At 36.7% G+C, this 1153433-nt stretch overlaps 1 protein-coding gene and 1 long non-coding RNA gene across 12 annotated transcripts; both read left to right on the top strand.

Moving 5' to 3' along the window:
• The first annotated feature begins 109430 nt into the window (after positions 1-109430).
• On the top strand, positions 109431-110832 carry LOC109146405. Its single transcript, XR_002048394.1, has 3 exons — positions 109431-109571; positions 109948-110095; positions 110547-110832. It is a non-coding gene; the product is annotated as an uncharacterized LOC109146405 (long non-coding RNA).
• A 224156-nt stretch (positions 110833-334988) lies between these two features.
• Positions 334989-840795, top strand: LRRC4C (leucine rich repeat containing 4C). Of its 11 annotated transcripts, XM_020583648.2 has the most exons (9): positions 334989-335622; positions 542738-542827; positions 617978-618115; positions 725993-726078; positions 727238-727375; positions 774160-774292; positions 812251-812298; positions 822701-822764; positions 823827-840795. In XM_020583648.2, the coding sequence occupies exon 9, from the start codon at positions 823869-823871 to the stop codon at positions 825783-825785; it is 1917 nt and encodes a 638-aa protein (XP_020439237.1). In that variant the 5' UTR covers positions 334989-335622; positions 542738-542827; positions 617978-618115; positions 725993-726078; positions 727238-727375; positions 774160-774292; positions 812251-812298; positions 822701-822764; positions 823827-823868; the 3' UTR covers positions 825786-840795. The 11 variants fall into 11 exon arrangements, with proteins under 11 accessions (XP_020439237.1, XP_020439238.1, XP_010406480.1 ...); XM_020583649.2 differs by lacking the exon at positions 822701-822764; XM_010408178.4 differs by lacking the exon at positions 812251-812298.
• Positions 840796-1153433: the final 312638 nt, after the last annotated feature.

The following is a 1153433-nucleotide window of genomic DNA, read 5'->3' on the forward strand; positions in this document are numbered from 1 at the left end:
CTGTATTCATTTGGGACAGACCTATTAATCTCCTACTTTGTCATTTTCCATTTCCTCCAGAAAACCACATTTTTAAGAGCACTTCAGTTGACTGAAGCAATAACAAAACCAGTACATTTGAACGAGGAGCCCAATGCCCCACTTTTTAAGTTCTCCCTGAGGAATGAATTCTGCCTGCACTTTTCATTTTGTGGAACTATCCCTTGAAATGGAGGGAGAAGAAATGCTCTTCCTATGCATCTTAATATTCTCATTAAGGATTAAAGCTTTTGGAAGGCAGAGCCTAGGATGCTGTTTGTTGTCACATATTTATAAGGTAACTTGTGAGGTTAAAGTAGATCTTAGATTGAATGTCTGCACTGATATCTGCTTTTTCCAAAACAGTAGTCAATTTTGGATAGAGAAAATTTTAGTGAGCTCATAAGAAAAATACTAAGTAAAAAGCCATTTCTATATTAGCACATGGCTGGATGCATAAGCAAACACAGATTCAGGATTTATCAGTGTCTATTGAAAATTTGTCATTGCTTCCTACAAAGTAAGGGTCATAGTTTCAATGATTTCTTAGAGAAATAATAGATGAACAGATTATTTTCTGTCCAGAACCTACCTTGGGGAGAAAGGAAAGAAAAAAACAAAACCCAAAGACAAAGTCAACCATGAAACCCAGCAGAACTTTCAACCAAATCACAGTCAAAACCTGATTCCCAATCCATGTGAGTCTACAAACTTGCAAAAATTTTTTCTTGCAACAGTTCTTCTGCCTTGGCAGAAACTCTTACAGGACAAAGAACGAAGTTTGTTCTGTCTGTTCTGCTTAATATCTTACGTATGTGGAAGAAAATAGACAACAGAAGTTCAGGATTAATAACCCATGAAGAACTCATTACTACGTTGTGGGACACATCCTGGATTCCACCATGCTGCATTTGTTTCACCTCACTAACTCAAGAGAGAAGATACTGCTTCCATCTTGCCAGTGCAGCAAAAATGGCTTTCTGCACTTTTTCACCTGCCTGGTTTGAGGGACACCTTGATGGCAGAGCAAAGTCTCAAACAGAAGTAGCCCTGATGCTGTCCTGTGTTGACATGTAAGCAACAATGAGTCAGCAAGTAGAGGTCCAGTAGATGGTGCTCAAGACTGCAGTAAAATCCTAGGTTTTGTAAGGGTGCACTTCAAATGGTTTTCACTGTACAGCTTTTTTAATCCACCTCTTGTCCAGTCACCTCCCATTCCCACAAGGCTTTGAATAGGGCTTTTGAGAGTTCCCAGACTTCAGAGGCACCACAAAAGTGTTCCTAACTTTGACAAAGTCAGCATAATTTTGACTAAAATTAAAAAACCAAACTGGTTTTCAGATGCTGTATTCCCAGTAAAGACTGAGTATAATAGAGGATCTTAGTATTTTTAACTTCTAATAGCTCAAGATTTCAGAGAAGGACCTAGGGTTTACACCAATAATAGTTAACATCCATTTTTGTCTCTGTTTTTCTACTTTTCTGGATTCCTCCCTGCTCATTGTGAACATATTTTTAGAAGCAGTAAGACAATCTTTGTTCCTTACTCACCATGGCAACTGGTGGCTACACCAGCTTTACAGTTCTCTTTTCAAAACATGGTAAGGCTTACTCGAGGTGTAGTAGAAGTCTCTGTATTTCAGAGCACAATGATCTTTGTGTTGCATAGTTATGGCTTTAGACTTAGCAAAGTATGTAATTTGTCTCATAGTATAGAGAAGAGTTTGGTTTTGTTTTTTGAGTGATCAAGAAATCTGGGTTCATCTGGTATGGCCACAGTCTTACTGTGACCATTCCAGATGTGACCTTGACCAAGCTGTTCAATCTACCACTCCTTCATTCCTGTATGTAATGGGAGACACTCCCCTACCTTTCAGGTTGCTGGAGAGCTGGACTTGTTAACGCATATGAAGATTTCTACAACTACAATGATAAAAGCACTTAGATAGGTATATAAAATTACTGTGACATTTTAACTGACATCAGGTAAAGACATCCTTTGATAGCAAGGACATAGGAAAGTTTAAGCATTTCAACATACCTGTAACATCACAAACAGTTATTAATTTCCACATATTTCACCTCCAGAATATTCTCCCCTCAATGAACAATATAGCCTGTGAATTCTGCAGCAATTACTTGTTCTTCTGCAAAGCATTCTTGGGAGTTTTATTTTTAGATATGGGAATTAAATGACTCAATTTTCCCTCTTGTTGTCTCCTATCTCAGCAAGCAATAAAATGTCAGCACTGTGGTAGGTAATGGGAAGGAAAAACACTTCTATTGAATGAATAGAGTTATAGCTGAATATTTTCATGAACGTTCTACTGGTGCCTTAAGCATAAGAAACACTGCAGGTAAAAGATATCAAAGATAACAAAAAATGAACTGAATACAAATAAAATCATTCATCATATGGCAAAATACCACAATTCATAAGGGAGAGCTTTTTAGACTTCAGCCAGTTACTGCACTTTATTTTTTCAAACTACTTTTGACAGGTTCAGATAGAGGATAAATACAATATCCAGCAAAAAATAAGGTATGCTGCAGTAATCTACCTCTGTCACTGAATTTAAATCATGAAGCGAAATGCCTGAAAGATTGTTGTACAATAAGTTTCCAAATATAGGTAAGGAATATAATTAGAATTAAAGAGGTGAATTGCAGCTCATGTTCTGAGTGTTCAGCTTGGAATACTGGAAGGATCATCAGAATGTTTATCACTGCTTTAAATAAAGCTGGAGTTTCCATAACCCAGGGCTGTGGTTTAAACCCAGCTGGCAACTCAGCCCCATGCAGCCATTCACTCCCTCCTGATGGGATGCAGGAGAGAGTGGGAAGAGTAAAAGAAGGAAAACTCATGATTTGAGATAAAGACAGTTCAATAGGTAAATCAAAAGCCATGTACACAAGTGAAACGAAACAAGGTATTAATTCACTGCTTCCCATGGGCAGACAGATGTTCCACAATCCCCAGGACAGCAGGGCTCCACCGCTCCTAATGGCTACTGGGGAAAACAAATGCTGTCTCCCTGAAAGCCCCTTCCTTTTTGCTCTTCCCTCAGCTTTATATGCTGAGCATGACACCATATGGTCTGTAATATCCTTTTGGTCACTTGGGCTCACCTGTTCTGGCTGTGTCCCCTCCCAGCTCCTTGTGCAACCCAAGCCTGCTCACTGATAGGATGAGGTGAGAGGAAGAAAAGACCTTGACTGTGTGGAAGTGCTGCTCAGCAGTAACAAAAACATGCCTGTGTTATCGCCTCTGTTTCCAGCACAAATCCAAAACATAATCTCTCATACCAGCTACTATGAAGAAAATTAACTCTGCCCTAGCCGAACCAGAACACCAAGTCACACTAACTGAGCTTCCAAGTTGTGTGGCCACGCTGAAAAGGTAGGTTCACCCGTGGCTTCTGATCTTTTATGCATCAAGAATGTTGGACTTTCATTATACAAAATTATCCTGATGCCCTGCTTTTGTTGAGTTTGACCTCTCCTTGACGCCTTCTCATCTACTCTTTCTGATGCTCTTTTCCTGCTGGCTGTGAAGTCAGCAGCAAAGAAAGCAGCAAAACTCCCTCGAGCCTTTTCCCCAACAGTTATATAGGACATGTGCTTTCTCTGCCTAGTTTTCAGCTCTCAAATGGCTTCAAAGAATTCAGAGCATCTTGCAGGAACTCCCAGCTAGTCACCTACATCTTTCATCATATCTGCAAGCCCTCTGGCTTGACCATACAGGTCACAGGTCTGGCCTCCCTTTAAAGGTTATGTAGATGGAAAGCAGACCCTGTCCTTAGAGTCTGAGCGTTGATGAGGTATGTCAACAGCTTTGAAATTTCTTGTCTAAAAGCCTGACGAACCTCTTCAATTTCTTTCATGTGGCAGCTGAGAGCTACAATTTAGAGATCAGAATAGAACTTTCCATATAGCTGATGGATTATATATTATATGTATACTTAATATATTACATAAGTTACTTGTATTAGATATTACAATCTCTATATCTATATATCTATATCTATATATCTATATCTATATATTAATCAGGTCCTCTTATGAAGTTGAGAAACCATTTATCCAGACAATATAAAAATGCACAAAATTCACATGGGGCACATATAATTGCACTAGTAACTCTTTTCCCCAAATGCTACATGCAGTCAGGCTGCTGGATGGCTTCACTGAACTCAGCCAGGCTCTATGTTCAGGATCAAAAGAGTAAGAAAAAACAGCTAGGAGGAATCACCAAAGATTGCCTGGTGAGTTAATAAGGATCCTGATCACACAGCAGGGATGATGGGGGGTAGAGGGGCTGTGCAAGACTCCACAGTTTCTGCCTTCCAACTGAGTTGTACTCATGGAGTGTGTAATTAATTGTTACTGTTCATTTATTTGTACAAATCAATGAATTTGCAAGTGAGTGCCACCCAGTGACAATCTAACAATTGACACGAGACAGCAATGGCAAAGTTTCCTTCTGAATAGCAAAAGGAACTCCATCTCATTTTTTATTCTTTCAGCTCTGCCCAGACTTGCTTGCTCCAGTCTTCTTAGACTGCATCACCTTTCACTATATGCCTGTCTGCTCAGAGACATTATTCAGTGAACTATATTCACGCTTTCTTTGGTTTTGTATTTGGGTTTTGTTCATTGGTTGTGGCTGGTTTTTTTGTTTGTGTGGTTTAGTTTGTTTTTTGAGTTTTTAAATTGTTTTTTTAAAGAAACCAAAAGACTTCCTTAGTTTATCGAGGAGAGAGGAAGAGATGTTGGACACACACACATCTGTTGTTAATTTTTTATCAAAAATGAAGCACGTTACCATTGGCTTCTTGCTGAGGCCCTGCTTCTCCACTCAGGAAAGGAAAGTAAAGACATGCTTAACTTCTTTTTAGATCTTTGAAGTTCAAAGCCAATCTCATGCTTAAAGAAACACTCCTCTGAGCCAAAGTACTCTTCCATATACAAATTCTCTGACATACTGAAGTGTGTACTGCCATTTCCGTTAACAAGCACATTTGCTACAAAAGTTGTCCTTAGTATTTTGGTGTTTGTTTTTGTTTTTTTTTAAACTCTGATAAATGGGAAACATGGAATGAACAGGTTGATTTTTCCCTGTAGGTAACAGGAACTCCCTGTGTTAATCCAATTTCAATAACAGTGCCACAGAAAAGTTTTCAAGGGAATCAGAAAATAGAAGGAAATATTAAGAAAAAATAAAATTTTAAATTGAAAAAAGTCAACATAGCTAAACCAATAGCTGAGTATAGTTGAAAGCCTTGCTACTACAAACCATTTTTATTGAAAATGGTATATATGTCCATTTAAAAACCATAACTATTATTAAGTTTAATTACTTTTTCCTACAGCTAAGGGTTCTGCATTTTCTGCACCTGATCCACCAATGTATTAATCCTGCTTCATACCAGCATAACTGCATTAAAATTTATGCTATTATAGCAGCAATGAAGCAACACAGTGTTGTCTGATCATCTGCCAATTCAAAAACTGCACCAGCAATGATTCCTCATGCTCTAATTCCTGGTAAATTAGGTAGAAGCATGAACCTCCTCAAACATAGTCTGAGTCTCCGAAATAGCCACAGAAAGCTACAATACCTTGAAATCTGAGAAGGAAAACTGCTGTTCATCTTATATAGATAAAATGGCTTACACCCAAAAATAACTAAATGTATTAAGCAACTTTCTGTGCTATCTAAAAGGAATAATTTTACCTGTCACTGAAGAAGAGTGTACAAAAATACTACTCTCACAGCTTTGGACAAGAAGGTGAAATTCAGCCTTGTGTTTGCAACTGGCATGAAGCCTACACACTCACGTGACACTGCCAGAGCAGGGTCCCAGACCTCCTTCTTGCCTTCCACAAAGGGCTGCATTTCTTCTTAAGTAACACAGAATATACATGAACTGAATGTAGGCAGCATTTAGGCAAACTAAATAAATACCTGAAATTAAGTTTGCCCAGGCTGCCTGGCTGAATGGATGGAGTTTGACATCCTAAGGGCAGCAAGGAGGGCTCACAGCAAGCTCACTATTCCAGACTGCAGGAGACCAGTGACATGTGGCGTTTCTCAGCGTTTAATATTGAGACTGACACTGTTTAACGTCTTTGTTGGTGACATGGATTGCAGGACTGAGTGCACCCTCAGCAAGTTTACCAAGGACACCAAGCTGTGTGGTGAACCATCAATGTACATTTGTAGCTCAGAAGACCAACCCCATCCTGAGCTGCATCAAAAAAGTGAGGTCAGCAGCTAGAGCGATGTGATTCTGCCCCTTTACTCTGCTCTCATGAGATCCACCTGGAATGTTGCATCCCGCTCTGCATCTGGAGAGGAACATTTTACAAGGGGATGTAATGATACGACAAGGGTTAATGGTTTCAAACTGAAAGAGAGAAGGTTTAGATTAGATGTTAGGAAGAAATCCTTCACTGTGGGCGTGATAAGGCACTGGAACAGGTTGCACAGAGGAGTTGTTTATGTCCCATTCCTGGAAATGTTCAAGGCCAGGTTGGATGGGACTTTGAGCAGTCTGACCCAGTGGAAGATGTCCCTGTCCATGGTGGGAGGGTTGGAACCAGATGGTCTTTAAGGTCCCTTCCAAGCCAAATCACTCTGTGTTTCTATGATTTCATATGGCTCAGCCTCAGCCTCAGGTCCCGGCCCCAATCCTGTTCCCAACTGCATCCCCCTACCCTGTGCTGCTGTCCTGTCTCTGAGCCCTGCCTATCCCATTACCCAGCAGTGCCCAAGGCTGCTGCAGTGCCCCAGTGCTGTTTTTCATTGAAAATTTCAGCCTCTGTTACTGAAGAGAGCCACTTCCCCAAGCTGATACAGATTTTAGCAGCTACAGAAAAAACCAGCAATTATATTTGGAGTATCTGGGCATAATATGAATAAGAAGGAAATACTGAGCATAACTATGTGTTAGCAAAATAATGGTTTTTTTGACATATAAACACCTCTGCTGATATGGTGCAAGTATTTTTACTCTTTACTACACCCACAAATGCTCTCCTGGGAATATAATATTTCCTTTTTTCTGGAAACAGAAAACAGTCTGCTCTGACCTTCTTCACATTCACATGCATGGTGGCATGAAACTATTGACTCTTGCATTTCCTATTTTCTGGATCATCTTCCTGCCTTTCCCTACTTCATAACCCTGTTTCTTATTGGATTCACCTTGTCAATAGCTTTACTTGGTCTTGTACAATTGATAGCAAATGGTAATCTAAACCCACACAACATGGAAAATTTGCAGAAGGAAAAATTAAGACATTATATTTTAAATAGAAAGGATGCCCTTCTAACTGAGATTAGAAAATGATTAAATATTAGAGGTAACAAAGAGACGAGCAAGGCTTCTGTGCATTACTTCACCTGCAAAGAGTCTGTCTTACCAACTTTTGAAGTGGCAACTGGACACTGGTCCTGTGACAATTTCAGTTACAGTGCACTGGCATAGAGACAGTTGCTTCCTCTCCTCTTTTTCCACCACTAAGCAGGTCTGAAGATGATTTGTGAAAGGCCACAGTCCTGCAATCAGGTCAACATTTGTGATCAACATGATCTTGTCTGAGAATGAATGTCTTAGCCCATACACTGGAAAATGATTTTGCTGTGTCCGGGGAGGTAACTTCCTTATAAGAGCAATTTGACAAGACAGAAGTTTTTTGGGGAAAACTTTTCTTCCTGTGTCCAGTGGAACCAGTGAGTGGGATTTTTTGTCCTGTTTTGATAACTAAGTGTGTGGGACTAGTGAACATTTAAGGTCTGTGATTTCAAACCCATGTGCAAGGAGGGATCTACTGCAGCTAACAGAGGGTTGGAGAAAGGAAAAAGCACTTAGCTGTAGGTACCTAATCTAAATCCAAGGACAAAGGTGTGTGTTTCTCAGACGTGACATCAATGAAAAGTCCTGTGTAAATAGAAACACATATTGTTGATAAATCCTCTTTTCTGATTTGGACCTCAGGCCCTTTATCCTTGACAAACATTTCCTTTTCCTTACATTACTATCCAATCTTAATGAAGCATAGCCTTGAATTTGCCTAGACAGAGACTTTTGGTAGATTCTGTTTCTACTTCTATGGGATATTTTTTTCAAATGACCTTGAATAAACTTCAAGATTAAATGAGCCAGAATTCTCTTCCCCCTCCCTGACATTTTAGTTATTAATCATCCTATTTACAGTTGTTTTAAACATAGATCATGGTCCAACTTGGAGTTCATAGTATGAGTGAGAAGGAATGTTGTGTGTGTCTGTGTGTATGCATGCATGCATGCAGATATTTAGGAAGCTCCACGGCCTTCAGTGCAACTTTCTCATGCTGAAGCAGCAGCTTTCTGCAAAAGACTTGCCTAGTTTAAAACAAAATCTCATTTCAGTCTTCCTTTACTTAGGTTTAGAATATTCATTCGTCCCTCTGAATTACTTGCTGATGAGGTCTGAGGTATTTAATTTATCTGAGCCTCTGCATCCTATCTGTAAAAGACAGGAACAAAGAGCCTTGCCTTTCTGTGTCAGGTGCGTGAGCATTTGTATACTGAATCAATCATCCAGCAGTCGGGAGTGGTTACTGAGATGCAATGGGCAACTGAGTAAGAGGGAGGATTAGTTCACGAGGCTGCTGGAAATGAAGGTCAGGATTTCTTTCCAAAGATGCACAACTAAACCCAGCAATTTCCATGAAGAGAGAAACGGTTAAGGGAAGCACCTTTGACATACGCACAGAGAATGCTGCTTCCTAGAATATTGTATGACTCATGAGTCAATGCTGCAAGAAGCTTTTCCCCCCTGCAGAGCAATGAGTTTGTTATCAGCTTGCACATCTCCTAAAATATATTATACAGTGCAAAATTAATACATGCTGCCTTTTTTATTACAACTCCCTATTGATTCTGGGTTATTTATAGCATATGAAAGTAAAATGCTGTGGACTGTGTCCTATATGTAATTACTTCCAAAGGCTTATATCAGTGCAGAGAACCTAGCTGTTAGAGAAGCTGTGGGTACATTTCCTTCAGGGAAAATGTAATCACTTTTTATTCCATTTAAACCTAATTCTTACACTATATCCTCACTGTAAATTGAGATGACAGACATGAGCTGAAAGATTGTCAGAGCAGCTGCCATAATTTGCTAACTTCCAGCAATAAATGTTCACCTGAAACACAGTCCACAGACTTAAACTCAGAGAGTCACATGAAGAAAAAAAAGGAGGAGTTCGGCAGTGATGGTAGAGAGGGGCAATAAATCTCACATGACACAGAAGCAGGAAAATAATGACTTTTTCCATAGCATTCACTCTTTGCTTTTTGTATTGATTATTAGGTCACAACCTCTTATGTAAGTTCCTATAGCTTTAATATCCTTAATCTGCTACCAATGCATTCACTAAATTGCTTTTCTGATTCACTTTCACCTCCCACCACCTGTAACTAAGCAATGGCTAAACATCGCCAAACTAACCCTGCTGTCATGCTACTGGATTGCCACTAATCTGCATTTCTTTCCTATATCACATTGGGTCCTGATTAAGGTCCATACTCCAAGAAAATCATATGGAGATTACACCCACTGGACACCAGGTTCTCCATGGACAGTGTTTGGATTTAATGGGACTACTGTTCTGAAGTGGGGGGGAGATACAATTTGGAGAAATCAAAGCTTTTTTCCTTCCCTTTACTGGGAAGAGAGAGATCAACATTTGTGTTTCTAATTAAAAGATTTAGAGCAAATTTTGCACTATCAGTGTGCTGTTAATTTGAACATCTGCTGAAGTTTACTGGGCAGTCCTGATAAAGAAATCAGCCCTGATCCAGGAGTCAAGAATTACTAAAAGTTAATTGTGTTTTGATGTCAGCATTGTTTATCAGCAGAAGAACAGTGCAATCCTTTTGCTGTGACTTTCCCACCAAAATGAGGACTACCATCCTAAACATGGTGGAAATATGTATTTTAGTGGCTTCTCAGAGCAGATCATAGTTTTGACATGGTATCTATTTAAGATTAAAACTACAGATTAAAACTGAGAATTAACAGAAGCGAATGATCTACCCTGAATGAAGCAGCATTTTCCAATGAGTAAGTTCCATAGTGTTATGAATTAAGTTTTCCAGACAAACTGGAAAAATGATGTGACATCAGTTTACGCTTTTTGTGCTGTCTAGAGAAAAACAAAGAAATTGTTTGAATGCCCTTTAACAAGTGAAGATTGAGAAAGATGCTCCAGTAAATGCAGTCACCACTGCTTTCAAACTTAGATACTACATAAGAAAAGCAAGCCAAAATACTTTTCTGTCCCCCATGGCCACTCTAATAACTAAACTAGTTTTCTTTCCTTATCTACAGCAAAAAAACCTAATGCTCTATAATTCCAGATCAGATTCTTCTAAAGACTGAAGCATCTTTACTACTTTCATTTGTCCCCTAATCTTTGGCTTCGCTGACTTAATCATTGAAAGTGGTATCTCCTTTTTTTTGTATGTTTGTTTGCTTGCATTTTTCTTGTTTTGTTTTATTAAAATGAATTAAAGAAAATCACACAGTGAAGAACTTTTGCCTTCTTCCCCTCACTACAATTCTACTGATTTTGTATGTCTAATTCCACTCACATTTGCTATTGGTTGCAACTTTTAGACAATTGATTAATGACATGCAAGCCAGAAGTTTAGTGAATTGAGGTATATCCTCTTCTGTGCTATCAAAGACCTATAGAAATCTGTTAAATAAATAGACATGATCTGTATGTTATTTTACAGACAAGAAACCAGTAGAGATGGAGGTACAGGTCAAAGTCTACTAACTTTTCTCAAGAAGGCAGTCCCACTAAACTCATGCTTTGAACTATACTAAGACTCCCCAAATAATTTCATTTGTCAGCTAAGAGTAATCTGTTTCTTCAAAGATAAAGCCTAGATTTTTTTTTTATTATTTTTTTTTGCTACTTTGGTACTAAGCAGCTTATAAAGCACTTTGAATATCTCAAACTATTGCAAGAAGTTTGTATTTTATATTGCTGACTTTTCCAGAATTTCTTTTAAAAAGTCTGTGTGGGCAAAATTTTGCTATGTTTCTTGCTCTAACTTTCTCTGACTTTTTCTTACTAGTACTGTTAGGATATGGATTCTTATTTATTATGAACTTACACCAAAAGGAAAAAGATCCTAGTTAATGCCACAAAATAGATCAGCATGTGATGTTACTGTTCCCTTCCTTTTCTATAAGGCTCTTTGACAATGCAAATAAATCAATTTAAATTCTACCTTTAACAATTGTCAAGCTGTTCCTTCAATGGCTAAAGAATCTCTAGAGTACGGTCATTGTTCCATTCTTACAGAGAAAGAACAGCCCCAAATCTAAATCTTTGAGGAGGAATAAGAGTGGAGTGAAGAAAAAGAACCATTTGTTTTCATCATGCAGGAAAAGTGCATCAGATAGGTGCAGCTTTCTTTAAAAAGAAAACCCAGAGGAAAAGAAGTTTTGCATTTAACAAAGTTTATGCATCTTTCACCAGCATGAATATAAATCTTTTCTATTGCATATCTCAATGTGGTTCTAGGTGATTTTAACGAATCAGAGTAACTGCCTTACTAGTATTACTGAATATGAGGGTTGCTTCCCAGTTTCCTTATGTAACACCTTTGGGATACCATTATCCTACTCCTCTTCAAAAGGACAGTAAATCAGACCTGATAAGCAGCAACTCTTTGAGAAAAAAGGGATGGTGCATTCAGATAAAGAAGAGCTAACTAAGATTAAAACAAGAGCCCAAACTCATTTCATACATTGCATACATATGTATATATATTTTAAAAAACCCTGAAAAAAAACCCCAACTCATAAATATCTCCTCCCCTTACCTCTTTCCGGTAAAGGGACATCTACATTTAGAAAGGGGTTATGTCTCAAAAGATCTACACTCTCACAACACTCACCCTTCCCTTCCATATTTGATCTCCTGTTTGCTGGCATAGTTATGAAATTAGGGTATTGAAATCAATGTAGTATTTTATGCATTTCAGTCTGTGTGTGTAAATCAACTCCTTTTCAACACTTATTCACAATTTACCATCATCATAATTTACAGTCAAAATATGCCCATATAGGGTTTCATTAGTACTCAACAGCTATAACCAAGAGTGAAGTCAGATCCCAGTGTAAACCATCCTTTTTTTTCTCAGAATATAAATGGTGTTAAGTAGGTGTCTCCCCCATAGGCATGTTTTAAATCTAAATTCCATTACATATAGAGAAAAATCTGAAATATTTATATTGCAATCTGGATTAAAAAAAAAAAAAAAAGAACATTGATCAACTAAGAAGGACTCTAAAGTAATATGGGAAAAAGTTTGTGATAGATGCCTACAAATGACCTTGACAGATATTTAAAATCTCTGTTTGGGGAGACAGAGAAAGAGGAATGCAGTTGCTGATAACAGATCATAAAATAGCAGAAGAAATTATGACTTAAAGATGTCTTCAAAAGATATAAGGAACAAAGAAGAATGTGTATTCTTAAGATCTGATTAATGTTACCACTTCCTTTAGGAAGAGGATATTTGACAGAATAATTGGCAAGCTGCAATATTAATGCAAAGATAATGACTGATTAATAAGGGGTAGATACAGAAAATGAAGGAATTTGTACATCCTTGTACATCCAGGATGCTTACTTAAGACATGACAAAAGTCTTTAGGAGATTTAAAAAAAGGGTCTTGCAACAGTGGGATCCTACAGATCAATAAACCAAGATAGTATTATAGATGAGGCCTTTTGTGGTTACCTAACAGGTTATCTATAGCAAAAGACTATATGATAACAAGAAATTTCAAACACACAGATATAGCCTGAAAAAAAAAATGGCAGGACAGAGGATAGGGGTAGACTATTTACCTAAATTTAATTAAAGAATTTCCCTGGGGCGATTCAGAACACCTCATTTTGGGATATCATTGCTTTGTCCAGCAATTCACGTAAAAGCAATTCAACAAGGTTTTAAACTGTTCTAATAATTTTTTGACCATAAAGAAAGGGATGTGTGAAGGTAGGATTAAGCCCAAGTGAAAAAGATTGTATTTTCTAGCCACAAGGAAAGGATGGAAAACAAAATGCAAACTTTAAGAAACTCTGCATGGGTCTGCATCACTTCAGGGTGAAAGCTAAATGAAAGGTAAAATATAGGCAATAGAATTTTATGTTTGGTGTTTTTCTATTTTCTCTTCAGAAGTTGACTCATGCTGTTGAATTTTACAATAAATAACCTGAGGCTGAAACAGCCTCAAATTTTTAACTGTTATCCGATAACTCATGCAAGGCAGATAAGGCATCAGAAGCCTAGAAAGGACACATCTTTAAGCAAGAAAAAGGGAAGGTCGGTGATACAGCCAGCAGCTTACTCTCAAGTTCATTAAGTACTTGAATGAATAATCAAAAAATAGTATTCATGAACATTGGAATTTTAGTCAGGTGGTGAATGACAGCAAGTAAGCATGCAATTAATACATTAAATCACACTTATGCACAATGTCATAAGACATTAGGATTTAAGAGTAAGTGAAAACTACCAGAATTTGCACAACTAGACTTCAGTGTTAGGAAGATGTGTGATTGTATTCTGTCTTGTCTGGTATATTGTACCTGAACGAGTGACTAAAGAAAATCCTTATTTCAGTTTGTACATAGTACTGCATCATGACAATGATCAGATGAGGGTCCAAAACTTTCCTGACATACTGGGGGAATGGCCTGAAATAACAGAATGCAGTTTACCAAAGCCAAGTGCAAACTGTTACATTAACACACCCAATCTAAACCAACAATCCTAAGCTCTAGGTGAGGTCAGTGGGGAAATCATCACCGTAGGACAATGCATAAGACAGCATGACATGCGGCTACTTGGTGTAACGAAGAGATGTCACCCTGAGGTGCATCTTCCAGGAAGGTTAGCTCCTTCAAATTAGTTCATGTAATGGCTATTTAATACACCTATGTGTCCACAGAACCCTAAACTCAGATTCCTCTTGTGGCTTTTAGAGAAATGTTTAAAAAAATCGGATAATTTGCCATCAGGTAGTAAATAGATAAGCCTGCATTTGTAGTCTAGTGGCTGGTGACTTGCAAGTAACAGAAATACAGAGTGTGCTTAATTCTAGTCTGCCATAATTCCAGCTTTTTTCTGTTGACTGAAATATTCCTCTAAACAAAACCACAGAGACCAACACTGCTCTCTCTTTCCCTCTACCTCCCCATCAGTACTGTGCTTAAAAGAAGTGCAAACATTTAAATTCCATTTCATTGGTCTTTTACCTGCCACTGTTCTGTATTTTTCATAGTGCAGAATTTTCCACAGTGCTTCCATATCCCAGGCACAGGCATATATAGGTGGTATTTTTCTATGCCAGTATTCTGGCTGTGTGAAATAGCAGGGGCCTGTAGTAGGCATTTTTTATACATGGGACAGCCTTGCATGAATTGCATGCTCAATATTAGCAGGAGTAGACATAATTTGCTGGGTTAGTTACATGGAAGATGCACATTTTTATTTTTGACACTGCTCCTGTTTTTAGAATATGCCAAGACATAATGATAGAAAGACAACACAGGACTAGTTACAATAAGCTATTGGTGGAAGAAGGATTCTTATATCCTGTAATGAACAGCTAGTACCCTATATGCTCTCAGATGAATTTATGTTATCCAAGCTGGTCTAACTATTTTTAGTATGCAGGAAATTTTCTCTGTTTTTCTTAAAAAAAAAAACTCCATACCCCGAAAACAAACCCTGTCTGATCTTAAAATACCTCTACAGTCACAAACCAGTAACCAGCATTTTGGATTCTTTTGCAGAGGCAAATCTGAAAACTCCTAAGGTTCAGTTTCAGACACCCCTATACACAGGATATTAATCATAACTATGTCATTTCATTTGCAATGTTTTGCTCTGAGGACATATAAAAATACATTTAAAAAAAGCTCAGAGAACGAGTTCTAGGGATTCTTATGGTAAAAACAAACCTTCAGTGGCATGAAAAGTGATATAACTTGCATTGCAACAATTTAATTCATGCCCAGACTACTTTTCAGAAAAAAGCATGAAACAGATTATGAGATGAGTAAAGTTCTGGTAAAAAATACCTACACTATTTAAAACTAAATTACATTTATTTCTATTTTTGCTATTGTACTGGGCAATAAACAGTGTTCTTTCTAGATCCATGCCTTCAGTGTCAGTGAGCATGGTTGGGGAACACAGCAAGGCTAAATGTCACACCATCTGGAACTTGCAAGTGATTTTGGCTACAAAACCAGATTTTTGTGACTTGTGTTCAAAATCAAAATCTGAGCAATGAACACTTTAGAATCTTTTTGCCTTTCTGTTATTTTGATTTTATAAATTCCCCAAGGACAATCCAATTTAGGCACTAAAAAATGCAAGGTGAGTGAAAATTGAGATGTCCACTTTGCATAAATATATAACATACAGATAATATCTATTATAAGTAGCATTTGATTTGATAATATGGGGGGTAACCACTGATTTTTTTCCTGCTGGTGTAAATGAATTGACTGTCATCATTGTCATTGACAATCAATGCTGATTTATAGCAATTTATTGACCTGAGCATTTTATGCTAACACTGACAGGCTTCCAATACAAATCAAAGAAAGCCAGTCATGCATTCCATTATGAACTTATTCATTACTTCACACTACTCTGAAGTCTACTAATAGATTCAAATACTGGGGAAAGATGCTAATGAAAAAATTTTCTAGAAATGGAAGACTGTTGTTTTATGCTCAAGGCCTTAGGGTTCTTAGGTTTGTAATTTACCCAACAAGAATAAAGTCCTCAAATGAAAGGCTACACCTTACCCATAGGTTTTTCTTTTTTTATTTTTTCCAGGAAAAAATAACTCTACTGAAATGCTATGCTATGAGTGGTGTGCATTTCACTGCCTTACGGAAAAAAAAACCCAAAACAACAAAACCCATGAAAAATGAGATAATTAGCTCATTTTATTCCTTTCCAAGATGGCTTGGTGCTATATACAAAGTATGTTATGGGAAATAAAGGAGTGTATTCAGTAACTCTCAAAAACACCGCTGTAAAGCCAGCACAAGTAAAACTTGCACATCTCCAGCTCTCCTTACAACTTTACTTATCTGAATGAGACCTAAGAGAAGTTTCTGTTTCAAACCAAACAGGAAGATTTATACAATTGCTCATAAAATTTTCCTCACCTCTTGTTCACCTCCAACACCTTCACTTTCCTGCAGCTATTCCCATGGTCTCTCAGTGACTTCAGGAGGGGTCTCTATCCAGAATTAGCCAGGGCTAATGTAGCTGGAAACCTCCAAAAGCAATTTCCCGCCTACCATCAACTCCCTTAACGCTTGTGGGGGAATCCCTTGGGGTATGCCTGCAGCATACAGTCAAGTACAGCATGGAGATTGGAAACTGAAGCATTCACATGGCATTGCTTAGTAAAGAGGAGAATCATGAGATCTGAAAGCAGTCTGGCCACATTTGACATTGCTATGCCAGGCCTTGTAAGTTCAGTCTTTCATCACTGCAGTGTATTTGTTCAGAGGCTGTGCTGAAACTGTGCTGCTTCTGGTTTGGAAGCAGCCACGAGCATTGCTGTCTCAAGGAGGTATGCTTCACACTCCACTGCATTGTGCAGGCATGGCAGCAGTCTGCCTGAACATTGAAATCCTACCTGTAAAACAGGGACAATGGTTTGACCTATAAAACATACAGATACAGTAAATAATGCATTTTGACAGTATTGTAAAGTTTCCCTAGAGCTCAGTGTAGTGATGAGGGACAGATGAATAATGCAGATGTTTGAGCAGTCATGCAAAACTGCACAATCCTTACATTTGTTTCCTCAGAGTTAGTGGATATTTTTGAAAGTATCACTGATTTTTCTTTTGTTCTAAGGTGAGGTAAGGTCAGCACAGGTGTCACATCCCTGAGGGCACTCACAAGTCTTAACATCCATGAACACTGTCAGCTGGGACCTCTATCCACCCTCCTCCTCTGCTGCTGTCAGGACCAGGGGCTCTCTTTCAGGCCAGGACTTCCCTTCCTTGGGTTGTGCTGTGGAGGTGCCTGTTTCCAGTTCTGCCTTGATCCCTCACCCTCACAGCACAGCTGTCTCCTGCAGATTTGCCAGCATTGCCCAGAGGAAGCAAAGTCTGGCCGTGCCTGGGTCAGCCCCTGCAGGACAGTATCAGCTGGTGAGCACACAATCTGTGCAGGGCTCACCTTGGCTCCTGCCCTGCCCCCCTGATCACAGACAGCTAGCCCTTGCTGCTCCCTGGCAAGTACTAAACTGGAGAAACCCTGTCCCTCCTACTGTCTTTTGAGACCAGGACAGGACATACCCTCATCTGTGCCAAGCACAACTCTGCTGCATTGCTCACAATTGGCTGCTTCTGCCCAATTTTGACCAGCAGCCTTGTGCTGCCATTTGGGAACTCTGAATGGCTAAGAAAGGGGTTAACATGAATGACACTGGGAGGTTGAATCTGATTGATTCTAACTCCCAGATCTTGATGTCACTGAATTAGAAGTTAATGCCCTTATTCATACTGTCAGTTTTCTGAAAAGCCAGAATTATTCCTTTATGTAGTCAGAAATGCAGGGCATTTGAGAGACTGACTAATGTGGTGAGGAAGACAGCAACAGCCTCCTGACTTAGGAGACAAGTAGAGATTTCACCAAAGTAGTAGATGTTGAATTATGAGGCTACTGGTGGACAGGGGCATTAGCCTGCTTAGAGTGTATGGAGATAAGGTACTTGCCATCTCCATTTCAGCAGCAGACGTTCCATGATACTGAATGCTTAACTGGGCTGATTTTGCTGTGTTCTAAATACTTAGCACTTGTACTGAGTTTTACATCTTCAAGGTGCTTTTTAGACACAAATTAACTGATATAATTTTGATAGCAAGAAAGATGAAGAGAGAATGATTAGAAAGATCAGAATTATATCAGCAGCAGTGTATGACTGTGCTGCATGTTTTTCTGATTCAGCCTCAAAGACCAGGTAAAACATAACACTGATAAGAAAAGTCTGTCAGTTTTTCAGGTTAGTTCTTGCTGATAGGATCTGAAGAAATAAGGGTGAGAAGGAAATATAATAAAATTTCTACCATGCTCTTATAGAGTACTCTTGAAAAAGAAGGCAAAGGAATTTCAACATTTATAAAAGTGATTTTATTCTTGGTGACTGAAGACCCCAAATTGCCCACAGAAGAATATAGCATAAAATCAAATTAGTTTTCTAATAAAATAACAATTAGTTTTCTTTTGTGTTTTTTTCTTAGAAGTCATATATATTGCTTATTCACTTTCTTATGAAACTACCTATGACAGTGGCTTGGGATTAGACTGAGACTGTTTAATGCTCTGCATAGTTCATCAAGATAACATCTGCTTCATCTGGTCTAAATTCCAAATCAATTATCAGGAGGTAAAATTTTGTGTACATCTATTTCTACTGTTCTATATTGTTACAGGTGGGAGGAGTTAAGTATTAGTAGGGAAGGTTTACTTGCTAGCTGTTTACCCATGTATATGCCTTCTCTTAGTGACTATTCCTTCTGTTTTAAGACAATTATCTGTATTTTCATGCACCCATAAACTTTTCAATAAGATGAATTTTATGTCAAAGGCAGAGATTTACAGCTCTGTATGAAGAAGCTCTTTCTTAACAGGCTCTAGTACCAGTAGGTCAATTGAATCAATACTAATTGCACCAGTGATTTTAAGTGGAGCACATGCTTACGGTGCAAATACTGTCACAATCCGACGTAGAGCCATTCCAGAAACTCCTAGGATTCCTACTCTCATATCTTTTTCTGCCATGAATCTCATCTGCTTTATCACTAAAATCATACGATTATTGCATACAGCCACTGCAAAGTTAATCCTTCCCACTGTTAGACAGTGGTTCAGTTTCTCCATCTCATATTTTATGTCAATTAACATGCTAGAACATGAGTGAAAGGTACAGAAATAATAGTTACATCCTATTTTCCCTCTCTCTGGAAGGGCTCAATTAGTTTGTAATGAAAGTGCATACACTTTAAAAGTGCTTTGATCATGTTAGATAGGTGATCCCTTCAGTATGTCTACAAGGTACCGACTTAACTTAGTTTACTCATTCTGTACATCAAGAGGCTAAAAAAATTGGATGCCTTTTCCAAGGCTTCACACAAGATGAGGGTATGTATTAGGGGTCATGCTAAAGTTAATAGTTAAGTTTCCTGAGCCAGTGGCATTACAATGTAAGGCTGACTCAAAAATAAGTACTTTTTCCCCTTTCAATAAAGTTTTGCACTGTTTCTTTATCAAGTTTCTTACTGGGTGTGTAGTTTCTCTGTTCCTAGTCTTTGGCTCTTCCAGCATTTCTTCTGTTAAAACTCCTGGATTGCTTTGAAATGGAAAGATTCGAAGTGTGGTAAATTCAGCAATATTCTCTCTCTTGTCTTCTCTGTTGTAGCACTCACTTTGTTTAAACTAAATTTCATTTAAAGACAGCAATCTCATCCACTAAATTAGGAGGACACTTATCTGAAGGTCTGTAGGATATATGCACCTTCTCTGAATGAAGGTAAAAACCAGGTAGTTGAAAGATAATCCAGGAGGACTGGATGTGTACTCACTGTTTCAGAGGAGAACCTCAAACTTTGTTTCTCTCCTTTCTTTAAACAATCCACTCTAGGATTCCAACTCCAGACACCAAGAGTTTCCCCTCCTTCCTTTAAGAAGCTGTGCATGGGGAACTGAAATATGGCCAGTGATTCACCATAAGAAAGAGCTCCTTTTAACCTTCTCTGTAATGATCCAGTCCTTGTCATTGTCTGGCTTCTCTGTTAGAGAGATTTAGTGCAACAAACTTACAGTTCTTTGACAAAAGACTAGGCATAAACCTTCAAGTTTGTTGCATGAAAGAATTACTCTATTGTAAATGAGCTATGAATAGATGTGCTAGAGGAAAGCATCACTTTTTGTGGGTTCATACAGTATACAATAAAAACCATAGTTCCCCAGTTATAAAATCTATTGAAGTTTTTCAACAGTCCCATATTTTTAACATGCCTTCATGACTGTGAGCAGCTGCCTCTACATATGTTCCTTGATTTTTATGCCCACATTACAATGGCATCGGAGCACTCCTGGCTGTGCAGGCGCATTTTTTATCCACCTCCAGCCTTCTGTTGCTGGGAAGGTAAATGCATTTGATGGAAGAGGAAAGGGGCATGGGGATAATATAGAACATGCGACACAAAGTCTCTGATGGAGGCGAGGAGGATTAAATCCTCGATGTTTCCTACCTGAACTATGGCATGGTATCCTGTATGAAGCATTCAGTCAAATATATTCAATTTTTCAGGCCTGCTTTACAAGAAGGCTCCTTTATCTTTCATGGTAAAGCCACAATTTTATATAGAGGCTTTGATCTGGAATTCTCAAAATAACAAAATAGATTTTCTATAAATGAATGCTGCTCCTGTCATAGCTGGAGCATAGCCAAGAAAGAAATCTTCAAAGGCTTTGTGGTGGAGTATGTAGGGACACAGGGGTATGCTCAACAGTGAGGAATCTGGGGGCACTTCAGTGGTGTACTTCAAAGGGTATACCTCACTGTAAGTGCCATTAGAGTGAAAATATTACTTTTCAGGTCTCATTTGCACATACTTTTAGTAAATTGACTTGGCATTGACTAGAGTGGTTTCTTCAGATCGTTGTGTAAAGAACAAAAGTTGCAGCAGTTTAGGACTGGAAGTGAAGGCATACTGTCAGCTGCAGGAGCAAATGGGAAAAATGCAATTAGTTAATGAAATTTAATTTGCACAGTTTTGTAACAGTCTTCTCTTTCTTTTTAAAGGAGAAGTATCAAGTAGCCTGCATAGTTTCATAGGCAATGTTGACATAATATGAAAATGCAACTCTAAATTATTCTCTTTCATTCTTCCTAATGTTTTCAAGTTTTCTATTAACTGGTCCTACTGAATTTGTAAACTTTGATCTTTTAAGAGAATGGAGTTGGCATGCCATGCTGTGTCTGAGAGTAATACCCAAAAAAAGGCTTCACTTAAGAAAATAAGCAGTGTAATTATTTATTGTGTTGTACAAAACCTGGTTACAATTCCAATCCAGTTTCAGTTCTTCATGTTCCTCTAGGCTCTGCAAAAAAAATTGCTGATTAATACTTCTGAACCACTATAAACACTCAACAAACTTGGTCTCTCATGACTTAACAATATGAATGCCAGTAGGAGCTAAAGAACTTTTCCTGCTGTTGTCTTCCATGATGGCAAATTCAGGGCTTTGTCTAGTCCATTTTTAAACAACTGTTAAAAGAAAAGAGATTGCACACATTTCTTCTTTAAGACAATCTGAACCTAATAGATATCTCTGATAGGAAGTATCTCTTAGTCCAGCACAAAACTGCATAGCTACCATCTGTTCAAACAGAGAAAAAGAGAAGTGGAGTGCTTTTACCTGTCTCTCCGAACATCAGATAAATAGTGCTTTCTTGCACTCCTAAAGTTATCACAATGCCTTGCAATGTGTCAGGAGAAAGCAGCATTTACTCTACAACAGAAAAGGCTCCCAGCAGTTCTTACGGTGGGCGTACAACCATTCTCTTTCAGTCAGACAACTTTTGGTAAGCTTATTCAGAGGCAGGAAAAAATTAATTTGGGCAGATCATGTCTGGATTCCATATGATACAGGGAGTAAGAACTGTTGGTGACTTTATATTCCCAAATCAGAAGAGCACATTTTCTGACGCTTTTTATTGCTCCATTGAATGGTGTTCCCATGTGAATTCTGCATTAACAAAAGGCTGAGTAAGAGTGAGGAACATCAGCATTTCTCTCCCATGCTACTTTCCTTTGCTTAACCTTGTCTATGTGTGAAACTTCAAAAGCTCATCTGAATTTCAGGTTGATGACATCTACTAGACTGAAATTACATTTTGTCATTGAGTATGGATGGATAGAGACACAGGGGGTGGTACAAAGCATATACAGTGGTAGGAGCTGCTGTAAGCCAAAGAAATTTTCTGCTGGAGTTCTGTGGCTGAGTGCCTGCCTCTTTATGCTTGTGAAATGATAGAAAGTAGCCCAGGTCCATTATGGCAGCCTCTTGTGGGAGTAGGTTTTTTTGTGTAGTAACAGAGTTAATTCCTTCTTAGAGGAGCCCTATGCAAGGTTTTAATCATGAAAACACATCCAGATGTCTTTGCCAATCTTTGCTGTGTGTTTATCTTAAAATGAGTTAAGAATAAAATGAATTAAGGGAAGAAAAAAGATTGATATCACAAGAATCCCATTTAAGTTACTGCAATTGAATCTCATCTAAGCTAAATAGTGAAGTAATTAAAGCAGTATTTACAATGCAATAAAGACAAAGCTAATTGCTGGGAAATATGAGCTGGATGATGCTTTTTCTTAGGGAAACTAGTGAAGAATCAGGCCAGAGCAATAAATCCTTCAACAACCTCATTTGTTAATTATGTTCATAATCCTCTTGCTTGTAATGATCATCTAATTTATTACCACCAAACAGGAAAGGCATGTGAGATGAAACAACTGAGGCAGTCAACTGAGTCAGAGTTCGTAGGCCTAACTGCAGGCTGTATGCAGGAACCAGGGCTGTGGAACAGTGATTTTCTATATTGACTTGTGCCAAGACAGTTTAGACTGAGGCAGAATCTGTCAGAAGGCAGAGGCTGCATCTTAGATAGAGCTGTGAGTTGCTGTTACAGAGCAGATATTAATGGGGTTCTTCTCAGAAGACCTCCTAGTTTAAAATCATGGTTTCCTAGCTATTCCGAATTTAAGGCTTTCAGGGAAGACAAATAAACCAGGTTATTCTATCAAACAAACTGGTAGAAACTATTTTAAGTACATAACTAGCCCCTAATTAAATATGGTACATTGCTTTGCAAAACCACACCAAATGAACTCAGAGCTTACATACCGATTTGCATTCTCTGAAGGAGTCACTGGCTGTGGATGTGAAAAAATAATTTGGGAAACTGATTTTTCTGGTATACCTGTTTTATCAAAGTAAGTGAATAAGTTCCTTTTGTCATGGGTTCTTAAATTAACAAGGTATAGGTAGAAGCAAAGGTCACCACTGAGTTAATTAACTAGTTCAAATATAAAAAAAGTGGGAAGGAATGGTCAGTTTTGATAGTAGAATGAGGTCACCAATTGAGTCTTTTCTATGTCTTGTACTCTTTGGCAATTAAAACACAGGAGAAAAGGCAGATTTTCCCTCAGAGAGCTGGTAAGCCTGATGTTGAGCCTTTATTGTCCAAGACAGAGCTTCCTGAACTGACTCTTAAGTGGATTGAACTGCATGTGGAGACTATTACAATCCCATACAGATGTTATCTGAAATCCCAAAAACAACTTTGCTGCCTCAGTGTGGCTTTGCTTGTAGACCAACCTGTCCTGCTCATTTGCCAAAATTTATTCGTGAAGGTGCAATGCTATGGTAGCATGGTTATATAGCATTAGATGGTGATCTGTGGCAGCCACAGGGCCCCTGTATCAGTTCCCACTACACTTAAACCAGACAAATCTTGAGAGAACAGAAGGCAGAGATGCCTATTTCTGGGAACCAGTGTGACCGCCTAAGAACCACTAGTATGTATTTAGATCTCAGTAAAAATCTAAAATGTAAAAGGAAACACAGGGTAAACTAGGAGGAAAACTATGAAGCAAACAAAAAAATATCCCCAGAAAGATAGTATAGAGTCATGCTTTTGAAACTCCTGAACAAAACATGGAGTTGGTTTGTTATTGGTCACTGTCCCTCAGCCCCAAATTCCCCAGGCACATGTGATAGCTGTCAGTCACGTTCCTGAGGAATGCTTGCAGCCAGTGAGAGTTGCCTGCAAATGTGAGGCTGAGTCAGACCTGCTGGTCACAGATAGCATCTGGCACAGTGCTTGGAGAAGAGGTAAGAGTGGGAACAAATAGAAACAGAATTAAAATAATTTTTACGGGTCTGAGAGCTGGATGACCGATCCTTTCCCTGAGCTGCGCAGACATACCAGGGCAATAAAATATATTTTCTAGACATGACATGCCAGCAGTGAATCACTGATGGTGACGACTGTTTTATTCTTTCTACTTTCTAAGCCCCACAACATTATTACCCTTTTGCACTGTCAGATATTAAAATCATATTAACGATCAGGAACTGTATTAAACTGTCTGAAAATGAAATAATATGGTAGTACATTTGAAGGTTAGAGAGAGCCCTTGGGTGTAATTCACTAAACTGTAATCTACCTGCCTGATACTCCGCAGATGAAGCAGGAAGCATTGTTTCTGGGAAACTAATTACCGCCAAGATATACACTCCCCTACGCTCAGATATGCGCACAAACACTGTTCTGTGCCTCTCCAACTGCTGTGGAAGCTAGACAGCTGGGAAAGGATAGTCATCCATGCATGAACCACCTTAACAGACAACTTCTTCATTGCACCATCACAGTTTTCCATAGCACAGCCATGAGGAGAAATGTGTTTTTCCAACTACATGCAAAGGTATGTGTGGGGGGGAGGGTGTGTGAAGGAAACCCACTGTCTAATGATCAGAGAAAGAATTAGAGATACAGCCCATTGCCACAGCAAAATAGACAGTTAGCAGGAGTATTTTAAGAGCTCTTTGAGAAGTGAATGAAATCCGCTAGAAGGAAATATTTTAGTGAAGGTAACAAGACTCTCAGCCAATTCTGACTACTGGTGTTTGTAAAAAGAGTTGTCTGTGCCCCTGCCCTTACATTAATGAAACCAATTTAATTACTGTTTAAACTTACTCTTCTCTATAACACAGGTGAGCTATTAATCCGGATTCCAAAGAAAATGTAACTCAATCAGTCCCTTATGGGAGGGTTGTGCTGTGATAGCTGTGCCATAAATCATGTAGAAAGGTGATGCCCAAACCCTGTCTGAATTTTATAATCTAATTTTATCCTCTCCAAAATGAAGAATGTCTTATCTGGCAGACAATAAAATGGAGACAACTTTATTAATTATGTTTATAACCAACTGAAATGAAAACATTTCTCCAGAATTTAAGTTTGTGTTAAAAGGGCCAAATAATTTTTTATTTGATTTTGAGGGCGCAGTAGAGGGAGAAGGCAGGGAAGAAAATCATTGGAGTATTTCCCCCCATACCTTGAGGGTTTTTTTTAAGCTCCTGCTTCTTCATGGTTCTGTAACACTGAGTGACAAAATCTGTAAAAATGAGAGATTTTGCAAATAAGGGTGTTTTACAAAAAGCTTGGTGCTGTCCACAGACTCTTATCAGGTTTCATTGTTGAACAAGATCACAAGTCCCACAGATGCTATGTGCCAATGAGCTTGCTACTGCCTTACTGATCTGGAAACAATTACATGATACTTTCTAAGTGACAGTTAAAATGAAAAGAATATTCATTACCATCTTATTTTTCTTCTGTGGAGCTATAAAGGTTTGAAATAGTTTTCACTGCAATGAAATCAACTGCAGAGAAAGGACAGGACATCTCAGATTTACTGTAGAATTCACAGGCAAAAGAGGCAAACTCGTTAAGGGAGTAGTGAGAGGGACCCTCCCTATATTGCATATATATAAAATTTGATAGGAATGACTTCTATGCATTATTTGATGCGAATAATATAGACAAAGAACATTGTCAACTATCAGGATTATTCCAGTTGCAGAGTCAATGGAAGTAGTGTATGAGCATTTGAGATCAAAACTCGGAATACTTCAGTAAAAAACTATTTGCTAGTTAATTGTGACAATTCTTTGTGTGTCAAAACAGCATTTTAATTTCACTTTTCTCTGTCCATCAGAGTGCCAGCCAGACATGTTCTTCTTCAACTAAGGCACTCAGGTACTTGTGGATAAATGCCACAATAGACAATGCAAAGGCCTCTGCACTTGCATTAGTCCGTTTGGCGTTATTGGTATCTGTTTGGTACTACTTACTGAGACAATATATATTTTTCTGAGTTAAAGGTATCAGCTCTTTCAGGCTGAGCTGCTACCATCTTGTGTTGCTTCACATGTCTGTCAAATCCATCAAATGCTCAATGCTCTTATCTTGTCTGTTTCTCCACTACAATTGGCTCACAATGACAAGCAAAAAATGCAGAAAATTCTAGCAGCACTCTCCATTAATCACTGAAATTCTTGATTATTGTGTAGCTGCTATGCTGGATGCCACAACCCACTCATCTAGTTTACTTTCTTTCCTAGAAAAAAAAGCATTTATCTACTATTTCCAGCTCTTGAACCATGGCAGCTTCCGCAAATCTGGAGTTATTAAATGACAGTTACATTTTCCCTGCTAATAGAAGATTGTGGTATTATGGTCATGCTAAACAGAGGTTGAGTGAAATGTCTTAAAAAATTGAAGTGTATCACTTTTTAATGAGGAAGCATACATGTCATTATATACTGCAAGTGAGAATCAGATGCAGGTAATAAAGTGGAAGGTTTATGTGCATCGAGACAAGGATAGACATTGTTCTGTTCTCTACTGAAAATCTTATTTTGTGAAATCTCTCTGCGATGGCATACATTGCTTAGTGGATGTCATATACCTTTGCTTTCGGTACTCTCAAAATACATTCAAATGCTTCTAAAAAAATAGTTGTCCTGATAGGTAAATTTTGTATTTCCTAGTTGAAAAGGATAATTTTACGTCCAGCTTCATGTAAACACAATGAGAAAAAAATTACAATGCTTTTCTGTTTCACACAGATCATTGAACTAAATACTGAACTACTGCTTCAGATATTGTTTGGGTGTTAATTAGGCTAAACTTTGACTGAGGTCTCTGGGAGATTAAAACCCCACTTCTCAAAATACAATCTAATTGCAAGTATACAGCAAATGGATAGTCTCAAAAGTATTTGTAAGATAGGTGCCAGAGAATCAGCTTATGTGTTTGATTTCTGGTTCATTTCTTGCTGTTCAGTGTCATGCTCCAGTTAACTATGGAAGGATTATTAATATATGAAAACTTCATAGTTAGAGGGATATTGATAAGTGATTTCAATTCATGAAGGATGATTTGTGATACAACAACATTTGCACATTAGGTTCAGGGATTTAAAATGCCTCACATGCTCTCCAGGACTGAGAAAGGATTCCTGCAAATAAACTCACATTTTGATAAAAACCTGACATTAAGTATATGCTTTCCAGTCAGGTTAAGGGTCCTGGGAGAGACTTGCTCACACCATGTGAGAGATCATCTCTGGCCAGCGGGGTCTTAGGCAGCAGTGAACAGGTATCCAGGAAATTTAGTTTCCCACTTTGCCACCAACAAATTCAACAGTCAGGAGGCTGGTGGAATAGCACAGTGATGCATGCAGAGAAAAAACCTGTAATTTATTAGATCAAAGACCCATTCTAACTAATAGCAGCCTGGCATTCTTTTCAATGAGACGTACCTCTTCTGCCTTTGAAATCATAGTGTAATGCTGTTTTCTGCAATCACCAGAGTAATCACACTATTTCACATAAACTCTCCCAATATGTCTGCTGCATTCAGGATTCTGTTTTTTCCTCTTTTCAGAATTGTTGATTGGCAGACATGGCTCAATAGCTGCTGCACTGCACCCTGAAGTAGCTGCTTTTCAACAGTGTCTGTTCAGTAGTTACTTGAGACTTATATACATCATTTACTTTCTTGTGAGCAATTGGTATCTCTTGGGATGATGGTGACATGATAAATCTGAGCTTTCACTACAGGGATATTTGAGTGAGAGATGTCCTGCCTTTTGAACACATTTTTTGCTGCTTCTCCTATAATTATCAACCAATACTTTACTAATTACATTAAAAAAAGACTATAAAATAGATTGAAATTATCCCCGCCAAATGACTGTTTTTCCTACATGCTAAACCTTTTCATAATTGCTTCCTCTGTGGGAACATGGATGAGTTTTATGTTGCTTTGAAATTCTAGATCTTTCTGATTTGAAATTAAAAAAGGGAGAGCTCCTCTTCCTGTTTAGTTCAATTTCGAGACAGGCTCGAGGCCCTTTTGAGCTATTCAGCATTCAGCCTCAGCATTCAGAAGGTTGGGGCTTTGGTGTAAAAGCTCCTCCAAACATAAACGTCACTCCATCTCCCTCAAATCATACTTGCAATCTATTAGTTATGTCAAATGCCTAATGCTATGTCTCTCTTGTGAGTCAGTTTTAATAGAGCATGGTTCCAAAAAACCTGAAATTCTCTTTCCTTCAGATGCTTAGCACAAAAAGCAAAGCTGCATAGAGAGAGGTCTAAGTAGAGTCCTGTTTGTCTGCTGTTCTGAATCTGTTGTATTTACCAGCTGCCAAAGAAATGATAATGAAAAATAGTTACTGACTCTTCCTCCCAGTCAGTGAGTTTTGAGTTCATCCCAGCAGGAGACTGAGATTCACGGGTTTTTCAGGTAATATCTGCAAATGAAACCAGACACTCTGCAAACTCCCCTCCACCCCTGTGTTTGAAAGAGCTTGTGGAAGCATTCACAACCTAGTTGGCCATTCTGCACCAGCACTGTCATGCTGGTGCCATGTGACCTGTAACATCTGTTCCTTCTCCAATTAGACCACTTCTAAAGGATAAATTAAAAACAATTCTAATTAAACACTATAATGGAACTATCAATCTGTGTTACTGAGGCAGAACAAGGATGTAATTAGTTATTGATACAAAAAGATTTGTTTAAACTAGTTTAGTTTGCTGTCAGCCACCATAGGCTTTAAGTGAGCTTATACAGAACTTGAAAATAACCACCACTGTATCTTTCTTTTAATCGAAAGATACACATGGGAGCAGATTCTTGTAAACTACTCAGTCAGTCGTTCCATGTTCCTCACTATTTTAGGAAGAAATTTGCACATCTACTTGAATATTATTTTTTTTGACTGGCAATGCATCGCTTCTACTATTCCGATGATCTATTTAACATATACTGGATTCACAGTATAAGCAACCTTTTCTTTAAATATCCTAAAACCTGGAGAAGAATTCTTTACATTTCAACATTTACCAACCATTGCTACCTCTGTTAACAGAGGAAATGGTGTTTTAAACTCAGACAAAATCCTACACAGTCAGATTTAAAAGGAAAGTGTGGAGAAAACATGATGACAGCATATGAAATGCAAAACGATGTGGGAAGTTTTATCTGAATGGGAAATGAATGTGAATGTCTCTTCTTTGTAACACAGAAATCTGGCGTGGTTTTTTTTTTGTGGGAGGTGTACTGTAATGAATGCACAAATTGCAAGCTTACTACAAGATTGCATTGATCAGAATCAGAGGTTTTACCAAAAAAGAAATATGGAAATAGTTGGAAATGAGCTGGCTTTAGTCAACCAATGTTGCATTTTATTCCATTTCCTTTTAATGGTTTTAAATAATTTTCCTTCACTATTTCCACTGTAGCTGTCCATGATCTTATGGTAAGAGTTACCTATAGTTACCCACATTATATTGTTTGGGATCTGTCTTAAACAAAATGAATTGTGCCTATTCCTCAGATATTGCACCAGTTCTGATATCACAGAATTTATTTATTAAGCTGCCACGCATGCACCATTTTTAAATGGGTGCCTTCTGCATACATCTATAGTTCTCACAAAGGCTGGACTGTTCATCAAGGAAAGAAACAGAGAAATTCTTCCAAGAGTCTACTGGAAATAGTTTGTAATTCCTGCTGTAATTTGCATCTTCTCATCCACTTCTGCTTCCCAGGCAACAGAAGTGAGTTCTAATGGAAGAAAGATGTAAATATTGCCATAGACTAGCAACTTCATCTAAGTTCTAAAGCAGGAACAGTGCATTTTCCCCAAATTAATTTTATTAGAGGGTTAAATAAAAGGAGAGTGTAACCTGATAGTAGTTTGTTTCTCAGTTAATAAAAAAATCTATTAAAATTATTAAAAAAAAATATAATATCTTTGTGTTTTGGTGTAGATTTTATTCAAACTTCAATTTGCCGGGTTGTCCGTAAGAACTCTAATAAAAATTTGGACATTTAGAAAATAAAAATATAAAATTCTTTTTGAATAGATGGGGTAAGTGGTTTGTAAAATGGAGGCAGATGGAGTTATTTTGTTCCAATATAAGTACACCTCTACCGAGATGAACACTATACTCCTCAGTCATGTCCTTAATGGAAAGCAAAGCCAGCACCAGACCACTGCTGCATGGAATTTTCCATCTGCTACCAGACAACCATTAACTCCTCTTTGTACAATGTGGAGGCTTATTATAAAACACCCTTCTATCAACCTGGATTTATTCCATTAAATCAAGATCAAACTCTTTTCCTCATATTTCCCTCTGTCACTTTGAAGGAGAATTGCAACTATTTCATTTCCAATCATAATTTAGGCACAGGGTCTAGTTGTAATCCACATATAGGAAGCCAGTGAATGACAGATGCATCATACTAAATTTGTGGCATGGTCGTATCACCAGCCTGTTTGCTGGTGTTCATCTATAAAGCTGTCAGATTGTGACCACTCCGGCTACACACAGCATAGGCCTGATTTTAAAAAAATCCATCTACCAAGCAAAAGGCTCTTGTTACCTTTCTAAAGTCAATTCCACTGCTCAATATCTTGGTTAACCCACAAGTGTTCCAGTCTCTGGGAAAAATAGCAATTGCTAACACATTAAAAGAGCAGCATGTCTCTGTTGCAAGGCTAACAAAGGCCCTACTCTGCTGTATCTTTCATTTTGTTTTGCATTCCCCTTCCTTCATTGAGGCTTAACTCAACCTATGTAGAAAAAAATGACATTAAAAAACATCTATATATGGTTTAGATTGAAGCAAAGATTTATGACCTTATCATCACTTTTTATAATCTAAGTCTCTGAAGTTCATTCTTGCTTCTTTTCGGTCTCCTTTTTTAAAGAGTAAAAGGAAAATCTGGTAATTTTATTCTGTCAGAGTTTAGGCTATGATGAGAAGGGTTAAAGTATAGCCAACCAGCTAATGTATCTGAGATATCATTTGTTTTATTCATACTAATACATTTGTGCAATAAAAACTGTGCTTTCCCCTGCCTATTAGAGAAGAGTTGGTAGAACATAATGGTCTCTCAAATTAACTGTGAAAACAGAATCTTAATTCCTTTCTTTTTATTCAGTTTCTGGGTATAGTCTGCTATACGTTTACTTTCAAATTTATAATTGCACTTGGAGACAAGAAAATAAGGAATCATGTTACAAATTACTACAGAGGGAGGTGCTTGATGGGAGCAACACTTGTAGCTTCTTTGTGCCATTCACATTGCATTTTAAGGCCTGGAATCTCCAACCACCAGTTCTGGTGAGTAGCAAGCACTGCTTTACGTAAGTGTAGACCATTTTTTAGGCTTTGGGAGAATAGCACACCACATTTGTCACAACATACAAGAAAAGCAGCCCAAAACAGATCAGCAGGAGCAAGTTAGGCATAGCTGTATAGCTGGTTAGCGGTGTCTTCATGGTGCCTCAACAGGTAAGAAGAATCATTGTCCAAGATAAATGTGAGTTAACTCAGCTGCTCTCTTTTCGGTTAGATTATATCTTAAACATGTCATCATTCAAATTGCATTTCACTAGCAAAAGTTTTCATGCATCCCGAAAGCATTATGATTTTATAAGTGATTTCTCCCGGGTCTTGTGCCATTGCATGTCATTCATCATGAGTTTCACCAAAACCTACAACAAGTGAATATTCCAAAGGTAAATGTTTTTGAGAAGATGTGCAATTCACATGGATGAGTGTTTTGGTCAATGTGTAGATATAGTGAAAGCAGAAATCTTTATTAAATTTTAAATAGAAATTCCCTCACCACTAAGAAAACAAAATGTTTTGATTCAATATCTAATTTGGCACAAAATAAAATTAGATCAATTCAATTATTAGACAGGAAACACCATCCACAGTGAGGTTTCTAACTTCAAATATAAGCATCTTAGGGAAGGGTTCATTTTCTATAAGGTACATATCCCTTTGGGTTGATGAATGCTATGGTGGCCTTTGAAAGAAAAAAAATTATCCTGTCTAATCTGGGTACTTGACCCAAGTACAGGGTTTTTATGTTTAGAAGCATTGAGGATATACAACCCTAGGAAGACAACCCTACTTGTTAGAAGAGGAAATAGGTTTCGAGTTCTGTTCGTCTGCTAACTTGTACAACTGTAGATTGTAGCAGATGAAGTACACCATGACACCCACTGCGGACTTTGCTAGTGTTTACAGTCAACTTCCATTATCACATTCCCTTCTAGTTTTGCCATTACTGCAGTGTAAATTAAGAAAGACTAATATTCTAGAAAGATGCTATTGCTGAATGTCCCGGGTCTTCTGTAAATGAGAACAGTTCTCCTTGGATGGATGAATAAAGGTTTATTATCTCTCTTTTTTTTTTTTTTTATGGTGGAATATCTTCATTAACTTCTATGTGACTGACAGATAATTTCAGAGTATGATCTACGAAACACCCTGGTGACACAGGGAATTATGTGATGACCCACACAAGCCATAGAAAATGGCACCATAGGGGCCTGGTAAAGAATGTACCGTGAATCAGGGCATATAGCGGTCCCATGAGGTGTGCTCCTGCAACCATTATTTACTGCAAATCAATAACACAGTTGGAACATTACAGAACATAGATGAAGTGATAGCACTTGGTACAACGAGGTTAGAGTTGAAAAGACAACTGATTATGTTGCAGAATCCCAGTGTAGAGGTAACCAGAAGAGAAACAGTGCAGATTGGTACCATTCATTTCCTTGAGATACTGTCACATTAGTAATTAGCTGGCTAGATTAGCTAAATAGGTAGAATTTAATTATTTGGCTGTTAAGGGAACTGTACAAAGTAGTATTTTAAATAGGAGTCCAAATTCTGTATTGAAGATACATTTTTTAATAATTACTGAACAATTAATAAATTATTAATAGATACCAAAACTACGTCATAGAGAGGATTATCAGAGCTGTAGATTTCCAGTTGGAAACAAACCAGATTATCATAAACCATAGTTCCAAGCAGTCAGTTTACTGCCTGGCTTTGGATCAACTGAAAAAACATCCTGTTTGCTAAAGCACTGGAGTTTTGCTTTGCTAACTTTCTGTATACTTTGTAATGACTTACAAGGGAAACAATATATTTCGGTTCATAAACCCGAGTAAGAATATGGTAAAGAGGTGATCTGGACTGTTCAGGGACTTTTTTTATTAAGGGTCATTTACCAAGAACTGCAAGTGTAGGCTCTGTACTATTGTCTCCTCTGGAAAGAACACCCAGAGATACCAGAGCAAAGCTTGGCTGCAAGGCTACCAAGAGTAATGCGTGCTGAGTTATGATTCCCTTATTATATTCCTCTGTCATGCTTTCCTGTAGAATATATAGGAATTTATGTGATAAATCCATGGCAATTTGGCATTTGATGTTCATTCGTGGTTTGGAAGTCTATTCTGAGAAGGTAATTTGCTGTCATAAGGCAAAGTGTGCCGTTGAGTTATGTACAACCTACTCCCACCTACTTAAGGCACTATGTAAGCCTCAGTGAAGTGATTGGATATATTTTTACTATATTAAAAAAAATAAATTGGATGAGGTCCTCCTGTTTTCTGTAAAGTTCAGTATATGGCCAGACTGATAGGACTCTGATTTAATCTCTCCTTAATTAGTGAAGTCCTTTTGTTAACACATCCTTCTTTCCCTTGACAGAGCAATGAAGAAGGCATGCATTCTGTACTTGAGTTCTCTGTGAAGAAGGATCAGGCCTTTTAGTGCTTAGATTGGAAATGACCTGGAAGATCATGTTTCCAAGTACTTTGTTGTTTCATTAACATTTTGGCTTATAGTCAGGAGTTCTTTCAAGAACATCAGCCTGCTTCTATTATTTGGTGCCTTTGTTACATAATGATATGTGATTAAAATGGAACTCCTGTAAAATATAGAATATAATTTCATGAAGAGAAAGTTATTATACATTTTTTTTCTTTTCTTACAATTCTGAAAGAGGATGCGTCCTGGTTCTGGCTGGAGCTGCAGTTTTCGGCCTGTAAACTTGGGACAGCTGGCCAGGAGGTACCAACCACTGTTTGGGGTTGGGCTGGGCATTGGTCAATGGTTGGTGAGCATTTGTCTTGTGCTTCACTTATCTTGCTTGGGTTTGTTTCCTCTCTCTCTTTTTCCTTTTCATTATTACTATTATTATTAAATTTTGATTTATTTCAGTTCTTAGACTGTTCTTATCTCAGCCCATGTGTTTCACCTTTTTCTGGTTCTCCTTGCCATCCCACCAGGCATGGGGAAGTGAGAGAATAGCTGTGTGGTACCTAATTGCCAGTTGAGGTTAAACCATGACAGAATGTTATAACTTTATTGCTATTTATTGTGACTCTCAGAGTGTCTTAGATGCTTCACCTCAGATCTAGACCCCATTGCTTTATGCAGTGTAAAAGGACTGAGTATTATTTTGCACTCCTTGTCTTGACATGTAGTACTCTGTTCACCCTTTAATGTCCTCCATATACCATAACTGAAATGCCTGTTTCCTAATACTTTTTAAAAGTATACTTTTAAAAGCATCCTAATACTTTTAAATGTATAATTTGAAAGTGCTTTGGAAATCTGTATGAATTCATTGTATAGATGGCACTGTATAAATGGCAAATGATAAAGACAATGTAATTTATTGATTTTTGAGATGCCTTCCAGATAATTTATAAAATAAAGGTGCAAAGTGGTTTTAATTGCAATGTTGGGTTCTAGCTGGTGTACCTACCCATTCACAGCATGGAAGTAAGTTAATTTTGATCCAGTACACAGCTTTTAAAAAAAACCAAAATACACATCACATTAAAGCACCTACCAATTCTTCCAAGAGAGAAAAACAAATTTCTGCTTCTTTCAGTCTGATTCTGACTGCTTCTGTGGTAAATACAGATCAGATCAGCTAGTTGTGGAGGATAGGGCATGAAATTTCCTTTAATTCTTATTTTAAAAGGAAACCTTCTGCTGAAATATTCCTTGCCCTCAAATGCATGGAAAGTAGAAGCCTGAATTTCTTTTTGAAAAATGCTTCTCTTTCTTTCCCCTCACATTTCTGATATGTAAAATATATCCCCGCAGGGCACAGAACAGAAGAGCCTGCAAAGTACTCTGTAGAAGACTCTGTGCTGAGGGTTCGGGGGGTTTTGTGCAGACTGTGGTAAAACCTGTCTGGGGCATATAAATCTAAGTGGGAGCTATGGGACATAACTGAGTTAGCAAACATTTAGGTGCGACAAAGAAAAACAGGTTACTTAATTATATGGGAGAGAGGGGTTATCACAAAGGGTTAGCATAAAGGTTCTCACAAACAAAATGGCTTTGGTCAAAGATTTATTGTTTGAATTATTTAACTGGTTTCAATTAAAATGTGATAGCAGATTGGAAATGAACTTGGTATCTCCTCAAATTTCTGAAGGCCCTAATTCTCACCTCAGCTAGATGAGGAACTGTTATTGTTACTTGGACATTCTCAAAAGAAAGGCCATGTTATCCTTTATTTATTAAAGCTCTTTAACTCAGAAGAACAGAAGAAACATATTCAATAGAAATAGTTCTGTGTAAATGTCTCTGTACTATGTGGAAATGAAAGGAAAAGCTAATTATTTTTAATGTGAAACTTCCAAGCAAAGCACTCTATCTCATTTCTTTTTAATTATATTAATACCTAAATCCCCCACAAAACAAGAATATAAATCTACACAATAATATGGTATAGTAAAATCGATATTGATTATTAGGAGTAAAAGTCCTTTATGAGAAATGATAACAACCTTTTAGGATCCCTAAGGAAAAAAATATTGTAATAAAACTAGAATAAATTACTACAGTCTAATCACTTTTTAAATAACTAAAATTCTTTAATGGAATTTATGTTGTCAGAAGACCTGTTGCTTTTAAGCACAGAACAAACAGCAGCTGCTGCTGCTGCTGCTGCATGCAGTTAGAGCATTATTTTTTTGTCTCATCCATTTTTTCCACACTTTTGCTTTATCTTGTGCCATCTACCTCTTTCTGTCCAATCCAAGATTACCCCAAAGGGCCTGAGAAGAGTGGGGAAATTCATGTGGATCAGCTGCCCTAGAAGTGGCCTTTGACCTCACTTGTGCTAATAAATTAGGAAGATTAGGCAATACATTGCCCTTTGCAATATATATCTTGTAGTCTTGCCCTTCTTCTGTAGAAGGAAGCCCAGAATGCCTTATTTTAAATAGTGTATTACTTTTCTTCAATATCTGTTAGAGAAGTTAAATACATTAGAAAAGACAAAGAATTAAACCTTGCATTTTGGCTGAGACAAATGAGATTTGTGATGGCCATTAGCTCCTGGGAGAGTTCAATGACAGCTTTACACTGATTTCTAAGGTGGTTTCATCATTTCTTATCACTGAAAAGGGTTCAAGGTCCAAGCTGTCACTCCTGCTCAAATTTCAGATATGCCAGGTCCAGACAATTGAATGTTTCTAGGTGAAGCTGTGACTTTGAACTCAATTCAGTATTTTATAGTAAGAAATTTTAGTGAGCAGAGGACAAATATGATGTGCTTTCAGTAGCCTGTGTTGCTAGGGAGACGTGTTATAATACATTTTTAGGAATCCAAGTGAACAAAGGCATTGTGCCTTGGCCATCCTGTCATGCAATGAAGACATGAGAAAGGTATGAACATGGAAATTGCATTTCTCACCCATTCTAATGTGACTATTTGAAATCTGTTCAGTAGATATGAGCCCTTTTGTTCCAGAGACCAACTATTAGTTGCTAATTAATAGTTGCTCCAAAAATGAATTTTTCAAAATCAAATACGAATTATTTTGTTCCCTCTGGTACTTCTAACAGCTAACAGATAAGAGCTGGCTACCATACAATGTTATGCCAGAGGAAGAGGCTGTCCCTGAATAAGTTCATCTGAAATGAAAGCTGGCAGTAAAGCACTTGAGTTAGTTAATGCCACCTCACCCATCTTCACTCTAAACACTGAAGCCTAAAGAAAAAACTGCAGAGAGTGTCAATGTGACGTATGAAATACTGATATTACAGGGCATTTTGCCTTACATACTTCTGACAGCATTGCTGAAGTGATGAAATTCTGAACGAGTAATCTGTATTATTTATAGCAAAAGGGATCTCTGTTATTTTTACTGACATGTTATGGGACAAATTGAATATTCAATAGAACTGCTGTTTACCTTCAGTTACAGTCTCTGCTGACAAGACTGGATACTTATATGTGGCTGCAAAAATGATGTATTTCTAGTATTTTCCTGGCTATACTGTTTGTGCATATGCATGCTTAGATATACCAGTGAAAGGTGGGAGGGCTGAAGAGGTGTGCATGTTGCACATTAATATCAGGGGCCTACTGACTGGCTCTGGAACCCTCATATAACCATAGCCTAGTGAGGTGCCACCGTAAGGTAATATGTCCACAGTATTCAACCAATGCTGGCACATCATCTGGTCAGTAGGCTAAAGACTCATCAGTTAGAACTGGAACTTGACTCATCCTTGTGTTGCATACCTACAGTTTGGCTTATGACAGTCATGGCTCAACAAGATGAATGAACATCTCAAGCAATAGTAGAACATTTCCAGGTTTTGAAGGGTCTTGCTTTTTCAGAACTATAATTGAGTCCAATTACATAAGAACAAATTAAAAACCTGTGTTGGTTTAACACAGCCTGGATTTTAGTGGGGGTGGGAGAAAAGCTGCTCTAAATGTCTATGTCTGGCACAGAGCCAATTGCTGAAGGCTCTGATGATGGGCAGGTAACTAGCCCAATTAGACAAATTGGCAACGCCTCTGTGATGACATATGTAGGAAAGGAAAAACCACAGGAAGGTCTCTTTCTTCTCCCACACCAGAATAAGGAGAATTCGTCAGGAAAAATTTCAGTGTAGGTAATATTTATGTTCTACATATACTTCCCTCAGATTTGTTTTGTCCCTCAAAAAACTGAATCTCAACAGGCTGCATCACAGAGTCCCAACCTGTAATTCCCAGGTAATAACCCAGCCTTGAAAAGAACAGGAAATATTCTTCACCACTGGCTTCAATTTATCCATTTAGTTGAGCATAGGGTGACAGACAGTAAGTACCTCTCAGATGCCATAATGCAGATTCAGTGATGCAGTTTGGACATAGGTCCACAAATAGATCCCTGGTATCACTGTATGCAGATTGTTAATGTTTCAAGCTGCAGTCAAAATGACACTGCTGAATGGCATTACCAAAGCTGGATGCATGACCAACAGATACTTTGAGCAAATTAGTGACATCTTGAATTGGTTCAGAGGTCTTTTTTTGCATTAAATACATGTGATTTAATGCTTACATATTTTGGATGTTATTGTTTTAATGAACAACAATTTCAGTGGCAGGTAATAATCCACACTGGATCTGAAAGAGGCATGTGTGGGTGCATGTATTATTTAGACGAATAATTAAGTACGTCATATTAATTATACCAGTCTACTCCATTTGAAAATGTGGAGATTAGGCTCATCTCTGTACCTGATATAACAAGCTTCTCCTCATGGACTTTTTTCCACCTTCCCTGAGAGTAATGGATACTTGGTCATTGTGACTGAAAGTCTGCAAGCATGTATTCATTCATTCATTCATTCATTCATCATAATGCTGTGCATTTCTGAACTACATGTTTATTTTGATGTGTATGATACACTCAGACCCTTCTATGTTTTATGGAAAGCAGGCACTAAAAAGAATTTCTAAAAAAACCCCACAAGATGGGTCAATGCATTGTAATTTTTAAAATTCCAAATGATATTTCCTATTTTCTAGAGAAAACAGACATTTGAAGAACCTGCAATGGATCATTTTACCCATTACAACAGTGTCAGAACTGACTGGTTGCATAGAACAAGACTCAAATCAAGGTATTTGACTTGGATGAAAGTGTAGGTGGGCATAAATGAGATTACAGGAACATCATGTTTCATAGTTCTATAAAAATTATATTTCTGGGCAATCAATTTTCTCTTGGAAGCTCCCAGGTCTCATTCTGCTTTCTTTTCTTCTTCTTGTAAGAAAGATAATGAAAATTAGTACCTTGAAGATACAATGACCTTCACACTAAAGATTATTTCTAATAGAATTTAAATCGTTGATGACTTTCATAATTGTCTTTTTGATTTTATATAGTTTTCAATTTCTTTACTATAAAACATTATTCCCTTTCTCACTTTAGATGCTTCATTATGCATAATATCACACATTGACTCTCAAATACTACATTATTTCTGTGTCATTTTGGTGCTCAGTTTTGGTTCACTGAGTTTGTAATTGGGAATCTCCTGTATTTTTCCAAGAGCTGAAGACAGAATATCATATTCTGGAAGACTACTGAGACTATTATTTTTCATTTGATTTCTCTATAATTATGAAGTATTTAACTTAGGTCAACACTCTTACCAGAAGAATTACCCCCTTACTACTTTTTTTTTTGTATCTCTATCTCTGCTAAGTGAAAGATAATTTCCATCTGAAAATTGTTCCATGTCATGTATAAGAAGAATTGAAAATTCACAGTTTGTGAAGTGTGCACTAGTTTATTAAAACAATTTTTACAGCATCTTTTTATGATTTCAACACAACAAATCCGTCTCCAAATACTTGGAAAAGTAGGGTGAGAATTTATAACATGTTCTGCTTTTTGTAAAAGAAAATCCCACTGACCAGTCTTTGCTATGTCTTCTCTGTTACGGCCTTATCTTCAGTGTTCATCAGAGGACAGTTTGATGCTATTCACCTCTCAGAATTGATGCTTTATTTTGTAGCCTGGGTTTTCAAGTTCAATTACATCAATCCCTTCCTTGACTTCTGTGTTAAAAATGATCTTGAGTGGTTTTAGCATGGTGACCCAGGAAGGTTTAAATTTAAAATGAATGACCAAGGGTTCAGCTTTAGTCCCCGTCATATTAGAAATTATACTGAAAAATCTCCAACAGCCTCCCTGTGTGCTGGAAAAATCTTTCGGATGACACCTTGTCAAAATCCTCACTTTATTCTTGCTAGTTTTATGTTAAGTTGCTGTCTGCTGGAAACAAGTTTAATCCCAGCTGGAGTTCAAGACAAGGTATATTTCAGAACACTCAAGCAACTGTTCAGAGCTGTCACAATTACAGAAATGGGCGTTCCTCTGCCTCTCCCCACATGGGCAGAGGACAAACTCCAGGTCTTGCTGATGACAGGGGCTGGTAAGAAAAGCTTTGATCTACAATACAGCCTGCATCAGTCTGCATGGGCTGTTGCAGTCAAAGCCACTTCAGTCACAGACTGGCTTAGTGACAGTAGCATGTGACTGACAGCCACTTCAGCCAGCCTGCAGAGATCATGTCTTGCCTGGGTGAGTTCAGAATGCCCTTCTGGAGTGCACACACCAACACGCTGAGCCAGGAGCAGTGGTGTGGTCAGGGAGACCCCAGCCTGTAATTTAACCTGACCACTCAGAAGACATTGGGGATGCAGTATCTGTAAGGGCTGAAGAGGGGATGCCTCTTAATCAAGTCTTCTTTTAATGTGGATAGTCAGGGGTTTACTTCTGTGGTGAAGTCTAACCACGTTCTCTCTTCTCAATCAAAACTTAACAGATCAGGTTGCTCAGAGCCCCATGCAACCTGACCTTAAGTGTTCTCAGGGATGGGCCACCTACCACCTCTCTGGGCAACCTATTCTCAGTGTTCCACCACCCTCATTGTAAAAAAATTCTTCCTTATATCAAGGAAGATCCTTCCTTATATCTAGTCTGTCCTCATCATCCCCGTTTGCCCTTTCTCTGAAAGCATCCAGAAGTAAAGAGCTAGAAAAGTGCAAAAGAACAAGGAATAAAACACAGTAATTCTGTCTGCAAGCTTGCAGTAGCCTTTTGTTCACTGAACTGGATTTTTGTATCTAATGTGTACGTAGTTGGCTAGTTGCTTCCACATTAAATCCAAACTGTTTTTTTGTCTATTTTTGTTCTTCCTGAATTGTCTACTTCCAAAAACCTGGAGATTTTTAGTCATGAGTTTCTAAGATTACAAACCTATCAGTTTTATGAATGATAAGCCAGGTCTCACCATTTCTACTCTGAATGTACCTAATGGAATCTGAACTTCTCTCATTTTTTTCCACTTATTTTATTCCCAGTCCGTTGTCCAAAACTTAATTGAAAACTTTCTTTATTATATATGCTTCTAAAGGTTTCCCAATAGCAACTTCTCAGGGAAGCAAGAAAAATTATCTAGAATAAGTACCAAGTTTTGTAGTTGACACAAAAAAATTGATGCCTGCTTTGTTTCAGGAGGCATTTTTTTCATGTGAGATCAGTGTAGCTTTTCTGCTGTATTTTTGACATTTTTAATATGCCAAGCCAGTATCTGTAGTAGTATTATTCTTCATTATAAGTTTTTACCATTTTGTTTTAGATTTTTAGTCCCTTAATGACTTACAAGATCCTTTTTCATTAGTTTGCTTCAGTTAAGTAGTGTAGCATGATCAAAGATATCATATAGGGCTGGAACTTTGATTTCAGAAATTACCAACCAATCTGTGCCAATAGCTTACATTATCTCCTGAGGGTTTTCAGCCTGACCTGTTGTTTTCAAGTCACAGTGCAAACTGGCATCTTTCCACGTGGCTATTTTCAGGTAAGTATGAATTTCTCACCTCTGTTTCTTTTTCTTGTTTGTAAGGACGGTATTGATGATGACCCAAAATTATTAGGATTTGTCTGTACATCTTTCTGCATTAACTCCAGGGTATACTTTTTCCTGGACTTTCTTCTGCTTTGGAGTTGTTTGGGTTTTTCTTAATCTTTAACCCAACCCCTCTTCCTCTCCCTCAAGTCTTGCCAGGATTCTCTAGATGCTGGCTTTCTCCCAGATAGAAATATCACTAAATCTTATTAATCTCAATAGCATAAAAAATATTTTATATTCTACAGAAAAAGCTCACATCCCAAAGCAAATCAAAATAACAGTCTTCAGTAAGCTCCTAAAGGAGTATTAACTATTCTGAACATGTACACTGATGGTATAAGGGCAGAGGCTGATAGGTCTATTTTAGATAGATGTTTGGCATCAGCCATATGGCCTAAATCTTATTCCTTGGTTGGTTATTGAAACATGTTTTCCTTTTTACATCTTTATTAAGTACTTTTGGGTCTCTGTACAATCAGAGCATTCTGTTAGTTTCTTCCTGTGCATTAATCATTTCTTTGCTGGTTCCTCCACTTCCAAGTCAAGAAACCTCTTTAGTTTCTCTTAACCTTCAACTTCCAGTCAAAGAAAACTCAGGACAGAAATGGTATACTGGGTGTGTTTTTCTGGCTTTGCTCCTTTATTCTGTTAAGAGCATCCCTATTCTCTGGAAGCTGACCTCCAGCTTGTCTGCAATTGTACACAACTAAACTCTACACTGTGCTTATTGCTTAACAGGGGTAAGCTGGCCCCTGTATGACATAAGTTTTTACTTTTATTTTCCTACTGCTGGGTTCTTTCAGCACCATCTTGTTTCTGGCCACATAGTGTGCATGTCTTTAGGATCAAAACCTCCTAAAGACTTAATTTTTGTGACATTTCTCCCTGGTATCCAGTGGTGGGTATGCGTGAATGGTTCAAAGTTGCACCATGGAAGGTTTAGGCATTAGCAAGCATTATTTTTTATTGAGAGGGTGGTCAAACCCTACAACAGGCTTCCCAGAGAGGTGAGCACTGCCGCAAACCTGTTGGTGTTTGGAAAATGTCCTTAACAATATTCTTTAACATTTGGCCAGGCAGTTGGACTAAATAATCTTTGTATGTTCCTTCCACCTGAAGGGGTTCTATTCTATTCTATTCTATTCTATTCTATTCTATTCTATTCTATTCTATTCTATTCTATTCTATCCTATCCTATCCTATCCTACTTCATTCTAAATAAAGAAGTAAATAAATCTTGCTTTTATACTGAAATAAATACTCCTTAAATACTCATCATGAGAAGAGCTTCTTCTCTGGAGCAACAAGAAAAAGTTTCACACACACTAAGTGAACTTGTTAGTGACAGAAATCATACAATCTACTAAAGGTCTTCTACAAACCCATTGCTTGTTGATACAGGTGCAAGGCTCTTGTCACTGTATTCCAGACAAATTCAGGTCTAAAAACTCCAATAGCTCTGTGTTTCTACTCAGTATAATTCTCTTAACAATTTATTTGCTTCAAACACAATATAGTGTTTAGTACAAAATAGCCTGAAAGATACAAGCTTTAAATGTTTTTGCATAGCAGTACTTGGGTTCCGACAGCCATTCTCCAAATACTAGTATTTGGGGCTAAACAATTTATGCATATTATTCACAATATTATACAAATTATACTGTTGTGCTAGGAGGGAGAAGTGCACACAAGGTGTTCTTCTAAACAAAAATAAAGTATTAGAGACTTTTATTATGCAGAGTCCTCATGCTCCTCCAAGCTCTCAAAGCTCTCAAAATTAAATTAGAATTTAGAAGAAAAATATGAGAAGCTATTTCCCAGTGTTCACATATTTCATGATGTTCTTTTCCTTACACCTTTTGTATTCTTCATCTTCTCTTACGGTTGCTAAATGACTTCCTGATCTCTAATTTTGACCCTACTCTGAAGTGCATGCTCCTAATTCTGTACTATTATACCTGGATGATTAACTGGCTTGTCAAATAAATCACTGTGAGCACTCAGCTACCATTATTAATCTATTAATCACTTTAGCAAAGAAGATGTTAATTCTATTCTGTCACCTTCAGACAATTCTATAACTGAACCAGATTGTGGACTTGAGCTTGCATTCCAGTGTGTCTGAACATGCACACCACCAGCAATACAAAACACAGATTATTGATAATTCAGCATTTTTGTAGAGACATGGACTGGAATCAGGCCAGCAACAGTACATGACATTAAGATCTATTTTTAAGAAAAGGCACTATTGCATGCTTGTCTGACCGGAGTTGACCAATGACATCATCATCAGAACTCATGGTGAGAAATGGGGGTCATGGTGGCACTTAATGCCACCAGGATGAGCAAAGTCTATGAGCAATGGCCATTGTCACTCCCACAGTATCATTGCATCAGCGTCATGGCTCTGAAAGGGGCCTGTTTCACCTTTCTTGGACGCATCGTCTTGTCCTATCTTTCAGCTCTGGGTGCTGCAGGATGCCTTCTCAAGGCTTCTTTCTGTTCTTGGTTTTCCTGAAGTTTCTTCCTTGCTCTAGTCTCTACTTAAGCCCTGCTTTTGCCTTGATGCCTTATTTAAGATCTGCACCAACTCTTAGCTTTTCTACTCTTCATACTCTTAATCCATCCCCATGAAGGCTTATTCACAATAAGAATGTTACAAATATTTAGTGAAAGTGACCCAATTCTTCTATTTTACCTTAAAACTAAACAAAATGCTCAGAAATTGATTCACCTCCTCTCCCCCAAAAGAATTTAGGTTTTATTCTTATGTTAAATGTATTCAGAGATAAGGAAGGGAAATTACATTACACTATATTCACAGGAAATCCATTGGCTTAATGGCACCAATAGGGATTTACATTGTAGAGATGGAGAATTTTAAACTACGGACTTTGTTTTCATTCAATATCTTCTCTCAATTCCACCATCAGAGGCTGAGAGCTTTGAATGACAAAATGGCTACTCAGATTTAGAATAGGCTTAACTGGCAGCAGGTTTTGGATCTTTGTTTATTTTGTGTATCTAACAAATTACACTTTTACAAGGAAGATACCTACTGCACTTTTGGTCTATTTGCTGTAGGAACAAAAAGCATATTGCTTTGATTCACTTTTATAACCCTTCCTAAGAACAATACATATTTCTTTATTTATACTTAGGCTGAATTTTTACAAATCTCAAGAGAGTGTGAGAAGTTTCAGAAGAGTGATGTTGAGAAAGACATTTCTGAAAGGCTGCATCTTTTGCCATTGAAAAGCATTAACTTTGTTATTGCAAAAGAAAAAGTAGTTCTATTGATTCTCAGTAACTTTTTCACCCTCTGGGAATAAAAATATAACTAACTAAAACAAAAACCATGTTTTATGAGTAGTAATAAATGGGTCCCTGGACTTGGCTCCACTCTGGTGAATGGAGCACCAGGAACTGACAAATTGAAATTGAATTAATAGTACGACCGCATTATATTTGGATTCTTCAGTCCCTGGTTTGGGTCTCCTGAGGTAGGAGGAGGACAAGTGCCAGAGATTGAGTACAGCATTCCTTTTATTTAAAAGCTGAGACACTCAACATCTCTAATAAGTAAGGCTGGGACAAAGTATGTTGCATTTGCAGTTTAAGGCTTTGCCTTTCTTGTGTATTTTTTTCTACCATAAACTTGTGCCCTACCCAAAGCACCAGCAGCACAGCACTGCATTAGAAATGCATAGGATTTGCTGAGGCAATTTTATTGGCAGGCATAGAAAGAACAGAATTGCTGGGAGTCAGCAGAGGGCCTCAGAAGATCCTCTCTAGGAGTTCTTCTAACCACTTCTTGGGTCATGGCAGATGGTTTCCTCTGCCTACAGAGCACACAGTATATTAGGAATCCCTCAGCTTTTGAGATGCAGAAACATAATTTGGTTTACTGCACTCCCTTATGTATGGTAGATAAGTGCAAATAACTTTCTGCCAATTCAGAAACAATAAAAGTAACCACAAAAATAAAAAGTCTCCTTCAGACCAAATAAACCATAAATAAGCTCCAAGGACAAAGGTCTATTTTGAAGACTGATAGCAGAATCCTACTGGCATCCTATTGGGAGGGCATTTTAAGAGTTGTGCGTATTTTTCGTTTCTAGAGAAGTCTTCAGAGTAATTTATTTAGGCTAATACCATGAAGCAAAGCAATGCTTGATGGCAAACTAGTACTTGATTTGCTTGGGGAAATGTAACTTCAACATTCCTTTGTGTTATAAATATGTATTATATCGGCAGCTTTGATATACATTTTTTTCTGTATAGGACCTTTGCCTCATTCAATATCCAGAATGAGTGCAGAACATTACAGATTCAGCATTACACATGCTTCTGAGGTTTTCTTCCATAAAAATTCTTGATTTATCTACTGGAACAAAATGCTCCTCATGTAATTTTTCTGCATTTCATATTAGGTATATGAGATACCTGTCCAGTTGCTGGGGTGTCTACTGGAGTATCTCCTGCACTCCAAGGCTTTCAGCTGTGTGCTCTGACCTCAGGCTGTGGGGCAGGAAACAATATCTTGAATCCTCTAGGCCCTTCTCTCTTACAGAGCCGGAAAATTTCTGAGGATTTGTTATACCAAAGGCACATATTATACATGCTGTGCACTGCATTCATTCTGTGCTAACAGCTGAGAGTCCACACAGAGCAAATTACCTCAAAAGTCATCGCCAAAGTATTTATTGACCTGGGTTTTTTCAGTTCCTAATAAGGTAAACTTACTTTCATATGAGAAAGCTGCCACCTTAAGTGTCAGCTGGGCCACTGTCCAACAGAACTTGTAATGGCCACAATTGAATGAATTTTTTTAAAAATGAACATCCTAGATATAAAGTCATACTAGTATAATAACAAAGTAAGAAAATTAGATGAGAATAGAAAAAATGAAAAGAAAAACAAACTTGTCCATTGGGACTGATAAAATATCCTGAGTAGAAATCCCTTAGAATATACAGAAGGGACTTTGTGGGAAAACTCCAGCATATTTCAAATGATCCATTCCTTTTTTCCTACTGAAGTTGATTTTTTTAAAAGATTTTTTTAACAATATTGGTAAGAAATGCATTACAAGCAGTGATTGTTGGTGGTTTAGATGAAGCAATTTTGCACTTATCATTGTTAACCCAACATGTTAAAAATGGTAAATTAGGCTACATAAATCATTACTATGAAAAATGGGGCAAGAGATGAACTTATTATATGACCTCATTACTATTACACTTAAAGCAGAATCAACGAGAGCTTAAACATTCCTGGGTAGCAACCTGTCCAGTTTGCTCTTAAAAACCTTCACTGCTGGAAAATCACAAGCTTTCTAGACAAACTGTCCTACTACTTAGCTATCCTTACAGCAGAAAGGTTTCTTAATGTTTAACCTCAATCTCCCCTGCTGCAATTTTAATCCCATAAAACTGGTTTAAAAATCATGAGATTTTAAAAGTAATATCCCTTGGGATCTTTATATTATTTGCCTTCTAGTGTTTGATCCTCTCAGATTAACCTTTCCAAATGTCTCCTAGCAGCCATGAAAACTTGAAGCTTATTTTCTGAAAAGAAAACTGAAAGCTGGATGTCTTGTAAAATAATATAACTCTGTAAACTGTGATTTCAAGGGGAAAAAATCCAACCAAAATTGCAGGAGTTGTAAAAAATATACAAGAGCAAAGAATTGTCTGTGAGAAATACATGAGTTGTGTGCCATATTCTGTTAGTCTACATCATAATTAGGTATGCATTTATAGAAATTCATACCAATTTAAGGCCTGTTTCTCAACTCCCTTAGACTGGTGAAAATAAGGAGACGCATTGTTAAAGTCAGTGAAATGTAAACTGATGTAAAGTAAGAATGGATCATGCAGAGTTGTGAGGATTCTTTTGTAAAAGAATCACTTTTAAAAATTATTTCTATGAACTGTTGTCCCACTTTGAGACAAATTAAGGGAAACACTCTGGGAGGAACGTCCCCTCCAAAGAAGGCAGGTTTCGGCCGTCCCTCCCCCACCAGGTTCGGAAAGAATATTCCTCGGAGGAAAGTGAAAAAAGGAAAAAAAGTTATTTATTTAACAAACACAATGCATGCAGGCACGGGAAAAGAATAATGCTAAATAATGAACCTCTTGCTGTGGAGATAACCTAGGTAGATTTCAGAGTCCTTTGTGGGTGTGGCTTTCTCCTCTCTGGAGCTGGGCTTCGGCGTGGGCCCCTCCAGGTGGAGGTGTAAGCTCTCCCAGCCGATGTTCTGCTGTTGTTGATCAGTCCAGAAGAGAAGAAGAAGAAGAAGCCAAAGTCCCAGGGCTCTGTACTTTAGCTAACGAACAAGAAATCAGCTAACAAGCAAAAGGAATGTAACTCTCTTCCCCGCTGAAGAAGCGGAGCAGCTGGGCAGAAGCAGCCAGCAAGATTCTCTCTGTTTTTGAACACAGTGCCCGAAGGAATTCCACCAGCTCTCCCCCTCCCCTCTCTTAAAGGTCTGCCTTAAAGCTACAGAAAAGGCACAGGATTCATGTCTGGGCATAGAGCAGGTGATAGGGGATACACATCATAAAGTCACCCCAAGACAACTGTTTCCACGAAAAGAAATGCTGGACAGAAATAAGCATGCTGTGCATATTTAAGTATTATAAACCATATCAGCTGGAACAAGCAAATTTGGAGCTAGATTAATTTTTGAAAGCATTTATAATGTTAACTAATGTGTGTTCCTGAAACCTACTTATTAGACAGCATTAATGCAAAGAGGAAATATAGCTTGGCTACATCTCAGGGAAGTTAGACGTTTAAGTTTGTTCTTGGTGCAACTAATTACAACTTTAATTTTTATGAGTAAGGGAGAAAATATCAAAAATCAAGCTTAGCATTTGTAATATGCATTTTTTAACCTAATTAAAGGGCAGCATCTCTCAATCCTGCATTCACTGTATTGTTGGGGAAAAATGTTCAATGTAGTAATGCATTTCTTTGCTTTTAGCAATCCTTCAGATGATCAGTGTAGTGCTCTATATTTTCTTTATCTGACATAGGACAGAAGATGAAGGGCTGTAAGACTTTTAGCCATGGCTATACCTTCCTATGCCAAAATTGCTTGTGTATTTGCAGATGTGCGTACACTGCTGCTACCACCCATGCCTGACTTACTTGGGAATTGGATTACTGCAATACGCTGTACATGGAAATAAAGCATAAATGATATTAGAAGGAGAGCTGATACAGGAGGCACTGAGCTGAAACATGGTTGTTGTTTTTCATGTGCAATACAAATGATTGGTGTTTACCTATAAAGACTCTTGGACTTCAAATCTGAAGACTGGCAGGACTTCGCAATAATGTCACAGGTGTAATCAGTGACCATGTTAAAGTACCCTGGTTTTAAAGGATCTTCCATCAATGAGTCCTCAGGGATTCATCCTGACGATCAGTTACCAACCCACTGATCTTCAGGATAAACTGCAAGCCATCTTTTTTGCCATACAATAGATGTCACTGGGGTATAGCAAATGGAGAAGCTAAAAAGCAGTAATAGACTAGGAAGTGGAAGTATTTGTCTAGTTCTGCTACTTACATAAAGGGAGAAGCCACTTTCCTTCCTTGTGTCTCTATTTCCCTTCTATCATTTATCTGTGCAGATAAAAAAAGCCATGTGAACATCTACAACTGTTATTTTTACTTTTTAGATTGGCTACAACAAGAACAGATAGAGGGGAACATATACAGACAATCCTTAGAGTTGTCATTCATTGACTGAACCTTGATGCTCTCTTGCCCCAATATCTTTTCCTTGAATTACATCCTCCTCCAACTATAAAGCTGATACAGCAAGAGGGGAACTGGGTTACACATTGACTTTATAAACTTTGATATCCTTATTGGACTATTCCAAGGAACAACTAGTCTGATGCACTTTCTATGGTACATCCTCCCAGCTTTTGATAGTCAATAATCCAAATAATCATACAGTGGTTTGGGTTGGAAGAGACTTTAAAGATTGTGCAGTTCCAAGCCCTCTGCCATGGGCAGGGATGCCACCCACTAGACCAGGTTTCTCAAAGCCCCATTGAACCCTATCTTTAACACTTCCACGGATGGAGCTCCAACAAGTTTTCTGGACAACCTGTTCCAGTGCCTCACCACCCTCACAGTGAAGAATTTCTTTCTCGATATTTAATTTAAACCTTTCCTCTTTCAGTTTAAAGCCATTCGCCTTTGTCCTATCCCATAAAATGTCCCTTTTTGGCTTTTGTGTAGGATCTGTTTAGATCCTACATGAAAGCCAAAGGCTGCTCTATGGTCTCCCCAGACACTTTTCTTCTCCACGCTGAACCCCAACTCTTTCAGCCTGCCTTGACAGGGGAGGTGTTCCAGCCCTCTGATCATTGTTGTGGCCCTCTTCTGGTCTCATTCTAACAGGTCTACATCCTTCTTGTGCTGGGGACCCAAAGGGTGGAACCCTACTTCAGGTGAGGTGGAGTGGAGGGGAGAATCCAACTGCCAGAGTCTGTACTGAGATGGTTCTGTGTTTTTTGCTATTTGACTTACACCCAATGCAGTTCTGTGATCCCTTTTTGAAAGCATTCCTGCTTTCAGCTTCCACTATTCTCTTAGAAAGAAAAGCACAATAGATGTTAGTATCTCTTTGTGCTGCTTTTGGCTGGGGTAGAATTAATTGTCTTCACAGTGCCTGGTAAAGGGTAGTGTTTTGGACCTCTGCAGGTCTCATTTTGTGTTATAATAAACATTAATTTTTCATGAAGACATACACCTCAGCCAAACGTCCAACACAGACAGTATGTAAAGTGAACATCTGTGTTCCTCAATAGATGCCTAGCTCAGGAATATTCTACAAAGCAGATTTGCTTGCTACTATGGTGCTCTGTCTCTCATATCTACCCAGTAGCTTACTTGAGAGTAATGGCTTAAAGGAAAAAAGACAGTGCCTGTCTCTCTGTGTGTCTGACCCTTCCTTAGCTGTGAATCAAAGAACCACCAGGAAAACATAACCCAAACAAAAGCAGATGCTCAAAGAGAGAGATTTTGATTGATTTTAATGAAAAGTTCTAAATGTTTCTCTTCTGCTGGATCATGCCTGTGACCTATACTGCATAATAAGCAAAGCAAAAACTCAGGCATCACAGGCCACTAAAACAGTAGTCTCGTTATGCTGAATTTATTCATCCACCAAGGTACATTAATTCTCTTTTTGTTAGGATATCCATTTTAAATCAGACGTTAATATATTGCAGAACTGTATCATATTATTATTATATCATATCATATTATATTATATTATGTTATATTATTTATTATAATAGTAATAAAGAACTGTCAGGCTGGAATGTCTCCCAGGAATTGTGTTCCGTTTTTGTGTTAAAATAAAATAAACCCAGATATTCTTGCAAGAATATTTCTTGTTCACTTTGTGAAGCAATGCAAAAATGACCAGGACTCATATTTTGCCACTCATAAAAATATGACAGAGACCAACTTCTGTGACACTAAACAAACAGAAAAACATTAGTCTGGAAAGAACCCAATGGAGAAGTGAAACCCATTCTCTGCTTGAGAAAATAGTGAGGCAAAACCTGATTTAGACCAACCTCCTTCTGTACAGGCACACTCCATTTGTCATGAGAAATAGCCCAATTATGCTCCATTTCAGCATGCAGAAAAATGATCCAACCAGGTAACCATAGATAATAAATCCAACATGGATGAATGGTCCCAGTGCCATTTGTTGCTAGACCGCGGGAATTTAGCCCAAAAGAAAACGAATAGTTCTAGTACTCACTGAGGAGAGATCCAAGACATTGGTGTAGCATGACTATGTCCCAGTTCAAACCCTATTACTGAGACGAACAAAAGAAAAATAATTTAATTTCTTGTTTAATATGTAGCACAAGCAGAAAAATTCCTTTGTAGCGTAGGTAGACAGGAGAGAACCCCCTAATCTGTTTTTTGACATAACCTTCAGAGCTCAAAATTACAGCTGGCCAATGGGGTCAAGGTAAAGCCCCCTGAAAGGGCTTCCAGTTCTCCTCACTTTTCCCAAGTACCTGTATCCTTTAACTAGCAGACAGATAGCTGGTAATCTGAGGTTATAAAGCAGTTCACATTCTAATGTTGCATTTCTCTAAGTAGAAGCTACACTTTCAATTCTTGATCTCAACAATCATCCAGCTCCCTTCCACCAGCTAGGAGCTGAAGTGTGAGCTGGCTTCTCTTCAAGGATAAAAACTTCCTAAAATGAATGGCAAAATGAAGGATGCCAGAGTTTTTATGGTATGGTGGAAGAAAGGCTATACAGTATATTTTTAGCTTTCTTATACAGTTTGTCAGTCACTGATGTGAGGTATTCTCTTACTATTTTGAAGATGCTTTCCTACCTAAAGATTCTTTTCTGAAAAGGAACATAAGAAGAAGTTTGAATCTGAAAATGCTTCATAGTCGTATACCTTGTGATTTAAGATTGCCTCTACTTAATGGAGAAGAAAAGAAAAGCCTGAAGAAGTAATAAATGCTGTACTGCACAGCAGTATTGAATAAGACCCTGTAATTCCCAGTTCTGCTGCAAACCATGCTCAGCAGAGGAACATTAGAGACAGCATAACAAACGCTGAAGAGATTAGAGTTTTGTTAAAGGAGCAGAGACATAATTACTTTTCAAACCCCAGAATTTACATAAGGAAGTGTGACCCAGTAATAGATTCTGGAAAGCACAGGAGAAGTAAGAAAACTCTTAAAGCTTCTCCTGTCTGACACAGCTCTTGCTGCTGAGTGACAGGAGATGACCTAATGTATTGATGGCTGTGGACCTTTTGCCATATATCTGACAAAGAAATAGAATGAGACAGAAAAAAAGCCGATCTGCTGCATAATGATCAGGTAGACAGAGGAGATCTGATGCTTCTCTTTAAGTCTAGTGCTTCTGAAGGGACACATTTCAGATCTGCCATGATCCCCTGGAGGCACACTGGCATTTCTGGTTACACATTCATTGTTACGCTTTTTAGTTTCTGGCTTAGCATAGCAATTATAGTAGTACACCAAATGTTACCAAGAACTTTATCAGAGTGTTTGAAAAGGTACAAACTTTACCATGTATGCCAGTAGTACCAGTGGTGCACAAGTATGGGGAACTGGAATGTCACAGAACCAGGTGTGCTAGGGTTTGGACATAATTTTGCCCCTGAGTATTCAGTAAGAAATTCTAATTGTCTTTTGCTGTAAAATGAAAACAAACTGCAATCCAGGCTATTGTACAGACCTTTGAAATGTGCTGTATATAGTAGACAAGCTACATTGCTGATGACCTCTCTCTGTAATATTTCCACTGAAGGCAGGTTAAAGTGCAGTTCCCTTTTCTTTCAACTTTAACACTGACACTAGAGATTTGATTTTTGTAAACTGCATTGAAAATGCCTCTTGATTATCCCATCATGATGCTGTTCTCATGGATGCAGTAGAAAACAATAACTTCTAAATTACTAAGTGTCATAGCTCATAAAATTTCAATGTATAAACATACTGTATTCCATGTTACTCCTGTTGAGAACTATATAGATTATTCTGATAAACTAGGTGGATGTCCTTCTATATACTATCATAACATATTGCATCACTGTCACACAGTGGCTACTGTTCTTCTCTACCTACTTGAACTTTCAGGTTCCTAAAGGGAATCCCAGCTTGGTTTCTTTTCCTTCAGGAGTGGAAAAGCTCATTAGCCAAAGGAAGGACAGAAACAGTTAAGACAGTGCCGGCTGCATTTCAAGTGGACATCCCAACAAGGAGTATTTGTCTGGTAATAAAAAAGGATGTTCTTCAAGCAGATTGGTATCCTTACAGAATCCCAGATAAAAAACTTTCGTTCATCTTTGACATTTCACGTTCAGGGATCCACTCCTTTGTCAGTTTTCTTTGTTATACTGCTGGCTTTGGCCCTTATCACGTTAGTCATATCACACATTTGACAACATATGTGGAGCTACTCAATGAGAAAACCAAACATATCACAGAATGTGATGAATTCCCTAAGATTATCTATATAATGTTTTGTTGGTTTGCTGTTCTACATACTAAAAAATTTTGGTAATGAGAAATATTCTTAAGGTTTCCAGAGATATATTATCATTTCAAGCAGATCTTTAAAATTATATAATAAAAGGAGACATTATTCTGCAGATATTTATCCTCTGGGTTCAGATCTTTTCTCACTACTTGCTTTGGATGAACTTTGAAGTTCTTATCTTTGCAAAATGCGCTTTTTTATTTCACAGAAAATGTATTTTTATTGGAATAGAACTATGTTCCACATGTATTTTTAAAATACCCAGACCACCAAATCTTCTTTTCCATTTGAATCTACCACAAAAACCTACAGTCTTTCTATTGACTGACAGCTAGAGTATTTAGAAGAATCAAAAGAGGCTGAATACCTTTAAAATTAATTTATTGTGTTTTCTAGTCATATGTTGTGATTTTTAGGAGACTTTCAAATACCACCCTGATGCCACCGTATATGTCTCTCTCAGTGGCACAGTTTGACTCAATTATCCTTACTCTAAAAGCTTTTGATGTGAGCTGTGATAATTGGAGTTGTTTATGCTGTATTAATCTAGGAGGCTACAGATCAAAACTGCCAGAGTGTGAGATCGAGCTGACTTGGAAGAAATGAATTGTACAAGACCAGCTGCCAAAATTGCCATAGAAACATTGGGAATTGAGGCTATGAATATGCCCCATCTGATTTTTTTTTCTCACGAGACAGAAACTGTCACAGAGTTAGTCATATTCATTCGTGTCTAACCACTTTAGTGTTCTTTTTTCTCACTGTGTTTTGTTTACAAACTGACTGAGGGGCTTATGGTACAGACTAGGAGTACAGGCTCTGAAAGGCACCGCTGTGGGGTTTGACAGAACCTGGATATTGGTGAGGTAAAAAGCCTTAGACATCCTCCCTAGAGTCCAGGTAACACTTGGAGCCAATGGATATTATTGTCACCTGGGCTGCAAAGCTCAGCTTTCCCTCTCTCTGAAACCAATAGTGTCTGGCATTACCTCAATGCCAGAGGGAAAGAGTATCCATCTTCATCCCAGTGCTTACTGCACCTAATGTTACGAGATTGACCAAGATGTGGGTGGCTTTTGGACAATATCTGCTCCTGCAAAGGTTACAGCTGCAGTTAACCAGATTCCAAAGTTCCTACAGAAACACATGAAGTGTTGCAAACAGCTGAATCTCTGTAAATAAATTACTCCCTTTGGTTGTTAAAAGTTAGGAAGTTATACCTTTGGTCAACATGCTGAGCATATTTACCTGAATTTCATGGAAAACTGAAATATTTGAGTATATTTGGGTTTGAGCTTCCAAATCATTAGGGGGGAAAAAAAAAAAAAGCTCTTTAGGAGTAGAAATAAATTTGAATAAAAAAAATCAACTTAAAATTGACAATTTAACACAATACTGAAAACCTGAATATCAATGCTCTAATTATTTTTTCCTGTACCTACATGACAAAAATAAACCTGAATTTGATTTTTTTCAGAGATGAACAAGCCAAGATTAGGTCTTAAGTCAGGTGGTGCTCACAAGTTTTTCCAGTCAAAGGTGATACTATGAATTACGCCCATCTAATCTTGCAAAGAAAACAACTGAACAACTCTGTGGAGGAAAAATTCCCTAGGGCTTATAAAAATAAAGTCTCTTGCTTTGGCTAAAGTCATATTCAAGGCAACTGTGAGGGCCCCTGAGGGCCTTAATTGGAGAGGCCAGCCTTACCCAGGGTCTCCCCCTCCTACCCACAGACGCAGGGCTGTACATAAGCTCAGCCTGGGGCTCTTAGACCTTGCACAAGCTGTGGTCGAAGGTTGTTGGTCTCTACTACAGTAGAGTTCTGTCAGGCAAAGCATCCTGATGTTTCTGACCTGTGGCCTGACTTCTTGACTGGTATGGTGATCACCAGCCTGGGTCAGGTCCTGGCCTCTCCTACCCCTGCCATGGTCAGGAACAGCCTATTGCACCAGCTGCACTGTTAGTTTAGCTTTCAATATTCCTATAATGTAACCAAACAAGTGAAGGAGCAGGTATGTGACAGGTTATGTTCTCTTTCAGTTAATGCTAAAGTCAAAACTGACTGCCCTTCAAAGATGATTCAGGCTGAAGGAAAATCAGTCTGTCTCACACACAGACACCTGGAACAACAGGCAAAAATTGTTATGGTTTGTGGAAGATCCATGACTTGGTGATAATCAAGGCTTCTTTTTTGTGGACAGTGGAAGAAAGGAGGAAGGGAATTATCCTCTTAGATGACAGAAAGCAGCATTTGGATAAGTGTCCCCTTCACAAAATCAACAGCTACGGAAAGCATCTAGAACCTCCCCTTTTTCCCCCATATGGATTAACCATGTAAGCATTCTAACCTTAAAAATTGCTACAAGGGGTCTTTCTTTGTGCTTTGCACTGCCTAAACTTTTTGGTCCCTTTTCTTTTTCCTTCCTTCACTTTCAGGTAGTGTGAAGCTGCTGGATTGAATACCTGGAAACAGTAAGACACACAGGCAAAAGTGAAAAGGCTTTTCTGACAAGGCAAGTCAATGAGTAAATTTATGGTTGAAATGTTTACCAATAAACCTCTATATTTGGGAAAATACTGGTTGGCTTAGACTGTCAAATCTTACTTTACTTGAATGTACTCTTATCCTTCCCAGCAGTGCTAGAGATGACATAGTTCATGGAGGATGGTTAGTGGAAGCTCTGTTAGAATTTTTCCTTTGGGGAAGTCATGTGGGAGAGCAGTGATGTCTTAAAAATGCAACTCATTTGTAGCCAGCTGGGTCCTACACCCCAAACATCAGCTGGGCCTTTAAGAGTTCTGGATGAATACTTAAGATCAAATCTTAATAAATCCAAGCAAGGGCATGATAGTGTCATTGATTAAGTAAATCACCGTGTAAAACAGAATACAGAAGTTTCATTCATGAACACACATAAAAGCAGATAAATCCTCACTGTGCTAGTATAGTAATGGAGCCCATAGAGAGTAATTTTGTTAATATCCTGGGCTGAAGAAATTTGAACTCACACTAAGTTTTATTGGCCTAGGATACAAAAGAGTTTATCAGGCATAAGAATTGCAGCTGTTTTAATATTTCATCTATATCCTAAATTTTAAAAAATTATTTAGTACCACTACCAAGTGCCTCTTCCTATTCTTCTCACTTTTTCATTGCTATTTTTCCCTTTCATTGGTCCTCTACACTCCTCCTCAATTTTTAAAAATAATAAAATCAAAACACAAAAAATTGTAGGTAAGCAGCATAAACTGGGAAAGGCCCTCATAGCAGAATGAAAATCAAGGAAACAAAATAATTTTTTGTGAGGAAGATGGATCATAAAAGAATTCTCTTATAGAAAATATAGAGGAAAAATTCAACTATGAAACAGAATGACCAAGAGACAGGTGAGCTGAGGGAGCCTACAGGAGATGTGGAGCTGGCTACCTCCATAAAAATATTTGGGTGACATTTTTTGCAAATTATCCTATTGACAATTCTCTAGTGTATCTCCAGAATTCCCAGAGAGATGAAATATGATTTCATGTGGCCTAGAGTATCCTTCCTATCCGTTCTCTCTAACTCTAGGGCCTTTGACCCAGAGTTAATGTGTTTTCTCATAGAACTGAGATAATGTGGGTAGCTAGTGCAGGTGAGAAGAGAGATTTAAACAAGCCCATTTTAAAAAGCAAAACCTTATAAAGTAGTTAAATCTAATGTAAGACTTTTAATAACATTGAGAGGACAGCACTGCCTGAAGTTTGTGAAAGGAAAAAAATGAGTACATTTCAACTGAAGTTTTCACACTTTCTGGAACTGGCCTTCCTGTGGATAAAAGATTTAATATTGTTAATGCTACACATTTTTGTGTTGTGGTCTACTCCTTGCCAATACAAAAGTCTAATTCTCTTTGTTCTCTCCTCATATGTGCCTAACTAAATCTGTTTCCTCAGGAGACTGAAGTACACAATTTATTCTTTTTTTTCAAAAGTGAAACTTGAAGGATTCATCAAATTGCATCTAGGTCTGTGTTTCTTGACCAGCCCCAGAATCTTTTCTCTGTCTGGAAGCAACACTGTTTTATTTCTGCATATCTATGTTTATCAGCTGTATAATGGCATGCAAGAATGAATTTAGAAATGTGCATTCCAGCCTGAACAGAAAGCAGCAAATGAACTTTGCAAATGGGCTTTTTGAAAAGAGGCTAAAGCACTTGCCTGTATTTACCTCAGCTAGAGTATTGCTTTAGTGAGATTTAATATTCTACTAATCAGACAGTAATTTGTACAAGAAGTCCTCTTCATCCTTTGATCTTTGAATTATTTGGTATTGCTTTGACAAGACAGCCAGTTGAAGTGAGCTCTTCTGGGTTCTCCATTGTACATCTTCTGGATAAATCTCCAGTTCAGTGTGGTAATCAAAAGGTTAATGCAGGATGGTTCAGAAGGGTTTAGTCGTAACAGAACAGTTAGAGCACCTCTCCTTTTTTGTATTGCCTTATCTGCAAACGTCCAGCCTGCTCAGCTTCTCTTCCATTACACAGCCTTGACAGGACAGTAAGGTTGGGCTGGAAAGTCAAAGGATGTGTCTAGGTTATAACTTCTGTAGTGTTTGGCTAGTGAGGTCCCGCACACGTTTTCAGATGTGGAACCATCTCACAAGACAGACCACTTTGTAATATCCAGCCTGCTTCAAATCTGGAATTTAAGGCAATAGATGGCAGTGTTGTACTAAAAACTTGGGCTGGCAAGGAAGGTGACTTCAGGGTCCTGCTGATGGCACCCTATATCTCTGCTGCAAGAAGAGTGAACCTCTTCTCTGTTGAGTGCACACCCCCGCTGTGGTCCCCCTCTGCCAGGGCTGCAAGGAGGCTTCTCCGCACCCCTCCCACGGTTCCTCAGAGCTGCATCAATAGAGAAATAGGCTCATCACTTCTCCTCTCTCCTTTTGATCTTTTGTTTGTAGTCTAGTGATTAATAGCTCCAGGTGAGTAATAACAAAAGAGAAAAGTTACTTGTGTGTGCTGCTGTTATTGAATAGCAGACAGATTAAATGCTGCATGATGCTGAGTTTTCTAAATGAGAGTATTTACTTGAGTTTGCTTCCCTCTCTTGTGTGTGTATTTTTTTTATGCTGGTAGAGAGACTTCATTAATCAATAGGTTTTACAAGGGACTATGTATTTTAGCAGCAAATTGTCAGTTACAATTCTTTGCTGCTTAGTTTGTCCTCCACCACTGTTTACTTCATTGTTCCCTATTAATCAAAGCAGCAGAGGTGAGGACAGCTAGGAAAACTTGTGCCGGATGTTTCTGTTCATTCATTTATTCTGTGATTTGTTATTCTGCCCATCTCTCAGAATCTTTCTGTGCTTACTCAAGTGGATCTATGTCATCATCCCCAGGGTTACAAGAAGAAAGCGCTGATTTTTAATTTCTGCTGAGCTGAAGTCTCAATTTTTTTTAGCTACAACAATGAAAGCCTCTATTTTGCAGTTTTGAGTGGTTCTGTACCAAGATGTTAAAAATTGAAGCTCACAGCCCCCTCTAAGGCAGGTCAGCCTTACTTAATTTGGCAGTTGAAGCAGTAAGCCATGGATTTTAAATGTCTTGTCCAAGGTCACACCGCTGCTCAGTAGCAGAACAGGGACTAGGACACAGAATCATCACCTCTCAATTTTGTTTCTTCTCCTCTACCCAGATTTAGTCACCAGACTGCACTAGAAAAACTAATTTTCAAGTACAGTTAAATCTTAAAATCTGCAGGCAGAATGCTCTTTCAAGTCCCAGTGATAAAAACACTCATTGAGCAATGCTGATCTACTACATTTCCCAGATGGAAAGACTGCATTTCCCTCATCAAAATTTCTCCCTGTATAAGAAAGTCTATGGGTAGACCTCAATGATTTCTTTGCATTCTTACTGTCTTTCCTGATACTTTATTTCACTTTCAAATATTACTTTCACTTCCAAATAACAATGCTGTAGATGAAGAAGCTTCGTTAATGTAATATGGAGGCAGTTCAGATTCTTGAAACAGAACAGTCATACCAAAACTTCCAAGGCTTTAGGCTCTCAGTATTTTGGAAAGCTGACAAAGTGAAAGAATTTTAATCAAAAAGTTTTCAGTTTATCAAGAATGCAATAATTGTACAGTGGTAATTTTGCTGGCATTGTTATTTCTTTCTTGACTTTATGCACTGGTCTCACTCCTGGAGAACAGAGGAAATATAACAGCACACTGTAACAGTCCGTTTGTAAATTGCCTTGATATGTAGCCTGTGAAAAATGTTGTCTGTGTCCTGCAATGTTATTGCTCTCCAAATCAACTAGAAATAGGCTGAACAAAGAGGACGGGTAAAAAAAGTCAAATGCATGACTGTGGAGAGAGACTTATGATATTACAAGAAAGCATTGTGATGAAAGGTACCATAGGCTAAAGTTCTGATTAAGATGAGTGTGGAAGGATTAGAGTGACTGAGAGAAATATACATATATACCTGTGAATTTATTGAGATTTGCAAATTAGTATTTTCACTCATACTTTAGCCCACTTTTTCTGCATCTGAGACCTCCATTTTTGCCACATAAAATCATGTGAAACAATCAGTGCTACATGACTTTTTTCAATTTGCCACAAAGTAGGCAGCATAAACATATGTGATCAAGCAGAGATTAGCAAAATTTAAATTATATCAAAAGTGTTCTAACAAATTCATACCAAGATCTTCTTGCAGGTAATCCCCAAGAAGGGAAAAATAAAGCCTTTGTTTGAGTGTATGAGTTATTGAAAATTACTTGCTCACCTCTTAATCCTGGGATGAAGATATACCAATGTGGCTTGATAAAAGAATGACTAGAAATGTTTGGGAAAGGGAAGAAAAGAGGGAAAGGATAGCATTATGGAGCCAGTCAGCTTGTTGGGAAAAGCACATCAAAAGATAATGACCAAAGCACTGTGTCTCTGTGTAGAAGTTAGTGACTTTTGGTGAGCGTCTTAGGAAGGAAAAGAAGAAGATGAATGAAAACAAAAAATATTCAGAAAAAGGATTAAATTAGTAAGGCGTATCTAATGTCTGATCTACTGAGTTGCCTTTAGAAATTATATTTAATGATGCACCAAAGAAAATGAAAGAAGAAATTGGAATATGAAATCAAATGTCTGAGAGTTCTTTAGGAAAACTAGGAAATATTTCTTTTTTCCATTGCCCTAAAAAGCCTGCCCATTTAAGTCCTGCAGGGCAGTGGGTCTTGCTGAAAAACTTTTGCCATTCTTCATGGCCAGAGTGGTCATTTAGCTTTGGACAGTAAATCTACTCAAAATATCCTTTACCACTGAAGTCAGCAGGAGCATAGGAGCTGCAGTACTTGTTTCAGTGTTACATTCCAGTTTTTCTGTCTCCTTTTCAGCAATGATCAATAACAGATGCATCAGAGACAGGATCATAGAATGGTTTGGATTGGAAAGGACCTTAAAAACATCTTGTTCCAATCCCACTGCCATGGGGAGGGGCACCAGGTTGCTCAAAGCCCCATCCAACCTGGCCTTGAACACTTCCAGGGATGGGACATCCACAACTTCTCTGGGCAACCTATTCTAGTTCCTCAACACCCTCGTAGCAAATGGTACTCGTTCAAGCACTGCATATTATAGTACATGTATATAGTGCAAAATTCTAATCTAATCTGGGTCTAGCTAAAAATATGTTTATGCCCCAAAGCCTGCAGCTTGAAATTTATTAAATTAATAGCAGCACTAAGATATTAATCCATTTTTACTCCAATAATTTTTTGAAATGTAATGTTGAATATGCCCTGATTCTCTATACTTGCAGTGGGGATATTCATTAAAAAATAATCAAATGTGTATGATTGTAGGCTCGGCCTGAGGTCTTCGAGAGTTCAGAGCTTTGGAAAGCTTTCTGCCATAACTGAGTTAGAGGCTAATAATAATAAAATGGATATAAAGTTGCAGAGTGGCATAGCAACCAAGAAGAAAAATGAGATTTTGCACAGTCTAGGTTCTGGCAGGACCAGGCAGCCTGAGCATGACTGTAACAGGATATTAAATTTCATAGCAACTTCTGGAATATTGCCTTCTGTGTTGTCTTGTATCAGGAACTATCTCAGTTTCCCCAACAGTGAAATGTTGTTCAATTAGTGAATCGCTTTTTTGTGAAGAGTTCTGGTAAATGGGAAGTGCTTCATATTGGCAGTCAAGGCTACAGAATAATCATCTAGGAGATTTTTCTGAAGGTCACATTGATTTAGTCATTTGCAGCCAAATTGGACAAAGCAGAGGAGATTGTTTTGTCAGCAACAGTCCTGCACTAGGATGAAATTCAGCCATACACAGAGGATCAGAACAAAACTTAAGCAATCAAATCTTGTTTGGAGATGCTAAAGGGAATCTCAGTGAGGCACAGTGATTGTGTGGTGCTTCTATGAAATTCACAAATATTGTAGGGGAACATAGCCAACACCTAAACTGGAACTACTAAACATTTTCTTTCTTTCTTTCTTTGTATTAATGATGGTAATATTAGAGGGTACAGTTATTGGATAACAGTTACTGTAGGAAGATAAAAGAAGCCTGAAATTTGTTTGAACAGGAAAGAAACCTTTGCACTCAATCTTACAATGCAATCAGTTGATATCGCCACTAAAAAATGCCTGTTTCTATTGTGTGTTCTATACTGTATTCTATTGTGTCTAGTCTTACATTCCACTTTCTGTCTCTTTATGGACAAGTGTTGTGAGGTGAAAGGTGAGAGCAGATGTACTAATGGAACTATGATTCAGGTTTGCAAGTGCAATTTCTGGCTTGATCCCAAACTTTGTGGGTAAATTATATGAGTTTTTCTTTTACCTTACACCCACTGAATGAGATGTGCTTTTCCCAAAGTTTATTTCCTTCTAATCAGTGCTTAGATATACTAGAGCAGACTTAGTTTGTCACTAGTCTGTACATGTTCTAGTAGCTTGAAGTCCCAGTGTGAGTGCTGAGTGATTCAATACATAAAGCAGCTATAAAAGCCCTGTAACATTGTTTAGGGGTAATTTTTGGCCTGACAATAGTAATCGTAAGAGCACATCAGAAAGCTGTATTTTCCCAGTAAAGAGAATGAGGAGACAGCCTCTTTAAAAGCAATTCTAATTCTGTGGCAGATCTAGCATTTTCTCCAAGAATAAAGAAAGAAGTTGAAATTACTAGAAATCTCAGTAAAGAAGAAATCAACGTCTATGAAATCAGCAGTTTTTAAAGTAGTGATACTTTTTTCCTCTTTTGAAAAGTATCACTCTGAAAACATTAATGGTCAATGACTCTTTTTGATTAAGTATGATTATCTCTGATTTTACAAACGAAGAAACAAAAATCTTGACTTTCACTGAAGTCACAGGACAATGCTATTTTTTATGCAGAGAGAAGTTCATCACTCTGCTACTTGACTCTGAAAAAAGTCTCAGTAGCACAGAGATTCCTGTGTGAGAAAAGAAAACTGTGGAATTTATATTTCATCATTAAATTAGCCTAACTATAACTTCTAACTTCTGGGTCAATCAGCTTCTGGCAATTTCACATTTCCACCACATCTTTGGTTGTAGAGCTCACCTTTGACAGCATTTTTGCCAACTGAAATTCCAAGAGAGACAAACTGGGCCTGAAGCACCCCAGAAGCATCTGCTTTCTCAGTGAATTTAGAGGATTCTGTGTCATAAGCTGAGCCAGTGAGGTTTTGAAGATTGAGTAATCCTTCTTAGCCTTGTATCCTGCAGGGAAAGGGGCTTGGAACAACATCTAACAGCTCACACAAATGAAAAGATTCACTCAAAGGCAAAGCTGTTCACTCCAGTAGTTTTCTCTTCTGAAGTTCTACATTGGCCCTTAGAACTTTACTATTAGAAGAACAGAAGTGGTTATATTAGGACATCTAAATCACATTCCCCATGTTGTTCCTCATTAAATTGTATAGAAATTCTTGAAAGAGGAAAGAATCTTAATGAAATATATAGTATTATAAAGCACTATAATCAAAGAAAATAAAAAATATATTGCAAACGTGAGTGGAGAGGAACACAAAATGAAAATTTGAGCTAGTGTTATTGTATTTTACAGCTCAGATTCAAAATCTGTAGATTTCTGCAGATGAAGTAAACAGTCCCCATGTGCTCTTGAGAAGTTATGCACTGGGGTTGTATGTGCTTATGTTTCTCTTTCTCTCCATGATTTCTTGTCTTAATTACATACAATGTTTTCCTTTTTGGCATATGTAAGGATAGAAAAAGTTCTGTCTCAGGAGCTCCTAGTGTTTATTAGTGTTGCACTTCAGATTCGGGGATGGTTCTGAGAAGAGGTAAGTACAGCCACAAAATTCCTGATTGAAGGCAGTTTAAGAGTTTCAGGGGTGAGACAAATTTAGGTTCTTTCTGTTTCCACACAATTTCCTTTAAATGCATGGGGAATTCTTCTTCAGGAGGTTTATTACTGATTATTAGTGCTCTGGTATGACAAAAGGACACAATGAGGGAAATCTGCCTTCAGGGCTTGCCTTTTTTTGAAAGAATATATTCATGTTTTGCTCTCAAAAATACAGTTTATCAACAGAGTGCCCATTAAAGTTACACATGGTTAAAGACTTGCTGGTAAAACTTTTACTTTAAAAATTGTATTTTTGAATGATACCTGCCTCATATGTTCGTTTTAAAAAAAGGTTAAAAAACCGAAACCAAAACATCCAACTCCAGAACCTGGTGATTTAATGTCTAAAATGTTTTATTTTACAGCAATTTTCAACTGAAAATTAGTCTGACTATGGTATTTTGCTGTGAAAAAGTTAGCAAAAAAACTTTCGGAATACATAAGAGGAAATAGTTTCAGATTATCTCCTCTTAAACAAGAGGAAATTCCACTATATCAACTCCCCTTATAAAGGGTTGTTTAGCCATTTAAACTATTTAACATTATTATTAATATTAGTAGTCATAAGCCAGACTTTTCTTAATTCTAAAATGAGGAAAATTTTAAATTTTTGAGAATTGTTGAAAGCAGCAAAACAATCAACATAACTTTTAGCCTAGCAAAACAAATGTGACTATGGTAAATATAGAGGTGTCTGAAAATATACCAATATGCCAGAATTGCAAGAGGAAACACCAATAAAGAGAAAGCAGTTGAAGCCTAAGAGTTTGGAAAATATTCATTGTATATTTCTTAATATTAAAAGATTTAAGAGCAATCCTTTTTTTTCTTTGTGTTATATTTGTGTATTTAGGATTTTTCATCACGTTACAAATTTCCCTACTTTGCATCACAAAAATGCTTAACTGTCTCTTCTGTATAAAACACAGTGCAGCATTCTGATGAGTTTTCGTGATTGTGCGAAGAAAATTTTGAGAACAGAATCCGAGGGCAGCTGAAACTGAAATCCAGATCCTGTGGGCTTTGTCTCAGATATGTTAAAAAGTACCTCTGGGTGAAACAGTACTGTGTTTGTCCTTGAAACATCTTTGGCTATGTTCTTACAGGCTCTCTAAACACAGGAGGAGAATACTGTGGTGGCCAGAAAATAATGGCACTTGGTGCAAGAGACAAATAGAAAAACTCAGAAAAATACTCACTTCATGCTGAATCAAAAAAACCCCAACATAGAGTAGAAATATTTGCAGAAAATATATCTACCAAATAAAGCAGACCGTTTTCTTCAGGTCACCTTTCTGACATTTTTCTTATTCAATGGGAAGTAGCTTGTAATTTTGAAAATTACTTTTGCAAGAAAAGAATTGTTGAAAAGTTTTATTGTCGAATGACCATCAAAGCATTTCAGCAATCTAGAGAGAAATTAATACTTCCATATTTTTAATATAATTTCCCCTTCTATTTCAGCTGAAAATATTCACAGAACTTTACCTGAATTCTGTGGTTTCTGGGAGCTCGGGACTTCATTTAACTGCTTGTGAAAAAAGTCATCAAACCATGGTCGTAAGCTTGCATTTTAAAAGTGGTTGCAGTGTGTCCTCTGCCAGCAAAGCCTGGCATAGAGTCTCATATCAAAGCAAAGGAAAGCAAAAATTACTGAATTTGGTACTTGAAACTTCCTAGGATTAAAGAAAGGCTATTTACTGAAAACAAGAACAAAACTTATTCAGGAATAAATAAATGAGCAGTGTTTTGCTTCATTTGTAAGATGCAACTAAAAGGGACTGCATTGTGTCTAGAACTACTCCAGTGTGTGTTTCTGAGGTAAATGTCATTGCTTCCGTTAGAGTTTTCTTAGCACTTTCTTCCCAGTTTGATGTCTGTAAGTACAATGTATGTCTAATTACCTGTAGAGGCTTACAATCACCGACAATCAACCAGTGCAATACCATTGGCTGATTTTTTTTCCACATTGAAAATGCATCAATATTTCAATTAAATCTACTGGGAAAAGAACTATCAGGTAAATTTTTGCAAATATGTTCTTGTTTTTGTACATTCAGTTCTAGTAAATAAATGGTATGAAATCCTGCCTGCTAATCCTCAACCCTTCTCCTTATAATCACAAATCTTACTAAACTTCAGGCCTTTCTGAAGCCTCATAAAAGTGTCCATCTCGAACTTGCAGCCTGTGCTTGCAAGTGTAAGACCAAACTTCCACCAAATTTTGTAGAAAATGTTGGTAAAAATACTGCTCCTTTAATAGCAAAATTGGCAATTACTAGCAGCCAAGTTTCTTTGCCAAAAAATTAACTGCAATAAAGCTTAAAAACATGGCATATATTCACGCCAATATATTTTAATTGGAAATACATGCTGAGGAAGGAATATCTAGATTATGTTGAAAATCTCCACATTTCTGCACAGCCTTTGTAATTGCAGTGCTCCTATTATCCTGAATGTATCTGACTGATTCATTTCCATTAAATCAGGCATTAAAAAAATCTCATTTAATAGCAGAAACATGTCTTGAAATTTAAATATAAGTATCTCGATGCTCATTTGCAAGTAAACTTTGTTAGATAATTTGTTAGCAACTACACATAAGGTCTGTAGATAAGAATAACCTAACTATATTTGCTTGCACATTCTACAAGGAGCTGGATATTCACATTTAAATTTTAAAATTAATTAGAAGTCAGATGTAGTATATCACAGCTTTTTCAAATGTAGAAGTTTTCAACATTCCATAAGGGCAATAAGTATTTATATACACATTTTATAGAATAAGCAAACAAGGTCAAAAGAATCCAGCTATAAACATAACTTCTGATGAACTCTTGAGCTCTCACATCAATTTCTTCTCTTTTTGTGCTTGACCCCAGTGATTATATTTTGATTGGCAAGATGATTTTTTTGAATGAAATCTCTTATCTCTCAAGTTACAGCAAGTATGTGTGACAGTAGTGGCTGAAGTTCAGTTCTCCTAATGGTTCATTCCAAGTAAAAAGTTAGGATCCTGTCATTTGGCATAGTAAGCTTAAAATATCTGTGTTTTCCTGTAATAAATACTGCACAGTTTTAACTAAGCAGGAGAGAGTAATTTATGAATATCTGATGAAGAAAATGCATTCTGACCCTTATTAGTATCCCCAGAAGCACACTACTGTGCCCAAGGGAACTACAAAAAATGTATACCTCACTTAATAAAGCTTCTGATTAAGTACTGTGAATAAAATTAAGTATGCATACAATTTCTCTTTTACTGCTTTTGAAAATCCATGAGATTTCCTACCAGTGGCCAGAGGCTGTGTATGTTTTGGATAAAGAAGCTCTGATTTAAGATGTATATACAGCATTGTTTGTGTCTTTGTGTTTGTGTTTTAAAACAGAGTGTATTTGGGAAGAAGGCTGAATCATGGCACAAAAATGATTAATTACTGTTGGTTTTATGCTGCCTCTTACAAGTGACATCACCCTTTTCCACTGAGCCTGCAGAGAGCATAATTCTCCTTCTACTGTGAAAATTAAAGTGGTGTCTCAGATGCCAGAGAAACCTCTTCTAAATATATCTTTTCAGAACAGTGAGTATTAGTTTTAGATGTGGGTGCATGTGTGTCTTTTCCTCTTAACATTCTTTGTAGTTTTTCTACAAGATGTAGAAACTCCCACTAAGTATTTACAGTGCCTTTTTTATGACAATACTTTTTTAACTGGCATCTTTCTACAATGAATTAATGATTAAGAAAAGAAACATTCCACAGGCCAACAGGTAAGAACTAGTAAAGAAGATATCTCTGTTTCAATGTTCTCTAGAAGAAAAGCTTAATGATTTTACCAAGTTAACCTAAGAGCTTTCTGGCAGCAAACTTTTATTTTTCCATGTCAAGTTTGGCTTCTTGAAGCACGAGAGTACTCCATCTGTAAGTAGCACAAGTGCAAATTTTATCCAGAAATTAAAAACTTAGAATGATTGTTCTTCCTAATAAACACTTTCCTGGGGGGTGGTGAAGGTGGTGGTGAGAGGGAGGAAGAAGAGAGACGGGAAGTAAGAAAGGAAATCAAATTGTTAATTAGATTAACATTCTTTAGTGTATTTGTTAAAGGTTGCAGGAATCTCCTGGGCACAGCTCTTCTCTCTTTTTTTTTTTTTTTTTTTTTTTAAGATGAGCTCAGTTTAGGGAATTAGCTAATATGACAGGACTTGTTCTGTTCGTCTTTTTCATAAACTGAGTACCATTGCATTCTGTGAGCCATGTCAGTGATGCATGATGCTTGAATTAAATGTCACTTTGGCTGAGGCCATATGTCTCAGACTAGAAATTTAGAGATGTAAGTCTCCCATTTGCTTGTACAATAAAAGAAGAAGATGTTAAAACGTGAATGCTGATTATCCTGGTCGTTATTGTCAAATTTGTAACTTGTATGGTGAGAAGAAAGATGTTGGGCTCAATTCCAAATTTATACCACTAAAGTCTGTTTGTGGAATTTCAGCTGTCTGAATTTAGTGAGAGAACTGTCTCTGTGTACACATTAGTTATTTAGTATTTACTTCTACCAAGATTGTATTCTCAAACACATCATTGTTATCATGTGGATTTCCAACCAGATTAAAGGTTTTCTCTTCACTTGAGTGCTTGAAGGAGGGAAGAGTTTAATTTATTCCTTCCTGAGAGTGTTCTGCATGATTTAAGAGAAAGATGCCTAGGAGATCCTGCCCCTTGAATTCAGAGGCATATCTTTCTTTCTTTTGACAGGAGAAAGCTCAAACAAGCTCATTTAGCTCTGCAGTATTTTCTTACCCAGAGTTGTTTTCCCAATAGTCTAAGAGTCTGTGGGGAAAGAAGAGGTGGAACTCTCTGAAGCCTGAGGAGAAGATGCTCAAACTTCCCACTCTTCAGGAATGCCAGCTATAACAGACCTGGCTCTGCAGTCGAGGCTTGCATGACCTTTCAGTTATGACTTCTGTGGCTGGGGAGCTGAAAGCACCTTTAAATCATCCTGGAATCCAGGTTATGCTCACAGAGATGAACAGACCCCAAAGGAGGCCTTTGAAAACTCTCTGCTCCATCTTTTTTATCCCCTTTAATTGGGTGAAATGAGAAAATATGAATTTATCCTTGATTTGTAGCCCTTGGATATGCCTCTGGCAAATAAAACAATTTTAAAGTTGTACTGATGACTACACCCACAAAGGCTAGATACTGCACCAGCGTAAGAACAAAAGCCTTTCACACCTTTTCACTGGAAGTGAAAGCAGACTTGAATGAAAGACCAGGGGTAATTTGCCCTAGTTTGTCTCAGTCTACCACTTAATTTATATAGTACACATTCCTTGAAAATCCTTGTATTCACTGGACTGTTCACTTTTACCTTTTTTATTTACTGCACATTTCAGAGAGAGAGAGAGAGAGAGAGAATTATTTCCACATGATACACTGGCACAGCCCCTCTGTGTAAATACAGAGCCTTAACCTGAGCCTGCATAAATGTGTTCACCTGCAGTTGCTGTCACTCTGCAACTCTGTGGGAAAGTGTGTACAAGCACTTACTGACCAGTGAGCCCTGATTTGTGGAGATGTCTACAGTCAGAGGGTAGTATCTTAATCTGATGGCATATAATTGACCACTGAGAAAAGGTGGAGACATTTCTGCCTAAGCACAAGGGCTGATGTACTATCCATAAATCCTATTGTGTTTTGTTCCTGATAACACCTGCCCACCACCATCAGTATTAACCTAGTCCTCATTTTATATTATCTTTAATATATCTCAGGTATTACAGGGGTGCTCAGGTACAGCTGTAAAGCTTGAGACATATAATGAAATGCTATTTTTAAATTTTTGAGTAATTTAAGACAAAGAGAACAGCATAGTTTTGATGGCTTTGTTTTAACAACCATAGGAGGGTATAGAAAGGAAGAGTGAGCCCTGACTATAAAAGCTTTGGAAAGCTTTTAATAATCTTCCTCTGAGGGATCTAATCATTATTGTAAAAAGGGACTGCAGAGTTACTATTTGTATAACAATGTTATGTCAGTATGAGTCACAAAGAGTAGTAAGAGTCAAGAGGAAGAAGGCTCTGAGTGTCCAAAAATTGCAGCCTTGCCTTGAATGGTGTAGTAAGGCATATATAAATACATACATACAAATAAATCACGACACTATAACACTCACACCTTTTCATTCCAAAATTAAATAATCCAAAATATATGGGAGGTTTTCATGACAAATGCTTCTCTTTCTTCTAGTTTTCCTATTTCTTATCTTCCTTAGCTATTCAGGGATGAACACAGCAGGAAATGAAAATAGGGAAGAACAGTACACCCTATTTATGTATTGTAGAAAACTTTCATATATAAAAATAAGCACAAAAATTAATATATCCATAAAGGCTTTGTAAAAACCACAAATCAGGAAAAAACAATATGCTCTGGCATTACTCTTTTAAACCTGAGTGAAGTTCTCTCTGGAACCATGAGAATTTTCAATTTCTCGTCACAATGATACTTAAATGCCTGGGACTTGAAATAAGGACTTTGCTTCCAGTGCTGGCTGTCGATAACATACAGCCTGTGCCCAAAATCACAAGTGGACACAATTGACCAGTGTAAAACCTTGGTACTATTCTTCTTTGAAAGAAAATAATTCATTTTTCTATCATCAGTCATCAAACCCTGTAGCAAGAACTGAAGGCAGGTCTTAACGTTGTGATTCATTTTTCTAGTCGGATAAAGAAAGAAAGAAACTTGCAACTAAAAGTGTGCAAATACTGAATTGTTCCTTGGAGTATTCAGACTTCTTCTGAGGGAACTGCTAGAAGAAAAAATTTCAGTGTAACATCAAGGTCTGTCTGAATAAACAGAATTGCTTTCCATTTAAAATCAGGATCTTTTTCTGGGTGATTAATTATATGCATGGAAAGGAAAATAATGGGAAAGTGTTTAAGAACTTTTCAAACTCCACTTTTTTCCCTTTATTTCCTCAGGACAGAGTTTAGTGCTCAAAGTTTCTTAGCCATTTAGAAGTTGATTCTTTAATGTTTTATTCTTTTCTCATTTGTATATGTTAGCAGTACCACCACTGTCAGTTAGTACTGGGTATGTGGAGCAAGACACATTTCCAGTGCTGTTCAGCATGGTACAAAGGTTATTGTTAAAAAGCCAACATTGATCCACTGTAATTGAATCTCAGATAATATAGCCACTGGATCAATGGTTGACATTTTAGTGACAGCCATAAAACTCTAGCACAGAGAAATATGTTGCAAAGGTCCTGTTCTCTAAGTGTATCTCATACACTACAGTACTTACCTTTAGATAACAAAGATTTTTTTCATTCAGTTATGTACAGACCTTTAGAAGTATTAATGGTACATGCAAGAGTGACACAGTTTTACCACTGGTCAGAACACCTATGGTCCACCTAACTCTGTTACTAAGAAAGATTTTTGGAAAGAAAGCAATTTCATGGTTTTAAGTGTGTTTATGAATGTTGGTTGACAGCCGGCTGAACATGAGCCAGCAGTGTGCCCAAGGTGGCCAAGAAGGCCAATGGCAACCTGGCTTTTGTCAGGAATATTGTGGCCAGCAGGACCAGGGCAGTGATTGTCCCCCTGTACTTGGTACTGGTGAGACCATGCCTTGAGTGCTGTGCCCTCACAACAAGAAAGACATCGAGGTGCTAGAGTGCGTCCAGAGAAGGGCAATAGAGATGGTGATGGGGCCAGAGCACAAAGTGTTAAGCGGAACAGCTGAAGGAGCTCAGGCTGGAGAAAAGGAGGCTCAGGGGAGACCTTACCTCTCTCTACAACTACTTGCTTCAAATCCTTTAATTCTTCTACTCTGGTTATATTTTAAAGGGTACTTACTGATTTTACAGACATTAATAATTCTGTCATTTATAACCAGAACACCTAAAAGAAGGTGATAAAATCTCATGTGTCAGTGTATATTTACAGGTGAAGAGCGGTCAGTCAAAGAAAAATGACCTCTCATTAGAACATAAGACAGAAACTATTGCCAGTGGCAATGAAAGAAACCTAAGATTTGACAGTTCAGTGATAATGATGCTGTACAAGAACTTATATATTCCAAGTGTTTATTAAAGAACTTATTTCTAATATAATGACAGTCTTAGTCAATGTTATGTTCTAGTGACTGGGAAAATGAAGAAGCAAATCAAAAGCCTTTTCTATCCATTCAGTTGTACCTGCATAACATTTCTACCATCCCTTTATCGCAACAAGTAAAGAAACAAATGAGCAAAAAAAGCCAATAAGAGTAATAAGAGTCACCCTGTAAGTATGTAATGTTTCTGATTGTGCCACTCCTTCCAATTTAACCACCTGTCTTAAAATACTGAAGCACTCCAGAGTAGAGGAATTCTGGTGCAAAAGAGTGCAAGTGACCATTTTTCCTGTTTCCTATGGATGAATTTTCAGTTGTGGTAATTGAAATAATGGTACTGCTGTTATGTTCCCCCAGTCCCCACAAGTCATGGGAACTTATATTGTCATCTGTCTTATTTTGTCAGAATGGATTGCAAAATATTATTCAAGACTCAACTATTATGTAGGCTAGAAAGCAGAATGCAAAACATTTGTGTCTTTTTGGATATCAACACTTGCACCCACTGAGGGACAGAACTAAAATAAAAACTAAAGTAAAGACTTAAAATGTAACATCTGTCTCCCTCTACTTCTGAAACTACACTATCTGATATGACACTAATGTCTCCTAATATTGACTGAGGAGCAATTTCCAGTAACAGTAATAGATTCATCTTGACAACATGTTATTCAATGTCAAAAACATGCCCTTGGCTCTGTCTAGAGGGATCTTTCTGCTGTTTTGGGAAATCAGCACCAGAGAGAGAGTCAGGGTTAAAGTGGGTGTAAATGTGTTTAGCAGGCCCATCTGGATGTTCTGCCTTGTTAATTCTCCTCTTGCTTCAACAGACTGGAACAGTTAGTCTCATGTGATGTGGAAAATCCCTGTGCACATGATATCCATTAAATATAGGGAAAATTTGGACATAGTAATGCAAGTGTGGTCCCACATGTGCTGAATAGAAGGGAATAACTCCTTCCCTACAGTCTTGCTAAACCTACTTGGTATGTTGCTGGCCTTCTTAGTCTAAGTCACTCTTAACTCACGCTCAGCTTGCTCTTCATGAGCAGCCCTCTGCCCATTTCTGCACAGCTGCTTTATAGCAACTTGTTATATAGCCTGTTGCTTACACCTCATGTACAGGATTCTGCATTTGCTTTTTATGGACTTTATGTGGCTCCTGTCAGCCCATGATCCAGTCTGTTGAGGTCTCCAAATAGCTGCTGTACGCTCCAGTGCATTAACAACTGCCCACAATTCATAGACATGCTGACGGTACATCCATCTCATCACGAAGATGAGTAAAAAAGATGAAAAATACTCTCAATTCCAATACTGACCCCTGAGGAATGCCAATAGTAATGAGCTACCAGCTGGTAGGGGAAGTAGCTGGCATAACAAGCTGAGAATCAATCCATAATTCCTTGTAAAACAGGGATTGTGCCAATAGAAATCTCTTGAAGTTCAAGAAGGAAAAGTGGAAAATTATGTGTTCAGGGTAACCCTCTGCATCACTGTGGGCTGAGAACCAGCCGGCTGAGTATCAGCCCTGCTGTAAAAGAACATGGGGCTGATGGTGGACATAGGGTTAAATATCAGTCAACACAGCAGTCTTGTTTGAGTAAAAGAAACCACACACAAGGGGACCTTATGTGATTAGGGGACTTTAGGGGACTGTTTGGAACTACTATGGACTATATGCCTATAACATATAGGGACAGCATGGCAGGCAGACCAGGGGAAAGTGTTAGCTTATGGCTACTTTTGGCTTGTGGCTACTTTTGGCTCTCCACTTCAGGAAGGATGTGGAGATACAGAGGGGTTAGTTCCAAAGACAGTGAAGCCCAACTCTTCTCACTAAAGCCAGTATAAGGAGGTGCAAAAGCCACAAATCATTTACGCATGATTAGAGTGGATGCTGGGGGAAAAGAAGCCATCAGGAAGCTGGATTGCATGGGGAGAAACTACCCAGAGAGGATGCATAATTTCCATCCTTGAGATTTTCAAGATCCTGCTGAACAAAGTCATTGCTAACCTGATCTAGGGCTTTACATGAGTAGTTGGACTTTATAACCTCTCAGAAGTCACTTTGAAGCGGAATTTCTGCAAGCATTTAGTTTTCATAATTCCTTAATTATGAAAGTATACTTTTGTTCTTAGGGTTCATCACCATAAAATCAGCAAATCGTAGGGTTCTAATGGGACTTTCTTGATCTCATACAGTTTTAGAATTTTGCAGGGCATCATTGTTTAACCTCAGATGGCAGCTAAGTACCATATAGCCACTCACTCTCTGGTAGACACACACACCCACCACCCTGGGAGGATGATCAGAAAGAAGGTAAAACCTGTGGGTTTTGATAAGAACCATTTAATAGTGGTTATTATATTAATTATTATTAATATATTATATTACTATTATATTATTATATTAAACGTTATTAATAATTATTAATATATTATATCTAATTATTATTAATAATGGTTATAATTCCATAATAATGGAAATAGAATATATAAATAATGGGCCCACCTGGATGATAGCTGAAATCTTTTTACAGCTCACTCGGGAATAGAGATCAAGTGGCTACCTCTTGTTCTGCCTCATCCTCCTTTTCCCCTGATAGTCCTGCTTCATCCACATCTACTAAACAAGCTGAGTTTTACCGCCATTTTTTCTTGTGTATCAGGGCAATGGTACTGGCACGGGTTGGTTGTCTGGTTTAGCACAGTGCCTGTCAGCAGGGCTGGAGCAGCCACAGTGTCTGTCACAGGAGATGGAGTCACTGCAGTGTCTGTCACCATGTTTTCAGATCCAGAGATCTTCTTTTCCCCTTGAGGGTACTGAATAGTGCTGAGCAGGGCTTGGTGGGCATGGGTCAGGTCCCAGCACCTTGCAGTGATTTGTGTCTCTCTGGAATTGCCAGGGTGACAGCATTTTTTTCCAAATATTTTACTATTTTTTTTCAGATCCTGCACTTTTTCAGGGGTAGAGTTCCAAAAAATTGAAGGCATCCAGTCCTAGGCACTTGCCTGTTCTATCCCTTGCACACTACCACTCATAGTTACCCAACCTAGGGCAGATCTCTAGGTGATATTCTTAAATAGTTGTTAAACCTTAGAAAAGCTCTGGAACTCATTCAGCAGAACATCTTGGTTCCTAGCAATAGATTCATTCTGGTTTCAATATCTCAATATTCAACAATTTCCAAGTTCTCAGATGGTGCTTCCCCTTTCCACTAAACTGGTGGGAAAGGGGGAGGGTGTAGTAAGATGTCTCCTCCATAGGCTGGGCCTCTGAGGAGAAAAGGTTAAACATTGTAAATATTAATGGTTTCAGATTGATGACTCCCAAAGTACAGAGACCACAGCAATGCTGAGTACAAATACCAGGCTGTTTCGTTACCAGCAATTCTATCATATCATAAGCCAGTGTTACAAAGTACAACAATGTGATAACCTTAACCCTGTTCCTACTGGTGGTAAATTCCAACAGGGAGCATACACTGCAAATAAGAAATAAGAAAATTAATAAGAAAATTTACTCTATCCTAGCCGAAACTAGGACAAGACTGCACCAACCTTCAGGGAATCCTCAAAATTGTCAATGCAATATCTGCTTCTTAGGAACATAAGAAAAAGGCAGACTTCTTTGCTCATTTCATCTAATCCTTGTTATCATGGGCAACCACGTAATGACTATATTAGACAGTTTTGCTGCCTTTATGATCTGAAGATACTGTCTACACTGAAATTCTCACAGGTGCAATATTGAGGTCTTTAGGATCACTGAGATCCTAAAGTTCACAGAAAGTAATACTCTGTTCTTAAGAATCTGCCTGCCTCCTAAATGTGATGGATTTGCTTTTTGCTCCTACCCAGATAGAAAGCATTCAAATTAAAGACTTTTGAGATAGTTGCATTTGGTTAATTCATTGTGAGTTTGGTTTCAAACAAAGGTTTCCCCAGGAAAACAGATTCCTTTTGCAATTATACAGTGGTTACTTGCTCTTTCTTTACTTCCTAAAGAGATGTTTCAGTATCTTGCAAATCCATTAGTACTTCCAGCATCTTCAGGCATTTCTGAAAGCAAAGTCTCATAAGTGAACATCTTCTGCTAGAGCTGAATATGAGCAATATACCGAGATTTAAAGAAATCAGAATAGAATAGAATACAGATCTTAGTCCTGATTTGACCTTCACAAATATTCAGGTATTCAACAGTATTCAACAGCAACAGTCCCTGTGCTGAATAGCATTTACTTGGAGACTATTTAAGTTCTATATTTTTATGTGAGGTGCAGTGTTTTGGTATCTTATTTTACACGAAAATCTAGTGACAGTTAAATGACTTAATGCTACAAAGTAGGTCAATGTAAAAAGTTCATCTGTATACAAATGTAACAGGGTTTTTACTGCATGAAACAAAGAGTATGTATTTACCACACAGCAATCCAACAATTCCAGTTCCTCATTTATATGAAAACAGAAATACGACATAAAATCTGAGTTTTGTATGACACTTAGGTTTTCCAGCTACAGATACAATAGGGAAAACAGAAAGACAAAAAAGATTATTCTGCCAACAATTACACAGACAGTCTTGTCATAGGAATACCAGGTTTACATACTTGGTTTAAGCGCAAAACAAAACAGGAAGAGGGAGAAGCATTTTTGAAAAATAAAGTAGAAATAATATGCAGTTTTCTCTCCAATCTCTTGATGTTCACTCACCCCCCCAAACTGTGAAAATACCTGAGAAAAAATATCTATCAAAATACAGGTAAAGAATCTCAAGAGAGTGACTAGTCATCTCTGCTGTGCCCTTCAGATACTCGTTACAGCTAGGTGATTAGTAAGTAAAATACAAGGCTAATAAAACCTCTGTTATTTATTCTGCAGTGTGGTTCTTTCTGGGGCATGTTTTCTTAGAAGATTGATTAGTCTATTTATTGTGCAAACTTGAAAAATGCAAAATGATTAGACACAGCAATTTTTTTAAATCCCACTCTTTACATCAACAATGCTGTAGTCCTTCTGGTATTGCCTATGCTTGTGTGAAAGTTGAAGTTCAGCCACCAGCATGGAAAAATATCTGGAAGGGCAATTTGACTGCATTATAATGAGGGCTGGGAAAAAAATAAAGCTTTCTACCTTTACGGTGACTCACTAAGTTTACAAGGAAAGTTTTACATGAAGGGAAAAAAGGCTGCTTAATGCACAGAATGTTGCTATGTAGATCAACTACAATGCCCTTTGCTCCCCAGCCTGCTCAGACCGAAGAGAGTGACAAAACTCTCTGTATCTGTAAATGTATCTGAGACTGGAATTTCTCTGCAGTAATTACTTAAAATAGTGGGGACTGCCTTAAATTTTGCCCATTTTGAGTTTCACAGGTGCAGTACTTATGTTCATGTAATCTGGAGTTCTGTTTTCCCTTCACACCTAAGGATCAGCTGTCTCTACTGGGTTTTGATTCTGAAGAGCATTTTTGTAAAAGTAGGACTCCTGTATGACTGTGTTTGTGACAGCAGCTAGCAAATTTCTGGATACTGCTATTCTGTATCCAGAATAATAAATCAAACAAATGCACTCCTATCTGGAAATTAAAATATCTGGATATTAAAATTCTCATCAATTGCTTTGGAAGTCCTACCAACACTGGTGATTTAGGATCAGCAGTTGGTAAACAGAGAGATGACCAAAGTGCTTTTCATCCCATTTGTTTCTTCTTTGGGCTAACTGGGAAATTAATTCTTAAAAATGCCATGAGAACAATCTGCTTTCCAGACCTGTCACTCCTCTCAAGACAGAAATTTCAGTATTAACAATACATATGATGCAGAGTCTAGAAGCAAACCATAGGGAAAATGTACTACTTGTACTTTCAGTGGTATGTTTTCTACCTAAAACATAAGTATGGAGGAAATAAGAAATGAATCCTTTGCTCATTACTGGGAGACAGAGTTACAGAAGTTGCGACCTGAACTGTGTCTTAACAATGATGACAATTGCTTACCTCTAAGCATCCATTCCAAGCAGCAGAAATATCATGACTGCCGTACGGAAAAAAAAAAGACTTAAAGAAAGAGGAATACTGGGCCCTGTACAACATCCAGCTCTTCGAAGGACTTGTGTGTGTCTATGCCAGGAGTGAAAGGGCACAGTCCAGAGGACTCCTTTCATAGATTTCTCAATAAAAGGCTGATGAAAGGTGTACCATCATGTCTCAGGACAGAGAGGTGAATCTTTCACACACATTTCCAGTAATCAGTGTAGCAAAGTTGACTAGATCTTCGAGTATTAATTTTCATCTAAAGGCAAGAAGATGTCTTACAGTAAGCAATAGCATAGTCTGGCACTCTCCAGCACCTCTTTCCAGCTCCATTCAGTTTAATGGGCACTGTTGATCAAATTATTCCCATAATGATACAGAGAGAGAAAGATGAGGAAATGCCATGACATGACTGAATCTGATCCCACCAGAAGAGAGACCAATGCCATAAGCACACAAGTGGAGCTTTAATAATATCTGATGGCTCAAGGCTGGGAGTTGACCTCACTTAACAATAGTGAAGATAACAGGACCAAAGTCCTGTGTCCTGTCCCCATTCACTTATACTGCATCAGAATAGGAATCCATTGGCATTGTAGTGCAACACCTGTTCAGGGGATGCAAACATTTGACATCCAATTCTGTGAGACTTACAGAGGGCAGGAGCACCAACTACTACTTAGTGCACAAGTAGGATAATGAGCTGGTGGTTTCAGCTGTGCCACTCCCTTTTTACCTTATCTGACCTTAGACAAATAATTTTAACTTTCTCCATTGATGTTCAGCTTTTTGCAGGTGCAGTGAGAACCTTGTAAGAACACAGCTACAGTTTTTTTTTTTTTACAGTACAGCATTTCACTCATGAAAAAAAGATTAAAATCCTCCTTTCAGAGATGGATAATAAAATCAATTTCTGACGGTAAACCAAGCAAAATCCCTTGAAAATACAGTTTGATAGGAATTTACATCTTGCTTGATGATTCATTTGAGAGATGAAAGCTTTTTTATTACAGGAAAGAAATGAACTTAAAAGACAAAACTACTGAAAAATAAACTCTAAAAGCCTCAGTTCATGCTTTCCTCTTCTTGAGCTCTAGAAAATAAATATTCTGAACACTCATTTTATCAGGGCCTCTTAAATGGAATAATTTAAGGGAAAAACAAACAGCAATTGTATGATTGTAAAGAGAAATTAGCATTTTGCTCAAAAGGAATAGCAATTAGCAATGATGACATTGTGATTTGTACTAATTGAGATTAAGTCAGACAAAATGGCAACATTAGTAATCATTTGAAGTACTGTATTACTCATTATACTGTGCTTTGTAAACATCTCTCTTGAAATTAAAAAGTAATTAGTAGCATTTTAGTAATTTAATTCACTGTAATTAGGATTTTAGGGAAACTACAGCACTGCTGCTGGAAGTCTTTAAGGTTTTCAATTGAAAGAATAGTGGGGGTTTTTAAAATCAGCTTTTTGTGGTGGCTCATTTCTATGGTCCACAGAGGGAAATGATATAATTGGAAGTAATATGAAGGTATTAATCATAGATGGCTTAGAATGGACATATTTATCAATCTTAATGCAATGATGTTAACTCACTGGCTTAGAGAGATATTAGTAGGGTTATAGGGCCACATCTAGATCTTGATTCAAAGTCAGTCTTGAAAATGAATAAGTAAAATTGTTACTTTCAAGGGTACCTAACTATGTCCAGTGCAAACCAAGTTGCCATCTAAGCAGAACACGTGGCATGAAATGGTCCTTTTTATATAGGATCCAGTAAAAGGAAACACTTGAGCCATATATCCACCAAGTGCATTAAACAAGCAAGCATTCGTCTCTGAAAACAAGGTGTAGTAAGGTGTGTCTGCAGAATTACCCTTCCCAATGATAAAAGGATATACTGGTAGAATATGCAGCATATTTGACACCCTCTAGTGTGAGCACTCAGCTGACTCAGGGAACGTGCGAAACCCATACCCTACCTAGTGTATCCCACAAACCTTCATAGGACTTCCTGCTGGATGTGCCTAATGATAGTATATTATGGGACTGAGAAAACAAATTGTGTAATTCTAATACAAAAAACCAACCTCATCTGTATACAAAAGAAAGTGGGATAACACAGAAAGACTAGTTACCAACAATGGCTGCAGCACTACAGGAATGCTGTTTAAGAAATCCAAAGAAGGAGCTTGAAACTCAAGCACTGCACGTCCAGCTCAGACCATATATTTAAGGAGACAAACGTTTTATTTTTCTCAGTATCTCCTGATGGGGCTATTTCAGCAGTGCTAAATAATTTAGCACTTACTGGGGTACAAAACTGACTCACTACTCTGAGTCATACATGCATGAGAGGGAATGCAAGCTCAGGATTTACAAACTGAGATTTTAAAAGGTCTCATAATTTGACTGAATGCCTGAACAACAAATATGTTGTTTAACAGGGTTGGCCTTCTTTCTGTCCCTCTAAATTTTATGTAAGAAGCTTTAAACCAGTTTCTCTTAAAATAGGGAAATATTTGATCTGAGTCAAAACTGCAATCAACTGTACTAAAAGCATACTGTCATCTCAATGTATATTAAATTGTGTTAAGAAAATTAAAACTGATTGTAGGATTGTGGAAAGACAAAACAGCTGAAAATCTGGTTCTGACTGTCCTCACAGGAGTGTTAAAAATGGCTCAAAAATGAAGATTCAACTCCACTGTATTCAGCACAAAATAATCACATTAAGGAAACTGCAGTGGTCACTGTTTTCTGGTTTTAAATTAAAAAATGAAAATAGGGTTTGAGACACCAGAGTAAAGTGTATTTGCTGTATTTATCTTATCTTGGTCTTGATCTTTATCTTTATCTCTTTATCTTATCTTTATGTTTACTCAGCGAAACACTGTAATTTCTTAATAAATATACCCAAAAAAACCACAGTATGGTAAGTGTCTCTGACACAAGTAAAAGACAAATTACCACAAAAAAAGGGCTTTTTTTTTCTCACAGATGGGTTGCAGTAAAGGAATGGCAGAACAGGACACAACAGGGTGAGGAAAGAATGGGAGTGCCTGTCAAGTTGAAGTGTGTTTATTTTAACATGACTTCTAAATGTAAATAATGGATGTTTTCAGAAGATTTTTACAATATTTGAAGCTGTACAACCAAAGTAATGGCAAGCACAGAAAATAATTTATTCTAAGAATTGATATTAATTTTTTCTTTGCCAGCTAGATTGTTTTCATTTTCAAAAATTAATCTGCAAATGTTACTGCTAGTGATCTACTTTTCACTACGCTTTTATAGGCTTTCGTTCATTTGCTTTGGTCAAATCTCTATGGATTTTTTCCAACCCTCAGATTCCATGCCTCCTTTATGCAACCCTTGACCCATTTTCCTTCTTCTTAGACATTTCTTCAGTGTATCTTTAGGTAGGGAACAGAGCGGAAGGAAAAGGGTCTGATCTGCAGGGCTCCCTAACACTGCCATCACAGCCTTGTGCTGTTCTCATTTTAGATGTGAGCCCTTTTTACACAAATTATCTCTTTATTGTTTATTTACAATATTTTATTTTTTAAATCTCCCTAATCCTGTAGTTTGGTTCCACAGTCTGAAATCTGCTCTTCGATGTCTTGCCATCAATTTAAAATGTCATTTAGGCTACCTTAAGTAATAGCTGATCAGAAATTTCAGTTATACCAAAAGGAAAGTGAAGAAAGAAAAGTACTCTGACATCTATTTTTATGCCTGAATTGGGTCTGATCCCTGTAGAAGCCATATGACCTGGCATATGTTAAAAACAATAGGTTTCCCTGCCTTCTTCTGGGTTTATTTTGGTTATTTTGGCTTTAAGGCATGAAAGAATGTCCCTCTATCAAGGGACGTTCTTCCATTTATGGCAGATGCCTACCTGGTTTTCCTGCAGTCATTGGAAGAGAGGTGAGAAGTTGACCTAGAGTGTTTCATACATACCTGCAGGATTGTGTGGGAAGCAGAAAGACTGCACAGCAGTCCAGGGTACTGTAAATGAGCATATTTAAATAGGTTTCTGAACTAATTTAGTGTTAGAGGGTCCTTCTATCACTGCATTGTCCCGGTGAAAGAACTATTAGAACTTTTTAATCCCCACAGAAAAGGTAGAGCCTGAATGGGCTGATTATATATTAAACTTACATAAACAGTTTTGTCCTGACTTTGATATTGTTGTATTACACCTAAAAATAGAGACTGATTTATGCATACCATCCACTCTATTTATTATTTAAATTTCTTTTTAAAATTATCTCCTAGATCAAATTAATTTTTTAATTTTATTTCCTTAGATGCTTAGTTTTTACCTTGTAATTTTCTCCACTGTGTTCAGTTCCCATCCATCACCTAATTCTACTAGATGGAACACAAACCTGGCAGTTTGAAATCAAGCTACCCCAGCCACCATGTTCAAGTTCTTTCAGAATTAGATAAAATTAACCAATCTGTTTTCTGAGTGTGAAAGAACTATTGATATTCTTCCTGATTCTCCTGAAAAATTGTTGTTCCCAAAAAGAGCTACAAAATCTGTAGATGTTGCTCTTATGAATAGTAAATAAACAATCACACACCACACAGTTACAACCAGCTTTGGAAAGGCAATTCACTCAGTGACAGCTGAAATCTCTCTCTCTGTTAATGTGTGCCTTGCCCATCTGTGAATATGTGTGGATCTGTAGATGGAGGGTTTTTTATAGAAACATAATGCCAGGAAGACAAAAGCTTTATGATCCATCAGGGTCATTCCACAGGATAAAGAATTTGGTAGTTAGCATATTGATAGTGCATTGGAATTAATGAAGGCTGACATGCCACTTGAATTGACATCATTTGTTCCTGTAATCACTAGTGATTCTACTGTCCAGATTGTTCTACTACTTCCGCAAGCTCCATTAACAAACGTCCTTTCTTCTGCACAGGTGGTTTCTTTTCTCTTTTTCCTTCCTCTGCTAAAGACAATAATCATTGCCAACTTACTATCTAAATAATGAATATAAAGGAGGATGGGTCCCAGCTCGATCAGGGCTTTAATTGTCTTTAAATCAAACTATCTCTTTCCTCCACAAGAACAGCACTTTTATAATTGTCACCATGCCAATTAACCGAGGGTTCAACTTTCCTCTGGTGCTTGTGGGTAAAAGTGCCAAATGCATTTAGCAGCTGCCAAATATGCACAAACACACAGAGAACAAATAAATACTCTGGTCAATGATACTGGAATACTGGGAATTCACTTAAGAAGATGCAGATCGATGGCATAATATGAGGGTCTGGGAGTTTGGGAATCTCTGTTCAACAAATTGATATTTCTGTTATTTTTAAAAAGAAATTAATAGCTGATACATATTGATAGTTTTGTGAGGGATACTAATGTCCCCGTTACATTCCACTACTTTTTCCACTATTATATGTGTTTCCTCTTCCTTAGGGAAAGTTCTTTATACTAAATCTGCCTCCCTTTACATAAGAAGAGCTGGATACATCTCCTAAGTCAGGAACATTTCTAGGTCAGCTTGGTTTTACTTCTGTCAAGGAAAAAACTGTGCCATCTGTATTTCATTCCGTACGCTTGTCTCGTTTTGTCTGAAGCAAACAAGGCTCCCCCGGCAACAGCTGCTAGAGAGAGACTGGGTGGGATTCTTTCCCTGTTACTTTACGAGAGACACTCCAAAAAGTCAACCCTATCTTGGAAAAGGAGCTCTAAATATGGCTTGAGAAGGAGATATACGTGACAGGATTGAGTCTTTAAGCAAAAATAAGGGAGTGGGCTGGATTTGAGAAATAGTCCATCCCAAGTCCTAAACTACTATTCTAAGATTGCAGTTATTTCTTTAGAACAGCCAACTTTATGAGACTTCCATTATACTAAACTTTTATTTTTGTTACCTTTATAATTTATTGTTAGTCTACTGAATACAGTGTAATTACTCTGCAATTACAGTGATGTTAAAAATTGTAAACCAGGCAATTAACCTTCTGACTACAGAAGTGTGTATTCAGTACAAGTAGCAAAACATGTTAGTTCAGAATAATGACACTGAGTGTGAAACTCATGAGATGATGATGAATTCACTTCTATAGTTAACCTCCCTGTTACATGAATTAGCTGCAATTACCAATATAAAACAAATCATCCATTATATAATTGCACTGCAGTTTAAGAAAAATAATATAGCAGGGACACACTCCTGCAACCTGATTTATCTAGTAAAGCCAAATAATCTCATTCTACAGGCAAGAGAAAAAGAATTCCCTTTCTGAGAACATTTTTAAGACCTTGCCACAGTTTTGAAGATTACAGGTCTACATTTTTTTCCTAAAATTTCAGTGCAGACAAATAAGTGGACAATGTATACTATTTACACTGTAAGACCTTTATCCCAGATCTCAGTGTGGTGACTGTTGGTTCAGTGCAAGCAGCGTAGACCTGTACTCTGATTTCTGAAGGACAGGTAGCTTTGTCAAAGCTCTGCCTTGGTTTAGCTGCCTGACATGGAAACATCTCAGAGAAATGATGAATTTTCTCTTCCTCCTTTCACAAAAATTCAAAGCAGAAAGAATGTATGTGTGTGGAAATTCCAGATGGATAGTAGTACAAAAAGAGTTAGCTACTAAACTCTGGCTAAATTATATACTTCAGGAGATAACAATTGTATTATTTCTGTATTAATTTGCTCTCTTATTTCATGCCAAAAAGCAACACAGAAAGCTTAAAGAATTTCTTCTGTTGCAGAGAAGTTAGATCTTGAAGCTTACATTTGGATATGAGCCCCCTGGTCATGTGCAAGGTTTGAGAAGTAACAGCACAAAAGTGTCAAAAGCTTCTGCAAGAAATCTGGCCTACCCATTGCAGAATAATGTTCTGTTATTATCTGTAAACTCTATGTGATTCTTTGCTTAAAAAATCCCTCTCCACTGCTTGAATAGAACTACCAATACTAATACACCACAACTGCAGCTGTTGTCATTTCTCCTCCTGTTCCCAAATCAAAATCTCATAGATTAGGGAGCTGGGTTCGATTTGTTACTCATAATTAGAAAGATAAACTGCAAACATGTAATTCTATTTTTTCTCTCTAAATTCCCTGAATAGTTTTAGTTTCTCAATTCCTAGATTGAAGCATTCATGAAGTTACTATGTGTTGTTGCACAGTTTCATCATTCACTGTATTAGCAGCTCCATTCTAGTTATGAGTAAAACTTTGTTTTTTATGATATAAGTAATATATCCTTTTAAAATAACACACAACACCAAGTACTCTTAAACAGTATAACTCAAACTATCTTCTAAAAGAAATGTCCTGTTTTTCTCTTGAGGAAACAGAGGCACAGACTTGTGAAATCAATTTCCAAGATTTTCAGGAATGGTAATATCAAAGAAGTGAAAACCTCTCTCTTAAGCTCAAGATTAGTGCTAATTTTACTAGTGTTCATTATAAAGGTACAATATAAAATACTCTATTCAAAAGCAGGAATATTCATATTCCTTATGCAATAGGAAACTTAGGAAAGATAAAATATTTAAGAAAAATAGAACCTTGCCAAGTCCTGAATTCTCCCTCTCTTGCCCATAGTCAATGATTGTATCAACATGCAAAGACTCATTTTACATCAATTACTCTGTGCTTTTGACAGTGAACTTTATTTGAAAGAGGTTTAATCCCTTAATAATCTAGGAACCTGAAGGAAATGAATGATTAATGTAGTTTCTTTTCTTCACAGTTAAGATCAGAGCAGGAAGAATCTCCTGTTTCTCACAGACAAGAGCAACTCAATCTTATAATTAAACTTTTTCTACTAATCTGTGCAATCACAAAACAGGTCTCTGGAAACAATCTTTAACCAAGGTATTTAGTCTTTTCATGTTATGGACTTCCACCAGGTCTTTCAAAATATGTAAATAAAAACCACATCAGTCCATTTTACAATAAATAACTGGTAATGGCAGGAAGCCCATGAGGATTAAGCACAGATAGAATCAGAGTCGTGAATTTGAAAATATAAGTGTTGTCATGAGGTATACATATTTCCCTGGAGATTAAAGTTAATAGGCAAAAAAAAACCCCAAACAACCCAGTAGGAATTTTAGCTCCAGAATTATGAGACAGAAGGTAAAAGGGAAAGGTACATCACAAACTTTTAAGCTGCATAGGTGATTAAAATAATACTGTGGGAATTATGTCAGAGGGAGCACAGCCCCAGAAACAAATTGCTAAGAAGTAGTAAGAAACTACTGCATTGAAAGCCAAAGATTTAAAAGAATAAATGCAAAGAGGAAACCTCGCCAGGAGGGATTCTGTGGAACAATTTCTGTTGAATGCAAAGTCAGAAAATGTATAGCACTTATTTACCTCTTCTTCTGTTTTCCCAGGAATTAAAAAGGCAACTTCAGACAGTTCTCTGATGTTCTTAGAAGTCCAGTAGGAGGAAAAGGTTAGACTAAGATAAGAAATAATTTTCATGTCTTTATTAATGTTCTGTGATAAAAAGATGTAGATATTGGATAGAAGCTCTTCAAAGACCGAATGGAAAGAATATCAAACAGAGGTAAGTAAATCAGAGGAAAAAAATTCAAACTATTGATAAAGAAACTCTTTACTTGAGAAAACATGACAACTGGAAAGCACCAAATCTTCTTGTAATTTTCTCCTTAACACCAAATAACTTTCTTAAGTCTGATATTTAGTTGTTTGGGAGCTATTTTTTTTCCAGCCAGCTGGAAGGGACTACCTTAGCCCTCTCCCTAGAGTCCCACTGTTCACTTTTACTTTGTCACCTTTGATTTATCACCTCCTAAAATGGAGGAAGAATGGAATGCAACTCTTGAGGCCAGAATCAATACATGTTTCATGCTGAGAGGCAATAGAGTAAAACTTTGGGGAACAAATGTCACCTAAATTGTTTGTGTTGGAACTGCTTTCTTATTGTGAAGTATATTTGCATTGTGACAAAGGGGTTTTTTTAATGCTAAATGCATAAAAAAACTGTAGTAAAAGTTTGTAAAATGTAGCAAAACAATCGTTAAAATCAGGGAGATTTTAAGAAAACTATAATAGGAGGAAGGTATTGTGTGGGTATTTTTAGAAAACATTTTCAAGTATTTTATTTGTATCTGTAGTTAAACTATGAGAACCATAGATGTATTTTTTGATGAAAGCTTTATAGGACTTACTGTGGTAAAAGTACAGCAAAAGTACAACAAAAGTACAAAATCTCTCTTTACTGATTTTCCTCCCATCACTTGCAATGCCTTGCATTCTCCAGGCCAACACCTCCATGGACTCTCCATTAGTAACAGTATCAAGATTTAGTGTCCCTACATCTACTATGCGTTCTGCTCATATCTTTACACTTCCAAAAAAGAAGATACTACATCATTTAATGTTTTTTCTTCGATGACAGTTCTTCCATGTAATTCCATCTACACAATTCCCGTATTTCCCTAGGCTTTCCCTCATCTTTTACACTTTGAAAACACTTTGTAAAAACTCTTCACCTTTGATCACACCTGAGTCAGACTGGGGAATTATTTCAGTTTGTCTGTCAGCTACATGGGCTCTTTATTAGGTAACTTGCTTTCCCATCCAATTCTTTACATATTAAATTAAATAAAGCCATTCCAGTTTTGTTCTCTTTCTTCTCCTCTTTTTCTGTAGGTTACCTCCACTGTCTATTTTCAGAGCACAAGAGTTTCAGAAGAGTGGTCTCTATATTTTTGCAAGTAGTTCTGGGCATACTAGAAGTGCTTATACATTAATAAAAAGGAAATAGAATTCCAACCTTCTCACAAAACTGAGAATATATATATGTTTTAATCCATTCTCCAGAGAGATAGGAAGAAACTGGGATTGAACTAAGTGTCATTAAAGTCTCAGGGGCTTATTTGCCAGAATGTATCCATGCTTGGGTGCATATATATACATGTTTATGACTCCCATATTTTTCTACACAGATGCAATTTTTAAAGTGGCATAGAAATCCATATGGTAGTCACTAAATCACAAGAGACTTCACAGACAAACTGCTATCTAAAGTCCTGACGGAGGTGAACATGCACAGAAGAACTCAAGAGGAGCTACAGTAACAGTTTGTATTAGCTTTTCTGTGTGTCATTTTACTGGAACAGAGAGAGATCAAGACATTCCAAGGTTAGAGGACAAACTGAAGCAGGGAACAAAATCAAGTTGCAAAGCATCTTTTTATCCTGAAACTTTATTTCTTCTAGTTTTGAATAGAAGAGCTGCTTAGTGGGCTGAATATTATCTCTGTCAGAAAATCTGTGATACCTGCACTCTTATACACTGTATGGATGAAAAATATGAAAGAAGAAAAAGGAAGTCTTTACATACAAGCAGCATAAAGCATGAGTATTTTAAATTCTAAAATAGAACCTACAAAGAATCTTAACAAATCAAGCCAAAACAGGTACTATCTCTATAATTCAAAAGCTCTATAGTAAGAAACTTCCTTAACATTAAAGACTTTTAAAAAGCAAGATCTTTGTTTTGAAGTGCTCAGACTAACCATCCTAAAGCTCAATGCGTTGCAAGAGATATTCTCATCTGCTGATATACTCATATTTCAAAGGCCATGCCACAATATTAGTTCTCAATCAACTGGATGTACTATGTCTATTGTAGACCAAAGGACAATTTTAAAGTCTACAATAAACTAACAGTTGCTAGGAATCTAATCTTAAATCATAACCTGCTTTGTGTGGTTAATGGTGAACTGAGCCTTTAAGATTCTTGAAATTAAAATCAGGTTCTTCAGTAGTATTTGCTTCTCAATCCAAACCCCAAGAATGGGCTCAAATTTCAGTTCTGTATTTTCAGATATGAAAAAAACTTCACTCACTTCAAGAAATTATGTTAAAAATATATTTTACCTAATGAATTTACATCTTACTTTGAAATTCAACATGACAAATGTATGAAAAGACTCGAAATCATAGAATCATAGAGTCATAGAATCACAGAATCATAGAATGGCTTGGGTTAGAAGGGACCTTAAAGATAATCCAGTAATAACCCTCCAGCCATGGTCAGGGACACCTTTCACTGGACCAGGTTGGTCAGAGCTACATCCAGCCTGGCCTTGAACACTCACAAGGATGGGGTTCCACAACTTCTCTGGACAACCTGTTCCAGTACCTCACACCCCTCACAGTAAAGGATTTCTCCCTAATATCTAAACCTGCCCTCTTTTAGTTTGAAGCCATTCTCCCTTGTCCTGTCACTCCACGCCCTTGTAGAACGTCCCTCTCCATCTTTCTTGTAGGCTTCCTTCAGGTACTGGAAGGCCACGGTTTTGATAATTTCAACTAGTTCTCATCTTCCATATATACATAGTAGACAAGTTTTTATGCATTACTTTTATTCTATGATTTAATTAATTAAAATCTACCACGGTCACCAAAACTCTTTGTAGTGAAATTCTGTGGTTCTGAGCTTGATTCATTGTGTTCAAAATACCTAGTCTTCCCAGTCCTTAAGTCAAAATACCTTAAATTCATGTGATTTATTCTTGCTTCATTCATGTTTCTGGTTGAATGAAGTATGTTTTCCAGCTAAGGTGAGATATTGCTGATAACATTTAGTAATATGTGACCAGGTTGATTTATATATCCCCCTATTTTTCAAGATATAAGAAAAAAGCTAATAGCTTTGACACTGCTAATAATATACAAATACTTGAGTGTTGTTTCTAACCGGAACAAAAAATCTACATATTGAATAATTATCTGATGCACACTCACAAAGCTAAATTTCTCTTGTAATTCAAAGACCTCAAACAACACTTGAATAGAATTATTCTTCACTCTCAGATAAAGGTATACAGATTATTTATCCAGAACGACAAAACTAGTCTGCTGAGCCAATTCTGGGTGACCTTTGCCTCATTTGTATCTCTTAATTCTGATGCTTTACTTCAGTGATTGGATTTTGAAAAGTAATTGTTTTTAGAGATTTCACTGTATGTGACACACAGGATTTGAAGTTTAAATTAGGCTAAATATCTTTAAAAATATAAGGTTTCCAATAGCACTTTCCAATTGGAATTTCCAATATCTAGCCAAATGACCTCTGTCCTCTTCCTCAAAATGGAAAAAAAATATATCTTTTTAATTTTCATTATAATATCTATATTTTTAATATTCTACAAAACTTGGAAATCTGAAAGAAATAACATATTTAGAATTTTCTGGGAAAAACAATAGTGTTTTGACTCACACTGTTGAAAATTAAAAATCTTTTTTTCCCATGCAGCCTTTTGATTTTTTTAATGTTTTCATAGTAAATTTTTTAAAAAACCTTTCTTTTTTTTTTTTTTTTACAAAAGCAGGTAATTTTCAACCAGTTGAAAGAACAGATTCTACTATTGAAACAAGTCTTTAGCAGAAATTTGTCAGCCAAAATAAGAACAGGATATTCTCCAGGTCTCTTACCCTACACTTGACAGGTGCACTGAGTTTATGTCTTCTGTTACAATGTAAAATGTAACCAAAAGTACGTATTCTATCACCATCTGTTAAAACCAGGTGGGGCAATGTTCTTTATCTCTTCCATGACACATCCCTTATAACTCCCCCCTGGAGAGGATATCTTCTGCTAATGGGCCATCCACCCTCACTGCATGACTCATAGAATTCCATCATCCCACTGTGAGATGCTCTGCCCAGGGGAAGGAACCAAGCATTCCTACCTGGATATAATCTGAGGTTTGGAACACCACAGGCAGACCTTACCTACTGGATTCCCAGAGGACAAGAGCTACATAACCACCACTGGACCTTCAGAGGAAGATCAGACCCTTTTACAGGATCACTGCTTCAAGAGAACCGTATCTATCACCTCAAGAGGACTGCAGCCACCATTTAATAACTACTACGACCCTGACCGACAGGGTATCAGGTTGTATCCTGACTCTGTCAGTGGTTTTGTACTATTGCATTTATTTTTAATTTTCCTATTAAATTGTAGGTCTGATTTCAAGTCTCTCACTGGGTTGCTTTCAAACTAGTACAGTTTATTAAAATTATTTCAAGGAAAATAGAACAACAGCATTGATATTCAACATCTTTCTTCTTTAACTACAGCTATGCACCCAGGAGCTGCTGCATTGATCTCTAAAGCTCCGGCAATTAAATGGAAAGTTTTCAGTAAGAAGCCTCTTCAGTGCAAGTCTGTCTCTCTTGAGGAGATTTTCACAGGACCAAAAAGGCCTGAACATGTCTAAATGAACATAAATAATTCCAAAAGATATTAAAAAAAAAAAAAAGAAAAAAAATAATTCAGGGCTCCTTTCATTGAACTTGAGCTGATCACTTACGACCGCTCTAATGATACATTCTTAAGAGAATAATCTCAAGATATTATCATTGGTCAGGGCAAACCTCCAATTCTACCTTTCCCTTCACTTCTTGGCACTGATTCTCTCTTTAGTGCCTTTACTAAATATTGACATGAGTATTAAATATGTAATTGGTCTCAATGAATAAAATCATTTTTTATACAGGTCATGCTTTTTGCTTCTCCATGGTATATTCAGGGACATGAAATATAACCCTCAAATAAAATTATTTTTGAAAATGATAGTATATAGCCCAAAATTAATTTTAATTTCAATCTGGATTAGATATATCACTGAAATTCAATGTGAGATTATTAAAAGATTTGATCATCATTTTGACAACTGTTGATATACTGGGAAAGAAGACATTTGAGACAGGCTGATGTTTTTAACATTGACTCTAATTTATTTTTACCCAAACTGAAAAAAGGGATGAAAAATATTTAGATAGAATCTGGAGTTTGAATCAAAATATGCTCTTCCAAAACATCTCAAGACATTTTTAGAAGACTGTCTAAAGATATTTTAGAAGACATAACACAACTGAAGGATCAATCAATCTCAGTCAGCTAGGCCATAGCTAGATGAATCGGTTTTGCATCCTTTAGTCTACATGTATTACTGTTCTTGTGATCTGCTTCAGGGAATAATTGCTGAGTTATTGGTCCAATTAATCTGGAGCAGTGTACATCCTCCCCACTCATGACTAGCCCTTTCTAAAATGCATTTGCTATATCTACTCTGCATAGCACTTGGAGCATCACAGGCTGCAAACATATTCCATAATCTGCTGTGCCTACTTAATGCAAGCACCCTTCAGCATGGCACACTGACCATCTGCCTGCCCTCATGTGCCACATGCCTGCACCAGCAAGTTTTAAAAACAGCCAAAAGAAGCCAAACTCTTTTCCGAGCTCCTGGAGAGAACAGGCTGCACCTGCAGCTGCCACTGCTGCATTCCCAGTGTGATGTGTTACCATCCTGTCAGGTCTGCCACTGCAGACCTTTGTCTGCCCATAACCAAGGTCAGTCTTGGGATAGGATATCAATGATCAAAAAATGAGGAAGAAATGATGAATGGAGTTGCTGGTTACATGTTGAGACTCGCAATGTTGCACTGTGGCCCAAGGAGCCCAAAACAGGACACAGGCCTGGTCTTCTCAATTGCGGAGTAGAAGGATCACTTCCCTGGACTTGCTGCCAGGGTGAACTGCTGGCTCAAATACAGTTTGCTGCCTCCTGAGACACTTGTGTCCTTTTCTCCAGAGCTGTTTCGAACAGACAGTTCCCAAAGGCACAGTTGGGCAGGGTTATTTTTTGCTGACTGCTGCACCGCCTGCCTCCCTCGTACCATGTTTTGCACCCAGACGCATCTCCCATATGTGGGAAACACAAAAGGTGGAAAGGCTCTTACGTGTGAGAAAAAAGCAGGTTTCAGAAATAAAGCAAAAAAAGCCTTTAAGAATGCTCTGTAACAGGGAAATCTTTAGCTGCCTGTGATGATGTGAGCCTTGTACCAGCTCTTGTGTCTCAACTCTGTATATGAGACTGATGCCGAAATAAAATAATAAAAGGCTCCTGGAACGTCTGCCCGGGCTTCCCGTCCCGTTTGCTCTCCAAAAACGCCGACACCACATAACCTGCCAGCAGCAGCCAGCAGCAGCTCTCCTGCTGGGTCCACCCCCTCCCCACTTGGACAGTTCCTGAGGGGCTGCAGCCTGTGGGCAGCATGGAGGAGCCTCATGAGGGAACCTACAGCAGTACTGAGGGGTGTTGACTCCAGTAATGGATATGAGAATGTAGATACAAAAATGCTGCTAGCGAGGATTTTCTTGCTATTTTCTAAGTCCGTGAGAGACTTTTCTCTCACGCAGAAGAGGTAGCAGGGAATGTAAACAACCAAGCCACCTGCAACCTTGAAAAGTCTTGTTTATGGTATAGTAGAAAAATATTTTGACAATGGATGTTTTAGGATTTTAGCCAATCACTCCAAGGGGTGGCTGATCCTTGGTCCAATTAGACTATGAAGACAAAAGTATATAAAAGAGTTTGTAAAATAATTAAATAAATCAATCTTTCTGCACAATTCCAGCCTGCTGGATCTTCTCTCCTCCTCCTCCCTATGGCTGCGGGACACGGCGATATACCCTAGGGTACAGGCCTGCGGTAATATGAGAATACCTTGGGAGCCAGCCTCATACCACGTGGAGAAAGAGGTGAGAGAGGGCTGGGAAAGGCATGCTGCTATGGGGCTTGTGAGGGACAGCTGGTCCCAGTTCCTGCCCCTCATGGGCCTGCTGGATATGAGCAGGCTGCGGGCCAGCCATCTGAGATCGCCTCCAGCTACCCTGTGAGCCTGTCACACTGCTGCTGTGACAGGCAGGAGCTCCTGACCTCCTGAGGAAAAAATGTGCAAGAGCAGCAGCACCATTTTTGCTGGTGCGTATGCTTGAGGATTCTGAGAGGGAGTAGGGGTAAATGAAGGTTTTTCTCACTCCTTGCATTGAAATTTTGACAAGTCATTTATTTACTTCACTTGTAGGTGCCATTAAATATGATGATTATTCTGTTGTTGGATCTGACCAGTTTGAATTTTGTGCATCCAGTCCAGCAAAGAATTTAATTTTTCAGTAGAAATGTCTATGCACTCACTGGCCTTACTTGTGTATGTTTATTGTTCAGTGTCTTACAGAGATAGGGACAGCAGCTATTTTAATTTGGTTGGGTTTTTGTAGGTTGGTGTGGGTGTTTTTGGTCATTGCATAATTTCATTTTTCTGCCAGAATTCCAGCCTTTTGGTCCCAGTTATGTTCTTACCTCTGGTAGTGCCTGCTTGAATCTTCAATCATCACCATCTCAAGAACAAAGTGAAAGGACTATTGAAGTCACCTGACAGCCTGAGGATTTGTCAGCAGCTGAAAGGGACACCTGTTCTCTCAGGCCTTGGTCACTAACAGTGTCAAAGGCTAAAAATCTTTATGAAACAACTATTCGGTTTTCATATACAGTATATTCCTTTTTGGATACAGCTTTGTCATTTAACCTTTCAAATTATGTTGAGCATTTCATTCTCTCACAGAGTTTTCAAGGTAGTTTCTGTGACACTAATGATCAAATGCTACGAGAGACAGTCTGTTACAAGCTTTAATAAATTCAGGGTATGTGGCATATATTGTCACTTACTTTAACATCATTCCCTTTCTTTGAACAACCTCACGTGGCCCTCACTTCAGAAGCAGATTTCTTCTATACTAGTAAATACAATTGGTTAGTTTACAAAAGCTTGCCAGCGAGTAGGCTGGGGGTGCACAAGAATCTGCGAGGAGATACAGGCAGGATAGCTAACCCCAGCTGACCAAAGGATTATTCCTTATCATATGATTTCATGCCCAGCAATAAAAGCCAGGGAAAAGAAAGAGGAAATAAGAGACTTTTGGAGTTAGCATTTTTGTCTTAATCAGTAACCATTACCCATGGCTGAAGCCCTGCTTTCTTTGGAAATGGCTAAACATCTGCTTGCTGATGAGATGTAGTGAATGAATCCCTTATTTTGCTTTGCTTTTTTGTGTAGCTTTTGCTTTGCCTATTACACAAGTTTTTTTTACTTTTACCCTTATGCTTCTCTTCATCTTCCCACTGTAGGGAGGGAGGGAGGGAGCGGCTGTGTGGGGCTAAGCTGCCTCCTGGGCTTAACTCACAACAGAAGTTGTTTTAAAAGGAGCACAGGAGTTTAACATCTCAGTAAGCAGTGGAATCAATACAGGATTGGACCTGAGCATGCTAAAGGATGCTAATTTCTTCCTAAAAATGATCAGCAGTGAAATACCCAATATTAACATATAAATGGTCATTTTTATATTTCAAAGTTAACAAGCAACATAAGGAATGAAGCAGTTTAGCTGTCTTGCAGAAAATGCAGTAGATTAGCAACAGAATTCAAATTTAAGAAGAAAATCTATGTATTAAAGTATGTAATACATCTACTATGCATTATGCCATTCTTGAAAACAGAAAAGCTATCAACATACTTGTTATGTTCTGAACGATTATTCTTACTGTGAATCATGAATACTGTGATTAGATGTCTTGCCAATAATTCAAAAAATATGCAGGTTGTTTACATCTTAAAAATTCAACTATTTATTAATGTCAGTGCCTCTCTTCATCAGTTTAGTTAAACAGTAAGATTGGACTTCATGGATACACAATTTACCAGTGTTTAAAATATTAACTAAGAATTTTGTTCCCTTTTTTACAATGTCTCTGGCTAAAGACCCAGGTTATCTGTATTGGTATTCCTGCCAGGATTTCTTCATAAAATACTCTATAACAAGAAAATTCAAAAATGAAGTGTTCTTTGGGGACCTCATAGTCTCCAAGCCCTCATTAAATTGCCATTTATACAATATGCTTCCTAACCACCAGGGTCACTTTGCTGTGAAGGTACATCACAAAGGGAGAGCAGTAAATCTCAGTGAATATTTCACAACCCTCTCTGGCAATTAAAGTTTTAAATGGCATGTTCTCTGCATAGCCAATAAAATGAGAATCAGAAGGCAACTGCAGGACAGCCCAGATAAAATGAGCCCACTGCTGTCTCATAATATTTCACATTGAGAGAAAGAACGCTTACTAAACTGAAAGACAATATACATTGTTATGGCACCTCACTGTGCAGCAACAAAAACTTCTGCGGAGTTCTACTGACTCCTAGCACAAAATACTTTCAGGAGCTAATTTCAAGTACACTGAATATCTTTATCATCTAAACATTTAGAGAATGAAAATCCATTTTCTTTCTCTCTGTTTGAGAAGTGCAGTCTGTTGCCGCTCTCTAACTGTGAAAGACCTTCATTGAATTCAGTCTGGACAATCTCTTCAGTGCTTCCCTTTTCCATTAAACTGCGAACAAGGTTATATGGTATTTCCAGCTAATTTTAGAAGTTTACAATCCACTGATCATGCTAACACTTTTTGCAGTAACATCATAAATGAGTGAGGCTAGAGTTGCAGAATTTGGAGGGTTGGATGTTTCTTGGAAAAGTACTTTTGCTCCTTGTATTTTGGATACTTTAAAATGCTACAGAGTGCAGAAAAAAGAAAGTCCATCATTGTACCCAAGAATTTTATGCCTAGATACTGCTCAAATACTAGATAATTCTCCTATTGTCTGTGAACCCTAGAGACATTTTAAATTACGTTTTAAAAAATGGGGAAACTAGGGAGGGAATTCTGGAAATGGTTCAGTGACGGCAGAAAAGAAGGCCCTGTCACATATATGTGGATGAATATATGAAAGATGCACAAATATGAATTTTATTACACAAAAATGGTAAAGGAACATATGAACTCTTTAAGCTGTTAGCGATGACCCTTCGTTTGTTACTTAGATATTGTATTTATAATTTCTTATGTAGGGACACTTATTAACTCCTGTCACTGAATATTATCTTGCTATAACAGTAGTCCATATGAATTAGTAAAAACAGTTATTTACCAGGTGAGAACTTGAGCAAGTCAAGAACGTCAAAATTTGCTTTTTATAATATAAATTTAGAAAAATAAGTAAAAAAGTAAGGCTGTCTCAAAATTACCTGCATGTGTCTTGATAGTCTTAATGGAACTTAAAAACAAAGATCACTGATATATAAATATAAAAGGTTTATATTATTAAATATTCTGAAGGGATATTTTCTTAGATGGCCCACTTACAAATTGTGTATCTCTCATAATAAACTTGTCTACTTAAACAAACCCATTAAATCATCAGGGCATGTTAATTTTAAAATGCTAGTTTAAAATTTGGGTTTCAACAATTATTTTTTATAGCAATCTTATTTTCCAGATTTTCCCAGCCTTCTTTAAAATTTCATTTAATTGTGTAATAAGGGATCACTTTTTGGCACAGAAGAAATACCCTCAAACTATCAAGGTTATGAAATAGTCAATAAAGCTGCATAATTTTTAAGTACAGATAATATTAATGAATCTTGAGTTTTCCCATCTGTTACTATTGTAGGAAGCTCCATCATGGATGTGAAGAAGAGGAATAAGATGCTGTATTGTGTCGCTGAGCAGACAGAAGTTACTCAAGCTTGAATGTTGGAAGAGTAAGTCCTACAGAAACTTGGAGTTGGCAGAAAGCTGGTTGTGACGTAAAAATGAAACACAATGACTTTTTCATATGACTCTGCAATGCATTGCATTCTAGTATTTCATACTACATGCATGATTTATTGCACATAGATGTTGTGGATGCCTCATCCCTAGAAGTGTTTAAGGTCAGCCTGGATGAAGCTCTGAGGAAACTGGTCTAGGGAAAGGTGTCCATGGAAGGGGGTTGGAACTAGATGGTCTTTAAAGTCCCTTTCAACCCAGGCCATTCTATGATTCTGTGTTTCTATGAGATGTGCTCCTAGAACTGACGATTTTGCCATCTTTTTGAAAAAGCAATCAAGCACTTACATTAAAAATCAAGAAACAATATGATGAAGTTATGTTTTTCATTCAATTATTATGATCGCAAGCCCCTCTGACACTTAAATTTTAGATTCAGCATACTCTAGGCAGAAGAAGAGGATGCACAAATTCATATAAAAGATATTCTAGTTTTTACAGTTTTGTCTCAAAGGATTAATGACACCTATTTATAAGTGTAATACATACCTAGATATCTTTGAAAACCAGAGATAACATAACAGACCCACTTGAACTTACTGTGTGTTTTGAACTGCAGTGCAAAGACAGGCTGCAGGGAATAGATGTGTGCTGTGTGGACAGGAGTGATAGAGGTGATAGAGGTGATAGAGTGATAGAGGTTTAAGTGTTATGAAAAATGATATTTCTCTGCAGTCTTTTTCTTCATACAGTAAATCTTGCAGAGAGTGTTGAAAAACACTGGTCCAAAAATCTGGAAACTAAGAAAAAATAAAAATGTTCAAACTGGCAGGATATTTCACAGTAGAAATAATGAAGGTTTTCTTTTAAAATTATGCTTCATACAGTGAAGTTTCGCTCATCTGCATACCAAGTCCTGCAGACTCTAAACTATCAACACTTTCTGAACTAACAGACACGAGGGATACAAGAGGTGAATTTCAATGCAGCAGTCAAACCACAGTAGTTCAGCACTTTTTACTCGCAAAATTATTTCAACTGTTTTGACCCTTTATTATTGAACAATTTATTATGCTTCTAGTTGCAAAAAAAAAAAAAAGAAGAAACTTGGTAAAAATCAGGAAATTTAATTTTTCTTCATTTTAACCCCAGAAGCATAGGGTTCAAAGGAATCTGAAAGCCAAGTGGCAGGCTGACCCACATGCAGGGGCTATTCCTCAGTTGTGTTCCTTTGTGCTTTTCCTGTATGCCATCTCACTGACTACATGGATGCTCCACAGCAAAGTAGAAGTTAATTAAAGGCTAATCAAATGTTTCTAGGGCAGCCCTTTCTCTTCCTGTTTCCAGCAGCCTGCTGGTGTGATGTATTAGAGGACAATAAATCTTCTAGGGAACAGCATTTCTTGGAAAGAATGAAGCTGAATTTGTTCTGGTGATGTTGCATTGACCAGTTCTTGACATTTAGAGATTAATTTTCGTATAAACAACCCAGTTTTATTCTTGTGCACTGGACTTTTACAATAACCTCTTCATGTGCTCAATTCAGCATTCTGAGTTCTTAGAGCTTAGAGAAAGATGTCAGAAAAGACATCTAGGGAATACTTAGTTCTTCTTTAGTTGTCTTTAGAATATGGCAAAAACTCTCTGGAAAAATGACTTCCTCTTTGAAGGTGAAAACCCACAAACATTTATTCTGACACCATAGGTCTTGCACTTTTGCAATATCCCAAGATTTACTAGTGTATTTTAACAGTTAGACCAGGAAATATTTTTCAACTTTTTTTTTTTTCTTTTTTCTTTTTCCTTTTTTTTCTTTCACCTCTTCACCTTTGAAAAGCAAGACTCTAGGAATTGCCCTATCTCTTCATTACCCAGTGGTAGTTCTGACAATAAACTCACTTATCTAAATATCATTACCATAGTGGTTATGACTGTGTTAAACACAGTGTCCAGTCTCACAGCCTGACACTTGGGGATCATAAATGTACCATCTCCAAGGAGAAAGCAAAGGCTATCATTGTCATTTAGCGTGACATTAAGTTAGCTGAAGTTGCTCCTGTGTGAAAATGTTATCTTTTGGGAATAGCCAGGAACAGTTGGAGAGAGAGAGAGGGAAGAATTTATTTGCAAAATGGTTAATCATTACTGCTTGTGCTTGCCTTTGAGCATTTGAACACATAATTTGGTAATTAGTGGATTTAATTGCTTTCTGACACTGAGGATTAAGCAGCCTGCCCTGCTCTCCACTTCCAGAGCCATTAGTGTGCCTGTTGCCAAGGTCAATTGAGTTCATTTCAGAACTATTTCTCATCTATTTCCCTCTTAAGAAGTGAGTACTCCAGGACGCCGAAGAGCGAGCACATATCAAGGCCCCATTTTCTCTCTACTCTCTACAGGAGACAATTTCAAGATAATCATACCCAATTCTTTTACTTTGGAAGCTTTTATATTAAGATATCACCCAACAAAGTTACAAAATTTTCAGTGTTCAATACTTTTTTCTGACACAGTGGCAATAAATAATAATTACAGAAAGCATGAGAGAATCACTTGATCATAGAGTCAGAAAGTAGAATTCAGCTGCAGTGTTAAACACTGTGAAGTCATGTGGGTTGTTTAACTTTTCTTTAGTTTCTCAAGTCATGTGCAATTATTTTACTTTCTGCTTACCCTATTTGTTGCGCTGCAGGGGGCCGTGGCTACTGCAGCAGAGCATTCAGAGGACTGGTGGACAGACCTCCAGAAAACAGAGGCCTGATTCTCACCCCGTGGTTACAGCAACTTCCCATGTTCCCAGTGGTTCTTAGTTTTCATGTTTTAAGTTTATTAGTTCAGGAGTTCTCCACCCAGTTTTATGTATAAGTTCACGTTTATGCATTTCCCCTAGTTGCTTATGTATTAGCTACGGAAAGTTCTCTGTTCTTTGACACCCCATTGGTCCACTCATGTAATTCCCTCCCCTAATTTATCCCCATTGGTTATTACCCTGTTTATCTCCTCCTCAGTCTATCCCCATTGGTTGTTTCCCTTTGTTCCACCCCTGTATAAAATGTTGTGCTTTCCCCTTTTTCCTGGTCTTTGCCCCTGGATCTTCCACTGGGTGTAAACCAGCTGGAAGCTACACAGAGACCCCTCTCTCATCCTTTGCCTCTGCCGATGCTTTTACACCGATGCTTTGTTTGGGGCTTGCTCCTTTCGAAGGAGCCAGCTTTCCTTGCTTGCTGCAGCCAACCCCTGCCTGTTGCAGCTGACAGCTTTCCCTGCTAGCTGCAGCTGACTCCTGCCTGCAGCTGCAGAAGCCAAGGACATCTGCAGCTGGATGCTGTTCTGCCTTGGGCAGCCCCAACAGTGTCACCCTATTACTTACAGCCATTTGCATGTTTTCATTAGTCCTGAATATGCTAGGAACTCAAAGAAAAATGCTGGGGTTTAGTCTGCTTTTCTGTGAATTTCTGGAGCTAGCTTATTGAAATCAAATTTGTTATACTCACATGTATGCCCACATGCCATGCTCTTTTATATTACCTAACATATATATTGGAGTTTAATGCTTACTAAGTTTCTTACAATAACTGAATGTCAATATGATGTCAAATTATACTATTATGAAGACCATTATCCTTACCCTGAAACATATAGAGATCCTATCAAAACAAAAAGCATTGAAATAAATGCTTTCCACTGGAACAAGATAGCACAGATTTTTTAATTTAGCTGTCCAAAAACCAGTTTGATTTTGCACTAGGGAAAACTGCAAAGGGTTTGTTATATCAGTGAATAATTTGAAGTGGCACGGACAAAAGAAAAACCAAGGCGAATATTTTTTGATCACAGACAGAAAGATAAAGTTTGAGCAATTAAAAAATTTTTGAAATTTTTTTTTTTCAAATATGGAGAAGTGATTGCACTCTGGACTTTTTGAGGAAGTCTGTCAATGGTGAAAATTTAGATGGATTTGGAAAGCAAACAAATTAATGGCAGAAAAATTCATCTTGAAGTTCTAATTACAAAATCTTCGCTTCAGATTGCAAAAGTCCTCAAATGGCAAACTGCTGGGTTCTGGAAGAATATTCAAAGCATTTGTTCTCTTTGTTGCTTTAACTTTTATGCTCTCTCTAAAATACTGTAGGTTATTTTGTTCAAAAATGCTGATTTAAATGGGCTTGACTCTATTTTCTGGCAAATTACCTGGAAAGGAGTATGAATTTTAAGGTGATTGAATTTTCTCGTGACACTTTCACAACAATATAGATGAGGACCATTGTCACGGAATGATATACTTTATAAATCTCAGTGGGATATAAAGTAAAAAATTATGTTTAGGGTAGATAGATATCAAATACCATAAAACAAAAGTAAGACTTATTGTCATATGTAAAATGATGGTTTCAGAGTTGGCTATTACTACTCAGGAGTGAGATCATGGGGTTATGACTCACAGCTCTTTAAAAGCATCAGTTTAATATCTAGCAACTGTGAAGAAGCAATCCAATGTTAGAAATCATTAGTAAAGAAAAAGATAACAAAACATAGTTTAACAACTTCTTGGATACTGAGTGTACAACACAGGAAATGAAACTCGGATTGACTTGTTCTTAGACCATCATGGAGGACAGGACATATCATTAGACGATGCTTTCATTTTTCCCAGTACTTCCCCATATTTATAATGTTATCTTTGGGTATTTAGATTAATTCACTTGCAGAATTATTTAAATTAACTTCAAAGAGCAATCAAGAAAAGCATAAGCACAAGTCACCATTGTAGTCATTAATGTAATCAAGAAATACTGAACCTCATTTTAAGATAGTCAATAGAAATTTGGCCATGTGCATGCTGTGTAATTAATGTTACTTTGACCTTAAGTTCATCAGTCTTACGCCAAACTAGGCCCTCTGAAAATATAATGCAACTGCTCTCTGAGACTTTTTGAACAGATGAGTTCAGGTGTTTTAACTACCTGACTGATTCTTGTGATTGTCCACTGTTGGGGTTTTAGTTTAGTCCGAGTTTTTTTCCTGTTAAAGGAATTTTTTCCCATATGCATGTTGCTAGGGGACAAATGGCCATACTTAAGAGAAGACAAAAGACCTGGCTACTCTTTTGTTTTCACCTGGGTGTGGGTTCAGTTCGCTCTCAGCGTTCTCGGGGAGCGGAGCCTGGTTCTTTTCGGCCGTTTTTCTTTCTGCGGAGAAAAATCCCAGGACCCCCGGCCCACCTTCCCTGTCCAGCTGGAGGCCGGGCTGTGGCTGCCCTGCCCCGCCACTGATTGGAGCCTTTGCTGCGTTGTAGCCGTGCTCGCCCTGCCTGCCTGGACCTCCGGGGTGTTCCCCGCTTGGATACATCGCGTCTGCCACCCGGGATCTGTGCTCATCCCTGCCGCTTCAGCTTGCCGCTCCAGCCTGCTGTTTCCCGAGGCTCCAGCCGGACACTGGGGCCAGCTGTCTGGGGTTTGTGAAGTCTTTGTTCCATCCCTTCCCGGGATCCCAGGGCACCGGTGCTGCGTGCTCCCTGAGCTCGCTCCGGAGCGCCCCTGCAGCCGCGGGGGAACCATCGCACCTGCCCTGCTCACCGGGAGCCGCCAGCGCCCCTGCCGGCTGCGAGCGGAACTGCACCCGAGGGGAAAGGGCCCGACAGCCGAGAAGGCTGGGACTGGGTTTGTGATTGCTGTTACTGCCAGAGTTACTGTCGTTTGTTTGACTGGTTATGTATATATATATATATAGTAGTAAAGAACTGTTATTCTTATTTTCCCACATCTTTGCCTAAAAGCCCTTGGTTTCAAAATTATAATAACTCGGAGGGAAAGGGGTTACGTCTGCCATTCCAAGGGAGGCTTCTGCCTTCCTTAGCAGACACCCGTCTTTCAAACCAAGACATCCACATTGACACAACTGTTGAAAAATGTTAGTGTTAGAACATCCACCTCTGCAAAATGTTGCCCTCATGACAGGAACAGCAGCACATGACCAGCACTGCACTGGTGAAGATGGAGGTTGCTAGCTGGACTTTGCCTTGTAGGTTCCACGAGCTTGAATTTTGACAGCTCTTTACCAGTGTCCAGGCTCTTCTAACTTAAAGCCAGTTTTCAAGCTAATATTGCAGTGGGAATAATCAGATACATAAAGACTTTTGTGCAAGACTGACTGTGAGTTATCATGATAGCAAAGCCACATTCTTTATCACCAGTAACAATATTGCTTTTACTTTGACGAACTCATGGTTTAAACCATAGATACAAACCTAGAGTTATATCCCAAAGCACTTGTTTATTAATAATAGAAGCTTTTACCTTACATTTTAGACACTGTCAGACGTATGGTCTGATTCAGGTTATTCTTCTCTGTGAAATATCTAGGCACACTCCTTCTCTACCACAATCACCCACATACAATAGTATCTAAGAGGAAAAAATAAGAACACTGGAAGAAAAATATCATACAGGGCATTAGAAGATTCAGCTGATGCCAGTAAACAATAATTTGTTTGGTTCCAACACTTCATACACTAACATGTTTAAGGATGTTGATTTTGTCAAAAACGGATGATTTGATATAATGCCTTTGATGTTAACAACCATTTTATTTTGATCTCCAAGTTTATAATGGCCCAAGAACCCAAACAAAACATTTCAATTTCTTACATGCAATCTGGCTTTTAATTCCTCCATTATTTTTCTGATTATTGCTCTCATCCTGCTAGCTTCTTCACCTTGAGCTAATATGCCATTGCAGTGCTATGGGAAATCAATGTTGCAAAAATTTCTCATGCTACCACAACAATATTGATTTAAGTACAAAGACTAAGTATCCGATAATAGAATGGATAAAGAGATTAAAAGAAAGAAAATGCATGTGTTTTTGGATGTCTAATAAGTTGTTTGTAAAAATGGGTGTGGTCTGTGGAGTAGAAAAAGGCTTGTTTATTGGATGCGTGTAAATTGAATAAAGCTTTCTACCAACATAATTAGCAGTAGCCTTGAATTTGAACCTGGCTGCATACTTCAGTCTTGACCAAAATGACTAAAGGGCTATTCCAAACCAAATGACATCATGCTCAGTATATAGAGAAGAAGGAAGAAGAGGGGATGTTTTGAGTATGGTGATTGTCTTCCCAAACCTACCTGTCCTTTAGGACTATCGTTCATGCCGTCATTTATAGTTAGGGTTTTGAGGGACGCAGAGTGCATAAAGGCAGAAGTACATGGTGGTTTAGTAGTATCTTTGAAGAGGTGACCTAAACTCTGTAAGGTCAGCTGGTTAGTTGTACATCTAACTGGATCATGTCTTTCATTCTTTTACCCTGTGTTTCCTGTCTTCCTTTGTGCTTGTGGCTTTTCTGGAAACAGTTTACAGCTTCATCTATGTGTTTGTCTGAGTATTTGAGAGAGAGAGACAATCTGAGTAAATATGGAAAAACCTAGAGAATGTGTCTGAAATTCGATTGATTTGCATGTAACTGCTTCCCAAATGAAAAAAATTAATACTAATTTTCTCTTACCAGCAGGTAAGAATGAAATTTTCTCAATTTTCCCATGCAAAATTCTTTTTCAAGGTCAGAAATAAGATTTGTCCAAACTTGACTTGAAATTTCCATAGTTCCTTTTTCAATTTTGTTGACTGTAAGTTTATATGGATATTATTTATTAAATATTATGTTGTAGATGGCCACAGTAAACTGGAAGGGAAAGTTCTCTTTCCTATTGCTCTTCAGCATGTAGACAACATTTATTAAGGTTCAATTGTTTTTTTTCCAGTAATGCAAGAAATTTTCTTAATAGTATTTTATATATATATATAGTGTGTATATATAGAGAGAGTATTATTTTTTATATATATATATATATATATTTCTATAGTATAGTTGGGTAAGATAGAATTCTATGCTAACACAGACTATATTGAATGTATAATAAACCTCCAGTACTTTAAATTTGAATAGTTAGTTTAACTAGCAATTAATTTCTATAGGACTGCAGGTAGTACAAGTAGCAGAAGTTTATATTGTTTGGACTGATAATTGTGATATAAACATATGAAAGGTAACATGTTCCCTTTCTATGAACAAAGCAAAAGGAGTGTTTCCTTTCCTGAAGTACACCTTTCTGACAAATTCATTTTTAGAGTATTATTTAGAAAAGACATCAGTCTTTTAAAATGTTGCTGCCATGTTTGTTATTATTCATTGGTTTGGTGACTTGCCGTTCCTTCCTACTCCCTTCCCTTTTTTAGAAGGCTATTTATTTGTTTTTCCTGTTGGAATGTAGAGAGAATGAATTTATGTAATTCATCTTCAAGTGCAATAGCAGTCTTCCTCGTGACTAGAAAAGAGCTTTTGTCAGAAGGTTTTGACTTTTAAAATTAATTTTAGATAGAGTTTGACAGCAGTAAAAGTGCTTGGACAGTTCTGATTTTATAAAAGTAGAAAAAGGTGCATCCAATATTTAGGATGTTTTGGATTTCTCTTTATTGCAGTTAATGACGCCCTTAGTCTCATGTGACAAGTGTTTATCATAGCAGGCAGAAAAAAGAAGGAAAATAATGAAGGGAAGCAGTGGGGGAAAACAAATTAAAACCCTCATAAATATTAAGTTTCTTTGGCCAAAATAGGCAGAGAAATTTAAGGATGCCATTTGTTCTGCTTTCTTCAAATGAGACAGAGATAAGAAGAATTACAGTAAGACAAGGATCTCTACCAGCTTAGCTTTAGAAAAAATACTTATTCTTGTCTTGTTGATTGGTTTTTACTGTCTGCAAATTAAGGTTGGCTATGTAGTGCAAAAGAGTTTTTTCAAAGTTAGCCAGTGTACTTCTTTGGATAGATAACCTGATTCATTTCTATCTCTTGTTCTGAAAAAAAGAAAAAGACATAGGAGATAGGTAAGGAATAAAATCTGGTTGATGAGTTGCCATCTTAATTTTCCAGTACCACTATGGTGCTATAACATTACACTTTTTTTTTGCTTCCTTTAATAACATCTCTTTTTATTATGCAGGTAATTTCCTAATCTGTATAACACTCTTCTCTAACTATTATAATCCAATTGAAAACACACCAGAAACAAGTGTCTCCCACGATGCACTTCATCCCACTTCAGATAAACTACTTGGTTGTCAGTCTTTCTCTCAGGTTTCCGAGCTTGATTTTCAGCATTTAGTATAAATAAATAAATAACCTTAGCATGTTCTCAGGAGTTAAGCAACCAAAAATGTTTTCCTTTCATCATCTTAGCAGCATATACTGATTTTAGGCCTCCAGAAAATCACGAGACAAACAAGGGCATTAGAGATTTCCTTACTACAGAAGAATTCAAGCCCCCCAGAGTGAGGCCTGCTTAGAGCCAAGACTGAGATTGGGTTCAGAAATGACGGAGATTGGGAGGGAACATTTTCACAGTATGTGCTCTATCAAAATATTACCTTCCAGACAGCCTCTGAATGACCATACATCTACCAAAAAATTATAACAAACCTTTGGTTTGTTCTAATGTACAGAAGTGGCTCCTGCAGGTCTAGACCTCCAAGAATTTGAGCTACACAAATATAATCCGATGTATTGAATATGTTCCTAGTCATCGTTTTGTTATTGTGAATGTGACAAAAATGAATGTTCTTTACCGACATTAAGTATTCTCTTTTTGCCAAAAATATTTGGAGAGGACAAATTCCTTCTTTGGCATTCTTGTATTTTAATGCTCGGGCTTGCCACATCTTAAATAACTGCTCATGTGTTTTGAGAACAGTGTGCATTCCTTCTCACAAATCACAGGGAGCATTAAAACTTTAAGCTGTCACCTTAGAAAGTCTCAAATGGGTTTTTAATCAGGGTAATTGCCAGCACACAGAACCCGTCAGAAGAACTACGGCACCAAAGTACTTTAAAAGAGAGAGAGTAGGAAACTGTCAGTCTTGGAACTTGGCTGTAAAGATTTCTTAACCAATGCATTTGTTCAAATATGCAGGTCTTGATCCACCAAAAACAAAGTTGCACCAAATGTAAGCATTTCCTGGCTACAAAAAACCAAAACAAGAGTATGTGATAGCCAATCTAAGTAGTGTTGCATCTGAGCTACTTGCATCTTTAGTCCCATTAAAAGGTTAAAAGATTAGTTGCAATATTTCCCCTGTTACACGATAAATTGGGAAATGGAAAAATCAAGAGATTACTGATGTTTTTTCTCATGTTAATCCACTTGTCTGACCTTCCTAGCACAGAAATAGCAGTTTTCTCCCCCAGCAGCCCAGATTCAAAAGTGGATTAGAGACAAAGCAGCAGAGTTAAGAACTCAAAGCTTCAAAACAGAGCATTTATCAACTAAACGTCCCTGTGACCTTGCCCCTCACAGAATGCAAGTCTGTTTGTTACATGTCTCAGGTATGAGCACAGAATGTATACTTTACTCAAAATTAACAGTGTGACCTGTGAAAAACAATTTCTGTTATCAGGGAGCAAAATATTTTCTAGTGAAATATTAAGCTAAAAGTCACATGTCAGAATTAACATAGGGGTGTGGTCCTGTGTCTCAGAGCCACCAAATCTCTAGGAAAGTTTTCCCTGTTCATCAAGAAATGACAAAGCTGGAACAGCAGAGCATCTGCAGATATGTTTCTATCAGATATTTGATACACAACTAGGATAAAGGGATAATAATAATATCATCAACAATTAAATTTTCTCATTGAATTCCTACACTGCTGATGGGAGTATGAAAAAGATTGCTTTTCTGCAGGACAAGAAATCAAACCTTTCCTTTTATTTAAAGTGTACACTAATTCCTGCTGCTTATTTGACTGTTTCTTCCCTGGCAGGTAACTACATGCTTTTAGGACTGCTGTACAGAAGAACTGCTTTTATTGCCTCTGACAGTGGTGATCTCTTAGCTTTCCACCAAGTGCCAAATCCAAAGGCAATGGAATGTAAGAGCTATCTGTTTTCAATGAAAGGTACTTTGTAAAGAGCAGAGAACTTTTAACATCTAGGTTAGGAGCCTTGCCAAATAATTTTACTGCATGCCTGAATGGAATTACTTCTCTCTCTCACTGAATCTTTGTTTACTGAGAGTAGGAGAATCAAGGAGAGAAATTGATGCAGGTAAGTAAAGTAAGAGTCTCCCTACTTGGGCTTCCACTGAGCAGGAGATGACAATTTTGTAATGATATCTAGTATCATATATAAGTTGTAAGCTGTCTGTGTAGAGGGCATAATTTTTTAGTGTTTGTGCAGCATTAATGAAAATTAATCAATGAAAGTAACAAGTATTGAAGAGCTAAGAGTGTCAAAATGAGTAGATGTGTCTGAACTAAAACCTGATGTAGATCCCTTATTTTTAGAAAGTTTCCTTAATAAGATTTTATTTCAGAAAATGTCACTGTGTGTACTTGTCCTTATTTGTTTCATGTTGTATGATCTTGTATCTCAGCACAGAATCCCCTGGCATGATCAACATTTCCTTATATTCCAAACCGCTTGAGGACACACACAAAGACCTCTCACAACTGCCTGATGTAAATGCTGCTGCTACTGTCCTGGTACTTGCATAGCTGGAGGCAAAGTTTGACAGTAATAGGGTGGGTGATAAACATCAATGTTTTCACTCTGAACTAAGCTGCTGAAGGTGTTGAGATCTTCTGGGATCTGTATTATATTTTAAGAGTCTATAATGTCCATGTCAGAGGCATACACTTTGTCTGGTGTCCTAAGATGATTCTGGCTTTAGCGACTTGACAGTAATACCAATATGAACAGGAATCCAAAACAGATGAGTGGAGGTTAGCAGAGTAAAACCACTGGCCTTCATATTATGCCCGAGGGAGCTGTTCAAGTGATTTGTTTAGACCCTTGGGTATGTCCAGAAGAATTTGAGAAATCCTTTCCATGTCTCCATTATACGCAAAAGTTATGCAGTCATTTTTAGGTAACATTTTTCTCTGCAATAATTTACAGGATGACATCAATGAATAAGATGGGTCAAAAGCATTTGCCACACCAGTAAAACAGCAAAAGCCTCCTTTTTCACCTGCGTTTGAGCACCGTGTAGCAATATCGAATTTGCCCAATTTCCAATGCTTGAGCTAAACAGCACAATTTAAAGGTAAGATTGCTGCAGTGGAATCTGGGATTTTTTGAACTAGAAATTGCCATAACCCAAGGGTAATGAAATACATTCTCAGACCTATCCAAGCTAAAATAGCACCCCTGTCACAGATATTCTCCAAAAAAGTGAGCAAACTGACAGAGGCAAATACTGCTTTCCAGCTCTTCTCTGTAGTTAGAACAGGTTCATGGTTTAGGTAAGAGGGAAAATATCTGTGAAAGTACAAAGTAACACTTTCAGCATGATTAGCCCTGCTTGATAAGCCGGGCAAAAAGCAAACTTCTTTTTCACTAGATGCCTCCCATCAAATGCCTTTTAGCATTCTAGCTGCAGAAGAATTGCTTTTTTGGCAGGCTTGCTCCATCTTCTTGTCTGTGCCAGCTGGCTCTAGTACCCATGTGGTTTGGACATTATGAACAGCCAGTATTTCCACACCTTCCTTTTCTAGGAGATCCTCTGTCCCTGGGGTGTCACCAGGGTGATTTTATTCTGCTACAAGTCCAACATATCCTGCAGAAGAATGAGGGCGTAAAGCAGCCATATGATGAGGGAGCTGCGTAACTCAAGCTTTGAATGCCTGTTCAAGAAATCTGTGACTCTTGGTCTAATTCCCACAGTCTACAGAATGATGACTTAACACCTGGTGACGAGTAAGACTCTGTAAGTGGCAGCTCTTCAGCTACCTCTATAGGAGGTTAATGGCAGAACAATAATCCTGCTTCTAGCACAAAGGGGACAGTACTTTTTATGATTATTCCAGACATAAAGAGGTTTCTGTCCCATTTCATGGATCAGTCTGATTAGTGTAGTTTTTTATTAGCTGCTTTTAGTAGAAGGTTGATAGGGAAATTCAAAATTGCTTTCCTCTGATTATATATATTCTGTCTTAAGCTATGAACATTCAGTATACTGTTTCCCTATCCAGGAATGCATTTGCTCTTCCCTTTCTCCTCTCTTTGCATTACAAATCTCTCCATATAAAACACCAGACTATTCTGGGTAGACCATTGCGGGAATTTACAAGCCTCCTGGCAATTTAGCAAGTAAATTATTGATTTAAAGACACTTAAAGCTTGTTAAAGAAAACCTCAAAATTTGTCGATTTATTGTCTTTGTGGGGTTGAAGTTTTAAGTCCACATAATCAAAGTCTCACAACAATCTCAGCACATGGCAGGACTGACAGTGCATCCTGTGAAAGTCAATATACTCTGTAATTTGCCTAGAGCATCTCAAAAAAACCCACACAGTTGTTGCAGCTGGTAATAGCTGGGCTCTAAAATTCGAAACTTCCTCTTGCCCAGGTGGAAAATCATGGATATCTCAGCATGTGCCCAACTAAGCTTCATCCATTGTGCTTGTTAGAAGGCTGACACTGTATATTTACAGCTGAATTAAGAATTATATGTATACACATGTGCATAAGAAACAACTTTATTTGGGGAGCAGAAACCTCTGTTTCAGTTATGCGTGACTGGTAGTTCTGACCAAAGTCGTTACAGTAACAGACCCCTTGACTATGTTTCATTGAATGTGACAACCATATATCTGTTTTCCTCTTTCCAAGATTGTCCTGTGGTGTGGAATGCAAGAGGGTAGACAAGAACCTCTTCAATAAAAATGACAATGTCCTTAATATACAGGCTTGGAAAATACCATGTATCACTTCTATACATCCAAGTGGCTCTGTAAATGTAGGATATTTCAGATAGACTAGCCAAATTGTAACATTTAGTATTCCATTGCTAACCTTCCTGATATTAAGGTAAATCTCTTTGTCATTATTGCTCTGGATAATGTTTAGTTCCTGAAGTTTTTGCCCCATTAGGAATAGATTGGAAACACAGAACAAGAACCATAGCCAAGTAGAGAAACTGAAGAATAATTTCATTTTCTACAGTGTGCTCAAACAGGAAGATCCTTATTGTGGTCTCTTGAAACCATCACCTTTTCTCTTTCTTTTTGCTACTTCACCTTTCCCTTCTCCCCTCTCACATTTCTATCCCTCATGGGAGGAAAAAACCACTGTTGATTCTCCAAAGTGATTGCAATCTCTGTATCATCTCAGATAAGTTACTAGTAGCAGGTGAAAAGAGAAGTGTTGTAAAATGAGTTGCCTGTGTTTTGTAAAATAAAATTTGTCAGTGAAGTGTGTACTTAGAGTCTACTCTGGGGAATTTTGTTCAGAAACCTGTTCTGTTTCCACTCTCAGTCTCTCACACTTGTAGAAAACAAGTACTTACCAAAGGTGCTTTCAGGACTCCTACTCTTGTCTTTCAAAATGTTAGAAGGAAGACAGACTATTCTTTGGCAAGAACTCTGGCCTTGCTGTGTGTTGTCTCCCTCTGTGTCCCTGACAGCTGGAGATAAAAATAGATCAAAACAAAAAGGCTGACTAAATGCTCTATCATGGCTCAATCCTATGAGGAATTTTCTCAGCATCTCCAGTAATAGCAAAATCAACTCTTTGGCAGACCATTTTGGAGACTATAGCTTCTTCCTCATTGCTTTATGAATTTTGGTTTCCTGAGCAAATGAAAGTAAACACTTCCAGGATAGCTAGGGTACATCTATCCTATGCTCCAACAATTAAAAAACCTGTTGACTAAATCTTCCAGTCTTATTTCATTCAGAACTTCTAAGTGAAGCAGAAAAAATTAGTTGAGTAGTCCAAACATTCCCTTCTCCCATTAAAAATAAATGTTTACAAGCATCAAAGATTACTATCCTTATTTTAGCAACACACAGACATGATAAAATAATTTGACTGAGCAATGGTTAAAACAAAGTAAGGATTAGCTGTCATGAAGCTCAGTGCTTCCTCTAGTTCAGATTTTTAAGAAAGAAACAGGAAAAAGAAATATGAACTTTGTAAGAAGCTTTTTTAGAAACATCAGCTTAGAGAAGATATTTATTGGGTATGTGGGAAGTTGGTATTTTGTACATCTGCTTTGGTTTTAATAATCTATTATTTTAAGTATCTAATTTTCTTCTTACTTCTCAACCATCATAACTAGTGTAGACAGTTTTACCAAATTGGAATTTCTTGTTCCTTTCTTTTTTCACAAAAACAGTAGTAAACCTGGTGAGACAGGAAGAAATATAAATTGAGAGAATGGCATCCTTCAGTAGTTGATATGAATTATTGAGATTTATATTCTGTAAACAAGTGTGTTTGTATTTTTCTGTACTGCATCTTACATCCCCTAGACTTCTGATTTTTGTAGTTGTACATTTAAGCACTTTGTGTGCTTGGAAGCATGGCAGATCTTTCCCAGTGTGCACAATAACATTCCAGAGGTATTCAAAGCACCTGCTTGACAGAAAGAAGAAACAGAAAAAGAAGAGAAAAATTACTATTTGTCTTGTTGGAGTGGTTGGCAACATGCTTTTCTTCAAAACATCCCAGAAGATTATGTTTTACTGGAAGATATCTTAAACACAGTTGTATTTTCTTAACATCTTAAAATATTATATAATCACACAATCTGCATTAGGTCTCCTGTACCATTACCTGTGTTCTCATTTCCAAATGGTGTTCAGACTGTTGGAATAAAATCATGAGTGACAGTGAGGATAGCTGCTGTCTGATTGCAGGGAGAGAGGCTGACATGAAGGCTATCCAAGATGGAGATTTGGATATGAACTTCCATACAAATAGTACTGAAAGTTCTGAAATCTTTTTTTCTTGCTATCACCTTGGAGACCATTTGTGCCTAATGAAAATATATTGTAGGCCTTAATGTAGTAATCACTGTGAGAGTGTTGCACATTTTTAATCCTTTAAAGATGTTGTTTGAATATTATCTATCCTCTATGAATACTTGATGCTCATTAAATATTCCATGGAAAAGTAAAAATTACACATTTATTAAAATATTTTGGCAGCAGTAATATAGCTAGAATCCTTTTCACTTCTAGAATTAGTAATACATCCACTTTCTGCAGGTCAATCTCACTCTTAAGTATTAGAAAGATAAATTCACAAAGATGGAGGAAAAACAGTCTGGAAAAGGTCAGAAGGAGCAGAATCAGAAGTAAAGCTACAAGGGAGGAATCATGGGATGTATTTCTCTCTGATTTCTTCTATAAGAGAAATATGTTGTGAGACATCAATTTAAGAAAATGTATTCTGTATTCCAAAGAGCTGAAGTGCCTAGATAAATCAACCCCTTTCTCCAGACTGCAGAGTATTTGAAAGATGAGATAAAAGAACGTAAATGAGTGGTCAAAATCAAGGATATACCATTAATTCCATTCTCTTCCCTTTCCCTCATCCCACTATACATGTGTGTAGGTCTGCGCATGCATGCACATGCACACATAGACACTTAGCCTGACTAGTTTAGTTTAGATATGTAAAGTGAAGCTTTCCTAACAAAATCCTGTATTTAACTGATGCCATGATGATTTTTTTGCCTTTTTTATATATACTTTTTATATACCCTTTTATATAGCTTTTATGTATCCCCAGTGCTTTTAGTGTGCATACTTATAATTCCTTAAGTCTGATAACTTAGCTTAGACCCAATATTCTGCTAAACCAGGAGACCAAACATCCTGGAGGCCTCGCAGTTGGAAGCCAGAAACCCCTATGCTATCCTGAGAAACCAAGGTCTTCCCTAGAACATCCTGTAAAGTAAGATAGGCCCATCCAGGGGGGATTCCTCGGGATGGGGTGGTTAATTTGAGCTTCTCATTGGGGAATCTTTGATAGATATGCTAATTTGCAAGGCGTATAAATTGTATACATGATCTATCGTGTGTGTGCATTTCGGGTGCATTTTGGTGTGCATTGTGGCACATTCCACCCGGACAAAGTGATGCGTCTTTAAAGATTCTTAAATAAATACTGAGGTAAAAACCCCTTTCCCCTTAAACCATGTTTGGTTCTTAATTTTAAGACCAAGGAAAGGCAACATAACAATTGTGGTGTAAATCTGATTCGTGCGTATTTTTAGGCCTGTAAACCTTTTGTCTCAGCAATTTTTGTAGCCGGAAACTTCACAGGCTAACTGTGAAGTTATCTAAAAAATATTTTTATTTTGTCATTATAAAATATATTGTCTTTGTATTCTGATACTATGTCAAAAGGGTTCCCATTTTAATTTATCTAAAACTGTTTATTATTTTGTGTAAGGCTGATGTGACCTCTGTTCATTCCTCTATAACGATAACAAAAAAGCAGTAGTTTTTCTATTGTCTATTCAATGACTGACATCTTTTTTACTGAATTATTCATCTGTCCCCTGCTTTTAAAATTGCTTTCTCATGATAGATTTTCATTCCAAGGAGAGTAGCAGTGTTAAGAATTTCTTAGATGTTCTATCAGTTAAGGATGTTCCCTGTTTACAGTCTTGAAGAAGATGTAACAAGCTTTAATACTCACAGTCATTACTGTGCATCCTGAGTATGCAAATGCAGCAAAGCTGTTATTCCTCTCTTAACATTTCCTTCAGGGTCTGTACTGTGAGTTAACACTTGGTTATATTAGTGAAGCCAGGGAAATGATATGTTTACCACTGCAGCTCAGGAAAAGTATGGTTAAGTGTCAGTTATTAACTTAGTCATAAACCCCCTTCGCAACATCAAAAAGTGGCATTTATCACCTTAGGAGAGGCTAATTAAGCTAGAGGACTTTGTTTAAATTCCCAAATAGCTTGCAGTGCATGAAGGTCCCTTGTGCATAATCCATTCTGATTCAAAATGCTACAGGAAAACAAGAGCAAGACAGAGACAGAACTGGAGGAGCAATGGGGCCATGGATTAAAGGCGCATACATTATTCAAACCTTTGTGTGGCTTCAGTGGAGAATTGAATTAAACGTTTTTCAGCTTTCATTGTTGGGATAAGAAACTAAGTTCTTCCTTCCTGGAGAGGCAAGAGTGTCTTGTCAGAATGGTAGCCAGCCATTATGAGTGAGGTATATAAGTACTGGAATTAAGTGAATACCAACATGAACTTGATCTCCTTATAATTGGATACATAAACAAGGTGGGACCATAGAAAGCCTTTTTTTTTTTTTTTTTTTTTTTTATTTTGAAGGAACCTTTTATCATTCAGGTTTCTGAAAATCATGTCTCTGTTCTGTAAGTATGTATATATGAGTAGTTATGGCTCATAACTTTCACCAGTGTGTGTAGCCGTTCTGATGTGGTGCTGGAATTGCAGCTGCAATGAGTTGTAGAAAGGCTTCTGTGTGGATCTGGAAAAGAGTGGCAGTTTCAGAGTGAACACAGGAGCCCCATAGAAGTAAGAGGAATCAGAACCCATGCTGGGCCTGGTACCCAGAAAGGACAAGTGGTACCACAGATTTTACAGCAAGTAATTGCAGATAGAGAAATAATCAGACATTAAAAATCTTGTTGATATCTCTATATATTATAATAGCTTTACTAAAATAGGCAAGCTAACTCTTTCACATGAAGTAGAGCGCCAGATTTTCAAAGGAGCTATAGAAATGACTGCGCTTCTGACAAGATGTGGGAAAAAATTGAGCTACCACCAATTTGAAGGGTTTTGAAACAATACTCTATATACAATCAAGAGTTGAGAAAATGCAAATTTATTTATAATAGCAAGAAGCAAATAATCCATGGGATCCTATTCTGAAAGCAAAATAATTACTTCAGTTGGGAAGGATCTATATGCATACAGATGTGTGCATATACATGCATGTGTATGATACATATTATATAATATATTTGCCTGCTTCAGATTTCTCCAGCTTGTAAGCTACTTCATTCATAATAGCTTATGCACTAAAGCTAGTGTGTTGTCCCTGTCTTGTAGCTGAATAGGTCAGCTTTCTGTATAACTGCTTTGTATGTGGATTTTGACCTTTTATCAGTTTACCTGTTGAGGAGAATCCCAGCTTTGTCTCTGCTCATGTCTTTGCCCTTTATCCATGGAGCAACATGCACTTTCATCTTTCTTTACACAAAATTTAATTAGTTTATTCTCACACAGTAATCTCTATTGATTTGTTTCTTTATGTTTTGATTGTGCTGAGAAAAATATCTTCTCTGATTCACTGCTACTTGCATGTAAACTTAACTACCAATTACTTTTCATATATTCCCTTCCTTTGTTCTTAACAGTGATTGAGAACAAAACCTGTCTTCTTTAAAAATGTATACCGATTTAGTTGGGTTTAGCTAGGAGTCATGTTGATGAAAGTGCACTAATTCTTTGTTTAAAAAATAATTCTGTTGGCTTTAAAGGAATTTCAATATATGCTTGCTTATGTTAGGGTCTTATTATTGTAAATGAGCCCACTGGCACTAGCCTCAGATTATTTGCAGTGCTTACAAGAAAAGAAATTAATGCATATTCAGAAATATGCAGTCTCTTGTGTTGCGGTGACCCAGCCCACTGCGGGGCTGGGGCAGTGTGATGCCAATCAATCCCAGCCCCTCCCCTGGATCGAGTTCCCCAAGAGGCAGACTCAGAGGGTGGGTCGAGGGGCAGCTCAGAAGCCTAAGCCGCACCCCCTGGGTGGTGCCCGGGTCCAAGCCGCCTCCCCCGGTTTGGGAAAACTCCCGGTTACTCAGTTGTTCATTGGTTCTGTTATAACCCCTGCCGCTCAGTTTCCCCCAGTGGTTCTTGTTAAATTGTATCCTCCCCCTGGCTTGTAACTCATTGGTTGTTTTCCCCTTTCACCGCGGTTTTCAAACTCTATATAAAGTGGAGGACAAGCCTGGGGGGGGGGAATCCCATCGCATTCCATCCCTTCCGAGCTTGTTCGGGTTGCAAAATTTCTAACAATAAACCTGTTAAGAGCCAGACCAGAACAGCCTCTCTCTTCCTTTGTCTCCAAGCTAACGTGAGCCGATCCCATCGGCTCCTGCCGTGTTCCCTCTGCACAGAAGCCAGCTAGCTAGCCCAGCAAGCAGCTCTTTTCCTGATGCCAAAGTCGCTTCACCAACGCACAGAAGTAATGCAGTTGGACTGTCTCTGACCGGGGGCTCGCCAGAGCTCGTGCCTTGAGCATGAGAACTACGTTACTCTTGGACTAGGATAGGAACAAAAACTGTTGGATCATTGATGCTTCAAGGCAATGTGTAAATATTTCTGTTAATCGTAATGAGCATTCTGTAAGATCACACTTAGGGTAAGGGGGAAAAGGAGAAACAGGCAGAAATATCCTGCTCTTTGAGAAAACAAGACAGTCTGGAGATAAGAGAAATTAGAGGGAAAAAAGGTAAAGTAAAAGGATAGAAATTAATTCTAAAGTTCAGTAAGGCAGTGGAGTTTACCATATGTTGAAAAAACTTTCAAATGCTTTCAAATACAAGTCTAGGTTGGGAATCCTTTCATTACTGTTCCCTTTGCCCTCCTAGTAGAGTTACCCTTCTTCCTTGTGAGAAAGATAAAGTTCATTAGAAACAGCTGGAACTGTGGCTGAAAAGGAGTGCTTTGCTGATATCTTTTGAGATGACAGCAGCACTTCACTATACTTTATTATGAGTGGTAAAAAAGTAACTCCTGGTGGTGAGATCTATAGTAACTAGCAATTTAGTGCAGTAGAAGTAAGTCAGTAGACAAAAAAAGGTGTTGAGGCCCCCACACCAACATTACAGGCAGCTTGGGATTCTTACTTGGGACTAGATTTACTTTTTCTGCTGGATCAGTCATCCTCACTATGCAAAAGAGTGCAACTATCCAAACACCCAAGTCTTTGGTTGCAACTCTTCTGTCCCTGGGAAGGGCTGGAAAATGTAGTGTGTACTCAAACCAGAGAATCTTGTTTAGCTCCCTCCCAAAAGAATCTACTTAGCATGTATAAGAATTTCTCTGCAAAGAGACCAACACAAGTTAAACTGGATGAAGTGAGAGTTTTATTTCAAAAGCACACTATCACTGCACTAAGACAATTTTCTGCTCTGTCTCTGAATATCAAAATTATGACTTTTTGTTGAAGGAATGACTGAAAGAAGGGGCTGACAATGGCAAACAAATCTTACACAAATGTTTTCTCATTTGACAATGTTTTTGCACCTTTTGTGCAGTTGCTGAGATAGGAGAAAATTAATTGCAAACTGGTTGAAGAAATCCTCTTCATAACCTTCTGTGAAAAACATGTTAAAGAAATCCACTCCAAGTTTTAGTCTTCTGGAGAAAACTCAGGACATTACTAGGATTTGGATGCCCATACCACATAGGCAGGATCAATAATGGGGATAATTATTTTAATACTGAGCCATAAAATATTAACTCAAAGAGCAATTCTGTTGGGATAGATTTCCAAATCCTTTCACTGCCGTCTCTTCCAAAGAATTATATTCTATTTCAGTTCACCTGCAATTTAACACATAACTACTATAAGTAAATGAGCTGTCACATGCCTTCTTTCCCATTATGTGTGTCCAGAGATATTATTGTTATCAAAAAGTTTCTCTCTACTGGGTATTACCCTTACCATAAGGGAAAAAATTCTGTTTGGTCACAGTAGCTTCTTCTGAGAAAACTGGTTTTTGTTGTTTGGATTTTTTTGTCATTTGGATTGGAAATAAAGCATGTGTCTTCAGTTATTCGTAATAGTTCATAGTATAGCATATCTAGACAGCACCAGAGACACAGTAATGCTCTTCCAAAATGAAAAAGTCTTTATCTCAAATTACTTCTCAATGCTTTTGGGAGAAAATATGTAGCCAGTCAGAGCTACATATTAAAACATTTCTGTTTGTCCTTCAACTACTTCATGTTGGTAATACTTAAGATTCTTTGACTGAATAAAAAAATTGCATTAGCAAATTGAGCTATAGGCTTGTTATGAGCTCATGTTCTATCATGGTTCTAGTATAGAAGAGGGAATCAGATGAGTATGAAGTTTATTAATCAGAATGCTACCAATTTCCTACATACCTCTGAAAGATACTTTTTTAAAGTCCATTTCACTTCTTGCAAAGCTTAAAATTTCTCTACTGAAAATAATGAGTGCACTTCAAAGTGCTTCATAAGGAAGAGGATGAATACAAAGTGAGATGCTGCAAATGGTGCAGGATGGCACCACTGCACTCCCTGGTGATATCACACTGCTGGTATTCACTTCTCTCACCACAGGGGAGGGGAAGGCACAACTGTATTATCTTAGCTGTTGTGATGTATTAAGCCTGACATGCTGCCAAACCCCATGTGTATTAATAAATTTCTCCCACTGATCCCCAATGGCACTCAGACGGGTTCATTGGTAGATTGTGGAAGACATTTAAATGTTTGAGTTGGGCAATTTGAGATGAACTGTCATGATTCATTATCCCTATTGAGGGAACAGTGCCAGGAAGTATCTGGCTGATGACTTGAGAGACACCTAGTAAGCAGAATAAAACCCCAACTCACTCATCAAATCTCGCAGCATTGCTGAGGGGTGTAAACCCAATGACCATTACAAGACACTGCCACTTGTAATAAGCCAGGAATTAAAAGCTGTTGTTATTAGGGACTTAAAGGTTGGCAAACAATATGCTCCCAAATCCCAGTCTGTCACCAACTGACAACTACTGCCTGCCCCTTGCCCGCAGGGTGTATCCGCGTGTATGTAAATGCAAATTGGAAGACAATGAATTACTGGTTACAGGAATAAGCGGTTCCTGATTTCTTTTAAAATGTGGGTTTTTTTAAATGTCCCTGCCTCCTTTTAAGGAGCTGATTGTTGACAGCAATGCAGAGCTGAGCCATTTTGCAGTACTAAGTAAAAACTTTTGACTGAAAGGGTCAAGGTGGCAATGGGAAGACTGACTGATTGCTTTTTGCTTTTGAATCCAGCCTATATTCTGTCTTATGAATTCTAAGCAGAATTCAATTGTTGTATCTTCTGTTCTTTCTCAGGTAATACACAGAATCTTCAGTGTAGTGATAATAAATCCTTATACAAATTTCTAGAGTTTTTACTGTCCAGAAAGCTATTATAGAATGTTGCGCCTCTCTATTAAAAAGAACCAAAACAAAACCCCAAAAGTTCTTTGATAGAGCAAGAAGAATTCTAAAATTCTGGGAGACAGGAATCATATTTGATTTATAACCTAATATAAGGAGAAACAGATACATCTACGCTCCTTTTTCTTTATGAAGAAATGCCTTATTTTTGTTCCATCATTGTTGGATAATCAAATGTCTCAGGTTTCTTCACCTGTAATTGCAAATATGTTTTCTATTTTCTGAAGAAATGAATGAACCATTTTTACTCAAGTTCTTCCAAAGGTCTGTAATTAACTGTTTTGGCACCGGGACTGAAGCTACTAGCTAAAGGTTAAGCTTTATAGGTTTACAGATCCAGTCATATTTGCAGGACCACTTTGGTCTCTTTACACTGCTGTTTAGGCTTGCCAGGCATTGTGGATTGCTGTCAGTTGCTTTTCAAAGACTCTAAAATAAATTGTGTTTCTTCAAAAAGTATTTTCCTAAATCTCTTATTTGCCATTTGTCCCCTCATCTGTATGCATTTATTAAAGATGTGTCAGCATGAATGGTTTAGAGATGTGATTATTTAGCCTTTTAGGTGGAAGAAAAAACCAGCTAAAAATACCTGAGGAGCAAATCAAATGCAGTATTCTTTCATATTTGTATGAATACTTACGTCGTTAGAGAAAATGAATTTTGTGACCTTTCCTACTACTATCCTTTGTTGTGCAGCATTCAGTATGAATGGTGGTTTTTGCTTTGAAGGCACATTCAGTAAGTCAGCATTAGGGTACCCTGCTGCCTGGGTGCCAGGCAGAAAACCAGAGGACAATGACTGTCAGGAATGAAATGCCTTTGCAAAGCTACTATGGACAAAGGTATAATTATGTTGTATTATTATTCTTTCATGCATCTCCTAGTCTATAAGTGCAAATACACACATTTGTCTCGTCTGGACAATGCTTTGGTTTGAAAAAGCTCTAAAGGAATCCTCTCATCTCTCATTTCTTGTTGTGGCACAGTGATTTAATGTGTTTATAGACAGTACGAATTGGCTAAATTGAAATCTATAGCCAAAACAAAGCTCATTGGGACCTGAATTTGTATTTAATACCTTTCAGTGTAACAAAAATAAGAAGGAGGGTTTAATTAAGGCTCTATGATGATGTGTGTGTTAAAAAACAAGTAGTATAGAACAATTTCAAATTTTTATGTTGTAAAAAATATACTACATGACAATGCAAACTGGATAAATAAATATCTGGATAAATAATTGAAGTTTTAAATGTGTTTTTTTTTAAATAAGTTGATAGATTCAAATTTTATCTTGTCAATTTATCATCATATTCTTTGTTTGCTTGTGGTTTTTCTTGCAAGAAATGAGACATGCATTAGGAACCATTTTTAGGGACTTCTTTTTTAATACTGATTCTTTGAATATCAGCATAGGCTAGAGAACAGATAATTACTTTTTACCTGAGAAAAAACCCAAAGGACCAAAGGTAGTATGTGTCAAAGTAAAACTCCTCAAAGTATAAAAAGCTTGACTCAGACGTGCTGCTTTGTGATATAATTAACACAACAGCATATGAGGTCAGTTCAAGATGTAGCATTACAATTTGTGTTTGATAAAACTGGTTATCTGCTTTTTAGTATCTCCTCTGTGGGTGCCAAACCTTGCATATGTTATCAATTAGTGATATAAGCAGTAGGAAAATAGAGAAGACAGATAGATAGACTATCTTTTAACTTATTCTATAGAATCATGGGAAAGTTTAGGTTGGATTTGCATGCATTTAGGTTCTGTTATACCTGTGATTAGATGCAGCATTAATTTATCATGTGTGTGAAAATTTGACATACCCCAGAAATAAAAAAATCAATAAAATAAATGAATCCTGTTCCTTTATATCTTCAGTCAGTACTGTGAAGCAGATTTCAGCTCGATCATCAATTTAAATCAGCTCAGATCAGAAAGAATCAGAAAGATGCCCCTGGATGGTTGCTTTAGGGCAGGATTTGATAGTTTTGAAACCAGTTTCTAAGGAAAATGTACACTAGGGTAACTAAAACTGATTGTTACCCACTTTAGCATTGTCAGAGAAAATACTGGGAAGGGAAATAGCTTATAAAATCAAGTGATCCTATACAAAACCTGCAAAGATCCTATTTTTAGACCATGGTACTTGCTAAGTAGCTACTTAGGAAAAAAACTTGTAGTGATTCTGGATTTTGTAGGGAGAATCCATCATTTAGGACTGTGAGTTCAGAAGCACAAGAAACCATGTTAAGAATTTACAAGTTGAGCTGTAGGCAGAAGCTGAAATGCTCCCTTTTGGGACAACTACATTATTAAAAAAGAATTTAAACCAAAAAATTTGGAATCTGTTCCTCATCTGTGAGGTGGGTTAGTGTGTGGGAATGTGATAGGGTTCATTTAGACTCCGGTTTTAGATGCACTGGGACTAGGTCAAGTTTCACCATGTGTATTGTGCAGAAAATAAAGAGCACTGTTCAGGATCAGACTGGATAAGAGTGTTCAAGAAAAACAAATGAATGGGTTTTATTGTTCCCTAAATAAATGGAGTAGAAATTGGAGGATAGTTCTGACAAGACAAAGGAGTTCCTGTTTTATTCTCATTCACCTACATGTATGAAATATGAATTCATGCATAGCCACAAAGAGACTAGCTTTGGGGTTTTTTTTCAAATGAACTTAGAGTATCCATCCATCCATCCATCCATCCATCCATCCATCCTTTCAGCCATCCAAAATCCTCCTCTATTCTTCTGTAATCAGTTTTGTCTTTTCATGTCTGTTTCATACACACAGTCATCGAACTGGGCACCACTCCTCCAATCTGAGGCTCTTGTTAAGCTATATAGAAGTGGCTGGTACAGAAAATATGTCACAGGTTATAAAAGAAGGCAGGAATTTATATCAACAAATACAACAAAGTGTTTGTTACTTTCCGAGCAAGTAAAATGTGTCTTGCATCTTTTTCTCATTATTTTTTCTTTCTCACTTCCTTATAATCATTTTTGTGAGTAGAGAAGAAAGTTATATCTGAACAGCCAACTAATTCAGTTTTGATTTGTATGTAAACTTTTCTTATTTAATTTAAATCAATAGTTGCTTACCAGAGGGCTGATTAAGCATTATAAAATTGATTTGCAAAACACAATTATGTTTGACATAATTTGAAGGTTTCTGACTGTCAGTTATATTGTGGGGTGTCCTACCTAGCCACAAAAATGTTTAATCAAGATTCTTTGCCATGGTTGAATCCCTCTGTCAAAGGATTTAAATCACATGTCCTGCTGATGCAATAGTATAGCTTTGGGCTGAAAGATGTAAATGTGTTTAATAAAATCAATTCAAATCCTTTTTGTAGGCCTCAGGATTACTAAAAGCAAGACAAATCCTCCTCTTAAATGACATCTTAAGGTCTCAAGTTCTGTTACAATATTATGATTAGTATATAAAATTCTATTTCATTCAATAATGAGTCTAGATAATGTAGATACTAGCCATGATTAGATGCAGACAGAACTACTCAGATCCATCATTATTTTCTTGCTCCTTTACTTGTAACATTAGTAGCATTGTTTCTTTATATGCAGTCATGATGATTTGTGATTTTAGAGCACAAGTATCTGGTTTTTGTTCCTGTTAATGAAACTCCAGGTGACCAGGAAGTGCTGCAGAGTGACAGCAGTAAAATCCTTGATGGCCACAGGTTTGTTAAAATGCAAAATTGTCAGAAATGGGGCACTTAGTGAAAATGGTCCTTTTTCTCTTAAAAGATACTAGATCTAGACACAACTCTTTCATCTACAGTATCAAAAAAATGCAAATATGGGATTTTAAAAATAGACTACTATCGTTTTGAAGATCCACTGACAGTTATTTCAGTTTTGTTTAAAAATAAATCTTTTTATTTTAAATCACAAGTGTTAAACAGAAGTAAAAACAATTACCTTGGATGTCCTATGTGTGAAAAGTGCTCAAGTTTTACACTGGTGTGAAATAAATATATCAAGATGTTTACCCTTTGGCAACATTTAGTTATCAATGTAATGGCTAAGGTTGTAAGTCAATAGGTATTGTGTAAATGTGTATTTAGCCCATATAGCAAATTTATATATTAATAAAAAAATGTTGGAATATACTCCTGATTTTTCTCACTCAACAGAGTGAGATAAAGTCCCCTCTAATTTTCCCTGTCATATTGCACAGATTTAAAAATAATCTCTGTAATTACTCTTTTCCAGTAGATGAAATAGAAAGAGATGCCAAAACACTTTCTAGGTTTTAATAGATACAACCACAAAGTCTTTGGTAAAGTCTGAAGAAGGTGTTGTCAAAGTCAGAAGATATCTACTCCAGTTACCAGAGTGTGCCTCTTGCTATTTTGTTAACATTATGCTCAATCTCCTGTGACAAAAAATTGAGTGGCCAGCTGGATTGTTTAAATGCCACATAATGGTGTTTCTATGCTTACAGTACAAACCGTGATAACATTATTCATGCCTAATAGTATCTATGTCAAGAGCTGCACTGTAAAACTGAAGAAGCAGTATAAAATCCTGTCTTGTACCACCTTGCCACTTCCAGGGCATCCTAAACTCTCATTCAATCTTCCCTTCTTACCCCAGTGAAGAATACAAGATAACTTCATGCTCAGAAATTAATCTGCTTCCCTCTCAGGGGCTACTGAGAGAAGCTCTGTAGTTCTTGAGGTTTAACAATTTCCATGAATTTCAGGTCAGGGAGGAACAAGGTGTAGCATGGTAATATTTTTATTCTTATATTTGTGTTTGTATTTGCAATTGCACTGAGTGAAATTCTCTCTTTCTCTCTCAGACAACATCTATATACTCTAAGTTATGTTTAAATACCAAAGTGTTATTTAATATATCCAGAGTGTGGGAAAAAAACCCCAAAAACATTATTGCCCTGAGTTCAGGGATATTCTTTGAGCTATGCCACAAGACTCACACAGACACGACTTGTTTTTATAATCCCCTTAGGCAATACTGAAGCTATACACATGATGGGAATGAAATCTCACTATGTGTATCTAATGGCACCAAAGAGAGTAGCTAGAATTGGTGCTGACACAGCATTTGGCTTGTGTTAAAGATTTAGCATTCTACACAAATCCCTGTGGCTTTTAGATCATTAGAAGAGGCTGTGGTGAGAGACTGTCCCAAAATGCATGCTAGTGAGGTGTCTACTGGTGCCATAATAAAGCTTGCAAACTGAGGTGCTTTGCTCTGTTTGGACAGGGCAAATAACCCTAGGAAAATACAGGTGTATGCATATACCTAACTCTTGTTTAGGCAGTAAAGGCAGAGGATGGAACAGTGAAATGTACATTAAACCAATATTTAAAAGTATATTAAATTAATATATTAATAGTTAACAATATTACTAATTAGTTTAAATTAACTAATCAATTTATTACTAATTTAATATTAAAGTATTAAAATAATATACAAAGATATATCAATGCATGACGATGTGAGGTAGTGATTGTTACATACGTGCATGTGTATATATATGTATATATATATCTATCTATATCTATATATGTACATACACATATGCATGTATCTGTGTGAATATTACCTAAATTTTATGAGACCTGTTTACATTGACACACAGTGTGAGTCCCATACAGAACTATACTTTCCTCCCTGTTAGCTGATGCAAAAATGGAAAAACGTCACTGAAATGAAAAGTTACTGAGGGATTCAACTAAATTGAGAGTATGAAAATCAGACCCTGAAAAATAGATGTAGTCGTACATCAGAACTTCTCCCTCTTATTCTTTAGATTAAAAAATTCTAGTATAAGAAATACTTTGTTACAAGTGAAAATTATTCTAAGAATAGAATAGTTTTCAGAAAATATAGATTAAAAAATATTAAACTTATTATAAGAATTATTTCAGACAGATCATTTCTCCTTGAAAATATTTCCACTGAACAATTTTGACTGGATTTTCTTTCTAGTTTTGATGTACGCTACATGAGGAATTGCTTTTTTTCTTCAGGGAAATTTGTCTACCTGCTAGGAAATCTAATTCATTTGAGAAATGCTCAGCAAAATTTGTCACTCAAACATTGTAATTATAAAGAAAGCAATTTATATACTAACAGACATAGACTTCAAAAAGTTTGCCATTAACTTCTGTAGATATTTGTTCAGATTTAGTACTGTAATTTCTTACTTTTCTGCTTTCCTATATGAAGATTTCTTTATTTCAGCCTTTCCTGTGAAAAATGTCTCCTATTTTTGACATTCCTCATTGCTTTCAGTTTCTTTGTTTACTTGCTATTTTATCTTTGGTATGAATTTTTGTTACTTGGGTTGCTTGAGCATTCAAGTAATAAGCCTCCTACTGTTTTTTTTTCTTAATGACTTCTATAATTCATGGATTTAGGCAATATCAACCATGTCTCAGTTAACTATAAAAGTGAGTTCTTACTCATCCCTGCTCCCTTTGTTTAATAATAAAAGTCTAAATTCAATGCAGCCCTAAATCATGAGTTCAGGTTTTGTCCCTAAAGTTAATCAGTTACCTTGCCAGCCATACCAGAAAATTCCTGTTAGACTGACTTATCAGTTAATTGAAGGTCAGCTGGGGTTATTACCTTATATTTACCTTATCATGTGTGCTGCTTAGTGATACTTAGTCTTCAGCAGTTCCCCAGGCTTCAGTCCATCCCACTTGACTCAATTTGTATGTTTCTTGATAGCCATGAAATATTCTTAAGGATTAGTAATTAAAGTTCATTTCTGTATTACTGATAATATTCTATAGAAACGAAAGATATGATAATTCAGAGAATGAGTGTACAATTGTGTACCTAATTTAAATGCCCTAAGATGTAGCAAAGAGGAATTCAATAGAAGTGTTTATGAAAATTACCCAACACGTATATAATTCTCTATTGTACATGCACAATTACCTCATTCACTTGTACAGGTGTAGCTATTTTTCAAAAAAGGTAAGCAGCATTATTGATATTTGTAACCCTACAATAAATGCCTGAAATCAGTGCTTCTGGTGAACTGCAGTACTTTCCCTCTTCCCCATGAAGTTTCCCCTGCTGAGATCCTATATGACACCAGTGTCTCTGGGGGTAAAAAGTGTCGATAGATGGCTGACTGTGAATTTCCTGGAAATGAAGGAGTCCGCAGGAAGTGTAAAGAGTCTGCTGCTCCCAGTACAGTACATACCAGCTCATGTTGTTGTTGTCATGAACCAGAATGTAAAGGCTACAATTAGGGTACAGGCAAGGCTGACAATTTCAGAGAAGGACTTCTTGTGTCACAATATTGAAAGTATCTAAAGTGTCCTAAATTTCAGTTCAGACAGGCCATCTTTCAGAATCAGCCTCCTCTCTAATGGGTGTAGCATATTCATTATGCATCTTGTCCATTCTGAGGATTGGATAGGGCCTGTTTAAAGTCTTATTTCTGTGTAATTGCTGTCAATATTTATTACACCTCATTGCAAAAACAGAGCAGGGCAGGGGAATCAGCCTCACTGGTGACAGCCTGAATTAAATAGAAAGAGGTAGTAGCCAGCTTTATGCTGTATTTCTCACTTAGGACTAGGTTTTAATTTAAATGCTGCTGAACAGTTTTGATGACCTCTAAAACAGTGGCAACATAGCTGCTGAAAATTGAAATATGGTCCAGAATTTCGTATATTTTATTATATTTCTCTAATTTGAACCTCATAGTTCAGCTTCTACCTCTTCCCTCTGAGAATCAACCATACTGATAAAAGAAAAAATGGCCATTTAAGAGAAGAATGAGATTTTCTTCTGGAAAACATTTCTGCAGTCATTGTCTACTGCAGCCACAGGCTTATGCTCTTGGGAAGCAGTGCTCTGCCTCCGGAGCTCCTATCTTAGGAGAACCACAAGAACCAGAACTGATTTATAGGACTTTTTTCTTTTTACCTCTGCACTGAGGGTTCCTATCTTCCTTCTTTCTAAGACTATTCCCTTGAGCAAGTTTTATCTATCAGTGGCTAAATCTTAGGTGATGCTTCTGTAAAAATGCTATGATGTACCATTAATGAAACAGCTCTTATTTCCTTAAGTTCTCTCAGTTCAAACTGCTTCATCCCACCTCAATTGATTCACTATTGCATATGGAGAGGGCCAGCTGTGGTATTTAAAAATTCCTTCTTTCGAATCCAGTACTGCCTACAGTTTCAGCTGTTTCAACTGTCACTTTTTTTAACTGCCTGTTTTCAGCAGTTGTTCAAAATTTCATTGTGTTTCTATAGCTTCAAATTTCCAATGGTACTCAAATATTTTCTCTTGATATTTTTTCATAATTTTGTTAATTTTGCTCTAAAATTCTGTATGTATCATAGTAGCTCCTCTTTTGGAAAACTCTTGAGTTCCTTAAACTTTTCAATTGTCATTAATTGATAAACTTTGGCTAGAAATCTGGTAACAACAAATCCTCTGTGACAGCAAATATACTGCTGAAAAAGTTTTGTTCTTTCTCTCAACAGTATACTATACTATGTCCATTAAATTGTAAATGTCAGTTTTATTTTCTGTGGAATCTGAGAATCTAAGAAAGCTTAAGAGACCTTTTCAAGGCCACGAAATGAGTCTGTCCTAATTTTAGGACTAGAAATAAACATGCATGTCTTAATTCTCTGAATTAAAGCTTAGTTACAGTCTATCTGTTCTGAGAAAAGGGCCTTAGAAAGCTGTATCAGTGAGAACTTTTGAACTCAAACAGTAAATAAATGATCATCAAGTCTCAGCTAAGATCCTCATCCAGAGGTTTTATTGCAAATTTTGGTGTGTAGGAAAAAAGGAAAATGCCTGCATTTTTGATCATAAGGGAAATTTATAAATCTGGAAGCTAGAGAAGAACAGATTCGATTTTCACATATTTTGGATGCACATTGCAATCACAGGGAGAGAACTAAAGTAGAGTTGGATTAGGTGATTATGGAAAACTATTTATTTATTAAAGATAAATGATTCAAAGACAGGGTTGGAATGGACTTCAGGATGTCATTCAGTTCACCTATCTTGAACAATGCACAATAGATAAAACTGCACTACATAATAAACTGTCAAGTTTATTCTTAAAGGTAGTTAGCAAAGGAAATTAACATCCTTTCTAGTCCTTCTGGCAAAGTTTTCATTCTACTTCTTCACTGGAATCAAAAATAAGGAAGTAAAGGGCTTTTGAAAATGGAGGAGAGGGATTCTTTCCATATCTCTATGTCAGTTAGATTTCATGCATAATCACTAAGGAAAGCTATCCTTCTGGTGCCTTAATTAAATAATCCTTAAGGAAGAAGTACCATGAGGGACAAGGTCGTGGTGCGAACTGTAATTATTTCCTAGAGCTATTGATTTTATGCTTCTGATTTTAAAAGATGCATAAAACTTGTATCTAATAATCTTACCTAGAATGGGAGGTGCTATTTTGGGCTTTCTGTGTCACTTGGGAGAAGGCTTGTTTGGACATACTTCATGCTGTGTGTCTACATTGGTTAGTGCAAAGGTTGGTGTGTGGGAGAGGCAGCTCAATATCAGGTCAAAGAAAAAGTTTTTGCTTTTTGTTAGGGGAACTAAAGTTGGAGAGAATGGAGAGAAGAAAAACTGAAAGAAGTGAAGAGAAGGAGATAATCTGTAAAACAAGCCAGAACAGACTATGTCTGTCTATCCACTGAGTATGAAAGGTTTTTGAAATCAAGATTCTGGTGGATGAAACAGTTTCTCCTAGAAAATTCCCAAGACAACGTTCATCCCTGAGGTATCATATATCAAGATTCTTTTCTTGTTTGTGTATCTTCTAAAGGCCTAGCCATGGAAAAATATATTTATCTAAATCTTACAGTATATTTTATCTTCTTGGTATTTATCTTCATGACTTGAAAACTATCAGCTGTGCACATATTCTTCAAAAATTGTGTATTTCACGGTTTTTAAGGTTCATGAAGAAGGCAAGAAATCTGTGTGTTGTGAATATGTTGGCTTTGTGTCCCTCAGTCTTTCCAGTTATCCATAACTTAGGTGAGCACCATGCTGATACAAATTATTTTACACTTTTTTTATTGGGAAAAACTATAAATCTGGGTATTCTGCTTTAGGGAAGCAACATTTTTTCCCAGAAGAGGTCCAAGAGATTCTCCGGAAGTGTTCATGTTATTATAGTTTGTGTACATCACAGATCACATATAGATTTTCATATAATCTAGATTTTCATACTAAACTGCTATTGTTATATCATCTTTTAATGTACTCAGGTAATAGCCACTCATGTGGAATCTTCTATAAGGAAAAAAACCCCACACAATAAAAGAAACCTGTAAAACAAAGGGATCTTAATTTCACATTTACCTACCTGCACCAAAACATTACAGGATGAGCAGTTTACCAATATTCAATCATGTGTCCACAGTCCTGGCTAACTGATGAGAGATCCCAACTGTCTGCAAATCTGACACTCATCTGCAGGCAGGGCTGAAAGGAGGATCCAGGGAACTCCAGGCCTGTCAGCCTCACCTTGGTGGCCAGGAAGATTTGGGAACAGATTATCTTAAGTGCCATCTCTTGGCACAGGCAGAACAACCAGGGGATCAGGCCCAGCCAGCACGGGTTTATAAAAGGCAGGTCCTGCTTGACCAGCCTGATCTTCTTCTATGACAAGGATCCAGAAAACACAGGTTATTACCATATTTACAGTAGACACTCTGCCTTCCTTAGCAGTGGGTGAAAGAATGAGCTAGACCAATCAAGTGGAACTTTCTCACTCTCTCAGAGATTTGACTTGGCCTGCAACAGAGATGGAACAGGCTGGCAGGCAGTAGCAAGGACAAAGTTTGTTCAGTTACTGTTCCTTTTGTGCCTGTTGGAAAGACTAATATAGACTTTGGTCACTGTATCTGTCAATCTCACACTTCCCACTGGTTCACAAGTCAAAAGAAAGGATGTAAGTAAAAGAAGCAGGTAAAAAGAAAGAATTTTGGAAAATAATGAGGATAAGATAAGAAAGCACTTGAAATAGTGAGAGTAATTCCAATACACTTATTCTTACCTGACAGGGTTTTAATCACAAGGTGGTCTTCACATACAGATGTTACAGCTTAAAATATTTTTAGTATCATTTGGGCTCTACTTGTTTTTTTCTTTCGTGCACTGCCCACATTTCAGTGTCTGTGTGTCTCTCTTTAATCACTTAGCACTTAGTGTCTCTGCCATTCTCACTAATCATCACCTCTGATTATTAATGGCACCAGGTCTCCCTGTGATTTGCCCTTTGTGGCCAGCTACTTTTAATTTGGTCTGAAGTAACTGCAAAATTATTAGAGGCCAATTATAGAGCAGAATGATGCTTGGCGATAGGCCTAGAGGTGTATTTTTTTGGTGATTTTAAAAATAATTTTACTTTTATTGTTTTTAAAACTATGGGAGACATTAAGATTTCCAATTTGGGAAACAATTTAGAGGTATTATCACTCCACTCTGATTTAATCTGCTATTAAAATGAAAAAAATACCAAAACCCAAAAGATTTTATATGAAGTTTTTAAAAATGATGCTTGGAAATCCAACAGGCTGAATTGCAATTCTAGACACATATTAGACACTTTTTACAACAATTTCTTTGCACGAGTAATAGTGCTGCTGTGTTCATGTGAATAAGTGTTAATCAAGGAGTAAAAAATGTTTTGAAAGAAACTGTTCGTAAACAATCATGAGGCTTTCATTACTAGATTAGATTGCTACTAATCTTTGTTGTATAGTGTCTGCTAAAACCCAAGAAGATAATCTTAGGAAACCACATGGTGTGAATAACATATTAGTTCTCATGAAAGTTTAGCCATTTGTAGTATATAACTGTTATTTAGTAGCTTAAGTAGAACGGCAGTGTTGCATTGTAATTTCAGACAAGGATAGAAATTGCAGAGAAATTTACTTTAGTTTTTTTGAATGTCCTACATTAGTAAATATACACGTAATAAAATTCATGTAGTGAAGAAAAGGGCAGATCACCTTTACTAAGCATGAGTGGATAGATAGGTCTGTGATTCTTTATTTCACTGTAAACTTGCATCCCAGGTAGAACATCATCAACTGCATAGGGATTAATTTAGCTTTGAAAGAAGGAGATAAAGATTAATTTAATACTGAAAGAATATCACTCTAAATGATAGATCTTTCTTCACTCATGCCTCCAACATCTTTGCTTGCAAGCAAACAACACTACTCTTCTTTTGCTTTAAAAGCGTTGGATTTCCTTTTTGCTTCACAAGTGCAATTCCTTGCAGTCTACTCCGTTGTATACACGCACACACAGTCTTTCTTCTGCTGAAAGAAGGTGCTGGATGAAGATGCTGAAATAATTTCTGTTCATTGTTTCATAGGTATTTCTGTGGTATGGTATTTTCTAAGGCTGAGCCTGAAGGTCTTATAACCACCACCACTACAACTAGTGAGTGAAATGCTGCCAGTCCTTTCCCTTCTTTCACTGAAAATTATCTTTAAGCCATCCTTTCAAATGCCTGTTATCTGTTACCAATACTAATCAAGCGAATGACTGCCCCTCTCTGAGAAACAGCAGTGATATGTCAAGGCACAATGACAACTGATTCTAAAGAGCAATAGTCAGCTGTGAAGGGAATGCAGAACCAGAAACAATAGATAAGGTTGCAAGATGAAGCCAAGATGCAGTAAGATGACTTTTATACCATGTTTTCTGTGAGGTGGTTCTAATAGAGCCCATAATAATTCACTGCCAGTGTTCTCAAGAAAAAAATGTGTCGTCTTTGCCTACACAATGTGTGCCTGAAGCTGTAATTCTGAGTAAAATTCTAACTAAATTTTAGATTCTGAGTTATTCTAAGTAAAATAAACAATCTCTTAGAAGGCCAGTCAATAACATCATGTGTCACTTGTGTTAAATTTTTATCAGTCTTTGCAAAAACCACTGTCAATGAGATCAAATAACGATCTGATAATCTGATTTCCCCTTACCAGGGAAAAAAAGTCTCTGCCAGACAGGAGACAAGAGTAAATCTACAGCTATTACAGTCTAAAGTAAGATGATGTTTTCAGCAAGAGGATATTAACATTCATCAGTTGATGTTACCAGATCATGTACGTATATGTGTGTTCTTGGGCATTCAATAAACCTCAAACACACTGAGAGGTTACGAAATAACCTTGTGTACACTAGGTGATATTGATCTCTTTGTCTGAAATAATACAAGCAAAAATTTTAATACAGGTTATATAAAGGTCTTAAAAGTCTGAAGAGTACTGAGAACATTTGTCATACCTACAGGACATTACAACTGTGCCTTCTTATGTATATAGGATGATGTTTTTCAATTCTGTCCTAATGGTGCCAAACTGATGACCTTGAAAACTCTGAGCTCTAAGCACTGCTTTGCTGAACACCACAGAACAGACAGAATTACTGAAGGTTTCATTTGAACTGCAGCACCATTTGTCTGAACTTTCAGCCTCCAGGGATCTGCTCTAAGTAGCAGTGGTGCACATTCAGAAGGATGTCACTTTTGGTAGCAATTTTTATGAGAATGCCTGAGGAACTAGTTCATTTCATGTAAACTACTAAAAAGATCTCTGACAGATCTTTTCAAAGGATCTCTGACTACTTTTATGGATTTGAATATATTAGCAGAGCCAGAGTCATGTTACTTAGAAGGACATCACATAGCACAGAATACAGATTACTCCTCTCTAAAAATTACCAATACATTCTTGTAATATATAACCCATTGACTAATTTTTGGGTATTCAAGGCAGGAGATGATTTAGCTGAAGAATTCTTAGCGCACTAAAGTCCATGAATCTTTAAAAGAATTCTGTCAAGGTATGTAACCACCAAAATTTTGACTCGTTAAAAAATAAATGAAGATGTGGGCCATTGCTCACAAAATCTATTATAAATTGAAATGCTTCCCACTTTGCTTGAACCATGAATAAAAGTAGGGAGATTTTTAACTTCCTGCTTCACTTTGAATCAAATTTTAGTAATCTTACAAACTTGTCTGAAAGTGAAACTGAATATACATAGTGTATTTGGCTAGCTCCATCTCACTGAACATCTACTTTACTCATTCTGGCATGATATAAATAATAAAATATGAGTAACCATTTTTAAACTATTTTTCTTTCAAGAAATATTTTTATCAGTGCTTTTTTAAACACATCAGATCTTCTATTGATAAAATTAGTATAATTTAAATCAAAAAAATTGAAATAGAAGCTTCTGCTCTACCTACAATTATTGTTTTGCATATTTGTCACAGGTTTTTCAGGCAGATTGATACAAAACTTAAGTGATCCAGCTGAGATTCAAAGACCAATTGAGTGTAACACAGAAGAGATAATCTAAGCTTTTCCTGTAACTAAAATTTCAAGAAGGTATAATGCGGATTTTTTTTTAAAAGTAAAAGTTCAATGGACGTATCTGAGATACTCCAACATTAACTTTCTACACTATTGATGGCACTGGCAAGGGGTCGATGATATAATTTAGAAATGCCATAACTTAAAAACACAGAGTATGGTTTGATCAAACTGAAGAGATTTAGTGTATTTAGGGAGTAATCTGATGTAGAACACTTCTTTATTCCATTCGGTTAAGTATGATTTCCCCTTCATATACCCATGCTGACTGCATAAAAATTAAATTGACTAAATTTAATTTTTGATCCAGCTGGTCTACTGACCATATTTCCAGTGGGAATTGCCAGGAGAAACAGTCAATATTTTGATGACTCACAAATGAATTCACAGCTGGAGAACTTTTAAGAAGGTATTTATTTTTTAATTTCTTCATTTTTTCCCGATTAGAAAGTCTCTAGCAGATACCCACTTCAACTGCATTGACATTGTTCTGCCTGTTAATCTTGATCTGTAAAGTCTCTGCAAAGTAATAAAATCTTGAGCTATCCAGCTTCATAGAAAATCCAGGTTTTATTTATTTCCTTATTTGAATTTCTTTCTTCATTATTCCAGCAGTTTTGTTTATTAATGTGGTAGCTGACAGAACATAAGTATCTCACACTAGCAGATAGATTTGTCGATAATGAAAGGATCAATGGACTGAGGATGCAAACTGGTTGAGGTGTCAAAGCTTTTAGTACTGCTGATATACTTCTGAAAACCCAAACTATAATGTCAAAAGTACAGAGAGATACATCAAAGAGTTTTAATTGCAGTCAGATTGGTAATAGAATTGTCCTCTCCTGGATATTCTTAGAAGCTGAATACATGTTTTTTCAAAGTCAGCAGCTGCACTTCAGTTGCTTCACCAAATCAATTAGGAGGTTCAGCAGAGTGTGGCTTAACATCCATCAGAAGAGTATGAATATACCAACACTTGTCTGGCATAAAAAGCCACTTTGGCTAAAGAAATGGTAACATATTTAAGCACTGAATCATCAAAACGTACAAATGAAAAATGGAACATTAGTGGAGATGTGTAGAGACTAAAGAAGTCTAATTCTCCATTAAAAGTGGCTTGTTAACATACCACTTATTGATTTTACAAGAGGCAGAACTTGAAGCAGAACGAGATCAGCTCTTCTTAAAGGCTCTGTTTACATGTCTAAGAAAGAGAAATACCTAGTGTGCATTGGGTACAAAATAGGCACTGCTGCAATGGCCCAGTATAGTCTTTAGAATTCAGAAGAAAGTAATGTAGTAAATAAGTTAATAATGGAATGCATTTATAAACAAAGAACTCATTCTGTGAAAATTAGAGAAAACATAGGAAAGAGGTTGTAAGCACCTTGGAGAACATTGTCTCTCCTCACTGTCAGAAGGCAGGGCCTAAATCACTCATGAGACATGTTCTTCTTGTTCTTTGAAGCCTCTCATGGTCTGCAAGCAGACTAAACTATGCTTACTCTCCTTATCTTTGGAACATCTATCACCAGCATAGTCTCCCTTGTTAACTCTTTATGTACAGTCACCTCACACTCAGGGATGGGCTCATATTCCATTTCTCTCGTCACAGTTTCAGCTACTGTACTTAGGATTATTTTCAATGGCCTTTGTCTTCTCCCCATATCTACTTTCTTCTTAAAATCTATTATGCAGAATTAGACAGGCTCTTGGAAAGGACAGCTTTATAAAGATAGGGTTCAAATCATTACTTCATACATGTAACATATTATGTCTCTTTAAACTTCCTAGTAGTATTATTAGGCTTTGCAGTATCATGATACTGTTGGCCCATGGTCCACATCTGAACCACCATAATCAATAGATTGTTTTTTATGGAATTGCTGCCCACCCTGCAATAGCATTAGTTGAAACACCCTATACTTTGCATCATACACTTCTGTTTTCAGAGTGCATTGCCAGGCTGCAAAAAGAACATTACCTTCTTGCCCTTTGGTGACTATCTTGGTAAAGTTTATGGGAGGAAGAAACATCAAATTGGTCTCCTTATGAAAACTATTCATGATTTTATGCCGAAATCCTTGTTGCTGATCCATTTCAAAGGAATAATTCGGCTTTCAAAAAATATTTAGCTTTGGGAATCAACTAGTTTCTTCAAATTTTACTCTGACCATGATTTCTTTACAGAAATGGTGGGGATATAAAGAAAGTCTTCTGCACTCTCTGTACAGAAGCACTGTAAAACTGGGAGAAACGCAGAACTAATAAGGCTGTACTTTAAAAAAAGTTTGAAATAGAGGCATTGAGTTTTCAAGTTGCTAGATCAAGAACTGAGAGGTATCTCCTATAAACACAAATAACAGGAGGGACTCAGACCCTCCTTTGATGAGCTATTCTGACCACTTCCTACTTATATTTAGTGTTCTTCCTGCAAGAGAAAGATATAATTAGAGAACAGACTTTTTTTCAGTGTTGCATACTCTGTGTGAGAGGTCAGCTTTCTTACATGCTGTGTCCCAGTCAGGAGTTTGGGACTCTTTCCCTGTGCTGACTTGATTCTGTGATTGTCAATCACTTACAGACAATAACATGTGATAACATAGTCAATGGACATGATTGTGGTTGCAGTTAGCTGCCAAAGAGATAGTAAATACATGTGACAGGAAGGAATGTAAGTACTCAGAACAGATTAACTGAAACATAAATTAAGGCGGCAGTACAAATGAAAATACTATATTGAGGAAAAAACTAGCAGCTCATTTAACAGTAGCTGATTTTAAGGAAGTTTTGCATAGAACACAGAAATAAAGAAATAAGAAAGAGGAAGGTTATCCAGTGACCAGATGGTGTATGAAGCATATCGGAGGGAAAAACACTATCAAGTTAAATTTTTGCCAAGAATGCAGCATTCCACTTGTGTTAGATAACAGATAACACTGTTGCTGGGCTTTTCTCCTTAAGAGGTTTGAACTAGGTGTCATTGACTGTATCCAGCTTATGACTTGCTCTTTTCTTATAAACAATGAGCTTCAAGTTATATGTTGATTGGAATTTCCTTCAATGTCTTGTCAAATCAAATAGCTAATTTTTTCACTGATTCCTTATCCCAGATCTAGTGCTTTCAATTTGAAAATACATTATTTTGAAAAGTAAAATCACATTTTTCCTTTTCTTTTTTGAGCGAGATCATTACTCTGGATCATAAAAAGAAAACTAGGGTACTTCTTTGATCACTTTATTGCAAAGTCTGTCTTAAAGACTTCTGATAGAAATGAGAGATTTGTCAACACTTGTGCTGGTCATCGCAGCAACTTATTATTGCTGCTGCTCATCTTGGTATTTTTAATGTTATCATGTTCCAAACATTCCTGAGCTTAAAAGTAAAGGTGATTTTCGAAATACAGAGGTTTAGTAATTCCTCCCTTGATTTTCTGCAGCAGCCTACTGAGAATGACAAGTCATTGACAGAGAAGATTCTTGCAAGCAGAAACTTTTCTTCCTGCTTTATCTTTCTCATGGCTGAGTCTAGACACAATATTTTAGATCTTTCTCGTGAGCAGTGTAGATAAAATGGGGATTGAGTCAAAGGGAACAGCAGTGCAAAGGCCGTGCACTTTTGCAATGACAAGTATTTATTTGGCTGTCAATGTAAAGTGTTGCTTTAATAGTTGTTCTCTGTCTTCCCTGAGGCTATGGCAGAAGAGTTATGGGATGGATGGAATCAATTCATAGTCTGGGCATACTCTGTTTAGACTAAATAAATGTAAACAGTGGGAGGCAGATAGGGATGTATTAGCCTAAATAAAAATTATAGCAGGACCAGTTTTTATAGCACCAAACTCTACTTTAGGAAAAAAAAGTTAATTTTTCTTTTCTTTCTAGTGGGTTAACCTTGGTTGGGTGCCAGACACCCCCTCAAGCCACTCTCTCACTCCCCCTCAATGGGGGGGGAGGGGGGAGGAGGAAAATAAGGAAAAGCTCATTGTTCATTATAGGGACAGTGAGATCAGTTACCACTAACCCAGGTTAAAAAGACTTGACTTGACTTGGGAAAAATCAGTTCAATTTAGTGACCAAACTAAACCCACTTTTTAATCTTCTTCTCCCTAGGCTCAACTTCACTCCCTTATTCCCAACTCTTCTATTTGCTCAAGCCCCAAGTGACTCAGTGGCATGGGGAATAGGGGCTAGAGTCAGTTCATAACATTCTTTGCCATTCTTTCTTCCACATGCCCTTCCCTGCTTCAGCGTGGATTCTCTCCCACAGGATGCAGTCCTTCACAAAGTGCTCCAGTGTGGATCTTTCTTCAAGAACTGTACCAGCATGAGTCCTTTCCACAAAGCACTGTTTATGAGCAAAGCCCTGTTCCAGCATGGATGCTCTCTGGGCCAGAGAGCTATGTGGGCTCCTCTCCATGGGCTGCAGCTGATTCCAGAAGCCTGTTTTGATGTGGGCTTCAGCTTCAATCAGTCATGCCCACCTGCTGCAGTGTGGATCCTCCATGTCCTGCAGCATGCTTGTCTGCTCCCCTGTGGACCTCTGTGGGCTGCAGGGGCACAGCTGCCTCACCATGGTCTTCTCCACAGGCTGCAAGGGGAATCTCTGCTCTGGCACCTGAAGCACCTCCTCCTTCTTCTCCTTCACTGACTTGGTGTCTGCAGGGCTGTTTCTCTCATACTTTTTCTTCACATCTTTCTCCCACAGCTGCTGGGCAGCATTTTTTACCCTTTCTTAAATGAGTTATCACAGAGGCGCCACCAGCATCACCGATAGGTTCAGCTTTGGAGACCTAAATGGGGGAACTGATCCTGACTGACACAGAAAGCACTGAAGCCACCCTGGCAGCCCCACTGCACCCCTCCTACCAAAGTCTTGCCACATAAATCAAATATAATCTTGAAAAAGTTCTTATACTTCAGTTCTTACTGAATTGATATTAAATCTACATCTGTGCTTTTTAAGATATTTATGGAACTAGGAAGTAGATGTCCATATACTAACCAAGAAGAAACAAGTTACTTTTACAACACAGGGTCTAAAAGGGAACATGACTTATTTTCCTCGTGACTGCAGATAAATTGTTATGGCACTTAAACCTTTTTATTTAAAACACCTCTCAAATTGTATTGGTATCTATACTCTGTTTATAAGAACCCTTTCAAGTAAAACATTGCAAAAATTGGTTGCTACAGGCAAAATTTCTACTCATTTAATATTTTTCCACTTGAGATATGGACAACACAAGCAATAAAAGCAGGCCTTTCAATGAATATTATTGCTTAGGGTTTTTTGCTTTTCAAAAAGTATATAATTGAACACTTTTTGATCCCTTTTTCCTTTCATTTGCTTCAAAAGGATAAAAAAAATACAAACTAAATGCTACTGGGTTCTTAATTTCTTCTGCCTGAATGACATAAACACTGTGTGCCACCCCGAGTTTAAGGAAGCAGATACAACGGTTTCCATACATGCTTGTACAGCTCTGAACCATGAGGCAACAAACAGTGTTGGCAGGGCGGGTCAAGTCTAAGAAACATGTAAAACTTACCCTTGAGCACTGTAAACAAATATAGAAAGAACTTACTTATGTGATAGTTATTTTTCATGATTCCTGTAATGTGAGTCTTGTTGACTTTGAAAGAAGATAAAAAACACAGACAGACAGATGCATGCACCAAAAAATTTTTTCCTCTGCTGGACTTCTAAAACTGACACCACGTTTTGCAAAGCATCAATGGAACCACTGTTTGTGTGAATAATATTGATACAGAAAAAAGTCTGCTGAGGTTGTTAAAAAAGGGTATGTTGAAGTTAGGAGATAAATCGTTCCAGTTCTCTAAGACAAATGATTCTAAAGAAATTCACCATGTTCCACATTGCATGCACTCTACGAGTTTATGCAAGATTGCTGTCAAGGGAAACTGCAAATATGCAGGTCTATAACATAATTTGTTTCTTATGCAAATTGAAGACAACACATCCCAGCAGTACATGCCGAAGTAAGGACTCAGACAGAGATGGAGTTTTCAAAACTTTCCCCAGGCTCCATCGAGCTTTTGGTCTCCTGCAACACAGGAGCATCCTGTAGGATATGATTTTGCATTCTTGTTATTTGCCATGCTAAGCACATGTTTTCATTTGCTTAATATCTAAAGTTGTTTCTGCATTAATGTTATGTGGTTGACTAACCATACTGGGAAAGGTCAGGCTTCTGAAAATTCTAGGCATTTTTTTTTCAAATAGGTTCACGGGCCTCTCCCAGCCACTCACTGCATTTGTGTACATCTGTTTCTTTCCTAAGTGAATTACTGAAAACCTCTATTACCGCAGGCCTGGTTCCTACGGTATATCACCGTGTCCCGCAGCCATAAGGAGGAGGAGGAGAGAAGATCCAGCAGGCTGGAATTGTGCAGCAAGATTGATTTATTTAATTATTTTACAAACTCTTTTATAGACTTTTGTCTTCATAGTCTAATTGGACCAAGGATCAGCCACCCCTTGGGGTGATTGGCTAAAATCCTAAAACATCCATTGTCAAAATATTTTTCTACTATACCATAAACAAGACTTTTCAAGGTTGTAGGTGTTTGGTTGTTTACATTCCCTGCTACCTCTTCTGCGTGAGAGAAAAGTCTCTCACGGACTTAGAAAACAGCAAGAAAATCCTCGCTAGCAGCATTTTTGTACCTACAAACCTCCAAGTGAGAGAATTAAATATTCTTAAAATGTCAGTATAAACACAATGAAGGAAATGCTTGAGAAGAATTGTAAGCTGTAATTTTTTTTTAGGTTCCTCCTAAGCATTTTACAGAATAAACGGAGACATGGCTCTTGCCCCAAGGAACCCTGTAAGTTTTAGAGTCTTAACAAGAAGTGAGGGAAGGATAGAATCAGCACATTTTAATCATATTTTGCCTTCAACCCTGCTGTTCAGTTAGTTAATTAAGTCATTTTTATTTGAAGGAAATAAAAGCATGATACCAGTTATTTTTCTATCCTTAGCTAAGCTGCAAACTTGTATTTTAGGAACATCTGTATGACAATAGCCTCCAGATATGAAGCTTTATAAAGATAACAGGCTGACATGGAACACTTCTGTTTCTACACCATACAAGTGGAAGCACTGCAGTGGGCCTGCAAGAATATGGATACATTTGGGAAAAATATGTTACAGAAGATGTAAGTATGATGAAAAAAAAGGCACCAAATTGACAGTTAAACCGAGATATTCTCTGAATTAATTAAGGATTTTATTATGTTGAAGACAGAAACCCTATATGATGCTATCCTACTTGAAGTATCACAACAAAAAGAATGTGTTAAAAAAAGCCAGCATGCACACTAAATTTTCAAGATGATCATGCTGGGTTAATCTTAAATACAGACATATTGTAAAAAGGTATTTTTAAATGCTCTTCTGATCAGAGAATTAAGTATGTGAAAATGCCTTTCTCCACCAAAGATATAGGTGGAGTCATTAAGGTTCTATTTATATGACTATTAAAAGGAAAAATAATGTATGAACTTACTGTTTGAAAAACGATAAGAGATGATAAAGTTGCCTTATTTCCAGATAGTCTGTGGAGAAAATCTGAACTACTAAAAAGCAACCAGCTTTACATGACAAAATGAGCAATCCTCTCACTTCATGTGCCATGGAACCAGAGAAATGCCATACTGATTAGGCTGACTCTTATTCAAATACTTTGATCAGGACCTACAAAGAAAGATCATTACCCTTGTATATCTGGACAGTTTCCAATTTCACAGACAGCCCTCTAGTTCCTGTGCTGCTGTCTTTATTTTCTGCTTTCCTTTTATGATTTGTAGACATCTAGGACACAGCCCATTCCAGCTGTTTCTTTTCCAAATTGAAAAGCTCTATTTAGTCATTCCTTGTACGGTATCTCTTTCCTATCAAAGTTATTCTTATTATCCTCACCTCTGTCATCTTTGATTTTATGATAGTTTTTAAGATGACATACCAGAACTGAATGAATACTCAGCATATGGAAAAATCATGTAAAAACATATCTAGTCCAATGTTCTGCTTTGTTAGAGATTTCTTCTTAAAAATACTATGACTTGAAAAATCAGAGCACTGCCTTTTTTCAGAATAAAAGCTACATATAAACTGATGTTACGTTTGGTCACTTATTTTAAAACTAGCCACTTTGCTAGCCACATGGGAATTTAAAAAGCAAAGACTTATCCTTGCGAAAATTTATCCTTTCTTTTATTTCATTGACCTCCTGAGTTTGTGCAAATAGCTTATGGACTTTGAGACTGTGAATGGCTGCTGCGATTTAATTGAGATCTTAAGTCTGAAGCCTAATGACAACATAAGTAAAATTTTTATACTACTCACAGTATGTCATTTTAGCAGAAATACTGACATCCTTTGCTAATATGAAAGAAAATAGTACATGTGGGGAAACACAGAGGTAGAAGAGCTTTAGGTGTGAGAAAAAAGCAGGATTCAGGAATAAAGCAGAAGAGTTTAGAGATCAGCTTTCGTTGTGAAAACTAGAAGATGATACAATAATACAGAAGAAGATTCAGTTATACAGTAAGCAAGGACATTAAAACAATGGTTAGAGTTTCTAGGTTTGGCTGAGATAGGTTTAGAAGTTGCAAAAAATATGCTTAGCAAGATAGATAAGTTTAAGCTTAATAATGGAATACTGTGTATTATAATGTAAGGTATAACAAGTGAGTATTGTGTACAACAGATGTACATGTGCTGTTTAAGATGGGTTAAAACAGTTGTATGGAACTTTTAGAAGCATGCTATTGGCTGAGAAGCTTTTAGAAGTGATTTGTAACCAGGAAATCTTTGGACTTCTAGGACAACCTGAGCTTTGTACCTTCTCTGTCTCAACTTGTTATGTGAGACTGATAACAGAATAAAATAATAAAAGGCTCCTGGAATGCTTGTCCAAGCTCCCCGTCCCATTTGTCGATGAAAATGCTGACAAGTACACAAATCCATTGTAAGCATAAGATTTTAAAAGGCTCTACTCCAGTGTTTTATATTCCATTTAAAATATCTGTTTAAGAAATTGTGTGATTTATTTTTGATAGGTTACACAGGCATCCTGCTTCAGTTAATCTTTTGACATTTGCTAGCATTTTGTTTGCTGTTTCTCTGAGTGTATGTTTTAATATCTGTCTAGAAACCTCTGCTTTTCGTAAGTATTGTAAATGAAAATGTTCATTACTAAGGTCTTTCTGATAAAACAAAATATAAAAACAACATCAGTGGCATTACTTCACACATGCCATGGACATTAGTGATACAACAGTGATATGTAAGAAGTGTGTTGAGATTTGATCTATTTTATAATAAGGTCTTGGGTAACAATATCTTCTGTTACCTAGTAGCTAAGTTATTAATGTGTACTATTAAAGTATATGCATATTGTTCTGATTTTTCTCTTGTTCATTTTGTAATCCCTACATATAATTTCAAGCATCTGTGACATAGCAGTTGTTTGTGTCAGAGAGGAATAGAAGGGAAAGCAGCTATCAGCATCACAACACTGAGCAGCGAGAATGTGGTCTCTGATGAAAACATACTGAAAGGCCATTTCACAGAGACAGTGGCAATGCCAATGGATTTTTTTATGCCACCATGGCTGCCAAAGTGCACTGAAACCCATCAACTTATTTCGTATTGCATTGTCTGTACACCCAGTGTGGTCTGCCAGATATGACTCAGCTGACTGTGTTCACGTAATGTTAAATATATGTGTTTCAGCAGAATAAAGTAAAATGCCAAGCTGATACTCTAAACAAACTTTTATCTTTTCAGTGGAAACCATTTTACCAATTAATTTTAGGCAGTAGGCTGCTGCAAAAAATTTTTTCAGCTGCAATTTACTTAGAACTATTGATCATGAACATTAAGTATTTGACGTGTGTTGTAGCAAGTAAATTGAACAGCTTCTGAGACAATTTAGCAGGACAGCTGTGTATCTCTATTGAAATGTAATCAACTGGCTCACAGAAAAACAACAGTCCTTGATTGTATATGTTACCTTTGATATAAAAAGATTCTATAACTTGGAGTTTCCCTCTATTTGTTAAGATCAAAAGTGCACTGTATAGCTGTGTTAAATTTCATCCAGTAATGCCCCTGTCAGTGGTGTCTCACTTCAGTAAATGAAGATGGGCACTGGCGGAAGACTCAAGCTTGGACAGAAAAGATTCCTTAAGCTGCATTAGATCATCTTCATTCATCATTCCAAACTTATGCCATCCTTGTCTCTACTGTCAGTCTAGGCCAACATGTTTGTCTGACCTCAGCAGATTGCCTGCTGTCTCACTACCAAAGTATTCCTAACATTGAACCTTTCCTCCTCTGTTATTTCTCATATGCTTCTAGTGTCTAGGAGTAATCCTTCACCTCTGGTGTTTTGCCTCTATTCTCATCCTACTCTGCATAACGGAATTGCTGTGCATTTTTAATGTGTGCTTATAATGAAATCCAGTGAAATTGATTTATGAAGTGGTCTTTAGGTAATCTTAGACTGAGATAGTTGTCATGGGATATTCTTGACCTTTCCATTCTAGAGAAAAATTCACAGCTGGGCACTTGGATTCAAGTGCTATTTATCAGAAGAGGAATGAAAAAGTTCACTGGGCTTACAGCACCAAAATGTCAGTTGGCGTTTTGTCCCAAAATCCATTTCCAGGGCTGGGGGTTTTTATTATATTTTTGGTTGGTTTGGTTGGTTGGTTGGTTGGTGTTTTGGGGGGAAATGTTGTTACCATTGCTTTTGTTTGTTTGCTTTGTTTTAGTTTGTGTTTTATGTTGTTGTTCTTATTGTTTGCTTGGTTTTGTTTGGTTGGTTTTTGCTTTGGTTTGGGTTTTTTTGTGGGTTTTTTTGGTGGGTTGGTTGGGTCTTGGGTTTTCTATCTCCCCTACAAAGTCATATACATAGTTCAGGCTGGATTGAAATATTCTTTGTTTCTATGTGCTCCTTTTCTCTTCTCATCCAGAGATAATGTCTCAGTCACATTCACCTTTTACCAAGTGTTCAAGTCAAGTAGTTCTGTCTATATTTTTTGTATCCTTGATTATATTTGAATAAGGATAGAAACAGAGTGTTTCCATTTCAAAAGGTAAGAAATATCTAAATTTAAAACTCTCTGCAGTATTTGAGCCCCTTCATTACCTAATGGGTAAGTAGAATCCTGAACAAAACAACTGAAGTAAGGCACCAGGCTAATTCTGAAGAATGTCTCAAAGCCACAGGAACTGCATTAGCTTATGCTTAAGTCACCCACTAGTTGTCTGCTAAGAGAACGTCGAGACCTCAATCGTATAGAATTCTTTGCAGAACTGCAGTGTGTGTTGCACATCTCACAGTTAAGAAAGTGATGAGGTAGATAAAATAAACGAATTATCTGTTGTGAACACCCATCATTTTATAGAAACAGATTCAAAAGATTATTTATTTTGATAAAATTTGGAGTTCAAATACTCCAGTCATGCAGTTTCATGTTGCAAGAACCATGAAATTGCAGTTCACAAAGTTTCTCTTTCTCAGCTTCTGTGGGTAAGATTCCTTTTATTTCGAGCTTTTCATATTCAGAAACAAGCTGTGGCGTACATAACTGTTTACACAGAGCTTTCAGGGAGGTGAGAAGTGATAACTTTGTTTTCTTGCAACAGTATCCACCCCAAATCAGAAGAAAATCTTTTTTCATAGTTATGTATTCAGGGGTAACTTTAAAAAAGTAATTACTAAATGCATGCAGAGGTAGAAGATCTAAGTGCCTCATCTTAAACCATTTTCTGTATGAACCAATATTTGTACATAGTCCTGTACAATAGTAGGGTTTGCTACCAATGCAGTTGTATGTATGGGATAAAAATATTCTGAAAATTAGAGATTCCAATCTGCAGATTGGTGGAATATGAGTGACAAATAAATTGGCAGGAATTTCTCTTCAACTTAGTTGAAGGGGGATGATAAACTGTGACTTCCTTTTCATTATCTCAGAGAAACGTCCAAGACATCTCTAACTGTAGTAAGTAATTATATCTAGATATTTACTGTTTTCTTCATGCTGTGACAATTAAATCATGTCTAAATTTGACAAATTTTACATACTAACATAATTTTACAAATTATTTTAGGTCACAGCAGTCAAAAATAATCTCTCTATGAAAAGAGTCCAAAAATATTTTCCTTTTCTGTTTGTTGCAGATGCTTGAAGTACATAGCTGTAAAATTGCTTGTGAAAAATTCCTATACAAAATAAGTACTATAATATTAGGAGATACTGGAGTTAAATCATTAATTAAATAGCTCAGCTAAAAGATTAAATGTTGTTTTCTATCCTTAATATTATATATATAAAATATAATTGGGCACAGTGTTATTTGAAATCAGAAACTCTTTGTTAGGAAAGACAGGAAATTATTTTGAATGTAATAATTTATCTCTAAACCATGTCTACTAGGGTCCTATCAAAAATTAATATCAAATTAATTTCCAAATCAAAATGGAATCTGAAGACCTCATCATATAGTTATAATTAAATAACATCTATTTAACAAATATGGGGGTTTGACCAAGTTGATTTTTAGAAAAGATTTAAAGGAAGGTGAAGGCAGTTGTCCAACTCTATTAAGGAACAAGTTCTAGGTTTGTTACCACACAATTCTATTTTCCTGCGTACATTTTGTGTTGGTCAATCTTTTTTCTACTCTTTTGTTCAGTTCCATTATTTCCCAATCTTCATTTTTCCAGAACAGCTACCATTTAGTAGTATTTTTAGTCCAATTAGAGACTCTAAATATTGGTTTTGTCTGAAAGAAAATAATACCACATGTAAAGTGCAAGTCCTGAAATGGTCTAGAAGGAAAAAAGAGAGTGGAGATATTGTGGTCAGGCAATGTTCTAGGAGAAAAGAACCATCTGCCCTTAAACTGTAGGCAGCATTTCAAGGTAGAAGAATGTTTTTTTTTCTAACTCTGTGGGAAGCAATACCTGCAATAAACAGTCTGGAGAGATCATGGAGTCTTCCTTGAGAGATATTATTAGGAACAGATTAGAAAAGCACTGAGCAAGAATAATATGAGCACACTGATTGAGCACACAGTGAAAGAGTTAGAGGACACTTGAACATTGCTCTCTACTTTTAATTTTATTATCAGATGTTAGGAGGAGCAATAGCCCTCACTTTTTCTGATTCTTGTGCAATCTTCTGTGTTTTGCTTGGTAAAAACTGTAGTGTCCTGCAGACAGTGCTGGGAAAATGGAGACAGAGTTCAAACAGTTTTGATCAGAGAATTTGGACAGGTTTGAGGGATAAATATCAACCTTTGCAAATGAATACCTAACTGTAGAATGATGTCAACAGTGTTAATACTGTGCTATGAATCATATCCTCTCCTAGCAGTGCCATTTATCAGTGCTCACACTCCAGAATGATGCATTGCCATGCATTGGCTTTGATAGCCAGTCTTTGTGGCCTAGCTAGTGCCCAAAATCTCTACAGTTTTTTCCTCTTAAATTTGATGTATTTACAAAATAATTTTAAAACTAAATAGAAAAAGGTTTCTGACTGCTTGGCAATTTATTCCTCTGAAGAAAAGAGTGCATGTTTAATGTTTCTTTTTTGCAGTGATATAGCACCAAGATATAGGAAACAGAAACAATGTCAGCTTAATAATGACTGTTACAAAGAGAAATGTACATGGAAAACTCCTTTCTGCTACTCTCATCCTTACAGGCAAATGCCCATGAAATAGCTTTCAGGCATTTTCAGGCATCAAATATGATCAATATCAGTCATAATGTTGATTACAATTTGTTTTTAAAAATAATAAAAAAAGAAAGGTTTAACCTATTGAACCATTCATGCTGAGACAGGTAAGACTTAAAGCACTTTAGAGTTATTAATAGTGGACCTCCAACCTTTATTTCCTACAGTCAAATATTGTTTAATTCTAAACAGATCTCTTTTGAATTTGGACAGGGTTTTTATTTATACCTAAAAATAAATAATGTAGAAGTGAGTATTATTATAGGAATTCAGCAGACACAAAGAAAAGAGCAAGAGGATGGCACAATAAAGATCCTGGTAGAGTTTCATCTCTCAAAATGAATCATAGCTACATTTGGAAATTCTTGCATTTCAAGTTGTACAGGCTGCTTCATTATAGGTGAGTATAAGAGAGTATAGCTTTTGATCAATCATCAAGCAGTCTGCTTAGCATTTTACATGGGACTATATGAATGTATTCTAATTAGAAAAAGTAGTACAGACCTGAAGAATATAGTGTAGTCAACAGCTGATAGAAAAATCCAGAGGATTTACCTTATTCTGGTAAATACAGTGATCTGCTTTCTCAGTGAGCATTAACTAGATAAATAATGTGCAGTCAGTAACAAAACCATCTGATGAACAGCCAGAGGCTCAACCCATGTGATCATAAAAGTACTTTGGCTGTATTTTCATGAATAGGGCAGACCAGTAAGTCTTTGGAAAACAAAAAGTTAATTCTAAGTAGTATTGCTTTTCTTTAATTTCATTTGAAACTACTTCTGTCATCATATTTGACTCTAAATTTCAATATGTATTGTGAGGCAATAAACAGCTGCAGCACAGATGCACTACAGTTTACAGATGGAGAAATTGATTTTCTTATGGGATAGAAAGGAAAAGTTTTACATTCATTAAGCAACCTCATGTTACATCAGCCTCAAGGGAAACTGCATCAAAGCACCCAGTAGGATGTTGCTATAAGTTATCATCTGTAAATCTTGGGTAATAATAAAGGATTCCTTTTCCAAGAGATTATTTTATTCCTGTTTGTCTGTAACTAATATTCACTGAAGACCTTTACAAATATGGATTTAATATTATATAGGAAACATTATCTGAGTTATTTATGAAGTTCTGGGTACTGTGCTTAGTAAGTAAAATTTCTATAAGGCTGATTTTAGAGTTTTGTGTTTCCTTTTTGTTATTCTGACTTTTAATATATAGAATGCAATTCAAATTATTTAGAATGATAGACACTTGTACATGCACATATAATGTCTCACATATTTCCTGCTTCTACCAAGTAATAACATTAATGTACTTATTATATTTCCTAGAGACTTACTACAGTTTGGCTTGAGTGTAATTTATTTTTATATCATTGGCTTATATTCAATCTAAAGTTACTCTCAGCTACTCTTTCCTAGCCACAAATGTTTCCTAATTAGAATAACATTACAAAGCAGAGATTTGAATCAAGAAATAGATCCCAAAGCAGTTAGTCACAAATTACTATCTTACATAAAATGGTAAAGAAGCAGCATAATGAAAGATGGAAAAATGCCTAGAGAAGAAAGAATGTATTTTTCTTCCCAGGCTCTGAACTTTTAATAATATATGTAACTTCAGAAGTAGGTTAAATATGTAAGAGATTTTAAGGAAAGACTCCATTTCAGTACCTTTGGCCATCTAAGACTTAATATCGTCTATTAAAAACCCAATGAAAACTTTAAAATCACGGGGAAATGACTGCTGAATAAAAATACTTTCATGCCTTTTCAAGCATCTCTCATGGAAGGCATCTCATGTCATATTTTTATTCTGAGTTAAGAAATATCCTTTATTCCTTGTAACTTTTCCTTTTTCCTGCACACACACTTAAAAAAAGTAAATTCCTTATTCTCCATCTCTTCCTATCAATGTTCATTATTCCTAGAAGAGGACAGGACTAACTTGCACACCAAAGGGTAGATTCATTGATACTTGCAAAACCTACATCTGTCTGATTGATTTGCAACCACTCATAATGAAGAATTTAATTAATGAAAAAATTGTAACTACAGAAAAGCAGTGAGTTATCTTCTAGTTGATAGCACTGGAAACAAAATTGTCAGAAGACAAATCTCCAAATGCTACAATTACTTCTTTTCCCTCAGTCTCTTTCCAACTGTTGAACTTCAGAATTTTATGAGACTTGTCTCAATTGATGCCACACTCTTCTGCATGGATGTTCACCTTCTAAGAATGGCCTTCTGTATGTGTCACTATTGTCACAGATCTCTTGGAGTGTGCCTATGCCTGTGTGCCACTCAGCGGGGGGTGGAGGAAGGATGAATGTTTTAATTGATACTTCTTATAGGTGAAGCTTCAAAACTTATTTAAGCTAGTTCTTTTCTAATTTAGGATCTTTCATTGCATCGTGGCTGTGATAATGTTCTCACTGCCTGCAAGAAAGAGCATTTCTTATCACAAAACGTCTTTCCAGTGATGTGGATATGATTAATGATTTTGACCAGTACTCAGGTTTACCTTTTTTGTTTGGCTGCTTTTTGTTTTTCTTAAGTTGTTAGCGATTTGCAAATTTGAAGTTCCATGTAGCATTTCATATATATAATACATGCCTTGCTGTGTGACAGTTTCAATTGCACTTTGGCTTGATGACTTTGTAGAGTGATCACATGTTGGTCTTGAAGCAGGTGCAATCACACTCACACAGACATGCTGATTTAGAGATCAGGGACTCTTCCCATTGAGTTTAATCCATGAGTACTGCAGTGCAAATTTAGAATTACCGTAGTGTGGGTAGTACTTGGTTTAGACTATTCCTTTGTTTTGAGATTTTTAGTACAATTATCTGTGGTCCATAGTATCATTTGTGGATTCAACACAATTTTTTTCCTTAGTCTTCCTACTGTCTTATCAGGTTTTTTGATAGATATCTCTGGCACAGAGGGAGAGATAACAGTCAGTAATTGCCAGATGGAAATCTATGTGGTTCACAGTTCTGTGTAAATCAATGCTTGTCAAATATGAGTTTCAGGTACCTCAGAGGCTGCCATTTATTATGCTATATTTTCCTAGGGGCATGTTGCACCTGATCCTGTATAATCCTGGTTAATCTTAGTTTTCTAGGACGGCAGTGTATGATTCTTCTGTTAGTCAGACTCTGTAAATGTGCTTTTCACCTGTTATACAGCTATAACATATTGGGTGCACTGTATGCTGCATCCAACATATGCTGAATGAGTGATGGAATGATCTCATAAAAGATTGGGCAGAATTGATATAGGCTGTATCTTTTATTCTCCCATATAACGTAGATATAACAGATGTTAACAGATAAACATCAGCAACATACTTTAACCTTTTCCTCACCAGTGATGAGTGGTCAATGTCATGAGAATGGAACAGAGTGTTGTGTATGCTCTCAGGAAAATACTATTCCATCACTCAGGAATCTTAGATTCAAGGTCAGTATATATTTATATTTAGACCATAAAGAGACCATAAAAGCCAGAGCTAAAACAGATTTTTTATTTTCTTTAATATTTAAATTTGTTTCACTCTCTATGAAGCTAAACAGTCATCACACATCCCAAATATTTAGAGAACTAGTAAGATGAGCACACACCTGCTCCCATTTACTACTGCTGAGAACTTCCAAATAAAGCCAAATACCAAATCTGAGCAGGAAACAGAAAAACTGCTGCCTCACATAGGCAAATCATTGCCTTGGGCTGCATTTTGACACTGTTTGAAAGTTCATCAAGCAAGGGTTTAAAACAAAGTATAATGCAGTTTTAGGCCTAATCGCTTACAGCTGGAAGGGTGTTATGGTACAATACATAACAGTAATTTTTTTTTACTGTCTTGTCAGAATGTGCTTTGAAAATACATTGATTTTAGTGGTAACAACAGAGGCAATGTTACTGACATCAACCACATGATTTGTGAAAAAGAATTCGTATTTTAAAAAATTATTTCCTAATGGGTTCTTAAACAGCAAAATTCTGTTTATGAGAGAATATGAGTTGTCTTAACTTTCAGTTACTCATAATGTTTTTCCTATGATGTTTATGATGCTCCCTATTAGTAAACACACTTCTTGTGTGAAAAAATATAATCTACCTATTAGCCATTCCTATTAGCAATTTAGCTGATGTAGGGAAGGGGACATATGGATTTAGGAATGGTGGTGAAAATTAGGCACTCTTATTGTTTGTACTGAGAAGATATTAACCCATCAGCTGTGACTTTGCACAAGATTGGTTTGGACACTTTAAGTTTTTTTTTAGCCTATGCTTGAGTCTGTATTTCAGGACTTCAGATTTCAGCTTTTTTGTAGATTAATTGTATCCTGGCTTTGTCTTTAATGAAGTAATTTTTCATTTAGTAAAACAGGAATATAATAGTGAATGAGGTGGTCCAAAACTAATGATAAGTTTAAATAAAATCTCTATCTCTAGTCTAACATTTTAGTAAAAAACCAACCAAACAACCTTTTAAGACATAAGCCCTAAAAATGCTTTTTGTTCAGTTAATATAAACTTCTTACTAGAGAACCAATATGTGAAATACTTGTTATCTTTCAATCAGTGCTTGTATAGGTTTATTTAATATGTAGGTCAGAATGGGTGAACCTTTGCTTCAGAACTACCTGGGTATTGCAATAACAAAGCTATTCAAGCCTTAGATATATTAATATATCTTAAACAATGACAGTTCTTGCTGTCCTTCTAAGTCAAAAAACAGTGTAGAGAAACTGCTTTTGATGAAATATTGTATTTTAATAAAAATCAGTGTGGGAACCCAGAATGCCTGTTTTGAAAGGTTTTACCCCCCTGGACAGTACTGTTTTTGGCCTTTGTCCATGGGAAAATTTGCCTAGCCTCTGGGAAGAATTTGAATCTACAATGGTGTGAATTAGATTATATACTATGTGAGATTATCACAGGGTGAAAAATTTAGACTTTTTAGGCCTATTTGCATAGTAAATAGATAAAAGCAAAAAACATCAAAATGGAGGATTGCTGTTGTTCTCTAAACCTTCTTCTTTTTCTTCTTCTACTACTCCATATTCTGCAGTAGAAGTAGTTTGGGATGATTGGATACAGAATTCCGCAGTTCCTGTCTACGTGATTTAGGAACTTGTTGGACATTGGTAAAAAAGTGAAAAGATCTTGCGTTTTAAGCTTTCATTGGGTAATTTACCTTTAAAAAGGCTGTGAGATCTTGATAAGTTGTCTTCTTGCTGCATTCTCTGCTCTGTGCTATGTCTAGGCCATGCCAGTGGCTTGTACTCCTTAGATAAGAATTAATAAACACCTATCTGGAGACTGAGAAGCATGAAGTCCCATTTGCCTCCTTTTTTCTCCTGACAAAAAAATCTACACATCTCCCCCATCAGGGAAGACAACAATTAATGACATGGACAGCATTAAATCAGTTTGGTGAAAGAGCTAGGAAAGTAGAATGGAACCTAGAATGGATAGCAGGATTCATCCATCTTCTTTCTCTAATGTCTTAAAAGTGTTGTATTTCCATAATTGTTTGAAAAAGAAATGGCAATAAAAAACATACATAAATTTCGTCTAATTAAAAGTTAAACTGTATGCCGTTTTGTAGGGCACACAAAATTTATTCACCACATTCTCTTTGGTTTACAGCCAACTTTTCTAGTAGAAAATAGCTTTTGTGAGGGCATATGCCTCCTTATGAACTAATAATAAAATGTGAAATAATAATTGAGAACTCATAATATTAAATCTAAGAGAAAATTCTAAAATTCTTAACGTCTAAGAGAAAATGAGTTTTAACTTCAGTTTAATGTGAGCATTTACATCACAAGTCTGCTGGGCTTGTTTACACAGCTGATGGGTGCTTAGAATCTGGCCTTTTGTGAATTGATGTGGATATAACAAGTGGTAAAGACATAGAGTCTATACAATAAATTCTACTTCTGCAATATAATATACTAAGAAAATTTGCACTTAACGTGTTGTTCTGATTGGCCCTTTACACATAACAGCTGCAACTGCTGCTGTACCTAAATGAAACTCTTGTGGTTCTTTCCCAAAACCACACATATATACAATTTGGTCGTCATGGGAAGCCCAGCACTGGCAGTGACATGAGGTAGTACAGAGTAACCTCCATGTCCTGACCATGCCTTCTCCTGGCTACTGCAAAAATTAAGCCTGTCCTGGCTGGACCCAGGACAAGGAGGTAGTAGCACACATGGTTAATATGAAAATATCAAGAGCCATTTTTAATTGCAAGTGATGCTTTTGGATGCATGAGGATGCTATGAATGTAACTGCTGTCTGACTGCATGATATGTCTAAAAGAAACCAAATTAAGATCATGGGAACTCTGGTGGTTGCTAGAACTGGGAAAAGGAATCATCAGCCTGTCTACTTGCCACAGACCTAAGCTTTCTGATTCCTTTTATATGTACATTAACTTACATCTGAAATGATAAATTGGAGAGTTTGATGACAGCTTTCTGCCTAGACAGTAGATACTTTTACATACTGACTACCCTGAAATATCAGTTTCTCGCTTGTTGCCCTCACTTTGAGTCTTCCCTGGAACACTTGTAACTTTACAGCTTGAACAGTTTGGTCTGCCCCTGGAATCCCAATTCTTGATGATGGAACATGACAACAGTTTGTTCCCTAAATAATCTTATCATACTAAAGGAAAGTTCTTGGCAGTGGCTAATGTCTATCTAATCCCATCACAGGGAAATTCTTGGCAATCAGTCCTTGAAAAAAACCCAGGGAAAGTGAGTTTAAAATATTAAACCAAATAAATACCATGATCACTTTAAAAAATAAAACAAGACAGGATTGAGTCAAGAGAGGGGGAAAACCAGATCTGATTGGATTTTTTCCATTGCAAATTAAAGTACAGCTGCTTGGGGCAGAGACATGATGCTGGGTTCTTCTTGCAGTAATTAGAAAGCCAGTGCTGCCAAAAAATGTTTTCCCATCTGCCACTCAGTTTGCAGGATGTTCCTAAAGCCCCTCTCAGAAGGCTGGTGTTCACTAATCCCAATCAGCCATGAAACTGAACCTGTAGCACACACCAACAAAACAACCCCAGAAAAAGAAACTGGGAGAGAACTTCTCTCTGTAGTCATGTCACAAAAATATTTGAAAATGTCAGACAAAGTAAAGCCTTGATCCTGAAAAGAACAAAAACTTTGTTGATGTTAATGATTCCTATGCAGACTAAGGAATGGTGGGCCTTTATAACAATGTTTAAAGTGTTATCTTTTTATCTCTTTTGAGTTGCTTTAGAAAAAGGCTTAGAATGTTTTGAAATCAGACAGATTTTGTTTTCAGAATATTGTATCTTGCTTTTATTTTCAAAAGATAGAGATTCACGACTATGAAAAAAGGTACTTAGTAATTTTCAGGTTTTGTGATGAGGAAACAATAGGGAATTAACTGAGTTTGGTTGAAGAGGAGTAATAAGGGAGGAAATCTCTTCTACTGGAACATATAATCTTAGACCTCTTTTCCCCAAGTGCAGTTTCTTATTCTATAATACAGCTCTTTTTAGCTATTCTGATTTTTTACTTGTTTGCAGATGAGGTTTCCATTGGATAACCCAGTTGTCAGACTGAATTCTGTATTTCCCATAGGCATTAGAACTACTTAATTAATATTCAGTAGAGAGAAATTAAACTGATCACTTTTAACCTTAATGTGCTATAAAAAGACAAGGGAATATACAATCAATGTTATTCCTAAAAATTGCTTCCGTATGTTTTTTTGTTGTATGTGAGCTGAAGGTTTCTTAAATGTAGGGTGTTGATTTTTTGAGAGACTAATATAGAGGGTTATTACCTTTTGAATCTCTGAGAAGCAGAGATATTTCAGGTATTGCACAGTCATTAAGAAAAATGCCATCCATTTCCTTAGTAAAATTAATACTGAACTTGTAAACATATATACCAAATAGCAAAAGGCCTTATAATAATTTGAAATATAGATTTTTATTGATAGATTTTATTCCAGATGTAGTAGGTATGTTTAATGGCATTACTTAAACACGTTTTCACTTTGTCATCATTACAGTTTTTCATATACAAAATTGAAACAAAATGTTTAATTTTATTCCATAGCATCGACAAGTGAGCCTGTGCTATATTCATGCCAAGGTGGTCTCTCAGCTTGCATGAATATTCTGGATTTGCAGTGTGTGACAGTCAGACTCTTCAGAGCATTAAAGGAGAGAAATATTCTCACAGTCACCTCCAAATGTCTCAGTACTCTGCAAGTAAATAGCTACCAGCATGAAATCCTTCAACTGAATAGCTGATGGGACTCTTTAGCTCTGGCAAGACAGAAATCAGTTGCCGATACCTAAAATGGCAGAGAATTGCAGACCAACCCCCAACAGGAGACAACCATTGGTGCTGAACCACCCACTGGGTGAGCTGGCAGAGCCTCCCATGACAGACAGAGCTCCTAGCAGAGAGGTAGAAGTCATTGCACAGCATGCTCATACTCATGACTTGCTAGCTACTTTTGGAAACATTTCCAGCATCTCTGCTACCCAATGGCATTTTTTTACCTGTTCCTGAGCCTTTTTGGATTAGCTGACAGTCTAGAAATTCAAGAGTGGAAGCAATCCTGTGACCTTTGCTGCATCATGCAAACACCACCACATGCACAGCTAGTGCTCTGCAGCATTAATACAGAGAGAGAATAAACTTCTTTCAAGCAGTGGCTTAAATCATCTACAAAGAATGGCACAAATAAATGTATTCTTTTGGCCTTTCTTACTTCCTTTTTGCTCATACCAGTGCTACGGTACAAATCACATGGCTACACGGAAGTCAACTATTGCTGTACTTTCTGGAAAATCATAGCCTACAAAGGTAAATACTAAGAACTTTTGGTCACCGAGCAAGTGGTTAAAATAACTGCACAAAAGAAATACTTGTAAAATTTAAAACATTTAATCATAATGAATAATTAGAGTGTATTAGTATAACATGCTTAAATGCCTCATATACAGACAAGTTTTGTTGGATGAATCTTAATAGCTGGAGTAACATTGTAACAGATTAAGCAGCTAAGATCAGAAGATGCTTAACACAGAAGTGTGTACCTGAGGGGATTTCTCAGTTTAGCAGATTTACTACTAGCTCACTGCAGGATTCTTGGCACATTACCCAGTATCATAGAATCATAGGATGTAAAAGGCTGGAATGGTTCATAAAGTTCATACAGTCCCAATCACCCCCACGATGGGAAGGAACACCTCCCACTAGACCAGGTCATTCAAGGCCTTATCCAATCTGACTTTGAACACTGCCAGGGTTGGGGCATCCCCAACCTCCCTGGGCAACCTGTTCCAGTGTCTCACCACTCTCAAAGTAAAGAATGCCTTCTGACTATCTAACTTAAATTTTCCCTCTTTCAGTTCATACACATTACTCCTTGTAATTTCCTGACAGAGTCCCTCTTTGGTTTCCCTGTAGGCTCCCTTCAGATACTGGAAAGCTGCTATGAGGTCTCCCTGCAATCTTTTCTTCTCTAGGCTGAACAGCCCAAACTTTCTCAGCCTGTCTTTGTAGGGGAGGTGCTCCAGTCCTCTTACCAACTTCGTGGCCTCCTCTGGAATTGCTCCAACAGTTCCATGTCCTTCTTACACTGGGGACACCAGCACTAGATGCAGACTCCAAGTGGAGTCTCACAAGAGCAGAATAGAGGAGGACAATCACCTCCTTTGTCCTGTTGGCCATGCTGCTTCAGATGGTTTGGCTTTCTGGGCTGTGAGTGCCCAGTGCTGGCTCATGGTGAGTTTTTCACCAACCACCACAAAGTCCAAGTACTACTCTGCTGGGCTGCTCTCAATCACTTTGAGTTTCGGTTTACTCCCATGCTAATGGAGTGTGGATGGAAATCAGGCATATTTAACTGTTCTCAGAATTACACAGAGCTCCGATTTAAACTGCAGTTGCAATATTAAATGCAAAAGGAAGTACGTTTGGCTGTCCATGTGGGTGTTAGACTGGCTGCTACAGAACTTACCAGATACTTTTAAGTGTTAGAGAGTTCCAGAGAACAGTGTACGTAATAAAATTGCATTAAAAATTAGGTAAACTTCATAGCAAAGTTTTTTAACATTTTTCATAAGGGATATGTCATGAAAGAAAATGTTTACAGTACCTTGCAAAAAATATAATTTTTCCAGGCCAGCAGAAAAATCAACCCAAAATGAATCTCCACACATGATACAGAAGCAAGGACATACGAATATATTTTGCAAAAAAGTAAAGATGCATGTGCAACTTGATTTATGACATAAATAGATGTAAGGCATATTAGTAAAATTAGTGTATAGGGGTGTTAGCACAAATCAAAATATGCAGTACCAAATTCAATTGCTTGCTGCGCAACAGAAGTACAGCAGTCTAATGGAGAAGATATAGTATGTCATAAAAAAAAGCAGAGTGGTTTCCAAGTATTGAATATATTATTGTCATTAATAACAGGGTAGTGCAGGATCTTGTGCCTGTTCTTATTAAACATCCTCATTAATAACTGGAACCAAAGGGTAACATTATTAATGAAATTCTCTGCTATTGATGACTTTGTGAAGTTGCAAGCCATCTCAAAGTATATTAAGACACCTGGAAAGCCTAGGAATAGGAATGAAAATTTAATTTAGAATCAGTCTGTGAAATGCATGTGCTACAATTTTGCTATCTTCACTGCATAATGAACTGAAGTTTAAAAATTCCTGAGACATACATAAATATAGCATGCATATGAAAGACATCCAAAAACGTGGCTTCAGTTGGAGAGAAAAGCCTGACAATCATAACCCTTAAACAGTAGAGTGTGATAGAAGAGCCTGTTGAAAATTACTTTATAATGCAATACGGGTAGATTTCTGATGTATTTTGGCTACATGTATATATGTATCCTACAACTCAGTATATATGAGTACTACATGTATCTATGTATCCAACCACAGAAACATTTCTATCTACAAGTCTATGGTGTCATAAGACCCCTACCTTCAATATGTGCACACCATCAGAGTCATGGTGGAGTAAATGATTTGGAAAAATGGATATGATACTTGCATGTTAAGTCATAGCCTGAATACAAAACTAAAAGTTAAGCAAATTGTTTTAGGGAATCTGCAGAAGTGCAAAATCAAGCAACCATACAAAAAATCACAGAGCCAGGATTGTCTTATCCATGTCTGAAATATAAAAAGTAAATGAGTAAATGGGTAAATTTACATTAGTCCTTTTGAATGAGAAATGGCCAGTCTCCGTGTCAGTCACAGAAGTATTGGAAGTGATGGTTAACTTGGGTGTTCTGTATGAATATATGGTCTAAGGCCTTGACAAAAAAGTTTCTTGACATGGGAAAATACCTTTTATGAGAAAATAGGACAGTTATATTATCTGGCATAGCGAAAGCTAAATTTGACAAATAATGGTGGGAAAGCAACTGTCCTTCAAGATGTAAAGATAGCTCTGTGGTTTAACATGGAATTACAGAAAGAACTTCCCCAGCTTCCATAAATATTATCAATATTTATAACCATCAATATCAAGTTCCTACCAGTATCTGGTATGTTAAACATATTAATGATAAAGTATGGGTTTTTCAAACTTCTCTGAAACAAGCCACACACACACTTGTATTTTCAATTTTCATAAAATTGAAAAGAGTTGTATCTTAAAATACTGTGTGGCAAGTATCAGAGCAGTTTAAATGATTTGTCAGAAATTCAATAGGAAATAGTCACATATTTCATAGGAAAGCTTCACCTGAGATATTCCTTTGTCTTGGATCTGTGCTGTCATTACGGTGCAGTGCATACTAAGCCTAACACTGATCCATATGCTGCTCAGGAATGTTAATATGGAAGTGTTCAAAGCCAGGTTGGATGGGAGTCTGAGCACCCTGGTCTACAGAAAGATGTCCCTGTCCATGGTAGGGAGTTTGGAACTAAATGATCTTTAAGGTTCCTCCTAACCCAGGCCATTCTATGATTCAATGAAAACCAGATGTTTCTTACAGATCATAAGTACCTGGTGCTGGGCTGCTGCCAAAATAGTTCAACTGCTGCTAGTGATAGCTCCAAGAGATGGGAAGGTGCCCACAGGATTTTATTCTTACAAGTTATCAAAAACAGTTGACTGTAAGAGCCTGTTACTGTTTTTCACAGTAAATAATGTATTTACTGAATGTGTTGAATGTTCTCTACAAACATGAGAAAACCTTAAGCTGCCAGTTACACTAATTTTACTGCCGTTCTGTTACTGGTTGTCTATGTCATACTGAGTTTTTTTCAGTGATTTAGTGAAGGAAATTTTCCTTCAGCATGGTGAGCATTTCTGGTATTAAAATAAATTGTGTATTGTAAAGTGCAGGTAAAGAAACACAGTAATGCTAAGTTTAATATACAAGTAAAAAAGTCATAAACACCACTGTTTTGAAAAAAAAAAGACATGAAAGACCAAACTGAGTTTATGAAATGACATTAAATATTTTCAAGCCTCTCATTTATGTTTCACTAATAATGACTGCTACATGAATCAACACACCTTGCTCAGCAGATCAGAAACATAGTTGTGGATGATTAGCAGCTTGAACCTGGAAGCTCAAAGGAAAGTAAAAGGTTAAAATTGTATGATATCATATTCAGTGTCCCATGGCACATAAAGAGCAATATACTGTCATTCATGCTAACATTAACTACTGTAATATTTCAGGTAAAAGAGTATATCTCTAAGGGATAATACATTCAATTAATTAGGGATCAGAGTCAGGAATAGGTTCTCAAATAATTTCTGCTTTTCCCACAAGATAATTTCAGAACTGTCAGTAATATAAATGAAAAACAGTAGCAACGCTATCTGGCACTAATTTTAGCAGTTACCCCTACTGTGACGGTAAAGATTGCCTCCTGCAATGGTAATAGCTAACATTTGAATGGTGCCTTTCATCTCCAAAAATCCCCAAATACTCTACAAATTAGAAATTTGGTCTTTCTGGATATATGCAAATCCTTGATGAAGGAGGTCTGAGACAGAAAGAGTATTGCTTTTTTAACATCTATGCATCTGATGACCCTGCAGACTTTATCCAGAAGCATACATTGATCTTTGGAAGTTAAATTACTCAAATGGAAAAAATCATTTAGACATCAGGAAGAAAACCAAGTGTGCAAACCATATGTCCAAACCCTCAAACACTGCTTTATTAGAACAAAAATGTTCAAAGAATTATACTTTGTAGTGACAGTTCTTTTCCTTCCTTCCTCTTTGCATTTCTTTCATAAATATGATTTTCCTTTACCCAGTTACTCACATGCAAATATACAAAACTCCTTGTAGCAGATGCATGGCTCAGTATATATATTTGTTATATGCTTTTACCAGTATTAATTCTACCATTACCATGCAGGGATAACTCCCATCACTTTATCTGAAACATTCAGAAATGGGGATTTATTAAACACACTTTCTTCATGTTATGAAATACGGTAACCCTGAGCCAGCACAGAGGTTAAGAAACTATATAAACAAGCTATTTTTCTAGATTGAAATGACTGAAGAAATGGGCTGTTTTATCAGTGGCTACTGACAGTGACATCTGGGCAAGGTATGTGACTGAGACACAGGCTCCTACAGACAGGTTGAGGGGCCTTTACAGATCCCAAGAAGTGGGGAATCTGTTTTCAGGCTCAGTTGTGACTCAGTGGTAAGAACACTGCATTTCTAGACAACTGTTCTTCCTCACAAGCATGGTTATTCACCTTGCTAGAGGAATGAAAGCTCATTTTGACCTAGCATTTTTTAATACGGAAGAGATAAGGTTTTACTTCTGATTTATCTTTTTTAATGTTAAACTATGTTTTCTTCATCAGCCAGTGTGATTTCATATCTTGTTCATTGCAGATGCATAACACCTAAGCTGGGGCTCTGAAATTCTCAAAGAACTTTAGAGAAATCCAGAAATGTGTTTGCAAATTTAATCTTTAATCGAGGTGCTAGCCCAGCTTTAGCAGAGCACTGAAGTACATTTTTGAGACTAGTTTACTTTGATGGAATGTAAGCACCTGCTTAAATTGGAACACATATTTAAATAAGCACCTGCTTAAGTGATTTGCTGAAACTGAGTTTCCACTACTTTCTCTGGGAGAACCTTTATGCCCTTCTCAGCAGCAAGCATCAATAAAGAGGCCTGATTACATTATAAAATGTCTAACAAATAATGTTTAATGCTGACTTTTTAGGCCATCACTGCTGGGAATAGCAAATAGTTTTTACCTTGCCAGGTGAGATTAATTTCTAAATAAATGAGGCTACAAAATACCCTACACAGCACCTGTGGGCTGTTCTGCTCCTGTAACTGGAGAAAAAAACCCCAAGATAATGATGCCTTTTAAAAGCTTACAGTTTGAAATATGTAGCATTATCTTTTGTTTATTTTCTCTCATTAAAAATAAAAAAAAGAAAAAAAAATCCCAGATAGAAATATTATAGGTAAAATAATAGGCAATGATTTTCTCTTGTAGCTCTGCTTTAAAACAAAATGCTGGGGTTTTTTCTCTCTGTTGTGTTAAAATGTGCCAACATGGATGTAAATAGAATGTGCAAATAGGGGAAGACTGACCAGCTCTCTTGAGAGCAAGCTGATAGTATCCAATAAATACCCTCACTGTTTGGAGCTTTCTAAACTGAAAAAGAAAACCAGAGTAAAACTTCTGAGATATATTTCAAATTGGGAGAAAACAAGTAGTCTTTATTAGCAAAACCTAACTGCTGTCAGTACAAGTAAACCTCACTTATGCTATTCAAATTTAATGCTGTCCACTATGAATCTGCTCTTTTAATCAGTTAATGTTATTCAATTATCATTAAACAACAAACCCTATATTTTTCTCTGACAATTTTTATGCATTGATTCATCACTGGTATCACCTACCAATACTAATTTTTTAGAAGATTTTGCTTTTAAAGAGGCATTATAAATGAGGCTGACAGTGGTCTGTCATAGAGGGCCTGTGGAGATAGGCCCATTGTGAGATCGTGCTGAAGTTCCCTTCCCACTAAGAGGAAGTTACTGTACTTCCTTGGGTTACTGGATTCTTAAAGATCCATAAAGATGCTGTTCCAAAAACACGGGAAAAGAAGCCTAAGAGAGAGGATAGAGAGGACTGACTGTATTTCCATGTCTGAATACACACTAAAACAGAAGGGATCTGCTTAGGACAGATTGGTCTCTTTCCGTTTCTAATCCATCCCTAGAAGAATCTGTTCTACTGCTGAAAGCAACAGCAGTGTGACATAGGTAACTCTTGTCAGCCCATTCAGACAGCCTTGCATTAGTGTTACAGTTAGGATTTGATCAGGGTTTCTGTGCTAAAGTGCATTTATCTCTGCCATACCAAATATTAGCTCATTGAAAAGGAATATGGTTAGCATTTGTCTAAAAACTTCAGTGATGTACACAAATATTAAAAATTGTAATCTTTGTAGTTTGACATTTCAAGTGTGATCCAAATGCATCCAAATGGGGTAGGAAGAAGAGGATAGTGAAAAATACTTGCAAATATAGATTCCCAAAGCTCAATTTGAAATTATAACACATCTAGGGGTAACTCACCTGAAAATTTTGTTTGGAGATGGAACAAATTTTCCACTTAATTCATTGCTAATTCTTTTATCAAAATATCCATTCTAAAATTAATCATAATGAAAGTCAACTTTCAATTGTATGATTAGAACGCCAAATCACAGGTTTTCTGGATAGATAAAGAGATTATTATTTTCACCTTCTTGATTCTTGCTATATTTTAGCATAATTTCAAAATGTGTAAGTCAAAAAAAGGAAAAATAAAGAGAAACTCATCTGTTTCTTTGAATCCTTTATTATGATGTATAAATCTATACATATTTATATATATATGAATATAAAGAAAAATGGCCTTCTGAACATCTGGGAGTATCCTCATTGGTATTAGCACTTTCTAATTACACTCCAGAAGAACCACATTAATGGCTTTTCAAGCACAACAGTGCATGACTTTGCCTTCTGTAGAATGTGGTAAGAAAATTATCACTTTGAATAGGAGAAATATGAGGACTTCTGCAGTCAAAGATTTCAGCAGCCATGTTCCTGTGTGGCATAGATTTGTCCTGCTCAAAGCATTAATTAACATGATGCTATGAATAACTGAAGATCTGGACAGAAGTTTCCAGCATTTTCAAAGGTTTTGCTGAAGCGTTCTATGGTATACAGTTCAGATTTTATAGGCAGTGTGGTTATTGTAAAGATGTTTCAATAAAAATGTATTATTTTGTGACCTAAATCACATGATCTGGCAACTCGTATTATTGTAATACAGGTGCTGTCACCTCTCATAAAGTTGTTAATTTCTAGCAAAATATCGGCTACAGTAAATATTTATGTTGAGTACACTTTGGTTTCTCTACTGGCTTACAATCTGTGAAAAATAAAAGCACCTTCCTCTTTTTCCATGTTTTGTTGTTTTTTTTTTAGTCTGTCTGTGTTCATCAAAATAGGCTGGTGAAAGGCAGTCTGGGGAACTGGTTGTTTTTGGAGGCTGTCCTGTGGTGCAGAATCGAGTAGTCAGAGTTGCTTGTGGTTGTTTGATTACAACAGTGAAATCTCAAGGCCGCATACTGCAAAAGAAAACCTTTATTTTGTAAGCCAGTTATAACCTGCTGCAGCAATGTCTTTCTGTTCAAGTGCCCAGAGAAATATGCCTCAGCAGGGTGTTAACTTTAAGCCTAAAAAATAATTGTTAAATTGTCCATTCCCAACACTGGTACTTTCTGGCCAAAAGGGGAACCTATTTTTTCTTTCTGTATGTTACTCTACTCAGCAGTGACAGGCAATTACCTCCATGTTAAAACTTTGAAAAATGTGGATTAAAAGTAAGAGGATGAGGTTAAAATGCTGAAGGATCTTATTTTCAGATAAAGGAAAAATTTAATCCAGTTATAACAGAAAACATCAGACTAGACTTATTTCCTTTTATATTTTCTAAATAGCTGTTATAGGAAAAATGGACTCTATAAGGACATTTGCTAACGTATTTCTGTAGTTCACCTCCTCTCATTTTCATTTAAGAAAATACAAGCCTAGCACCTCACTTACCCTCAAAATTAACTTCTAACTCAGAATCAGATTGCTCTAGCTCTAGCAGCTATTTTTCTCTGTTGAGAACCTCCCACCTTCCTCAACTACACAGTATTCATGCAGATGTATTTATAACTTCATAGGTTGCATTATGCATATGATAGAATTCAATTTTTTAGCCTGAATATGTTGTAAATCATTGTGCCAAAGACTACAGCTCTCAGTTTTTCAGGGAATTCAATGATCTATTTAATTCAGAGCACTGATAGCTCATTCAAGTAAGCACCCCAAATGTTGGATCACTTTCCATTGCCGTTACTATATATAGGGTCGGGTGTCCTCCTGCCTGCCTTTCCTCTTTCTCTCTTTCTGTCTCTCTTCCTTTCACTTTTGTTATGGCAACAGGTAAGCAGCTTAAAGTATTCATGGCATGTAAGAGAAACCCAATGGTAATTCAGATACAAGAGCACTACACATTTGGAGATCTTGTCTCACAGTTCTGTCTCAGGATAAAATCCAAATTCTGCTTCATGTCTTTTGCTCATTAAATGTATATATTTTTCATATAAGAATAAAATTCTTAACAGATTTACTTCCTTATGGAAGCAAGCATGAAAACTCAGCAGTTCCTGAAAGAAATAACAGGAGATTGAGATTACAGACTGCTTCCTCAGTCACAAAAGCTCAATTCATAGTCATGAGTCTGCAAGGCAGATAAATTGTTCTGCTACATTATAAAATTTGTCTCTAATCTTTTCTTTATGTACTCATACAACAAACATTTACTGTGGCCTAGGCAAAATTATTCATTTCTACTTGTACCAGTTGTTTCAAGCTATTTCTGAACATAGCATTTACCAAAGGAAATGCAACAGGTTATTTTTTTTTTAAATATGTCATGGAATGATTTTTACACTGCTAACTTTCTCTTTGATTACTTCAATTTTTGTAACTTGAATGAAAGAGATATTTTGAGAAGCACAGAAGTCCTTGACTATCTTTTTAAGCCCTTTTTAAGGCAGAAGTGCTGCTTGCCTTTTTCCAGCTGTTTCTTATTTCTTTCCTGTTTCTTTCTACAGCTTTTTGACTGGGGCTTCCGTGCTTTTGCTGAACCTCCAGCCCTCTTGGGACTCAAGCTGACATGAAGTTGTTATTGCAATGCTTTCAGGTATGAGCATGAATCAGTGCCTGAAACCCTCACATTCTACTTTGAGGAATCCAATATGAATACTGTGATTCACATTGTAGCACATGCCAAATAAAAAGGAGATGCCCATCACAATGCTTCATTAACACTTTGTGACTTTGCACTGCTCTGAAAAAACCAAATCAGCTGTGTCTCTGTCCAGTGCTCACAAGAACATGTATTCCAATGAGCTTATCACCACAGCACTCCAAAAAGGGGCTATCAACATTCGGGGCTTTCAAAAATAATTTCATCTTCCTAGAGAAAGACAATTTTGTGAAAAGGGAAGATAGGTCTTCTTTTTCCCTTCACATAACCAATTCAGCAGTTCACCCCTAAACTGATGCACAATTTCATCTGTCTCCTATCAGGCTTCCCTTTCCCTGTTTTTAAAACAGTAACTTGCAATTTTTTAAAATACAATTCCATGCCATGTTTTAGCAGATTGTGTTTCCTTTTATTTGTTACTAAAGGTCAAGGCCAGTGGGCCTCTGGGTTGCATGCCAAAGCCTCAGAAAGCTCAGCTGACCATGCCTGAGTCGGCCCAATCTGACCTGTGCAGTGGCACGTACTTGCTCCCTTCATCTCCAAGAATTGGTAACTCTGATGTCCTGCAGGTGTCCTTTTGAGCGTTGTCATTGTTTATTTTGATTATTTTATCAGGTCTACTTCTCTTTTGTACTTGACTTTACAAACAAGGCATAAAATATCAGAAGAAAAGTCCTTTCAGGGGGAGTATTTTGACATGTGGGAGATACTATTGACACAGTATCATGTAAAGCTGGAAAACTAATGGAAGACTGAAATACAGTTAAAAAAAAGCTTTCTGTGATGATAAATATTTTAAAAGTATTTTCAAACTGGAGGAGTTTTAGGTGGATCATTGGTTTTTGCAAATCATCTTCCCTACACAAGAACATTTGCTCAGAAAGTCTTGTTTCTTGGGAGAGTATGTCAGTTCATTCACTCTCAACTCATCAGAAAGGAATCAAAATCAGTCACTGCACCCTTGGGCAGGTGATCTCCTACAGTCTTCAAAGAAATTTTAATTAAAAAAGCAAGATGGATTTTCTGTTTGCTCAATTATTACTATAAAATGATTTATGGACAATGCGATTGAAAACATATACCTGTTACTAAAAACCTATCTTTCAAACTAAACAGTCCTTTCTAATGTATGATCCACCTGGAAAGACCAAATAATGGCTTGAAATTAATGATTTCGATTATGGTGGTGAACTTACCATACATTTAATAACATCTAAGGAAGATATTATGCTAAAAAAAGTGAAAAGGAGTATCTCGTCACTTCCTGGTGTTAAGATTGTTGCCAGGAAAGCAACTGCTGTAATATGAGAGAAGTATTGCCAAGTCCCGAGCTCCAGGGTCATCTAGAATCAGATGTCACTTTTCTACATTGGCTGATACCTTGCTTGAAAAGGTTTTCAGTCCTGGATTTACGGACTTATCTGATAGCAAGGTGACATATGCAAGACATACACACTTTGCCAATACTGTCTTTGTAATGCAATTAATTTGACTTTTAATTCCTTGTAAAAAATTACAAGGCAAAACTGGAAACTCATAAATAGCTTTTGTTTAGGCTTCAGTTAATGGAAATAGATTTATTTGTTGAAAAATACTGTACAGCTCCATTGATGAAGCCTTAACATTCCAATCTTCTACTACTCATTTTAGCTGCAAAAGTCTCATTATGCAATATGTGCAGTAAAGTTTTTGAGTAAAGTCAAATCAATTCCACCACTCAACTATGTCCCCAAGTGCCACACCTACTTGGTTTTTGAACACTTCCAGAGATGGTGACTCAACCACTGCCCTGGGCAGCCTGTTCCAATGCCTAACTGCCCTTTCAGAGAAGAATTTTTTCCCCATGTCTAATTTAAACATCCCCTGGCACAACTTGAGTCCATTTCCTGTCACTTGTTATCTGGGAGAAGAGACCAATCCTCACTTTGTTACAACCTCCTTTCAGGTTAGGCTTAAGAACCTCCTATACCTAAACGCTGGAACACAAATAGCCATAACTGTCCCAGGAAAAAGGAAACTAGTGTTTTCCTCCAACAGGGATGGTTTGCACTTCCAGCTATTCCCTGGCCCACAGGCAATTTGAAAGTCTGGCAGAAGGATTCATGGATTCCTGGTTCTGACAGTGATAATCGGCCTGTTCTTCACCACCATTTTTCCTAGAGACTTATCAAAAAACTTTAGTGTGTAGCACATGAGCAACGCAGCTCAGAATGATGAAAAAGGCAACCAGGAGCAGCCTGTCACCACCAGAATAATTTATCTTGCCTAAAGACTTTTGCCAGAAGGCCATCTCAAGAAAAATGGTGTTCAAGAGCAGGTGGAGGGCCAGGTAAGTAGACGTAGTTGACCTTCTGTAACATCATATAATTCATATAACCTATGAGATGTAGGCTGATCATGCCCAGTGTTAGAGTAGGTTTTCATTTTGTGGCCAGCACAGGACTTAAATCTAAATCACGTCTTCAAATGTTCCCTTCGTGTTTAAGTCAGCTAAGGACAGGTAAGAAACAAAATTTTAAATTCTCTCTCTCCCATGGGAAATTTTGATTTTTCACATTCGTTTTCATCAAAAATCTAGCTGATATACCAGAGTTTCTTGTGAAACATAGAATTACATGGAATTATAGAATTTATATTTTGAATTGATAATATTAATATATCCCTTTTCCCATAACATTAAGCTGAGTGGCCGTGTTAGTCTTACTGGAAATCCTTCTTCAGAGAGGTATGGAAATGGGATCAGAAATAGAGAGATTTCCCAGGGGTGCTGTGACTACTTAGATCAATAAACAGTCTCAAGGTAGACCATCCCCGAAACAAATATTATGGTTTGCTTTTCCTGATCAAGAAGTGATCAGTTCCCAAATTTTTACAGTAAATGTTATCATCTTGTGGAGGCCTACATTTTCCATGAAATCATTGTTGTTAGGGAAAACTGGCCATTCCTTATATTTATAGTAAGTATCTGTTCTGATCTGAGGAAGTAATCATTCTATATGATCCCCTTACAAGCTTGTTTCTATGTTTACATTTGTATATCCATGCAAGGTACTACATGTTGATTTAGGAGCAACCAAACAGGCTGCAGACATGTTTGAAAATGAGGTGCAAAGTCAGATGTCAATGAGAGATGATACACAAGACAAATTAACTAACACCTGCAAGTACAAATTATCAAAAAGCCTCAGTGTATATCATAAGAAGTAAGACAGTCCCTTTATTCATTCAACTCATTACTACAAGTGATAGTTGGACTTTTTCTTTTACAGACAATTTTCCAGGTGTTCTCACATAATTCTTATGGCCTCATATGAGGGAAAACCATGGTAGCCATCACTACCTCGCCACTATCTAATACTAATGTAAAAGTAGGTTGGTTCTTGATCATTCCCACTGAATACCTACTGCTTGGTGTTAAGCAGCTGTGTAAGTGCTTTCCAACTTAGGCCTCATAAATGGATTTTTACTAGTAGTTCAGCAGTAAAAAGAATCTTAAAGTCATTATTATGACAATTCATCGTACAGTCTCTGCAATGCTTTGTAATTGTCATTTACGCCATTGACTTAAATAACAATTTTATGTATATGTAAGCACCTACACACACAACTAATGGGTTAAACTTCCAGGTTGGCAAAGCATTTCAACTTCCTGGCTGCAAAATGACATTTTTTAGTAGGGTATGTAGAAACTGTCTTTAAACAAATGAGCCCATTGCTGGGTATCAGAATCCAAATGGGAAATGCTATTTAGTGGTTAGAAAAAAAATTGTCTGCATGGGGAGGAATAGATTAGGCTGCCTCACAGTGACTGAGCAGATATAATAGAAGATGATATGAATGTGGAAATAGTAATTTGCAATGGGCCTTGTAACACTTGTGGCACGTATCTGTACAGTCAGAACATGGTAGAATGGTTCTACCTTTCTTTGTTAAATAAAAGATGTGCTGCAGACATTTGCCTGACTGAGCCTTGTGAAACCATAAGTTTGCTGACTCTTCTGCTCTATTTAGGACGGGCTATTTAAACAGTTGCATTAAACAGTGACAGTTTTCTTTTGAATAGAGAACATGCACCCGGTAGCTGCATTTCTGAAAATAGCATTTTTAGCTTCTCAGTTTTGTGGCATCCTCTGCACTGTTTTATTTAACTTTCAGAAATAAAATTATTTGAAATATTTAACTTTAAAAAGAATACTCATCACAAAATCATATGATATCCTGAGTTGGAAGGGATCCACAAGGAGTCATTGAAGTCCAACTCCTGACCCTGTCAAAGACTGAGCCCAAGAATCACCATGTGCCTGAGAGCATTGTCCAAACGCTTCTTGAATTCCGTCAGGCTTGTTGCTGTGCTGTGACCCCTTCCCTGGGGAGCCTGTTATATTGCCCAAACATCCTTTGGGTGAAAAATCTTTTTCTAACATCCAGCCCAAACCTCCCCTGACACAGCCTCATGCCATTCCCTCAGGCCCTGTCACTGGTCACCAGAGAAAAGTGATCAGTGCCTATCCCCTTGCTTCCCCCTGTGAGGAACTGTAGACTGTGATGAGGTCTCCCCTCAGTCTCCTTTTCTCCAGGCTGGACAGACCAAGTGACCTCAGCTGCTCCTTGTATGGCTTTCCCTCAAGGCCCTTCACCATCTTCATTGCCCTTCTTCAGACACTCTCCAATAGTTTTATGTCCCCTTTTATGTCGTAGTGCCCAAAACTGCCCCCAGGACGTGAGGTAAGGTCACACCAGCAGAAAGTAGAGAACGACAATCCCCTCCCTCCCTTGCCCGGCTGGAAATTCTGTGCCTGATGCCCCCAGGACATAATTGGCCTTCCTGGCTGCCAGGGCACTGCTGACTTATACTTAATTTGCCATTGACCAGGAACCCTATGTCCCTTTCTACAGGGCTACTCTCCAGCCTCTAGTTCCATAGTCTGTCCATACATACAGGGTTGCCCTGTCCCAGGTGCAGAATCTGGCACTTGTCCTTGTTAAATTTTACATGGTTTTTGATTGCCCAGGTCTCTAATTCGTCAAGGTCTCTCTGCCTTCAAGGGAGTCAACATCTCATTCCAATTTATTTTTGTTGGTACATTTACTTAGTATACCTTCAAGTCCTGCAGCCAAGTCATTTATCATCCATGCTCTGCAAGAACCTCCTGGGCGGTGTGTGCCTGGCTGTCTTTCCAGTAGAAAACAGTGAAGCTCCCCATGAACACCAGGGCCTGTGAGAGAGGCTCCTTCCAGCTGACTGTAAAAATCTGACTTCCTCTTCCTGACAAGGTGGCCTGTAGCAAACACCCACAGCAGTGTCACACATTGCCTGTCCCTGAATTCTTACCCATCAGCTCTTGACTCCTTCTTCATCTACCCTTAGGGAGAGCTCGATACATCCCAGTTGTTCTCACATAAAGAGCAGTTCCACCACCTCACATTTCTAGTGTGTCTTTCCTAAAAAGAATAAAATCATCCATGGCAGCATTCCAGTCACGTGAGCTATCCCACCATGCCTCTGTAACTGCAATGAGATCGTGGCCCTGTGACCTCACACAGATCTCTAATTATTCCTGTTTATTCCCCATGCTGTGTGTGTTGGTGTACAGGCATTTCAGAGAGGTAATCAAGTGTGCAGATTTCCCAGCAAGGGTGCAATAGGCTCCACAGCCATACACACCCTCGAAGTGGTTTGCCTTCTGGATCTCATCTTGGGAGGCAGATAAGGAGTGTTTGTCACTGCTCTGGTTGGCCTGGCTTATTCCCCAGTTAGATGTGATGCAGTAAACATTGTCTCTTTGGACACCCTACCCAGAGTCCTTCAGTTTAAAGCCTGCTTCACCAAGTTAGCCAGCCTGCTGCCAGAGATCCCCTTTCCTCTTCTATACAGGTGGATGTATATTTGAAGTATAGTTGAAGGCTTGATTCATAGTGTTGGAAGATGGTACTCTAAATTAGTTGCCAAAAATAGAAAAGAATGAAAGAGGTTTATGTGTCTTTGTCAATGATGCAATATTAATAAACTCAACAGCTTCCCTGGGGTACCTTGAGAGTCTGTCTGGTACTGAGAAGTTGTGCAAAGCTGTAAATTTTTCCCAGTACTGCCAAGCACACAGCAGAGAAAGTCGCCCTGACAGCCAAGGTTTTGTCTCCAGATATTTTTTTTCTAACAAATGATGGCCTGAGCAGCCAAGTGGACTTAAAGCCAGAATCACACTTTCAAAATTCAAGAATCTGAAGATAAATTATGGCATGTTATCAAAACAGTTTTATTGATGAGAAGATGCTCCAGATACTTCAGAGATAGATTCCACCTTGTCTTGGTCCAAAGAAAAAAAAATCATAGAAAATTTGAACACATTGCAAAATAGCGCTTAGCGTTAGGTGTTACGGGTAGGCTAACAGTTAGGGTTAGGGTAAGGGTTATGGTTGGAGTTAGGGTTAGGGTTAGAACTAGTGTAAGGGTAAGGTTTAGGGTTACAGTTAGCGTTAGGGTTAGGGTTTATTATTAAGGTTAGGGGTTAGGGTTAGTGTTGAAGAATGGTTAGAGGATCAGGGGCATGGGTCATTGATAGAATTATGGGATCAATAAAAGAACTGTACAAGCAAAAGGCCTGCAAGCAAAAGCTAGTGTGAGAAACTGCCTGCATGAGAAATCACCTGTGTGAGAAACAAGCCTGGGAACAAGAAGGGAGTTTTTAGGATGTGCAGCTGTGCAGATAAGATGTACTGACCAGGAGAAGGGTGGGTGAACTCTGAATTCTTTAATCATAACCTAACTAGTAGAAGCTTGGCAATGTAGTCTAATTATGTAGAAGTAGAAATGCACTTTGATAGGTTTGAGTCAATTAAGAGTTAACAAGCTGGTATACTATGTACGTGCCTCTGGATTGCTAATAAACAGAGCTTGCTTTTATAAATCGTATTGGTTGTTCTGCAATGTCTCCCCCCATCGAAGTTGCTGGACTTTTTCAACATTTGGCGCCCGAACAGGGACTGGCACTTCGTTTCTTTTCACTCGGCAGGAGGCCAACTGAGGCACCGGAGCAGCGCTGGCGGGCGTAAGGATCAGCAGCTGCGGGCCGGCACCTGATCCCAGCCTGGACCGACCGAAACCGGGGTCTGCCGTTTGGCTGACAAGGGCTAAACCTGAAAGGCTGCACGACCCTGACAGCAGGGACAGTGGTAAGACGCAGAATTGCAGTTAGACGCAGATTGCGGTTAGACGCAGATATTGCATTGAGACGCAGATACAGCGGTGAGACGCGGAATTGCGGTTAGACGCAGATTGCGGTGGGACGCAGATATTGCGGTGAGACGCAGATACAGCGGTAAGACGTGAATATTGCGGTGAGACACAGAGTTGCGGTAGGACGCAGATATGGAAACAGAGGTGGCCCTTGGTTTATTTTTACGCTTTTTAGAAAAGCGGGGAGTTAAAGAAGTACACCTTTATAAGGAACTAGCTGATCCAAGATCGTTTAAAAAGAAAGCTAAAGGAACAAAAGCTCTCAAATTACCCTGGAGAGCAGTAACTGGCACTCTCGCAGAGATGAAAACAGAAAAGACAGTGGCCGCAGCCGCCATAGAGACTTTAGAGAGTGGCAGCGCTGGCTGTAGCAGCTCCGAGAAAAGAACAGGTGGGGGTCTTACGGAGCGGCGGGCAGAGACCAGAGCGGAGCCCAGGGTAGCACAGTCCTTCGGTCTGGCCACGAGAAAACCGATTAAAAGCACAGCAGCACCCGTCCGCTTACTGCAAGAGCTGCTAAACTTGGCAGAGCAGGATGTTACCCCTCCGACACGTGAGAGAGGAACGGATGCGAACGCGAAAGCAGAGCTGCTGGACCCAGGAGGCGGGGCACAGGCAGGCCAAGGAGACACAGGCAGTCCTGCTGTCCGGCCGAAAGCGGCAGAGCAACAGAAAGGTCCTAAAGCCCCCCTGCCGAACAGCAGAACGTCCGGCAGTGGAGCGGCTTCTGCGGTTTTGTCGCCTGCAAAGCCAAAGCCAGCCAGGGCTGCCAGAGTTCAGTCCCAAAAGAGGGAGAAACACCAAGAAATGATACAAGAAGTAATCAAAAGGCTTGTTGACTTATCTACACAAAGCATTTTGCAGTCTATCTTTACAGCAGATGTCCTGTGTCCAAATGATTGCATCAGCATCGCACAGTTGTTATTAACCCCTTCAAAGTTCCTGCTCTGGGAACGAACATGGACTGCAATGCTGCAGAATGTCCTGCAACAACAGGGACAAGTCATCGCTGCATCACTAACCAGAGAGGTGCCCAGCAAGAGGTGCCATGCTACAGGACCCCAAAGCGAGAAGGTACAGTCAGCATCAGCTCCTGCGGAAAGTGACACCACTACTCCAACAGCTGGAACTCTGAGACCTCTGTCCCGAGAAGCCTTGGGAGAGGCTGCAGACGTGGCTGAGTGAAGGAGCTGAGGACTTGCCAGATCCACCACTCTCCGTAGCAGGAGAAGTAGCGAGACTTTGGGGCGAATGTAACAGCTGCCCTAGGTGGTTGCTAGTGACTTGTGGTGGGTGTCGGGGAACTCTTTCCAAAGACAAAACTAAAAAGGAGAGTTGCATAAATTTTTGGGTATAACACCAAACACAGAAGTAGAGTGAAAAATTGTTTTTTGACTGTCTTAAGAGCATTAGTGGACATTTTCAATCAGCTGTCCACCCATTTAGATCGAGTGAAGGCAGTCAATCTGGCTAGCATCTATGTTTTACCTGGTACTTTAGTAGCCAGGGCTTATGCTATTTTGCATAAACTTGCTTGCTGGGAGAGGGATAAGTTAAACATAACTTTGCAAACGCTTAATGAGTTAAGTGTAAACGTTACTAGTGTTAGACATACAATATTACAAAATTAAGTAGCCATTGATTTTTTACTATTAGCTCACAGCCACAGCTGTGAAAAGTTCCAAAGTATGTGCTGTATGAATCTTTCTAACCACTCTGTCCTAATTCACAAGCAGATAAATGAGTTACATCAATTAACCACCCAATTACAGAAAGAAGATGGTCTCAACTTAGAAAGATGGTTAAAGTTACTAGGTTTAAAATCATGGCTAGTTTCATTTGTGTAGCATTTGATTACTGTAAGACTAGTAATATTATTAATACTAGTGTGCTTACCTTGCCTATGCCAATGCTTGCAGAAGATGATATACAAAGTCACCACATCTGTGACCAATCAAGTATTGCTTGTACAAAAAGAAAAAGGGGGAATTGTTGAAGAATGGTTAGAGGATCAGGGGCATGGGTCATTGATAGAATTATGGGATCAATAAAGGAACTGTACAAGCAAAAGGCCTGCAAGCAAAAGCTAGTGTGAGAAACTGCCTGCATGAGAAATCACCTGTGTGAGAAACAAGCCTGGGAACAAGAAGGGAGTTTTTAGGATGTGCAGCTGTGCAGATAAGATGTACTGACCAGGAGAAGGGTGGGTGAACTCTGAATTCTTTAATCATAACCTAACTAGTAGAAGCTTGGCAATGTAGTCTAATTATGTAGAAGCAGAAATGCACTTTGATAGGTTTGAGTCAATTAAGAGTTAACAAGCTGGTATACTATATAAGTGCCTCTGGATTGCTAATAAACAGAGCTTGCTTTTATAAATCATATTGGTTGTTCTGCAATGTCTCCCCCCGTCAAAGTCGCTGGACTTTTTCAACAGGTTAGGGTTAGGGTTATGATTAGGGTTAAGATTGCGATTAGGCTTGTGTTAGATTTAGCATTAGATCTAGGTTTTGGGTTAATATAAATTTTGGGGTTAGGTTAGGATTGGGGTTAGTGTAAGGATTTGATTAAAATTGGTGTAATGTTTAGGATTAAGGTTTTGGTTATGGTGAGGATTTGATTTAAGGTCAGGTTAAGTGCTGGGTTTGTGTTACGGTTCGGGAAAGGGCTAGGGCCATGCTTAGGATTTTGTTTAAAATTACCATGAGGGTTTTGTTAAGGTTTCGGATGCGTTTAGGGTTGGGGAAGTGACACTGAACTGTGCTCTAGATCAAATCTCTCCTGATGGGTGAACTTTTTAAAATTCTTGTGAGGAGTTAGTGCAAGAGACAAATGGAGGCTTTTCCTGGAGTTTCACTGCTGCCAGATAGTTGTTTATTAAGTCTTATCCGAGAAACAGAGTCACTAGCATGGCCCCAGCATAACACAGAGCAGAGAATGCAGGAGAAAAGTCTAATTATCAAGATTTACACTGCCTTTTAAAGATAATTTATCCAATGGTTACTAAAAATGTGTATTATTTTCACTTTCCTACCAATTATTCAGTAGCATGGCTAGGAACTGTGGAATTTTGTAGTAGTAGTAGTAGTAGTAGTAGTAGTAGAAGAAGAAGAAGAAGAAGAAGAAGAAAGAAGAAGAAGAAGAAGAAGAAGAAGAAGAAGAAAGAAGAAGAAGAAAGAAGAAGAAAGAAGAAGAAGAAAGAAGAAGAAAGAAGAAGAAAGAAGAAGAAGAAAGAAGAAGAAGAAGCAGCAGCAGCAGCTTGGAACTCGCCTCAGCCCAATGCTTGATTTTCGGAACAGCCTAGGGTTAGGGTTAGGGTTAGGGTTAGGGTTAGGGTTACGCCTAGGGTTAGGGTTGAGAAAACCACAAAGCCAGGAGCTCCAGGGACACTCACCATGTGAAAGGCAGGCCAAGTTGAGCACGGTACAGCCAAAACCTTGCTCCCTCTTCTTCTTTCTGCTTGGAACTCGCCACAGCCCAATGCCCGATTTCTGGCTCAAACTAGGGTTAGGGTTAGGGTTACGCCTAGGGTTAGGGTTGAGAAAACCACAAAGCCAGGAGCTCCAGGGACACTCACCATGCGAAAGGCAGGCCAAGGTGAGCGCAGTACAGCCAAAACCTTGCTGCCTCTTCTTCTTTCTGATTGGAACTCACCACAGCCCAATGCTCGATTTCTGGCTCAAACTAGGGTTAGGGTTAGGGTTACGCCTAGGGTTAGGGTTGAGAAAACCACAAAGCCAGGAGCTCCAGGGACACTCACCATGCGAAAGGCAGGCCAAGTTGAGTACGGTACAGCCAAAACCTTGCTGCCTCCTCTTCTTCTTTCTGCTCGGAGCTTGCCTCAGCCCACCAGGGACACTCACCATGCGAAAGGCAGGCCAAGTTGAGTACGGTACAGCCAAAACCTTGCTGCCTCCTCTTCTTTCTGCTTGGAACTCGCCACAGCCCAATGCGTGATTTCTGACTCAAACTAGGGTTAGGGTTAGGGTTACGCCTAGAGTTAGGCTTGAGAAAACCACAAAGCCAGGAGCTCCAGGGACACTCACCATGCGAAAGGCAGGCCAAGTTGAGCACGGCATAGCCAAAACCTTGCTGCCTCTTCTTCTTTCTGCTTAGAACTCGCCACAGCCCAATGCTCGATTTCTGGCTCAAACTAGGGTTAGGGTTAGGGTTACGCCTAGGGTTAGGGTTGAGAAAACCACAAAGCCAGGAGCTCCAGGGACACTGACCATGCCAAAGGCAGGCCAAATTGGGCATGTCTTTCCCTTCTTCCCCCTTTTTCCCTTCACTCGTTGGTTGCTCTCTCTTTCTCGTTCCCTTCTTCCTCCTTTTTCCCTTCCCTCGTTCGTCTCCCTCTCTTTCTCATTCCCTTCTTCCCCCTTTTTCCATTAACTCGTTCATCTCCCTCTCTTTCTCGTTCCCTTCTTTCCATTTTTTCCTTTCACTCATTCGTTGCACTGTCTTTCTCGTTCCCTTCTTCCCCCTTTTTCCCTTCACACGTTCATTGCTCTCTCTTTCTCGTTCCCGTCTTCCACCTTTTTCCCTTCACTCGTTCGTTGCTTCTTCTTTCTCGTTCCCTTTGATGCCATGAAGATTTTTGCCTTTTCTTTTATACACCTTTTATACCTTTTTACATCTTCTGTATTCCTAGTGCTTTTCCCCTACATTCTTGGACTTGTTTGTCAAGCTAAGAGACTAAACATTTTAGAAGCTTCATAGTTAGGGATCAGTGTGCCCCAGACCCCAAGGTCCTTTCCAGAGCACATTCTGTAAACCAAGATAGAGCCATCCAGGAGAAGTCTCCTTGGGGAGGGGGGCTCACTTGAGCCTCTCATTGGGGAATCTTTGATAGATATGCTAATTAGTAAAACCTATAATGTTATACCCGATGCTGGGGGGGACACTCGGCGGGGTGCATCTCAATGCATATGACCTGGACGTGTGCACCTAAGGATCCTTAAAATAAATACCAAGGTAAAATCCCTTTTCCCCTTCTAACCGTGTATGACTCTTGATTTTAAGACCATGAAAAGGCATCAGTATTCATCGCCTCACAGGTTATTATGTTATAGACATAATAAACCAATAAAACAATTCTCATACCATTCCCTGGTTTTAACAGGAGCAATACAACAGGCAGGTAGTTCCCCATGTGAGGAAAAGTATAGAGAGCAAGATACAGTACCCATATAGACAAGCTGAGCACCATGGTGAATAGGTTTCTGTTGATACAAAATTGTAATTCTGACTTTTTCTCAGAGCAAGCCCCACTTTGGGCACCAAAATATGTACTAGTTTGAAAACAAACTAGTGGGAGACAAGAAGTCAGAATAACAATTTAATAGGAAAATAAAATAAGAAAAAAACCAACAAAACAAAAATAAAGGCAGAAAACACTGGGTTAAACTGACAGAGTCAGGATGCAACCTGCCTCCCTGTTAATCAGGGTGGTGGTAGCAGTCTGATAGAATGGTGGCTGCAGTCCTCTTGAAGCAGTGATCCTGTAGAAAAAGGGGCTGCTCTTCCTCAGAATGTCCAGTGGTGGCGGTGTAGCTCCTGTCCTCTGGAAATCCAGTGGAAAGGGTTGTCTCTGGTGTTCAGAATCTCAGATTATATCAGGATGGAATGCTTGGTTCCTCCCTCTGGGTGGAGCATCTCACAATTGGCTAATGAGTCATGAGGCCAAGAGTTGATTAGGCTCATTAACAGAAGATAGTCCGGAGGGAATTATCTCTGAGTCATGCAGCAGGACAATGATGGGCCATTAACAGAAAGATAGTCTGGGGGGAGGAGGCAAGGAAACACTGCCCCACCTGATTTCAACAGCTCATGAGGATGGTAGTAAAATACACTGCAACCAAGGACAACTTTCCACTTGGAACTCGCCTCAGCCCAATGCTTGATTTCTGGCTCCACCTGGGGTTAGGGTTATGCCTAGGGTTAGGGTTCAGAAAACCACAAAGCCCAGAGCTCCAGAGACACTGACCAGGTCAAAGGCATGCCAAGGGGAGCACGGCAGTGCCCCAACCTTGCTCCCACCTCTTCTCTTTCTTTTGACCCTTGCCTTAACCCAGTGACGGATTTCCGGGTCTTCCTAGGGTTATGGTTAGGGTTAAGGTTAGGGCTAGGGTTAGGGTTAGGTCTCGGTTTATGGTCATGTTTACGTATAGGTTTAGTTTATAGGTATAGGTTTGGTTATCATCATTATAAGGGTTAGGATTAGGGTTATCATTACGGTTAGTGTTAAGTTTTGGTTAGGGCTTGAATCACACTTAGGGTTAGAGTTTAATTTAGGTTTATGGTTGGGAGTTGGATTACAATTAACTTTATCTTCAGTTTTAGGGTAGTTTTAGTTTTATGGTTAGGTTTAATGTTAGGTTATGGATTATGTTTCGGGTTGCTGTTGGTTTAGGGTTCGAGTTAGGGTTAAAATTTGGGTAAACTTTAGTGTTAGGTTTAGGTTTTGGACTACGGTTAGGATTAGGGTTAGGGCTAGGTTTAGGTTTACATTTAGTTTGAGGTTTTGGATTAGTTGTATTACTGTTGTGGTCGGGTTAGGATTCGCGTTTGGGATTACTGTTACGGCTAGGGTTAGTGTTAGGGTTTATTATTGTGTTTAGGTTTGTCCTTAGGATTTTTATTAGGTTTAGCCTTTCCTGTTTGGTTTACGGTCTATTTAATGCTTTTGTTTTTTGAGTTAGGGTAAGTAGTAGGGTTTTTTCTGGGATAGTGTTTAATTTTTGTGTTAGAGTTAGGGTCAGGGTTAGGTTTAATTTCAGATTACATTTATATTTATGTTTAGGCTTAGGGTTTGGGTTAGATTAATTTTATGGTTAGAGTTATGTTTAGGGCATGTTTTTTTCTACGTATTATTTTATAGTTAGGTTTTTTTATGTTTAGGATTACGATTAGGTCAAGTGTTAGTGTTAAGTTTAGGGTTATAGGTAGGTTTTGGTTTTTTGTTAGGGTCACATTTAGGTTTTAATTTTGATTGATTGTTCGGATTAGGGTTTGATTTCAGTTTAGGATTTAGGGTTATGGTTTAGTTTAGTGCTACTTTTAGTTTTGGTGTTATGTCTAGGTTTAGGTTTATTGGGTTTTTTTTGGTTAGTGTTGTTTAGGGTTTTTTTTTAGGTTTTTTTTTTTTTTATGTTAGATTTTGGAATTATTATAATGATTCCACAAGGTCCAAGTTGGTTCCAGATGTGCTTTCACCAAAATAATTAAGGAAAATATAGTAATACAACAGAGACATATGGCATCCTGCATATTCCTCCTGTTTTCTGACTTGCCTTTGAAGATGGAGATTTTGTGTTTCTTAATAGTCAGTGGTTCTTTCATGTATCTTGGGCTTTTTATTTTAAAAAATGCTGCTTACAAGCTCTTCTGCTACAGCTTGAGTTTGTAAACAAGAGGAAATGAAGGTACTACCTACCTTTTCTTTTATGGATTCCTACTTTTTTTTAGGTATTAGGCACTAGAAAGTTATCCAGCTCAATTTTATGGCTCTTAGAAATGGTGTTTCTACTCACCATATCTCTCAGAATGTTGTCTTTAATAACCTGGTCTCAATATTTTCTAATCCTTTGCTACTTTACACCAATGGAAATGGTGAACATAATTCCGCCGGATCAAATGCGTGTTCCTCATATACATTTACACTCACTTTGTAGGAGGGTAAATGATAACGTGTTGAGGATTGTGGTGCAAATTTCTTTCTAATGTTCTTACACTTCCTTTTTAACAAGCTGTATTTAAAGCTGCATTAAAACTTAATTTTTGTGTGGCCTTTCTATCATTATTTTCCACCTGGTTTTAGTTAATGTTTGCAGAGTCCCTTGGTCTTTTTTATTTTTTTCTTCTAAGTGAGTGGAAAAAACCTGACGGCTCTATACATAAAGATGAATGAATGGCTTATAAATAATTTGAGCAGTGACTGCTGCTCCTTTATCATTCAGTTATATCCTTTCCATTGACTAATGTGGAATTGCAGGGAGCCCTGTATATAAAAAGAGCCATGTACTTTCATCTTTAAGCAGCAGAACACCTAACTGCTAAGTATATGTGCATTCAGATACAGAGGATTACGTAAAGATGTAGAATATGCCCTAGGTGACTTGTTTAGCCCTAAGGGCTTGTAATTTCTTTCAAAGAGGATGGGATAGTGTGATGGCACAAGAAACCCACTATCATTCAGATAGAGAGCTCACCAATCCCACTGACTGCAGGACACTTGGAAACGTATTATGGTTGTTCTACAGGTGAGCAAACTGAGAAATGAGGGTGACATTAATAGAGTAAAACTTATAGTATCTCTGCGTGTTGAACAGTTCATTTGACTGGAGGATTTTTACGATGGACAAGCAAGAATGAGAGGTTGCTTTTGAATATTGGATTAGCACTTGCCCTAGGATTTTCTGTACTATCATCTCTTCCTCTTTCCTTAACTAGGCAGACTGTGTGTGATATGCATTTTGCGGGGGGGAACCTTAAAAAATACACATATACTAAGCGTCACCAATCTTTCTCCCATAGGCTTAATACTAGTAACTGAACATGAATGATGTCTAAGGACTTTTCATTGTGATTAATGATGGGATAGTGAATAATAAAAGAAGCATTAATACTTTGCCTCTTATTATCAGAGATAGCTGCTTTCTTTGTGTAGAATGGCCATATCTCAGGAAGTGACTTGGGCAGCACAAACAGTGAAGCTTTAGAGCATGTGTTCATATGATAAGCAAGCTGCAAGTGTGATGGGCTTTTCTAGGGGATCGGATTGTAGCACTTGCTGGGAAACATGCAGAGGAAGAAGGCTTCTCATGAGTGTCTGACGAAACAATATGTCACATGCTGGATCAAAAGCAGATGGCAAGTCAGTCACACATATTCATCATCATTTCTGATTCTGAAAGACTGAACCAGCAGATATCAGACAAGAGTGGAAGTTCATGGGCTGCCATGTTTCTACAGCTATCTCTTTTTTCCTGAGGACAGGCTCTGCAAGATATTTCAGCTGTAGCTTGCCAACTGCCTACCCAGAAAGAGGAAGGCACATTTTATACTTCAACTTTGAAGATTAAAAATGTCTTTTATACTTTTCTGATGTCCACATCCTGATAAAGTCTATACTGCCTATTATTTTTTTCCCAATAAATTCTGTTACAGTCTTTAATTTCATTTTGCATGAGAAAGAGATCATTTCAAGTTCCATGAATGAAATCAAGTCACTTCTCTCTTCTAAGTGTCATTTTTCAGTGTTAGCAGACTGTCATCCTAATACATTTCCCTGGAGTACCCAAAAAACTGCAAAATGCAGCTGAACTGGATGGCACAGGCTGTTCTAAGAACCGTACAGTACTGACCTGTAGAGACAGCATTGCTCAGCCTTATCCAGGAAATTTCATGGACCTGTCACAAGAGAGACTATGAACCACGAAGGTCATAAATTACTTTTCAACAGCAGCTTATAGTGGAAAATACAGGTGAGGGAGGTTGCAGTTCCCTTAGTTCCCTACACTGTCAGCAAGTCAATTGTACTTCAGAAAGAGAGTGAAGGATGAGAGGCTCTCATTCCTTACCTTACTCCAATTTATTTTATCAGATATAACATATTCACCTATTCAGGCCTCCCCATTTCCAGTGGCCAGCACTTAGAGAAGACACAACCAAGACACAACAGGAAATGGAAGTTCCTACCTGTACCAAAACTGTAAAAATGAATACAACAAGATCAGATTCCTCTTGTTGGTACAGCTGCACAGAGACATGGGAAACTCTTGTCTCAGCTAGTGGGTATTAAATATTTGGCCAATAATCCATTTTCTGCACTGATATAGTGATATATTGCCAATACTTTTTTTTTCCCCAGGAGGTATTGATTCCTCATAGGAGTTTATAGAGTTCAGGCTTTACTTCATTATAATAAGTTTTGATTGCATTTGTTGCAGAAACTAGCTTTCTGGTGCTTTTTGGATTTTAAAGCAAAACTTTTTAGCAATAAACATGCTTCCTGCATTCTATATTGCCGCCTTTTTTTTCACAAGTAGAATCTCTGTGGCAGACACAGCACTCAGTTCTTCTACGGGGAGTTTTGCAGAATATATAAGAACATTTCTAAGGAAGCTCTTGACAGCTATGTCATGCATAGAAGTTCATAGGACATTGGGTTCTGCAGTCTCATTTAATAATGTCATATCCCTTAGAAATTTGCAACAGCCTGCTTTGATACTTACTACGAGCCTTTAGGTGCCAGATGGGTCTCTCCTAGGAGGGATGTACTTGCCAATTTTTTACAGAAAAGGCTCTTTTTTATAGAGAAGACCACTCTCCCTGTCCCAGAGACATCATTAATTGGCCAGGCTTTGGCATGACAGCATGTGCATGGAGAAGAGAGCAGAAGCTGCTGAGAGGCAAGCACACCTTGTACAAATAACTCCAACTTCAGTTTCTCACAGGAAATAAACGTCGTGTTTTGTACTCACAAATTTTACAGTTTTGGTGTAGTTTAGTAAGATGGTTATAGTCATTCCACCATAATATTTTTTTGCCTTCTGTAAGTTAAAACCCATAAAGACTATTTGTCCTCTCTGCTCAAGTGTCTTCTGTCAGAAAGCAGTTGAACAGAGCCATGTTATGGGAGATCATTCTGGAGGATAGTATGATAGCATACCAAGGCACACATAATGCTCAGTTTTCCATGCCTGTGGCTTGGAAACCATTTTTACCATCAGATTGAGAAAAAAGCACATCCACTGAGCCTTTCATGCATTAGAGTGTCTTAGAAACCCCACTAAGGGAAAAGGGTTACATAATTATGACCTGGTTTGCTTACCTGGTCATGATTTAATCCTTGTGAAGGTTTTATGGGAGTGATTTTGTTTATTTCTTTAGTCAGCCTCTAAGTTATGCTTACAGTACACTGATTGCATATGTCTGAGTATTCTGCTTCTAAAGATCACTGAAATAATTTTCCAGGAATCAAGCAGTACAATTTTTATTCCTGTGAGATAAATCACAATAGTGTGAATACAAAGCACATCCTTGCAGATGAAAGAGATCTGACAGTACAGATATTGCAACATTTATCAGAGCAAAATTATATTAATGATGTGTTCCATCACTTATTCCAAATCTAACCACTGTATGTCTTTTACTTCTGTGGGTCTGTGAAACTGCAACAGACTTAATAAAAATTCCTTTTCTCACCTTAGGACAGTGTCATTGTCTCAGCCAACACCTAAGTGCAACACAGACACTTAGTTGTCGGCCGAGACAATGACACTGTCCCCTGGCACGGAGAAGAAATGGAAGAATGGAAGTCTTGTGCATTGAGATAAGAATAGTTTAGTAATTGAAACAAAGTTAAACATTACAATTACAATAATAATAGTAATTTTTAATGGAAATGAGACAAAGAGAGAAATAACACCCGAGAGAAACAAGTGGTGCACAACACAGTTGCTCATCACCTGCTGAGTGTCCCTGAGCAGCAACCACACCTTCCAGAAAAATTCCCCAGCTTACATACTGGGCATGACGTTCTATGGTATGGAAAATCCCTTTGGCCAGTTCAACTCAGATGTCCTGGCTATGCTCCCTCCTAGCTTCTTGTGCAACTTCTTCTTGTCAGAGCCTGAGAAATGGAAAAGTTCTTGACTTAGAATAAGCACTACTTACAACCAAAACCTCAATGTGTTGTCAATATTATTGTCATACTAAATCCAAAATATTGTACTAAAATATAATATAATATAATATAATATAATATAATATAATATAATATATATAATATAAAATACCAGCTACTAAAAAGAAAATTAACTCTCTCCCAACCAAAACCAGGACAGAAAATCAAACCACATGTTCTAAAATTTCAGATTCTTGCATGCAAATCCTTCTCAACCTCTCTGATTTTTTAAAACCATGACATGAAAAATCTTCTGTGATATTAAATTTTGTGACTTTAATTCTAAAATACTCCTTTCTGACTCTGTTTACAGCCTCCTGTTTGTAGGAACAGACAAGACTAAAAAGAAAGTATATTAGAAGTTAAATTAAATTTTTAAATATGTATAAGAATATCTGATGAGCTGAAGACAGCCTCAGGAAGACATCAGAGCCCATATTTATCAAAGTAGTTAGTGACTTTGACAGCTTAGTTGCAAGAGGGGTGACCTTTTGCCTCATTTTCACAGATCCAATTAATCATTTGGAATTGATGCGAAAGGAAGATGATCAGAGTTATGTTAAATCTATACATACATTGCTTAGACTCAAATGGAGGCAAAGTCTGTGCCCTAATTTTTGTTTATTAATAATTACTTTTTTCCCACTAACTGGGGTTAAGAATTTGGCATCTGGATCCTTTATTCTCTATGGTGAAATCTGTGAGATTCTCCACCTTGTTTATAAAAGAGAGATGACAAGCTGTATCAAAACTGAGTCTTAGAGATTAGCAAAGCATAAAGTGCCATGCTCTGGTAAATAACAGTGATAAAATAACTTTACTTTTTATTGATATTCCACTGTTCTGGAAGAAAAAAGCCATTAAACAGGAAAGTGAGAAAGGTCGTTTTTCCCTCCCATAACTTACTCCACTAGGCAGACATCACACAAGACCAACAGGGAAGCTTGGTTCATAAACTGAAGTTTATGATGCTTTATTCACTGGTAAAAATTGCACGGTGCCTTGAGACCTCTTGATAATGTATGTGCAGAAATCATCACTCTGCTTCTTAGAGCCAAGATCATGCACAACATGGTACTGTGAGGAGTAGGTGAGGTCCAGAAGAACAGTGCCTGTAGACTTGTGGCACAGAAGAGAGGGAAGAAGAAGAGTTAACAAATAGAGAACAAAAAGAGAATTAGTTTCCCATCTCCCATATTAAGTTATTTAATCTTATAGTAGTGGCCTGATAGAAACATATTTAGTTCACAGTCCCCAATACTCTTTTTCTTTGCTTATCTGTCAGATGGGTACCAAATGAAGACACAGACAATAGATAAAGATCCATCCAAATTTGAAGGAGTTAATTGAAGATGCAGAGTGGAAAAATCCAGGCAAAGTCCTAATAAACACCACACAGATTCAGCCTAATGATGTCTTAATACAGCTCAGGTTACTTTTCTCAGCTTGTGGATAACAGCTCCTGTGGGAACTGTGAAGTGGAAACAGGGCTGGAGAAAGTGAGTTGCTGAAAATTTTGCTAGAACCCAGTATTTGTTGTTCTTCTCTGCTCTTCAAGATTCAATTTTCGCTAATAATCCATTTTAAAGCATAAACACATGAATTGTGCATTCTTGTCAATGACATTTCCTTCTTATTTAACTATTCAAGAGGGTTACCAGCCTGAGAATGATGGAAAAAGCTGTCTTAAGTCACTAGTACCTCTACAGACGGATGACAAGAGACGAAGTAAGCAGCAGGTAAAAGACTGGGTGCCTCATTTGTTACACAGTTAGCCTTGAAAGTTTTCTCTAGACTAGCCAAAAGGCTGTCATTCTGTAACTTGTAATTCTTGAGAAAACAAGAAAAACCCCAACATTTTTCTTTTTTTGAAAGACTCTGCACAACATGTTTGGCCTGTCAGCTAACACTCTTTGGAACTGAAAATATGGCCTTAAAGACAAGGAAGACGCATCTTGCCTTGGTTATATTCTGTCTCTGTCATAACAAAACAAGATTTTTACTGTTTAGTTACAAAACAAAGTAGGGTTTGGGGAACTGTCTTAGTATATTTTGACAAATCTCTTCTTTCTTGTGCCAGCCAAGGCATCACAATATAAATTAGTTGCTCCAAACAGCTTACTACCGTAATTAACTCTGCTATGCTCTAGGGTCAGAAATAGCTGTTTTATAACTGTTGCAAATCAAACTGCTCTGCCATCAAAGTAGTCACTTGCCAAGGGATCATGACACCTCATCCTTTAGATGGATATTGCTTGAAAACACCCCCTTTTATTTGTCCCTGTGAGGCTGAATGGGCATCCACTATAAAATTGTGCTGAGGGAAATGGGAGTTGAATCAGCGATGCATTTAACAATGCATAACCTTTATTATTCTGCTCCCAGGAGCATTGAATTTGCGTGGCTTAGCAAGTTGCAAGCTGTAATGACAGCACTTAGGATGGACATCAGTAGCAGCAATAGACATCCAGTGGGAAGGGTAGACACAGCCCAGCTTCAGAACTTGTAGAGATATTACAGAGCTGTTCACTCACTGGGTAATAGCCTCTAATTCCTTGGATATTCTTTGTAAGACATCATTATCCTTGCTAAAGCTGTTTGCTTTTAATATGGATATAACATGTAACACCATCAAGAAATCCAAGGGATCCAGCCATTATGTTTTCAATACTTTCTATTTTTGCTACTATGCTTTATCTAGTTGAGAGGTAAGAGAAAACCATGCTGTGTGATAATGTAACTACATCTGGAACAAAAATATCACTACCTCTGGCACAGTGGTACAGCATGTCAGTCAGTAGGTATATTTTTATACAAGCAGATGCATATAGAAAGATAAAGTCTAGCTACAGTTAAATATATTTAAATCAAGCTAAAATATATAAGTGTTTTTCTCTAGCTGAAATACTTAAGTATTACTAATATTCTTAAAGCAAATTTATTTCATATTGGTGTTCATTAGATGGTGAAATAGTATTTAACATATTAGAAATGTACAGCATATGAAATAAAACTTAAATATATTTTTTCCTGGTGCCATTTAAGAAATTTTTAAATTTTTTACAGCAATATATTCCATGAAAATGTTTTGTACTTACTTATTAGCTGAACCCTTTTTGATTTCTTGGGGTGATTAAGGCAGGCAGATATGTCTATATGCAGGGTATTATTTTCACTTGATCACTGGGTATGATTGGTGGCACTAATTTATTGGGGACTAATTTCCCCCCAATGTTCTTGTCTGTCACTGAAAATTCATAGGAGTTGATAGGAAAAATCCTTGTGCTTTTCTGGAGAATAATAAAATATGAGATGTGTAACAGGTGATGGTACATTCAAATACCACATTCTTTCAGAAAAAGATTATCATTACCAGTGGTACATCAGTTTCTCATGTCTAAACCTTACCAGAATATGGCAACCAGGCAAAAGATCACTAATTGTATCCGATGACAGTAAGCAGTTGCTGATTATAAAGGAGAGAGGAGGACAGGAAGAGGAAATAGGAGAAAGAAAAACTGACTGAGGAGTAGATAGCTGTCATTGGCAGAAAAGCAGTGGGGCGAGCACATGCTGCCAAACAAAACTGCATTCCAAAATTCAAATACAAACACAAGTTATGAGACAAGGGAAGTAGATTATGTTTAGTATTCTTACAGCTGCCTGGGGTTTGTACTCTTTCAAATGAAGAACAGCGTGTGTTTTAAATCTAGGACTGACCTTTGAATTTTAATCAAAGTTATTTTAATGGAGTATTGAGAGCAAAGGCAGACTGGTGAATTTACCAGAAAATATTATAAATTTTCTAAGTAACAAGAAAGCATAAGGAAATATGTTTGTCTTGTAACAGGCAATTTACCTGCTTTTACTCTGTTAAAACTTCAAGCAATGGTTTCAGATTCTTCTACCTGGTGTTATGGAGAAAAAGGGTCAAGGAATTATGAGTTAGATGATATACAGTGTCCAGTAAAAATCAGCCAGTACTTAAGTTAATACAATGAAATGCTGTTTTGATAATATAAATTGCATTCACTAGCAGAAGAAAGTAAATAATTTCAGTGTACCAGCCTCCGGAATATGCCCAAATGTTGTTCTTTAGCTAACGCATTTGTCAGAAGGAAAGAGTAATTCAAAACAAGGTCCCTAAACATGTGCAGGTTGGGTTTTCATTGAATTATTATATTTAGAGTAGGTATGCAATGAGAAACTACATATAGATTAAGAATTCAGTTTGGATTATGGGCAAATACTATAATAATTAAAAGTTATTAATAAAAAGCATTTTTTAATAAATTATGGTGTGTTGAAATGTAATTGTGGCACTTTGTGGAGATTGGGCTGAATTTAAAGTTATGTGTACTGGAAATTTAATGACTCCTGACTTTGAACAGGGCTGCACTAATTAATCAATTGGTAATTACAGCTGTGATTAACAGCTGTGATCATGACTGGTAACAAGTATTGATTAATTCCCCAATAATTCTGGCACAGTTTAGAATAAGAAGCACTTTGCAGGATGCAGGAAGCATGATTAACAAAAGCAATAATAAAAACATTTCACTCTCATTACAGAGATGTCTTGGGGAAGCAAGATTTGTGAAAGTGGGAAACCTAGGTAGATTCACAATGGTAAAGCAGCCAAAGATTGCTTTAATGAAAGAGAATTATTGGGAAAAGTGGGTGCATTTTTTCATAATGATAAATTTGCTCTGGACTTACAGTCATTATGTCCCCACTACTGAAGTCTTTTTTCATAACAATAGTGTGTTCATTTTAAACTGGACTCAGAAACTCTTTTTATTCCCATAAAAGATAACATTTACACATTTCCAAAGTGCCATGTGAATAGAGGCTCATTTCCTACTCCTACAAAGAGCTACTAATGATGGGAACAAGGAGATGAAACATACATCTGTTAACCAAAGCTGACAATTTCATTTTGTGACAATGTCTTCAATTTTATTTCCTTTGTTCCATAGCAGAACTGTGAAGAAAGATTTTGAAAATGTTTGCAAAAAGCAGGATTATGCTAAAATATCTATTCAGAACCAAAGCTTTGGTGTTATATTGTCAAAAATAGGTAGATATTTATGTTATCCACTAGCTAGGACATTGGCATATACAGCAGGAAGCCAAGGCTCCTATTCCTTTATTAGTTGGTACAAAGATTTTTGCCTAAGGCCTCTGTGGGCCAAGTGCAGAATGAACTTGAAACTGGATATAGGCAATAAAAATAGAAAGCCTCCTGCTTAGCTAAACAAACAAACAAAAAACAAAGAAAAAGCTCCCACAAAAAACCAAAGCATTAAGAAAGGGGATTACTGTTAATATTGAAAAGTGTGTAGATGAAGAGAAATTTTTTCTTAATTTTTCATTTATTGTACATCAACTTTAGGCACCATTCCTATATACTGTGAAAGAAAAGTAAGTATGAACTGTTATATTTCTCCTCTGGAAAGCTATCAGTGACAGGATGTTTTTTCAGTGGACTTCTATCAGTTGAGAAAATAAAAAAATAATTAAAATCAAGAACTTCTCTCCCAATTCCATAATCTTCCAATCAATTAAGAACAGATACTTCTGAGTCAAAATAATTTATATACTCTCAACTCTTGCTATTTTATTATGATCTTTGTTGTTTATTATATTAATATTTTGCCTCTAGGAAGTCCAGTCAACTGAATACATGAGTAATTAACCATTTAAAAAGAAGACTTATTACTTGTTAAAGCAAAAAGAGCTTACTCATTCCCTTGATTTTAAAGATTAGTTTGAGAGGCACAGGTGGATAGGATGTCATAGTTGACTTCAAAACACTTGAAATTAAGTGACAAGGTATCAAAATAAGTTTTAGTTCTAACTTTTAAGCTTATCCCATGATTTCTGAACATGACTCACCATTTTAATGGTGTATTAAAACTCTGTTTAAAGCAGCCTTCACAAAGAAAGTTTCTGCTCCTGGAGGTCTCTTGTGTCTTTGTAGGTCCCTTTGTCTTTATACAGTTCTCCTTCAGTAAAATCAGATACTGCTTGTAGAACCCTATAAGATGGACAAAGCCCTGCCAATGTTGTCCTCTACCCCCAACTGTTTTTCTGTCATACTTAGTATGATCCCAAAGTAGTGTTACACGAAGGAAGGAAATGGGGTAGGTGAGGAGAGAGAGAGAGACTTTTTCATATGTAGTGAGGATTTTGCCACCAAGGCAGTTTAAATGGTACTACGCAAGTACAAGTTAGTAAATTTAGACCCTCCTCAGCGAAGCCTATATCAAAAACCACCAAACACTGTTAGTCTTCACATTTAAGACCATGTAAATGGTGCTTCAATATCTAAAGAACTACAAATCAAGCATAAATATAGCTAGTTCCTTTATGACCAACTACATCTTAATTAGAAATTTTTATTTGAAAAAATAAAAAGGTCAGTTGAAAAAACACTGCTTGGTTCCTGCATATTTACATGATTGCCTGGTTGCTGCTGCATTTGGGATTCTGTAGCCTGTGGCTCACATGTCCATCTGCAAAACTTAAGCTGTAGGTATGGGCTAGGGGTCCAGAGTCCTTGACAAAGCATCTAGAAGTGGTCAGAGATCTGCCTAAGGTGAGGCTCTGCAGGTTATGTAGTTTTTCCAGGCTTTCTGCCTTTGTGACCTGAGCTGTATCTTGGCATGGGCAGCTAGCATGTGTCTCACTCTGGAGCTGGTAACTCAAGATTTTAAAATATTTTAGCTCATTTGTAACTCAACTACCATCTCAAGACTTGTTGCAGGGCTTTTGTTCCTTTTGTCTACCATCAGGTATGAGGAGTAGCTTGGAAATTAGAAGAACTGGGAGTTTTAGTTGAGATTGGAGGCCTTAGGCTTTGGATTCCTTCATTCCTTTGTTTAAGCAAAGTGCAACATTTCTATAATTTTGTTTTGAATTTTATTTCTCCATATTTAGAAACTCTTACATGTTTTTCTATTTTTTTCAAAACTAAGACAGCTTTTTTTTCCTAGAAGATAGACTTTTCTTTGAAGGCAGACAACCATTCAACCACCTCTGCTCAGGAAACATGAATTCTACTTTTACCACCTGGTTAGATGATCACACCTCTGTTTCAGTTTCTTTATTTCTAAAACTATGTCTATGATAATCCTTCTTCTATTTAACTTTTGTATGTAATATCTTAGAGATAATGCTGCTTGTACTACATCATGAGTGAGCCCATTGCATTACATGCATGAATATTTGAGGACGACATGAGGTTCGGATTTAGTCTGAGAACAGGGGGATTTAATTTCCTCCCTACAGATAATTTTCAGGGTTTTGGTCCTCTCAGAAGAGAAACAAACAAAAACCCTGTTCTTGATTATGTTAAGCACAATGCATCAGAAAGGTTCAGACCAAAAAATAGAGGATTCAGAGGTATCATACAGATTATATCAAGGGTATGAAAATATCTCTATATTCTAGTGAGCACAACTGATGATGGTTTACTGAATGACAAGGTTTCTTATTACAAAAACTAAGTCTCATTGAATCACTTCTAGCACTGTTGTAAGGAGCAAGGAGCAGAGTGAATCCTTGTAGGTACAAGTTTAATTTTTCAGTGGTCCCCTGGAATCTCTTTACTTTCATGTGAGGGATTAGCACTCTTTTTCTATATAATTTCCATCCATCTTGCATTTAAACATGGGAAGGAAGGGGAGGATGAGGGTGATCACCTCTGTGTCAGGTATATACAGCAGAGCAGCTAAATTTGGCCAAATCCATAAATTTCCTTAATCAAGCAATTTCATTTCCATGCAACAGGTAGTATCAATCAGAGTGTGCTTTCATATGCTAATATCTAGAGACTTGCTCTTTCAGAACAGGCATAGTAACAAGACATTTACAGACAGCAGAGGGGAGAGGACAACAGATTAGTAGGAATTATTAGATCTGAAAACATTAAAATTTAATGAATAGTTGTATAGTTACCCTTTGCCCACCAATAAACATTCCAGGCTATGATTTACCAGGTTTGAGAGACCTTGCTACCTAGTTAGTGTTACACCTGGAAAATTTGAATCAACTTCTTTTCTAGTGGTTCTATTTCTCTTGCCATTAGTCTATTTTATTTTTATTACTCAAATGGTATTTCTTTATCTACATGGTGTATTATGCACCACACAGAAGGCATATCAGGTCCAAATACCTTCTACTTTTGCTCCAAGAGAGATTCAGAGGACAAATCTAGCTCTTCCCTAGAAGGTGATCATAGGAAAACAGACAGTACACGTGCATATAGGGATGCACTTTCTCTATAGAACCAAGCTGATTAAAACTCTGCCAGAAACAGAACAGATAATTTCATATAGCATTTTCTTATGTTGTCTTTTTCTAGTATCACAAGTCAGTGCATTTGCATTTGCTATCTTAATTGTGGGTAAATAAACCCACAAAATATACTTTGCTCTTTAGCAAGTGTGTAATTTTATTTATGAGTTGCTTATGGATACAGTTTATTTGGCCCACAGGTGCCAGGAGGCTGTAGTAGTTGTCTGCATTGTAATGACATGTAGGCAAGACATTGAAGGAAAACCTTTCTTTCGCATGCTGGTTTGAACCAAAATGAGCACCAAATGTTCTGTATTTCACCCTGATCTTGTGGTCTTTTGCAATGTAAGAAGAATCAATTTGAAGAAAGATAGAGAACAGACCAAAGCCTTCAAAGGCAGCAAACATAGGCAGCTGTGGAAACAGAGAACACAAAAGGCAAGAGACCTGCACATAAAATGACAGGATCTACCTGTAAGGACCTGCAGGTTGTGTGGTGGATTGATACCATGTACATTTCCTTGGGAGAAAGAAAATTTTGCCTTGCTGACAGGATGACAGGAAGAAACACCAAAAGAGAAATTATGTGAATATTTTCTTCCCAGAAGACAGTCATCTCAAAGGACTTTTATTTACCATTCTTACAAACAACTTCTCTTTTGTGTCTCAGCAAATAAAATTGGAAGTTGCTCATATTCGAGGAATATTTCTAAATACTGATATATATAGATGTGTATGTTTCATGCATTAAATTTTCTATTTAAAGAAGTGTCAGAAAAAAATGATATAACTCTGAATGTGGGAGCAGTGGTTTTTAATGCTTTTAAACTCTATAGGGATGATGGTCATTAAACTCAGTTCCTCATTCTCCCTACAGTATGCCTACATCCTGTTTGTGACTTATTTTACAGTAAAAATCCCCAAAACCCTTAGAATAATTAAACTTCAGAACTGAGTAGTAAGAGAGACTCTACGAGTTTCCATACCACCATGAAAGGTATGATACAACAAAGCATTACTATTTTCTAAAGCTGGTGGTTTATTCATAGGAGTGTGATGACCACAACAATACCCGCTACAAAGCAATAGAAGTTTGCAGGTATCTTTTAACAGAAGAAACAGCACTGTGATTCATTTTCAATTAGAAGCCTACAGGGAGATTCATGAAAAGATCCAATCAAGCTTTTAGTAGATAGCACTAGAGGTAACAGTTTAATAAAAGCTAATTTAATTTTTATGTTGTTGTTCAACAAAACCTTCTAATTACTTCACAACTGTGCAGTTAAAATACATCAGAAATAATAAAACCTCTCAGAGTAATACATAATTAAAATAGTCAGTCAAGTTTAGAAGGAATGTCTTCAGGTTTCTTGAAAAAGCAGATGAATCTGTGAACCTTCTACATAGTTATTTAGTGGCTGTGATAATGATGTACATTCCACTTATATGATTTCTTTTTGACTCTATGGACATTGAAGATGTTTACTTACTTTCCATGAAGATGACACCAAGCTGAGTGGTGCTGTTGGCACACCTGAGGGATACAATGCCTTCCAGAGGAACCTGAACAAGAAGTGGGACCATCATGAGATTTAACAACACCAGGTGCAAAGTGCTGCACCTGGTCCAGGGCAACCCCACATATCAATACGGGCTGGGGGATGAACAGATCAAGAGCAGCCCTGCTGTGAAGGATTTGGGGGTGTTGGTGGATGAGAGGCTGGACATGACCTGGTCACGTGCACTTGCAGGCCAGAAAGCCAGACACGTCAAAAGCAGCATGGCCAGCAGATCGAGGGAGGTGATTCTGCTTCTCTATTCTGCTCTGGTGAGACCCCACCTGAAGTGCTGCATCCAGCTCTGGTATCCCGAATATAAGAACCTGGACCTCCTGGAGCAGTCCAGAGGATGCCCATGAAGATAGTCAGAAAGCTGGAGCACCCCTCTTACAAAGATAGACTGAGAGAGTTGGGATTGTTCAGCCTGGAGAAAAGAAGGCTCTGAGGATAATTTATTGCAGTTATTCAGTACTTAAAGGTACCCTATAAGAAAAATGGAGAAAAACCTTTTAGCAGGACCTGCTGCAATAGGACAAGGAGAAATGGTTTTAAATTAAAAGAGAAAAGATTTAGTTTAGATATTAGTTTTTTACAACAAGAGTGGTGAAACATTGGCACAGGTTGCTCAGAGAGGTGGTGGATGTCCCATCTCTGGGAACATTCAGTGTCAGGTTGGACAGGGCTCTGAACAACCTGTTCTAGTTGAAGATGTCCCTGTTCTTTGCAGAGGGGATGGACCAGAGGAATTTTAAAGGTACCTTCCAATGCCAAATATTCTGTGATCCTGCGATGCTATGATAAGTTATTTTAGGCCCCGACTAGAATTTGCAAAAACATAAAAGCACCATCTGTTTAGCTGGAAACAATATGGGTTATAGCATGGAACAGGAATGGAAGAAAATATCTCCCTATTTTGAAATCATTGGCTAAAAATTTGGAATTGAAGCACCTGACTTTGGACAACATTATTAAGAGCAGTGAACCTTAAGTGTTCAATGAACCTTAACTGTTAGGGAAATGCATGTTTTTCAAAACAGGTGCCTAGGTCCTGTTGCTGCCTGTTCTGAGCTTCCCTTCCCCCTCCCCAAGACACTTGCCTCTGCCATGTGCTCTGAGCTCCTTTGTTCTAAGTACGGGCAAAACCAAATGTAACTCAAACTCTTTAGCAGTGTCTGATTGGCCGGTCACCCCGGGTCCGTCCCCAGTCCTCCCCTTTCCCCTTCTCCTAATAAAAGAGACGATCGAGGGAGATCTCGCCCTCTCTTGGCTCAGCTGCCTTCCTGTGAACATCTCTTGTTGTCTGCTTCTTTTGAAAGCTTCTAACTGCAGGGAATTGAGCGAGCAGAGAGCTGTATTTCTCCCTCTTTGCTTCTGCTGATGGTATTTGCTTTGCAGCTGATACAGGTGCCGATTTTAGAGCTACTAAAGTGCTAGATCGCCCTTGTTACCTCTCTAGGCTGCTCGAAGCTTTCTAAGGCATTAAACCACTAGCCTAGCTGGTAAAAAGCTGAAAAGATACCTTCCACATGGTCCTAGATTTTTTTTGCCTTCTATGTTTTCAGTACAAAACTACCAAGTGAGCAGCAAGGGGGCTGCCCCTTGAGGGAAGGTGAGCTGACGGCAAGGCAGTACAGGGATCTCTCTGACAAGGGCTCCATCCCACAGGGGTCCAGAGTCAAGCCAGGGAGTCAAGAAAGAAAGGTCAGGACTGGCAAGGTGCAAGGCAGGCATGGCACACCCATAGCGCAGCTCAGTCAAGGACCAGGTGCCAGGACATGAGCTCAGGTGTGGCTCTGGAGCCAAAGAGGGTGGGGTGCACACATGGAGGCTCAGGGTGGGACATCTCTCAGCTTTTTCTCACAGTTTAGCTGTTTTCACAGAAGCCTGGCTCAAGGTGCACTGTAGCAGGGCAGACCCCAAGGACTGTGATGGAAGAAGGGAGAGGTTGCACAAGAGGACTGAAAAGGAAGGTGCATAGAGGTTGGTCAGGGCAATTAGACCCTGTTGGTGGACCCAGTGCTTTGATATCTCAAATGTATGTCCAAATGTAGTTTGAGTGCTTAAAAAGATGGGCAGTAAACCCAAATCAGCAACTTCCTATGCTTCATGCATATTTACCCCTAGAAACAAGGGAAAATAAAATGACCTACTGTGACTTTTATTTCTGTCATAAATTTAAGTATTGCTTAAGATTCACCTAAGTTCTGACTTTAATTCTTTGGTGGCTATAGTCTTCTTTCATGCATGAGCAGTTAGATAGAGATATATGTCAGTGTTTAATTCTCCCTGTGACTAAATGATTATAATATAACTCATTCTCCATGATACAGTGGTATGTCCTACTGAATCTGGCAAGCGAAATGCATGTCCACAGAGAAGGATTAAAGTTGCAGAATCAAAGAATTGTTTAGTTTAAAAGGAACCTCTGAGATCATCTGTTCACGTCCATTCAAATATCCTAAATTTGCTTTTGGACAGAATAATTCTTATCAATTATGTTTTTCTCTAGGAATACCAGTTTCTTGGTTATATTTTTGCCTTTGCAAGGTTCTTAGTTTTCTCTACTTTTTCTTCTGTTCTTAGTTTTAATATGTTCCCTGACCAATTAAAAGAATTCCAAAGTTTTTTTCACCTATGCTAGGCACTCAAATAATGAACCATCCATCCACTGGGATAGTACACTTCCTCACAGAGTTATGATGATTTTCTCAATAATAATGCATAAAAATTTCCCACAAATTTTCATTCATATTTTCAGATGGATTCATATATTCATGTGCTTTCTCCTCTTGAACTCACTTCTGCATACATTTGTGTAATTAAACGGAAGAAATGTTAATTTCCAAGTTGTGCATACAACAATGTATAGAAGCAGAGGATTGCGTTGACTGTGGAGGTACTTCCTTGTACAAATGCTTGTATTATCTCTGAGCAGAATGAGCTACCATATTGCAAAGAGCAATGAACGTATCTTCATTTTACATATATACACCACTGATTATTTTTTCTCTGTGTTCTGTAGCTTTCATATCATGCTTGTAGAAAAATGAATTTGTATGATGCCATGGTGATTTTTTTGCCTTTTCTTTTATACACCTTTTATACCTTTTTACAACTTCTGTATTCTTAGTGCTTTTTCCCTACATTCTTGGACTTGTTTGTCAAGCTGAGAGACTAAACATTTTAGAAGCTTCGTAGTTAGGGATCAGTGTGCCCCAGACCCCAAGGTCCTTTCCAGAACACATTCTGTAAACTAAGATAGAACCATCCAGGGGAAGGTTCCTTGGGGAGGGGGTTCATTCAAGCCTCTCATTGGGGAATCTTTGATAGATATGCTAATTATTAAGAGCTATAATGTTATACCAGATCTTTTAGGGGTGTGCATTGCAGTGTGCATTTCAGTGCATTCGACCTGGACATAGTGCACCTAAGGGTCCTTAAAATAAATACCAAGGTAAAATCCCTTTTTCCCTTCTAACCGTGTTTTGCTCTTGATTTTAAGACCAGGGAAAGTCATCAGTATGACTAAACTTAATAAGAAGTCCTTGCTCTATGGTGCTGTCTTTGGACAAATGTAAAAAGGCAAATGAGAAAAAAAAACAATAGAAAAAGATGGATACTGGCAGCAACTGAGATTTTCTCAGGGGGTTAGAATGTGGTGCTGAAAATGCCACAGGGTCGGGTTTGATCCCTGTGCCGGGACATTCAGTTAAGAATGGGTACTAATGATCCTTGTGGGCCTCTTCCACTCGGAATACTCTGTGGTTCTGTAACTGAATCCAGAGTTTGTATTTAGGAGATGTTAAACTGACGTAATTGAACTCCATCCAACCCCATTGTGAGGCAGCTTTGAAATGTCTCTTCTCCATTCTCCATGTGAAGTCCTAAAACCCATTACCCTCTTCAAATCCACCAGCTGTTTCCTGGGCAGGGAGAGAAGCACTGCTAGAGTAGAGGTATTAGGCAGATCATAGCTCAGTGCAGAAACACATGTAAGGGACAGGGGTGAAGTCACAATTCAGACCAGTGAAAAGGAACAGAATTAGCAAAATCATAAAACACTCATGAGATGATAGCACAGGACTTCTATTACAGACACAAGGCTTGAATGTGTGATGCAGTGACTGGTGTGATGATATCAGCAGCTATTTAATATGGCCTAATTTCACATTGTATAGACCCAGAACTGTGACCCCACTGTAGTATCAGTGGGTCACTCACAGCTGGTTTTGCCCTCTGTACAGGCACTTCATGTCAGTTCAGCTAAGGATTTTCTCAAACTAAGGCAAGTCAAACTGGAAAAAAAAAAGACATACTAGAAGAAGCAAGAGTTTTATCAAGTTAACTCAAGGCCTTTATTGCCCCCATACTTTATGTTTTTGTAACCTTTTGCATAAGCAATACAACTCTCAAAATGTCCAAAAGTTTTCCAGTGAGTATGTTTATTTGCACACAGAACAACATTGTATTCTTCATCATTAACATCATACGAGGATCCCAGTAAACACACCAAGTATCCTCATGCATTTTTACATGAACAATTTAGTGAATGATATCACACAGCAATGTTAACTAATTATATTTTTGATTATTCTCTGACATTAAAGTTAGTTATATTTAGGACTTTTTAAATTAAAAATATTTCATGTGTCTAATGTAGATATTTTCAGAACTTCCCACTCTTTGCTTCACCACAGACATAATTAACAGGAAAGTTTTCAGTGCATTTTCAAGAAGAACACCAAAATATATTTTCCCTTTCTAATGATAACAGCAGCCTCAGGTCCCTGCACTCTTAAAGTGGGTAGGTAAGGAATGTTTATTATTCAGCACAATATGCCACAGTGACATTTCTTATCATTACAGCACTATAGGACCAGAGGATTCATAAATAGTATTTGCCTCCTGGCAACTTTATTCTATGATAATATCCTTTTGATGCTGGGGCTGTGCACAGCTGAAAGAACCCCCAGGCTACCACTGTACTTCACAAAGTTCGTATACTGCTTCCTGGAGAAAACTAACTAACTAACTAACTAAGAATTAATAAACAAAACATGCACCAAAACCAAGAGTAACCTGAATTACTGCATTCATTTGGCTGTAACAAAAGTATAAAAGATAGCTTAAATGTTACAAGAGATTAACAAATGGAGAATATTGGCCCACAGATTCTCTTTTAGCTGTGTATAATTACACTAAAGCCCTGAAGATAACCATGAAACACTTAAAAATCCAGGACTTATTATTCAAATAATATAAAGTCTGCTTTCCTGAAATTCTGAATCCACATGGCTCTTTCTGAAGACAGGTTTTGATTTGCTTGACATCTTTGAAAATCAAAAGTATTTTGTATAAAATCCCTTTTAGTGTTGCAAAGACAGAGACCTTTTCAAATCTGCCATTTGTCTTGACTTCAAAACTGATACTATTTATCACCATTTCCAGAAACGTTCAAACAGCTGCTAAAAGAAAAAGGGCAGGATTCATGTCCAAAGGTGTTGTTTTTCTGTGTCTCAGGCTTGGGGATGGGAAACACTAGTGGCAGGAATGGCCGCCATCTTGTCTTTGTCCTGGTCACCACATGGAACTAAGTTGAAGTGATGACCAACTTTTTGTGGGGAAAGCACCTTTTCTTACTGTAAGCTTTTGTTCTTAATACTGTTGCAGTTACTGTGCATTCATCATTCCATTGGTGTTTGTTTTCAGGAAATTGTTATCCCAACCCAGAGTCTCTGCCTTTGTCCCTCTCTTGCTGGCAGGGGCGATGGGAAGGGGAGTGGTTTATTTGGAGTTTAATTTTGTACTGGTTTAAACCACCACAGGCCCCTTCTAACAAAGATTTGGGAAGTGGTTGAGACATGATCCCAGACTGCCTTGCCATGAAGCACTCACAGAAACTCTAGGCTGGAAAGACTGCAGTGTCCTTGGAGGGACTCAAAGTGTGAAATCCCAGCCCCCAAAGGCCACAGTGCTACAACACAGCACTGGCCTAAATGGGGCCAGTGTTTTATTCTGGCTGCAGAAGGCACCTGCTAAAGTGAAACATTGTGTGGTTAAAACCAGATTAGCAGTTGCTCCCCTCCATGAGAGAAGTGTGTGTGCCTCCCTAACTAGCTATATAATTCTTGGATATAGAAGAATGTCTGTGTAACAATAAAGGCTTTACAATGTGGGACTTAAGTATGTGAAAGTCACTTTGCTGTAGGTTCTTGGAAGGCCTTGTAAACTGTGAGGTGCGATGACCACCCCAAATGCACACAAGTTATACCAGCATTAACTCTATACAAGAAAACACTTCTGTTGTACTGCTGCTGATTTCAGAATCAAGCATTTACAGCATTTTAAAAAAAAAATTACACATAACATACCTTTCTTCTATTTTTTTCCTCATATGAAAGCTAGCAAGCAGCTGCTATTCATGCAAATGCACTTGTTCATGGGCAGGACAGGCTGTTTCAGCTGATGACTTAAAATAAACCCCTGCATTTCCTGAAAATATTCTTTCTTGCTCCATTAAGTATAGAATTGGCAGGATTTTCTTTCCTTTTTCTTTTCTTTTTTTGTCAGTGCTTTGTCCCTAGTGAATATTAAGGTGCCTTCTCTCATGAAACAGAGGAGAAAATCAATGCAATGTCTTCATTTGTTGTCTGCATTTGTGGCTATAGCAAACCTAAGAGTGTCTTGGGGCAGGCTCAAAGCTTGTTTTCTACTCAAAGAAAAATTGCACAAGACAAAAAAATGCCTCTGAGGTTTAATTATCCTTCTTGGTTACCTGTCACCAAAAAAAAAAATGTACTGTAGCTCTGAGTTCTTCTGTGACCAAGATACCTGTACTTGTTGCTTTTTTCTTGCCAGTGGTAAATAGCTCTTTAGAAATGAATTGTTCCTCTTTCCTTTTTTTTCTCCATACTCTCAAGAGCTTCTCTCTTCTGCACAGATGTGCAAATTTGGTGATGAAGCCTAGGAAAAAATTTATCTTACACTCCCCATGTCTGTTTTTCAGTTGATGTATTTGATGCCTGATTTTTCACTTACAGGGATGGAAGTCTCAGTTATGGAATGGTTTTCTGACCCCCAGTATTCTCCCCCAACTGTTTCTTTCATTGGGCATCAAATTCTTCTCTCCTTCTTGGCTGCCTTATTTCTTCTTAACATTCTGCTAAAATAATACAAAAAACCCACACTACACTTTTCTTGAAATTTAAAGTGGCACTCTTTCATCTGCCAAAACCATGTTAGTAAAAAGCTTCCATCATCTCATTTCTTGTGGAGTTGCCTCAATCATCTTGGGAATAAAACCACTGGTGGGGCAGTTTAGAACAAGATATGTCCTATTCTGCAATACTTTTGAGTGACTGGTACCTTCTGGTTCTTCTCCATCTGGTGCTTCTAAAATTTTTACTGAATGTACCTTATTTAACTACACATTTCCCTCAGGATAGTGCTTTCTTTACCTGCATAAATGAAAAATGAAATATGAAAATTGACCTTGTCATGTTGTGAGGGTCTGATGCAGCATCTTTCAGTCCCATGAAATTTGTTATTCCAGCTGACTGGAATCTTTCCAATGGTTCTGCACAATTTGAGGCTTTTGAAATTGCTATTTTTCCAGCAATATTATGCAAGGCCAGGACAGAGGCCTCATTAATGACCTGGAAAGGAAGTGTAGATTTTTGACCAGCTTTCCAGCTGCTAACATAGGTCGTGCTGTGGAGATGCAGGCTGTGTCACAGGGCATGCATTATGAAATTGTGAAAGGAATGACCTCACAACCAGGAATCACCAAACATAATTACCCCACATTTCTACAAAATAAATTCTGTGCAGTTTTATGAGGCAGAAATAATGGATATATTTTATCCCACAGATGTACTGAGGGAGTAGTTGACTATGTCCTATGTGGTCATTAGAAGACTCAGGCAACAGAAATCATACGAAATAACTTTCTGCCATATTTTTCATTCACACAGAGAATTTTAATGGTAGAAGAGATGTTAATTAACTTTGTTCAGTAATATTTTTACTCATACACTTACTTTGATTATTTTCACCTATAATGTTAAATGTAGAGATAAGAAGAGATTCAAGGTTCTCAGCCCACCAGAATGATGATGAAAGACTAAAGTAAGTATCAGCTCTGGCAGATTATAGCAGGAAAATTAGGATCTGGATTTTGAAACCTTTTCTTAGCCTTTTTTTTTTTTTTTCTTTTTGTCCTAGAGCTAGTGGGGTCCTTTCCAACTACTTTTTACCTAATTGGTTTTTCACTACTTGTGGAATCATTCTGCTCTTTGCACCAGAAGTGGCTGAATTATATATGCGTGGAGAGAGAAATGAAATTTAAATGTCTGGTACTGTAATAAAAAGACAGTATCATGAAGAAAGGACTTTTACCCAGGAGTTTATTAACATACAACAGAGTACGGACAATTTTTGGTTTGCTAATTAATGATAGCAACTTGCCCAAGGTTCCGAGGCCAGCTGAGGCCCAGCATTAACTGGGGTAGGAACAAAGAGTGGAAGGTTTCAGGGCCTTGGACACTGTCACTACCAGTCCTGTGACTGCACCAGAGCTGTGCCCAGTTACCTCACTGGGTCACAGGCTGTGCTGCTCCCAGCAGGGACCAGGGTGGGTGAGGGTGAGGGCCCAGTGGGGAGTGGGGCCAGACCTGGGTCGCTGCCTTGCTGGGGCTGCATGGGGTCCAGGGCAGTGCAGAGACCAAGGGGAGCAGGGAAGAACCCTGGCTTTGGGCAGCTGTGTTCGTTGCCAGCTCCTCTGGATTCCTTAACCAAACACTTGGGCGATGTAGGTTTTACAGTGCTCCTCTCCTAGAGACAAATGTATTCCAACTTGGTGCTTTATTGTTTCAGAAACAATTTTTTTTTCCTGGAGGGAAGGGATAAACTGTAATGATTTCCAAGGTTTCATATGACATTCTGCTACTTAGTGATTGCTTTCTTTATCTATACAGTGCCTGGATACGCAAACTCCATTTGCAGTTCAGGTACATATACCTAGCTGTATTGTTTTGATCTTGCCTCAGGAGAATAGTGTTTGACAGTGAGTGTCAATTTGCAAAAGTGTGTTGTCTGCACTTCTTGAATAACAAAGTAAGATACTGATTTTTTTATTTTTTTTAAGCTAAGCATAAAGGTCTAATTTTTTTTGAACATTAATTTCAGTGAAGTATCAGAACTCAATGGATTTAATTATGAGGCAAAGTGGAAGCATCCCATAGAGGACTTGTTTTTTTGATGACCTTTCCCACACGTTCTTCAGTAAAGAACAATCATTTTGGAGCTCTCAGCTGGAAAATGGATTAGAGTGTCAGAAAAGTGTAGTTGTTTTATATTTGCTGAGGAAAATCATGCACCTGAACCTCATGCCAGTTGCATCAATAGAAATACTTTTCAACTGTGGCCTGTTCTGTTGGTGTTGAACAGAAAATGTGGAATGGTAGCATGAGATTGAGGAAGAAAGATAAAAGGACACTATAACAAATGGACTGTTTAAAAGATAAGCTATGTACAAATACTTTGTACACCGAAGTAGATGAAGAATTATCTATTGTGGTTTAATGAGGTTTTGCTAGCAGTAATAGATACTTAGGATAAAGATCTAGCTGTTGTATCAAGTAACCTTCCTAATCATAGAAATTTTTTGGCTGTTGAAAACTTTAAGGTCTTTGTCTCTGTGCACTTTTAAAATCAGTTAACAATAGACACTAATTTTTGGAACAACTTCTTTGTATGCTTAGGAAAAATGATACATTCTTTAACAACATGTTTTGTGTTTCATTTTAGGTTATTTCCAAGTGTGTGGTAATTTTCAAGGGCACTGTTCATGAGTGTCCTGGGCTAGGGACTGGAGTGTTGGTAACCCAATGTGCTAGAGGGCTGTTCATGAGTTTACTGGACTGCTGCCATGAGTCTGCAGCCATTTCACTCAGCTGCACTCTATTCTAAGATTTCATGTGTTCTGATACACAGTTTTACTGGGGTTGCAATAGCTGGGGAGAAAGGAAGGGTTTGTGCTTACACAGCACAGGTTAAGACATAAAAGGTACGGTGGAAGTCTTGTAGATGCCAGGGATCGTGTGGACAGTCAGGATTGCTTGTCAAATTCTATCAAGTACCAGGTGCATGGATCTGGTATTTACTGTGATGGTGGAGAATCTGATCAAGAATAGTGCCTTGTATGATAACTTCTCTCAAAAGCACTTGTAACTTTTGTTACACTTAGACATAGGGAGGAGATTTTTCTTTTGATTTCTGGTACAGACTCGTTTTTTCCCTTTTTTTAGACCAAAACTGGATAGCATCCCAGAAAGATTCCTTATCACACACCCAAAAGCTACATGAATGAAGTAGCAAACACTTTCTAAAACTCTGTTTCCTGTGTTATGCAGTCATATTAAAGCAATATAATGATTCTTTTGATTTGGTCATATGAAATTCTATGCAGATTTACATTGACAAATACACTTACATTATTTTCTTCTGCTCAAACACCAAAGTGAATAGGTGTAACCTGACTCTCATGAAGGAGTTTTATGTAGTAAAGTGTCTGAGCAAATATCTTATTTACAATCTTTAAGGACCCTATTAGAACGCAGCAGAGGAAATGCATACTCTGGCCACAGTGTTCTGATAATATGGCTGTATGTGGCTTCTGGACCAGTGTTGATTCACATTAGCCAACTGGAAATGCAAATAGAAAGAATTCACATGTGCACACACCTTACAAGCCCTTTGCAGCAAAGTTAGTTATAGTATCTGTGTATGTATGCATGTCTATCCAAATCTTCTGACTTCTAAATTCAACTAAATTGTACACAGGCACTTTGGCAAAACAAAGCTTCATGATGTTATTTTTATGGACTGGGTTTTATAACGGGGCTTTGAACTTAAAAGTGCAAATAGTGCATAATGTTTGCAGGATGATGAAAAAGCATTAACTTTTGCAAAAACTTCCTTACCCATGTTAAAACTAATTTAAATAACTTTAGCTTTAGTGTCATCATTTAAAACTAATATAATTAAGTATTTTTCAAAGGAAAATACATGCTGATGTCTCTGCATACTGCTAAATATTTAAGTGAACATCATTCCTGCAAATTTTGTGATGGAAAACAACTTTACCAAAGCAGATCAAATGAGCACATCATGTCTCCTGTGTACTAAATGTACCTTTCTCTTTGAATTATTCACCACTACATATCTATATATGTACATAAAATATACATGCAGTAACTGTACAAAGCAGAGCTTGGATGAGTCTGTTGAAAGGATGCCTCCAATATGCTCTGTCATATTTCAAATCTCAGATCAAGCTCAAAACATACTTAGCTCTGTGTAATCCGTGGCAAGGACTTTCCTGAAAACTACCAAGTACTCCAAGCTGTGGTGAGAATTAGAACGACATAATGTATGTGACTGTCTCTTGGGGAAAGATTAATTTATGAGTATGAATGGAGCAGAGGAATATTGTGCACTGTTCACCTTGACTTCATTATCATGCCAAAACTTAGTTAAGTAAATACAGAGCTGCTCTTACTTTGATACTCTATGTTCTAGATGAGAACACTGCAGTGCACACAGATATATATGAGCCAGCTTTGTCTTCAGCAGCTTTATACAGCCACAGCTTAAACAGAGAGTGCTGTCAGGAAACAACTCTTATGCTGACTTGCTGAAACAAGTGACAGTCTTTCCCTATCCCTAGGATATGTTTATTTTTGCATTTGCCTACCAAAGCTAATCTCTGAAAGAAAGATGGATAAACTCTCCTTGTTTGCGTAATCTCTTGTAAATATGCTTTAAACTGAGCAGATGTCAAATTGTCATGCTTGTAATGCCATACATGTATGAAAGTTTATGACATGCATGGCAGCATGCTCCAGCAGCAGAACTAATGCCATTAGTAACACAGCAGTCAGACATCATGAAGTGGAAATAACAAAATTGGTAAGAGGAATGTGCAAGAGGCCAATCGTTTTAAATCAATGCCATCTCACATGACAGAACAGGGCTACACAGTTTTTGCCCTCTTAATTTCCTGTTTATCTAAGTCTTACCAATGAAAGCACGCATCATCATAAGAAGAATGACATGTTTTGATGTCTTTTCTTTAGCAAGGAAGAAAAAGCCTTATTCCCCTCAGATCTACAAGATAACAGGAGGATGCTGACATTGGTAGCTGTGAAAAGGAGTTTGAGTAATACCACAGTTACTTGGTCTGAGTGATTCTAAGCTAACACACTATAAGTCAGGACACCAGAGACCACAAATAGAGCTATGATGATCTGTCAGATGTGGATACAGAGGCAAAATTATCTTCTGTGCCATCAGAGTGGCCTGTGACAGATAATGGTCAGAACTTACTGATGGTGAAGTGTGCTTTTTGTATTTAATTCTTGTTGGTTTTTTCAATTTGCTTAAGTTTTTCAGTCAGCTGGGATTGATGGCATCAGACTGCAGGAGTACCAAAGGAAATCAGAAAATATGAAAACCATCCAGATGCAGACTATTAATTGTGACTAAGTGGGCTAAAAACCAGCAGTGTTTTTCTTCCTGCTAACTTGCCCAGTCTAGCCACAAGTCTTATCATACTGGTAGCTGGATGCTTCCCTGATGTCCCCATTGTGACTAAACTACCCTAAGTTACACCTTCTCACTCATTGACAGCAAGACAGCTGGTAGGAGGCAGTGCTGTGACTTGGCAGCTGTTAGGTCTGCAACTGCACAGCAAATTAAATATTGTAAGGTTTTGTCAGCAACCTTTACAGATTGCTTTATCAAAGAGAAGAACAATAAGGTAAGTATTTTGATGTTTTTTTCAGTACAAATATTTTGTTTTTTATATGAAACTGCAAAGAATTTTAAATCTTTCTCTGAAGACTTCCTACAGCCATGTGGATAATGAGAAGTGAAACTTGTCTCTAAGAAGATATATTGGCAATTTCATTCCCTTCAGTCCATGCTTGGATTCTGGCTGTTTGCTGTGAAATGTGTCAGACAGCTGAGCATCAGAAACATCTCATGCTGGCCATACTCATGACAGGCAGGTACCACATGTCACCTTCACTTTCCCTAATGCAAGGAGACAACGTCATGAGGAGCTACAGTGAAGATTTACAGCCCATTGAGATCCCTTCTTCTCTTCCAGGAGCTAATGTAAGCAATAAAGTACACAAGCTCATGGAGCTACATAACTCTTTTTGTCACCTGTGTCATTTGGATTCAATATATCCCATACTAGGTGACAGGAGTGTCTGCTATTGTGTGGTGAATGTTCTGAAAAAACAAGCATAGCACTCACCTCTTCCCTTACCACAACCCAACAAACAGAATCAAATTTTCGGACGGTAGCAACACAAGCCTTGCAGATGCAATAAGCCATTTGTAAGTGCTTTCCTAGCTACATCTGCATTTTTGCTTTCATGCATACATTCTCTTCTTTCCGCCTTTCCCTTTTCCACTCTCCAGATACAAAAGAGGCAAAGTGCTGTCATGTCATCCTCTGCAATTCTTGACAGCATAATGTCCCTAGGTCAAAAGTAAAGGAGCGTAACTGTGAGGAAAGGAGTATTATTTTTTTTTTCATAATGGCAAAGTGAAAGTTCCAAAGAGATTTGTCGCTTTCAGGAAATAAAAACTTGTGATGAGTGTTTATATTTTTGATTTAACTTATGTCAGTGTTTTTTCAATATTTTTCAGCACTATTGCTAGAATAAACAGCAAGTTGGGACAAACTGGCAAGTTTGTGTATTCTGCTTTTTTTGCTGAACTGAAATGTGGTGCTGCCTATCATAAATCTCTTTCACTGAAAATTAGTACAGTCTCTTCACTTTTGGAGCACAGTGAAGGAGGAGGATTGTGCTGGTCAAAAAATAGCTATGATGTGACAGGTGTTAGCATTGACATGGGTAAACTGGTTTGGGAAAGGTTAATTTCTGTTGCAGTTGTTACTGCAGAGATTTGAATTGCTACTTAGGTGACCAGAGCTTTGTCACAGTATTGTGCAGGCTGACAAATGACTGTGCAAGAAAGGTGTTCCGCTTCCTGGGTGATATTTCAGGTGACATTTATTAGTTAGTAATAATACAATGCATTTAAATATATATATATACATCATTTGTAGGAAATTATTCATAGAGCTGCACAGGAGAATCAGTGATCCATTCCAACAGAACCCATGCTTACTATATTGTCCAAGATATAAACATCCTTGTTTATATCTAAAGGGGAAGAGGAAGAGGAGAATAGTATTTTCTTGGGCATAGACAAGGGGTGGGTGAAGAAGGAAGTATACTATAGCATCTGGACAGATGTTAATTCAAGAGACTGATGTTACTGGTCATACCAGTCATCTGGATAAAGTACCTATATTTGATCTTTGCTAGCAATCTGGGCTTAAGAAATTCAGTAAGAATAGGATGCTTCAAGGTTCTTTTCTCTACATCTGGAAGATTCATTCAAGCCAAGTCTATTGTCTCCTTTTAAACTGTGGCAAAATAACAAACACTTGTAAAATGTTTTAATCCTGCAATATCTCCTCTCCAATGTCTCTGTATGTATACAGCCCTTTGCCTCTCATTACTTTTTTTGCCTTGAAGAATGATTGACATTTTCTGCAAGGGGTGAAATGTGAGATTTTTGAGATAATGAAATCTGTATCCAGAAAAAAAACAACACAAGGAACTAGAAAAGGCCTAAATGAGAAAAATTAATGTGCTGTATGCTTAGCTAATTATGCCGGGATGTTTGTATGGCTTCTTTTTAATCAGGCACCAGTTAGAGAGCTATGAGCTACTGCCTTATTTTCACTTCTCTATTTAGCACTTGAAGGAAAAGAAATTACATTCTTATTTTGCTTTCATTTTATTTTTTGTGTTCTTGTACTCATAATTAATATGTTTTGTACTGCAGGAGGGTGAAATGATATACTCATTATAGAATTAATTCAAGCCAGATTAAGACAATTGACTCCTCACCACCATCCCTGCTGTGATAAGGCTTTGGGGGGACTTTTGCCACTAAGGCATTATTACAGTCTCTTATTTCCTCTGGAATGAGGGAGGAACTTCTCCCTCATCCTAAAAGAAGGAGTGCAATTGTATCCATTTGTTTTCAGTTTCATTAGACCTACTCAGTACTTCAGTTTTGCTTAAAATTTGGAAAATTGCATGAGTCAGTCTGGAGTCAACTTTTTTTTTTTTTTTTTTTTTGGATGTGGTTGGTTTGGGGATTTTTCAGGTTTTCCTGACCAGTTCTTCCCAAGTGCTGCCTCAGAGAGGTCTCTGATCCTACTGACAGGGACCTACGTGTATATAAGTAAATCATGTAACTCAGTAAAGAGTATCCCCAGTCCCCAGTGACTGCTCCCCTCAACTTCTCTGCTCATCTCTCCCCTTTGTAACTCCTGGATGAAGTTCGAGGGCTTACATCAAATGGATGACTACAGACGCCTCATTGAAATTTGAACATTTGGACTACACTCTCTAGGGAGATAACAGCCCTGATTTTGTTGTTTTATCCAAGCACAAACAGAATCTACTGTGGGTAACGAGAGAGTAATTTGTATTGTAGTACATGTTTATGGTTTAAAAGATAACCAATCAAGAAAAAAAGGTAAAAGGATGTTAACATTCCCTACAGAAATATGAACTGAAGTGCTGGCATTCTTACTTGACTCCAAGACTGAGAAAAGCAAAGACTAAAACCAGAATGTGTAAGTGAGAAGTTCAAAAGCAAGTGAGTTAGCACTTCTCTTGATGCGGTGCTGGAAAAAGTAAGGCCAAAGTCTTAAAATTGGTGTGTCTTGCACTGGCAGGTGCAAGTTCCATACTAAAAGGAAGTCAGTGAGCTGTGGCTACACTGGAATTGGTGCTGTTCAGTACATAGGTAGAGCAGTAATTCCCCCAGCAGTATGATTCTTCCCATATGACAAAATCATAAGGAAAGATACTGAGAAAAAAGAAAAATTAATAATTTTCAGATAATTAAATTAGATGTCCAGTAAAATTACTTCAAGTTCCTAGCAAGAAAAACAGTTTTTCTTTTAATAGATTTCTTTGCCGTTTAAAATATTTAAAACTATTTTAAAAATTTTAATGGAAATTATGTCATCTGCTGCAACATTAACAAGCACTTCCGAGGTGTGATTGTGATGATTATGTGGAGAAAGTGTTTGTATTCTCAAATTATTACATTTGTACAGTATTAATCTTGTAGTTTACTTGAATATTTTGTTGAGGGTGCATTTCTTATCCTTTCTGTCTTTGTCTTTTTTCTGCTGAATTTTATATCCTTTTAATAGGAAAGTTATTTTGCTCTGCATTTCCCAAGGGAGTCATGCAGGTTCATTCTGTTTTGTTGAAGTGTCTTTTTTGTTAGAGCAGCAGATAGCCGCTTACTAATTAAAGTAAATGGCACACATAAATGTCTCTGTGGTGCTTTCTTCATTTCAGATTGATGTTTCTTGTCACCTGTTTCTCCCTTTTGATAAGGAAGATATCTGTGCCCTTTATTTGCTTGTGTAGCTTTGTAATGTTTAGTCTTTTTAATGAAATATTACTAGACTGTAGTAAGATCAGTGATCTTTGAACTATTTTCTCATTTCTGACACTGGTTTGGTAAGTGATCTGTGCAAGTTTATGACAAGTAACTGCTACTTGAATTGGTAGCTTTGGATATTCAACATTGCTAAAAAAGCCTACTGAGACTGAGCTTTGAGATGTTTACATTATTACTACAAATCATACTAAACCCAATGGAATAGTTGAGCATCCTACTTCAAGCTTGCTCAGCTACCTTACAGAATAAATGCTCTTGGAATCAATGCCTGTTCAAAGTGATTTCCTCAGTCTTTCAGGTAATTTGTGATGAACAAGGACCTCAACATAGGTTGCATAATACTTCTTTATCTCAGTGTCTCACTTCAGTAAGTGCAGGTGTCCTCAAAAAATTGCCTCTAGCATTTAGTGTATTCCAATTTATTAATCTACCTTTAATTGGGTGTGATGCAAAAGTGGTTAATTTTTTTAATCTTACAGGATGAACTGTAGCTTGGAAATGCTGGTGCTAATCTTGTCTTCCTAACCATGTTTTTCAGAAAGGGAGGAAAATCTGGAGACTCACAACATTAATAAATAACAGACTTTCTGAACTGATCTCTGTCAGGTCCTGTATGCAACTGTTTCTTTTCAGTGTACCTGCATTTTTTACCCCTTTCTACACACTGTTATATGAATCCTCTTTTCTAACGCTAGGCCAGGAGACACAGGACTGAAAAAAACCTGGCTCGTTTCCATGACTGAAAGAAATAACTGCATGTCAGTAACTCATTGCTGTGTAGAATAAAATGAAAATGAAACACTTGTCAAGGCATGAAAGTCTAATAAGTCTTCTAAACTTACTTATTGAGATTTATATTCTCTTTTGAAGTGGATACAAATGTGTCTGACATGCTGTTCCTTGTTCAGGTGATCTTGATGAATGTAGCTAATTGTTCTACTGCTGTTATCTGTTGTAGGTTGCCTAATAAGTCTTCATAAAATGCCTGAGTCGCTACCCTTTCAGTCGTTGAAAGGATGCTATAAATAGGAACTATTAGAGTCACCCTTTGAGGTGCCACGCTAAAGACTGATACCACTAAAGCCTGATAACTAACACTACAGTATTAGGTGAAAAAAGCTTTAGAGCCACTACCAGGAGTGACAGCAAGAATTGGGGAGGTTTTATTATTCATTATTTTAAAATGATCAAACTCTAGTAGAAAGTGTCCCTGCCCATGGCAGAGGAATTGAAACTAGATGATCCTTAAGGTCCATTCCAACCCAAATAATTACATTATAAGTATATATATATATATATAAAGAGGGATGTAACAAAGCTTTTCTCCTTTCTTCCTTTTCTTCTAGCAGTATTCCTAGCTGTCTTCGCAAGGCCTGGAAGGTTTAAAGGGGAGGGAAAGGAAAATATCCTAAATGGACTGAGGACTAAAGGTAGGATTTGGGTTTGTTTGTACTTTGATAATGGTAAGACACATCTGAAAGCCTTTAGTTTTGATTTAGCCTTTTGGACACAGTCAGAAAGTTCTCTGAATTAAGGTGTACTAAGGAGATTACTATAGATCAATCCTGGAAGAGTTAAAAATAGTTCTCTAAATGGGTGCTGATACAGAAAATAAAGAAGTGAATCTTGGAAGAATTTAACTCTGCTCTTTAGAAAATTGATGATGTCTTATCTTCATTAAAAAAAGACTTCTTTTCAGGGGTTACAAGGCAGCTGTGGATCAAGTCAAGAGAAAACTGCAGAGGCAAATTAATGCTACTGTACTGGTCAATAGACCAGGAAACTAAAATATGCACAACAGTTAAATGGATTCTCCAAGGCCTTTGGTCTATGAGGAATTCAGGAAGCTTGATGCAGGTAATCAATTACCTGGAAAGGAAACTATTGACTGCACAGATTCTATCAGTCTATTTCAATAACAAGCCAAGTGAATAAACTGACTTTTTTGCAGAACAGTCGAATGTCCTCAATGAGCTATTTCAGTCTGAGATTTGAGTGTATGCCTAATTTTCCTGTTGCACAACTTAAGAGTTTCTACCTGAGGTTTTTTTTTTTTCCTAATAGAAAGTAGGAATACACATATCTACACAGCTAGATGGAATGTACATATTTGCCACAAGAGTAACTGGTCAGCAGATGGTATGACTCAGGTCTGAGTGCAAACTCCTAGTCAGCAAAGCATTCTTGGGCTTATCTTTGACCCCAGCATTAAACACTAACTAACGTGGTTTGACAAACGAGAGCTCATAATTAGAAGATTTTAAATAAGAACTTTTCTCTTGCACTCCAAAGTAAATAGTATCCTACTGAAGAACTGGGAAAGTGGCAAGATTAATTTTCTTTTTCTGCAGGGCTTCCAAGTGAGCCCTTTCATGGAAAAAGCACATGTAAGTAAAGAGCCTCAATTTACAGGTATGTTAAGACTACTCAAATCTATCAATATTTCCTCAGAAAATTTAATGATAAGAACAGTAATAAGCTCAAAGTCTTTATTCCTCAAGTTGTGTCCTACTACAACTAAGTTGATCTCAAGCCATTTAAATGATGGTTTTAAAAACTAATAGTTGTGTTGGTCTTTCTGGATATTCTGTAACTCAAATTTGATTTTTAAATAGATCTTTTGTATTCACCCACGATTTATGGGCATTAGCCTCTGGATGTACATAGCTGAACAGTTAGTCAACATCTCTAAATAATACAAACATTGACTCTTCAAGGTTATGATGAAGGTACTTTCAATGGCATTTTACTCCAGTGTAAAATTTTCTCAAATAGGAGGCTTAGAGCTTATCTTTTCTGTTAATATAGATTTGTTTTTTCTTCTATCCATAGACCTTGGTGATTTTACTTCCTGGGAAAACTAAAGTGTATTGTCTTTAGTGTGTTTTTACCTCACATATGTCAGTTCCAGAGGTTAAAAAAAAAAACAAACCTGTGTTTTTTTAAGTGACAAAGCCTTGCATTTGTGAAAGAAAAAATCTTCAAGAATAGTTCATTCATTTCTGAAAGGTCTCACTGGCTTTGTAGAAGTCATATGTGGACAGATTTTTGCTTCAGATACAAAAATCTCAGAAACTCTCAGATAAAGAAACATAAGAGTCCACAGATACCTATAACTGGCAGGGTAGCTTTATCTAGGTTGCAGAATCCCACATAATATTTTATATTTCCATAGCACATTCTTGATTTATAAAACCTGAGAACACCTCAGGAAGGTGGGAAAATGTTAATCTCCCCATTTTTGTACACTTAGAAAGTAGGTCATATTATTCATTCATTTCATGAAAAGATTTTCCTTCTCTTTTGCTCCACAACGATATACTTTTTTTTTTTGACTGTCAGTCAAAACAAAGTGTAAAGACCACACTGCAGGACAAATGGCGTATAAATGGATTTTGTAAATTCTGTCATACCTATGCAAACATGACAAAAAGAAGGCTTCCAAATGTGGATGGTTTAAGCACAGCACAGTTCACGAACTAATAGATCAGCTTCTCAGTTGCAGCCCTTTTCAGTATATTGCTTTTGAAAGTTAAAAAACATGAGAATTTTTCTTACACTAAAAGTTAACCCCATTTCACTACAGAAGGGGCCAGAATTTGGGAGTATGGTAAACTAAGATGTGTAAATCGGTGCTTTTAGCACCTTTTCACAGCTCCAATTCCAGTGCTCCTCTGTGCCAGAGAGTATAACTATTATTGAAACCCGGGGACTGCCTTGGTCACAGGAATGAATATGCATCAGCTGGGTGTGAAATACCTGGCAAGTTCTTATTTAGTTCTATAAACATAAAGTTAGCCCCTCTGAAGGGGTTAACATGTGCAGTTATTCTAGGCATTTACACGTTTATTTCAATTATAACCTATATTTTATTTACATCAATTAAAGGCTTATGTGGATTTGCACCCATTTCTACTGGCTTTACAAGAAGCCAACAAAAGTGTAGCAGAGTTGCTTTGGATATTCTAGTTTATGTTAGGTTGCCCTTAACAAATGCCGTTCTACTTTGACAAAAAATAGCATCTTTTTTCCATTAGGAGGACTGCCTTGACAATACAGATACTGTCACTGTTTGTCAGACTTAATTGCTGATTTAACATCAATATAGTCAACTGACCATGGTAATAGGATTCATGCATAGCTTGAAGAAATTGTCTTCTATGCTCTCACTAAAGGGTATCTGAGCACAGGTGCCAAGACAACAGCTTGTGTCCTCCCTGCTGCACAGACTCTGATCCAGAATACCGGCATCTTGAAAGAATCCTAATATGCACAGTAAAATTGAATGTTACAGCAATTCAGACAAACAACTGGCCTCTTTCTTCTGCCCTCTTCCACAGAGCATAAGTGAATAGATCTGGAGCACAGGAGCATCTATCTATAAAGGAAGTCCTTTACCAGAAATGTCAAGGACAGAAACAGCCAGGATTTTTTTACTATTTAGCTTTGAAAAATCCTATCATTTCAGAGTAAAAGATTAGCAAGGATAGAAGCCAATTGAGTTGATAAGATGCCTAGTGGATACCAGCGATAAACAGCTTTATTGTGTAGTTATCTTGTAGAGCCTAAATTTTGTCCTTACTGTCTTCTCTTCCTACATTTATCTTGGAGTTTCTTTACAGATGAAAAGTTTATTGAAAGCTCTGTAAGGAGGCACAGTTCCATATCCTGCTGGGAACTTTTTTGGCATATCACTAAAATATGTGGATGTACAAAGATTAGAGGCAGAAACTGAACAAAATCAATGACATTCAGTCCAACAGGAGCCAGAGAATGGTGCAGTTTCTAATATCTGAAAGAGAAATGACTCTGAGTGCCACAAGCCTTTCTCACTAGTGCTCCAGGAAAGGTATTTGAGCCCTGAAGCAGTGCTGCTTATGAAATAATGGACTGTAATCTAAACCATCTTGCTACAGAGAGAAATAAAGTCATAAAGGGACAAAAAAGCTTGAGTTTTTGCACCCATCCCCAAGGTTTTGAGACAGCTCAAAACAACATGACTAGAGTTTACATTCTGTCATATGACACAATCATTAAAACTTGAGACAAGTTAATTGGAATGCTAAGCCAGCATCTGGGGAAATATAAGGCAACAATTAATGTGTCCTAACGCTGCTGGACATCAAAGAGAGAAAACTCTCTGGTAGTTGTTAGCCTGCTTTTTCACTCTCCTTTTGTTACAGCAGGGACAGCTAGCTTAGGTATCCCAATGTATGACTGCCTGTTCTAACATGTCTTTTATCACCATCATTCAGAGCCCCATGAGGACAGGGAACCATTTCTTGTGATGTACAGTGGAGTTGTGAAATCCACCTTTGGGTGGCTCTGAGGGCTGAAGCAGAGGTGATGAGACAAGGCGGGCCCATTTTCACCAGAGTTCAGGGAGTGAAAGATTAATTGGTTGAAACAGTCTCCCCTTGGGAGTGACTTTAATGAAATAAAGTATCTCAAATCTAACCTTTAGTCTCAGTGGCCCTATGTGTCAAGCAAATAAATATTATTTTCCTCATTAATCAAATAGGTAAAACCAAAGTATACAGATTATGCAGGGTTAGATTATGTGTTTTGAAGGGATCAGCGTTCAGGCTTACTGTTGTGACTCATAACAACCTATATATCTTGTGTTCTTTCTGCTGTAGTAAAATGACAGCACCATGGTGACATTGATGCCATGCTGACAACGCTATTCAAATAGGACACATCGTGCCTGTTTTCCCAGTAGATGCAAAATTTTTCCAGCTCCTGTCTCATGAAGACTTGGTCAGCAGCTACACTTCAGATCCAAGTTTAGTAGTGAAATTCTTGCAGCCTATGCAGAAAAAGAGCCAGTGTTGTGCTATTAATATTTATACTTTGGGTTTTCTATCTCTCACAATTTTTTCCCCATCTGTTGAAGACCTGTCTTTTTGCTATGCGAAGTGCAGCTCAGCTTGCCAGTTTGCGGTGCCTTCACACACCCTGGGGCCAGCTCAGACAGTACTAGCTGACGGTGAGCTGAACACAGTAACCACTTAAGGAGCTGTGATGCAGAGGCATCCTTTGTTCAATTAAGTATTTCCTCCTGTTGGAGCTGTGTTGAACTCCTGAGCACTTACTTGCTTTCTCATTATTTGCTTAATTCAATTGCATGGCCTGAAATTTTCTTTTCTGGGAAGAGAAGGCTCTTCCTTACATGCCCCTGTGAGCTTTGGGGACTCTACCAATTTGTTTGCTGCTGGTAGATAGAAGCAGACAGCTTCACTCCTGTTCTTCCCAATTAAAATATGCTATGCTTTTTCATTCCTTTCACTGCTCTGTAGCTATCTCTTCTAGTTCTATTGCTTCACATTTTTATTATTAAATTTGCATTGCTCTCAAGTTTTTCTTAAAAACCAAAAAAAAATTCCAGCAAATCATGGAATTGTTTAGGTTGGAAAAGACCTCTAAGATTATCATAAGTCAACTGTTAACCTAGCACTGCCAAGTCCACTACTAAACCGTGTCCCCAAAGTGCCACACCTACATGTTTTTAAATACCTTCAGGAATGAGGACTCAGCCACTTCCCTGGGCAGCCTATTCCAACACTTGATAACCTTTCCAGTGATGCATTTTTTCTTAATATGCAATCTAAACCTTCCCTGGTGCAACTTGAGGACATTTCCTCTCTCCTGTCACTTGTTACTTGGGAGAAAGACCAACTCCCACCTGGATACAACTTCCTTTCAGGTTTCCACTGAGATTCCTTTTCTTTAGGTGAAACAGTTCCAGCTCCCTCAAGCACTCCTCATAAGACTTGTGCTCTAGATCCTTCATCAGCTTGTTGCTCCAACACCTCAATGTCCATCTTGTCGGGTCTAAAACTGGACACATCAGTTGAGGTGTGGCCTTACCAGTGCCAGGATGATCACTGCCCTGGTCCTGCTGGCCACACTATTGCTGTAACAAGCCAGGATGTATACTTTTGAGGTCCTGTGAATTCCATTTACTGGATGGCTGATGGGTTTTCTGGAACGGAACAGATTTTGGCAATATTTTTTTATTGGATACTTCTTTTAGAAGAGCATTCTCAGCTCTTGCAGTTACCCTGGCAACATAGGCCGAATCAGTAACCAGATTGAAAGGTCCCTTAAATCTCTCAAATGCTCTGACAACGGCTGCTAGCTCAGCAACTTCTGGTGATCCATGAACCACCTCGACATCAGACTCCCGCTTCTGTGTCTGGGGATCCCTCCAAGTCACAACTGACTTGTAGGATCTCCCTGAACCATCTGTAAAATAGTCATAGTATTGAGAGGTTTGCGGCTTTGGATTTCTTTTGGAAATAAATTGAATGTCGAATTGAACAATTTGTGTTTAGGGTAATGGACCGAAATTTGTCCAGGGTAACTGTCCAATGCGAATTGCAAATTTGTATTATTTCGTATGAAGTATTCCAATGATTCATTTGTGATTGGTAAGTAAATGCATGTAAGATTACACCCTGCCAGGGTGTGGAGCCGAGCTTCATAATAAGCTGCACCATTAGTTCTTGTGGTGTGGTGATCCTCTTGGACAGTTGGTGTGGAAGGAACACCCACTCAATGATTATGAGGGAGTCCTTCTGCCCTTTGTCCCACTGGAACATGAGGCCATGTAGGTGTGGCACCTTTCCCAGGATGGCGAGCTGGAAAGGAAGACTTGGTGAACCTGTTCTGGTGAGCCTGTTCTGAAGATAAAGCATCCTGTGCTTTTCTGATTGATACTTTGGCCTCATCTGTGAGGATCCTCGGGGAGGTCAGTTCGTCACTCCCCCTCAAAAGATTAAAAAGAGGGGCGAGGTCTTCTGTTGTGATGCCCAGCCATGGCCTTAGCCAGTTAAGAGACCCACACAGTTGGTGTAGCTCCTGTAGGGTCTTGGGGTTATTACTGATGGCCAATGGCTGGGGTGTGATGGAGTGCTCTGTAATCTTAAGGCCAAGGTATCTCCACGGCTCACTCTTTGTACCTTTTCTGGTTGCAATTCAAAGCCTTGATTTTCTAGGGCCTTGATAGGCTGTGTAACGTCCAGTCCAGATATTCCTTGTTTGGGGCACAGATCAACACATCATCCATATAAATGATGGATGATGGCTTTGCTGGCCTGTTTGTGGATGGGGGACAGAATACTGGCGACGTACCACTGGCAGATGGTTGAGCTGTTCTTCATGCCTTGTGGCAATGCCTGCCAATGGTGACGCCGCATGGGAGCTTCCCGGTTGATGGAGGGAACTGAGAACGCAAAGCGCGGGGCGTTGTCCAGTTGTAGGGGAATTTGGAATTTGTATCAATGACAGCCAGATTCCAATTTGGGGGAGCATTGATGGGGAAGGCATCCCTGATTGAAGAGGTCCCATGTCCTCTATCACATCATTTATTTTCTGCAGGTCATGGAGGAGGCACCACCTGTCTGTCCCCAGGGAATTCCAAGGGCTGTTGGTTGGCACAATGTTCGCTTTTGCCAATTGCTCCTCCACATGTGCATTGAGCGCCTTTAATTTCTCCCTATATAGCGGCCACGAATCCACCCAAACTTGTGAATCAGTTTTCCAATTTAGTGCCTGAGTGGGGCTCTCCACAGTAGCTGCAGTTAAAAACCTGGGGCTTTCGGGGAATTTCAACCCTAGCTCCCCATTGGGACATGAGATCCCTTCCCCATCGGGTGAAGCCAATGTCTAAACACAAACGGGCATACTGAGGCCAATTGCCCATCTGGTCCCTCAATCTGAATGACTCTCTTACTTTGTTTAGCCAATATGGGCCCTTCTATACCGGTGACAACGCCCTTAACAGGCTGCAGCTCCCATTGTGACGGCCATTCGGTGCTGGGAATGATGGTCATGTCTGCCCCTGTGTCCACCATCCCTGTGATACAGACGTTATCTTTGCCCTGATGGAGTTTGCACTCCATCAGGGGTTTTCCTCTTCCTACCACCTTTGTCCAGTATATGGCAAGTGTTTTCCTGTCTCTGGGCAGGGCACAAGGCATTGGAATGGCCTGGGTGATGGCACTGCCCTGTTAGTAGGAAGAATGGGGGTGGACACATCGTGCCAGCAAACTGAAGCCTCCCTCTGGATCAGTCTTAGTAATCTCGGAAGAGACTTCAATTTCTGGAGGTGTTCTTTTAGTGTCCCCTAAAACAAGAATGTAAGTGTCCATATCTGGGTTGGTATTTTTGTGTTGGAGGGTTACCACAACTACTTGCCAGCTGGTTGTTTCAAAGTGCTGTGCGTGGTTGCTGGTCACCTCCAAGCTTTGTCCAGGAGTCCAAATGTCCGGTGTAGGAACAACCTCATTTGTGTTCATGCGTGGGGCTGTTCTGCACTGCCTCTGCAGTTTCCCTGCTGGGATGGTCCTGGGGAAACAATCTCCATTCGTTCATTATTAACTGGGGCTGGTGCCCTACAGTCCCTGGCCCAATGGCCTTTCCTCCCACAGTGGTGACAAATGAGTTCTCTTTTAGGTCTTGTGTCCCCTGCCACCACCACAGTCTCAGCCGCCCCTGTAACTCCCTGTTTGTTTTTACCTCGGGCTCCAAAATTGCAAGCTTTGTACAGGCCTCAACCATCAAGTCCAATGTGGGAGGCGGATTGAAGGGAAGCCCAAGAATAATCTTCTTGTAGATGTCGTTTGCATTAGTTTGGGCTACCTCTGTTAATTGTCCTTTCTGTGTTTCCTGGTTGGTCACTTGCTTCCCAATAGCTTGCCGGAGCCTCTCCACAAAATCTATAAAAGGTTTTTGGGGAGATTGCTTAATAGTTGTGTAATTAATTTTTGGGGCTTTGGAAGGCATTAACATAAGTGCTCTCTCTGCAGCTCCTTTAATCTGGGTAATGACAGGCCCTGGTAATAGTTGGGCCTGGTCCTGGGGTTTAGCCACTTCTCCTTTGCTGCATAAATTATTTATAGTTAAATTTGAATTCTCTCAAACAATCGAATTGTCTTCACTTTGCAGGAGCACAGAAAGGAGCCTCTTCCATGCTCTCTCCCACACTTTCCTGTTTTTCTGAGCTTAACATTTTACTTTGCAGTGTTAAAGGGTGGTAACCACAACTGAAAAGTGTAGGTGTCCTCTGCTGTTACTACACTCACAACAAACAGGAGAACTGCTTGCATCCTGCCTCTTATGTAGCATTATCCAAACAGTCCTGAAAGCACTGAGGCTTTTAGTACTTGATAGGGACTGATAAATTTATGTGCTGAGAAGCAAGTGCAAGAAGCAATGTGGTAGATCCCTTGGGCTCATGCCATGAAAATTCTGTGGTTGTGAGCTCTCAATAAGATGTTCTGTAGTAATTAACCGTTTCTAACTTTATCCACCAATCACAGACTCTGTGATCTGTGGAATTAAGAATCTCAGCCCATTAGCTGATATCCCTGAGCAAGACAAGATGCCAAAAGACTATTATGTGTAATCCTTGATTTCCGATCATCTTTATCCCAAGATTATTGAATCAGCAGGCAGATGAACTTTACTTTGTGATCCTTTGGCATGGTACTGGGTACTGTAATATCTGAGATGATTTGCAAGGCATTTGTACATTTTCAATAGGAAGGAAAATCCTCCAAAGCACTCCAAATTAGCCGAAGAACAGGAGCAAGAAAATCCATGAATTATTTACAAGAGAACATATGCTCCCTCCTATTCTTTTTTGCACATGATTTGTCAAACATCTTTTTTCATACACCTGGAAGCTCTAAGTATAATAGTGTTCATGCAAATGTATGTACATCTAGATGTATACAGGTAGTCAGGTGTTGTAAAGCAAACCTCCGATAAGCTGTGTCACAGACAGAATGCGCACATTATGATTACATGCTTAGTACTGATGTTTTTCAGAGGCTACTGAGTCACGTGACTGAACTTGTAAGTGTGTACTAAGGGAGCTATATATAAGTATAAAGGTTTGCATGTAAGGGTTTGGTCAGGAAAGTGCTAATTATCATTATTTCTGAACATTAAAGGCTTTTTCATTAACCATTTAACTTTGTAAGGGAGTAAAACTATGGGGTTTCTTTTCTCATCTGGGTAGGAATTTTTGATGAGTGTTAAATAATTTAAAGTTTCTTAAGGTCTTAGGCTTAAAATTTGGTGCATTTCAAATAACAAACATTTAAAGGGATACTGTAAAAACACTGTAGTGGGTTTAGTTTAGAAACTGGGCAGAAACACTAATTAAGTGTAGTGGTTTGGTTCAAAATATCTATTACTTACTTATTTTCCTTCTGTGAGATAAAAATTAGGAGAAAGCAAAGCAGGCAAAAAACTTAAACAGTTGCAGTACAAAGAAAGAGTTGTATTACTAATAGAATTAAAAGTAAAGAGAAATAACAAGAAATTAAAGCAAACCCCCTCCCCCTTTCCAGCACTTTCCTCCTTTTACCCAACTCACACAAAGGGTAACAGAACATGGGATTTTAGTTAGTGTTGCAGTTCTTGATAAGTCTCTTTCATATGCTTAAGGAAAAAAGGGTTTTCTTCAGCTGCACATGGTTCTCAAACTGCCACCAACAGCAGACCCACCCGGAAAGAAACAATCTGCTGTGGTTTAAAACATCTCTTCCATGAAAATCTCACAGTTCCTTCACACTGCCAAACATAGGCTATCACATGGGGTTATTAATCTTTTTAAGGATGAGTTATTTTGGCCTGAATACAAAGGCTTTCTTCGCCACAAGTCTCTAAAAAGCCTTTCAGTGCTTCTATATAGCCTGGCATAGGCACTCTTCACAATTTCCACAGGCCACACGTGAATTTTTCATCCCCCCATGTACTTCAAATGGATTAAAGAGACAAACAGTTTGTGGTATTACAGTTTCTTACCACGGCATGCAAGAAGGTTTTTAAGCTATGCGCGAGAATCGCGGCACCGCCCTCTTTTCTCCCGTCACCATGCTCAGCTCCGTCTCACGTGACTCACTTTCTCTTTCTCTCTGACTCTGAGACCGCCATGTTGAAGGGTGTTCTTGTTCAGGCTTTATGGTGGAGAAAGCATCGCTCCCTTTGTGCTGCTGTCTTCTTCAGTTCAGCGCAAAGTGTGCTGGCTGCAGACAGGAGGCTATGCCGGCTCCTGTTGGCTCCGCCAGCTCTGTATGGAGAGGAGAGGATAAGGACCCGCCGGTCCCAGGAAACCGCGCCAGATGGGTTTAGCTGTGTAGCAGTCCATGGCTGGTTTTAGCTGACTGTGGCTCTGGAATAGTTCGCCCCCCCCAGCAGCCCAGGGTCTATGCTGTGGCGTTGGAAAAGGGGAGGGGGGTAGGGGCCCTGGCCCGCCCCGGGCCGGCAGAGCCCGGAGGCTCCAAGGCCCCCTCCACCTTCCAGCAGGTGAGCTAGGACAAAAGGCAATTCTTGCCTTTCCGTGCTGTTCGAATATGTAAATTGTGAGAAGTGTCATTAGTCTAAAAGACTGTCCATCAACTCAGGTTCAACCCACTACAAACATCAAAGGCCAAATTTTCATAGAGAACTGAAAGCCTCACTTCCTCTTGCACAGGGGGTTCCTGTTTATTTGTTTCTATTGTTGATGTACTTAGTGTCAAAAGATATATCTAAAAATATGTCCACATAGCACAGTGCAGTACTATGGTCTGTATGCACCTGAGTTATCTGTGGTATAGTCAACATGAAGCAAACCACAATATGAGACCATACAGAGAAACCCCTACAGCCTTGAAGCACTGTAACTCCATGTTAATTAGCTCTGTGTCTTAGAGAGGAGTTTTTGAGGCCTCTGTTACTAGTTAGTATACTCAGACCAGTTCATTTGGCACCAATTTAGAGCCTCTGCTTGATGCCCAGTTCATGTTGTAGGACATTCCTGCTAGGATCTTTGAGAACTTTATTTTTAACACCTTGTGCTGCAAGTTGCATGTCTGTAAAACAGAAAAGGTGAAAACACAACAGTACATCTTATGCTTTTGTTAACTGTTTTTTTCATCTATTAATGAAGAATTTATGTAAATAAAAAGCAATGTTAGAAAACACATGATGCCTTTTTCTGGTCTTAAAATCAAGAATCAAACACAGTTAGAAGGGAAAAAGGGATTTTACCTTGGTATTTATTTTAAGGATCCTTAGGTGCACTATGTCCAGGTGGAATGCACCGAAATGCACACAACAATGCACACCCCTAAAAGATCTGGTATAACATTATAGGTTTTACTAATTAGCATATCTATCAAAAATTCCCCAATGAGAGGCTTGAATGAACCCACTCCCCAAGGAACCTTCCCCTGGATGGTTCTATCTTAGTTTACAGAATGTGTTCTGGAGAGGACCTTGGTGTCTGGGGCTTTCTCATCCCTAAGTACAAAGCTTCTAAAATGTTTAGTCTTATTTGACAAATAAGTCTAAGATTGTAGGCTAAAAAGCACTAAGAATACAGAAGTTATCAAAAGGTATAAAAGGGGTGGAATGTCTTGGGGTGACCTTATGATGTGTATCCCATATCGCTGCCTATGCCCAGAAATTAATTATTGGCCTTTCTATGCCTCTGAACTGAGCCTGAGAGGGGGAAGAAAAAACTGAGCAAAACTTTCTCAAAGCAGTTTGAAACTTGTTCAAGGTCACATAAAGATAGCAGGTTTTTTTTCCAGCTGGGGCAGGGGGGAGCGAGGAAGCACCCGGCTGGCAGCTTTTCCAGTCAGCTTTTGGCCAGTTTTTTTCCAGTTCCTTGTTCTCTGGAGAGAGGCTGAGAGCTGAACTTTTCCTTCTCTGGAATTTCAGATTTTCTCCCTTTTCTACTGGACTGCCTGATTGCTGTAACATCAGAGCACATCGGAGGACTTTCCACCGGGCACAGATGGCCTGGCCCTGGGCCAAGCCCCAGCTCCGAGGAGACCAAAGGAGGACTCGAACACTTTCCCAGGTTTTTCCTCTACAGCGAAAGATTTTAACCATTTAACATTATTTTCCTTTCCCGTGTGCTTGTTAAATAAATAGTTTTATCTTCTTCACTTTCCTTCGAGGAAAATTTATTTTTTTTTCCCGAACCTGGTGGGGGGAGGGGTGGTTGTGCCTTCTCTCAGAGTATATATATATTTCCAAATTTGGCCAAACCGGAACAGGGGTATAAAAGAAAAGGCAATAAGTCACCATGGCATCACACACACACACAAAAAAGGTGTTGCAACCATGTTCATCTGTAGCAAATTTCTCCACAGATGTGAAAGACCTACCATCATCTTTCAGACAAGCACTTAGATTTTTGTGCTTCTTTTCTGAAGACTTTATTTTGTGTGCCAGTAATTGCAATTACTCTTGTAATGACACTCTGTAAGTGACATCCTGGAGTTCTCAAAGCCTGACAGCTATCATAGAACATGTTAGCTTTCCCAAGGGGAACGTCAGTCAAATTCCCTTCTTGCACTTCACTGTTCCACCTCAGATATGTGAATGCACGTGTGCACACAGCTTCTGGGGACTGAAAAACCAGAGCCTTTCTGTTAGGTGCCCCAGAAGAATTTCACAGCAGAATTCCAGCTGAAATATCAAAACAAGTCCCATATTTCCCTCTCTCTGGTGGCCACCTACTCCACCTGTTTATTGTTGCTTGCATCTGGCTTGGGCGAATGCAGGGACCTGGTAATCAGTCAGAACCACACATGCAGCAGCTGCCAGCTGGTTTGCTAAAACCTGGAGAGCTATTTCCAATACATTGGTAAGCATTTGTTATGATGAAAGTGCTGACATAATTGCAACATGAAGCAAGTTAAAAGTGTCAATTTACATTAAGAACATGAGTCAAATGCTTTTGAAAAAAAAAAAGAACAAAAAATTATTTGTGATGCTTTGTTCTTCCCATCCCGTATTAAACAGAAACAGTAAGTGGTCCTTGGGAAAAGCAGATTTCAGATTCTGTTGGAGAGCAAAAATGTCCTGTAATCTTTGCAATTTTATAGAGTTTTCAAAGTAAATATCAAAATTAAGTCATTAATTTTCATGTTTCTGTGGATCACTATAGATAAAAAGTAATTACTACCCTTGTTCTGCAGAAGAGTTGACAGAAATAATAATGTATTTTTTTGCAAGATTGTTTGTATGAAGAATTGTTACGTAGCAACATGATTCTGCTTGAAAATAATTACCATCTTATTAAAGTGTGAATAATTTCTATATTAAGTTAATAACCCAATGCCAGGAAAATTTTCCAGAACTGTTCCATTTTTGTGTACAAAATTAGGATGTTCTATTAGTTTATCTGCATCTTAGCTGAATGTTAATGTTTATGATCATACCTTTCACTAGCCACTGAAGAAAACAGATATGTATTGCTGCATTTTTATAGAACACCTCCCACATAAAGGCTTTATGGATGTTTATTCATTTATTGATTGACAAATCCAGAAAACAATGGTTAAAGAAAACCTATGTGGAGGTTATGTGGCTGTTCATTTTGGAGGCAGGGGAACATTGGCAACTGGAAGAAAACTCAGGCAAGTTCCAAAAAAATTCTCTTAAAGATATCTCAGGTTAAAAACAAGAAAAGGTAGAGACTTCCAAATTCTAGAAATGGTAAAGGTGGCTTCTAAAAAAGTGGCTTTCTAAAAAAAAATACACAAGACAATTTATTTAAACTGCAAATAGTTTCTAAGTCTTCTGATTGAGTTTTGTATATCTTGAATGAAACCAGTTAGAATTTTACTTCCCCTGTCTTCCTGAATGACTTAATGAAGTAGGAGAAACAAAAAGCGTGTTAACTGAGAAAAGAAGGAAGACCAAGATTTACCAAGGAAGGCCACCTGCTGTCATGATGCAGTGTGAATTTAATGGGTGTTTCAATGTTCAGTGCTCCAATGAATGACAGACACTGCTCCTAGCTCCCTTTTATTATGTGTTATCCTAATCTACCTTGGTATATTGCCATGATTTCCACCTGTGTTTTCAAACAGATCATATTTATTTCAGTTTAAGCACTACAAGTGTGACAATAGTGAAAGTATAACCTCTGTGAGAAAATGCAACACTCCTGTGTTGCTCCTGGAGGAGTGTGAAGCATTCCTGAGTTTAAAATAACCTTCAGCTTTGGAACAGAGCAGGAAGTTTCGTAAGATCAAAACTGTACTAGGTTACATAGGCTATATATGCTTAAGAGAATCACTCTAAGAATAGAATTAAGCGAGGTATTGGACCTACATCATAGAATCTATGAAGGAATTTCCTCCATCTGACCATTCAGGAGCACTCTGGCAGTCACACTCCCACACCAGACACATTCACTGCTGGGACTAAAGACCCTTCGCAGCAAGTGACTCCAATGACCTGACAGGAGCCCCACTTGCTTCCCTCCCTGCACACCACATGCTCATGCAGTCAGACAAGATTTCCTTACCAGCTCGGCCTTTGGTTTCCCATAACAGAGTCTCAGACATCCCATTCCTTAAAGCATTTTATTCACAGTGCAGTAACACAGAAACAGCTTGAGCCGACACCTCTGAGGAGGGGCCTCGAAAAAAGGAATCCCTGGGATTGTATACCCTCTTGTAATGTATCCAGTCTAAGCACACTGAGGTCTACCTGCATTAAATGTATTCCTGAACAAATCTTATCATTTAGGTTGGAAAATACCTGTAAAATAATCAAGTGCAACCATTAGCCCAACACTGACAAGTCCACCACTAAATCATGTCTCTAAGTGCCACATCTGCAAGTCTTTTGAATACTTCCAGGAATGGTGACTCAACCACTTCCCTGGGCAGCCTGTACCAATACTTGACAACCCTTTCCTTGAAGATTTTTTTCCTACTGTCCAATCTAAATCTTCCCTGGTGCAACTTGAGACCATTTCCTCTTGTCCTATAATTTTTTACCTGGGAAAAGAGACCAACCCCACCTCACCACAACATCCTTTCAGGCAGTTACAGAGTGATAAGGTCTCCCCTCAGCCTCCTTTTTCCTGGTTTAAACACCCCTCGCTTCAGCTGCTTCTCCCGAGACTTGTGCTCCAGACCCTTCCCCAGCTCCACTGCGCTTCTCTGGACATGCTTCACCACTTCAATGTCCTTCCTGTCATAAGGGGCCCAAAACTGGACACAAGACTTTAGGTGCAGCCTCACCAGTGCTGAGTACAGGGGGACAATCCCTGCCCTGGTCCTGCTGGCCACACTACTTCTGGCCAGGATGCCATTGGCCTTCTTGGCCACCTGGCCACATGCTGGCTCATGTTCAGCTGACTGTGGACCAGTACCCCCAGGTCCTTTTCCAGCCACTCTTCCCCAGCCTGTAGTGCTGCACGGCATTGTTGTGACCCAAGTGCAGGACCTGGAACTTGACCTTGTTGAACCTCACACCCTTGGCCTCAGCCCAACAATATAGCCTGTCCAGATCCCTCTGCAGAGCCTTCCTGCCCTCCAGCAGATCCACACTCCTGCCCCACTTGGTGTTTTCTGTGAACTGACTGATGGTGCACACAATTCTCTTGTCCAGATAATTGATAAAGATGTTAAACAGGATTGGCCCCAGTACTGAGCCCCAGGGAACACCATTGTGGCCATCTGCCAGCTGGATTTAATACACATCACTAATGCTGCCTACGGGCTCCTTTTAGCTCTGTGAGAGCACATGGTTGCTACCATTCTTGGTTCTGCCCAGGTCTCATCAGCCACTGTTGCATGAGCTGCCAGCTCCTGGCAGCTCCCTCAGGAGAGCTTTAACAACACTGAAATAGCTTGCAAATTCATCTTGAGTTTTGTCAAGCTTGTCATGTAAATTTTACAGAAACCTACATAAAAGGATTTTATCCATTTTAATTAAGGAATAACTTAGTGAAGGATCAAATCTATAATTAAACAGTACAAAATAGTTTTTCACATTCCTGGTTTGACAGAATTCCCTGGGAAAGGGAGGTTTTATGCCATATGAAGAAAAATAATCTGAATTGACAGAAGATTTTATACATCTGATTTTGTAGTCCTAGGTTAAAGTCTAAGTTGTAATTCATGCAGTTTTGTCATGAGTTGCAAGATGCTTGTAAGATTTGGTCACAACTGCAACACTGATCAGAAATAATAATTAAGTTTGTTAAATGTTTCAGAAGCCAGCTTTATGTCAGTCAGCACATCCAGGTGGAAATGGATTTGTCTTTCTAAACAAGGAGCTTAAAGTGGTAATCAGCCAGCCACTTTTGGATTATATATGTCTTTCTAGTGTTTATTTATTCAGCAATGATAGGTAGGCAGCTGGTATGAGCAAAACTGTTCTGAACTTAGTTAAAAACTGACCAGTCAGATGGAACAACACATGCTAAAATAACATCCCTAAGGTTCATCAGTCAGGGGATAAAAGCTGTGAGGGGGTGGAATTCCATTCCACAGAAGAAGTCATACTTGTGTGAAAGTTAAATAATTTCAAAATTTTCTGTAATAAAATAAAAAAAAATTTACAATTCTTTGCTCCTGACAAAAATAGTTTCAGACTCTTTGCACCATCATATGACATAATACATTATCAAAGTATTTGAAGTAAGTGATTTCAAAATACAGCACAAACTGTTGTGTTTTGATGTCTAATTGAATGTTACATGAGCTATAAAAGTTTTTGAGTTGTAGGAAAGATGGAGGAGACAAACACTTCTCATTTAACAATGTTAACACTGAATGTTAATTGTGGCTTCCCTCAGATAATCCCACATCCTGCTTGTTTGACTGTTATTTTGAAAATACTAAACATGTACCATGAAGTAATGCTTTATCTTCTATAATCATTTATTAAATTAGTTCCTAGCATCTCTATTCATCTTTGATGTTTTAATTGCAGTCAGCTGAAGCTACCAGTTCAGTAAGTTTATCCAGAAATAAATTTTTACTGGAATGAACTGGGAATGAGATGGTATGGAAAAGACACATGTACTGATGGGTTTTTTGTTTGTTTGTTTGTTTGTGTTTTTTTGGTGGAAACAAGTAACCTTAATATTCTACTTTAATTTGAAATCTTTTCTAATCTAAGGGCTATAACAGAAAGCTTTTCAATCTTATGATTATACCTGTACTGTTACCTGTAAGCTACAGGAGTCTTCCACTCTGCATGTCAGCCTCATTGAAGTCTGTTCTGTGCATACAAAGTTGCCTTAAAAAAGCCTTTGTGGGGATTATGAAACTAACCGTTGTCAAAAGTAAGGAAGAAACATTTATATGAGCATATTTTTATAGAACAACCATATACAAACCATTTACATTACAAAGCATTTACATTATATCATATGCCTAAAAAATTGAATTTCCTTTCAAACCCTTACATTCTTGGGTGAATTTACCCATCCAAACAATCACCTTGTGAATTTTTAGGTGGGTCAAGGTTTCTTTGTAAATATTTTTTCTCCTCTTGAACAAAACTACAAATATCAACTTGTATGCAAAATCTTAGCTTTGTTTCAGAAGTCATTAGTGCCTGAAAATGAACATGCAGACTCATACACAACAGTAAATGTAGATTTCTAGGGAGAGAAAGTGGAAGCGGGTTGCAGTTGTAATCCCACTGCCATTAGCAGTGGCTCTCTAAGAGGGTCTGGACAGTTTCTCAGCCTGATATCAGGTCTTGATGACAGGCAGAGATTTGCTTTTTTTTGAAGCATTAGAGTAGCCTGACTTACAAAATATTGACCAAATAGTTGATGCTAAGGAATCCTGTTTCTTTTGCATGAAAAGCTGCTCAAATACTTGTGCATTCTTCTTTTGCTGGCAAAATCTAATCCAAAACCAATCTGAAGGGTTTTAGCTCATATTGAAGAAACTAAATAAAGTAGTATTAAGTGTACCTGTTCTCTGCTTTATCTTTCTCCAGTAAAAGAAAAGTGTGGGTTTTTTTTTTTTTTTGTCACTTTTGACAAAAATGCAAGAATTTTGATATTTTTATCTTTTTGGAAATGCATTGTATACTCGGCTCTTTCCCAGCTGATTTCACATCTACTCACTTGAAATGTTCTGTATGGTAATACAGCCTGCTGCTTGTGTATTTACCATGACACCTTTCAGTGCAGTGTATGTCAACCGGCTTTTTCGCTCCAGTCTGCAAAATGTAGTCTTTCGAGATAGTGTTTGAAATTAACCTCTGTGTGGGTTTTTTTCATTTGTTTTTTTATTGGTTGATTGACCACTTGTATGTTTATTTGATTAGGATTATTATGTAAGGGGTTTAACAGCTTCCTAATAATTGGATATTGTGCTTTCACATTTAATGTATTATTATTCTTTGATATCACTTACTATTTGTCAGGTAATTAACTTTTAATTACACTGTTTAAAGCAAAAGGTCTTGTTTTTTTTCACTATTTTGTCAGCTCTATTAATTCAATATAAAACTTTAAAATACCTTTGTCTAATACTTAATACATTGTTTTCTGCTTGAAGACATGAAAAGCTAGAAGGCAGAACATTACCATGTAATTTAAAAGAAAGTAAAGCCTGGAGTAAGTTAAAACAAGCCTTGCGCCATACTCCTTGTGTAAGTGGAAATTTCCAGGCAGATGAGCAGGGATTTCACTAAAGAGCTAAACAGATAAAATAATTTCAGAAAAGTGAACAATCCAAAATGGATCAGTTACAAGGTAGGCAATTGTTACTTATGTTTGGCAAGAAACTGATAGCTGAAAGATATACAATAATTTCTAAGTCCAGTGTTGACAAATGCTTACAGGTCAAAACAAGTAAAACTTCTATTTTTTCTGAAACCTGATGACAACAGCAAAAAATCCCATTACAGTCCTGTCAGTCATAATAAGACGCATTATGCTGAAGTGATGTAAAAACACAAATAAAAACATTGAATAATAGCTAAAGCAAATGAAAGTGTCTTCTGCCCACACAGAAGCCTTTTCTGTTTCACCCATGTCTTTGCTAATGAAAACACATTCAAGAGGTGGGATATTTATTATGGAAGAAAGTTAAAAAAAAGGACTTGTCAGCTTGATGGAAGATGTTATTTGTGAAACAAAACATGATATAAATTGCAAGACTAACTCAGGAAGGGCCAGCCCTGCATGGGTAATATGTATATTGGATATGCATAAGAGGTGTATTTCTTTTAGTTGATGTAAAACAATTGTTATCATTCTGGACTAAAAGATAGCAGAAGATTGAACCAGAGGAAATGGCTGTATGGAATATGTCTTGTACTGTATTTACCAAATACAACTTGCTGTGAATGAGAAATTAAACTGTTCAATAAGGCTTAATGATATAATCTTGGAAGAAAAATATTTTTTACTGTGTGAGAAGTACTGTGGAGTTTATCCCAGCTTTACCACAGAAGGGCAAGTTATTCAATCATTTGTTGGCATGTTTGAACCTTAATTATCTATTGCCTCTTTGATGTATGAAAGTAGGGTCAGGCTGGTCCAAAGCCTTGACTTTTCTGGTCACTAGTAGTACTTAGATGGATTTCCAGACTTCTTCCAAAAAAATACATGACTCTACAAGACAAGTGAGAAGCAATTGTTTTAGAACCAATTTCCAGTTTGTATGCAAGTCTGATGTGCTGATTTTTCACTTGTTTACAAGTTTATAGAGAACCTGTATCCTGATTAAAAATCTGAAGCCCTGCTGAGTAAATCCACAGATTTTATCACAGGGCTACCCTCTGTGTAGGCTCTAGATTTAATGGTTTATCAAAATCAATCATATAGTCTTTGCCATTATGAAAGAACTATTTACAGAGAACAAAAGAAAGAAGAGGAACTATTCGTTAATAGAAGTCATTTTAGAATGGATTTCAACCTACCTGGGGAGAGTATTCATGTATTAATTTAAAAACTTAAAACAGAGCATGCAGATGTCTAAGTAATATAAACATGCATCTCTGAACTATTTTTCCTGTAAATCAATCAGGAGAAATATAAGTAAAATTCAAATTTTTACTACAGTCATAGAAGTTTAATATATAATTTTCCAGGTATTTTCAATCACATATCCCCCCCCCCCCCCAACAATCTAGACTTGTTTTCTTCAAATGTAAACAGTAAAAGGCAGCTAAACTAACACAAAACTTAGTGTAAATAACTAGAAATAAACTTCAGTCAGACATATTTGCAACTTGCTACCGATGCCATGACGATTTTTTGCCTTTTCTTTTATACCCCTTTTATATACCTTTTTATAGCTTTTGTATTCTTAGCGTTTTTTAGCCTACATTCTTAGACTTATTTGTCAAGCTAGGAGACTAAACATCTTAGAAGCCTCATAGTTAGGGATCAGAAAGCCCCAGACCCCAAGGTCCTCTCCAGAACACATTCTGTAAACTGAGATAGGACCATCCAGGGGAAGGTTCCTTGGGGAGGGGGTTCATTCAAGCCTCTCATTGGGGAATCCTTGATAGATATGCTAATTAGTAAAACCTATAACGTTATACCAGATCTTTCATGGGGGTGCATTGTGGTGTGCATTTCAGTGCATTCGACCTGGACGTAGTGCACCTAAGGATCCTTAAAATAAATACCAAGGTAAAATCCCTTTTTCCCTTCTAACTGTGTTTGATTCTTGATTTTAAGACCAGAAAAAGGCATGACTACTGAAGGTTTAGTTTTTGTGGTGGTGCATTTCCCCCCCCCCAGGCCTCACCATGATCTCAGAAATGCTCGTTAGGCCTCAGCCTTGATGAGCAGCACCTGGGCTCAGCTCCTCTGGAGCTCCTCAGAAACACCGTCTGCTCCCAGAAACTGCTGCTGCCTAACGAGCTCCTGCTTTTTTTTTATGAATAGCCTTGGAAACTACTTTTCTTGCCTGAATGGCATAACATCCTTGTTCTCACACTTTCAAAGAAAGTTGCCCAAACTGTGGCCAGGATGAAACATTGTTGTGACTAAAGCCCACTCGCTTGTGGCCAATAAACTGTGATCCAAAATGAGATCCCTGGAGCTCTCCTGGACTGCAGTGAGTGTGACCAGCACCCTCCCTCTGAGGGGGGCACCTCCCAGAGCCAGCGAGCTCTCGAGTTGGCTCCACTCGGAGGTCACCGAACGACGATGGATCCTGGGCCAGCACCCCCATTGCTCGAGGCTCAACCTTCACCGCTTGAGGAGACACAAAGGCATCCAAGGTGAGCATTTCACTGCCTTCCAGGGGAGCTTTTCACAGGTACCTTGCACTGATTCTTTATGTCTGTGTGCATAAAAGTGTGCAAATGCTATGGCAAATATGGGAGAAATGCTGCTCTCTTAGACGTTTAAGTACTTCAGATATCTAAGTTAGGCCTGTAAGTAAATTTAATTTAAGTTATAAGCTAAGCGAAATGCTGGTAAGTCTTGTTCCTTTGCTAAATTGTTACATTTAAGATATAAGTTTAAGTACTGTTACATTCGAGGGCTTTTAAGCCTTTAGGCTGTATTCCTTTCTATCCTTGCCATTTCTATCCTGTTGCACACACACACATAGATAGTTCTTGGTATATTTCAGTTTGGATTGATTGACTGGATTTTGTTTGTAGTTTGTTTTTTTGCCTTGGTGTGCCTTAACCACCTAGTAAGCAGTAGAGTGAGCCTTGTCAATGAAATTTGTCATGCTGTTGCTTTATATTACATCTGGTTTTTACTGATGCCCTCACTGGTGATTTTTTTAAGCAATCCCAAATACTCATTCATAACAGTTTTATATCTCATATCATTACCATGTTTCAAAAGCCAATAAAATCTTTACTGTAAAGAAAAACAAAATCTGTTTTTAAAATATACACATTCTGTGTATGTATAATTATTTTAATTACACCCACTCTTTCAGTAATTGTGCTAAAAAAACACCATTAAATACAGTTAGACTAGATAAAGGATGGTGAGACCACATCCCCACTCCTTCTCAAAGTCAGTAGAAACTTCAAGGCAGTTGGCATAAATATTTGAATATAAAAGGAATGCCACTAGATGACAGCAAGTTTTGTTCTGATAAATTCTGTTGTTTAATTTGGGAAAAAACTCTATAGTACTACTTTCCAAAGTCATTATTTATCACATCAAAACTAACTAATTAATTTGATATTTTCACCGGGAATCTGGAGAACTCATGGATATTACCCAGTCTTTAAAAATCAGTATAGTCAGACATCATTAACTTTCAGCTTTAAAATAAGGAAATAAGTCTTCTGTTCACTTTACACAGTCACATAATGTTAACTGAAAATTTTAGGACCTGCTTCTGTTTTCTACTTGTATATTTAGTATCGATTAACTCTGGCATAGAGCCTTAGCAGGTGTCATTAAAATTCCTTTCTTTACAGAAAATAAAGAGAAGGTCAGTGCAAATCTTATTCCACTGGCAGTTTACAGATTTTTTTTCTATCTTTAAAAAAAACCCACCTGTTTGTTGCATTTATGATTGGCCCAACAATTTCAGCAACAAGTAATATGAGCAGATGGCTATTAGAAAATTAAAGACACCAAGACTAAAATCTAATCTGAATATAGAAAAAAAAGTTTTGGTTTTTTTTTTCAATGCTTACCAGGAGCCAGCTTCAGGGTCTGTGAGCTGAGTGTCAGTTACAGCCAAGGAAACACAAACAGTGTGCTTAAGTATGGAGATACAGATCTTGATGGTCAGAAGGAATGACAAAAAGACTTTACTAAGATATCTACAATATTTTTCTGCTGAGTTAAGTTCTGAGCATGGTCTTGCAAAATTAATTGTATTCCTAATTTCTACTTATTTTTAAATGAACAGAGGCATGACAAACATGTTTGACCTAAGCCTTCTCCTAGTGTTAGGGATTCATACCATTACACATCTTCCCTCTGAACAAGTGTGTGCTGAAGAGCAAACCTACTTTGAATTTAGTCTGTTATTAGCTCTCTGAGGCAACCCTACCTGGAATTAAAGCAGGGACAGTACAAGTATGCCTCTGACCAATCTGACATGAGCTGAAGTGAGAGGAGGGGACGCCTCTGCATGACATAACCAGTACAAGGTAGTCAGCAGACCCTCCCTCCAGCTAGTCTCTGCTTTGGTACTTCCCCTATGCAAAACTCCCTGTGGTCAGGGAGATATGAAGGGGTGAGAGATTAGATATCTAGTAACCAAATAAACACCTAGATAAACCAGAGAATTTTTTTAAAGAAGAAGTATAAAAATTTTGTAGAATAGGGCTAGGAAGTTTGCTGAAGGAAGAATAGTGGGTAGATGAATTGTGGGTAAATCATACAGAAGAAGGAATGGATGTTCTGATAAACATTTCATATAATGAATTCCTAGCAGGAAAGGGTTGCTACGTGTATAGATCCACATTTCTTTATTTTAAAATATCCCATTGAGTAGGCTTGTGTTCTGAGTTAAACATACTTGGAAATATTTGCTGCTGGATATTAAAGATTAATAAATAACTCGAGACAAGTTATAACCTTTTTCTCCTCTGCACTTCATTTTTTTCTAGGTTGATATTTTTTATTAGATGATTGCTTACCACAAAAATTAAATACCACCAACAATAAAAAAAAATGCCTGTGATATTTGTGAGTTTTAATTCAATAAACCGTAGAAATCTAGCAGCTAAATTCAAATACAGTAGAACTACAGGGGAAAGCTATGTTCATTCCCCATGAAACAAGTAAGTTTGACCTCCCAAGAATCCTTTGTAACTGAGGTCCACTTTGGATGCAGATTTTGTGTAGTAAAGGCAAATACTATGTGAAGTGTTGGTGGATCTGGTTTGAGTTTTGTGAAATGTATAATTTCCTTAGAATGAAATGAATGTCAGTGAGGTATAAATGCACAAGGTACATTGGGTCGATGAATATGCCAACTTTAAATCAAAATGGAAAGTTGAAGTCTGGGTTGTGTTGTCACCTTAATGTTTTTCACAAGATGAGATAAGAGCAAAAACCCCATGTCTCAGGTTAAGACTCTTGGGGAACCTGCATCCTACTTTTGTAGGTAGCATATGCTAGTTCTAGTAGCTATTCCATTTGCTAAAGTTCAAAATGCTCAGCTCACCTTTTCATTTTAAATATATGAACTTGCCCATTTTAAAAAATAATCTGTAAAGAAAATGGTATCCTGGCAATGAAAAGTATTTCTATCTTTCAAGCACCAAAAGTTCTCATTTTTATTCTGTCTGACAATTTGACATGAATAGGATGGAGATGCTACATAAGGTGATAAAAAAACTGATGAATTGTCTCTTGCCTCTGGGTAGAAATTAATCATCATCGCTAAATATTATAGATCATTTCAGGCACACATACTGCATGTTATGAATGGGTTCTCCTTTGAAAGGATTTGATGGTCTGTGTTTATATTGCAAGAGAGGATGTTTTACACTGTCTGAATTCCATCAATGATGGCTTGGTGGATCAGAATTATTGCTCGCATTGATAAATCAACATCAGGTCAGCACTAATTTAAAATAAGGACCACCTTATATAGGATTGACTTCTTCCAGAAAAGTACCAGAGGGGCAGGGCCCTGAGCCATCCACCTGCTCCTGGGGGCCTGGCAACAGGGCCCAGGCCAACACAGCCCAGAGCTGCTCCCTTGCTGCTTGAGGTTTTGGGGTGAGGCTCCAGAGCAGCACTGTAATGAGGCCTGGCACAGAGCTGACCCCCATCCCATGGTAGCTCTCCTAGGATGAGGGTCTAGTGCTAAAGCCCACTGAAGATCCCATTCCCACTACCTCATGGCTGGGCCACTGCCTGGTCCTGGACTCCTGGTCTGGACCCCAAATATATCAGAGATGTTCATAATCTTTAAAGATTAGGACCAACAGAACTGCTCCCAAAATATATGAGGGTTCGTACTTGGCAGATGAAAGAAATTAAGAATAAGCCCTTGTTCTCTGTCTCAAATATGTATTTTGATGATAGGCTTAAATGTCTCTAGCCTTTTCAAAACACCTATGTTTATCGAAACATACAAATGCATTACAAAAAGGGGTTTTAAAGCATACACTTCAGACTCCTGATGTCTGTCTGTATATATGGCGTGCACCAGGCTTCTTCATTTTGTCAAGTCAGTTTTAAACCTAGTACAGCAATGAAAGCAGTGCAGGGCAATACTTTAGGATCTCGGAATAGTTCTGAAAAGAAACCCAACAAAAACTAGGTTTTTCTGTACTGGAACTGGTCGAGTCTAGGCTGACCCACCAACTGTATGGCTAGGAATCTCCTGAATGTGTCTGGAAATCAGCTGCTAAGAGAGGACCTGATCTCTGGCCATGAGCTGGGGCTGAAAATTCCCAAGATCAGAAATGCAAAGAGGCTTTTAGTTCAGGAGCTGTGCCTTGAATTTGATCCCAAGCAATGGGAATGGAGTAGCAGCTATCAGTAACCATTCTACAATTAAGCATTGTGCAACACTGTGAGCCATTATAGAAGTACAAGTATTAATTTCAGGTGTATCCCAGAAACCTCAAAATTAGGTTTGTCATGATTCGTAAAAGGGAAAGTGAGAACGGGGATCTAAACTAGATGGAGTTTAACAAGCATATATGTCCCAGGAGGTCTTTCCCATATGAATGCTGCGTTGATTTCTGTTTCCAAAAATGCCCTGTGTTTTCTTACTGACAAAGTCTGTCTGTGCTGGCTTAGCTATTGCTGTCATATATGCACAGAAGCAAAGCACTGCAATATTACAAATTCAGAGATGGTTTAACAACACTGCCATCTACAGAATGTTACACAGATCAAATTATGAGAGATACTATATTAACAGATTCCCCCTTTTTTCTTTCTCTTTTTTAAATTTTTTTTTTTGTAAGTGCATATAGCTCTCTTGCGTATTTACTTTTTACATGGATTTACAATGGTAAACTACTGTACCATGAACACCTTTTCAAGTGTTACTGTCTAGCAGTCCTACAGGTCATATAATCTTATTAATGTCTGTTTTGTGGCTGGTATGCATTTTACTGCAACTTTCTCAGTCTTCTTGTGTGACATCCTGTCATAGTGTGCTACCTTAACAAATAGTCTGTTAGGTCTATTGCCCAGTACTGTAGTTCAGTGCACAATCCCAGGGCTCACAGGAGCTCACTCGCTGCTGCCTATCCAGTTAGTTATTCCATGAAGATCCCAAGGAAGCTCACTTTAGCTTAATCATGGTAATACAGTACTGGCATATGTGACCAATGTGAGCAGATGAGAAACTCCAGTGTCCAGCTAAGTGCCTTTCAGTGTTTGCCCAGTAGTCACAGCTCTGCTGCTGCTCCATTCATGACCCAGGCAACATTTAGAGTAGAAGAAAGGGTTTCAAGCTGTTTCATTCAAAGTACTACTAGGGAAGGAATAGCAAAGCATGCAATCTCATCAGCAAGGCTTGGCAGTTATATGGGAGATAAAGAAGGTTGAGAAGTATTGTATGTGTTCAAGAACTCTCTAAGTATAGTGTAAAATACACCACTTGTCATTCTTAATGATTCTCTGCTGCCACTTACAGTGATCGGAGCTCCATTTGCAGTTTTTTCATTTGAAAGCATTTCAGTCTTGGAACAAATTGAGTAGATCACAGAGAGTTCACATTTCAAAAAGCTGAACAGAAACTTCCCTGGTTTGGATAGTGTTTGTAATTTGCTTCTGCCAAGATTTTTTCCCAGGCCCATAATACACTGTATTGCTGGTATACAAAACTTTGACTTCTGTAAATAAATGAGCCGCAGGAGGAACTGCTATATTCTCCTGTTTGAATGATTCATGCACATCCAGCAGTAGGAAATAACATACTGTATAGAATCTTACAGAAGTAGCCTGCGTTGCTGGCACAATGATGGGATGGGATGCCTAGCATTGAAAGATAATGAGATTTCCTGTGAGCTGAATATGTATAGTAAGCCCTTGGGATTCAGTCTAAGCATGAAAAATAGACAGTAGATTATGAGAAGAAAGAAAGATGAAGATAAACTTTTAAGATCATTCTTCAAAAAAGTGCTTAATTTTTAAGCATTTACAATATACCCTCCAGAGAACAGTTCAAACATTGTTTTTCATATTCAGGAAGTATTACCTCAGTCCTGTTCCGTCACTCTGCCCAGATCTTTTCAAAGGCTGAAGGATTTCTTTCTGTCACTCAAGAATAAATAAAAGGAATGAAAACAAAATCTTCCCTGACTTTATTCCTGGTTTTAGATGCCTTACCAGCAGTCAACTCTGGAAGCATATATTATCAGTCTCTCATTTGAGAAATGAGGGAGGTTGTCCCATTATGACATTCATATTTTGTCTTGCAAAGAATGGCAACCTTCAAAGATTCAAACAAACCAGCTTCTTTCAGGTATACATGAGAAAATCCAGCTCAGTCAACAGAGAGCCTGACACTGACTTCAGAGGGGCCTCATGTGGACAGGGGCCAGAAGCTGATTTGCTGTGAATAGGTGAGAGTGGTTGGGAAACAGGAACTTGTCTGAACAGTCAATCAAAAGTTAAATCACGTTGTTTTTAATTAAATGTGAAATAACTAAACATTTTTCTGTTCCCTGTTTCTCTTCTCTCTCTAAAAGAAGTAGTGCAGAACACTTTGAGAATTCTTCTCATGCTTTGTGCAGCTGAAGTGCTTGTATCTCCCTCCTGCTGTTTGCATCACAGGCATACTTGTACCTACATCCAACAGGACTGAGGAGAGATCTGTGGGCTAAACTGTTTACAGACAAGAGCAGCATCCTCTGCAAGTTTAATCTGACCTTACTCTAATTAGATAATTTTTTGCCAGCTGAAGATCAGGGAAAGGAAATGAATAGTGTATTTATCTAAATACTAATTCATCATAAAGAGATTTTTCAAGTGGAAAACTGGTAAGAAAAATCTATATTATTTCTATAACTTTTAAAAAAAAATTAATCAGCAACTTTTTAGAAACTTATGTTTTGGCCAATCCACAGAATCACAGAATATTATGAGTTGGAAGGGACCCAACAAGGATCCTTGTGTCCAACAGTCCAACTCTTAAGTTTGGTAGTTTCAAAACAGAATGTGGAATGTGAAAAATTTTATCAACTATACTGGATCAAAATTCAACTTGGGCCTTTCCAGGAGGAATTTCTGATAATATTTTATTTATATTTATTTTATATATATATATATATTTAGGGGAAAAAAACCCAAAAATATGCATATTTTTTCAAGCAGAAGAGGAATCATAATATTAGAGTGCTCCTAGAAACTTATAGGACAAAGTTCAGATGCACTGTAAATGCAGTGAAGCCCTGAAATCAGATGAACAATAAAAATAGGAACAGATTCTCCCCTCCCCTTCCTTTTAATTTTTATATATGTTTTTAATCCCTCAGGTTTTGAAGTTTCTTTAAAAACCTCTTGTAAATGTTGTTTTCCTGTTTTGCTTGACTTTGAGAATGATAATGGCAATATTGCTGGAAAGTTTTAGTGGTTTTTTGTTAATGATTACTAGTAGCAATGTCTCCAAATGGTAATCCTCTTATAAGCAATAGCAATTAGTCATACAGTGACAAAAGAAGGAGAAGGCAAGTGACTGAAGTGATTTGCCTTTGGATCTACGTATAGTTGAATTACAGACTCATTCATTCTCTAATTTCTGTGTTACATTATGTTGGATCACCATGTGTGCAGGACAGTGGTTTTTCCATGCTGTGTGCCATGGAATGTTTCTGGTTTGGGCAATAAATGTTTCCTATGTTGTTCTCCTAAGAAATGCACATTCAGTAACCAATTCAGCTGTTTATGCTGAAGAATATTAGCTATTTACTTGAATAAGCAGTTCTTCCTGGAAGGTATTTATAATTTCCTAGAGTCCAACTGCTCACTTTGTTTCTGAGAAACTTAAAAAAAAGGAACAGAAATCTCTTATGGAAAATGATGAAACACCCTTTCTTTCTGAATTCTGCTGCTTCACCTATCACTTGTGTCTTACTTGGTTATGAGAGGTGTTTTCAGGGCATGAGGAAAGATCTTGATTACTGGAAATAATTTTTTGTTGAATTTTTTTTTTACAATACCAGAGTAATTAATGAGTTTTGAGGTAACTTAGTAATAAAAGCATATTTTTAAGTAAAGGATGCTGATTAACAGAGTAATTTTCATTTTCTGGAAAACTCCTCTTTCTCAAGGAAAAAAGATTCTGAAGAATCTAGTACATGGATTTGCCAGGCTTATTATTCCAGCTTTCTAAATAAAAAATTTACACCACAGGCAGTATTGGAGAAAAGCATAAGAGATGTGCAAAGGCAGAATTAGACCCCTGGTGCTCAGTCATTTTGCTGATTGTAGCTCACCATTGCCTCTGATCTGCATTGTGCACTCCAATCCCTCAGCAGCTACAGAGACTCTTGGTCAACTCCATTTCCCAGGCATTGCTGCCAAGAGCCCTGTGTCAGGTACTCTCCATAAGTAACAAGCAGAAAACACCTACTGTTACAGATGGAAGAGCAGAACCATTTCCAGGAATTGGGAGTGGAAAGCAGGAATTTCCTGTTAGTGCTTAATTTCTTCATTCTGAACAAATAAAAGGAGCTATGATATATCAGACTACTGGAGCCAATTTTCATCACTGCTATTGCTTTGCTTAGTTCCTTGAAAACAAGCAGGTTTCTGGGGGAAGCTTTATTAAAAACAATGTGAAATTTTCTTCTGACTATTCTGACTTAAAAATGCTACTGAGATAGAGAAAACTTTAAAAAGTTGGTTTATTCCCAGTTTTCCCACCACACGTATCCCCTGATGATTCGGATCTATTCTCTGTCTTCAGAACTTGCATTCTTTTGAAGGAAAAGGATTCATATCTGGAGCATACCATCAGCATTTTGATGAGGGCATACAGGACAGACATACAGGCTCATCCCTGAGACTTATTTGCAGCTTCTTTCTTTTCCTCCTCTGTACAGCAAAGGCATTTCACAGATTTTACTCTAAAAAGAGCTAAGTGATTTGGGGGGTTGTTTTATCTTGTTTTTTTTCTCTTTTTTTGGAAATAGTAAACTTTCTGGACTCAGCATCCCCAGACTATTTGCAATGTCAAAATGAGTTCCCCTGTGTCATTTGATCTGATTACTAAGTAATGCTAATGGAGGATATAGTAATGAAATTGGAAGTGTTTGGATTTTGGTTGTTTTGCCAACAGTAAAGATAAAATATTTTTATTCTAAATTGACTAGAATTCCTAACAGCAGAGAGGGCAGGAGCTGTCTAAGTGAAAATAAGATAAACACGCCACATTTGGTTCAGATCAAAAGTTGTGGAGTTTTTTAAGTTTAGCTACTGAATTAAAAAATCAATTATTTTCACAGCTCCTCCTAAAAAATAGTACTTTTCTTTCTGAAATTTTCCCACCATGGAAAATCCTTAATAAATCCTAAAAAAAGTGGTGGTTCAGAATAACTTCAAGACCATCCCTGGAGGTTTTTTGACAAGGCTGTGAAACACAATTCCCTGTGTCCTCTCTCAAAGCCCAAAGACAAACTGTGGACATCACAATTTTTCAGCTGCAAGTGAAAGGGTTTCCTGGCAGAGCTGTAAGACAGTCACATGCCCAAGAGTGGGTCAGTGGTGGTGCAGGGAGTGAAAGGCGAGAGCAGCCCTGTGCTCAGGATGCACAGGCAGCCCTCTGACGTGTAAGGGGAAGCTGCTCACTGTCTCCTGGACTCTCATCATCTAGGTCACAGGTTAGGGCTAAGGAACAAACTGTCTTTTCCAACCTGTGCTTTGGCTATGGCTATTGGCTGTTTCATCTACATGAGGAACTACAAGACATGTGTAAGCCAGTGCTGCTTATAGATCTGTATTTTAGGAATGGGGGTGACAAGACAAGAATGCCTGGTCTCAGAAGAGCTAGTTATAATTGTAGGGAGACTGGCAAGGAGAGGAAAAAGAGAAGTGATTCAATTTGTGCAGTGAGCTTTATTTGGTCTCTTTGGTCAGTGACCAGCAGTTAGCAATAATCAGCTGGTTGTATCAAGTGTGCTTCACCAGGCACTTCACTTACACCTAAAAAGATGGTGACTGAACGTTAAGTAAATAGTGAAAAACTATGAAGAATTTACAATAATTTTTGCTAAGTTGGAAATTGTCACCAAATTAATTTAGAAACTTCTCATAGTCTTACTGTTTTCCAGTGTGCAGTGCATGGTTGGGAGCTTTTTTCCTCTTGCTCCTTCAGTGCAGGATGCATGAAGACTGTAGCAATCAACAAAACCACTACAGCACTTATTGCAGAACGCATGATCCAGATTTACATTGATGCTGTCAGCTGGCTATGTGTGGTGCAGATCTGTTGAGGACCTCAGCAGGATCAGTCAGAGCAGTATCAGTGCCCCATCTGGCAAAAGAACATGCCCACATTAAGACTGTTTTGAGTTACAGGAACATCTTCCCAGAGAAATACTTCCACGGCTTTAGAAGGAACAAGTTCAAAGACAGTTGAATTTTTGTGGGAATACTGTATCAAATACTGAAGACACATCAACAATCCTAATCATCCTCCATCCATGCCAGAGGTTATACCTGGACTGATTCATCAGCTGCTAAACACTGACTGACTCATTGCCAATCTTCACATACATGGATGTTGTTCACCTTCCTGTCTTACTTAAAGAAGTCTCGCAGTCAATGTACCTTCAGTTTGTGAATCTGCCTATTTAACACTAAGGTTATATTAAAACTACAAGGTATATTTGGAACTGGTCCTTGTTTTTGTGTTAGGAGCTAGTTCTAGGTGGATTATCCATGTAGCAATTATGGCTGTTGCACGGTGTGCCCTAAGCAGGATCAGCATGTTGATCTCGCACAGTAGTCCAGGCACGTGGGTGTTTCCAGGCAACAGCCCTCTCTGAAGTGGTCTCCAGCAGCACAGCACACAGTCTTCCTTGCCCAACAACTGGGTGCTGGCTGACTGGCCAAAGCTGCCTTCTCCGTGTGCACCTGGAGTGCGGCTGAATCCAACTGCAGTCACTGCTGCCCTGGATAACAACAGCATACAGCCTGTGTAGTGATACAGTATCTCAGAAGGCATCTATTAAACAGAGCTGTTATCTTCTTGTTTTAACCATTAGGAAGCTGGAACACAGAAATTATTTGCCTTAGGTAATCCAGAAATTTTGTAGAGGAAACAGAAATAAATTCCAAGTGACTGGACTCAGAGTACTGTGCTTTACCTACAAGAACACACACACATTTTTCAATCTCTTATAAAAAGAGAAGACCTTTAAAGAATATAGATTTGTTTTATATATGGATCTCAAAGGACCCCAAAGTTTGGATGTCAGATTTGAACTCTGGGTTGCCTAGGGTTATTGAAATCTTTTAGAAATAGCCTACTGCACATAGCTGCACACAGCATGGAGCAGTGCTGTGGCTGTTAATCACAGCACTGTGTAAACATATTTTCCATTTAGAATTCAGCATACGTTTAATCCTTCAGTTCAGAGAAATGCTGACAACAAAGAATATTCATCTGGCAGATTAATTTCTCTTTTATTGCCTCTTCAGAAAATCCTACACTGGTATCTCATCTTCTCTCTAAATCATCCAGGGAGTACAGGCAATTGGATATACCTGCGGTCAACAGTTGCTGAAATCTAGTTTATAGCTAATAGACAACCATCCCAAAAAAATAACTGAAGATGTTTGTATAAGACCATGAGGAAAAAGACATTGGAAAGAATAGAGTCGCAGGAAAGTCTTTTTAGGTCTGTATTCCCCTTGATGATATCAGATGAGATGTTAAAAGACAGTCCTAATTTCTCATAGGCATTAAGGAAATGTGGTTTTTATGGCAGGTCATGACGGCAGGCCAGCAAGAACATGAAGTTAAATTTTACCAGAAATAATGAAATTCTTCTTCTGAGTGGTTTGTGCTTCTATCCCTGGGGAATGACCTACCTCTAAACTTAGGAAAATGCAACTTTTACAAGTATGCTTTCCATGGATGCTGTGTAGTTTCATTAGTAGAAATAATCAATTGTATTTGTAGTGCACTCATCATTACAGTAGTACAGGCAATTAAAACCGTCAATAGATTATACAGATCTAGAAATAGCAACAACATAGCATGAAAAATAGCATAGGCAGGCCTCTTGTTTCTCACACAAATGCAAAAGATCTGGGATTTGCCAGCACATAGACTGCATTATGTCTTTCAATTTCTCTTGCAGTGTGCTGTGGTGCCGTGAACTGTTAACTGTTGCCTTATGCTTCAAGGAAAAACTACTTAGGTAGCAGATGATGTAATACTTTTGCATGGCTTTGTCAGCAGCCTAGGAACCATCAGGAAAAAAATATGCCACTTATGAGACAAAGTACTTTTCAGAGCTTCTAATTCTCTGGCTTCTACTACCACTTAGTGACAAATTCGGCCAGATATCCACGACCATGGCGTTAGGCTGCACCAAAGCTTTTCACGTGCAGTGCTGGAGGCATCAGTTCACACTGAAAGTTTCTAATGGACCTGTAGTGCACTAATTCAGTGTCAAGAAGTGCTGAAACAAAGTGAAAGCAATGCCTAGGCAGCACTACTGATTCCCTGTGGCATGGTATGCACTCATACACCAGGATAGTGTTGTAGAGGGGAGAGACAGAGAGAGAGGATAACAACTTTATTAAAAATGACTGCTCCTGCTAGAAGAGAAAAAAAGGCAGATATTAGTGGACCTGCTGACTGTGCACAGAGAGAACAGATGTTGGAGGTTAATGGAGCATTAGTAAAAGAAAGAAAATCAAAGTCTTCTAATACCTGGAATGGTTATTTTAGTCAGAGGATTCTTTACCAAAACGCACAAGGTTTAATCATAGTTGAAATATAAAGTAAGACACTACATGGCCTTGTTTAGCATAAAGGGTTTCAGCAGAGCTGTATGTGGCTCCAGGATAGCCCTCTCTGAATTTCTCACTTCAGAAGTATTACCTCCAGCTATTGCTATCAACTTTATTTAACTATAATCATCATCTCTCCAAATACACATAAAAATTGGAACCTTCCTTCTGAGGAATTATTTTGTGTAATGAGGAACAACAGATTAAAGAAAGAAAAAGGATACTTAACACCAAGGAAAAAAATATTTAGTATATAAATATACTCTGTATTTATGTTGTACAGTTACAAATTAACAGCTTTTTTGCTGTTTTACCAGCAGTAAACTGCGGAGATAAGTGATTTCCAACTGGTTCGTAATAATTACTGTTTCTAGTAATAATAAAGATTCCATCTGACACTGTAAAAATACAATTTATAACTTCAGGATTCTCTTTTTCTTTAACAGAGAGACACGTAGGCCTGTGAGATCCCCAACTTGTTATGAGAATAGTTTAAAGATCACTATGTGCATTTCATTGCTAACTAAAAGAACTATATGCTGACAGACTTAAAAACTGAAATCAATTTTTTATTGAAAGAAGCCTCAAGGTAGTGAAAAAAGATAGCAAAGTATTCTCAGACTGCTCAGCTGAAGTTTCTCAGAGTTCAGTCTAGCTAAGTGGCCATATATCCTGGCTTTTCAGGTGACACTCATTTCTTCCAGGAACTGCTTGGGGCACTCTGGAGGTGTTCAGGATTTGAGTTCATTAGAAAAAGGTTTTTTGTTTTGTAACCACAAACGGTTTCCTTTTTGCTGCACTGATCATTAATGATTCTTCTTCAGTGTCTCATGACAAATTCAATCAGACACCAGGTTAGCAGGAAAGTTCTTTATCCTGAGAAACACAAACATATCACTGTTGACTTTCAATCTGGCCATAGCGATGCTAAATAGTTTCTTTTAAAGATGCTTCTGCATGACTATTGTATTTATTTGAAAATATAATCCAAAGTGAAGTGAGTAGTTTGCTTCTTTGTTTTAATAAAAAGCTTTTCTGAGTGGTAGAAAAATGGAAACCAGATCAGGCTTATTTAACACATTGTCTGCTTGTGAACCATGAGACTACAGCTTATAAACAGAATAAATGAAGCTACAAGCTGGGTATAGGCAACGGGCTGTTGGCCTTTAGTTTGCTTTAGAATTAATGTTTAGCTCAGATGGTACAGTGATGAGTCCAGTGTTAAGCAGAAAATGTGTTTGTGCTGTCAGTGTATTTCTCCTCCCTTCTCAGTCCAGAGCCTTGTTGCCCATATTGTCTCTTCTGCACATACACCAGTCTGCTTCCAGGTTCCTTCTGGAGGGAGCCAGCTGCAAGTATTTCAATAGTATAAAGAACAACAAAGAAAATGAGTTATAAATGTCTGGGTGTCTAAGTGCAGATAATAGATTGAGAAAAGAAAAATCTAAGCTGAATAATTGCAGAATTTTCCTGAAAGGGAAACATTCTTGAGTGTGAGGGGAAGAAGCAGAAGCCTCATCCCTTGGGACTTTAATTGCACACCAGAGCAGAAAAAATATTCTGAAATATATTTTTTGTGAAAAGCAGATGTTTCATAAGGTTATTTCAATGAGGAAACACTTTGGAGATAAACACTATATTGGTAGAATAACAAATAGAATTATTTAGTAGTGTTTTCCATATGTAATTTCAGGATGTTTTTTATTAACAAACAGTGTTGTAAACACATTATAGAGTCTTCCATACAAAAGCAGTTTATTTTGTTTTGCTCTCACACCTTCCATGATAATAACAAAAGTATTGTCAAACAAACTAACGGTTCCTGCTATTTCATTCTCTGCACCTCCTAATGCCAAATCCTTCAGAAGAGCATAGGTTGCCATACTGGGCCTATACCAGGGTCTTATCTCAGAGAAAGACCAGCAGAACATTTATTTCAGAGTATTTAGGGAGTAACACACAGCACAGCTGTATGAGCCATCCATCAAAACAGAGTTCCCAGCCCCATTTCCTGAGCTAGAAGCTGCCTCTAGACCAGAAGAAGAAAGTAAAAATGATCCTTTAATGTCCCTGATCTGACATCAAGTCTCACAGTTGATAAGTATGAAAATTTTCATTCTATTAATTCTAACTGCATCTGTGAATTCTTTTAATGTTGAAAAGGAGTGATCTGTGATCAAAACCTTAAGGAAATTTAGCTGTAATTGTGTATTTTGTGCCTTATTCCGATTTGCAATGCTCAATGTCATTCTAAATCTTAATTACCAGCTATAGCACAAAATTATCTTGAGTTTATGGGTTTCTTAGTGTCAACAATATCTTTCAAAAGATGGCATTATATATACAACAATTTATACAGTGTATGTGTGTGAACACATGATCAATAAATGAAGCAGACCTTGCAAAGAACCAGGTAGATAGGATGACATTTTGGTAAATTTAAGACTCTAAGGAGTTTAAAAACTACTACATATGTCAGATGTTAAGTTTTTGGGTTTGGGTTGGTTTTTTTTTTCAGTTAATAGTGTCATTAGCAAAGATGCAAGATAAGAAACTAAGTGGGAAATTTATATAAATGATGGTGACAGTTTAATTTTTGCAACTGTCATTTCAATTGAGAGTTTAGACTCACATATTTGTCTAGCTACTGGTGCTCCTGGCTCTGTATCAAAAATGGCCTTGAATTATCAAACAGACAATCCCAGTAGTACAAAATTCCCCAAGACAAGACTCAAACTCTCTTATGCCATTCCTCTTACAGAAGAGTAGAACAGTTCAAAAGAAACTGCGCCAGCTGAAATTATGCTAACCATTACAAATGCTAGTAGTTACCAGTAGCATATATGACCTATTAAATACTGGCCTTGTAAATTAAGCTGTGTGCTAGTTACCTTATTATGCATATCATGGCTGAAACAGCAATACGTCAAGCTGGTAACATCTGCGTAATGCAGACAACTTTTCAGTAAATTCCTCCAATTGCCTCAGCTATCACTATTTCCCATTTTTAGCAATGATCAATTCTTCACTGAAAGCAGAGCCTCAAGCATCAGCATATAATCTATCATTTGTATTTTATAGACTTGGTGATGAAAAGCAGCATCCACACTCATCCTATACAAAAACTTTAAAGACAATAAGTGATTTTGTACACAAGTAGCAGTGTCAAACCCTCATCCAGGCAAACCACTGGGCAGTTGCATTCTTTTTACATAAACCTTCATTTGGCCAGATACATGAGACTTAGTCACTTCCCATTCTAATCAGCTGCTCAGAGTAGTTGCAAGAAATTAAACAGCAGCTGTTTTCTGCCTGCCATATTAAAAGGCTGCATTGCATTAGTGAATGCAGTCATATGTTCCACCTACTCACTCTCTCCAGATCCCTTTTTCATTGTCTGCTACACGGAAGTTTTCTCTGAGAACAAGAGGGAGAGTGTAACTTTAATATTCTGAAGTGCCAGGCTCCCACAAGTCCAAAATGAAGTCCCTATATTTTTTTCAGTGTACTTTGGCCTCCTAACAAGATAGAAGATTGTGTGTAAATGCGAGAGGTTAATTTAGTATCACATTTCTTACAGCAATAAAGAAAATATTTCTTAGATGGTCTCGGACATAGTCCTGGCAGCTGAAAGGAGGCAGTGTAAGATACAGGGGAGTTTTTAATTTCTCTTAGTTTAAAAATACTTCTTAGAAAGAAAACTGCAGATTCAATAAAAAAGTTTAAACTGACTGTTTGTTTTCTTGTATGAGCTCGTACATCAATTGTGATGAAATGGTGCTGGCTTGGTGGAGTGTATCATTGAAAGAGTCACATATACCTCACTTCAAAATGCTCAGCTGATTTGCCACCTGGCACTGGAAAACCACCATGAAGGGAGTGATTACCGAGAAAGAGTGGGAGAAAAAGAAGACATAATGCTGTGCTACTCTTAAATTTGCAAAGAACACCTGTTTTTTGACAGTGGTAGGAAATAACAATAGAAGGTAGTTAGGTAGAATGAAAAATTAAGAAATGTGAAGTGTCTGTAAGGAACAGTTTAGATTAGAAAATAGCTGAAAGCTATTATGTGCATTGTCATTCTATCCATTTCACACAAAAGAGCTTCACAGAAGCTATGGCATACAGACACATTTGTTCTCCATGTGATTGCCTCTAATGAAGATTATAGCTCGAAGCATATTCCATCACCATTCCTCCAAAATCAAGAGACTGAGGTGAACTTCCTTACAGGGAACAGCAGCCAAATGGCTTCTACTGTCTACACACACCCTCTTGATATAAGTGTAGATAAAAGTAAAGAACAAACACAAATGTGGCTCATGCCAAGACAGGTGAACTTGGCCAATCACAATCATCAGTTTTGTGTTGTCTGGTCTATGGTCATCCCCAGGACAGCTTTCCTCTGTATGAAAATGAATTTTCCTCCATGAAGATCATTCTGTTAAATTATGCTACACATGACACAGGCTGGTACAGCTACTGTGGTTCTTTGTGGGAAAAGCAAAGCCATGCTTTTGAAATCTTGCTGGAAGTATATATTACATCATGTGACTACACATCACTGCCTGTAAGATGGATGGCATAATAAAGAAGTGAAAGAGGGCACTTCTCAATTCAAATTGACACAGCGAATCCCAGAAAGCCTATTTTAACAAGATTCAATGACTCCAGGACAGAACTGTTACGACTACATTTCTAACTTTCTCTCTTTTTCCACCCAGGCATCAATACTTTCAGGACTTATATGCCTTTGCTGTGGGTAGGAGCTGATAACTTGGGAACTCAGATAAGTTAGGACTGTTGAAAGGCTATGTGTGTGACCTGAAAGCAGTATTTAAATAAAGTGGCCTGTTTGGGCACACACTGTCTACAGTGAGCTCTGCTTTCTATATCAGAAATTAAAGGCTCTGTTGAAGCTTACATGTGTTTTAGACTCAAGAGTTTCCAGAGGCTGAGGAAGCACTGCTAAGTGAGAAGCTAGAGAAGAGCAAAAAGCTGAGAGCAGTAGAAGGAAGTTAGGGGCAGAGATATGGGAGGAGACAAAGTGACCATCAGAACAATTAAAATCAAAATTTTAAAAGAAAACTCATAAAATTGCAGAAATGAGGAGTTTGCTCTCCCTCTTGGATTTTCTGCCCCTCCTTTTACTCTGCCCTCTATAAATCCCTTCTTGCAGACTCCAGTGAACAGGAACAGAAACTCCAGCAACAGACTCATTTTTGCTCAAGCCACTTAGCAAGAAGGCTAGCAATATGAATTGCCAGTCACATCAGGCTATTGTTGTAATCCTTTGTAAGAAGAAATTGGACCTGTTTTATAGGTCACATCACTTTTTTAAAAATGTAACCCAATCAACACTCTGATTTAGGCTAGCATGGAAACACAAATCTAAAGCCATTAAACCAAAATGACAGTTTGGGGGATGGAACAGAGTCAGACAGGGTCTGGAAACAAAAGATTATTTCTCCCATGCTGTCTTTAATTATGAAGCATAAGTAGAAAATCCTTTGTCGCAAGTTCAATAAGAAAATCTAGTGGGATTAGCAATTAGCATCATCAGGGTACTTTTAAACACTGCATCATCCACACAGTGCCTTTGGGGATCAGAGAGGGAAATCTAAGTGCTTGCTCATTGCTGGAGTCCCATGGGGGGGAATTAGAAAGCAACACATACTCATAGACAGTACCAGCACTTCTCAACGAGCCAGCCTAATAGCCCACTCACTGAGGTGACATACCAGCAAGAGTCTGCTCCTGAAATCACGTTGCTGTGGCTGCTGCTGTGGCTGCTATCTGGTTAAAATAACATATAAGGACAAGTAAGATCAAATAATCCAACATGCACAGCAATGAAGTGGGGCATGAGTTTATACCTTTAACAAAAGTTTTCTGCAACTTCACTGGTAAAAGCTTTACCATGATAGAAAAATAGATCTCCTGTGAAATATCTTATAATTAGAAAACAGAAGCTTCAGCTTGGCCAAGCCATACTGGTGGGAATTTTGATAATCAGATAACAGAGATGTCATTTAGGACTGGTGACAATCTAATATTTTTCTACATATCTAAGTGTGAGTTATCAAAAGCTGAATTTTATTTAGTCTCTTTTTTTGGATTGAAGAAGCATTAGAAGTATTTCACAACTGTCACTTTCTTGACTGTAAAACTAATAAATAGCTTTAAGAGCCCAGGTTTGCTGCAGTTTCAAGGCTGAATACAGGAAGAATCAAGTGGATATTCTATTGTAGAGACATGGGAAAGAAAGAGATAATCTTGCTTCCCTCCAATTCTAGGGCAGCCAAGGACCAGTTTGATGATGTGATGGCAGCATCTAAATTGGCAGGAGATGTTCACAGTGCTGAATTCTAGAACTCCCTGCATGAAGACTCCTTGCCCTAATTTGCTCCTTTTAGTCCCTTTCTAAGCCACCTACCAAAGCAATTTCTGGACCTTCTGTTTGGTCTTGGTAGGGAGGGGAGACATCATGTATTTCACATCATCTCAGCCACGAAGCATAGGAAGTTATAGTATTCTCTATACAGCTGTCATCTGTAAATACACTTAACAATCTTAGACATCAGTTTCTAGATATAGATTATCCTAAACTTTAAATCAAACACATTAGAGATGGTAGAAATTGTTCCAGTGCAAGTGTTAGTTCTTTGAAATGTCATTTACAGCCATGACATTTAAGTTTGCTTTTGCTTTTAGATCATGACACATGCTATGAAAACTTTTTCTGAAGAAAGAGATATAGGAAGAGAGTGGGAAAATAACAGTTCTGAGTCTATCTGTCTCCTAGGAATTTATATTAGAAGTATTTGTTCTTTTATTTTTCATAGACAATGTTGTGTTTTTCATAATTACCTGATTTTGTTTCCCAACCAAACGGCTGTGGCTGTAGCTACAAGGCAGTGGGATATGAGGAATTAATTAGTGAGGAAAGTGGATGGTAGAGAACAAATGTAGTGACACTGAAATTAAACTAATGCAGGAAAGAGAAAATAAAATGTGAGTAAAAAGAACAGTAAATCTTGCATAGGAGGGGAGCAGGGCAATTGTGAATGGGTCCAAATACTCCCTTACAACTTCTGTGATGACTGTAGATGCTGACAAGGTGACATTTTATGGTTACTCTCCTGACCTAGACATAAACCAAGGATTAAGGGGCTATTTGCAGAAATTGTCTTTCTCTTGAGGCTCTCAGCTGTCTCTGTGAATGCTTTGTCCCTTTTTCCTTCCTTCACTTTCTGTTCCTATAGGCAAAGATGAAGAGTTTATACCCTTCGATGTTCCTCTGTAGAATGTCAGCCTCAAAAATTCAGCTTGAAAATTTCTCTCCTCCCCCATCTATCTTCTCTCTTCTGTCTCTGGGTGACATCTGGTGTATTGGTTGAGGTCTCCAGGCAGCTTCATACAGCTCCAGACTCGCCTAGGGCAGCTGGCTGGAGTGATCAAAGGGGACAACTGAGTTGTTTTGTTTTTGCTGAATGTCGGTTTCTTTAAGTCACCTTTGGGTTCTGGGGATTTTCAGAGCAGCTTTTTATTTGTGACTGACTTGCACACAGTCTTAATGTTGGAGGACTGGAAGCAGATTTGAAAGAAACCCAAAGTTTTCTTTAGTTCTTGAAATGTGCTCTCCTTCCCCATCTCCAGTATGCTAACTAAATGGAAGAAATTTTCACCTTGGAAACAATGGTGCCTCTTTTCAATGACATGTTCTGTTGTGTACTGTGGAGTCAATAAATTTTCTCTGCATTTGTTTAAGGAGAAGTGTGAAACTGCCTTTGTTGACAGCAAAAAGCATTCTCCTCAGAAGTGAAACAAATTTAGGATTCTTATGTGGAAGACCTCAGAAAGAAGAATGTGTATAGATTAATTTTTTTTTTGTGATGATGAAGTTCCACTGTCTTGCCAGATCACCTTCATCTTTTATCCCAGCTTACTTTCAACTTCTCACCTGTTTCCTTGACATAAATACTAGTGATAATCTTTCTAATACACGGTTTCTAGGTTAATTTTTTTAGTCTCTTTGTATTCTTCCCTTAACTCTTTCCCCTTTGCATCAAACTCTTCTCCTTTCTTTTTTTTTTTTCTTTCCCCTGCTTATGAGTGAGTCGGTTTTGTTTTGCCTTCACTCATGAGATCTTTTCCTGTTCTATTCTGTCTCTTTGGGCTACCACAGCTGCTTTATCCATGATGTTCAAAAAGCTGCTTCTCATGTCTACGGCTTAATCCTACACCTCATGCCCCTTGCCTATTCCATCTGAATTGACCTCTAAAGCTAATGCTCCTTGAGCCTTTGCTCTAACTGGACAGGAGGCAGAATGGTGATAGTTGTGAGCTAATCCTAGTGCCAAATACCTTGAGGGACAGGCACCCAGCATTTGTGTTCTGCTAAATTCCAGAGGAAAAAAGACCTTTTCATGCAGAAAATCAAAGTAGAGAAGCATTCTGCTCATCATCTCATCTAATCTGAGAGGGAAACTGGCATAAGAGACAGATTTGTCACCTCTGCCAGTTTTCCTGAAGCAAAGCATTTCAGTGCTCAGAGAAATGGTTTGGAAGGATAAGCATCTCAGACTGTTTCAAGGTGTCTTTGTCTTCAAAAGGATGTACTGTTTTGAGGCAGACCTCAGATCACAATGTTTTTACACACTCAGAGAAGGAACTCAGGATTTTACCATGGGCTTTAAATAGACTTGCAGAGTACAGTGTGCCTCTGCTGAGATACCCTCAGATTCTGTAAGAATTCGGCCTTTAAGCAGAGCTACAAGAACTGCAGTTACTTTATTGAACCTCAAAACTTACATGATAAACCTTTTCAGTATTTATGGAATGCAGTCTTACAACCTACCTTAGGGTTTGTACTATTTTGTGGACTGGTTCACAGCAGAAAATCTACCAGCCATGGTGGTCAGTTCTATCTAAGATAAAACTGTTCTTTAAAGAAATCCTGATCTAATGGATTGAATGTAAATGTTCAGGTTTCTAACTATTACCTGTGACTTGAAGAGATATTCATTCCCAACAGTAACAGCTTCTTTGTGTAATAACTGGAGTCCCTTGCCTTCATCTCAGGAGTCCATGCTGAACTGCACCCTGAACATGTCATCCAGCTACCTCACCTTCCAATCTGGCAGCCTCCAGGCTTGCTCAGGACATTTTGGACATCCAATATACACCAGAAAATAATCAGTTATGAATACATTAGCCTCAAGGTCTTCTGAATATCACAGCTTGAAATGCAGGATATGCCTGCTAGTTGAATTTTTGTTTAAGAGCTCAGTGCAGTGTTACCATGTGTTCAGTATGAGCAATCATTACATGAGACATGACAAATTTCTCAGTCATTCAGCCAAAGGTATTAAGAGAGCTGAAGATAGTGTACTTCAAAGGGAGCTAAAATCCTAGAGTGGCTAAGGCTGTCTCTCTTTTAACAAAAAAAACCCTCAAAAGGAGAGACTGGAGCCTTTGCAGGGTCCGAAGGTAAAGGAAAAGAACAGTGGTAAAGGCAGTAAAAATATTAACTGGGAATAGAAGGGGAGATTTAAATTGAATAAAAAGAAGATCCAGCAGTCAAGTTTACTGGTAACTTCCCTGGTAGTTGAGTTCATCAGCAGAAAATGAGATCCTACTTTCCTAATTCAGTCTGGTGAAAAGCCAGGCCTCTTGCTTCTACAGAAAGAAAATAATATTGCTGTTTAAGGAGTCTAGCTTTATTCACTCTTACATGCTCTTATTTCTTTAGAGCCAACTGTATACTTTCAGTCAACAAAACAGCACCCAAAACACATTTGAAAGTACAGCTGGAAGGATGTGGTTTTGTCCTAAAGGGTGAATCCAACTGAATCCCAAGGAACTGGTTGTGCTTCCAGGGACAGGCTGAAGCCTGTTTTCACACATCATACAACAAAAATAACAGAAGTCAATAGAGCAGCCAATTGGAGGAGGAAGAGCAATGTTTACAAGCGTGAGATAATGTGATTTATCCAAGAAGACGTGAAAAACAGAGTCATCTTAAAAAATTAAAAAAACCCCAAAACATAATAACTGAATGTCTGTCACACTGTCTTTATAAACAACATTCCCCAGAAAAAAAAAGGTGTTTTTTGTTTTTCCCCCACACGCATTAGTCAATTATCTCTTGAGAGGCAAGATACAAATTTCCTTTCATTTCAGGTACTTCCCACATGTACATTAACATAGAAATTATGATTATTGGTTTTTCCCCTGACAAAGGCTGATTTATGAGTATTTCTAAAGGAACTAAACTTTTTCTTGCCTTTGCAAAAATGTTGCTTTTCCCACTTCCTATTTTTATCTGCAAATGATTCACAAATAGAAGGTTTTTTTCCTGTTCTGGTTACAAGTAGTTGAACTGAAAAAAAGTCTTTCTGGAACTATTTTAAGTTCTTTTTCAGATTTTAGCAAGTCTAGAAACATTTTGTCTAAATGCATTGAGTAAATGTTTTCTGTGGGCACTTCCATCATATTTCAGGTAGATAATTCTTACGGTTAGGAAATGGTCTTTAACAGATCCACTTTCTACCTGCCTAGACAGCATGGAAATAGGAGTGGTTTGGAGAGCATTTTTGAATTAGCTGAGTAAATATTGCTCCATGTATTACTTTCACTAAAACTAAGGGACTCCTACAGCTGTTTGGTAAGATAACCAATCTGAGTTTTGAGCTCTGAGAATCTTATACATTCAGAGCAATTACCTGGGCAGGAAAGTTCCTAGCTGAAATGTTTGCATTCAAACCCATAATGTAATATTTCCTGGCCAGAAAGTGTGGGTTTTTATTGGGTTCAGGTTTTTTGGTTTGGTTTGGTTTTTTCATTTGTGTGAATTTTTTTGTTTTTGTTTGTTTGCTTGCTTGCTTGTTTTTGGGTGGTTTGGGTGGTTGTGATTTTTTTTCCCAATGCGAAAAACCCCACCCTTACAGTTTTGCATGAATCGCTCATATCGTGATTCTGTTTGGATTCTGATTTCACACGTACTTTTTTCTGGAAATCAGTTGCTCAGCTGCACATAGTACTGACAAAATAAATTGTATTACTTAATGGAAATAATTTGTTCTGTGACATTCATGTAGTCTTTTCTTTTTCATAAAGCGTGATTTCTCACACATGTGATGTATTTTAACCAACAGTTCATTAAATACATACGAGACAGGAAACAGTATTGGTTTTTGTGCTCCAGGGTTTTCACCAAATGGGGGAAAGTAGGTTTTCATCAGCTCTCAATACTGGTAAAATTTTGCATCATCTTTGCAAGAGTCAGACTGCTCTAAGAAAGAATCACAAATATCTAAACTGAGCTTTATCCATGCTTAAGATGGCAGTATTGGATACCAACATCATCCAGCTCACTACAAACTAGCTCTAGGAATCTTACGGGAGCTAAAGGTTTTTGATGGAAAGAGCAGTGACGCATATTAGAGAAAAATGTCCAGACTGTCTTTAAAATGCTGCTAAACTGAAGATCTGACATGGGCTACATTCTCTCTGTGCTGAACTGTAACTGCTTCAGGAGTATTAATAAGGTCAAAGCAAACAGCATGAGAAACTAAAGCATGAGCTTTTCCAAAGTGCTTTGCCCTGTGCAGGTAGAAACTATTTCACAAGATGTGAAAGGAATCGAATGTGATTTTAATTCTAAATTATATTAATTAATTATGTTAGAGAAAACAAGTAATGCTAGTTAAGACAAAGGTGTCCCTAGCATGAGTATTTGGATCCAGCACACTTTTGTTTAGATTTGTGCGATGAAAATTGAGTGATAAGAGTGTCCACAAGGGTCAGTGCCTACTAAGGACTTCCTTGTGACAAAAACATGCTCTGTATAGGGGATCCAGTTCAAATTTGTGAGATTAAATACAGTTTTGCTTCTGACTAAACTTCTGATAAGGCATCAGAAAAGAACTCTATGGTAAAGGTGGAAATCAAGCCACCTCTGAAGGAATTTGTCAGAAAAATAAAATCAATTTCTCTGGTGGCACCTTCTATTGCAGTGCACCAAGTGTGCATCTCTAACTAAGTCTTGTATACGTGTAAATAGGAAACTTGGTTATTTGACACCTAAATTGTCAGTCTGGATTCCCAAGGTTCTTTATACCAGACAGTGAGCTCAGACATAAATTAATCCCTCTGTTGTTATATGTCAAAGCACTGGAGTTTTATGAGACATTTCATTAGGGCCAGGATAATGCCAGCCACTGATATTCAAAAAACAGAAAGAACACTTTCATCTTGGTAGAAATGGCAATTTGGGAAAGTTATTTTCTTTGCAAGAGAGAAGCCATCAGGTAAACCAATTGATTCTAGTGTCTCAAACCTCAAGAAAAAATAAACCATCTTTGTGAATAGGAACGGTTGTTAGAATGAACTAATTTGAGGTGTATTTGAAAATATGATCAAATAAGTGTTAAAAAATACATGTGACAGCAACAGAAATTAGGGATATTCACCGGACTTGTAGAAGATATACCTCCATAAATTCAAGTTTTAGTATGCCTTGGGAAGAACTGCAAAACATCTGTTCAAAAATCTACATTTAAAATTATAAAATTAATCTACACCCAGATTAGCCTACAACAAATGTGGAGCCATAACATTTTGCAGAATTTCCAGCCAAAGGATGTGCTGCCTTTGTCCTGGTTCTGGCCAGGGCATAGTTAATTTTTGCAATAGCCAGGAGGGGGCACAGCCAGGACAGAGGTTATTCTGTACTGCCTGACATCACTGCTAAGGGCAGCGGGAAGGGAGTCTCCTCTGAAGGGAAGGGGTCTCTTCAGCATGGTGCGGAGGAGGAAGCACTCAGGAGTTGTCTATTGTCAGGGGTGTTACGTGTGATTCACCCACCTCTCTCTTGTACCCTGTCATTATGGTTGTGGTTCATTTTCTTATCTCACTGCTATTTCCAATAAACTGTTCTTATCTCAACTCATGATCTCTACCTTTTGTGCCTCCAATTCTCCTCTTAGGCCACTCACAGGGGGAGGGAGGGGAGGGAGTGTAGCTTAGGGCATCTCAGTGGAAGCACTAAATTGAGGAGTACCATTCCTAAACCACAACAGTCATATATAACAACATTAACTATTTTACTAGGATGTAGTTTTCAATACAGTTACAAAAGAGATGTAAAAGCAAGCTACATCTAAACCACAGGAAATCAAGACATGGTTTTGGAAAGAATTGACAAACTTGATCACTGAAGATTGGAATTTGTCTCAGAGCCTTGAAGATACGTACGTTACTAAAGTCAAAGGAGAAGCCTGTTTTCTCTACATTTCCACAAAACTTTGCCTTTTCTTCAGGAGCTCTACCAAGTCCTTCATGAGGCCTTGCTGTAAAGTTTAACTTTCCTGTTTGTGAATGAATACCTTTGTATTTGGGAAATACAGGGTCTTTTCCCCTTCAACTGTGCCTCAACATCAGGTACAGTAGTAGTGATTCTTCATCAACAGGAAATATATGTATTAAGCAGGTTTATCAGTCAGTCAGTTTTAGATTAAAGATGTAATAATCACACATCTCCAGCTTCAAAAATGTCCTGCATTAATCAACAGCAAGTAGAGCAGAAAGTAATGAGCCAGAAGCACTTACAGAAAATGAAGACATTTAGAATTCAGTACAGTGGAGATCTCATATAAAAAAAACTCTCAAAAAATCAAGATCACCACTGTCTAACCAGATAATTTTGACAGATAAGAATTGCTATACTCAATACTGTCTTATCTGTTTCAGGAGCAACAGATGCTTTAAAAGTTATTACCTGCTAAGTGGAAAATTACAGACCAGATGGAGCTAATTAATTTGCAATTTAAAAATTGCCACAAACCAAATTATATAATTAATTTTATGCAAGATATGGTTACGCAAAAGATTGGTCTGCCACTTTTAAGACATCCAAAACATTCATAACAGTTATATAAGTTGATGGATGCTATGGAGTTGGATAAGCATCTACAAATTCCTATGTGTAGCAAGCTTTGGTGGAAAATTGCAAACTTGGATAATAAACTTTCAGAGTGCTCTGAAACTGGGTGTTAATCTGGCAGCTCTTTGATCTCAGCTGAAACCTCTGCTTGGAAAAAATAGAGAAAAAAAGTAAGTTTGCCTTTGCACAGCTGCAAACCAAGTTACAGAATTATTTTTCCAAACTGGAATGTGCATTTCTACAACTTAGTTGAAGCTCTGACCCATGGAGGTGTCTGGACTTCCCTGTAAGACTCCTGTAGCTCTTGCTTTACCTCTTTAATATATTAAAAATCTTTCTTACTGTAGAGTTGCACAGCAATTAGTTAAGTGATTAGAGGACACAACCTCCTAAAATTCATTATAAACCTAGGGCTATTTTGAGCTTTTTTCATGTGTGTACAAGTGTGCATATATATATATATATATGCATGAATACATAAACAAATTTTCAGGATCTAGCTTTGCTGTATAGTTTTAAAAAAAGATATTTGTATCCCCTTGGTTTTGCTCAGTTTGGATATTTTTCATACAGAAAAAAATTCAATCATGTTTGTGAAGCCGTATAAAAACCTTCTAGTTAAACCCTGTGGGATAGAGGGACAAAAGACTTGAGCTATTTCTCCTAAGAACAACATGCTCAGGACTCTCATCTTACCCTTTATTCAACAGCATTGTCGCTTCCTTGACATGCAACAGACAAGGAAACATTTCCAGTCAAATAATGAATTTGCAGAGACCTCTTCTCAAAAGGAAGCAGGACAGAGTTTTCACCACTTCCCTCACCACTGCTGCTCACAGCTGTGGCACTCACTTCACCACAGTGCACTGTACTGCTTCCTGGGCACTGTCACATCAGGGCTTTCAGAACCTCTCCAGGGACTGATCACAAGGCACCATACACAGTAAGTTGTCTACCAGAGTAGAGGAAAAGGTATTAAAGGCTAACTTGGGAACTCTTCATTTCTTGCACAAATTTAAATAGCTTAATAGATAACTCAATTGCTTTCCACTTTTGTGCTCTGTGTAGTAATATGAAGAGAGACTTGTAAGTCCATAAATGCCTAGGCAAGAAACCCTTTAAACTGCAGCATGTTCCTATACTTGCAATTTATTTTGTTCTTTCTTTTCATGGCATATGGCACTGCATATTGTAGCTAAGAATTCTGTATTGGGCTGCTTCAGAGATATTATAAACTGTTTCTAATGAAGGGAAAGGTGTATAGGTGACTCCACTTCCCTGCAGCCTTTGTAATATTGGTTTTTTTAAAAAATAGCATAGTTAACTTTCACCTTGATCTTCATTTTCTTTAGCATCTTTGAGAATAAGTGGTTGAGATTCTATCTCACTAAATCATGACCACAGGCTGTGATCTAAGGACAATCTAAATCTTCTTGGAAAATACCAAAGGGCATTTTGCAAGGGTGGAAAGAGACCCGACCCAGAGATTCATACATAAAATCATTATTTGGTATAAGTCTTCCACCAGAAGAGGCACTTGAGAGATTTTTCCAGCACTTCAGTTCACATAACCTTGCTTACAGGAAAATGCCAAGAAATAGCTAAGAGAAGATTTAAAGTATTAGGGAAATTAGAATAATGGTAAAACTGGGCATAAGATGTCTGAAACGAAATATCTAAAATTTGAAATGTTGAAACTCTTGCTATGTCTGAAGTTCTCTCCCTCTGCCTGATCCTTTAATGAAATAATAGAATGATCAGCTCCCTTGCAGTAGCACACTTGTACACTCAAATGCAGAGTTAGTTGCAGGGCAACAAAGAAAACCTCTGCAAATTTGTTAGGTTTTCTTTATGGCTGTTCAAAACACTTCTTTCTTCTACCTCATGTTTTCAAGAGCATTTAAAATGTATTAATAATTATTGTAGTCTCATCAATCAGGTACTCTAACTGTTAATTTTCTTATTTAAGCAAAAAGACAACACCATGAAGCTTTTTTCCAGGTGTTATCTGGTGAACAAAAAGAACAATCTCAGAAAGAAACTGAAGATTAAGTATCAAAAGAAATAGAAAAATTGCTATTAATTTTAGTAATGCATGCTCCTTCTCCAACTTTAACTTTTTGTGGGTTTTTTTCCATTTAACTTCCTCAGTATATTCTGAATTAGTATATTAATAACAGAATGGGAGATAATACATTAAATGACTAAACACGAGTAGGAAGATTCATCTTGCTCTGCTTTCTTCTGTTCCTCTATCTCAATAAAATACAACAGAAACTTAGAAAGGGTCTACATACATAGAATGGACTACAGGGATTACTTTTCCCCATGTGCCATTTAAAGGACAAATGCAATGATCTATACAGGAAGCACCTGTAATGATTCTGAGGACAAACATGAACTATGCTCATGACAGCTAAACTTCATGAATGGGCCTATCATATTTTAAACTCAGAATCATTAAGTCCAAAACATGAAGGATACACTTAAATGAACAAATAAATTCTTTTGTGTGAGAACTAAAGGTGTTCTAAATGTAAATTGTCCAGATAAGACAAGAGCAAAAAACCAGCGGCTTATGACAAAATCAGACCTATTCTAACACCTATCTTTGAGGCTGTAGAACTCTATTATGCAAGAAAAGGGAATATTCCGATCCCACTCATTTTCATAGAAACATAGAATACAAAACTCTCATGATGGCATAAGCCACAAAGCCAGAAGTTGATTTACATTATACATCAGTTTCTGGCTGCACCCTTTCCTCTGACTGGTAAAACGGAAGAAAAAATAACTTGGACACCAGCATCTTTCACTTGAACCCCCAGGGCTTTGTAACCTTCCTTGATTCTGCCCAGATTCTGGCTTGCAGTGAGTGTCATTCCTGCCCACAGCAAGGAGTAGCAGTGAAGAGCAGTCTGTGATCTTGGCAATGTGTGACACCCTCTCAGCAACATCACAGCCTCAGCTCCCCAAGGATAGCACCTTTCCCAATGCTATCAGGGTGGTACATGGGCACCTCAGTGTCCCTTAACAGTCACCCACTGCCAGCATTCCTTGTTTCTTCCTGCTGTATCCACTGAGAGCTGCCGGTACAGTTTGTCCTTGCAGTCCTTGTTTGTGGGTGTCTGTGGCTGTTAAAGCTTCAGATACGGTTTTGGTTGTGATGCTGGAGGGTGAAGACTAAAGAACAGTCCTGATTTTGTGGGTCACCAGGGTCTAAAGTACCTCATTCTCTGTGGTGTCTGCCACAGGAGCAAAGTTCTGTAACCACTGATCCATATCCTTAGCTGCTCTAATGCTGGGCAGCATTTAAACAGATCCTGAAACAGATCATCAACCTGTGCACATCTTTCCCAAGTAGATATTTTCTCCAGGAAAAGGGACCAAAGATTCATTGCAACCTGCCATCTGTACTGAATTATCCTTCCTCACCAGTTCAGTGTGGGTGGACACATCAGACATCTCAGGGGCTTTCTCTGTAGAAACACTGTTTTTTCCTCTAACACAAGTGCCCACCATCCTGGCAGAGAATAGAGCACTTCCCTGGGCTGTGGATCTACAAGATGCATAGCCCTTCTTACGCAGCCCTCTGAGCAAACGCTGGTCCCTCCCTGTGAGCCCTCTCAACCCCTATTTTCATGCCCTGCAGCAGATTAGATGATGATTTATTCTCTAACATACCTTCAGCTAACTGATCCATCAAGGATGGCCTCTGATTCAGCCCACCATCAGTGAGCTCAGTGCAAGAGCAAACTAAACAGGTGTGTACCCACCCTGCTCTTTCTGGACTCCAGAATAAACACTTAACCCCAACTTTCTAAAAGCTTTTAGAAAATATTTGGACTATATGTATTCTTTTAAAAATATTTACAGTAGTTTTGCTACAACTATGTCTCACTAGGTATTTCAAGTTATCCACTGATGCAATTCTGCATCTCAGCTGAAGTTCCCTTATTTTCTCTTTTCATCTTCTAAGTGGCCACTTGCCAGCACTCTTTCTGCTGGCGGTCAGTCATGTGGCAATGATTAACTGACACTGATGATCTGTTTCTCTTAGTTCTTTTGCCCAGGACTTCTCATCCAAAACAACTTTAAACAGAAGGTGAATTATTTCAAGAAGTGTGAAAAAAAATACGTTCCTAAGTTTCTTGTTTATGGAATAATTGTAGTAATTTAGTCCTTTTAAATAGGACTTACTGTAAGCAATGCCTGCTTACTTGCAATTTTGATAAGAAAATATATCCTGGAAAGTCAATTACAGAATTGCATCACAGGATCGGGGAAATACTTGTTAAAAGGGGCTTCTAGAGGTCAATTAGTCCACCAACAACCCAGTCAGGAACACTCTCAACGTAAGATCATCTCTCCTAGGACCTCAGGATTTGAATTCCCACATTAACAACACATTAAAAATGGAAGAAATGAAGGGGCTAAATAGATGGGAAATCCTTCATCCCATCTTCTTTCCCATTTTGTGTTCACATATCTGCTCCTTACAGACCTAACTAAAACTTGTAGACAGAAAGGTGTAATTTGCTAGTATTCCTGACAGAGGTGGAAGAAAAACTGCGATGTGCGATTTTGTGGCTGCCCACCCTTAAAACCAAAAGTTACAAATCATAGATATCTACAATGAAATTATCAGTCTGCATTGTTTTGTGTACTACCATGAGAGTGCATTGCATTTCTCAATACACATTTGGGTTTCAGTGTGTGATGGGAAATAAATCTTACCTCTTACCCTGATTTTAATTTTTTTTAAATCACGCTTTGCTTTCATTTGTTCAAGACTGACCACTTAATTTATAAAATGCATGTGTTCTCTGGCAGACTGCACCTGGTCTATGACTAGAATATTATTACTGAGAAAGGTGTATAATCAATCATAAGAAAAGTAAGACTTGCTGTACTATTCTACTTGATGATCAGTCCCCCCCTAGGTTTGACACTGAGTTCTAGGTGCTCAGGCACGTTCAGTTTTTGATATTGTTAGTCTGGAATTGTCTGAAGAAAAAAAATATTTAGCTTAAAGGTTAAAGTACTAGTTTCTTTCTCTAACTGGAAAAACAGTTAAATTGGATTTGCATTTCAGAAATTGGCAAGAAGCAACAGAGGAATAGAACTGCAGCTAAGTAATAATGCATTTTTTCCTGACTGGCACTGATTTCCCTTATGACTCTCCTCACTGTGTCGTAATGATGAAATTAATGTGCACGTTCATTCTGTAAAAGGTCAGTGCGTCCAGAAAAAAAAGCCCTAAAGTGAAGCTGTCCTAGATTTATTATCAGGCTTCCTGAGGAACTCACCCATAGAATCCAAGAATGGTCATGAAGCCAAAGGCAGATATGAGATGACTATTTTCTCCTGCCCATCATGGACTGTCACAGACTTGCACCTCTCTGTGTTTAGTTCTAGTCACAAACTGTTCAACATCTCCCTGAGTTACCCTGGTTCAACTATAAGTTTATAGAGCTCCTAGACCTGAGCTCCTGAATTTGGTGATCCCTCCAAGCTCTCCAAAGAAAACAGAAGCATTCACAGACATTTGGATATCATCTGGGCATTATATATTCTTATGCAAAGTGGCATTTATTGGTCATCTGGACAGAGAAGCAACAGTGCTGAGCAAAAATGCCATTTTGCCAGACTCCCGGCAGCCGCACAGCACATTTACTGCAGAACTTTCCTAAATCTCTTTTCTCTAGTGCTGGTGTCTGCCTTCCTCTCCCTCTCTGACTCTCCTGCAGTTTCTATCAAAAGCTGTGTTTCATATGATTAATCTGATCTGCAGCACAAGGCAGGTAGGTGTTCAGTTATTTCTGGAAAGGTGTTTACCTCAGGTTATTTCCTCACTCAGTTTCTGAGTGGTCATTTGGCTCTAGGTGAAAGCTCTAAATGAAGAATGCGAAGCAATATTTTAATCCATTCTTCCTCTCAGAAGTCATCCTCTAGGGCAATTAGCTGCTGAAATTATTTGTGGGAACTGCTCTACACTTCATTCAAATATCAGGAAGGATTTTGAAAGTCAACATTGACATTCTCAGTGTCAACAATTACTAAACAGTGCTTTTATTTTAACGTATATAAACCCAAGAAATTTTCAAATATTATGATTTCCAGAGAAGTTCAGGTTATTTTTTTTAGTGAATATACATATGGGGAAAAAAATTGAAAAAATGGTAAATAAAACAATTAATATATCACCCAGTGATTAAGAAGAGGAACCCATTTGACTCTGGGACAGCATCAGTTGTCCTCGCTTTCAGTAGTTCAAATGGAGATAATGTTTTAAGAGAGCTGCACATAGCAGAGATTTTCTTCAGCTGTAAAAATTATTGTAATTAGGATACTTCTTGTGGGAGAGGTCAGAGGGGACTTAGATGGCAATGCCAAGCTTACTTGACTGGTTTTGCCCATAGGGGCTTGCAGATTTGGGAGAAGGAAGAGGAAGAAGCATTAATGTTTCATGAAGTATTCCTACAATTTTTTGTTGTATTTTATTATTTATCACCTGCTATGTACATAAAGGCTTTTTCCTACTCCACCTGCTTTTGCCCTGCAATAGTCATCAGCCTCCCAGCCTACTACTGCTCATGCAATATTAACACTTATGATCTTGCCAAAATGTTTAGAACAAGGAGCCAGAACATGCTTGCATGCATGCACACACAAGGGATGGCATACTTTCAGATCACAGAGGCAATATCCCAAGCATATGAATGCACTATGCAAGCAGAACTGGAGGGATTAGAAAAACTGGAGAACTTGGCTGCAATTGACTGTATGATTAAAAGCTTAAGTAAACCCTTTCCAGTAATTTTCCCCAGCATAATTACTCAGTGCACTGCCTTTCACAGGGTGGAATGCTTTAAGCAAGACTGATTCTGAACTGGACCTGTAGTTGTAGTTCAAGGTGATTTTTCTTTTAATAGAAGCCCAGTATATTTACAGAAGCCACAGAAATGCGATATAAATTTGTGTTAAAAATCTTCTGTTTGGAGACAGAAGTATGAGCTGGGTATTTTAGAGTAGGGAGAGGCACATCTATGTTTGCCCGAGAGAAAGCTATGTGAATATTGTCATAATTGTAACAAACATTATTTTTCTCAAGGTTTGCTAGATAAAATGGAATCATTGGATGAACAACCTCAGTTCAAGCAGTCTCTGCTAACTGGTTAGAAATGTCAGCATATATAACCTTACAGAAATGTAAACCACGGGAAAAAAGAGGTATCCCCATTAAAGTCCATTGAGGTTGGATCTAATCCTGCAAGTACCTGGTGAAGCTGCATCCATAACACTGAACATTTCAAATTCATAGTCAAAAGGCTTAGCATGAGGAAAGGTGTTTTATTTTCACTTCAAAAATCATTGGAAGTTCTAATTATTATTATATAACTTTTATAAAGTTATAAATCATATGATCTCAAAAGGCACTGCAATCCCTGATGAACTTAATCTCATAATGCCCAGGAAATAGAAAGCTTCTTTAAATAATATTTTCTAGGGCTTATGGGAAACTGTTAGCTCAGCCAAGCATAAAACCAGATCTCCTTACCCCTTTATCTATGCTTCAGTCATCAAAAAAACTGTCTAACTAATGGCTCTCACCTTCTCATTTTATATTCTTAATTTTCTTTTCAGTGAGGTAACTCTGGTCTTCTTGACAGGCATCAAAAAACTTTGACCAAACAAAGTCACCAACTAATTTGCTGGAAAACCAGAGCAGTTGTTGGCTAGATCTCACTTTTTCAAGTATCTTTATAAAAGGTTTACAGTTTAATTAAACTAATTACAGGGAAATGTTGTTTAAGAAGCCAAACATAATGAATATCATCTTTATTTAATGAAAATTTGCATGCAACTATATGTAGGGTGACTTCACTGAATTTGATTACTAGAGATCTTACATAAATTGTTAACAGATTTGCTTCTCTTTTTTTCCATTCTCACCCCTCTCTCATCAGTCTCTTAAGGAAACTTCTTTCTTACTCTTCCTTTCTGTATCACAGAAAGATACAGCAGAGATTACTTTATTTTTAAATTGTAGGAATAGATCTTTAATGCTTCTGAAATTTCTCCTGTGTATCTCAAATCAGCAGAATTTGGGAGTTATAATGAGAAGGTGAAGTTTAAAGAGAAGGGCTTTAGACATAGAAACATGTCCCACTGTCAAATGCTGTCTATTCCCTGAAAAGCAGAATGGAAGATGAACCCCTAGGTTCTGAGTCATAGTATAGATCCTTTGTGAAAAATGAGAGAGAAATAAAGAAAACACATGGACAGATTAGCATGATTTTAAGGGTTTTTAAGGGAAGAGAGAACCTGACTGTGCCTAAATACAATGTTGAGAAATAAAATCAGAAGAAAGCAAGTCTCTGAAGGAGGTGAAAACAATATTTTTTATTTTGCGTAAATTAGTAAAATAATATGAATTAGTTAAGCAGTCTTTTACCATTTACAGGTGAGATATGAACATGTATTAATAATAGAAATCCAGTCAACCTGCTATCTAAATTACCTGAATTACTGCTATTGACAGGCTGTGGTGCAGGTAGCAGATATGACTGTACTACACCTTTCTTTCTTAAGGGGCCATAAAATTTGAAAACACATGTAACATTTAACCAACACCTTTTTAATATCTCTTTGAACCTCAATTATTTGGGACTAACGATTGCAATTTAGATTAGATGGCTGAGTTTTGTAACTTCTGCAAAAATTCTAGGAAGGACAAAGAGGTTTGAAAGTCCTAACGTCAAGAAAGTTTGATTTTGTTCCAGTGTGTTTACCTCTTGACTTTCCGTAAGCCACCCATATCACATGAAATAGGATTTAAATGCTGTGGTTGCAAAATCTATGTTTTATCTGAAAACTGAATGTAAAATTAAAAGCTGACGTTATGTTGTTAAGCTAGAACAGGTAGCATTTAGTCGGCTGAAAAGAATGTGCACACTCAAGGAGAGAAAACCTTTTTGCTGTGAAGTTGGAACCATTACTATTGGTCTGTGTTACAAAGGTGTTTGTTTCTGACAGATCCTTGCTGATAGATTGTAGCTTTTAGTGTCCATATCTTCATAAAAACAGAAACAGCTAGCTGCCTGAAAAATTTTCAATGCAAAAGAACAAAAATGAATCTATAAATTGGATAAAGGTAAAGACAAACCCTGACTATCAATAGAGATCAACACAGGAATATTAGCTTGAACTACTGGGTTGAAAATAAAGGGAATAAAAAATAGGATGTGTTTAATCGAAAAATTACACTCTTAGTTTTCTTAGTCTGTAAGAAAGTCTATAGTCCGGGGGGGGCACTTGTGGAACTGGGCTGGACATTCACAAGTAGCCAGGACAAATTAGCAGCTATAAAGTTATAGGAAACAATTCTCAATGTATCAGATTATGTGATATTAGCGTTGATTTCTCATTTCTACAAGTGTTTTCAAGGTGTCTTGGTGCTTGAGTTTACAAAAAATTTTGTCCTATCCACTCTGCACTGCACATGTAGCATACTGGTTGACTTCAGTATTTCATATTAATCCTGACCCTAGCAGCTCATTTGCTTCCTATTTTTTCTGAATTGTTGTTGTGTTGTTTTCAACTGCTGCCCTTTTGCTACTGCAATTGCCCTCCAACCTTGGTGACCTTGGCAATGAGTGAACAATTTTGAGGAGCTAATCAGATTTCCCCTGAAGAGGTAGTGGAGTAGCACCTTGTCAGACAATGCTAAGTGGATAAGCCTCCCTACTTTATGATGCTTTTTCTCTACTTGTTTTGACACACACAGATCTTTGTCTACACAGCTGATACAAATACATACAAGCAAAAGTGATTTATGTTTAATTAAAATGCCTTCCACAGCTTGACTGAGCATAAAAGTCTTTCAAAAATACATCCCCCAAATAAGGACTCTAGGGAAACATTCACAAAATGAGATAAAAACAAAAAAAGCACAACACAATTACTTAGCAAGCCAAATTCCAATTTAATAATTCATGCCATTCCTCCATGCCATTAGTTGAGATGAGGAAGTGGGGACAGTGACAAAGGGTTCCAAAAGGACTTGTAAATGTACACTTCGAGCTTTCTGAATATTTAGCTTTCTGTATGGGTCAACAGAACCAGTTCCTTGAGGAGAAGTGCATCCTCATCCTAGAGATTATAATTTGATTTATTAACCATTCAAGCTAACTCCTAATTGTAACTGCTGTAATTCATTGGAACTTAATTTTTTCCATGATTTGCCCCAGTACCTACTTGCAAATTTTATTCTTTCCTCCTTAATTCACACTGTTGAAAATTACCTTTTTAGTTTCCTTAAGCCTTTATTTATTTTTGTATGCTCATATAAACAAAGAGAGAGTGTGAAACCACTTGTCATCTGAGTCTAATCATCAGCAATATGCAAAATATACACACTACTTCATCCATGTTCTCCCATAATAAAACCTGAAAGATCTCTCTCTCTATTTCATAGGTGCAGAAGAAATATTTCAGGTGACAAATCTTGCTAAACCCAGTCCCAATCTCCCTAGTTTGACTACTGAACAACACTACTTGTCTTTTAGAATTAAATACTCATTGTCATGCTGTAACTGGCATTACAGATGTGTCATAATTTGTTTTGAACAAGGGAAGCATGGTAGCTGGTTAAAGGTCTGAGATTACTACTCTACCATGTATAGTATCCTGGTGCTGTAAATAGAGCTCATTGATGTGTCCTGGCTGACCCTTTGTTCCTCATTATATAGTGGTTTAATTATGTGATGTTAAGCATGGTGCAGGAGAAGAAGGGTAGATAGATTCATTTTTGCTACTCATGGCATATTCTGACACTTGAAGGAGAAAACCTAATCCAAACCCATATTTTTATGGCATTTGAAATAACTGTGAATTCAGTAGGGATTTCCAGGGCAGGAAAACAGTGAATTCTTGTCATATTTATTGTGGAATAAGGTTTCTTACAGAGGAGCAATGTGAGGGTTATACAACTACTCATTGGGGTCCAATGACAGGCCAACTCCTTCTTCCCATTAAGGAACACTGAAAAGAAATGTGAATCATTATATGCGGCATTCAGTATAAAACTACAGAGGGTTTGTGTTAAAGGGATTATACACTGAAACTGTACAAATGCATTTATTTTTAAAAAGATAGCTTTTATACACCATTCCACTGTAGTTAATTATACCCATGACTCTTTCCTAGGAGTGGTAAAAGCTCAATCAACTCACATTTTGAGATTTGTGAGAGTTTGCACTCTTGATATTGCAAGAGGTTGCACCAAGCCTCGTAGCTCTGCCACAATTCTCCTAGGCCTCTGATTCACCTAAGGAAAACAGTTGTTCTCCATGAAGATTAGGATGAACTGATGTCCATTAAGAACTTTCCATCAGCCTTAACACGTCTGTGTGTGTTATTGCTGCTCTTTGTCACTCCTTTCTGTCAGCGTCCTGGCAGCCTGTTCTAAGGACAACTGTAACAGAAGCATTAAATAAGTATGAAGAATGGGTGACTGTGGAAGGTGCTGAAGGAAACACTGGCAGGGAGAAGCTAACAGGAGTAGCAAGTGTTGATGGTCCTAACATTAGCAGTTATCAGGATGCCAGCACAGGAAGGGGTAGGAGAGGGTTGAGGAAAGGCAGGTGGAGAATGATGATGACTCATAGCAGCAGTGAGATTAATGGCCCCTTAATGAGGGAGAAACTAACCTAAAAAAGAGCAGAAGAGATTGTTTTATTAGTAGACATCCACTGTCACCTGTTCTACCGCAAGTAATTCTGTAAAGATCACTTGGATAAAATCTTGGTTTCATGATTGCTGGTAAAGCTACTTGGATACACGTGTAGTGCTGGAAGTATGTAAGTATAAATATGTCTATGGTAGTTAGTGAAATCAGTTTTGATACAAAAATGAAATTATCCTCTCCTGCTATGATGTTGCTTATTGAACTTTGCTACCTTGTTGCTACAACCCTCCATCAGTTTCCCACAAATCAATAGCTGTCAAAATACAGTTATACAGGCAGGCAGTGCTCATCATTAAAATGGAGAGCTGGGAAAAGAAATCTATGCCAAAGAATATACAGGTAGCAAAGGTTCAAGAAAGTTCATCACTTATGCTGCAACAACATCACAAAAACTGTTTTCTTTCTTCCCATGCTGAGCTTTCTTCTATCTTCCATTTTCTGGAAGAGGTGTCACACACAAGTTATAGTTTGCGGCTGAATGCCAAACATGCTTTTTCTCCTACAAATAGTGTGGAATAAGTTAAGAGCCTTAATCATCATTATATTAATATAAAAGCTTTTTGTTACCATTAAGACTTGCTCCTCATTTTTCAAATGTCGTTTACAACAATTGATTTGTATCTTGCTAATTCGAAATAGTTCATCTGAGATTGAAAATAATAATTAAAAATAGTTGCATAAATGACACATTCTTTAACAGGATTACTATTACAAGACATTTGTCTAAATGGGCTTCAATGTATTATTGACTTTCTATCATTGCATTTTCTAAAAATAGAATGATGATTTATTTCATTTTTCTCAGCATCTTATCTTGTGTTATGGCTGGCTGAAATTGAAAGTGAATTGTACTGTGGATCTCTGTATTTTCTTATACTGCTGTGGTAGCATACAGCTTTCCTCTGCAGCTCAGACTTCTAACTTGGGGTCTTCTGCTAAGCTGCATAGAAATGTTACACAGGTTGGCAGAGCAAAATAGCAGATCCAAGACACCTAGATGAAGGCTGACAGAAACAAAGATAGAACAAGGAAAAATAGACAGCAGGAAAAGACAAATAAGGGCTGAAGAAACATAACATCACCATGTAGCTGTGGTAGCTGGGGATTCAGTCCTGAAATTTCTTATTCTACCATCGATTTGCTGTGTAAATGTCCTAAACTCTAACTGGTGGTGGTGAAAAAGGATCCTAGATTTTAATTTTATATATCTCCCTTACAATTCAGACTGGAGGAGAGGTGACCAAAATCCATGTCCCACATGAAAGCTATATTAGCCAGATGTAGATAGTTTTGTCTATCTTAACTTAGTATGAAGAAACATACAAGCCAAATTTGAAGAAGGTTGTAAACATAAATTCTTGAAATGCTAAATATATTGGTTGGTCCTACCCTATTAATTAAACAAGATGGGTCACTGGATCATCTGTACTTAATATACAGTTTTTATCATGAAAACTGTAGAAAACATTTACACCTAATGACACTTACTAAAGTTTTCATAAGCCAAGCTGCACATAATTATTTCTTATTTTTTTCACTGCATGCATGTGAGCTGTCTCTGATCCATCATCATCTTCTTGGCTTTTTAGATTTATCTCAAAATGAGATCTTCTTGTCATGCAAACACAGTCAATAAGCTGGGGAAAAACTTCAACTGAGATTTATAATTGTCACAATCACCCTTCTAAATTAATAACTGATAGGAAAAAGGTTGGCTGGAAAAAAACTGGAAAGTGAGGCATGAAAAATCTCCTGTTCAGACAGTGGAAGAACACATTAATCAGTCCCTTTGTGTACTCTTTCTTAGGTCTAGTGCATACCACCATCTAGTGGCTCTAAATATAGTATGGAGAATGACACTTAACTTTATCGTAACCCGTTTTAATGTTTGAAATTAAAAATCCTCAAATAAACTTTTACAGGAACCATTATTGGTAATGTAATATTTCCTGCAGCATTACAATCCATCAGAATTACATGTGAGATTGGAAACTGTCTTGGCCTTGACTGGGACTGAAGCACCATGCCAGAACACAAGGCAACAGAGACAGGAGATAAATATCCCCTAATCCCATTCTTCTCTCTTCTTGGCACTGAGAGCCTCTGAAACAGAAGATATAATACCAATCTATAGAAGGGGTGAACTCCTGCCTTTAATAAGGAGGATTGCAAACACATTAACTGTAATACTGTGTTAGTGAGCAGTCAATTATAAAAATGATTTTGCATCTACCTCAGAATTCTTTTTTCAAAATTGCTACGGTGATATTTAATGGTAGACCTTCCTGCTGTAGTGTATATAAGGCACCAGATAAAAGCAGTGCTATAATGTGGGATTTGTAATTATGGACTTTGAGGCCTGATGTAAATGGCAACTCTATGGCATCATGTTAACCAAAACTGAATACCTGAGCACAATTTAGTGCATGAGCTGTGCAGATCCTGAAACTCTTTCACAATCAGTTAGGCTTTGTATAACATTAATAGGTGTTTCCCTATGTAGAGTGTGGAGATGTTCTCCGCTTGCTCAGTCGTTCAGCTCACTGGTTTGTGCCTTAGAAACCCCCGAGCTGCCTCGAGAGACAGCATGGGCAATCCAGCGACTCGGTGGCTCCGAAATGCTGCAAGTGATAGCTGTAAAGCCAGTGTCAATAGCAGAAGCAAAGAGGTAGAAATATAGCTCAAACTCTGTGCCTCAGTCCTGTTTGTTTATTCCTCCTGTCCTGAGAGAGAGAGACAGGAGCAGCTCTTCACAGAAGAGGGGCCAGGGCAAGAGGAGGCGGAGCCCGCTTTGGTCACCTTTTACTCGGGGGAAGGGAAAGGAGAGAGCTAGGGGTGGACCCGGGATAACCAGCCAGTCAGACTCTGTTTCAGGGGAGTCAGTGTTACCTGAAGTTTTACCCGCGCTTAGAACAAAGGGGATTCAAAGCACATGGTTAAAACAAGTCTGGACTTGTCTGGCCAGTCCCAGGGTGGTGCTGCACGTCGGGGGCTGGCAGCAACAGTAGAGAACAGTCATCTTAATCTGATCTTGAATTCAACAAGGCAAAAGTAAACCCATTAGACAAGGTGCTGAACTGTACCTATGGAAGTAATGGGATAGAAGATGGAGACAAGGAAAGACTCACAGACTAGATGCTACATTTTAGTTCTATCAGTCAATAAATTATAATTTCCTCATGTCAGTTCAGGCTACTTTGGAACTAGGAATGACTCATTCATGAGAGCTGGCTAGAAGAGCGACTGGAGGCATTTCTCCATGTAGTTCAGAGACAGGAGTGGGCTTGGCCGGTGAATTTCCCATACATAGTGACAAAAACCCCCACATCATGAAAGCGGGGAGAATGCTGAACAATAAGTAGGGAGCAGAAAATAAAGAAAAAGCAAGAGAAGAGGAAAGCATACTAAAATATATTGCTGGTAAGGTAAACAAAATTGCCCAATCAAAATTTATAAAGAAATAACATTTATTATGGGACCGAAATATCAGTTTCAAAAGCCATGATAGAGAAAAGCAGCACCAAGCCCGGGGTCGGAGCTGGATGAACACGCATAGATCTGATCTCTATTGCACCAGACCTCCCAAGTTCACGAACACTGCTTCGGCTGGTCCCTTCTTATACAGTTTTTGGGTAGAGTCCAAATTAATTCTATTCTTCTCGTAATTTTAGCATATTCATGAAGTTTTCTTGTCCTGGAGTTGGGCTGCACAAAGCCTTTCCTGGGTCTGATGAATTGTCCATCCTGGGTGATGAGTGGGCCATTTCTGGTGATGGAAGGGCCATCTCTGCTGATGGATGGGCCATCTCTGGTTCCTGGAACAGTTATTTTTAGTTCCCCGAACGTCGGATTCCTTGTCAGATGTGATGTAGATATCAGAGTGTGATGATCAAGTCGTCATGGTGTCAATGTCCCGGTGATAAGATCCAACCCCACCTAGGTGGAATCCTCACTTATTGTGAATCAGGGGGATGGGAAGCAGGAGAATTAGTTTGTTAAGAACAATGCATCTAGCTTGGTCAGCATACCAGGGCAGGAAAAAAAGGTAAGAGACCTCTGATAAAACCAGGGGGAGTCTCAGACAGATATCCTGTGAACTAGCTCAAACCAGTCTCAAAGGCCAGGGGTACAAAAGAGCATGCGCAGGGAAGAGAGGTAAAAAGTTGAGGACGAAGAAGACTCTTGACTTCATCAAAAAGACCCTCGGAAGACCCCTACCATAACCACCAAACAACACTGCGCAAGCGCAACGCGGATGTAAATGACTTTTGGGTTCATTATAATATGAAGCGAGGCTGGGCGGGGCTAGGTGATGAATATGTATAAGCGTGTTGAGAAACTTAATGAATATGGAACCTGTAACCCGATAAATACCGAGCTGAATGCAGCTGTCGGCGCGCATGATTTTGGAGGAGCGATCCCCCGTGCGTCCCAGCGCTGGAATAAAACATACCTACTTTACTACTTATTTAGTAGTGGAGTTCTTTCCGCTCCTCAATTGTGAGAGAACTTCTTTTAGTGTTGTGAAATTTTTCTCTCAGCCAGGCTGGTGAAGGGATTTTGAAACTCTGTTTCTACATGGTCTGATTACATTCCAATTTTATACATAACAGCACGAATTACATACTTTATTTATAACACTGGTCAGATGACATATTTGTGAGTTACAGAGAACTGGGTTGTTCAGAACACTTCAGCAAGCTCAGGCCCTCTTCCATAATACAGTGAAGTCCCACAGGTTTATTTTGAGACATATTTCTTAATAACTTTGCTCAAACAAATGAACAAAACATTAAAATAAAACCACAGCCTACTCTTCTAGCAGTCTGTATGTATTTTATTTTAGGGATGCTAACAATTCTTCCATACAACAATTTTCCCATGGGAATTACAGCCCGTGACTGGACATACATATTTTCTTTCCATTAGTAGCCAATACTCCCTGTGGTGAAAATGAAATCAAAGAAAACAAATCAGCTTTATCAGTCAGCTTTTCAGAAAACAATTTTGTAGAGAACATTCCTATCAGGGTCACATGTAAATTTGTGAAACAAGAATAATTTCCAGCAAAAATACTGTTATGCAATAAATTTATCTTTTTTTTTTTTTTCCTCAATTTCTGCAGTAGAAATCATCAAAGACACTTTGAGCAGTGCCAGATATCCTGCTGGTTACTCATAAAAAGCACAGTTTAGTGCTATTATGGTATTTTAGCCAATACTCTCTCTCTAATTATTTTTGGTCCTTTTCTGCACGCTCAAAAGAGTTTAATATGTGATGGAGGTTGTGACAATATGTGACAATATCTAAAACTGTTCTTACAAATAGTGACCAAAATCAGCAATTTAAATTTGTTTTGGCTTTTAGAATGTTTCTTACGGTAAGGTTATTGCACAAAAGGGAAAACAAAAATTTTGGATATGTAAGAAAGAGTAATTAATTGGGGAAAATTAATTCTTTTGCTACTTATAAGTGCTTATAGCTCATGAAAGTAATATTAAATATATATTTTAAAACAAAAGGTAGTTATGAAGAGTGAAGGAAATACAGAAGTTGAAGAATGAAAGGAATAGAGATAGTTAATGTGTTCATTTGTATATCTTATTAGGGAAAAAATAAGAGAAAAAAATTATATAGCACCTTCACTAACAGAAAAATATTAGATATTGAAGAAGATCTACAGTATAGTAGTGCAGACATATATAGCAAGAAATTATGTCTATAATTTTAAGAATTAAAATTGGAGATATAGCCTGCATCTTCAGCTCTGAGGGTAATTAACCATTGCAAAATATTACTTAGGAAAATTGCCCATCCTTCACCTCTTCGATGAAGGCACAAATTATGATCCTGTGATCAAGACTGACTGGATGGAATTCTATGGTCTGTTAGACAGGAGGTAGAATTCAGATGATAAAACTGTATTTTACTGACTTTAAAAATCAATAAAAGGGTTGCAATTTTAAGCCCTAAGTATCACAAAGAAAACTAATCATGCAGATCTGATTTTTCTGTGTTATAATGAATCTTCATAGCAAGAAGGAGTGTCAGAATAACGTAGTGCAAAAGGAACATTCTCTTCTGCTGCTTCTTCTGCCTGTCTCCATATGGTCACAACTTTGGGACTTGTCATCATATCCATTTCATCATTACACATAACAGTTCTGGATTGCTCCTGGAAATAGTTATTTGCAGCCAAACCTAGTGTACTGGAATTAAGTGCAGTGTTTTCAGTCACTAGATCCACAGTTTGTGGGCAGTCCTTATTAGTTCACAGCTTTACTCTGGCAACATTAGGGGGGAGGGAGTTGTGGGAAGGGTAAAGTGCTGAGCACTTCATGTGTGAAACCGCAATATTTGCTTCTAATAACATTCCTCCAGGCTGCATCTTCCCACAAAACACATGGAATTGTGGTGCATTTTCATGCCAACGGATCTGTTAGAGAACTCTATTTGCAATACAAAAGAACTCTCTGTTTTAAATGAATGTACTCTTGTCTCCTCACCCTTCTTTTTGCATGGCTACTTTAGAAACAGTTTAAGAAGTTACACATGGTAACACAAATCTGGGGTGGGAGGCCATGCATATGGGTGCAAAAGATTGCTTCTACTTAAGCCCCACAGAAATCTATCTGTGATGCTCATAAATGGTTATAGGAGAAAAAAGGCATTCCTAATTTCATTCCTCGGAAGAGGGGGAGAGAGATGACTTATAAAGATAATCAAATAGAGAAAGACCAGCCAATATTAACATCCTGAATAATAATACAGAGATTGACCAAAGAGATTTAAACACTGCAACACACCCTGGAAAAGAAAATCCATTTTTCTGATAGCAGTTATTGAAGATGAGCTATGGCAAAGCATAGTTCACAGAATGGATGAGCAACTACAGAACAGGAATAAAAAATACCTTAGTGTACAATCTGGAAAGGCCAGATGTCCTTTTGGGGCAGATCTTGTTACCCATAAGTTCAGCGGGTATCTGTAATACCAGTCTTCATCATGAGAGTCAAGTTTGGTTTCCAGCCTATGTGCCCTGATAGCCAATGACTTATTCTTCTGTGATTTCATTTGTAAATTGTTTTGCTGTTCTAGGCATGAAATACTTTTGTTAGGATCACATTTTTCACATTCTGTTGTGCGTGTTCTTCATACCAATCCAAATCTAGGGTCTTTGATTCACATAAAGTAAATTCTTGTTTAGATTTGAATTTACCACACCAAAGTTAATTGGATTAGGTAATTTCAGTGATCTTTTTATATATTTCTTTTTTTTATTTGTTTTTTGTCTCTGATAATTGCACTAAATTAGTAGCATAGACAAATGTTTCAAGTATATACCATCCTTAAATAAAAATAAACCAGAGAAATTTTAGGCATGAAATAACTTGAATATCCTATTGACAGTTTCATCCATCTCTGAAACATTCATCCCCTCTAAAAGCAAGGCAAATGCCTGGTTTTGAATTTGCGCAGTACCTTCTTTGCTCTTGTCCTCATCTACATGCCACAAAGTGAGTCAACCAACAAATTTAAATAAAGAGAATTTTGCACTCTCTGCAAAACATTATTCAAGCAAGTTGTGGCAGTAAAAATGCTTTATCTTTAGTCAGGGCAATGGGGCCACTGAGCAGCGACAAAAGACTAAATGTACTTTGAATCTAACAGCTGATTTACAGTTGCCAAACTTGTAAGAATCTTGCCAATTTATATTTGATTTTTACTCATTATGAATATCACAAAGTATCCCTAAAATTCCTAACTTTTAATAAGCCAAAACTCACCTCATCAGTAGCTTATTTGATATAATGCACTAGAATAATATGAATCATCCAGTTACAAAACTGCGTTTTTAATTGTACAACTTCCCCTGGCTAATCACATATGATTGGTTTGTTGGAATTAAATATTTTTCCTACATTTATCAGTGGGTTTAGTCAATCCCCACAAACAAATGCCAGTACAAAGATCCTCATTTAGGGGATGCTTTTGGGTAAGTGATTGATGTTTTCTTTGGGGAGAGAAGTAATCTCATGTTTCTTTGGTTTGTATACCAAGGGCAATGTTCATAAAGGGCTTAGGACTGAAGAGTGGTGTGGGGGTCGGTCCATCACCACACTGTTCCTTTGTCTTGAGCCAGACACAGTGAGGCAGGGCAAGTTTTATGGTGTTTTTCTGCTGCCTACATCTCTTTTCTCCAACTCATTATCTTTGGTCTTGGCTCTAATTTTACAGTGTCATTTTCAGCTAGTGGCAGTTAAAATTTTTTTTCAGCCTTCTAGAGTTTTATTGCCAAATTAATATAGCCTTACGATATCTTAGTACATTTTGGAATTTTACCACTGGTATTTAAAGAGAGTTCAGGTTAGTTTTCTATAAAATGTAATGATTCATACAAACTATAAATCTCTGTATATAAAGCTATGTGTATAAAAATAGCTGAATAACTGATTAACAGGACTTTTGGGACAGCGTTATTTCATTAGTTTCCGTGTGATCTTCTGTTGTTCTGCTGATTGTCTGTCTGGTTACACAGCACAGGTACAGGGATAGCTCTGCCTTGTCAGGAGCTATCCCTGGTAGGGGATAGCTCTGCCTTGTCAGGAGTTAAATTATTTTCTCATCCATACTTGGGTTTGAAGCTTTGAACCTTACTGAGGCAAAGTATGTGGGCAGCACAGCTGTCACCCTTGTTGCTATTGCTTCGAATATGGTAGTCCTGATTCCCATTGTACTGCAATTAATCTTCTGTTTTGCACTAATGGATGAACAAGCATATTTACTGCAGCATAAAATCCTAATTATTTCCTGAACAGATGTATAAAGGGAATTTAAATTAATGGCAAGTGACAAATGTGATAAATGCAGATAACATCTTTAAATACTAATATTCTGCATTGCAGACATTTTTTCAATACTCAGTTCCCAAACCTCCACAGGACATCTTCCCCTTTGTAATGAAGTACTCTCCCAGCCAGATGTTTCAGGCACCAGCTAACTCCCTCTGGACACACCCCTGCCCAGCAGCCATGGCTGAGCTGTATTGGATTCACCATGGTTGGAGTCCTTAATTCTCCAGTAAGGTGTTCACAGTCCTCCTTTCATCCCAATTCCTTTGCTTTATAAACATGCAGTATTTCTGGTCACAGGTCTATCAGTGAGGTCTTCATCCTCCTCTCATTGAACTCTCTTTAATATGTTGCATAGAGATGAAGCAGATTTGAGTTTATTTAGAAAAATCTCTACAAAATAAGTTTGCTTGATGACCACATGTAGTTGTCATGCTAGCAATGAGAACTTTAACAATGTAGCTCCTAATATTTGCCATGTCTCCAGAGAACACTAATGTAAATTTTCATCTGCAAGGCTTCCAGGAACCATCACTACATGACATACAATTCTGTCTCACAGAGCACAGACATATTCTAGGATCTGCTTCTCCAGATCCATCGAGGTCTTGGCAAAGGACCTCTTTTTTTTATATCATGTAGGTTCTCAGTTTTTGTCTGGGCAAACAAATGTATTGATTTGCTGCTTTATTTTAGCAATACCAACAGCCCAAAGCCTGTCAGTGAATGCATCTTGCAGACTATATCTTTTGACTAAACAAGGATAGTATCTGGTCTGTGCAGCTTTAGTAATGCTTTCATACAAATATTTTTGGGGGGGGAACTAACAGCTTTAAAATTTTTCATCTTTTCACTGTTCAGGTTTTTGTCTGCAGTTATTCCCATCTTCTTTCATTTAGTCTGATAGCTTTTGAGACATCCATGACTCCAAAACTTCACATAGGTTTCCTTTTTTACCAGTATCCATTCAATTTTGTCCCCACTCTTTTAGCTCCCCTTGTCCAAAAATAGCATTTCTGTGCCATTTTCGTCGCTTTCCAGTTCTGTCTTTTGTCTGGCCATGTCATGGTTCCACCTTGCCCACTGCTGTTATCAGCTCCTTACACCTCCTTTCTCAAGCGTGCATTAGATTTAGATATCACTATAATGGTACAGCTGGGACTCCAAAAGTGCCACAAATTAGATTTGAAAGCGTCTATTATAATGAGTTCTCTCTTTCCCTGCATACCAAGAGGGATATTAGGAGAAAGTAGGATAACTGAAGGTTTACCACTCCCTGGAAATCAATGGCACAAGCAGCAGAATAAAAGTGCAGACAAATACAAAGGAAAGTCAGTGTAGTATACCAGTAGAATTAGCAAGATAAAAACCTAGGTTTTAATCAGAATATATTTGTCATAAAACATTGTAAGAAGCATTCAGGCTGCTACCTTTTAGCAGTTAACTTCTGCCCTGAGGTATGAAGGTTTATATTCTAGTATATTTTTATCATGTCTAAGTTCTCATTATCCATGTAAATGTATAATTCTTTATTAATTCCATTTAAGCTCTTAACCTCAATTATATCCTGTGGCAGCAAGTTCCAAAGGTTAATGACGTATCATGTTTAAAAAATTTCTCCTTTCATCAACTTTATATTTATCTTTTAGCAATCCTTTCTTTATGACCCTATTACAATTTATGTAATTTCCTAGAATTTGTCTTTTTTGTACTCCAGCTCTGGTTTTGGGTTTTTTTTTTCTTTTCTCAAATGCTGAAAAGTTTGACAGTTTACCTTTTATTATTATCTTAAAATAATATAAAATTTTAAAATAATTAAAATACGTGAGACTGGTGTCAAAATTTTTTCTTTGACCTCAGGATCATCTGACAGAACACCTTCTAATATTTTATTTGATAAATAGAACTAATCCAGAAAGTTATCATGAAAAAAATGTAATTTCTGCAGCAGACACTTTGTGTAGAAAAAATTGCTCTTCGCTCAAACTATTGTGTTTGTTAGAAAACTTGATATTCTGTTAATTAATTTTTTCAAGCTGAAATTGCAAGTCATGAATAAAATAACTAAGTCACCTTGTTTCTGTAAAGCCTAACCAAACCAAAGACCATGGATATTATTAGGAAAGAACTGGACTGCTACAAACATTTAGTTCAGCCATGGAAATGTATTTCTCAGGTTATATTTTTCAAATATAGAAACACAGTATGAGCAAAGATAAAATCTGTGGAGATAAACTTTATGGAAGTAGTGTCCTTTCTAGCTTTTTAAGTGTTACATATAGTTGTATATATAACCTGTTGTCTTTTGCAGTCATTGACTGATATACTCAGTTGATTGGAAACGTATATATGAGAAATCAATGCTGGCAAAATATTACTACATTTCTAGACCTCTGTTTCCTAATTTTAATTTTCAGAAAGCTTATCAAAGGCAACATTATGACGTATTTAATGATTGAACTTAATTTTTCCTGATTAATGCATTCAATTTTTTTTCCTCTCAGTATTCCCATATTAATTCCAGTGTGTTACTGTTGCAGAAAGATTATGATAGATCATCAGGAGATTGGCTACCAAAACATTGGCTACAACAGAATCATTCCTTGTACTTTTTGAGGCCATATGTAGTTCCAGTAGATACACCAAGGAAGTTTTAAATACGTATCAGACACGCAGATCCAATGTGGCTGCACAAAAAATATTAAGCTCCTCTTTGCTTTATTTGCCCTGAGCAGATAAAGGAAGCTCCATTTTGTTTGACTGAGTTCCTTATTAGAACAGAACTCTGTAAAAGGGCTTCTAGAATTTCACTTTACCAAGGAAAACAACCACATTTGCTGAATGATTTGAAGTGTGTTGTCAGGCTGACACTTCCCCCCATCAAGTCCACCCTGATGTCTTTAGGGTACTCTGTAAATTTGGAGAGTTAAAGAGAGACAAGCAAGGAGAGGTAGCTCTTGTGGCCTTCATCTTCTACATACGTAAAGGAATAGCTCTTGACTTTTGAACTGGTCCCATTGATCTGAAACTGTGGGAAGAATCAGCTTGGAAGCTCACTGGCCCACATTTTCTGTGATTGACACTTCAAAGAAGAGTTTAAGTTCAGTTCTTCACCCTTGTTGGTTCTACATTTACACAAGTATAGAAAAATAAATCCTTAAAAATGAGGATTTAAAATGAGACTCTAGTTTCATGAATCCATTTTTCTGGCACAAGTTCAATGGAGTGAGTTTTATGAAAACTCCTAGAAGAATGAAAATGAGGTGAAGATTCATTTTTAATGCCTCTTTCTGTGTAGCTTTTCCCAGTCTGTAGTGTTGACATAAAAATCCCAAACAATTCTTAGGGTTTCTGAGATGTGATGACCTTCTTCCTTTTACCTCTATTCTGTATAACTACAAGTGAATTCCAGAATGTCATCAGCCCCATAACTCATAATTATTTCAGCACAAATCCTCAAAGATACTATGTATCATGCCTCTTGGTACAGTGCTTAATTGTGGATACTTAACTAAATCACACTTGGTAAGTAATATGAATTTTAATGCATCTCATTTGATAAAATTCACAGCAGACTTATTAGAAGTCTGTCATATGTATAAAGTAAAAATATTTCTTAGAAGTAGAGTAATATCAGTAATTCTGTGTTGGATTTGTGGAAATGTAGGAAGTCATCTGTCCTCCCTATGGTCAGGCTCAGAGACAATGATGGGCCTGGGAACAGAACCAAATTTTCCCATGTGTGATCCCTGTGACAATATCACCTTCCCTTGCATGCTCTGTAGTGTTCTCAGGCTTTTGGTGTTCAAGCAACAGTGGGTGAGACCTTTCAGATTGTAATTATAAGTAGAATAGAGTGCTAGAAGTATGTGATACACTTTTTTTCTCTTTTGGTAATCTGTCTTCCATTACTAATTGTAAGAAACAGAAAAAAAAATCATTTTGAAAGACATTTTTCATTATGAAGTTTGTTTTCTTTTTACTTTTCTTAACATTAAACTTTAAAATGAAAGGTCACTTCAATATTAAAAAAAAAAAAAGAGAAAACTCTTGTTCCAAAAAGATTAGAATGAAACAATTTCCCTTATGAAGAATGTTTTTTCACTTTGCTTTAAGAAAGTGCCAATCAAATTGGCATATTCGTGTTAAAGGTTGGGGTTTTTTAACAAAGAAAGTGTTTTCTAGAAGAAAAAAAAAATGGTTTCACGAGTTCTAATGAAGATTTTGTGTTTGAGACATGGGTAGAAAATTCAATAATTCATGAGGTAAAATAAGACCCAGTTAATTGAAGCTTAGTGGCAGTGCCCTTCAAATCTAACAGAAGGAAACTTTTTCAGCTACAAAGTCAGATCATTCAAACGTACCCTAGAAAGTATGTACATAGATAAGGAATAGCTGCTTTTTAAGGCTTGTTTTTGACCATAAATATACTTTCAAACTACTCTCCAGGACAGCTACCTGTTACAGCACTCTTATCAGTTCTAGCTGAGCACAAAAGGTTGCTGTAGACTGGGGGTGTCAGAACAATCTCATTTCAGATGGTGATTTTTGTACAATTCTCAGATTGTGCTACATGACACTCTGCACCATGATCTAAAGGAACAAATGTAAAGTATTCATTACTTGCTATAACTGAGTGAAAGTGACAGCAAGTTATGAGCAGGCACATACAAACTCTTTTTGCAGTGAGCAGAGATTTTCCATGGCCCATTAGGGACCCATGTGCATCGAGGGGCAGCTGTGTATTATGGAACAGGTCATAGGGCTGAGCCTTTGCTCATCCACAGCTGAAGGTGTCGGTCCGGGCTAGGGCATGCAGAGGTTTTTTTTCTTGCCTAAATACAAAACCCTTTTCTTTGGGCAGACACTAATGCCAGTGTGGATTTTGGACTTAGTGGTGCCGCAGCATAGCTTTGGGAGAACAGGAAGATAGGCTATTGCAAAAGGTCCATTGGTTTAAATATAGACAAAGACCACAGTGCTCTACTCAAGTAGCTCATGAGTGACTTTATAGGCCTCAGGGTAGCCAGTAGAGGAGAAAAAAACCTTATTCAGGGACATTTTTGGTGATAGTCATTTTTCAGGCAATTTCAGAACTTCTCATGAAATCTTACTGTGAAAAACTCTCTAGGGAACCATAAGAACTTCAGCCAGTGAAAAAGCTGCCGAAGAAACCAAGCAGATGAAAATTTCTGTCAGGCTGGCCAGCTGACCATCAGTTTTCATGGCTCCCAGTGACTGTCTTTTGCTAACAAATATGAATAGGTAGTAGAGCAGGATTTCAGAACCAAAGACTCCACTGTGAAAAAAAGAGTTTGTAAGACCCCCAGTATCTTGTGAAACAACTCTTTCTCAGAGGGAGATGGTGTCCAATAAGAGCTCCTGTATTCATCTGCCCTATGATGACAGCTAAGAGAAGTCATTCAAGTAAAAAGATGATAGCACTTGACAAGCAAAATCTGTAGTTTATTAATAATTAAAAATTATTCCCATGTTCTCTTACTGATTGAATATTTAATCATTTGTTCAGTCAATACCAACGTCTCGTTTATTATTCATTAAAAATAAATAGTGTGTAGTGCTTCAGATTGAAATGTGTTACACCAAGATTATTAAGAGCACCCAGAGTTGATTTATTATTTAGAAATCGATTAAACTTTTGTACAGAATTTAATGATTTAAATAACCTTTCAAATTTTTAAAGTTAATAGTAAGTTTTATTTAAAGATTGGTTATGTGAACACAAGCAGTGATGGTGAAAAAAGAAACTCTCAGACCTGAGTTTAACAATTAAACGGAGATTGTTTTGGAGAGAAACACATCACTAATATCTGACCTTCCTCACACATCCAGAATGACTTCCTTCTATTTTTAATGTAAAAGTACAACAGTACATTCTGTGCCATAATCTTGCCACCACTGAGTTCAGTCTTCTGAGGAAACATTAGAACTCCACTCAATCCCCTCACTTTTACCCCCTTCATATTTTGTTCCTTGACCTTTATGAAGGGACTTATGTATGATTTATGAAGTTTTGCTGTAGCTCTTCTTCTTCATCTGTATCCTGAATAAAGCCAAAGATCAGGAAAGTAGACTTTGATCTCTACACATCCTCTCAGTGGTAACTTACCACCTGAGGAGTATAAGGAGATGAGACACTTCTTTCTTCTCTGCAAGTGGACAGTCAGCCTAGCAGCAAAAGTCTGCCATCTCTCTCTAAAAGGGTTTCTGACTTGACTCATAGTGACTAACTGCTTAGTGAAACCAGTCTCCAAAATGAAAAGTCTTTGATTTTTATAACTCCTTAATTGCTGGGGCAAACCTGGAGTCCGCAGCCCAGGTCAAGAAACTGAATTTACTTGAAGAGACAAAGAAGAGAATAAGTCATACCTGAGTGGATCAAATAACACCTATCTATTGTTTATACTTTCAGATTAGAGATCTCTGGCTACATATATTGAGCAAAATTGTGGAACAAAGGAAATAGATCCGTTTATTAGTTTGTCATAAAAAAACAGAAAACCCCTTGAGGTAGTAATATAAAAACTGAAGGTTTTTCTGTACTATTTGCTTTTCAAGCTTATTATTCAAGGTTTGGAGCTCTTTTTCCTTCTTTCAAATAATGCAGGCCTTCCCAGCCTCACTAAAAGCAATTTTTCTGGTCATTCTCTTCTCAGAGAGAAGCAGCTTGAAACAGCTTGAAAGAGTTCAGCTACCCAAAAACATGTATTGTATAGACTTACAGACTGTAAGAGCCATTGAAGTGGCTGCCATATGGTTTCTTTCTGCCTACAGAAAACCATATGTACCATGAAGTCCCTTTGTTTCCTCATGTTTCTCAATTAGGCACATGCAGACATTGGTGTTGGATGCCAAAGCTGGCAGCAGAGGAGAGAACCTTGATAAATCATAGCTATCCCCTTCAACCCCCTCAGAGAAGGTATAGCAGTACAGTGTTTACTAAAATTTAGAGGTATTCTCTCCCATTCTGGCTTATCTGGACTCAAGAAGAATAGGGAGCACCTATGCATCTTCTAGGTAGATTTCCTTCTCTCTAAAGCAGGTCTTCCTTTTTCCTGAGTGTACACATTGCTGAGATTACAGGCATGCACATTTTCCATGCATGTACTTTTCAGAGAGGGAGGATATTTCTCTGCACATTTTCTGCACAGGTTCACTCCTATTTCATGAAGAGTGAATGTAAATGTCAGACAGAACAGGCAGAAAGGTTTTAAAGTACTAGTTGAAAAAGCACCAAAGTTGTTTGTGCAGCAAAGCAAGGGTCCCCTGTGTTCAGTCCAGAGGCGGTTGTAGCTGGCAGGAGTGAGGGAGGCTGCTTCATTATGGAAAGAATTGGTGGAGAAGAGAGGCTTGAGGAAAAGTAAGTTTTGTATGTAGCCTTTGGCTGCATCGTAACAAGCTAGACAATTAACAGTGAGTGTCCTGCCATGGGAAGGAGCAACATCTTCTCATCTGTCATACAAGAGACAAGTTAAAATAACTCCTGCTCTGTATGTGTCCACAAAGGCTTGTCACAGGCTTTACCCTGAGAGCATTTCCTCATTAAAAGTGAAGGGTAGAGACGGAATGTAAATATCACCACTTTTCTGTAGTTCTACCTGATGTTGGTTTTATTGAGTCAAAGCCCTCCTTTTCTTTAGATTCAGATGGCTGGAAAGAGAGTGTGTCCGGACTGAGAAAGGCTGCTTGGTATTGCTGTGAGACACTGTGGGACTGAATAGAGCAGGGTAAAATTCAGGAAGAAATGTAATTCAATGGTGAGCAGAGGATGAAAATGTTGGTCTGGGGAGGTCTTCAATAAAGACAAATTTGCTAATTGCTATAAGTGCAAAATATCTGTCAGCATATTTCTAAACACATTGTAATTAAGATTAGATTATATGTGTCAAACTCTAGAATTAATTTATTCATATTGTAATTATAGAAACCAGAAGAAAATTGAGTGATTACAATATAATTAACATAAACAATCATTAGAAAAGACATAAGAAAGGCACTTTTGAGTACTTAAGGAAAAATTTTGGGGTTAGGTAAAGAATTTTGACTCTTTTTTATTTTCTAGTAAAGACTTAAACAGTGTTAACTCCTCAATGACAAAATGATTTCTGTGTTCCAAAACAATTTGAGGTGTTCCCCGTGTGCTGCTTAATACAGTATGTTAGAAAGAAAAAGTCACTAAAAAGACAGGACTTTGACACTTTTAAGTATGACTTTAAAGTAGCTTTTAGTGAAGAGAATATAACCAGCTAGGAAGAAAGGAAAAAGAATTTAAAATAAATAAATCTTTGGAAATGTGGAGTGGATTGTGTGCTGTAGAAGATTCTGGTAACTTGAAAGCTTTGCACTTACAGAGACCCATCTTAAAAATTAATCACATCAAGAGAAACACTTTCATCTGAAAATGACTTTGCTGGGCCCATTTATGACGGACTTCATGGATCAAATTCATTGAAAAATATAGTTAATGAGATTTTCAGTGGGACTCGGAGCCAGTATAGGACCTGAAACTCATTTGAAGTCTTTTGCATGTTATAGCAGGAATTTTTTTAATGTTGTTTTAGAGACATGTGTTTCTATGAGTTTTTAAATAATCAGATCATTGGCATGAAGACTTTAGGGCTCTGTGTTCTTTGGTATTTATTTTGCCTTTACGTATATTGAAAGGAGTGTAATTCCATTAACAGCAAAAAAAAAAAAAAAGACTAAAAATGCATTTTTAAAATTCTTGGAAACAAGAAAGTAAAACAATGAATACATCTTTCTCTTAATATGATGAACTGTTCAAATGCTCTGGTTTCAGTTTGTGGGTACAGCAGAACTGAACATATTATGATTTATATGTATATCTCAAAGATGCTCGGAATATATTATGGGACTAATTTAGTTTTGGTGTCAAACATCTATTTTGACTTCACCCAGATCTGTAAACTGTTGGTTTTGGGCACAGTACTTACATTCTCACTGGTCCTACTGAGTCTAGGGAATATTTTTGCTGGGTTAGAATCTTTAATTTGTTTATGAGTCTGCAATGTTAAAAGTTTGTTATTTTTTAATAATTAGCATTAGTCTTTGAACCTTACACTTTGTTGTAAAATGCTGAAAAATATCGGAATTGTTTATATATATTTAAATATTTCAGTATAATACAAATAAATTAAAAGGCAGCATTAAAATACTGCAGTCTTTCCCTGCCCCCCTCCCTGCATTTCTGTATGACATCTTACTCATAGCCATGGTATGGGAATGTGTGCAATACGAATGGATTTCCTCCCTGCCTTTGTTTTGGTTGCAAAAAGCATCTTCCATTAACTACGTGGGATTTCAAGTTTGGAGACTGAACATTTTTTGTCCCTATAACCGTATCGATCCCTGTGTACTTCAAAGCCTTAGGAATTATAGTTATAAATTCCATGACAAAAACACTAGAGTCTTCCAGCACTTCCTTCCTATAAAATCAAGATAAATGATCAGGAGGAATGCGAGGTTTGAGGTCTTGATATTTGGTGGGTTTCTTTTATTTGACTCTATCCTGGCAAGGAAACTCCTATAGACACAGCAGTACAATGAAGCAAAGACTAAAGAAAATGGAGATTATTGTTTGACTAAAGAATTATTGTTCGCTACTAGAAGGTATTTTTCAACTCTGAGGCAGGAATTTTACTCTCCTAAAGGAGACAAGGTTTTAGATGCCCAGTCTATTCAAATGTAGTGAATAGTTTATAACTCCCATCATGACCTGTGAAAAATAGTTTGCAGGGTGTCTTCTTTATGACTGATAATGGACAAAATGGACCACCTTCCAGCTTTATTTGTTGGGAATCTGTAAGAAGCCAAAAGACAATAGAGCATGCAGAGTTTCACAATTCTGCCTAATGCAAGCTGCTTATTAATTAAAGTGTTATAATCCATCAGAAATACTTGACCACAGTATGAAAGGGTCAGACTGTAATCTTTTGAAAGCTGGGGAATTAAGACCTTTTAAAAATTCATTTAAAAAAATAGTAATTTGTTTGTTTTCTTTTTCTAAATTTGATCACACACTCTTACACTGTAACCAAATTACTGGGAGACTGTACTTCAGTGGGGAATAACGAGCTGGCTGTTTTCTGTCCCTGTCTTGGTTTGAAAGACAGGTGTCTGTCAACGAAGGCAGGAGCCTCCCTTGAAATGGAAAATGCAACCCCCTTCCCTCCAAATTATTATAATTTTGAAATTAAGGGGCTTTCAGGCAAAGATAGGAATAGGAATATCAGTTCTTTACTTATATATATATGTATCTGTATTACAAGGCAAACAAGCAACAATAACTGCAGCCGTAACAGAGCCACAAACCCCTTCTCGGCTGTCAGGCCCTTTCCCTTTTGGTGCAGTTACTGTCGCAGCCAGCAGGGGCGCTGGCGGCTCCCAGTGAGCAGGGCAGGCGTGATGGTTCTGTTGAAGCAGTGATCCTGTAGAAAGGAGCTGCTCTTCCCCGGGAGGTCCAGTGGTGGCTATGTAGCTCCTGTCCTCTGGGAATCCAGTGGGAAGGGTGTCTGTGGTGTTCGGAATCTCAGATTATATCCAGGATGGAATGCTTGGTTCCTCCTTCTGGGCGGAGCGTCTCACAATGGGATGATTAGTCATGAGGCAAGGTGTTAATGGGCTCATTAACAGAAGACAGTCTGCAGGGAGTTATCTCTGAGTCATGCGGCATGGCATTGATGGCCCATCAATCAGAAAGATAGTCCAGGAGGGATGAAGCAAGCAAACACTGCCCCACCTGGTTTCAACAGCTCATGAAGATGGTAATAGAATACACTGCAACCCAGGACAGTCCCTCAGACCACAGAAGGGCTTAACTAGGAAAGACATGATCCTATATTTTATATACATATATATATATGCATATATATATATATACACACACACATATACACACACACACACACACACATATATATATATATATAAAATTTCTGGCACTGAATTTGTATTTTAACCTCTAAAGGCTTCATTATTTGCATTTGTGTCACTTGATTCTCCCCCAACGCATAGCATTAAAGTAATTTTGCTCAGCTATGGTCCCAGTAGAAAACATGCCTAATGAACAGTTCAAATGAACACTTTTCCAGCAGCTTGCTGCTGGAGCATTCAGGCATGTGGGGCAATGACTTGGGGTCAAATGCCAAAACTCTTAGTTTTGTGATAAGACTTTCCAGAAAATACTGTGCCTCATCCAGTTATAGGCAGTACTGGCAAAGAGAAAATTGACTTTCAATATTACAGTTGTGCCCATCTTCATACATGGAATCTGAGGGATGAAGTCTCCCTTAAAGAGATAGTTCTCTGTTTTCCAAAGTTTGTGGACAAAAACTGTGGGAAGACTGATAATTAAATTTCACATTTCAGAATTGCAACTGTTGGATGGACAAACAGGAAATATTACAACAGAAGATATTCTTAACAGAATATCTTAACAGAAGCTGTATTTCAGCAACAAACCTTACATACCAAGGCTACCTCTGTGTACGACCACCTCAGTTATTATACACCAGTGTTTAGGTGATCTTGGGGTAAATTATGTTTCTCTTCTCTGCCTGAGTGCTTTCCAGAGGAGATTTTGTGGTAAGATGTTGCCAGTGTCTGGCCTTTCCAAATCCCAACAAGAGCTTCATACTGTGCTAACCTCTGTGGGGCTATGGAAAGCCCATCTGTTCATTCAGCCTTTTGATGGTTGCACATTAGCTGCGAGGAGGTTTTGTTTATAGCCTTCCTAATATAATATGTTGGATGTTATCCTTGTGTTTATGTTGTTATACCATGGGCTTGCAGTTATAAATTTACATTCCTTTCCTTTGCAGGCAGTTGCTAGCAGTATGATATTGACTGGAATCTAATTGCAAAATAAACTCACCTTTAGGGACTTTTTTTAAAATAAATCAAAATATACATTTAGAAATAAATCTTCATAAAGTGGAATTAGTTCACAGAAAATCTGCTGTTAAACATCACTGAGAAAAACTTCTTTAACAGAAGTACGTTGAAAACTATATCTGATTCGACTCTAGATCAGCAACGGACATTCTGATGTTGCCAAACACCTATTCTTTTTTATTGTGTATTAAATTTTCTTTATAGACATCCAATCTGTTCTACTGCAAGTTTGACATCAGTAGAATTCATGGAGACTCAAGAAGGTTACTTGTCATTTCCCACTGTATGAAATAAGAATGGTATCTTTACTTCTGAAAATATGTACAAGAGCCCTATCAAAATTATCTCTGAAGGGCTGCTGTGAATACTACAGCAGACAAATACACATGCCTTAGCAGAAAACCTGCAGTTAGGAGAATCCCATGCCAATTTAATGAAGCTGCTGAGACATTCAGAAAAAGTTTAATATACTTATCTAAATCAAGCTGTTGTGGATTGTCTTGTGACTCTCTGTTCATTGTTGATTCACCCTTAAATTTAAATGGCGTTTTTTAAAGAGGGATTTGAATCACTGTAATTTTACTGTTCCCATATTTTTCTAATAAAATAGTAGGTAAATATTGCAGTTGAAATGTCTCTTTTGGTATCAGGGGTTTTTTTTGCTTCCTTTCCTTTTTTGTCTTATCACCACTGACAACATTTCAGTTGACAACTCCTCTTTACAATTTTGCTAATGCTGCCAAAGCCAAGTGAATGCATTGGCTAAGTACCAGCAGCCGTATTTCTTTCACAAGGTGCTACCTCTATCAGTGAAATCCCTAACTGGTGCTCCACACAACCCCTCTGCTTCAAGCATGTTAGCTGGATGAAGTGATGTAAAGGAGTATGGTCCAAATCTGAGGGAGTTTGAGGGCTTTTACCTTTCTTTTTTTGTATTTTGGTTTTTAGGAAGTGAAGCTCTGGTCTATTGATGTGAAGAATACTAATTTCTCTCTCACAAGCACTTTGATTCAAGTAATAAATGACCTCTGCCTGGCATTTCTGGGTCTCACCCAGCTCCTGTTTAAAATATGTCTAAAAGGTGCTTGTCACATCATGGCCTACTTTATGCTGAGGTGATTTCACTACCAACGTGGGAGCTACTTTATAATTACTGCCCATCTGTACCCAGTCTTGTACGAAAGATCTTATTGAAAGCTTACATTTTGTGTATTGCATATTGCTGAATGAAATTGGAATGCAACAGGCATGTTCTGCATTTGTTTTTAAAAGGCTACGGTCAGTTCCTCTGATCTTGTGGGTGATATTCATTTTTCTTCCTATACTGAAAAAAATGACATGTTCCAAAATTAAAGAGGCAGAGGTTTGGAATAAAATGTTGTTGACATGCTTATAGTTTTTTTAATGCTTTGGAATGTAAGTCAACATGAATGAGCACAAATTTCATATCTGCTTCTTCCAAGGTGTCTTGAACGTTACTCTGAAACATGGCACTGCTTCACCTTGGGGTCAGAGCTTTTTCCTACATGGAAAACTTATTCAATCTCTTTTTCCTACATGGAAAACTTATTCAATCTGCTCACTCATGTTTTCTTTGTTTCAGGCAAATTAATGGAAATGTTGCTGCAATGAAAAAATTGCAGAATAACTGCACTGAAAACACAGGCAAGCCAGACACTAGGATATCACAACAGTTCCATTCTTTGAAACAGTTCAGCTGTGCAAGTTTTCACCACAGAAGTACATCTTGGGGGAGTACTGGAGGAAACAGTGAGTTACACAAATTCTGCTAGGATTCTTACTTGGATCACGTAGAGTTTAATTCTCTATTACTTTACACCTTTATTTGCAATGAGCAAGTGAGAAGTAGATATGAAATACAGTTGTTCTGCCTCTAGAAAAATCATATATAGTCTGTATAGAGGGAGATTACAAATGGCAAAACAGCAGATAATTTAGCCTGCACATTTCACAAAACTGTGTTTCAAGCTGAATATGAGATAGATGGTGTTTGCAAAATCTAGATAAAGTCTCCTAAAAAAATGCATCAGATTTACAGGCAGGTTTTAGAGAAATGAAGGTGAAGCCTGTCAAATATAAAAATATGTCTAACAAGCCTTGACAGGATATTAATTAATAAAATTTTTTTTTATGTATCAGCAATGCAAAGAAACCACAAAGAAGGCCTCAAAAAAAAGCTTCCACATTAGAACCACTGAGTAACTATACAGTTTCTAGCATCAGCATGAGTGCAGCCTATTAGGCTTGTGCAGTTAAAATATAAATCAATCTGAAGCAGAACAGTTTACAGTAGTTCTGAAATGACTGCTTGCTATGATGAGAAATTGGTCTTTTTAGTCATTTGCTATAAGTGATTTCAAATCCTGATCACTGTGCTGCTGTTAATTACACATTTTCCCGAGATAGTCTAATGGAAAACTTTAAAAATAGAAATACAAATTAGGTTTACCCATGTCATTAATTCCTTACCCTTTCAGGGCTGTCATTGAAACTGTCCCTGTCTTCCTCAAACTGTCAGTCTGAGTTTTTTTTCAGAGGCCAAGGAACAGCATCATTAACAGTCTAGTGGTAAAGAAATATCCAAATGGAAAACATCTCTTCTGAACTTTTTATATCTGGCCTGTAGACTACTAGCAAGGCTGTGCAAATGGCTACAAATGTGGAAAATTTGTAAATCTGTGGAAGAATTGTAAATTTGTCGAAGATATGTATTAGTGACTGAATGAAAAAGATGGTTAAAAAGATACTTATATTCTGTCACTAATCAAAAAGTACTTCTATCTATATATGATAGTACATTATCATTGAGTCATCTCCTCACCTTTGTTTGATAAGATAAAGAGATTGAATTTTTTAACATAGTCAAGGTAAAACATTTCTGTTATCCTTGTGTAATTTCTGAGGGTATTTTCTCCACCCTTTAAACTTTTTTAAGATCCTCTAAATGTGTGAGAATCTGAATACATGCAATTTTCTGGTTTTCATTTTATCAGTCACATGCAAACATACTTTTTCTGTATGTATCTTCACTACAACCTGTTCATTTTTCCAAGGATCTTAATATCCAATCTGACAAAACTGCATGCTGGAAGCTTGTCTTGAGTTGCTAGACTGCTCTGACTCTTTCTATGTTTATCTGATTCTTAAGATGAGGTCCTCCTATGTATTTTGGCTGGCTTTGTTGGCTTGGTTGAGATAACACCTAACTTCAATTTTAACTGCATTATAACAATCCTCCATATCAGTTATTGGTCCATATGAAACGTGGAAAAAATCATTTTTCACGGCTTCTAGGTGGTTAGCCTGTACAATGAATGCTCTGTGTTTAAGCAACATATCTAGCTGGGTTTAGATTTTTTCTTCCCTCTGAAATATCCAATAACAACACTGGGTAACCACTGAGAGAACTTGGAAAAAGAAGAGTAAACTTCTCTAAATAAAGTCTCAGTGTACTCCATTTTGTAAGCACTTTAAGCTCTTGCTAATTCAATAGATTGCTATTAATTTTTCAAAAAGCTTCTCAGAACTTTCTATTACAACTTCTACATGGATTATTTACTCATGATGAGTAAAACCCAAAAATGTGCTAGTGAAATATATGAGTTTGAAATGAAGTACAACTTTTAAATCTCCTCTTTTATTTGGGATAAAATCTCGATAGAGCTTATTTTTTTTAATAAATAAAATAGTCAAGACGTCTCTCTACAGACTACAATTCTTTTAAAGTGTTTGTATATATTAGTGAAAATATGTCCAACTTTGTGTGATGTTTCCACAGCAGCCTTTTCTGAGAAAAGCTGGCCTGGCAGCACCATCCTTCTGTGTCTCACATAGAAGAGCATTCCTGCTTTCTCTTTGCAGGCTTCTGCCAGTCTATTAAAAAACATTCATGATTAGACAGGCAGCATTGCTGAAACAAGAAAGGACACATAACTGAACACATGGGCTGGAGAAAAAGAGCATAATATTTGTGTTTGATTTAGAATGAGCTTGGACTATTGTGGTACCTAAAAGTTAGGAGAAAGGGAAGAAATTTAGGAAAAAGAAGTAAGAAAGTGGAAAAAAAAATAAACTGTATGTGCCATTAATTTTTTCTGTAACTGTGTTATTTTTACAAACAAGGAATAAATTTTGCTATTAAATGCTGCAAGCCAAATTATTCATTCCTGTTCTAAGAAATGCCTTCTAAGTATCACAAAAGGCCTGAACTTTACCAAATAATGCATCTTTTTACTAAGTATGAGCTTTGAACATGAATGGAGCCAGGAGTCATTGTTACCTTGTCTCTTAAATGTAACCAGGAGGTGAAAGCATCAGGGAAAGTACAGGATTCACAGAAACACCTATAGATTGTGAGAAACTGCCTTGAAGATGTTAGACACTTTTTCTGTTTTGTGCAATGCTGCCAGAACTTAAGAAACAAGTCCTTCGTAGTCCCATTTTTTTTTTTGTATCTTGTACATAACATGGGATCAAAAATTGCATACAAGAAAATAGGGAAAAATCATTAGACTAAGACTATAGAATGCCAACATCCATAGGGTATGTGAGCAAACCAATAAAATAAGGGATGTTATTTCAGGAATAAAGTTCTGTTAGGGAATATTTTCTAATAGAAAAAGCAGCAAATTAATTATTTCACTGAATTTATTACTTTCTTCTGACTGTTCCTGGCATTGCCAATAAGACACAGTGCAAACACTTTCAAGGAAAAGAGACTTGACAGCTGATATGCAGTAACCTGGTGGCAGAAATAGGAATGGAATACATTAAAAAAATTATTAGAGAAGTTCCAGGAAAAAAAACTATTAGATAAATTCCAGGAAAAAAAAAAAATAAGGAGGAAAAAATATGTTTAAAGAGTTTGGTGAGGTAAAACTAGAAATGCTGGCGGGGGGTGGGGATGGAACTTAGTGATACAAAATTTTTTTCAAGGAAGTTCTAACCATTTGGATCTGTAGAAAAGATGATGTCTAGAAACTTCCTTTGCCCACCCTTGGATGGCTTCTGCTCATTTGAGACATTTACTGTCAGCTAAAGTGATTACCGATCAGTTCCAGGTCATGAGAGCATAGAAGAACGAGCAGAAAACCCCCCAACATTAACATCTTAAACTGCTGTGAACACTAGACTTCATAGCTAGCTTTGGCAGGAAACCAGAAATTCTACTTGTCTGAAAGTTCTCACATTTTGAAAATAATTTTCATCTTCAACCAAGTGGAACAGCTGAGATTTCAAAACATTTAATAGACAGGTTTTTGGGTTTTTTCAAAGAAAGAAAAAAAAAACAACCCAAAAATTGAAGTACTTTGTTTCAATTGTGTAGACAAGACACAGCAATTTATATAAACAGATGAGAAGTCAGCATAGGATGAAACGATACTGAATTCAATCCTGCATCATAACTTTGAATTTTTTAAGAAAATGTTTTGAAACTTTTCCAGCATGTTCACATTATTGCAAAATAGTTCTTCATATGAAGCAGCATTGTCCAAAGAGAATACTATTTTTTTTGTAGCCTCTTTATATAATTTCCCTAAAACCAGCTGTACAATCAAAATAATGTAATAGCTAAATAAATGTAATGCTATCTTTTAATGGGTTGTTTTAAGAGAGAGCAAAATGCTTAATTATGTTTATCTGAATAAGTTTTTACACATTTTTCATGCTGGAAAATAATTTGCTCATTGATGTTCTCATAATTGTGAATAATATTCACCAGATGATTTTTCAAATATAGGTAAACAATAATAATTGAAAATATCAATGAAAATTTTAAACTGAATTAGAAACGAATGATGGCATATCTCTTGTTGGGTATCCCATTCAAAAATTCATACAAGACGTTATTTCTCTGTTGAATGAGTCAGACTGATTTAATGTATGTGAACTGTTGCTTTTAAAATGAGTTTATGAAAATCTCATTTACATTTTCTTTTAAACACAATATAGTTATTCAGACTTCAAATGTCTTTTCATAACATTTGTGATAGCAGAGCATGAGGACCTGAAACACAGAGAATATTTGAAGGCATTTCAAATGCAGTCAAACTGAAATTTATACTAAGACAACAGCAAACATAATTGCAGAAAAATTCCTAGTTTCAGCTTGAAAAATTTGAAGGTCAGTTTCTAATTTGATGACAATTTGCTGATATACATTCTAGGGAAAATCTGATGGTATTTTATTTTAGAATAGGTGACCATCAAAAATCATATAATTGTTTAGTAGTTTCAGACTGAATTCCTGTATTCAGTTTTCCAGAAAAAACACAAACCTGTGCCCATGGTGGACTCTAATAGGAGAAGTTAGAAAAAGGTCAATACTCCTCTCTTTTTCCAGCATCATCCTTATTAAGAAATTGCACTCTGATGTTCCATATACAATGTGAAGACTAGAAATGTTGTAAAGATGAGTCTTACAATGTTATATAACATCTGTGTCTGACAATTGTTTCTGTAGCCTTCATAATATGGTAATTTTGCAAATCCCTAAATTGAATCTCAGCATAGGACAAATATTTCTGAATTGAGGGATCTAAAGTTCTGGTGGCTAAACAGAGTTTCTTGGTTTCCCCATAGCTCGAAAGTCAGTGCTATGGATGAGAACCTATTTCCTTTTCAACTTGGTAGCTTAGTTCTAACAATCTTTTGATGCACCATGATGTTTAGTATTTGAATAGGAACAGCTTGCACTTCTATGGTGATTGCTTATCAAAGTCACAGATACACTGAAGTCTTAACTCTGATATTACTCATAGGAATTCATGCCATTGATTTCAAGAGAGCTGGTCTTGACACTACTTTCTTCATCCACTGAAAAGAAAAATTTCAATTCTGAGTTCAAATCAGCTTCTGTTATATATGTTTCTGTAGTATTTAAAAGACAAAGTTAAGTGAATCCCTCTTTTTTTCCCTATATTCAAAATCATGAGCCTCAAGTTTTCAGAATCAGGCACTCCTTTGAGTTGGAAGGGACCTCCTGAGGTCTCAAGTCAAGCCTTCTGTTCAGAGCAGTCTAACACTGGGCATAAACCATGTTCCTTAAGGTTTTGTTCATTTAGCTCTGGGAGACCTCCAGGATGGAGATTGTATTATATCCTCACAATGGTTTATTTTCCTGAAACAGCTATACAGGACAATATGTATTCTACTTGGCTGGCTGATCTGCTGAAGCATTCCCTTTTTACATACCCACAGTATGATGCAGTGGTAAGCCAAAATATTCCAGCATAAATTTGGTTTCATGAGGAGCAGGATTTAGATCAGAAATACCACACACTGGAGCTGGACTAGAATAACTGGTCAAATTTTGATAGTTTCATTGAGGTTTGAAGTTTACATTTCCACTAATTGACAGAGAAAATGAAATGAGGAAAACCGATAAGTCCTTAGGCTTTGAGATTTTATAAAATTTCTTGCAAGACTTAGGGTTTCTAAAACTCTACCTGCTGGAGTTTGGATAGTATTTGTTACGCAAGAATAGTTGCTTTTTATTTTCAGTCACTACATGAAAATATTTGTAATTTTCATGTCTTGTCTGATCAAAAAATTGACGCAATTTATGTGTCAAAACAAACACTGAGTGTTTGGATCACTTGCTTCTGGACCACTTGTTTTCCATCCATTGTCAATGAATGGAGCTGAAGTTGTTATCTGTCTAGCTCAGTATCTTAGCTGTCTTCAGGTAAGACTGCATGGAGGGTTGATTGGTTGTAGCAAGAGAACCTAAGACTTCTCATCTCTTGGAGTATAGAGTAAATATCTCAGAATTTCTCCTGCTCTGTGTCAGATGTAGTATGAGTTGTAAGTTATATTTCTGAAATAACATATAGGAATGCCAGTGTAGGAGGTTCTTTGACATCTTTATCTGGTACCAAAATAATATTGCCCAGAAGTGTTGCAATTTATGATAGAGAAAATCAACATATAAAATGCTGGTTAAAATGGAACATTTTTTGTTAGAAGATGTCAGGTTGTACCATATTGATTTTTTGTGTGTGTGCCATTTAAGAAAATTTTTGGTCTGTTTTCTGTTGTATGGATTTAAATTAGAACACATATGAATGAATATTCAGTGAAAGTTATTTCTCTGTATTTCATCTTTATAAATACTGATGCTTCATCATTTAAACGGGTCAGAAGAACAATGAAATAATCTTTTTATCATGGCTAAATTGCATGAAATTTCTTTTCACTTTCCTATTCACCCTATATCCTAACAGGCTGACTAGGTCCCATGTGGATACTTCAACTGTTACGTTAAAGCTGCTAAAATTAGGAATATTTCAATCAGTGGATTTAGTATTTGAGGGGTTTGAGTGGTTGAAGCATGGAGTTAGAAAGAAACCCTTTCCAAACATAATTTTGGTTGTCACAGCCCTTCTATTTTTCTTGTGATATATTTATACATCACTCAGTCTGAAATTCTTCAGACTCAGATCTTAACTATGAGCTTGGGATGTGTTAATGTAGGGAGCTTTGGGGTGGGTCAGACGGTCGGGACGGACGGAGACAAGAGATCTCTGAAGTCAGATCTTGGAACATGCGGTTTATTGCAAAGGGCGTGGGTATAGGGGCACTGCTTAGAGCTGCCAGCTGCAGCTCTGAGCAGGCCCAAGAGAGCAAGAGAGTAAGCGGGAAGTAAAGAGAGGGAGCGAGAGGAATGAGAGTGAAGAAGAAGTGAGAGAGAGTGTAGTAAGAGTAAGAGTGGAGAGTGTAGTAAGAGTGTGAGTAAGAGTAAGAGTAAGAGAGTGTAAGAGTGTGCGAAGAATGCCTGAAGTCCTGGTTACAATACAATAAATCATCTTCTGTACTGAATATTCTAATTGTCACTAACCAATCTAATACAAGATACAAATCCTATAGCATTTACATACAGCCTATAAGAGTTCTTATATTACCATAGAGTGTTACATCTTAACTTCTAAAAACTACTCTTTGGACCCCTTCTGCTGAGCTAGTAGGGTCTGCTCTGACCCTTGGACCCGCTTGCAAGCAGAGGGTATTGTTCAATCAAGAGGGGATTATCTTCAGTTGGCCATACCATTGTTTTCCAGTTGTTCAGTAACTAAGATTTGGTATTTCAAAAGTGGCTTTCATTTCGATGTCGCCTGTAGTTTTCATATTCCCAAAATCTTTTGTCAGGCAATCATATTTATAAAGCTTTCCTGTTTCATCTTCCCCAACAGTTAATATATGCACCTGTCACTGTCTCAGCGTGAATGGCCTTTATAGAAGCACTGGTGATCTAATGGTGGCTCTCAGCTGTGTCTGTGTGAAAATCCAGGCATCCTTACAGTGTGTTTAAATCGCAGTTTGAATCTCCTCAGATTTTTATCCGAGGACAAGTTCCAGTCTCATTTCTTGTAACCCAGGTGAAAACATGTCTGGGGCTGAATGCAGAAATCAACATCTTTAATGCAGTCCATGCAAAACAAGGGTCGAATTTGTTTACAGAATGAAGGTTTAGTTAAATAAAGGAGAAGGATTTCAATTTCATCCTTATTTGATATGGGCTTTTTTTCTTTCTTTTTCTTAAAAGACAATCAATCTTCAAGTAAAAAATAAAAGGAAAAACTCTGTCTATGCTTGCTTGTATATTCATAAGAAGACTTATATAATTTAGAAAGAGCTTAATCCTTTTCATTTTTACATACTTTACATTAATCCATTTATATGAGATCATTATTTCTGGCTCTTCTGTGAGGCAGACACTCATTACCTTACATAGTCTTTTCAGTGGGGAAAAAAAAAAAAAAGAAGAAGAGAAAAAGGTGTCAAACTTCCATGAATAACAACAAGTACAAGGTTTGTTCCCATTACAGTTTGCATGCTGGTAGCTTTTACCACACCTCACAGATGGTTAATACTTGTCCACAGTCTGAAGCCAAGTTCAATTTTAGTTTTCACAGATAACATTGCCAGCTCAGGTTCTGCTTCCCATACTTTGCCCTCTGTTCAGCCCCAGGCATCCCTTGCTCTTGGTGGTTCTTCCCTTCACCTAGACTGTCCTTTAAGGTAGAACCTAAATCCAGTGCAGGAGCATATTTATGCTCCACAGCTCTCATTTCAGAAAGTTTGCAGACATCTAGCCCCAGATAACATACAAGACACCATTTCTAATCATTAAGGGCCCATTACAGTAAATTTATCCTAAATCCTCTCCAATGGCCAGGCTAACTGCGCAGTCTTTCAGGAGCTAAGTCTGCCCTTTGCAGATCAGATGTTCTGTGTTCCCACAATGTGTAATTAAGCTGAAGCATTGCTCACAACAGGGCACTGTGGATGCTTAAACATTTACATAGTGTCAAAAAACAATTAGACAAATTAGAATGGAAAATAGATCCATGAGGGTGTTATTAAATACAGGGACAATATTTTTGGTTCAGGAAATCATTAAGCCACATACCCCTGCAGCTGGGAATGGATATCAGAGAGTCACCACTGTGTGACCTCTAGGCAGGCACTCACATACGGCCATCTCTCACAGCAGGGTGCTGGGGTAGATGAACTTTTGTGCTGATCTGCTGCAGCCACTTATCCAAAGCGTACAGACTGCAACATCTTGAATGTATCCCACAGGCAAAAGCCAATAAAACTTTCCCTAATGGAAGGTTAGATCTGTTTCCATGTAGTCAGTGACAGCTTTGCTGTAGTCAACGAGCCACTGGGTCCATTCCTTCTAAGCTGATTCCAGATCTGACAGTGTTGAAGATACTAGTTGTATGAGTGTGGCTAATCTGTGAGGAAATGGGTGAATGTAGAGTGGTGGTCATTTCTATAGTATTGCATGTATAAATTGAAAAACACACACTGAAATGTAATTAAATCGTATTAATAACAAAAGGGCCATAGTTGGCTGATGCTCATACACATGAATAAAACAGCTGGAAGGCTGCAGACTGTTCAAAAGAGCTTTACAAAACAATTGATTCTCTCTTTGTCACTCACATGGAGAAAAGAAAGTTTGCCAACTGATAAAGTTTCTGGGATTTATCTTGTCTCTTATAACAATAGCAATATGTGAAAGGAGGCTGAGTAGGATGTAGGAAAATACTCACTTCTTCAAATACCTGTATCATGATAAATGAATTAATTTGTACTTAGTTTCACTGCATTAGCTCAATTTCTATAGCTCCTTTCATCCAAATGTGTATTCCCTAAGTACCATCCAGATTTACTCAATGGATATATAAACGAGGGACAGAAAGCACTGACATTTCTTTAGCACTACAAAGCAACTCAACCTAAATCTGCACAGCAGGAAGAGACTTGTTAATATTCATTGTTCACACATAGATAACATCTCCACTGGATCAAGGACTGTCTGCATACATGTTTTTTGCAGTGAAATTTGGAGTTACATCAGCAGCTAGTTCTGCCCACAGTCCCAAAAGCAGCACAGAAGTGTGAGCTGATGGAAGAGTACAGGTGTAACTGATGCAAAATTTAAGGAATGATTAGAAGATTCCCAAATGACTGGGAAAACAATTACCAAGACCATCAGCCTGCATGCTTAAGGGCATTTAAATTGCCACCAAATAGCTCAGAAAAGATTTACATGTGTTATGTTACAAGGCTACTCCAGTTGCATTTTCTTCTGCTTTCCACTGAAGCATTGGATAAAGGACAATCTGTCTGCCAAAACAGTTGAATAATTTATTTCAGAGACATTTGCTTACGGAATTCATTCATTATATTTGCATAGGGTATTCTCATGGACTTGGAGTGTCTAAGTTAATTGGTCTTTCTATATGTATACAAACTTGATAAACAATTCTAAAAATGCACAGAAATACAATTTGAAATTCTCCCCAGTAGCTAGTTATGCTGCATATTTTATTAAATCTCTTTGCAGGTTTTTGCCAGCAGTGGTGTACCTACAAGTGTCATAAAAGGACACTGTAGGGCTGGTTATCCAGGAAACAAATGTCATGGAAGTATCTGTAAAAGGTTTTACCCACTTAAGAGTGCAGCAGGGAAATTGAAGGACAAAAGGTAGGGTCATGAATTGAAATTATGTAACTTATTTCATCATTTTCATTGCTGTTAACATGATCCCAGTTGGTGGTCCTAAAATTAAGATTTTTTTGTGCATTTAATTTTAAAGGATGAAAACATTCTCCTTAATTCCACCAAAGAAAACACATTTCAAAATTTAATGTTCTAGTATTAAGTACTTTCATTTAAAAACCTATTTCTTTAAAGATTATTGTGAAGGGTAATGTGTTTTATTACAATTCTAAGCTAATACTATTTGGAACTGTTGTATAAACACTGGCATAATAACATTTGTTTTGCTTGCAGGGTTTAGCTAGAGAAAAATTGTACATTTGCTAGATGCTTTATACCAAGAAATAGGTATTACCAATATTTGCATCCTGTATTCCACTAATTGCTCTTGGTTGGTAGCTGGTCCCATTTACAGTAGCGATTATGTGCTGAAAGACAGGGACCACTGATCCATTGCAAAGATTGCTTACATTCCAGACTGTTCCAGTCTGTTTCATTATGTTTCAGTTAAACGGTTTTTCATATTTTTTGGAAGACTGAGATGAAAATCTCTAAAGATGTTAGAGATTATGTGCTTTTGTTGAACATCAGTTGTCCTCCATACTGGTGGACTTTGGATCCCTAGAGAGCCATGTTGGGTTATTAAGATCATCTTTGACCTCAATACAGCAGGGAGTTGCATTGTCTCAAAAGGTGAGAGCCATCCTTGACCTTGCAGTGATCCAATGGGGAAAGCACCTTTATTTCTGCAATTCAGTATAGTATTGCGTGCCTTTAATTTTTTGGAATTTACTCAACTGTAATAAAAAACCAGCTTTCAGAATCTTAACTTTCTTGAAATTAAAAACTGCAAAATAGCCTCTTTCTTTAAAGATTATGTGAAAAATAATAAATTCTAGTGCAATTCTATATGTGTGGTTTATGTTAGAAGTTCTCAGAGGGAAGAAATTAGGTTTCATCCATATTAGCTCATCACCTCTTCCCAAAAAGAACCAGACAGGCCAGATGTCAATGAAAATGAAAGCTGTTTCAATTTTTAAACCCTCATAGACCAAGTCTGGTTATTATCTTCCTGAGATCTGTTCAATGCATGCACTGGGTCAGATTCTGCCTGTCTTTCTCCAGTTCTAGTTGTATCAAAGTATTACAAAAGTATGATAACATTGAGCATGTTCAGGCATGGGAGTTTGAAGCTAAGCAGCTAAATTTGGGCAATACAGCTGCCTGTCTGAAAATTCTTTCCAAATTCAATTTACAGAGTGTCATGTATAAGATGTGGCCACACCATAGATTTTATTTTGCCTTTAGCATGTCTGCACTGCACCTGAGGACAAACAAATTTTAACAAATGGTATGACTTGCCTTTGGGCCCCATTGCAAGGAGTTTTTTGGCACGAACACAGTGCCCTTCCTCACCAGTCTTACAAGACGTTCATCATTACATGAAGAAATAACTACGTGAGCATCCACATTGGTGTTCATACGATGCTGTTTGGTGATGTTCCCACTACCAGGCTGCACAATCTCAGCAACACAATCAGGGAGGCACTTCACGGCTTTCTGTGGTGAAACCACAGATACTAGGATGTGGAAATGTACAGCCTTAAGGAGGGTAAGGAGGGGAGGTGTTATACCTCCCAACTATAATATTTATTCTAAGAGCCACTGGAAGGTGAACAGAGCTGCTAGTGTGTTGTTTTTCTAGAACAGAGACAAAAGTTGCTGATGGGATCATATTAACTCTGCGTACGTAGTATTCCTCATAATGGATACAGCCTTTAGGAAGCAAATACAAATTTAGGAAGGAAATATAAATTTAGGAAGGAAATATATAATTCATATAGATAATGAATTCAGACCTGCTCCATAGCCCTTGCAAGTAAGGACTTAGATTACTCTTTTCTCAAGTAACCCAGCCTGATGACAGAGAAGTTATCCAGGAAAAAGTTGGGATGATTTCATATGCCAAATGTTCAGTGAGAAGATTGGCATAAGGTATCTTAGTGCTTAAGGATATGAGAAAGCATAGAGGGATGCAAACGTAGAGAGATTTCCAGTGTGATTCTGTGGGATGCTAGACTTACCCCACTATATCCATACCATGAAAATGAATGGTAAAATGAGTTCCTTAGAAAGGACAGTGACAGGATAACTTACCATTTGCAAGAAGATTAGAAAACCCAGAAGCTTTTCTGTTTGCTTGCTTATTTTAGATACTACTAAAAAATATTAATATTTGTTCCTTATGATCTCTGCTCTACTGAGTAATTCAAACTACCTGAAGTTAAAGGAGCCACCTGGTGCACACCAAAGGTTCTGCCTCGAGGCAATGGAATATACACATATACTTGTCAGAGATATATGTAATAACATTAAGAATACTGAGAGGCAGCACTTTTTATGAGCATTTTTGGCTTTGTGTAACTGCATCAGAGAAGGAATTTACTGTATATTGTATATTCTGTGACTGTTTATTGACCTGTCATTTTGAGAAGCTGTGAGAAGTCAAAACGGCCACAATCGTACCTTCCAACTTTCAGTGAAAATGCCATTGCTGGTTTGCTTTCCAAGCCTGAGAACAGCTCTCTGTTGAATGCTAAAGAGCCACAAGCTCTATGAAATGAGGTGAGATATTAGATACTGTCTGAAAAACATGCTGACCAAGACAAATTTTGCAGAGAAAATCTAAAGAATTTCAGACTCCTGTATCCAAAGGATGGTACTCTTCATTGTCTAGACAGTATATTGTAGAGGTTTTTATTTTTTATCCCCAGAAATGCTTTTGTTCTAAGCAAAAAATATTTTACCTACAGTGGGGACAATTTAGCCATTGCTTACTATTGCATGGTCCTGAAGGGAACAGGTTTTCAGAGGACAAATAAACTCAGACCTGCTGAGCTTGACACAAACAGGTATCACAGGACTGTAACCCAAAGACTCAGCTAAGAAGGAAAGAATCTTGTGATTAAACCCCCAGATACAGGTACTAACTAGAAACTGAAGAAAAAGACTCCATCAAAAAATTGAAGAGGTTTTGTTAGAGAGACTAGGAGGGAGACAAAGCTGTTACCTGCTTAAATGATCAGTATTTTTAAGAACAAACTGTTGCTGTCCCATATATTTTAATTTTTCTTTAGCTTAGAAGAGGGTATATGTTTTTCTCTCATTCTGTTTTAGACACTTACTTCACCTTGTAAAAGGTGAGTATACTCATATGGATGTTGGAGAGATAATAGGTGTTACCATATGTGACAATTGCCTTTTGTCAGTATGAGGCCTTGAACTTGCTTGAAGAATAGCAGGAGTTCTGGAAGGGAATGGGGAGCCAATTTACCTTTCAGGGTCCCTGGAGTGAACCCTGCTGAAAACATTAAAAGTGGCTGACTTTTCAGGCTGTGTGGTGTCATGTGCATGTATGCATTTAAGGTTTGCTGGGAGACCAGGTACAGAAACTTGAATTTATTTATGTGCTCAGATGGGTATCACCTGGTTATCAAAAATGAAATATTTCCCTTAGTTTAGAGAATACAAAATGTCTCTATACCTAAGAAACATTAAAAATCATGGCACATTTTCTCTTTAGTCATCTGACTCTAAGTCTTCAAATTGAACTTGAATATGATATTTTTAATCTTGTTAAAGGTCAGGAATTCAATGCATTGACCTTGTCACAGGTCAGGATTTCAATGCATTAACCCAGGTGTGTTTAGGAGAGCTTATGTGAACACACATGGTTCATGGCTCTCTAAAGACAGTCTTATCAGACTCTGGTTGCCAAAACACAAATGTTGCATCATGTATTTTGTTTGGAATAACCTTTTGTGCTTGCTCAGGGAGTGGGAATGGAACAGTGGAAATTTTGCTACAGTATTTCATATTTAGAATTAAATCATGGCACAGAGAAAACACAGAACATAATTGTGATTGAGCAAAAAGAAAAGATGATAATATAAGACCAATTTATTTGTCTTGAACATTAAAGTTATTACAGACCTGGAATCAGAGACATACTTTTCTTCTTCTATTCAAAAATTATATATAGCTCAGGGAACCTCCTTGAATTATTCTTCTGGAAGCTTTTGCACAGGTCCCACTATGTGCTGAGAATAGACTTTGGGAATTTAAAACCTAAATAACAATGCTTGATAAAAGGATTTGAAGAATTAGAGTCAGTCAGTGAGGCAAGTGGTGACAAGGGCGACAGGAACAACTACAGCAGTGACTATAGTAAGTTCTGAGCACTAGAATTAGTTGGCAGGGAGTTCCTTGAGGCAGGGAAGATGAGCACCATCTAAGAGACCTGAACCACCAGACTCTGAGCCACACAGGATCATCTGGAAGAAGTAGCAAGCAGCAATAGCAGCAGGTGACTTCCCACTGCAGCGGACAGGGGTACCCATCTGCCCACCTAACCAGCTGTCCTGATAAGTTTGTTGCCTGCCAGGGACTCGAATCAGAGAAGTCACAGAAAGGCTGCCAAGGCTTCTCAACGCATCTGGCTATTACCCCCGTAGGTCCTTCATGTAGTCATTGATGGTAACAAGTGTAAATTTGAAACCATCATGCATGGTTTCAGAGCTCGGGGAACAGTGGTCAAAGGTCTGTGGTAGTTTTCTCCTTGTTACTGCCAGTTAGGGTGAATGTTGAGAGGAAAACTGATTTCCCAAATAAATGACTGGCTACATTTCAGGTGTTGGCAACAGAGGGTTGGTTTCTTTAACCATGGGACCCTGTTTACTGACGGTTGGTAGGGAGAGAGGAGATCCTCACCACTCTTGTCATTACTCAAGCATAAGCAGGAAATACACAGGAGATGAAAGTAGGGTCAGCCCACTTGGAATGAATATTGCTAAAAACACAAAGCCAGGATAAGTGGCCAATACCCCAGAGGGCTGTGAAGCCCTTCAGAATGACCCCAACAGTCTGGAGAGGTGGGCAGAGAGGGACCTTCTGAAACTCAACAAAGGCAAGCGCAGAGTCCTGCATCTGAGGAGGAATAACTCCAGGCACCCGCACAGGCTGGGGGGAACCTGCTGAATGCAGCTCTGTGGAGAAGGATCTGGGCATCCTGGTGACAACAAGCTGTCCATGACCAGCAGTGCCCCTGCGGCCAAGGCCAATGGGATCCTGGGGTGCATTGGGAAGAACATTGCTAGCAGTACAAGGGAGGTGATCCTGTCCCTCTACTCAGCCCTGGTGAGGCCTCAGCTGGAGTGCTATGTCCAGTTCTGGGCTCCTCAGGACAAGACAGACATGGAGATCCTGGAGTGGGTCCAGTGGAGGGCTATGAAGATGATGAGGGGACTAGAGCATCTCACTTAGGGGGACAGCCTGAGGGAGCTGTGCTTGTTCAGCCTCCAGAAGAGACGACTGAGAGGGGACCTCATCAATGTCTGTATGAAGGGAGGATGTCAGAGGATGGAGCCAGGCTCTTCTCAGTGGTGCCAAGCAATAGGACAAGAGGCAATGGACAGTAACTGATACACAGGAAATTCCACCTGAATATGAAGAAAAACTTATTTACTGTGTGGATGACCATGCACACGGTGATGGCTGCCCAGAGAGGGTGTGGAGTCTTCCTCACTGGAAAAATTCAGAAACCATCTGGACACAGTCCTGTGCAATGAGGCCTAGCGTGACCTTGTTTGAGAAGAGAGGTTGGATCAGATGACCCACTGTGGTCACTTCCAACCTGACACATTTTTTGATTAATACCTTGAGGTATCCTGGGCCTGGGAGGAAGTAAAGGAGGGCTGTTGAAGGGCTAATGGATTTGAAAGGGAGAAAATATGAAAGCAATGGATGTTATGATTTGATTGGATTACAGAAAGACTTTAGCCTAAGACTAAAGACTTCTTACGTGTGATGCAAGAGAATTTATATTTGAAAAGGGGAAAAGAAAAAATTTGGAACCGTATTGTCAGAAAAAAATACATACATGGATAAAATACTTGTGCATAGCTCAGTAGAACTTCGTGCCTGCTCAGTATTCACAAGCAATTAATTTCTGCTAGTAGCTTTAAAATGCTTATTTCATGTTCCTAGGTGTATATGCCAGCTCTTCAGTTCTGTGCACACTTGACCAAAGTTATAATATTTTCCTTTCAGCTAAGACAAATTATATATGGAAAAATGCAAATACAGGAATTTCATGCCCCCCAGGCCTGAATTTTTATTCTAACCAACTCTCTCTTCCCCCTTCACAGCACATCACACAAGCTTTTACATGCAAATATACTGAAACTGTGCAGCTTCGGTCCCCCCTCTGGTGGGAATGAGCAGAACTGCAGATGCTACAATGTAGATGTTTTGTAGATAATGGTCAGATCAACAGCCCTGGAAACAAACCCTTTTGTTCCTTTTCTGAGCCCTTGCCTCATGCATTTTTTTTTTTTTGCTAGCTGTGCTTTTTGTTATTCCCCGTGTTATAAAGTTGCTCTGAAAAACAGGGACACCAAAAAAATAAGAGCCTATGGTATGTAACAGTGACAGAGCAGTTGTATTTGACGTTGTTATTCCAATGACCCATGGAAAGCAGTAAAGAACTCTTTCTCCTCTAATTGACCACTGAACTAGACATCTTATGGTTTCATGAGTCATAGTAATGGGCAAGAATGAACACTCTTAGGTTGTTTTAATAGGAGTTTCCATTATCATCTCCATGTATAAGATAATATCCCTTGCCTTTACCTTAAAAAGACTGGTAGAAATTTATGTATTTGGCTGTAGTAAGTGCACATATGGATCCATTTTAAAAACACAGCAAACTCTTTTTCCTTTTATAAGTTTTCACGAAGAGGTGCAATAAGAGAAATGTGATAAGATCCAACTAAAATTTGCAAATTATTAAAGATGTTCCAGAAAAGAGCAGAGAAAATTCTGTTCTTACTTTGTGTCAATCAAGATTTTAAAGAATTAGGATATAGACTGAACATCAGAAACATTTGTTCGGCTCATATGTATGGTTTGTATCATGGAGATCATACAAAACAATACTGCAATAATATCTCTTGGTTTTGCACGTCTTCCTTTACAGGCCCCGTATTCCTTAATAGAAAATATGTAATACAAGAGAAACATTTACATGCAAAGGGAATTTTCAATTTCTTTATTATGTAGAGGTTTTACTGAAATTAATGTTTACCTCATTCTTGAATTTTCAAAGTACTGTATCTTCCCTGTGTCTAGAAGTAAACATTCTAATCTCATGTGAAACTAAGGTTGAAATTTCATCTTCTTTTTTTCTGAAAATTGGAGCAGAGCTCTAATCCAGAGTCTTGACAGTGAATAATGCTCCATGAATGCCCTAATCATATTGTAGACTTGTGAAACTCAGTGACAGAGACAAATTTATGGAAAAACAAACCCATCCTCCCAAATTCAAGCTTAATACCTTTTCTACTTCTAAAATGACTTTTTAATGTTCTAAACTTACAACATCACTTTGAGAAAAATATCAGACTAGTGTTAAATCCCAAAAATGTTTCTGTCTGCCTTTGCCTATCTCTGTAGCACTGCACCTATAATCTTAAAAATTGACATAGTAGTTAAAAAAAACCAAAAACAAAACAACAAAAAACTTCCAATTTGTTCCATGGCTAGAGAAACATTGAAAAATTATATTAACACCCCATTTTCAGGAAACTGGCAGCAGAACATAATTTTGTCAGGAGGGTAAATAAAAGACATATTTCAGAGAAAATGAAACGAAAGGTGCTAGGTATAAAAACAGTAAGTGAAATTAAAAGAAGGTTAAAAAACCCCAGCCATTATATGGTTAAGGCTTGAATAATATATCAGGGAACATTTTGTAAAAATGTTCTAATGTCACAAGACACTGAATAACTGGAAAAGCTACCTCAGGGAAATAAATCATAGTGAGTAAAAATTCTAGTAGATAGAATTAAGTAACACTGGAAACTTAATTTTTCCTTTAGCATCTAGGTCTTTGGAATAGGCCCAGGTTTGTAACCCCATCAAGAGCCTACACAAGAGGTAGAATATTTTAAGAGCTAGAAAAGCACCTGCCTTTTATGTAGATTTAATGAACAATAAGTTGAGTTGAACACAAGTTTAGTGAAAACTCTTGAAAACTGAAAACCCAAGGGTTTTGTGGCATTTAAACATAGACAAAGTACTAAAAGTTTATATGAGAATATAGAGAATATCTGTTCTTCTTTTCTGTATAATAAACTGCACATAAAAGGAGACTTTTGATGCCCTTTGGTGATGCTGTAACAGTCATAGGGTGAAGCAAACAGAAAACGCAGCAAAGAGCCATAGACAGAGTAATAGAAGGATTGTATTCTGGCCCAGAAAAGGTCAAGTGATAAAGTAAAAGAACTTCTGAAAGCTCTTGCTTTGAAAAAGGGAGGAAATATATTGTCTGTTGTTTGATTCTATCTATGATCAGTTCATGGCATCTGCAAATAAAAAGGACGACACCAATGAAATATTCAATGCTAAATAAGTGTTTTCTCCAAAGGTAAAAGACCACAAAATCTGATTTTTTACAGTTTTGTCTATCAAGCAATACCGATATTTTTCTCATTGAGCAATAGAATTCAAGTAGCTACTTTTTTTTTTAGTGCATCTGTCATGTCAAAAGCTTCTGCTTTTAGAAGAAATATTCACCACAGAGAATATATGGGACTCTGGTGTTTATAAAACCTAAAGTAGCAGTTTCTCCAGAAATAAAAAGATTATTTCCCAACTGCAGAAATTTCACAGTCAGAGAGAAAAGTCTGAAGGCATTTTGAAAGCTGTATGACAGGAAGAAATCACAGAATTATAGAGCCATAGAATGGTTTAGGTTGGAAGGAGCCTTAAAGATCACCCGTTCCAACCCAGTTGCCATGGGCAGGGAACTTTCCACCAGACCAGGTTTCATCCAGCCTGGCCTTCAACAATTCCAGGAATGGGGTATCAGCCACATCTCTGGGCAACCTGTTCCAGTGTCTCACTATCCTCACAGTAAAGGATTTCTTCCTAATATCTAATTTAACTCTACCCTCCTCCATCTTAAAGCCATTCCCCCTTGTCCTATCACTACATGCCCTTGTGAAAAGTCCCTCTCCAGCTCTCTTTTAGGTCCCCTTTAGGTACTGGAAGACTCTGTATGGCCTCCCTGGAGCTTTCTTGTATCCAGGTTGAACAACCCCAACAACATCTCTCAGCCTGTCCTGTCTTCACAGCAGAGGTGCTCCAGCCCTTTGATCACCTTTATGGCTTCCTTTGGGCTCACTCCAGCAGACCCCCATCCTTCTTATGTTGGGGACCCCAGAGCTGGATGCATCACTCCAGATGGTGTCTCAGGAGAGCAGTGAACAGGGGGACAACCCCTCTCCTTGCCCGGCTGGCTGTGCTGCTTTGATGCAGCCAAGGACATGGTTGTTTCTGGGCTGATATTACTGGGTGAGCTTCACATGAACCATTGACCCCCCAGTCAGTCTTTCTTCTCAGGGTTTCTTTCATGTATCCATGTTTAGGATTGCCCTGACTCAGGTGCAGGACCTTGCACTTGGTCTAGTTGAACTTCTTGAGGTTTGCACAGGCCCAACTCTCAAGTCTTCCAAGACCTGTCTGGATGGCGTCCAGAAGGGGGTGCTGTCCTAATCCAAATACAGATGGGCGTGGCTATGAAGCTGTGCAGCTATTTCTATTTCAAGAAATACCCAAATGCATGCGCAGTGGAATTTTAGAGGCAGAAACCAGGGATGAGAGGACTCCTCAGGAATATTCTGAATAGCTGTGGCTCACAGCTATGGGGCCTACGAAGATGTTTGGCACTCATCCGTGACAGGTCATGAATTTCGTTTTTAGGCTAGTCAAGGAGAAGGTGGCAATGAAATGACCAAGAAGCCCCAAAACATTACAGACTGAGGGATAATCTGAGCCAACAAAATAAACTGTAAGAACTACCTCCTAGTCCTGCATTAAGAAAGAATCACAAATGGTTGTGTACTCCTGTAAATGCCATCCAGCAATAACAACCCTGTGTTAGAATTGAGGACACTTGCTTTGGTACTGATGGCCACTTTAGCTGTGCAAGCAGAGAAATCAGCGCTTTAAAATTATCCAAGCTGGCTTAATGTTTGGGTGCTTAGCCCAAGCTAAGATGCATGTTGCTAGGCCTGCTCTGCTGCAGAAGCCAGTTTACATTAATTTTTCCACATTTTGTGAACTTACTTCTTCTGTTTGAGTTTTGTCAGAAGCTTCTTGCTCATCCATGCAAGTATCTTCCTTGTACAGTTGCACTGATCTCAGGCCTGGAGGAAGTGATGCTTGAGGGCCCCAGTGCTCTTGAGGGCCCCTACCATCTAGAGCCCTAACGTCTGGGATTCCTCTATGTATGTCCTTGAAGAGGCCAGAGTTATCTCAGCTGAAGTCCAGGCTTGTGATCCTACTTATTGCCCAGCTTCCTCCATGCAGGATCTCGAACTCCATCATCTCACTGTCACTGCAGCCAAGGCTGACCCCAACCTTTACACCTCCAACCAGTCCTTCCTTGTTTGTCAGTACAAGGTCCAGCAGCACACCTCTACACTCTGGCTGCTCCACCAACTATGCAAAAAAGTTATTATCAGCTTCTTCCAGCTGACTGTAGAAGTCCACTTTCCTCTTCTGGACAGGGTGGCCTGTAGCAAACACCCACAGCAGTGTCACACATGTTGCCTGTCCCTGAATGCTTACCCATCAGCTCTTGACTCCTTCTTCATCTACCCTTAGGCAGAGCTCGATACATCCCAGTTGTTCTCACATAAAGAGTAGTTCCACCACCTCACATTTCTAGTGTGTCTTTCCTAAAAAGTATAAAACCATCCATGGCAGCATTCCAGTCACGTGAGCTATCCCACCATGCCTCTGTAACTGCAATGAGATCGTGGCCCTGTGACCTCACACAGATCTCTAATTATTCCTGTTTATTCCCATACTGTGTGTGTAAAGCTGCAGGTGGGGATTGAACTCAGTTCCCTTTGAATGAGCCTCTTGCGACCTGGCCTCTTGCCCCTAACCCTAACTCTGACACTTGGCTGTGTTTGATGATACTATTTTAAAAACTCATGCATTTGAATTAGTCCTAGTTACATTTATCCATGTGTCAGTTTCCCCGTTGCAAATGCTGCATTATGAAAGTCCCAAGAAGGATGACTGTTTTGGGAGTTATTGATGTCAGACTACTTCTTAGCATACAATACAGAATTCTTTTGCCTAAATATTTTCTCAGTGTTTTCTGATTCTGATATAATAAAAATTATTCTGAGTTAGCTAAATATTTACTTAATATTTAAGTAAATATTGGAATGGTCCATGGACAATGCAAAGCTAACTGTCAAGCTATCAAGATGTTTGGTGTGTAAAAAACCAGGATCTGTCCTTTGCTAATATAATTGCTGTATTTCCTCTGTGATTTAATGCTGACATGTATAGAGAAAGCAATAGATTCTAGTCTTGTCCTTGCTTTTTTTTTAAAAAAAAAAATTCCTTTGTTATGTGAGTTCATTCTTTGATATATAGCATGAAACATCAATAACAAAGTAAGGGAAAACAAATAAATGAAAACATTTTTTGTTTAAATATCATTTGTCAACTAAAGGATGTCAAAACACTTTTAAGAAAGCATTGTATCCACTGAATACACACTGAAGTTGAATGAAGTCTTTCCACAGAATTCCCCGGGCTTTGGATAAAGGCTTAAAGAATTAACTCTATTATCAATCCACTGAAGTAAAATATGACTGGGAAAAGTCAAAAGTAGAAGAGATACTTAAGTTATACACTCTGATTTAATAATACTGTGAATAGAACTGAAAAATATTTTCAGTCTTATGTCATGTACCTCAGACACGTTGCCAAGTCATAAATCACATCCATTTTAAGACCTTGAGGCACTATACAGAAATCAGTAAACACTTCTAGTATTAGAAGAGTACTGAGAGAACTAAATGCAGCAGGATAGAACAAAGTTGGAGTTCTGTTTGCAGAAGAGTATAAGAGAAATAGCAAAGACTTTCACTAAATGTAACTCACCATTTTTTATTGACCATCTTGAAGAATAAAAATCACTGTTTATCTTGGGGAAACTACATTTGGTTATTTAAAACAATTTACTTAGAAATAGCTGTGAAACATTAAGGACAGCCTGAAAATGAAAGCTTCCTACTCAACATCCTGGCAGAATTATCTGATTCAGTGGTCAAATGAGTTTAAAATAATGGCCTTCAGAAACATTTTATTTGATTTACAGTAATTTTCTTCTCTTTTCAACTCCTTAAAAAACAACAGCATATTGATATAGTTTAATATCCCGTGGTTCAAAACAGTTCCAGGCATTCTATGGAACAGTCCTAATCTATAAAATATGGTCTTCTTTCCACAAATCATTACATCCATGAGTAACTTTATGTACAAGAGTTATTCCAGGGATTTGCAGGGACTCTTTACACCTCCTGCCTCCATCATTCACAGCGTGTGTACACTAAAGGCATACAGGTAAATGCTTGTCTGAATAATACATCAAATTAATAGGCTAGGGGTAGGAGGGTGTTTCAAATTCACCTGTAGCTTTTATATAGGTACTGTGACTTTTTATAATCATTCTGATTACAAGATGCAACAGAATTTGTGCAGCAAGTAGAAAGTAACACTGAAGAAAAGAATGGAGAAACATGTCTTGAAATTATCAAGATTTGTTAAACTGTGTGAATGATATTTCATACCAACAGTATGAGGAGTGTAGAAATCAATTCTGCAGTACCAGGACTATGACATCAGCAGAGGACAGCTGGAAGTGACAAGCAGGAGCTGCTTAGAAAGAGAAGAAAGAGGGTTATTTGTGATACACTTGGCTGTGAGAGGCAGTTCCCCATGTCAGTGCTGTAAAACTGTTTGGAGTGCAGATAGCTGATGCAGTGATGCTAAACTGTGACAGTGACTATGGAGTGATGCTACGGCTTGATAGATGTGGGAACTCTTGGCACCACTTACAGATAATTAGGGAAACTGGGAGGGCTGGGGGAAGAAAGCTGAAATCTATTGTGAACATAAAGAAGATGAAAACCTGTTGTTGGGAGGAATATAAGGGCTTTTATCTCCCATAAGTAAGGAGGGAACTGAAAGCTCTCTGATGAAGGTAAGAACTTAGTGTCAAAAAGTGGAGGATAACCTAAATGATGACAATTTGCCAAGCTTGAGCCTGCTGCCTTGTAGAGAGTTTGCCATTTGTAAATGAGAAGCTTTCGACAGGGGAGAAATATAGAGGCCAAAATACAATTTGGTGTCTGCAAAGGCAGGTGTTACAGAGATTCATGAAAAACATTGGCAAAAAATGCAGTGTAAGGCTGAATGCTGGGATCCTTTATAAGATGACTTGGAACTTAATCAAAGTTAACCACAACAGTTCAGTGTTAGCTGTAATAATAATAATAAATACGGCAGTGTACCTTAGAGTCTTTCAGTCAACTTCTTCTGGAAATCTCATGCCCTAAATGCCTGTCACTGCTGAAATCTGCATTAAGCAAACTCTCCTTTGGACCTTAGGTATAGCCTCTGAAGTGGATAGGAATGTCCATATAGACTGGAGTGTCAAATACCAAAACAAAACACAGAACCCAAGAATAGGTGTGCTTGTTCAGGCCAAAGGATCCTCCTAATACAGTACTGTGTCCCTAATGAATGAAGATAGGGGCAAGGTGGCTGGCAGACATAGGAGAGCCTAGACACTGTTTGCTATTACAGTGTTAAATCAGGTTGCTTTCAATCATACGTTAAAGAGGAAAGTTTTTATAGCTGTGGCTACACTTTACTGCAACATATGTGCATTTCCTTCACTCACATAAAGTGTACTTAAAGGAATTAATTTACTCCGTGTTTCTTACCTGGGCATTCATCATTTGACTGTTCTTTGTACTCAGATTCTTTAGGGAGTGGGCTGTAGGTAAAGTACCTTATATTCTTTAGCTGTTTATATCCTATTAATTTCATTGAGAGTTAGACAACTAATTAGAAGGTATATGCCTGAAAACCTTTGATAAGGCAGGCCCTTGTTTCTGTGAACAGATGCTATGCTGCTGATAGTACTGCAGCAGAGTGAAGTTACGATGTGGATGGTTTTGTGCATATGCAAAGAATCGGACCTTAGATAGTCCAAGACTTTTTAAATGCCCTACAAAGTACTCTCTGCAACTTAGTGAAGTTACTCAAGCTCAGCAGATCTAAGTTCTTCTCTAGCCACTTTCAGTTACCAACACCTCTCTCTTTTCAAGACAAAATAAGGGCAACATTTTCAAGATGTTTGTGGAAGTAGAGGACCAGGTAACTACAAATTAAAAGAAAGGTGAAAAATAGGTGCAGACAACAATGTGTTTTATAGATCTCCATTTAATTTCTATACCGTGCACACATACATTCTTCTTGATTAGGAAGGGAAGCAAAACAGTTTCTTGGGATAAGGTACAGTAAAGATTGCTTTCATGACTATCCAAATGTCTTTGTCTCAGTAATACAAATATCCTCTATACTGTATTCCACAAGTCCAGACTGAAAATGAATCTTTGAAATTTTCTTTTTGTCTCCTATTTCTGGCTCCAGATAGTGAGAAGTGTATTCGAATGGAGATTTCGGGTTTTTTGGGGGTGTTTAGATGTACAAGGCTGCCAAAACACACTTGGTCTAAACAGTAATTCCCCAAGAAGTCTGTAAGATTTTGAATTTTATTACAGAAGTGAGTTATACAGCTAAAATGGTTTCCTTGCCTCTTTTGTGCTATTTTCTCATGGTTACACTGGGGAGCAGAACCTGATTGTATAATAAAATTTACTTAGTATGCAAAATTGCAGATATGGAATCAATGAAGGTGCTCAAATAGAATTTAATGGTGATGATGAGTGACAGATGAGAAATCAGCTCCCTCTTCTAAACCTGGACTAGCTCAATGAAGCCATTGAACTGTAGGTGTTCGCTAATTTCAGAAATGCCAGTGATTGCTTAATTTTAGTAAATCCAGTAAAAATCCAGTAAATGCAGGTTTAAAAAATGCAAATCATGAGCTTTCTCAGAAAGAACTGCCTCCGTGTTTCTTTTTCCAAGAATATATTGTCTATACAATTCATGTAGTTGATGCACTATGTGAGCTGTGATCCCAGTGGCCAACTACCAGCAAGGTGCAGATGGGTTAGTTTAGCTAATAGTGAGGTATATACAGTGTTATAGATTCTCTCATGAGCAAAACAGAATCAACTTGAAGAATTTTTGCTGCATCTTGTTGCCAACTAAACAAATTTTCTTGCTGTTGATTTGAGTATTCAGAGAGAAGGAAAATGTGCACAACAAACCAAACTCTGAGGAAAAAACTTGGCCCTTGCTTTCCCCATGTTCAGCTTAAGTCAAACACCTCTCCACCCCACTTCCTACACTCAACTTCCCTCAGTTTTGATCACCTGTAGCACCCAGTCCTCCCCCATTCCTTTGGAGAGCAGATGGGAGGGACAGGGTCCAGGGTTAGCACAGAACCATTCCTATCTGCTTCTCCTCTCGTGATCCACAGCTGAGGTCCCTCAGGGCTGTTTCTGCCCCAGGGTGGGTTGCCCACTGCTGAGGTTTTGGGGTCAGTAAGTTGCTTACACCAGCACTGAAGCCATCTGGAATTGGTTGTGACTGGCCTCGGGCAGTTCATGTCCTCCTCTGGGCAGTGCTGCAGCTCCTACTACTTAAACCAGTTCAGGCACAACACGCTCTTCTAGACTTTAACAGGAACTGACACCTTTTTTTTGCAGGTGGTTTTCGTTTTGGGTTGTTTTACAGCCATCTGGTAGAATTGCAGAAAATTTAATCAGGAAATTAAATCCCTGCTTAGCTAAACAACAGCAAAACACTGAGAAGGGATCATGAAATGTCCTAAAAGATTACTCTGTCATATATGAGAAAGAGGGTGAGTGACTCTGAGTTGGTATGAGAGCTCTTCAAACAACATGTGGGTACAGCAGCAAAAAGTTTCAGTCACTTGTTAATAGTGAGATTCTTTTTGCATTAGTGCATGGAAAGGAGTTTAGGTGTGCAATGGGAGGTCCAGCTTCCCAGATGGATATAGGTTGTGACAGCAAGATAATATCTTGTTAAAGATCTCATTTTGGATTTTTTGAGAGTAAGAATGGTGGAAGTCATAGCTGCAGCTCAGGTAGCAATGTTTACTCAGAAGATTTGGTTCCTTTTTGTTCTTCCTCATTTCTTTTTCAAAACTGCTACTTGAGTTGCATTGCCCATCACAAAAGTAAATTTGGACATAAAGCCTAACATCCTAATGAAGACAAAGGAGATGCTAGGATCAGGATCAAGGTCATTATGTACAAGACAACAGCTTGCTGAAATGGCTATTTTAAAAGCCTGAGTGAAACATATATAACCAGTATTTTTCTTCTGTGAAATGATAAGCATATTTCTCTTGTTAATGAGAAACACAATCTTTCAGAACTTGAACTTTTCAACTGGATGTATAGGGTTCCCCTTCTTCCCAGTTGCTATCCTACTTTTAGAATTTATGCAAAGATTTTCTTTTCATTTTGCAATATGTGGCAATGAATAAATACCCTTTCTTGGATTACAGACCAAAAAAAGTTACACTAATACTTTTGGATTCAGAAATATTCTTCAATTAAATCCTTTGATGTGTGAAAGTACATTCCTTCCCTCACTTTCTGTATAAAACCCTCCAACAGTCCTAAGATTTTATAGATTACACTGATTTCTACAGTGACATTTTGATTATGAAAATTTTTCTGAAGAGAATTCTTGAACTGAGACTACATTTTTTTCAAAGACAATTTGCCCTCAGTGCTGTACTGGACTCAGGTATGCACAACTGTATTGTGGCTTAGCAGAAGACAGTGGATGCAAAAATAAATTCTTTTGGCATAACTGTCTGTAGAAGTTATTTGGGCTGAAGTATTTTACCTTTCATTTGCAAGGGGCTAAGATATTTCTGCTCAGCTGCACTGAGGGAGTCATTAAAATGTGGTAAAACCCTCACAAGCCTAAACCCTCTGTGGCTGCCTGATACGAGCAGCTCAGTCCAGGTGCTCATATTTATAGGATAACAATCAAGCTAATGTAGTTTAATCTTACATGGCTCCAGATGTGTGGGAATGAATGTGTTTATATGTAGGTTCACAGAAACAGCTGATAAATATAATTTTATGTCACTAAATATTAGAGACAAATAAAAGCTTACACCAGCTTATCAATATGGCTTTCTTACAGCATCATATGTCTCATACAGGGAACCAGTGCAGGTTTGTGTGTGCACAAATAGCAGAAACAAAAAAGTTTCACTGGCAAATTCCCTAAACTCGGTAGTGAGATCATTCAAACGCTGATTTCCTAAACGAACAGAAATACAACTTCTAAGAATACCTCATTAGTGCCAGGTAACATCTGTATAACTGAAGCACATACAAGTTTTGATGACTTCTTAACACCATGTAATGGTGGAAACAACGGGCACAAAAAGCTTGCCCATTAAGCCACAAGTGATGAGTAGCTCTAGTGCTCCAGGCCTTTACATATTTCCTTGTGGTTTAGCTGGAGCTGAAGGAATAACCTTTGAGTGTTTTTATGCTGGTGACTGCATGATTCGTTTTTATTCTAAATGCTGCTAGATTTGTGGTTCTGCTGGGTCTGACCTTGCACCTTATTCACTGCAACTGTTTCAAGGGACTTCCTGGGAACAGAGTTATTAAGCAATAGACTTTTCTATAGGGTTTATCCTTAAACTATCTGAGAGCTTAATGGATATTAATATTCCACTGTTCTTCTCTTATAAGGAGGTAATATGATCCCCATTTTGCACATGGAACAGAAGTTCAGAACATTTCAGATTAAGAAATCAGAGCCACGATTCAAGGAGACCAGGATTTTGGATTTAATGCTCTTTGGCACATCCTAACTACCAGCAGCTGTGAGGGTTCAGTGCTAGGCTGGTGGAGCACAACTATTTGCCGGTACTTGCAGCAATCACTGCCCAGCTGGGTGGGGGTAGGTGCAACTTTTCAGGTGCAGCCTGGGAGGAGTCTTAGGAGCTTGCAGTGATAAAAGGGGCTTGAGGTAGCATAGAATGTTTTTGTTTTTTTTTTTTTTCCTTTGTATTTGTGGAGTTCTGTCCTGTTTGGACCCCTACTAGTGGGTTATATTTCTGAGGAAAGATTTCTGCTTCTGGAGAAGGTACTTGCTTTGCTACAATGGGCTACCCAAAATAACGGTGTGGAAATGCCACACGAGAAAACACGTGCTATTTTCTGTATGAAGACACTGTCTGGGTTAATCATTTGGGCGGTGGGGAAGCTGGGCTCTTCCTAGCTGTGAGTTGGCTGCTTTCTGTAATTCTTTGAGGCGCATTCTGGCCCCTTGGATTTTTCTGACGTTTACAGTTTATTTCTTTTTTATCGCTTAGTGCAAATTCAGCTTTATGTTCCCGCAATCTTTGGTTCTTCTCGCCTCCCTGTATTTCAACCATTTTGATCTACACCCTTTGGTGGCCCGGCTGCCAGCTCATAGTAACGCTCTGCTGAATGGGTGTGAACGGGGGGCATTTAGGTTTTGCATGTTTGTCTTACAAGTTCTCAGTGCTTTCAAAATGCGGACAGAAATCTTCTGATGCTGGGGAGAGCTGCTTGCTAAATAAAAAATCTTATTCTGAAGTCCAAGCATGCTAGAAAAATTCAGTTGATTAGCTGTTATACTGTGCTTAGCAAATCAAAGTATTTTTACTGTAATTTTTGCTTTCTGAAGTTTTTGAATTAACTTTTCTGAAATATTTAGCCTGAAGAAGGTACCAGACAGGAGATGTATAATCCAGAAGTGCTACAGTTCTGTAAAGTTCGCAACTGTCAATGAGAAAGTATATTTAAGGTTTTTTTATTTTTGCTTAGAGTGGATATCATAATCAATCTTTATTATGCATGGCAAAATCAGCACCTTTTTAATAGTTTTCTGCATAGTCCTTTTGAAAAGGAAAATAAAAATGAACGCTTTCTTGTTGGAGTCTTTTTAATACTCCATGTGGCAACAAAATCCTTATTTCTCTTCTTTAATCATGTCTTTATGAAAAACCCCATCAGCTGTTTGGGTTTACTCCATTGGCTCATGGAAGTGAGCAATGGAAAAGAGTTTGTTCATTAGGTCACCTAATGCCCCTCACTCTCTGTGTAAGATTATTCATTATTATACTTTGTCTGGTTTCTTTTGAAGTAAGACCTATGCTAGGACTTATGCTGTTTCCTCTGAATGACATTTCCAAACCTGAAAATGATCTGCTAATCATGCATTGTTTTCTGTTTTACAATCTAAACTCTTGTTTACTTCAATTTCATCTAACATTTCTTAGTGAAAGCTTCTTTATTATGTAGAATAACTTTCAGCTCCTGGTTAGAAGTCAGGGTGTTTATTTTCCTTCTGTATGTTTACATATGCTTCTAAGAGCTATGTTTCCTGCTAGTCTTTTGTTTCCATCAAAACGATATAAATCAAGTTAAAATTTAACAAGGTTTCTCTTCTTACTCTTTAATTAGTTCAGGAAATGTAGCACATGTTTTGTCTCACAAAAATTATTCGCAGTTTGGATTAAATTGTGACTAGATTGTATATATTTGTTCTTGAGCCAAGTCCTGTAACAAACTGCCGGTGGCAACCACTGGACTCTACTGAGTCTTAGAATGACTGTGAGTTGTTTTAGATGAACATTATTACGTGGAGTAGTGTACTGTTGAAGGACGTGAGTTTTTCTTGGAGTGTTTTGAGGTATTCTAAACAAGGTTATTTCTAAAAGTTTTCTCTAACATGTTTGCTTCCTCTCTTTTTTTACAAGTCTTGTAACTTGTGAAGTCTTTAATTGTACTTTATCTCTTGCTTAACCCTTCAGCATTCTATTCATGTGAAAGCAGTATTTGTTTTAGTTTTATACAGCTTTCACTTTTAGTCACAAATTTTCAGGCTTGTCCAATCTTTCCCTGCACTACCTCTCCCCCCCCCCCTTATTCCCCTGCTCCCCTGCCCCAACTTTTTCCCCTTTTGTTTTTCTGTCCTACACTACCACTTCGGTCAATACCTTCTGCTGTGTTTTGTGTTCATTCAAAGATACCATTCCTTTTATTCACAGAAACTGGGTAGAAGTTTTTCTGTAACAGCCTCCTTTTTCCCACCCATTGCTCTTTTCATTTTCTCTCTCACCCATGGCAGAGAGAACAGGCTCACCAAAATGGCATCTAGGAGGTAGCCCATACCCAATTCCATCAGTTTTCACTACATCTCCAAAATATATTTGATGGACTCTTTCAGGCTCTCCTAGTTATGTTTTCAGTATTTGCAGTTGACTCCAGGGCAAGCTGGAGATCAAGGCAGAAATGGGATATGAGTCTTTGTGTTGACTGCAGTACAGGGAAACCTTTATCTCCGTATCGTCCAGGCCAAGTACGTACAGAGCAAAAATTGTCCAGCAGAACACATCATGTTCCTGCTCTAAGACTTGCAAAGAACATGGAGGTAGCATTAACAAGAACAGGCAATTAACATTTTACAACACTTTTTTCTAAGGTTGAATTTCAAAGATTTTTTTTTTTCTTGTGGTAGTCACTGACAGGTCATTGAACACTTCAGATTTTATATGGAGCTTATCTATTTACATGACAATGTGTGGCAGGGTACTTTGTGTAATGTGATTGCAGTTTAATCATTGTTAACAATCTGCTAACCCCAAACACAAGCACCTGCATGAAATTAATCTGTCTGAACTACTCACTCAAGCACTTCTGTGCCTGGGAGGGTTTGGTCTTCTACTCCCAAATAGAGTTACCTAAACCAAAAGAAATTATAGTGCCCTGAGGTATGAACTCTTACTAATGGTGACTATAAAGGCAGTCTGAGAGAACAAAGTTGTGTGTAGGTGTAAAACCACAAGTGAAAGGATTGCTGTCTTTAAGGATAGTTAAATGCTATTTTTTCTGAGACCAATAAGAAAGAAAAAAACAAGCTAGCCTTAAGTCCAGAATGATCTGCTCTTATCTGTAAGCTTAAAATTTAGCAAAGAAAAGCTATCTTTTGCTGTCTGTTGCCCATGGTGATATGTAGGTGTTAGTAAGGAGAGGAAAGGAAAATCTTGTGCAAAAAATGTTTCACTGCACACGAGGGACGTGGTTGTAATGGCTGATGAAAATTGATTAATGGGAAAATGAGTCATCTAAGTCTAACAGCCCCTACCAGCATATGCATTTTTGAGGGAATAGAACTCAGTGCTCATGCAGTGGCTCTATGCAGCATTAACTCTGAGATCTGTTAGGCTCTGGAACAGTCTTGCTTGAAAAGTAATGGAGACCCCATTGTTCAAACTTTAAAATTAGACTGCAAGCTGGTGAATGTATATTAGAGAGCAGTAACTCAGAGGTTAACTTGGTTGAGAGAGAAGGACATAATAGATCTAATTCCTTGATCAGCCTAAACACAATTTTCTTCTTTAGGTTTTCCACATGAATGTGCCAGCTTCATTTGTCATGGAGCACAGTACTAACCCTTAAAGTCTTGCAAGCAATACAAGGTTTTATTCATTTCTATATCAGTAGTTTTAGCCCCTCTGTTTTGAAGTGAAAGTAGCTTTTATTTTGCAAATTTTGCAGTAGCTGTAGATCTCTTAAGTGCTCAAGAGCCTTTGTCTCTATTGTGAAGTGAAATGCCTTATTTCAGGCCCAGCTTGGGTTAAGCTAGAAAGGGCTAAAATACCATATTTTGAAAAAGGCTTGTTGTCACAAAACTCTTCTGAATGTAAGTAAAACTCCCAATGGCTGAGATATTTGTCCTTTCTTTGAATCCTGAAATTGTTTGGTGGTTTTTTTTTTGTTTTGATTCACTATAGGTTGTTTCTGCATGCAAACAAATTTTAATGACTGAAGTGTCAGCTTGCAACTTTGTAAATATTCTAAAGCAACTTTCCAAAATACTGCACAGCCAGAAACCTACCAGAAGACATTTTGAACTCTCCCAATCATCCTGGTAATCTGCTACAGTGTTCTGATAAACATTGAAAGAACACCTTTGTGACCAAAGAGAACAAATTTTACACTCATCCTGATCTTTCGCCTTGTTTAGCAATGCTAGTCCCACTACTGCTCAAGCTGGTTTGCTGAATTCCTGCGCGGACAAGTGAGTGCCTTGAAAAGAAACTTGAAGTTGGGGCTAGAGGGAAAATGGCAGTCCCTGGAGAGCAGGAATATTGATGAAACCATACCTCACGCATTCTTAATTGAAGTTAGATAACTTGAGTCAGTGTAAATAAAAAACTACTGATGGGCAAAAGTGACACAGAGAAGTTAGTTAAAACTCCTGGACAATTAAAGCATTTGAGACTTGAAATACTGGTTCAAGATATACAGCTTCCAATTTTTCTGTTTTAATTTTTTTTAACCTGAATATATGTGAAGTTAAAGGTTGTGAAAAGATTTATGAACAACTCAAAAAATCAAATTAAAATATTCTTCCTGTTTAGAAAAGAAAAATCTTCTAGGGAACTGAAATATATTAGTGCAATACCCTGATCTTTTTGATATCAGTGTTTCTTTAGTACAGGATAAATAAATCCAAGGTGTTTAGCTTAGTAACTTTCATCTTGTTTCTTTAACAGCGATCAGTATTTAAGGCGACGTGTATATGCCAACAATCCAGATGTCTTTGCCAAGTGCTAAATGATGTGAGAATAAAATCTAGACAATTACTTTAAGTCTCTTTTCAGTAAAAGACATACTGTGCACTTTAATTCTTGCAACCCATCTCTCTAGAGGGAGGAAGAGACATAATGGTCACAGAGAAATGCAAACAAATGTAAAAAGAATGCTCATTTTAGCTCAGGCTGAGGGTCTGTGTATTGGAGTATTCTCCTGGCAGCAGTAGCTGCTGAAAGGCAGAAAGGAGGAGGAAAAAAAAAGTACTTATCTGTTCTGTTGACCAGAGAGGGGGAAAAATGTTATTTCCTTTAGAAAGGGGATGGGGTGGGAGTGTTGTGGGGGAACAGGTATGTATCAGAATATAACAGCTATGTAAGCTTTTAGGGTTTGGAGTCTGTGGGCACAGGTTTTTGACAAATATATATGTAATGGTCATGAGCTGAACTTCTAAAACAGCCTTTCTTTTTCATGCTTTCAAACAAGGCTTTAAACTTCTTTCTTTTCTCTGAAGGAAGAAAGGTAAGCAAACATGCACTTATTTTTTACTTTGGACTTTTTATCAAATTGGTTTTTTGCCTAAGATATTAGGGTTGGGAAATCTTTCTTCAAATAATAGCATCCAAATAGCACAAAATCAAGGTGATTATGATTTGAATTTCAGCATTGCAGAATTAATTTGAAATTACAGGCTTGAGGCACTGAATTAAAGTTTTTTAGGTAGAAGGTTGGAATCTGATGGTAAGTCTCTGTTGGAACTAAAAATACCCTCACTATAAATTACTCAATTTTTCAAAGTAGTTGGTTAAAAAACAAACTGCTGCTATATGAAAAGCCTGTCCTTACTTTAGGGCAGTAAATAGTGAAAGATAGTACCTAGTATGTTCCTCAAACTCTGAGGAACTTGCTTGTGTTGCTCCTAGACTATGACTATGAGTTTTAAGATATAAAGAACATGAAGAATCTGTTTGCTGCAGTTTTGCTGTTGTGCTTTTTCCCTGGAGGAGAGGTTTAGGATGAAAGTATTACCATTACTTATATATCTATTGCAACAGTAATGCATACACCCTGACAGAATACTTTTTACAGAATTCTTGTAACAGTAGAAATCTGTTTACCCCTGGTCTTGAATATAAACTTTGCAAATATTTCACAAGTTAGGTGGCCATTAATTTTTCATGTCTCCAGATAATATGTTCTTTTGTTTGTTTGCTCTTCCACTTTTGTTTCTTTCACTGTTGTTTGTCTCCTGAAAATCTTTGTGGTTAATAATAGGCTTCACAACTCCCAGGAGAAAGATCATTGTGATCACTTTTCCAAAAACCTCAATATTGTTCAGTTCAGCTCGGAGGTTGTCTCAGGTCCAACAGCGGCAGTGGGGTTGGGCTTCTCTGGGAACAGCTGCCACTGCCCTCTAGCAGAGGCAGTAGAAGCTGCATGTGCTGCTTCACAGTCCCTGTAGTTTTGAGGCCAGTGTATAAATTTACAGCATCCACTGATCCTGGCTTTAAGTTAGGACTGCACTAAGCAAAGTGGTGGATGAGAAACTGGTGTATATTTTCTTCTGATGATTGTCACCAGGGTGCTCATCGTGGGTAGTATGCGCTCCAGCAGCTGAAACTCTTCAAACTTCATCAGCCAGAGGTGTCTGGTCATACTGGCTGACAGCCTCAGCCTGTCTACAGGAGCCTCTTGGGTCATTGTTCACCCCTGCTATGGTCTTGCTAATGCTTTCTCGGTGTGGAAATCATACTCATAAATATGACTATTACTTCATAAATAAACTGAAAATTAAGAGGAAACAAGGGAACTGGTTGCAAATAGCATATGGAATTTGGGGTTCACTAAATCAAATTATGTCAATATAATAAAAAAAGTGAAACATTGCAAAAATATTTGAGGGACTTTTGGAGGTTTCTTGTGTGGGAGCATGTGTGCTGGGTCAGTACTTTCTCTGCTGAGGTCTTTGCTGAGCAATAAGCTTGTGTGCTTCACTTGTGCTGAATTTCTGAAGTTTTCAGAGGAGTGATATTGATATCAACTGACAGGTCATCAAATTCAGCTGAATGAGGTGAGGGCCAGAGTGAGAGGGAGCTGAAGTCAAGTTTCTTTTTTTTTTTTTTCCCTCCCCCCTTGGGAGGTGGGATGGGGGGAGTGATATATCTGCCTGGTTTATATTGCACTGTAAACTGTCTTTGTTTTAACCATAATGTGGGAACGTGAACAAAGATGCTTGTAAGACTGTAGTAATCAGGGGAGTGATGAGATTGCCAAAGTGCAGCCTGTTTTGGAGAAAACACCAAATTCAAAAAGCAAAAATCCCTGGAAGTGCAAAGAATATTTTTTCCTTTTGATTAATATTAAAGTAATTAGCAGGCAGTATGGTTTTAAAAATCACATAAAGGCAGGTGAGGTAGGACAAAAGTCCTTGCCTGTGCCTTTGGGATTATGAAGAAGAATATTTGGAAAATACCAACAGTAACTTATGCTTGCACAACATTTAATCTTTCTTCCCCCTCCCCCCCCCTTCTTTAACATGTATTGTGTCATGGAAATGGAAATTAGAATGCAAGTCAGTTTAATTACTTTTGCTGTTGTTCTAGTCCCATGGATTGTAAATATTAGATTTATGAATAGATTTAATTAGCTTTGGAGTCTCTTTTTTTTTAATATACTCAAGCAATTTTGGCTGCACCTAGAAAAAGGTCATGGAAAAAGCTGTCCACAGTGGACTTTGGTCTAGACAGGAGGTCTTCTTTATAAAAACTTAGCTGACTAGTTAGAACTATAAATGTTATATCACTGATGAAGTTGTTAATCTGAGAGTAGCAAAATAACTTATGCCACTGTCTTAGAAAGCAGAACATGCCATTAGCTTCATCAGTATGTGCTCTGGGATGATATGTTCTCAAAGTAGAAAGTGACAATGTAGTACTATACTCTTGGGGCATGCCCATGGGATTTTGGTCACTGCATGAGGTGGAAAAGGTTAGTGACAAGAGTGTTTGACTGAACAGAGCAAAGTCAATATAAAGGGCAGGTAAAGGCATCAGGGCTTCTCAGCATGAGGAAATAAGTCCAGGCTGCTTATGACAGAAGACTATGAATCTGTGAGTGTCATACTAAAGCGTGCAGAGCATTCCTGTCTCTGACTTTGCAACTCCTTGTGGCACAGATAATTAAAGGCTGGCACAGTGTACTTGGGAAATACCACTATTTGCTTCCCTTGATCTGATGGTTGCCTGTGACAGTGACCAACACAGGCAAAACTTTGGCTAGATGGATGTTCAGTCCAAACTACTGTGGCTACTTGTGTTCCTATGTGGATAAGCATGTTTCTATTTGTGGATGAGTGAGAACCCTCTCTAAGATCCACAAGTGAAGAAAACAGCAACATAAGATGTCATGCAGTGTTTGAGAATAGGATGGAGGGTGAAGAAAGGATAATGTAGAGAAGCAAAATAATTGCAGTAAAGAAAACAGTTACCATTTACAAACTCTCCTATTGGTTCAGTGGACTTTTATATAAATAAATCGTTTTAGATTTAAATTATACAGCAATTTTAGCCGAAAAAGTGAACAAAAGCCCAAGTGGCAATGTGTGATTTGTGAAACAGTGCAGGTGTTCCATCTTCTGAAACTGCATCCTACATTTCTCTTTCAAGATACCACACCCTCCTTCTCATGCTGTGTGGCTTCGCAAGTTCACTGGCTGTTAAAACTGCGGGGTTTACTTAACAGTAGAAGAGTTTTACTCCATGTCAGTATTAAATATTGTGGCCACAGTACTTATGGACAGTGCCATGGTACGTTGCAGTCCTTTGTGCTACAGTAGCAGTAACAACTGCCAGGGTCAGTGCATCCAGGCTTCCTTGACAGCTATCCTATGGTTGGTGTATCTAAAACTCCCCAAAGCATTCCCACCGTGTTCAGTCACAGTTTGGTTGCTGAAACTTGTGGTGGTAGCTCTTTCTGTGATATGAAGCACCAGATTCATTTAATGTAGCTCATTCTTTAGGGAGCTCTGTCAAGTGTATCTGGTTGCTCAGACCTATGAACTGGCTCCTTAACAGCCCCACATAGTTATAATTTACTGTAGTAATCCCAGAACTGCTTCTGAGAAATGGTTTATTTTTGCTTTCATGTTTTTGAAGGAGTCTCAGTCTTCAGTCTCCTGAAGGAGTCTGAAGTGTCATCTGCTGCAAAAAGCTGAAATTATGGATGACAAGTGAGACAGCAGCGTTTGCATCCTGAACCTGATGCAGAGGATCTGAATTACCTGTGGGAAACCAAAGGCAATATGACTGTTTTCATATTTTATGAGTGAATTACAGCTAGGACTTGCACTTACCACAGCAGAACACTCAGGTTCATGAACCAGTGCAGGTCAGCTATTTAGGTGATACATGGAAAATCTGTTTTGGCTCTTGGACTGAGAACTCTAAACTCATTTCATAAGTGAAAGGTTTTGGCAGAGCAATTCTCAGTAAAGGAGGGAATTTCAGGCACCTTCATAAATGCAGTGCTGGATGTCTGCCTCCACTGACATTCTAATTTTTTCTTTTCCTGCCAGAAATCTTTTCTTTTCTAAAAATATTTACTTGACTCTGCATATTGCTGCCTAATCTAAAGATGGATAATATAGTGCTGATTTTAAAATCCCAACTGGTACAGGACATAAGAATGACTTTTAAAACATTGCTAAAATGATCCCTTTGGAACAATTTTTTAAAGTGATTATGCTCTTTTGGGTATAGTGTGGTTTCTACACTACCAACCCCCCCCACTCCCTCTCCCTATAACCACTGCTGCTGTCCTAATCTTCTAGACCATTTAGTACCCTCCTCTTATCCTAAGTAAAATACAACTGCTGGCTCTGATATTCATTAGGTGATAATCCAGATTAATTCAGACTTTGATGTAGAAACAAGTCCTATTTCAGCTGCCAAGAAATCCAGATTGCCCCATGGAAAATGCACACACACATGCACGTACATACACACACACACGCAATATGTAGAATGCCTTAAAGAAACTGTAGCTAACCACCTTATTAGTATTCCTCCCTCCTCTGTGTTTCACTTGCAGCAACAGAGGGCTGAGCAAAATGCAGTAGAACAGGGACAGAGACAGAGCTGGCAATCATCTCGGTGCAGGCTGCTGAATGTAGGGGGTGGGGGGGATGCAGCAAAGCAAGATTAATAACCTTGCCATAATCCTGTGCACCCTGGAAGGAGATACCTCCGGTGACTGAGCTGTTCTTGTCTTGATTAATTGGACTGAGTGAATGAGTGGCTGGCAATCCACCTGGTTTGGAGGCGACCCCCTGGTTTTCTGCTCTCTGAATCCTCTACCCATCTGGGAAGGTAACAGTGAGACATACCATCTGCAGCACACACAGCAGCTATTGGAGGCTACTACTGACAGTTTGCACTACAGTTTTTTGGTGAGCAAGAAGCCAGGTATATTGTACAGTAGGATATTTTTGTGCTCAAGCTACCGAATTTCACAATCTGGTCCTTCAGCAGCCCCCTACGCTCCCTTTCCAATTGCCTTTGAGTTCTGGGCTTACTTTTGGCATGGACTCCTGGACGCATTTTGCTGGGGATGGAAGAGCAGTAAATGGAACCTCTGAAAACTAATTGTTTTTCTTGTGTGTGACTCGAGAAAGAAAAAAGCTAAAAGAATTAAATCCACTTGGAGGAATTTAAATTTCTTTGTGAGAAGTTTATAGAGGGACTGTTCTAAAGGTAAGTCCAGGGGATTGTCTACCCCTTCGGTTTCCTTGTTTGTTTCCTGCTTGCTTGCTTAAAGTAGGGAAAAAAGGCTAAAACATTGGTACTGGGTGCATACGGAGTGTGGTGTTTGTAAAGTCTGTGCTTGTAATTTGCATCCCCTTTTTACTTCCTTTTCTGGTTTTTTTTTTTTTTTCCTCCTTCTCCTGCCATTTGCACAGTAAAGATGCTTGCAAAATAATAATCTATAGGGCTTCTGGAAAATGTTAGTTAAATAGCACTATAAAGCTCCTTGTATTTCAAAGATAGTAGAATTTCTAGGACGAGAAATCTTTTAATTAAACAAGCTAAAATATTTGGAAAGTATCTAGAATGGACAAGAAATGTAGTTTATACAGTATCTTCAGTAGAAGCCTCCATATTTTCATAAATCTTGTCTAGTTTTTTTCTCTGCATTTCAGTCAGCTCTGGAATGATGAATATGTAAGTACAAAGCTGTTTCTGCTGCCAAAGGAGAAGGTAGCAGAATAGAAATTTGTGGATTTGTGCATCCACTTATATGAAGTTCATCTGTTTGCTTCTACTTAACCTTTTGAATGCTGCTTTCATTTTTTTGGTTTTTTTTTGGCTACAGAATTTATACAATGTGTAGGACCTAACAGTAATAACTCTTATGGTATAAAGTGCCAATCACAAATGGGGTCTTGTGGGCCATTAATTTTTGGTATGGGGGTGCTATTAAGCGCTCAGGTGAACAAAGTAAATGCCTCATCCAGCATGGCTCATGGCACTACAGAATTTCTGGAGATCTATCAGTTGTATTGCTCTGGTGCTACTCAGTATTTCAACCTGGCACTTTTCCTCCCCCTGCACCCCCTTCCACCAGTGCAGTTTCTACTGTAACAGTATGACTGTTGTAGCCTTTCCTATCGTTCTGTTAAATAATAGAAATAAAATACCATGGCACTGCAATAGAATCAGAGGTCTTGTAGTTGAGCCTTTTTTTTTTTTTTTTATTGCTGCACTTTTAGTACTTAGCATTCCCAAGGAGGCAAACAAACCATCTGTAAATACATTTCAAAGATGCTTCGTTCTCCGAGTGCAATTGCTAGGTACTCATGCCTTTTCAATTATATGAATATGAATGACTAATATGGAAGAATATGGTATCTCTTTGAAATACTGCATAGCTGGACACATAGTGTAAATAGACAAGGATCAAAATATAGTTCTACTGAATAACCAGATGCTGAGGGGCTTCTATAAGTATGTATACATATGTAATGTATGCAAAGAAAAGGGGAATTACATCAGATTTGTAAATACAAGGACACATCAAATAGGGTGATCTATTTGGTACAAAGAAGTATAATGACCCTTCTTGTAACAGATCCTGTGTTGTAAAGCTAAAAACTTAATGAAAAGGCTCTGCTTCAGAGTAATCAAATCACTTTATATTATTGCATCCTGTCAGTCAGTCCCTCTATTTCCCACTGGTTTTGCATAACAGCTTTAAAGATGGATTAAGGAAGAAAGGAGAACTGGTTATAGGTGTGTTTCCCCTCATTTTCTGGAAGTGATGCTTCTGTATTGCATGTGCATTTACTGTATATGATTATGACAAACAGATCTCTTTCTGGGCAGGATGCAGTTTGCCATAGTTTTCCCTCATTGTACTTTCCTCAAGCCCTGATTGCATGTAGCACAGCAATCTTATTTCACCAGGCAATGAGCTATGTTCTCTTTTAACTATGGGGAACAGTCTCTGTGTAATGAGGGCTAAAAAAAAAAGTGTGTGTGAGAAGAAATGAAGAAATGACAACTGATGATTTTTAGAGCTTTACCCTGATTTTAGAATTGAAGTATAGAATGAGACTATCAAAGCAGAGATGTTGACTGGATGAAAGCAGGGGACAAATGTTCTGTCTGGAGATGAAACTTTCATGTTCCAGTGAAAAAAAACAACACATTTTTCTTCACTTCCATTTCTATGTATTCTGATGTATGGAATATAAATTTAGTAGTGTTGCCTTAAACTGAGTGGAAGAGCAGTCACCTGTATGCTGGAAAAGAAGCATGTCATCACTCTTTATGGTGTCTAGCTGTTACTAATCATCTGTTTTTTCATGTAGTCATGTTTTTTCGTTATCTTCTTATATTGCAGACTAAAGCAAATGGTGGTTATTTGGTATTTTAACAGGCTCACTAAAGAGGAAACCTTGTGCTTCTCTTCTCGTGTTCCCCCAGTTGTGTTGGTTTAGTAGGTTTTCATTAGAACTTTCCTGGGATTTTGATTCAGATTTCTTAATTATACTGTCACACTTGCTATTTTGGGGTTTTTTTTTGCATCTCTTATATATTATATGGTATGTAACGTAACATGTTATCACAGGATCAATTTTGTTTTTTAATACCATTGTTATTCTAATGGTAAGAATGGAAATGAATAATACTCAGTTAGCAGGTTTTATGTGGGAACAGACTTTAGCACCAGTTGGACTGTGTGGGGGGTTTTTGTTTTTTAAAAAACCCAAACCAGTAGTTAATCTGTAAAAAGAATATTAAGTGTTTCATTTTAGTGACCCTTAGAATTTCAATTGCATCTCATAATGTAATGCCCCATATAGCTTCAGTCTCACCTAATGTGTAAAATCCATTCTACTCTGTGCTCTTTGGCTGCTTGTGTGAGCTCAATCCACTATCCACAAGATGCTTTGTGCATCTTGCTGGAATATGACAGGAAGGCCTGCTTGGGTCCTGCAGTAAGTGTGTCATAGGTAAAGTGTCTCAGTAGGAATATGGGTACAATGAGATTCTCATGAGCTGAATTGTCTAAACGTTGTTTGAAGAATAAGTGGAAGATAACTGAAATTTCTTTTTCACTTAGTTCCAGTTAATTGAGCAGCTTCCTTTTCTTGTTGCTGAAGTCAGCCAACCAGGCACTAACCTTCTCCAGCACATGTTTCTGTGTTTCTAAGACCCAGGGTACTTTACACATGAATTCTTTCTTCTGAAACAAGCTGGGCTGACAACTGGTAAGGCAATCTTGAAGCAGTGCAGTGGAATAGAAGTAAGGGGGGACTGGGAAAGAGGAGATGTACCAGCAATTCCAGGACTTAAACCAAAAGAACAAGCTCCGTGGGATGGCAGAATACGTCATTTTGATTGCTGACTCATTGTGTTGGTCTGCAATATTATCTTACACTAATGTGGTGACACTGGCCTGGTTTTGAAATAAGGAAGCAGGAAAGAGTAGTTTATCAGGAACACATTGCTTACAAACATGTACCACTTTGACAAATGGTCTGATCACTGGAAATTCATGCAGGTGGACTTAAGGTTCTTAACTCTTTAAAAGAATTAATAGTAAGTAAAATTTACTTTTTGCCACTTAAAGGAAAATGAAATTACAAAAATACATTCTTTGAAATGACAAGTTAGGTGAATGAAGTAAATTGCATTCCCCCCTCTCTTTCTGGATTACTCGCCTTCCCATTTCTTTTCATTCTGTGTCAAAAGATAAAGTTTAGGAGTGAAGGAGGCTCCAAATTCCTGTTCCTGGGCTAACAAGCAAACGTGGTAGATAATATGCTGCTTAAGAGTCTTGAATCTAAACCCAGTTAACTTTAATTTCTAAAACCAATTTCAGTATTCCTAGTTGGAAGTGTGAAAGTGGAGTTTGTTTGGGAGATTTGCTTAATTTCTTAGCTTGTCGAAAAGACAGTTAATTGGGTTGTTTAGGGAAGACACCAATTGTGGTGCTACTTATTATTTGGCTTTTCACAGATTGAGGTAGCTAGGAAGGCATCCTTTAATAGTAAGAGTTCCTTATATTTTTATCAAGTTAGTGCAGAAGTTCATGTACTTTTGAGTTGTATAAGAAAAATTTTAAAAATGGGAGAATATGTTTATTTAGATATTGTAGCTTTCAGGAGTGGTCCAAAAGAGTAGTGTTGAGAGCATGGTATATGTATAGGTGGGTATCTGCCCCTATCTAGAGGCTGTTACTTTTCAGATTGCTAAAATAGTGGTGGTGAAATTTGCAAAGTTAAGATCAAATGACCCAGTGGTATGCTGAGTTTTCTACAGCCATTTCATATTGCTAAGCAGGAAACTTAGTGTTTTGGTGTTCTCAGAATCTGCAAGATGCTGCCATGTAAGAGCTCTTGCTGCCAAACTTAGAGTGGTTACATAAGGTAGAATCCTATTGATCCTGGGGGAGGGTGGTGGGCAGAGATTTCTTCAGAAACTGGAGACTTTCTTTCTCAGAACAGATACTGCAGAGGCAGAACTGTAGCAAGAAATCTAGGTCTCTTCCCAGTGTGTATTGAAGCTTTTTGCACAGACAATCATTTTGTCATTTGCCAAAATTTCTTTACTCTACTGGCCATCAGTGGTAAGTATTCTTGGTGCCTTGCAGAGGCTAACAGGTGTAAAACAAAAGCATGCTTAAATGAAGCTCATAACTGAAGACATGAAGGGTTTCTCTTCCTGCATTTTTTGCATATCTTTGAACTTGCAACCCTTGGCCAACAGCATTTTCCATAACCTCTATGGTAATTTTAGATGTTGTTTAGGTAGGTTAAATTTATGTCAAGGAATCATGAAGTCCACCATATACTAGTAACTACAGAATAAGTTCCAGTCCTGTTGTTTGTCCTGTTTACAAGAGTAAGAACAGACTTTTATCAGTCTGTTTAGCTTCTCTGAAACAGCTGATTTGGTGTGAAGGAAAGATGGCAAGTGAGGTGGGAGGGTAGTAACTCTTTTTTTGGAAATGTTTGCTTAATTTCATTTAACTTCCTGTGGGAGCAATAGAGGGCCTCCCCTTTCTCTTGTTTAGTTGTAGGAGAAAATGTGCAACACGGGGCCATCAAGAAGTGGGTATACTTTTTGTAGAATCTTGGCTTGCTTTTTCAAATATCCCAACCAGTATATGAACTTTACTGTATTTTCCGGTGTCCCAGCAATAAACTGGCAAATGAGAAAGAAAAGCAATGCTTCTATACTAGAAGTGGTGCACCACTAGCTTATTAAACACATTAAAGACATCATTTTGGTATAATTATGTAAACAAAGGGATGGCACTTCTTTGTCTGTGTGATTTCTCCCTCACCACTTATTGTTCATCAGTTAAGCATTGTTGAAAGCATCAGTAGTAGCTTCTAGCTGAAGAGACAAAGCAAAGGTGAGTGTTCTGAGGGTTAGGTCTTTTTCCAAAGGCTTCATGTTAGGGCTGCATTTTTTTCAACCTATTTTTCATTTTCTCTGCAGCCACTCGTGATAACTCTGCATTTCATGCAAATCTATAAATCTTCACTATACCTTTGGTTATTTCAGGAAGAAAATTATGCACTTTGAAATTAAATGATCTACCTACTTAAAACCTGCAGGAGTACCTGCCTTCTGGAAAGCAGAAAGTTCAATAGGAAAAACTGGAGAGAAAAGGGTGGAATAAGGTGAACTCAGAGATTACCCCAAAGGAAAAAACTGTTTTCTATTCTTGCAAGAGTACAAATAGGAATTGCATTGTTCAGATTGCATGTGGAAGAAAGTTTCATTTTGCATGGAAAGGGTAGTTTGGCAGTTTGGCTGGGAGAAAATGGGTTGTAGAGTGTTCTTTTAAGCATCTCAAGCATATGCTTCAGAAATAAGTCAAGTCTCAAGTTTCCATTTTTATTTTGAATAAGGTTAATAACAGGAGTGGCATTATGAAAACTCCATAAGGGATTTGGAACTCTCTTGAAAAAAGCTTTGAAAAGTTAAGGCTTGGATTGTCTAGGAAATCTGAAATACAGTTCCTTAAATAAAGGAATATATATTAAGTAAAAATAAAACAAGTCAGGACAGAACTTTGTGGAAGTACTGCTCCACTAAAGACTCTTCAGTTATTGTATTTAAATTAGGTTGTAAATATGAAAGTCATGTTCTTTATCTGTTCAGCTATGCAATCATTCTTCTCATTAACTAAAAATAGTTAATGTTAGGATCAGTTGAATTCAGAAAGCCTGAAGCAAACTGAGGCATGCAGAAGAGGTAATTTACTATGTAGGTATGCAAGAGCCTAAGTAGCCAGAAATAGGTTCAAATCAAGTGATACATTGAACATTTGTATCATGTAATAGAACTGAATGGGTAGGTATTTTCATTACTGGAAAAGAAAATGTTATGATTTCTGGAGATCATGAACTAGATCTCAGAATATTTGACAATGGCAGTTTTTATGTAATCAGGCATATCTTCCATGAAAAATATAAGCCAAAATTGTGTAACTTTTGACCATCTTCAGCAACTCAAAAATTATGAATAGATTTATATTATCAGCTCTAGAATACGCAGAGGGATTTGGCTAAGTTAATGTATGGCTGGATTAATGTAACCTGTGCCATCAGGAAGTAAACAGTTTTCTTTCTCCTCTTCATGTTTCATATCACACCAGTTCCACATGGTTTTTTGCCTCCGAAATTGCGGTGGGTGCTTGCAGTGGAGTGGGCTGTGTAGGGTAGCATTGCTCAGAGGCACTTCTTGTTTTCCTGTGACCTGCAGGAGAGTGTCTGTGCTCTTTACTGGAGAGCAAAGTGGCCTCGGGGAGCAAGGATTGCCCTGGTCCTCCTTGGCTCTGTCCTGCCCTGCAACTACCATGTGATTTAGATGAGTGGTAAGGCAGAAAGAGTATAGCCTGACTTGTGAGCTTTCCTTTTCCTCCTTTGTCATTGATATTCAAGGCTTGCTGCAGTAACCCGATGCCCTCCTTTTACAAAAGTCACAACCCTTTCAGACCACAAAAGATCCCCTCAGACTGGGATTCCCTTGACGATCAGCTTTATAGTTTAAGCAGCTTTATGAAATACGTACAACAGTGACAGTTGAGAGAGGTAACTAGGAGACTTCTTGTATTATAAATACTTAGCTTGGGAGTGTGTGCTTAAGGGTCTTAAGATGCCTAAAAGAGTCTCTTAATCTGCCTTAATTCTTGTTATTATATTCTTTTTCTGAAGTAGGCGGAGATGCAAAATCTTTCTTTTAATTTACATGAATAGAGAAATTCCACACCTGTCTCATTGAACATTATAATTTTATGTGATATTTTATGACTTATATGTTCTACTAGACATGCTTACAGAATGTAGAAAGGCAGGAAAATCTTTGTAAATTGTCTGTCCAAAAAACGTATATTTATGTAATGTAATTTCCTATTTGAAATCAAAGCTTTTTTGAATTATGAAGATTTCAATGATTTTTCCATCTGGAATGTAATGGAAGATTCTGAGGTCTAGGAGTGGAGAAGATCAGCTTACTTCAACATCTCTTATCTCTGTGACATAAACCTACTTCTTGGTCTTGGAATGAGCCAACTTGAATGTTTGTTGGTGTCAGCAGGAAACAAGCTTCCCCAAAATCACCCTTCTCTTTATGCTTTTGGATATGGGAGGGTAAATTGTAGGAGAATGAAGGAGAATATAGGAAACCATACAAAGTCATGGCCTTGAGGATACAGAGGAAGTAGAGATGGATACAGTTACTGCTCTGATATTCATAAATGATTACTTTGCTGGTAGAAATGAATTTTGTTTTTATTAAGGGAGGAGAGAAGTCATGACTTGACAAAATGTGCTTTCTAAATCTATGAATATTTGGAAAAATAGCATTCATTTCTAAATGTAACATGAGTAATTATTTCCTAAGGTTATTTTGTCCTAGTTTTAATATCTATTATACAATGAGAGTGGTCTCCTTTTTTAAGCAGAAACCATGCCTGAGCTTTTAACACTTAAATTCTTTTACTTCTGAATGTTGCTGATAATTCTTTCTTTCCATATTGTTTAACTCTAATTGGTGTACTAGAAGGCTGCTTTCATGATCTTGTCCAGGCCCTTGGGCAATGCAAATGAGTAGGTACTTCCAATAAGGATATCAGTTTATGAGAATAAACATTTGATCTCCAGTTGTTCTACAAATTGTAGTCTAAATAGTACTTTTCAAATGTAGGTGCATTTCTGAAGTCACTTCAGTGCTTAATTATTTAAGCCTAGCGGTGAGCACTACAAGAAGCAGTGGAGAAAAGGTCACTGGAGCAAGAAGAGCTTGTCTTCTACAAAAGGCCTTGATGTTCCATTTGATTTTAGTAGGATAACACAGACACTAGAAAACATTAAGAATTTAAGGTTACATGGGTTTTTTACCATTGTTAGTAATAGGACTGGAAATTGCCTTTTGTTAGTGTAATACTGTTTGAATTTTTAATATTACAAAGCTAAAGAAATGTTTTAATTGTTTCCTTTTCTAAAACAAATCATGAACATGCTCCTACACTAAAAATGTTTTGAGCAAGACTACTAGTGTAATACTATGGCATTTTGGTTTTTCTTTTAACATCACATCTTAAAGGCTGCTACTTGAGCTGTTGATTTTTTTTTTTCCAGTTCTCTAGAGCCTCAATTTCATTTTTGATTTGATGTTATTATTGAGAAGGAGTTGATGTGTGGGTGATATGAGATGAAACTAATGTGTTTTGTCCTTGCTTTCATCCCAGATTGGAAGTCTGTTGAATTCTGTTGTTTTAGTAGACAAAAGAAAATAATACACCTAATCAGTTGTCTCATTATACACGATCTATCCATTAGACATGATAATCCCCAATAATACTGGAAATATGCACTGCCTTTAAATCTAGAGTAGTGCTCTGGCCCTTTTGGAGGGAGCAGGCTTTTTTCCTCTGCTTGTTGACATTAACAAAGTCCAGGTAGGTATGGTCAAAAAGAATAGTCTTATACTTGATGTACTATAGGCGTATGCAGCTACTTTGTGATCTGTCTTACTTGCTTTTGCTTTCTCTGTGACCAGTTTTCCTGTAAAGAGTGTATAGATTTATGTACTGTATAGACTACTAAAACTGTTATTGAGCTATATGCATTATACTGGTAAATTGTTCCCCCAGTGCATGGCTGCTACCCCTCAGGACAAAAATGAGAAGCTTCCCTGCCACCACCTTGTGTACTTCTGACACTTGTGCTTTTTCTGAATAACTTGCTTTCTCTGTATTACAGTAACAAATATCTTTAATGGCATTTCATTATACATATGATGCCCCAAGTTTCATAAAATGAGGAAATGCTTTTACTGGCTTGGGCTTTCAATTTCTACTTTCAGGCACTCAGCAAGCAGTAATTTTTTTGAATTTGTTGTTGAATGGCTGTTAAAATGCAGTTGTTTTGTGAGATAAAGCAATACTTCCCTTTAGAGATCATACTATTTAAATTGGCAGAACTGGAACAAAATGGGATGCCCAGCCAATGCATTATCGTAAGGATCAAGGCTATGGTTCAGATATTTGGTCTTTTGCTACCTGTGACCTTTAAAGATAAAATTATTCTATTTAAGCTGCTGCTCCCCAGGCAGGAGTGAGGATCAGTACACTAGTGTTACCTTGTTACTGCCTTTTGCATTACCGTCATTGGCTAAATAGGTTTAAAGCTGCACTGCAGTAGTGTAGGACAGATGGAGAAAGGGATCACCCTGGAGATGCCTGCATCTGAACTACCTGCAACAAGCTCTAACTAGAACTTATGCAACTGCTATTCATATTGGATGAGGGCAATAAAAGTGGATCACCATGTCAGGATAGTGGGCAGCTTTTGTGTCATTAGCAAGGTTAGTTTTGGCTTTGTTTGTAAATACTGCCATTGTTAATTCATTCTTGTGCTTTGCTTGCCCTTTGCCGGTAAGGATGGACATGAAATATGCAAGCAACTTCTGACTCATTCTCTTTCACACCGGCTCAAGAATAACTTGAGAAGTATTAAGCACGAGTTGAGTCACTAAATCAACCATGAAGTTCTGACTTGCTGTATTGGAGGCTGTGTCTTGCTTTCCATTGTTTTGCATAGCTCCTGCTCACAGTGGGTGTGAAGATCCAGCCACAGTCTGTAGAGCAGCTTATGCTCATACATCGTGTTACAAACCTTGCTCTGGAATTGCAGAGGTTGAAGGTTGGTTGTTTCCCCCAAGGGTAGAAACAACAAAGTAGGACTATGAGATCAGTTTGAATAATAGAGATGAATATTACAAAACCCATACAGGTGTTGAGCTGCTTTAATTGCTTTGTAGCTGCATAGGGAAACTTGAGGACAGATATAGCTCTGAGGACACTGACTGCTAGAACCCAGAAGAGCTGGACCTTGCAGCAGCTCTGGGACTTAGAGACCCTACAGCAGTCCAGCCAGCTGATCCCAGCAAAGGCTCTGATTGCAGTGTTTGGTAGAATAACACCTGTAGCAAGAGTTTTAACAAAGTTAAGATTATGGTGCCTTGAAGCTTAGTCACAAATTTAGAGGAATCTCTGCTCCCTGAAGATGATCCATATGGCATTTAATGAATATGATGATTATAGGCTTCCATCAAAAAGTAATATGACTGTGATTACGCTTAAATTTACGAACTATAATAAAACATTAATGCAACGTATTCCTGTTGCACTTGTTGAATTATCCCATAGCATTTAAGGTTTGGGTTGTTACTTTCTATTGAACTTGATTGGAGGATCCAAAAATAGAAAATTATTAATAAAAAGCAGACTTTCACCCTTACCCACCTTGGTATGTATTTCTTTACAGAGCAAGTATATTTAAGTTTAGGCTTTTATTTACTGTGGAAGCACAGAACAGCACTGTAACATTTGACTCCTTCTCATCTGTTGTGGTACAGAAGATTTGTTTAAAATGGTTCATAAAGATGGTGGCTTTGAGTTCTGGTTTTGGAAATTAATGCATTAAGAACTTGCAAGTTCATAAGAGGTGATGAAACTATGTGGGGTTTAACGTTTTCCATTCTTGGATATGACAGAGACAAAATTTGAACAATGTTTACATTTATTAGTATGTATGTATAGTCTTACCCTAGAAAGCTTAAAAATAATTTAAAATTCCAAATCTGAACAAGAAAAAGCACTGAGTCCTTTGAGACAGTCCCTACCATCCTCTGCATAAATACAACTATGATTTAAAGAATACATTTAGTAACATTTTAGCTTTGTTATGATGTTTTGTCACCATCAACAAGGTTGTGTCTGTATCAAAATACTTTGGGCTAATTTCTGTTATGAAATAATTTGAATTGACCTTGCCTTTTGGCTTCAAATCTCCATAAATACAGATACTCCTTGTCTCTGCTGCCTTCATTGTTCTCTTAAACACTGCATGACACTAGTATTTTCAGGCTTTGTTTAGAGAGTAACACAGTATCTATTGAGCAGTCCATTCCAATTCTTGTTTATACAGCTAGAAATAGTGTGTATGAGCATATACACACATCTATTATTTTAGAAGTTTCAAGTGCTTCTGTCATAATCACTTCTGCTACAACAGAAGCTTATTTTCTGTCCAAACCACCAAAACTTCCTGTACTTGTGAGGTGAACAACTATCAGAAACTTTGTAGATGGCCTTTTTGTTTTAGCCTGTGGGAAGATTAAGTTTCAGCTGGAGTTGGAACTAGTGTCTCCCCCGCCTTGCCTCCAAACATTAGCTGCATGTTTCGCTAACCACAGCCATTTGCCTCCTCCCCCGTAGCAGCTTCCTCCATAGTGCTTCCTCCGCAAGCCTTTAGAAAGACTGTATCTGGAGCCCAGCATTAAAAGACCATTTAAGTGAGCCCTATCTCTACATTAAATCTTTTAATCTTTTCTCTTTGCTGGTTTTTTCCGAACTCCTTACTGAGTTTTATCACGATTGAAAGTAGTTTAAAAATCGGTTTGTTTTCTTGGTGACCTGGAGCTGCTTTATATGTAGCTCCTAAAGAAGCGCCTCTTCTAAATTCAATGTATTATGGTGCAGCTCCAGACTTGGGAGCAGCCTCCAGCAGGGCTCGTGGAGCACTGCTCCAGCTGCTTTTTCTGCCTAATTGCACCGAGAAGGGAAAGAGCGGAGTGGGGAGGCAGCAGGGCTGACTGCGTTAAAGCATCGTGCCGCCCAGCGAGCAGGCGGAGGTGGTGCTAACAACTCATTAGTTTATTAGCTGCAGGTATGGTTGTGGCTTGATATGCTTACAGGCAAGCATGTAAATCCAATAAAAATGAGGTGAAATGGCCTTATTACCTCTCCCAATCTCCCCCCTGCCTTTTCTCATGACAGTATCTTCTCTCATACAGGTATATAATTTATTTGTTACCTGCTTTTGACCTGAAAAGCTAGCTAAGGTTCAGGGCATGAAGTACTGTGTTAAGAAGAGATGCTGATGACAATAACTTTTCTGAATCAGTTCACTGAGACATGAAGGAATTGAGCAACAGAACAATGACCTAAGCTTACTTCAGACACTGCTCAGTTAAAAAAAAAAAAAAAAAAAAAAAAAAAAAGAAAGCCTTAATGTTTAGAGTAAGAAATGGGTGGCTTTTGTTTGTGGTGTATGAATTTTGATCACTCCCTCTGATCCTTTTGGGTTTTTTTTTTTTTTTTTTTTGTATGGAACTGGACTGGCTAATGTGACCACTAGTCATTGAGACATCTCTGCCTGGTCAGGGATGTGGAGGTTGCTGTATAAAGTACTTGGTTTGATGAAGGAGACTAAAACAATCTTGTAACTATAATGAATAGTGATTGTTTGCACCTTGGAACAACAAAAATTTTATAAAATCCATTTCTTTCCTAGCTGGAAGAACACAAATGCTCCATACCCCTCCCCTTTATATTTTTAATTTTTTATTTCTCTGCCACAGGGTCCTTTTGCCAGGTTGGATTTGGTAGTGTGGAGTGTCAGAAAGTAAATGACAGTACTTTGGATCTATTTAGTTCCTAAATGAATAATGAATATTTTCCCTTGAAAGAAAGACTATCTGGCTGCTTATGTGCTAGAATAGCTGGTAGGGTTAGAATTATCTTTAGGAATCAGAGTAAAATCCCATTCAGACAAATATAAAGTGTTCAGAACTCTTGTTTAATGATTCATGTAGATGTAGGTGTGCATAATCACATTACTTTTACCTGAGTCATGCTTTTTAAGGTAGTTTTTAAGTCACATCAAATCTGAATTTGGAAGATGTGAGATCATCAGTTCTACCCTAGATGAAAGCTTTTCAGCAAAGTGCTATGGCCAAGGGCTAAAATTTGTGCAAAGTCCAAAGCTGCAAAATATTGAAGTTTCCTTTAATTATCTCAATTTGAAATTGGCCTTAATAGGAGTTATGACTATAAAAATTAAACCTATGACTCTGTCAGGAAACCAGTCATGTTCAGAGTCTAATGACTTGGAAAGTGATCCCATATCTATAGTCAACCTCACTACCAGTATAACAGTGTGTGACTGAATTCAAATAAGTGTTATTTCAATTTTTGTTCATCCACTTGACTCTTGAAGTATAATACTTTTTTTCTTGCTTGCTGCGTAGAACTAGTCTTGCAGTAGGAAATTTAGTGGCTTGATTTACAGACAGGCTAAGTGATTTCATATGTCGTTAATACTTAGGAATCCATCAGTTGGGAAAAAAAATCTTTTAATTCTACTTACTCTAAGTGTATAAGCATGATTAATTTTAGATTCAACCTGGAAATACAAAGTGGTCTCTTTTTTTTTTTTCTTTCCCCGTTAAAAAAAAAAAATCTGCATCTGTTAAATGGAATTGCCCATGAAGTTTTGTAAGCCTGGAGAAAGACCAGTCCTTGAGCTCTTTCAGGGCTATTTTGAAAAACATTGTGAAAGTTGGGCTATTCTTCTGTGTTTCTTTCAACTATCAAAATCTTGAGAATCACCAGCCTTTGTATTTCTGAAAACATTGCTCCTTGCGGCAGCTTGTTAAACGACAGCTGATTCTAGGACTTTACATGTATATGTGAAAAGCTATAGCACAAATCAAACACTTGTAGAGGACTATAACACATATGTTACTGGTAATAAGGTACATTCACATGATGGAAATTATTCTAATTCTAATATACACATGTGGAAGTCAGGTGCTCATAGAAAGGCATGCTAGAGATTTATCTGTTTAAAGCACTTTATAACCATTTAAAAATGTTTCAGCATCCTTTGGATTAAAAAAACCAAACCAGTAAAATGGCCATTTTCCAAACAGAAAATGATACGGAAGTATTGGTAATTTTGGTGTATTTATCTTGGGGTAGCACTTTAGGAGCATCTTGCTACTTAGCTAATGCTCACTCATTCATTATGTTTCATATGGGCCAGCATATTGGGGTATTCTGTTGGTGGAAGTCCAGTGCAACACTGGGTATAACATCAGCAAGATATTATAAGTGTTCCTTCAGAAAAATCCACTTGCATATTGAAATTGTGCAAATACAATAAAATTATAATGACATATGTCATGGTTTATTCTGTGCCCCAAGTTAAGGTATTAATCTTTTTATTTAGGATGTTAAAGAATGAATGAACAGCTTAACACATGGCAAGCTACTTCCAAATAACTCTTCAAACGACTAGAACAGACATGTGAAGTAAAAAAAAAAATAATCACTGTTTTCTTGGTTTCTTCTTTAGGTATGAAGAGTAATACCAGTGTCCAAAAGAAGCAGCTTTCTGCCCTGTAAATGATTCTTCCTCCTGCTTAGAACCAGACCTTTATTAATACTTTGTATAGTTGCCAGTAATTTTAGAGCTCTTTTGAAAACAGTTATTTGCTTCCACTTCTGTCTCACTTTCTGTTCTTATCTGTGTAAACTTCATCCTTTTCTGGGAAGAAAGACACTTTTCTTTCCCTCTGGAAATCTCACTTGACATTTAGCAAGGGATGTTTGTAAGAATGTCAGATTGATGAGAGCTGTTTGCTGAAGTCTCACCATGTTCATTCAGCTGAACAATATCTGTTGTTAACAGCTATAATTATTATGAACAGGTTTAAAAGGACAAGCTTATTCCTGTTCTTTGGCAAGATGCTTTTGAGCTGCTGGTTACTCAATAGGAGTACTTGGTGCATTATGTTGCTTTTCATCATCAAAGTGCTTACAGATATGGACTAATTAAGTGCATCAGAGGCTATCTGTGGGTCCCTTGGTGGAGGTGAAGTTAATAACTGCTTCTTTGTTTATGGCGTACATTTTGTGAATGTTTGGGTTCATACTAACAGGCAAGAGATAGAGACATGGCCCTTGTAGTTGAGGTATGAGTCTTTTGCTGAAGTTTTGCTTGGGACTTCTGGACATGGCTTCACATTTCCATATACCCTATGGGCATTCAGTAACTATCATTAAGGTTGGAAAAGACCTCGACTATCATTGAGTCAAACCATATAAAACTTTTCTTCTCTGGTAAGACAGGACAGCACAGATGTGGCTCTGAAATCAAGGTGAGGCAGTAGTGGACCTCCATACTGAAGGTGCTGGAAACTGCTACAAGAACTTCCAGGAATCTTGGGAAAATGAAATAAACTGAGTTTTGGAGTTACAAGTGTGCAATATTTCCAACTCAAGCAACATGATCCACAAGTTGCACTACTGAATCTTACAGTCCTTTAATTTTTATCTGGGATCTCTTTTTTTCCACACAAGGTGATGGTTGTTCTGCAAAGGAAAATGAAACAAAGCAGATTACTTGGGCTTAACAGAATTGTCGTGTGTCTTCAAATGTTTCTTAGCTAGCCAAGCATGGGATGTGAAATAAACATGAGACTCGTGTACTACATTGAGTATATTGTACTTTATTCTGGGCAGATATTTAAACAGATAAGTTCTTGAGGCCAGGCTCTAATGACTATTTGTGCTAATTGATAAAAAGCTTGCTGCATAGTAGCCTAAATGGTAATTGGGCCATATGTTAGGAAAAGAAAGCACACATTTTGCCAGCTGACTCCGTGTTGAAGGTACCTGGCAGAAGGAGACAATATCTGACCTCTGTATTTCATGTGCATGACACATGAAACTAGCAATCATAATGTAGCTGAATAGATACTGGAAGTGCAAAGCTCTTTTCCCAAAGTTTTTGAGAGAACATTGTGTCTGTGGAAGTATTTTGTATTGGTCATCCTGCTAGTTTGTGGTAGAAAGAAATATCTACATAAATTCCTCTTATGATTTGGAGGAAGGTGATAGCAAGTGAATTTCAATGCATCAATTTCAAAGCATCATAAACCATGTAATTTGCTGTTTGGGCATTTATATACATCACTGGAAAGAATTATGAAATAATGTTTAGCTGATTATTATTCCTAGTTAACTGAAGTATGCTCAGAACAGCTGTACTGCGCTTGAAACCATGTGACACATTTGAGCCTTTTATACTTGAGAGCAGTTATCAAGAGATCTCAAAAATGGATTTTCTTAGATCTTGTGTGTCCCTTCTGCATAAACAAGCAGAATTCACTTTGAAAAGTTCTCCACGGTTACTAATTCTTATTGTGGCATTAATATCCATATTTGTTTCAGAAGGCTTGCATGTGTAGTAGTTGACTCTTCATAATCTGACACTTATTTGGACACATGAATCAGAATTGAGCTTTTAAAAATTCAGGCCTTTGTTCCTTCTGGTGCTGTTTAGAGTCAGTTATCATATTTGAGCTTTACACCCTCTCACTCCCCATTTTATATATCCACAGTTCTGGAAAAAACACTGCTGATGATCACAAGACTCTGGTTGATCACTGACATTGCTGGAAAATCATAGTCCCTGTCTCTCTGGGCTGAGTTTTTAGCTGGCCAGGTGTTTTTCTTTCAAGCCCTGAGGTACCGATAAATGGCTACAGAGAAGATCATTCACCTTTCTGTTGGTTTGCCAACTTCCTGTGAGCCTAAGTCCCCACTTTACAGCCTCTCTTTTGATGAAATTGTCCAAACTGACCCTGATTAGCATTTTTGGCTAATTAGCATTCTTGGGGTAATTCACAATCCTTAAATACACAAAACTTCTGGGTGTGCTTTTTAGGATTTCTGTCTACTTACCTTTTTTTGTGATGTCTCATATTATTAGGTGTTATATTCACTTTGGGAATGATTTCTGGTGAAATGGAGTTAATGAAGGGAGAGATCAATCCACTTTGAGGCTACAAATTAGGATAGATTAAAGGATAAGCTTCTGTAGGTGTGAGTTTGGAAGGATGTCAATGGTGTCTGTCCACAGAATGATCATCTGTACTTGTATAATTTTTGGCAGATGTCTAATGTCTTTTTAAAGACCTCCAATGATGAAGACTATACAGGCTCCCTAGGCACATTTGTCCTTTACATGAAGGTAGTGAGCTGTCATTGAGAAGTTGGCTGTAGAGTTTCAATATTATAAATACAACTGTTAATATTAATGCAGTCAGGGCCCTCATCTGTACACCAATATATTTTTCCTTATTGCCATCAGCATGTGCTGGATGACTTCACAGATTAGTCCTCTAACTAGAGCATGGCAAATTCTGCCAGAGATTAACTTTTCCAGGCCCAGTGTACTTTGTGTATTCCTGGAAACCTGGGGGTTTGGTTTTACTTGGGACTGGTTCTGGGGAGATGGCAGGCGTTTGTTCTGGAACCTGATTGAGTAAAGAGACAGCTGCTAAGGGCAGTCATGTGAAGAAAAATGTAGGGGTTTTTTCTTCCTAGTACCTTGTGGTTTGCTATCTGGAGTCACTTTGCTTATAACTACGTGATCTTCCCTGCAGCGACTGAGTATGTTTTCATAAACAGAACATAATTGATTTGATAATGCTTTATACGAGTAGGGATGTTTCCATACCTTAAAGGTAAGGATACCAGATAAATGGTAAGAGCAGATGGCACTGTCATTATCAGAGGAAAACAGCTAAAGAAGTTGCTTGAGAGGGGGAAGTGAATCAAAGAATACTGTGCATAAGCATGCTCTCAGCTCTCTTTGCATACTTAGCATTTCAGATTCAGCTCATACCTTCTCATGCTGCTTTTGCTACTTTGCTTTCAGCTGCAGGCAAGTCCTCCCTCTGCTCTAAAGACAAAAAAACAGTGGCAGAGCTGTTGACCTATGAAGCAGCTGGGTGGGAGGATGTAGTAAAAATCTGGTCTCCTATGGCTAGAGTCAGTCTCAGAGTACTGAGTGACCAGGAATAGAAACAGAGATGGGACAAGGTGGGAATCATACCAGTTGTGAAAAACAAGCCTTGCTCAAGCATCTGGAGCTAAGCAGTCTCCTTGTTTATTTCTCCAAGTGCTCTGTCCGGTTTTATCTCCCATATGTGTTTAGCTGCTTGTGGTGCTTGCTTGCTAAGATTTATGAAGTCTGCATAATGTGACTGCATGTTGATCAGCTTTCCTTTTTAGAGCACTGTATTGGTGTAATTGCCCCTAAGATGAACCAAGTCAGTGTTGAAACTTTGCCTGTGGGGAGAAATGCAGTCCAGTGGTCTTAGTCTGGGGCTAGAAATGGAAATTTTGGTGTGTTACTGATTTGTGAGTAGGTTTTTGTCACAAAGTCACCACCCAGCAACAGGAAAAAAACTTGAAACCTGAAACAACTTTCTGTAAAGCTGGCTCTGGAAATAAAACATTCACTAGTCTGTCTGTCTGGAGATATGTTTGTTGGTTTTAAAGTGGTTGGAGACATAGGTATGCAGTTATAGTACAAAACATTGTCATGTTTACTTTGTGTGTCGCTATTAAAGTTTTAAATTTTATTTCTTATCATCCAGCTGTGGGTTTTTTGTGATGTGAATTCTAGTTAATACAAATGTTTTCCCCAGACTTTTTTGTTTGGATTTTTAAAAATATAATCGAAAGTATTCCTTTCCCCTCTCCTGAATCCTTATTTTTATAAGGACTGTTGAGTTGGCTGTTTCACATATCATGCGTTAACTGATTTTTAACTTGCTATTTTGTTACATTGGTTCTTAGGCTCTCCAGAATGTGTTTCTATTGTGCTATAAGCTGTGCAAATGAAGAGAGAGGTGATTTCTCCCTGCAAGAGTCTGTGCTTTCATGTGTGAGCTGGGGGTCAAGGATTGTTCAGACACAGAGAAGAAATTATAGTGTGTGAAAGGTTCTTAATACATCAAATACGATGTAGGCAAAAAAAAAAAATCTATTTTTGGAGTCAGGCTATCTATTTATAGTTCTTTGCACACCTTTCTAAGAGATACATTAAAACTGCAGCACCTGACGTGATCTAGCAATCAGCTCCCTGAGAAGGTGCTCTTTGAGCGAAAAGGGATGGAGAGGATAAGGAAGATCAAAGAGCAGGTTCCTTAGTGGCCCTTATTGTGCAAATTACCTGCCACAAAGCCCTTTCCTGCCTCGCCGCTCGCCTGCAGGAGCAGAGCGGTGCCGGCCGCCCTGGGGATGCCGCTCGGCGCTCCCGCCGCGGCGGCTGCCCCGCGGCCCCGCTCCCGGGCGCTGCGGCACTCGCTGCTCGGCAGCGGGCCCCCTCCCGGCTGTCAGCTTCCCGGCCGCTGCCGGCAGCCGGAGCGCAGCTCTGGAGTCCCTAGTGGTAACGGCAGGGAAACAAACAGCTCCTTTTTCCCTCTGTATCCTCGGCAAAGAATGAGACCGGCACCGCAGCTGCACCGCGGTGAGCGCTAACCGGCGGCTTTACTCGGTGCCACTTTCTGACCTCGTTTTCTTTTGGCATGCTGTATGTACCTTAGCCGTGTGGCTGCTGTTTTGTGTCACACTTGCAATAAATTCTCAGCAGGGCTTCTCTGTCCTTCCAATTTTCTTGTATAACTCTATTGCAGTATCTTCATCCTGAGGGAGCTGCTGCAACTGAAGAACAGTGGGAGTAAATAAGTTGCTTTGCGTGGCTTGCTTGTTTTCCTTTTACCTTCAGGCCAAGTTCTTAATAGTGCAAAAGCAAGTTTTCCTCTATACTCTGGCAGAATCTGTGAGCACTCTTTTTTTTAATGCTAGTTTTTATCATAATAGTGTGACCCAGGGTAAAACTTGAGTCATTACTATCAACCTGTGTACCTTCTGTGAAAAATGCTTGTGAAATGTTGTGGGTGTGCTGGAATATTCATAATAAAGATGAGGATGTGAATCTCTAATGCCAGCAGTACTATAGGATGTTGCCAGGTACTGCATCTCCTCTGGTTTTACACCTTCCAGCTGAAGTACCTTGTCTCTTATGTACTTTGCATTTTATGCTTATGCTTTTATGTAATATTTTGCATTTCTATAGGTGTTTGATTATTATTTTGGTCTGCAATATTTTCTGCTGTTTCAATATCCACCACCTTTTGCCCCTCGCTCATGACTTTACACTCTGCAGAGCAAAGAACAATTTTGCAGTCTGGTGTGTGCCAGTGGTACAAAGCCTGGTCGAAACAAACAGCTCTGGTGACAATTAGTGACTTGATTTATGTTGGGTATTGAACAGGCAGGGTACAAGTGTATGTGTTTCACCAAGTGTGAAGTAGGACATAGCAGACTGGTAGGGTCTGCAGCAAAGGGCAAACGTCACCTTAAGTGGGATTTGTATCCGTGTATCCAGGTTGCTTTCTGTCATCCTGTCACCAAGGTCTCGGGAGTCACGTGTCCCTTTCTGCAGTGTTGATGCTGTAAGTGGAGTTGCTCAAGGCTGTGTATAAAACCTCACTACAGGTATAGTTTAACTATTCACTCTTCAGTTGCAGAAGAGTGAGGAGCACTGTCTCTGTACCTTGTCAACGCGTATGTGCTGCAAAAGATTTTTCTGTCATATCTATACCCACATGTATTTCGTTCCTCTTGCATAATTCATCGTTGAAGAATTTGCATTTTCCTGAAGTTGAAAGTTCCAAGAGCGCATTGTAATGATGAGAGAAATGGGGGCAGAAGGAGCTGACTGGGTTTGGCTTTTTTTTGACCTAGCACTTTTGCAGATGCATTTATTGTACAAAAATCTCTCAACGAAGAGGCAGCTGAACTGGTGCCAGTGGAATACTTCAGACTTTAAAGGTGACAAGACCAATTTATATTTACACTTGAAAAAGCATTTTCTGAGCTGTCTCAGCACAAGGTGACCATCTGTCTGTGTCCCCTGCTAACCCAGCAGTGAGGGAGAGCTAAACCTTTGGCTGTCTACTGTATACAGACACCCACATGCCTTCCTTTTTTTTTCTCCTCCTCCAAGTCAGTAGTTTACTGCATGTTTGATATGGGAAATAGTCATGGACAAATGGGCGACTGTTTTGGGCAGATATACAACAGGGAGGTTTTGGGGTGGTACCAGGTAGGGAACTGTTGTCACAGGTAATACCATACAAGTGGCCTGTACAAGAACCAGTTTCTAGTAGTTGGAGATCTGATAAAATGCATAGAAAATGTGTTGGGATAGCTCCAGCAGTTTGAAAGATCTCACTACTGTTGAATAAGAGAGTGAGCATGTATGCTAAAGCAAGCATGTGGCTTTCTTCACAGATCAGCATGTGAATCTTTCACGTGGGGCTCCTTCCTCTTAAAGCAGATGAGCAAAGGACACTTCCAAGAAACGCTGTTGACTACTACATTTTAGTAACTTAGTTTGTTGTGTTGTTTTTTTTAAACGAGGTGGCATACATCAACAAGGATTCAAAGCACATAATAAAAGAAACTTGGTGAGGGAGCAATTAGCCCTCATTGAGGGGTACTCTTTCTTATACCACATCATTGAGTCATGGGAATACCCACTATTGTGCTAGTTCTCCCCAGTACCACCTCTTCCCTTCCAGGGTGTCACTCTAAAGGCTTCAACCTCTACTAGAATTAGCACCTTGAATGTGTGATGGAGGCTATTTCAGGCTGGGATGTGGCTTATCACAATATCAGTAATGCTATTGATGCCACACCTGCTGCTGTTGATGGAATGATGGAAGCCCAAAAGACAAGGTAATCAATTGTAGCTGAGAAGTACTTAGCTGGGAGAGAGGGCATGCTGAAAGGCTGGTATGACCTTTCACTGCTCTATTTAGTATAAGTAATGAAAATCTTCCTGCTGAAGTGAAATGTCTATGTGCTTTTTTTTTTAATGGGGGGGATGGGGAAAGGAGCTTAGGGAAAGATAGAGAGATACAGCTTTTGAAGAACCTAAATGACCAAATCTTTTTGTGAAAAAAGGAAGATTGTAAAGAATTAGGCAGCTCAGGTATGCACTGTTTCACCATCAAATTATTGAAATTAATGTCTGTGTCACTGTTTGCGTCACTGCAACATGTCTTTTGACACCTCTGGCAATTTCCCTCTTGACTGAGAATAATTTTTCATCTTTATGACGCACCAGGAATCTTTTATCAGTGCTACAGAAGTGCTGTATATGTATTCGTAGCTTAGCTTTGAAGGAGAGGCGCTTACAATAGGTTAAGAGCTCAGGCAACCATAATGTCCCTTTTGGCAATGCTCTGTTTGATCCTCTTTTACACATCAAATAAGCACACTGGAGGTCAAGGGAAGTGAGCAGTGTAACAAACCCAAACACTGACTGACACAGCCTAGAAGTCCATTTTAGTTAAAACTTGTATTCTGACAATGCTGCCACTGGTTCTGTGTTTAAAAACAAAAATGCCTTCAAGTTTCTGCCAAAAACCAGAGCTGTCCAATTTAAATTTAATCAGTTATTTGTCACTGTCTAGCATATTTTTTCTGAGTAGTTATTATACATTTTTTTGTTTGTTTCCCTCCCATGTTTTACTGGAGCAATAATAGTGTGGAGACATTCGTCTTGCAGAAAAAAAAAATCGCTGAGAATCATTCAAACATGTTTCCTTGGCTTTGTCATAGTAAATTTGTGTGTCTAGGAAATGAGACTGGTTGCTTGTTGTTTTCTTCTTCTGCTGCTTCTCAATGGTTAGGTATAATCTCAGACTGCTTCCTTTGAAAAACACAAACAGTAGTATGATATTTAATCCTTCACAACCAGAAACAAGTGAATGTAAAATTGATGTAAAATAGATTTTGTTTAAAAATACTCTGTTCCTGTTGCATGGTGAATAGAAGGCCTAACTGATTTTAAGTTTTAGAAATAGGTATATGGGGTTTAATGGGGGATTGGGGTTATTATTTTTGAGACTGCAAAACTGCTAGAACTTACATATATATGTGTGTGTATGTATAGATATGTTTCTTTTTAAAAACTCCATTTGGTCACTGACCACTGTAGAGTGCCCTGCTGTAAGGGCCAGACACTCAATAGAGCAGAGTGATTATGAAGTCAATTTCTTACCTCAGGAAAGAAGATTGCTTTCTAGTCATCCAGGGCTGTAGTCAACTCATGTATTTTTTCTCATTTCAAGAATATGGTTTCTGTAGTTAAATACTTGGAACAACTGTCAGCAGGTTGTTTTTAACATGTGGCAGACAGAGGGCATCCTGGTGGTAGTTGCTTTTAAATCTAGAGCTACCTTTATTATGGATTGTGCTGTTAGTGCACTGTTTCCTATGACCTTACTGCAGTGTGACTGAAAAATGGGAAAGTATTCAAAAGTGGCTCACTTGGTTGATTCTAAAACTCACAGCCACCTTCACATCTTATGATGGAGACAAATCTGGATTCAAACTGCTGAACAGGTTCCTACAGGCTGTGTCATACCAGTGTCCTTGTAGAAAGGTCCCATGGCATTTAGAGAGCTTGGAAGGCAAGTTAGGTAGCTCCAAGGGTTTTGTTTTATGAAAATGCTGTTCTAATTTCAGCAAAATAAGCCATTTGTGAATGGTTGGCTTTTTCTAAACACTTCCAAAAGCAAAAACAGAGTCTTAAAGAAGTTTTAGAGAAAGACATAATAATAACTTTTGGAAGAGGAATTTTAACAATAGTCATCTTACACAATGTTTTTAGTCTTAAGCTTCAGTAATGAAGTAATTTCTTACAACTCAGGAAGGCTGATGTAAATGCAACACTTCTGAGGTTAACGCAAATCCCATAGCATTTTGCAGACCTTTAGTTGTGTAAAGAGCTGGAGCAAAACCATCATTCCTTAATTTGACAATGGAGACTTGCCTTGTTTTTGAGCAAGATGTGTGACCTCCTTTAACCTTTCCAACTCTAAGGATATCAACACATGGAAAAAAGAGGATTTTTCAAAGATAGCATATTGTGGTCTGTTTCCTCCAGTTGGTGCTCACCTGTGTTACACTGACCCAGTTCGGAGATGGAAATGGGCCTTTTGTATTCAGTGATATACACTTAGCTCAGCCTTTATGGCTGGTGATGGAGTAGACATAACTTCTTGGATGCCAATAGAAAGCAGATTTGTTTAATTGACTCTGATCCTTTGCTCTTACCTGCCCAGTGGGATGCTTGAAAAGGAGCATGTTCTTCTGCATAGATTGTGCTGAACAGTGAAGGTTTGCTTGATGCAAAAATTATTCACTGCATGTCCACCATCTGTTCTCCCAGTCTCTCAATGCTCTATCTGATCACTAGAGCTCCTTAATTTTTCAAATGAAAAAACCTTGAGTGAGAAAATTGCATTAATGTTTTATTCCACTTTTTTTTGGTGAATAAACAATAGTGGAGTACACAAAGGATGAATAGATCCTTTGGGCTTCAGCTATATTATGGTGAGAAATTGTCTGCTAAAATATGAGCCTTACAGTACCTCTGCAGACACAAATTACCTGGTTTTTCCTCTTGAAGGATAGCTTGTCACCCTAAAGACAATTTTTTTTCATTTACAATATACTATAACTTTCATGTTCTAGTTCCAGTACACGCCCCCATATGCAGTGTGTTACTTTCCTACATACATTAATGTTGGTACCTCAACAAAGAATCCAATCTAAGCTTTTGTGTAGATAACTGAAGGTATTGCATAGACCTGACCAACAGAAAATCTAAGATACAGCATTTTACAATAAAAGCAAAGCCTACAATGAAATGTTTGTACCTTTTTCTTGCTGTCCATGTGTGTATTGCTGTAGAGTGTGGGAGCTTGGGATGCAGGTTCCTGTTTTGACTCCTGCAAAGTAATTTGGCAGATGAAAGCTGCTGGCCTCAATTAGGCAAAACAAGGACTCAGACCTGAACATTGTGCCACAAATCTCACCAGTGGCCTCTTGCTGAGATGGCTGTACCTTTTTGTTTTCTTTTTTCTGACAAACAGAATTGCCTCCCAAAATTTAGCTAACACTTCTCAAATGTAATTTTGTCTGAAATTGCAGGAGGTCAGAGTGCATATTGAAATTTTCTTTTGCCCCTTCTAGGCATTACAAGAATAATATAAAGAGCTTTACTTCTGCTGTTTCCCTTCTAACACTGATAGAGAAATGTACTTTTGTATATGGTAAATTTAATCCCACTTAAGTACTTTAAATGTGTGTATGTATGAGCACATGTTTGCAGGGAAGTCTTCTGATCAAGACCTAAGTGAGCTTAAGGTAGGCTTGATGCTGGCTCTCTCCATAGGGTTCTGTTTCATTGCATTGGAAAGTCGAAATGCACAGAAGTTTCAATCAAGTTAAAGCTACACAAACCTCAAAAATAACGTGTGTTCCTGGCATTATATATCCTAACTAGGTGTTACAAAGGTGTTAGTTTATTAGACTCTGCTGCCTGTTCCTTCAGTATGCCGAAGAATTTGTAGAAACTATTGGTTAAAGTTGCTATGGACAATTTCAGACTATGTTCTTTTCTTACCTTTGTAAAGATTTCAGAGTTCTAACTGATTTTTTTTTTTTGTCTCTTAATCTTTCTTTTTGTTGCTGTGATGACTTATTTCTAAATATTAAAAGGTGACTTCTTGTGCACAACTGAATTTGTGTGCTTAAGGTCAGCAAAGTTTGTAAAAGTCTCCTGTAGTACAACAGAAGAACAAAGCACAGTTTCTTTATTTCTCAGAGAGCACTGATACCTTTGTTGACCACCAACATCTTTTATAAACCTTTGGGGGATGTAAAGGTGTTGTATTAGTTGAACCTGATCCTAATTAACTGGTATGGTTTCTGTTAAGAAAGCATTTTAGAAAGCCCATTATAATGTTCCTATCAGAAACAATACACTAATGAAAGCAGAACTGGGTGTTATATTTTGGATTATATATCTTTACAATATGTTTTCTATAAAGGCTTATTAGGGGAAGTAAATTACTTACATATGGAAAGTATGTTGATCAGAGCTGATTGAGAGAATGTTTGCAATTAATGAATTTTCCATAAACCAAGAAAAAGCAGCTGGCAGAATCTTGTCTCTGAATCATGTAATATAATGAGGCATGTTACTTAAGTCAGAATCATTAATTTTTGAAAAGAATTCTAAGATCATTGAATCCAACCATTAACCCAGCACCACTGTGTTCACTAAATGATGCAACCAAGTGCCTCAGCCACACGTTCTCTTTGAACACTTCCAGGGATGGTGACTCAACCACTTCCCTGGCCAGTGTGTTCCAGTACTTGATAACCCTTTTGGTGAATAAATTTTTCCTAATATTCCATCTGAACCTCCCCTGGCACAACTCAAGGCCTTTTCCTCTTATCCTGTCACTTGTTACCTGGGAGAAGAAACTAACCCCCACCTGGCTACACCCTCCTTTCAGGTAGTTGTAGAAGTGATAAGCTTTGCCTTGAACCTCCTTTTCTCCAAGCTAAACACTCCTAGCTCCCTCAAGGATTTCTCACAGGACTTGTGCTCCAGACCCCTTCCCCAGCTACGTTGCACTTCTCTGGACACGCTCCAACATCTCAAAGTCCTTCTTGTCATGATGGGCCCAAAACTGGACACAAGACTTGAGGTGTGACCCCACCAGTGCTGAGTACAGGGGGACAATCCCTGCCCTGGTCCTGCTGGCCACACTATGTCTGGCCAGGATGCCATTGGTCTTCTTGGCCACCTGGCCACATGCTGGCTCATGTTCAGCCACTGACAACGCGCACCCCCAGGTCCTTTTTGTGCCAGGCAGTTTCTCAGCCACTCTTCCCCAGCCTGTAGTGCTGCATGGCATTGTTTTGACCCAAGGGCAGGACCTGGCACTTGGCCTTGTTGAACTTCACACAATTGGCCTCAGCCCAACAATCCAGCCTGTCCAGATCCCTCTGCAGAGCCTTCCTGCCCTCCAGCAGATCAGCACTCCCATCCAGCTTGGTGTTGTCTGTGAATGTGACAGAAGGTGTACTCAATCCCCTTGTCCAGGTAATTGATAAAGATATAAAGCAGGACTGGCCCCAGTACTGAGCCCCAGGGAAACACCACCTGTGACTGGCCACCAGCTGAATTTAAGGCGATTCACCTCCATGCTCTGGGCCCAGAAATCCAGCCAGATTTTACCCAGTGAAGAGTACACACCACCACCACACCATGGGAAGCCAAGTTCTCCAGGAGAATAGTGTGGGATGCTGTTTCAAAGGCTTTACTGAAGTGCAGGTAGAAAATATCCACAGCCTTATCTGTTAAATGGGTTGCCTTGTCATAGGAGATCAAGTCAGTCATGCAGGATCTGTCTTTCCCAGGCTCATGCTGTCTGGGCCTTATTCCCTAGCTGTGCTGCACCCAAGATGATCTGCTCTATGACTTTTCCTGGCATTGAAGTCAGCTTGACAGGCCTTAAACTTGGGCTCATCCAGGATTTGAACCTGAGACTTCATTTACCCTATGTGAGAATCATACCCCTAGTTCAACAAGCTGCCATGGATGCATTAATAGTTATTTCTAATTATTTCTCTCACTCCTGAATGTTGGAAAATAGAAAAAAAATTAAAACTGAGACTTTAATTTTCAGAAAGAACTTACAGAACTCAAGAAAGCAAAGCCAAACTCTTTTCTTGCTATGTTGTTGAGATATTCTGAATGAGGAAAATGGACAAAAGGACGTACATAGGGTGACAAAAGGCATCTGAATTGGCAAAGATTTAAAGGATAGAACAATTGTTACATTTGAGTATTTTTTTAAGTTCAAAGTGACTTTTAAAGAGCTTATGTAGTTGTTACAAAGCTAATTCAATACAGTGAAGATAACAAACAAGATAACAAATTCTAGAAAGCAGTTTGAAATGTTCAAACCCATTGATGGGTTCTAAGTTAAATGCTACTCTTCTTTCACACAGTTGGCTTTGTTATTGGATTACTGAAAATAGTTGCTTTGCACTCAGTTACGGTCAAAAGGATTAAAAATTACACTTAACAATAGTTTTTGATTAAGAAAGGGAATATACTAGAAATATGGTGTTGCTGTTTTAGCAGAGGATATGTAAAGTGCTTTTTTGTTTGTCCTTTTTCTTCATTTTGGAGAAGAAAGAACAGAGAGGGGCAGGGCTAGGAATAAAATATTACAAAGAAATAAAAAAGTGGGTTTTTCTCTGGTCTTAGTGGAAAAGTTTTCATTGACTGCAAGAGTATACCAGCAGGGCTTTTGTGGGGGAGCTGTGATGAACCTTTTAAATAGGGAAGAATAAAGATGACAAGAACACTAGGCTTGTGAGAGTCCTTAAGATATTACAAAATTAAGAGAAGTTAGATAATAAAGACTGTGTCATCTGGATGTATTGATTTCTGCTTTTGGACAAGTAGGGATAACATGTTTATTAAATGAGGACAGGGGAAAAAATAGCCTTTTCAAGCAGCACTTGTGGAAAAATTAGTTTTATTTGCTCTTGGTGCATAAATAGGGGATCTCATGTTTTCTCTCTGAACCTTTTCCTGTGAACAATAAAAAGAAAATAAAGAAAATGGGTGGGAAAGAAATATCTTGTTTCTTTCTCACTTGCCACTCTTCTCAAACAGAATAAATGAGACTAAGTCAACTTTCTTGAAATTGGAGAACTAGAGAAAATCAAGAGGCTTTTTATAATGAAGATAGGACTTCCTCAGTCCTTGTTATAAGAAAGCAGTGCCATACCAATTTTTGTGCTTTCAAATGCGTGCTAACTGCTGACTATTGAATGTAGGAAGACACCTTTCCTAAAGGAAGGCACCTGAAGATCTGCAACCCACCTGTGCTTTAATCTAAAGGGCCTTGTTCTTGGAACAGGTGAAGCCACATCATACACATCAGTGATTATGGTGATGATTACTTATATTACATATATAATTTTTGTCTAATATCATTTGCCTCATTTATATATCTTTAACTGTTGTGTCATGACCTCAAAAAAGGGGACAGCCCTGTACATAAAATACTGAAGAAAACATACTACAGAACATACTGGGGTATCTTAGAACTGTAGTGCTTTTTAAAAGATTGTAAAGTGAAAAGAGGGGCTCCTGTGTCTTAAAATATGCATAAATTATGGCTTCATTTCTCTTTCAGGCATTGGTGACACAACTCCTATGGTTTATGATACGAGTGGCCTGAGGCAACAGAATTTAGGAAATAATGTGCTCCATTATTCTCTATAATGAGCATAGCACACTGCAGGAGTGTGCACTGGCTGTTTGCCTAAGGATTGTGGTCTTCAGGGTACTGGGTAACTGTGAGTTTCTGCTGTGTGTATTATAGGTGTTGAAATGACTGAAAATGGACTATGTCAGCAGTATCAATCTCTGTTAAAATTTTCTTGAATATGAAGTGTGAGAACATTTATTTTCTTTCCAGTGTTAGCAGTATGATTTCACAGATAGCAAATATAGTGGGGGTTTTTTTGTGTTGTCTGGTTTGCTGTCTTTTTGTTTTGACAGTGGCAGAGTTTCTTTCACTTATGGGCACTATAACTGTTGTAGGTACTTATATCCTTGGGATTTTTTAGTTAAAATATTCTCATTTGTCTTTGGGATTCCCCCCCCCCCCCCCCCCCCCCTTTCTCTTTGAAAAAAATTTGTCCTGAAAATGTTGAAAACCCTGAATCTTGAATTCTTCTCTCTTTTTGATCTGCAAAAGCAACAGTAGTTCAAGCTTCTGAATTCACCTGGTATATCTACAGGTTGTCCTGTAAAGGCTCTTTGGGACTGATTTAACTAATTAGTTCAGTGCCGGGATGAAAAAAATATTATAGACTTCTCTGTTAAGATTGTTGAATAGGATAGTAGATCTTTAGGTAGGAACAGGTTTTAATCTTCCTTGGTATTTAGTACTTGGCACACAAGTATGTGTAGGGAAAGCACTAAACAGTTGAAGGAAAGGTCATTAGAATGGATTACATTTGCAAGAAGACTGTTGTTTCATCAGAATAACTGATAACTTTGATTCTCTCTACTCCACCAATTTTTTTTTTCTCAGCTTCTGGGAGAGTATTCCCTTCCCAAAGAAGTATTGTGAAGATGATGTAATAATCTTAGTAAGGATGTGCTAATGGTTAGATTAATCAGAAATATTTTGTTAAGTTAGAATTTTCTTTTATTTTGAATAAAATTGATACTTTATTCAATTTTTTATGAGTTTCAGTATATATTTGTTGATATTTGTATGTCAAACATTATAATGGCAAATTACAATTTGTTTTTGGGTGTCACTTTTCACTTGTTGATACCCATGGGGGGCTGTATATAATTTTTTTTTTGTCCAATGATACATCCATGACAAAGAATGGCAATATGTTTTTGGTGCTTTTATACATGAATTTTACCAGTGTCTGTACTTCAGTACTATGGAAGTAGTACTCACAAATACACCCCACTCAAAGAAAAATCCTAAACTGGGAAAGAACATGAATGTGCAAAGCAAAAAAAAAAAAAAAACAAAAAAAACAAACAACAAACTCCCATAGAGAAAAAGGAATTCTCTGCAGGGTTGCTATAAAATTTTTGAATTCTTTCCTGCTATGACTTTTTCTGCCATCATTGTCAAGTATTTTTTTTATTACCCCTGACTATTTAGAAGGGATTTTCACTTTTTTTTTTTTTTTCCCCCCCACATCTGGGAAGGACTGGGGAACTCAGAGAGAACACAATAGATCAGAGTTCTAAACGAGGTCTGATGGAATAAGATGGAACCAGAAATTCTGTATAGATCCCTAATAACATGTTTAGAAAAATGCAACCTCAAAATGCAAGAAAACACTAGAAAAACAAACAAGTTTTGCTGTTTATTATTGGTGCACATTTGCATAACTCAGAAGTTCATAAGCCTACATTAAAATGTTTCTGGTTATGAACACAATATAACATATGACACATGCTAATTTCAAAAATATATTTTAGTTGACTGAAGTATTTATGTTGGTACTTAGCATAATTAGAGATGTTCGAAATAACACTCAGTGTTAACTGTTGTATTCTAGCAAATTAGTGTTTCCAATTAATTGTCCCTCTGCATGTGTGATATGAATATGCCTGCTCAGGGTTCAACATTGTGGGTGGTAGCTAGAGAGAAATAATTAAACTTTCCAGTATATTTTTGGGTGCTAATTGTTTTACTGTGTTTTCCCTGCCCCAGTAACCTGTCACAAAGTTTTTATTTATTTTTATTTTTTCCTACTAAAATGGTAATTCTTTGGACTTTTACTTTTTTAAAGGTCTTGGTGAAGTTATGTACATATCATTCATAAAAGCTTTTGTTCACAGGCACATGATCCTCCCCATATTTTTATTACTGCACCTAAATAGGCTAGAATGACATACTCTTTCCACTGAATGATTTATAAAGAGAACTTCCTGTGAATCCTATCAGCTTTTGACATCAATTTACCTATATCTAGATATTTTCTCTGGACTCACAATTATATGGTTTTCTGAAACCTACTTGCCATGTCTGTCAATGAGCAAATGCTGTGTGTTGATCATTGTGAAAATATGATAACATCTACAGTCACTTGAGATTTTAAAATATTTTTTGCTCATTGTAGTTGCTAGATGCATATATTCTGCATATGATTTCATGAATGAAAATTAGCTTAGAGATTAACCCAGGTGAAAGTAAATAGTATTTACAGTTAATGAATTATTTATGCTTACAGTCCATAAATGAGTTATGTGAAGGCGATGTTAGAGCTTAAGAAGCAAAGATCAGAGGACAGTAGCTGTTGGATTTTTAAAAAAATGTTTCTTTAACCTCCTTGAAGCTGGCACACAAAATTCACTGGTACATATGTGATGGCATGTTCTTTGTATGTGCTTTTTCTAAATCATACTTGGTTTAACTGAACCAAATGGTAAGATGACCTCTAAAGTCATAATTTTTAACTTGGAGAACAACCATTTATCTGGCATGCATTGTTGAAAGCATCAACTTTGATGAAAACCAGTGTGAGTCTCTTTAGCTATGTTCATGATCATTTAGTTGACAGATTAATGTTAGACAATAGCCATTATCGAGTCAGAACTGTTGTGGCCTTATTCTGCTACCCTGCACTATCCTGGTATCTTACCCAAAAGAAAAGTACAAGTATATCCATAGGAATAGGATGAATTTAGAATTTGTTCTTGACCATAGCCAGAAAAATTTTGTGGAGTCTATTTAGAATGTTTGTGTCAGGAGGATGATGTACATCCAGCAGATGTACATCATGCTGAGAAGTAACTTTCCTGCCCATTCAGGCTTGAGAGACCCCAATTACGCTCTTTAATTGGGGGTACCATGAGGTTGTCTGCAGTGGGAGATATCTGCAGCTACCTGATGTGGGTGACCCTTTGCAGAACCTGCAATTTGAAGTGATCTTATGATATCCTTATACGCCTACCAAATTACCTGACCTTCCTTCCAGGGGTGAGGGATGCTTTTTTTTTTTCCTTAATCTCCAATCTAAGTTCTCGGTTTAACCTGGCTGGTCTTTTTTCCCTGACAACTTGTCTTTCTATACCTGGGGACAGCCTGCTCCTGAATATTTAACAATTCTTTTTTAAAGCACATCCAGCTTTCCTGGACTCCTTTGTCCTTCAGGACTGACTCCCAAGGGACTCTGCCAATCAATGTTCTACAACAGCTCTAGCAAGGGACCCTGGTAGGCTCATTTATCAGTTGTGTTAGGAAGTTGTCTTCCACATACTCTGAGAACCTCCTAGACCGCTTCCTCTCTGCTGTGCTGTATTTCCAATAGACATCTGGCAAGTTGAAATTTTCAAGTACAGCGTGTTTTTCTAGATGATATTCACAGATATTAGTGCTGGTTGCTTCAATGGTACCTTTCCCACAGTCAACTTCTGCTCCAGTTGCTGTTCAGGAAAGACGGGTTCAGCCTGAAAAGTGACACCAGTAATCCTTCCAAGTCTTGTTCAATTTGTTTGATTAAAACATTAGGCTTATAAAGCTCAGATGCTAGAAATTTAAACTTAATGGTGTGAGGTTTGATAGATGTTTTTGTATGCTGCTAAGACATCTTGTGTGAAATACTTTTCCTGAAGCACCATCTCTTATCTGAAGCTGATCAATGTACAAAACAATGGATGAGACTGGATCTCTAGGCTACCAAATTGATTTATGGTGACTTTTATTCCTCAGATTTATTTCTTTAGAGTAATGCTTGAAGTTAGTTTGCAAGAAAGATCCAAGGGTAGCCATCAGGGAGATGCAATTACTAAACATATCATGCTTAAAGGAAGAGGATACATTTACTATTTTGTCTCTTGAAATGCTATCTCTGTTTTATAGGAATTAAACACTGATTGCTTTTTAAAAAGTGCCTGAGAAGTTAAGCACCTGGGGGGTCTCTGCCTGGAAGCTGAAGAGGCAATCCTTTCAGAATGTTCAAACCACTAAATAATTGCATCAAAATGAAATAGAAATGGATCCTTACTATTGTAAGAGTTGCTATAATCTTGAACAGTCTGTTACATTGGGCAGCATAGAATGCTGTATACATCCTTCATATTCTGTATTTACTTGCTCATGATAAAGTTTAAATTATTGAAGGTCTGTTCCTTAACACTTTCTAGTTCAGGGAGAGTATTTAGCCCCAATAGTCTTCTGGCAGAACCAAGTAAAATTGTAAAGTTAAGTGATAAACCATGGGGTTTATTTTAGGGAATATATACTGAAACTCATAAGTGCCTTTCACTTCAAATATTTGTATTAATGGAGAAGTTAACCTCAGAGAAATAAATTACTGAAAGTTGGAAAGCATGTAAGTCCAGATAGAGGTGCTCAGCACCTATAATTCCTTCTATTTTTGAACTTTCTATAGAATTTTTTTTTGTGAAGAGGGCAAGTAGTGCAAATTAATGTACAAATTGGAAAGTGTTGTGTTTTAGAGGAAATTTGTAATGGTAAAATAAATGCAGCCTACTTACAGAATGGGGAGGGGGGGGTCATTTACATCGTAATATGGGGCCATATGTTGAAGTAAGGAACTCTCTTTGTGGACCTGTAGCCTTCCTTATTATTTTTATCAAATTTCTTTCTACTTATGGTATAGCTAATTGGAGTTCCATATAGGGTTTTTTTGTGGAAGTCATATTTCTTCCACCATCAAGAACACGCTAAGCACAGCATTGATTTATGAGCCAACAATAGCCATTTCTTTTTGTTTTTTTAAATCACGTTCCCCATTTTTTTTTTTTTTTTTTCTCCTCCATATATGTTTTTCTGAGTTCCATTCTCAGTTCCACTACCATTCCTCAACATTTGTTTCCTGTATGTGAGTTTTGGGTCCATTTCTCCTACAACCCTGCTGCATGTTGTCTTGCTTTATGAGGAAAATGGAGCACGGAATCCATTGCTCTGTTTTCTCCTTGTGGTTACTTGGACATTTTCTGCCACTAGTCAGACCTAAAACAAAGTGGTTCAACTTTGTCTCAATGAACTTCTTAAAAGTGAATTAATTGCAATTTTTCTTAAGCCTGGTTTCCTAGGGTAAGCACACTTTTCCTTCCCCTGCCTGTGCGTCTCTAACTTTTTAGTCATTCAGTTGGTCACCACTGGTATTAATTGCATATAGAAGGCAAGGAAGATCAAAGGTATTAGTTAATAGAACTTTTTAAATTGAATTGAGTGGATAGATGTACAAGTAAATTCAAACTGAAGAAAAACTTGAGTATTGATGGACGTATAACATATTATGTAAAAGTAATCTCACCACAAAATGTATAACCATTTCTGTATTTCTGGGAAGGGAAGTTTTGATCAAAGCTTGGGAGTTATTAGAGATAGGCATCCTGATATTCTGTGAGGGTTTTTTGTGTGTATTGAACTGTTTTGAATCTGTAAGAGTGCTCTGTCACAGAATATTTTGTTAAATCCATTAACGTGTCAGTTTGCTTGCCTTGGTGACTTCAGCCTTCTCTTTTCACTAGTTCAGCTGCCTTGTTTTCTTGCTAAGCTTTTCCTGTGTGTCATTGCTGTGCTCACTGTGGCACGATGCTGCAGGTAATGCTTCAAAATTGTTTTTTAGACTCACACAGGCAAAGTACTTGCCTTGTGACTCCTTCTCCCTTTGTGCCCAAAGGTATCCTCCTGTTCAGTGACCTAGTGAATGACAAAGAGAAATGACAGGGGACTTCTGTCTTCATGCTCTGCTCTGCTGGAATGAAGGAAGCCCAGCTGCTTTTAGACAGCAAGACTGAGGAGAGAACCAAATTACACACTGCGAATAATTAGAACAACATGGATTTAATATCATTATTGCTAGGCACTATTGTAGTAATTTCATTGCAACTGCTTTGTTTCTGGTTTCCGTAAATAACACCAGGTTCTAGGCAATCAGAGAAAACATTTAGGTTGTTACCTAAGTTATTGCTCATATACTTCTCCAGCTCTTCTATTGCCTCTTCAATAAAACATTTCTCCTTTACCTAGATAACTTCACATTTGACTGCTTGAACACAATAACAGAAATCCTTCTTTTCGGATGATTTTGAGTACCCTTTCACTGATCCTCTTCCCTTGTATTTTGAATTTTAACAGCCTTGTGGCATGTGATAGATACTACCTTTTGAATGGTAAAAAATAGTAAAAAGTAAGAAGCAGTGGAGGAAGTATGAGGAAGGGGAGAGGAAGCAGTTTTGTGGTTATAAAATCAGAGGTGGTGTTGGTGGTTGCAGTAGCTCTGAAGGGCAGCACTGTATAAATGTAAAAATCCAGCTTCTGTGAGATATGACGAATGACAAATTTGAAAAACTGTAATCTGTGACATTCACTGATAAGCCATAGGACTGTGTACACTGAGTAGTGCAGATGTCTTCTGGAAAATGGAATAATGGAACTTAAGGTGTGTAATTGAGAAGTCCAGAATAGAAAATTTGGACATAGCTTAATAGAAAAAATACTTAGCTAATAAAAAGTTTTCTGGTCATATTGTTGACTTAATGAGGCTTTTTTTCTGGGGTAGGGGGGAACCCATAGAAAACTAACCTTATAAAGGCAGTTACACAATGGATGTGGTCACTACATGTATTAGCACTGCTAAGTCAGATTTATTTAGTCATTTATTCCTGAAGCAGACCATACCTGTGTAATTTGATATTCCAGTGGATGAGGAATCTAAGATACTGCTGGTAACTTGCATGTGCAAAGCCATTGGCTCTGGAAAGCATCCCTTTTGTGATGCTCTGACATCTAGCCCTGCATAAACTGGCCAGATATCAGTCAGAAGCTGCACCCATGCTTTCTGCAAGGGATGGGTTTACACCATTGAGCTGGTTTACATCAGGACTGTGATTTTGATATTATTGCCCCAGTCTTTGTGCTTGCCTTGCTTTGGCTTATCTCATAAATTGGTTGTGGAGTACAAAACCTGACTTTTAGATGAGCCTATCCAAGGCAAAGGCATATCTCCTGTGTTCCAGCACTGAATGAGTGCTCAGTTCATGGGCTCAGACTGGGGACAGTCAGAAGTACATCCTCAGCACATGTACAATTTGAATCCTGAGTTGCTCCTGCTGGACTGCAGCTCCTGCTTGGCACAACTATTTGCCAGCACAGCCGTAGCTTTTGGCACAAAAGCTGTAGGTTACTGACTCCTGTAGCAAAAAATATGATGATAACTAGGGGTGAGTTAGATTTGAACAGACAATTTTAATAGTGTGTCTGTCTGACTCGAGTGCTTGACCTAATGATCACTTCACATCTGTTTTTGTAATGTGTGGATGGAAGGTGTTTTTCTCCAAGTTGTGTAATGCTTTGGATTTGCTTTTTTTTTTTAATTGGCAAAGATCTGATTTTCACTTCTATTTTATTTTTACTGTTAATTCCTGATTGCTGAATTGCCACTCACGTTTCCTTTTGTCCCACTGATGCCAACAGTTTTCCTGTTGTTCTTCAATGTTTTTTTCATGCAATTTTAATTGACTATTTCCCTCTTAATTAGATATGTGGCTGCAACTTTGAGGGAAAAATCCTGGCAATTGATTTCCCTCTTCAAATATGTGTTTTGAGTATTTTCAATGTTGATACAATGCTATTAAACCATAGCAGAGAACCTTAATATTAGCCTAGCTTACTTAGGTGAATTTAAGATAGCAATTTTTTTTCTGGTATATTCTCTAATACTTTGGTCAATGGGGAGACTAATCCCCCAAGCCCATCTGCTTCTAATATTTGAGTGAAAATAGAACTGGGTTTACTTATAATTTGCAGGTGGATAATCTCTGATGGTTTCTGCATTTTGTTAGGGTATCAGCACCAGAAAGTCATAAAACCAGCTGAGCTAGGAAGGTTAAGGAAGCAGCTACTCCGCATCTCTGTAGTAATCCCATAGAAGTGAGACTGCTGGAGAATCAAAAACATTTAGGGTGAGGCACCCAAATGGAATAATCTTTTTTTTTGAAAGAATACTTTGACTTCAGCAGCCACAGTACTGAGCACTATTTCCATAAATTCTTGTAAGCTAAGCAGGAACTGGTCAAGTTAGTGTAACATACTGTGCAAAGTATTTTTCATACGAGGCCTTTTTGCCAGAATTCTTCAGGGTTGAACAATGTCGTGTTACTCTGGCACTAAAGTTTTTTGTGAACGTGATGTGAAAAGAAGATGATTTGAAAAGTTTTGTTGTTTTAAAGTATCAATTTACCAAAACCAGCCACAACTTTTATGTATTAAAAGGGATGCTCAGCAGCAGCACACTGTTTTATCATGTTTGCTCTACTTTAGAAAGTAGAAAGCAAACACACTTAAGATTATTTTGAAGATGTTGGTCCAGTGCTCTCACATATGCATAAGTGCTCTTTTTTTATATGAAACAACCTGATTTCTTTTAACCCTTCTTAGAAACACTGGGAAGATCTTAAAATTTTTAAAGGTTTAACTAGGTTTCATCTCATGTTGAGAAAAAATTAATTTGATCTGAAACTCTTTGCTTGCTTCTTGCAATTACTAAAAAGGGCTCTATCTGCTCTGATATTCCCTTTTAATTTAGATAGTCAGCATATGGTCAAATTAGTGTCTTGAATGACTTGATCCTTTCACCTTGAATTTTTTCATATAGTACCTATGAATGATTTTTTTTTTTTTAAATTTACTTGTAATCTTGAGTACTTGTATGCCCTAAATATTTTCAGATTTTCTTTTTGAAATTTATCATATTTAGAGTATGGGTGAAACTTGTTTGTGGTCCTGTTTAAATATTTTGCCAAGTCTGGGCAATTTCTGGAGGAAAACCAGAATGCTAAGTGTATTCCTTAGCAAGTTATTCATGCCACCATGAAATAACAGAATCCCCCTTGAACACAGTTCTTGTTATATACAGCTTTTGTATAACTTTCTAGCACCAGCTGGTGGATCTGTGTATAAAGAACACAGAGATAGTTGCAGTACCATTTTCATCTATACTGAAACAAAATCAAATGCCCTGGGGCAATGTCTCTACTTACACGTCTTTTAAACCTTCCAGTAAGGATGCTTATGTAACTAATATTAACTTTTTCTGACACTTTTGTTTCACCACAGTGAAATTATACTAGTTCTTGTAGCTTTTTGTGCCTACTGAGTTGAGAAAGCACAACCTATGTTGATGCTTTATAAATGGCATTGTTTAAGCTTGTCCCAAAGCTCCACTAGGTTTTGATATGCTTTTCTGCCCTCATAAATATTTATACCCATCCATGCTTGACAGCTGAGGAAAGTTTGTCCAAACATACCCTTTGGCCTAATCAATGCAACTTTATAGAAATTCCTTTCTGCAGTGCTGAAGGTAGAGAAAATAACTGGAGTGCTGCTGTGGAGGTCTCAATCCTAGCCACATGTGAGCAGCAAGCACTCTCTTGTGACATGTGAAGTGAGAGTGTGGGTCAACATTCCTCATAGTCTGAATGAACTAAATTCTCACAGTACAAAACACTACTTTGATATGTGTCCTGCCATTCATTGTTAAAACTGTAAGGATTTAAAACTGTAAAGATGCACCAATATCATGAATTGGAATAGCAGATCTTTACTATATTCACTCCTCCTTGTCTGTGGAACAGTATCGTCTACTTTTTTCCCATGTTATACTGTTGGTGACAATATGGGAGTGCTTATGGAAACTGCTTTGGGGAACCTAGTGAATGGTTAGGAAACCATGAACTGTAAGGGTCCCAAAACAGTAGAAACTGCCTTGTAATAAATTAAGGGAAACTAACAAGAGGAACTTAATTTTGGATAGCATACAGAACACTTGCAGGATTGTGTTAGAGGGATATCTAGCCTTTACTAGGATTTTAAGGATATCCAGTTATTGTAGGCTCTAAAAATAGTGGTAGACATGGTATAAAAGCCCCAAGGACTTTTACTCTGAGGAGATGTGGTAGTGTGAGAATATGGATAGCAGACTGCTGTTACTTCTAGCTTTTTCTCCATTTCATAATGACTATCCAATATCTGTTGGAAGTCAATCAGTTTTGAATGCATTTCTGTTGCAGCAGCTTGAACTGAACTTGCTCTGATTAAATATGTTCAGACGTAGCCCGTGCCCTCTGGGTGCTCGAGTGCTGGTGAGAGGAGTAAAGGTAGGGGCGGCTGGAGACATTAGGCTAGATGCAGGTTCTGCAGATGCAGGAGAAGAGACGCATGTAAGTGAGCATGTAGGAGCCCTCCCCTCTGGCAAGATGTCAGGATCCATTTGGCAAACTGACGCTCAGCCTGAACGAGGGCTGAGCCTGGCATGGAGAGCCCAGCTGAGGCAGGTGCTTGTGCACTTGGCAGCAGTTTGGGCTCTGGGCTTTGCTGTCTTGGGAAGGAGGGGTCTGCTGGAAGCTGATAAATTACTGTGACAAAGAAGTTCTTGTGCCTGGTGATGTTATGGAGTAACTACGCTGTAAAGGACTGATTTAAGTGCATATTCAGCACAGATGATACATCACAAGCATTTTTCTGAAGTACTTATGGCAGAGAATGTGTTAATGCCTCTCACTGTTTTCCTTAATGCAGTTAGGAATAAATCCTTGAAATAAGTGCCAGTTACTTAAGCTGTTTACTTCAGTTGTTCATTTCAAACTTGCTGTACCTTGCTTATGTGACTGAACTGCTCTAACCCTGCGGATAATATTACACACATATGACATGGTGGTTGTGATGCACAAGATCTGAAGACTGAAGATGCCAATCAGTACTGAAATCGTTACTGTACAAGATGTGATTTGTACCATTTAATGTGTCTAGCTCAAAGTTTAGCATCTGGCCTAAACCGTAGTGCCAGCCCTTCTCCTGTTCCTATAGAGTCAAGGCAAGGAAAAGATTGCTTCTCTCAAATAATTTATACTATTTAGATCTTTTACACATCTAAATTTAGAGTATGGTGAATCATATTTGTGGCAGCAGATATTTCCTTAAATTGATTAGTTAAAGTACATTGGAAAATTTAGTTGTCTAACCTAATAAAGTTAAATGATTCTGAATTGATCTTTATATGCAGGCCAACTGGTGTCTTGCAGTTGGTTTCGTAAAAATATGAACATAAATGTCTAGTATGGCACCTATTAGCTGTTTGGTATTAACCTTTCCCCTTTTCTTTCTGAAATGCATCACAAAAATAATTCTTAATTTAATTTTCTAATTTTTACTGGGTGATTTTAAAAGCCAAAACAAATCTGAAAAGTTGAAAAAAAAAAATTAAAGAATTCCAGGCTTGATTGTGGCTTAAACAACTGAAGAAAAACAAGGAAAAGATTTTGATCTTAGTAAATGCTGCTTCTTTAGTATACTTAAATATAATTGAAATGGTAATCTTATGGTTGAAAACAGCTCAAAAGAGGAAAAACATCAGCAAAACAAGTCTATGAGCTATAGATGTTCTGCATTTGGAGAGTCTGTACATTTGATTCAAGTTCTCATTAGGCAGTATTAGCTACAGAACATTTTCCATGTGTTTTATATATATTTTGTGACGTGTTTTGGCATATGACCAGACAAAATAATAAAACTTCCATTTGGGAGTTCAGAATAAAATCTCTTTGCCAAAGCTCATTTGCATTAATTCTCCTTTAGATTTAGCCAATTGAGTGAAGTGGCTGTAATCTGTAATCATTTTGCTTGCTTAAGCATGTGTGATATAAAAAATAGTGTTTATAATGCAGTTGTCACGTTGATGCACAAGGGTGTGCTAGCTCAGGGTGTCCATTGCTGACATCTACATGGTTTCTCAGCTGTAGGTGTTGAGGGTTATATTGTTAGCTAAGATTTTTTTAAGAGAATGAATCTTTAGAATCTTTAGCAATGTTCAGGCAAGTCTGAACTTTTGGAGTTCCAAATGGCCAGAAGCCATCATCTTTGTACGTGGTGTGGGGGAATGGAAAGCTTATGAGTCTGCTAATATAATAGCATGGCAATGGGATTAGTGTTGATCACTTTGTTCAGGAGAGAGGCTTGATTGAGGGTGATGTCTGGCAATATTACGTTAGGTTGCTGTGTAATCCACTCTGTAATAGCTGCTGTCATCTTTGACTTTGGACATTAATCAGAGTTTGTCCTCCACACGTACTCAGCTGGGGTTGAACACCCTGAGCTTTCCCTGTACAGCTATCTGTGATTCAATATCAAATTCTACTCAGTGTGTCCCCCCCTGTATCAGCAGTCAGGCTACATCAGACTGTTTTCAATCACAGTGAAATGTGGAGCTAGAAAACATCTCTATTCTGTATCTCTTTTCAAACACTTTTCCAACTCTTAACCTTGACCTAGATTTGTGTAGCTCTCCCAAGAATTTGTTCATCCAAGAACAACACCTTATACACGAACATTCCTCATGCGTGCTATACTTGTCTAAAGTGAATGGCAAATGAGATTCTCCCCAAAGGGTTACATTTCTATATATTAACTTACTGCTGATCAGTTATAATCTGAGAATTTGACATACTAGTATTTTAATGGGAAACCAGTTTATTTCTAAAAGTCGTCATGTTCCTTGTAACTTGCTCTAATAATCAGTTCAAATTGGATCCAATGATGACATCTGATACCTCTTCTACTGACATCAGCTTATTTTCATCACACCTTTGCATTTACACAGAGATCATTCTCCAAGATTTAAGTTAGTTACTTGCATCTCACTTATGTTAGGCTAGGCGAGGAGCTCTGTGTACTTATTCGCTAGCTCTTTCCCCTTCCAAAAATTATTATTCAGAAGGAATGATAATTACAAGGTTGAAGATAAATGGTCTAATCCACTGTCTTGAATTTTCTCATTTTCCTGCATTATTCATATTTTTTGGCTGGGTGGAGGAAGCATAAGTCGAATGCTGATTCCCATGCTGGCTGCTGTCTGTCCACTGCCACCTGTTTCTTTCCAGGAGAATATCTTAGGTGTGCACCTATTCTCCAGCTCATGATTTAGGGGACTTGCAACTTTGAGTCTCTTGTATCTTTTCATTGGCTCCATACTATGTGCTTTTAAAGTCTGTGGAGCAAAGAAGTTTTCTAAATTGGAATGAACACAGGCAGCTCTGCTGCCTGGTGTCTATAAACCCCAGGGAACTTGGGGAGTTTAATCTCCTCTGCCTAGGGATGAACTAATTTTGTCTGTCACCTCTTGTCTGTTAATGCTAAAGCATTCCTGCTTGGCAAAATTGCTCATTTTCTCCCAGCTCTTCTGAAGTAAAACACCTTTCTTCGTATTTTGAACTGGGTTTTTTGTTTCTGCTTGAGTTAGCAGCTCTTCAGACTCTGGTCTGTATTAGTTCCTCTGGCCAGAGAAACATTCTTTGACTTCTGGGGCTTGGGTGAAAAAAGACAGGTCCAACTGAGAAATTGCTATAAAAGTAGCCTCAGTAAAAGGCCCTTATGGGCCCAAAGTTGATAATAAAGGTAGGGTTCAATGCAAGGCCACCGAAATATAAAAATTGAAAGCCAGAATTTGGGGACCTGATAAAGCCTCTGTTAGTACCTCAGTGATGAAGGTTGATAGGACTTCTACTTCTGAATCCAGCCAGTGTTTTTTGTAAATCTAAAACTGAATTCAATTGATTTTACATTTATTTTGCTATTTATTTTATTTTCTTTTAAGAGCAATTATTTTCCAGAATAAACCACACTTTTTTAATGTGACTAAAAAGCCTCAACATGTTGTTTTGGGATTTATTCTGTTATTTTTACCAAACATAGGTCAGAATTGAAATACATTTGAGATTAAATGCCTTCTGGAAGAACAATTCAGGCACAAAATAGCATAATGATGCTCTAGAACATTCAATGAAAAAGTTAATGTAACAAATGCTCTCACAGTTAATGCTCTTTCATACAAGTTATGGTTTAATTGTATGATCAGAAGAAGGGATGACAAAAAAGACAAGGATTTACACCGGTTAAGTGGTAGTGCCTTCTGTGTCTTTATTTTGTAGCTATCTTTGTTAGTTCCCCTGGCAGCTGTACCAGTTGGTACCTAAACCAAATGTCGTTTGGAAAACTGCATCCTAGAGAAAATATTAAAAATCTAAGACAGAAACATGGTATAAATTCTGATCTGTGCCTAGAAGATATTTTCACTTAAATTAATTGCTATTTAGACTGACTCAATTTAGAATGCTTTCTGTTGTTCCCAGTCTCATTCTTTCCACAGAAAGGTAAAAAGTAGATGGAAAGAGATAAGGAAGTGTTGATGAAAACTGGTAATGATATCTTAAAAGCCATTTGAATAGAATAATTGGGAGATTGAATTAAGCAGGTATGAAAAAAGCATGCCTGAGTCTGTTTTTGCAGGGTCAGGCAGTCAGAAGGATCAAGCTATTTAAAATATCTAGTGCAGGAGTAATGGAATAGGGACAAAGAATTTTTCTACGGAAACAGAGGTTGTCCAGTGGGTGATAAACAGTAGTCGTTGATCAGTGCTCAGAGGCTACATCGGAGATTTAGCTGAAATCTGAAAGCACAACTGTATTTGCATGACTACTACTTTACCAGGTGTTAGAGGAACAGTAATTGGGATTTCCTCATTGGCTGTGATGTGCAGGAGAGAACAAACAGCTGGATTAAGTGACCTTACTGTACCTGCTTTCAATTTTGAAAATTAAATTAGACCAGTATGAGTATCCCTATCTGTCATGCCATCTGTAGCGACTGTGCGGCTGCAGCCATCCTACTTGAAACACTAGAGAGGTGTTACAAGTTTACACCATCTGTGCTAATGCTGTAAAAGTTCTGCGGGCTGCCGGGCACTTGCTTTTCCCTGTGTTTTAATTCCACTCTCTTGGATGGGCAGTTTGAAGCTTTTCCTCTGCTAGGAAATGGAAATTTCAGAGTTGTCATGTTCATTGACTTGTTTACATTTTCCAGCCACTGATTATTTTGGGCTTTCTCCATATGATACTTCCTCTCTGTGCATAGGCAGTTTCAAAACTTGCTCTGCTCTTATAATAAGCTAATTTCTCCTTTGCGTTGTCTGTTATCTCATGGGTCCAATTTTTGCTGTTTATTTCTACTTGAGTAGTTGTTCTTTCATTTTTTTTGTTCTGTGGGGTTTTTTTTTGTTATTGGGGGTGGAGGAAATTTCTTGTGGTTTGCCTTTTTTTTGTTTTTGTTTAGAAAACCACCTGTTTGTCTGAATTCAGTTTGCTTAATGAGAAGACTTTTGTGGAGCAAAGTTCTGAATTATCCTTTCCTCCTCTGCCCTGTGACTTTGTCATGAGGAGCACTGCTGTTAGTAGTCCATTAAATATTAATGGCTCTCTTTGCAATTTCTCTCTAATGTGCTTTATTTTGGTACCAGTCCAAGCTGTGGAAATGAAAACCCCCTCGGGACCTTATGTAGAATGTAATTTGCTCTGCAGTTTTGGCTGTAAACATGATAATAAATTAGAGGATGTAATGAATATTCATTGAAGCGCACAAGGGTTTTCTTCACCAATGTCTGCTTATTGGTTTCCCTCCATACTGTACCTGATGAGAGATGAGCATGGATGTTGGCAGCCCCAGTGGCTTGATATGTTCACTGTGTGATGTTTTTGCCTTAAAAAAAACATATTCTAAACAAGGGCCCCAAAGTGTCTTGTCCTTGCAAAATTTATAGAGAAAATAACCAACCCCTTAGTGTTCCAGTCTGTTTAATGTGGGTTAATAATTTTAAAATCATAAGTTATCCTTGTATATGGATGCAGCTTCACTGCCTTAGTTATCCTGTGTTGAGATTCAGGACAATTTCTCTCACTCGAGTGAGAGGTGTGGTTTGATGATCTGCTTGATATGTTTTGTTAAGTCCTATTACTCAAGGTTTAGGCAAGGTCAGCTCATAAAATTCAGTTCATAGCAAAGGAAAAAAAGGGTTTTTTTCCACATTTCAATACAGTTTCATCTTTTATAAGAACTTTTTCCACTTTCAGTACTAATTCTCACTTTATTCCTTTTCAATATTGATTCTGTTTTGGGCTAATTGAAAATACTGTATATGGAAACGATGAGAAAGGGCTTTTCACATTTAAGTTAATTTGTGTGGTTGTCATGAGACATTGTTAAATTCTGATTACTTCTGAATTAAAAAAATCAGAGTAAACTATCTGCCTAATTATATCTCAGTATATAGTTATTTATAGGATATACACTAAGTATCAAGCACACTAAATATACTGCACAGACTTTGGATGAGAAAAGCTTCAGTTTAGGAAAACTCATACTGTAAGTGGTGTGAAGCTTTTTCTCTCTACCAATTTGCACTGAGTAACCACTCTAAATCTGTTACCTTTCTCTTTAGTGGAGAGTACTTAATGCTTCTGCCTTCATTTACAAATTGCATGAACTTTTTCTATAAAACTTTTTGGTTAAGTAAAATGTTCTGATGGAGTGTGGTTGGTTTTTTTTTGGTTTTTTTTTTTTTTTTTTGTTTGTTTGGTTTTTTTTACTTTGTCAACAGCTTTGAGAGGAATACAAAGTCTGTGTTTTCATAGTCTATTGAGTAGTTTATTGGCTTGGGATATCTGAGAATATCTAGGCAATCTCTGATCTGATTGAGACAAAGCAGCACTTTGAATATGCATCTGCCACAGCCTGATCATGGACTTTAACATCTGTCAGGCAATGGAATGTGTATTTTTCCTTTATGCTGGATCACTTGATGGCACAAATAAAGATGGATGTTTTCCAGTCCAGAATAAATGATTTCTTAACTCTCTTTAACTGCTTCTTTTCCATTCAATTTCATGCTTTTTGTTGCTGTGCTTCTTCATTAAGAAGTTCACACTTTATCAGGAATTTCTGCATTAAAACAGTTCTGGTGTTGAGAATGTGTATGTCACAATGCCACAGTGGGAATGGCTAGATCAGTTTTAACACCCTTCCCAAAATGAGGATATGGTCTCATTGGCTAGCCTCACTAAACATCTTTGCCATTTGTATAGGAAATCCAAAATAGTTCAGCAGAACGTCTTTCCTGTCTGACATCTTTTGTTACCTTGCAGATTTTGCTACTTGCACGTCTTACTCTATCTTGTTTGTGTAACTCCATAAAAAGTCTCTGTTTGCCCCTTTGCAATTAATTCTATTTATGTTCAGCTTGGTTAGAAATGCTGGCTGCTGGTTATGTAATTAGTGGTGTAACAATGTCACACGGTACTTATCAGTTCTTGCTGGTTGTGCTGTTTTAGTTTGCTTATGCTTGTGCTCAAGGCATTTGAATATTAATTATGTCTTGCTGAGTTTGATTTTACTTTGAGTGCAACAGGTTTCTGCTTCTGCTTGAGAAGCACCAATGGCTCTCTGCTGGTGCTGGCAAAAACAGTCTTTTGAAGTGTTTACATTTGTGACACAGATGTCAATGTTGCTTATTTATTCTTCTGTCTCATTTGGTGGTGTAAACAGATCAGACAGAGTGCTGTGGGATTCCTCATTTGGAATGTTGCCTCTGACTATCAGAAATAAGTTAAGATGCCTTAATTGGGGAAACTCTATTGCCTTTCTAAAAAATCTTATCTGATGATTTTTAGTGTATGATGACTTGGTCAATAAGTCACCATCCCTTCTCTCATCAGTAGGTTATTTAAGTGGTTACTGCTGCTACCATATGGGTAACTAACTTGTTACCATCCAAAACGATGGGGAATATGGAAATATGAATGGTACCATTCTACAGTTTCTGGAATGCAGAATCTCCGACAGCAGTGCCAATGCAGAAGGTCTGGGTAAAACCTGACTTTCAACACTACAGGATTGCAACTTCAACAGTTGGTTCCTTCTTAAAATATACCTACTATTGGTAATTCTGTGCCTTGGCCTGTAATAAATTTGGAGGAATTGCTTCAGCCTCACCATGTCAGCTACTTTGTTCTCTTGGTTAAGTAGGAATAAACTTTTTTATACTAAAGACTAAGACTGAGTGCCAGTGTCTTCTGACAATTGTAACATAATGAGCTAGTGAAGAACCTGGCCTCACCCAGCAATCCTCATGGCTGGTGCTTTTGATGGACCCTCTTCTAGCAGTAACTTGAGCAATGCTTCCCTCCTTGTCAGCCTATAGGTCTCTTGAAAAATGTACACACCGGAGCCCTCTGTGTTCTGCTGGTGATAATGCTCAGGTCCCTTCCCAAATGCAGAATCCTCTGTACTTCTAGCTTCTCATCTAGCTAAGCCAAGTCCCCAAGCTGCAGCTGTTGGACTCTTCAGCCACTTGGTTCCTGGATGGTTAGAAGGAGCCCATGCAGCTCTCACGGCAGTCTGGGCTGAACACAGTCGTCTCCTGAGAGCACTGTGTACCAAGAGTATTTTTGGACTATTCTTGGTGTCAGTGATTCTATCTAAAAGCAATTTCTCAAAGTTCAAACTGTGTCAGTTCATGGCTAAATTATCTTCAAAGCAGCTGTGCCATTAAATACAGATCTTTGTAGTCCCTATCTCTAGTTAGATCATGTCTTCTTTCTGTAGCTAATCTATTGCTAACATTTCCTGGTAGATGTATTTCTCACCCTAATACCTGTACTGTGCTATGCTTTCTAATTTCTGCCATTATAGTATACGATTTAAGACAAAGTTTGTTCAACACTGTATTTTAAAGGAAGTAAGCTGCTGATAGTACTCATAGTTTAAATACACATTAAAAAAAGGTATTTTTCTAATGTTGTACCTCGTAGAGAATGAAGAGCTTGCAATAAAAGGGAAAAATCGTGAAACAAAAAGGAGACTTGTTCAGAGACATGAGAGAAGCAAGGTAAATTGGCGCTCGTACAAACAGCTCTGTTGCAATTGTAAGAACATTTTTAGTGCCTCTGGATATTTCTTATCACTAAACCATAAGATGTAGCTGCTTATTTGAAGATTGAAGTAGGTACTTGGTCTAATTAGTCTGCATCAAACAGCAGGAATTTATTAAGACCAAAGAGGGACATGTTACCTTCAGAGGAAATGACGTGTAATGGTGATAATAATATTAATTAAAATAAAAATACATACAACCCAGGTGTACTCCAGATTCCTGATTTGGTTTATACTTCTTGTGTTCCTGATTCAGTTCATACTTCTTGCATGAAGACATATAATGCCATGACTCATCTAAATCTTATCAAAAAAATTTATATATTTGGGTGTAGTATTTTCACTTGTCAGTCATAAGATGTAGCTTTTATATTAAATTTTTCTATATCTTAGCAAGAGCCTGTGTTACCTGGAACTGGCTATGAAAAGGTGATAAAGAATGTATGACTATATTGGCTGTTTTTCAGCTCAGAGATGCATGTTGTCATTAATCTGTGATTAATTAGTAGATGACTTTAATGTCTATGTATAGCCTGGGATATAAAAGGATTATGCTGATAAAATGTAAAGTAAGTATATGGTTTTGAGATTAAGTCCTCTTATTGCCACAAATTATATTTGATCTTCAGCTAATACTCTGGAAGGAATTAATAATAATAATAAAAAAACTTATCCTTTATCAAAATTCCTTCCAGTATCTATAGTATTTTTAAATTTGACACATACTTAGGAAAGGATGGTAAAATAACCTAGCAAGATGTTTCAAGAGGAATGTGAACATCGGATCTCTGAAATTCTTTGTAGATTAATATGGCTTCCTAACAGTTGTGCTTTAGGGTAGGCACCTTAATTTTGAAGCTGGTGAAATGAAAAGAAGTGAAATATTTTACTTGTGAAAAACTTTGTCTGCAAGGGCATTGGAAGGATCAAAATTTAGCAATTATTCTTAGCATTTTTTAAAATACTGTTGAAATTTATTAAAAATCAAAATATTTGATAGTTGACTTAGTTAATGATCTTGAGGACAAAAGACTTTAGAGCAGGCTTTAAGTTAAAGCCATGGTGAACTTGTTTTTTATGGTTTTCTTTTCTTTTTTTTTTCTTTCTTCCTTTTCTCTCTTTTTCTCTTTTTTTTTCCTCTCCATCTTCCTCAATTGATAATTCTAGAAACTGCAGTTTTTCATCATTTAATTTTCCAAATGCAGTATTGAAAATGGCAGCACACCAGAGATTGTGGATAACTCGATAAAATTTATTTAAAAATATGAGATCTCAGTGACTTTTTACCATTTCTTATCACCTGCTTCTTTTTCTTCCTTTTGAGAGATACCAGAACTAATTTATTTTTACAGAAAATTATGTGCAAATTTAGCCATCATTTATTTTTCTTCTGTTTCCTGGCTAAGAAATTCAGGAATGAGAATTAAAAAGTTATCAAATGTTGTGTTATTATTGTGATTATCATTCACTTATTTGAAAAAACATAAGACTGTTTTCATTAGAAATATATTAGTTTGCTTGTGGTCACAAATGGACAAATAAAAGTTTTCAGTTAGAATTTAAAACTTTTTCAATAATGACTCCAGAAATGTAAGTGAAAGCTAATTTGTACAGATTATAGTGCTAATATATATAAATTTTTGCCTTTTTATTTCTGTTGAATTGAGAACTAGGACCTTTTCACAGGATTTCAGAAAATGAATGCACCTCTACTTCTCTCATGAAAGGCTTCCATTAGCTCTTCGATTATCTGAATAGCAGCTGCTGAATATATAAAGCAAGGGCCAATTATGGTGCCAAAATAAATATCTGGGAAAGAGCTATATAGGAGCTATATAAACATTAAGGAATAATTCGGATCACAGAATGACTGTGTTGAATAACCTAGTATTGCATATTTGCTTTGAAAAGTGACAGTAAAAGTAGGTATTTTTCTTTATCACAAATATACATAAAAAGTTTTTTTTTTGCAAGCTAATGACCTTCTGTCTCCAGCAAGGTTATGACCACTGGAGGAGTTTGATTCCATAAATGAAACTTAATTAGATATGAAGCTGCATGAGTCAGAACAGAGTCCAGCTGGCTCACTTGACTATAGAACTAACAGCAATGAAACCGATAGATGCTTTTGTCAACAAATTCATTAGTGGAGACTGTGCTGGCTAACAACATCCATTTTTTAGGTTTTTTTTTCCTTTTATATTCAAACCTTCTCTTGGACTTTGAATTAATCCAAAGAATGGATCATAATGCTCGATGCAGTGCTGTTTAAAGCATATTATGAACCCTAATGAGTTGCTCATTGACTTCTCATCACATCACTTTTGTTCCTCCAGTGAGGACAGAAAAATACTCATTTTGCTAATATCTATTCCTTGCATAAATAGCACAGGACAAAATGTAACTGTTGACACTGCTTCCTGTTCATCACTTGACTGTCTTTGCTCAATTATCTCAGCAGCTGGATGAATAGGATACAAGGTCTGATTTCCCTATTTTGCATTAAGTATAAAGAAGATAACCAATGCAAGTTTGATTAGAAGGATGGCTCCTGAATATGGCAGTCAAAACAGGAAGGACTTTGGTATTTGCTACTCTGTTCTGTGTGTTTAGGCCAACCTCTAAAGGTCGTTGGTGTTTTAGCTCTACTTCATACTACACTGTAGTTAATTTTACTGAGTGTTCAATTTTATCAAAGATTTTTTTTCTTTCTCTTTTGTTTCCCTTTTTACTTACTTTTTTTTTTCCTTTTGCCAGCCTAATTGGGGGGCTGGTTCTTTATTGTGGTGGTTCTAGAGGAGGTAGTGTTAAGCAATTGGAATAGGTAATTTTAAAAGTCTTACCTTTTTCTTTTTTTTTTCTTCTAGATGGTTAATGCAAAGTATAAACCCACTACTCTGTTGGTATCTACTAGAGACATTAAAATAGATGAGGCCAAATCAATGACATGAGTATTTAGGAGAGGAGGAGAAGAGCAAGGGACTTCCCTGCAAAAAAAATTTGATGAGGAAGCTTTGCAGAATGGAGTTCTGCATTTTTTAGTGGTATGGGCAGCAATGGTGTGGAAAACCAAAAAAGATAATTCAAGGGAGGCAGAAAACCTCTAGTCCAAAAATAAAATCTTCTGCCTTGACGAAAAGGAGTATGTTCCTTGTTCCTGCAACACTAAACTTGCTGTAAACTTATTATCTCCCTCCCTCTTTCTATGAATCAGTGAGAAGTCTGCTTGCTTGTGATGGTGGTACCAAGAGCAACATATAAACTGTGTTTTAATTCTATAAGCTGTTATTGTAGCCTTCCCTCCTTCCCTCGTTTTCCTTGGAAAATGAGGAATAATTTGGGGATCTAGGGAGGGGAAATGGTGTGCATCACTTTTCATCTGGATTCATATTGACATTTTCTTGCATCTGCTATTAAGAATGGAGTGCAGATAACAAAGCAGGTATCAGGTATATGCTGCATTTTGCATTTGAAATATTTGTATGCTAGACTTGGGATGGGCAGGACTTGCTGGGTCTACTGTTAAGGAGTACCAAAAGGAAGGATAGTGGAAGTATGAGGAAAGGGAAATTTACATGGACAAACTTCATGCTGGGACTACTCTGTGGCAATAAAATTGTGGAAGGTATCTTTTCAGCTTTTTACCAGCTAGGCTAGTGGTTTAATGCCTTAGAAAGCCTCGAGCAGCCTTGAGAGGTAGGACGGGCGACCTAGCACTTTTGTAGCTCTAAAATCGGCACCTGTATCAGCTGCAAAGCAAATACCATCAGCAGAAGCAAACAGGGAGAAATACAGCTCCCTGCTTGCTCAATTCCCTGCAGTTAGAAGCTTTCAAATGAGACAGACGACAAGAGATGTTCACAGGAAAGGAGCTGAGCCAAGAGAGGGCGAGATCTCCCTCGCTCGTCTCTTTTATTAGGAGAAGGGGAAAGGGGAGGACTGGGGGTGGACCCAGGGTGACCGGCCAATCAGACACTGCTAAAGAGTTTGAGTTACATTTGGTTTTGCCCGCACTTAGAACAAAGGCGCTCAAAGCACATGGCAGGAGCAAGTGTCTTTGGGAGGGGGAAGGGAAGCTCAGAACAGGCAGCAACATAAAATAGCCAAATCTAGTTAAGGTTGAAATATCAGATTGCATTTTTGTATATGTTAAAAAAACTGTGAAAAGGTTAAGTTTATATTAGATGGTCTTTGCCTTTATTATGGCCCATTCTTAGCTGAACATATGTTCAGATTACAATTTTTTGACCACAAAATTTACCTGTAGGAGAAGGGAAAAACTAAAAAAGCAGTAACAAAACACTGATGTTCCAGTTGTAAAGGCAAGAAATTCCCTGAATTTCAATGTAGCAATCTAGATGGATCCTGGTTTTGTTGTCATTATGGTTTAGTGAAGGAATTGGCAACAGATTATCTTCTCTAATCCATGATATAGCAATGGAGTGCATCTACCCATGACTTCTGAGTATATCTGGTGCCAGCAAGAGTTGGGCGGGAGTGTAGCCTGTGGTTTGGTGAGGCTCTGTTATGTTTTGAGACATGCTGAATACAGGCATCTTCTGCAATGCAACTGCTGATTTATTGGAAAATCCATAAAGATTATCCAAGCTTCTAAAAAAAAAAAAATGCAATTGGTGCATATATCATGGAGTGAACATACTGTATTCTCCTAGAATATGATTTCATGAAAAAGAATAAGCAAGGTGGAGGGAGAGGAAAAGGTGGTGTTGTGTGTGTATCTGTATAATTGAATGAGGTCTTGCTTTTGACCTGATTAAATAGTCCACTTTAGCTCCTTCTACTCTTGGCCTCTGCAGTCATAAATAATCCTTGGGATCTGCATGCTGACAAGGTTGCTGTATGCAATGGATTTCATGCCCTTGCTATAATCTGAGCATGTGATGCCATTCTGCTGGTATGTGTGTAGATACATATGAAATTTGAGTACAGACTACTAACTTTTGATATGCAAAACATAAGCAGACTAGTCAGATTTTTCGGTTTACGCTTTGCAAGTCTTGAGTGTTATCTCTATGAGAGCTTAAGCAAGATTTAGTAAATAACTTGAACAGCACATAAAAAGGGCAAGTTCTTGTTTCTGTTTTTGTTTTTTAAGCTGTATTTAAACCCTGTATTTACAAATCCTTGTGGAGTTGCAGTTGTAATACAGAAGTGACTGAACTCTGGTCTTCTGCTGTTAACAAATGCAAGCCTCCACCCTCAGAAGTGGGGAAGACATGGAATTTGTGTGCTTTTTGCAGATTAGATTTTTCCAGGGCAAAATTCATACTGGCAAATTGAGTTCCTCTCAAGCACTTAATGATGGCAAAAGTTCCTAACCCAGATTAATGTTATTTTACAAAGTCTTTGCTATAATGTACCTCCCACCTTGACAACCTGCTTGATCTCTTCTGCCCAGAGGGCAGTGCTCTTCTGTAGTCCAGTGCCTGTCCTATCCGGCTGCAATAGATGGGCAAGTCATATGTTGGTCTAGTATTGAGAGCTTTTATGGAATTCTTCTGTGTTCTGTGTTCAGGCTTGTGTGTCTGTGACACAGTAGTTGGAGAGATACGGGAAGCCTTTTTTGGTAGATATTTTGGGGGATTCAAAAAGTTAAAGTGCTTTCAGATCAACAATTGATTTCTAAAAGGCAGCAGTAACTTCAGGCTTTGCCAGGTCATTTACCCCGTAACTCACCTGTCTACCCCACAGCTGTGTACTTACAGATCTGCAAGTCCTGATATACTGCTTCTTCATTTTGACTCATCTTTCTTTCTCAGCCATGCTGGTGGATCTGAATTTTTGCCAATGCCAGTGTAACATACAAAAAATAACAAACACACTCCTTTAATTGTACTTTAGATATTTTTTTGAAAGTACTATTAACCAACTTCAAAGGACATGATAAATGGTCATATTAACAGCTGCAGTAAGCTTCTGTTGCTGCACTGAGCAAATAATTGCTTTGACTTAGCTGGACTTACTGCAGTTTGCATCAATTGAGAATCTCACTGAAGCTGGAAGCAGCAGTTCTGGTGATTGCTTTGCTTTTTCCGCTTGTTCCTGTACATAAATGAAGCGTAAGCTTGTATGTGTTCTTTTTATGAAATTTATTCTGCTTATATTTTGCAAGGTAGATCTTACTGAATGCTGATGAAAGTCACACCTGTCTGCTCAATTAAGAACAAAGAATGTAGTTTATTTGCTGTTCATCAAAATCAGTGTTTCCCTTGGATGAAAACTTGTCTGCTGATAGCAATGACAGCCACCTGCATATGTCTAACAACATAATATAGACATTGCTAATACGTTGCAGAATAGGAAAGAAGCAGGAATTGCTGTACTCCAGATGGAATAAACCCAGAAAAACTGTAGTGCTAATGAGGCAGATGACCCCATGTGATGAATTTACTTTCTCTTCCACTCGGTGAAAGTGGTGTAATGTAGTCATTTCCAGGTCCTTCTGTATGTTGCCTCTTTTGCTTATTCAAGAGTAAATGCTGCAAAGAATCATAGAAAACTGTGAAATTATTCTAATCTCCATCTTCCTTGGAACACAGAACTGCTCTTTTAAATATAGTAATTTAAGCAGAAAAGGAATAGTTGGAGCATGATGCTGATGTTTTGGTATTTCAGAATGTGTGACAAATTGTTCAGCTTAAGCTGTATGTTTAAATACAAAAAAATTTTACAAACCTAAGCAGGTCAAAAACCAGTGACTGCTTTGCCATCTTTTAGTACATGCAAATGAGTCTCAGAACTACTGTTCTATGTGAGTGCTAGTGAAGTGGCCATTTCCATCAGCAAGAAACTTAGCACTTGTAGCATAACAGTGTAATGTTGCAGATAACTTCATTCTCCACAAAATTGCTGTGACTGAATTTGCAATTGATTGGTCCCAGTGATATCAAGTGGTGTACTTGTGGTAGTGAATTTAAGTTGAAGAACTTAGAGAATCAGCTGCATTCAATCACTGAAAAATAGGAATTCAAAGCAAAGTTCAGAGCAAATACCTTATATTTTAAAAGGTGTGGGTTTTTAAAAATTATTACTTTTGCTGTTAAACTGTGTTGAATTTTGTCAGTCTGGTATAAAGAAATATGTTGTATGTTCTTATGAATTTTTTTTTGGTTCAGAATAGAAAAAATACAAAACAAAAGGCTGGATAACTTTTTCTAAAGTCTAAGTAGATAATAATGACGATAAAAAATGTTTAGCACAACTCAGCTTACTTTGTGCTTCCATGTGCATTATTGGTGTCTGGCTCTATTTTCATCCTCTGAAATGCCTTGTTACATTAGCTGGAATGATCCTTATATGATCCTTATCTCACTTTGTATACTGACAAGGACAAATTCTTTGAAACAAATGATATAGATGTGATGGAAAAATGTTATACGGAGACATTACCGTAGTAACTGAAAAACAGTAGCCTTATATTATCCTGAATAACAACAGGCTTCTTTACCAAAAACAGTGATCAATCATGCGTAGTGGAAATGTAACTGAGGTTAATTATGGGGTGGGGATCACGGAAACTCTAATGAACCATAGTGTTTATAACACTAAAAACATCCCATTCAGAAGACAAATATATTCAAAATGTTCAGGAGGGAAGGTCATAAAAGAAGTGTTCTTCTTTTTTGTTGGTATTACGGTAGGGTTTTTTGTGGTTTTGTTTTGTTTTGTTTTTTCCAAACTATTGTGCTGTATTTATGGCAAACTCGATATAGTGGCTCCCCATAAGAACCACCAGGATGGCTTGATGCTGGAGTTCTTCAGTGCTGTCTGAAATTTTTTGTGTTCACGTGGTAAAAGAAATGGAAGGAGAATAAGTGAGTAGAAAATTAATGAATCCTTGTGAGCCCCTCAGCCTGCAAGGAAGGGGAGCTGTGTGTCCACTTGTTGAACAAGATTAGGGAACACACGTGGCACATAAAACATTTTGTTTTGCTTGGTTAGCTCAGATGGATTTGTTCCAGCATCTGAAAGATGCACAGGAATTGGTAGGGTAGAAGCAATGGGTTGATTGCTACTTGACAGGTTTTATGTCACCTTGAAGCAATGAACTACAGTGCTTGCACACCTGAGTTAAGACCGACATGCAGCTGAAGGGCAGGCCTGCTTTGTCCTTTGCTTTTACCTGTTTCTACTGTTGGTCTTTTGTGTATGTTTGTGTGTGGGGTGGTGATGTTTGGTTTTTTAGTTCATGTAGCAGCACAAAATAATCAAATTATTTGCTAATCCAGTAGTGGATTACTTTGCAGCAAACTGAACTTGCCATGTCTCTGCATTGTTAATGTTTACCTTGCACCTAAGTACTAACCTACTAAATATATGATTTGTTGATCTCAGGTAATCATAAACCCATTTTTAAAGACAGCTTGCGTCTCACTTCTGTTTTAATTTTGAGATGCAGGCTTTGTAAGGGATGGCTACACCTAGGTAGAGGTAATAGCTTTTGGTCCTAGGGCTGACAAAGAGCTGTTGTTGTTCAACTGCTGCCTTACTACCCTCACCTAATGCCAGGTACTTCATCTCAGTGAGTGACTGATATCACCAATATGATGAGTGCCTGGTATATCACTAACATGCAGTCTAATGAATTTCTCATTTAAATCTCTTATCTACTTCTTATGTAAATGACGTAGGAAGCTATAAAAACAGATGGCAGACTTGATAACAAAGTCCTTTCTATTTTTTGTCACCTACTGTCAAGTTTATGGGTTCCTGAGTGTCACTTCCATATACTTCTTGTTAACTTGTGTTGAAGAGGAGCTCCACATTCTTGTGCTGTTAGATCTTCACAGTTTAGTTTAGCTGCTTGTTAATCTGACAAGAGTGCTCAACATTTCATTTAGTAATTCAATCTTGCTTTTTCTGAGCTTCTCCCTGTGATTCTGAGGTGGGAGGCATACATTAAAGATCTTATGATATGCATATTAAAGATTTTAATATTATTTTTTTTTTACAATCTGGACTGTGAATAGAAATGAAATAATACTTTTCATTTAAGCTGTAGTATCAAACAAATAATTCGTAGTGAATTCCTGACCACAGAGGTTGTAGATAAAGGGGATGCGTGTGTGTACATGATCTGAAGGAGTATAATACAATCTGTGAGTTATGTCTTTCTGAAATGCATAATATTTCAATGGCAAGAAAACAGGGCTATTTATGAGCTTGGAACTGAAGAGCTCAGAAGTTCTGATGTGTTTTCATGAAAATGAACTTCATTATTTTTTCAGCAAACTTTTATCAGATACTGATTTGGATATTAAAATATTGCATCTGATTTACAAAGTGTTAAATATTCAGTTTTTGAAGCTGGACCTTGCTGAAGACTTACTGACCTTACAAAGTACAGACAAAACAGTACTGTTTACATCTTGGTGCCAACAGTGTTGGCTGAAACTAGGTGTACTGAAGTGGTTGTTTTTGAGTGCAGCTTCTAGGTGAATGTAGCTAGCCAACAGGATTTGCAGGGAAGAAGGTTGAAGAATGTTTGGAAGGTCTGAGAGGCTTGTTTGAATGCAGGCTTGTGCTCAGTAGAGTTGCAGCATAAATTAAAGGAATGACTTCTGTTTGCAATTTGTGCAATATTTCTTGTTGTTTTGTAGGGAATGTGGGTAGTTGTGACAGGTTTTGGTTTTTTAATTTTTTTTTTTTTTTCAGGAATAGAGGCTAGTCTAATAATTGATGTACTGTATAGTGGTATTGTATACAGGCTTCCAATTTCAGACCTACTATGCCAGGATATATGTCCAGAAGATTCATAATACTTGAATTTTTATGTTTAAGTAGATAAAATAAGTCTTTTCCAAGAGAGTGGTGATAGGAGAAATTGTTCCGATGGATGTAAAGCACAGCTTTCTCAGAGAACAGAGACTGCCTGTGACTTGTAGGTGAGAGTTAATGAACAGTGGTAAAAAGCTAAATAACCCTCAAAAAACTCAACAGTCCCCCACCCCCAACGTTTATAGACAAATGGATCACTCAAGAGACCCCAGAGGAAATGTGAAAATTGTCCCAAATAGTCTGAATTTCTTTTCTGCTTAATGAATAGAGGATGACACTTGATGTGAATCACTGACAAAACAGGTGCACACAGGGTGCTAATGTATTTTGGTTCCTCTTTTGTGGAAGAATGGTGCTGTACAACTTGTGATTTTTGCCAAGCATAGAGGGAAATTGTGTTCAAAGAATGAGTCTTCTAGATACATCAGAACCTCTTTAAAATCATGACTAAAGTGCTGAAGATGTATGGATTGGGCTAGAGCACAGAGTCAAAAGCAAGAAAGGCAATCATCAGCCTGACAGAATATGAAAAGAAATCATGTAACTGCTAAACTCAGTGTTAGAAGCCCAATTATTCTTCTTCCTATTTTTAAGATTAATTGGAATTGCTCATTTCTAAATTTAAACTTGACTAAGTGGTAACTAAAATATGGCTATTTCAGTCCCTGGATTTGAAATGTTAAAATAAATATTTATGATCTCATTAAGAAAAACTAAGTAGGTGAAAAAGAAATGAAGTTACAGTCACATAAAATGATGTTACTTTCCAGATTCCTGATAAGTAGGAGCAAATGATCTAGAATACTTGCATGTTCACAATAAAAATGTAAACATAATTACTATTTCCTATTAGTTGCCAAATCACACAAGAAAATGGACTATTCAATTATTTGCCATCTATAAACTGATGGGGGGAAAATGCTTTGCCATAGATGGTTTCAACTTCCATGTCATATGTTAGAGATGTAACGCTGCCAGTGGTGTGTGGTGTCCCCTGCCCTCCCAGCTCAAATAACTTTAGCACTTGTATAGACTACAAATTCCACGTTCAAAACCCTTACATACAATGTAAAGAGTTTTATAGTGAGCATAAATCAGACAGAATAAAACATGACTGAACCAAAAGGTATGTGTTATAATGGGATTTTGACTTATGTGCAAAAGGAAAGCTCCAAACCAATAGAAAACATGCTGGATTCTCGATGCAGCCAGGTACAGTTGAAAACAGATGAGACTCCTGAACTAGGAGAGGGGATTTGGAGAGAAGAATAACTGATGCCTGGGAAATGTTTTCAGAATGTTTTATGCTTATGATCTTAAAAAGTGTGCTTCATGGGTCAAAACAAAGTTTGTAGAGAAAATGAAACTAAAAAAATGAAACTTTACTTTTACTTTAAGTAACTACAAATGGAAACATAAAATGACACAGTGAGGTACCTCAGGGTAATAGACAAAAGGATGATGTATAGAAATTGTTTAAAATATGGGTATTATATTAATAAAATACATTTCATATTTTTATAAACAAGCATGTATGTCTTGGGGAAAAAAGGGTATATAAGAAGATATAAATCTAACAACATAGAACCAGTGGTACTACCAATAATTCAGGAAGATTAATTTTTTTGTTTTGGAAAAGTACTAACTTATCTAGCTAACCAATAATTCTTTTCTATTTTGCTAGTAGTATTTATTGAAGCAAGATATTTTTAATCTTTGATTTCTATCAAGATATTTGGATTGAACTTCTGGGAGATACTTTAAGACTTATCTGGACAAGTCATCTGTAACATTGGTATAGCCTAAATATTGGAGCATTAGGGAAATTCCAGAAGACAGTTGATAGTGTGGTATCAATAATTAAAAAGAACAAAGAATGGATGAATGTTCAATTTAAGACCTGCATTTTAAATGTAAAAAATAATATAATTACTTCTAATCAGTAAAATAATTTTTAAAAAGCATAATCAGGCTAGCTTTCTATTTTTAATTAAATTCCAAGTGTATTTGATATTAGTCTAAGTTAGAACCTTTTCAGTTCAAAAATCTCATACTCACTCATTAGTCCCAGATGAGTCTTGCATAATCTCTCTGGAATGCATGATGATCTGCAGCAAGTGAGATTCGCAATTAACACAAAGAGCTGTGCAAGGTATGCAGAGCTGTGCCTGAATCCTAGCATTTTAGAGACCCTAGGGGAGTGAGGTTGGGATTCACAACCTGTGCTCCCTTCTTGACTTCAGTTTTGGGTTAGACCTTTAAGTTCAAGGATCAGTATGTTCTTATATTGGAAGTAAAAGTTCTGTAAAGTGTTTATTTCCCCTTGCAGGATGTAGCTGATGTAGTAAAGATGGTACTTTTGGTTCTCTGATGGCAGTTGCTCAGGGGTCTTGGTATTACAGATGTATTTCTACTAAAGTCCCTTGGGGATCTGTTCCTGGCCCCACACTGTTTAATGTTATTAACGTGGAGAAAAACTCTACAGTGGTTAAGATCTCTGGTGACATGGAGTAAAATAAGCAGTTTTCAAGGATCTCGTGAAGGTAACGATATTCTTAAGAAACCAAGATACAGTTTGTGAGTTGAAAATTAGTAGAATTAAGCATTTCCACTGTAAATAGAACAACTTGCAAAATTAAATGTTGAGAGACTGTAATGATCCAGAAATGACAGCACAGAAGTACTACCTAAGCATGTTCTACTGTAAAATAAAAGCTGGAGGAAGACAACAGAATGGCAAAGAAATCTTTTCAAATAAGACTTGAAGTGTCTTTTTAATGAGGAAAACATGGATGAAAGCTGCCACCAGGCAACAGGAGAGAAAACTAATGAAGCAGCTGTTAAAAATATGGCAGAAGACTATTTGAGACTATTTACAGAGAAAAAGGTTGTGACAGGAAGATAATATTTTCTATGCAGTGTCATTGAAGCATCTGTGCTTCTGGTTTTGTTCTTGTTTGGCATTAGGGAATGTGGTTGCATCCTGCTTGAGGAAGGATAAAATGAAAGCTGATGTTTAATTCCTTAGCTAAAGGATAGGAGTTAGAAAGTGCTACATTTTAAGTTGTCATTTTTGCACCCTGTTGGTAACCTGCCTCAGTTTCCTCATCTGAATAAAAGGCCATGATCATATTTCTGTAAAAAATTGAGTTTTGAAATACCTAAATCCCATGAGATACTTTTAGGAAGATATTTCTAGATGTAAATTAGTAGTGTAATGATAAAAGAAAAGCATGTATAATCTGAGATGTTTAACCATTGTATATTTTCAGGGGAATTAATTTTTAAAGAGGTGGATAAGGGGAAAATCTATCTTTTATTGGGTAAGCTTCATTAAAGACATGCACACAGCCCATCAATAATGAGTCTTCGTCTCCATGAACTTCCTTGTCTATTCATTTTTCTTTCCCACCTGCACTCACAATGGTGGCTGTTTGCTCCCACATACATTCAACAATGCATCATTTGTAAGCTGGCCCTCATTCATTTCATCCCTGTTTGAAAGGCCTGACAGAAAACCCTGTGAAAAGCCTTTCAATGCAAATGCCAGTTTAATGACTTGGTTCATTCAACAGAGGGGAATCTGAGATAACTTGACTTGTCCTTGCTGCAAATACAAGAAAATGTTTTCATAGAGCCTTGGACGTGTTGTGTTTTTTAACAAGATGCTTTCAGTTTGCAAACAGAATCTGATGGGCTTTAGTTTCTGGTTAAATAAAATCTCAGGATTTTTCTGCAATGTCAACCTTCCACACCTCTGCTCGTATGTGAGGGTGCCAGTTGCCCTTGCTCTGTGCCCTCTAAAATGCACCTGCCTTTGAAAGGTTTGATTTGCTTCATTTCCTTGGCAGAGCAGCGGTTCTCCTTGAGGATAAACCATTGTTTGATTGGCTCTGAACATGTTTAAATATCAAATTATTGGGAACTTAAAAGTGTAGTTACTCTTGTTAAAGCCAAAGAACAAACACATTTAGTCTGTTTTAAAAGCCTGCATTGCAGCTTGGTCTTGGGACATGTATTCTTCTTAAATTAATTCTCATCTCTAAATAATTTATTTACTGGATTTTCTCACAGAAAGAAGAGACCAAAGTTATGATAACAAAATAGTGGATCTCTCTAGGCAGCATGTGTATCTTTGGAACAGAATTTGAAGACAGTGGTTGCAGCATTGATGATGTAAAACAAATTACTGACTTTTTCTGTTTAAAAACCCACATTAGTGTTACTGGAAAGCTTTGAGGAGCTGAGCAGGAGTAGAACAAATGGGGTTTACACAAACTATGATAATTTATTAAAATTAATCATGGTGAGAATCAAGAGAGTAACTGCCTTTTCTGTAGGTTGTTTGACCAAGATTATGAATATAGCAGTGGGATGTCTTTTATGTGATAGACTTCTATGAGGCAAGAGCATAAATTTCTCATTTCATTTTTTACCACCATTCTTAGTGTTGCACAAATTATTACAGCATAATATTAATTTGAGTTGCTTCCTCCACTTGCACATTAGTGTTCCACAAATGGTATCAAAATATTTTGAATGGTTTTCTGTTTTAATATGATTTTTAAAAGAGGTATTTAACTTATGTTTTGGATTTGATGGATATCCTCAAAACAGTAATGGACTATGCCACACAAGTGCCATACTTCACATTTTCCTGTCCCTGCTGATCAATATTAGACACAAGCCACGCATTTTGGCAGTAGCTCCTCCAAGTTCAAGGAAATCAGATTGGAAAAGTGGAATTTAGAACTGAATATCCTCAAAAGGAGGAGAAGAGGGAAGAAAACAAAGTGATGACTCTAGTGTTATCAAGTTTCTGGTAAGTCTCTGACAACTCATTCCTTATAGAGTTGTTCTTAAAATCACAAACCCCACAATATTTTAGGTGTCATTTAACTAGGAATATTTCTTAGTGTCATAATACATGGTAAGGTGCTGGTTTCAGCTGGGATAGAATTAGCGTCTTTCAAAGTGACTGGTATGGGGCTGTGTTTTGGATTTGTGCTGAACACAAGGTTGATAATACAGAGATGTTTTTGTTATTGCTGAGCAGGGCTCACACAGAACCAAGGCCTTTTCTGCTTTCCATGCTGCCACGGTGGTGAGGGAGTTGGGGGTGCATGGGAGGTTGGGAGGAGACACAGCCAGGACAGGTGACCCCAGCTGACCAAAGGGATATTCCAGACCATGTGGCATCATGTTCAGTAAGTACAGTGGGGGGAAGAAAGAGGAAGTAGGGGATGTTTGGAATAATGGTGTTTGTCTTCCCAAGTAACAGTTACATGTGATGGGGCCCTGCTCTCCTGGGGATGGCTGAACACCTGCCTGCCCATGGGAAGCAGTGAATTAATTAATAAATTCCTTGGTTTGCTTTGCTTGTGTGTGTGGCTTTTTCTTTCCCTATTAAACTGTCTTTTTTCTCAACTGAAGTGTTTTCCAGCTTTTATCATTCTGATTCTCTCCATGATCACACTGGGAGTGGGGGAGTGAGTGAGTGGCTATGTGGTACTTGACTGCTGACTGGGGTTAAATCATGACAAATAATTAGGTAACTACATTTTTTATATTCATAGTGTTTAGCAATATGTGCTGGTTACTGATTCTTCATAACTAGGTGATGCTCAGTTTTGTCTCTGGTTAAGCCATTTGTCAATCTTGAGAGATCTTGTTTTGGAACAAGTAGCAGTTTGTGCTTCTGTGGCCAGAAAAATAAACCTATCTCATGAGTCAGCCTCTCTTTAAAAATTGGTGGGAGACACTCCCCCATTTATCCCAAGTGCAACAACTTCAAAAACAGCCCAGATCTTCATAATTGAAGATCTTCAATTATTAGTCTCTTGTAGAAGATTCAGATATGAGCCTCTTGAATGAACTATTCACCACTACAAATACCCTTTAAAAATTAGTACACAATGATGTATCAGCTCAATTACCTTCAACCTTGTTGATTCTATTCTGTGCTGTAGTAATTATATTAGAATAAATAGCAGAGCATGTACCACAGTAAATACCCATGGATTATGCTGTGCTTTCGTGTGTTGTGTTTGGTTGCCGTGGACACACACAGGTGCAAATGAAAAATGAAACACTGTAGCCTCTACTATTAAAAAAGGTGGAGGAGAGGTGTGTTGGAAAATACCATTCATATGATTAACAGCAGAAGCATTTGACAAAATATATTACATATAACAGAAAAAAGTATTGATATTAAAAGTGAAAGAGTGTTAGTTTTTCTTTGAGTCTAAACTTAATCATTCCCATATGAACATATCTTCTTTGTGGGTGGGTGTTTTGGTTTGTTTTTGGTTTTTTGTGTGTTCTTTTTACATCATGTAGTGTTTTATTGTTTTTCCACCTGACTGAAGGTGGCCTCATGACTTTCATTAACAAGTGATCGGATGGGGTATTGATCTAGTCTAGTTATTAAACTATCTTTTGTAATTTGGAAAAGTCTGTGTCTTTTTGCAACACAATCTTATACTGCCATGTGTAGAAGTAGAAATAGCTGCTTCAAATGGTTAATTGACTGAACAGACAAATTTTTCCTGACTTGTCCAAAGTGAAAAAGCAGGCTGCAGTGATAGGACCATAAATAGTGACTTTTAGGCTTATAACTTTAATCTGGCATTGGAACTCAATCTCTTTTTCAGTACACACCACTGAGATTGCTACAGTGTAAGGGAAAGAATGACCCCTGTGACTGAGCTATTGCTGATGTGAAATGTAATGGACCTGAATACCTGAAGTCTGTTTGACCTTACCTAAAGAACATCCTGTGTGATCTGGATGGGCAGCAGGCTACTATCAGACCATGTATATAACTACTGTCCTTCTGCTGCTTCCTTCTTGCTGACTCTAAGTCAAGGCAGATTTAAATTGGGCAGGTGGCAGTTTATCCAAGAGTAGGGGCCTGTAGGTATCTGCACTTGTGAGAGGGGAATACATGTTAAAATGAAAATTGAGCAGGAATGCTGTGGACTTTTCCTTGTTTGGCACAAATAAAAAATCCCTGTGGTAGGTGTCCCTCTCCTTGTATTTTATTTTCTGAATAATACTTGGTACTAAAACCAAAACAAATGCAGCTATTAATCTAAATAAAACGATGACAAGGCTAAAAGATTCACTGGGTGAATCTTTAAACTCCCCAGGAACAGGAGGATAACTCAAAGATTTAAAGAACTTGTCATCTAATCTGGCTATTATAAATTGATTTTAATTGAAAAGTATATTGGATTCTAATAATAGTTCTGAGGCACTTTGCATTTCAGTTGTTTTTGCTTTAGTGAGAGGATGCTATGATATGTATTTCAGAAATATAAACTCACTGAGCACTCCTTACAGGGATATCTAAACACTGGACTTCAGCCTGGACTACAGGTGAACTTGTTGCTGGTCCTTACCAGTTTCTCAGATGTTCCGTTCTTCTGTGACAACCCATCTTGTTTTCCTGTCTTAAAATCCTAGGATCATAGAATATGCTGTATTGGAAGGGACCCATCAGGATGATTGAGTCCAACCCCTAGCTCGGCCCAGGACTTTCCCAAGAATTCCACCATGTCCTTGAGAGCATTGTCCAAATACTTCTTGAACTCACATAGGCTTGGTGCTGTGACTTCCATGGGGAGCCTGTTCCAGTGCCCAAACACTCTCTGGGTTTTCCTGATATCCAACCTAAATATCAGGCTATTTCCTTGAGTCCTGTCACTGGGCATGAGAGTGAAAAGATCAGTATCTGCCCCTCTGCTTCCCCTTGTGAGCATGTTGAGGACCACAGTGAGGTCTCTCTTCAGTCTCCTCTTCTGCAGGGTGGATAGACCAAGTGACCTCAGCCACTCCTCATGTGGCTCCCCCTCCAGACCTTTCACCATCCTCATGGCCCTCCTTTGGACACTCTCTAATAGCTTTGTCTTTTTTATATTGTGGCACCCAAAACTGCCCCAGCACTCGAGGTGAGGCTGCCCCAGCGCAGAGCAGAGCGGGACAATCCCCTCCCTTGCCCAGCTGGCGATGCTGTGCCTGATGCCCCGCCCAGGACACGCTTGGCCCTCCTGGCTGCCAGGGCACTGCTGACTCATAATCCACTTTCTGTCAACCAGGATCCCCATGTCACTTTCCTGTGGCTCTGCTCTCCAGCCTCTTGTTCCCCAGTCTGTCCACACACCCAGGGTTGCCCCATCCCAGGTGCAGAATCCGGCACTTTGCCTTGTGAAACTTCATATGGTTGGTGAATGCCCATCTTTCTATCTGTCAGGTTTCTCTGCAGGGCCTCTCTGCCTTCAAGGGAGTTGACAGCTCCCCCTAATTTAGTGTTGTCAGCAAACTTAGTATTTCTTTGAGTCCCCCAATCCAGGTCTTAATGAAGATGGTGAGGAGAACTGGGCCAGAGATGGAGCCCTGTGGAACCCCATCGGTGACCAAATGCCAGTCTGATGTCATCTCATTCCCTATAAGTCTTTGTGCCTGACCTGTGAGAGCCAGTTGCTCACCCATCCCATGATGCGTTTATCCAGCTGTGTGCTGGATGTTTTGTCCAGAAGGATACTGTGAGAGTACCAAAAGCTCTGCTGAAGTCCAAAGAGATTACATCTACTGGCTTTCCTAGATCAGCTGGGTGAGTTATCCTGTCCTAAAGAAAATCAGGTTCAACAAGTAGGACTTTCCTCTCATGAAGTTGTGCTGGCTGTGCCCAATGACTGTGTTGTCCTCAAGGTGTTTTTCAATACCTACCAGAATAGTATTTTCCACACTTTTACCAGGCACTGAAGTGAGACTGACAGGCCTGTATTTTCTGCGGACCTCCATATTGCTCCTTTCAAGAACCAGGACAATATTGGCCAGCTTCCAGTCAGCTGGGATCTCTGCAGATTCCCAAGACGGGAATCGTTGAGAGAGACTTTGTGAAGATATTAGCTAGCGCCTTGAGGATTCTTAGATGAATCCCATCAGGCCCCATAGATTTCTAGGGATCCAGCTGGAGTAGTAGATCCTGTACAAGTTCAGGGTCAACTGGGAGTTGATCAGTCTCACAGTCATGGTCCTCCAGCTCAGGGCACTAGCACCTCCTTGGTCTGTCTTCCATGTCATTCTTATCTTAGGATACTGGTAGATCTCATTCCCTGGGTTGCTTGTAAAGATGGTAACAAATGCCAGAAGGCACAGAGATGATTTGTTCTTCCTTCCTAGGGGTCCTTAGCAAAATCACTTTGCAGGCCTTGGAAAAGGAATTGAATCGCTATTGTACAGTGAAAAAAAAGGTTTGCATATTTTTTATCTGGGGGAAGTAAAATAAAAGGCATATAAGCACTGGGTGTGTAATTCATGCAGAAGGGAAATAATATAACTGAGGAGTAACAGAGTATGCAGGTAGAAATACTTGAGTCCCAGTAATGTAATCAATTTAACTTACTTGTCTCTGCTAACAGCAGTGTGTGCTTAAAAACAGACAGTGAGTATATGTGACAGAGCAAAGGAAGTCAAAGTCTGCTCACTTCCTAAATAGGCATCTGTTATGTACATATATATTTATATTCCTGCACACACGTCTATCTTTATATTAAACTAGGAAAAGAAATGCAGGAAATTTTGATACAAACCATGAGAAAATCAGTTTTGCAGCGGGGACTATCATACCAAATGCTGATCATATATATATCTACATGTATATATATATATGTAGATATCTCACTGAGTGAAAGGAGTCACACTCGGACACACTTAGATCTAAAAAGCCTAATGGAAAGATCCCAGAAGATCTCAAATGTGTTTTTTGTAATGCAGATTATGATATGCTGGTATGAGAAACCCTGCCTTTAATAAATTTATATAAAGCCTGTTGTGCTTTTGGTTTTAATTCTATAAATATTTCTTACTACAGAAGTATTTAAATTACAAGATATGTGAGTTCTTAAGCCACCAGTTAAAGGCTTGGAACAGTAATTGCAAAAAGGAAGCAGTCTGAAAATCATGTAACCGGAATGAGAGAGGGAATGAAGAATGATCTGTTGCGCAATGAAACTGAGTGGAGGGGAACAGAAAAGGTAAATGTCTCAGTAGATGTGAAAGGGAAGGGGGAAATAGTTTTGTGTAATGAACAAACAGAAGCAAAGCATTAGCAAAACCAATCCTGCTATTTTTTGTATGCACTTGTTTTCTCAATGTTTTAAACTACAGAATGAAATAAACATTTGAGTGTTAATTTTGGAAAGATTTCCAAGTGGCTTTAACTGATGTCTTAGTGATGGGAGGTAATATAAGGAAGCCAGAAAGTTTAATCTGAGTTTTCACTTCCAAAATCCTGATTTCTTCCAAATACTTCTTTACTGGGAGCTAGTTTAATGCATAATGCATCTTCAGACACGTTCTTCTACAATACTTCTTACATGATTTTAAGAAATTGTTTGCCTTGCAATAGAGAGATTTGAGTTTTTATATATGTTTCTCAGTGGAGGTGATTATGTTTGATAAGGTGTCAAGAATGGTTTTTAGACTATTTGGATAAGCCAGGTGCAAGGCTGCTTCTCATGTAATTTATTTACTAGATATTTCTGTGTCTGACTTTGAAGACTATACATTGAGTTGGAATGCATTTAATCAAGTCTTCCTACTCAGAACAGGTTCTTTAATTTTATACATGTGATGCAACCTTCTTGGGTCAATCTTGGGTTTAATTCCTTTTCTGACAGACTCAGTGGTGAATTTGCCAAAGATATGTAGTATCTTTAAGAAAAAATATCTAGAAAGTTTTATTTAGACAAGTTTTGATATTTTTTTCTTTCTATATTTAAAAAACCCCAACAACAAAACCCAAAAAAAACCCCAACTTCTCCCCAACAATACAACAGAAAAATCCCAAACCAACCCCACAACTAACCAGCTAAAGAAACCCCAAACAAAGTATTTTTTTAAATTAGTCAGTGAAATGGGCTGCACCAGTCATGACCTTGAGTGCTGGTCACTAGTGTGAGATAGAGACCCGAAGAGAATCCTGAAAGTCGGAAGTTCTAGAGTTCAAAGAGAATTTTCAAGAAAAGTTAAGCTTAGGCAAGTCAATCTAATTTTATTTAGAGTGGACAATAACTGTAGTTATGATTTCAATGAGACTCTTTTCCTCTCTTCTAATTCTTAGGCAAAGCTAGAATTAAGAGTTTGTGTTGGAAAATTTTGAGTGGTTTTAAACACTATCAAATCCAGATTAGCATGTAAACACTGCATTTTGATCACTATATTTCTGCTATACCTCCATTTCAAGGATCCGTGTAAGTGAGACCTCTGTCAACAAGCTCAAGATGCATCTTTAGGTTTTTATGATACTTCTTCCCCTAGTATTACAGGCCTTTTAATGATGTTTTCTAAAGGCAGATATTTATCAGCTATCTAATTCATCACAGCTTAATGGTAGTTGTTAAGAAACATAGTCAGAGTTCTTGATTATTCATTGTTATTTTACAGAAAATTCTATATATCTCCTACTGCCTTATGACATATGAATTTGCAGCTTCCTAGGATCTGACCCTGTGAAGTGTTTAGCTGCTCTTAAGATTAGTAATGTTATTTACCTCTCCCAAGTGTAAGAGTTTTCAGGGAATTAATCGAAGTGGTTTTATCATGTTTTGTTTCTGTACAAGTCATGAGGTTCATTTCCAGGATTTAAATGCACCATTTGTTATTTTAGCTTTCACTGATGTGTCAAGTGTATCATTTTCAGAACTTGTCTGTAGCAGTATTTCACATTTGATACTTTCCTAAGAAGGAAAGCTGCATGGTTTGTTTTCATATATGGCATGAATATTTATACTTTCTCTGCATCTTTATAAATTTGAGGACAGTGAGATGAATGAAAGCAGTGAATCAGAGAGGACAGTGTGTGTGTGATACTAGCAGAAATTCACTATTCAATTTCTTCTTAAGACCTGATGACTTAAAGGAGGCAGTTGACATTCACTTCAGTCAGATCTATAATACTCAGTAATGCTGGAGGCTTAAGTTTTATCACTTTGTGGAGGCCTTTTGGTTTATTCCCAGGGCAGTGTATAAAACCTGTGAGAATACTTAGAAATACACCACTTTAATTTTGATCTTTCACTTGTTTTGTTGCAATAGTGCCTCTCTGCCAATAAATTGCACTATTTCCAGAACTTGTGTTTTTCTTTCAGGTATGTCTGGAATCCTTCAGCTTTGTAAAGAAATTTCTAGACTATGGTACAATAAAGACCAAGCTACATATCTAGCTTAGAAATTACATTATTATAATGATTTCAAACTCTTATCCTTATTCTCTCCTCCCTGTCTGAGCTCAGATTCCATTTTACAATTTTTTCTCTGCTTTTGCTTTTCTGTAGTGACTCATTGTGTTCTGCCTAGTGCACCCTGAAGCTTAAAATTTGATGCCAAGTTGATTTATCACAATCATGCATTTCTAAAAACTTGGTTCTGCTGGTTAGTCAATAGAAGGAAAGCTAAAGAGAAAACATTAACAAATGAGAACAGTTTTGTGTCACCATTGCTCTTTGAGAATCATCTTGGTATTATCACTTTGATCTCTCCCCATTTCTTTTTTTCTCTTTACACAACAGAGCATCATTAAGAAATGTAAAATCAAGATATGTGATAATGCATTTTTTTCTCTTATTAGTTACTTGGAGCATTTTGCCTAAGCATAAAAGTGCTGATGAACAGCTTACATAAAAATGTATGGCAATCCCATACGTGTAGGAAAGCTACTCTGATAATGTTGGTACTTACTTTAATATACAACAAATAAAACGTTTTGAAGGTAATGTTACATGTAAAAAACAAACAGCATTCAGCACTTCTACATGATGTGAAATGACAAAACAGAGATACACAGCTGCATGAGAAAAAATCTCTTTTAACGTTTTATATTGATCTTGTGAATGAAAAACTGAATTTTAGAAGCAAAGTCAACCATGACCTAACCATTAACAGATCAGAAACAAGAGCGTTGAATAGATTTCTTCCTCTCCAGCTCTGTGATTGAATTTTTTTTAACAGCTTAATTTGCTCAACAATAGCATTATATTTACTTTGGGTATTACTTTATTGCGCAATATATGCTATGTCCAGATAATATACTGAAGAACAGTGAGTTTGCATGTCTTTAATCTTAATGTAATCCTTAGTTATTTGAATGGACTGAAACACCCCATCATTTTCTAATCATTGTATCAGGTTGAAGATTTTTATTATTGGTTTGGATTGTTTTTGAAAAACCTATTCATAGATTTCTTGTACCTCTTCTGGATTCACTTGAAGATAAACTGGGTTATTCTGAGAAGGCAAAGGCCTTTGGCAGCATCATGTACATTATTGCCTCTAGCCTCTTTATATCTAGCTGGACTAGTGGATTCCGTAGTTGCTCACTAGGGCTTCCTTTCCTACTGGATCCCTCTTTTGAGGTTGAGTATCCTAAGATTTTATAATCTATCTATTTTCTTTATGGAGTGGGCTTGGAAAGCAGAGGGAAGGACTGCAGAATTACGGTAAACCAGGAGTATAGTCTACAGTTACAGAATACACTTTTTACTGTCTGTGGAAGCAAGGCTTATTATTGAATGAGAGCTTCAGTGGATCGATGCCGCATTTATTCCACAGGGTCCCTCATGGACACGCTCAGGCAGCACTCTGCCAGCACCTACACGTGCACACAGTCTCACCTTCGCAGGCGGTCGCAAACAGCCCCTCACACACAGTCTGTGCACGAACCAGAGACAGAGAGGGGAGAGGGGTTCTCTGTAGGCAATTCCGAGGTGTTTAATGGCAACACACCCCAAGGGTGGCAAAGGCAAGAAGAACCCAGAACCGAAAGCCCATGCCAGTTTTATCCCAAAAGCTCCCAAAGGTGGGCAGAGCATCCAAAACCAATAGTCTGAGGGCTGGGGGGCAGAGGCAAGGTTGAGTGACATAACAGGGGCCAATGGGAAAAGGGATGGGAGGGGGAGAGGGCCAGTGACCAGCAGAATCTAGACCAAGGGAGAGCTTTCTAGCACAGTGTTGTGAGGAGAGACCAGTTTTAGGGTAACTTGAGGGGTGTAAAGTGGACTTAGCCACCACAACAACTTATGTGCTGTCTCCTGGGGCAGTCGTTATTTTTGAGAAGGCGGTATTTATTTAAAAAGATCTGTCTCAAAAAAAAGTTTCCAAACTATATTCAAATGTTAGTGAAAGTGTAACTTTTCTCCTTGTTTTATACTGCCCTTATTTGTAGCCTTCAAATATTGTGGATTTAGCAGGGTGTGTTTATTAGCATGCATAAAAAAAGTCTGCAAAATGTTAATGGCTTATCTGGTAAATAAGCTATGGTGATTCTTACTACCCAAATCTGTGGACAGTTGAGTCAGATTTTGTTTCTCTATGGACACTTGTGTGTTTTCTGCTATCACAAAGCTTATGATCCCTAAGGGGGAAACAATACTGCAGATATTTTCAGTCTGGAAGGCAGAGGTCCTAGGACCAATTATAAATCCTCACTTGACTTCCATGAAAAGAGGCATCTTTAAAATCTGAAAAAAGTCAAGGATTTGATGAGTTTCCAACATCTGCATTTCCATTCCAAGGCAAACACACTCTGCATGGTTGCTGTCAAATTGGCTCATTGGTTTCATTTGGGGGTCAGCTCTGCCTGGTTTGTGATTATATAATAATATAATGAAATTCAGTTGTAGATTGAATGAGTTCATGGAAGACAGTTAAATGAAGACTATTTGGTATATTGGCAGCATATTAATTTCAGGAACTGTCTGAGGTGAAATTAGCAGAGTTGGGAGCATATTGAGTGGAAATATGTTCTACACTGTCATTGAACTTTTTTCCCCAGGCAAGTGTGCAGCCACTGCTGGAGGTCACTGCATCCAGTTGAGCAAAACCTTGTTGGTGTAGTATGCTCTCACTGTGGTCAGTTTTTCAGGACATGGGAGAGTTGTTTCTCAAGATAGTCAAGTAGGAAAAAAGCTCTGAAATCATGACGTGAAATCATGGCTGTTAAGATTGAGTGAATAAATTTAATGAGATCTTAATTGCTATTGTCTTGAAAAACTTCCACTGTCCATGAAATGTCCATGTTGCACTTAAGGTATGACTAAGGCCCTACAAACAAAGTGGCATTCAGAGCAGATATTTTTGAGTACCTTGCAATTTAATCTCCTGGGCTGACCAGTCTGTTCGTTATTTAAAAGTGGCATAATCTGTGGAGCTAGCTTCAACGCTGCTCAGATTGTGAGACATTATTGGAAATGCCTGCAATATCAACTGTTACAGAAAATATTTATCATTATAGAATCATAAAATGGATTGGGTTGGTAGGGACTTTACCCACCCCAGTCAGGGAATAACTATAGAGGAATCAATTCACTAATGACTGATGTTGCAAAGCCTTTTGTCTTGCTTAAGACTTTTCGTCATTTATTTTTATGTTCTTATGTTCACGTCAGTAAGGAAAGGAGAAAGGAAAACTTAATGGCAAAATCAGTTCTGATCAAACAAAGGTAGGCAATCCAAGCATTGTAAATTCAGGAAGCCCAAACTTGGTTTTCATGTAGCAGTCAAGAAATGTGTGCATTCGGCACACAAAAGTTAAAGATTGAAATTACAACTGAATTTATGGCTTTTGGGGGTGTCTTGAATGGGCTTTGGTCTTTGGCCTAATTTGTTACGCTAACTTTAGAAATACATACGTGTATATATAGCTGTATACAAACAAAAACCCAAACAACTCTACTGTTTATTCCAAAGATGATAAGATATAAATCAAGATCTGTATCTCACCAGAGGGATGTCTTATGGAGATATGTTCCTCTGTGTTCTTTGCAATAGTCAGTTGATCATTCCTATTAAAGCCTTTTCTGCCTGAAATCCTGTAGCGCTTTTCACCCTCACTTAGAGCTTCTGTTCTTTGACTGGCCAAGGATTTGTCAGTAGGATTGGAAGTGGTAGGTTCACTTTCTATTTAGATTATTTTTTATATAGCGCAAAGATGCATATGAATACACCTATTGTTCCAATTTTATAGAATTATCTTTTCCCTTACAAGATACTGCAGCTTTTCTAGGAATGTTTAAATTACATGTTCATATGGCACAATCTCACAGAAGCATGACTGTACCTCTATGCTGACTTTTATGTACAAGTCAGCACAAGGCATGTGTAGTGGCTCTTGAGATCAAGTTTAGGTCCATGTTACATCTGGTTAAAAAATCTCCAGATGTGTTGTGGCTAAAATATCAGAGAAAAAGAGCTCTTTTCCTTGTGAACTATGAATAGAGAACTAATTTTTTATCTATAGTTAGAATAATTAACAATATAAATCATCTAGGGAGGTTCTGTATGAAATCATGGGAGGAATAAAAGGTGCCACACAGTCGATACAAGCGTAAGCAATCCTACTGTAGACAGTTTAATTTTTTGCCTTTTTGGGTAGCATAAGCTTGGTTAATGCTTCTGCAGTGAATGCAGCTGCTTAGAGAAAATCAAATAGAGAAGACAATGACTTTTCATGCTGATATAAAATGAAAAGCACTGTGCCAAAAGAGGTCCTTTTTTATTTCTCTAATAATGTTCTCAACTGTCAGTAACTCTTTTTAACTTTAAAGCAGGAACAAACAGCATAGTGTTCCCAAGATATCTAATGGGGTACTACAGCTGACTCCAGACTTTTTGTGCATTACAATTACATAGGTTGACTTACATGGTCACAGGGCTTTACCCATTTTTTGAATGACTGCCTTGGACCATATGTCTGTCTTTTCTGAAGAGTAGAGCACTTCTTAAAGGTACAGTTTGCATTGCTGTTGGGTAATTTTTAAAAGAGGAAGAAGGTAGAGAGTAAAGACTCTCCACAGTAAAGACTGTGGAGTCTGCCACCCACAGCACTAATTAAATTTATTAATGTGAAAGAAAAACATCCTCACAAGCTACTTAAGGCCAATGGGCTTATGTTTTTTTTGTGTTTATTTTGTTTTCAGCAGAGTAATAGGTGATGAAAACAGCTAATGTTTTGAGGGTACTTGGTGAGAAAAAGCTGAGGATGATTTTTATCAAAACCCCTTTATTACTTGAGAAAAACTTCTCCAAAAGGCCTGTATTTGAGTCAAACGTTGGAGGAACTTGTTTAGTATTCCTAATGAAAGAATGAGTTGTGAGATTTCTACTGTATCTGAGTATCAGCCAGATCACCTGGTTCCTCTTATGAGGAAATTGCTGCAGTCTGTGGGGCCTTCCTGTCCAGGGAGTGGGACTGGGGCACTGGCTGGGGGCAGCCCCAGCCCCAGGGCATCAGGCAGCTTCATGGGACAGGCCAGGGTTGGGCCACGATGCTGGCCCTTGGGTGAGGTTTAGGATCAGGCCTGGTGAGGTGAACTGGAGTCTGATCCTGCTTCAGGATTGCTGGGTACAGCCATGGAGATGGAGTGGGACACCAACATCGTCTTCTTGTTTTCCTTGTGGAGTTTGAATGCAACAGTTGGTGTCATCGCACACCCTGGTCCTGCATCAGACAGAAACTACTGTTTTCTGTCTCTTCCATTTCACAGAAATAAACGCTCATTTTACCCTTTCAAATTCCCATTGTCAGTGATGTTTGCAATTTAATGTTCAGCACTGATTCTTTGCTCTGCCAGGTAATTTAGTACACATCACTGCTACTGCTGACAAAAGTGATTGGTTTGAATGAGCAGACTATGAAGGTTGTTCTTAGACAATGTATTGCTTGTGTTGCAAGGAAAAAAGGCTCCTGATGTCAGCCACATGTAAATTCTCAATTTCAATGAGAAAGGAAAATATTCCCATTTTCAAAAATAGGCAGAATTTTCATAAGTTGATAAAGAACATTAGTATATTCCTGCTGTGATAGGTGCCAGGTTTTTTGTACTTTGAATGTGTGTTTGAATATGATCTTAATGTTATTTTTGAATTTTAAAGGTAGGCTCTAATTTCATTTATTAATATTGGTAATGGGATAAAATAGCAAACAACTTTTCTCTTAACATAGAATTTTGTAATGTATAGCTACTTTTGCACAGAAGAATAATATGGGCTGAATCTCTGAATTTGTAAATAAGGAGAGTGTCTGTAGAAGAAAAACAGGTATGAAAATTAAAGCAAGTCTGAAGTTGAGAGCCCTGATAACAGAACTGCAAGACTGGAATAATTATCCAGAATATCCCACCTTTTCAGAATGTCCATTTAATTCTGTCTATTCCAAATGTCCATCCCTCCTTTTCAGCATTTTATTTTTTGTCTCCCATGGTTGTTTTTACAGTTTAATAATCTGGGATAAATACATGCTTAGATTTATAGCTGATTGATTAATCCAATGAATGACACTTAATAAAATGTTCATGTAGGGTATGGCAGGTTTCATATTTGGTAGGCAAGAATTCGCCTGTTTCTAACAGCAGAATATGGAAGATCTCTTTCTTTCTGTCCCTGGTTCTATTCAGCAAATATGGTTCTAGTACGGTAAGAAGTACTTTTGGGGAATTTAGCTTTTCCTTTTTTCTAGATATAATATAACCATTATCCCTAACCTTTAATTTTCACAGATGAATGGTTTGCTACATATAATTTCAAGGACATGGTACCTGAACTCCTGCTTAGCAATTGATTAATCAGTCCAAGGCTATATAAAGTGGAAGTCAGCTTACATGCACAACTATTCCATTACTAGGAGCCAGACACTTTATTTTTCTCCCTCCTAAGTCATACTTTTGCTGAGAGAAGTCAAAGACCAAATTAGCATCTGTAAATTGAGAATGCTAGCATTAAATTAAACAAGCAGAGTATAAAGAAAGATTTTGGGTGTGAAAATCTTACAAAAGCAGTTGCCTATGATTGCTGCAGCTGAGAAGCAGCAGCTGTACTGACTTACTTGTATGAATTTAAAGAACTAAACTGCTCTCAGCATGTTCTCAAAAAGCTATAAGCACTCAGTGAATGTTGACTTTGTCATATGCTTATAAGGAGCTCAGTTAATTCTGATAGATCCATATTTCTTACATCACAAGCTGACCTGTGGCAGGAATAATGACTTGGAGCAATTATACTTTATTCATGTTTTAAAGTCTAATTGATATTCCTATGTTACTCTTAGATTTCTGAATTAGAGAGTCTATGGTAAAGAACTTTTATTAAATGAAAGAACTTCTGAAGTGCCAGGGGTAAATAAGACTGCCAATGCCATGGTGGGATGTCAATTTAAAAGTGGATTGTGATTACAGTATTTTCTGTGTGTCAGCTCAAACTCCATGAAGAGAAAGCCTGAACTCTGTATCTTCAGGAGTTTTCAGGAACATCAAACTAATATTGTATATGCAGGCTTGACAAAAAGGTGATGATAGTTACAATCATCATTAAAGATTAGTGTGGGATACCTGTGAATGGGCATCTAGGCTTAGGTGGAAAGAGTTCAAAATTGACTATGTGCCTGTTTTGTGGAACAAGTACTTAAAGCATAATTTAATTTTCTCTGATCTATAGGAAACTGGCTTTCTGAGTGGCCTAGTTCCCAGAGGGTGGGAAGATGTGGCCCTGAAAGGTTTGCTTGAGACAAGGTTTAAGTACTGGGAGCTTCTGAAACCCTTCTGAATAAGCTGTTCCTGACTGTTGCCTGCAAATGTGCAAAGACCTGGAGCACTGAGGCAGACCTCCAGCCTCCTTATCTAGGCCCATTTCTTTTCTCTTTGTACCAAATCCTTCCAAATAGTGCTGTATGAAATGGGAATTACCAGACATATCTGGAATTAGATGTTAATGATTCTAAGTATAAAGCTACTCATACTAGGACCTTACTTGCTTTTATGCCTTAATTGTATTTGAATTTCACTCTAAACATGATAACTTTTCTGATTTTGTGTACATGCACTCAGGTATTACAGCCTTTATTCTTTGTATGAATACTGAGAGTGAAGACATGTCCTCTGTCTTTTAGAGGTGAAATGCTTGAATCTTGTTAATCACACTTTAAGTGAGAAAATACGCAATAAGAAAGGTCATGCTTTGAACTCAAGGACTTTATCATTTAACTGTTGAATAGTCTAAATCAGTTTAAATCATTTTCCTACCATTATTTTTTATGTTTTCTCATAAGAGTCTTTTGTTTGGATGCCTAATAGACTAATTTTGTAAAGTTTTTTTGTATTGAGACTGGTCCTCACGTATGTCTTCTGGAGGGCAACAAGCAACTGCAGCTCCTATGGGCACATCCATGTGGCTTTCGAAATGTCAGTGTATTCTGATGTAAACCCCTTCCTGTTCATGTCACTCTTGGTAATATCCTTTTTATCACTGGGAAAGGGACAGGACATATAAAATGTCAGCAAATATGTATTGGTTAACAGGAACAATCAATAGGCAGAATTATTGGATTTACTGACCCTGATGGGACAGCTGATAAGCCTTTTCTGGTCAGCAACCCTCAGGGATATGAAGAAGCCAGCCTTTATTTTTCCTTGAAACAGGCCAATATTGTATTATCTTTGCTTTGACTTTTTGAAGTCTTTCGTGGTCTTGGCTCATGCACTTCCTCACATCTCAAAATAACATTTTCAGCAAGAATGAGCCAAGGTCACACCTTAGTAGTGCACTGGCATGCCAGTGAGACAATGTGCTCTGGAACCAACCTTCCCTGTTCAACTAGCACGTATTCTGGGATTAGGGATGTCTCATGAAGGATACTTAGTATGTAAAGCTGAATTTTAAGAATAAACTTCAGAAAGTCAACAGCAAATAGATTCTGAACACTAAATGATGGATAGAATGCTTCTATTAGATTTGATTGCATAGAGCAAAGCTCTGGGCTACTGGGTGTAATGGGTCATTAAACCCAATGAAATCAAGTCTCTTAGGTCAATACTGATGTTAGGCCATTCATATTATTTGTAACAGCAAATATTTCATGGCGTCCTTTAAAATTAAAACACTTTCACTGGCGTTTTCCCACCTCCATTTCTTTATTGATGAGAAGGAACATGCTTGTCATAATATTTCATAGCTTTCTTCAGTTCATGCTTTTTTTTTTGGAAATTCTTCTTTAGATTGGCATTTTAGTGTCAGAGGGGAAAGAATCCAGTTATGGAAATGGGATGGGAAAATTATTTAGTTTCATATACATGATAAAGAAGAGACCCCAAGTAAAGTTTTGGTTTCTTTAAACTCATTTTTTTTTCCAAGCGTCAGTAAATGAAGTGCTGAAACTAGAAATTAGTTCAAGAACACTGAATTTATTAATTTTAAGAATTTCTAACATTTTGCTTATGACAGCAAGTATATACTAGACTTATTGTGAACCTTTCTGTAATTTGTCAGGTCATTGATATATGGAAACAACATTTTTATATTTTAAAATTTATATCTTAGCACTATTGCACATATACACATAAGCTGTACTTGCTTTCTATCATTCCTATTCTTCCTGTGTTTTGTAGATTGCTGAAAACTTGGTTTAAAAGGGATCTCTTTCAATCTCTTCTAAATCAGTGCTGCTGCTCTGCTTAAAACCTGAGGGTGGAGGTTTCATCAGCTGTCCCTTAGCTGCCCCACCTTCCTGATTAACTTTTCTCTAATCAGACCTTTTCTACCTGAGAGCAATGATAACAGGTTATAGTTGTGGCATTACTCAGTATGGAGAGAAGCGTCTCTGACTGACATAAATTTTAACTCCCATTCAAATAGTTGTAGGCTGCTGTTAAATTTCTGCTCAGCTTCCCTTTAGCCTGGCCAAACAAGTTCAGCTTGGGATTTATGCCCAAAGCATTTAAGCTATTTTAAGATGCTTGTGCCTTCTGCAAATGAATATTCTTGTTCTTCTACTATGCCTCATTTTGTTTTCTGTGTTTTTACAGGCTCATGAGTCTCTTCCTTCTTTGTCAACCTGTTCAGACACAGTTGGACCTGTACTTTTATCATTCTATCTCTCATGCCTTTGAAAATTGGTTGTAATCTTTAGGTAGATAATTCTTACAGTAGTCTTTATGAACTATAAACCATCCTTTTGACAGATAGGTGTTTTGTCCGTAATGTTACCTTCATGGGTAGATACTAATGCAGTGGATTGTGGAAAATATTTTTAAGTGAGCTATTTTGGATCGTTTAAGTTATGATAGCTTCCTACTAATGAGCACATCTAGTAAATTGGCAGATAAACAGCAGCTCAATGTTTTTCAGTGTGTATTTAGAAACCTTCCTTACAAATGTCATAAAGATTTTCACAGTAGTGTTTCAAGTGCACTGGCATATTTGTTATGCAGAGTCAGTGGCTGTCAGATTGCTTTCTTCCAACACTTACTTTTCACTATTTGGGCATGAGCTTTCTTGGGAGATAAAATTTTTTTAAAGAAATATCTCTCGTCCCTTTTGTGTTTGCTATGAGATAATACAGTGAAAAATTGCCACATAAAATTCTCTAGCCTATGTTTCGGATAGTGATGATGGAACTATGCTTGAGCTGACCTCTAGTTCTGTGGCATAAATATGAATATAACAATTTTATTTATGCAAGATGCCACTTAAGGAAAGAAGGGGTATATCAGTGGAACTCAGAATATACAGCAAATGAGCTCATAAGGACTCCCTTTTTCACAGGTTCCTAAGTCACAAGAGCTCATTTTGTCTGCAATGAATATGTTTACAAACTCAATGGCAGTGATTAGGAATTTTCAGTGCCGCTCAAACTGTTTGGTACTCATTAGGTGATGGCATAGAAAGAATTGTCTGACCTCAATGTCTCCCACTACCTGTGCTATATGAAGCCAGTACACATCATTAGCAAAGAGTTTGAAAAGGGGCCCTAAAGAGTAGTATCTTTATGCTAAGAGAAAGGGATAAAAAACAGTCAACGCAGAAAGCTGGTGATGGACTGTGTGTGGTGGGCACATCCCAGAGGGAATGTTTGAGGTTCTTCAGAATCGCAGTGTGTTTTTCCAGTGCAAATGTCTGACATTTCTTTGCTGTTTCTGTTAGGTCTGAGTGATGAATATCTAGAGTAAAACCTTTTAAGGGAAACACAGTAAGTGTTAAAAAGCCATATACTATTCTGATAAACCTTGCATTTCTGTTACTACTTTGCTTATTTTATAGAACTCTGTGTTGAAATGAATTGCTGCAGTTCTACAGAAATACAGTTAATTTTGGGCTTCCACATTATCTTCTCCTGCTATAATGCTGTAATTTTTTTTTTTTTACTCACTAGTGTAAGAAGACTGGCAATTTCAGTTAGCCTCAGCATAAGGAAGACTGCTTTAAACATGCCAGGCTGCTTAGTAGTAGATTTAGCTTGAAAAACAGTCTGTGCTTTTTGCTTCACTCCAACATTCATTGTATTATCCATCCTAATGCCCTCCTAGTAGGGTATCATTGAGGTAACTTCCTGCACTTTGAGGAGATTCTTAGCTACTAGATATATATATATATATATATGAGAATAAAATTTTTCTATGTAGTTTTTAATCTGTTTCTTTAATGATAAGATATTCAGGCTGCTTTATCTGCTTAGAGTGAGTTGAGAAATTTAAAAACCATGGCTTCAAAATTTCAAGGTTGATGACAGTAATATAGATAATTGCTTGGTGTTTAAATATAATTTATTAGCTTTCCATGTTGAAGATGGGGATGCTTTCCAATGATGCTATTGAGGTGAAGAGTTGCAGCTAGCCTCCACTCTGCTTCCAAAAAATATCCCATTGTATGCATTAGATAAAAGATCTACTTAAGAAACACAAAAATTATCATATTCTTCAGGAGTTAAAAACATAATGTGCAAAAACCTATGCAGTGCTGCATCTGATGTGAATGTCTACATGTTATTCAATTTACCCTCTTGCTTCTGTAAGTCTGATCACATATATTTTAACCAAAATACATTATTTGATGAAAATATATATTTCAGGAAGGATACAGCTTTGATTACAACATACTTGAGTGTCAGATGCTGCACAAGATTCCTATTATAATATCTGTGGTTCCACAAGTATTGAATGAAAATACTAAGTTGTTGAATTGCTGCTTAGCTTTTCTAGATGAAAGCTTTAGTAGGTGATTTGATGTATTGTTTCCATGGGTGATAGAAATAACTTAGTACACTTCCTTTCCTCCTCTCCTCCACTGAGAAAAAGTGAAAGCAATTATGGGTATAGTAGACCTGAATCACAACATTTTAATTTAATTGAATTGGAATTAACTGGGTTGGTTTGCTGATTTGTTTCCTCTAAACTGCTATGATGCCTTAAAGGAATATGTGCATGGGCTAGACTTTCTGACATCCAGATTTATTTGTGCCAGTTAAACCTTTGAATGAACAAGTTTGTCGTATTTGAGGATAAACAGCTCAAAGGCAGGATGGCCAGCAGAGGGGAACAAATTATAGGGCACTACAGAGACTCAGGTAGACTCCCTACAGTCCAAAATCAGGCTGACAAAGTGGTGCTGCTTGGGAATGGGAAAATCTTTGTTTTCATCAAAGAATCTTTGTCCTGGAAGTCTAAGACATTATGTCTGTATGTTAATAGTAATCCTGATGGAAAATGAAAATGTAATTTGAAATGTTGGATTTTCTCAGAGAATAGAAATTATTACTTTTAATCTGTTTTGAGGGTTTTTTTGGGGTTTTGTTTTGGATTTTTATCAGTTAGTAGGCTTTCTGGATAATTTAGGGCATTACTGTACCAAGAAAGTCAGAACTGAGAACGAGTAATTAGCACCATGCTAATTATACATAATATTTGTAAAGTTTTGAACCTCCAAAAGCAATAAACATCTACTATAGCTATTTGAAAATCTTAGCTGATGTTTTGAGATGGGAAACTTTCAGATTAAATGTAACACTTTAGATTAATTTCTTTTAATGATGGGATGGCTGTAAGTTAGAAAAAGAAAGAATAGGATTGGAGCAATTTTTTAAGAAACGTGGCCACATCATGTGTTTGAAATGTAAAGACTTGGTAAACCTAGGATTAATTTCGCCCAGGACAAGAATTTTTCCGTATGGGAAGCAGACATAATTGGCAGTGGCAGCTGCAATGCAGCGTTGCTGGAGGGGATGGATCCCCGTGCGAGGGCTGTGCCACAGATGCAGCGCGCATCCGGCCCCGCGCTGTGCTTCCTCCTCTGGCATTGCTGCGGGGCTCTGCTTGGTGCTAAGGTTCATATTGTCTATGCTCAGTGCAGGAGGGAAATAGAACAAAGGCTGAAGGCATTGAAGTTACGGTGGAAGTAGACCTACCTGTCCCTCTGGTAACAAGCATCCCTGGTCAGTAATGGTTTTGTAGTGATTTGCCTTGTGAAAAGTGTTAATGGTAATTATGCTCTCTGCACTCAAGAAAAGGCCACTCAAATGGGAAGGAGTGATGGAAGTTTTACACTTTCTTGGAAGTCGTATAATTTTTATTTTCTCTGTGTTCTTGTTTAAAATACTTGTAAGTTTATTTAATGATGTTATTATAGAATTTACTTAATATTTATTTCCCATCATAATAAAGTTATTGCCCATCTGTACTCCATCTTTAGTTGCATGTAGTGACAGATAGCTCCACTCCACAGAGTGTTGGAGGTGATTGTTACAAACAATTTTCCAAAGCTGCCAAACTCAAGATTGAATAAATAGGCCAGGAGGGAACTGCAACCTCAAAGTTTTATCTTCGAACTAGTCTCTGAATTCTGACAAAACAATTCATTACATGATTTTCTTCAATTTCTGGTGGAAAAACTATGCACATGTGTCATTTATGTACAGCTTAGTCTAATGTATATTGTATCCTATTTATGTTTGTATTACTATTAGTACTCTATGATTTACATAGCCTTTCTGAGGGGACTTGAGCAAGAGAAGGTAGACTTACAGAGAGAGAAAAAAGGGAATCTTTCCCTGTGGAGGGCTGGGAGCCCTTGGCACAAGAGCCTTCTGCTCTCCCGTGGAGAAGAGAGGCCTGAGGGCAAGATGATCTTCCCCAGAGATAAGCAACCTTCCTTTGGGTCCTGTCGAGAAAGTGAACAACCCCCAGCATGCCTTGTTTCTATAGGGTAATACCCAGTACCCAGCTGGCTACCTGGTTTCTACCTCACCCCCTGCCTACCCCATATAACCTCTGCCCCCTAGCCCTGATGTAGGGAGCCTTGTCCCTGGCCACCCCTTCACAGGACTGCGGAACTGCTATCCAAGGCTCCTGTCTCTCTGTCCCCGAGTTCACCTTGGGTGATTTCACAAGAGCTGGAATCACTTGTAGCTGAGAAATCACTACACTTGCTGAAATCACTTGCTGCCCAAGGAAGCCGGCCACCACTCCTGGACGAGTTGTTCCTTGCAGAACACTCTTTCTAAGAAGGTTGTGGCACACCAGATTGCCCATCCCCAAGCCACCTAGAAGCAGCACTTCCCCAGGAGCATAGCCCAGGAAGCTTCTTTCCTCTCCTTGGAAAGAAGCTCCCTTATCGTTGCTAATGCATATCTTGTTTTTTCATTTCACAACTGTACTATCATTGTTAGCCATTTATGATACACTTCCATGCATAGCTTGAAAACAAGACATTACTTTTTGCTTCATGTGACCAATAATTAATTGTTGTTCTTGACTGATATCCAAGATGGACATCAGACCTTCCTAGTTTTTGTATACTGCATCTTTAAAGAAATTTTTTATTTGTGTGCTGTGATTTAAAATAATCTATTTGCTGGTTGCTTATGCTGGAGTGTGGCATAGCTAAGGCATTGAGTCTTGCTTCACGCTGACATTATTTAGTATAGTCTCCTCTTTTATTACTTGTGTTATAGCAAAGTTAAATCCCTCTGCTTTTCTTGCAGCAAAAGAAAAATTAATTTAATGATTCTGTTACTGAATAAGACTTCTCTGTGTTAAAGGGTTAAACTGCTCTGGTGTGGCTGCAAGTGGATGAATTCTCTTAATTAGGAGCTACTTTAAATACATTCTCACAGGGATTATCAGGATTTCAATGGGGCAGTTTTTTCGGTTCCCTTACCAATACCTGGTTTTGTATATCTGCCTGAAGTGTTTATGACTCTTAGTTCCTGTGACAGTGTCTTTAACATACAGTATTTGGTTCATATGACTCACTACCTTTGAATAATTCATTTCTTCATTGTTTAAATATATTCTCCCAGTAATTTAAAAAGATTTTTTTTCCTAACATTGATTAATTCATTAGCTTGCTTTTTTTGAGCCGGTGAAAAACCAGGCAAATTAATCTACTTATGAAGCTTTTTTTTAACCTCAGCTAGTAAAGAAAGGAAGAGGTGATCTAATTCATGGTGCCTTACTTCCCAAACAGGAAACAAAACACACGGAGCTGTTGACATATATAACAACTTAGAATGTAGGTACTTGGTTGTAGCTGCTTATAGTGTGTATGTATGAGGAATAAAATGTGCTCTCCATGAGGGCTGGACAGGATTTCTCCTGTGAACATGAAGGCTACCATGTGTCATCCTGCAGAGTAGAAGCTGCTTGTGAAATAACCATGCATAATTTCAGATAATGTTTGGATCAGCATGGCTGTGGGTGGTAGAATCAGGGACCCTGATACATACTGAAAAAAGAGCTATAAAAAAACCTGTCAGCTGAGGTAATGTAGACAAGTCATATAACATGTAAAAGAACTTACTGAACTGTGAAACTGACATTTGCATCATAAAATCAGGCTTTGTTTAACTAAGTTAATGCATTTTAAGCTTGTTCTGTCTTTTGGTGTAATAAAATAGGAGCAATGAATGATTACATTGAAAACAGACTGGATCCCATTTTTTAAACCACATCAGGTTTAATTCAGTAGATATATTAATTTTAAATTTTTTCATTGTTGAAAGCAATGAAAGGTTTTCATGAACACTGTGCTTATGCATGGCACCAAGTTTGACCTTCAGTTGCAAGTAATTTGAATTGTGCATTTCCTACAAAGCAATTCTGAGATCCTGAATGAAGGAAGTGTCCCTTTCTTCCCACCTCCTTTCCTTCTACAAAACTAAGGGACCTTTCCTCCCACCATTTCAAGTGGTTTTTGTTGTTGCTATGAAATTACCGGATAGCTTGGGCGATGAGAACAATGCCAAATTCCTCTTGTGCTTTCTCCTCTCCCACCAGATCCTCCATCTCAGCAGCAGCCATTTCACCACTCTATTTATATTCCCTTAATTTCTGCTGTGATATAGACCATTTTTGCATGAAAAATTGTGTGGATGTTGTTTTCACTAAGGCAAAATTTTTTCCTAACTTGATTAAGCTTATGATTCATTAGGTGTTTTAGCAAGTGTCCCTGTTTCACTGTTATAACATCTTTCAGGTAAAGAGAAAATGAGGTTGAATTCTCAAAAGCAGTCAATACCTAGCTGTTTGATTTCTGTGTACTCAGACAACACTTACCTGAAACTTACTTGATGCTTATGTCTGCATGTGTGGTCCCTCTGTAATTCCCGGTCCCTCCTTTTCTCTATTCTTTACTGTCCCTTTATGCAAGCAAAATTGCCTGTCTTGGCTGCATAGTAACGCTATTTTTAAATAACTCCTCAGAGAAATTTTCTATTACCATAGGTTCATACTTTTTTTACATTAATCTATATTAGCAATTTTGTTCATAGTGGTAACAAGCAGATAGAAGCCTCCAAGCAGGGAGAACATTTAGGAAACTCCAGCAAAATAATTGACAAGGCATCCTGGGGGGCAGAATAAAATGACCAAAAAGAACATGTTTTATTTTCTACTTAAAATCAGGGTTTTGTGGCTGTATCCACCAAAGATCAGAAGTTTCCTCTGCTTCAAGGTTGGCTAAAAAACCCCACAGATCAAATTAGCAAAATGTCCAAATGATCATGGTGGCTAAATTATGGTGATTGTGTAATACTTAGAATACAGCTTCAAGTTCTTAAACAAGGGGCTCCTAAGGTTTAGAGGCATAGCTTGACACTGTAATTTTCTGCTGACCCCATTAGTATAACCTCTTCTCCTATTCTGTCTTACAATGGGTTTGTTGCAGGTGGCAAGTCTTGATAATTGTGGTGTGTGTTTTACATTATTTAAAAAGTAGGTAGCATTTACTTAGCTCAAATAATTGTAGAAAAACATTTTTTAAAACAACTTTTTTGTGTGTGGTGGCACGTTAGTATTTAATTTTAATGATTATAAAGCTTTTGGGTACCAGAGTAAAAACCATTGTGATATAGTTCTTGTAATGTGAGTTACCTCTGAGATTGCAGAACCAGAAGTACTCTACACTCATGTAATCACTGGTGAATTTTCAGTAGGCAAATTGCAGTAGCAGTGCTTAAATTGGCTTAGGGCACTAGGGAAGACATCTTAAACATTTTAATAAATAGGAAGAGTTTTAATTCTGTCTTATACCCATACCAAAAAATAAATTTCCCAGTGAAATTACTTTCTGTTATGAAGTGGAGTACACCATGTTCATCTTTGCATGGTTTCCTGAAATTTAATTTAACCTTCCATCTGCCTTGCATAGCAGCCCACCAAATTGTGCTTTGCCCAGCTCTCTTACCTCAGCAAGACAAATACCTGAGACAGTAGTGGCTGTACTTTTCTCAGCTTTTTTATGTAATCTAGGTTTTCCTACCAAACTGTAGTTTTAGGGCAAAAGCAGCACCTAATACCCATTTTCCGTACTTCTTTTAAATATTTAACATCTTTCTAGTGACTCCTCACTCTTTTATCTTTCTAGTTATTTTTCCCCAGCAGCTTCCTTCCCTCCCCAGCAGGTGCCAACTTGGCACCGCGCAGGCTTCCTCTGAACTTGGTGCCGTGGCTGTTTCCAAGGCTGTTAACAGGGAGCTCTTATGTGAGCAAGTGCAGCTGGAATTTTGCTCTTCCTCCTGCTCTCTTCGGGGCTCCCCCCGCTTTTCCCTGGCTCCCTCGGCAGCAGCAGTGCCCTCGCAGCCTGGTGAGCCAGGGAGTGAGAGCACTTTGTCACCTGCCAGGAGCCAGCCTCACGCCCGGCTAGGCAGCCTGCCACGGGAGCTTGGAGAGATGCTCCCTTCAATTAGGAGAACATGCACCACACGGGGCTGGAGCTGCACAGAGCTGCCATGCATCTTTTCTAGCTGAAATGGCACACGGAGCAGCCACGAGTTTGTTCTCTCACTTGCATTTCCTTCTGCACGAGCTTTAAAATAAAATCCAGTGTCTCCCATGAACCACACAGGGAAATTTTTTCTGCCTTTCTTTCTTTAAAAGCAATAACCTTCTGCCATAGCTGATGGGACAACTGAGATAATGAATCTATTCAAGAAGAAATAACAATGATCTTGGAACAGATTATTGCTTTGGTGGTAAAATGGAGTAAAATGGCACTACTGCCTGTTGTTAATTTTATTGTTCTCTTATTGTATCTGAACTATAAAAAAGACACTGTGAACTTTATCTTATTTTCTTAATAAGATGTTCAAGTGAAAGAAAGATAACAAAAGAAGTCTATATTATCATTTGTTGCAAATTTTGTCTATTTTAGAGCAAAGTTTTGTTGTCTTAATCATTATTACACTAAAATATCTTCACAGCCGATAAGTAAATTTTTATTAGAAAAGTGTGTTAGTTTTAATATAAGCACTAATATTAGTATGAATTGAGGATTAACATTTAATATTAACATTAATATAAGCCTTACCATTGCATTTTGGAGACAGCAGAAGTCACAGGGATGTAAATTACCCAGGGTTTTATAATAAAGCAGTGTTGGAGAAAGAACAGGCGAGCATCCAGGCGCCGTTAGTGTTTTTGTATAGAGAGGCTGGCGAATGTCTGGAAAGTGAATCCTTAAACAACCTGTTTCTTGTAATCTCAGTCTCTTATTTTCTTTTTTGCACAGTAATTCAAGGGAGGGAGAGGATTAGTAACTTCAAAACTTACTCAGGCTGCACAGATACCGGTGTTAAGTTTGCATAGATGTAACATGAAGAACCAGTGCAGTTTCAGGGAGAAAAAATGCAACATCATGAGAAGCCTCAATACCAACAGGAAGTGCAGGTTAAAGTGCAGCTCATGTTTATTGTATTTGTCTGTGTGTAATCATGCATATGTGCTGTTGTCAGTGATGGAGAAGGAAAGGGATAAGCAGAACCTCAGCACAGCATCTGCTCTCTAAAAGCAGTTGTGCTGTAGATGTCTAGCCTACACTTATCCTCCTGGAATGGCACTGAGTGTCAGAAACCCATAGCTGCATCCTGTTGAAACAAAATGTTAACTGTGCCCTCAAAGCAAGTAACACACTGATGCAGTCGGTCTGCCAGCTGAAGCATTCTGCTTTAGACATGCTCGCACTTTTCCTAAGGAACAGGATCACTGTAATACTCGTTTATTGTTGCTTCCTTGGCTGTACATGCAAGTTTGGTCCTCTGAACTTTTAAATGGTCACAGTGTGCAGGGAATCGCATAGAGGGGTGATGTTTTAGGCTTGCAAGTTTACTCCCTCACACTGCATCTCCCTCACTGCTACTCTATCACTGCTCTCTTTAATTTTCTTCTCTGCACCTTATTAAGTAGAAAATTTACAATGTTATATTTTAGCCTTAGTGTTATCTGGGCTGCCTCTGTGGAAAGTTACTTAAGGGTTTGCATCACATGTTGTACTGCTTTAACTGTGTGGTATTTCAAAGAAGTTGTATGGTTTAAAGTAGGAAGGGATTAGGATCAGAACGTCTGATTAAGAAGGCCAAAGGTATCCTGGGGTGCATTGGGAAGAACATTGCCAGCAGGTCACAGGATGTGATCCTGCTCCTCTACTCAGCCCTGGTGAGGCCTCAGCTGGAGTGCTGTGTCCAGTTCTGGGCTCCTCAGGACAAGAGAGACATGGAGCTCCTAGAACAGGTCCAGTGGAGGGTGACAAAAATGATTAAGGGACCGGAACATCTCTCTTATGAGGAAAGGTTGAGGGAGCTGTGCCTGTTCGGTATACAAAAGACCGAGAGGGGACCTCACAAATGTCTATCAGTATCTAAAGGGATAGTTTCAAGAAGTAGGATCCAGGCTCTTCTAGTGGTGCCAAGCAATAGGACAAGAGGCAATGGGCAGAAACTGATGCACAGGAAGTTCTACCTGAATAGGAAGAAGAACTTTCACTGTGCGTATGACCTATCACCAGAACAGGCTGTCCGGAGGGGTTGTGGAGTCTCCCTTACTGGAGATATTCAAGAACTAATTCACTGATCACAATCATGGAAGAGACTACTCTGCATATGCATTTTTCTCTCTCAAAAACAAATTGCGAACTCTTTCCAGAAAGCATATATCACAGCATGATGGTTAAGTACCTGCATTTTGGGGACAGGAAATGGTGGGACTCTTTTTCTTCACCTTTTAGACCATTTCACTGTTGGTTCCCTTATTTGTAGGAAATTGAAATTTGTTTCAAGACTTCATTTTTTTTCCAGTTATGCTTTGCTAATAAAAACAGAAAACCTCTATGTCAGTGTGTGTTTTCAATGTATAAATCTGTCTACAGAGATCTGAAACTACTCAGCCTGCCTTTGGATTAAATCGATTGAATACGAGCAGTGCTGGCCAAACAGTAGTACTGTGTAGTACTAAGATCACTTCCACACTTACTAGGCTTCTTTTGCACACTCAAGATATGGTGACCCTAAATGTGAGTCTACAGCTTCAAGGCAAACTACACTGCTCATCAGAAATTTGAACCCATTGTCTAATGCTAAGTTGTATTAAAAAGTATGGATGTGTATGGAGGTTGTCTATTGAATTTTGACATTTAGATTTCTGTGTAAATGTATCGGTTCTCATTACTGCTATTCAGTTCGTCTGCATGTTGTCCTGAGAATATATTTGAAAATACCTTTTTGTAATAGGTTCAATAATCAAAATACCAGATTCTGGAATAACTCAAGAATATCTGCTCACTAACAGGTATGTTATAAGATGTGTAAATCTGTTTAATCTATCTACTGTGAAAGAATAATTGCATAGATTTTCAGCAATTTTATAGTCATCATGAAGCATATATGAGTCATGCACAATCCATGAGGGAATAGAGAGAGGATATATAAGGTACTATTATGGTATCATATACTAGTATTTCTGCTTGGCTTTATACCAGATGCACTACTTGGTTAAATTCTCATGCTCTGTTGGAATAGTTGTAGCAAAAAATCTGCTTTTACAACTCTCCTGGAATTTTCTGAGAGCCAGAAAATACTACTCTCCTTTATCACTGCTACCAAAGAAAGAATAGATGTCACTGATCTTGATAGTGGGCATCACTTACTTGAAAAGTTAACAGGTTTTCCCACTTTTTTCAACACCTGTCAGGAAGAGCACCTAAATCAATTCATAATGGACAGAACCTGACCAATAAGTTAAAATTATAGCTTATTTGATTGTTCTTGCTGTGTTTCCTTTTTCTCTTTTATATGTTTCTCTGCTTTCCCTCCCAAAATTCATTACCACCAGCAGCAAATGGTTCGAATGAAAGGACAGTTCACTCTGATTCTAGAGAGTTGTATATTTGTGTTTTCCATTTCACAAAACAAAATAAATAATAAAAAATACATTATAATGTGTTTGCAATAGATTGAATCTCCACTGTAAGAGTCAACCCTGTTTCTTAGCAGAAATGTAACCTATTCTCCTGATAGACATTGTGGAAGTAGATAGTATTGTTATTATTGTTGCTATTATTATTATTTTATTAGATGTTTTGTGCCTTCGGGAAAGGAGTATGGGGTGACAGTTGCTACGGAAACTGGTTTGAAAGAATGTTATCGGGAATCCATGAATCTAAGACAAATGTCAATGTGGACATAAATTAGATCTATCCTCATTAGTTAGGTGCTTTCTTTCAGGAGGTGGTGGTTATTAATCTGACATTTTCCATACTTGAGAGATTTTCTTGTGCAATTCTTATTTACAAGAATAGGATGGCTGTTAATGGAGTCAATGTTTTCATTAACTTCTTCTTGTTATATATTCTAATGCTAAGTAAAGACTTTTTTTTTTCCCCCCAAGACGCTACTAAGGAAAATAAGTTGTTTTTTTGTTTCTAATTCCACAAATACTGATGGTATATTTTCCACAAATACAAGGTGGTAAAGTCATACAACAGAGTACAGACTTATGTGCCCAGACTCTTCATCCTTATGGGCTGGTCCTTGGGGTGGGGTGATGATTTCAGCTGTACAGTTTTTTCGTAACTCTAGCTGTTCTGTGCCATTAGTCTTACACCCTAATCTCCTCTTTCTGTAGCTCCACTATGCATAAAGTAGAGAATCCATTTTAATCAGCCAGTGTCATCTTAGCCAATTGCTGCCTTTGGGGAACTGAATGCAGACTCTTAACTCTGCTTTTTTCAGCAGTTCTTTGCAAGGCATTTCAACAAGTGTACAGATTTCTTAGTAGGGAAGTAGTGGTTATTCTGTCTTCATGTCCTCATGTGCTCTGAAACTTATTCATATGCTGCTTATTTTTTACTTCTCAAACACTCTCTTAAGGGACATTTTTAGGACTGAGCCCATCTCATGGAACCTCTAGATGCTAAATTTCCCCTTTATCTGCTCATTCCAAGAAGAGTTTATTTGGCTCGTAGTTAATTATCTTGGCCAGCTGGACAAGTGTGTGATATTTGGGTGTATTTTGAGTCCCTCATCATTCTTCATTCTTTTTGTAATTTTGTTATGTTTCAGTCTTTTGTATTTCTTTTTTGGTTAGTAGAATCAGTATGTTGATAGTCAGAAATATTCACTACAAGGGGAAAAACTAATCCTGAACTATCCTTTAGTTAGAAATGTCTTGTTGCAAAATACTGTAGGGCTTTCTAAGCAATCTGGCAAAGAGAACAACTGCTTTCTCATTTTATATGGAAGTAAAATGAGATAATTACCCTAGAAGGTTGAGGCCAGCCAAATTTAAACTAGAAATGAGTACTTTTTAACATGAATGAATATGATGAACCGCTAAAATAAACTGTCATGGAAGGTATATTTTCTTATCTTTTGATGTCATTTCTATCACTTTTAAAAAATATGCCTTAGCCAAATACAAGTTAAACTTTCACTAAAAGCAAATTCATGAGTTCAGTGTAAAGGCAAAGTACTGACAGGCAGAAGTTGGATTATGCAGAATGCGAACTTCATCCTCAGCTTAATAAATCAATAACAGTGCAGCTTTCCCTCCTTTCCCTTCTATTTATTACATAATTCACCAAATGAAACTGACCATAAATAGTATTTTTGTATAATAGTTTTCATTGTTAACTTGTGTAAAAACTTGTGACAAATGAGAGTAAAGTGCTGGAGTTGAATGTAGGACTCTATCTCCACATTTCTGTAGCAACTCCTTAATGCACACCTGTAGGCTGTGAACAAGCAGCATGGTGGCTTTATTGCTATGCTGTCACTTCATTGGGGCCCTGTATGTCCTGTTTTTCCTGAATCCTGTCATTCCACTTGAGATCTCATTCCTGCAAACAGGACCTGGTGTTGAATGTGATGATTTCTTCACGATACAAATAGCTGCTTTCTTCAAGCAACCAGATATGGCAAAGTAATTTCATTATGAGTGAGCTAATAGTAGTGAAATTCCTAAAATATTTTGTTGCTTGGTAAAGTACTGGACTAGATTAGCTGAACCTGAACTGCTCTATCTCTATTTATGATACTTTGTACTAATGCAGTCATCTTGGTTTGGATTTACTTGGCTGCACAAGTGAATGTACAAGTCTTCCTACACTGCTACATTTTTCCTGTGCTGGAGGACAGGAGGAAAACATTCTAATTTGTAAAGGGTGGAAATTGTATAATGGGATTAAGCAGTTTGTGATGTTTGCATTTTAAACCGCTATGTTTAATGACTATATGGGTGGGTTCAATTTAACTTTCATTCAGGATGAAATGTAGTCATTATGACTGTTCAAATGTCGTTTCCCTACACCTGTGTATATGCAGTGTTAGCTGATAATAGTTGCTGACTGAAATTTGATCATCAGACACCCATTTCATCTATGCTGTTTTTAATTTTTTGAATTGATTTCAATGAGTCATTCTCAGGGGGTTGTTTGTTAAGCATAGTTTTGGTCATTCAGTTCTTGGACTACATTATGTTAAATGTTCCTAAAGCTGCATTCCACAGTTAGAAATCTGTGTCTGATTGCAGCAAACTCCTGATACCTGCTCCAACACTTCAGTGCAATGTATTATGTATGTTATTAGGAGATTAGCAAGGAAGTGAAACAAGAGCTCTGTTCATTATATTGTACATTCTACAATAATTTTACAGGATTTTCATGTTCATAGTTCTTTTTTAGAGCAACAGAATCAAAATAAGGAACACTGCTGGCAGATAAATACAAATGCTAAATAAAAGTTTTCTGTGGTAACACAGAGAAACTTAGGCAGTTGCTTTCAGCTGATGTTTGCAGAGGAGCCTGAGATCTTGATGAATCTTATTACAAATTTATTTATAGACATACATACACATACAAAATAGGATTTTTCAGTTAATACCTTTTCTTGAATACTGTTTTCAGTGGCTTAGTTATGCATATGCTTTGAGGAACATTGCATTTAGGAATATTTCTGTGGAAAAAAGAGCTCCTGTTTTGCTTAAAATGCTTTCTTGAAATGATTACAAAGGACAGGCAGTATTTATCGCAGGATTTTATTCAAATTGTTTGGCTCAGGCTTTTTATAATCTGTTTAACCAGTGATCAATGGTACTTGATATGCTTTTTGACTTACCTCAAAATCATCCATATTTTCATCTGGAAGATGAGGCTAGAAAACTCACGAGTGAAATCTTTCATCTACCCTGTGCTTCCTATTAATAAAATTATTATGAACAACATTTACTCTTATTGTAGTCATGGGTTTAAAACACTGCAGAAAGTTCCTACATAATTTTATTTATGCAGGGATTTCTGGTGAATTCTAGAGGGCTTATAAACCCAAATGTCACTGGAAATCTGTGGAACCTTCTGAGAATCTCAACCATCTCACTGTGTCCCACTTCACTGTCAGTTTAAAAGGTAAAAAAACCCCCAAAAACAGAAAAAAGAGAGAAACAGAAAACCCCTCACACTTGGTGATTTGTTCTTGGTTACTATAGTGATGAATCCTGTATGAAAACCCACACAGTTCTGACTGAAATCCAGACATGCAGCTACTTGTCAGAAAAGAAAACAAACAAAGAATAAATTCAGTAGTAGAATATTGAATGGTGATGTGAAAAAAATTTATTTGGATGAAATTATTTACCTGAATTTTAATCTGGATCTTACTGTTCTGGACACAGATGTTAAATAGTTCTTTCAGATTGTAAGCACAGAAAGCATGAGTACTTGGTGGGGCATGGTGCAGGTAGTCTAAAATTAAACTCAGAGTACAGTCCTGGCTGACATTTCCAGGGAGGACGACATCTTTGGTATTCAATCTTTTCTCTTACATGTCCTTTATCCAAATGTAGGGACATAACAATTATTTTTACAAGAGACTACCCCTGTGTCTTCAAAAGTTCTAGACATCTATCTTGGATCTTTGGCTTCCTTTTTTTTCTAGCAAAATTAGGTCACTCTCTCAATGTAGCTTCTGTAGGCTGTGAGGCTGGCTTTTGCTTCTAGAGTTAACCCTGTAGCTTCTAGGTCCCCATCTGTAGGCCTGGAGTATTTCCAGACCCTCTTCAAGCTGTGAGGTTTCCTGCAACTTGTCCCCAGATCATTTTGTCCTTCCTGAGGCAGTGACAGGAACTAGATGTTCCTTTAGCTTCTCCTCCAAAAGTATCCTGTCCGAATTGTTTTTGTTCCTATTCAGTTGAATTGGGAATTTCACTCCAATTTTCATTGTTGTTTTGTTGATCTTTTCTGAATGCTGATTTTTAATGGGTTGCTATTGAATTTAAGAATTTTCCACTGTTAAGGCTTTTAGAAAGAAGCTACAGATTCTTGTATTTCATATAAATTCAACAAACTCTGTATTTCTAATTTAAATAATGCCACGAAACCTGTTTGGTTTGCCTCCCACCTGGTAAAGAGCAGGGTCAGAAGGTGCAGGCAGTTCTGCTGTCTGGACTGATTCCAGCTCTGGAACTTGCCAGACTTCAGTATTTCTGGGTTGAGGGAAGGACTAAAACAAAGAAATTATTCTGTTGAGATGTCAGGACTCTTTAGCCTGGAAATCCATGTATGGTCCTTCAAGGCTTTTAAGGTCTCAGATGGACACTAGGATATTTAGAACACTGGTGGTGAGAAAACCATAAAGCCAGGTCCCTTAATGTAGTATTATGTGTTTTCTCATTTCTTACTATCAAGCCTTTTCTGGTCTGGGACCTGTTGCACTGGCAGGTGCACCCAGTGGCCTCAGAATTCAGCTGCGAGCAGGAATCCTGGATCTTGCTTCTGCAGCATGTTCTCTGGCAGTCCAGAATCTGGGTCCTCATGGTCCTGTTATCTGGCAGGACTAGAAGCATGGAGAGATTCCCCATAGCCCAGGGTCTCAGGTCCTTAGTAAGGAGTGGCTGGAACCCAGTGGTTCCAGCATCTTTTTCATGAGCTCTGGGATTTTAATCTCTTTATAGCTCTGAGGTTATCCCAATTCTGGGTTTAAAATATAAAATATTCTCTAGTTTCAGTAGATATTAAACCCAAAGAGGAGGATAATATTGAAATTTCAGATTAAATGTCACAACTGGCCAAAGTTGTTCCAATTCACACTCACTCTAATTCTCCACTTTGTCATATCTGAACTTTTTAACAGAGTTTGTACACTATCTTCACAGCATATGCTATTCCAACTTAATAAACCTCCTACTCTGAGCAAATGATCGTAGCAAAACAATTCACCTTTGAAGTGTTTTAATGTGTATCTGCTATCTCAAGTCAGAAAAATAATCTCATTAAAGATGCTAATAAATTAAGCTAATTATTTCATTCCTATCTATTAATGACTACTATATTACATGGATCAAAATGCTGACTTTAAAATGTTTATATCTCATTATTAATAATTACTTCTATTAAGGTTTTGTCTTTAATGTTGCCTCAGTGCTTTACATGAGCAATGAAAACACTTTAAGAAAATGGTAATTTCGTTGTTGCTGTCTATAAAGATAGAAAATACCAGTCTGGCTTTTAAGAGTGTTTGCAAAGGTTGGCTCTTACTGTTAACAGCCATATATTGTAGAACATGCAGAACTTTAATGGATGGCTTATACAATGTCACATCCAAATGATCCAGGCCTGCATTTACGGTGCAGTAACATGTACAAAGTCACCTCAGTGGGATTTGGTGATGACTCTTTTATCTTAAAGCCAGATTTAACGTGGCTATAACAATTCGATCCTCCTTTGTCACTGTGCCAACAATGGTATCCTCCACGATCTGAAAAGTCACTCATAAATGAGATCAGCAAATTCTGTCTACTGAAGCTCTATAAGGTAACAACAGTGAAATTTGATTGAAACAAGCTTACCTCAAAAAAAATCTCATCACTAACTCCTTCCCCTGTTCCATGCTGCCCAAGGCAAGTGGGAGAAAGAAACAGTGGCAAGTCCCCTCCTGTTTATGGTCACTCAACCAGATTTAAGTTAGGATCATATCTAGGAACTGCCCTATTTTGTCAGACTAGTGACATATCTACCATCTTTTCTTGAGGCCAAACTGTATTTGGTGTTTTGCAAAATGTACAGACCACTCCAAGACAGGGAATTATTCATCTTGGAAAAATTTCTTTCTGAAGCTCATGTTTAGTTTCTGTTGTGAAGCATGAAAATTCAACTGCATTGTGCCTGTATTAAGTATACTGAAATAATTAATTTGATTGTCTCAAACTTTTTTTACACTTTCTCGTAGATAGTATCTGTAAAGTATATGAAAGCAAATAAAATTGATTTTCTTTTTACTCAGTTCTTAGGTTTGAAATCAAAGATCATATTCTTTGGCACCTAAAATACATTTTGATATGTTACTTAATTGAAGAAGTTTTGTCAGTGCTGATGGGCTTTTGAGGTAAGTTCACTCTTCCATGGCTGGAGCAGGTACTAGTAGAGCCTCACACTCTCTGTTCTGAAATTCTGGTAGGTGCTGCACCCCAAAATCACAGTCAGCAGAACATCATTTAGGGGAGGGGTCCTTATCCACTGAACTGAAAGTTGGTCATTTTAGCTTAAACAGTCAAGTAATATGGTTTGGAGTGTTAGGGATCTGAAGCAGTTAAAATGTTGTCCTGCTGTATTTAACTGTCTGAGTTGTGAAGCTGCTAATTGCTGGCTGATGGTAAGGGACATTAATGGAATCTTCTGAAAGTCTATTATGAGTCCAGATAGGTTGGAGAGAAGTCTCTTGGCTGGTTTTAAGAACGTGAGTTTTATTAGTTACTCTGACAGCTCAAATGTGGTAGTTCATTAAGCTTATCATACTTAAAATATGTGCCTATGCTTTTAAGCTTCAATTAACTGAGATGAACAGTGCCTTTTGAAAATGGTACTTCCTGCTCATATCATGCTTAGAGACTTGTGAAAAACTGACATTTATTTTGCTCTTCAAGCAATTCTTCATGTGACACCAATTAAGTATTTTGGTGGTGGTGGTGACTCATTTGTTAGAGGTAAATATTCAAATGGTAAAATGACTTGGCATTAACTTGAAGTAAAAGGAATTGATCTGAATAGGTATCTCTTTGCCAGCTCAGTAGTTTGCTAAAAGGATAATTTAAAAATAGACAATTAAAGAAATTAGGTGAGCTTATTAAAGAGTTAACCAGCTCAAGTACTGAACTAAAAATAGTCTTAAATGGTGGTAATAGCCAATTTCTTGAAAATTATTTTTTCATTAATTATCCCATTTTAGCATTTTTGTCTTGCCAAAATTAAAATATTCTATATATGACTTTTTCTACAGATACATACTTGATCTTTTCAAAAAAAAGCCAAAACCCATTGTGCACCATGCAGATCTTGTTCTTTATAGTGCTGGATCAAAAATGAAAATATTTGGGGGTCTGCTTCTTCTTTCCATTTTCTCTGTTGGAGGCAATGAACATACAGGGGAACAAGCATTCAAGTTTTTGGGTTTTTTTTCTTTAGATGCTGGTTACTGGTCACTGTTAGGAGACAGGACAAAGAGTACATATAGCTGTTCTTATATTCTTAATATGTGACCTAAAGCAAAAGATTTTTATTGCTGTTTTGTACTCCTGATTTATGTGTTTCTTCTCTCAGTTCCTGCTAATTATTATTTTTTTTTAAGATAGTCTGTATACTTTCAAAGCAGATGCTGCTTGTGAAGAGAAGTTCACACTGGGGGTTTTGATACTTGTTTAAGCCTCAAGGAATTTTTTCAATATTCGTAACAGCAAAATTAAACCTTCCTAATAATTACTGCTTTCTGTAATTTCTCAAGAAAAGGAAATGAATAAATTTAAAATGATTGGTATATGACAAGAAAGGGATCTTTTGAGTCAGGAAGATCAGGTCTTGGTCTTGGATAATCAGCTTGCTTGAAAGTAATTTTTGTATCTGTATCAAATAAAAAGATGAGGCTTCAGTCTTCCTGCTGAAGGTCTGTTCTAGAATACATTTCTCTCATGATTAAAACAGATTTTTGAAATCCCATCCTTTTTGCAGTTTATAGAATTTTTTAATGATTGTATATTTTATGCCTAACATTGCAGCAACTTATTTAGAAGGACAGCCAATCTTCCCTTAAAGACTCATTGGGAAGGATTTTTTTTTTTCCCCAGTAACTCATCTCAGTGTAGTTTCACTACTACAAATTGCTGCTGCCACCAATTTGCATCGTTACTTTTTTTAATGTTAGAATTTTGCTGACTACTACTTCCAGCTGTTGAGGGGTTTTGTGCCTTTCTTTGTTAGACTGAAAAGTCTTTATAATACCAAGTGTTTTCTGGTTTTGTGCATCACAAGACCATTACCAAACTATGTTCCTGCTTTTCTCAAAGAATGTAGAAAGGTGTGTGTCTGTGGATGAGATGCCCTGGAAGGCAACACTCTCCTTCACTACCTAGACATTGAAGCCACATTAACTCCAGAATCCAACCAGTCTGATGAGGCACCGGGTTCCTCTGAACCTGTTACTCCTATATGTCACAAATTAGGATAAATAAAGCTGTTACAGGCATTTGTGTGCTGATATGTGTAAGAGATTTGTAATTCTAATGTTCTAAAAAAAAAAAAAACAAACCCCACCACCTCCACATACCCACACTCTGCTCCCCCATTACCTTCAAACAAAAACAAAACAAAAAAATCCCAGCAAAAAAAAGAGGTTTATCTTGTGGATTTAGTGGTTTGGTATTTGGGGGCTTGATAAAGAATAATAAAGAATATACCAAAGTGCTGTTTTTTTAAGAAATATTTTTAGTTTATTTTTTCTTTTACTCTGTAAGCCTATTTGCATATATTAATAAGGAACACTAAGCCTTAAGGATAAAACTGCAATCTGAAAGTGCATTTCCCCAAATTTGAAAATGTGTTATTTTAAATTGTTTTTCTATATTAAGTCCTGGCGTGCTGTAGAGTGAGTGATATTATGAGATCCTCTTCTTACCTGGAAATTTAATGAAATTAAAGAGTCTTGCTTTAGTGCTGCTGTGGTTTGTTGGAGTTTTTTGTGGGGTTGTTGTTTTTGTTGTTGTTACTGTTGTCCTTTTTAAAATTATTTTTTTTAAATTTTATTTGAAGGACAAGGAAATTATTTCTGTAATCGTCTTTTGCTTGTTCATATAACTGAGGGGAGCAACATTGCTCCGATCCCAGGTGTGGGGCATTGACTCTGACAGGAGTGTTCTCAATGTCACCCTGTCACTCCCCTCTTCAGCTGTACAGGGGAGAGAAAATATAATGAAAGGCTCATGAGTTGAGTTGAGTTAAGGACAGGGAGAGATCACTTACAAATTACTGTCATAAGCAGAACAGACTTGACTTGGGGACATTAACTGAATTTATTGCCAATCAAATTCAGAGTGGGGTAATGAGAAATAAAATAAAATCTTAAAACACCTTCCCCCCACCTATCCCTTTTTCATGGGCTTAACATTTTTCTTAAATGGATTGCCTTCTCCCCTCCTGCAGTGCAGGGAGACAGGGAATGGGGGCAGAGGTCAGTTCAGCACTTGTCTCTCCTTCCCCTTACTCCTCAAAGGGAGGACTCCTCACACTTCCCTGCTCCAGCCTGGGTTCCCTCCCACAGGAGGCAGTCCTCCCTGAATGTCTCCAACAAGAGTCCTTCCCACAGGCTGCAGGTGCTCCTGTTTGGATCCCTTCCAAGGGGTGCATCCTGCTGTTCCAGCATGGGTTCCCCACAGGTCACAAGTCCTGCCAGGAGCTTGCTTGAGCATGAGCTTCCCATGAGGTCCCAGCCTCCTTTGGGCATCCATGTGCTCCACCTTGGACCTCCATGGACTGCACAGGAGTCTCTGTTCCGGTGCCTGGAGCACCTCCTTTCTCTCCTTATTCACTGCCCTAGGTGTCTGCAGAGCTCTTTGTCTCACATATGTTCACTTCTCTCTGCTCTGTTTTTTTTCTCCTCCTTGAAATGTGTTATCACAGTGATGCTACCACTGTAGCCATTGGGCTCAGCCTTAGCCAGCAGTGTCCAAGCCAGATCCTGCCAGTCCATCTTGGATCTGGCTGGAGTCGACTCTGTCAGGCATGGGGGAAGCTGCTGGCAGCTTCCCACAGAAGCCATCCCTGTAGTTCCCTCTCTACCAAAACCTTGCCATGTAAATCCAATACAAGCAGCAACACAATTAGGCAGCACAGCTCTTACTTTGTCAAATAATAGTGGTCTACCATTTTTGGGTAAAACTTTATTTCCCTTCTTATCATTTGTGGTCAGTCTGAACTTAAACTAATCTTAGAGATGAGCACTGTCATATTGGTTCTATAAATTATTTTTCAATGTCAGGATTAAAAATTAATATCAAAATACTAGTTGGGGAACAGAGCAGATTTTGGACCATACGAAGCAATATTATTACTGTTGTTTAAAATGTTACAACCTTGAGTGTGTGTGTATAATCTGGCCATTATCATTAATTTCTCTAACACATATTTTGCTAGACCCAACACCTGTAACACCCATCTCTATAAATTATAGTTTATATACCTACAGCAGTGTGATATATTTCAGGCTGCATGTCAAGATCTCCTGACTGAGACAGCGGGAGTTAGTTGCTTAAATATTTTCATAGGCCTCATTTCCTCTCATTATGGAAGAAAACCTGTAACTTTTTACTATTAAACCTCAACATGAAAAGAGTCTTACAGCCTTATTAAGACCATTTAGTTGAGCAATTCCTGTTCCTGAGAGTTTTATCAGAAGCAGAATTTTAAAAAGTTATGAAGAAATAAATAGTGACTGGATACTTGGTGGTCTCCAGTTACCAGTAGTTTACAAGGGGTCCTGATATGTCTCAGTAAACTCTGGCTTGGAGGTGAGAAAACAAAGCAATCTCATGATTTTTAGAATACTCTGGCTTTCAATTCTTTTGTGAATTGAAGATGTTTTAGGTACATTAGAACAAACTTAAAAATAGGTGTTTCATCTTTTGGAAGCAGTAAGGAACCTTCTGAAAAGGCACTGACAGGGTTAAAAATGCTGCTGCCACTAGGTGTCATGCTGGGATCATCTCTTGAAACACGAGATTATCAGAGGTGCTGGATGATGGAACGGGATCTCCTGTATGTATTTTAGTATCTAAAACGGCTAATTTTGCGGGCTGTAATAACCCTGTACCTACCTCGTGTATCTGCACCGTTCACACATCTCATTGTGTGAGAAGGGTCAGTGCTACACAACCTAAAGCCAACACAGGTGCTGGACATTTCCTCTTTCATCTGATCAGATTTCTCACAGAGATCCTCAAGTCACACAGACCTGCTTAGGAAAATGTGTTAAAATTGCTTCATGTGGGTGTACTTGGTAATATGGAGGAAAAAAACATATGATTTTTTTTTTTAATACTCCTCCAGTGTTTCTATCATATAAAGCTCAAATGAGCCAAAAAAAACCCAAAACAACACCCAAACAACCAGCCACCTGAACATAATGCAGCTTTTTATAAAGAAGGGACCTTGCAGGAAGAGTCTGGTTTTGTAAGCACTGAACGCAATGTCAAACACTGAACTTTTTATTTATTGAAATTAGTTTTATAATATGTAATTGAGAATAGAAAATCATTACGGGGGCAATGTTTGGTTTTGTTTTTTTTTAATAAGCCTGCTGTGCTGTGTTTTTTTCTGTACATCACTCCTGCACTCAAAATTGTCACATTTTTCAACAGTTCCTTGACAGCAGCATCTTACCAATACATGTAAATACTTGATGGGAGGGAAAACAGACTAATCAAAATCTTCCAAGTAGTACCCCGTGAAAGGACTAGATGAAAAGGGCACAAATTTGAAAAACTGGAATTTCTATTTTTGCTAAAGGAAAAGCTTCTAACTGTGTGGTGATTGATTCCCCAACATGTTGCTCAGAGAGGTTGTATAATATTCTTGGAGATACTGGAAAACCACCTGGATGTGATCCCCCTTGAGCAGGGCAGTTGAATTTAGATGATTCCAGCCTCAACAATTTTGTGCTTCTGAGTGTTTTCAGTCTGCCTGTTGAGTCATCACTGGGAATACTTAAAAAGCAAGCAAAAAACCCGAACCCCACAAACCAAGAGAAAAAAACCACCAAGCAAACAACACAGACATGCATAGAAAACCACCAACAAACAAAACCATAAGAAATAAAACCGTAATACGATACATTAAATGTGATCACAGGCTTTAATTGTCAGATAGTAAAGAACTTTGAATAGGGTTTTTTGGTTTGTGTTTTCTTCTCCTGCAAAGGGGAAAAAAATCCCTCTTTCTTTGTATCATATGCTGTAAGTCTAGCAGGTTATAAAGATTCTATCTTTTGAATCTATGAAACCTACTGTGTTGTTCTGAGCTTGTATGTGGCTGAAATATGTACACTCAGGTACTGGGAATAATTTCTCACTGTTCTGAATTTGATTTATGGTACTTCTCTCTCCAGCAGCGGTTTCTGTGCTGGAAACGGAAGTGTAACTTGGGTTTATATATAAACATCACCACGTGCACAGACTTTCCTATGACATTTCAGGTGTCATGAACAACAGCCTTACTATGGTGAATTTGAATTGACCAGAGGCAAAAGAGTGTATGGCCACCTACAGGATAACATATTATGCAATATCTGTCCATCAGTGTGATGTTTGTGCCTCACAGACTCAGGTGTATCTGCGTCAGCAGAGATGTGCCCTCTGTCACACAAAATATGTTTTTATTTATGTTACATAACTACTGGGTCTCAGTCTCCCACCTGAATTCTCCACTTATGAATATAAAGCAGATTTCCTTAGAAGTTTTTCCACAAAAAAAGGGTAGTGTATATATAGGCCAATGCACTTTGGCAACACTTATCCTGCAAATTCGCACAATGGGTTCTCCTGGTTTTCTGTTCTGTATGTGTGAATTCTGTTATCTCAGATGTGCTGAGATACAAAAAAAAGTAATTATACTTTCAAATATCTTTTTTGCCTGTTGATCTGTATCCATTTGTTCTCTTGGTGTATATCTATCAACAAATGCTTTCTTCCAAGGGCTGCTGGTTTGTTGCATAGTGTTTACCACAGTGAGACACTAATTTGTGTTCTTTGTGCCTAGTCAACATGGTGGTAAAAAGTTTATTACTGGCAATTAAAGAAGCAGAAGGATTTCTTATTCCTTTGACTTGGTGTTTTCATTAAGAATGTGTGTGAAGTTATAATGAATATATTTGTACATGACAACGCCTTGGGAGGACTGTTGGATGCTTGGGAAGATGGTATTTGAATGTAACATCTTCATGACTCTTGGGGAGAAATGACCTCAGAAGTAAACATACAAAATTGTGTGAAGATAAATTGAAAGTGCTACAAGTAAAGGAAAACACACACATAGATAAAAATATATATAAGTGATTAAGCAGTGCAGCATTTAGAAGCATATAGGGAGTTTCAGGAGACAAAATTCTATAGAAAAACAAGAATTATTTTGCTGTCGCAGGATAGTCAAATCTGTTGGTGTTTATGGAAGAGTTATGGGGCAGTTGGGCTTCATCTGGCACTGATGGGAGTGGGGCCTCATAAAATCCCCTTGTTGGCAGTGCAGTGGAGAGATGCAGGCAACTTGTAGAGGAATGTGTTTGGAATATGAAGAACTTATAGCAAAGCATATTAATGGTATCTTGGAAATAAGGAAGGGTTAGACCTGAATGGAATAGAAAATAGGGGAGAGATTAAGGTTTTAAGATATTTTCATTCAAATAAAGTTAATGATTTAAAACAGAGATCTGCACAGTACTTTCTTGATATAGGACAAGAATGGAGCTGCAAAAACAGTGTCATACAGTACATTTAAATTCTGGCTATATAAAAACACTGAGATATAATAATGAAAACAGAATTCTCTAAAAATCTGCCATTACTACCACTTATGACTCTTTTTAGTTCCAACAATATCTCAAAATATTGAGATAAAAGAACAGCTCCTTGAGCAGTTTGGTAACTGGATCGTTTTCTGGATCACCAGGTGTCTGCCAGCCTGGGCTTCAGTTTCTGTCAATCTTGCCTGTTGTAGAGAGTTCTTATTAATAAAAATAAATTTTTCTTAGATATTACTATTCTTAAATTTGAAATTTAACATGGTGATATGAATAATGTTCGTTTGACCTAGACTATTTTTATACTGCCTGATTAATAATTGGTAAGGACTGTTCCATCTTTGAAATTTCACCTTAGAGAAAAAAAATTATTTTCCCTATCCCCAAGAATGCATATATGGGATTGTATGATTGATAACACCTTAAACTGTCATTTGTTTGTTGCTTCTCATATCTTTAGTGAGGATGGGTGTTGACAGCATACAGTTTGTGTTCAGTAAGATGCTAACATGGGATCTGTATTCATTTTCCTTTGGACAGATAACTAATGTTGAGAAAGTATGGGTAATCAGTTTTCTAGTTTAATGAAGAATATCTATGCAAGTGGATGGTAATTAATGGTATTGCAATGTGACAAAGATTTTAAAAATAGTTTCCTAACATCCCTTTTTGGACAGGTGAGTATTTGGCCTAGCATTTGAAACTTAATAGCTGCTACCATAATGACTTAATACTCCTCACTGTTATGAAACTCAAGGGTTTTTTAGGTACCTTAATTGTGGATTTCAGAGCTTGATTTAAGGTTAATTTTCTTTTCTGCCTTAAAAGCTCCTGTGTGGATTTTTTTCACCATAGAATTTAACTTGCTTAAAGAAAAAACCCCAAAACCAAACTATAAACATGTAGCATGTCAAATCTGATTTATGCTGTAGATCCTATTACAGAAATACAGTATTGGGCTAATGAAAAGTTAAATATTGTACCACTATCCATATTAATAGGAGAGAAGAAAAGCTGCTTATCAGCATGTTCTGTCTTAGCTTAAAGAATGAAGAGATACACTGAATAATGATTTGTGTAACTAGTTTTCTATTAACTAATTTTTTTAGCTGTCAGTCATTGGAAAGGTCTTATTATCTCATATGCTGGCTGTTTGTGATTTATTCTAACAAAATGGAAGCAAGTTTTATAGGAGGTAAAGGATGTCTGTAGATACAGCTTCAGCCTTTTGAAAGAAAGACAACTCAGGAAATGGAAAAACATAACAAATTATTTATATTTTCATGGATTTATTTTCCATAATACTAATTAAAGGCATGGTTTTGACCATGGTCTTCTCTCTTTAGAAAAAGGCAGTATCAAATATTTCCTGCTGTTGGGCTTCCAGGGGAATGTGCTAGATAGATGATCATTAAAGCTTCTTTCCAATACAAACCATTCTATGATTCTATCATAATATTTCTAAAACATGCAAACTCCCAGCCAATTCCTCCGAGCTGATATACTGAGCATGATATTCTGTGTTATGGATTGTTCCTTTGGGTAGTTTGAGTCAGCTGCCTCACTGTTGTCCCTCCCAGTTTTTTGCATTAGGAGTCTGAAAAGTCCTTGACTTAAGGTGATCACTCTTTAGCAACAACTAAAACATCAGTGTGTTTTCAGCATTATTCTCATACTAAATGCAAAAAATCCAGCACTCTACCTGCCGCTAGGAAGCAAATTTACTCTATCCTAGCTGTAACCAGGACAGGTATGAGCCTTTATTAAAAAACAAAAAACCCCAACAAGACAGATTACTTCACAGTTCTGATTTGGGTAGCTCTCCAGCAACTGGCAAATATGGCTTGGGAAGAATTTATTGAATTTATTGCTACCAGATTCACCATTCATTTAGAAAAGTTTTTTTAGCTATCTTTTACTGATACAAATATATAATCCTGACGTGCCTCAAGGTCTTAATTCTCTTTACCAACAACTACAGGTTGTTTTACTCAACTGAGCGATGCAACTGCTTTTAGACCTGTACCCTAAACTAAAGAAAAAAGGCCATAAATCTTTTAAGAGAGAAATTTTCCTTTATCTTTTATATCTTTTATTTAGGATTCCATGATTAGTGCAAGTCCTCTAAATTTTGAAAGCGCTCACTGCAATTTATTTGTTACTAAAATCTAATTAATTGTGGGCAAAGAAAATGGAAGGTCTTGTTTGCCAGACACCTTGTCTGTGGTGAAGCTCACTTTGGAACAAACTATTTAAATAGAAGGGGTTTGCATAGTCTGAATGAACTTTGAGAAGACATTCAAATGTCACATTTCTCTGTCTCTTGTCACAGTGCTCATCTACAGAGGCTTATCTTCTGCTAGCTGTTTACTCAGAAAAGAGTGTTAGAACCGGTATTTTAACAGTCTTTTTCTTGGGGATTTTCTGACATTGGTGTGTCCTTGTTTCACAGAGCATGTCTTCACTGAATGGAATTAATGAGTTTTATCATAGGCTATGCACTGTAAACATCTAAGGATGATTACCTGCAAAGCTAGTTATTAGGAGTTTGCTTCTCTGTCTGCATTTGGTTGATCTGGAGTAGGCTGAATGATCATAATATTGTTTGTACTATAAGCTACAAAACACCACTAGTGTCACATATGTGTCACACTCAATGTATGGCATACATTTGTGTATCATATAGTGTGTTTAGAACCGGGGGTTTTGTGTTTTCCTTGCTAAACCCTTTGTGTCCAGGGGACTTGCCTGTAATCACGCGGTCCTCACTGAGACTGTCAGGATTTCAGTTATGGACTGAATTGTTTCACCAAGTCTGGAGAAACAGCAGTAACATATTCCTTCTCAAGGTGTTAGTACCTACTAGAAAATTTGCTGCCTATCCTTAGTTTCGGTTTAGAAGTCAACCTGTTGAACAGAGTTAGTATATTTGTGATTTTCTAATGGACTTTAGGAAGAAAAACAGTAGAAGTACAATCTCAGCCTGGAAAGTGGCAGCTGCTTTTATGAGCTGCTGGACCAGGGCAAGAATAACAGATTAGCAGTAGGAAAAGTGGAGAAATAGTGATTTCTGTAACCTAAAATTTAGTACACCTGGGAATGCTAAGGCATGAAACCTGAATACAAGTAAAGAAATTGTACATCAGTTTTTGATTGTGGCATGTAGGAAGTATGGCTTAATTATGTTTCCCCCTCTCAAAGAGGGAAATCTATTTTAAGGGTTCTCATACATGGCTTCTTTTTTTTTTTTTTAATTTCTGTAACTGTACCATAGGAGACATTAGACTATTTTGAAGAATTTTGATTACAGATGGATTTTGAGAATGGTTTCACATGAATTGTATTTATGAGAACTTGTGGGTTTATATGCTTGTGTGTGCTTAGAGTTCTATTTTTTAACGTGATTAGACTGATTGATATAAATTTATGTCTATCATTGCAATTTTCCCTAGTGTGCTTCCTAGAAACTAAAGTGACATGGAATATGATACTTTTGCCAGGATATTGCAGTAAAAGTTGCTGTGGGGACTGAGGGGACAGATTGTCATCTCTAATATTACCCCCATTCCACTCATGACCTTACAATTCTTTTGGAGGATACTGTTTGCTTTAATACTTTGATAGTGACCTAAAAAGCTGAATGTATTCCTGATGGAAAAGGAAGTAAATAATTTAAAAAGTTTTCTGCTTTTCCTCTTTTTAAGTAAAGAAATTGAAATAAAAGAAAAAGGGAATGCTTCATATTATCTTAAGTATCCCTAGGAATTAAAACTGTTTTGGTGTTGGACACAAGGGATGCATAAGAGAAGCTTACAAACATCACAAACATGCCCTGTTCAGTAGATTGCTGTGTAGAAAAATATTATGGATTTTAAGGCATTTTGCTCTATTCCCTGAGACTGCAAGGTTGTTTTATCGTGAAAGTAAACACCATAAAAACCACAGACTGGTAGAATTTTTTAAAACAATGCATTTATATAAAGAAATTTAAAGGAAAAATATTTAACTTTAAGACTTTCATTTCCTGTGGGATCAAGTGGATAAGGTATTTGTGGAGGGCTCCCGGAAAGGATTTTTCTCCATGTCCAGAAAGCATTCAGTGATGTGTTATACCCCTGGGGCAAGAGCTCTTTCCATATGTATCCCACCCTCCAAGTTTTATGTCACCTTTATGACAGATATCTGTACGATATCATTGGGATTTTTTTCCTTAAAAACATAGCCAGTTATTCAAGTGGACCTTTCCTTGTGTCCAAACTGGAGCACAGTGTTTTGCAAATTGTGAATTTCTTCTTGCTCTGTCAAGCTGACTGGTTTCCATGACTTAATGTTTTTGAGTGTACACTGGAGCTGAGTCTCCCTTCATATATAAAAGTGATAGGCATGGTAATGACTTATTACAAAATAAATCTTGATTGCATAGTTTTAACCATAAGCACAATAAAGTTTTCTCCTGTGTATTTGGCTGACAGGCTGTTGGTCCTTGTGCAGTTACAATTACCAAGATAACCATAATACAAAAGATGTTCAATTGGTGGGGAATTGTGTGAGTTAAACTTACTGAAAGGGTGCAATTTTAAGAGAAAATTAAAACAGTATATTTACCATAAAACGATTGAGATTCATGAAGTAGATAAGAAATATTTTTTGTGTGACTGTTGGCAAGACAGAGATGAGAAAACAGATTTAGAGGAGGAGGTAGATATTCCTTGGAAGATCAATGAAAAGGGGTTTGATGACACATGCTGGTTTAGGGCTCTTATGTCTGAGTGATGGGGGTGGGAATAATGTTTATCAAGCACAAGGTGAGTGGGTTGTCTGCTTTTGCACAGAAAAGCATTGGTTTTGTTGGCATTGCCATAGCATGTGTAGTTCCATGTGCTATTTGTATGGACTTTGACTTCTGGGCTTCACAAATTTTCTGTCTAGGTGTTATTCTAGCATCATTTTGATTTCTCTATCATGACAGATTGTAATCTATCCTGTGTAAGTTACAGTTGCTATCGGGCAACTTTCTCTACTTAGCAGATTCCTATTGGCTTCCTGATTGCTTATTAAGTACTTTTTCAACAGTTTCTTCCTGATTTTTTATTCTCAGATTGCAGTTACAATCTAGTATGTCAAGATAATCTCAGTTTTTGAAAATAGTAACGTTGGTCTTTATGCTTATATAATTTACAAACTGCCATATTTTTGATTCTTTCATATAAACTTCACATTCCCTTTCCTGCTTTTTACGTTAAGTGCACAACTCACAGTTGGTTTCACAGTCCTTACTGCCTGGCTTTAACACTGTTTAATGCTCTTCAGCTGCCTGGGCCATATAGAAGCATTATTGTCTGTCAGGACTACTCACCCCATCCAGCCCTTCTTTCAGGCAGTCCTTTGCTCTTGGTATTCAGTAATGAGAACAGCCAAAGGGTATGATTTTGATTCTAATTAACTGTGCTGTAGAGCGCGTCAACCACAATCATTCTGGATGACTCTTAACAAGTCCTGCTAAAAGTGTGATTCCTCACAAGCAACAATATCAGCTCCCCAGCTTTCATATATAATAGTCTGCTACTTTTTCTGAAAATAATTTCTGATTGTGTATGTACGCAAATCAGCTCTACCATGTGTGCACAGTGATTTCAGTGCACTGAAGATATGTCAATCCCGTTAAAACTCTTCTATACGGGAAATGTGCATGGGAAATGTGGTGGAACCACTCTTTCTGATCAGGAAATCTGATGGCTGAAATAAGGGGCATCTGCTACCATGCTTAGATACAATAGAAGCAGATTTTAACATTTATTTATGTGTAGCATTCCCATTGTTAGCTGAGAGAGATAATTACTACTTTTAAGAAACTATTGATATGAAATTTAAAAATCCATGGGCAGGAATAACAACATAATTTTGTTGTGTCTGGATTTATTTCAGCTTTTTACAATTTTCTTCTCTTTGCCTAATAGCTTGCTCAAATAAATATTCTCTGGGTAGCTCCCGTGTTGCAGTTTGGAAAATCAGATAATATAGTGGAAGAGGAAGAAAAAAATGCATTCAGTTTGAAGGCAGAACTGAAAAATAATGGAAAGGAAAGGATCGTTTCAGGATCAGCCAAAACTGTTGTGCCCTAACACCTGAATTGAGACACATTGTGTCAATTCATTCTCAAAAATATTTTTAACTGCTCAATTTAACTATTTTTCCTTTTAAATAGGGTAATTTTCAAAAAAGTTGTTTTGAATGAAATACATTATTTAAAAACTCAAAAAAATTCTCAATGCAAAATAGTATGGTGTCTGACAGTTTTTTGTAAAGAAGACATTAATCAGTATTTGAAATGTTCCTTTTTATCTCAAAATATTAATTGAGTTTTGAATTGCATACTTATAAATTGAATTCAGATTAACCTTTTTTCTCCAAGACTTTTTTTTAATAGATATTCTGCTTATCAGCAAATCTCTAGCATACAGGGTGATAATGAGAATCAAAAAGAGGAGGTTAGGAAGGGAATCTCTGCTGTGGAGTGTACTAAAAACCCCCAATTTTTCATGTCAGAATTTCTTTACAAATCAAGTGGAAGACAGAGGAATCACATCTATGAAAATTACTTTTAACAGCAGTGAACAGGTACCTCACAGTGGTTTAAATTGCTGGAATATGTAACACATTGTTTTCTGACATTTCAGATTATCCTGCCATTAGCCAGGCTGTGCCTACCATAGGTTATCTTAATGCTGCCAACCTAGTACCTATAATTGTCATTAAATTAATAGGAAAACTCTTATTTATTTACAGCTGGTGTTAAAAATTGCTGCAGCTTGTGCTGTACATGCTTACTGAGTGATTTCTTTTCACATTAACACCCCTTCCACCCCAATAAAAGGAATTAAGTTTTCTGTATGGACCTTTTGTGTATTAATGACAGAAGTTAATATATTCAATTCTGCAATTATCTTACTTCCAAAAGTCATCCTCTTTGTCCTTATTTTCTTTTTGCTGTTTCTCTTTTTTTGCTTCATCTTTGCTCAAGACTAACTTTGTTCCCATAGGTTGAATTTACAGCTCAGAGAATTGTCTCCTAAAAGTCCTAAAATTGTCATTCTTTTTTGCCTCTTCTAGGTACAGACTTTCCTATGGCATTTCTCACTGGACTATGTCATATCTTATTAAGAACAAAAAGGAGTCAGGGATTCAGAATTCTTGAGCATCATAACTTTTGTTGTATACAACTGGAGCTGCTTTGTACCCTCATGCCAAAGCTTTAAAAATTTATGTTTATACATGTTACAAAGCGTTGTGCACTCAATCCACAGCATAGACAGAAGCATAATCAAAAGTATTTGATATGTCCTTACATTTCTTTCTGCAAAGCTTCCTTTCCTTACATAAATTTACAAAAAGTGTAAAAAGGTCTTTGCACTTTCCATTAAAAAAGATTGAATTCAGTAAACTGATTAGGAATCCATCTATGCTGGCCACATAGAGGTAGACAAGTTTTCAATTACCATTAAATATTTTATTGCCTTTTTAAAGTGCTGAATTTTCAAAAGTTCTGCTGATGTTAATTGAACCATGAAATGCCCTGGCACCTGAAAGAAAGCTATTAATAATTTTCTAATTAATTTTTTTCCTTGTTTCCCCTTCTCTGTGTTTTCTGAGGTTTGCATTATTACCTGATAACTCCAAAACGTGAATGTATGTATGACAAACAAGCCAATACCATTTGTCTTTACTGGTTGGAAGGGGATTAAGCTACAAAAGCCTTTCACTTGGCTCTGGGGAGTCTGAAATGAGTTTGCTTTTTCTGGGGCTGAAGCTAGAAGCAAAAGAATACAAAATGCTCAAGAGAGAAAATAGATGCTGAAAGGATGGTGCTGAGCCAGAATAGTTAAGTACTTCCCAACAGCTCCACAAAACTTCATTTCTGTCCACTTTGTGATGCACTGTTGATGATAAAGTAACACACGGCTTTGAGAATTATGCTCTTGACTCTTTCATCATTGTTGTACTCCCAGGATGGACTTTCACAGGACCATTTTAGGATCTGCCTTGAGAGCTGGGAAGGCAATGTGAAACATGCAGTGGAGGCTGCAGTCAAGCAAACTTGTCTTATTGCCTGAATGGCTGCTTTCACTCAGGGTAAAATGAGGAGTCACGAGACCTGAGCAGGATTATAATGGGTCTAAGCCATCTTGTAAACATGGTGACTTATTTGAGTGTCTTTCCTGAGTATTTGTTCATGTTGTGCTATTTATCTTTACCTAGAGTCCTGTGATTTATGCATTGCTCTTGCCTTATCCTTCAGGAATTTCACCAAAAAACTGAAAATAAGAAAGTGTTACAGATAATAATGCTGTTCTAGTTATAAATGAAACTACTTGAGGAAAAAACTACTACTCAACAGAAGTAACTGTATAGATGTGAATTTTACTCATTTTTGCAAGAAAGCAAAGACAGTTTGATATTTTGAGATAGGAAGGACGATAAACCACCAATTTAACTGTGGTGTGGGCTTCCTGTAGTATAAATCATGAGCAAGATGTGCAAAACATCTGCTGTGCAAAGGAGACAGAAGATGCAGAGTTCAGATAATATTATTGATATTTAATAAACTGATAAAACCAGAGTTACAGTTGGATTTTTAGCTACTTTTTCTTTAAATAGTGAGATCCACTGTGGTGGGCAAACCTTGACTGGATGCCGTGTGCCCACCAAGCCGCCCTATTGCTCTCATTCCTCATCTGGATAGGGGAGAGAAAATAAGCCAAAACAAGTCCTAAGTTGAGTTAAGGCAGTTTACTAAAGCAAAAGTGAAAGACTATGTGCATGCACAAGCAAAGCTAAAAAAAGAACCCAAATATTTTATTCTCTATTTGCAATCAGCAAGCAGTGTCTGTCCACTTCCTGGGAAGTATGTGTAGTGGTTGCTCTGGAAGGCAAATAAACTGACAAATGCCCCCTCTTCTTCCTTCTTTTCTTAGCTTTTTTTGAGCTGACACCATATGCTATGGAATCTCCTGGTCAATTTGGCTCAGCTGTCCTCGTTTTGTCTCCTCCCAAGACCTTGCTCAGCCCCAGCCTCCTGATGGGGAGCAGAGTGTTGGAGAACAGCACTGACTGCTGAGCCAGCGCTGCCCAGAAATAGTCAAAACAGTGGGGTGTTACCAACGCCCTTCCAGCTACCAAGGCACAGCACAACACTGTGGGGTCTGATATGGGGAAAATGGACTCCTCAGCCAGGCTCAGTATATCCAGGAACAGCTCTAATGGGAGGTGGTCGGTCTGATTAGCTTTCTAATTTGATTGTGTAATGATGGAGTGTTTAAAAGACGAATGACTGAAAACCATAATTTATGTTGAGTTACATTTTTATTTTTACTTATAAAAGTAGCTTAGCAAAAAAATTCTTTGCATCTGGATCAGAGTTTCAGTTTCTAAACTCATTAATAGATGTGCTGCTTATCAGCAAATCTCTATCTTATGGCATAATTAAGATTAAAGGAAATGCCACAATCACAAGACTGTAGCAGGGTTTAAGCTACTTGACCATTGGGGTCAAAAGCTGAAGTTGCATTTGGTGTGCAAGTTACATGGCTATGTATTTATAGCCAGCAAGCGGGCAGAAAGAAATAATTTAACAGTGCCACCTCTTACAGCTCAGTGCTTACTTGAGTAAATTGAGGGGTGATGTAACCTGAAAAAGTTTAAAAAAAAATTGAAACTGAACATTTTGATTATGTAGAGTCCAGTCTCTTGAATTAGAGATGAAATAATGGCATACAGTTATTTTTATCAGATACAGGAAATCTTTTACTACTACTACAAGCGCTACTACTGCTACTACCATCTTTAAAGTATTTTCTTGTATGAAATAGCTAATCTGTCTTCCATATATGTCTAAAGGGGCCAAATTCATAGCCCCTTTACAAAACAGCCCATTACAAAATTGGTTTGTCCTTGGCATGAAGATTTTATACTACAAATGTTATTACTTGTGATGAAAAACAGAGAAAGTACTAATTGCTGTTGTGCTGTCCATTATATAAAAGTATACTCTTGTCTGCTATCATAGACTCATAGAATGGCCTGGGTTGGAAGTGACCTTAAAGATCATCTAGTTCCAACCCATCTGCCATGGGCAGGGACACCTTCCACTAGAACAGGTTGCTCAGATCTATATCCAGCCTGGCCATGAACACTCACAGGGATGTAGGGAATGTTTCTGATGCATATTCTCCAAAAGGGAGGACAACACAGGAAAAATTATTAATAGGCACAGGTAGAAAAGTGATAAATTTGGTCAGTTCTAGTAGGGAGACAGCCTCTTCATGGCACATGAAACCAGAGAGGAAAGATGATGAACATTAACCATGTGGCCATATGTGCTACTGGTTATATGACAAATCACTGGCCTCATGTCTGCATAACAGTTGTGTTTTCATAATGTCTGCTTCCAGCTTTAGAGAGAGGTCTGGTAATCTGAAGGGCCCGGAGGAGAGACTTCAGGTAATGTGGGGAAAGAAAATTAACTTTAGTTGTGTTGACCTCTATTTGTTAGTCATCCTTTCACACATTATGCAGACTGGCCAAGATTTAATCTTGGAGAGAAGTCAAATTTGAAATAGAGGTAGACAACGGTTTTTGCTTATGGATAAAGTGTCTACAAATATCGTAGTGAACACTGTGTAGGTGAATGACAACTTGCTGAAGAAATAGAATACTATGAAAGGAGAATAGGAATTCTGAATCAATAGGGCTAAAAGAAAGAAGGATGCGAAAGTTTGGACAAAAAAGCTTTAAGGGGCTGGCAGACCAAGCAGGATGAGGTTTTCTCTTAATCATTCTAAGGTTTTAGCAGGAAAAGATTGCCCAGAAACATAGCTGAAAAAATTCCTTTATCTGTGCCACAATGAGATATTTTGTGCTGACCTGGAAAAGAACTGGTACCCAGGTCAGTGGTAAATGGAGTCCTTGGGCTCACTGCTGAAATCACCAGTGGGGAATGTATTTGCATGTTATGAAATGGTCTAAAGGCCATCATTCACCTCTTAGACAGTCTTTAGTAATTGCAATGTCTTTAATAAGTAATATAAATCTTGAATAGTTCCTGCTAGAAGGCAGGCTTGACTTCAAATCTATTTAAAAAGTATATATTAGAGAGTAAAAATTTGTAAGCTGTCCAAAAGCCTGAAGCAAGATATGTTTATCTCTTTGCTTCTGACATATCTAAATATCTCCTCTGGATCTTTGGCACTGAAAAAGCCCCAGAGATTTAGATAAAAGGTTTATGATTTTTTCCCTTCAGATGCTTTTAAGAGAATTAAGTACTTGTTGGGATAGTCAAACTTTTTTTGAGGCTTTCAGAACATATCAGTAAAGAAATAATGACAAAAAAAGGAGATTGCTTGATAGATATTGTAGAGCATTTAAAGATGTTTGGTTCTGTTCCTGCACACATAACTAGAACTTTCTCAACATTCATCAGGGAAGAACGTTTGAGGAACAGTTTGAATATTTCTGCACAATTTGACTCCAAGGGATAGAGCTTCAAGGAAAATTTTAAGGTACATTGGCAGAGCTCAAGGGAAAGAGTTTGACCCTGTCATAGCCTCAGCAGTGTTTTCTCATGAAAAATTCATTCTCCATTCCTAACACTTTGTCACTGAGAGAGAATGTATTTAATGAAAAAAGTATAAACTTTTCTACACATCCAGAAAGTAGAATAAATATAGTGTAAAGTGCAGTAGAAATATATTATCCTATAAAAACTTTGTACTTGAAATAGCTTTGTTTTTCTGATGCTACTGGTCCTCTAAAGTTTTTTTCTTTTTCTTAAATATATAACTAATGCAAAACCATCTCCAAGAATAATTGCACTTTTTGGCCTGAAATTCTCACATCAAAGGTTTTCTTCTACTGAAATATAGGGGGTATATCAACCATATCTGCTAGCCTGGCTTTTGAAGAGTTTATTTTGATTGAAGCACTCTCTGGTCATTTTCAAAAGTATTTTGTTTTTCACATAGGAAAGCCCCAAGCTGATTTTTCAACTTGATGGGGAATTCCTACTGGCTTTTTGGATGGAGGGGATAATACACAGTTTAGATAATTGGAATAGACCTGCAGAAAGCTTATGTGCTCATAAGCAAGACCTTTTAAACTCTGTCTGGCAAATTCATTACTATTAATTTTTCCTGGTTTTAATACAGCAAGGTTGGTACTTTAGTTTGGCAAGTATTTGCTATTTGCTAAAACTATCACCTGGACTTGTTGAGAAGAATTTGCTTTCTGTTTGTGAGCATTGCCATAGAGATGTGTGGCTACATAAGACCTCAGTATACAACAATTTATACAGACTTACTTTAGTGCAAAACTGGATGAAACCCATGGGAATAAGGAGGCTTAGAAATTCTAGAAGAAATCCCTGTAGACCCTTTCTAAAATTAGGTGTAAATAGGATGAGGGAACATAGAGCTGTTAAAAAGAAGAGAAAGGGGAAAAGCAATATTTTTCAACCTGTTCAAAAAATTGTAAAATATTTCTTATGCCAAGTGGGCTGTTAGTACTGACTCGTGTTGACAGCCATTGATAGATCAGAATTTGTAGATGCCTACAGGGTCAATTGTTGTTATATTAACATTTGTATGTCAGACTATAATTCTGTGTGACATTTGATACTAAAGCTACAAATCCTGATCTAAGGAGCTTATAAACTAGCTTAAATCATTGGGAAGAAATAACATAAAGTGACAACAGTCCAATATTTTGTGTCTCTGCCATGAAAGTTGAAAGACTTTCTTTGCCAGCAAGTGAAGTGTCTGCTCTAATTCTAATAACTGACAGAATTTGGGTATCTGGATTCTAGTTTCGGGTGAGTTCTTTCCCCCAGAAATGAGGAAGACAAGTATCACATACAGAAAGTTAAATTAAAAAGTTGACCTTTTTTTTTCGAGTTGCCTTAATAACTGGAGTTTTTAAACTATTTTGAAATTCTTTAAGTCGAGCAAATCATATTCTCATTGTATGTTCATTAGTGTATTGTCATGACATCTTACATTAAAAACCAGAAGATGCCTAAGTATTTGCTGGTTCAGGAAGATCCTTTGTCAATACCTTCACTCACCCAGTTGAACTCTGCCAGTGCCAACCTGTCCTGCAACGGAGTGGGGGGATCACAGCCTATGGAGAGGTTTCCTGAGCTGGGAAACCCTCATGGAGTGCCAAGCCTGGCTGAGAGCTGAGGCTGCCCAAGAACAGGCTGCCCAGGGTTAGTGGCTGAGTTACCATCCCTGGAAGTGCTTACCAACCTCAGTGTTTCTGTGATTCTATGATAATCTGTCCTGAATAACACTCATGACTTGACAAAAAACAAATTCTATTGGGTAAAGCATTCTGGAAGCTACTTGGCTATAGCATAGTTATTAAAATGTGGGGTATTTTTCTGAGGAGGTAGAAGGTGAAATGTGAAAACCATTACTAGCTTAGAAGTAAATTAATAATCAAGTAAGCAAATACTACACCCACAGTATGCAGTCTCCACATTGTGATCTTTGAGTAGGTGGAATAAGCATTTTCTAAAGTAATTTCTGTAAATCTTGTAGTTTGATGTCTTATACCTCATTTTCCCAAGTTAAGACTAGTCTAAACTTACTATATGATGCCCTTGACATCAGAAGAGGGTACTGTATCCAAACAAAAAACTGTTTTTATCAGTTCCTTAAATCTGATTAATTTCAGGAAGGTTCCCTTTAGAGTATCCCAGTTGTGGTCTCCTGTCAGAGACCGAGGAATTGTATAATGATTTCTTTTACCAAGACTACTGTCTATGCTGACGAAGAGGTAGTCTCTAGTCGAGACAGGCAATCCTGTTTGGATTGCTTGGTAGTTCTAGAAGTCTCATTCTGGGAAGAGTTTCCTATCCCTAGCCTGAAAATGCTACTGGCTGATCTGGAACATAATGTTGGAAGTTTGTGAAGAGAAAGGATGAGTTATGGTGTGCCCTGACAAAAAAATCCTATCCTTCCCTGCTGTATTGTATTGTATAATGCTAAGAAGAAGTAGGAAGGCATGTACATCTTTCTCTCTCTGTGAACTCTAGACACTACATTTCTCATTTAACTGGCAAAATTGCCAGTGGCTGCCTTCCTGCAGGATGACACCCTGTAAAAGATATATTGGGTAGATGCCCATGTAAGGAACATGCTTTGGAAGTTTTTGTTCACTCTTTAAAATGTTACTTGGATTTCAGTAGCGATTCACACTCTAAGGAAATATGTCACAGGTGGTAATGGGTGCAGTGTGGTCTTGAAAGAAATACATAGAGGAAAAACCTCCAGTATACTGATAAAAGCTAAAATATGCTTCTCTCAGTAGAAACTGTTTGGATATTGAGAAGACCATGTCCTGTTGAGTTGCCAGAAATCCTGCTTTCTTAGCAACAGCTTTATATCCATTGAAAATTAATGTAGATGCTAATGCTCCATAGCTTTAAATGAAATGCAGATAACATATGCAAACAACAGTAATATGATGTTGCATGCCTTTATGTCGCTTTAGTTAGAATCCAGTACTGCTTGTGTCAAAAAACAATAAAAATTAAAAGAACTGAGATACATGGGTGTCACTTGAATTAAGTGTTCTGCTTAGAAAGCTTGGAAAGAAAGGAAATGAATGATTAGGAAGCAGGAATTTTGAGAGGACTTAATTAGAATTAGAATAAGTGTGAGGAAAATAACCTAGACTTGTACATACATAAGAAGTATGGAAAGTGAATGCTTATTTCAGTTTGTTCTCATTGTCCATTATAATATATCCAGAGTGTTTAATTTAAAAAGTAATTAAAATAGTTACATAACGGTTTTCTTATTAACATGGATCTGGTTACTGATTTGGGAGGGTGAAAGAAGAAAGCAGAGATAGGTGAGGATGAGGGAAAGCTCACGTTAAGAAGCATTATAGTGTATGAGAGAATGGGCAGTTTCTCCACAGTACTTTCAGTTCAGGGAGGTGTGTCAGAATTTGAATGTATGTTTGAACACATTTCTTTCTCTGAAGAAGGAAACTTCCTCTGCTTTCCTCCATTTGGATGTTTGAACTCTGAAACACACATTTCAGTTTTATAAATAAGCTTAAGTATCAAAGCACTGAAAGAACTATGCTTTTGCTTTTGTCTTGTTTCTCAAAGAAAAGCAGGGTGTGTTTTGAAGAGTGAGGTTAAGTAGCAAATTTGTGTGTTGGCTATTTTACATTTTATAAGTGGATCCAATATACTCTTGAGTGCTCAAAAGAGTAGCTCATAGAACTACCCAAAGAAAAGAATAGAAAGCCCAGTTAAAGGGAGTAACATTCTCCTTTGATCATGAAAGACTGCAGTCTGACCATCATTATTTCTTTCAGCTGTTCTGGTTATCAAGCTGGAAATGGATCTATTGCTTCATTTTGCATCATTTCACAATTCATAATGATAAATGCTTTTTAACGGTCAAAGATGTCAGGCTATAATAATAAAGTGAAAATATAATGAATTTTTCAGTAAGCTTCTAGGTTAGGACTCCTAAGGTAAAGAGAAAACAGAAACCCTATTAAACAAGATATCCCTTCATTCTCTCCATGAAATGAAACTGCCTGCATGCCCTTTTCATTTTACCTTGATTGCCAATTGATTTCCAGACTTTATTTCTATATTATCTCTGATTTTGTGAGCTGAGTTAGTTCTGAATTAAACCACCAGATGTAGGTATGTCTGAATTTCAGCTTCTGGGCAGCATGATTGAACTCTGACCAACCTAGGCTAAATCCAAAACCTGTGTGAAAGACCTGTTGTTTACTCTGTGGCATGCTTCAGCCTTAGCATACTAATATGCTGACTAAGGAAGCAATTTCCATTGTGATTTTTTTATGTGGCTCCCTTTTTCAGGATAGAAAGCTTAGCTCACTATCCAGAGTCACTAAGCAAGGTCCTGACATTCAGATACAAAATCACAGTTTCACAGAGGTGAGCTAATTGTCAAACTTGTTAGAAGTACAAATTCCCATCATTTTACACCAGTCCAGGAAGCTACAATGAATTCCTTGATCGCTTGGAATTCCAAATACTTTTACTTAATATCTTCCCTCTTTTTCCAACACAGTAATTAGATTTCTCTGGCTCTACTAAATTCTTGACTGCCACTTAATTTTCTGGAACTAAATTTTGAAACAGAACAAAGTGAAGCATCCTAACTGCTGCTGTGCTGATCAGTTTGAGATTGAATCCTTGGTTTAAGACTCCTGTATTTTAATTTCCTATAGGCAGATCAAAATATTAGTGCTAGATTTACTCTTACCATGTTGCTATCTTTCTTTGGGCCTTTTAATCTAAAGAATACTTGGTTCTAGAGATTTAGAACTGAAAGCTACAGGATTTTTCTCCCAAGACTAAATTTCCCTTTGGTCAGTAACTTTGCTTTAGATTTTAGTGATTGCTGAATAAGTGCCACTTTGACATCTCTTATTCAAAGTGGATTGATAAACCAAGAGGTATCAATAAATGTGTAGTATTTCATACTGCCCGAGCCTTTTCCTGTTAGAATCACGACCTACTAATGGTGGCAGGTTCCAGGAGAATAACACTATCCTACTGTTCTCTAACTATTGCAATTATGTTTCAGAGCTTCCATTAGTAAAGTCAGAATCAGTATATGTTGGACTGCCTATACTATCTGAACACTCACAAGAAGTGTCCTTTTTCAGGAAACTTTTTCAAATAGTAGCTGTTTCATGTCTTGCCTTCAAAAAAGTTACTCTTGTAACTCATGAAACAAGGGTGAAAAATGTTGTAAAGTATTTGAACCTTGATAGTGTGCCCCAGCCAAACCATTTTTAGTTATTTTTACCAGAGCCCTCAGAGTGGGACTAGGCTGGAATTACCCTCACTGGCTTCACCTGGCCTTTCTGCCTTCAGCTGCAGCACATCAGCCCCAAGAGGGTTTTTAAGCTCCAGTCTGAAGGTTTAAGGGGAGAAGCAGGACAGGCTCATATCTGCTCCCTGTCCTTTGCTGTCTTGTTGTTTGGATTTCCTGGACTAACTTGGATGCTGATCACTGGATGGGTTTTGTTGCTGTCATCATCTCAATGCTGCTTGCCTGGATCAGGAACCCCACCTGTTAGAACCCTCAGGAATTCATCAAGGACTGAAAGGTAAACTGTGCTAAATTGGGAAAGAAGAAGCTGAAAAACTAAATACCAAGACAGCAAGGAATAGATAAAAAAAAGGGCTGTGCTGCACTAGATTAAAACCAATCATATGATCAGAAAAGCGCGTGTGGAGCTCATGGACAAAATAGAGAAACCAATCAATCAATGTGAGATCTCATGCACAGCAGTTGCAAAATGCATAAGTAGTGTATTATGGATAAGTTGTAAAATGTATGAGTGATATGTATATATATAAGTAGTATAAGATAAGCAAGTGGAATATATAAGTAGATAGAATGCATAAGTAAGGTATTATGTTAAAGTTGTGAGATGTGTGAACACGGGTATTTTAACCAAAAAGACACTTCTGCGTAATCATATTGATCCACTGATCAGAAGGCATGAGTTCCCGCAGAAAAAAACAGAATATCAGAGTAGAGCAAATAGAATATATTTATCACTTCTTTTCTTATTTTTAAATCTCTCTGAATAGTGCCTATAGCAAAAATACAACATCCTAGAACCAGATAATAAATGGAATAAACAAGTGGGCAAGTAAAATTCCAAAAAATACATAGTAGTGACCTCACAAATTCCTGAGCAGCTCATTGGCCTGCCAGACTGTTACTTGATTTATTGCTGTTATTTTTGTCTTTCTAAAAAGTCAAAAGAATTTTACTACTCACCGCTCCTGTGAAATCAGTGGGAGCAGCAGATATTTAGCATCTGGAAAAGTGTCTGTGGTTCTTAGTATTTGAAACTTTGTATTGAAGACGAAATTTCCTTATATTGTGCATTTGATAATAAAAATGTGGTAGTTACTATAGCCAAAGTATCTTAAATCTTCAGAGGTAAATCACCTACAGAGCTCAAATCACAAAATTGTTCATTTACATTAGTTTTTGATTTTCCCTTTGAAATAATGCATAAATGAACAGATGGCAAACAATCCAAACCCTGACTATTCATGAAGTACTGTCATTTCTGTGCAGTTGATTAGCACAGAAGAGATAATCTGTTCTTTCTGTGATGGGACATCTTAATATCAGGCTTGATCAGAAAGATTCATTAAACAGGAAAAGTAGCAAAAGGAATTTCTGTTGATACTGACTGTTGATATGAAACGTACTGCCTAATGGATATAGTAAAGAATTTGTATTCTGTTCTTGAATTTGCCACTGAGTTACTTTGGACAAGTGACTCAATCAGTCATTCTTGATTTCCCCATCTGTGAAATGTGAAATTCTTCTCCAGGGTAGCATAAAATCTGATGAATACTTTTAAAATACTATTAATTTCTTAGGCACAAACCTCTTGCCCACTGATGTGTTATGTGCTATCTACCAATCTGGGACAGAGGAGGAGCTTTATGGCCAAAATTCAGCAGAGGACAATGATATCTGACAGTAGTAAATCTTTCAAAACACTTTTTCCTTTATATGTACAGGGAAAGGAGTTATGTAAAAAGAGCAATGACTCTGCATGGATAGAGTTAAGATATCAACTACTTTTTTCAAACCTACTTAGAGGTTCATGTTCTGCTTGGGCACTCCTAATTCTGTGAAAGACAAAATTACACAGGAAATAGTAGACAGCAAAAAACATATCTCTTTTAAGTGGACTGCTTCTCAGTGCAACTCAGTTCTCTTAGATGTTAAAATGATCACAGGATAGCTATGAATCATGTAGAATAACTGCATTATGAGATGGAGAAAATGATGGAGGCAAGATGGGAGAGGAGGAGGGATATTTTTCAGTTGCTATTTAGAAAAGGTTTAGTAACGAAGAAGTTATTGTTATTGGAAGTTCAATTTGGAAGGAAGGTAAAAAAAATATTTTTACTTCTTCCTTTGCAATTACATTTTTCTCCTTCAGTGTGATGGGTGGAGGCTTCATGAAAACTCTAGTAGTTTTTTAAGCAAACTTATTTCCATTACAAACTTGAACAGAGGTTAAATTGAGGGGATGCTTTGTCAAAGATTTTCTGTCCTTTAACTTTGATTATTCATATTCCCAGGAAGAGAACTATGAATTAATTTTTCATTGGTGCCAAGAAGCACAAGAAAAAGATCCTTAGTCTTTTATGTTTCAGCTGAACTTATTTGCAAGCACTGCGGTGTTCATTTCCAAAGCTGCTGTCCTTTAGCAAGCTAAGTATTACTTCAGAGATGAAGTTTAGAGTTATTACAAGCAGAAGTTTTTTGGTGAAACAGAGGACAAAGTGAAAGATGAATGTTGTGAGGACACAAAATTGGTGGATATAACTGGATCCAGAGTACAGAAATAAAATGGGTTTACAAACGGAGTTTTAAGAGTCTCCTTGTCTAACAAGCATAAATAGGCAGAAGTTCTTAATCCTTGTACTCAGAGGAACCAGGGAAAAAACCCCAATATTTTGTGGCAAGCTGTTTCTGGACTTGGTGTGGTTTTGGGGCAGCTACAACTTCCTCTCAGCACCTGTTGCAAGTCTCATTGTTTTCAAGGGACATTTTCAGTAGGTTACTGATACTTTTGGAAATGGATTCTACCTTGTATCTTAGTCGACCTGTTGGTCAACTTTTAACCTGTTGTTACACTTTTAAGGTCTGCTTCTCCAGAACTTTCCAACTGAGCCCTTTTATTGGCAGGTATGGGCTTTGACAACTTATGCACGATCCTGGACTTGAAAATGTAACTGTTTCTATTAATGTTACCTTGAGTTTGTGGATGCTTATGTAATTCTCTCACATATCCCAGTGTCTCACAGAGAAATTATCTGGGGACTTCCAGAAATACATATTTTTTTAAATCTCTCTGTATATTTGTGATTTGAGAGTTAGTAGGCCTATTAGCAATATAGAGATTTCCATCTTTTTCTCAGTAGTATACTGAAAAGCTGTCAGAATCAGCGTTGCAGTTGCATTGATTTTAAACAAATAATTAAAGTTCATTTCCTAACAAATTGATTTGGGCTGAACAGCCCCTGAACTGCTACAAATTCATTGAACAAAGTAAAGACACAATGAGTTTAGTTTTTGTCATTCATCAACAAGCTAATCTGAGTCATCGTTTTTTGCTCGGTAATAATTGCTCTCATTCATCCTTTGTTCTGCCTTTATTGTTTTTCTATTTCCCTTCTTGTAAACCAGTCTCATAAAGAGAAATAGTTGGGATTTTGAGTCTTGAAAATGTGCCTTGGAGCAACCCATGAGCAATGCTATAGCACATCTTCTAGTGCTGTCCTTGCTTGTGAGTGTGCTCTCCAGAGGCATCGACCAGAGCTGCTCAGCCTTAGCTTGCAGCAGGTGATTAACATGCTACCTATGGAGCACGAAGGATTGGTTTGCTCATTCTGCAGAGAAGCTACAGTGAAGCTTTTCTTGTAATGTGTTTCTCTTTCTTTGAGGTGCAAAAGAACCATAAGGCTGTTATACTTCTCCCACATAAATAGTAACTTTTTCCCTAAAGAAAGATGGGTGCATACTCACAATACATTTTTTTCCTCTGCTAAGAAAAATGCTTTCACTGCTATTATTGTTCCACACACATAATTTAAAAAGAACATACCACCATGAAATGCTAATGAGTGCTATGGTTTTGTGTGACTTGGATCATCCATCTGCACTAAGAAAGAAAATTATACCATCAGATAAATCTATAGTGTGTGCTGGTTTGTATGCTTATTGCTATTGTCTCACAGTAAGTAGAAGAGTAGCCATTTACATGTTTCCTGGCCCATTTTCCCTGCTTGCTGAAATTGACACAACTCAGAGTGGCAGGACTGTTCAGGGTAATACCTGCCTTGTTTAAATGACCTAATCTATGTGCACTAGATCTCTTGCCAGTGCAAGAGTGATTTGGAGGAAGGAAGGAGGAAGGCTGCTAGTGTAACTGCTCATTATTAATCTTCTACTAGAAGTAGAAGATTAGTAATCTCTTTCATCCATACTTCTAAATTACATTTTCTTATAAGAGTTTTGCCATATCTTTAATATTTTGTATCTGTCTCTTGACTTCTATTGATTTTATATTAATTTTCTTTTGAAATGTTAAGTTACTGAACATTATGACAGTGTAAGTAATCATTGGTAATGTATTTTAACATAAATTTTTTAGCTGTTTATTCTTGCATCCTTTGTTTTACATGGGTGGAGCAAAGGTGTTTATTTCCAGATAGGTCTCTCAGAAGTGACAGAAGTTTTATGTCAAAAGCTGTTGGCATTTTAGGCAAAAGTCAAATAGTAACAAACTCTGAGTGGCTGTAATATGGTTGAAGTTACCAGAGTCAAATTCAGCCTATTAGGGAATCTGGAGAAATGTAGGTAGTCTTGCATGTCCCAGCTGATGTAGGCTTTATTATTGTTATTCTCTGTCCCTCATTGTGGGAACTGTTGTGCAGTTAAATGTGAACTATTGGTAGGTTTTAATCCTTTATTCTTTTGTGAAAAGAACTGAGAGAATGTTTTGTGTGGTACTAGGCTACACTATGTTAAAAGAAGTATCATTTCTCTGATGCATTGGGCCACTAGAGAAGGTTATGACTGTACTGAAGAAATCCATTTCATTTTTGATCACTCTCTCCAAGATCTTATGAGCTGGAGACAACTAATGAGAGAAGTATTACTCTTTCTCCATGGTTAGGAACAAGCACAGAACAACTGTTGAGGACAGTGGGCAGGGGCATAGGGAACAAATCCTGTGTGGAGTTAAGTTTTGAGACTCAGTCCAGCATTGTAATTGGAAGAATTTCTTTTTTGCTGCAATGGGTTTTCTTGCCCTGCTTCTCCAGCTTTCCATGTCAAACCATAGTATCCTTGGTGTTTTTGTATTATGAGTAACTGCTATACTGAAAATGTGGTTTTGGGCAAGAGGTGCAGTTTATCATTAAGATTTGATGAGAAACCCACAGCAGTCCTCTATATACTTTCATCAATGAATCATAAATTTGACATCAATTTCAAGTCTAGAACTGTAATTTTTAAGTGACTGTTGTAACTGTTTAATTGATTAAAACCACCAAATTATTTTAATTATTACTTTCTCTGAAAGAGAGATACTTTGGGGAGGGGGGAAGACCCTGCATGTAGCTGTGAGGACTTTGTCCAGTTTAGAAATAACCAGACTTGTTTTTAACATCTTCGCAATTAGCACAGAGAAATAATTCTGGAACTTATCCTTAGCTTTCCCAAGGTCACAGAAATTGTATCCATGAAGAATACAGCACTACTCTTTTTAAAATGTCTTGAATTGTATCTCTTCAGTGAAATGGAACATCTTTCTTCCTCTCTACCTGTTTCAATCCAGCGATGCTAAAGTGATAGCAAGCACCCTGTTGTGCTCATCCCCTCTATTTTTTTGTATGCTCTCTTTATACTATTTCTTCTGGCTTGATATATCTTAAGCCAGGACGAGTACACCACTGGATCCTCCACCCTATGGATCCATGTTCATAGCTTTTGGATTTTTTTTGTTACTTGTCAGAATACAGGCACCTTAAGCATATGTGCATATATGCAGTACATGTCCTCTCCTGATAATCTATTGACAGATGTGTGTATCTTCTCACTTTGGGAAGATTTTTGAGTTCATCTCATAAAGAGAGGGCTCATTCAGATCATTAAGTCCTACACAGTTCTAGTTAATAAAACAAAATCTGCCTGCACAGTGTTGAATCTTTTCTGTGACTCAGACAACTTCACCTTCCCCCAGCTTGTTGAGTCACTAAGCAGATTGCTTCTTAATACCAAATTTATTTGGATAGCCTTGATTGTAGACAGTATGGGTTGGATATGGGATGTAGGTGGTACATTCCTGTAGAACGTTTTATTTTGGAGGTGATGTCAAAATACTGTATTTCTAGAATGTAGGTGCAGTTGCTTAATAGATAATTATTTGTACAAATAATAAAGAAAAACCTTACTGGTGCTCAGTTTTGGGGGCTTCAGAGCATCTGGTTATGTGAGGAAATACTGTCTGTAGGAGAAAGCCTGTATCTTTTCTGTACTCATTTTTGCAGTATTTGATTTTTTCTGTCTGTACCTAATGTCTGATATAAAAGGAGCTTCTTTGTATGCTTCATTTCAGTTTTTCTTCCTCCTTGCCTGGGTGTTATCGTGTTGTTATGCAAAGTCATGAATCCTGAGAGTGTCTAGAAAAATGATTTAACATACTGATCAATTAATTTGAAGTTTCTTTTTTATAGACCTTTTTGGAGGTCTGTGTCACTGATTTCAAAAGTTCCCCTTTAAGGTATTTAGTCATTAATAATGTTACAAGCTTTGTCTGGTGTTCTATCTCTAATTGTAAGCAACACTGAGAAAAAGGTAAGTCTTCTTTTGAGTATTAAGTGTTAAAATAATGATAATCGTACAGTTTTTCTGAGCCTTGTTTAATTCTCTACTGGTGCTTCAGCACAGTTTGAACTGATTTAACTTGTTACTATGGCCTGTAGTAATGCTTATAGAAATAGTATTTTAAGCTACAAAATATGAACTGAATTTTGTTTTGCTCCAATTTTCTGTAATTTTCTCTTAATGAGAAGGAAATTTTAAAAAAGAGAGATATTTTTTGGTGTGTTTGCTCCTTTTTCTACTGCTGCAGTTTCTTTTTATCTGGCTTCTCTTTTCACATTTTTTCATGTAATGTAGAGCAGTAAGCAAAGAAAGAAGAAACATATGAAGGAAAATTAAAATAGGCAAAAATGTTATGTTTTTCCAATGAGAAATGGTCAATGGAATTTTGGGATATATGTTTATTTTTAATGCTAGAAAACATTGGTTTAAAATGCTCAGTATCATAGATTTTGGCTTTCTAATAGCAATGTTATGTTCTTCTCAGAACAGATCTGGGTTCCCACAAACACTGAACCTTTGAAAAGACGTTAGAGGATGTAATGGAATCAGCAATCTTTTAACCTCACAAGTTGTAGAAATAAAAATGGACATGTTTGGTTTATTACATTTTACTGAGAGATCTCCTGGTAAATACCATATGCAAGCAAATCCCTGTCTGTGTTTTCATCTTTGAACAGCTTTTTATTGTTCTGCCTTTTCACCTGTTGTAAGTATAGAAGCACAAAGTTGTCAGCCTGTAAGCATTTTTTTACTTGGAGACAAAATGTGCCACAGAATCACTAGCTGGTATCATAACAGGTTTGGATTGAGCTGTTGCTGAAATATGGCTACTTTGTCAAGTGAGACCCAGTAAAGGGGTAGGTCTATTCTGTGGAAAACCTTAAAAAAATGGAAAATTATATATAAATTTCTGGTTTCTCTTTGAAGTGAATCAGAATAATTCAAAGTTTCATGAATTATAAGAAAATTCAAATAAATAGAGATGCATTAAAAAGTGATATGAGACCAGTATAAGATTTACAGGTTTTCTTTACTAGATTCTTTTGTTATCCCTTGTGTGATCTGGACCTGCCATGTGTTTATCTTGTATCACTTGCTTCTAATTGTTTTCCTTTGTGAAGTTATTCTTGCCAAAGTACCCACAGAAAATGCATCACTGTTAAGTGTCCCAATTTTTTTTCTAAGATGATCAATGAAACTACAATTTTTTTCTTCATCTTCCACTGAAAAAATACTAAAAAAATGCCCCTTTTCAGAGAGTTAGACAATTGGTTCCTAGGTTTTTGGTGGAAATTCCCTTGCTAATTATACAGATGTCTGGAGAAGGCTGCAGGTCCCTGTGCTGAGTCTTTCATGCAGTGGCCCACGGCTTTGCCATCTCTTGTACAGGTGCATGGTATAACCTAAGGCTATAGGGAAAACAAAAGAAAGCTCAGAAGTCAGACCAGCACAGAAAAATGAATGTATTGGACTGTTGTGAGATGATAGATATCTACATTTTAATCCTGGCTTTTGTTTTGATGTTTACTGAGTGAGTTTAATTCTTATTTTTGCATTTCTTCCCACATATATGGAAAAGATGCTTTTTGTTATGTTTATTTTTTGCCTTCATATGCAAGAAATACTGTTCTGAAGAATAGAAAGATTCTCAGTGTGTTTGAATTCATACATGTGTGCATTTCTGCATCTGCACATTTGGGTAGATATATGTTGGTATATGATTTAAAAAAAAAATCACCGAGCCATTCACGCATTTTGGTTAACAGACTTCGTATATCCTGTAAGAAAATGCTGCTGTAAAGGGAGTCATATCTTGATAAGAAAAGTGGTACACACATCTGTTATCCACTGCTCACATCTGTGACTAGTGCAAGGTTAGCTTTTCTCTTTGTTTTTCTGTAATTAATAGCAGTTGAATCAGTATTGAATGGCATTAAGAAAAATGAAGCTAAATATTGAAATTGAAATTAAATTGGAAATGTCAAAACCAATTCAGGATTTTTTAAAGTCCCTGAGAAGAATAAATCCTGATGTCTGACATTTACTTCAAGCTTTTATCATATATTTCTGCATCAGTCAGATTGGTTTAAAATTTAAAGCCATTTTCAGTGTTCACGAGGCTTAGAATTATGTTAACAAAAACCAGGTGAACTCAAAAGGGATGTGTGTATATGGGCACTAATTAAGCCAAAGGTCTAATGAGCTTTGCAGTAAATCAAAGTGACCCATTTAAAATGCTAATTATGGAATTTTTTTGGCTGGGGCAAAAAAGCGCAAATTTTAGGAAACATTTATAACTTGAGGTTAGGTTTTGAGATTTGAGAGCACGCAGTTTTGTCTATATTCCTCCATCAGAAAAAAAAAAATTGCCATTGTTTTCAGAGCAGTTTCTTCCTTTTTGGCCCTCCTTTTTGCAGCTAGAGGAGCAGTAAAGAAGATTCACTGAAACTGCCAATATTTGAGTGTTTCTGCAAACTATGAGGGAAAATTTTGTTTTGTTTTAGTTTCTTCTGCTGAAATGGTCAGTTCTTTTTGTGTGTGGCTGGAAGGAGAGAGTAGAATAACAAAAGAAAGGTTCCAGTATATCTTTAATATCCTTATTCTTCCTTTCTTCATTTTCTATTCTCTACTGTTTCTTCAGATTCTGAAAAAATTTGTCTCCTAATAGGCTTGTTCATTTATTTCAGCTGCAAGCAATTTCAAGTCAAATTCCAAAGCCCTCACTAGTCTCTCTTTAGTTTGCACACTGTCCCTTTCTGCAGTGAAGTTCATTTCCCAAAATATTTTTCTTGTGTGAGGTAATTTTTCTTCTTTAGGAATTCTTACACTTACTTTAAATTGTACTGGAAACTGATAGTTTTTGCTTGCAGTAATCATGTTTCACATGTGGGAGTAGATGGTGAGTTATAAGGAAAGTTTTGCTCCTTAACTTTAATATCTTCCAGCTTTTAAATGATGTAAATTAGGTCTTGGCTCCTGAAGGAGCTGTTCTAGATTCTGTATGGTCAATATTTGCCACGTGAAATGGAATTCCATATATAAATTTAGAATTCATTGAATATTTTGTCTAATTTTTGACTTTGAAAGTTTTCCTTTCACTAGTTGTTGTGTTAGTAGAAATTAACTTTGTCTGCTACTCTTTGCCTGCCAGCTGTATTTTACTCAAGTTGCTAAATTTCAGATTTCCCATTGAGCATATAAAGTGGAAATTTGGATATTTGTGTGGTTCTTGGAGAGCATTCTTTGGGATGGCAGCTGGATATATCTGGCCTATGATTTCTCATTGTGTGTACCTGTGGGATATTTCTGTGCCTGTAAATGTTGCTCAGATAGAATGAATGAATTCTCACTTAGCAGGGAATGGGAGATTTAGGGTGAAATTTTCAAAGGTGACAGATGAATCCAGAAAGGACTTGCAATATTGCACTATGTGTCAGATGATGTTTTTCTTTTTTTTTTTCTTTTCATATCATGACCAAACTGAATCTAATCCTTATTACATATCCAGGTAGGTCTCCAGACCATTATTCATATATCATCTTAATTTCACAATTGACATTTTTGTTCCAAGTTTTGTGCTGATGTTGAGTCTGTTTAAACACAAAATATTTGGGTTTAAGCATTTTCTCTTTTCTCCTTGAGAATTTTATTATATGAATAATTTTCTTGCTTTGTAATGTTAATTTTGTTTAATTGAGTTTTCATCTGCTAATGAGAAATTATTTTGTCTCCCACTGCTTTTCCTTTGTTTCTTAGATAACTTTTTTTCTGCTGACTTTATAGCATGAATAAAAAAAAGTTCTTTTACTTTGGCTAGACCTTAACAGGAGATTAGAACAGAAGTCCTTGGTATCACATTTTTCATATTTCTTCTTAACTAGGTCATGATATTACAACAGGCAGAGAGATCCACAAATCTTTCTTCTTACAATCATTTCTCATTTAAAGCACTTCTGATTCCCTAATGAGGTCTTCAGAAGTGAAATGGTAACTATAGCAAGTGCTTTCTTTTTGTGGTCTTTTGGCATTTTACTGTCTCTCACAGCCGGCTCAAGTTCAGGTACTGAGACTGAAATTGTGTTGCTTTCTCTCCTTTAGATTAATCTTTTTTCTTTTTTGGATTTTCTCTATAAGTTTGAAAAAGATCTTCTCTACCTTTTTCCCACTGGGTTGCAGTTTTCTTTTCATCTGTTTCATTTGATTATTCTTCCTCTGTCAGTTTTCCCTTGAGCAGCAAGTTACTCTATCCATGAAAAGAATTCTTAAGTCTTGCTTTGGAACAAATTTTCAAATATTTGTGGGCTGAAAATAGGGAAAAAATCAGAAATTCTAGAAATACTTTTTACCCCTGCAAAACAAGTTCAGAGGGAGTTGTGATAAATTTAGGAAAAAGAATTTGGAATGTTAGAACTGTTTGAGAATTTTCTGAATTTGTATGTTGCACACAAACAATTGTGAGTCCATAGGAAGAGTATTATTAGAAGCAATATCTTTTGAGAAGAGGTTCATGAAAACTGCCATACAGAACAAAGGGAAATTTGATGTATTGTATTGCTGTTTTTTGGCTATAAACCTCTTTGATAATACACAAAGAAGAATTTTTACCTTTTCTTTAAGAACTTCTTTGTGGACAGAATGGGGGAAAGATGGTAGCTCATGAGTGAGAGCAAAAGCCCACCCCATTTTTAATACGGGGAGTGTTTTTGCTATTTTTTGCCTTATTACACTGATTTTTTTTTTTTTTTTTTTTTTTCTGGAAAGGAGGAACCAAGATAGTTATCTGCTTTTGAACAAAGTCAAATATTATAAATGTTTGCTAAATCTTGCATGACTGTTAGGAGTGAAAACTGTTCTGAGAATTTTAGAAGCCTCTCTTTTAGGAAGTCTTTTGTTTCAGTTTCAAATAAAGTTTAATTACAAAGGAAAGCTTGACTTGTCCCGTGAGTATTTTCTTGTCATAATATTTCTAATGTAGTGGTCCTCTTACAAATAAGAAATGTTCCTAGTTTTGGAACGTGGATGTTTATTGAAATGTGTACGCTCCCACTGGGCTGTTAAAAATATCTGTTCAGGGATGAAAATTGATATATTTATGATGTCTGGCATCTGTTAGAATTGGATATTTACATTTTGTGTTCCCTTGATAGCCCTCAAGAGATAACAGAGAGGACTGCTTTTCCCTTTCTTTGTACATGTGTAGTTGATTAGCATGTTACAAATATATTGTTAGTAGTTATTGTTTTGCTGTCCTTCAGAATTCTTGCATCCATTAAAAATGTAAAGAATGGGAGTTTAGTAGTTACCCTTCATATTTTTGTTTCAGTATTTCTTGCACTTGGTAGCACTTACACCAACTGTTATCTGTTCCATACTGAGTAGTATCTGTACTCCTCTGGAAAGGCAGAGCTTCCATGTATGTACATTAAACTTCAGAAAATTGGAAATAGTACTATTTTCAGAACCACTTGGAGACATCAGTTATCCTCATGGTGAAACCTTGTATTAATTCACCACTAGAAGCAGTTCAGGCAGTAGGTGTTCATCTTGTGCTCAGTAGCCTCTAGTCCCTGTTTTTGGTCATGTTGCCAAGGTCTATGTACTATTCTCAGCCTAGGATCAATAATGCTAAAAAAGAATCTGAAAGATTTAACAAAGCAGTCAATACTTTAGTGCATTCCTAATCACCCATGTTCTGGAAAACAATGTACAGATCAAAAATTGAATGGTAAATCTGTTGATCATCACTTGATACTTAGCTTCAACCTTCAAAGGAATCTGATCTCTGAAAACCAGCTAAATGCTAAAGTACTTCAGAGTGGATACCATGGCACTTTTCATTGAAATAAAGTGGTAACCACAACTCTTGCCAGAATGTGAACAAAATCTTTGAAGAATGCAATATACTTCTGTTATATTATTGTGTATTTTGCTTTTCTTGTCTAACCTAGAAGATAAGTGAAAGGGTAATGACAACAGATATTCAAGTTTTCAGGTAAAACTGATTATGATTTTGAGAAGGCCCTTCCTTTTTTTAATAGAAATTAACTTTTCTCAGTTTTCCTGGTCTTATTCTGTAAGGTAAGGTCATGCTGCACCCCTGAAAACATGTAAATGGTTGTACTTATGAAAAAATGAAAGCTTATTTTTATTTTTGGATTCATTTTTTGAATGAGTATTCTGTAGTCCTGTAAAGTCCTATTAAAGATTATGAATGGAGTCCATGTTTTTATGCCACTTGCCAGAAGTGCTTTAAAAATGTCTAACACTTTATCAGTTTTTTGACAATGAAATGTTCGTTTAAAGGAGTCTACTAAATGATGTTCTCAATGTAATTTACCTATTAAAAATAATGTGTTAATTCTCACATTAGTATGTACAAATGGCTGGTTTAAGGGCACAAAGAAGACCTCCTGTGTCCTAATTCAACATTATCTGAAGAACTGTGTATTTTGGTCTGCCTAGTAGGTTATACCTTTAACTTGAGGATTTTCTGCAGACATCTGTTTATGGGTACTACACGTACCAAGTGAAAAATCATTTTGGAACATTAAATGGATAAGTGATTATATAATTATGATTTCTTCACAAGGAAAATACATTGCAAGATACTAAAAAAAAAAAAAAAGTTGAGGCTTTTGTACTTTTCCTTTGAGTGTTTAAGGTGAACGGTCTTTGACGTTTATAATAAATCATGCAGTTCCTGAAGGTTGTACAAAAGGATTTGAAATCTTCATTGGAATTTCTGTGGAAGATTAGAAATTGTGTGTACACATGTGGAGAAATGAAACTTTGTTATAACTCCCTATTTCTGAAACGGAGTGAATTTACCTTGCGTTTCTGGAACAAGGTCTCCTCACTAGTAACTTGGGCATCACAAAAAAGTAATATACTAATATAGTACTGTTGGTGAAACAATTTTGTCTGTTTAATGCCATAGGCTACATAGTAATGGTTTTATCTGGGTAAAGGCAGATATGAGCATGTCTCTGAAGCCCAGGAAACAAAAAAATGCCACCACCCTGCAATTTTCTATTTGTGCAATTTCCAATTAAAAGAGTAATTTACTCTGTTTAATTTTCAGTGAAGAATTACCTTGTATCTTTTAAACATTCCAACTTCTCCCACACACAGAATACCATTACTCTCTGATCCAGGTGTATAAACATGATCTCAGTTCCCAGAGAGTAGGATTTGCATTTTAAGGTAATATTCTGTATTGAGTCTTATAATAAAATGTCCAATTATAAGAAGGTAAACCCTTTTGAAAAAGAACCTTGAGGACTGAGAACTAAACCTCATATATTTTCAAATCTCCCTAGTGACTGCTTAAGAGCATAGAACAAATTACCAAATTGATTTAAGATCAGATGTGGTTGTGTGCGTAGACTAGGGAATGAGAAGCTGGAGCAGTGCTGTGGAAAGGGACCTGGGGGTCCTGGTCAGTGGCAAGTTGAATCTGAGCCAGCAGTGCCCTGGCAGCCAGGAGGGCCACCCGTGCCCCGGGGTACATCAGACACAGCATGGCCAGCCGGGCAAGGGAGGGGATTGTCCTGCTCTGCTCTGCACTGGGGCGGCCTCTCCTCGAGTGCTGGTGTAGTTTTGGGAGCCACAATATAAAAATGATATAAAGGCATTAGAGAAGGGCCATGAGGATGCTGAAGGATCTGGAGGGGAAGCTGTATGAGGAGTGGCTAAGGTCACTTGGTCTGTTCAGCCTGGAGAAGAGGATACTGAGGGGAGACCTCATTGCAGTTGCAACTTCCTCATGAGGGGAAGCAGAGTGGTAGAGACTGATCTCTTCTCTGGGGTGACCAGTGACAGGACTTGAGGACAGGGCATGAAGCCAAATCAGGGGAGGTTTAGGCTGGGCATCAGGAAAAGGTGTTTTATCCAGAGGGTGATCAGGCACTGGAACAGGTTCCCCAGGGAAGTGGTCACAGCACCAAGTCTGACAGAGTCCTAGAAGTGTTTGGGCAATGCTCTCAGGCACATGGTGACACTCTTGGGGTGTCCTGTGCAGAGCCTCGATGATCCTGATGGGTCCCTTCCAACTCAGGATATTCTATGATTCCATGAAACATTATGTGTGTGGTGGGGGTTTAAATCATTTGGTATGAAGGCAAATCCCATCTATTTTTAATATTGCTTACTGTGTAAAATATGGCTTTTAAATAACTTTTAAATAATAACATTTCACAGAATCACAAAATAGTTGAAGCTGGAAAAGGTAAATTCTGTAGATGGATTTATATGTATGTTTTACATATATTCAGGAATGGAAGAAAGAACACAATTTTAGTGTACATAGGGGACAGGTAATAATGCGTTTACGAAATATTGCGTACCTTTCACGTTTGTCAAAATTTCATGTTGAATTAGTGGAAGTAGCTTAAAAATACCTAAACATTCTTAGACTTTTAAAGCTATCTGTATTGTAGCTCTGTTTTGCAGTCAGTCCCTCTCTTCTTTCTTCTAGAAAGTATTTGCCAATTTTTTCTTTTTGCCTCATTGTTGAGAATCTATTTCAAAGGATGAGTTTTATAGCTATGAAGATGGTTTATTATATATTTAGTCCTATATTAAATGTGGTGGTAAGCAAATGAAGTGCAGAAATGAGGTGGTATTAAATACAGTACAGAGGTAGAGTTTGTAAAATGTTAAATTGAAGGAGAATTTACTAGGAAGGATATGAGAAGGAAATGAAAATTTTGTGTGCACTCACAGAGAGATTGGCAGAAGGGACAGGGAATAATGATAATGAGGGCTGAGAAACAAAGGCATTAGGTTTGAAATAGGAGGTTAAGAAAATCCTGTATGAGGAAGAAATTCAGGATAAAAGTAGAGATTTATTTGTGAGGATTCTATCTAGCAGGTATAAACACAGCTGTTTGAAAGGCTCCTTGCCTCCTAAGAAACAAGGAAAGAAAAAAAAAAAAAAAACGACCCTCCTTATTCCTTAAGCAGGCTATGCTCTTCAAATACCATGAGGTTCAAATCCAAGTGGACCAGCAGGAGGATTGGTCCCAGTACATGGCTTCTTTAGTACTTACTGATCTAGTAGCAGCTGAGATCTGTAATTCCAGAGAACTGAGTCCACCTATCTTCAGAGTGTAATTGCATGCTCTTTTTTAGACTAGTAGCTCTTTCTATTAGGCTTTGATGCTGTCAATTTAGGCCATGTCACATTTTCTGTATGCATTTAGAAAGGCCCACTGAACTCTAAATTATAACACTGTGTTTCAGAAAAATAAGCCATCTCTCCATTATTTTTCAATAATTCTAACTTTGGCAGGGGCATTCCTTGGGAATTCATTATCATACTGAATTCTTTCTGTAAAAGGAAGTAAGAAAATCAATTATCTCTGCTAAGATAACAGAAAGAGTCTTAAGCTAGTATGAAGTCTTAATACTTTGAAGGCGATCTTTGACTTGCATATGAAAACAACAGAGATCTTTAAATCCATATACAAAAGGAGAGATTCCTCAGCTGGCATTGTAATTAAGTTAGTGGTAGGTATAGGGTGGAGTAGTGTTTACTTATGTGGTTTCTAAGCAAAATATAATACTTGTGGGAAATTAGATCTTATTCAAAGCCTATTGAAATCAGTGAGGGAAACCTCATTCAGTTGATGAATGTGTAAGTTCCTATTTTTCTAGACCTGAAATAATACTTTATTGCTGTAGCAAGACTCTGCTGATAGATCATAGAGCACTTTGCAAACTTTAATTAAAAGAGTTCAAACATAATCTTGGCAAATGTTTTCAGGAATAAACTCATTCAGCAGAATACCTAGCTGGAAAGAAATGTATGGAATATGGACCCTGGGTTTGACGTTTTTGAATTAGAGTGAGGCCTTGTTTGTAATTAACATTGCTTGCTTATATCTGCTGGCAAAGAGTTTCACTGCACTTGGAATTTTCCTGGTTTATTTTTTATTAGAATAGTAGTAGTACACTGGAATCACAGAATTTGTTTCTGTGTTGGCAAATTCAGTTGAATTCTGCTGTTGTGCAGTCTCTCATTCCCATTCCCCCAAAATTTTGCATATTTTTACTTTCAAGTATTTTCAGAAATGAATATTTGTTTAAGAGTTTACACTGCAGTTGAGTTGAAATCTCCTAAAACTGTGTTAGTCAACTGTGAGATTGTGGAAATATTAACCCAACTCTACCATGTGCTACTTGAGCAGGGCAGAACTGGTTTCTGCTCCGGGTTGTGTCTAAAGCACAGATCAATAGCACTGAGTGTGAGAACATGATATTATCTTGAAGTAAAACTGGTGGATTTGATGGCAGTACCAGTTTCAGTGACAGCAGACTGACTATTAACAGGAATTAGTGATTCAGGAAGCCCTGAAGCTAACAGGATCTAAGGAAAGGATGATGGTAACATAATATGCATTATCTCTTTCCAGAAGCTTAGTACTATGCTATCCCTGCACTACCCACCCTTTTCTTAGACAAGAAGAGCTCATGTGTGTTACTTTGATAAACTGTGGGAAACTGTTCTGCTGTTTAATGTTCTAAATCCAAAAGCTTTGAACCACATATACCGACTTCTCAGTGATTAGTAATTCACTGGCATGCATCAGTGTATCTGTATTGGTTTTAATAGAATACTTGGCTGAAGCTGTAGGGCTTTTTTGTATTAGATAAATTTGAAGTCCTTGTAAGCTTAACCTTTCATTCTTACAAGACAAGTGAACTTGAGCCCCATATAGCTACTTTTTAACATGTTTTTTCTAATGAAAATTTTAAAACTTTTTGCTTTACTACCTGTGGAAAGAACAGGGAAGATAGCTCAGGCAAGCAGGCAAAACATTAATTAGGGAAATTAATTAGCAGTGTTGCATTTTGTATTCTGTGATACATTTCTGATATAATTAGGTCTTACCTTGAAAATTGCAACATTAATTCACAGTAATTCTATCACACCTTGTACATGCCACTTCTATGTACTATTAGATGCATTATACTCCTCAACATGCTGGCTTGTTTTGAAGGGATCTAAATTCCAGAGCCAACAGACGCTAAATATTTCCATCTTCAGAACAACATTGATAACTGTTGCTTTCTTTTCAGAAGTTTTGGATGAATTTTCTCCTGAATGATTAGTTCTTTTTATTATTCTGATATTGGAGAAAAATGCAATTCCATGTTTGGTGCACAACAATGATGACATCTTTGGTTTTATCGAAACATTTAAGTTGATTACAGTCAGCCATAATCAATTACATGTAATTTCCAGTATGTGCCCTTTAAACAATATAATGTCTAGGATCAAGCCAGATATTATAAATTAAATGAGAGTTGCTGTCTGAGGTATTCTAACAGTGATTATTTCGGAAAAGGGAATGGCAAGGAATGTTCTTACTGGCAGAACCCAATATAAAACCAATTAGTGTAATTTTGCTAGTCAACTTTATTTTATGTTTTCTTGAGAGTAAACTGTTCAAATGAAGTGGATTTGTTTAATGAAATCAAGCTAAGAAATTTATGAAAAGCACGATCAAATACAGTATTGAAAACTCACTCTGTGGTTGAACATTAGGAAGACACGTAAACTTATTTTTGAAGATTTGACTGGAATTTGATATGAATCTTACACTAGACTTTATAATGATGCTCTGTTGAGAGGTCAATGTCGTTATCTCCCGCAGTGACTGAGTAGTTTCCAGCTGCATTAGGTTTTCAAGCAGATTGAGTGGGTAGGCAGTTGAAATTAAATTTACAGCACACCTGGGGAAGGTTAGAGGAATTATTTCTTTCCTCCTACTTCTGTAAGCACCAATGTTTCTGATGTGGAAGTGCATGAGGGAAATACAGTAGCTACAGAAGGCACCTTGTTAGCTCAAAGCCAACAGTCAGACAAGACAAGCTGTGTTGTATCACAGAAACCAGGCAAGTTTTCCGTAAGTTACATATTCTCTTGTTCTTGTGGCTGGGAGGCTTTACTGCAATTGCCTAAAAACAAAGTAAAAGCGAGTTATGGGATGGGAGAATCACAGTAAATGTCCTCTGGGCCAGAAGAGCAGTGGTCAATGTGGCCTAATATTCTGTCTCTGAAATGGTTCATGAGAGCCCTGGGGAGGGGGAGAGTTACAGGAAGAGCACCCCCAAACCTGGATGCTTTCAGTGGCCCCTTCCCCTGTACTTGCCCCCTCATTTAGAATTTGGGGTGCTGGAGTGTAGAGAGCTAGACTTCTCCTGTTCCTAGGCATATCAATGCCTGGTAAATGTTCCGTAAAACTAGAATAATGTTGCAACTATGGCACCAATATACTTTTTGAATGAACAAATACATTCTTTTCTTTTAGGTGGCCGATACTTAAAATTGGCGTGGTATGTTTAATCATTTGTTTCTGTGGTGCTGAGTATGACTTTTAGTTAAAGAATCAAAGATAAACAATTTTGTGGCTATACCTTCCATATTCCCTCCCTTTTCAATGCTATTTTTTCATTAGCAGAAATCAGATCTTTAATATAAAGCAGATTTTTATTAGTGTCTCATGTGTTCTAAAAGTTTGGCCCTGTTAAAACAGATTCCCTTCCTAAAAGCAAGTGAGTCTTCTTTATTTTCTCCTAATTTCAGGTACTTTTTTTGTTTATCTTTTATGAGTCCTGGTTTCACTCATTCTAGTCTTTGTGTTGGAATTTATTTCACACAGTTTTCTCATCATAAGTGAAAATGGCTTCACTTTGAGACCTGAGGAGTATTATGTCACCACCTCTAGATAATGGATATGAGCTTTGACTCATATTTTTTATTTGCCTTGAATTTAATGCCTTCTTAATGGATTGATATGCTGTATTTTTGAAGCAGCAGCTTGTTGCTCTGACTCATTTCCAGATGTTCCTGGATCAGGATGCTGTTGGTTATAGCTTCTCTCATTATATAATAATAATTTTGAATTTGTATTTTTGTAAGTCATAATAGTAAAAAAAAATCAGATTATTTTCTGCAGTGTTGATTCCTAAGTGATTTTCAGAAGCCTCTTCTGCCTCTGGCACTATGTATTAAGACCATTATCCTACCATACAGTGTAATAATGACAGAACACATGCTGTGTAATGTAAACTTACAATCCAGTTTTAGGCAGATCTTATTAGATTGTCAATCTCTCTGAGTAACAGCAGCGGAATTAAAAGAAACCAAAACAGCAACATAACCTCCGCCCCCACCAAAAACCCCAATAAAATGCACAAACTCACAAAAAAATTCCAAATACTCTTCTCTCCTTCCCACCCCATTCATCCTGATAGCAGTAAAAGCTGTATTCATATCTGCCAAGTGATATCAAGGTTGATCAAGGTTTTTCTTCCTTTAACAGGTTCTTTTTTATTTAATCTTGTTTCCCTTGCATCACCAAGGAAGGCCAGTTCTATCTGGACTACATGTAATCTAGTGAATAATGTGATATCATATTATTTTTCCTTTGAGGGGGAAATTTGTTTTCTTTCAAAACAGGCCATCCTAAGAAGTATAGGAGAATCTCTGGAATATAGATGTTAGGAATGAAACATATGCTATTATAATGCTGTGCATCTGTATCTGATTTTATAAGAAGAAGTGAAACTGCCTTTTATTTGGTTTTTTATTTATAAACTAGGAGTATAATCAAAGACTCACTGACTAAATATTTCTCAGCCTCTAACAATTTCTTCTTCTATGGATGTTTGTGTGTTAGGGAAGCATTGCTATAGCAGCCATGCAGATAATTAAGTTTCCTGTAGAAAGCTATTCCAGGCTGTGAGGAAGTATAAGGCAGCATTTTTCAGCCCTAACGTGAACCTCAGCTGTAGTTTCAAAGTTTCTGCAGCTTTCACTGACACCACCTTGTGGTGAGAGAAGAGGGCGCCTTAAGGAGGGCAGAGAGGGCTTCTTGCCAGCCTTCAATATGACAATGAATTTCTTTCTTTTGAGGTTCAGGTTCCCTTTATTTTAAAACTCAATTATATAGCCATGTTGACAGAAAATTTCCTATTTCTTGATAGTTCTGTGTTCTATTGTGCTTCAAGTTAAGTGAACACTTACAAAAACTGAAGGTCTGTTTCTGAGCTCATCTCTATTCTGTGAGTATCACAACACTGAGATTTCTCAGTTTTCTCTCAGCTTTGCCCTGCAGGCAAAAGAAATCTGGGGCATTAGAAAGGGAGGTTCTGCCTGCTTTCATGCCTGTTCAGGTGACAGACAGGCTCTACCCAGGGCGCTGCTTGTAACGACTGCCCCTTGAGTTTATTAGCCATCTGTATGATGAAGCAGTAGATGGAGACAAGCATTTCAGTCTCTTCTTGCTACAAGACAGTGATGTGACCCTCTGGTTACACCAGCAACATGTTTTATTCCTTTATTTTGCACACAACCTTATGGATTTTTTTGTCTTGCCTAAAATATTACCCAGCTCATGAAGGGAGAAAAAACCTCTTTCTTCAAATTTCTTTTTATGCAGCTTCTTCGTGATCATAATTTGCTACATCATTTGCATCTGGTACTTTCTTTGGACACGAAAGAGAAAGAAAAAAAATAAACAAGAAATAAGGAATAAAACATCCCTCATAATGATGAGCTTTTTTTTTTCTTACGCTCCAGTTTGTTCTTTTTTTTCCCCACATAGGGAATGATTTGTGGATCTTGTCATCTTCAATGTTTGATAGGTGCCTTGCACTACAGAAGGAAATAAATCCATCCTCTTGGTTTAATGTGTACCCATCAGCTGAAACACAAGGGAATGTGTTGGATATGTAAATAGCTGCATAGGAATTTTGTACTGTTCCTTAAATAGCCATTATGTGTACACCAACGTCTTGGAAGGAAATTTTCTGCTGCAATTTGTATATGAATAATAATATGAATAATCTGAAGGTCACTTCATCATTTATAGGAAATCCTCCATCTGCTGTGTGAATGGGGTGTATCTTAAATGTTTCCATTGAGTTCTCTGAGCTGAGTGTTTTTCCTACTCTCATGAAGGTGAATTCTCACACCCACAAGGATCACTGGCTAAAAATCATATTCAAATCAAGTATCTTGAGAATACATACACCTGAAGTATTTGATTTGCTCTTTCTGTGACTAATTGCTAGAGGAGAAAGTTTGGATTTGTGCTCTCCCCCTCCACACTCTAGTTTACAGTGTCTTTTCCCTGCGTGGTTCTGCCGTGGCAGGGTCACCTGCAGCTTCCCTGACTGGCACATAAAAGGGCATGATGTGCTGCAAGTGCACTGCTCTAGGCTGAGCTCTCTAGTGGGACATGTGGCCAGCTGGGCAACCTGATGGACCAGTGGTTGTAGGTACTTTGAACTGAATGCTTTGTCAGGAATTGAATCTTTGAAATCAAAGGTAAACATACTGTGAATGAAAAAAGTAAATGAATGCTGCTAAGAGAATATTTGGTAGCCAGTGGGATTCGTCAATTACTTTTGATAGCTTGCTTAGTAGCAGGGAGGAAACAGACCTTTTAAAATTAGGAAATCCTCTATTTGGCCCAGAGACAGGAAGAAGATTCAATACTCTGCCCTGAAACAGCTAACAGTGCTAGAGTGAGGGGGAAAAATGTTTATTACAAGTTGTTTACTGCCAAATGATTATTTAACGTTCTAAATATCCTGAAGAAATAGGCCAGGACTTAAAGCTCTATGATAAAATATTTACAGTTGCCAGGCCAGCCGAGGTGTATGGGGGGTTGGATGGAGTGCTGTATGTGACCTAGATATATCTGAAGCCTGGCTAGATGGCAGAATATGATCTGAGAGGCATGATCCCTGAAGACTTCTATCACATGTCAAAACCAGGATGGTTGCAAAATGTTTCTGAGTTCTTCACACCTGAAAAAACACTTCTCAAGCCCTTCTCAATTTTTTTCCTACATCTAAATTACTTTGAATGCTCTTATGCTTCTGTTGCATTTTACCTAATGTTCTATAAACTGCAATAGTTTGTCACTTAGAGAATTGAGTTTTCTGTATGTTGTGCAAGGGAAGACAGCAAAAGGAAGTGGAAAACCTATGAGAGAATTGAGGCTTTAAAAAAATTACCAATTTTTCTCTCTTCTTGGAAGATGCAACTCTTTGGATTTTCAAAATCTGGAAAGAGTTCTCTTGGGCAAGATGATTTCCCAGGGGCTAATTTTGAATGGGATGTTAAATGGTGGAGTGCTTGTGATCCGCCATTTTTACCAAGTATAACTGGTTTATAATTTAAGTAGTCCTATAGCTCCCTTGCTTCTTTTTCAGCAACTCACTCATATCCTGATGCAGGTGACGTTTCCACCACATGGTTTTCTATGTATTAATAGGTCACAATCTTGTAAACTGATCACTTCACACACCTGAAGAAATGGAAAGCTTTGCAGGGTCATTCATAACAGGAATATGCAACTGGTAGGAGAAGGAGGAGCTTCCCACAGTGACCCGTTGTGGATGGACTAGAAAGTTGTGGTTAAAAAAACCTGTATTAATATTTTAGTTTGTTTTTTTCTGCTTCCTGTCTTATTTTTCAGTGATGCTGGGAAGTTTATAATTCCACTGAGATCCGTCATTGCTCCAAAGCTAACTGCTAAGTATGTGCTATAGCAGTAAATGTACATTTTCTAGTATTGCAAACAATATTTTCAGAAGGCATAGGACTATAATCAGCTCTTATTAGTTTTTTCATTCAATACTTATTTTACTGAAAAAATTAATAATGAAATGGTTTGCTATGCAAGTATCCTATTCTCTTCATTTCATACTTTTTAAAAGGCATGATCTTATATTCTGTAGTTTAACTAAATTTGCACTTAAAACCCCCTGAAATATGAGGGAAAGAAAATAAAAATAAAATGTTGAAATTATACCAGTTTGCTTTTGTTTTCCAACTGGCTTTTTTGGTCAATTGTTAATAGCTAATCTTTTGTTTGTGGGTTTTCTTTCCCTACAGAATAAGGTGGACTTCTTTTGTCTTTAGGAAATTCAGTATATAGAGGAATTTTACCTCAGCCTTTCCTTATGGGTGGAAGTGACATAGTTCATCTTATGGGGTACCTGCAAGATCCGAATATGATTCATTAGGGGAAAAAAAACCACCAATTTTTTCTTTGATTATTTTGGGGTGAAATGGAAGTTACAATAATAGATTCCATGTTTTTCCACGTCAGAGCTGGGTTGTTTTGGTGAAGTTTGATAGAGAGTAGGACAGTAGTTTCTACAATGAATTCAGTTCCTTACAGATTGAGTACCAACTCCATTTGTGTCCGAACTTACAGAAGTGTGGAAAATTAATTTAACCTGGAATCTGATGCAAGTGTGCACTTCCCAACATCTTCACATGGCAGTAGTACAGCAAGATGATTGAAAAGTTATAGGTATTCCCAGGCTATTTTACATTAGCCAGGGATGCTTAATTAGGTATCTATTTTAATCTTACCTCTTTAGGAATGTTTCAGTCACTTCTTGTGTTTGGGTTCTACTGTCAGAAGAGTAGCTTAAATTTATACTGGCCTTTGGCTTTGCAATTTACTTAAACCACAGAAAGAAGTCTTGTATTCATTCAGAAAGAGTTTATAATGTTTTGGGGTTTTTTTTCTTCTTGAGTATTAGGCAGCTATAATAATATAATTTTGCTTTGTGCTTTGCATGTCTTTATCTTGAAGATAAGTAAATGGCATTAAAACACATCCCAGAAATACAACTATGGTGTAGCCATAGGCTCTATGCTGTATACTGATCTTTTCAGCTGCTATTAAACTCTAACACATTAAACGATCCTTGTGGGTCCTTTCCAATTCAGAATATTCTGAGATTCCATGCAATGTTGGTAATATATGCTTCCAGGTTGTTGATCAGTTTTGGTCTTTTATGTTTGCAATCAATAAATGGACAGAGTTTAAATGAATTGAATTGGTTTTCTAGACATTAATTCAACTTATAAATACAAACTAATAGTCAAGCAACTTAAACGAAAATTTTAATCTATTGGTTTATAAAAGCTCTTGCTTGTATTTGTGGTTCTGATCATTTTGCTAAAGATGTGGATATTGTAATGTTAGCTGTTTGACTTTTGCATAACTTAGAGAAAAAATTCAAGGGCATTTATGATGCAAAAACTGTCAGGAAAAAGAAAGAAAACCAAATGCTGCTCAGTTGTTTCAGGTAGAATTTCAGGCTCCAGTGAAAAGTAAATCTCCAGATGATCTTTTTCGACTTTCTAGCTCTACCTAGTGCCAAGTAAAGAGTGATAAGATTTTCAAAGCTGGGGCAAAAATTATCCATATTACAGAAATTTACATGTCTGTCACATCTCCCAGGTCTTCTGGGACTGGGTGAATTTAAGTCAGAAGACTGCGTGAAGGATCAGATGAAGGCTCAGGGGACAATGGGATTGTTTGGGGTAATGTGAATAATGGAATTATGTGTCTCAGTACTCAGAAATTCATGCTAGGATACCCAAAGTATGCTGTGTATCCTGGGCCAAGAACAGAGTCTGGATTTCAACCAGATGCTGGATACTCAAGGGACCAGGGGCTGGAACTCAGCCTGAAAGCCTGCCCCCAAAAGGGCACATAACCAAATCTGTGAAAGTAGCATTGTTTGTCTTAAAACATTTCTGGCGTTTTTCTTTCTTCTTCACTGGAAGAAGCTGGGTATAATATCCCTTACTCTCCCTCTGGTCTAACAGGAAAAGCTAAAGATAAACAAGGTTGAGAAATGGCTCAATTGTCTGTAATGAAAAAAATGTGCTCGATGGACACTTTCATTTTACAGCTATTACCCTTAGGGCCCTCCTTATTCTCTCAACTCACTTTTGCCAATGATTAAAGTCTTGACTGATCATTATTCTCTGAGGTACTTTTGTAGGATTTATGGCTTTGAAGTGGTTGTCACATATGCCACTAAAGTACTTCACTCCTTTTTTTTTTTATCCCATCCTGACACCTCCTACAACCATATAGGGTTTGGTTTTAATGAAACTGGAGTCATAGCAGCTTTGCCAGAAAGTGAGGGTTTGAGAGGAATTTAGTACAAAGACAAACTTTTAAAAACAGAATCACAGTGTTTCAGATGAGTATTCACGGGTAAATTTTAACATTGTGGAAGTATTTTCTGTGTTTTCCTGTTACTGTCCAAGTGATTAAATCTTGATCGAATATGTAACAGAAGCTATGTTTTTGTTTTGTGTGCACAGCATAAGAAGATAAAGAATTTTTAATAAGTTTGCTTTAAGGAAAAAATAAACCTGAGTATTAAACTGTGCATTTATAGAGTTATCATAGGAACAGAAAAGAATATTAGGGGTGCTACACCAGGTCAGTGGAAGATACTTCATTTGGGAGCCTGACCAGTATGGTTAAACCAGAACAACTTGGATGTGAAGCCAATAAACTGAGTCACAGAGAGCATAGTGCTGAGGCAAATCCTGAGTGGGAGAACTTTGCAGGTTCTCATCAGCTGTGATCAAAAAAATTTCTTGAGAAACTTAGAACAATGAAGTATAAGGCCACCATTGAGTCAATATTCACTGTATGAACTGAGATGGGTACAATGCTAAAAGTACTGTGAAACTCCTGGTCTCTTCAACTGAGAGAGAAAAACCCCGGTAGTATGAAATAACCAATTTGGGAAAGGAGCTATAATGAAGATAAATTTTAATGTACTCTTGGTTCATGTTTTTACGCATGAAAAACAGTTGAAACACAGGCTGTGTCTTGTCAGAAAGTAGAAAAGAAAAGGTATCCAGGCTGCAGGATGAATACAAGTCTGCTGAGGTCAGGGCACGAAGTGGCATTTTCAAACTCACCATTGTCAGGGTACTCTGTATGTATCTGTTGTGAGAGTTTAGCTAGATTTGAACTCCAAAACTGCCTGACATTACCATTTGAGGGAAGAAAGGAAGAGCTATATTCTTGGCCTTACTTTGCTCTTTACTCTTGTGATAGTCACTCCGTGAAGCAAATGCCAGTGCTATTTCTCAGTGTAGTTGTGTTTTCTCTAGCGGTTGCTCAGTAGTTTCTCAGCTGAGTTGACAGAACTGTTTTTTGATGGTCTCTGGTGTATGGTGTTGAATGATCTAAGTCAAACCAGAAAACTTCATTTAGAGGCAGTAGGGCTGGTGGTCCTTACAGAATATAGTCTACCAGAGGTGTGTATTTTTAGCTCAAGTGGTGGTGGCGGTGAGGTAATCTCTGTTGGCTTACGCTCATGGGAGAGCAGGAAGCAGTGCAAGCAGCTTGCTTTTACTGGGTATTGGGAAGTGGTGTAGCTTTTTAAAAGTAAGAAGTAATACTTAATATCACTAATCCTAAAAATGAAAGCAAAGAATATTTTAAGCAATTAATCATCATCATATTCAAAACAAGAATGCCATGGCTATGGTTTCTTGTGATCACCTTGTGAGAGGTGAAGTAGTAGACAGGATGAGATTTTCCTACCCAGTGTCTATTTATCACACTTTTTTTGCAAGCCACCAGAGTACATTTTGTACCAATCACAGGTCTTTAAATTAGTCTCCAAGATTATCTAGTTGTTTGATTCCCCACTGAGAACTGGAAAAGAGCTACAACTGTGAACTGGAAAAAAAAAAAAAAAAAAAAAAAAAAAGGATTTGTGTCCTGATCTGATACTAGAAAACCTTTTAAAAAGGTCTTGTTTTACTGACTGCTTAGGAATGACAGCTTTAGTTCTGGTAGTTTCAGCGAATGGACAGGCGAGAGAATTACCTGTTTCCTTGTCAAGTGTCATAGTCTAAATGCACTTGGTAGAGCCATTAAGAGCTGTAATGTCAATGTAGCCTCTGTTGTCAAAGTTTCCATCTCAAATGCTGAGGTGAGCTGCTAAATACTCCAGCCGATCTAGGTGACAGGCTTTACCTTTCTCCTGTAGCTCATTCCCCTCTCCATTCGTCCTGCCTTGTTTCCTAAATCAAATTGTGTCTCCCCAGACTTCCAATTTTTTCCTTTTCCCTCGACATGTTGTCTGCCGTTGCCTCCCCACTAAATGAATCAAGGCTCCAAGACAGAATCTTGCAACTAACCTGCAGGCCAGCATATCTGCTGTAGGGATAGAAGCACCATGAGGTGGCCAGCCAAGAGGCAGCCAGCCACTTGGACTAGGTGGATGCCATCTGGCTTCCCTGTCAGCACCTATCTATTTGCTGGCCAAAATACACGAGCTCTCTGACTGCTTAGCTGTGCTCCCAGAAGGTATGTACTGCTTTTTTAGCTCTCATGGAAAGCTCAATGTCTCACACAGCCTATCTGATTTGGATTGTATTTTGTCTGTAGTATGTGGCCTGTTGTTTTCATTTTGTTTATTTGGGTTACATTTAGGGGTCGATCTTCAAAATGAACTCTTTTGTCATTATTTTCTGAAGAATTTTCAGTGCTTCAGTTTCTTTGTTGTTGCAAGTCAGACTTTGATGCAAGACACTATAGGCTGGCTTTGTCGTTTTTTCCTTCCCTTTCTCAATAATTTTTTTTATAAAACAACCAACCCCAAAACACTCATTAGTTCTTTCAAGGGTGTGGGAAGGAACAACATAGAAAATTCCATATTACAGCTTCTGAACATCCAAAGTTATTGGATTCTTTGACCCAGGCAGTTTGATGAAAGCTGTGACTCAGTATCCTGTCCTGTCATAAAGGACCTATAAGTACTTTTGATTGCTCTTGTAATGTGTCTTTTTCTAGAAACAGTGCTTAACATTTTTAATGTTAAATAACAAAGGTCAAGGACAGAAAAGCTACCGTGAATGTGGTGTGTGAGTTTCAATCTCTGTGATTTATTTTGTGCCCTTGAAAAAATTAATTTTCTATTTATTGACTCACATTGAGCCCTGAAACATTCCTAAACGTTTTTGTTCTTCCTCTGTAAACAACCTTTGCTTATTTTAAATAACAATAATTGGTTTCCACTGGTTTTCTCAGACACCTAAGCATAACCACTTACTTGTGTTGGCAGAAGTTTGTTGTTGTCCCAAGGTGATGAATGTATGCATGTGAATGGAACCAAAAAGTCAGCATGTGTGTGAGGAGATGCCAATGGCATCATATACTGTGGGGTCTGGGCTCTTTCTGTACAAGGCTTCATAAATGCAAGGCGTTATTAGTGTCATGATATGAACATCTCATCGTAGCAAAAGTGTAGTGCTATGTCTAACTGCTATATGGTTTATGACAAAAGATTTGTACAGCAGTAATCCTTAGTAACAAGGTAGTTACCAGGAATTAATGACTGGATTGTTAGTTAATTCCCTAGGTAGGACAAAGCACAATCGTTTGTGTCCTATCTAGCCTGTCTTTAATATGGTAATGCCTGTGTTTAGGGAAAAGGCTATTCCTGTTAGAATCATAGGCACCACTGTTATGATAAAAAAATCAGCTTGTTCTTGCTTTTTATGTTTCTGTAGTCCATTTAATCTGTGCATTAGTTTTGGAAAACTGATCAAGAGGTAATGACCAACTTTGTGCTTAAAAAAAAACCAAAAAACCCCAAACCTCTGAGTGGAAAGACCTTCAGGAGGACTTTGGAGAATACAAAATATCCTGTTGTACAGAAATAATATTGTTTAGATAAGTACTGAAATTCTGAAGGAAAAAAAAATTAAGGATGACCTGGCAAAGTGCCCCAATACATTCTTCTCTCACCATCCCTGTAGAAATTTAATTCAAATGAGTTTGAGGTGTTTTTTGGTACTGCCTTACTAAGTTCATCAGTTTGCCTGAATTTAAAGGATGTAATTGAGCAAAACAAATCCTCATATATTATAAATCCCCATATATATGACAAAGGGGATATCCCTTTGTCATAATTCACAAAGTTTCGAGGCCAAGACTAGAATCTGTGAGTTTTCTAGGACAGATTTGGTGGAAGTGGTGTCTGTCCCTCCTGGATCTAGGGCTTAAGAGGTTTGGGATAGGGCCTGGAGAGCTTCTGCTCATTGAAATCAGCATTTTGCAAGTTAGAGTTTGAGTTTTATAGAGAAGAGATATGTTGCAATGAGGAATAGAATCCCAATATGAATAAGAAGGCTACTCTGTTAGAATTGGATTTGAGGAGTCATGCATTAGATGAAAAATATTTATATTTCTGTATGACTGTTAATTTAATAATTTTGAACAGGTTTAATATGATAACAAGTGAAGACAGCTGATGGTGAGACATTGGGAGAGAACATTTAGCAAGCCAGCTCTATAAAGCTTGTCTACTTATCATTAAAATACAGTTGGTTAATATATTTCTGAATTACAACAGGAAGAACAGTTGGTGTAAGCCCTGTGCTATAAACTGTGTTGCTCTGCTGTCAACCCTAGTCCCCTTGTTGCTGCTCTCTTGACTAACTTTCCTTTCCAGGAGGATGTGCTTAGTAACAGTTGCTTTCCTTCTGTGAAGGAAGAGGAAATATACCTCTAGATTATCAATGGACTGTAGTTTTTCCCCTTTGTTTCTGAGTGACCTATTTGTATTGTAAACGTTGTTTGTGTTGGGTTTGTGTAGGGTTGGGAGAGTCAAAGAGCCTACAGCTCCAGGAACACTGGGGCTGGAAAAGGCATGCCAAGGCAATCCCAGCAAGGCCCCAGTATTGCTGCTCCTACATTTTATCTGATCTGGACCACCCCTGGTGATGAGGTTAGGCTTAGGGTAGTGGTGATGGTAGTGGTTAGGTCAGTGGAGCTTCAATCAAGCTATGGCCCCCTGCCACAACCTGTTTTTAACCCTTGAGAAACTCTCCGGGTTACTTCAGCATCTTGATGTTAATTTTTATCATGTCCTTTGGAGATAATTGTAAAATAAACATTTGTCTCTCTCATAGAAAGTTACCTTACCCACTCTTCCTCTGTTTAGTTCCTTGAGTATTTACATATAGATTGATTTCTAGAGCATTATCAGATATTTTCATATCCTTTTAACCACGGAATATATTTCCTCATATCAGAAAACTAAAAATTTCGTGTTTCCTCATATGCAAAACTTAACTAAAAACCTAGAAAATGAAGTCACAGAAAATAGAAGAGAAATTATTGTCATCAAAGCAGTTATCTGCTAAATCACTTTAGTGTTTGCTTGGAGTTAAGCAGTTCTTGGTGACCATTACAACATTCCCGTTAATTTTTTCTGCTTATTCTCTAAAACTTTTATTTGACAGCTGAATGTTTTAGTTTCCTGACAGCTAATAATAAGAATTAGGAAAGAGAGGACTGGCATTGTGCTCAGAAAGCCTTGCAGAACAGTGCAGAATCTACCATGGGGAATAGAGACTCTGCTGTTCTGATATTTAAGGGACTGTAAGGGTAGCGAAGGGAACAGGAAACCACAGAGACCCCTATTAGGGACTGGGAGTCAGTTAATGGGAAAACTGAGATGAAGACTGTGACAATTCAGAAATGAACAATGTGAAGATTGTCTGGTGGGGAATGAAAAAGGGAAGTGAGAAGTGCACCAGTGGACAAACTGAGAAACTGGTGCATCTGCTTGCATTTTGGGGATGGAGGTTATTCCTGTTTTGCGAAAAAGGGACATTAGTGGGATCATCAGTGCTGTGATGGCTAAGGGTAAAAATAAACAGGCTCTGGAGAGAGTGGAGAACAGGATATCTGCAGAGAAATATGGAGGGCTTACAGAAATTGGGGGCTTCCTCCATCATGAACAAAAGGCTAGAAAGTTATGATATCTTTTGTTTACACAGGTGGTATAAGGATACCCACAGAACACAGGAAAAGGAAACCAATGATTGCATTGACAGAGTTGAGGCCCTTTCATTTTTTCCGTATGGACCCATATTGCTTATCCTGTATCATTTGGGAAGGGAGGATCTGTGGCTTTGTACATGGAAAATACCAGGACAGAGAGCTGAAGTGCCAGGATGCAGGGAGCATGTCCAGGGACCACTGTGTTAAATGAACTTGGCTTTCAGAAATGGTGAATGTATAATTTCTCTGAAAGTGTTTGTCAAGTATATAATTTTTGAGCATCTCTCAAACCATAATGGGTTTATGCTCAGTGATGCACAATTGGTATGCTTCACCACTGTTTTGATGCAAAGATGTAATTTGTCCTACACTTGTGTATGTTTGTTGTCCTATTTGTAGGACCAAAAGATTTTTGATCATGTCCAGCCTTGGAAAAATTTAAGGAGACCTCTGGAAATATAGGAACAGTTGTTTCCACTTAAAGTGTGAGCAGGAGGATTAGCCAAGCATTAGAATTAAATCTATCAATGTTTGTGAATTAGAATTTGAATGTCTGGTGAAGCACAGTTGTAACTTGCATAAATCTGTGGTAATATTAATGCAGTGATTTTTATATTATTGCTAACATAAAAGTTTTATAGGGCTAGTGGTGGAGTAATGTTTTGTGCCTTTTGACCACATTTGCAATCCAAAAGAGTGGGGAGAGAAAATCCAAGTGCAAGAGTATTTTAATCTTAATGTTTTGCATCTTTTACATCTTTCAAAGTGGAAAAATAATTCAGTTCCCTATGGCAGATGCTTTCGGTTTGGAAGCCTGCTTTTAAAAGAGTACATTTGGAAGGCTTTTTGAATGACTTTATATTCTTATGTTACCTGATGTCAATGGTGTGTGTGGTACTGACAGTTACCCATCTCTGTTAGTGTCAGCACACGTGTTGGATAGCACAGTTCTATTGACATTTTAGTGACTTTTATTTTAAACGTCTTTGAGTTTGGCTTATGAGGCTGACCATTCAAAGTTCCAGCTGTATCTAATGAGTATTTCATTTGCAGCCCCTATTCAAAGCTGAGTTCTTAACTGGGTATGCAGGTTGCATTTATCATACCATTTCATATTCAGATTCAAAATTTTACATCCTTATTTTTTGTAAGCTCACAATATCTCATTTGGAGATGGTATCACTCCCTTTTTGTAGTATGCAAATGACACTGAAATCTTCCCTGTGAATCTGTGCATGGAGTAAAGGAGTATTTCATTTAAACATGAAAAAGAGGGCATACATGCCGTGAATGCAGGCTGGGGTGGGACAGATGAGAGGCTGTGATTCTTCAGGGAGGTTTAAATTATTATTAGCAAGAACTTGCTAATCTTCATGAGAAGAAAATTATTACAGGGATTGGTTTTCCAGACTGCAAGGATGGCAGCTTCATCTGAACTGCCTTTAAAATCCTGTGGGAAATGAAATAGCCAGCAAGAATTTCAAGTTGGCTTATTTTCCAGCATTCCTAATCTGCTTACTTCATGATAGGGTTTGATGCAATAATATATTTCCTTCTGTATTGCAAGCTGCTTAGTTTGAGTCCTTACAATTTATATTTTGGCATGAAAAAATAGGAGAACACTGTCTCAGCTGTCCCATCACAGTCACTTTGCCTGTCCATGAAAAAAAAAATAGAGGTTAGAGAGGTCTGCTAAGAAGGTTTCTCAATAAGATAGAGGCAAAGGTTATATTAATCATGAAAACAGCAACATGAGGAAAAAAAAAAGGATAGAGTATAAACTTTTCCCTATCCTTTCAGAATAGCCTTAGCAAACCCAAATCTGGGTATTCTTTCAGTAAAGTCTGGAGCACCAGAACAGTGCAGTGCACTGCAGTAGTTCATTGCTCTTTGACAGGTCATTAACCCATCGTCACAGTGAAAGGTATCCAGAGGTAGAGGCACTAAGATGAGAATGGATTTTAAGAATGTTAAAGTGCAGAGTTTTGTGTTGAAGAAAAGGGAGGGAGGGATATGGTGCCCTTTTCTCTACTGATTTTGTATCAGGAACTTCACAAATAGCTGTAGTTATTCCTCCAGTGTATGTGTCCTGTAGGAGTAGACAAGGATAAGCATGGCTGAATAATGGAGGAATGATCAGGAACACTTGTAACTGAGAACTGGTTGAAAATCAGGAGTGTTTCAATTCTACATTGGGTCCGTTTATGGCAAAACAAAAAGAAACAGGGGTTTGTTGTTATCTTTTGAAAGCCTATTTCTTGGATTTCCTGAGTTCAAAAGTAGTGGTCTGCATAAATCTGAAACCATTTGAATTCTGATTTAAATCTGTTCCTTTCCTGTGCAGAACATATCTAATGATCTATTTTTAGTTAATTTGCATTTATTCTAAATTATTCATAAGCTATCTGGTCTTGAAAGGATGTGTAGAAATTTAGTAGTGAGTACAATTGGGCCATTTTACAATTGTATTTTATATAGTTCCAGCCTTCATACTTCCTGCCCAAACTTTTCTGCTTCCAGGTTACTATGTGTTAATAATTTTGATGCCGTGTCCTTGAATATGGCATTGAATATATTTGCTCTCAAATATTCACGTTTGTTAGTCTTTGTAATCTTTAGGTTCTCTCCTTCTCTGCTGTCTCCCCCAAAGAGCCCCCTGGAATAACATTGTGTTAAATCTAATTTCAAAATTAGCCAATAGACTTTGCCATATGTTAAGCCATTATTCTTCCTTCTGACCTTAGTTCACCAGAGCAAGCATCATATAGAATTTGTGCTACTTAATTGGTATTGTTGTCTGTTACTGTGTTAGTGTGGGCTGGAAAGCAGGTCTTAGCAGGTTTTCATTGTAGCAAAACCTGTGTGATTTACATTCAAGGGAGTTTCCTAAATCCAGGAAAAAGAAATTTAGCTATTGGTTAGCTATGGCTTATGGTGATCTGGAATAATTCTTAGATGAGTTTGATTTTTTTTTTTTTTTTTAAACTGTTTTGGTTTGTTAAAGCCCTGTCTTTTGTGAAATCACCTTGTAAGAAGATGTGTTGATTGATTGCTGCATTGAATTCATTGTGGAGCACCATGTAACTTTGTGAAACTCAGTGAGGGGGAAGGTGTTGGAGATATTTCATACATACTCTTTTCTTAGTTAGGAGTGTTTAAAGTTGGTGTCAGTTGCAAAGCAGATTTATATGTCAACTTGCTCTTTTAATTGGTTGTTGATTATATTTTAAATCAAAAAATGAGTTTGGGTGGCTGCTTACATTTAGCATACAGGAAGAGATGAGTGCCACATATATGAAATGAAATCTGGGAACTTCTTTCCTGCTCCTGAATTATGGAGCAAATGTAAAACAGCCTTCTGTCAAAAAGCCTGAGTAGTCATCATAAATAAATATTACCCTGGACAGTCATAAATAACAGTCTTAGCTTTTAATGCATTATTAACATTGGCTACTAGCTGGTAATGCAGCTGAATAACTATGCCACCTTTTAAGACTATTTCTGTCTGCTTCAGCCACAGTCAAGCAGTTAAAATATGGCCAGTTCTTTGGGGTTTGGCAGAGTAATATTTAGCTACAAATTCCCAGTGAGCTCTTTAAAAGTCTAATTAGTAACAACCATTAGTGTTGGCTTATTACTCTGGTTTAGACACTAAATAAGCAGCCTGCTTTTCTAGGGTAAAGTCCTACAATGTGCTCAGAGTACTAGCTACAAGGGTTCATTTTACTCTTCCTCCTAAATCAGAGTCCCTTCAATTACCCAGTGGTCTAAGTGGCTGAACCCAGTAATGCTTAACTCTGTTGGGGTACACCACTGCATCCATGTCCTGATTCCCTGTGGCCAGGACACCCCACCATGCAGTAGGAGCTGAAAGCCCTCCCTAGATCACATACTTGGTGGAGACCCACATTAAGTTGTCTGCTTGCAATAAATACGCACGAGAGAATGATTAGCTGAGCCTGCCTGTGCAAAATGTGGCTGAGGTTTGGTGAGAAGACTGAACTGGGGTGGGTACAGTCCAGTCCCTTTCATGAGTTTGTCCTCAGCCTTGTCCTTGAGCAGTTCATTAGGTCACAATATGCAACCTGGCCAGGTTCAAAGGAGGACACTACTGGCTGCAGCATGATGTAAGGTGTGCAAGTATACAACGGGAAAGCTGATTTTTAAATAAAACCATGCAGCTGCATTTCTGTGCTCTAGCCTGTAAGATGCCTAAAGGGCACTAAAGTGTTGTCTAAATTTAAAAGGCATTGTGTGCCTTATTTTCTCATTTACAAGTGTTACCTTGTGTGAATGTAGTGGGGTTGGCCCAATTTAACATTAGAGAGTTCTTAGAGATACTTTCCAGAGCTTTCAATGAAAGCAAACAGAGAAATGTAGCAAGATGCATGGATTTACAAGTATCTGTTACAAGAATTATGGACCAAAAAAAAACCTGGAACACGCTGGAGAATGATAGTTGTGTACTGAATTGTATGTAAAACCACTTTTATGCTCAATACCTGCTTTTTGTCATTCCCCTGAGTAGCTGTTACGTTTATATTGTATATGTATATTTCACATTGGGTTTACAAATTATGTACAGATTACGCAGCATAAGGCCATGGGTATCAGTGAATGCCTAGAAAACATCAAATATTTAAAATGCTAATTGTTTTGTTTTTAAAGTGTTTCTATCTGGTGCAGTCAAAAAGGACATAACTTTTGATACTAAATAAAAGCATAATACTTTCATTGCTACCTAGGACTTCTTACTGCCTGCTGCTTCTGACTAATGGTAAGTGTTATTAGCAGCAGTTATCTTCTGTCTTTTAGGGGTTTATCTTTTAGTGACAAAATTTTAATTTGTGAGTTTTTAGATTTGTATCAAAGAGTAGTTATCTATTTTGATCTCTGGTTCTTAATTGAAGAGCTGTTTTCCAAAATAATTAGATATTATTCTAATTTGACTTTATGTAGGATTTGGTGGCTATTGGGTTACTGATCCTGTATGTGATATTTCTTTGAGATTTTATTCCACTCTAATTACTGTTTAATGTCTATATGCTTTCAAGGTTGTCATTTTAGAGCATGTATTCATCTTTGCTCTGTGCAACAAGTGTTTTTAGATCCTTAAAAATGGTAATGATAAATCATACTTTTCAATGTAGTTTTACCAGGGCATTTATTGGAGATATATTCCTACTATGGAGTTGAACTTCATACATTCATGCAGTTGATACAATTACTGTTGGACTTACTGGGACATTGCAGTGAGGAGTTACGTAACATATACTGAATTTTTGTGATTTTTTTTGGCGCACTTTCTTTATTATTCCTTGAATGTGGCAACTCGTCTGTGTTCTCACCACATCCTGGTGTAACTGGGGAGAAGGGCAATGTGTTTACCTGAGTTTTTAACTGATCTGCTGTATTTTGGATTGCCTAGCTAGGAGTTCTCAATTTTTTCCCATGTGTCTCCTAATTCTATCACTTAATTTCTTTATAATACACTTTGTCCTTTCCCTTCCTTTGTTTACCCAGATGGGTGATGGGAGTGACTCCAGCAGAAACACTGTAGGCATAATATACCCCAAGTTCATCAGAGAAGGCTGAGGCAGTGGCCTTGAAAGACATTTGCTTTATTTCTACTCACTGCTATGGATCCAAGGAATTTTCGCTGCTATAAAACTCTGTTTGCTAATGCAATCCAATAACTGATATTTCTGGCATGAATTCATCCTTGCTGGAAATAGCCCCTTTGCTTTCAACAGAGCTATTTTAGGGATGGATTTAGTCATCTAGCTTGTTAAATTATGTCCCTTTCTCTTCCTTGATTTCCTCCTTTCCCACAATGTGAAATCTGTAGTCTTCTCTCTTGGGTCAGCATTTTATTTTCAATGTGAAATGTATGTCCTGGTTCCAAGGCCATAAACCATTCAAACAGCTTCTATTATATTAAGGATTAATGTGAAGTATTTATTCTACCACTGAGTGTAGGAGGAGTGGAATACTGGAAGGTCTAGTAATATTTGCCAAAATGTGTTCTTTTACATGAAAGGGACAGGGTAATAATGTGTAAGATTGTATTTATTCTGTGCTGTACTTTGAATTTCAAGAGACAACAGAAAATCAGGAAGGGTAGATGTGAGAAGAAACATGTAGATTAAGCAGCTGACATCCAACAGACCTGAGAGCATTGGAGTAGTAACAGGAAACTGCCTCTCTGTGAGTGATTTTGTCCATGTAAATTCTTGGCTTTTCATATCTGCAAAGATGTTTTGCTAGTTCTGCTAATGATTCAGCTTAGCTTTTTTTTTCAGTAAGGTCCATTCTATTTCAGCTCTGGAAAGTGGCCTATAAAGGAATGGGTATAATTATGAATCTGAATTTTTATCAGTCCTTCAAAGCAGGCTGTTCAGTGTATGTTAGAACACCCTCTTGCATCCACCTCAAAGGAATTTGAATTCCAGATCAGTTTTATATTCTGTGCCTGAATTTCCCATAGATCAGAACAGAGATACAACAGCTATCCAGAAAACTATTCAGACCAATGAAATATTTTCTTGGGTGTTTGAGGCTTCTCTTTTTTTAGGTTGGGGTTTTTTTTCAGTTCTGAGCAATGCATATCTGAGTCACACATACGCAAATATATGAAATGCTAAAACTAAAGTACATGAAACAAAATTATTATACTGAATATTAAAATAAGTAGTTAAAAATTTTATGGAAGAAGTACAGATGAATAAGATTGATTTTTGTTGTTTTTGGTTTTTTGGTTTTCTTTTTTCCTGTCCTGTCCATAAAAAAAATTGCTGAGAATGAGTGTCCTTCTGGATCTTTCTGGCTTCATTAGCAACTCTATAGTCTATACAAAACATAATTGAAGAACTTTTGACATGTGAATCTGAAAAGAGAAACACCAATTACTGACACTCTGTCCCTGTGGGGAAGCTTTTGTTCATATTTCAGGGCATGATGTGATCAGTTTAAAATGCTTACGATAAAGCAATATAAAAAATGGGGTTACAGAGGGCAGGCAATGTTTCCTTGCTTGGTTTGCCCACATTAATGACAGCTTTTGAGGTCTTACACTGGATCAATGTCATTTCAGAGACTAAACATTGTCAGCAGTAGAGGCTGTGCAACCAAGAGATGAGATGAATAGGCCAGGACCAGAAAAAAATTCCAAAGGAAAGTGAGGATGAATTAGTAAAACTACACTACACATAACCAATAAATGTAGTTTGTGTCCTCTTGCTTCCTGCTGCCCAGATACTTCAAGGCTGCAAGGTGAAAAATATAAGTTCTAAAGAGGGCTTCAGGAAGATTTGGAGAACTGTACATGGCAAATTGCTAAAATCTGTACAAAAAGCAAAAGGCCTTGTGGATAAATACATGGAGGAAAGGTCAGCATAACTTCTGTAAAGTGAATCCCTCTGTACAAAGCAATGAGCAGGGGAATAAGAAGGGAAGTCCTCGAATGGGTGAATCAGTGATTTAAACATGGGAAACACAGAGGAAGGAACAAATGATCAGCTTCCGAAATCACCAGCGGAGCTGAAAGATATTCGTGCTGGGACAAGTGCTATCTAGCAGATGGAATAATGTGCACCTGGTAGAGTAAGAAAGCTTACTGATGGCTGTAAATGGAAATACTAAAGTTAAATTGAAGAACTGAAGGAGGATCTTATGCAACCCAGCAGCTGCATAATAAAGTGGCAAATGAAATTTGGTGTAGGTAAAGGTTAAATTTTCCACACAAATAATGTAAATTTTGATGTAATATATGAAATGAAGAAAGCTGAGATGAGTTTTAGTGGTCAGAAGGAAGATTTGTGAGGTTATACAGCAAAAAGTCCATAAAGGTATTGATTTAGTACCTGGTAGAAAATCAAAAGAAATAGAAAAAAAACCAAAACAAAAACTAACTAAAAGAAGTTATTAGAAAACCGATAACTTGGGTCACTGTGTAAATCCAAGGTTTACCTTTATCTTGGGTATTTTATCCTCATATTAATTAAATAATATCTTCACATGTAGATATGAATGCCTAGAGGCTGGGAGATATAACATGATTGCTCATCACTTGCATTATGATGAGAGCAACTTTTGGCTACTGCCTGAACTCAGACAGAGAATTTGGGATGAAACAATATGACGAGTCTTACAATTTTCTCTTATGGTACAGTAAAATAAAATATCACATCATCTGACTTTTATTTCTGCTGTCCACGAGAAAATTAGTTTCTCTTTAGCCTATGTGCTTTGTCTATTCTTTAGCACTTCACATTCACACACAATAGCATTTAGTATCTTGGATTTGGGGGCTTTTCTAACAAAGGGCCATGTCTAAAAAATTACTATGTTTTACTCATCAAATTTTGCCTCAGATCTAGAAGAGTTTTATTCTAGTTTGTGGCCATGCAGATAGTTAAAAAAGCTATTTTTATTCCCTATTTTGTCATTTTTTTCATCGTTTTTAACATCATGCTTTTGGTGTCTCCATTGCACTAAGAGAAAACATCCTTTGAAGTGCCCAGCACTTTGAAAGCAGGGCAGAAGGGAAGGTCAGGTATCTTCTGAGATCTGCCTGTTTAGAAACTGCAGAGTACTGACCAAAAAAACTGATGCTTTTCCAGAAGGAGTTTTTTGATCCAGTGTGCAGCTGGTTTGCTAATAGGCATCAAGAAAACAACATGTAGCAGTAACATCAGGTTTAGAGCAACAACACTTTTCTTTAGCTGTACTTCCTGTGTGAACAAAGGAATGAAGAAGTCAAGTGTAACGTGAATAACAAGAGGACTGGGACCCGTCTGTCACCTCTGCACACCTTTCATATTAGATGGTTGAAAACACTAGAATCTTCTTCATGCCCTGTAAAAGCTGCTGTTTCCTGATCTGTTTTCATTTTGTACTGTAAGGCATGAAATCATAATTTCAGATAATTTCAGACTCAGCAAGTCTGGTCACTTGGAATAAAATGCATGACAGATGAGACTAAGTAAAGTATTAATTATCAGTGCTATTAATTACAAATGCAGTCACTTCTTTTCCTTACCTTTTAATACATCCCTATTTCTGTGATTGTCATAGTCATTCATAAATATCTGCTATTTTTAGCAAACGATTTTCAACAACTAATGGCATGAAATGAACCATTGAAAATGAGCAACTTATTTGCTTCAGTTACTTGTTATTCACTGCTTGGGGTATAGCTGGTCTGTACATAACATATTATTATTTTATAATAGATGACTGAAAATTTGTAGTGTCTATAATGATGAATTTTTAATTTTGAGAATGGTGATCTAGAGCTAAGTCTGATTCTGATTTCTAGCATTTTTCTCTTAATTTTTATTAACATAAAATTCTTTAAGTAATCCAGTTTAAATGCAAATGTAAAAAACCTGGAGGTGCACAGTTCTGCAGTGGCAGATAAGTGGTAGGGGAAATCACTTCTGAGGAGGAGAGGAGTTATGATTGGGAGAAGTGTGTGCAGGGCAGCCCTTCCACCAAGGGAGTCCTACACAGTGACAAGAACTCACGTTTTGGACTATGGAGATTTACTTTAACATCTGAGTTTGCAGTTTATGTCTAGTGGATTTGCACTAGTTCATGCAGTGCTGCTAAATCATATCAAGAATACCTATATAAAATAGATCTTCTGTGATTGATCTGCTACCTTCCCTGTCTTATGTTTTCCCTGATGCTATCATTTACTATATATTTGTTAAGAAAATGAGGGCTGGACTTACTGGTTCCTTGTTTACTAAGTCTGTTAATTTACTTTATCTGGAATATGATAAATGCAAGACTTGGTAGTATATGTCTTGGATTTAGAAATGGGAAGAGATTTTTTTTCTTTTCTTCTGCTGGCACTAAGATGTATAACAGAGAGCACCACTTCTATAGGCCTCCTGGAACTCTAACTTAAAACATAACAGCTTTCTGGTGATTTGAGAGACATTATGTTAAAGGCAAAATGATAAATGATTCCTTTGCCCCTGTGGAGGAAAGATAGGAAATAGAGATCAGTATTGCATCATCAGATGCCTTTTGAGAAAAAAATCAGTAATTGAAAAAAAATTAAAGGAACGAAAGCCCATGACATTCAGAGGCAAACTAGGGAAATAAGATCTAAATAAAATTACTACTATGCAAGTAGTAACTATACATAATTTATAGACAGCACAAAGAAGCATAAAAAATGATGTCCTGCAGTAGCCCTGTTAATCGACAATTTTGAAAGGTTGCTTTGATCTGCATCTTTCATCCATATTCCTATTATTTTGATAGATAGCAATGTTAAAGGTGAATGTCTTAGTGAGATTTCATTTGCATTTGAAGCAGTCTTGCACTTTTGTCTCCTTTCCAGCATCCCAGCAATTTAATTTTTTTTTTTTACTTTAATGTTAAATTTATGTGTGCAAAAGCTAATGGGATATTAAGCCATTTTAAAGCTCTGGAATGTGAATAGAGAAGATTTTCAGATGTTAATTGAAACTGGCAAATGTGACTGAATAGCAGAAGGCTATTGTTAAAACTAAAATAGGTCTAATTTAGAGAGAATATTTCTGATAACAAGATGAGTTTGTGCATAGTGACATTCTCTGGAGAGTTGTACAGACCATTGCCTTGTGGAGAGGAAACCATATGCAGAGATGTGACAGGATCTGCTGCTACTGCTCCTGACATGTTCCATGTTGTAACTGTGAAGCTGGGATTAGCTGGGAAGTGAGCTTCCACTTTTCTACCAAAATGCAGAGTGAGGGAGCTCCTTCCCCCTGCTGGACCTGCAGCCATGTGCTTACTCACAAAAGGAACTGTGACCCCCCTCACATCTTTGGCTGGGTGTTTGCATGCTGCTCAGTCCTGGGAAGTAGAAGGGAAGAAGACTGCTGGATAAAACAGAAAATTCAGTGCTAATGCTTTCCTTTATTCTTTCTTTTTAATTTTTTTTGTCTGTTTTCATTGAAACTTCCTATGTTCCTGTAGCAAGGAGTCTGAGACAGGTGGCAGAAGCTCATTGCAATGCAAAAGGTTCAAACCCCACTACATGCAGTTTATAAGTAATTGTGTCAAGCTCACTGAAAATTACTAACCCATGCCAAATTAGCACAAGATTGGTTTTTATTATTATTTTTTTTAATCTTATGTTTTTTTCTTTTTAAAGCTTGGGAAGCTCTAAAAGAGGCAGTAGCAGCAGCGAAGTTTACTATTTATGTGAAGGTTCACATTAAATTATGGGTCAGCATGCAATTTCTGGTACAATTGTGCTCTTCATTTCCAAACTGGAGGCTTCATTTATGCACTGAAAAACACAACAATAAATTAAACCCACAAATTAGGTGGGTGGCTGCACAGAAATATTATAATGAAAAGGTGGGTGAATCTGGGAGGTGCAGTGGGGAAATACACATTATAAAATAAATGTCCCCATTTTAATATTTCCACCTACTCTCCTTATGGTGATACCATGTGGTTCTTATCCTCATTTTTTCCTGCCTTCATACTTTCGAACTCCTGAGAGAAGGAGTATTTGGGAGGATGGAGCTGTAAGAAAAACAATTTGTCAGGCTATCCTCTGCAAGCTGTAGTTCCTGCAAATACTTTGATTTGGTTAACTTTCAAATCTCTCTTCCCTTGAGCATTGCATCTTTTTATTTATGTCCTACAAAACACAGCTAAATTTTATATCCCTTCTTTCTCCACTTAATCAGAAATGGTAGTAAAGTAGTAAAAACATGTGGGAATGGCCTTCAAGTTTTAAAAAAAGAGCAACTTTTTACCAGGACATTCTCTTGTAGAAAAGAAGTAGTGGGTTCTGGAGTTACTGCCAATAGATGTAACGGAGGCAGGTATTACCCCCTGGCCTAAAGGAGACTTGTTGCCTCCTTTCATGAATGTGCAATTTCAAGTACTCTATCTGCATCTTTGAGTTTTTCAACAAGGGAGTTTCCAAGCACTTTCCATGATTTCCCAGTGTTTCCACATACTTCCAAAAGTTTATGGGAAAAAGTTTCGGCAACCTTTTTTTTTTTTCTCCTTGTACTGACTGTCAGTAAAAGACCATCACTACTAAAACACTGCAAATTCTGCCATCTGTCTTTTATACTGTTAACTGAAATATTTTGGCTGTAAAACTACAGTCTGGCTCTCAGAATCCAACATAAAAATACCAGCAAATGAAACAGAATTATACTGAGGAGAATGGTAGGAGGGAAAGAAAAAGAAATTTCTTGGGAGGGGAGAAGAGAAAACGAAAGGGAATACAAGTTAAAATGGCACATGGAGGAAAGGAGGCAAGTTATGTATTCCCAGAACGAAGCAATTTTGAATGAGAAGAGCAATCAGCTGACGTAAATAGAGCAGGAAAGTAAATCTGCCCCAGCAGATAGAAATTCCTGTATTTTATTTGCCAGAGTTATTTTTCTATAGTAAAAAGGAAGCAGGAAAAGTGAATTACAGAAACCGTACTGTCATGCTTCCTTCCTTCTTTTTTCTACCTCCAACTAGTTTTTCCTCTTCTCATCTCTTTTCTGGAGGTAAGTGGGTTTACTTCTCTGCTGTGACTCCTCTCCTTCTGCTTTTTTTATTCAAAGAACCCCAATCAAACTGTCATTTTGTGTTCAGGATATCTCAGCAGAACCTTTGGGATATTTATAGTAGGGAAAGAAAAAAAAAATTATTATGTAACATTAATGTACATAATGAACATAGTGTAACACTAATCCACATGACAACTGTAGGCTTCAAACCCCAGCATCAGGCCTCTGAATTTCAACCATATAGATATGGCTTGCAGTATGAATTGTGGTCTATATCTAAAATCAAGATTAAATAGCAACTATATCAGAAATGTTTTCTTTATCGTAACACAAAGCAACTAAAAAAACATTAGTAGCAGTCTGTAGAAAAGTCAATTTGAACCCATCTCTAAGAGTAAAGAGTTACTCAGTTTAACATTTTAGAAGGGGAAGAAACCCCTGTCCCTTCCTCTTCTCTGATATCTGCTGCTTTATAGTCTGTTCTGAAAACCTTTCAGTTCTGTCAGATTTATGGGTTCCATAACTACTCTTTTTATTTGTGTTGTGATTGTTCCTCTCCCCTTCCATGAATTATTCTTGTCCTGTTTCAGATGAAGTGCCTTTGAAACTGTGGGCCTAGGTTGAGAGATGCAATTCATAAGAATCTACATATCAACAATTTGTTCTGTTTTTGTGATGATAATTGAAAGGGATGACTAATTCCATGTTAGTACAAAGAAACGGTAGAGAAAACTAGAGAAAAGGTGAACACATTTGCAGCACCCTTAAACTAGCTGTGGATCTTAAGAGAAATAGCTTGGTGTTTTTATATTTAATGGAAACCTAAATAAACTGTGGTTAACAAAATAGCTGTATTTAGACAGAAACTGCTCCTGGCTCTGTCGAAACACAAACTGTTCATTGTTGGTTTTTTGGTATTAAACTACTGAAAGCTATTGGTACAGTTCCTTGTTTAGCTTAAGTTTTATGGAATTTGTCTTCTGTAGCCAAATTGAATCAGTTGAACTTGAATCAGTTCAAGTCTTAGTACTGTCAAGCAGTTTATATTCCGTATTTTACCTCAGTGCCACAAATGACTGCTGTCTTGAATAATGTGATAGAAAAATGGTTTGCATCAGAAGGACCCTTAAACATTATCAAGTTTCAACCCCCCCTGCCTTGGGCAGGGAGCCTTTCACTAGACCAGGTTGCTCAAAGGCCTGTCCAACGTGGCCTTGAACACTTCCAGGGATGGGGCATCCACAGCTTCTCTGGGAAACCTGTTCCAGTGCCTCACAACCCTCACAGTAAAGAAATTCTTCCTAATATCTAATCTAAACATCTTTCAGTTTAAAGCCATGCCTCCTTGTCCTGCCACTTGTAAAAAGACCCTCCCCAGCCTTCCTGTGGCTCCCCTTTAGGTACCAGAAGGTGCTCTAAGTTCTCCTCTGAGTATTCTCTTCTCCAGGCCAAACAACCCTATTTCTCTAAGACTTTCCTCATAGGAAAGGGGAGATGCTCCACTCCCCTGTTCATCTTCAGGGCTCTCATTCCTTAATATATGTAATGAAAACATATATTAAAAATGTGAGTACTGGTCAGTTTCTTCAGTGAATTTCTTCTATGCTCTTTATTGGCACTAGTATTAGGAAGTCACGCTCTGTCAACATTGGTGAAACCACTAACTTTCCTTAAATATGCTAATAATATAATATTTTATATTTGATTCTCTTGCATTAGGGTAAGACTATGTCCACTTTGTCACCTAAGAAATGTGTTATTTCTAGCATATACCACAATACTAATTAGGTGGCATTACAAGGATTTTCTGGCATAGAAAAAATGTGAGGATCCTCTGACTCTCTACTGAGTCAAAAACCTGGAACTGCCAGAACCTGCTGGGCAATTCACACACAAATGTAAATGGTGCTGGAGAAATGAAGCTGGATTAGCAGACTTAAGGGGATTTATAATGAAATAAACGGAAAGCTAACACCTTAGGGACTTTTTTTCACCCTAAAAATCATTGCAGCCATGTTTTCTTTTTGTTGATACCACTCACTTGAACATTTCACTGTTTAGTAAAATATTTTTTAATAATATTGAAAAAGTAGACTTTTTTTCAGAAGATGAATCCAAATAAAATTAATGGTATTGTTATAGTAATGTTTCTTTGAAATGTTAATTTGATCTATATCATTATTCGAGGTATTAATCTTCACAAGGTCTTGGCCAAAATCCACTCATGTTAATTACAGTGAGTAGATCAAGTTTCACCTGGCAGTTTCCAATAAAAATAATTGTTTTATTTCTTTCCTGCAGCATTACTAGATTCTCTTAACAGCTGTCATGTACAGCCCTGGAGATTTATTAATCAGAAAGAATATTAGTAATACACTGAAGTGGAAGGTGTAATTCAAGGATTTAAATTTTAATTTTCAGGTTATTTTGTAGATTAATGTTATTAATAGGAAAAAATAAACCTTTCAGTAATAACTTATTATGGCTTTCAGTCTGTAAGGCAAAGAATTTCTGCCTTTTTTTTTTTTTTTTTTACCAACATGCTCTAGGCAGTGGGGTTAGATTAAACTGCTTTTGGAATCTAGTATATGGATTACTTCAGTGAGACTACTTATGCAATTATTTTTTCTGGCCTTGTGTCTGGGTCTGTGTAACCATGCACTCCAGTGCAGTTTCAGAACCTATATCACTAGAACAAGAACTTAAGTTCTGAGATAAGATCTGAGTTATATTTTGTGGTATAAATATTTTTCTTGTGCCTTCCGCTGTTTGACTCCCTGATAATATTTCTTCTGTTATTTGTTTTTAAATACCGATGCATAAACTGATGTGTAAGATATGGGCAATTTATTCTGCGTGGTTCTATAAGTATGCTTTTATAGAATAGAAAAGCAAATTAATACTGTTTCAGAGGAGAACTTACAGTTGTTTCCAAGAATGCAAAAGATCTCCATCTCTAACCTCAAATATTAGATATCAGTCACATGGCAAAACAGCTATTGAATAGATGGCAAGAACCTCTGTTTTTAAGAGGCTTTTTTGTTTGCTTTTAGTGAATCACAGTGACTTTTGAGGATGCTAGAAGGCTGAGGTTACCTTGCTGTTTTGTTTTAATTTTAACGATAGTCTCAATGACATAAAGTGCATTATTTAAGGGAAAATCACTTTATTACAGCATCTGTGATAGAGTCAGTGCACAGTGACAAGGAGGTTGGTTTCCTGTCTTGCATTAAATGCAACTTGGCAGCATTAAAAAAAAACAAAACCAACAAAACTCTGAGGTTTGTTGGTTGGTTTGGGTTATTGTTTTGTTGTTGTTGTTGGGTTTTTTTTGTTTGTTTTTTTTTCTAGCAAATATTTATAGATATGATGGAAAACATGACTTGGTAAATGCATAAGATCTCAGTAGCTTTGGAGGAGCAGGTGAGCCACTTCCTCCTCCTGAACCGGTCTTAACTGCTGCATAGACAAGGAGACAGTATTACTAGGTTTCAAAATCTTTTTTTTGTGACTCACGGTAATCAAGTTTCCTCATATGCCAAGTTCTAAATTTCTACAGTTGTATGAGAATCACAGCAGGAAGTTGAAATAGAAGCAAGTTTCTAATTCTTTTGATGGCAGAACATAATAGCTGAAAGGAAGTAAGCCCAAATTTTAGCCATGTAAAAAAAAAATCTCCTAATTATTTGAACAATTCATGATTATTTTAGAATTTGACTCATAAACTCTGAACTTCTTGATGTGACAATAGTGGGCAGATGCTTCTTTTCCTGTCCTAGGTGAGTGATTATTTCTGCCTGAAGCCACTATCTGCCTAGTTACAATTTATATAAATCTTTGGTCTAACTCAGCACTTAGATACATCTGGCAATGTTTTTTCTAAAGTATCCTTTTCTCTTTAAGTAAGCAAACAACCCCAAGTATAATACAGTCCCTCTCTTTTACACCTCTCTGCTCCAGCTGCATTGTGACCTTCTTAGTGTTTTCAATGCAGCAAGTGTACAAGAGCTTATTATTTCATAACCTTCTGAGTACTGAGTTTTGGATTGTTTTTTAATTAACATTTTAATTGCTCATCAAAGTAATTGAAAACTGTGTTGGAAAAATTGTTCATTTCCTAATCCCTTTGGTACCAGTTAATACTACGCTTTTCTCAAGGTCAAATGCACACTTGTGGTGGTGGTAACTTTCTTTGCTGATGTGATGCCAAAGGCTCGGTGGGTAGAGATGTTTTCACCATGCCTTGCGATCTGTCTCTGCCTGTGGTGGGGGAAGAAAGAGGTATTATTCTGTGCATTTCTGCTTAGGCAACATTTGCTCTGAGATGTATTGCCTTATCGCTTCTCAAAGCCAGCCTTCGTTGGCTGTAAGCGTACAGGATGAGCCTTAAGTGATTAATGCTGGTAGGGAAAGTTTCATTTATGACAGTACTCTTGGACAGTGTGTGCACTCAGGGGTGCTCATCCCATTGCTGAAATATGATCACTGGAATCTAAGCTAAGGCTCAGTTCCTGGAACTGTCTAGGGAAGACATTGAACAGGCAAGGATTCAAGTATGCTGGGTCATATTAAGCTGGAAGCTGTACTAAAAGGCTATGAAATGATTGTTTAGATGTAGTTTAAACAAGCTCTATGAGTCTTCACTAATTCTTACAGGAAGCAATGAAATTACCTCCCTAATCAATTTGTCTTACCTTACTTTGAATGTGCTTTGGAAAACCCTGTTTGCTGTCTTCTGGCCTCAAGTTTAATGTTTTATCTTGCAATGAACTTAACCTTCTTCAGCTAGAGATCCCTGCTGGGAGGACTCAGCAGATTGTCAACAGGGAGCTCAGAAAGAATATTGAAATCTGAGATTTATCTCTTTTCACTTTAAATCTATAGTTTCAAATAACTGACGTGATGTACTGGGAATTATTTTGCCTTCCCACTTGTACAAAGGCAACAGTGATTATTGTTGTATGGTCTAAAATTTGGTGTGTGAAAAATAAAATTCTGTTAATGTCTTTTTTTCCACATAATTTCCTCAAATTTCTATTTTGCTCATTCTTTTTGAAGAGGATTTGGCTATCAGAGTCTTCATAAACTGTATTATATGTCCTTATGCAATACCAGGCAATGCAATTTACAAGTCTTCTCAATAGTTTTTAGGTTTATTTACTAAAAAGATTATATTTTGAAATGTCAGTACCCTCCTTATCTGAGGAATTAGAATGCAATAAATTGTAGCAAAAGCTTTTTGTTTCAGAAATAGATTTCTGTCCTAATTTATGTTTTTCTTTTTATAGTATTTGTAGTTTGTTTTGCAGCAGAGTTGCATAATTATATCAGAAATCACATGTGGAATAAGTTCCAGGTCTTGACAAACCTGGGTTGCTTTTCTCCTATCCAGACCCTCTGTGTGAACTTAGGACGATTTGTTCTTTAATCTGTAGAGCTTTTACTGTATGAAAAATTGCTTAGATAAATTCTGTATTTGAAAGTATTTTACATTCGGTGACAATTTATTCTGATTTTTCAGAGCAAGTAACTGGGCACGGTGCTTGGTAAAGTTATTGTATGTTAAGTCCACATGAGCTCATGTTGATTTATTTTTGCATCCATCTTAAGCGATAGGCCTTAATATTTTCAATCAACCAGTTTCTGAAGCAAAGGTATATTGGAAATTGAGCAGGAAGAAAAAAACCTATAAATCATTGAAGTAACTTTGATGAACCTTCAAAGTGTTTCTGGGTATAATGGTTACAGAACATCCGAAGTCTTAGAAAAAGCCCATTTTACTTTGTGCTCATTGGCAAATTAGGATAAAATGCTAGCTGAGCTTGCAGTTGATGTGTAATTGGCTCATCGTCACTGGAAAGGCTTAAGATGGGAAAGTACACTGGTTATTGCCTTGGAAATTATAAATAGGTAGTCTCTGCTATGTTTGAAATGAAAATAAAACAGCTAGAGACTGACCCATTGAAACACTTCATACATTTCATTGCTAGCAGGAGATCCTCAGTGAGGCAGATCAAATGTAATTATTGAGAGAACATAAAGAAAACATCTTCGTTCGCCCTGTTGTAATGAGGACAGCTCAGCAGGATTGGTCCTGAGTGTGCTGGCTTCTGACTGGGGTACAGGGCTGTACACTGCAGAGTTAGCAGGGGTCTTGGTTGTTTAATTACATGGAGTCATTTTTGCTTTTGCAAGCACTAGTAACTTTCTTTTGAAAAGAGGTTGGAGCTTGCAACACTTAATACTTCATATCCTGAAGGTGCTTTTCCATTATTAAGCAATTAGTGTGAACGCCACTTGGGTGTGCTTCTATGCCTTTATATAGATGTCATAGTGACAGATATAACCTAAACCCAAAGATGTCCACTTACACTTGGAGAAACAAACCAAAATGAGGTCTTTTGCTATGTTTGAAATCATGTTTGAAGAATTCAAAGGAGTTGCTTTCCATGTGATAGCAAATCAATGACCAATTTAGAAATACGACTTGGTAGTGAACTGATACTTTTGTACTAGATGAGGGTTTCTTAAGTCTAATTCTGATGACTGAGTCTTGGCTTCCAATTCTTGTACTGATCTTTGTCTTTTACAAGTATGAATTTGAACATTGTTTAAACTGGGAGGAAGGAAAGAATATTTGTGCTTCTTTGTTTTAGGTGAGAATGTTCATTTCTTAAAGGTATGTCAGTTTAATGTCTAAGGAGTCTTCTGTATCTAAAGAGGACAAAGAGGACCTTTTATCAGGTGACTGTGAGCAGAAGTCTTGACAGAAGAGGTCTGAGTTGTTCTCTGAAGAATTCTCTTGCTCACTGTGGGTTATGCAGGGCCCAAGGGAGACAAGTCTCCCAACGTCATTTTCTAATATTAGGCAATGTTAATATGCTCTTCTGTCCTCCTGAAAATCCAGTTGTGAGTTTCTTATAAGAAAGAGCTTTGGCAATGAATACCTACATATATAAAAGACTGGGACTTTGAAATAGGAAAATAGTGAGCTATGTATGCCAAGAACATATAAACAACATATCTAAAAAATAAGTCACCTTGCACTACAGTTGATAACATTTCTTAGTGATCAGATCATGATCTTAAATTCTTTGGATACTGACCACCACTGAAACTGCAAAGGTTTTATTAGTGACCACAAAAGTAGTGAAACATCCATGTTTTGTGTTCATACATGCTCAAAATAGTAATTTTCTTAGGTCTCTTAATGTGGAATGTATTTGGCAACAAATGACCCTTTGAAGTTACAAACAACCTTGAATTATCTTTTCAATGGGAAATCTCAAAAAATTGGCATTTCTTTATTTCACTTCTAAATTGAAATGAAAAACTGAATTTCTTGTTTCTTAAAGAATTTGTTTTGATAATTTTAAAAGATGTTAGTCTGTACCGTTCCAATAATATTGATTATGTTCTAGTGCAAAACAAAGGATATATTAGCGATTAATATTTGCGTCACCAAAGCAATATTTTAGCATTATTGAAATTAAATGGGAATGTATAGTGATTAATTTTGACATTGTTCTCTCTGAAATTCTGTCTATAACCTTCCTGTAAAATGATGCATTTTCTGATGGAAAACTGTTTCCTTAGTTTTCACCAATTCTTACAGGAAAGTATTATTCCCATATACATCCATAATTTGGACTGCATAACTTTTTCATGAACACATGGAGCATTGCATATCAAAATGTGTAATTGGTTGCAATCTTAATTTTTTTGCCCCCTGCATAAAAAACCTACTTGGTCAAATGTGGCTGAGGTTAGGAAAAAAAGTAGGGAAAATGGGATGATTTCTCATTTCCTCAGATTAATCTAAAACATTAAAATAGTGCTCCACTCATTAAGTAAAATTACTTTTCACTGTGATAAGATGGATTGTAAGTGGGTCATTTATTGAACTGCAACACACTTTAAGCACTATGTCTTGTGTTTGAACCTGGCCTGTGTGTGCCACAGGTTCACCGTGGGCTCTTGCCAGTCCTTTTAAACTCTCTCAAAACAAACAACAGATGACTGAGTCCTTGTGTCCCATATGGTCAGTACCAGATTTATTCGACTTTCCTAATTTATTTTTCTTCTTCTGGGTCTGCTCCTTGTGACTGCAACTACCAGTCAGAATTCTTAATCCCTCCAGAATGGTTGTGACTGAACTTTCAGTTTTACTTAGCATGGGATCAAGTCCTTGGGATAAGAAAATATTTTTGCAGAGCTGTCTTTCTGCATGTAAATCATGCTGTTTCTTCCTTTGGTTTGCATTCTTCAGAGATGTAGTTTTCTCACTTGATTGATTCTGTGTGTGAGAAACAACCAAATAACAGATATCTGGGGTTTTTTCCAATCGTGTTCCTATTGTCTTCCTCTGTCCGCTCATCTGGAATAGGAAGGAAAAATCTTATAAGAGCTTAGCAGTAACAAACATTGTATTAAGAAATGAAAATATCAATTTTAAGATAAAATACTAAAATTATTTTTTTTTCTGTAAGGAAAGGAGGAAGAAGATTAATAATTCTGTGTTACAATATATGCAATGGTTGTGTGCTAATTCACCACGGGTACAAGCTTCTGCTTGTGAGAAAGGGTATGACCATGAGCTTTCTAAAAAAAAAAACCTTAATGTAAAATTCCAAAGCATGCAAAAACATTTTTTTTTGTTTGTTTCCTAAGGTTTTATTTTATCTGAATTCAGTTTGAGAGTTTGGGGATATGTTGACCAATCCAGAAACTTGACTTTTTCAGTCTGATGGAATATTCTCTCCTCATAGTCTATATACATGTGCCTTAAGCAGTAGTGACTAACATCTGACACGTGCCTGGCACACACTTCTTCAGGCAGAGAAAGACAAAAACCTTTTTTGTGGGTTGCTGCTTATCTATCTGGTTTTGTATGTAAGCAGAATTCAGGAGACACCTATGAGCTGGGATGTTTCATAGCTTGTGAACTTTGAACTACTATTTTGTGGATATAGGGTGCTACACACTTTATGGTTTACTTTGGACATTTTAAATTTTTTTTTTTAATTTTTAACACACAGAATGAGTAATGGGGCTTTCCATGGAAAAAGCCTAAGAGAAGCCTACTAATGTTGTATTCATATTTTTATTAGTACTCTAGTCACTGGATTATTGCCTATTCTCCCTTCCTTTTTATATGGGAGGGATATGGAAGGGCTGGGTGCAGGTACCCTCCTGAGAGGTAGTAGAAATTAGCATTCGACTGTTAGAGTAGTGGTTGCTTAATTCATTGGATTAAAAATGTTTGTACTGATGGGATCTTTGAATTATTTGATGTGCCTTAAAACCAAGGATGATACTTAAAAAAAACATGAGGGACACTATACATGGTATGCATAAAATATGGTAATAGAATGAAATAGATAACAAAACTGTTATTGAGTCAGGTATATTTTTTAAATTAAATTTCATAGAATTGCTAAGGTTGAAAAATCTCTCTAAGATCATCCATCAGCCATTAACCACATCATCCAACCTCTAACCTGACACTGCCAGCTCTACTACTAAACCATGCCCCTAAGCACCACTTCTACATATTTTTCCACTCTTCCAAGGACAGTGGTTCCACCACTTCCCTGGGAAGCCTGTCTTAATGCTTAATAACCCTTTCAGTAAGAATTTTTTTCTTAATATCCAATCTAAGCCTCTTTTAGCAGAACTTGAGGCCATTTCCTCTTGTCCTGCTACTTATCACCTGGGAGAAGAGACCAAGCCCCACCTCGCAACAACCTCCTTTCAGGCATTTGTAGAGAGTGATAAGGTCTCTGTTAAGGAAACTTCTCTGCCTGATCATCCAGGGGCCACTCTGGCAGTCACACTTGCCCCACCTGAGCTGGGACTGAGGCTCTTTCACAGCTGCACACCCCACACTCACACAGTCACACCAGGTTTCCTTAGGATTCAAGTCCTGCTGGCCACACTATTCCTGATGTAGGCCAGGATGCCACTGGCCTTCTTGGTCACTTGGGCCCACTGCTAGCTCATGTTCAGTAGGCTGTCAATTTATTATTCCTTTATATATTATTATTATAATCTGTAGTACTATATATATATATTGTTTATATACCTTTTAACAGTGGATCAGTTCTGTGATCATTTGATCTGATACCTAAAGCAGTGGGTATATTTGTGAGTAGTTAGAGTTGGTGCCTGTGAGACAGGCACTTACTGTGAGCAGCAACATTAGAGAAAGTATGAACTGCTGTTGTCCATGTTGTAGTTGTATTGCACAGAAGTTTTAGTTTTCAACTTTTTTACGTTCCCTCATTACCCTCAGAATGGTTAATTTCTTGATTCTGTGTTTTTTTCTGGCTTTTGATTTATGTTATCTATTAAATGCTCATGGTTATTAACTACTGAATGCTTTGCTTGTCCTTGATAACATTATTTGACAGTCCTTTGATTAAAGCAGAGGTGAAGTGATAAAGAAAGGATAAAATTATTGCATTGAGATTTCTCAAGTTCATTTTATCATCTGATGACTACAGAACATGGTTTCAGCAATGGGAGGGTGACTGAATTTGCCTCTATCTGGATTGCGAAAGAAGACTAGTGTGTTGATTTTCCATCAGAAGGAGGCAGTAATGTGTAGGCAGAAAAAGAGCACCAGAATTCTTCACTGGTGCTCAAAACAGCTAGGGGAGCAGAATTTCAGGATATTAGAGCACTTTTAGCAGGCAGTGTAGGCAAAGCCTTTATGTGCCTCAACCTCTACACATAGTAAAGGATGACTAAACCGAGTAAATATATTAAATGGTATTTTTAAAATACTGTCTTATCCTTAATGTCTTTGGTGTAAGTAAACTATGGTAATCCTGGAAAAAAAAATAAAGGCATGGAAGGAAAAAGGAGAGGATATATTCTAGAAAATAGCTTTTTTGTCTGTGTTTCTGTCTTTCTCTTGAACACCTAATAGGGAGGAATGGAATCTAAAAAATTATTTTTTAACAATAATCAGGAAATAAGAAATTCTGTATTGTTCTTTTTTATTGAGTAGGTTTTCTGAAAAATAAAGCAATTTCCTTTTCCAGACGCTGGGAGAAACAAACACTTCACCAGTTTTAAACAATTTTGCATTTCCTCCTGGCTGATCTTTTATGGTTTTTCTTCTCTGACTCATGCCAAGAGCTATTTCAGCTTGACATGCTGCAAGTGCATTTTCTGTCTATAATGAAATGGAGAAATGTTAATGATGGATATGCAGTAGGCTTGCTGACTCCTCTATGCCTTATTGATAAGTAAGCTGGGGTAGCCAGAAATGAACTTGTATTTACTTCAAAGCCATCTGGGCTCCCTTCATTCAAGTTGTCTGTAGCACCACGGGTGTCCTCTTGTCCTTGCAGTGATTCATACCTCTGGCTACAGAAGATCTCTGCTCTTCTCTTTACCTCAGACCTTGTAAATAAGTCAAATGAAACTGGTCACTTTTTACGTGGCATCTTTTGAATGTGTGATCTTTTCTCTTCTGTAGACAGCCAGAACTCTCCTTGGTAGCTCTATTGACTTTAAGAGCATGTATTAATTTTTCACTTGATTTCTGTGGTGCATACATACTGATATTGCTATACCCAGATTCTAATCTGCTGTTGCTCAGTTTTACAAGTTTAAAGTGAGAATGGTGCTTCCTTACAGCATAAAGACTTTTGTAGCCTTGCTAGTTAACATCAGTAACATTTCACATAGTGAGGGTCAGTTTCTGACAGCAAGAGTTACAGCTCAAGGTTGTCCATGAATAATATCTTTCTGATTTTATATTGTGCATTTTACATGTCCACACTGATTCACTGGATTTTGCATCCACAGTTAATTGTCCTCTCCCACTGTTATATGGCATTCTAACTTCGAGCTCATTATCTGTCTCCTGTTAGAGGAGGCTGATAAGAAGGTTATGAGCACTATCATCCCACTTCTGATTAATGTCAGTTCAGTTTGGGTGGTAGATTTGACATTTTCTACCAATACAGTTTTCAGATGTGTGAAATTCTGGTTTCACAAAATGAAGGTGAAACTGACCAAAGAGTTCCTGTACCTTAGCTCTTCTTTTGCTTCAGCAAATTAATTTCAAATCATTTTAAGGTCTCCCTTAACTTCTAAATGCTTGAATTAGACAAATTTGTAATATTTTCTCCTTTATCTGAGTTAAATTAGGCATTTGTGGAAGCAGTCAGGACAAGTAAAACTCAGTCAAGTCAAGGAAATAGAAATATTTTCATCGATAGGGAAAACAGGTTTAAATTCTGATCTAGTCTTTATGAGTGTAGGAAGACAAAAGTTATGATGGTGTATCAAATGGGGCATATGGAAATAATGAAAACAATTTGTGAAATCCATGGATTCTGTAGCATGCAATTGGAAATCCCCACTCATGTCTCCATGCATTCGGCAGAAATCTGAAAGAAACTACTCCCCCCTTCCTCTGACAGTTATTGTTTTGGCCACCTAAAGATGTTGCTATTTGAGCTTTGGTTCACAAATTAGTGTTCATTTTAGCAAACATTAGATCTGAAAAAATGTCTTGAGCAAGCTAACCAGAAGTTCTCCATGTCTCCAATCACACACAAGTCTTCAGACTGAGAATGCTATGTGCTAGTTATTTTATATAGCTGCTGGATTTTTAAGAGAAATTAACAATCCACAGTTCCCAGTGGGACCAATGAATATGTTTGGTTTATAGTATTTTCTTACATTCCTGTATTGATTCTGCAATATCTTCCATAATCTGAGATATTTTAAAAGATCTAATTGCTGTGTGTTTTCCTTTCTATTACAGATAACTAAAAAATAGAAAGATGGCTAGAAAATTAACCTTCAGAAGCTGAATAGTCCAGGTTGAATGGGTCCATAGTTATAGGCTACTTGGTATCCAGTAAATTCTCACTTTCTGTTTTACTCTTGACAGTTTTCAGCCAGCAGCTGTGGTAAGAACATAGTAAATCTAAAGCTGTATAATCTATTCTTTTTGTTACAGTATTTATTATTTTTTAAACCTACAAGCAGCTTGAATCTTGAGCATCAAGATTATATTTTCTCTCTATGGAAATTAGCAGTATCTTTGCAAATCAGCTGTCAGTTTCTAACTGCTTAGGATGATCCTATCCCACTGAAAAGTTCAAATAATTAAAATCATATGTGAGAATGTCCATAATGTGATTCTAGGAAGGGAAATGATTTTGGAATAGAAGATGCTGGTTATTCATAGGTGTAAAACACACTAAAGTTATTAATGTAAAACTTCAGGTCATTAGATGTGCATTTTCTGACTCTTTGATCTTTAAAGTGGATTGTTGCCTTTCTTCTTTCTTGCCGAGAATGTTAGATTTCAACACATAATATTCTGTTAAGACTCCCTAAATATTAGAAATCTGACCATGTTTGTATTGGGTTGTTTTGGTGGGATTCTCTAATATAATTCACACACAATTATTACTGAGGGGAGACTTCCTTGGAGTCTACAGCATCCTTATGAGGGGAAGTGGAGGGGCAGACACTGATCTCTTCTCCTCTAGTGACAGGACCTGAGGCAGTGGCACAAAGCTCTATCAGGGAAGGTTTAGGTTGGATATCAGGAAGTGATTCGTCACCCAAAAGGTGTTTGGGCACTGGAACAGGCTCCCAGGGAAGTGGTCACAGCACAAGGCCTTAAGAAGTGCTTGGACAATGTTCTCAGGCACATGGTTTGATTTTTGGGGCTGTCCTGTGTCAAGCCAGGAGTTGGACTTGATGACCCTTGTGGGTCCCTTCCAGCTGAGGATATTCTATGATTACATGTTCTTGGATGATAGGGATGTCTTTATTGACATGAAGCTTGAAGACCTCCTTACTGTCCTATCAAGTGAGCTTTAAGGCTATAAAAATTCAATAGCTTGAAAAGATGCTCCCGTAAACATCTGAACTTGAATAGTAGACAACAGCATCTTGATGGAGAAGTGCTGAGATGAATAATTTATTTAGTGTTTTCCAAAGGCCTGTAGTTCAGTCCTGAAATTATTACTTTTCAACACTGCTGATAATTAATGAAAAAATACTACTCTGAGTCGAAACCACCTTATTTTTTGGTTACTGATTTGATATTGCATTACAGTAGAGAAGCTTAGGGTGGATTTTACTGGAGATTTGTATGTCTGGGAAAAAGAAAAGTGGATTCCAGCTCCAGGCCACATTTATTTTGACATAATATTTTCTTATCCTGGCCAGTGCCATTCAAAATTAGTGTAGTTGTTCTACCACTTTAATGTAGACTTTGTTATCATTGTACATTGGAATATATAACTTAGAAAAAGTGTATGGGTTAGAATCACAGAATAACTATCTTTTATGTTTATGTGAGCATATATGTATCACCTAGACTTTTTGGTGAAATCCTAATTTTGAGCTGCTTCTTGCTGTATGCATTGTGTCTGCAAGTCCTTTCTGTGGGAGAACAATGAATGGCCTGATGAATAGACAGTTTGCTCGAGGCTTCTTCCTTGTTTTTGTGAATGAGTTGGTACTTGGTTGCCCCACTTGCAGGAAATGTCCAGCTTCGTGTTTGTTTGGGTGTTTTTTGTTTTTTGTTTTTTTTTTTTTTTTTTGTTTGTTTTCTTTTTATTTTGTTGGTTTTTTGGCTTGGTTTTTTTTTTTTTTTTTTTTTGTTTATTGAATTACCCTTTACTACAGCTTACAGAGCAGCCCAAAAAGAGGTGATGGCTGAATGCAATGACATACCTTATAAAAGAAATGGGAACTGTTCTTTTTGCTGCTTGATTAAATACATATTATTAAACGTCTTTTAAGCTAGAATTTTCTGAAGAGCTATTAAACAGTGTAGCTGAATGATGAATTTTCAAAGCACAAGCCTCTCTTCAGCTTAATCACAGGATCTCTGATATTTTAATTATGTTTTAAGGCCTCTTGAAGTGACAAGGTTGATATGAAAAAATAACATGCAATCACAAAATAACTGCATGTTATGTTTTTCAAAACACTGAGGTAGCTACATAATAATTAGTTTTGGAGCTACTAAATGAAAACGCACAGCAGTATTCAGGAATACGTGATTACTCAGAGGATTTCTTTATTAAATCTCTAACTTGTATTAAACAATAGGTGTCCCCCTTCCTCCCTTTATGCAACATCTTGTGTTAGAAGATGCTAAAGTATTCTCCAAATTCAGTTAAATTAATCCCTGGGGCAAATCTGCTCAAAGCAAAGGTGTGATATCAGTGACTAAGCATGGACATTAGTTAAGACTGAGTGATGCTGTACAATAGGAGGGTGGACAAAAGAAGAATACTTAATTTTGAGAAGGAGATTTTCAGTGCAAAGAGAGATGCACTTCAACAATGGCATTGTCAGGTCTGAATCCCACATTTGAATATTGTGGTCTGAAATCAAGCAAGAAATTTTTATCTCTTCTGCAAATATTAAGTAATTTCTTGTAGGTTATTAATGAATTGAAAAAAAAATTTACAATGTTTTCCTGAACAGACATTGAACAGTTTAACGCTTTCTTCTAATTTATAATCCTGATTATGTTTCTTATTATCTTTGTGTAGTACACCAGTATGTTAAGAGTTACTATTCAGATCTTCCATTCCCTACTCCCCTCCCCACAAAGAGTAATCAGAACTCAAAGCAGGATGCTTACTTGTTGAAGGACAAATGCATTGGGGGAAATTTCAGCTGCCAAGCAGCAGTTCTGCAAGAAGGATGTTTGATTCCAGACATGTTCAGCATCTGTGTAGCAAATGGTTTACAGTAAAACCTACAACAAACCAAGGAAGAGATATGTTTGCATCTAAAAACTCAGCTTTTACATCAATGCTTCCTTCCTTTCATTATTGCTGTAATAATAATCATAACAGCAGCAACAATAATAACATATAATAATAGTTATGATTATATGGTTCTAGCATCTGTTTTACAAACATTGAATCACCTGTGGGAACTGCAAGGATGATAATGGATTGAATGGATCTGGATGTGCATAGTAATATGTAGCAGAGATGGAGTGCATGCAAAATAGGCACAAAAAGACACAGAAAGCTAACGCAATTGTGCTTTACCATGTGTAGTGAGTCAGAAGAGATGTTTAATAATGAATAATATCAGAAAGAAGAATATTCACAACACAGTAAATTTTAAAAAGGCAAGCTGTAAAACAATTTGTGTGGTTAGGGTTACTGAGAAGACAGTTTGTACCTAGGGTGCCTAAAGTTTAGAAAGGGAACTAAATCGATGTACCAGGTGGAAGTAATAGTTGATGGCAAACATGACACAAGATTGCATTTGCTCTGGCTGATGCTTTGGGCACTGCAAAGTATTCCAGCAAGCATAGTTAAACGGTCATGTTCAGTACTGAAAGAAATGCACTGAACCTTTTTTATAAGCATCTTTTGAACACAGAGCTCTGAGAAATTCTTTTTGTGGCTGAATTGTCCATTGTCATTAAATCTTCCAGGTGTAGAAGACTATGATTTTTTTCGAAGAGCGTGTGTAGGAAAAATGATGGTATTTGAAAATGAGAACTTGGTTGCTTCTCTTTGCCAAAATACAGAGCAAGTTATTTATCTTGAGAGAATTCAACTGCTAGAAAGTGTTTAAGAAATCAGATATCCTGGAGATCATTGCTAACAAAGAATATATAATGCATCACCATAGTGGCTGACAGCCTGAAAGTGTAAGATAATTAAAAATGCTTCTCAAATTACAGGTTTTGTTATAAATGGCAGAGTTAGCAGGAAGATTAATTGCTCTTAGCAGCTGCCAATTTTTTATCCATTTTTGAAGGAAGAACAGAAGTATTTTCACTCTTACACATTACTATGACTGTTGAGAATGTTTTTGCCATTCTCTGAACCTGAGAAAATGGACACACAGTGTATACATGACTTTCAAATGCAATAGTAAGCCATAGATGCAACTTTCTAAGTTATATGTTTGCTATGAACATTTGAAGTTTCATTCTGATATTAGAAAAAAACACTCCAATTAATAACTGAAGTCTTTAAAAAAGGCATCCTTTTCTATTATTGCAATTGAGACATATAGTGCATGATATATTTTGTTTTCGCTTGAAATAATTTCTTTTCCAAACTTTCCTTGGGTTAGAATAAGTAAAAAAAGAAATTTCTTCTGCGCCCCTCCTCATTCAAATAATCCCCAGTCACTGCTGTATCTGTTAGGTCAACAGAATCCCAACAAGGTGTTTTCCTTGCATTTTTCAATGTATAGAATGACAGAGGGTAGAGTGTGGTCTCTATATTTTGATTCAGGAAAAGCTCAATCTCTGACAAGTGATGTGTTAATGGAAGTGAATGCTTGAGAGCTTGGGTTTTTTGGTCTCTCCCCCTTCAATGATCTTTTAATTCTTTTCCTTCTTCATTCCAAATATTAGCTAAGGCTATTTGGTAATTTCACCACTAACAGAGAACAGTACTACATCTCTCAAATATTTTGTAAGAGCATTTAGTTCTCCATTCATTGTTGCAGACAAGAAGTAACAATGAGACTGTTCTCACTGGAGGCACACTGATCTTTTAAAAAAGATTTTTTAGGGCCATGAGTGAGTTTTCATCACACTGTTTTTGCTGTTCTGTGCTGTGGCAAATTGGCGCTTTGAGGCAGCAGAAGCGGACTAAAACATCCATAAAACTGGTGGCGTTAGCTGGTCCGACAGTATAATTCATCTACAACAGAGAAGCGTCAAACAGAGTATGCAATTGTTTGTTCTAGATCTGGTCAGGATAATAATCTAACATCTCTAACTTAAAAAAGCTTCTTAATGATCAGCACTTCCATTGCTACATTCCATTCTGTATACAAAATAAACCAGGTGAATAAGACATCAACAAGCTTGTCCTTAGTATGCAGAGATAGATGCAATACTGTGAAGTGACAGGTGCTCGATTGAGCAAGCAGCGCAAAGGAGCTGGAGCTGCTCCTGCATATGGAGCTGTCTGCTAACTGTCCAGAAGTAGAGCCCTCTGTTTATGAGACTGCCTTCCCTTGAGGTTTTTTCTAATTTTAACAGGAGCTGCTCAGATGAGGCTGACAGAACTCAGCTATAGATACAACAGCAAGACAGATAGCATGCAATCAGAGAGTAACACTTAGGGAGAACCTGTGGTGTCCTCATGCCAGCATAACGACCTTGTGTTTATTAAAATAAATATCCTCGAGCACGACAGTGCCAAGGAGTTCAATAACAGAAACATTTTCCTGTCCTCCTGCTGCTAAGTGAACGGAGTCTGAAGGTGCTACCTCTAATTGAGAGCATTCTGCTTGCTCATAACAGTTAAGGCTAATTTATTTGTTCATGACAAATAACTGCATGCAGAGTACATGGGAAAGGGGTGGTGTAAGGCAAAATTGAGTTAAATTTTCCAGCTGTGTTGAGGAAAGATAGCAGATTCCCTGCACTATTCTTGTAAGTGATGCTGATGATGGTAAAAATAAGGCAATAAAAATGTATGAAGGCTGTTGCAAGCATTTTTCTGATTTACGGGTGGGTTCATTTTTCCAGTGACACTTTTATATGGCATCTTCAAATGTCTGTGGGTCTGATAGGAATATGTGCCATGCAAACTTGACTTACTGGGTGAGACCCAAACTTTCAAAATAGGAAGCTAAACTGGTCACCAGCAGTCTTCTTTTCTTGCTATTACCTCTATCCAGATACACCTGGGCCTGAGCCAACTGCTCTAATTGACTGTGTTTTGAGACAAAGACTGGAATTGGGTGATCTTCAGAGGTCCCTTCCAGCTTCAACTATTCTGTCATTCTGTGAAATTGTCTGCTGATAGATCCTCTGTTGTCAACTGACATGTCCTCAAAATACCCCCACAAGATGGAAAATTCTAGGGTGATAGAACTGACAGAATAGCTCAAGGTGATGCAGTCATCTTTGCCACATAGGATACCATCAAGTATGCTTATGTCATTCCTGATACTTCTTTTTCAGGAGGATTTGATTTCATGGACAGTAGCTGTGGAGATTATTTGGTGCAGCTGCTACTTAGTGTATGGCCAGATAAGACCAGGTAGCTGAGAACTTTGCTCACCCAGGTTTTTAGTATTTCCAAAGATGGACATACACATCTTTCTGAGAAGCCAGCTGAATATTTGACAATCTTCATGGTGATTTTTGTTCTTATTTGCATTTAAGCAGATTACCCTTGTTGCAGTTTGTGTTAATCTCCTTTCATGTGTCACAGTCACTGTTGAGGAGGGTCTTATGCTCACTCTCTATTCTTGACAGCTTCCCATTAGACATTACGGTAAGATGGCCCATGAACTTTCTCTTCTGAATACTAACCAGCCTCATTTTTCAGTCCTCCTTATCCATCATGTTCACCAGGCTCTGACTCATGCTGGCTGCAGTTCAGTACATCAACATGTCTTGTAATCTGTGTTTTATACAAGAGGTACCCATGGACAGCAGTTGAGTCTCACAAGTGCTGTAGAGGGAAATAATAATTTTCCTCAATCTGCTGGCTGTCACTTTGCTGATGTAGCCCTGTGTGCAGCTGGCTTAGGTTACTCCATCCCAGCAGCAGGACTTTGCAGTTGCCCTTGTCAGACTTCATTAGGTCTCTGTCAGCCCATGTCTGTGGAAGGCCAAAGTGCCTCTGAAGGGATTGTTTGCAGGGACAGAGGCATCACAATTTCCATATTATGTTTTATTGTATTATCTTCCACATGGATAGGTTGGTTTTTTTCCTTAGGACTAACTTGGTTCTTCCTTTTGATGCAGTTTAAATCTGTTACTCTTGGTCATGTAATCCCTAGGCATGGAAAATGAATTCATGCTATCCTCTTTGCAGCAGCTCTTTAGGTATTTGGAAACTTATCATAACCTTCTATTACCCCTTTATAATTTTCTCTCCTCCTCCTTTTTCACAGCTCTTAATCTCTTTGTAATTTTTCTTGTTTCCTCTGGACTATCTGCAGTTGACCCTAATCTTCATTGAAATGTCTGAAATTTGACATGATAGTCTGTGTAAGTCTTTATCCTTGATAAGTATGGTAGAGGATAATTTCCAGCGTTTTCAAGGCTGTGTATTAGCAGGTACATCCCAAATACAATTTACTGCTTTTACAACAGCATAAAATTACGTTTAGCTCCTGAACCATAAAAGCTTCCAAATCCTTTTCTGTGAAGCCATTTTTCCACACTTCCACAATATTTTTGTAGGAGGGTGATGACCCTAGATTCAAAATATTGTCCATATTTAAGGATAATTTTGCTAGGTTCAATTTTTTAAATCACAGTTACACATTGTCAAGATGACCACCAGTTGGAAGCCTAGAATTTAAAGTTATGTTTTATCTTTCAGGATCCTCATCATTAATGAAAACATTGAGTGGGCCTGAATCAAGAGGAATCTTCAAAAGATGTATTTGTTTCATTTGACAAAATGGCATTGATAATACTTTTTGAGAATTTTCTCTGAGCCACTTTGCCTCTGTGATAATCTGTTTTCCTCTACGTTGTGCATTTCCTCCTGTTTATATCGAATGGGGCAGTGTCAAAACCTTGAATTCATGTGCTAGTATAGGAAACCTTCATAAAGACTTTTAAGTTGTTGTAGAAAGAAATTGTTAGTGGTTACTCATTTGATTGTTTTGATGGCATTTTTTTTCTCCCAGTATTTTCCCGAGAACTTAAATTTAGTTAAAACCCTCGAAACTCGCCAGCTGTGTTTTGTTCCCAAGGGTTGAAAGTTTCTGTCCTCTGGTTCCACCTCTGTGCTGTGTAGAAATACTGTCATAAAATAACATGCCAAGTGTCAGAAAATTGTCATAGGACACTGTATATGCTGCTGAGCAGTCTACTTCATACAATATTTTTTCCCAATAGACAGCTATTTAGTTAAATTTCTTAATTATCACGATGACAAATTCTTTCTGTTTACCTAATTTTCATATTTATATGATGTGACTAGGTCCTGCTATAGATGTATACCCATTTACAATACTTAGATTATCATGTGGTCAGTTTAGATGCTTGTCATGCATATTCAGGGACCCTCTTTTGTTCCTTGCTGTGGTTCTTCTACTTCATAAATTTTTAGGGTTAACCATAATTTTTCTGCCCCTCTGTGAGTTTCTGTTACTGTCTCCCCTCAGTCATGAAGAGACCTGTAATTCTGTAAGCAAAATACTTTTTAATCTCTCGGGGCTGTATTATGTTGCCATGAAATACATCCTGTGGTCAAAAGATGAGCCTTTCTGGACCTTCCTCTGCCCAAGCACACATTGTCTTTGCATCTGCTTTCTCCGTGAGCCATGTACATTTGCCTGAAAGTACTGAAAACCCAAAATCTGATTATATCAACCCTTAAACCACTTTATATATATGTTCTTTATAGACATATTTTGTTTTCTTAGAGAAGTCTCAGGCAATAACAGCATCTGCATGTTTTTTTTAATATTCACCAAAACAAGTCAATAGCTTTAGAGGAAATTTTTCAGATACAGCTTCTAAATGACACAGCATCTCCCAGAACTTCATGTAGTTGTATTAGGGATGCTTTAAGACTTGAAATGCCCTAATTTCAAAAGAAACTGGAAAGCAAATTTCAATCTGTTTGCTTTTCCACCCCAGATTCTATATGGCTCCATATTGACTGTGGATACCTGCCAAGATAATTTTGATTAGGTCATCTCATCAATAAGCAATGTCCTTCCAGGAAACCACTTTAATTCAATTAATGTGGCAAGTCAAGCTAAGTCAGACTTGAAATTCAGTAGATATTTGTATTGCAGAGACATTTGTTAATTGAATACAGTTTTACGTAAGGGACCTCGTCAGATAAAAGCCTTAAAGGAGGAAACAGAAGCATCCAATTGTAATCAAGACATCAATGTACATTCTGTGAAGGTAGAGGTAATTAACACTACATGTGTCAGATACTCCATAGGAAATTAAAAAAGATTTACCAGAGAGATGCAGGGGGGAGGTGGAGGAAAGCAGTCAAGTGAATGGCATTTAAGTGGAACCTCATAGGTGAATATAAACTCCAAACAGCAAAGATAATTGAAGAGAAGAAAGACTCATACCTTTGAAAAATAGGGTCAAGATAAAACTCTGTTTAGATAAAACGTACACTCTGTGAATGATTACATGTAGCAATTGCTGAGGAAATACTAGAATTTAATGCAAGTCACCTTAATAACAGTATTTGTGAGACTGTCTCTACTTAGTGTATGGCCAGTCTTCCACTCTTCATATTTAATATATTGAAAACAGGCAGGCAACAACATTGTACTTAATCACAATTTTATTCTAATAGCAAACTTCTGTCATGACATTAAGTCTGCCAAATTTAAACAAAAAGATAATAGTGAAGATGATAATGTTCATCATGTACTTTTGTTAATTGACAGTATAAGTAGAGTTAGAAGATCCCTGGTAGAAACAGTCACAAAGTGCTGCAGTGAATAGTTAAACGAGTTTTGTATGTTCCAGCATTAGATGAAGCAGAAAATATAAAGCATGTTAATGTCTGAACTCTTGATTTTAGCTAGAAATATATGAGTAGTTAAAAGTATTTTGCTTCATGTTTTACTTCATGGGATCTTGTGCTGGTTTCTCAGGAGCATTTAAATACCCTCTATCCCAAAAATAACGTTGAGTTAGAAGGCAAACATCAAGCAAGATCGTAAAGGTTGATACTGTTTTTCTGTACGTCAATGGAACTGCTCCATACATTACTGTCCAAATTGGCTGTCCTGTTATGCAAATGTAAATTGCTGAGATGAATTCAGAGAAGACATTAAAGAAAGGCCTGTAATCTGGGAACCATTACCGCTGAAAGACTTGAGAAATTCAGTCTGCTAAATTTATCAAAGTGTTGATTGAGAGATGATCTTGTAATAGCTTTCAATTACGTTCTTAAGGAAGAGATTCCACATAGATTGTTCTTTATCAAAGTTGCAAATGTGGCCTCACTGTTCGTATATGAAACAAAATGAGGCTAGAAATAAAAACCGAAAAAACCATGTAATATAACACAGCACAATAGAACATCTTTCTTTACTAGTGCTGTTCACTCCAAGGTCTTAAGACTTTGCATGGAAGACCCACTGATTCCAGTCTCCCAGTTACGACAATTATTATGTTTTGAGGATATCAATAACCTTACTGAATGTAAAGTAGTGCTTTCAAGATGACAACTGTCTCTAATCCTTTTCAGAACCTGCTTTGTTAGCCTTACTGTTTCTATACATCTTCAACTGAAGATGCAGCTCTTTGAAACATAGAGCATTAAATCAGTAACAGACGTTTGCTAAAATGAAATTGGAGTCTAGTAATACTGTGCGATTTATAGCCAATAACAACAGGCAGGTGCTCAGACAGATTTATTGATGTGTTATAATGATGTGAAGTGAAGAAACTGCAGCAGGAGAGCAAGTACCTTCTTTTTCTGTTTACTTAATGCAGTTTTATAAGGAAAACACCACCTTTCTGAATTTGGGTGGTTTTATTGACTCTGTTGCTATGTGAATGAGGTCTGAATTGCAGCCACCAAACTAATTTGTTTTGTCAGATTTGAAGCTCCAGCCTTTCTAACAAATAAAAACCCCAAAAATTGGATGGGGATATGCTGGCAATCTTACTGCTCTGTTCAGCCATTACTGCTGTGAGAAGGTGAAAATGCAAATATCCAGGGGGGCGGCTGGTTTGGCTTGATGACATTTAGAAGCATGGTGCATGCAGCCAATACAAGACATGATCATGTTGTATTTTGTGAATCCTACATGGTAGTGGAAAAAATAGTTGTTTGTCATCATTACTTGTCCACCTTACCAATGGCAGAGCTGTCATCCAGACTGATTACCACAACACAACAGAAACTGCAGCACAAATGCCAAACTAATTTCAGTAGCTAGAACAGAATAGTAACTTTGTTTAGGCAGTTTAGTGACTGATTTAGTCAAGCTAGCACTAAGTGTAGGGAAATAAAGATTTTCTTACTAGAATTTTTTGTAGTTGTTTGTTTTACCGTGTTGAGGCCAATTTTTGTCTAAATATATTATTGATTTTTTTTTTTTGAAAACAGTGTTTAACAAAAGCAGTTATAGTCAATTTTAAGCATATTTTTAAAAATGTATTCTTAATTCAAAAATAGGTATTTGAATCTGATTCAAACAATCTGTTACAGGGTTTTTTTGTCTGGAAAGAGAAACAATAGAGATGACCTGTGATGTAACTAAGGTGGTTTCTGAGCTTGGTCCTGTATTTCTGCATGTGAATTCTAATAGCCCCTCGATACTTAGGCCCATTTTATCACTGAAATCTTATTTAATTTGCAGTTATAAAGCACCATGGACACAGTTTCAAAAATGGAATGAGACTCGGGCCTTCAAATATATCCTTTTAATGTCATATAATATTTAGTAAGCCTGTGAAAGTAATGAGAATATTATTGTGGACTAAAGCTATGCTTATGCCTCAGGTTCATGGATTTTATGGAAGAATAACCTCATCCTAGATCTTGTAAGATTTCCATACCTATGCTGCATAACTTCCAGGTAGACATGTTCTTAGCTGCTAATTTGCAATGCAGATGACAGAGTGCTTCAGTAGCAAGATTTCAGTCCTTGCTAGCAGCTTAAATTTTCATTTAAGACAATGTTTAATAAGTATTCAGGAGATAATATAGCAGAACTCATTAAGAGAAGACATCAGTGTAATATGCAGGATATTCTAATTATTACCACAAACTACAAAGTTTAAAAAAAAAGTGTTTTCAGAAATTTTTTAAATCAACTGAAGTAGGACTACTACTAGCTGGGAAGATTCCAACTTCTCAGAAGTAAGCTAGGCTTGAAAGAATTGGTAGAATCTACTACAAAGGATTATTCATGTTAATATGAAAGTGAAAGAGACTTCCTAGGAAAAAAAAATCATGTTGTCTTGTAGCTGTAAGCTGAAGGGGGGGCGCTTGCACCAAGAGAAAACTAACAGGTCTTTAAGGCTGAAATAGAATGCGATCTCACACACACATTAAGCATGGGTAATGCAGTTGTTACTGGATAAAGTTTTAGAGCAGAACCCACTATTTAAGAGAGAAGAAAAAAACCCTGTAAGTAGTCAATCTGTCTCCAAAACCTAAAGAATCCTTCATCCTAGCTTAAAATCTGCCTACTTCTGAAAGGGGACATGGAAATCTCTCAGATTGCTTCAGCTAAACCATTAAGAGAATGGATTTTTATAACTTATAATACTCATGTATTAATATAATGTACTTAATATGGAATTTTTCCATATGTATAAAGCATTATAGGGTAGTTGAAGTTGAAAGGGACCACTGCTAGGCAAGCCTCCTGCTCAAAGCCAGGACAGCTTGGGCACAGACTAGGTTGGTCATGACCTTACCCAGAGGAGTCTTGAAAACCTCCAGGGACACCAAGACAGGAGTTTCTGTGGGCAGCCTCATTTGAAGCTTGATTTTTCTCATGACAGAGAAGCCAGAACCTGTCTTGTTTCAACTTGTGCATTCTTTCTTGACTTTCTCCCTTACACCACTGTGAAGATATCCTCCTGTAGAAACTGTCCCTGCCACCTCCCAGCCCCCCAAGTTATTTGTTCTGAACAATCCCGGCTCCCTCACTTTCTCCTCACAGGACAAGTGAATCTGACCCTGACCATTTCAGTGGCCCTTCATTGGACTTGCTTCTGCTTATTCTTGTCTTTTTTTTGTATTGATAAAGAAAAGAATGTGGGTTTTTTTCAGTAATTAAAAGCTAAAAATCAGCTTTTGTGTAAAAGTCCTCTTTTAACTATATTTTGAGTTTTGTCTCCCAATTCTTTGGGAATACACTGCTTCTCAGTAGGGTTATAAGGCTTCCTGCCAGACTTGGCAGTTTGCCTCTTCTCAGATTTAATGGGAGATATCAGAATGGAATATAAAAAGGGGCAACAGAGAAAAACTTCACCCTTCTCTCCACTGGAAATCCCAATATGTGCTACTTTGTTTTTCCTTAGGGTAAGGAAATTTTTCTTTAGAGACTATTTGGAGCACAATTTTTATTTACTCGAGACTGCAGAAACACATCCTTCTGTGATCCAATCAGCTACTGTGGTTTGCCCTGTGAAAGCTTAAAACTTTCTTAGTTTCATGCAAATTTATTTTTATGTGATTACAGCCCTTTTTTCCCCCCCTTCTTTATGGAAAGCTGTTGATGCACAGGAGAGGAAGCCTGATTGTCCAGTCTGAATGCTTAAAGCCTGTTAATTGTATGGTATGACAAAATAAAGTAAAAAATACGTACTTATTACCATAGCAACAATAAAACTCTTCCTCCAACAGCTTTGATGATAAACGTCTATCTTCTCCTAAACTGCTAAGAAATTAAGAATATTTGTGTGACATTCTACATTGAACTGAAAAGTTCATTGGTTTATTAAACTGAGACCTCTACCCCTGAGAAATCATCGTATTCATGCAAGGATATCGCAAAACTCTACTTAGTCTTTACTGGAAGTTTATCATAATTGAATTTAATTAACAATGTTTTATACATAAAAACATGATGAAAATCTGAACTGTGCATTGTAGTCTGCTGTATTTTTTGTCCCTGTTCTGTTCCAGAAAACAGTATGGACAAGTTTTTCCAAAGCTGAGCTAAAGTCACCATTGGTATGGTGTTACTTAGCTTCCCACTGAGGGATGTCAGTTGTCAAAGTGACCAACACATTATTCAAAAGCAGACAGTACTGCTTTTGCATTTGGTCTTTTATGCTTTTGTCCTCATAGCTGATTTTTTTGCCAGTTTGTACTATCTATTTCAAGTTTGCTCCACTATAGTGTGAAATATGTTGTGGGGTGGGTAATGATAAAGTGGTGCATCCTTTTAGATAAAATTCTTTTAGCTGCTGTGACTTCAGGGAGAGAGTTTGATTGCCCCCTCCTTAAAGATGTTCACATCCAGCCACCTACTTCAATACTTCCAGCACATCTGATGATAGTCTTAGCAATAGGTATTTTGAGTTCAGCAGGCTGCTGCATTGCTTTATAGAGTCTTCAGGAGAAGGATTTAATTTTATTCCTGTCTTGCATGTAATTCATGTAATACAAAGTGCCTTATAGTCAGTCAAACTGAGACAATATAAATTGAACAACTCACAAAGGAAGGTGTTTGTTTTGGTTTTTGTTTTTTTCCTTCCCAAATCAAACCTTTCTCTTTGTCCATGCATTCCCTTGGCAGAGCAATTTTCTCTTGAAATACAAAGTGACATTCAAATAAAATTGAGTCAATTTTGTTAATTTTTTTTCTAGAAAAATAGTTTTAGAAGCATCAAAATGAAGTTTCTGTTTATTTTTCTTTTTCCCTGTTTTAAATTTAATAATGTACTTATATGACTTCAGGATATTTTGCATTAAAAGCCACTGAAGTTCCTAATTCCCTTGAGTGCTTAAAAAAAAAAAAAGGCAAATCTTTCTAGTGTTGTCTTTAACTTTTGATGACAGAGAATTACTGTGCATGGTGAATACATACTACAGCCAAGAAGAAAGCATTTTGAAATATCAGACTTGCACCTTAATTATTGTGCACTGTGATGTGCCACAGTATTTCACCTTTAAACAGTTTCTGTATTTAAAAATCCAGTCTTAGAGCAGAATTTACTGATAATTTTCCTGTATTGGTATTTAATTGCTAATGGTATACTCCTGAATACTGTTTCTGTTCTACTTTCAGTAGGCTGACATTGTGATATCTACCTCAAATCTTAACTGTAGTTTTCTACCCTCATTCAAGGAAATTGGCTGTGCTTGAGTGATAACCTCTGCTAGAGTTTATTTCCCCCCTCCATACCTTGGGGTATGACTTGGGTTTATATAACCATGTTCATGTTAGTGAAAAAACTCAGCCTTTCTTAAAGCTGCACAGAAAAATGTCTAATAAAGGAATTTTTTTTCTTCCTATAACTGCATTGTTGTAATTACCTAGCAGGTGGAAAAGACACAGAGTGGATCTGCTGAGCTGCTTATATCAAGTGAGTGAAAATGCAGTTCAGTGGCACAACTGTAGTTTTTAAATAAGTGTACCTCTGTGTTGAAAAATGACTGTGTTACTGTGTTCCACAGACACAGAATACACAGGGTGCTGTTTTCTTCCACTACTTCTTTCTTTAACTGCTTTTTCTCCCCTACTCAGAAACTGTCATACATTTTCAACAGCTTCTGTTCTGTAATTTCATGAGCAATTTTTACTTAACTTCTAAGGTTTAAACAAAATAAAATTATTTATCTATGCTAATTATGGGAAAATAAGTAGAAACTTTTCCTCCGCATATTTATTGCCTCGAATTGTATAGTTTGGATCTCTGCTGTGGAATGAAAAACATGGGTTTCGACCGTAGAGATTTAGCATTTAGTGTACAACATTGAGGTGACATAATTACTCTTCAGTATATAAGAGATAAAACAACTTTCAGCAGCTTTCAATCTTTCTTGGATTAAGCTTCTTTTTGCATTGTCTTTGACAAACTCCACATTCCAGATTACTTAGATTTTTTTCCCTCTGTTTTTGTATTAAGATTTTGTTTACAGCAGTGACTGTCTGCTCTTCTTTGCCGACCCAAGAGCAAACTGACCCTCATCCAGACACTCCCCTCTCTGGCTCTCTGTATGCCAGATACCATGTCTTTGTTGTTCAGGACATCTTCAAAGCATCAAAATTTACCAGCATCCTGGAAGTATTTTCTCTCCTGCTTCTCATGCTATGCCTTTTTTCCCCCTTTTCACTTTCAGAGAAGCCCTCATCTTTTTTCCCTTCTTAAAATCCTTTTTATGGATTCCCTTAGAGATGTGGCATGTTCAGAAATGTTCTTAATAATATATCCTGTTCCCATACCACTATATTAATTCTAAATCATATGCATTTTGGGGGGCATTCTTTCAAATTCTCTGACAAAATAGTTTTGACAGGAGCTAAAATGGTATAGTCAGAGCTATTTCTGGTCCAATTAATCTTTACATTAGAAGGTGTTTCACAGAGTGCTGCAGAAGTGAAAATTCATCTTTCTGAAAATTGCCAATTTCCATCAACATTGTAGCTGGCTAAGAAACTGTTTCTAGGACATATAAAATTAAACTGAAAGAATCTTTTTTCCTGACCTTCAAACAGGGTAGCTTCCAGTAAAAATGAAGTGGATGTATTTTGTAGAAATAAATTAAAAAATGATAAATTTAGGTAGACTCAAGAACAATCTTAGCAATGGTGAGAGTTATTAGGTTACAGGACACTGAAATTTCTCATAACTTTCATATTTGTCCTAACACTGCACTGGTCAATAGACAAGAAAATATATTCTTAGAGACAACATTGACCAAAAATAAAATAGAAGCACAGAGGTTGAATTAATCTGTTGACCTTGTGTATCTATGTCCTAATCTTCTGTAATGAATTGCCTGTTGCTGCATTGCTCATGCCAGCAGTGTAAGCCATCTTATATGTGGGGTCTCTGAATACTGGAAAAGTTCAGTCAATTTGCTGGAGTAATAACCTCCCCACTGTGCCATCCAGCTGCGCTGCAGCATGTAAATCATCCCTCCCAAAATGAAACATCTCCATTTCCTGCTCCTGTGCCCAGTTGTGTTGACTAAAGAGATTGTGGAATATTTTTGCTTTTAGGTGTTTTTGTTTTGATTTTGCTTAAGGAGTTTATTATGATGATTTAAATTGAAATCCTGGTAAATGAGGTATTTTGATATAAAATTGCAGTTGTTTTTCATATTTATCTAGAAAATCACAGACACTTTTTATTTTGACTAATGCATATTTATGATGCCCCAAATTGATTCTTCAGAATATTGCCTGGTCATTTATTTGGTACAGAATCCATCAGAAGTTTGAAAGTGGTCATGTAAAGGTTCTCAAAACTAACATTCAAGAAAGGCTATTAATGATGTGCTCTTTCCCAGAGATCTTAGCTGTCTCCCTTGCCATTAGAAATTAAATATTAGATCAGTCTTGAAACATGAAGTTTTTGGTCTTTTATTACATTCTTTGATACTTGCCACAAGCTTCTATTATAACTTTACAAAGACCTATTTTTAGAAATGTCTGGTCTCTCTTTATATCATGATTCTTAGTGCAAGAAAATAAACACATTTCTACTGAAAGTGTGGGCACATTATTTGGCTCTTATTTGCTTCCAAAGCATCTAGTGGCCATCTTCCACTGGCTGTTGTGGAGAGTTTTCTTCTCAATGTTTTATGCTTTCAATTGCTGAAATAAGTCATGTGCCAGGCAGGAGGAGAAAAAGAAATTATGCTCCTCTGATCACTGCTATATTTAAATGCCTGCTCAATGTAGTCTTTGGTAGTTTGACTAAGCATTCATCAGTTTTCTGTGTGCTTGCCTGAAGCTGCAAATTCTATGTTTTTAGGAAGGAGCTTTTTACATACTTTGCTGTTTTCAGGTCTGAGTACGCAGGTATAAAAGTTATATTTTCTGTATTTGCAGGAATAAATGAGATCCTGAACTTTTTCATTTTCCTTCAAAAGAAATACATTCTGTTACAAAGTATTCTTAGCAAAAGCCTGACTATGAAGGCACCCTGTGATGTACTCAGACCAGATGACTCCAATATGGTCTTCTGCCCTAAAATTTAGAGCAACTTGAGAATTTAGAAATTAAAAACACTGGAAAGTTGAGGTAGTTGTTATGCAATGTATTTTCTCTGTGTGACTTGTATATTCTGTCTATAATCTACAAAAAAAAAAAAAAAAAGTAAACATATAAACGTGGATTTAGGAAACCAACAGAATGAGATGGCAGTAAAACATATGCAAAGCTGGAATCAAACATAAATAGGGAGAATTTAGCAAAAGACTAGCCTTCCCAAGCCAGAGACTCAGGATCTTGGCTGGGTTTGCATCTATGCTCCAGCAAATCTGTAAGAACAGCACTGATGACAGCCAGATGGGGCAAGTGTGCAGCGGTCATGTTTGGGACCACACAGCACCTATCAGCCATGCACATCTTGCTGTCTCTTCTCAGTACCCAAAACTCTCAGACTTCATACTGGAAGAGAGAGTGCTTTTGTAGTGATCAGGGAGAGACGACGGTAGAGCATTGATCTTCCGGGTAAGCTTTTAAAAGACTGGCTCCAAGGATGAGGTAGGAAAGGAAAGTGTTGGGATTGACCATGTTGTACATACCAACTGCTTACGGCACATTTGGAGCTCTAGTGTGCATGGCAATTTAGTCACAAATGTGTTTAAAGCCTCTGTGCCGTGCCATGGTACCTGACCTTTGAATTAGGATGCTCCTGATCAAGGTCTTCTTGCTGACTACTGCTACTCAAGGAGTTTGACTGAGCATGGCTTAGGAAATCACAGTTTTCTTTTGTGGGTTGCTACTGTTAGGAATACAGGTTAGTCACTGTAAAAACGTTCCTAAGAATAGACAATTCCTACCCTTGCAGTGCTGGCACTGAGAATTACCAACATACTGTAACCTTAAAGCTGTGCAGAATTTAAAACATTTGTCTGAGTCCTCATGCTACAATTATTGCATTGTTAGTAGATTCATGGCCTGACATTTGCTACTGTCATCATAACAACCATGGTTGTAAGAAAGTAATATTCAAACCTGAATTGGTTCAATGTCTGACTCCTGAGAAAACACAACTGACACTAATTTACAGTCTCCAAATATGCTGGAAATTCCCATTATTTTCACTTGTTTTGCTCCAGTCTTTACCCTTGAGGAAGTAAGAAGGAAAAGAAATAGGGTAGAGAAATTGATATATGTTGGGGAGATACAATTATTTCCTAAAAGTATTCTTAATGCTTCTCTCATCTTTCAGGTGTTCAGTATAGAGTGCTATGGGTATGGGGAGATCGGAGCTCTGTTTCACGGCTTTATTTTTTCCTTTAATTTTCAGCATGTCAAACTTACTTAATTTTCGGGGTTCCCCTCATCACCCACCATAAGAAACTAATCATCAACACTAATAACCATAAAAGCTTCTGATTTAAGCGTTTCTTTAATTTTAAACCAATTATTAAAAAAATACTTGTTCATTTCTATTTTCCTGCCTTAAGTGATCAGCATTATTTGAGTCCTTCATTTGAGTTGTTATTTCATTTAATGATCATCATCATTATAATTCTGGAATCTATATTGCACTTTCCCCTTTCAAAATATGCCTATTAGATGTATTTTAAAAGTATCTTATTTGTCTGAAAGCTTGTCTCAGCTCCTTCAAAGGACAGAGGAAAATAAAATATAAGTGAGTCTTAGGTATTGATGTGAAATAGTTTTCTGGGTCTGTGTTTCTGTCACTTCAAGGTCTCATCTTGAGATGGATGTTGCCTGGGAACTGAGAACCAGGAGAAAGGTGCTCCCTTACTCATGACACAGTCTTTTTATCTCTCACCCTTAACCTTCAGGTGTTCTCTTTGTCTAAGGAAGCTGGCTTGAAAAGTCATAATCCCAGTTGTGAGACCAGAGTTAATAAATATTTTCATAAGAATGTTTAAGCAGAAAAGAGAAAGGTGGCCAGTATTTGTCGATATTAGCAAAGGAGAACAAATATATGAAGTAATGGTCATTAAATTACTTTGACACAATAAGTTGCTTCTTAGAAAGTGTAAATGCAGAAAAGAATTGAATATTTCTCTAAGTAAATCTTGCTCTAAGGGCCTACACTTCTCTGCAACAAGAGCAACCTGCTTCAAATAGAATGAGATTTCAAACCTGAGAGAATGTCATTTTATATAGAATTCTCTATAATTTTACATAGATATATTCCTAAAACTACTTTAATGTCATCTTAAGTGGAAGGGGGAATGGACTATGTTATTCAGCATGGGATCATGACTCAGAAAAGATAATACAAAAAGAGAATGGCCATGATGCCTTAGTAGCAGAGCAAGAGAGAAGGGTGGGAGCACTTCTAAGTGAATCTGAGATTTGCAAAAAGACTCTTTGATGTGCAAGAATTATGGACAGAAATCAGAACAAAAAGCAAGGTGTCTTCCTGACATATTAGCTGCATTCTATAAAAATGATGATATTAATTGATGTTCTCCTAGTGTATTGCTAGCCAATTCCCTTCATAACTAGTAGATCTCTCCAGGGTATATACTGGAATCACTTCCCTTATTGTTTTACTAAATTCACCTCACACATCTGTCTCCATTCCCCTCTGATCGCTAGCCTTATACAACCTGAAGTTCACCTTCAGAGTCCTTTGCAATTCTTAACTTCCTTTTTGTTTCCGTGCTGAGGTCTTTTAGGTCTTACCCTCTGAAGCTTTTGTACCCATTTTGGATGGAATAGCATTAATTTTCTTCAGAGTAGCTTGTGTGGATATGTGCAGAAAACAGTGTTGGTAACACGACGACGGATGTTTTTGTTATTGCTGAGTAGTGCTTACACAAAATCAAAACTTGCTCTTCATCCCCTGCTGCCCCATCAGTGAATAGGCTGGGGCTGCACAAGGAGTTGGGGAGGGGACACAGCCAGGACAGCTGAGGCCAACCATCCAAAGGGATATTACAGATCATAATGTGTCACGCTCAGCAATGAAAACTGTGAAGGGGAGAAAATCTGCAGGGACTGCCCTTGCTTGGGGATTGGCTGAACACTGATCAGTTGGTTGTGAGCAATGAGTTTTGCTGGATTTTTTAATTACTTGTTCTTGAGTTTGTTTTATTTATTTTTTGTAGGGGGTAGAAAAGGCATCTACCTTTTTATTTTTTGTCTTATTAAACTATTTCAACACATGAGTTTTCACAGTTTTAGCATTGAAATTCTTTCTCACACAGCAGGGAGAAAAGTAAGCAGGCAGTTGTGTGTGTTTAGCTGCTTACTGAGTTTAAAAAGTGATATTCATTCAATTCTACACCTAATTTCCTTCCTTCATTTTTTCACTTTCAGCTCCATACCTTCTCTCCTGCTTCTTTCAGCACTTGGAATGACCTCTATCTTGCATTAACTTTCCTTTCTTCTGGTTATCTTCCAAGCTTTCCTTACAGACTCTTTTTCAGAGACTTACAATGTGGGTTGCTCTCCAGCTGTTGCGACTTCAGTTAGCAATAAACTGATTCTTGTTTAAACTCTAAATTAAAAGATGATGACAAAAGTATGGTAATAAGTGTTATTTTATTTGTTTTATTTGTTTGGCTGTTGGACTGGATTAGTCAGGATTCTGCTACAAGGTTTTATGCAGTGTTTTGTAATGAACAGTGTAGTTTTCTGAAACTACAGATTAATAATTAGCTCTTTAAATATGTAAGTCAAAAAATGTGAACTCATTTTTGATTGCTAAGTTGATAATCTCCTAATGATAGTATTATTAATATGAATTTATTTCATGTTCTTAACAGTTCATCTATAGACAATTCACAACTACTTTCAAGCTTATAGCTAACACTTGTTAAATTTTGATTAGTTTCAATTATCTCCGTAGTTTTATTTTTCTATTGAAAGGTTATACAACTAGTCAATGCCACTGAAGATTTTGAACTTTGTATTATTGGAGGTGTGTTGATGTCACTTAACTTCTTTATATTTTCCATGTGATTTTCAATTTACGTCACTACATATTCTAATATTTGCTTTTGGATTTATTCATAGTGACTAGTTTCTTTCCTGATAATATTGATTTAAAACCCCCTCAAAAATAAGGTATAATTTGGCCAATACCAATTTAAATAAAAGGACTAAGGGAATATTTAAATGAAGGCAAATCAACATCTGGAAATAAATATGACAATCTTCAGAAAGCATTTATTCTCATATGTAACCCTTCTCTGCTTTGGGAAGCCACCTAGGATTCCTGTTTCAGTACAACAGTGTGCTTTTCCTCTGGTTCTTTTTATATAACTGATACAGAAATCTCTTATGCCTATTCATAAGACCATTTATATTCGGAACAGAACATGAAGATTTTAATTCTGTTTAAAAGCAGTGACTATAAGCAACATTTCAATTATATCTTAGGATAAATTTTGACTTTAGCAAACGTTTATGTTCCGTTATGAAAAAAATTGTCATATGTACAGGCAGGGACATGAGTATAAATAAGTCAAATGGTTGTAAATATTGTATAATAGAACATAATCACTGTTTGCTAATTGTTTTCATGAATGTTATAGCCTTTTAGATATTATATTGAGAAGCATCTGTGTTAGCAACTGGAAGGAACTTTTGAAAATATTCTGTATTTTTCTTAACCATGTGTTTAACAATAGTCACATGGGAACCACCACCCCATGAGGTCTGGTAAGAAGTCAGTGTTATGACCTGCTGTCTCTCTTATGATTTCTGTTTTTATTATGACTGACAGTTTGTTATTACTTTATTGCAGTTCCTGCATTATGTTTCTGTTTTTCTAAATACTCCATCAAATCTATATGAATGGCATTGGGTTCCCATGGCATTGTCTGGACTGCTTTTAGGTTGCCCACTGTTTTGATGATGTTTGTGGCTTCATGGAAGCGTTTTGATTTTAAGCAGACAATCCATGTTTGAACACCTGTTGGAAAAGAGGCACTTTGCCACATTCACAAAATGCTAAGAAATTGCCAATAAGTGGATTACATGTTTATAAACACAATAAAGAAGGTTAAGTAACATCTTACATTTTAATTATGAGACAGTCTCAGAATTCAAATGTAACATGAATTGTTTTCTCAGTTCTGTTTTAACTGATATGGTCCCTTCTCTACTTGCTTTTGAGCATGTAAAAATACAGCAACCAGACTGACTTTATCTTCTTTACGTGCAGAGCTTCAAGTTCAGGCCTGAAAGCATGTAAATCCTGTTTAAACTTATGTATGCTCTGACCTTATCCTTTCTGAGCTGTCCACCTCTTTTCCATCAGTAATCTCAAGAAACTTTTACTTCCCCCTCACTACATTTGAAGATGAAGTAACATGGCAAAGTTCACAAGGAAGATACGGAAAATGAAGTGAGTCTTGCATGTAGTAACCTGTAAATTTTGAGTGCTCCCTATCAGGACACCTTAAAATCTATTGATTTCAAACAGCTCAGTTCTGTGAGCGACCAGGATTCACAAATACCATGCCTGATTCTTTGTGGATGTTTTCCCCCCAGTAACACACGGACTACCAGAAATGAAGTAGAATTTGCTTTCTGTGAATTCTTTCTTCCTCCAGAGATTTGATCCTGCACTGTATGGGAAATACAGGAATAATTTTCAAAATAGAATTGTAAAGCATTTGGCTAAAACAGAGAAAACACTAGCTAATCTAATGCCTACAGCATATTTCTTCTTTCTTCCTGGGAGGCAATAGACTTGTTCTGGGTTCTGAAAAATTCTGCATTTTTTCATAATGTTAATAAATTGGGAAAACAGGTTGATTACAATAATGTCTTGTCTGGGCAGTACTTGGCATTGTTCAATGCATTTATTTTAGGAAGGAAAGAGGGCAGGATGTTACACTAGGAAAGAGTAAGTCTCTGTAGTGGTGCTGCAAAAGAAAAATTTCAAAGTCTTTGTAATTTAGTTGTGAGATGTAGGGCAACTGTTAAACCCCAAAGCAACATCACCTGATGTTGTGAAGGTTCCTGCAGCTGCAGAACTTCTTGCAACAAATTGAGTAATTTCTGACAAGCTCTGTATCACTCCTGGAAGCTCAAAGTAATTCACTTGCTATGAGCAGCCTTCACTGACTGTTCCTTGTGCCACAGCTGTAAAACAAACAAACAAAGCTGTAAGGACAGAAACTTGTTGAATTGTAGGCACTACTGTACCTTAATGGCTCTGTATTGAACCAGTGCCTTAGAAAGATAGCTTGAAGCTATCACCTTTCCTTATGGATAAAGTATAAAACTAAACCCAAGCTTTCCTGTAGTAGTTACATTATCTGCTGCTTAGCTTTTGAGCAGTAGAAATGTTGACCAAAACCTGAGCTCTTACAGTTAATTCTGTGTAGCTGTATAACTTCTGAAATTTCTGTTTTATTAACACCAGCGCTGACTTGAATTGTTTTGTACTGCACTTGTGTTGGCTCTTAGACAGTTGTGTTCTGAAGTCTCGGAGGGATTTTGATTGAGTAGTTGCTTGTGACACCACTGTATTAGCATTCTAATGTTTTTAAGGGAAAGAAATAATTTGAAATGTAAGAGCAATGTTATATAAGCTTTAGGTATGCTAACCCATTTTCAAGATGAAAATTGAACCTGAAGCAAAGTCCTTAATTGGCCCTTCTGTTTACCCAACACTACTGAAATTAGACATAATTCAGTCTTTTTTTTTTTTTTCTTTTCAAAAAAAAAGTTCTGTTGTTACATTTTCTCCCCATTTTGCTCATTATAAGCGCTGTTTTAGTCCCCTCTACACTATTACCTTATGCTCCTCTAAGTTAATTTAAAGAGACTGACTAGCACTGAACACATTTTGTTGTGGGCTAATTGGTTGGCCTTGCGTCAACTCTGCTGTTCTTTCCATCTTCCAGAAACCTTCATTTACTTTGCATGGTAGTGCTATGGGTTGCCTTTGTGGAAAAACCCCCCAAAAACCAAAATCAAACCAAATTAAAATTCATGGTAGGAAAGTAACACAGAGATGTAATTACATGGAGAAGAAATGTCTGTATAAGGATAAATTTGGAAAGGTTGGGTCAAAATGTGACTTATAACTACAGAAAGGGTTATAAGACTTTATAAGGGGAGGGTTTTATAAAAAACATTCGATTTAAGAAAATATTAACGGTGTTGTATGATATTATTGGGGTAGGTGAGCATATAACAAATGCCTGAAAAGAAGATGAGTTATTCCGTGAATCTTCACAAGAAAGTAATTACAAGCCTATTTTTAATAATAAATTAAAATACATATAAATTAAAATACAAATAAATTAAAATTGAAACCACATTAACACAGATGAATATAAGTTGTTTATTTATTGTATCCTGATATCCTGGAAGTAGTTAAGTAACTGGAAACTGTTAGTGTGGGAGAACTTGCAGGACGGACAGCTTGAAAAGGGTCAGCATTGCACCTAGCTGAGGCTTATAGAGGACTATATAGTAAGTACATTTAATACATTATCCTGCTGCTGAAGTGGCAAGTTAAACAAAAGTACAAATGCAATAGAAATGTATGTATGACATAGTAATATTTCCACTTCACTTAACTGTGGATGGGGTATTTTGTTTGCATCTGGAGAAGGTTTGATAAATTCAAAAATTCTGATAGTAGGAAAAAAAAGCTGGTGAAATTCCCAAAGGTTTGTAGCGTGGGTTTTTACACTGAAGACTGAGATCAGTTGCTTTCATTCTCACTGCAGGTGAGACAAGGAGTTGTGTTTTTTATTTCCTAGTTTTAAACACAGGGAATATGATATTAAGAATAACAGAACAATGGAAAAATACTGTCACAAATGTTTTTTGCTAATAGTTTCTCTAAGTAACTAAAGGGCAAGTAGGCAGAAGTCTGTCTGAAGATCCTTGATTCTATTTCTGTAAAATAGTGTGTGTGCTAGCTGATTAGTTGAATTCTTCTGAAGTGCTGCATTTGGAGGATATTAATAAATAAAAGTAAGTGACACTACTCTGGGGATGTGGATGTTGAAAACATCTTACACATTTTGCTGTCTTTAAACTTGCCATGTGTAATCATTATCATTCTCTTAGCTACAGCTTTTCAAGCTCGAGACCCTCTGCGGTCTAGACAACACTAATTATAACAGCCTTGACTAAAGTTTGTGTAAAATTTTGTAATTACATCAAAATTGCATCATGCTGATTAAATGCGTTTTCATATTTAGATTATCTCACCTTAATTTACTTTCTTCTCTTATTACTTTTCCTCCCTTAAACTCATAATGCTAAACTTTCAGTAGTGCTTATTAAAATATAAAATGTTTGTATATGAGAAGATAATTGGTTTCAGCTCTTTATGTTTAGTAGTGACACTTTTGGTCACTATGTGATAATGGGCTGTGAGACAAAATATTTTGAAGGACTTCATAGTCCTAATTTTACATAAAACCATTATACTCTTCTTCCCTGAACTCGTTTCTGTGATGTGCCATATGGATGTCTTCTTAAACATCAGTAAATGGACTTTTCCCCCCAGATTTTATATTTCTCTGGTCTCATTTTATTTTTTCTTACTCAAATTTGCAATATTTTTACTCTAATGATCTTTGCCTCCATACCCCGTATATTCACAATAAGCAGATGATACCAGGGACTAGATATTTCCATGTAGTCACTGCAAGCCCTAAACCCACCTATACGCTTAGGTGGCAGTCTTAATATTATGTGGCCATGTATGTGAGTGGGAAACAAACTTCACTGTTATCCAAGGCACAGAGGCTGCATTGAACTGCTGCATTCTTAGGCAGGAATCAGTTGTCTTTTAACTGCTCCTGTGGAGACACTTCTATGAGAGTCAGAGCAGGTGAGCTGCATATGAATGAATCCTTGGAAACTTTTTCTTGTAAGAGACATAGTTTGGTGAGGGAAAGGCTGCAGATACTTAACTTAGAAATGTAAAGATCATTTTACCATGTTTTATGCATTTTTCTACTCTCTGTGAACCCATATAACTTTTGAACAACTGGAAGGCATCGAACGAGGCAAGAGGTTATTGGGAATTAAAGAACCATAGAATAGGTTGAGTCAGAAGGACCTTTTAAAGGTCATCTGGTTCAACCACTCTGCTTTGGGCAGGGACACCTTCCACTTAATCAAGTTGCTTGTATCCAGTCTGTATTTCTTTATGGCTAGATAAATGCAGGATGTCAGAATCACAGTTCCATGAAAGGCTGACAAAACTGGAAAGGTGTATCATGCTACCAGCACTCATTCCATGAGCACCTGCATGCCATCACTTGTTTCTTTATAAGAATTTGATGAAGCTTTAGATGATGAGTGGACTTATTAGGCATAACCTAACATATTGTCTCACTGCAGCTCACCCTCAGTTATATTTTCTCTCAGTCTTGAAAGGTTAAACATTACTAAAAGCTTCTAAGTAATTTTTTTCTCAGTGCTTAGCTTCCTCGTCTGTAGGATGGCTGAAAACTGGTTCACAGGGGTCACAAACAGTAAGGAAAAAAGGTTTAAATAATTTAGCTAACAATTTAAAAAAAATATTCAGGCATCTGCAGAAACACATTCACTAATCAAAACTGCTTGAAATTCTCTGTTGACAGCAAGGAACATTCCACAATACTGATGGAAATCTTACCATGGTTGTTTTTTTTTTTTTTTTTTTTAGGATAAGAGACAAGACTTGCTAACTAGGATTTGTTTACAGCTGCACGAGGCAAAATTTTTAAAATCAGTTTAATTTCCTACTAGAGGGAATGTTACGCTCTATTAAACTTCTGTCAGAGCAGTAGAAATAAACTGTATATAGACCATATATATACACGTGTGTATGTATAGAGTAGTCTTCATTTTCTTGCCAGCCTATTCCCCTCTTAAACTGATTTCACTACAAGAGTTTATTATTCAGCCTACCTGATCTTTTCTTCATGGATTCTCATTAATACATATTGAAAAGGGATAAAGGGAGGTACTCTGGGATGTAATGGGCAAGATTTTCTTCAAATCTTTTTGCCATTAATTTTCAAGGAAAATCTGATTTTTTTTTTTTTTTAATAGGAACAATGTTAGGGATTTTTTGGACAACATTCTGTTTTCTGTTAGACTCTTTGTGAAAGGCATTTTTGGTTGAAATTGAGAATGCTTGCTTCCTGAAAATAAAACCTTTTTTTCTGGTGGTACAAAATAAACCAGAAATACTAAACTCCTTGTAGCTCAAGTAACGTTAACCTATACATGAAACATATTTTGAGTGTTACAATATCTTAATAGTATGCTTACACTTACAAGTAAAGATTTAATTATGCAGGTTTTTTAACGAAATTGTAGCATGTTCCTGTAAATTTCCCAGCTATGGTTATGTATTTTCACGTATTATCACAATGCGGCTACTAAAAAAACCTGTGTATAATTTAACCTCGTGGGGTTTTTTTGTTTGGTTTTTCTTTTGTCTTTCAGAAATGAATTCCTTTATTGCAAGAAATCATGGTTATTTATTGATTCAGAAAGAAAACGGACTGATATTCTCTTGGGTGTTCTGAACAACATGTAAGTTGTCATGTCTTCAGTTTAGGTAGTGATTATGATTTGATTTTAACAAAGAAACCTTTGGTTAGAGATGTTTCTTAATTTATTTTTTTTCCACAGCAGCAGATAAGGTACAGTGGTAGATTGTCTGAGGTAACACTTTTTGGAAGATATTTTTATCCCCTTGTTTTACTTTGCACATTAATATTCATCCGGTGCTATTAATCATTCGTACGCTTCAGATAGGAAGGTTCATAGCAGCACAACTTAAAATTAATCATAACAGATAAGTGAAGCTCTAAAAAAAAAAAATTTATACAGGGCCTACTTGGTCAGGAAAATGACCTGGCACTTGATAAATGCCTTTATTAGTTAACTTCCCCCAAAAATAGCAGTATTTTTTTATGGTAGAAACTGCAAAAACACAACTACGCAGTGCCCGACAGAAGTGTAAACTCTGATTAAAATTTTCAGTTTGGAGGAGACATTAAATAATATTAATTACCTTCTCTGACTTAATGTGCTAGTACAGAAAGGGAGGCTAAAAAGGGCATTTGTTATTTCCCATGGCAATGTGTGCAGAGCATTGTCACTACTCAGTAGCAGCATTGTTTCTGGTATTGCTAGTGGAACAACACTCTTAACTTTTCTTCTGTTGATGTTTGATTTCATTGCCATGAGCATTTCCTGCTTGAAAAATACACAGTTCTTGAGGTTGGATCTCTGTTATTCGTTTGACTTTTGAAAGGCTAATTGATTCATCTTTGTTCATGGTGTTGTTTCGGTCTTGTCTGTGCACAGACATTTGCGGGGACAATTCATGGGCTCCAGTGTTCCGAGACTGAATATCTGTCATCCAAGCAGTCATGCACTCGCACAGAAAGAGGGTTTTGAGCATCCTGGTTTTCAGTGTTTTCAGCACGATTTCTGTCACTGTTTTTAGAAGAGCTCTAGTCCACGGGTAGAAGTGATGTCACTGGCTGAGGAGATGTGCCGTATATAGTGACTAGCCAGAACTTAAACGTGAGGTTTGACACACAGCCAGTCAACTTGTCTTTGGTCAGGTGAATTTTCCAACAACTCTAAAAAATAAATTACTTAATAAAAAATGGTGTTTTTTCAAATAAATTATCAGTTGAAGGAAAGAATAGTTTGAATCTGTTCAACTGTAGGTGGGGATTCTCGAACTGGGATATAAAAGCTATGAAGTGGAAACTGCAGCGTGTCTGTGTTCTCTGCTGAAAGACTGAAAACAAGAAACTGCAAAATGGGTCCTATGGACAAAAAGGCTGGAGGTGTGGTGTCAAAATTATTGTTTTAGCTGGACAGTTGACAAAGATGTTTGTAGCTTCCTGCAGAATTAGACTGATAGAAAAATAAAATCACTGGGCATCCCTTTATCAACATCTAGATAGTTATTTTTTTCTGGTTCATAAATATTTTCAGTGTCATGATCAGAGGATTTAAGATCAAGTTTTTCATTGTTAGGGAAAGAAAATTGTTTTTCCATTATCGCATTGTGAAGATGAATTCTTTTCTTTGATATGCTCATTAGATTTTCTGATAGAAGCCATCCATTTGAAACAAAAAGTGAAATGTCTTAGTACCATTTTATTATCTAGACTAAAAGTTAGGTTGCAGTTGGCCTAAAATGACTGTAGCTATTGGCTGTAGCTGATCTGGAAGCCTCAGCTTTCCATATATGACATCCCATAATTTACATTTTCTGCTATTACAGCACTTACAGTTTTACGATGCCCAGTTGTTCTCCCTGCTTTTTGGAAGAGACTCCTAGTCCTTGTTGTTGTAAAAGGTTAGCAAAAGATGTGCTGCACACAATACTGATTTATTTACACATCCCTTAGTCTAGCAGCTAACAAGATAACTAAACACACGTGCTGCAGGTGTTTGATTTTCAGCACATTCAGCAATCAAAGGTATTCTAGCAGCCACAGGGTGGTGTCAGTACTGGTGAGAACTGATCTACATTTGGCAAGAACTTTTTTTCAGATCAGAAAATGCAGATTAGTGGAAACTAAAATGTGTGTCCTCAGTTAGTCTTTCATCCCAACTGATAACGTTCAGGAATAACAGTGCTGTTCCAGTAGAAGCTAATTAAACATGGTTCTCTTACAGAAGTAGTCTGCCACAAAGCCTGGAAAGTAGAAGTCAGGCTGTGCTCCTAGCTGGGGTGTTCCTAAGAAGTAGCTCTTAGGAACCCTGGAGGATGGGGTTGGGATTAGAGCTGGAGCTCTCTGTGCTTTGAAAAATCTTGTCTGGCTCAGGGGGCTTCACTTCTGGGGTTAAATTAACTCCCACCCTCTGGATCGGTATATGGAATTTTTGAGTACTTGACAGTACATTGAGGATCTGTGAATCTGGGGCATCTCATGATATGTTTCTTTTGTTTCTGTGCTGTCTTTAATATCTTTCATTTGCTAGAGTTCTTCATGATTTAGTTTGTTCTGTGTTTTTACAAAGTATCATTATTTCATGGAATAGAAATTCTGTTAGGAATTTTATTGTTGTGTGATTTGGGGGTGAAAAATTAATCATCTGAGTACTGTTGATAGTAATCCAGGTACACATTATTTTAAAAGGGTTTTATGTGGATATTATTCTTCAGCTGAAAACACTGTTTGGGAATGATTGATTTAATTCTTTTCTCTGGTTAGAGACTTGGCTTTTAACTGGAAGCATTTTATACTGTGTAGTTACATGAGGCACTGTTATTTTCAATTCAACAGAAAATGGCTCTAAGAGCAGAGAAATGAGTGACATTGTGTTAGGGGACTGTGTATCACAAAATACACAGCTTCAGCTTGCATGCAAAAACATCATTTAGCTGTGATAATAGAAATTAGATTTCAATCAGTATGCCCTTTGTTATTAATCCATTTTTCTCCTTTCATCTGAAGAGGTCCTAATAACACTTTAGACAAATCATACTCTTTAAAAACTGATTTGAAATAAAAATGCTTTTGAAGCCTTGTGATTTCAGGCATGCATTTTGTAATAATAATATGTTTCCTTGCTGCTAATGTATTGATGCATACTTGCAAATTTGCATAATGTTGTTCTTTTATTTTTGGTCTAAGTTTATTGTTAGGGATTAAGGAATTCTTCACATTTAAGCAAATTTGTGAGGGAACTGTAGGAGCTACAGTAAGAAGACTAAATTTGAAGACCTAATAAAGACCTTAAGTTCTAAGCACTGGTTATTAATTTGGAGGTTTGGAGGCCTGAGGTTAACTTTTTCCTTTGGGGCAAAAGTGGTGATGTTTCAAGGAGTTATAAATCTTTGATGTTTCATCTACTGTCTGAGGGTGAGGAATTTGGAGTGTGTGCACCCAAGCAAACATTTCTGTGTGCATTTTTCATAGCAGAACTCTCATATAGGTTAGGCTGCTATTAGAGTCTCAACTGTACATCTTTATGCAGCTACATTCCAGCAGACATTTTTTGTGATACAGAAAAAGACACTGGTATAGGAAGGCTTTTTATCAGCGACTGTGGTTATCTTTTTGGTTTCTAGGGCCAGCTTGAAGAACAAAAGACTTACTGTCAAAGATGTTGAGAAATTACTGCTAATTTAGTAACATTTCTTAGTTTCTTCTGCTGCTTTTAGTCTAGAAATTCTTAGTTCCTTAATATCCCCTTTTAAAAATACCCTTTTGAAGAGGGGAGAGTAAACAACTCCCCTCTGTGAATGTGGCTATAACGCTCTATCAGTGCATACCGCTTCCTGACACTCTCCCTTTGTGCTACCCTGACAATGAGTGTTGCACCCAAAATTCTTGTCTTGAGGACCTTAAAAGGGGTCTCTCAGTTATTGTCTGCTGTCTTAAAATCTTGCTGCTTCTTGTAGGGCTGATTTTCTGGTTAAATCACACAAAGGCCAGGTTATGATGGAAAAATCAGGAAAATTCTTCCTCCAATGCCCCAAGAATAAAGGACATGACAAGGTGTGTCTTTGTGCAGTGGTTTTTATCTGCTCTGGCCTCCTGTGGCCACCCCCTCCCCCCTCCCCCCCCCCCCCATGTGGGGCTTCTGCTCTGATAGCCACTCTGGGGCTGTACTGGATCTCCAGGGCAGGGGTGGGACATTGCTTCCAGTGAGCCAGTGACTGACAGCTGCACTAGAGGCTGCAAAGGGGATGGGCTGTGGGGCAGAGCACCGTTCCACCTTTGCTGACCATGGTTGGCCCCCTCCTGCACACACCTTAGTTGTTTTGAGAACAGTCATTGTTTTTTCAGTCTTTTTCAGACTGTGAATGTACTGGGCTTATAAAAAATGGATTTGAAACGTTTCAAGCATTAATGTCTGCAAGGAAGTATAGCTAATATTATTAGGTATCTGAGCCGCTTCCACACACTCAGGGCAGAAAGTGAAAGAATAAAAAGAAGGCTTTGATTAGAGTACATCAAGACCACATGCAGTTCAAGCTAGTTTTCATAAACTTTTATGTATATTAAACACAGTTGTTTATGTGTTTAAATTACATTTACTTCATTTCTATTAATTAAACATATTTGTATTTCTTAGATACTGTCATCTTTAGCAACTTAGTACAGTGAGTGTTATTTATACCATATATTACATGTTAAATACAACCTTATTCCCCAAAATGAAAACTCTACTGACTCACTTGAAGGGTTTCAGTCATCATGCTACAGGTTGACAGTGAAATTACTACAAAATTTGTTTTGTCACCAATTTGAAAGTCCCTTTGGAATAGAAATAAGATTATGTCCTGTGCATCACCGGTTTATGGTCTTGGCATTTAAAATATTTCTGGTAAATGTGGCATGGTTGATACTGATCAGTTAGCTGAAGCTTCTTAAGTTATCCCTAAATGTCAACAAATGTTTGGTTTTTTCCCCCCCTAGTGTCCTTAGAGCCTTGATATATTTACATATAAACAGCTTCCGAGATTAAAAAAATTAAACAAACATGTTATCTGCTGTTATTCTGTATGACTGTCCTTTTAAATGCCAGAACAACAATTCTAGATTTGAATTTGCCCAAACTGGAGTGTTCTTGGTTTTGCAGAAAGGCTTGAAGGACTATTTAGCTCTTAACCCTTTTTGTTACAGGGCCCTGTGATCTTTTAGGCCAAAGAATTGAAAGCTCTCATAGGTGACTGAAAAACAGGAAAATACTATGGTTTTGTATATACTCGTTATGGATTCTTTTTCTGCTAGACTGAGAGACGTTTCCTTGGTGCAGACTCAGGGATGCTGCTTTGCTAGAGAGTTTTCCCTTGCTTCCAGAGTTGTTATTTGCTCTGGCTGCTGCAGAGGTGCAGGGCTGCTGTCACACAGCTGGCAGCTTGGCCCTAACACAGGGAGCAGCTGTCCGTGCACCATGTGCTAGCTGAAAGGTTGCAGTCGGGTTTGGAAGCGAGGTGCGTGCCAAGACCAGATATGTGATGAAATGATCTTGTTTTGAAGGAAAATTTTGATAGAAGTCTTACAGTACTTTGAACTTTGTACACCAAAGAGATGTAAGAGTCGAACTTCTCCCCAGTACTAAAAAGTGGTGTTTGAAATTCCCCAGTTTTGAGGTATTGAAATCAAAACCACTGTTGGGTGCTTCTTTGTTGCTGCTGTTTTACTGGCATCTTGACAGTCCTTGTCTTTGTTGAAGTACAAGTCTTCTGTTTGATAAATGTTCCAAACTGCTTTATTAAAAGAAAAGCCAGATACTCTAGTGATCCTTATGAAGTATATCCTGAATTTGTTGTTGAGAAAAGGAGTAGAATTGATATGGTAAAGCTGTATCTGTGGTGTGAAAAATGGATATCAAAAATTTAAACTCTTTTTTTTTTTTTTTCCTCTGGGAACTGCATTATACCTGAGAATAAATTCCAGCTCTTTGTATGCATTTATGTTGTAGTTGTATGCATTTGTGTTATAGTATATATTTCTAATATTTACCTAATACAAAATTAAGGCTAATATATGGTAGTGTAGTTTTACACTTGCTATGCACACTTTTTTTTCTAACAGGTCTGCTTTCCTCAAAGATAAGATGCCAGGCTGTGATTTATCTATATGTCTGTCTAAATAATCTAAATATCGATGTCATAGAGAAGATGTATCACTTCAGTTCTGGTATTCATTGCCAGTTTTGTTAGAGAATTGTCACTTCTGTAAGTGGAAATACTTCAAGCATTGGGAAAGAGTAATTAAGTTTGGATAATGCTGTTTTGCTAAAATAAAACTAAGCTAATTTCTTCACTAAATTAAATTCCAAATCTATTCAAAGTTCTGCAATATTAATTTACCAATATCCTGTCCACCATACACATAGTCACTCACTCCTGTTTGCTACTTAATTCTATTTTGTTCTTTTGGAGGCTAGGTACTGTTCAAAAATGTCTGTATTAATTCATTCTCATTCATGCTGGTGGTCTGTGTATGTCTATATTGTATTTTTTTTAAGGCAACATGCCTTTTGATTTGAGAAAACAATGCTGTTAATTATACTATGGATACGACCACATACTTCTACCTAAAGAAGCCACACACTTTCCTTTCATCGACTCCCACTGTAATGAGGATAGTAGGAGAAGAAAATAAGAGCTAGTGAAAATGCATGTTATGAGAAATATCAGCTATTTAATGTCACTTGAAACAGTAAAATAAGTTCTGGTGAAGAAATTTTCTTTACTAGGTAATAAACTAAAAATACCTGGTAAATCACCAACAGTTGGCAGATGAATACGAGTGCGAATAATGAGTATAATTGATAAATAAAGCACACATTTCTCTAGCTTATCTTCTTGCACTTATCTCCATAAATACATAGTGTAAATACACTGTGAGAGAAAGGCAAAGGTGCATTAAAATAGGAAGTACCTGAAATTTCACAAGGTGATCAGCACAAAAGAATTAAATGCTATGAATTTTTTTATTACGCAGAAATTTTATTAAACAGTCACCCCAGCTCTGTTGCTGGCACCTATATAAGCTTAGATCACATTAAACTCTGCATTGTTTTCTACTTGATATGTTGCAGGTCTTAAGTCAGGGGGGATCTGTGGCTAGAGTAATCTATGAATGCTATCAGGCAATGTGAAAAATACAGCTACTGTTACCCTAAACACATCTGAGATGAATCAGGGCAGCAGAGTAGCTTTAAATGTTCCTGCTGTTGCACATCATGAACCTGAAAATGGATCACTCCTGTTCTCCAGAACGCAGTCAAAATGTCTCACCAACAGAACAGGAGTGCTTCCACAAGCTGTCTCATGGCTCTGACTGTGTATTTCTTGGAAAGCTCCTTGGCTGAGCCCAGAGTAGTAAACCTTGGTAGCACTTGCTGTAAGGGTCTGCAGCAGCCCTTTTCAATCAGCCTGTGAGCTTTGAGTGAGTCAGTAATAATGCAAGGACAGACTACACATTTTCACTTAGGACAGTTGGTAGGGACACCCTTTTGGGTGTGGAGAGCTGCATCAAGTGGAAGAGCTGATCAAAACTATTATTTTAACAGTTCTGGAGATACAGAGTAGTCTGTTCTACTGTCCTGACCTGAATTATGGGACCTAGACATCTGAATGCAGGTATAATCCTAGATGATAGGTATTAGGTATTCTTATATCCCTCCCTTGGTTTTTTTGCAACTTGAGACAACCATGTTTCTGTGAGTTTTGGGTGGTTTTATTTCAGAAAAAAAAGTGAAAAAATTTTAAGTAACTTCAGAAAAATTGGTGCCAAAGAAATCTATTTGAAGATGCTGTGATTTTTCCTAAAGGAATAGTTCTGTTTTAGAGTCCTGTGAGACAAAGCTACAACTTACCAAAAGATGGGATTTTCCACAAGATTCATACTCCCAGCATCTTTATTAGAAAGTACTTAGATGATTTTCTATTTAAAATGCTGTTAACTTGGATAAATGCCCAAGTTTCATACTCCAATTACTGTACATGTCCTTTAGTGCTACTACCTTAGTAAAACAATTGGTAAAAATACTGGCATAAAAATGGTGAATACTTAATTTATATTTCCTATATGAAAAATAGAAAATATGAAAGTAAACACCTTTTGTTTCCCTTTCACTGTATTAGTCCATTTTGAGCCACTTTTCAAGCTTCCATGGAAGCATTTATCCAGAGACATGGAAGCGAGATCAGAAATATGAGCAGCAAGCTCTGACTTCCTGCACTTTCTGTGCCCTTTCTGCCAAGCCAGAGCAAATGTATATTTGTTACTCCTCAGTGCATGTTATGAATCAGCAGCAAAAGGAGGACAGATATAGAAGGATGTCATTCAGGGTGAGACAGAGTCATAGTTTTTATAATTCTTCCATTATGCCTTCTATTTTTCTTATGTTATTGTCCTCCTAGGCCCTAAAGCTACTTTAAAGAACAGTGCAAAGCAGCTTTGGTACCATACTGACTCAATTTCAATGTCATTAACTCCTCCTCCATCTCATAGAAATTCTCTTATGGTATTCTGAACATTCCTTTTTTCAATTCTCTTTCATTTTCATAAGCAGCTGTTTGAATGACCAACAAAGTGCAAAAGTCTCTCTTTCTGATACGTATAGCCAGAAGGCATGTCAGACACATAAAATAGACTGAAAAAGTCTATCCAGTGACACTAAGTGGTGGTAGACCACTCAGAAAGACAAAATTCTGTTATTACAGTGATGATGGAGATGTATTATACATATATATACAATATATATGGAGATAAACATGTATGTGTTGTGTTTTCACTTAACCTTTTTTTCTGTTTGAATGGAGTAATTGATGTTTAGATCTGTGCTATATTTACTCTTTAGAAAACAAAACCCAAAAACACATTCCTGAAAAATATTTAAGCTTTATAGAACAAATTGACACGCTTTATAGAGTGTTAGCTCCGTATCTTTACTGATAATTATTCCTGTTTTGTGTAATACTCCCCAGATGATAATTATTTGTTAAACATTATCAGATGCTTGATATTATCCAAAGGAACCATTCTGCTTCTTGCCATGATGGCATTATAGGATTTATCTTTTGCTGTTTTGTTCTGTATATTCTATTGCTGCTAAAACACAGAAAGTGATTCCTTTACATAGAATAAAACCCCAAAAAACACCTTTAAAAGCATTCAGATGTTCTTTTTGAACATGAAATAGACTACATGTGTGCTTCTCTATAATCAGAATTAGTACCTGTTGAGTGTAAATGTGGCTTGTTGGTCTTGTTGCAGTTGGACTTTTCCAATCTAAATGATTCTATGATTGTTCAGCTCACAGTTGGCAATTCTGTTAGAGTTAGGTGGTGGTTTAAGGCAAAGAAGGACTGCAGATGGAACACCCTGATTCTGTATTGGGCAATGTGAAAAATACAGCTAGTGTCACCCTAAACACTTTTGAGATGAATCAGAGCAGCAGAGTAGCTTTAAATGTTCCTGCTGTTGCACATCATGAACCTGAAAAGGGATCTCTCCTGTTCTCCAGAACATAGTCAAAATTCCATTCCTCAAATGTTTTGACTTCTGCTGGCAGAAAACCGCCCCAAGCATTTGCTTGTATACAGCATAGGGCAAGAGATGCATCATCAATCATATGTATAATATTCCTTTACTAAAGGAAATCTTCATACCTGCTTAAATATACTGCATTGAGATAACACAGTGAACTGAGACACGGACGTTCTTTCAGAGATTAAAAAAAGAAAAAAGGAGAAAATATAGAAAGTCAAAGTTGAAGTAGGAGGCTGCAAACTCAGAGAGGTCTGCCACATGAACAGAAAGGTTCAAAGAAATCTGATGAACAGGATGATAGAAGCAATTAAATATATTTAAGGGCAACAATTGCTATCTGCAACATATTGACAAATTGGCAAATTCATGGATGAAATCCTACAGCAATAGAAAGATCATTATATGTGCTAATAGATTAGACTATCCCATCTCTTGAATTTTTTGGATCTGGATGCATGCAGAGGACCTTCACCAAAAAAATAAACTTACAGAAATAATACTTACAGAAGATTGCAGAAATAAAACTTCAAATGAAAGCTTGAAGAATACAACAAGAAAGGAAATAGTAACAAAGATTTTTTGTAGAACATGCTATCTGGCTCTGAAGAAATAGTGTATGACAAATGCTTTGCAGTTTTTCCTTGTGTTTTGTTTTTACCGAGAGGGATAATACTACTTTTGAAATGAAAAATTGAAGGAAGAGCTGACAGTAGAGTTTCTTCCCTGATAAGACTTGCTGAGCTCCAGAGTCCTACCCTTAGGAGAACTCTTGTTTCTCAGACAGAGGCAATTGAAGGGGAGCCTGATTTTTCATAGGATAGGTGTAAGGCTTGTTTGCTACTGCAGGGAAAAATCCATAAAGTTCAATTTTTCCCTCTTGAGAACTTTTCTCCTGTGCTGCCTTGTGTGTAGCTTCTGATCAAATAAGAACAACTATTTTACTGAATACAGACGTTCTAGTAAACTTCAATAATGCTACTTTTTAGGTCAAGGAGAGTAAAATGAAAAGGGGTAATGTCAGTCAAAGCCTCACTGAAAGATCATAGAGACTAAGGCAAAGTAATCTGAACAGAAGAAAAGTAAAAACTAGGTACCATTGGCAAATCAGAGTTGTTTCACTGTAAAATTAAGCAGAATAAATAAATAAAGAAGAGAACAGCTTCAGCATAGTATAGATTCTTGAGTGGCTGGCAGATTCTGGGGAGAAAGATTCTTCCCAGTCCCGCTGGTGAACTGTGTATGTGCAGTGCTTTGCACTCTAAGGTTTTAAGGCAAAAAAATACTAAAGTAATTTCTCATTTGTTATTGCTTTGTCTTTCTGAAAGCTTACAGTGATAGGAATGATTCCTTTTAAACTGGAGCCTGAAACACACAGGAAGTAAAACATCAGTGTTAATACTAAAGATTTAGGATGTTTTCTAATACATTTTAATCCCTGGGAACATTCAGCTAGATTTTCTGAGATAATTTTTCATTTCTGATACGTTCCAAGTGATTTATCCTAACGCATTTGCTAGATGAATTACTTGCCTTAATGTTGATTATGCTACCAAGACTAATCTGATAGAGATGACAGTATTTAATGGTTAGAACAATACTGAGAGCTGCTGTTTGTTGGTTGTTTCATTGATAAACTGTCTGAATATTAAATATTTATTTTCCTTATTTGGTAGTTGTAGGCAAGTTATCTTCAACAATCTGTTATAGGTCAATTGTAAGACAGCCTTCAAAATTACACCAAAACCTGCTGTAGAAATTAAGTGAAAACAATAATACTGCTTTTTCTACTGATAGGATAAACTTTTCAATGCTTATGTATACCTTGTGATTTCAAAAATAATTTCTGAAGGAACTGAAAACTGGTGGCTACTGGCTTATTGCAGTGAAATGGTGAAAGATCAGAATGGTTCTGTCAATAATAAGCTGGGTCTGGTAATAACAAGCTGTACTTTTGTTGTAGAAATCTAAAGCAGCCTCATATTATCCAAACATGCTGCTAAAAAATTGACTCTACCCCAGCCAAAAACAGCAGAACTTACTATATATAACAGCAATTTTGTTAAAAAATTTGTGACTAGAAAACCTGTTTGTACATATTCAGTAACATTTGCAGTGTATCAATAAAGCTGCATCCCCCTTACATTGAGCATTTATAAAGGTGAAAAATTGTCTGACATTTCGGCAATGTAGCCTGCATATATTCTTGTGAAACAAGAAAAAGAAAGGGGTGTATACTCCTTTAGAGAGAGAGAGAAGGGCCTATTGCTGCAAAAAGTAGCAGTTAGAATAGTGGTAGGTGATAAGACACAGGAACAGGTAAATAGGTAAATCATGATGTGCATTTTTATAATTTCTTTCTTTTTTTTTTTTTGTTTCTTAATTTAGATTTTTTTTGCAAAGCTTTGAGATATTGACACTTAATTTCAGAAGACATTTTCATGAACATTTCAAAGATGAAATGTTTTGCTAATGCAATGAAAAAAGAAATCATGATGTTTGCAAATGAATAATTCTACTTAAAATTCTTCAGTGGTGCAAAAAGTTGTCAAATATAAATGCTTCAAGATTATAGTGCTGAAAAGAAAAAATATCATTCAACAGTTGTATCATGGCTCTAAAGATCTTCTCTTTTAAAAAGCCTACATGTCTTTTGTGCATGTTCAAAAACCAAGTTTTTAATATGCCACACTTATTTTAGGAATACAAAATTCTTGATCTGTGCACTATTTGAATTAGCCATCCCTTTAAAAAACAAAATAATAAACTGATCAGCTTTAGATGGCAGAAATCAACTAAGTTGATATACTGAATTCAGCTCGATTCTGAAGGAAGTGATACATCATTAACTGATAGCTCAGGCACAAATAATCGGAATAAAGGGCCGTCCTGGTTTGAGACAAATTCGGAGGAACGTCGGAAATGAATGTTCTCTCATAGAAGGCAGGTTACAGCTGCCCCTCCACCACCAGGTGTGGAAAGAATTTTCCTCAGAGGAATGTGAGAAAAAAAAAACAACCCTATTTATTTAACAAGCAAAGTGCACACAGGCACAGGAGAAAAAAAGAATAATGCTAAATAATGAAATCTCTTGCTGTGGAGAGATTTCAGAGTCCTTTTTGGGTGTGGCTTTCTCCTCTCTGAGAATTTGGCGTTTGGCGTGGGCTGAGGTGTAAGCTCTCCTGGCCGAGATGTAAGCTCTCTGCTGTTGTTGATCAGTCCAGAAGAGAAGAAGAAGAAACCAAAGTCCCAGGAAAACCTCTTTCCTCGGCTAATGAATGAGAAGCTAGCTAAAAGCAAAAGGAATGTAACTCTTCCCTGCTGCAGAAATGGAGCAGCTGGGCAGAAGCAGCCAGCAAGTTTCTCTCTGTTCTTGAACACAGCGCCAAAGGGATTCCACTGGCTCTCCCCACTCTCTTAAAGGTACCTAAAGACACAGGATTCAGGTCTGGGCATAGGGCAGACGATAGGGAATAGAGTATCAGTCAGCCCAGGACAAAGGCATAGTCCACTCCTAGACTGTGAGCTAGAAAAGCTCAACACTTTCTCAGCTCACCAGTGGATTTTGTTAGTGGGTTTGTGATATTTGTTACACGAGTCCCTTCCTTCCCTCAGCTTTAAAAATGAATGTTATACTCACTGATTATTTGTTAGATGCTTTGAGATGAAAAATTGTGGAGAAGAAGGAAAATTGGTACGTATGTTTCAAGTAATTCTTGAGCTTTGCTCCTCTTTGGCAAAAAGTGCAAAAAACCAAACCAGTTATGAATATAAGTAAGTTTTTTTTATTTTCTGTTATATGCTTGAAGAGACCTGGAATTCAGCAAATCATTATTTTTCAGTGAGACTTCATTTCTGTAGAATATTTCCAAGCAACTATAAATTAAACTATTAGTTTATACTACTGCTAATATTTTAACTGAGAGAGCAACTACTTCTTTTTGTTTTGTCTTCTTATTGTGCTTATCTGATTGCATAGTACAGGTTATGATCAATCATGATTCAAGTATAAGTTTAGGTTGTTTTCCCAGTTCTGTTGCCTTCAGTCTGACAGCTGCTCCCTTGACATCTCCCCAAACTAGTCAGACCTTAGAAGTAAATAATGACAGGCAAACTAAGAACTGTCTCTCATGCTGACAGTCATTTTTCATTCCCGAAAGATACTGTCAGTTTCTTGGATGACTGCTTGAGCTTCTTGGACTGCAGCCACATTTGTTTTATTTTTGAGAAGTTCAAGAGATAGCAGTGTGAAATGAGTGACCCTTTTCATCCTTCATCTTGAAAAAAACCATGAAAATGACCAGGTTGCTCCATTTCAGCATAAACTTAGCATTTTCTCTTCCTTTCTTCAGACAAAGTGAAAGTAAATGGAATTTTATTCTATTAAAAGTGTTTTGAGTAACATAATCCACTGATTTTTTTTCTGGCAGTCAAAATGGGTAACCATGTCACCAAAAGTATTTATTGCACATGCAGTTTGCTCATGTGTTTCACTGGTATTTCTGATCCCTTCAAATTAATACTGCTGAAAAATTAAAAACAAAGTTTGCTTTAACAAAGTAGCCACGGGATGTTAATAAATAATTCCTGTGCTGAAATTAGAATTCTTTCTGCTCTTATTATTTCAATGAGGATGCAGTGCCATAAGACCTATGGAGTCAGTCACGTGTACCTAAGGAGGAACCCACAAAATACCAGGAATAGAAAATGCTGACTGACCCATTAGATAACAGTTTTTCAACAAATCTGTAAAGAAAATAGATAAATCACTAAAAAGTGTCCTTTTTCTATTCCAGTCATAGAGAAGAAAAACAAGCAGTGTGCACTTTTCCAGTGAAAATGGAATGAATGAAAGGCAATGAAATGCTCAGTAGCATTCTCCATGGACGGGCTGGAAATTTAAATATAAATAAAGTACTTTCATGGTGACAGTGCATCCAAAAAATCCTTTGAATTTAGGCCAAACAGCTCTAGAGAAAATGAGAAATTCCTAATGCTTCCTGCCAAAGAAAAACAAATATGATTCCAAATTGAAACCCATGAAGACAGTTGCATATCTGTGGTTATGTTATGCAGTGGAAGTGGTGTTTGATTACATGCAAACCAATAGTAGGTCATGGATTTTAACCCTCAATACAAACAGAAGACAAGGTAACTATTGATTTTTCTAGCCTCACTTCATGATATGCTGCTTTTACTTTTCAACCAGGTGTAATTGAAATGCACATTTTAGAGTTATCAAAAAAAAAAAGACAAACTGCATTGACTTTCATTCAACAAAAATACATAGGAATTAGAGTGGAAATACAGTTTAAATGTGTTTGCATCTTTTGTTGCTTTCTGAAATCTTTCTTTTGTTACCTTGGGCTTTATATTTTATCTCTTTGCAGACGTAAAGTATGTATAGGTACAGGTATTTAACATAGAGCAGATATTCAGGGTTCCAAGTTATTCCTTGTTAAATAGTAAGCTAATTTGTACATGTCCTTGTCACTACATGGAAAACCTTGATAGTAAGTCTTGTGTTCCTTTCTTCAAAGGAATATCTCCAAAATCTCAAAAGTCTCATATCAGAAGAAATAAATGTGCCATATTAGTAATGGTTGTTAAAGCGAATGGAGAAATAACATAAAGAAGGAAATACCATTATGTTTGGTGCATAGATAACCTGAGTAATCTATATAATTATAGAAATTACAGAAATCAGGTATTCAGAAAGGGATTAAGCATGTAGAGTTAATAATGAGAGTACCTGCAATGGCATTAGTGAAGAGCATATCTGTAAGGATTATAGTATTTATTATTACAGGCTGTACATTGAACACATTCTAGGTATTAGAGATAAATGTGCTTCTTTGGTTAAAGTACAATTGTAAAAGTCTCATTTCACTGTTCTATTACGGTTAAAATAATGGAGCAACTCAGATTTAATATGCCACTTTCAAAATCAGGGATTTTTTTTGAAGTTACAGATACACTGTAATGCTGAAGGGAGCAGAAATAGAATGGGGGGAAATTCCAAATATGAGAGGGAGAAACTTAAATGATGGATGTCTTTGTCTTGGCAGCACAGAGCATCATCTTGTTTTTGGTTAATCGCTGTACAAATTTTATGGTCTATAATTATCTTTAATTATAGAGATACACAACCATTATTATGCTGAAAGGAAGATGATAGTTGTGCACAGTCAAACAACCTTCTTCTATATCTCTTTTTTCTGGAAAAGAGTATAGGATTATAATACTCGTAGGTGTTTCTTCTGTCAGTTTTGGAGCAGTATACATAACAATTATTTCTATTATCAACTCTCATCACTCATTAAACAGCTTTGAAGAAATATCTTGCTTTGTGTCAGTAGCTGGCAAAGCAAAGTTGTAGAACAGCAGCAGGAAGATGATGAGGCTATAACTGTATTGGTGTTTCACTCTCCAGATGATCTGAGGCACCAGCTAGTACTGCTGGGGAATGGTGGTCCTCTGTCACACAAAATTTACCATGGGTGCTTCTCAGTCAGGAGTGACTGAGTAGTTTCAAGGTCAGGAAGGAAATACTGTTAGCACTTGAGAGATCCAAAACAGGCTTTGGATACCCAGCAGTCTGGAAATGTGCCTGCAAAATACTCCAATGTAGATTTGCCGCTCCCTGAGGGAAAGAAACTTCTCTGTGCCTGGTGGACCATGTTGAAACCATTCAGTGCTGTGAAGGTACTTGATTACGCAACTGGAAATGACTTACAAAAGGAAAAGCAGTATATCTTACTTTCAGAATTTAAATGAAACATGGTTTTGCTTCTGAACAAGCAGGAATATATCATGGAGTATATTGCTCTCTGTCAAAGCTGGTAATGTAGTTCCAGATCATTCTCCTGAATATTATTTCTCAGAAAAGGCTTCTTTCTGGAATCAGCACTCCTTAATTTGTCAAACATCAGGCAAAGAAACATATCAGTGATATATAATCTGATGACGAGTTGCAGTTTTAATATATATATGGTTTGCTGATACTTCTTTTTACTGGAGGAGGAGAAAAAGTGCAGGGAAAATGAGAAGTCATATAATATTAATTGTACGTTCTTTGAAATAGGTTTGTTGTGTTTCACATAGTTTTTTGTGGCTCTGAAAACAAGAACTACAGTTGTAAGACCATGTGGATGCATAAGACAAAAAAAATGGAGCCACTGACAGTTCAGTTCCTTCGGTTTTAACCAGAAAACAGTATAAGAGTTATTTGTATGCCATTTACAGGTTACAGAAGTATATTCCTCTTACTTTCGTTTTCAGATCACCAGCAGCCTTCTTTGACCAACCCACTTTGTCTTTCACTTGAAAGACTTGATCAGAGAAATACTCATTCCATCTTCTCTTTTCCAAGCAAAACTGGAACATACAAAAACCTTATGTCAATTCAAAGGAAAACTGCTGCTACAATGGCAGAGATCTGGCAGCTTCCCAGTGGCTTCCTGCACCTTGTTTCTTGCTGTCTCCCATGCAGACTAGAGAGGGGAGACTGCCCTTGTCCATGGTGCAATACTTGTGAGGTGTGCAAAGAACACTTGAATGATGGCATGATCAGATTTAAGTTTTATTTAAATGCTTGTCAGGTTGGGTTTGAATCTGCTTTCAGTGTCATCTGTTGGTGCTACTCACATGGTTCTGTGTAACATTTGGCTTTGTTTTGTTAACAAAACTATGAACTTACGAAGTACAGGAATCAAAAAACCTTACACAATTAAAAAAATTGAGGAAGGAATTTCTGAGATAGCTCATAAATATTCTCTACTTTCATCATGATTGCATTATTTACCTGAGATTGTACCTGCTTTTTCCTCCAAGGGGCTACTTTTATTTGTTTGCATTTAAGGTTGTTTGGGGGGGAGCCCTGGAGACATGCAAAGCATGGCTTCATGCTTTCCCAACCACTTTATGTCAGAGGTGCTTAACTGTGGTGGAGGTTTTGTAATTGGAGAAGTTTTACATAAATGCATTTCTGGTTTTCGCTTTTTGTTATGTTTGCACAGACTAGAAATTGAACCTTTGTTGTTTGTGATATGCTTTTTGGTGGTCATCTTACTCAAATATCCATTGTCCATTAGGAAAGTTCATGCTGCCCTAGAAGACATTTCACAAAAGCAGCTAAAAATGCATAAAAATATCTTCCTTTAGCCAAAATAGATCTAAAGAGCAGTGGTCTAGTGACTCACATCTCTCTTCCTAATTTCTCAATCATGTGCTTTTTCTTTTACAACTTATATTGGCTGTAGGTTACAGTAGCTGACAAACTTTCTTTTCTTTGCTGAATAGAACTTCTACTTCATAGTGCAATAAATTTTTATTATGCAATTTAAATCATTTATGCAATCCTCATTTAGGGATATTCTTAGAAAGAGTTATCTTTTGAATATTAGCTATACTAGGTAATTGTTATCCAATATTTCTCTTTCATTTATCAGATTATTCTTCACTTATTGTAGAGGTAGGCAAAGATTACATTGCCATCTGAAGTATGAATACATTGCTTGATATACAGGAAAGTCCAGACATACTTTTCCAGAAATCAGCATTAAAGTTATATACTTGAGTATGGCTATTTATGGTTTATAAGGGCATAAATGTTTTGAAATTCTACCGTTTTCTTACAGTCTTATTTGTTACTTTTTTTTTGCTTGGTTTTTTTTTTTGCTTCTTTTTTTCATGGCTAATGTCAGCATGTATAATAGAGTGGCAGCTTTGAAAATTGTCATTTCCTTGAGTGGGTCTCAATAATTACAAGATCACTAGAGAAAAATTGAATCTTAAAATATTCTGGGCAGTGAAGGAGGAATTTCCAGTAGAGGTAGAGAAAATAAAAATTCCGTAGTAAATTTATACTGCAAAGGTCTCTTTTATGTGTTCCATATTCAGGTGATGATTTCAAATTACAGTAAACAATAGCATCTACAATACTCAGAGGAATAGTGGCTTCCTTTATGAGGGAGATCTGGAAGAGGATGACATAATTAGTGTAGAAAAATGAGAAGTAAGAGGGGATTGTGTTTATTTTCTCTAAATGCATGAAGATACAAGTAAGTGCCAGAGCAGGAAGAATCTATTAAAATCCAGTGCTAGCAGAGAGGTAAATAGAGAAATTAGCCATGAATACATTTTGGTGGAGTATTTTATAAAGGAGTTGTGTAGTCTAGCTAGAAAAGAGCTAACTTTCTGGGAAAAGGGAGAATTCTTATCACAGTGCTTGACAGCTTCTGATAATTATGACTGTGCTTGGCAGCAAGAAGTTGGATACAGTGACCTCTGAATTCTCGGGTATATTTTTGTTGTCAATTTTTATCCCTTCCTCCAACCCCTGGCATCTCAGTATGCAAAATCTTCTCTTCTGTCTTTGGATGTCTATATACTTTTCTGAGAGAAAAGATTTTTTTCATTTCTTTCAGTCAGTGTGTCTTGCCTAGGAGAACTGCAAAAGATTAAACATGAGTAAAACCAGCTGTTCTGCTGAGTACTCCCGTTGAAAATAGCAGAGCAGTTGGGACCAACTTCAAAATGTGTCTCATGATTCCAGGAGAAGGTCTTGGTAGTCAGGCTGTATGCAAATGTAAAAGGTCTTTATGTAAAGATCTCTGTGGGTTTGGCCAACAGGGAATGGTTTGAAAAAGGAATATGGTGAAGCTTGTGGAACACTAGATCTCTATTCCATATAGGCACCATCCAGTGAGTATCACATTTTAACAGCTTTCTTTTATTCTTGATGTTCAACTTACATTAAGTGAAACTATTAAACTGAAGAGAAATGGATGTAACAAGCTGATACCATGTAAAAGTATTGAATTTCAGAAGGGGTCAGTCTTTAAGGGCTTTGCTGATAAGGTAAATCACTGTAAAAAAACTATTATGCTACAGCAAATCCATTATCCAAAACTGAGACACAAGCCTTCCTCTGGGATGAAGTATGGCAGCTGTTCAATAACACACACAAACACTGGAGGGTAAAAAGAGATTAAAAGGACAGGATTGTAACCATATGGTCACCACTGCAGTAAGTATATAAAAGGGAAAAACTTTTAGATGACGCAATAATTTTTTTTCTTTACTTCTACTGGCAGAGGTTAATAAGAAAAACTGAAGAAATCCTCAGAGAACCCCATTGTTCACAGGGCCGAATTATTTTACAAATGGTGACATTCAAATTCTGTTGTAATTCCGTCTAGAATACACTTGAAAAGGCCTGTGATGGGATGAACTTTTACAGCTAATTTTAGTCTTTGTCGATAACTCTTTTGAGAGCTATTGAATTGTTGGAATTTTGAAGAGGAAAAGGACATTTTGAGTGTCAGTGGTGTGTATTATGGCTATCCTTGTTGGTATTTCCCTTGGAATGCTGGAATATTGGACGTGTAAGAGCAGATTCTATATGGAGAAGATTTCATATTCTGCCTTGCTTATTTTTAGCAAAATTCAACTAATTTGGAATCTGCTAAAAAAAATTGTTTGAATTCAGCAGTACCCAAGAATGAAAATTTTTACTGTTTTTATCTAATTTGGGAAGGCAGAAACAAAGATAAACCAAACAGATGTCATATATCAAACAAAGGTCTTTCCATAGTAGTTTCTCTGTGATTGCAAAAGAAGAAAATCCTCTGTTTAGGCCCTTGAAATACTGGAGCATGCAGAACAGGCTGCTTGGTGCAGAGGAAGGAGATGGCCTCTGTTCTTGCTCACAACACGCATCACAACATGGCCTCTGTTCATGCTTTAGTCACGGCCACAGATGGGTGCTCTTTCCAGTTCTCTCTCTTTCGTTAGGTTCAGTAGTTCTGTAATTGTCCTTCCTTTCTTTTATGATGACTTCTGCGGTGGTGACAGGTATCAATCGACAGCCCTGAAGATTATGATCTCCTTTACTGGAGATTAGGTATAGAGTATACAAATGCAATGCAGGTTTTGAAACTGTCAGTGCACCTCAAGCCGCACCCATTGAAACCTTATTTATAAACTGGAGAAGCTCTGCTTCCACAAGCTATTCACTGAAGAGTTTATAGACATTCTTCATCCTTCTGATTCTTCTATTAAAGCAGCACTGCCATCACCATATGGTTGAATTGGCTTGTTCCATATAAATAAGGAAACCAAGAGGTAAACAGGTGATAGACTGCCTAGAGCTCTTCAGTGAATTGATTATATTCTTTTAATACTACTTTACTGTTCTTGACAATTTGCACTGTTCTTTTGAGGGTTGAACTAAGTTTAGCTTTTGGCCTTTCACCAAATCTGATTTTGTTGTGGACTTTGTTGGTTTAAACAACATGCACACACATGCACACATCCTTGACCCTAGTAAATTTGTGCTATGTCCAACTATCCAAAATGTTGAAACCTATTCAAATTAAAAACAGATCTCATGTTGGTATACAACATTTATATATCTATTGTACTGGTTTGCATTGTAGTTGAATTTACATCTTATGTTATCTGAGTTCAAACAGGAAAATTCAAAGATACCAAAATATCACTGGTAAAACAGTGTTATACTGTCCATCATAGTGGCTGACTGCTGCATTTCAAGTAATGTTTTTGTTATTTTGAATGCTCACAAAATTATAAAAATTAATGATTAAAAAGCCAGTCATGGCCTAGTGCAGAAAGAATTATGCTTAAAGATATTTAACCAGCTTTTTTTTTTTTAAAGTGAAACGATCACATTTTTTCATCTAATTCTGAAATGTACTTTAGACCTTGAAAACAGTTTATACACAAAGCAGCATTTTCTTTTCTGCATTAATACTGTAGCAAGAGGGAAAGGCCTTGCAAATTAATACTAATAAAACCACAACATTCAATTCCTTTACGAAAAAGAAAAAGCAGCGCAGCATAAATAGTTTGTAGAGCAAATAACCTAATAGTCAATACACTATTTCTGCAGAAGAATAAGTTTCTAAATGGTAAATATTTTCGGTGATTTTATGTTTATCTGAAGACAAGCTGCAACAAGCAATTTAAAAAAGTAACACTAAGTTTTATTTAGAAACTAATTAACCCTTCTAGAACGGGGACTGACTGTAGGAAGATTTACTCTTTGTGTCTGCGTTTGTGCAGAAGGATAAAATCAGAAACACAGATGCAATTCTTAGTGAACAAGAGGTTTTGTGGCTCCACTGAACAGTGCTTTGAGGGGAAGCTTTGAGGGGAAGCTTTGAGGGGAATCAGTGAATGGATGAATCAACTCTCCTGCTGCTCTACCACAGCAGGTCTTTACTGAAAAATTTGCAGTTTATCGGGAAATTTTTATAGGGCTCTGTATTCTGCACTCTGCTGGTGTCCAGCTCCAGCACTGAGATCTCTCTGAAGTCTCTCCTAATTAAAAATTTACCCACACCAGAAAATTTTTCTTTGATGGTAGGTTGTTGTTTTGGTTTACTTGCTTAGCTGTTGTTTTAGTCTCTGCACCACATCAAATTTAGCCCAAGTTTCTGTGCTCAGTATTAAAGAGCATGATACAATATTCATGTCTGAAATGGAAAAAATCTGCTCTGAGTTTTTGAGTCCGTGCTGTGTTGCATCCTAAAAATGTGATGTGTTTGTGATGTGTTGCCTTCTACAAAAGGCAGCCCAGGTAACTTGGTTGTACATGTCTTCACTAGAAACAAGAACAGGAGATATTGAACAACAAGATAGGAAACATGAATAGTTGCTGCATTACATTTGTGGTCAATTTGAAACATTTTGCGCTTAAAATAATATCTAAAGTTAATAAAGTAGTTTAACATCATTGTTCCTTTCATTTTCAAATAGCGCAGTTGAGATGCTGTGATGCTGAGGTACTTGATAAGAGCTTGTATAGGGAATGGATATAATCTTTGGTTGCTAATACCCTGTATAAAATTACCAGATACACTCATGTATATGAATGAAAATATACTTTGGGTTTTTTGTTTGTATGTCTGCCTAAGAGTAAGGTAAAAATCAAGCCCAAAATCTTAGGTAACTTTCTCAGGTCAAACTGCCTCAAAGATGGCACATTAAAAAAGTATGAAATTATTTTATACCCACATTAAAAAAAAAGTCACATCTAAAGTCTGACTTACTAAAAGTAGTTTTTATAGATAGAGCTCATGGCAAGAAGTTTTTATTGTGTCATTTGGACTTTCTGTAACAGTATTTTCTTTTACATATTTAAATGAGCTGGAGGCAGACCTCTTGACCTTCTTATCAATATGTCAGGGTTCATTAAATACTTGCTGAAATTAGGGAAAAGATGAAGAGATAGAAAAGAAGAAATCAGAGAGAAATATGGCTGAATGACTCAGACAAATTGGCTCTTCTAAGATGATGAAAAGGAAGCAAAAAAATATCTTTCATAGCAAGCAATATTAAACTACTTTTTCTTTCGTTCTTCACACCATATTTAACCTAAGGACATAGGCTATAAGGCTGAACAACTGACTGCTAATACTTCTCCAGTACATATTGTCTTCAGATTAGAAACATTTAACTCTTGAACATGTTAAACTGTCTGAAATAAGAGAATATTAATTGTATTTCTTCTATTTGTTAAAATTAATCTTTGACCTTTGCAGAATGAAAAAATTGAAAAATTGAAATATTGGTCCTTATGACTACAGTCAAACATGTCTTCAGTCTCGTTCATTCAATTCCGAATAGTGACACTGGCCAGATTAGTTAACCAACTAAAGCTCGTAACCTCTGTTACATGACAAATTTAGGTGCAATATTAAACTATTGCTACTAATTATAGAACTCTGTCTTGCTAATAATAATAATAATGCAACCTCAGATTCTGGTGATTTAATTTGTTAAGGACACACTTTCTAATCAGAACCAGACACACTTTCTTTGCCAGTGAAATTTGTAATTTTTAACTGATACACTGGTAGAATGCCATTACAGTTTCTAAAAACAAAAGAAATTTTCATTCTGGCACTTCCATGGTAATTGGTATCACCAGATAAAATAGGCAGAAACTGTAGAAAGAGTGGTGTATATAGCACCAGCTTGCTGCTTTTAAAATTTGCAATGGAGTCTTGATTTAGTTGCCTATATCTAGCCTCCAGCTGCCTTTCCAGATGGGCATGAGTCTCCCATAGATCCTGTTACATCTGCCAGACTCCTGACAATGTCTCACATAATTCTGGAGCATGACAAATAGCATTAGACATTTATATTTAAGCAACAGATTGAGCCCTGTATGTTTAAATACCAAGAGTATATGTCATTAAGCTTTACTGAGGGACTTCAAGGAGCATTGTGGAAAAGTAAAGTATTTCTGAGCTGGGATCAGAACAAATTCAGTGTTTTAGTTCTTTGTGAGTCAGGATTTAACTGCAGGCCATCAAACGAGACATCAGTGTGATTTCCATAGATGAAATTATTTTTTTTCTAGACTCTGGTCAAATTCAGTGTTCATTTGGAGCAAGGCTTTTAGATATCCCAAATAAGGCTTTCTAATGATTGTACATTATAAAACAAAACAAACAAACAAGCAAAACCCCAGCAAACCCCCCCCAAACCCAAACCCACCAAACAAGAAAAGCAGAATGGAAATACAAAAAGAAAAAAAAGTAATACACCTCCAAAAAACAGAAGAACAGTGATATTACTTCTGGTTTCTTTGCTATTTAGAAGTTTGGCTAATTCTACTCTGTCTGTCTCAAAGCACCCTATGGTTTTTAAATGGATAAGATATTTACATCTACCTACTAATCTAAAGGGCTGACAGTGTTCATCTGTGCTGTTAAACCACTGCTGTGTTCTGTCTCATAGTTGGCTGCACTTCAGTAGTAAATGGAATTAGTCTATTATTATAGAGTTGTGAAGTGCTTTGAGGTCTGTCAGGACGTATAATATTTTGTGACTGCTTGCCAAATAGGTACATATCCCAACCATTTTACATTCTTAAAAAAAGGAAAAATAAAATGAAACTATATGTTGTTATTTGCATTATCATTGTTACCACTTTTTAGCTTTACAGGTAACAGAAATCCTGAGGAGGAAGTGTTACACTGAGAATTATCCAGTCACTTTTTTTTGAGAAATACACAATAGGTATTTCAATAGCAAGGAAATATATTCACTTGAATTTTTTTTTTAGGTTTCATCTCCTAATTTTGTTACTACTTTTAATATTTAGGCAGATGAAGAATTAATGCAGCATTGTATGTCTTTGCATAGGAACTTCAGGAAATTTGGGTGCCTTTTTCACTCTTTTGCAGGAAAGAAATTCAACGCTTTTCACAAAACTAAAAATGAGAAAAAATAGTCTTTCTATCTGACATGTTTTAGTGACCTCAGTAGTGATATCATCCAAGAATAATTTAGGTTGGAAGGGGCCTCTGGAGGTTGTTTTGTCTGGCTGCACACTTGAAGCAGAACCAGCTTAGCTAGATGAAGCTGTTCTCAAAGCTTGTTCAGTTAAACTCTAAACATCTCTAAGGATGTAAATTCTTCCATTTCTCTGGGCACCTGTTTCAGTATTTTATCGCTCTCACTGCGGAAAGGGTTTTTTCCTTATATCTAATTAGAATTTCCCTTCAAGCATCTTGTGTCTGTTGCCTCTCACCCTGGCACTGTGTACCTCCAAGATAATTCTTGATCTGTCTTTACCTTCTCACTGAGTAGCTCATTTTGGCAATAAGATCCCACATCAGATTTCTTTCTTTGACGGATTGAACAAAACCAGTTATCTTAGCATCTTCTGGCACATTGGGTTCTCCAGTACCCCAGACATCTTGCTGAATTTACAGGGATGGTTACCCATTCTGGTATGGCACTATCTTTCTTATACTTGATCTCAAAATTAAAGTACAGTATTGAAGATGTTGTCCCAAAGACACAGAACAGTGGGCAATAATCCCTTGTGTTAACTTGCTGACCACAAGCTCTATTACTGCATATAGCCCAGTATGGTTTAAGTCATCTTTACCACAAGGATATATTGCTGTTAGGCTTCTTTCTTTCCAAAAAAAGCCTAGCCTGTCCTGTTGCACAGGTTGTTTTATTGTAAATAAAAAAATGCAAAGAGTTTGCATTTTCATTTATTAAGCTTCATTTATGCTGTGCATGAATGCCTGCAGCATGGGAATCTCAAAGGAGGAATGAGAAGTCGGTGTGCAGTCACAGAGCTATGATCTCATTGGAATCACAGAGTGGTAAGGATAGGTTACATAATTAGTAGGCTTCTTTGGATAGGTACATGCTAAAGGAAAGGATCAGGGCAGTAAGGAAGAGGAGATGTGCTTTGTCCAATGAGCAGCCTGTAGGAAAGAGGAGGAGCCGTCTGGGAACTTAAGAGCAAGGACCAGATCAGCAAGTGTGACATTTTGGTGGGCATTTGCTATAGAAAACCTGGTCAAGAAGAAAGAGTAGATCAAGCCTCTTTCTGGAGAACTAGAGAAAGCATCAGTATCAGAGGCATTAATCTTTAGTGGGCACTTGAACATCTTCTGCAAAGACACCTTTACAGTCCAGCTCTCTTGTGAGCATCAAGGGCAGCTCTTGATACAGGCAGTAAGGAAGCTGACCAGGGAAGATGATTGAGTAGACCTGCTAGGGCCAAATAAGGAAGAAATGGTCAGACTTGTAAAGTCTGATGGGAGAAGTAACCATGGAATTCTGGGTGTTAAATTATGGTAACTCACCATGCTTGTATTGTGTGGCAGTCACGCACACTGAGAAAACAGATGCTAAAACACTGTAGGTTGGTACTGAGACTTTACATAGGGAGTTTGATGATACTGTAGGTGAGTGCTGGAGATTGGTGTAGTGTGTGTTCTGCTAGAATCTTGATTGTCACTAACTATTTCTTTACTAGACTTTTTTTGGGCTTTTTTGTTGCTTTTACTAAAAGATATAAAAATATAGGATAAATAAGAACAGAGGGATTTTGGGAAGGCTAGCCCCAAATAACTAACATTGAAATGTTCCCACAAATTGCTTTGGAACCCCATTATTTATATGGAGGGGAGAAAGAAAACCGCCCACCCAAACCATTAATGGAATATCCCAGGCCAAAAACATCCTGCACTTGCTTCAAGGCAGATGATCAAGAAACGCCTATTACTTTTTTTTTTTAATTCTTCATGAACCAAAAAAAGGACAGAATTTTCAGGATTTTAAATTTCTTTTCAAGACAAACCAATAGCAGAGAGGCAGAGAGACAGCATAACAATTAGAAGCAAATTACAGAGAGATTGATTAAAAAATAGTGTGTAAAAGGTTTATTTTTGGACAGTAGCAGTAAGGGTATTTTTATTCCTTGGCCTCTTATTTTATATAAATATCTGACAGTTTTGCAATAAACTTGCTTCTTTACCCAGTGATCTGAGAAATAAATTGGCTAGGCAAAAGTGGGCTGATAAAATATTGTAGCATCATCTTTACAAAGCCAGAATATTGGAAAAGAATCACAGATTGTTTTCCATTGTAAAATGAAGGATAAAGATGAAATGGATTAATGTTGCTTCTAATGATTTACATTATAGTTAGCTCTATGAGGTTTGCAATTTTTATGGTATTTGGCTTTCAAAAGATAATTTAATTCATGTGAAGAATCTACTGTGAACTAATTTAAAATATTTCTTTTGATGTTCAGGCCCTAGCAGAGGGAATTTCTATGAACTGCCAAAGTAAGACTTGCATTAAGGTGCACAGGGTTTTGAGTACCTTCTGTCACGTAATTGTAGAAAAAAATCCTTCTTATTTCAGGGCTTGTGGCTTCTTCAGGGAATGCACTGATGCAGAGTTGTTTGGAGAACAGTGAAGCTAAACAGAAAACAAAGCAATAAATACGCTCAGGGGTAACAAAAGTTTGGTTTCTGATACTGAAAGGGCCTAGTCCTTTTCTCCATTGTTGGCATTTATTAAATGAACATAAAAAAATTATGAAATAAAAAACTGGTAGAGAAACTCCAGTAGAATGGCACTGGGAATTCATGAATTTTCAGCCATTTTCCAAAATGTATGGAACTTATTGGGAAAGAAGTAAACAGGCTTCTTTACAGCCCAGAAATTATGATTCATGGTAGCGGCAAGGGTAAGTTGTAATACAGTCTAAAAAGAGAAGACAGCACCAGGTGTGTTTGAATAAATAGATTCCAGGTGGTATAATCTCCAAATATTGGATGCCACATGGAAGATAAATTTTTCATGAACTGCATCCCAGCATACAAGATAAGAGATGAAACATTTGCACCAAGGTTAAAAATACTCAAAAATAAGTGAAATGTCAAGTATATTTCTAGCTGTTCTTTCAGTTAGAAAAAGCCATTTCAAAATCTCTTGACAAACATAAAGGAAAACATGTGTGTGTGAATTTTGAATAGGTCTCCTCTTCCCTGATTCCAAGTTAAAATACTGAGAACTGCTGGTTATGAAAAGATTTTAACAGTATGTGTAGTATGGGTCACAGTTTAGCTGGAATCCTGAGATTAATGCAAAAAAACCCCAAAGGCACTACTAGCTACAAAGCCCACAAGTGTCATCACTGGTTTGTCATAACATATGCACATTTTTTATTACAAAATGCACATACAGCATTCAATAGGCATTTTTAATGATTTTGTTCCCCCTGATCTGGAAATGACTAGGTACACAGTGTCTTTTTAGACTGACAATTTGCATCAAATGAATAGTTTTGAATGTCTGAAAATTATTTTTTTCCCTGTAAATTTGGACTTAAATTCTGCTTGAAGTTGGCAATAACCCTACTGAGTGAAAACTAGAGTGGGATCATAATTCCATTCTCTCAATCTTCTTGCTAAGCCATATGGACTTTAGGTTCCCTATAGCTCTGAAAAGTGTCTTTCTGTCACCACTCTGGCTTTACTTGTAGAAATCTATTTTGCACTTATTTCAGTAAATCCCACAACAATATGTTGAGATCCCTTTTTTTGCAGTTCTCCTGTGCAAAGCATCACAAGAAACGTGGACTGGTCATTCCAGCAGTCTCTCATCATTCCTAGTGGTAGCAACAGTTGCAATGCACCAGAGAGAAAACAGAACACATGATTTCTCCTACTCTTTTAAGTAAATAACAACATATAAATGTTGCTTTGGTGACACAAAAGTGACCACAGTGTTATCTGTTGTGCTGGCACCATGCAGAAAAATGTTTAAGAAAGAAAGAGGCAGCTGAGGGTGTAGGAGCATCTGACTGGAAACATGATCTTGAAAGGAGGCAGCACATTGAGCAGGAACAGCCTTGAAGGGCTGTGGCTGCAGCAAGGATGCTGAGAATGAGAGCTGCAGGAAAACCTTAAGGAGCAAAGAACATCTGAGAAAAGGGGCAAGAAGCAAGAAGAAGCAAAAAGCGTTTGAGAGAAAATGTGTACATGACCCTAATGTCCAAGTGTTTGCTTGATTGCATTCTTTTTCTGCCCCATGCCTCACTTGGTGATCAATAGTAAGCATTAATTAGGAGTAAATTAAATCAAGTAGAAATTTCCCAATTTAAGACTGTTGTTTGTTGTATATACATATAAGGCTGAAAAAGGAGATTGTATACCTAGCACTAAAATAAACCAACAGTGACTGAAAATCTGAACAGCTTAATTTCTAAAACTAAGCCTGATGTTAGGCACCAACTGTTTTCTTAGAACATCTGTATTTTAGCTTTCCAGCCTGGGAAAGCAAATATTTGCAAGCAACACATTTCTGGTAAAGCGTTAGATTGTTTCTACTACCTGCCTCATGCAGGGATAAATACTCTCTCACATAATTGGCTTTTCATGTGAGGGATAACCAGGAGGTAATGCTTACATTACTCCCTTGGGATTTAATAGTCCTATGTATTTGCTTTCTTTGAAAATAATTAGAAATTACAAAAATGTTTCCAAAAGCACATGTAAATGTTTTTGCTACATTTTCACTGTCAGTATGCATTTAAATAAAACACACTTCCCCCATATACACCCACATACAGAAAGTATAGGAACACCCTTATGAATTCTCACTCTGTGCACTGCAAATGTCCCTTCATCCTTTACTTTTATCCTTAGTTCTAGGACTGCTGGTTTTAATAGTGCCACTCAAATGTATAGTTATGTTCACATGTACTTGGAGGCTTCTTGCCCTAGGGTTTTCTTTCTTTGTGGAGTTTGGTGGTCATAAATTGCTTAAGTAAATCAATTTTTTGTAGGGTTTTGAGGAGAGTAATCTGTTGCTATGTCTTAAAATGTCAAAGGAAAGACATGCCCTACCCCCACCACACCTGGAAAGAAGTTTGAAGATTCACATTCTTCCTTCAATGCGATTTAAGATCTGTGAGATCAGCCATCAGGAATGATAAAACTTGGTGATGACATTTTCTTTATCCTGGTGAGCATATTCTGTAGAAGTGCTCTGTGAATTGAATTATGGAATCCAAATATCATTGTATTCATCTCAAATAAAAACCCAAAAAACCACGAAAAAACCCTCATGAACATCATGGAATGGTTTGGGTTGGAAGGGACCTTAAAGATCATTTAGGAAGGTGAAGGACCTTTAGAAGGTGAAGAGGAGCACATAGGTAGACTTGAGCAGTTTAGTCGCCAAGCTAAAATACTATTATGCCTTCCCTGTGTGTATTCTAGGGCAGTGTTAATCTTCCAAACAGGTAGTTTGACAGATTAAAAATACTAAGAAATGCAAGAATTTCCTCTCCCTTAATCTATTTTCTATGGCTTTTAAACAAAAATTATAAGAAATATCCTTTATTTCAAGCTCAAACCCTATGCTTTCCATGAAAAATGCATACCTATTGCTTCTAAATTTCATTTCCTCTATTTAATTGCACACAAACTATCCCTTTACCTCAGGTTTTCTTCATGCTTTTACTATAGGACATAGAATATGAGTTTGAAGCAGTGAAAATCTTACTGCCTCCTATGCTGTCACTACTATTTTTACTAGCTTCTCTGACATTTCAGTAACAATCTTCTGTGTGACGCTAAGAGTGACAGAAACTGTAGTGACCAAAGCTCAGCGGAAATCCTTGGGTTGTGCGGAGGGAGTGGAAAGTTAAAAGGTTTCAGCAGTAAAAAACCTGTGACTCTGGTATTTCACTGAACATCATCTCCACTGTTTTTTGCAGTCTCCTCTAATCAGTACTGTTCTTCTGTCATTCAGCCTGGAAATCTAAGCCACCAGGGAAGATGGTACATTGTGTATAAACTCAAAGTATGTAGTGTACTGGAATGCTGTAAAATATAGGTCATGCCATTTCAAGCTGAAGTATAGGAAGTGCTGTACAAGGAGAAGTCTGGCTAGCCTGCCAAGAGGCATGCTAAATGTGAATGCATTATAGAATATGACTTAGAGATGAAACCTACATTTTAAACTTAGCAGATAATGCAAAGAATATGTAGAAATAGACTATCTGTTGTTGATAAAGATTTTTCTATCTTATGTATTTGATATAATTGTTTTTAAAAAAACCAATTTCTATTCTAGAACCTGAAATATATGTAAAAGAACATTGTAAAAATCACATCTATGTTTTTTTTTCCAGTAGATATGCAGGTGTATCATAACTTGGTGATTGGTTTGCCTTCTTTATACTCAGTTACTATCATTCCCAATGGAGCTCTTCTAGCTTATTATCTGAAAGTTATTTTTCTAATAAACTTATAAATACAGCTTTACAGAGAGTTAAATTCTTATTTTAGCCACAAGTTAACCACTGTGGAAAACACAGTAATAATATGAGTGTTTTCCTACTGCTTTCTTTTGAGTTAAATGGTATATATATATCATAAATTTATCAAGATAAATTGACACTGCTTGGCTGCACCTTATAGGCCTTGTACTGCTAGAATTAGGGAGGACTTTCCTTAGAGATAATTTTGTAGAGAAAAGGGATCTTAGATCTGTTTGCACATTGGCCCTAAAATTCCTGCATGAGTGTGTATCTGATTGTTTATTTTGCTAAAGGTTTAGTTTTTCCTTTAGGGAAAAAAAGCCCCAACCTCATACTAGCATATCAGGTAAAACAAATTTTAACCAGTGATTCTTTGGACATTGCATATATTGCAGATGTGATCCTGGAGGGGTTCAGCAATCCAGCTGAAATGGGCAGCAGGTGTTTGGAATTTGGCTGCTTTGTCATTTCTTGCTGTTTAATCTGTTCATTTTAGTGTCAAAAGGAATTACAAGATAGACCAATCACCTGAGTGACATTAAGAAAAGCTGTTCTTTTCCTTACTTTGCCTGATGATTTATCAGGTGAATTGTGGCAAATATTATTGCACTGACTAGAGTAAGCATTAGGGTCATTGCAGGGTCAAGTTTTCTTTCTTTGACTGAATGTGTTATACTGCTTTCAGAACCCTCCAAATGGCCTAACATCTCCCCTCACTTATCTCTTGCAATAAAGTGTATTTGACAGAAAATGCAATCTCTTCTTCTTTCTCAAAGGACACACTAGAGGCGCAGTGGAATACAGGCCTATCACCCTGTTGAATTGCCCTGTTTGGGATGAAGGTGATAATGTCTCTAAGTGGCTTCAATAATCTACCTCTCCTCACTTACCCTGGGAAAACCATTTGAGATTATTTTGCTCTGGAAAAGAGCAGAAAGAGATTGAGCTTGAAACAGCTCTAAAGGGTTGGAGTTTAGTTACATAAATCCTACAGAGACAAAATACCTGCTGATCTCTTTAGCTTTACTGAATCTGCAAAACGAAGACAGCAACTCAAGTACATCTTGACTTTAGGACTTTGTTTACATTTGAAACAATTGTTGAAGATGGGACTGTGAGAGAAAGATGGTGATGAGAAAATTTAAGGTAAGGGTTTTATTTGGTCTAATTGCTTATTTTGAGATGATTTTTGGTAGTATAATAGCATGTGGCATATAGTAATAGAGTAATTCGTAAAAAAAAAATCTTATCTCCAGTTTACCCAATCAATGAAAGATGAGTAAAAAGATAAAGGTATTGAACATCCAGCTTAAATATATGACAAAGCTTTTTTTGATTGCTATAAATCAAACTCACTTTACTGCTTCATCATATCTGGCCTTGGCCAAATCACTGAGCTTTCTACTTCCTCTATTTTTCTATATATATTACTGCTTAAGGATATCAATTTTCATACGTTTCATATCACTGCCAGTGATAATTTCTGAGGCTGCCTGTTGTTTCACTTACACAAGCACGTGAGAAATGATGTATTTACAGTTTGTGTAGAGTCACACACAGTTCAACAGAAAGTTAAAAGCTGGCTAGTCAGCATAGATTAAATGTATTTATGAAGATAATAACTTTGTATACTTGATATTCTCAATTGCCAAACTATGTTCAGAAGCCCAGATAGGACATATCCTGCCTCAGAATTTAGATGTGGGAGAGGTTTGTGGAGAAATTGATGTGGTTCCACTTGGAGAAAGAAGAGATTTTAGAGAATACAGGTTTTAAGACATTTCAAGCAACAATACAGAAATTTTTACGAGTACATCACCAGAAAATCTTTATTTTTTTGTCTTCTTGAGTATTTGAAAAAGATAATTTGCACTAAAAAGTCCCTTCTGTCTGAGATATATAAAACATTACAGCATAGCTGCCATGGATCTGTTTTAAACTGTTGAGAATCCTCTAGTTATGAGCTGTTATTTTCAACCCCTTTACGTTTACTAAATGATATATTAAAATAAAATATAGATTGCTATATTTCCTAATTGTCACTTTTCTTTTGAAAAAATACTTATGTTCAATAAATATTCAATCCCCATATATATTTTTTTTAATGGTGCTGAAATTGCTATTTTTTGTTGCATTACAGGTCTTTGTGCTATAATAAAATCTAATCTAATAAACTTTTCTAATGTTTTTGGTAATACCTTTTTAGATATTGCTTATCTTTTCATGTCTTTGTAATAATTTCTGCTCTCCCATTCATCACAGTGTGTGTCATCCTTAGCAGTAGAATTTCAACTCCTCTGTCTGTTGCAGTATCTTGTCTTTCTTGTATTTACCAAAAATGAAAATTGTCAAGAAATGCTGGTAGTTTTCACTGTGTCTTTTAAAGGGATGTTATGTTCTCTGTAGAGTCTAGCTCAGAGATGGAAAAGAAATCTTCAGTTTTGTTGCTATTCTTATAAAGTTTTCTTCTTTAGAAGTGTGACAGCAGGAAGTTTTGCAATGTTTTGAAATGCATTAAGATGTTATCAGTAATGATGCCATGATATATATATATACACTATCCACCAAAAATTAGTAAATAATATTATTCAGAGTTAAAAATGAAAGACCTGGGTAAAATATGCATGGTTAAAAAAAATGCATGGGAATGTTGTACAATGTGCTCAACTTGTTCTAAGAAACTTGTCTATTTTCAAGTATATTTAGTTTCAAAGACAAAAACTGTGGATAATAGTAGTGGATAAAAGTTGCTGCTTCTTGCTGTGTGCTAAAAATAAGTGTTATTGTATCTTCATTCAAATACAGTGAAAGAAAATTTTACTCTCCTGAGAATACCTGGATAGGATAACCCATCAGCAAGAACATGACTGTACATTACAGAGACATGACACATTTTCATGGTGGCTAAGGAAGCCCTCTTTTCCATAGCTGGCTTTCAGTTAGGAGTGACAGTGTGTTTGCTATGGATGCTGAAAAACATGGCCTGACACGTCACTGTTGTTCTAATGTTTCTCTATGGCAATATGAGTGTTAAGGAAGGAGGGTTTTCCAAGTATAATGAAAATACTCTATGGTTAGACATTTTCATGGATAGAAGGCATCATTTTCTGTGATAGAAGCTGATACTTTCTTATTGAATGTGTCCCATAAATGAAAGCAACCCATTACTTTAAATAGCACATGAATCTGCTTAGAAAATACAAAATCATAAGAGAATGATGCTAACAGAGTACCTTTTGTGCGCTCTAGATGAAACTGTTTGCTTTGTAGTAATGTTTAAAGGTTGCTCAACACTATTAACAATGATACAGTACCAGGCCTATGGCCTGTTTTCAGGACTAATCATGGTACAAAGAGAGCTCGTGCTTTCCCTGAAGGTCTCACAAGTTGAACTATTTGCTATTCTTCTGTCTTTCAGTGAATGTGCTAAACAATAGTGTACACTAGGGAAAATAAATGCTGCCTCCTTCATGGTCTCAATGGCAAATCTGATAGAAATTAATGATGAGAATCATTGTATTAGGTTACAGTGGCAAGGTTTTTTAGATTACCCTGGGAGAGTACAGGGATAGCTTCTGTAAGAAGCTGATGGAGCCTTCCCGTATGTTCTTTAGAGACACTGACCAAAGCTGAGCCCACCAGCAATAGTGGTAGTACCCCTGTAATATCTTATTAAAAAATAAGGGGAGAAATCCTTGTTGCAGAAGAGCAGCTAGAGTGAGAATATGTGAGAGGAACAGGCACCAAAGTCAGTGCAGAAGGAGGGGCAGGAGGTGCTCCAGGTGCCAGAGCGGAGATTCCCCGGCAGCCCATGACGCAGCCCATGGTGAGGCAGCTGTGCCCCTGCAGCCCACGGAGGTCCATGGTGGGGGAAATATCTACTTTCAGCCCATGGATGTGCAAAGGAGGCTGGGACCCTGTGGGAAGCCCACACTGGCGCAGTCTCCTGGCAGGACCTGGGGACTCGTGGGAGACCTACATTGGAGTAGGCTCCTGCAGAACTTGACTCCACAGGAACACCTCCTGTGGGAGGCACCCCATGCTGAAGCAAGGGAAGAGTGTGAGGAGTCCTCCCTGTGAGGAGGAAGGATCGGGGAGACGTGTGTTGAACTGACTGTAATCCCCATTCTCTGTCCCTCTGTGGCATTGTCATGGGAGAATGTAGAGAAAATTGTGGGAGTGAGACTGAGCCCATGAACAAGGAGGGAGTGAGAGGAAGATGTTTGAAGGTTTAGTTTTTATTTCTCATCATCCTGCATTGATTTCATTGGGAATAAATTAAATTAATTCTCAGAGTTGAGTTTGTCTTGCCTGTGATGGTAACTGTGAGTGATCTCCCCCTGTCCTTAGCTTGACTCATGAGTCTTTTGTTACATTTACTGTCTCCTGTCCATGAGGAGGGGGGAGTGATAGAACAGCCTGCTGGGCACCTGTCATGCGGTCAGGGTCACCCCACCACTGTCATTTAGAGTTTACAATAGTAAAGAAGATGAGACCACCTTGATGCCAATGTCTTCCTATTACGGTACTTACGTGTGAATTCTCAAGGTTGCTTTAAAGAATTACTGGTTTGTAGTTATTTCACTCATACATCCTAACTCATGACACAAAACTAAACCTTGGTGATGAAGGATGGCCCCTCACAACAAATCATAGCTAGGAGGCTAGACTAAACACTAAAATGTGAGTTTCCACAAGTTGCTACTCAAACAGCAATTGAAATATTTCAGGGACCTGTAGCTGACAACCTAATGTTCAAAAAGACATTGAGTGAAAAAGTGGATAATTGCAAGGAAAAAATTTGACATTTTTATTTGGCGAGAATTCTAACTGCAGTTATTTGGGAAGATCGCTGTTTCTTGCTTTGCAAGGGACCAGCTGTAGCAGGAAGCGCAGGAGGAAGCTCAGTAAAAGAATGCCTATTTTGACCTGTGATACTGACAACACCAAACATTTTATCACGACAAATGACTATACTAGCTGTGTAACACAGCAATTGCTAGCTGTGCTGAAGGTCGATATTGGATTCAGATTTGATTTCGATTTTTACAGCCAATATGATTATTGTCTTCTGGATATGTTTGGAGGTCTAAAATAATCCAATATATAAATATGAATTCATGTAACTTTTTATCTCCCTGTTCTAAAACTGATTCACTCATTCAGAGTCTGAACTAGTATCTCTGTTTAACATAGTAAATTGTGCTACCCCTTGAGGGATTGACTGTGAACTTTCCTATTGTGCGTTTTGCTGTACAGAGGACAGTGTTATGTTGCTCTTGGAATGGGAGAGCCCTTTGAAATGGTGCTGGTTTTGCTCTGTCTTATATTTTTTCCATTGTAAAGCATTATTCTGAGATAGAGCCATATGAGCATCCAGCTGTTTCATGAGACAAAATCGTTTGCAGGGATACTTCATTGCTTTGGATAGGCTTCCCCTGGCTACTTTTGAAAAGTAGTGTTACTTCATTACTAGGGATGCATCACTGTTTTCATTACTTGTAAGAGAAGCTGTGTTTCTTTCCTCTTGTAATGCTTTCAAATACTTAGAAGGGATATTACTGAATATAAATCAATAGCAATAGTGCACTAATGCAAGTGCTTCTCTTTCCTGAGAAATGGAGAAGAGCAAGGTTAGCAGGGAAGGATAAAGGCAGCCACACCTTGTACAGATCTCATACACAAGCTCTGCATTTAATGTTCTGCCCATTTGTTGTTATAGTTGGACTAAATAAATCTAAAGATGAAATAAAGCTTTAATGCAGTAAGAAATCCTGAATTTCTTACACATTTTTCAGAGATTGAAGAAGTGAAAACATTACTTAAAAGCCCTAAATTTTTTTTCAAAGGACAAGATTATTAAAAGAAATTTATACTTTTCAGAATTAATAGTATAATTTCATCAAAAGTGAGGGGCCTTTTATAAGATAGTAGAGTAACAGAGAAGGAGACAGAGGAAAAAATTGCACTGATGATTGTTTCAAATTTCATTTTCTGTCTGAGACTGCTGAAAATGACATATAGTCCAAAAAAATTACCATTTAAATAAGATTTTAACCATCAGAAAATTCTCTCTGATGTACAAAAAAGTTCAGAAGGATACCAGAAGGTCCTCCAGCCCGTCTTTGGGCATCTCTCTATTGTCCTCCTCTAGAAGACAACACCTGTGCTTCCTGAAACATAATCTAACTGAATTTTAAAACACTAGTGATCCAGAGTGTGGTATGTGTTCTAGCGTTTGCTTGTAGAAATGACCCTAAAATGCATTATCTTTGTGGTAATTACATAATATTTCTTGTTGAGCTACCCAGAATGCTTAATGGAGAATAGTTTAGTCTCTTTGCTATGGTCTTTTACATCCCTCAGTCATGTCTTCTCTAAACTGGATAATAGCTGTTTCTTTCATTTGTTTTCACAGAGTACAGATTCTAGATCAATGTTCGCTGTCTAGAAGTGTGACTTCCCATTATGGAGATAATTTTGATTTGAAACCTTTTCCAGGGCAGAGTAGACTAAAAATACAATTTCCTTTGTCTCACAGACAATTTCTAGTCTATGCTTTAAGGTTTCATAATTACTTTTTTCATTAAGCCTGCTTATTCTGAGTTGAGGTCACTTTCTGACCTGCAATATTCCATTTTCCAGTGATCTTTACAGGTCAGTAAGTTCAGTTGCAATTATTTAACTGTAGGAAATACTTTTTAAAAATCTGTTGGTACATCTGGATAAGGTTAGGTTTTATGCTTAGAAATGTGATGAAAGTCTCAACAGTTCTTCCGCATGTGAGATTTTAAGCTTACTATCCATAAAGTACTTCAGTTACCAGGAACCGTTTTACTTAGTGGCACATTGGCTGCTGCTATGAATGCTGGCTTTGTGCTGAGCCTTTTGAGGCAGTCTGCTAAGGCACACTGTCTTACAGCACTTCATTTTAAACACCTTCACTCACTGACTTAGGGATGTTTTTCCTTGAACGTGCTGATAGTATCAACCTGCCCGTGGCTTTTCATAACATGTCTTTTTTGGTTGTCTTGATCTCATCATTGTCTTTCATGTAGTGTGTCAGTAAATGTATATGAAGTTCAAACTCATTCTTTGAAACCCATTGACTTTTAGTCTTCTCAAATAACACGAAGATTAAACTAAAGCCTGTCTGGAATTAAACTTATCAGCCTCCTAGAGACATTAGTTTTTGTTTTACTCTGTCAGCAAGCCTATGGAAAAGGAAACATGAAATGTAATCCCTGTATATATACTCATTTGGATTTCACTAACTTATGCTTGTGAACTCTCATATACATAATTCATGTCCCTTTCATGTCAACTATAAACAACAGCAGAGATTCTCAGTTTTAGGATAAGGTTGCTCATTCATTTTGTTTTGTCTGTGTTTGTGAATGAATTATTCTCCCAACATTGTGTTTTAAGGATTTATCAATCCTGTGTGGAATTTGGTAAACAAAATCAATTTTGAGAATTTATTTCTTTTATCATTTTCAAAGTTGGAATATGAGTTTCGTAACATTTTACATTTTCTATATGTTATTCATTGGTAGTTATTTCCCAGAATAGAAACACTACAAAATGTGGTAGTTGGGTTTGCCTCCATTTAAATAAAATTCACATTCATTTAGAGGTTTGGGGATTTTTCATGTTAGTTGTTTTGTCAGTTCATACAGATCCATACACACAGATTAATACCTAAAACCATCACTGAATCTTGTGTATGTTTTTTTTTTTTTTTTACATATGCATTGACATAAGTAAGAGGCATTGGGTGTTTACACCTTGCAAAAGTCCAGATGGTTTTGGTGCTAAGGACCTTGAGTACCTGTATGTAGCTAAATAAACAAATGTGTGTTGATTTTCAGTGCTTCTACACAAAAAATGTTCCTACTGACTAGAGGAAATGGCCAAGGTGCCAACCAGAATTTCTAGAATACCTGCTACCTTTGTTTGTTTACTGTTTTAAGTATTTAACAGTGGATCCACAAAAAAAAAAAAAATAGAGATTTATCATAGTACTAGGATTGACATATTTTCGTTTTTCACTCCTCATGTTCCTGCAGAATTGTACTGAATTTTTAAAAATGGCAAGAGAACAAAAATAGCTTGCCATTCTGTTAGAGAAACTTTAATTGTAATGCTTGCAGGTGGGAAGAGAGGCAGTAGGTCATGTCTTTATTAAAACATATCTAATTAAGTAGTGTGGATAAAGCTTTCCCTTTTTACAGCATGTTTCATTTTTGATAAAATTCTGACAGCTGATTGGGCTGGAGTTAAAGAGTAAGTTTCAGGTCAACCAGTGTACTCAGATGTTGCTTCCCCATTGAAGCCACAATCAGCCAAGGCAACAGGAGTCAGTTTTAATGAGGCTGGAGCTGCCTCTGAAGGAGATAGATCATGAATTAGTCATACAAGAAAAAGGAGACGTAAAGGGACATACAGAGGGTATAAAGCAGTTTTGGCAAACAAAGAAAGGTGATTTCCTGCTGATGGCACTCACAAGTCCTTCAAAATGAAAGTAGCAGATGGCAGGGGCATTGTCACTAAGTTTGGATGACATTTCTTTAGAAACTGATTATTGTCAAGGATATTCCTCTGATGAAGAATCAGAGATGGGCTTTTCTGAATTTTGGTTGACATATCCTATTTATCCTCATGCAAGGCAGACCACTTTGAACAGATTCAGGGTTTGTCTTATCCCATAACTGTGATATCCGTTTTGTGTTTACAACTACATGAGCAAATGATGATGTCAAAGTAGTGAATTTTGATGGAAAATCTGAAGCCTGGTTTAATGGTAATTGAAATTAAACCTTGAAAGAAAATCTATTCAGAGAAGCTGTCTTATCCGTGAAAGGGCTGACTTTTCTGTTATTTCTTTCCTACTTCGTACTGGAGTGTGTCACCCAAAGTTAGGAAATTTATCCTCAAACTGAAGTTAGGATTTAATAAAATACTGTTACATCTGTTTACTCAGAAATAACTGAGATGAAACTTGAGTAGACAGGCCTTAATGGCTGTATATTTCTTTTATTATTTATGATTATTTATTATTATATTTCAACTACTAGTTTCACAGACCTTTTGAAAACCCAATTGTGTATTTAGCCTACATATATTGAGCAGCTGTGCTATATTGATGTTGCTCTATAATGTTCAGCCACACAAACCCAGTGAAATTCTGCAGAGGCAAATTCCAGTTTTCACATGGAGAGGATTTGAGGAAACGGAGGCCCCGTATAATGAAGACATTTGCCTAAGTTTGCATGAGTAGTCTGAAATACAGATGTGGCAGAGTTTTATGACTGGACCATAAGCACAAGACCATCCTTCTTCCTTGCAAGTAATGGTCCTGGGTAGAAACATATCTGTTTTGTTGCTGGTTTTAGATAAGAAAATGGAATTGTCACAAATACACTTATTGCTTTTTTTGTTGCTGTGCAAGTGGCTCCAGCCACTCAGTCTCCTGAGGAGAACTCAAGACGACCAGCTGTGGAGGTCAGCAATCCAAGTTTAGCATGTAACTTTGCAGTCCTGGTGAGAACCCATGATTCCCTTGTTCTTCCTTTTGCATGTTTTCTCCCAATTGGTTAATGTTTTCCCCTCCCTGTTTTACATATGAAGTTACGTACATTCATTTCCCTGCTTTAATATGTATTGGTTCTAGAAAGTTCTTTGTTCCTTGATGCCCCCATTGGATCCTTCCCTAAGTCCCGCCTATGTGTTGTTTCCATTGGTTCCCTTGCTGTCAACCCCACCTGCTTGCCCCTATCCCATTGGTTGTGATCCCTCTCCCTGCCTATCTTGTACCCACTATAAAATCCCTGGACCCTCCTACCAATTAGGCTCCTCGTACCTTCCTTTTCATTGGGATAAGCCTGTGTGGAACACATACGGGGAGTTCCCTCTCTTTACTTCTTTGCCTCTGCTACTGTGCGCTTACTTGACCAGCTTAGAGGGAAGCTCCCTTGGGTGAGGAGTTCAGCTCCGTCAGCCTGCTTTACTTGTGGGCGTGACTGCTGTAGCGTGGACGGGACCATGGCTAGATCTCTGGGCCGCTTTTAGGCTACCACGCAGCTCCCCATCAGTTTTTCTTTAGAAGGCTCAGAAAATATAAATCTTGATATTCTTATTCTGTATGAGCTGTCATTATAAAAGCTGTGCCAGTTATAGTCTTTCAGCTAATTTATTTGTTTGATACATCATAACTTAAATAACTCAGGAATTTTATTCACTATAGGCAGAAATACTTGTGTTATTCTCAACTTTCGCAGTACAGCTAATTCTTGCAATTCTGCAAACCTTAACTACTGTGAGTGGTTCCAGCTAAGTCAATTAGTTTAATGAAGCTTATTTAGAGTAATAGGAATTAAGTCACTGCTGAAAAATAAGCTATTATAAACTATGTTCTTTGTGATAATTTATGCAAAAAACCCACTGTTGATTCTAGAGATACAGTGGCAAAGTATTTCAGTAATTAAACATGTCAGAATATATATTAAACTGTTGCAAGTACTCCTTCCTGGCGTAAGATAACATTCTTTAGATGTTATTTGAGTATGCAGAACGTTACAGTCTGTGCTCAACTTAATTAGCACAGTTGAATAGTCTCACAATTTAAAGCATTTAGAACCCTGAATCAGTTACTAAACCTCTGTTCCCTTGTTTTCTGAATCTCTAAGTATTTGGATATTAGAAGTTTTATGGTTGTTTTGGTTGTTTGGCTTTTTGTTTTTATGGGGGGTATTCTTTGTGGGGGATTGGTGTTTTTTGTTTTCTTTCACCTTTTTATATGTGCAGCATTAAAATCTGGTGCCTGAGAAAACCATGAAAATTAAGGTTTTGCAAAATAGGTTCATTCTTGGAGTAGTGCTTTAAAGATAAACCCAGCATAACAAAATATGCTAAAACAGCAGGACTTGTAGCATTACAATGATGTAAAGCTCTTGTCAAACAATCGATCTTCTCCAAAGTGATTGGTGAATTTGGTCATTATATCTAATTAATTTTCATTTTAATGAAAGATAAATGATACATTAGATAGCATTTTTGAGTCTTTCTGTGCTAGTGTGAATTCTGAGAAAGCCATCTCAAAGCAGTTTTCTTATAAAACTTGTACAGAGTGAAAGCACAATCAGGAATGACATGAACCAGGTTCTTAGGGCTCCAAGACTGCAGACCTGCCTTGGACAACTGAATAGTTCCTTTCGGTACTGCTCTTCTGTTTTACTTAAAATATATTAGAATGTCTTGACTTTTCTTCTGGCTGCCAACACAGATGTCCACAGAGATAAACCCCCTCCTTTTTTAAGAGAGACATGCGTCCCCTCAAGAAAACACAGGATATATATGATCGTATTTATATATCCAGATTGTGATGTTTTACTCTTTTTGCTGACCGTTTCTCAGAGATGATAACCTCCGTGTTAGGATCAGTGAGCTATGAAGTTGTATATTTCTGAGTTTTCCTCTGACTAGAAAAGGGCCTAGAGAATGATCGTTTCCTGTCTACTCTGAAAGGTTTTCTTTACAACTGAACAGTGACTTTTAATTGTTTGGCAGGAAACCAACAGGTTTGCTGGAAGAAAGTAAACTTCCCCAAACTTTTCAGAGCTTTCCCCCCACGTTTTCTTTCAATGCCTGATTATTTTATACACTTTTGAAAATGTACTAATTTAACATTGAAATCAAAATAAAGAAGGAAGAGCATAGAAACATGAAAAATAAAGAACCTTCTACTCCTTACTACTTCTGTTCTGTGCAAGGTTCTTATTCTTACCATCAATGAAGTGTGAAGATAGGCTTGTGACTTCCATATCATATTTTTCCAGTAACTTATTAAAACTGACTCTGATTGTTAAAGTGAACATCTCCATTGAGATGAATGGAAAAACATCTTTTCTCTGAGGCGTATTTGCCATCTTTTCAGGCCATTCTTTGCAACGCGACCTTATATCAAGTTTGCATATAAAAAGTTGTTTTCAAAATCATGAGGTCCAGCAATATTTTCTTGACTTCTTCTTATGCTTAAGTTACAGACTCAGTACTTCATAGACTCATACATTTGGTTGGAATCAACCAAAATGTCTTTCTGCTTTTTTCAGTTCTTGTTCTCATGGAATTACTTTCAAAAGGTAGCAAGTGCAACGAACATTTAACTTGTTAATCTGTTAGTTTATTAGTCAAAATTAGAAATGGACTTACTTTTCTTCCAAATACTTACAGCACTTGTAAGCTTGTGAGATCCTAAAGGGAAAGCTTAACAGAATTTAAACCTGCTTTGTTTGCTGCCAAGCGGCAAACTATCTTGTTTGTTCATTTTGATTAGTTATTAACAAATTTGATTATATATTATTAAGTAGCTATTTCCTGCTCTTGAAAAATAAACTACTGGTTTATTCAGCTCAATTGAAATGATTCTCACCTCTAAAATCTTTTTTATGCAATAGTATTTTATATTATGGTATTCAACTGTTGGCATAGATTGACTGCAGCCAATTGAGGATTGCTTTACATTTGCTCGCGTTTTGACTCAGTAACATGTTGAGCTTTGCAGATAATTTATTCACATAATTTAATTCTTTGTTCAGTAGCCAAACTGAAATTAAACATACATTAAATAGGTTTGGGTTTTTCCAACAAAAAAACTTTTCTTTTGTCATATCAGCTTTAATGGATGCATGAGAAATGCTTAATTTCAGAGGGTTTTTTTTGTGTTTTTTTTTTTTTTTTAAATCAGGGGAGTTTTTGAAATTAATTCCTAAATTGCATGAAAACTTGAAACAGAGCAAGAAGTAATGGTTGTGCTAATGACACATCTATTATGCTCCCAGAAAATGGTATTTAGAAAGCTCTCTGACAGGTGAAATTATGATTTAACCTTCTATGTCTTGGAGTGTTTTTATGTGGGTATTCCTCTTCTGCAAACAGCACCCTTTGCCTTGCATGACATGGTACTTATCCAAGTTGATGGATAGTTAAGTTACTCTAAAACTTAACTGCTGTAGATATGTTTTACACAACATTAATCATTTTGAATAATAAACTTAACTGTTACTAAATAGACTTTAAAATAATTTCAATTCAAAGATAAAACATTGGTTTTGTTGTAATATGTTGTATATGACTAGCTATTTTTGTATTTTTTGTAACAATAATTTAAACGCGAAATACTTCTAAGCAAGATTATCCTTTAAATGAAACTTTTGGCTATCACTACCAAAGATTTATATTAATATCTTTACCTAGAGCCAGTTGTTACTCATATATCCAGTATATTTATTTAAAAGAACTACTGCAGAGGATGAAGTGAAAGCATGACTCTTGGTTAAATATTAAGGTCTAGTGATTTTGCTTATGCCTTAATTGTACACTCTGTAATGAGAGAAACACATACACATTATGTTTACATTTTATATTATAAACATTAAGGAGACTTTAAAACAGCTTCCTGAAACTGAAACAAATCAATTTTCAGGATATATGCATTAAAGAAAGTAGACAAAGCCTAATATCTAGGTTTAGTTAAAAGCATTTTGGATATAGTAATAAAAAATACACTTTTAAGAACAATCTAGACCAAGGTAGGAACAGGAATTAGATACACAGTAGAGCTTTCTGATCCTAAAATATATTCCAGCCTCTTTTATGTGCAAACCACATAAGAGCAGGTGGTAATAGCTGCTAAGAGTCCATCTCATTAGCATTGCTGCTTTTTAAAAGAACTCTTTTCTCTCTCAGATCTGTACCTAAGGAATAAGATTGTATAGAGCTGAGGTAATTGAGAAGACCTGTTGAGAAAATAAGATGAACATATGAAGCTAGTGCATTTCTTTTACCTAACATGCACTGTCCTTCCTAGAATGCTAAGTTCAGACCTAACTATATCTTTGTAAAGCAGGCTTGGGAGCTGTGACTTTGAGCCAGTGCTTGCCTTCTCTGTGTTTGTCAGCACAAGAGTTACAGTGTCATGAAGAGGAGTTTCTCTTCCAGTGCTGGAATTATTGCCAGAAAGGGAAGGCAAAGAAACTGTAAACTTCTTGGTTTATTGCTGATGTAGAAATTCTTCATTTAATAAGGAACTGGAAAACATAAACAGTTGCCAAAACGGTTATCTTGTATGTCTGTATTAGTTCTGTTATTCCTCTGTGCGGCAAAAAATGTAGTGCACATTTCTTGAATGATGAAAAGAATATTTGTCAGTTTGGTGTCATTTCTTGTTTTAGGAGCTTTTCCCCCACAAACAAACTTTCATAAAATATTTGTCGTGAGCTGTGAATTCCGGTGAATTCAGATAAGATTGCATGGATGAATTTTAGTGTAAGTCGGGAGGACAAATAATTGCAGCTGTAGAAATCAAATTCATGATGGTCAAATACAGTCCACAAAGGCCCACTTATGCACATGGAACAGATCATCTGCCAAAAAGGAATGCAGTGCAGTTGACTATCTGTTTATGTACTGGTGGCATTTAGAAATTTGTAAAATGTTTGTAGAAAGCAGACTTGTCAACTGTTGACATGTTTTCTAAAAATCTTTTCTGTACATGGAAGCACCTGGTGTCAACTGCTTCATAGGTTCAAGTCTAAATGAAGTGAAATGCACAGTATCCTGGCCATTAAAAGCAAGAAAGTTAAATACAAATCAAAACCAAGTAGTCCAAGTTTAACTTCATTTTAGGCCATCTGCTAGGAAAATGTGGTTATCTGTGTAGGAGAAAAACCTAGGGCACAAAAAGGGGTTCTTGAGTGGGAAGAAACTATAATGTTCCATAAAATTAAGCTCCTCTAATGAGTCTGTATGAATTTTAGTTTCTGTTCTATGTCTTTGAAGGTGTTTCATAGGTTTGCCCTGACTGTAGAATCAGAAGTTCTGGTACATGAGTCTCTCATATTTTGGGGGAAGGATCCATGTCTCCAATCCATGCCGAATTTAATGTTGTGTAAGTCCAAGACTAGCCAAGCATCTGAAGGTTTTGAAAGAATATTTTTAATTTACTAGAGTATGTTGGAGCTTGCTGACTACTGTTTACTAACTGGCGGAGGATGTATGACTGGAAAATCTATTTGTGATAATTAAGGACAGAAAGCGTGAGGAGATTCAGAAGGACATTTGGGCACTGGAAATCATTAGAAAGAATCATCAGGGGTATATTTACTAAGCAGTGAATGCAGATGAGTTTTTGAACTGTACCATTTTACATAGACAGGTAATCTCTTAAAACTAGGTCTTATGCTCTGGAATGTGCATTAAAATGTCTTTGGCATACAAAGGAAAAGATACCTGAACATCCTTAGGTGCAGAAGCATAAATTACTCAGTTAATACTTACTTGGTTTTTGTTTTGTTTTGTTTTTTAAACTTTGTTGGATTAAGTGTCAAGGCCTGAGATTTTTGCCAGCTTTGTCAGCTGATTCATCTTCAATTTTCTGATAAAGTGTGATCCCAGACATTACCTGTCTGGGGTTTTAAACTAATACTTGATAGAGAAAAAAGTTAATTTGGAAGAATTTGAGGCATCTTGCTTGCTTTGTTGTACTTCTGTTATTTTTCACATAAGTGAATTCAGTTTTCAGCTTTGAAGAAAACACAGAAATGCTTTGAGATGGGATTTTTTATTTTACTCTTTTTATGGTTTCTGGTAAATCAGAGGGTAATATGCATATTTTTGTAAAATACTTTTTTGTATAATGCATTTCACCTCATTGGCTCAGTTATTTATAAAATGTGCATTCCTAATGATTGTTTTTAATCTAGGATTCCTTTTGTTTGGGTTTAGATATGTTTAAAGGAAGTGCTGAAAATGAAAGACAGAAAAAATAATTTATCAAATGAATCATATGAGAAAACTCTGTGCAAAAATTCAGCAGTCCTCATTTAACTCCTAATTGGAATATTTTCATGAAAGATTGTCTACCTCAATTATTCTAGTTTACTAGAGAACAAATAAAAAGAAAACTTATGTGGCTGATTGTGTTTGATCTGCTGTCATTGCAATATCTATACTCAAATATAGTTCCTCATCTAAAAATACCGATTACAGTGAAGGAGAGAGAGAGAGCATGAAAAAAGTAAACATAAGGAGAAGATAGTTTGGTATGGTCCAAAGACATAAAACTGGCTAGAGTTTTTACAGAGGTAGCTTTCATGCTAGAGAAATAGAAATAATGCAGTCATCCTGAGTCTAAAATATAATGGAAAATTGGTTACAACTAGAAATTAAAAAGTTGAATTTATTGAATAAGTTAATTGAATAAGAGTTATATTACAACAGAGAAGTGTTACTTATTTGACAAAACCAGGTACTTCTATAGTACTTTCTTGGGTGTTGTTTATTTTTTTTTCTTACAGAATCACAATCTTTAGAAAAATAACTGTTACCTTTTTTGAGGGGCACATTTAATGGTATGTTTCTTTGGGAGAATTAATTTTATAAAATCATTTTTTGAGATCTGCTGAAGTATCTCTCTTCTGTGGATTATAAAGTGAACCTGAATATTCATGTTTCAGTTAAGTGTCTAAATAAGGTAAAAGATAGGAACACAGTGAAATATTTAAAGTCTAAAGGTGTCAGTGAGTTTGATAGAATCCTAGAATGGTTTGGGTTTGAAGGGACTTCTAAAGAACATCTGGTCCAACTTTGATGTAATGAGCAGGAATATCTTCAACCTGATCATGTTGCTCAGATCCCTGTCCAACCTGACCTTGAACAATTCCAGGGATGGGAACTTTTATGGTTGTTCAGGATCAGGAATCCAGAAATTCTGTCTGAACTAGAACTTCTGTTTGTGATCAGCACCAGGTTTAAGGTAATTTTACAGGTTTCAGGTTGCATCTGTCTTATCAACATAAAAGTTGTGCATTGGAAATACATGGACTTCAGAATTTGCAGAACAACGAAGTTGTTCTTTATCTGCAGATAAAGTATTTTGCATTTTTTGACAGGAATTTCTGTATCCAAATACTTTCAGCTGTGGAAACCCAGTACAAGAGAACTTAGGAAGCAAAACCAAACTGTTCTGCTTAACTGGATGTTTGGCCACAACTAATTAACTGGTGCTGCAGGCATATTGTGATGATACAGAAAGAGCTACAATATTGCAAAATACTTTTGGGTTTGGTTTGTTCGTTTAGCTTTAAAGGGAAAAGATTCATACATCACTACAGCATAAAACATATTTACAAGTCAAGTAAACAGGATTTAATATTATAAATGTTGGGAAGAGCCTCAGCTGTAGTGACCGTGACATTGTAGACTTCACTATAGAGCAAGGAGGAAACAGGGCAACAAGGAAGATTGCAACCATGGAGTTCAGGAGAGCTAATTTTAGCCTCTTTAGGGATCTTCTTGGAAGAATCACATGAAAACAGGTTGTGGAGGGAAGAGGGGTCCAAGAGAGTTAGTTGACATTCAAGGACCACTTCCTCCAGGCTCAAGAACAATGCATCCTAATAAGCAAGAAATTGGGCAAAGGGGCAAGAGACCTGCATGGATGAATAAAGAACTTCTGTCACTCCTCAAGTAGGAGCAGGAAATACACATGAGTTGGAAACATGGTGGGGCCACTAGGATGAATATAGAAAGGTTTTCAGAGAAAGTATAAATGAAATGAGGCCAAGGCCCATATGGAATTAAATCAGGCCAAAGGTGTCAATGACAGCAAGAGGGCTGCTTCAAATACATCAATAACAAAAGGAAAACTAGGGATAATGTGGACCCATTGCTAAATGGAGGGGGAGACTGCTGACAAAGGATGCAGAGAAGGGACGATTACTGAATGCCTTCTTTGCATTGGTCTTCATTGACAAGATCAGCCCTTGGGAATTTCTGACCTAGAAGGGTAAAGGAATGTTAGAAGACTTTCCCTTGGTAAAAGAGGATTGGGTTAGAGGACACCTAGGCAAATTTGTCATTCCCAAGTCCATGGGCTTTGTGGGGAGGCATCCATTAGTGCTGAGAGAACAGTAATGAGGACACTTAACGGTCATCTTTGAGACGTCATGGCGATCAAGAGAGGTGTCTGAGGACTGGAAATGAGCAAATGTTGCCCCAGTCTTCAAAACTGGCAAGAAGGAGGACTCAGGGAACTACTGGCCAGTCAGTCTGACTTCAATCCCTGGACCAAATGATGGAGCGGCTCATCCCGGAGGCCATCTCTAACCACATGGATGGCAAGAAGGTGATTGAGAGTAGTCAGCATGGATTTATTAAAGCTAAATCATGCTTAATCAATCTGATTGCCTTCTACAATGAAATAACTACCTGGATGGATGAGGGGAGAGTAGTGGATATTGTTGGTCTCAACTTCAGCAGGGCTGTTGACACTGTCTCTCACAACATCCTTGTAGGCAAACTCAGGAAGTGTGGTCTGCATGAGTGGATAATGAGGTGGATTGAGAACTGGCTGAGTGGCAGATCCCAGAAGGACGTAATCAACAGCACAGTGTATGGTGGGAACCCTGTCACTGGTGGTGACCCCCAGGGTTCAATACTGGGCCCACTGTTTAACTAATCATCACTGACTTGGAAGAAGGGGCAGAGTTCCCTGCTGACACAGAGCTGGGAGGAGTGACTGATGTCCCAGAGGGCTCTACAGCCCTTCAGAAGGACCTTCACAGGCTGGAGAGATGGGCAAAGAACCATCTGAAATTCAACAAAGGCAAGTGCAGGGTCCTGCACCTGGTGGGGAATAACCCCAGGCATCACCACAGGCTGGGGGCTGAGCTCTTGGAAAGCAGCTCTGCAGAGAAGGACCTGGGGGTCCTGGTGGAAAACAAGCTGTCTATGTGCCAGCCGTGGCCAAGAAGGCCAATGGGATAGTGGTCTGCATTAGGAAGAGCATTGCTAGCAGGTCATGGGAGGTGATCCTGCCCCTCTACCCAGACCTGGTGAGTGAGGCACATCTGGAGTTCTGTGTCCAGTTCTGGGCTCCTCAGGACAAGAGAGATATGGTGCTCCTGGAACAGGTCCAGTGGAGGACAACAAAGATGATTAAGGGACTGGAGCATCTCTCTTACAAGGAAAGGCTGAGAGAAGTGGGCCCATTCAGCCTCAAGAAGAAAAGACTGAGAGTAGACCACATCAATGTCTATCAGTATCTGAAGGGAGGGTGTCAAGAGAGTGGAATGAGGCCGTTCTCAGTGATGCCAAGCGACAGGATGAGACAATGGGCAGAAACTGATATACAGGAAGTTCCAAGTGAAAATGAGGAAGAATATCTTTACTGTGTGGGTGACTGAGCACTGGAACAGATTGCCCAGAGAGGGTATGAAGTCCCTCTCAATGAAGATAGTCTAGAACCATCTGGACACAATCCTGTGCCATGTGCTCTAGGATAACCCTGCCTGAGCAGGGAGGTTGGACCAGATGACCCACTGTGATCACTTCCAATCTGACACCTTCTGTGATTCTGTGATTATATCAGTATCATTCTACTGTTATTAATGCTAGTGAATGGTCATAATCCATTTAAGATGTCTATATTTTTATCTCCAGCAATGCTGAGTTGATTTCTCAGATTAAGGTTTAGTGTCATTGGCTTCAGTCTTGCAGGGAGCTATGATCCTGATCTAGTGAAGTCTGTAAGGATTTATTTAATTTATATGAATAACCTTCTCATATTAGTTTTTAATTGAAATTTAGCTGTATATGTGAGACCTTCCCTGGACTGGGATAAAAATATGTATTGTTTTGCTGAGCTGAGTGCACCAGGGCAAAGGTGTCAGTCAAATATCAGTGTTACTGCTGTTTGGTCAGGTCCTGTGTAAATATAATTCAGTATGACATTTGGCTCAGATTATTGTCATAGTTTTGATATTTGGGGCTTGCAGTTCTGGAATTCCTCTGCTGCTTTTAGTTGTATTGTTTTGAATAGTTTCTCCTTACCAAGAGGGAAAGTAGATGATTTCCTTGCAACTTACTTAAGTTAGATGAGAGAATGGCAGGTTGTTTGGCTTTTTTAATCAGATACGAATAAAAGTGTCTATGCACTTTAGTCCCCTGCCCACACACACACTTTAGTAGAAGTAATTGTTCAGGGCCACTCTGGCTTAACCAGATGATTTGACAAAACACTACCGTGGTAAGGTGAGACGTGGCTAAAAGCAAATCTGCCAAAAATATAATTAAGGTAAATGGAAACCTATATTAATGAAACTCATTAAGAAACTGATGCAGGAAAAAAATGTGGTTTGAGAATAATAATTTGAAAGCAAAATCATCAAGGCTTATTCTGTGAAGTAAAAAACAGTTGTGCATTCAATGACAGTTTGAAATTAAAAGAAAGTAAAAGATTGCAAATCAATAACAATAAAAAGTGCACTAAGCTAATGGATCCCTTGTTTCAAATTGAAAGTGACAGTTTTGAATTCTAGAGTAAATCTTTAGTGATGGCCTTTTTCATTACCACACAGCAGCCCTTGCCATTTCAGCTTCCATAGCTGTACTCACTCGGCTATGTGCTGCTTTGATCTATGACTCTATTTGCCATGCCTTTCAGGGATAGGGAAGTGGGAACTCATTACTGAAAAACACCCGACTGATTTGGAAGATAGATTTTCATGTCACCAGCTGATCCCTGAGGCTCAACATCCATCCTTTGAACAGAAAGTTAAGTAAAACCTGAGAAGATGTTTTCCATGTTGCTCTTTCGAAAGGTACCTTGCTGACTAACTGATTTAATGGGCATATCTATTCACAGGCACTTCTGTGTTTTCCAGTACAGTAAATGCTTTTCCTTGTAGCAAAGAAATAGCTTGGTGGTTTTTTCAGTCCTGTCTCTTGCTTTTAGCTGTATGCTATTCCTGTTATACTCTGGACTGCTGATGCTTGACATGTAGGAGTTGAAATAATCAGAACTGATTGGAATAATCAGGATGAAATAGCTCAATATTAGACCATAGGAAAAGATTCTGTAGGCAGAGGTGCCTTAGTCTTCCCTGTTCCCCTAATTTCCTTTATGCTACAATGATCATTTTCTGTAAGACATTTCTGATAGTTTTTCCTCTTAACCACTTCTAAAATATTTTATTTAGAAAAAAAAAATCCAAAGTACCCTATGTTTACTGGTATATTAACACATGTGCTTCAAGACAGCAGCTGGGTTGTATGAATAATTAGTTTTGTTTCTCAGGATAAATAAAGGACGACTCAGCCAAAAATTACACAAGGATTCCTTTTTGACTTTATTGAAAATATTCTTAGACGTTCTATCATTTTTGCAGTGAACACGTGAAGAAAATATGGTTGTGAGAAGGCAAAACCAAGCTTGTATTAGTAAAACACTAGAAGCCTTTGAAATAAATATTTCTATGAGCATTTTTTCAATGTGGCTGTAAAATAATAATAAGCCATTCCATACTCCAAAGAGAATAAATCTTCTGCTTAATATGTGGTAGACAGCTACTCTGCTGTCATGTAAAATTTTGGAAGAAGTTAGACTGGATTATCTAATGATGGGTGGAAATAGTGGGGGTACTTTGATATTGTCTAAATAGTTTGCATTCAGATAATTGGAATTATTTAGACATTTAATTATTTCTAGAATATATTATATGCCTAATTCCTTTATCCTTGGATTTAGGGTCTAGTCCTTTGCCTCTGCAGTTTTGAGTTTTAGATTATTCATGCACCCATTTCCCCAGGAAAAAAAATGGTTAAAATGATCCAAGGCTGCGAGAGTTGGGACTGTTTAGCCTGGAGAACACAAGCTTTGGGAGGGAAATTCATTAATGCCTATTAATACCTTAAAGGAGACTGTAAGAGAGACAAAGACATTCTCTTTTCAGCATTGCCCAGCAAGAGGACCAGAGTCAATGGGCACAAACTGGAACACAGGAAGTCCCCATAGAACACCAGAAACAGCACTGGGATAGGTTGAAGTACTGGAATAAGTTGAAATAGTGGAAAAGGAGGTCATGGAGTCTCCCTCTTAGGAGAGTTTCAGGAGCCATCTGGAGATTGTCCATCTTACGTGTTAAGATGTTAGCATAGCTTTGGTGTTGTTTGCTGATGCAGTTGAACTTCCACCAATGAAAGCAGCAGTATTGCTATTGATTTCAATGACAGAATATGTGCTTTTTTAGGAGTTTTAATTTGTATTACTGTTATGCACACAGGATTAAAGAAGAATTAAAACTGGGAACTTCAATTTGAAAGTTGTGTTTCTGGTTTAGCTGATGGCTTGTCTGCGACCTGGAGCAAGCTGTTTTAATTATTTGTGCCTTCATTTTCCAATTTGTAGAACCCAGACAATAAAATGTACCCACCTTGCAGGGATGTTGTTTCAATTAGTGCTTGTGAAGTGCTCTGAGCTTCACAGATAAAAGACAGCATAGCAGTAGGAACTATTGTTATTTTTATATCATTATACTACATGTTAGCTTAGCTTTGTGACATTAATCTTTGTTTATCAAGAGACTTATAACTCACTCCTGGCTACCTCTCTTGTGCATTATAATTTCCTCTATATACTGAAGATATATGTCACATTGGTCTATAACTGTATTGAATTTTGTATCTCTATGCACTGTGTTTCATGAGATAATAGATATTTTTTAAAGCTGGTGGAAATAATTCTTCTATATTGACTGTAGTGATTTTACTCTTGAGTGATGTTATATTTTTTGCTGTTTTTAAAATGTATTATAATTAATTAATGCATTGTTTTTAAGTGGGACTAAAAATGTTGTGTCATGTGACATTATAGCACTTTGTTGAAGTGTACCCATATGAAAATTATACATGCATATGAAAATGTGCACTTGATTTGGTAACTGCATTATTACATATCAAACCTTAGGAAAAGTACAATGCCTTACCTTGAAGAATGAAACTTATTTACTGCACACAATGTCTAATATATTACTTTTATTGTATCTGAATTGGAGAACTTACACTAGCAAGGTTTGTTGCATGACATTTGCTTGCAGGGCTGAATCCCTCAACCATTAATCAAACATTTTGCATAATGCCAAAAGAGTTTTGAAGAGAAAAAGCTATGCAAAGTAGTATTAACAATAGGTGACATGGTGTCAACTAACTGATGTCCTTGCCTTATGTATCAGAGATAATTTTTAGTGTCTGGTAACTTGAATGACGGTGAAGGGCCTGGAGGAGAAAACATATGAGGAGGTTGAGATCACTTGGTCTGTTCAGCCTGGAGAAAAAGAGATTAAGGGGAGACTTCATTGTAGCCTGAATCTTCCTCACAAGGGAAATTGGAGGGGCAGACACTGATCTGTTCTCTCTGGTGACCAGAGTGAGGGAGGGAATGTCACAATAAGCTGCGTCAGGGGAGGTTTAGTTTGGATATCAGGAAATGGTTTTCCACCCAGAGGATGTTTGGGCACTGGAAGAGGCTCCCCAGGGAAGTGGCCACAGCACCAGTCTGACAGAGTTCAAGAAGAATTTGGGTAATACTCACAGGCACATGGTGTGACTGTTGGGGGTGTACTGTGCAGGGCCAGGAGTTGAACCTGATGATCCTTGTAAGTCCCTTTTCACTCAGGTTTTTCTATGGATCTCTCCATCATGTGTAAATAATTTTCTTTAAATATTATCAACTAATATTAATTATGATAAATAATATAAATGGTGTAATTGATTGTTTAAGGTTTTCATGTAAATTATATTATTTTGTACATTGTTATTTAGGTAACATAAATAGTAAGTGAATATGTAAAGAATATCTGATAGTAAAATCTAATACATTTTTAATTGTTTTGCTGTATGTAGTTATCATACGGTGTATAATGGTTGACCAAAGTTATTACTAGATCATAAAGACAAGTGGATGGTGGCCTAGTGATTGCTACAGAAACTGACGTGGACTTAAGGTGCTCTTGCTTTAAACTGTATTTTTAACCATTCTGTGCCTTCCCGTCTCTTGGGCCATAGGACAGATTATTCAGTTAATCTCAGAAGCAGTGTAATGTAGTTTGTGTGGGTTTGAGTTAAAACACACTATATGCTTCCATGCAGCAGTTTGCACTGGCAGTGGAGGAGCAGTACCTACACGTTACTTCTGTTGTGAGGTGAAGAGCTGTAGCAGGGAGGTTGTTAGGGTAGAAAACAGAAAGATACACAGTCATAGGGCTTTTTGCATTATTAGACCAAAGCCAGATTTCAACCTCTTCTGATTTAAATTAAAAAGTAGGTTCACACCTAAGTACCATGACATGTTTAGGCAATTGTATCTGTAATTTTAGGTATCTCTAAAACTATTTGCACTGTGAAGATTGAGTCCTGAGGTGAATATTTGCAGACTGATCTGACTAGATCAGTGACTTTTTCTGATCTAGATTAATTATCATGCTATTTCATTTCTAAGGGTATGCTTTTTCATCAAAATCCAAGTCATTTTACAGATGTGTTATACTGGTAATAGTGACTAATAGGAGATTAATAAGCATCACTTTTGCCACAAACAAATACTATGCCATATGTTTTTCATTAGTACTTCAATTTCTTCTTTTGCATTTATTGGTTTTACATATTGAAACAAAAGAAGCACTAAATAAAAGGAGTCTCTGATTGCATTAATGTTGCCAGTTTTATTTTGAATGGATGTTTTGCAACCATTTTAACCTCAAGCAAAGAAGCTGTTGCCCCACTCAGCCTAACTTAATTGATGTCACAGCTGAACAGAAGTGATTCATCCCCAGCAAACCTAATGTTTTCATGAACTTAGGTACATAATGAGATAAAGAGTATATTCATGTCATGCAGAGTATTTAATCTGGAAGTTAAAGTGTCTACTCACAAAATAAGACTTTTAACAACTGACAATTTTGATCCTGAACATGCTTCTTACCTACTTAGACAAACATTGAAACATTTTAATGGTCTTATGTTTTGCAAGCCAGACTTTAGAAGACAGTTCTTAGTCTCTGTGTAAAAAAAAAAAAAAACATATTGTGAATGCTCTGAAGTAGAAGAAAGCTTGATTAAGGTCTTTCAGAATATTTAAACTTGACAGAAATATTATTCTCAGTAGAAGCTCTGCCTTGGATTGAAATGGAGTCAGCGTTCAATCTCTTAAATCTAAATACTTCTTTGCACTTTATCCAAACTGGGAAACTGAAGTCAGCTGTGAAAAAGATATTTTTTAAGTCAGGCATTGAATTTGTGGTTTGGCTTTTTTTTTTTTCAAATGTAGAAAACACCCTTTAGTAAACACATTTCTCCACTGGCTTTTCCGGTACAGTTTTAAAATCCCTCTCTAATCATCAATTTGTGTCTTCTTATTAAAATAATCAACCTTCATAAAAATGTGTTAATTGTTCCTTTCCTTCTTTTCCTCTTGCCTTTTTCTTCTTCCTATTGCCAATCATATGTTAAACTGGTGACTATCATGTCAAATACAATGTATGAATAGTTCGGCACAGTTTACGTCCTGCAGTCTTTTATCAGTGTTTGCTTCCAAATGAGTATTTTTAATTGCCACACCAATAAGAATATTGTTCATTGCTGAGTTGTATGTATCATGTGTGGCTTGCTTTTTTTTTTTCTTTCCCTTTTACCTGCCTGCCTATATTAAAAAAAGAAGGAAAAAAATGATTTTTTTTAGCAAGGTATTTGATCAATTTTAAAGCAAATTATATAAAAGATGACTTGTCAAGATTAGCAGGTTTCTGAAAGTACTTTGCAGTGAGTTGCATTTGCTAAAACAGTGCTAATGAAAAAGTCAAAAAGTCCCTTTCATTCAAAGATAATGAAATGATGTATTTTAGTTACACATTGTCCATTAAGGAAAAGTCACTTTTCTGCTGCTAAATATTATTTTGATGTACAATGTCTTCCTAGGGATGTTTTTTGTTGGGGTGTTATTGAGCAAGAGATGCAGTGCAGTTTTCATAAGAGACAATAACCTTTGTGCAGAGTTAGACTGCCAGCTTCCCAAAGTTGTAAGATACTGAACTTGTGCTCAAGTTCAAGGGGCTGTATATGAGCTCTACTGAAAAAGGCTGCAAAAATCACTCCATTCAAACTGAAAAAGAGATTTGGGAAGTATGAATGGAAGAAAAACAGGAGAACATAAATGGAAGAGAGGATACAATGTATGCAAACTTATTTCACAGAAAGGACATGGAAAGATCCAAATGAAAAATTGAAGCTTGTAAGATCTTTACGTCTGTTAATGTTAGTGAATTACCATCTGATGGTATAAACTGATGAGTCAGAAGCAGGATGATGAAACAGATTTCAAAATAGTGAGTAAAATTTTTAGTATAGCTAACTGCTGGTTTATCCTGCTGTTGGCACACTAATTTGTACAGAGAGCTGGTGCTTATTAAAATGGTAAGCAAAATTATGAATCATATATGCTTAATGAGACATTTGATGTGAGATGCAAGTTTGCATTGAAATGAAACTCCACATTGTACAGTGAAGGGAGTAGCCCACCATCACAACATTTCTGAGAATATGAGTTAATGAAAGAAATGGCACAATTCTGACCATATATGGTATGGTCTTGCTTATTGCAATTGAATTCATTCTTACCTTGGAAGAAAGACAATAAAAGCTGTATAGGATCTCATCTCCTTGAAGTGTTTATGTGGCCAGCAGAAAGTACTGCAACTCTCAAGTTAAAAGCATTAAATTAAAATTAATCCTAGTTTAATTAAATCATTTTGTTATAGGGAAATCATCACTTTGCTTATTCTTATAAAAACATAGTCGTGTTGTTATTCAAAAAAATGCATTTGTTCACATTGATGAATAATTTTCTAGTCTTTTTTAGCAGAATATTTGATCCTGAAAACTGCCAATCTGCCAAAAAGTCCAAATTATTTTATTGAATTTTCATAATCTAAGTTCATGTCAAGATTAAGGTTTTTTTGTTGGTGGAATGTCCTTTCTATACAGTATTTATCCCTAAGTCACTTGAGATTAAAAAAAAACAAATAAATCCCTATGGAGTACAGAATTTTTCTTATGGAGATATTTTGTCCAGTATTACATGGGACAGGCAAGTTAGAGTCTATCTCTTCCTTTGACTGATGCAATATTTTGTTTTTCCCATTAAAGAGAGGTTGTCCATTAGAACACAGTCTGGGCTACACATTATATATAGATATAATAACATAATTATTGTTCCTGGAGCAAAATTAGTGGAAATGGCTTGATCCTGGAAGAAAGGAAGTATATTTGCAGTTTCCAAATTATGATTAACAAATTATTTATATAGGCTGAAAAGAAGAAACACTGATTTCAGTAAAAATGTCAGTAGGGACTTTTCAGATCATCGTGAAGTGTATTGGTCTGTGAAGGTACTAAGTACTTTATAATACATGTTTTACTTGTGATTTCAGTGACATTATTATCAGGGATGCTGCTGATTTTTCTGTTGTTACATTTAATAAAACCTGAAGGCTCCAGCACAAAAAATATGCATTCCTTGAACAGCAGATTCATTTAGAAGTGAGTAGTTGTGGTTAATGGTTATTAACAGCAGACAATGGCAATTCATTAGTGCTTGTTTGTTTTTTCTTGGTTGGGTTTTTATTGTTGTTGCTATTTGGGGTTTTTTGCTTGTTTGGGTGGTTGTTCAGGTCCAGCTGGCAACTAAGCCCTACGCAAGGAGATGTAGGAGGGATTCAGAAGAGTAAAAGAATAAGCTTGTGGGTTGAGATAAAGACAGTAAATAAAGCAGAGCTGTCCTCACAAGCAAAGCAAAGCAAGGAATTAATTCACTGTTTCCCATGGGCAGGCAGGTGTTCAGCCGTACCCAGGAAAGCAGGGCCCCATTACGTGCAATGGCTACTGGGGAAAACAAGGAACATAATTCCAAACATCCTTCCACTACCTCCCTCTTTCCCCAGATTTATGTGCCAAGCATGACACCAAGTGATCTGGAATTGTCCCTGTCATCAGTTTGGAGTCAGCTCTTCCAGCTGTGTCCCCTCCCAGCTTCTTATGCAGCCCCAGCCTCCTTGCTGGGGAGAAGCAGAAAAGGCCTTGAAACTGTGCGAGCCCTGCTCAGCAATAACAAAATAATCTCTGTACTACCAACCCTTTGTTCAGCACAGATCCAAAACCCCATACCAGCCACCAGGAGGAAAATAACCTCCACCCCAGCCAAAACCAGCACAGTTTTTTTTTTTGTATTGGCCTTAAATGGTGACCAAGAGCTACATAGATGAGCTGGGTGGATTTCTGTCATTTGTAGAATTGATCAAACTCCTGGGAAGATTCCTACACAGTGTTAATTTAGGTTATAATTTGAAGTTGGGGAAAGAAAAAAAAAAAAAAAGGAGATTGTTTATACTTAGCTAGAATCTCTGCAAAATACCATTAGACATTTTCATATATTTTGACTGAAGTTTAAAATGAGTTTTCAAACTCATGAATCACTGTCTAATTCTTGTTTCTGTTCTATGTATTGTGGAAGTACTAATGTTTCATCACTTGGAGTTATCAGATCATGTTTCCTTAATGTTCACTTCTCCCTGCGAGCCCCCATCCAACCATTCTGCGTAGAACTGTTTTCACAACTTGGTTGACAATAGTGTGGATGATTTCAGGAGAGGAAGCTTAGTACAACAGACTTTACTTTTCAGTACTGATATTTGCTATGCAAAGTTCACAGAATCAGAAAATTACTGTTAAAAGTGATTGAGATATTTCTCTGTAGATAGGAAAGGGAGCAATTGTATTAAATGTCATATTTTCTGTTACCACGTTTCTGAATATGACAGCACTATAAAATGCTGCCAACATTTGTATGGTACCATAAATGTATCTAACAACTGGCCTTCATCTTCTCTTATAATAAGACATGAATTAAGTATGTTTACAGTTGTCAGCAATCCATTTTAGTGCTGCGATGTAGCACTGGAATTATGTGCTTCTCCCCAGCCCTTTCTCTCCTGCCCTTTAAGGAGCATGATGACATTCTCACAATTCAAAATCATATTTTCTATTTTCTTCACTGGATGATAAGCCCTTCTGTTGCTAACAAATATTCCTCTGTCCCCTCAGAAGATGATTGTGCAAAGCTGCTCATGGGAATTCTGTGCATTTCTATTGGCACTGTTTTGAGTGCTATCACAAAGCAACCAGTCAGCTGCACTTGGCATCTGGAGTCTAAAAGGAATGATCTTGCACTTCCAAGTTACAACTTGGAGGTTCCAAACAGGTACCATTGAGTTGTCAGATCTTCTTTGACCTTACTAAGCTGTGTATCAACACATAAAATTGACGTTTTTCTGAGTCAAGGTGCAACTTTAAATACAAACATATGGCAATATTTGTTGAGTTAACGTTCTCATGTCTTTTTCACTTCTGCTTCAGAGGCTTAGCCACTAGAAGTGATCAAGATCTCACAGACTTCTCTGTCAGTGTAATGCAAACTTGTATACATAAAACCACATTTCTGTAGGCATGTGAACATGAGCTAATATAGACATAATTGTTACAGGAAGACTGAATTTTTTTTCTGTGAGGCATGAGTCTAGCTTAAAGTCTTATATAAATAATGCACAATGAATTTAGGCTGCTAAAGTGCTTTGACGTTAAATGAATCCTGTTTATGTACAGTGGTCATCATAAAAATGCCAACTCTTGCCAGAAAATCATTATAGATTCAATTTTTGTTTTGTAGGAACGTTCCTCTGGATTGTTGGCATTTATGTATCTGCTGACAGTTTTTGATTTTTAATAATTATTGCTTGTTTCTTCTTTTTTATCATAAGTTCTTTTGTTTTGAATATAGTTAAGGCATTATCGTGCTTCCATTAATGATTCTTTTATTTGAGTCTAAATGTCTAAAAACATGGTAAAAAGTAAGCCGATCTTAAAGACTGTTCTAAGCTTTTCTTTTGTATGATATGTGATGCTAATAATGCCCTGCAGGAAAATAATCTAAGAACTTCATTATAATAGTGTGTTTCAGAAAAAGAGCATGACAGCTGTGTATTATTTCTAATTGAAATTACTGAAATTCTTAGCACCATGGAAGTGAGTCTTTGAAACAGAAACTATTCAATTTAGATTATTTGTATTATAATTAAATCATTTCACATTTACACAGGAATAATTACCATCTTAATAAGGCCTTTTCACAGAACAGTAATGCCATATATCTTTGCATTTATATACGTGTATACTTTTGAAATACTTCTATTAATCAAAGTTTAATTTTAAAATTGATAAATACAGCAGTATTTTCTCTATGGAAATTTTAGTAGTAATGCAATTCCTGTTCTTGAGATAAAGGAAAGATATTTTTCTTCAAATTATTTTTTGTCCACAATTTTAAGAGTGATGCCAGATCATTTGCTTAACTGAATGGTGTGTTGACTTTAGCATAGTTGCAAAAGAGAGGAAGCTTCAATCTGTGTGGTTAAAATTACAGAAAACTTATGAGTCTTTGTTGCATTAGGTGATTGAATTTGGGCTTCAACTTGCTTTCCCTGTATTATTTTCTTATGCTTCTCTTGGTCTCACTGAAATCCTCAGTAAAGTTTTGATCCACAGTGTCCTATTCACTTAACAGTGAGCAAGAAATTGCCCACATGTTAAATAATCAATCTAGGTGATTCATTAGTTGAACTAACTGATAAAATAGATATTCTAGTATTTAAGTCTCCTTTCACATAATTACAAAGTTTATATAATCAGTTTCTTCTTATTGAAATATACTTTAAAAAAATCTTACAATGTTTTCCTCCCTGTTTGGAGTATAATGTATTTAATAGCAATACTTGACTGAATTTGTTTTGTGATATTATTTAAGAAATAAAAAATTTATTTTTATTTGCAAGATGACTGCTAATTTAGGATCTTAGAATCTGAGGTGCATCACTTCAGTACACTTTGTCTACCCGCTTTCCATAGATTCAAGTTGCCTTTAATTTCTTTGAAAGTCAGTTTGAAATGCAGGTGCTTATCAACCCTTCAAAAGCGGCCATATATGACTCAAAGCTGTAGGCATTATCATGTAAAGTTAAGAAATCTTTTTACCTTTAACAATAGTCTCTTCCAAGTGGGTGGTGATGAGAACGAGCTAGAGAACGAGCTAGTAGTACAGTTACTGACACTGTTTCTACACTGTGGATGAGGAGAAAATTTAAGTCTCCAGGGCTGTCAAGCCAGCATGAAATTCAGATATTTTTAAAATTATTATTTTAGCTCTGTGAGTCATTCTGTGATACATAAGGATATGTGCAATAAATAGATAATAGGTTAGATCTAGCCAAAGTGTTTCAGTGTGACACTGGAGATGCACTTGTTATGCTTTTTTGTCTTTGTGTCTTTTTGTAACAATATTTCTAGATATGTAAAACTAGTGATTCAAGTTTAGGTAATTAGACTTTAAATTCTGCTCATTATCTTCATATTTAAAAAAAAAAAAAAAAAATCCCACAAAGAAAATATTGCAAGAGTGTGTGGTTGCCATTTCAGACACAGATTCACGTCTCAGTCTGAGTCAGTTCCACTCATCATATCTAATGTCTCAAAACAAGTCCTGCAACAGAACTGATAACACGTAATGCTGTATGAAAACAGAAGAACTTGTGAAGATCTAAAATTCTCCATAATTCTAGTAGCAGTTTGTTTGCTGCACAAACAAGAATTTTGATTATCATTGATTTAGCCTTAATGAACACAGATGTATTTAGTCATGCAGTTATTCAGCATTTATATATCTAGCCATAATATTTGACTCAGTGATATTGTCAGCATTGATGCTGAGAATTTAAAATGCTAAACACTGATGAGTGTACTCAGTAGTATGTGGAAAAGCTTGCTATCAGTTGTTTGTTGTTTGTTTGTTTTTTTTTTCCCCAGTGGAATATGTTAGAAAGCAATAAGGGAGAATAAACTATATTAGATGCTTCTCTCTTACTGTTTAGCGCATTGTGTGTATTTCTTGAAATCAGAAAATTGTGCCTCACAAACCTTCTTTGCGTGCAAGTCTTGAAATCTTGTAGAAGTCCTCCACATCTTTTTTAAGTTTCAAAGATTTTTGTCCATTGTACATCAGCATACAGAAATATGTAATACCTACAGATGAATTAAAATCTGAGCATATACAATCTGACATACTTAGATTTTAGATTTGGATTCCACTACAAATTTAGGAGATTATTTTTGAATAAGAATTGTAACATCCATTTACCATACTAATCCATTTAGTACTTATCTTTCTTTACTATGTTGATGATAATTTAAACTTCCTCTTGATAGTGTATTTCTGTCTTTTAAAAAAAATTTCATAATATACCTACAACAACTTGTTATTAATTAAATGTTAAAAAGCATATTGAGTTGGCATGACCTGTCCCACTGTGTGTGTCAGGCATCAATATCACAAAACAATGTTCGAAACTGTTCCCATCATATCTCTGAGCTGACTTGGTAGGCAGAGTAAGTTTTGAATACAAAATTGGTTTGACTTTCACTTCACTCCATAGAGAAATCTTGTTAAGGGCAGGTACATGGTCATTTCAGAAATTCTGAGACTAAGAGGAGAGACTTCTGATTTAGGGTTAACATAGTAAAAGCCCATCAAAACAATGAGCATATTTCTGCTAGTGAAGAGGTCTAAGAGTTAGCTGTCAAAGAAAGGTATCCGATGTTAATATCATGTCATGAATGTATACTTCAGAAACTTAGTAGAAGTATTTAATGGGAATGAATATTTCTACCTGTACTAGGGAAATGGATCAAATGAATGGTTTAGCTGTTACACAGGCGTTTATAGCATACTCTTTCTTTAGGATAATATCCATACTCTCCTGCAATCGCATTTCAGAAAAATGGGTGAGAAACTTGCATGGTAAAAAAGCTGACACACTTTCTTTTCCCAGTTTTGCTCTTTAGGAGGAAAAACAAACATGCAATTATATTTTTTCATTTGAATTTCTGGAATTGTTATCTATAAGCTGTTTTAGTTTTCCCCAAACAGGGTTATAAATTATAAACAACAGATCTGATTTGGGTTATTTTTACCTTTTATTTCTGTACTGGCAAAGAGAGATTTTTCTTATTGCTGTTGGCTTTTTGTTGTCAAATAACTGGAAATGGTGGTCTTGTAATGCAACTGTTTCCAGAGACTGTTGTTTCAGTATTTGTTGGAACAGTGACAAAACTTTAATTCAGCTATCCTTGACACAGCAGGACTTTTTGACACCTCAGCGTGTTTCGTTCCTCGGAGGTCTACAGACTCTGCCATCCTACCATTCTAGTTCACATTCTTGTTTACGTAGTCTTCCGTGACATGAAGAGTCTTGAGACACCTTATCACCTCTCTTCTTTTGCCAACAGCAATCAATATAAAGATTCAGAAAGTGAATATACTGTATTTTTGAGTAATCTGCTCCAAACAACTCTTTCCAATGTAGGATTTAACCAAGATACAGGCCCTGTACAGCTGAAGAAATGAAGGCTTAAGAAATAAAGGCATTTGACAGTGTTGCTGTGCTTCGGTGTCAAATCTCATTAATGCTTAAAAGTGAGTTATTTCTCATTTAGTTGAATATATGTGTTTTCATTTAACCTGGAGGTTTTTTTCCCAAAACAAAGTTTTTATATTCTCTTCCCAATTATATAAATCAAAAGTTCTCTCTCCTTTGGGTATTCTATTCAGACAGGAGCAGGTATTTACTTTTGCAAAATCAATAAGATGAAGTCCTGATATGGAATATAAAATACTTCCATGGGAGGAGGGGGAATAGGACTCTTATTTCTATTTGTATGTTGTCTCTGAGAAATTACTAATACGGCCTTCACAATTTTATCTGAGCAGAAGTATTTAGCTGGATAAATCAGTAAACACGGTCTTTGAATGTTGACTCTGTAGCTTGTCTATATCTAGTGCTCACCAAGGTTTGACTGCAGATCTGATTAGGTTTCCAAACCCCATTCTGTTTTTCCCCTCAACCCATTTGTTGTTCTGGAGAATGCTAATATTGGTGTCCTTTTCACTTTGTGTTGGAATTGCTCATATATTTCAGCTGCACCACTATTTAGAAACATTTATAAGAAAAAGAAGAGGAGAAAACAAAGCCTCAATAAACAAATTCTAGTAAGAATTTGTTTCTGTGTTCACCTTTCACTGTTTGCCATGTAATCAGTAAAAGAAAATGTCTGTAATATTGCAACACCTACTCAATGTGCATGCATATCATTGCATCCACCCATAACAAATCCGTCAGTAAAGCCGGGGTGATGAGGAATGATTAATGGTAGGAGCTACTGAAGTAAACAGTCATACAAGTAGGAATAATTGTAGAACTCAATTTTTGCATGGATTTCTGGCTGGTTTTGAGACCTGTTATATTTTATATGTGCCTAAATATGCCTAAAGTACCACCATTGTTTTTCTTCTGAAAGGTAGGTGTCATAAAGATTTTTGATTTCCAAAGCAAATACTGTATTTTAAGGGTAATCATGTGGGCATCAGAATATGCTAAGTAGCTTATGTCACTGACTGCTTTTCAAACTGAAGAAATGTGTATTTGTTGAAATTGTTTATGGACAAGAAGTATGTGAATATGGTCAAGATAATTCCTGTGGGAGAATACAGCTGACCAGAGACTAAAACCAATTAAAACTGATTTTGTTGTTGTAATACACCTTACTGAGACTGTGTCTCTCTTCTGCAAGACCACCAGATCATGTATTTCCTTTCTTAAAATCAATTCAGCCTGTCTTAAGAAACAAAATTCCCTGAATTTAGTGGGCTGTAGATTAGAAAGGATAATTGTTCCCACTTCTCGGAGTGTAAGACTATTACAGAAAATGCACCATCTTAATGTTCAGAAGTGTTCTTCTGTTTTTATTAAGAAATGCATTAGGGTATGCACATTTGATTTTATGACACTGCCCTTTACATTGAAATTTCCCTGTGACTTTCTAATTTTAACAAGCCAATACATTTATAGACTGTAATCGTATCTTCTCTTAACCTTCATTTTTCGAGAGTGAATGAGCTAAGCATTTTCCAAGTCCTCTTATAAATTGGATTCTGTGCTTTTGATGATGATCCTGTTATCTTCTACAGCTTGAATTAATATTCCTTGCACATGCACTGTGATCTACTGAAGTCCAGATTAGGTTTTGTACAGTTACATTAAAAGTGGAACAATACCAGCTGATTCACTATGGTCGTGTTCTCTTGGTTGTCCAGTAACTTCTAGTAGCATTAAACTTTTCACTTTAGTCCTTCCCTATACAGTTTATAAGATTGCACTGTTTAATGTAAATCCTTTTTACTCAGTGAGAGACCTTGAATGTACCAGTAAATGTCATCCAATTTCATTTCCCCATTTTCAGAGGCTTGATTAAAGACAGATAAAATAATCAGATTTTATAAGCATGAAAAAACCCCAGGTATTTTCTTGTTAAAAATATTTGTCAGGTTAGAGATAGATAATGTACCTTCAGTCAAACTACATTGCATTGCATTACATTGTACCTGTAGCTGAAGCTTGGATTACTTTTATCTTATGATTTTTCTCTGAAATTTCTCAGATCTGCAGTTCTTGGGAGCATTGTTCCCACTGCTTTTGAGTAACTTTAATATTTATTCATCTATCATCAAATATAATCATACATATGTAGTATATGTACATATGTCCGCATATATATATTCATATACGTGCATATATATGTGTCTATGTATATATATGTATACGTGTACACACATATATGTGTGTATATATATATATGTCTTTGCTAATAAATTGTATAAAGATCTTTGATCTTCCTTCTTTTCCTCTTTATTTTTCTGAGACTTTGGCTTTTGCTATGTTCAAATCAGAAATCATAGCAATTATCACAAAAGAAAGTTGTTTTCCAGCTGAATCTACTTAAATTCCTAAAAATTCTGAATGAAGAGAATAGAATAATCTTATTTCTTGGCATCAAATGATAATGCTGGATATCCAGGCTGCACAGCCCAGCCGCTTCAATGCCAAATATCCCTGACATCTACATGTCTGATTAATGGACTCTATGCAAAGAAGCAATGTATAGTTAAAATTTTTCTCTCTCTATGGGACTCTTTTGCTTTCCACTGTTGTAAACACATCTCCACACTTATTTTTTCAATACTACAGTGATTTAAAGATCAAGTTGCTGCATTATTGATTGTTTGTTATAGATTTTTAAAAATAATAAAAGTGGCTGATTTTATTTTCTTTCAGAGTTGCTATGTTTTAATACAGTTCATAAAATTTTTAATGCCCTACCAAGGTTAACTTTATGGTTAATTCAAGTTTACTTAAACAGGAAAAAAAAAATGTTTTTCTCTTTCTCCGTCTAGTCTCTAGATGGATATGTAATACTTTCTTGATGTGCATCTTTGCATGCTTCTCAGATAGTGATTTATTCTTCTTTTGTTTTCCTTCTTATGCAATGTATGCATTTGGAGAAGTCATGTGCAAGTGGTGTATCATCGGTTATATAATACTCATGGGACCTTACAATATTTGCAAGAATAAATTGGGACCATAAGTCCACTGTGGATTTGCTGACTTCTCCTGAATTTAATTAAGATGTGAAGAGGCATGAATAATGTTAATTATTACAATAAGCTATTTTAACATTTTAAAATTAGAAATATTTTTCTGATGAGTGGAATATTTTCATATTATTTGTGGACAGAAGGGCAAAGAAACTACTGTGATCAGAAGTGACATACGATCCTTGATCTGTGGCCGTCTGGACATGTATGTGAGTGATGGGGGATGATCATATAAAGCAGCAAACAGGGAAGATAGAGAGATATTTTTTATCATGTCTTTCTTTTTATCTCTCTATCCACTTAGTTGCAGAAGTTGAACTTCACTGAGATTGTCAACAAAGTCATTATTCCACTCATTGGTCAATGTGTGTTCATTTTCTGCTGATTGCTGCAGGGATCAATGCAGTGTGTGCTGATCTTTTTCTCAGGTTCACTTTTCCAAGGGCGGTTATGTGTAATCCTCATAGAGTGGTTTAACCCCAGCCAGCAGCTAAGCACCATGGCACTGCTCACACACTCCCTCACCCACCAGGCTGCAGTGGGATGGGAAGAGAATCTCAACAGTGACTTTTGGGTTGACATAGACAGTTTAATAGATAAAGCAAAAACCATGCATTCAAGGAAACCAAAGTAAGGAATTAATTCACCACTTCCTGGGATTCTATCATGCATAAACCTTACTTGGGAAGACAAACACTCACTCTGATCATGTTCCCCACCCAGTCCCCTTCCTTCTTCTACCCTTTTAAACTGAGCACATGCCATATGGTGTGGAATGTCCCTCTGATCAGTTGGGGACAGCTGTCCTGGCTGTGCCTCCTCGGTGAGGTGGGATGAGGAGCAGAAAAGCCCTTGACTGTAAATACTGCTCAGCAGTAAAAAAAACATCCCTGTGTTACCAAACTTTCCCGCACAAATCCAAACCCAGCCCCATAGAGGTACTGTGAAAAAAATTAGCCCTATCCCAGCCAAAACCAGCACACTTCATTTCATCTGTGTCATAGTAATAGGTCATAACTTAGGATTAATACCTTGCAAGTGTTGAAATAATAATTCACACACGGGGAAAATCACAGACAAAGGAGTGATAAAAACTTTCATCTCTCCCTTATGAAACTATTGTAATAGATGTTATGGTTTGTATGCTAATTTTTGTTTTATTTTTATTGGTCTAGTTTTTTGGTTCTTTTTTAATTTATTAAAGTAGGTCATATATGCGTTTTCATGCATTTAGAGGGCAGGTTCTGTTCATAGATGGATCTGGGCAGAGATGGAAGAAGCAGTAAATCAGTAGGTTTTCCAGTTTTCAGGAAAAAACCCAAGCTTTTGTCTTCAGTTTACCTTAGTATGTAGCCTCCAGGCATGCCTTATACTGAAATAAATAAATGCTACTAACAAAACCCCAACTTGGGTCTTTCAGCAGAAGTGTTTGCTATCATTTTATGGTGTGAAAATTGTCTTTGAATTGAAATTAATCTCTGAAGGGAGAAATGACCTAAAGAAGTATTTGCAAGAAGTGCCTTGACATAGCATTCTGAACTGCATATTATTAAATAAATCAAACTATACTGAACATAAACAGAACCACATGGCAACTCTCTATATAATGCTGCCCATGAAAGGGTCATAGAGAAGATAAGATATATATATATTTATATATATATATATAAGATATATATAAGACTCTATCAGGTTAGAGACCTCTGTTTGGATCAAGGGTTTTTGAGAAAATTAGTATTTACACTGGTGTTTGCTTGATCTATGCTATTTCTAGTACATGTGGATTAATTTCACTAGACAATACCAAGAACTAAATCTGTTAACCTGCAAAGGACAATAAGAAATATATATTTCTGTAAAAGTTTAGGTTACAGGTTTTCAGGTATTTTTCTGTTTGCTTGCTTGCTTGTTTCATTTTTCATTTCAGTCATATTTAAGTAGTAATGATGGCATGGTTTATTTTGACTTTCTCAGGGATAAGAAACTGTCTTACATTCATAAATTGCAGAATGTGTATCAGCTTGTCTTTAAATCTGAGCACACAGTAAGGAAGGGATAATAAGATACTTTTTACAGTATCATCCTACTGTGAGGCTCAAATTCTGTTTCCAAGGTATTTGTAAAATGTAATACCAATTCCATAAACTCATGCTAATCTGATTGTAGGATGCTGCTTATTTATATAGCAATTATCTATATCCATGTATTTATGAGAATAGGATAGCCCTTTTTTTACATTAATTAGATATGGACTAAGGTTTTTAGATATCTGTTTAGATATCTGTGAATTCTAGGTGTATACAAATAAAGTCTATGATTTAAATTTTTCAATTGCTGATTAATAAACATGAAGCTTTTTTTTAAAAAACAACATAAATATAAATTGTTTCTGGTTTAGCAACCTTTACTTTTCTGATTGAAGCTAAATATTGTCCTGTCTTGATAAATCATTGGAATTTGCCAATCATGGTGTGGAAAATAGTTTCAGTATCTGCCTGCATAAATACTAATTATGATACGGCTATTCACTATGTCCAGAAGTTTCTTTTCCTCTTTGTGGTAAGGAAATTCTATATTGACTTTCCTAACTGAATAGCATCTGTCACAGAGTATATGAAGATGACTGAAGTCCAGATATAATTTGTGCTGAAACCCTGTAATGACTCATATCTTCAGTTCTTTCAGTGTAAGCCCCAGTGTAGACATTCATGTTCCAGAATGTGTCATGTCTTGATTTAGTTTAAGACAGCTAAAAATGACTTAAATCAATATAATGCATTGTTAAAGTGAGGAATGTTTACACAGAGGCTTAAAATATTGGTAGTATTTACACTGAAATTTCATGCAAACTGTATACATAAGACATCATTTAAAAGCTTTACAACCAGTAAAAACTTCCACTGCACTGTCCCATTTCCTAGTCTATCTAAAATCTATCGCACCTCAAGCTGTTTCTGTTACAATTAGGAGTTGAAGAGACACATTTGAACATGATGTGAGAAGACTTTCCTCTCAGGGAACCTTTTGTACCTGGGAGAGGGCACTCTGAATCAGCTGGTGGTGCTCCTTCCTGGTTTTTTTTTGGACCATGCAGCTTCCTTTGCAAGGATGAGGAGGAGGCTCTCCTCCTGTTATCTTTTGGAAGCAAATGCATCCTGGGCTGTGATTGAATATCCCCACAATTAAGTATAGCTATTTTCACTCTGCTTTGCAGCACATGTAATCTTCCATACCTGCATGAGATAGGGATAAAACTTTTGTACTCTGATTTGCTTGCCATGTGCCTTGTGTAGTATTAATTCTGCACAGGTGTTACTGACTCCATCCAGAGCCAGACACCAGGGAATGAGTTTAAAAAGGTGGTTCATGGCAGTAGCAGTTATTTGCCATTGTGTTGATTGAACTTTTTATTTTGTTAGGAATGGAGAAGTAGAGATGATTTTACAGAGGAAGGAAATGAAATTATCATTGGGAAGGGGGAAATACGCCATCAAAAGAAAACAGGCAGTTTAAGGCAATGACAGAATAAGAAAACATCTTTATAAAAGGTGCTTAAAGTGTGGCTTATTCTTATGCAATGGTAAAGAAATGGTTTATCAGCCTATATTTAATTAATCCATTTTACATGTCTGGAAACTATATATCCAAAATCTGCATGGTGATTCATGCATGAAAGGAATTTTTCTGTGTGATACATGATTTTTTTTTTTTAAGAAAGAAAACAGTAATCTTCATTTAAAACAATTATGGCTGAGTTCTGAGTCAACTTACTTCACTGAGTGTCCTAGAAATCTCGCTCAGAATTAGGGTATAGAAAACATTTTAATTTATTTTCCCTAGTCAATAAGTAAGAGAAATGGATGTGCACATTTTACGTCACGTTCTGACTATGCCAACAAGTTGTAGGATTTATTGGCTTAGTAGGAACAATTGAGTCACTTCCATAAAATCCCAAGTACAAATCCAACCAAGACTCCTAAAATGTGGTATGTTGACTTAATCTATTTGGGAGTGAGATTCTTTTCAACATGGAACAGTCATAAAACAAGGAAATTGCCCGGAACGAGGTACTGAAAATTTACATCCTCTAGGAAACTCAGGGTAATTGTATGAGCCTGAAGAATGCATTTTGTTTCATAGCATTATGCAATGGGAAAGAGAATCCAAATAATTCAGTCTTAGTCATCACTCATCAGGGAACAGTAATACCATGGATTTTTCTAATTTCCATGTTTTTAATGTGAAATGATTTGACCTTGCATTTTCTGTGGGGGACAAGAAGAACTGTGAAAGTAAGGCTTTATTTAAATACAATATGGTGACAGATGAGAGAATTTGTCCTTCCACAACCATGTAATCTTTGCTGTGGAAACAGAGAATTTACATCAGACTGAGAAATAGTATTTTTAAAAGAGAAAATGGAATGTAGCGATATGTACACTGTCAAACTACCAGAAAGCAAAACCTAATCAGAATTGAAATTAAAGGGTTGAAAATGAATTTAAGGTTTTGAGACACTAGCAGGTTGCTGAAGTTTTCTGTGCTGCTAGTGGATGAAAATCAGCCTTTTCTTCAGTGGCCATTGTATTGTAGGAACATGATCAGGAAATTGGATTCTGTGATGTTACAGGCAGGATGAGAAACAAACAAACTAATGCTCACTTTAGCAAATCCTCAAAACATAGATGTCCTTGAAACCTTGGATTAGATGGTCTTCATAGATCCCTTCCAACTTCAGAGATTCTCGGTGATTCCCAAACACAGAATGAAAATAATTCTGTAATTAATCATAATAAGTAATTTTATTTATACTCCAGGCAGTTCCTCAATGGCAGTTACAGTTCTTGTTTAACAATAGAAGGATTATTGATTAGTGCTGTTACTACTTTTATTATGAAAACATCTGTATGAGACTGTTATCATTGTTATATGCATTTTATAAATAGTTCTATCTATTGTTTACACTTACAAATATAAAGTATACAATGAATTACTACTGCCATTTTACAGATTGGAAACATAGGCCAAAAGATCAAATCCTTATACTCAGTGCTTTTCTAAGCATAATGCCTATTACCACCCTTGGTGACCTATTTTAAACATACGGGAATTAGAAACTGAACCTCTGCAGTCGGAGTCCCTCTGTCACCAGGTACCTGTTCCAACATCCATTCCCCTGAACTGTGTTTGAAAGCAGAAGAGGAGCTGACTGATGATAGTCACCAGCACACACAGTGCATACGTGGGTGTGAACTCTGAGTGCTTGTTAAAATACCTCAACTAACTACTGGTAAAATTGGATTAATATTAGGTGCTAACTGATTCTGTCATATATTAAGATAAAAGAGATTAAGAAAATTTTTTTAATTGAAGAAATACCTTAACAGTTTACTATGAAGTGGTTGTTACTTCTGTAGTTACAGAATAATATTCACTGTCTCTGTACAAAGAAAAGTCAGTGATTTAGTTTTCAGACTGGAATGTCATCTGATCTACTGTTGCCAAAGGTGATTCATGTCATCCTTGGGAAGGATAAACTTCTGATGGGAGGCAAAATATTTGAGGTTAATTTAAAATCTAGTAATTTGTAGTAGTAATTTGTAAGACGACATATATGTACCTCCTGTTTTTTGGCAGAGTGGTTCTCAGTTTTAATGGTACAATTAGGCCAAATTCTGATCTTCATGCAGCACAAAAGAAAAATCACTTTTTGCAGGAAAGTTTTCAAGTGGTCCTGGTGATTAAGTTTCAGAACAGTTGTAATCTTTTTAGTTTTCCCTTATATAATCGTAAATTAAGCTATGGTTTAATCTGTGACTGTGAATGTGTCTGATGGGTTTTTCTCTCTTGTATCTATTTTTGTCCCCTGATTATTCTCATTTATTATGGAAGATGAATAATATATCAGTGGTGTAGGTGTATGCATAAAACATTTTTTTCACTCTTTAAAGAATAACAATTTTAACTTTTATATTCTATTTCCTATATATTGTATTAATATATTTTCTGTATAAGATTCAGTATGCTTCTATTTCTATTTTTATATTTCATAAATTTGAGGAAGAATGTATTTTTAACATCTGTGCCCAAATAGAAATTCTTTCAGATGATAAGAAACTATTAGACCCCTCCAGTTAAATTTTAAATAATGATTTTGCTTTTCCAGATACTGAAGCTAATTTTTCTTATGCACATAGAAAGCATTCAGCAGAGACAGGAAGCTGACCATAGAGTAATTTAATTACAGTTAATTAATAAACCCACTGGATCAAAGTAAGCTAATAAAGACAAGTGATAATGTGTCTTTGGGATAGAAAATCACTCTTAGGAGAAAACAAGATGAAAATGTTCAAAACATTTTATTTCCATACCGCCTATTAACTAGATACCTCATTTTCAGTAATTCAGAAGTGTTATATATGTAGCTGATATTATGATACATAACAGAAACTGCCAATATTGCAATATCTCAAATTAAGCTTAGTATTAGTTATAAAGGAATGTTACTGTATTTTTGCCCCTGAGTTTTCCTTCACACATTGCCTTGGAACACAGAATTCCAGAGTCTTCTGGAATTCAAGAGATTTAATCTTTTCTGTGGAAGTATTTGATGTTTGGCATGAACTTGTCAGATATCATGTGTCTGAGATCTGTTGATTAATTAGGGATCACCCTGTTTACTACCAGATATTTTTTACTTCAAAGGGGAAATTACATTCCCAAGTATTTGAATAGCTACATTGTGCAAAACAAGCATGATATACACCTGCCTTAGAATTTAGTTTTCCTCGGCAGAGTAACGTAATGTAGCTCCAGATTAATAAAATATATAAGTAACCATTAATGACTGTCGTACATATATAAAATTGGAATGGAATCAGAATGATGAAAAGCTTGGCCTAGGGAATAAAAAAAAAAAGTACTGTTCCGATCTGCAGCTGGTAGGGAAGATGTATGTCTGTCATGGTGATGATATCCAGCCTTTAGCTCCTGTCAGGAAGTGGCTCTACTGTCAGAGACAGTCTGTGCACAAAGAATACCCAAGTTCCCAGGTGCTCCCCAGCATTGTACACTTGGCCTTGGTGAATGTACAGCTCCTGCCAAATGCTATAAAATGCTACAAACATTGGAAAAACCCAACCCACAATAAAATTACTGGCTGAATTTCAATAAATGCAGTTCAGAAAAGGATAATGATTTTTCTTTGTCATTGAGTTCTGGTGTGAATTGGCAAATATTTTGTCTGGTAAATGGGATGACTGTAGCATAGACTATCCACTTTGTGGTGTCTCAAGAACAAGTTCCACATTATTATTCAAATTATTGTTGATTAAGAGAAGCAGAACAGAATATAACCTCTAGTCAAAACCAGATGAATTCTCTTTCATTTTCTTTGTTTATAGATTGTATGTTTTAGGTGGTCTGCCTAAGAAATTTCAATTGCTTGCACTTCAGAGCTGTTTCTGTTTCATAATTAATTACAAGATTTTTATGCTTATTCTAAAGCACATGATAATCTCATGCTCTGTTAGTATGAGACACCCCACACCATTAAATGTTTTCTTTTTTCCCCTCAATGCACACAGGTTGCCAGAAAAAAGGAATGTGCAATGGAGATTGTTAATATGGACATATCCTAAGACACAGTGTACCTTTTGATAAAATAAATACACTAGACTTTGACACGAAGGACAATTAATAGTGCCATGAATTACTGAGGACAGGTAAACTAAAATTTACTTTCCGTCTATTCTTTCATTCATTAATATAATGTGTCTACTAAGGCCTGCTATTACCTTCTTTCCAAACTTTGTTCTTGCCTGTTCATTTATAACTTTTCTTATATTCACACAAGGTTTTATAAGAAAAAAGTGGATAAATGGGTAATTGGTGATCAATGTTTACGACAGAACTCAAAATGGCTTTTACGTTTGTAACTCTAGGCTCTTCACTGATAGCAGACACAAATTTTAGGGAATGAATTTGCTGTGACTCATCTGTGTCAGTCTTGTAGTCAAGTTTGTTTGTGCTTAATGCATAAAGCAAGCTAAGTATTAATCTTTAATAGTCAGAAAAGTCTGCGTGCAGTCTAAAGTATTTGGGCTATAATAAGCATGGAGCCTTTTATTAGAACATCAGTGTGTGTTGATGGGAGCAGAGTCTTGTATTTTGTATTTGTACAGAGGAATACTGAATTATGAGAGAAATCTAGGGTACAGACGATCTTTCAGTCTGATTTTTAACTTTGTTGCCTTTTTTGTACAATCATTATTGTGAAAAGGGAATTCTGATGGCTACCAACACTGGAATGGGAATTTTACCTTTTTGTTTTTCATATAGTGAAATAGATTGTGAATCCTTTTGGAGGTTAAGAATCAGTTTTGATTTTTCTTTTTTTTCTTGTATTAGCAGTTTTTTGAGATTTTGTCCTACAAGCAAGTATGCTATTAAGTGAGAATTATTTTGTGTTTTGAGTTCCATAACCATTCAGGTCTTAAAAAAGCTTTCAAGATTAAAAAAACCCCCAAACCTAACAAAATTAGAAATAATGATATTATAAAAATATCAGGATTTTTTTCAGGTTGGTTTTTTTTTTTTTTTTCCTCCAAAGACAGTCTGTATAATTCAAGAAAGAACACTCTTTTCTTCTAAAGAATAACTTATTTTCTTTTTGGTATTTTCAAATGTGTAGAAAATCACTTCACCTAAGAGCAGTTTTTAGTATGCCTTATAGTAGAATGTTACTATATTTTGTCATAACGCTAGTAGAAATTAATGGGCAATGACAGTTGTCATGTTTTGGAGACTGCTGAGAAGTGTTTTGAGAAAGTTTTGGATATGTTGATGCAGTACAATTGGAGAACTTGTAATGCTGGTGATGACCTAAATTAGAATATATCTGCATTGGTTGGTGTTCATTTAGAGGCAAATTAAAAAAAAAAAAATAGAAACTCTAAAATTTTCAAAATAAATGTGAAAGCATAGTGGATGTAGACCTGTCTGAATAGGTATTTAGTCCGTCTTTCTCTTCCCTGTTGAAGAAAAAAGAGTTAAAACTATCGTAGCACTCTAGATATTTGTTCTATTATTGCCACTTGTCTGCGAGAATTCCTATCTCCAACCTGTTTACCACCTGCAGGGTGGAATTCTGCTTATTTATTTATATATGTCTTAGAGCTTCAGATGTTTGGTTGTTTGGTGGGTATTTTTGGTTTGTTGGTTGGGTTTTGGTTTTTCGTTTTGAGGTTGGTTGGGTTATTTTTGGGGTGGGTTTTTTTGGGTTTTCCTTGTTGTTGTGTTTTGGAATTGTTTTTTTTTTTTGTATACTATTTGCTGAGTAGTCATACCAGGAACTTTTTTGGTTAATATATAAAATTACTCAAATCATATGTCTGGATAGGAAGTACCACTGTCAGTCTTAAAGAAATATTTTTTAAAATACATTTTGGGATTGCTTTGTTGTACTGCAGAAGAGAACTGTTGTGTATAGAATAAAATTAACATTCCACAGACCTCTACTTGAAATGTATTGGTTTTTATGCTTGAGAAAGCACAAATGGCATGCATGGTGTTTATATGTTAATTATCCATACTGTTATCTTCTGAATACACTTAGAAATTTACAGCCTTGTGTTTTGGGTTTGCACAGTAAGGTTTTGGTAGTGGAAGGGCTAGAGGGGGAGCTTCTGTGGGAAGCTGCCAGAAGCTCCTGCTGTGTCTGATGGAGCTGATGCCATCAGGCTCCAGGACAGACGTGCCACTGACCCATCGGCGATGGTGGTAGTGCCTCTGAGATAACATCTTTAAGAAAGGGATGAAAAAACCCACCTGCACAGCAGGCAGCAACAGTGACAAGAAAGAATGTGTGAAGGAAACAGCTCAGCAGACACCAAGGTCAGTAAAGAATGAGAAGGAGGAGGTGTTCAGGCGCCAGAGCAGAGATTTCCCTCCAGCCCATGGTGCAGCCTGTGGTGGAGGCAGCTGTGCTGCTGCGGCCCATGGTGCAGCAGATCCACCTGTCCAGCTGAGGAGGGATAGAAAGGCTTCAGAGACAGCTGGTATCCAACCCACCACAGCTTGTCATAATGCAGGGATGTATTACAGCAGTAATCTTTTTTTTCCCCTCTCCATTTCAAATGGTAGGTTTGCAGGCTTTTCTGGATCAACAAAACCTGTTACCTAATACTGAACATAAATTGCACAAGCCTATAGTATTTAAAATACTGTGCACTAAATACACTTGTTATGATATTGCCATTTTTTTCATGGGTGTCTTAACTTTAAATGATGTCAGTGTTTAAACATATTTTGTTGTGATGGACACAAAAATTGGAATTTATGACAGATTTTAATGCAAAAAATTTCAGGTATGTTATATGTGCTTTAGAAACAATTCCTTTATAAAAGTCTTAACAGCAAAAAGTAACTTTATCTTCTTCAGCTGGTGTAACTTGAGGAATCACAAGGTTGAAAAATTTTCCATCTTTTGAACAGCAATGGACTTACGTAAAACTAATCTCCTTTCTGAATGGCTTGGCCCATCTAAAATTTATTTACAATGGAGCAGATCTTTTCAAATACGTCTCAGAAAGCCCTTAGGCTGAGCAATACCTTCCATCACTTAAGGAGATAAATAGAGGTGCCTTAGTAATTTTACTATTATGGGTCAAATTCCACATTGCATCTCAAAGTCTAGACAACTAACCTTTTTTGGGGGAAGAAGGCAAACATGGCTGTCATAAACCATCAACAGATGACGTATCAATAGCATTTATTTTCAAAATTTCGTACTCACATTGGGTAATGAATTGGACCTGCTGTACCTTTGTCCTCTCACAGTTTGTCATCTGCATCAGCAAAATTTCCTTGGAGGTTTTCCCAAGGAAAAGGATGAGAACCAATATTATGCTTGAAGTTTCAGCAGGCTTTATGTACAAAACAGCAATTCAAAATAATGGCTCAATACTTTGCAACTTTGTGACCTTGTAATCCAGATTGTATAGGCCTCAAATCCTCGGCTATAAAATAATGAAAAGTATTGTCAATATTTAGGCTTTAATGTGCTCCAGAAGGATCAGATTGACCACGAATGTACTATGCTTAAAGACCGATGCTTGAAAAATCTGTGCAATGGTAGCCTTGCAATCATAAATCCATATATTCTCAACTTCTTGGGAAATAGTCCTTCCTGCATAAGGTTTTCTAACTGGCTAAATTTCAAAGCAACAGCTATTTTGGTAACAGAGTCTATTCTTAGGTGAGAAATGTTAAAAACTTCAGTTTTAGTGGTTACTGCTACTCTTCAGCTTCTCTTACTTAGAAGTGGGAAGAAATTAATTGCTGTGTGACCAAAGCAGGAGGGCAAAAAGTAGCAAAGGACAGAAGTCCAAATGTCAAAAGCAAAAAGCTAAAGCAAATATATTTTAAAATATGTGAAACACTTTTGTGTCACCTTATGTGACATTCAAGAGGAATATTACTCCAGTAGTTATTCCAGAATGTGAAGAACTGGCTGAAAATGCTCAGTTAGTCCTCAAGGAGCTGACCTGCCTTCAACAGGTAAAGGTATTTTGGAACATAATATAAATTCTTGCAGCCAGTAGCTGATGACACCTGCTTCTTACTGTTCATCTGCAGAAAGGTGAATCTGCTTTCTGCTTGGGGGGTGGCTCACTGCTTCTGCTGGCACATTTCACTGATGGGATTGTGTTCTCTTGAACTCTCACTTTCTTAGTGATACTCGAGAACAGTAAAACTTCATTCTGGTCCACAAAACATCCTTTATTTCTGGTTAAAACTTTTGCCACACAAACTTATCTCCCTTTCAGAGATATCGTTTGCCACTGAATCTATGTCTCTCAATATGGTTTGAAAATCTCTAGAAAGCTTGGACTGTATTTGAATTGTAATGAAATGTGAAAGCAGAGGAATCCTGAAATGTTCCAGGGTATTTGAATTTTTAACTTCATATCATTTTAAATTAAAAATGGGGCTGTAATAGTTGTATTTAAAAGATGACAGAAATGCTTTTCAATATATAAAATTATGTTGTATTAAAAGATATAAGAACTAAAATTAATTATTTTGAAAGAAAATAACTAGAGTGATGGAAATATTGCAAGCATCAGTATTTTTCATCCATCTTATTTTCATTATATTGTATTTTTAATGTACTCAAGGAGGACGTTTTCACAAGTGAAAATTTGATCACAATCCCAGTTGAAATACACAAGAATCACGTTTCTCATTTCTCACAGTGTCTAAAATATTTAGCATAAATCTGTGGGTATTGTGCCTTCCCTAAGGCATAGGAAGTTTGTGGCCAGCTCTACTTCTGATTCAAGGTGTGGACTGTACTGCCTGGACTGTACTGTGCACTACACTGCCTGTGTTGTGACAATAACTTTGTGACTCAAATGACTGTTCCTCTTCACTCTTCCTGTTGCCATCTCAGGTAGTTTTTATGTGAAGCTACATCATTATGTTGCTGATCAAACATTGCACTTAGAATCTCCTACCATCTAAATTCTTTGTGGAAGGACATAGCACTGTTATTATGGAAGACTCCTCTCAAGTTTGCATTTGCCAGGAAAAAAATAACATTGCTTAGGAAAATGATCAGTACTGCTAAAGCTCTTGAATATACTAAAATAAGTTAAGAACATTTACAGTTCTTAATAATACCCCATTTCTTTAATTCACAACTCCCTCACCACAGTTTAAAAAACCAAACCAAAACAAGCCAATAAAAAGCTAGCCATGTGATTCAACTTAGTTATGATAACGGGCACCATCTTGGAGTGTAGCATAAATAAGTAGCAGAATAATCTTATGACTATTGTTTCTCTTACTGGTCTGCATATAGATGTTTTGAAATTTGAGATCCATGATATCAAAACATTTGAATGGATAACTTCTTTCTCTTTCATATGTACATCTCTTTTATTTCTTCTCTTTTTTTTTTGCCCCACAAACCCTCATATTTCCAATGCTGCAAAATTATGGGATACCAAAACTTAGAGATTCAGGAGTGAAAATTTCCCACATCATAGGACTGAAGATTACTGAAATACATATAAAGAATATGAGTCATTGTCATGGCTTATGAGACAATATTATAGACTGTGAAGGTGAATTAATGAGCAAAGTGGAGGGTATGAGTAAAGATCAAAGCTTCATGGTTAAGTGCATTATCATAGGAATATCACACAAAATAGTATATAATCAAAATATTGCAAGGCTAGAAGGGTCTTTAAAAAAAAATTATCTTCCACTGTCTTGATTTACACATCTGGCTTCATGTGTGTGATTTAATGAAAATTAAGTACTCTTAAATTACTGATACCAGCAGGTCTCTGTATTTTATATCAGTTATTTTGTGTTAGAAGTTCACATTCAATTGAAACAATAGGAATTAATACAGAAAGAAATGGGCATAATTTTCAGTGAACACTAGAAAAAACGTGTAAAATTGTTTGAGTTGTATATGAGAACCCCCTGAGCAAGGCTGACATATGGCTGGTGATATCCTGTAGGGAAATGTAGAGTGCAAGGAGGTAATAATAATCCCTCTTAGAAAATAAAGGTCACAAGTGATAGCAAGTGCCAAGAAAGCATATGGGATTTTTTTAGAGCCTACTGGGTCAATAAAACCTCAGTAGGCTCATGTATTTCTTTAACTGTAAAAAAACCAATTCAATTTGGATCAGGGAGTATAAGGGTTTGTGAGTGAAGTAGAGAAAATACTCCTTCATACCCTGAGCCAATGGCTGTTTCTTCTAGGAGGATATATTAGTTTTAGGAGGTTATGCATTGGAGCCATTGACCTGAGTTCCAGCTCTGTTGATTTCCTGAAAATCCAAAGTCAGTAGAAGCTAAGGCAGTAAGCGTTTCAGGAAATCAGTTCCTATATTTTTATATATGGATAGTGTTATGGATAAATAATATGTATTTCTGTATATTACTATATAAAAGTATATTTCAAGTTAACATATATTTAAGAAAGTTCTGTATTAAGAAGTGAATGATTGAAGTAACCAGAAGCTTACTTTTTTCCTTCTAGATTATTCTGTTCATGTCAGATAAAGAATTATGAAAAATAATTTTATATATATATATTTTTTTTTTTTAATGGTAGTGGTGATTACTCCAGCTTCTGAATGATGGATATTCATATGGCAAAAGATATTTTTGTCAACAAGTTAGCTCTAAGTGCAGCTGGTATGTACTTAACTTTTTAGGACTATGTTCAGAAAGAGGGATGCAACTGGATAAGTGTTAAGGCATGTAAGCAGAAGAAAGTATAGTATACCGTGACTATTAACTATTTTGCACGTGGAGGAATTCAGATTTTCAATTATGTCTTTGCTAGTCTAACACTTATTGACCCACTAACTTATCTCTCTGTTGTAATTGACTTCAGAAATATGTATTAATTGATGTGTAACACGTGCAACTGTATAGAGAAATATGAGAATGTTTGTGGTACGCAGAGATTTCCAGAAAAAAACAGTTTGAAGACTGATTGTAATAATAATGCTGGCAAAATATTTGATTTGCCATACTAACCTTTGGAATTCAGTTATTGTGTCTGTATTGTGTATCTCTATCAGACATCTGCTTGTCTGTGCTTGAAAAAATTTACCCCTACCTTACCAAACATAGTAGACTGCATTTGAAAATACAAGTTTTTTTTGTTAGCGTGAAGTTGCTTCTTGGGATTTTTTTTGTCCCACACAGATTTTTCCTCCCAGACCAACCTTTATGTTTTCAATGAATTTGTCACAAATGTCTTTATAGCTGACTTCTTCAAAAGGTCTCTTTACAGCTTTTCTTTTCACGTTACATGGAATGGTTTTCTTTCATGTGCAAACTGCTGGTGTAGAGATCAATTGTTCTCTAGATTGGTAACTTCCTGTTCTTTGTCTGCCATATTGCTGTGTTCTTGTTCCTCAGCCTTTACTGTCCAGTTCATCTGTATTTGTAAAAAGTTAGCATGATGCAGCTCTTATCTGCACCTGCACTACAGGAACAACTTCTTACCATGGCTATCACCAGAATTAGTGTCATTGTTCATTGTTCACTGCTGATAGAGATTTTTGTATTTCTAATTTTTATAAAAACTGCATTGATTTGGGAAATTTGATGACTTATGATAGATAAGTTTGTCAATGCTTTAATTCAAAACTCTACATGGTTTAACTAATTTTAATTCACTGAACAGTTTAACTATCCAGTATAACTCACCTGTCCATCAGGCTTTATGACGAATTTTTGCACTATGGGACTCATACATGAAAATTCCAGGGGTTTTTTTTAGACATATGGATAACAACAACAAATTGAATTAAAAAATAACAAATTACTGATTTTAATTCAGTGACATTTGTATGCCTGTAAAAGTACTGAATTCTATAGGAATATTTCATTTTTTTACTAATATATTTGTCCTGTTTCCAGATATAAGGTTTTAATCCACTACACTTTTTATGTCTAAACAATCTGTACCAGATTACTTGAGAAATCCTTAGAATATGGTCTTTTATTTCATGCTAATATCAAAATACAGTACTCTATTATATTTTAGTATTATTATCAATCTGGTTCCTCCTATTTTGTGACAAATAGCTTGCTCAGTATGGTTAGGATTCTATGTTAGCAATGGTTGATGGCATTAGATAAGTCTATGTTTCTCTATCAATTGCATTAACAGGAAATTCTCAGATTCTTGTAGCTTTAGAGATTTGGCCATAAGAACTTTGCTTTTGTAAAAATGTTTGTGAAAATAAATAGGGAAGCTAAAACCATAATGTTTGCTGTAGTGCTTTTTCTGGATTACTGCCAGTATGACTTGGAAAATCACTCATGAGATTATTCCAGCAATTATACAGAGCTATAGATCTAGTAAAGTGCATACCTTATATAACAAAACAATAAAAATCTAAAATAGCAGAGGGGAGAGAAGAATGAAGGAAAGTCGTTTCACTGTGGTTTTGTCAGATGCAGCACTGTATTCACTCACATTTGATCATATGGCATCCAGCTCCTTGCTCTCTCTCTGTCCTTCATAAGAGATGTATGAGGTGTATAAAGATAGTGTGTGGACTTAGTTCAAGCCAGTAGTCTTTAATGTTTATCTTTTTAGTGCTCTGAGGAATTGCCCTCTCATTGAATTAGACTACCACCTTCAATCCTTTAGCCTCTGGTGATACAAGGAAATTAAGACTGGCTGCGAAACTGAGTCTAATTACTGGGAGGCTGTGTGCAGCTTTTTAACATTAGAACTCCTTTTAGAGTAACAAGCAGGTGGGATCATGGGGAAGAAATGAATGCTTTTGTTCAGCTTTTGCATTTGCATGCTCTGCTGTGTTAGATATGTAAACATTTTGTAGATGTAAATTAATGATTGGCGTTATGGAACCTTAGCTTAATAAACAATCTCTGCTTCCTAAATGATTTTACAATGATTTAGGTTCATTACACTTCCCTAAAACTGAAGGCTTTACCTTTTTCTTTTTATCTCTTTTTTTTAGATCACAAATGCAGGTTAGATCTCCTATCCAGGGTGAGTTTAGACCAGTGTCACTGGAGTTTTATGCAATTCGTTGGCACTTGAAAGGTTCCTATATTTAGAATAATAGGGGAATCAGGGTTTTCTACAGGAAAAGACAAAGCATGAGAGGACGATAACAAAACTGCAAGTTTTGTCATGGTGTGGACTGTGGTAATGGCTTTTAGATGTCATACTAGCAAAGTGGATACAAATGCAAGGAGGAGAGAGACAAGGGTAGTTGATCAGTTTCTTTATTTCTTTATTCAGGCTGATCAGTTTCTTTATTTCATTTCCCCAAAGCGTCTTCAGTCCTATTCCCATTTCTGTCATTCCAGAGAGAGCTTAGAAGGTGTTTTCCTCCTAGCTTCATGCTGAAGATGTACAGTATTTTAGACTCATTGTTCCTGTGTACAGATAAAGAAAAATGAACTATGATTTTAGAAACCCCTAGATTCTGCACACAAGAAAACATAGTATCTCTCCTCTCTTCAGTGCTACTCTGTAGAAAGGTGGAACCATGATAAGATTAGAGAAGGAAATTCCCTTTAATACTAATTAATTTATGAAATGTTTGCATCACATTAAAAATTTTCATGTTGTTACTGGGTTTTTTGAAGAGTGTGGAGAGCAAAACTGTAATACATTTTTCTACCTTTAGTCTCCCTTGCCTTCAGATATGAGAAGGACCTTTCATACAGCCACTGTGCTGCTCACTTACGTCGTGGTGGATGATAGTGGTTACATAAAATGTATGTTTTATTTTATTCTATAAAAAGGATCACAAAATTTCTGATCCTGGTACCACCAGGGCCAAAATCTTCCTCTGTCTGAGAGCTGCAAGATGTATACTGCATATCTTAAAAAACTGGCATTAGCAAAGGAGTTAATAGGTGGTGGAGGACCATAACAGCTTCTTAGGGGTTTTCCTCTGAGGAAAAAAACCCATTCAATTAGCATAGCCATATAGGAAGAAATAAAATATTAAGGTGGTAGGTAACTGCTAATATTTTTCTAAAACTTTCTGGAAAATAGCACAGCTTTCCTGAAGTCAATGGAGAAGGACAGATTTAAGCCACCTGAACATTTATTACTTATATTTTAAAAACTAAAATGATTTCTTCTTAAGGATGTTGGCTTGACCATAGTTTCATTGTACAGATGGGATTGGCATCAAATTTCCGAAGACACTTTCCCTTCATCAAATACATGGTAACTCTGTTTTGATCTTACTGTGCCCCTTTAATCATTATTTTTTGCTGCTGTTGCTAAGAATGGTGCCAATTTTAGTTTGACTGGTGATTTTTCTGAACATCAGTCTGCTATGCACTGTGCTGAGATCCACCAAACTTATTTCGAATTACAAGTGAGAACATCCCACCCTTTACTCCTCCACACTCTGCTCTTAATATAGGGATTGTATTCACATCAAAGCTGTCAGAATGTTTCTGTGATCTCATTAGCTATACTTATTTCTACCTACAGAATAAATGAATCATCAACTGAAACAGCACTAAAGACCAACTGCTAAAACTCACATGTCTATAAGTATATCCATGCTGAAAAGAGATATCTTCTCAAGTCTGTAGATACAAGTTGTTAAAATTTCTAGGTCTGCCAACCTAAAAAAGGGTTAAGTCATTTTTTGAGATTAATTTGGGGCTAAAGTCTTTAACATGGAAATAAAATCGTTAAATCCATTGACAATTAGTTTTATAATTTCATATAGCATATAAGAAAAACCCTGTCTGTTTATATAACACTGAAGGAACCAAACCAAAATTCTGTTTTAACGGTTTTTTGGTTTTTTTTGTTTTTTGCTTTGTTCTTATTTATGTAGTTAAAATACAGAATAAATTCATTTTACAGCTGTGTGAGGTAAATTAAATGGGTGGCACCAAACAGAAATTAGCTGAGTTAATTCAGCCAATTTAAATCCTTATGTATAGAAGCATTCACTGTAGGGGAGTGAAATCCTGTTAAATGAGAAAATGAAGAGAAATTGGACATAGATAGAAGCTAGGTGTTAAATAAACGAGGTGGGTATACTGGAGGTGGATGATAGCAGGTATAAGATCTGCACAGTGAAAAATTAAAACTGTTCTGATGTCCAGCTACTGGTTACTAATATTATTTGAAGATCATTTTAGCAGCTCAAGTGGGAAGTGGTGACTGGAAACTAAAATCTGTAACAACCAGCATTTCTAGAGGAGCTGGGCAATATGAGTGTGTCAGCAAGTTGAGGCAGGAACCTCTCTGAAAGTTGGACTCTCCCTCTTCATGGATGAGAGATAAGTCTAACAGAGAAGAGACACAGAATCTGGACTTGGTTTGTTGGACATGGAATTCTTCTAATTCTGTATCTTCTTTACAGTTGAGGGGGAAACAGTTTACAGACTTGATAAAGTGAGATTTTTTTTTTTTTTTGACAAGTAATGTAAAGTAAGGGAAAACAGAAAACACTACATCTTCTCTTTTTCCTTCATTGAAATATAGATATGCAGTCTAAAAGCATTCTTTGTACAGAGGAGCTTCATGTGTCACACACAACTCCTCCGTGCCCTTGCAGAACCAATCTAGTGGAATAAGTGAATGCCTGACCAATAAAAACAAATCTCACACTAGTGTACAAGCACACTCATATCCTGAATTGCAGGAGAAACAGCTTTTCCTGGCATAGCTTTGCAGGAATTTGTGTCTGCATCTGTCTCACTTCAATACAAAACATTTGAACTAGGATTAAGAATTCCTACCTACACAACTGAAACTTCTTCTTTCCAGAATTCAATGCTGTATTTTCTTGATTTATAAAGTTCATACAAATAGAGAAATGAGTTTTGCAAGGGGTCATGTGTACACCATAGTGTCCTTTCTGGTGCTGTGGGGAATTTTTCACACTCTCAGTCTCAGATCCATGTATATCGCATCAAAATTGCATGTCCTTAATATCTCTTGCAACCATTCAATCATGTCAGCTCATTATCAGATGCTGGAAAACCTTTGTAGATATTGAGTGGACAATCTTAATTGTTTCCACATCATGCTATATTGTTTTGAGGCAAATTTTCATAGGTCAAGAGGTAAAACTACTAAGTACCAATAGGGTGTGTAACTCCAAAAGGAAAAATTGCTGTTTATATTCAAACCATGTGAGACAGGGAAACATTCTTCTCGTGTAAATTGGCTGAACATTAGGAAGATTTACATGAACAGTGACCTTCGAAAATCTGGTGTTTTAGTATCATGAGCTCAAGTAATAAATTTTGTGATACAGTATAGCTGATTTAGCTGATTCTGTTTACTGCCAGTCTGCGTATGTGTGTCTAGATCAAGGAACTGAGAATTTCAGTGCAAAGGCTTTGAATGTCCTGCAGTCATCTTGTGTCCAGTCAGGCTGACTGCATTTGGAAACTAGGGAGAAAGAAGGAGTTGGCAGTGGCAGCTTGCCAAAGGCAAATGAAGAAGGCAGCAGCATGAACTTCAGGAGAGGATGGAGAGGAGTCTGTGGGAGGGAGCAGTCCTGTGATAGTCTAATATGTCTATTTTAATATATTGTTTAATTTATCTTATTTTTCTATCTTATCTCTGTATTTTTTGTTTATCTTCTAACTGTTTTACTGTAAGCAGAGAGGCTGTAATATCCAAAAACACAGTATGAGAAACAGCCTCAGCCAATATATATCAGTGTACTTCCTTTGAAGGCCGAGAATCTGCCCATTAATATCATGTAAAGTTACTGGATTTTGATTTCCAGGAGAGTTGACTGAGCACACACATCTCAGGATAAAGTAAATGAAAGAGACAGGCTCAGTATCTCTGAAAATCAGGCCCGTGATTTCTAATAGGTCATAGGAATTTATAAAAGAAGGATTCAATTCTGCTGTATTTTACAGCCTTTGAACCCTCCACCTTAGCCATAGTTACAGAGTTGTGTGTGGTAAACAGATATAATTCAGCTTATGGAGAATCCTGGTTTTGGTTTTTGTGTTGGTTTTTTTGTGGTTTTGGTTTTTTTGGTTTTTCTTTTCTCTTTTCTCATTCTAGTTTAATTATGAAAACATATTTGCTTCCAGATATATTTTCTGTGTTATGATCCACCGTGTTGTTGACAGATCCCAGTATTTTAATTAATGCATTTCATAAAGAAGTGGTGCAATAGGGCAGATGGGACAGGCTGCGTAATTTCTATGAAGTGTTTGGGGAAACTGAGTACAGCTTTGCTGCAGGGATCTGCTGAAGCTTCAAATACAAATTCTTTTCCAGTAGGGAGTAGGCAAAGGCTAGAAAACGACTTTGGAATTTATCCTCTTTCTAGTTCAGGCAAGTAGCATTAACAATATCAGATCCAATTGAATTTTGCCTGTGCTATGATCTGTCCATCCTCGAGGCACATTCTGCCTGTGAAGGTGGGAGAGTAAGAGTTATTTGCTCCAAGGAATTTTCACACACTTTGGGAGTCCTGATTATTCACTCTGTGGATAATGATTAAAAACAAAGTGCCACGTTAAAACCAGATTTTAAGTTGTGTTACTGTGTACGTTTGTATGGATAGAAAAAAGGGAAGCATGGGCTATAAGTCAAAAACCTGAAGTAATGTAAACTTCTGTTGCACTTGACATTTGAGCTTTTCCAGTGAGTTCTTTGTGTAAAAGTCCATTCCTGGGCATTACTGTCACTTCTGCTTTCTCTATGGAACATTAACTCTGTTTTCATTGCTGACATCTAGCAATGATCAGATGAAGCGTGGCATATCCAAGCTGATAACCTATGATTTGCTTTCTTTATGTACAGACACATACACACATTTCAGTACTGGCTTCTTTTGTTAAAATGCTGGTTCTTCAATGTAGGGAAAAATAAAAAAGAGATCTACCTAAACAACAAAAATCTTTCCATTTTTAATTTTTCTTTTCCTTTGTTGATGAAATATTTAATGATGTGCTTGTGAAATGATACAGCTGACCCATCAGGCTGGATCCTAACAGGCCATAAGGTAGCTCAAGCATTATACTCGCTGTCTTCTATGCAAGTTGAGTCATATCAGGACTGAATTTTGTTTAGGGTGAGAAGAATTACAGGAGGGATGTACCTCTGCTGTGTATGTAGTTCTGTTTTGGGGAGTTTCTAGTGAAAGATTTGCCTTGGGAACTAAGACTGTTAAACAAGCCACTCCTCTGATCTTCCATTTCTGGAGATAAAACTGTGGTCTGAGATACCCACTGAGCCTCCAGCTAGGAGAGGGTTCCTAAGTGCTGCAGCAAATTGTGATGAACTCTTTTGCAAAACTGGTCGTGTGGCAGTTTGAAAGGAATGTGAATAGCTCAGCTATGTGGCATGGGCAGAGGGGCTGTGGTGACAGAGCAACTGGAGACCGAAACAGCAGTGAAGTTGTTGGTCTGGGGTGTAGTGAAACCATTTAATTACAGAAGCCTACCAGATTTAATTTTACATGGCTTTCTATTTATTTGTTATTACATCAACTTACCAGTTAATAACACTTACTAGCTTTAGGATGATGTGAGCTAGGGTGCTGGGATAGAAAGTTGGGACCTCTATGCATTTTAAGTGTCATCTAAAGTATTTTTAAATATTTTCTATTCATGGAGCTATCATGTGTCTTGTAACATAGATGACAACCTAACTGTGATACAGAGGAGTGAGACAGTCTAGCAGAGAAAATAAGGAGGAATGTGATGGGGGCAGAGGTCTAGAAAGAAAATTATGGAAATTGTAAAATGAGAGTGATTACAACCATGTAATTGTATTACATCTTTTGAAGTGCTAATTTTCCCTTACCCTTAGAGGCTCTCCTAGTCTCCATAAGAAGAGAGGGCAAAGCTGAAACAGGTCATACAGAGTCTAACAGAGGCAAGTCAGAGTTAAGCCAGTGGCCTCAAGACTTAATGTTCCATTGGTCATTTTGTTGAAAAAACAGTGGATTAAGTAAGGGAAGGTGGAATAATCTTGCATTTGTATTTATGCTGTATTCCTTCTATTGAGCACTGGGTGTTAGGTAACTTTGAAAAGAAAAAGTGCAAGTTTACTGCAGAGTTAAATATCTCCTATAGCTGGAATCACTAACCTGAAGTTACTAACTCACTAGGAATATCTTATGGCCATATGTGACAGTCATTAATTTTCAGAATTGCTCAACTTTTCGTGCAGATCTGTGACATTTTCAGATTTAGAGGCAACCAAGTGTGTGAACTTCACTAATTTCCATATAGTGTGTGGAAAATTATCCAGAATGTTGTACATTAAAATTCAAGGTTCGTACAGCACACCTTTCGTATAGCACTGCTGCAGATTAAATTCACTTATACATTAGGAAAGGTGCCAATGCAATCATAATAGAAGGCTGAAGTGCTGAAATGATGAAGTAGTTCTTTTGCTGCCTTCCTTGGCACATGTTCAGCACCCCACTTTGATTCAAACATCATACCCTATTTGGTAAGACTCTTGAGAGTAATAATAAATTATGTATTATGAACCTGATTTGTTAGGAGAGGATGTGAAGTGCACAGGAAATCTGGTACAAAATAACCACAGGATTTTCAGATCATGCATATAACAGTTCTGGAAATTTAGTTTTCATTCCTGTGTACTTCTGAATAAAGAACTTGCAGTGGCTCTTCAGTAAATGTCATAGGAATATAGTCCTTCTTTGGACAAGTGCCAGATAGAAAAGCAACCACTCTCCCAATTTCATTGGCTGGACTAAGCCCATTGAATGTTTTTGTTCGCAAAGTGATGTCATCTCTGTCAAAATCATGTAGCATGTCATTTTTCTGTGCGCTCAGACTGATTGACTAGATCCCAGTCATTCTAAATGCATTTCTGTTAAATAGTTTGTAGAGCTGATTGCTTTCGAAAGGATTTTTTTCATAGAAAAAAGGTCATTAATACAAATAACACTTTTGAAAAGAACTGCTGCTTTTGGCATTTTATTTTTGTTTCAGCATTTTCCATAGATATACTTTTTGCATTAATTTTTATTGGAAATGTTATGAAAATGTTTATTGAATTTTCTAGCTTGAGGCTGATCTGGTATTTGGTGAATAATACAGAACATTTTGATGACTCCCTAATAATTCCCCAGATACTTAAATGAACAAAAAAGACATTGATTACAAACACAGTAAGGTGAAAACAATATTTTATACTGCTTAAAAATACTTTATGCATTTTTTCATTGTTTAAATTTCTAATACATTTTAATGCTAGAAAGCATGCTTTCCTCTACAGTAATTTTGATTTTAAAATATCATTTGGAGACACTTTTTTAAAGTTTTATAGAAGGGTGTTAAACACCTATGTTCTGCCTTCAAGTTGTAAGCTCTGTATTTTTTAATGTGATGGGTATTTCAAAATATATATAAGTATAGACAAATACATATATATGGATGTGCAAGTAGTTCTAGTAAGAAAGAACCATGATTTGTTAGTAAAGGGCAGATAAATAATGGCAATAAACATAAAACTTGCACTTTTTTTTCTGATTCAGAAGTAAAGGTAAAAATATGACTGAATATCTTTTTTTAATACAATAAATTATTTCGTAGACAAGGATGTATTCAAAAGTGTGAGAGCTGTAATTGGAGACAGATTGGTGGTATCATTCAACAGTGAAAACCAGGGAGAGATCTTGTTCTGAATAATTGCTCTAGATTGAAATCCAATAATACAGTCTGGCATGAGGACACCTCTGCTAGGAATTAAGGTATAATCTGGGGATTTACCAGTTGGAAGTGGTGGGAGAAGGGCAGAGTCTGAACATATTGGTCAGGGAATGACTATCTGCTGACACTGTTAAGTAACAGGGGAATGACAAAGCAGGTTCTAGAAGGCATTCATAGGGAATTATTATCAGCCTTAGAGGAATACTAGTGTCATTTTTTTAATAAGCAATGTGTAGGGTGACATATCAGATGCTTATACTAAGAAGAAATAATGTGATTTCGAATATGTTCAGAGCAGAGAGAGATATATTACAGTTTTGAAACCATGAGACAACATGGTCAGTGTAGTGTAGTCCAGCTGAAGTTTAGAGAAGATTCTTTTCTCTAAGCATATTGGAGAGGGAGACTAACTATGTTAAAAGATAATATTTAAACTGTATAAATAATTATTAACAAATCATAAATTGAAGAAAGTCTGCAATAAGACATGAAGCAAGGTTCTAAAATGATTTCTAAGTAGAGTAGAGTCAGAGAAATATATGGTTTTAAGGTGAGGTTTGAAATAAGGGTTATGTAAATACGTCCAAAAATTCCTGCCATAAAAAGTAGGAACATATTGATATCGGATGTTCCATTTTATCTAAAGGATGTTGAAAGAAGTCTTGGCAGCCTCTAATTTGTACTTGTATTTGTGTTAATTTTATACTTCAAAGCTCTCCTGGTCATTTATTGAGGTCAATAAGGTGATTTTTTTTTTTTCCTTCTTTCTCTTCTGCAGTTGCAGAATTCAGTTTTTAAATGACTAGAACTAAAACTCAAGGGGAGGTGATAAGGTAACAAGTCACAATGGAGTTGAATTCTCGTTTTTGTTGGTGTATCCTTCTAATATATTTAGGTTTAAGTTATTCTCCATTTTTAGGATCAGGATGAAATTTAATCTCATCCGTTCAAGTTAGTATGGCTATCAGGTTCGTATGTTGGTATAGCTGTCTTTTCTTTGTTCCATCCTTTTTGAAATTGTGATGGTATTTTGAGGATTTCTTTTCTTCTCATTTCCAGGGATGTATAGCTCCATTTTCTGGGGTGATCTGGAAATTGTATGAAAGGAATTCCTTGCTATCATTCATCATAGGATATGCTATTACAATTGTCTTTGATGTCTTCTGTTCTCTTTCTGTGGCTCATTATAGTTGTGGAATTTGATCTCTTGCTGTGTTACACATGGATGGCCAAACAACCTTAGCAAAGAATTACAGAAATCACTGAGAAATAATTTTGACAAAACCGCCCCCTTTTTTACAATATAGCATTGATTTTTTAGTATATGTGGACTTAAAAGCTGCTGGAGGAATTTTCTACAGTATTAATTCTTCACTGGGAGAAATGTAATTGGATGAAGACAAAATAGGTTCTCTCCCTTTTGTCTGTACAAAGTAAAATGGCAGTTGTATGAGACCATGTGAAGGGCCAGCATGAAATGAAGAACTCTGTGAGAAATGTTCTTTCAAGAACCTCAAAGAAAGATGAAAAACTGTAAAGCTCAGAGAAACTATTTCGCTTTCAGAATATCTGTGGCTCTTCATGGTTGGTTGGTTCTCAGGACCAACTCATGCCAGTAGACAAAGCAGATAACAATTGTGCTTGAATATCCTGAGTCGGAAGGAACCTACAAGGATCAAGTCCAACTCCTAGTCTTACACAGGACAGCCCCAAGAACTTCACCATGTGCTTGAGTGCATTGTCCAAATGCTTCTTAAATTCTGATAGATTTGATGCTGACACCACTTCCTTGGGGAGCCTGTTCCAGTGCCCAACCGCTGTCTGGGTGAAGAACCTTTTCCTAGTACCCAACTTAAACCTCCCCATGACACAGCTTCATGCCGTTCCCTTGGTTCTTATCAAAACCAGTCACCACAAAGAGAGCAGTGTCTGTCCCTCCTATTCCCTCATAAGGAAATGGTAGACTGTAATGAGGTCTTCTGTCAGTCTCCTCTAGGCTGAAGGAGTGGCCTCAAGGGACCTCAGCCATTCTTCCTATGACTTCCCCTATAGGCCCTCATAATTTTCATGGGCTTCTTTTGGGCACTACACTTTATGGAGCTCTTCTTTATAATCTGTATATACAAAGAGTAACAGCTGCTTGTATGTGCAAAGTTTTCTGCTTCTATAATCGCATAGTCTAGATATTCTTGGTTTTCAATATTATTTGTGTATCAGAACTGAATTTCACTTCTCCCTGAGAATTCTTCCTGCTCAAACGGAAGGGGATTACTTAGGGTTTTGTAGTCTGGTAAGCAGCAGTTGGTTTGGCTTAGAAATGTCTCCCAAGAGGCAATGGTAGGGACATAAAAGGAGTGAGAATGGTCTGGGGTAAAAGCTCTGTATGAGATCCTTGTACTGTACGCCAACTGGAAGATGTGCTGGAGTTTTGATAGAGTTGCAGTAACCTGAAGGGGACATGAAGCTAACATTTAAGTAGTATGCTCACACAAATGAGTAGTCTTGAAACTAAAAATGGTAATCTTGTAATCAGGAGGGGATGGGGAAATGAATAAAGGACTTGAATGTTAACTGAATGTTCCAACAAAAAAGAAATCTCTGGTTTACTTAAGCAGAGAAAGCAATTTGTCAAGATGAGTAGATGTAGTGGGAGTGAGGGCCTTTGGGCATGGACGGTGATCATTTTGGCTGCAATGCTTTTGGATTTTACCATCAATTTATAATTTAATTGCTCACTTAAAAGTTGGAGAGCATTGATCTCCACCCCATTTAAGGCAGAAAAGTTTAGGTTTGTACAGGATGTCATGAGCAGTGTGTGTGTAGGTACTGCAATGTGAATGGATAACATCAGTGTATGGGGCACGGCAAGTTTGGGGACAGTGTGGCAGCATCAGCTTTACAGCAGTTTTTTGGCCTTGTAGGTGCTTTTGCTTGCTTTTGACTACTTCAGGGACATAAGGCTGAAGAAAATCTAGTGTGGTCAGGATAAGGATTTGCTTTGTGGCGGTCATACTGTATCTTGTGAAATTTCTCATCTTGAAAATCTTGGGGTATTTATTGATTTTCCTTAGTGTCACAGTCATGGGAGTGAATTCAAGTCTCCTATGTGCTAAAAATATCTAATAATTAGGACTGTAGAATGGAATAGGCAGAGTATGCCAAATGAAATCTAAAGTTCAGAGAAGAGCAGAAAAAAAAATCTTATCATCACACAATGAATCAAATATATTGATAGTTTTTAAAATTTCTCACATTTATATGACTGACATTTATTATATAGAACTGGTTTAGAGTCTTTTACAGGTAAAATAATTTTTTGGTTTTTAGCTTGAACTCTGCATGGGATCCTCTTCAAAATTTAGAAGCAATCAAATAATATATTCCATCTTTAGTTTATACATCTTCAAAGTATAATGTGAGAACATTTTTAAATATAGCAAAGATATCTCTGTATTAAAATAAATTTTCATTGACTCACTATAATCTCTGACTTCGAATATCAGATTATTTTAATTTTCCAGGCATGCAAAACTTTTGTAGTTAATGGCAACAGTTCTGTTGTATGTATTTAACACATAGCATGTGATAGAAGTGTAAAAATTATATAAGCAAATATGAGTGTAGCAACCTGTCCTCCCATTCTGATCTACTGTGGTCTTAAATTGCTAATGCTGTGTAACAGGCATGATTTCCCAAGTGTTTGTAATTTTGTGGTATCATTTGTTAAATGGGATAAGGTGTTAAAGTAGTTGGACAAATAAATACTGATTTCAGTTGTTTATTATTGGTGAATATTTTCATTCATAGTTTTGAAATGACAGTTGTCTAGATTGGATTTAGAATGCAAGGACATTAACTTCTGTCAATTCTTTGAAAAATTCATATGCATTTTCATTCTTTAGAGGTACTTTGGATGAGGTGCAACACTGGATACACATAAAAGCAAGTGTTGGCAAAAAAGGAGATGAAATTCTATTTAATCCATGAAATAAACAAGTGGCCATTAGGAGAATGAAAGTTAATTATAACTTATCTGTGTAAGAATTTAATCAGGTGTTCATAATAATTTTGGATTTTAATATAATCCTGTGTTTATTTTTATCATTAAACTTAATAACAATTTGTGTACGTGTTTGAACAGAGGCTTCAAAAACCTTTCATTTTAACAATTTTATGTAAACAAGAGCTTTCTCAGGACCAACCCTTTCAATCAGGTTGAGCAAGTTGCGACGGCTGATTTTGGAATGGATGAGTGACTAAAATTTGCTATCATGCAAATTGCCTGGGCAGAGAAAAGAGATTTTTTCACAATATTTCTTTGCCTCCCTGTCATTTAAATGGACAACCACGAAATTTTGCGCTATTCTAGATAGTTTTGTGTTAGGTATTATAGTTTCTGTGTCATAATTAATATTAATGATGATAGCTTTGGAAAGTTAAAAATGCTAATTTAACTCACTAGGTCTCCTGCTTCATTAGTGCCTTCAACAGCGTCATTTAGGAGTAAATGCTTCATCAAACAGTAGTGATTCAATAATAACAGAATGTAATAGTAGAAGCATTAGAACTCTCATGATCCAAAGTCTCTCTCAAGTGTTTCTCATCTCATTGTCTAAATGGGACCAGTCATTATCTTTCTTAGCTCATTTCAAACAAGCAAAACAATCCTTTACTTTTACATACAACCTTTTATTCCTTGAGGGTACTGTAGGGCTGTTGTGTACAACATTTATTATTTTACCTTTAAATATGCATTCAGCCTAGACTGGAACAAAGTGGAATGCTTAAAGGCTCAAATTTTTCTGCTCTTTCAGGATGACAGTTCTTTAGATTGCCTCTGTTGGGAGAAAGCAAATGGTGCAAGCTGTTCTTAAAGCCATGTGCAAGTTATGCCAGCACCAGAATCTGCAGACTCAGCATATAATGGGGAATTTTATAGAAAATAATTCTTTGCTTTCCTGTTGCAGCTTTCATCTCAGGACCTTCTCATATTTTCTATATGTTAATAAGCTTGTCTTCAAAACCCTGTTAGCAGTGCATGTTCTTTTTTCTCAACATTACCTGTGTTTGTTTAACAGATGCCTCTCAGAGATATCAAACCATTAAAATGTACATGGCTGTAGTTTAAGTCTGAACACTCTCAAATTTTTTAAATTTATATATGTGATTGTCTAGCACTTGTGATAAATGTTGAAACATGATCCAGTAGTTCTCATTTCAAGCTATTTTGTCAACTGATGAGCTCAAATTCTCCAGCTTCTCTGTTAATCATACAGGGAGCAATCTGAATGAAGGCTTAAAATAGGTACCCACATTCAATGGTTATAAAAGTACAGCAGTACTTTTAAACAAAATCTTCTTCTAAGCTTATTATCAAGGAATATAGAGGGAAAAGCAGCTCCTCTCTGTGTGGTTTGGATAAATCTTTTTTATTCCTCCTCCCTCCTCTTCCCCCATGCTACTCATGCACATTAAAACAGCTGAGAGCTGACTAGACTTCTTTTCTGAACTGTTCCAGCTTAATTTAAAATCCTAATTTTACTGGGCATCTTGTGGTTTATACTCACATGAGCTACAGCTGCTAGGGGATCCATTCGACTGCAGCGTCTTCTGAGGCAAATCAAAACATTCTTTTATGTATAATTTATGACATTTAACACAGATAAATGCCTGATAATTTTCCTGATATTAGGTGAGCTGCATTTGTGCTCCAGTGACTACCTAACAACTTGAAATTTATTCCTATCGCTTATGCTTTTCCTTTGCCACCTCCACTCTTCTCTCTAGTTTTTCTGCCCACTATGTAAAATCTCTGTCTTTTCTATAGTATTAGAAAAAGTTCACATAAAAACCTGATTGCTAGTACTTTTGGGGTGATTGTTATTGGAGTCCATTTTAAAACTAACCAGCTATTCTGAGGAGGGTATATAGCTTAGCTGTTATCTTCTGAGGGTCGTAAAGTTGGATAAAGTCTAAATGAGTCTTGCATGTAACCTTTACAATAAGTACAACAGCTTTAAACAGTCTGAAATTTTCTTGGTTTTTTTTTTTTTTTTTCTCCATATAAAGCAAAAGTACAAAAATATACTAATGTTTTTGTCTGCATCACTGTTTCTATATTGAGGCATAGGCTTGGGAGTCAATCTGTGAACAGTCTGTGAATTATTGCTGTGATTATATGTCAATCCTGTATTATTATTTTGTCATATTTGCTCCTTATGTCTTGTATTCAGAAGACATTAAACAGGTTATGTGATCTGGAGTTTGGAAGACTGTTGTCTAAATTGAAAAATAACATGGCTATATGTCAACTCTTTTTATTCAGACTAATTTTCTAGGTGCAGAGAATTACTGTTTTAAGGGAGTAAAAGAGTCTTTCAAAAAGTGGAGAGATGAGTTGTTGATGTAAGGCCCTAAAAGTCCAATAGAGAAAGTTTTCTGAGGTAGGCCAGAGGAAAAAAAAAAATAAAAAAAGGGAGGGAAGGAGATGTATTTAAAGAAGGATTAAATACAACTAAAAATGAAGCCTATAAATTTTAGAAAGAATTTTACAAATTCTCAGCCTGAGAATGTGTGAATGAAGTAAGGATGACTACCATAATACTGTAGATAGCTAAATGGCACTAGGGAATCCAAGACAAGAAATGATACGTAAGTTAGTATTTCATTTGGTCAAGTAAAAGCTCTATGTCTTTTAAAGCTTAAAGATGCTTAGTGTTAGAAAATCTTCAAGAAATCTATTTGTCCTTTCCTTTTCGATCTGAGATTTTATACTGTGAACCAGCACCCATGGACCTAGAACTCAGGAAAATCTGGGTGTTTAAACTAGTGGCATCCATCCAAGCTTCTGTCACCATTTTCTGTTGGGAACCTCTGTAGATTGAAATTGAAAATGTGTCATGAAATCACCTTCAGGTCAATGAACTTTCAAGAGATCATAGCCAACAATTTTTGTGCCATTTCTCAGGGGCCTTGTTTCCTTGGTGCATAGTTCTGGGTAACCAGTTCTCCGGATTTTCCCAAGAGTGTGGGGAGCAGACTGTTGTGTAGAACGGGAAGCTGTGCAGTTGTCTAGGAGCTCTACCTCATCTGCTTCTTGACTAAAGTGGGGGATGAAGCTTGATAAAGTTTTCCACTTTGACAAAGACTTTCATGAGATTTCAGGTAATCTATTGTGCTTCATGTCTAAATATTTTTTCTTGATTTATTTCTAATTGAACCTTGAGTATAAGCCTATAGGTTGTTGGCTTATACCAGGCACACACACACATAAATATATAATTTTTATGTCTCTATACATTCTTGCCAGAAAAAACAATTCTTTATTCTTTTTAAGGGGAACAACAGTTTTAGTGTAATGAAAAAACTAATGATCATAATTAAAAGGAAAGAAATAATGTATTTCTAAAAAAATTTGTACGTCATTATTTTGTCAAGAGCAGTAAATATGACATACAGATAGAATTCCAATTTTTAAAATGGTTGCTGCCTATTCAATAGAAATATCTCAATTTCCTTGAGGTTAAGGACCCACCTGACTAAAATATTATGCAAACTTTTATTCTCCTTCTTCCCTGTCTTGGTTTTTTAAATCCATTTAAGCTTTTTTCCTTATTTTTCCCTCTTACTATTTTTTTTTCCCCCATTTCTTTTTTAAGGCTTGATTTTACGTTTTTAGTAGCAATGGCAGGTCTGTGCAGTAGAAATGGTGTGGACACTTAATCTTAGAATCATAGAATATGCTGAGTTGGAAGGGACAATTCCAATTTTTCAACTTTTTGGACTTATTGCAGGCACATTGTGAATTAATTCACAGCAAAATTTATAGCACTTTCTACTTTACTCATCTACATGTGAACAGGTCCATTGAGTTGCTATTGGGTGTGAATAAAATAACATCCTATTGTATATTAGTGATATAGCTTTTTTATACAGTTATGCAATTTTAGATTCTGTTCTTCCTGCTGAAAAAGAAATGAAGCCTCGAAATTATGAAAAAATTATTCTCATTTCAAGGCTGTTCTTTCATCTAACTTATTATACTGCCATCATCTTCAAATCATGCAAAAGCTGCCCTTTTCATACTGAAGTACGATGAATAGGTGTTTGATGAAGACTTATCAAAAAAATTGTACAAGAATGCAGTAATATCAGCAAAACATTAGTGTGTGAATACCTAGTGCATACACTAGCACAGTAGATGCTCTTTATGGACAGAATGAGTGTAGTCTTTCAGCATATGCACTGGCTTTGTAGGGGAAGTGCAGCCACATTCCTTGCACGATACATTCGATGACATGCTGGTTATGTGCAGGGGACACACGGCCCAGTTTTCAGAGCTGAAGTAGACGTGATGTTTGGTTGTACCTGATCAGCTTGGTTCTGAGATAACATATGGCACACGTTCAGCATAACAGCTGCTGTACTGTGCTTAATTTGACAGTGAGAAAGAGCTTCACAGTAACTGTTTGCCAGAAAGATAGTATACGTGGAAGCCATGGACAATAAGACTTTATATTGACATCCTGGGCTTTACTATTCATAGCTCCATCTGTGATATCTCATCAGCAATCAGATCTGATTTTCAGTATTACAATTCTATTATATGGTGAATTTTGGTTGGGATCTCCACCTAACAGCAAGTTTAAATAACATAGTTTTCTGTTTATAAGATATTTCTAGCGTGTAAGAAATTACTTTTGCTCTCTGCCAGTGTCTGGAGGAGCTGAGCTGGAATAGTCTTAGCTGTGCATCTTCCTGTCCTTATCTTTCAAGAAATACTTAACTTAAAGCTTGTAGCTCCTTATTTAGTACATTCTATCTTCAAGTATTATATTATAATGTAAATAAGACAAGGTCGTTTGGGAAGAGGGTATTACAAATTTCAAGTTACTTATTTTCCTCAGCCTTATAAGCATTAATTAATATTCACCCATCTGTCTCCATGCGCTTCCTGCTTCTCTCCTTATGCAAATAAGACTATCAGTTTAGTGTGGAGGCTGTCAGACCATTAAGGGGCGCTTTGTGCAAATGCATTGCAATGAAAGAATCTTCTTGTTTCTTACAGCTAAGAGGCCGGTTTTAAGAAAGCGTACCTCCAAGTAGGGAAGCATAAATTAAATCTAATGCCAGATAAAATCTAATCATTGGAGCTATCTATTTCAACAGCTTATGAGAAGTGTGCCAGGAAAGAGTGAGATGTATTCCTGCAGGAGTTTGCATCATGAAATAAGTCAAGGAACTGATGAAAAGGCTATCCATGTAGGGTGTTGATGAAGTCAACACAGGATCAAGACCAGTTTCTTAAGGCATTTTGCAGTCCAATCACACACAAAATCAATCACATGAATCTTTTATGATGGAAAAGATCTCTAGAATCAACAGTCCAACCACCTTGTTAACTAGATAATAGCACTAAGTGCCATATCCAGTCATTTCTTGAACACCTCCAGTGATGGGGACTCCCCCATCTCCCTGGCCTGTCCATTCCAATGCTTAACCCCTTCTGTGAAGAAATTATTCCTGATGTCCAGCCTAAGCGCCCCCTGGTGTAACTCGAGGCTATGACCTCTCTTCTGTCATTAGTTGCCTGGCAAAAGAGACCAATCCGTACCTGACTACAAGCTCCTTTCAGGGACTGTAGAGAGTTATAAGGTCTCCCCTGAGCCTCCTTTTCTCCAGGCTAAGCAACCCCAGCTCCCTCAGCTGCTCCTCATGAGACCTGTGTTCCAAACCCTTCCCCAACTCAGTTGCCCTTCTCTGAATACACACCAGCACCTCAGTGTCTTTCTTGTAGTGAGGGGCCTGAAACTGAACACAGGAATTGAGGTGCAGCATCACCAGTGCCCAGTACAGCCTGGTCCTGCTGGCCACAATATTCTTCCTACAAGCCAGGATGCCATGGACCTTCTTGTCCACCTGGGCACTACTAGCTCTTGTTCAGCTGCTGTTGATCAGCACCTCCAGGTCCTTTTCTGCTGGGCATCTTTTCAGCCACTCTTCTGCAAGCCTGTAGCGGTGCCTGGGATTGTTGTGACTGAGGTGCAGGACACAGAACTTCACCTTGTAGAACCTCATACAATTGGTCTTGACCCATTTACCCAGCCTTTCCACATCCCTCTGCAGAATCTTCCCACCTCCAGCCAATCAGTGCTCCCACTCAGCTTAGTGTCATCCCTTGTATCTTCCTAAGGTTGAATGTTTCATGATTCCCCAATCTTAAAACCTTGTTGAAAATTATAAGATTTTCTGTTTTGTAGGTGGACGGGGGAGAGTAAGATAATGGTTAAAAGTTGATCATTGGTGGTCTGCATGTGTTTTGGTGAATCCTAATCCAAGCCTTATTTATCATCTACCCTAAATTTTTCAATATCTTCATCTATTGCAATTGTTAAAATATTCATTATACTGTGAACTAGAAAGATGTTATTAGTGCTGTTTCACAAATGGGGAAATAAGACAGGCTGAATGCTAGATCCATAAAGAGAAGTTCCTGACTCTTGGACTATCCATGAAATTAGGCATCTGCACAGTAGGGTTTATATATTTTGTGCTGTCTGAAAAGCATCCATAGTTATAACAGTAAGTAGGAGAGGGGAACTATAAAAGCTCTCCAGTGTGAGAACAGCTTGTATTGCATATAAGTTGCTCCTTTTACAAACTGAAGAGGGCTGTTTGTTTTCTTTGTTTTACAAGTGCTCATTTCCAATCATGCCTATTCTGAAAGGTGAATCATAATGGAATGAACTTTTTACCTTCTCTCGTTTCCTGGTTGAAATATGCCTTGGTGCTTGAGGGTTTCTCTCTCTCTAAAATTATTCCATTTCACATGTTCTCATTAAGCCTATTAAGTCTAATGCTTATCTGAATTCTATTAATCTCATTTTCTGTGCTATCTTAGCACAGCTAAAACTATACATTAAAGGTGCTTTGTTTTAAACTAAAAAAAAAAAAAAAATCTAAAAAAAAATCCTACTTTTGGCTTAAATTGAGTATTGTCCTCTTCTTCTTTGAGTGGTAAATATAAGAATCTCCAGGGAAATTCTCCCAGTGTGAGTTGCCAGGGTATGGAAAAGAGTATCTCTTTTGCATTGTCCATATAACTGTAATCGCCACAGATTGTTAGGTTATCTCAAAATCATGAGCAGGTGGCCGAGATCATCCATGTCAGGGCCTTGAGTGCTCTAATAGCTCTAGTGGCCAAGACCAGCCTCACCCGTGGACTCCATCCACATCTCTGCCCATAAGTCAAAGAGCTCTGTGCTGGCTCACTCTTGAGTCTTCAGCCTCTGTCTGAGCTGTGCTGGCAGTGTTGGTTGCTGGCTGACTCAGCCATTTGTGTGCCTAGACACAAGTCCTGTTGTCCTGGGTCCTAGCCCGTGGACTGACCTCCTAGCTTGACCTGTTCTGTGCCTCTGAACCTGCTCACTGATCTCTGGACAACATCTCACCCTGATCACCCTTAATTGCTTCTGACCCAAAGATTATTTTCCTGGTTTGGTCTGGATCCTGCCTAATGGCTATGAACCCTCCTGCTGATTTGCACTCTTGGTTGAAGCTCGCCATAATCTCTGCTACCTCTCAGTGGGGGGATCTGCCTTGCAAACCTTTTTATCTCATTTGACTTCTGTCTTCTCATCTCTTAAGGAGCAGCTAACCCTTGTTAGATGATCATTCTGGATTCAGATCTGTGATGAGGAATGATAGGAGAAATACTATTTCTGAAAGCTGGCTCATCATGCTTTGTGACATGATGGTCAAATAGAGAGTGAGAAAGCAAAGAGTTTAAAATACTTTAAAATCTTTTGGAACCCTCCTTAGAATATTGGGAAACCATCCTTTATGTTTAAGTGGTATCCTCTCCACCATGCCAGACATAATACATAAGCAGAAAAGAAAAGTTCAGTTCTGAAAGTAGCCACAGAAATTAAGTGGGGCTGTATTAGGATGCTTAGAATTTGATTGAAAACAAAACTGGTCTTGGAAGACATTCTAATTTTGGAAGCTGGGCTGCAAATTGGCAGCTGACTTGTAAGTAGTTTTTTAAAATACCCATAAATAGTGGCCTGTCTTGTGGAACAAAATTTTCATAAAGTATTTTTGTGACCACCAGGTCACCACCAGGAGACAAATTGCAGTTACTAGAAAAAGAGACAAGTATGGACTAAAGGGAGATCATCAATTGCTGTCATTCTCTTGGCTGTTGTGTTGAATCTGTTCTCTGTGTATTGAGTCTGACTATCCTCAGGAATGCTTTACTATGGAAATAATTTTGGCTTACCACACCAGACATGAGGCCAGCCAGTACCAAATACCATTTCCACAAATTGTTGGTCTTGCACAAGTGTATCCAAGCCAGCTAGGCAATTGTTTTATTCAGATTTGGAGAATGTCACTGGGAGTAGTTCCTGGATCTAGTTACTGGAAAGAATCCCATCATCCTCACTACTAGTTATAAGACCTGTATTAGCTAGTGCCAAATCCTGCTCTGGAATGTAGATAGGTAAACGGAAATCTGGTGGGTAAAAGAAATGCTAAAACTTTGTTTACCTGTCTGGTAGAATGATTATGAATTTGGGGAGAAGAGTTCTTGAAATTGTAGTCACTTGTTGGTGGGAGCACTTGCTGGGATTTTCTTGCTCTTGTCAGAGTGGATCTCATGGCAAGGCCCTTTTGGGTATTCTGCAGACAGGACTTGTCTTGCTCTCCCTTACTGCTCTTGCTAATGGCTACTGTAGTCGTTGACCTCACAGTATCTGTCAACCACCAATTCTCTGGTTCTAGAAAAACAGACTTTGGTTGAAAATATGCATGTGACCTATATTTTGTGGCACAGTATCTGTGGTAAGATATATGTTAAAGATATATGTTAAAGATATACACCTTCCTAAATCAGAGAAGACCATAAAATTTCTCAGTTGTCCAGTAGTTGTTCTGGCTGGCACACAATTGCTTTATCCACTTGGTCAGACAAGTATGTCTCAAAACTATTTATAGTATTTTCGTATTCTAAGTTTTTGGTGTTTATTTATTTTCCCTTTACAAAAGCGATAAGACTCTTACTGGTGAGATTATCACTGACAATCCTTTCTAACTTGGTACAATTAAGATAGTTGTATTTTCTGTTATGTTCTATGCTAAGTTTGGAAGCATGGATTGAAGGCTGTCCATCACCAAAAGCTAGGGTATGATGTGTCCTGAAGTTGAAATATTGTAGAAGAGGCAGTAATGGTGTTTTTTTAGATTTCATGTTGTGTCAGTTCAGTATGGTTTGGATTTTAAAATGCCTTTAGAAGGAGAAGGACAATGTTTCTTATTCCTTCCTTTCCTCTTTCAAATAATTTGTCCTAAATGCTTCTGAAGATCCTCCGATACAGCCAATGTCTAAATAAGACCATGTTAAAATGCTCAATAATGAAATCAGCAAAATATTCTGTTGGAAATTAACAACTGAGTAGCGTAGATACTGGTTTTCATTAGATAGTTACACATTTAAATAAATAAAGACATCTGAAAGCAGCTTGTGAATGCATGTGCATTAATCACTCAGGTATAGCGTTGCTCATCAGAATGGTATTATGCCTATACTGTGTTTGAGAGAGCAGGTACAGTAAGCTGATCAAATCATATTGCATAACATATTAGCTGGAAGTGTTGACTGTATGTTTTTAGGGTAAAAAATTCCAAAGCTCAAGGGTACAATTTTATCAGTTTTTTACACTTCTGTTTATTACATTTATTTTCTAGTAGCTGAAATATACCCTTGGAAAATATCATAAGAAGACAAATGAGAATATTGAGATTAGAACATGAGCTGTAAAATGATGCAGCACATTTTGGGTCTTGCACCTCTAGTTTCTGAGCTATAGAGCCACTTATCTTCATGGTTTATAGTTCATGCATCTATGTCTGTTTCTCACAGATTTAAAAAGAAAAAAGCTTCAGCTTTTCATTGTCTATTACATTCAAAATGAAACCTCTCCAAGTCTCAAATGAAAAAAAAAGTAATGGATTTTCAGTTAGCACAAAAAACTACTTCAAGTATGCAGATAAAGAAATGGGTCCTTTACAAAATATTTCCGGTAAAATTAAAATTTCTCTTAAATTGAGTTGCCAGAACAAAGGATAAATCTCTAGACTAGGCTTTTGAAATCTATTTGAAACAGAAGAAAATTTTATGAAGTCAAGTTTATTCATTGCGTAGCTGAAAATCTTATTGTATACAGAAATGCCTCTAAAAGAAGTTTCAACTCGTAAATAAGCATTTTTGCTCCTGAAGGACTATATTCCAAGACAGATTTTATATTTTAACACAGGATCTAGACCCACCTGACAGTTGCACCAAAGGGCACTTTTCTTTCCTGCACAAATGAAGATGTTTTGTGTTGCTAGTAGAGAGCTAGCAGGCACATCTTGTTTCACTTCATTTTTCGTCTCTGCCTTTGTGTAAGTATACTCTGGGAGTATGTACAAGAAAAGGAGACTGTAATCCATCCTTTCCCATATGAGGTAAACACCCTTCATACTTTATAGCCTCCCTTCTGAAGCTGTTTTATTCCATTTCTTCTTTGATGAATAGTTATTTTTAGTGAGTCTAGGAATTGTGTCAGCTCTGGATAGTATCCATGTTAATCTGTTTGTTCTAGAAAGCATTTAGATAATTTGATGATTAAATCGTGCATATTCTAGAAAGCTCTTTAAATACATATTGAAGTGAGATACTGGGATCAACCATGAGTTTAACTTTACTTATGATAAAGAGATTATCATATCACCCATATCATTCCTATGGGTAAGACATGGGTCTCAGGTAGTTTTAATGCCAACAATTCCTTCCTTGCATGGTGTTTTCTCAAACACTATGAGAAAACACTGAATGAACTATTTCACAGGTATGTTATATGGATGTAATACATTGTAATACATTAGAGATTTGGAAGAAGGTATTTGTGGTAATCTAGTGCTTTTTGTTAACACTTAGGACTTTTCATTGAAGGGCAAAAATTATTATTATTTTGTGTGCATATTTACTTTAGAATTTACAAACAAGTCTTCTGTGGTTATAGTCGGGAAGTCCAGAGCTGAAAGAGATTTACTTCCAATGAACATACTCATAATCTTTTCAAGGTAATTTAGTTTACCCATACCATATTTACCCTCCAAAGATCAGCTCAAAAGACTATGAAGACTGATTTCATCAGTCCAACTTAGACTCTGAATCCAAAGGATCTTTTACTTAGCACTTTAGGAAATACCGAAGGCACTTTCTATTTACAGTTTTTGACACTGCAGTAAGCCTCACAGGCCTTTCTTTCTAAATTAAATAAAATCTGTAGTGCAAACTATGCAAATGTGTTTTGTCATTCTCCCCCCAGAGTTGTCTCTTAGCATTTTATCTCAGTGAGCATGATTAGGTTAGAATTGTGGTTTTCCTACAAGAACCTGTTGTACAACTAAAGTGAAAAGAAAAAAAAAGATGATGGGGGAAAAAACTTATATCCCATGGCTTTGTGCCATGTCTCTTTTCTCCTCAGGGAATGACATTAGCACTGCCAGGTGTAAATATGGAATCGCTGTAAGATATTCAACATTAAAAGAGTGTTTCTGTTGATTTCATATATGAGGTTTCTGTACCATAGCCTAAGTTTTCTTATTCTAGTTAGATATAAAATTAAGGTTGTCAGCACTGAATTGACTAAATCAGTAATTGATGTAGCTCAGACAGAACTTTTTCTGGATGAAATCTAGGGCTGTGGGGCAGAAAGCTCAGAAAATATATTTCTTTGACTTCATCATGCAGTAGCATAGAAATTAATTTTGGAAAGGGTAATTCCAGCTCCCATCAGCAGGACCTGAGTCTAATTAGCAAAAGAGTGGATGTTACAGTGTGTGAATTTTTGATTACTAGATGAAGCGTAATAAGCAGGAAGAATGGGTTACATCCTTTACTGACAGAAGATGTGTACAGAGTGATTAGTGCCCTTGTCAAGTAACCAGGTAATGGTGTATCTCTGCCACAGATCTGTGATTTTCCTCATAAAGAAGTAATCTAATTTATGTACTTTCTGTACTCCATGCTTGTAAAAAAAAAAAAATTAAGAATAGTCTGTTTTCCGTGGTGTTAAGTCATTCCATGTCAGGACTTCTATTGCATTTTAAGTTTATACATAGCTTAACACCTTGTAATTTTGAGGTTATCTAAATATAACTGAGCTAGAGCAAATGAAGGTAATAATGAAGTGACTGACACTATTGAAGCCTTTTTTGAGGTATCAATTTTATTTAATGAGGCTTCAACAGTCTAACTTCTCAACCAAGAACACTCGGGACTCCATTGGAATCAGTACAATTAAGGCAAAATATTGATCCATTATCATAGCAGGAGCAATCATCTGTCTTTTAAAGACTGTATCATACCATAGTCAAATAAGTATTTCAGAAATAGAAAATAGAACAGTATAGCCATATATTGGATTCTGCTCTGAAAATGAGAAATTGCACCCTAGATGATGCACAGACCTTCCAAAAAGTGTATGAGTATCAGGGGAGCTTGCTTAATAGATGATATATTATTGAGAGTGGAACTGTGTATATTGAAATGCAGGGAAAGGAAGAAGAGGGTAAACCTTAAAGTGTTGAGGTGTAATAAGTGGCTGGAGACACAGTAGGTGTTTTATCTATTCATCTCCTACAAAGCCCATTTTTTTTCCCTAAATTTTCTTTTAATTTCCATAGGTAGTTGTCCAAACAAATCAACCATGAAAGGTATATGAGTTCAGTGAACAATCAAAAAGCTTGAGCTAGTAAATGCACAGCCTCCAGCAATGCTCCTGGTGCCTTTTTCGTTAGTTGTCTTAGTAGCTTTATGTGTCTGTGATGGATGATGTGATACAGGATACTGACAAAACTGTGGGTGTAAGATGTTCAGACATCTCCAAGACTGCAAAAGAAGCTGTGTGTGTTTGTAAGTACACTTGCATTAAAATTAATATTGCCTGGGGGAACATTTGAATGGTTTTATAAGGTGGACCTGCTACAGTGTATAACTTATGACAAAGAGATTGTCTATATCCATATGGGTCAGGCATGGGTCTCAGGTAGTTTTAATGCCAGCAATTCCTCTCTTGCATAGTGTTTTCTCAAAATCCTGGGGAAAACCTTCATATATAAGAAAAAGCATCTGTAAGGTTCTGGAAAACCTAAACTAAGGTAAAAGAGGGAAAGATAGTAAGAGTAAAAATTGGTAATTATGTGTAGCTGTACCTGCTTATCCTTGAGCAGTTTCTACACTTTCTTTGAAAACCAAAACACAGCAGAGTATCTCCTTATAAGAAATCTGGATGCTAAGTAAGCACTTGCAATCAAAGAAATAGTCAAACTATTTGTGAGGGTTAACGGTTTGTCATTAAATTGCCATTCAAATATTCCATGAGTAACTAAGCTGAATAACTGTTACAGAGTAGGTTTCATATTTCCACTGCAGAAATATTGAAACAAAAATAACTTTATTGGCTGCAGAGCTGTTCTGAATCAGAGTGGAGTGATATGGATTTCAAGTGTAATGCCTTTTAAAGGCGGGTGAGAAGCTGAGAAAAGATTTCAGAGGTATAGCTATTACTCTGAAATAGCTCAGCTGTTAATGGACAATTGCACAGCCTTGCTGAGATTTTCCTGAAAAAATGTGATGTGATTGTTTCCTCAACCTTCCTTGTGTTGTCTTAAGAGCAAAGGATGGTTAGAACTTTCTCTCTACAACCAAGTAAAAACTGATATTTTTTCTGAGGTACGCAACCAGAAACTGTAGAAACCTTTATATTTATATATATATATATGTACACACACATGTGTAAACCTTCATGTGTTTGTGTATGTGTATTTCTATATCTGTATGTATAGAGAGAGTCAAACACAAGGGTGTTTGACTGGCGGTCTCCAGAGTCCTTCGCAATAACAATTTGAAAATGAGAGAACATTTGCTGAAGGTAGGTAGCACATTGGAGTGTAGTACATCAAAAGATGGTGTAATAGTTTGACAATTCTGGAATTTTTGGCTATTTTTTTTGGTACACTCAGTTCTTTACTGGGAATCCAACAGTCTCTTCATACAAAAATAGGCTGCATTTCCATGCAAAATATTACTTGACTTCTCCTTAAGCATTGGGATCTCCTTCCGCTCTCATGAGAGTAGCGAGTTCTTCTATTTTACACTGACTGGAGAACCTCACTGGCACAGGCTGTTTCTAGAAACCCCATTGGTGTTTCTAGAAATCCAATTTTGTGGTGCTGAGTACTCAGTTTACAGAGGCTGAGTGACCCTGAAGGTGATGTTGGTACGGTTTTATCTGCAGATAAGTTCCTAAGAGGTCTGTATATATGTGTTCTTACACTATGCTCTATTTAATTTTTTTGTGTTCTCTAATTTTTAGTAGACAGTAGAAATTTTTATCATAGTATAGGGCATAACAGGTAATCAGTATCCATTTAGTTTTATGGGTCTGGGGGTTTTTTTTAAAATGTCATGTTCATTGGTAAGAATAAATAGCATGTAAGAACAATTCTTTTTACTTTTTTTTTTAAGCAAGGGCAAAACAAGCAAGTTAAAACTTTGTTTTGTCATAGTAATTCAGTCTTAGAAGACAAGACTGTGCACTGCAGAGCTTGGATAAAATCAAAGTACCACATGGAAATTAATGGTAGCCTTGTTTTTGAAATATAAAGGGGTAAAACTATATTCATGACTGTGATGGACTCCATAAAAATTATCAGCGAATCAATCTGAAGTACTGGCTATCCTGGGAGACTTATTTGTGTGCAGTACTCAGTGGTTTTGTTTAAGATTCAGTGTTATTTGTTTGTAGGAAGAAAACCAGATTTCACAGGATATTATTAGTATCCTAATAAGAAATTAAATTTGTAACTATTACTTTTTTACTCATCCAAAGAAAAACTAATATTTAAATTTCTTATTCATTGTTTTTCCAAAGCACTTTTCTTATGTTTTTCTCTCCCTTTTGTTTTTGACTTAGTTGAAATTAAGATAACTAATCCTGTGCGATACTTTTCAATTCAAAGTTTACACACTCAAAATCTTCCTTCATATCCAAATGATTTAGCTGGTATTGATTTAATCAGTACTAAAGAAAAATATTGTGGTCTGATGCACTTGGAGTTTTTCCAGATTGTTATCAAAAATATCTTTACTGACCAGCTTTATTTACCAAATATTCACTTAAACCCAATGTGAAGATCAATGCAGCACCAAGATTACAATAATTTGCAAATAAAGCTTCTGTCACCTAAAGAAAGTATAAAACACCTGTCATCATGCACTTCTGTGGCATTGAACTTATCTAAACAATCTATTTATGGTTCATGCTTTCATTAAAGCTTTGTGCAGGATATATAATTTCAGTACTGGCTTCAAGGTCTATGTGTTTCTGATCTATATTAGTAGTAGGGTAAGTAGAAAATTCTTGCCATGGTTTTAGAATTAAAATGCTCTTTTGTATTCAGGTTGTATATGTTACACTGGAAGGCATGCTTGCAAAATGAATAAATGATTTCTGAAGAAGTTTACAAGGAAATTACAAGTAAATCAATGATGAGGCTGATTGCAAAGACACGTGGGATGGCAAAGCTGCTGTTTTTCCCTTCATCTGTCTTGTGCCTCTGGTGCAGGGAAACTGAAATGTAAACAGTAAACACTCTCCACTGAACCCAGATCACTGCTGGTACTCTTGTAATCTAGTCTCTGGGTTCGGAAGTTACTGTTCCCAACATAAGCCATAATTTCAAATGGCTGAAGTTTATGTAAGGGCAGCTCTTTGTACATGCCTGTCCTTTTCACTAATGAAATCTGAGTGCTCTACTGAGACAGTGGCCTCTTGTATCTTATTCTCCCTGAAAAAGCAGGGTAAACTGTCAGAGACCATTTCTGTGTTGCCTTATAAATATACTGAGTTGAGGGGAAAAAAAACCCAACAGAAATTAAATTGCTTTAATGTACTTCAGGGAAATGAATATAGATGTGCTTGGTTCCTTCTTTTACTGTCTTACATGAGCTGTCCTATTGGCTGCTCAAAGCCAACAGAGCAACCTAAACCCAAAACAAAGGGCAGTTTACACAAGAGAAAATTAAGAAAATCTTTAAGGGAGTGAGTTATAGTTTTGAGACCTTTGCATTTTTTGCCTTCGTTTCATTCATGGGTTCTACAGCCATGGAATGAATTCATAGAATAATACAGAATTGTTTTACTTAGTTTTCCTGGGGTTGCTAAGTTCATAAACTGTATGCAGTCTTGGAATAGATATTTTCATTATATCTGTAAAGTCTCAAGTTCAGCACTCTGATAATATGTGGTGTGTGTGTGGTTGAAACAGTTCACAGAATGTAGTTGTGTTTTTCAGCTTAGATTATTCAGCAGGTTTGATTTGAGTTCTCTTTACAATTCTTCTCCTCCTTGAATTATGATTGTGATAGTCTATAATAAAATAATTTCACCATGGAAATTATGACTGTGAATAGTCTATAATAAAATAATTTCACCATGGCAAAGCTATGTTTGTTTAATGTAAAAGTATTTATAAAAAGGTGTATTTTGAACTCTTATACCTTATTTGCCTATAGGTATCTGACCACTTGTATAAGGATCTTAGACTAACCTTCCAAAGAATCACTTCCAGGCTTCCCTCTCTCTCTGCTTGTCTTCCTTTCAGAGCTCAATGAGACCTCACAGATCCTGGCAAATCTTACTTACTGGAAATGAAGTAACATTTCAAGTATTTTTGTGCTTTGTTCTCTTCTGGTAAAAGACAGCTTTTTTATTCTGTGTGCTAATGATTTTAAAATTTAATAGCTTTCTTATTTTTAAATAACTTCCAAGGTTGTGTGTTCTTGTATAGGAAGTCAGTCTGTTCCTCTTTTTCCCTCCAAACCCTATTAAAGCTAAGGTGCAAAGACAAAAGAAACAAATATATATAATTTTACAGTATCTTCTACTCCCTGTTCCAACCATATATGGTGTGTTTATAAACTTATTGCCACTTTATTTAGTATTACATGTAGACTATTTACTTGAGAAACAGATTCCACACTACTACACACAACATCTCTACTGCTCTTTTGCTGTATCACAAGCTATCATAGTTTGTAAATGTATGCAGTGTGGGTAGTCATTAATGTGTGAAAGGACACGGCGTTTTTGAAAGACCTTTCCTCTTAGGGTGGAAGAGTAAAACAGTGGTTAATGTTCACACTGGCTGTGCTGAAGCAGACAGTCTAGACTCAAACAACTTGTCATGTAATTACTTCTACTTGTATTCATTAGTGAGTGGTTCAGCAGTCACTGGGAATTTGCATGGAGTGAGGTGTGCTAATATAGTTACATAAACCTGAGAGAAAATCCTTTAGCCTACCTCCTGCCCTCTTATGTTTTAAGGCAAAACTCAGATGAAAGGCAGACATACACAAAACCTTCATGCTTCCAGCAGTTTGATTCCTCCTGAAAATATTCATCTGGAAAGGAATACTACTCTATTTAGTTAGAATCCTACTGTGAGACAGTTCCAGAATAGCGTAATATTAGGGAGTGGTGTCTTGGAGAGTTGTAGAAGTGGCTATTTTTTTTAGTCACTAGAATAAATCCTTTCTAGATGAATAACTAATGGTATATATTCTAGCAGGCTGTCTCAGTCTGTTTGCCCAGTAGACACATCATGGATATTGTCTGTCATCAGTTGCCATGGCCATGTTAGGTGGCCATGTCATCTGGAAGACGCAAAAGTGCATTAAATAAAGACTTTAATAAATGCTTTAATTTCTAAACCCAGGGTCTGATCTTCTCAAAATGCAGATGGTAGGCAGCAATTTTGCAGATGCAGCACTACTTCTATTGTTAAGCATGGTGTCTGTATTCCCAAATGTTAAATGCTCCCTCATAATCCTGTGTGTGTAGCCATGCTAAGTTTCAAAATCGTTTAAAACTATAGAACAGTTATTGGTTGTGGCTATCTGCAATATGGATAAGTGTAAGAGGCTAATCTTGGTACTTCACATGGTGCATAGAAATTTCCTTAGAAACAGCCCCTGATACTGCTTGTTTCATATGGACAAGTAGGTTTTATGATTAAATTTCTTAGAGGTGAGAAGTTTATTCTTAAAAACAGAAAATTACTCTCATTTTACATCTTTGCCAAAATTGTTTTTGTTTTTTGTTTTGCTGAAACTAAATTCTTTACACCAGAAATAGTTTTGATTGACCAATCAACTCAAAATAATAGAAATAATGGAAAGGAGAAGATTTCTAAAAGCGTTGAAATGTCTTGTTTCAAAATTATTTTCTTTTTAAATAGCAGATTTTTAGTTTGAAATACTGGCAAATTTAGCTCAAAAAAATAAAAAAAATAAGATCAAGGTTGCAAAATGAAATATTTTAGCTGTCCCCATCTGAGCCTGTTGAGAAATTCCTGACTGTGTGTTTAAAATTCTTTTGAAGTAAGAAAAGTAATATATTAGTAGGAAAAAAAAAATCCCATTCAGTTCTTGCAGTTCCTCCTTAACAAGATGATCCAGTACTGTTGAAGGAGGTGGGCTGAGATCCATGGGAAGAAAATGACCCTCTAGACCTGGAAAGTGAAGCAGCTGCCTATTACAGGGGTGGCAAACATTATTGCATTCATTTAGGTATAGATTATATAAAAAATATATGATGTAATTTAGGCATACTGATATCCTGAAGTACACATTTAAAACAACTTCCAAGTGTTAGTGTAAACACTGATTTGGTGTTTCAAGTGCTTGACACAACGTTCTTGTAGGAGATTCTGACAGTGAAAGGGTCTGCGCTTTCTATCATATAGCATCTAAATAAAATTGCAAATCTGAATTACTCAGTACTCCTGATTTTGGCCTTCTTGACAAACTGAAAATGAGAATAAAAACAGCCTTGAATTTTTTCACTTTGCTTTCCAGATGTTTCTCGTCTTTTTAGAACTTAAATGTAGGCAAATTCCTATAGAAAATAATTTCAAAATAAGAACTATTTGTAATCTGAGCCTGAAAAATACCTGTTTTCCAAGCATTTCTCTTATATTTTTAAATAAAAATTAGCAACTGACTTTCACATGAATATACCTCTTCTCTCCTCCCAAATTAATATAGTGTCCAAATAAAAAAATATTAAACGACAGATCTTCTCATTCTCTTTCCTTCTCTTAAAAAGAATATACTGTGATATTTAAAGTCACACATTGAAGAGGAATTGCTTAACATAACTCACCATGCTTCCTATATTTAATATAATGGAGACATTTGTGTGTTGATTAACCCCACAGAAATTTGTTCCCTGGCAAAAAAAATTGATACCATTGTACAAGGTAAGCAGAAATAATACTGCAATAATTTGGACATCTAATTATGGCATTTTAGTGAAAGACTTTGAAGTAAGTGGAAATATTTTTTTTGTCTGTTCATCTTTTGATGTTGGCTTAAAATATCTTTCATGAAATACAAACTTCTTTTGAGGAGGCTAGAAATATAATGTTTAATGCTCAGTGAAACAGAATGGGATCAGACCTCCTTAAACGCCTCAGATCAGCTGTTAGGAAATTTTAATAGAACATCATATGTCCAACTGGCTCAAAAAAGTTGAAGGAAACTATTCTTTACTCTGACTTAAGTTTGGATCATAGATTCCTCAAACACTGAAGTCACTGGTAAACAAGAAAGCTTAACTGTATGTACAAATTTTTGTCAGGAGATTCTCATCTGATGATGAGACAACCATAGTGAGATGTCCCAGTTGCATGTGGAGCTTTGACAGCATGTTTCTTTGGACCATGGGACAAGAAAGTGCTATTAACATAAATGTTGTCAGATGCTGCACTGAATCTGTATTGACTCTGTTGATTGCTGACATCTCATTTTCTCCATCTCTCGGGGGTGGAGGGGAAATGGTGTTGTCTTGAGTGTTGAGCCTGCTTAAAAATAGCTTCTGAAATGATCATTTTGCAGCCCAACTTTTCTGGCAGGTGTCATAGTTTGCTGTTGCTAAGTTCCAGTGCGACCACTTATCTAATAATGGATGCTTCATATGCTAGCATTCAGAAATCATATATATCACAGTTATGCACTGCTGCTTGATTTAGGACCTTAGAGTCATAGAATCTTAGAATGGTTTCGGTTGGAACGGACCTTTAAAGGATCTAGTTCCACCTTCCCTGCCATGGGTGGGGATACCTTCCACTGCACCTGGTTGTTCAAAACCTCATCCAAATTGTCCTTGAATATTTCTCGGGATGGAGCATCCACAGCTTCTCTGGGCAACCTGTTCCAGTGCTTCACCACCCTCACAGTAAAGAGTTTCTTCCTCATGTCTAATCTAAACCCACCCTCTTTCATTTTAAAGCCATTCCTTCTTGTCTTAAAACTACATGCCCTTGTGAACAGGCCCTCTCCAGCTTTCTTGTAGGCTACTCCCACCATAACTTGTAAATAAAATAATATTATAAAGTACCTGGAAGCTAAGGTTAAAGAACCCCCAACCTGGTAATTCATGCAATTACTGGTGGTACGTTTAGCAATGTTGTTAAAAGGATTGTAGATAAGGGATGTAGGAAAAAGGGCAGTTGTTTTAAAAACAGAACAGACTGACTTGAAGAAAAGTTTATGAGACAAAATAAATAAAGAATTGGGGAAAGTAAGAAAAGAATTGCTTCAAACCAGTGGCCATTGGGAATATGCTGTAGTTCACTGAACTGGACCAAATTATCCAACAAATATATTCAATAACTTGTCGTGACTAAGGACAAAACAGAATGCTTACGAGAAGTGAGTTTCTTGAAGAATAGCAGTTGGCTTAAATTGAGGAAACACGTAAGATGCTGGTAAAAACAGAAAACACAAATAAGAAAACAAACTGTTGTCCCTAGCTTTCACATAAGTCAGAGTCCCCCTTAATTGAAGGTATTGAAATTCAAGCTTCCCATTTTATTCCTTGGTAAGCTTAGATGAAAGCTTTGGTACACCGTCAATTACGGTAACTTTTATGCTTTATATTAGGCTTTTAAAAAGTTTTGAGACTCCCTCCAGGTTAAGATACAAACTCTACTAAGTAGTATCCATCGTATCCTTTGTTCCTAAGAGTAATCAATATTCATTGCATCGAAGCCCAGATTTGGCCCTCTAGGTTTCTCTTTGGTGCCCCTGTGAACCACTATGCAAGAGATGTTTGTAGTCAGAGGTTTGGCTTCCACTGAAGTCCAGACAAATTCAGTCTGCCATTATATTTTGGAAAAAAACAATTCTTGTCCTTTCTATTCTAAGTTATCCATCCAGCACTGCTGATAAAGACAAGAAAAAGAAAAAAAAAAAAAAAAAAAAAGAGCCACCATTTCTGTCTTAACCTCACTGCATTATCCCTTCAAACTGAGTTTTAACCTACGGCAGGATAAACAATATTATAGCTATGCTGGGATTTTGCTGTAGGTATTGATTTTTCTGTTTAAAGCCCTTGGTGGTTAATGGTGACAATATAAAATACCAAAATAGTTGCATAAGAGTAAGGTTTTGTCCTTGGTGGAATTAATGCATTATCTTGATTAATCAAATTTCTTTATATTGTTTCATGGGACATCAGAACATGAGCGAATAGTGTGAAATCTGTTTAATTCCACTGGCAAGTGAAGTGCTAAATCAGAGGTTAATCACCAAATGATATTTAAATAGAGTGAAGAAATAATCCCCCTGTAAAGGTGTAAGTTATTATAGAAAGTGCTGGCTACTAGTTTGCTGCCATCTGTAAGTGAGAATTGTTTCGTCAGGTTTCTGAGTATATTTTGCTATTGGCCAAAGCATGTGTATATTTTTAGCAACTTGTTTTCTGTCTCTAAACTATGTTTACCAAGACACTCATCCCTAGAAAAACAGCAAATCACACAAAGGACTATTTACAATGGCTACCCACATTTCTTGAAGGTTTTATACTTATTTTGACAGAACCATCTGAAGTGTCCCTTGCATGGAGAAATGAAAACCAGACACCCCAACTGTTACAATCATGTCCCCACGATGAACACTGTCCTTGTCACAACAAGCCAAACTGTTATCCCAAGAGAAATTTCCACCTTTTTTTAAGCTATGAAGCAACATTATTGACAGGTATTAACTTACCTGCCTGGACTCTACCTTATCCTTCTGTGCACAGTTTGTAAAAATTTCAAGCTGTCTTTTTTGTTTTCTGTCTTGCATTTGTTTCTTGGAAATGGGAATAGAATTCTATTCCTTCTCCGCAAAATCAGTGTTATTTTTAATGAACTCTAATGGGTTTCTTTGAACTTGATCATTACTGCAGATCTATAAATAGTAAGAACTTTTTCCAGGACACCAATATTTAAGGATGGTGAGCTATGACTAAACCAGGTAACCCAAAAGCAAATTTTCTGTGACAGGCTTTCAACAGAGTGCTGTGCAGTTTCCCTTTGTTATCATCTGCAATGCAGTAGGTTATAAATTCATAATTTGACAGAAATACATCTTATGCCAATAAACCTTTCAAAAAGGCTTTTTTTTTTTTTTTTTTTTTTTTTGTCCTGGTGAAACAAAAATTGTAGAATTTTGCAATTGAGTGTCTTCTTGCTTTTCCCTGCCTTGATGTAACTCATCTGTTGTATGGACCCTTTTTGCTATTGCCTGACAAAGTGTGGTCATATTTTTTTAAGCATTCATGCAGAAGGGCATAAAATTTCTTTATTTCCCCTCATAAAATAAAAAGCCCCAAACAACACCACTCATTGACCACAAAAAAGAAAACTTTGACTGGCTGTTATGTTCTCATGTGAGATTGCAGGTGTGGGTGTGTCAAGTACTGGAGGAAGAGATAGTTGTGTTGAGGAAATGGCACTAACAACTTACTTTGGAGATGAAATGGAGCAAAAAAAGATACTCAGTATCAGCTGTGTAGAAAGTCTGGGTGAGGAATTTTGAATAGGACAGAAAGAAGGATGCACAGCTTGCATACGTCAGAAAGGGGTCATGCTACAGGTTGTTCTAGAGACAATTGTGATCGCATTAGCAGCTCTGAGCTTGACATTAAACGTCATGTTCAATTCCAGCTTATTTAAGGTGATGCCTCTGGCTGTAAGAGTGCTGAAAAGGCAGATGAATGTTTTATCTAATAACTACTGGGAGACCTGTGGGAGTTTGGCAAAACACTGATGAAAGGAATGGAGAAAAATGCATCTACAATGTTGTGTTATTGAGCAGTGCTTTTCTATGTGAAGATTTAATTTAGTTTCTTTCTCTTTGCCTATATCTTATTATAACAGAAATACGTAGGTTTACAACTGTTGTTTCCAATCAAAAGATTCTTTCTGTGTCTGTTTCAGCAAAATTCATTTGTAGTCTGTATCACTGGACACAGCACAACTACTGTGCTAACATGTAATTTGACACCTAGTACTTTTTTTTCATTGGTTTGTGGGATTTGGCTACTCCAGATTGTTTAAAAAAATACTGTTTTCTTGGATAGCTCCAAGACAGAAAGAAACCTAATAACCTGATTTGCCAATTAACATTGAAATCCTTATGAATGAATTGTGGATTAGATAACTACAAGTACAGCAGATGTTTCCAGGATGTCCAGAAGTTTCAGCAGTTTCTGCTACAAAATTGAGCATGTAAAACTCCTGGGCAAACACAAGAAATTATTTGAATTATACTTGGAAAAATGTTGCAATAAAAATAGAAAATCATTTCTGTAAACAAGAGTTATAAACTAGCCCTAAAGGAAGGTCTTCAGTATGGTTCCACATTTGATGCTCAGCTACTTTTACGACAAACTAAAGCAAGATAATTCACTGTTTCTCTACAGTTCCTACTGAAACAGGAAATAAGTGGAAGTGTGAGGTGTGAGTGCATTCTAAAGCTTCTTCAAAGAACAGTCTTGAATAGTCATTTTTGAGCCTCTGGTGCTGGTGGTCAGGCAGAATTGTTGCATCACACCTGAGACCTTATTATGGGCCCTTGTGATCAGGCACCTTCACAAGTGCCTGAGTATGATTTGGAATGAGGCAATCATCTGTCAGCAACATGAAATTAGGAGCATCATTATTACTATTTCACTGATGGAAGAGTCAAATTCAAAAAAAGGCTTCATTATACTATGTACTGGGTAGATAGATAGAGAACAAAGGTGTTCCCTCCCCAAAAGAACTCCCAGTCAGAGCTTTAAATAAAATTGTAAGAGACTAAATAGGAAAGAGGCAAAAGGTTGAGGTTACATTCTTAGCACATGAGGAATTCATGATTACTGGTAGCAGTGGTTTCTGTGGCAACAGGTACTACTCACCTGACTGATGCCAGAGGTTAGTGGCCTCTCAGGACTATGGGTAAGGCAGGTTATATATGGTTTTTAAATTTATAAGATGGCACTAAATATATGTGTGCGTATATACAATTTTAAAATGCTCTGGAAGTTATCTGTGGGAAGCGTGAATGTACAAAGCATCACTGGGCAAAGATCAGGGGAATATAGAAAGAAAACTTCCGATGTTGAAAGATCTTTAGGTGCTCTAATGTGAGAAAGAAAAATTTGTTTAATTCTGTGTAATGATGGGATTGGAGGTAAAATGGAAAGGTAAGCATGACAAAAGGCTATGTGAGTGAGATTTGAAAGAATGTCCATATTTAAGTTCCATAAGGTCAAGGGACCAGGACGGAAGAATTCAGTGATCAAGAGAGATGAAACAAAAGAGCTTCAATAAGAGCTTTACCGCTCTGTACAGGCACAAACGACCACATCTTCAGTAAACTGCAAAGGCAAAAGTAGACTGATTCCTGATGAAGTGCTTTGTCAGGTCAGCACATTTCTGCCCATAGAATTCATGTCTAAGTACTCGTTCACTGCAGCCAAAATCTGAATTGGAACAAAATTGGTTTTAATGAAACTTTCATATAGAAGGCAAAAATATATAGTAAAAACCCTAGGGATTTAAAGTGGGGATGAGATAAAGATGCTGTCCTGCCCGATTTGAAGTGATCTGGAGTGGTGTATGCCCCAATTCAGGTGGAGCTGGACTTGACCATAGTTTTCTGACATGTCATGCCTGTGTTCTCAAAAGAGAACCACAAAATCTTGATAACCTCCCTTCTCCATTTGTGTGGAAGTGTTTTAAAAGCCCTAGCATTCGTTATAAAAGCATTAAAGCAGTTTGCTGCTATGAAGGCTCAGTTAGAGATGACATCCAGATTGTGAGACTAGATGATGGATAATTTTCTACATCCTTTATTCACACCTGCTTGCTACCAAATTTCTCCATGTGAGCTTCATGATCTAAATTAGAGGTAGATTATGAAATAACTCATTTTTAGGGAATCAAACAAAGCAGATTCATCAGTTCTAGTTTAAATTCAGCTGTATGTGAAGCTGTTGTGGTTCTATTTTAGTCCTAGCTAATAAGAGTTCATATATTTGATCTAAATTGATTTGAGTTGGATCACTGTAGTAAATACATCATTGACTAAAGAGCTGCAGAATGATCATAGAACTAAAAATGTGGCTTCATCTTGGGAAAGATTATTGCTCCCTACCTAACCTGCTGGAGCCTGGTTACCATTTGGGTTTCCAATGCTACACCATCACTTCTCTGCAAGTTTCTCAGACTTCCCGAGAGCTGGACAGAAGACACTGCACCATATTGTACCAAGATAAGAGTGATTCCCTCACAGTCACTGGAAACTGAAGGTGAGAGGGTGGAAAAACTAACACCCACTAAGACCCTGTCTTCCTCTACTTCCAAGTCCTGTACAGACATGTATAGAACAGAAGCATGAGATGCATACCACAGTTATGGTATGTTTACAAGTGACCTCCTGATCAGTGGAGTTTCTGAAAGTTCTCTCAGAAAAGAGCTCTTGCAGGCACTTGGAATGTTGTAAGTTATCCTGCTCTTCACTTTGTGATACAAGAATGAAGACTATCAACAACACTTCAGTAGAGGTCACTTTAACAATGAGGAGTCTTCATAGTAAAGATGACCTTGAAATAATTTGCGGAATAGCATAATACGGTAAATATTCACATACAGCAAAGGTGGAGAGGAACTATTTACAAGAGCATGAAGTGATGGCAAGGAGGAATGGTTTTGAGCTGAAAGAGAGTAGGTTTAGATTAGGTATTAGGAAGAAATTCTTTATTGAGGGTGGTGAGGTGCTGGAACAGGTTGCACAAAGAAGTTGTGAATGCCCCACTCCTGGAATTGTTCAAGGCCAACTGGATGGGGCTCTGAGAAACCTGGTCTAGTGAAAAGTGACCTTGCTCACGGGAGGGAAGGGGTTGGAACAAGATGGACTTTAAGGTCCCTTACAGTCAAGTCATTCCATGATTATGATTTTTGTCTTATTCACGTTAATCACACCCTAGTGTTATTCTTCCAATAGCAGATGAATTAAGTGTGAACTTCATTAAGATTTATATTTACTCATAGGAATTTTTGTCTGATATTGCCTTTTTTTGAATATCAGAGTGCTTTGTTGAAGAGTAGTTTGAGTGATTTTCGGGGGTTTTTGGCCTCAGTAAGGTAGAGAAGCAGTGCTATTAACTTCAGTGTGGAATAATGGGAGCTAGGTAAGTGTGCTTTTTGTCACTACATGCTGCATACCTTTGCCTACAGAATTACTCAAATTTGTGGTCTAGAGAGTTAGTTTTAAGCTTGATTAAATACGTTATTTCTTCATTTTATTAGTGTAATGTCCTCATTGCATGAATATGCATTTTTGCTTAATGCCTATGTAATACACTGATAATTGTCCTTAATGTGTGATAATATTTTTCAGATTCTCAAGTTTGAACTTTTTTTCCTTTTTTTTCCTAATTCAGCAAACTTAAAAAAAAAAAAAAAAGTTGCTTTCATTTCTTCATATTGAGGCGAATTGATATTCAAGGGTAAATCCTTGCCATCAATTTTAGGTTACTCAGGCATCTAATTAATAGACTTTAATGTATTAGGTATTAAAATTTAAGTCCTAATGTAGTCTCTGGAGTCAGTTAAGTGTATCCAAAAGTTGATTTAGAGCATTTAAATTATGTCAGAAGAAAAAAAACCATAATAACTGACTTGCATAAGATAAGAAGTAATTTTCTATTAAGATCTACTTTAAAACTGGGTAGTATTTTACTTATATTCTTACGCCAATCCTTAATGCCAGTCTTAAGCAACCAAACACATTGTATTATGAAGAAGTGATTCTGTTCTTTAAGTCTGAGAATCCAATAAACAAGCAGTTTTCACAGCAAATAAAACTATTTACTTTTAAATAAGGGGTTTTTTGTATTTTGAAAGTTTTATATCATCTTGATTTTTACATTCCTACATTTCATCTACAGTAAGAGTTTGCTAATATGATGCACTAGCAAGTTTTTTAAAAAGCAAAAATAGAGTGTTAATCCAAGTATGTTAGCTTCTAAAATAACATCTACTAAATACAACTACATTAAAAAAAAAAAAAAAAAAAAAAACAAACCAAGAAAAAAAAGAACCTTTTTATCCTGGTTGAGAGTTATGTTATTAGGAGGAAAAAGGATTTAGGTAGTTGCCAATACTTTTTGCAGAACACTTAATAACCATCATGTTTCACTGAAGTATAAAGGCCTGAAGGAGCTTAAAGAAAAGTATTCCCCAGTTGAAAATATTTTCCACTTCTGACTATGTTTAAATTGGAGAGAGATAAAAAATAAAAACTTTGTTTGTAATATTCTTTGAATTCTATATTAATGGTTTCAAAATCCATACTAGAAAACGCAATAAGTGGATAAGTGAAAGCATGATAACAATGATAAAAATATTTATTATTCTGCATGATAAAAAAATATGTATATTCTAGCTAACAGTCATTTTTTTGACACTTCATAGTTCCCAGTAGGTGACAGAAAACAAAACTGTCTTGTGATGGAAGGAAACAGAGTGTGTAAGTAACACAAACTGATAAAAAAAAAATCCTTCCAAGAAAACACTTCACAATTGCATAATCAATTGTATGATAACCAAGCACTGTGAAAATAATTTGCAGTGAGCTAATGTAGCAGGAATAAAACCATAATTATTTGAATAACAAATACATTCATGAAATCTGGAGTTTTCTTGCAAATAGTTTTTGTAAATAGCATGTTTTTGTAAATAGTTTTATTTTGGATGTGTTTCTCAATTTCATCTCATCTCTACTTGGAAATTTTAATAGATGGATCTATAGCAGGGGAACATCAGTGTTAAAGTCATCACAATTGTACCCTCTGACATGAAGTATTGAATTAGTACTGAGAATGAAAGAAATTACTGTTATTCTTGCTTTGAACCTAAGGTAAAGTAGCCTAAAATACCTTGGAAATGTTGACAGAAAGTGGCAGTGACAAACTTCTGGTTTCAGAATCCATTGCTACACTTAAAATCAAATAGGTATGTGTGACATTGCAGGGTGACAAAAGAAAGCTCATTGTATTTGTATTAATTGGAAGCAAGTGAACTCAGTGTGATGTTGAGCCCAAACTGCTGTCAGCGTACGTTGGCTCTCAGGAAGGCTTGCTGTCTTAGAATGAGTATTACATTAATTCCATTTTCATATCTCCTATGTGGGAAGAATGAGACACTTTTTTAAAATCGTTGGTGTTTCTAGAAAGAGTTTTATAATGCTTCTGACATTCATGTGTGAAAAACAATGCCTAGAACAGGGCTGTAAGTGGGAGGAAGGGGGTTGAAGTGAAAGAAGTGTGAACAGTGTTATGCTCTTGGGTCTGATGTCTCACAGATGATGTAGCCTCTCTAAGAAGGCAGGATACTCTGGGTCAGACTCTGGGTTAGACCTGGTCTAACCTACCCCAGAGTTCCCTCAGGGAGAGAAGAAATGTCTTGCCGTTTAGTAAGTTCACATGATCATACTTAAAACAATTTTTAGGGGTGTTTTTTTGAGATGGAGGAGTTATGATTGAGTGCTGCTCATCAATCAAATTCATGTTCTCAATATATAAAGGAAAAAACTCTTTTGCCCACAGCTATGTCTGTGAATCATTCATATTTGATGGGTTTTTAACCTTAGTCTCTAGTTGCACTTCTTCCTAAAATGGTGATTGTGAGACTTGGCATCACTTTTTGACCATAATGCACTGGAAAATGATAATAATCCTGACTCTTCTAGCATGTTTTAATATAGTCTGAGATGCTTACCTACCACCTTGTCAGCCACCAGCTGAGTCACTAAACAGAATGATCTAAGATTCCATGACTTCTTCACAAGCTTCCACTTACATTTGCTTGACGGTTTGTAGTGAAATCTAGAATCCTTGGATGTCTTGATTTAGATTTTAAGTGCTCAGTACTGAACTGTCATAGTTTCCTTAAATAACAAGGCTTAACAGCTCTGGAAATCAAGACTACACACATGTAGGTACCCGAGTGTTTAGATATTCTAGGTAGAGGTATTGTAGGTAGAGGTAGGACAATCTTTTTAATCTGAACTGGTAAACAACAGTGAGAGGTACCTACAGATGTGGTGACTATCAACAACTTCTAAAATGAAAATATTCTGTTAAAGTACAAACTAGAGCTGAAATAGGACTGTAGCCCAAAAACACTGGGTGAGATATTTTGTTTTAAGATGCCATGGTACATAATGATAACAGTAACAACTCCTCATAAAGTCTTTGCTCATGTGGCCAGTGCTTTCATACCTGCATGTTTAATCTTTGTTGGTAGGTCTTGTCAGGGAAGGGCTCACAAGATCTCAAGTAAGACTTGTCCCATCCCCACCCCCTTGTTGATGGCTAAATCAATTAGTGAAGTAATTGTGTGTACTGAGAAGGATTCTCAATTCACGATTTAGAGATTTTTTTCTTTGTTTCTTTGCTCTGGTTTGAACAGCTTCTTGTTCTGCAAAATCTGTGTTTGGAAGGAGGTTATTTGGAAGGAAACAGACTGGCTAAGAAACATGCAGGTGAAACGATTTTGGTTTTTTAAGCAAAACTGTGCAAAAATGTTGGAGACTATATGAGGCTGAGACAGAAACTTTTATTTAGTGAGAAGTTACTACAGAGAATACAGGGAAAAGGGAGAAGAATCCTACCTCCAAATGAAATGGCAGGAATTATTTAGGGTAGGCTGAATGTTTTATCAATGTGCGAATTTTTCAAAAATATGAATAGATTCATTGGAAGTCTGTGTGAATCTTTAAGGGTTTTGAAGAAGTGTCTGTCTTTGGTAATATTTTGTTAACCTTTCTGCAGTGTTGATGTCATTCCCACAATATGTTTGCTCCCAGTGCACACATGAAACTGTTACACGACTAAGAACCATGACGCTGATTCCACTTGGTTCAGTGTGTTCAGGGAGGGGGTGGGGGAATATATTTCCTACAGAACCTCATCAGCGTGACTTTAGAAACATTATACAATACAATTTGTGAACATATACAGGATATATATACCATGTATACAGGAATGATACTACTAAAATCAACACAACTGCATAATCTGTGCTTCAGACACTTTTTAGTACCAAAATCTGTCTTTTCAAGCAGCCTATGCCTAATACTGAAACGATATTACTTCAAACCTGATCATTAATTGTATTTTGGGACCTAAGAATTCTTTTAGAATTCAGTATAAGAAAGACCTTTGATGAGTAGAAACGGTCTTTTTTTTGTCCTGAACTTACTGCTGCAAAAGCAGAGAGCTTTGCTAGAGGGTGCACAGCATTTGGTTTGTGTACTTTGGGGTGAGAATTTGGACTAGCTACTGTTTCTTCCTTTAAATACAAATATGTATATGCCAGGTCAGCCCTGTAGGTTTTTCTTGAGTGAGCAATGCTGGCAGGTGACTGTTTTGCCCTTGAGGCTGCACTCTGGGCCTCCCTTCACAATCTGTTCATGCATTCTGTGATGTCTCTGATACGTAAGATTAAGAACATGTTTAAGCATGATGCTGGGTCAGAGCTACAGTGCAGTGCCAGCACTCTGTGCAGCAGAGCACAGTGAAATGCTCTGCTGTAGAGCATGCTGAGAGCAAGAGAGGTCTGGTGAACACAGTAACATATTACTCTTTGATTCTGTTTACCAGGTGAAACCTCACCTGTCCTGAATGACTTGGTAGCAGTACACCTGTGTGCCCTCCTGGGAAGCAGGCACGAGCATGTTACCAAAGTCCAAACCATGATTAGACTAGTTGATAGACAGTTGTAACACTGTGAAAATGTTGTTTGGGAGTTCAGGAATTTTAATTGTGAATTCAAAATTTGCATATTGTCTTTGTTATGTTCCTTGTGTGGTTGTATTCCATTCCTTTCTCATTCATGTTCCAGATTTCATCAAAATTGTATGTATGAGGCAGGGTACAAATTTCTTTTAAAAGTTAAGATGGGAAGGGAGGTGGGGAGAAGTAATATGTTAACAGGGTTTGCTGTTGTTTTGTGTTGATTTTTTTTTTCCCCCACAAGCAGAACAAAACTTCTCTGTATGTATCATCCAGGTAATTCAGCTGTCTGTGATTAACTCACACCATTTTTTGCCTTCAGACAGTAAGACACATCAAGATTCTGATGAAGACTGTATCTTTGGTTGTGGTATTTGTTGGGTACAACCTAAGCCTCAGTAGGGGAGTTCTAAAGATTGCTTTGCACCTAGGATGAAATACATGTTTAAGGCAAGTGATGCAGAAAGGCTTATGTTCATGTAATAGCCAGATAAAAACTGAAAGGAAGGTGAGGGTGATTTAAAAACAGCTTTACTAGATAAAAACACCTTTGTGGCAGCTTCCATGCTCCAGTGGATGCAATGAGATGTATGGCACAGGGAGAGTGTCTGAGAAAGCAAAGTTCCCCCAAATATTTTGAGAATGCGTATCTCTTCTGGGCTGACTGTTTCTCCATATATTTGTTTCTTGCCTATAAAAGTCCTCTAAGCAATGAGGTGTTGGAAGTTAGCTGCATCATATCTCACTATTCAAATTCAGAAAAAATATATTTAGGGTTTTCTGATTAATGGTTATCTTTTTCTTAAGAAGAAAGTAAAAAGGAAAAACAAAAGGAGTAGCTGAGTAGGTATGTAAAAACATAGATAAAAGTTGTGATGCTGTGGGCTTAAAGGCTGTGTGAAGGTACTTAAAGGGAATGAAGGTACTAAGTCAAGTTTTGGACACCTTCGGCTCTGGACTAAATTTGTGACTTGCAAAGCACATGTCTCTTCTGTAATAATGGATTTGTATTTTGTTTAAGCTCCATATTTTAAAGACTGTGGATAATACGAAGGAAAAAATAAAAAAGTAAATGTTTGGTTTCGTTATTGTAAATCTGGTAACTAATTTCCCTTTACTGTGTGGATGTTAGAGGTCAGATGTGTGTAAAGAGATGTGAATATCAGCAGAGAGTCAATGCAAATATATCCGTAGACTGAAATCCCACCCAGGTTCTAGTCCTTTAGGTAAAACAGATGAGATGGTACATTTTTTGTGTGACCAATATATCTGTGTTTTGTGGACAGGAAACATTTCAGGGTAGGGTCCTTTTTTTCATAGTGAAAAGCCTTCTCTAATGCTTTGGAATAGTATTTTTTCTGGTTTATCTTGTACTGTATATACATTGGAGATTACTTTAAAAGTTATACCTAGAAAAACATATCAAGGAGTAAAAGGTTACTCAAAGCTAAAATTAATAAATTCTGTAGCCACACACTGTGGGAGGTCACTACATAGTAAGAAATTAACTGCTCCTTTTCCATGAATTGCATGGGGGCAGAATTCACAGCCTAAATTGTGTCATGCATAACATTCACTGCTTTCAGTCACTTTGTGTGACTTAAAAATGGAAGATCTTCATAAATAACAAATAATGTGTATACTACATGTGCTTTTCTGTAGTTTAAAAGTATATTTTTTTCTTTTCGTTTTCCAGAAGCATATTTGGTCTGTTTTAGTATATGTAGTTGATAAATAATGATGGCCCAAATGCCACAGGGTTAAAGGATTACTTGTTTCTCAGGGAATATAATAAGCTTTTACACAACAGTGTTTTACTTGGAAAGACAAGTTATTGACAGGAAAATGCATGTATAAAACAAGCAGTAATGTTTATTTGGCAAATCTTGTTTTTATAATTAAGCCATCTGGTGTATCTAGTAAGATTATATAAATATCAGTGTATAACTGTCCCAGAAACACATGTTTACAGAATACCTGTGGTGCTTATTACTAGAAAGTTCTCAAGAAATGAAGATCTGGCAGAAAGAGTCTGGAAGAAATTCTTTCTAGAGTAGATGTAGCGCTCTGAAATGAGTAGTTAACAAAAGTATTTATTCAGTGAGATATCTACAGGTGGTTTGAATATAAACCAAGGTAGGCAGTGACAGACAACACCTCCTCTGTGAATGACATAAATCATTCAATTACACACAGCTGGCTAAAACACCAAACTTGTCCCCCTTAGGTATTTGAGTCTGTGCCTCTTGTTTTGCTTAAAAAGAATTGTTTCGGTGTAGTATTGGGCTCTAACGCAAGGGTGAAACTAGCAAACAGCAAATCACAGGTCATACTGAGAAGTCTAGGATGCCGGTTAAATGATATGATAAAAACAGAACAGAAAGAATTTATATGTGCTCAGTAATTTTTATGTTTAAAAATTTTCTGAACCTGGAAGTTTTGGTATTTTTGGGAGCTGGATTTAGATCACACTTAATCCAAATTTGCTTTCCCCTAAATATTGTGTTACAGTATATACAAGGAAAACAAATGCAAATAGAGTATTTAATACTGCAAAAATCAAATTCTTTACTACCTTGCATTTGTAGCTGAGCTTGCACATACATTTTGTTCTTTCTGTCTGTGATGATTACAACAGTTTGAAAAAAAAGGTCTGAAATTTCTATGGTGAAGAATCAGACCTTATTCGTTTATTGATAAAAATAGCTAGTTTGAAGATAAGCTTCAAAACTCAAAGGCTGCCATAAGGTCAAAACAAAGCTCTTTGTATTTGCAATATTTAATTAGGTGTGATAATTCTTTTTATGTTCTGTATAATAACACATAATCTTGGGGAATTTATGTGGGTGTTCTTAAGACTGCTGACATTCTACAGAAGCTCATTATTTAAATTAACTTTCTGAATGGAAGATTTGAACTATGACCACCGTGCTCTCACAAGATACTTTGTACCTAATATTGAACTTGGTGTTGTTCTAATGAGAAACTATATGGAACAGTTGAAGATAAATTATTTTTCTTTAAATCTAACATTTAAGAATCATAATGTTTCATTTTTTATCTTAGAAATTATGGAACCATATAATCATAAAATGGTTTGGGTTGACAAGGACCTTAAAAATCATCTAGTTCTAAATGCCCCTGCCATGGACAGGGACACTTTCCCCTACCCCTGGTTGTTCAAAGTCTCATCCAACCTGACTTTGAACACTTTCAGGAATGGGACATTTACAGCTTCTCTGGACAACCTGTTTCAGTGCCTCACCACCCTCACAGTAAAGAATTTCTTCCTACTATCTCATCTAGTCCTATTTTCTTTCAATTTAAAGCCATTCCTCCTTGTCCTATCACTACACACCCTTATGAAAAGTCTCCCTGCATCTTTCTTTTAGGCCCTCTTTAGTTACAGGAAGGCCACACTGAGGCCTCCCAAGAGCCTTCTCTTCTTCAGGCTAAATAACTTCAACTCTCTTTGCTTGTCTTTGTAGGAGAGGTGCTTCATCCCTCTGGTCAACATCAGTGTGTCTGCTGGACACACTCCATCCAATAGGTCCTTCTTATGTTGGGAACATCAGAACTGGATGTGTTACTCCAGGTGAGGTCTCACAAGAGCAGAGTAGAAGGGGAGATTCACCTCCTCTAATCTGTTGGCCACACTGCTTTTGATGCAGCCCGGGATACGTTTGGCTTTTTGAACTGTGAGCGCACATTGCTGGGTCATGTCCAGCCTCTCAGTCATCAACACCCCAAGTCCTCAGGGCTGCTCTCAATCCATTCTCATACCAGCCTGTATTGGGATTGTCCTGATCTAGGAGTGGGATCTCCCACTTGGCCTTGTTGAGGTTCATATGGGCCTCAAGCCTGTTAATGTCCCTATGGATGGCATCCCTTCCCTCCAGGGTGTCGACTGCACCACACAGCTTGGTGTCATCGTCAAACCTGCTGAGGATGGGCTCAGTGCCACTGTCCATGTCACCAACAAAAATGTTAAACAGTTCTGGTCCCAATGCCAAGCCCAGGGGAACACTTCAGGAGCACTTGGAGACCATCACTCGTCCACTTGGACATCAACCATTGACTGTAACTCTGAGATATTTGATATGATCAACCATAAGCAGAAGAGAGCTCTCTTGAATATAATAATTTGGATGTTTAGGTATTAGTACTTAAAAAAAATCCTTGACAAAAAAAATCCTTTTTGTAAGAACAGTGTTATAATGTGTCCTGTCATATTAGAGGGACAGTTATTTTTTATCATTAAGGATATTTCAAAAGGAACATTGATTTCAGATACTTTAAGAAGTTGAGTCTCAATAGCTGTTGCTTATCATTTTGAGGATTTAGCAGCTGGAAAATCATGACTGTTTACAATCCTGATAGAACAGATTTGACCAGCAGATTTTCAAGAAATCTGGTATTAACCTCAGATTTTAGCCTCCTTCTGAATCCTGATGATTGTATTTTGTATCCTATGTCTGACAGCTCTCTATTGTTATACTAAAATGGCAAAAGCCACAACAAAACACCTAACTCTTCCACCACCCTCTCCTCTGCCAAAAACCCCAAAACAACCCCAAAATCTTAATTGTTCAAAATCTTGAATTTGATTGATCAAATTCATCAAAATCTTAATTGTTCCCTCTTTTAGAGATATATACCTTGGCTTTCCATAAAACTACTTTTCTATACACATAACCGGGGTACATTTATTATAAAGTTCCTTGTGGTTCTTGAAGGTAGAAAAAACTGTATAAATATAGATTTAGGCCTTTACTACCTTTACATTCAAATAATATTCAAGTCTTTTATTCTGTACTTCGTTTGCCCACCTCCAGCTTCTGTTTTTCCCACTTGAGGAATCTGTTCATTATGGCCCATCTGCCATAGCTTCAGGAAGAGAACGTGTCTTGAACCCAAAGAATGACTCGTGCATGTTTCTGATCTTTATGTGTCTAGCATGTCCATTTGGTGTGGGACCTGCCACTGTCATTGGGAACATACTTTGCTTTTTGCTTCCTGACTTGGTTATCTTTTTGGGGATATGTGTTTGCAAAGCTATCAGCTTTTCTATATGCTAATGCAGTAAGTTCTGATTTACTTTCCTCTGAGTAGAGATCTTTAAAGGACTTTGCACAGAAGATTATACCTTATGCAGTTCTCTGTCATTTACTATACATTTGGAGCCAAGTAAATGAGTCCATATAAAAAATTAAAATCTTCCCCACAGCACTTCATGTTGATTTTTAATTATGAAGTGTGGCTTGTAAAACTGGGATTAGAACCAGCTTTCTCCAGTATTAGCAGGACAACTCTTTGCATAGGAATTCCCAAGCTGGTTTGTTTGCCACTTAACAGCCAATGGAGTACGTTGTGTGTGTGTATGTTGTGAGTATTTGCATAGCAGCCATCCTCAGCAGAGCATGTTGATTGTCAGGGCTGTAACAGCTGCTCAGAGAGCAGAACTTTCTGCAAATGAGTTGCCAGAAAACCCTTCAGCTGTGCACTACTGATCCTGACTTCTTCACAGACCAAGCCACAGTATTAGCAGTAGTTACATATCCATTTTTGTCACTGGTCCATTAGTATAATTTTCATGTCCAAGATGAATTCACACCACCTTTGTGGAAAACTTTTTGCCAGTAAGATGAGTTTTATGGTCCTCTACGTGATGTCTCATCTTTCAGTGACTTTCTGCTTTAGGAAGTCTACCAGCTTGGTTGTTGCTAGAATATACCTTTATGAGATATTGTGAAAATCTTGTTTTAACTCTTTAGTTAAAGATGGCGAGTGAGGGAAAAGATGTAGAATGTTTGGCACCAAGGAGACAGAAAGACTTGTTCCAAATATTAAGGTTCTTATCAGTGTAAATGACAGCAGGGCTTGCCCTAAAAAAAAAAAAAAATTAAAGTAATAATAAAAAAATAAATTATTTATTTTCACACTTTGAACTCCAGAGTAAGCTCTGGATGACGTCCATAATAGATTCCCCTTCTCTATAACCAAGAACAGAAATTTTAAATTGTTACTATTTACAGAATTTCTTAGAACAGAAAAATTAAGAAAATCAGTCTTGAGTTAAATTTGAGGGGTTTTTTATCATTGTCCAGTAAAATACTACAAACAAAACGACTCTTCAAAATGCTACTAAAATGCTACAAACAATTTAGTAGTTAGAAGAGAGAATATTTCCTTTTTATGAAGCTACTTGTTCAAGTAAACTAGAGAATTAGGTCACAAAGCAGATGATGTGTGTCTCCACCCTTTGGACAATCTTTGCTCTTCAAAGTGCTGTCATTTACATCAACCCGAGCAAGTTTAGGATATCTTTTCCTTGAAAGCAAATTGAAGATAAAGAATCTAGCTGAATATTTATGCACCATCAAGCAGCAGAACAGACATAAATTATCATATATTCATTAAGTAAATTAAACATGACACTTTCAGGGCTTTAACTTGAAAGAGCTACAATGGAGATGAGATAGATGTGAAGTAAGTTAGTGGGAGAAAAGCAACAAATGCTCTACACAGAAATAAAATAACCTTATATGACGTAGAAGGTAGGTGACTTCCCAAATCTATGAGAACCATGTCTGCCTCCTCAGAGAAAAAATTGTTGTAAATGATGCTCCACCTAACAGGAGAGTAAGCATAAAGACTATCCAAAATTTATTTGGAAAACTTTGCTTATGATTTCAGATCTACAGTTTGTTTTCTGAACTGTTACACAGAAGTATAACCACAGAAATGCTGGCAAAAACAGTTGTAGCAAAAATGTAAATGCAAAGCAATTTCACAAACTCTAGAGGAATTTGTCTCTGGGAGGTAATAAAATAACCCAACCCAAACAAAAAAAAAAGTACTATTCTTACCTAAGAAAAAATTAAAAAGCTTGGAGAGATGACAAATCAACTTCTTCCTTGCTTTTAAAATAACCCTTTTAAAGAATTTTTTTCAGCTGCTTGAGTTACATTTCCACTCTAGTCTTCTCTGTCAGATATACTAACTGAAATCAGTTTAAAATATTAATTTGCTTAACACACAAAAATTTAAAAGATGCTGTATTTTTTGCTTTCAACTTTTGTCCCTATACTTCTCAGAGGCGATTAATGCCATATGCTTGTTTTCTTTTTAATGTACAGGGCAATATATGCAAAATGGGCAACAAAATGGAAAGAGGTTCATTTTCCTAAAGCCTTAATGAGCAAGAATGTGCCTCAGACACAACTAGGTTAATGCTTAGTTCAAGAATCTAAGTAGTTGTGTCTGTGTGGCTGAGGATCTGCACCTAAATTTACCTCTCTAGCCGAGATTTTACTTACTTGATTAGCATGATGGTAGTCTAGATACCTTTGAAACTTGAGGTAGGGAGGGTCCTTAGGATTCTCCAGTAAATCCCATTTTACCAGCTGTTTAAAGCTTGCTCAAAAGTTTTTGCACTTAGATAATGCACTTAAAAGCACGACTCCCCATTGGAGTGTATGAGCCATAAAAGCAGCACCTGCAGTTTAATTGGAGTTTAATTCCCAGATTTTTTTTAAATCACCACATACAGTGTGTTTTGTAATGGGAATCTAGTTATGCTTTTTGAGGTATTTTTAATGAATTTCTCCTCCTTTTCTTAAGTTGTATCTTGGTGTGCTATCAGCTGTTCGAAAGCCTTGTTCACTTAAGGCATGACTATAAAACAAATACTCAAGTACACTGTTGTATCTGAGAGTATTCTGACTATTTTTAATTAGGATACACATAAACAGAGATGTTGTGCTATCCAGAGTCTCTTTTACACCAAAAGCCTTTTAGACCACACTCTTGTGCCTGAGAACTCAGAAATTTAGTTACTCTCTCCCTGAGTACCTGTAAAAACAATGAACTTTAGATTCTGTAGAACAGACAGGATTTTGAAAAGCCACAGGAAGTTATTAGCCAGTGCTATTTTAAAATTAATTTCCCTTTCAGTTTGTGATGAAGGTTCTATTTGTAATATAATTTAACAAGGCATAATGCTTTCTTCCTGACACATGTTGACAGAGTGTGGGAAATTGAACATGACTGGCAGAAATGGCAATAGTGATTTGTGTAAATTTTACTGCAAACTTGTGTTGATGAAAGCAAGATATATTCTAAATAAATTTCCAAGGGACATAACCAGCTCTTTTATCTGAAAAAGATCTTAATTTTGGATGGGAAATTAGTTTGCCATAAAAATAGATGTTAAATTACAGGCTAGCAAATTTGATCAAATTATTGGCTGCTTTTTCTTTTAAAGATAGACTAGCTATTTCTGGGTTCACATGGCATTTCTAATATTCAGGTTCTGGATATCACTTTGAACTTACTGAAGACACTGTAAGAGAAATTTTGCATTCCTTATTATGTGTGCCTGGGAAGACTTAGTCATTAGAAACTATGGGCCTCTTTCATGATTGGTGTGGATTTGATTGCCAATTGTAAAGTGTTGACATTTATGACCATAACAGTTCGCTGTTGTCTTTGGGTCTTCTTATATTTATTTCAGGAGTGTTTCAGGACAGTTACACTTGCTTTGCCTGTGCCTCAGTAAAAAGAAACTTGTAACCAGTTTGGTCAAGTTAAAGCCAGGTTAATGAAACTTTCTGAATCTATAGAATGGGGTTGCAATCTGGATCAGCTACAGCTGTTGTCTTTTTAAAATGTGGCTGTGGGAGGAGGTAATGCAGCCATGGCCTTCCAAGGTACTGATGGATATTCAATTTTAAGATATTCAATTTAGATAAAGGACACCAGGCTCTGTGCCTGTTAGATTTTAGATATATTTGCACATTTCCCAGGAGAGAAGTTACATGGCAGCTGAAAAAGTCATATTGGTATGTCATAGCTATGACAGTTTTAGGATGATATCTGTCTGGGCTTGCTATTAATTTCTCACATTCATTTTCATAATTTACCTTATGACTAATAACAAACCAGATTCAGTTAGTGATTCTTTGCAGACATTGAAATATGAAGCTATCGTCTGCATCTGCTTGAAATTATTCCAGAGCACATCGTTAAGGTTTATGTGGATTAGGAAGATCCTGGAATGTCTGGAACTATAAGAACTTGACATGTTTATCTTTTTCCCCTGCTTCTAAAGGAAAAACTTGTAATGCAGAGTTAATAGAAACATACTTAACAAAACATGGTATATTTTCCCAGATAGATGGGGAATGGCAGTTGATCATGCATTTTTATTTAAACTACTGAAATTTTGGTGATTATATGAAATGACAGTCTGGAGGATAGATATAGATCATATCTTCTTTTAAAGGAAAAGTGTTTTTTACCAAAATGCATTTAATCTTTCCTGTTAGGAAATTCCTTAAATAATACAGTGTAATATATTTGTAATCATTACTTCATAATAGATTCTTACATAAATGTCATGAATGGTTGCTTTAGGTTACTTAAAGAAGCACTGGCAAAGGTATCAGCAAAAGTCAGTTTAATACAAATTTGCAATAGCAGGACAAAGTTTGATGGCAAGGTTCAGTCTATTACTTACTAGATATGAATTTTTGATCAGGTCAAGGGAAGAGACACTGCCTAACTCATTACTCAAAGCTGAGGACTAAAGAGAATTCCTGAGACTTTAGAGCAGCCTGAGGGTGTGGGGAAACACACCACCCCAGTTATTCGTGACATCTGCTACAGGATACAACACATGGTCTTAATTGCTCATCTTCCTCCTTAAGTTCTACCTGCCCTGTGAAAGAAGACAAAAAACAGGCTTAAACATTGGCTCTACTACTGGAAAATTTTATGAAGACTAAATAAGTACCTACTTCTTCAGAAATTTATAAAAAATAGTCACACCTTATGAGAGGCAGTGTGGGACAAGGGGATCAGGGAGTGGAGAGATGGCCTCAGCTGAAGAGAGTGAATATCCCTTCTTTTTATTCTGTGCTTTTAGCCATCCATCAGTATCAGTGCTGCCTTTACATAGTAACAGTGCTACTAATATTTATCACTGCATTGCTTTAAATTTCCAGATAAAATGAATTTGTCAGCACAGACCAAAAGCACCCCACAAGTACAGATGTGCTCTTCATATTTCAATTACAGATTTTGAAGAAAACACTGGTATTGTGCAAAGAAGAGCTTTTGAAAGCAAGTTCTATATACAGATAATGGAAACTTTGGATGGATTTTTAAACATAGCATTTACTGCCTGAGGAGTGAATGGTAGGGAACAGTGATTAGACAACAGTTTACTTTCCTTTTTGCCAGTGCCATCAGACTGGAACCAAAAGATTTCCTGCGAAACTCACGAAGACGAAAGCCTTCTATTACATGAGATAATGAGTTTATGGGTGCACAAGAAAGACACAACTTTTGAACAATTTCAGCTACAGGGTAGAAAACCAACATACCAGCTAGAGGATGCTAGTGATGAACATTCCCTTAGTGCCCTTCCAATACATTCTCAGCCCAATGACATCTTGTAATAAAATAAGTGGGCCATTAATATATCCTGCTTATAAACTGCTCCCAAAGCTCACCAGCTACTTGGTAGGTCTTTGGAGTCATTGTGAACATCATATAAGAAGTAAGATCCTTCTGAAATGTAGTTAGCCTGAACTCAAAGCCTCAGATTTTGTGGCTCGTTAGAAAGGTGCTCCACTCTTCCCCTTCCATTCCTGCACCTGAAAATGGGTTTTATTTAGAATTAAATTAAATTGCTTTTTTTCTAGGATTGTAATTTGGTTTGTGGGACACTGTAGGCAATGCTTCAGTTTTACTTTATCTATCCTCTGCTTGAGGGACGCAGTATGTCACCATCTCATTTTTCCAATACAGCAAGTTTTAAGGAAATATTGTTCACTTGCGAAGGCATTTCTTGCTGGAGGAGCATAGGAAAATGCAGCTGAGACAGCCTGTTTGACATCGGAAGTAGAATATTCTTGTTCCATAAGTAAAGATTTTCTGTAAATTAAAGATTGGATTAATCCACTTTAATGGATGTGGGGTTCAACAATGTGACTCTCCTTCATTTTTTTCCTTTTGCATGGGTGATTAGCCAGGAGGTTTCTCTTCACTTAGATTTCCACTGAAAATCTATGCTTCAAAATCGGACAATGCAGACTTCCCATATCTTTTCATTTTAATATGGTGACATGTAAAATATAGTTGTTGCTGAACTTGTTATTGATTCGGTGTTGTCCTTGAATCAGATATTTTCACAGTGCCAAAGAAGCAGAAAATAAATTATTTGGCCAGGAGAATACATTTCTATAGAAATAAGAGTGTTCAGAAAATTTTAGGTTCGTTAATAATGATGTAAGTTGTCTATAAAACCAGGTTCCAAAGTACTGTGTTTTCTCATATCAAAAGACCAAATCTATTAAAGGAATAGATCTTTCTTTTCATGAAAATGCATCTTCTATGCTGCTTTATATATTGAGGGTTAAAGAATAAATTAAGAGGATTTTCATCCCTTTCTCCTTTTTTTTTTTTTTTTTTTTTTTTTTTTTTTTTTTTTTTTTGGAGAAGGTAGTGAAAAGTAGTTAAAAGTATTTGGATCCAGTTTCCATAAAACTGATGAGCTTGTTCTTTGGGATATCCTGTGGCTTTAATCAGAGGATCATTTGATGCCCATATTGATCTGTAGATCAGGCACAGCTTGCATGTGTGTACACATGCTGCTTCCTATAATGGCATGAAGGTGGTAGCAGTTGGGTAGCATATGCTGCTAGTCTGCTGCATGGTTACACTGAATTTGCCCATTAAAATCATGTGTAAATAGAGCTCAATGGTGATTGATGGGTCTGGATGTTTTCTTACAACATATGGCTATGGATTTCCAGGTATTTTTTATGTTTTGTTTTTGGTTGGGTTTTGTTTTGGGAAGTTGAGACAGTTAATCTATTTCTCATTCAATTCATCCTGTTACTGCAGCAGATGCTGTGAAAGATTCATAGTCTTCTGTAGGGTTAAACTATTTTGATACCTGATATGCCATATTACTGAGAAAATACCTGTCTGGTGTTTTTCTGAGATTGCTTTTAAAACTAATAGAAAGTATTATATTAATTCTAGATGAAATTTAAAACCAAGGTTTTATAAGGAGTAGGAGTTACTTGTGTTCATTGATATTTCCACAAAATTTATGTAGTGTTTTTTGTTATAAATTATAGTAAATTCTGTTCAAATTCAAATGAAGCTTATAACTGTGTTCTAATTTTTAAGTACTTTTTACTATATTTTTTCAAATCAGAGTGTTTCTTTTCTTTTTTTTTTTTTTGGACTTGTAATTGCTTTGCAATGTTTCTTTGTGTACTAAAATTTTGTCTTTATTTCATGACCAATACAACAATCTTTGATGTCTTGCTCTGTACTTTATTAAGTCATTTGAAGCAAGTTGAAATGAAAACTTTAAAAAAGAAATTCTGGATGTGATCTACAGTAATATAATATAATTTGATAGTATTTTATATCTACTCTGATTCGTTTAGCTTGTATTCTATCATGAATAATTGTTGAATGATAGCACTGTCTCATTTTGAAATATTCACTTTTCTAGCTGACTGTGAGGGCAGACTTAAGTTGTGAGGGTCCCAGAGAAGCGAGGATGATATATGCCCTATGACCCTGACAAGTTCTGTCTTTGACAGTGTAAATGAGTTTTCATCTTTTCTTCACCACCTTGCAGAACTGTAAAAATCATGAGAGGTCAGTGTACAGCAATCAGGAAAAATGTGGGACAGGAGGAGCATCAGGGTCAAATATGCAGTCAACCGTGACAAAAGCCATTTACTTAAATTATAAAATGTTATTTGAATGGCTGGAAATTTATATATTGACTATAACTAAAGTTTATCTTACTGCCTGGAGTTTATGCTGATTAGAAACTCTTAATGATCATTTCTTCTAAATTAATGGTCATGTGGAAGACCAATGGTTCAGTCTCTGACAGGGACAAAACTAGGCTGCCCAGCAATGCTTAGCCCCCTTAGTAGAATATGGATTATTTTTATGGATGCTACAGTTTCAAGCCGGTATCCATAAGGCATAGCTAGAAGCCAGATTCCATTACTCTAGCTCTTTCAATTGCCTGTGTGATCTGTCTGCACTCTCTTTCTGGTTGTGGTGACTATGTCAGACCAGCCCCTTCTAAACTCTGAATTTTTTCCAAAGTACTACAGAGCTCTGTAGTTTAGTACTCATGCCCATGCTGGGGAAAGAAAAGTCTGGTAGAAAATCACTGTAGGGAATGAGCAACTAAATTAATCAACTTTCTCATCATGCCAACAAACAGAGCTTCCTGCTTCAAGTATCTACCTCTGCTTTTTATAAAAATGGGAAAAGAATCAGACTCCCGTAATGCTGCACTGAGCACTCAAGCTCATCTCACTGTCAATTTTAAAAAGGCCATAGAAGGCCACAGTGATGGTAAAATATAGTGACCCTTGCTTGAGCAGTGATAACATGAACTAATAACCCAGTACCAGACTATTATAAGGAGAATGGATTCTCCTGCTAGCTTCAAGCCTTAAGGGGTTCAAAGTGGTTATTGTCAGTGTGTCGGGTTTTCTTTTGCAAAGCAGAAAATATGCAGTTTCTGCACAATAATAGAAGGTTGGGTATTCACTGAAAATGATAATGAATAAATCAGCAACAGTTTGTGGTTCAACTCTGTTTACTCTATTCTGTACCCAGCCATCCCCCTTATTGTAGTTAGTCTGTTCCTCTGCTTTGCCATTTACACCATCAGTGTTTGTGTACTGTGAGCACGATCACCATCAGTCACTACAAACGCCCCTTGCTACCTCACCACACAACCGTATATTTTAGGATAGAGCTTTGGAAATGTTGGTTCTGCTGTTCAGATGGAGTGATGTTTGCTCCCAATCCAAGAGGAAAGGGAAGAGGGTTTTTTGTGATTCCAGTTCTCAACCCCTTTCCCAGTGGGACAGTGTATCCAGACTCCAGGCTTGAGGGACACCAATAGTAAAGCCTTCATTTTAAAGGATTATACTTGACATTTAGACAGATATTACTATATATGGATATCCAGATCATTAACACTTAGCAAAGTACATCTCATAGTACTCCTGAGAGCCATTATTACACCTGCTTTGTTGATTGACTGTGTACTTCTGTACCTCATTTTTTCTTAAACACAGCATCAGTACAAAATTAGTGCACCAACTAAGAAATCAGTCAGGATTTAAGAGGGTAGTTTTTCTATACCTGCCCTCAAATAGGAGTGAATTTCTCCCTAAAGATGCCAAAGTTTAAAGTATTAAAAGTACTTCTTGTCTCTTTGTGTCTGTACTGAGCTAATTCTGGCTTTAGTTTCTGACTTCCTGAGTATCCATGTATTTCCCTGTAGATAGTAAAAGCAGAATGTATTTTGTACTGGGTACAATATACATAAAACTTAATTGTTATGCCACCAAATTGCTATTTTGAAATGACCTTTAAAGATAACCTTAGAAACATCCTTTTCCTGCCTCCTTTAAAGTAGTGTTTAAATCAGAGTATTTTTTGCCTCCAATGGAAAGGTAGCACTACTCCTTCTATTACCCACAGGACATAAATCTTCATTAAATAATGAGAAATCTTTATAGTCAGTACATTGATTAAAAGCGAGATATCTGCATCATGCAATTGATTCTTTGAATTTACTTGGGGGAAATTGTGGGGAGATACTGCTACTGAGACAGCCAGTGTCATGTCAGCTGTTCTAACTATCCGTTTATCTTCAGCAGAAGGGAAGGGAATACAAAACAGTGCATTACAATACAGTAATACAGTTGTCTGTTGTTTCCATTGCACCTTGGAAAACAAGAGAACTGAAATGGCAAGTTGAGCATGTTGTGCAGTAGGTGAGAACAATGAGCCGGCTTTGCCTCTGAGTGAATAGAGAAGACAAACAGCAGCAATACCAGGTGTACTCATTACACAGCAGAGTGCTTTCTGGGCTATATGTTCATGGTAATTTGCATTCATGGAGCACCATTGATCCAAGGTGATCCATGTAAATATCTATCCAGTGGCTAAGGGTGCTGCCTGAGGTCGGGAACCATAGGACAGGACCAGCAGCATTGTGAGGCTTGGATGGCTTCAGTTCAGTTCCTGTCTCTGCAACAGAGTGAGGTTCAGTTCCTGTTTCTAGTTTGAGACAGGTCTTGTTTGACATTTTTTTCTGGAACTGTATCAACAAGTATTAGTCTTTTTTTTTGTGTTCCTTCTGTAAGGGCTACCTCCCATACCAGAAGGGATATCACCAGACTGTGTCACAAAAAACCCCCCACCACACCACAGAAGCAGAAAGTGGAGTTCAGGTATCTAGGAAATCTTTCATTCCTTAGATGTCATGCATCTAAACTTGGGACTAATAGAAAATTTGATGTTAACTCTGCAGCTTCATTTAACATTTTACTACTCTTGGTTTTATCAGTAGCATTTCACTATCTTTATGCATTTTACTATCACTAATAATGTCTTACAGCTTCATCTGAATGGTTTCCAAGCCTTTAATTATCTGGCAAGAAGAACTGAGTTGTTCAGTATTAGATGAGTTGCCTAAATGAAATATATAAACGGTATGTCCTACTCACAAGATGTTTTTGTACTCAAAATTGTCTTACTTGTGTTTCTGAAAACACTATATTCAGTTTAAAAACCAGACATGTTTAAAGAAAATCTCCTAATGCAGGAGGTAGGTAGTGATTATCACAGTGAATACAATATTGCTTTAAGTATTTCTATAAATATTATATATATATATATATATATATACATACACACACTTTCAACATGATTTAAAAGTCTCCAAACCATTATCTAAAAGTGATTTTATCCCAAATACCCTCATCTCACCTTGAAAAAAATCCCAACAGAAACTTTCAGTGACTGTATAAGAGCAGATTTCCACTGTATCTGTCATTTAAGAGCAAAATCAAATATTTAGTGCTCGTCGTCAGGGTGAATATCTGATCCAATAGTCGAGAAACCCAAAGGCTGTTCTCTTGGTTTGCATAACTTACGGCAGGTATTACTCCTCTGCTCTGAACTGGGCATGAAGGGTGCACACACCTCACTACATAATGCAAGCAGACTCTCCTCTTGTGTAGCTGCTCCTTCTTTGGAGGTGACAAAAGAAATAATATTTCAGTTTCCAAAGGTTTCCAGTTTTTAAAAACAACGCGGAAGATATGCACATATTTTTTGGCACCCAGGTAAAGAGTATTAGTCAAGAATCAATCTTATTTATTTCATCAAGGTCTTAGAGGTGTTAGTTGTTTTGTATCTTCTATAAACCTGCCATGAACTTGAACTAGTATGAGCTTAAGGAAACAGCTTTAAGGAAACAAGAAGTTATAGCTACGTTGAGTTTGCAAAAAATATATTGAACATATAATTTCTATTGGCTTAGCACTTACAAGAGTGTCTAACATATGAATCTGTTGTTCATTATTCTCTTTTATAGTTATGTTTCAGGTACAAGAAATTATGGTTTACATTTTTATGTTGGCTATTGCCTTTCAAACACAATTTACTTCTTAAAGACAGACTTATATTAAACATTTTCTTAATATAGAAAAAATTAGTCATTTATAAATTAAATTGTAAAAAGAGACTCTAAAAGACTAAAAAATAGGAAGCAGAACAAAAAAAAAAACCCATCAAAAGTGATATAGGAAAATGGAAAAGAGTAAGTTGTTTGCAAAGAGGTAACATTTTTATTTAAGACTGATTATATTAGTGCCTGGTAAATAATAGACTTTTCCAGATGTGATAAAAGAAAATAAAAAAGTAATTTTTTTGCAATTGATTGGAAAATTTCCAAAATAGATGAGAATAAAATGTTAATCAAATGCCATTATATGCAGAATATTTTACCATCACAATGTTTGATTCTGTGCTATGGCCCTTGGTTCTGGTATATTTGACATATTTTTATTCCTCAATACACACCTTGTCAGTTTTATTTCAGAAGCGTCAAATAAAAATGAAAACATATTTGCCTGGAAAATCTATATATACACACCCTTTGTGTATTCTGAAATCTCCTACCTTTCTGAACAAATAAGAGGTGCCTGGTCAAAGGTGAGGAGTAATGGTGAGTGCAGCAACAATTAACTTATTTGCACCAATTGACATCTGGGCAATTCTGAAGGAGTTTTCTGTTCCTTTCTTCCTTCTGACATTTTCATCTAATAGTTTGATTCTTTAAGAAAATTATCGTTTCTGGCTTTTTTTTTTTTTTTTTCTTTCCTGTTAAAGTGCTTTTGATACAGATCAATGCATCTGAATGTCCCTTTATTTTTAATGGTGCGGCAACGTTAGATACTGACAGCTGGAAACCTTAATTGAGCAGATGACAGGAAAGTAATGGACATTTGCAACCACTTATTCTGTCTGACCTTGTATTTAATATCAAAGGGTAAATGTTCATTTTTCTTGGAAACCTTGAGAAATTGAGGGAATACAGAGGCAAGTGAGAATCTGATCTTGCTTAGAGATACTAGAATATTGGTACAGTAAATCTGCACGTCTCACATTTCACCTTGTCTTTTAAAAAAATGAGGACAGATACATCCTGCTTTGTTTGTGGTGATTATACATAGCATTGTGCTATGGATGCCTATCCATAATTCCTTTAGTCCTATGAAATACTGTAGCAATTAAGAAAAAATGAAAGAAAAATCATGACATGTGCCTGGATGGAAATTGATGATAAAACCTGATATAATCTAAGCCATCCTTAGATTTCTTCATCCTTAGATTTCTTACCAATCTGATGACCGACATCACATCTTAAAAATCCAAAGTGTTTTGGCTTTTTCTTGGGGTTTGTGTTTTGGTTTTTGGGGGGTTTTTGGCGGGTTTTGGTTTGGGTTTTTTTTTTCAGATGAAGATAAGATTCAAGCAATCCAGCATCTATCACTGCAAGATGTGTAGTTCTAATACCTACTCCTGTTCTAAGAGTCTTCTTTATGACAAGCAGAAATTAGTAATTTGAATTCCTGAATCATGAGAGATCAGTACTCCAACTCACATAGGTTGACTACACGTTGCATATTTAAGTATTTCCAGCTCTCTTAAGAGTATTATTACTGCAGTGTATGCAGTAAAATTAAAAAAAACCCCTTACATTTTCAAATCTTTAACAAATCTGTAAAATTTTGGTGCAACTATGATGATAGTTTTATAATGGTATTTATATTTTTGTAGACTAAATCTGGATTTATTCCAAAGATGCATGGGGCATTTCTCATTACATATTAATGATGATGTATCTGATGTATCTGACGTCTGTTCATAGATATATGCATTTTTAATTGAGAAAAGGCTTTTATTTTCTTTTATTTAGATAAAAAACACTTGTCTTTCAGTCCTGTGTTCACATATTTGTTGTACCTTTAAATGTTATATCCTTTATTTCCGTGAGAGTAGAGTTAGGAACTTGTTCCATGAGGGATTTTTTCCAAATGACTTACTTGCCAAAAGAAAGCACTGGAACTGGTAAAAAAGTTAATTATTTATACAAGTTCTCTTGCTTGAAATCAGAGATATTGCCAAGAATTTCAGTTGCATGTTGTGCAACAAAAAAAGAAAAAGACACAGATCTTACTTTCCCACAGTAAGCTGAGATAGAGGCCAGTCTATATAATAGCAAAAGCTGATGTTCTTTGTTGGTGTGGCTTCTACAGAGTCAACTACAATCATTTTTCTATAGTATGAATGGACTAATGAGAACATGAAGCTGAGCAGGAAGAACCTGGAAAATAGGTGAAAAAAACATGTGTCAACAGCGAGGTGGGGTGGGAAAGTTGTAAGGATATTTCTCAGAATATTTCTGAGGATATTTCTGGAATGTTTCCAGGATGTTTTATTTAGGGCTTCTAGACATACAGATAGAGAAGGTCTTAACCATGCTCAGTGTTAAAGCTATGAAATAAAACTCTGACACTATGAATGTCAGGTTGATAACCTTTGTGTGATAATCAAATACAATTTGGTTAATTATATTTCACTTCTGAAATTTTATTCTTCTTTCTCCGTTGGTTACAATGAGAGACCTTTCTTCCTTTGCATTCTTTCCCTCCAAGCAGTCTGCTTTGTCAATTCAAAGCCAGTATAAAAGATTCCTAGTTAGACCAGTAGAGATTTTTTCCCTTGTTTTGCCCTATCTGATAGAAATATCTTTGTAGTTTAAAAGATAATGAAGACGGCTGTAATCAGAAATAGGTGACGTTGTCCTGAAAATTAAAGGGATTTACATGCTTTTGCCATGTTTGGAGCCTTGGTTGAAAAAAGGGTACATTTTGATAGCTTGTTCTCATCAGTGCCTCTTACTTAGGCACGTGGTGTGTTGGCTTATGCCACCTCTAGGATGTAGGCCAGACTGTATAAAAAGAGTTTAGTATCTTCCTAAAGCATTAGCATGGGACAAAACAGACTTTAAGTGGTGTTTTTACCTGTTCCTATAGAAACTGAAAAAATGTGTGGTTCTATGAGCTCTGAAAATCCTGTGCTGTGCTCAACAGCTGCACAGCTGTTCAGCCTCACTGCCAGTCTCTGTTTCACTGGGGCAACTGAGCCCTTAGAAAATGAAGTACCATCCCCAGGGCTCCCTAAAAGTTTTTCTTATACAGGAAGGATATCTTAAGCAGGTACTTCCTATGTCTCCATTCTTATTGTTTCCTGCACCTCTGGAAAAGTTTGGGCAATGGTCTGGCAAGCTTTGTGAAACTTGTAGGAGTCAGGTTAACTGTATAGGTGTGAAATATTATTATTATTTGTAGTAGCACAGTAGGTCTTCCTGTGCAAATATGTGTGTTTACACTTGTGCCTAAAATGTTTGAACAGAACACATTTGTTAAAATCTGTAGAAGTGGCTTCTAGGGGAGAAAAGAGAAGAACCTTTCATTGCACTTCTCTTCTGAAATGCATCATTGACATGCAGTGGAGGGAATAAGCATTAAATTTAATTAATAATGGACTTTTTTTCCACCTTTCAGCTTTGAAAAGAGAATGTTTCTTGCATTCTGTAGAGTTTTATTTTATTAACCACACAAAGAGAAATAATGCTTCATTTAACTATGTCAAAACCAATCTAAAGTCTCTGCTATTTACTTTCCTTTCTATAAATTTTAATGCATTTTTAATTCCACACCACTGGTTGGCAAACCAACCATTGAAGTTATTGCTGCCCTGTAATGTATTTCAGTCATTTCTAATAAACTTGGACCTTAAGATGATTTATTATTATCTCTGTACACTATGAAAATGGATTTGCTGCCTGTGCTGGGTTTCAGCCCTTTCATTACTATGGGTAGATATGTACAAGATTGAAGAAACAAACAAAAACAACTAATCGGAACACAGACAATTTCTAATCTTGTGTTCTTTTGTCAGGAAAAAACATGTTTGAGGGAGAAAATACAGAAAATGGATGAGTTTTTTATGCATTTGAAGGAAGTTTTCCTGAAATTAAAGCAACAGATAGATTAAAAGTTATTTTAACAGGATTTTTTATTATAAAAGCTGTGGTTTTTTCTCTTTGAAATTAATCCTGACATATTCTGTAGCAATTTTCTCTAAGCTATTACGGAAATGTATAAATTTATTTTGCAAAAGGCTGTATGTTAAAAATTGATTTAAGATATCAGCAAGAAGTTTGGAAAAAGATTAAAAAATGAAATAACTGAAGTATGATTAAAATATCGTATCAAAATGCTGTATCATAAAACATCCTTACTCTTTGAATTTGTTTCTTCAAATATAATAAGAATTCCCAGTTCTCATTTTCTGAAAGTCACATCAAGAATGCCTTGTTCATCACATCTATTACAGAAAAATAATTACTATCAAATCAAAGCATGGTCTTTTACATTAAGTTCTTTGCAAGTCAAAGTGGTTGACAATTGAGTTCATGTTATTCTCTTCCCTGACTTCTGAAGAATTTCTTTGTGTGCTTAACAGTTTTTCTGTTTTTAGAATTTTTCTGTTCCTTTGTGTGACTGTTCCTAGTAACCCAACATTTACATACTCAGTGTTTTTCATGGGCAAGGAAAAAGATTTTCAGCTGCTGTTATGACTGGCAGCTGAGCAGTTTTTTCAATCTCTCTCCTTCAAGCTGAGTTTATTTTATTCCGAAATTGTCTAAGGAACGTCAGGTGAAAGTGAACAAATCTTCCTTTATCTTTCCTTGTGGCTAGAGGCTCTCAGTCTCTAGAGCAGATATTTTGCAAATTCCTGTAGTCTTTTATAATTATTAACCTTTCCTAAAAGAGCTAACAAAACCTTTAAAGTTACTTTCATCATATTTTGAAGGGAGGAGCTATTTCAGGAAACGATATCTTGCAAAATTTCCTTGAAATATTTAATTTCTGTCTGTATTAGTCTAAATTACCCATGTTTGTCTTTAATAACGACACTGTATGGCCTCTGTGCTGGAATTGGGCCTACTGAAAGATGTCATTAGGCAAGCTTGATTGACTCTTAATAGCTCACTTATTTTGAAAAATCAGCTCTTTTATCTTTACAATGTTGCTTTATTTTGTAAAAGTTACAGCCTGCACTCAGCCAGATGACATTGTGGACAGTTTTTGTAGGGCCTATCATATCTTCATGCCTCTTCATCTCTGTGGTAAATCTCATTTGTGTAGGATCTGAGTGTAAAGTACCCACATGGTACATAGGAACAAATCTGTTTTTACAAATTACTTTGGTAATGTAAAAATACATTTGGCACTTTGTGACTCAGCTTATCTATTTTTAAAAAATAGATAATGGCAAGGTATGCTAATCATTATTTTTTGCTTCTAGTGTGTTACTAACAATAATTCTACAAGATATGTTTTTAAATATATCAACTCTTGTGAGATCTAATAGACGTAAATTTGCTAAGGTTTTTAAAACATCTTGAAAGGTCATGGATTGAGGTTAAATTAGTCTCTCCTCACGACACTCTGCAACTTCTAATCAGTAGGAGATACAAATACAAGCTAGATTGCAAATGGAATGCAGGTATTAACCAGATTGCAGAGGAAGGAGATCTCATGTAGATTTTATTGATATGTATCAGGTGGCTTTTTCATAGCAACTATAAAAATTTAATGACAATCCATATTTTCTACTGCAAATTAGAGAATTCAAAAAGGGCTAATTTGTTGGGGTTTTTTAAATTCTACCCTCTTGTTATTCTGTTTGATTTTCTGTGTTATTATGATTAGGTGTCATTCTCAAAGCAGATGGTGGCAGTGGTGAGAGGCAATCTCTCCTTACATTTATGCAATTTTTTTGGTGTTCTTCTTCACTCTGGTGACATACTTCCCCATATGTTGAACTTTATCAGTATCTGACCTTAAAATCACAGAGGTGGTAGGATCAAAGAATAAACATTTTTAAGGTGTGGATAAGAGCTACAAGAATAATTAGAGGTCAGAGGATTAATTTACAAGTAAAGATTAACTGAGCCCAATATGTAGTATATAGTTTAGCGGAATGAATTGAATTTTGGAAGAAGCATCAAGGGGAGAGCAAGATAACCACCTCTAAAGGATATAAACTGCAGTGGCTGAATCAGGCTAATCAGTCACAGACTCAATGTGGACAGTGCAGATATTTTCAGAGCTCAGGATATAGAAAGAAAAAAGTTATCCTGTCTTTTAGGAAAAGAAGGCAGGTCTGTTCACCCTGGTATCAAATGATGATATGGGGAACAAAAAGTAATTTTTTGATTTACTTGCACTGGCTTCCTTGAATATAGACAACTCTTCTGCCATTCTGTATTGTGAAGCAGGCACAATCAGGCCCAAATACCAGAACAATTTAACTCTGAAAATTGTGGTTAAGTACCACTGCCAAATAGCCTGACAGCGGAACATAATTGTGATGAACTGATTTATTACATCCTTTAGAACTGGGCATTACTGAGTCAAGGACCAAATCTCAATTCAGTATTCCAGATTTTTTGTGCAGAAGTTTTATGTCAACTTTCAGGTTCAAAGCCTTTTCCATACCTGCTATAAAAACTATTCAAACACCGTTTTCCTAAATATCCCCCAAAACTGTCAGTTTTTCATCTTGAATTTGACTACTATTTGAACTGAACATTTCATCTTTCTTCACATTTTCTGAAGCTCTTGAAAGCCATCAAGACCCATTTTCTTCTTCTTTCTGCCCTACAGCATGTTTTTAACTCTGCAAAATATCATTTATACATTGGAAAGAAAAAAAAAACAACACTGTCAGGATAGTTACAAAGTGAAACACATTGGTTGGAGAGGTTGTGGAGTATTATTCTGGGCAAATTGCTCTGGTTGACCCTACTTTGAGCAGAGAGCTTAGATGAGATGATCTCCAGAGGCCTCTTCCACCTTCAAGTACTTTGTGTTTATCTGAACTTTGGCTCCCCTCACTGAATAATGACTAGAAACTTATGTCATGTTTTACAGTATATATATTTTTTAAAGAACATTGATTTCAAGAAATCCTTTGGAACCTTAGCTTGAAAATGATTTTTAAAGAAATTTCTTTTTAATTCCAAGAGCTTAATAAACTTTGGTGTATCTTCTTTAAACATTAATTTGACAGTCCAATATTTTTAATCCCTGTTGAATTGTAAGACAACCATCATTTTTATTTTGTCTGGCTAATTAATTGGCTTTTTTTATTACTGTATTCTCTGTAATAATTGGGTTTACACAATGGAATTGTTCCCATGTGTTAAAGTAAAGCTATAAAAGTAGTGTTTACTAACAGTTCTGTTTTAATTTTATTCTTAAAATAAAAATAATCTTAAATAATCATTAATAATCTATGTAATTTTAGTTGCTAACAAGTTTGAATTATTTTCTTGCACTCCTCTGTCTCTCCACCTGTTTTCTTCTCCTTTTTCCCTTCACACTAATGCAGAAATACTTTTTGCAGTCAATCTCTACTACTTGTATTTATTTTGGTAGAAAGAGAAGTCTAATAAAAATGAAAGACCAGTTTTCCTTAAATTGATGAGTTGTAGTGGCTTCCTTAGATCTAACATGCTGAAATGGTTCATTCCCGAAGAATTAGTTTAGCCGTTAAGAAATCAAGAAATAAATGCTGCACACCTCAATCAAACAAAGGAATTTAAATACCTCAAGGGAAAGTTGAAATGAAAATATATAGGCTGTTTCCAAATGCTGACAAACAGGAAAATCAATATGATAGGCTTGGGGTTTGCCTCCACTAAAATCCCCGAGTTTATCTTGTGTTGCAGCATTTTCAGCAATCACTCTAATTATCTAATTGTGTGGATTGTGGATTATGAGGTGGTGATTGTGGTTTGGTTTTGTTGTTTTTTACTCTTGATTAAGTACATGGTTGGTCTCAGCATCTTCACAGCATCTGAAAACTCTGTGACAATGTCTGTCTTTCTATCTATAGCAGATGTTTCTGTTTTGAAAGTAGCTGTATCAAAGTTGTACACACATCAAGTCATAATCTGAGATGATTGGTGGGATAAAAGACCATTTGCAAAGAAGTGGCAAAAATATAAAACTATCAAAATCCATCATCTTAAGTGTGTCTTTAATTCCATGTGCACACCTTCCCAGGAATAAGGAATAAACAACTGATATTGATCCCTTCATCTATCCAGAGGCAGGAGTCTGAAATTTGTAATTTGCAATATTTTATCTCGCAATGTTGCCAGCATTAGGACAATATCTGGATTAACTAATACAACATAGTTGTCTTCTAGGTAGTAATGATGGCTCCTATTCAGATGGGAGGAAAAATTAGATTTTACTAAGTCTTTTAAATCACTGTTCAGACAGAGATTTATTTTTTATGTAAGTTTTTATTTCCCCTGTCCTTTGTGAAATATTTTGGGTTTGAAAAGTCTTACAGAACTTCCATGAACCACATGAGTGTGCAAGTTGTAATCCTATCACAGTCTTGTACGTGTGTAAACTATTCAGTATTGCAGGTGTTAAAGGAAGCTGTTTTAAGACATTATTTGAAAGATCATGTCTAATCTTGTCTCATAATCTTCTTTCCTGTTGTCCCTGGAAAAGTGGAGACAATCTTCCCAAATTTCCGAAGTCTAGGGATGCTGATGATAAAACTTGCATCACTCTATATTCACCTTGCATATTCATTTCCCACAAGACCACATACTCTAAGAACATAAGTAATTCCTGTTTATTTACAAAGTAGTTTACAGACTGCAAAACTTCTATGGCAAAAACTTATTTTTCCATATTCCTCTTTATTCAGGATTTAAAAAAAAAGATTATTAGTCAACTTTATTTGTCTGTAATATTTGTTTGGATGAATAGACTGAACTAATTTTTTTTTCCTAATGTTTGAGTATTGTAATTTGCCTTGAAAGAATTGATTGTGAATTCCGGGTGATTGCTTGTGCATATGACTTGTAGAATATCTCGAGTCTCTACCCTTCTGCATTTCTAGTCTCAAGTATTAACAAGAATATTTGTGCTGTTGGCTTCAATCCAAAAAATCACTGGCCCTTGCTTAGCATGAAGAACACAAGCAGTGTTTTTGCATGTAATGATACTGCACATCTGCTCACATGCCTTGTCTGACTGGGACCAGTTTTACAATAGAGTAGAATGAAAATTAGTTAAAATGCCTTTACTGATAATGCCAAGAGATAAACATTTGACTTCACTTATTTTTTTCTCACAGTCATTAAAAATCATGTATCTTGACTTACGAGACTTGGAAAAAATTTTCTTTCTGTCTGTGCATTTTTGCTCACTTTGAAAGGTAGTCAGTGACAGGGTATGAGACCCACACAGGAAAATAAAAGGTAGAAAAAGTTAATGAATTCATCTAGTTAAAAATATTATTTCTTCTTGTACTGTACTGGATGAAGTTTCATCTTAAATTTTTACTAATGTTTTGAAAGAAAAGAGTTGAAATTTAAATTTATGGAAATTAAGAATTAGTCAGGTTATATTTCACTGTGTAACTCAGATTCTCCTCCAAATTAATTCACGATTGGAAGACCCAGACTCACCTGCTGAAATAAACACTAATGTTTTTTTCCACAAGCTGCAATAATAAACCTCTTCATACAGGACTTATTTATGTTTCGCTTCTGTGATTTTTCTCTGCACACTTATAATAGATGGATAAAATGTGATTACTCTGAGTAGGTAAGTAATGCTTTATTCGACACATTTTCACTTGTCTGAAATCAGATTGGTATCTTCTTCAATGTATTGGTTTTTTGCAAATATTTGGTATTTAAATTACAGTAATAATTCTTCTGTAGTTCAATAAGCAGCAACTTAATGTGTGTTTTTGAATCTTTAAATATGAAAGAAATTATTTTATAAGTCTCCGACTTCAGCTTCTGCTCTGAATAAATATATAGGATGAATTGAAAATATTCTGCTGCAGATATTTAGTCTCAGTAATTTCTGACCAAGATCTCTTGTAATGAGCTTATTTACAAGACTACGTCCAGAGGAAAAAAGACAAAAACAACTGAAATGAGCTGAGTTAAAAACAAACAAGTTGGGGGGGTGAACACTGAAAAGTCCTAAGGCACTAATATTTGCCTAACATTAGTAACGATATTATGTTGTATTAACTGCCGAGTACCAGGATATAATTGTTTCCCCTGAAATACCTAGGTCTACCCTAAAGAAAAGTATAAATCTATAGTTTATCTTGCTCACTGTGCCAAAAAATCATTGAGTCTCATATACAGGGGATAAAACTATTTCAAAGACCAAGGTTCAAGTCCTCCGCTGTGTTTGGAGAGGTACCTTCATCTGCTCCTGTCTTAGGCAGAAGAAATGAGGAGAAAAGTCTTTCTCAAAGAGCCTGCCCTTCTTGAACAGAGGGAGCCATCTGTCAAAGAGCTGACACTGCTGAGTGTAGTTTCCATGAATGCTGTCCTACTGAGCAACAGGCTGGCATCTGAGAATGGTAATGACCAAGAGAACGACCTCTGCCCTCTTTAAACCTGCTTTTTCTAACACCAGGATCTCTGAGAATGTAGGTGCTCTTAGTGCTTTAAAGTAACATCCATTCAACATGCTGAAAGATTCATTCAGTTCAGGCTGAGTTAAGCAAATGGAAAAGCATACAAAATACTGGTCTTGGTCTTTTTGTTGGAAGAACTATATTTTATATAAATAATTGGATACATTTATTGTCCTGCTTTTATTATTCAGTTTTTGAGAAAACAAAGTAAAGAAACTGATCACTGTAAATTCCTGAAGTAGAAGGAAAAGTAGTTAACTCTGGAATATTTAGATTTTCTTTTGACTCAGTTTGCACTTTTCAACATTCAGTCAATTGTCTTTTATGAGTCTCTTAATTTCATTCTGTATTCCTTCTTTGGAGAGTGTATAAATACCTTCCTTCATATTGTGTTTGCAGGAAATGAAAAAAAATGTCTCAAGGAGTTTTGGAGAAAGCAGTTTTAGAGGTCTTGCTGATGGGTGCAGAATAGAATTAAGCAAAGGGCTAGTGATAAAGATTGCAAAAACTGATGGAATTAAGAAGTTAGATTGATCTTGGTCAAAATGTTTTAACATTATCAGTCTTTTTTCAAGAATATCAACAAACTAATCTCTGTGATCTCAAGAATTTAATCCCATCGGGACATACATTGCTAGGTGCAGATGGTACACAAAAGTATGATGGATGTAATTTGAGAATATACTTCTTACAAAAGTCTTTTCTATGTATGAGAATTATTTGTGTAGTCTCTCTATACATACACATATTTAATTTTTTTAATATATAATACTCTAACAATTTTGGATTATGAGTTTTGAACTAAAGAAAGCTAAAAACTCTCACCTAATGGCCCTGACATTTACTTTTATACTAAAGATATGCATTAAATCAAGATACACTGTCCCTGATAAAAATAGCTCTTCTCAGGATGTTAAGATTGCACATCCGTTATTATCTTCCCAAGGAGAAAAACATCACGAGTTTTCTATTGCTGAGGAAGCCTGCAATACATATGTCTGGTATCTTACATGGTCATTATTGTAGTATCATAGAATTCTCAAAACAGATGGGGAAATGTAGAGTGAAATTAAATTCAAAATTACACAGGAAGTCAATAGCAGACTTAGAAACATAAATGAGTCTCTCGGTTTGTTTAATATAAAATCGCCCATTCATTGTAAGAAAGATGTGTTATCTGAAGTAAGAATCTTGTGCAGAGACTTTCCAGAAATCTTAACAAGCTGTTGATACATAGAAAAATGAAGGTCTCATATAATTATCAGGGTTCCCTTCTTGAGGATTAGATTGTTGTTGTTTTCTTAAAGCTACCTTTTCAAATTATTTTAATAATTACTAACTAAGAAAAACCATGTTAGCTGATTTCTTTCTTTTATTCACAAATATGGATTTTTTTCAATCAGAAAATGAGAAATGACTCTGAAATTTCCTATCCCTTAAGTCTTCTATTTCTTAACACTGGTTCTGAAAGCCATTTTCAGTATTTAACTGCATGATGTAGGTTTCATCTAGTATTTCACTATATATGGAAGGTTCTCATGCTTTTCAGCATTGTTATATTTTTTTCCCCTATGGTCAGGGTTAATGCAGGTCTTGGTTTGTAATAACAGACGTAAAAAAAAATTAATTACCCATCTGTATCCTCATTTTCATTTCCATTTCTCCTTTATCTGTAGGGTATACTGTTTTATAGGCTGTGGCTATGATTTCTTTTAAGAAATCTTTTACCTTCTGAGTCTCCTAAAAAGCTTTGCATACATTTGGACTGGAGATATACTGGGGCTGAAATGGGCATGCTGCTGGATCCTGAAGAAATAGGGAGGCTTATCCCAGGAACTGGACTGTATGGTACAAATCTAGTACAAGAAGGTGGCCATATTCTGCAGCCAAAACGCTATTAGGGCAAATACTTCTGCCTTTAAGGTGCCAAACCTTAATCAGCATAAAACATTGCCCCTTTGGACTGCAAATAATTGAAATTATTTATCATGTGCTTAGCAGTTAAATGAACTATTTCTGTATTGGAATGCTACAGCTGTTTCTTAACACTGAACAATGTTTCAGAATAGTTTAAGTGAGGAAACAGAGAAGAACCTGCTGCAAATGCAGGTAATCTCCTCAGACTATGATTAGTTCTGAAGACTCTAGAACCAATGGTAGCCAGATTTTCTCCTAAGGTGTGCCATTTCAATAACTCCATGGGGCTAGTAAAGAACCTGAGATGAAAGGGTTGTGCTCATCAGAGGTTTTACATACCAAGCTTAGATGCTGGCTTAGATTGCTTCTTTGAAAAAAGGATTCCAACCTGGCTAGCTGTGGCTGACACTGTGTTCAGAAATGCTCCATGTGCTTTGTGATGTTTCTAAGTACAGATAATCCTGCTCTACCATTGTTTTACAATCAGACTGAGCCTGCATTACAATACTATTACAGAAGTCTGCAGTAAAGGTAGCATATTGTTTTTACAAAATTATTTAGGTTTTAAGCTGCAGTGCAAGCTAAGGATAATATTATAGCATATCTATTTATCTTTTTTTCCCCTCTTCCTGTTTATGACATTGATTTAATTTGGTTAATCTGCATGCCACTTAAACTTCCAGTGGCATATTTCTTTGCTTTTTTTAGACCTTTATCTTGGAAGAAATGCTTGAATGGTAGTGTTTCCTGGATTAATTTTTGGCACCAAGGTTTTATCCTATCTCCAGTTCTGATGTTTAATCCAACATGGTAATGTGTTTTTGCAAAGCATGGAGATTCATGTGTGTTAGTGGGCAGCAACAGGCATTTCAGAATTTGGAAGCTGTTTCTAGGATCTCCACCTTACGTTGTCTAAAATGGAAATTACTTTATTAAAAATAACTTGATTTGCCTCAGTGCACCTGTTTCTATGCAACAGCAAAGGCACCTGTGTCCTATTAATACTTACATTATGCAGCACATTTGGAAATGTTATAACTCAGGTGGATTATACTCCTGGGAACCACATACATTGCTCCTGCCTCAGCTCTTTCTCTCTCTATATGTCAAGTTGTTAAATGATTTTTAGGTTACTTCAATATGTTTGCAGCTTGAATTCTTAAAACATGATCCTCAGGCAACTAAGAAGAAACTGATTCCAGATGGCTGGTAGCAGATCTCCATGTTTTTCTATATTCTAGTTGTCCAATATCTATTTTGAACCCATCCATTCTTTTGTACTGCCATTTAAAAGAAAAGAGATACATAGCTGGTAGGTTTTCTACAGTTGCTTGCCTCTAACTCAGTCTCGTTCAGCTAGAAATAATAATGTCCCTCATGCTGCTTCTTGTCTAGGTGAATTATTTTCGCTATAATATCAAAGATTTTGGAAATATGTTTAAGAGGATTTGCTATTTTGTTACTGTAGAAATGTTAATTTAATATTTACATTAACATATGACAACTGGAACTGAAGCTTCAGGTGACTCCAAAATGATGAAGAAGAAGTTCACTTATTTTGCCCTGAATCTTATTCAATTAACTCTGATGCCAATAGTGTAAATTGACATCAAGGCTGTGGAAATAGGTTATGTATTACTTGTTAGTTAAATAGGATGTGAAGCATTTTATTTTCTGCTGTGCCATCACAGTGCATGTCTAGAACCATATACCAGGAAATGGCCAATACAGTTACATTTCACGTCTAGTAGCCAAAACTGAGTATAATATTAATCTTACCTAAGTTATGAAACTCAGTAGTGGTTATCCAAGATCTTTATTTCCACTGATTCAGAATAATGCCTTCCCTTAGCTACTTCATAGTTTTTTTCTTCAATCAGCATTTTAAAAGATAATAACTCTTTCTCAATAGGTTTTTTCTGTGTTATACAGCAAGAAAACCTACTCTGAGTGGTACACTCCAGGATGAGTGGGGCTCTATTGAAAGAGACCTAAACAGGACTAGACTACCTAGTCTAGACTAGACTACCTGCATCTTCAAAAATAAGATGAAGATAGTAACCAATTCCTGACATATATTTCTCTAGCCCATTCTAAAAACCCTCTCCTAGACTTCACAGGATCCCTTGCCTGATAGGTAGGTCATATGAAATCTCACAAAACCTGATTCTCTTTTTCAAAAAAACATGCTTGGGCCTTTTTCTGGTCCAAACTTTTTCATAGGTTTTAATTTCTTCTGGTCTTCTAAGGTCATACTAAGTTGATAAAAGTTTGATCTGCTGATATCTTTTAGAAGATGTGATTGTTGTCTATTCAGAGTGTCTTCATTATGTTTATTTGGCCCTAAGCATAAATTATAAATATTATATCCCTACAGACATGCTTTTTAACCTGGTGTCTTAAGTGGGAGGAAAACAGTAAATAGTGTCTTTTCCTTTCTTTGAATTAAAAAAAAAAATGGCTGGACTAAAATGTGTGGAAAAAGTATGGCTTGTGATAGCTATAAATCTGTGATCAATTGCATCAGGACTATAGCAATCATTATTTAGTGATTGAGGTTAATGAGGAATTTTTACCCACAATCAGAATAGTAAGGACCTTGTTGGTTGGTGGATTTTTGTGTCCCATTCTATATTTTAGAGCCTGGGGCAGTCTCTGATGTCATGCAGTGAAATGCTTGCAAGTGGTTGTAAGTTAATGCTGGGAGAACTGTGTAAAATAGAGGAACTAATGTGAAAAATCTGTTATATATCTGTTATAGCTCCAATAAAAATTCTGTTCATATAGTGTTCTTCCTAACAGGCTTTTCAGGAGCTTTTAAATTAATTAATGTCTTGTCATCTCTTTAAATGGTTCTTACATGTTTTAGTTCATTGGAAAGCTTGTGAGACACTGCATTCTGGCTAAAGAAAGTTGTATCAGTCTCCAGGGCAGCCAGTTGAGATAGCATTACATACACTAACCACCACCTTTTTGTTTCTGTAGAAGTCAGGCTTATTAATGATTTTTTATTTTAATTGCTTTTAAATATCCTTTTTCACCTACTTGCTCTTTGCTCTGTGTGAGATGGAAACTCATACTACCTCTGTAGTGCGGATGCCTTCATTTCTCAGTGTTTCAACCGAGATCCAGATTCCAAGTGCTTACATGGAACAAATAATTATTTTTTTTTCTTTTTCTGATGCTTTCCTAGATGAGTCCCTTGTCAAAACCTGACAATTTGTGAAGATTGTAGATTATGGTAGAAGGCATAGTTCTGTTCTCATGAAAGTGAAAATGTGTATGACAACTACACCATATGATTTTTGAAATGGTTGTGTTACTCTGTTAACCATACGTCATATCTGCTTCTACCATGTTTCTGATGGGTCTTATTTTTCTGCTAGAAGCAGAGAAATTGTACACATAATTCAAAAAGTATTAATTTAATTTTGATTAAATTTTACCTCTTTTGAGGTAAAAAAATATTTAAGAAAGGATCATGGTTTGTTTGTAGAATAAAACCCTTTATAGGACTAAAGGCCTGTTGTAATTGTCAATATACAAACATCCAGTGCATTAGGAAATAGGATGTGTAAATGGACCAAGACAGTACTATGGGTACAGGATTTTAAAATCTTGGTAGAATGTTCTTATTCTTGTATAGTATCCAAAGCAGAAAACTTCCCTTACTGTTTATATGTACATTCATACATGAGATTTCTTAATGGCTGGTCTTCCTGAGTGAACCAGTGACACTGATCTTAACAGTGAAATTAATAATTTTAATGTTGGTTACTAGTCTTCCTTTGAAATTTGTCCTGAGCCCCATTCCTAGCAAGTGTTCAACTATTTAAATATAGAAGTCTTTTTATTGATATAAGGATTAACTGAAAAGATAGTAATCACATTTACAGGGTTGTGGGTTTGGTTTTGGTGTGTTGGGGGCTTTTTTTTTTCTGTAGTCTTATATTTGGCTAAACTAGAACTAAAAGCTGAAAGTTTTCACTACTTTTACTTTTTTTTTTTTTTGTTATTTAAGATTCTTGTCATATCAAAACTCTGATTCAAGTCTGTAGCACATTACAGCATTTTAAATTGACATTTGGTTCTGCCATATGTCATTCTGTGTTGTGGCACACGAAAGTAATATCATGTTTTATCAAGTTTATCAATACTTAATTTATCCTTAACATAGTTTTATCTAATCCATGTATTCATTTGACTTTTAGTCACTAAATGCCAGAGCACAGGTACATGGTTTCTCTTGGAAGATGGTATTTTGATGCCGTTGTTTAGGAGATGTTTAGCAGCTGTTTAGCCAAAAGGTAATTCTGTTGCATTATAGCATTTCTCAGATAAAATTTCAAATGGGTTGATTTAGAGATTTTTCTAGAAGATTGAAAGACTAAGGCTTGAATGTGTGAATTAAAAGAGTGATTTTTTTGGTTTAGCTAGTTTTTCACTATCAACGTTGCATTTATCTAGCCAGTAATACTTAATTATGGCAATAAGGCTGTTTCTGTCCATTTGGATTCTAATAAAGTCAGGGCAGGGAATCAGAATATAATTAATCAAGAAAAATTAAGAGGCATGACTTGTTAACAGTGTCTGTACCTCTTTTAATTCACACAACACAACAAAACAGTTTTCAGAAAATGCATTGCTGAATAAAGTTAAGGGGAACAGATAGACAAGAACTATAATAGATAAACAATGTTCTGGGCAGATTCTACTTTTAATAATATCACAGTCTTTTTCTTTTGTTTTTTAAAAAAATAAATGCATTTCAAAGTGGCTAATTAGGATCTGGGTATGGGAAAGAACATTTCTGGTCTGCAGTGATTTGCCCATTCAATCATGCTGTACAAAACACAAAGCATAACAGCTCAAATAAGGGAGAAAATGTCTAAGACAAAAAGAAATGACTCCATGGAAATGAGGTTGATTTTGCACATATCTATCTGGAGGTTGGTTTTTCACTTTGTTTTACTGCTGCATTGCCCACAGTAAGTCATAACACTACAAATATGAAAACTTGAAAATACGGGAAGTATTTTACTAGAAAATACTTACTGAAAATAAGATGTAAATGCATAGAAGGGGGAATATGTAAAAGGAAGGGAATTTTAACTTCTGTAATTATTACTGTCACCTCTAGGAATGCCATGATTCTGCTGTGTGTTTCATTTTCTCTTCGCATAGAATGATATTCCAACTGAGCACTTTGGATTGTGGAGGAAGCTCCATATTTCCTTAGAAAAATATAGTTAGGAAATTTTTCTCTCTCAACTGTGTTTCCCATTTAATGTAACCTTTTAAAATGCACATATGTACATGTCCTTTGAAGTGACCTATGGAAAAGGAAGTTTTGAGAATACTGTGTGAATATATTTTCACATTGGATAATTGTTGCAGGAGCCTGAATTTTTAACATAACGAATTCTATTCTTTCTCTGATCTGTTGGTCACTGAAAAACTTAATCTAAATCCCAGTGAAGAGTGTGGAAGTCTTTTTTCCATTTGTCTTTCTGGTTACAGTCACTTGTATAATGGAAACCAATGATACTTTTTTATACATGTGGTAAAAATCTAGTGACTAAAATATTTTACCTATTGATAGGGGTTCTTGCTGTATATTTTGATCTATATGGGTCTTAGTTAAATCTCTAGTTTCCATCATTGAAACTGCCGTACCTGTATCTTCTTTCTCCACTCCAAAGAAAAAGCCCTAGCAATAAGGTCAATAGCAGATAGTCTTAAATTATGTACATATGATAGGTTCATATTTATTCCTAGAAAGGTTAGTACTTGGGAATATTCTGTATGAAAATAATGGTTCAGAGACCAGAATGGAAGTGTATCAACAGACAACTACAAGCAATCCTTGCTAATAATTTTTCATCCCTTGGTGTAGCTGTCACGTAATTGTTCATTTAATATTTTTGAATTTAATTATTCATTAATAGAAATTTGTTAACAGTTGTTAGGTGACTTAGGAGCCTAATTCTCATAATCTTTAATTAATTGCACAAATAGAAACCAGAAACCTATTGAAAACCAATTAGTTTTAGGTCTGTGAGAGCCACTTATGCTATGGAAAGCAAAGTTTATGCTTATAAATAATTTAAGCACTTGAATATTTTTATGCTGTTTCATTTCTAAAAGACAGACACAAAATTTTCTGGTATCACTTATTGAATCTGTGGTAAAGATACGTGTGTAATTTTAATTTTTTTTAAAAAAACACTTTATATGAATGAAATAACCATTCTACACAGTAAATTTTAGGTCCAACAGGCATAAGCAGTTAAATAAATTCCTGTATTCTAGTTGAAGATACTTCATGGTAAGAAGACTCTGATTATATTGAGACCTCAAAGCCTCCAAAGCCTTGCACAGCTTTCTGAAATGGGCATGACTGATGGTGAGTTCTGAGTTCTGTTTACAAGTAGGAGAAGGAAATATACCAAAGAGGGCTAAACTACTAAAGAAGCTCCTGGAACTGCCTGAACATTAATTCCTCCCAGTTTTAATACTGATCTGATCAGTAGTGTGTTTTCAGTGAGCTTGCATGTTGCTCTTGTGACTTCTTCTATTCTTGGATTTCTTCATGGTAAAGTTCCAGATCTCACCAACGACAAACAGTAGGAATGAACATCTGCTGCCCTCATAAACTTTCATTAGATATCCTCCCTCATGCCTCTGAGTGCAACCCTGAGTATGGCCTTGGAGATGTATTATACAGAAGCATTTTCCAGGGCAAATGGCCAAATTAAAATTATTTACTTATATAGCATAGATACAGTATTAAATCTACATAAATTCATCCAAAAAAGTACATATTACAGAGGAGGGGGAAGGGAACTGTGGCTTGATGTATAAAAATATGATATTGAATTAGCTTATTAAAAAAAAATTGTTTAAGTGGGAAAATCTGAGAGGCAAACTTTAACATTAGTGTGCTAAAATAAGTTGTCATACCTGCTTCTTTTTGTATAAATGGAAAATGTATTATGCTGGCAACACTACATGCATCACAATATATAGTCAATATATATATGTACATACAGAGTCTGTGTGTGAATTGCAACATATGGGCTACATGTAATGATGGAGGAATTAAAAAAACTGCCTATGTTTAAATGTTTTGTTCTTGAGGGCTTTTGCTTTCAGAAGTAAATCTGCTTCCCTCAGTCATAAATATAACAAGCAGTGTTACACAATTTTAAACCTTAATCAGACTATTAAGATAACATAGAGCCCATTATGAAAAATGGAAATTAAAACACTTTACAGGTAATATTCCTGACTAATTCTGGATACACAAACTACATGGGTGGAGATGAAATGCACAGTATTTCTTCAATTATTTGCACGTTATCTTCATCCACTAATAGGAATTACTATAACTTTAACTAAAATAACATTTTCAGAAAACGTCCTTCACAATTAATATGAAGGGTTTTTTTTTCCCCAAGAACAAAAGATTAAGTTTTGATCTTCTTTTACATCTTAGAATTTGAGATATATATAAGAGATGGGCAGGGACGGTTGCCATTGATCTTTAAATTTAAATCCATTTAATGTGAAATGGGATAAATATCAATGCATCCAAAGTAATATTTATCATCTTTACTACATAGCTTCATACTGTATTATCTGGAAATGTTAGCGAGTTGCAATATATTTAACAAAAAGATTATTGGCAGTATTTAGCTTAGTATATCTTTCTAAGTTTCTTGTCTAGTAAGAGGAAAGGTGAGGGCAGGATGGCCCTCAATGAAAAGCTGCTGAGGATCCTATTGGATCTGTATTGGGTATGGCAGCATCTCAAATGAATAAATTCAGGTAGTCCAGGAACATGAACCTATTTGAAATTAATCCAGTTGTGGTCTGCAAATGTCACAGATTTCAGTGTTAGTCCAGCTTGGTATGAACAAAAGTATGCTTGGAACAAGACAAAGCATAGCATACAGATATTCCAGGACTTAGTCCATGCTTCTCTAGCTAATTAATTAAATACTGTCTTTTGGAAAGCAAATAAATCAGCTCATCAGAGAAATGTCTTCTTTTGTTTCACAAAGTACTTGCCCTGACTAAAACTCCACATGAAACTCTTCAATGTTCCTAGACAACAGTCACTCTGCTTTAGAGAGAAAGTCTGTAATTCTTATGCAAAAAATCCTCCCACTCCAGAGTGGTTTACTGTGTCATTTCAGAAATCTGTCTCTAGTCTATGTCTTTGAATGTCAATAGAATATGCTTCTGTTTTTTATCCCTAAATGTTTTGGCAAACATGAAAGATATCAGTTGACCATCTGATAGACTCAGTCAAGTTGCCTGTCAGACTTCTCAAGTTGCTGACTCCATCTGGTATGAAGTCAGGAAAACTGACTGAAAAGAAGTTCTAATTTTATTTTTTTGACTCTGTAACCTTTTCAGTGAGTTCAACCCATGAATTCAAACCGGCCATAGGAAAGGCCAGGTAATTACTTTGTGATAAGAAGAGCAGCACTGAAGGATTTGCCTGGGGCTCAGAACACTGATTGTCGGATAAAACTCTGCAAAGTCCATGGCCCCAAAGGGCTGCTGAGGCTGGATCTGCTGTAGGCTAATATGCTTAGAGGAAAGGTCAGGCAGTTGTGGAAGCCTGAACAGCAGACTGTCTCTCAGCTCTGCGGCTGGCAGCGTTCAGGAGCTGAGTGGGGAGCACAAAGGGATTGATTTAAATGAGTTAACTGATTCCTCTTTTCTTTAGGCCCACATTCCCCCGGCATGTGAGCGTCTGTGCTGTCACTACAAACTACTAATGTGAGCCTCCTGCATAATAGTAGTGGGACAGGAATATTGCATATCTCAGGTCCTGGCTCTAAAAGTTTGCCCCCATTCTTTCATGAAGTTAGAAAGAGTGTTTGGAGCAGGAAGAAATTATTTTTTCTCTTCTAGATGTCAGGTTATTTCTAGGAAAATAGTATTCTTGGTTACATCCTATTACATATTGGCCTCCCACCTGGTATGAGTGGCTAATAGTTTCTATTGGCAACCACCAAAAAATCAGAGAAGCTTTTTAGCTTTGATTTATGAGAGAAAGCAAAATAATACTCGGGAAGAACATAGTAGAGGTTTCACTTTCAGTAATTCTCATCTCTGCCTCATTTCATCTGAGTGCATTTAGGAACGCAGCCAGGTGCCTTCAGCATAGCCACAGCCTTCAATAGTTGCTTCCACAAGCAGTGATTACACATGAAAGGATGGAGGAGTGCTGGGAATCCTCTTGAACTTGTAAATACAGTAGCTTTCATTTACTTGAACATCCTGCTTTTTAGATCGTGTAAGAAGGACAGACTAATTAGAAACAGTGCAAAAAGGTTATCTTTTAAAACTTGTCTCTACCTAATAAACTTCCTTTTTTACCAGTGTGGGGGTTTTTTTCTAAGAGACATAATGTAATTGACTTAAAACTACTGCAAGATATAAACATTTTTCACCTGGGAACAAATTTGTCTTCTAAGTAAAATTAATCTATTGACTAGAATGCTCTCATAGTCTGAAACTGCATTTATCTTCTTAATCCTCTCAATCATACATTTAAATATGAATTGTGCAGGTAACCATTACAGAAAAATAGTTGGAGGATGTTTGTGTGATTGTCAGGGTAATTCTGCAAGATTTTCAGTATGCTAATTATATATGGCTGTTGGTCAGAGTTTTCTATTATAACCTTATTCAATTCCACTCCAATCATAAAAAACATTCTTCTTGAAAGAAAAAAGGAAAAGAAAAAGAGGGTTCTGTACTACTGTTTTCCCTTTCAACAATCTCAGTGGTTTCAACCATTTCTGCATCTTGCATTATTGTTCTTCTCTACGTTTCATTATGTGAATCATAGGAGATATTTTAAAACCTACTGGAGTGGAAAACTACAAACTAAAGAAAACTTCCTTCTCTACTTATGTAACTGAGTCAGAAGGAATCCCTGTCACTGGCTTCTTTCCTGAATTGTCTAAATAGTAGACACCTCTCAAAACAATTTGGAAACCATGACGTTGAGATCTTCACCTATTTTGATGTAAATTACTAAACAGTCACCAGCAGGTAGTAATTTAACTTCCAACCTGACTGGTGGTTATGAATGAAACCAGGAAAACACCTTCCAATGAGTTAACTAAATGAATGTTTATATTTTTCACATCTACTGCTCAGTCCCACTCTGGCTTTACTTGATTAAGTTTTGAGGGATGAAATGTTTATGGTAGATTTTTGTTATTTCTTTGCCTTTAATTAAAGGCTAAATTGTAGCTTCTGTTGCCAATTAAAATAATAACTGCAGTGGGAAAAATATGAAGACTCTTTAGTCCCTATGAACTTTTCTGAGTGGAAATAAAGGTAGAATATGGATAAATCTTGTAAAGCTTCCACCTACACATCAGAATTGCAATTTTACTTCTATCATCTCAACATGGAGCTCTGACAAATAACTACTTAGTGGACCTACTGGAAAGGTATTGTTTGTATTCAATTTAGGAAAGAAATTGAAGCCACTATTTTCATATAAAAATGATGTGGTGTAATGACAACAATATTCAACAAAAGATAATTTTTATCTCATTGGTATCTTGTTATGTGTGTGTTATATATATGCACATATATATATGTATATATTCTCAGTGTAAAGATTTGAACTTCACATAAATTTCATACCTCTAGTCTCACTGCCTTGCCCTGACTCAGAAAACTTGTAATTCACTTGTTTGGAGAATCTCTAGATGACCTGTTTCTTCTGGGGAAACAATGGGGATATGGGGCAAGCAGAATGGCACTGTTATGCACCAGTGGTTGAAGGTCTTTACTGTATCACAAAATCCATGGATTTTGTTTGGTTTGGTATGAACATGGGTTTGCTTATATGTCAGTAGATGAAGTGACAAGGTGAGTCTTTGGAATTGAAATAGCTATCGGGTAGGTTTTAGTTGTATGTTCATGGGAGACCTTACTGCCAGAGTAGAATGTATGACTGCTCCCTTCTCTTGTAAAGACCCAAGTGCATATATAGGGAAAAAAACAAACTTAGGAGAAAAAGTGTCTTGTGTAAAATGTGAACACGGCCAGAAGTGTTCTCTCAGAATAACAGAACTGTAACCAAAATAGCTGAGGGTATGGTTTCATTTCTGTTTTCACTTCTAGGTTAGTGTATGGAGGTCATTAGTAACTTTTTTCGGGTAGTGTCTGTGTGCAGGTACTTGTAGACTCTAGTGCTCATGCACACACAGCAGAGGTTTTAAAAAGCACTCTGATGCCTTGAAATGACTTCTCGGAATGAGTGTCTGTGACAGTGCTAAATGTTTCCTAGCAGAGGAGTGCCATAGGCACTTTTAATAGAATTTAGAAGCTGATGGAAAGAGGCAAACTGTATGCTGAAATCCTGCTGTCTATCTGCAGCACAAGTCTAGCAGACAGGAACAGCAAAACCTTCTGACATTCAGTAAACCCTGTAAGAGGTCTCCAGAGGGATTGCTTCTAGGAGTTGAACCATAACCTTTTTCTCTATGGGCGTCACAGTCTGTGTCTTGCTGCAAAAAATGCTGGCCAGTGCTCTAAACTTGATGTAGGCTATGACATTGGCATCTTTTCCTTGAGAGGTAAGATAAACATGCTAATCTATTTCATATAGACAATAAAGAATGCTGTCTCCTAGCTAGGATAGATGGAGTGTTTCCTCCCACTGGCTTAATAGTAGAGGATTTTCTATAGTGTTGTCACTACAGCAGTGCATATAATATATCGTCATCTATGAAATCATAATTGTTGGCCTGCTAGTCCCTACTGTAACTTGCTTGGGAAAAAAGTACTAGTGATATTGTGATTCTGAGGGGAGAAGTGAGTGCTGTCCTATTTGCTGCAGGTGACTTGTAAGAAAATAATAGAATAACATATAGGTCTTTGTCTGCAGGCAGCTTTCAGCTCCCTGAAATTTTGTTAAAGGTAGTGGGAGTGTTCCAGGAATAATTTTTCTGGATTTGTTTTTAATTAAATTCTGCACTGCTGAACTGAGAATAATCAGCAGTATTTACCAGCTACCACAGGTGAGGTTTTTCAAATGCAGACTTTTGAAATATAGCTGGCCTTGTTTTGCTGAAATTTTCTGCTCCTGAAAATGAAGAAGGATGCATTTTTACAGGCTGCACTGTTGAGTACAAAATGAGGTATTTTGATGAAGGAAATCGGGACATTACTCATGTCACTTATCCATAGCAAAGATGCATCCAGAAAGTTACTTTACAACGAAAACCAAAATAATGTTATGTTATCTGCAAAGTTAATGTAGCAGTGTCTGAGAAATAATTTCTCTGTTCATGTCCTGCAGCCACTGACCCTGGAAATCTGGGAGGATCCTTCTCTCTGAGGCATTATTATTCACCAGAATAGAATATTAATTAGAATTCATAAAAATAGAATATTTTACATTCAATATTATAATTTTTAAAAACATTATTGACACCAGTAACAATTTGGGCCATCCTTATGGTGCTGCTTGAATCAAGGCAGTCTATGAGACTAGACGAATCAGCTTCCTATATACTTAGAATACTTTTCAGTAAAATTGGAAAGCTTTATTAGTGGCCCATCTAGAGAGCTCTCAGGACTTTCAGAACAAGAAGTAACAATTCCTAAATGCAGAAGTTTACTTTTCTGTCTACTCTGGTATAACTTGGAATAATTGGAAGTGGAGTAGCTGGATATCAAGATAACCCATTTAGTGTAAATGTCCATGTACCAGTTGGTATTTACTTCTGCTTTAAGCCACACACTACTCAGCTAAAAGTTTTTACCTATACATTCTGCTGTTTTGATTGTAAGGATTGGGAACATTTGCAGTCTCTTCTGTTCACTTCAGAGTTGGTAACTTTATCAGCTCTACATATGCCAAATACTGCTCTGCAGCATCTGGCTGTTAAGCTGTTTAATCTCCCAGGGAGAATCTTGGTTTAAATCCATGACTAGGAATCATATAAAGATATGTCCAAGGCAGATGCCTTTCAACTTGTGTAACATTTGATATTGATGTGTATAATAAAGTCAGTCTACTTCTCAGAACTCTCCAAGTAATTTGGGCTCTCCTGAGCCCAAGAAGTGTTTGAAGACATTACTTATTTCTGTGTTTCATCTTGAGATCTTCAAGACACAAGATTTATAGCATCATTTTTTTTCACATTTGAGTCTTGCTGCTTCAACACTTGTAGTTGTGGAAAACAAAACTATGAATATGTCTTGAAAGGATAGTTAAAAGCAGTAGTAAAAAGCTGGTATATATACATGTACTCGGCTAAATACACTGAACATATTTCTAATAAGAAACAATATGAACATTGGAAAAAACCCCAGGCAATATTTAGTATTACTGTTACCTTTCTAATGGTAGTTCTCAGAAAATAAAAACAAAAAACCAAAAAAAACCCAGAAACAAACATTAAAGCAGAAACATTTACCTTGTTTCTAGACTGAAATATTTCCCTTTGCCATTTTAGAACAATTTTTGTTTTCTTAATTGTGTTACAAAGGGACTTCTACCTCTTTGAAAACAGCATAACTATTTGTTTGGGAATGAAAGGAAAATTCATCTGTTCTATGCTTAAAGCAACTATAGAACTTAATTGGTGGGTAAAAGAATACTTTTTCTTATATATATATGCACACACATGCAAGTGTATATATATATAATGTGAGTTTTCTTAAAATGTATTTGAAATATGTGTGGCTATGGATTAAATTACACAATGCTGCATGATCCAAATATATTATTTTGCTTATATGCTAAAAATTTGAGTCCTATGGTATTTCTGTACTCACCTACTATACATAAGGTACACAGACTTATGTTTCTTGAAGATGTAAAAATCAAGGACAAATTCTAATAAATGTAAATATTAACCATTACACTCTATCTTATTTGTTTTATAAAAAATGTTGGAGGGAGAAAGAACAAAAGTTGGGGTAGCCTAGTACAGGTTTTTGGTGGAATATAACTACTCAAAATGGCAACATGACCATAGAATGAAGCTTAACACCTTTTCTTGTAGAAGGTACTACAGTTTGAAAAGAACCTTTTTATTAGTAAGTACTTCTACTGCTGGGACACAGATAAGCAAACACTAAAAAGATAACCTGCTTGTTACTGCAGAAATATCCTCTGATTACAACACATTACAAAATATCCATGACTTTGAAAATTATTTGGTTGTTGTATCATTCTATTTCATGGTAGAGGGATCTGCACAACCCAGAAAAAGTTTCTGTGGTTCCGAAAAATTTTGAATAGAAGCCTCACCTGGGAACTGGTCAGACCACATATTATATAAGTGTTGTATGATAATCTGTTGTTATTTTTGGGTAAATTTTTTTTTTCCATTTATTTAAATTGAGAACATTTTTTCCTATCTCAGTTTTTCACAGTAGGCATTCAGTTGTTTGTCTTCATTATGTCATTGCTGCTTTACTCCTTTGTACAATAGCTTTTGGTGGACTATTTGAGGCTTTTTTACTTTTTTTAAGTTGTGTTCTGCCAAGAGCTTTAGAGAAAACAAGCCTTTTCAATAGTCATGTAAAATAACAGGGAGATGTATATTTTTTGTTGCAATCACCAGTATTTGAAGAACATTATCTCAAAATAATTGTTATATTGGTTATTTTTTATCTTATTTATTGGGTATGCTGTAAACATTTTTAATCCCCTGAATGCCAGCTAAAGCCAAAGCAGTTTTTCTTTTTTTTCTCATTTCATGTATATCTATGATTTTTTCTTAGTTGTTCTATTCTTATATTTATTGTCAGTCATAATAGATGTTACAGATTTGTGCCGAGGGTTTCAGCACAGCTCTTACAAGGCTCATGCTAATGCTGTCTAGACTGTTTCTATTTAAATTGTGAGAATGTGACCTACTTTCATCTCTGTCACTGCATCTGTGGATTCTCCTATTCATGTCATATTAATTCGCCCAAGTTTAATGATTGTCCTGCCTCATTAGCTGGGCTTACAAGACACATATGGGAGACCTCAACCAGGCCAAAACTCATTTCTCAGTTGTGCCAAGAACGTGTCCCTATGTTTATCATGCCCTGTGTGACCCAATGATCCCCAGTAAATATTCCCAGTAGTTATTATTAATGTTTGCTGAGATACGTTTCACAAAGTTTAACAAAATCACTTCATGATGGTCTGTTTATCTGTACTTTAATGATGAGTGAGTAATATTCACTCTTATGCATGCAGATGCAGCAACAAGAATTGGGTTTTAATGCTGACTCATTTTTTCTTTGAGTACTGAATTGAAAAAATACCTTTCACTTTTAATTTTTGTCTTGATGCTACATTTCATAACAGCTTTTGCCAGAGCTTGATGCCTTTTTTTTTTTTTGCCTTTGTAAATGTAGAAATTTCTTGAATCTCTTCCTCTGCTATTTGCTGTCTTTCCTGCTATCCATCAGCTAATTAGTAACATAGAAAGCATGTCAACATAATTCACTAAAGAAAACTTTAGTGGACATAAGATACTTCAGGTAGATGTTCATGAAGGCAACTGGATTCTTCAATTCAGTATTTAAAGCCTCTGGAATACTTCAGCAATTTTGTAGATAAATTGACTCAAACTCTTCTTAAAACAATGCCGTTTCAGTTCTCCTATTATTTTCATAAGCAGTACTGCTTTAAATATTAATCTCTTCATTGTATAGAACATAATATTTCCTAACTAAAGAAGAAAATAAAAATGCCTCAAGTTGCCCAGTTAATAGATTAAGTTAAAGTAATAAAATTTTATTAACAATTTGATTTTTCTGCGCCCCAAGCTTATCACTGCTTATTTTGTCTACTTAGAGGTGGTTTTCAAGGGGCTGAAGAGTGAAATTATTACATGTTAAGATAGTAAATTTGGCTTTCTGACTTACTTGTTGAAATGTTGCAGGCTGTGTGGAGATTACAGTTCCATAGTGAGAGTTAGTTGGTGTTTCTTCATGGCCATGCTTGTCACACTCCAGCGAAGCTGAAACACAGTGCATCTGATACACAGCAATGCACGTGCAAGGTCAGAAAACTGTCCTGAGAGTCAGGTGATGAAGGCCTGGCTGATGTGGAGCTTCAGAAAGGTGATTGTGAAAGACATAAACATCCCTTGCCTGATGAGGTGTTCTGGGTGTGGTCATAAGTATTAGACTATAATTAGTCAATGTACACTTGGATATAGGAATTATTCCACATACAGCTTGCTGCTAACTTATCAATAGGAAGTCTGCTTTATCTTAGCAGATGAAGTAGTCACTGTACAAAGTTTCACACAAGAGCTATAGACTATTTAAATTCTCAAGTGAAATATAAATGGTTTGTACATGGTTGCTAGGCCTTCTGGTGGGTTTCTACACCGCTGTATATTGTATATTTATCCCTATAACTGAGGATCTTTGATAGTAGGAGTATTGTGTCGTTATTGAAATACAAACTGTGTCCAGCACACAGTTATCTTCAGCACTTGGCAGAGAGTTGTCTTCATTACTCTGGTGTTCAAATTAGAGAGAAAGCAGATCATGCTAAAACTAGAGAATTAGCAAATTCTCATACAAATTATTTTAGAGCTTCAGAATCTAAGTGCTTTTCACTGATATTATTAATTATCCTCCTAAGGATTGCGGGGCTTTTTGGTTTGTTTTTTTTTTGGTTGGTTGGGCTTTTTTGTTTGGAGTTTTTTGGTTTTGTGTTTTTTTGGAGAGGGGTGGATGGGTTTATTGGTGTTTTATGGGGTATTTTTTGGTGCAGAAATGCAGCTAATGTGAATATTTTCCATATAAATCTTTTTCAATATGAAACAGAGCTGCTCTGATTGTAAGTAAGTGTCTTATTGCATTTGGACTGGATCTTCCAAAAGTGAGTGTACATTTGCAATTAGGTATGACTCACACAGCATTAAAACTTTGCAGTGAAATAGTTTAATTGTATATAAAATGCAAGAAAATGTAAAACTTAGAATAAGGTTTCTAACAGCAGAAGAAAAACTTTCCTTCTTAGTTAAAAAAACTTCTGTCATATTAACATTACTGCATTAACTGAAGAAACAGAAATCTTTAAAGAATTTATTTACAGTTAAAAGTCCATCAACAGGAGTAGGGACTGAACCCTTACAAAGCTAAATGATTCATTCAAGCAGTTCAAGAAATCTGGGATTTAGTAGGACACTGAAGGGTATCCAGGCACAAGCCTTGGATGCAAAGTTGTGGGGTATTTTTGGACACCACAGCTCTCAGTACCCTGACTGACCTTTGATTTATGAGCTGCCATCTACAAAGTCTTAACTACTGGTTACAAATATTATTCAAAAAGTCATTGAGATGAATTCAGTTGTTTTGCAGTGAATTTATTGGTTAGGATAATAGGTACCAAAAGTTACTGTCTAAAAACTAGTGGGTTTGAGAATTGCAGAGAACATAAAATATTCAGAATTCTTTTCCTCTGTGCTTTTTCAGGAAGTAGTCCTTACTTCTTTCTTATGTCTCAGCATTCAGCATGTGCCCATGTCAGAATCTTTTTGTAACTTCCCAGAACAGCCTAGAATAATTAAGTTTACAAGGGTATACTTGTTTTCATTAATTCATTCTTAAATCTAAAAAATGGAAAACAGTTTAGAGTTCAGTCCTATATAAGCAGAGATGTGTCTTCCTTAACTGATAATATTAAAGTATGATGCCAATTGAATGGGACAGAATTTTTCTATCCATGCCTATTCAGATAAAATGGCCTAAATGATAAACTCCGGCTTTTGAGTTGTTTTATGATCAATGATGATGTGATGAGTTGAGTAACAGTATTTTTAGTTTTTACTTTCTCTCCACAGACATTTTAGTCATTAAAATTCAGTTATAGAGAGTATGTGGTCTTCATTCTATTTAAGATTAAAAAAGCCATGTATTGCAAGTGCTGAAAAAGCACTGTAGGATGATACTCAGCACTAATGCTCTTATTAAACCCAGCAATATACTTAAAGATATTTTCAGAAGGTAGTTTTTCTCTCCTAATAAAACCCACACAGGCATTTTTGTGGGAATGACAGGGATATTGTTGCATGCAAGGATTGTTTGTACCTCATATGCATCAACGTTGTCTCATTTCAAATGTAGAACGAACAGTTGAAAATCCTCACACTGAGTCACATACAGTGACATTTTTCCATCTTCACTTTTTTCTGTAATATTTATTGTTTATTTATCTCTGTCTTAAATTTCTGATCTAAATTACAAATATCTAGAAATATGGGTATCTGGAATGCATTGCTCAGATGTGAATTTAAGCAAGTGTGATTACAGTGGTGGTATAGGGTCTTTCATCCTTGTAAGACACAGTACTGTGTTTAGTATAGAAGCTTCAAATGGGAAAAATGAAGACAAACAAAGAAAAGCTGGATGAAAAATCATAATGTTAAGTACAGACAGAACCATCTGAATAACAAAATAATAGCTGTGTTACTAGAATGATTTGGGAACCACTTAACACTGAATCTCACAAAGCAATGCAGAATATAAACTGATTGACATTTTCATAAGTAGTTTTTAAATATGTACATGAGAATCTTGGCAAAATAATTTTTTATGAATAAGTTATTTCGTAAGGGCAGATTGTGTATCTGTTAAAAATGAGGATTTTATTGAAAGACTTTGCATTTTAACTTTTGAGTTTGTGTAAAATGTCTTCATTTTGAAAGACAAAAATTATGAATGCAGGCATGTGTTATGTTCTTCCAGCTATTCCTTTTAAATACAAAATCAGAAAGTATACTGGTGTCAAAATAAAATAAAATTTTCCCTCGTTTTCTTTCTACTAAAACCAATTTTAAAAAAGTAATTTCAGAACAAAAGGCACATTTTTTTATCTTGTATGCAGTGCTGTATTTTGCTTTGGATTTCTGAGAGTTTTAATGAAATTTGAAATTTAACTTCAAAAATGAGCTCTTACATATCTTGGCAATGAGGAAAAAGAAGGCTTAGAAAACTGGCATTTCAGAAAGAACTGAAACAAGTAGCATTGAAAAGAAGAGAAGAATGAGGTATGGAAGTGGGGGAACAGTAAAAGTTTTCAGCACATGAAAAGTTGTTGGAAACAAGGGCAGTCCATGATGAGTGTGGGCAGGATATATTTGTTAATATAGGATATGGTTTATGTAGGATATGGGTTTATACTGTAGCAGATTTTTCCATGTTGTTATTGGAAATCACATTCTAATATAGACATTGAAATATTGGACCATAAGGTAGTAGAATATATGTTACCAAATTTCTCCTAAAAATGTAGAGTGCTTATCAAAAAGTATGATAGTCTACCTTGTGGGAGAGGTAGAGTAGTGAAAAAATTACCTGCTTAAAGGTACTAATTTTCTAAATATAAAATGGGATAGATGGTTTCAAGATTCAAGGTAAAGTTTATTTTTACACTCAAACCTCATAAAATTACTTTATTTCTAAATTTTAGTGTTTCTTTTGTATTGACATTCAAAGTACAAACCTGTTCTTAGTTTTGAAATGCTGAACAGACTGGTTTGTACCACCTCTCTCACTTGAAAATATTCATAATATATTTCTGCTATTTACAGCCTCTCTTCAGACTTTCAGAATATAAAACAGCAGTGATTTTCCCATAGATTTCAGGAATGAGTTGTTTTTCTCTAACAGAAACTATAATAAAAATAATTAATTAAACTGGTGGCTTAAAGCAATGTTGATGTCTTTCAAGAGGAAAACAAACCGTTTATGGTTATGTGGGAGCTGGTCGATGAGAATCAAGTGCAAGAATATGACAAAAACACTCTGAGATAAATATTCTGAGAGTTTTGCTAAGGAAAATGAATTTATTTTTTCCCCTGGTACTTGCTTCGTACACATCACTAAAACATGGCAAGTCCAACAAGTAGATGTGTGCAAATCAGAGGTTTTTCTCCAATTCTAGTGGCAAGGTGTCTATTTGTGGAAAATTCAAGTGACATTAGAATTTCTTCATTTTGCCTTGTTCTTTTCTAGTAACTTGAAAATTATTCAAGGATGAATTGATTTGCATGTACCAGGATTTAAAATAAGGCTGGAAAATGCAGGCATAAAACATGGGCTTTGTAATTTAAGGTCATACAAATACAAAAAGTTTGGAGAAGTCTGTGTGCAACCACTTTTTCCTGTAAAGCAACATTACATACCAAAAGACTTGAGTATCATTTGAGTGGTTATTGAGGGCAAGGAGAAAATCAACGGTTGACTCCTGTATTGCTGAATTTACCTGGAATGGGGAGCATATAAGTTATTTCTGTTAGGTGATTTGAACATTTTGGAGCTATAATTACAATCAAGGTTACTGTGCAGTTTGAAGAAGGTTGTGGTTGCATATTCTTAAAGCTAGAAAGCTTTTTGCCCCTGCTCCTGCAGTTTTCTTCTGTTGCTGGGAATTAAGCTGAGTTTTTGCTCTAACTCATGCAGGTGTCAAGAATGATTTATAATAATAATAATAAGTGCATAAGTTAGTCTTGCTTATTTTCTCTCACCAGCTGTGTCCTGGAGGAGGTACTGCCTTTAAATATTATCATTTGGGGGGGGGGGGGGGGGGGAGGAGGGGGAACATAATTAGAAATCACTCTTTTTTTCTTTAAGACTTCACATGAATTAGTATTATTTACAGATACTTTAAGATTTATTGTTGACACATTGTAACTCTTTAAATAAGCTATTTAGTGTCATTCATGTGCAACCCAGTAGGCATAAATGAAAAAAATCCACTGCAATCTCCTAGCTAGTCTTTCACAAGTCAGTGGTCATGTCTTATATACATGAAATAAAAGGGTTTCTGTAGCCAGAAGTGTATTTTGCTGCATCAGTCTCACCTTTATTGAAACATGTACAGAGTAAGTTCCTTGATGAAGCAGTGTTACATAAATCTCCTTCACAACACACAGTTGTTCTTGCAAACAGGTAATGGGGTAATAAGAAAGGAAACAATTTGGTCTCCTTTCACTTTAGCTTTTTAACCTGCTGGGTTTTTTTCAGAGGCCTTGACGCTTTGATAGCACTGGCAGGCAGCAGAGAGAGACTGTCAGAGTAAGATATCTCCATTGCTTGTCTGAACTTTGGCATAAGAATGACAGTTGTCAGGAAATACCTCAATTTATATGCAGATCCCTAGTTGATTTTTCATGTCTTCTGATATTTTAGTTTTCTCTTTCCTCATACCATACCTGTTAATTTTTATCGGTATCTCCAAGTTATTTTCTCCAGGGTAATATTTAGAGCTATATTTGCACAGAAAATTATTTTTTCTCTGCTTGTATGGAGCAGACAAATTGTATGCATCACACATACATATGTGTACAAGTATAGCTGACAGTCATTTTATATAGGTGAACAAATAATATGAAATCATAGAATATCCTGAGTTGGAAGGGGCCCACAGGGATCACTGAAGTCCAGCTTCTGGACCTGCAATTCCACTTTTCTTATGAAGGTAATTCTGACAAAGTCATAGTGTATACTTGCTTCAGCAGGTCCAGTAGGAACTGGCTGGTAATAGTTAGAAAAACCTGAGAATAAATCCTTGGTACACATTTGGCCTCCTATTTCAATTGACATGCACCATGTTTGACCACAGAATATCTAAAGCTTTCTCAGTTTTTTCAAGTGCCATTCAAAAGCAGAATCTTTTTATAATCTCAGTACATCTCTTTCATAGTATATTCATATCCTAAAATTACCTACGACTGAGTCTTGTATTTGATATAATTTTATTTGGATTAAATATTTTACTTTCAGCTTACATATCAGTTTATTAGAAGAACCTCACATACTTTTTATCAAGATTTTAAAATTTGCTGCATTTTATCTTTAATGGAATGCCTTTTTAACCTGACTTCTAATAATTCAGAAACATATGCCATATGTAATAACAGTATAAATCTATGAGGGCTAAAGTAGACCAGTTTCATCTGGAATGATCCACTGTAATTTGAAATGGAAAATACTGTTTCTGACACATTTGGGTAATAGTTATACTGTACCAGTTATACTTTGTGTATTTGAAAGACTGGGATTTGAGATGAACATTTCTATGTTGGATAATTCCTTCTAACCTAATTTTCAGCAGTGAATGTGTCCAGGACACCAGAGAATCACAAGGAACAGCAGGATATCAATAAAACTCAGAATAAAATCAGATATCCCACAATGCCCAATTTACAATTTTGTGTAAAGACCATCACTTCTTTAGCTAATAAACTTGTTGCAGTACTAGATATGAAGATGTTCTCTCTTCATGTTTAATTCCTCAATCCCACTCTTCTGATTTGAAGTTGCCTTTTCAGTATTTTCATTCAACATTTAAAAGTATAACATTTTGTTCCTCGTGAAGCATTTCTAGTGCATAGATTAGCATAGCTGGTGCTGTTTATTCCTCTGACATCATGTAGTAGCCTCCTATTCAATAGACTTTGATTACCAGCATTGCAATGGTGAATTCAGTGCCCAGGACAGCAAAGGCAGCACTCCTGAGGCATTCCTCTCTCACTGTAGCTCCCAGCTTTCATGTCAATAAAAGAAGAAAAAACCTAAAACTCTGGGGTGGTTAAAAAGCAGGTAAGTTTTGCCAGAGAGATTGTGGGCTCTTGTAGATGTTGTATGTCTCTGCTGGATGTGCCTTGAGATAGTTGCTCTGATCAGATCTGTTTTGAGCAGAAGACTGGACTGGATGACTCCTTCCCTTCCAAAGTTATGAGTCTGTAATTTAATTTGTCCCTTGTAAATATTAATGAAAAGGAAAAAGAAACAAGCAAAACACTGTCAAAACCCAAAACAATGTTCTAGAATGTGCATCACATACTGCAATAGTATATTTCCTCTCTCCTTTATTTGTCTTTAACTTGCTTGATTGTTCCATAAAAAATGTGTAAAGATGAGGGATTTTTTATAACAAATTTTGCTGGAAGTCGACAGATAACAATTCTGAATCTTATGAGAAATTAATCATACATGGTGCAGCACGTATTGAAAGAAATTGACTTTTTAATCAAGATATGAATATATAAATCCTTTCTAGCTTTCACTTTTATGTTCATCCTGACCTTCCCATATCACCTTTGCCCTCAGCCACGATGTTCTAAATTGCTTGCTTACTGTTCTCAAATCGTTCAGTGAGTTAAGAAATGATCACACAATGAGGAATGCGCTTTGTACTGCTTAGACCATTAAATTCCCAATCGAGTTAGAAAGTTTTGTTCAGGTCCTTTGATATCAGTGTCTTTTGAATAATGATAGAACATGATGATGACATAACAGTGACATTATTGCCTTCTGCCTACTACAGTTTTAAAAGAAATTGAACACAAATCCCAATTCTTGCTCTTGATGTGAAAATTCTGTGTGGCCCTACTGTGGATCACCTACCAGAAGTTATGAGCCTGGTACATTTTGTGGGTCTGTAAGATGTTTCCTATACATTGATTGTAGACACACCATGATGGAAAGACCTGCATAAGCACAACTTAATGTGTGGGTGTTTTGTTAATTGAAAGGTAATAAGTTTGCAGGGTTTTACAGATACATAGATAAATTTTATAATGTTACTATTATATTCTTGATAGAGTATGATAATTAGCTCCTCTTAGTAGTTTCCTAGGAAATGCTCTGCACCTCAGTCATGACTGCTCAAACTCATGGTCTAACAAGGAAGATTATCGTGAGATTTTTATCATATTATCCAATGTACTCCAAAAGAAATATATTACCATGAGTGAGGTATAGATAGGCTTGGAAGTGCTGATAGCAGCTGCCTGAAGGTCTCACTCAGGGCTGGTTGCAATGGTGCTAGTGTAATGCTTTCTGACATGGTAAGTCTGTTGGAGAATTATTTCTCTGAATTTCTGCTAAAGCCTGACTTTAGCGATTTTGGTTTCTCTTGACTTTAAACAGAGAGTGCTGCTGTATATGGGGAAAGAAAACAGAGGGAAGCAGAAAAATTGTAGATGTTATCTCAATATTGCAATCATGCAATCATTTTAAAGATGGGGGTGGAAAATAAATTTTCCCATTGTGATTTCATTGTCTGCAAATACTCAAGGAAGCAAATTTTTTGGGAGAAAACCCATAAATTTTTGTTCATAAGCTAATTTTCAAATATATAAAAACTAGGTTTGATTTTTTAAATATCTATAACTTGATAATTTCATATTCAAGGAATTCAGACTGCCTTTTTTGTCTCATTCACAAAAATTAGACATTGTTTTGTGTGTGTTTGAACCTGATGCTTGTATCTGATTACCTTATTTTGCTGACTTATTTATTTTCAGTCTTCCTGGGTGATTTTAGGTTTTTCTATTTGTGCCTACTCTGACCCTGCAGATTCTACCTTCTCTTGACTGGCCTTTTTTCCTCAGTGCAAAGTACTGTGCTGACACTCATACCCCGTGCAACTCTTTGAGCATTTGACCTGTTCTTTGTTCAGATCACTTTCTCCAAGACTGATATATCTTGTTGGATAATATTTAGTGACTATTTTACATACAGAATTCTGACTCCACCTCAGGAAGCCCTTTTAGATATGTCTTCATTTGTAATGGATGAATTTTGTTGGTCATTAGTAACCAGTTGATGATCCTCTTGCTTGTGCTGCCAGATCCATTTCACAAAGAGCAGGAAACTTATGCCTGGATTGTTACAGAGGTGTTTTCCCCAGATGACCTGCAGTCCCTCTCGGTGCTGTTCAGCACTGATAATGTGCATGCTCTCTGCTGTGCATTATGACAGTCTGAGTGACACACCATGCAATGAATAATAATGTGTCATAGCTGCAAGTAGTTAGAGCTTCCCTCACTTCTAGCACCTTGCCTAATGTGCCTCTCCCACACAGTTTTGTGACAAAGGGCTGAGATATATTTATATACTTGCTCTCATTTAACTAAAGCAGAAAGTCTTGTCGTTCTAAAGCTTAGCATGCTAGGTCTTCATCAGCATGGTTGCCCTGTAAGTATCCCACTTAAATACCTCAGAGAATCAAATCCCAAAGATGGGCATGGGTATAATACAGAACTACCCCAGAGAAAACATCAATCAGTTTGTTAAAGTAGGACTGTATATGATGCAGATGTTTGAAGGTTTCTGCAGCAAGGTATGAAAGAGGCGTCTCAAATGTTTTCCCTGTCTTAGTATTAGCATATTCTGGAAATAAATTCGTATCTGTGAATAAACTGTCTAATGCATATTCCCTCTGCATAGAATAGCCCCAGTCATTACGACAAGTTGTAGTTTGTTTTGAGTTTTTTTGGTTTTTTTTGACTGACCAGCAGGCTTAATGACTGACTCATATCCTGCTATGCACTGCCTCCCACCTAATACCATAGTGACAAGCTGCTCGTTTTCTTCTGTTCAAAAGAAATAAGGAATAGAAATTAAGTCTTTCAAAAAATGGGATAGTCATCAATATCACTATGATTAAACTGACATGGATGGTGCTGACTACCTGTAAGACATACTCCTTACCCCTGCAAGGTTACACATGGACCTTAAACATTTATCACCTCTTAATTTCTGTTATATTAGCAAGTAAAAAAAATGGTGTGCTTTTCTGGAAGGCTTTTAAACATGAAAACATATGGGAGTTAGCTGATTAATGTACTTAGATAAAATCGGTAAATCACAGAATTTTCCAAATCCACATGTTTAAGCACCTTTTAAAATCCCTCTTAGAGGTTTTGTTTGTAGAATAAAGTCAGGTTTTGTGGTGTTCTGAGATTTTTAAGAAAAGTTTAAATTGAAGAAATTCAGCAAGCACAAATTCTTGTGTGAACAATCAGAATATCTGATCTTAAACACATTAATTTAATGTGAATAATGCCAATGCTGCTCTGCCTACAAACAAGCAGAAAATCCTAAATTATCAAGTTCAAGGACCAATCTGCCTCTATCTCTATAAAAGTATATATTTTCCAATATCTAAAAGCTAGTTTATTTTAGAATATATATCTAAATTTTGTCAAATATTTGCTAGATTTTTGAAATGTTTTTTATATAAATGTCTATTTGTTAAATATTTATGACCATAAAACCCCTATGCCAATTGCATTTAAACATTACCATTTGTCATGATAAACATGCATGCACATAGATTATCTGTCTCTATAAAAGGCAGAAACAAACCAATCTTTTTGATTCCTCTGTCTGCAGTACTCCTGCAGGAAAAGAAACAGCAATTTTCATACAATTCTGCAACTTTCAACATCTATATGAATTCTTGGAGAAATACTAAGGGAAAATAATTCTGTAAAAAAGATCATTTTGGAACCACTTATTTATTGTTTCTTTTAATATCAATAAATATCAATTGATAGATTTCTATTTTGTTTGTATTTATTTTCCTAAGAAAAATTGAGGGCAGGAGCATTAAATAAAAAAAACCCAAACTAATTTGTCTTTAATAATCATATTTCTGCAGAAACTTTTTAATATTAAATTGAAACAGCTTTACAACCATAATTTTTTGAGAGATTACATTAAACATGTTCTTTGAACCTAATATTTTCTTCTAAATTTCTCTTCCAGAAAAGAAATTCTAGTAAAATGTACTGTGTGTGCTTTAGGATTACAGATGGTTAATTCCTGCTTCCAGATCTGTGTCTTCATATATGGAGTTATTAAATGTGTTTTCCAAAAGTGATGACTCATTGTAGTTGGCTCATCTTTGGAGAGCACATTATAAATGGAGCTGGATTTAGCAAATATTGCTGTGCTACTTTTGAAAATAAGGCCCACTCGAAACAATTTAAGTGAAAGGTCATATCCCTTGATCTCCTGATTTTTACAAAATATATTTTCCATTAAGTTTTGAAGAACTTTTGGAAAATTTGTCAGCAGCCTCTTATTCTAAATTTCTTATTATTAGCCCTTACTGTTCAAAGACTATCAATACTGTGATTTTTGAAGCCAATAGTGCTCCTTATGTCTTAAATTATAGATTTTTTATATTTTATATTTCCACCTACATGCACAAAGGAGAGTAAAGCAAATACAATTTAACGGATATGCAGTCTCAATATAAGCTAGGAGAAAAGTGCAAGGAGAGAGAAGGTCTGAAAAACCAAAAAACATCCAGTACAACTGTGGATAAAATCCAGACTTTTGTGCATCACCTCTTCTGTGTCTGCTTTTTTTCCTGCACTCAAACAATATTATAATCATGATGTGTAGCTTCTTAAAACAATGCTTCATCCCTTACAGGTGTTTTATCCTGTTCATCACCAGAAATAGTCTCTTTAACAAGAAACTCTTCCCTAGACCTTGAAGATAAGATCTGATTCAGTAAGGTGAGTTTTGATTTAATACTGTACCATTCCACCTGGGAATGAAATTCAGAGAGTTTGTAGGAAAACTTAGCCTAAAGTATCTTTGAATAAAAAAAAAAAAGAAAACACAAAACAAAAAACCCAAAAAACTCTTAAATAATCATTATTCTTGCCATCATTTTCACCACTTGTGACTGACAGCATTTCTTAACTTTTTATCAGGATTTCTAACATGGGCTCAGTAAAGAACGAGAAAAGTTCTCAACCACAGTTCTTTTTTAGAATTTTCAAAAGATCCTGCCCTGATGGGGACAAAAATGTTTATTCATATTAAACCCATTTCCTCTCATTGTCTCCAAATCTATAGAGTTACCTTTTCCACTTGTAACATTTCCAGGCCTTAAGTGCAAATCCAGTGAAAATTGGTCTTGGCTGTTCTCCCACTTACACTGCTTTTTGAAATGGAAGTTATGGAATGACCTGTTATGGAGTAATCTTGTATTCTTTTTAGAAATGACACTACAGTGGCTAGACAGACTATTGGTCTGTTCTGGAGTGGCAGTAACCCGGTAAATTCCAAAAGAGTTTCAAGAGGCTCATCATTGTCTTGTAGTTTTTCATCCATCTCTTTAAGATGATACTGAAAGATGATTAGGTATTTCATCTGCTCTTGAAATGATGTAGAGTTTGAATGTCTGTGGAGATAGAAGGGAGAGCTGAGCACTTGTTGAGGAAATGCAGAGAAATCAAGGTTGAGGAGTAATTTTTTAAGTATGCTGTACCATAGTTCAGAACATTTGTGAGTATAAATACAGTGCTTCTTGCCTTCGTTCATTTCTAGGTCCTAAACTGTTCCCTGACTTTTCATCCATGTAGTTTAAGTCAACATCTGTCAAAGTACATTTATATTACAACATGCTCAAGAATCTTAAATTATTTGATATCAGGCATTGACTGTTAGGGTACAGAAAAGAATTACAATTATTTAGAGGGGTGGGGTTTTACTCTATTTGCTACCTTATATGTTCCAATTGCCTTGCCTGGTGTAGTGCACATCATGTGGTGATAACAGTGTCACACCAGGCACTGACAATACTGGGAAGCTTTACTCTCCCTGGTCCCAATAACAGTGACTCCTTCCTGTTTAACACATACTGTAAGTATTATTTCCATTTTACAGGTGGAGTGGCAGGGGTGCAGAGAATCAAATAGTCCATCTTGAGATCATGCAAAGACTCTGGAAATACAATTCCAGTGAGTCCTGGCTATAACACTTTTGATGCCCATATCACTAGCTGCAGTCCTACAAGCACCAAAGGTAAGAAATCAGGTCCTTATATACATTATATGCATTATAGTATATAATTAAATCCATTTGAATTTAGATAAATCTGAAAAAAAAAAGTTTATGTTTTTTTCTGGTGGCCAAGGATGAGCCATTAGTGATTCTGATGCCTTTTCCTGGTCTTGAAATCAAGAGTCATACACGGTTAGAAGGGGCAAAGGGATTTTACCTTGGTATTTATTTTAAGGATCCTTAGGTGCACACGTCCAGGTCATATGCATCGGGATGCACCCCGCCGAATATATGCCCCAAAAGATCTGGCACAACATTATAGGTTTTACTAATTAGCATATCTATCAAAGATTCCCCAATGAGAGGCTCAAGTGAGCCCCCCTCCCCAATGAACCTTCTTCTGGATGGTTCTATCTTGGTTTACAGAATGTGTCCTGGAGAGGACCTTGGGGTCTGGAGCACACTGATCCCTAGCTACAAAGCTTCTAAAATGTTTAGTCTCTTAGCTTGACAAACAAGTCCAAGAATGTAGGGGAAAAGCACTAGGAATACAGAAGTTGTAAAAAGGTATAACAGGGGTATAAAAGAAAAGGCAAAAAATCTTCATGGCATCAATTCAAGGGAAAAAAAATTAAAAAGAAGTGAGTAGAAAAAAATCACTTTGAAAAAACAGGGTTTCTTTTCATATTGACAAATGAGGATGAATTGAAAGTTTGTTTGTTATGTAAGGTGATTCCACAATGTTGGACATAGAAATAGAAGATGCTGAAGATATTTAGTTGAAGTAAATTATTTTATATGTACCTGAAAAGAGATCTTGACAATTAAAGTTATCCTCTTGACAAATGTTATTTATCCCACGAAATTTTCTTCTTTTTTCCTTTTTGACAATTTGTCCTCTCTATGCAACATTTCTTTTCCTTCCCAATTTATTGAAAGCTGTAACTTTCTTTGCATGGTTAAAGCAAACCATTATGTTTTTTGTGATGAAAATTTAGAAGTCTTGAATGTTACTTTTTCTTTGGATCAGAAGTTAAATTTTAAATCTTTTCCTTGTATCAGAATTTCACTTTAAATGTATGCTAAACATGAGGATGAGGTAGGAAAATATGGCTGTTAGGTTGTCTCTCATTAATGTTTTGAAGCATATGTGGTTAAGATTTAATTCTCAATGTGTGGAAATTGTATTTTCCAGTCACAATAACTCAACAGGAGAAGAAATTAGGATGTCTGATAGATTCATCTCTGTGTCAAAGTATCATATTTTTGCTATTTAATATTCATTGAGGGAAAAAAGGCTGTCACACAATAAAGATATTATTTTCAAATTCATGCATCATTCCTGCCCAAGTCTAGTTGTCTGTATTCTTAATTTTTACATTCTTAAAAATTCAGTTTAAGAGAAACAGTCCTTCTTTTTCACTCTACTAACATTTTCCAACCCCAATGAATTTGTAATTCTGTGATTTACAAAACCAAACACATATTAAATGGGGCATGAATATAAAATGAAGGGCTGTGCTCTATTCTCATTTACACCTGCATTAATCTGGAGATGCTCCATTGAAATCAAAGGAGTTATTCCTCCCTATGGAGTGAATTCACAACAGCTTAATGTCAATGGCGCTCAGTCCTGGAAAGGAGAGAATTCATCTAGATCTGAATTCTAAGCCTGAAATTAGTGGCATAGGAAAATGACAGGATTTGCATACTATTGTCAGGTTGTAGAGTGAAAACACTTGAAATTTTGTTCTAAGCCATTTTGTGATTCAGATTTTTTAATGTTGAATACAGTAGTTCATTTCAGTCAAAGGCACTCACATTTTTTAAGGAGTTGAAAAATATGCCCATTTCCAAAAACTGGAAATTGGAAGAGAAAAATACAAAGCCATACTTCTGCTGCTGCTGCTTCTCCTTATTCTTTAATAATAATAATAATAATAATAATAAATTTTGTCATAGGATAGGGTATTGCTCATGCACTTCTTCCTTATCTGGAGAAATTAGTTTAAGAAAAACTTGGAATGGAATGTGAAAAAATTGTACTGAAGGGCCACGTGGCTACTATTAGAGTAGAGATGCAATGTGCTCTGATTTCAGGGAACATGTCCACAATCTATTTCTAAAAAAATGAACATAAGTTAACTGTTTTTGAACAAACATATTTGGGTGCGTGCATGTAGTGAGGAGCTTTGGGACTCAAAATATTTGTCCTTCCATATTTTGGAAATAACTACAGCAAAAAAAAAACCTTAGAGTAAAGATTAATGATGGATTTCAAGATGTCGAAGTCTAAGACAGACTTTGGAATCGAAGTCAAAGTTTGAAGTCACATGGAAAAAGATGCTCTGCAAAATTGTGGTATTATTTAAACCAGCAGAAATTTTGTCATTGGCCTCAGTGGAACCAAAATTCTGAGTACAAAGGAAACTTTTGCTGTTATTTTATTATGTGATTACTTTTGTAAACATGTGTAAAAGGATTACTACCCTAACTCTATTAAATGCTAGGTACCCTAAAGTCATGCTGCAATAAACTTAAGAGTTATTATCAACCCTAAAGAGTAAGCTCTTGGTAGGGGCATAATTTCATAGAAGTTCTAACATTAGCTATTTTTGTATATTAAAATATATATAAAAGTAAAAATATTGTGTTGCAATTCTGACTAGGGAATACATATATATATATATATTGCAAAACAATTCCAAAGGAAAAATTAGGAAAAGTTTAGCCTTTTCTGTTAGTAGTTTTTTTTCCTCATTTTTCTTTTCCTCAAAACATCATTCATTTTAGAAAAGAAAGACTGTCTGCTATTGCTGTGTTGAATGCTAAGCACATAATTCTCCTAAGCCCACAGTGAATAAGAGAAACTAAGAGCACTTTAGAAAAAATATTTTTACCAGTTAAGTATGAGGTTTCCTATTTTCCTTTTATGTAAATACTTCTACGGACTGTTGAATTGCAGAATCATAGAACACCTGAGGGTGGAAGGGACCTTCTAAGGTCCCCTAGTTCAACCCCACTGCTCAAGCAGGTTCACTTAGAGCAAATTGCATAGGACCATGTCTGGATGGCTTCTGAATGTCTCCAAGGGGGGAAGACTCCACAACATCCCTGGGAAACCTGTGCCAGTGCTCTTACTGTCATAATAATAAATCATTTCATGATATTCAGAGGGAACCTGTGGTGTTTCAGTGTGTGCTCACTGCCTCTGGTTCTGCAGCTGGGCACCACCAGCTCCTTCCTTTTTGCACCCTCCCTCCATGTACATGTAGACATTAATAAGATTCCTCCAAGCCTCCTCCAGGCTAAGCAGCCTCAGTTCTTTCAGCCTTTCCCCATTGGAAAGATGCTCTGATCTGTTCATGCTGCTTTGTTGGATTCTCTCCAGTCTGTCCACCTCTCTCCTGTACTCAGCAGCCCAAAACTGGACACAGGACTGCAGGTATAATCTCTCTGGGGCTGAGCAGAGGGATCACCTCTCTCAACCTGTTGGCAATGCTTTGCCTGGTGCAGCCCAGGATACCATTAGGTCTCTTTGCAGCAAGGGCATGTTGTATGATCAGCCTGGGGAATTTGTTTTGCTTCTGCCTTACTTTGACAATATGTGACTCAGTATTACCGCAGGCCTGGGACCTAGGGTATATTACCATGTCCCAGAGCTGTAGGGAGGAGGAGGAGAGAAGATCCAGCAGGAAGAAATTGTGCAGCAAGATTGATTAATTATTTTACAAACTCTTTTATAGACTTTTTCTTCATAGTCTAATTGGACCAAAGATCAGCCACCCTTTGGGGGTGATTGGCTAAAATCCTAAAACATCCATTGTCAAAATATTTTTCTACTGTACCGTAAACAAGACTTTTCAAGGTTGCAGGTGGCTTGGTTGTTTACATAACTCTGCCACCTCTTCTGTGAGAGAGAAAAGTCTCTCAAAGACTTAGAAAATAGCAAGAAAATCCTTGCCAGCAGCATTTTTGTATCTACAACTCAGTTCCATAAGGAGAAATTCTAGAAAGCCTCTCTAAACAGCAAGCTTTTTTCACTGATGGATGGTTAGCATGGAAGATGAAAATTTGCACAAATGTACAACAATTCTAAATTTGTCCTATTAACCCAGCTGCACAAGGAACATGCAATAAACATACAGAAGTTTTGAGAACATGGTTCCCTTCAAATACAAACAACAAAGCCCACCATTCAGCTCCATCTTTACCAGAAACAATTGGTGTTATAATATTATGAAGAGATGAGTTTATTGAACAGTCATGTTCACATCCATGTGCCAAAATCATGTGCTGTGGTTTTACCCAGATTTTCCTGGAAGGAGGATATATTTTCTCTTATTTCTTCCAAGCTGCTATGATGCAGTAGAAATTACCTGCAAAACAAAATTTCTCACTAGAACTGCCCCCCCGCCCCATGAAAATTAATAAATGAGGCAGTATCCATCAGCTGTTAATTCTGACAGTCATGAATGTGATTTTAGTGCTTGTTCTATTTAAAGAATTGAACAATAATCAGTGAAATCACATAAACAGGAAATTATGTATCGTGGGCTCCAATTACAATAGAAAATTCACAGTCTTCCTGTGAGATTATGTATGATATATTTTATATAATCTGAGATTTTTAGGATTTCCATTGAAGTCATAAATTGATTAGTGAGCTTGATCCTAGATCTGTGCAGTCAAAAGTATGTTTGTCAGCAATTTTTATTTCCTTTTGGAAGTACTAAGCTGTAAGAGAATTCAAGTACTCTCTCCATATGCAAACAGATTCCTGTCAGCAAAGATAAATAAAATAGAAAGAATATTATGTTCCACAGTTTCCTTTATGATTTCTTCATGTTTATTTAAAAGGAAGGTGGGGCTGTCAACTAACTTAGGAAAATGTTGCCATTGCTTTTCACTTTGTCTGTAAAGTGGTCTGGTTTCACTGTTTTCTTCTCAAAATTTGGTTATGTTTATTCAATTATAATACTTCTCCTTCATTTGGGGTCAGAATCCTCTTCTCTTAGGCTTTAGCCTTGTTTCTCTTCTACCAAGTGACTGAGTACTGTGAATATTTGGTCTTTTCCAGTGCTCTCTTCCAGTGTTAGTCATGCATAGAACTACAGTTCTATAACTTGCCTTGTCCGTCAGAAAGGAAAAGGTGTTTTATAACAATCTGTTGTTCGTGTTTATTATGTGAAGATTTGCCAGTACATACATTTGAGTTTTGTTATCCTCCCATACTCAGGATTGGGCAAGATCAAAGGCAATATAAACCAATAGTGTTCAAAGGCAACAAGATATAATGTGCTGCAGGAAAAACATAACTATTCTCTCCAGAACTAATGATAGCCTTTTAACATTGGATTAATTTGAGTAATTGTGATGGTACCAAAATATTTGTTTTAAATAGGTTTAAATAGGTTTTAAATGGCATATGTGACATATATGCTTGTAGAACAGATAATGCAATTGTATTTTTTAATTTTGTTTATTGTAAGGATATTTACTTTTTCATGCAGCGTGGAACATCATCTTATAAATATTGCAAACTAGATTGCTTCAAAGTTATGTTCTAAGAAGCTAATCACACTATCTTCTATGTTTATTAGGTGATAAAGCCTAATTGATGTATTAAAGATAACAAACTTTGAGACATCATATCACAACGTAGAGAGCATTGCAGTTTTGATGCATTTTTTTGTTCAGTCACATCTATGCCAGCAAATATACTATCTTTGTATATAGAGAGATATGTAATCTATTTGTATCTGTTAGAAATGGGTATTTTGATGTCATTTGAAAATGTGCACATTTCGATCATAAGTATGACTTTGTATCAACAGAGGTTCTGTAGCTGTAGCAGATGTTTGTGTCTTAGATTCTGATTGGATGCCCAAAAGTTGTGTATCTTCTGTACCTGATGCTTACAGATGTGTTTAATTCAGTTATAGAAGCCTTCACTTTCCCTCATTGGTTCTTTAATAGTAGCAGGAAATTGTTCAGGAACTTTTTAAAAACACAGTGGAGAAAACATATTAGACTGTGATGTTTTTATCCTTCTGGGAATAGGAACAACCTTGTAGTTTTTTGGATTTTGTGTAGTAAAAAGAAAAAGGTTCTTATAAAATGTTTGTAGACCCCAAATATACCAGCAGCATCAGTGAATCAGACAGGAACAAAATAAGCTCACCAACTGAGAAAAAGATTGTTACTTGTCAGCAACTTCATCTCCTACCACATTTATAACCTTCCCCAAAAAACCCCAGAGACTTTTTTAGCATTTTTGAAAGACCTCTAAGTTTGGGTTATTTATTATTTCTACACACTCAGCCCTTCACCCATTCCAGGTAATTTTTGTTTGACATTGATTTCAGGCATAGTAAGATCAGATGCTAAATGGGCCTGGTTTCAGTTGCTTAACTTAAATCTAGTAGAACTTTCTCACCAGAAAGCCTGTTGAGTCAGTAGAATAAATCTGAAAGTCAATGTTAATTATTCAGTAAGTGTTACTTAACTCAATCAGCTAGCGTATGGATTTTATAATTCTGGAAAAACTTCTAATATGACATACAACTTAGTTTATTTTATTTTCAAGTATGTCAATTTCACATGAAAGCTGAAGCCTGAGTAAGGATGCCAAACATGTCTTGACTATTTGAGAGAGAACTGAGCAAAGAGCTAGGTATATTATTATGTGCATGGAATAACTCAGTTACTGCTTAATATTTGAAGTTTGCTATAATTACCATTAAAGCACCTGACTAATTCTTTTTTGGGGGTTGTGTGGAGGAGTTAGATCTATAAATAATATCTTTCTGATTTTGAGAGAGATAAATGCCAGCACATACATCATCCGTATTCTGTTTCCATGAAGCGAGTAGAGTATCTGACCTTATACATGTAAAATATTCTGTAAAATTTACATTGAACTTAGATCCTCGAGAGAAACACGGCACAAGCCCAGTTCTGAGCATTTTAGGTAACATAGATAACTACATCTAACATACCTGGGTAGGCAGGTAAGAGCATAACATCCATGTGAGTACTTCAGTAACCCAAATTAGGGAGCCAGTTCAGAAAACTCCAGAATGTGTGTCAGAAGTCATTCTAATCAAACTGTGGCAGATTTGATAGGTGAGCCTAGATACGGCACTGTTGCGTGGCTGTCACAGTTCACTGAAGGCAGAACTTAAACTCACTGAAACCTTGAAGCCATTCAAAGGGCTTTTGCCCTTGAACAGCTGCCAAAATGGAGTTTTAGGTAGTTTGTATGTGCATACAAGTTTCAAACAAGCATTGATTTCTATAATAGGAAAACAGATTGTCTTTCAAAGCAAATTATTTTCACTATTAAAGTTTTTAAAAAGGTAACTTTATACCTTATTTCATATTACTATCGTGCCTTTGCATCTGTGGCCCGAGCTGGTACCTGGGAATACTGGTTGCTCTGTACTCCTTCTGCAAAGACAACTTTATACCTCATTTCATTTTGCTGTCATTTACTCTGCCTCAGCGGCTAGACTGGAACCTACGAATACTGGTTGAACTGTCAGAATCAGGCAGGCTTTTAAGAAAATGAGTTTTGACATTCCTTTCCTTTAGATGATCCCTTGTTTTTCAATTACTGCTTTCTGACTTGGAGATTTCTTAAGGTTACCCAGAGTTTGTTCCCAGTCTGTCAAGCAGGTGGCAGCAATGCCACGTCGGAGCAGCTCCCGGTTCCCTTTCCCTGACATCAAGTGTTAATGCAATTGACCAATCAGTGCTAAGATGATGGGAGGTAATTGGGTAATTGTATTTTACTGATCACAAGCAGAGAAAAGGGGAAGGGGGGGAAAGAAGAACAGGGGAGGGGGGGGAAGAAAAGAAAAAAAAAAAAAAAAACCCACCAAAACAATCACAACAGAGGAAGAGGGGAGAGAACGGAAAGGGAGAAGGAGGTGTGTAGTCAGAGAGACCGGCCCTGGGACAATTGCAAATCCTAGGGTGCCACTGAAAGGTGGGGAGTAACAGAAAGCCAGAGCGACTGAAAAGCGGAGCTACTCCCAGCAACAACAGCAGCTGTCAGGAGCTGGATATACACATACATGCGTCCCTACATGCACACACAGGGAGAATTCAAGCTGAAGCTCGTAGGAGGAAGGAAGCGTCTCGGCTGTGCAAAGGGCTATGCATGTCAGGGATGAAACTAAAAGCTGAAAGAAGCGGCTGCGCTCCTGGGACTGTGTCATCTTGGAAGGGAGGGAGGCAGGAAGGAAGGAAGAAAAGGGGGAAGATAACTGGCATGTGGAAGAAGATGGGAGACTAACTCACTGCTGTGCAGAAGGGAAATCCAACTTGTACATCTGAAATACACCAGGCTCAGCTTGGAAATGAGATCAGACCTGCATTGAAACACAGAAAGAGAGGAAAAGGGAGGCAGAGACGGGAGAGCTTTTATCCTTCTTCCTGTCTCTCTTTCCCTCTCTCTCCTCAAAGAAGAAATAGAAGTTTATTGGTCTCGGTGCTTCTGGATTCGTATAGCTGCCGGACAAAAGATGGAGAGGAAGCTAAAATGAAAAGCAAAGGGTGCTTCTGAAATTTACAGCTAAGAGGACAAATCACATCGTCCCGGGTTTCTTTGTGCCCCATCGGGGGAGTTTTAATGTCTGAAGGATTTTGAGACGTGGGGGGGGCAAAGGCGAGTGTGGGCGTTAAAAATACCCATCCCAAGTGTTTAAAAAATAATGAGGTGATGGATTTATTCTTGACAGCTGGTGGGAACCTTGAATTTTTCTCTACTCCCTCCCTCCTTCATTTCATTTAATGTGAAATTATGAAATTGCAGAGGAGTTGGAGGGAAGGCAAAAGGATATAACGTGGAGTTTGAAACAAGGAGAGGGTGCTGATGCTGTGGATTGCTGGCTTCTTGCCGAAATCAAAAATCCAATTGCGCACTGGGTTGTGATTGGAAATCTAATCAGATCTTTCGAGAGGGGGGAGAAGGACTAAAAGTTTATTGTTTTGACAGACAGGAATAAAAAATTAAATGCTAAAGGAGATTCTTTTCTAAAGGAGTGTGGGGGAATAGAGAAAAAGAAGAATGGGATTCCCCATTCTAATGTGGAGACACATGGATTGGATAATTGATAGTGCAGCAAAGAAGGGGGAAAAAGAAAATTGCCTGGCAAGACCTGGATCTTAAGTGTCACAACAAAATTACATTAAAAGAATACAGATGGAGGATTGCTTAAAAGGAAATACAGTTATTTCTGCTCTCCAGAGAAAAAACAAATAGAGAGCAATGGGGAGCAGTGGAGCCAGAGAGGCAGAAAACCTCAGAAAAAGGAAACTAGGCAAACGATCCACAGTGGAATGAAAAGTTTCAGAAAGGAAAAGGACCATTCATCCTCTGCAAGGATTTTTGTTTTTCTCCTGTTATTTTAAACCACTATCCTTCAGTGAAGGCAACCATCAACATTACCACTACAGAAATTTTAAGCAGAAAAGTTGAAAGCCACAGAGAAAATAAAGGACAGAGAAGAAGAAAACAAAATTGCCAGAAGGGGAGAGTTCAGCAGTGTTGGGTTGGATTGGCACCTGTATGGACTGAAATTGCTGGGAAATTGCAATTGGATATCCTTTTTTTATTTCCTTTCTTGTTTTTAATTTTGGTTTGGTTGCTGAAATGAAATAGTTTTCTAACCCCTCCCCCACCCTGGTTTTTCATAATCACTCGGATTTCCAGCTGGATAGTCTTTGAGGATACAGTGAGTACACTTTCCATTTTATTATTTTTTGGAAAAGGAAATGTGCCCCATTGCCTCTCTTCTTTCATCCTTATTCCTCTTTTCTCAGTCTTTCCCTCCACCTGAATAAAGAACCTGACTATATTTTGATAATGGCTGGAGGGGGGTGGTTGGGAAGAGAGAAGGGAAGGAATGAGGATAGAACTGAATTCTCACAGTAGCTCAAATTTCTAAAACTCGAGCCTTGGTAGGATGTTGCAGACACCTGCCTGTGTGTCTCTATAGCGTTTGTAAATGTTCACTAGCAAAGAAATCTTTTGAGAAAGCCTTTGCAGTGAGTGGGGGGTGCTGCCTGATTGCCCAGTCTCTACAAACGGATGCAAGTTGCATAGAATTAGATGCACAGAGGAGGTTTATTTATTTAGTAAGTGTTTAAAATAGTTCAAGGCTCTAATTGGAATGCTGGTATCCAGTCTGACACTGCAGATCAATATGGTGTATTATCAGGAACATTTTATAATCAAGCAGGGAGGTGAAGGGTGGCTTTTGGCGGGAGTGGGGGGGTTTGGGGCAGGGGCTTTTAATGGATTTTAAAGATGCAGCTCTGAGAGAAATGGCATGTTTTACTCTCCTTTGCTAAGAAAGGACAGTGACAGGCAGTGAGAGGACATTCTTCTGTTGAAGGGGAGTTTAGGAAACTGCTGTACTAGCCACCCATGCCCTCCAGGTCTCCTCGGAAATTCTTTGTGATTTTGTGGTGAATCCTCCAGAGTCCCCTCAGACTTTCGTGGCAGTTGAAAGAGATTTACTTTGATTGACAAGCAGTGAGAGGATACTGAGGTGTTAAGAGATTTTTTTTATTATTATGCTGATAAATGAAAATAATTAAAAAGTGGCTTGTAGATGGTGGGGTTCACAAATTAGCAATGATGTGTGACAGACCAGTAAATATCTCTCCCTTCCTGAAGACATGTCGTGTGGGAGTGTGGAATAAAGGGAGGATAACATGATGTTTAAAATAGAGGTCCATGTTTTCCTGTGGGGAAGAGTGCTACTTCCGTCCCCTCTCCTGGCATAACTGCATAGCTCGTGGGTTGGGAGTTTTCTTTCTTTTTCTTCCCCTTCTGTCCTCCCTCACCTCTACCCTCTTCAACCTTGGCCTTCACATGTTAAGGCTCCAGCTGAAGGTGTTAGGCCAAAACTGGTGCAGAATGAGAGGGAGAAACAACTAATTCAATGAGCCATTGAATAGGAATGGGTATTTCTTTTTTTTGGCAGGCAAGGTGCAGAACTACCTTTGCCACTCAGTTTACTTTTCTCTAGCAGCAATACTCTGGAGAAGGGGAAAGCAGTCAGGAGGGAAAGAAGTGTTGATAGATCCAGATTTTAGCTCTTTTATTTTCTAGCAGCATTTCTCACTTCACAAGCTGCCTGCATGAAACAACACAAAACAGAACTGTAACTTCCCTGGATAAATACACAAATTAGTATTAGCCTCGTCCTTTTTCCCCCCCTTCTCCATTCACTTACATCACTACTGTTACTTCATGTAAATGTCCTGAATATTTTGGCATAATGGAAAGGAGAACTTTTCCCTCTCAAATGTGTCCCATGTGCTTCTGTTTGGAGGTCATGCCTCTTAAACATTGGCTACTTGAAAAGGATTAAGATTTAGGGTTCAATTCTGCTCCTAAGGAAATCTCTTGGAGTTTTTGTTTGGCCACGCGAACTAATCCGACCCTTTGTGTAGTTGTGTTCAGAAAAAGAAGGAAGCAGGCACAGCAAAAATTGTTCCTTCCAGCTCCAATTACTCTCATCCTTCTCAGTATAGCTAAATCATTTTAGTATGAAGTACTTTAGCCTCCTTTTTTTTCTCTGGGCCCATGTTTCCTGCTGGGACATTAAATGGGTAATAAGTTTGTCAGCATCTGAAAATAAGTGCAAAACTCTCTCTTGTTTATTCCTTCATGTATCATGATAAGTCTGTGCCCTATTGTGGGCTACACTTACATCAGCAGTTGCAGTAACAGAAAAGCTAAATTTATGTTAAGCTGCTGCTCAGTAATTACTGAAGGAAAAAGAAGCTGGCTAAGGAAAAGGCATCTCCAAGCTTTTCCCTGGATTGCTGTCAAGTGAACACATAAACAGAAAATTTGATAGAGCAACTCCAGTTTTTGACAATAGAAAGCTGTCATAAGTTCCCCATTCATTTTGTACAATAACTAGCAGGAGTATTTTCTTGATGTGATAAGGAAGCACTGGGAAAATTTAGTCACCAGTTTGGGCTGAAATAGGCAAACCTTGTCAACATTAAAAAGCTAGGGATGTGTGTCTGCTTCCAAAGAGGCAACAGTTTCACACTTCAGTGAATCATTCACTTAATACAGTAGCCAAAAGACACATGGAACAGCCCAGAGTTTAACTCATTCAATATCAAAGTGGGAATGAGTATAGCATTTCTCAGCATTTGTGCTGAGGCTGATCCAGAGCCCAAAGGGCATAAAATACATAGCTAAAACCGTTCATCCAAGCATCCAGCTAAGTGAGAAGCAATATATCTGCTCAACCAGAGGCTGGAGCTGGTTGTCTCTGCTACTTCCCTTGCAAGTGTCTGAGCACAGGTGTGTCATTCAGTAGCATATGCTGGTCCTGAGGGTTGTCTCCTCTTCAAGCCATGGATATTTTTGGTAGTGACCCCAGGCAGCTGGGATTTTGGAACTGTACAAGGAACCATTATGTGTATATTTAAGCCTTAAATGCTTGTACAGGAGGAAAGATAAAGCTGTATTGGAAGGTCCTGCTCTGTTTGTTCTAATTGTTTTCCAGAAGGTCAGAGATCACATACCTCGAACTTCAGTCAAAGTGTAAGTTATTAATGCAAAGGGGTGGCTGATCTGTGTCTTTTCTCATGTCAGGAATGATTTGCATTGATCTAGAGTTGAAGCAGGTTCAGTTTGCCGGAGTCAACTGTGTCACTATATCTCCCAGCCTGATACCTCTGACAAGTGAAAAACAGGCTTTTAGATTAGGTGAGACCCAAGAAAACATGCTGTAGATGTGGGCCAGTACAAGCAATTGTGTGGGACTGGAGAAAAACAAAGGGATTCCAGAGGTGTTGCTATGGCTTCCTATATGTAGGCTTTAAAATTATTTGCCTGTGACCTAAAAAGCTGTCTCACATTTGGCATGAAGATTCTTGCTGGTGCAATATGAGGCAGGAATATTTTGGATGGGGCTCAGGACAGGATTTTAGCACATTTTAAGAGAGCTTGGTGCTGGTGAAAATTCCCAAGCCAGGCTATCCAAGTTGCAGTATATTCCCTGAAGGAGTGCACTGTGCACAGCAGCACTGCGAGAGAGAGAGAGCCTCCATCTCGGTTTCTTGCCACAGTGGCTTCGTGTTGGCTTGGAGATGTGCCTTTGTTTCTGATGGCTAGTGAGGGAACAAGGGGAGAGGGAAGGGTGCTGGAATTACTGTTTTCAGTCTGGGATGAAAATTACTTTGAAGATATGCAATTGGCACCTACCAAGTATTTTCTAGAGTAGTCAAGCTGACTGGATTTTGGGTTACTATTCTCAGGGGCTTTTCAGCATTGCCAGCTGCTCTGTGAAAATCATAATGAAAAGCAATCCTCCTTCAGCCCCCACAGGACAACCCAGATGAGAAGGATTTAGGAACAGCAGCATCCATGCTGATCTGGAAGGCAGCCTTGCAGCATGCTTGAATCTAGCAGCTCGGACAAGGAGCTGCCCTTGGAAAGGATCCTGGCTCTACTTCCTCTCATGGCAGAAGACATTGGGGATTGACTTGTGACTCCTTAGAGTGGTTTATTTAATGATTCCATTCAGAAAAAAAAGGGTACCTGTTATTTAGCTGTACTATCGTGGTCATTTTTTTCTCCTAGAGGGTAGAAATGGGGACACAAGAGGGGAGAGATGATTATGCCAGTGGTGTGTTTTAGTTGCATATTCACAAGCTGCAATGCATGGAAGTGAATTAATGTGCAGTTCCTGGTAGGGGGTCTGGATACTTCGCTATCTGTTAGCGGAAAAGGCAAAAATCAGACGCTTGTGCATGCACACAATAAAAGAGGATCGGGATTTACATTTGGTATCCAAGGAAGCGAGAGCAGAATCCTGCAGGGCTTTCTGTTCATTGTTTAAATGTTGCCATAGCGATATCTCAGGGCACAAGTTACATGTTTTCCACTTCTGGAGTTGAGCTTTCCTTCTCTCCCTCTATCTCTCTCAATATTCTAAACTACCAGGAATACCTCCACAGCAGAACTTTGCACAGCAGTAGGAAAAGGTGTTTGCAGGCTGCATTATCTGATGGCATATTGGTCTGTATGCTCTTCACTGATATTTTCTAATATGTTAGAAACCAAATTAGGAGGAAATTGTTGGATAGAAGTGCAGTGTGAGACTTGTTGTTAGGACATTGAGCATATTACAATACTTTCTGTAGTGGTGATATGTTAATTGGATAGCTGCAGGCAAGCAAAGTGTAGCAGTCGCTGACAATTAGAAAGAACAATGAATTTTCCAGGACTGAATCTATTCCTTGGGCATATTAAAATGCATTTCAGGTATATACCATAGCTTGTGTAAATTTAAATACTAACACCACTGTAATTCTTGAAATTCTCTTTCCACAGTGCTAAGACAAGATTTACCTTTGCTGCTTGTGAAAGGGAGAGAGGCAGCATCAGATCACTGAATAAAATCTACTGCAGATTTGCTGCCAAGCTTGTACTTGTTATGTCAGGACTGTGGGGGAGCAATATAACCAGGAACCAGAAGAATTAAAAAGGAAATGAACCAACCCCAAAACAAAGCAAAAGATTCCATCAACAATTATTTCACTTGCAACTAGGTAAAGCTTACTCAGAAGTATCACAGCAAAATAAGTTAAATAAATGATATTTTCTCTGCAAACCAGAAGCAATTCAGAGCATTCATTAATGCTCTTTGTGTTTGAGGAATCAGTTATTTGACAGCTACGGGATTATGGGATTCAGACAGTCCTGTGCATTAAAATAATTCTCAGAAACATGGATGTGATTTCCTTTCATATTTGTATAGACAGTATTGTATGACCTTACTTCTAGAAGGCCCAGGAGTTGGTGCTTTTACTTCACCATACATATATAAGAATGATTGCCCAAAGGATCTGACCTGATGCCGAAAAACAGTGGTAGTAAGTTTCAGAAAGTATTAGTGGTCTTCAGATCTGCAGCACATTTTGATTTTGCTTACAAGCCCTTCTTCACTTTCATGGCAATAATCTCTTCCCCCACTTGCCATGTTATGTGGGAAATAAAGCCAAGCACATAAAGAGCCGGGTTATCGATGTGGGGTAGCAGCATGAGTCATAACAGTGCAGGTTTCCTCACACTGCTTATCATTGCACCTTAGTCATGGTCTTTAGATAAAGACTATCTTAAGACCTTAAGCACACTAACTCTGTTCATGTACTTTGAATTTACCCCAGAATCTTTGCAATGGGAAAAAGGTGGCCATCTGTGACCGGGATGGGGGGCACTCACCTCACTTCTCATGTGCTGTGCCCACTCATCAAATTACTGAAGTTCACCAGATTCTGGTCGTTTCTATTGGAACTTATGGCAGGGAGTAGAGGATAAAAGTTTCATCATATTGGATCTTCATCACCTATATACTAACATTTTACTTTCTTGTTAATCTCCAAAAGCAGCTATTAGTGGACCATTCATATAAGACAAGAGGATGACAATCTCTCCATGAACTGGTATAAGTGAGACTTCTGTCTTGCAGGAATTAATGAAAAGGATTGAGGTTTCTTATTCACTAATGCTCATTTTTTGGTCTTAATTCAGTATTGTAATGTTATGAGCTGATTCTGTAGCAGCTCTTCCATGCAACCAGTTTAATTCATTTTACATTCCTTTTTCTTCTGTTATTGTGAGAAGATAAACCCAGTTTTGCTCCAAGTGATCTCAATTGGGTATTTAGTAATTACTTCAGCAGGACTGATCTTGCTCTGTAGGGTTTTGTTCTGTTTTTTCTTTATTTCCAGAGATAAATAACAGAATAAGTATTTATATTTACAGATATAAAAAGATGATCTGAATACCATTTTGAATTAATATGCTGCAAACTTCCAAATTTCCAAAGGTTCCATGTTCCTTTGCCACCCCTGCTGACATTCCAGGTGTTAGTGCATTTTTTTTATCAGTGTGTAATGTAATAATTGATGAATTAATCTCACTGCCACAGCAATACCTCACCTTATGTTAACAAAACCAGCTGTTTTTAAAATTACATATTTTAGGTCTGAGTTCTTGGTGCTTAGGATGGTGTAATCTGTGTATTGACTATTTAAGTCAATAACTGAATATTTTGACACGTTATAATCAGTTTAACAAAAATGCTCGTTTTCCTTTTAAAATCTAGAAGAGTCTTTACATGGACAGAAAGAAGAAGGTTAAGGAATCACACTTTTTCCTCCCTCAATGCATGCAAGTTTCAAATGAAGTGTGCAAAAATATATTGAATTCCATGAGCTTCTTTGCCAAAGGGCATATATGCTGTGTTAAGGGTTCTTCACTTAGCTGTTTGGTTTTACAAGGATTTTCTTTGTCCCTACTCAGTTTGTGAGCCCTTATTGGCCAGGCAGATTCTTCTACAAGTGGTTATACATTATTTTTCCGGAGGAAAGCTTTTACATTTGTAACATCCTTTAAAGAACAGAGGTTCATTTTTGCTAAGGTTGTTGATGACACAGCTACTAGAGGGGAAGGATGGTGACCCCATTAACCTTTCAGGTTGCTCATATGCAGTGCACAGTCTACTACTTCAATAAGAGTTTTATTGCATTTAACGCCCGTGTGAATTTTGACTGTATATGGTGCAGGGAATTAAAACCATAATGGATTTGTCCTTTGAACCAGAAGGAGGTCAGAAAGCCTCACCTTCCGTGAATGCTCATGTTGATACCCCTCTTTCTGTAATGTACATTTTCCTGAGTAGTCTGGCCCTGAAGATTGAGTTACATACATTAAGTAAAGGCCTGGAGGTATCTGTTAAAGACTACTGAATCAAACCATAGTGGAGGATGGCTTAGTCCTTAGGTAACTTTGCATAACATGTGGAAAAAATAATTGCATTTTTTAATGGGAAATTTCAGGTTTGGGGATATATATGAAAATGTCATGCAGCAAGTAGTAGAATCTCATTACAAGTTGCAAAGAAGTATAGATAATAAATTCCTATCACAAAAGGCATCTAATTTAAAGTATCATCTAGATAAGATTTTTTTTGTGGCAAGGAAAGATGAAGCTGATGATTGCCTATGGCAAATCAAAGATGAAAATCAGTCAATGTTGCTGCTTTAGAAATACCTATCTTCTAAACCCGGGGAAAATTATGAGAAAAAGTGATTGGAAAGGATATATAAACGGAAGGCTGTGAATATAAACTGGTCATTTTCTAGGAATATATTGTTTTGCCATAGAAAACATCCAAATTATAACTTTGAGTCCGTCTGATACAAGGAAAAGGAAGTAAAAATTTAATAATTAAATGAAAACCAATATCAAAATAAACTAGTACATAGTAGGGAAAAAAGAGGAAATCATAGAACAATCTCTATAAAGAAATAAGGTATAAGAGGAGTACAATTGATGTCATAGGAGAGAATTGTTGTGATTGTGTGGTAGTCTTAGAATACACCAGAAATAAGGGAGTATTGCCGTTGTTCTTGTTGGCCACATCCTGTGAAGAGCTATTGGCAGTAGTGATGCATAACTGTCAGAATAATTCAATTAATATTTCTATTCTGTATCTGGAAAAAAAAAAACTTTTAAAAATTTTATCATGAAAGGATTTCGAGGAATATTTATTAGGGGACAAATATTCTTAAATCAACAGTTCTGTTTTACTTTTTCAAAAAATTGTCCCGAGTATGTATCTAGAAAACATTATAATGATACAAATGAAACTTGCAAAGACTTGGTAACCATTTACCATTTCCCCTGACATAAATTTTAGGCAAAGTAACTGAAAATCCAATTCAGGATTCAACTGGTAGAAACTTAAGGCAGGTAGAAGTTTAGTGTCAATAGTATGGTATTATGGGAAGTATTCTCTATCAAGCAAACCATTTGACCCTTTTATACTGGCTGGCTGGTAGATAGAAGTTACCATGGAAATAAAGTACACTCAGACTTTAAAAAGCATAGGATTCTTAAGTAGCTTACAAGCACTTGTAAGATGTTTAAAAGTAAGTATTGTGAGGAAATATTTTTTAATGTATTATAAAGATGTTGTGATTCTTTTTACAATAATTGTACCAATGTTCTAGACAAATCATTGACAGAAAATATCACTTAATGTAAATGTAGAGCCTACAGTTAGCAAGATGACCTAGATAAGAACGGCTGTTAGGATGGGTATGTCAGGTAAACTGGGTGAATAAGATTAAGTGAGCTGAGACGACATTTCCCAAAACTGATGATGCTAAAGAGGAGAATTGAAAACGAAACCAAACCCGTAAAGTAGGAAAAAGCACAAATACCCCTCCAATAATAATAATTAAAAAAACCTACCAACTGAACAAACAAACACAAAACGAAGCTTGAATAAGTGCCTAAGAGAAGCATGAGGCTTTTAAACATGAATGGCTGGACAGGTTAGAGAAATGGGGCAAAAAAACTTTTTTGATGCTGCCAGATATTGACCCCTTTCATTGCGGCCTTTGGTTTGGTCTGACCCAGCTGCTCTGGGCACTGTGAGGAGCCAACATCCATCTGGTGGAGTGACTGCACAGGGTGATCTGCACCTAGTAAGAGCAGGCATGAACTGGGAGATAGTATGGATTTTGTCCGATGGTATGGGACCACCCAGAGTTGGAAACCCATGTGTCGAGAGGCAGAGTGAGCCTGCTCATAACCAGCATGGCCTGTGAGGATATCTGAGTGATGTTGCTTTATGGGATTGATCATAGGAAGGTTTTTAAATTTTTTTTGGTATTTATTGCTGTTTTATAAGTATCTAGTATGGTGGTTTATTTGTTGTATTGTTGATCCTGAGCTGGCAGTGAGTGCCAGTTAATTAAATGTCATTGGCTATAGTGATGTGATTTCAATCACATGAATTGAGAAGTTTTTCCTTGAGACCAAGTGAGGCAGCATGATAAATAAGACAGGCATACTGAGTGATATTGGATGCAAAATGTTACGTATAAGAAGAACAAATTCTGAATGAGGGACACTCATCTGTAAAACGAACTCTGAAAAGGATTTGAGATCACAACAGGCAAGAATTTCCACATGAGCTCCCACACTGATAGTGTTAAAAAATATTATGTCATGCCAGAGGAACAGAATAGTGATTTTAACAATGTCAGTGAGAAAACTGGAATGCTGTTTGCATTTGAATTTGTCCACATTTTAAAAATTTTGTTGAAAATAATTGATCCACAAAAATATTCAGTGCTGAATAAAAAGGAAAATAATTAGTACTTGAACGTTAATCTATTCATTAAGAAACTCAAGAATTGATGTAATTAGTTTAAAAGGAAAAAAATGCATGTTTAAATATTATGTAATATAGCAAATAAAATTCTAAGAAGAAACAATAGATGAAACCTGAGGTCTCATAAATTCATATTAGAAATTACAGGATAATTTTAATGTTGAAAATAATTTACCATTTTTTAAATTAGTGGAGACTTATTTTCTCTGTCTCTTGGAGTTCTTCTCTTTGTGGAAGACAGTTGTAGTGAAATATGCCTTATAGTGTTTTGTATATTTTGATAATTCAGAAAGGCAGAGTAGATGATTCTGAGGTCCCTGTACCCTCAGCCTGTGATCTGCCAGTAAAAGGAACCTGGGCATCTATAACCGGGTTTCCAGTCCTGTCATCCACAAGTATGTGTAGCTTGCTATGAGCAAAAGACCCCAAAGGATTTCACTCTGCAGTCCATCATTCCCTCTCTGCTGAGATTGCTATCAGAACACCAAAGAAGGTTTTCAGTCATCTGCTGCTTTATGACAGTACTCTGACTCAGTACCTCAGACTTTAGCTTGACTGGAAAAATGTCCTTTGAAGTCTGTGAATTTGTCAAATCTGAAGTGTTCCATAATGATGAATTTTGAAGGCTGTGCTGAGGGTGAACAAATGCTGTGTGTATTTACTTGTTCACTTGGTACCCAATCCACTAACTTATGTGACTAAGCTTCTACCTCCTTTGGAGTTCTCTTCATAATTTAGAAGTTAGCAAGCATTTAGGTGTTGTACTTCTGAAACACTGTCTTTGCAACAACCTGAGCCTCCAGCCTGAAGAGGTCCATTTGTTTAGGCTGATCCAGGTGTTCAACATCTAAATCAAAACCAACCAAAATTATTGTCTCTGAGCTTGTATCCAGCTTAGGCTTCTGATATGAATCCAGACATGAACTTCTGCAATAGTTGGTCAGATAGTATCTATTTTGCAATAGAAATAGTCTGAAATGGACTAAATAAAGAGGTATCAAAGCTGGTATATTCAACATGCTCTCTGCTTAAGGACACTAAAGATTGCTTTGAACACATCCTTTTCTTGCTGTGAATAGCTGCTAAGCATTTCAGACTAGAAACGTGTTTTTCTGTCTTCATAAAATAATTCCGTTTGTGGACTTTATTTATTTTACTTATTTCTTTTGCTAATTCGTGTCTTAGGTTTGGGAAGACAGAGAGGAAGAAAGAATTAAGTGAACTTTCCCTTGCGTCTCTGCATAAAAGCCTCTGGTAGTGTAGGTTGAAATTACATGCAGTCTCAATGGGCTATCTTCTCATATTTCTAGTTACTCTTCACCTTCTTTGGACACTGTTCTAAACACTTCTGAAAAAAATTGCTGATGGAAATCTAAAGTCAATATACATATTTCATACTTACTGGTGAGATAGGTGTTCACATTCTCTGTTTAGAATTCTTTAGTCCAAGTCAATTTTTTCATATAAATTGGGTTTCCTCCATTCATGAGCCTTCCTGGAGTAGTGTACAATTTCATTGTTGTGGCTGAGTGTAGCTAGTCCAAAAGGTAGTGGAATGTGGGAATGTATTCTCTGAGGTAACAAAGGGCATTCCTAATATTAGGAAGCTCTGGGTGAGGTTAGAGACAAAGTTATACTTCTAACCATGATACTCTTTTCTGTACTGTTCTCCTTTTTCGCACCCTTTACTGTACCCTGCATTTGGATAGATCACACTACTTTTGCAGGAATTATAAAAACTAATTAGGTGCTCTCATGTGCTTGTTTATAGGAGAAAACAGTGTGCATCACATGAGTATAAAACACTAAACTGCACTGAGCTTGCACTAAGATTGCTGGCATAGCTAGTGCATGGTAGGTTATATTATCCAAAAGCACTGTTAATAATGACTGAGAATATCTGTCTAGGTAGCCAGTGTAGTAATCAGCAGTTTGAAAATTCATACCCCATCTTAATCCTTATGCATTATTGCAACATGTGTTCCATATATTGTAGTCCTGGATTTTCAAGGAAGGTGGCTAAATATCCTTTACTGCTTCCTTACAACAGAAACAGTAAATTTCCTTACTACTGAAATCCTGTTTGGGATGGTCCTTTTCTCTTACCTCCCTCCCAGTCCCTTCTCCAAATTCTCTTGTCAGAGGTTCTTGTAACTGCTTCTCAAACCATTGACCTAGCTTGGGACCAGCCTCGTGGTTACAGAGACCAACATGGACTTGGTTTACTTCCTAGGAAATCTAACTTTGATAGGACTGCTCCTCAGTTCTTGACTAGAGTTACTTATGAATATTGTCTGTCAACAGCTCATCTCCTCCCAGTGGGAGCAGAGTTCCGAAGCTCTTTCTCTCATGTTGTGCTTCCAAAGAGTACTTTGCTGCCAGAGGTCTCTGGAAGACTAGAACTATCATTGAATGATCATGGCACTGGGGAGAGGTGTCTGAGGAGACTGGGGGAAAGCAAACTGTTGCCCGAATTTGAACATTTCTGTAGCTCTTTTTAATGAAAATTTAAAAGCTCCTAGGATAGGATACAGCACTGTTCTTGTCAGCTTTTCTATGCAGATGGAGCTATGGACCAAAATGAAACCTCACTGAAACTAAAACAGATTCTATATTGAGGCAAAAATGTACTAGAGCAGCTGTCAGTTTAATTTCACTGGTATGAGCTGAACTACTTTCACTGCTAAAGCTATATAGTTCTGTAAGTGTATGTATGTGTGTTTAAGTGGATAGATTGCTCTTGAAACTTTTGGAGTGTATTTGGCCTTATGACATATTAAAGTGATGATTCTTTGCAACTCTGGTCGCATTGTAGAAAAGTAGCAGGGAAATGGTATTTTTTATATAACTTTAGCAAAGCACCCACTTCCATATATGTATTTTTTTTGGTAGGAGTGGGATATAAATCTGCACACATTAGTCATGTAGATCTTAGATGATTTCCAACACTGATTACATGGCAGTTAGGTAAAAAAAGAACTGCTTTCAGAAAGGTTTAAGAATGAGTTTTTCCGAAAACAAGTAATGAAACTATCACCCCCCCTTCCCAAAAGCAAGAAAACAGGTCTCGTTTCACATCTTTCTCCCCTCTATCATTTCAAATTATACCTTTTGAAAGGAAAATGCAATTGGGTGATACATTTAAATATAGTGGAATGGTAAGTCTTGTGTACTGCAGTGAGCACCACTAGAGATTTCTTGACTCTGACCTTTCTGTGGCCTCTTACTCATTGTTTGAAACAAACCACACAGACTCTATGTGCTCCTTTTTACCTCTCTGGAACTTAAGAGAAATTGCATTCGCATATTGCAGGACAGATTTTTCCACAATGTATGCAGCCAACACCATCTATTTATAATAGTTCAGACATCAAAACAAATTTAATGTAATTTAAGAAGTGGGAGTGGGATTTAAGAAGAGATTTTGTGAATGTAAGATTTAAGTTGGGTGAAAGGTACTTGAATAAAAGGCATTTTGTAAGCACATTTTTTATTGAAATCTGTATCACCATATATAAACCAGTGTTTCAGTGCAGAGTAAGAGATTAAAACAAAAAAATATATGCATCTTTTATCATAAATATTCTATTCATTAAATAATTCTGGAGACACTGGTCAATTTCTTTTCTTGTATTTCAATTGTTAAGAAAGTTTTTTCTTGATCTGCCCTGTTTTATATTTAGACTCTTAGTGACCTTTTTCCTACTGACTTACTGTACTCTGGGCATAAATTGAATTGCACAAAAAAACAACAACAAAAAAATTCCTTCCCTGAAATTAAGCAAGATCACAAGCCTACCAGTTCTTACTCTTAAGAGTAGATAATTGCAAACATAAGCTTATTTAAATATAGCTTTGATATTCTAGCTCTAAATAAGTAAATAAGGAGTATTCAAGCAAAACCTTATCAGGATTTCTACATATTTTACACCAAAATTATTATTCATTTATTTTCAGTTCATACAATACAATGGTTGAAAAACACAAACTCTTTTTTCCCTGGACACTGTGAAATTTTATCTACTCTGCCAATTGTCAATTTTCACAAGCACTAAAGATATAAAGTTCTTTTTGTCATAATTCATAAGGTTGGTTGCTTCCATTTGAAATGATGTGTCAGCTTGTTATGCATTTAGTAGATGAACCACTTCCTACTGATGGATGACAAGTTTCTGTAGTACTCCATTAATATAGAGATGTCCCTTTTTCCTTGAACCCAGGACACTGATTTCTTTACTTTGTCTTACTGGAAGGTTAGGACCAAATCAATGACAAAGATCTAGGCAGCTAATTGCCAAGTATAATATATATCTGCAAAAGCCTATAAAAGTTTTGGCTGTGGTAAGGCCTAGGACCTGATGTAGACGACCTTATTTTTTGTCAGAGGTATTTAGTAATGACAGCATTTGCTTATTGATTCATAGCAAACATGCATGAAAAGGTATAAAGTCAGCAACTGGAGTTGTGCATTGTTATTGAAATGGTGGCGTAATCTCTGATACTAAATCATCTCCTTTCAACCTACTCTCTAGTTCTGCAGACACTCATCCTCTCCCTTCTTTGCAAATAAACAGATGGAGAGTATGTGGACTTTGAAATGTGACTCAGAGGTCAAGAGATTTAGAGTCTTGGGAGGAAAGTGAAATTCACAGCTGAGGACAATTTACTGTGACCAACCTACCCCCAGGAAACTCCCAGCACAGCCAAAGGGCTTGGTCATGTCTCGATTTCTCACATTGTCAGTTGCCATGAGTTTGCACAGGAAGGCATGTCTGCTACTGAATTAGAAATACTCTGATGTGTAAAAAACTGTTCATTTGAGAGGGAGTTTTCAAGATCAGAAGTTTGGCTGAATGTAAGGTTTCCAGTGTACTGTGCCTATATATAAATTACTGCTTATAAATTGCAAATTCAGTAAAATAAAATTTTAACAGACTTTGGGAAAGGGAAAAATGTAGTGTTAGGTTCCTTCCTCTTCTTTTCACTTTTAATTTTGGTTTTGTTTTTATTTTTCCTTATGACTGACTATGGAGGTAACAACACAAAACACTGAAATGGATATCACCTGCATGCTTGCCTTTGCTTGGCACATTAAGTATCCTTTATGAATTGAGTTTAACACAGAGTCTTTTTCTTTTGGTGCTGGAGTACTTGGAGTAGCATTGGTGAATTCCTGAATTGTTTATTGATTTCCTAATTTTTATGGGTCTTATTCTTTTTTCTCCCCCTCTTAACTTCATCCTCTTTTAAAAATTCTGGGAAAAGTTTACATTAATTCAGAGGTCCTTATCAAAGTTTTGTGCGTTGTGTACATTCCATGTTGCGAGAATGATCAAGGTAGAAGTTACACAGAGGTACATCAACAGTTAACTACCCAAATAAAGGAGAAATTGTCCACATAGTCAGAATTCATTTCTCACATTGGAGACAGAAGATAGTTATGGTAAATTTTACAACAGGCTACTCCCACAGGGTCGTATTTTATTAAACTGAGAAAATTGGATGAGTCAGAGCCATGACTTTCTAGGAATTTAAAGAAAAGAATTGACACTTTTGTCTCCCAAACATACTGTATTTTTCTTTATTTTTGTGGTGGATGTTAGGTTAAGAGATGTCTGCATACACTTCAGTTGATGAAGAGAAAAAGATGGTACTTTTTTTTTGCATTTTGCTTTGGTTTACATTGCACAAAGGAGACCTGCTTCATACTTGACTTTTCTACATATTATACTCTTCTCCTTTGCTGTTCATCAAAAAATTACTGACAGTGTTCCTCTGTTTTTTAAATCCGTCTGATTTGCCTCTTCTGTAATAGCAGAGTTGTTCCACTCTTATGGTAATAGTGTATGTGCAGCAATGGACTCACAGTAGAAAGTTAAAGGACTGCTTCAAATTTTAGCATGGCATATTTCCCTCCACCCTCTGAGTTCATAAATGAAAATAATTGGGCTACAATGCCAAGAAATTAGTATCCTAACACAACTCCACAATGCTGTGAAAACATAGCATTGCATAACTGTGATTCCACTGAATGGTATCATTATGACTAAAATTATCTAACGTTGTGTTGCCTTTTTGTTCAAATCTGGCAAGAATCAGACTATCTCACCATGGTACACAATACGCTTTCTAAATATGGGTGAAAAACTAGAACATTCTTCTGAACAAGTATTGCCTAAATACAACAGAAGCGAATGGAAAATTCTGGCCTTATTTGGTGATACTTTCTTGCATTGAAATGTGATCAGCACATCAGTCATCTTTAGAAGGAAGTAAATGCCTCTTAACAGCTGGAAAATAAACTGAGCATTTCTCATTCTTCAGGCAGTAGGTACAAAAGTAGAAATATTTTTAAAATACTAATCTACAATATTTTGAGAGTTGAAATTAAAAAAAATTCCATTTTCTAAAATGTAAGTTCCTTTTAAAGATCATTGTATTTTGGCTCATGCTAGCAGTAAACTTACCCAAACAGTGTAAATAGCTCTTCCTAGTTAGTTTCATTCTTCTTGAATAGATGTGAATGAGATTAGAGTAAATGAGAGACAGTTGTTATGCACCATGACTAAAAAGCAAGAAGTGATGGTCTGGGGTGAATTGTCGTCAAACAACAAGCATACACAATACTAATGCCTTGGGACAAAGAATCCTCAATTTAAATTTTACATACTTTGTGTTTCTAGTTTCTTTACCACTGCTATTCCAGAAGGCATGGGAATTAGCTACCACCATTATCTGTGATAGCAGAGGGTATAAACTGAAGCCCTCAAACATCAGTTCTTTGGGTAAGACAACAACCTATATCTGAACACTTTGCATACACAGTTTGCCATGTCAAAGAACCTCAAAAGCTGCAGTTCTCATGGATTTCAGCTCCTATGATACCATTAAAAACAGTTGACTTCTAACATAAAGTAAATCATGTTTTTAATCAGACCTATCTTTCAAATAAAAAAGAATTAGTGTGGTTTGGTTTTATGTTTATTTTTTCAAAGCTTATGTTGTTAGATTATGTCAGTGTACTTGAATAGACTGGAAGATGAATGATCACAGTGCTATGGTACAGGCTATGGAAACACTTATTAAATAGGACTGATAAATGTAGTTTAGCTTAACTGTGCAATTGCATTTATTGCTCGATCCAGTCTCTACGTATATACAACACAGGCATCCTAAGTCCAGTCCTGCTGTAGGTATATCAGTCACATGTACAGCATTTCCATGGTGAGCGTTGTCTTTATTCCTTACCTGATTCTTTTATAAAATGTATTTTCATTTTGCTAAGACCAGAGTATTACAGAGAACATGCGTAGTAACTGACTTACTGTGTTAGTAACTCTCTGCATTGCACTGAGGAAAATATAACATCATTTAATATCAAATGTGCAATCAAGGCACAACTGGGTTCCTTTTGCAGTGTTCCAGAGCTGGCCAAGAAAATTAAATCAAAAGTCTTTGAGTAATTATGCTCATTGTTCTTATTGATACATTAGATCCTATCTAAGTCCAAATAAAGTGTCTCAATCATTAAAAGAACCATTTGCCCCTTTCATCCCTCCTTCATCCAAAGACATTTAATACATCATTAATTCTTAAAAGAAATTGTCATTTCCTGTAAATCTTTTTCCATGCTTCTACCACTGTTCTGAGTTGTAGTGGAGGTAAAATGGATGGAAGGAATTCCAGAGTGATCAAGAGACAGTAACCTAGAGCTATTAATATTAAATGGAGCCCTTTTCCTAAAAGGCAGTTATTTTATGCTTGCTTTTGTGTAGGGCAGAGTAAGTGCAGCAAAATTTAGCAGCTGTAAATATTATAGATCATTGTTTGGTTGGCAACATATTAATTAATAACAAATGGAGTAAAAACAAACTCTAACAAATAATGGTAACTCAAATACAAAAGCAAAAAAATATATTAAAAAGTATAATTAGTTCATGAACATAAGACTCACACCTATCTGAAAAACACAGCTTGAAAATTCAAGTTATTTTATAGTGCATGAGATGACAATACAGATGAGAGTAAATGAAAAGCCAGACTGAACAGTTGTTCAACTTCTCCCGCAGGGAAAGGAATATCCAAGAAGAATCCCAGGAAGGGAATTGTGATTTAGTTACAGTTCCAAATCAGACAATGCCTTGATTCATAAAGAAAACAATTTATTGCAATACCACCTTTTTTACGTAAGCCTTTTTCAGCTTTCTTCTGTGTTGGCAAAGAGTCTCCCTTCTACTTCATCTATCATCCTTACTGAAAAGGAAATATCTGGAGACTGTGTGATCTGGATACAGCTTGCAGCGCTCAGGATGCTTTACTGGATCAGGACTAGATCTCTCTACCGTGCAGGATTGAGCCATAGAAGAGAAATGCAAGTTGCTATAATAAGCCAAGTGCAAAATAGGATTACAAACTCATTACAGGCTGTGGTTGTTCAGCACCTTTTAGATCCTTGGGAAACAAATGAAAGTGGGTTTAGAACTAAGCATTCTGTTCCTTCAAAATAGTGGTTATTTCTTCTAAAATTTTAATTATTGTGTATAATATTGGATTTGATCTCTAATAAAATTTAATTTATGACACCTATAAAAGTATATCCATTATGTAACAAAAAACAAACCATGATTGGTTTTTTTTCCCCCTATGTCTGTTTCTTTCAGCTGGCAGTTTAGATAACAAAAAGCTTAATTTTTCTACTTTTTTCTAAGATTTCTGGACTTGTTTTCAGACTCAAGTGCCTAAAATAACCCTTCAAACTGCATAAAATTGTTAAACTTCTACTTACTTAATTCTTGCATATTTTAAGTTGTTAATTAATTTTATTGTGTATTTAACAGAAAATATTTGTGAATATGTCTGTGCAAGTGTTGCCACTTTTATAATTAAAGAGAATCAGGAAATTATTGTATGGAAAGGACTATTAGAAATCATCATGACCATTTGTACTCCCAAAGCGCTCAGTGGAAATGCTTGTGCTCAACCTGGCATCATCCAGTAGGACCTCCCAGTTCTATCCCTCAGAGTTTCTACTTGAACAGTCACTATGCCTGTATCGAGCCATGCTGCTTGCAGACATTTGCACTTCTTGATCTTTCAGATATTTCTGTTGACTCAGTCCTTAAGTTTCTCAAAATGCCCTCCTTTCAGGAAATTAACTCTGTAATGGTATCTGAAAATATGGTTCTGGGTTTAGATTGCTTCTTTCTGGATTCCAGAGATTAGAGGTCACTTCACTTTTTCATTAAAGAAAAAAAATAACTGTCTTTTAAAATATATTCTTTTCTCTGTGTTCCTTGGTAGACTCACATAATTTCTCTGGTTTGCAGATGTATGATAAAGATACAGTATTTTGATATGACTGATCATACTACAAGCATCGAAGGCAAATACTGTGGATACACTTCCATTTTCAGCCAGAACTGAGTACATGGCAGCAAAAGGATCCAAGTGTTGCTGTGGTTATTTGGCTCCATAGCTCTATTAGGGCAAGGCTAGATTTCAATCATAACTCCAGTTTTGCCACTCATATTTTGCTCAGAGGACTGGCTCCTGGTTTCCAGAACATGTTGAGAATAACCTGATCCAAAAAAAAAACCCCAAAAACCAAAAAACCAACAAAACCCCAAAATCTTTTGGGTTTGGACTTACTGTAAAACAGGTTTTTTAGCTGTTCTCAGTGTTCTTTAAAGATAACATAGAAACCTTTTCCTATAATAAAATATGGAATGTTCAGAAAAACTCCTCCTTATTTATACACAGTAGACATAACATATCACTATGTATTATGCTTCTTATAATTGCCCTAAAATGAACTTGGATGGAGGGAATAATTTCTTATTTAACTGTCCTTTACAAATGACAGAGCCTTTGAGTCCAGTTAGGCTAAATCATTTGTTCTTCCAAGGCAATCATTCACTTATTCACAATAGCTATCCCAAGAGGTGGTAAGGGTACCAAGGCAAGAAACCCACCAGGTTCTACTTGACTGCAATAGACTGCCATAACATTTTTTCCTGTTCATCAGAAATGGATACAAATATTGTGGTTGGGTTATGGGTTTTTTTTTTTTTGGTTTTTTTTCTTCTTGAAATTACTTTTAATTTCAAAGTTTCCTTTCATTGTATTACAAATAAGAGAACAAAAACTCTAAGATCTCCTTGGAATTTAAACCAGATTAGTGTTTAGTGGGAACTAGCAATACTTCAGTAATATTCTTTGTGATGTTTTTTTTTCCAAACTTGGCTCAGTATATATAGTTTTTCAGGGATACACAGGTAAATTTTATTTCAAGTACTTTTTGTATGTTCTTCTGCCTAGAGTTCCCGCATTCCTCAAGTTCCTATGATATACAAAGTATCAGTGGGCCATGAGATTATAGTACCACAGGTTATTTATGTTTTACTTTGTTATTACTTATTTATTTATTATTTATTTTAGTCTTACTCTATTCTTACTTCATTATTATTTATTTATGTATTTACTTATTACTTATTTATTTACATTTTAATATTTTATTTAGTAAACCTTTTCTATCACATTGTCTTTCCCACACAGTCCCAGATATGCAGAACCCCATTTATTCCATCCTTGTGCATCCTTCGGTGCACTCTGCCAACTGTTGAATTTCACCAGCATTTAAGACTAGTTTAATAGAAGGTGTGGAAATATGAGTTTAAATCATACTTTCAGACTATCAAGCAAAAAGTATTATTTTCCCTTGAGTTGAAAGGAGAAGGACGATAAGAGCTGCTTAGAATTTAAAAAAAAAAAAAAATGTTTAAATTATGCCTCATTTTTTATTGTATGTGAAGAAACAAGTGGGGACAGATTTACTTCCTTTAAAAGATCCTGCTCTTACACACCAAACACCATCAAGTTAGTTAAACACCTCTGTAGATAAAGATTTTTCTATTGAATGTACCCCACCAAAAGGCAGTAGAAGCTCTTGGATAATTGCCCAATTGCAGACCACACATAAAAATGAAGTTAATCAAACTAAATAAAATGTGAAAATAATTTTAATATTTTTTATTTTTCATTTCTTTCATTGGGACTAAAAACTTTGGCATTTTATTGAATGACATGAAATTTCCTTATCTTAACATTGAGTGTAATAGTGACAATGTTGAGGGGATTGAGGTACAAAAATCTTATATTTCAGATACTTGTTACAAGGGACTCAAAGTAGATAATGATTTTTGTATTGAAAAAGTGATAATATAAGCATTTTATAAGAGGCACAACTTCTTTAAAAGAAAAATATTAGCAGCTACTGACAAAAAATATGCTATTAGGGTACTAGTGACTAACTGTGTTTTTCCTTCTTTTGCCTTTGACATTTAAAAGTGTTTGAAAAAAAATTCTTGGAAAAAATTGAATATTACTAAAAACATCCTAGAAATTCATTACTCTTCCACTTTAGAAATATAAAGCATTTCAACAAACATGTACAGATATTCTTGTATTTAAAATAGTTTGCCAATAAAGCCAAAACTGGTTTGATTTTTTATTTTTAAACAAGGAGAGAGAAGCATTTATTTTCTTCTGTCATCAAGAACTTTTGAATACTACCTTCTAGACTTGTATTAATATTAAATCTTTTCTCTAAAATGCTTGCAGGCTTCTAGGCTTTTTGCTCTCTTTGGAGGAGCCTTAGTCTATTCTTTGTGAATGAACTTTGTATATGGATGTAGACTTGTGGTAAACAGTCATGATACTTAACATTTTCTCCAGCCCAAATCTTTCCTCACTCATTCATCTACTTTTTTATAAGGTCACTGACCTTCGTGATAGGTGACCTTATGTAAATCATGTGACTACAGAAAACTACGTTTTAAGGGAGGAATGTTGAACATGGTGTCCAGATGTTACTTAAAATAGGTTTTCAGATATAAAGAACCAAATGTGAAAACATTTGGGTAAACATAGTGATTATACAGATTGTTCCTTTAAAGCCGGAGGAAAAAGAGGGGAAATGAGGTCACATCTATTTTGATGGTGCTTTCAAAAGGAAGAGGAAGGGAGAAAGAAAATGAAAGAAAGAGGTGTTGAAATGTAGTGGTGCTCCAGAATGATTGACTAGAAGAAGTAATCTCAAAGACAAAAAGGCAAATATAGATGATTTAGCCTTCTGTGTCATCAGTACACAATTGTTTCATACTGTCTCATGCTTTGTCTACTCTATTTCCAAATGTTCCTGCCTTACAGAATTATGTCTCTATTGGATAGATTTCAGTCTCATGAAGTGTTTTGCTACTATTCAGCTTATTACCTTCATTTCATACTATTGTTGTTTTATTGGCATTTCGTTCTTGCTGTACCGTGCTAAATTTTCTTCCTCAAGATCTGTAACCTTCAGATATTCATAAAATCACTTTTTTTTTTTTTTAATTTAGTCATGTTGGACTAATCTATCCTTCTAAAATAAGCTTTTCTGGTCACTCTTTCATCTCTGAATATCCTGCTTGTCATTATTATTTTGGTTATGAGATTGCCTAGACTTAGGGTGACTTTGCACCCATGATTGCATCAGACTCCTGTAAGGTGTATGAAGGAGATGATGGACTAAGATAATGTGAAATATACTGGTGAAATTTCTTTGTCATCCAATAATGCTTTGAATCCAATATTCCTTCAGGTGCCAGCCATATACATGATCAAGGCTGTGATGACTGACAGTATCTCCTCCTCAGATGCCATCATTCCTTGTCAGTGGAAGAGAGCTGGGGCAAAGGACAGTTATTTAATCTCCCTCTTCCCTGAAGGCAAATTCGAGGGAAAATTTGTATTTTTGTCAATTAACTTCGAAACATTCTTCTAGAGATTTTCTTTCCACTGAGACTGCCACTAATGCAGCATAAATGAGATTCAGTATATCTGTATTAGGAATGCGTATGTAGTTTAAAGTTAAAAGTTTCAAAATTATTCATAGCTTCATACCTGCTTTATTTAATTTTCATTTATTTAAATAATAATAGTGTAATAAAACTTAGACATTATGTAGAATTCCATTTATGAAATATTTTATTGATTTTCACTGATTATGATCATTCCACTTCTTAGAAGGTGGTTTAAATTACATAATCATTTTTCAAAGAAGTGGATTGCCATGCATGTTTTAATATTCTGTGGTGGATGTGTTGGTATCTAATTAACCAAGTTTAAATACCTGCACATTCTGAATTTACAAAAATTTGATGATGCCTAACTTTGAATTCACTGGGACTTCAGTAACCCTGAAGTTCAGGCCATAAGGTTTCTAGCACTGAGTACCCGAAATCAGAACTTTAGTGTCTTAGTTTATTTCTTTTCTTTTTCAAAATAATCCCTACCAGCCAAAACAAACAATAAAATCCCTTTGCTATAATTCAGCCCTTTAGACGCCTAGACTTTCAATAGAGCACCAAGATAAGATTGCAGATGCTTCATTTATTATATCACATTTTTTTATAAAAACATGATTTAATGCATTGTGAGGATAATAGGCCCAAGCTGCAGTGTTTTTTTCTTGTAGCATCATTTGCAATGTGATAGATACTTCCCAGAAAGTATGAAAAAAATTCAGTCTCTGCTAAAAAAAAAAATCACATAATGCAAATATTATCAATTCTGTAAATTGCAAAAGAAGAAGGGGAAAGTTAATATTTTTTATATTTCACAGGAGGAAATAAAGAAAAAAAAAAGTGAAGTCACAAAATTAGCAGTGTATTAAAGAAATGACCCAAGAATGTGTTATATATGCATATTTGGAGTGTTGTGCTGCCATCCAGAGGGATTTTCAAAGGCTGGAGAAATGGGCTGACAGGAACCTCATGAAATTCTATACCCAGTGATGCAAAGTTCTGCACCTGAGGAAGGACAACCCCTTGCACTAATGCAAGGCCAGAGGTCACTGAATCTGCAGGCTTGATCATGGATTTTGTACCAGATGACTTACAGAGGTCCCTTCCAACCTCAGCCATTCTGTGAATCTATGGTATTCCAGTACACTGCTCTGTGTAAGAGCTATCCTAATGAAATTCCTATTTCACTGTTTTCTTTATGGAACTCTCACTGACTGTGGCCATCAGGTCAGGCACTTTGTAGCAGCTGATGACCTTCTGGAACAGCTGAAGCCGGTTATACTGAGGTATAGGCAATCTAAAACTCTTTATTGGTGTTAGAATCTGTCATAGTTAATTGATATTTATAAGGTACTTCTTTATTTCTGGTTTGGGTTTTTTTAAAATTTTAAATACTCTGTGTCTCACGTTTAATTTGCTGTTGGTATTATAAGGTTTAGCTTATATAGATATATGGCATGTACAAAAACCAACCAACCAACCAAACAACATAGAAAAGCATGTGTTCAGTATACTAAAAGGTTTGTAGTGGGTTTTGTTCTATGAAGCACCATCACCACATGAAGTAGTACGTGATTGGTAACCCAAGGATGGTAATGATTCCATTAGTATTAAAGTTCAAATTAATGCCTTTCCAGCAGGCCAGGAACCAGTAGGTGAGAACAGCTGTCACAGATGCAAGTGTACACATCACAAAGTTTTTCATGAAAGAGTTTCTTGTCACAGAAAAATTAAATGTTTGCTGGGTTTGGCTACAGGATGACTTCTGTTCTGAAAAAATCAGTTTTTTCAAGTGGAATCACGAGGCTTGTCCCATCACTGTGTAATTTCTCTGGGATTTATTTCATTTGTCTTTATCTTGCTCTGTATCAAAGGACCAAGAAATCCAAGACAATATTTTTTACACATATTTATTCTTACTCTTTTATGTCCTTAAGATGATGACTGAGATTACTTCCTGGATTTCTAGGCAGACTGTTGCCTTTATTGTATCCTTCTAAGTCAGGGACAAGATATTTGTAAATTTTCAAAACCTACCTTTGGTCTGTGAGAGGGATCTTCTATTCCTGTTCTGCTACTGATCAAACTACCAGTTGTCCTCACATATAGGTTGGTTCTTATTGGTTACTTGGTAGCATTTGAGTGCCATTTGAGTTTTTTCTTCTTTTTTTTTGTTGATTGGCATGTTTTTTATCATGCAGACTTAGTTTTAGCCAATACATGGATCCCAGTATGTTCTAATGCGAGTCACTGGAAATGCTTGTGTTTAATTTTTGCATCTAACTTCCTGTGACTTGATACTTCTGGTGGAAATATCAGAGATGTCATTAACTTACTGAAACTTGGTTTTCAATTTTTGTATCTTTTCAGACTCCTTTGATTAGGTTGCCTGTTATACTAATTGTTGTTCATATGGCGGATGTGCTAAAAGTGTATCTGAATTGGATGTACATGTAAAGCGTTGGTGTAGGTATTTGTCTATAGATACAATATAGTTAAAATATCAGAAAGATATGATGAAATTCAGAGCTTTGATCTTCTGATTCCCAGTTTGTTTGTTTGACCAGTCCACTGGAAGTTCTATAAAACTGACATTATTTTTAAATACAGAGATTTCCTTTTTAAATTAAATTGGCTTTGATGCTGCAATTGCAGTAACTAATGACTTGGTCTTGTGTTTTCCTCTGCCTGATTTTAGGGACCATTGAGGGCTGCTAAGGTTGATTCTGAGTAAACAGTTTTATTAGGAATTTAATTCTGTTGAGTGCTGAAAATCTTCTCTTCCTACTGAATGCTGCTGAGGGTTGCTAGGCACCTCCAAGGGTTAGTGACTATCACAGCTTGCTTAGCACATGGTACTACATATGTCATTTGCAATCTCTGAGTAGAACAAACTTCTACTGCTGTCACTATAGATTATTCTCTGTGCTTTTTAGGGTTGTTTTGCTGTGCTTAGAATGTGAGTCTATCCCTCATAAAATGATAACGTTCTGTGGATGGGGACTGCTGGATCCAGCAAAAATAAACAGCTGAAGACATGCGAACAGAAAAGATTTGAGATTTTTTTATAATAGCAATAAAAATAATTAATCTTCTGAAAATTTAATAGAAAACCTCTCCAGAACATCAAACCAGACAATGACAAAGGCAGTGTGACAGTAATAATAAATCTTAATTTTCTTACAGTTGTTTTTAAGCCTTGTTCTTTTAGCGCTGTTTGTTGTGACATGTGTGTTCCCACATACTCTGTGTAATGCCAGCCGTATACAGGATGCACATGCCACAAAACAAGCAGATCCCCAAAGCCTCGGGGTATTGAACTGCCCTTTTGTTTCATGTATCCTCTTGCAGAACTACTCACAGAATGACATGCTTTACTGCGTGCCACCTTATTGCTTTATTATTAGCCTTCGTAAAGGTCAGATGGGCCTGACTCAAATTCATGAGGAAACAATGCTGTACAAAGTTTTCCCTCCACTGAAGGACCTGCATATTTTTCTGAGGTCTGCAGCAGTATTTTTAATATCATGTCGAAAGCAGAGAACCATTTTCAATTCCCATTGTGGTAATCAATGAGATGTAAAATTGCAGCAGTTCCATGCTGCCTAGAGCCTCTCCTGACAAACCTCGTTTGGTTTGTCAGAATGCATAAAGCACTCGTAGGAGCGTAGCATTAGCTCTATTTCTCTCTGTTGCGAACAAGCACCAAAAGAAACCAGCTCTTAAGGAGACATTTTCATTTGCTTAAATAGCCCTGCCGTGGCTGCAGTACAGCAAAATCTTCCTGTGCTGTGCATATTTCTTAGGAATCAGAACCATTAGCTGCATGTGTGATTCAGAAAAGCAATGAACCCATGGGCTAGCTCAACACCTATTTAATTTCTGAAGAAGTTATTCACACACAGTCAAGGTAACAGTCCAGGTATGCTGTATATGCTGTACTTATTAGCATATTTGTGATTACTCAGGAAGGTTATGTTTGTCACTGTGCTGCTGTCTGTGACCATCTGGAACTTAATAAGATACAAAGTAGAATTTGCATCCTCCTTTTACGTAGACAGAGAACTCTTTCACCCGAAGTAAAATACATTTTCTAGGTACTAACAACTCTAAGCCATTGAAAAAGTCAGCAGTCAGGAACCCACTGAATTATGAGTATATAAATTCATTTGATAGTTCCTTAGAAACTCTTGTACAATATATATTTAAGAGGAAGAAATACTTCGTGCTGGATATTTTGGAAGTATGAAGAGTATGGTCCCAGATATTTTCCTGTGGATGTCTTTATAGATGGAGTGATTTGGTAGCTTGTGGCATTAGCAACGGGTGAGAAGCTCCTTGTCTACGTCTCTGATGCCAATAACTGCAGTCATCCCTTATCAATTCCTTGGAGGTGTTTATAAAATGTTCTGTTCTCATTCCCTCTGCTACTGAAGCAAACATCAGTTTTGTATAATGACATTTCTGTTGACTACCTTAGCTGATAAGCAAAGAATTGAATGAATGTTTGTAAATTAGGTATTCTTTCTCTACGCTGATTATTCTTTAAGCATAGAAATTAAGGGGATTGTGAGTTTCCATCTCATTCTAGAACTGGCTTTCAGAACTGTATGCCAATTTTCTTTTCTTAATTTTGATTTTTCTAATGAATAAATATGAGTAAAAATGCAACAGCTAGCATTTCCAAGCTTTCACAAATTGTGTTAAAGTTCTTGACAGGAACAAAAAAAAAGTTTAATAATATGTGTTTCAAGTATTCCATCTCCTTTCTTAATTAGCATGTCAACATAATATGAGTTTTCACCTCATGACTGTATTGTGTGATTTGAATTTAAGAAAACGCAGACTTTGGAGACAATAACATGTAACCCCTGCCAAGAGAATAGATGGAGAACTGGATATGTTGGAATCACTCCCTCCATGTGATTGTGTCAGGAGCTTGGGTGCTGTACTCAGCTGCTGTGAGATTTGGGCCACAGGCTGGGGGAAATCAGAGAAAATATGGAGAGTGATCTGTAAAAAGGAGGTCTGAAATTCTTCATGAGAGATTTTAATATTTCTCTAAACCACTAAAACCAGTCTTAGACAAAGATGTGTCACAAACATGACGGTCCCTGAGTGCCAATATCTGAAGTTGGATAGCAGCATAATTTTCTGGGTTTGTGGGTTTTCTTAGGGGTTTTTTGTTGCTTGGTACAATATCTGCTTCTCAAGTTGAAGGTTGGATTCATTATACTGGATCTCAACCAAAGATTAAATTTTATTTGAGAAGAGTATTTGAAGAAAAGGGGAAAATAATGAAAATATGTTATCAAATTTCACATTTATAGAGTTTGTTCTTTTAGCAAAACTTAGGTTCCATCTTCGATACCTGCTGATATCTGCTGAAATTTTGCTGCATGTAGATTGTCATTTGAATTTGTATTTTAAAATGTTTGGAAAGCTTTGCAACTATTTGTTTCTGGATCTGTTCTTTTACGTTTTGGTGTTCTTTTTTTTCCCTTCCCCCTCCCACCGGAGTTCAGTACAGCTGTTATGTGTTTCCTCATGTTACTGACTACAAGAGTAAAACATGGCCCAGGTTTTATTTTAAACCTCATGTCCTGAACTTGGTCCCCTGGTCAATGTGTGCTGCTGCTTGACAAGTTAAGCAGTTCTGCAGCACAATTCCCTGTTCTGTGCAGAGACTGCCGCACAAGTTCATGTGCAGTCCAGCCCTGGACAACTGCAGTCACACAAGGTGTGATTATTTTTTTCTTCCTTTTTTAATTTCCCTAATCTTGGTTAAAAATAACCCTTCATACAAAATGTTATGAATGTTCAAGACAAAAATTTGAAAAGGGACGAAGTTTATAGACTACAATCATTTAGGTAAAACTTTTAACAGTCTTTTCAGGAGGCTGAACATATGGTAGGGCTCAGTGAGGTCTTCTCTTCATCCTTCTTGAAATAGGACTAGGCAACCAAGAATACATGCAGGAGTTTTGTCTACTGTAGATTTCATTGAGCTTAAATCTCTTGAGCTCGGTTCAAAGGGTAGTCATGCTTTGAGTATGCTGTTATGGAGAACAAACTTGTTTTCTGGGGTGTATTCCAAGATACTCATCAATATATTGTATCTAATATCCATAGATTAAGATCTTTGTAATACTCTTGTGAACAATGTCTAAGGTAGACTACAATTGATTTCCAGACCATCTTTGGATTACTGATCTTGATGGCACGTTTTATATGGTCTGGTTGCTATAGCCATAATCCCAAATAAAGGAATCAGAACCCAGTACTATCTTTCCATGTCTGGATTGCCACCTTGTGTGCTCCTTCTTTTCCTTCTGTCCCCAGAAAATTTACATGGCTAGCAGGCATGGCTCTGCTTCAGGTGCATAAAGTCTATGTTATCACTTCAACAACTACCTGGAAAGAGGTTGTAGTGAGGTGGGAGTTTGTCATTTCTTGCAGGTAACAAGTGGCAGGAAGAGAAGAAATGGCCTCAAGTTGTTCCAGGGGAGGTTTAGATTGGATATTAAATAAAATTTATTCAAAGAAGCGGTTGTCAAGCATTGGATAAGGCTGCCCAGGGAAGTGGTTAAGTCACCATCCCTGGAAGTATTCAAAAAACATGTGGATATGGCAGCTAAGGCCATGGTTTAATGTTGAACATTTTGGTGGTGCTTGTTGATGGTTAGACTTGATGATTACAGAGGTAGTTTTCAACCTTAGAAATGCTATGAAATAGACTTTTTTTTCTGGAAGACTTTCAGTTCAAGCTGAAGCAGGAATTGAACTGAGTATCCCTCTTTCCTTGAAAGTCCTTTACCTACTAGATTATATGCAAAAGAAGAAAGTTTGCACTCCTGGACTTTTAAATAACCAACCTTTTTTTTTTTTTTCCCTAGGATGTGTGGGTACTCCACACTTTTATGTTAAACAGAATTTTAATTTATGTTAAACATGCATTGCTCTGTATCTAAAAAAAGTAGACTAAATTTAAGTGTAGAAAAAAAAAAGGGGAAAAAAAAATCTGCAAATTTCACAGTTCTTTATTTGCAATCAAAAAAGGGGGCATTAATGTATAGATAATGCAGGTACAGCTGGGATTCCCAGACTACATAAATTAATATGTGAGCTGATAAAATTCTGCTTGCAAATATTTCTAAAACACTGAACCAGATAACCAGCTTGCAAATTCTATGTCTGCTATGAGACTTTATAAGGCCTACTAGATGCTAACTTTACTTGATTCCAAATTTGCAGTCTGAAAATGGGCACTGCATGTTTTGGAGAGAAAAACTTACAAGTTGAGTTCATATGTCTTGATGAGGACTCATAAGCTGGGCACCACTGCCTGTGGTTATGTTTGTGCCATTTTCTATCAGTTTGTTTCATTATGCTTGTGTGGATACTTCTTTTGCGTGAATATGGTTTTGACAGTTTTGGAAAACTGGAGTATTGAGCTAGAACTGATAGTATTTTTCACATCTTGGTAATCTGTGTAACAGGAAGGAAGTAAATGTTCCTGGTAAAGATGTGGTGATTATTCCCTTTTCACTCTTCAGAGGGAAGAGAACTAGTTAGGTAATTTCCAAAACATTTTCTTTTTAAAGGAGAGAATATGATTTTTATATCCTTTTCATGTTTAAAGCCTCAGTTTCTTTTCCCAAAGATGTTCAATTTTTTTTTTTTTTGCCTGTTTCCATCTGTTAAAGTTAGATCATCCAGTCTGAACCATCAACATTGTACTATATGACCAATCACACATAATCAGTCTGTTAATTTATAAGTTTTAATTGCTTTTAGCTTTTTTTTTTTTTTTTTTTTTTTTTTAAATTCTTGAAAATACCATCAGGGAAATACCTCACTAATTAATGAACAATATGCAGATAGGAAAACAACTGATATTTTTAACTGCTTTGCTTTGTACTAGTAGACTACACTCTTAAAATAGCACTCAATGAAAATATTTTGATCTGTAAGCTCTAATGGCTCTACACTGATTGTTTGGTGGGGTTTCTTCAGTTTTCAATAACAATGTGGGGATTTTCCCCTGCTCTTTTGCAGGTAACAGTGCAGACCACCTTCCAGCAATGCAAGCCTCAGCTATTTCTACTCAGTATCTTTCAGGGAATCATAGCTGTGCTTGTCAGTCTCCACCTTACATTTGACTCAAGAGTAAAAATGATATGTGACTATGCACATATACTTTAAAACAAATCATGTTCTTCATTAGTATTAGACAAATCATATTTTTTCAAATCCTTCTGAAAGTAGTTCTTCAGTTACAAAGCAAGAATCTTTCAAAATCTCTTTTTGATAACTCAGGGAATAAGTTTTTCTCATGTGCAACACCAGGAAATGATGTTACTTTCTTTTGCAATACCTTGAGGGTACAAAGGGCAGAAAATAGACTAAATAAAGGGGTAGCTCTTTTGTGTTATTAATATAATTGAAATTTTCTGTATTTGGAAACTCTCTGAAAACGGAAATGAATTGACTAGGAAGTATCTACATGAAGTAGTGAGTAGGAGCATCCTGTAATTCCTTTCATGTAATAGAATTATAAATTTTTTTGGATCAGAACAGATCTCAAGGGTCATTTAGTGACAGCTGCTTGTCTTCCATGCTTTGTTTTTGAAGCTGGTTTACATAAATTCACTTCTAATTAAAGATTGAAAACTCTACAAAATGCTATTAAGTCGGTAAAAGGTTCCTAAAATTTTGATATAAGCAACATATATACCAGCAAAGGAATAGAAGATAGGAATAATTCACATTAATAATGATGATAATAATAATAATAACAGAGAATTACAGCTTTCATTTTGGAAAGAAAAAATAATGGTTTTAGCTGCTTTCAAAAAAAATTATTTGTGTCTTACTGTGATTAAAATAGGGCTCTGGAACTCAAAACTGCTATCTGAATTTTTCTGGGGCTCTAGCTCTTTTAGGACTATCATCTTCCTTTTTTGTAGAGATAAAAATACTCGCAGTCTCCTTTGACAATATTACATTATGGTAGGGCAAAATTCCTTATAATTATTGCTAAGCTGGAGCTGCATCAGATACCCTAGTAGGAAGGGTGAATATAAGTTTAAAATTATGAGTTCAGTAGAATTCAGTAGCACTCTCTTATTGCTTTGTTGACAACATGAGTTGTTTTTCCACCTAAGATGAAGACTTTTTTTCTCTGTGGCCCACTCTCTGTTTCATTTCAGACATACTGAATTTAGCACTTGATGAAGTGGGCACTAATTTATTTTTTTGCTGTATTTAAAATGCTAGACAACACTATCAAATGTTCTTCAATCTCTTTTCTTTCTGTTTGTGAATATCACACTGTGTTGAACAAACACAGCAGGGATGAAAGCTAAAACAAATGCATATTTGTGTCTACAGCACAAAAATATGTATTTATAGATGAACAAACCAGGTCAAATCTTTCACAGTAAAAAATAAATTAAACGGCCATTTGTCAGATGAGTATCTGGAGACCATTATTACGAGTCAATAGAACTGATCTTAAAATGGGGGAAATATTGTCAGGAGAAAATATTTTTAATGACATTTTGTGTTTATAAGCACACACAGACACTCACATTAAAAAGACACCAGTCTGGTTTTCACACTGTACTGCTGCTCTGAAATGAATCAGTCACAGCTTTGTATTAGTTAGGCTGAGCAAGGCAAATAGTCTAGAAGATTGGTTTAACACATATTAACTCGTTTATTGATTAGATGTACAAAAACATTTCCAATCAATAGTGTATGAGTGAATATCTTTGCTGCAGCAGATCACATAGAAAATCTGAGAAAATTATTTTAGAATCTAGAATGTATACCTTATCTGAACTTGTTTTGGAGAGGTAGCCATGCAGAATTACCTACTCCTCATCTGCTTAACTCAAATGCAGAGGTATAAAAACATTAGCATACCAGTCATGCAACTATTCCTTGGTTTGTTTCCATCTGGCATTCTTGAAAGAAGAAAAAGGAGAAGTGCAGTATATACAGAAATTACAGGTTTTATGCAGGAGAAAAATCCTTACTCAGGGTTTAACTAAGCTAAAAGATCAGGAAAAAATGCAATTACGACCTTGGCCATAAATAATCAAGGTTTATGGAGGTTTGGCCAATTCTGAAGTCTAAAAAATGTTCTGTTCTCTTAAGCATGTAAAATAAGATAGAGCTCTGAAACAGCAGAATATGTCAAAAAGTGAAGGGAATGAAATCTGGCAAGAACACCTTTTTGAACCATCAAGAAAACACCAGTAGCTTGTTTTACTGCACAGTGAGTCAGCAGTCAGAGGTGAGATTTAACCCTAAGTTCTTCATATTTACTGCTAGTAAAGAATTTGTATACAGATATCTTTCTTTAAGGAACTTTTTGGAGTAGTATTTTCTCTTTGTACCCTGAGTTGAAAGTCTTTTGTGGTCATAGTACACTACAATTTTCTATTGTATTGATTTTACTCTTGTTAGTTGACATGTAAGTACCCAGAGCTCATACATGTTTCTACTAACTGCTTGCGAGTGATTCAGATTCATGAATAACAGAATCTAATGCTATTTCACACATCCTAGGATATCCAAGACTTCAGTAGCAGGCAGATAAAGCATGGAATCGACAAGAAACTTGTGCTCTTCTGGAATGGCAACTCAGGGCCAGACGTAGTAACAGAATATAACAACCTCCTTTCTCTTGGCAGTTGAAAGTTACCCTGTTAGTGATATTTATTAAAAATAGCGGGAACTGTGTAACTGTTCTTTCTCTTCTGCTTATTTATGTTCCTCACTATGTCATCATGGTAGCATATGCTACTATGTTTAGTCTTTCTTTAATAAATCTTCCTTTTACTGCAGCTCTTCTCATCCCTTTGAAATCTATAAAAATATAGCTGCTTTGAGAACAGTTACTAAAGCCCGGTTATAGCTTCAATGAGGTTTTTCTTACTTATTGCCATAATAAATTGTTAGAAAGCATTTAAATATTTTAGAACAAATTTTGGTCAGTTACTGGTATAAGTGTGAAGTAAAATCAGTACACTTGAAATGAGGAGCTGAGTGTTGCAATAATACTATTGATTGTTTTCAAAAGGTTTCCCGCAATTCTCTGTGGTGAATTAGTTATTCAACCAAAGATTATACTTCCATATTGATGAGAATTTTCTTGCTCTCTTTTTCCTGCTAAAGCTTCATTTCCTTTGTAATGACCTTTTTCCAAACCCTCCTTAATGTTTCATTATCCAGAAAACTAAGGCATTTTTCTTTTCTTCTTTTCTTCTTTTCTTCTTTTTCTTCTTTTTCTTCTTTTTCTTCTTTTTCTTCTTTTTCTTCTTTTTCTTCTTCTTCTTTTCCTTCTTCTTTTCCTTCTTCTTTTCCTTCTTCTTCTTCTTCTTTTCCTTCTTCTTTTCCTTCTTCTTTTCCTTCTTCTTTTCCTTCTTCTTTTCTTTCTTCTTTTTCTTCTTCTTTTTCTTCTTTTTCTTCTTCATCATCATCTTCTTCATCTTCATCTTCTTTGTCTTCTTTGCCTTCTTCTTCTTCTTGAAAAAAAACCTTTTTGGTATACTCTTCTTTTGTGAGCTAAGTGCATGGCAGGTGAGGTTTTCCAGCATAAATGTAGTAGATTTAGTACCTAATTATAGTCTCTGAAATTTCGGATGGCACTGCTTGCAACTTATTTTTCCATATACCTTCAGAAACTTCATTTTCTCTGGTTGAATTTCCTTTGCTAGCTGCTTTGGCATTTTGGAATCTTATTCATTCTGTAGAAAACCCTATTATAATTTTTTTATAAAAATTCATGAAAAAGTCTTTTCCTCTATTGTCTATTTACATGCCCTTGAACTTCTTAAATGCAAACTTCTCACAAAAGTAAGTGAGAAAACAGACATGTAAATCTATGTTTCTGGTACTCTTCATTAGGTTTATTTTCAGAGTTTGACTTAACATTTGAAAACATTTGTAATTGTGATCATACTTTGTAAGGCGAGGAAACATCACATGCTCCAATTTTACTATAGTAATCATGCTCTGTGAAAAATGAACATACGTATGGAAATTCATTTTCAGTAAGCAACTGAGTTTTGGATTGTATTTGGAATTTATTTGTGTTACAATAACTCAGAAGAATAAAAATTGAGACATTTGCTGCTAACTACAAATTTATATTACTGTGTAGAATGACAGAGGGAAAGAACTAAGAAAATTTTTTATAGCTAGCCCACGAATAGAAAAAAGAAATCTCAGATCTCTGTTTACTTCCAGTAAATTTCTTCCTCCTGTTTATTGAATCATTGTGCACATTTTATTTTCTATGGGTATTTTCACTGTTTTTAAGTAGCTCTACAAAATATCACACTTTTAACCAGCAGGTTGGTTTTGAATAATTTCTATTATTCATGTTGTTGCTTTTATTTTATTTCATTAGACACTGATATCCCACCCAGCATATATCCTTTATTGCCTGTTACAATATTGGAGATGTTTTTTTTAATTTATTTTTTTCCTACTGTTGAATTTGGAGTAAATGTTTTTGATGCCTAAGTATATGTAAACATAGAGATTTAAAAATGCTTCCATAATCCTACAAGATTACAATAGCCTAATCTTTATGTATATAGCTCTGTTGCTAAGAAATTGAGTGGAAGTTAGAAGATCTGGTTGCAGATTTATGTTCTGTCACAGATTCCCTGCATGTCCTTTAGGGACAATACATAGCTAAAGGTCAACTTAATCAGAAAAAAATGGAATGAAGTGATTAAGGCATATTGAGATGTCTTAAGATATATTGATTTTTTGTGTTTCTGGCTTCAGTTTGATCCAGAAGTAAATGCAAACTCTTCCATCTGAGTTCAGGGCTGGAAATAGTGAGACACAAACCCCACATCTCCACCATGTGACTGCAGGCTATGAATACCTGGCATGTCTTTACCACATCATTTGAAAAAGCCTGTTAAGCTCTTCATGGCACATATTTGACCATCTCTTTCTTTCTCTTTTGTTTTTTTTTTTTCCCCTTTCTTTGTGATTGGAGGAGATTGCTGTGTTGATAAGGGCATAAAGTATTTGCAAAGTGCTGACCAAATAAATTGGCAAGAGAATAAGCCTTTTCTTGATGTAGCATAGGGATATTTTCTGTGACATCCTCAATTTTGCACTTATAATGAAGGAAAAAAAAAAAAAAAAACCAACCAGCAAAAAAACCCCTGAGGAAATAGGCTTTTCCATGCAATGCTGATGGCTGGCTCAGGGAAAGACCATATCCTGTTTCAAAGTACTTATCGTAACAAGCAGTCCCATCCAAACCTTCCAGATTGTCCTGCTTTGAGTCATAGACACAGCAGATCAGCTTTAATCTCCATTTCCCTCTAGAGCTTGGTTGATACTGGAACGGTTGGTGACCCAGAACAGTAGCACAAACTGTCTCCATGTTAAGTAAAAGCTGCAGGCTGCATGAGTACAGTAACCTTACATAAGCACCTAGGATTTCAGGGTGAAAAAACTTATCAATGAATCAAATCAACAGGGAAGGCAAGAAATATCAGTGCCTATTACAACAGTAGCTTCCTAAAGAGACTAAGCTTTTTCTAATAAAAACTGAGATTTGCCTTGTTCCCAAGAAAAATCAAGGAGTCAGGTACCTCTCTGCAAAACCAAGGACTGTGTCCTTCACTGAGACACTGAGGTGACATGTTGGAAGTGTTAGAAGGAAGGAACAAACATCTCTTTGTTTCTGTATCCTCCTTATAGACGTTCTCATAAATAAATATATAAATGAAAACTCTCCAGAATTAGTATAGACTAAGAAAGCTCTGTGGAGGTTGCTAGGCAGCCGAGGCCAAAGGAATAGGAAGCAGGCAGGTCTTTGAAAAACAGAATCAGTGACTTATGGGTTATCTGAAGTCATGATTTACTCAATTGTCTTTTGTCATAAACAAGAGACAGTAGAATTTATTTTTCTTTAGTAAATGAACAATGTTTTTAAAATATTTGAAAAAAAAGCCTGTTTTATATCTCATTGCTATCCATGTTTTGAAGCTATGAAATTTTAAGCATGATTATTATTTCTAATCTTTACTTATTTATTGACTGCTACAGAAATTTGATGAAGTATATAAACACTATAAATAGAAAATTATTTATCAAATTAATTTTTTTCTAAACTTTTTTCCAGTTTAAATGTTTACTATGGTATGCTTGTAAGACTCTAGAAGAAGGAAGTTTCCAAGGCTGGAAGGAATGCCTTGCCTTCAAGAGGTGTCCATAGACACGTTTCACTGTTGCTAATGACAGGAAAACGCCTAATTTCTACCCCCATGCCTTGTATGGTATATGATGAAGCTACTCATTACAGAACTACAGAAGTAACCACCCCCTTCCTAATACTTCTAAGTGTGCAAAAATACAGGTGAGGCAAGGTTGTCATCTGCAAGATTAGGTGATCACATTATTGACTAATTGCTGCCTTTGAAATCTGTGTTTATATTAGTGCTTTAAAAGTCTTCTTGAAATTAACTGTGCCTTCAGCAGTTCTGTCATATCTACATACATTGAGGGCTTTGAGGGCACACTGTAATCCTACAATTCCCCTCCTTTCTCAGGTTGTGTAATGACAGCTCTAGATCATATTTTAGTCTACCAGAGTTATTTTCTCTCAATGTCTTCAATATATGTCTTGAGAAGATTTAATTGTTGCAACATAGTTTCTCAATATCTGTTTCTTCCGCAGGGTGGATGCTGTGGGGGGGTCCAGGCAGCTCTGTGGAACAGTCTCCAATGGGCTAGTAGGATGAGAAGGTCCAGGGGTAGTTTGGGAAACAAGGAGAAACATCACCTCCCAAGACGGTAAACCTACTGAAAAGGTAATGGTAATTCTTGTTAGGATATTGTTCCGCAAGTCAGCTTTTCAGGTCCCATGGATATGCTGGAATGCATGGCAGAAAACTGGTAGGGAAGGGGAGCACAAACCTTTGTTGTTGTCTGTCTGTTCAAACAGAGTCTCATGAATATCTTTCCAGAGCTTCTTAAACTGTGCTGTTTCAATTCCCATCCTTGTGTGAGAAAGAATTTGGATGCCGTATCTTACAGGGGTTTTCTTGTTTTCCTGTGGATCTGTTAGAGAATACAAATCACAAGCTTACAGTAACTTTCTAAGACATTCCTTATAGGAATTGAAACCCTGAAAATGCCAGCTTATAAGCCATATAACAATTTAGAAGAGTAAAATGTTGTTTCACATGGAGAGCTAATAGTTGGATTTTTAAAAGTATGTAATCTTGTTTTATTGGGTTCTTTCAATCTCACCTTCCAGGCTTAGCTACTGTGTTTGTGGAGACTCTCTTCTTACCCTGAATCCTTAACTATGGATGTTTTTCTTCCTAGCATTTCAGAAGTCCAAGGGAATGTGCAAACTAAAATCTGCCATCCCTCAGAGTAACTGTAATGCTTCTTCCTTCATGTTAAAAGGTAGAGTTGAGCCATGAAGCATCAAATCGTTATGTTTCTCTGCTGTCCCAAAAGCCCAGCTATATGGTATATTTTTGAGCTCAGTTAACTTATATGTCCATGCTATACACACATTTCTTGGTCCGCAGCTAAAATTAAGTTTGCTGAACAAACAGGCTTTGTTCATTCATCCTAAACCAATCATTTTCCATGGTACATTTTGAAATATCTGACAGGCTGACTTGCTTCTTTCTTTATTAATGTGCCTTAATGTATGCAGAGTGCAAGAAAAATAACAATGGAAAATCAAACTGGTATAAAATATAAAGGGATTTTTGATGCAAAAGCTTTCTTAAGGATCTATTCCTACACCTCATGAGACACTGAAAAAACATAGAACATTTAATGGGGAAACATTTTTTCTTTGCTCAGTATAGATGTTTTGGCTGGTTGAGTAGTAGGTTAGGCTTTCAAATGTGTCTGGGAAATACCTTTCTTTTTGTTGCTGTTGAGCTCCCTCCAGCTCCCTGACATTAATTCATTAAAACCATTCAGAGAATCCACTGCTGCAATTCACAAATTTCTTCTATGCTTCACCAGGCTCCCCCAGGCTTGACAGCTACCAGGGGACAGACCAATCTGCATTCTTGTGACATTACTGAAGGTTACATCTTTGTGTAACCTGTAGCTGTGGTGGAGAGTCCTCCAGCCCTCCCCTCTGAAAAGAACAGAAAATACTTTTTTACTTAAGAGAAGTTATAAATAGATTTGTGAGAGAAGAAAGGTTTGATATAGCAAAGAGAGGCTGTACCTCCTGCATTTATATGTGTGGTGATAGTTTTCAGCTTATGGTCTGCTTTTCAGCAATTTTCCACTCAAACGTGTTGCTAATCAATTCAACCTAGCTGCTCCAGACCTAATTTGGTTTTCTATTATCTAGTAGAAATGAGTTTGTGAGGCTTTTTTTAGTGAGAGCCCAGGAGTCTTCACAAAAAAATTGCACCAATTTGTCTTAGGTACTTTACTGTAAACAAAAGACAGGAATAGCTTGCTTATGGTTGGAACTGGTCTGAGATCCAGAGGCTCCAGCATCAGTCCCTCACTGTGTTTCAGATGTCTTCTTGGCTGTATTCCTCTACCTGCAATGTGGACAGACTCTCATGGAACTTCTGTAATGTTCCTTTGTTGATGCTTTAGTGATAATATTTTCTTGAAGGGGGAAAAGCATCTTTGCCCAGCATTTAACAGGTGTCATTGAAAGAACTTTATACGAGGTTTGAAGGGGGAAAGGGATAAAACTAGGCTAATTAAAGAAAAGCCTGGGGCAGCATGCCAATATTTGTGGGATGGTGTGCTAGCAGACCCTTCAGTCTGCTCAACAATGTGCTGAGTACACCGTAGCTCATTTGAAATGCCTTTATACTAATATGCACAGCATGAACAGTGTAGTGGGGTTGACCCTGGCCAGATGCCAGCCACCCAGCAAAGTGGCTCTGTGAATCCCCTCCACAACTGGATAGAGAGAGGAAATATAAAGAACACTTCATTGGTTGAGATAAGGACTGGGAGAGATCACTCCCCAAATACCATCAAAACAGGCAAAACAGGTTCACACTGGGGATATTAACTTAACTCATTCACTAACAAAATCAGAGCAGGATAATGAGAGGTAAAATAAATCTTAAAAACACCCTCCCCCCATCCCTCCCTCGTTCCCAGCTCTACTTCCCCCCATCCAGCAGTGCAGGGAATGGGAGTTATGATCAGTTTATCCTGGGTTGTTTCTGCCACTGCTCAGAGAGAGGAGTCCTTCCCCTGCTCCAGTGCGGGGTCCCTCCCAAGGGAGACAGTTCTCTATGAACTTCTCCATTGTGAGTCCATCCCACAGGCAACAGTTGTCCACAAAAGTCTGCAGTTTCAGTCACAAGAGCAAGTGCAGGATTCTCCACCGGGGATGGGTGAATATGGTTGTACGTTCAAAACAGAGGAAGAGAGTCTGGAAAGCAGCCCTGCAGAATGAGATCTGGGGAACTGGGTTGCTGGCAAATTGAATATGCAGTGCCCTGGTAACCAGAAGGGCCAACTGTGTCCTGGAGTGCATGAGGCACAGCATGGCTGGTTGGTCCCTCTCTACACTGCAGCCCCACCTCCAGTACTGAGTGCAGTTTTGGGGCCCTCAAAAGAAGTACACCCACCTATTATATTGTGTCCCCAGGAGGGCAGCGAACGTGGTGAAAGGTCTTGAGGGCAAGACTTGTGAGGAGCATCTAAGGTCACTTGGTTTGCTCAGCTTGGAGAAGAGAAGGCTGGGGGTGATCCCATCGCAGTCTACAACTTCCTCAAGGAAGTAAAGGGGAAGGTGCTGATCTGCTTTCTCTAGTGACCAGCAACAGGACACATGGAAATGGAATAAAGCTGCAGCAGGGGAACTTCAGACTGGAGGCTCCTCACTCAGTGGGTGGTTGGTTACTGGCACAGGCTTCCCCAGAGAAATGGTCATGGCGCTAAGCCCAAGAGAGTTCAAGGAGCATCTGGATGATGCTGTTAGTCGTATGATTTAGTTTTAGGTCATCCTGTGAAAAACAGGGAGTTGGACTTGATCCTTCCAACTTGAGACATTCTGTGGCTCTAAGAATCCAACCTCAATGCCACAGAGAATCATTTGGGTTTCAGGCTTTACACTGGGAAAAGAAGTTACAACTCCTCAAGACAGATATGGAAAAAACCTGAAATTAGAGGGGATGACATTGTGATATCTTCATCTGCAACATATTAAGTGAAGTTTGAAATTCTCCACTCTTAACACTTCCTGAGAAATAGCAAGCCTAATGGATTGATGTTTCAGTCTCTGATTCCCTGCTTAAATTGTGTTTCATGTGAACTATTCTTGAAATGCCATTTTGACTGAAGGTAGGGGAAGATAAGAGTGCTGTTTTAATATAACTTGAAATCTTGATGGTAAAAGGTAATTTATATTTTCAGTAAGAGGCTTTCATCTTCATTGGACTCTAGCGATATTGATCTGATATCAGAACTAAGTATATATCCTTGAATTCTGACCAGATTCTGCTTCTGGTGTGAATGACAAATGTTTCACATTGTCCTAGCAAATAGAGCTTTTTTCTGTGTGTTTCTTTGGCTGGTCAGTTTACAAGTGGCTGCATTTTGCTGGTCTGTTTGATCAATATTTTCTTTTGGTACATTTTAAGATGAATGGTTCTGATTTTTTAATCGCTGTGCCCCTTTAAGGGTATTTATAGTAAAGTCATACTAGTCAATGCAGGATTTGGTTTTGTTTCCTGTTTTGTAACAGCTGAGAAACCAGTTGTGTTCCATGATTTATGGAAAAGCCCAAGCCTTTCAAATTAACTGAAGTGTATACAGCTTCAGAATTAATTAAACATAATGAAAATCTCCATTCAAAAAATGAGGCATGTCCCAGAGTTTGAAACAGAACAGAAGAAATGAGACATTCAAATCAAAACAGAAGTTCTTTTCACGTAACAACAATTCCCATAACCATGTTTAGAACAAAGCTTGTCTTTTGAATGTCTGTGTGGGCAAAACTAGCTCTACACAGCTGGAGATTAATAAGACTATAGTCACAAAGTGTGAGCATGCAAAACTGGCAGTGCCCCTTGCTAGCAGGCAAGACGGCACCAAGAGGTCTCGAGGGTTTTGTCTTAGAAGAAAGAACCCTTAGAAAAAACCAAAGTCAATAACCCTTAAGACTCAAATAGAGGCAGGACAACTCAGCAGCAATTCCTTCAGTATTTACCAAAAACATTAAAGACTGTGACATGACAAGGAGAGACCACTGGATCTCTGAAATTATCTGAGAAATCAAATATGAAAGTGGTGGGTTACCAGACAGCCTTCACCTGCATTACTGAATGCCATTTAAATTACTCTCTCCACAGCTGATAACACTGTATAAAATACGTTTCTTATGTTTCATATTATTTTTGTTTAAAGAAATGAAATCCTTCTTTCATTAAAAAGTGGTTGAAAAGCTGATGCCCTTAGTGTGTCAAAATGCCAATGATTCAGTCTTTCAATTTACTTCTTTCTCTTTCTTACCTCTGTAGGGTTGGGCTTTGTTCATCTGCCATTTTTTTTCTATTATTTTTTCTCTGTTGTTGTTTAATTTCTTTCCAATTATGCTCCTCTTAGTTTGATAAATTATGATTTGCCATTTCATTTCTCAAGTTCTGTTGTGATAGGTGGCAGAAAACTGGTCACCTGATACTGAAGGAGAACAGTTTGTGGTATTTACTCTTTGTAAGACTGGATGTTCAGGCACCTTCCTCTGACTATTCTGGTTCCTGTACTGTTCCAGAATTATGTCCTGCAATTTTTAACACTTTAGTGCAAATTTTGCTTTGACTACAGTAGCATAAAACCGGGTGTGGAAGAGTTGATCTGAATACCAAATAGAAAAAAAAAAAAAAAAAAAATCCTTATTCCCTTGACATATTGGGGATTTGGAAAACATTAGTTGTTGGTTTTGCAACATAAAACTGACAGATAACAAAAAATCAGCTCCAAACTACTTTAAACTTTTTCTTGCAAAAGAGAACATATGAAAGCAGGGTGAAGGGGAAGGGAAGAATTTTCTCTCAAATGCATCCAGTAGATCACTTTTTATTGAGGTCACATTTGTATCTGCTGTAGAAGGTGAGATCTCTGTGAGTAATTGTTAACATACCAGAAATCAAATGCAAAGCATCTTTAGTTTATATCCAGTGTCTGTTGTAATATTTATCATGAAGTTATTGAAATCTGAAAGATTGAAGAACTGACAAGTGAACAGTCTGGATTAGGCAATATGATTATTAACAAAGCAAAGTGAATACACCTTACATATGCAAGGTGTCTGACTGCAGCCAGAACTCCCCAGGGCATTTAAATCCATATCAAAGTAGCTGCAGATGGAAGTTATTCTTGTGGAACCTCATACAGTGAGGGGAAGGGACAGAAATCATGTCTATATGGCCTTTGAGCCAGAGCACATTGAAAGGAATATGCATGAGGGATGTGAATGAATTGTAAGCATTGATTAGAATAGCATTTTATGGTGGGTTTTGGGGTTTATTTTTATCTCACAAATCTCTGTTTCCTTTCATTACTTAAAGTCTTAATCTCAAATTTTGCTGGGTATAACTTTTTTCTATGTAGGCCTGCCTTGTGTTGGGGAGCAAGATGCATCCCAGTGAGACGGTAGGGCTGTCTGCATTGCTAGAGATAAAAGGTCAGAAGAATATGTATGTGGAAAAGGAACTGCACCTCGAGACACAAGTGCTGAGAGTGTGTCCTACTGCTCTGTTAAGCATCGTTATGGAAACTGTGATGCCAAGTATCAGCCTTTGGGAAGGAATTCCCTCTGGCAGAACAGTTCTCTGTTCCTCCTGCTTAGAAGCAGATGGCAAAGAGGAAGCCCACATCACCAGGCAGACCTGGATATTCTGTGCCTCTATAGTCTGAAGATTGCTTTAATCCACTAAGTCATTGTTCGTTTCAGTCATGCAGATATTTGAACTGACTTAAAAAACCCCTAAAATTATTTTGAGGGTAATCCTGCACAGACGTGCTCAACTTCTCTGAATATTGCATTCAAAAATGTGATTCTATAGCAAAAGTTCATGTTTAGAAGCAGTAGAAGTGAAAAAGAGCAGGTAATTTGTTTATCTTTGCAACTTCTGTTTGATCATTTTTCCAGTTTTATAAAGAAGACACAGGTGCAGCATTAAGAAAATTGGGAGGTAGAACCTCTTCCCTACTGTCTTTGACCTGGAATCCTGGGCCATTTTCCCCACAGGAAGCTCCATTTAGTCTATTTGGGTTTATTATTGCATATCGTTATAGCTCTTTGAAGATCTGAGATACTACAATTGAAAATTACCTTAACATGTCTAAACAGAGAAAAGCTTTGTCATGGGCATTACAGAGAGGCAAGGATGGTCCTATCTCCAGTCCCATACACTGCCTTAAAAATAAAGTAGCACTTTTTACAGCAAGGGATTAATAGCTAAACTAGAAAATACTGTTCAATTGCATAAGTATCCCTATTTAGTTTTGCTAGGAATACTAAAGTTTTGGCACCACACAGTTCACTATGTTTTGAGTTGTAAGCAAGAGATCTCCCTATTTCTCCAGTCCTGATCTCTTCTAAGTATATATTAAGTATATATTTGAAGTATGTATTCAGCATTGCAACTAGCTGCTGAGTTCCACAGTAATGATTAATATTGGCAAATATCCACTAGTGACAGATGTGGGAGCCACCATAATCTATTCCTTTACTGCGGCTAAAAGTCGAATTTAAAATTAGCAGTATGAAGAACAAGGGCTCTATAAGTAGAAATTGTCATTTGATACTGAATTGCTGATCATTTAAAAATGTAGTTTCAAAAAAAAAAAAAATTTCATGGTCCAAAAAGTGAAAAATGAGGCTCGCACACTGAATTGGATTGATCTGTGTTAGCAATAACAAATTCAAACTGCATATAAACATTGTGCATCCTGGATGGTTGCAGAGTGAAATCAATGGTTATTCACTTGCTTACATCAAAATTCTTATTAACCTGATTAGCAGCAAAAGAGTAGAAAGTATATACTGGGTTTATGTTTTTGTGCAAAGTAATGACACCATTGCTGTGCCTCTGCTGTGTCAGAGTCAGGTGATCAGAGAGTGTAGCTAATGAATCTCTTGGACAGTAGGTCAAGATCAAATGATGGCTTCATCCTTTCTTAACTCCATGTTTGGGAAGTTCGGCTTCCTTGCTATTTTCTTCTGTAACATTCCCAGGCTTTTTTCCTTCTAATGGTTCTGTTCAGTCAAAATGCCACCAGAAATGTGTTTCTAATGACCTTTCCACTGTCCCAGTATAACAGGCTGATGAGATTCAAACAACAGCTGAAGGCTAATAAGAAAATGTGAATAAACCAGATGTACAGCCATTCACAATAGGCATATTTTTTATCTTTTTATTTTCTATTTCTACTTGATTAAAAAACACAATACGAATAAGGTTTTAGAAGGTGAAAAGAGAAATCAGATTTTCATGGGATTTAATCTGATGTGTGAGAAATGTAAACCTAATCTTCTATTTCTTGAACTTATTGGCATGCATCTTCCGTTCCACTTTGCTAAATGTGTTCTTCAGCTTCCTTCATTTATAGATATGGAATATTAGACATTACTTGTCTTGCTTGCCAAAGTTTCATATTTTCCTGAGTGAAGCGTGAACAGAGAATTTTCTATAGTAGAGTCTAATGCAGAATTTGGTGAGAATTTCAGAGTTAAAGCTGTAAGCTATGATGTCTACAGAATGGAATATCAAGGAGACTTTGTTCCATCAAACTTAGAACTGACTTCCTGAAAAAAAGTATTCTAGGTTCTCACAGGATATCACGTTATTCAACCCTCTATTTTCAAACTATCAATATAATCAAGGAACATGTTAAAACTAATTTAGGGATCACTCAGATGAGAATTTTTTATTAATATAATGAAGGATATAGCCTCCATTTATAGTCTCAGAAGCAGATTTCAGTGTGTTTTCTAGGAATTTGTTAATTTTGATCTCTGAACTCACCACAGAACAAACAAGAGAATAGGAAAAAGTGAATATTTTCAGAAAACAATTAACTTCAGTAAATATAGCCTTAACTGAAACCTCTTAATTCTGACGGAAAGACACTCTCTGACTTTCAAGAGGAATGTTGGAGCTTTGCCTTTATAATATGTTTCCTGTCCATTCAGGCATATGCAGATACATATACACTTGAATTTTTGTTTATTTTTTTTTTTTCATGCTAGCTTGGACTGAAAATTCTTGAGTGTTAATTAAATTGTATGCATGGATTTTGAGGATTTCCACATTCCTACAGATAAAGCATAAACTTCGAAAGTGTTGTAAACAAGTGAAGTGAAATATAGGAAGGACTCATTTAGAATGCAGAAGAGATGGGGTTTTGCTAGAATAGTTAAGTTTTATTTGGAAAAAAAATTATTAAATTACGTCAGTTCAGAGGGAAGTTTCAGAGCTGTTGACGTATGGTGCTTAGAACCACACCTGCCATACTGTCTCTTCAAAGACATCACAGTTATTATCTCCAGTGCCCTGCAGATGAAAAGGACAAATCCAGTCTCATTGTTATACATTATGTTCTTCACTTGAAAAGGCTCTGTATTCCCTAGTCATGCCTATGAATTTAGTGCAGGTAAGGAATTGAACTGGATATGTAGACAACTATGCTGATCCTTACACTTCTCTCTATATATCTTTATTAATTATTTTGAGCATTAAAATGAAACTAAATTTATGAGGTCTGTAAAACTTATTAATGGTAAGTTAAATTGGAATTTCTTAGCTTTATTATTTTATTCAAATTTTAATCATTTTTTATGATTTTTGCTGTGTTACTGCTATGAAAATTGCAATAAAAGTATGCATGCACAATCCATTAACACCTCCACTTTTAACTTTCTTCATTTTCTGAGACTGAACCAGAAATTTGCCATTCACCTTCTTTTATTCCCCTCTTCAAAAGGAAGGTAGTACATATGTAAGGATTGCTATGGTAGAAAATCCTTTATATTTCTAGTAAAATGTGGGAGGGATAGAATGGTTATACTGTATGCATCAATATAAATATTGTTATACTATTCTCAAGTGCGTGGTCATGTTTTAGTCATTCCTCCCCTTACATTCACCATCCATTCAGACCTTGCCCTATTCTTTGCAGAGGATGACTTGAAAACTGCAGACAAAGACATTTTGGGATATTTTTTGAATTCTTATCCTTGCAACTCTTTTTTTTTTTTTTAATTAAAGCACGTTTCTTGTGTTTTAGATTTAATACAATTTTTCCTGCTATTATTAGGAATTTAAAACTCTTCCAGTGCATATTTAGAACTCTCTGTATAAACAGCTGGCAATCTGTACACGGAGGGGAAGCAGACTATTGGGCTGAGCTCAGAAGTGCATTTGGAAAAGGAGGGTTCTTCCCTAGACCTGATTTTTTCCTCTGGCAGTAGGTAGTACAAAAAAGAAGGGATGTCAAGGACTAAATATTCCAGATGCCCTGACTTGTGCTGCTATTTGCATATTTACACTCTGTCAGTTTCTCTCCAAAACAAAGAGGTAAGCATTTATAATATGACATTTGGTTTAACTTGGTATTGTTTATATAAGCTAAAAGGAAAATTGATTAACTTTTTACAATTTTTTTCCTTCTGCAACTCTGATGAGGTGTTTTCGGTCTCCTTTGATGTACTCTTACTCTGCATTTAATCACTGCTTCTCTATTCACTTTGTCTTGTAGTTTTATCCTTGCAATCTTCAAGAGCCTCATCATGTTCAGTTCTTTTAAAGACCTCGTGGAAAACACTGAAAACAATTCTTCTTGGAAACAATTCTGCCATCATGTAATTGATTTTGTCTTCATTAAAATCATGATTTTTTTTATTTCTTATGTTACTGACTCACCCTGTCCTTCTCTACTACAGATGTGTACAGTAGTTTCCATATACCCTCTGTCATTCTGTCTTCCAGACTGGTGTTCTAGTTATTAATTAGTCCTTGTCCTTGCGTCCTCTAGCTCTATTTCCACTCTATCCTGATAGAGTAGTACATTTTGCTTAAGTTTATTCTGTCCTTGTTGTTTGCCCCTATGACATTTTAAGGGGTTGCATGATGAAATAGAAAGATCTATTTTAAAAGTATTCTGCCTTTACAGGAAGGCTTGTTATTAACTTGAGAGTTATAACCCGTTTTCCCAGAAATCTCTGCAGTGAGTGGAATCGTACCAGCACAATCAAATGCGTGTTCAGGGGATGGAAACATGGCTGGGGACACAGGAGGAAGGATCATCCTGAGAAAGACACAGTTACCAAGAGAAATGGCTGTGGAACAATGGTCTATTCTCTTGCCATCTCTCCTCAGATCTTTTACTTTAATGATTACATTTAGCTAACTTTCTGAAAGTTAAAGACCTTCTCAGCTCATCTGTTTTGGAGTGATCTCCACTAGTCAGTATTAACAAGTCCCCCCAGGACAGGGTAGTGAAAAACAGCTGTGCTTATTGACTTCTTCATTTTGGAGATGAACTGTTTCCAGCAATTAAAGGTAATTTGAGTTTTCTGGGAAGTGTAAAAATTGGAATAAGTAATAATAGTGTCTCTTATTTCATAGCCCTGCAGGGACTGAGCTGTTGCTCACTGATAGCTCTCTTTTTTAATCTTGCTGTGACCTCCAAGGAATTTATGACTCCCAGTCAGAGAAAACAGTACTAATCTAGTGCCCTACTTGGTCTCAGATGTCACCTTTCTGTGAATAAAATGTGTCATCTGCTCTTCTGCCTCTGTTCCTTTGGAGCACCATCAGGAGAAACGCACCTTGGAGTATCGGTATTACTAGGAGGTTTATGGCAGGAATGTGAAGCCATACATGCACAGAACTTGTTAAGCAGTTCAAGTTAACCAGGCACAAGTAGATAGAAGCCAAGGACATGAGATCAAATCGGACAGAACCTCAGAGTAAGGAATGACAAGTGATGACATAAAGATGGTGTCTTCTTACCTAGTTTTTGCTCTTAGCTATCTTTACCGTGGGTTTTACTGACAGAGATATATGTTTCATAAAATTGTGCCAAACCTGTGTTACTGTGGGAGGAGGAGCTGGCTCCTGTTCCACTGTAAGGATTGTGGCTTGTCAGGAATTTTATATTTGGGGGGGGGATGATGTAAGGTGCTGAAAACTGTTGGGCTTGGTTTCCAATCTAGAGTTTGTGATCATATTACTTACAAAGGATGGGCACTCTCCCCATCAGTGGACAAAAATGACTGCAGTTTCTCTCTCTTTTTTTTTTTTTTTTTGTTGGTTAGCTGCTTTGCTTTGCTTTGTTTTCACTCAAATTACACACTGAGGGATATAGGTTTAAAAGCATGCTTAATTTTTTTCTCAGCAACTTTTTGGAGCTGATCCCAATCTGGCTTCGTCTCAAATGTTCTTACTGCTATTGCTTATCAAAGTAAATTGTTAGTAAGTTTTAAGCTCTTTCAGGTGCTGCGAGACATCCCTCAATATCAGAGTGTGGGCTTGGTATAGTGAAGTAAAATGAGGCATATTCACTGATTTTTTTTCAAGTTTATAGTAGGGGAAAATTTGATACTTACGTGATATAACTATAATTTGAAATTAGTTTAATCATACAGTATTTACCTTCTCAGTTTTAAAGAATACAAGGGATTTTTCTTCTCTTATGTTTTATTTCCTGGTTTCTTTTCTGTCATTGTGTTCATTCATATGATATGTTCACATAACAAATGAATTTGACAATTTCTGCTACTACAATCCATATGATGTGAAAAGTGTTCCAATATAACTTGGAGGGAACAGGAGAAAACCTCAAGAAAATCAGACAGAAAGATTAAACCTTAGACCAAAGTCAGCTCCTGCAGGGCATTGTACCACTCCAACACATCCCTCATTTTTGACAAAACTTCATGTGCCTTTCCATTAAATACCTGTTTTTTATGACCCCCAGAGCATTCACAGAAGTTTTGTTGTACCACTTCAAGTAATAAGAATAACTGATACTGTGAGGGCCTATGTACTTTTAGGTTAAGTTTCAAGTTGTGAGGCTTTAGGGTGACCAGTGCTTTCCAAAATTCAGATCTCTAACTTAGTGTGGCAAGCTGTAACTTTTTATGTCTGAAGGCTCAAATATTTGACATATTATAAATGTATGAGAAAAGCTAGCTGCTTTTGAAACTAAGATTGTAGAAAAATATTTTGAAATAATCTTCCCAAATGCATTTCATTCCCTCTGGTTATAGAGCCCCTTTCACTCTGAGCTCAGAAACTACCTGGACATGTACATAACTGAGAAGTTAATCAGTAGTGCTGCTTTGCTTATGACCCTCACATGCAAAAAGCTGGCTGTTGGGGATCTAGAGCCTCTAAGATGAATGATGAAAAAAATAAGAGGTAGTGTTAAAAATACTGTGATTTACCTTGTTTTTTTCTTTTGGATGACACAAGACAAACTGATATGGAAACTTTGATTTTATATTGGCATCTTAGCGGTAGCTTCCTTTAATGCATGTCTTCAAAATGTGAGATGTTTTGAAGAGAAACTGTGACCAGACTTATCTGGACAGTAAGCAGCAAGTGATCAATGGTGAATATCTAGAACTGAAAAGAATGGGAAAGACAGCAAGTGGAAGAAAGCAAGATGAGCATTTGTAGTGTTTGTTAAAGAGCTCTGTGGTAATCAGGTTTTAGAGATTTGGAATTTTCAAATTTTAGCTGCTTTCTTAAGTGATGTATGCAGTGTGGGAGATGCAATTACATTGCTGCAAGCAAAACTGCAGCAAAAATATATGCTGTAGATAAGTGTTTAAAATGACAGTGGTGCGTGCACAGAAGAAACCTGACAAGTTGTGAAAATTGGAACTGTATCGCTATATCACTTCTTCCATGATATTCTGGGAACTATGTTAAAAGGAAACAGGAATAATCCTAATGAAACATGATCTTTTCTCTTTGCCAAACTACTAGAAACTGAATCTGACTGGCTGCTGCACTGATGACATTTTTTAATCCAATTTAATGGATTCCAGCATTTGTCTGGGCAGCTGTTGTAGCCTCCCATTGATTGAAACCTATATCATCTTTTTATCTGCCTGTTTTACATTACAGTTATCATCTCCATCTCATTTTACCTCTTGTGATCAGGTGGCTATCAAGCAAATGTCTACTATGAAAATAATCCAAATAATACATGTAATTTCCTGTAATGATTCAACGGCACCTCCAGTTCACATTAGGCTGTTGTCTCAGTTGATAACTAAATCACACTTCAGAGATAGAACTTGTTATTTATTTTCCATGTTTTCCAGGCTCAGTATGCTCATTGCTCCTCACCGAGTTTTGATCCTTTATTACACTTACTTTTAAATCTGTGATGGTCAAAACCCTCTTTCATAGATAGAACATATATTTTTTCTTACTGTCTTATTCATAAAAGAAAGTTGAAGTCTCAATCCATAGTCTTCAAGGGAACTGAGAGGCCCAACCTTTTCTTTTACCACTGTTTTGTACAAGCACTCTTGAGTATGCCACTTAAGCTGCCCATGCCTAAGTTTAATGGTGTTTAAATTGAGTACCATAATACTTAATTCACTGGATTATTGTGATCTAGTTAATTAATCCTTTGAAAAATCCTTTGAAGTTCCCATTTATAAGGTTCTTTATAAATATGCAATAGTCATAGCAATAAATTTATTTTATTTCCTGGGTTTCAACCCAGTATCTTACGGATTTGGGAATGCTACTTTGTATTACTCTTCCCCCACATAGAGCTTCCTTTCATGGGTCATGACTAAGTTCTTTCACATCTCAGATCTACCTCTATGTAATGATTGTTTCTTGTGCATAGATGTATCAAAGAGAATTTTAAAGATTTGTTATTCATATTCCATATGAACCACTGGAGTCTTTCTAAAATAATCCTCTTGAAAAATGTAGACTATTTTCCTTTCAACCTTGTATGCAGTTTAGAAGCATGCAGTGAAGATGTGCTGTTTGCACGTGAGGGATACTTCCTGCACTGAGAGTCTTAAAGAGGCCTGAACACGTGGAGTGTTATTAATACTGTTTGGTACCGTAAAATATTACCATACAGCACTCCAGGTGGAGTCTCAGCAGAGCAGAGCAGAGGGGCAGAATCCCCTTCCTTGCCCTGCTGAGCACAGTGCTCTGGATGCAGCCCAGGATATCTTTGGCTTTCTGGGCTGCGCACGCACATTGCTGGATCTTGTTCAGCTTTTCATCCACCAGTACCCCCAGCCCTTCTCAGCAAGGCTGCTCTCAATCCTTTCATCCCCCAGCATGTATTGACACCAGGGGTTGCCCTTACTCAAGTGCAGGAGCTTCCACTTGGCCTTGTTAAACTTCATGAGATTCACATGGATGCAGTACTGCAGCAAATTGTCCATTTCAATTTCCTTTCTATATTAAAATCTACTCCAGTTTTGTATGAGACAAGAATCTTATCTCACAATGTAGGGACATCTCATAAATAAGTAAAAATGTGGCTGTACTCAGTACTTTTAAGATCAGGACCCAAGAGTGGCATCCTCATCCTGTGTTAGAGCAAAATACTGCATTTTATTTATATCTTATTTAGACTCTTAGCTTGCCTTAATTTCAAATTATTCCATTAGCAAGTTCATGAGAATGAAGAACTAGGACAATTTAACAGCTGAAGTGGCTTTGCAGAAAATTGCCAAGTTATTGGCATCACTGACAATTTGCCTGGCACTGTTATACCTAATGTAAGATGACTAACTTCATTAAGGCTGAAATATTAGCTGTAGGAGGGGCAGACGACTGAGGCTATAGTTCTTTACTCAAGTACTGCTTAATCACTTCTATTTATCAGTCAAGAAAGGATTAAATAATATTTAATTATCTATACAAATATAGTTGACACCAATTTATGTGTGCTTATGAAACTAAAAGAACAGAATAGGCAGAACCTTCCTAATATGCCTGAGAACAATATTAACATTACTTGAGTTTAGGGAATAAAATGGGGAAAATATTAATAGACTGTCAGAGAATAACACTTGTAATACTATAGTAAGAATTATTCTGCATGTCTTTCACATGCCTTTACAAATATTGGCAACACAGCATCTGCAAACTTTAATTATATCCTCACTGCTCCACTGAGAGTTAACATTTTTAACCCTGATGAAATGAAAACTCGTGTAGCAGTATTTTTTTAATAGAACTTCAAACTGCCTCCTAGTCTTGGAAAAAACCCCAGAAAAACCAGAACAGTCTTTTTTTTTTCTATATTTATATTTAATTTGCAGTAATACCTCAGGCGTTTTAAACATTTACTTATGTAACCATGTAAAACACTGGGATCAGTTTATAGCATGATCAAAATAAGTATGAATTCATGAAGTCTAGAATTTAGGAAGTGTTTTATAACAGATTAGAATAAATTCTAAAATTCAGCCTTTTATCCTTTAGCTAAATAGTCTCAACTAACACATTGCTACTTGCAGGTGTAATTCAGTTTTATAGCAAGAATATAATTGTTTTCGCCATGGGGTTCATATGATAGTTCCACAAGTAGTTCCATTAGTTGTTGGAGGAATATATGTGATATGAAAGTTTTGAATATTTTTCTCAGTTTTCTGTAAATTAGGAAGTAATCAATCAAAGAATAAACAAGAGATTGATTTTATTGTATCAAGGCTCAGATTTCTGGAAGTGCTTATATAGTAACATCTCTAACGGGTGCTGATGGCTGGGCCTAGGAAAAAGCATCTGTTTTCAAAATTCTGACCCTGGTTAATTCTGTGAAAGCCTGCAGGGATTGAGAGACATTAGAAATACTGCAGCTTGAACCTTGATCTTTCGCATTTCTTTCTTCTAATAGCTCTATATTAAATACAAAAGATTTTTTAAAATGGAAAAATACTGCTAAAGAGATGATAGATATTAAAAAAATAGAGAACATGAGGAAACACCATGCAATTGGTAGTTTAATTTCTAAGTCTTTCTACTCTGGTTTTATTATTCTCTGTATTTAAATATTAATAGAGTCAGTGCTACTTAAGCAAAATCATTCGTATAATCTCACTAGCCTACATGGCATCAAGGCAGAATGAACTTCAGCTCTCTAAGAGAGCAGGAGATAACAGTGCAGCATGACACAGAAATGATTGAATTTGCCAGCAGTGTTTGTGCAATGCTTGCTAATTTACAAGGGCATTTTCAAATGATTCAGTGGCTGGGATCCCTTGGGGGCAGTTCTCTTGGGCACTGAAACTGAATCAATGTTTAAATGGTTTTACTTTTGGAGTAGCTTAGAAAAATCGTAAGTAAATAGATTTTTTCATAATTAATACAGCAACTGTAAATCATGCAGGCATCATTTGCTCTTCGAAAGGAGAGAAAACTGTTCTCATTTGGCTGGGCATTTTGCACTGTGTTTGTTAAAACTGTGAAAAAATGTAAAATGCAGGTTGCTGAAATAAGATGAGTCCAAGTACTCACTGATCTGGATGAATCAACTCCCCGTTTAGTAAATAATGCATCTGCTGTGGAGGAAAGAAATTGAGCTGTCAGTCAGAGATCTGAATTCTGCCTGTTTTGCCACTGATGTGCCCGTGTCAAGGCATCCCACCTTTCCCTGCTTGAGGTCTGCTTTTGCTAGAAACAGGAGAGGCAATGACCCCTTTCAAAAGAATATCCAAGTAAATAATTTTGAAGTCACAATGTGTTATTTCCATCACTTAAGTGTTCCCTCCAACCTCCAGGAGCTCCTATTGTTATTTTCCTTTGTAACATCCCCAGTATGTTTTAAAATATGACTATTAATGATCTGCTGCAGTGCCCACATTTCCATAGAAAAGCATGAAGAGGATTGCTGTGCTCCGGTAAATGTACTTTTACTGTGTACTTGCAGGCTGCTAGACATTTGCCATGTTAGTGCAATAAATACCTGTGCTCACTTGAAGGCTATAAAATCTAATAAAGACAGAATTTGAGGGCTTGATGTCTCCTCTCATAACAGGAAGGAAGGTGACATTTTGGCGAAGACATAGGGTATGAGCAAGAGACAAATCTCCTGTTCTTGCCTTCTTGATTTCATGTATGTTATTGGAAGTCTAGACAAAGTCAAATAAAAAGTCTTTATTAATTAGACAATGACTTTGGTAGGTTGTTGGCTTCAGTGAAACTGCTCAGACTTCATCTTTGCTAGTTCTCAGCCATGGTCTATATTAACTCTTTTTTTTTTTAAAAAACCTTTCTCACTCTATAGAAGATAATATTATAAATAGCATATTTATGGAGTACTTGATGATTTAAATGTTTTTTCTCTTAAATAATCTCTGGAAGGAAAGTTATAAAATTCAATTCTAAAAGCCTGTAGGGAGTTAGAAACCCCAAAATGGCAATCCTTTGTAATCAAAATGAGGTAAATGTATTTTTCTCTTTGGCTTCTTTCTAATGAACTCCTCAGATTTTAAACATTGCAGAAGGGGTTCCTGGAACAAGTTGCCGAGTGCCTAAAGAAGCACACTAGAGAATTCAGAAAAATGGAGATGTTTCCTCTGTCCAATATGTAGCAAAACGTTAGAAAGTTAAGCCATTGCTCTTGCTAAAGAAGTAGCTCAGGGTTCAGGATATGAAGACTCTTAATTGACTCTTTATGGTGGTGCTATTGCCTATTTTACATGCCCTTCCAATTCCTTGAATTTTCCTTGACTGCCCTAATTGTGAAGTAAAGAAAAATTCTCACAGGGTCCTTTGGCTGAATCTGCATCAGGCCCCTCAGCTTCTGCCAGTTTAAATGCTTTAAAACTTTACAGGTTTACCCAAGGAAGCTCCTTCCCCAAATCTGTGCCCTTGACACCATCCAATAATGAAATTTCTAGTTGTACTAAACTTCTGAAACAGCAGGCAACTTCTGTCTCTGAACTAATGCTTCTTTTTGTTAGGCTATCACCTAGAGAAAAGCTGCAACTTTTTTTTTTTTTTTTTTGGAAGTTTTTTTGTATATCCTTCTTAAGATACGGTTTTTGGATTTGGGTGGTTGGTTTGAGGTTTTTTGGTTGCTTTTTTTTTTTTTTTTTTTGCATTTAGACAATACCAGTCAGTTCATCCCCTTGTACAAATAACTCAAAAGTAAAACTAAAGAACTGAAAGGGCTGCTAGGAATTGAGTAGCACTGATGATTAATGGCCTGCTGCCTCTGAAAACTGCAAGTCAGATATGAAATTCCTTTGATAACAAAACTGAAATTTCATATTTGAATTCATATAGGAATTCAAACATATTACTATTTGTGCATGCTTTCTTCCTGACATACACACTAACTTTCCATCAAAATTTTTGTTGATTGCTAAAATGCTTTCAATTAAAAGGGTTGTGTTGTAATTTCTGTTGCTGTGACAGCCTTTGGAGCTTATGAAACGACACTGGATTTGACAGGAACCTCAGATACCGGGGCTAGATATACCCACAACGGTTAAGATTCAAATTAGAGTATGTCAGTCATGTTTGGGGAGATAGTAGTAAACATATTGAACTAATCTCAGAAGAAAGATGGTTCAAAACCAGCTGATGCTTCCCAGGAACAATTATGAAGTTTGAGAATATAATTATGGGTAGCGCTCCTGAAGACTGATTTGGCTGAAAAGTCTGTGTAAAAATATAAGCTTTTAATTTTTCTTTTTTCTTCTAGTCTTACCTCCTATTCTCTTCACGCTGAAGTGAATTTCATTAGATCTTTACTTTAGAACCTACTTTTATTTATTTCAGGTTTATAAAACGTATTTTCTGTTTCTGGTTTTGGCTTTAGAGGCACAGTGTGAGAATCATTATACTTGGACTTATGGAAATACTTCCATATGAATTTTCACTGGAAATCTCTACCCAGGCAAATGGCTGCAAATGTCCTCTTTGGCAGAAGATATTTCTCTCAGTTGGAGGTTATTGCTATGTATCTTTCACAGTAGTGAGAAGTTTGGAAATAGTCAAACAATTAGGGAATATGTGGCAGCAGTGTGTGATCATAATTAGTGGCTAATTTCTTCCATTTTTAAGATGCCACTCTATAAAATAATGGGGAAACTGTGCTGGCTCCAGGGCAATTTATACTGCAGCAGTGTACAACTGGTCACTAACTAGGAGTGACACCAGGCAGAGCCATGCCTTAGAGTTTTAATCCACATCATTAAACAGCTGGAGTTTTGCCCACAAGTTAGAGCAGAAAACATGCTGGAGAGCTTGGGTCATGGATGTGCTCCTGATTTTTTAAATGGGATTAAACAAATCATCCTTCCTCTGTCCTCACTTTTAAGGTCAATTTTGGGGTAAGATTCTTTCATCATTAGCACCATGATTTGGACTTCCAGATGTTACTGCAATATATGCAATGCCTATGATGAAAAATGTCATAGTTAACCATTGCATAAGAAACATTGAGTGTAAAGTATACATTAGCCTTGATTGAAGAGACTAGTCTTCAGTCAGTAAGACCTATGTATTATTGTTCAGATAGATCTAAGAATATATTTTATCTGTCTCCAACCATGTTATCAATCTAGACTGTTAAATCTTTCCTCAATGGATACAGTTGTTGTTTTTTCTTATAATTGGAAAAATTGTGGAGAATAGTTTTCCCTGATCTTCTTTTCTTGTTAGATGAGTCATTACCAGAGTTATAGAAATTAGTCATGTATTTGTTTTTATTTTCAGAATAGAGATAGGCCTTAATGAAAAAGAAAATTTTACTGGCTTTAGAGTTAAGGGAGAGCACAAGGTAGTTTGTGTAAATCTCGTTGTAGCTCATTACTTTTAAACAATAGAAACAAGGGGGATTTATGGAACACTAGAGATATACCAGATCTATATGTCTGGCTTTGACTATGGAACCATGAAGGCGGCCATTCATTTGAATCATTCAGCCCAGGTTTTACACTAGCCTCAAATGTGCTGAGTCAAGACTGTAGGAGCTGAGCAAGCTTGGCGAGAGCAGTCATGTGAAGCAGAGCTTATTGCTAAGACTCAGGCACTTCCAAATTACAGTCTTACATACCCAGAGCAACTTAAGATACACAGCCAAGTCTCTGCTAGACTCCTTGGAAAATCATAGCTTTAATGTAATTAAGCAGCATAGTGAGCTCCATTCGCCTTGATGGTGCGAGTCTCACGCACCTCGCTGACAGTTTCACTGTGTTGCTGCATTATGTCTCTACTTTGATTAGGCCCAGATACATTTAATTAGCAGGTTGTTTGATCAATTAGATAATGAACCCTAAAGTCACCTTCTTGCTTAGATGTGCTTTGAACAACAATTTTAATCTTAGTGACAGATCCTGGAGAAAGGAAAGAGGAGAAACCAATGTAATTAAGATGTGAGCAAACACAAATGCCTATATGACTCTGGAGCACGAAACTAAAAATACTTTGAACTCTGAAACGTAGAAGACATTGAGTTCAATGAATGTAAACTCCAAGGTTTTCAATTGACTTATCATTTGATTATATCTATGATGAATAAGAGAAAGATATTTGAAAGTGTCTTTGCTCCCACTTCATTGATTTTTCTAATGCCAGAGTTAGGCTAATACTGAGTCAAAATTTTATGTAGTTTCGTGCTTATGTAGCACTGTCATAAAATCCTTCTGATTTTGTAATAAATAGTAGTAGGTAAAAAAACAAAAATGAGAAAAAAATACAACCCAACTGAAACCAAAAAACCCATGACCATTTACTAGAAAACCCTTACTAGCAAAATTCTGACACAGTGGGATGGAAAGAGATGGAAGTTCCCCTTCAGACAATCAGAAATTGCATCAACTTTGTTGAATTTGTGGAATTTGGAATAAGAATGGATCAAGGTTCCTCTTGGCTTGTGAGATTATGAGAAGGCCACATTACGCCATGTAATGAAAATAAACGCTAGGGGGAAAAAAAAGTGAGTTTTTTCAGGAATTGGCTTCTCTCCCTATCTTTAGGTTTTGCTTTGCTTCTGTATTTTTGCTTTGCAACTTCAGCTTCTCCATCTGGAAGATGTTCTACTATATTGAATCTTGGGGTATAAGTAGAGAATTAGTATTTAATGCAAAAGAAGTTGCAGTGGCAATTAATATGTCAATTCTTTAATAGCTATAGTGACTATATCAAGGATTCAAGCATGGATCAAATTCCAATGCCGGCACCAAAATTTTGGCCAAATACATAAACAAGGAACAAAGAACAATTTTTTTTTTTTTTCCATCTGTTCAAAGTTATTTAAGAGGTAGAAACAATCTAGAAGGTGTGGGAATGACAAACAAGAATTTGTATGTGTGCATACAAATGTGTGCACGTGTTGGAATAGATTTGTTTATAGCATTCGTGTGTCAAATATTTCTGTTTGTTGTGTTTTCTTGTCATGAATGTTAACTTTGAAGCACTCTTAGTAGGGAAAGGTATTCACTCTTTTCTATTCATCTAATTTTACCATGTAGCGCTGGCAGTATGTAAGCTGTTCAAAACTAGAAAAATGAAGTGTTTCTGTCTGCATTATTGGTGAATAGTGAGGAATCCTGTTATTACTTAGGTATTTTGCTTGTAGTGTGGTAGAGCATGGTGTATTGTCTGGTAGAGTTCCAGTGGAAATACTTGATAGAATTTTTCTTTCAGACTCCTAGACAATCTGTATAGTTGTTTAGTATTTTGCTCTTTTATTGGAAAACACCTCTACTGACTCAACAAATTTATACACTGCTTGAATTAAGAGAGATTTCTTGAAGTTTGCGGTTCTTATTTTTTCAAATATTGGACTTAAAGGAAATTATAAATGTAACTAACTGGTACCATTAGCATTAAAACATCCCACTCCAATGCAGATATCAATCCAATAAGAACAAGATTAACTATGTTCTCTTGACTCCACTGCCATCAATGTATGATTGAGGCTTCAAGAGGTTTTTTCTTGAACGTTGCTCACACTTTGTGGGATGTGTCCTCCATTTTCTTTTTTGTGCTTTAGTCACACACTTGTTTTTGTATTTAAGTCCCAAATTCTTGCAGAAAAGCAAAATGGCAAATCCCCATGTCTAACAAAGTCTGGTTTGTGTTGGTTCTTTCCATTTTTCTTCTCCTATCAATCTGCTACCCCCTTTTTCATTCCAGTAGGACAATTAGTCCTTTGGAAATTCTGGTCAACGTATTTCTTATAATGTATGATATTGTTAATATTCCTGGTCTCCAGCTACCTAACAGGAACAAAAGAATGATCTTTCCAAGTCAGACCAAAGGTCCATGTACCTCAGTATATTTTTCCTGTAGTAGCACACAGCAGATATATAGGAAAGTTTATAGGAAAACATAAGATTATTATTATTATTAATGTATTTCTTTTCAACTTAAAACTTTGTTGGGATGCTATTTCTGTGATACTCTTGATAGTTTGTCATTCTGCTAGCTTGTGTCCTCAGTTTTTGATGCAAGGTCATCCAGGTAACTCCTTTTATCATGATGAGTGCCCCAACATAAGGGTGGTGATACTGGCTCAGGTATTCTTTCTCCTATAAGGAATTATATGAACACACCCGAGTCTTAGAGCGTGTCAACTGTTTATGCATCCTCCCTGGCTAGGTATTTGTCAGTCTCTGACTCTTTTCAGTTCAGATTCATTTCTGAGCCTGAAGTAGATTTATATTTAATAAATCATATTGGTTTACTCTTCCAAATACTTGTCTAGCATCCATTTGTATAACTACATGCTTTCTGAAAAAGTATTCATTTTTGTGTCTTGATGCATACACTTTTTATTTTCTAATGCTTATACAGAGAGATGAAGCAAAACCTTGACACAGTGCTCCAAGTGAGGCCTCACCAGGGCAGAGTAGAATAGCAGGATCACCTCTCCCAGCGTGCTGGCAGTGCTGTTCCTAATGTGCCTCAGGAAACTATTGGCCTTTTTGCCTACTCCTGGTCATGGACAGGTTGTTTTCTACCAGGACCCCTAGGTCCTTCTCCACAGAGCTGCTTTCCAAGAGCTCAGCCCCCAGCCTGTCCTGGTGCCCAGGAGCAGGAGGCTGCACTTGCCTTGGCTGAATTTCAGAAGGTCCCTCTCTGCCCATCTCTCTAGCCATTGAGGCCTGCCGAAGGGCTGCACAGCCCTCTGGGGTATGGGCTGCTCCTCCCAGCTTTGTGTCTGCAGGGAACTCGCTGAGGAGGCATCTCCCCGTCATCCAAGTCAGTGATGAAGTTAACACTGAGCCCAGTATTGAACCCTGAGGGACATCACCAGTGATAGGGCTCCAACCAGACCCTATGCTGCTGATCACAGCCCTCTGAGATCTGCTATTCAGTCAGTTCTCAAACCATCTCACCATCTACTCATCCAGTTCACACTTCCTGAGCTTGCCTATGAGAATATCACAGTGTCAAAAGCCTTGTAGAAGTAATGGATTTAAAGAGGGAATGGCAAAGCTTTTGTTTTCCATTCTTTCCCTAATAATTCCTGACGTTAATACGCTTTTTTGACTGCTATAAAATTGTTTTCGTAGAGTTATCCACTGTTATGTCACAATCTTCCTCTGCAGAGCTGTTTCCCTGCATTGCAGAATGCATTTATCTGAATTGTCCTTGCCATCCCGCTGACCATCCCATTCTTCCTACATGTGCCTATCCCTTTCTGCAGTAAAACTGTCTGGATGATGAAAGTCATTACCTCAAAAAGAAATAATAAGAGAAAAGAAATGAATTGCAGAGTAAACTTCACAAATTCCATGTTTACTAGGAAGTCTAAGATACTATTTCAAGCTAACTAAAGTGAGAAAAATAACTAAAACATTAAGATTCCTGAGCTGCTCTGGAAACCTGCATTCCTTCTTGCATAAGCTTGAGTGCAAAGATGAGCAACAAGTATTTTGGAGAATCAGCTTAAGCCAGACTTACGGAACTTCAAAGGAACATGCTCCATGACCACCAGGTCCCTCACTCTGCAGCAGGCAGAGAGAGATGGTCTTAGATAATGTCTCTAAACAGGGCTGATGCGCTTTCTGGACTTGCCACTCCACTGGAAGCTCTGGCAAATTTGTCTTATTGCCAAGGATTTTGTGAAAAAAATAATGTCTTGTAAAATTCCTGACCAGTCTTATTATTCAGCCCGCTAAGCATAAAATCAAAACTAGGAGGTGGCCATTAACTCTCAGGGAAGTCTGTCTTTATTTTATTAAAAAACAGAAAAAACCAGTGAATATTTACACATGGACTGTAGCAATTTCTGCAGCAAATTCCAGTATGTATACGTGTGGCCGGTAGGGATTTTAAAGAGCAAAAAGTATCATATCTGACTGCAGGATGGTAAAATAATTTGACTCTTAAAAATAATACCTCATTATAAATCATAAGAATTGTCAATAGCAGCACCAGGACTCACCAAAGCAGGTAACTCATTATCATGACCTAAATAGAACAGGAGTGGCTCTGTTAAAAAGAAAAGACTAAGGCATCCTGAGAAAGGACAAACACCATCAGCTAAGTTTGAGGAGGTCTATATAGAAACATTCATATTTTTAAGTGCTAAGCAAATTTATTACATTTTGTGCAATAATAAAGCCTAACCACAGGAAATACATGAATTTTGAACTCTGCCTTGTGTATAGGGAATCCTGGGAAACATGCCTGCTCACACAGTGTTACTAATAATAGCTTAAATTATTAAAGCTGACATAATTTTTACAGCTAATGCATGTGCGCTTTGCAGTCTGCACTTTCTTCAGCTTGGACAAGGAATAAGCTCCAATAAGGTTTTGTTTCTGCAGTTCATGTGCCAACATAATGCTGTTATTTGTGATCATAGCTCTGCAGGAAAATGTTAAAATACAAAGAAAAAAAAGGTGAAAAAGAGGCAAATAATCCTTTGTGTTAAAATTAAATTTTCTGTTGACAGTACATTCCTGCAATAGTTCTTTCTTTACTGGAAAAGATAAATAACTAAAGAATTCACATTTAAATATGTGTCAAGTGGCTTTGATAATCTCATTATTAAGATTGGCATTGCTCTTCAAGAACTTTCTAATAAACAAAATTTAATTTTTTTTGTATGTGGGAAAAACCCTGTATTTTAAACAGATCTTAAGTGTTAAAGGGATTTATGAATACAAGTAATTAAAAAAAAAATGCTTTGTCTTTGAGCTCAATAGAAAGGGAACTAGCAGATATAAAAAAAAATAATTTTGTCAATAATTTCTGAACTTTGCTACGTTTTTGAATGCTTAAATCTTATTTGTAGCCACCATCAATAAAATAGCTTTAAAATACATTTTGAGCATGTTCAGGTATTTGAGTTTGGTTTCTAAGAGTCGACTTTAGAACAATAAATAGCTTAGTATTTGGGAACTGGGCATTGATTTTAATGAATGGGGTAAGTGTAAATTTGTAAGCTGGCTGGGGTAAGTGTAAATTTGTAGAAATGCTAGGTAAGTTGGAAAATAGAGAGACAGACTTTGACAGCTGTGGTCTAAAGAATTTTATGATCGCTTTCTACATTTTTATATATCATATTTTGCTGAATATTTCTAATTCTTTTTAAAGGATACTGCTGATGCAAATGAAGAGGCATTCACACACATTTTATCATTATGCATATACATACTTAGTTTTAAGTCTGGTGCAGAAGGAAATGCCATAGATTTATTTCTGAGCTGTGGTCACGGGAGTTTTAATTGCATCTTTATGTGAAAAGCTTTTCGTCAACAACTTTGGAACATGCCTTGTCCTCTAATTATTCTTTTTGTAAAAATTGTCCATGCTCAGAGTTTCTCTGACTGCCTTTTTCCTTATTACTCTCTGCCCACTTTTAGAGTATGAAAAGCTATCAGTACGTGATTTTTCTTTCATATCCTGCCAAAGGAGGTCTCTACTGTGCACAGCAATGTGTTGGTAATTCAAAAGAATCCTTCTCTGCAGGAAGCAATAACACTAGAAATGATTTAAACAAAACCTAAAATGTCACCTTAGACTAATGAAATTCCCTCATCAAGCAACACAGAGTTGACACTTCTGTGAGATCCTTTAAAACTCGGATTAAGAAGAGAAAATTAAACTTGAAATGACAGGAAACAAAACCAGCTCTGTTTTCCCTGGAAATAGTTGAGAACAGTATGTTGATTATTCTCAGACAAGCTGATTTCACAGGCAGTGACCCTAACTCAGCATAAAGAACAGCTAACAACATGGCTTTAGATGGCTGGCAATTTTATCTGTTGCTGGTCATTTAAAAAATGAAATAGCCGTCTGTCTTGGAGCTGGCCCATCTGTGGCTTCACTCATATGTCCCCTCATATGCAGGGAGACAGTTGAGGAACTGCCTTACTGGCTCAACCTAGAGATTATTTTCATCCATTTTTCCCATCCCTGAGAGCGGGCAGTACAAGTGCTCTAGTGGAAAATATAGAATTCCTTGACAGATGGCAGTTATAAAATAACTTGTGTATAAGTTTCCTTTTAAAGTCATCTCAATAAATATATCAATACCTGCTCTGAATTGCAGTGCTTTGTAGCTCTTTTACTCAGTTCAGTAAAGTTGTGGGTTTAATCCTCTTGAGATATTTGCAATACCAACAAACACCCCTCAACCCCACATTTAAATCTAGATAAACCTTTACCCCTGGTGGTACCTCTTAGTGAATAGCAGAGACCAGCTGCTTTTTTGGGGAGGATATCGGTGTTTGTAGAGGTTCCTTGGTTTTAGCGGAGCGCAGATGTGAGAGCACAGCACTGGGAAAGTGTTTCTGTGAGCTGCAACTTGCCTGAATAAGGACTTTTATGTGTCCTATAGGGACACTCTAGTATCACTTAACAACTCTACATTTGGCTGCACAAGACTGCAAAAAATAGACATGCATAACATTTAGGCTGAATCCTGAGGTTGGAATCTTCAGCTTCTTTTAGGATCAATTAGAAATGGGAACTTAACTCAGATAGTCCCTGCACACACCACCATTTCTCTCTCAGCTGCTCAGCTGCGTGTGAGAGTCTAGATGTAATTTTGCTTTGGGCACAGAGCCAGTCCCTGCAACGCTGAAAGAAGTGATAGTTCAGGGCTGCTCTTTTACTTCTTTTCATCACTGCTGAGTGTTGTTTTACTTTCCTCATTTCAGAAAGAAACCCATCATTCAGTGTGTGGGCTGTCAACAGCTCCCTCGCACTCTCATTTTCTGCTGTGGTACAGCCCGATGGGGACTGCTGGCCATCCACGATGTTTCTGCACCCTGGCTGCTCTGCCCCCAGCTTTCCAGCCTCCTTTGCCTGCAGTGTATGCCCATAAATTCCCCCTGCAGACACAGCACTGCATGCAGTGTGATCACCACGGCAGCAGCCGCAGTTATCAAGAGAGATGTCTGCTTCCTGCAGGGAGAGATTTTACTATATTTGATCAGGTCACACAACCACGGCATCCAGCATCTTGCTTTAAGCAATGACCAGTACCTGATGTTTCAAATGAAGCTGAAAGCACCTAACAATGTAACTGGAGAATTGTGTGCAGCAGAAGGGAAAAGTTTATTTCACTGGCTCTGGGTGCCTATGGAATGAAAACCCAGCTACGTCTACAATAAACTGTAAAGCCATGAGTCCCTTCTGTGTCTGGAGCTGGACTTAGGAACACTTTAATAGTAATGGCAAGCTGTCTTTAATTGGTCTGGGAAAAAAACCGTAGTGAGAGCCAGAGATGACACCTGCAGCACAGACTTCGTGAAAAAGGTATTTTCTATCTGAATTTACAGGCAAGTTGGAATTTTCATGGCCAAACTAAAAAAACATTGACTGACATACTGCTAAGGCTAGTACACCATGCTGTTAACACTGGTTCATTATATTTTATTGCTGATTGCAGGGCTGCTGGTATGGAACACTGTGTTCAGATAAAGCTCCTCTGAAGCACCAATGTGAAATAGTGGAACCCTGATAACTGTAAAAATTAAGATACCTTTAATGGGTTATAAAAGCACAGTCCATCCACAGCTGTTTTTAGAAACTGATAGTGATTTCCCTGTTCTAGTGATCAGATAATTTTTAAAACCTGTGATCTTTGTTGATTTTTATTGGCTGTGATAATTTTGATTGAATTGTTTGTGCTGACAGTGATAATACAACTAAAACGTTCTGTTTAATGTCATTTGATTTTCAAGGTTTCAGGAGGACTAAAACATTGGGTGACAAATGTTTAGATGAAATCTTTGATGATGGAGAGTTTTAGGAGGTCATCTTAGTGCGTGCGGAATCCCAGCTGCAGTAAGCTGTACATCTCTGTTATGCTGCTGCATGTGTTTTCAAATGAAACACCTAATCCAGCACCTATAGTATTTTATAAGGATATAAGGGTACCAATTGCACCATAAGAACTGTTTTTTTAAAAGAAACAGGTCTTCAACAAAGAAAGATTTCCCAAGTGAATCTATCTTAGAAAAAGTTGGGGTGATTTTTATATGGACTACAAAGATCTGCTCCTCTGTTGGTAGAATTGCTTCCCTATGCCGTCAAGTCCAAAGGCTAAACTAGAACTGAAAATTTAATGTAATTAAAATGCTGAGCTATTAACGTTTTTTTTAAAAAGTGAGGTTTTTAGTCACATAAGAACATATATTTGCCAATTCAACAAGACACATTTGAAGGAGATTTTAAGTAATTCTGGGCACTGGAATGTAATTCTCTCATGTTTGTGTCTGGCCCAATACAGACACCACTAATTAAGGGAATGCTCTTTTGGTTCACTGTGCAGAGATTATCTTCATTTCAGTGAAGGCAAAATCTTGGGTCCTGATTTAAAAATAGGTATTGCAGACATTCCACAGAGGAAAGCTCTTTGAAATGTCTCCTTGGGTACATGCAGTTCCCTGCATTTGTGCTTAGTAGTAGACCATAATTAGATTTCAAATTAATGGATCACGTGACTATCCTCAAACAAGGCTAGGCTAGGGTGAGTCAGTAGGCAAGTGAGTTAATTTCCTCTTTTGAGACCTTAATTCCAGTCCCTATCTCTTTTTTACATATGTGTCTCTATGAAATATATATGGTTTTGTATGTTTATGTATTCACCTCTCAACTAACAACAGAATAGACAGTCAGCTGGGTTAACATCTTGGGCAGGATGAAACAGCACTTGTAAATGTCGTGGTCTCTCTGGAACCCCACACTGCAAACAAGTATGTGAGGAACTGGTCTTAGCAGCTTTAAGGCATGATTATTCTATGAAATAGAAAATGGTAACGAAGACACTCATCTTCCCATTTCATTACCTCTCCCCAGAAGCAATTCAGTTCCATTTGCATGGCACAATATTCTGGTTGTTGAATCCTAGTTTCTCAGGACTGTCTCAAAGGACTGGTAATGGTTTCATATCCTCTGCATAAACATCCACTGCATACTATAATTTTGCACTTTCTCAGATCCATCATTTTTTCTTATCTCTATGTGGAGTGCAGGCACTAGTAAGAACATAATAAGGGGTGGATGACACTAAATTAGGGATAGAGGACATCACAACATGATTCTCTTTCTAACTTAGGTGATCTATATATTAGTCAAGTGAACCCAAGAGAAGAAGGCTTTTAAAACTCCAGGAAAATTATAATGAGCAATGCAAAAACAAGCTGCAAAGAGTAGCTCTGGCTCAGAGCCTCAAAATTAGGTAGATACCTTACTCCTACTTTAGGAATTAAGGATTTAATTATCATGAAGCATGCTGGCTTCAGTCTTTTAAATCTCCATGTATTTGTGCTTATCTCTAAATGACTCACAAGAAAATACATATGAGTGAGAGAGGATTCGATGTAGCATTTAACAGGCATGAAAAGAATAGAGATCTAAAAATTGAACAGGACTGCATTCCTTTTCTTCTAAAAACATATGGAGTGTAATGAATCTCTTGTGGAAAGAAAGTGTTTTTCTAATTATTTTACTGGGGCCAGCATTTCCTCCCCAGAACCTAATTAAAATTATTTCTTTTAGATAGTGGTTGGGGGTTATCTTGTAGAATGGATAAAACTCTCTTGTAAAGTCAGTAGAAATTAAATTCTTTAGATTTTTATCCCCAGGCTCTGCAAAAAATATTTCTAGGCTTTTGAATAGTTTATTATCATCAAAACCACTGTGTACATTTCATGGTATTGCATAACAGGCTATTGTTCAGTAAGTTCTGTTGGCAGTAGTTTTGGATGGGGGGAGGAGATGAAGTAAAAAAAAATTTTAAAAAATCAGCTTATTAAGAAGATATGTTTTCTAATTATTTTTTTCCTCACAAGTCCTATGTTTTTTGCATTATTTACCTATTTATCACTTAAGTTATCAGATGGTCAGAGGACTAATTGACCATAAATCAATTATTCTATTTCATTTATAATTACAAAAGAGTATTTTTCATGTTTAGTTTGCTGGTGTGCAACCTTTTCAGTTGGTTTTTCACACCACATGAGTCAGTGGCACTAATGAGCCAGATATGGTGGTAGTAATTAGCTGAAATGAGCTTCTTGGATTTTCCCCCCCTGTGATTTCTTTTCATTTATTTTTTTTTTAATCTGACCCTTTATTGAGAAAGACTATATAACTCTATGATCTTGAGTCAGGAAGCTACTCTGCTGATTTTCAAGATCAAATCAGCTTTAGCTCAGACTGAGTAGTGACCCCAACAGCATCTTTTAGCAGCAGGGTGTAAATTTATAATCTTTAGTACTGCAACACAAAAGTTCTGCTACATGTATTGCAGGAATTACCCCATTAGATGTGGCACAGGACATAGTTTTCTTCAACTAAGAGTTGCAACTAATGGCAAATGTCGCATACACCACTCAGCTTTACTGTGAGTGAGCAAGGGACAGGGTAAAAAATCCCTAAACTGCTTACAAAAGCCAAGTTTTAATTCTAGTTTTCTGTAACAGGTTTAAGATTAACTTGTGACCACCGATCTTGTAGATACATCAGGAATCTGATACTACATGTAGGCAAGGCAGTATAGGGGGGGAAATCCCTGAAAGACTGACTTGTTTGGACAAATGCTACTTTCATTTCCAGCAAACCTAGAGTTCTACCCTACAAAGTGAGTATGAATAATTTTTTTTTCCTATAGCAACATGTGGAGTGATACTGTAAAGTATATCAAAAGTGCACTTTTGGATGCATTTTGGACAATAAACTCCTGATCTTAAACTACAGAACAATTTTTGAAGTGCATTCTCTTGGCAAACCCTTTTTACATTTTCCAGATTTTACAGCCAGCTGCTTTAAGTAACAGGAAAAAATTAGTAGCTCATACTTGTAAGAAAGGAATCAGCATCAAAGATTATGGGTACTTTTGTCTAATGCAGTCCTGATAGGTTTATGCATTTTTTTTCTAATTCAGCTGAAATGCTGTGAGGCCTCACTAAGATCAAACTTTCAAAATAATGGAAGGTTGTTATCTTCTCCAATAGTTAACTCATATTTAACATAGATCTGTAACTTTAAATAGAAAGGTGATATTTTTGCATATTGCATAAGAGAATGTGATACAATTAAGGGGTATGACATTTGCCTGAAGGGACAAGTGGGAAACAGCAATGTCATAGAAACATTCCAACTTCTCTTCTGAAGTCCTCTTAATCACTTGATTGGTCAATGGCACAGGAGTTACCCTTGAGTGAGGTGACTGGGAAAATAGGGGAGATAAAATGGTTTGTTCAGTTTCTGCAGTTCAAAATAGCTGATTATTTAGTAGCTGTTGATGAAAGTATATATCTTTTTGATACTATTGTGAAAATGACATTGTTTAGACTGAAAAAGAAAGCTAGAACTTGGGATTTTTGATTCTGAATTTGTTTGTTAATTTTGGCATGGCTTTGGCAAGGCATAATTCATCAGGAGAGGAGTGAAAATTAAATTTAAGGACTTATAATCTAAACCTTTTAATGTCTTCATTCCAGAGGAAAGACACATGCATATCAAACACTGAATTCCTCCTAACCATTGTCCACATCTACTAGGAACCTCCCCTTGTTTATTCCTTGTGACAGAAATCCAATTGTCATTGTAAAGGACAGAGACACAAATTGTTGTAGAGGATCTCTATGACCCTGCTGTTGATAAGTTTGAAACATATTTGAGAAATACTGCATTAAATATAATTTCCATGAGAATGTAATTAACTAATTACCAGACAAATATTAAAAGACTAATCTTCATTCTTCCTCATTAAGAGTGAACAAAGAGAGATGGTATCCTTTGTTGCTGTTGTTGTTGTTTTCCTTAAGTGTATGTACATTGGCCCACAGTTATCTGAACCAGCACTTGGATAAAAATGTTGGATCAGGAGTTTGAGAAACTATTTAAATGGATGCAGTGAGACAGAGCCTGTGCCAGTGAAGCTACACTGATTTATACAAGCTGTGGATCTGGCCTGTGAATTTTATTTTTGACAGTAACCACTATTACAGCACAGTCAGGGCTTTCTACAGGCATTCTTCATGACATAGAGCACTGGCTCAGCATCCATAACTAATTTGGTGTTGAATGAAGTGATTGCTATGCACTGAATTGATATTGAAATTTCCCATTGAGAGAATATTCCAAAAATAGCAAAATTCAGCATGTGTTCAGAAAAAAAGGACCTTTTTCTTAGGGGATTAAAGTCAGGTCATTTTAGCTGAAGTATGGATCTTTGAATTTTATTCATGTTTTTGATGATTGTGCCACCATACAATGGGCAGAGTGGCATGGCCAAGGATCATTGCTCTGAAAATGGAGTTGATCATTGCTCCTTGTAGTCTGCAAGGAAGGTGAAGCAAATCCCAGTTCAGAATCCTTGGGTCAACAGTCTGAAAATCAGAATTTCACAAAGACAGCAGTGGCTCTGTACCAGCTTCCAGGTATACTGTCTGCTGTTTCTGAATTTTCTGTTCGTATTGTTCAGCAGTGACTAATAAAATGATTCCTCTCATTTCCTAGTATGTTCTTACTTTACCTTTTAGTAAAAATTGGGAAATAAAGAATAACATCGAAGAGCAATTGCATATGGTCTAGTAAGTGCATTTCTCACTCTTAAGTACGGCTTGTTAAATTTCATTTTGAAAAATGAATCTGTGTTTAGTATAAATGTGAGGGATCCTGGTGAGAATAAAAGCACCCCAAACCATTTAAAGAAAAAAAAATCTTTTATTTTTGCTGCTATATAATTTTGAACGTACTTAGTGATTTGTACTACACTTAAGGAAAAAAAGAAATTGCTGGCAACTTGGACACCAGGCTGCAGGTAAATTAAATTTTAAAAGAAGGATTTAGTATTCTTTAAGAAGGAAAAATGAATTTTTTCAGTTCTTATAAGACCCTTAATTAAACGGAAAGGTGACTTACTATGCCACTTTTATACATTAAGGGGAGACTAGTTAAGCTGTTTTTCTGACTTCGATATACTGAAGTCTTGCTGGGCTGCTTTGTGGAGCTGCAGAAAACTTTCCCTCTTTAAACAGTTGTAAAGTATTACGAAAAAATTGTAATACAGCTTTGCTCTCTTCTTGTGGATACCTATAGAGTGGACTTTAAATCCCAGTATTTGCCACTGAACATTAATTTGTTACTGTTCTAAGTGAGAAATGTTGCTCAGGGCAGTCTGGACAGCAGATACTGGATGTTAATAGATCCCACAAAATGATGGTTTACTATCTGAGGAAGAGGTAAGGTAATTCATGTCTGTTTCCCAAGTAATCTCTCATGCCCTGTCTCACTCAGACCAAATGCGAGGGAAAAGAGTCTGGCACATGCTTCTGCAAATACTGATAGAAAGATTATCAGTACGCTTAGTTTACTGTTATCTAAACGATGTAAGGTACCAGTCTCTTCCCATTGGATACCTAGCTTTCTGTCTCTCCCAAAAATGATCCATTGCATCTGCTGAACGAAATGGAAAGTTGCAAGAAGCTATTTTATCAAATTCATAAAAGCAGATTGTTCTCCCAAGCTAATTCTGCAGCAGTGCTCTAGTGCTATTCTGGCAGAAATAACTGTTCTCTGACATGATAGAGAAATGAATGAGAAATCCACTCCACTTATATTTGAATCCTTTTCCAAATATGTATTTTCCAAAACACTAGGGAAGTTTACCCGAATTGTTTTTTGTCGAATTTGAGCATAGATATATAGCCCACATTTCTAAAATTTGCCTTTGATTTCAGTTGAAGATAGAAGTCTTCAGTATTTCTTGATATAACATGTTAAACTATAAAAAACCTGCTATGATTCTCTCCAGAAATACTTAGATTTCAGTGGACAATAAAGTAACTGTGAGATATATATATATATATATGTATGTTGTTTGTTGGTGTAGGATTTAAAACTCACAAGGAAACATCTGCATGAAATTCAATAAATAACTCTAAGCTATTGTCATCTATTAGTCAATGTAAAACCTCTTAAATTCCATGTACACCAGACATAACACATTATAAAGGAGGTGATAAGGACCCGTCTTCCTTTAATGTGGATTATGTCTGCTGTTTTTATTTCATAACTACCATTGCAACCCTATACTTTATGTCACTAAGGATTAAAAAAGAGAAAAAGAAAGGAAATAACTCATTATTCAGAGAAAGGGAAGTTTATTTCTTGAGAACCAAAACTAGATCCACTCTTAAGGTGTGATTACTATCCTATCATCATTCAGCAATCAGAATTCTTTATTACATAGTTAAAACTGTTAGTCTTATCTTTACCATTTTAAGCCTATTTTATAAAACCTCCATTTTCATAGCAGTTGGCTGTCTGAACCTCTTGATATTCATAAGCCCATGAAATTATAGAATGGTTTGGGTTGGATGGGACCTTAAAGATCATCCAGTCCAGCCCCCTCTGCCATGGGCAGGGACATCTTCTACTAGACCAGGTTGCTCAGAGCCCTATCCAGCCTGGCCTTGAACAACTCCAGGGATGGCGCATCCACAACTTCTCTGAGCAACCTTTTCCAGTGCCTCAACACCATCACAGTAAAGAATTTCTTCCTAATATCTAATCTATATCTGCCTTCTTTCATTTAAAAGCCATTTTCTCAAGTTCTATTACTGCATGCCCTTGTAAAAAGTCCCTCTTCAGCTTTCTTGTATGCCCCTTTAAGTATTGGAAGGGTGCTGTAAGATCTTCCAAGAGACCTTATTTTTCAAGAATGTATAAGTCTAGTTTAGAGGGTACCAAGGATCACAGACTTCAACTGGAATAAAAATCATCTGGTTTCAGTGACTTGAATGAAACAACTCCAGTTTATCCCATCTGGGAAATTGGACTAAATTCAGACAATTTCCTAGAATTACAGAGAAAAATATTGCCTTCACTCTACTGGAAAGGAAAAAGAATTATAAAGAGCAGCCGCAGGAAAGTGTTATATATATCACTTTCTTTTCCCTGTAAATTTTTTTTTTCCATCATCCCCCCCCACCCACCCCCAGCTAGTGATAGCTTAGATTTAGATCTATGACTGCAGTGTTAAAGGAAATTCTTAAATCTGTGCATATTCCTTATCTCTGATACACAGCAGCTGTCCTGTCTTCCATGAAATTCTTCTGAGATTTAGGTCCCAGTTCAGAAATCAGGTCTAATAAAGGAAATCTCTGTGCTGCTATGTGAAGAATGTGAGATGGAACTCCCTGTAGTCTTTGCTGGTTCTAGTTGCTGTGATTACATCTTGTCACTTTCTGAGCTTTCTTAAGTACTGAGCATATGAACAGCAATATGAATAAAGAAATTAAGGTGCTTTTCTGAAGATGCTTGAACCCAAGTTTTAAAACCATTCTTGCAGATCAAAGGCAGACATTGACAGACAGTTACTTGGTAATAGCTGCCATTAGCCATTCTTGCACAAGTGGATACATCTGGAAATAGGCAAATAACTATATTTGCCTATAGGCAAATAGCAAAATCCACTCTGCAATTAATTGTGTAATCTTCCAGCCTAAAAAGTCCACTACATAATGCAGGTCTGCAAGGCATGGCAGTGTTGGGGATATACATGCTGTGTATCATTGATATTTAAATGCAACATTAGCACTTATTTAGTAGCTCACAACCCCATGGAACTGGTGTGAAATACTCTGGGAAGAGAGTGCCTGATGACGCCAAAAATTCTTCAGATACTTCACAGGATGACTGCACTATCCATGTCCACTATAAGTGCTTGCATGTGTGCCTGCTAATGACTCCTTGAAAATATTTCATGTCCTTGTCCTCATGCATCTTTCTGGAGGAGAAAGTATAGACACGAGTCCAGGAAAGAGTTTTGAGCAAAGAGAGCTGGACGCATTAGCAATTTTGTCCTTCAACTGTAGTTTTTATGTGCTCAGACTAGAGCAACAGTTAGAATTCAGAAATTCAGAAAGTATTTTCTTGATAGGAAACAAATAAGTAGCTTTTTTAAAATAGTGTTGAAGTCTATTTAGGTGTATTAGATATAGCTATGCATGTAGAAATGCATGTATTTGAATGAAAGCTTCACCAGCTATGTTATGCTTTATTACTATCTTTAACTATTGACCAGATAGTATTTTTTCCTGTAGTAACTCTGTGTCTTTCAGTGTATAGAATGAAAAAAATAACCTGAATTCAGTACTCGGGCCTTTATCAGGAAAGTTCTCCTTTTCTGGAAGCTATTTGTTACCATAAGGTATGACAGCTGCTTTAAATCAGCTGCATTAATATATTGATGTTATAAAATATTATATTACTGTTTTTTTTATAGCACACTTTTATATATAGGAACTCTTTTTAGCTGTCTCAGTTACTATTTTTTCCTTTTATGTTCTGTGACACTTTTAATTAAATGAAAATTACATTTCCATCTCCCTGAAAACTGTCCTAAAAGAATGTCATCAAAGCCCTAGTGCTTACATCAGCAGTAATCTGCAATTGGCACTCTATAACAAATTCTTAGTGATACACATCATGGACTCCTGACTCCACTGAAACCAAATGCAAAACTCCTTTTGGTTTCTGTAGGAGTAAATTTTTACCTATGATTTTCTCTCATGGAACTAAGTAAAAATGCAAGTGTGTGGTGAGCTGATGAATATAGGATAGTGTATCAGCATTTAAGAGTCTGAACAGCTGAACAAGCAGGCAGCACTGCTGATCCTAGGCATTAGAGCCTGTTGGTAACTTGAAGCAGATATACAGCACTATGGTGTAAATTATCCTCTGCTAAGGTGCTATAAGCTAGATTTCCTGGCTCTGATATGAATTTCACATTGGTGTAATAATATTTTGAATTTGGTTGGTGATTTTGACAAGCAGGATATAAGCAGCCTACGTAGAGAAGATATTCCATTAAATAAATGTGTATTCATCAATTTTAAAACCATGTCTATGTGAAAAACAATCTATTATTTTTCTCTGTAAGACTTATTGTAGCATAAAGTTCCAGAGAGATAGCATCTATTCTATCTTTATAATTTATGTTTCTTGGATTTATAGGTGGTCTGGACAGAAATAACTCATATAATTTGCCAAATTTTCTCACAAATTGTTTTAAAGCCTTGGATTTTCAGAAAGCTGCATTCAAAGCTCTCTTTGTTAATGGTAACTTTCTAGGCAGATCTATATTATCAATTCTTGAATCAGATTATATATTTTGAAAAGATATGCATTATGTCTTGGATACCTCAAGAAAACACATTGGGATGGATGATATGGGATTTTGCTCGTGTCATATTTCAGCGCACATAGTAAAACAATGCTCCAATATATAAAAATACATAATTATTTTATTTTGCCACATTAAAGTAGCTGACACTGTTATAAAACTGGACCTTTAATTTTTCTTCCAGAGCGTGACTAAGCTAGCTAAAGGGGAAGGATCTTTATTCCCTGTTAAGGTAAAATCCGAATGTCATCTTATATGTGCATGTTTGACCCTATGATTATGCCTTATACAAAGATATTTGGGGGTTAATGAACTTGCTCTTGGAATCTAGAAATTAAAACAGTAGTAATTAGTCACAGTAGAGTGGAACTGTTTCTGAAATGTTATCTTTGAACAGTGCTGTGGTACATGAAACAACATCAGTCCTTTACCAGGTCAGAAACATACATTTGTTAGACAAGAATTGACACATAAGAGAATATAGGTAATGCTGATTTGTAGAGTTTAGATCAGTCTGACCTCATGCCAGGGGAGGTCATGGAGCAGATTACCTTGAGTGTCATCATGCAGCATGTACAGGACAACCAGGGGGTCAGGCCCAGCCAGGATGGGTTTAAGAAAGGCGGGTCTTGCTTGACCAACCTGATCTCCTTCTATGACAAGGTGACCTGCTTAGTGGGTGAGGGAAAGGCTGTGGGTGTTGTCCTCCTGGACTTTAGTAAAGCCTTTGACACCATCTTCCACAGCATTTTCCTGGAGAAACTACCTTCCCATGGTGTGGACAGGTGAACACTTCATTGGGTAAAAACCTGGTTGGATGGCTGGGCACAAAGAGTGGTGCTGTATGGAGTTAAATCCAGCTGGTTTTCCCTTTCCTTCTTCAGCTACTGAGGCTAGTTCCCTGAAGGTGAACTGTTGCTCTTTTTCAAGGGCTTTACATCTCCTTAGTTGGATGACCCCAAATTATAATGAATGTCACATTTTGCCAGATACACAGTCCTATGGAAGGAATTTTCTTTCAGTTTTTATCATTGCAGTAATTTTATCATTATAGTTGTTGGAAGGATTGGACTGGGTCTCGAGTGATCCACACTGGTGTCTGTGGTCTGTTCTCTGGGTAGAAGAGACGTCCAATGAGTTTCAAGTAGGAATAGCGTTATAAATTTTAGTTTCAAACTCCCAAAGTATTTCTTCAGATTTGCCATCTATAGTGTCACCAACTTTCAGCAGATACTTGATAATATATGTGTTGCATCTGGCCAGTGTGGAGCATGAAGATCATGTTTATAAAGTGTCTTACACACACATACTAAATTTTGGCAACTGATTTAATCCATTATTGCCTCAGTTTCTTCAGCTGTGAATGAGAATAATATTACCTGTCTCTTTTCCAGAGGGCTTGCGAGGGTGTGTTTATATTTGACATCTAATTAAGGCAATCCAATGAGTGATCGATTGATGCCAAAAACTCCCATTGTATGCAAAGGGCCCTGGGGTCACTACATTCATGCAATTCCCAATAACAGAACTATCAGGTCCAAGTTTGTTGTTCAGATCCAGGAAAATACTTGTAAGTAGTTGTTATAGTCCCCCTGAGTCATCACATAGTTTCACTCTTAATTTTATTTCACTACCTGCCTTCTAAATTGAATTGAAGCGTTCTCCCACTTGTAATATTTAAAGGTGTACAAATGCTGTACGCAAGAGCACCTGTGACCTGTTCATTGCCCAGCAGTGATAGATCTGGTAATAATGTGCTTGCTATTCTGGCTGTACTGCACTTTGGTAACACCTAGAGTTTAATTGAAATACACCCTGACCTTGGTTTTGTTCATGAAGCATAGAATGGACATAATTACTATGAATCTACCGAGGGATATTATGGAAAAATGTCATATTACTAATTTTGGCTCCTCACTCTCTTTGGGGAAAAAAAAACCCCACAGATTTCAGTAAAAAACAATGTGCTGCAGTTTCATAGAAGTCCTAAAACAAGTAATTTTCCAAAAAATTAACTTCTTATATTTCGCTGTACCTATTTTTTCTTTCAAAACACTATCACAGTATGATAATTGCATTGCCCCTAACAGTTTCATATTCCTTCATAATTAAACAGCTTGTAAATTGCAGACCACAAAGTGCCTGTGTTCCACTCTTACCTTAAGGGGTTTCCATAGTTACAAGGACAAGAAGTTTAACCATCATTTGCCAGACTTGAGGCTATTTGCAGCCTTAACTTTTTAGCTCATGTCTCTTTCTCTTTGTTGCTTTGTTTATTAACAGAATGAGGGAGTAATTTGGACTCAGTTAGCCACTACAAATGCAATGTTGCAAAATGGGCTCTGGTGCTTTAGTGTGTTGTTAGCTGGGTCTGTTTTACCCAGAAGGTATTTTGAAATAATACATACTAACAATATAGCCTATAGTTATCAAGGTTATGAAATACCTACCCAGCACTTCTCCAACTCAGCATCAAATAATTCAGCACTTGAAAACAGGAAAACATCCTTCTTGATGCATCACCATGGCATAGAAGTATTTAGGCAGATATCTATTTCAAATCATACCCCAAAAAACATTGATGCAGGTTTACCATGGCTGCTTTAATATAATTTCCTTTCATCCCTCAGTCTCCTCTGTTTTACATAATACAAAATGCATTTGGAAAAACAGCACTTTTTATGGTACAAACTCGATCTTTTCATGCCACTGAAATGGACAATTCTCACATTTGCAAATGTCAAAATAATCGTAAAATCTTTCAAAGTTACTTCAGATTTCACCAGAGCATGTCTGTTGCCAAACTGTAGAGAATTGTAGTAAACTGCTATTGCATTATATGTTCATCAAAGTAAAATATATTTGTCTTCTAGTTTATGTCATCTACTGAGGTCAAGAGCTCGGAGGATGGTGTGTATGGGTACAAGAATATTCAGCATTAGCACATTCAGTAGACAAGTGCAAATATTGTAATTTCGGAAATGATGTTCTGGGCTTTAAAAGTTAGACTCCAATTTTCTAAGATTCAGATGAAACTTTCTTAAGTGCAGGTGTATACTCTAATTGTTTTTTGTTTGTTTGTTTGTTTGTTTCTCTTCATTATACTGGCTATGTTCGTATATGCATTCTTAGGCTGTTCTGACCTGGCATTTCCCACATCTGTTTTTGTAGTTTGTGAGTAGTTAGAAAACTCTGGAAGGAATCAGAGCTAACATCTTGGATTCCATGAGCCTTGCACATTTTTGCCTTTCCATTTTTGAACAGATACCAACTTTAATCTTACATATACTTAAAGTGCAGAATTTTCCCTACCAGTTTGAAATGTTCTAGTACATTTTTGAAAAGGATGTTAATTTATGATTTAATGTTTCCATGTGTAAAAATTGATAATATTCTACTGGACCAAAACTAGTATTTTTGAAATAAAGTATACTGTACTATGTCTAAATAGATGTTGTTAAATCACTGCTAAACCAAAAAAAAATACTGTAGTATTTTAAAAAATGACCCCAGCATGACAGGAATAAAAACTGCAATGTTTTGGACCAGTATTTTAGAACAGCGTATAATTTTCTATTAAAGGTTGTTTTTATGCTAATTTTGTTGTGGTTCTCAGATGCCCCTAACATAGATCTGTGATTTTAGTTTGATAATAAATGAAAAAAGAATTAAGAAAGCATAGTTATAGAAATAATGCACTTTAATTATTGCTCACTGAGGTATTTCTGCCATAAGAGAGAGAAATCTTTAAGGTGCTTGTATATATATATATATATATATATATATATAGCCCCTTATATCATGGAAGGCACATGAGATACCATGACAGACTTCTGTAATCAAGAGAATTTTATTATCAGGCTATTGTAAAATTTCTATTGTTCCATGTTTTTCCTACATAAATTTCTGTCCAGAAAGAGATATGAGATGAAACAAACAACAAAATGTCAGAGAAAATGTATTTTATCAACCGAATTAGTGAAGCAAAATGGAACTCCAGTAACCCAGGGGGATCAGTGATGAGGTAAAAAACCTTTTTACCTTTATGTAATTGGTTTCAATCAAGCCCAAGTCAATACAGAACAAAAGTTCCTAATGTCTACATGGGGTCTCGAGAAAACGAATTCAAATTAACTTTGAAAAGGGACTAGCTAAACTACATTACATCCTTTTATGGACACTCTTAATTGAAGTTACAGTGGCCTTGATTCAATTTAGCTTAAATTAAATTCTAAATAAGAATGTCCACACTAAGATTTAATGCAATAGAATTAACCCACTTAAAAGTTAATTCCAATTAAAATTCTAAAATGTTTCTGGGTGCACTAGAACCAAGCTGTATTGCAGTGGTTTTTATGAAAGAATTTTAGTTCATTGTGAATAGTTCATAGATTGCTCCCATTCATACCACTGTGAACAGTCTGAACAGAGAAGTTAGGATTGTCTTGTCCTCGTCACCCTTGGAATGACGTCTAGGGAGAGGACAACAAAGTCATAAAATTCATCTTAAGAAAACTAAGTTTGTCCTAAAGAAATATTCTTTACATATCATCTGATGTTTTCTATGATTTTCCTGTGAAATTAGTTTTACTGAAGATACAAACTGCGAATGATGCTTAAGAGTAAAATAATGTTTAAAAATAAAGAGAAATACCAGACTGATTGAGATTCAAACACTGTAAAATATCTTAAGTTCTAGCTAAAATGCAAATATTTTTGCTTGGACCCATGTACACTCAAATTCTCATTTTTAAGACATCTATTTCATGTTCATATCTGTTATCTGATGTTAAAGAGAAAATTTTAAACCTTAGGAAGAAATGAGAGAGAAAACATGAAATCATGCTGGAAAATGAGGTGTGTGAAATAAAGCTGTTTTTTGTATAACAAAATGAAAGAAAAGAAGAAAAAGGCAGACTGGGTCAAACTCATCCTTGATTGAACTCCCCTGAAATCAATGGTGATTCAGGAGGATTGAATGTGTCCAATCACCTTTAGGTCTTTCAGATCAGTGTCTTAGTGATTCAGCTGAGTCTTAAAAGGCTTGCAGGAGAGAACTGGGAAGTATCTGGGGTACAGCAATATCCACTCTGCCTCCTACACTTACATGCTTTAAGGGGCCACAGAACTATGTCCCAGAGCAAAACAGTGAAACATGCAAAGACAAGAATAATTTACATTGTGTTTTTGATTTGTCTGGTCTCATGAGTAGTCAGTTTGCATTGCAGGGCTGTCTATCTAGCCCTCTTTGGCCTCCATTGTATTTAACTAAAAACAAAATAAAAAACAAATGGATAAAAACTGCTGGGCTTTGAAACCTCCCCGGTTTTTAGAGATTATTGTAATGGCTCCCTTAACTGTTGTTGAGACTTTTAAAGTCCTATAGCAATGAAAAGGGAAAACTGATTTTTAAGAATGTAGATAAAGTTACACAGTTCTACAGTCGCAGTCATGGGGTTTCGTTGTAAACCAACCTGTTTTAAAAAACCCAAACACCTCAGACAGGAGTCAGTCCATGAAGAAATACAAAATAAGATTAGGAAGAGGAAGATATGAGATCTACTATAAACTGTTATTTCACTGTTTTTTGCATGATGATGCACTGCAGTGCTCTGTTAAGACCATTGCGTGTGTTCTTTTGTTATTGACAAAAGCATCCCGTTGAGAAAGGGAACAGTGTCATTGTACTGTGCAGGGTCAGGGAACAGCACGCAAACTGTTTGCACTGCTCTTGAACTGAGAGCTCTAGTCCTCGAGGGTTCAGCCAGGTGGAAAGGTATTTCAGGAGAGAAAAGGGGGGAGGTGAGGTGGGCAGGAGGTTATGGTGAGTGAATCCCTGGCAATGTGGTTCCATCGGCCCAACCCTGCACAGCCATATGGGGACACACATGTGAGGCTGCTGGAGCATTTGCAGAGCAGATGTTGGTAGAGGATTTCTGACCCCAGTGGAACTCCCTGCCCACAGTTCAGTCTCTGCTCTGGGACAAAGATTAACCCTTGTGTGCTTCGGTACTTTGTGGAGCTAAAGCATATTGTGCGCTTGTCTCTACACTGAAATTCCCTTGGCTGCTTCTGCTGGCGTTGCTGCCAAAAGGGGATCAGTCTCAGGCCCTTGGAGCATTCAGAGTTCCTGAAAAGAGAGTCAAAAGAGTCACTTCTGTATAAGGTCATCCTGGGATTTAGACCTATTTTTATTGCTGTACTCCAAGCTCTGTTCCATACAGAGACTATTTTCAATTCTCTGGTGCTGATGCTACCAGAAGAGACTTCCCAGCATAATTAGCTGCTTGATGCACCTAGCTGCTCTTCACATGTTTGGAAATCTGCTATTTAATTTGCAACTGCAGAGTGGCTTGTTTTCTGAAAAAATGCAGATATCATTGCAAGGGGTTTTTCTCTCAAAAAACCTCTTTAACAGCGTGTGAGGTACAGCATACATAACTGTGCTATACAGAGTGAAGCAAAGATGCATTTTCTGAATGCATCCACATATTTGTCAACTTGAAAAAATTATAAAAAGTGATTTGAATGCTTCTCATCCTGAAATTTTCTGGGACATGGCTGAGGGAGAGTTTTGGTGATTTAAGTGTTTTTCAGCTGAGACTTAACTGTGATGCATTTGCGATGATTTAATTTTACTGTGATGGTTTAAACACCCTATACTTGATAAATTCTGTCTATATTTTCAACGCAGTACATGTAACAACACATGCCAATTTTTTTCATGGCAGCTGTACAGCACGAACCAAAGTGTGCTAGATCATACTGTATCTTAAATTATATATTGGGATAAAGCCATGGCCTTTGCACTGTACAGCTCTGCTGCTGAGACACTTATTCACAGACCCACAGACAATATAGAAAGCAAAGTCTGAGCTGCCAACAGCAACAAAACTGCCAGTGATCCAGCTAAGGGTCATTGGAGCTTGGGGAAATATCTTTGCCACCTGCCATATCTCATTAGGCAGATCTTTGGAGATGGTGTGGAAATTCTCTTTTGTAATCAAAGCCCCCCATTACAGAAAAATCCTTCAGCAATCAGAGTGAACATAGTCACTTTCTCCTGGTAGTATAGCAAAGGGAGAACAAAGCACATCAGGCCCAAGACCTAATTATCAAAAAAAAGAAAAAAACAAAATTGAATTGGGGGTACTATTACAATGCCCATAGGGAAGGCGTCTCTGCGCACACATTTGGCAAAGTTACATTTCAGTAGCGTAACTACAGCATCCTTCAAGCTGTCCCTAAGGAGAGCTGTGCTCTGCATAGCTGCAGAGGTAGATTAGCTCTGTCATTCCTTGCTTCATCTTCCGCACTGGATCTTAAGAGGGCAATGTTTTTTGCTCAGAGGAAAATGTGTAGTACATCGGGAGTAACAAAGAGTCAGATAAGCTATAGAGAGGAGAACATGCGTATCAAATGTCAACTTCAAAAAAAAAGATTTTTTATTTCCGTGCAAATAGAAAACAAAACAAACAACTCTCCATGTATGTCTGGGAATGTGTCCATGGCCATAAAAAGTATATACATTACCGTGGTAAAATAACAGATGATATATGCTTTAGTAATTAGAGCTGCGCCACAGACAGACTTAAGGTCATGTTTGGAAACACATTTGATAATTGTAGTGTCTGGGGAGCTGACTGTGCAGTAAGGAAATTCTTAGCATTTTAAACTAAATTTTTAGTCTATACAGCAGAGGGCACTAGTGTTATTGAATTGACCATAGAGTTGCTATTTTTGTACTATAAAAATGAAAAAAAAATTACTTAGAAGACAAAGAGGTGTCAACAAAGACTAAAGAAGCTGGTTGATGGTCTGTGTTCCATGTGCGGGTTGGTAAAGCTAAACCTTCGTGTGTGTCTAGCATAAATAGGTATTGAATAGCAAATTACTCTAGTACAGAGCTCCTGGATCTTTATGTAAAGCCCATTAAAATATTTCCATAACATTCTTCGAGGCTTTGAATTAATTTTGCACTTTGATTTTGTGCTGACTAGTTTTCTTTCCAGGGTGTTTCCAAGATATTTATGATTTAAAATTAACCTGATATGAAATACCTGCACTAAGACTTCCTGAATATTTAAGCTCTGAGCTCTGGAAAACCACTGGTATAATAGAGAGGACCTTTTTACTACATTCTTCCTTCCACTAGGAATCTTACTGCCATATGTCAGCCTCATGCAAAGCTCATTGGTTGGAAGTGAGGACTAACAAGGTATTGCCTAGTATATTTTCGGCAGGTCATGGTCATTTTTTTGGATCATCAGCTCCCCTGTACTTTAGCAGCACCAAGTACAGTTACCATGGTCTTGTCCTAAAAAAGGCATTTTTCTTCCTGTATTGCCAAAGAGGAGGGAAAAAAATTGAGTAATATAAATAAATCAATATTTAAATCAAATGGTGGCTGCAGAAGCTAAGATTTTCTCTCACTGTCTCCCAGAAAATGTTGCAGAGGGATGGCAATATAGATATTCTGTACTTAAATATTAAGCAAGAGATGGCTTAGACACAGAAAGATCAAACATACAAATATACATGAAAACATATCTAGGACTTTGTATTCACATATCACAAAATGGTGATCCTGTCTTCAAACTTACAGACTCAGAAAAGCTATCAATTGGTCAGTAACCAAACTTATATTTGAAGAATGCGCAGATTTGAATTTTACAGAAACCTGACAGTGTCAGATTTCCCTGGAGGTCGTTGATAGGTCGTGGTGCTGAAGCATATGTTTGATTGAGACATCCCTAGCTCAGGACTAGGGAGAACAGTAAATGAAACAGACACAGGCAATTTTGGCCTTCAGCACAAGGAAAAAGCTGTTCTACATGAATGATTCATTGTTTTAGTCAATAACCTAAAATAAGAAGAGTATAGGGAATTTATTTTAAGAAGGTAAAAGCATTTCTTTCAAAAATCTTTTTGCAACTGAGACAATGGAAACATTTTGGTTTGGATCAGACAATATTTGCTGATCAGTCTCATAACTGGATAATTTATTTGTTGTAACGATGTACTGTATTCGATTAAAATTATAGTTTTTTCCCCCATGGAGTGTATGTGTAGTGATGAAAAAGGGAAGATTTGCTGCATGAAGAACTAGGTAAAGGAAATTGTGGGAGATACCATCAGGTTCAAGTACTTGGAACAGGAGGAAAGTGCCTTGGAGTGCTTGCAGCATGGCTTGGGATCATCAGCTTTTTGGAGGCTAGAAAAGAGCAGCTGAAGGGACTTGGTGCATACACTGTCTGATGTTGAGGGTGCTTGCTCTCCCATGACCTCTCTTATTTCTCTGCACTTTTTTGTTCTTCAAATGCCATAGTTTTCCTGGTCCTTCGGGGTATCCAGGATACAGGACTGAGAGCAGAAAGTCACAAAAAGAAAGGTAGAGAAACCATATGGCATCCTCCAAAGATGGCCTTTAATAGTGAATGGGTCTGAGGAGAAGATTCCTGCATCTCTGCAAGCCCCACATGCTGCCTGTGCCACACCAGCCTTGTACAAGGATAACTGGCAACTCTGAAGGCAGACATAGCAAGCTGAGTTCTCATCCAAGTTCCAGTGAAGACAAAAACATTGCACCAGTGCAGTGGTAAAATAATTGGTTTGATGTGTTTCTGTGTCTGTTTTATTACTTGTTAATAGAATTCATTATTCAGTCCAAATCCTTAGGGGATAAGATTTAGAAGAATTTTTAAAATGAGAAAGGAAAAAAAAATTACAGCACCAAAAAAAAAAAAAAAAAAAAGAAAGGTGACAAAAATGCTAAGACAATCACATTAACTATCACAGATGATGGTTAATTACTATTCAACAGCAAAATTAATGGGTGACAGATCTTTACTAAGGACCCTAAAATTGATATTAGGCTCTAATATAATTCTTTTGACCACAATGGCAGATTTTTCTTCATAACTGTTTAAGAAAGTTGGAAACTATGGCCTTTTCACCTGCTTTTTGAAGATAGTTTTACTACAGTTGGATTTTTGATACAAGCAAACTTGAATGTTAGTGATTAGAGTGTTTCTCCATACATTCTATTCAGCACATCTGAAGAGATAAGTGACCTTGTCAGCCTGCAGTAAAAAGGAAGGTGTGGAGAGCAGCTACCCTTCATCTAGTCTAGTACATTATCCTAAATCCATGAAGCTGATATTCCAGAGTACAGTTTTTGGCAGAGGGAAGGGATGGAGGGGTGGGAGCAGTAACGTCTAACACTACAGCCACAGGGTTCTCCAGAGACATGGGACAGAAGTGTAAGCTGCAGAGAGAAAAGCTGAGTGACTTGCTCAAGGTTGCAAAACATATTAGTTTCATGAATCTTTCATAACAAGAATGATGTTTTATAAATATGCAGAGAGATCAAACATACAGATACAGCCCAGACTTTCTAGTTCCCTTCACAGTTTTTTAACCATTATATTGGCTTTCTCTGGAGTAAATTATTAAAAGTGAGATGAGAACACTTGCTAGCTCGGAACCCTTATAGCAGGTTTTTTAAAAATGCAGGAATGAATTCTCAAAAACACATTGTCTGAATATATAATTAGAAAAAAAGTCTTTCATTAAATGAATTGTTGTGAGATGAAAGTTAATATATTTTTCCTGGTTTTTTGTTTTTTTTTAAGAAAGATCTTTTTCTGCACAAAATGAATCCATTTGGAACCTGGAGTGGAAAACCGTTGCCTTATGGTATTTTGTTTTACTGAATATATATGTACTATCCATCTGGGTGCTCTAGGTTATAAATGTGCTTAAAGCTTGCTGTAATTTCTAAGATTTCACTTTTGGCTGATTTATAAGAAATTTCAATAATCTCAGCAACAGAGGAATCTTGAACTGAGCAGCAGATTGAAAATGAACCAAAGGCTGGGGACTATAAAAACTGCCACAAATGAATCAGTACTGAAGTTCTTAAAATGGTAATGATTATTTGTAGTGTAAAGGTCTTTTTTCCCCTTGCAGTAAGAATTTTTTGAGGTTTTTTTCAAGGTGCTGGTGAAACTGCCAACCCTGAAGCTACAGGGATATTTTTCAGCACTTAAATGGCTATTCTTATTTCTGTGTTCATACACATTTGCTAATGAGTATTTCTCTGATGCTGGTGCCAAACAAAAGAATTGAAGAGGAAATATCATTAAATTGGTTGATGCTCTGCATGCTTTTCTTTTTTTCTTTTTTTAATTCTTATAGGCAAGATCTTGCACTGTCATCTGCATGACATTCAGTATTAGAGACTTACTTCTAGTTTAACGCTGATTCAGGAATCCAGTTTGTATAGACAAAGATTTTTACCCACATCAGACAGGAGTTTCCACTCGCTTTTCATGTTATCTGTTGTCTTGTCTTGCAATGTATAAAAAAGGTTAATGCCTTGAATACTTCGATATCCTATCTTAGTAGATTCCTATGTTACTAACTTTTGCCTTTTGAGACGCTTGTCATTTCTTCTACCTCTCCCTTGAGTTACAATATTTCCTTTAGGTATTCACTGTGGTTGAACTTCTTATCTGCCATCCACCTATGTGCATTATACATTGGAATGTTCAGGAAGAGTTAATGTCTTGTTATTTCTTATCTCACTGCCAGTTGCAGCTGATATACATATCTGTACAGAAAAATAATATTAGAAATCCTGTAGCTATTCTCACTATCAAATTTCAAGAAATTGGTAGAGCTGACTGAAAGGCCTTGAGAAGCCTTTTATTTGAGATTTATTTAATGTTCTCCTTCTCCCTTCTTCCTTTCTTTCAGACGATTCAAACTCCAGAAGGACCAACACCAAATAAATTATGAATGTTGAACAAGATGACCTTACATCCACAGCAGATAATGATAGGTCCTAGGTTTAACAGGGCCCTATTTGACCCCCTGCTTGTGGTGCTGTTGGCTCTTCAGCTTCTTGTGGTGGCTGGTCTAGTGAGGGCTCAAACTTGCCCTTCTGTCTGCTCCTGCAGCAACCAGTTCAGTAAAGTGATTTGTGTACGGAAAAATCTGAGAGACGTGCCAGACGGCATCTCCACCAACACCCGGCTACTCAATCTCCATGAGAACCAGATCCAAATCATTAAAGTTAATAGCTTCAAGCATCTGAGGCACCTAGAAATCCTGCAGCTCAGTAGGAATCACATCAGAACAATTGAAATAGGGGCTTTCAATGGTCTGGCCAATCTCAACACTTTGGAACTCTTTGACAATCGTCTGACCACTATCCCAAATGGGGCTTTTGTATACCTGTCAAAACTGAAGGAACTGTGGTTGAGAAACAACCCCATTGAGAGCATCCCTTCTTATGCTTTTAACAGAATCCCTTCTCTCCGGAGGTTGGATTTGGGGGAATTGAAAAGGCTTTCATACATCTCAGAAGGTGCCTTTGAAGGTCTGTCCAACTTGAGGTATTTGAACCTTGCCATGTGCAATCTTCGAGAGATTCCTAACCTTACTCCGCTTGTAAAACTGGATGAGTTAGATCTTTCTGGGAATCACCTGACTGCCATCCGGCCAGGTTCTTTCCAAGGGTTAATGCATCTTCAGAAATTGTGGATGATACAGTCCCAGATTCAAGTGATAGAAAGGAATGCTTTTGATAACCTTCAGTCACTTGTAGAGATCAACCTGGCACACAACAATTTAACACTACTGCCTCATGACCTGTTCACACCACTCCGCCTAGAAAGGATCCACTTGCATCACAATCCTTGGAACTGCAACTGTGATATCCTTTGGCTCAGCTGGTGGATTAAAGACAAGGCACCCTCCAATACTGCATGCTGTGCCCGTTGCCACACACCTCCCAGTTTAAAAGGAAGGTACATTGGTGAGCTGGACCTGAATTACTTCACATGTTATGCTCCAGTCATAGTGGAGCCGCCAGCAGACCTCAACGTCACGGAAGGCATGGCTGCAGAGATGAAATGCCGGGCATCAACTTCCCTGACCTCTGTATCTTGGATTACTCCAAATGGATCTGTAATGACGCATGGGGCATACAGAGTTCGGATTGCTGTGCTCAGCGATGGCACATTAAATTTTACAAAGGTAACTGTGCAAGACACGGGTTTGTACACATGCATGGTGAGTAACTCTGTTGGGAATACCACAGCTTCTGCCACGCTGAATGTGACTGCCCTGGATAACCCTGGTTACACGTACTTTTCAACCGTCACAGTAGAGACTGTGGAACCTTCTCAGGATGAGGCACAGACCACAGAGCAGGTTGGGCCCACACCAGTTACCAACTGGGAAACCATTAACATGACAACCTCACTCACTCCACAGAGCACAAGATCAACAGAAAAAACATTCACCATTCCTGTGACGGACGCGAACAACGGGATCCCGGGAATAGATGAGGTTATGAAGACTACCAAAATCATAATTGGTTGTTTTGTGGCTATCACTCTCATGGCTGCTGTGATGCTGGTAATTTTCTACAAAATGAGGAAACAGCATCATCGGCAGAACCATCATGCTCCAACACGGACTGTAGAGATCATTAATGTGGATGATGAGCTTACAGGTGACACACCCATAGAGAGTCATTTGCCCATGCCAGCAATAGAGCATGAGCACCTAAATCACTATAACTCTTATAAATCTCCTTTCAACCACACAACAACAGTTAACACAATAAATTCAATACACAGTTCAGTGCATGAACCGTTATTGATCCGAATGAACTCAAAAGACAATGTTCAAGAGACTCAAATCTAAAACATTTATGACATTAAGGGGTGGGGTGGGGGGACAACAAAAGATGGTTTATAAAACAAATGACACAAATGACTGGGCTAAATCTACTGTTTCAAAAGTGTCTTTACAAAGAAAAAGAAATTTATTTATTAAAAATTCTATTGTGATCTAAAGCAGACAAAATTATGTGTATTCCTCAGAACCTGTTTTTGCTGCAGTTATTTACCCTCCTCGTTCCCGTTTTCCTGCCCAACCTACCCTGACTCCCATTTGCCATATTTTTCATAGGAGATCTTGATTCCCTAAAAGAACTGATCTAGGAAATTTTGTAAGAATTCTGTTACACTTTGGGAATTTTTATGGTGAATTCTAGTGGTGAGATTCGGTCTATTTTGTCACTTTCTCTTTTTTCTTTTGTTTTCTCATGCTCTTTTTGAAATCATTCAACAGAGAATGGAATAATAACAGTAACTTTGCAAGTGAGAAAAACAAACAAGTAAACCTTTTTTTTCTCCATGTAATGATTTTCTCTGTATTTACCGAAAGCACCATTCTGTGGAAAAAAATGGAAAAAAAAGTAAAAAAAAAAAAACCAGCCAAAAAATTAATTTACTTCTGAAAGCCTATAAAACCCATGATCTTTTAAGCAATTCTAGAACCAGAATTTGTAGTTCAAACACTAAACTAAGATTATAAATAAAATATTGGTTTTTTTCTGTACTTGGATATAGCTCATTCTTAATGTGGCTTTAAACATCAAAAGTTTGTTAAAATTCCTATGATAATCTGCTCTGATGGTCCAAAACACAATCACTTTAAAGAGAATAATTAAACCATTTTGGATCATTACTGAAGAATAGCACAGTTTTTATTTTAGTTTATGAAAACAACATACAGGCGAACAAGGGTGTTTGATTTCTAATGCAGGATTAAGATCATTCCTTCTAACGGTGTTTGCAATTATCGCTGTTATATCACAAGATGCTTTTCACAATGCCAGAAAAGTTTTGTAAGGCGCTTCTGTTATCATTGAATTTATTAGACAAAGCTGAAAACTTTGTTCTGGTTTTTTTATTATTTGTAATTGTCAATAAGAAAATTCACCTTTATATCAAAGCTAGTGCTTTCCAGTTCAGTCCCGGGACTTCTAGGCACAAATATGAAAGAAGTTTAGCTGTCTATAATACGTGTAATAAGAGCTGTATCCCTATGTGCAAAATCAAATCAAAATGCTGTTCGTGGAGTAAATCACAGGAAGAAGTCTGAGGATTTTGGTTTAAAAAATAGAAAGAACAAAGTCAGACAAATCAGAGGATATTATAAGTTACTGTAATTTGCATGAAAATTAGATTCCCTGTCGAGTACCCTGTTTACATTGATTTAAACTCAGACTCATTTACCAATGGGAAATGCACACCTTTTGCCTTTCTGTTCATATACATTCTCTGGATTTAGCTTATTGGTATAGGACTGATGTATACTGTGCATGCTGAAAGCTAAAAGGAAGGCTTTCCATAAGAAAACCTGCTTCAGGACACTGTGTTCTTCCAAGTAAAAGTTCTGCCAAATTAAACTTCTTTATGCATTGGCAGCTGAATAAAAGCATTTTAAGATGATTTAAATTAGGGAAAAATATATATAATTCCTGAATGTCTTTTCACCTATTTTCTTTTTTAACCACCCTTATTTAGAGTTTTTAGGGTCTTGTGCCAGGTGAATAATATTCTTACCAAAATCTCTTTGGAGCTTTCTAGTATGCAACAGCATGTAGGATGAAGACCCCACTGAAAAATATACTTCTATTCTGTAAGTTTGAGATGGAACTCCGATTGGTTGAGGGGGTAAACATCTCCTGTTGGATGCACAGTTTTCAAGGTTGCAAGTGAATATTGTAGTATGAAGGCCTGATTTAAAGAGGACACAGTGGAGATAGGTGACAATGAATCACACCCTGCAAGGAGTCTGATAAGTCTAATACAGAATGAAACCCAAAGTTCTATAGCAATCTCTAAGAAACATTTGGCAAGGCATTATCCTTTGATGTGCTACATGAAAAATAATATCTACTCAAAGGGAATTTTAATAGAGGGCAACGATGGACCTGAATGTAAAATATTGCAGCTGTGACTCCTGGGTTTGCCTATTTCTTCAAAGAGCAATAGAGTGTTTCATCATGATTTTTTTTAAGCATTGTGATAGATTCTGTAGAAAACTACTGCAGTTACACATTCCTATGAGGTCTTTGCCCATCTAGCTAGTAACATTCTGTCCGTGGCCAATGCTCATCTGAAAATTGAAAAAAAATCCTTTCAGGAAACCTAAATCTGGACTATTTGCCATCTGTAATTAATGGGTTTATGTTAACAAATTATGGCTACTCTAACCAATACTTGTGAAAGCAGTTATGGTCAACATGGTTTTATAAACATTCAGTTTTTTACTAACCCCTAAAGTAGGTTAGGAGGAGGCCCATAAGAAAACAGGTATAGTTGTTGTCAAGCGCTACACTGGATCATTGACAATCTTTGATCTTTACAGTAATAAAAAATATTATCAGTGACTGTTTTAAACAATATATTCATTCTTATTGAGTGTTAATCCAGTTGTATTGGCTGATCAAAAAAGCAGATATTCCTGCTTTCTCATAATAAGCATAAAGGAAAAGGATTTGGGTGTGTTTGGTTGGGTAAGTATATATGTGTTACATGTCAACCATATTAGTTATGATTTCCCCATCAGGTTCCCTATCTTTCTTGAAACCACAGATATTATTTCTGATTCATTCTTACTTCTACAAAGCACTCAGTACTTTTGCAGGTTAATTAAATACTAGAGTTGGAGAAGATCACAGTTTAAATTATGAACTGAGCTCTGTAATAAAGTGGAAGGAGTGTTGTGCTTTCTTGTTTTGATGCTCAAATCACATGCCAATGGCTCCTGTTACTGCTCCAGAGACAACAGTGTTAAGAAAGAAACTTGTATCTCCTGTATGACAGAATGTGACTGGCAGAAAGTTCTAATGAAATTTCTCTTGCAGGTGACCACATTGTGTGTGACGTAAAAAAATTGTGCAAAAAAAATTGTGTTCTTGATTATGATCCATCGCTTTCTAGTGGGCTCATGAGAAGTGATGAATGATTCTTCAGTTCATTTGATGGAGTTTGAAGATGTTTATCTGCTGTCCTGTACAAATAGAAACTGCAAAGCATTTTCTTTCTGGAATTTTCATCAAGTCTTGTGAATCTTGCCATATGCAGAAATAATGGGAAAAGCAAAGCAAGTGAGTTCCATTCAATTCATCATAGAAGATGGACATTTTATTTTCCTTCAAAAAGGGCTAAATGTATGAAAAGTAATAGATTAATTGTATTTTTTGCTCAAATATTCTAACACATTAAAAATTATATTTAATCATTGCAAGATTCCCTGTCCCCAATGATCACAGGTTGATCCCAGAATTAGAGAAAAGACAAGTAAATTAATATTGTACCTTGTTATACCAGCTTCATAGTCTTATGAAAATGTTTCATAACAGCTATTACAAGCTTTTATATGTCAGATATGACCATTAGTGTATCTTTTCAACTAGGAGCACAGACGATCTCTTCAACTTTTTCACCCCTCTCTAAAGGTTATACCCCATTTTTTATCTGAGCTAAGTACATAATTTTTGAAATTCTCACTGGTTTTTTTTTAAGTCCAGGAGGTGAAGGTCTAAGAAATGTTAGGAGCTACCATGCAATTTCATAACAAGAGAAGTAAATGAAGAAATAATTTATCCTTATCTTCTAGATGTAATAAAAGCTGTTAGATTTTGGTGCCTGGGTTTCTGTTTTTCTTAGTCGAACTATTTAATTTTTCTTAGTAGAACCATTTAATTTCTCTTTTTCTCATTTGTGCAGGTGTTGCCAAGAAAAATCTCATTTCTAAAATTTGATCTGCAGTTAACACCACTGAAGGTGGTGGTGGATATTTTATTACAGAGGTGATGTTATGTATTAGTATTATAAATAACACATGAAGCCACCCCTACAGACACAGCACAGGTTCATGAGCAGGAGATGGGCTTGGGGAGATTCTGGGAAACCTACCAGGTAAATCTATTATTCCTGTTGGCCTGCAACCTCACTCATGGTAGTGCCCCATGAAAACACTGTGGGTGTGTCTCGTTTGGGTCTGGAAGAGCACAGCAGGGCAGAAGAGTATTGGGTTGGGAATAACTTCATTGACTGCTTCCCACTTAAGAGCATAGATGCAGAAATAATTAGCATAATCAGCATAATAGCTAATAGCTCAGGTCCAGATGTGCAGGATACTACAAGAAATGAGGAAATTTTGTTGTTCATCACATTTAATCACAAGTAGGTTGTAAGGCTTAATGTATGCTAAACAATGGAAAACTTGAAGACTAAAAAAAATCACAGATTTACGGTACAAGTTTTACACAAATGGCAAAGTCATGCTTTGAAAAAATACGAATGCTGGTTTGATTGACTCTAGGATAGTTTTTTCAGTATTAACTCTATTGAGACAAACGACACCTGTACTTTAATAGTTACATGCTATTTATTTCAATAAGAATATATCATGATTTTCTTCGGTGAGAAATATGTAACAAAATATTTAGTTTAGTTTGTCTTGGTTTTACTCCTTGCTCTCATGTTTAAAATGTACATCCAGATTGTCTGTTAATCAGAGTTGCTCTCCAAAGGGCTAAATCAGTGAACTCTGACTGACTTTCATAAGAGACAAATATTTCATGTAGTGTAGCTCCAATGAGGTATGAAATTTAAGAATGAGGGGGGGACACTGAAATGATTTCATCATCAGATGATTTTATGGTCATCTTTTGTAAGATAAAAAAGACAAATAATATATTATTTTTGAGAACTTTGAAAAGCAAATCTTATGTTAAGATAGAAATTCTTAGCAGAAAAAAACCTGAGCCAGAATAAATTAGAGTATTATTGGACTTCAAAGGAACAGTAAGATGTAACATTTAAAGCAAGAAGTGGGAGTTATATATCCCAGATAATCTTTATATATTTTCTAACAGCACAATTTGCTCAAAAATTAGTTACTTTTTTTGTGTATCATGCAGCTTCTGCAAGGATTCTAACTGTCTTATCCATAGTTTTCTGTTTTCTTCTTGTATTTTGCGGTACATGTATTATATAATCTGGGCTTTCAGCTCTGTAACTATTTCCCACACAGAGTATGCAAGGAGATTCTCTTAAGTCATCCAAACTCCACCTATTGGAGGTGCATGTCTGGTACTCTCTGAGGCTTTTTTCAATCTACTTGAAATGACTTGTGCAGTGAGAGATTCCTTAATTTCTTCTATTCTCTGCTGCTACAGCAATATGTGATTAACATCCTCATTTGGAGAAGTCTTTGCATGGGTTATATTTTCATCAAATTTAAAATATAAACTGAAATTGTATTTTATTTTTGTAAAAAATTTTGAACTCTGTTGAATTGAAAAAGTACTTCTGTTCCTTTCACAGTAGTTCAGTTCAGTGCAACTAAACTACAAAAAAAAAAAAAATTAAAAAAGATAAACTATCTTGACATGATCTCCATGCAGATGGGTCTGTATATAATTTAAAAAGTGATTCTACAGGTGAGATTAAAGGAATAAAGGAAGAAATGTACAAAAAAGAAAGAAAAGAGAATAAATGAGCCAAGAGAGAATCTAGTAAAACAGAACTGGAGTTAGTGGACCACAGAATTAATCCAATCCCTATAACTAATTTAATTCCGTAAGATGTAATTCAATTTGATTCAATTTGCTCATTTAATTCCTAAAAGGACAGTTAGTTGTCTAAAAAAGGAGGTGGAAAGCTGAGTTCTGTTTTTGGCAGTACCCATGTGGTATAAATCAGGTTTTCCTTTTCCTTGTCCTCCTGGGCTTGCCACTTCAGTTTGGCTGTCCAGTTATCATTTTCTGAAGCTGCCTTCCTGGGGCACCCACCCGTGCAGCCTGTGCTGGCAGCGAATTCCAGTGGTCAGTGAGACAAAGGTCAGTGTTGTGTTCCGAGCAGAGCCTCTGCAGTACTTGGTGTTTTAAGTTCACTAACTCCTAAGCTCATTCCTATTCGATAAAGCAAAGTAGTGCCATGAATAATGTATATGTTTGGAACATCATATATAAGATTGAGGTTGTTGATCACATGCTATGTGTTAATTAACTGTCTTCCACATTGAAAGGGTCTTTTCATGTCTTCTTTTCTCTTTTGGAATATAATATACCTTTCTTTGTGATGAAGAAAGGTCAAAATAAATAATTTGATCAAATTATAAAGACTTGGGGAAAAATATCAAGGTCTTTGAATATTAAGACTATAAAAGGATTACAAATTGTATAAAACTACTTAAAAAAAAAAAAGAGTAAATAACAATGCTCTAAAATTCCTAGAAAGTAAATGCCTAAACAAACAGTCATCATGACCTTAACAGACTGAATAAAACAGAGGAATTGACAACTTCCATGGCTTTTGCTAAAACTTCCTTGACAGAGATTGTTCTGTTCTCCTATTTTTATTTTTTAAATAAATTCTATTTCCTATGTCAGCAGTGTTTCCATCAAGATGGACATGAGTAATTATTGTTGGAAATATTGTTCCCTCCTGTTTCTATCTGGAGAAACACTGGCTCTGGTTGTTTATTTTTTCACCTCCCTGCTGATTTCTGACGCTCCTGTGGGGAAGCAATCAATTCTGTACTGCAAAAAAAGCTTTTGTCCACCTAACACAACAATAAAATAATAAAGGGCTGAACCAGGCAATGAAGAATAAAATGCAGTGGTAATGGTGAGGGAAGAGTCCTGAGAAAACAAACATTACAGGAGGAGAAAAAATATATTGAAAAGATGAAGGAAGTTGAAAAAAAATTGTGAAGCTATTATTTCCTTCTCATTTTGTGCTTTGTGTTTCCTGGTATAGCTGGACCATAGGCGAACCCATTGATGAATTCATTTTAAATAAATCACGTTGGAAACTCTTTGAGGGATTATTTTAAAAGTAATAAAAGCAACATTCCTTAAACTTGTATGGGTCAAAAAAGCCACAGGGAACTATTTCGGTTGTTATGATGTTCTGCTAGGACACTAAGAGATTACTGTAGCAAAATATTTAAGTTGGAAGTCTGAAAAATAAACTGTTCATACTTTAAAAGTAGAAAATTGTTTCCCAAAAGAAAAACTAGAAATTTGCATTCTGGAAGAATCCAATTGGGAATTTCTCCATGTATCATTTTAACATTAACTTCTGCTGATTTAAAAATTGGATTTCTAAAAATCAACCTGAAAGAAGCACTAGAATGCATAGAATGGACAAAGATGGCAGTGATGAAATAATTCATTTAGTAGAACCTTCCGTTTTTATCCTTTGAAGTTATTTTTAGTGATACAATATTTTTCATTAGGAACTAAGAAGAGGCCTTTTTGTAGATTTTTTCCCCTTTATCTCCTCAAGTGTCTAATAAAAATGGTGTTATAATTTTGGGGAATAAAAGGAAAGATGCATTGTGAAACACCTGGTAATTTTGTAACATGCTTTTTTGGTTTTGTTTTGTTTAAATTGCTTTTTCTTGCATTTGCAAAATAAGAGGATGAAATTATAAGATAGAAAAATTATCTCTATGATGAAATTTGGGAAGGTGCAAGATATCATTATTTTCATGCAAGATTTTCTTAATTTCATTCTAATTTGCTGGCACAAAAGGGTAGGAAGCGCAAATAAGTCTTTCTTATAATTTTTTTCATGATTCTTTAGGTTTTGAATATGCTGTTTTCCTTCACTAGTCAAATGAATATTCAATGGATTTTATTATGTTTCAGATTAGGAGCCTTTTCCTTTGTCTCTATTTACAATTTCAACCGTTTTCTGTACCTTCAGTTTTCACTCAACATATTTTTTTAATTAAAAACTGAGTCTTTTTAATTATATATTTTCTCCATGATGCAGGGTTTAGGATACTGTGTTTCATCCCAAACTTCCTGGTAGTATCTGGTCTCATTCAGTACCCTCACACCATTATTTGGTTATATCACTCTTTGTCTCTAATTTAGAGTCAGTCTCTACAGTCACCAGGAATTTTTCCTCCACACAACTCCAAGTGTTGATAGTAAATGGAAGTGCAGAACAGCATGACTGCCCAGCACTTGTTTCAGGGCTTAGGAGCAAAACATGGTAAATTCAAACTTTCCAGGTTTCTGTGGCAATTGTGGTTTGGCTGCAGAATGTCAGCAGAACAGCCTGACTGGAGTGAGGCAATCAAGCTCTTGCGCATATCTTAACACAGGAAGATGTTACCGCTGAAGAGAAAAAAAATATTCTGTCTCCTCTAAAGTATGCTTTAAAACCTGAGTGAAAAAAAAGCTGGTTTTTCTTTGTTTTGGTTTGCTTTTTGGTCTTTTTTTTGATTTCTGTTTTTTATTTATTTAAAATATCAGAAAGCTATTGCAAGTTTAGATTTCTGAAACCATATTTCATGTGTGGTTGGTGGAGGGGCCGCAACACTTGTCATTTAGTCGACATCACTGAAGAAATGGATCACCCTATTTCTAAATGGATTTTTCCTTGTGCTGATCACAGATAATTATAGGTCTTTTTTTAAATGCCTTTTAAGTACCGATAGCACAACTATGGAAGCACATTGCTAGGAATGATGCCAGAATTTTGTGCAAATTCATCACATTTAACCCACTGGTAGTGGTCTGTTGCTTTAGTTTAATTTTAAAGTTGTGATCTGACATGTGTTGCTGTATTGGTTCAGTTGGGGAAATTATTTTGTTCTTTTAAAATGTTAATTAAGTCCTCAGAGAATTGATGGGCTGAGAACCACGTCTTTCACATTGCTTTGCTGTGACAGTGTTGCAGCTTTGATTTTAAGGGTATACCAGAAGCACATGAGAAGTGTTCATCTTTTCCAACCAGTCTTCTGTGACAAATGCAGTTCTCTGTCTGGACATTTTCTCTGAGATATAAACTCTATCAGACACATACCAGACACATTACTAATAAGCTGCAGTATGTTCATCATGAGGTAATAAGTATTGATACCTCTTGCTTCTGAGTTTGGCCTTGGGTTAAATTTCTATATCTTCATTTAAGTTTCCATCAAGTGCTCTATCTTAGTGCAGCTGCAAAGTGTTTGATAGCTAAGAGCCTGTCTTTGCAGGGTAAGTTATGCAACATTAGAAGTGTCATCACTCTATGTCTGTTGTTCAGATACAAGCTGCTCTCTCTCCATCCCTTATGGAAACTTCCAATAATCTTGTTTCTCTGCAATCCTAATTGACATGATTAATTATTTTTATTCCATTTCATTTCTCAGGGTGTTTCCAAGGAATAGCACAAGTAATGGCAAGAAGAAAGAAGTTGGTGATTTTACTTCAAGAACATATGTGCATCCAGATAATCATAGAATCCCAGAATGGCTTGGGTTGGAAGGGAACTTATAGATCATCTAGATCTATAGATCATCTAGTTCCAAACCCCCTGCCATAGGCAGGGACAATATTTGAGTAAAGTGCCCATGAAAAAAAAAATACTACAAGAAATAGATCAGTCAAGATACAAAAGATTAGAAACAAATATCCATTATTTCCTCTACTGTAGACACCCACCCACCCACACATATATATATATGCACATGAATCCACTTTTGATGCTTTTCAGAAGGTCTGCTCTGGAAAGCAATGCAGATGCAGTGCACTTCTCTTTGGGTAGTTAAGCTGCTCACTGGCATCTGTGGCAGAGGAGGAAAGTGAGACAAAGAGGCTTTCACCAAAGGCAAAAGTTCTGGTGTGGACAGACCTCTCTATCCCTGAGGTAAGAGTTGACCCCATGGATACAGAGCAGTGAGTCTGTAGGGTCTGCTCTATTGCAGGACAGTATGGTTCCTTATGTATAAACAGTGGAAAAGGGTACTCACGTGTATGTATGTGAAAGTGAGAGAAGTGGATATCTGTTTCTGTAGTAATTCTAGTTTTGCCAGTAGTCTTTGTAACCAACACGTAAAAACTATTCATTTCACTTTTTGTAGCAGTTTCCCCATTTGCAAAATGTGTTGGGAAACAGACACGAAAAGCAGTGTGAATGTTGGTTCATTACTGCTGTTGCTCTTTTTGCTGAGGTTGGACTATTTTTCTTTTCTTTTGTGTTTCCCAAGCATTCAATGCTTCTCTCTGGGAATTTCAAATAGAAGAGTCAATGAGTCACTGTCTCCAAGTAAAACTAATACACAATTTGATGGTATTATTTAATGGATATGGCACCTTTTGTGCCTGTTGTGCACCTGTGACAGCACTGCCAAAGGCAGTGACAGTACATTCATATGGAGTGAGATGTGACCAAATAATTCAACACCCTTGTTTCTCTTGTAGCTCTCTCAAACATTATCTTTGAGAGAAAGGGCAAAGCAGTCAGCAATTCCATCCTCTAGGAAGGAAGTGAAGGGATGAAAGAAAGGTACAGGCACAGACGCATGAAACAATGAGAAGAGACACAGAGCTGGGGGGATGTACTTCATTCGGGAAAAGTTGTAGGAATTATCTTCCCTCTTGCTCACAGAATAAGGCTTCTCTTGAGTAAGTAAGCTTTTGCAGATCGTCATGGGTATCTTTTGCCCTTTAAGAGTACATTCAGCCTTATCTGTTTCAATCTTATCTTAAATATGGACTAAGAAGTGTTCCATCTTCAGGAAGATTGATTCAACTAAATGGCAGAAAGCCTTTATGGAAAGGAAACAACACATTAAACTAGAACTTAACTGTGCTGTAAACAGAGTGGATATTCATGCTGACAGGGTAAGGAGGAATTGCTGTCATTTACTGCTTCACTAAACCTTTCCATAGAAGTCTTTCATGCAGTTTACAAATACTTATTCCCAATTTCCCTCCTCCTCAGCCGTTAGAGGGAGTTGGATAAAGTCTGTGTTGTTTCTTCCCAATGTGAAGTGAGTGCGCTGTACGCCTGGGGTTTGGAGGAGTTCCTCTGCCAGGGCTTTTCCCTGGGACATATTTGGGTACACCTGGTGAGGGGAGGGATTTGCATGCCGTGGATGGGAAGAGAAACAAGCCTGCTGAGCCCCTGCAGGGATGTTGGGCTGAGCTGTGCCCTTCTGTGATGGAAAACCAGATTTGCTAGGAGCTTAGAGGTGTCGCAGAGTTTGCAGCTATCAGTGAGTTGAGTGAAGGGCACAGTGAGCAAGGGGAAGAATATTGATTTATAAATAATTCTACTACCAATTCTGTTTCCTTTTATCTGTTTAGAAAACAAATTATTTTAGTTTATATGAATATTTTTAAATACATACTCTGGCTTTTGTATTTAAAATAATTTTTTAAGATCTTTAAGTTCAGTGTGGGGAATGGCCTTGTTATGTTCTTCTGGCTGCCTCTGGTTTCCATTCGTGAAACATGATATATATTTTGTAATAGATATTAGAGCAATCTGGAGCAAAGATTGGTTAACTCACAGTGTGTCACAGGTAGAAAGTTATCTTTCTTCTTTTCCCTCTCGCTGTGTGAATGCTGTACTTCCTTCTGGGCTGTAGTATATGTTATATAAGTGTCCTACAGTGTGTGATTATTGTTGCATTAACATTAACATTTTTTCTAAGAACTAGTTAGAAGGATCAATACTTAGAAGGAAAAGCTTGTGTCTTTATTCTTGACACTAAATCTTCATGCTCTCAACATTGATAAATTATGTCACCAAAAAGATGGGTTTATTATTTATTTATTATTCTATTTTACTTTTCAAGGCTGAACATAATTCTTTGAATGCCTGGTGTTCAACTCCTTTAATCAGGTTTGAACACATTTCTACAACAAATTTATTTAAGCAACCTGATTCCTTGCCAGATAATAGTAATATATTGCATATCAACAGAATGTTGTAGAATGATTATTTTTAAAACTCAGTGCTGTTCTTTCAATTTATAAAGAGTTCAGAAGCAAAACAAATATTTTCTAGCTCCAGCATTCAAAGGCAAAGGTGAATTCTTTTTCCAATGTCAGGAACTCAAACACTGTTCCATTCGTCCAGTTTATGAAACCTGAAGAGCAAAGCTAAAAAGAAACCCTATATTTTCTTTTTTTTCCAAAATAGAATGGCTAAGTATAAAAGAGCAGTATAAACACTGAAGAGTATGAATGATTATGAACAGTATTTGTATTTAAAATATTTTTAAAGCCTAATTTAATAATAAATAATTATCAACAGTAGAGTCACTGAGTAAATCTTGCATAACCAGCATAGGTTAAACATTTTCAGTGTATTTCTTTACCTGATGATTGACCTTGTCCCATTGCTACTATCAGCAAATTGTTCTGATATCAAGAAGATATAATGAGGCAAGCTTGTGCATGAAAACAATAAATGATTTATTCTCTCAGACCAGCATATGATAAAAATCTAACATGGTTATGAGGGGGAAATTTGACTTATTGTCTTCTAATATTGTTCATTTCCAGGAGCAGGGGAAGGGGAAGTTATATTCTCTAGCTCCTTATTTCACTAAAAAAAAAAAAAAAACCAAACAAAAAACCCCCAAAAATAAACCAAAAAGTTTAACCCAGAGAAAAATCTGGGGGATAGTGATGTTCTCCAAGGTGCCACAAGTTTTTCTGGCTCTAAAGTTATTTTCCCAAGGCAAAGTATAAAAATTTCTGGGCAATGTCATAGAAGAAAAACAATTTTGGAACAGATCAAAAGTCATTAACAAAATATTTGTATCAGTGTTTCGCCTCTTAATTTAGGAGAAATGTGATGTATGGTTAAAAATACTTTTTTTTGCCCCCATGAATGATTGTCTAGAAAAATGACGTGTAAGCAAGTATGGTTTTGTTGTTGTCTATGACTGTGTGAGTTAAGAGAAATGTCAATGACAAATGTGGGTAAGAATAGGACTTTCTTTTTAAAGATAAATGAAAAGTTTCATGTGATTTTACAGAATATCTGAGTGGACTCATTTTCATTATAGTTATGATTTTCTGGGGATTTTTCTGACTTAAGAGCATTCAGATGTAATATATTTTTTTTTAATTAAAAAACCATTTTAATGAAAAACTGTCCATGAAGAAGACTGAGCAGTTGTCAGTTGTCTGTGGTTACTGAACTGTGAGAAAAGGGGCCTTCATTACAACTGTGAAATACGAGGGGAAAGCCTTAGCTTGGAGCAAGCTGCAGAGAATCGGTTATAAAATGGTTTGAGAGCAAGTGGTGCAGCTGGTCTGATGCAAAGGAGAGAGCTGTCATGGGCTGCAGGCCGTAGGCTACTGGGATAGGTGATCTCATTAAGCACCAGTCTGATATAATCATGCTGTTCATGCTGGTTTTTACTTCTTGGTGCTGGACAATGTATTCATACCTTAATAGAATCACAGTCTGAGGTTTGTGATAGGTAACAATACCAAAGCTGTTCAGTGAATGTCTGAGGTCCTGCTTTTTTTCCCTTTTGTTGGTGGTTGCCCAGTCCTGTGATGCTGGGTCACACTGGTTTTGCCTTCAAATGAAGCTCTGCGTATCCTGAGGCGTAAATGACGCTGGGGTGAATACTGAGAGGGCAGATCTGGTGGCTTAAGGGAAAGACACAAGGACCAAGTCCTGGAATGTAGTGGGATGCACATCTTAGAAATCTGGAAAATATGTCTCTCCACAGAGAAAAGGCCTGCAAGAAATCAGATTTGATGGTCAAAAGGAAAACAGTAAAGGAGTAGGAGGAGATCTGCCCCTTCTTCCTTTGTCTTATGGGTCTTATGTTCTAAAACACTCAATAGAATTGTGCTACCTGATATGATATTGATACTTCATTTAAAAGAGTCCAAATCAAAATGTTATTACCTGTTAACTGCTACAACTGGCTCTGGCTTAAACTCTTCAAGAAGACAAAGTCTTAACCAAAGAACCTCAAATACTTGGTAGATTAAGTTGCAGATTCTAACTTGGTGACTGGTACCTATGACAGCAGTTAATTTCATTTGGATTCAGTGCCTCAGGAATGGCTGTAAAAGCTGAATAAATAAGTTTTATGCTATAAAGAACATGTTCCTCTTACTGTAACTATCATCTGTCTTCCAGACTTCTCCAAAGACTTTCTCGTCTGTAGGATTTATTAACTGCTTTGCATAGTTTTCACAGTATCATAATAAATTAACAAAATGTCCACAGCTCAAAGTCTTAGACTAAAACAAAACAAAAAACCACCCAAAAATACTCCAAACCTGTGTGTGGGTATGTGAAAAGCAGACAGAAAACTCTGTGTGTGACAGAAGAAAAACACTGAAGTTTAAGGAGTTTCTCACGCTCTTAGAGAGCAGACATGATGTTTGCAAAAACAATAAATTCTGTATACCTTCCCCCTCACGCCCCAGGCAATATTTATTTTGTGAAAGTATTTTCCCTTAAAAAGCACAACATACTCAGGGCTATGTAGCTAGGCCTTTTGAAATCAGAATCTGGCTGCTCAGGCAACCATGACCACATTTTAAATGGCTTGATTATTTGTCTGTGGGGGATGACCATTTTATTGCCTGAAATAACACAATTATGTTGCATCCCCCGATGCAATAGCTGTCAAAAAGAGTAGATAAAGAAATAGACTGAGCTAGTTTCAAGTATATCTTGGACAGTAATTATTTGAGGGTACAGACAGGAATTGTGAGGAAATACCCAAGAGACTAGAAATCTCACTTCTGAATAAACAGTATTTAAAATGTGTTCAAGCTTCTAAGATTGTTAACCCTCTTTTGTGCTGTAAGCCAAGTAGACTAGAAGTGATTAAATTGCACCCATTTTCCAATGAAGCAATCCCACTGCAATGTGGAAGAAAGAGCGCAACTCACCCGTCAGAGAATGTTTGTAACCAAAAAGAGCTGAATTATGCTGTTCCTGAATTGTGTAGCAAAGAGCCACTTTCACTTCTCATTGAAATCCTGTAAATTAAATCTGTACCTTTATTTGAATACAGAAGTGTTATACCTTCTCTTTTATAATGGCTGTAATAAAACCAGGGTGACTTTCAAGTTCAGACAGCAAGATGCATGCCTCGTATATTTGAAATGGTTCTCCTTCATCTTTCTGAGTCTTCAATTTACTTTTCCTCCCTGTGCTGTGAGCAGTTTGCAATTGAAATTTGAAGGAAAGTAGTGCCAGACCAGGTCTGTGATGAGGGCTGTTCTGAAATTCCACAGGTGCTGTGTAGTCTACAGGAAGGTTACCAGTGTTCAACTTGGCATGGGAATGTTACCTACAAAGAATTTAGAAAAATTCATCTTTAAGGGCATATAATAAATTTTATTGAGGAGTGTGGACTTTTCAAAGCTAGACATGAAAAATGCCACCCTTCGCAGAAAATAGGTTACAGTTTGTTCTCTAATAGTTTGATTTGTTAATTTTAAAGTTCTCCCTGCAAATAAGGAATTACAGAAGAGAAAGAAAGTTGTTCCACACAGCATACACCTTTGATATGCAACAAAGATTCTGGTTCCTTAAGTTACTGGTGCTAGGGTGTCCGTTGTTTTGTTTCTTTCCCATGCATCCCACTCTCAAATTCCAGTTTAACTACATATTCATACAAGAATATATATATACAAGAATATGTATATATACAAGAATATATATATATGGATGGATTCGTGTACATTTATACATGTCTTTGTGCATATTTAGTTTCCTGAAGCTAAAATAGTTTTAAGTGTTTATGATTAGAGCTGCCCAAATTAGAAAGTCAACTGCAGAGCACAGTTTCCATATGTACATGAGAACAAATATGGATATGATGTATTAAATAGAACAACAGCATAATATTGGGAAGTAACAACCAAACAGGAAGAGGAAACAGCAGCCAAATTGAAAGAAGCCCTGCCAGGACTTCTGCATTCAGCTGGTTAATATGGAAAGATTATTAACCTAACTTTGAAAAGGAGCTGGGGTAAAAATATACTCGAGCAAAAATTCTTAAAGGTATGCAATTTGTTAACTCCATTTTCTGCAGTATGAAGTAATAATATAGGAGAGGGTACATAGAATTCTGCAGAAGGTGATGAGATCCAACAGCATGAAATCATGTCAGGTGTTCCACTTCTTCCAGGAAGCAAGTAACCAAAACTTGGAGATGCATAAAAGGGACATGGAAGCCAACGATCTCCAGAGGAGTGAGGTATCCTTTACATAACTGATTAAAACTGGAAGAGTGGGTTGTAAAAAAAGTAATTTAAAAACATTACTTTTTGGTTTAACATAAGATTAACAACTTATTAGGAAGTTTGGCTTCATAATGAAGATGAATGACAGGATGATTTTCATTGCCAACGTAAATTTACCTTTCACAATACTGGACTTTAAAAACCTTTTCAAAGTGTTTGATTTCAGTTGTCAGTTTGAGTAAAATTATTAGAGTATTTCAATGAAGAGTACTTCTATTAAGAGCATTCACACAGATTTCATTTCTTGTAATATATGTTTATTTGATTTGAAGTTGATGATTGAGTCTCTTTGGGAGGAGGCTGGGTGTACGTACACGTGTGTGACAAACTGCATTCATAAATGCCTTCAACGAAACCAAAAACAGTCTTATGAACATTCTTCTCTCTCATATGCAGCATGTGCACTGAACAACATTTTTCTTTTATTAAGCTTATAAAGCTCTTGGGGAAAATCTGTAGTCCTTTATCACTAAGTGAGCTCAAACTTTTAAGTGTAAATAAAAAAAAAAAAAAAGCTTGGGCTTATTCATTTTTTCTTTTTTGAAAGCATACTCTTGGGAGAAAGCAAATACCTTCAAATATCCTTAGAGAAGCAATGAAATAGATGTAATATTTATATATCTTAATGGCCTGATGAGAGCTGAATCATGCTGAAGGATGTGCTAACCCTTTCATACATCATAAAGGAAAACATTAAGCCCCATGCAAAATTCATCCCATGTTGACTCTTTTAAAGCTTATCAGGAATTTTTAGTGGTATGCTTGCTTTATTTGTTTTTAATTTGCTTTGGTTTAATTTCTTTGTTGTCGATGGAAAGCAGTTTTTCTTACAGTTTTTTCTTACAGTTCAGTGGATCCAACACCAGAAAAAAGTAAACAGAGGCATATGAAATTGTCTCCCAGAATATTTGCTTTTGATGGCAAATTCTGCTACTACTTAATGTCACTTTCACTGAGCTACAAATAAGTATTCATCTTTGAACAATCCACTGAACAGTTTTCAAGCTTTTTCTATCACGAGTTGTTAAATCAAATCCCATTATTTTCTTCTGTACAATTCTACTAGTGAATGGCTTCAGTTTAAAGGAACATATTATTTGGGCTTAACCCTTAGTGTGAAATGCAAAATATTTTCTTTCATATATATGCATTTTTGGAAAATGTACTTGAGCATGCAGTATTTTTCAAACTTGACTCCTAGCTATGAAAGGTACTATCAAGTGTTTTAGTGGAACTTGCTGGAAGTCTTTTTTCGACTGTAGTAAGGTTTGACCATTTTATAGGTTTTCCAGTTCTTTACCATGCAAATAAAATGCTCCTCTCTTTTGATTTAATGATCTTACTCTTCAAGGTTAATTCTGTTCTCTAAGAACTATGTATTAATTTAAAAGCAGTTACTTTTTTCAGTAATTTATGTACAATTTATCCCTTAAATATGTCCCAGTATTTAGTCATTAATTTCACCTCCTGTATACATATCCATCTAAGTACGTGGACATAGCAATGTTCATGCATCACACATGATGTATGATTTAAATATAATTATTAGTGCTTTTTCTCCAGAAATCTGCTAAGGGAAATAGCATACAGATGTGGTGTTTTAAAGATAAAATTATGGGATAACTTGGGATTTGTGCCCAAAGAGATGCAGGTTTTTATTTTTTTTTCAGATGATCAAATATGTAATATTCAGAGTCTTTTTGATCATGTCTTTTGGAATTACCCTGGGCTGAGGTGTGCAATCATTCGCATTACTTTGTGGATTTTCTGGAAAAAAGAATCAGTGACGTTGTTTAGATCAAGTTTTCTTTGTTTGAAAGAAAATTTTAAATGGAAACTCAGGTTATGATGAAATTACCATGTTGACACAGTGCTTTTCATATTCTCTTGACTGATTTCTGTGGTTTCAGCATTAGAGTTAGAAACACCTGTGCTGATGTGAGTCCCAAACATGAGAGCACTTTGTTACATACATGAATAATCCTTTCCATATTTGTGTCGCTCTTCACGTTGTCATTTGAGCAAAACCTTCCCCTGGAGGTAACGTGCTGTGGTTGGTGCTTGGTGGTTTGGTTTGTCTGGGCTGAGTGAGACAGGCAATACTAAAAGATAACCAAGTCGGCTCACAATGAAGCAATGGGTACTTATGTTCTTGGCATAAGGAATTTCTAAATGTTATGCTGTTGCTCTCTGATATTTTGATGGTGATCCAGATTTTTGTGTGCAGATCCTCAGAAAATCAGATTTCAGTATGTCTACCTACCTTGCAGGAGCTGCACTTCAGGATCTAATCCAAATATCTCACGTGTGATTCCAGATAAATTACTAGCCACTCTCCCCACTGTACTTTTGTTTTAAATTTTGCTCTGTTCTTCTATTTCTATGAAATAATAAAGCAGATCATGCAGCATCATCAAAAGCTGGATAGGCATTCACGTCTATTCTGAGTACCTGCAATTATACACCTCCAGGGTAAGAGAACTCTGCATCACAATCCCCTTGGCAACTGCAGTCATCTAGACAGTGCATAGTTTACATTATTCCCAGACCAGCATTTACTACACAGGGTCATATCTGAAACACAGAGAATTCAAATGATATTCAAGGACAAGAAAATATAGTGTGTGTGGGGGAATTGTTCTTTCTTTGTTGGTTGTTTTCTTAGGTAAACAGAGAATTCTGTTCCTGATTTTAGTTCAAAGACACTGAGGACTTCAAGATGATAGGGTCAATAAAATCATACATGTCATGGGATATTTAAAATGCAATATGTTGAATAGTAAGTTTTCATGCTAAATCATGGTGATCAGAAGTCTGGGGGTTGAAAATATTTCCTGTTTTCAGTTGTACAGGAAGGTTATTTTAGCTCCTTATAGCAATTTCAACAGCTAGAAGCAAACATGTCATCCTGAGCACAGGACTTGTAGAGCACTTGCTTATTGTTTGGCATAATTACTATTTACATGATACAAACAATGCAGAGGACTGAGGTGGAGCATCATTTATTATTTATTTTTTTTCCCAGTTCCTGATTTTTGTGTCATGTTTTGAGTGCTGGTTTGTGGCTTGGAAGAATTCTGTCACTGCTAGTCTTCTCAGTGAACAGAGGAAAGAGGTCTAATGGAGTCAAAGGCAATTTCTTATAAAGAGATGTGATGTTAAAGTGATTGGATGTAGCAAAAGCCAGGTGACCGGGTGAAAGTGTTATTTTATCACCTCTTAGAAAATCTTTGATTTGCAGGCAGCTGTCTAATTTGCACTATCATATGATTTTCTAACGTATCTCTGTGAAAGAGCAAGAGGGTAACCTTGGGATGTTAGTCTATTAGAAAATTTATCTTTTAAAGTAAATGCCTGAAGTAGATCATGGAAGACTGGAGCAGTCACAAGACTCTCCAGGCTTTCAACTGCTGTCAATTAGAAAGTTAAATGGCAAGTACTGTAGAAGAAAAGTCAGAAATTAGTTTTGAAGGGAGTGCTTCTGTGAAAAGGCAGAAGATAATGAACATGATACAAGTATACCTTGTCCAACTGAGTAGTCAAATTGCTATAAAATATCCCTTTCTGTAGTGACAGAGAGATTAATAAACTCTGACATTGCCATTATAACTCTTTGTGGCTATACCATGAAGGCAAAAATATGCTGTAACCAGATTTGTTGTGGGAGGTTGATATACACATGTACGTCTTTTTTCCTTTTCTCAAAGATGCTTTTGAATCCTGCTAGAAGTGAAAAGCTACATTCACATGCATGATTTCTGCATTTCCACAATAATCTGAGATACGCTTAAATGAAAGTATGAATAAGATATATACACAAACATATGCACTTACTTGAGAGTTCTGTTGCTACATCTGAAGTTTTAAAGCATGTTTGACATATCAGTTATTGAATAGCACACTGTTCATAATGGCCCCTTGAAATTCTGAGAAAGTACATCATGTTCAGATAGGAGATAATGCAATTTTTTAGCAGATGGCTACATTTGATATCCCTGTGGAATATGTGGAAAAGGCACCATGGCTCTGTTCTGACAAAAAGGCTGCCTTGATGGCCAGCAATGGGCACATGAACACACACAATCTCCAGATGTAATTTTGCCAGCAGGTTCTGATGGCAAATTCTGATTTCTGTATTTGCTAGTTAGCAAATTAGTGAAGTTCATGCCCAAACCCAAAAACCCACTTTGGGCTGGCTTAGGAAATCCTTCTGGTTACCTAGCAACAAGCAGGAAGGATGTGGCGGAGCAGGAGGACTCTGAGGCGATACATGGCAGCATTAGTGTCAGTTCAACAAAGCAGACTTTATATAGGTTGCTGTGTTTATATAGGTGTCTCTGTTAAATTAATATGGTTACTGAAATGCAATAGCTGCGAGTGTGACATGGTCTGACAGTAGCATCTCCTCACATGAACCTGCCACAGTGGCAGCTTCTGTATCCAATATATTCTCAGATTTTTGGAAGAAGAATAAAATATCAGTACAAGAGGAGGGTGGCAAAGCAGAACAGAATGGAGCATTAGACTGAAGATTAATTGGCTCTTATCAAATATGCAAGGTTCTATTTTTCTCATGCCCTATAAAGGTACTGTCTTGTACAGAGGAAAAAAAATCCTTTTGCAGTTTCTGTCTGCACTAAAAATATCAAGAGTATTTCCCGAGGATTTTAGTATGCATTCATCCATTGAAATATTTTTAACTTCTGTGTCTGAAAGGGAAGAAAACCAAAAAAACAGCAAACTACTGATTCAGTTGGTGTTTATGAAATAAATTCTGATGTTAGCATGTCCAATCACGTTATTTTCCAATGTGAGTTTGAGCATATTGATGAGAAAGTGAGGAGAGAAACAATTACAGTAGAGTTTGAGGAAAAAAATATATGAAATTTTCCTGTTCACAAATCCATTCAGTAAACGTAGGATAAGCTCTCATTTTAATATCTGCTTTTTGTATGTCCCTTGTAAAGGCCTCTGAGCAGGGGTTCTTCCTTATTATTGTTGTAGAGATCCCTAGTACAGAAGAATCCTATTGTTAAATAAGTAAAATTTGTAAGAATTGAATGTTAGGAAGAAAGTAATTATTTTTATTTAAAAAGATACTCTTAAGGTTTTCAGTGAAAAAATACAACGTGCTTGATGTTCTAATTCTGTAAGATGTATAAATTCACTGACAACAGTCAGAGATTTTCTTAGGATTAAATGCAAAGAAGAAACTGAGCCAGTTTAGTCATTATCCATAATCAGGAAAAAGCCAATATCGTCATTGAACTTGGAGTATTTTAAAGTGGGTGCAGGCTGTTTGTTTGGGGGTGGTTTTTTTGTGGGTTGTTGAGTTGGTTTTTTTTTCTATAACATGGAAACAAACCTAGATTTCATTCTGAACACCTGTGATGACAAGTGTGGATTTCTAAAATTTTGTAATCTGATGTCTACAAAGTTGTATCAGGATGATTTATTTGCCACTTCTCAAGAGTAACTGTTTTATAAGCATCTTTAGCATAGGACAGTGTGACCAGCAGGGAGCTGGCATGGCATCATGTGCCCGTGTTATCAGTGGAAGATGAGAGTTCCTGGAAAATCCTTGGGAAAATGTCCCAGTTTATGCAGTTGGTGCCTGTCCCAGGTGATGCAGGTGCTGCCTGAATATGGTCCTGACTTATTACTGTCTGTCACAGGAGTAAGAGGGTGACCAGCATCTCCACATGCTGATGATACCATCTTTGAGTCCTTGCTTTCTTTAGGACCTGTCTTTTTCCTCTTTTCCCACATATTAATCTGTATGAGAGAAATTCCTCTTCTTCACTGCAGTAATGGATCCTACTGCTTAAACATTTACAACTTCTTTGATATAAAATGTTTGACGGTTATTATAAATTATTTAATGAGATGTCATAAACTGCAGATACAAGTGATCCTCTCTAATCCTCCTCAGAACCATCCTCCTTATCCTGCTGCTGTAAAACATTAAAAGCCTTCTTTGTTATGTGTTAATTGGTATTAATGGGGTTAATCTTTGCAAAGTAGAGATTATCTTGCTATAGTCAGACATTCAAGGGAGAACTTAATTAACTGAAGGCAAAAAAATATGGAAATATAGAAAGACTTGCATACTGATGCAGCCTGTTCCATAGTCATACATTCAGATGTTGGGCTGCATTGTTCATTTTCAGAAGCAGGTCTCAAAACCAAAGCTGTACAGTCATCACAGAATCAGAGCATGGGTTGGGTTAGAAGGGACCTTAAAGATCACTCAGTTCCAACCCCCCTGCCACGGACAGAGACACCTTGCACTACACCAGGTTGCTCAAAGCCCCATCCAACCTAGCCTTGGACACTTCTAATTTAAATCCAGCATCTAATCTTTCAGTTGAAGCCATTCCCCCTTGTCCTGTCACTATATGTCCCTCTCCACTGAGTGCCCCTGCATCCCAGAAAGAGGGATATATTGAGTGGAATACTGATGTTTTTATTTATTTCATTTCTCTATCTTAATGATTTCTTGAAGTCTATGAGGTGAGATTTTCTGTCTTTAAAAAGGCAAAGACAAAAAATAAACTACATTATTTATATGAATTATTCAGCTAGTCTGCTAGATAAATATGATCATAATAGAAGACCCAGAAAAGTTTATCCTATCACAAGTGAAAATACAATTTAATTGAACACAAGTAATTACAGAGTGGGATTTGTTTTCAAATAAAAGTGTATTTGCTGGAGAGAGCGTGGTCACAAAGGAGAGGCAGTGATTGTAGATTATTGCTTAGTAAAAAGCCATTCCACACAGAAATGTGCTTTTTTGGGGTCTTTTCTTCTACAGTCTTCATAGTTTCAGTACTCAATATCTGTTGGTTAAAATTATCTGTCATCTTAATATCAGTAATATCTACATTCTCTTTTTTAAGATCTGCAGCCTCTGGTGACCAGACTTCTCAAAAGCATTTCTCACACTGTAGTCAAGCAGATTGGATCTTTTTCCTTGAAGATTGCACAAAATTTTCAAGTACATCTTATCATTTTCTAAAACAATTTAATCTCGGAAGAAGTTTGGGAAGATAACTGAAACTCTCTCTATATTTTAGAAGGAATAGTGCTGTTTAACTATTCTCTATCGTGTTGGTATTTGTTCATTAAGCTATTTGGGGTCAGCATAAGGTTTCTATTCCTCCCCTTGAGCTAGGACTTCATTACTCAGTGTGGAAGCCTTATATTGGTTTTGTCAGTTGTCAATGACTACCCATTGTTATGGGAAGAGCCTTCAGTTTGGTACAGAGACTCTATTTTTTGGGGGACTTTCATAAATATGGTTAAGCTCCCTTGTTTCTCGACAGCTAGAAGATTTAAAATCTCCATTTTGGCTTTGAATTTAACCAGGCGTGTACTTAAAAAAAATTATTTTAATGGCCTGGATAAGCAGCTCCCAGTGACTTATGAGTTCAGATTTCAGGTTCAAAAACCCTTTCTCATGAGGCATAACAGTACTTCAGATCAAATAGAAAGAAATAACATTTAAAAAAATTTTCCATCCATTATGTGTGATAATAATCCAGACATTCAGATTTGATAACTGCAACAACGTCAGGTTCTCCTGATGTAACTAGTACCAACATGTGAAACTGCTATATTTTTTTCTTCTTTTCCTTTGAAAATTTTGGCTATAGAAAGTTAAACATTTTTAAGTTAAATATTCCTCTGGATATGAGAGTTCAACAAGAGCTGTTATTCTACATTTTTTAAGATTTTGAGAAAAACTGTAGTATATGAATGTTGGCAGCCTTCATGCAGAAGGGTGCTGGAGAATGGATTGAATTACAAAACTGGTCCTGTTTCTCCAGCCATTGTTTTGACCCTTATGCAACTCTTACTGCAGTGTCCTTTTTGTGGAAGCAAAATGCAGACATTTTTTATGCCAGATGCTTGAAAATTATTTTAAAACACAACCTATTGAGCTAAAAGAAGAAAATGCTAGATGGTTGCATTTTATATATGATAGACTTATGTAAAAGAGCACACAAAGAAATAAAAATAATTGTTGGGGTTTTTAATATTGAGAAACTAAAAAGTCATGGGAAAGTACCTACAGAAGGAATATATAATATATGTGTACATAGCTGGTTCCACAGAGTCAGAAAATGGCAACTTCCTCTATAACAAATATGGTGTTGACTACAACTCTCATTTTGAAAATGCAGTGTAAAAAAAGTGTTATAATACACAATTCCAATTTATATCTAGAACAGGATAATTTCAGTGTGAATAGAACTTAATATCCATCTCTAAATTACAATATACTGGATACTACATGAGATAATCTGAAATTAATCCTTTCATTCTTTCGGAGTCTATAAAATATCAGCATTAGTAGAGTTAAATTTGAAACAAATATTTTTCCTATGAACTACAAAGATGCTGAAGATAATTTCCCTTTTTACCTGAAGTATTAAACAGATTTTCTCCTGGACTCAATGTTATTGCTTTAGTAAATTCACCAAATATTTTTCAGTTTGCATATTTAGAGATTCAACTATCATAGCACTTTTGAATTAATGATGAAAAAAACAGCTGCATTTAGCACCCACACCCCAACCAACAAAAAACCCTCTAAGAGGTATTTTGCCCTTGAAGAATAATTTGCTTCCTATGCTCATTTTTATCAGATGCTGGGTAGTTTTTAAATACATTTGCCACAATAAACAATTGGTTGTTTTCTTTGAGTATATTTACAAAAATAATAGGCAAGTAGTACTTTTTAGACTGTTATAGAAACAGCCACACCATTCAACCTAGAAGCCTCTCTTGGCAGAGCTACTGGTAGATGCCTGGGAGAAATATCTTGTTGGAAATCATAAAAACGAAATGGCAGCACAGAAATGCACTTCCCCAAGCTTATATTCTAAGCTACTTGTAATCAGCAGCTTGGGCTTTCAAGTACAAGAGGTTGCAACGGCATTGTGTTAATTATCCTTGATGACCTTTACTTCCATGAACCTCTCTAGCCACTTTCTAAACATATTTGGGTTTTGTAACACCCTGTGGCAATGTGTTCCATAATTTAGTTCCACATGGCATGAAAAAGTGCATTGGTTTATTTTATACCTGCTGCCTAGTGGTTTCATTTAATGCCTCATAGTTTTTCTCTTATGTGGAAAAAAGGAATAAACATGCCTATTCTCTCTGTTCATGTCATCCATGATATCACTTTTTTTAACATATATCCTGTTCATTGACCATCCTCCAAACTGTGGAATTGTCTAATTAATCTTTCTCTATTTTCAGTCAGTGCCAAGCTTCAGATTATCATTGCTGTCTTGTATTTTCTAGGAATGTTTTTAGGAAGCCTTCTAGATCTCCAGTATTTTTAAGATGAGGCAATGAAAAAAGAAAATAGTATTCCAGGTGTGGTGATGTTAATCATTGGAACAATGGCCCTTCCTGTTCTCTCTGTATATTTCCAAGTAACTTTGAGCATCTGTTTGCCTTTCTGACTGCTGTTGACCTTCATGCTTTGAGTTGATGATTTCAAAGAATTACTAGTGCTGATATCAAGATTTTTCTCTTGAATAGCAGCAGATACTTTGGAGTCTACTGCTGTGTATGTTTAGTTAGAGTAGTCCTTTTCCCATGTGGATTACTTCGCATACTACTTCTAGTTTGTCTGTGCATATTCATAATTCAGGCTGACTTCTGATTAATGTTGGTTTCTAAAAAGCAGCTGTGTGACCCCAAGGAGATGCATACATTAAACCCCAGCAACTCATTTTGTGTAGGCTGCTGAACAGACATTAGATGAAAATGACTCCAGCTCTCTGTTCACCTGGGCTAATTTCAAACCAGTGTCATAGGAGTGAAATGTTCTGTATCTTGTTAGAAGTCTCTGGAGTTTACCCAGTCAGATTCATTTGTGATTCAAGATTTATTTGTCTTAAAACATGTGCTCTGCTCCTTATAGGCCTGAAAATAAATAAGAGATTTATACATTTTTCACTGTGAGTTCTAAAGATAAATATTTTTTTTTTAAAAAGTCACCAATCCTGATATCAAGAAACAAATCCATTTGTTATTTACAGATACCAAAGTGTCAAATGAAACTGTACTCATTTCTCACCACAACTTCATGTGCACATGCAAATTAGCATTAAAATAAAGCTTAATTTGATGGCTCATTGATGAAACCCTGTTGGCCATTGTCTGAGTGCCCTGGGTGTTATTCAAGCTCCTAAGCACAGCAGAGTAAGTCTTTGAAATTTTTTTTTCTCCAAATGAGACAAAGCAGCACCATCCAACCTGAATTTTTGAGTGTTGCTTATCAGTGTTAGCATTAATTTTCTGAGGCTAAACAAAGCTGCAAGAAGTAGCACACAATCATGTTCCCAAAGGTGTGTTGACATGTTTTCCCACTTTCTATTAGATGCATTTGGGCTGCATTGCTTTAATTTAAAAAAGTAGAATCAAAAAGCTTTTAAAAAATATAAATCCAAACAGTTTATAAATTCAAAGCTATGTCTCAGAATAATATACTGCCACTATTTAACATGTAAGTACCTATTAAAATGCATTAGGCATTTGCTCCTTTATCTGCTTTTAAAGCACTCATGTCAGAATTCTGAAGTTCTTCTGCACTAGACACCATTCTCCAGAGTACTGAGTTCACCCTGTAACAAAAATAACTCTGTTGCCTGCTTCTCGGTGTCAAACTATCTATCCTTCTGGTGGTAATCATTATAGAACCAGACATATCACAGCACCTAAATAATGTCTGTGGCAGGGACTTATTATCTTCTTTCACTTCACAAATGTTATTGTGAAGCAGTATAAAATGCCAAGAAACATAAACTGTGGCCTCAGACTGCTGCTGTGACTGCCCAAAGCTGCTGAAATCACCGCTGTGGGATGACTGTCCTCCAGCCCTGGCTGAAAGCTAAGAAAGACCAAGCATATCCCAGTAAAGCACAAGATGGATCAACAAACTTGGTCTTACTGGCCAGACATCCTTCAGTAAGTAGCTGAAACCTTAAGCAAAAGTCAGCATTCTCACCGAAGCTGAGGTGAGTTAATGTAAATTGGAGCTGACAATGAGATCAGAATTGGTAACTTTATACCTATACTATAGAAAAATGGTAAAGACTAGATCAAGAAAGTAGTTCAGTCTTGCAGCCTCCTCTGCAAGTGATAGGTTGTCTTTTAATTATGAATGATTTCTGTAAAGCCCAAAGGCTCCTTTGGGTGAATTCAGAGATCTGACTGTGTAGGGAGTGGACTTGTAATCTTCAGCATCTTTGACTGATAAAAATCCTCTGTCTCTTTCTTTTCTCTTGCAATTTCACTGTTTCAATAGATTTGATATTATCTGCACTTATCTTAGATTAATAGGGTTTATTATACCAAACAGACTTCTAAATTGCATAAGGAAATTCATACACAAGGAGGGAGGAAATTATTATGAAATAAATACCTAGAAACATGAAAAAGTAAAATGTGTGTTTAAAATAAAGCCACGATAGTTTATTTTATAGTTTCAGGATTATCTATTTGTAATCAACCATTTCCAAAGTAAATGCATCACAGTGAGATAAATGTGAAGTAGGAAGAGGTAAATGAAAGTTAGTTCATTCCAAATCTTTATGTAATGACTGCTTCATAATTGACAGGAAAAAGTAGAATAACATGGGCAGAGCCTAAGACTTTTGAGAAGTGGCACCAGGACTTTTCTTTCTTGTTAATGTTTTAGTAAGATTTGTGATTACTTAGCTAGCCCATTTTCTCATGTACAGGCTTTACTGTGGTGATAGAGGCAGTGGCACAGTGTAGCACAGAAGGACCCACGTGGCAGTGGCAACCACTGATGATATCCTATGGAGATACTCATTCTGAACAAACCCTGCCACCTTATTCGGCTTCCCGTGCTCCAAGTAAGAGTCTGTTAACTTAATTGGGCTCTTCCCTGTCTATCTATGAGAGAATGAAGCCTTGGAAAAAATGCTGGAATTCCTTTTCTAGCCAGCATCTTTCAGTCAGTTTTCACAGGGGTACCAGCAGTGATAATTTGCACTGCAATTGGAGTCTGCAAACTCATTCTGTGTTAACACAGTGGCTTAAAGTGCTTTGGTTTTACCAACACTATTAAAAAATCTTTGCCTTTTGCTGCTTGACCCCACTAATAAACAGTGCCCTCGTACTCAAGCTTCATGTGGCAGGAGACTGCTTAGTATTTTGCACTGTATTTTCTGTCATTCATCAGAGATTGTTCTTAATAGGTGTTAAAACTAGGAGGCTGTAACAATCTGCCATTTCACTACTCAGCTAAGTTTTTATTATGGTTGATGCATCAGTCCAATTTTGTAAATATTTTCTCCCCCAAAAGCATGTCCTCAAATGTATGTACCTCTATGTTTTATAGGTAGTAATACACAGATTCTAAAATAGATCTCAAGTGCCCCATAAGTTATTATGAAAAGACCATGTCTACCTGCAATGCAGTTTTAGAGACAGACAAACTGAGATTTGGGAGGTGAAAAGAACTGTAAGTCAGTGACTTAAACTGCACATGTTCTTAGTTCAAGCTGAAATAAGGTAAAAGATTATGGTAAGTTCATCAAGGGTCAATACAGATGTGTGTGTCTACAAATATATATATTCACCAAAAGTATATATTACACCTAAATACTAAAAGTATATACACACATATCTATACATAAATGTCTATATAAGACAGTATTTCCTGAGATAAGAACCATTCTCTGAAAAAAAAACCCCTTCCAGGTTCCTCTATTATACAAGCTTTTAATAAATTACGTACAGTGCAATTAAACACTGCAATCTGTTTGTGTAGGTACACGTAAACAAAATGCTGGCATAGTGATAATTAGCTTTACTTTCACCCCAGGTTTAAATTAAGTAAATGCTTTGTAAGGGAAAGCCTGTCTCCTGGCTTCCCTGCTTTGTGGCTCCCTAGGAAGGTCTATTTTCTTCTGCAACTCTTAGGCAAAAGGATATGGATCCTGATCTGTTTGAGTCAGTGGTATATTTAATCAATTCAAAGAAGGCCATGCAAGTGTTTCTGCAGCACACAGAGTAGGTGCTTTAACTAACAGTTATTGAAATCAATCACTATTGATCATCAATATTGCTGGGGCTTGTGCTGTGGAGAAGAAACTGCAGTTTTTCCTATACAGCTCGTTGAGGTCACAGAAGGATAGAATAGTTAATTTTAGAAAAGACCTCTAAGATCATCAAGTCCAACCATTAACCCAGCACTGTCATACTCACCATTAAACCATGTCCCTAAGTGCCATATCTACATGTCTTTTAAACACCTTTCCAGGAATGGTGATTCCACCACTTCCCTGGGCAGCCTGTTACACTGCCTTGACACCCTTTCAGTGAAGCAATTTTTTCATAATATCCGATCTAACTTTCCCCTGGCACAGCTAGAGGCCATTTCCTCCAGGAAATGGTGTCAAAGGCTTTGCTAATGTCCAAGTAGACAACATCCACAGCCTTTCCCTCATCCACTAAATGGGTCACCCTCTCACAAGAAAGAGATCAGGCTGCTCACGTAGGACCTGTCTCACAAACCTGCACTAGCTGGGCCTGATCCCCTGGCTGTCCTGCTCATGCCATGTGATGGCACTCAGGATGATCTGCTCCATGACCTTCCCTGGCACCACAATCAGACTGACATGCTCGTAGTTCCCTGGATCCTCCTTCCAACATCTCCTGTAAATGGGTGTCACATTTGCTGACTTCCAGTCGATTGGGATCTCTCTGGTGAGCCAGGACTGCTGGCAAATGATTGAAAGTGGCTTGGTGAGCTCTGCCCCCAGCTTCCTTGGTACCCCATAGACTTGTACATGTATAAGTGGAGCAGCAGGCTGCTGATCACTTTCTCCTGGACTATGGGGGTTTCATTCTGTTCCCTGTTGTCAGCTCAGGAGGCTGGGAACCTGAAGACAATAGGTTTTGTTATTTAAAACTGATGCAAAGAAGGCATTAAGTACCTCAGCCTTTTCCTCATCCTTCATCACTATGTTTTTCCCTTCATCCAATAAAGGATGGAAATTCTCCCTAGACTTCCTTTTGCTGCTGATGTATTCTTAAAAAAAAATTGTTTTCCTTTACAGAAGCAGCCAGAATAAATTCTAGATGGACTTGGGCCAACCACAACCTCACAACATCCTTGTACTCTTCCTGAGTTGCCTGTCCCTTCTTCCAACTGTTATAAACCTTCTTTTTTTTTCCCTGAGTTCTAGCCAAAGTTCTTTGTTCAGACAGGTTTGTCTTCTTGCCCACTGGCTCATCTTTTGGAATGTGTGGACAGCCTGCTCCTGTACCTTTAAGATATCCTTCTTGAAGCATGTCCAGTCTTCCTGGACTCCTTTGCCCTTCAAGACTGCCTCCCAAAGGACTGTCTCAGCCAGTCTGATAAACAGGACAAGGTCTGCTGTCTGGAAAAAGTCTATCATTTAATGAACACCGTGTCCAAGATGGCCTCCAGCTGTCACATCACCCAGCAGTCCTTCCCTGCTCACAAACAACAGGTCCAGCGGGACACCTTCCCGAATTGGTTCACTCAACAGCTGACAGGAAGTTGACTGTCACACACACCAGGAGCCTCCTAGACAGCTTTCTCTCTGCTGTCTTGTACTTTCAGCAGACATTTGGTAAGTTGAAGTCCCCCATGAGAGCAAGAGCTAGTGATTTGTGAAACTTTTCCCAGTTTCCTATAGAGTATTTCATCTGTCTTCTCATCCTGGTTGGGCAGTCTATAACAGACTCCCCCTGGAACTCCTGCCTTGATGGCCTTTCCCCCGATTCTTACCCGTAAGCCCTCAACCCTATTTATAGTCACCCATTGCAGCACTCCAGTTGTGCAAGCCATCCTGCCATGTCTCCAGCCCAAAGTTAACCCCATTTGTAATGTCACTGTGGATTCTGAGTCCTCAGCACCAAGTGTTTTGCTCTGCCAGCTTATCCAGGAGAGCCCTGATGAGATCACACAGAGTAGAGAATTAACACAGTTTTAAATAGATTTAAGCAGAGTGATAAAAATGTTCTACACGTGAACAATATTTGAGACAATGAAAATCATCATGATTCCTCAAGCTTCCTTTAAAGTTAGCAGTTAATCATTAAAAAATGTTGCAGTACTTTGTTCCAAAGCACTGTAGCTAACACAAGTGTTGAAACCTTATGGGAAAGAGCAATACCATAAAATATTCGTTCAAAAATAAAAAAACCAGGTCCACTCAAAGTTTTGTCTGAGGCTGGACACATGCTGTGCCAAGTTTGTTGAGAAAATTTTGTCTCAGTGATATTAAATACTTTAATTTTGGTACATTATTGTTCTGCTAAAAAGAATCTGTTTAGCAACTTCATACTACATAAATTTAAACACGTGCTAATACCATTTCAGACCTATTACTTTTAATTCATAGTCAGATTAGATTGTTCCACAATGTGTATTCCAACATGGGGGAATGAAGCTAGAAAAGACTAAAATCTGTCAAGAGCAAGCTGCCTTCAAAAATCAAATATGGTTTCAGAGTGTAACAGGCAAAAGTTTCAGAACCAGCAAACAAGCATTGATACCACCATACAAATCACTAGTAAGAATGCAGCCAGAGCAAGTGTCCATGGCTACTGGATTCAAAGAAGAGAAGGAAAGACAAGAGCAAATAAAATAATCAAGGGAAGAGAGAACCTGTTTTATAGACTAGAATAATGTGATGTTTAACTGAGTAAAACTAAGACTGAGAGGCGAGGTGATTGTTCACTATGAATGTCTCACAAGATAAACATTGGAGATGAAAAAAAACTGCTTAAACTGAAGGACAATTTAAGCACTAGAATAAATGGAGATAAACAGACTAGGAGTGAACTTAGCCCATAAGGAGGTTGGAATGAGGCTTTCTCTTGTTATAAAGGTGATTTAAAGATTCAACTTAAATTATTTATGAATGAGAACCCACAAGGATGTCACCACTCAAAGGACGAGCCAAAGTGAAATGACCACTCAGAGACCTTCAATTTTCCATCCTTTATACTTAAGAGGATAAGGACAATATTGATCTTCACAGAATTTTCCAGAATTTTCATTGTAAATATGCTTTTTTTTTTTCTATAAAATTTGGTACCAGGTTGCTTACAGCCTCATAGAGAAGTAAAGGATTTATTGAGGACTGACAGATTCTGAAATCTATCTATAACCTGGAAAACAAAATGATTGAACTTATATGTGTCATGTATTTTGACAATAAATTACAGATGACATTAAACGTTTTAGAGGCCTAAACATTTCCATATCATTATAAAGAAATTTAATTCAACTATGATATCCATCTGGAGCTGTCAGCAAAGGTAATTAAATACATGATAATAAAAAGAGGGTGATGAACATCTTCCTTGCATCTCAGCTCTGCATGTAAATGACATCAAAACATTAAATGGAGAATGACGGCAATAAATGTAAAGGAATTTGCTCTTAATAACAGCTTCATAAATTTGATGCTGACTTCTCTAAAGTTGATCCTGGTGTTGAATTGTCTGAAGTTGATCTTGATTTATACCAGTATAATCAAAAGCAACATGTTTCAGGGTCATTTACGTAAGTTCATGCATCTTGGTTCAGTGAAAAAACTATGTAAAGTTCATTGAATTTAATGGCATTAAGTAATGAAGACTGTACTAATATAGATTTACTCAGACCTGCATGGGAGTTCAACTCAAGTGATTTTTTTACTAATGATTTCTGAAAGATCTAGTCTTCATAAATTTTCATGGTCAAACGCCTTTTTTTTGGTTTTGTATTTGTGTATATGCAGTTGCTTGGTTTTTTGCTTTTTTTTTTCCTTCTGGAAAGTCTGCATTATAAGATTAAACTTCTGAAAAACAAGATATCTAATATCCATGGTTGGAGAGATCCTTTCTCACCCTTACATCACTTTTTTGCCAAGATAGTTAAAGTATATTCCAGGTTTCTTTGTCCTTTGATTTTTACCACTCTATTAAGATTACTTGTGAAAATTTCCTTGTTTTGGTTATAGTGGGGCAGAATACACATTGGAATGACCAGTTAGCTGAAAATTAGAAAAATATTAGTAAGCCAAAGGATTAGGTATGGTTTGCCCTGAAATGGTAAGGGAGTTTTGTATGGATTGAATTATTTTCCATTAGAAATTTGTGGGGTAATAGTAATTTTAAAAAAATCAAATACTTGCCTTTCATGTTTAGTGAATATTGAAATTGGTTTAGTCTTACAAGCTGATATATTTCTTAATAGTTGAGTAATTTCCAATAATTTTTTGTTGATTGTCAAGAACTTTATGTCTGCCAAATAAAAAATAGACTCTGAACCTGTGTTCTCACATTCTACAAAATAAACTACAAAAACAAATCAAGCTTTATAGTTCATTGATTTCATACTAGTTATGCCCTTCTGAAAATTTTTTTTTCCACACACATAAAGTGGGGGTAGAATAAAAAAGAATTACTATTTTCACGGAATTATAGACACAGTTCCTTGCAAGTATTAATTTTTGCCTCGAGGGAAAGGTATCTGTTTTGAACGTATCGTGGACAAGGCAGAATGAAGGAAATGTGTTTCTGTATTTCATGTATAACTGCTAGAGTATACACATAATTTCAGTTTGTATTAATCCTTGCAGTTCCAAGCACATTTAAGGCCAAGCACTTAACTCATTGAATTCCTTGATAGGCAAGATGAACAATTTCCACAGCTGAATGAGAGGAAATAAAATTCTTGAAACGCATGAAGGAAATGACAGCAATGATTGTAGCCACAGTACACTTTAAGGTATCTGTTGTTTCTGAGTAAGCAAGTACCTACTGACTGTGTTCTACTAATCTTTATTTACTTTGCTTATAAGTAGTGCCTTGGAAGTTAAAAAATAAATAAATAAAAAAGGCTTTAATTCTGCCACTATGGGGAACAAATGTTTTTTCTCATTATTTTCCTAGAACAATGATCTTTTGATGAGTACACAGTAGATGGCTTCAAGCATGATTTTCTATTCATTGCTACCTATTCATTTTTTTTCCAGAAATACAACAATAAAGAATATCAAGTCATTAGTGAATAATTTGATGTCTTTAACACCTTAATATCAATCAAGAATTTAAAACTGCTCTGCTTAAAAACTCACAGAAAGTACAAGGAATCTAAGAAAATTATCTTAAGTTTTGTGTTCAGTTTTGCACTTGTGCTTCTGTATCTAGCAATCATATCTTTTTCATTTTACATAAGTTGTGGGTTGTGAATTTATTTTATTGTTACCTGATGTTAAACAACATTTTTAACGTAATGAGTTTCAATGAGAAATCTTTGTGCTTTACAGAGGAGCGCTGATGTGGAAGTCATTACTGAGGGCAGACAGTTTTCTAAAGTAAATAGTGTTCTCCAGTTTCTGGCTTCAGAAGTTAGAGAAGAGCTAAACAGACATTTCAGAACTCTGAAATCCAAGTGCTTTTAAAATGGATGGGCATCCAGAGATCATCGTATCAATGATCATTACTTATTATATACAGTTAAGAAATTTTAAAAACAAGTTGTACTGCCCATCAGAAGGTAACACAGGTGCTTATTTCTAAGCAAGGCTGTAATGATGCATCTTGAATCACAGTCCTGAAGAGAATACAAGTAGATTGCACCCAATTAGAAAGGAATTAATTAAAAAGAGTTAAGCCTGGATCCATTTACTTTGCTTTAATAATCTTGCATATCTACTTTTTTTATAGCTTTTTCCCTTCCAAAAGCTATTTTAAGTACGTATTTTTTTAAATATAAGTAATTAAAATTCCCATGCTTCTAGCAAGATTATGTATCTCACAAAGTATAGGAAAAATAGAACTACAGAAAATTAAAAAATATATTTTATACAATAGTCCTAGTTATTCTATTCCTATTTTTCTTGTATATAGTCTCAAATTCTCTTCAACTGCTATAAAAACTGAATGTAAAAAACATTTTATTTCATTTTAAATAAAAAGAAGCCAAGGGTTTTGTTTCCTGTGCGGAACCAGACCCTAGCCCTGTTTGTGTGAGTGTGTGTGTGTGTAATGTCAAAAAAATAAAATAGCATCCTATATCTAATGTTTCAGACAAAGAGTAAGACTTCCACATCCTTTTTTGTCTTTGTTTTGAGGGTTTGGATGCATCATAAATCACAGATTATTTTGAAGTATAATTTTCCTTCCAAATTTTTAAAAGTTGATTCTTATAATTCAGGATAACATTGATTTTTTAAAAAATATTCAGCCTGTCTTACATTCTTAACAGAATATGTTTCCCATTTTCAGTGAGTAACACAGCTTAATCCTGTGGTATTGAAATAAGAAAAAAAAAATGGGTTTTTTAAGGTGTTTTTCAACTTTGATTTCCCATTTTCTGCAGAGATAAGAACATGTGACAATTTTCCAAACTGTACTATAGTTAAGGTAAATGGTAGAAAAAAAACCCTTTCCAGTTTGCTTGGGTAAATATTCATACTGTATAAAATTATTCTGTTTAATCCTATAGTAAAGTAAAAGCAAGTATGATCTTAGACTACTTAAGCATTCTTTCATTATGTGAATTTTGCCAATGCATACTGATTTCAATAGGTGCCAAAGGGATCCTTCAGATTACTGGATTTAGTAGAAATGCATTTCAGAACTGAGCTGCTTGTTTGTTCCTGTATTTAGAAGTATTATTTGCATTGTATATAATTTCTGAACTTTTTCATTACCTCCTAATTCTCAAATGTCTTCTTTTTCTTTTTGTTAATTTATCATTTTTGGTGTGACGAAAATGTATTTATGATATTAACAGTCATAGTACAAGAGGAAAACATAAACCATATCAAAACCAAAGAAACTAATCTCATTTTTTAATACTGTGATCAATTTTGTGACGTGAGTCCATGGACTTGGATCAACAGAGAGCAATAGTACTCTGTCTTCCCCAGGAACTGTTGCATGTGATCCCCCTTTCCTGGGAATGGCTGAAAATCTGCCTGCCCACAAGAAGTGGTGAGTGAATTCCTTGTTTTGCTTTGCTTGCCTTTACCTATTAAACTGTTTTTATCTAAATCCATGAGTTTCCTCACTTTTGCTCTTGCAATTCTCTCCTTCACTGGACTGGAGGGGGACAGGAATGGGCAAGCGCCTGTGTGGGGCTCCATTGCCAGCTGGGGCTAAACCATGGCAGCATGGTGAATCTGTACTGCCTTTTTTCCCTGGACTATTAATGTATTGGTCTCTAGAGCAGAAAAATTCCTGACATTTCCAGCTATCAAACTGTTTCATAAGAAATATCGATTACAGTAAGAAGTTCGGAGCTTCCCACTCTCTTGAGAGTTCCTTGTTCCTCAGATGTAGGCCCACACATTCATCATCTCTCATTTGCTGAGTCTCTGTGGGATATTGAAATTGTAATTACCCCATTCATCCTTGGAACAGCTTCAGGAAGAGGGACAGTAATGGTGTGCCTTCCCTGCCTTCCACTGCCCTTCTCAAGCCATAACCACCAGTTGGGATGGTGATTGCTGCATCCAGCTTTCTCTGGACTTTGGAGGATGGATGGCAACATGGTAGGCAGGGGCTGTCTGGATGAGCGACCCAGATGCCTTGCCATTATGCAAATACAAGTGAATCATCTTACTTTATAAGGAGAAACAGCCCAGGGCCTGTTGAGCTCCCCTGAACATCAGCAGGCTGCATGCCAGGATCTCCCTTGAGCAGGAGCACCTTGCAAGGTCACTCCTTGAGACTGAGAGATTCCTTGCTGCAACTCATGGTCAGGACATGATTGGTAGCACACTAGATTTTGAAATCATATCCAGGTGATACGAAGAATTGATTGTGCATATATGAGTCTTTAGACATAAACTAAGTCTGCGGCTAAGACTGGATCCAGCTGTACCCAGGCTCCTCTCTGAGAAGGAGATTAGAAAGCAAGGGATTCCTTTCTGAACATTGTGACTCAATGGGCTGATCTCCCTGACAGCTTTATCTGACCCTGTCCTCTGTGCAGCAAATACTCAAGTGTACCTTTTTAAACCACTGCCACTTTTACCACTGATTTTTGTCGACACTGTTTGGTATCAATAAGGATCAATAAGTTTATATTGTTGCTTCTGTCTTATGGGTGAAGTACATCACTCCATTCATAACAGGGACTAGAAGAACTTGACAACAATTTGCTGTTTGGGAGACTGCTAGTCAGGCTAAAAGGTGCATGAGAAAACGTTCTCAGAAAACATTTTACCAGCTGATCAGGTTCCAGTGTCCTGTGTATGTTGATCTTTCTAGCACGGACCACAGTGTCTGGGGACCTCAGTGATGGGAGGTTAGAAGGCTGAAGGATTGTGAGTGCTTCTAGGCCTTCAAGATCAACGTAGAGCTGGAAAGGCATCTATTTGTAGACAGAGCTGTACATAAAACTAGTAACTATTCTCCTATAATTGTCTTTGACTTAAACAGTATCTCCTGACTCCATAGTTAAGGTAGAATAAATACTGCTACAAAGAAATGAATATTAATGATAAATAATAAAACTACTAAATGTCACAAAATTATGTAAACCCTGGCACAAAGTTTGCTGCAAGCACTAGTGACTTAGAACTGCAGTTTAGCAGCTGCTGATTTACATAATTTATGAACTAGAACAGACTAAGAACAGTAAATTAGAGAATTCACAGTAGATTGGTGAGAGTTCAGAGTGTTTTAACATGTTCCATTAACATGGTGCTTTGTTCACCATAGATTATCAGGTGTTGAAACTGACAGAAATGGCCTTTGAAAGAACAGACTTGGCTAGCTGTTGATTTTAAGCCATACTGTTGAATGTCTTTGTGCTTTGACATAATGTATATGCTATTAAGTCTGGCTCTTACTATAAGTTTTATCTCCAGGTATGAATGCCTCAAGTGGATAACCACTCTTACTTCAGATTTTGGGGCTAGATTGACATCTACATGAAATCCAGGTTTGTGTTTACATTTTGTGTTATGCATCCTCATATCTTTCATGTTGTCAGGTACAAACCAGAAGTACATGTAAGTTTCTGAAAAATACTCTGTGAAAATGGTGGTATTTGTACCATGCAAAGGACTCAGGAGATTTAACACCACCTTTGATGAGTGCAAAGCAATGAGACAAATTTAAAATATCAGTGTCTTGTTCTAATTTGCAATTTAAAAACCATTGCCTGAGGTAAATTAAACTTTTAATGGCCCTGTAAATGAAGCTGTGGAAATCTTCAGGACTTAGACAAGTTCTTCTTTAGCCTTTCCTAGCTGGGTATAATAAATTCCAAATGTAACTTGCTTTCTGATATGCCCAAAGTGTTTTCTTTCTACACCCCTTTAGCAGTTTTCATTTTCTCCTCCTACCCTTGAGTCCTTGAATTGTTCCAACAGTGCAACAATTCTCTCCTGGGCTGGCATCAATATAGCAGACTACTGCTGTTTGTTTTCACAAAGCCTGCTAGTTATTTCTGATTTTTGATCATAATTCACTCATCTTTTCCACTTTGTATGGGCAATTTTGGTGATAAAAATCTAAAGAATGAGAAAAGTGGAATTTAAGTACCTTTGGTAAGGTACTTAGTAAAAACCAAAACATATTACATGAATGAAAGTAGAAAAGGAAAATGTGTTTCACATGCAACCCAGGGCTAGCAGACTTACAACGATAAAACAATTACTTTGGTAATTGTTTGAAATCTTTCAGTTGAGCACAGTAGTGTCATGTTATGAAACTACCTAGACAAAAAAAAAAAAAAAGCATTTGGGGAAAATATTTTCCAAAAACAATGGAACAACTGTGGGACAATATATGATTTTTCACTTGAGTCTACAGTCTACAGAGATGACAGACTGATATTTTAATGTAAGCTGCTGTAAGAATTTTCCCCTTGGAAATCTTTCAGATGAGAAATACTCACAGAGGGCTCTATGGCTCTGTGACATCCAACTAAATATGAAGTTGTCACAGATTTTGCTCACCTTCCTGTTCTCCATTCTACAGTTTTTTCCCACCAAAGATGGTGTTACATCTCCTGAGTCATCCTTTCCTACATTCTGAAAGTCTGGTCACAAGCCTGGGGCTGCTTTCACCACCTTATCAGACAAAGTAGAGCACTGGGAAAGTGTCAGAGTCATTAAGAGACACTGAGGGCTAGAAGCAGGGCTGACAGGAGTGAGACTGTATGGTGCTGAGGATGCCAATTTAACCAAAAGACACAAAGTTGATGATATCTAAGTACCACAGACAGTAAAATTATTTTCTTTCTCATATAAGTAATGATATTGTACAATACTTTATTGCCTTGACTGTATAGCTCTCTTGAGTACTTCAGGGAATTATGAAGACTGCTGTTTAGAAATTTTCTTTTTTTTCTCATGTAAAATGAACAAAGCTTCTAGTAAATTGTAAGTATTCAAGCAATAGAAAGTCTAAACCAAATTTTTTAAATTTCATTGAAGGAAACACAGTATGCTTACGTAAAAACAAATTATTAAATCTGTGGGCACCATTCAAATCTCTGCATTAGTCCTGCTCAGGAATGTGGTACTGCAACAGCTTCACATTTTGGGTATGCCCGTGTGCCACAGTTATTACACAGCTGGAAAGGAGGATGCAGGGGTTTTGGATGTTCACTCATGTACATATCAGAGCATAGATGAGGTGACCTACTTAGCTACAGTCCTGTAGTAAGATTTTCTTTTTCATAGCCATTAAACCCCAATTTTTTTTTTTTTTTTTCTTTTATTGTAAGTTTTGGAACTTTGAAAGTATCTGGCATGCTGGTAATCACTAGGAAGTTTGCATGGTTATTATGTTATACTTTCTTCCTCCTCTTTGACTTTCAGGGTTAGATTTCTATTGGGATCCTCAAAATTCAGTAGTTTTCAGATTTTTTCTAGATTCAGATTAAACCAATCCTTATCATCCTCTATTTATGATGTTTCCAGCTGCAGCTCATGCTAGATTTGGGGTTCCCATACCCATGATAATTTGATGCATTAGCATATGTATATCTCCTTTAAATCCAGGCTTACATGTAATTTATTAAAATAATTCATAATTAATTGAGTTTCTAATTTGCCTTTTGGTGAAGCACCCCTGGATGCACAGCATTAAAGGTTCTACTGAAGAGTAGCCTGATTAACTGATTAATAGATTTTGCTTCTTACAGGAGCTTCTTACATATGTGAGCATAATTATATTCTATCATTTTCAGGGGAAAATGGAGTAATTGAGGCTGAGAAATACTTTGGTCTTGTTATTTAATTAATTTCATGTTCTGTGAAAAGGCCAGATTGGAAATTCTGCAGAATCAAATTCTCTTTATTCATAACACTATTCAGCCCTGAACTGACCCCCCACCTGGTACCCATATCTCCCTTACGCTTACCAGTGTGCTCCAACCTCAAGCAGAATTAATGTAGAAGGATCTGATTATTGCAGAATGCTGATTTGTCTTGAATTTCCTTATTTAAATTCTTCTCATTTTCTAAATCTTTTCTCTGTCTTCCAAAGGCCTTTCCTGTCGTGTTTGGATAGGATTTCCCTTTCCACAATATCTCTGGAAACTTCAAGTTTCAACTCTTTTGTTAGAATAATGATGGGTTTGGAGCACAGGAAGATACTATTCAACGCTTGCAGTGTATTTAACATAGAAAAGATCATGATGACTCTACCTTCTTTGTAGGAAAGGAGACTAAAAAAATCTCTCCTAACATGCATTTGCTAAGAAGGTAGACATATTTTTAGAAAATATTTGAAAGTGCATTCACTTATATATCCGGTGTACGGTTCATTGGAATCTTCCATAAACCATACAGAAATAATCTGAGGATTTTTAGGGGTATTTTGTTTATTGCTAGTGATAACTGTTTGTAGGAGTGACAGATGTGTATCCATATTCCTACAACCTTTTACCCATAAAGAGAATGCTATTTGAAAATCACCTGCAAGAAAAAATTAAGATTAGTTTACTTCAGATGAACAAGAAAAAGTATTTCAAGCTGGCATGAAAATTACAGGGGCTTTACAGAAAGAAGTATATCACTTCCTATACAGTAGCATTTGAAATTAAGAAGAGACAAATGATAAAACAATGTCATTCATTACCATAAGTAATGAAGGCTGACGGGGTTTGACAGGAAAAGCTTCATTGCCCGTACAGCAACAAGCTGATATATAGCAAGCAACTAGTGCCACAAAGCCTGTGAGAATAGACTACAATTTCTTCTCATGAAAATTGTTTATGTGTACTTTTTCCTTATTTCCTGACATGAGCTGCAGTGCTGTGCACATTGCTTTATCTCTGGCCCTTGAAAGTATTTAAGAATAGGCATTTCTACATTTTGTGGCATGCCTTAATTTTTTGGGTTTTTTTTGTATTGATCTCCACTTCTAACACCACATTTTGTTGTTGACTCAAAACACTTTCTGAAATTTTGTTTCTGTGCCTTTGAGACACGTTGCTCATGCATGTGGCTTCTTCACATTTTTTCTTTCTTTGCTAGGACTTTTCAACAGAGATGCATATAAGTAAATCTGGTACTTGTATTAAGGTTTCCCAGTTTCACTACTGATGGAGATCAGCACATCATCACATGCCAGTTTACAATTTTTCTGTTCTTCAGTGGTTATTTTTACACGGGTTAGTCTCCTGAAGGCTGTGCTTATGCTGCCTGCCGTTCAAAGTGGATAGAGAGGCAAGTGTAACTATATTAATATTTCCTTGCTCTGAGCTCCTTGCCTGGGACTTACCTGAAACACTGTAGGCAAAGAGGTTTTTCATTACAACAAACAGTGCATCTCTTAGGCCAGGGGGTATTCACAGCCTAAAACATTCACCTTGGAAAACAACCATTCTTTCTTCTCTGCTGATTGAAGTTCTTGCTGACTAACTGCTATAGTGAATAAATGCCTACTACACAGTGCAAAATAACTCTTACCAAGAAAACAAGCCTGAGTCCTCTGTTTCCTTGAGTGAAAGATGTGGAGTTAAATGAGCAAGCAGCAAAGTTTTAACCCTAAATTGTGTTTACTTCTAAAATGGTATCTTTCAACCATGACACTTAAGTCCTGGAAATGCCTTTGTAGCAGAAAATTGTGAGAGGGAATCCTTCAGCTGTTACGGTGATTGACCGCTGCCCTAAACCCCTCATGTGTTTGCAATGTCAGGACTCCTACTCCTTCACCTCTCCTGTGTGTCACAAACAGCAGTAATTTTATCTGAGCTCTCTATTCTTTCAACATATAATTTTGATCTAGGCTTGAGCAAGTTTCTAAAGTAACTTTCTTATACTCCTGAGGCAGCTTTGTCAGAACACCTCAGTCCCAATCTTCTACAATGCCTTGATCTGGATCTCTCCTGCACAGAAATGCATAGACATTGAAAGAATTCTGTGGTGCTTTTGAAATATGTGAAAGTGTGAAAGAAAACATGAACATTCTAAGGAATTTTGACAAACTTTATGCCTGTCTTTACATTCTTGTTTTTGCTGATGATGAGCGCCATGTCAAATCAACTCTTTTTCTTTGTAATATCTACCTCCTGTTGTATGGTTCTGGATGGAGAGCTGGCACTTTTTTGGGGTCAGCATTGTCAAACTGGCATATCAGCTTCATCATTTTAAGCAATTTTGAAATACAAAGGGAGATGGTAAGTAATGTTACAAAAAGAAAAGTCCAGGTACTTTGAATCCAAAATGTTCTCTCATGCTCTCTTTTTTCACCCCCAAAAAGATTAAATTAGTTCAGTACAACTCTGGTTATAATGATCTGATTCCTGATGCTAGTGTGATTAAACTGGGTACATTAAAGTAAGCAATGATAAATTAAAAGCACAGTAGAAATCTTAGTGGGTGTGAACAGATGAGTAATCTTAATTGGAAATAAAATATGCCCATTATTCTGTGCTATAAATGGACTTTTATATTATAAATTGAAGAGATAACAACTTGATGTGTGGTGCATTGCCACATTAGAGAGAAGTTCAGTACAAGTGTCTGTAGCAAAGCCTTTTCTTAGTTCATTAAGGACAAACACAAGTTTCCAAGGTGCCTCAGTAACATTTCTTTGCATGTGCTAAACTAGATGCAAGTGATGACCTTTCTGTTCAACATTCAAATTTTCATAATACTTTTAGAAAGTGCCTTGCAAATACTTTTCTTAAAAGTGGTTTCACCGTATATCACGTTCATTTTTCTTCCCAGCGCTTTCCAGACCAAATAACACAGTCAGTACTGTGTTGAAAGCCATACAAAATGACAGAAATCTGAAGGTGAAAAGTGATTACTTAAAGCCCAAATCTAAGAAAAATCTGTGTCTTTTGCTTTAATAGTTCCACATGACCAACATGTATGATGGGATTCTTCATATAGAGTATATGGATGTAATTGGCTTTTATTAGAACTTGGTTTTAATTCCAAAATAATATTCACTATTATCCTACTTCATTAGTAGAGTCTCTTGTGAAATTTCCACTGCTTCTCAGTAGGAAGAGAAAAATGGGCTGTGTGGGTTGGGCTGGGTTTTGATAACACAAAACCTCATTTAATCCTATTGAGTCAAAACTTTCCAATCCCTGTCAAGTTTCAAGAGCCTGTTGCATACTATTCCAGTTGTGAACAAACTCTTAAAGAAATGTTTGAGGTTGTCCCATCTGTGATTGCTGTGTTGAGAGCTACATTCAAAACCCTACATTCAAAAAGGCAATTACAAAATCTCTCCTTTCCTGAGACCTAAGTATTTCAGAGCATTTGGATCTCTAGAAGGAAGTCTAAGGTGTAATTTTCACTTCTATCACATATATCTTTGTTGACCTTAAATGAAGTGGTAGTCTTACAGAGTGTCAAACCCAAAAAATTGTGTCATTACGGTTATGAACAAGAATGAGAAAATTAGTCTCAGTTCTTGTCTCTGTAATCTAGAGCTCAAAATTTATACAAATGAGAGAATTTTTCTTCTGAAACTAAGATTTGACCCAAACAGCCAGAGGATTCATGAAAGAAGTGATCATATAACTTCTACTCTAATTAGGCTGCAATACAGCAATGAACCAACCTAGATAATTAACTGAACAAAGAATAACCATGTCAGCTCTGGGTGCTGACAGCTGGTGCTCTGTGTTTGCCAACATGCCCTGTTGTGTTAAGTTTAGTTACGCTGAAATATCCTGCATATATTGTATTTGAATTAGAAGATTATGTTTTGCTGTATAGTAACATTGTTCATGCAGCTCAGCAATCTGAGGACTGAAGGTTACGGGGACAGAGAACTCACTAAGTTGGAGACTATGATCTAATAACTTTTTTTCTACTTTACACCTTTGACCCTCATTTTAAAAATTATTCACATGCAGGTGACCGCCAAATTCTTGCTGTCTGCTTTATACAACATTTACACTGATTCTAAACTGCACAGGATCTGAAGCAGCCACCTTATGAGCTCATATATCACATTTATAAGCATCTCTAGAGACAGGTAGTGCAGAGATATGGATAATGCAGAAAGATATTCCATAGACTGCAAAGTTTAAGGGCTTGTAGTCTTGAATTACAAGTGGAAAACAAGGTATGTTCTGGCTCTTGCACATATTTTGCTTTTGCCAGCCCAATTTCACTGACGCATAATTTATTTGTATCTTTACTGAATGCTAACAAAATGAATCTATTAGTTAATCCTGAGAAAGTGTGCATAATTTGTAAGTGTCCCGCTTTAGAGTCCCTAATGCTGGAATTAGCTTTTCTAGTTGGTCTAAGGAAGACTGTGTTAATCCTTACATTCGATATATCTTGTAGATCTTATGTATCATTTCCATTTTATTCTAGCACCAGAGGTAACACAATGAGAGGACAAGGCTTAGAGTGATCTTTATACTTAGTTTGTTTTTCAGTTAAGTAAATTAGATCACTATGTCCAGTGTGTGCCTTTTATAAATCTAAAATGAATACATTTCTGCCACTCTCCAAGATTAGACTAATATTAATGAAAAACTCAAAGTATCTTATTAATTTTTTTCCTGTTAAATCTATAGATTTTTTTTTTTTTAATAAAAGAATTGTACTGGCTGCAAGGTGAGTGAATTTGAATAAGTGAATTCCTACACAATCAAATTCAAGGCAAACCCAGTATTTAGTAAGGATTCAATACATTTGCAATACTTTGGAGTAGACTCTCAACAAAAACATACTAAGGCCTACTCTGTCTTAGGAATTTTTTGGCATTCAAAGGGAGCACAGTACAGGAAGAGATTTAAGTGCCTCTGTATAAACTAACAGTAAATCCCAAATTTAAATAAGATGCTCAGAACCCTATGATCCTATTCAACCACTCCTTTTCATTGTGCCCCAGAGCTCAGGCATCTGCAAGAAAATGCTAGTCTGCTTCTGGTGTACAGTTAGGAAACATTTATACATAGATACAAGCTAATCTTTCTAGTTGTAGTTGATGTTCTCTTACCTTTCTTATTATAACAGTAATTGTAACAATTGTTAAACAAGATGAAAATTCAGTTAGCCTGATGGAGCTAAAATCTGTGTCCTAGAAGACAATCTTAATCACTAAGCTCCAGAGTTGAAGATGTTTCTTGAACTTAGTCCAGAAAGGCTTTGCTGGCTCTGAGTCGAATGGCATGGCTTTTCTTGTCTACATTCCTAAACTGTCTTGTTGTTCCCAAAATGACGTTTCTGCTATGCAAAGTGACAACTGGGAACAGCTTTTAACACATTCTCTGAGTGGGGTTTGATCTATGCCAGCAAGGTCAAACATTTCTTGGGAATAATCGGGGAGAGGATTTGCTAACAGATAAGTAGATGTGACCGTGCTAGATTCAGGTGTCAGCTATGGAACTTGTGAGCCTGGAGCCTTTCTTTGCATGCTTAGAAGTGTAACTTGAAGGACAATGGACCTTTGAAACCGAGCACAGCAAGAGGCTGCTGATACACTCAAGGTTAGGAACACACATACGAATTATTTTCACTGATACGGACCTAACAGTTGATAAAATTCCCAGCCAATGCCATTTCCCCATAAGCTTAGAAGTTATAATTATAATAGCAGAGTCTTTAAATATTTTGTAATATTTACTAGTAGACGTGTGCATGCCTTTGGTGCTCTTCTGTTAATAAATTGACAAGGATAACATGCTCTGGCAGGGATTTAGCACTGAACATTCAACTTTTTATTGATTCCCAGAGATGTTTTTTAACATATAGTTGAGAAATCCTTCATTTTTTATTTGGATTTATTACTTTGCTTTCTCTTTTCATTTATGCTGTCTTCAGTGGACAGCTTCAGTCCAGTAACTTGGTATGAGGCTGTCAGGCTTCCTCTCTGGATTTATCAAAGGCAGCCATACAAATGAAGAAAGTTCAGACTGACATTCTCTGAGGTTATACAGTTTAAACAAATTCACATTGGCCCTTTTTCAACAATAACTCCCCTTACACACCTTGCATTGCCCTCTTTTTTTATGTTCCCCTCAGACTAATTACCACCTTTTAACCTGCAGTGACTTAAACATCAAATCTCTGTGCTGCAGCTATCAGTTGTGCACGTTGAAGTAGATGGCTTAAAGAGTTTGGGACTGTGTTAAAATTGGAAGAGGATAAATAGGGTTTTCTTCCCATGTTTTATTGGCTGACACTGCCACCCTGTGAATTCATAACCTTCTTCCTAAATAGATATAGACATGTCCATTTGGAAATTACACCCTCTGTGTTTCTGTCTCTTGGCACTGAAAATAATGAGCTGAAACTTTAGTGAGTCTTTTATTTCACATACACTGCTTTATTTCATTTCGTGTTCCCTAGCATGACTTAGAAAAAAAAAATTAAATGTAAGAAATACAAACTATTTAGCATCAGATTTTGCATATGACAACCCAACTAATGATTCAGTAATTACAGACTTCCAAGAAGGCTGACTAATATATCTTGAAATAGATTTGATTTGATCAGCTATTGGAAATTACATCCTTTTCAAGGACCTAAGTTTAGAAGCTTGTTCTCATATCAATATAATGCATTTGCTCCAGTAAACATTTTTCCATCTTGATATTAGCAGTTCCTCAATCTTAAAGAAGTATTTATTCCATATAAATAATTTTTAAAGTAAGCTATCTAACTCCATGAAGGTACTCTGTATAGCTCACACTAATAGCTCATAGCTGCCTGTTATGCAACCAAAGCTGTAAGACACCCTTGGCATGTTGCAGGTTTTTCATAAACACTGGAATAGGATCCATTATCATATCTGTCAAACCATAGTGTAAGTGAAAAATGTAAGCTCTGCCTCCTAACTTACTGTAGCAAGAGAGTCCTGGAAAGGCATCTTTGTGGCTGTCAACACAGCATGAATGTATCTCTGGTGCACTTAAATTCTTTTATAACTTTCTGGCTTTTTATGTGACAGTATTGCAGGAAAGACTGAGTCCATATTGGGTTGGATGTTTTCTGAGGTTCTTGTGGAAATCAGTGTCAGAAGTAATCGATAGCTTTGCACACTAAGGGAGAGTAATTATTCTAAAATATAAAAACAGCTATGGAAGTCATATAAAGTTTTTTAATATGTTCCAAAGCTTGCAGATCAAATGTCTTCAATTTGTAGGCTAGAAGAATATCTAGGGAAGGAGGGATCTGCTGTTTTTTTAGCTTATTTCTTGAGTAATTATAGTTGGGTTTCTTTTTCAAGAGTCTTAAGTCTACAAATGTAATTTATGATCAGCTACTCATACTGGGTCTTTTGTTTCCCACTCATTGACTACAAAGATTCGGTGGCCAAATTCTGTTTCCATGATGTCTACACAAATCTTCTTATTCTCCTGGAAGTGGGGGGAAGTCAAAACTGTTCTCTTATAGCCTACAGTAACATTGATGAGGAGTATTAAGGAAGATATACTTCAGCAGCTATTACTTACATAATTCTTTTTGCATATTGGAAAAAAAAAAGGCTTTGATCTCTAAACAGTAAAACACATATTTTTCTCAACAAATTCACATGAAAATATGGGAAAAATAATATTTCTCTAGTAGAATTAATGTTTGAGAAATCTAAGGTGCTAGTTCTAAAACCTTCAATTGTGATCTTGGAAGAATCAGGCAATGTATAGCTGGAAACCTTCTAAAATGTCTTTTTGTTAATGAAGTTAAAATTCCCACAGAAATGTTTCTCTTCTGAGCTCCTGAAATGTAGTAAAAGTTCTGATGAATTTTCCCATCTATTAAGCTCTTAAAAACCATATGGCAAAAAAGGATTGTGAGCAGGGCCGTAAGAGAAGGTTCACACTGAAATACACAGAGGGCATTGCAAAGCCACTTACCTGGTGTCAGTTAAGATAAAGCAGACAAACTGGTAAACAAGAGAAACGTCCCTTTTCTGCAGTGCATTTCTAAAAGCAAAACTTGTCTTAGCCATTTTGGCTTCATTTAACCTGTAACACAATGTGATAGGTGTTAGTAAGATACAGAGTACGGCAATTCAGCTTTCTTTATTTCAAATGTAGCCTAGAATAGGTGAAATAAGTTAGCTAAAAAAAATCCAGGCATACCTGGAATAGCAGGGTCAGCGCTTTTAAAAGCTGGGAGGTAAGAGAATTATAGTACTAAAGAAGCCTGTTTTGCCTGCATAAATTTTTTCTAAGTTGGTTTGGTAGAAAATAACAGTATCACTATTGTTGTTAGTATCTCACTGGAGAGTAGGTTATACTGCCTAAACAATTCCAGACGTATAGATTATAGAGTGTATGAAGAAGTTAATTATTAAAATGTAAAGAGATATTTTAATCATTGCAGAGTGCTTTATGAATAAAGTTTTTTTGGCTTTAGTGAGAACCTAAGATACTACGGGGATTTTACTGAGTCTACTTTCTCAAAGGAGGAGTGTTCTTACAACACGTGGGTGAAGGAGACAGCATCTACCTTTCCATGCAACATCCATCCCCGTGGTTAGAGTAAATCTGTGTTATGAACAAACGGCTTTCAGATCTGTCTTTTAGTACTGAGACAAATTTGATTATAACATTAGACTTCTCAGAAAATCATGCCAACAATTGGGTGATGATGGGTTCTTCTCAGTGCTTAGCTGTTTAAGATGAACAATTTTGAGTTAATATGCATCCACTGGTGACATGTTTCCACACGTATTTCAAAGTATTTAATATCTAGAGCTACCTTGAAGGGTATGTTGATTTGCATGTGCTCCAGAAACACAGGGAAAGGATTAAGACATGCTTTGATAGTAAAATGCATATATAATATACACATAAATCATAGAATCATATAATATTCTGAGTTAGAAGGACCCAGAAGGATCATCAATGCCTGGCCCTGCACAGGGAAACCCCAAGAGTCACAACATGTGCCTGAGAGTGATGTCCAAACACTTCTTGAGCTCTGTCAGGCTTGGTGCTGTGACCACATCCCTGGGAACCCCATTCAAGCGCCCAGCCACCCTCTGGGTGCTGAACTTTTTTCTAATATCCAACCTAAACCTGCCCTGACACAACTTCAGGACATTTCCTCAGGTCCTGTCACTGGTCACCTCACCAGTGAGGAAGCTGTAGGCTGCTGTGAGGTCCTCTTCTCCATCCTCTTCTCCAGACTGAGCAAGTAGAGCAGGACAATCCCCTCCCTTGCCTGGCTGGTGATGCTGTCCCTGATCCTCCCCAGGACACAGCTGGTGCTCCTGGATGCCAGGGCACTGCTGACTCATATCCAGCTTCCCATAGACCATTGACTTGCCATTTTACGAAATAAATACCCTGATTTTCCTCATCCCAGATGACTGTGTTAAATATTAAAAAATGAAGGCCATTTGTTTTCACTTCTCTAGTCAAAGTCAAAGTGATTAAATTTGTTTCAGTTCCTGTGAATCCCAAGACAGCATCTTCTTCTAGACCCAGTTGTGGATTCTCAGTGATTTTGACAGGATAGACCTGGGCATCTCCCAAACCTTAATATTTCCTGAAAAGCACAGTTTGCTATTTTGTGGGAATAGATATTTTATTTATTTTATGCCTGATTGTTGCTCCTAATTGTTGTGTTGCAAGAAATATCCTACTGCTCTTCTAGACATTCAATGGCTAAATTTTGCATTTTGTTTAAGTTCTAATGATGATAGTAGTCTTTGAGTGCAGTTTTCATACTGAGGGTCTGTTAGAATACCTCCACTCAAATCTGAATCTTTACAAAGTTACATGGATACACATTCTCAAAAAAAAATCTTTTGCGTAAACTTAACTGTTCTGGATATGTACTGAACCACACTGAGGAGCCAATGTAATGAAATCAAAAAGGTCTGATTGTATGTGGATACTAGATTTGAGGTTTTTTCAGGTATTCAGGTAGACAGGCATCAAACTGTCTCTAATCTCCAGCTGATATTAGAAATAATAAAAATGCATGAAGAATCTTTTAAACTGTGAAAAACTAGTAAAGCCCTCTCGGAACAGTTATTGTGTTCCAATTTATTTGACTCTAATAGGAAATGCGTAAATTTATCCAAGGACAAAACCCTACCTTTGAAGTTTGAAAGCTTGATGATGCTTTATTTTTTTGGACACAAAAGGTGTTAAATAATTTCAGGGACCTGAATGGACCTGTAGTGAATCTCATTAATGAAGAAGTTGCTCAGAATGAATGGAGATAATTAACAGATTGAAGTTCTGCAAGCAACACGTAATTGGATTATTGGTGGATAATTTTTTTCAGAGACATTTTTACTATCTGGTCAAATGCTATATTTCATTCTTGTCTTTTTACTAAAAAGAAAATTGTCTTCAAATCTTGGATTATCGCCAGTGTGATCTTGGATATTAAGTTACTAGAAGAGAAAGTACCATTTACAAATATTCTTTTTAGCAGCTGTCCACAAGTCTCATTTTAATTTTAAATAGCAATTGTTTCTATTTCATTATGACGGTTGTACTGTCAGGATTTCACAGGGGTTGATATAAGGATTGTCTCTTTATTTTTTGGATGGTGCACCTATTAGTGGTGGTGGTCTTAAGTAAGGGACTATGGTAAACTCATCAGGAAGGCCCATAGGGAAACTGTATGGAACTTCACAGGATCAAACAAAACTGATGGGCAAATGATAGACTTGAAATCTGAAATGGGTCATAGAACCCGCATTTGCTGGACTCTGGTATAAAGTAACCCTGGACCATGCACAGTCTGATACAAACCTGTCCTGTATTTCCTTCCTTCATACACAGTAGAACTGGGGGCTCTTTTCAATCCTGTAATCTTGTCCTATAAAATGTCTTCTGTTCCTCTCTCAAGAGTTGAAATCATTTCTCTTTCCCTTCCCTTTATGTTTGGCCCCCATATGGATAGCATTACTATTTCACAGTAGATTTACCTTCTACCAAATACAGCATGCGTTCTTCTGCATTCCATCATTTGTACATAGACTTTTGCTTCTTGGCTTCTCTGCTGCCTGGATGATTTTTAAATAGTCCAAGAGCTATTCATAATGATTTTTAAAAATACATGTAATCAGTGCCTCTGGACAACTTAATTTGATGGGGCTTTTTCCAAGATTAATGTCAGTGTCAATTGTATTTTTTTCTCTTTAGGAATTGTTTTAATGACTCTGTCACTTGGTAATCCATGGTCCTTGAAAGCAAACCAAATTACACTGCTCTTCTGTGCACTAACTCAACAAGCCAGTCAGCTAGAACAGGCAAAATGGAACACACAACTTAATAACATTTACATTGATTGGATGTGAACTTCAGTTACTGCAATCTAGCTGTCTAGAAGGATTGGGAACTTGGTGGCTATTCATTGTGGTTTTGTTTAGGAGAGAGAGAAAACAGTGTGAAGATAGTGTGGTTTTGCATTGATGAAGGGTACTTAGAATAAGCTTCTCCGATTTCTTCTCCAGGGGTGCTTAAAATTCCCTTGTCTTAGCAAAATAAGTACAATTCCGTTAGGAATGGGACAGTAGGAATTTCCTTTTAGTCTGATGAAGACAGACAATTCTCTATTTTTATATTATGAAGAAGTGTGTGATCTCTGACAACATCACATAACCTGACTTACTGATTGGATGAGATTGTTCTATTTCACCTTTTTACATCTCCAAATAAAAGAATTTGACAGAATGATATGAAAAGTAAATATTTTTCACCATTATATGAAATTTCTTTTTAAGCACAGAAATTCAATTAAGTTCACACAACCATGTTCTCCCACATTAAAAAAATGTAGTCAGAGATAATACCAGTTAAACATTGGGTGTGTTTAATCAAAATTTGGAAGGGTCTTGTTGGATCAAGGACTGACTTGTTAAAGTTTGGTGCGATGCTTGTCACTAAGAAGAGCAGTGAATTACATTTTGTGTTTTGTGATTAATTTACTATGGGTTATTGCAAATCCATGTTTCTTTTTGCAGGCATCAGGAGATGTACATATCTTCTCTGACAATGATGGTTGGAAGCTTCCCATGATCCTGAAGACCATTTTCTATACTGATCTATATTATTGCAATGTCAAACTTCAATATAGACATTTTGTCTATACTTTAATAGCTATTCAGTAAATCAGTATCAGTAAATTTTCTTTCTTTCCAGATTTGGAGGCTTTTTTCTTTGTCCTTCACAAACTGTTTCCTTAATTTGGTAAAGAACTTTTAAGAGCCCGAATTTTTTATTAAATGCAGACATTGATTGAAAAATTCTGGTAAAAAAAAAAAGTAAAAGTTGTTGACTTAATAATCTAGATCCCACTTTTCTCAGTACATCATGATGTGAAATCATCCTTTTCAAGTATCCCTGTAGCTACAGAGGACAGAGTGTTAGAACTGTATTATCACCAAAGACATTTGATATTTTAAATGGTGATATTGCACCAGGAGTATTCTCCATGCCTTAAGCATGAACAAATCCCATGTAATATTACTTAGCTAAAAGAGGTGATTGAATCCAGCACTGAGCAATGGGGCAATCAGCAGAGTTTTTATCATCATCCTAGGGAATATCACTAGTTATAAATTTAATAAGAGTGGCAAATTTGCATTTGACTTAATTTTTATAGAAGTACATTGATAATTATTACACCAAATATAAATGGATAGATAAAAAGAAAAGGACATACTGTGTCATTATTAGAGGCTTTATGATTAAGATCATAAGGTACTTTGGCAAGGTACATAAAAACGGTCATTGTTCCCCCTTACCATCATAGTGAACAGTTTATCAAAGGAATAGCCATGATCAGGATGATATAATTGGTTGATTGAATTCTCTTCTGCTTTGGTTGAAAACTGTCACTCTGATTGCATAAACTTTACAGGATAGAGTGCAAGTGTCCTTTTGGTTGAATAAATTCAGAAACGTAAAAATAGGCTGCAAAGAGACTGACTTGGCCATGGTGTGAAAAGGTTAAACTTTAAGCTTCAAAACAAATATGAAAGCAAGGAAAGGTACTTTTGGAGAAAAGGAACTGAAGAAAATATGGTTTTAAGAGTCTACTTACATTAGCACAGTTTCTGATGCCTTTCACACTTTTAGTATTGCTCTGTGTAGGCATCCTAGCAAAAAAAAAAAGCCAATAGGAACCAAACAAGATTAATATAACTGGCAATCTTGAAATGACATATGGGTTCAGGGCAACAGAGAGAAAGGGGAGTCTGGACTTAGTGTGCTGGGCAAGCCCAGTGAGAAGTCCATTATCACACAGGAAGACTTCAAAACATTGCTTAAACTTTATTAAAAAGGAGTGTCACAGTACTGCTTCCCAGGGCCTTCTTTTTGCCAGAGGTGGATTCATACTGAAGTGCTTTGCAGAGATAGAAGACACTGAAGCAAAATGCAAAAGTGAAGGATGAAAGATTTAGTTCAAAATTTTGACACAGAGATTATATGGACTGGAACCCTAATTCACTGGTGGAGTTCTTGGGGTGACTGTAATCCAAAGCCTGAGAAGTTACTCATCTCTGAGATGAGAAATCTGACGTTAATGAAGCTCGATGGTGTGATTCATATGACTAGAATGACAGCATCAGTGGTGATGTGCTGTGTTAGTGGATGAAAAGAATCAGGAGACATTTTATGCAAAAGGCCTCTTTCTGTGTGAGGCTGAAAGATGATGACTCTCTCCCTAAGGACATATTTGTTATTTTAGAAAGAAAGAAAATGACACACTTCTGTTATTATAGGGCACTTTAATCTGAGAGGCTTGCTAGAATATTTACCAATAGTTAGTATTGCTAGAATTTCTAGAAATTATAGGTTACATATTCATCAGTCAAAAGAGGTTGTCCGAAGTGTAGGAAAAGTTTTCATTAGGTATGATTTCATTATGGAAAAGAACTGTGAGCTAAATAATATAGAGAAAAAGTATCAGAGGGGAAAATGCAAAAGGCCTCTGGGATAAGACCATTTTACTATATAAAAGAAAAAAAGTTGACAACACTCATATTTTTTAAACTGTATATTGGTTAAGAGTAGAAATAGAAGGAAAAGGATAACCAAGAAAAGAGAAAAATTAAAGCATTTAATGTAATAGAACTGCTTCACAGAAAATGGATTAAATAAAGGAAAAATCCCCCCTCAATGAGAGATCTTTGAGAAACTGGTTAAGAGTAAAGAATTTTCACAGTTGTACTAGTATAGTATAATACTACTTTTTAATTTAGAGGGAAAAATAACAAAAAATTGATGTAGCACACATCAAAGAGCAAGGTAATAAGTCTGAAAAATATACCACCGACTGAGTTGCTCTATTTTCAGAGAGAACACAAAGTAATTGCTCATTGCCTATGTGACATTTAATATCCATGGCTTGGAAGAGGCACACCAAATCATACGTGGCAAAGTTTGAAAGTGATACAGAGGTTTCTGAAGTAGTAATAAGAAAGACATGTCCCTGGCACAAACCCATCTGGATCCTTTCTTTATTGGCATAACTAAATGAAATATTTTATTGTTACGAAAAATAATGGAGTTTGTAAAGAACAGGAATGTAAGCAGTGTTTTCTAGGCAGGGGGCCCTAAACTGAGACTCATGGGCCTTCCTCCAAAACTATACTTGGGAGGACTAATGCATATCAGTATGTTTAGATAAAGTACATACAAGAAGATTATATTTATGTATGTTGCTGCCATGACGACTATTGGTATACTTTATCCAATTCTTGTGTGCTGGCTGGGAATAATAATGAAAATTGGAAAAGGTTCAAATCAAACATACCTGTTATGCTGGTTAGAGAATGTTCTCTTACAGACTGATGTTGTGCTAATTCCAGTTAAGGATTTGCTTTTGACTTCCTTCATATTTTACTTAGTCTGTTTCCTCAGTCATGACAGTCCTGTGTTGGAGACCAGAGGTGACTACAGACAGTTGTGGGAACATAGATTGTGTGGTTAAAATATGATGGTGGCAATAGGTTGGCATTTGAATAAATCATTGGCTTTGATTGATAATTTTACTTTTTTATTTGTGATTTGCCCTTTTTCTTTGAGCATGACAGTTGTCTAAGCAATACCTGTGTGTTTAAGTGTATGCACTTCTCACTGGTTTACCATGTTTACCAGAAAATTTTCCTTTTTCTAGATTTCTGGTGAGAAAAAAAGTGAGAGCATGATAAATGCTCTATTGGGTGGGACTGAAGGTCTATCTAGCCCACTGTTCTTCCTCCAACAGTGACAACAGCAGATTTTACTTTGTCAGGAGCTGTGGTGATAGGATGAGACAAGAAATATGTTAAAAGAGAGAAAAGCCCTTCCCATATGTTTTCCCCATGTCCTCCCCCTGTTCCCTCACACTTTGCTCACCTCTCTCAGCTCTCCTCCTACTCTGTCTTCACCACAAAATTTTGCAACCCAAAATTTTCAGCTTGTTGGAAAATTAAATTTTGCCCTTGGTGCTGCTAGCATTTTTGAGCTGTCTTTATTTTATTATGAACATGTAAGAAACTGACTGATGCTTAAAATACTAAACTGTATATTAAAATAACAAATACTTTGATAAATAGAAATGAATCCCCAAAGTGAGCCTGATATAGGCTGCTTTGATGTAAATCCCAAAAGCGAGCCTCACACATTTAGTTTCAATGGCACATTCCACTGTAATGACACAAATAAAAAGGAGAGAAGCTTTTTCCAAATGAAGCATTTTTAACTAAAAGGTAGAAGTGGGGAGCAAAACAAAAGACAATGCAAGTCCACCTAGGACATCTGCAATAGTGTAATTGAAGAGGTTCTTTCTTCTCCAATATTTAAAATAGAACTAATTGCTCCAGTTTATGTGACATAATCAAAAATTTCTTTGCAAGAAAACAGAAAAGCAAAACTTCTTAGATAAGATTTGAGTTGAACAGGATAGCATCACATCAAGATGCAATCTACTGCTGAATCAACATTGGGCAATAATGAGTAGTGCTGGACAAATATAACAGTAGTATTTGGGAATATTAATTTTCAGTTAAAGAACGAATTTACTTTGCAAACCTCTCTTTAATTTCATGGTCATTTCTGTAAGCCAAGTTTATCATTCTACAAGTATGCATATCGGTTTATATTTGTATTTGAATGATGTGCAGATTCATTTTTCATAAAACTTACCAGATCACATTACAATTTCTCATGGTCAAGGAAAACACATCTTGAGACATTATGGCCCTCATTAATTGATTCAACACTTCTTAAAAATCTTCAGGCACTTGCTAAAATGTTAATTTCTATGGACTTCTGTGATTCTGTCATGACCTGCTCTATCTGTGATGAAAACACAGCATCAGTTTTGGTGCGCACATGAGCAGTTACAGAAAGTTTTGAATTCTAGAAAGAGTTAAGAAGATCTTTTCTCTTCATCTAAAATAAAGTCAAAGTGATGGAAAGGACTGTCTAATAATTCATGGCTTTCTCACTTACCAAGAAATGGAGCCTCTGGAGAGTGAAGTCTAAACACTATAAGTTTAGACTTGAAGTGAGGTCTGTATTTTCTAACTGTTGCAGTAAAAGGATGTAAAATTGCATTCTTCACTCAAGGCTCGGTATTTCATCCCTCACGTAGGAATTATTGGGTGAGTCTCATTGACTTTGTGGTATGCATTGTGGCAGTAGATCTCTGATCATAGAAGCAATAAAAGGGTCACCCAATCCACCAGAACCTCACAAGTCATTTAGACTGCTCATATGTGTGAAACCCAGGCTTCAGTGTACTGCTTTTTTCTTCCTCAGGCTCAGATCTATCATTTCAAGACAGTGCTCTCAGTCTGCTCAAGAGCAGTGAGCAGGCTTTCGCAAGCTGGCACAGCTTTTGTTCCCTTTTGTGTTTGAATGATAGTACAAGCCACACGTAACACAGGAGTGGTAAGCCAAAAGAGCATTATGTTGTTTTTAACTGGGGGAGTAACGCTGACACGGTAGGGCAAAAAACCTGAAACACATGGAAGTTGCAGTAAACACTTATCAAATAGGGAGTAAAAAGGAAAATTTCCTTTATTTGTCAGTGCTTGCTCTCTCTTCGAGGCTGCTTCATTTCTGATGTTCAAGAGAATCTGTCTTCAAAGATACTTAAGACAAGAATAAACTTTTCAACATCTAAGGAATGGAAAAAAACAGTGAATAATGAGGAAATATTTGTGTTGCTCCCAAATCAAAGGGAAATTGGAAAGCATTAATAAAAAAGGCACCCTGAGTAGCTGAACCTGTATTAATACCAGAGGGATGACAGGATGATTTAAAACCTTGTTACACTTCATTTTAAAGTGTTCAAAGGGGTAATCTCTGTAACTGGAGGTGATCCTTCCTGAACTTTTGCATCCTTTTTATTTGTATTTTTCAGGGTCATAAGAATGTGATTATCTCTCACAAATTGAAATGAGTATATGCAAAAAAAAAAAAAAAACCTTCTTATACTGAAAGCAGACCTAAAAGATTTGCCTACAGAGAGTGTCGTTTTCGTGAAAACACATAACATTTTTAACTACCATGAAGCAAGTGAAAGAGGGATGTTAGTGGATCAGTGTAAGACATTGAAACTGATCATTTTTCAGCTGAAGTTTATGGTCACTAGAACTGAACACCTCTTCTTCAGGCCTCTGGAAATTGCCATGGATGAACCTCATATAGACTCTAACCATCTAACTGGGTCAGTGGGTGGATTTTTGGATATTCACAGTGGCTATGAATACAAAATGGAGATCACAAATCCTACCCAGGATATACACATGTATTGAGCAATATTAGGATGAATTTACCTTCTTTTTGTGATCTTAGAAAACAGCTGAAAAATTCTAATCATGCCACATGTTTCTTTGAAACAAAGAATACGTTTGGGAAGGGGAGTAGGATAGTATTTGTTTGTCAGTCATGATGAAGAGCTTCAGCTTATTTGATTCTAAGTCATGGATGGTAACTTCACTGCAAGAAAACCACAAAGCAGGTAATGTACCTGTTCTACAAACTGATGTTGGAGTGACTTGTTAACTAAAGGTCCTAGGAGACAAAAGTTTGCTGCACATTAGTATTCACCTTCCCCACAGTCAAAAAGCAGTCATACAGCTATGATTCCCAGACTTTCCAGCCCGTCTCCTCCCTTCTGCCCTCCCTTTTTATCATATACCAATGGGTTTCATGTTTCAGATTTGAATGTTAATGAATTATTAAAAATGTAATTATGAGTACCTATTTACATTTCAAAGTTTTAATGTGAGCTGTTTACTATTCACAAATATGATCAGTTTAGCAAAAAAACTTAGCTCCATTTTTTCTGCATCCTCATAGGAATTTTTTTTTTTAATGAATCTTTGTAAATCTTATACATAAATGTAAAAATAGATGAATCTATCCTCTAGATCATTTAAAATTATTAATTGGGAATAGAGATGATAAGAAGTAAGGAAAAATAATGGAAATCATTTCACCCTACTTGGTTTTCTAGGTGTTTCAGAGGTGGCAACTCTGATTCAGTTTAATTCTTTTTTCACTCATGCTTGAAGTGGTCTTTACACTGTAGATTATCTATGCATAGTACATCATTCCAAAATGTCACTTAATTTTAGAGTGTTTAATTTCCAATTTTGTAAGGGTTTTCATAGTTTTAATTTCTATCTGTATAAAATATATATAAACCTGGAGCTCAGATTTTAGGGAGAATTAAACACTTAACTTCTACATATTCCCTTGAAAATCAATCTCTCAAACTCACCCTTCCCCCATCCTTTTAAAATTTGTATTACCAACTATATAAACCTTCAATTTTTAATTTTTGTTTAAAGCCTGAATTTTGGCCTTAATGATATCTTTTGGGATTGACTGCTGCAAGTGGACTAGACATTATACGCAATCTTTTTATATGTCTTTATCTCTTCTTTAAAACACTCAAAACAATTAAAGGCCTTTAAATCTGATAACTTTAATATTATTTTACAGAATATTTATTCTTCAGAAGCAGAGAAGCAGTTCAATTTTTTAAAAATGTATTTATTTTATTTTTTTTTATGTATGTATATTCTACCAGGAATTTGTGTTTCAGAAACTGTGTACATGTTAAGAACTAACATCAGTCATACACACTGTTCAATTGAATGCATCTTCCTGTCAAGGCTATTTTATACTTTCTCAGCAGGACTATTATTTTATATTCCTGTTATCAGATTTTTTTCTCTAAAATCAATGCTCTTGAGTGACTCAGATGTCACAAAAACCTGTCAATGACACAAATAATTAAATTTATTGCTTCAGTAATAATTCTTTTAAATATTTCTAGACTATTAGTATCTGAAACCTCAAGACATTTGCCAATTCATGTTGACAAAGTCTTTTGTAGAGAGCATCTCCAGGTTTATCTTTGCCAACAGTGATCCCTGTTGGAGTATTTTTCAGAGAAGAACATCTTCAGGTCTCAGCTAACAATAATACTCTTGGGTCTGAAGCCCAGAGTGTAGCAGTCTGTATTACTGCTGCTTCAGCCCCCAAAAACATCTCACAGGAAGTCAAAGAATCACGAGTTTCTTCAGAGAGGACAAACATTAAATTTTGAAGGCACTGAATTGTCAGGACCTTTTCCTCCTTTATGATATATGCCTGCACAACATACACAAAAGGTTCTGCTTCTTTCAGGTGTTTGTTGATGGATATGTGAAATGACAAATACAAGTATTTCATTTTATAGACATATGAAAAGTTTTGAGAAAGAAAAAGATAATAAAAGAGACAAGTAATATCAATCCCCAAAACTAAAATATATTATAGGAAATTAAAAGATACAAACCACTATTTTACATACTTCTTAGATAAAAAACACTGAGATCAAACCATTGTTACACCAAATCACTTGGTTACACATGGCTCATTGCATTTTACTTTTATTGTTTTCCAGAAAAAAGAAGTGTCTCTCAGTCTCAAGCTTTAGTGATGTGTTTTAATTCTGTATTTGTACGAGAAAATGCATTCCTGAATGAATTTGGAGATTGATTCACTAGATTTCGGAAAGTACAGGTTACTTACTTGTCTCAGACACCAAAACAGTGTGTGACCACATAGAGGTAACATTCTCCCATATATTTTTATTTGGTAATATTTCTGGGTTTTTTACAGCAGGTGAAAACATGTAGCCAGATTCCTGTCTTTTCTCCTTTTTGGTCACATAAAACCATTTATTTGGTAAAATGGGTGTTCATAGTAAGGAAGAATTGTGTAAAAGTTTTTCAAGGATTTATTTCTAGTTGCTAGCTTGACTGAGTTTCTGAAATTAAAATGTGGACATTTTGTATCTCTGTGTACTCTTCCTTCAGGTCCATGGTAGCTGCATGCGACACAATTTAGAAAATAGACGGGGTGCAATTTAGAAAACAAATCAGATACATATCTGATTTGGGACTGAGATGGACCTTTGAATGTTCTGCAGTAGATGTTTAGTATAGGATTGTGGTCTTCTTAACATTTGGAAAATTATTCTGTAAAAATAGCTAAAAAAAATTTAGTTTTGTCTTAGAAACACCTTGTTCTGTGTTTATTATCCTGGAAAGCTGCTGAGTAACACAAGCAATCCTGCTGAGTTTTGTGCTTACTAGAAATTATTGGAAAAGGCCTGGGATGGTCCATTTAGGTTGTAAATGAGAAAAAGAAAGTTGCCTAATTCTAATAAAAGTTCAGCTGTGAAAAAAACAATTTGCAAAGAGCACAGGGATTATGTTATAGTGAGGTAGATAATCACTGTTGCAGGGAGCAGACTGAAAGTCTTCCAAGTATGCTGCTTCATTGGCTACAGAGTCATTTCCCCATTCTCCTTGGTTCAATGAATATTCAAATATTTTCTAGAAAGTAGAAGAGTTTCAATGGAAGTGACACTTCTCAGTAAAAGTGTATATCTGCTAATGTTCTGACCTAGTTGAGCATTTAGGAAGCAGCAGTATTGCTGTCTTTTTATAGGCTATGTATAGTTTGGATGTCTAACTCCAGTAAAGACATGGCCATGAGTAATAACTGGTAGAAAGTGTCTCAGTGGTTGAGCAAGTGAGGCAAAGAACTGTTATTTTTCTTGATATTTTGTGCTAGGGAACTACTCCTGTGATTTCCCCCAAAAATGGGGGGGATGGGGGGGAAAAGGGGGGTTTGTTTGTTTGGTTTGGGTTGGGTTTTTTTAGTTAAGTCACTCCATGCATTATATGGGGATCCTGGGGGTCGACCTTGGAAGTGTGAAGAGCCCAGCAGGGTGGCAGGTGAGAAATAGGGAGTGAAAGCTGTTGATATTCTAGTTTGATGTGACAGGAGAGAATCCCTTCTGAACCTGAAATGTCCTTCCACAAGTGCATGATGCACACATAAGCACATTGATAATTGTACAAGGTGAAGAAAATGTAAACACTGTAAGGAATGGTGACACAGGCTCTCATCACAACCTAATGCAATTAAACATTTGGCCACAGTATTGTGCACATGGTTAATGAATCAATTATAAACAGTACGAGCCTATTCTTCTCTCAAGGCACAGATGTAATTTCTGCTGACTCTAAACAATTTTTCAAATCATAAGTCATTTACATATCTAAAGCAGAGATAATGTAAAAAATTTAGTAGGTCTCTTAAAGGTAGTCCATTCCTTTCCTTTTTCCACTCCTTTGATTCATAAAAGTGTTAAGTATCTTCCATCTAACTGTGTATGAATGGTATTTAACAGCAATGGAAATACATTTGTGTCAGGAAAGATACCTAGTGTTGACTATGTGTGTCATATTATATATGAGCTTTCTTTTTCCATTAATATTTGAGTTGTGTCTCCATCAAGGACTGGCAACAGACAAGAGAAAGTGGTTGATACTGAAAATGGGTCAGAATATTGTATTGTAGACATGAGATAACTAAATAGTCATAGTGAATTTTCAACATGATTTGAGCTCTTTTTTAAAAACCTTCTTTGAGAACATACTTCACTAATTTTTGTTGATATAGCAATTTACACTTCTACGAAAAGGAAGACAAATTTAAGGTGTAAGCTATTTCCATAGTAAGCTGTTTCCTGGAACTTCTATGTGTCTAGAAGTATTTTCAAACTCTAAGTAGGTGGACATTGAGATCATCTGTTATCTGGAACCTAGACGTGTGACATATGCTCTTCTCTAGAAATCCTATTTAAAGATTGTGGGCTCTTTCCTACATCTTCTAAATCATTGTTATATTATGGTTGCTGACTGTACAATAATAGTATTTTTAATCAAGGGAAGAATTTTTGTGCCGCAGATGCTTTTGGTCACCTGTGAACATAAGACCTTATATACTAGACAACCTTTCTTCAAAATTTATGAGAATTAAAACTACCCTCCAAAAATGTGCATGAATAAGACTTAACAAGAAGTCATATGGTTGAGCCAGCCAATCACTCTTAAATAAACATACATACACTATGTTTTACAGTGTTCCAAGTCCAGTGTTCAGAGTTATCTGCTGCACTCTCAGGTTCTCTTCATGCTGAACACGCTGCTTCATTTATCTTACTGCACATAACACATAACTTACTGGTTCTAGATTTGTACTTAGTGCTCCCATATCAAAATGAACTATGAAGGAGATGCAAGACATTTTTTAAAATATTGCAATCTCTTCAGAAAATCAGTTAATAGCTCTGATTCGTTATTTATGAAAGTGTGCATTCAGGACAGTTGAAGAAATAACAGGCAAATATTCTCTCATTGTGCTGTTTATTGTTCAGCAGTTCATTAATTGATGTCTTGCCATCTGTCTAAGCACATGCTTAAATATCTCTCTGACTATATGTACCTTGCTGAATGAAGGCTTAAATGCATGTCTGTTATAATTGTGATAATCTGCCTAATTATATATTTTGTGTAGATTAGACTATATGTGTTTAAACAGTGCACACTAAATTTTCTTGGAAAATCATCCTCACATCAGCATGGATACAACTGGGTCAAGACAGAATTGGTCTGAAGAAAGGACATGATGGTAACTGAAGCATAATAATAACAACTTAGATGGATGTTATAATGGACAAAAAGGGGTTTATCTTATTCCTCTTAAAAGAAAAGGATCAGGATTTTGGCATAGTTTATTCATGAAGCACTGTAGTCAAAGTCAATGTTCTTTTTATGGACCTGAAAGGCAGATATTTCAGGTGTTTGGAGTTTTCAAGGAAGATGGTAACAAGAAACGTTTCATGGAAGGGAGGAGTCAGAGAATTACCTTAGCTATATTCAAATAGACATCTATGAGGAAAACTTATGACTAAAGTCTGGAGATTTTTCCTGGACAGGAAAAAAAGACTTGAACTCTGGGGGGTAACTCATATAGAAAGAGAAGATAAATTTGTGTCAATAAGTGACACTAATCCAGACTGGATAAACAACAGACCATGTAGCTAGTTGACCTTTGCCAACAGCTAAACTCCCACCCTGCCTTTAGGTCACTCGTCTACCCCAGGAGATGGGAAAGAAAAATAAAAATGAAGGCGGGCAAAAGGAATTGTAGGTTGAGGCAATGACACTTTAATAAAGAAAGCAAAAACTGTGTGTGGAAGTGAAGCAAAATAAGGAATTGATTCACTACTCGCCATCAGCAGGCAGATCCCCATCTGCTTTCTGGCAATGAGGGCCTCAGCACATCTAATGACTGCTTGGGAAGACAAATTCCATAACCATGAATATCCCTTCCTTTCTCCATCTTTCCCTCAGTGTTTACTGCTGAGCACAATATCAAATGGAGTGGAATATCCCTTTGGTCAGGAGGGGTCAGCTGAGATGACTCTTCCCTCCCAAATTCTTGCCCACTCCCTACTTACCTTGGTGAGGCAGAAGTGGTGGAGAGAGAAACAGGAGGCATCACTGCTGTGCCAGCACTGCTCAGAGGTGTGTTGTCGACCATGTGTGTTATCAACCGTGTTCGAGCCATTAACGCAGGGCACAGAACCATACAGGCTGCTAGGAAGAAAGTGGACTTCATAACTTCATCCCAGCATGATGCTCTCTTCTGCACAGGTAGGAAGGAGATGATGATCATTTATGCCTTCCAGCAGAATTAGAGAGAAGGTAAGAGTATACAGCAGCCAGGGCAGAATATCCAGCAGCTGTCAAGAGAAGGGAACAGGCAGAATTAGGAAAGGAAAAAGAATGGGAACTAAATGGAGGTCAAGACTACTGCAGTGGTATGCAGAGGTTTCACTAGAAAGCTTTATGCAGACAGTTTTATTTGAGTCCAGTTAAAGAAGCTAGTAAATAAAGGACAAAACTGACACAGGTGGAAATTGTAAAGGATGTATTCAACCATTTTAGTGCTCATAGGTATAGGAATAACTACACTGGTGTTTTTATTGTTTCTAGACATAAGAAAAACAAGGAGAGACACAGAGATGGAGACACACACAGAGGCAAAGGTTAAAACATGCTGTCAGTTTAACTATGTTTGTATGCTATTGTTTCCTACTAGCCTGAGAAGAGGCTATAGACCCTTAATGTCCAGTTCAGAGGCTTATATTGGAATAAACATACAAAAGAACTTTTTTTCTTAAAATGAAAGCAGTCCCCAAATTCTTAATGTTTAATTTTCCAGTTCTGAACTATAATTTCCTCAATGTTTCCTGCATGGTTCTTTTTTTTGTCTCATATACATTGTTACTGACTTCAGATAAAATCTCTTTATCCAACTTATTTAACTGCTAAAAGAGCCAAAGTTTGATAAAACATGTTAATTACATTCTCTTTCAAAATCATCTCCATTAGCTACTGTCTATTTAATTGTAGCAAATCTAAGCCAATTTAGGAAGAGAGTTTTCTTCAGTCTTTAGTACTCAAATAGCCACCACAAGCACATTATGAATGTAAATACTGTATTGCCTTCATGAGATGTTGGATAAAAACTTTAATTTCTTTACAACGATATGTAATTTCTGTTAAAAGTTTATATGCATACTAAATTTTAGAGCATTTTTTAATAAAAGAATTTTGTGATGTATGACACCTTGCTAAGGGAATACTGCCAATAAGAATGTAAAATACTAAGTTTCAAGTCTTTACACATTATACAAATACATTTTTTGGAATATAAAATTCTTATTAATTTTGAAAGGATATGTCTAAAAACAAGTTTATGTTTTTCATGCTGAATTCAAAGAAGAAACCCTCATTTATCTTGAACCCTTACATCTAAGATGCAAGTATGGACACCTTCAACAAAATCTGAAAATATCTAAATATTACAGGATTGACTATGAGCAGTGTAAAATTGTTATTTCTTCTGAAGTTCTCTGTATATTCATAAAGCTTGCATTAGGGCCTAAACTAATTGGATTTTCCCCCTTTTTCAATCGTCTTTATAAAGCCATGCCAAATTCTCATTTCAGGCTACTAAAATTTACTAACTTTATAATCTAGTGGGATAAATGAGAAAGGGCGTGTGATTCCTGTGATCTATGGTAGTTTAAACTGTTCAGGAGAAAATGAGGTCTCTGGAATCATTAAATTAAAACTGATTTGAGCTGCTGTAAGAATAATTTTATATGTCCTTATGAGGTAGAGCAGAATTGGGATCTTTCCTAATGAGGAGATGCAAATGTGTGGGTATTTGCAACATATAGAAACTGTGATTTTCCAACTCATAGATGACTCTCAATAAAACCTGTTTGAAATATCGATTAATTATCCTTGAAGTTAGTTAAGGAGGAATAGGGTTTGGACAGTGGAGATAATATGAAGATACTATAATAAAAAATGCTGCTTAGTAGGTCTTCTGAACAAATGAGAACATCTAAAATATCAGTATTTCCCAAGACAGATGAATGATTTTTATTGGTAGAAAATATAAATAGCAAATCAAAGCAAAACATTTTCATTATTGAGGACTAGAATAGTGGGGATGTATGGCATAAATGATCTCAATTGGCAGAGACAGCTTGAACAGTCTTACTATCACATACTCCCATGTATAATTACAAATGTGAAACTAAAATGCATTTAACACATTGCACAGACTGAGCCAATTTTTATAATGCATCAGAATACAAAGTCATAGCATGCTGATAAGAAACAATACAATCTGGAAACTGGAATATATTTCTATGTGGATGAAATAGTTACTGGATGTATCTCAGTCTCTCTTTTAGCTCCCTGCCTGATGGCATTCTGTTTCATATAGCCTTTGTGAGATTTTTAGGTATTGTAATAGATATATATATATATGTCTATGTGTTTATGAATATGGACATATCAAGATGCATTAAGTCTTTTTGGCACATACATAGAAAATTACTGAAAGTTTTTCTATGAAAGTTAATCTTACAGAGTATTTATGTCTTATTGATCTACTTTGGTGAAGGAGAATTTATTTTTAAGGAGCATGAATGCTGCACTTTCACTACATTGCTTTGAAAATCCTTTTCAATTTCATTCAGACAAGGAGAATAAAATTCCTGACAAGGTTTTTAAGCATGGTTCACATAGAGATTTCAGTTTACTTAGATCCAGGTGAAAATTTCAGAGGACATATCCAAGTTTTTGCCTTAATCTGGTGTATTGTGCACTTTAAATCTTACAGCATACAGTACATCATACAGTGCAGAAAATTCCATAAGCAGCACCAGGGGGTACAACAAGGGATAAGCCATTAAAACCCAGAGAACTTCCAATGTATAAAATTGCTGCTGTTATACTGTATATTTGCTTCACGTTTCTGCTTTGTGCTTCTTATACATGTGGTGTAGCTCAAGGGAATCTACAGCTCCCTCAGAAACACGGAGTAACACTGCAACATTTTTAAGGGCTTCTGTGTTGGTCTTAAAGAGGAAACGTAGTCGTAAGCTGTCTTCCATTTTCTGTCACTGGCCTGATAAATCTTATGTCCCTATAGGAAAGTGTATTAACTAAAGCAGGAGGAGAGCATCTTGCATAGTTTCGTGGTTAGAGCATCTGCAAACAAAATATGTGAGCTGGGTGCTGTTTGGCCTAAGGAAAGAATGAAACCCACTCTTCCGATCCTTGGATGAGTATACCACACATAAAGTAATGTAATTTCCAGCACACCCCATCAGCAGTATAATCAGCAATGTCCTGACAGCTACTGTGCATCCTGTGAATATGTGTTAGTGATGCATAGAGCAGCAGACTTGCACACTCCCAGGGTGTCCTGATTTTCACAGCTGTTCAATAGCTCTGAAATGCAAGCCTCTACTTTTGTGTTTAGCAAAGATAGAGAATTTCAACTTTGAGCAGCTATTTAATTCCAAATTATAACTGAGGACTGACATGTATACAATTTTATAGAAATCTACATGCATTGCAAATTTAAATAGATGTTTGATCTTTACTAGGCTTCCAGAACGTAGCTTGTCAACAAGTTCATCCTCCCATATATCTTGTGTGGTTGGTTTGTTAGCTAGTAGATATAATTTTTATCCTCTCTTATAAGTAGAGAAACTGACAAGAGAAAATGAAGTCATTGTTGTCTTTATTTTTGGGGATGCCCTGACAACAGAAAGCATACTAGGTTTATGTAAGAATATTGGATGCAGAGCTTATGAAAGAATAAGCCTACCTGAAAATTGTCAAGAGCTGCCCACTTTCAATCATTCCTTCTTTCTTAAGTATGTAAAAATGACAGATAAAAAATCCTTCCTACACAGTATTAAAGGGCAATATGGTACTAAAAAAAATAATACAAAATTTATTCTGTTTTGTCATTTTTGCTTTAACCAATATAGTTCCTGAAGGACAGAATAATTATACCCATAAGACTAGCAGAGAATAGAAGTGCGGGAAATGTGCTGTAGTGGAATCAAATCAATAATTCTGTGACTACTTTGAGCTCATTTTAAATATTACTCTCTGCTCTCCCTAGATTTGAGCTATTGATTTAGAAATTTCTGTCAAGACTTCTTTTCTGCATAATTATATCCTATACTTGTTTCTGTGGTTTGCTTTCTTGTTTTTTATAATGAAACTAGAAAATCTGACTCTTGGATGAATACATAATTGAATATGAAAAGGCTTAAGTTTGATGCTCAGCTTTCCCACTTTTTCCAGGTAATTCTTGTTTTCATAAACATGAATGTAATTTGGAAATCTATATGAGGTATCATTAATTAACTCTAGTCTTTTCAAATAAGAGCAGGTGAGGTACAGATATCTTTGGATAAATAAAGAACTCGATATAAATATTTGCAGTAAACCATCAACCAAATGTTTTCTTAAAGATTTTCTTTCTATTTTATCTAAAGGATTGCATTGAAATGTAAGCAGAAATGGGTGATCAATAGTACTAGCTTGAGGCTCATTCTCTGAGGTGCTGAGTATCCTTCATTTTCATGGAAGGGACCTGAGACAGCTTAGCATTTCACAGATATTTGCACTGAGTGTTTAGATAAATATCTTGCTTAAGAAACAGATACATTTGCAGAATTTTATCTCTACCAGAGATTTTCTCAGCCATAGAGATACAGCTTAAAATCTGCAAAAATTTAGTTAAATCTGCTAAAAGTATTAAAATGTAATAGAGGTTTACATTCCCCACCCTGTTGCCCCCTGCCCCGACTTCCCTTGGAATATGGAACAGCACAATTTTCGTCCACGGTTAAATGTTCCTATTAAGTGCCTAAAGTGCACTGAGTGATAAGAAATTATGTGGTTTGCATTTATTCAGAATAAACTCCAATCTACCAAATGTTAATCCTGAAAAAATTAAGAGAGACATAAACATTACATAAATACTTGTATGAACACATTTAGATGGTATATACTTCCATTATTAATTACTATTGGACTAAAACATGGATGTTTCATGACCTAGGAATGCAAAGAGAGTAGTTTTGTGAGGGGGTTGTGTTTTTCTAGGGTTGTGGGGAGGGTTTGAAACCCAACGCTGTCATTTGCTGTGGCTTTCATTGTTAAAATATTTCACTTGTTGCAGGCCAAAAACCTAGTGAAAGCTATGGTAAAAAAATGATCTTTTCAGGGTGCTTCTCTCTCTCTCTCTCTCTCTGTGAATACAGCATTAGTTTCTGGGTCTTGAAGTCCTACACAGTCACAGCATGGATTATCTGAATGAAGGAGAAAAACATGGAATCATCTAGGTTGGAAAACAACCTTAAGATTGTCAAGTCCAACAAGTATAAACTATGTCCTTAAGCACCATGTCTACGTGTCTTTTAAGTTCCTCCAGGGATGGTGACTCAACCACTTCCCTGGAAAACCTATTCCAATGCTTAACAATCCTTTTGGTGAAGAATTCTTTCCTAATATCCAGTTTAAACTCTCCCTGGCTCAGCTTGAGGCTGTTTCCTTTTATCACTTGTTACTTGGGAAAAGAGACCCACCTCTACAACCTCCAAAACATCCACAGCTTTTCCTTCATCCACTAAGCAGGTCACCTTGTCATAGAAGGATATCAGGTTGGTCAAGCAGGACCTGCCTTTCATGAGCCCATCCTGGCTGGGCCTGACCTCCTTGCTGTCCTGCACATGCCATGTGATGCCATTCAGGATGATCTGCTCCATGAGCCTTCTCAGCGCCAAAGTCAGACTGACAGGCCTATAGTTCCCTGGATCTTCCTTCTGGCCCTTCTTGTAGGTGAACATGAATGATGATGATGATCTTTCATATTTAAAGGCTCTTTTTAAACCTTTGAATCACAAAATGTTCCGCATACTTCACTGACTTACAAACTGTGTGCCTGTTCTTTCTGTCCTTGAGAAAGAGCTTTTGTTTTCCACTGCAATAGACCTTCTGTTTTAGTTCTTGATGAGTCATAATACTGAATTTTCATGTTTTAGACAATACATAACAATGTGTGTATATATATATATATATATGTATATGTATAAATAAATAAATACATTACCTGAATCACTGGTTATGTATTTAATGGTTGTAAGGAACCATGGCCATTTGGAACCTAATACATGGCAACAGAGACAAGAGTTTTTAAAGTGCTTTTAAAAAATGGCAGACATATTTAAAGTCACGTGGAATATATGCACAAATGTCTGTAGATGTTAAAAAGGTGGTGTATCACATAATTGTGGAGTTTGCTATGTTAGTATTACCAACATGCAGGCAGTAGATATATGTTTATATCATAAAAGATGGCAAAGTGTGCTGTTAAATTTAGATAGACAACTGAAATCTAAATAAGAATTTTTTAGCACTATGTAAATTTAATTGGACGGAATTGGACCAAAGGGTCATAGATGTTTATGCAATCCTGTTACTGTTCAATGCAGAAAATGAGGTCAAGGTTCAAGCAAAACAAGGACAAAAACAGAATTCCTGATCTTATGATATGCTAATAAACCCTAGATAGAAGCTCTGAACTGCAAAACAGACTAAATTTAGGCCCACTGCTTTTTTTTTTTTTTTTTTTAGAAATGACTGCTTCATGGTTTGTTTAGGTCTTTTTTATTCTTTGGTTGTTCTCCCCTCAGGAAAGGAACTCACAGAGAAAAGGAAACATACCAGCAGGCAGAGTCAAAGGGCAAGAGGACTATCCCATGTGTGTCAAATTGCATTCATCATAGGTCATGATTGAGCACCAGCTACCCTCACTCTGGTCCAAACAGGCTGAACACCTCCCCCTTATTTAAGATACATTACTCATTTAATTCATTTGCTGTGTGAATAAAGTGAAGACTGAATGCACTGAGCACATCTTTGCAGAGCAATAGCATAACTGCTGAGAATATAGCACAGCTCTAAGAGGTAAGTTTTGCTTTACTGTCAAGTTAAAGAAACACACTACTAAAACAATGTTAATCTTAGAGCTTTGAAAGAGTTAAATATGCACTTAGTTGTTAAAAATATTATATGAAATTTAGAATTTTATATTTCCATATATACATAAAAAAAGGAAAAAACAGAGAAAATGCTTAAAAACCAAAGCATTAAAAACCAAAAGTAATTATCATGTCCTTCAAAATGGAGATAATAATATTTTCAGCTGGGGGAAAAAAACCATCAATAAACCAGGGAGTACCTTAAAAAAATAATGCAAATCAGTTCATTTTGATATGAACTCAGTACCTTACCAGGAGCACCTGGAAATCTTTATTGATGGTGAGGACTTTGTGCAGGGGACTTGGCTATGTTGCAGTGCTGATCTGTTCTGAGCTATCAGTGAGAGTTCAGAGTGCAGCCTTGGAACTTCTGGGGGAGTTGGAAAAACCTGTGAGTTTCTTCTTGCCTATGTGAGGAATTTGGAGAAAGAAACAAACTTTAAAATTGTTCTTATAAAATCTGAGTAGCACTGCAATCAGATATTGCCACTGACACAATCCTGGAGAACCATAATTAGTCAAAGAACTGGGAAGAGGTTAAAGAAGATTTATAAGTTGTCATTTACCTAAAGGCTGAAAATGCAATTATCTTAAAATATTCTGGTGTAGATTGTAGGAATAGGATTCTTCAAAAATATGAATTATTAAAAATGAGACAATTTAGAAATATAGAATATGTGATGGCCAATAAAAAACAGCAAAAACTTATTCCAATTTCATCAGCCATCATCCATTTAGATCTCTTGTTTTCCTTTTTTCTAGCATCTTGGTACTAGTCGTTAATCCAACAATTCTTTGAATTTCCCATATAACATAAATATATCCTTTAGTAAGGAAAACCATTAATGGTTTGCTTGGGGGAGGGGTTGTGTGGTTTTAGGTTGTTTTTTTATTTTTGAAATGGTTTCTTATTCTATAAGGAAATGTATTTTGTCTGCAAGCACTCCTCCTTCAAGTCATAGAAATAGCAAAATATTTTCAATAGCTGCTTCTTACAAGTTATGAAAAAGAAACAACCCATTGTCCATGTTGTTTCGAGTCAGAAATGAAGCTGCATTAAAAACATGAATTGCTGTCAAATGTTTGAAAATTGACAGTGAATCACCATATGAAGCTGTTAATGGTATTTCTGAATTTAGCAATGACACCCTTTTTATTGCAAGGAGGAAGGAAAAGGAATGTTTTCACCTACCTAAATGTCCAGCGCACACGTAGTACAACAGAATAAAGCACAGTACATATAATTATGACTCTCATGGCTGCTTAGCTAACATTCTCAAATATTTTCATCTGTCTAAAAGTTATTTCACAATATCCAAAAAATGTCTTTTAATATACCTTTAACTAAACCAACCCAGCTGTGCATGAGATACACTTAATGATATGCTTGAGCATAAAATGCATTAATTGAAGGCTACTTTTTAAAAGCAGGATATGGCAAATTCTTTCTTATTAAATTAATGTTTAAGATAGTAACACTGAACAAAGCAAACCAGTCTTTTCTGGTGTTAAATGCATGAATTGAATGATGGACTTCTTTTTATGGAATAAAGAAAAAAAAAGAAAAAGTATTTTTTCAGGAACATTTTGTTTTTATTCAGAGACTAATTTTTGATAAAGATTGGATAATGTGAGTTATTTGCATAAAGAACTGTTTAATCAGTTAATGTAATATGTAAATTCCTGGAAGTGTTCAGGGCCAGGTTGGGTGGAGCTCTGAGCAACCTGGTCTAGTGAAAGATGTCTGTGCCCATGGCAAGAGGGTTGGAATTGAATGATCTTTAAAGTCCCTTCCAACTCAAACCGTTCTACAATTCTATAATTCTTTGGAAGTTCTGTGCTGTGTTAAGGTCCAGTGTTTTATAGTCCAATACAGGTTGTTTCAGTTTTTCAGAGTTCATGGAATATATTGCATTACTTTTTACCCTAAAACCATGGAAATACTACAAATATGTATATTTTCTTTTATATGTAATCAGATATGGATACATTATAGAAAATTAGCACGTTTAGTTTTTCACTTCCCTGAATTTCATATTAAGTTCACTTAAGTGATAAACAAACAAAAAAAAATTAATAAAATGTTTCAATTGACTTGATATATAATCAGTCATAAAAATTAAATTGAACTCTGTTTGAATGTTTGAGGATACTTGACGGAAGAATAATTATATGGTTTCAAGAGGTGTTTCTCTACCACAAATCTTAAAGTAAACCATGTCTTGTTTTGCATTAGGTCTTTCCCTCTCTGGATTAAAGAGGGAGTCTTAATTCTAATGACAGAGCATAGAATCAGAACTGAACCTTGAGTAGAGTAGCAGTTGTCTGCCTTTCTTGGGGCATCTTTGCAAATTATCATCTTCTCTTTTTTGTTTGTTAGTCTTTTTATTCTCAAAATTAAGACTGTGAATTAATAGATTGTACCTTTTGATTTGACTTCACAAAATTTTGAAGTAATTTTCACTCAATTCTTTTACTGTATCTTCCTGGTTTCTACTGGCTATCTTCCTTGCACTGCCCAAACTGTAGTAAAATACCACTAGTTTTCACTGATTGTGTATTAATTTTCTTAGATTCTTCTCTGTCAGTGTTTGTATCTCCATGTTCACCTCATGAACTTTATTGAAGTGTGATAAAATATTTGCTCAAGGTTAGGTGGATAAAGAATACTGATCTTATAAATTGTTCTTCCCAAAAAGAAGGATAATGTTTGTGGAAAACTTCCCAGTTTTGACTTTAAAATTTAACAGAGGGTTTGTTTCAAGATAAACAAAAAATCTATACTGTAAATATTGTAGCCACCTAATTGCAAAAGTGCTCTGCCGCCTTAGTGTTTGGAACAGACTAAGACTCAACATCAGTTTGAGTCAATGTAGTTGACAAGACCAGCAGGTCTCATTCATATTTCAGGTTTCCTGAACAGCCACAGTATTGTCACTAGATGGGGTGGGGAAGTCTTAATGTCACTGTAACATAGGGAGTCATGTAAGGTTTTATATTTGATTTTGCTCTTTACAACTCCAAACTAGATTTTCTCTGGCTTAACCTAAAGCACAGCCCAGACAGAATCATCCTGAGGGCATTTACTGGTGGCATCTTGACATACAGTGGTGGTTTTACTGACTGCTCTCTGCTGCATCTCTAGTCTGTCGTCCGTGCTGCTGTGTGCTAATGAAATGCCACTGAGGCTGCAGTGGAGCACAGCCACTCCTTTGCTGCCAGAATGCCAGAACTGATTTCTAGTTGGTTTTTTTTTTTTTTTTTTTTTATTATGCAGTGTCATAGCTGAAAAGAGTGCACTTTTACTTTGTGACTTTTTAATGTTATTGGAGTATTCACAGAAACCTTACAATCATCTTCAGCACCCAGAATATTCTCAGTGGTGCAGCCATACTAATGATTTACAAACATAAATGAAGATTGTTTGTAATGATCTGCATCCAAGATGCTGATGAACCTTCAGAGAGAGGTCACGTCTTTGTTATGCATGTACAGCTGCTGTAACAAATACACCTCTGATCTTGAGAGGTATTTTTGCCTATTACAGTACTATATGTAATAAACAGCTAAGGGTTGCATTTACCAATGTGTAAGTGGTGATGACAGAATGCAGTTCTGTTCTGCTCTGTTCCGTTTCTGTTAGTACAGCATCTAGGAAAAATAATGAGTATACAAGTCAATTTATAAAATCTGTTTTTTCTGCAATGATATGCCAAAAATATAATGAAAAATCATTCATTTTTACCTCATCTATATATCCTAATTATTTTAATAAGGTTGTTTTTTGGGGTTTTTTTATACATGCACGGTATAATCTGTGAACTTGAGGATTCCTTAACAATTTGTACTATTCCTATCTCAATGTAAGTAAGTGTTTTACTTTCTGAACAATCAAGCAGTATTTTGCACAGGTAGAAATGCTGGTGCAAGTTCCAAGCAACAAAAAATCAGACCTTAAATATGCATTTTGAGCCTTCGTTTTCTTTGTGCCCCTTAAACATGAGTCACTCTTGGCAGGAACAGCCAGACCTTCACGTGCACACAAATGGTATTCTGTTTTGACTGGCTATGCTTCAGTAAATGATTTATATATTAACAAAGAGTCAATGACAGACTGATTTTGGATCTGGAGCCCTGGACTGAATCCACTGCAGACTCTGGCACTGATGATTCCTGATTACTAGTGTTCACAATGGCAGCATTGGCAGGATACTAAACAAAAACTTATTTCTGTCTTCTGAATTGCTGTCTTCAACAGCTCATGATTTCTTCTTCAGTTGATCCCTAAATGTAGCAGATAATAAGACAGAAACTGGGGACAAGTCTAAGCCAAATTACATGAAAAATCTTTCTGTACATTTACTAAAGAGTTAAAGGTGTGAGACTTACTATTGTTCTTTAAAACAACACAAGACCAATGCAATGCTTACATTCCAATTTTATTTTAATTTAGGTTTGTAACTGAGTTAAAATAAGTAGTTCACAGGCCATATGCTGCCTGTCTACACAAATGTGAATTTCACTTTGAGATAGAGGATTCTCTGGAAAATAAGGACTGTATGTGTTGGGACCACATGAAAACCATTGTAAAGGGGCATTTGTGATTGCATTATGTGTTGCATAATATGTCTCATTCATATTATTGAGAATTAGAACACTTTCATGGCATCTTTGATAGCAGCTGCAATTCATTATTAATGTTTTGCTGGATTCTGATCTAAGTCATGTATAGTCAGTCCATAAATGTTCAGATTTTCTTTAGGAGTTGTATATGCAGTACATTGTACATCTTGATGTTCAAACAGTAAGAATGACAAGAAATATCTGATAATTCTGTAGACAATAATAATTTCTGATACCTCAAAAATTAAGTCTATGGAAGTGTTTCAAAACGTGAAATTCTATACAACATACTTTTCAGTACACATTCATAATGAAGCCACATGTGTTGTGGGACATATCTAAGCATAAGAATCACAAAAAATAGTAGACACTAAAATAAGGAAATACCAAAAAAGAATCTTGTTTCCTAAAAATTTGTCTTTCTCTGGGATATAGGATTTAATTTTGGTTTGCAAGTCAATTGCTAATTCCACTAATGAACTTCTGTATTGAGATTGCCTTCTTTCTTTTATGGAAGAAAGCAGAAGCTGTGTGGGTGGAATACTTATGCAGAGGCCAAGAAACCCATATTCTGCTCTCTCTCTGAAAGAATTTGGACTTCCAGCTTTCAAGAGTCATCTGTTGTTACAAGTTTTAAGAAAATCTGGAATAGCTGGTATTCAAGGAGGTGCTCTCTGCATGTATTGCTTATCTATTATTATAACAAGGAGAGTCCTTGGATAAGAGGTGCAAAATCCCAAACAATTGGTACAAAGGAGCAAGCAATTACACTGAAACTTGGATTTCTTTTTTCAAGAACTCATGAGTCTTGTAAAATATAAAATTGTACTGTGTGAATCAACACACGCAGGTGACCAAGGGCGAACAAAAAAACCACTGAAAGAGCAGAGTAAATTTATTTCATTATCTTGCTGGCTGGAGGGTCCCAAAACTGACTTTACAATCATGCAAAATGAAGACACAGGCGCTGTCAAGCTTAGTTCAATCCTAGGCAGGGCAGCAGATAAGCTCTTTGCATCCTTTCATCAAAGGCCTGCACATGAGTAATTTACCACTACATGTAGAGTAGATATTTAACCCAAAATTTAATTCCAATCCAAAGAAGCTATACGGATTAGATACAAATTTCTTTCACCACTGAATCCTGATCTATGGTGAACAGCTAAATATTTCTGCCATAGACTGTACTAAAGCCTTTGGAAAGGCCTGTAAGAGCTACCTCTGGACAAGAAGAGGGATCATGAAAAGGTTATGAGAAAACAGATCCAGAATTATTCTGTATCAGCGTAGAATATCAGTTAAGAAATTTTAGTGCTGAGAATGAATGAATGGTTGTACTGTGAGAAGGAAGATGTTAATACCACCTAGATATTAAAGCAGGATTCCTTCTGTGGAGTTGGAAAAAATAAAATATTATTTCCTTGAAGGAACTGCTTGGGCATTTCAAGGCTGTTCTCTTAGAATAATTATTCCTATTTATTTTAAAGGGAGAAATGATGCACAAAAGACAAATTTCTTGCCAAATATTCCATCAGCCAGTGGTAGAGGCTTTAGTAATAGTGGTAAAGCCAAGTGGGTTTTTTGTAAGGTGGATATCTTAATACTAGAGGCTAAGATGCAACTCCTTCTCTTCTTCACTAAACATAAATGCCATAAAATTTAGTCACCAAGATCTAGATTAAGTTATCAAATGGAAATAGCCAAGATCTCAGGAAAATATTAAATCATCCTTCTCATTATTATTCATACCTTCTCCTCACGGAGGTGGTACAATATTCAGGAAGTGTAGGTGTTTGTAACTACTGTAAATATCTGTGGGTTTTTGTCTCCCGCGTGGACAGCTGTGAAGTTTTATTAAATAATCTGGCTTTGCTTATTGTCAAAGGTTATTTTTTAGGGTCACATCAACAATGTGTTACTTAAAACCAGATTCTGTTTTGTGAAAATAGAACATTTTGTTTACTTTTTTTAAAATTTTTTATTCTGTCATTGGGAAGAAAAGTTTTTTTTGCCATTGTTAGCTTTTTCACTTCATCCTGTTAGTATTTCCAGATTCACATATTTTTTTATCACTAGCTCAGAAGACTTAAAACTGAAACAAGCTCTGAATTAGTCTAGCAAATGTAGGTGAAAAGAAAGGAAAAGTGATGACATTGCCTGCAACAGAAGTATTTTGTAGTAAATCATTTTTATAACTTTTTATTCCAGTCAGCTCAATATTATAGCTGAGCCACCACTGAAATAACAAAAGGCAATCATAAATTTGCAAAAGGAGATCAACATTTTCAGGGTGAATACTACTGCAGTATACCAAGACAAACAGATGTCTGTCTTGATCTGAGGCTGAAGAAAGTAAAAGATCTCTCAGAATAAATAGCAAGAATTCTTGAGGCCTTAAATATTTTTTTTCTTCTCTAACAAGTATAGCAGAGAGAACTAATAAAGTTCTGCAATAGTCATCCTTAGGAAAAAATTGAAAATTTCAGCTATAGAAAGCAGATCTCTCCTGGTGGAATAATCAGTCAATTTACATAAGGCTATTCACTCAGAACACTAAAGTGTGGACTTTGTTGGCATTTGACTGCAACACCCACAAAAAAAATCAAGAAACTTCAGGAAGCAATGCCAAAGATTTAGTCCGTGGGCTTGTTGAATAAGAGCCTGAGATAAAGCAAAAAAGTCTTCAGACTTTGTGTTCTACTCTAAATGCTACCAACTGGACCCTTTGGAAAAAAAGAAAAGGTATTGAGCCACTTGTGTTGCTGTTTATTGTGCTGTAGGAACAAAGCACAACCCCTACTTCATGCATCTCCCCTTAATGTTAAGGATTTCATAAACAATCAGCAGAGGAAACAATAAAAGCTTACACTCTTTGTGTCAAAAGGGTTTGACAAGCAGAGGAAAAAGACCATTTAAGTATGTTTTGGAAGCAGAAGTAGCAATCTTGTGGTTTTTTCACCTTGACGGTTTTTTTTTCATTGCTTTTCCACTTAGTAGTGAAATGAGAGTCTGAAAGCAAAGGAAGCTTTTTAAAGACTTAATAATTTTTATGGAGGATTTTTCTTATATTTTAAAGGTCATTAGTGAAAGAATTTTGAAGCTGCAAGCATCTGAATTGTCCCCCAAAATTATTTGTATATTTTTAAAAGGTAACAGATTTAGCCCCAGTGTTATAAATGGATAAACTTTATATCTTTGGTTGGTTATTGTGAGTTTCTCCTTGCTTTTGTTTATTTATTTTTTTTCCCCCTAAAATGTGCTTCAACCCAATTAAAGGAATTACTGTTTTTCACCTTACATCAGCCTTTATTTCCATTAAGGGAAAATTTAAACTTGAATGTTTAGGAATTCTTCAGCCTGGCATGTATCAATGTAAAACAGAAAGAAACTCTAAAACTGCCCCATAAGGCCCAACCCTATAATTTATAAACTTAATGGCAACAGAAGTCTTTGGGAATTTTTACTGAGCAGTAGATATTCATGACATGAGATCAAGAACAGTTCCTAAAATCAAGTACAGTACTAGTATTTACTTTCGCTCCATTCTCAAAGGTTACCAGTTCAGTGTAGGTATTTTATATATTTAGTTGAAACTCATGCATTGAGATAACTCTAAATCCGCTTTGTTTTTTTTTTTTTAACTAATAATATATAGTTTTTGTTTTCTTTGTTTAATTTTAAAGATGAGCAGGAGGGAAGCTGAAATGGGTATGACCGAGGTGTTTTAATTTTACGGAAAAAGAGGCAGATTCTGTGGGTTTTTTTCAGGCTCAGAGGTTATTTTTTCCAGATAATACAAAGCTAGAGCCATGATGTTAGTCAAAACAAAATACACAGCATCCCTTAAAAAAAGTCTTCTTTAAGAAGGTCTAGTCCTTAGATGAGTGGTAAATAGTTTAATAATTTCCTTATACAAATTCTTATTCACACAATTTTTTCAAGTGTATTCAAGTATTCACACAAACACTTTTCAAGTGTTTCCCACCAGAAAACTAATTTGTGCAAGGTATCTGTGTAGATATGGAAGATCAAGTTAAACTTGCAAGGACTTACATGACTTAAATCTGTGCAAGCCTGAAGAGAATTGCTTAACATACAAGCTTATAGTGCTTAACTTACTTTCTTATCTTATTTCCATGTAGCTGGTATCAGAATCAGACCCATTTTTTCTTGCTGTATGTAAAGAACATAAAGAGGATCAACTTTTTGGAAAACAAAAACCATATTTCAAATCAAACAATAAAAAAGTAGTTATTAATATTCAGTAATGCAGCTCAGGTGCCACGCAGGAAAGTGTGATGGCTGTATGGCGCACCATGCAGCTCTGCTCAGTTTTACATTCCTCTGCTTGGATTGGCTTTGTCTGGCAGAGTGTATTCCTGTGGTTTGAGTACAAAAGGGAGAGAAATATGATTATTGTGTGCTTTTTAAGCATAAATACATCCCCACAAGGAGTTGATTTTGTAATTTCCAAATATGAAAGGGTTGGGAAAATGCCTCCTGGCAGCTACAGGTATTTGCAGCTTGGGTTGAAATAGGTCCAATCAACCCCTAGTTTTCTGCAGTTTTGCAAAAAAACAACATTTTACATGAATGCCTCTGAAAAACACCAAAAGGATTCAGTAATTCATCTCTTAATTAGAAGAAACTTCCCAAGAAACCTGTTTCTCCTAAATTCGGGAACTTCCATCTTGAATTGTAGTACAAAAGCCATTTAAAAATCCTTGGGGCTCTCTTCTTAACTTAAGACTACTTGGTTGTTGTTTTTGGGTTTTTTTTTAATGAATGAAAAAATAAATTTACTCCTCAAAGAGAGAGCTTACAAGCATCATATTTATAGGCTAAATCTTCAATTATTCTCATTTTTATTGAGGCTAGAATCTAGTATCTTGAAAAGGAATAGCATTTTTCCTATATGTAAGGCTTAGTTAAATCCTAGCTGTTAACCCACAGGAAAATGTGAGTAGAGGGAAAAAGGATTAACTATAGGTATTGGAACCTGATCATTCTTTAGCCTCAGTTTTTCTTCAAATTTCTGGCACTAAAAGAACAGCAAAATCAAGATATGGATGCATGCAGTTCTGGAAAGAAGCATAATACATCATGGAAGTGCTTAGACAAAATGTACAGGACCACATAAGACTATCACACATTTTCTTATTTTCTTCAAGTATGAATGGACTTTATTTATGCTCCAGAATTTTTAATTAATGTACTGGGTCTTATGGGTCCTTGGAGCACTGAACCCCCTTGAGTTCCAGAGAACACAGGTGGGTTCAATTCAGTAAGGCACTGTACTCCAATTCAGTAAAAACATTAAAGCTGGACATTTTAGAGTGTTTTCAGGATAGAATTTTAGCATCTAGCTAATTGACTGTCTTAGTGGAATCTCAAAAGATTTTTTTGTTATTCCTTCTTACCAAATATCTCATGAATTAACAAAAATGCATTCTTTTACCTCAGCTGTCTCTGAAACAAATGTAGTGTTTTATATTCAGATTTTAAATAATTTATTTTTACCCATTTTTAAATAGATGTACAAAGGTTGTGCTGGAATACCTGCATTTTTCAAATTCACATTTCTGTCCAATCAAAATCAATGGTGCACTGCTAGCATAAAACTACAGGCAATGGGAACCAACTGAGGAATTCCTATTGCATGGAGACATTTTCAGGAGAGCTACAGTATAATTCTCTGGATAAATATGTGGTGAAACACTGAGGTCAGTAACAATCATTGCCTCTTATGCTGTAGAAACTGAAGTTAAGGAATCACATACAGTGTTCAGCAGAGTTTAGATTTTTAGATTTTTCTTCTTTCTTTTGGTCAGGAAATGACCTTTTTTCAAATTTGACCTTCATATTATTTAAATAAAATAAGGCAATTTTAATCCTATTGGTGCATGGGGATGATAACAAATTTATTTTGTTCATTCCTGTGGACATCTATATTCACTTATTTCTTCCTCCACTGGTCAAAGTGTCAGGTGTTTGATCAGGAGGAGATTTCTCTTTTTCACAAAAAAGAAATTAATGTTAGAGGATGGCTTTAGATGTTTTTGGTCATGTCAAAAAGATAAAGCAGCCCGTTAATCTAGCATTGTCCGATAGAAGAGAGAAAAGCTTTTAAGGGATTTTTTTTATTTATTTATTTCTTAAATAACATGTATTTATTTGGAAGAATTTCTAAAAACTCAGGGGAAGGAGGCTGTACTTTTAGCTGGAATATTTCTTCGCCTGAGTGAACAGAAACAAGTGTCTGCCTTTGATAACTGTGCAGACACTAGACTCTGAATATTAAAGAGGGTTTGCAGCTACAGTACAAACTGGGGCACTTGCCATTTCTGGACAAACTGTGTCATTCTTACTGGAAAGTCAGTTAGTAAATGCTCCAGCATTTTGTCTGCTGTGGTTCTTTTTCTGCAAAGTAGAAAACGAAATAAAAATGAACTGAACTGGGAATTCTTTAATCTAGTTATTTTCAGGAGACGAGTTTCCAATTTAGCTTTAAATGTGTTGTTAGTGGAACACCAGAGCTCAGAGGGAAGAGGTTTGCTGTATGTATAAAAAAAATGCTGGATAAAACCACAGATACTAGATAAAAAAAAGACTGCTATGGTTATTAAAAAGTTTCCAAATATTTGGACAAGCAGAAAGGTAAATCAGTCTGCAGTATCTCCCTGGCAATCCGTATACACCCAGCCAGTATTCTGTAATGGGATATACTGCAAAACACTGCTTGCATGGCTACTGCTAGGATAGGCACCACAGTGCTCCTGAAAAAGCTGCATGTCTGAGATTGCTGAGATTACTGCCTGCTCTTCATTTAGATACTGCACGGTTTAATCCTTAGAGGAGCTGGGGTTGTTTGAAGGCAGTGTCTCTCTGCTGTGGATTAAAGTTGGCATTGAGATGGCAAACACTTGTAGCTAGGGCCAAAACTTGAGCCTTTTTTCACTGGTGTCGAATATGAAAGACCAATTGCCTTTGGTGCTTGGAGAACTGAATTGCTAGTCTGGAGATGCTGGTAGCTCTTACTACCAGGTCACTTCAGTGAACAAAAGGGACCTGTGCTCGATTTCTTGTGCTGCTGGTGTTTTGCACGCCTGCAAAGCAGCAATTTCAGCCAAACCTGTTTTTAAGTGCAACATCTCTGCGACCTGATTGTGTGAGGGAACACTTCATAGATTTGGTATCATGTTTTCTGTCTGTACTGGCTTAGTTAGGTGCCTATGATATGAGGAAACCTTTACTTAGCTCAAGTACCTAGCACAAGGAATTTCTGTGGAGTAAGAAATGACTGGGCTATGTGAAATTTCCTGACATGTTCTAGTTAAGTTGGAACTAATATTTCACATACGGGAAATCCACATGTGCCATTAACAGTTCTTTGAGACATTTGGTTATTTGATATTGGGAACAATGGATTTAATAACACCTGGTTGATTTTTTTTAAATTGCGTTGCATATGTTCACCAGAGTTATTTGTAGAAGTACAGTTAAAATTTAATTTTTATATTTATAGTAATTCTGACCATGTTTTCTTTCTCTCCTGCTGAGCCTGATAGGCCAAAATTCTACCCTGTGAACAAACCTTCTTCAAGACTCCTGAAATTATTCTAAGTTAGTCATCTTTACTTTCACCTTCCTGCTTTTTTTTAACTTTTCCTGTCTCCTTATTTTGCTATGAGATTGTAATTATCATATTCAGAGTGATTTGCACTTCTATAGCTAAGCTCTCAAAGTGCTGATCAAACATTAATAAAGCTTCACAGTGGAGCTGCTCAATATTTTGATCACCTTTTTCATGGAACACACATATTCATCAAAAACCAGGAATGTGTTTTGATAAATTTTCCATTTAGAAAACATTCTGACAGAGTTCTGAAGCAGGCAAAGCCTGCATATTTCAACAAGAGTTTCACATATCTTAGAAATAGTTTTTCATTTGAATGAAAATTAATAATTGAAATAAAGTGAAGCCAAATGAAGCATCTTAAAAGCATAAGAATAATAATAAAAATAAGGAAGGCGTGAATTGATCAAATGTTTAGTTTTGAAATATTTGCAAAATTTCAGTTCAGTCTCCTATTTGAGATCAAGGAAAGAAATGCAAAAGGGAATTGAAGAGCATGAAAAAGTCACTGAACTGTGTTGCATTAGATACCAAATTTCGTCCTGAGAAAAAATGCCAAGAGAAAAGAGAATTTACATAATCTAATGTATGCCTAATGTATAAATTGTAAAATCTCAGTTCACTTACAGATATCATTGTTTTTCTGACTATTCACAGGAGCACACTACAGCAAGCAAAAGCAGGTAATCCCAACAGCAACATTCACTTTTCTGTTTTTTTCTTGCTGTTCTAAACTATAGCTGACATTGTCTCGCACCAATTAATGCCTTTAATGATTTTTGGGCTAAGAATGTGAGAATCTCTAATTTTCATTGGCAAAATTAAGGTTCAGGTACATTTAACATTAATGAGTTGACTTACTGGCCCTGTAGATATTTTTTTTGGGTTTTTAATAAATTCATATATATTACCACAACTGAGTGCCATTGCACAGTGCACTCAGAAGCAGCAGATATGAGCAGGTGAACAAAGGCTGATTTAACCCATATGTGTGTTGGCATCACACTGCATATAAGACAGATGACATGCAGGTCTTATACACATGAAAGATTTCAGGCAGCAGTCAAAAGCAATCACTTAGAGCTTGTTTTTGTCAGGGTCTTGGTTTGAAACTGATCTGATCTGTTTATAGACAGATGACATCAATGCTAAATACTGAGGAAGGAGACAATACACAGTAATTAGTCCCAAGGCTATTTTCTAAGTCCTGGATAGGAAGCTTCATTCAGTATGGTCCTGGAGGTCTATGGAAAGATGCTCAGCCCTCTGCTGGAAGATGCACTAAATTCGTGCTTCATAGCAGCACTCAGTATCTTCCAGGATGAAGCCCATCAAGATCAGTAAGCATGCTGATCCAAGTGCAGTCTGATCCAAGGTTTTAATTTAATTTCTGCTCTCCAGAGTCAGGAAGTTCATCAGTAAGATCCACTGTCATTTGGCACAATAGGATTATAGGGTCAGCAATTAGATGCTGTCATGAAGACAATATGCTTAGCACTGGCATTTCTTATTCCTTCCTCATTTAGAAATTATCTTCAGCATTTAGTTGATTTTTCTCAGCAATTAAATGCATAGGCTTTAAATAATTCTTTCTTAGCTACATCAGTGTTACAGCTTCATTCAGCTGATAAACCTGTGTGGGGCCAGTTTACAATGAGAAATTTAAGGAAATACACTGTTGTAGTAAGTAGTCTGTGCCCGTAGCTCTCTTTGTTGGATTTTTTGTTTGCTTGATTTCTGAATATTATATTAAAGTACAACAAGAGGCATATTAATAAGACTTTCCTGTGCCAACAGTGATTTGGTCAGTTCTCTTAATCCCACAGATCTTTCCCAAGTTAGTCAGTGTTAGCTTGCTGCTATTCTTCCCTTGTGAAAGTTCAGAATAATTCTAGTTTAGCCACTCTAGACTCTGTGTTGTGCTAATGAAACCAAAGTAACATTCAATCAAGCCCTGCTCAGCAATGGCAGGCTGTTATTAAAAGCGTGAAAATATCTCCTCTCTTGCTGAAGTGGTGTCAGTGTTGGGCAAACAATACACAAAAAAAGTTGTTGGATTCCTGTGGCTGACAAATTTATCTCAAACTGGGGAAGATTTTGCTCTTAATAACTACTCAGCAAAGTTTTGCATAAAAGCAGTTTTACATGGATGTGAAATACAGAATCGAGTCTAGGAATGAGCTCTAGATATCAGGACTTGATTGTCTTCTCTCTGCTTTTCTCTCAGCCTATGCTGTATGCTTAAAATATCAAGAATCGTTTTCATATATCTTTGAAAGCTTTTAGCTTTAGAAGGCAATTGTCTGGGGAGGAATGTCAGGTGGGTTTTGTTTTCCAAAGTGGTCATGGCTCAGTTTTTACTCAGCTAGTTCTAAACGTGTCTCTTTTCAGTATCCAATTGCCTTTTGATTTTGTTTTGAGATGTCTTGCATAATGCAGGGAGAAGTACATGCCTAACATAGCTTTCTGTGCTCCACTTCAGAGAAATTGGAGACTAATGTGGGAGGGAGTGAGAAGTTCTCAAAAAGCTACCAGGATCTACCTTTACCTTTCAAAATTCTTTATGCCTAAGGACAAAAAGAAAAGAAAAAAAAAAGAAAAAGAAAAAAAAAAGACCAAAAACACCACCACAAAAAATTGTGTCATGCTGAGAACTGAATCTTTTTCAGGTGTTTTTTTCCTCAAGCCCCTGTCTATTCTTTCTAAGTGCTGACCTAGCATAACTTAATTTATAAAAGCTGATGAGAATGAAATTCTTTTTACAATTCTGGCTAATTTACTTTTTATGTTATTGTAAAAGTTTCAAGCAATAGTCAACATGTGATTCTGCAATTTCAAATTTTGCACTGAAACACCTGAGAGTACCTACTGGCAGAGATGTTCCATACAGAAGGCCTAACTCTTCCCTGCAATTAGCTCAATTGGTCATGGTGCTAAAACATCAATGTTATGGCTTCAATCCCCATACAGGCCATTTACTTAAGAGTTGGACTCAATGATCCTCATGGGTGCCTTACAACTCAGAATAATCTGTGAACCTGTGCCTGGGATGTGTGGGCTTCACTGTGCTATCCTAGCAACATCAGAATTCTTGCAGGACTACCCTGTGTCCATCATACCTGTACAACATAAGAAACACCTTTGACTTCCTATCTTCTGAATACATTCCATTTCATGATGAACATGCACCCCTGCCATTTTTTAAGTTTGCAAAACTGGCACCAGCAATGCGGCACTCAAAAACCTGCTGCACAGAAATTGAAAGGTAAAAACCAATGATCTGCCAAAGTCTGTCTATTTTTTTTTCATTTGCTAAACATGCAAATAATTCAGTACCATGCAAAGTTATTATTGCCACAGAAGAGATATTCCAGCATCTGGTTATTGGTATATAGAAAGGAAGTCTATACTTTTGAGAGTGGAGTTTTTTTATAAAGAATTTCAATGACTGTGTTTATGGGCATTTAAAGATTCTCCAGTGTTCAGTGTTTTATATTTACAGTGCTCTAGGTTCTAAGAGAATTTCAGACCAGTGATGAACAGCAAAATGCTTGATTAAAAATAAACCTCTTAAAATCAAAACAGTTTCTGGCTTTTCTTCCTCTGCAGTTTCAAAAGAAATTCTTACAGCAGTTTGCCAGAAAGTATGATTTGGTTTTATGACTTTTTTTAAGTCATAGTTGAAAGTTTAAAATAACTCCACTTTAATGCTGGAAGTGGTTTTATGCTAGCAAAGGAAGAAATGGTTGGGAGATTTTATGGTCTGCAGATGAAATGGAAACCTTGCCCCCAAGTTCAGTTTGCAAGGAAGCAGAGAAATTGCAATCTTTAATGGCTGCAGTCTTTTGAACATTGAGAGTTTAAAAAGAGAAAGAATTATAGAAAAACCTTCTGCATCCCATAGCTGTGCAGCTCCAAAGGTAATATTTTTTTATTTTTTAGACCCAACTAAAGATAGCCTAAACTGCTAGCTGTGGTCCTCTTTAGTTTTTTCCTGGGACATTCTCAAACTTTTAAAATACTCCCTCTATGTTACTTTTGTATAAATCTCCATAGAAGTAACAAACTGGACTAGCACATCAATTTTGAGAAGAGAACAATATCAATTTTATGAATCTGGGTTTTACCTGTGCTGTGAGCTGGAATCTGGTAAGCAGGAAAACATTTATCTACTGGCCTGTGCTTTAGCAATAAGCTGTCACAGCTGTGGCAGGAAACTTTGGCTGTAAGAATGGATCCCAGTTAATAAGACTCTTGAGACAGTTACACTTCAGTGTCTGGATCTGAAAAGATATTTGTGTATAACTTATAATATAACCTGACAGTAAGCTGTCTCTTACTTTGTTTTCATCGGTTGGTCCTGAAAACTCCAGTTCTACCTGTTGATTTGGGTACTCATTTGTGTTCTTCCTGATGTCATCTTGTCTGTATGGAAAAAAGTCCCAGCCAAAGCTACAGGCTTATATGTAGGAAAAATGCAAAAAGGCAGAAGAGTTTCATGTCAGACGAAAAGAACGCTTCCAGAATGAACTATGTCCGTCTCTAATAAGGTTTAAATTGCTAAAATAAAAGCAAAGATATTAACAGAATGAGAATTTTATCACTTGATGAAATTAAGTGAACTTCTGAAAAAAATGAACTATGTCCTTCCATTTTTTTAATATTTGTGTGATGAAAACTCTAGTATTTTTAATGGCCGAGGAGAAAGAACAGGCCAGTTATCAAAATGATACACAGAAGTTTGGAAAACACTGCGCTGCCAGAAAGATTCTCCTTTTTAAAATACCATCTTCATAGGTAATAAGGGGGAAGAAGGCTTGTAGAAAAGTTTTTCATAATTTTTTGAAACCATTAATCTGGAGGATTCCTAATTTAAATCTAGATTATAATTGAAAGTCTGAAACAGCCATAAGAGTTTATGAAAATTACTGTCTCAAATTTAAAATGACAATTAAGTTTTTCCAAGCTACTGGAACATTTTGGATGGAGAATTGAACAATATTAACAAATTAATAACTGTTCCTGTTTATGAAGATATTCCCTTAGCAATTTTAAAATGTTACAAAAGATGAGAAAAATAGAACAGTCATATAACTTGGAGGGAGGTTAATCACGTCAAGTTCTGGTGTCTTCCTGAGGACTGGGTGAATTGTTTTTAGATTACACTGACTGCATTAGGTCAGCATTGACTCCAGTGAGAGACTGGACAGCTGTTTTGTAGAGAAGGACTTACACTGTAATTAACAAGATGAGGTGAAAGTATGCTTTGAAATTCAACATGGGAAGAAAAAGAGTAAGAGGAGAATACAGTAGTCAGTTATACAAGTTGAACTTCCTAGAAGTGTGGGAAGCAATGGAAGATGTTGAAACAAGATTTTTGTCTCTTCAAGAAGCCCTAAACAATAATGTTCTGCCTCTGTACAAAGCAGGTGTGCTTCTTAGAAAGAAAAACCTTTTACAACACATAAAGGAAAGAAAAAAACAGCAGAAGAGTACACGAGAGAAGAGCAAGAGGAATTATTTTCGGAATATGTAACTACTAGAAACTGTTCAAGGGGCAGCTTGAGTGGAATCAGACCTCACTGAATGGGACATATGAGCAGGACACCAGGCATGAGACAGCATGATAAATACCTGAGTTAAACTAATGAGGAGAAAATAGAAACAGAACATAAAAAATAGAACAGATTATGTATTGGGCAAATAATTTTTTATTATATTACCTAGACTGTGTGTTTAAGTAAAATAACACTTTAAAAGTTTGTTATTGTTTTAGAAAGTAAAGAATGTCAGCTAAAGTTGGCATATCAGATAATGAATCTTTTTTTGAGAAAAAGATGATAATGAAGAACTTAAGCCTAAGAAACAGTAAGTTTTAAAATAACTAGAGTAGCTAGTGAAACAAAACCAAAAATGTGCACTTGATCTGTATTATTATCACGCTAGACAGAAGAAGCACTATTAAAAAATTAAGTTCCAGGATATGTCTCAGATATAAGAACTGTGGAGAAACAGCTATAGCAATGGTAGACAATCAATCATAATTCAATTTTTTGCATTTATATGTTTTTTTTAGAAAGGTAGAAATCTAAACACAAAACTCTAATCCCAGGGTAACCACTTTCTAATGCTCTCAAAAAAAAAAAAAAAAAAGCCATTTGGTGAATAAGTGGCACACACATTACAAAAAAAAAGGTAGCAATTGATTGGCTTTGGGATTGTCACTGGCTAGCATATTTTTGACATTTTTAAAAGAAGGCTACCTGACTATGTAACCACCAAATGATAAAAAAAAGAGACTCTAAATTCTAGTGAATAGTAGAAAAAGGCCAAAGAGAAAATATGCTGCTGAGATTAGTTCAGTTGGTTAGAGAACAGTGCTACTAATGCAAAGGTTGTGGGTTTGATCCCTGTATAGGCCATTCACTTAGGAGTTGTACTCAATTTTTGTGGGTGTCTTCCAACTCAGAATATTCTGTGACAATAATGTGATAAGACACTATGTGTGACCCTTTGCAGGAGCAAGATAATGTTGTGTGCAGGATGACTTACAGTGAAAGAGGTTTTGTGTGAAATTATTCTTTGCTTCTCAAAGATGACTGTTAAATGAGAACAATCTTAGGAGCTTAAACTTTCTTCTACAGTAGAAAGATGGGTGAAAAAATCATAAATCTCTGAAATGCTTAAAGTGAAAAGGAGAAGGGAGTAGATTAAACAGCACAGTCTAAAAACAAACTAGCAGTCTGATGCAAAAATTGAGTAAAACCGAGTGCTGAGTGATAAGTTGAATCAGAGACTTCTTCTGTTTTATATATTGCAAATACATATTACAAGTATATTCCTTTAGAAAATAAATTATGCCAGACACTCACCACTACAAAGCTTTGGACGCTGAAAAGAGCTCTCCAGGGAAGTAGTCACAGCACCAGGCCTGCCAGAGTTCAAGAAATGTTGAGATAATACTCTCAGGTATATTGGGTGACTCTTGGGGTTGTCTGGTGCAGGGCCAGAATCTGGACTTGGTGATCCTTGTGCATCCCTTCCAGTTCAGGATATTCTGTGATTCTGTGAACTGTTCAGAGTGAGACTAATGATATGAGCACCTTGAGTTCATGTGTCCCTAACACAAATTCTTGAAAACATTTGTTAGTATAACTAACATTGTAAATATACAAGTATCTTGAATGTGCCTTAATCACACCACCTGTGAATACTTCCTGCTGTCTGCTGCTTGTCCACTGCCCACTCTCTCCTCACTGCTTATTCCCCTTTGTCTGGAATGTATTTAGTGATTTCTCAAATGCAGTTTCTATAGTTGTTATTGAAATTCTTTCAGAGATTCACTTTTTCTTCAATTCCAGCAAATGTAGTCCTAATATCTTCTCTCCCATGGTGTTTTGACAGAAGAGAAAAAGAGGCATGTCAAAGAAGCATAAAAGAATTTCAAATATTCGCTTTCCTCTTACATCCATCCTTTTATGTCTATTTTTATTTGTAGTATTTTATAAGCAGAAGACTATATTTGCATTTGTACTTCCTTAGCCACAGCTTGTATCATTGTTGTTGCCTAAAAAAGAGACAACACTTTAGTCAATGACTTGGAGGCACATTTTATAGTTTGTTGCTGCAAAAGGCCGTATTCTTCATTCCTTTACCACACAGAGCAACAGTGAAATGGTTCCACTGCCAATTGAATTGCAGATTTAAATGGTGTAGATGAAGGAAGAATCTAATAAGGAGAAATTACCAGAATTAGGAGACTGATGAGCTATTGGTGAGGATGCTATCTAGCTGTTATCTTCTTACTTGCTTTCAGGCATCATTAGTGCTGTGTTCTGGCTTGTGCTCAAGGAGCATAGAAGGAAACACAACCCACTGACAGGGAGGATCACAGACTATTTAGCATCTCACTTTCCAAGTGAGATGTAATTTTCATTCGCCTGTTTGGATACAATACAAGCCCTGGTTCTTTTGCTGATCCTTAAAATGATGTACCTCTGATAGAAATGGCTACACTAAAACTCTAGGAGGTACTAGGGGTGTTCAGCAAATTACTGAGTTTGACCTTATAGCAGTGGAAGCTATAGGGCCCGTACAGTATTTGCTTCTATGAAACGGAAGCAGAGGTGGACACAAAGTAAAAGTGGTACCCAGAAATTACTGGCCTTCTCTCACAGGCCATCAGAGAGTGGCTACATATCACCATGCCATCTTTAAAAAAAACAATGAAAAACCAAAAAACAAAGCAAAAAAAAAATCCCCCTATTCTGTGAAATGAGTTATGATGTTCATCAATTAGTAGTTCACGTATGTGAAAATATAAACATATCCTACTTACTAACTTCTTCCTGCTTGGGAAAGCAGAAGATGGGTCAAAAGAGCAGAGAATTCACAATGGAGATGCGAATTTTGTGTTAAAGCTTTGTAAATTTCAGGATGAAATAATGCTCTTGTACAGCCTTACTCCTTGTGCAGTCCCCAGCTGCCACCTTCCCTTCTGTAAGTCACTGAAGTTTTAAAGTCAAAATGCCACTTTCCACTAAGGTGAAAAGCAGTTTTCTACAAGTTTGGGATTTAGTCTTTTCCAAGACATTTATCTAACTGTGTTTGAATACTACTGAAATTTCAGGATTCCTTCCTTTCAAATGAAATAATGAAATTTTATTGACTCATGTTTCGAGTGACCAGTTAGAAACATAGTAAAGCAACTTGATTTGAGAAAAATACTCATCAGCAGCCCCACAGAAGCCCATGAGCTGTTAGACATTTTACCAAATATTGAGGAAGGCATGACAAAAATAGGTTTTTTTGTTGTTGAAGTTGTTGCTCTCTGCTTGTCTTAGTACCCTGTTCGCTTGCAGATTATACATTGGTGTGCTTTATGTAATTACTGGCAAATAAATAGTGACATATATATGTGAAAAAATAAGAATTGAACAATTTTTTGGTAGTTACTGGCTTAACAAAACAACTAAAACTAGCAAAAAGTTGTACTAAAAATTGGAAAATATTAATTGCTTTCATTCTATATAGTTACAAGTAACACCAAGAAATGAAAAGGAGCTTTTATATGTATGGCACACTAAACCAAACTAGGCAGAGTACCAAAGTGTGTGCTGTGAAGAAAAGTGAGATGAAAAAAAATCATGCTGAAAGCATGTGAAAAAGTATGCTCAAAATAAACTCCTAAGCTTTTCTAACAGAAAAACTTTGGATCTGAAATGCATGCTTTTTTCCTTCAAAAGCTAAGATTTAGTTTTCTGTACTGATCCCCTATATAAATAATCAAGTCAAAAATAATAATAGGACAAAATCCAAAAATGCAAACAATTGAGGGAGAATAAGCTTTAGAAGGAAAATTTTGGAAATATCTGGAAAGAAGTTATAGATATAATTCTTGAATTAATTTCCCCTCTCTTTTGCTAAGTCAAAAGTAGAAGAAAAAAAATAATTGAAAGATCACTATTTATTCCTCCTTTGTTCCAAAAGTGTTCAATTTTTTTAAGAGGAAGATTTGCTGATTCATATGGCATAGAGAGCAGAAATGTCCTCAATTTCTGCAGAGTGAAAACATCAGCAATTTTTCAGCATGAAGAGACAGAGAGCTTGACTAAAAATACATAAAAGCACATTTGGAATAAGAGGAAAAACAAGCTAAAAATATTACTTGGATGAGCATAACCTATTTAGGTGTTGTACAACCACTGCCATATTATGTAGTCCCATATTTCCAGTGCTTTTACAAGGTCATCCATTAACCCCAATTTCTTTTCAAAATGTGTCATTCCAACTGTATTCAGCAGAGCTGTTGTTTAGATGCACACATTTACCTTCAGCTCTTCAGTTGACTTCATCCCTTGATTGCAACCCTCCTCTCAAATGAGTGAATCATCTATGGTGATTGAAATTACCAGTCTGGGAATAGAGTAAAACTCTGCATAAACATTTGAGTTAACTTTAGAGAAGTCATGCTGATTTTTCCTTTTTTTTTTTTTATCCCTTCCTTACATGATAAGGAGAGCATGGACTTAAAACATGTGTGAGCACTGAGAGACTGTGATCAGTTTCCAGTATTGGGGATCCATATTATGTGAATGGATGAATACAGTTATATGGATTTTTCATTTCTTTTCTCCACCGTCTCTAATACCAATAGGCACCTATTTTACAAACATAGCTGATACAGTGTTGCAGAGGAAAATAACTATATTGTTCATGTTTGATTTTTTTCAATAAGAAATAAGCCCCATCACAGCTGGTATCATTTCTAATCTTTTGCTGCATTATAGTGAGCTACACAAACCTCCTGGGGTGCACAAGTCTTCAGAATACTTTTAGTATATCCAGAAAAATGAAGAACAAAATAAGGTAACAATTCTGGAAATCCAGATCGGGAAGTCCTAGAAAGCTGAGTGAATTTCTGTGAGGAAAAGGAATTCTTGAAGCTTTGAGACTGTCTTCCTGAGTTGGAGGAGCAGGAGCATCACAAGCCTTCAAAAGCACCTGGTCAGACACTCAGATGCAGAAAAATGCATGTTCTCTTGTCTGTCTCCAAGTAAAAAGGCTCCTATTGTGAACTAGTTCATGCTCAAGCAGCTGTTAAAGATCATCTAGTCCCTGGTAACCCTCTTAATGTTACTGTCCTAAAAGATGGCAGAATCCCATGCTTCCTAGAAGTCCAGGCCTGAAAGCATGAAAATTAAAGCTAGTTTTCAGAGGCAGATCATCAAATAGGAAATATTTATTATCAAATAGTGGTTGTATAATAAAATAATTTCTGATCTTAAAAAATATTATTTCCTTGCAAACTTGCAACAGCTACCCTCTTGTCAGCTGATGCATTCACTGGGTGAAGTGTTACAAGCAGTCTTGGAAGCAGGAGTGTTAATGAACTGTGAAACACAGAGGCAAAACTCCATCATTTGGGGTAAATCTACCACTTTTCTCCTCATTAATTTATCTCTGTTTATAAGGATGAGACAGCAGTTTTTTGGAAAGGGGGAAAAAAAGGGAACAAACCAAATTGTCTGTGTCAAAAAGAAGCAGTGGATTCTAGATAGTGGAAGATAAGTGATCATTATCATTAAGAATAGTGAAGTTTTATAGTTGATTAACCCCACCTTGTTGTAGTCTGGCTCTAAACTGAGAGAAAACAAATACAGGCTTAAGAAGAGTGAAAGTTGCTTCTTTTTCCCAGGGCCTCGTTGTTTTGGTTTTGGGATTTTGTTTGGTTGATTTTGGTTTTTTGGTATGTGTTTTTTTTTTGGTTGGCTGGTTTTGGTTTTTTGTTTGTTTTTGTTTGTATTGGGGTTTTTTTGGTGGGTATGAAAATGCAGCATTTTCCTATCTAGGAAGGGAGTATTATGAAAGATGTCAAAAGCAGGGTAGATATATGCATTTCATCCCTTCTAGACTTAATAGATCCTGTCTTACTGTGATAGGACCAATCACAGAGACACGTTTTCAATCTTCATCCACTGCCAAGAAACAAACAGCTTGAGATTTTTGCTGGGAGATTGCCAGCCACGCAGGGAAGGGATTATTTTGCAGAATAGACAGAACAAGCCACCTTCATGATGGTGAGGTAACCTATTCAGAAAGCAAGAGAAACTTTGAGAACTTACAAAGGCTTGAAACAAGTGGTATTGTGGAGTTTGTTGGTTTCTTTGTTTTTCCAAAATGTTCAGCCAGAAACTACTGTACAAGTTCCCCTGGCCCTATTTCACCGAGCATGCCAAACCACAGCTCTCCAGCCTTCAACGTGAGAGTACAGCAAATAGCCTCTTCATAAAAGGTAGGGTCCTTGTTCCATCTCAAGGGCATAAGTTTTCCCACTACAAAGTCAGAATGGATTGTTTTGCATAGAATATGACCTGGAGAAAAAGCTCTTTCACAGAGTATAAACTATATCAATTCAAAACACTTATTCTTTTTTCTGATTAATTAATTAAAAACCCAAACCAAACCAAAAAACAAACAAACAAACAAAAAAAAACCCCCAAAACAAAACCCCCAAAAGCCCACAAACCCTAAACCAACAAAATAAATGGCTTTAGGCTTTTTCCTCTAGCAAACAAGTACTAGATGCCAAAGTGGCAATAACAATTAGCCATGCTGAATTTCAGAAAGGTAAATGAAACCCTCACTCACAAAACCTGAGATATTCTCTGAGCAGGTCAGTCCCAAGGGAATACCTATTACCCTGCTGTGAGTGTAAGTCTCTACACATTCAGGGGAGAAAAAGGGAAAAGGCTGAATTAAGCACAGAACTGGTGCACACTGACCCCTTAGAGGGGTCTGTTGCGCACACAGTAATAACCAGGGCGTACATCCCCAGAGTATTTGAGACCATGCCATCAAATAAAGTACCTCTGACAGGTTTCTGGGTTGCCAGTATTTTTGCTAAAGATACGTGCTCAAAGTTTTATGCCTGAGTCTCCTGACACAAACAGAATAAATGAAAGGAAGCAAATCCAACTTTGAGAAATTTTCAGTGGAGATGTTATCTTCCTGATGAAATCCTGGCTTGAAGGAGCTGGACAGTAACATTAAGTGGAAAACCATGATGGCTGAATCCACTTCTGATTGTCAGTTGCCAACAGATTTTTGGGTGACAAGAGGAATTCAATCTGACGCTTTCAGAAGCATGACTGCCAATTTTGTGAGAAGTATGTTTTGCTTCCTAATCCTCAACTATATCCACTGTCCTTCCCAGACAGGCCAGTTTCCATAAAAAGCTGGGAGGATCTCCTTCAGTTTCCCAGTGATATTCACCTGTAATCGCCAGCAGGTTTTCTGGCTTGCTGGGTATATATCTATAAACATCAAACAAATTGCACTTATTTTGTTCTCTCAGAAGTATTAGGAGTCTTGGAGTGGCTTGTAGAATATTCTCTTGCAACTATTAGGTAAAATAAGTAGAGCAGTTAAAGAGATTAATCTCTGTGTTTTTAATCACAAAGCTGAAGGCGGGTATTCCAAAGCACATGTAGAAAAACACAGCAATAAGCAGCAATATATAAACAGCTGTATCTTGGATTTTGATTGTTAATAATACACACTTCTGGCATACACTTTTCCCCAAATCATATGTTGTCCTCAGATCACTTATACTCTGTGGAAATCCTGAAAGTGGAAGATGAATGGGTCAAAAATACATCCAAAGATTAACATTTTGGAACCTGCTTAGCTGATACTCAGCTGCCACTGACTAAAGACATTCTATAACATTTCAAGCCAAACCACTGACATAAGGGATTCTTACCATTAGCAAATTTCCTGATATCTCATTTTAATTGTGACATCTGGTAAGGTTTTTCTTTTTTAAAAAAATCAGAGGATCTCTGGATGTTATTGCATAGATATTTTCAAGATTCAGCTGGTATGAATACTTACTGGAAATGCCAATAACCCCCATGGAGGAGTAATGAAAACATAGGAATACATCTCTCCTAATTTTCAACTCAAAATATTATCTTCTTACACATTCACAGATTGATAATTATCAAACGGTCAATAAAAACCCACATTTTTTTACCATTACTCTAAAACCAAATTAAAACTCTTTCCCTTCTTCAGACTGTGTCATATGTAAATTTCATCTATAGATTTTAGATGCTAAAATGTGTAGAATGACTAGCAGAGAGAAAAAACCATATGAGACTGCCAAAAGCTATGATGCCTTGATATTTTAAAACAATTATGTCTGCAGAAAATAACACATAGGACCATGTGTAGGTCTATTCGTGGGCAAAAGCTGAAAACTGTCATGAGCCAAATTTTTTTGGTGAGGTTTTTATGGGGATAGAGGGCTTGGAGGAAGATAAGAAAGAGGGTGTGGTGGAGAAAGTCTGTTATTCGAAAAGATGAAAGTATACCTAGAATGTTCTAAAATATGACATCACTTTTTCCCAACTTTAACTTTAGGCAGCATATTGACATTAAATCAATTTGGTAATATAAAAGGACTTCACTTAGAAAAGGAACAGAGAAATCTAAACTGAGATTGAAGTCTCCCTAGGCCCCATTTTGCTTTATTCTCAATAGCAATAACGTCAAAAAAGGACTATCAAGATCAAAATCCCAGAAGGGAGTAATTTTTTTTCCTTTTAAAATTTCTATGTTTATGAAGACATTGTCTGGGTTTCTGCCATTAGAATACTAACTAAACTTTGTTTAGGAGGAAGGCACAGAGTATGCCAGGAAACAGGAACGAGTCTCTTTAGTCATGGAATTTATTCTGAGCTGTAGTGATGTGTGAACTTGAAGCAACTTATCAGCTATGGTCAAACTGAGAGAGAGGTGAAGTACTGCATTCTCAGCCTCCTAGCAAACATCTGACAAGTAGAAATAGTATATGAATAATAGCTAATACAGTATGCTCAGCTTTCTTATTTCATCTCCCTCCTTGTGTTATAAATCCACACTGGCATGAATATAATTTTTACTTGCTAAGCCTCCTGGGGAAGGGAAATAAATAAAAATTAGCATTTGAACAAAAGAATGGATTTGAGATCTGCATTAAATGCTTTGTATTCACTGTGTGATGGATGTACTGCCTCTTTCTTGTGGCTTAGAAGTTATTTAAAGGTCCAGCTGAAATGAATTTCATAATGAAGGAATACATGAAAACAAATACTGCAAAGAGCCATTGTGCCGTCCCTCTGTCTGACTACAGGAGTAAATGCAGTAAAGGGAAATATGAGCAGGAGGATGCTACTGGAACTTTGACAGGGGGAGTAATAAGTAAAGCAAGACTGCCAGTAGATTCTTAAGACAACAATGACAGCAGGATAAGCAGCAGCACAAGCCCTTCACACCAGCTTTTCAGTTTTTTTTTCCTTTTTTTCCCAGCTGGAGCTTTACATACTTGGAGGGTTTTGAGTATCTTGAAATGCTGATCATTCATGCCCTATGAAAGCAACTCCAAATATGAGTGATGTTCAGTGCATTAAAAACAAGGAAATGTCTGTTAGAAGTTTTTTATATTTTCCTAAAGTAGCTGCAGGTTTATTTTTTCCAGGGTACTTTCTAACTTTTACAGCTAAGGTCCAGTTCAGTAGGATTTTTATCTATGTTATTGGAGCTACTAGTTGAGAGAGCTCAAAAAGAAAGAAATTAAAATCACAAAACATCTAGAGGGAAAACCAATCTAATTGCAAATAAGACAAATTAATTCTTCACTCATGTTTCCTGTAGGAAAAATGTGAAATTCCCCAGAAAGTATCCAGGAAAATACAAGTAGTCTAAAAAGATTTTTTCAAACCAATTACTCAGTCTCCTAATCAAAAAAAAATAATGGTAAAATACAAAGTAAAGAATTAAAATGTATGAAATAATTAAAGAAATGAATAATTTTAATCTTCCTTCCCCTTCATTAAGAGAAGCATGTGGATGGAAAGAACGATGAAATGGTGACTAACTGCCCTGAACTTCAGTGATAAAAATAAAGTTTATTCAGAATAAAATTGTGTAAATTGATATTAGGGATTAATGTACAGATCTGTTCCCACTCAAATGCACTAAACCTACCTGAGCAAAAGGTAAGGAATGGACCAGCACTAGAGAAAGATATCACTTCCATCAGTAATGCTGGGAAAATAAGGAAGACTAACCAAACAGGCAAGTAGAGAAGGCAAGGAGTTACTGTTGTCAGGAGGGCTGGAGGCAGACACAGCGGGGAGTTGCATTCCAGGAGTGCATCCCCACCCTGCACACTAATGCTGCTGAGCGTCCCTGTCCTGCCACACGGGGAGGAAGGAGGCTTAGTCCTGACTTGTGCTCTAGTCCATGGTGAAAGGAAGAACAGAAACTAAACCAAATACAGATTACTAAAATAAGTATGGATTTCTGAGAGCTGAAAGTGATAATAGAACAGGAAGTGGAAGAGGAAAATCAGATATCATGTTCCACTACTACTTGTTTCATTTGGAAACATCTGGACTGAGAAGACTCTTTTAAGATTTTGTAATGTGCCTTTAGAAAGGTGTTTCCAGTCTATTTCCTTTTGCGTGCTGGTGGTGTGATCAGTTCGTTCCCTTTCACCAGGCACTCAAGACAGAGGGCAAAAATCAAGATCTTATTATTCTGAGAGGGTCATTGTAATTCTTTCCAGCACATTAGGGACAAATATATTTGTACACAATTCCATAATTGCAGAACTTCACTGAGGATTTTACTAATTAATGTAAAAGCAAAACTGTGCTTTATTAATGCCATGCAAGCAGTAAAGTTTCTCTTTAATCAAACACGGGAAAAGACTTGTTAGTTTTTATTTATATCCATGATAAAATTTTTCAGTGTTTAACTGGCCTACATATGATCTATATGGAAGTAAAATCCCCCAAACAATACCAAATTAGAGAATGAAGTGCCTTTGTCGTTCCTGTTGGAGAATTTCCTGCTAGAGGCAAATATTGACATAGTGCTGGCCAGGGATCAAATATGATAAAACTGTTGTCCTGGTGAGTTTTCAGTAACACCTTCCCCCACCCCCCCCCCCCCACCCCAATTCCATGAGGATCTTCATCTCCCATTTTAACATCCATATCCAAGACCATGTTTAGACATTGCCACGGTTTATCCAGTATAATCTGCCTTAACAAATCTGTGCTAGGCATAAACTATGAATCAACTTTTTCCTAACACAGAACCTTGAAAGGCTGCACTAGGAATAATATATTAGAATCACTATTGTTTAGGTAAAGAAATAATCTATTAGCTTGATACAAATCCCTGCAGGTTGTTTTCAAAATATGGTACATAAAATTACAGTTAGTTTATGGATATCAATTTACAATTGCTATTACAAGTCATTAATTTAAAAAATCAAATGAAGTTCACCCTACCAGTACAGAAGCCCTAGCAAACAGAAATGCATATTAAATGTGGAAAATTAAAGCTTTATTTTACAAAAAGACACAGTGCTTAGTTGCCCTTGTGGTATCAGAGTAGTGATGTTGATAAGTGAGTTATGATTTTTGCCTCATCTGCCCATGCCATATACACTATGGGATATGATGCTTATGGAATTATGCATGACAGTTCTACAAGCTCCAAAAAACATTTGTTTCTCCTTCACATGATTCCATCAAAGGAATTAATATTGATTTATCACTTATACTAAGGATTTATGCCTTCAATAAAACTGAAAAGTGACAACTTGAATATAGATCATACATATTCCTCATCTATAATTTTGACACTATTTCCATTGCTTTTCATTCCGTTGAGTTTGACATTTTTTTTATTCAGTACTTTCCCTCCTGCTGGTTTCATTTGGCTGATGTTAATGTATCTTTTGTCTGAGTACTGTATACCTGTACTGAAATGATAACTTTGGTTATTTTTCTTCCATTATTTCATGGATGTGAAAAACTGGGGGTTGGTAAATACTTCAATGAAACTGATCAGACATTACAAGGTCCTCTCCTTTCCTCTAGCACCCTGACTGGAGGTGTGACTTCTGTGTTTCTTTGACACTTCTAATATTTTTCTTTCAAAGTTTCCAAGCTCTAAATTTATCATGGCATACAACATATTCAGATCAGTTATTTGATATTACATTAGTAAAGTAGTAGTATTACATTAGTAAAGTAAAGCAGATTCCAACTATTTTGCAGAAAAATACGGCAACGAAAGTGGATATGTAGCAACTGTTAATCCTTTTGCTGTTCAAATAAAGATAGAATCCTGAACCAAAAACTTCAAGTAGGTTAAAATATGCAGTTTTCTTTATTGGGAAGCTTTCAACTGCCAGCAAACCTACCTTAGTGCATTTGAGGTATTCTGATTTATGGTAAGAGCTGTGAAACCACAGGCTCTACAGACAGAACAGATATTTAAAGGTTAAGTCAAGTCTGCCCTCGCTATGTTGCACTACTCTTATGACTTCAGCATGGTTTTTGAATGATTCTTATCCTTGAAGCACTTGCTGAACAGTGCCACAAAATCTTGTATAGAGTTGTAGCTAAACTACACTACAGCTGTATCTTCAGCTGTAGTTCTATAATATTTCCCTTCAGTTCTCTTGGTATTCATCTTCTCTCTTTGAATTTATGATTTAATTTTAAGGCCCATGGAATGGGAACAACATTAATTATATGTTTATATGTAAGAAATTAAATCAGGTCTTATGATGTGTCTTGTATCCAAGACTACATTTTAGAAATATGAAAAAAAAATGAAAATAGTGTAATCACAATAAAATAACCGGACTGATTAAAATGTAATTCTACTCTACAACTGCATGTTGAACATTTTTTGAATTAATTGTGGCATTTCCTGATGAAATAACAGATGCCACATGTATACCCTGATATGTGCATTTGAATGCTACAGACTGAAGTGAGAAAAATTGTTCCCAAAAGTGTAACCAAAGAAACATCATTCACACAAGCGTTCATAGGTCAGTAAAGACAGAAACAATAGGCAAGGAGATTTCAGAGAATATATTTGTGATCCTTAAATTTTTAGGACTTCTCTTTGATATTTGAAAATCTGTCTGTCTTATACCTGTCACATGGTGCTTGGGCATCAAGAATGGTCTGCATTTACATAGTACATTTTTCTCAGACATCTTTAAATGCTCTACAGACACGAAAGCACTGCATCTCTAAGGTGCTGTCTGAGGCTGAGAATCACTGTTATTTCAATGATTCCACTTATTTTTTTTATAATGGTACAGTTTTCACAGAAAACCTGTAACATATGAAGACTGGAATCTAATGATGTAAACTGTTAGTCCTAAATTCTCTTCAATAAAATGTAAGTTCTTTATTATTAGTATCAATAATATTTCATCTGTCTTTACTATACTTTTAATCATAAATTATGTAATGAAGAATGTGAAGCAAATTAATGCATGAATATTAACTCTCTTTTGGAAAGAGAGATTTCCTAGTCACTGCATTGATTTTTAACAGTTCCTATAGTTGCATGTTTCTGCAGAGCTTCAATTTTATTTAATTTCCTTTTTTGTTTGCTGTTAGTGAATATCAAGAAAGCTTTTTAAATACAGATTCTGCCACATGACATTTTCATTTAAAGACAGTAGTAGGAAGCTTCGAGTGGTGTTGAGAAAAAAAGCCCTTGAGTTTGATTACTGTATTGGAAAATCAATATGGTTATCTAGTCTTTTATGTCTAAGATGAAAAACAGAATCACTTTCAACCATTAAAATAGTTTCAGTGAAAGAATATGAAATAGCACCTGCTTATCATAGGACTTTTCTTCTGACTTTTTATTTCTTTTTGTTTGCATTTTATAAACTTAAAATATTTTGCTTTTCTTATTCAGTTTAATTGTACCTACATAGCTGCCAGTAAGCAATGCATGTCCTAAATAAGATAGTTTTGTATCAGAAAAATTTTTTTCAGGACTGGGACCTGTTTTGAAAAGCGTGAGATCTGCCATAAAACGTGGTTCAGCTCCCCGACCCCAACCAATACCATAAGATTCCGTGGAGAGCAATCAAATAATCTCCTCTATTTCCTAAAATTGCACATCTTGTGTTACCAGTTTGTTATCTTGTCTGAAAATAATGAGTCTATTCCCCATTCTGCTGAAGGAAACAAAAGTGTAAAAGACTTCAAGTGGCCTCAATGCATACTATGAGAGCAAAAATTCCTGATACTTGGTGAATGCAGCGCGTGCCTGCTAATGACAGCTAAATATAAATACTCTCTCCCTGTTTGAATACCAGCCTTAACTCCCTTACTCAGCTTGAAATCAATTAAATTAATTAACTTCAGAACATTAATTCCTAATTTACTGCAGCCTTCCTGTGATATGAGTGAAGCCTGGGTTCCTCCTCAGTAGATATCTTTGTGTTAACAGTCTTGGGCTTCTGGGACTCCTTGTGCCCTGCCTGATTTACTGAGCTTTTGGGTTTGCTGATGTTTCATTCATTTTCACTTTCAAGCTCAAACGCACAAAGGTCTGGATCCTGCAATACCTACACTCTTGGCTTTTAGGGAGTTTAAAGAACTGGTAGCTTAAGTAAGATTTGAAAATCTTTGGAACATGCAGATGAAGCAGAGCTGTGCTGCAGCAGGCAATACACCCTGGCATGGCAGCTGATGCCTGTGCTTCTCCATCCATCTACACAGGTGGATAACAAGTGCAAAGTCTTGTCAGGGCAGCATGACCTTTCCTGGCTATTAAGTCCAAGTAGCAATATATGCAGTAGCTGGTAAAAATATGGACTCTGAGAACCTTTGTAATAAAAAAGTCATGTTGCATAACCACAAATGGGCATCTTGGGACCATTTGCTATCAGATTTTACTCTTTCCAGAGCTGTTGGATTTCCTTCCTGGTATTAGCCACCAAGTTTTTTTTTTTTTTCTTTGTTTGACTCCTGAGGCAGATACTGACAGTGCAATATATATGATGTTAAAGAAAAAAAGTCATTGAGAGAACTGGTGAATCCATTTCTTTGTGTCTAATTTTTGCATTGTCCTAGAACATCATTTATGCATAAATAAAAAATAGAGGAACATAACTTTGGGTATTACTGTAATAAAATTTCAGATCATTCTGCAAAGCCTGCATATTGGTTTTTCTGCTACAGGTAGATGGATGTACACAGGACATCTGTCAAAATGGTGTTACAGTGTTTAAAGTGTTACTGTTTTTGTAGTCTTTGGAAGCAGAGTTATATTTTATAACAATCTTATGAGGAAAGTGAGTGCTATCATTGCTTTTGATGTTTTAATCTCAGAGAGATACAATAGCAGTTTCCAAACTTGAGATTTTTTTTTTAAATAATGTCTTGCATTTGTTCTGTAACTCTTACATTAACAGCCTAAGGACTAGAGGCTGGAATAGCCTCTGTGTCTCTTCCTTCCATGGCTGTTGCAGGGGTTTAGTCAGCATTGTTTGTGCCAGTGTGCTAGGGCTGCTTAGTGATTGCTGTTGAAGCATCATCAGAGGGTGTCTTTCTCAAAATACACTTACATGGAACATTTTTAATTTGGTAGGTCAACACGTGCTTACAGCAGCTGTTGTTTTTTGTATGTAGAGGATCAGACAGGTATATAAACATCCATTCCTGTTTTACTGGTGGGAGATTTCAACAAGCTCAGACTCTTGGCTTTAGCCAAAATGTTCTTTGATATGAAAAATTGCACTGATTGGCTTTAAGTGTCCTCAAGCAGTCCCATTCTGAAGCTTTACTGGTTCCCGCCTCGCCTTGGTTCAGTTTCTATCTGAATCCCAGGTTGCCTGCAATTTCCATAGTACAGCCATAGTTATCATTCCAAGGGACTTTAGGATCATCAGTATGCATGGTCTTTTTATCTGACAACTGTCTGAAATGCCATCTTGAAGGAGATGCCATCACACCCGCTATTGTGATCCTGTGACATCTATTGATTCCCTGTTGCCAGTTAAAGGAGCCTTGAATTGTCTCTGAGTGCTGCAACTCTGCAACCCTGCATTCTGCAACAAAGGCTCTCACCTTCAGGTTATAAACCAGGTAGGGGTTACAGACACTGAATAGAAATGTAAGCAAATTGTTGTCAAAGTGGGCAAAACTTGTTTGTAAAAACATTTGTAAATTCGGAGAAGAAATTCCAATATTATTTATGTCCTTGTATTTGTAAAACACCATAATTAAGAAGTATAATTTTGGCAAATTTCTATAAAATATTTTAATTCTTTGGGTTTTGTCTCTACTTTATGTTGAAGCATTGCTCTATGATGTAGTTGAAGGCACATTCATTTTCTTAGAGACATGTTAATTATTATCCAAATCCACAACTGTTATTCACTTGAGCAATTATTTACATGAAAATTATTTGGTAAAGACAGTAGAAGATACTTGTTTGCATTTATTTTAAGGAGATATTTGATGGAAAAAAAATTGTAGTCATAAGTCCAAATGTACAACTTGATAAGGAATATTTTCATTAAAATATTTGGTAGTTTGAATGCAGATATTTAGAAAAGACATGTGACACTTTATGCAAATTGCATGTAATGCAGATATTTAGAAAAGACGTGACACTTCATGCAAATTGTTCTGGAAACTCTTCAGAATAGTCACATTTTAAAGGGTCTTTATGGGAAAAAGTTAATTTCAAATAATTGCTGTATTTTTTGTACATGTCTAGCCTAGCATGAGGTCAGGACATAGACATATTTCATATAAATGTGAAATATAAGTGAGAATAGGGCATAGTACTAGCAAGCTATTTAGTATTAGTGCCTATTTACTGTTTGTTAGTGCCTTCTCTATGTAGCTTTGTTGTATGTGAAGTGATGCCCTTCACGGCAGGATCTTTGTATGGCTGAGAGGACAAAGCCTTCTGAACAGGCAGTATGAACAGGACTACTGCAGGTTTTTTACTTTGTTATTAATTTGCTTACATTTTATTCAATATTATTGGAAATTTTCCCCCAGCTAACACTAAGCCTTCACACCACAACCAGTGGCAAGCAGCACTAACCCTTAGGCTCATGCTGTTACAAAATATGTTAATGCACAATGGCAGTGCCCTTATATCACTACACCTACAAAACTAAAAGAGTAAAATAAGGCTAATCATAAATAATAAATAAAGCCACAGCAGACCCAGGGATAACTTCTGTCATGGACAGATACAGCCTGTGCCACTTGGACTTTGGGAAATAATGCCTGGCTCTATTTTATTTGTCACTGCAGATATATTCTCACTTTTACACTACTAATCCCATATTTACAGGCTTGTAGTTACTTGGAACTAAAGTTTTGCTGCTTTACATAGTGGAAAAATAGGAAACAGACTCTGAAATGAGTATACAGCTACGATCTCAGGGACAAATTATGCATGCTCCATCTGTTTTTTAATCTGGTTGTTAAAGAAATCACTTGCTCACTTATGAAGAATATAGAAAAGTAATCTATTAGGGGAAAGAAATATATACAGTCAATTTTACATCTGAACCAAATGGTGTACTTTAGTGTACTTCCAGGAAACTTGAGGTACATGTTGCATGGAGTCATTATAAAAAATTGTAACTGATTTTTTAAAGTTTTCTTTTCTATGTATTTATTTTTATTACATTATTTATGTCAAGATATTCTACTGAAGGTAAGTGCTATTTTCCAAGCAGACATGTAGGCTGAAGAAATAATTCAGTCTCTTTCTCATTTGGGGTTTCATTACACCTAGGGGGTGACCTAGTTCAACCCAACTTAATTTTTAATATCTCATGAAAACACTGCCCAGGGTGTATGGCTGAATGCACAGTGAACAGATGAGGTTGCCCATGATTTGTGATTAAAATTACATTTAATGAAAACAAACAAGTACAGATGAACTTGATCAGAAAAAGAAGAATGAATAGATCAGTCTTTAGTCAGTCTCTGAAGTGAGAGAATGCTTGCAGCCGCTTATCATGTCTCTGAGCTTAATAGACTTTCTGACCAGCTTACTTCTGCCTTTAATTGCAGCACAATGTAATATTCCAAAATCCTTATTTGTTCCCTTATTCTGAAAATAGTGTTACTGATTTCCATGAGACTGTACCTATGCAGGGAATTATGTATCAACTGTTAGAACTGTTATGGTACATATATCAGAAACTATTATATTGCATAATTTTTGAGATAGCCTTCCTGTTATTCACTTGTTGGAAATTTTACTTTAACTCCCTTGTCTTTCCTTTTCATAGAAATATTTTTAATGTAACATCTTAAATTTACCACCACTGTCAGAGTTGGACTTTGTGATCCTTATCCAGCTCAGGACATTCTATAATTTTATAATTCTCTAATAGCATTATGTGTTGCTACACATTTATGGTTCAGAAAAGGTAACTACAATTTGGTCCACATGGCATTATGAGGCAGGTAGTAGTTTTGTTGGAAGGGGATTAAGAGAGGCTTTGGGGAGAGGATTGCATGGAAATCCAGGTTTGGTTTGCACAGGTATTTAATGTCCCAGTGCATGTCCACTGCAATGATCTAAGTGCAGGCAATGAGCTCTTATTGCACTACCCCACCACCCACCCTTCCCCCCCAAAAAAACTCCCAACCTTATTTCTCAAAAATAAATCAGAAAGATGAATAAATTCTTATCAATACCCTTAAACCGTGCTGGTTTTACGTGGCTTATCAAGGTCTTCCTCATCAACAACTTCCTTTCACTGTATTGGGAGAAAATAGGTGAAAGAAAAGCAAACAAGCAAAAGGGCTCCACACCAGCCTGAGGCTGAAGCAAATGTATTTTAAAACTATGCCCAACCACTGTGACAAGAGCAATGTGCTGTAAAGAGGTTGGCAGCATCCAGCTGGAGGAATTAAATCTTGCTTGTTTGGCAAACACTTAATAACTTTTTGCAGTTATGATGGAAATGATTAATCCAGATCTGGCTGTAGGATGTCTGTTACCAAGAAAGGCATATATAGGAAGTGGCTTTTTTTTCTCCAAACCAGTTGATTATGTCCTGACTTCAAAGAAATAGAACTTGAAAGTACAGTGGAATAAAAGTTCTCCAGTTTTGGCATAGAATTGATGTTTGCTAACGCTGGGATACTGCGCAGTGCTAAAACTGAGAATCTTTTGCTGAACAGAACACCCAGGGATCAGAGTTTACATCATTGTAACTTAAGTACTGTCTTAATTATATTAGAAAATTTAATTATTTCTACACCCCTTACTATTACGTGATTTCTCTTCCTATATGAATCTTAGGTAATTCTAACAAAAATGCTCACTCACACATTATGAACCCAGAAGGTGAAAAATAGTTCCTCCACCTTGTGTGTATAAGACCTTTCATTTTAGAGCAGGTGACTTTCTACTACACCATCATTGCTAAAGTCATACTCTAAACACTGAGGGGACAAAAAAGTGTTAAAAAACCCTAAAATCTGTAAAGCATTTCTGATACTTTTATCACAATGCTACGGTCCTGCAGGTACTTAATTTTAAAATAGGTGCCTTTAATTTTCTTTCTATTAGAGCGGTGGGCATCTGGGAAAGCAAGCTTGGTAGGTCGGTTATCTTTTTTTATATAAATTAATTCCTTAATTAATTTAATTTAATAAAGCTCATAAGATGTAGCAGCAACTTAATTAGAAGCAATGGAGAAAAAAAATATTTAAAATTAGGCCAATGTGAAAATAAATCAGGAGAAAGATACTATGGAAAACAGAAACAAACATCCCTACAATAATCCAAATTTTAGGCTGAGTGTAGCTAGTGCCAATCAGAACATGCAAATGGTGAGATCACATTTACACTTTCTGTGAGCTTGAAGGTTGGATCTCACAATGGTAATGTGGACCGACTTTGCAACCAAGAGCAATGTTTGTGCTGAGCTTTGGGATACATATTTAAACAAATATAAATATGGATTTTTCTTTCTTGATGCATTCTTTGCAAGGGAAATTATTGTGACAAGGATTTAGTACAGACTTTATTTAGTAGAGAGAGTATCACTGTAAGGTGTACTTAAATTCAGATTTAGATCCTCAGGGTAGAAAGGAGAGCTCAGTTTTCCATACTGATGCAAAACCCTTTAGCAAATATTTTGAAGCACTTCTTTTCAGAGGAATTATTTAGTTGGGTAGGAAAGTGGAACTTTGGACTCCAGAGTTTCATTGGTAGATCTACCAGTGGGAGGCCAACTTATTTTCTGTGAGTCTTAGCACGTGAAATTTAATTGCCTGTTTTTAAAAAGTGCTTTGGGAACTGAAGTTCTCATGCTTGGTTGATTATTTCTGGTTCTGCAGCACAAATTGCAGCCTGTACACTTGTGTCAGCATAACTGTTTGTGGGACTGTGTGGAAAAGAAGATTCACAAAATGATCCAGGTTTAAAAGAAGCCTCCAGAAGTGTTTGTTTATTTAATTCTGATCATGATTTGAATCATCTGGTTTATGTAAAGGCTCTTAAAACTGTTATCTTGAAGCAGCCAAAGAGGCAATAAAGTGATACTGGGATAGGATTGAACAGTTGGGGGTGAGATTATTGGGAATTTGTAAATCTGACTTTGCTACAAGAAATGTTTTAAATAAATATACAGAAGCATTTTTGATAGTTGCTGGAAGGGAATTCACTATTTTCCACCCATGTTCCATCAGGTGACAGGCTGCCAGTTGTAATATTAAATTTTGTGTATTGTTACTGAATGCGTCACTTTCAGGGAAAGAAAAAAAACAAAATCAACCAAACAAAACAAGCAAATACAAACCTATAATATTTCATTTTTCCTACCTACAGATACCTTTTGAGCTGATTGATGACATTTTTTTTAAATAAAAGACTTGATTTGATTAGAACTTTCAGTATCTCTGAAATGCAAACAGTTCTAAAATTTTTGGCTCTTAAAAATGAATAAATGAACTGATAAGTAAATTGTTACTCTTGAATGTGTATTTTTATAGCAGTGTTTTTCTCCCAGACAGAGCCATGGGAAAGTAGAACTGCCAAATTATTACATTGCATCAGAATATCTTCAGTCAAATATAAAATTACAAAAAAATGCTATTTCAGAAGTCAGGGAAATATGTTAAACTTTGCTGAGATTTGTGCTTCTCTTCTCTTCTTTCTCTGGATTCTTGAAAGTACTAAGGCTTAGACAAAAGAGGGATTGTCAGAGAACATTGTTGGTTAGAGCTTTGTGTCCCCTAGGATAAGGGAAGGGAAAAGGAGCATGAAGAAAGGAAACACAACCTAGATGTGGAATGAAGGAACATCAGGCACATTGCTGAAGCTGGCAGAGGACAACCAATAAAAATGTCATCCTTTGGCACCAGCACCCCAAATGGTTTTTTTTAATTGCTCTGGAGGACTGAATTGCTGAGCCATGATACAGTATTTGTTCAATTAAAACTAATAATAAGATGCATCTGTGATGATGTAAAAGCACATTGAGGTCTGATGACATCGGTGCCAGAAGAGACATATGGACATTAATGGTAGAGGTTTTGTTTTCCCAAGTTAGTGTTTTACATGGCCACCAAGAGATTCTTAAGCATCTTTCCCACTAGGCAGCATGGAAGACACTCCTGATAATACTTATGGCAGAAATTAGTTCAGCAGGCAAAATAATTCAAGTAAGTAGAGTTGGGTTTTTTTTTTCTATCTCATTTTTTGTACTGCTAACTTGAATTTCAGGTTTTAATTAGAGCAAGAGCTCAATCAGAATTCATCTGAAACTCCTGTGCTGCAAAGCAGAAATCAAAAAATTGTGCAGCTTTCCCTTGGACTGATTGTGTTCATTGTGTTTATTGTGTTTATTGGCATACAATATCTGTATATTTCTAGCGTGTTTTTTCAGACCAGGGTTGAGATTGGGTTTGTGCCTGAATTTACTCCCTGTTTGCACAGCCAATGCACTAATCCTGTCTCACTGTCATTACTTCTGTAGTGCTTGGGTCAGTGAAAGGCTGGGATGTGGGTGCAGGCACAATAATCCTGGTCTCAGCAGGAGTGAAGTGATACTGTGTTGGTGCATCCTTATTAACACTTTTTGCAGGCATGAGCTTTTTCCATTCTGCTCCAGAATAAAGACAAACAGCTCAGATTAAACTATGGGTAAAGAGAAGTGAGAAAGTGGTCACGTACAAATTCTGCTCTGTTTCCCTTTGGAATCAAGAATTTTAACCTAATCATCTGTGATTTACATTGATCTGGCTGATTGTTCTGGAACACAGAGGACCAGGTGTCCCACAGGGAGACTGTCTTAGTGCCCTTCACCTCTCCTTCAAGACACTATTCATGCCATAATCCCAACAAAGTAGGGCCAGGACTCCAGGATCAGAGTACAAGTACCAGACCCAAATTATGCATGTCAGCAAGACCTCTGTTTCAGGTGCTGCATGCTACAGAGAGATACATCTGATCTTGAAGTCCAACTTTGTCACATTTATCTGTCATTTCACGTGATAGAATCTCAGATGTTGAACACCGGCTTTCTGATGTAAAAGAAATCAAAAACAGGCTCTGGCTGTGTTTAAGGGTTCACATGCACGGAATAGTTTTTAATCTAACCCCTAACCCCTGTAATATATAACTAATGCAGTATTAGTGCAGTTAAAAATGCAAATGAATTAAGTTTAAAAATAATCCTAACAGAGAATTACACTGGTGTAATGATACCAATCTAATTATAATGGTATATTTCCCCATATAAGTCCTAACTATTTTTTTTTTTTAATTTACATAAGAAACAAGTTCTGCAATAGACTTAAAACCAACACTTTCACAATATGCTTTTCCAGGAGTTTCATACCACGTACACAAATGCCCAGTTCCCAGATTACTTCATTTTATTTTCAAATTGCCTCTTAATGTGAAGAATGAAAGCCGAATTTCAGTTCTATATATAGCATGGCTTCTTTGTCAGAGCTATCACTAGTAAAACGTGACAATAATGCACTTTTTTCTTCGAAGGTTTGGAGCAAAATCATCTCGCCTTAAAATTAACACAAATTTTAACATTGAATTATAGTGAGGAAAACTCTCTTAAACCTCTAAATTCTAGGGTCTTTCATCTGCTTCTAATTGTATTCATGGTATTATCTAAGTACTGAATTCTTTCTCGAGAAGGGTGAATCCTTAAGGTCTAAAGTGTGTCTTGAGAGCTATAGTAGTTAAAAAACTTCAGGTTTTTTGGAAGTTAATATGTTTGTGTTGTGAAGTAAACAGCTCTGTAATTTAACATTTCTGTATATTCCTATATTTTTTGATGTTAAATCACAAAAAATAATACCAGAAATGGGGGTGGGGGGATGGATGTGGACTGACAGATCAAACTGACAATGAATAAAAAAAAATTTAAAAAAAAAAGGAGAAATAACTTTTAGTCAGTCTTATCAGAAATCAATGTTTTTTTGGTTTTGGTTTTTGGGGGTAGGGGGGTGAGGTTTGTTTAGGGGTTTTTTGGTGAGATTTGGAAAGTAAGAAAAGACTCATAATGGATCCCACCTTTCTTTATATTTGTTTACAACCAGCAAAGTGATGCTATCAACATAATATCTTTGGACTTTGAATCTACTCAACCACTATATAAAGGTATTTGACATGTGCATAGTCTGCTGCTAAGATTTATGGTGAACATTTATTAAAGTATTAAGGAGCAATGAAGCTGTTAAGGGTTGTGCTACTATATATTTTGCTGCATATTTGCCAAAAAGGAATGCATAAACATAGTAAGGATTTCAGCAACTAAAATTAAAAATACTTTTTTTCCCTAATGCTTGCTTTGCTTTGGAAATTCTTATGTGACCAGATTGGGGGTAGGTGGCAGAGGAGGGAGGGGGAAGAGGCACATTCTACTATGCTAGAATTTAAATTGAATTGAGGTGGATTAAAATATTTGCTTTGATATGGATACCTTCAGTATTCAAGGCATTTAATGTCTTAAAATAATACATGAATTAAATATTCTGAGCTATGCCCACAAAAAGATTTAGGCTCCTAAACCTGAGATATTGGTCAGTTCCCAGTTTAGCTGCTATGTGGCCCTGGCAAATGCCTATATTCTAATATTCCAACAGTATCTCCTTTTCCTTTTAGTAAAGTTCCTTGAGCACCTAAAAATCTCCTTCTGAACGCTCCCAAGAGTAACTCAGTCTGTACCATGCTAACCATCTAAGGATGAATTCATGCTTGCACATTTTCTTGGGTAGGAAAAGAATTCTTCTGCCTTATGTGGGGATCACCCAGTCTGTCTTCAGCTATGACTGCCTAGGAGAGCCTCTACACTTTAGAGAAGTGGGCATTGCCACCTACTTTCCAGCAACACTCCCCAGTTCTTCAGCAATTTGAGGTTCAGAGACATCCTGAATTTAATTTTGTCTTGTATTAAATAGCTCTTGATGTGCATGTTTTTCTTCCAGAATTTTTAAAAAAGCCTTTGAAGAGTTTTAGCACTCAAAATATTACTGTTAAACTATTGCACAGATTAAAAAGCTGTTGTATCAAGGAGTATTTCCATTCATTCATTTTGAACCTTCTATGATGATCTTTTTTTTTTCTTTAGGAGATGACTCCTATTTATTTTTTTCCATGCCACCTCCAATTTTACAGACCTTCATCATCTTCCCTGCTCATCCTTCTCGTCCAGGCTGAAAGCTATAAATTACCTATTTTTTCATCATACAAAAGCCATACCATATCTTTGAACATCACTTCCAGATTTCTCTGCATCTTTTCCATTGTACCATATTCTTCTGAAATAGAAAGCATAGAACTGAATAGGTATCCAAGATTCAGATGTACCGTGGATTTAACTATGGCATGCCAAGGCTTCCTCTTTTGATTTCTGTTCCTTTTGAAATAGTTCCTGGCCTTCTATTTGCTTTCTCAATAATTATTCATAGCTTTATACTTTCTGGAAGTCATGATTATAAATCCATATCACAATCATGAATAGTAATAATTTGTTTAGATCCCACTTATACACAAGTAAACTAAGAATATGGTTTTCTCTTTATGCATTGCTTAATATTTATTAATATTTAATTTTGTCTGCCCTTTTATTATGAAGTTACTCAGTATTATGAAGTCCTACTTCGCTGCAGACTGTCATATTTCTTTTCTTTGGTGATTTATTTGTTACCAAAATTTGGTCACCTCCCTCATTTCATCTCCTTTTCTGATTAATTTGTGGTTATGTGAAACATCACAGATACCAATGCAGAGCCACATGTGAGACGTTCCTCTGCTTTAAAATCTGACTACTCTCACCATACTTCCTATATGTTACAGAATTTTTATCCGTGTGAAACATTTCTTTTTATTCTGACAGCCTAATTTCTTTAAGAGGCTTGGATGAAAGACTTTGCAAAATGTTATTTGAAAATCAAAGCAGACTACACCAGCTAAATGTCTCTTGCCAGTATGCTTATCAACTTGTTCAATGAATTTCACTGGATTTTTGTGACATGAATCATGCTCATTCTTTACCAATATATAATTTTTAATCCATGTGGCTCCTCAATTTCATTTTTAGAAAGCATTCTATCAATTTACATGGTAAAGATATCAGATTTACGCATCTGCAGATAAATTAGGGAGCCTAGGAGGCCAGGGAAGGACAGAGCTTAAAAGCATGGTGTCGTGATGTTAAAGCCCTCTGTGAAATTAAGCCATAGTTGCAGGAAATAAAATTCATACAGAGTGTATAGATATTTTTAACCTGAAACAAAGTTTTTATTCTGATCTCTCAGGATAATTAATGATTCAGACTTTTCATACTCGGGCCTTAACTGGTTATTAATATTCTAACTGCCTAAATTTGCTTTCTCTTTAATTCCCTGTAGGAAAGTTATGTATTATCTTGTCTTCTTGGCTGCTAAGCAACCATAATAATGCCTCTCACAGTTGGCCTAACAGATAGCCCTGACCGCTGTTTGCTTTGTCTACTGGTGGTAATCGTACATAAACATAAATAGGAGATGGTAGGGATGGCAATAACAGAACAAATGTCACTGGAACTTATGAGAAATCTAAAGTTTAAACCTTAGGCTGTATAGGTAGTTGAGAGAGTTTCATGACAGGGCCTGAAATTGAAGGAAGAGGAGCAATAACTGTTGTGGGAGTAAGCTGGCAACTCATTAATTGTAAATTAATTTCTGTATTTAACAGCTTATGAGAGGTGTTAATCATATTAGCGTCTGAGTTCTTATAATCAGCAGTGGATTTATACTCAGATCATCTGAGTTACAATAGAAGCATTATTTCCTTTGATTTACTGAGGCACAGAAAGACATGTAGATCTCGCTTAATTTAGCACCTATGTAAACCTCTATGAGTGAAGAATTAAGATCTTAAAATCCATCCCCACCAAAAATATCATATTTAAACTATTAAATATTAGTATTTTGCATAAAGATGTTTCTTTGGGTTGGACCAAATGGTAAGGATTTTGGTTTTCATTGATTTTAGACAATTAAACTTCAATCTCATGACTCTGACTTTATAGTATTTATCTAAAATACTAATTGCATTTTTTTCTTATTAATAACTTCCTTTTTTTTATGGCCAAGGCTTTGATGGATTTTCTTCAATGTAAGGCAAAGCTGAAAAAGCTTCAGCACTACCTTTTGCTTTTTTAAAACTCAAAACTCCATCCATACACAGAAATTCCAGCCAATATCATTCTTGTAGGAATGATTAAGATCTCAAAGCTGTAAGTGATGTTTTTTACAGTGTCTCTTCAAAAGGGAAACGGAGCGTGTGCACACTGAAATTGTGCCAGGTAGCCTGCAATCCATACCAGAAGATCAACACCAAAGAGCAAGAGTTGCACTCAAGTGAGCAATGTTAGCTCAGCTGCTGACACCACTATCAGGACTGCCATGATAGTTCTTGTTACTTTACCTATTTCTTACCACTGAAATGAATCCATTGGTTTATAAACAGCTAAGCCCTATTAGATGGTAACAAAATTAGTCTAATAATACGGTACTTAGCATGTTATCATAAAAGTTTTCCTCTTCTGAGTGTTTTGATAACTTTACCAGAAGAAGCTAGAATTCAAAACAATGATCTCAAGGTCAAGTGTTCTTTTAACTGAAAATAAATTCTCAAAAAGAAGGTCAAAGAGCACTAGAATCAATTAAGAAAGTACAAGGTGCTAATGGAACAAAGGTAACATTTCTTTCTACAGAATATAAACTAAACCTGGCAAAAGAGATCAAAAGAAAGAAGTGGTTAAAGGTGAGAACACGCTATTGAAATACCCTGCATGTTACTTGTGGTTCATTTGCTACCTTATTGTCTCATTTTAAACAACAGTTTGTCAAAAGGCAGTTTTCTACCTGTCTTTTGACAAAAAGATCTTGCAATTTTCCCATTTGCACACACAATATGTCTGTCTCTATACTTACAGTGATACAAGGATTTGTTTTTTAAATAAGTCATGTTAAAGTTTGGTATCAGTGCTCCAATCAAGAATAACAGCGTAGGAAAAATCTTCATGTTTCAAAAGGTTATTTCTGACTAATACTGCCGATATTGTTCTTAGAAATGTGACATTCTTCTCATATACAATAATTTTATTATAAAAAGTACACCAAAACATTTTAAATATTACAGTGTAGGTGCATGCTTTTAAAATTTGGGACTTTGAGCTACAGAGGCAATATCAATTTCAGTGAAACTCCTCGGCAGCTCAGTTTGTTATATTTTTCACATGCCATAACATCTGGCATGCTGTTTTACATGTTTTAGATGTATTTAGTGTAAATTTCTAGACATAGATTATTGGAGAACAATTTGAAAGTAATCAACCATCTTTGAAAGTAATTAGGAAGTCCATGCAACATGACAAACTCCCAGGTACACCACTTGATAGAAGTATATCAAATCTTTCTAACAGGTACTGCTAATATTCAATAGAGTTGTTTAGGAAGTCTAGTAGACAGAATAAAGAGGAGTGGTTGGGAATACATAAGGAGGGAAATTTGGAACATTTTTAATATGAAATGTTGTTTTCGGCAATGAAGGCTGGGATAGTCAAAAGCTTCATTGATACTTACAGGAAATTGAATATATGTACATGAATGATTTTTAATACGACAGATTATTATAATTCTCATAAAAATAATGGTCCACTCTTTACATAAATGACAAAAAAATAGAAGGCATTCCAGAAAAGCTAACTAGAATAAATCAATAATTGAAAAAAATCACCTTATGGAGAAAGTGCTAGGGAGCACAAAGAAGAAATAAAGCTCATTTTCTGCAAGATGTTGGACAGGTCTGGGGCAAAATTAAATACAGTAAAGTCAACAGAATCTGAGGTGCTGAGAAGCTGGAGAGATAAAATCTCTCTGTCTTCATCTGACAGCATTTAAGAATATTCAGTATATATTGGATGCTGTATAGCCTTACTATGCAGATCAAGTCCTCTTATTCCAATTACATATTAAAAATATAAGACACTAGATGCCTCAGCATTGTTCCTTAATACTGCTACAAGATTCAATTTATTTTCCATCCATGAAAAGGATGAAAGGTGGGGTTTTCTTTCCCTAAACTACTCATGTATCTGTCTAAGATTCAGTGACTAATGCAAAAGCACACTAGATAGACCTCACTGGAAATTTGTCTTCAGAATATTTTTTCTAGGAAAAGAATAGGTTCAGCAAAGGAACCAAAGTGTTCATGGGAATATTTTCTGGAACTGAGCTGGAAATCAGGTCTGCTTCAGAACGGACTGGTGATTATAGCAGTCAATTGAATTTAAAGCTATCCTTTGCCTCACCCCACTTCTTCCTGACTCAGCTAATAGTCACAGCCTGTGTTTCAAATCATCCCTGGCAGATGCCCTAAACCCTCCCTTCCTCCAGCCCAGGCTATCAGCAATTCTAAGATGCTTATTCTTTTTGTAAGATAAACAATTTCTTAAACCTAAGGTTTACACAAATTAAACTTCTGCCTTAATTTTTGCAGGATAGTCACTATATCAAGTGAAGAAAGGTGTATCTGACTTTGCTCAGTCTCCATGTCTTTCACTGAAACCCTCAGCACTCGCCTGCAACATTTTCTTCTGTTGTTCTGTTTGTCTATAGAAGTGAGAGAGAACTTCAGAACTCATTTAGGGATATCTATTTTTAGACAGCTATTGACAGACAAAAGTGCTCACATGAAATAGCAGACTTCATAAAAAATGGTGAAAAATAACAATTGGAGCAACTAAACTACAAAAGGAAAAAAACAAAATACTCACACACTATAGGAAAGAATAAATGTTTTATTTTTTCCATTTTTTAAAAAGCAAGGCTGATGCAACAGATCATGTTCTAATGCACTTTGCTCAGTGCCAGAGCTACGAAAAGTAAAAATGGATTCATGTAAATTTTCAGCCTCCAGGTTCTCACTCCTGGGGTACTACACTCACCAATGATTAGTTCAGAAGCTTGGCAGACAGTAGCGCTTTGCCTGCAACTGTGCCAATGGGAATTACTCAAGCATAGAGACTAATCTCAGATAAAGCAGCTGTGAGGAAAAGTCACAGACAGAAGGCCTTTTAGGGACATACAGCTGAATTCTTAGTTCTTGTCACTTAGCTAGCACATCACAACATCAGTAAAGAACACATCTAATGTATGTATACAGACCATGATAATGGTGTTGGGTTTTTATCCTTGAAAAAAAGTGTAAATTGTACTTCTAAGCAACATACTGTCATCACAGATGACTATTTTTAGGTTATATACTCAGTAGTGGAAATCTGTATTTTCTGTAGAGCTACGATGATAATTTCTGTTCATAATCTGGCCTCTTTTTTTTTTAAAGTTATAGTCAAATAGCCAAAATAATATAAGCATTACACATGAGGTGTTTCCTAGCAGAGAGTAAACAGAGTTCAAGATGATTTTGGTGCATTCACTCCATCTGGAAAATGTTTCCTCTAGCAGTTCTTATGAGAAAGAGATTGACAGTCAGAACTCAGCATGAGAGGGAAATTTTTGAATTCTCTTGCATTCTGAAGAGCTTGTAGGTTAATCACCATCTTAAGATGTTGTCCAGGTAGCATAGCCAGACTGTGAAGCACAGAGACCAGAGGTGACTTCACCACATGTGAGCTGAATGTAAAGGACAGCAATAACATCTGAAAATTTAGGTTAAAGTGCCCAGTTATAGGAGGAAGGGAAGTTAGAGAAATGGATAGAGCTATTAACTTTTGTCTCTTCATGTGTTTTCAAAGACCATATGCTCTCATGCTGTTAAAAACAGCTTTGCTATCAAGGTGACTTTGATTCTAGTTGCCCTAGTCCTCTGTGGTTGCTTTCTGCAGCGCTTTAAACCAATAGGGATCTGTGACATTATTTATTAGAGAAACCGCTGTTCTTTGGATTCTTTAGATCTTTGGGAAGATAGTTCAAAGCTGTCAATCCCTTTAAGGGAGAAATTTAGAAAGGTAAAAAGAAAAAACAACAAACCCAGGGGGCGATAGCAAGAAAGTAGATGTCAGGGCTCTTCCTTGAATCGCACAAGGCATGGATAATTTAGCACACCTGCAATTTCTGGCAGAATAAGACAAGTAATTAGGTACATATCCATGTGTAATTTGAGATGTAGGAATCCACTCACTGCTTCTTTGTGACTTCTAAAAACATCATGAAAGCTTCTCACGCTTGTTGACAGTACTTCTGCAGTTCAGAGGCCATTGCACTATCTATGCCTATAGATTATGTCATTCAATCAATAAAGAAGCCTTTGTATGCAGTTTCCTTAACTCTGGCACCTGTTAAGTAGGGCTGCAGTGCTTACTGGAATATCCTATTCCCATAATTGTCTATGCTCACTTAACCCATTTCATGTGATTCCTTTGGCTTTTAGCCAATATCTTCACCAAGGTATAGCAAAACAGTGTATTTTCACAAAGTTCAGAAGAACAATGTGAGATGTCTAGATACAGTAATCAGTAAATATGTCCTTTCTCCACAGTAATATTTAGCACTTGAGGAGATTGATGGAATGCTTTACCATAAAAATAGAAACTGTTATTTTTCAAAGCATGACATTTTCACTTTTGCTTGCTGTCCAAATACTTCTCACTGAAAAGTGCCAGTGGCCTAAGCACTCTACCTCATAACTTCTTAATACTTTCCTTGGTATCATACAACATCTAATGATTGAGAGTAATTTTTAAAGAGTAGCTTTATAAACAGTTTCATTTGATGAAAGGAAAGAGGGATAGCATTCCTTGTTTCTACCTAAAATGATTAAGATCAAAACTAATTTTCAGCATTCATAATGCTCATAATTCAATATATACAGACTATTTTTGGATTAATAAAATTTAAAAATGCTAATAGGAGATAATTGTGGCTTTGCCAGAATATTATTATGCCTAAGATGCTCCAGTTCTGTTTCTCCATCGCATGCTGAGAACCTACTGGCATGCCTTGCTCTTTTGCATAAGCATAAATCTTAGCCTACAGCATTTTATTTCCTTTTACCATTATCAACAAGAGTATAGCTATAAATATTAACTTTAATGAAATACATTTGTTGCAGAAACATAACCAAAAATCTTCCCTGTCGTCTCATGTTAAATTATTACTTGCTCTCTACAGCAGATGTTTTTCTTCCTGTGAGACTGTTCTTGTTTGGGGACACACTTAGGACCTCATGGAGTCTAATAGAAAGGTGATCAGAGATAGGAGGGGGCTGCATAATAAAGAGTTTCAAGACAGTCAGAGGCCAAGACCAAAATATTTTCTCTCTTTTTAGAAACAGGCTTATTTTATTCTACATATGCAATGAAGTTACTGTGGTAAGTGCAGGGATGATGAATGTTAAATTACAGATAGCAGCTTCAAGCTATCTATTAGATATCACTCAGTTTGTATAAACCTCTTCAAAGGTTTCAAAAGAACATAGCTATAGGATCTTCAATTATCTTTCTCAGGAAGACTTTCTCTCTTTTCCATACAAAGTGCCTGGTTAAGCACATTTAAGGCAGTAGTGACAAGTTAAATATCATATAATGTGTCACAGCTGTGTTGTCTTATCCAAGCTCATCAAGGAGTGAATCACTTCAGTGTCTCTGACAGACCAAGGTGTATCTTCAGAGCATTGTGAGTGCATGGGCTCAATGCAGCAGAGCAAAGGCAGCAGTGTTTTGGCAGCACTTCCTGTGCCAAACCAGCCGGGTGTTCGCCAGCTTGTGCACTTGCAAACAGCATCTTCCTGTAGCATTTTGGGGGTAGCATGGCATGGCAGAGCAGAGCCCCAGCTCAGGACCTCAAAAGCAGCGAAAATCCTGATTGGAAGGACTGCTGAACCTGAAGGCTTCAGCGAGAGAAGCCAGGGACCACAATCCTCTTGAGGGAAGAAGTTAGACAGAAAGGCAGTTTTTTGGTACCAGGTTTTAAACCTAAAGCTTGGTTAAAAGAGCCCTTCAGCCCCATCCACCCTGGCCAAAGAAGCTCCCAAGGAAATGGGTGAGTGCAGAGCAGCCAGGAATTGACAGGTTTTTGGCAGGCAGGATTTATTCAGGGCTTTCCTGACTTTCTGTCAGGACTTTGGTAATGTTGAAATGTGGTTTGTTAAATATTTGATTTTGAGGAATCTACATTCTCCAACAGATGATTTTTCAGCTGAAAAATTTCTGTCAAGTTCTAACAAACTTTCCTGTTCTTGGCATATTTGACCTTTCAGCAGCTCTCCTACTAGTTCTGACCCATATGGCTCAACTCAGTGTCATGATGTGCCTCATTTTTACTAGCAAGAAATTTGTTCCTTTATAGTGAGAGATGGTAGCACAGCATTTAAAATCACAGTCTGCTCTAACTCACAGCGTACCTCTGTTCAGTTTAAGTGTACATCATTTAATTTTCACCATTACTCACCAGGAGTGGATTGGGACATCAATCCCAATTATTGAATTTTCTCAGACAGCAAAACCCAGGCAGACATATTTTCTTACAAAATATAAATATTATCTGCAAATATTCATCTTGTTTTTTAATGTGGTTTGAAAAAACAGCAGTGACAACTTGGCATTGAAATAAATTTAATTTTGTTTCTAATTAAGCAGAAATGAGTACAGAAATTCAATAAAAGCAAGCAGTAACTGGGGGATTGAGTCTGTTACCTTTTTCTATTATGCTATAATCATGTTATATAGAGAGGCTTTCACGACCTTTAGAGCCACTTGAGAATCTAACAAACAGCATCAGGTCCCACTCTGTCAGCAGCAAAGATTTTTATCAATGTAGTACTGTTACTGCCAGTAAGATTTTGTGCTTTTATATGTCATTTTGGCTTAATCTAGAATTTTAAAATGTTCTAACATTTATTTTTATACCCTGCATTAAGCTGTTGCTTAGTGAAGTAACTGCAACATTCAATATATATAGTGCATGGACTTATGCCACTAACCTCATCTTGTTTCCATGGTTTTCTCTTGTTCTCCACACATCTAGTCTGTTTTTAAATCGGGTGTTACACATATCTTTAGGAGGAGGAATTATCAGGCAATCACAAACAGAAACTGAGAGAGCTGGGGCCTTAAGATTATATTGCTACCTGTTTAACCTGGAATAATCAGCTAAAAGACTGGGAATCTGGATGCTAGGAGTCTATTTTTGCTTCTGTCACCAAGGCATTCTATGAACTGAGGCAAATCACTCTACCTCATTAAAAAATGGCACAGTAGAATTTATCTCAAAAGGCTTTTGCAGAGCCATCAGCAAAACACTATTTCTTCACGCAGATTTCATGCATATGGTGAATTATTTTCTTTTCTTGTAGAAATTGTACTTTGAAAATAGTTGGTTTTCCTTTGTTTGGTAAAAGCAAAATCGAAATGGCTTTTACTGCCAAAAAGTTGGCTTGAAACTGAAAAAAATCCTTATTTCCCAGTAAAAAGGTACTTCTAGGGAAAGAAAGGTATTGGATAAACCATTTTCTGCTAGGGAAAAGGTGCTTTGAAGGAAGTTTTTTTATCAGTTCTGGTACTGAATGTCTGAGATATCTTACCAAAACAGGCAGCCTAAAGTGAAATGTGGGCAGGTGGGAGATGGGATAAATTATGCTAGATGTAAACTAGAATGCTGTTGGGCTATTGTTGAATGTTAAGGGAAAGAAAAGTTTTAATGGTCCAACTGATCGCTAAGATTCTCTCTACTCACTTGCCAATTTGTCATAATATTTATGTCTGGCTTACAGAAGCATGAAAACCACCAATGAACATTTGTAGACATTGTATAATAAAAATTCAGATAGCCAATTTATACTTGGGCAGACAATTTTCAAATATCAGAAAAGCAGAAAATATGACCAAAAAATCTGCAATCAATTGATATGGGGTTTTCATGTTTCTCATATTTTAAATTACAACAAAAAGTGAAAAAGGCTTAAGGGGAAGAATTTTCCTACATTTCTGTGTCTGTAATCCTGGCCTACGCTTTTGGGACAGGTATCAGGGCATGACATCTAGTGGTAGATAAAAGAGATCCATCCATCTGTACTATCAAGGAAAACTTCTTAAATTACTGCAGTCACAGGTACCCAGCAAAAAGGAAAATATTCCTGTCTAAAACTGGATGATCTATAAGAAAAATTCATTATTTAAGCATCCCTGGACAATACAACCAGACTGTACTGGAGAATCCATCTCAAGATGTTGATCAGTGTTCTCAGCTGAGGGAAATATTTTAGCTTTCTGAATTCCCTTCACTATGTTTTTTGTTTCTCCCTCCCTTTCACTTTCCTTTTCCCTCCTGGCTAACAAACACAGTTCCTAAAAATGGTTTGATATGTCTTTTCAGAACTGCTTTTTCTGAGAAATTGATGCTTTACTAAGAAATATTTTTCCAGAGGTTTTTGTGATTTTTCTAAAAATAAGAAGACTTTTCTAATTGAGAAAAAAACCAAAACCAACAATAATAACAAAATCCCAGCCATAACTACAACAAAAAAAGCCAAGAAACCTCCAACCCCAAAGTGAAAGTTTTTCTCAAGCCTGCAGCAAGACACTACAAGTTCAAAGATGGAATAGTGTTTTATCTGAACAAAATAAATATATGCTCATAAAGCACCAGATTATCTTATTTCAAATGAGGTTCCAGATGAGTTAGCCTGTTAACAGAATGTTAAATAGAAACTCTCAGCCCAGAATATTAAAATCCACAATAGTGTTGACAACTGAAAACAGGATTTTTTGCTAAATAAATTCCTGAGCAACTATAACTGGATAGGGCCAGTCGTGCCATTCTAAGTCAGCTAGTATACCTGTCTCCCATGTAGTTCTCTAATATAAAATGCATCTAAGTTCTTTCAAAGTTAGAATATTTGGAAAAGAGTATGTCAGCCACGGGGTGGGAATGATGTGGTTTTTTTCATTTGGACGTTTTCATGCTAATCCTGATTTAATCTGACATATTAAACAACCATAACATGGAAAGTATTTGGGATAGAATGTCCATCCTTGGAGATGTACTGGCTGCTTTCCACCAAGAGCAATGAAGCCCCGAGCATGGAAGGTTTAGCAGGTACAAAAGTCTTGTGGCATTACAGCCCTGTGTATGAACAAGCAGGGAAAAATCAGGGCTGAGCTGGGCTGATAAAGGGAGGCAGTTGAGACTCAGCTGTTATTCAGACAAACGTCTACATAAATAGGCATGGGCATGAATTGGAATTATCATTCTGAACTCTACCTCCTGGACCATATAGCAGTAATAACCATTAACCTTTTCTAAGGTCTGAATACAAAGATCATCCATTTAACATAATGGCAAAGACATCACAGGGACAGAATACAGCGCATAAAGAACAGAAATGAACTGTGAAAGGACAGTGCAGAGAGGAATTTCTACTCAGCCTCCTTCAGTAACAACGACCTTTGCAGAGTCCTTAGTTTTACTGAGAGTTCATACAGCTGCTAAAGAAGTGTTCAGAAATATTTATATCATAAATATATAATGTGAAACAATAATACATCATAAGTTACTTTTGGTAAATTATAATGACTAATTAAGCTGCAATCAGTGAGTCTTTTGAATTGCACTTTTCCTAGTACCTCTGCAAGACAGCACTAAAACCTCCCCATGATGATCTGTTTATAAAGGGGCAAATACAATAAAAATAGTAAAAATATGACCTTTTGTACAGAGCCACTGCTGGAACTGTTGCCATTACCCATTTGAAGGATGGGGAATTGCAGCAAGACTGGGTAAAGAATGAACTGGTAACTCTAGATGTAAAATAGGCCAGAAAATGCTTGTTCCTGTAGTTCCTCCCAATTTTCCTTCCTTGATCCACCCCCCCCCCCCCCCCACCCCACCACACATTTGCATGCTCTCTCTCTCTCTCCTGGCTGTCTCCACGGTAACAGCAGCTCTGGGATATTGCTGCTACTACTGCATATTTTGGAAGCTTCCTTTGCCCAGGGAACCACTCAGCCAGCCCTCCGGGGGCTTGGATGCTACAGCATCACCCACCAGCAGCTCTCCCTGTGTCTGAAGAGCCAACAGCTGTTAGACACCTTGGCTGCAGTACTGTGTGTACGCTGCTATTTCTTTTGGCTGGGGGTAGTTTATGATGACAGGTGCTGAGGACAAGGACAGGTGCTTTTTTAACCTTTGTACCTTAGGCAGAGGGATTAAATGCATGAGAGTTCATTTGTGCAGGCAGCAACCAGCTCAAGACATAAAATGCACCATATAATGAGTCCCTAGAAGCAGGAGTATCCTCTTTTTGAAACTGGGAGAAGAGGCACGTCGCTGCTGAGGATGATGTGGTTTGCAGCGTCTCCAGGCAGTAATCATACTACTTACAGCAACAATCTACAAATCCCCAAAGAGACACAATGCTCTGCTCTGATGTACCTTGAAAGTCAAGTGTACAGAGACAGAATCTTTCCCACTTTAGGCTTTTGATGGAAGAAGGAGCTAAACATATACAGAGGAAATAAAAGTCCTCTGTTTCACCAAGTCTCATGGAAACTGACAAGAATTCTTTTGACTACCTGCTGGTAAACACCTTTCTGAGTTGGGAAGTGAAAGCCTGGTGATAAGTGTTTATTAAAGATCATGGTTAAAGACCATCACAGAAGATATGACTTGTTGCAGGTCAATAATTTTTGTGCCAGGAACTTCTCTCACAAAGTGAGATTTTGCTCAGTGGTGGTGTATTACCCATTATGTTATATTGTCTAAACAAGTTTATGTAATTAGCATTGGTCCAATGCAGTTCTATTACCTATAATTAAAAATTACTTTTTTTCTTTTTAATGTTCTACCTTCTAATGAGGAGAGAAATCAGAATTGTTGCACAATGGAAAGTTGGCCATGCATCTGGAAATAGGAAAGCTTTGATTCTGTTTACTAAGAGGGTAACTTTAGGAAGCAGGACAAGAACACTGAATCTCAGACATTGGATATAAAAACTTAAGTAATGCTAGCTGGAATTCCAAATTCTGTATTTATAACATAATAATAACAATAATAATAACATTTTCATTCATAATTTCTGTATAACATTTTGTCCTACAGCTCTGTATCCACAGACATCATTGAAATAAATTTAGCTCTGCGATAGGTATTGGCAAACAGACAGATCAGGGAAAATCAGCATGCAGCCCAGCAAGAGAAACAAAGAAAAATTTTGGTCAAGGACTCAGGGACAAATTCTGCTGACAGTGAAATTGCCATAGGCTATTTAATGTCCATGCAGCATAGAAAGACCAATGCGTAGTAAATGCCATGGCATTCCATTTATTTGCTCCTTATATACTGTTTAAATGCTTACCATGAAACAACCTTTCCAACAGTGTTCTTCATTCACCATTCTAGTGCAGAGATATTTTCTTTTTCATTTGCATGTCAATTGTCCACATCATTCTTTTACCTATTTCTTTCACATACAGCTTTAGATCTTTTTAGCTGTTTTCTTATAAAAGGTGTCCAGTCAGTCAGCAAAGGTCACTAACTAGCCTATCCACTACCTCTATTCCCCTATTTCTACTGTGACACCTATTATAGAAAACAAGTCAGGAAGCATTGGTCTTGTGCCTAAAGAGCTAGGTTAATATTTCATACACATGTTCAAAATAAGATTTGTCTCAAAATCTTCAAACGAGATCTGTTCATGTAATCATGTTTCTGTTAGTGTTAGATCTCTCTTGCATGTTTTGTCCACTTATTCTCATTACACTCTTGAGTTGCATGTTATAATTAGTGTTAAATAATCTTCCTGAGTCAAGTGGTGTCCTTTGATAAGCTTATAATTCTATTAAGCCTCAGTGCTTATGAAAGCATTAGTGTGTAAATACATTTTTAGAGTCATCATCAGAGTTAATTCAATGTATGGATAGTTATAGATTTTTTTCCACTTTTTTCTTTAACATCTTTTTTTTTAAACTTAGAGCTTTTTTTTTGTGAATGAGATCATTAGAGAATTATCTCTCTCAAGCTTAAATGCCATACAACAAAAGTAGCTGAGATTTGAATATGTAAATTAAAAAATAAACAAGAGAGACAGACTTCACTGATGGGTGTGTGCCCACTGGGGAGTGGTTGGACTGTGAACAGGAATGTAGTGAGCCTGGGTTGTGGCATGAAATAAAGAAGTAAAATCTAAAAGGAAAAAAAGGGAAAGAAAAAAGGAAGCAGGAATACCTGCAGCCATTGCATTTGACTTTCTAATAATGTCAGTCTCAGAGGAGAGGAGAGATGGAAATGAGAAAGGGTGCACTTGCAATGCAGTCATTCTTGCTGTCATTGCCTTTATGGCTTTTCAGCAGGCCACAAAAGGCCAATCCACTAGAATATGAATGAGATACAGTCATGGCCCCACCAAGTAAGTAGGAGACATGAAACCTCCCTGTTTGGGTCCTGATAGCTTTCTCTGGCTCAGTAATCTCTCACTATAAAGGAAAAACAAGACAAGACAAGACATACAAACAAAAAGTGATCCTCACTCCCCATATCCTGTCCGTGCTTGCTTTTCTTTGATTATTGTTCTGAAGGGCTTCAGAGAACCGGAAAATTTAATAGTCAACAGGGATTTGGTGCAGCAAACCCCTCTGAGAGGGAGTTTTATTCCCATCAACTAGTCCTCTGTATTATATATGCAATATTGTTATTATTGTTATGTGTGGAAAGATCTGGCAGATAAGCATGGGGAATAAAAATTTTAAAGGAACAAACAATTTAAACAATTTATGTTTTCCACTAACTATGTATCTGAAATTCCTTAGGGGAAAAGAGGTGCACTAGGAGGAGGTATTTTAGTTGACACCACCCTCATATCGAAGCCATATCCACTCTCCTTTTCTTATCAATTAAAGACAGCTTGCACTGAATTCAGCTGTGATCTTTGATCTAATGTGACACATTACCAAACCCATATTTAAGATTTTTCTGTCCGTCTCAGGAGCTGCATAGGGTTCAGAAACAGTAAGATATAACAGGAAATTTCAGCTGGCAGAAGAGAGCTTTGTGTTACTTGGCAGATCACCATTCAGAGTACCTCAAGCAAACTCACCCTGGAACCAACAGTGTAGCCACACGGCAGAATAATCTTCTTATGAAGACTATGCTTTTTTGATGGAGTTGGAGAAAGCTCTTCCTGTTTGAATGTGTATTGGACCATATAGGTATGTCTGTTCAGTTGAAGGTAGCTCAGGGGTACATATGGGATCCATGGTGTGGTGCGCTGTGGAGGTGCAGAGTATACTCTGCAGATAACCAGGGATCCTCTGCAGGCAGTGCTAACTCAGGAAGCATGGAAGCCCGCTTTGCTCCAGCCCATATGCTGCTGTTGACAATCAGATCAATTGTATACTAATTGTAACTTCAGCTGATTCATTCCGTCACATAAGTACCCAAATGTTACTAGTCCCATTAAGGTCAAGGGAAAATGTGGACAGCAAAGTTCGGTGATTTGGACCAAGGACATTTAAGAAAGTCCGAGCAATGTTTATGACACAAAATACTTTGCTAGATCATGTTAGCTCTTAGTCTCTGCGGCTAACAGCCTTATGAACTAACAGGAAGCAGAAGTGGCAGAGCTGCAGACTAGACTGTATTAAGTGTGCATACAAAAAACAACCACTATTTCAGAAATGTGTGATTTAAACATTGCATATATTTCAATGATATTTATTTCATTACACAAGAATCTTTGTGCCTGTGAGGGGCAGAAATATTCCTTGACATAGGACTTCAGCTAATATTACTGTCAGAAAATCAGTCAGGATTTTTCCTTACTACAGTTTATTTTGTATCTCTAAATTATTTTAGAGCAGATAGCTGAATAAAATATTTTGGGGGATTTGTTTACCTTGATTAATCAAGAAGATAGCAGTGTTAGAAAAAATGAATCTTTGGCAATGTACACTACTCTTGGGTTTTTGGATTTGGACAAGGAGGGTTGTTTGACAAAATGTTTTCCTTGGAAAATGCGAACTTAATTAAGGTAATTCCTGAAGGATGAGAGTCAAATCAGTTTAAATGAGTTCTAGAGAAATTAAACTGAGAAGATTGATCGATATTTTAATAAAAGCATTCTGCAGTGCTATTATGTTCACCAGCTGAAACTAAGAGGACTTACTACTATCTACATGGCACAACCACAGGCTACAAAAATATGACTTTTGCATTTAAAATATGGGTCTTTAGTTCAGCCTAAACCTTGCACAGTATCTATTCATTGTTTTAAATATGCAAATAAAATCTTTATCATCTAATTCTGACTGATCCAGTTTTTAGCAGGACAAGAAGCAGCATAGTAATTTTCCCCAATCCACTCAGTGAAAGTCAGAGCTGGGAACAGAAGTTACTTATTAGCTCTTTCAACAATAATTGGCTTACCAACAGCACTGAAAACCATAATCTGATTCTTACGTCATCTTTAACGAGGTTGTATATATGTATCACTGTGTTCTAGGAAAACATGCTTTGAACCACTGACTTTGCCTGTCATTACCACCATCTGCTTATACTTGATTTTTTGTTTTTCTTCCTGTTTCATTTCCTCATTTCTGATATAAATTAGATTACTATAACCTTCCTTCTTTCCTTCCTTCTTTCCTTCCTTCCTTCCTTCCTTCCTTCGAATTCCTTCCGAATTCCTTCCGAATTCTCCTCCCTCCTCCCCTCCCCTCCCTCCCCTCCCTCCCCTCCCTCCCCTCCCCTCCCTCCCCTCCCCCCTCCCCCCTCCCCTCCCCTAGATAAAGCTATTCATATCGTAGGAAAGAATTACAAGAGTATTTTTTTGTCCAGAGTTTAGTTTCTCCAATGCATCACTTTAATCTCTTATCGCCTCTACTCATATTTCAAGGAACTAAACATGTAAAGTCTGCAAAAGAAGCAATAAAATTGTAAATTATACTTATTCTAAGTTCATATCTCCCACCCACACCTGTTCTACTTCAACATCTGCCCTCCAGCACCATCAGGGCAAGAGTGAGTCATGGAAAAACTGTAGTGTTATGACAAATACAGATAGAAACTTTTAAGTTACTTGATTTAGTCCCTAGCAATCTTTCCAAGATTAAAAGAAGTGACTTCCTCTGTTGCATGATGCCATCAAAAAGTTTCACATACAACTTCAATCAACAGGATGCCCATTGCAGCACTAACAACTCACACCTGAACATTTTAATTTTCTGTTCTTGGGTTGCCATGGAGAACTTTTTTGTCTTGCTGAATTGTGAAATTTGCAAGACAGTCATGCTCCTCCAATACATAGAAATTCAGGCAACTTAAAGGTACATACATAGCTGTTCTACTTTCAGTCAGGACAGGGTTCCTTTTTACAGTAGCCAGGAAGGCAACCTGGCCAGACCCCAATGCTATTTAAAACTTTTTGTGAACAAAGAAAGAGAAAAAAAATTACTTTAAAGTAAAGTAATCTGGATTTATGGCATCTTCAGGTGGTTCAAATACAGAAGTCGTAATAGATGAACACACACTTTATGTGTATGTACATGTATGAACACAGCATAAAGAATGTATGAACATAGTACACTTTATGATGAGGTGGAGAAAAATATTTGAAATATTATGTTCATAAAAGAAGCTGAGTTCCAATATAGAAAAGTTCAACTCTTCAGTTTGACAGAAGTACTAAATATGGACAAGTTTGAGATAAACCTACACTTTATACCTAATCAGTTTTAATTTTACATTAGAGGTACAAATCCTGAGTTGCAATGAAGGGAAAGTACTGCTGAGTGAATATTTCTTAGGAAAACTACTAAATTAAGTAATATTTGGTTTCATTTTATAATAATAATTTGTTACTGAGAAGTCTTTGGTTAAGGTCTAGAAAAATACATACAATGAAACTATGAGCTTTGAGTTTTTGATGACTCCTTTCATCTGAGAATTTCTCTCTGTAATGTAATACTTGAGATTCATCATTCAGTATTTACTTGTTCCAAGTATCCAAAATGAAGATGCATAACCCAAGTAACCAAGCACATCTGAAGTGCTGAATGCTACCTTGCTTAATGTGCATTCAGCAAAGTATTTCACAGCTTTTGATTAACAACTCTCAATCAACTTATTGATTACATACAAATATATAAGAAATAGGTGCTAAACAAGGCTGCTTTTCAAACAATTTATTTATCAAAACAGGGGTGTTACAGTCATGAAATTATTCATTAAGAGTAGCTTGAATAATTGACCTGAAATACATTATTTAACAGGAATAAATATTTAAAACCAATATATCTAATCAAAGGTGATTTAACCACTGCTTGTCACCAAAGAATCCATTGACAATTGTCCTTTCCTGTTGAATGAATCAACATAATGAGCAACTGTTGAAGCAAAAGGAACCATCATTTATCATTAGAACAGTGAGAATGTTAAATTCCTCCTAGAGACATCTCAGTTTTATTAAACCAGTGCATTAAATACAACGGAGAAATAATTGTAGCTATAGAAAGAACAATCACTTAAATGTTATTAAAACAATGATTAGTCACGGAAAAATTACTAGATTGACAAATGTCTATTCACATCAGGCACCTTTTACCTCCTGTTTCTTTTAGGCAACGAAGACAGTGGAGAAACTAAAGAAATAAAAGGGAGAAAATGAAAAATTGTTTAAAAAACCAGTAAGTAACAAAGGATAGAAACCCAAGATTTAAGTCTGTCTTTCAGTACGTTTTAAATAGTCTCTGGCCAGTTTTATATGCTCTAAGGAAGATAAATATCTGAATCCTAAAAATTTATAGCTTTTGGGTCAAAAAAATTGACCTTTAAGTTTGAGCACTGAGAAAAGAAAGATGAAATTTATTTTGGCCATTTCCATTATATAACCTATACACACGTAAGGTACACGCAATACAGATCACAATGGACCTGTGTATAGTCCCTACAGACATCTGTGTTTGTGTGTGTGTGTGGTGTATGTGAAGCACATAATGTCATGTTTATCAAAACCCAGTCCCACAGGGGTAAAGGCATGCAATGGCATTTCTGTGGAGTTTAAAATCAGAGTACCAAATAAGGTGTTTGTTTCTGGAACTTTGGCAGGGTTGGTTTTTTTTTTTTCTTAATAGGTCATGTCTCGGTTTACTATAAAGATAGAACAGAAGTAAAGAAAGAGAGTAAAACTCCACAAAGTTTTGTTGTTCAAAATAATATTTTTTTTATCTTTTTCTTTTGTTTTTAGCCAAACCTGAATGAGCACAGCAAATATGTATTGTATTAGTGATTTGCCTCGGAGAGCAATGAGTGGTGGCTATGAGCTATGAGATAGCAACTAGGATGAAATAAATGAAGTTGTATCGATTATATTGTTGTATCATGGTGTGAAGCATTAGCTAGTTCTTTACTCAGTAAGTCAGAGAAGGAAATACGATAATATGGTAGGTGAGTTTTTAGATATCATATGAAAATCTGTCTAGAGTGTCAATTCATTTGCCTTACTTATATGCTCAGGATTATATTGTTCACTTAATTTAGAGTCAGACAGGAACTTCCTTCTTGATTAAACTGATAAATTTCTAATGCTGGTTTTGCTTTCACTTTCCAATCTTTCTGTAAAATATATAGCATATTTTTTATGATTGTTTCGATATCATCTCTTGAGAACACCTCAGGCTTTTTTTCTGCTGATTTTCCCTCAAAACCTACTAAGAATACGAAAGCACAAGCCTCTGAGTCATAAGAAATATAACCAACATTGTAGTAAATGAAAGAAATAAGCTGTTGGTGTGACTTTTGGTAATAAGTATGTTTGTTTCTTAACATAACACCAACCAAATATAGGTAATAATGTCACAGGTGTTCCAGGTGTTTACTTCATATTTTGTCTAGTGAAAACCTAGCTTGATTAAAAATTTTATACTTAATAAATTGGACTATATACAATAAGTGATCATTTATGGTGAAACTAAGAGATCTAATGTTTCCTTCTGAACTTAAGTGCATAGAATGCAGAAGTTTATAGGCTGGTTGAATGAGGGAAGAACAGCTCATTCCCTTTTCACCCAGCAGCAGGGTCCAGCTCATAAATAAATATCAGACATGAGACCTATTCTTTAAGCATGTAAGGTATTTGGTTTTTTGCTATCTAAATTCGGAACAACTTGTCTACTTATAGCATCAAGAAGTTTACATCTTTATTTATTTATCAAAAATTTCAGGTCCATTTCCTTCCCTTTTCCAAGGCTTATTCTGCTAAAAGTACATCTCATTTCATGCAGGCAAATTTAGAAACCTGTCCTCAAGAGAAAGCCTTTTTTCTGTATGAACCAAGACAGAGTTATCTTCTTCTGGTAGGTGTCATTACACTAAACTGCCTTGAAGGCTCATCATGGAGAAATACTCAGCCAATCCAGCTTTACACACTTAACTCAGTGGCTACAGTGGTTGACTAAAGTCAGCACATGTGAACATTGGCTTGTTTTGCTTCTAGATGAGGATGTACAATGCAGCATCTGACATTTGATGAGTTCTCCGGGGCAGACATTTCATTGTTGCAAAAAAACGTGTGTGGTATGGATGAACAGAATTACAGGAACATGTAAAAGAAGAAAAGAATCTGTTTGCTTTTAATAATCTAGATGCTAAAACCTTCTCTTGTGAATTTCCTGGCAGAAATCAGCTAAATCCCCAACAAACTCTCTAGCCCCAGTCTAACTTGTAAGTCTGAAAAGGGCATGATTATTAAAAAAGAGTGTACTTCTACGCATTCATACATTCAATACTTTCATACATTTCACAAGTCAAATAAGCATCAAAACTGCTGTGATCCTTTTGTCCTTGGCAATTATCAGAGCATTTATCTGCAAGATTTGATTATTTTCATTATTTCTGCACAAATTTGGCTATATGACTGAATTCTGTGTGCGTGAGACTTCCTTATAGGATACATTAAAGACTCTGATCTGCAGTAGACCCTCTCAGTACTGTGCCAATATAGCACTTGCAGTAAATACTTGCAAACAAGGCGTAGAAGCCATCCTAGAGAATCAATAGATCTCTGTTTTCACTCCCTTTCCGTTACTTAAACTTGTTCATTAAGGTAGGGCTTGAAAAGGAGTAAAACTGAACAGTAGAGCCTCCTTCCAGAGAAGGAGGGTTCCCATAACATAATCTATCTCTGATCTTCAACCTCTGCATGCTGCAGTCCCTTTCTACAAATCAGTGTATGTAAAAGAAAGCCCTTTTATTCGTTTCATTTATTTTATAAAGGCATCTATTTAATGAAGATGTTTTAATGCTGTCATACATGACTGAAATAATTCATTTTTTCAAAAGCAACTCTTCATATGGAAATAACATTTCTGTAATATATAAGTATTTGATAATTTACACCGAAGAGCATGGCAATGTAAATTGTATAAATGATAAATTTAATTACAGAATGGCTGAGCTCAGTCTAATTCTTTCTGACTCCTGATCTTCACCTTCAATAACCTGAAGTATAATTTCAATACAAACTTGACTCTGTTTTTGATTTGGAGATTAGTTAGAACACCTTCCTCCCCCAATCTATATTTCTATATTTGTCGTTGTGTTTCAACAGATATCACTGTCATTAGCTAAAATTAATGAACAATTGATTTGTTCAAAATCACATAGTTCTACATGTTTCTAGCATTTAAAAGTATTTGAAATACAACATTACAAAAAAATTTAATTTTCCTTGATATACAGTCTACAGAACCTCACAGGCTTTTGATTTTGAGTCAGATCATAATGTAAACCCCATTCTAATCTTAGTTTATTAGCAGCAATTTAAATTTTTCATTTCTGGTGTTCCTAGTCCATTATGAGGTTTCTGCTGTGGTGGGTAGTTGATCTTGGGGCAGGCTTAGAACAACTTCATCTATATATGTATGTATATATATATATATTTTTTTTTTTTTAATAGAAAGGATCACAAATTCACTTGCTGACCAAAGAAAATAGATAATTAAGGATTTTATGTGCTTTCTCTTATTTGTATAATGAGCATTGCCACTTATTCAGCTGAATAATTAGAGGTTCTCCAGAGAAACTTAATAGTTGGATGGCTTTGTTCTTGAAAGAAAAGCCACAAAGTAAGGGAATAAATTGTTGCCATGCCCTTTGTGTGAGGAACACAAGGAGTTGTAAAATGTCAAGAGACCATGTATACACTTTTTAAGTCATTAGGTGGACTTTTCTGTCTCTAGTCAAAAGAAAAATGTCTTTTCCATATAGCCTTTGGTAACAAAATTTCAGCCAGGAATATTCCTGGTCATAAGTATTTATAATCAATATCTTCTGAATCAACATGTTGTGTTTCCTTTTACACGAACGTTGAAACAACAAAATTCTTTGGACATGAAAATCAAAGTTTTATCTAGGATAGAAAAGGTGTAAACAGAAAAGATGTAAACAGTATGTTTACAGTCCTTGCAAACTGAAAGAACCATTTATAAACTAAAACTTACATATTTTTTTAAACTTTTAAATTAATTGGCCATAAATGGGAAAGAAATTTTGTCAAGGGTGTACTTATTCTCAAAAACAGTAACAAATGTAGGTGCTGATTTTCTAATAACTGGAAGAGACATTTTAAGACCTAATTTGGGAAGCTGAAGTCTATAATCTTTGTCTCTTTTATTATTAATTATTCTCTATCAGTTTGGTGTACTGAGAAGTACTCCAAGGGAAGAAAATGTCAGTGATGCAGAAGCATTTCACGTGACTCATAGCTATGGTTTGATGGGCTAACAAATTTAGACAGCAAAAACTGTGAAAAGATTCATCTGTTTATAGCTAGGTGGTGACATGTAATTAGGCTTAATATAGACAGAATAAATTCCTGTAGTGGATTTTTTTTCTTATATTTAAAAGATTTTAGTCAAACAGTCTCAGTTCTGCTGAAGAGCTAAACGTGTTGGCTCTTGCAGAGGTGACAGATCTTCTGTGACAGAAGTGTCTGTCCACTGATGCTTTGGACTGCAGTAATTCTTAAGATGAAAGATTTTGTCTGAAATAGAGTGCTGATGCATGCTCGATACATGCCTGTTTAAAAAATGTATACATGAGCACACAGGTTTTAAATGATGATATTTTTTTCCTTCAGTATTGAAAGATTTAAGTCATTACCATGGAAACTGTTTGCATCAGATTACTACTTTTCTCTCCAGCTATTTCAGTATCATTAAATCCTTGCTAATATTTTATTATTCACTATCTTTTAAATCCACATAAATTTCAGTATCTAATTTACTTAACAAATTGTGTCTGACAAAAGAGAAAAACCTATAGTACAATAAACAATGCTATTAATTACTCTGTGGAGCGGTGAGCCACTCTGTTTGTCAGCAACATTACGCCTTCAAAATAATGGCACCCAATAATTAAGTATGAACATATTCTATTATTAGAGCATATATCCTTTTTCTTTCATTTATTTGTAATAGAGAATAATGAAGTTGAATTTATTATAGCTGTAGCCTTTATCCTGCTAAAACAAAGCACAAGGAAAAGAAAAAGGCATTCAGCCTGGGAACATATAAGAAAAATTATGTCGCTATAGCAACCAAAATGGCATTTGTTATACTTTACTCATTAAAGCTTAGGAGATTATTAAAAGATAAAAAAAGTCCTCTAAATTTAGAAGGTCATCAGTTACAAAGTATTTCTTTCTGAGAGACCAGGTGATTACAGTTTGAGGACTGTATCTTAAACCTCTTATTTACATGATCAACTCCTTTGTGTAGAAATTTTCATTTATACTATGAAATCTTCCTGCTTAAGCAAATTCTATGGAGAATATATTAGGATCAAATTTCTATCTTGGAAACACCAATTTAAGTAAACTCTAGCCTAACTCTAATTGTCTTCAGCATCAAACCAAATTAACCAAGGTAGGATGTTGACCTCTACTCAGAGAAAGCTGAAATCTGCTTTAAGTTTGCTACTTAGCACAAATTACATATAATAAGACTGAACAGTTCCTTAACTAGCTTCTAAAGACTTAGCACAAATTACATATAATAAGAGTGAACAGTTCCTTAACTAGCTTCTAAAGACTATGGAATTCACCTCTTTGAAAATAGAACATTTACTTTGGAACCAAGTTGGATTGTGCGTTCTGGAATCTGGCTGTGCAGCTAAAGGAATTGGAAGGAGAAATCCTTGGTAAAAAAAAGAGAAAAATCACCAAATTGTTCAAATTTGCTTTTGAGAGCTGTGAGTTGTTTTGTTTTTTGAGGCCTGGTGAGATAAATGTACCTGTTCTATTCTGCTCTAGCAGGTACCTGAGCAATGACAGAGTTCAAATGCAATGACATTGGACTGGCTTACATAATTCATAGCCATGTTATTCAGGATTGTGATCAGTAACAGTTCTCTTAATGCTTTTGCTGTACTGCATATACACTTATGCAATTACTTCTATCATATTGTTCTTCCAGCTTCTTTATACTTTATCAATATGATAATTTCTATCTTGTAAACTAGGTACTAGATATGTTGTGATGCTTTTTGTTCCCTTTAGAAAACGACCATTTTAGCTTTTTTTCAAGAATAAAAAGTAAATAAATGTTTAGGTTTGCATCATGACCCCTGGTATTGCTGAGAGCAATTCTGCTGGCAGAGTTATTCAGGCCTTATGAGAGACCCTCCTACCTTTAGTGAGCTGCCTTTAAGAAAGCCACTTAAGTTGGCTCCAATGCCAATGCCTTTCCCTGGCTTTCATTGATAGTGCCACTGTTAAGGGTATATCCCAGACCCTTCAAGAAAATAAAAATACCATAAGAGTGCTGGTTTTGTTGTGATCTTGTAATACAACTGTCCAGGAAATATGAGTAATTGAATATAGAATTTTCTCAAGACTTGTTTGCTCCTTCTTTATAACTGTTTGGTAAAGTCCTCATGTTCATTGCCACCTGGTCACCAGTAACCGCAAGGAGCAGGGATTGTGATTAAACGTATTCATGCAGTTTGTCTTGTGCTCTGACAACACAGAATGAAAAATGTAATGAGGAGGAAGCTGTCACAAGTTAATTTCCATAAGATATTATGTTCTTTAGTGCTTAGTCAGTGCTCATGATAGTCCTAATTACCTAAATCTAAAATAGACATAATTTTCTAGAAAGATGAGCCCAAAGCTCAGAAGCTATGCTGACGCCTCCATGAGAGACCAGTCTAGAATACTGTAATCTAATTGTTGCTTCTTTTCTCCTTTGAAAAATAATGTGAGATGTGCAAGCACATTCTCACAGGAAAATGCCTTTTTCCAGATCCTAAAGGTTTATCTTAAGCACTTTCAATTTTTCTCTCTCTATTGCTGTAATATTTTCTGACAAAAAAGGGATCTTTGAAGTGCTCAGGCAGTTTGTGGAATACTTTTAAAGCAAACCATCAGTTTAAAGGCACAGAAAAGCACAAGAATTAATTTCTGGGCATAGGGCAGTGATATGGGATACACATCATAAAGTCACCCCAAGACACCATCTAATTCCTCTGCTGTATTTCAATGCCAAAAACACTAAGTTGGCCTTGAAGTTGCTGTGTCTGGTCTGGATGATTGTCCAAGCTGAACACCAAGTTTTGGTAGCTGCTATCAGTTCAAACAACTACAAAGTACAGAGAAAATTGCATAAATACCATGTGGTCATCTGTGCACCATCATTTGTATTGTTGCTGATCCCTTTGTGCTTTGCTTCCAGACTTTGCAATGCTATTTTGAAGGCAGAGGTAAATGCCATTGAAAAAGCAATGATGTCAATCCTCTCTATCATTCTTGTGCAGGCAGACAATAGGGCTTTGTAGTTGAAAGCTGATTTTACTTCCTTTTTCCCTGGGCATCCATATATCAGCAGCCTTGAGGAGACTTTGTATCTGAGATCTAGGGCAAACTGCATCTGGTCTGTGGGGTATTATACTTGGAACTTGGGAAGCCCTTCTGTTGAAACTATTGCCACCCTGGCAATCTGTGCATAAATCCCCCTGGTCCAATTACTGTTATAGGTAGAAATGGACTTTCAAATAAGAACTTAGCTTTCTGATAGCTTAAAATAGCCATATATGGACTGCTGCCACCAGCACTACTTTTCTCCAAATGTTTTTGAAGACACGTATAAGACCCCAGATTTTCAAAAACACATAGCTCACACACTTGTGAGCAGTGCTGGTTAAAATTGTCTTGAAAATTCAGCACTATACCAGACATACACCTTGTTCATTCCACATACCATCTTTGTTTCTTCAGTAGCCTGCCACACATATATAAATACTTGGGCTCTATTATGTAAATGTCGTGAGGGTAATGATATACGAGCAAATGGAATCCTATTTTGAAAGAATCAATCAATCAGCTAGAACAAATTGAACACCTGCAATAAGACAGCAATTATAACAACCAGTAGAGTTGGATAAAATTTTCCTCTGATCCACATAAAATATGAATTCAGGGTTTGTTTTTGGTTTTGGGTTTTTTTAATCAAATCAGTTTGGCCAAAAAATAAAGATGGTTTTCTACTCAAACAGTATTTTATTTAGAAATTTAGATTATGTCCACACCCTTTAAGACAGGTATTTAAAATGGGATTTACTGCATTTAGCTTTGGCCAAACAAATAATAATGTTCAGATATCTAGTCTGTCTGCATCTCTAAGAGCACTTCTTTTTTGTTTCTAGCCCTGAAGCAACTGAAAAGTGAGAGACTTATTCTTAAATATTTTTCATCTTTGTATAGCTGTTCACAGAAGTAGGATGAATCATCTTTTGAATAAACCTGTTTCCAGTGATTGTACATGGAGCACATGTTGCTCAGTCTAAGCATTTGAGTCTCAGGTTGCATTGTTTTGCCTGAAACACCCCTCATTTCCCCTCCACCCCTTCTCTTTTTTTGTTTGTCTTGTTCAGTCAGCAATCCAGAAACAAACAAATGAACAAACAAACACACAAAACCATCAACAAGACCAAACAAAAAATCCCTCAAAACTGACTTTTTCTATAGCTCTACAAATCTTAAATATGCTGAATATTCCCATCATAGTAATAGTAGTGGTCACAATCAATTCTAGGGCTGTTGTGTAGAGCTATGTACAAACTGGTTGAGAACAATAGGAAGGAGTCAATGTCAGTCATAACAACTGAGTCTTTTAGTATCAGCACTAACAGTAATCACAAAAGAAAGAAAAGCAAATTGACTGATAAGATCTTTGTTCAACAGAATGCAGAGGGGAATGAGAAAAAAATAAGAAAAGCAAATAATGTAATACATATATAAGTTAAAAGATTGCACCATTTATAATTAAAAAATATGAGATGGTCGTACTGCAGGCATGTAAAATTTTTGCAACATAAACCTAATGTGAATTCAGTGAATCTATCATTCCACCTAGTCTAATCTAATATCTCATCAACACTCATGATTGTAGCAGGCTAGCAATCTTGAAATACATAGTTCCGACTTAAAAATTTGCCAGATTTCTTGGGACCAGAGTATTAGAGCTATAGAGGTAATTTCAGATTAATCTGAATATGAATTTTTTGATAACATGGAGACTGAGAAACTAGAATCAAATGTCCTGTAAAAAGCCCCTTAAATCAAAACTCTCTAATTGGTTTCAGCTTTGGGCACAGGAGGACAATGCAGATAATGTCATGAGTTGGCCCCACTGATGACTGTATGGTTGAAATTAGATAAACCAAATTTCAACAGTTCAACAAATAAGAAAGTTCTCATCCACTTATCATAAATGTGTTGAATTTTCTCCTTCTGACAGGTTAAAAGGATGATGCTGTCATCCATTTTCACCTCAGGGATTTTTTAAAAACACCACAGCAATTGATGCTATCTGTGAGAAAAACATGAAACATACCATGTGTAATTGCCCTTCGGATATTAAGGATATATCACAATCCTGTGGTGGTATTTTTTTCCCTGGCAACCCTGAAATGGTGTAACATGTAATGAATGAAGAAGTCAAAATACGATTTCAACAAGAAAATTTGTGTGGAAAGGGTTTAGTTTCTTTTCCCACCCCAGACTGCTTTCCTATACAGAGGTGTATCCCTGGAATGGCTGTGGTCATGGGCACCTGACATGGTTATGGGGTAGAGAGTGCTGCTGTGGGTCGCCTGGCATGGTTGTGGGGCATCCAACATAGTCATAGCATAGAGGGTGCTGCTATGGGGCACTTGGAATGGTTGTGGGGCAGCCGGTGTGGCCATGGGGCACCCAGATTTATCATTAATGTTTAGGGTTAGGGTGGTAGGGGTTTTTTGCAGGGAATAACTTCAGGGACTTACCAGAAAGACTGTGTGTAAGAAACTGTCAGTTTTCCATAGGGTTTGAACCTAGTGGTCCAGGTGTTTTCATGTTTGATTGCCAGAAACAGATCCTATCATCATGCAGACATAATCCTCATAATTTCCTTCTATGCCTGTGCCCTCCACTTTCTGCTGGACTTCTAGAAGTAGGAACCAGCAGGCTGCACTGTGCTCTGTGTTCTGGGTGTGCTCTGATAGTCCAAGCTTTCTAGTCTGATGCTAAGCTGGTCAGGTACAAACTGAGTCTAATACATCAATGGCTTGGCAAAGTATGTAAACTCCTACATTACTTGTAATGACTGAAATCAACCAAATTGCTATACCATAAAGGACTGGCAGCAGAATACACACAAAACTTCAGTTTAGTCTTGGTTTCATCATTACTAATGAGGTAATTTGTGTTTGCAGCTGAATAGTATAAGTACTGCTACAGATCACTGAACCATTTCAAGTTATTGAGTTAGTGCTACAAAGGAAAAAGGCACCTGATGATTCAGATGATGGATTGGTACTTGAGGTCTTCTGGAAAGGATGAAGAATAAGTAACTAAAGTGACTTAGAGTTTCTTTTACTATTTATTGGTGTTTTGTATTATGATGCACATTCTCCAAGAATGGAGAAGTAGAGGTTATTGTCTCTGCAGAAAAGAACGGTGGTTCTTGTTCTACCACTTCTGACTTCTGACCAGCTAAACAGCACACAAATGAACTAAAATAAATGCCCAGCTTTATTCAGCTTATAAAAAGACACCATTGACATACATAATTGATACTTCGTATTGAATCTTAACCCAATTTCATCCTGACTTTTCCACTCCCCTAAAATCTTGGAACATTTATGAGCGACAGTTGCACTAATTTTAGACAAGCTACCACTCACAATCTAAAGCTAGCAATGTAAAGCCTTTTTGACACACTGTTATCAGAATGGAATGTCTGTGTATTCTGTGGGATCTGGTTTAAAAGAAATATGAAAATATGTTAGCTGTTAACTTTATTAATTAAAATAGCAATTCTGGTGGAAAATCAGAAGGTTTTAATATTAAACTCCTTAGTTAGTGAGTCTATTTTAGCCTGGTAATGCTATATGTTCCCTCTGCAGCAAAGAGAAAGTTAAATCCCTCCAGAAGCTTATTTATTTACTCTGAATTTGAACTCTCCGTTTTACTCATGACAGAAATTATATATGTCGATTAATCTCCTAATCTGGGTTTAACACAAGAAAACTCCACAGCATGTGATTTTTACCTATAGACACACCACTAAATCAAGAGCAGTTATACAATCAGGAGCAACCTGTAGGTCCAGAGACAAAGGTAATACCCCACTGCATCACATACATGTGTAAGGAGCACTGGAATCCAAAACTGTGTTTCAGTCCTGCCTGAAGTACTGCACTGCTAATGAAAAAATTGTAATGCTTTCTGGGCTTCTCTTTTCAGCCTTGGCCTATCTTCTGAGAATATCAATTGAAAAATATTGGAAAATTCAACAGCAGAGTTCTGGGGTTTTTTTGGGGAGGGGAAGTGGACACCTGTCAGTTAACATCTAGGTTGAGATTTAAGTAGTTTTACATGGTCCATGTGGTGGTCCTTTGGTAACACCTACCCTTAGCCACTGGTAGCTGCTGCCTTACATTAGAATTGATGACCTAAGGGTGACCATTCTACATGCCACCCATCCAGACTCTTGTGGTCATATTTTCCCACATTAAAATACAACATAATGTTCTCTGTTTTTAAAACTGTATTTCACCATTGGTCACCACAAAGAATAAGTCAATAATGTGTAAGAACTGTTCTGCCTGTGTTAAAAAGCCAGGCACACCAGTTGCTGTATTAGTAAAATGCACAAAAATTTGGCTTTGACATTTTGGTAAAAAGGCCTTATTTTTCAGCTATGGAAATTTAACTTCCAATTAGTACACATGTGCTCTCAAGTATATATTACGTTTTACACAAAAAAATTTCAACCTAAAAGATATAAATTTAAAAAATGTGAACACACTGAGACATTTGTCAACTTGGAGTTGAGATTTATTAGTAATCACATTTTCCTTTTAAAGTATCTACATGTAGAAACAGAGTTTGTACATCTTTGAAACAGAGTTTGAGTCTCTGTGCAAAGTCTGAATTTTGTTGATTGTTTTCTATACATGGAAATACATGGTAGAAAGTTTGAAAATAAGGAGTATTGGCATCAGTAACTACAGCAGCACAAACAAAAGGAAGAGGGATATACTGATATCTGAGATATAAGGTTACATATTATTCTGCAGAGCTTTGCAGGTGAGAATGAGAGCTTTAATATGATGGCAAAGAAGGAAATTAAAAAAGGAATTACAAGAATGAATTTATAGCTAATGATTGATAGGAGAAGAAAATTATTACAAATACCAAGAAGTTTTATTTTCAAATATTTGCCTCCTACTTTGAGCATACAGGGTTTTTATTGTAAATGTGTGTAGTAATTTTCATTATTTTTCACGTGCATATTATAATGATGCCCAATATAGAAAAAGTTCATATGGAATATGTTCAGACTTGTGCATTCAAAGTGTTTCTTAACTGTGCCTGCAGATGTGACAGTAAACAATAGCTTTCCAACACTTGCAAAGGACGGGGCTTGAAAAAAAAAAAAGACGTGAATATCTACACTCTTCATGAATGAAAGACTGTCTGGTTTGTACTGTAATAGTTTGTTCTGAACCTTTCTAATGATGTGTAGCTTGTTTAGCACAAATTACCTGTCATGGATATTGGCAGGAAGTGTGAACAGTCTTGTAAGTGGACTGACATGGTGTTTCTGCTCCTGCCCCATTTTACTTCATTAATGTTAAGTTCCAGGAACAGCCAAGTTCTGGACTATGGATCCTGGTCTGACCCAAGTTAATTTCTGTTGCAGTTGTTCCACATGACTTTTGTCATGAAAAACACAACACTTTTCTTTAATTGCAACAGATCTCTTTCAGGTTACCTGGGCAAGAAAAAACAGCCACAATGTCCAAGTGTGTCTAATTTCCGTGACTTTGAAAAACTGAAGTTTTTTTCCAATTACATCTTTTAATATTTTGTCTATGCAGTGGAACACAAGCACCAAAAATTCACTGAAAGGCTTAGTCATATTGGTGTCATTTCCATGCACACACAGACACAAAACAATCAGAAGTTATTACATATACTCTAAAGTAACAGCAGCATCTTTGTCTGTGTCTAGCACATTATATGCAACAGTGAATTCTCCAAATACCATTATTTAACCACATGGTTTTCATTTTTATCTCACCCAAGCCTACACAGTCATTCTGACTCAAACACCTACGTCTATTGTAATGAATATGGTTTAAAAATGAGGACAATACAAAATACTGATGTGGAAGGGTTAGCACAAAGACTTCATCAGCACCAGGGCCCAGTGGCTGAGAACTGCTGGTGACTGGATTTTGGTTAGAGGTTAGAAAAAATCTTCTGCTTTGAAACAGAGAAAAAAATGTATTTTGAAAACTTTGATGAAGCTGTCAGGCTCTGAAAGTCAGAGACTACCCTGGGGACAAAGATAATATTACTGTGTAGAACAAGCCCTTTTGGTAAAGAAAGATTCATTCTCTTAGAGGTGTGGGTGGAGGATAAAAATTCTTTTAAGCTATTTTCTGATGGAATTATGTTGTCAGAGGTTTTGTCTTTCTAGCTTTTAAAATATACATGGAACAAGGACATCATTAATATGACAATTTCGTAATGAACTTTTCAGCTATGTCTTGTTCTCAGCTGAAGAAGGGCAAAACCTGTTGCCTAACTTATATTCAACCACACTTTTAGTTGAATGGGTGGCAACTTTTCTTCTTGTTTGAGTAGACTATATTTTTTCCTTTGGAACATCCAAGGGAATAAGAAACAAGGTATGTAGAACACTTACAGGGAAGTGTTAGATGAACAGAACGAAAATTTTAAAGCAGATCAATCACAGAAAATAAGTTTAGAAGAAACTTTAGTAGATCATCTAGCTCACTTCATATTTTTACCTCTAAACTTGACAGATAGGCAATCTAATTGTGAAGGACAATATTACCTCTGCTTTGCTGTTGCAAGGCAGTATTTCTTTCTTTCCCTTTTACTTCAAATCCACAAGCTGTCGTGCAAGCAAATCCTCATCTGTGATACCTATCATTTTATGAATGTTCCTAATCTTAGCATTTAGTGTGTATATCTGAAATTCATTTGTATCGTAAATATTTGTTGTAAGAACTAAACCAAAATCAGAATCTTCTTCTCAGTGTCCCAGACTGGATGAGATAAACTGTGGAAAGATACCAAATTTTTCTAGACTGAAAATAATTGTGTGACAGTAGAGTTGCTCAGCCTGATACGAAAGATATGTGTTATGAGAGAATTACTGAAAAACAGGATTTGGCAAAGTCTTGGAAAAAGTTTTGGCAAAAACAAATAAAATATCAGGCTTACTAGAATATACTTTTTAAGTGCTATGCCATAGTACTGTATGGATCTTAGAAACAATGATTCAGAAATGCAATATATGTCAGCGGTTTGGGGATGAGGCCTAAATTTCCAACACCTGTCTGGTAGCATGCCAATTCTTATTTTTATAGAAAGTTGCTGGGATATTTAAAACCATTTACTAGGTAAGATAGCCAACACTTTATGTGAGGTTGTGACACAGCAGCTTGTTTTCTTCCTTTTTTTTTCTTTAAGTTTATATAGTATGCTCAGTTTTTCAGTACACATTAGTGGTAAATCTCAGTTTATTACTCTTGTAATACTGGAGAGAGAATAATCTCTTTATACTAAAACTGATATGTAAAGAGCCTTGGCCAGAGATAAAAATTATATATTTTTAAGATTATAACAGAAACTCCTATGGTTTGAGCAACTTTTGTTGCTGTGGTAACTGGATGTAATATTTTCATAAAGTTTTTTTCTCTTTCTTTTTTTTTTTATGTGCGAAAGTGATATAAGTAAGAACATTTATTTAAACACTAAATACAGATTTTTTTTTTTATTTTATGTTTTGAACTGTTCAAATGTCAAAATTTTAAAATAAGATGAAAGTATTCGGTCATCTGAAACATTGGAAGAAAAGGCAAAGGAAGAGCCACCATATGGATCATGTTCTGGTCAGAAAAAAGCAGCTTTTTATAATTTCTGCTTCTCATACTTCTTTCATAAGATGAGTGTAAACATCAGCTTAAAAACTTGACACATACCTACTTATCTTGTTTTGTAATGTGAATTTGTCCATCACTCCACTCTATTGCCTGTAGGTGAAGCTCTTCTCAATCCCTCCATGCTATCCTTTTTCACGGAGTATCTTCCTACTCAAACAGGAGACTAGAAACTCTGTGTTAAGTTTCTGAGCTTTGAGGAAGGTGTTCTCAGCATCTAAAAGGTAAGGAGGTGGCAGGGAGAGATAGCTGATCTCTCCAGTTTAATTCAGACCCATCTAGCAGCATACTGACCCATTTGTACTCTTGCAGCGCCTTCCAAGAATTCTTCATATACACTGTTCCAAATTTTCTGCAGCCTCAATAAAACAGGAATCTGGATTGGAATCAACAGGTTCTATAACAGTAGGAGGTGCACAGCCTATATAAGACTAAACTACTTGACTTGTCCACTTCTGCTACCTAATACTATGGACACTACCCTTGTTTTCTAAATAGAATGAATATTCTTGTGACTATCAAGTAGGTCATTAGAAATTTGGCATTTCAGACACTGAAATAAAATGAAACAGGGTTTATACCCTTCAAACCACCACCAAATTCATTCTACTAAGTGCTTTTGCCCTGAACAAAAAGACAAGGCTGAATCTGCACTTGTCAGCTCCGTGTGCATTGTGTTCATGTTGCTGGTTCTTTTCAGTGGAGATAAAAAGGCAGCTTTTACTACATGAATTACAATGGCAGTAAGAAATTGTGAAAAACTGTAATGCAGTTACATTACTCTAAAACTGCCTTCAGGACTTTCAATTTGGTCATATATTTAAGCCACAGAATTTGAGGCAGTTTGGGTAATTGTACAGACACAAGATATATAATTTGGTCATTATTAATTCCTGAGAAGTCATAGGCAATATAGCTAATAATACTGATAGAAAAAGAAGATTAGTTTTATTTCATATTTAAATGTGATTTTAAATTTGCTTGTCTGGGATTAGTGCAAGCCTTATCTGACTATAAAAAATTCAAACAGAAGGAAAAATAAAATTGTCACCTTAAAAAAAAATAAAAATAATAAAAATAATCTCAAAATCTTTATGAGACTTTCAGAGAGAAGACTCTTAGGTGAAAGAAACAAAATGCACAGTAAAGGCTGTCCCTTGTTTTGGGTTTCCCTCCTGTTCTTTAGAACTGTGTGTCCTCAGGAGCTGCCTGTGCATATCCTGTGCCCCTACTACCCTGTTAGCATGGGTTCCAGCAAAGCCTTCTGGCATTTGTCCTTGTGCTTTTATGCCCTGCTATTCCAATTTGTTCTCTGTTCATACTGTCCCCAGTGGTTATACTACAAATCTCTATGCCAATATGAGCTAAAAGGATAAAATTTGTATCAAAGTCAAGAATAAACACCTCCCAAAGAGGATTTTATCACCAGGTAGGGAAGTCACCACACTTGATCATCAAATGCCTGCAATACACAAAATAGATTCAATGGAGACTCTCATGCACTGAGGATTTGTCATTAGAAAAAGTAAAACAGAACAACAACTCAAAAATGTCAAACTGTTGTGAAGAACTGAAGAATTCTCTCCTGTTTGAAAGCACAATGTGGAAATGGCAGCTTGCAATACTTTCAGAGTACCACCTAAAAAATCTTCACTTGCTCTCGCGTGGAAAAGCATTCCTGTTGTAATCTGAAAGGACTGTAGTCAGGGAGTGCAAAGAGAATCTGAATAACTGAAGTTTTGCCATCATCCCCAAAGATGAAAATCAGATATTTGCTTCTCTTTCTGATATGTTATTCTGATACCTGAATACCATATGAAATGTGCAGAATTCAGGTTCTATAATGCAGTAGCTGAACTACAAAACTGCATGATGGGATAATAGAACCTACAAATTTTTCTTATTCAAGTTTTAAAAGACAGTAATAGCATAAATACTTTCATCCTGATACAGCATGAATCATCTGTCCTAAGCTACTTTGGATACGAATTAATATACTCCTTTTCTGTCACCCCTATGCAATTCTAGAAAGACTTCATGATAATCATTAAGTGAAAAAGAGGTCCTGTGAAACCTTTTCTAAATATTTCAGATTATCAAAGATACCAGTAGCTGTAGCAACAGCGGTTCTGGCAAGACAGCAAAAGAATCAAACTTCTTCAATCTCTGCATTAGTGTGAAATTTGAACCAGTTCAATAGTAATTCCCTTTTTACCTAGCAAGTTGTCTATACCTTCTGTAAGGGTTAATTATGAATCCATTTTATAGGCCCTACAAAGCAGCATCATTCATCTGCTTCTTGCAATAGCAGTTAATTTATTCAGTGCAAAAATGAAAATTGAGCATTAGCATACATTGAATGATAGAGAATGATATAACCAAAGTCTAATTTTATAGGTTTTATGGTTTGCATGGGAAGGGGTAGAAACCTTACAAATTCCCTTTTATGGATATCCATGTCTTTTTTTTTAAAATCAAATTTAGATTTAATTTTTTACAGCTGAAGTGCTGGTTGCTTGTGATGAAGCCCACCTACTTGAAACATCTATTTTAGGAAGAGATGAATCACTTCTTGTTGTGCCTCTCTTTCTCTTGACTATGGATAAAGCATAAGGGAATATTCATCTAAAAATAAGACATCTAATCTAAGCTAAAGTTAGGCCAGAGGAATCCTAGGATAACTACCTAAATATATAGTATCATTTAGTGCTTGAAAAAAAGAAGTCATATTGGAAAAACTGAGCACAGGAGACATATGTTTAAAATACATCTCTCAGCGGATATTAGGCATCTTAACACCTTTTGAAGTGACAAGGCCTCAGGAGTGCATCCAAAGCTGACTTGTGACACGTATAAATTTGAAGTGCATTAGGTAGGGTGATATTGGTATTACTGAACCTTGAACACAAAGATAAATATAGATTGCAAATAAGTCTATAAAGATATTTTGCAATACTGTGATGGCATAGCCATGCAGAATCTATTAGCATTTTGTTAGTTATCTGTGAGCATGTGACCAACAAATGGGCAAAGAAAGACAGGTGTATTTGTATACAGAAGGCATGCAAGTGACAAAAGTTGCCAAACAAAGGAAAAGATAATGAATTGCAAATTGGTGGGACTTCTACCTGAAAAAACTGAGAGTGATAAGTGGTATGGGGCGAAAAAGAGAACCCATGTTTTGGGATCAGAGAGCAAATAGCATAAAAATGTCAGGCCTTTCTAACTAAGGAAAATCACAAGAGAAAGAATAAATTGCCTGGAACTCTTCCTCTTTTTTTTTTTTTTTTTTTTCTTCCTTTTTTTTTTTTTTTTACCATTGGGTACTTGGAAAGCCACATTTCTGAAACATGGATTACTGGATTACTGCATATTGCAAAATAACAAACTTAAACCACAGAGCCTAGGCTTAAAGTGTCAATAAACTGGTCATAAGGAAGCATGTGGTAAAATGATACCATTGATAGGATGGCCATGCTCTTCAGTAGAAGGTAATGAGATACACAAAGGCATACACATATTTTGAGGAAGACAAAGAGGCACAAAACCAGTACATTCTTGTTTTATACAGCCTTCCAACAGCTTTTCTAAAGCAACTGATGTCTTAGTTAAGAAGCTGAACATACAGCTCAGTGATCTGGACCTTGCTGTTGAGTTGTGCCTTAAAATACTAGTCAGTTTAAAAATGTGTGAGGCTTTATTAAACACATTTTTCAAACAATTGCAGCTCTAGAGGGAGAGTGTTCCACATCCCTAGTGTTTACAAAATAGTCACTTTCCTATTTGTTTGCCTTCATGCTCTGTGATCATTCATAGCTGCTAACACAGAGATGCAAGAAACAGTCATCTCCCTTACTACATGCAGGAATAAAAGCTCTTCCTTTACTCAAAGGTACCCTTTCTAGAAGAAATCTGACAGCAACACTAACCTGACCCAGATGACCTGTGACTGAAGCGTTACTAATTAACAATTTTTTCTGTCTTATTATCATCACACTGCAGGAGAGATAAGAGACTACAATTTTTGCTGCACTCCTCTGGCTTTGGTAAAGCCTATTATTTTAGTTAACTGTGTTACTGAAAGGGATGGAAACATCCATTTGCCATAAAGAAATGGGAAGGCCAGGCCAAAAGGCCACAACTAAGTTCTGTTCACATTAATCTCCTGGTTTGAAAATAAGGATAACTGGTTCATGTATTAAGTAGCTTAAACAGGAAGCAGGGAACAAAATGTCTCGTGACATTCTTGTTGCAAGCAAATATGTTTGGTAATGCATGCACCAGGAAATTAGATATCACTGTGGTGGAAGTGTAGAGGACTTATACATCACATTATTATCATATTTTAAAATAAAATTTACCTAGTTAATTCATTAGAAAACATTTATATGCTGAAGTAGTTGGGAGTATAGAGTGCTATATGACCAGATGTGTGGTCCTTGATGATTCACACTTGCCGGTGTTTACACTGCTCATATGCTCACTTAAAACATTTATCCATTGTGTCTGGTTATGTTATGACAGTTTTATGAAGTACTTGTATATAGATGTTAGTTAAAACTACTTTAGCATGCTTATATTTAGGTTCAAAGCCCATTAATAGTAATTTTTTCCTTCTTAGTGGAAATTCTTACAATTGATAGATGCCATAGGTCTCCTTGGCTGCACTGCAAGTCAAACAGTGCAAATAAAAACTCCAAGTTTTTGAGGTACAACATCAGTTCAGTTGACTCCTCAAAATTCTATTTTCTGGTAGAAAGCAAGGGCTTGGTTTTCTGGTCACTATGCTAAATTATGAAGATTTAATGCCAATAATCATTTTGTCGTGAAAAAATTTGTGTCACTAGATGCTGTCTGGATATGATAAATGCAAAACTGTAGTTTCATTGCCTTGCAGTAGCAATCCTACATTTTTGAGCAGTGCCATACTTCCCTCCCCCCACCAAAGAAGGGTACCAATTTAAATCATAAGGCACCAGAAACATTCTTATGTTAATTTTTTATTACTATAAGTATGTAGGAATTATAGTCTGCAGAGAAAGCAAGGCTGCTCTGTAATTAATTTTTTGTACAGATCCTGCTTCACTGTTCTTAGCTCAGCTCCCTGAGTCCTATGGAAAAGCAGTTTCCTGAACAGCAGTTTGGAGTCTACTGCAAATTCTGAGGTTGTTGGGTCCTTTTCAGCAGATGGTATGAACAGAAATTTGCTCATGTGTTAAATCTTTCTATTTGGTATCACAACTCAATCATTCCTCTTAGGGTTTTCCTTATGTCGTGCTTTAACCCCACACAGCAACCAAGTACGAGGCAGCTGCTCACTCACTCCACTTCCCCTCGCCCTGGTGGGGAGAAGAATTGGAAAGAAAGGGTAAAGCTCATGGTTTGAGAGAAGAGCAGTTTCATAATTGAAACAAAATGTAATAACATTAATAATAATAATTAATAATAATATTATTATTATACCAATAATGACAATAATAATTGTATACTGAAGAGAGAGACAGTAGCAGAACCCAAGAGAAACTAGTGATGCACAATAATTGCCCATCACCCCCTGACTGACACTCAGTCCACTACCCAGCAGCAATTTTCCCCTTTTTGGGTAACTCCCCCAATCTATATACTGGGCATGACATTCTATGTTACAGAATATCCCTTTGCCCTGTTTGTGTCACCTGTCCTGTCTGTGCTGCCTCCCAGCTTTTTGTGCAACTCCTCACTGTCAGAGCACAAGACACTGAATAGTCCTTGACTTAGGATAAGCACTACTTAGCAGCAACCAAAACACCAGTGTGTAATCAGCATTACTTTCATACTAAGTCCAAAAAACACATTATACAAGCTACTAAGAATAAAATAAAGTCTGTCCCATCTGAAACCAGGACATCCTGCGATTTATGTGGAGCATGTTGGCTACAGAATACTGATTAGAAATGTATGTCTCTAGGCCCAGGATGAACATATTTTTTTTCCTATCTGATTGCTTTTATGTTAGAGAATATATCTAGATATGACTGGAGCATAGATCTTCAGCCTTTCTAACAATCAATTGCCCCTGTGCAAAAAAATCAAGCAAGTCCTGAGTCAGTAAACCAATAAACCTTCCTAAGAAAGAAGCTGTATTGTGGCCCATCCTGTCACAAACTGTTTCCCATTTTTGACTGAGTACAAGAGGTATTTATTAGACATACACCAGTGAGCATTCAAGGAGACCAAAAAAAAAAGCAAAACCAAACAGATTGAGAAAAGCCATAAAACAATTCTGTTCAGATCTCTACAAATCCATTAATGTTGATTTTGATCTTCCAATGCTGGGGCTGCCTTTACATTTTGATTTTATTTTCAAGCTTTGCTGCCCTCAGGGTTCTCCTATGGGAGTAGCATTTTGTGACATAATTTATAAAGGTATCTACATGCCTTGACAAGGTAGCAGTCAGCCAGGGAAGCGAATGTGCCTGGAGCAGTTCTACAGCTAGATAACAGACACATATGGGGTGTTCCAGACTAGGAGTTTCAACAACTTGCTAAGTGCTTCCACTCTGTCTGAAGTATACTCTTGAGGTTTATTCATGAAGGGCTTGGCACCTAGATGACTTTCCCCGTTACTCTTATAACCACTCACTTTATATCAAACGTACTATACACACTTTTCCCTGGTATGACTATGCATGGTTATAAAAGCCAAGAGTGCTTCTTAAAACTTACATTGATATTTTAATAAACAATAATCATTAAAATCAATCTTACAGTAGAAATGGGTCGAGCACCTTACGATTTGCTCAAGCTCATTTTAGCTCTGCCAGTGTCCAAACAATACACTGATCCAGAAACAGGACTGAGTTCAGAGTTTTTCCACAGTATTCAGGATTCAATAATTCAATAATTACGGGACTCAGGGTCTGAAATATTAAATTTGTTGGGGAACACATCCCTGCCATAATACAGAAAACAAAAAACTCCCCCAACCCAAAATTTCATTCAAAACACATTCTAAAATTAAATTTATTTACATTCATAGTAGTGGAAAATATAAGCTTTTTCTTCCTACAGTCAATAATTCTGCTTATCCCAATAAATCCAACTAAGTTGAAATGGGACACTTGATTACCCCAGCACAACATGGCAGCTTTAAAGAATGGGTGTGCCAAGCAATTACTCATAAAACATTCTTCTGTGCAGTCCAGATAGGAAACATCTCTTCATCAGAGAAGAGAGAATGCCAGAAGCTCATAAGGTCAGTACTGCTTTTCTTTTTTTTTTTTTTTTTTTTTTTTTTTTTTTTTTAAAGACATTCTCTTGTATATAAAGCTTGCTGGTTTGGCATTGATACAACATGTGCTCTTATGATATAGAGAGGAAATCTGTCTGCTTGTCTCAGTGTTTATATTTATATAGTCACTGCTCAGCCCTAAAGCTGTTCTTCAGATCTCTAGCTAAAATAAATGTCACACACTGCTGAATTATTATAAAAATAATTCTGTTTATTTACAAATATGACAACAAGCTGGTAACTTACTGAGATTCTTGAAAGGATTTTCAGTCTTTACAGAGATATGTTCCAGCTAGCCTATTTCCACTCTCCCTCAATATCATATTCTAAATCCAGCTATTAGCTATTTGCCAGTAGATGTGTCCAGTCTTAGAAGTTATGTATTATGATGGATATAAAGGACATTATTAAATATTGGGAAAATACTCTTAATGAAAGATAAAATTTCTCAATCCCTTCTCACTTTTAATGACTGTACTTGGCAGCAACCTTTGTCTTGTCTTTCAGGGTGCAGTAGGATTAAAACATGATGAGAAAATGAGAATAAAAATTGAGAATGAGATTTAAAATTAAATAGTATATGTTGATAATGCAATATGATAACAATGAAATGCGGGATATTTTTGCTTAGTGCCAGTATTTTACTATGCAACATGTATTTTTTGCACACACAGCTAAGAGGATCCATTTCCCAATGCACGCATTTTCCCTTTCAAAACCTGCAAAACCACCTAAACGTTTATCAATACACAAATAAATGTAAAAGCAATCTATTCTGCTCTAAACAAAGGTATTTGTTCTGTTTTTCTCTTGGGTAATTAATATCAGCAAGAAGGAATTGCCATGAGAGCGAGTGAGAGAGAGAGCACATTGGAAAAAAATGTCTAATGATTGAATTATTGTTTACTTAAATATTTTGGAATATTCAGTATGACTTTGACTACAGATGACTTGTTCCAAAATATTTCAGACAGTGAAATAATTTAATTAAATATTTCCTCATGGTGATCCCAACCAATATACAGATCAAGACAGACTAAATAATTTTAACGTACATCAGCCAATATTGATAATCTCTTCTGCAATAATTGGCATGTAATATTCACATTCATAAACAGGTGAAGTAAGGGACTGAAAGAGTAAGGTAAGTGAAAAAGAAGAGAAGAAACATACTTCTGATAACTTTCTTTCCTATTTTTTTCTACCCAGCTTGTATAAATTATCAGCACGTGTACATTGTCTGAAAAATATATGAAGTATTATTAACACTAAATGAAGGATAATAATAAATCTACATACAGAAACTCTGTGTGGACTAAAGGCACATTTACAAAAGCTTTGATCGATATTCTTCAAAAGATAGAACTTTTCAAGGGATTATAAAATCTATTCAGTATAAAAACCCTTCAGGAGTTCAAAACATTTGGCCTTAAAGAACATGCAGGTAGCTCATTATGGAGTATATGCATGCAAAAAGAGACACAGAAACACATGGAAGTTTGCTTTCTCCATATAGCAAGATGGCAAAAGGCATAAGTTATGTTCTCAATTTATAATGAAGGCATTTCAGTGGGTGTCAAGGAGGACTTTTTCCTCCAAAAATGATTACTAACATGCAGAATTCACACAGTAGCAGTGACTGCATTTATTGGGTATTCTTATTTAGAACAAGTAACCAGGCAATTTGAAAAGGTGAGGAGTACATGTGTAGCATCAGTCACACGTTGAGCTCTTTCTGGTGTTATAAATAAGGATTTTATATTTCACTGTCCAAAAATATTAGTAAAGCTGTTTGATGAAAAGTAGAGATTTCCATCTAATGTCAAGGGATTTTAGTAGATAGAGTAATAATTCATCCTCTCCTTCTCTCTTTAATGACCTCATCAGCATGATACCTGACAGCCATATTAAAAACCACAGAAGCCAGAAAAAGCAAAAATCCTGAACTGACTAGCCCTTCAGTTTCTGCCTCCAGCATTGGTTGATGCCTTGAATGTAAGAACGTAGCAGACTGACTTAGATTTTCTGCTTCAATTTTCCCACCCAGCTGCCCACTTTGTGCAAACTGAAATTACAAATAGAAATATCTCACCTTGGTGTGTGACTTGGTGCTGCACACTGGGAGCCCACAGCTGGGACAACACCTGCAGAGGTTTTGGTAGCTTCTGCAGAGAGGTTTGCTGCATTCCCTTTTCCAAACTTAGTGGATTGCTACAGATCTCAACCCTGTAAAATAAAAAACAGCTCTTTTCATAACTCAATGCTACCAGTGCAAGTGTGAAATTGTTGAGACGTGTTAATCTTCTAATGCTGAAACACAATATACAAAATAACTGCCCACAGAATTCAGGTAAGAATAGATGAATTACTGTGAGATGTAGTTAGGAAAAACTAAAGAGTAATGTTAGTTACTAAACTGAACTCTGGAATGGAGGTGATGGGGAAGCAGATATCCTATGCATTTTTAAATTAGTTTCTATATTATCAAATAATTAAATAGTCCAACAATACAATTGCACTCATCTGACAAAAACATAGTGAAAAAAAGTCTTTTTACTATGCAGGCAGAATTTTCTCTTTTAAGTGAAGTTCAACAGCCTAATTGGATATTTTTGGCTTCATTTAGATCAACACTTTAACTGTCGTTCTAAGGAGCTTTGGATGTTTTGTCCAGATTAAAGTCTTCTAGCAAATGTATCTCTAAAATGTGTGATGACCACTGATAAATGGTACTTCATTAAAAATGAAAAAAGATAATGTGTCATAAATATATTTTTCTCTCCAGAAAAAGGAATCTCAGGGTAGTAGTAATTTAGATTTGCCCTTTCTTATATGAAACAGCTCTAGTTTTCCAAAACTTGGCAAATAATAACATCTAAAATAAAATATGAGAATGGACAATGTATTTAAGTTGTTCTGACATTTCTCAGAGAATACAGAGATAACAAGAGTTCTTGTGTGGAGAAAGGGGAAAGGAAAAAGCCTTTTGACTACACTAGAGTACAGAAAAAACACATACAGTTTAAAATCAGGAAAACAGTATTTCCTGGATTCCAGAGATACTAGTGGAAAACAGATGCCCTGGGATCTGCCCACACATCAGCAAAAACATCAGGCTTTCAGCCACAATAAATTACTGGTCTTCGATTAGCTTGAAGGAAAAAACAACCAAAACCAAATAATACCTCTTATCTGTACTTCTAAGTTTCAAACTGTATTTTCCAAAGTGGCAGAAAAAGTCATCAGCACAATGAGCCAGTCACAAAGTTCAAGGAAAAGGGGTTGTCTCAAGATCTCATTAAAAGAAGTTTACACCCATCTTCTCCTAATTAGGCCAACTTTCCAGTTCTGAGGTTGATGGTATAAAAGTGATCAGATTATCTAACTGTTTCCTTGGTTATAAACATATGAACTATAATCTCTAGAATTGTTCAGACCTACATTAACAAGACAAAAAATATAAAATATGGTAAAGGTGTTATTTTTACAATGACTTGTCACCTTGGTTGTATTAAATGAAAAAACAGATTCAACTAGTATGACACTTTAATTTTTCTTCTGATGGGATTATAAAATGTAAAACCATTTAAAACAATTCTGTGACAATTATTATGTGAAAGAGGTACGTGGGGAAAGTTACTAGTTCATGTGATTTCTATGTCTGGACCTGCCATTCCTCAACTAAATTTAGAACACAAACAGTAGAAAATCATTATGGACAAGTTTGAATCTGAGTTTTAAATAAAGAAATCATGGATAGAATTAAGATACAGATTATTTATAGAGAAATAATTCATGTCAAAGCTGCAAAAATGTTGAGACCATTTCTAAACCATCAAACTTTTTACAACTCAAGACTACTTTTATGTCTTTACAGGTGAACCCAATCAGAATTTGCAAAGAAGTATGAGAATTTCAAAGCCAAAATTAAAAATTCCATTTGAGAGCCCCTAGATACAGAAGTCTGTAGGCTTGTATGTAATCCCTGTAATTTTCTTATATAACTCATGGTTAAGAATCCAGTGCAGAAGATTTTGATTCTATAAACCACAGAACAGGCTTTGGTCTGACAGTTAAGGAGACACACTGATATTCCTACAAATTACTACAATAATTCCTTTTAATTGAATGAGAGCCTGCCGAAAAGAGAGAGACAAAACAGGTTGGAGATATGCAAAGTAAACAGAAGCTTGCAGAAATACAGGCTTTTTGAAAAGATTCACTGTTATTGCCTCAACTACTATAAAAATAGACAAGTGTACAAAGAATTTACATATGTAAAATCTTACATTAAAGTGCGATTGACTCGTTTAGAAGCAGTAATACAGCAGGCAAGCAGCCTGCAGCCAAAAAAAGTGCTGCGCAGTGGGAGGCTTATCCCAGCAAACAACAATTCACACCTGTTAATTACTCTGAATAGGCTTGCACACAATGCTAGGCACGGCATTTATCCATTGTTTAGAAGCAATACCAATGTAATCGCTTACCCTCTTGTTATAAGTGAAATGAAATCTTAACATGAGTCATTTCCTTGCAAATCATCAATTAACTCATCATAGCATTTTCCAGAGGACTCTTAAAGATCCAGAATAATAAAGTTATGTAAATAATATTTATTTCAGGTTTGCTGGCAATTATGGTAAAGTTGTGGATGGTGAGATTGCATAAACAGTATATTTCAGGTAAATTTCTATTTAAACCATTATTTGATACTTAAAGTCTAAAATACATGTTTATACCAATAGTAATAAAAAAAAACTCTCAAAAGTTTCGCTTACAATTCCAAGACTTTCTAATTAGAAAGTGTGTCAAACTTGAAAGCTTTAAAACAATACTTAAGTAATTTGAACACTAGTCAAAATCTAACCATTTAACATGACACACTTGAACAATTTAAAGCTTTTATAATTTCATTCTAGTTTTCTATGTTAATGATTGGATAAACTCAAGCTGAATGCATGAAATATTTTGGGAATTCTTGCTTCATCAAAATTATTTAATAAAAAATACTTTTTCTACTTATATCTACTTGTGTACCTAAAACATTTTTTGAGCAGTATTAGAAGTCCTGTCCCTAATATTAGACACTAGCACACTCACTCTCCCAGAAAGTCCAAAGGTGGTTTTCAGTACTGAAGGATTATAAAAATATTGTCCCTGCTATTTGTGTATTCAAAGGGTTTGGGCTGAATATACTCCCAGGCATTCCACACTTTAAAAACAATAGACTGTATAATCATATTGAGAAACCCTTTAAGACAAATAGAAGTCTTAAAGGAGAAAACACACTCATAGGGTTTGGATAAAAATTTTATATTTATACAGGGCCTGAATATGATCAGGACTGCTCTGATTTTTTAATTGTTAAAAGACAGTAAAAATCCAAACAACAAAAAAACCCCAGCAACATCTAGGAATTTTGGAGGGGGTCAGTAGGGTGAAAATTTAGACATACCATCTGTTATCTAAAAGCATTAAAATTTAAAGATGATATATTTTCTCTTTTCTGGTCTTTTCTCTTTCCACAGCAAGCAGAGATCAGCAAACCTGGAGACTTATTTACCTTTATTCCTATTTCCAATCCCATCTATATTGGCATTAATTTCACTTTAAAAGCATTCCCCACTGTTTTTAGAGAAACTTAATGACCTAAATTATATAAGATCCTTAGCTTTTATTACTGCTCTGGGAACATGAATCCTTTCTGAAATGCTTGTACTTATCCATGTATTTCAGGTGTCTACAAAAAAATGAATGGATCCTGGGCAATATACTCACGATTGATTTGGTTTTTCCCTTCATATGAACAAGGAGTTCTAAGGAGTAAGCCTGGTAGTCAAAGTTCACAACCAATATGATTTCTTTTGCCAAATAGCTTTTTGCTTGTGTAACTAACAATGAAAAGGCCATTATTTGTTACTAAACACAGAATGATTGAGGTTGGAAGGGACGCCTTGAATTCATCTTTTCCAGACCCCTGATAAAGCAGGGTCATTTACAGCATGTTGCCAAAGACTGTCCAGTCAAGTTTAGAATATCTCCATGGATGTAAATTCCAAAACCTCCCTGGACCTTTCCCAGTGCTCAATCCCCCTTATAGTAAAAATGTTTTATCTCACATTCAGGTGTATTTTCCTGTGGTTTTATTTGTGCTAATGTTGGTTGTCAGCAACAAGTGATCAAGTTTGTTCAAGGACAAAATATATTCAGAAAACTTTAAGCGATTATTATTCTAAGCGTTTTTTCTGCAATGATGATGAATTGGGCTTGTACTTGGCCGTATTTATAAAATGTTCAATTATACTCACTGAAATTCCCAATGCTAATAACTTTTCATGGTGCAACCCACATGTATTAAGTAGATTTTTCTGTACTAATGCTTTATTGACAAACCAAAGTATAAACAGATAAATTGGTCAGTTGTATGGCTAATGGTGGGTTTTGCCTGTGGCGTTGATGTCAGAAGAACTTAAAAAGTTTCACAGCAATGATGGGTTGGTCTTGAAGTAATGATAAAAGGGTGCCGGAGCAATGGAGCAGTGAAGAGGTCCCAGGATAAAAAAATAACATAAAGTTTTTATTTTGTTGACGATTAATTCTTCAAAAATATTCAAGCAGAAACTCCAATAAAGTATAAGGTTAGATAATCACTTGGTGGTGGCTGATAGGATGAAAATACCACCTTGGATTACCTTAGATCATTATAATGTTAAAAAACATACTCTGAAGGGAAATTTGTGTGTGTAAATCATATTATAATGTGCTGGACCAAGACTGCCAGGGATTCAGGGTGCTGACTGGCTCTTGCACATCATGTGAAGGAACCCTGCTTTAGGGACAACAGTTTTGGTGACCCAGATTGTACAGCTGTAAAGTCTTGCCCAAATCATCTTGCTGCCCCCAGCAATGGAGAATCGGATCAGACAGGATTTGAGAGCACACCAATCAGTTTATCAGGTACTCCACCTCATTCTCTCCAGTGTCCAGGTGGTAAGTGACTCAAAAGTGCAGTGCTCCAGAGATATAAGCAAGGACAAAAGAGCTGTGAATTCCTTGACTGGTAAGTATCATATTTCATTTCTTTCATGGGAAATAATCAGTGGTATGCACAAGGAAAAGTGGTATAAGGAAATTTTTTCTTGCAGGTAGATGCATGATATCTGGGGAAAAGGTATCTTTGTTGAGGCATCAGAGCAGAGTGTGTACTGAGTGGTGAAAGACCTGTTTCCTAGATGCTCAGTCCTGAGCGAGCATGCACCTTTGCTGATGAATTTGGAGCTGAGTGTGATATAAAGTGTATATATATACATGCATAGATACATATATGTATATACACAGAAAAAATACATGTGCCTTTAGCCAAGCAGTGAGGTCAGAGGGTTGACTACTTTTTGTACATGTTCCATTTACTATTTCAGACTTGTTGAATTGGAAATGACATGTTGGTTCACATGGAGAGAATCCTGGAGGAAAGTATCAACTTTTGGAAACTATCATGCCGCCTCATAACCCTAATTGAGGGGAAATGCAGGCTATATTGAATGCTTTTTTACCACAGAAGAAAAAAAATGGTATTAGATAAGGTGAAAAGATAGACAGAGATTTTGGGGTCTGAAAGACCCTTTTGACCTGAAGGAATGTGGTCTTTGCAGGCAGCAAGGACATTCAAAAAAGTAGTAGGGAAGGGAAGGATCAATCAGAGGAAATTAATGTTATGGTGCTGGAGGATTCTGACAATGACTGACGAAGACCGAGGGAAAATATGAAGGCATCCCCAGTCGAACCTCTAATTCCAATAAAGCTGGGGAATGAAACAATAGATTTATTTTTTTATATAGATAGCAGAGCCAGTAATAAATAGTTGTAAGGGTGCATTAAGTAAATACCACACAATACCAATTTTTTCAGTGATGGGAATAAGAACTTTGTAGCCATTCTTATAACTTATAGAATGTACCATTGGAGATATTAAACTGATTTATGAGTTTCTACATTCTATATATGCCAGAATGTCCTCTTCCATTGTTAAGATGGAATTTATTATGCAAGTGATATTCTCAAATATCTTGTGAAAACTCTGTACAGCTACACATCCCAAAAGAAATCCAATGGAAGGTTCAAATCTACTGACCAATGGGCCAGACCTTGGAAGAACCTGAGAAGGATATCCCTGATGCGGTGTTGAATGTGGTAATTCCCTGCTGTGGGCTTCAAAGAAACCAGGTAAAGCAGAGAATGTGACTTCACTTAAAAGGAAACTCAAACTGCTAGCAAAGCCAGTGAGGGTAAATCAATATCCTATTAGACTGGAAGTATGTAAAGGATTGGAGGTCTTGATAAATACTTTCGAGAAGTATGGATTGCTTAGAGAGTGTCAATTGGAATTTAATACTCCTACTTTACCAGCAAAGAAGCCTCATTTTCAGGAGTACAGACTGGTGCAGGATTTAAGAGTAATAAAACAAATAAACACGGATGTACACTCTATCATACCAAACTCCAGGTCCGTTCTCACAAGCATGGAGTAGACAAGGAGAATCACATCCCTCAACTTGCTGGTCCTGCTTTTTTTGATGCAGCCCAGGGTGTGGCTGGCTTTTTGGACTCTAAGCATAGATTCCCAGGTCATGTCAAGCTTGTCCTCCACCAAAACTCCAAATCCTTGTCTTCAGGGCTCCTATTAATCTATTCTTGGCCCAGCCTTTATTTGTGCATGGAATTATGCCAATCCATTGTTAGAAGCATTTTGTTAAATAATTCTGAGTTCAAATTTGATACACCTAATCTCATTAATATCACTGGGTTTTCTTTTAGTTATCCCTTGGTCTTCCACTTCCATCTCTTCTTCTGAGATACCTAGGAAAATGGCCTGAAAACTTTCAGGGATTGGTTCCACATATGGCCTCAGAAGGTACCAGTACCGTGCCATCTTAAACCAATGTGTTTGGTGAATGCCCTTGAATGGGTGCAGTCTCAAACTGCACTGTGTTCAGCATCACTTGCATGGCACTGACCGAATGCCCTTGCAGGTTTTTCGTAGCAGTTTGCTGTGTTTGTGCTTGGGCCATAGTGGGCTGCATTTGTGTGAGGAGCTCTGAGATCTTTGTCAAAGTACGTCGCATCAAAAAGCACAAAATCTGCCTGCACATCACCAAAGAAACCTAAGAGGCCCTTGGATTTCTGGAGGTTAAACCAGTTTACATTAGTTCTGAGTGTTTTGCAGATTGTCACTTATTCATCTCAATAGGGTGCAGATAGTGCTGGATGGCCATCTGTCCCTTGTTTCAGCTGCCAGCAATCAGCCACTTGGCAGGGCTAAGCAAAGAATATCTCCATGATATTTAAAGACATACTGGACATTTTACCATGAGATTCCTGCCAGCAGTTCTATATTTAGGAAGCATTTTAGTTAAAAGAAGACTGAAAGTAAGTGGAGTGCTTCAGAGTCAACTGAGTCTGAAGAAAAAGTTGAAATAAACATTGAAGCCTTTCAAGGATTTTAAAAGTTTAGTAAATTTATTTACAATGTATTTTTGTTCTTGCATTTTACAAATCAAGCCAAATGTATAATTAGATTATTCTTAAATGAGTGTAATCTCTTACTTCATTTTCAAAATAGATTGAACTGGGATGACATATATCTTCAGGTATCTTCTGGCTCAGCAGATCTCCTTTCCAGAATGAAATGGTTGTAAATCTGAACTAGATCAAACACTAACCAAACAGTACAATTGATACTAATTTTTGTTTCTAAACATGGAAATAAAATAAACAACCAACTTTCTCCACACAAATTAAAAAAAAAAAATCTTCAAAATACTGAACACTGCTGAAATGTCAATAACTACTTGACCATCATCGTATAATCCCAAAGAGCAATGTTTGCTTGTTGGAATTAAAGAGAAATGTATTCCTCATTGCCCCTCTGAGTTTCAAACCCAAACAAATTTGGATAACCATGCAGTAATGAAAGATGCAAAACTTTCTGGTAGCTGGCAAGAAACACAAAGCAAATGCATAGGAGATTCACCACCCAGAGAATATTCATCAGCAGAGGTTTTAAGGGACCACTGTGTTGGATTTAGCCATTTAAATCACTCTGGTATTGAATAAACTTCAGCAACATTTTCCATGGCTTATCCAAAACATTTCTTAAACAAAAGCTGCCTATGACTCATTTAAAAAAAAAAAGCCCATCCAAGGGTTGCTCTTTCTGCAGTATTACAAGTCTTTAAACACATTTTCCATTAAGTTCCAATATAGTTTAACTTTCTTTCCCCAGGCGCATGTAGCAGCTGATAACCATAACACACTGTGCTGTACTACTGCAAAAATTATTTCTCTTGTAATGGAAACACATATACGACACAGCTTAAATTTCCTTACTATTGCTATACATTTCTGGGAATTTTTGTTAAATTCTGATGTAAATCTCTTTGCTCCTGAAAGTTGCCACTTTTATCATCTACTCTGATTAAGTCTGCAGAAAAAAAAAAAAAGTAATTATTTCTTCCTTTTCTTTTTTTTTTTTTTATCTAGTCTTAAAAGGATTGTGTAAAATTATGCCCAGTTTTTGTCTTTTTAAGTGCAGCAAACTATGTTAGAGCTTTTACAGGTATGTGATTATGTGATCAAAGTTACCAAGGAAATGAACCGCTGCTTAGTCACTAAAAGCTTTAATGCAAAGGAAGCAAAATTACTGTGCATCAGTCCAATTCATGTACAAAAATCCCTAAATGAAAAAAAAAAAAATTAAATAATTTAAACCCTAAAACTGTTCAACAGATTGCACTTATACTCTAACAGCATCAAAATGATTATGCTGGTTGATGGCCCAGAGAACATAAGTTGAAGTTTTATGCAAGACTGATGAGCAGTAAGTTTCAAGCCAGTTTTGATAAAGTGATGCATCATTAATGTATATTTGCTGAATATAATCCTGTGAGAAGATTTAAATTTTGGATGACAAAATCTGAAATCCTCAGCCAATTTTAAACTCATGAGAGATTAAATTAGCATTAGAATGAGGCTGATTTCAGATTCTTTTGAGTGATGACTATACCAATTAAAACCAACACTAATAATCATATAATCTTATTTAAAAAGCCCAACAAATTTTTAGATATGAAAAAAAAAATGCTGAACCTTAAGTGAAGAGACAGCATTGGAAACTTACATTACTGTGACCCACAGCTTTAGCTAAATTAAAAAACCTCTATTTCTCATTTGGATTAATTTTTTTCTTACATCATTTTAGATTAACTTCAAACAGTAAATTATAAGGTATGCTTTGCTACAAGCATAAAATGGGCTTTATTAGAACTAAAGTCCATTTAAAATAAGTTGGTACAAACATTAAGTTTTTCAAAACATCTTTAATAGTAAAATACAAGCAATAAATCTTATACTGTGAAATCTAATAGAGCAATGCAACTAGCTGTATGCAATCCACATTTGCATTATATCAGATTTCTTTTATTTATTTAAAAGTAATGCCAAGAGATTAAAAAAAAAGACATCAGTTTCTCCTCTGTACTGATACCCATTCTTGTGACATCTTCCGCAGCTGATTATTGCTTTCTAAGATTTTCTAGCTAATCTATACAAGTCACGGGAGACTGCATATCAACTATGCTATATCAGAGGTTCTTGGCCTTCAGTCACCACTGTTGCACCAGCTGCTCAGTAATCTTTGCACTGAGAATGGAGGGTACATGAATATTGGGTTTGATCTGATGGGTGAACAGTCATAGCATTTACTGCATGAATAAATAACGCAGGCCAAATTCATGCTTTGTCTAATTCCATTAGAATGAATGTGCTTACTCCAGGGATCAAAGTAGTTGGTGGGTGAGTGTGCACAAGGGCAGTAAATTATGGTGGTGTCTTCCTTCCTGGAAGATGTAAAATGTGAAATACAAAGATATTTCGTGGCCAGGGTGGTAGGGAGCGGGGAGAAGTTTGATCTATAAAGAATTAACTAGACATTCAGTAATTGTAAAGTGTTCTTTTTGACACTGCTTAGGACAAATGTAGGTATTTATGTTTTGTTTCAGCCTTTTTTTCTTCAGAAATACAATACCAATTTCATTCTTGAAACAAAAAAGGAACAATAAAACCATAATCACAGGAGCTATCACCATCAAAAAGTGTTTTCCTTGAATGCACGTCATTGGGTTTACCTGTTATCAGCCAATTTTGGTATTAAACTCACACAAACTAGCCAAAATATAACAAATAATCTTGAACATTAAAAAGCAAGCAACTTTCCCTGAGACTTTGGTCTCATTAACTCAGTTAATAATTCTATAAATCCATGTAGCTTTTGATGCGGTTCCCATTTCAGGAACTTTCTGTTATATACATATACATATATGTATACATATATGTGCAAATATATATATATATATATATATATGTATAGGACCTACTGTTGGAGCATTTTACCAACAGTATAGTGACTATCAAGGCAAGACCTTAAAGGAGATGACAGTGATTTTATTTAAAATTAAAACTGAAGTAAACCAGGCTTCCCTTACTCATGCTCTCCCTCACTGTTTCATTCTCATAAACACCAGAAGTGTGTGTGGTATCCAAAAAGTCTGTCCTGCTGCCAGGTGCCATGGCAGGGGTATTCAGTCTTTCCAGGAGCAGTCAGGCAGAATAATGCCAGTGTTCACTTTTGGGATCCAGGATCTATTGAAATGACAGCAAGGACAAAGCTTTTTTGTGCTCACATGCCCTATGTACTTTGGGGTTGGTGACTATGCGCAGGTACGGGATGTGTCTTTTTGTACCATTTTGGAGCTGATGGTGATTGGTGTGTTTGTCCTGTCTCAACTTCGTGACACATCCGCAGTCCACACTGTTCTTTGCCTCCACATCTGGATGTCTTGTAAAGCTCCAGGTGTATGTGCTGGAGTCTTGACTGTTCTCTGTGGCCATCTCTTACCTTGCAGCTGCAGCCTGACCTCTGCTTGCTTCTGTATTAGCTTGACTCAAAATGTGTTGGACTCGCAGGAGAACGCTCATATAATGAAAGACTGGATCAGACCCAAACTTATGAAAAAACTGCTCATCCCAACTGGGATTAATTAGACAACTGATAAGTGTCATAGAGTAGAAACATTCCATAACCCTTTAAACAGGCTCCATAGAGTTCTTATTATTAAGCCCCGCTTAGGCTTTGACACTTGCATTTCATGTAACCTTAATTTAATTAAAACAAACAAAAACCCCTTTGGCTTCTTTCTCATCTGAGCTGCTGATCTACTATACCTTAAAGAGATCTGTCCTTTTACCTCCATCAGTCATTACTAGCTTGGAACTATCACCTTTTTTCCATTGGCTGACTATTCTGAGGATTACGCACCAGAAGGCAGAGAGAGGGATATTGGCTGACTTTCACAAGATAAAACATCAAAAGTTGGAAAGAAATAGTTTTGTTCCTGTATTAAAGTTATGGTAAATTGACATGGCAGACACAAAGTAAATGAAACTTCTGAGCTTACTCTTCAGAATTCCTTTTTGAAGAGGAAAAGGGAAAGGAGAGAAAGCAGAGATTTAGCTTGATGTTAAAAGTATGAAAGGGCCAAATATTTTATTGGTATAACTCAACTAAATTTCAGTAGAGCTCTCTGTATCCATTAATAGTACCTACATTTCAGACACACTAAATGCTTTGTTTATTCTGCTTTAGTTTCATGCACTAGATGTGGTACACAGCCTACACCAGACACAGTTCATAGTGATAAAGTTTGAAGAGATACAGAGGTTACATAGCAGCAAAGGACCATAAACCCTCTTTATATTAGAGGCTGGGAAGGAGAACAGAACTGCTACTGTGCCCGTGCTGCATGAAAAATGGATTATTGTCAGTGGGAATGAAACTAGATCATGATCTCCACTAATTCAAAGTTCTTTTCCAACTTTTTTTCCTCTGTCTAATCTGCCAGTTTAAAGTTTTATATTACTTTCAGTCCTCTGGATTTTGTTTAGCAAGTTTTTAGAACAATACAGCTTTGGATCATATGATCATTAAATATTTCTACTTTATGCTAATATGTTCATTAGAGATAGTTGACCATTTTTATTGAAACAATTTTGGCTTGTAAATTTTTTTTTGACAAAAAATATAACTATATATTCAGATATATATACACATATAATTATGATTGAATTTGACTCAAATTATATGAAAGCATAACATTGCCTTGCTCTACTCTTTTAACATATACTTCTGAGATAGGGAAAAATACAGAGAAAGTTCTTCATAATTTTTTATCTCATTTTTCTCCCTTTTTAGGTTTGTTTTTCCCACTGTTTATTCTCTTTAGTACATTAAAAATTTATCAAGTATAAACTCCTTCTTTTTAGACTGAAACGAGGCTGACATCTTAAATGATTAGTGATCACCTTTTCACTTTCACCATTTGAGATAGTAATTGAAAGGTAACCTAACAAAACAACCTTTTTTCATCTTTGGGGAACAACTGATCTTATTGCACTGACCCTTTTTAGAAAGCACAAGGAGTCTGAAAGAAAGCTTTTAGATTAGGTGTGGTCAGCACCTGGTTGGCAATTAAAAGATCTTATAATTGGTGAGTTCAGACAGCTCTGTTGTGGAGGACATGCATTTGTATCCAGAGGAAATTCTTGTTTAATATGCATTTCAGATGTTGCTGCTTTTCAAAACTGTTATGGAGAGGTACCCAGCATTACTGTGTCTTTTAGCTTGGTCTCATTCTTCCTCTTCAATTTATTACAGTTTTATGGAAATTACAAATGAGCTGTGAGAAGAAAGGGAGAAGAGCTTTTTTTGGTATGCTTTAATATCCTGTCAGCAAGCTTTCCAGACAGAGTTAAGAAATTTTGATAGGATGGATATTCTTTTTTCCTTCCTTCCATCTTCTTGCTTACTAAAAATAAAACATATGAAGATACACATTTTCATAGAAAATCACACTGCAATAAAAAGTGCCCATTATAGAGTGTCAATGGATGTGATAACATGCATAATTAACCTAGGGGGAGTATGCAATTAGAAAATTAACCTTTTACATTTCTCTCCCTAATCAGATGCAACAAATGACTTGAGAATAACACATTAGCAGCTGTATTTACTGTATTTGCACGCTATTAACAAGAAATTGATTATGTTTCAAAAGAGGAGAATTGAGTCTGTGTCTATGAAAAGCACAGTTTGAGATGGCATGGTGGATCTTTGTATTCTTTTTTCTTTTCCTTTCATTCTATTAAAGGTGTATTACCAATTCCAGGTATCCTAAGGACATGTTAAAACACCTCAACCTTTCCTGTTTTCAGGAACAAATGTATTTGTCATGTCTTTCTACTATGGTGATTCCAGCTTTGAAAAGATTTAATGAAAAAGGGCTACTTAATGCCAATTTTAATGACTTTTTTTTTCAAATTATATTAATATTTTTCTATTAAGAAATGGATATACACCAATTTCATGATGAAAGAGCAGTCTACAAGTAATAATGTATTTAAATCACTATGAACTTTATCTGAAATTATTAATGTAACAAAATTAAAGTCTCCATATCTGACTTCCAATACCCAGAATATTTCTGTTCTTGTATTGTCAGCCATACAAAACATCATGTCTGTGGTGGTCTCAGAGGAATTTAGGATGACAGTAGCAGATACAAAGGCCAATAGTGCAGTCCTCTCTTTCAGCATGTTATACTTCGTGTTATCATCTATCAGAAATGACAAGGACTATGATAGGACTGTCTCCCTTTTTCCAAGTGCTGAAACAATGTGATTTCTGTCATTCTGAAGATTACTGCCCTTCAAAAATAAATATACATATAAACTTCTGAGGAAATTTGGTAGAGTTTCACTGGTAAGTGGAAAAAAGTCAGTTTGACAAGCAGCAGTCAGGTTCTGGGAGAAAAAAGAACTGTTTTGGAAGATGTAGGTATACCAGTATTACCATAACAGAGATTGACCCATGCCCCTCATTCTAGGGAAAAATGAATAATTTGGAAAAATATTTTGACTGTCACTCTTCAGAATATCTAATGTTTCACCAGTAATTTTTTCTTGATCAGGAAAATTTAGAAGATGGCAAAAAGCCAAACTCAAGATCTGAGCCTCTCTAACAGGGCTATGTAAGCTTGAACAAAACATTTGTCCTCTCTGAGCTTCAATTTCCTTGTCTATCAACTTAGGATAGCAATAGTCCCTTACCTCACAGGGTGTTGATTGACTGAATGCAAAAATGTTTAAAGTTTGTGCAATTATAATGTGGATCTGCATAACAGGTATCTTGAAAAAAATAAATTTCAGTTTTATAAGCAGCAGTTTTATTCAGATTTTTTTTTCTCCTCTGTTATTCCTGGATAATACTCCACAGAAATTCCTCTTTATACAGTTATCTGGGACACCTTATTCTGATTTGTCACTCATGCTTATTCAGAGTTTCATTCTGGGGAAAAAAAGCCACATTTGACTAGCTGGGCTTGATCAAGAGAAAGACTGAGATATACATATTGAAACTACTTTTAGATTGTGCTCTTGAAGGTGTTCCACTGTGACTGGGAGGAGAGTACAAGTGGCCCCTTTTCAGGTTTAAGTTCCCTTGAAGGGAGGAGAGCCAGCCCACAATTTTAGGATTTTAGCAACTTCTTAATCAGTGAGGCAAGACATATGAATGTCATATAAATGAACTGGAGTGACAGACTGGACTGATTACTAGAATCCCTAGAAAAGCACAGCGGTGAAGCACGACCACCTTTTCCTTCTCCTGTGACTCAATTTTAAATACCAAGCAGCTACATTTGTGCTTTTCAAGGTTGCATATCCAGTCAGTGCATCTGTAGGCTTTGTGATGGGAACAAGGTAAAGACTCCTCAGGCAGCTTCACGCAAAGGAAGTGAAACTTTGTCCACTTTCCACCACAATGGAGAGGATCTCTCCAGAGTGCAGCTGTACAGAAAGGCTGAGGTGGATCTTAAGTAGAACATTTTCTGTTGCAGAGACTTTTATTGCAATTCTGCAATAATGTTGGAACATATTCACCTAAGGACTGTGCAAATAGACTTTTAAGTGCTCTACAAGTATGCATAAGAGCATGCACCATCACAGAGTGTTTTAGGTCTATGTTGTGTGGCATCATGTACATATGTGATGTTATGTACATATATGCGTGTATGTATGCACTGTTATCACCATGTATTCAATGCTTAAAACCAACAATCTCCCTGTGCAAAAATGAGATATATTCTACCTTATGACAGCAGGTAAACATTGATCAGAATGTTGGTTTCACCTACTTGACAGGCCACACCCCAAATATAGTATGACAGGCCTAAAATAAATCTATTTGGTTCAATTGCAGAATGTTTTTTCCCCTGGGACACCAAAAATGATCTCTCAGAATTGTATTCAATAATGCTCAAGTTATTTCCCTGTAGAGGATAGAAATAGAAAAATAGTGCTTAAAAGGTGATCATCTGAACTGTATTTTATAATCTTTGTGGGTTATGATGAATTTTCACATTTTTCACCCATAGGACTACTGATGAGTCACCTCATTGTTTTGGGTGAAGACAGAACTTGTACAATTTGATTTAGTATGTTGTACAGATATATATTTTTAAACAAGTGCTTCAAATGTAATTACTAAAGCATTTGAGGAGATGCTGACTTGTTTTTTTTTACAGTTGCATAACAGAGAATATCACCTGCTCATATTGCTTTTGAAATGACAATGGGTGCAATCTATTTCATCTCATAACTTAAAGGTCAGTCCTGATAAACTGCTGTTTGCAGGGTTCTGAGGAAAATATAATAGCAACCTCTATCCTTCTGTACCTAAAAAAATAGGAATGCCTCCAGAGACTTGGATTGCAAATTTGATTTTATATAATTAACCAAATCAAAGTAACAATGTTTTATTGAGACATTACATTGAATGGTCGTCAGAGTTGATAACTTATTTAGTAGCTTGTTAACAAATGAGCTATTCTGAGTGCCATTACTACCCTTCAATTAACTGAAGTATGCAATAAGAGTACAGTTCATGTACAAGAACAGTGTTTTTAATTTTCTAATACTGCATGCATCAAGTTTCCCATCATTATATCAAAGTGCTATGCCTTTTTACTAGCACGAAAATCAATAACCTTGATAATAATTGGTGAATATTAAACATTTCAGGAGTGCATAGAAGGCCTTCAGCTTGTGATACCTTCATTTAGGTTATTTTGGCTTATTTTCTTTTCAGAGAAAGGTGACAAATTGATGAAAACAAAACATATAGGTTATTCATTTCAGTCCTATCAGACCAGAGAACAGAAATACCAATGTAAAAAACGGCACAGGAGTATTACCTAGAGCTGAAAAGGCTCCTAAAACTTCTAACTACTTCAACAGGTTCTTATGGCCCCAACTCTCAAGCCTATCTTGGTCCATCTCGATGGCACTGCTTCCTTCCAGCATGTTGACCACACCACACAGCTTGATGTCAGCAAACTTGCTGGGGATGCAGTCAGTCCCACTGTCCATGTCAATGACAAAGATGCTAAACAGCACCAGTTCCAGTCCTGATCCCTGAGGAATACTACTCATCACTCATCTCCACTTGGACACTGAGATACTGACCCTACTCTTTTCCAGGCAATTCCTTGTCTACTGGGTGGTCCATCTATTAAATCCATGTCTCTCCAGGTTAGAGGCAAGGATATCATGTGGGACAGTGTCAAATGCTCTGCACAAATCCAGGTAGATGATGTCAATCTTTCTTCCCTCATTCACTATTACTGTAACCTGGTCATAGAAGACCACCAATTTTGTCAGGCATGATTTGCCCTTAGTGAAGCCCTGTTGCCTGTCACCAGTCACCTAGTTTGCCATGTTTACCCCATCATGGATCAGTTTCCAGGGCGATCAGCTCCATGATTTTGACAGGCACTGAGGTGAGGCTGACCAGCCTATATCTTTACCCTGGTCTTCCTTATTTCTCTTTTTAAAATAGGGGTTATATTTCCCCTTCTCCAGTCAGTGAGAACTTCACTGGACTCTATGACTTTCTCAAATAGGATGGATAGTGTAGGCACTTCTTCTAACAGTTGTGTCAGGTGCCCACCATTCTGCCTTGCGGGTCAGGTAGGAGGAAGTGCCCAGTTGCTGGGCTGCATGTGCTTCAAGCCTCTGCAGTCAGGCAAAGCAACACCCCACCTTCAGAGAAGCATCCTCCCCATCCTCCTTCCATGAAAGCTGCCACACCAGGTTCCCCAGGGACACGTCTTATCAGAGTGGGGATGGCTGCTGTCCTGTCAGGCCCTGGCTGTCCCTCTGCAGCAGCTCCCCATTTCAGGAAACCTCCTTGTAGGCCACAATCCCCTGCTCTGCTCTGGGGGACATTTATTTTCCTCAGCTCATTCTCTGGTATTTCTGCAAAAGGAACAAAATTTAACACTGTTATGAGTCAAATGACAAACATTGATGCGGACTAGTCTTCTACACCCTAAGAAGATAAATTTAAGGTCATGATTTTACTTACATTAATATCTAAAATGACTAATAATGGTGTATCAATCTCTGTTACTGGACCACCAGGTAAAACTGATTTGACCTGGAATCTGGAATAGTGAAATAATTCTGTCAAATGAGCCAGTGTGTGCGGTTAATTTATTCTTGATAGAAGGTGGCGGTTGACACTTGAAAAGTTGCACTAATGTAAACATAGGCAGATATGAAACCTGTTAAAATAAAAACAACCACTCAAGAGATTGGGGTTTGTTTTGGTTTGGTTTGTTTGCATTTGACCTTTTTCTGTAGTACTTTTGTTTGGTTGGTTGGTTGGTTTTGTTTTCTTTTGTTTTTTTAACAGCGCTTGAAATTCAAGTTCCGCGGCCCTTTACAACAGCTCTGTGAGTTCCATCAGCCTCCAGCATTTCCTGCATACATCATGAAGTGTGTGTTCTGCCAGAGACCCATGTAAGCTTTCCTGAAGCTGCCTCATGCCAGCAGTGGATCTGCACTCCGATATTGTCCATGAGGATATCATCTCAATTATAAGAACTTACAGGAAAAATATTTAAACCTTGTAACACTGACAAAAATAATGAAATTTTGGTTACTTCTATGGATTTATATTATAACCCAGCACTTTCACAAGAAAGATGAGGTGTGAACTTTAAAAGCTGCATATAACAAGGTGATTTGAAACCTAAGATTAAGTGTGAGTTGGTGACAAATAATAAATCAGTAAGGCAGTTTTGATCTAATCGGTATTATCATAACCCTGAGCCAAAAGGGGACTATCGTCAAGAAAATATGACAACTTTCTTATAATATGGGACAGTATTCTTATCATATTTGCATTTGTTTCTATTTACATAACATTTCTCTACAACATGGCTTAAGAATACTGAATCCAAACTCTTGTGCAAAATTCTACTTTTTGTGCCATAGTCATTTTGTAATTTTTTTTTTTAGTTCTAAAAATCAGTTTTGAAGGAATGCAGGGGGAGGTTGGTCTGTCTCAGGAAACGTAGACTCTTTTTGTTAGAAATCTGGTATTCTAAGAAGTAATACTCCAGTGCCTCATAAACCAGAACGCTTCGGGGCACTTTGTGTTGGATCTGTCTCAGTAAACATCAGACAACTAAAAGTTGTCATCTAAACTAGTCATCTAGTCTTCTCTTTAGTCAATGGAGAGAATAAACACCTTTAGGGAGTGATTCATCTCATTGAAGATGAGCATCTGAGACAGCTTAGACAAATTGTCTGCCTACAACGTCTAGTTCTCTCAATAATGAGAGCTTATACAACTAGCTTAGATTGAGACAATCTTCAAGACTTTTGAAACGAGACGAGACAAATCCCATGTTTCATGCCTGCTTGTAATCAAAGAAAAGAGAAGAGAAACATAACAGCAGTTAAACAGTAAATTGTTCCAGGAATAAGTTAACCAAATACTTAACAAATATTTTCAAACTCTTATTTTCAGCTGTTTACTTTTAAGTACTTGACTAGTGAAAGGAAATGTTCAGAAATACACTATTCAGCTGTTCTTAACCAACATTTGTTGAAAGATTTTGTGATGTTTACATTTCGAAGTGTAAATTCAATTTTGTTTACAGGAATTAAAATGACGTTTTTACATTTTTAAAGGGGGAAAGTATAGATTATAATGTGCATTTTGAAAAGCAGAATGGTTAGAGGAAAGGAATAAGGGTATTCCAGCAGGATTTTGGAAACACAAATCATCAAACCATAAAACCAAAGGGAAAATATAAAAAAAATTCTATCTCCTTATGAAACCATATGCTTATAGTATAGCAAAAGATAATCACAATGATATGAGATTTGCAGTCATAATAAACATAGAATAAATCTTAGAGGATACATTAAAAAAGTAATATTTGAATACAATGCAAATTACATTGGCAGGAGAGCTGAATTAATTAAGAAACAAAGTTTGGACTTGCTAAAGCTTATGCAGTTGAACAGTGGAGATTGATTTGTAAAGCATCATCATCAGTGGTAAATTCAGGTGGCATTTCCTGTTTTCATTTAAGGTTTCTCACAGTAGTCTTTGACTATACAGATGATAGAGTGAAAGTGATAAGCTGTTTTGCTCGGTTTAAATTCTTTGAATTCATACTTTTTGATACCCACTCATCCAATATATAGATGATAAGATCTGTTCTGCAATGATGTCTAAATACTACTTGAACATAGAAGACATAGCTGAGTTTTTTTATTTCATGTGGCCTTGGTTTGCCAATTGAATCTCTGTAGTTTGCTAATTCAAAAAGTGAATAGTACCTCGAGGTCAGTAAGACAATGCATGCAAATTTTAAAGGACATTTGGAAAAATTTGCAAAGAAACAGAATGCCATATCAACAATAGGCAAATTGTTTGCTGGGAATGAGGAACAAAACTACAGCTTAAGTTACAGCAGTATTCAGGATTTAACAAACACTTTCTACCTGTGCCACAGGATATTCATGTACATACTATCATTCAGAGGTACCCAAGAATCTATGCTCTTCAACTCCTATCCCATAACCTCTCCTATATTATTCACTTCTGAATCTTGGTAAGTGCTTCACATAGTATTTAGAGTATTACTGCTCTAGGTTATGTGGAAAATCATAGCAAGTCTGCAAGAGCTGTGTGCCCTCTGGGATGCTCACATTTGTCAAAGATGCAAGGTTGAAAGTAGAGGGAAAGAATATAAACACACTCCATCATCTCTTACCACCACTATCAAATGGAAGGAGGTTGAGTCTGTTCTGCAATGTTCTCACTTGTAAAATATGACTATTGACTTGTAAAATATGACTATTGTCACCAGAAGGTGACAACTCTGCAATTTAGCATTCATACTATTTTAAAAAAGTGGGAATGATAAGGACAGAATACACTTTTTTCTCTTTCTTCTTTTTTTTCTGTTGTTTGTGTGTTTGACGAAGAATATTTTTTAATCTGATGTGCTGATTAAAACTCAGGCTGAATTAATCCAAAAAAATCACGTTCATTTACATTCTTCTGTAGATTCAAACTAAGCAGTTGCTTTCATTTATTGTATCAATTGCATAGCTAATGGTGGGGAAGGCTTCATTTTAGATATGCTTAAAATTTTCTCTTTAAGACTGATTTATTCTGCCAGAGAATGTAAGGAAAAGCTATTCACAATCCCTTCAGCCTAGCATCTTGTTTCTGAAAATAGACAGTTGTGAACGCTTAGGAAAAAAAAATGTATCAGAACTGAGAAATTTATACTTTAAGACTTCCAACAACCTGGAATTTAATATCTTATGTCAAACTCTGTCTTCAACTTTGTGTTTAATAGCTCTCGATAGACATTTCTTTCATTTGTTGATTTTTTAACTTCAAAACAATAACCATAAAGCAATTCATTTTTATTTTTTTTTCATTTTTGATGGTATAAATTTTAATTTGCTTAATAATTTGGACATTACTGAAGTCTCCAGTATCTACATTCAATGAATATTAATACTGTAGAGCATGTTTTGTCAGTCCAGTAATGCCCACAACCAGTTAGGTTTTATAGATCACTTCAGTAAAATTAACAGGAGCACCAATTTTCTGTCCTTGAACCATAAACAGTTATTACCTCATCAGAATAAACTCTAAATAGAGCAGAAATAGGTATTGGGTCTTAAGAAATATAATCTGGAACATAATTTGGAATCAGATATGGCAGAGGACACTTGGGTTTTGTTTTGATTCTAAGTCTGTAAAATGCAGCCATACAAGGTGTCTCGCTAAGGGCACTCCTTGAAAATACGAAATGCTTTTAAACTCTCACATTGCAAATCACTGTGTAAATATAAGCAAATAAGGAGCTTTCTACTACACACATGCAAAAAATCTCAAAAGTGCTAGAGAAATGTCTGGAGGACTGTGTCCTCTGCCTGTGAACTCTGTGGTGCCTGGCCCCAGGGCCTTCCCCTGCTGCGGAGAGCCGGCCTCTGGCAGCAGTCTGTGTGTGCCTTGCTAGCAGACTGCACGACTGCAGAGAACAGCTGCAGGGAAGGAGGTGATAAATTAAAGAATTATGGTCCAGTGATTAGGTCATTAGGTCTTCCTGACAAATGGTTAGCATATTAATTGGTGGTTAAAATTAATATCTCTATTTTGGCTTCTGATAAAAAAGCTAAAGAAAACCATCTGATTGCCATTAGAGAAGACCATCTTTTGATTTAGGTACAAACACATACAATTTTGGAAGGTAATCTACAAAGCATATAAAATCCTTAATTTATTGTGGTGACTTTTAACAGTCTGTAGTATTGTCTTTCAGTGAATCAATGGAAACCTCACTGTTTGAAATCTGTGAGGGTCATCTGAAAAAGATTTTGGAAAGACATTTTATGTAGACTGGCTTCTATCTCTGGCATTCTCATTCTGACATATATAGATCTGTTAAAAAAAAAGCAAATTAAGATTTCAATTCTGCTGTGTTGGTACAGAAGAGGTCTGTGTGCAAGAAGACATCTATATATGGTTAAATGAAGAATGGGGTGCTTTCCACAGAAGCCAAAGAAAACCAAAATGGCAAAAAGGTGATCACTGTAAATGATACTGTTCCTTGAAAAATCAGAATCAGTATAAAAATAGTATATATAACAGGGTAAGATATAGTATGGAACTCAATCACACCAAACTGAATTTAAGCAAATAACATAAATATTTCTATATTTTATTTATTTAATCAATTATTTATTTATTTTCAGTTGAAATGGACCTACAACTATCATCTATTTCAACTTCCTGACCACTTCACGGCTGAGCAAAAGTTAATCATATTACTAAGAGCATTGTTCAAGTCCCTTTTAAACTCTGTCAGGCAACTCCTTTTCATTTACAGATAGCATTTATGAAAATATTGTAGCTAATAAATTATCCCCCATTCGCCATTTCCTTAATTATATAGTATTAACTTTTCTAGGAATCAATGTCTTCCTTAAATGACTTCTACTTCTGTGAGATACTCCGGAGTGCCAATGAAAACTAAAACCTCTTCCATCTTCTGTCATGAGAGAATAATTTTAAAAAACATGTGGAAATCCCAGTCTTCCAGATTTGTTGGATGGAACAGCATTCAGGATCATTTCCTGTTTTAGCCCAATGTGCTCTAAGCTGGACACACTGGAATAGCCACAGCCAGTTCACTTCCTTGAAAATGGCAGAATATTTACTAAGAACCTCGTCAACACTTCTTTTTGTTCTTGCTTTGATTCTTATGATTATTTCAAACTAGTAACTTTTACTTGCAGTGATTAACTTTCTTCGTATTAAGATTTACTTTAAAAAGAAATTAGAAAACAAGCTTTTATCATATTGTCCATTTAAATCTCTTAGTTGAAGGAAATTCAGATAGAAAAGTAATTTTCAAAGTAGGACGCTGGGACTTTCAAACATGATTGTCATGAGAAGCCTACCTTCTGTTATCAGCAAGCACACTGCCAGCTCTGTATCTATTTAAAGGACAAATTTTGACCTTGACACCTCTATTCATGTGCATGGGAATTCTGGGGGTCTTCACAGCAGATGCAGTTTAACGGCTTATGCCAGTTTCAGCTGGGATAGAGTTAATTTCCTTCACCGTGACTGGTATGGGGCTGTGTTTTGGATTTGTGCTGAACACAAGGCTGATAATATTAAGATGTTTTTGTCATTGCTGACCAGAGCTCACACAGAACCAAGGCCTTTTCTGCTTTCCAGACTGCCACGGTGGTGAGGGAGTTGGGGGTGCATGGGAGGTTGGGAGGAGACACAGCCAGGACAGGTGACCCCAACTGACCAAAGGGATTTTCCAGTCCACATGATATCATGCTCAGTATGTAAAGAGGGGAGAAGAAGGAGAAAGGGGGGGTGTTTGGAGTGATGTTGTTTGTCTTCCCAAGTAATCATTCTATGTGAATACAAATTTAATTTTTTTTTAGTGTACACTGACTGCATCTTCTATACTTTATTGCTGCTGGTGATCAACCTGACTGTATATTTAGGCCTTACAGATGTTATTGGAGGACACAACAAGTCAAATTATTACAATAATTTGGAATCACTAGAAGTATGTAAAAAATTATCTCATCAGCATTGTTCAAAAAAAAAAAACCACACACACAAAAAAGAAAATAAGTGACTCAAAATAACATAGATGAAAAAATTCTTCTCTTATTAAAAGAGCCCACAGAGTTTAGTTCAGATTTTTGAACTCTGGATAAGTTAAGAGCAATTCTTTAAGGTCAGACACTTAGTTTTTGAATTCTGTAGAGATTCCAAGACGCTAGTTTGGGCTTCTTATGAGATATAGTCTCCATCAATAAATTATATTTACCAAGAACTATAATTTTTTATTGTGAAACAAAGACTTCTATAATTATATTTTATCGTTAATGAATTCTATTTTAGTTTCATTAAGAAAAATTTCTTTCTGGTTTTCTCTAGGAAGCTTGTGATTATAGCAATCGTTTTTTTCCTTAACAATTGTTAATTGCCCTTTTTTTCAGGGAAAAAAACCATATCAAATACTGCACTAATATATCAGGGGAAAATGAGGTAAAGCTATTTGACACTTTATCTGCTGTGGAAATGTTTTCTGTAAAATTTCTGGCATAAAAAATTTCCATTCACTGATCCATCATACATTTATTAATGTCTCTATCCCATTTTTACAGAGTCTTTTTACAAAAAGGTGTCTTTTGCTCTTACATGTCCTTCTTGAAATAAATAAGGCCCCACTTTTCTTTATGCTTTTCTTTATGAAGGAAAGAAGTCAGATGTACATCAGCACTTACTTGGCTTGCCAAGGATCAGGGATGCCTCAGACGAGCACAGAGCCGAGTCAGGGATTCTGTCCTTCTGATTGGCACATCTCTGTGACCCAAAGAGTTGTTTTGTTGTTTTCAAGACATAACCCTTGGATAAAGATAAAGGTGGGGAAATTTCGCAGTAAAAAGTGTGTATGAATTTAAAAACTGAAAATATTAATTCATTCCTACTGATACAAAACCAAAGAGGCACCAGCTTCAGGCCTTCATGAATTGTGGTGCTGCTACATACTCGTGGTCATATTTTACCCAGTGCTTTTCTGTCAGTTTTATTCTGTCTTTTGGAGCCTTGTTCAGCCACAAAAAAAAGTCAAATATGCCGGTTAAGTGGATGTGCCTTCAGTGGCGGTTGAATAGTTAGTTCAGATTGAAAGAAATAGCCTTCATTTGGGCTTTGGATGCTTTCCTATGTCCCTAAGCCCTAAGGTCTGACGTGCAAGAGAAACATAAACTGTAGATACACATAATGATGAATAGTATTTTACAGGTTATCAGTTGAGAATTTATTCTTCAAGCTCTTTTGCTTAACTCATATCTTTTCCAAGTCTCTGAATTTAAGTGAAATATTTGTAATTTTGTCTATGAATATTGTGAATATTTAAAGTAGTAAATCACCTGCTTTCCAACAGACAGTAGGAGGTCTCTGTCTCTTTAAGGAATTAATTGCATAATTAAATGTAAAATAGTCATAATATTTTTCTCAGAATGTTTAAAGAAACCCTTCCTTCCTTCCTTCCTTCCTTCCTTCCTTCCTTCCTTCCTTCCTTCCTTCCTTCCTTCCGAATTCCTTCCGAATTCCTTCCTTCCTTCCTTCCTTCCTTCCTTCCTTCCTTCCTTCCTTCCTTCCTTCCGAATTCCTTCCGAATTCCTTCCTTCCTTCCTTCCTTCCTTCCTTCCTTCCTTCCTTCCTTCCTTCCTTCCTTCCTTCCTTCCTTCCGAATTCCTTCCGAATTCCTTCCTTCCGAATTCCTTCCTTCCGAATTCCTTCCTTCCTTCCGAATTCCTTCCTTCCTTCCTTCCTTCCTTCCTTCCTTCCTTCCTCCCTTCCTCCCTTCCTTCCTCCCTCCTTCCCTCCCTCTCAGCAAGTAGTGGCTTGGCAAATAAATGATCTAATTGATGTATACATTAACAGAGGTTCACTGAGTCAACACTGATTTCAATTACATATTGTTTTTGAAACTATATCTTCATAACACCTAGTGTTATTTTAATGCTGTATCAAAAGAGGGTTGTTTTTAAATAAATGCATGCAAACATGAGATGGCATTATCAAGCAAAACACTATGCTACAAATTTTAGGGCTGATTAGTCATTTCATAGCCCCTAGTAATAGACAGTACCAATTTTTTATTTATTTTAAACAGATGAGGTTGCTTTTTCTCCTTCCATAGAACATCTTTTTCAGAACCATTTTTACTGAGCAAGAGTATCGTGGCAATTATTTTCCTCTTGTTTACTCCAGGGATGAAAATTGTGATTCTGAGAAGGTTGTTCTGAATTACCTTTATATTCCTATAGCTTTCTCACTCTTTTTTCAAAGTTCTCTACTAAACAAATGCAAACATTCAATTTAACTAGAAATTCTGTTGCCTCATAAGTGTGGTCCAACATTTGATTCTAGGTTAGAGGAATAAAAAAAAGTATTTTTCTAAATATTGTCTTCATATTTTCTTTCTGTTGTTTATTTTCATGGGTTTTTTCACTTTTACAACATTATACAATGTGAATACGAAAGTTATGTAGAACAAAAGCTGAATAACAACCTTTTATATGTCCTTTGCACCTTTATAAATGCTGACAGTAGGTGAATGCAACAGCAGCAGTTTAAATATTTGATTCTGTGAATTAGATTTTGTCTCAAAGTAAACTTTAAAAAAAATATCCAAGGGAGCTCTGAGATCTATTGTATTTCTACCATCTTACACTCAAAAAATGTACAATATACACAAAAGTACAAAATTTATACTTTTGTCTTCTGTTCCAGTAGAGGAAGGGAAAAAAAACCCGAGCTAGCAGTCCTTTCACCATCAAAACATGAGCCACTTCTTCAAAAAAGTACTTTAAAGAATAGATAAGTGTTTTGCTGTCTTGTAAAGGTCAAAAGATAGCCTCTGCCAAGCCATACAGGAAATATTAATTCCATTATGTCTGGTTAGGGAGTCCTCACTATATTTGCACTGTTCCTCTGTATTTAATTTTCATTATTTGAGTTAACATGTTATATGATCTGCAGAAAAGTCATATTTAATGAAAAACCTTGGGTTTTGTTGGGAGTTTTTTTGTGTGTGGTGTGTTTGTGGGTTTTTTTGGTGGGTTGTTTTGGGGGTTTTTTTGGGGTTTTTTGGGCGGTTTTTTTGAGTTTTCTTTGGTTTGTTGTTTTGTTTTTTTTTTTTACTTCCTCATTTTGCAAGAATTTATTCTTAGAAAGAGCTTTCTTCCCATCAGATTTTTATTTTTAAGGGACTAAAAATACAGTTGATAAAAATCTATCCATCTGTGTCAATATTTCCACAACCTCTGGCTTACTTTGCAAAAGGGTTTGATATTAGCTTAACCCAAGACTTTCATAGACTCTTATATGAAGACTCTTAGACTGAATAATTTACATGAAACACATATTTAAACATGGAATGCATAGAAAATGCAGAGAAAACAGTTGTGAGCTCCAGAATTCATGAGTCTGAAAATTTGTAAGCTCAGATAAATTTTAAGGTAAATTTGTCTCATGAGAAGATCAAGGAAGTGGTGACACTTTAACTTCAAATTCTTGAAGTACTGGTTGAAAATACAAGCACTAAACACAAATAGAAATCTCATCTATCTCTAGGTAAATTTTTACACTATATAAATAGTATAAAAATGATAAATGCCTAAGGCTTTCTAAATAAATAAATCTAATAAAACAAACCCCAAACCAGGGGAAAGCACATAAGAACCTTCAACAAGCAAGAGAAAAATACATTAAAACAAAGCGCTGAAACCAATCACTGACTCATATTGTTAACTGTAACCTCATTGGAATGCCCTCACTAAAATACTAAATTGAATACCAAGAAAAGTTTGCTTCACCATCTTTCTACTTTAGAAGACCAACCAAGATACACACAGAAAGGGAAAGCTGTCAAATTAGGGTGTAGCAAGTCATTACCTCTGCTAGCCTAGATCTTTAATACAATTGCTTGCACATGGAAAGAGGCAAATACTAGTTTTGAACATTCCTTATTTCAGAATATATTGAGTGTTATTGGTTTCTAGGATCCATTTGTTCCCTGTTGAACTTTTTAACTTGTTTTGGAATGTCAGATGAGTATTTTAATGCTTACAAAAACATCACTGTTAACAAAGCCAGTCTCCAAGTATGTCTCCTGAATTCTATTGATCCTATAGTTTAAATCACACAGATCACAATCTTAAGGGAATGTCTAATGTTTCATAAAAAACGTACGAAATAAAAGGTATCAGCTGCCTTGTTTCCTTCCCCAGAGCAGCCCTCACAGTGCTGTGGTTTGTATTGGCAGCTAGAAAGGCATTGATAACAAACCAGTGTTTGGGCGACTGCTGAGCAGTGCTCACACAGCATCTCTTTGCTGTCCCTCCAACTTCTGCCTCCCCATCCCACCTCGATTCCAAAGGCCAGGAGACTGGGGGGGGACAAGAGGCTGGGAGGGAACATAGCCAGAACAGCTGATCCAAACTGACCAAAGTAATACTCCATGCCATAACGCGCTCAGCAATAAAAGCTGAGAGCAAGGATGAGGAGGGGGGGGCATTTGTTTTTAAGACTTTTGTCTTGCAGAGCAACTGTTACATGTACTGAGGCTCTACCTCCCATGAAGTCACTGGACAGTGCCTGCTGATGGGAAGTTGAGATTAAGTCTTCTTTTTTTCCCCTTTGTTTTGTGTGCAGCTTTGTCTTTTCTTTATTAAATTGCCATTTTCTTGACCTGTGAGTTCATTTTCATCTTATTTTCTTCTCCCCTGCCCTGCGGAGGGGGAAGTAATAGAGTGGATTGGTGGGCATGTGACAGCCACTGAAGGTCAACCCACCACAAAAACATATTACATGTTTTGTAGGAAAAGAGCTTCCTATTAAAACTTCATCCAGTTTAACGGTTTTTGAAATTGTAAGGAAAATTAATCTCTAAGGTGAATCATTAAATTTGAGTTTTGCTAGCTAGTTCATTGAATATAACACTTGTCGGATGGAGACAATGAACTTTCTTCACTGAAGTTTACAGAGTTTATGTTTCCTATCTATCATTGACAAATGCATGGGTATAACCAAATGAAGAAAATCTAATATTCACAATTTGGAAAAACTAGTTGTAGAAAGTCCAAGACAATAGCTTGGAAAAAAACTAAAGTGCTCTTCCCTCTCTCTCCACTCCCACTTTTGGATCTTTTTCATTAAAGGACTTGCCTGCATCTAATACACAAAAAACCCCCCAAAAAAACAACAACAATATTGTTTAATATCCTCTGTACCATATTGATTTCCTGTGCAAAACTAACTTAAATTCTGGGATGTTCTTCTATTCACTCAGGTTGTACTGATCACCCTATAAGTTGTATACATCCAATACTTCTTTCAGATACTTTAATTTTATTTATATGTTTATGAGTTGCTGTTGTATCTCTGATTTCTAAAAATAATAAAAATTTAGGAATACATACTTCAAATTAAATATGTGTAGCAATTAAATTCAAGTTATTTTCCACGATATTTAAACTAAGACTTGGTAGTTTTTTAATGACCTTTTTGACATTCATTATTTCAGGCTGTTGTAGAAATATGATTATAAAAATCAAAGCATAACCTGAGCATGTGCACTGTGGGTTACACTCCTGTTTCTCCATTTCAGAAATGGTTTTGTCTTTACTAGCAGAAGTGTATTGAATATGTGTACAAATGTATCTGAACACACAACTGTGTGCTAAATACATTTGCAACAACACATATATAATATCTATTTCAATGTCAGCGTGTAATTCTGAGGAATAAAGCCAAACTGAATGTAATACTTTTCAGTTTTATCACAAGCAAACTAGAAAGGTTTGGTGACCTCTATCTTTATCAAGGCTCTATCTGGAGGAGGTGTTTCATATGTGCTAATTAGTTTAAGATTAAAAGGTGATTTTTGTTTTTTAAAACTCCCAAAACAAGCTCATAGCCACGTATTACCAAACATCAGTAAGCTAAAGAAGTTTCTACACCTAAGATAATGATTTGAAATTTAAAAAATGCTTTCTGAGAAATAATAGGGATGTAGCAATTTTAGGGTTTGACCCTCAATTCTGTAGTTCCAGGTTGATTATATAAATGTAAAATTTTAATGCATCTTCTTTTTAAGATTTATTTAGAAACAAACAGAAAAAAACCCTCTGCAACAAACAAGCAAATGAATAAGTAAAATCAGAATTCAAAACAGGTGCAAAACAGATAGTTTTAGACAGAGATATTTTTTTATCTCCAGAAAATTTTTGTCAAGAATATTTCAAAAGTAGCTATGCTGAGCTTTGCAAGAGGTATTCAGGTCTTTGATAAATTTGTGTTCACTGAGCTTTGATAACAATAATGGTGGTATTTTTGTGGTGTACATAATTAAGTGTATTTCAGAATATTTTCCTTCATTCACAGAGATATTACTCTTTAACACTTCTTTTGACACAGACATTTATAATGTTTTTTGCAGGTTTTTTTTTTTGTTTGTTTTTTGTTTTTTGGGGTTTTTTTTGCCAGAAGATTACATGACTCTAATTTAAAGCTAATTAAGCACAAAACACAGAAAAAAATCATAAGATGATGGGTCTGTTATTAAAGGATTTGGAAAGCTTTAAAATTTGACCTTAAATGGAGGTTTAGCTCATTACTGGTCTTCAGAGCTGGATAGTTTTGAAAAACCAAGGCTGAACATGGCTTCCTTCAGTCTCTTAAAATAAATAATCCATGTCATTTTCATAGAAAGCTAGAAGTGCACAGACTAGATCTTTAAACCACCAGGTGGTGTCAGCTATTAAAGGTTACTTCAAACAGTAGCCAGTTCAAGTACTCATATCAGCTCAAGGTGTGACACACCACGTCTAGCTATTCTAATCAAAATCAGAAAATCCATAAGAATGCCACACAGAAGCAAAACAAACCTGTGGTTTGTGTTGTCAAGTGAATTGTCAGCTGAGACAGTTCTGAATGCTTGTTATCCCTAACTGTTCAAATGTGTGCAATCTACATTCAAAATTAGTATCAAGTTTACTCCTCTTACAATGACCTTGAAGCAGTGTCCCTCTCATTTCAGTAGTTCTCCATTACATTGCAAAAACAGAAATAAGAAAAAAAAACCCACAGTCAGCCTCTCAGAAGTAGCCTCTGGTAACAGTAAATCCCATTCTCTTATTTTTGCTACTGGAATCAGACAGCTCCCCCTTATCACTGAATGGGGAAAAAGATTACCCTTCTATTACCACTATATAAGTAAAGAATAGCAATTAACCAATTGTAGTATAACATTTATGCATGGTGGTATGCACTATTATTTATATTAGTGTGCACACCAAATATTTCTGTTTCAGAGCCTCATACAGCTTCTGTAGGGAAAATAAATAAATAATTACACAAACAAAAAAACAAACCCAAGCCTCCTACTGATATTCAAAACCTAGGGCCAGAGGTCCTGCCATCAAGAACAGAGACACAGAGGTTTCACAACTAGTCCCCAAGGACTTTGTCTGCCAAAGGGAATTCCACACATCTAGCATCACTGTAGCCATTCATTTGCCATCGTTTCTGGCCTCAGCCTTGGGGGTTGCTGCTGCCAGAAACAGGCATACAGAAAAGCCTTTCTGGAGCAGGGTGCTGAGGCTAGAGGCAGGCAAATACCCTTGGCTTTAGTTCAGCACCCAGGGTCACTTGACAGCAGAGGGAAACCTCAATGCATCCCTCTCCTACTGATTTGGTACCAGGGCCAGCAAGAGATGCCCAGAACCTGGAGAGGGATTGTAGGTCAGCAGGAGATCATCTGAAGAAAACAACAAAGGAATTCCAGTCACTCCAGCCAGTAAGTCAGCTTCACTGGGATCCAACTTAAATGCCTCTATGCAGATGTACATAGAAACGAGAATTGGAGGAGTTGGAGATGTGTGTGCCTACAGGGCTGTGATCTTATTGACATCACAGAAACGTGGTAGAATGGCTTCTATGTCTGGACAACACAGAATTAAATCAGGCCAAGGATGTCAAGGGCAAAGCAAGAAACTTCCATAGGTATATTGGTGATAAAAGAAAGGGTAGGGAAAATGTGGGCCCTCTACAGAAGGAAACAGGACACCTGCTTACCCAGGACAAGAAGAAAGCTTTCATAGAATCAATTAGGTTGGAAAAGACCTCTGAGATCTTGAAGGCCAGCCTGTGACCAAGCACAACCTCGTCAACCAGACCATGGCATTGAGTGCCCTGTCTTTTCTTAAACACCTCTAAAGATGGTGATTCCAGTGATTCCACCACCTCTTCGAGCAGTCCATTGCACTGTCTAATCACATTTTCTGTGAAGAAATTCCTCCTAATGCCCAACCTAAATCTCTCCTGGTGCAGCTTGAGACTATATCCTCTCATCCTGTTGCTGGTTGCTTGGGAGAAGAGGCTCACCTCCACTTGGCTACAACCTCCTGTTGGGCAGTTGAAGAGAGTGTTGGGGTCACACCTGAGCCTTCTCTGGTCCAGCTTTGAGCAACCTGGTCTAGCAGAAGGTGTACCTGTCTATGGCAACGGGGCTGGAACCAGGTGATCCTTAATGTTTCTTCCAACAAAGCCATTCTATAGTTTTGTGATTCAGTGTAAGGTGTAAGAGACACAGCTGGGCACAAAAAATCCACCATGACACTCAGGGGTGAACTAAGTGTTGCTCTGGAGGAGAGGGACTGGGCAGCAGCCCCCAGCAAGACTCCTCACAGCTTTCCCTCAACCAGCTCATCACAGAGTTCTGCTGTTTACTGAGCTGTGATGGCTTAGTACATGCATGGGGTAGCACATGCAGCTCTGTCCATAGAAGGGGCAGGGGGAGATGTTGCAGGGACTGATGGTGTCCCTGGGGCCCTGATGAACTCATTCAGCCACCTGGAAAACCCACCTTAGCCTGCACCCAGCTCTGCAGCTTAAGCTTTCTGTGAGCAGTGGGATGGCAATGTCTTTCTGTTCCTTTCCTTCTCATTAAAGCTTGAAGGGGAGAAAAATCCAAAAGGCATTGTTAAGAACTTATTTTAAATTAATAAAGATGACTTCCATATATTGAAAATGGGTCATATATCTCTAATGTTACAAATAATAGGCAGAAACAGCTACAGTAAGTGGAATAAATTTGATAACACTTTAAGTAGATTAGCCAGGGAAGAACATATTGTGTGCTTGCAAGAATGAGAATAAGAAGGCAGAGAGAGAGAGGGGAGAGTCTCAAAAGAAATTTTATGCTCAGAGCACCAGAGGCTGAACAGTAACACTTGGAAAAATTCACATTTGTCCTTTTTAACACATTTATCTTAAGTTTTCAGTGTTATCACGCATCATGAAATTAAACTGGATTTTTTAATGTTCAGTTAATATCTGATGTTATAAGAGAAGAAAGAAAAGTGGGAAACATTGTGAAAGAAAAATGCCTTGTCCCAACTGCCAGTGTCCCTGCTCAAGAAGGCAGCAGCATCCTGTCACTGATGCCTAACATCTAATGCATGAAAACTATTGTAAAGGCATGGTAGGTGCTCTCTTTGTCTATATACTAACTGCAGTGCCAGGAGATGGAAAAATTCTTATTTATCTTTTTCTTTTTTGATCACTGGAATAAAACAGTCTCTACGGGAAATGATAATTCTGTACTTTTCTGCATATTTCTGACATATGGATAAATAATTAAGAAAGTGCTTCCTTTTATCAATGTCAAAAAGTTAGGAATGTCATAGGACTGCAGCTTTGAAAGATTTTTACATGAGAGTTTGTAAAAGTGCCAGATTGAAAACTTTCTCTCCACAGGGAAGAAGTAGAAAATGACAAGTCAGTTTCCACCATGTCTCTCCAAACTTCTTTAAGACTACCTTGAAAATCAACTCAGCAAGTTAAAGGACATCTCATCTGTCATTAACCATTCAGGTTTTTCACCTGTTTAGAGTCTGCCAGCCCAGCTGCTAGTCATTTAATATTGTATTTTCTATTACTAGCTGAATTTAGAATACCAACTAATTTTATCCTGCACCTATGACAGGGAAGCAATGTTTGGTACTTCTAGAATTTATTCATTATATGAATCATCAACCCTGTGCTCTTCCATTCCATAATCTGAAATAAAGGCCATTTAAAGTGCAGGTATAGGTCAACTTGTATAACCAAGTTACCATGCAGGTTCTCCCGCTCTGTAAATACCACCACTGGTAGTCAAAGTAGCTTTCTGTTCCTGCTGGTTGCTTTCTGACCTCTGCCCCTTAACTTTGCATGCTGAAAATGTCATCTTAGCAAAGCTCCCAAAATTGTTAATACTGATACAGCTGTCTTGCCAACAGCAACAGTATTGTTGCATTGAAAAGTCACTGCAGGTGAGACTGGAGTAGTCTCTTCCAAAAGATTTGCTCTTGAAAGCCGTACTTGCTGTATGCAGTTAAACCTCTTCAGTATGCCTAAAATGAAATAAAAATCCATTCAGACTCACTGTCCAGTTTTATCCTTTCCCCCAGTGTTGGCAAAGCCTTTCCACCTGTCAGACAGATGCTGCGAGCCTTTAACTCTGCAGTGGGCAATGTTAACATGCCATGCTCTGTCCAGTATAGCCGAGCCAGTGATGATACCATTGAAACATTTCACTTATCTTACAGAGGCCAGAACACTAGACATTCCCCTTAATGTCTGAGAAGTGGAAAGGAAGGATAATTCTCATACTGGACAAAACAACAGACCCCTTCATGCTTACCTGCTATCAAAAATTTTAGCAGTTGCCTATATCAGTTGAAATTTATCAAGAAAATTTTTGTTTCTACCTTCTTTGTATTGGACCAATTTGAATGCTTGCAACTGTTCACATTAGAAAAGAAAACACATAAACCCCCCAAACACTTTAACACATTATTTAACCACTTTAGTGCATTAAAATTAAACACATAGCTGCTTCCTGGTCTTTCTGCCTAGCACTAACTACTTTCCCATCTACTTCAGCAAGATAGGTCATCCCTTTTAGCTAACATAGCACTTCAAATTAATTAAATTAAAGAAAATGAAGAAGATGCATCTGTGTGCCTCTGGTTTTTTACTCCAAAATGTTCTCCATCTATGAAACTTTAGCAGGCAGTTCTGCAGCACCAGTAGCTTGTTCATGTAGTGTTGTTTATGCTCATCAATTCCCACAGCTCCATTAGACCTCAAGTTAAGCAGAGAAGGCTATGATTTTTACCTGTTTTAATTTCTAAGAGTTGGTTTTTGTCTCCTTGTTTTTAGTTGGATTGATTGTCCTCCTGATGAAGAGCTGATTTAACAAGCACAGTAGATGTCAGATAATATTGGAGAACTGATTCACAACAGTGAGTATGTTGTTCAGATGTACCCTGGAAAACAGTTGCTTGCCCTAAAGGTTGCAAAGTTAGTAAACTATTTCCTTTACCTAAATACTAAGGGCTTTGAGTGCCAAATCAATGGCCCTGCAGCAATTTCTGAAAGAGTGGCGTACCTTGGGAAATGAGTCACCATTTAGCAAAGACTTTTGGCTAAATAAACTGTGGGATCCTCTAAAGACAATCCCCTAAAGAGGATCCCAAGAATTTCCGTAGTTAGAAGAAAAGGATCAATTTACAAAACAGACAGGAGGACCAGACTATTTTGTTTTCTTTTTAAAGGTTGTTATGTCTTGAAATTTCAATGAGTACAACTGATTTTAAAAAAAATTATTTTTCATTGTATTACATGTCCATTGGTGTGACACTTTAAAACCTCCTTTCATGCAACAGTGAAGATGAAACGGGCACCAGGACACACACACACTCCTCACTCAAACAAACGTCATATGGTAATTTGGGATATTTTTCTGGCCTTTTCTAGCAAATTAAATGTTTGTGTTTGAAGAGCTTTGTCTTTTCCAAATGAGCCATTTCCTGTTTGTTTATTCTGCAGTTAATAGTATCTATCATTAATTCAAAGAAGAGGATTATCAATAATGTCAAATCTAGCTTTCCTTAAGATAACTAATGTTTCTAGTCTGTTGCTGTCAAATCCCAAACTGACACAGAATATTTTGGTTTTAAATGTCAACAGATGATAGTGGCAGCTTCACCACGTTTCCCAAAGTTCATACAGACAGTCCAAAGTCTTAAAGGAACTCTGCAGAAAATTTTAACGCAATTGAACTATTGGGGCTTGGCTTTTAACATCCATAATTGGTGTTCCATTTGATTACTTTTTAATGAATTTCCATAAATAATAATATCCCATGGATTACAGAGCTCACAGGAAAATACTAGAGGCATTTGTTTTGAGTATTATCTACCTATCTCCATTCTGAAATAACTCTCATTTATTTTGTTCTTTTCTTCATCCTTTCTTTCTCTGCCCAAAAATACTTTCTCTCTCCTTAAAATCTGTATTTCCCTACGTTTGTATCTTTGCCCTCTTACAATACTGTATATACTGCCTTGGAAAGTCTCTGCTGTTCCTGGACATACCTCCTGCTTTTAATGTTTCCCTCTCCTAGATCTGTGATTTCATCTGACCATACGGTGCACTATATCTACTTTGAAAAACCTGATTAAAAAAAAAAAAAAAAATCAGATTTTGGTTTACAGCTGACAATAAATTACAAGTGTTTGGTTTAGATTGTTTTTTTAAGCTTCATCATTAAACAATGATCCTTTGTGAATTGACAGGCTGTTCATTCTTTACTGAAGATGATTTCATCATTTGCTTTCCAACTGCCACAGAAATCCAACCAAACATCAGAATTCCCTAGGAGGTTTGCAACAGTATGGACCTGAAAGAATTTACTATTTGTAGGTCTTTCAAAATTTTATTTCTGTACCAGAGTATGGTGAAAGTCCTTTAAGGTCTGGATTTCTTAATTCTAAGCCATACCACATGAGTAGTTCAAATGCCAATGCTTAGGGACAGCCTAAACCATGAGCTCAGCACTCTCTGGCCATTTACCGCTCTGGGGCTGCAGATTAGGAGAGAGCTGGGGATTGTGTTGACCGGTTTTGTCAGGCTGACATACAAGGCAAAGAAGCCAGGGGAATTTCCAAAAGTAACTTCTTATCACTGTCGAAAAACAGAACCAAACCAAACAAACAAAACCCCTGGACGAAAACCAAAACAAAAACCCAAAACCATTAGCACACTCCTGAAATTATTTTGAGGGTCTTTTTGAAATCAGCATTTTTCAGTACACACACTCTTCCATATGAAAACTCTATTAAGTCAACTAAACAACAAACAAGGGCTATAGATTCAGTTCCATCATCAAAACAGATTTCTTTTGACAAATGTAATATAGCAGGGCATTTCTTTTTCAACTTCACTAGTATTCCATTCTGTTGAGCGTTCAACGTAATAAAATGCTCAACCTTGTGATGAAAACATAGATTACAACACTCAGAAAACACATGGATCAAACAAACACTGGTGCTCCAAAACAGCTGTATAAATGAAATGAAGCATGCTGAAAGTTTGGGTTGTTGACAGATATTGATAGATGTTAGAGATCGGGGAGCTCATCTGAAATTTATCTAGACTATGCAAACAACCACATCTAAACCAGCAGAAATGATGTGTTGAAACTTCCATTAATTTTCCAAATGTCAGAGGAGCTGAAGCTTAAATGCTTTCCCGTTCAGCTGGCACCAGTAAGGTAATAGGTGCTTCTCTATTTAGCAAAAAAATCCAAACATACAAACAAACTAGCTAAAACTCAGTAGACTTTTTCAAACCCCAACAAAATTAGTCTATATGATGACTGTTGCTTACCCATTTCACACTCTCAGGTTATTTACTTTCTGTAAAATTCAAGGTTTACCTTGAGTTTTACAAAATTCTACCATTTTAAGTCAATAAGTTCCTGAACTTCAGAATTGTTTTTACAAGGTCAAAAAATCATTGATGGCAACAAGAAAAATTGATATAACTGGACTTTGTAGAGCTCTACTGAAATGAGCATTTCATTATAGTCTTTCCAATCAAACTGAAAAAAACTTTCATGTAGTAGTGTTTAAACATTGGTCACACTGTATGAAAATTATTTCTGTGGAAATCAGCTTTCTGTCACATATAAATTAAACTTGTAATGTTCTTGTAATTTGCTCCGCAGCACCTCAATACTTCCTTGGCAAATAAAACTGACCTGGTGAACTCTAAAATTCCTTATCAGGAGAGAAAATCTTCCTGTGGTACAGGAGGCCTAGTGTTCCCTTTCCAAATCAAAATCAGAGGAGGAGACTTGTAATTATGTGTCTTCTTCTGAGCGACTGAAAGAAATTAAGAAATGCATAAAAGTGGTCTTAAGGAAAATAAAAGAACTTTTTGAGCTTATCAAGCCTAAGGCTCAGTAACAGTGTCTGTGTATATCACATCTGCTAAACTTAAACAGTTGCCATGCTCTTTTTTAATTTTTGTCAAGCAGAGACCAAATTAGTATATGAAAACAGGCAGAGATATCATGTAATTTTTGTTTTGTTCAATTTAAACAGTTTTACTACCATTTTTCACTCCATTCTCATTTCAGGGAAAATTAATATTTATTAATGTGGGAAATTAGTCTGACCAATAATAGATTTAGGTGTTGGAGTAGTTTTTTTCTGAACAGCATCAGCACAAGAAAAGAGAAGCATATTGCAAATGTACAGTGTGGCAGTTCCCTTGCTTTAACTTGCCTTACTTTTCAGTGAGCTTGCACAATGTACATCAGTGACAGAGCTAAGGGTTGTATAATAAACAGGTTTACACAGAATGTCAGCTAAAGCATTATGAAGCACGTGAGGCGGGCAAACATAAAAATGTAACAGTAACTTTCCATCAAAAATGACCATGAAAATAAATAGAAAATTATGCACATGTGGAAAGAACTATTTACTTTTCATATATATATAAACAGGCTCTATCTCATTCCATGATAATTCCTAGGGAAAGATAATGCTGAATTTGAAACTGTAACTTGTTAGAATTGTAAGATTTCAGTTATTCTAATAACAAATTCTTGGTTCTAATTCTACATCACTTTTACTATCCAGTGATTGAGAAAATGGAATTCAATGCCTTGTTGAAATAGATGGAGAAAAAACTTGTGCCTTTCTTTTCTTTGATTTTTTTTTTCTTTTTTAATATTTTTTAAATCAACTTTTCTTTTTTGATTCCTGTGTTTTCAATAGAGGCAATGAATTTTATTTCATGATTTCTGCAGTCAATTACTGGCACTTTATTGTTTTGATTTAAATGAGAAATTCCTTTGGCTGAGCTGAGCCAAAGCCAGAGCAAAGCACTATTTTCTGACTTCACAGAGAGCAGGAGAGGGGAATTCTGTGATTCACAGCGTAGCACTGACACTTATGTACTTTTTGAGGGCCAGGTTCTCTTGAGAAGGTGTCAGTCTGAAGGTGTCTGCCTGGCTTGTTCCTTCTGTGTGCAGAGCTGTGAAGTGACCCCTTCTGTCCCCTTGTGTGTCACTGCTGGAGTGTTTGTGCAGCCAGTGCCCCGATCCCTCAGGAGGAGGTGGCTGCACAGCCATGGGAGCAGTCACAGCCTGGCCGGGCTGCTCAGTGTTGGAGCCAAATCTGCTGTCACCAAAACAGAAGCGTTATTACAAGTCCAATCTCTACAGCTTCTCGAGAGTCTCCCAATGGTTTATGACAGACAACTGCTTCTGAGCTCCTGTCAGGAGATGTGCTATAAATAACTTGACAGCTAAATGGTGCCTGAAGAAGAGGAGAAATGGGTTAGGAGGATTTTAAAGATTTAGAATTACTTTAGAGATCCAAGAAAGATTCTGATTTTTGAGATTTCTATGTAGGTTGCTTTAAGATTCCAAGGAATAAAAATAATGGAGAGAAGATCCTTCTCTGCTTGGCTGACTAGAGCCAAGCAATTCCAAAAAGTGAGGTATTATTGTAATGACAATCTTGAAAAGGGAAAGAAGTAGATACTGAATATCTTGAATTTAGGTTATCCTGTAAGGCACTTTACAAAAAGAAAAGACAAAACAAACAAGCAAAAAATCTAGGAAATGTTCTTGTAAGAATATTACTAAAAATTGTATTTACTTAATAAATACATTAATATGGTTATACATATAATATCATAATGGTCTTGTTTTCATTCAGTTTCAGCCAACATTACCAGATCCTCAGGTGTCAATGGATATTGAAATTTCCAGACATAACCAAGAGGTCTGTGGGCATTGCTGTTCAAAAAGGGTCAGAACTTATTAGTCTATGTCCTGTTTAATATCAAATATTGATGCTTCAAATGTTTTGTCTCTTACAAACTTTGAGCTTGATTTATTTAGAAATAAATAATGTATACAACAATTCTGGGAGGAAATTAAATTCTGGTCATGCTATTTATTAAAATTTTAGTGACTACAAGGTTAGCAAGTTTGTAGACTTATTTTCCTTGAGAATTTCCAATTCCTTCTGAGCTGGTGATGTAGGGAACAAAAGTGAATTCGGAATAACAGTAGGATTTTAAGTAGAAATACAGCAAGCCTTAAACAATTGTTATTCCAAGAATATGGTGACTTCAGCTTCAGGAATGCTAGTGTTGCCAGAATTTCACCAATGATTCCATTTAGGCTATGAAACAGGGCAATGAAAATTCGATGTGATAAAGCACAGGACACGTTTTCTGCCAAAAAAAGCTGGAAGAAATTCCTGAATTGCCTGCTGTGGACTTTTCTACTGCACAGACCAATATGTTTCCACTTAACTGTCCCTGATACTGAAATATTCAGAAAAGTATCCAAGCTTGAAAAGACCTGAAAAGGTGCTGCATCCACTACTTCTCTTTGTAGATATTGCAAAATTTAATAGCCATTGTTGTGAAAAGTGCACGCACTAATTTGGAATGTGTGTCTCAACAATCGGAAGTGTTGGTTCCTGTAGTGCCTTTCTTTTCTAAACAAACTGATTCATGTCAGCATCAAGACAGCGTGAAGAAATGAATGAGCATATCCTAAGGGAAAGATGATTATTATTCATCAGTACGCAGAGCTACTGATTAATATTTCATGGGTATCGCTCAGACTATGGAAGTGAAGAAAGTCATAACCCATATCAGATATATTGGTAAAAAAAACCCAGGCCAATTATTATTATTATTATTATTATTTTAAACATAACATTTTTCTCATGCTACTTAGACTGCTCAGAGAGATATATAATTTCTTTGATTTTATAGCCACAATCAGATAAAAATATGGCTGTCACATTTTTACAGGCAGAAAGAGTGAATCAAAGCAATCCACAAAGATGAACAATAATTTAAAAAAATTAAAGAAAGATTTTGCAGCAGATTTCCACCTCTAACTCTGACCCAGAAAAATTAAAATGTGAAATAACTCTAGTATGAAAATTAGATGATTTTTATGCAATTAATTTAGTAGCATTCTATTTCTTAGTGTCAAAATTTATACAAGTTTTCTCAAATTAACTTATGCAAAATTTCTTGGGCAAATTGATTTGAAAAATAAACTCAAGGGCAATTTTTTTGACACATCATGGACTGTGTGTTCTATTTCTCAAGTACTTGATAAAAAATAAAACTAGAAAATAGGTGACATGGTGCCTTTTTTACCAAGCATTGTCTTTCAGAAAACTGAATACCCTCAGCTTTTAAAAGTGAGATAAGGCTGAAGAAAGCCAAGAGTACAGAACATCACACGAGAGAGCCTTAGAATTTTTTCTAAGTTATGCTCACCTGCCTAATTAGCACTTCTTTCCCAAGATGCTGCATTTCAAGGAAACAAAACAGTTACATAAAGATTAGATGGTTGGATTTGTTATTTTCAAAAGACTGCGTCCATTTATCTGTAGTTTTAGCCACAATATATTGAGAGCAGGGCAGAGTTCACTTAAAAAATGTTGACTGGGCTTGAACAAATTCTTTGTTACCTTTCTCTAAACAGCAATATTGAGGAGTTAACTGTATTGGTTCTGTCCTTTGAAAGCATCTTAGTGCTGACCAAAAAGCTAAAAGATTTATAAATTTGATGACTTCAATTTTGACATGTCACTGTAAGCCTTGACAGAGTTACACTTCTTATATCTCAGATTCCTAATTGTCTCTGTAGTCCTGCCACCTTTGCTAACCTTCACTGAAAATTGGTTTTATACATATATATATATATATATATATATACATACATACACCAGATTCTCTTTTTGTAATTCTCATGGTCATCTGCTACAGAGCTCTGCTGCACCATATCAGCTTAAATCTGGAAGGGGGTCTGATCCCTCCAGACTGAACGGAAAGTCTTAATAAAAGACTTTTTATCCTTTTTACCTCTAGAGGTACAAGATTTGCTAGTACAGATGGACAGACAATACATTTTTTCACCCTCCAAAGAGAAAACTTTGAATCCCAGACACTTGTGGGAGTTTCCCACTTTTTAGAAAAAAATTGCAGAAAAAATGGCATTTCAGGAGCACAAATGCTCACCATTCAATCGAAAGTCAGAAGTTTTTGGCTTGCAGTTTGGTTTTGGTTTTTCTTGTTTGTTTGTGTGTTTTCAAAAATATGTTAAAAATGTTTCCAGTTTTATAATTAAATTTTTCTTTGCTTGTCTAAGAAGCTACAACTGTTTGAGTTGCAATGAGAAGCAAACATCTGGGACTAAAGAATGGCTAGGATTTATACTGCTTAAAATGTGAACTAGTACTGGTAGGAAATGTATTTGAATATTAGCCTGGCTCTATCAAAGACATGACAGACAAATCTCAGCAGGAACACTTGGACACAGCCATCCCAGCTTTGGGAGCAATAGCATCCCAAAGCAGCTAAATTTGGGGCCACACATTAACCACATATTTCCAAAGAACATTCTAATACAAAATTTGTCTTATTTCTCTTCTGGTTCTTCAACTGTTTTATTTGAATTGGGCTACTAAAGCTTTGATTTCAGGAGCACAAAAGACAATGGTGTACAACTTGTTTTAGAAACAAACCATGATCTTTAGAGATTTGCCTGCAAGAGATTTTGTTCTTGATTAATTGAAGAAATCTACAAATGAACCTTTTAGTCCAGGCCCTGACCAAATCTTCAAAGCCTTGAGGACCCTGCACCTTAATTACCATTAAGAATAATTTTTTTTAAAGTGCACAAAATCTGCAAAAATGTGTAAAGATTTTTTTTTCCCCCACAAAGACACTGAGGAACTGAAGCTAAATTCTTAAGGTGTATGAATAGAAGGAGCAGAACTGACAAATATCCAGTTCTGCTCAATATTTTATTACATGGTCAAAGTAAGTCCTGAATAAAAGTTAACACTAAAAGACAAAAAGACAAATAAACATAAAAATTAAGTGATATTACAGATGGAGACTTTCATATTTACACAAAATATTTTTGACAGTAAATGAAGCTTTCAGAGAAGCTATTGTTCTGGAGAAAGTTGTCATAGTTTGTGGAAGTCAAAGGTTGACATCCAAAGAATATGCAAAATATTACTGTATTTTAAAACGGCAGATTGTCATTGATAAAAAAATAATAATTCTAGCAAAACCAGATGTCATGGGTAAAGTTTCCTTTGCCTTCAATTATTTACTTTTGCTTTTGTTTGAAAAAAAAATTATGCCAAATTCTTGTTGATAATCACAGAATAGTTTAGGTTGGACAGGACCTCAAAGACCATCTTGTTCTAACCCCACTGCCATGGACAGGGACACCATCCACCAGACTCAGTTACTCAAAGCCCCATCCAACCTTCAACACTTCCAAGGATGGGGCATCCACAACTTCTCCAGGCATTCTGTCCCAGTGGCTCACCACCTAATACTATAGAGAGAAATTATTTCCAAATGAAATAATGTTTTGAGATTTGGGATTGGGGTTTTTTTGGTTTATTTTGGTTTTGGGGTTTGTTTGTTTGTTTGTTTGTTTGTTTGTAGGCTGTTTTTTCTTTATTATTCTAAGGTAGGAGCATACAATGTATTAGATTAGGAGTTGAGAAGCAACTATCAACTTCAGGAAATTGTAGGAAGAACATTTCTAGACAACCAAAAACCAACATCAAAAGAATTATTTTCTGGTTTTTACATGAAAGACAGAACAGGAAGAACAGAAGGAAATTAGACAACTCACTTTCTTGTTCCCTCTGTGAAGAACAGCATAATACATTTTATTTCATATAAAGAAAAACCTAGAAAAAATTAGCTCTAGGACAAGCTTTCATGAGTTATTAAATGTGTTAGTTCATTCTAGACAATTTACAAATTCACAGCCTCCCTTCTTCCCACAAGTACTCTTCCTTCCTTGACTCTCATGTTCCTGCTATTCTGCTAAATTTACAGCTGAAACTCCAGGCAACGTGGAAGTCTCCCAGGCAGCTGTAGTTGTTTCCATAATTCACAGCACACAAACCACCCGAGGTCAGAAGTTGCTTTGATCTTCTTGATTCCAAGGAAACACAATGTCACCTGAGCAGAAGGAAGAAGTGACAGTGACAGTACAGAAAAATGTCAGGGGACTGTTCAATTTCAACTATAAGGGTTTTTAATGCGTTATTTGTGGTATTTTTTTAATGTGGATTTCAAACATAATTTCATTTTATGAGTATAAAAATGTCCTGAAATTATAACTGTGTTTCTTTGATATTGTAAATGGGTTTTAGGGAAAAAACCCAAATTTTGTCTGTGAGGTAGGAGGTAAGGAAGGAGAAGCAACTTACAAACTAATTTTGGGAGAATTTTGTATCCCTGGAAATGTGACATGTACAAAAATTCTTATTATTATTACTCCAGTTTTCTCCCATCACATAGGCATCTACAGAAGCCAGAATAATCCTGAGAATCTGATAGCAACGAAGGGGGAATCAGTACTCTGTAAGGATGGGGAATGTCATCTTCTTCCCATACTTTTTTATCCGTATAAATGGTGAAAGCAGCACGGACTTAGAACAGAGTTAACCATCTCAGGATCCCTATCCCTAAACATATTTACCTTAAGCCTGCAGGTAGCCTGAAAGTCTAATTCAGAGGGATGCCAAACTCTTCCCCTGTTGTGTGGGATACCTTATTTTCCATGTCCTGACACTATCAGTATTGTCTCTTTTCTGGATAGGCCTGTAGTAGGAAAATGGTTACTTGATGCATCATGGGTTAACTAACATAATCTTCAATTTTTCTACTGCAAGCCTCTGCAAAGCTCACTGCCCCTAATTGATTTATTGATTTATTCATAATGAGAAAACAGTGTGCATAAAGCAGATGCTAAACATAATGAGCCATAACTTTAAATCCAAATGGGATCAGTAGCACGGCTAACAGAAAATTATTGCTGTAATTTATTAAGATTTTAAAGGTGCCATGGTGGTAGGAATTGGTTTTTTTGTTAATAAACTCTGCAGTGCATGAAAATAACAGGGGCATTTTCTTTCCCTAAAGTATTCTGTGATGGCAGAAGAAAGGAGGGGTTGGGCTTGGGGTTTTTTTGGTTTTTTTTGTAAAGGAATGAGAGTGATGAAACCCATGCAGGGCTTACTATATTTTCAAAGGAAACCACTAAGCCTTTTGATCATACACACTGTGGCACAACAAAAATTCAGTGCAGTGGGACTGCCCTATTGAGCATATCCTATTTCAGGATCTCTCTTGGCCGTACTTACAGCACATGAAACTGGATTTCTTTAGTAGTCACAGCAGCCTGTTCTGTAACGTAAAAAAAGTTCTGTCAAGCATGATATTTTCTATTCAAGGAGATTATATTTTCTCCTTCTGTGTATTAAAGAAGCAAACAAAAAAAAAAAGCTGGTTTTATTAGAGAGAGGTCTAACCTCCTGAGAGTGAAGTTCAGAAGGACTTGGATGCAGACGTTCATTTGACCTTAATAAAAGGACCAGGTAGAGAGCAGGACACAGGTGATTTCCACCTAATAATAGGAGTCAAAGCTTTGGGGTTTCTTTTGCCTTTTAATCAAAATAAATAAATAAATAAATTCTAATTAATTATTCAATTCTATAATTAATTAATAAATTAATTCTACTGCTTTTTAATCTAAATAAATAAATTAATTAAGCAGACCCATTTTCCTCCTCAGTCAGTGCACAAAACAGAATAAAAGCAGGCTACACTGTAGCAAAACTCAGCTGAAAAGTACCACACATAGAGATGTGGAAAACCCACGGACTGCTAGCAGATGGAAGCATTGAACTCAGCTGGGGCTGGCAGCCTGGGCACAGGCTGTAAAAGCTGAAATGCTCCCACAGTGCTGAATAAAGGTTAGAGAGGGCAAAAAAAGAATAGTGCCAGCTTCACTCTTGAGTAAGCTGCTCACTTTCATTCTTTCTTTCTGTCCATCTTATTTTCTCTATATTTATTTATTTATTTTATTTCAGCATAAAGAAGTAAAATCACTGCTCTATTTCTCCCCCCATCTTCAACAGGAAATTCTAATGACAGACACAGAAATCCTGGTTCTTTCTCCTCACTTCACGCATTCATTGACTGCCACAGAAATACAGCTGTGCCTTTGAAACTCAGAGCTAGTGTAATTTTAAGATGAAATTTAAACAGATCTGGATTTTGCTGGGTGTGATCCATCTCTTGATACTTTCAGAAAAAGCCAGATATAGAAAAGAGCATTCTTACAATACTTGGAATTCAACGTCAACTTCATTTAATTTTAATTGTGTGTTACAATGTTTAACTGTACGTATGAACATAATGATTTGGGATATCTGTAGCACTTGTCTTACAGTAAGCCTTTGGTAAGTGTTTAGACTTTTGGCAGCATTTGACCTGTTTTTTAAAACCATATGTATAGACAACATTATGAACAGTATGCATATTCAGCAAAGAAAGAAAGAAGAAAATGAAAGCAGAACAAAGAAAAAAAGGGAGAGAAAGTGACAAGGGAAAAAAAAAGTATTCTAAATAAAGGGAGTTACAGCAATTGTAATCTACATATTATGTAATGTAGACCTGCGTGGAATAAAGGTGCTCCAAAATTTATCTGTAGAGATTTTTGCACCAATAAGAGCAATAATTATTGAAAAAAGGAAAAAAAAGTTTTCGTCTCCCTTTAAAAGAATAGTTTCCATTTTCTTAGCCTAGAAATTTTTTTGACTCTGGAGGCAAGAGGCATGTCTGTCCACAGTTATGAAATGAACTGTGAAGTGCATTTTAATAATAAAATTTTCAAACTGGCATTTAGCCATCAACTAGCTGTGGCTACCATCTCTCTTGAAATGCTGCTTTAGCAGAGATGCTGGGATCCTGAGCAGTTTTGGTAGAGTCTTTATATGCCACTGTGTATTTAAGGGAAACTTGTTCAAGCATTGATAAAAGATTATAAAAAAGTACTTTCAAACTGAATATTTACACAGGGCTGTCTTGTGAACTTTTTACTGTATCATATATTTCCATATGTGCCGCTGTTGGGACGATCACGACACACAGAGACAGTGCCTCTTTCAAGGGCCAAAAAGCCATTTATTAACCAAAGCAGCCTCTTTTATACACCTTTTGTACGTTACCATTCGTGTTACATATTCACTACAATAGACTCACTGGCTATTACTAACTTCAACATACTACCATTGGCTACCTATAGCATCAGCATTCAGGCTTTCAGAAAAGTAACAGGTGCAGATCTGTTGCTGTTTTCTCCTTCTACTGTTTAACTTTCATGCTTCTGTTGATACTACATTCTCATGGGTAAAAACTAATTGTTTTTCATCTCACGGACTTTTCTCACAGTCCTTCTCTAGCCAAAGTAACAGGCCTGAGCCATAATTTTACAAAGGCAACAAGGCCTTCATTTTATAAGGTTTTACTTAAATGTCACACATACATATCATATATTTCCATAGTAAAAAATAATCTTCACTTTCTTCATCCCCCCCATGCATAAACTCAGCGTCGCTGCAGTGATGTTTCAACTCTAAGAGTGTCATATGTCAAAGAGAAAAAAAGCTATCATTCACTATGGATTTTGGAAAGCCTGTAGCTGTGGTCAGATATATAGGCTGTTAAGTAGAAGAGGTAAAACAAGGTAATAAGTGCTTAATTCTGAGGACAGCTCAACATGCCCAGAAATTTTGAGGGTTGGGATTACAAACAACAGGCAATACTGGTTTCAGTTTAGGCGCCACCCTCCCACCACGCAAGGCTGTTTAAACTTCTCTACAACATATAAATTTTGTTTTTAACAGATATGATGTTCTATAACTTCAACCAGTGTTGTCTGAACAGCATGAGTACATGAAAGTTTGAATCATCTGAGATTTCGGAAGACCAATCATTCTCTACCATATAAATGTAAAAAATTAGACATAATCTGAGGACAAGGTTAGAAAGAGTGCTTTGAAAAGCTAGAAATGAACTCAGATTTCCTCAGTATAAGTCCAGAACCTTAAATGCAATAGCATCAGAAGTCTTGGAGCACTGCCTTCTAATTAGAGCAGTAAGAGCTACAGAAACTGGAACAATCTTTTTTTTTTCTTCCTTTCAGTAGAAGAGTTTTACAAAGTTATGCAAAAAGTCTAAAGATACTTTAGGATACTCTGACCACGCAGGTTTTATCTTGTCAAAGGAGGACGCCACTGAAAGATCTCAGGGAATATTGTATAGGAAGAAATGTAATTACAAGAATGGGAACACATCATATGTTCATGGAGTAATGAGACAAACTGACTTTAATGTTATTATCTGTTATTTGCAACGGACTCAAGGCTTTATACTACCTCAGCTGACTGACATAATTGGGATCCTGTGTTCTCTATATGAAAATACATTTCTTCACATCACTGAAGCTGCAAGAAGCGGGGGAGTAACATATAACACCTTCGGGCTCAAAGGAAGAAACAACAGGCTGGGATTTGAGTTGGTACTTTTTAAGTTGGTTGCTTCCTCCAACACTGCATTAATTTGAACAGAAAACATAGATGAATTCAGATCATTAAACACTCTTTTACTGATAACATTCCCCCAAGTACTGCTAGAATATGATAATCTGAGGAGAAGGCAGATTTCCTACCATTATTGCAAAAGACAGACACTCATTTTTCCTGTACATTAGGGAAGATAATATAGTTGAAAGGCAATATGACTTTTAAGTAGTTAAAATATTTAAAATAGAATCAAATGTCAGAAACTATGCTTTTGTGTTTTATTTGTACTGTATTAAGCTTTTGCCTAATCAAACTTGTCATTTTATTTATACTTTTGCCTTTATTTTCCAGTGCTAACACAATATATGCCACAATATCTTGACAACTAATTTAGTACCTGAAATAATTCCTCCACAATCTTAAGCCAATACCCAATACAGAAAGAGGGAAATATCCATCCCTCCGTCTTCCCCTCACCCTAATTTTATCAAAATAAAATGGGACACCAGTAGTGTGATAGACACTAAGGTATCTATCATGAGAGGAGAGAGAGGTATGTATATTTTTCAGCTCTTACACTGGTCTGCCTACATCCAGAAGCACAAAATTTGACTATCTTTATCTAATCATGCATAAAATACATTTTGTATAAGACCTGAAATTACCCAATGCTATTAAAATTATTTTGTGAGATGAGAAAAATATGAGTGTCAATTATTGAATCCTTGCAGCAAAGAATTTCACAGCTTATGATTAGATGCTGCAAACTCTTCCTTGCTTCCTAGTTACAAAGAAATATACCTACTATTATTTACTGGTCTACTTGCATTGATAGAAAAAAATTTTCTTAGCTCAGAAAACACAACTACAAATGCAAGAGGGCACATCCACCTGCAAGCTGCATGCTGACTGACTCTAGATGGCATATTTGCTAAGGTAGGTGTCCCTGAGCTTTCTCAGTCTCAACAATCATAAAAATTCGTTTTGTACTTAAGGCAAAATAAAGACAACCATTTCAAAGTTAATCACATGTAAAAAAAAAAAAAAAGGAGCATGCTTTGCTTTTGTTGATAGAGACTTTTTGTTAAGTTTCAGTTCTGACTTCTTTCAGAATATTCAATTTTAATGGAAGTGCAACACCATCAAATATGAGAAAAATCATGACTTATCAAATTATGAAAAGTTAAAAATTCCAGCCAGGACACAAATGGGCTGGAGACAGCAGAACGTAAGCATTATGTTAATAATACTGGAACTTAATCTGGCTACTGCCCTAAAAGACAATCAAAAAAATGTTTCTATAAATATGTTAGCAACAAAAAGAGGGTTAAGAAGACTCTCCATCCTGGAAGGGGCAGGCAGGAAATAGTGACAAAGAATGAGGAACAGGATGAGATACTTAATGCCTTCTTTTCCAACCTCTGCTCGCATCCTTCTACACAATGGCTTTTACTGTAAGTGCTGCTTTTAGTTTGAGACAGGAAAATTTGAGGAAAATTTTCTGTGGAGGGGGCCATGCCTGGGACATACCTGGTCATATTTAGAGCTGACTTAGAATCAAAGAATCATGGAATGGTTTGGGTTGGAAGGGACCTTAAATATCATCTAGTTCCACCCCCCTGCCATGGGCAGGGATACCTTCCACTAGACAGGTTGCTCAAAGCCTTGAGTACCGGCCTTGCCCACTCCCAAGGAAGGAGCATCACCAGCTTCCTCTGGGCAACCCATGCCATTGTCTCACCACCCTCATAGTAAAAAAATTCTTCTTAATATCTAATACAAACCTACTCTCAGTTTAAAGCCATTCCCCCTTGTCCTGTCACTTCATATCCTTGTGCAAATTCCCCTTCCAGATTCCTTGAGGGCCTCCTTTGGATACTGGAAGGCTGCTCTAAGGTGTTATAGAGCCTTCTCTTTTCCAGGCTGAACCACCCCAGCTCTCTCTACCTGTCTGTATAGGAGATATGCTCCAGCCCTTGGATCCCCTTTGTCACTCTTCCCTGGACTCTCTTAACAGGTCCATGTTTTTCTTAAGTTGGGTGTTGCAGTGGTGGCTGCTGCTGCTCAAGTTGTTGGCGAGCCACAGGGCTGAAACACAGCATTAAACTCATGGTGGGCCGGCTCAGAGGTTTGATATCTCCCTTGGTGGTTAAGGTGAGCACCCACAGACCCTTCTGTTAACCACTCAGCTACAACTGGTTCATCATTTCCCTGCCCCATTTTATGTACGACCTCTTGAATATGCATCATCCTGTTGAATATGTATAAGTTCTAGAAAGTTCTCTGGTGTTCGATACCCCATTGGTTCCCCCCTCACTGCTCCCTCCCACCTTGTATCTGGTTGGTCCATTTGCACTCTCCCCTCCCCTTTGCCTAAACCTGATTGGTTAGTTGCACCCCTATAAAACCCCTGGACCCGCTCCTGTTAATGTCTTTTGTCACGGGGCCCTCTGCTGGAATAAACCCTTCAGAACACATACAAAAGACCCCTCTCTGTCTCTTCATCTTCTGTGTGCAAGCCTGGAAATAGCCATTTGCATTTGGGCCTGTCATCGCTCCTGGGACTGTGGGTGTTTGCATAGTGGCTCTACGGCCCCTCCTGAGGGTCACCAGCCACTGATAGGGACTCCAGAGGTCTCCAGATCTGCGGCAGACACTCGGGGAAGGCACAGCACCGGTCCTCTCCCAGATACAGTGGCTTGCATCAGTTGGGGGCCTCAGAGGTGGACACAGCACTCCAGGTGAGGTCTCACAAGAGCAGAGTTGAGAGGTAAAGTCACCTTCCTTGACCTCATGTCTACACTTCTTTTGATGCAGCCTGGGGTCTGGTTGGTTCTCTGGCCTGTAAGCAGACATTGTCAGATTATGTTGAGCTTCTCGTCAACCAACTTCTCCTCAGGGCTGGTCTCAATCCACTAAAACTGATTTAAGTAATTTTTTTTAAGTGTGATAACCTTTCCGTATTACATATTTTCTTCCAAGATGGAGGTCAAAATATCAGTTTCTTAGCTGGTGCTGAGCTCTTGCTTAGCCAATGATATGAAGTAGTTTATGCTTTGCAGCAGATACAGTTATTAATTGCAGATTTGAAAGGGCATCAACAAACCATCTAAGGGTAATTGAGGGCCAGTTCAGTCAGCCTCCACAAAATAAAGTATGAAATAATTCTTAGATTAGCATGGAAGTAGTTTCTTCTTTGCCTAAACAATAATTATGTTGACAATATTGCCCACTTGGAAGATGCAGCAAAATGTATCAGCAAACAGATGTCATCAGAAAGGGCATTTCTATGCCTTTGGACAAGCCATGCTTGTTGTAAAAGCCTCCCTTATTTATCTCAGAGGTTATGCTAATGGACACCTAATACTGCTGGAGATTTTCTACTTGATACAGTGGACATTATCATGAGAAAAATACCTCTGGACAGGAGACTGCGTGCTACATCTGCCCTTCCATCTGTGATGTTTTCCAGGACTTCTGACTATGGTAGACAGCCTGAAGTGCTGTTCCAAACAACTCAAGAAGCACTGCCATAGTCTTTAGACCCTATTGCCTGGGTCTTGGAAACATGAGGTAAACTATGAAGAACAAATTAAAAAGTTTACTTGAGTGATAATAATAATTAAAAAATAAATATGAAAGGTCTTGAAACTGCTACCTTGTCATATGTCTATATTAGTGAATGAATAAATCCAGGACTGGTGGATGAATAATTCTCAGATCATCAGTAACTTGAGAGTACTTGGAAGGTAGCACTTCTCAACAAAAAGTCATAGTACTGATAATTCATGAGGAAATGCCACTAAAAGGTGTTAGGAAATGCAGCCAAGGGTTTAAGAAAAGATTTCCTTTAGTAACACAGTCTCCAAGCACAAGACCCCGACAGTTTTGCTCAGTATTTGCAAATTATGACTTAAAAAATTTGCAAGAGAAAAAGTTATTAAGATCTATCTTTAACAACCAAGTCTGCTCCAGACCAATCAAAGGCCATCCCAATATTCTTGCTTCTTGCATCATCCCATGAAATGCCTTATTCTATAGGAATTTCAGCCTTTAATTGCATTCCCCTTTGGGTTCATGAATGAGGTATCTTGGAGCTTTTACCAAGATTCTCTGAAAAATAGTAGGATTTCATACACTGTATGTTTCCAAAGGAACATACCTTCTCCAAAGATGAATTGTATTTCTGGCTTTTTTATGTCAGCAAGAATTAATTGATTCCAGCTAAAAAAAATAAATTCCAGGTGACTATAAAATAGTCACCTGGAAAATAAATTTGGTGACTAGACAATTTGTAAGGAACATGGAAACTATCCCTGCAATGGTTATTAATTCCAACCACATTTCAAATGCCATCTGATGCCATAAAGAATCTGTAGAGTCAGTGCAAGCAACCTCAGAAAGCTGAGCTCAGCACAACATATCAGTGGTTTCAGAAACTCTCAGGAATTTTTTTTTCATGTATATATTTTCCTAAATGCCTTATAAGACCACACCTTAGAAACAGTCAGAAATGACATCTCAGTGACTGTCCTCCCCCAATAAGAAGATAACACTAGGGGAATTTACTCAATATCACAGATAATTTTACTTATTTTTTTAAATGTAGTTGTAGAAAGCAAATGTGTTTATTATAAATCCAAGGAGGCCTTTGTCAAAGTGCTCTCACAGAGTTTAAAGCAAGTTATTTTGGTTATAAACAATTCAATGAATATGTTACAACTACAACATCTATTTACAGCTGTTGAAATTACGTGGGTTTTCTTTTTAACTGTATCACTGAGGATAAAGGGAGAATTCCCATTCACATATGAAAGTGAATTAACCTTACACCCTTTGTCTGTCCGCTGAGATTTCTATGTCAGACAGGAGGATTGCTAAATTGAAGAAATTTTCTGAGTCACTTCACAGTTGAATAGTTAAAGTACAAATAAGTATAAAGTTGCTATACAATTAACTTTCTGTTATGAGACACAGGACAGTTTAGTGGTATTACAGGATACTCAGTCACTCTGTGGCAAGAAAAGAAAATTACATAAGCTGCTTTTATAAAATGCCATATCTACTGGACTACAATTAATTTAATACTACCCAGCTTCATAAAATACAGCCAGGTTATTTCCAAAGTCTAGAATAAGTGCTAAGAGAGAATTTTATTTGGTTGTATTTTAACAATATTGCCAGAAAACATAGATTATTCATAAATAAATAAAAGCAGTATCATAGAAATGCACAAAATATGCATAAACAAAAATTACTCTTAGCTATTGAAAGTCTGCATTATGCTCATCATGAGAGTAAATTTTCAGAATGAAGTTAGGCATAATATTCTCTCTCAGTTTATTGCATATTCTAACTGGAGGGTGTTTTTCACACCATCATGTCTTCTCAATAAATGTACTTGCATTAAATTTTCAGAAAATGAATGCAATTTTTTTTTTAGTTTTTAGCTGTAGCCTTCCCATTTCCCTAAATCAAATTAGAAATTCATATTAAAAAGGTTACATCTTAGCTGAACTAACAATTTTCCTACTAATGATTGTTTGAACTGTTTTTCAGTGACTTGTGGAAACTATTGTACATTATTGAAACAGTATAAGGAAACTGAGACAATACTGTCTTTTAACAACAAGTAGTAAGTGAACAATATAATTCGTAGTACTAAAAGTAGAGTCTTGCAAATATCATGTACTTAGAACAGCTGTTGTGTAGAACATTGGTATAATACTGTAGTCACGTGACAAAATGTAAACACTTTCTTAGAAGACAACTCACACGTATGCCCAGTCTCACCTCATGAGGTATTCCATTATCCACAGATCCAATAATGGATCATTTTCCCCATATCAAAGGCGGATAAGCTGTGCAGTACTTTTTCTTCCTATGAATAATTCACCAGGGTACATCTTCGCACATCTGTGCACAAGATATCTCTACCTGCATATTTAATCTCTGCATGGTTCTTCCTACCTTTGTGTCATAATATTCTTCTGGTTATTCTCCATGGCTCAGCCCTGCTGACTTCTTTCTGCATCCTAAGACTCTTTTTATTCCCCATCTACTCCACAGCGAATCCTCTTTAAGTGAATAAACTGATAAATAGCCTTTGGGAAAGCTGTCCTGCCTTTACCAGTCTCTGCCTAGATACTACAGGCAATTCTCAGCCCTCCTGCCATTGTTCCAGCAACTGTCTTCCCAGCTTCTGCTTTATCTGGATAATTCTAATAACTCTCAACATTTTTTCAACCCTTATATTGAGGTTATGCTTGTCCTGAAGCTTTAGTGGTTCTATGCTAGCTTTTTAAACACCATTCAGAAATGCAATCTCAGAATCACAAAATCACAGAACGTTGAGTTGCAGTCACTGAGGGTAAAAGCCTCCAATGATTTTCTCATCTCTGGATCAAAACCTAGTTCTTGGTTGAATCTGAACAACTGTATTGAAATATAAATAAGAGAAAGAAAATTTTCTTTAAAATGTGAAATCTGTGGTTAATCCAAGCTAAACATGCAGTTAGCAATGTGGTGAGAACATGCCAAGAGGCATGTTTGTCCTTCTGTACATGAAAAAAGTTAGACCTCTATGCTAGAAAAAAAGGTATATCCACACCTGTAATAGTAAGAAAAAGGATATGAAGTTTCATTTTTTCATGAAGAATTCCAGATTTGCACCATTTCAGATAAAATAGGCTTTTAACATTCTGTGTTTCTCTAAACGGTCTGTGGTGCACATGTGTAAATGAGAGCTCTGAATGATGATTTTAGTGCCCAGACTCATTCAACCTGAGATCCTAATTATATTTTGAAAATGTCTCACTCCACAGATTTAAATTGTCAGCAAGTCTTGATATAACTACACAACTAAAATCTGGTGCCATGATACATCTCTTTGTAGCTTTCAGATACACTTTCCTCCTATTGTGTGATCTTTGTATTCTTTCCTTTTGAACTTTTGCATTTTCCTGTTTGTATCTAATGACACCACATTTGCATATACCTTAATCTGCATTGATGAACTAATAAATTTCTTAAGTTTTTTATAAGAGTAGCAGGAACTTTGCAAAACACTGTCTTTGTGCAATGAAGGACCAGAAGAAGAATGTCTCTGACAAACACAGGGAGCCAAATGCAATCAAATCCAGGACTTGATTATAAAGAATAAGCACCATCTCTTCATCATGTTATTGTAGCATAAATTTTAAAGATTTCTTTTAATTTAGTCCATTGTTAGGACTAGAAAGGATCAGACTTGTAGAATCAGTGTCTCCATTCCTCTTTCATGTGGCAGAAAGATCAGCTTACGATCATGAACAGCCACGCTGTAAACTGTTCAGGCTCGTAAGTTCTGAATGTTATGTATTAGCTCCTTTTACCATGCTTTGTTTTATCCTTCTCTTCTGCAAATTTCTAGCTTCAAGTAATGAAAAAGATCGGTAATTTGTTATAATTTCAGTTCTTGTATTTAATTGATATTCCCAAACCATAATAACATATGACTGATGCATTGGAATGAGGCACCACAATAGCAGGTTTTCTTCTGGAAACACTCATTGCCAGCAAATATCAATGTCTTGCTAACTAGAGGAATAATGTAAATAGAGTCTGCCTGGCACAACTGTTATGTATAAAATTAGCATAGTTTAAAATTCCCATACAAATACAGAAGCAGACTTCTGTGTATTTATTCTGCTGTACTTCTTGAGGGAGCATGTTTCCCTCAAACCCGAGCAACAACTACCGGGTGATGGCCTGGTCTCATTTTACTCATCTTTTGGCTCTACAAACAACTTGTTTGGTGCGCAAAATAAATCAGAACCTTCAACATTTAAGACCAGCAGGAGCATATGCAGGTCCCTCTGCTGTCAGTCATAACTGCAGTTTTAGTAGATGGGCTTCTCAGATGGAAAAATTTAGAAGATGAGGAAGAAAACACACAGGCAAAATCCATCCTCTACAAAAGGGGTATATGCAAACTTCCTTCCTCTCGGAAGGTGAAAAAAAGCAGAAGATATCAGCTGCAGCTTTTTCCAGATGATAGATGCAATGAATAGCCTAGCTGTTTACAAGGAAATGTTGAAACACCAGCAAACTCTACAAGCAAAGTCCTCTTAGTTTTTTCTTACTCATTACTGGATGTCCTCAGTGCTGAAGAAGTTACAGACAAGGACTGTTCTTCACAGGAAAAGACTTTTCAAATTCTTTATTCAGAAAACGATCTAGCCACCTTTTTTTCCCTTAGGAAAGGCTCTTGATTTTCTTCAATTTCAGTATGGGTTTACTTTATACCCCACAGATCTCTTAGAATCTCTACAAAGTACCATGAGCGTCTGCTGTAAGAAACCAATGATGTAAGAAAAGTTCCTCTCTGGTGTGATGGCTACAAGAGATCTTCTGAATGTACTGATTTCAGCCAAGAGTCTGAGAAGAGAATGAAAAGAAACACCGCCTCCATGCTTAGTTACTGTCTGTACAGTGCCCAGCAATTTCAGTTCTCATTGAATAAATGAATCCTTAGGTATTTGAAGCACACACTATTAGTTTAAAAGAAAAGATTTGAATAAATCATGGACATAGACAACTGTTATAAGCAGTGGATTTATATTCAGGGAATTTCCCACATAATCATGAGGCATAGTCACATCTCAGAAAAATATAGTAGAAGGCACATGAAGTTTAGAACTTACACTCTTAGTCAAATAAAATTTCATTACAGACTAGTCTGCTATTCTGGAACCTTATACCAAGGAAGACAAGATGGTTAAATAGATAAAAACCCCAAAACATATGAAGTATCATATTTACTAGGGTATACTCTTCCATTAATCCCTGATTAGAAATTCCTTGACTGTGATAGTATCCATATTGTTCTGCTTTGTACTGATCAATGTTTGTGCCTTTTGTAGCCTTGCCTAAGCCTTCCTTGTGTCTGTTTGTACTTTGGGACTCCAAAGAGCCCATAGCAATGAGTTTCTAAGGCAGAAACAAAGAAAAGCAATGATTTTTAATTTTTTTTTTAAACCATATTACATTACTGAGTAACTTCAATTTCTTACAATACAAAAGTAAAACCTCTTTTACCTTCTTATTATTCACTATAGGGATTTCCATCATATCTCCCCTATTTTAAGTATTTTTTGGAAAGAGGAAGCCTAGTCTGCTTTTCTTCTGTCCCTTCTATTCTTTTTCGCATTTCTTAATTCCACTGTACCTTCCTAGGCAAATACCCAGGATTTTATTCTCTAGGTGTTTGTGTGTTAGGGGGGGATCTTGTCAAGGTGTTCTAGGAATTCCTATAATTTCAAATCTCTTTCAATGTCCACTCTTAACCATGGCAAAAAGAAAAATAAATCTCCATTCTTCTTCTTTTACCATTCTCTTTATAGTCTTTTTTTTATTTTTATTTTTATTTTTATTTTATTTTTATTTTTATTTTTTATTTGGAGTACAAAGATCTTCATGGAGACCAGCACAGAGGTCTTCAGAATTGCAACCAGAGATGCATTGATTCTGAAACCACATAGTATATTACTTTCTTGCTGAAACAGAGAAAATTCTCTCTAAAAACTGAAAAGAATTCTAAGCTGTTTGTTTATGATAGAGCAAACAATTAAGGACATACTTTACAAAACATGTTCTAAACAATAGTGTTTTCAATCCATGACAAACCTACTTAGATTTCTTTCATTTTGCATACTTACCATTATTTTTAAAATTACTTATGAAAAGCAAAATAACTCTACTTTGAAACTATTTTTATCTTAGGTTAAAAACAAAATACCACTCTCTCAAATTTTAAAAATATGTAATAGGTTAAATGTAATATTTCTTTTCACTTAATCTAATGGAGAAACACTATTGTTAATTTTTGTTATTCCTTTGTAATACATTAAAAATGAAAATAAAAACAGAAAGGGTTTACAGGATTGTTTTCTGTGTGGCAGACTGGTTATAATTCATTTTAACATGGAGCTTGTATAGATTTTTCAAGAAATGAGTTAATGGTGTGGAAGTGCACTGAACATAATAGGTAGACAGGGCAGACAATAAATCACTAAGCTTATCTTTAAAAATTAGTTATGTTGCCTCAGAAACCATTGTAAATATGGTTTCCCTATTCTTCTAGACAGTTTGTAATATATCAGTACAGAGTAGTTTATGTATTCCTCAGCTAACAGGGAGACAAGAAAATTATGCCATTCTATTTTTTACATATATGGGACTATGAAAACATGTAAAATAGCACATGATTTTATTAGTTCTATTGATTTTTTTTTATTATAGCATTACAAAGCACAAGAGATCTAAAAAAGCTACATCTCTATCCCCAGGAGCTTGTCATTAAGTACACAGCACTATATTATATTTCATTTCTTCAGATAAGTCAAAGCACTCCAGAAACCATGTTGTAACAGATTATTATTTCATACCTAGAAGGCGTTCCATGCCTTTTCATGTTACAAAACCATAAACCATGGAAACAGGGATGCAATTCTCCAATCAGTCTGGCCATGTCATTTCCTCCTTTGTTTACTTAAAATTTCAATGGTTACTCCTCTGCAGAACTATTCAACCTTTGCCGACTTAAAAAATGTGATACCAAGTCAGCCTTTGAGATCCCACAAATAGTTGTATCTTCAGTTGTGGCTTCTGTAAGGAGTGTAATGCAAAAGCAACCCAAAAAGCCAAGCTGGTTTTATATAGACTGCACACAGGCAATGTGCATGGAAGTATAGCTAGATATGAATGGAATCAATTAGCAGAATCAGTGTCTATTTTCCTGTGAATCATTCCCAGTATGCTATACAGGAGACTGCTTTTCTACCAGAACTGGTTTTATGTTTTAATTTGTTGGGGTTTTTTTTCCCTCCAGAACCAGCTTATTGTCTTCTCTATTGTCTCCCAGTCCCCAAATTGTGTTGACATGGATCTCCAAAAGGAGAACTGTCCCAAATTAACTTTTATAGAGATAATCTGTCTTGTCTGGAGTAGTCATCACTCCTCAAGGATAGATAGCACAGGCTATATGAAATCTTCCCACTCCGTACAAAGGTATGTGGGAACCTCAATATCTTTTGGAATCTGAAATCCCTGTGAACCCACTTCCTCAGATGGACTGGGCAGACAGGCTACCACTGTTTGTTACAATAAAAGGGAGCTTCTTACATATGAGGACTTGTACCTAAAAGTGAGCTCATCACTCATGAAAAGTCTACTTTGAATGAAACTGTCTCCTGCTATTTATCTGCTGTTTCAGGTCTTGCTTTGTCTTTAATATTTGTGATATTCCTTTACAAGATACCCTACAAATACTTCCCTACAAATATTAATTTGTAGGACATCTTGTCTTCATCAGTGACAGCTCTTTTTACAAGTTAATGACTACTTTTAAAAGTGAAAACAAGGATTCTTTGGAGGGAAAAGTGTTGTCTTTTCCAGCTCGTAAATAAAGCACCAGGAGATATCAATCAGTCAGTCCCTAGATGAAGAATATTTTGCTTCCCTAAAGTGAAAAATTTCCTTTTGGGAACATTAACAGATTTTACCATAAATTTGCACAGTACTTTAGCAGTGAAAAGCTAAGTATGAAAACGAAAATGGCAGAGGCTGCTCTGAAATTTTACTTCAAATAGAAAGTATCAGCATTTGCAACGAATAGAAAAAAAGGCAGTCTCTGAATGCATTCTGTTTCTATTCACTGTGACACTGGAGGAATCAGAGTAAAAATTGAGATTGAGAGAAAGCTGGTAGAGTTAGACCCCTTAATATACTACTTTATCAACAGCTTTGTTCTAAAACAAATTACTATTATTAGTTGCATTCACCAGCACAACAAAACAGCTTTTCTACCAAGTAGTTTTTCTGTGGCCACATTTGTACATGCATTTACAGTTTACATTCATTTTTTTATGCAAAACATATAAAGTTGTTTTTCCAGACCTGAACTCTTCTGGACAAAGCAAAGCTCTTTACAGTATTCAGCTCTTACTCTTTACTTTGCTGGGCAGCTACAATGTGTAGATTGGAATATTTTCCTCTGTGACCTCTGATGAGTCTATGTGCTCTAAAGTCATATGTTCTCCACTGCTCTCCAGAAGGAGCAGAATCAAAAAATTCACAGAAGAGCTAGAGGAACTAATTTTGAAAAAAACTCAATTAAATGAAAATTAAGCAATGAAATTTCTACAGTAAATTGTGAATCTTTTATATTTATACTTGCATAATCACCACACAAAAAAAAACAGATGAATTCCTGTTCCCGTATTACAGCCTACCACCTCCCATCCTTCAAAACTCCAGAACTCATCCTAACTTTCCCATGGCCCACAGCATGTCCCACAGAAGTACTGCTGTTATTTTTCAAACCACCACCACACGCTTAAAGGAGTACAAGATAAATGTGTGTTGGAAGCATATGTTTATTCTTATATGACTCTTAACTATAATTCATTTTTCATAATCATAAATGCTAACTATGTATTTTTATATACTTCTAAAAGGTCTGTTTTATTTGCTTTAAGTGAAAAAGTCACTGCTGCTGTTATCATCTCTGATTACTTTATTATGTAACACTGTTAAAACTAAAATGCTCGAGGACTTTTTGCATAAATCCTTTTTTTAATGCAATAATTACATAGGTCAAAATAATTACCTAAATGATTGGTTGGATAATTCTGTAGATTTTAATATTTCAAATTGTGAAGCAAGATCTCTAAATGGTTAATTGTTTTTCTAAGTGTATTTATATTTCACCATTAAGTGAATTTATTACAGCCAAATAAATTAATTGGGATTTTTTTTCAAGAATATGTACTATTGGCTTGGCAGTGAATAAAAACTGTTACTGTTGGATGGCTTTTGAAGTTGTTTTTGGGGGAAAAAGGTCTTGGAAGCTCTGACTCATCCTTAAAAATTTTAAACTTTGTCCTACCGCAGCAGCCTGTTATGGTCAGAGCAATCACTGGATAATCCTTCGGAATGCAAGTTCTGGAGCTGGGGTTCTGCTCAATACTGCATTGCTACCAACTAGATTGTTCCAATGCAAATCACTGGTTTTAATAGTAAAGACCAAAGTCTTCTTAGCTATTATAGAAATTATTATATTGTCTGCTGTGGTTTATATTGAAAAATAAAGCAACAGTTTGCTAGTTTGAAACTCAGGGGAACACATATCCAGTTAATGCTGTGCTGTCTCCAGAGTCAAAATATCCAGATCTTGGATTTCTGAAAAATATTTTAATATAGATGGCCTGAGAGGCAAGTAAACAATATGGATGGAATTGTCTCCATATCAGTAAAGAAAAACATTTAGTGGCAAAAGTAATGTTCCACTAAAATAAAATAAAAAATTAAGACTGTTTAAATTATTTTATCTTGTGTGTTTCATTAAGCTATTTCATTAACTCATTCGTATATCCATAAACCCACAAAATTTATCATAAACAATTATGAAATCTAATAATTAAGAAAGTGTTCTCAGTTATCTTTCCTTCTTCCCCTCCATCTCTGCTTTCTCATTTCATGAAGCTTTAAGCTGCATAATCTTTCTTCCTGTATAATTTTCTAATTAAAGACCAGTAAGGGAGCAGAGCAAATAATTCAGCTGCCTTATTTTTAGAGAATTATGATGTAACTTGTACTTCTGTTGGGGATGTGGCCTCTGTAGATAAAGACACAAATCAATTTCTAAGGCTGTCAACACTTTTTTTGAGTGTTAAATTCATTTTTAGAGTACTGTTAAATTACGAAATACTCATTTGAAAAATAAATATGCTTCCTGAGTTTTGGATAATGGTTGTAACTGTCTATTTCACATAGACTAGTGTGAATAAATGTGACTATAAACAATTGATAGGGAGTGAAGTTCCTGGAGAGACCTTTAGTTTTCGTGACTAATTAAGCAGTTTATTTAGTACTATTATTTGCAATGTGAAGACACAGTGTCAGTACCAATGTCAAATTACAAACCAAATTTTATGACTGTTGTTTCTTGTTTCATCAAAGAGGGAATGATTGTTCAACTTGGGAGAAAACAAGAAGGGGCAGTGAAGGACTAGGTTTCTAAAGTAAGTGTAGTTTGTAGATGTGGAAGGCGTGATAACAAGGCAGAGCTGGAACTTACTGGCTCAGAGGAGGTTCTGGCTCTCTTCATACCTGAAATTCAGCAAAAACTGTTGGAAGCTAGTTTCAAACATAACTAACACAGAAGAAATCTAGCTAAATTCCTTCAGGGATTCCAGTGACTGACAGGGATCCTTGCTCTCCTGAAGACCTGGCTGCTGACAGAGGGTACAGCTGTGAGAGTGTAGCTGTGCTCCTGAGAAGGCAGCTTTCCAGGAGCCTCTGCCAGCACAGATCTGTGCACAGATCTTCCCCAGGAGATCCTCAGCCTTCCCTTGCCCTTGCCCTTGTCCTTGCCCTGTGATGGATCTTGCTGCACAGACCCTGACATAGATCTGCAGCCAAGCAGTTATTATGTAAAGAAGACTGAGAAAAATGTTTTGTCGGAAGAAATTATTTTTTCTGAAACAAAGGCACAGTTTTTCAAAAAGGTATTACAGAAAAGCAAGTAAGTGAATAGCCTAAGTACTTAATCAAAGCCCAGGGACAGTTCAGAGCAGCAGTTTAGGCACTGAACTCATAATTCTGAGCTGCAAAGCAGCACAGCCATCTGTCTTCTTACTTCAATGTCTCTCTTTTCTTGAGCTCACTCTAGTGTTAATTAATGATCAACATGGAGTGAGGTAAATGATTATGTAGACCTTCTGGAAAAGATGGAACACTTGTGTGTCTTCCTAAAATCTCTGGATGAGATAAAGTAGACAAAGAATGGAATATCCAAGGATTTTCTCATAAAAAACCAACCAACCAACCAACCAAAACCAAACCAAACCAAACCAAACAAAAAAAAAGCTCTTCCTTATATCAAATCTAAATCCACACAATTTCCTTTTAATCTAAATTAATTGAAATTAATTTAAAATATCTGTCACAGTTGTTGCAGCCGTCTTAGAAAGAACATTTACAGTTTGGAACACAAGTGGTCATGACACTCAAAAGTACTGAAAAAAAAGTTACTAACTTTCCTGTAGCAAGAAAGAAGCAAACCTTACAGAATATTTATCAGAAAAAGAAAGCTATCAGAATTTCAATATAAGTCCCAAAAAGCAGCACGACCTCCCTCAGAAGTCTTCTGAGGCTATACTTTTTCAGTTCCTTAAGATTTCATGCTTTTTGATATAGGTGTTTATTTATTCCTTTGGAATTTCAGTTAGCCCAGTTCTAGTTTAAAAATGCAGTTTGAACGACTTTGGTATATATTTTTTATTCTCCTAAATACAAATAGGCAAATTCTTTGCCCCTTATTTTTGCATTATGATACAAATGTTAATATACTGTTGAAAACAGAGTTGAGAAATTCGTGCAAGCTTCCATCAGTACTTAGAACCTAAATAGCTATAGAGCTTCTTCCTTTTCTATGCCTGACTATTATGACACATATCTATAAGAATACAGGGACTCAAGGTTTCCTTAAATTGGAAACTTAAAATTCACTATATTGAAATTCCATTTTATCAAATAGAGGTTTCTGAATGGAGAAAAAGTTTCCTCTGTAGCAATTAAACCTCACTACTAATTGCTGGCCTTTCTATATGTCTATTCTATGTGGAGTAATTGATTGATACCATATCTGCCTTTAGGGATTCCATTTGTACAATGAAATTCATTAATATTTTCTGCCATTGGCTGTTCTGGTATTGACTAAACCTGATAGGCTAACCTAACCTGACAGGCTTTTTTATTGCATAATTTTTTTCCCCATTGACTTCAGATGATAGAAACTTTCCCAGAAATGACAGAAGAAACAAATAACTCCTGAAAATACTGGATGCAGAAACTGCTTACATAGAGTTTGCTTATGAGGAAGTCCATAGAGTGGATGCTTAGGCAATGAGGTATAAACATAACACAGAATTAAAAAAAAAAAAATTAACAAGCTCTAATTGCATTATTGTTAAGATGTAGAGTATGACAGATAGATTTGCTGGCATAATTTGCTGAAAGCAATAGCAAGAAGGCCAAGAACATAGTTAGTTCTTAAAAAATTGAGTAATTGAACAGTTTCAAAGCCATAAAGAAAGTGATTTATAAAGCTCCTAAACTATTGTTATATAACAACTGAGAAGGTGAAAATCAAGTAGCATGATTCATGTAATTGCTAATATTACACCTGAGCAATTTAAGAACATTTGTGAGAGAAAGGAAAAATAACCATACATTATGCATTGTTCTTCTCCTCGTACACACACACACATTTCCTTTGCCTCAGTTCCTACAGAGCTCCTGTTTGTAAAAACTATGCATGGAGAGCTTACACTTACTCATAAAATGATCATTTTGTGATTCACTTAACCATTCAATATTGTGGCCACACTGCGGCCATGAGGGGTAATTTCAATGAAAGATGAGTTAGGCATTCTGCACTGAACCAGGTTTCACCCGTGCAAAGGTCAGTTTCTTGGGGCAGCAGTGTAGGGACATTAATCATCCTTCCTCTTGAATAGTGGCCTTATTCTCAGTTGACAGACTGCTATTCTGTGGACTCTAGGACTTAAACGCTGGCAGAAAGTCAAAAGACAGAATTCAGCTGCCTTAATCCAAGTGCTTCATGTATTAATATATTTCCCAGAAGGCTGCAAGATGAAAAACAAAGGGAAAAAGTCCACACAATAAGGGTTCTTATCACCAAAATTGAAGTGATACAAACATGCCAGCTTTTCTCTATGAAAGGGCAAAATTAGAGACATGCAACTTACTAATTAAAAAAAGTGTTGCTATTGTCATGAGGATATAAGAACTGTAAGAGAGGAGAGATTTACAAAAAGCAGTAATTTTTTATTAATTTTATCTCTGAATATTTTTCCCCAAATTCTCTTTTTCATAGTAGAATACTCTGCATTCCTTTCCTAAGCTTTTCTCAGGAACATTTATATGCATATGATAATGTATTTTTAAATGAAGTCTGACATATCTGAATAGTCAGAAAGACAAAGTGCATCTGTCAGAAAAGGGGCGTATCTGCTTTGCTATGCCAAAAAAGTGCAAGATCATTGAAATGGGCAGTAGCGAAACCAGGTTTTGCACTCTCTTAAATGCAGTAATTGCAATCAATAGACAGAGTCTGCTCAATGGGAATGTAGAAAAAATTCTCCTTTTTCTCTCCATACAATTTCTGTGGCACTATAATGAACATCTTCAGCTTGCCTTCCATAGAAGAATTTTTTAATGTGATCAAAAACCTGATGATCACAATTTCCTCCTACTGGAAAATTCAGGAGAGGATTTTAACTGGTACCTAGTGCAGAAAGAACCTCTAATGTATACTTACAGGTTCTGTTACTCCCCACCCCCAAATTCCGTGAAAGGGTTTTACTGCACTAGAATCTGTGCTTCTTTGTAACTAGTCTTTATAAATGTTATTAAAAATAATAAGTAGCTCTTATCTATGAAAAAAAATTAATTAGCTCTGAACTAATTTAATTTTTAGTTATAGGGTCAAGATTTTTTCCTTTGGCAGAGAGAACAATGTAGAAATTTAGTTGCCCATGACAAAGTCATTGCAACTGTTTGTGGAGGATCCTCATGAAAAAATAATTGGTAAGAGCACCAACAAAATCAAACTTACGTGACTAGAACACTCATTGTAAACCTCAAAAATAACCAATCTTAAATTATAAAACATGAATCACATTGCTCACTTTGGCTTGTTTTCTTCCTGCGTGAATGAAAAACTTAAACATTGTGTTTTGGACTGAATATATTTGACTTGAAAAAAAAAAAACCTAGAAATATTTAGGCAAGAGTGCACAGAAAAGACTCACTGTTCAAAGAATAAACTAACATCTAACACAATCTTTTGCTTTTGCTATAGTAAAAGTATATTTCCTTATCTCAACCTACAAGTTGTTTTCAATCTTCTTTTGTCTCCCCTGTCCAGCTGAGGAGGAGAAATGATAGAGGAGCTTGGTGGGCACGTGGCATCCATCCAAGGTCAGCCCACCCCACAAGGACAGATCCCTGGCTCAGCTGTGCTAGTGAAGCCTTTAGTTACATATTAGAAAGCTGCACCCTTACAAATGTTGAAAAGAAAAAGGACCTTGCTATTGGGGGAAGGCATTCTATTGTGTAGGGGCCACAAAATTTGGCCTTGTTTAGAATTGTGTAACAACATGTAAAAACTACCCAAAAATAATAGCATAGGCCAGACTGTCTTTACACATATAGAAACCTGCAAAAAAATCTATTAGTTGGGCAATCATGTTCATTCAAAACTGGGCACACACTGTTATCACATACACTTGTAATAATGAGCTTGTAATTTAAAAAGGGAAATATTCCTGCATTGTTTGGATCTGGCCGAGCCACCTATTGCTTGTGATTGTTGTGCTATCCTGCTCATGTTGTGTGGTTGCAACCTTGACACGAGAAGGCAAAAAGAGCAGCTGTACAAGTATGAAAAGCCAAATTCCACTGATGCTGAGAAAGAGGAGAGTTGAACCAAAAGCACATTTATTCAGTGTGAGCATCTTATCACTGCATGTTAGAGTGATTACATTTCTTAGCTAACTTCTGAAACCTAATTAATATTTTAAGCACTATATATATTTTTATATTGGACAATATCAGCTCTGTAGAAGGATTACTTGCAAACTCCTCTAGGGATATCCAGTAAATATTTCTTCAGTCTTCAGACATTTTTATTGAGCATTCAAAGTCTATTGAATAAAGATCATCACATTCTATTAATCTTTATAATTTGTGATATAACTGCTTATTTATTTGTCTTTTGAGAGAAATGACCTGAAACAAAAGGATAGCAAATAACTAATTTTGCAACATGCTGATTTTTTTCTATGTTGCTTTTACAGCTATTGTGTCATTTTTGTTTAGAATGAAATTTGAAAAATTTCTCTTAACTCTTCACCTGTACTTTAAAATTCTGTTTTTATGTTGAATAAAGTGCTTCAAAATGCTTTAAAGCCAAGAGTTTACACAAATTCAAAGTCTGGATCACATCATTGGTGATCTGGTCCAGAAGGAAAACTGCACAAAAAGATTATGGTACTCTATATCTAGGCTCCAGATCTCTTTTCACTTCTTCTTTAGGTCCTTTTCTTCCCTAAATATTTTTATTTTAATATGTTAAATATTAATGAGCAAATGAAATTTCAGGATTTCAGTGGCATTTAGTTTTATGTGGAGTTCTTGCTTGGGATGCACATCTGAATAATTAATAACTCTGGAAAGAGAGGCAAAACCAGTGATTTTAATGTGTCTAAACTGAAAACACTAATCTCTGAATTAAATAAGGAAAATAAATATTAGTACCCACACACCCAATAAACAGATTATTGATGTTACAGTCGCCAGAGACATAGCCAAAGGAAATTAAGCACATACAACTTCTCTGCAGTTACTTCATTCAGCTCATAGGAACAGCTTCATACAAAATATTTGTGAGTAGTTGTGTACAAGAGGAGACGAAATAATGAAGTTTTCCCACATATTACAAGAAAAGAAAAAATCTAAATGCACTAAATCAGTTGTCTGCAAATTTATGCTTTGACTTTTTTTCACTCAAAGCAGGAATCTTTTGTCTCAGATTTCCCTGACCAAACCATTAGTCTGTAATATTTTCGTTAACTGTAATGAAAATTATATCTCTGCTTCACCCAGGAAAGTTCATTGCAATATTATCCACATGACTTAAGTACTTGTATTGCCCAGGGATGTACTATAATGTAATATGGATAACAATAAAAGCAAAATTATACATTATTATCTCATTTGTCTTTTTATTTCCAAGAAGAAAGTATACTAGATAAAAAACCCTAAAACCTAAACCTCTGTGAAACATGTTGGAAGTCATCAACATGAGAAAACTCCTGGCATGAGGAAGGCTCTAGAAGAAATACACTGTGCCTCCAGTGAATGGTGCATGACCAGAACATAGGAAAAAAATTAGTCTTCCCTATTGTTAAGTTTGCTGTCACAGCTAAGAGCCATTTAAAGATACATAAACAAGAGCTGTGTCATGTCTAATGATATGGTTACTCATCGGGAGGAAAAAAAGGTATATTTCAGAGACCCACTCTCTATTGTATTGCTTTACATCAATGATCTTATATGCCATGGAAGAGAGAGAGGAGCATTTCTAATGTTAATGATTTTATGGATAATCATATATTAGTTCCTAAGATTCTTAACCTCACAATAATACCTTTGGAATAAAAGGTGCCTTTATATTAGTTCAGGCCTTAATGGAGCAACAATAATTTACAAAGAATCTTGCAAAACTTTACTACTCCAAATTGCCTACCTTTGGAGAATCTTAAGATCTTATTGCATGTCAAGTTTTACAATGTGAAAAAAAAAAAAGCTAGTTTCTTTAGGACTGGACTAATCTTGAAAAGTGTAATACCAATTATTTTTACTTATTCTGCTACTTATGATTATTTCTCTTCTTATGAAACAAACTATCTATTTTTCTATCTTGCCAGATAATTTCTGTAAGTAATTTTCACTGTAGGCTGCTTGCAGAAAATATTCAGTAATAATATTTTGAAAATTATTCTGTTTCAGTTGAAGTAACAGATAACAGTTTCCACAGTGCAGAGAAGTGTTCCTTTCATACCGTGACTGGAATAACACAATGCAAATTTCATTTGTGAAAAATACTATAAGAACGTGAAAATAATATTTTGTTAACTGCGTATCAAGTTAACATATACATTATTTTCTCAACTTTTCCCCCATTAATGAATTAAAATAGTGCGATAGATGAACTTCAAAAGATAAATTTTAGCCATCATTGTTAAATTCTTCTTTGGGAATATATAAAGGATTATGTGGTGCTCAACCCTGGTAGCTGAAAAGTAACTAAGGAATGCAAACAGGGAAATTTGGAAAAAATATTCAAAACATTATTTTGTACAACTTACTGAATATAAATATAGAAAACTCAATACAATCTCAAGCATATTAAGCCATGTGGGTTTCTCTTAGTATGTAAATGTAAATTTTAAAATCTTTTATCTATATTATTAATATTGACTGTAAACCATAGTAATTTCAATATTCTGCAAGTGTGAAACTTTTTTTCATAATTTTTAAGTTATTCGATCCAATGCCACCATCTTCACTGCGGCTGAGAACAGAGTTCTCAGGTGCTATTAAGATAATGAAGAACAATCTTTGCAATAGTCTGGAGAAATAAAAATTACAGATGAACTGTAGATTAATCACTTAATATGTTACCCAAGATATTCAGTCTTTTACTCATGCTTGAGAAGAAATGGTGAAAAAGAAACATCAACAACAAATAAAATTTAAAAAAAAAAATCCAAAGGAAATGCCTCACGGTACTTAAATATTTTTTTGACTTTGGGGAGACTTCAAACAGAAGACAAAGACATAGAAGTATGTCATGTTTAAAGCTAAAATGAAATGGAAAGATGCATGAATCTGATGCAGTCATAGAAAATGAGATATGAAATGCAAAATGGCTCTCCAAATTTAAATTCCATGACTCACAATACTCTAGTCACAATAAGTTTTACTTGTTGTTTGTTGAGGTGTGACAAGTGAGCAAAGGGAGAGACATTCAAACAAAATTAAGCTACATTTCTTTGAAACATCACAGTCTCTTTGCCTCAGGTCTGGGCAACCAGCTAAGCTGAGAAGGATAACAAGAAAACTGTGTCTGAACAAGGAGTGGGTGGAATGCCTGGGAGGAGCCGGTGTACAAACTAGCACTTGTTTCTCCTCCTCCTCCTCCCTGAGCACAAAGGTGCTGCTAGCTCATCAAACCCTGCCTTGCCCTTAGTCATCCAGCAGAACTTCCAGCCCCTGGCATCCTTTTGATAAATGGGAAGCAGGTGGTATCTCAAGGATGGCTATTAATCTCTTCACAAGATGAAAGCAAATGGAGGAGCTGAGCAATGCTTTGTAATTATTGATTCATGCATACCCTTCCAGAGGATAAAAGAAGTATCAGCTCTTCCTACTCTGATGATAGATTAGTTTGAATTGATACATTATCACTCAGAAATTAATAACCTTGTTGTAGGAAAGTTTCATCAAACCAGCTTGTTCAAACCTGCTTGTTTAGAAACACTTGGAAATATGAATCCAGCTACTTTCTGCTAGGCTGTAGTTGTAGATTGATACACTGGATAGCAAAACACCAGTTTTGGGATCCTGGCTGTACTAACTGTAGTGTCATTTATTTATTTATTTGTTCACTTTTTTCTTATGCCTGATTTTCATTTCAGAAAGTTATAACATTCTAAAGACAATAAGAACCATTTTAAGCTGCCTATGTTCTTAAAACATTATTATTACAGTTTTGTGCTTTTAAACATATGCTGAAAACATTATAACAAAAGTTCTAAGATCATACCTGTAGTTGCCACAGCTCACCATTTGTGGATACTGGAAGAATGAGAGGAATAATGAAATTGAATGATCTACAAGCTCACAGAAAATAAAGTTTTTCCTAACTACTTAGTTTTATAGCCTGTTTTTTACCACACACTAAATATTACAATTTCTTTCTAAGAGGTTCAAGTGAACCCTGAGAAGACAGATTGACAAATCAAATTTGGGAAGAGATACCTCATGGAAGGTTTTGCCACTTTCATTATTTTTGTTTGTCATCATGGGTATAAACTCAAAGTTTTCCAAATTTAGAAGAAAAAAACCATCACAGCTGCAATCACTTTTAACAACTGGATAATAAACCATTGATTTAAGCACTATGAAGTTGAACTTCTGCTTTGTATATGCCACACATGAAAACTATAGTGAAAAATTATGCAACTGGGAGGTGTTATAGTAGCATGTATTGAATTATGGTGGGATCCAAGGTCTGGTAGTTCTCTGTTTGCAGTGATCACTTTTTCCTCAGGTCTACACATGACATGAAAGGAGAAGGGAGGGAGAGTGTAGGTATTCAAGTTCAATTGCTCTGGTGTAGCAAATATGGTTTCAGGTTCCAAATTATGCAGGGATGCTCAATTTTAACATCCATATAAATACCAAAATGGAAGGTTTCGGACCTTCATTCCTATATTCATAATTAAATAAGAAGCAATGGGTTACCTTAATTGCTAGGGTTTAGAGTAGAGGAATACTTTGATGAAGGTACTCTCCACAGCCTAATCTACTCTCTTCTGCAATTTATGAAGGGCTTAATGCACAAACTGGTTCCAGATTTAGTACCTGGTGTGTCTCATATGCAGACAGTACTGCAGAGCTGACCTGTGTATCTGTCTGGCAGATATTTCATGGGCAACAATCTTATCCTTACTGTATAAATATAGAGAAGCAGTAGTAATAGAATCAATGAGGGAAGCCTATGACTGTGATCTTTAAGAACTCTGATTTAATGAAAGCACAACTACTACAAGACCCTTTAGCATCCTTTATATTTTACTTCTCTTGTCCATTGCTTACTGGAAGAGACTTTCTGCTTTCTTAACATATCCTTCCTTCATTTTGTGCTCCTGAATTTATCTCCCCAAGAAGTCTTTCTAAAGGCTTATTCAGTGAGCTTTATGTGAGACTCTATTAAATGCTATAAGTTATTTTTCTTTAGAAACATGTTGATTTACTCTTTATTCCTTTATGAGTCTTTCTTGCATTTTGTTATACTCAAAGTAAACTATAGACATTAAATATTTTAAGCTTTGTTAAGTCAAGGCAAGCACCCACATTCAAGATCAATAATGTTACAAGGTGACAGTAAATGTAAAACACTCAAAGCCTTGTAAATATTTTAAATCTGTTTCTGAAGATTTGCAAATGTTTGATGCAAATTCTGTAAGTAGTGAAAGGCCATCAGAAAGAGAACTGGCGCTGTCATCATTAAGTAAGATGACTGCAGTCTTTGTGAAAGTGCTGAAATAGTTCAGTGTCTCAGATATGAATTTCTTTGTGTTCTCCTTCCTTTGGAACTTCAGGCTCTTGATAAAGCAAAAAGGAACCGATCATCTTGTGCTTAGACAAAACAAAGGAGTAAGGGAAAGAAGTGATAGCACTGAAGGAAAGCTTGGGAGATGGTAATATGGAATGAAGAGTTGTGTTCCTATTAACGGCTGACTAAAAGTGTCTTACAGTGGATGAAATGACCCCTATGCTAAAGAAAAACATGTCAAGATTAGATAAGAGAGGGGAAAAAACCTTTTGTAAGCAGGAGAAATTCAGCAAGGGTATTTCCAGGAAGAGACATCAGCACTGGGGATGCTTACAAAGACAAAATGTCGAAGGGAAAAGCACAGAGAAAACTCAGTGAAATCCTAGTGCTCCAGACAGTAAAGCAATCGCAAAGAAATCCTCAAGAAGTAGGGTGAGACAAGTTCTTTCCCAGGGATCAGCATGAAAGTACAGACCAGACTACTACCAGCTTTGTGAAAATGGAGAAGCTTTCCCGATCCATCTTAGATCCAGTATCCTTCATTGCTTTCATAAGATAACACTCTGCATTCTTATAGGATGAAATACAGGACAAGAGTGAACATCTTACAGCAGGTGCAGAGTCACTGATTTTATTCCCCCTTGCCTTTATTTGTTTTGCTTGCTGTACCTAGAGGTTTCAGGTTAATTTTGTAAACCTCAAGAAATTATTCCCCTAAAATTGTAGCTCTAGATATGCCCCTAGGCATGTTTCTGTGTTATTTCTTTTCAGTCAAGTACTTTATTTTTGAGAATTTCACAGCTGATATTGGTTTGGTACAGAAGATACTGAAGAATTTTGTAACCATAGGAACTGAGTTAAAGACAAAACATCTGTCTTGACAAAAAAAAAAGGGTTTTTTTCGTTCTGGAAATTTTCATATCTACTCATCTCTGATTTTTTCTTCCAATGAACTGAAGACAGGGCGAGGGGAGGGCAGAAGCATGGAGCAAAATACAGATACTCTTTAAGTTAATTTCAACCTAACAAAAAAAAAAAGAAGTACCAGAAGTCAATCCTGATTTACTATGATTTGTAAATTCAGTACTAAAAGACACACTTAGGACTTCATATATGACCTGATTCCTTATCATTTTTGTCATCTTTGCAAAGTCACCCTCCCAAAACTGTTGATTTTTAATTACTTTTTCTCTGGAATACATGTTAAAGAATTCTTTTGGTTTGGTTTGATTTATTTGTTGGGGTTTTTTTTAACTAATATTTTAAGAAATGATAATGGTAAGATTTTGCTCAAAACTCAATACTCTGCTACATATTGGCTGGTACAACACAGACAAAGGAACACCTTTCTCTTGAAATCTTATTTCCATTACTAAGCTGACCTTTAAACATATCATTTTGTTACGCAAATATCATCATATAAAATTAGCCACTGCTTTCTTGTTTTGTGCAAGCAAATCCTGATTATTTGCCTCTTCATAAAGCTGAGACACAGTTTAATAATTGATGCTTCTCTGCTTATCAGCTGTGGAAACCAAAACGGTGTTTTCTGCTATAAATCATACTCACTGCTGCATTTCATTTTATTGCATGGCAGTAGAACACCAACATAATTGCTGCAATCTGTTATTTACAGATATGTTGCAAGACACAGGTGGCAACTACTTTTTGTGTTGTAAGAGAAAAAGCCACCTCTCTCACACCCTAACACACCTTAAGTAATGTTGTAGAAATTATGCTGATGCTGAGATAGAATTCATTTATTCTCACTTACAGAAACCTTTGATTCTGTTATAGTGATTTATAAAGCTTTTTTCTTATAAATTCTCAATGGGAACTTGCTCAACCTGTATCAGTGCTAGAATGAAGGAATAATACAATAAAACTATAAGAGAAATTACTTTGTAAAATGTACATAATTCCATCTTTTTCTCATTTGCTGACTTTCTACATAGCCAATTTTCCTTGCTTAGAAAAGAAACTGTTAGGAATGTCTTTTTTGTTAGAAGTGCTACTGTAGGAAAATACAAGCATATGAAGGAAATCAATGGCAGACTTTTATTTCCAGTTTTATTAATAGTGAAATGCAATATAAGTTATTAATTCTTACTATACTACTCCATCCTATCTGTTTGAATTGCATGGTAACCAGTACCATTTGCCATAGATCTGTGATTAATTATAGGTAGGAGTGATTTCAGACTGAACTGGGAGACAAGATATTGAAGGCATTTCAGCTATTTCACACTTGGATTCAAACTGTTTAACTCATATGAATGTGTACTTATTTTATGGAAGTAGAAGTGTTGGAAATTGTTTTGAAGAATTCTGAAGGTAAAAATATCTAGATCTGGTGAAAGACCAAAGACATCACTGTGTGAATAATTCACAACATAACCATAATATGCGATACTTTCCTTGAGTTTTTTTAAAATGACGACTGTTTTGAACAAATTGATGGCATTATGTCATCAGCCATCTTCATTATTTTTCTGACTCATATGAATTTATTACAGGAGGAGTTTGATTCAATCAAAATTTGATTCAATTTTCCTGTAATAAAATAATTTTTCTAAAAAGAATGAGGCAAATGTTTTAAATTTTTAAATGGTTCACTCCACATAGGAACATTATTAGCTGGTAAAAGCACTCCTTATGGTAAAATTGAGGCTGAAAATAAAAAGTGAATATCAAATACACATTTCCTGAGATCTATTAAATAACAGAACAATCTCACTAGGGAAATGCCATGAGTTGTTTCACTTGGCAGATTTTAAGTGGCTTGGAAAAACCACTGTAATATTTTCTTTCATTAAAAGAAAGCACTAAGTACTTTACACTGTTATTTTCATCTCCAGTTTTTGCTTTTATACTGTTCTACTTTATTAATTTCATTTACTGTGGTTGATCTATATAAAGAAGTGTGTGGGTTCCATTTACAAAGTACTTCTGTAACAGAAACCTGCATAGCAGGACTCAAATACATTTAAAAAAAGACATAAAAAATAGCTTTCATCCTCTTTCCCTTCTTTAAATAAGAATTTCCATGGAGAGAAATTGAAACAGAGTTAATCAAACCAGAAGAACCTCCTTCGCACAAGAAAGCCGCGAGCTTGTTGGCTTTGTGACGCAGTGAGAACACAAAAAGTGTTCTCTGCTCCTGCTGAGGCTCCTGATGCTGCCTCTCCTGGTGCCAAACCGGCTGCTATCACCTCGTCGTCTGCTGTTGGTGCTGTTCCATGCTTTTGTATGAAGGGCCAAGGGTACACACTGTCCTGTGCCAAGAGAGGAATAAAGCACTTTGGGAAAGCAAACCCTGTAACTACTAGTGCAGGAGACCAATAAACCCTGCCAATTACTCATTGGCACCAAGGGCTGAGAAGAGGAATAATGACAGAAAAAAAAACGAAAACGCATTAAGGGCATAAGTTTGGAACAAGTTTCAAACTTGATGAGAGCCATGGGAAAATGTCAAATGTGTCACACCAGAGACTTTGAGCAGGATTACAGATAGAACTTTGGTATCAAGAGCAAATAAGTATTTAGTTGCAATTGCCATTGTTTAAATGACTTATAAAGGTTAAAGGAAAAAAGATTATGAAGTAGTAACATTTTTTAAATCCTTTATACATTTAGAGCCAATGCAAGGTGTGATGCTTTGCTCAGATATTCAATAATTTATTCAATAACTCAACACCTATTAAATTACATCACTGCAAATTGTAGTTTCAAACAAAACCTCATTGGTTCTGGAGGTATTTACTATAGATGTCCAGAAAATGGGCCAGTTATTTACAGTAAAAGCCAAGTTATCATCTGGGCCTGCAAAAAGTAGAGCCCAATTAGTGAAATCTGGTGTACTACTGGGGTGTAGACACCAAACTAGGACAACATGACTTTCATTTCATGGAGGTCACAAAACAGCCTGGCAATAGAGCAGCTATGTATTTGAGTTAAACTTATTACCTTCTTATGTAGTATTTGTTATATTGCATTGGTTAATCTCTGAAGTGTCTTTTTCCTTAAGCTTCTTTTCATTGGCACTCCATTGCAAATATGAATGAATAAAAGTACAATGCATTTTTAATATTTTTAATATATACATGAAATTGAATCATAACCAGCTATGATATTTGGCCAAAACACTTTGTGTGCAAATCTATATTAGGTATAACTCCAACCATTAGTGTTAAACAGGCATTTCAAGTTGGAATGCAGCTTTTATTACAGCAGGAAGTCAGGAATTAGTTAAGAGTTTGGACCCACAAATGACATAGCACCTTTACTATGTTACTAACTACTGACAATTCTGGTAGAGACTCTAAAGGGAAAAAAAATATTAGGTCAGTGGAACCTCCTGAATTAGCCAGACAACTGGTTTTAAATGTCTACTCTGAAAAGAAAAGCAGAGAGGAATTTTTTTAAAAATCTCATTATGTCTCATCCAAAAATCTGCAATTCCAGGTATATTTTGGCCGTTAACTAAACATTCACCTACAAGCCAAACAAAAGAATGTCATATTCTCAGTCAGAGGTATTCAGATGCTGTAACAGGGAGGTGGCAGCTCGAGTTCTCCTATCCAGGGACAGACATGGCTTCATCTCTTTCAGTGGCAGGATTTCAACTGATCATGATCAGTGGTAGTGATGGCAAACATTGCAGCCTCTGTAGAAAATACTAGTCAAAACTTGTTTAAAGAAACTCACCCTGTTAACTATAACCCTATGGAAAATGTACTGACTGTGACAGAGGAAACAAAGACATCACTTTTGCAAGTCCCATGAAGACAATATGTTGATTAGCTCCCCAGTCTGTTTCACAGAAGCCAGTATCTCCCCATAGCAAATTGATGTTTCCAGTGAAACAAGTACCAGATTTTCTTGGGTACTGAAATTAATTTGACACTACAATTTCTAGAATATTTCCTAAGTGTAAGTGGTATTGGCATTTCATGTTTACTTTTGTTTACTGTTTACTTTAGATTTTTGATCCCTTTAGGTATGTGCCATGTGTATATTCTATCATGTAGCATTTTGTGATGGAGAAAACTGCTGTCATGTCTTAGTTCAGACAATTCTGAATGTGCTCTTGATGCCTTGAGAGGCCACCTAAAAACAGAGACTAGACAAGAAAAAGGGAATAAAGGTAGGTATTTATTTGAAAGGCCTTCAAAGGTACCCCCTGGGATAGCCAGAGGCTACTGCCAAGATGGACCCCAAAATGGATGATGGGTCACAAGTTCTTCACACTTTTATAGGTTTGGTTCATTTGCATATCAGGGTTAATTCTCCAATTAAAGCTTCAGTTAATGATGTAGTTTCCCCAAGCTCACCCCCCTCTTAAGATATTGGTCTACACATTTTGGGCCTAGGACAGTCTGAGTGTCCTTGGAGAGCAGGCTTGGAGAGGCTTTGTTATGTTTACCTAGCACCAGAGAGCAGAAGTTAACAGGCTACAAGAAACTTCAGAGTTACACACTAGGCAGTACAGGATTTGAAAAATATGAAAGCTAAAACCTAAGGCATCACTCTGACAACACTGGGACAGGTTTGGGCTGGCAAAACAGAGGCAGAAAAGAAAATGCAGTAACAATTGCAAATGTTTATGAAAAACCCCCTATCTTTGAGGTTGCTTTTATGGCAACCTCAGTTAATAAAATTTTACTGATGAAAATCAATTCATAAATAATATTACCAGCAAATTCAGATAGCAATACATGTTCTTCAAAATAAATGAAACTCTGCTCTAAATTAACCTTACCAAAAATTACTCCTAGTTAGATTCAGGTCTGTCGGGGTTTTCTCTTTACTGCCACCAAGGTAATTGAAAATAAATATTAGCCAATTTAACTAACATGACAGTGAAAAAATTATGGAAGTTAATGATTCAATGCTAATTTTCTTAAAAAGACTGTCACTGGTGATGTAGTTTAATTAGGAATTTTCTTCTTGAATCTTCCCTGCGCAAGGCAATCTTCTTATGTTCATTGAAAAAAAATAGAGAATAAAGTAACGGAGGTGTACTGTGATGCTTACAATGGCCACTTGCTTTTCTGAAGCTTAATATGAATGTATAAAATAGCAGTCTGTGATCTCGTAAAATCTGTTTTCTCAATAGCACTCTGTTCTATTTTGTGAAGTGAGGACAAATAATTTTTATAGAGAGCAGCAAAACTACTTATGCCAGTAAGTTCCAAAGAGGGTGGAAAATACCCCAAACCAACAAACTGAACAAAGAACACTTCCCAAAAATTAATTATCCTTTCACCACTTCATCAAGGAAAAAAAAAATCAAAGGAAGTTCAGAAATATTTTTTAAATTAAGATTTGACTCATTATTATTAGCATTATTGAATATTTATTCAAGTAGGAATTTTTCATGAGTAACTTGTCAAGTTTCTCCTTCATGCTAATATTAAACAGTTCCAGAGGTACAACTTCTTTATTACAAAATTTGTGTAGCTTAAACTCAACAGTTTTTGAGATTTAAAATTTCAAAATACTGTTTTAAATCAGTTTAAAATTCGTTTTGGCCAGTGACAATAAACATTTGGCACAGTGGTAATTAAGAATTTTTCAAAATTAAATATTTATTCATTACAATATATCCAGATTTTGAAAATAATTGTGATTCATGTCCATGAAAGAACTGTAAGGTTTTTATGTCTTTATTTGTAGTCCGTAGTAGTACCAACCAAAACCTAAGTAAAAGTGGTCTCCCTTAAAGCATTTACTACAGTCAAAAATGTTGCTATAAAGCCAGAGTAAAGGGTGAATGTGGACTTAGATCTAAACATGCAAAGAAAACTTACTTTCACAAGAGTATATCAAAAGTCTATCAAACTTCACCTTTGGTTTACAGTTTTATCCAGATGAACCATATCATACCTTTGAGCATTTGAACCGAATGACAGAAACTGCCTTTCTGATCCTCCACTATGGCTATTGTACATTCTACTTTAAATATTCATTACATGCTTAGGGGCATGTATTTGCTTCTCTTTATGCTTTTGGCAAGTTGAGGCCAAGGTCCACACCTTGGAAATGCTGCCAGCAGAAGAGCAGTGTAAATCTGAGGCTTAATAAGATGCCAGCTCACTTGTAGATCTGTTTGCACACCCACGTGAGCCCATGATGGTATCAGCCATCTGAATGCAGGCTTGAGAGAGAAGTCCTCATCAGCTCAACACTCACTTCTAAAGCACAGACTGTATTGAAGAGAGCTAGAGATCGATGGAGCCCTGTCAAAGTATCACTACCCTACTGAAATGCAAGATGTTTTTCTTTGTTTGATGTTCATGATGATTATGATGCCAGACTCAGTAGTCTGTGAAATATAATATCCTGTGGTTTTATCTCCTTGTTTGGTCTTCCACAAAATCAGATGGAAGCCATCACATTTCTTTAACTCAGCACAAAATAAAACACACAGCAAGACTAGGGGCATCTAAAGACCCAGCTCATGAGAGCAAATGTGACATAGTGAAGCACCAGTTGCTGAGCTGGACATAGCCAGACTATTCAGATGTCAGGTTCAGCCCTCTTATGTATAAATAAACGCAGTATATAAACATGGTCTTGGCATCTCAAAGTTTTGTTTGAACACAAGGAGTTTTTTGGTAGAATTGCAGGACAGATTTCAAACTCAAACAGAAGTAATGTCCATGAAAGTCAAAATATGGTCTCCACTTCATCCAATGCTACCTTTTCCTTTCCTTTTCAGCTTTTTCTTTTTCTTAATAATTTGTCATGCTGAAAATTGAGTCAATTAATTGGTTTGGTTTGTTGCTTACAGAAATATATGTACAGATCTGTAATTTTGTTTGAATTTCAATTCAAATAAAATCCTTTAGATTAAGCAAACACTGATAATCAAATTTTAAATCTATTTTATAGGTAATGCAAAACCTGATCTTAATTCAAAGTTCTGCTATCTTGCCTTCATTGTTAAGGATATTTATTTTTAATGTAACAGAAACATTAAAAACATTCTACAACATATAAGATATATTGGGTGATACTGTGGACAGTGCTAGAATCCTATGCACTGCTTGAACTGTGTCTTTGAATTATGCATAATCCTCATGATCTCCAGCCTAAAATTACACTGGCTAGGATCTACTTAAACCCAAGTGTCTCATTTTGTTTTCCATAATCCACCAAATCATTCTAGTTCCAGCAACCTGAATAGTACCCACCAACTTCCCAAAAAAGCAGATTCAGATTCTCTTTCATATTTCAAATTCTTATGTGCATTTTAATATTTTAACACTATTTATGCTGGTTACTGTAGATATGAAAAGGGAATATCTGCACAGAGCATTAGTAGTTGCTTTAGCTGTGATGCCACTTTTCTCATAAAAGCATGATTGTAACCTCATCACTCATGCAGAGTATCTTTCTCCATAGAATGTCAGTCAGGAACTGAAATGTTGTCCACATTCATTATGATAGTTCTTGCAATAGAATTATACAGCAAAATTAGTTTTGCAAATTTAGTTTCCTGCAAGTTTGCATATATTGTGTATATCCAATTGTGCTTCTGTGCTGTTCTTATGGATTGCTTGTCAGAATCCACTAAAATGCATTTAACCTCCAGCTGCACCTGCTCTAACCTGCTCTAACCTGCTCTTGTATCACAGCTGTTTTCTCACTCTAACAACTGGAAACATCTACTCTCTCATACAGTAGACTATAGTCATCAGGAGTTATGTTTTTTAATAGTTATGTAAAAGACCTATTTAGAATCAGAACAGTATTTTTTTACTCATCACAGACCTGGTTTCTACATCTTCTGGTTTTGTGATTCCATCAACTTTAATATTTCATGCTATGTGATGGGTTTAAGACAAAAACATGGGAACCAGGGTTGTGACCTACAATTTTCTCTCGTGAATTTTCTGGAAATTTGCTACTATTGGCATGGAGATCAACACCAGCATATTGATTAAAAACTTTTGTGAAAAGAATGACAAGGGTGTGCACAGAATTGTATCCTATGTTCAGGACCATATATGCTGAATCTCTTCAGAGGGAGCATTTATTTGTCATCCAGTAGCTGGGATTTTTTTTCTTTTTTTTTTCTTTTTTCAAAGAACTGAAGGTATACCATCAACAGAATATGAGTACAGAGTGACTAAAGTTTAATAGATTTAGTTTAGTAACTAAATATATTTAATAGATTTAATAGATTTTTTAGTAAAAATCTGTCGTCAGGAACTGTGAGATATAAAACTTTTCTACAAACCTTCTATAGTCATTTTCCTCAACTCCATAATAGGTGATAATACTTGAAACATAGTATTACTGGTTTACAAACTATATAGCAAATTGTTGTCTTGCTGTTATGGCTGTTCTGTACTGCCTGCCTGATGGCTGTTGAATTTGATTTAAAGATGTTAATTTTGACCTTGGCATGAAAACATACTTAAAATGAGCACAATAGCACATGACCATACTCACATTAGTAAGACCATATGCTCACTAATGAAAAGCACTCTTCTTTAAATGAGAAAACTATAGGAAAGCTGTTTTTCATGAACACAAGGTGTCAAACTTTTTTCCCTTTACCTACAGCTGTCAGTTTCAATCTCTAGCTTTTTCAAGACCTAAGAACCAAGAAGAGTATATAGAGGCCCAAAATATGTTCAGCTCCAAGGAGAGTTCAGAGCTACAGTAGTGTAAGATTTTTATTTCCTATTTTCTAAAGGATTCCTCTTTTATTTCTGTAATAAATTCTGCCTTTAAAATACATGTGCTAGCTCTGGATGCATTACTCTAACCTTGCTTGTGTAGCTTAAAAACATTATTTACTCCAGAAAAGCTTTTTATTTTCAAAATAAAAGCTGAACCCATTGAACCTGATTGCTGTCTAAGGAAGACAGTCCTTCTGAAGAATTTAATATGGCTGAAAAATAGTTCTCCAGCCCCTCTTGATTTTTTTTCCAATTTCAACACAAGCTTTCCCCGAGTCAGAAATCATTCGAGTCATTATAATCTCTAATAAACACAAACATGTGCACACTCCCATAAAAATAAAAATCAATCTCAGCCTTCACTTTCTAATACTTTCTGAAATCCAATAGCTGCTTATTGAGTGCAGGTTCTTCAAGCTCTAAGTGTCAGGTACTCACTGAAGAGGTGCCACTAAGGGTTAGCAGTCATTTGCCAATTGCAAGAAAGCACAAAGTGTGCAGTCCCAAAACCTGACAATCCGGTTTGTACTGTTTCACAGTGGCTGCTTAAAACTACTTTTTCTTTCAAAATCAAAATATTTTTTCCCTGGTATCTAGGCTTTTATCAATTGTAGACTTCACAGAGAAGAGAAAAGCTTTGGCTAATTGCAATGGAATTACTTCTGAAGTACTTCTGAATGGGAAATGGTTTCCATTCAAAAATCAGCTTTTGACATGTTATTTAGATACATATTACTAGCAATAAGAGAAATAATATTCCTACGTACAGAGGAGTAGCACTTCTGCAGCATTTATAGAATAGAAGATAATTTTTTAACATTGTTGTGCTTTTCCCTACAACACTCCTCTTCTTTTGGTTTCTAGAAGGCAAATATCTACAATTATTTTTTTGTGAATGACAGACTCAATCAATGCAAAGCAGTACTGGGTTTGCATGGCAAGGTTTTGGCAGCCAGGAGATGCAGGAATGGCTTCTGTGAGAAGCTGAAAGAAGCTCTCCCTATGTCTGACAGAGCCAATGCTAGCTGGCTCCAAGCCAGACCTGCTCCTGAGCCCATCATCGATGGTGGGACCTGCACTAGAGCAGCCTGTTCCTGCAGGACTGCACCCATGGAAAGGACCCAAGCTGGAGAAGTCCATGGAGGACTGTGTCTCATGGGATGAGCTGCACTCTGAAGCAGGGGAAGGAGCTGTCCCCCTGAGGAGGAAGGAGTGGCAGAAATCATGTGTGAGGAACTGATTGCAATACCCATTCCCTGTGTCCCTGCACCACTTGAAGGGACGGGAGAGAGAATTAGAATAAAGTTAAGCCTGGAAAGTAGGGAGCAGTGGGGGGAAGGTGCTTTTAACATTTTGTTTTCATTATTATTTTTGTTTCTCATTATTCTGCTCTAATGTGATTTGCAATAAATTCAATTAATTTCCCTAATTTGAGTCAGTTTTTCCTGTGATGGTAATTGTTGAATAATCTCTGTCCTTAACTCATGGGCCTTTTGTTATATTTTCTCTCCCCTGTGCAGCTGAGGAGGGGAGGGAGGGAGTGGCCTTGGTGGGCACCTGGCATCCAGACAACATCAAACCACCAGAAGACCATACTAAAAAATATCAAAAATTCCCATTCCAATACAGCACAGGAAACATAGGGGTGTTTTGGCTACAGCCTGGAATGTTAAAACTAAACTGTGCTGGTTTATGCACAATCAGAAGTGCTGCTGCATGGGGATCTTTAGGCCTTGCAAGGAGGAACTGAGCTGGCTTAAGCACTTTTATGTCTGACTAAAGTGGCATCTTTTTTCTAAAAATTACATAACTCCTAATTTAATGTCCTCTTTTTTCTAAGTACTCAATGTGTCTAATTTCTTGTATATAGCAAGAACCTATATTATAGCTAAGAACTTAGCAATCATGATTTACCCTTGATTAGTTAGCAGAGAGGACAGTAAAATCCAGCAGCTCCTTTAATGCAAAATAATGTCCATTATGTTTTAGTTGCCACAAAGTCACCATGCTATTTTGGACCTAAAGAACCAACCATGAAGAAACACAATGACAAGAATTTACTCTTACTCATGTCTCAAGGTATTTTCATTGGCTTCATTTGAATGTCAGACCTCATTCTAAGCCATATTTGCACCTTGCCTGTGAACAAAGGCTTACTGAAATGGGTCAAGATTGAAGGTCTAAATCCAAATGGCTAAAAAAGATAAAGGGAAAGAGCCAAAAGATCTTTGTCTATTTAAACTAGTATTATGCTAAATACAATATAATTAAAACACACCAAAATGAAACGGGTAATCAATGAACCTCGAACTGATAGTTAGATCAGGTAAAAAATTACAGAGAGAATAATTGCTGTGAAAATGGAAACTTATACCATATTCTGAAACATCTGACTCATAAAAAACCCTTTTCTTAAAGGTCCTACTCCTAAATAATGTACCTCTTTCTTTCCAGAGTGAGAAACATCATCTTTCTGTGTAGTAATTTTGAGATTAATTCTGAGAAAAATATTTATGTTCCCAAACTTTATAGGCTCCAACCAAAATATGCAGATAGCACACATTCTAGAATAAGCAAGAGACAGAGTTGGTGTGGGGGAAAATCCATATTGAGGTAAACAAGATATGAGATACCTGTGAGATACTTGGAGTTCTGTGACCCAACAGTCCCAGTTTAAAGTCTTTGCTGGAGCCATCATGGGGCTGAGAAGGAGGCTTGCATTCTGAGATATTCACCACCAATAACCTTATTGTGTATTGCTAAATCATCCTGTGTAGCAAATGCATTTCTCCTTTGTCTCACATCAGTACCAGCACAGAGATCAACCTAACACTCAAATTCACCCCATTCATTGGATTGACCTAGATTTCATTGCACTCTGAACCCTTCCATTTTAGGTGACATTCCTTTTCCATGAGCTAAAATTACTTAGCCATAACTATGGAACAAGCATTAACCTTTTTGGCAGGTTAAGGTTCACACAGGGCAAGATGTGTTGATAATATTTTGAGCTGAATTATATGTATGTACCATACTGTAATCACTAACTGTGATTTGCCAGATGCTTAAAAATATTATGGTCCACACAACAAATATTACAGTTAGAAAAAGAAAGTGAAGCAGTGAAGGGAATTGCATTTTTGTCTACCCAAGGTAACAGAATCATCCCTCATTTGAGGTTTTCAATATGCTTTAAATGTATTTATTAAATAACTAATTGCACACCTTCTCTCTGTGCAAATAGCTGAGATTCAGCAGCTTGGGGCATGATCCTCAAATCCTAAGATAGCAATAAACTTCTTCTGGAACCCTCTGCCACACATAAAATTAACTAATTAACTAACAAAAAACTTACTTAACTACTTTCAGTGTTTTGTCTCTTAAAAGTAATAGATTCATCTCTCCTCATTCTTCTTACATATTTAATCCCTGAGGGGCAAATAAGATACAGAAGACAATCTTATCTATGACACAAAGATCCAATTAGTTTAACTCATGCAATGGATCCTGTTTTTTTCCCAAATGCACTTGAGCCAGTTGCAATCTAGTTCTTAAATGGGGTATTTCTAATACAGCAAGTTTTGAGTAAAAAATACTCATGGGATGAAAGGTTTCCAGGAACACACTGTAAATGCCTCTCAAGATTAGTCAGCAAGTTGATAATGTCAAATCTAACAGACCTGCACACCATTTCCTCTCTCTCAGTTATTAATGAAGAAATTAATTTAGAAGGTTTGTGCTGCTCAAAATGTTATCACCTGAAAAAATTTACAGTCACATCCTCATTAAAAGAAACTAATAGTCATGTGTCAATTTATTTTAATTAACAAGAAAAGCTCCTTGAGTATTATTTCTTGATAAATCAGTATATAAGCAAGCAGAAAAGAAACCCATACTGACACAGAGGAAAACTTCCAGTCTTGTAAAGAGGTTAGTGCTGTAAGAATTCATTAATTTAAAACATCTCAAGATTCAATAATAAAAACTACATGTACTTTTTATAGTTATAAGGCTCCATAAAATAAAAATTATATTAAACAAAATGAAAAGGTGCTTTAAAAATTTTGGCAGGAGGATTGACTTTTATGAGCATCTAGTTTGACTAGTGAAATTATTTGAGTGACATGAAGATTTTACTTCTCTTTTCATACAAGTTGAATAAAAATGGTTTGTCCCTAACAAAAAGACACAGCTGTGGTTTCTCTCCTAACCTCCTTCAGGTATACAAAGTATATGGTGAAAGAATGCAGTTGAAAGAATGAAGTTAAAAATTAAAGTTAACATTTACTATTCTGTTCAGTCTATAACTCTTATATCAACTTTGACATCTCTGAGAAGCAATAGATGTAGTTTTTATTTGGTTTATTTTTATTCTTATTGGGTTTTTGTTCCAATTCCATGATGGTAAAGATGTATAGGGAGGTAAAGGAAGGGGTTTTTTTTTGTTTCTCCTTGAAAATGAGAAAGAAGAATGAAAAAATATATGCTTTTTTGGTTTTGTTTATTTGGTTTTGTTTTGTGGGTTTTTTTTGGGTTCTGGATTTTTTTAATAAAAAAGAAAAGTAGTGCTGGATTTGCCATTTGTATGTTTAAATCATCTGATGTATAATTTGAGTCTTTAGTGATGGCGCACTACTGACTTAATTTAGTCTCACTGGAATTAAAGTCATGTGAATTTATTTTCTTCTTTGACATCTGGCAGGCTAAAAGGATATTTCAGAAAAGTTCTCCATAGTTAAAATTTATGATTTCTTGTGAGAAAATCTAAATTTGAATTGATAGAACCATTTGAAAAAAATACGGAAGTGCTTCTAGTCTATAAAATAGCAGCAAAAATATTCTACCTGAAAGAACTTTTTTTTCCTGGCTTCCCAAGGGGAGTCAATATGATCTACAGTGTTCTACAGTGCCCAAAGCTTGTACATGGGTCTTGAAATCTTATATTTCAATGTAACTGGAGAAAATTTTTACACAATATACGTAAGAGAGAACATCAAAACTGCACATATTTATTTGCAGGACATGTGAATGTCTAAGTTTTATATATTGTTTAGACAATACAATAAGAAATGTGCTTTTACTTAGTCTTTGATCCATGCCCCAGCTGCTTAGCGCTTTTAGGCGTAAAAGGAACCTAAGCCGCCTTGAGAAGATATCTGAAAAATTTCACTTCAGAAGAATAATTTAGGGGTGAGAAAAAGCTTATATAATGACTTCCAACATATGTTATTTGGTGCTTATCAATGGAAAATCTGAGTTAGAGCTGTGAGGAGTCTTAAACAATAAAATTATAGGATAACAAATACTAGAGGAAAAAGGTTTTAACAGAAGAAGTTTTTCTCTCTGTACCAAAATGTTCCAGGAAGTGAAACGTTAGCTCTTAAAATGCAAGTACTCTAATTCCAACTCTTATCTTATACACAGAATGTCAAGTATGTGAAGGGAATGAGAAGGTGTCACAAAAAGGTTACAGTCTCCATCACACACCAGAGCCCCACTCCTACAGAAAACATTCTCAGGTGTAGTTTTGACCCAAACCAAGAGGCATCTCCTTAGTGGACAGAAGCACAGAAACACTTTTTTGTGCTCTTCTTACCTTGAGATAAGCTACTTACCAGGGTTTTTCTACGCCAATTGCTGTGCTGCTATGACTACAGTGCTTTTGATGTGATACCTGGTTTCTTTGAAGCTAAATTGGCACTCCACGCACAGTGCTGCAATTTACAGTATTGGGGGACCAATAAAATGGCTTAAAAGTAAGCCACTTTTCCTCTTCAGGTCTTCCAAAAAACTTGTCTTAGCTAATAACTGAGTCTGTTGTTTGTTAAAGTAAGCTCTAAGTAGATGTGGATTTTTTTTTTTTTTTGCCTACCAAGGCTTTAGCTGTATCCTCTGAAATGTGCCTTGTGTTTCCTTCAGACAGAGAAAACTGCCATATTGCTACCTGCCTTCATTTGTTTCTGTTGTTATGGTGATGGTGACACATGCATAATGTATTCAAGGCTGGTGGAACTTCTGCAAAAGGTAACTAGGACCCTTCTCACTCTATCTGTAAGATGGCCAATATTGTTATTCTTCCAATTTGGTAAACTGTGACACAAAAAGAAAAATTGCTCGTCTATGGTGATGATGAGAGACCTCTCCTGTTTTAGTTGAAATCATTGGGATAACACCTCCAGCTAGTGTACATCAGAGTAGTTCCTTTACAATCAGTGCAATTGATATATAATATCCAATGATTTAGTTCCCACCTGAAAACTTTTACTTTAGCAAGGGTGAGTACAATAAGAATATTTTTTCTGTTATATCAATGTTCAAATCTCGTAAAGACACCAAACTAATGTGTAATTTTTTTCCGTTTGTCCCTAAATCTGGAGTTTTTTGTTTGTCTGCATGGGAATTCTTCTATCACTGCTGCATTTCCAAGCAAAGGCATGCAGTTTTATAGTAGCAGGAGGCTTGTTTTCAGTAAGACAGACAAGATGCTTAAATGTAAACAGAGACTTTAGAAACACTGAAATGTAATTTTGAAGAAGATAGTTAGGTTAAAGTCCAACTCTTGCAAACAGCAACCTGATAAATTGGCTGTGATTCTCTTTAAGGCACTGCTGAGGAAATAGAGAATAGTAAGATCCATCTCATCTGCTGTGCACCACTATATTAGGCATGTCCTCTGTTAGGGAAGCGTCTGACACACTCCCTCTTATGAAAAGCTAAGAAAGAATCAAACAGCCTAAAAAGATCAGAAGAGAGGAAGTGTGGGAATAATTGCTGTGGATTTTTGTTGTTTTTTTAATACTTTGTTCCACATTATTGTGTCTGCTGGTCTAGAAAATGGTAATGAGGTAACTCAAGGGAAGAAAAAAGATATAATACTTCTCTTTTGCAATATAGAAAGAACTCTATTTTAGAATAACAATGTCATGCCTACTGTGGCAGAACATATTCATGATGTTCCTGAAGACTCAATCTAGGCTAAAGGACAGTACAAATTCCACGTCTTATCTGAAAAATTAATTATCTTCTGAAGAATGCCAGGTTTCCTAAAAAAATGTATTGATGTACTCTGTAGTCTTTCCAGCAGGGAGAAGCAGCAAACATCATTTGCTTCTAGTGTTTGAAATAATGAATCAATTACATATCATGAATTTGATAAAAATGGAGAAAAGTGCATCAAATATTTTCAATTCCTTTTCCTTTGTCATGCTCAGAGAATCAATAAATAGGATACAGAGCTGATAAATTACTTAAGCTAGAATAAAGGAAGCAATAACCACTGCTTTTATCCAGCTATGTTTTCAATATGATGGTTTTAATTTCTGACTAAGCTGCACTTTTACCCACATGAAATTATTCTTCTTCCTCTTTTATTGCTGTCATTTTTTAATATAGTTACATGTGTTAAAAATGAAAACAAATTAATAGAAAATATGTTCTATTAACAGAATTATTGCTATATAGTATTGCTCCCAGATGCACAAAGGGCATCTAATCATGTCTTTTGTAGCCTTCATCAGGCTGAAATGGTAATAAACTGACAGCACACAGGCAGGAGAGATGAGCTACCACACTGGGGAACATGTGCTGCTAGAATAGATGCCAAGTCATGGATAACCATGAGTCACAATTTCCCTGTGTAATGACAGCAGTGTCACCACTAAACAGAATTTAGTTATTAATGTACTACAACTTTCCAGTTGCTAAACTATGGGTTGAGGATCTTCCAATATTTGTGATACTGCAGAAGAAAAATCCTGCAGAAATAGTGATATAAATAGACAGATTTACAATGGTGTGATTAGGATCGTGGTGTGGGTTGGAAGAGACCTGTAAAACCTAGTTCCAGCTGCCCTGGGCAGGAGTCCACCCTCTGTGTGCACTGGTGTAGAGGCACTTCAGCTGGGATCGACCTCTTCACCTCATGGGATGAGCCCTCTCTTAATTCCTTTGGGACAATTTACAGGTACTTCCCTGCTGATTCCTGGTTCCTGTCTGACACTCACAATAACATCCTCTTCCCTCACCAAATCTATCTTAGAGTCCTGCTAATAAACCCCGCCAGGTTGCTACCTAGAACAACCTGATCCCACATGGTCAGGCGTGGCCCATCTGATGTCAGCATGCCTGGTCTATCTAAGGTGTGTCCCAGATGACAGAATCCAAAGCCCTCAGTGTGGCACCCCCCACATAGCCAGTCATTTACTTGTTCTGTTCATCTCCTTCTTCCTGGGTCCCAGTTTCCAAGTGGGAGGATGTAAGAGAAAGGATGTAAGAGAACACTGCCTGTGCCCCTGACAGAAGAGAACTCTAGCTGTGACTACACATACTTCTGTGCAGCATAACTCCAGAGCTAATCACAAATACCACCTTTAATCTCAGTGAAGGCATATTTGCCCTGGATTTTATGTTGCTACAAGTTATGCTATTGCTCTGCTGTTACCTGCATATTTTCTGAAATTTTGCAAAATTGGACTGTCTGAAGCAGAAGTGGTTCTATGTAAGCCTTGTTCTATGAGCAGGGGATTTCAGCTCATTCTTGTAAAAATGCTGTGTACTACATAGACTTATTCCCCTTTGAGATATTTTATTTCCACATGAGACAATTCAATTTAGCACACCTTTTTCTAGGTGTACTCTATGAAAAACTGTCTTAAAGATTCACAAGGGGTTTCTTTAGTGATTGTCATGACAGGGAAGAAACATTTTTTTCCATAAAATGTTTAATAAAATCTAACTTTGCTCTATCAAGCTTTTATGTTAAGAATTTTAATTTTTAACAATAATAACATGAAACTCTTACCGAGAAAAATCTCCGTGAATATAGTGTGTTTTCATCTCAGAATCATTTCTTTCAAATTTTCATTTCAAAACAACTTTTGTTTCTAAATTAAATCTTACCCTAATATAACTCTAAAGGTAAAGTCTAGACACATCTAACCAGTGCATAAAAGAAATCATGAAAGAAATTTTTAAAATTACCAGAAAATACTGATCCTATGAATTTGTGTTTTTCCCATTCAGGTCTGTAGAAATTTTGAATTATAGTTCTAAGTGTCCTTCAGTTTTGACTTTAATAATGTCCTACATATGGAAATATTCCTACATGAAATATTTTATTCTTTTGTTCACATGTTTGCTCTAATGTAAGGTATTCTGATTTCTTCTTCCTTTTGCAAGGCTACTGGCAAACTATGTATTACAGCATGAGGAAAGGAATTTCTAAAGATGTCTCTTACTAAATATTTGCAGCATAATACTGATTCTGAGATATCAGAGAACAAGTGGTTGTTTAGGAGCATGACAAGGTGTCTAAGGTAAATATTATCTGTAACTTTCATTTTTCTTCTAAACTGTATAGATACAAATATTCAAAGAATAATACATGTATTAACCATGTCAATTGAAGTTTAGGCTCCTAAACATTTCAGAGATTTGTTAATACTTTGTTACAGAACTAAAAATATGAATTTGTTTTGCTCACTTCCAATCAGAAATATATAACTGGACTCAGTGCATTTAAGATAGTTGTTCACTAATCACCCACGTACAACCAGCATGACAGAACCTCTGCACAGCCTGAAATTTGCATTAATTTTAAAAGCACTCAGGATGTTTTTCTGCTATTGCAACACAAGGAACAGTAAAGAGTGATGCCGTTTGAAAAAATACAATTCAGTAAAGTTGAAGAAATTTGTTTCAGCTGCTACTATAACATTTTAAGTGCTGATGATTCCTTGGTTCTGGACAGAATCCTACCACCTGAAGCTGTAGGTGAACAGAATCTGAATTTCTCTGTTGAATTCTCTTGCAGATTTACATGGAATCTTCTGCATAATTTTGCAAGGCAAACCTACATGACAATGTTTATGTCATTAGACAAGGACTAGCAGAGTAGATTCAGAATGAAAGAAAAAAGCTAATTCTTTTCTTGCTTATGGTGGAATTTTCTGTACAAATTCCCTGTTTAATACTTCCCCATATTTTCTTTATATTCACTCTCTGACCTGAATTGCTTTCATTCTGCTGCTTTTCCTCTACTGTGTGCTTCTAATTGTGTATGGGAAAAATACACTAGCTTTTTTTCTCTAGCTAATATGCACAGAGGGTGGCAGTGTTCCTTTTCAAACAGCAGAATTATTATTTAGATTTTAAAGACAAATTCCATAATTGTTGCTTTATTATAGTGGAGTCCTATTGTCCTGGCTGCTCTTACTGATAGAAATTATTGTTTGCAATACCCCTGTATTGAATTTAAGAAAAGTGTGTGTTTCATAGCATAAAAGAATCCTGTGATAAAATAATTTTTAGTCAGAAAAAACACATCTGCCTCAGGTATACTGATAATCAGAAAAAAGGAACTGGCCAGTGTTTATCAAAAAAGATAAAAGCATTTTTTACCTTCCTTAGTAAAGTGGAGTGTCCTATGATATACTAGAAAAATACAGAAAAAACCTTACTGTTCTCCCTTTACAAGTGTTGACACCTGAAGAAGTTGTAGAATATTTTCCAGGTTCATTAGAGAAGATTCAGGTCTGTAAGGTTTTTTTGGAAATTCTACAGTGAGTTGCTTACCCTAGAATTTAGGAATATAGATGATATTACTAAATATTTTGTTCAAAAGAGTGAGCACAAGCCAGGAAGCAAGTCTGCAGAAAAACAAAAATAGACACAATGTACCAGACACCCAGGGTTAAGACTTAAAAATCGCAATAACGTTTCACTGAAATTGATGTTGACATTTAGATAAAGACATTTATAAATATGCTGTTAGAAGTGTGTTAAGCCTGCACAGATCAGCATTTTCTAATGTTCATATGTAAAAAAGCAATGAGCAGAGCTGAGCACGGTTGAATATTCCCTTTTTTTTTTGGAAAAAATTCATGTTCAACTACTTTTGGAGAAGCAGAGAGAAACCCACCCACCCCCAACCCCCAATATTACAGTTGTTTTATTCATTATTACTTGATTTAATATATGTGCAATGAGTAGAAATGTAACCTTTGATGGTGGCTCAGCCCACAGTACACAAATGCTGAAGGGCAAGCTCTGTCTTTAATTAAATTTGCCTAACATTAGCTGTATAGTTTTCAGTTCCCAAACAATAATTGTTCAGCCTAAAATTTTCTCCTGACACTTTCCATTTTGGAAATTCTCCTTCAGGCTAGTGGGATTTTGAAAGAGGAGGAGGAGGAGAAAGAAAATGGGAGATATCCTCATTATGACACGCTCCTGTGCATCAAATAAAACAGGTATGTCATGAACCATTAGGTAGATACAGACACAGAGAAGGTTATAGGTATGAAAAATACAATAACCACAGAATGTTATTAATACAAACACCTGCTAATAAAATTACATGTAGAACTAGAAACCTCTTTAATCAGCATTTAATTCTTGGTCTTTTATTATTGATAGGTCTTCATCTTGGGAAGGGCATTAGTTCAAGGCTTTACATAAAAGTAACGTAGATCAATGGATGAGCCCTTGAGGAGAGGGACTAATTATTTTAATTAGAATATTCTAATTAGAAAGGTTTGAACTGATGATTAAAGAATCTTGCATGCCTGGAATTTTAACGCAGTTATTGTTGAGTAAACATGATAATATACGTAGAATATATGGTACCTTGGTTAAAGAGCTACGGTGCTCTTTTTTGGAATGCCTGAAAAAGTCACAGGAAAGACTTTGGGAAAGATGGTTTGAATTCTGCATGCCAGGTGTTGAGATTATACACTTTCACACAGAAGATCCAGGAATTGTATCCACTATTCTGTTTGTGTGCTACAGTTTATTAATAATACAATTTAATAGAAAACAATATAGTCTATATTAAAAGTGACAATCTAAAATCAAATTACCTCAGTCAAATACTCAACGAAGCACGTGGGTGATCTCATTTCACTCTATATTGAGGGAAATTATATTTGCAGAGTAGTCTCAGAAGTAAGATGCCAATAAACTTTATCTACTCTTAAAGACAAGATTAAATGGGAAGAGGGGGGAAGTGGAGATGTAATATAATTGAATATTTATCATTAAACATCTAAATTAATCTGATAACAACATAATAGTGCTCCAGTTTCTCATATTTTACTCATTGACACCAGCAATCTAAACTAAATAATTGGAAAGAGATTGTGTGGAAATTTAAACAAATAAAACACCACTTCTTGACACCAGGGTAAACACTGATAAGTTCACTTATGTTCTTTTCCCTTCCAGGTGCTATATATTTAATAGTTAGAGACACTAAAAAAAGGGTGTCAATTCAGTGAATATCCTGAACTTTATAAGTCTGAATATTTGGCCTCCTACTGCTTCCCCTGCTGCCCGCACTGCAGTCTGGCACTTTGCCCATCTGTGACAGTACCTAGGCAATCACAAAGCCATGCTAAGTGTGCACAGAGAATTTGAATTGCATGTTCTTTAGCAACTTTCTTTTAAGGCATCTCTCAGGACAATAATAAGAAGGATGATAAGAAAACATGTAGAAAATAGTTTTCTGATCACTAAGTATTTTTAGGATATTAAGGGTTGCCTTATTTTTCTTGGGCTGCATCACTTTATTTTATACTCTGAACAGAATTTTTGCTGAAAAAATGTTTGATAGGATATAATTAAACAGAAATAGCTAATGATGGTTTGGCTACTCACCTAAAATATAAGAAACCATGGTTCAAATATATGGGATTTGCAGATCTCCTTATTCCAGTGGATATTTTAAGCCCTGAGCATCTCTCTTCACATACTGCCACATTTTGAAATAGAGCCCGCAAATTTCTTTATGTATAACATCTACAGATATATATGGCATTCTTTCTTTGTCAGTATTTGCATCACTGAGATTTTCAAACCACAAAAACTGGATGCACCATCCCCTTGGCACCTGACTTTGAGATATTTATATGCATTAATTAGATCCCTCCTCAGTCTTCTCTAGATTAAACAGGCCCAGCTCTTGCAATCTATCCTCATAAGAGAGACACTTCAGTCCCTTAGTCACCTCTGTGGCCCTCCACTGGACTTTGTTTTTATTTAGCTAGAGCAAGGTACAAAACAGCTGGCAGAATCAGGGCCTTCACTTTGTAAATCTGTCAAAATGCCTATGCACCCGAGAGGGTAGTTTTAGATATACAGACTTTTGTCAATATAGATCAGAAGAATTCAATCAGCAGAAGAAATAAGTTGGATTTCTACAATATAATTTAGGGTGAGATAGGGGCATTGTCTTAGAAACAAAAAGAAAATAGTATGTTATTTTAAACAACAACAACCTAAAAAAACCCAGAAATGAGCAGGGAAAAACATCCACAGAAGGTCCCTAAAAAAACCCAGAATTATCATCATAGGCATACATTCATTCTTAAATTGGCATTTGGTGTCACAAGGAGAATTTATCTAGAGACAAAAGAATTCTATAGGCATAAAAATACTGGAAAATGAAGTCCCATAGGAGACAGAGTATCTCATCAGAAAGCAACAAGAATACACACAAAGCATTGCATGTCATTATCCTGAACCACTGAGGACATCTACCAATTTAACAAGACAATATTAATGCAACTGCAGCACAAATGTGCATCTTATATGATGTTTTCAGAGCTTAAAACTGAAGAGAATTCTATATCTGCATCTTAAGTGCACCTTAAAATATATTCCCGTAAGAGCCTTGTCTCTTCATAGAGCTTAATCAAAAATTGTGTTCCAGTTAAGACCACTGAAATTTCAAGTTTAATCTCACATAAAATATGCACCCAGATTCTCCTCTACTTTAGGGAGAAAATCCTATTCATGAACTAGGATCTGAAGTATTTATTCCATTTATTCACAGCTTTCACTCAGCCAGTATGTCAGCTGCAGTTAAAGGATATAAAATCTTTCTGAATATGTTCATGTATTGGAGGAAAAATTAGTGGAATTGTACATAAAATGCAAAATGATTGGGCCCTGTTTCGGAGGGAGGACTGATTAAAAATGGAGAGGGACACAATGGGGAGGGGAAAGAAAGAATAAACTCAGCATATTTTATGTGGTTTTCATTATGATAACAGTAATTTTAGCTTGAATTTCTTTTCCCAGATATTTTAACTACTAGGTAATTACCTCAGAATTTTATGGATTTTGAACTGCAATTTCTCCCCATACACGTAATAATTTTCATGGAATGGTAGCTTTTATTCAAGCGAAGCATCCATTGAGAACTGACTTAATAAGTAGATATTTTGGCCTCCATTTTTTTTTATTTCCCTCCAAATGAATGTGGCAAATAAAATTCAATAAAAAAAAAAAAAAAAAAAAAAAAAAGTAAGCAATTTCATAAGCAAAGTCATAAACTGGAAGAAGAACTTGGCATCATCTTTATGTCCTTAAAGTATCAGTCTGTCAGCTAGTATCTATCAGTTAGCTGTTTCAGAACTGCTTGCATTTTTAAAAATAATACAAACATCACTTTTAAAAAAAATATTTGCATAGCAAGCGGGAGAGAAATGAATCCAAGAATAGAACAAATTATAGCACTTTGTATTAATAGAGCAATTATTTATTGCTCATTAAAAAGCTATTAGTAAAATATTGTTATTTATGATAAGCAATAAACAGCATGCTGCTAAGCAGTTGGCAATAGAAATTAGAAAGCAATAATATCTATTAGTTGGAAAGTTAATTTATCTAAAAATTGCTTTCTTCAAATGTTTAGCAGTATTTTTGTTTGTTTTTAGAGTAATGACAGTTAAAATATTTTTATTAATCTGATCTTTATGAAAATTACAGCATTTGCATGTACTCTGCTTCTGCTCATTACTCATGCCTTAGCTCTCCTGTATCTGTCACTTATAGATGCATGTTGTTTTAAACTCCTAAACAAGTGGGCCCTATGGGTTATTATCCCACATCCATCTAATCTTAGATGTGGGCCTCCAGCTAGTAATGCTGCAGAAGTGTTTTCTCTATTAGAAAATAAATCTTAATAAGTGAATTGTGTTAATGAATCATTTATACTTATGAGCGTTTTGAGAACGGCAAAAGTTTCCAAATTTTGGTTTACTTTTAAATATTCAACATTGAGCTTTGCAGCATTTTCCATTGGGACTGAGGAGCTGACCTTTGCTATTTTTCTTTTTTTCTTTTTTTTTAATTTCTATTTTTTCTTTTTTTCCCCTTGTAGAATAAAAATTTTACTGCATAGTTTTCTTAGAACTTCCACATACATATGCATTGTAGTGTACAGGTTAAGGAACATAATCACAGAAGATTTAAATGTGTTAAACGGAATTGATTTAAAAACAGTCCAGCTGGTTAAATTATAACTTCATTTCGTCATTTCTTTTTATTAGGAGTAGATTTAAACATACAAATTAGCCAAGAATAGGACCTGCATGGAATTTTAAAAATAAAATAAAATATAAAGGCTGAAAAACCTTGTTAAGGTAAGTATTAAGATTTACCACCTACAATGATGCCTCCATCTTGCTTCTAACTGCAGTAGCTTTGACTTGGCTAATTATCTTAGTTCTAAACTCATATGTAATCATTAGCAAGATCATGAAGCCAGGCAATTGCTGTGTAAGTTCTTTAAGAAGGAAATTGCTAGTGATGGTTTTGACCTTTTTATAGTTGTTTGGCAGTTCAAGTGTGTGTAGGATGTAGCAGATTTTTAGGTTGTTTTCTTTCCTGCCCAAGAGAGTTGAACCTGCATCTCCTACCTCCCCTGAGAGGACCATTACAAACAACCTATATGCACCTCTCTTGTTGGAGCTGTTCACTTGCTAAAAAGGGAACCAAGATTAATTGGGCCCAGGGGAAGCACTAGACTGTAGCTTGGCTTTTCATGGAGAGCTATAAAAGTTAACTGTAAAAATCTCATTTGATTACCATAAATTCTAGAGTCTCAATTATGTGTTTGCATTAAATTGTTATTAGGTAAAACACATATAACCAGGAAGAGGACAAGAACCCTCAAAGGAGGGTCTCAAATTAGCTATGAACCTCAGCTCCCATGAGCACACTCTGAGTCCCAGGAAACCTGTAATCCTGACTGTCCTGTAGCACAGTTTAAACAGGAGGGATGGAAACCAGCATCATCTCACATCATTTAACTCACTGGGATGAAGTGTCTCATGAGAAAGACAAGCTTTGTTCTAAGCCATCTCAGACAAAAAAGGGAAGATAAACACATATTTTATACTTTCTGGGCAATTTTTATGACAATTTTCTTCAAAATCAAAGTACTACTACTTTATCTTCTCTTTAAGTTGTTTTAGAATCGAATGGATATATTCCAAACAATATGATAATGTAAGTGATTTAGGGGGGTTGACCTAACCTGCTTGGTGTCTTCTTGAAAGTCAAAAAATCCCACTTTCCAGAATAAAGGGAAAAATTATCAACTTTCTTGTCATCAGTATTAAATAACATATATTTATTCTTCATCTCATATTTAGAAGACAGTTTTCCTAAGAAGCAACGTCTCTAACAGGTGTTGTATTATAACACAAAATGGCTTCTTGAGGACACCAGATACAGAACTCCTGATTCACAGAAATCTGTGCAAATGCTTCTATGGATTTAGAAATCTTTTTTTCATGAGTGTTTTCAAACAATGCTTCATTCAAATTCAGAACTTCATCTTATGTTTTTGCATTTAGGTTGGACATACCTCCATCTACTCTGTGATAAGAAGATGAGAATATTTATTAACTTTGCAAAGTTGACATTTCAAAGCTCTAAATCTCATCTAAATGGCTTACTGGGAGACAAAGAAAAAGATGTGTTTTAGTATGTTCAGATTGTGATTTGTTTGCCATTATGTTCATGGCAATGAAATTTGTATTCTGCTTATAAATTTTGAAATAACCAGAAATAAAACTAAAATAATTCAAATAAATCTCAGCGTCTTTTAAAAATGGAGATACATAATCTGCCTCCCCTCCAGGTTCTAACTGTGCTACATGATACAATTTGGAAAGAAAGATCTGATCACTGATTCTTGGCTTCTGTTCTCACTATTGCTGGCTGCTGCAGAAAGAAGTGTTTTCAGCAGACAAAAATTGACAGAAATACATAAGCTCTGTTGGCAAGCAAGTTCACACTTGGCCTTTACCAGTTGGTGCATCAAGCTGATGGCTGGCCAAAAATACATTACAACAAAATAAAAATGTACTGATCTTAAAAAGATGAAAAAAAGTCCATCACACATGCCCCCCATCACACACACATATATACAAGAGAGACAGAGGTGCAAACTCAGGATTGGATGTCAGACAGAAAGGGAATAAAAGCAGTATGAAAATCAGTAATATCTTTCTCTAATCTTTGCACTCTACATTGTTGCTTCCACTCCAGTCAGAAACAGCTTTCCTCAGTCATTACCGAGCTCACTTGCTCCTCTCAAAGGACCTTGTTTTCTACATGACCTCAGGCATTAAGATTTTTTTATTTTTCCCTGGAATGCTATATGAAGCTACTGGGAGCTGCAGAAGATATATTAATCACAGCTGTTTCTTGTAGCCTGTGGAATGAAAAACTTTTTTGTTTATTTGTTTGTTTGAGACAAGCCATTCATTCAGAAGCTTTAGGGAAAAAAAAAAAGATTTGGCAGATCATGTTCGGCAGCAGCAGTATTATTACACAATTATTTAATTATGTAGGAAAATGGTTTCTTGACTTCTCTTCCTGGCTCTTGCTAGAGATGTCCAAAATTTGTAATTCAGCAAAAAGCCTAATTTTTTTGCCTTCATGGTACCTAAAATTTTATTTAAATAATTTTATCTGAATTTTTAGGCTGTTTTAAAGTTAGAATAATCGATGCCTTTTTGTTGAAAAAATGTCTGAGGTATTAGATATACATGTCTTAGATATATATTTTTAAAACTTTAAGGAAATCAGTATATATTCAACAGGTGTGAAGACAAAACTTCCAAAATCATTCAAATGCTGATCTCAAGCCATTCTAAGTGTGCTTCAACTCGCCTATTTCATAATCAGTTAATTTACTATTATGTATTATCTATTAACACACTATTATGCAGGTCTGCTAAGCAGTGCTAATGGACCCCAAGGTCAATTATCAAGTAAAATAGGCAATAGAAAGTCCATAACAAATGCACTGGTTATTCAGGATGTGGGTTAACTTAGGAGGATGAATTTTCATTTATTATCAAAACAGCACTCCCAAATGTTTTGAAATGTTAAAAGATCTCAAAGGCTATGCTCTTAAGATTTTTCTAGAATAAGAGGATATTAAAGAACTGAAAAGGGTTCAAATCTAGTGAATCAGACTTTGCACAGATTAGGCTGCAGTTCTAGAAAAGGTGAAGAGAATTAATCTGACTTTAGAAATTTATGCCTTGTCATATTCACTGTAAACATCTCACATAGAAAAGGACTAAGTTAAACAAACATGGACTTCAATTATTGGTAACTGATGTTGGGCATGTGTAATAATTGGATTTATTTGGCTTCACACTTTAAAAGACTGGGTTTAGCACCAAGAAAAATAGTAAAATGGTGATAAGAAATATGCCTAAAACATTTTAAAGAAAGAGGAAAATACTTTTTTTCTCATCTCACAATATCATACTTTAAATGAGATTCAGTAAAGATGTTGAAGTTAAATAGAAAACAGCATCCAACATGAAACAACATCCCAGTTTTATAAGAAACTGTAAAGTAAAAAGTTTTTGTATTTGGAGAGAAAATACTTAATACTGAAATTAAGCCTCAAGATATAATTGCTTTCAAAATAATTTTTATTCATTTTTCTGAAAACACAGCGGGACTAGTCATCATAAAGTAGTTCATTTGTATATGTGGTGCCAAGTATTTGGCTAAGCCAATTATTTGTTATTTTATACTATCTGAATGGTTTAAGAGGGAGTCAGCAGCCCTTTATTTCCGTACATTGTGCCTTTGTGAATTCTGCACTGCTGACAAGAGACAGACACTCTTAAATCACCAACCATACCAGAGAAGGATAAGACCTCTTCTAGAGAGGCACTATAAAGATTTGGGGGTTTTCAAAACACTGTTTTCTTCAGATGAAAAACAAAAAAAATATTAGAACAATAATTAAGGAAATTAAAATCACTTATAAACTCAAATCAGCATCTCTAACACTGAAAAACTACAATCTTCTGACTTATACACATATACCTCCAAAACAGCTGATGTAGGTCATGATATATTTAGTTTTTCAGAAGAAAAAAAAAAGCCCAAAACCTTTCACAGTATAAAAAGAGATCAAATATATGAAAGTTAGTTGTATAAAGGACAGCTGTTTGCTTTGTCTCCCTTTATAATTAATGATGTGAAATGGGTAGTTCCAGAGGATAGCTCATTCCAAGTATTTAAGATCATTAGATATCTCTCCACTGAACATGGAGGAGGTATAAAAATTCAGCTTATTTTTGAACAATACACTTTTAAACCTGCAAATATTCAAGAGATGAATTATGCTCTGTAACACACATGAACAGGAAAGGTGAATTCCTACCCTGACATTTCAAAATCGGCTAGCACAATTTATTTTACAGAAAATATAATCATATTATTAAATGTTATTAATTTTCCCCAAAGCTTATGATGGCTCACAAGTAGTATAAATAAAAACAGAAATGATGATCTGAGAAAGACAACCACCAAATAGACACACAATAAGATGCTAATCTGATCTGTATAATTCTGTGAATAAGAACACTGGACTAGCAAATTTTTATGTCTTAGATTGTCACACTGCTTCCCTCTTCCTCTCTCCACCTACCCTGTTTCATGATGTTGTTGACTTATGCTATTTACATCCTTTAAAAGTGCAAGAAATAGAAGAAATGAGGTATGAGAGCACATCATCAAGCACCAGCGTTGTAAGAAGGTGATGTACCTTTGCCAGATATGGATGCAATTAGAGAAATATTTTGGTTTATGTAATCTAACAATTAGTGTGTTCGAAGAAGGATTTACAAAGATAGGGTTTAGGGAAGAATAACCATACACCATATAAGACTATAGAAGAGCACATGCAAGGTAATGTAGGTTTTGCTTTAAATAGTTGAAAGGTAAAATAAAAGCACCTTGGATCTCTTAGAAAAATTTCACCCTCAGAGAACATTAAAAAAACTGCAAATGAAACACTGCCTTGGGCACCATCATATTTCATTTTTATGAGGAATGAATGTATTTCCACATTCCTATTTTTAAGCCACGTTGTGATTTCCTGGCGTTTCTATTACATAGATGTTTGGAGAATTAGACTGGAAAGCTGCTGTACATGCAAAGACCAGTGTCTGACAGATGCCTACAGTGCACCTCCTCATAACAAAAACAAACCTGTGCTGAGCTCTGGTGAGACCCAAACTCTCCTGCTTCAGTGCTGAAAAACTGTTCCTAGCTCAAACACACACTCAGGATTGAAAGTTATCCCAGATGTAGCTCTGCCAGTCAGTGGGCAGGAGAGTGGGAGGCCTAAACTTTACCAGAGGGAGATGAATTTGATAACCCACAGATTGATTGTAGCAATAACTCTATTGATCAACTCCTGTCCTTGAAACCTCGGAGTAGCTTGAGGAACATTAGTACTTGTGATTCAAGGAAAAATGAAAATACCCAAAAGGTCAAATAGAAATGGAGATTGCCTGTCAGTCAGTAATTTCCAGCAGCATGAGAGATGTGAAGGTGACATTAGGATGGGGACACTATAATGCTCAGAAGCTACCCAGCCATTAGCATCTTTCATTACAGAAACTGCAGACATTTTTACCATTTCAGTTGTTTGAATGGAATAGGCACTAGTGAAAATATTCACCTAGCAAATCTATTGCTCAGTCCACAGCATATGAGAATCAAGCACATTAAGTAAATACCTCCAAATATTCAGAAAAAATGTTTAAACTTAATTTAGTGTACATTCTGTAAGAACCAGAATAAAGAACTAAGAAGAAAATAATGGTCCACTTATTCACCTAAAGATGATATAAAGCTTTGGAATGCTCAATTTATTCTAGTCTATATTATTGGTAGATCTTGGGAAGATTTGCATTATTATAATGTTAAATCTTTAATAGTCATGGTTATCCACAGGTTACTGAAAAAGTAGGAAAATGTAGAACTTTTTTCTTCTTAAATAGCATGTCTTTATCAGAGTCACATGGTACATCAGCAAACTTGAAATAGATTGCACCCAAGCACTTGCCTTACGGATGCCAGGTCCTTATCACCAACCATTTTATTCTTACAAATATTTTCCTTATTGGCCATACCACCTGCTGACAAGATTTTTAAATGTAGGGGATGGATTATTGTCAGAAATATGTTAACAGATTCTCTGGCTTCTATCAATGTTACACTGAAGCTCCAGGTACCAAGTCTGGCTGAAGTCAGAAGAGGTTTCTGGGATGATGCCTGAGAAATACAGAATAGAACTTCTTGTTTATTGAGAGAATTAGCAAGGATCATGCTCTAAATTAGAGGATGTTGTCTCTCAGAGCCTTTCTGCAGATTGTCTTGGAAAGCTAAGCATAAAAAAACAGACTAATAAATGAAAGTTATGACACATTCGTATTTTCGGTCATGTAACAGAAATTTAAAAAATAAAAAAGTCATAATCACAAAACGTCTCATGGTAAAATTTGCTGAGAGAAACAATGATTCTGGAAAGGATTCACAGATGATAAATGAACTCTCAGTGCTATGCTGTGCCCAAAATAAAAAATTGTATCCTTGAATAAGCAAAATGGAGAACACTGAGTAAGATTAAAGGGAACATATAATCTCTCATTTGACATGTGTTGACTAGTACTGTAGCAATGTTGTTAATAAATCAGAGTGAATGTTGGTAATGTGAAGAGAACCTTACAATAAAAGAAGCTCAAGGAGCTACTGTAGCATCCTAAAAAGAACATAAATTTGGAAATGAAAACTAAGAGAAAGCTTCCTGATCTGGTAGGTATCAACCAGGTTATCTTTGTTCTACTTAAAGTAGATTGGTTAGTACAGACTAGATCAAAACACCCCTTGTTTAAAGTGCAAATTAGCTATTAGAAGAATTGGTTGTTGTTATGGTGGTCTAAAAGAAACTCCAGTTCAAACAGGAATCCATTCATATTCATCAAAAGATGAACCAAAAGTAAACAAAAAATAAAGTGCATTACTTTGCATAGAGCACTGATTCCATTGATTAAAGCAACTGAAAATGAAACAAGTTCTAAAGCAATGCCTATCTTTATTTATATCTCAGCAAAAGCTCTATGTAATTGCCTGTTTTCCTGAGATGCCCATATTCTTGCTAACAGTAAACTGTATCATAGAATGATAGAATATCCTGAGTTGGAAGGGGCCCACAAGGATCAACTAAGTCCAGCTCCTGGCCCTGCAGAGGACATCCCCATGAATCACACCTTGTGCCTGTGTATCCATCTCTACCTCCAGCACTAATGACTGAAAAGGAAACAATCCTGGACTGTGCAAACGGAAGAAAGCTCTGCACCTCAGTTCTGTACCTGCTATATCTATCTAAGAAAGCCCCTTTTGGTTTACATATTTTTATCAATAAGAGCTTGCCAAAAAGCATGTTAGACAAACTAGAGAAAGATTTAATAGGAGAAGGAGTCAATGAAAAGTTGCAGCGTCCCATGGCACAAATATAATATGAATCTGGTGGATTTCTTTTCTACTACCTTTTGCAGCCCCTTTTTAGATGGTAGAAAAAAATGCTCTCAGAAAAGTAAGCTTTTATATTTTTTCTTCTGCCTCCAGGCACTCTAGAACACATTATTACACACATATCACAATTGTTCTCCAGCCTTGTCTATCTCTGTCTCTACAGGACTGTAGGCCTATTCAGAACGAGATCAGGTCCTATGAGCGCTACAGATTTTCATAGCACCATGTGCACAACTTTAAAGTTATCCAAACCCCACATATTTTCACCTTTGTGGCTGATTTTACGATATTGACAACGTTTTACTCCCTTAATAATGGATACAGTATTGATCCTGACTAGAAGACTGTTGCAGGTTTAAGAGCTGGTGATCTACATAAAATCTAACCTGAGCTGCACATGCAGGGTGGCTTTCAGGCCTGTCATGTGCTGCACAAATGATTTGGCTGCAGAATAACCTCAGTCAGCTCGTTGTAAGAGAGGAGCCAGCAGGCAGCTCCCACCTGGTACCAGCCATGGCCTTACCTTTGTTTTGAAGGGCAACGAGAAGTTCTTGTAAGAACATCATTCAGGAATAGATTTCTTGTAAGGTAATTGTATAGTAGCTCACATAACCACAAGGGACAGCTTTTCTCCAAGCATGCACTTAGTGCAGCACACCCTGGGAAAATCCATCCAGGATTTGCCTGATGCTGCACAAATGGGAGATGCTTACGCTTTGGAAGAATGCAACATTTGCTCACTATCTTTATTATTCTTCTAATTATTTTTTTTTATTAAAGGAGTAATTTTATTAAAGCATTTTGTTGCCAGGTCTCTCTTATTGAAATCTGGAGACAGCCCTATACCATCTCCCACTTCTCCTCACAGTGCCTCCCCCTCTGTACAGTACAGAAAAGCATCAGTGAAAGGGGAATTGTGGGTTATAGGCCTCTCCTCAAAGTGAGAATTACCAAAAGGCAATCTAACAGGTGAAAGAAATTAATTAAAAGAACCTTGGTGTTTCTTATTTTCCACTTAAAGTTTTTGCTGTTGAACATGTACACAGTGCCTACGGCGCAGCTGATTCTGAGGTGGGTAAGGGAATTCTTTTCTTTCACAATCTTAAAATGTTCCGTTGTCCTGTCCTACGCCCCATGCCCCCCCCAAAAAAAAGAATATAAATAAATATGTACTGCTAAGTTATCTAAAAAGGCCCCCCCCAAAACAGTGAGGCTAACTAAGCTCTAGAGAGACTACATGAATAGTAATGCTGCGAGACACCTCTGAGACATGGATTACCTTCATGCTTCTTTCAGTGGCATAATAATGTCATAACAGAAAGAAATTTCAGTGTCTTCTGTGCTTTCTCATATCCAGTGCTGGGTGGTTTGTGGGAGTAGTGTGAAGGGATTATTCACCTAATACTGGAAGGATACACTCAAGGACACTAATGAGCTCTACAGTCTTTCAGGAATTTGTTTTTCCTGAAAAATTTAGACTGCAGATTTAAAACACCAGGCCCTAGCAGAAGAAATCCTTAAAACTGCACATGTAAATATATAACTCCTCCCACTGCAAAGTAGTGTAATTGTTTCATGCAACACACATTATCTCTAACATGCTATTATTATGTGCTCGAGTTAAAGCTGAAGAAAATAAGTAATCCTTTCTTTAAACAATATATTTGCCAAATTCAGCATCCTGTATTAAGAAACAAATGAACAAACAACCCTCCTTGCCCTGCAACTTTAACAGTTGTCTAGAGCACATTTCTACGTATTCCTCTGCCATATGGCACTACATCCTCACCTCCAAAACACATTTAATTATAGAAATGGTAAAGCAAAATATATGTAATGTTGTTCCTGATGTCCAACAGAAACAATTTCATTGTGATTATTAGAGTTCGTCTGCTTAGTGATCAGACATTTGTTAGCTTTATTCTGAATTATTCTTTTATTCATGAATGAGATTGGTTTGTTTCTATGCCAAATCCTTATAAGTTTTTTTTTTTTTAAGAACAGAGAGAAAAATATTTTGATCTTCACATCTATTTATTTTAGCAAAATCATGTCTCCTGGACTAATTTCTGTTAGAAATGTGTTAATGGATGTAAGTCCTTAATATTTGTATAATCTCCCAAAAAGGAAAAGTGTCAGCTGTTCCTAGGTATTATGACAATTGAAAAACTACATTAACTTTTTCTCCCCCAAGTGGAACTTTTGGGAAATAATTAGACTTTTGACATCATATAAAATAGTACCTTTGGGTTTCAAACATCATTCTTGCAGACTTGTATGTATATCTAACTTCTTCTGTATCTAGTCATCCTACTGAGTGGGTTAGATAACTTCAAAGAGGTTAAAGTATCTTTTGAAGTCCAATGGTGAGCAATGGGTATAAAGGAATTCTTGGTTTCCATGTACCTTTTTATTTTTGTTTAAATATATGACTCTTGGAAAAGAAACTTGAAGCATGTAAGTTAAGCCCATCACTTTTGAGCAGTCAAGAGTAAAAACACATTGATACGTAACACCACAAGCTTACAAAACAAAGAAACAGAAACACATCTGCTATTCACTAAGCCTGTTGGCATGTGCCAGTGAATTTGCAATCAGGCCTGGAAACAGCCAGGCTCATGAAGCCTACATTTTTAGGAGTATAGCAGTTGTCCTATAAATTATTCTGCATCTAGGTCTACATAAATAGCAAAGACAGATGCACAGCGCTAGTGCCAGTTCTACAAAACATTATTCCAGTCAGCAAGATGCTGCAATAAATAGGTTAATCATTTTTAATGTCTTTGATATTCATCATAGCAACATTAATCAAGATGAATTAATTTGGAGTTAATGTGACTTCACTATGAATTACCAATGGTATTTACTTGTAAACTCAGTTTTTGAGGACATATTCAATCTCTTTCATTCTCAAAACCAACCTTGCTTTCTACACTATTCCACATGAACTATGGACTTCCATGGTAGTGTTGATCCTGATGTGTTTTTTTCTCCCTTATCATTTTTTTGGTTCTATTGATATCTGCCAGAATAATGGTCCATCTAGTGCTTCTCCTTTGAGTTTTTTTCCCAACAATGCTGGTAAATTTTTTTTGACCCGATTGACTAGCCCATGGCTGAAAAGCCACATGACTGATTTTGCCTGCAGAAAAATATTACTTTTTTTAACTGTCTCAAATACTATCAGATAAATAAAGCTCCTCATATATAATATGGAAGTAACTAGAAAAACTCTTTCATTTCAACTGATAGTTGTCTCTAAATATGAAATACAAGATCCTGAGTTTCATTAGTCATAGCTGTAATGAAATTAAATCATTAGAACATGGGAATTAACCACATCAAAAATAAAAGTTCTTTCAGAGCTACAATATAAAGTAGAAAATAGTTCAATGCCTTCTTAAGTACTGTCTATATTGATGACTGCAACTACTGGTCTAGTACAGAAGAAAGAGCAAAAATTACATTAAGAAACCAAAAATCAAAGCCCAAAACTCTTAAGTTCCAGTTCAATACCTCCATAAATTAAACATTCTTTGTGGCTCTGGGTCAATGTTCACTATATTTCCTTAACAAAATATTAGGTTTAACAAAAACTTCCAATACATTTTTTTTAAAATCTTTTATAGTTAGAACATTTCATAATCCTGCCACAGTGGGCTCTTTTTGGAGGTTTCCAAATCTCACTCACAATGATAGTTTTAGCAGCAGACATCAGGTGTTACTGTATATACACATATATATGTGTGTGTGTGTAGCTATGTGCATGTTTTAAATTGTTTTCTTATCACATTTACCAGTTTGTACGTTTGAGGAACAGTTTTGTTTTCTAACTGCAATATTGTAGCATATAGATGTACCTGAAAAGGAGGCCTCACGTTTTGTCCCAGGTTTTGTAACTTGGTCCACTGAAGCCAAAAGTTCCATTTCAAATTGACCTTCAAGAAGAAAAATTATTTATGGCAAAATATTAAATACCTTTTATCTAATAAAAATGTAGTAAAAACTTCAAAATGAGGCTAAAGGATTGCTCGCAGACTGTGTATGTTGTATACCTGTAAAACAGATATTGATTTCTAGTGTTCTCATTGCCTTCCTCTAAAACCAGTTAAACATTAGGTAATTAAAATAAAAATTTGCATTAAATTCTAAATGAACAAACATGGAATTAACGAAAAAGTTGCTCTTATCAATCGTCTCTCTTGGAGTAATTCAATTCTTTTGATTTATGTCAAATTGTTGCCTAAACAAAATATCAAACCTTATTAATGGTAGAATTGAAAATAAAGAACAGAAAAGCTACAATAACACTTTGTAGAATTCACACTATTTTCTTGTCTCCTGAATATATTGTCCTCTTTCTTCATTTTTTTCCTTTAACTCACAAGTACAATAGAAGCAATAACTGAAATGGAAGCAGGGTAGGGACATCTTAGGAGGTACATCAAATCTGAAAATGCAAATGCCATCACCTTTGGCTGTAGCATTCAATTCAGTTTCAGAATCACCGCTTTGCAGTTCTGACCAGAGGCCAAGACTCCAGTCACCAGGAAGCAAGAATATATTGAAGGAGCACATAGAGGCCCAGTGAGATTAGAAGAGTGGGAAGCAAAAAGCAGAGGAGAATTAATTTTCCAAGAGTTATCTGCAATTGCACACAGAACATATCAATATGAATATATTGTATGAACAAGCAGAAAACATTCACTGAGTTCACAGGGATCTCTCTGTTCAGTGTTCAAGCATTTTCTAATTCATAGATGGGTATAACCAGAGATGTCTCCTTTGGCACAACCAGGTCAGGTGATCTATCAAACAGCACATTCTAATGACTGCACCAAAGTTCTGCACACCTGTGAAGGTGCTACTGGAAGCAGAACACTGTTAAATATCCCAGGGAATACTAACTGATTCTTTTCTAGATATTTTAATATGTTATGGAATTAATTCATAAGCTAAAGGGAATCCTGCTATCATGGGGTCTTTTTTAAAGTCTAAAAGGAAATGAAAAAACCCAAACAAAAAAACCCCAAACAATGATCACCTTTCCTGTAATCAAACAGTATTTTTTTCTATTTGTACAATAAATGCAAGAACCATTGATTACTTATCAAAGAACAGGCTAATTTGTTGAGGACCGTGAAGAAAATCATTACAGGGCTTGAAATATTAGGAGAGTCCCCTTGAAAAGTACCCTTTAAAAACAGAGCAATTCAAGTGAGGTTTTATAGATTTTCAGTTTATCTGGTAGTTTGAGCAATAGGCTTTGAAAAGTCACTGCTATCACATGGAATATGATTTAATTTTATAAAACTATAACTAATACGTGCTTGTTCATTTCATGTTGCCCTTATATCTGCCTTCTAGATTTTTAACTGCCCTTTGTTATTTCTTGAACTCTGGTTTATGATGTCATATAAATTCTTAATTATTAATCTGTGGGGAATTATAGGACATAACTACTGTTAAGAGACATCTAGAGAATAAACACTTCAAAACTGAGTGGTTAAAAACATGAATTGAATTACCACTCATTACACAGATCAAAAAAACTAAGAATAAATTTCACAGTTTTGTCATTTAACTTCTATTAAAACTGCTTGCAACAAAGCTTTATCATACACATCTATACTCCACATACAAGTACAACCATATGTTTTTATTCAATTTAAATTTTATTTCTCATCCAAGTTTTAAGACTGTTTCTTTAAAGAACCCCGAACAAACAAAAGAACAGTAACAAAATCCCCAAAACCACCAACACCCCTCCACTAAAAAAAGAAGCCAAACAAAAATAAAACTAAGATGATCATAAAACCCCCCTGGTGATATTTTTCAATTGACATGTATGTATTTGTGTGTATTTCTTATAAAAGAAATACACAGTTCTGGCTTAGCAGAAGAACATGTGGTAAGTAATTAGAAGGATGAATTTACACTGTGAAATGAGCAAAAGAGATTGGTGTTTGCAATGTCCCATATTTAGAGCAGAGGGTGAATTTTAATCCCTTTGACTGTCAAGACCCACTATGTCCTCTGCTTAATAGTACTCAGCTTCACTTTCTTCCTGCCTCAAGAGAGAGAGAAAATAAATAAAAGGAAGGGGGGAGAAGAAATAAGGAAAATATATGAAAATGATTATTTTTACTTGTTTAATTTCTATTCTGCTCCAGTTATCAGCACAGCTATTTTCTGCTTCAAAATCTCAGTAACAAGAGGAATATTTCCACAAAGAGGGAGACAGTCAGAAAACAACAACTCTACCCATTGATATATTTGAGTGAGTGGCCTGGGTTATGGTGTTCATGTTGAACTAAAGCAGAGTTCAGTAATAATGCATGACAACCTGCTTGTCTCACAAACCTGTCATAGAACAGGAATATTTTCTTTCTCAGAACCCAGGCTCCCTAAATTTCGGACCTCCACTGTGATAAATGAACACGTACTGTATCTGAGACACAGATTTGCTCTTACACCAGAAAAAAAACCAAAACAAAACACAAAATACCCTAACAGTTTTAGGTCCCTCAGCTTGGGAATTTCTCACAGTGCGCTTCAGTTCCTCATATATCAATGAACTAGCAGAACAACTGCAAACTATCAACATCTAAATCTCTCAAAAATACCTAAGGCTGAAGCAGGTATTTTGTAACCATGACTGAGCACTTCACTGCTAGACAACTCCACAGTGAATTGGCTTAGGCTGTGTAAGCCAGAGTAAATCATAGAACTGTTTTGATTTACAATATGGGGGCAACCACATAGACTGTTCATAAAGGCACTTTTGTTTCTTTTCTGAAACTACATCTGAACTTCTTGGCTGCTCAAAGGCACAGTCTAAAGAACTGGCCTCAATTTTCATCAAGACAACTAATAAATAAACAAATTTAAATCCCCTAAAACAACAATAAAACTACAAATGAACAAAAAATTCATCACTCAAAACCAAGAAACCCATGAACCTATGCAAAATGTATTAAGCAGGAAACTGTTCTTAGTGAAGGTGTCCAATTTTCATGCTGTAATTTTTGAGGATGGCATGAGTTTGAAAGAGAAGGTAATGTTCTTCCTTTATTTGAGTTTCGTGATGTAAAGAAAAAAACCCCATAAATCTAAACATGATGTTCCTTTAGATAGACTGTCATTGCTAAATTCGTTCGTACTAAAGATCATTAGAGAATTTTATGCCCATAGAGAAAGTAAGATTTCCCTACAGAAATAATTAGAGTCTGATGTAGTCATTGTTTTGGTCTGTTAGTTTGTAGACTACATTTTGTACCTCAAAGTAAATAGCAGGTACAATTGGTTTTCAGTGGAATAAGAAAGGCCATCCCCCCTCAGGTATTGCATTTCCGATGATCCATGAAAAAGGTTTGTAATGAGCTGGCAATTGACATTGATTATCATTTAAAGGAAGTGAAAACGTAGAAAATGTGCTGCAAAGTTTTCACTCTTAAGTGACACCACAACAGTGAGGAGCAGAATTTGTGCTTCCCTGAAAGAGAGGTATGAATTTCAAACACCACACATCCCTATTACTTTCTGTCCAGAGGCAGTGGTGCTGTGCAACAATTTGGGAAAGAAAAAGCTTTTTGTTCCTTCTTGTTTTAGAATTATGGTGAAAACACTACCTTGTATTCAGTGTCTGAGACGTCAGGATACAAATTCACAAGTAGACAGCAGTATTTCTGTGCTACATGTTGGCAGGATGCTGACAGCTGATTCCATTCTTCATTCTCAGTCATTCAGTCGTGTCTCTGTTACAGTAGCCCACACCTCACTGTCACACCGTTTGCTGACCCTGGAGATTGCTGACATTCTAAATACGGACTGACACCTGTTGTTTTCAGGACACTTGATGTTAAAAATTGATTAAAAGTTGTTTTGGGGTGATCAGACTTACTTTTTGCAATTTGAAGTTGAGCAGCTTCATCAGCCTGCTGTTACAGAATAGTGCCATCACTTCCATTGCGTGATTAGCTGCTCTGCCGTTCCTTGCGTCAGTAATACAGTGGAGAGCTGTGATGGTTTCTCCTTCATGCAGCTTTTACTCAGTATCAGCTTCCAGCCCCAGAAAGAGGAGCTAAAGGAGAGTGCAGTTCAGTTGCCTGAGTTAGCATTTTCAAAAGCAGCATGACTTAAAAGCCATAAAATTCTCCATGCTCTGTATTTGAGATTCAAATCAAGAATTAGAAATAATAGGCAATACAGTGGGGTGGTGGGGTGCCATATCTGAATCTCATGAGGTAGGAAGGTACAATTAGATCCTAATAAGTGATAAAACCAGCTAATTTTGGAAAACAACACTCCTTCTGCAAGCTGTTACTATATTAAAATTGCATGTTAAGCTACAGCATGTAACTATGTTTTTCTATCTGGTTGAGTATTCTGCTGTCACCCAAAAAAAGTTGCCCTGGAAGCACCTCTGTGGAAGGGGATTTCACTGATAGGGGAAGTTACTTTGCATAATAGTGTATCACAGTTATGTTTAATGAATTACAGTCTCTCACTTGAAGGGCAGAGATGGTGAGAGGTAACAAGGTTCAGCAGAGGAAACAATAACTTAAAATGCAGTACATTTTAAATAAAATAGGATACCACAGAGAAACTGTGCCTTCTATCAGCAGAAGCATCAACAGGGCAAAAAGTTAACAAGGTGTACCAAGTAGGAGAAGAAGAATGCTGTATATTTAAGTCTCCTATTTTTCCCCTGTGCTGATCTTTTTCACTCTTGCATTGAATCATGAAGGGAACTATAAAACATGCAGGAGAAGAGCTCCTATTCGTTGACCCCTGAAGTATTTTGTTTCACATCGGCTCTCTGGTTTTATTTTTTTGTTTTTACAAGTGTAAAAGATGTTTGAGCTCAGTCACCAATAACCTCTTTACAAATGGTTACAAAAATAATACAGTAAACTGTATTCCTGGTTCAATACCTTATATTGCTTTTTGTCAAGTTTGTGCTTCAGAAATAGGACATTAATGATGTTGCTCAAAATTAGGATGTCAGGGGAAAACACTGATGCACACAGAGCAAAAATTGTGTATGAAATAGTCTAACATTTTCTTTTCCAACATTTTCTTTTTCTTTCCTTTTTTATTTTTAATCAGTGAAACATCAGAGCTTCTGTGCAGTACCTCTATGGGTGTAGAGAAAGAAGTCATGCATTTTAATGATTTAGGCCCTTAACCATATGTGTAAGGCACTTAACTAAATCAAAGAGGTTTCATTTAGAAATTATTTCTAGAAAGAAAAAGCACGTCTGTAATTATCATTTCATTATTAATAGAAGCCATTACAATTTCAATTTTTACTAATTTCAGTGGTGATTTTCAGCTAAAAGATCAATTCCAAGCATTTTGCGGTTTATGCCAGCTGCCAGCACTGTTTTTGTGCTCCTCTCTGGAGCAGCCAACCCCTCGGAGAGGTGCGGGACGCCTGGCCCCACCTCCGCAATCACCACCATCAGCTCCTTTGACTGCAACGCAGGTCAGCACACGTATTGATTACAGGGCAAGTGCTTGTGCTAAACTGAATCCCACAGGAGTATCATCAGCGATGCTCAAACCACCTTTACATGGCATTGAGAGTCCTCTCAGGTTAATAAAGTAGAAGAATGGACAGTTTCTGACTCCAACAGGCTGAAATTTCAGGCACCTGCACAGGCTGCGGGATTATGACAGCTTTGGGGTTTCATGTAAGTGGATTTGTAGGTGCTTTTCTAGCATCTATGAAGACAGGATTTTGTGGTCCATCATTACAGTGTGTTGCATTTATGTAATATTTCATTTGTAAAATGAATGAAAAAAAATTTTATTTTAGTTTTCCAAAGGAAGATAATTCAGAATTAGGAAGCTGAAATATTAGTCATGAAATACCATAAGGTACTGCTACTGAGTGAACATCCAACAGTTTCAAAATGTAGATCTAAACCAACCTAAATTCTCTCTCTATGTTTATTAGGTTCAAATTTAATTTTAAAAATAAAAGGAACTAAATAATATCCTATTATTGGCAGATACTTTTCAATTATAAAATTTTCTTCTACTGGGCCTTTATTATGAATTTTTTTATCAAAGCTCCCTTCAAGATGTACTACTACTTGTTTGGCTGTAGAGGCTTCTCAGCCCTCCTGTATTTGCAATCATCAAGTGAAATGCTATAATAATAAAAACAACTCCAGACTGTAAGTTCAAGCTGATGGAAAGGTTTTTCGTTTTAGGCTTTGATGATGTGACAATATGAATAAAATCTAAATGTGACTGAATCCCCTGGAGCAGGCTTCTTAGATATATGCAAGTGTCTGAGTCCTTCACACTAATCAAGACTATTGATTCTTTTCTCATACTATCTGAAGTGGGGCACAACATTAATGAAGTTCTAAAATCCCAGTATTGTAAACCACCCTTACTAACATTAGGTCAAACTCTAAAGACACATTTTTTTAATTGCCAGACTATTCCATCCTTTTCTCAATTAAACTGTGATATCAAATGCTTTACACCTATTGCACCTTTTCTATTAATAAACTGAACATACATTTTTAATGATAGCTTAATAATATAGAATGTTACATTAATAAAATATATTAAAGTCCTGTGATTTGTGGAGATGTGGAATATTTCCTTAGTTCATAGGAAATCTCTGGAGTAAAAGGAAAATAGTTTCACAGGTACATAGTGTTCAAAAGAGATGATCTTATACTGCAAGAGTGGCTTTATGCTGTAATAAAATCTCTATCACACATATGGAGGAGTTCCATATATTGCCTTGCCAGAAGTTTCAGTTTGCTGAGAAAATTAGGGAAACGGTAAGTAGAGGTCAAAGCCGCTTAAACTTGCACACAGATATTTGCAGATGGAACAGTAGGACTGGGTATTTCAAACATTTTTTTAACCTTTCCCAGTGCCAAAAAAACCCCTTCTGTTTTTAATGATACACTGTTTGAAGTGTACACAAATTTGTGGAGACTTTATGTACAACATATCAGTGTGGCTAAATACAAGTTCACACTACTCTTCTTCTTTGGGGGTCTAAGGATCTACAACACCTCAACACCCCATCCACACAAGATCTTTACCTTCTACCTGGAGATATCCTTTTTTTTTTTTAAATCACATTTTCATTAATGGCGTTTGCATAAAGGCCAGGAGTACTAATGAGATATATTAGGATTACAAACAGAAGGAGCACTGTTACTGGAAAACAAAAAAAACCTAGCAATAACCCCCCCCAAAATTAGTTAACTTTGAGGTTACTTGATACTACAGAGACAAAGGTTAAAAATGTAGTGATATCACATTCAAAGTTCAGCACCTGAAGATACTACAGCTAAAGTGAAGAATTTGAAGTGAAAGAGCCAGAAAAAAAAAGAAAAAACATGAGGATACCGGTTAATCAGTGGCTGAATGTTGAGCTTCATGGAGAATGTACATGTAAACCTAGGATGTACTGTGCATTTTCTAGTAAGATATTTTCACCAAAGGAAGTAAGTTGATAATTTCATTGTACAGAGAATTGGCAGGAGTTTTTATGTAATACTGTATTCAACTTATGTATGTATACTTATATACACAAGCATATAATATATGCATACATTTAAGAAAAAGGAAGTAATCGAGAGAATGCTAAGACTTCTAAATACAGTCCTTGGAGAGCTGCTCATTTAAAACATCACTCATTTTTTGTTAACCTTGAAAAATAAAGACAGAAGAGGACTGGACTTTTCTGTATAAATGTACAGGGAAAAAAATCTTTCATAATTCAATAACAAATGTACAAAACCTCTTTAAACTCTTTCTAAATGCAATTTTTTAGTAAACTAGTCACTGGAGTCAGAAAATAGTGACATGATGGCATTTTATAAATAGATCTACAAGCCAGATATTTATTCTCTTTACATTGGAAAAGGCCTCCCTTTACATAACTGAAAAGACAAAACCTTTTGCAATAAAATGATATTTAAGTATTTTGCAGAAATTGAATTCAAGGTCCTTTCCTTCTAGATACAAGAAATTTTACTACAGCTATTTTCATATGTGTAATCATAACCGGTTTTTTCCCTTCTTTTCTGACAATATTAAAAGAAATAGTAAATAGTATCTGGAAGAATATGGGATAACAGTGTAGTAGCTACATAATTTTTCGAACGCTCTCCCCTCCATACTGCTCTCTGGCCATTTAGCAAGATCAGCAGGTAAAAGGAAGTAATGGATCACTCTTCCTGAATGCTTAGGTGCTGCTAATGAAGGATAAATCTCAAATGTAAAAATAAAGCCTAAAGGCTGTTCACTTAGCACTTTTTTTTTCATTTTGTGATTTTACTATGAATGTTTTAACCACTTTATAACTCAGAATTTATCAGACATCTGTAGAAAAAGGTGTTACAATAATGAAAGTATTTAATTAGTGCAGATATATTATTTAAGTATTACAGATGACGAAAATAATGTTTTGTTATTCGTCACAGATAGCTTCCTAACTTTTTCTAGCATAATTTAATTTAGAATAATTGTCTCTTGAAAGCTTGAGTCAGCCTCTGGTAGTTGTCATAAAAGCTGTTAGCAATCACTATCTACTTCTAGAACAAAGTAAACAAATCCAAAGCAGATGAGAAAAATACTTGAGCTCATACAGGTATATGTAGGAATGTAGCCACTCATAAATCCATCCACGTCTATCTTTGATAAACTAATTCATCTGCCTAAAAAAAGCCAATCAGAACTCAAAACAGACAACATCCAGCACCTTTTCCTATTCTACAGTGTCATTCCTTGTAATCACAGTTACTTTAGGACATTCTCACATGCTGCAATGTTACTTTACTACACATATTCCAACCTTTTAAGCTCAGGTTTGTCTTCACACAGTCTAAGAAATACAATATTTGATCTCACTTAGCTGAACCAGAACAAGCAACAATCAAGTTTCTTTCTGTACAGACACGAGATGCTTATATATGTTCATATTTAAACATGCACTGCCACCTGTGGTCCAGGCAAGAGTTTTGAACTTACTCTGCATTTGAAGATGCAGTAATGTTACTCCACTGCAGTGAATTTAAACAAAAAAAAAAAAAAAAAAAAAGGAGTATTAGACCAAATGCAGTTCACATTGTATTTGATACAGCAAGGTTTTGTTTAGAATGTAGTACTTTGATTCTTATAAACAAAAGGCAAACAATCTCCAAATCCACTGAACTTACATCTTTTGAAGTTAGAATTTATATGTAAGCAAGCAAGGACTAGGTACTGCACACAGAGCCTTGTCAGAATAACAACTTCACGAAGAATTTTTTTTCTGTAACACTTGCTTCATGAATTCTTCATGTGTTTACAACTGAAAGTAATCTTTGAGTAGAAATGGCTTTGCTAAATGATGCAGCATAACCAGGTGCTGCTCATTTTCAATGCACAAAATCTTCAATTGTTCACAGTTGCATATTTAAATCCAGAATGAAAGCAAATGGCCCAGACCAAGAAATGTGGCAGAATAGCTGGAGATAGTGCAAGAAGTAAAGAACATCTCACTGCTGGCTCCTGCGAGCTACATTACCTTACCTCAAACTTTCACTCATCCATCTTCTGCCACCCAAATCCTCTATAGCACTTTAGCGAGCCTGAAATTTGCCTAAACAGATGAGAAGCCTCCACCAGTTCTACACTTCCTAAGTAAGACTCACTGTCCCTCACATCAGCAGGCCCTGCAGCCTCTCCTCCCTCTGGGTCTTGGTCTGATATGGTGCAGCTGTGAGACCTTGGAAGATGCTTCCATCAAAAGAGCTATAGGAGCCTTGTCTACATTCTCCCATACTGTCCTGTTTGGGAGCTGCATTAAACTCAGGCCTTTGCCCTTGCCCCTTCTGAAGGGTCATCCTTACGTGTGGCAGGTGTGTTTGTGCTCAGCTTTGTGCCTGATCTTGTATTTGCTCTATCACTGCAGATTTGTCCACTGAGCACTGAGGTGTTGGGTGATCTCCAGATCTGCTCTGCTCTTCTTGTCAGGTACACAGGGTTGCATTCCTCACCTGGGAGGGCACTGCTCCTGTCTCTCATCCTTGGCTTCCACCTCAATTTTCTTCCCAGAGCAGCCACTTTTGCTGCTCCCTGGCAAAAGCCTCCTGCATCATAATTTTGAGAGAGAAAAAGGAGACCTACAGACAGCTGCAAGGTAAAGCTATGAAAACAATTGCTGTTCTTGCCTGAGTCTTTGGCCAGTAAGCATAAAATAATGGTTTCGTATCTTAAAATCTAGCGTATACAGACAGCTACATTTTTATTGCTTAAGGCTAATAACTGGCATTTTGAAAGTGAAATTGTCACACTTACGAGTTTTAGGCCAAGAAAATTCTAATGTGCCTAACTGTTTTGGGAAACGAATTAAAACCAAATGCTTTAGAACATAAAAACCTTAGAACATAAAACTTACGTGCCTGAGGTAGACATCTGTCAATACATTCAGGTATATGGGTTTTTAAACATCTTTTAGAAAATTAACAGTGAAAAGGTGGCCTGTTTAAACTCTCAGGCTAAGTGAGACGTCAGTAATCCAGAACACTAAACACCCCCAAGAATGTTTATTTAAATTTTATGATCTCTGTAAATATGTTCAGGCTTCCTGCGTCAAGTGGCTAAACTAACAAGGTGAAGTAGTCCTAGATGGCAAAAGTTAAAATCTGTTTCAGCTACAACCCTTCCTGCACTTAAAAAGGACCTGAAACAAAGTATTTTGCATGACACTAGCTAATAGAGCAGAAACTGACCCCTCCTGTGCATTCTGAGTTACTGTGTTGCAAAATATTCTCATGCATGTGTATGAAAAAAATTCCAAAAAGAAAAATTTTAACAATGAATACTAAACTCATTAGAACTTTCTTAGTGAAAAGCATTCAGTTCAGGGTCAGTTCACACTGGGTAAAATAAATGCTAAGAACAGCTGCTGACATTATCTCAATAACTCAAATCTCATGACCTGTAAAACTGAATACGAGATTTATAAGGTCAGATTTTATTTTATTAATATAAGTCCTTTGGAGAAGGATTAGGGGGGCAGATGAATATACCAATAATAAAAAAATTTAAAACCCCCAAAAAACAAGGAAGGTGGCAGAGCTTGTTAGTGGTAGTTGATCTTTATTTTTCATCTTTAGAGCAGAAAAATAGGGGCTAATCTTTTTAAAGGAACCATTTCATTAAGGCTGGCTGGACATGGGCCTGCTTGTGGAAGGTGGTGAGCGATGCCCTTGCATCGCTTGTTTTTTGTCACTTTCCTGTATTAGTTAAAAAGTCTTATCTTGAACCACAATTTTTTCCTCACATCTGCACTTGCAGTTCTCCTCCCCATCCTGCTGGGGGCAAAAAGGGCAGAGGGCTGGGAAGGCAATGAGCAAGGGTCTGATGCTTCATTGCCAGCTGTGTTCAGCTGACAACCAAGGCAACACCACAAATTATGCTCCTGATTCCTTCCCAGACCACCCCTGCTACAAGTGAAGTGTAATACCATGAGAAGTCTGTACTGCACTTCTGGGGTACAGAGGAAAATGTGTGTACCTTTTGATGAAAAAATCCTACTGCTCTTCTTTTCTGTAATGTGAAACCACACTAGCTGCCCCAAGCCTTAACAGGAGACTAAGGTTTTGCTTCCAGTAAATAAATTCCTTCTAGCATGGTATAGAATAAAACAAAGGTTATCCTTGAGGTTTAAATGTCAAAAGGAGACCTTGAGAGTACTGGTTGCACATCCCAGTTCTGGCACAAATTTTAGCTAACAGCATAAAGTGTCATTCTGAGCAAGGTTCTAACTAAAACTCTTTCCCCTGGTTCAGCACATGTAAGAAATGATAACACTTATTTCTTCTGTGCTTTCTCAAATAAATCTTTTTAGAATGTAAGCTCTCTTGCTTGTCTCATGTCATAATATTTTAGCCACTACTATAACACCTTTAAGCCATTGCTACAAGAAGCTCTTTCAGATGATTGCAGGTACCTTGTCTATGTATGAGGAAGAAAAATTTGGTCATTACAGCTCATTTTTTGTTCTGAATTCAGCTAGAGCAGCAAACTTTCATGGTGACAAAATTATGCAATTGTACAAAGAAGGTTTTACTGCTGATTTAGACTTCAGTAATAGGTGGGAACCAGGTGATTCTGATTTCTCGGTGCTGCAGGATCTGGAAGTCAGGAGCAGCTCACTGTTATCTTCCAAGAGTAATAGATTTAAAACCACAATAGTTTTGTCAGAAAAAGTAAATCTGTATTGAAATTATTTCCACTGCAATTATTTCTTCTGCAGTGTTTAGACCCAAAACAGAGTTTGCAGTTGTGGTCTCTCACTGAGAATAGTGCAAGAATATATTCATTTCAGAAACTGTGTTAAAAAATGGAGCAAAAGGAGGAAAAGTTCACCAGCACTATATTAAACGACAGGAGTCTAATAACAATTCCTGCATGGATAAATTGTGTTAAAGACTGCATCCAGAACCTGAAAGGTCTATTTGCCTGCATAAATTGTAGAAGCATAGTCCACAGTTTTAAGACCAAGGTTAATACTGTTTAGTGAATGAATTATGAAGTAAAGACATCTGAATAATAAGTGCTTTTTTCAGTATAAACTGCAGCTTATTGTACTTTCATACATTCAAAACTTACTCATTCAAAATAATACTGCTTTAAAAAAGATTTAATGGCCCATGAGAACATAAAAATAAAGTATTCCTTTATAACTCATTTGGGCATTCTTAGAAGAAAAGCTTTCCATGCTCTGTGGGTGGCTTATAAGCCTAGGAGGTCTCTGTCAATGTTTGCATTGACTTCTGTACATTTCAAGGCAGCTCATTGGACTAGCAAAGGGAGCTTAGACCTTTTTTGTGCCATATTATATAAAAATTATTTTCTTTCCTTTAAAACATGCAAATGCACAACAGAAAAATGGAAGTTTAGAACTTTGTTGAACCAGCAAGAAAGAATAAATGAACATACTCTCGCCTTGAAATTCAGTAACTTGAATCTGATTGGATGTGTTTTATTAAAAAACCTTCAAATCACCTTTTCTCCTAATGTTTTTATATGAGGTCTTTTGGCTACTCAGAGACATGATGCGCTGATAGCATTCAGATTAAAGAAACTCAAATGTGCAAATTTCTTCAAACAGTAGAAAATTTTCTTGCCAAAACAGCCTTTAGTTCCTGCTATAACAGAATAGGCAGAAAACGCAGGCAGCATGGTGGTTTGTGGTGGTTGTTAGTTTATATGAATCAGCAATTGCTGAGGAACAGAACAGTCACAATACTTTTAGATTTCATATCTAAACTATGCTTAAATCAGGAATACGATACTGAGAGTTAAACCATAAAATCTTTATACTTCTATTTTAAGTTGTAGCAATATGGGTGTTCCCTGGGTTTTGGGTTTGTGGGGGCATTTTTTGTGGGTTCTTTTGGGTTTTTTTGTTTGTGTGTTTGTTAGTTTGGGGGGTTTAAAAAAAAATTAAGAAAAAAAAGGAAAGAGAAAAGGAAAAAATAAACCAGCTTTTCTTCATTTTGTTTTGGTTGGTTGGTTTTTTTTCCTTCAAAATTCCTGCTATTACAGGTCAAATTTTCGAGAAATGTTGTTCAAATTCATTGTATGGTTACTACTGGGTTATATTTGTCTTTAATCAGTTCACTTTTAACTCCCTCACAAACTATACTGATTTGATAAAGGAGCTAAGAGATTTTTCAGTTTCAGAGTATGTATAGCTATGCTGGATTGTGAAGCATTTAAACTATTCTAGTTTGCTTTTAGGAAGTATTTAAACTGTTCTAGTTTGCACAGTCTCTAAGCTCCTGATTTTAGCATTTTAAATTTATGTAGTCTGGTCCAAATATCTTTTAATTTTTATAAACTATAAAAAATGAACTGTAGAACTTTTCTTTGGAACCAGAACGAAAATGAGATGCTTTTTCTTGCATCTAAATTAGAAAATTGTTCTCTGGTTTATCTGTGTGCTGTGTTCATCAGTCTAGAGCTTTGTGTTGTTTGCTTATACTGAAAAGCACCTCTGAGAGTTCACAGAACTCTAAGGAGTGAAGGCATTGACACAGACCTTGCAATCCAAGCTTCTTATTTCCAAGGGGAATGTTGGTTTTAGCCATCCTCATATCGTGCACCCGAGGGCAGGCAGGAATGTAAGCAAGCCTCAGAATGAGCCATAAAGAGGCATTCAAAAGAATACTTAAAGATTCATAATAACAATTTACTACTTAGGTTTTAAATTTTTCTAATGCAGACTCATTTTTTTGCTGCAAGCCTCTGTATTTACATGCAGGTGTTGCAGCCAAGAGCTATGAGCAAATTAATTTAGAATTTATCCCTAGGAGCATCTTCTCAACTGTTTGAAGTGTTTCTTATCCACTTTAACTGGAATGCTCCTCACCGCTATTACAGTACTAATAAAACTTGTAATGCATTTCATATCTCATGTCTGTGGTTCAACTTGTATTTAACCTTCAATGTTCTTTGGTTGTGTATGGAGCAATAGCAGTGAAAACATGTTTCTATTTATCACTGTATGCTAACCTTAAAGCACAACATTTAGCAGGTTTTCAATAAGCTGCAAGTGCAAATGGTGATATTACCATAACAGATTTTCAGTGTACTTTTCCCAGCTATATGTAATAGAGATGAGAATGTCTATATGCCAGACCAAACACTGAGGCCAGAAGGGAGTATTAGGTTGTGTTTTATAATAGACTTTGTGTCTATCTGGCTTAGAACATATGCTCTGTGTCCTGAATCCATCCAGGCATGCACAGAAAGTGATTGAAAGGTATCTTTATCACTTCTCCTAGTCTCTGTAACCCTGGCAGTTCTGCTTAAATTTACAGTAGAAAACACCAACTAAATCAATAAAACAGAATGCAATGCATTATAAGTGTCTTTCTGGGATAATAGATGTGATTCTGCTTGACACTGGAATATTGATCTTTTAAATAAAGTTAATTATTGTCACAGAATTAATTCAGGAGAATACAGGAGAAACAAAGGCAGTCCATAACGTGAGTTTAACACATGCTGCAATTAAAATTGTAGCCCTTTACTCCACCACAATCTGTGTCACCTCCAAAGTTGGGGACCTCTGGTCTTATTTGAATAACCACTTATTCTACTACTTGTTCTCAAATTAATAGGAATGCAAAGGTCTTGTTTTGATTTTAAGGATAGCCAGCAGCCCACCACAATTTTTGGGTTCCTTTCCTTTATCTTTTTGATCATAACACAGTGTGCATTGTCCAATACTGTTTCTCCTGGTCTTCCATGCTACATGTAGATATCTTATTTGTTAAAGAAGTAGAAAGTTCATATTATGGAATTATGTCAAAAAAAGATTAATCAGATAAATATGCAATATGACCCTTAACAATTCCAAGGAAAACCTACAAAAATGAATACAGAGAACTGACTTCCAGTTAAAACTGACTCTCATGTATGCATACAATATATAACAGATCATAAAGAGGCCAACACACAGTGTTGTTGCACTTTTGTGGGAATAGCACCATAGGTAGCACAGGCAAAAATGTAGAAAGGAAGATATTGAACGTAATTGTCACTGTATTCTTTTAAGAAATGAAGCACATAAATAAATGAGGGTTATTCTGAAGATCTCAGGCAACAGACAATGCATACAATGTATATTCTTGTAAATACATCACTGATATTGAATTCACTTTACAGCATTGTCTTGTTTACTTTTTCCTGACAAAACTTAGGAAAGCTGCAGTTCAGTATTTGGATGAGTTGTAAATAAACAACCTCTATCTATGTTATTACTCTTCTTAAATGACAGAAAGCAGCGCTTTCTTCTAGCATAGGATTATTCTAATTCTAACATCAAAATTAATCAAACTCCCTTGGTTAATCAAAATTATATATTATCATCCTGATTGCAATCATCTATCAAAGATCATTTCCTCCTGCAGTTTATACAGTACGTAATCACTGCAGAAGAATAACAAACCAAGTCTATAAAGTGAAAACACTAGCTGTTAATTGTGTGGTAAATAAAACCATAAAACAATCTGGCACTTCCTAGGCCTCCCACATATATATATCATGCCTTTCACAAACTCATGTGAGATCATTCCAGGGCCTTATTAACATATGCACAATTCCTTTGGTTTTTGTTTGTTTGGTTTTTTATTTTTGTTTTATATCAATATCCCCATATAAAGATGTGAAACTTTCTGGTTAAGGAAGTTTAAGTCAGAAATTTGTTGAAGATTTAAGATACAATTTTGCTGAAGATTCAAGATACAAATATGCTGAAGATTTTCAGAGGAATTTCATGTTTCTCTGCTGCTGCTGCTGACTGATCTCGTCCTTATCTGACTCCATGCTGTATCAGCCAGAGCATGTCCTTCAGGTTTATTATCAGTTAGGAAATAAACCTGATGATCTCAACCAACCAGAGATAACAGCATTGGGAAATAGTGCTTTTATTTCAGAGTCACTCAAAACATGAACATACTAGAAATATAGAAGGATAATAAGTCATTCAACATGGATGCCGTGATTTCTTGGGCTGGTTTCCAATACCTTCTCCAGATTCCATGTGTGACCCACTTAGAGCCCTGAGCTTTAACTCACAAAGTTAGGAGGCAACACATTTTTTTTACACAACATTTTAACTGAAATTGCCTCAGTTGGAACAGTATATTACAGAAATAAAGAAGCCACTGTAGAATTGTCTAAACATTTAGAATTAGCTGGTAAATGTTGTGAGTATACTACTATAAAATACCTTGTGATACTCCTTAAAGATTGATGACTAATTTTAGGTGGAATGTAGCCAAGAACAAAAAAATCCTCCCAAATCTTTGTCTAAGCTTCTCAGAAGCAAAAGCGTTAGCGCTCTATTTGTACCCACCAAGAGGCAGAAATGGATAACTGTGTTGTATGCTAATGTTCAGGTCACACATCGCTCAAGTGCTTGTCTGGTTGACTTCTAAGTTGCCAGTTGAGTGTGGGTAACTCTAAAGGTCAGCCAGGGTTAAATCAGAGCCAATCATCTAGCTTATAAATCAGAAGAAGGGAAAAAAGGAAAAGTCACAGCAGAAGTCTCCCTTTGTTATGGAAAACAGAATGTACTTGAAGAAAAGAGGTTTTGAAGGATCATTTTAAAGGCATGAAAAGCCAATAAAGCTTACCTTTGTGATACATGTCTGATGTTGGAAAGGCGCTATGGAAGTTATGAATTCCCCAGTGGGGACGGTGTGTGCTCAGCCGTAAGACTTCTCCAGTTTACATGTACATAACTTCAGGACATAAACCCCTTTTGTCTGACATAGCATATTGCAACATATCTTAAGTGCATAATCATGACTCTTTGTTTATGTTTTTTCAGAATTTTCTTTTCCACGCTCTTCAGATTGCATAATGAAGCAGACTAATAGCCTCATTCTCCCAATCAAAGGGAAATGACTTATGTAACAAGTACATGAAGTGCTATCTCAGTCTACACTGAAATTAACAAAAACCACAAAGATGCCTACACATAATTAAGTATTCAAAGGCTGAACGTGTTAATTTATTTGATCTTTATTTGATCTAAAAAATTTCTGGGTTTTAATTGATCAATTATGGTTTTCAAAGGAATTATTAGGCTGGAATATATGAGGTAAGCTTTATGGGTCCTGGAATTTTTGGAGATTTGGCTTTTGGAAAAAGGAAACAATGAATGAAGACGTAAACAATACCATTACATTAGGAAGGACTTGAAAATATTTCAAACACAATGGGCCTAGAAGGATTAACAAGTTCAGACTAAAGAGGTTTTTGGAAAAGAGAAACTGAGAAGTAGAGAAATATTGACTTCAGAAAAAATCAACAGAAATACCTGCACCTGATGACTTAAAAGACATGCTCTTGTAAAAAAGGAAAAGAATTAGTCTTGAAGGGATTCCTAATGAAATAAGCAATATAATGGGCAGTGGACAAGAAGCAGCTTGTGGTTTTGAGACATCTATTCTAAAGGTCACAGGTAGAATACGATTAAATTTTCTCTTCTCTTTATAACAGAAATCAGACTTGGAGTGGCAGATAAAATAGAAATAGATACAAAATAAAATTAAAGTTCCCTAGTTAGGATTTTGGACAAGGTTTGATTAAGAAGAAAATATATTCTTTATTAAATATATATATATTATTATATATATATATTATTTTGTGTAACAGATTCTCACAGTCATTTCACTGGAGCTACATCTGACATATCTGTATTGGTCTTGGGCAATCTGATTTTGTAAATAAAATACATGGACTAGGAGGCTTGATAAACTAGCTCAAAGAAATAAAAAAGAAATTACAAAACTTAGAGCAAATGTAAAAATGAAATAAAGGGGACAAATATTTTTTACAGTTTCAGGTTTTGGTAGACTATTTTAACTTGCCATCTGGAGATATAACAATATAAAAACACTTCCATAATATAGAGAAATGTGCTTTAAAAATTCCTGCCTGTGGAAACACTTTTCTTTCTTTGTAACACTTGTTGCTGCGCCAGAAAACATTTTCAAGACACAGCATACAAATAGTGACTTGCAGACGTATGGGTCAAACCCAAAAGGTCGTGTCAGTTTAATTTCATGGTAGGAGATGAGAAATTGCTGATGGGTCAGGGAAAATGGGATCTGAGAGCTCATATCCATCTGTTCCTTGGGGTATATATAGAGGCTTTTTAATCCCATCTGTTTGTGGTAGCCAGAGCACAGGTTGTATGATCAGCACTTAGTAACTGGCTTCTCTTGACACAAGTGTAATTCAAGTTTGGTGGTTTTATTTCATATTTTTGTAACATCAGCAGAATGAATCCAAGCTTTAAAGATATTCTTGACTTTTACTATCCTCATTTAAAATATAGCTGAGCTTAGAAAATATTTTCAAATGCATGCAGACTATGAGGTTGCAAGCAGAATCTGAATATACTACCCCATGTCTCAGCCCAGACCAAAGCCTATTCTCTGATCCAAAAATAGGTTTTAGAAATTTTTAGATTTCATTAAAAAACCCCAGTAACTTGTGCTGAATTTTAGGCTTATTGATTGGTCAAATGCAAATAAGGGAGAAATGCATAATAAGCAACTGAATTGGCTGAAAATTATCCAGATCATGGTGCCCTCATGCAACATTCAACATTGCTGAACAAAAAATCATTGGTGAGCTTGATTCCTGATGAGCATAATAGCGATTAGGAAACAGGATATGAGTTCCTGGTTTTGTAGGAGGGAGGTAGATGGCTCAGGGAGAAAGAGAACTCAGTGACATTTCCTACTAATTCCCAACATTTTCCTACATTCTATTTTTTTTTCCTTCTCCATGAATATTACTGTACTTTATTTCTAGATAATATTTTTATCTGAAAATATTAAATCCCCTTAGAAAGCCAAGCATTTCTTAAAGCATCCTATAATGTAGATGTTTCATATCCATGAAACATATGTTGAAATCAAGGGAAAAATCATTGTCATTCTAAACATTTCAAATTTATGAAAAGTTAAAAATTTAAATTCATATGAAAGCACTTAATGGTGAAGTGTAATTTTTTGATACACTAAAAAATCATTAAATCATGCTGTTTATTCAGGTATATTTAGCTGAGTGAATGTAAACAGCTTGGTCTTGGTGAACTGCTTAAGACACATAGTGAATTAATGACAGATGAGAAAATAGAACACAGGTCCCTCAGGCATCCAATTGTTTCCCTGTGTTAAATAAAAGCATCCTTCTGCTTGACACAACAATGAATTTCAAATGTAAAAAGTCCTGGTGTTAACTTATCATGTGGCATCTAGTGGATGCAAAATGAGCAGCTTACTTCTATTATTCTAAACTGATCTGGGAGGAAGAAATCAAGCCAGATTACACAAGTTGTGTGCTCTCATTTGCATAACTGTAACCCATTAGAAAACTGTGCCACAGTAAACCAGATGTCTTGAGATAGCTAAGATCTGATTATATGTATGGCACAGAAAATAAAAAAATTACTCATGGAAGTCCATGACTTCCTTGCAGACACTGCTCATGGGAATAAAGGGGTAAAATCCTACATCAAAGAAATGGAAAAACATAATGGGGAGGGCAGATTTGGTGAGACTAATTTCCCAGGATATACTAATAGGTATGAGGGTGAGGGTGACAGAATTCTATCTAAACCTCTGAAAAAAAACTATATAAAAATTTGCTGAAAGGGATTTCATTCCTTGCCAATTCTAAGCTTGGACAACATCTATCACAAGGATGAAATTAAATAAACTCCCAACTTAGTAATTAGGCCTCAAACAAAAATATTTTCTGCAAGTTTTGCATCTCATAATTTATCAGGTTCTAGAACAAGATGCCAGCAGCCTTAGCTTGCTTGGTTACATGTCCACAATAAGGATTTCATGGTCACAGGAGGACTTAGCCCTTCTCCTTTGCAGTTTCCTTACCAAAACCTTTCCCTTTATTAATCTCTCTCTGAACTTTCCAGACCACCCCTCTCATGTCCTACACTCTTCTCCCACAGATAATTCCCACTGGAATTTCCATGTATAAGCTGGCACAATGAGTTCATCCATTACCTCCAAAAGGTCCCTCATTGCTGAGTAAGTGCTTAGCTACGAAAACCATGACAGAAAAAGATGTGGACGTTCTCCACCGTAACATGTTCTTCTCACTGTCACTCAGGCTGTGCTTACACCACCACACAGCCTTTCTGTCTCTTGCCTTGCTGCCTCTCCTGAGCAGAGGGAGATGCAGAAGCTCTCCTGAGCAGGCTGGGCTTAGCACATCAGGCAGGCATGGTTTATACTGAGCTTTATTGCTGCCTGTCTTGTTTCCCCTCAAACTGCCTTAATATCCTTTGGCATTTACCACAACAACGGACTAATGTGTGGTAACATGGGCACCAAACATTCACTCAGATAACAAAAAAGCACTTTGCAGTAGCTCAGGGTGTATGAACAATGGTTCAGGAGAATTGTTCCATTGGTTTCTTGTGATCAAGAAAAAAGAGAAGAAGACCCTTCAGAGTATCTTATCATCTTTCAATACCAGAGAGATGGACACATGTTCCCGTGTCACATTTACCAATCTTTTATCTAGTCCAGTTGTACATATTTTATATTTCTCTCAGGAAGTTAACAAAATCATCATCACAGGAAATTTTTCTTAGTTTCAGTCTTAAATTTCTTTACTTAATATCATTCAGCATCTTTACATGATAAGCTTAGCAAGCTATAAAGAGAGAAAGAGCTCTTGCTGGCCAAGCAGGTTTCTGCAAAACACTTTCAGCTCCATCAGACAAGTTGTACCATTGCTCTTGGCCCTGGTGACATATGCAGTAATTGGGGAATATTTCACTTGCTCTGACAGAATGAATCCAATACTATATGTGTAATATGAAGGTGATTAGAGAAGAGAAGAAGTTAGCTATCGACAGGACAAAGCATTTTTTTTTCCTTTGCATTAATGTGAGATCTTCTGCAATTGGGATAAGATTTATTTGTTATTAATAGACTAAGGAATTTCTATAGGCATTAAACTGTCTCTCTTAAAATGCATTTGGTTGAATTTTATTATCAGTAGTACCTATGGCAGTATACCTGGAGATGTCAAAAATCAAAAATATTTTCTGAATCCCTTCATTTTCCTTCCCTTCCCTCAGGTAAATATGACACATATGTCTTCCCTCTGATTCTCCTGCAGTTTTCTGCTTATCGTAACCTGTATATGATCTGGCCATAAATTCTTGATACAGGGTACCTGATTCAGGTTTAGACCATCTTTTGGGATGAAGAACCTAGAGAAAGAGTTTTCTCTTTTTCTGTCTCATGCCATCATTCACTACAAATGCCTATTGCTCCCATGAAAATAGGCAACATGCTTTCTTTTCCCCTGTATATATTAAACTCCCTTCAGACAAATAAGATTAATTAGTCAAATATTCTGAAAAACTTGAATATCATCATCTCTTTTTTTACCTAGAGAAATCTACAAATTACAAAATATTTTGACTATCAGTTAAAAATAGCCATGAATACACAGTGCTGTGTGAAAGACAGTCCATCTAACCTGGTGTGCTGGCATTGGCAGTAGTCAGAAGCTGATGGTTCAGAAAGGTACATAAAGTGTGCAACTGACTTTCTATACCTTGCCAGCTGCCAGAGATATGGATCACATGAATTTTCCTGAAGGAAGGTCATATCCCCATCAGTGCATCTTGCACATCGTAATCCCTACTTACTTTCCCTCAAGAAGATTGTCTATTTGGGGTTTTTAACTCATTCATGTAAGCATGAACAACATGTTTGTGTCAGTGATTTGCAGTAAACACTGTTACATATTGTTGGAAGAAAACAAATCTCCTTTAAACTTCTAAAAGAAACACTAAACTTTTATGCTTCCACCCTTCTCCCTGCAGCTTCTGTTTTGGGAAAATATATTATTTTTACAAGTTATTAATGACTAGTCTCCCTCTCTCTCATCTGTTAAATAGCTCTTAATTCATACATCAGAATTTCCATAAGTTCAGCATTTTACTGGTTTTTCCATATCTTTCTGGCTGTATTTTATCTGTTTTGAAAGAACTGAAAGCAATACCCTGGATTTTGCTTCAGTCAGAAGTGCACTTCTGTTGTTCATTTCTCAGTTCCTTTGCTAATAATTGCTGATGCCCAGTCTGGGGTTTCTTTCTTTTTTTTTTTTTAATATTGCTGAATTTTCAGCTGAGAGTGACACATCAAATCACTTTCTTAAGCAAGTGAAAAAAATCCAACTATTTTACTGCTTCACAGAATTTTTTTCACCTGTGTGCCTTATTTTGCACTTACAACACTGGATTTCACTTGCCATTTCATTGCCACCTCAGGCAGTACAAGACTAATTTGTGACAGTTTCAGTTTTGGCTATTGTGAATCATTTTTTGTCATCATCAAACTTTGTCAGTTCACTATTATTCCTTTTTAGTGAGCAATATATATTCTAGCACAGATCCAAATAGGATCCCACTGGTCACCTGTCTTGTGGAACGACGTGCAGTTTGAGCCAAACATTTCACAAACTGCCCCTTTTCTTGGTGTTCTGCAATGAAGAGATTCAAAACTGGCTGCATATTCACCAGAGATGGTGAGCAGCACAAGTAATGCCAGACACAAAGAAATTAAATTTTAGTAAGAAAAGATTTGAAGGTGTTGAGGGACCTTGTGCCCTCATTGCAAGTGCAGCATCTACCTGGTACTTCAGTGTGTGATTTTGATCTGTGTTCCCTGAAAGGGAAGTTGATTCAAGCTCACCAGTGGTGTGCCTGTGTTAGTACTACCAGACTTCACATGTAGACATAAGGAAAATTTTCATCAAAAGTAAGTCCTTCTTGGTACTGCATTGCTACCCTTGATAAATTGCATAGCAAACATTCTAAAAAGAAAACCACTTCCTCATAAGAAAAAAAGGAAATGGTTGATGGCAAATATTTGATTAGTCTTATTTCCTCCTCTGACAAAGTAAAAAGCCTCATGTGTAGAGGAGAAGCAGTATATGAGAACAGCTGAATAGGCAGCTGCCTTGAAGAGGGAAATTTAGGAGATTTTGTTGTCCACAGGCTGACCACAGCATTGGGCTTTTCATGAAAAGAAGAAGCATGTGACCGATTTGAAACAAAGTACAGTTTCTATGAGTAGTACAAAATCTCAGCTGTAAGTCCTGGTTTTAGAGCAGCACTTCAAGAAGGGTTAGTGAGGACAGAGGAGCACACGATGCACAAGTCTAGCAAGGATGATGCTCAGGGAGGGATCAAAAGAGGGGCAGCTTCTAAGCCTAAGGATGAGAAGATTAAACACAGATGTAATAGGTGCACACACTCCACTGTTAGCCAAGAGGGGAGCAAGCTGTAGCTCACAGTAAATATGATGAGATTTACACTTAGTCTTTAATAGGAGGTTTGGTTGTTGTTCACCATTTTTTTTTTTTTTAGTAAGGAAACAAATTCCTGGAAGAAACGCAAACACTGTGACTGGAGAAATTTACGAGTTGTTAGGCAAATATCTAACAAACCCCAAAAAATTAATGTGTCTTTGGTAAAAAAAGTGATCTAGGCTTCTAAACTCTGCTCCAGCCTAGTGCTCTAACTTTGTAATATTGAAGAAGGAGAGGGATTTCTTTCCTTTCTTAAAACCCATATTTAAGCTAACAATTTCCTTAGAGACACAGAGAAAAATTAGTAGATGTTCAAAAATATCAAGTGCTTAATATTCTTAAAGTCCTTAAGGGCTATGGGTTTGTTCATCTTAGAAAAGAATATCACCTATATTATATTATCTATAACGTTTGCAATATTATTTCTTATGCAAAACAAGCTAGTGATTTAAAATTGTTTTCCTTGGTGTGAACTGGTACTTCTACTTTTTAAGCAAGTGTTTCTTAGTTCTTTCCAGCACTAGTTTACAGTATCATCCTCTGGTCAGAAGTATTCTTTTACTGTGTCAGAGAATTTAAGTAAAATCAAGTACATTGAAATAGGCTTGAACTTGTATTCTGGAATCTCTGGAACATCATAAAAATTTAAGTCCACATGGCAATTGCATTTGTTATAAATGAAAGAAGAAAGAGCCATAACTGTACAGTTTAGATTCATTTACCTTATTAACAAAATCTGAATTACTTAAAAAAGAAAGAAAAAAGGAAAAGACTTAAAGCTGTTGAAAGCATGCATTTCAAAATGAACAGAAAGTCATAAAACTAGGCATCAAATCAAATCAAATCTCATTTTTACTTTATTATTTTATTTGTTTTAATAATGAAAAAAGTAAAAGCACTGTATTAAGATTTTTCTAATTAAAAAAATCAGCAAAAACCAACCAAACCAAACAACAACAAAAACCAAAAACCCAACATCAAACTCCTATACTCTGAAAGTGCTGATTCAGGTTTCCCAGTATCTTTGCTTTGTCCCTGATGCAGTTTTGCAAGTATTTTTACTTTCTTCTCCCTCTGTTCCTTATATACCTGACTCCAGGTAGGGTACTGTGAAATTTCAGTATTGATCATTAAAACGTACTTCAATTCTTAGAAGGAAGGGGCTATAAGAGGCAAAGCATTGTTATTTTTTCATAATGTGCCATGTACTTCCTCTTTTTTTACAAATGAACATTATAGCAATTTTGTGTGCTCAAAGACATACAGAGCTGCAATGTTTTCCTATTCAGCAAAACAAGGAACTTCAACACCATTAAAGCTGATCCTTCCTTCTGATCCTCTGCTGACCAGATTTTGGCAGCATCCCTTGAAATATCTGGCAATCTGTCAGGCTGTTACCACTTCAGAAGTACTAATTTTCCTTTTAGATGAGGTGCAGCATTAGTCGTGCATTTTCTTTGTTACAGCAGATGTAGAACCCAGCAGCCAAGTGATCAACACACGCCCAGGCTTTGCCCTGCTGCAAATGTTTCAGTTATCAAACATATGGTCTGATGTTGTGAGCCTTGCTTAAATGGTGTAGCTGAAATCAGCTGTGCAAGAACACTGAAACCAGGGAGGACTCTGCTAGCTTTTGGATAGCAGGATTTCACACAGCCACCTGCAAAATGCTTTCTGTGCAGCTGATACAGACATTACTATCAAGTTGCAGATACTGACAGACAGACATTGTTTTACATAGTGCTCATAATCCACGTCAAATATTTTAAATAACAGAAAAGCATTTACAAGGGAACAAAAGGTAATGAAGGCTTTAATGTGACAATGAAAGTGCCGTAGTTCCAAGGAAACTGTACGTCAAGAATCTCAAAATATTTTGAAAAATGTTTAACTTTCAGAAACCCTGTGAGAAAGTTACATGGTATATTGCAGACACCTTTTCTACTATTTAAGAGAAGACTCCTTCACACCAAAGTCCTTGTCTCAGTATATAAGGCAATCCTGAGCACACAGTAGTGGATAGAGAGGAACTGTAAGAAGAAATGACAGCTGGTTTCAAATCCCTTTCAGTTTTGCTAAACTGCCATTTTGAAGTAGTAAAGGGGACACGTGACAACAATAAATAATTCTCCAGCAGCAATCTGGGAGCTGAACAGCAACATTTTATCCTTTATTAAGAATAGTTTCCAAGGAACACAATCTAGCTTAATGATAGTTTTGTCTATATAAATGCTAGAGCTACACATCACTGGCCAATTTCTCTTAGATCTTTTAAACAAAGTACAGAAGACAAGTCATGTCTCAGCTTAATTTGTCAGGAAGCTACCTTATTTCTTCTATTTTATTCTCTGGAATTAATAATGCATTACCCACTTTAGATCACTATTTCCAGATGTTTTTCCAAGCACAGCCAGGTTACGTATGCCTGAACACATCTTCTTTAAAGAAATTACATGTGTAACCTTAAGGCAATGCAGTCCTGAGAGGAAGACTAACCTTTAGTTGCATTTACATTATTTTTGGAGCGTGACTAGCCTTTTATTTGAAAGTATTAAACAGGAGGAATTGGACTATTTACAGATGGACAAAACCTGCTGATTGAAAGCCAAATTCTGCTCTTGCTGGAATTAGTAGGACTTTTGTTAAAGACCTAAGTAAAAGATCAGTTATTCCTCTTGTGCTTAAACTTTGATTTTCAGAGACTCTTGAGGAATCACAATTTCAATCATTGTCAAAAGGAGTGAAGAGGCTCACAATCTCTGAAAACAGGGACTGTTTCACTCAGGTAATTTTTTTTCCCCTGTCTGTACACTATATTATGACCAGGACATACATATATTATATTTTATGTTTTATATATAAATATATACAATTGTGTTACATATTATAATAATCTATTAATTAATTAAGCAATACAGTTATGTTATTAGATAATATAAATTATATAATATATCTATGCATATATATAATATTATACTATGACTAGGATATACCAAAGGAAATACTTTAGATACTTTAGCTGCAACTGGATGTAGTTACAGCAGCAGCACAAAGCCCACGGACACCTCTTTTGTCTCCTATTCCCATTTTTTAAATTCAAATTTATCAACCAAGCAAATTTAAAAAAAAAAAAAAAGATTTTTTTTTGGCTCCAAGATTTACAGTACAGTCAGTAAAAAAACAGAAGAGAGACTTGTAAAGCCAAATGTTGCAATAAATACAATTGTATTTGATTGCACTTCAGGAATGATGGTTCTGTGAACACTCCTCATTACATCAAATGAGATGCTCTTTACCTTTCTGCAAGTAATGGGGATTTATGGCAGAGGACAGAAGCAAGATAGTCAGTAAATTTTCCCCTGGCTTATATCCATGCTGTTCTTTCCCCATGAAAGATTTGGTGTTTTCTGAGAGATTTTTCTGGTGTGTGGGTTGGATGCTGATAGTCTCTTCCTGACAGAAAATGCAAAATGAATTAATTTCAATTCTTTCTGTGAAAAAGTCAGAAGTGGCTATAAAAGATCAGCCAGTGTCAGGTCTTTATTTGGTGGAGTCTTGTGTAGTTAAAACAAAGGTTTCGACTTTGCATGTGAAGAAGTAATTTCTTTTTCCCTACATAGGCAAAAATCTCCTAATATTCTTTATGTTGGTGATTCCAATAAGCAACAACCTTCATTTTAAACTTCCAAATATTGACTAGAAAGGAACCTGTCTTCTCTAGTAATTGAATAGAAAGCACAGTAACAAGCAGAAATTGGTAATAAAGAAAGGGGGATATCCTGTAATCAACTTAGGTTACATTTCTATATGGTATAATACAAAAAATGTAAGACACTAAGACAAGGACAGGAAAGAGGTCCCAGAAGATCATACATGAAAACCTTTCAGAGGGACCCAAAGGACTTCAACATAACTTTACATACACAAGTCATTCAGGATTCTGGTCACTTCATGTTTCTGATCTTTTTAACTATACGTAGCCATTTTTCAGACTTGTCATAGTTGATGTCTTGGCTAAAATTTGGTACAGTTAATTAATGAGTTGGGCACAGATTAGCCCCAAAACTGTTCTGGTCTAAGGGGTTTTTTTTTACCACAGGTATAGGATATCATCTCTTCAGAGACAAATGCTGTCAGGGTGTAGTTGATAATGTAATTTAGAATACTCTGTTTAAATAATATCTTGATATTTTGTATGGATTATCCTTACCCTATGTCTCTGAAGCACCGTGGAACACTTCAGCCTCATCCTTTCCAGGGAACAGTGAAATCTACTATGCATAGGTGTACAAGAGGTAACAAGATGATCTGTGCTATTCCTCCAAATGATGTGTTCATGGGCTCTAAAAACTGAATGCAAAGTCTAACACCTTTGAGAAGCATGGGTGAAAGCACCTGCTGTATACATTTTAGTGCCAGATTATGTCATGTCTCCCTGTCCTTGCTGTTAGAGAAATTGTGACTGCACTAGATGAGGAAAAATGCTTATTTTCCACCCAGTACTCCATTTATTTAAGATGAGCATATTTGGGGTAACTCAGGATAAAATGACAGGTTTAAGTTCTACTGAATTATTCAGCTGTGAACTAACCCACAATAATATACTGTGGCAACGTGACGGATATGAGATTTCCCTTCTGTAGAGGACACCAATATCTGTTCAACAGAAAACAAGCAAAGGATTTTGTTGAAACACTACAGAGTTCTTTCACAGTATGTAAAAGGAACACACCAGATAAATTTTAATATAACTTCCACTGGTGCAATGGACTACTATTGATTTGGAAAGCTTATTGAAATGTAACGAAGGACCATGCTGCTAATAAGGAACAGTTTATAGTGGCGTTAACACATCAATGTTTCATCGGGGCTTTAATATTAATGTCTGTTCCAAGTGCTGGAAGTAGAAATAAAGGCAGTTAGTGTGCTTGATCCTTTTTTCCCCTCCCTTCCTTTTATAGAAGATTTGAAGATAGCAGAGAGGATGTGTCTGTGTTGTAATGCGCATCATGTTTGCATGCTTTCCTGTCCTGTTGATTTAGAGGAATCTGTTATCTCAGACAGAAGATTTGGGGATTGCAGATTTAGTGCTATACAGGTCATCTAGCTAAAGTCTTCATCTTTTCATTGCTATATTTTAGTAACTTATTGCTAACTTTTGTCTTGTCATAAATTCTGTTAACAGCTCTGTTTGAAATACTCACTTTGTTGTCAAGTGTGCTGTGCCAACATAAACATAAAGGTATGGAATAGGTTATGAATACGTGCCAATGTAGTTACAGCACACATTCTGTATGCTGGCTCTATGTGTTAAAACATTATGTCTGTTTTCATGATAAAAAACATGTTTTCATGTTTGTTTTCATTATTCTTTACTGTGAGGGTGGTGAGGAACTGGAACAGGTTGCCCAGGGAAGCTGTAAATGCCCCATCCCTGTCAGTGTCCAAGACCAGGCTGGATGGGACTTTCAGCAACCTGGACTAGTGAAAGGTGTCCTTGCCCATGGAAGGGGTTGAACTGAATGATATTTAAGGTCTTCTCCAACACAAACCATTCTATGATGACAGAAAGTAATTTTTGAATAAAAGATGTGAGTTTTCACTCCTTGAGGAACACAGTCATTGCTTTAAGAGGTTAGGTCTGTATATAACCTTGTGAACCTGAAAGTTATAAATCTAAGTCAGGATCCTGTGAATGTACCTTAGTCCAACATATCTACATTTTAACTGAACATCCCTTTCAGGAAGGAAAGGTAGATGTGATCATGTGGGAAGCACTGCATATGTACTTAATGAGGAAAGTTTAGAACTGGTGTCTGTTAGTTCCTAGAAAAATATTCCCAAACCAGAATATTTACAGAGAAAGTCCTCATGACTCACTCTAACTTTTATAAGCTTAGGTAAGAAGAAAAGAGAAACTTTCAGGTAGAAGAGTAAAGTGTATCTCATCTCAAATACAGAAAAACTTTTGGTTTTAAATCTGCCTTTTAGCAATTTATCCTGAATGAAAACAAATGGACTTGTTATCCTCCCACTAGTATTAATTGAGAGTTACTGTAGGAGGATCAGGGTCTGGTTTACGACTTCACAAACATTCTGCTGTATTATCAAAAGAAGATAACATTAATCTAAATTCTAATTCTGGCCTCCCTTAACAATAACTCAGACATTGCACAGCACAATTTTCTCAAACCTTCAACTTCGGTGGTTTCATTTAGACATCAGGATAACAGCTGTCTTAGAGGGCTCCTTGTCTCTGTTTTGTTTATTTTGAGACTTTTTGATCATTTGGTTAGTAGCCTGAACATGTAACTGTAAGGTGACTGACTATTTCAGCCACTGCCTTGTGTCTGTTAACACTGTTCTAATTAGAAACTAATGCTTTTCCTCTCCTGTTATTTGGTCTAATATCAAAACATTACAGTAAATTTTTTGTGCTTTTCATCAGACCTTGTGAACTCCTTGAATGACTGAAGAAAATAAAACACGCAATTATCAGATATTTTAATGCAATGTAACTCCTGCAGAGCCCTACTCTGTGGAACATCAAGTCTCTGTGTGTGTGTAAATAAGTAAATAAAATAAGTGGCAGGCTTGTGGGGGGGAAGGAGCAAGGTATGGAGGAGGAATAATGTTATTCCTGGTATTTAATTTTAAAGCATATTACTAGAGCATATAAAATAATATTATTTTATTTGCTACATTTTCAATAATATGTCAAAAGGCTTATCTGATCAGATTTTGGTGAAAAAGGGTGATCTAAGCCATAGACTCTAGTTTAAGTCACACTTCACTGCAGATGATGATACAATAAGCAGTGCAGAATAGGATATTTTGAGGGTTCTGTCAAAAGGTTCCACAGTATATGTCCCCTATTCCTGTTTCTGGATATCAGTGGAAAATTCGGCCTAAATGAGTAATTTATAATATAATTAATATATGATGTTAAGTTTTATTGTTCTGACAGTAAACCAACACCAGAATATCATTGAGCCTACTTAGATCAGGTCTTTGGTTACATGCTAGCTACAAAGCAGGTTTCTTATAACGCTTAAAACCCTACTTTTCACAATGGAGCTGGTCCTAGTGGGATCTTGAAGATAAGAGCTTGCATCCTGATTTTAGAACTGAAGAGGAGCTGATAATTGGCATGCTGCAATCAGCATGTTATTTTCAGTGTTCGGAGCTAAACAAATGCTCATTGAAAAGCTGCATGGATTGGGAACAGAAGAGTGACAAGAAAAGTGTAAGGCCAGGATTTCAGTAGAAAAATGATGTTCTCATCATTGGTATATTATCTTTGGCATCCTTTATTAAAAAAAGTATTCTGTTTGCAAACTGTGTTTTCTTTATACTTTTCTACTTGAGACTCTGCATCCTTAGCACAGCACTGTAGAAGAGACTTCATGAATTATAACTGATAAACCTTGGCTTTATACAGCTATAACAACTTCAAAGAACTACTGCAAGTTCAGTGGTTGCAGCATGGGGAGAAAGAATTTGTGCATATGTGGCCAACCTGAGAGTATAATAGATGATCAGAACAGTTTTTAAAATGAATAAATGATATATTCCTAAGGCAGCTTCCTTTTAGTAAGTGGAAAATAATAGATAAAAAAGAAATCTTTTGGGCTTTTGAATAATTACTTATTTATCATATGCCCCTATGAATTATTTTTACCTTGTTTAAATGGAAGACAAAGAATTTGCCAAATTCATGGCAACTTGTGATAAACTCTGCCTCAGTTTTTCAGACGTACTGTGTTCCTAATGTCCCATTAATATTGGTTTGGTTACAGATGGCTGCATAGACATCTTTGTGCCTCCACAAGAATACATCACCAGGAGAATAAACTTTCATGTGAAACCTTCTGTATGACTCATCTGAGTAAATCTTAAACAAAAAACCAGAGGGAAATAATGGCTGAATGTTGTCAACATTCAATTTGTGACTTTAAGTTAATTTTTACTTTCTATAAGTTTAAAAGCTGTGCTCAAGTTTGATATGAGAAATTCAGCTTTCACTGAAAATGATACAAAATAAAAAATCAATCTCCCTGATTTCCCAAGACATTTTTCAGGTTACAAGAAATTTCAAGAAGTTAAATATAGTGTGTCCTTTAAACTTTTAGAAGCTCCTTTAATGACTGAACTTCTAGAACTCTCGTTTTTTAAGTTTTCTCTGTAACACAGGTTATTTACTGCTTCCTTTCTGTAGGGAGAATGAAAATTCTTATGTGCAATATGGAGAGGTTTTATAATGTTTTTTCTGAACAAGATCCTTGACTGAATGTACTCACCTGCCTTTAAAATTACCTACCTGAGCTGAATGACTTAAATATTTCTTGGACAGCATCCCTTTTCTTAAAAGTATGAGAAAAGTTAAAAACTGAGAAATAGCATGTTGGTTTTTCTGTTGCTCTGAATGGAGCTGAAGAGGTACCCACCCATCTTGGGGACCAATGAGTGGACATCATGATTTTAACAACTGGAAGCCTGGGATCCAAGTGTGAACATCATAGCTATTAATTTTTACAGTAATAAGAACAGAGAAAGGAAGATAATTTTTGGCAAGAAAAGCAGACAGCTTTGCTAAGTGAGTCCAAATTAAGGCAGGGCTTGATTCTGTAAACAGCAGGACTTTGTACAGTGTATTTCAGTTCACTAATAAACATTGCTTTGGTTTGGTAAGGTTTCATGAATCAGTGTAATTTTTTTGGTCATATTATTTCTTCAGAAACTCTAGGAATTTTAGCACAGTTTCTATGGACTCTTTGGAGAATTGAGACAAGGTCACAATTACTGAAGGTACAGCGTCAGACAGGAAGAAACCAAGGGGGCTTTCTCTGACGCTGACGTTACGCTGAGGACTATTTCAAAGAGTTGGAAAAGAAAGTTTGTGCTCTGAGTGCAGCAGAGGAGCAAATGGCTCTCAGCAGAAGGGTTTTTACTGAACTGAGGATTGAGTCTCCAAGTTCTGCATTTCAGTAGCAGGTTTTAGTGTGTCATTTTGGACTGTTATAAGAATGTGATCTTGATCATGATAAAGAGAGCAAGTCAATCTTATTTTATTAAACTTAGAAACAGTAATATCTTCTGGCATGGTATCAGACCATCTCTATTTAGGATTATGGGGTTTTTGCCATGGACTCTGAGTGATCAGGAAGGCATAAGGCTTGTGTATTTGTGACAACTTTAGAAACTCACTATTTTTCTATATTAGAAAGTAAATCTGAAAAAGGAATGAATTTATTTGAACAGCAGCAGTGGCAAAACAACAAAATCATGGTATACTATCTATGGATTAATAAAGCAGTAGACAAAGCAAGAACAGACCAAAACATCTGTGGTTGCTGTTTCATCAAAGTTCATTGGGAAAAGTCCCAGACAGTTTGGACATGCAGTTTCTTAGAGCAGATATTTTTATTTTTAATCACAGATATTTCACGCTGACTTAAAGTACTTTAAAAAAACCTTAAAGATCCTGAAGGGGCATTGTTTTCTAGTACCTGAAAAGTTACCTATGTATACTTTTGTCTTTATATTCTTCATCTCAAAAAAGGTGGTATTTCTTTTTTTTCTTCATTCTTAGTTTTTTAGCAATAACTTTTATATTTATGTGTATATTCATATGAGTGCAATGAACTTGCCAAATGACTAAAAAGTAAAAATTTTCAGAGAACTGTGTTTAGATATTTCTTGTTTAGAAAGGTAAAATGGAGCCCCTTATTGTTTGCCACCTACACAAATACTGAATAAGAACAAAACAATCGCATAATAATAGCCATTTTATCCGACATGTAAAAAAATGGTAACTCCTAATTCAGTTTATAATAGTGTGCACTACAACTGGATACCCTCAAATAGGACATAAGCATTAGTCTGTTAGAAAGCAAATTTAAAAAGGGTTTTTTAAAAATAAAACATACCATAAAACTGCAAAATGGAAGAGCCTTTCTTGCTGTAAACAGGCTGCTACATTTTTGTAATACTGGTTAATAAAACCTGGGTTTCAAATAAAGTAAGAAAAATAATAAGCATTTTCATCCTGTATTATTCTAATAAAATTAATTCCATTAATTTTGTGGTTATAATTAACATATTTTGACAGGAATTAAGTTAAGAAAGAGTTGAATCTTTTAGCCCTTCTCTTCATCAGTATATTATCCTCTCACCTAGGAATATTTTCTTTATTTTCTATACATCTTATTTTTTTATTTTAAATCCTTTCTTGGATGTAAATTCATGTCTTAGGGATGGAGGTTTTTTTTCTTATTTCCTTCCTATAAGCCTGAGTCACTTCGTTGAACCCTTTTTCCCTTTTTTTAATGTGTTTTCTCAGTCTTTAACTTCAGAAAGCTCAAGATTTCCTAATGCAGCCCTATTGATCTCTTACTAGGACCCTTGTCTCCCTCCTAATGTGGGACAGTCTGCCGTTGCTGAATTAATATGGTTCCTTTCAATATCTGTCAGGTCTGCTACAACACTTTATCCCTGACAATAGTGTCCCATGTCCCTAACAATGAGTTTCCTCAGGTATTTGGGGTCTACTTTTTCTCCATTGTCTTCATTTCACCATCATTTCTTTCTAGCCATAGTACCAGAAACACTATTGAATATAATTTCTACTGTTATTCTAGCCCTTTTGATCAAAATTTAATATAAAATATTTAATCTTTTCATAATTTTCTACAGCTTGTGATACTGCTGATCCCAAGATTTTCCAGGATCATCTCAAGTTATCTGAACCTTGCTTTGCTATCAGATATTCTATAATTAAAATTTGCTGTTATTACCACATCCTACTTTGTGAATAATTTTTGTAGTTGTTTAGAAGAAAAACTCAAACACATTATTCAGCTCTTTCCTGAAGAGATATCTCTTTAATAGAACTTATCATTATATCCTCCTTTTCCTTCATTACCATCACAGTGAGAGAGCTGAGCATGACTTTTTGTTTTCTCTTCCATATCTATATTTTTTGAGATATTTTTTCATTCTAGGTCAGACTGTTCTTGTTATAAATGTTCCTTGATCATTCTCATTCTCCAATGATGGTTAACAAAACAGAATCTGTTGGCAGAAATGAAGGGGAATTGATTTAATAGTCTTCTTGAAACCAAAATAAAAATATCCCCTGCTTTCTTGGAATATTGTAAACTGGCTTCAGCTCCTGGCAATCAATCTTATGTATTCAATAAATCAACTATAATTCCTCATATGGCAAGTAAAATTTTGTGATCTCACAACCTGGAAAATGTGCACCATTACAAAACCCAGAAACCTAGCTGTCTCCACAGACATGAAAGATGCTGTTCCAATTTCTCCATGTCATGCACTCACAAATGAGTATTGTGTCCATTAGCTTTGAATGCAATCATGGATAAATAAGGTCTTTGAACTAATCTGTACACAAAGCTGGCTTGGCAGGGTTTGGAGGTTTAATTGAACTTCATATTAATTTACAATTAGTTTGTTTTATTTTACTTTCTGATGGAATTAGCAAACATATTATAAAGGAGGTACAAATAAAATTTGTGCCAATTACATATGAGAATAATTGGATTTTCTTAATCCAAGAATTCATGCAATCAATTTAATTATTAGTACTCTTAGTTCAGATACCTCATTATACCTCACACTAATTAATCACAACCACTAATGAGTAGTTTTGAAACGGGACTGTTTACTCATTTGCCCTGAATGGAAGTTTTCTTAAACAACCATTGATATTTACTTTAGGGAAACAAGCAAGTTTTCTGAATTAATTTACTTCTATGTTTTCAAAAAATTACTCTGAAAGATAACAGCATCTTTCTTGGTTCAAAATAAGAAATTTAAAATATTATTCCAGTCCTGTCTGAGTTTGAGCAAACGACTTATATGTGCCTTCTCGAAATGCTGTTATTTGGCAGGGGTGACTGAATATCAGAATGGAAGATTAACAAATACTATCAATAATCATAGGGTTATGCAGAGATATTTTCTGAATAACCACAATAGCTTTGGAGGCTGTCTTCCTCCTCTGTCTCTATACGTTCAGTCTGGAAGCACACTCCAGTTTTTATGGTGTCATGTAGAAACAACACACTAAGCATGAGAGTTAGCAAACAGGGTATTACAGAGAATATCCTCCCTCACAGAGATGTAAGAGAAAGCACATTTGAAAGGAAGACATTATTTCTGGTGGAATGAAATGCACAGATGATCTCGAAGATAATTCAAAAGGTGAATATGGGAAATGCATTTAGATTTTAAATGACGAGGCCAAAGGAAAGAGGATAAAGTCAGAACTGACTGGGAAAAATAGTTTCTGATGGACAGGATGGTACAACATTGTGGAGGTTGAAGAATAAGTAACTAAGAGAATGATGTCAAAAAAAGACCCAAAACAACTTCAGGAAATAAAAAAGACAAGGAAAATAACTGTGGTTGTAAGCCTGCAAAATAAAAAGCAACTCCCAAAGGAGCGGAGGAAAAAACCTCTCTGTATGAACATATTTTAAAAAATGCAAAAATGTCAGAAAGCCAAGCAGAGAGGCAAAAAATAATGACAGAAAAAGCAGTGTGAATACCAAGGTCAGAAAAGGAGTGGGAAGGGGGATGAGGTGCTCCAGGCAGAGCAGAGATTCTCCTGCAGCCTGTGGACGAGAGATGGTATTTCCATGCGGTCCCCAGATGAGAGACACCTAAAACTACAAGCTATTATTTTTAATTTATATTTAATACAATTATAGCAGAACTGAAGTCCAAGTTCCATAGCAGACACTGTGAACTATAACTTGCCACCCCACCTCACGTTCTCAGCTGGAAAATACGTTGCAAACACAATCATATCCCAGTAGTTCCCCTAGCATTTCAGACTTAAAACATAATTCAAATGATATCTCACTAGAGAAAAAAAAAAAAATAAAAACTATAAAACAACAAACCCAAAGCTTACAATGACAAAGAGAAAAAGATACTGCATTCTACAACTTTTAGAAATCAAAAATAATGCTTTGTGCTCCAGAAGGTGGAACTTGCCTCTGGGAAAGTCGTTGCAGCTCTTTTTAGATAAAAATCAACGTTAGGAAAAAAATATCAAATTTTGGAATAGTCAGGGACTGTAAGAACGATAATGAACTTTGGCACTCAATTAGATGGGGAATATCTAAGCTCTTCAAAGCTCCATTTATGTATAAACTAGATCAAAGTTCTCTGTCAACTGTCTTTGAAGAAAAGCATTTACAATTCCTTTTTCCTTCCTGCCCTGCAATCTGATTTTCCCCTCCTACTTTCAGGGCACTGACAACCTCTGCTGGCACCTTTCAGCAAGTCATTGAGTGCAACATGGAGAGAAGGCTGGAGGAAATATTTAACTTTTACCTGAAATTTGAACCATTGTCATCTACAGAGTTTTGTGAACTTTTTATTCCTGATGTAACTTTAACATGTAGAAGAGCATATGAAATCAGAGAACCGGAGAATGGCCTGGGCTGGACCATAAAGAATTTAATTTTAAAAAATTAATTAAAAAAATTTAATTCCAACCCCCCTTGTCATGGACAGGGATTCCTTTCACCAGACAAGATGGCTCAGAGCCCCATCCAGCCTGGTCTTGAACACCTCAAGGGGTGGGGAGTCCACAAAAATAAAATTCTGGTTTAGTGAAGGACACCTAGATGTGCTACATTTAGGCACCCAACTAAATAAACACATTCATAATTAAGTTACTAATAAACACAGTAAATTATGCAATTCCCTAACCTGTAGAGTCATGAATAAAATATTGGCAGTGCCTGAGTGAAGATGTGTTATGTTGGCCTGTCTCATTTATCATCCAGTGAGAATAAGAACTTCTGTTAAACTGTACTTACTTTACCTGAGAAACTGAATCTTAAGACGATAGCCCAAGTTATGATTTTTTTATTGGCACAACTTAATGCTTCAAGAAACAGCCAACTGCTTTCTTGAAATATTTGGTGTTTAACTTACATTTCACATGAAATCAAGTTTTGATACATGACTGTGCAAAAATGAAGACAAAAATTGGTCTCCAATAATACATTAGAAGGACGTAAGCAGACAAGTTTCCAGTCCACCATAGACAGAACCAAAAATTTTAGAAATTCATCAGTCATCAGTGTGCAGAGTTTTTGATGTCAGATAAATTTCTTACTCTTTACACAATATCTAGCACCCTCAATTTTAACAGTATTCCAAAACTTCAGTATAAACCACCTTAATGACATATTATAGCTAAGAATCAAATAAATATGACAATTTCTGTAGAAATAACTTTTGTGTATATTTTGACTTATTTAAATTATGCCTTCACGAACTTCTCTCTCCATTAAGAAAATTAAAACCTTGGCAATTATTTCTCCAGTGAACTTTGAAGAATCATGTTTACAACCACTGAATCAAAAGACAATCACTAGACAAAATACTGTGGGTTCAGAGGTATATTAAAACTAAAACAAAATCAATGCATTTCCTGTTTCTATGTTCTGGTGGTTTTTTATAATAACCTTGAAACCATAATAAAGAAAAGTATGATCATGCTAAGGAGAGCAAGAGGCATGGAACAGCCAAATGAGTGCCAGGGTTACACAGCACCCCAGTCTCAGCAAACAATGAAGCCTGTACTTCCTATACCCCTGCACACTTTCCTTCTTCCTGGAACTATGTTGCCTCTTGTATTCAGTTAATCAATACATCAACACTCCATAGTGCTACATTTAGAACATTTTCCCAGAGAAGAACACATGCACATGAACTAATGGAGACTCATAAACCAAGGATAAGCAGATAAGAAAAATGACTGTCTCAGTTACTTCATAGTACATTGATTTTGATGGGTTTTGACTGAGCACAGCTTAAGACAGAAGTTTAGCCTTTGAGTTTGTTGCTGGTTTTTTTTAACAGTTGATACTTTATTAAAATGGAAAATTATTATTAATAAAAAAAATCTTCTTTCTACATTTTATTCATTTTTGGTATGGACATTTTGGCTAAAAGTGTGATTTGGAATACAGTATAATGTCTCAACTCCAGGAAATATTTTAATAACTGTGGTAAATCATTCTTAGATTATATATTTAAGGTTATAAATATTTTAATCCCTTTGGGGTAAAGAAGATTAAATGACATATATATACTCTCCCTATATAGCACTGATGTCTTGAGTGTTATTTTAAGGGTTGTATTTTACGCATCAAGAAATTATTTTCATCATAATGTTGGAAAAAATATTTTCAAAGTAATTATATGTATATTTTCATTATGAAACATTTTATATCATCTGAATTGTTTTAAAATTTACCTTTTTCAGTAGTTTTTTTCAGGCATAAGAAGTAAAACTACTCAAAGAAGGAGAGAATGAAAAGATGTAGAAACAAACATAGCAAGAAACTGTTATTGTAGTTAGGCTCTCTAAGAGTAGTTGTGGAGCAATATAAGTTTCTAGAAATAAACTAAAAAGTTGGTTTTCATAGAAGGGAGTATAGTTTATTCTGAAATGGATTCAGATATAGATTTTCCCTTCTGCTTGAAAGTCTGTTTATTTTGAACAAAGAGGAAGAATGGCAGGATGACATCTAACAGAATCCTTAAAAACAATTTTGTATCCATTATCTAACTCACATGGCCCATTGAGAATTCAGAAGATGGAGGACTTGAATTTACCATTTCACAGTAGGGCCAATTTGCTATAAACTAAAGTAGTGTTTTAGGGATGTGGGTTTGCTTCACAAATTTCAACTCAGAAGACATGAAGTCATTCACTGCACTTGTTAAAATTGGGATTTGGATTCCTGGAAGCAGCATCTACAACATCAGCTTGTCTTTAGAGTTACAGACATGCTGACAGTAAGACAAGTGCTCATTAAGATAGTTGGATGTGCTTCATGAATATGTCACACAGATGTACACTCGGAGCATGTCGTTAAAAAGCCTGCAAATAAGTTACTCTAAAAATGGTCTAATTTTGGCCTCTAGCAACTAAATATTACCAGGAATAAATTATATCAAACACATAAATTGGTTTAGAAATTTAACAATTATCTTCTTTAGGACTCAGTTTTTTAAATAGTGTGACTGACTTCCTTTTGACCAAAGGATAAGGCAAAATGTATAATTTTATTTCTCCTTCCTACAATATCAGATGTCTTAGGCCTCAAGCCTCATTTTCTTAACACATTCCCATTTTATCTGAAACTACTTTCATGCTAGCTGTGAAGTTAGGATAAAATGCCTGTAGAAGTCTGGGTTCACTTACATTCTTTTTCCTAGACATTGCTATTGTCAGATAATAGAAGTGATAATCTCAAGTAGCAGCCAAATGGGGAGAGGGAGGATGCAACAGACAAAGAACCAAACTTTATCATGCCAGTCACTCCACGTTTTTATATATGGTCTCAAGCAAAACCCAGAACCATCCTGGACATCTTGATTTGCAATAATGCACCATATTGATTCTGTACCCTAGAGAAGGTTCTACACTACACAGACCACATCTATAAAATGACACTGGTATAAGTCACACTGAAATGGAACTGCAAGTAAAGATATGCTATTTCACTGTCCATACTTACAGGTAATTCCAGATTATCTTCTCTTTCATTTACAGGTCCATCTACAAGTATCCAAGGAACAGTATTTCACAAAACATTTACTTGAAACCCATGACATTTACTATGTATTCTGTGTTACACCGAAGCAAGGGACTGTAATAAGTCCATTCAAACACCCTAAAAGACTTGTTACAAAACAGCCTGTATTATTGTGACAGGTATTTCACTTAATTGATTGAGGAGAGAAAACCATCAGATTTTCCATCTAGTATTGTTAATAGTAATAGTCCTTATTTTACTTTGCTTGTGTGTGTGTGGCTTTTGCTTTACCTGTAGAACTGTCTTTATCTCCATTCCTATGTTTTCCCTTCTGATTGTCTCCCCCATCCCACCAGGGGTGGGTGAGTGAGTGAGTGAGAGGCTGTGTGCAGCTTAGCTGCCAGCTGGGGTTAAACCCTGACAAGCACCCTGCTGCATCAACAGCCTGGTGCTGATACAGGATACAAGTGCTTGATCCTGCCCAGTCTGGGGTTAGCTGGAACAAAGCTTTGAATCAAGGACAGCTGACAGAGTTCATTAGAAGCTGCCAGGGCTACCCTTACTTTATTTTTAGCCTTAGCAGCAGAAATACTCAGAGGATTCCCAGGAGTTCCCGAATGCCAGGCAAGGTGCCCAGAAATCTTGACAAGATCTCAAGAAAATCTGAAAGAAGCAGAGCCCAGAAACTTCTGTGCAAACCACTGCAATCTGTGGGCTGCCTCTGGGAGCTGTTACCTATTACAAAAGCCTAAATTTGGGGTCAAGCATATTTTCTTCCTTTAGCTGAAACATTAAAGAGGAGCGGAAGAGCAACATTGCTTGGATAAGGGAATGCATCTAATTTGAACTTTCCTGTGTATTTCTCAATACACAGAAAAATTGTTCCTAAATTTATATAAGTTGAAGTGTCCCATTCAACACACAGTGCTTAAGGAAACTTCTGGATCAAAGTTTAAAAACTGTAATTTTTATTACACATTGATAGAAAGTGAGCAGTTTCTTATGGCAATTTAAATTTAGTCTTGAGTCTTAAAGATGATTTAAGCAAAGAGACACTCATCACCCAAGAAATAGCAATGAATTTAGAGATTAGGCCACAGAATTCCCCCAAATTGCAACCTGGTTTTGAGTGTAATTCTTTATATACCATTTTCTTCATTTGGCCAAACTCGAAATACTGATTCAGTGGAAATAACTCCTTTCAGGGGGTTTATTATAGGGATTTTCATCCATTAACTTATATATAGGTAGCCCCAAAGTTCTGGATATATATTTTCATTTAATTTATTGCTGCTTTGTGTAGTCACCGTGCCAAGAAGTATCTTCTAGATGTTGTCTTATGTAAAACCTTAACAAGTGGCGGTAAGATACTGTACAAAAGCAAGTTCAAAAGCACAAATAACAAAATTCCTTGGGGCAATAATGAAATAATATTATGTAGAATAGTAGAATATTATTCTCTAAATCAGGAGATCCAAAGTCTTAATAGTAAATGGCACCATTTAAAATGATGTGCATTACATAGTAAGTTTTTATTCCTTGTGCATATAATTGTATTTAAAGAGAAAATAACTCTGATGTTGACCACTGAAGAAAATGTCTGCATTTGGGATAAGAGTTTTATGCAAATGGGAATGAATAGAATCATTCCCATCCCAAACAAATCTAATGCACTACTTCACCCCACCATCTGTATAATGAATCACGTAACTCCTCCTACTGAAGAAAAAGGAAGAGCAGAAAAATGTCGTAAATAGGAATGAAAATAGCAACAAAAACCAACAAAATATATTGTTTCAAAATCATTGCATCATTGAGAATTGCATCTTTGACAAATGCTGCCATGCAAGATGGACATCAGGGTCATATTTTCTGTTACAATGGCCAATTTTCTCCTGAATACAGATTTGCATGCATTAGGAGTGGTCTTTAGAGGTGTTTGTTTTACTTTGTTTCTTCCCAAACCATCCAGTTCTCTCAGATAACAGATATTATGACTCTCTTCCTTGGCTTTCTTTAAAGAGATTGAAATTTTTATTTCTTTTGAAAAGTATCCATCAACTGAGGGCAAGAGTAGCTGATTCAGGAAAAAGAGGAATGTAATATCTGGTTGTGGCAAGTAAGGGAAAAGAGGCAGGTGAATTTCTGACCTTCTCTTTATTATTTCTAATTCTACCTACACAATCTGCTATCACTTTGGGGTGCCCCAGAGTTCAGGAAGAAATATTCTCAGTACAACTTTGAACACTTATGAGTGCAATTTTGGAGGCTCAGAGATGACAATACAAATATTAACAGTAATTTTAAGAGCAACATGCACCATGAATAAGCAGCAAATCATTATTTTCAAAAGGTCATTCAGCACAATTGAGCTCTGCTATCTTAAATCAAGACATGTACAGGATGCTACTGCTAAGAATGTTAGATGACATTCAAAGCAAAGGCGTGCTATAAAGGGAGTACAATGATGACTATTTTCAGTAACTTGCCATTTACTCATCAGTGATGAGCTGCACAATATCACAGGACACCCATTGCTGCTTGTTTTGAGCTGGAAACCCAATTCTGAAATGTACCTGAAAATAAAATGAAATAAAGCATCAGTAGGTTAAATGCAGAACTATATTTAATTTCAACAAAGTTTTCAATGAACTCCACGAGGTTTGCATGAGCCCACCTCTCCAGCCTGCCAAGGTCCCCACAGATGGCATCCCTTCCCTCCAGTGTGTCTACCATACCACACAGTTTTGGTGTGTCAGCAGCCCTGCTGAGGGTGCCACTGTCCATGTTGCCAACTCTAAACTAGGAACAATTAACTAATAACTATTAACTGTATAAACTATTAACTACACAAGCTATTAATTATAAATAATTAAAATTCCATTCTGCTTGCAGTTTTCTTAATATTAATTTTAAAAATAATTCCTCTAACTACAGCTAATAAAAGAAGTACTCATGGTAATAAGAACCAAGGATTCTGCCATAAACTGCAAATAACATCAAGCACAATTTAATAGATTAATAAATTCACTGTTATTACTCTAAAATATTACCAACAAGCCTGCTATACCGAATTCTCATTATAGGCATATATATTCCACGTTGGAATTCTTATGCTAGGAGAGTCTTGTTCTCTATAGTATGACAGTGGGACAGGTCCTGGAAGGTGAGTCCCTGTGCAGCTGCTGTGGGGAGCCCCCACTGCTCCTGGCCCCCAAGGGTTTCTGCAGTCTGGCTGCAACCTGGCCCTGTCTTAGTCACTGCACAGAGCGACCCAGTGGTGAGGAACAGTGTATCTGCTGGTTGTTAAATGAAGATGGATAAAAAAACCCTAAGTATACTATGGATAATTGCCAAAATATAGGGATGGGGTTTTTTTTTTCCTTCTGGATGCTTTGCAAAATATAACATGGATTGGAATTTTAATTACTGGTCCTTTAATTTGCTTTTTTATAAAATTGAAAAGTTGTATATTTTAAAATTTACCATACAGTTTAACCCCTTTTATTCTTTCCTAAGTGATGCAAATTAAAGGCTACTAAACAAATACGAATGCACAATACTGCATTGTGACATCTCTACTTTCAGGATCCATTTTCTGAATATTAAATGCAACAGGAAATCAATCTGGATAGGGAACACATGAAAAAACTCAAGTTTGTCAGCTCAGGGTATGGCATAACACTTGTATCATAGTGCAGAATAAAGATTATGCCTCAGAGTATAGGGAGAAAAAAATTGATAAAGTGACTCAGAATTTATTCTTTCTGAAAAGTTTGGTTTAGAGTGACTTCTGGGAAGATTTAACATTTGTTTCTGAGAATGAAGTACTTGAGTTGATGGGCACCACTAACTTAATTTTTCTGGATCATTTAGCCTATTCCTCCTTATGACTTATTGCTAGCTTCTTGGAGTCATTCTGAACAATATACTGTGCAACATAGAGTGCACTGTATCTCACCACTTTATGACTTTTTATTGCTGCTATATTTTTCTATGACCTTAAAATGCATTAAATGTGACAAATAATGTGGCTATTTCATAGAATTCCGTGAAGCACATTTCCATTTCTGATGTGCATTATAGGCAACTCCCAGTTCAGCTGCTTTGATAGCTTCACAATTGAAATCCAGTACCAACCTTGCCTGAAACCACACTGAAGTTAATTGTTGTTATCCATGTGTTTTAATAAGCTTTTGGCTACACTTTAATGAAACTTGGGAAAGCTTGTCAGCGTAAAGCCAAAACCTGAAAATGTTTGGTCAGAATAATCATGTCTTGCCCTGAAACAGAATGAGCAGTCATCCACAAAAGAGTGGGAAAAATGTGTAATCAGTGGGTTTTCTCTTCAAGCTCTTTATGAGTTATTTATCATAGTGCTGAACAAGACTTAAACCTTTGTTTGCAGAAACAGCAGCTTACACTTGGAAGTTATTGGGCTGTTGGAGACATTAATCTCCACAAAATGCATCCATTTAAATCAAAGTTGCTATTAGGTATGCATATTAAGGTACATAAGGAGATTAACATCTAGAAATTTTAACCTGGAGGAGGATGAAAGTAGCCTTAGTCAAGATGTATGAAAATTTCCAGAGTGAAGTGAGAGATCTATACCTAGCTTTGATTTTAGCACCTCAAATGTTTTTTAATATTAAATGATTCCAAAGAGTACCAGAAATGCACGTGTTTGAATGTACTATAATACCTTGTTGCACCTCCAGAACTATGTAGAGAAAATGCTGATACTAAAATAGCAGCTATATTAGATACAGATAGAGCTGTCATAGAAAACCACATGATAACACATTCATATTTCAAAGCAAATATCCATTTCTTTTGCCACTATTTCCAACTGATATCCAATGGAGTTCACAATATTGCTTCAATAATGCAAGAATATATGTTATTATTAAGACACACAGAGAGATTTGTAGGATGGGCTTTTAAAATTCTTAATGCTGTATTTAAGTTATCACCGAATTGAGTGATAATTGAATTCTAGGCTTCATATTTAAAAAAACAGCCCTCCATGGTGAAATTTCTTGTACAATGCAAATGATGATTTCAGCTTATATCTATTGAAACTGAGGCCTGAGCAGCAAATCAGTGTGGATTCATAATAAGGTTTAAGAATATTAGTGCTCCCAGTCTCTTCAGAAAAATAAATACCAAACATACTGGATTTTATCATCTCAAAAGAGCAAGAGAACCGAGCAGGTATGTTCTGCAAAATGGAAAGACACCGTCAAGCAGACTGCGGACATATTTTTGTCCTTTTATTTATTCTGCTCAAAATATGACCTTCATTGGCATTTTGACTGTTTGAAGCACTTCTGTATATAATCTCATTGCTTTTTGAACTCTCTTATCTTCTATATTCAGATATGTTTTATTTTCCATTAGCAGAGGGAAAACATAGCAGCTGGCTAGCTTTTTAGTCTTAGTTTTAGTTTTAGAAGTTTGGAAGTAGGAGCAATCAAATGTATGTGAAAAAGTAGTAACATGCAGAACTCAGAAGCTACTAGGCATATGTAGATTCATAAACTAATATCAAATTTTTAATAAGAGCCCACCTTCTGCAGCATCTAGATAGTAAATCATATGAGGAATGGGCGAGGGAGCTGGGGGTGTTTATCCTGGAGAGAAGAAGGCTCAGGGGTGACCTTATCACCCTCTAAAACTACCTGAAAGGAGGTTGTAGCAAAGTGAGGGTTGGCCTCTTCTCCCAGGCAACTAGAAGTTCAGATTGAACATCAGGAAGAATTCCTTCATGGAAAGTGTTTTTAATCATTGGAGCAGGCTGCCCAGGTAGATGGGGGTGTCATCAACCCCGGAGGTGTTGAAGAAAAGACTGGATGTGCTGAACTTTCAGTATGTGAAATAAGAGGAATTTCTGTAATATGGAACATCATAGACCATATCATTGAAGTGGATTACACAGAAAAAGGTGAAGGAATGATACAATTATCAATAGGGGAAAAGAATATTGATGGTGGTGGAGAAATACGCCCTCTGAATACCAATGCTGATACAAAAGAACCACTGTCACAAAGGAAATATTTTCATTAGTCCAACATATCCCTTTCTAACTATTTAGAATGTAACAACCAAATTTATTTTCTGCCATTAAAATACATATTTCTGTGTAAACAGAAAATGGGAATGCAGGAAAAATTAAACCAGTGACCGAATATATTGAAAACACATTAGAAATTTAATACTGTGAATAGTTAGGTGGTTATAATTAACTCACTTTCACTTTTATATGTCTCAGTTAAGGCATGTTTGGAGATAATACTGCAGAAAACAATCTGAAATAATGATAGTTCTTGATGTCAAACGTTACAGCTTTTTTAGCAAAAAAAGAGTCAGGTAGTTAACATTCTTTTTTGTGTCAGGTTTTCTCTGTGTGTCCAGATTAGTATAGGGGTTGATAACCGTTCACAGAGAGCTTGCCAGACTGACTTTTGTCTTTTCCAGATTACAGGGTTTCTGTAAGACAACAGAAACACAGTCAGGTCTAAGAAATGCTGCCTTTCAAAGAGACAAGTTTCTCCTGGTAATATTCTGTGGTAGTTTGTCTCTCTGAAAGATGATACTCCGTGGTTTTCAGCCCTTTCAAAGCTTGGCTCTTCATGAATGAGATGGAAGTCACTGGCACTGAATACTGTTTTGGGATGACTTGTCTCCCACTATGCTGTATAGCCCTACAGAGTGCCATTTAATGGCTAACTGTGTGCTGTCTTTGCCAGGCTGTATTTTAGGAGGACTTTAAGTGTCTGCAATTCTTGTATGAAAATTGACCACAATAATTTTAGGTGCCATTGCCTAAATTATAAGCCCATATTAATTTTATTATGTATACTTTTTTTTTTTTTTGTGGTTAAGAACCCATTACTAATGAATATTTACTTTGTTTGGGAGCACTTGACATGAGAATTTGGACTGTAATTACTTGTGTTTTACAATAATAGGTCTTGTAGTATAAGGAAAGAAAAAAATATGTACTGAAAGAATTTAGTAAAGACAAGGCTCCTATAGTGAGTTATTACTCAACCATAATGCTGCTCCAGAGTGTGCTCCTGGTGATATTAAATGTGAATTGATGTAAAAGTGAGCTGATGTAAAAGTGGTTAGAAAATACCTGCTTCCATTAAAAAAAAACCCAAATAATTTCTATAGCCTGCTCAGACTTCATATCAGATGAGAACTTACATATTCTTTACATTTTCTCAAAACTGGTAAGAAGATCCTGAAACAATATGGGATATTTCCTGTACCTGGACAGGAAATACAGAAACAGAGCCAAAGAGACTTGTGAACAGAACAAAAGTATATTGAAAAACAACAAAGTTAATGAGAGAAAAAAAAATTCTGAGGAGGAGTTTTCAAATGAAGTATTCCTGGCTAGTTAAAGAAGAACATACATTGCCTCTAGAAGGTGCTCGAGTTGTTTCCAACAGGGATATTTGGTGTGACTGGTGATTCTACTTATGCAGACTTACATAAACAAGAAAGTTCTGCAGCAAGTTTCCAAATCCTCCAGTGGTCCAGAGATCGTTTGACAGACATGAAAAATTCAAAACTTGATAAACAAAGAAATGAAAATAATCCTGTATGTTATCCTTTGAATAGTATTCACTGAGAGAGTTTTTTTTCATTTCCCCATAATTGACAACAGTTTTTAAGACCAGAATTCTTTAACCACCTGGGCTTAACACTCCTGGAATGATTTGTGATAAATTACATCTGTTCTTTATGCAAAAGAGTGGGAATATTGGAACAAAGTTGCCCTTCAGCAGCAGCTGTATTTTATATTTTTATTCCTTTTGTTTGAGGAGCCTTGGTATCCTAGTTTCTAACTGCTTCCCTTACCCAATTTGCATTATTATCATGGACCTGATGCTGTAGATAAGTTCTAGCAGCTGCTTCCAAAAACTTCAGCTGAACACCTGGTTGACAGGGCTTGCGTGTATCTTGCATCCATGTGAGTAATTACCTGCATATGTCTTATGTCCATACACTTGTAGGAAAAGTGAATAATTGAAAAAATAATTTCAAAGATGCTTCTGATGTTAATGTTTAAAATTCCTGATGGAATTATATAACATCTATCACAGAGTACTGGTGGGGCTCCTAAGATAAATATATATTTTTCAGATATACTATTATCACTTTCTTTGAATTAAATCTAAACAAACCAACCAAACAAACAAAACCCCCAAACCAACAAAGCCATTTAGACTAATGAATTTCAAAATAATGGTATTCAATTCCACTTATATTCCTCAGGCACATTTAACCATCTGTCTTAACAGAGTTTTTCTTTTATTGGCCAATGATTTCAAAAATTTGGAACAAGTGTCTTGGGACAGTCTTGCACTGGTTAAGGTAAGCCATTTGGAGGGACTGATATTAGCTATTTAAGAAGAAGTTGGAGAATACATGTAAGTTCCAGACCCTGTCATGAAAGTCACTCCATTTTTTATCCCTCTCTTGTATTTAATTCAACCTGAGCTCAGTACTACTCCCATAAGGCAGCCAAAAACCTCCCACCGTAGTCATCATCCTGATTATTGCTGATAGTTTAATGGTACTCTTCTCATGATCTATAATTGAATATAAAAGTACTGTGCAAAAAGTTACATCACTTGATGTTTATATTTTTCCTTTTGTTCTGTTAGTCTCTTTTGAATTTTGTTTCAAATGAAATAGTAAGGAAAGGTACCTATTTTCTTGTATATCATTCCAAGCCCAGCAAAACACCATCATATTATTTCTGGCAAATAGGTATGATCAGAATGCACTACTGAGTTAAACGGCTGAAAAAGCAGAGAAAAGGAAAAGTTCTCAGTAAAATAAATGGATTCTAAAGGCAAGACTGAAGTGTACCACTCTCTCGGCATGGTCGCCTTTTGGATCAAAATCCATAAGTTTCTGGATAAAGAGTTTTCATACACAGAACTTCTAGGAGAAAGCAAAGGTACTTGTCTACTACATTCCAGAAAAGGGATTTTTACAGGTAATACAATAATTTATTTTTTCTAAACAAAGGGGGTGATAATATGAGAAGGGACAGGACAGATGTGAAAAGTGGTTGCCCTTGTAAGAGGCAGTGAGTAGAGATGAATGCTTGCATTCACTCAAGTATATCATAGTATTATGTAAGTGTTGTAATTTGTATTGACAGACTCTGGTACTTGTCATGGCCCAGAGGGTGTCAAACTAGATATAAATTTGAAAATGTAAATATTGTATCTTCCATTCAAAGTTAAATTTTCACTTTATACCTGAAACAATGAACAAATCTAAGGTTTACTCTTTCCTCTCTACCCCCCAGAGCACATACATTAAAACAAAGGGAATTAATGGGTGTCTTTACAGATTTTAAGGAAATGTCACACATGCAGTTAACAAATAGCTGAACTGCAAGGAAAGCTGAAAACCTTATTCATTGAACAGCAGTCTTGATATGTAGGTGATTATCAGAGCCATATTCTTCTCTTGTTACAATCCTTTCAAGAATGCTGCAATATTTCCCAAAAGAAAAAAAACCCTTAAGCAACCAAAAATCAACCCCCAAAAAAAACCCCCACCAAAACAAGCAATTTAGAAATGGCCTGGATTTCCTCTCTTAATCAAATGAGATGGAAAAATATAACTTTTTCTTCAATGTCTACATGAATTAGGAAATTAAATTAATAGACAACATGAACAAAGATCTGAGATTTACAAATTATCTACTTTTACTTTACATTTGAATTTTTGTGTTTGCTGTCCTTTCAAGTAAAAATAGGATTATTTCTTTTCACTTTTGATTCTATGGACAATTATTGTTTCCTGTACACAGATGTAATCTTTCAGAAAACAGCTGATTCCTAAAAAGATCTTTATTTACCTTCTAAGTTACTGAGTTGTTTATTAGGGTATTGATCCAGTTACAATGAGAGTAGTTTTCTTGTTTCTGACAAACCAATATAATCTCTTATGACCAAAACAATGTACAATTTCTTTGTTTTTACATGTAGATATTGTTTTGGTTTTGATAAACTGGAGAAAAGTTTAATAGATAACTTTTCAGCTAAATGGCATAAGTTGGACCTCAATGCTACCACATTTCTGTTTCTCATCATCCCAGACACAGAAAGCTTTAAAGGAGAGCCCCATCAGGCACTCAGGTCATAATTCTTGGAAAAACTTTTGGTTTAGACCTTGACTTGTTTGTTCTCTGATCTCACAATGCTTCTGTGCATGGCAGAGTGAGCACTTTGAAGTACATGGGATATTTGAGCCATGGTGGTTAATGAGCTTGTGTCATGAAGCTTGCTGTGACTTCAGTTTTTCTATTCGTCCTTCTTTCTGATGGAACAACACTGTCTTTAGGCACACGATTGGGCCTGTCACTGTAAACTGCCTTTAGTTCATCTTGTTGTATTTGTATCTTTCATAAAATCAGAATTGAAGAGATGTATTTATGCTTTATTTTTAAATTTAATAAATTTCACACATCTTTTTTTATGGGTTTGATCCTGCATCTTTTTCCAGTGCAATATTTGTGATATATGGTGTTTGCTATATTTCTAACCATACTCCAACATAAGTCATGTAACTAATTTAGCTAATAGGCATAACCTAGACTTTCTTGCTATCTTATATTTTGAGAGTGTTTTTAGAATCCCATACTTAAGATCAAACTTGTTAAAAGAGACATAACCTCATAAAAACATAGATAAAACCTCATCATATTCAAATACTTATTTAAGAAGAGGAGCATGACTCAAAAAGGCAATTTACTTCTTATGTTAATTTCTGAGTATTTAGATCCCCTCAAAATCAATCCATTCTTTTAAGAGACTCGCTAGTAGGCATCCAGATTTAAAATAAGAAAACAAAATCCTCATGGATGTATACCAGTGAGTATTAAAAAAACAGTGGAAAAAAGAATCTCAATGTCTAATCAGTGAAATCCATTAGTTTCTATGATTCCAAAGCAAAACTGAATGTCACCAGCTTGACTTTCTTGGCTTAATAAGTTCAAGGCATCAGTCCAAGAGTGTCAGCCTATGCTGCTCATGAGAAATGAAAGTCCACCCTTTGGGGGATGAACACTGGAGTACAGTCTCTGATTTTGATACAGTTACAGTATTTCTATAACATGATCATTACGCCTTTCCTCAAAGTAGTAAAATCACTGTGATCTACAGGAAGGAGTGTGTTCTGTTACATCTTTTCTTTGTGCATACAACTTATCCACCATAATCATGAGTTTCTTGTACTTTTATGATGGCTGGATACATAAATCTTGTTTCAGGTTAGATCATGAAAGGGAATACAGCCCTACAATATTAGGGATAATGTTTTGTTTCTATCTTTGTGTGCATATCTTTGTTTCTACCTCTGTTTGCATTTTCCTATTTTCAAAATAAGACATTGTATAGAGAACACGGTGGGATTTATGATTTTATGTTGCCTTACACATTTAAAACACAAAGCACCTTTCCAAAGGACTGAAAATATTTGATTATTGCTGAGCACCACTGTGCTGTTCAGAAAGTCCCAGCTCAGTGACATTTTGTTGACAGGGTAAGCACATACCTAACATACATTGCAGTGCACCCCGATGTTATTAGTCTTGTTACATGCAGGCTAAGAGCAACATTAGCAGTCAGCTCACTGGTGTTTCAGGGGGAGGAGTAGGCCTGAGGAGGAGTGTGTTAATAGCAGCTTATTCTCTAATCCCCGGTATGAACTATAACTTTCCTTGTTGTCATCTGGTACACGTTCATATCTGGTCTCCAGCTTTCCTGACAGCTACTGAATTCCCTGCCATTTGCCTGTATTTTCCTACAGTACCAAAGCAAATAGAGCCAAACGGCACGGCTTTCTCACTTACACTACTCTGCTTTACAGCACGAAGAAATTTCACTATGACTTTTCTTTTATGCCCTTTTGGGTTCTGCTCACAATAACACTTTATGCTTTTGAATACATAATATTGTTTTTCAGTGACCTTAGGCTTACTGTGTAATTGCTCCTAATTTAGGACTGACCAAAACAAACACATAGGTAAAAAATATAAATAAAATAATCAGTGCATTTGCCTCACTCACTTTATAAGAACATTTTCTTTCTTTGCCATCCATGGAAATCAAATAGTTCAATCTTCAGGCTTTAGCCTTTCGTTGTATCTTTCCCTTCCACTCTTGGTCATAATCCAAACTGGAGCATAAAAGAAAGAAAGAAAGTAAGCATGAAGGTAATAAGAACATCTTGATTATAAATCAAAGTAAACAGACTGTCATAAACCTGTGGAATAGCTTAGCCTATTTGTTTTGGAAAGCAATTATTTTTGTTCCTTAGATCAAATCACCTGTAATTTTAAGGGCCAAAGGAGCTAGCTGTTTGTCTTTCAGTTGGCTCAGTCAACTGAAAGCAGAAATCTACAGGCTAGTGAGGATAGTGGTGGCAACAGACATCCCCATGGACCACAAAAACACTACTTATCTGTACTAATCCATGTTGGATCAGAATTTATTTTAACAGTAGCACATTTTATTCGATTATCATGGCTGCATTTCCCCTTGACTTCCTATTTTTTCTCATTGAAAGAACAAAAAGAAAAAGCCTTTCTGCTGATTTTTAAAGGCTATCAGCGACATTAATAGGGAGATGTTGAACATACTGTTACCTGAAGTAAAATTTTGTGTGTGTGTAATGTGCTGATTTGCAACAGAATCTTTCCCAGCTCCATAAAGTGCTGAGAGAGGACAGTGTGTTCCAAAATCTATTTTGGTTTTTTTTGGGCACAGCAGCCAAGCAGTAGCGAACTTGAAAACAGAGAAAGTAGGGTTTGCAGGCCATAGGTACAGATGGGCAGCCTTCCTCACAGGCAGGTGGTCTGTGGCAGGGCAGCTCTCCAGTGGGTGACCTGTGACTGACCCCAGCCATGCCAATGCTTCAGGTGTGTGGTGCTGACCCCCCTGTGCAGGCCACCCCATCGTGTCTGCAGGCCCCTGGGTAAATGGGGACCAACAGGACCACACCAGATGAGATGTGGCTGTGTTTGAATGGAGCCCTGCTGGGGGGTCAGTTGTGCTGTTCCTCCTCAGAGCAGCAGGGCTGCAGTCGGGGACTCTCCCCTTCTCCCCTTGGGTCAGGATGCTGCCCTTGGGAGCTCCTCAAGGCTGAGAGCCTCACCTGATCACGTGGGACACTGCACATTCTGGGGTACCTTTTCTAAAATCTTGAGAATTCTTACCTCCATCACGTACTGTCAATTCCATTTGACACCAAGATTCAAGTGTCGGTGAAGCTTTAATTGGTTTAACTGGTTTATCTGGTATATAAGTCAGTGATGACTTATAAAATAAATCTTGTTTGGATAATTTATTCATCTGAATTTTATAAGCCTCCACAACCTCCACTGTCTCAGGACCAGGTTTTAATTTCTCTTCTTATATACACTTTGTAACATTTTTTTATTTTAACAAAAATGAGTTAAATGAAGTGCTGCACTATATGAAATAGAGTACCTTTTTTTTTTGCTTAAACCTATTTCTGTTCACAGGAATAAAAAAAATTGACCAGTGGGATTAAATCATTGGGAGATGGGTTATTTTTAAATATAATTCTACTTTTTTTTCCACAATGTATGTTCCAACACTATATATACACATAACTGTCATATTAAAAAATTTTTACTCATACTTACTCGTGGTGATTAAATAGGATTTTTTGTATCTCCTTTGAATCATCTATTAATAATCATTGCTAGAAACAGTGCTGGATTGTAAGGCATCTGCCATTATTCATGTAGCAATTATACCCATTGCCCATCCATTGTGTTGGCCTCCAGACAGATGCTTCTGGAGAATGTAGATGAAGTTAAAAATAGGAAAATGCACTCTTCCCTTTTGCCTGTTAATTCCCAATAGTACCAAACAGTCTTTCAAAATGTTAAATGGTTATTTAAATCTTTCTAAATTTAATTTTCAGTAATCAGGATGTACCAAAAAGTTCCATATTTTCACATGACTTGGGACCAGTGTGTCTTAGCAGGATTTATAGTTGCCTCCTGAATTTTTTAATGTTGTTCTAACATTTTATGCTATAATTTTTTTAGTCTACATTCTTTATACTATTTATAATTACATTTACCCTGCTCATTCTTATCCATCTGGTTTTTGAGATAGTCTTTGATCTTCTTGGTCACTTCTACAAAAATAGTAAAGCTTCTGATTAGTTTGACCATATTTGACTCATAAAATACTGAGCAGGTATCCTACGTTGCATTAATTAATGACTACTTATAATTACTTTTGAATAAGTGGGTCTTCATAATGGTCAGTGAAAGTACTGAGTTTAGAGCCCATTCTGATATATTTGCCTGATCAAAATCTAGCTCCTCTCTAGGTCACTTTGACCTAAGCAATCCTACAATGGATTTGAAATGGTAAACTGTGATTCTTTTATTGCATGTGGTATGCACTGTTAATTTAGGGTCATTACTTAGTGTTTATATTGACAGCTTAATTATTGTCTCAAATTAATAAAAATAAAGAAAAAGAAATGAAAATATTTCAATTCTTTTATCTAAAAAAGCATAACAGTGCAATGAACTTCCAGAATTTCTCTTGATAAGATTACACCATATGAGCCTGGAATTTCAATGCATTCAGGTTTATGGAACACAGGAGAATACATTAAAAAATAAATTCTAGCATTCACCTGTATGTTTATTTAGTATAGACTGAGGTAAAAAATAAGAGGTAAAGATTGTTATGACTTTGCAATGAGTTTTAGATTATTTCTACACAAAGGAAAGGGTGCAGAATGGAAAAACTAAGATTGTGTACTTCAAGGTTTTAACTTTTTTTTAAAATATGATTTTATTTGTTCCCTTTTTCATAAATTATTAAAGAATTTTGAATTCATCTGATAAAACTGATACACTTTTAGGTCACTTTTTTTTTCCTGAGGTAGATCCAAAACACAGTTCAGGAACAAGGACTTCTCAGCTGACACAAGCAGATCTTATATAGGTAACAGAATTTGACCTCTCATATTGATTGAAATGTAATCTGCAAGATTTACTTGATTTTTTTCATACACAGAAGTTGTATATGTGCTTATTAGATCTGCAACATATTGCGGGTCTTCCACCGACCAGGTTTTAATTTTTTCATTGTTCAGAAAAATATTAGACACATCTGCATGCAATGAAAACAAAGAGAAAACAAAACCAAAAATTAACAAAATCACAAAACTAAGTTTTTAAGCTTGGAAAAAATAAGTGTAATCATTTGTCATTGGTCAAAAAGAAAACTTGAGCCCTTTGTGAGGAACAGTTTCCCCTTCTATTTAATCAGTATTTTAATGAGGTCTTTATGATTTAGAGCAATTCCTGTGGTCTAGTCTTAAAACCTGGTCCAGTGATTAACAAGTATTTATTGTATTTACACTTTAGAGTGCGTCAAAACAACAGTTTTCTTGTTCCATGGATATAATAAAAATAAACTGATGATTTTTTGTACTATAATAAGGAGATGGTCCTTCAAATATGAAGTGAAAGCAGTAGGCTTATATGTTTGGCTTGTTTTGTGTGTTCCATACATGTTTAGAATGTTTTGTCAGGCCTGCTTCTTTTTCACTACAATATCAGCAAGGAAATAGTAGGTGTTTCAATTCGATGTGAAATTCATTAAATTATTTGGAAATAATGAAATAGATACTAGCAAAGAGCTGAAGTGAAAAACAAAACAGGTGGCAAGAACTTTGAACATGAAGTCTGTAACTTTTAATATTAACTTGGTTGAACATATTAATGGTTAATTTGTGTTCAAAATTGATAAGGTAGGTATATCTTCCAAGCTTCTCACTAATTTGACATAAATGTTAATAAATATGTGCACTTTTGTAATCCTCATAGCTCTGAAACAACTCCCTTACAGATGATTATCTAGGAAATGAGGATTGTATGTCACTGTTAGCAGCCAGTTCTTTCCCTTGCTAAGTGGGTTTAATCGTATCCAAAACTCCCTTAAGAGAACAAACTCAGTATGATCAGGTTCTTAATAAGGGATTTCTGAAACAGGCAAGAAAGAAGCATTTTAGGAGCTGGGGAAAAAGAACCAAAAAGAACACCAAAGCTGACATGCTGTGCATCCCTGTAATTTCCTTTGAATGAAAGTTACAAATTAGAACAATTCTCACTACTTGCTATTTCCCTATGAGGTGATGGAACTAAAGCAAAACAAAAACAAACCAGCTCTCCTGAGGGGTTTACTCTAGTTGTACATCATAATATTTCTGATAGATCTCCCACTGTTTCATGGGATATTCATGAGCTTTAAATCTATTATTGGCAATGAAGTATGACATACTCCACATTGGCAGAGACATTAACAAATCCACTAATAAATCTGTGTGGCTATTTATCAAAAAGTTGGTGACTATGTACCACAGACATGCTTCTGTCGCAAAGTAGGTCTTAGTATTAAAAATCCCATCAGAGGTGCATTCAAAAGATTCCAGAAAAGGGTGGAAAATTCCCATCATAGTACTGAAAAATTTATATTTATCTCCTTTTCTGGTCTGTAATGATTTGATAATGCCTCAGGTGCATGGTCAAAGTTGTGGGCTTTTTTGTTTCCTTAGCAATCACCAGATCTCCATTTTCATAAATTAAAGAGCATTTTTCTACTTACCTTAATATCATTGTCTTCTGGTGCCCTGTGGACACAGATGACAGTATTTAAACTCAGGACAAAAGTTAAAGAAAATAGAAGCTAAAGCTGCAGAATGAAAAGACACCCTTGGACAAGAACAAGTATAATTTTTCTCAGTTTTTTCTGTAATTGGATTCTGAAAAAATGCTCAGTAGCAAAATGATTTAAATCCTAACTCTCCAGTTTAGAAAATTTATTAACTGTATTCTAGAAAAAAATCCTTCTTCCCATCTTTGGGAAAGAATAAAAAGAAAAGAAAAAGGTGTTGAAAAATTTGCTAACTTGAAAAGCAATTTTTTTAATAGAATGGTAATCTTAAAAATTCCAACTCTATCAGAATCTGTTAAAAATAAAATCAATTAAATCATTTTTAATGAAAATATATCAGTAATGCTTATGTAATACTAATGCAATATGACAGCATTCAACACCATGTCATATTTTCAATTTCTTGAATCTTTCCCACCTTGTTTTTCAGTTTTACATAAAACAAAATGTCTTCTTGGGTGATTTTTTTTTTTTTTTTAATTTCATAACACTTTAGACACCCTTTCTTTTTACACATTTAAGTTTTTGTTAACCATAATTTTAAAAATCTGAGATCAAATAGGGACTAAATACGATCCAAAATTTCTGTGATTTTTACAGAAACCAAAAGACTGTAGTGAGTATAAAATAAAATATATATATTTCTAAGAGGTTTCTAAGAGTAAGCAAGTTTAGAAAGTTTCCTGTTGCAGGTCATATGAGATTTTTGTTGCAGCAAATACCTGTGTGATAGCACAGGTATTTATGGAAGTTTTCCATTGCTAAGTGGTGGTTGGAATGATACTTGGGAGTTGCAATTTGAGACACTTTGCACACTTTTGCAACTCAAGCAGTAAAAAGAATGACTCTCATTTACTGCAATATTTTCCTCTAATGCCATTTTTACAGTCTAGTTTTTAGATTCATTTACAAGTAGCAATGCTTAAAGGTTGAAAGGAAAAGAAATGAGTGGTAGGCTACTTTTATATAACCCTCACATTAGAACCTGCAAACACACTTCTCCAGCTCTTTCTCTTGAATTGATATTCCAAGTAAAACTGGCTTGGTTTAGTAAAATTCAATTTGCTGTATACTTAGAGAAACAGACAATCAAGCGTTGGGCAGAGTGAAAACTGTCAAAGACAGTCATTGTCTCCGAGGGTTGCTGCTGTGCTGCAGTCACGGTGTTCTCTTCTGGAAAGCTCTCGCAAGTACCAGAAGTGGTAAGGGGAAAGAAAGGAAAAACATCAGCAAAATCTTGAGAGGAAGAGCTTTTAAAGAAATAGAGTAAGAATCAACATTGTGTTTCTGGCATGGAAAGAGCGATCTAAATGAAATGATGTATCAGTGGAGAATTTGTAATGTGGCATTAGACTTGCTCAATATCAAGAATATTTTATTCAGAAACTCTGGGCACTTTGGCTCAGATCTGCTCCACAGAGCACACTACTGCAATTATCTGCTGGTTTCAGAAGAGGAATGAGGCTGACGTTGAGTAATTTTGAAAAATCCAGCTTAGGTACTTGCAGAAGGCTGAACATAGTCAAATGGGGTGGAATGCTAGCACAGCTAATGTAAGTAACCTGATTAACCTGTCAACAGGGAGGTACAAAAGGGAAGGGAAAAAACCACTGCTGGGAAAATGGACCGAGTTTTGTGCTGAGAAAATAAAATACAAACAAATCTGAGACAAAGTTGCTAAAGAAAAAGTGGAAGTATAAGCTAAAATCATGTTTGTGATGGAAATCCAGAGATAATGGCTTTTATTTCCTGAATTTATGACTATTATCGTTTTGATCTCTCTGCTCCCTGCTCTACAATACAGATCTGGGCTACTTCTCTTACAGGTACCTTCAGGATTTGCATAGGCTTTGGAAAAATAATGTACTGAAAACTCTAAAGCATTTAAGGTACAACTGAGGGAACGCTGGTTAATTTGCTATTTGGTGGCTTAAATGAGGAGACTGTTAAGAAAGTCCTTCTAAAATCTTACAAGTCTGGGGTGTTTTTCTGCATTTTTTGACATTTTTCTACCTCTTTAACAAGGATACAAACAAATCTAGTTCAACTAAGACCTCAATTTGGAATACCAAGTGCATCAATAAACAATGTAGGAAAATTTCCAACCTCCTTTCGTAGGGTTTCTAGAGAAATCTACATAATGAATGTCATTTTGGTGACCTAAAACTGCATTTTCCTGCTAAGAAAAATATTTTTTAAAAGAAAAATGTATGTCCTTCTATGAAAGCCAGACTTTGGGGTGATAGAATCTGCAAGTTTTTCAGATCAGTGGTTTAAGGAATCACTTCTCAATTTCTTGACTATTTTTCAGTGGCAGTGAGTAATAGCTCTGACAGGAAGAACATTGATATCATATAGCATTGCTGGAGAGTTTTGGGAGCATATTCTGCACTGCTAACACTATTGGTCAGAATTACAAAATCAAAATTTATTAGAAGTCTATTTCACACAAAAAACCCATTTGGAGACACAAAAGTGTGGTTTTTTCACTTTAAGTTCTAAACTAAATAAGCTAGAATAACTAAATTAAAGTCCCAACTCCTTGATTTTCTGACAACCTGTGTACTTTAAAACGGAAAACAATCTCTACCGAGAGAGGAGGGTTTATCCAGTTTGCTGAATTTTGTTTTGCTGGATTTAATTTTACATGTTAATTTAAAGCTTTGACACTTGAGCATTAAGCAACACTGCAATAATTAAATCACTAAAAAAAAAGTGCAGCAGAGTTTTATTTATCATATTCTTCTTTTCTGCTTTGTAATCTGAAATGTAATGTCTATGTTACCTTCTCTCACTAATTTGTCCAAATACATATATTAAGCTAATTTATTTGTAGCCAAGGATTTAGAATTATTTGAAATAGAATATGTCTGTTTTTCAAAATGCTGTGATAAAAAGTGCAAGCTAAAATTTTCAGGGATATTTTCTTTTCTTTTTGCCCGCTACGTGACCTCAAGTTTTGGGACCTACAAAATACCATGAAGCTTTACAACAGCATGTAAGACCATAGAAAGTTTTGTAACTTTCAGGATGCTCATTAATAAGTTTATGCATCAAGTTTTAATTATCTCCTCCCACACAAACAGAAGTTACTGACACAGAGGCATGCTCTTCACATATGAGATTTCAGTTTGTTCTTGTGAAAATGCTATCAGAGAAATGCAGAACTATAGAGAATACAAATTTTGATGAAAATACCGCCTGTACTTAAATCTCACTTTTCAGAATGAAAACTAATTTAGTTTTGATTTTTTTTTTTAACAGAAGTCAGTAATTCCTGGGTATTATAATTTTTTATCTTGGACTATAGCAGGTTGACAATTTGACTTCAAAGACAAGAAAATGATGGCATACAAAATATGTCATTAATCTGATGAAAGGATCTAGCTAAAACAAACAAACAAAAGAATTTATAGCAAGCCAGCAACAATACTGTAAAATTTTAATATTCAATGACATTTGGATATGTTTTAGCAATTTGCCCTTTTCATTTAAACTCAGAGATATGAGTCTTCATTTTATACTGTCACAGAGTCTCTCTTTGCCCATTAAGATTAGGAATTTTTGAATCCTTTTCTAGAAATGAGAATACACAAATGACAAGTGAAGTACTTGATTCAACAAGCTTTCATTCTATGTGCTCTCCTTTTGCCATCAAGATGAGGCTGGAATTTCCAAGGGCAAACAACATTGTACTTAACGTGATTGCTCCTTTGAGCCACAATAGCATTTCAGCAGCTTTTTAAAAATAAAGAACAATACTCCATATTCTTGGTGCTGCTTGACAAATACCTCTTGCCAACAGTACCATAAAGTTCCTATATCGTGATGTGGTTTCTCAATAAGAAAATGGTGTTTTTCTTGATTCTCCTGTGTATGTATGTCTTTCTCAAGTATTTTGCTTGCAGAAATACCAACTGCAAGAAATTATGCAAAGGTGCAGGAAAGAGTAGTCAGAAATTATGAAACCATTTGTTCAGGGACATTCAGCTCTCTCCCTTCTCAAAAGTTTCTAAATGGAGGAAATTGTGTCTTTCAGACTACTCTGTGCTTTGCTGTTGAATGTTCTCTCTTTGTTGGTTTGGTGTATTGGGTCTGGCTGAGATGGAGTTCATTTTCCCCATAGCAACCCTCATAGTGCTGTGTTGTGTGTTGCTGGCTGGAAAGGTGTTGATAATAACCCAGTGTTTTGGCTGCTGCTGAGCAGCACTGTTCTCCCAACATTCATCTCACACACACCACTAGGCTGAGTATGGGCAACAGCTTGGGAGGGGACACAGCCGGGACATGTGACACAAAACCAACCAAAGGGATATTCCATGTGCTCAGCAATAAAAACTAAGAAAGAGGATATTCATTATTTATGATGTCTTTCTTCCAGAGCAACCACTATGTGTGCTGAAGCCCAAATTCCCAGAAAGTGGCTGGACATCGCCTGCTGATCAGAAGTAGGGAATAAAATCTTTTGTTTTCCTTTCACGCATGCAACCTTTCCTTTTGCTTTATTAAACTGCCTTTATCTTGACCCATGTGTGGTTTTTTCCATCTTATTTTCTGCTCCCTGCCTTCCTGTGAGGAAGGGGTCGTAGAGTTGTTTGGTAGGCATCTGGTATCCAGCCAAGGTCACCCCACCACATTCAAGAACTTTGTAGGTGTGAAAATATACTTTGGTATAGTAATGTCTATTTATTTCATGCATTTTTAAAGCTGTGAGTGAAATAAAAAACAAAATCAACCATAAAAACTAAGATTTTCTGGAATACAATTTCTTAGATCCTTTAGAGCTTAACAGAAATTAAAATCTGCTTCAAAAAGGTCTAAAGGACTGCACTTTCCAAATGTGACACCATCAAATGGCAATTCAGCTCATTTTCTTATTAAATATTAATTCTTTAAATATATGCCATCTTACTGATTAAATTTTGGTTTTAAAGAGTTTTCTTGCTGGTCATCTTCAGCTCAGAACAAATTTTGCTTTCTAAGCTTTCATTGCTTTCTCATTGTATAATCCCAATAACTAATATATATATAAATAACTAATATAAACACAAAGACATTTTTAAAATGAAGCTAGGCTTTAAAAATTAGTTAAGGCAAAATGGAAGGCTTACATTCTCTAATAAGTTATAAACCTTTGAGGGATTGTATAAACATATTTTTATATTTTACACATAAATGCGGTTTCACTTTATCCCTGGCTGAGAAAACCCAGGAATATTCCAGATGGTTTTTATTTCCAATTCAGCCTGACCACTCGAATAAAATAAGTAAGAAAAAACAAATACCTGTCACTTTCAAAATCCCAAGGTAATAA

Source organism: Corvus cornix, chromosome 5 (genome assembly GCF_000738735.6).
Source record: "Corvus cornix cornix isolate S_Up_H32 chromosome 5, ASM73873v5, whole genome shotgun sequence".
Classification (NCBI taxonomy): domain Eukaryota; kingdom Metazoa; phylum Chordata; class Aves; order Passeriformes; family Corvidae; genus Corvus; species Corvus cornix.

What these genes read in the sequence shown, in the direction of transcription:
- LRRC4C (XM_020583648.2), top strand. Translation starts at nt 823,869, where the DNA reads ATGTTGAACAAGATGACCTTACATCCACAGCAGATAATGATAGGTCCT.